Source organism: Pleurodeles waltl, chromosome 10, assembly GCF_031143425.1.
Source record: "Pleurodeles waltl isolate 20211129_DDA chromosome 10, aPleWal1.hap1.20221129, whole genome shotgun sequence".
NCBI lineage: Eukaryota > Metazoa > Chordata > Amphibia > Caudata > Salamandridae > Pleurodeles > Pleurodeles waltl.
This window is the reverse complement of record NC_090449.1, coordinates 785503247-786656679: the sequence shown is the minus strand read 5'-3', so window position 1 is coordinate 786656679 and position 1153433 is coordinate 785503247.

The following is a 1153433-nucleotide window of genomic DNA, read 5'->3' as shown; positions in this document are numbered from 1 at the left end:
CAGTGCCATGGTTGCACAAAAGCAGTATGCAGGGACGATAGTCCTAATTCAAGATGGCTGCTAGGGATGAAAGGAAGGCCCCTGCAAGATGAACCCAGCAGCAGGCAATGGAGCTGAGCAGGCAGCTTGCCGGAATGAACTTTGGCAGTACCAGCACATAGCAGCCTTTACAGTGGCAGGTCTTGTGTGCTTGTCAGGTGGCAGATGGAGTGGCCGCAGCACATATCAGCACCATAAGCCCTCCTACAATCGGCCCACCTAGTGGGTTCTGGGGGTCGGTAAAGACGCTGCCAGTCGCCATTGAGCATTTCAAGGTGCAGAGGAGGTAAAAAGTTGTGATAATCCTCAGTGACGCAGTTGGTGTGCTCTATCATAGTTGGATACAGGTCAGGCATAGTGTAGCTGGCCTAGAGGGACGGCTTCTACATCAGGGCTTAGCTCCGACCCCAAAACCCATATATTCTAACACATGAATATATGGGTCCACTGGATCCCCCTTTCTTACCTTGGATACGTTAAATCATCTAACATGTTGTTAGACCTTACAGCTTTAGGTTAGTCTTCCCCCCCAACCTTTTGCCTTCCTCCTCCTTTTTTCTGACCTTGTTTTTGCTAGGTACTAGGACTTTGTGCCCTTTACCACTACTAACCTGTTATAAAGTACTTGTACTCTCTCCTCTAAACATGGTAATATTGGCTCATCCCCAATTGGCATATTTCATTTTCTTATAAGTCCCTCTTAAAGTGGCACTACCTGTACCCAGGGTTTGTAAAATAAATGCTACAAGTGGGCATGTAAAACCGATTGTGCCACCCACTAAGGTAGCCCTCTAACGAAGTCTCAGGCCTGCCATTAAAGATCCTGTGTGTGCAGTTTTAAACTGCTATGTTGACCTGGCAAAAAAACCTTTTGCCAAGCCCAAGCCTTCCCTTTTTATACAAATGTCAGCCCAAGGGTAGGCCCTGGACAGCCCAGAGGGGAGGGTGCAATGTATTTAAAAGGCAGGAAATGTACGTTTAAGTTTGACATGTCCTGGTATTGAAAATCTCTCAAATGTTTTTTCACTACTGCGAGGCCTGTCCATAGGATAACATTATAGGAACCTTATTACATTTTGTAAGTGTAATTTCCAATTGAGAAGAGATAAACCCTTCAAGTGTCATGTCTCTGGAATCACAATCTAAAATCCTAACTGATGGTGAAGTTGGATATTTAAATTTCAGTTCTGAAAATGCCACTTTTAGAAAGTTTGCATTTTTGTGCCTTAGCCATTTGGTGCCTGCAGCCTGTCTCTAGTCACATGACTGGGTGTAGTTGACAGTTGTGCTTTGTGTATTTCTTATACAATGGGAGCTTAGGTGTGTCTCCATGGGCCATCATTGGCAAGATGGGACGAAGGAGCTGGGACCAGCCTCACTTACACCTGAATAGTCTGTGTCCTGTCACCATACTAAGGGCTGCACAGCCCCTGTAGTTAGTCTAAAGCTACGTCAGGGAGGTCAGGACATCTGTGCTCTTCAGAGGTATGTCTTTAGAAGTCTTCTAATCTCCAAAGGCAACCATGGGTATAAATACTGGACCTCAGACACCACCACTTCAGTACACCTCTGGACCTGTGGCTACTCCGCTAGGAAGAAGGACTGCTGTGCAGTTGAAGGACTGCCACTTTGCTGGACTGCACTCTGATGTACTCATGCTGTCCTGTTTTGACTTGCAGCGTGCTGCCCTCTTGCCTGGGTGAGAAGGACTGGGCCTACATCTCTCTTGAACCCAGAACACTGAGTGACTCTAAGGGCTAGTTGGCTGGCTTCCTGATCTGAGGTCTCAGAGACACAACAGACTTCCAACCACCTTGCTTTTGAACCTAGACACTACCATCTGTCAATCTGCGCTGCCAAGTGTTGCCACCCTAGTTCCAGACCCTTGAAGTGGGCCTGTAGTGCTTATCAGTGGAACCAACACATCGCCTCTGCTGAGAGACGCTTTCCTGAGCAGAAGCGACGTATCTCCGGTACAGAGCAGCACATCCCAGAGCAAGACCGATGCATCACCGTTGCTGCATGGATTAGACCTGTCACAAAAGACTTGCATCACCACTTCATCCTGCATCGTGGGACCAACACATCACCTTTGGAACCACTGCAGCGCAAAGCTGTCCCCGGTGCAGCTCCTCACATCTCTTGTCGATGGCTGCCTTGATGCTGCCACGAAACTCAGCCTTACAGCTTCATCGCTCTTTAGAATCCACCTGTTGCTTTGACTTCACAACGCATCAGCAACACCAACCCATGCATTGCTAGCAATGCCAATGGGATTCTCAACAACAATGCAAAAGAACCTCACATCTCAGCCGCGCCACATCTCAGAACCGCCGCATCTCTTTGGCTGCACGATGCATCTTCAACATGGAACCATGCAATGCTCCACCAACCCGATTAAAGGTACTTTTGTTCAGCTGGCCTAACTGGGTCCCTGTACCCAGCTTGTGCTCTATCATGGTCGGCCTGAACTTGTGACTTTGCCTCAGTCTAGCACGACCAGATGCCCCCAATAGTGATTTGTGCTTTTTAGCACTGTTTTCACCTAATACTTTGAAATGCAATACCTTCAGTTCTACTAATTGGATTTTTATTGTTTTGGTCTTGTTTTATTTATTACATTTTGCTCTATTTGTCCAACCTGGTGTGGATCCTTTTGTGTGGTGTTTTTACTGTTTTACTTCACAAATATTTTACACATTGTCTCGAAGTTAACCCTGACTGCTCTGCGCCATGCTACCAGAGGGAGAGCACAGGTTAATTGGAGGTTTGCTTGCACCTTACCCTGACTAGGACTGTGGTTGCTGTCTGATCAGGGTTCACACCCAGTCAACCAGTATCCCAGCTACTAACACATGCCAAGTGTCTTTTTTATCTTACTGTGTCATTGCTTGAATGTCCTGGCATGATGTGTAATGCCACAAAGTTATTGTGTGGATTTCCTGACAAAAAACAACATCATCATGCACAGCCAAGCATGATGCATAGCTGACTAACTTAGCTGATTTTTGAGCAGGGAAGGCTGGTAACTGAAAGCATATTGATCCTGTATGTTATAACTGCTCAACAAAGCGAGAGCAGCACCAACTTTATAAGATCCCACATTTTATTATTTCATAACATGAACACTCAGAAATTGAGTAATTTTAGCTTGATAATCTTGCATCATTGTAACTATTCCATATATTATATTCATCATGAGGCAACCCCATGTTAGACTGCTCTGAAGAGGCATTAAACTCATTTTTGCAATTATTCAAAAGCAATGAGTTCATACAATTTGTCCCGCTATAGTAACATATAGCTTAAAACAATTCCTGTACCATGGAAGTTAATATTTATCTTGACTTTATCTTTTGTTCATCCCTCTCCATTTTGTTTTACCATTAACTTGCAAATGTATATTAGTCAGGGTCTACTTGAATAATACTATGGCCCTCATTTTGAAAAGACCGCCAAAGCCGCGGGCACCAACATACTGCCAGTGCTGGCGGTATGTTTGGCACCACATTATGACATTTCCGCTGGGCCAGCGGACAGAAACAGTGTTTCTGCCCACTGGCCCAGCAGAAAAGTCACTACAACATTGAAGCCGGCTCGTAATGGAGCCGGCGACAATGTTGAGTGTGTCGGGTACAGCAGCACCCGTTGCGCATTCCACTGCCTGTAATTCGGGCAGTGGAATGCACGATGGGGCTGTGCATGGGGGCCCCTGCAGTGCCCATGCCAAGTGCATGGGCACTGCAGGGGCCCCCAGGGGCCCTCCAAGTCACCTATACAGCCAGCCCTTTCCATGGCGGTGTTTACCACCATGGAAAGGCTGGCAGATCGGGACTCGTAATCCCAAGGGCAACGCTGCCCTGGTGGATTACAACCACCAGGACCGCCAGGTTGAAGGCTGGCGGCAGCCTGGTGGTATTGGCGGTATTACCCTCACGGGGCCGCCACAGTCATAATGTGGAGGTAGTACCGCCAGCCTTTTGGCGGTACAACCTCCACATTATCGCCTCCCGTGGGGGTCAAAATGACCCCCAATGTTTCTTGCATGTTCTCCACTGGCCACTTTCCTGTATCAACCACAACCACTCAACTCACCCCATTGAATCTGTTTGTAACCAATAACTATTGCATTTCCAGTCACAATAGGCCTGCCTTGATGGCTCTTGCGTCCCCCCTTTGTAGGAAAGTAGCCTCTTTCTAGCTTGGTTACCAGTCTGTTTGACTGTGTCTACTGGGATCCTGCTTATCAAGACCCCAGTAGCTACACGCTCTCTCCCTTAAATTATGGTTATTGCATACTGGTAACCCCGTATTTCACCCACAATTGGCATATTGGTGCCCCCTTATAAGTCCCTAGTACATGGTACCTGGGTGCACAGGGCACTAGGGTTCCAAGGGATCCCTATGGGCTGCAGCATATCTTTGCCAGCAAGAGGAAGCCCATGCAGAGGCTTCTACAGGACTGCCATTGCAGACTGTGTGAAAAGGTGCATGCACCCTTTCACTGCAATTTACATTGCATCAGGTCACTTATGAGTCACCCCTATAGCGGCCCCTCCAGCCCTGAGGGCAGGATGGAGAGTGCCCCCACGACCTCCAGGTCAATTTTCCAGGACTTCGTGATTACGGGGACGCCATTTTACGCATGTACTGGGCATAGGTCACTACCTATGTCCAGCTACATAATGGTAATATTGAACATAGGCATGTTTGGTATCAAACCTCTTGGAATCATACCGCAAGGCTTTTGCAAGCATTTGTTGTATGATTCCATGCACTCTGGGGAATCCATAGAGGACCCCCAGTATTGCCATTACAGCCTTCTGAGGTTTTTCAGGCAGCCCCAGCTGCTGCCACCTCCCAGACAGGTTTATGCCCTCCTGTTGCTTGAGCAGCTCAAGCCCAGGAAGGCAGAACAAAGGATTTCCTTTGGGACAGGGATGTTATGCCCTCTCCCTTTGGAAATAGGTGTTATAGGCTTGGGAGGGGTAGCCTCCCCAAGCCTCTGGAAATGCTTTGAAGGGCTCAGATGGTGCCCTCCTTGCATAATCCAGTCTACACTGGTTCAGGGACCCCTAGCCCCTGCTCTGGCGCGAAACTGGACAAAGGAAAGGGGAGTGACCACTCCCCTGTCCATCACCACCCCAGGGGTGGTGCTCAGAGCTCCTCTAGAGGGTCCCTGGGTTTTGCCATCTTGGATTCCAAGTTGGCAGGGCACTCTTGGAGCATCTGAGAGGCCAGTGCTAGCAGGTGCCGTCAGAGCCCTTCCCTTCCCTTATTGGTGCTTTCCTGTTTAGCTGACCAATCCCCCTTTCAGGGCTATTTAGGATCTCTCTCTTGGGTGGTTCTTCAGATTTGTATTGCAAGACTCCAGTAGGAATCCTCTGCATCCTTTACTTCACCTTCTTACCGAAGAAACTGCATCTGGACCCTCCAGGAACGCTACAAACTGCAACAAAGAAGCAACAACGACTTCTGCAACATTGTATCTTCAGCTCCTGCCAGCAACGGCAACTGTTTCCCTGTCGTGCATCCTTGGAGGACAGCCTGTCCTCAGCCTTTACCAGAAGAACAAAGGAATCTCCCTTGGAGTGAAGGAGTCACTCTCCTACTTCAACAGGCATCCATCTGCAAAGATGACTAGTTGTGTGGGACCCCTCTCCTGACAAGCTGCATGGATTCTGCTTCACAGGTGGTAGACTGAAGAGGTCCTGACGGTTCTGATGTCCAACTGTCCAACTTTGGTGGAGGTAAGAGAATTCCTTCCCACGCAAGAGGGTACCCCCGTGCACCACTTGTTTTCAAGTTCCCAAGACTTGTTGGCATCCTTCCATGAAGTTCTTCATGCACAGTACAGCTCTGGCCCCCAGCACTCCTTCCTGTGACGCACAACTTCCTGCGTGGTTCTCTGGCAGTGGGGGACCCTTTGGTGTAGTGCAGTGTGGGCCTCCTTTTGCACATTCTTTGTTCCCGTGATGTGGGACTCCTGTGTGCAGTGCCTGGTCTTCTGAGGGCTCTCTGAGTTGCTGAGAGCCTTCTCTTACTCCCCCTCCTGGGTAGAGTCCACCACGCCCCTCCTGGTCCCAGGCAGTGCCATATTCCGCTAACCGTGAGCTTTGCGGGTGCCAAGGCTTGTTGGCAGAATCCAGCAACGCAAACCAAATTGTAATAATCCATCCGGCATGGTGCATTATCTGCACCAACCAGGAACCCGCATCCATCTTCTTGGGTGCAGGACTGACTGTAGTTATTTTGCACCTTCATCTGGGTTTGCAGGGGCTCCTGGTCTCCTTGGACTCTTCAGTGCTTCTTGGACTTGGCCCCCATCTTCCACAGGTATTCAAGTCCAGGAATCCAACTTTGGTGTCTTGCAGTCTCTTCTGGTTGTTGCATAATCTTCTTTCTCGTGCTTTTGTGTGTTCTAGGAAAGTTACTGTGATTTACTCCTGCTTTCCTGGGCTCTGGAGCTGGGTCTATTACTTACCTTTGGTGTTTTCGAATACTCCCAGCACCTCTCTACACAGTACACTTGCCTAGGTGGGAAACCAAAATGCACATTACACTTTCTTAGTATATGGTTTGTGTTCCCCGAGGCCCATTTCTACCTATTGTGATTTTCACTATTTGCACTGTTTTCTGAGTTTACAGCTATTTCTGCATATTAGTGTATATAATTTGTGTATTACTTACCTCCTAAGGGAGTATAGTCTCTATGGTATTTTTTGGCATTTGTGTCACCAAAATAAAGTACCTTTTTTAACACTGAGTATTTTCTTTCATGTGTGTGAGTACTGTGTGACTACAGTGGTATTGCATAAACCTTTCATGTCTCCTAGTTAGGCCTTGGCTGCTTATCCACACTACTCCTAGAGAGCCTCGCTTCTAGACACTGGGGGTTATTACAACTTTGGAGGAGGTGTTAATCCGTCCCAAAAGTGACGGTAAAGTGACGGATATACCACCAGCCGTATTACGAGTCCATTATATCCTATGGAACTCGTAATACGGCTGGTGGTATATCCGTCACTTTACCATCACTTTTGGGAAGGATTAACACCTCCTCCAAAGTTGTAATAACCCCCACTGTCTACATTTCACTAGTAAGGGATAACTGGACCTGGTATAAGGTGTAAGTGCCTTAGTTACCCACTACAAACCAGACCAGCCTCCTACACCCTTGACCTGACTTTTAGAATTATGGTCCATTTGTAAAGTACTCTGCTGTATGGTGCCACCACCTTATTTGTTAACTGTGATTTTATTGCTCATTTGTGCTTCTGGATTTGAATTTTAGCTTTGCAGGTTTGCAGTTCCCACATAACTGCCACCACATGGACAAGTTATTAAGTAGATGACTCCCATACTGTTAATATTGGTCGGAGGTTTCTGAATGGACTGGGTCCTAAAACATTTATCAAGTTCTTTGTTTGGTAAGGATGTATGCATGCCTTGCACCAACCAAAAGGGAAATGGCCATTGACTGGTGGAAGTTCCCAAAGTCTAGTTTGTCTTTGTGCTTTTTCTTGTCTTTTGTGAAATTGTACATGCTCTTGTCTATCTCTTACGTTTGCTCCTCTCTTGAAGAGCTGAGAAAACGTCTCTTCCTACTTCCAGGACTCTTCAATGTTTTAAAACCTTCTTGATCTTTTTGGCCAGTGGATTGTTGCAGGGATATAGGGTTTGTAGATTCTCCAAAAACACACTATGTCCAGAGTCGACAACTGAGCTGCAGCTTGTAATGATTTTTCATTGCCGACCATACAGCAATTCACACAGTAAAATATAATGAATAAAAAAATGGGTATGAAGGAAACCTATTTATTTCCGGAACTGTACACAATATAGTTAAATTAGCATCCCTGGTTATTTGTACACCTTTGAATGTGGTGTTGCACATAATAACATGTGATTCCAAGATCATTTTGCAAAGGTCTTTTTTCTTACACATTGGCTTGAATTTGAATGCCAAAAATGGTGATAAATCCAAACAGTAATAAGGAATATTCTACTATTTTGTGCTTCCACATGTCTATTGATGGAAATGATACTCCACTTGTGTGTGTCTAGTGCCCATGACACAAAACATCCTGATACGCGACCTGGAGATATTACAATTCACACAGCCAAATCAATCAAAAAAAATTACAACGTTGGTAGCTATGGAATTTGGGCCTTAGCTCAGCTGCCATACAGTGAAACCTACTAAACCCAGATATTTCTGAAAACCTGATACCTATAGGAGTCCAGGGTGGTGTGATTTGTGTGGTTCTCATGATGTTTTTTTACACAGGTGCCCTTGGAAACCCCAAACTTTGGTTGAAAACACACATTTTCGTAACATTTCTGTGTTGGAAAGTTCTGAAAGTTGTGGGGACCCACAAGTTTCCTACCACTCAGCATTTACATACTTGTAATGATACAAACTCCACTCCACTTGTGAGGCTGGGTATAGTGCCTGCAACAGGAAGGGCTCCAAAGCGCAACATGGACAGATAACATTCTTCCACTCAAAACTGACCTCTTTTGCATTGTGGGTAGGTGAGGATTTTGGGACTGGGCTCAGTCGCAACTCAAGGAAACCTACCAAATGCAGATATTTCTGAAAACTGAACACCTGGAGAAGGTTAGAGTTCTGTTATTTGCATGGATCCCCTTACCTTTTCTTACCCACAAAGCACTACAAACCTCAAATGTAGGCAAGAAACACACATTTTCCTCATATTTCTTTGAGGGAAAGTCCTGTAATGTGCAGGAATCCACAAATTTCCCAACACCAGGTGTTCCAACACTTTTCTCAATACAAGTGCTTCCCCACACTTGTGTGGTTGTGCTTAGCGCCCCGTGACGGGAAATGGCCCCAAAGAAAACAAGGACAGATCCAATTTTTCCACTGAAAAGGCATCTTTTATTTTTGCAATGTGGGTAGCTATGGAATTTGGTCCTGGGCTCTGCTGTCACTGGGGAAACCTACCAAATCCAGCCATGTTTGAAAACCAGACGTCCTGGGGAGTGCCGAGTGATGTGCCTTTATGGATCCCATACCTTTTCTTAACCACAATGCCCTTCAAACCTCAAACATTCTCCTCACTTTGGTTTTAGGAAAAGTTCCGGAATCTGAAGGGATCCGAAAATTGACTACTAACTAGGAGTGGGAATGGAGCTCTGCTACACTGGCAGATTTAACAGTGTTTTTGGCACTCCGCGCTCTGCTTGGAGCACAGAGTTTGGCCAAACACTCCGCTTGCTCCGGCAGCGGAGTGGAGCTCACCGCATGCACACTACAGCCCAGTTATGGGCCACACAGAGCACACTCAGACAGTTTGCGCTTACTCTTTGTGGTCCATAACCGGGCTGCAGTGCGCACTTGGCCCAAAGAAGGTGGTGACAGCCCAGCATGGCCGTGGAGCTGCTGCAAGCTGCAGCTGAGGGGCTGCACCGGCGCCAGCACTAGATCCACGCCCCCTTCCTTTCATGGTCCTCAGCAGCCCGGGAGCAGGGGACAGAGGGAGGCAGAGAGCCAGGCCGCTGGCAACAGGGACTCTGGAGGGAGCCAGGTAAGACCCTCATTTCAATTTCTCTTGTATCTGCTAACTAAGCATTCATTGGAATTCTGTGCAGTATGGCTTGCTGTTGTGTGATGATCCCACAGCATTCTTTGCAAAACTCTGCGTTTAAAATCACACATTTTCTGGACATTTCTGTGACGGACACTTCCTAAATTCAGAGGGAACCCCAAAATTCCTATCAACCAGCATTCTCACACCTGTCCTGATAAAAAGACTACCCCACTTGGGTGGCTGGGACTTGCATTGACCCTGGTTTTGTCCATTTCTGTCAAGGTCTGAGCACTTGCATGAATAGTGCAGCCATTCAGCATGGAAAGTGAGAGGAAATTTGGCTTTCACTCTGCTAGTCCATTTGTCAAAATGATGCCCAAAAGAATCTAAATTTCCTCTTACTTGCCTTGGGGATGTTCTTTACTCATGCCAGGTAGAAAGACAATTAGGGTTTTATGGACGGGAATAAGTCCAACACCAGGGGCCACCCGCCCACACCCCAAACTTGTTTCTCTAAAACAAAAAAATATCTTTGTGATGTCTAGTGGGCTTTTTGCCCCCATGAGGGCAGAACTTTGATAAAGCCCCCAGGCTGGCAGAAAAATAATTGTGCCAGGGTTAGAGGAGGCATAGACCCATGCCCATAGGAGCTACCCCTCACAATAGTAATGCTTTTCACATTCCCTGGTGCCTTGTGGGCTTTCTACCCCTGGGGGCAGCACATTGGGATACATGTCCCCTATTAGACCCCAAGGGAGGAACAGAAAGACTGATATGGCTTGGGTGGAGGCCCATGCCTGTGGGGCCACTACCCCCACCAATCATCATCTCTGGTGGTCTAGTGCAGTGGATCCCCTACTTGGGGATCACAAGCCCAGCATCGTACCCAAGAAGGGATCCACTAGGGAGAGACAGTGCTGGAAAGGGGCCAATGTCAGAATTATACCTGCGGCACAGCTCAAAGGTGAAAGCAGAGCACTCCATTAATGCAGTCTGCTTTCACTTTTGCTTTGCTGGAACATCTGCCTACCGGCGTTTCAGGAAAAACAAAATCAAACCCAGGACTTGTGGGAAGTTCTTCCATAAAGTCCTGAGTTTAATATCTGAAAAGAAAATGTTTCTGATGTTTTCATTGGATGAATTTTCATTTCAGGTGTGGAGGAAGACCTGTTGTCATCCTCCACATTATGACGGGAGTGCAACGGGTCATCCTCTGCACCTAAGAGGTTAAAATGTTACGGAAATTGTTAGAAATAGGGTCTCTAGCTGGCAGTGGTTTGCACTCTGTCCAAGTAGGGACCCTCACTCTTGTCAGGGTAAGGGAGCCACAGAGCTAAAATAACTCCTCCTCACCCCCTTGGTAGCCTGGCACAAGCAGACAGGCTTATCTCATTGGAAACACCACAAAACAACTCCACAACAGTTTAGAAAAATAACCAATATTTATCTGAGTAAAACAAGATCAAAACAACAAAAATCCAACATACAAAAACAAAGATATCACTTTCAAAAGATTAAATGCCAATGTAGTTCCTTGAAATCAATGAAGCGCTTGACTGGGGCAATGTTCCTGAGATGCGTTAAAAACAAAAATGATGTGGGCTGCAGGGGCTTGATGCATCGAAAGAGCCAAAGATATGTCAGTTCCTTACTGTTGCAGGGGAGATGATGCTTTGGCTCCTTACTGGTACGCATGGGAGGTGATGCGTCAGTTCTTTACTGCCACAGGGGTGGTGATGCGTCGTTTGTGTCACAAAGCATTAGTTCCTTACTGCGGTGTGGTGTTGATGAAGAAAATGGTGCCCAGGGATGATGCCTTCGGTGATACTCCGGAAGTCAAGCAGCAATTTGTCAATCTCACATTGATGAAGCAGGTGCTGTGTCGGAGTCAGGGCCAGGTGTCACAGACTTCAGTGTTGCACTGCTCGCAACTCACACGGCGGTGGTCCTTCTGATGCACTGTGATGGAAAGCTGGGGCCTGCATGCAAAACCGTGGTTGTTGCGTCAAGCGGGGAACTTGCTCTGGTGCAGGCAGCTGCAGTGCGTCAAATTATTTCAACGATGAGTCAGTTCGGAATGACGCAGTGAGTCAACAATTGGATTTTCTTCTTGCAGCACCAAAAACCTCCTTCAGGGCTCAGACTGGAATTGGCTCCACTTGGCAGGACAGGGCTCTCAGCAGAGGAGCCCAGGTGGTGGCAGATAACGTCTTTGATGTCCCTGGGACTTCTTCACAGGAGGTAGGCTCAACTCAAGCCCTTCCAGAACCTTGGAAACAGGATGTAGAAAGCAAAGTCTAGTCCTTTCACTTTCAGGACAGAAGAAACAAGCATCAGGCCAGCACAGCAAAGCAACAGGCAGAGTGATAGTCCCTCCAACAGCATCCAACTCTTCTTCCTGGCAGAATGTCCTCATACCAGAGGCGTTCTAACTTTGTGGTGTCAGAGGTCCAGTACTTATACCCATTTGTGTCTTTGAAGTAGGAAAACTTCAAAGAGAAGTATTTGTAGTGTGGAAGACCCAGACTTTCCCTGCCCTGGCCTAAGACACACTCCAGGGGGTTGGAGACTGTTTTGTGTAAGGACAGGCAAAGCCCTATTCAGGTGCAAGTGTCAGCTCCTTTCATCACTCTAGCTCAGGAAGACCCTTCAGGATATGCCAGACAAACCTCAACTCCCTTTGTGTGACTGTCTAGAGTGAATTCACAAACAGCCCAAATGTCATCCCGACCCAGATGTGTATTCCATAGACAGGCAGAGACACAGAATGGTTAAGTAAGAAAATGACCACTTTCAAAAGTGGCATTTTCCAACTTACAATTTAAAAAACACCTTCACCATAAGTTGTATTTTTAAATTGTGAGTTCAGAGACCCCAAACTCCACATCTCTATTTTCTCACAATGGGAACTTACAATTAAAAGATATTTCAAGGCAATCCCCATGTTACCCTATGGGAGAGATTGTCCCTGCAATACAGTACACGTCAGTACATGTGCTACCTTTTACATACACCACACCCTGCCCATTGGGCTGCCTTGGACCTACCTTAGGGGTAACTTATATGTAGTAAGAGGGAAGATGTGGGCCTAACAGGTGGGTGCACTTGCCAGGTCGAAATTGGAGTGTTATTCTGCACACACAGGCACTGCAATGGCAGGCCTGAGACATGTTTGTGGGACAACTCATGTAGGTGGCACAATCAGTGCAACAGCCATCCATACTAGTCCTATCCACACTCCCACTGCTACTATGCTGCCCTAGAACAACTGACTGAAAAATATCAAGGGAGTTGAGGGAATGCATAACCACACTCTCCATTTTGTCAAATGCAAACACTAATATTGATCAGTGCAACTAAGAACCCTGTGTAATACAGTATAGTATATGAGTGTCCCGAATCCCTGTATAAACACCTGCCTTTAATTTCCTTATTACAATGTGGTTGAGATGTAATTAGCCATTTGTAAGTAAGAAATGAAGTAGCTGCTTAACTGTATAAGGGCCACTGGAATTATGTACATTTGCGGCAATTACATTTCTGCATAGTGATGGATTTGCAGCATTTGCCACATAATCCATCATCTCCTGCATAAACTGCAGATTTTAACAAAAACAATGTGTTTCTAGCTCAAATGGATCAAAAGTTACTGAAATTGAGGTGACGTGTGTTGCTGCAGAGTGGATGGTAGCAGGCACATTTTGATTGGTCATCTTTCAGTTGCTTATTACTGTGTTTGGATGTTATGCTGAAACTAATGAGATAAAACATTTGCCCAGTGTTAACATGAAAAAGTGGCAAAAAGTTGAAGTAATACTGTCACAAAATATGCCATATTAAGTCACATAATTTGCTTTTTCTTGCTGCATAAAATAGTCAACCCTGCAGCATAATATGGTCCTCACCCTCCCATATAATTCCATCGGCCCTGACTATAATAGCCCATTACAGTTTGTTATGATGTCACAGTTGTTCCTGCAAGACTAGGCAGCCAAGATGAAAGGAAGGTCACAGTGCATAATTACAGCTGCAGTATAAACAGTGAAAACTAGAACTGCCATTTATATCTTCTGATCTGATCCCTCTTAAGCCAATGACGGTGCTAATGAGAGACAAATTACTCCCAACACTCTCATATGGCACAGAAATAATGAGGGGCAGAGAAGGTCTTGATAGCTAAACTAATAGTCAAATCATGTAAACAAGTTTTTCGGTTACCCAGATCGACCTCTCCGGCCCAAATCAGACTAAAATTTTCCTTAGCAAAGCAATCACTGGCCAAGCCAGTCCCTTATGTCTTGCAACTAAAGGGACTCTAGCCAAGTTAGCATGGCAGGAAATTAACCTTGAACGGGGTAACAGTAACTTTAAGGAGTATTTGGAAAAAAGCATAGCACAGCAGGAGCTGGGCACCCTATGGGGTAATACATAGCCTGACCCAGTTTTTAGGAAAGCAGTAAATAAATCAGTTGAACTACTAAACTGTTTAGAAGATATGGAAGAGTTATGTAAACTGTCTCATGGGTGATTGGTTTTAAATTAATATAAACTAGATGAGGAATCACCTATCTTGTCCACTCCTTCCTCCCCGAAAACCAAGCAGAGCCTTATGATTGGGAGACATTCCAACCCTGGATTTACTACCTAAATGGAAAAAGGATGCTGTGACAGAGACCCAGGAATGCAGGCTATGCCATCAGACTACGGAGACGCTGACCCATGTGGTCTGTATCTGTCCAGTCCTGGCCAGCCCGAGAAGGGAATTACTGAGAAGGGAATTCAATGCCCTAGGGGTCTGATCCTACAGATCAGCCGTAATGGCGGCTCTTGACACAATCAATGAAATGTTAAACATCAGGCTAGTCCAGTTCCCGAGAATTTTTGCCTCCTTGGTTGCCCCATCCCACTCCCATTAAGGAAGAAGAATGGGTTGTTCAGACAGATAATTTCATCTCGACTTTTAAGGCCAATGTAAAAGGAGATGTTTTCCTGCCTGACTAACCATTTATATTTTAAGGGAAGCGAGGGCCATAGATGCTTTTTAAGATAAAATTGGATAAAGTCAGGAAAGTATCCTATTTAATATCTGTCCCCAGCCCATCAGGAATCATGAAGTAACAAAGTGGTGTCTAGGACGTATTTTAAATAAATGTTCTCCCTGGGCATCGGGCATTTTTATTAAGATTGTTTTTTATTATGATGGTGATTTGTTGTCTTAGCATTGGGCGTTTGCTTGACTCCGCCACACTGCATTTTATTAATGTTAGTATAAGAGTCTTATATGTCAACTGTGAGAAATTAAGGATGGGTATGGGCAGGCTAATGGGTAAGAATACTCACGGTATTCCTGGAACAGGTCTGCCTCTTCTTGGATAAAATTAGATAATGTTTGGAAAGCATCCTACCTAATATTTGTCTCTAGCCCATCAGGCACCATGAAGTATTAAAGTGGTGGCTAGGACATATTTTATATAAGTATCGTCTCTGGGTATCGGGCATTTTTATTATGACTGTGTTTTTATTATGATTGTATTTTATCGTTTTAGTATATGGGCGTTTGCTTGACACTTTTGCATTGCTCTTTATCTAGCACAATAGTTTTGTATGTCAACTGTGAGGATTTAAAGGTGTTTATGGGCAGGCTAATGGGCAAGAATACTCATGGTATTGTTAAACAGATCTGCCTTCCCTCTGAATACTGTACTGTGATCAGATGTTTTTATGGTTTTGATTAACTAATTAAATGTTTCTTTACTTACTTCTCCTGATCTGTCTTTCTGAAGTGAAAATATAGCAACATTTTTCTGCGCTAAGGGACATCACGGGAAAGAAAATCTCTAAATGTTTCTGCACAGATTATGAGCAACAGGATTTTTTTTTAATCAGACTTACTTTTTGGTGTCTTTCATTTTACACCACAGAGTCTGCAGAGAAAAACACAAAAGCATTTGTGGGAAAGTTAACGGCATGACCATGCGCTATAAAGAATAAAATTCTCTCTGCTGCATGTTAAAAGGATGTTGAATGCCTTGCTAAATCCTGTATGGCAAGATGTACTTTATCCTATACTGTATTGGTTCCATAGTTAACCCCTAAACAATTTAGTGTGCTCATAATTTGCTAGACCATGAGGGTATGGCCTCCATAATCATATAGCACCGAATGGGTCAGAACTGCTATGGACCAGAAACTTTCAAAAAAGCAGCAAGAGCAATGTACATATCATTTGAGAGAACCTACCCAGATGGTCCAAGAACTTGTGACCAGCCTAAATTGTTTAGGGGCTTACTATGGAACTAATTTACTAAACTATATAGTATTAACTATTGCACTGATGATTTCTTTCATTTCAGGCTTCCTCATCAATGTTCTTATTTAAGTCTCATCGTATCATGTCTTGCATTTAGCTTTACCATTATGAGTATGCTCAACATGTCTCTTCAGGAAACTTTAGTCAGGTGTGTGAGGAGGTGGGTGTTTTTGTCTCTTCTATTTCAATCTCCAGCAATTTCAGCAGGAAGCAGAGCGGTCTTATCCTTATCAAATCCACCTGTCCATTTTTACTTTGATTTTGTATCCTTATGTAGTTAATACGGCCTTGCCTCCATATGCTTTCTTTTTTATGCATATATTTTTATCAGTTGGAACAATATTTTCCCTAGCTACCTTTGTTGAATAGTATCCGTAAGTCATTTTTTGTGTTCCAGACTCGGTTTTGTTGTGAAGTTGATTAGGTGTTAGTGTTAATTATTTCTTTCTCTTGTTTATACTTTATCTTCTGACCAACTGATTCCTGCAGTTACTCCCTTTTTGATGCTGTTTTTTTCTCCATCGGTGTTTTTGTTCCCTTTGAATGTGGTGCTGCTGCAGGTGCGGTTTACAGTATCTCTAGTTAAGTTCTGCGATTCTGGCAGGAAATCATGTTCCTATCTATTTAACATTTCAGTAGCGTGTGTCACTTTGATAGCTACTCCATCAGAGTCTTCTGCATATACTGCAGATGTACATTACATATCCGTAATTTCATCCTTTTTTCTTTCTGTACTTCCAGTTTTGCCAGGACTTAGCATCTCTCCATATTCTTTTTTGCTATTTTCAGCCTATCCTTCTTGTTAATGGCACAGGCCAGTTAAAGCATAAATGAAAAAGCCAATAGGTCTCACCTTTGGAGCCTACTCTCTTTAAAAATTACTTTAGTTGTGCTTCACAGCACCCCAGATGCTGTGTGCAATGACTAAAGAATTTTAAGAATTTAAAAAAACACTTTTTAACACAACAGGGGCAAGTGTGGTGGACAGAAGCAGAATGGGGCATGGGTGGGTAGATCAAACCGATGAAAGACAGGAACATGGAGCTGATGGGGAGAAATTACACAGGGAAGAAGACAATGCAGAAGCAGTGGCAGAGAAAGACACAGGAAGATAGAGGAACACTGATTGCAGCGAAGGAGGGGAGAGAAGCTCATAGGGGAGAAGCTGAAAAACACATGCACTCTCAAACAGTGCTCAAACAAAACGAAAACAGTAGCCAAGGCTTAAAGTGGGTCTCTCAAAGTGGTGTAGCCTATATTATTAAGGACGTACCTTAAACACATAAGCTAAAAACCTGCGCTTAGCATAGTGTGCTGCCTGACTGGTATTTTGCTGCATCCAAATATATAATACAACTGACATTTCACCCGAACGAGCCAGCACTATTGGCTTTGTCAATGGTTGTAGGATAAATGAGTGGCAACACTGGGCCTGATTCACAAAGATTCTCAGCAGTTGTGACGGAGGTGCCGCAGTCATGGAAGAGTCTCCGCACTTGTGGCAGAATCTCCACAATGAGAAACTGCAGGGCGGAGCCTCCAACATGGCTGGAGAGCCTCCAGTATGACTGCAGAGGATGTTTGTGAATCAGGCACAATGATTTTATTGTAAACAATATTGAAAATGCTTCAATTCTGAAATTATGAGACTGTAAAATAACTATAACACTCCATTAGAGAAGTTAAGTCAAACTCTTTTTGAAGTATTTACTTTTATTTATGGTGGTCTTGAAAAATGTCTAGAAGCTGCTAATCCTTGGCAGCAGGAGTCCATGCAGCGGCTTTATCACTGTAGACATTTAGAAGCTGAGCTTTACACTTCACCCCTCCTTCCCCTCTGCTGATTCTATGGCATGGGGTTTCAGGTCACTTTCAGGTGATCATATCTTCTGATTAGCTCCTGATTGTGGCAGTATGGATAACAAAGGAGTCTCTTTGAAGTAACACCAAAGGTTGGGGATGAATGCTACTGCCAATGATAAGATTTTTTTTCATGCTAAGCATGAGGATACAAATGGACTGCTTGATAGGGACTTGTCACCTGGTTTTTAGAACTGTCAATTTTGAGTGCCCACAAGCCAGGACCAATTTTAAAGCCCTGAAGTAGCCCCTGAAAAATAGTCAGCAGAAGGACATAGTAATGCATCCATGCTCCAGAAGAGGGACAGACAAAAAGAAGAGGCATGAAAGCTCACTGTAGGAAGCTGGCTCTGTATATACTATATCCAAGTGAGGTATAGTGTGCACAGAGTCCAGGGGTGCCCCAGAGGCTTAACAGAGGCTAAAGTTGACAATACTAATGCTCTCTTTTGTGGTAGTGTGGTAGAGCAGTTAGGCTTATCAGAGGGTAATGCAAAGCATTTGTTGTTCACACACAGAAAATAGATGAAGCATACACTCAATGACTGAACTCCAGACCAATGGTTTTTATATGGCAAAAATATATTTTCTTAATTTATTTTTAGAATCACAAGATTCAAGATAAACGTAAGTACCTTAAAAGTTTTGCATTTCACACAGGTATCAACAGTACTTTGTTTGAAATAGGTAAGTAATACCGTTTTTGAATTATTGGCAATAATCTGTTTTAAAAGTGGACACACTACAATTTTCACAACAGTTCCTGGGGGGGGGAAGAAATATTAGATAGGTTTACAGGTAAGTACAACACTTGCAGTTTCAGTCTCTTGGTTTTAGGAAGTCCGCCGGTTGGGGTTCAAGTTAACCCCAAACACCCACCACCAGCAACATGGGGCCGGCCCGGTGCAGAGGACAAATTTGAGCAAATTTAACATGGGCTCCTTTGGAGACAGGGGTACTTGGAATCAGGCCTGCCTGCAGGTAAGTACCCATGGCTCAGAGGGCAGACTGGGGGATTAGAAGAGCACTGGAGGGGCCGCAAGTAGGCACAAAACACACACCCTCAGCAGCAAAGGGGCACCGGGTGCAGGGGGCAAACAGGACGTTGGGTTTCCAACGCTAGTCTATGAGGAGACCTCGGGGATCACTCAGAGGCTGCAGGCGAGGTCCAGGGGGGTGTCTCAGGCACACCACTGGTCAGACAAGGAGGAGGGCCGCCTGCTGAACGATCAGGCACTGGGGGCCCATTTCTCCAAGGCCCAGGGGCTGCGTGTGCAGTTTGTTCTTAGGCGTTGGATATCTTTGTCCGGAGCTTCGCGGTCAGGGGGGTCCTCGGGATTCCTTCTGCAGGAGTAATCGTCGAGGGGTGGAGAGGTCAACCCAGGGTTGGCACTTGCTTGCAATTGCCTTGGGACCCTCTCTTGCTGGGTGGACCACCTGGACACGGGCCCTGTGTTTCGGGTGCACAGGTGTCAAGACTCAGGCATCTGGAGTGATGTGAGAGTCCTTAGTTGTTAGTTTCTTTAGACAGAGCCGCTGTCCTCAGGATGTCTTGGTCCTCTCACAGGTCCCACTGGACTTGTTGCTGGTCTTTTTGTAGGTTCTTTGAAGCAGGAGACAGGCTACTAGCGCTGGGGCCAAAGCAGTTGTCGTCTTTCTTCTTCTCTGCTGGAGGTTTCAGCTTAGCAGTCCTTCTTCTTCTTGTAGGACACCAGGAATCTGGTGAGCTGTGTTCAGGGAGGCCCTTAAATCCTAGATTTAGGGGCGTGTTAGGGGTAAGAGGGCAGTAGCCAATGGCTACTGTCCCTGAGGGTGGCTACACCCTCCTTGTGCCCACTCCCTTTGGGGAGGGGGCACATTCCTATCCCTATTGGTCCCTGTCCTCCAAACCAAGATGGAGGATTCTGCAGCGAGGGGGTCACCTCAGCTCTGGACACCTTAGGGCTGGTCCTGGCTGGGGTGGTCACTCCTCCTGGTTTTTCCTAATTTTCCCACCGGACTTGCCACCAAAAGTGGGGCTTTGTCGGGGGCAGGCATCTCCACTAGCTGGAGCGCCCTGGGGCACTGTAACTCGAGGCTTGAGCCTTTGAGGCTCACCGCCAGGTATTACAGTTCTTGCAGGGGGGAGGTGTGAAACACCTCCACCCAGCACAGGCTTTGTTTCTGGCCACAGGGTGCTCAAAGGCACTCACCCCATGTGGTCAGGAACTTGTCTGAAAATGGCGGGCTGGCACAGACCGGTCAGTCCTACACTAGCCTTTTGGCTAACATATAGGGGGCACCTCTAAGATGCCCTCTGTGTGCCTTTTTCAATAAATCCTACACTGCCATCAGTGTGGGTGTATTGTGCTGAGAAGCTTGATACCAAACTTCCCAGTATTCAGTGAAGCCATTATGGAGCTGTGGAGTTCGTAATGACAAGCTCTCAGCCCATTTACTCAATATGGCCACACCGCACTTACAATGTCTAAGAATGGACTTCGACATTGTAGGGGCATATTGCTCATGCAGCTATGTCCTCACCTGTGACATAGTGCACCCTCCCTTAGGGCTTTAAGGCCTGCTAGAGGGGTGACTTACCTATGCCACAGGCAGTGGTTTGTAGGCATGGCATCCAGAGAGGGACGCCATATCGACTTTACCTTTTTCTCCCCACCAATGCACACAGTCTGCAATGGCAGTGTGCATGTGTATGGTGAGGGTCCCTTAGGGTGGCACAATACATGCTGCAGCCCTTTGAGACCTTCCCTGGCCACAGGGCCCTTGGTACCACCTGTACCATTTACAAAGGACTTAACTGTTTGCCAGAGGTGTGCCAATTGTGGAAGCAATGGTACAGTTTTGGGAAAGAACAAAGGGGCTGGGGCCAGGTTAGCAGAATCCCAGGACACACTCAGTCAAGTTAACATCAAATATCAGGCAAAAGGTGAGGGGTGGGGTACCACAACAAGGGGACAGTTTCCTACGCCTAGTGCCAGGTCTCTTTCTCCAAAACTCAGCAGTTGTTTTTGCACAATTGGCACACTCTTTAGGACCCACTGTAAGTCCATAGTAAATAGTACCCCTGGTATCTATAGTCTGGGGTACAAAGGACGGTCCCTGAGGACTGCAGCACTAGTTGTGACATCCCCAGGGACCCCTTACCAAACCCACACAGTGCTGTCATTGCAGACTGCGTGCGTTGGCACAGGCTAAAGTTAAAACACGACCTGTCACACATCCCTGTTTGCCAGGCCCCCTATTACTGCATGTTCCAGGTATACAGTAAGTCACCCCTAAGTCAGGGTGCACCAGGACACATGTGACGGCATATATGCATGAGCAGATATGCCCCTGCTGTGTCTCTGTCGATTCTTAGAAATAATCAGTGAACAGGGAAGCCACTTTAAATGCATGTGCTGGACACTGGTCATTATGAGTTCCCCAGCTACATGATGGCTTCTCTGAGCCCTAGGATGTTTGGTATTGAGCATCTCAGAATAATAAACCCTCACTGAATCCAGTGATAGACTTATTAATAAGTGCACACAGAGGGCACCTTAGATGCTCCCCTTGAAAACCTACCGGCTACTAGTGTGCTGATTGAATGGTCCTGACCCGTTCAGCCACCACAGATGCGTTTCGGCCCCCCTCCAGGGTTACAGCCAGTGCTCTCAAGGGCCTGAGACAAACACCTGCACTAGGCAGAAGTGTTGCCACCTCACCTAGGCAGGATGGACATTCCAGGGCGTGGAGCTTCAAAGGCATAGCCACCTTTGTAATGCAACCCAGGTCTCTCCAGATGGTAGAGATGACCGACCCCCATCCTGGCTGCAGCACAGGTGGGAAAATTAGGCAGATTAGGAGGTGTGCCCACTTCATGCCAGTTCCACTCCTAAGGTAGATGAGCTGAAGTGGACACTACTTTTCAAATTCCTCCATCTTGTTTGGAAGGAATTAGCCACTAGTGTTAGGGTTATGCCCACTTTCCAGTGGAAGTGATCATAGAAAGGGTGTAGTTACCCTAAAGGTGGGCAGCCCATTGGCTACCACCTGGCACTCCCTTTAACGCCTCTAAATTGAGTATTTAGGTGGCACGCCATGAACTCTAGAACTCAGATCCTAACTACCTGCGAAGCAAAGGACAAAGAAGAGTCACACCCGCAGAATAAGAAAAGATTAAGCAGCTGACTTGGAACCAGCCACTTCGGCCTACCTGCTGACCTCGACAGAATATGCCTAAAAGATGACTTGTCCTGCAGCTGATCCTCTGAAAAACCCAGGAGGACTGCCTTCATTCTACAAAGACTCAGACTCCTGTCAGCATTAGAACTGTTCTGCAACAAAGTTTCAAGAAAGGACTCTGCAGCCTCTGGAACAACAAGGACCCAACACCTGAAGTGACTTCTGCACCTGACGACCCGAGGTGAACCCAGCCCAGTTCCCCAGCTTTAAAAAGTCTGAGTCCCCTCAGGTTTCACCCCTTTTGGACTCCCCCAAGTTATCAGCAGCCTCTGCACGCAGCCCCCCCCCCTCTCCTGTAGCCTTGTGGTGAGAGGAAAACCTACATCTCCTGCAACCCCTGCCCCTGAGGTGGATCACTGGTGCCAACGATGTCCCCCAGCTCCCTTGAGCTTGAGTCTACCTTTTGTCAACCCCTGGCGGACTCTCCAATGACGCCTGCAACCTCAACACACAGGACCCCCTGACCGCGAGTGCTCCCGGATGAAAAAACCAGATGCCTAAGGACACCTCCGCATATGTTGCCCCTGGGCCCTGGAGAAAAGGACCAAAGTTGTACTTACATTGTAAGCACCCCAAGTCTACTACCTATCTGTTTGTTCTACCTGACTGGCTTCCAAGCCAGAGCCTGTAGGCTGTTTGTCACAAGGTCCAACTTCCATAGAGAACCATTGGGCACCCAACGCCTTAATTCACCCCTACACCCAGCCACCCCAGTGATGCCCGATGTGACCTGTGGGTGTGGTTCTGATCAGTATCCAGTTCTTACCTATGCTTCCTGAGCTCAACCTCGTAAGTCATTGTTAACCTTTTTAATGAACATTGTTTTCCTCCATAGGATAACATTGAGAGCTCTGAAAATCGCCTGTGTTAATTTCTGAAATTGCAAAGTATTTATGCAAGCATCAAAAGATCACACCCTTGTGGCTACAGGTCAATAGACTTGTTGAGTGTTTTATGAGTACACTAAACAAAGCAGTGCAGCGTGCAAGTCATGAGAAGGTCAGTCTGAGAACAGTGCTGTACTCTACTTTACAAGCTTATCAGTCGGCACCCATCTCTACCACAGGTGAAAACCTGCAACTTTGATGTTCGGGAGAGCATAGGCAGCCAAGATACTCTAGTGGACCACAAAAAGAAATAGTCATGAAAATCTAATTCATACAAGGAACGTGGTTCAAAAACAGAAAATGAAAGTGTACGCAGACAAGAAGTAACATATGAAAGACCTCTCATTCAAAAAGGTAGATTTGGTGATCGCTAGACAACTAAGGAAAAGAAAATCTGATGCTACTTACAATGCTGAACCTTTTTAAGTAGCGTCTAAAAGGACACATGGTGACTGCCCAATGACCTGGGAAGTCCCTTACCAGAGACTCTACGCAATTCAGGCCTGTGTTCCATCAGTCTTCAACTCAAGATGGTAAAAGAAAAATTTAATGTGAAAACACAATGGCTGCTGCTGAATCCGTACCAACGTTGGCAATTTCTGACATTGAAGCAGACCATTTCCAATAACCAGATCGAGTCGACAGATCAAAGTGCCAAAAAGATTAATTGTAGAGATATAGTTGTACATGCTTCTGTATGTAGATATTTTCTGACTAATGATTTTCAAAAAAATTGCAATTTTTCATTTGTAGGAAAATCCCTCTCATGGCATGGTCACCCCCTAACTTTTTGCCTTTTGTTGATGCTAGTTATGATTGAAAGTGTGCGGGACCCTGGTAACCAGGCCCCAGCACCAGTGTTCTTTCCCTAAATTGTACCTTTGTCTCCACAATTGGACAGCCCTGGCACCCAGATAAGTCCCTTGTAAGCGGTACCCTTGGTACCAAGGGCCCTGTGGCCAGGGTAGGTCTCTAAGGGCTGCAGCATGTATTATGCCACCCTGGGGACCCCTCAATCAGCACATGTATACTGCCTCACAGCTTATGTGTGCTGGTGAGGAGAAAATGACTAAGTCGACATGGCAGTCCCCTCAGAGTGCCATGCCCACAACCCACTGCCTGTGGCATAGGAAAGTCACCACTCTAGCAGGCCCTACAGCCCTAAGACAGGGTGCACTACACCACAGGTGAGGGCATAGTTGCATGAGGACTACGCCCCTACAGTATCTAAGCCAAATCTTAGACATTGTAAGTGCAGGGTAGCCATAAAGAGTATATGGTCTGGGAGTTTGTCAAACACGAACTCCACAGTTCCATAATGGCTACACTGAATTCTGGGAAGTTTGGTATCAAACTTCTCAGCACAATAAATTCACACTGATGCCAGAGTGGGATGTATTGAAAAAGGCACACAGAGGACATCTTATAGATGCCCCCTGTATACCAGTCCAAATGCTAGTGTTAGGCTGACCAGTTCCTGCCAGCCTGCTACATCCAGATGGGTTTCTGGCCACATGGGGTGAGTGCCTTTGTCACTCTGTGGCCAGGAACAAAGCCTGCACTGGGTGGAGGTGCTTCTCACCTCCCCCTGCAGGAACTGTAACACCTGGCGGTGAGCCTCAAACGCTAAAGCCTGGTGTTACAGCGCCCCAGGGCACTCCAGCTAGTGGAGATGCCCACTCCTCCAGACACAGCCCCCACTTTTGGCAGCAAGTCCGGAGGAGATAATGAGAAAAAAAAGGAGGAGTCACCCACCAGTCAGGACAGCCCCTAAGGTGTCCTGAGCTGAGGTAACCCCTGCCTTAAGAAATCCTCCATCTTGTTTCAGAGGATCCCCCCAATAGGATCAGGGAGGAGGCACAAAGAGGGTGTAGCCACCCTCCAGGACAGTAGCCATTGGCTTCTCGCCCCATAGACCTAAATACACCCCTAAATTGAGTAATTAGGGGTGACCCTGAACCCAGGAAATCAGATTCCTGCAACCTGAAGAAAGAAGAAGGACTGCTGACCTGAAAGTCCTGCAGAGATGACTGAGACAACAACTGACTTGGACCCAGCCCTACCGGCCTGTCTCCAGACTCAAAGAAACTGCACATCGATGCATCCAGTGGGACCAGTGACCTCTGAGGACTCAGAGGACTGACCTGCACCTAAAGAACCAAGAACCTCCCGAGAACAGTGGCTCTGTTTAAAAACAGCAACAAGAAACTCACTTTAAAGAGACTCTTGCCTCACTCCGGAAGCATGAGTCTTCACACTCTGCACCCTTGCGCCCCCAGCTAGTGTTCAGGAGAACCAACACCGCAGAGAGGACCCTCAGGTGACTCCAATAACGTGGACACCCTGTGTCAACCTCCCTGCGCCCCCACAGCAACGCCTGCAGAGAGGATCTAGAGGCTCCCCCAGACCGCGACTGCCTGGTAACAAAATAATCCGATGCCTGAACCAAGCACTGCACCGCAGCCCCGAGGACCGAGAGGAACCACCTACCAGTTCAGGAGTGACCAGCAGGCAGCCCTCATCCTAGCCCAGTCAGTGGTTGGCCCAAGAAGTCCTGTGCCCTGCCTACATTGCCAAAGTGACCCCCGGGTCCCTCCATTGCTTTCAACGCAAAACCCCACACCTACTTTGCACACTGTACCCGGCCGCCCCTGTGCAGCTGAGGGTGTATTTGGTGCCTGTGTGTCCCACCCCAGTGCTGTACAAAACTCCCCTGGTCTTCTCCCTGAGGACGCAGGTACTTTACCTGCTAGCAGACTGGAACCGGAGCACCCCCGTTCTTCATAGGTGCCTAGGTTACTTGGGCCCTCCTTTGACCACTGCACCTGACCGGCCCTGTGTTGCTGGTGCTGTGGGTTTGGGGTTGCCTTGAACCCCCCAACAGTGGGCTGCCTATGCCCAGGAGACTGAACTTGTAAGTGCTTTACTTACCTGAGAAACCAAGTATTACTTATCTCCCCCAGGAACTGTTGATTTTTGCACTGTCCACTTTTAAAATAGCGTATTGCCATTTTTGCCAAAACTGTGTATACTACTGTTTTAATTCAAAGTTCCATACGTACCTGTGTGAAGTACCTTACAATTTATGTACTTACCTGAATTCTGGATCTTGTGGTTCTAAAATAAATTAAGAAAATAATATTTTTCTATATAAAACCCAATTGGCCTGGAGTTAAGTCTTTTAGTGTGTGTTCTCATTTATTGCCTGAATGTGTACAAAAAATGCTTAACACTGCCCTCTGATAAGCCTACTGCTCAACCACACTAGCACAAAATAGACCATTGGTATTATCTCATTTTTCCACTATCAACCTCTAAGGGGAACCCTTGGACTCTATGCACACTATCTCTCACTTTGAGATAGTATTTACAGAGCCACCTTCCTACATCATTTAACAAAGGTGGATATGTAGTGTTTTACATGGCTTAGAACGGAACCCTTATGGATCCCAGAGGACTCTGAATCAGTGTGTGACATAATTGCTAAAATTGAATGTATGAACGCTTGCTTTAGAATGTTGGAGTTCTCAAGTACATGCAGAGGAATAAAGACGTGTGGCTTCCAGCTCTGTGTGAGGCCTAATCATTCTGCAGGTACCAGGAAGGGGAAGATGCTACATGCACAAGTTCCTCATGCATAGAGTTGGGGGCAGGCTAGGTGGAAGTTGGCATTTATATTTAACTAGGTGTACAGTTTCCTAGGAACAGAGCTTGTGAGAAGCGTCGTGTGTCTCCATAGCAGTGTACTTACTTGCAATACATGGCTGGTCCGAGCAGAGAGGCTGAAAAACAAGCACACTAGACCAGTGGTTCCCAACCTGTGGTCCGGGGACTCCTGTGGGTCCGCGAAGCCTTCTCAGGGGGTCCGCAACTGCTAAGAAAATTAAAAAATATTAACAAATATTGACAAATTAGGTCCCCAGCTTCCAGTAATGACTCAGGCGGGGGTCCCCAGATTCCATTACTGTTAAAGTGGGGGTCCACAGAAATCAAAAGGTTGGGAACCACTGCACTAGACCAAGCACATTCTCTTTCTCATTGTTCACCCTTTGTTTCTTTCAATGTTGCATCTGACCTTTACTGTGGGGATGCTGGTGGAATCTGTGGCAGGAGTGGAACCTCTCCCATCTATATGTGTAGGTTGTGTGTCGACAGAGGACGTGTGGCCCTCTTCTCACTAGTTATGACCTCTCTGTTCAGGGCAGGCAGAGCAGCGCAGGATGGGTCCTATTGCTGGTGCACTGCACTTACAGAGGTCTGGGCCATTAGGCCTAATTTAAAGATTGGCAGGTGAGATACTCCATCACAAACGCCCAGCTGCCGTTTGGATACAATGCACTTACAGTGGACGGCATATCCTTCAGTAACCCGTCTGCCAACTCTAAATCAGGCCTTTGACTTCACAGAGTACCTGCATGCGAAAATGGAGTTGCTATTTTTGAGTTCTTCCCTAAAAGTGCTGGTACTCTTCCATGAAATGTTTGGCAGTAGTGCTAAGAAGAGCAAGTACTCTCCCTTTCAAATTAAAGAAGTGCAAGTACTCAGTAAAAGACAGTAAATGTCCCTTTTATCGTCTGATGTAACTCATAAGGGGGGCATGGTGAGGTCTGCATTCCTGCTTTCCAGTGAGGGTCGGTCGCAACTTTATATTCGAAGGCTACACTGTAACATTCCTCATAAGCAACTAGAAATACTCATCAGTCCAAACATAATCACGTAGATAAATAAATATAGATTGTATCTCCACCAGCACTTTTACGTTTATACAATGGTGTTCTCCCCCCTTTTTATAAGGGAAGTAAAAAGTTGGATATGTAGGTTTACACTGCTAATCATTCTGACATGTAAGTGGGGTGGCGAGCAGTGGAAATTAATTTGAGGCCAGTTATTGTAATTAAAGAAAGGCCCGTAACTGTTCAACGAATTTAAAGGTACAAGACTACATTTAGATTTTTTATTTTAGATTTTCGATGAAAAGTGCCATTGAGCGCGTCAACGTTTTAGCCTGGCGTTGTACAATATATATTTTATTGTCAAACAAATTTAGGGTTACAAGACTGAAAACGTATTTCTAGGATTTTTTTGCGAATATCTAGTTACGCACTCGCCAAACACGCAATGTAGTGCCCGCGCCCCCTGCTGGAACAACATGGCCAATTGCAGTAACAACGAAAATGCTCTAAATAATTAGTATATTCCTGAATGCCGGAGGTTCAAAACGTGTAATGTAAATATGTCATCTTAAAACGTGCTAAAATGTTTAATGTTAAAAGCAAAACATTCACTGTGTGCTGTGTAGTTATGTTTCAATTATGGCCCAACGTTCGAAAGAACGACGAATCTTTTTAATCCTTGCCTGCAGATTTAGGTAATTAGCAGGTCAACCTTAGATTCTGGCTGTGTACGCAGAGTCGTACATTGGGCGGGGGTGTTTGGGATGTAACACCCCTAAATATATACATTTTGTATTGATATTCGGGGGGGCAGGGGGGCCTGAATCTGGTCTGCAGTGTTTGTGTTGGGTTTTCGTGTCATCCTGATTACCCTACGTGGTTTTAATCTATTTGTTTATTGAATCAGGAACTTTAATATATTTAGGATTAGGATTTACAAAAATTTCGCAGCAGTTGCAACACTTTAGTGGCGTAATATAAACCCCCGTGGTGCGCGGGGCGGGGGACATGAGAGGGTGGGGGGGACGGGACGATGAGCTGAGCTCCAAAGGCCCCCCTTAGCTAGAGTGACCAGGCGTCCCGGATTTGCTGGGACTGTTCCGATATTTTACCAGCTGTCCCCACATAAAATTAGCTCATGTGCCTGTTTTTTTTTTTTAGAGCGTCGACTCTAAACGGGGAGAGATGCCTTTTTATTTTTTCAAAAGTAGGGATAGGTAGCAGCTGTTATAAGCACGCAAATTAATTACCAGGCAAAATACTGGCTTTAAAGATTGTATTTTATTTATGTTCTTAGTGCCTCTTCTGGAATTCTATGCTGACAAGCGCTGTCATTCCGTGCGCTCAGTAAATGTTTAGTCCTTCTTCTATTTTTGTGAAATGTCCCGATTTTGGCTTTAAAATAAAAATAAATTCTAGCTTTCGCGTCAAGAATTTTCAATTCTATTAAGGACACGGAGGCGAGGATTATGCTTCTCTCTCTATGCTTTATTTACCACAGCAGCCAATCACAAGAGAGTAACCAAAACAAAACATATCCCATCATTCAATGGGTAACGTCACAACCATCGAGACCTACACTGTATATATAAACTAACGAGGATAAAGCACTTCCTCTTTCTTTGCGAATGCTGAACAAAATTCAACAATAACAGTCAATAAAGTAAATAACAGGATCCCAACGAAATCCACAGACCACGCTGAAGATGGGGGACCAAGGATCCAAAGGAAAACAATCCGAGAATCCAGCGAACGTCCAGTTTCTCATTGTTTCTGTTCAAAACCTAGAGGACACAAACAGAACCAGTCATAGACAACAGAAAAAATCATAAAACTCAATCTCAAATCCACTTATACAAAGGGAGGACCATCAAAACAACAGTGTAAATGCAAATTTTAAAATACTTAACTCTTAAGTATGTTAATTCCTGTAATCCGGGTGGGATAATCCTCGCCTCCGTGTCCTTAATAGAATTGAAAATTCTTGACGCGAAAGCTAGAATTTTTTTTATTCTATGTCAGGACCGGAGGCTTCGTATTATGCTAGTTCAAAGCTGACTAATCACGACTGACGCGATATCCACAATGGGTTTATAATAGAAAGTCTTAAAAGTAGACTCAGCAGACCAGTCCGCCGCTCTCATAATGTCTTCTAATCTAACTCCAAGAGAAAAAGATTTTGAAGCCATAGCTCCACGAACCGAATGGGCCCCAAAAATGGAGATGTCAATGCCAGCCTCGGCCAGAAGCCACCGAATCCATCTCGCTAGAGTAGCTGATGAGACAGGGTTAAACGGCTTATGGAGAGCAATCAAAAGTTGACCACCAGGGTCTCTCCGGAATTCCTCTGTAGATGCTTCATAAGCCTTTAGGCACTGAACTACACAAAGTTTAGGATTGTGAGGAAACGAAGGATAGGAAACCGAAGAAGTACCTGTCTTAGTACGACGGAAAATCGAAAAAGAGACTCCGGAAGGAGTAAACATCCTTCCCGACAGATCCAGAGCTTTAACGTCAGACACTCTTTTACATGAAACAAGACATAGAAGTAACGTAAGCTTGGCCGACAGTTGTTTACGTAACAAGTATTTATTGTCAGGCCATGAGGAAACAAAAGACAGGACCACGTTAACATCCCAAAGAGAGGAATAACGCGGGAGAGGAGGTTTAACAAGCCGAATACCTCTCATCAGTTTACAAACAACAAAGTGTTCGCCTATAGGTTTACCTGACACCGGGACATGGCCCGCTGAAATGGAAGATCGATAATTGTTAATAGATCTGTAAGCGAGACCAGAAGCCGCTAAAGATGCCAGAAAATTGACTACTAGATTGACATCTGCTTTAAAGGGATCGGAATCCCGTTCCGTACACCACGATGCAAAGAGGTCGATGGAGAAGGGACCCCACAACTGGTGGAGGTGACGGAACACTTGCGGAAGGAGCCTCCAGTCACTGCCGTCCCGCAGAAACCTGGAGTTCCAATCCGCTACGGTGTTGTCCACTCCTGGAAGATGCTCCGCAATCACTGAAATGCGGTGCTGAAGACAGAACTGCCAAAACTCTTTGGCAATCTGAGCAAGAATCGGAGATCTCGTACCACCCAGTTTGTTCACATATCTGACCGCAGATATGTTGTCCATCCTCAAAAGGATGCAACAATCTGATTTCAGGGGAGAAAGACTCCGAATCGCAAAGGAACCGGCCAGAAGTTCCAGGCAATTGATGTGGAGGAGAAGTTCCTCCTGGGACCAACAGCCGCCCGTGGTCAGAGAACCGCAGCGAGCTCCCCAGCCCCATCTGCTGGCGTCTGCCTCCAGTATCACATCCGGCGAAGAACCGAATATCGCCCGACCATTCCAGGCGTCCATGTGGTCCAGCCACCACTGAATCTCCGAACGGGCCTCCTCCGACAGAGGAATCTTGTCTGAATACGACAGGCCCTTCTGAAGGTGGGAAATCTTGAGACGTTGAAGGGCCCTGTAATGAAGAGGGCCCGGGAAAATGGCCTGAATCGAGGAGGACAAAAGACCTACCATCCGCGCTAAGCTCCTCAAGGACACATTCTGTTTCGACAACAGAAGACGCAACTCCTTCTTGATGTTGCGAATCTTCTGGGAAGGAAGGATCAGAAGGGAGCGAATCGAGTCTATTTGGAACCCCAAGAATTCCATCTGTTGAGAGGGGACGAGGCAAGATTTGGGCTGATTGATGAGAAAACCCAGACTCTGAAGAAGGTTGATTGCCCAGGACAAGTGTTCCCGAAGAACCAACGGGTCTTGAGCCATAATGATCAGATCGTCGAGATAGACGCTCAGGCGAACCCCTTTGCCACGCAGGGATTCGACCACAGGGCGCATCATCTTGGTAAAGCACCAAGGAGCGGAAGAAAGCCCAAAGGGGAGAACCTGAAACTCAAAACATTGGTTCATCCAGAAGAACTGGAGAAAACGTCGATGTGGAGGGAAGATCAGAATGCTTAGGTATGCGTCTTTTAAGTCTAGACGAACCATCCAATCTGATTCTTGGAGCACATCTCTTAGGAGGTGGATTCCCTCCGTTTTGAAATGCCTGTAAACTAACCAGGCGTTGAAATCCTTCAGGTTTAGAACCAGTCTTGAACCGCCGCCCTTCTTTTCTACTAAAAAGATGGGACTGATGAAACCTCGAGGATGAGGGTCTGCCCGACAAATAGCCCCTTTTTTGAGAAGGGCAAGAATTTCCGTATTCATGATTTCTTGGTCGGGACGGGAAAAACGGTGAAGGGGAGGAATGAAAGGTTGGACAGGAGAGCGATAGAACTCTAGTTTGAAACCTCAAGCGGTTTCCAACACCCAAGGGTCCTTGGTTATCTTCTGCCATTCCCCCAGACATGTATGGACCCTGCCCCCCAGCAGAACCTCCGAAAAAGGAATGAGTCTCACCTGAAGAGGAGGCATCCTGGGAGCTTCCCTGCTGACCCTTGTAGGCGTTTCTACGGAAACGGGACCTCCCTGCGCGGGGACGTGTGGGGTAGAAGGTATTCTCTGCCTGCTGATCTCTGTAGAAACCTCTGCCACGGGAGAATGAGTCTCTTCTGGGGCCTTGATAGAAAGAGCGGCCTGACGAGCGGCCCGACCGCGTCCGGCCCTACGAAAAAGAGTCTCCCTGAAGACCTTCTTAAGGGAAAGCTGCGCCTTATCCATGGAATTAAACGTAGCCGCAAACTTGGACTAGTCCTTGAGGAAAGGAGCTCCGAAAAGGAGGCCTTGGGCGGCTTGACCTGCTTCCGAGGAAGCTAGTTCATTGAGCTGGGGATCAACCCGCATCAATATCGAACGACGTTGTTCCGATGAGATCGCCACATTGGCATTCCCCAGGAGGCAGATGGCACGTTGTGCCCAACCCATAAGAATGTCAGGATCAATGGGAGCATTAGACTCCTTGGAAACATAGGCTAACTCCAAAATTTTTGCTAGGGGGCCGGTGAGATCAAGTAGTTTATCTTGGCATGATCTCCATGCCCGATCAAGGCCCTTCTTAGGGTCTTTAGCCCACTTCTTTAAGAACGTCACCATTGTGGGATCGACATCTGGAGTATCGGTGACTTTGCCCTCTAGATCTGGCCTGGGGCATTCCGTCTTTAGTCTCGCCCGAACTTCTTTATCGAAGCCAGCTCTAACATGCTCCTGCATGTACAACGCTACCTCCAGGAGAGGAGTCCAGCTGGAGGAACGAGGGTGAACAATGTCCTCGGGCTTAAAATTAAGAAGACGAGGAGCCTTGGGGACCTGATGTTTGGTCTTGGAATGCTTCTTGCGCTTAGTAGGGACTGAAGGAACACTTCGCGCAGAGTCGGAGTCAGAATCTGACGAGACATTTGGAGGGGAGTTATTAGAAGAGGTGTCCGAATCTTGAACCTCTTGCAAATTAGTTGAGCTATAACCATGCTCAGATTGAATGGAGGCGGCCAGCTTGTCAAACATTTCTGAATGCGCCCATTTCTGGAGTTTAGACTTGCCCTTGGAGGTAGAGGGGCGATTCTCCTGGGTGTCTTTATGGGCATCTTCAGCCGGGGGGATGGGAGGTACCCAACCCTTCTGGCGAGCAAAGTTTTCAAAGTGGTGAGTCAGGGGTCCCAAAGCCTTAGCCAAGGCTTTGTTTACGGATAGCTGAACGCTATTGTCAAGGGCACCCACAAGGGACTCTTCCAAAGAAGGGGCGTCTTCGCCATAATAATCCTCCTCCTCATAAGCAAAGGAGTGAGACATGATCAGGGCAGTATGGGTAACTGCAATCAAGGTAGCCAAAGACTACAATCAGGGGGAGTGCGAACCCCAGCAGGCTATAAGGCACCAAAGGATAGTTGAGCGTGGAGGGAGCAGCCTGCTGCACTCTAGGCAGAGCCTATGCCAATTATTTCAACCCTGGGCCGACCAGATGGCCCCAGGGCGTCAGGGAGTATCACCCAGCCTGAAGGCAGGTCAAGGTGGGAGTCACCGGCAAGAGCGCAGCGTTTCTAGCCAAAAACAGAAAGGAACCGGGCTGCAATTCACGTGCGAGCACCCCGTTGCAAAATGCCGCCAAGCCCTGTTAATGAAAAGGGGGCTGGTCGGCATAAAAAACGGAATGAGCGCGCGCGAATGCGTGCGTGCGTGCGTGCGTGTGTGTGGGCAAAATACAGCCGGTACTCCGATCGGGAAGCCGATCATCGCCAGGGGCAGAGCCTCGTAGGCGAACTCCCGCTCCCGCTCCACGGTGCCAATAGACGCGTAGCGCGCGTTCAAAATAACAGTACAAAATTCAGGAGAGAACTTGAAAGGCACTTAACTGGCTGCGGCAGCAGCAAAGAAAGAGGAAGTGCTTTATCCTCGTTAGTTTATATATACAGTGTAGGTCTCGATGGTTGTGACGTTACCCATTGAATGATGGGATATGTGTTGTTTTGGTTACTCTCTTGTGATTGGCTGCTGTGGTAAATAAAGCATAGAGAGAGAAGCATAATCCTCGCCTCCGGTCCTGACATAGAATTCTGGTCATCCTACCCTTAGCCAAACTGGTAGCTGGTGGGCTGAGAAGAAGGGGGGGGGGGCTCTCCCCCTCCATATACTTTGCAGGGGGCCCGGTCAAGTTTCCTTAGCCATTGCAACACTTAATTGATGTAGCCCTATGCAAAATCTATTTAGCTGTTTACAAAGCCATATAAATGTTGATTTGTGTGGTTTTGTAAGAAAAAGTAACTTAAGGCAGAGTTTAAAAGACAAGGTGGGAGTCTGTTTTGAAACAATAAAAAATAAGTGATGGCCTCCACACCAGTTTTCACCCATTGTGTGGGGGTATTTTTTCTTTTTTTTTTCCTGTCTCTCACAATCAGGAAATGCCTGGTGGTGAGACAATAAAAACAAAGCTATATGACTGTCCACTCTAAGTAGGGTGCACAGATCCTACTCCGTCGGACCATGAATGAAGTTTTATACTGAGAGTAAATTTTACTCCATAGGCATAAAACTTGCTTTCTGCCCAACTCAAAATCGAACAGGCAGACCTTGAGTGTGTGGGAGTACTCTGTTGCCATTTTAACGGGGTACTTGTCCGCTAAACTCCAACTAAGTCCTTGAGGCCCACCAAATGCAAATCTGTCCTTACCCTGCTTTTCATGGGAACCTTGGTCACCTGACACATTCACCCTGTGGCCCAATGTTTTTTTTTGTTGGTAAATTTCAGGTTCACAATACCCGAATCTCCCTGACTAAACTACACCCTTGTGTGTAAGTCAGAAAGAAAGCTGCATGTAATAGGTGCTCCCATTCATCGGCTGATTTCTTCCACGTCACATGGGCCTGCCCCGTTATTACAAGATATTGGATGCAAATCTTGAATGAACTCTCCATTGTGTTGGAGCTTGCCCTGGAGCCTTCTCCGTTGATGGTCCTCCTGGGGGTGAAGGAGTGAGTGGGAGGTTCACGAGCATTGAAAACACTACTGGGCAGGGTTCTGCCGCACAGTGGGTGATGAGCACTCGCCACCGCTGTCACAATGGAAGCGAGGAATGGACTGGTGTGCTTAGGTGGAATGGCTGGTGTACCAAGCGAGGGGCTGCTTGAAGAAATACGATAAGGTTCGGTCCAAATGGTTGGAGGCTGCATGGTCAGAAATCTAAATGCTCATTTGGTGTAGGATCTGATATGGAGGGGTTAGCTGCTAATTCTTAAGATGGCAAAGTTGGTCCACAATGGACTCATGAAATGTAATAATTTGATTTGCTCTAACTTGCTCAGTGATGTGTTAGTGTACAAACAAAACAATAAAGGTGGTTATGAAAAAAAGAGTTGCAAAAGAAATAATTGCTCCTTTATTGTTGGAGAGATTACATAGTTTGTGGCTGTCACTAAAGAATAGGGGAGTACACAGTCAAGATATGACAGCATGGGGATGGTTGCAGTTGCAGATCTGCCTACAGATGGATCTGCGGGGTGGAGAGATAAGGTATAACACCACAGTAAATGCTATAGGAAGATGGCCCAATTGGCAATCTAAGTTTGTCATAATCATAACGTACGTCAGGATCAATGGCTAGGATTATGCATCATGTTTTTTCACTTTAATTATTCAGAGACCTGCCAGATTGCAAAAATGTTTCACAGTATGAGCAGGGGGTGGGCCCTTGGAGGGGCCAGGGCTCTGTGCCAAACACAGTGGTATAGCATAAACGTTGGAGGTGTCCCTCGTGTCACTAAAAGTCATCAGACTGTGACAAGCTTATTTTATGAAAGTTAAAGAGTAGAAAAACTAATGTAGAAAGCTACAATGACACACATTTCAAATGTTCACTTATATGTATTCCAAAGTTCAACATAGGTGCCTTTTGAATTAAATCACATGCTAGATGGTTGAAGTTAATGTTAAAATGTAATTTAGGCTGTAAACTATAAATGCTTATAGAAACACTATTAAATGTATTGTGATTTATGAAAGAGTAATGACTTTAAAAGTATGTGGAAGTGTGAAAATCGCAGTTCCCTGTTATACCTAATGTGATGCAATAACAAAGCTTTCCTATTTATATTAAATGTATTACTCATGTTTATGAAACATTATTAACAAGGAAGTTATAAGTTTGCATATTATGGCCCTCATTATGACATTGGCGGCAAGCGCTGTCATTCTGTGGGCTCAGTAAAATGTTTGTCCTTCTATTTTTGTGAAATGTCCTGATTTTGGCTTTAAAATTCTGGTCATCCTACCCTTAGCAAAACTGGTAGCTGGTGGGCTGAGAAGGAGGGGGGCCCCCTCCCCCCTCCATATACTTTGCAGGGGGCCCGTTCAAGTTTCCTTACGCCACTGCAACACTTGATTGATGCAGCCGGATGCAAAATCTATTTTGTTATTTACAAAGCCATATAAATGTTGATTTGTGTGGTTTTGTAAGAAAAAGTAACGGAAGGCAGAGTTTAAAGGACAAGGTGGGAGTTTGTTTTGAAACAATAAAAAATAAGTGATGGCCTCCACACCAGTTTTCACCCACGGTGTGGGGGTATTTTCTTTTTTTTTTGCTGCCTCTCACAATCAGGAAATGCCTGGTGGTGAGACAGTAAAAACAAAGCTATCTCACTGTCCACTGTAAGTAGGGTGTACAGATCCTACTCCGTTGGACCATGAAGGAAGTTTTATACTGAGAGTACATTTTACTCCATAGGCATAAAACTTGCTTTCTGCCCAACTCAAAATCGAACAGGCAGACCTTGAGTGTGTGGGATGGAGTAATCTGTTGCCATTTTAATGGGGTACCTGTCCACTAAACTCCAACTAAGTCCTAGAGGCCCACCAAATGCAAATCTGTACTTACCCTGCTTTTCATGGGAACAGTCCATCCAAAACCTTGGTCAACTGACACATTCACCCTGTGGCCCAATGTTCTTTTTAGTTGGGAAATTTCAGGTTCACAATGCCCGAATCTCCCTGACTAAGCTACGCCCTTGTGTGTAAGTCATAAAGAAAGTTGCATGTAATAGGTGCTCCCATTCATCTGCTGATTTCTTCCACGTCGCATGGGCCTGCCCCGTCATTACAAGATATTGGACTCAAATCTTGAATGAACTCTCCATTGTGTTGGAGCTTGCCCTGGAGCCTTCTCCGTTGATGGTCCTCCTGGGAGTGACGGAGTGAGTGGGAGGTTCACGAGCATTGAAAACACTACTGGGCAGGGCGTTGCCGCACAGTGGGTGATGAGCACTCCCCACCATTGTTACAATGGAAGCGAGGAAGCGAGGAGTGGAACGGCTGGTGTACCAAGCGAGGGGCTGCTTGAAAAAATACAATAAGGTTCAGTCCTAATGGTTGGGGGCTGCATGCTCAGAAATCTAAATGCTCATTTGGTGTAGGATCTGATATGGAGGGGTTAGCTGCTAATTCTTGAGATGGCAAAGTTGGTCTACAATGGACTCATGAAATGTAATATTTTTGATTTGCTCTAACCTGCTCAGTGATGTGTTATTGTACAAACAAAAAAAAAAAAAATGGGGTTATGAAAAAAAGAGTTGCAATAGTAATAATGGCTCCTTCATTGTTGGAGAGATTACATAGTTTGTGGTTGTCACTAAAGAATAGGGGAGTACATAGTCAAGATATGACGGCATGGGGATGGTTGCAGTTGCAGATCTGCCTACAGATGGATCTGTGGTGTGGAGAGATAAGGTATAACACCACAGTAAATGCTATAGGAAGATGTCCCATTTGGCAATCTAAGTTTGTCATAATCACAACTTACGTCAGGATCAATGGCTAGGATTATGCATCATGTTTTTTCACTTTAATTATTCAGAGACCTGCCAGCTTGCAAAAATGTTTCACAGTATGAGCAGGGGGTGGGCCCTTGGAGGGGCCAGGGCTCTGTGCCAAGCACAGTGGTATAGCATTAATGTTAGGGCTGTCCCTCGTGTCACTAAAGTCATCAGACTGTGACAAGCTTATTTTATGAAAGTTAAAGAGTAGAAAAACGAATGTAGAAAACTACACTGACACACATTTCAAACGTTCACTTATATGTATTCCAAAGTTCGACATAGGTGCCTTTTGAATTAAATCACATGCTAGATGGTTGAAGTTAATGTTAAAATGTAATTTAGGCTGTAAATTATATGTGCTTATAGAAACACTATTAAATGTGTTGTGATTTATGAAAGAGTAATGACTTTAAAAGTATGTGCAAGTGTGAAAATTGCAGTTCCCTGTCATACCTAATGTGATGCAATAACAACGCTTTCCTATTTATATTAAATGTATTACTCATACTGATGAAATATTATTAACAATGAAGTTATAAGTTTGCATATTATGGCCCTCATTATGACAGTGGAGGCAAATGCTGCCTACCGCCACGGCGACGGGCACCAACATACCATCGCCGTGGCTACCAGTCACCATCCGCATTATGACCGTAGGCAGAATTCCGCCAGAAGGCTGGCAGAATTCTGAGGACCGTCATGGCGGTGGACAGCGGTAAGGTGGCGCTGCTGCAAGCAGCAGCACCACGCCAGCAAAACACTGCGTTTTGCTGGAGGACGCTGCTGCTGGCAGCAGCGCCGCATCCTGTCTCCTGCTGGAGGACCCCCTGCAAGCAGGTAAGTCGGGTTCTCTGACAGGAGAGTGGGGTGGAGGGTGTTGTGTGCTTTTGTGGGGGTGTTGTGTGGGGGTGTGTGGGTGTGTGTCTGTTTTTGTATGCGTGCATGCAAGTGTGATTCGGGTGGAATGCGTGCATGAATGACTGAATGGGAGTGTACGTGTCTGTTTTGTGTTGTGAATGCGTGTGTGTGACAATGTATGTTAGTGTGTGTTGCTGTGTGTTGGTATGTATGTGTGCATGCGTGGGTGGATGTGGGTATGCTTGTGTATATGAGTGTGTATGTGTGCGCTTGTGGGTGTGTGGATGTCGGGGGAGAGGGGTAGGGGAGAGCTCTGGGGAGGGGCCAGGTGCCTGGCACTGATAGTGCCTACCGCCATGGTTTTCGTAGTGGTAAGATTGCCACGAAAACCATGGTGGTAGGCGGCGTCATAATACCCAGGGTGGGATTGTGATGGCCGCTGGGCTGGAGACCGAAGTCTCCAGCCCGACGGCTGTTACTACCCTAGCGGACGTAGTGGTACATTGGCGGTTTGGCTTGAGCCAAACCGCCAATGTGATAATTTGGGGAAAGGTACCGCAAGCCTGTTGGCAGTACCTTTCCCCAAATTACAGCCATCCACCAGGGTCGTAATGAACCCCTATGTGTTTTACTAAAAAGTATTATTTAAGTACACTTTATATTTTGTTTCTTGTTTTAGCATAATGGTGGCCTATAGAGCCTGCATTTTGGAGTCATGTAAAAGTATTGAATTATTTTTTCACAGTGTGAATTCTTCTTTCAGATTTCGTTATTTTGTCCTTTTTGAACTTTTTGCTTTTTTCCCACACGTTCCTCCCCAAACATGTATTTTCCCATGAGAAGCAAAGTCCTTTTGTAATAGACTGAGATTCTATACATTTTTTAAAACCTGTTTGGAGTTACTCAGAAGCGAGATGTTCCCATGACGGACTTGGAAAATTGTCGAACTGTTGCAACCTGAAGTCTGGTGATAATTTATGATTGGATGATGCCTATTTAACGTAAAACAAACTGACACCCTTGACAAATCAGAAGAATTTCTGTGAATTGATATACCAATGGACATTCAAACTTTGGTCAGTCTCAGTCCAGTCCAGTCTTAGTCTTGTCTTGGTCAACCCCAGATGATTTCCTGATGCTTGCAGATAAATTGCTGACCAGATGCTTTGCTGATGAAGATACCCTGAATGCTGTATCCCTTGGAGAGGTATCTTCCTCTCTACCAATTGCCATTGCCCCTTTAAATGTCCTTTTAAATTAGAAACTCTACCATGCTGATGCTTATTTTCTTTCTATTTTTAGTTAGTAACCTGTAGCCCAAGTTATTTTCTTTCCAAATTATTTTGTCCTTTTTTAACTTTTTGCTTTTTGCCCACACGTTCCTCCACACACATGTATTTTCCTGATTTGGTTAGCTCTAGGATTGACCTGTGTCTAGCCAAAGATTATTGACTCTGCAAAGTTTGAATTGACTAATGACTGTAAATTCTGAACAAAGGCCCATATTTATACTTTTTTTGTGCAGCATTAGCGTAATTTTTTTGTCGCAAAAGCGGTGCAAACTTACAAAATATAATTGTATTTTGCACGTTTGTGCCACTTTTGCATAAAAAGATGATGCAAATGCTGCGCAAAAATAATATAAATATGGGCCAAAGTGTTTTATCAGTATGTCAGATATTCTTATTGACCTTATGTATTATTCTTCTTGAATGCTTAGTTTTGTTAATGCTAGTTTGACTGAATCTATTTCGATGCCATGGGCAACCCTTGATGATTATGTATCTTTATAATTTGGTTTGGCACATTCTTAACATGACTTTGAGCTTGTAATAAATCATTTAACTTTACTCCTGATTGGAAATTTCCTTCTGAGGCCAAATTGATCATGGTGTCTAAATTGTTGGAGTGGGGTTGAATTTTTGTTGATTTTTCACCCCACATCTTTCTGGGTCCAAAGGTCGTTGCAAATTTTATTTCCTGCGAAGGACAAAAAATGCAACCACAGATCTGGTAGCAGACTGATGATTTCTTCTGATAACAGGGGGAACCATATTTTGTTTAGTGTTAAGGAGTTAGGATTGATCCCATGTCATTGCCCAGTCCAGAAATTGGGCACCACATAATTCATCCCATGGTCCGTTCTAGAAATTGATGAAGTTCCAGCGTTGTGATTATAAGTGACATGTTGTATGAGTAGAAATAGGGTTTTGCACTTGTGATGCTTTTGGCTTGACGACTGTGGTTAAGTGTGATGTTGTGAAATGTTTTGTGGAGTCATCGAACATGAAGTGTTTGTGGTGCTCTGTGCTAAAATTGTCCACAGTTGATGTTGACGCGTCCGTCGTGGCCTGAGATCCCGCGATAACGCACAAGTGTAGAAGACACTTGGTTAATTTATTGTCTGCAGTGAGGTACTTGTCATGAGACATCTTTGATAGTGCCAATAGTTTCTCTTTGAGTGTGTAAGAGTTGTTGGTTGGTATTTAGTGAATCCTAAGGATCTATATCAACCAGGAGTGAGAACTGCTGGTCAAATTTCCCTTGTTGTGAAGGCCATAATCAGAAGTGAAGCCGGTACAGCTTTTTAAGCGGTTATGTGCCTACCTGTACATTGCAGACAGGTTGTTGTTTTTTTGCTGTCAATATTTTGCATTAGTGTGAGTGAGCGATTAAGTATGAGACAACTGCGAAGCGATTGCAGCTGCTTAGAGAAGTGAGTGTGATGTAATTCTGTGTTGCGCTGGAATAGGTCGGTTAGTGTGAAGCTGCTCTGGTATTGGTGGACAGGGCTGTGTTGCTATGGCTGAGAACAGCTTGCGAAAAGAATATATGGAATTGAAATTTCATCCTGATTTGAATGAAAATCTTTGTGGTTAAATTAATTTGTGAAATAATGAAAATTTTCCAAGCACTAAGAAGTGTGCTAAGGGGAGATGTGTTTATTCCAAATAGAGAGGGTTAAGACATCCCACCCTAGGGAACCCCAGCTTATGAGGTGGCAGAAATAAAAATAGTTTTGGCATGCATATGGCTTAAACAATAGTGTAAAATAGCTGAGAAAGAGGGTTCCTTAGCTTTTCCTCGTTATGGAACATTTAATTTGAGAGTGATAGACAATTTGAAGAGAGTAATGTGCGAATCAAAGCCTCCTCCAAGACCTGCATAGTTTGAAGTCCTTTGTATTTAGGAACTTACAGCAAGACAGAGATCAACAACAACATTTGAGAATAGAATGCAGAAAGCAATTAAGATTTTAAGGGAAGCTAAATAGGATGCAAAACAAAAAATGTGAAGAGCAGAGATATTAGATGGTGTGAGGATGTTTACAGCTACCACAAAAGAAGGTGAAGGGAGTACAAAACCTGACTCAAAAGAAATAGACAGCAAAATCAGGGAAGACTGCAGAGGATGAGTGTACAAAAAGTTGCATATGAGAGTAATACAGAAGATGAGTTCATAAATCAGCTTCTGATGAATCGTCCCTCACCGTATCATTCAGTTGAGGCAGAAACGAGTAGTGAAACAGTACAGAATGTAGTCCTGAATGTGCCAACTACTTCAGTTGCACAGATCCCAATTCAGACAGTTCCAGGTATACCTGCTAAGTCAGTGACACAAGTGCCTGTAGTTTATCCACCAGTCCTGACTGTTAATACAGCACAGTCAATTACAAGTCCAGTTGTAAGTCAAGAAGATCCAAGCCCAGTTATGAATCAAGTAATGCCAAGTCCTCATGTGAAGTAAACGGTGCAGACACCTAATATGATTACGCCTGTGCAGACAATGTCAAATGTTACCCCGAATCAAACAGAGCAGGCTTTCAGTACCGTTTTAACAGGTCAAAGTACTGGAATGGCAATTCCACAGTCAGACAAACTTGATGGATCCTGATGCACTATCATTTCCTGTGACTATAGGTCCAATTGTTCCCTTGTATATTTCAGGTAATCTTGGAAGTAATGCCGATTCAATGATTGTGTCAGAAGTCCCTGAGATGCCATCTGCATCTGCTGGGATATCACCAGTTAGCATGCAGAGATCAGTTCATTCAACCAATCAGAGATGGGGAGATCAACTTCCTCTGGTCCACCTTTGACCGTTACATGAATTGCAGAACCTAAACAGATGTTAAATGAGGCAGGACCAGTTCTTGATGTGAGGTTTCCCTGAGAACCCCACCTCCTTACATGTCCACATCAGATAAGGTTACAAGCGTGCATTGCAGTACCCCGCAAGTTGTGCCCCAGAGAACTAATATTAGTTTGCAAGGTCTTTCAGCATAACAGTTAAGAGATTGGTTAAACAATCTGAGCTGGCATGATGCAACAAGTGCAACAAATTGCAACATTAGATCAGTCAAAACAGGAGAGAGAACAAGACAGTGAATATGACCAGATTGAAATTAGAATTCAATGAATTAATTATTGAAACACTAGATGTGCAGCAATTGGAAAAGGATGTTATCCAAAGTGCAGTACAGACTTATGAGATATTAGCTGAGAAATATGAAGCGGATTTAGAGAATTCAACCCCTTTAAAGAGAAGTTACAGATTTGAGTTCAGTACCAAAGATATTATTAACTTGAGATCGCCTGGAATGGGAATTCACATTAAAGAATGAATTACATACATTCAAACATTGGGAGCATTAGATTAATGGGAAGGCAGCTGGGCAAAAAAAACAGAGGAGAAGAAAGCATAGCAGAATTTGTTTCTGGTAGAGCAAATCAAGCTGTAAAAATTATGCCTATGAGAGAAATACCAGGTGGAGGTTATGTACATGTACCCTGGAGTAGGAATTATATATAGTCATTGACTAATGAATATCCAAGATTGAGAGAGAAACCAGTGGAGTGATACAAGCAGACAGAAAGGATTGTGAAACGTTTAAAATACCAGTGGGAAGATTTGAATATGTTGTTTGACTTCTGGTTCCAGTTGACTTGTGCACTGAGTGTGGACTAAGTGCAAAAGAAGTGTTGATTGCCCTGAGCGTGAATCTCCGAGAAATCCAGTAACAGGTGCTCTGCCTGGAGAGGTGATGAAAAAGTATTGTAAGGTAATTGAATTCCTGAATAATAAAGTGTCCCTGAAAGATATTGATTGGCAGAATATTGATAGAACAGCACAGGAAGACAAACAGTCTATTCATGCATATTATTAGGAATTGCTGCAAGCTTTTAAACAGCATAGTGGTACAGAGAACATAGAGCTGGAAGATATGGGCCATTTTGCGTTAAGGTTCATACAAGGATGAAAACCAGAAATTAGTGCAATGATTCAGCAGCATCTGATTTGTTGGTGAAACAAACCTATTAATGAGATTCAGCAGTATGCCAGGTACTGTAGTGATAAATTGAATTGAAGCAGAAAAAGCTGAGGGAAAAGTTGATTGTGATGCAATTAAAGGCTGCACATAGAGGAAGTCAAAGTCCATCAGTGATGGTGAATACAAGTGGAATGTAAGGTGTGGAACAGCAGGTTAGCAATGTGGTTCAGTCTAGAGGTAGAAGATGTGGTGCTCATGTAGATCAGAGAGGAAATTTGGTCAATGCTCAGTCATTGAAGAAAACAAGTCCATGTCATGCTTGTGGAAATGTTGGTAATTGGTGGAGGGAATGTCCTGTAATAATGTGAATAATTGGCACAAATTGCTGGAGCTACTCAGATTCAGAGAGTCCAAAGACCCAGAATTCTGTATGTTCAAATTTCCCAAAGTACAATAAATGCAGATACTACAAGCCCGATGACACAAAAGCAGGTGATTGTTCCTCAGCAAACATGAATAAAATGGCAAAAGTAAACCCGAATCAATTGGCAAATGCAAACGTGAACCAGAAAGCTTCACAATTTCCCTTAATTGATTTGAGTGATGAGGAATTTTTAGAAACATTTGACAATGATAGTTCCAATGATGAGGATTGCATGTTAACTGTATCCTTAGAATTAGATCAAGGTGGTCCTTATGTAAATGCCAACATTGTGGGACATGACGTGTCATTCTTAGTTGACAGTGGAGTTACTCATTCTACTGTCAGGTCTGCAAAAGTGCCAGACTTGCCCCTATCAGGAAGAAGAATTAAGGTGTACGAGTAGCAAATAAGCAGTTGATGAATCTTGTTACAGAACATGTTCCAGTAAAAATAAATTCATTTGAAGATAAGCACCAATTTGTGGTATGCAATTCAAGTCCAGTAAATCAGTTAGGACTTGACCAATTGTGTAAGCTAAACTGTCCCATTACCTGCACACCCAAAGAAATATAAATACAAACAAATGAGAATGTCCTTTGTAAAATTGCAGGACAATACCTACTTGTCTCGCTGTATCCAGTGATGATATGTAATGATTTGCCCAAAGAATCGTAGGAGTCAGTTGTTCCTGAGGTCTAGAATTTTTCAAGAAAAGATATAGGTCTTATAAAAGGAGATGAGCCGGTCAAAATAACAGTGAAGCCAAATGCAGAAGTCCCATGGAAAATACCGCACAGTTCAGGATTTGAGAAAAGTTAACTAAATTGTCGGTCCATGTTGTCTTGTGGTACCAAATCCAGCAGTGATTTTATTTCTGATTCTGTGTGAAGCAGAGTGCTTTACAGTCATTGATTTGTGCCAAGCATTTTCTCCATTCCTTTGCATGAGGAAAGCCAATTCCTCTTTGCCTTTAAATTAGGAATTTGTATTTTAACATGGTGCTGTGTTCCACAGGGGCATACGGAACCACCATCAATCTTTAATCAGATTTTGAAAAAGAGCTTGGAGTTCCTTAAAATGTCCTACCATTCTGACTTAGTGCAATATTTTGACAACCTTTTGGTTGTGTCAAATACCAGAGAAGCCTGCAGAAGAGATACCATAGCTCTTTTAAATCCTCTAGGAGAAAATGGACATAAAGGTTCCCCAGCAAAGTTGCAATGCTGTAAAAAGGAAGTCCGATACTTAGGTCACCACATTCACCACATAGAGAAAGGTGCAAGGAAGGTGTCCCAAGAGAGAATTGCAGCAATTATGCAGATGAATCCCCCAACTTACTCAGAGGAAAGTCATAATGTTTCTGGGAATGGTTGGCTACTGCTGCCAGTGTATTCAAAATGTTTGCATTATGTCCAAGCTCTTATAGAGACTAACACACAAGGATGTGTCTGCTCTGGTACCATTTGATGATGAATGCATGTGGGCGTTCACTTATGAGAGGAAGCTTGTGCCAAGCCCCAGCTCCGGGAATGCCTGATTACAACAAATGTTTTTCTTTGTTTTGTGGTGAGAGGGATGGATGCACTCTCTCTGTTTTAATGTAGTTACATGGAAATGAAAACTAGCCTGTGGCAAATTTTTCAGCTACACTTGATCCTGGAGCTTTAGCATTGCCCGACTGTCTAAGAGCTATGGACGCCTTAAGTATAAGCATTGAACAGTGCGAAAGCATTGTTATGAGCCACCCACTGAATGTTTTTATCCCCCATTCAGTGGAGATTTTTCTAAACCATAATAAGACCAAATATTTGAGAAATGCCCACTTGACCCACAACGATCAGATCATTTTAGGCTTTTCAAATGTCAATATAAAGAGATGCAATCATCTAAGTGTGGCTACTCTTTTGCCAAATCCTGTTTAAAATGATGGTAACTGCCAAGATGAGGTTGAGCATGGCTGTCTTGGTCTGACTAAACAGTGCACCAAACCAAGAACTGATATTTAAGATTTCCCTTTGAATGAAAATGACATGTCATTTTTGTTGTTGGCTCCTGTTTAAGAGATGTTGATGGTGCCCTGAGAGCTGGTTTTGCAGTTTGCACAGTCTCAGGTGTGACAGAAGCCTCTTGGCTTTGGGGAGTCTTTTCTGCCCAAGTAGCCAAATTGATTGCTCTTACCAGAGCATGCTGTGTTTCTGAACGGCTCAAAGTGATCGTATACACTAATATTCAATATGGATTTGGTGAGACAAGTCAAAGTTTCTTTATGACAGCTATTGATACTTGGGAAGAAGTCAAAAGATTGCAGAATGAAGTAACAGAAGAAGAGAAGCAGGGTTGGATCAGAGCGGGATGTGTTCAGAGAAATGAGTATGATGTCTTGGTGTTGAGTGAGGGAAAAGCAGTGTTACCTAATAGCTTATTGTCCCTGATAGAGATTGGTAGAGCTGCAATGATCAGAACATTCAGAACATGGCACAACCCTAGATTTAGATTGATTGCAGAAGTAGTGTGTCACAGATGTGTAACGTGTCAGCAGATGAATGTAGGGGAATTCACAGTTGTTACACTGAGCTATATAGGCAGATCAGGAGGACCGTTCAACAGAATGCAACTCAATGTCATTGAATTGCCAATGTGCAATTGGCTGAGATATATTGGTGGTGGTGTGTGTGTTCTCCCATTAGGTAGAGGCTTGCCCAACTTGACGAAACGATAGCCTTTCAGTTGCAAAACTGCTATTGAGATAGTTGATACCGCGATTCGGTTTTCCAAGTTCTCTGGAATCAGACCAAACTCATTTCAACAGGGAGATCCTTAAATTATTGTGTGCAGCATTACAAGTTGAGCAAAGATTGCATTTCAGTTACAGACCAGAATCTTCAGGACTGGTAGAGTAAATAATTGGAATACTGAAGTCTTGACTTGCGAAAGTATGTGCATCTACAACACTGAATTGGGCAGAGGCATTGCCTCTTGCCCTGAGGAGTATGCGAAGTACACCTGACAGAAAGGCTTGTCGCCACATGAGATCATCATGGGGTGCCCTATGTAGCTGCCCGCAATGCCTACGAATGCTCTTGTGAACATTACAGATTACTTGGTACTAGATTAGTGCAAAGGACTAGCTGATGTGGTTTGTTCTTTGCTGTGCCAGGTTGGAGAAGCAACTCAGCAACCACAACAAGAACTTTGTCACAAACTGACTCCTGGTAACTGGGTATAGTGTAAAATCATGTAAAAAAGACTTTGTTGGAAGGGCACTATTAGGTTGTTCTAGTGACAAAAACATGTCACTTTAATGCAATTGTTTCATGAAGAACAGTGCCTGTTCCCGAAGGGTCGGCTACAGTGAGAAAAAGGGTCCACCTCAGGGGACTGGAGAATTGGTTAACACAGAGCATGCACAGTGTGGTGAAAATCTGAGCTCATCAACAAGAGTTGATGGTACAGAAGGGTTGAATCATAGTCAGGTGACTCCTGGTAGCTCACATCAAGTTGAAACCCAAGTCGTGCCAGAAAAAAGAGTTGTAACTGATATCAGTGGCCCAAGAAAAATTCAGAGCCGTGATAAAAGTGCCTCCTACCATCTCTGAAGTAACAGAAAAATCAGATCAGAGTGACAGTGAAAATGAGGGTTGTGTGACAGAGGTCAAAGAGAAAAAGAGTGCCAAATTGAAGATAATCTGCTCCCAAATTGACTTATTTTACAACTGATGAATGGGAGAAGGAGTTTGTTGCCTTTTGTGTTAACAATTTGACTCTAGCTGAACATTTTGGAAACTGAAATTGCTTAGGAACTGAACCATGAAATTTCATTACCGCTTCCTGAACAGAGACATTATACGCTGGAAGTGCTAATCAGAGGTTACCAGGTCAGATGGTCTATTGTTAGAAACATTTGAACTTTTAGTTGGAGCTTTGAAGTTTTGTAAATAAGAGAGACTCTTGATGAACATTTGGGTTTTGTTTTAGAAAAGACTGTTTTTGAATTTGCTTTGCTCAAACAAAGAAAAGCCTAACAGAGACAGTGAAATAATTGAAAGCCGCTTAGAAATTTCATTTTTTTATTTTTATTTTTTTTATTAAAAGTATATTGCCGTCTGAATCTAGACAAGTCATGAAATCTGATCGAAGTAAGAAGAGTGCATGTAAGTATGTTTGTATAGGTTCAGCAATAGTATGTACAATTGTGATAATTTTGATATTTTTAGATTGAGTTTGCCTGATAAGAATGAGAGTCAGAATACTTCAGCCACAAGCACCCCAAATTTAGAAGATTCATTCACATATCAAGGACACCTGTATGAGAATAACTGACTTTTTCACACAGATAATTCTAAGGGAGGTTTAACATCAAATATGTATTACAAATTATTATATGAATGGATTGAAACCATGGAAGTCTAAGATTGCTACGCTTGCACGAAAATCCCTTCATCCATACAGGAAGGAATCATTTATCACAGCTTACCCCTAATATATTAAACGTCTTGTAGTGTTTTACTAACACTATTGCATGAGCAGGAGTATTTCCAATATTTCCATTCAAACTATGACCTAGTGTTTTCTTTTGTGCATGTTATGAAGCACCTGAGTAGTATTGCTAGAGCTAAAAACATTGACATTGTGGGAGGATTCTTTGAGCCTACTTTGACTTTGGAACAGCAAAATGCCCACACAAATAATTTTATCTGAATACTTAGTTCAGGAGAAAATGACAACAGAAGAAGGGCAATGAAAGCCAAAATAGAAAAGGGAGTAGTTTTGCAAAATGGGAAAAAATATGTGACTCATTCAGGGCATGATTAAGACCTTGGCAGATGGATGACTCTGTCACAAATGTTTTATAAGTTCTATAGGATACAATAGAACTTGTAATACGGCGGTTGGGATATCCCACATATTTGTGATGGAGTATCCCATCACCCAAGGTCGTAATCAGGCCCCCAGTGTCTGAGATTCATGTGTACATAGACCAAAGTAAAAGACAGACACAAGTTTTATAAGTACTAGGGAATGTTGACATGGTTTTCTCTTTAAAAGCACATGGACCTTTTTGTTAAATGGACAGGATCCCGCAATACCAGGTGTTTATTTTATATGTGAGGAGAAAGGCTTACTACAAGCTGGCATGGAGCATGTTACCTGGAAGTAGTTTTTCCGAAACTGTATCATGTAGACAACATTATTAATCCAGTCTGGGATGAGAAATCAAACTCCAGAGTTAAAAGAGGACTACGTGCCTCAGAGATAGTGGGGGATATTTTTGGTGCTATAAATTAATTGGTGGGAGTAATCATGAATGATGTTCAGATTAGAAAGTTTTCAACCATAGTAGACAAGCTATCTACTGACACTGCAGGAGCTATGTTATTAATGGACATGGAGATGGTTGCTGTGAGATCAATTGTTTTACAAAATCATCTTGAGTAAGACATTTTACTCGCAAAGGAGGGCGGAGCTTGTTAAAATTACATGCACAACATTGTTGCACTTACATAACTGACAATAGGAGATAAGAAAGTACATTGCAAACATGACTCATTTGAAAAGAGATCTGAAAAGTCTGACAGTAACTGATGCATGGGAAGCCATCAAAAGTGTTTTTTCAGCCACTGGAAAATGGTTTGGGAACACGGGAAACGCAATAGTAGGAACCTTCTTGAGAATCCTGTTGATAGTGGAGTTGTGTGTTATAGTTACACTTGGATTTTACAAGCTATACAATATACTGAAAGAGAAAAGACCTAAGACTAGACGGATGAAAGAGGAGAGAGAAATGGAGAAAAGGAGAAACATGTATTTTTGTAGCCTCAACAGAATGGAGGATTACACCAGACCGTACCAGAATAAGTCATCGAAATTCTGAATTGTCGAATTGAAATGAGAATTTGGCCTTTTGTGATGGTGTAATTTGCCATCAAAGGAAGGACTAATAGAGCGTACATTTTAGTGCTGTCCCTTGTGACACTAAAGTCTCCAGACTGACAAATGTATTTTATGAAAGTTAAAAAGTGAAAAAACGAATGTAGAAAGTTGTACTAACATGCATTTTAAATGTGCATTTATTTGCATTTCAAAGATCGACATAGGGGCCTTTTGAATTAAATCACATGGTAAATGGTTAAAGTTGATGTTAAAATGTAATTTCGGCTCTACTCTATAAGTACTTATAGAAACAGTATTACATTTATTGTGATTTATGAAAGATAATTGACTTTAAAAATATGTGCAAGTGAGAAAAATGCAGTTCTCTGTTACATCTAATGTAATAGAATAACATTGTTTTTCCATTTATATAAAATGTATTACTCATACTGATGAAATATTATTAATGATGAAGTTATGTGTCCAAACTATATGCATTTTAGTAAAACATATTAATTAAGTGCATTTTATATTTGTTGTCTTTTGTTAGCATAATTGTGGCCTACAGAGCTTGTGTTCTGCAGTCATGCAAAGGTATTGAATTATTTTTTAATTACATGAAGTCTTCTTTCAGATTTTGATCCCATAAGAAGCAAAGTCCTTTTGTAATAAGTATATTGTTTAACTGTGGAAAGTCATACCCATTTGTCCGTGAGAACGTTATAGTGCAGGGACATGGACTGAGATCGTATAAATTTGTTTCAAACTTTTTTGGAGTCACATGGAAAGGAGATGCTCCTATGTTAGACTTGGAAAAGTGTCAAACTGTTGCAACATGGAATCTGGTGATAATTTATGATTGGATGATCCCTAGTCAACGTAATATGAACTGACACCTCAGAAGACATTTTGTGAATTGGTATACCAATGGACATTCAGACTTTCGTCAGTCTGAGCTCAGTCCTGTCTCAGTCATGTCTTGGTCAGCCTCAGACGATTTCCTGAAGCTTTTAGATGCCTGGCTGAACATATGCTTTGCTGATGAAGATTACCTGATTGCTGTATCCCTTGGAGAGGTATCTTCCTCTCTGCCAATTGCCATTTCCCTTTGAAATGTCCTTTCAGGTTAGAAACTCCACCATGGTGATGCTTAATTTCTTTTTCTTTTTAGTTTGTGATACATAGCCCAGGTTATTCTCTTTCCAAATTATTTTGTCCTTTTTAAACTTTTTGTGTTGTTCCTGCATGTGTTCCCCCCCACACATGTAGTTTCCTGATTTGGTTAGCTGTAGGGTTGACCTCTGCCCAGTCAAAGATTATTTACTATGCTTAATTAAAATTGACTAATTAATGTAAATTCTGAAAAATGTCTTATTTGTATCTCAGACATTCTTATTGACTTTATGTTTTATTCTTCTTAAATGCTTAGTTTTGGTAATGCAAGTGATTCTGAATCTATTTCAACGCCTTGCGCAACCCATGGTGAATATTTATCTTCAAAATTTAGTTTGGATCAGTTTACATGGCATCTATAAATCATTTAAATGTGTTCCTGATTAGAGTTTTCCTTCCATGGCCACTTTGGTCATGGTGCCTAAATTGTTAGGGTAGTGTTGAAATATTGTTGATGGCTCACTGCACATCTTTCTGGGTCCAAAGGTCCGTCGACCTTATTGCGCATTTGATTCCTGCAAAGGATGAAAAATGCATCCACAGAAGCATGACGCATTTTGTTATCACTGTCTCTCTCCACTACAATACCTAAAAAACAAAGCTTCTGAGGTTGCCGCCTATGACCTTGAAAGTTTCACACTCCGTATTGGACATCGGCTGCACAGAGTCTTCAAATAATTAACTCAAACCTGCTGTCTGCAGGGATTTCCAGCTAATTGTTTCCACACTGTGTAATATGGAGGACTGTGTGAAGGGAGTCAACAACGTGTGCACTGTGGCACCATGTGAGTTGGAGGTCTGTATTTAGCAGTAATTTCCAAGTTAGCTTCACTAAATGACCACAAACTACATTTTCCATGAACATAGGGAAAAGTAACCAAAATAAAGTCCACAATCATTAAGCATCATAGTACATACATCCTTCTGCAGTCGTCCCTTCCTCTTTGTTTTGATTTGCTGCTCAGTACAGAGTTAAGTGCAGTCTTTATTTTTCTTCCTAGTTTATCTGATGAGTCAGTGCTGTTTGTGCTTAATATTTAATTATTCATTGCCAAAGCCAGACTCTATTGACTAATTTTTGTTGCTAGTGGGTCGTTGGTATAAGCGGCTTTATGATGTGTGCTAAGCATCCCTTCTCAGGGAACGATCAAGAGGGTGTTGGTGGGTTTTACCTGTTGAACCTGATGAGAAGATGGAGGCTATTTACAAAGCACTGAAGCTGAATACCGTACTGAATACCATGCAGGTAGTACTCTTTCTATTTCTGCACCCAGCAGCCTTGAGAGGGGAACTTAAATGTGCATTGCTTGCAGGTAGAATGTACGAAAAGGAAATACCTCTGATTACACTGCCGCATACTATTATGGTGGCACTCGAATCAAACAGAAATATGGAGAGACTGAAGTTTTTTCTCTTTGGTGACTACTCAACTAATTGGAGTAAACTATTTATGGATGTGTGTTATTACTTTGTAGGAGCGTCACTTTGTAGCCAGCATTTGAAAAAGGAAATGTCCTGAAACGCGTCATGGTTGGCGACTGGAATAAAATAATTAAACCAAACCCGAAGAGTGCTCCTTGGTTTCTTTGAGGAGAGCCATTTGTTCTACATATATATATATATATATATATATATATATATATATATATATATATATATATATGTATACATATATATATATGCTTGAAGAACATGCCTTCCATGAGGGACCATGAATATTCCCATTTCAGGTAGACCAGAGGTTATCAGAGGAGTTTGAATTATCTCTAGTACAGCTAGCAAGTGAAGCCTAAAGACCCATTATTGATCAGCTACTGATGTTAGGTGATAGATTGCCTGAGCCCCTTGTAAGGGAGAAAGAATTTCCAGGCCACAAAGCCCCTGAACCGAAGGGTCTCCAGGATACCACCTGACTTAAACATACTCCCTGAAAGGATGACATTGTATACCTGAAGCCATTCTACAAACTACAGGCCAACTTTCATATTAATGCATACATATTGAAGCCTGTACCCTTTTTCTATAAAGACAGAAAATATGAGGCTTAGCTACAACTCAGTTTACCCAAAAGGTTTCAACTTTCAGGGGACCTCTTTCAAAAAGAGAAGGCAGAATAGATAATATTGACGTGTCCAAAGAGGACTCCACACAAGGAGAGGTGCGGATGACAAACAGGAACCGTCTGATATATTCAACCTCAAACAATTATATTCTCCGAGATCTTCCGATATAGTCTTGAAAACCTTCTGAACTGGTGACCCCAGAGTGATGTACTATGTGGCATGCAAGATGAGGAGGTCCTTGAAGACGGAAGTTAGGTCATGTTTGAGAGCTAAATGTTCTACTCCCGCCATCTTTAGAAGACAAAGTATCACTTGTGCGAGATATCAATATGAAAATGTCGACTTTCCTGGTGAAATATATGAAAGACCCCAAGAACAGGATCAGGATAGTTTGTTCCTCAAGGGCTTCCATGGACAAGCTTCTAGGTGTGTTAGACCCACTAACAAAGATCATGATCAAAGAGGCCAAGGCTTAAATATGTGTCATTCTCCCAGACAAAGTTTCCACAAGGGCCCAGAGAGCAATCTCTGTGTTGGGGAATGAAAATTGTCTGCACACAATGGAATGATGCAGGTCATGGCTAATCAAAGTAGACCTGAAGGTTGAGGGTTTTGCCCCGATGAATGGGGTAGCAGTGGCTCAAGGCTGTCTCTTTGGGGACACTTTAATTAAAGAATTTTGCAAATTCATAGCCACTTTCACCTCCATGTATAATGCCCAGTCATTCATAAAGAAAATTATTGTCAGAAAGGTTTTCACCTGGGCTTGACATGGTGGGGGACACTTGTCTGTCTGATTTAACCATCATGGTCTCCCAGAGAGGACCAGAGCCCAGACATAATAATGGATTAGGATAATAGACAGTTCAGACCATTCTTTCCATCCAGAGGTAGCAATCGCGGAATAAGAAATAGAGGCTAAATGGGCATTAAACACCCTAGAAGGTTACTCCCTTAAAGACCATTCCTTTGTCCCTTCTAAAGTTAGGAGATGGAGGTTGGGGGCTTTCCTTCAAAAGTGGAGAGAGATCACAGGAGACCCATGTGTACCTCCGACTGGTCAGGATTTTCACATTGAGTTTATGGGTTATTAGTGCAGCCAGTGAGACCCGAACCACTGTGGCTGTCAGAGCAGGAAATAGTGCTGATAGATGCAGCAGTAATAGAGATGGCAACGAAGAGGGCTACTTGAGAGGTCTCTTAAGCAACTTTTTCTTTGTGGAAAAAGGAGCAGAGGAGCACCGACCTATTAGAAACCCTGGAGGGTCCAACAAATGTCAAATGTTCTGACATTTCAAGATCAAAGGCATCTATTGTCTGAGAGACATCCTTCTTCCCTGAGTTTGGATGATCCAGCTGGACCTCAAAGGCACATACAATACTTTACTAAACTACGCCTCACACAGGAGATTCCTTAAATTTTGCTGGAGGGGTCTACGTTTACAAATTAGTAGTACTACCTTTCGGGCTATCTTCGGCCCCTTGGTCTTTTACTAGGTTATTGCTCCTATTTAGTGAAGTATCTGAAGGTGAGGTGCATTAAGTTGATGATACATCTGGATGACATTCTGCTGATGGGCCAAGCCTCTTGACAACTAAAATAAAACATGAACATGACTACTGCATTGATATAAGATCATTGGTTTGTGATACTCAGTGGAGGCAATCTCAAGCAATCCAGCAAGAAAGTAACATGGATAAACAAAGAATTGAGGAAGACCCTCCTAAGGGACATGAGCTTACTTGGGCATCTGACTAGCATAGGGGGCTTGCTTTCAGAGTTGATATGGGTGATTTTTCCAGGAGCTCTGCATTACAGGGCCTTGCAGAGCTCGGAAGCCTCTCACCTGAGAAGAGGGATGACATACTTGGAGATTATAACGTTGTCACAGGAGGTCAGGACATAGATTCAGTGGTGGTTGGATCACACTGAGGCCTGGAATGGCACATAACTCTTCAGCTTGGCCCTGTCCTGGATTATAGAATCAGAAGCCAACCACTGCAGAGCCAAATGTAGGGCTGCTCCAATTGAGGCAAATGGTGTGCAAGGGAATTGGACCTCCATAGCAATTGTCGGGAGCTATTAGCCTACCTTTTGGGGTCCGCAGTGGTGTCCTAAAGAATTAGGTCTGGTTTCAGAAATCAATGGTGAAAACCCTGGGCATTTGACTGGACACCCATGTTAAGATTGATCAACAGATCAATTTGGTGACACCCTCTGAGCTTTGGCCTCCTCACATGTCTGAGGAAGCTTCTCTGGTCTCTGCCTGCTAGAACCCAGAAAACTATCATCCAAGCTTTAATTACATTACATTTGGGTTATTGAAATATTTTATATCTGGGTGTAAATAAAGCCCTTGTTTAGTGGTTACAGATTATCCAGAATGCAGTGGCTCGCCTTCTGGAAACACACTTATATCTCAGCTCAAATTAGGAATCTTTAGACAAACCTATTCAGGTTAAAGCCCTTTGGTTTGACTACAGAACCTAGGTAGGAGGTGGCACAGGCTGTCTTTGCTGCCTAATCTCCTTAGATTGTCCTGCCAGAAGTCTTTGTTCCTCCCAGTGTCACTTTGCCAAGGTTCCGAGAGTTAAAGAGGTCTGAGCTGGTGGGCATTCATTTAAATACCTGGCCATGAATATATGGAGCTCCCTTCAAACTTAAGGAGATGGAATTTTGTACACTTCTTAAAACATGGCTCTCTCAAAAATAGGTTTTAAAATGTGTTTTTATATATTTTTGCTTCTGGTGAGGTGCATAGGTCTATTTTCTGCCAGTTCTTTTTGCACTGGGTTGGGTAGCTATGCACTTTATAAATCAGAAATAGAATTAGTGCCATTGTTTCCGATCAACTCCTTGAAGAAGGAGAAAGTATTGTGTTATATTTTTCTTAGAGTGGACAATGTGATATATCAACTGAGATATATCAACCAACTGAGATATATCTGCGCTATATCTACCAACTAGGGAAACTCTCTCCACAAAGTTGACAGAGATAGGTACTGGTACTTTTGTCTGGAGCTTCAAATATCAGAGACAGTAGAGCGCATTCTAGGACACCCGCAAGTGGTGGTAGATTGGATGTCCAGGTTTATTCAGGATGCAGCCATTTGGCTATTACACTGCAGTCTGTGCTGCTCTTATGAAGAGTTGGGGACCTTATCAGACAAATCTTTTAGGTTTCACATTAAAGAATCCGCTGTGACTACTCTAGTTTGCATTAGATCCCAGGGCAAAAACGGTAAATGTTTCTCTGCAGGACTGGTCAGGGGTTACGAAATACTTCTTTCCCCTTTTCGCTATGACAACTGGAGTCATTGTGAAGATGAAATGTCAGAAAGTGGTTCTGATTTTAGTGCCTCTGATTTGGAGGTGACAAGCCTGATTTCCAGAACTAAAGGAACTATTGTGGGATTTTCTAGTAGCCCTTCCTCAATTTTGGTTAATTCTGAGAGATTGCCAAAGGAAGCCACATCTACTGCGGGTGGAGGGTTCCCTAGGACTCACAGATTTTGAAGATTACAGGGAACGTAGGGCGATCACAGGACTTTCAAAGCTCACTTCCAGGCTCATCCTGCAGGCCTGGGTGTCAGGGAACATTAGGAGATACGGCGCAGACTGGGTGGGTGATGGTTACGCTGATGTGTGTGACGCCGAGAAGACCGGCAGCGCCTCACTTACATGCCGCGGTCAGATCAGAGGTATGCATCTTGGATGGCCGTTCTTGCCACAGTCCGCTTTTTGGCTAAACTTTCCCTTTGGGCACTGTTTATGCGACCCCCGCTCTTTGCCCTCCTAAGTTGCTTGCCTGTTCTTGCTGTTTTCCTTCCTTTTTTCTTTTCCTTGCCTTAGCCATGCTTCTTCTTCCCAACAGACTTTGTTCCTTTCCCTGCATGCTTTGCTCACTACCTTTCTATACTATGGCTATTTTTCCATCCACCTGAATGTGGTCTTTCCCAATCCAAGATGGTGTCTTCAATATTTCCTGTATGTCACTTCCTGTTTTTTCAATATATAAGCACAAGTTGTTTTTTTGTTCCTTGCAATGCAAACACTTCCTTTGTGGTTGTGCTCCTGGCTCCTGTATCCTGTGATTTTGGAATTCTCCTGTTCTTTATATGCCTGCAGTTTGTTCCAGTTCTTTTTTGTGCTTTTGTTCTTCTTTTTCAGGAGTCATTGATTCAGAGGTTTTTCCCACGTTGGTTTTTTTCCTCTAGGACTCCTTCTGGAAGTTAAAGCCTGCTTGGTGTTTTATTATCAGCAGAAGCGTGGCTACTGGAAAGGATCGCCCATACCTTGGTCAATGCAGAACAAGTAAGAAACCAAGTGGTGCCCAGAAACTGGCTGATTATAGCAGTAAGAAGCACTCAAGTTCTGACAAATTGCAACACCCAAAATTTCTGCGTTGCTCTGGAGCCATGGAAGGTCCACCAGAAGATGTCGTGGAAACTGCACAGTCGATGCTTCATACCGTACAGCAAAAGGCTCAAGAATTACCACAACTACGTATAGAAAACACTGCTCTAAGACAGGCCCTGGTGACTCGATCGAATGGATGTACCTACTATATCTGCCTCAACACCACGTTATTCTGGAGACCCAAACAAGTTAAAAGAATTTCTGGATTCCTTAACAGTATATTTTGCTTTTCGACTCTCTCAGTTTACCCAGGATAAGACTAAGGTTGGTTATCTGATAAGCTCCCTGTCTGGTCCAGCCCTAGCCTGGGCAACCCCCTTGCTAGCCACCAATGACTCCTTATTATCTAGCTATTCAGATTTTCTTCAAGCTTTTAAAACAAATGTTTCGAACAACCTGGACTGGAAGCTGCTGCTGAAGAGGCGTTATGCGAGATACAACAAGGGAATCAGAATGTCCTGACTTACATAATTTGTTTCAAACAACTAGCAGCTGAAACCACATGGGTTGGATGTACTTTGGTGACACTCTTTCGTCGAGAGTTACGAGATGAAATAAAAGATGAGCTGGTGCATTCCATCCAGGCATCATCATTAAAGGAACTGATGGATCTGGCACTTAATATCGAGTACCGTTTACAACAGCGTAGATTGGAGAAACGAAGGTCCAGGTTTCTTTCACAGCCTGTGTCTATGAACCCCTCTGCATGTCTTTCTGAAGAGGATCAATCAGAAAAAACAGTTTCTACAGATGAAGAACCTATGCAAATAGATGTTGCTCGTGGACAGTTATCTGAAGCAGAGCTAGAAAACAGATGACACAAAGGCTTGTGTCTTTATTGTGGCAGTGCGGGGCATTTAATTTGAATGTGAAGAGTCCGTCCCATTAGACCTTCGAGAAATGCCAACTCCTGTCCCCTGTGAGAAGGGAGGGGACAGGAGGCATTGAGATACCTTCTATCTGCTCCTTCAGAGAAAGTACCACAGATCTCTTTATATTCTCAGTAATTCTACAGTGTCCTAGGCAGGAAGAACAAATATTCATATAATTGGATTGTGGAGCCAGTGGAATGTTCCTAGATGAGAATTGGGATAAGTAAAAAGGAATACCCTGTGTTCCTAAAGAGGTTCCTGAGCATGTTCAAACAGTTGATGGCTCTCCCTTAACTTCCGGATCAGGGGTGGATACCACTCCAACTCTTTGCCTGCAATTCAGAAAACATAAGGAAAATTTTGCTTTTGACTTGATATCTTCCCCTCACCATATAATGATTCTGGATATTCCTTGGCTAACACAACATAATCCATATATCAATTGGGAAACAAGGACCATAGCACTTTCATCCCACTTTTGTCAAGTACATTGCTTTCCGACAGATTCCTATTGGTCTTGAAGAGGGTCTTTTTTTACGAGATGGAATAAAAGATGAACTGGTGCATTCCATCCAGGCATCATCACTGAAGGAGCTGATGGATCTGGCACTTAATATCGAGTACCGTTTACGAGAGCGTAGAATGGAGAAACGAAGGTCCAGGTTTCCGTCCCAGCCTGTGTCTATGCACCCCTCTGCATGTCATCCTAAAGAGGATCGATCAGAAAAAACTGTTTCTACAGATGAAGAACCTATGCAAAAAGATGTTGCTCGTGGACCATTATCTGAAGCAGAGCGAGAAAACAGATGACACAAAGGCTTGTGTCTTTATTGTGGCAGTGCGGGGCATTTAATTCAAATGTGTCCAGTCCATCCCATTAGACCTTTGGGAAACACCAACTCCCGTCCCCTGTGAGAAGTTAGAGCAAGGGAGGCATTGAGATACCTTCTATCTGCTCCTCCAGAGAAAGTACCACAGCTCCCCTTATAATCTCAGTAATTCTACAGTGTCCTAAGCAGGAAGAACAAATATTTGCATTATTGGATTGTGGAGCCACTGGAATGTTCCTAGATGAGAATTGGGCTAAGGAAAAAGGAATACCCTGTGTTCCTAAAGAGGTTCCTGAGCATGTTCAAACAGTTGATGGCTCTCCCTTAACTTCCGGACCAGTGGTGGATACCACTCCAAATCTTAGCCTGCAATTCGGAAAACATAAGGAAAATGTTGCTTTTGACTTAATATCTTCCCCTAACCATATAATGATTCTGGATATTCTTTGGCTAACACAATATAATCCATATATCAATTGGGAAACAAGGACCATATCACTTTCATCCCACTTTTGTCAAGTACCTTGCTATCCAACAGATTCCTATTGGTCTCAAAGAGGGTCCATCTTTTCTTCCACTGATGCAAGCAATACTATTAATCTGATTCAAGGAATACCCTGATGTTAACAGGATTACTCCGACGTGTTCCAGAAACCTCAAAGACCCATTTTGCCTCCTCATCTGGAGTATGACTGCACTATTCCTGTGATACCTGGGGAAGTGGTTCCATTTGGAAGAATGTATTCCTTATCAGAGCAAGAAAGGAAGGTTCTTAAGGAATACATAGATTAAAACATGCAAAGTGGCTTGATTGTTCCCTCTAACTCACCTGCTGGGGCTTCTCTTTTCTTTGTACCAAAGAAGACTAAAGATCTCTGTCCCTATATTGACTTTTGAGGGTTAAATAAGATTACCATCAAGGATAGGTATCCCTTACCTCTCATTAAAGATGTTTTGGAAGCAGTCCAAGGAGCCACAATTTTTACCAAGTTAGATTTGTGGGGTGCCTATCATCTGTTACGTATCAAGGAAGGAGATGAATGGAAGACCGCTTTTTGTACCCCGTTAGGTCATTTTAAATATCGCGTCATGCCTTTTGGTCTGACTAATGCACCTTCCATATTCCAAAGATTATTGGATTACATTTTCTCAGATCTTTTGAATAAAAGTGTCGTAGTCTATCTGGATGACATTCTGATATATTCTCATTGTCCCGAACATCATACTAAACATGTGCGTCAGGTTCTGGAAAGACTCAGACAGAACAATCTATCTTGTAAGCCTGAAAAGTGCGAGTTCAACAAGACCGAGGTACATTATCTTGGTTTCCGTATCAATCAAGTTAGCAGTTCTATGGATCCAGAAAAAGTACAAGCCATACTAGATTGGCCATCTCCCACTTCTGTCAAGGAGACACAGTGCTTTCTAGGTTTATCCAATTTCTATAGACAATTTATAAAGGACTTTGCACTACAACAAGGTCATACAACCCAGACCATCAAGAAAGAAAACCTAAAGAAAGGTTTTACTTGGACAGAAGAAGCTGAAAGAGCATTTCAGAATCTAAAACGCTCCTTTACAGAAGCTCCGATACTACGTCATTCTGACACTACAAAGAAATTTATAGTGGTCACTAATGCATCAGATGGAGCCATTGGAGCTGTGTTATTGCAAAAACAAGATGATGACGACCTAGAACACCCTGACTTTTATCTGTCCCATGTTTTATCAGATGCAGAACGCAACTACTCTGTGTTGGAAAAATAATTACCAGCACTGAAAACTGCCTGCAAGTAGTGGAGGCAATTTCAAATGGGTTCACAGGAAACCTTTGAAGTCAGGACAAATCATCGCAATCTACAATGTCTCCGCAGTTTTCAATGCCAGATGGCCTTTCTTTTTTAGCCAATATGACTTTGTGGTAACCTATAATACCTGGATCCCAAAATATTGTGGCTGATGCTTTATCCCGCCGATATCCGTAAAGCACAATTACCACCTTTCCACACATAATAGAACCATGTTGAATAGTGGGGGTCGTTCAATCCTTTGTCGACTGAGTGAAGACCGAGTATAAGAAGGTACCTTTAGAAGAATGGAACGCCTTAAGTTCCCATGTACAGAAATAACAGGAGTATTACTATCATAAGAACACCTTATAAAATATGCATACCAAGAGTCACAAAAGTCACACATCACAAGAACCCAGTACATCACCACATGCAAAAAGTTTTTTTTTAAATCGAGACAAGCCTTTTTCACTGTATGTCCAATCCTGGAAAAATATCCTGACACTTTTGACTGGGCCCATTTAGTATGCATTCCAGGAAGGATCTGAAAGGACATCTATCAAGGAGCAACTCTCCCAACAATAATGGTCTAGGAAGCTAAAAGCCCCTGTCCTTGCCTCTATGGGCTTATGACTGATACCCAGTACACTACTCCGCATAGAAAATGTGGTAATGAGATGACAGGTAGCCACATCCCAGGAAATGTCATCGGAACAGTATACAAGCTCCCCAAGCTTCGAACCTGTAGTTTTAATTCTTGTGGCACAGTCTTTGGACTCTGCCGGACTATGCAGTGTGCAGCTCTCATATAAGGCTGTGCATGAGAAGTAGACTCTCCATGCTGCCAGCAGCGATTGCAACTATTGGCATCTCTTGAGACAGCTTTTGATTTGTTCATTATCCATGAGATTCTCCTTCATATGATAAAGCACATCTACTATCCCTTCCCCAATGAACAATCCACAAGTTTGAGATTTACACACACATAGGTCTGCTTGCCAATTTTCCTTCTTTGGTCGCTTGGGTAACACAGAATGGTGGTGTTGTCAGAGGATTTCCTGCTAACTTGTAGTTCCCCACTTGAACTAACATGTAGAGAAAAGTGCATTTCTAGCTTGCATTTGCAATGTAAATGAAAACAGAAGAGGCCTGCAAAATAAGTTCCTTTCGTGACAGCTTTAAAAATGACTCCTTGGTAGCAGATTCCTTCTATGTGGTGAGTTCAAGCAGCTTTTTTCACTGCCAAACACCTTGTAATGTCTACTTAATGCAGCTGTGGAGGACAGGCTGTATTGATTTATAAAGCATGTTACTTGTGCAGCATCTTGGTACCTAGAACAAAAATACAAAAGAAACAGAAGTGATAGACGCATAAAAAGAGGACAATTAGCAAAAGAGGTATGTCTTAAAGGGCTCGTTTAAACTGGCAGGGATTAGAAAGACTGTGCATTTTACACAAGGATATTATTCCATACCTATGGGTCATGAACCCCAAAGGCTATACTCCCTGCTCTGGGACATTTAAAATAAGTCATCTCGAGCAGCACCTAAGATCCTGAATGTAAAGCTCTAGAAGTGGGCCTGCGTCCGTGACGAAAAATCGGGACTAATTCCACAGAAAGCACCATGAGAAGTAAATAGACTGTTGAATGTAAATCTTTGTTTTACTGGAAGCCAGTGGACGGAGCAACAGGCGTCCTTAATATGGTTATGCTTGTGCAGTCCACTCCAGAGTCTTACTGACATATTCTGGAGGCATTGAAGCTTGACAGTCCAATAGCCTGAAGCCTAGCTATGTGTCACTGAACTTAACTAAATGAGACAGTGCAGAAGTCCCTACAAAAGATGCGCTCTTTTCAAGTGTAAAAAAGGGAAAGGGTAGAACCAACTCCAGTATCTTTAGTTGATGAAAATATGTAGACCAGATAGTCTGTATTTGTGCTAAAAAAATATAAATCTCAGTCAAAAGGAATGTCTACGCTGTTCACTTTAACTATCTGAGATGCAAGGAGCCAAGTTGGAATGGATAGAGTTCCAAAGACCATTCTAAGGTGCTCTCCGGAAGTAAGAGAAACTCTGTCTTTTCTCCATTCAATTTTTAAAAAATGGCCAACTTGCAGCTCTCTAAACTTAGCGGGCAGTCTTTAATCTGCCCAATCGAGCTGGCAAACTGATGATCAACCCTTGGCGTGAGCTGGGTACCTTTAGCATAGGACAAGGTGTTAAAACCAATTAAGTGAATAAGGCCACAGAGAGCCTGGGTTTAAAGAATAAAGAGTGTAAGAAAAAGAGTGGAGCCTTGGGGGGTGGGTGCTAATGAACCTTCACTTCAGGAGCTCGAAATGCCACAGATTATTTATAGTTCCACACCATAGGGACACCCAATAATCCCTCAGGAGGCTGGGTACAAATATACAAATGTAAGACCACTCCTGAATGAGTAATTCTTTACAAGTAGTCACTCATTTAGTGGATTGGTGCGTATAATATCCAATTCCACCATTAAGTTAACGGTACAATCAGTTACTTACATTAGTTATTAATCTAGAGGCAAAGTATGCCTTCTATAATTCTTGCACAGGAATCAACACATGTATTTTAAATAAAATATTAGCTATTCATGTAACCTTCTCAAAGTCCTCTGCTTGTAAAAAGGTTTTCAAGTCCACTCAATAGTGCTTTTAGTGGTAAATATGTTGACGTTTCGATCTCCAAGTGGCTAAAGAGTAGTTGAGACCATCCTGAGGAGAAAAGTGTTGAAAGTAGCATAGATTAAAGACCCTTTAGTGAAACCTACTTTAGAGTACAGGATACATAACAGCACAAAAATAATTTAAATAATGACCCAAAATAATGTTGAAAATAAACAGTAATATTTCTGAAGTATGCCACTAGTGATACCATGATATGAATCAAAACAAACTGAACCTCATGCTAAACCATGCTAAAAGCAACTGTGCTACCAACAAAATAGACCATTAATTATAAGTGGTTGTGATAACACCACCTAAATGCAACACCAATGATAGCGAGAAAGTTCCTTACTTTGTAATATGTGTGAATCCAGATGAGGAAAAATCAAATGTAGTAAACACCGATACAGAGAGCAGCGATTTATGCTGTATAAGCATTCCACTCTCTATTTAAAGATTTTAAGTCTCATTTGAGAGTCAGGAGGGTGACAAGTGATTGTAGCCATTGGGTCACATGGAAAGTCAAGCTAAATTCCTCCTTGAAGTTGTGTTTGATGATCTCAGAGGTTCTGGTTTGGCTTCTGGTGGTTTAGTGGTGGCTAGGCATCATCTGCACTTTTGGTGGATGGAAAGCTAATGCACGGAAAACCTATTTATTGAGAATGCCTTTTGGTGGAAGTAAGTTGTATGAGGAGGAGTTTGAAGCAGTCTTGCTTAAGTTATTTAAGAATCAATAACAGGTGCAACCATTTTGCATAACCAATGTATTGGGGAAAGAATTAGAAATCTTTTTTTTCAAAATCAAGATGGAAAATAAGACTAAGAATGATCACAGTATTCTCTGTGATGTTGGAGGTTGAAACTAGGCTATTGCTATTTAATAGTGGAGCCCCGCAAATAGCATTATAAACATTGATCAGAAAGCACTGTGACTGTGGCGTAGCCCTACTGGACCTGCACCTCTACTACTGGACAACTCAACTGGTAGTGCTCAATGGCTGGTCATTGGGGGAATTGAGAGAGCTCTCCTTGATGGCAGATTGAAGAGCTATCGATCCAGCGAACTATGTTAGGCAGATCTATAGGAGGGGAAAGTTAACTAGTCTACAGCACCTTATGGCAGTGGTGATTAAGGTGTGTGTAGGGAATACCTCTTTTATGTAAGGTCACCCCCACGTTTTTGCACTGATGCTGATGGTTTGTGGACTCTGAGAGTGCACTGAGGCCTGCTAACGAGACCTCAGTGCAGTGGCCTTAACTTAAACTGTAGATATTTGATTGGTTTATACTCAATTGTCATAAGGTTACTTACTTGCAAATCCCTAGTATATGGTACTCAGGTACTCAGCGTCTGTAAGTTGGAGGGTCACCTCAGGGGCTGCAGCACTGATTGTGCCACACTGGGAATGACAAAACTAAAAACATGACACCTAGACTGCCACTGCAGACTGGAAGGGTCATTCAGAACTACTAACTCGACTTTGCCATTTAAAATCATGGCAAAGACAAGTCCCCCCTGTAATGTACATAAGTCACCCCTAGTGCAGGCCTAGCAATCCCTAAGGCAGAGTGCTTCACATTATAAAATGGAACATGTACAAGCTCCAACAGTAAAAGCCCACCATTGTTGTTTTTACTGTGCAAAAGGCTAGTAACCCCATTGGTGAGTTAAGAGTGGCAGGCCGCTGCAGCAGCTCTACTAACTTCTGACTAGGACTACTAAAGATGATGCTGTAAGGTATCAAACAACTTGTTACATTGACTCGGGCTTGACTCTTAACTTTCAATGAATGTACTTTGTTGTAGTGTGCAACTTTTCCACGGTTACCACATTGTTGTCCTAAATCCCCTGTGCCCGTCCATGGCTGCACATGGGGTTTCTACTGGAGACAGGTTTCTGCCCTCCTAGAGAAACATGCAAACAACTTCCAGGAATTAAGACAATGCCAGCCTTTGCAGGACAGAGGTGTTACCTCTCCCTCACATGAAGCCACATAGGTTGACAAGAACGTTTTGTTTAATCTTGATAATATGACTGTGGTGAATATTATGAACAGACAGTCTGTGAGGAATTAGAAGTTTTTGTAGTTGTTGAGGGGTTTGTTTCAGGGTGCCTGAGGTACAGTATTTTGTTTAAGGCAAAGCATGTTCCAGGAATTCACAATGAAATTGCGAATGCCTTGTCTCGTTCCCAGTGGAGAAAGTTCTGTGGATTGCATTGAGAGCACACTAGGAGAAAATAGCAATACTGCAGAATCTCTGGCAAGTAGGAGAAAATACTGGAGCTGGTGCACAGCTTATTGACTCTGTCAACACCAAGAGGATATGCTCTGGCTTGAAAGCAGCTTTTGGAGTCAGGGGTGCAGATAAAAGTTGGAAGCAGTTTGGAAAGATGAAAGAGGAGAAACACTTTATTAAGTAAACAATAGAGAAGAATTGGCCTGTGTCACAATTGCAGATAAGTTGGCGGGCACAACTTTAAGAGACTGTGGGGTTATCCACCATATATGGAAAAATTGGGGAGTAGATTGTTGGAAGGCTGGGCTAGGGAAACAGGGTACAGTGAATGGTTAAGGAGGCCATCATTATGATAGGTTCTGCAGCGGGTGCTGGTGGTGCTACATAAGATTTGTTTGGATGGGGTCAAGCTGGAGCTGTTTCATTTGCTTATCTTATAGTTGTTTTTTGGTGTGTTCAGAGTATCAGAGCTACTAAAGGATGGGGAGGTTTGAGTAAGGAGGATGTGGAGTGTACTTCGGTAGGGGTAGTTATTGCATTGTGCAAGGGGGCAACATTTTTAGGCACAAGAATGGGTCAAAACTTGTGGCTTTCTACCTTTTGGTGATGCTTTATAAGATTTTTAGAAAGCTGGACCTCCCCGATACTGACTGGTAATGAATATGGGATACATTATTTTAGGTCTGGGGTGGCAACAGAGGTTAGGATGAGAGTGTTTTCAGTGGATAGGATCAGGCATTTGGGTTGGTGGTCTTCATATTGTTGCAGAAGTTACTTGTGTTTTGGAAAATTAGACTGCTTATTTAATGTGGTAATTATTGTTTTGCTAGTTGTTTGCAGGTTCAGTTCTGGGTCCCTAAAGGGAGTATATGACTGTGTGGATTTGGGTACATTCTTTTGTCAAATGAGTGAAGAAGCAGGCAGTGGTGAGAAGACAGTTAGGTTTTGATGAAACATGGATACAGGTGGAGGTGTGTAAAATGGCAGATGAAATGGCGAGAATTATTTCCAGTTTTAGACAGAATACATGACAGGGATGTTTGTTCAGATATTATAGAGATCCAACCTGGAGAAAATGACAATGAGGATGAAGGGATTAGCCTTTATAAAGGCAATGCAAATGGATCTTAAGGAAGTTAAAATGCTATGGTCAGTTACTTTAGTATTGTGGACTGAGTTGATCCTTAAAGGAAGTGGTGCAGGGTAGATAAGCCTGCTGCAATTAATCAGGCGCGTCAAAAAGTTAATATTAAAATGTTTTGTAGAGAAGAAGGCATGGGCAGAGTAGGGTGGTAGGATATGTGGTAAAAGGAGAAGCATTCTGTGTTTGATGTGGACATGTACTCAATGCAGTGGTGGGATGTAGTGCAATAGGCTTTAGGTGTCAAGATGTGGGAAGGCCCATTACTTAGAGGGTTTGATGGGGAGGAGAAAAAGGCTTTCATAAAGAGTATTATCTAGGTATCTAGGTGCAGCTTAATCCTCAACACCTCTATTTATGACAGTCCACCACATAGTTGCACTGTTTGTATATGTTTGAGGTGAGCATTTTAACAGTGTTTAATAATTCAATAGACATTAAGAATTAATATTTTCAGAAGTCCAGGCCATTTTGTTTAACTTTGAGTCACCTGGAATAGTCTAGATTGTCACACTTGTAAGAGTGTGATGGTTAGTAGTTGTGTTGGTAAAGGCACTGGCAGTGCTGGCCAGGACATAAACTGGTGAAAGTTGCAGTGGGCTTCTGAAAAAATCACAGGTACTTACTTTTTTACAAATAAAGCATTGCCTGGGTAGAATCGGATGCATGGGAACAGGGTGCTGCTCGAAAGGATGGGACTGTAGGACTGATTGATGACTATTTTAAATCAATAGAAGAAGGTTCACTATCAAGTTTCAGATATAAGGTGTGGAAGTATTATCAACTTAGTTTGTTCAGCCTGCAGGCAATGAGGAGGAACCCACCACACCCCAGATCCTGTAGCTATTATTCAGCCAGAACCAGGATGTAAGCTGGCTCCAATGAAATGTCCCAAATTTTATGTCAAGACTGGAGGCTCCTATTATGCATTCAAATTGTGCTTTAATAATATAGCAGCAGTAACGAACTACAAATCCCAAGCGGCTTAGCAACAAGCTAGCCAATGGGATCCACGAATATAAGAATAGTAAGCACCAAGGAGTAACACTAATGACCATAGAGTGCAGACTTGACTGCAAGCAGCCCTCTTTTCTTGCTGCTCGCAGTCAAGATAAGTACTCTAATTTGTTATCTCGTCAGTAACATTGATATTCCCTTGTATACTGTTTATATATTATGTATCTCATATTCTGGCATTAATTTCGGAATGTTTCCGATCAGTTTTTCTCATCGCGCTGCATGCTTAAATTCTATTCCTTGGCTACCGCCACCTCCTGTCTTCAACCTCTCAGGCGGTTTCTCTAAGACTTGCACATTCTATAATGGTCTTAACCTTCGTGCAGCCTCACCGCAGTGCTCCTCATGACATATTCTGTTTGCTGCCGCCCGACTCGTGCTGCCCAGGGTTTGCGGCCTCTTTTTTCCCCTCGTTCTGCTGCTTCGGTTTCAGTGTTTGCAGCGGCTGGGTGCTGACTCTCACTGCTGCTTCCCCACACCCAGCTTTCTTCAAGGGGCATGGTCACACACTCCACCTTCTGCTTAGTTTGGACACATTTAATTGCTGGTGCACGCCTAAGGGGAGTGTCTATTCCCCCCCCCCCTCTTCAACTCCCATTTCTTATCCCCTTAACTGCCAGTTTTGTTTACACAGCTATCTCTTGATATGGTGTTAGACAGTTCCCCTTTGATGCCTGATATTAACAATGATGGGGAAACTTTTAAACAAGGATCAAACAATTTTATTCGATCTTCTGTGGAACCAGCTATTCAGGATTCCATGGATAAAATGTCAAAAAATATTGAGAATTTTGTAAGGAACAGGATGTTCAATTCATTACTGGCCCATTCTGCGGGGAAAAGCAGAAACCACAAATTAACTCCTCTTATCAAAAATAAATTTTTCTCTAATGGCGCACATTTGATGAGTGAGGTTTCCTCACACCAGACTGAGGATTTAATTCCTCCCAGGCCTCTGTGTAAGGAGGGGGAATACCTCCACCTATGCAAATAGCTCCTCCAATTTGCATTCTAAATGCAAATTAAAATTGAAACATATTATGAGTAATCTAAAAAGATTATTATTTCAAAGATATTAGACACTGATGATGAAATGGATGATTTAGATCAATCTGATATGGCTGGTGACAACAACTCCACCTCTCCCCCCCCCCTGCTAAGAAAAGCAAATTATCCAATTCTGATCCTTCCTTCTCCATTATGGATACCGAAGGAGTTCCCATGTTCGATCCTACCCTTATCCATCATCCCAATTCCACTGGATGGTTACCTGCCTCCCACGTTGGAGAATGGATTTCTTCTCACCTTCGTATTGCTTTAGATAAACAAACATTAGCAAAATTAAAATCTGAATGTCCTAGACCTTCCTTACCATCCAACATCACTATCACTCCTTCTATTGACCAATCCTTTATTACCTTTTTCACTAAATTCAGAAAAGACCCTCGCAAAGGGTTTGATAAAGCCTGGACAACCTGCCAGGACAAATTACTGGATGTGGTCGGCCCGCTCGCCTGCATTTTTTACCTCTCCAAAGCGGCTAGACTGGACAATGCAGTCATTAATCCTACAAACCTTTCTCTTTGGGTTAAAAGGGCTTTTTGCCTTTTAGGAAACGCCAATTCAGCTATTACTCACAAATGAAGGAAAGGTTTACTTCTAAAATTGGACCCTAAACTTGCAAACCTTGCTACTCTCGATCCTGGCATACAAGCGGAAGGTCGACTTTTTGGTGATTCCTTCATCAAGGACCTCAGTCGCTATGTTACAACTTTCTCGTCTATCTACAAGGCCCAACAATCAACCGTGTCTACCGTAACCAAGGTTCAAGAGGCTCCTTCAACGCATCCTATAACGTCCTGGACTACAAGCCACAGTTCTACCTCCAGAGGTTTCCATGGCCTCGGACAATGATACTTCAAAGCTAATACTTCCCAAGGTAAGCCCATCTTCTGGCCTTTCTGTGGGAGGATGCCTTCAATTTTTTCTACCAAAATGGTGCTCAATTACAACAGACCCTTGGGTGTTAAATATAGTTCAGGGTTATTTCATAGAACTTTACTCCCCTCCATTTCAAAATGTTTTTTCTCCCTCTCCAAGATTTTCTACAGAAATGACCAATCTCATTACAATGGAAATTCAAGTACTTTTGCATAAAAAAGCCATTCAACCTTCCCTTCCCAATCCAATGGGCTTTATGAGTTCCCTCTTTCTTGTTCAAAAGAAAAACAAGAAGTTAAGACCTGTAATCAACATCAAATCCTTCAATCAATTTGTGGTATACCGCCACTTCAAAATGAAAACCATAATCCATCTCAGGGATACTTTACTTCAGTATGACTGGCTGGTGAGACTGGACTTACAAGATGCCTACCATAAGATTCTTATTCATCCTTCTCACAGAAAATTTCAGCAATTCCAATGGCAGTCAAAAACCTAGCAGTTTTCTTCCCTTCTTTTCGGGCTTTTTTCAGCTACCTGGTGTTTCACAAAAGTAATGAAACCGATTTTTCTTTAAAGGTAACTTCAATCAAAAAAGAACTCCTTCACACCCTCCACAAAGATAAAATCCCTCTCAGATACCTGGCAAGAATCATAGGGCTTCTTTCTTCCTCCATTCAAGCCATATTTCCGGGGCCACTCCAATATCGAGCTCTACAACGTTTAAAAATTCTCCATCTCCACAAAGGTCTCGCCTTTTCCGACCTTATAAAATTAGACACGCAGTTTCATCTAGAAATTCAATGGTGTATACACCATTTAGACACCTGGAACGGCAGAACTAACTTCCCCTCAGCTCCCGATCTTGGAATCCTAAAATCAGATGCAAGCCTAACAGACTGGGGTGCCTGTTGTGGACCAATTTTAACTGGCAGTACATGGTCTTTAGAGGAGTCCAAATTGCACATGAATTGTTTAGAGATGCTTGCAGGCTCCTTTACAATCAAAAGTCTTGCAAAACACAAAGTGCAATGTCTATTCTTCTTCTCATAGACCAAGTATCTGCAGTCCGGTACATAAACCACCTTAGAGGAACCAAATCAAAACCTTTTGCTCAACTAGCAAAAAGTATTTGGGAATTTGTCTGTCCCCAAGTTTTCTCTTCAAGCGGAGTACCTTCCAGGTTCCCAAAATTCCATAGCAGATTGGCACTTCCGCCATCTCAAAGATTTCAGCGATTGGAAACTCCATCCCTCCATATTCCAAATTCTTTTGGACAAATGGGGTCCTTTCCACACGGATCTCTTCGCATCCTGTCTCAATTCTCAATTACCACGCTTCTTCAGTTGGTGTACAGATCCTTTGACTATTGTAACAGATGCTTTCCTGCAAGATTGGTCTCTGGCAATCAACTATGCCTTTCCTCCTTTCATCTTAATCAACAGAGTATTAGCCCAAGTCAGACGCCAGAGAGTCTCCTTGGTCATAGTGGTGCTCTTTTGGCAGTCTCAAGTTTGGTTTCCCCGCTCCTCAAATTATCAACAGACTTTCCTGTTCTTCTTCCTTCTTTCCCCATCTCTACTTCTGGACCCATAAGGATCTTCCCACAATCTAATTCTCACCAATTCCCTAACTCTCTCGGCTTGGAAGGTCTCAGGTCGCCCCAATAAGCCACTCTCATTTCAGCAGAAGCTTCAGAATTCATTAATGACGCCTGGACTCCTAGGACAAAGAAGGCCTATAAATCAGCTTGGTCTCTATGGACAAGCTGGTGTGTGGGAAAATGTATCAATCCCTTTTCAGCAAATATAAATCTTACAATTAATTTCTTGGCCGTGGAAGCCAGTTCAGGTAAGTCATACAGAACCGTAAACCTCTATTGATCAGCTATTTCCATGCATCATCAGTATATCAATGGCCAACCCATTGGAGAAAATCCTTCAGTATGCCACCTATTGACGGGATTAAAACTTTCTAAGCCTCCTTCTTCAAAGTACACTTATCTGTGGGATGTAACTGTGGTATTAAATTTGTTCATTTCGTGGCCTGATAACGAAGACCTTTCTTTAAAAATGCTTTCAGCATAATTGACTATGCTATTATGTCTTATTTCTATTAAACGTGTGTCTGGCATCAAATCCTTAGAGGTTTCTTCTCGACAATTCACTGCTACAGGAGTTTTATTTCACATTAACAAAAGCACAAAAAACAATTTACATACAGTTTTTTAGCCTTTCTTTCCTAATAAACCCAAACTCTGTGTGGGACCATGTTCAAAAGAATACGAGAAACGTACGCTCAACCTCAGAATGTTCTCTTCCCACCAACTACTGATTTATTTCCGGAAACCCCACAAACCAGTTTCATCTGCTACATTAGCTTGTTGGGTTAAATGGGTCGTGTCTTTGGCAGGGTTTGATATCTCCACCTCTGGGGCCCATTCTTCCAGGGGTCCCATGGCCTCTAAAGCCTTGAGGACATTCTGAGGTCGGATCACTGGTCTAATGACAATGTTTTCAGAACATTCTATTGTAAACTTGTTCAAATTGCAGCTTCATTAGTGATTGATATGCTTTAAACTAGCATAATAGGAGCCTCCGGTCTTGACATAAAATGTAGATTTTCCAAGTAAATTATGAAGAAAGTGTTAATTTTATTAAAGACACAGAGGCGAGTATTATCCCACCGCATTTACCATTAACATGTTTTTCTTTTCCCTACCTATCAGCGAATCCAGCATTACCTCCTTCCACTTCATGAAGACTTTAGATGCTCTTACTTCTCCCGCCTTCAGAATTCCAGGATCTCACTCCTTCAAGATTCACAAGTTTCACCAAGTCTTTCCTGGATTGTCTCCTGTTGCCAAGAACGTTTGTCATTCTTTCTGGCAATCACTATTATTTGTTCCATATTGCCTTTGTCTTATGACTCTATTTGACCTTCTCGCACAAGGAAAGAGGGCTGCTTGCTGTCAAGTGTGCACTCTATGGTCATAAGTGTTACCCCATTGGTGCTTACTATTCTTATGTTTGTTGATCCTATTGGCTAGCTTGTTGCTAAGCCTCTTGGGATTTGTAGTTCTTGACTGCTGCTATATTATTGAAGCAAGATTAGAATGCATAATACTCGCTTCCATTTCTTTAAGAAATGTAAGACTTTCCTTTATAATTTACTAGGAAAATCTAGATTGTCCCTGTGTACTTACAATACAGGGGCACACTTAGCAATGCCTGCACGCCGTCAGCTTTCCATTCTGAGCAACACTGTGCCAGCGGTAAAGGGCCTGATTTAAAGGGCTATCAGCCCTTCTTTTGTTCCAGTATGTCCATGGCTGGGGGCTATTTGGAGCCTAACACCTAGATGGCATAAAAAGGCTAAAGAATGTTATCAATACACAAGTAATTAAGAGAAACTATGTTGTGAAAGAAGGTTTTGAACTTTGTTCAACCCATTTACATAAAATATGTCTGCACTGTAACAATCTGAGCTGCATGTCTGTAAGAGTATTTACTCAAATAACGGCTTAAATAGCGCTTACTAATTTTTTATTTTTCATGGTGCAACTCATCCTACTGTAGGGTGTTTGCACACATTTTACAGAGACAATATATCATGAAAGTGTGTAACTCAATGTACAGGAAATGCCACCTAAGGCAATGAGGTTAAGAGGAGTAAGAGACACATATTTTTACTGGTAGGCATTAGGGGCCATATGTACAAACACATTTTCCCATAGACATAGAATGGGTAAAACCCTTTGCTACATCTGGCCCTAGATGTTAAGAGTGCACGGTCAGGAGAAACAGTGTCAGGATTTAAAATGTAACACAGTTGTTTGGGTTGTCTGTACTAATAAGATTGTTACTACCTAAACGAGCCCCTTCTAGAAACCTTAGAATAAAGCCAGGCAGAGAAAAAACATAAGATTCCAAACATATGCCTTGCAATTTGCATGCAGCTCCTCGATGCGGTTCATAGCTTGCTGTGCTATATTAACAGGATCCAAATTATGAACTGCAAGTCTCAAAATGATGTGTGTCAAAAGCGGTAACGTGCTTATCTGTGTACATAAAATAAAATTTGTGATCTGCATGTTACACAATGTACTTTGAAGCAGTCACATTAACTGCTATGCTCCTTCATGAGTTAAAACTGTGACTAGATGAAACACAGATCTCCCCAGCAAGTGCATTAGTGACCAGAGTTATCTTACCATTATCTCCTTAAACCTGCGGCACACAAATATATCTGCAGTTGGTGCCTTAACCCCTAAAGATATTGTAGCATGCATAAACCACTACAGATTTACTGTTACATTTGTCATTGTTGACAATTTCTTTGCAGCAGTTTAAAAATAATAGATGTATACGTTTTCTGTCCGACTTTGCTTTTCATGACCCAGCCCCTTGTTACTCCACCCTCTGCCAGCTGTCACACACTGACCCCAAATGTATGGGTTCATGGAATAATTTTTCCCCAGTTCCATCACTGCCTGCAGATGATATATTATTATTTACTTTCTTTCTGCATTATTTTTACAATCATTTTGAAGGCTCATGTCCCATGACTGCTGTCTTCTTTACTTGCAGGCTAGTGGTCATTCCCAAAGCAGTACACTAGATGTCTTACATTTGTGCCCATGCTCCACTAGGTGTCAAAATACAACTAGAGCTCTGACGTCATATATTGCTATCAGAAATAAAGTGAGCAGTCATTTGTGTTTTAAAGTGTCCTAAACATACCCTATACTGATCAAACCTACTGTTCCAAAATTATTTATGAAAACTTCCTGAAATTCATTGGCGAATAACTAGCAACATGCCTCAATGAAGTCTTTAACTCCTATCAAATATGGATCAATTCTACTCGTCTATCGTGCTTTGAAACTGTTTTCTATTGTTACTACAGTATACTCACCCACAACTTTTCAGAACAGGTTACTTGCAGGAGACGTTCCTGTTATTCAAATATTCATTAACATTTGTTATGGGTAGGAGTAGGTTCCATTTCTTATGGCTGAGCCGTTGGCCTCATGGTGGGTGGGGAGATGATGATAGGTTTCCACATATCAAGTGTAGGCTGCTCAGTCAGAGCCACAATTAAACACTCGGGACTATGAGGGGATGTTCTTTTGTGAAAGCTCCCTTCTTTCAGATAGTAACAAATGTTTCGTAGTATAGTGCATTTTGACAGTTCAGTTGCACATATTTTCCACCAGAATGCAGAGACCTGAACTCTTCGGTGTGTCAACAATATTACTTTATGCATCTTATATTTGCTGCAGGCAGATAAGCCTCCTGCTCCTTTGATTGGTTGTGTCTTGAAGGACGGCAGAGATGTTTTTTTCATGGAGAAACCAAATAGCCTACAGAGCTCAATCAATAGGGATGTATAAAACGGCAATTAATTGAAACATTGTAGTAAATACTTTTTTGCGTATGGGTCAGCTCTTTCAAAGTTAAGTGTTCAGCACATTATTAATGTGGTCGTATTGTCAATAGTGTCCATTTTATAGCCCTCGATTATTTTTTTTTCAAATCCAAAATTAAAAGCTAAGAAATGTTTCTTCTGTTTTTATTTCTGTTGAAATGCATATGTTACTTGTATCAAGATACTGCATCTTGTCTAAGGGCCTGATTAAGACTTTGACGGGTGGCCCAATGTCTGTCAGGGTGACGGAAGTAACTAACTCTGCCATCTTGGCTAGACTATAGGCCACCATATTCCGAGGTCTTTGCTACCCCTGTGGAGATTGCTACGCCTTCAGAGGAGCTACCCCCACTGTGGGTCCTCCGAAGGCTCTGGAGCTTTGATGAGTGGCTACTATCTTTCATGCAGCCGCTCAGCAAACGTTTTGGTTTTTCAAAAAGAAACTACAAAAGTGGGAGTTTGTTTTTGAAAAACAAAATACGAATTTCTCTACCACCATGGGAGTCTTCTCCCAGGTTGTGGGGCTCATTGTACACTTTCCTGTTTGGGACTGCCAGGACTTCCCTGGAGAACCTGGACCAAAAATAACAATAGGACGTCTTCTTTAAATAGGTTGCTTAGTTTATTGATTAATTTCTGACAAGCGTTCTCGTAGATATAACAGAATACAAGTTGAGAAACTTGTATATAATTAAAACATTACACATCAATAATCTAAATGAATCTCAAATAACAAAGTGCTGTTGGTTTGTGTAAATTGTATTATCTTATAAGGTAATAGAGAAAGTACAGTATTACAGCAAAGTTTTCAATTAAAATCCCATGGAAAAACGAAATAATTTCTAAAAAAACAATCTCATAAGCATACAGCATTAATATTATTGTAAATGTGTATGATTAATACATAGAGCATCATTATCTAAAATAGGTCTATTAAGACCTAACAGAATGGGTATTCAACTTGACTAAATATCACTATCAGAATTAATGCTTTAACTATCAATAAATATAATAAACCTTTTGTAGGAAAGGTGCTTTCAATTTGTGCAACTGGGGCAGTTAAAATAACGTTTGCTTTGTCCTAATTAAACTTCAAATAACTACTGCAATAGCAAGTGATTTAAAAGTAAATAACGTATTTAACGTTTCTTGTCTATTGTGCCATCCATACTTTATAAATAACAGACGTAAAAGCTTTTTCCTTTCCAATAGAAAATATTCACAACCTAATAAGAAGTGCACTGCACTATATTGAGGGGCATATTTATACTCCGTTTGCGCCGAATTTGCGTCGTTTTTTTCGACGCAAATTCGGCGCAAAACTAACGCCATATTTATACTTTGGCGTTAGACGCTTCTAGCGCCAAAGTATGAGGAATGAGCGTCATTTTTTTGCGTGAACGCCTTCCTTGCGTTAATGAGATGCAAGGTAGGCGTTCCCGTCTAAAAAAATGACTGCGACGCAAATGCGTCGTATTTATACTCCCGGGCAAAAATCACGCCCGGGAGTGGGCGGGGCAAAAAACCCCGCATTTGCGCCTCTTTTTAACGCCTGGGTCAGGGCAGGCGTTAAGGGACCTGTGGGCTCAAAATGAGCCCACAGCTGCCCTCCCATGCCCCCAGGGACCCCCCCTGCCACCCTTGCACACCCCAGGAGGACACCCAAGGATGGAGGGACCCATCCCAGGGACATTCAGGTAAGTTCAGGTAAGTATAATTTTTTTTTTTTTTTATATTTTTTTTGGCATAGGGGGGCCTGATTTGTGCCCCCCTACATGCCACAATGCCCAATGACCATGCCCAGGGGACATAAGTCCCCTGGGCATGGCCATTGGGCAAGGGGGCATGACTCCTGTCTTTACTAAGACAGGAGTCATGTAAATGGTGTCTGGGCGTCTTTAAAAATGGCGCAAATCGGGTGGAGGCGATTTTTTTGCCTCAACCTGACTTGCCCCATTTTAAGACGCCCTAACGCCATTTTCCCCAACGCCGGCGCTGCCTGGTGTACGTGGTTTATTTCCACGCACACCAGGCAGCGCCGGTCTGCTAGCGCCGGCTAACGCCATTCAAGAAATACGGCGCCCGCATGGCGCTTCAGAATGGCGTTAGCCGGCGCTAAACTTTTTGACGCTAAACTGCGTTAGCGCAGTTTAGCGTCAAAAAGTATAAATACGGGCCTGAATGTTCAGCCAACATGAGTAAATTCCTCTGTTCAAGGCAACCCGGTCTCTAATGTCTTGATATGATCCTAAGTGGTCAAGACCGATTCTGATTCCTAAAAAGGATTCCCTTAAATGCTTATGTTGAATTGCCAATAAATAGGGTACAATTCCCTCTGCTTTGGTCTAGTGATGGATCTCTCCAACTGATTTTCTTTTGGCCAGATATTGCCTATCTTTTTGACTACTCATTTGAAATGCTTTTCAGTTAACATGTTTAATCTGGCCCACAGATATTGGTTGGACAAACTCAAGGATAGTGATTTGCAGCTCAGAATGGCAAGCTATAGACCTTATAGCACTTAAAAGCCCATCCAAGCTTCCAAATAAGGCTTTTCATATTATTACAGATAGCTCATTTTATGATTGATCACTATTAAACATGTGGAGAAAGCACAGGGCGGGGGCCACGGCTAGCAAATTTCAAGCTGTAAAATCCCTATTCAGTCTTAGAGTCGAAAGCATTTTTTGAGGCATGAGCTTCCTATCTGTTCCCAATACACCTTTCATTTGAAAACAAGAGAGAGAGAGAACCTCATCCCATCAGAGGGCTTGGTGTATTAATTTTTCTAAGGCAGCTTCCCTCAAAGGTTTGCAGGAATAGCCTCTATTGTTGGAGTCAAATCTTTTTAGCACATTCAGTGTCACTAACAGAGAAGATTTCGAGACTAAGAAATGATGAGTCAAACACACATTTTCTGCAAAATGGTAGCTTTTTATCTGCTGTAATGTAGAATTATTTGAAACTCATGAAATTTCTTTGGTCTTGCACAGAAAATCAAAGTTTTAGTTTGACGCATTATTGGGAAGCTGATTTAGCATATAATATATTTCTAGGACATTTATTTTCCTTAGAAGGCACACACCGGTATAGTCTAATTGTATCAAATCATCAGTGTACATGAGAGCAGGAATATGAGCAGTAGCAATTTTAGGAGAAAAAGAGTTCAATTCTGATATAAAGTTAGGAAACTCGGCCAGAAATAAACTAAGGAGCAAAGGCAACAGGACACAGCCCTGCTTCAGGTTGTTTTTTAGGTGGCATCTTTGGGCACAAGATGCCGCTACTTTTGACCTGAACCCAGTTTGGGATCATGGACAAAAGCCCTACTGGGATCTGATACACTTGAAGCTTGTTCCATTGTAAATCTTGATCCACCAGGTCGATAGGAGCACAAACATCCATAAAACAACAACAAAGGTTGCCAATTGACTCCACCTATCTTCGCGCTAAACTCCAGAGGACAAGAGAGTGATTAATGCTTGCGTAATTCAGGTAAAAATACACCTGCTCACTGCACCTCTGTCTTTCCCACCAGACTATATGTCAGACCGTCCATTGAGCAGTGGGGGGGCACATGCAGAATAAAGAGAGCTAGCACTGGGCTCATCCATCCTTTTTAAAAGACTCATAGAGCGCAAATTATGTACATAGATCCAGGCATTATGGAGCAACAACCTTCAAAATATAAAATAATCAGATGTTGGTGATGTGATTGATTAGGCCTGGCCCCTGGCTTGGCACTTTGAAAAGTGGAGCCAAAACACAGCAACTCACCGTTAGCTTAGCTGGCAGACCGAATGCAATGCTACATCAACCCAAAACCAGAACTGAACACCTAAAGGACACTGGACAGCAGGGAAATAAAGATATGTTGAGTGATTTTTGCATATTATAATGCAACTTCATTTAAAGTCACGGTCAACATCTAGGCCAAATGCTTCCCCTGAGCAGCGACTAAGATGCCCTGGCTATGGGTGAAGTCCACACAGGACTCGCCTACCTCTATAGTAGCCCAGTACTTAGCCTAGTCCAGCCAGGTTGCACGAGCTCTGCAGGGACTATAAAGACATTATTGTCTCTCCAAGCAAGCACTGGCCACATGCCTCGCACTGTTATATGCTGCGGAGCGGCAACTCCAATTTGCAGGTGGGGCGAGTCTGATGTACTTACACCGACCACCACAACTAATTTGGGCCCTTGATTGCGACTGGTGAAGCCCCATCGGCAGAAACATAACTGTCTGCCTAACTCTAAATAGAGCGGAGCAGGAAGATTGTCGGTTTGGCAGACTGGCACTCTGCCATGCTTGTGATGGAGTTTCCTGTCTGCCTGACTGGAAACGTAAAGTAAGCCCCAAGCATTGTATTAGAGGTTGTGGCAGAGGCCTTAGGCTGATCTACAAAAGTGGAAAGTGATGTCTATCCTAACATTGGGACCGAGTCTCCAATTCAGTTACACCTGCTAATTTTATTAATATGTACAACTCGTTTGATTTGCGGTTTTTCGTTCTACATTTATTTTGGCCCACAGTCAAAAATGAGGGAGCTTCATTAGAAGGGAACAATGCTAATAACATTGCTAAAATTCCTATTAAGAAAACAATAAAAAGGCAATTTTAATAAAGTATCAAAAATATGCTTTGATAAAGGGTTATTCTGGAGGGAAAAGGGGGGAAGGTGGGCAAAGGGATAGCAAAAATGTGAAAAAAGCGAAGCGGAGGAAGGTAGTGAAACAAAAAAGATAAGTACTAAAACACAACAAATGTGCGAATCATTGTACATTAGTACAGAAAAAGCAGGCAGACAGATGGAGGTTAATTAATTCCCTTCTAAAGTAAACCTGCCAACTGGTCTGTTCAAGTGTTTTGTTTCTGAAAAATATCCAAGCAGCATTTCAATGCTATGAGATGAAATGTCAATTGGTTAATAAACCACAAACAATGATATATAATCATGTTCTAGTACAAGGCTTTATAGTAGGTTAAAAATGTTCTTTAAAAAACCATGCAACAGCAATATGTGAACCACACCCAAGAACAAATTCCATCGGCATTTAGAGAAAAGTATTTGAAATATAGATTACTTTACCCTTCAATATCTGGCCTAAATAGTAAGTGGTTTCCATCTTCAATGTTCTGGGGCTGTGATTTGGACAACTGAACATTGCCACATTGCATATGCATTTGTCCATCATTTATTTGGGATGGGAAAAATATTTAAAGTGGATAATTTTGTAAGTTCAAAGTGTAAAAAATTCCAGTACTTGCAAGAAGTTAAGGCTCTAACAAATGCAGTGTGTGCATGTTCAGTATATTGTTTTGTTCTATCCAAATAACTCTAGCTTAACCAGGGATATTTACCAATAGTCAAAGTTACTGCACGGTGGTTGATGCTAAGTAGTCGCACATCTGAAACGAAGAGCAACAAAGTTCATCTGTCGAATGTAAAGTCCTGGAGAGGGTGCCAACCTGGTATAGATACCCAACCACCTTGGGTATCGAGATGCACAGAACATAGGGGGGATTCGAAAATGCCACCTATGTCACGTGCTGTAAATACAAAGTGAGAACAAAAGCACAACCAGGGCACTCCGAATAATGAGTCCACGATAAAGAAAGTTGCAGATTTCTTTATTCCTTTGTATTGAGAACAATCCAATCAATGCTCAGAGATAATCAAATCCCCATGTTTGAGAGAAAACACATCAATGTTCAGAAACAGCCAACATGTGTTTCATCTACACAGACTTTTTCAAGGCAAAAAGATGATTGATGACAGCAGTGTCCAGACCCGTCCCTTACTGCAGAGGGCGGTAACGGTCCTTATAAATATGAGGACTGAACGGGTTGAAGGCATCTTCACAACCACAGCGTATTCACGCGCAAGCTGCTTCCACTTTTCCTCCCGGACTCGAGAGGCCAGGTGTGGGCTTATCAGGGCCCCTACACGTGCCATCCATTATTATTGGTTTCGGATGCCTTCAAAAAAAAGTCTGTGTGGATGAAACACGTGTTGGCTGTTTCTGAACATTGATGTGTTTTCTCTCAAACATGGGGATTTGATTATCTCTGAGCATTGATTGGATTGTTCTCAATACAAAGGAATAAAGAAATCTGCAACTTTCTTCATCGTGGACTCGTTATTCGGAGTGCCCTGGTTGTGCTTTTGTTCTCACGAGGGATATTTACCAGACCACTTTCGTCTGGAATTCAACAAATTATAATGTGTTTTTGCAATAATTCTTAGGATATTCCTCTGTAAATGTGGTGTTCTTCGGAAAAATAAATACATTGATTTAATTGTTATTGCAGTTGTATATCTAGTGTTTTTATCTGTTATTGTATTTTGCATGGTTGCATAATGGTATGAAGCTGCACCTCTTTCTGGAGAAAGATTTAGCGTCTGATGTAATAGCCAAAGATATCTACCCATAATATTCATTCAGGCTACCATAAAACTGATAATTTTTCTTAGTTTGATTTTGATTACACTAACCCTTTTGCCCAAATCACAAAAAGAAGCAAAGAATGATTCAGTTTGCAGAAAGTTATGGATTATACACACACGGAACTACATGAAATAATGCTCAATTGGCTCTGTGTTTTGCATACCTACTTAAGGTACTCAAAGACTGAACAGACACTCCTAGTGTAGGATGGTAGAAGATTAATTAACGATACCCAAGGATCAACAGTTAATTGAGCTTTCCACTATGTTTATATTCAATTGAAGACAAAGGCCATCCCCTTATAGTAGAGCAATGTTTGGAATAACTTTTTCTATTTACCGTGAGTGAAGAACTTGATTTCTCTTGGTAAGATAACACATTTTTGCAAGATGTGTGCGGTTAGCATTGCATTATGTAAAAATTAAAGATGTAAGAACAGATAGGATTACTACCAATGTATTTTGGATCTTTAAGGGGAAGCAAGAAAGTGCTAGCCTTTGAGTTCCTGTACTGCGAAAACAAGAATAACATTACAGACTCCCAGAGGGAGCCTATTCATTTGGTGATTGCGAAAATTAGGAAGGAATCAGCCATGTATGAATCCTACAAACCACTGAGCTTGCTTGTTGTGATTTCCAAAGTATTTCGTAAAGTGTTGGATCAATTGGCTTGCAGCAGATACTCCATGTCTGGGCAAAAATGATGAGCCAGAATGTATACCTAGGCAAGATCTTTTCAATTAGACACATTTATGTACAACTGAAACAACTATATAGGAAAACATTTCAGATAAGGAAGGAGAAGTCATGTTTAGTGTCAATGGAGAAAAGGCATTTGACTGTAATAATATGATATCCATATTTGAAGTCTAGCAATCATTTTTGGAGAATGCTTTAAGTCTGTGGTAAACGTACTGCTCAACAGATGTAATTGAAAATTACATCTGGAAACCTGTGTAAGTCACAGCTTTACAAGCATATTCTTTGAAATGTTTTGTCAACCAAGCAGTACATTTACCACAGCATCAAAAGTAGTGACCAGTAATCTCTGCCCACAATATTCAATCAGGCACCCATCAAATCTATCCTTTTTATTAGTTATGTTCTGTTTATTCTGAGCCTTTCACTCAAATCATAAAAAGAAACAGGTGATTGAGGATTTAAGCAAGATATGTATTTAGAAATACTTTAGAGGGATAATACAGTAATTCTATTTAAGAAAGAGGCTAAAGAAAATGAGGTTTTTATGCACAAAGTTAACAAGGGCAGTATTGTGTTGGAATATAAAATGTACAATTGTTAGCAAGTTCTGTTGACAGGGACTATGGAAAGGACTAATACTGTTAAAGGAGATGGTCATTCCAGTTATTCCAGCACAGAGATGACCCCAAAATTACAAGATCTTGTAAAGGCAGTTAATGGTACGTGCTTTCATTAACATGCATTAAATATATATTGTGAGACAGCTTTCCTTGACTTTGATTGGTTTGGTCAGGCTTGTATGGCCATACTTTGATTTTTTGTTTTTGCTGTTCTGTCTTTCTAGAGATGTTGTGCTCTCCTCCTGAGAGTCACCCTGTGCCGTACCTTAACTTTGCACCAAAATCCATGTTCAAACTTATGCTAAAAATACGGGATGAGATATAAACAAGCATTCAAGAAATAGGTGTTGAATTTTCATGGAAAATTACTCACAATTTGTCTGTTGTCTTGACGGTTTATGTTGTTGGTTCACTCAGGAAGAATATATTTGGCATTTCAATATAGTCACAAAAAACTCATTTTTACTTGCTCTGGTGTAGAAGTCAAATTGGGCTATAGCAAGTGAACCTACAAGTAGTACATTTACATCCATACTTTCCTGTGTACAACTGAAAAGGGCGCCAGTAAGCATGCATCTTTCAGCTCTAGTGCATTTTTGTGCATAGGGATACAGTTGAGAGATGGACCAGATCAATGGTAGTTGAATCTAATTCATAGGATTTCAGTTTTTGTCATTTTGCATGCAATGAAGCAGGTTCCAAACATTTCAGCTTAGTGAAGCTGCAAATGACACATAGTGGCATTCACAAAATACATGAACACAGCTCCGGTATCTTTTTTTCTCTTTTCGAAGGGGCGAAAAGACATATTGGCCCTCATTACGACTTCGGCGGTCTTACAAAAAGACCGCCGAAGCCGCGGGCGCCAGTATACCGCCAGTGCTGGCAGTATATCTAGCTCCCTGTTATGACTTTTCCGCTGGGCCAGTGGACGGTGACAGTGTTTCTGTCCGCTGGCCCAGCAGAAAATTCATATCAACATTGCAGCTGGCTCGTAATAGAGCCGGCGGCAATGTTGATGTGCAGTAGCACCCGTCGCACATTTCACTGCCCTAAATTTGGGCAGTGAAATGCGTGATGATGCTGTGCCTGGGGGCCCCTGCACTGCCCATGCCAAGTACATGGGCAGTGCAGGGGCCCCCAGGAGCACCCCGAGTCCCCCTTACTGCCAGCCTTTCCATGACGGTGTTTACCGCCGTGGACAGGCTGGTGGTTGGGGATTATGACCGGCAGGTTGAAGCCTGGCGGTATAGTGGAGGGGCCGGTGGTATGGGCGTCATAATAGCTGGCGTAACACTGCCAGCCTGTTGGCGGTGTTAACGCCAGCTTACCGCCGGCCGCCAGGGTCGTAATGAGGCCCATTGTCTCTTAAATCAAATGTGGGGAACGTCAGGCCTCTCTGGCAGAAGGAAAAGTACAAAGTAAACAATAAATAATAGAAACTTGTGATGCAGGCTGGTACCAAGCTCCATTGCAGTGCACACATCTCTGTTGTGATTATGAACTTGACAGTGACCATTGTACGGGCATAGTAGCATAATGGCTGCAGAAAGAGATCCCTGCTGCTTGTCATAGGGTAATTTCCATCCTGCTCACCATCACACCAAAAATTAAACCTGTCATTTTTACTGAATTCTATGTCAGGATCAGAGGTGAGGATTATGCATTCCTTTCTTCACTTCATTGAATAGCAGTCACTTAAAGTAACATAATCTCTTTCCATGAGACATACATGAAACATGAAACTACACATCCCAGCAACCTCTGGGAGCCCATAACCATAGTAACAGTCCTCCAATCATGGTACAGATATAAGTATATAGTGCAGTGACATCCCTTCATATTCCTCTCTCTTCACTCCTCGTCAGTTCTCGCTCTCTTCCTTTACTGCTTATTCTTCTCAGGAGTAATACTGTTGGCCCTTTTATTGTCATTGGAATTTCTGTGTATCTTTACATTTCTGCTCAAAAGCATGGTAGGCAATCTTGCCAGAGCGTGTTTTTAAACCCCTTGTGGGGAAACAAGATGGTTCTCTTTCATGTCACTGACAGATCCCAATCAGGCTTGTCGCGCCCTTGAGGGGAAGCCCTGTGTGCTCCCTTTCACACGTGACGCCCACACAGGAATCCCCTTTGTGGCTCTATACCTTCAAATTTTGGGTGACGCCACACAGCTCCTCCTGGGACCGAAAATACTCAGATTTACATGAGAGGGGGGAAGAATGTCCTATTGAGGGATGAGGCTTGCCTGCTGAGGTTGACAGAGTTCTGACCCAAGCTATTTCTAAGACTCTCACCACCATACAGGAGAAGCTTACCAAAGTAAAGGGGCCGATTCTCAGGGTTTTAGGGGCACTAACTCATTGGTGACAGGTGGGCAGTCTCCCTCTATATCAAAAAAGGCAGCAAAGATTGATGTGGGGCACCTGAATGCTTTGAACAATTACACAAAACCTACCATAAGAATGTGCACATGTTAAAGATGCACCTTACACGGAGGAAGGCTTCCCTGGAGAGATCTACATGTTGCTGAGCCAAATTCTGACCCTGAGACAGAGTGATACTGAGAACGAGGGTCACGAAGTCGACCTCTGACCAGAAGGTGGCAGATTATGTAGCCAGTAAGATTGGTTAGCCTTTGGATAAAGATGTAATGGCTTGTTTGAAGGCGGAATGCCCCAGACCCTCACTAAGGGGTAAAGTAGTAGTCACCACTAAGATCGACCCAAAGATGTGTTTCTTCTTTAGCAAATACATGAAGGCCGCTATGAAAGGGATCGATTGTTCCTAGAGGGCTTGCCAGGACAAACGCGTAGGCATGGTGGGCCCTATCACTAAGATCATAGAGTTAGCAGAAGAGTCAAAATGTTATGAGTCCCCCATGCCCATAGACTCTGGTGCTGGCTGGGCACAGAGAGCGTTTTGCCTTCTGGGCAACACTAATTGTGCCTTCTTGGTGGAACAACGTTGTTCTCTTCTTATTAAGATAGATCCCAAATTGGGAGAGTTAGTGACATTGGAGGCAGGGCCTAAAGACCAGGGACACCTCATGGGGGAACCGTTTGTGAAGGAGCTGGAGAAGTTTGTGGCCACATTCTCTTCTTAGGCTTTAGACAAAGGCCAAACCTCTATTAGGAAGATCTTTCTAAGGAAAGTTTTTGCTGGGGCCAGACAAGGCAGGGGCCGCTCTTCAGACTGTCCTTACCAGCAAGGCTCTATTAGAGGTCAGACCAAGAGGAATAATGGATGGCATGAAGGATGCCAGGCAGGGAGCTTCTTCACTTATAGAGGCTCCGGCAGAGGTAGAGGCAGCAGAACAGGCAGAGGTGACGCAAACACCCCAGGTGGTTTCTCTGGTAAGGACTACCGTTTCTTCCCCTCCAGATCTGGGAGGGAGGTTAAGGTAGTTTGTACACAAGTGGAAGGAAATCTTTGCAGACCTTTGGTTCGTTCAGATGGTTCACAAAGAAACTTCAAACAAGACTCCGGAGAATACAGAACGCAGCAGCCAGACTCATCCTGGACATCCCCCACCACAGCCACATCTCCGCCTACCGCCTACCGAAGAAACCTGCACTGGCTCCCCATCAACAAACGCACTACCTTCAAACTCCGGAACACACACTTACAAGTCCCCGTGCAGCATCGGGCCAGCCTACCTCAACCACCACCTCTCTTTAAATGACCCCTCCAGACAACTCTGCTCTTCTCAACTGTCCCTCGCCACCACCCCTAGAACCAGGAAGAACAAAGCAGGAGGAAGATCCTTCTTCTACCTCGCCGCGCAGACCTAGAACACGCTGCCACTCCACCTCATGCAGTACCCCTCAATGAATCAGTTCAAGAAGGACTTAAAGACCTGCCTCTTCAACTGATCAGCGCCCCTTCACCAGTGCCTTGAGACCCCACGGGTGAGATGTTGCGCTATACAAATAATTGATTCAGAGGTTCCATATAGAATTCTACCGCTCCCCAGTAAAGAGATGTCCCTGATTGACGACAAGATATATGGACTCCTTGCCAAAGGTGTAATTTACAGGTTGGTACTTCATGCAAGAGGGTTCTAGAGCAATATTTGCTTCGAAAAAAAGAGGGACAAGGGCTTCAGACCTGTCATAAATTTGAAAGAGTTCAACGAGTGGCTGGTATATTGCCACTTCAAAATGGTAGGTATTACTCTCTTGAGATACATGCTGTTAACAGGGAATTTGGATTTTGTGGTTGGATCTAAAAGATGCATATTTAACCATTCCCATTTTTCCACCCCACAGGAGGTTTCTCCAATTCTTTTGGAGGGACCAAATCTTCAAATTCCTAGCACTCCCATTCGGGCTATTATCAGCCCTGTGGTGTTTCACCAAACTATTATGCCCAGTGGTGGGATTATTGAGGACAAGAGGGATCAGATTCATCATTTATGTCAATGATATCCTCTTGATAGATCAGTGCACTTATCGGTTACAATCCAATTTGAGCATAACTATTGTACTATTGCACGGCCTAGGATTTGTGATCAATGAGAGGAAGTCAGGCATCTCAGGTAATGTCCTTCCTGGGATTTGTGACAGTCTAGACACAAGCCATACTGAGTCTGCCAGAGAGGAAGATAATGAAAATGAGGAAGGAACTACTGAAGATCTTCAGATGAGACAAGATATCACTCCAACAACTGGCCAGGATTGTAGGTCTGTTGCCGTTCTTGATATATGTCATATTGGGGCCCGTTTTATTACAGAGCCCTATAGAGTCCAAAAGCCACCCACCTCAGGGGGTCTGACTTAGTCAGAGCTGATTACACTGTCACCTGAGGCCAAGACGAAAATGTAATCGTGGATAGACCATATGGAGGCACGGAATGGCTGAGAGATCTTCGGAACCTCTCCGGATCTGATCATAGAGTCAGTTGCCAGCCTTCACAGTTGATGAGAAAGACGTAGTAACATCTCCATGGGAGCCAGATGGTCAAAAGAGGAATTATCTCTCCACATCAATTGCCTGGAGCTTTTAGCTGGATCCTTCAGAATCGAGTTTCTGACCAGGGACAGGGTCTCCTGCTGAATTCTCCTGAAAATGGACAATGTGTGGTGGTAAGATACATAAACTGCTTGTGGAGCACAAGATCCAAACATCTATCAAATCTAACAAAGGACTTCTGGCATTACAGCCTAGAGAAGCAGACCTCGGTAACGATGGAATATCTTCCAAGAGCTCAGAACAAGATTGCGTCCTGGAACTCCAAATACACAGAAGACAGCAGCAATTGAAGGTTGACTCTCAAGATATTCGAACTCCTGGTGCACAGATTGGGTCCTTTTGACTTGGATCTGTTTACAACTCGACTGAACAATCAGCTTCTGGATTATATCAACTGGCAACCAGACTTGGGCGCGCAAAGGCCGTTGACGCTTTCCTTTATGATTGGTTGAACTGACAGTTATATGCCTTACCCTTGTTTGTGATAATTCCTAGAGTTGTGTCTCAAGCCAGGAATCAGAAAAAACCCTCTGGTACTGGTGACCCTAATTTGGAAAACGCAGGCCTGGTTCCTCACTCTGATGGAGTTATCGTGGGACCTTCCAGCAGCACTACTGACATCCATTAACATGTTCCTTGATTGCCAAGGACATACACATCCAATGATTCTGCATAGTCACCTCAAACCCAGGGGTTGGAGGATTTCAGGGGACGGAGAGAATACAACCAACTTTCAACGGTCACTGCAAACTTCACCTAACATGCCTGGGCTTCTGGTTCCATTAAGAGGTATCAGTCAGCATGGAGACAATAGGCTTGTTGTGTATGGAATAACATCTGTATCCCTTTGGGGCCAAGGTTACATATATTTTAAAATTTCTATCAGAACTGGCTCAATTGTGCTTGGCCGCACAGTGAACTCATTCAGATCACCCATATCTGTGGGTCATCCCCAGTGAACGAAGTTCCAGTAAGTGAACATCCTTGGATTTGTAAATTAATGAAAGGGACTTGTCTGCCAAAGCCCTAGGAACCCAGGTATTCCAGCCTATGGGATGTGAACCTTGTTCTACGACTTCTCCTAGAATGTCAAAACAACCAGTACTTTAGCAGAAAAGAATTATGAGATAAATTGGCAATGCTCTTGTGCCTGATCTCCTGCAAATGGATTTTCGGACGTGAGAACATTGGATATCTCTGCTCGGTGTTCACACTGGAGGGTGTAACATTTATGCTGTCTCTGAGGACGAAGACAAACACCAGGTTGGTGTCCTGTTCAGCTTTTAATGACACCCCTAAGTTGTTTGTGGTCTGATGCATCAAGGCGTATGAGTAAATGACAGCAAAGGTAAGGCAGGCAATTCATCATTTCTGTGAAGAAACCGTTCAAGGCGGTTTCCATCCCTTTCATCACAAAGTGGGTAAATTTGTTATGGCAGAGGTTGGTACTGATGTCAAGAAGTTTGGCGCACATCCCACTAGAGGGGCTATGGCTTCGTCAGGTAGATGGTAGATTAGAGGACATTATGAATGCTGCAGATTGGTCTTCTGAAACCACTGTTAAAAGATTTTATTTCTAAATCCATTTCTGAGGAAGCAACTCTGGTGGTAGGTAAGCTTCGCCTCCAGTCCTGATCTAGAATATACAATTTCCGAGCTGATGTGAGGGAAAGTTTCAATTCTATTAAGGACACATATGCGAAGATTATCCCACCCAAGGATCTTAAAATCGAAGATCCTGTTCCTGCCCAGAAACAACTGGCTTGGAAGTAAGCAAAATTATTTTATTGAGACTGATATTATGATACCGTAGTACATGTTGCTTATGCGTTTCAGCACTGATGAAATAGTTTCCAGTTAAGGTTTCGGAACAGAGAATACAAAGTATTGCTTCTTGAGTAGAGCAGCTTCAGCTTTGTATAGAGTTTAACGTGAAAGAACAGGATAACCTTTTATTTTCTATTTTAGGAATCAAACAGAAGATGGAGTAGGAATAACAAACAAGGATAATTTCCTCACATGAAGAAGAGGAACAGAATGGGACAACACTGCACTATATATTAGGACCTGTACCATGACTGGATGACTGTTACTAAGGTTATAGACTCCCATAGGTTTCTGGGATGTGTGGTTTCATGTTTTTTTCACGGAAAGAGATGATCTTTTTAGGTGACTGCTATTCAATAACGTGGAGAAAGGAATGTATAATCCTTGCCTGTGTGTCCTCCAAAGAATAAAAATGTTCCTACATGCTACCTAGGAAATGTTATTATTTGTAAAAATGCAAATCATGTAAGCATTGTGGGGCCAAGATGTATACATGAGGCACTTAGGGCCTAATTACGAGTTTGGGAGTCTTGAGACCGCCAATCCAGTGGTAGCGGTTGGACCGCCGCACTCCTGGCGATCCATCTGCCAGATTATGATCCTGGTGGTGGGACCGCCAGGAGACCACCGCCAACGCCAGGATCATACATCCCAACAGGTTAGCAGCGGTCAGAGTCAGCACGGCGTGCTGATCATGACTCCACTTTCTGCCAGCCTTTCCATGGTGGTTGCACCGCCATGGACAGGCTGGTCGAAAGCTAGTGCTGGGGGCCACAGGAATGCCCCTGCACTGCCCACGACCATGTCATGGGCAGTGCAGGGGTCTCTCTGTCAGCACCCTCGGAATGCTCCGAGGGTGCAGGTCTACGACGCCACGCGAGGCCAATGCCGCCACACTCTTGATAGGTGTTGGAAATATCGTAATTAAGATGTTTCCACCAGTCAGCCGAGTGGAAACAACGTAATACGACGAGGGTGAGGCCTTTCCCCGCCATATTGACGGTCTTGAAGGCAATGCCGCCGAGATCGTAATGAGGCACTTAGGGCCAGATGTAGCAAAGGGTTTTTCCCATTCTGTGTCAATGGGAAAATTTGTTCGTACATATGGCCCTTAGTTCTCTCAGAAAGAGAATTTTAAATTAGAAAATGGGAATGGGGATCCGAAACTTCCTAAAGTGAATTTGACAGGCATTTGTGGCAAATAATAGCATTATTTTTAGGATAACTAGATTTTGAATACCAAAACGGGACATTCTACAAACATAGACGTAGGACTATTATTCTGCGATGAGCACACAAAGGCTACATTGACTGCGCCCACCTACATAGAAAACAGAAAAAGAGGCAATGTGCGCTTCAATATCTCTTTGGGGGCAGTAACAGCTGTATAAATAAAATTTTACACTGATGTTCTTAAATCCTTTCTCGAGGAGGGTCTTTGAAAGCTGTTACATCACTTCCGCATTATTTTCTGCTTAAAGGATGAGTGAAGAATCGCATATATGGGAATAGAGCGCCACCCAGTGGCTTTACATGAAATTGCTAAATGAAGAACTGCACATGCTTCTTTACATCTCGTTAATCTTCTTCCCATCCTGACCTGAGTAATATACAATGCACCAAAGCGCGCGATAATTCGTCCAGAAAACATAGACACTGTGGGGCGTTCTTGATTTTTTTAAGTAGTAGTAGCTGATTCTGTCAACCTTTCACTCTTTTACTGATGTGTGTCAATTGTAACATGTTTTATGTAGCACTGGCCGCCACTATGTTTTTTTGTTAAAAATTCTTAGAGTTTTAAATAACGTAGGTGCCTATATAAGTATGACCGTGTTTGATGGGTTGCTTTTTAATAGACTAAGAACTATGAGAAGCGGAAATGGTCCACCGAAAAGTAATCCTGCAGAGCCAAGTTGACAAACGGATCCCGTAGCAGACACACGGACATACTGAGCTACCATAAGAACATAGAAAGAGAACACAAACCTGTCCTCAGGCGTCGGGCGGAAAGAGATTGAAACGTTTTGGCTCAGCCACTGTGGGAGCAAAATAAATACTGGCATGAGTGGAAAGCTGGGGATATATGGGTAAAAATGAAGGCATTCTGATCGCACTGTTTAATTAGAAAGGCATGGTTTTGAAATATGAAATCAAGGTGTCTCATTCTGCTGAATCCTGACCAATTATTCTATATATATTTAGTTGAACACCAAAACATGTAATTCGGTACCATCAATAAGCAATCAAACCACCATGAATCCTGGGGGAAAGGGAGTCCGTTCTCTGTCTCCACACTCTCAGTTCAACAGCACACCATTGCATTCCACACTGTGAGCATCCAACCGTGCTCCGATCTCTTTAAACAGCACTTGGTAAATGCCGTGTAATCCAGCCGTGGCTCTTTCCCTAGTCTTTGGTCCACACACAATAAGGCCAGAGATGTGGGTTCGCTCCCTCAGGAGGCCGCGCTCTGCCCAAGAAAGAGGTAATTCTAAGCCCACAACTGGGACTTTGCTGCACAGAACCTCTGTCACCAGAATTGAGAGGGCGCATCATCAGCATTTTTTTTTTTTCGATCTATCAATGTGACGTTCCCTAGACTTAACATTTTTCTAAAGTAAGATCCATGGTAATTCACTCAAATAGCTCATCATTGTCGGGACAGGCAGCAACCTGGGAGTTGATGCAAGGAACCACTGCCAGGTTTTCATACCTGAATAGGATAGTAGAGTCGGATGAAGTCTGCAGCTAGAATTGAGAGCTGTGAAGAACAATTCTAATGCTGTGGTGTTTTGAGTAGGCTTCTTGTTGGGTAAGAACTCTGGCATTTTTGCGCACAGAACACGTCCCCCAGAATGACACCAAGGCACATATTCATACTTTTTGACGCACAACTGCGCCAACGCAGTTGTGCGTCAAAAATTTTACCGCCGGCTAACGCCATTCCAAAGCGCCATGCGGGCGCCTTATTTATTGAATGACGTTAGCCGGCGCTGCGGACTGGTGTGCGTAAAAAAAAAATGACTCACACCAGGCAGTGCCGGCGTTGGGGAAAATGGAGGTTGGGCGTCAAAAAATGGGGCAAGTCAGGTCTGAGGCAAAATTCAGGCCTCAACCCGATTTGCGCCATTTTTTTTTACGCCCAACCTCCATTGACATGACTCCTGTCTTAGCAAAGACAGGAGTCATGCCCCCTTGCCCAATGGCCATGCCCAGGGGACTTATGTCCCCTGGGCATGGTCATTGGGCATAGTGGCATGTAGGGGGGCCCAAATCAGGCCCCCCTATGCCACAAAAAAACACGAAAAAAAATACTTACCCCAACTTACCTCAACTTCCCTGTGATGGGTCCCTCCATCCTTGGGTGTCCTCCTGGGGTGGGCAAGGGTGGCAGGGGGTGTCCCTGGGGGCATGGGAGGGCACCTCTGGGCTCCTTCTGAGCCCACAGGTCCCTTAACGCCTGCCCTGACCCAGGCATTAAAAAACGGCACCCATCAGGCTGGGCGCCGTTTTTTAAGGCCTGCCCCCCTCCTGTGCGTCAAAATGACGTCAGAGTATAAATATGGGGCACAGGCCTTAAAGTCATTTTTTGGAAGGGAACGCCTACCTTGCATATAATTAACGCAAGGCTGGTTCCCCTTTCCAAAAAATGACGCACATGGTGGAACTTTGACGCCCGCGGGGTCGGACGTCAAAGTATAAATATGGGGCAGGGTTTGCGCCGATTGTGCGTCAAAAATGTTGACGCACATTCGGTGCAAACAGAGTATAAATATGCCCCCAAAACCTTCTTTGCCTGCTGCGTCTGTAAAAAAGTGAAGCCAGAACTGTAAACCCTGATAACATATATATGGAAGCCATTACATTATTGTAGGAATTAATTCCTACTATATTCTAAACCATCCTCCAGACCCCTGCATAGAAGGATCGGGTGATGTTTTATGGTCACTTCAAGGGTGGCATACGCTTATCTACATGGGAAAACACTGCTGGCAGAGATAATTCCTGGGACAAAATGAAGCTTCTCTAGCAAGCTCTTCACAGCAGAAAATGTCACTTTGATGTTCGCATAGGCTGGATGTTGGCCATGAATAGATCTACTGGGTCATGTGGCAGTTAGCACAGGCTCTGGACTTTGCTATCTCAATGCCTAACTTGGGAAGCTTCTGTGTTGGACAGTCTGCATTACTGAAGTTCAGAGCTGCTTGCAGTGCTATCTCACAGTCTTGTGTGCCTAAAATGTGGGTAAATAGTGGGTCTATCAACCAGACTGTCACATCCTACTGAGATGTCAAACAACACAAGGATAGTTCCAGACCACCAGTGAACCAAGCTGTAGCTCTAAAGGTGGCTGTTGGATTCAAGCCTGAAGTGCAAGTTCTATGATTCTTACAAGAAGTTTGCCATTCTCATACACATTGGTTGTACAAGCCATTTCCTTGGACAGCAGATCAGCATTTGCGGCTATCAAGCCCTAGCTGTTTGAAATGGGCATGCAATTACAGATTCAAATATTTAGGCGGTCATTACAACATTGGCGGGAAAAGCCGCTTACCGCCGTGCAGAAGACCGCCAACACACCGCCGCGGCCGCTGAATTCCGCCACAGCTATTATGACCCACATCTCGGAATCTGACAAAATTCAGACACCCACACAATTCCACCACACCAAAGGTGTGATAAACTGGTGAAAAAAAATCCTCCACCGTCACGCCAACAGAAATACGCCCACACTATCACGACCCACGAATCCACGCGGCGGTCTTTCAACCGCGGTATTCCAGTGGCGGAACACACCGCCGCGCTCAAAATACACACACATCTCCAAAACACAACCACATTGGACAATTTGAAATACACACACCTGATACACATACACACACCACTCCCACACACCCAATACAATATAAAACACACACCCACATCACCCACAAACCCCTACGATCACTATTACAGAGAGAAGGCCAGAGAGAGACACCACCATCCACAAACTAGCATCCACAGGCACACAACACCATCACCCACACAACTTCCACGCACAAAACACCACACACCACTACATATCACCACACTTATCACCACACACACCACCCCACACATCACCTACACCACCCCATGGCACGGCAAAGACACCCCAGGTTCTCGGAGGAGGAGCTCAGGGTCATGGTGGAGGAAATCGTCCGGGTAGACCCACAGCTATTTGGAGCACAGGTGCAGCACACCTCCATTGCAAGGAAGATGGAGCTATGGCAAAGAATAGTCGACAGGGTCAACGCAGTGGGACAACACCCAAGAAATCGGGAGGACATCAGGGAGACGTGGAACGACCTACGGGGGAAGGTGCGTTCCGTGGTCTCAAGACACCACCAGGCGGTTCAGCGGACTGGCGGCGGACCCCCACCTCCTCACCCACAACTAACAACATGGGAGGAGCAGGTCTTGGCGATTCTGCATCCTGAGGGCCTCGCAGGAGTCGGTGGAGAAATGGACTCTGGTAAGTCAAACCTTTAACTACCATATCCCCCACCCTACCTGCATGCTATCACATACCCCCACCCTCGCCCCCACCCCTATCACTCCAACTCCTCACAAATGTACCAATATCACAAACCACCGATCCCAACACCAAGCCCTGCTTGCAACACCAACGCATGGACACCCATCACTAAAGCATGCACACTGCACATACCCATACACCCCCCTAAACCATCATCACACAAGCCCCCACTCAGGAATGCCAGCACTGGGGTACACGCTCACCCACCCATTGCACACCATGACACATACAGATGCAATAATCATGCCTTTCCACCCCTGCAGGACCACTACCCAACGTCACCAGACAGGAGGGTCCAGACATCTCCACTCCACCCACAGAAGAGGCCCACAGTGATGACAGCACCTCTGTCCACCTGGATCTAGATGACCAGCCCGGACCATCGTGGGCCTCGGGACAGTCGGTTCCCCTCACACAGGCACAGGCCAACACAGACCTTCCCCCCTCTGGAAACACCAGCACAGCACCCACCCAGCGGGCCCATACCTCCGTCCCCGGGACACGTCAATCAACTGTGTGTCCATCACTACAGGGAACCCAGGATAACCCACCATCCCAACAACAACAGGGACCTGGGGGCAGTGGCAGTGGGCACACGGTCTAGGGGACGGAGGCCCAGGAACACAGGGGAACTGGGAGGGCTGCTGTGTGACAGGGGGCGGACAGGCCAAGGGAACTAACTCTCCACGAGGCCCCCTCCTTCATCATGGGAGCCTACCACCACTCCCAGGAGATGATGGCAACGGTACTGGCCAAGTTTCAGGAGACCCAGCGCATGCAGGAGGAACAGTATTTGGGCTTCAGGGAGGAACTCAGAACCATCAGCTCCACCCTGGGCACCATCGTAGGGGTGCTGAAGGAAGTACTCAACACCAGGAGGGACACTGTGGCATTACAAGGGGCCCCTGACACTAGCATGGACGATGAACTGCCCACCACCTCCGCCGGCGCTAGTGGACAGGATGCCCCGCCACAGGACCACCACACCAGCACCCCACCCCCTGCAGATGGAGAACCACCCCGCAAACGGTCCCTGAGATCCAGGAACAAGACAGAGCACGATGCCAAGACCCCCGCCAAGAAATGAGACCACCCTGATTGTCATCCCACTGTCCCACTTTGTCACCTTGTCCATATTGAAACTGCCCCAGCTCCACTTCCTATGCCCATATGGGCAATGCACCTGTGAGACTAATAGACTGGACTCTGCCATGGACATTCCTCCACCATCACCCCTCACCATTTAACTTCACCCTCCAATATTTTGTATTTAAATAAACACACCTAAAGCACCAAAAGATCAGGAGTCTGTCTGTCTGTGATTTCGAAATAGTGTATTTGCAATTTCAGTGACAAAATGTTCAGGAAATGGTAATGTCAACATCCCTATGTCACACAGCTCTAGTCCATGAGGAATCTAAGCAGATGACACACGTTGGGACCCACACCTGTGAAACCGTAAGGGAAAGTGACAACTCAGTGACCATACACTGGGTGAAATCGACAGACAGGATAGAGGTAGAAGTGTAAAAGTACATGTAGTAGGCAGGAATGTATTCTCACCTGTGTTTCACTGGAAATATTGCTGGATGACTGAGTCCCTGTTCTGCATGTCTTCTTCCTCTGCTTCCTCCTCATCACTGTCCACAGGCTCCACAGCTGCCACAACACCGCCATCTGGACCATCCTCCTGCAGAAAAGGCACCTGTCGTCGCAAAGCCAAGTTATGAAGCATATAGCAGGCCACGATGATCTGGCACACTTTCTTTGGTGAGTAGAATAGAGATCCACCTGTCATATGGAGGCACCTGAACCTGGCCTTCAGGAGGCCGAAGGTCTGCTTGATCACCCTCCTAGTTCACCCATGGGCATCACTGTAGCGTTCCTCTGCCCTTGTCCTGGGATTCGTCACCGGGGTCAGTAGCCATGACAGGTTGGGGTAACCAGAGTCACCTAATAGCCACACACGGTGCCTCTGGAGTTGACCCATCACATAAGGGATGCTGCTATTCCGCATGATGTAGGCGTCATGCACTGAGCCAGGGAACATGGCATTCACATGGGAGATGTACTGGTCTGCCAAACATACCAGCTGTACATTCATGGAATGATAACTCTTCCGGTTCCTGTACACCTGTTCACTCCTGTGGGGGGGTACCAAGGCCACATGTGTCCCATCAATGGCACCTATGATGTTGGGGATATGTCCCAGGGCATAGAAATCATCTTTCACTGTAGGCAAATCCTCCACCTGAGGGAAAACGATGTAGCTCCGCATGTGTTTCAGCAGGGCAGACAACACTCTGGACAACACATTGGAAAACATGAGCTGGGACATCCCTTATGCTATAGCCACTGTTGTTTGAAAAGACCCACTTGCAAGGAAATGGAGCACTGACAGCACCTGCACTTGAGGGGGGATTCCTGTGGGATGGCGGATTGCTGACATCAGGTCTAGCTCCAACTGGGTACACAGTTCCTGGATTGTGGCACGGTCTACACATAACACCATTCAATCACAAAATGTGGCCTGTATGTGTGTTGATAGTAGGCCTAGGTATGTGTGACACAGTTGTTAATTAGGCCATGTGGGCCCCTGAAATGGCGGCTGCCTGACCTGTAAAGTGGGACAATGGGATGTGAGGTAACTGCGCTGGCATTGTACACCGTCGCGGTAGGCGGTCGAAGACCGCGGCTCAATGCTGCATTGGTTAACATTGGACCCTATGGGTCCCAGGAGCCAATGACGATGTACGCCGGCGGTGACGGTATGCACCGCCGCGGACGTGACCGCCGCGGACGTGACCGCCATTTTCTATCTGTTGAATCACTCAATACCTGATCTTCGACAGGAGAGGACCTATACTGCAAGTGCTGCTGTGACCTTGGTCTGGAAGAGACAATGGCTTGTGCGTCTGGGGAAAGGCCCCTGCCTTCACATCGGAGGAGTTGGAGAAGCTCGTCGATGGGGTCCTCCCCCAGTACACGCTACTCTACGGTCCTCCAGACCAACAGGTAAGTACACAGGGAGCATGTTGTATGGGCTATGCCTGTGTGGAGAGGGCTGGTTGTAAGAAGGAAGGGGGCAGAGTTCTGAGTGAATGAAAGACGGTGGGTGCATGTGCCACATGGCAAGGGTAGGGATGGGGGCCACTCACTTTGATGGCGCAGTTGGTAATGACTTCTCTTCTTCCCCTGTACATTTCATGTAGGTCAGCGCCCACCAGAAGAAGGATATTTGGCGTGCCATTGCCAAGGACGTCCGGACCCTGGGGTTCCACCACAGACGGAGCACCCACTGCCGGAAAAGATGGGAGGACATTCGCCGCTGGAGCAAGAAGACGGCAGAGGCTCAGCTGGGGATGGCCTCCCAACGTGGCAGGGGTGCCCGTCGAACCATGACCCCCCTGATGTTCCGGTGGCCTACCCGGAGTTGGATGGGCGCTTGAGGGCATCACAGCAGACACAAGGGAGTGAGTACACTCTCATTCATCTGACTTTGCACGCATTGGAGGGGTCTGGGTGGGGGAAGAGGGCTGTGGGTTTCCCTAGGCCAGGGTGAGTTCCGTAGGCTAGGCCCCTTCGTAAGGCATGGCCCTGTGGCCCCCCACCCCACCTCTGTAGAGTGCGAAGTACAGGTATTCATGCCCCTGTGTCATCTATGTGTGCATATGTCGTCCATAGCCTTGTAGGCCATTTCCAGGAATTGCACTGTAGAGCCCAACAGTGCGACGTAGTGCAGGGGGCTTCTGTTACTGTCTTGTCCGCCAACGGTAGCAGTAAGCCATGCACTCAACATGTCTTTCTTCTGTTCCCCCCCCCTTTTTTGCGGTCTCCCTGTTCTTGTGTGCATTAGCATCATCAGGCGGAGGAGCAGTGGCACCAGAGCACGGGGGAGTTGCATCCCACATGGCCATGGAGGGCCACACTACGGACTCTGAATACACCAGTGGGATAGAGGGCGTGGGGAGCACCACAGCGGTGACAGGAGCTGAAACCAGCGACACAGACTTGTCCTCCGATGGGAGCTCCCTTGTGGTGGCGGCAACATCTGTGCCCCCACTTCTACAGGTACATCCGCCACCCCCCCTACCAGCACCGCCCTCCCAGCAGCCCCTCAGCCTTCGCCCCGTGCCCGCTCACCCAGGAGGGTGGGCATCACCTTCACCCCAGGCACCTCAGCCCCTGTCACCTCTGCTGCCCTCAGTGAGGAGGCCATTGACCTCCTCAGGTCACTTATTGTTGGGCAGTCTACCATTTTGAATGCCATCCAGGGTGTAGAAAGGGGGTTGCGACAAACCAATGCATTCCTGGAGGGCATTCATTCTGGTCAGGCGGCCCTTCACAGAACCTTTCAAACTCTGGCCTCAGCACTGATGGCAGCCATTGTCCCTGTGTCTAGCCTCCCCCCTCCAACTACCTCCACCCAGACCCAATCCCCTGTACCTCTGCCTATCCCAAGCACACCATCAGACCAGCCTGCACACACCTCACCACACAGGGGAAGCTCAGGCAAACATAAGCACCACACATCCCACAGGCACTCACGCAAGCATCACACACATAGAGACACACCAACATCCACTGCCTCCACTGTGTCCCCCTCCTCGTCGTCTCCCTCCTCCCTCCCAGTCTCGTCTACACTCACACCTGCATGCACTACCTCTACAGCCACTACGTCCCGTACCAGCACACCCACCAGCACGCCCCGCTCACGTGCAGTCACCACCCCCACCACCATTCACACGTCCCCTGTGTCCTCTCCCAGTGTGTCTGTGACGCCCCCTCCAAAGATACACAGACGCAGGCACACACCAACCCAACATACACCCACCGCACAACAGCCTCCAACGCATGCACCTGCACCCAAAACCACAAAACCTACACCTCCTACAACCACCACCTTTTCCTCCACTCCCAAACCCCCTCCAGCTACCCGTCCCAGTGTCTCCAAACAATTTTTCCTGTCCACCCTTAACCTATTTCCCACCACCCCCCGTCCAACTCATAGGTCCCGAACTAGCACCTCAGCCACAAAATCTACGGGACCAGTGGTGCCTGTTGTCACAGGTATGTGGAGTGCACCGGCCACCAGGACAGCCAGTGTGGCACATAGCCACAGCACAGCCAGTCCCCCCCCCCCCCTGTGAAGCACCAGAAGTTGGACAGTGCCCGGCGGGAGAGGGGGAAGACTCCAGCCACCCAAGCCGCACCCAGGGGTCCCGGGGGGAGTGTGGACTCAGCTGTGACTCCTCCCAAGGTGGGGAAGGGGCTGAAGAAACCCGGCAAGTCTGGGAGGAGCAGCACGGCGGAGAAGACCGGCATCATCCCCGCTGGCCAGGAGGGCCCGCCAGCCCCATCGTCGCTGCCCAGGAGGCCACCGGCAGCCCCATCCCCGCTGCCCAGGAGGCCACCGCCAGCCCCATCGTTGCTGCCCAGGAGGGCCCCGCCAGCCACATCCCAGCTGCCCAATGAAGGACCTCCAAGTCAAGCACTGCTGAACAGGGCAAGGACCGCCAAGTCAAGCACCGCTGAACAGGGCAAGGACCGCCAAGTCAAGCACCGCTGAACAGGGCAAGCACCGCTGAACAGGGCAAGGACCGCCAAGTCAAGCACCGCTGAACAGGGCAAGGACCGCTGAACAGGGCAAGGACCGCCAAGTCAAGCACCACTGAACAGGGCAAGGACTGCTGAACAGGGCAAGGACCGCCAAGTCAAGCACTGCTGAACAGGGCAAGGACCGCCAAGTCAAGCACAGCTGAACAGGGAAAGCACCGCTGAACAGGGCAAGGACCGCCAAGTCAAGCACCGCTGAACAGGGCAAGGACCGCTGAACAGGGCAAGGACCTCCAAGTCAAGCACCGCTGAACAGGGCAAGGACCACCAAGTCAAGCACCGCTGAACAGGGCAAGGACCGCCAAGTCAAGCACCGCTAGCCTATGAGCGGCAGGGGCACTGACGCAACAGGGACCGTCACGGGGTGAGTGATGCACTCTGGTCACCAGTCCCCCTCCAGAACCAGTGGAGTATCACATCCACTCCGTCTGTCCTTGGCAGGATGAAGCACTCTGGGCACAAAGCCCCCTCCAGAACCAGTGGAGTATCACATCCACTCCGTCTGTCCTTGGCAGGATGAAGCACTCTGGGCACCAGTCCCCCTCCAGAACCAGTGGAGTATCACATCCACTCCGTCTGTCCTTGGCAGGATGAAGCACTCTGAGCACAAAGCCCCCTCCAGAACCAGTGGAGTATCACATCCACTCCGTCTGTCCTTGGCAGGATGAAGCACTCTAGGCACAAGGCCCCCTCCAGAACCAGTGGAGTATCACATCCACTCCGTGTGTCCTTAGCAGGATGAAGCACTCTGGGCACAAACCCCCTCCAGAACCAGTGGCGTATCACATCCACTCCGTCTGTCCTTGGCAGGATGAAGCACTCTGGGCACCAGTCCCCCCCCCAGAACCAGTGGAGACTGTTCTCCACTTGAGAGACTGTGGCTTTTCACTCCCCAGGATGCAGCAGTGGGCAAACCACCCACTGGAGAGACTTGAGAGACTGTGGCTTTGCACTCCCCAGGATGCAGCAGTGGGCAAACCACCCACTGGAGAGACTTGAGAGACTGTGGCTTTGCACTCCCCAGGATGCAGCAGAGGGCAAACCACCCACTGGAGAGACTTGAGAGACTGTGGCTTTGCACTCCCCAGGATACATCAATGGGCATAGAGCCCCCTCGTGGATCTGGCGTCGTGCACTCATCCGGCTGAGGTGCCCCCCCTTCCCTTCCCCCTGAGGTGCCTGTTGTATTTCGATCTGATGCCCCTGCAGTGTTCTCTCTGTTTTGATCTGGTATCGTGTGTGGGCCTCGCCCATGCATTTTGGGCCCAGTGGTCCACGGACGATGAATAGTGCAATACCTGGACTACTAATCTTGATTTATATTTTGTTAATAGTGTATATATGTATATATTTGCTTACTGAATTTTTATATATTACAATGGTTACACTCATTTCCTTTTGTCTTTGCATTCTTCTGGGGGGGGTTGTGGGGTGTAACGGTAATGTTTAGATATGCATTGGTGTGTGTGTTGTAGTGGGTGAAGGTGGGGGTGGGGGTGTTGCGTGTGTCCCTGTTTTTTGCCTCCCCCCTCCCCTGTGTCGTAGGTGCAGTACTCACCGTGGTCTTCGCCGCCGGCGTTGGTGCTCCTGGTACAGGAGCGGGAAGACTATCGGAGGAAGAATATGGAGTTCCGGCTCCATGGTGTCCTCCTTCCTCGTGGAGTGTGTAGAGGTGAGCGTTTTTCCTTCGAAATTCCTGTTTCCGCCGTGTTTTTATCCGCGGTGAATCTGCCCCGGAAAAGGTGGCAGATTGGCCTGTCATAATAGTGTGGGCGGTACATTGTCCTCCGCCTGTCTGTTGGCGGTGACCGCCGCGCTGTTTGTTTGTACCGCCATGGGGGTCGGAGTGTTAAAGTGGTTGTCTTTGTTGGCAGTTTCCGCCACGGTCGTAATTCCAAACTTTTTACCGCCGGCCTGTTGGCGGTCTTACCGCCGCTTTAACACCGTCCGCCAGGGTTATAATGACCCCCTTAGTTTGGATGTTTGAGAAACAAAAGGGGCAATGTAGCAAATGGCGTTGTTCTTGGTATGGGCCACTGTTGTCTTTTGATATCCTAGTTGTTGGAAATGGCCCTTTTTCAGGGTTATCCTCAAACTTTTTGCCTCTGACCTCCTGTTTTTGACTGGGTCCTGCATTTCATTTTTGCTGCCTTTAGGACTCTGGGCACTTTGCCACTGCTGACCAGTGCTAAAGTGCAAGCGCCTCCAGTCTAAATTGTATAGGTGATTGGTTTATCCATGTTTGGCATATCTGATTTACTAGTAAGTCCTTAGTAAAGTGCACTAGGAGTGCCCAGGGACTGTAAATCAAATGCTACTAGTGGTCCCGCAGCACTGATTGTGCCACTCACATGAGTAGCCCTGTAAACATGTCTCAGACCTGCCACTGCAGTGTCTTTGTGGGCAGTTTTAAACTCCCATTTTGTCCTGGCAAGTACATATACTTGAAAGGCCTAAACCTTCAATTTTTCTACATGTATGTCACCCCTAAAGTAGGCCCAATGCAGCTTCATGGGCAGGGTGCAGTGTATGTAAGGGTAGGACATGTATTGGTGTATTTTACATGTCCTGATAGTAAAATACTGCTAAATATGTTTTTCACTATTGCAAGGCCTGTCTGTCCCATAGGGTAACATGGGGATTGCCTTGAAATATATTTTAAGTGTAAGTTTCCAATGGAAGCAGGTAGAGATATGGAGTTTTGGGTCTCCAAACTCACAATTAAAAAATACAATGTTTGTTGAGGTTGATTTTTGAATTGTAAGTTGGAAAATGACACTTTTAGAAAGTGGGCATTTTTTTGCTTAACCATTCTGTGCCTCCATCTGTCTGTGAAATGCATGTCTGGGTCAGGGTGACAGTTGAGCTGTTTGTGAATTGACTTCCGACAGTCACACAAAGGTAGCTGAGGTGTGCCCTGCATTTACTGATGGGTCTTCCTGACCCAGAGTGGTGGGAGGAGCTGACACTTGCACTTGATTAGGGCTGTGCCTGTCCTTACACAAAGCAGTCTCCAGCCCCCTAGAGTGTGTCTGGGGTCTGGGTAGGGAAAGGCAGGGTATTATGCACTACAAAGACTTCTCTTTGAAGTTTGCCTACTTCATGGACAGAAATGGGTATAGGAACTGGACCACTGACACCACAAAGTTAGAATACTTCTGGACTGAGGACATTCTGCCAGTAAGAAGAAGAGCTGAATGCTGTAGGAAAGACTGCTATGCTGCCTGTTGCTTTGTTGTGCTGGCTTGCTGCTTGCTGCTTCTGTCCTGGAAATGAAAGGACTGGACTTTGCTTTCTACATCCTGCTTTCCAAGGTTCTCCAAGGGCTTGAACTGAGCTTGCCTCTTTTTAAGAAGTCTCAGGAACACCAAAGACTTCACCTGCCAGTGCCTGGGCCCTCTTGCTGAGAGTCCCGGCTTGCCAAGTGGTCCCAAATCCAGTTCTTGGGCCCTTGGGAATGATTTCTGGTGCAACAAGGAAGAAACTAGTACACAGACCTCAAGAATGACTTTGAAACCGGCACCATTCTCTGGCCCCATGCAGCTCCTTGCACCAGAGCTATGGTCCTTGCTGAGTGCAACGTCCGCAACCTACAATGCAGGCCCGATGCAGCGCCTCCAAAGTCCCACACAGCATGAATCCAGAGTGCCGTGGCACCTGACTCCGCCACAGCAACTGTGGCTCCGTGGTGTGGTTGCAACACCGCAAAGTTGAAGCTGCACATCTTGACCTGCTGGATTAATCGATCCTGCCTTATTGTAAGGACCTACATCTTGCCGCCAATGCCGCATCACCTCCTCTGCAACCGTAAGGAACCAACGCCTTACCTCCTCAGTGGCAGTAAGGAACTGACGTCGCACTGGCTCCGGTGATGCCTCACCTCCCCGACTCCGTGCAACATCTTTGTTTTCTCATCTTTTTTCAAGGTACTGTAACCGAGGTCAACATGACTCCGTGGTCCGCCACACTCCCTCGCAGGTGGCTCCAGACTATTAAAAGTGACTCCGTCAAGCCATTGTGATAGTCCCAGATGCAGCTTTTGTGTTTCTAAACACTATACTAAGATTTAGTCATTGATAATACGTATCTTTAATTGTGTATGATGGATTTTTGTCTTTTTGGATTTGTTTTACTCAGATAAATATTGGCTAATTTTCTAAATTGGTGCGGAGTACTTTTGCAGTGTTGTCACTGTATTACTGTGTGTGTGCGTGTACAAATGCTTTACACATTGCCTCTGAGATAAGGCTGACTGGTTGAGCCAAGCTACCAAGGGGGTGATCAGTGGTTATCTTAGCTGTGTGGCTCCCCTACCCTTACTAGAGTGAGGGTTCCTACTTTGACACAGTACAAATCACTGCCAACTAGAGACTCTATTTCTAACACTAGTACTCGACTCAGCTATCCCTAATTGTAATCTGCAAAAAAACACTTCATAATAGTTAGCTCACATGTTTTTTCACAGGTTATGCATGCCTAACAGCCTACCCTCTCAAGGGTTTTTAAGCCTATCAAGTCATGTGTGGATCTGCTGTAGATTCCAGCTGAGACCTTAGAGCCTACATCCTCCCATGGGAGATGGTGATGTGGAGCTACCCCGGGTTGATGACAAAGCACAAGTAAAGTCTAACACAAAGAAATGCCATAAATAACTTATGATAGACAAGTGTATGGTCTGAACTGCAGTGAAAAGCATCATCAGCAATCTGTGGATTTTGGACCGTCACCTTGTTACCATTACTGGTTCTGCACCACCATCTCATCTCATCAGCTGAACACCCTATTGCAACAGAAACTGGTTCTGAGAATTATCCTACAAGCTGTAAGCTCCTAGTGAATGAACAACCACCCTCATTCCTCATATCATATCAAATGTATGGATATTTCCATTGCTGACCTTTCTGCAGCAAAACGGAAGTTGCGTTTGCACAGTCTTTGATAAAAATCCAATTAGAGGTCATATTGAAGCACAGACACATCCATGCATGAGGGGAACATTCTTATCCAGAGGAAAGTGAAGGGTATAAAAAGTGCCACAATGTTAGGGCTGAGAGAGCGTAGCTTATATAATTTATATTAACATGAAAGGTTTATGAACTAATGTATAATAATGCCGCATAGAAACTATATTAATATGTTTTGCTTAAATGTGCTCTTGAAATGTGACCATGGGGAGTGGCCGCAAATGTGTACGAGGACTAATGAAAATAACTAATATAGATAAAATATGATATTAAGAATGGTTTATACTAATTATTAATGATTATGTTATTAAAGTTTGCTAAATAAATCTTGTAGGCCTTAAGTTAGCATGAGGCGAAGCCTAGCTGCCTGGCTCTCATATTAAATGTGTTTTTCTAATATGCAGTGTGCTGACTCGCAAAAGGACATGAACTCTTGTTTTCCTTCAAACTAGAAGCTGAATGTAACTATAGTGGATCCATTCTCATGAAATTCATATTGCTTGTAGAAATGTTTTACCAAAAAGCAACAGTGTAGATTAGTATACTGTACAAGGTCGACCAAACCGGTACAGACAATGGAGCTACTGACCGAAGATGTGCAAAGAAATTTCAGAAGGATTAAATCATACCGGACGTGCTACCTCTGAAGACGTCAATCATATGGACCAATAAAATGTCTGTGGGGTGACAAATCCGATGAGCGAATTCAAAGTTAATTGGGTAGAGATAGTGGGGTGCAACCCCTTAGCCAATTAGATTTTAGGGGAATGTACAAGGGAAAAGGGATAAAAAAAAAACATGACACGGGGAGCCTTGAGAGGTGGGTTATGGAGATGCTATTGATTTTATCCAGAAACTCTGTCACTCTGTTTGGTGACTTATATGGTTTTACTTAAACCATCCTTTTCTTAGATTGCCCATTTTACACTTTTCCTCCTCATTAGGGAAGTGCCCCTTTCTTGCCCCAGAGCTGAGTTTTGACTGATGGCGATTCAACTGATGTACTGAAGACGAAGACTGAACCTGAGTGCTGACCAAAACCTTGGAGGGTAACTATGACAATGAAAATTGGGACTTGTTTGTTTGCTTTTCCTTTCTAGGTACCAACTGCTTATTTTGACAGAGACCATAGATAGATGTTTTCCAAATTGGTGTTCTAAATTGTTTTGCATGAAGCCCAACATGCCAATGCTAATCAGTTGTTAGGATAGGGGTTCACTAAACTGACGCAAATAGACAAACGACTGAATCTTTTTGTTGAACTGACGCGTTGATGACCCTCTGCTAAAGTTGATCTATGTTCACGCCATGTTATGTTCTGATGTTTGTGATTCTTGCCTTAATGAAATCTTATCAGAAGTTGCCATATTGTGACTATGCTATTGTGTTTCTTGGTTTTGAGATTAACACATCTGCTTTTAGAATTGTAATTAATAGGGAATAAAACCTCATAAATATTCTACTAAACTGGCATGGTTATTCATGACTGCAAGGTCATGGTGGTGTCTTGAGTTGATTAATGTCTTTGACTAAAGTGAAATGCATTGTTGTAATAAATATTGATGACATTATTGACATATTGATCGACATATTGATTAGCTATCTCGTCCTAAGGTGTCTCTCAACTGGGTTAAAAGATTCATTGGCCTAAAATGAGTCCTGATGTGTAATAAATTATCATAAAGGGTCGCGATAGCAGGGCTATAAGGTTAAAGCAACCAGAAGGTTAAAGCTGGCAGGCTTCATGAAGGCTCTCAGCCTTCAAAGAAGTAATCGGTCATCACTGGCACATCAACAACAAATTCTGTTCAGTAATACAGCTACTACAGACAAGGAGGAGCTGGGACCCTTGCAGAGGTTAGTGGTTTGCTGGTAAACTGAAGTCTTTGTCAAACAGAACCTAGCCACTTAGACTGGGGTGAAAAGAGGAAACGCCTACTTGTCTGCAGAAGATACAAACACAATCTGCAAACAACAGAGACCCAGCTGACTGCGTGGAGACAGTTCGACAAGCGAAACTGGCACCGAAGCCACACCACCAGTAAGTTGCATAGCAAATGTTATTTCACACGACATCCCACACAAAACCACGCATCCCAGTCCATGAGGAGAGCCTGAATCACGTCATGCATATACCTACCTTTTATTATTCTCTGTGATTAGAAGCTGTTGATTTTCATCCACCGAAAAGAGAAGGGGAATCTGATGGTAAAAAGTACAACAGCCAACGGATATGTAGATTGTGATATGGGCCCTGTGACCTGTCAGTGGGGCATTTTGTATTTACTAGTTTACTAGGGCACAAGCCACACACTGTCACTTAGTGGACTTTGGACTCTAGTGACATTGTTTTGTGGTATCTAGTACCATATGCCATACACTTCGCCTGCAGGAACATTGTCAGCTGGCAAGTGTGTATTTGATTTCAGTTAGATTGTTCTGTTGTTTATTTTTTAGGGTTAGGGCTGCTGTCATACTTTAGACATGCTAAGAGGATAGCATCATCACTTAAGATCCTTACGCCAGTCTCCGAGGTAAAAATCATCACCATCATAATAACACAGTTTAACATGTGACACGTACTATGTAATTTACATTATAGGGTGCATTAATGGTGTTTACAATGTCGGCCGGCAAAGTTAATAGGACAAAAACTCAGGGCCATCATTTGCACTAAAAGTGTAGCCTCTCCAGTAGCACGTAGCTTCAACATATTGAATCACAGTATTTCTCTGATTAGTTTTCAAAGAGTACAGCACGCCTTTCGACCCCCAGATGGGGAGGACAGAATCAAAATTCTAAGACAAAAGGAAACATGATGAACCCACTAGCTGAATTACCTAGCCTACCTATGAATGAATTTGTGGTCTACGAGTTTCGTATAAGAGGTCACTCTTTTCATAGGTACAGAGTAACAAATAAAGACCACCAATGCCAGCAATAGTTTCTAAACAAATGCCCAATACTTGGTTATTTACAGACTGCTGGTGAAGTATGAATGTGTTCAGCTTCATGATTGAAGCAGATTGAATATTCCGGTGGAAACATCAATTTAGGAGAATTAAATGATCAGTAATTCAGTAAATAATACTATAGATATTGGGCACGATATAAAATAACAAATTGAGGAGTAACAGTCATAAAAGTCATTGACTAGATCAGTTCCAATATGGCTCCCGATCATGGATGAGAGGATGAAGAGTATAGCTCGCACCAATTATGCAATAGGACTTTAAAACAGCATTACCAGAAGACATTATGGCCCTCATTATGATCATGGCGGTGTGGGCCACCATGCCGGCGGTGGTGGGAAATCCCGCCATCCGGCATGGTGGCCCACACCGCCACATAATGATGACAGGGAGGACCGCCATAGGTGTCCCTCCTCCACCGCCAGGCTGCCTCCGACAGGCAGCCTGGCAGTGGATGGCATTATCATCTGACAGGGCAGCGCTGCCCCTCGGATAATGATCCCATTTCCACCAGCCTGGGCAGTGCCCCATCCCGCAGGCCACTGCCCGATTTACGGGCCGTAATCTGCGCAACGGGTGTAGCTGCACCCGCTGCACAGAGGCATTGACGGCGGCTCCATGTGAAGCCGCCGGCAATGTCCCAGCCAGGCATTCTGCTGGGCCGGCGGGCGGAAACAATGTTTCCCTAAAGACTGGGACTGATATGTTTCTGGAGAAACTTATGAATTGGCATGTAAAATGGGTACCCTACACAAAGATTTTCTAGATAATTAAATCATAGTGAAACTCTGCGGATCTTAAAGCTGAAGGTCTCGTCTTTTGAGAGTTGACATAACAGTTTATTTTATTAATTATCTTTTTATCGTCTCTCCGTAAATAAGATTGCCTTTTTTGCTGTAAAGTATGACATTTTGAAAACTACGTTGAAAAAGTGTACGCTATTTCCTTGACAAAAGGAGAGCCTTTCTAAGTTCCGAAATGCACCAGTTGTAAAAATACAATGTGCAAAGTGAAGAATAATTAATTAATAATAATAATAATAATAATAATAATAATACTAATAATAATACTAATAAAAATAGAAAGCAATGAAGGTTGTTTGAATAAAATAAGCAAACCAGTATTCAAGATATCTCTTTGCAAAATATGTGAACCACGAAGAAAACTTTTCTACCTTGGATGAGCAGTATTCCTAATCCTGTCATATCCCCAGGATACAAATGGGTTTGGGATAGGTCAGTCAAATTATTTCAATAACATTTCAAACAAAGCGTTAGTTAATACTACAGGTTTGGTGTTTGCGTGTCATGAGTCGGGTGTGCATACATAGACAAATGGCAAAATGCTTGTTTGCCCTACAGTACTGGTGAAAAAGCATTAGCACAGCCAATAAACCTCGTCTTTTGACATTACCAATGCTTTTCAGCATCAGCATATAAAATTAAATAACTATGATAAAGACACTACGGAACAGAGGAGGAACAAACACAAGTAAAGGAAAGAAAGACATTGGATAAGAAGTAAGCAAATTTAATTGCTAAGAAAACCAACTAATGAAAAGCAGTTGGGTGACCCAAAACAAACTGTTAAATATTGGTAGAGGGCACAACAGGCCATTTGACATCAAACAGCCAAAGTGGTCTGTAGGCTATTGCACGAAAGCAGTGATGTAGTCTGGTTATCAGGGGTCCTGATGCAAACAAAGAAAATGGGCCACATATTTCCATTAAGGAGCGGTATTAAAATTCAGATATCATTGGGGTTCAGTACATCCCTCATAGACTTATACCTCCACTCGCCTACAGTTGCTGTACTACTGGTAGTTGACACACTACTGATTTGATCTTTCCTTCTCTCCCCTCTCTATCCTTTCATCTTTATCTCTTTCCCTGACTGATCAATTTGTAAAAAAAAAAAAAAAGTAAGTGTGAAAATTCTGACGATTACAAGACACTAAAGCTATAATAATGATGTGAGCGGAAGGCATTTTTCATTTTAAATGTATATTGACTTATTAAACACTCTTGTGCTCATTTCAAAATTTGACAAAGAGCACCACCATGTGGTGGAGTGTCTTGAAAGCTCGTGCTGACAATTGAGTGTCGATGCTGTGCACCGGAACCACAGTCTCAAATTAAGCACTGCTTGCCCTCTCTCTTCTCTATCATCTTCCTGTCTGTTCCCCTTTTCTGTCTTTTGCTTTCTGTTATTTTGTTCCTCCCTTCTCTCCCAGACACCATTATTTCCCACTTCTTTCTTTTCCCTTGCCCCGTTGCTCTTCCTTATCTCCTTTCTCATTGATCATTACCCCTTCTCTCATTCTGTCACATGTTCCTCTCCTTTCAGTCTTTCTACTTTCCTTTCATCCCTTTTCTATCCCCATCTCCTCCAATTTTCCCTTAACCCCCCCCCTACACTATTCACCTTCCAGAAGGTTGAAACAACTAGGCCCCAGGCAGGTTCTGTGTTTAAAAGGAAATTGGAGCATGAGGTCTCTAAAATAACTTGAGCTGGTGCATGGCAGACTGGGCCCCCTCCCACCTTTGGGGCTAGGTGTCACTGAACAGGCTGCACCACTGATTGCTATGACTGCTAAAAAGTGTTTTCTTTTCAGTAGTATTATTTTTTCGGATGCTTTTGTCAGCACTCTCTGCCTAGTGATGGATCTAAGTAGAATGGCTCAGGAAGACACTGCAGCAGTGACTTAAGACAGGGTTCTAGAGAGGATCCACTAAACTGATGCTCAAGAATGAGAGATGCAGGTTGGGGATTTGGAGGTTCCCACTGATGAGTGGCCATCAAGAACCATGCAACATTTGGAAATTGAGTACATCAGGGGAACCTTGAATGCAAAGTCTGGAAGCTGATCCTAATGGGCAGAGTAGAGGATGACTCCAGGCTACGAGCTACAGACAAGACTTAACAAAGTTCTTCCCTTGAATTTATATCCAAGAAGGGGAACCAGTAACTTGAACTTACTGTGACTAGTGTATGGAAGCATTCTTTACTCCTTATGCTGACACTGTTTCATGTTGCTGTAATTCAGTAAAGAGATTTAAAAAATGAGAGAGTTGTAACGTTCATGTGCATATTATAGTAGTCTAAGATGTATGTTGAAAGATTGTGGTGGACACACAAAAACTCTTAAATGTAGAATCATCTTTAGAAATAAACATGTAGTAAAAGTTGAACTCAAGCTACACAACTACAGCTATGGTCGTGAACAAATGTATGTTTTTGATATAATGGGGCACATTTTAATATAATGATTAAAAATGCCTGGCCTTGTGCATGATTGCTATTAGGCAGATGTTATTACAGTTTAGTCACTTTATAAAGTTGTGCATGTTCTCAAGGCTCAATATTATGAAGGAACTCCCCCGTCACTTCCATTTCCTGATTATATATAGTTGAGGGTAGTTTACTGTGATTGCTTCTTTTAACTCTATGTACACGGTTGACAGCTGCACCAGTTGCAGTGTCAAGGCACTGTAGTTGAAAGCAAGGGTCTCTAGGTGTCCGACTTTATTTACATGCAAACACCTTTCCCTCTGTCTGCTCTTTGACGCTGTCTCTCTGCTCATTTGTTTCCATTCTCCATTTTTAGCGGCAAGGATGGCGATCCCCTTTGTGATTTGACAACTATAGCGCCTACTATCTGTGTGACTGCCCTCTGTGCACCGGAGAGTGAAGAGTGGGTGTTGTAAAAGAGGGGCAGAACAGAGGGTGAAATAAAAGGGGGAAAGTTTTCTTGTCCCACTGGTAACACTCCAGTGGCATATATATGTAAGCATTTTTCTGAGTTTTTGGGAACAGGGGGGTTGTCACAGAAAAAGTTGGTATCATTGTGTCAGGTTTGGAATGGTTGTACAGTTTATAAGCCTGGGTTACAATTTCCTGATGATGGAACTTTTGACCTAGATAGATTGAGGTATCTGCATGGCTTATATCTGCGTGGGTTCCTAGAAGTGCCCCATCCAGGGCAAAAGGACTATTGCTATTTGTGGTACAATGAGGCTTCATGCAGACATGATAAATCTATTATTGCTAGCTTGCAGGACACTAACAAAAAACTTGAAACAAAATTGCAGGAATGCAAACAAGAGACTAATGGAGGTGAGGGGGATGTCCGCTCACCTTCACAGATTGCTCTGCAGACCCCTGTTAAAGAGCCCCCCATACAAAGAGGACATACTGGACTCCTACACAGGAATTCAGCCCCATCACCCCCCAAATTCCAGCACAGGTAATAGGGGGCCAACTGAATATTCCACAAGCAGCCAACTCAGCAACCAACGGTGGATGAGGCACGTTATGAGGAAAGAGAAGGCGAAGATACCCTGGATACTGGAGATGAGGGGTTGACTTTGAGGAATGGGACATTGTTGGTAAAAGGGAAAGGCTCATTGGAAAGTGGGGTCAAGCCAGTAAAACTCACACCCCTTAGGGCCCATCCACCGGTAGCTAAGGGGGGGGCTTCGGCACCACGCTAGTTCACGTTCCATGGACCATTTCAGACCTCATACACTGGCAGCAGACCTCCCCAAGTTTTGGGAGGACTACCGTGATTTCATCAGGCAATTTCAGACAATTCGCAACACACACAACCCAAATTGGGCAGGCGTTGAAATTATGTTAGACACTTTTCTTACCTCAGCTGAGAAGCGAGCAGTGGTTGCCCAAACAGTTAAGGCTCACAACACTGATAATACTACACAGGTGTAGCCCACACAGGTGTAGCCCACACAGGATCCCCTATGGGACCAATGGGGCACACAACAGACAGTACCCCATTGGTCACCTTAAGCAATTTCAGGAGGGCCCTCATATGGGCAGTGGAAGAGGTAGGAAAGCCACAAGTAATTGAACTAGATTTGAATCATGCATGCACGGGGTAAATTAACACCCAGCTGATTTTGCTTCTAGAATACTGGCTACTCGTAGAGCACACAGGGGAGTAAATCCAGACTCAGTTGACTCTATCCCCTTAGTGGTCGGAGACCATGTCAGAAATTCCCTTCCCTAAATTAGAGGGTACATTGAGGAACATAGAGTGAAGTGGCAGGGTATGGGGCTTCTGCAGCTCCTTGCCATAGCAGCTCCTCTGTGGTAGAGAAAGAAGTAACGGACACTGGGTGCGATCCTACCCCAAGAAAAGAAATAGGGACAATAGATCTGATGCACCCCGGCCCCAGCGTGACCATCCCCAGAGTAACAAGTCCAAGCAGGACCACCCCGGAAATTTCAATGCCATGTACCCCTTTAGCTTCTAATGGACTTCTGAGCCCTCTCAGGTATCTAGCACCATGATGTCGTGTTATGTGTTGTACCCTAAGGACACTCAGGTTACCGTCACTATGGATGGATGTCTCTATGAAATGCTGGTTGACACTGGGGCATCGCTGAGCTCTTTGAGGGATGAGCAAATATCTCCTTCAGATGTTAACATCATTGTTCAGGACTTTGCTGATGCCCCCATAAGTCTCCCACTATCTGAACCTCTTTCTGTCCCTTTTGACCCCATCAAAGATACACATGCTTTTACTCAGCCCGCAAGCCGCAGAAAACCTGTCGGGCGGTGATCTCCTCTGTAAAATGAGAGCCACAATTTATTTTAACCCTAAAGGAATATACCTGTCTCTTCCAAGTGATAAGATGCACAGCCTTTGTTCCATACTGGTGGCCAACTCAGTTGAAGATAATGGACTTAGCATATCTTCCTATTTGGAGAGTGTGCCTGTTTATTTATGGTGTACCCATCCAAATGAAGTCGGATTACTGAAATCTGCCCATCCTGTCCAGATTACCTACCGTAGTGCTCACCCATTCCTTTGCAAACCACAGTACCCTATCCCCATGGAAGCCATTAAGGGCATGCGCCCTATCAATGAGTCTCTCCTGCAACAGGGCATTTTGGTTTCTTGTACCTCACCATGTAACACCCCTATACTTACAGTGAAGAAGCCAAAACCCTTACCAGACAGTAACCCTCAGTACCATTTTGTTGAAGACCTTAGGGAAGTGAAAAAATGTATCATCCCCCACACTGTGGTGGGTCCCAATCCGGCTACTATTCGTACTACTATTCCCGCAAGTGCTACCTGCTTTACTTTGGTGGACCTTTGCTATGCGTTCTACTCCTTCCCAGTACACCCTGATTCTCAATTCTTAGTTGCATTTAACTTCAAGGGCAGTCAGCTTTCTTGGACAAGGCTCCCCTTGAGATATTGTGAGAGTCCAACCATCTTTTCCCAGATATTGAAAGAAGATTTGCAAGCTATTGAGTTCCCAGGGGGCTCTGTCCGGATGCAGTGCGTGGATGATCTTTTGTTGTCCAGTGTTTCTGCTGAAGTCTGACATTCTGATGCCCTTGCCTACTCACTGGGATTGCTGCGCGGGGCCACAAAGTGTCACTCTCCTAGCTTCAGTTTTGCCTTCCTGAGGTCACATATCTAGGTCATGTAATCTCCTATGCTTCCACCTCCATGACCCCTGACCGTGTGCAGGCACTGCTCGCCATTCTCAAGCCTGTTAGCAAGTGGGAAGTGCACCAATTTCTAAGTGCTCCTGGATATTGTTGGTTGTGGATGTCAAATTTCACTCTGATTGCTAAACCACTGTTTGTGCTGATTGCTGGCAGTGCCCTAGACCCACTACGGTGGACCTCTTTAGGGGAGGAGGACTTTACTGCTCTCAAGCAAGCCCTGGCCTCTACCCCTGCTCTGGGTCAACCTGATTACAAAGAGCCATTCACGTTGTAGTGCCATGAGTGCCAGGGTGTGGCCTATGGTGTCCTTACACAGCCATTTTTGGATAAACAAAGACCAGTGGGCATCTATTCTGCCCTCCTGGACCCTGTGGCCTGGTGCATGCCACTATGCCTTTGCACGGTCACTTCAGCAGCCACCCCAGAGGAGTGAGTGACTGATATTGTCCTGGGACATCCATTGACTCTTGCAGTGCTGCATGAAGTTGCAGCCCTGCTTCCCGGCTCTAGTACCCAGCATCTCTTAGTCCAGCACCAAACCCACTATAAACAGACTCTTCTTGGAGACACAAACCTCACAATAGTTAGATGTACCACCGTCAATCCTGCCACTCTTCTCCCCACTGCGGAGGATGGAGAGCCTCATGATTGCACCCAAGTTGTGGCCATCACTACCACTCCACGTCCAGACCTCACTGGCACACCACTGCCCAATGCAGACTCTATTCTCTACATTGATGTTCTGCTTTGTGGGACGATTTTGGTGCTCCATGTGTTGGCTACGCGGTGTGCTCTTAATTCACTACAATAGAGGCCGCTGCCCTCCCACAAGCCCACAATGCTCAAGCTGCAAAACTGGTTGCTCTCTTTAGAGTGTATGAGTTGTCTACCGCAACTCAGGTCACTATTTACATTGATTCATGGTATGCTTTTAATATCTGTCATGCTACTGGTCAGCTATAGAAGATGAGAGGGTTTCTCACATCCTCTGGTTCCACTATTTCTCATGCTGCACTTGCTAAAGCTCTGCTTTATGCTATTCACCTCCCCACAGAAATTGCAGTTGTCCACTGTCATGCCCACACTAGCGAGCAGTCAGATTTATCCCATGGTATGCCTGAGCAGATGCCGCTGCATGCCATACTGCATTGCAGGGGGCTGCTGCCACTTTCCCTCACTTAGGAGCTTTGCAGAAACCCCCATCACATTCTGTCTCTGGCCTGCTTTCAATGCAACAGAAGGCCACTACTGAACTTATAGTGTTTTGGACTTCCCAGGGCTGCACACTAGACCTTGCTTCACAATTGTATGTTTATCATGACGGCAGGTCAGCCGTTACTCCATTAGTTCAACGACAGCTGGCACATGCGTTTCATTCAATGTCATACATGTGCAAGGGAGAATTGCAAATGGGAAACTGAAAGATTGGTTTGCCCCTGGTGACCGGGTCACGGAGCTTCATGTACACAGTCCATTATTGGAACCTTACTATAGACGGAGATACTGTGCTGGTGGCCCCTGAGGGGCCCATATATGATCCTTTGAGTGAGGCCCGAGTTTAAGCTCTACCCCTCTACAAAAAGTCTCCAGACTCCTGGAGTTCCCGCTCGGAACGGCCTGATGCTCATACGGTTCTCCTTGGATGCATGTCACTGGCTTGAAAATCACATGGAGAGGCTACAGGTGGTGTAGAAGCTTCCATCATGATGTGCAAGCCTGCATCAAACACCACCAGGCAAACCCTGACCTGGAACCCTCAAGGGAAAAGAGGAAGGCCAAGTAACACCTAGTGCTGAGGCCTCTAGGCTGACTGCAATGAGATGGGTTACACCTTGAGTCAGATTGAAAGAAAAGCCCAGGACAGAGGTGGCTGGAGAGTCCTGTTTGATGGCTTATCCCCCAGGAGGAATAGTTGGCATAAGTAAGTGAATGGTTGAAAAGATATTGTCACAGAACATACTAAATTACGCAATGTAAATTGCCTCTTTTGTGCATAATCAACTCTGTTTACATACTTTGGTCTTCTACAGCCCCATAATTCCACTGGCCCTGTATATATTCCAAAGATCTCTACATGGCCAAGTTTCTGTTCTCTCTTAGAATATACCTCCCCCACTCTCAGATTATTTTTGCAGTTTTATATAGTGCAACCTTGATCCAAAGGTACTGACCCTGCTTTACATTACACAAGATCACATTGCTTTTTCATGGCATGGGGAGATTGAGTGGTTTGCTAAGCATCACAAAATAGATAGCTGATGCCAAAACTCGAACCTGGTTCTTCAGTTCCAAAGTCAGTGGCTCTGGCTGAAACCCCACATTCTCAGCTTAGCTTCCACTTCAGGAAAAAGCAAGAATGAATGGCCAAGGATGGTGGGGGAGGTGCAAAGAGTGGAAGCACCTCAAGCAGGATGGCTGGCCATGGCCTGAAGGTGTGCCATTAGTTCACACCCACACTTGAATAATTACACAATGTTCTGCCTCATTTCTTCAAGGCGCCTTCCACTGCCTCGTGTGCACCATTATCTGGCAACACCGGGTTCCTTTCATCGTTTCCACGATCAGTAGAAACCCATGAGAGAATATCCATGAATATCACTCTTGTAAGACTTGGGACTGAAAAAGTGGGGCCAGAGTAACCTTCCACAGCTTCTTCAGCACATTGTACCTTTAGTTTAGTGGCACAGAAAGAGTGCAATGCACCACAGTGCAATGAAAATGGGCCCAAACTACTAGCAGGTTAGCAAAATACAACAATAATGGCCAGTGCAGCTCTTTTCAGCCCTTTGGGGGTGCCAGTGCCACTGCACCATTGATAGCTGTGTCCCTGCTTTAACTTCAATGCGTAGTTCTGATTTTGTGAAAGGAGGCATGCCATGCTGAAACCTGTTGTACATATTTTTCTGTATTTCTGAGAATGTCTGGAAGGCTTGCACATCGAACATGGAGCTCACCGGAATGAGTGGGTACCTTAATTTCAATGGGATTTCAACTATAGCCCGAAGCGGTATGTTTTACTACCACAGTAGCATGGGGTAGCCTACAGTCTAGAGTATGCATGCGTACACTGAGCCATGTGTAGCCAGTTCCTAATCCAGATAGGGGTTAAGAGGACTCCCAGTCAGACCGCTAGGCTGCTGTAGGGAGTCTGTACCCCAATAACAATATACACCATTGGTTACATGGTAGAGAAAATATAATTATAAAGGGCAGTGATGCTATTATAACCACATATGCTACGGAAAACGATAGCTGACAGGTTGCTAGGGTTCCAGTCCAGGTTTTTACTTTAAAATTCTCAAACTTGGGAGAGGATGTGGTGTAACAGCCTGAGCTGCTGACTTTGGAACTGGGGAGCCTGGTTCCAGTCTTGACGTCAACTCAGCATTGTTTGTGACGGAGTATTCTCTTTGCCAACTTCTAAATCAGGCCCTTTATCTCTCCAGGTGCCCAAAAAAATGAATGTGTTTGCGCACTCTTATACCTTCCAATCCAGTTGGCACTATATAAAACTACAAAGCAAAAACAAAATCTTGGAATCCTGGTTTTGTAATAGGATAAACAAGACTTCAAGACCCCAGAATGCAGAGACAAAAGCCTGGACTGGTTCACCTAGTCTCACATGGACCTGGCAACTCAGCAGGGCTACCTAACCCATGAAATATTCCTCAGGAATTCATGGTGTTGTTGGTAGTTTTTTTTTTTTTTATATAGCGCAAACTTTGCTCGCCAGGGTTTCAGAGTGCTATACATAACCGGGATATGAAAATGCCAGGCATAATTCAACTGTGTGTTGAATGCCAGTCTAGTGTGAGTCTGCATCTCACACTAGACTGGCACTGTCCTCTCTACCTCAGAGTGAGAGTTTACGGGGTAATATCTTTTGTTGGTTCACTTTTCACCTCTTTACTAACTTATTAGTACTCAGTTTTTATTGTTCTCTTCCTCTTTTTTGTTATTGTGTTGGGATTCATTACCCTAATGAGCATGTATGGTATTTTTTTGCTTTTCCAATATAAAGAACTATGTATGGAAGTCTTTTCAGGAGTTAGTCTCCAACGACCTTGGCTGGATTGGTGAGAAGGGTTTTAGAAGGACTGGTCTATTTCTAAAGTGGGCTTGTTTTGACCTCTTTGGTTCTTTCTTCCCCTTTTCCTTTCTCCTTTTGTTTCTGTCTTATGTCGGTGTCTACCTTTGTCCTGATGATGACCCCAGCGGATTTATTCTGAGCAGGTGGTTGAAACGTCAACTTAATCTTTTGCCCACCCAGGACTGTAATTTTAGGATACTATACTCTTACTTCATATGAATTCTTTGGTTTCAAGCTTTCAGTCCAGTAATCCGTGGAGGAATGGGCATATGGTGCATTGTATGATATTGTACGTTTTTGTATATAAATTTATTTCATGTAATTGTTCACTTTATATCACTTTTTTTACTGCGCCGTCACTTGGAGCACCCATTTGGGTGTTTTCTGAATATATCATTTTGGATATACCAGTTTTTGCAATAGTGTGTAATTTTTGCCCTGAAAGGTTAAAATTTATTTATGTGATTGATCAATGTTATATTCATGTCTTGTTTTGTATAATTTATTGTTTTCTTCCTGGTTCAACATTTTGGTTGAATGCTTTGATTACCCTTATTCTATGGATTAAAGGATGCCCCATTGTGGGTTTGAAGGAAACATAACAAAGCAAATGTTGTTTTCACTAACATTAGGGACTTAACAGAGGATTTCAGTACAAAGGTATATAATATTATAGATAAGGTCATATTAAATTGATTACAATGCTGGCCTTGAGAACCACAGAGGAATAGATATAGAGCTATTGATGGGTAACAGTGATTTACTAGAATGTTTTTCACTGAGAGGTTCCGAGTGACATGAAATAGACACTGAGAACGAAGCTCAAGTTGTCTATAATTAGGGCCACTTGTATTATGCGGCAGGAGAGGGCCAAATTATGCGCCAGAGTTGAGTACATTATGTGCCAAGAAAAGACAAATTATGTGGCATATTGTGGCACATTTTGTAATAGTATTACTTCATTATTTCATAATTTTTTTAACTTGGTAACACTGCCTGGGGGGGGGAGCAGCCTAAACGACGAGTCCTGAACAATGAGGTGCTGTTGTCCACGAAAGCGGAACAACGCTTTCTTGAACAACAACTCTCTTTTTCTCTGCCTTAACCACGCATGTCCTTAACAACGAACATGCGTGGTTAAGGCAGAGGAAAGCAGACTCAGGATTGGGAGAGGACGTGGTCAGGTAAGTGGGGCTGCAGTAGGGTTGTGGGATAGTTTTAGGGGCGGGGATGGGGGTTGCAGTAATTTTATTTTTCAGGAGCAGGAGTGGGGGGGGGTCGGGTAATTTTAGTTTTTAGGGGTGGCGTGAGGGGTCAGGATAGTTTCAGTTTTTAGGGGCAGGGTGGGGGGTCGTGTAGATTTGTTTTTAGGGGCGGGGTAGAGGGGTCAGGTAGGATTGTTTTGGGGCAGGGTGGGGGTAGGGGTAGGATTCTTTTAGGGGCAGGGTTTGGGGGGCTGTTAAGGGGTCACATACTGGAACCACGCATGCCTTTACCAGGCATGCCATTACAATGAAAAATCATTGTTAAGGCATGCGTGGTAAAGCATTTGTGGTAACAACACGGTTGTTGTTCCGACCTCGTTGTTCAGGCATGCGTAGTTCCAGCATGGGTTGTTCTGTTGAATATTCCTGCCTGGGCACTGGTTGCACCTCATTAGTACCATTTTAAAACCCGCATTTTTAGCCAATTTTGAACTGCTTGAGGTAGAAACAATTTTTTTGTTAAAATCTGCAGATTATGTGGCAGATAATAGTGCAAATGTGGCAACTCTACAACTATGCGAAAATCGACGCACTATTGCATAATCCCAGTGGCCCTGTCTATAATGTCACACAAAACCCCGAGGTGAAAAACATGCCTGTATTTCACCTTTTACCCATTGATATTTTTATGTTATGTAGGCCCCCTCCAAATCATCTATCCCTGCTTTCAACTGCTACGCAGCTAGCAGAGGAGTAATGGAGGAGCTATACATAAAATGGCCTCTGGTATGTATTCCTGTCCCAGAGCAACAAAAAAAAACAAATGTACGTGCCATGCTTCTCCAACCCCCCCATGAACTTCCATACCTTCCTTCCTAACTCCTCCACCCCCCTGCAGTTGTGCTTTCTTCTTTAGATCAAATGCAGACAAGTAGAGATGTGCTCACACGCTCTTATGGATGCCTGTCAGCCTGGCCGGCTTTTATGACATCACAAAAGTGGGTAACTAGTTCTGTTATCAACTGTTGTGATGACATAGGAGTGTGTTATAACATTCAGATACTGAAACAAATGATAGAGGGTCTCTACCAGAGCCATACATAACAATACAAAGTCATAACTCCGTTGTTCACTTCAAAGCAAGTGTCATTTTTACAACGGTGGATCAGTGAATATGTGAACCACAACATCACAACAGTGAAATGTTTCTCTGTTTTGGCCCATAGAAAAGTGTGGTTGATACAATTCCAAGGACTAGCATTTGCATGTAAAAGGATCAGTGGTCGAAGTACATTAAAAAAGTCAGGGAACTGTGATGCTGCATGCATTGAGCATAGGGGCGGGGTCAAAGATTTGGCTAAAAAACTATTCTGTAAGCTTTCTTGGTCTTTTAAAGTCAGGTAGCTACATAAACAATAACAAGCAGCTTCAATGAAAAATACATTTTAAAATGTTGTTTTTCTGTGGGAAATGCTCTATAGTACATTATGAAGCCTCTATTAGTTCATGCACTGCAGGGGTCTATGAGTAACAGTACAGCCACAGAATTAAGGGGGTCATTATGAACATGGCTGTAAACACCGTCACGGCGAGGGTGAACAGAATACTCCCATTGGCGGTGAACAGAAACCCGCCATATAAAGAAGCCAAAAACAGAAACCGCCAAAACTTTGTTTGCCACCAGCCACCACCAGGGCCTTGTCGGCGAAAAAGCTGCACATCCCACCCCACCACCGCCGAGCACACAAATCCCCCGCCCTCCAAATAATGATGCACAAATCACTGCGGCGGTCAGTGGATGCCAAACGACCAATGGCGGTACAAAACGCCACGGCCAGCAATTGGAACCAACAGCAAGAAATGCACACATTGGCAAGTTTAAAACACACATACCTGACACACATCCACAACACTATAAACCATGCACAGACACACCCCACAATCCTTTGCACCGCCAATAGGAGAAGCCAGACTGACAACACTACAAGCAGACGCTGAATGCAACAGCACACAACTCACACACCCAATCACACATCAGTACCCTCACCAATATCCACACAACACACACCATGACACCCCCTAAGCACCATGCTTCACAGAAAGGGAGTTAAGAACAATGGTGGACGAGATACTCAAGGTTGAGCCACAAATATTCGGGGCACAGGTCCAGAACACACCCATCGCCAGGAAGATGGAGTTATGGCAGACAATGGTCAACAAGGTCAACGCAGTGGGAAACCATCCACGCACAAGGGACGACATCTGCAAGAGATGGATCACCTGCGCGGGAAGGTGAGGTCCATGGCATCGAGGCACAACATTGCGGTCCAGAAGACTGGGGGAGGACCTCCACCAACACCCAGGTTTACACCGACTGTGAGGAAAATGCACCTCCACATTTCATGCTAAATGCAATGGCAAGCTCACAAAAGGACCCTGCATGGCCCAACAGTGGAAAACCTGCACAAAATAGTCCTGCCCTGTGCACCCCATTTGATTCTGTAAATGTAACATACCCCACCACAGGCACCACTACCCATGCCACCCTGACGGAAAGGAGAAGGAGTGCCAGCGCCCCACATGGAGACAGAGGCACCACTCAGGACACTTGTGAGGGTAGTATGGACAGTGAGGAATACCCTGGCCCATCACACAGCCCTGGACTGTCACCATCCAGCAGCCCCACCCAGGACACCACTGACACTCCTACCTCCCAGCCACCAACATCAGCTCTGGCCAAACGACCCCCACACCAGTGAATCCAGGCCACAGACTGGTGGACGACAAGGACAGAGGCCGCAGTCACCACCTACCAACAGGCAGGATGACGATGGCCCCAGTACAAGTGGTACCGCCAGACCTGTGCAGGGGATACAGGCACAGGGGGCTATGACCAGTGGTAGGGCATCAGTGGCCTGGGGGAGGACAAGGGATGGATGCTGCAGCCCAGGAGATGATGTCTGAGGTCCTGGTAGCATACCACCATACCCAGGACAGGATGGGCCAGATCGTGGCCACCCTGGAGCAGAATCAAAGGCTGCAGATAGCACACCACCAAGAGGCCATTGGCAATGGCAACAGCTCAATGCCACCATGGCTGCCATTGCAGGGGTGCTGATGCACCACTTCCCAACCCAGCCTGAAACCCCCACAAACCAGGAAGCCCCTACCACAGACCACGATACAGACTAGCCATCAACATCAGCAGCAGCAACTGGACTGGTGCCACTATCTAAGGAAACACATGAGACCAGCACCCCTACCCTTATGGTCCAACAACTGGCACTCAAAGGGTCCCTCAGGCCCAGATATGGTACTGGTACACCTGCCAAGACAAGGCACCGTCAAATAAGTGACTCTGACACAAACTGTCTCCCAAGTGTGCCACTGAACCCCCATCCTCACAGGCCAATAGCAACTCAACAACCTGCAAGGTACAGATGGACATATTACCACTGCCACCAATCGCTGAGACCATGTAGCCAGTATGGACATCCACCGTCAGCCCACTGCCATCACTGTAAAGAGCACCATGGCATCACTGACACCTATTAAAACACATGTACACCAATGTCAATGTCCCCTGTCATTATGTTGAATCAAATCGAACTGTGAATGCATTTGCCATTGGAATCCAATAATCAAACCTTTATTGCAGTAATGGCACCCTACGCACAATATGGTATGGAGTAAACAGAAATGTCTAACTACTTGTTCTTCATGTCACATGGCACTTGAAAACCTTGTTACAGTGTAAATGTCTACAGACCCAACACCCCCATAGAGAATAAGTCAGACCGACAGTATGTAGTACAGACAACAACATCAGCAACCAGTACCTCTTAGTCACTGGAAGTATAGTTGGATCAATTGGTTCCTGGAGTGTACATCTTCCCCCTCTTTATCATCATCATCACTCTCATCCCCTCTCAGAGGGTGCTGGTCTGGATATATAGCACCCTCCTCCTCCAGTAGGGGGATAGATTTCCTCACAGCTACGTTGTGCAGCATGCAGCAGGGCACCACTATTATACACAACTTCTCAGGGCCATAGCACAGGGAACCCCCAGAGATATGGAGGCAATGGAATCTAGCCTTCAGGAGGCCTATAGTGCGCTCAGTCACCCTCCTAGTATGTCCATGGGCCTCATTATAATTCCTCTCAGCATCTGTTCTAGGATTCCTCACTGGTGTCAGAAGCCAATGCATGTTGGGGTAGCCAGAACCACCTGCAAAAGTGGGAAAAACATGACTGTAACTAACTACCCTCAGTTGCAGACAGCCTGGCTGACAGCGATGTACAGTACAATTGTCAGCCACACTCACCTATGATCCATCCTCTGTCCCCTTGAAGTTGTTCCATTATGTGTGGCACACTGCTGTTCCTCAGCACAAATGACTGACCCAGGGAACATGGCATTCACATGTGAATTGTACTGGTCTGCAGTACTCACCAATTGAATGTCCATAGAGTGAAAGTTCCTCCTGTTTCTGTACACCTGTTCACTTACTCTTGGTGGGATGAGAGCTATGTGGGTGCCATCGATGGCACCTATCACATGGGGAATGTTGGCAAAGGCATAAAAGTCTGACTTGATGGCAGGTAGTTCAGCACTTTGGGGAAACCTCACATATGACTGCAGGTGTTGTACAACTGCATCCAGGAATCTGGACAGGATAAGGCAAACCATTGGCTGTGGAAACCTTGCACCCATGCCCACAGTCACCTGAAAGGAGCCCGTGGCCAGGAAATGGAGTACAGAGAGCACTTGCATTTCAGTAGGGATGGCATGCTGATTCCGATTAGCTGGTCTCAGGGCTGGATCCAGTAATGCACAAAGTTCATGAATAGTAGCACGAGTGAGTCTGTAATTGATAATGATGTGACGTTCCACCATGGTCTCAAAATCAACAAGTGGTCTGTACACAGATGGGGCCCTCCCTCGCCACATGGGTCTGTAGAACACATGTGAGGTACACAAATTAATTTTCACAACATGTTGTGTATATAACACTGCTGTCAAACAAGTAGGTGACACATAAGCATTGTAGGATGTTAAACTGTAGTGACATGTCCTAACTGATACATCTGGACTGTTGTGGTGAGTAAACTGTCTTTTGGCCATGCGTTTGAGGGCTGGGGTCCATAGGGCGAGCATGGGACCAATGACCAAATAATAACTGTGTAGTAGTTCGCAAAATGTCAGCACCCTGTCATCCAGATATATAGCAGTGGAAGTGACCTCATACCGCTAGTGGATGTCGTAATGGTGTAAGGCGGTGTTCTCCGCCGTGCACCCATTCATTGATTAACATGGTTGTCAATGGGGAATATGGGCCTACCATGATCGCCTGTCCCATAGGGGATGTATGGCCAGCGGTATCACATGTGCTTTTTCTGACCTCAGTGTTTCTTTCCTGTGTGTCTACTACAGGTCAGCGCCCATCAGAAGAGAGGACTCTGGCACGCCATCGCCAGGGAGGTGCGGACCCTGGGGGTCTACAACCGTCTGAGCACCCACTGCAGGAAGCAGTGGGAGGACCTGTGGCTCTGGGCGAGGAAAACCTGCAAGGCCCAGCTGGGGAAGTCCTCCCAACGAGGAAGGGATGCCCGTCAGGCCCTGACCCCCCTAATGTGCCACATTCTGGAGGTGGCATATCCAGACTTAGATGGGCACTTGAAGGCTGCACAGCAGACACAAAGGGGTGAGTACCAAGACCATTGTATGCCTCCTTGATGGATGTCTGAGGGTGCTGTAGTACGTATGCTGTCTAGTGACAGGGACTCTGACTGATGTCACTTAGCATAGTGGCCCCCATGGGAAGTTAGATGATAAGGGGCATGTCTGCAGTACTTAAGGTGTCCTTCTCTAATGTTGGAGATGGCTGTATACCAGGGTTGTGGCCACTAGTCAGGGGCATAGCCATGAGTATAGCTGTAGGTGCTGCATGTTGGTATATTTGCCAGGTGGGAGTATGTGTGAACCAGATATGTACATCCATTCAGCTATTTACAGATTTCTCTCCTGTTTTGTCTCCCCACTCCTGTACTCTTGTGTTGTCTGTGTACATCAGCATCATCTTGCAAGGGAGCAGTGGCAATGGCGAATGGGGACCAGTGGGCTGGAGGGCGAGGGGAGTACCACGGGGAAGGAAACTACCACTGGAGGTAGTGACTCTGATACCTCCTCCGATGGGAGCTCCCTGGTGGTGGCGGACCCTACTTGGCCCACCCATTCTTTGACATCTTCCGCCACCCCCATACCATCACTGCCCTCCCAGTTGCGTCCCACCCAGTTGCCTGTGCCCACTCACCCAGAAGGGTGGGCATCTCCTTCGCCCCAGGCACCTCATCCCCTGCCTCAATCAACCCTGCTGCCCTCACGGAGGAGGCTATTGACCTCCTGAGAACCATCTCTGTAGGGCAGACAACCATTGTGAATGCCATCCAGGGGCTAGCATCCCAGATGCAGCAGTGTAATGCATACCTGGAAGGTATTCACGGTTCCATGTCTGGCCTACAGAGATCTTTTCAGGCTCTGGCCTCCTCTTTGACGACAGCCAGTGTCCTTGGTCTTTCCGTCCCCCCTCCAACCACCTCTACCCCTTCCAGCACCCTACTCCCTTCACCCATCCCAAGCACACGTTCAGACAGCCATGCTCACACCTCAACACACAAGAAGCACACAGAGAAACACAAGCACCACACTTCCCACCACAGGCATACACACACCCAACATACAAAGGTGCACACAACAACATCCACTTCCCCCAGTATGTCCACCTCTCCCGCCTCTCTGTCTGTCACCTCTACATGCACACTCACAGGCACTGCACCTTCATTCACTGTTTCTGACCCCATTCTTGCAGTCACCACAACATCAGACATCCAGTCATGCACCCCAGACACCACACCTGCACTCACCACAACAACTCCGAGCACCACTTGCAGCACACTCACCAAACTTGCAGACACCCAGACATCATCCATTTACACTGGCAGCCTGTCTTGTCCTACTGTGTCCACCCCGCATCCTCCCATTACACTCAGACGTTCCCAGACACCCACCCAACACACATCCACCACACCTCAGCATACTGTACAGTCACCTGCATCCACGCCACGTACACCTACACCTGTTACGACCACTCCCTCTACCTCCACTCCCACACCTTCCTCCAGGGCCACCCCGACTGCCCCTAAATGTGCACACCTCCTTGCCCTGTCCACTCCTCCCACGTCCAAGTCCGCCCCAGTCTGCCTTTCCCATTTCCGTGCACCTTCCCCGGTGAACAAGAGGCCCCGTGCTGGCCCAGGACCATCTGCCATCCCCCGGTCCAAGCCTGCACCCCCACCTTCCAAGGCCAAACCCAAACCCCCTCCACCTCCCGAACGTAAGCCGAAGCCCCGCCTCCCAGACGTAAGTCCCCACCCAACCTGAGGTGCCTGGCCGCCCCATTGATGCCCCTTTATGGTGGAGTACCATGTGCACATGTGGGAGTCAAGTTCGGGAGATTTGGGCCCATCCGCCTTTTTGATATGGACTGGCCAATGGCCTCATTTGGACAATTTGTTGCTCCTGGAGCTTTAATAAATTTAGTGTGCCCAGTGTTGGTGTTGACACACTCTGGATCCGTGGTTTCTTGTTTCAATGTGGGGGGGTTGTGCACATGTGGGTACTTTGGGCAGGTTGTCTTGGGCTTGTTTTGGGTAAGTATCTCTTGCTCAGGTGTGTGTGGCTTGTGATGTTGTGCGGGGTTGTGGGTGTGTTGCAGGGTGGGTGGAGTAGGTGGGTATGTAACTGTGCCCTTTCTTACCTTGTTTAGTGGGTTGCGGCACTTGACCACTGAAAACTATATAGTATGATATATCCGCGTAATGTATGCCACAATCACATTAGAAGCGTAAGACGTATGCCCAGTAGTGCTGTTCCCTGCAATTATAGAAACATCGTGACACAATCACAACCACAGTCCTGAATAGTGTAAAAGGCCAGGATTACAATTAATAACAAAACATTTGAATACATTTTAACATTCCAACTTTCAAGCTTGCCTTCAGCACCACCCCTTTTTAAATACTTTTGTTGCCCCACTTTTGCCTCCATTCTCCCAGCCTCCTCCTTCATTCACCAATCATTCGCTCAATGCAACCTGCCCTCAACTGGTGACTAGACCCCAAACCAAAAACAAAAAAAACAACCCTAACCTATGTTTAAATGCTCAACCTATGCAGGGTGGGTGGGTTGCCAAACCTCCGACAGTGTGTTTACGTTGCGCGGAAGAGGCCGACCTCTCCCCTACTCTGCCTATATATACCCACCTCTGAAATCCTCCCCTGCTTTCCTCCCCTCCAATCCCTATCCTGTGACGGCCTCTCCATCACGAAGGATCCAGTGGAGAGACTAGACTATGTCTTTGCTCTCCACGGGGCCCTTCATCGTGACACAATCACCACCAGACTCCTGTATAGTGTAAACCACCAACTATCCACACTCTTTCATACCCTGCCTCATTCGGGCATCCCCCACACTGTCATACTTCACCTGCTTCTCCCCCCCACCCACCCCTCAGAAGGGTGGACAGGCCCGCATCTGACTCTCCACCCTCCCCCAGCTACAGCCACCCAGCAAAACCCTTGGGGGCGTTTTGCTTCCCCACCAGCAAAATCACTAACACTGCAACACCTTTTAAGCAGAATCCTTGAACTTCAACTTCTCGCCCCACAACTCTCCCAACAAATCCTGTAATTTCAAGATGTGATATGCATTGCCCATGTCCGAAAGGTTCACACTATCATCCCGAAAAAGGACTGCCTCTTCTTCATTGATCCCCTCATGTGTCAATACCTTAATGTCATGGGCCCAGCAAAAAGACCTTCATTGCCTGATTGAGCTTCCTCTTAGCCCTGTCAATCACACCATCTTTTGTTGCTCCCCTCCATTTCCTAAGGGGCACAAATTCTGCCAACACCAAACAAGTTCCAGCCATCCTCTGCCGAAGCAAAGCAAGGTCCAGTTGCATGTGTTGCAGTAGTCGCACAAGATCGTTCTTCCCTAGGTGAAGCACTAAAACATCAGGACAACCCAATTTGGTATCATGGATGTCATAAAAGGTAGTAAATTGCCCCATCTCATCCCGCTCTTCCCCACCACAAAACCTCATGATGGCTGCTCGGCAATGTAAGAGAATGTCCATAGATTGGCTTCTCTGCATATTTTGCCGCTCAGTGTATAAAGGAATATCCAATCAGCCACACGATCACCTTGGACCTCTCCGTCCACTCACACATCCTGTAAGGAGAAAACAAATTTCTGTGGAGGGAAAGACCAGCTCCCGCCCCTCCTGTTCACATCCCCTTTAGTATGCACACCATCGCCATACCCCCAAAGACATCTCATGCCCGCACGTACCACTCACAGCATTGCGAACACCACCTTCCAATCTGTCCGATCTGTGTCCAATCCCACCCAAGCAAAGCAGCCGCAGTTGCAGCCCCAATCTGGAATGAGTGAGTCACAAAGTTACTCCCCTGGCGACTAATCCGCAACAACGCCATCCACAAAACAGCCAGCAAGTGAAATGCTGTGAGCTTCACACCATTCGCGTGACAGAAAACACCCTCATACCCATGCACCACCTATGCCAGAAAGATACCCCACTCACCGACCGGGCTCGCTTCACCATTCCCTGCTTTACTCAGCCACACCCATTTTCCCCTTCCAAGATGATCCGTCTTGGATCTCCTCAGCCAAATGCCCAAAAGGTAACCTTCAATGTGCACCTCCCCACGCTTCATACCAACAGCCTTGCCCACCCCCAACAGTTCAGACACAGGAAAAAAACCAAAAAGCATCCATATCATGCACAACCGAAACAGCGCAACCTCATGTCCATGCGTACAGCAGACCAGCAGCAAATGCAACAATTCCAGTAGCAATTAGAAAGTGATGGTCTCCCTCACTGCTGTACTTGGTCCTGTCCTTTATTTTCCCCACCCTTTTAACATTCTTCCAATCTTTCGCTAGGTCACAACCAAAAAAACAACTTCCCATAAGAAGACATCCCCTGCTAACTTGCCCCCAATCGTTGCCAGCGACAAACCCTTTTGAATAAAAAACAACACAAAGAGTATCACTCGTGCCTCAAGCGCACCCTGATCTTGACTCCACCACTGCCCCTCGAGCCCCTCAAAAGATTGAAACTCCAACCATGCCAGACGATAACTTCTCTGAGTAGACTCCACTAGTGACTTCTCCATAAGCCTAACAACCATCATGTCCCCCACTCCCAAACGTCTGCTGGGACTGTCGTTTTGTGTTAGTCTGCGCCAGACAACGAACTGTGGAAACATTGCCACTGTGAATGAGACAGGGAATCAGCAATAGAATTGTTGACCCCTGGAATGTGTGCTGACTTAAGTATGATATTCAAAGTTAAACATGAATTGTTTTAAAAGCCGCAATACACTGTGATCACTCACTCTCTGCTTATTCACCATTTCCACCACTGTCAAGTTGTCCACGTGAAATATTACTGTCTGATTAGCAAACTCGTTCCCCCACACTGCCAACACCATTAGCAAAGGAAATAATTCCAGGAAGGCTATACTCGTTCCTTGAGCCAACCACTGTTGAGGTCAGGCTTTCGCGCACCACCTACCGTCCCAAAACCAACTAAAGCCAGAAGCTCCCACCGCGAGAATATCTGAACCTGCCACATCGTGACCTCCACCCCAAAAAACAGGGAAACCACTTTAAACTGAGTAAGGAGCACTTCCTAGACCCTGATGTCCTCTCTCACCCCCACAGGCATCCAAATCCGGTGATGAGGAAGCAATGGGCCCGACATAGCAAGGCCTAAGTGCCGGCAAAATGTCCTACCTCCCCCGAACCACCCTACAAGCAAAATTGAGAAAACACAATAGCTGCTGGGCCGCCTTCAACTTGATCTTGTGTAGAAACCAAAGATGCCAAAGAAAGACCACAATATCTCCACTTTGTCTGCCGGCTGTCGTGCCATGAGTGCCACTGTGTCCAGTTCAATGCCCAGGAATGTCAGTAGAGTACTTGGACCCTCTGCATTTTCTGGAGCCAGAGGAACCCCCATGTCAAGTGCCAGTTGTTCAAAACACCTCAGTGCCCTATCACATGCCCCAGACTCTGCCCTGCCCACAAACAGGAAATCATCAAATTCATGCAACACTGCCCGATAGCCGCTCACCTTCATGAAAACCCACTGCAAAAAGGTACTAAAGGCTTTGAACAAGACACATGAGATAGCATAACCCATAGGAAGGACGCTGTCCACATAGATAGCCCCATCCAACTACATACCCAGCAATGAGAAATCCTCGGGTAAATGGGCAAGAGTCAGCACCAAACCCATATCACACCCACAGATCAGGTGAATGGCATTGTCAACCGATGCACACACCACTTGCGTTTCCTCTGGCACAATTAAATCATTCACCAATGCCCCCTCTGGCCATGACAAATGAAGAATGAGTTGAAACTCCCCCTTTTTCTTTCTTGGCACCAGGCCCAATGGCAAAATCATCAAGTCCTCCATGGGCCACTTGTAAAAGTGCTCACAGTCCTTCCTTTACTGACCTCTTTATTCAATTTGCCTGCAACCAAATCTGGCAGTTCCATGACCGACCGCAGATTATCAGCCCACTGTCACACCTTCAGTCCTTGATATCCCATCGGAAACCTTCTCTGAAACCCCATTCCAATCTCAGCACTGTTTCCTTATACATGCGCAACCAGGGCAACAGCTTGGTAAGCTTAATTGGTGTAGGAGCCCTTTGGCCCATGAGCGCCTGGGGCTCTGCGACCCTTGGCTGATCGTCATTGCTCCGCTGGACTGGCCAGTGAGAAACACTGCATGACAGGGTGCCTCCCCCATATTTGGAGCACTCGTGGTTAACTTTACATGGGTGTCTCGAGCAGAAACCTTTGTTGAAATTCCAGCAGGCTCCTGCAATGGGAATGGGAGAACGCTGTGTGTTACCTGTCCCCACCTGGGCAGGTTGAGGTTGAAAAGGCTTATCTAACACCAGCAGACCACTTGCTGTGTGCGTCAATGCTGCAGAATGGGAGGACGCCATCCACGGCTTCCAAATTTCAGAGTCGACACCCCCCGACGGTTTTTCTGGGTTCACGCTTACCGGTGCTCTAAACTCATCATAGCTAAGCCATGCGTATCCCCCGAAATGTATCTGCGCCTTACGGATAATATCCATATACTTAAACAGCGCAATGGCTCTATCAGGGTATTTGTTGCAATAAATGCTTGCATAATTAAGGAAAGCAGATGTCCAATTCTCCACACCACCAGCTCTACGCACCAGCTCCCACTGTTCTTTTTTTAACCCTTCTTTTGCCTGTATTTCTCTGTGGAGGAGCTTAAATACATCTGCATATTTGTGTTTCCATATCCGGGATTTCGTTTTGTCAGACACATGCAAACCCAGTGGCATCGCCAAACCCATGTAGGGAAGCCGTTTCTTATGGCCTCCCCATCCTTCTCTTCACCTTCTACCTCCCCCTCAATCGCTTTCTCCGCAGCCGCCCCAGACGTCACATCCTCCTTAACAGTTTTTTCACCTTGGCTCAGTACCTGTGCCGCCCCTGCACCAGGCACCTCATGTATTGACTCATCCTCCACCCCTATGAACTTGAACTGAGTTGTACCAGAGCTGAGCTGGGGTTTAACCTAAGCCAACCACCATTCGCCCTTCCCTTTGAGCCCCAGTTCTTAGGTGTCCTTATCCTGAACCGTCTTGCGATCATGTCCACGATCGTCCTTACGTGCATCCTCTGGTGCTCCAGCGCCCGGCTTCAGCTCCTGTAAAACATTAAAAGAAAAGGGGGTTGCACCTCTTATCCCTCCCTTTCCCCATGCTCACCTCCGATTCTCGAATCTCCCCATCTTCCAACTCATCGCTATCATCCTCTTAATTGAGCTCCACATCATTCTCGACATCCTTGTCATACCTCACGTCTGCATACTTAGCATCCGACACAAAATGCTGCGCCTCTTTGCCATCTCCCCCGTGGCGTTTGCCATACCTCCATTAAAGACTCCACCTCATCAGGCCTGGTCACAACCCCCTGCTTGCCCTTCATGGCCATTTTTTTGCCCCCGGAGGCCTAGCCTGACCCTGCACCGCATCTCTTATCCCTGCCTGAGGATAAATCCGAGGGCAGCTCCCCCTCCGGGTGCACCTGCTGCTCCTGCCCTATGGGGGGGTGCCTCTTTGTTTGTCATGTGGGGGCCCATCCCTCCCAAAGCCAGCCCCACTCCCCCTGGGGTCCTCCTTCCCAATGCGTGCCCTACATGGACCCTTTAAAGAACTGGGGGGTGGACACGCTGCTTCCCCCACCCCCCACCGACTTCCTATTAACTTTTCTGGCTGACAGCAAGCGGGGACTGCCACGCCGTGGGCCTCTGAGCGTGTCGTGGGCACCATCCCTACCTATGCCTGGTCCAGAACGCCAGGCCTGAGCTTCGCCTAAAACGCAAAGTGTGGCGCAGACTGCATCTGCATCATGACGCACCCAAATTTAATAAAATAGCATTCTAACCAGCCCTACCTGCCTATAGCCAAATTTCTGACAGCACGTTTAGCTTGCACGGAGAGGCCAACCCCTCCCCTCCTCACCTCTCTTCTCTACTCTACTCTACCTATATATATACATACATACATACCTAGACTGTTTCTCTCTTCGCCACAGCCCTTCATTGCACTTACAACTCACAGTCGCAGAACAAGGGTTTCCTCCGTTCAGTATGCACAATTGACACCATAAAAACTGCGAGCAGCTGACATGTGTTCAGCCTAGAAAGCCCCCTTCATTTCGTGGAGAAAAGCAATGTTGCAAACTGGCTGCAGACAACGTCACAGCACTTTGTGTCTGCCCTCGTCACTCTGGTGAGGGAAACTTACCTCCCAGCTGATTCCGTTCGCTTAGTGGGCTAACGCAACCACTGCAGGATACTGCTTGACTGTGTTGTTGTTCCTGGGCTCAGCAGCCATCTAAGGAAACCTACCCAACCCAGACATTTCTGAAAACTAGACACCCGAAGGAGGCCAGGGAGGTGTGACTTGTTTTTCTGTGGGAAATGCTCTATAGTACATTATGAAGCCTCTATTAGTTCATGCACTGCAGGGGTCTATGAGTAACCGGACAGCCACAGAATTAAGGGGGTCATTATGAACATGGCTGTAAACACCGTCACGTCGAGGGTGAACAGAATACTCCCATTGGCGGTGAACAGAAACCCGCCATATAAAGAAGCCAAAAACAGAAACCGCGAAAACTTTGTTTGCCACCAGCCACCACCAGGGCCTTGTCGGCGAAAAAGCTGCACATCCCACCCCACCACCGCCGAGCACACAAATCCCCCGCCCTCCAAATAATGATGCACAAATCACTGCGGCGGTCAGTGGATGCCAAACGACCAATGGCGGTACAAAACGCCACGGCCAGCAATGGGAACCAACAGCAAGAAATGCACACATTGGCAAGTTTAAAACTCACATACCTGACACACATCCACAACACTATAAACCATGCACAGACACACCCCACAATCCTTTGCACCGCCAATAGGAGAAGCCAGACTGACAACACTACAAGCAGACGCTGAATGCAACAGCACACAACTCTCACACCCAATCACACATCAGTACCCTCACCAATATCCACACAACACACACCATGACACCCCCTAAGCACCATGCTTCACAGAAAGGGAGTTAAGAACAATGGTGGACGAGATACTCAAGGTTGAGCCACAAATATTCGGGGCACAGGTCCAGAACACACCCATCGCCAGGAAGATGGAGTTATGGCAGACAATAGTCAACAAGGTCAACGCAGTGGGAAACCATCCACGCACAAGGGACGACATCTGCAAGAGATGGATCACCTGCGCGGGAAGGTGAGGTCCATGGCATCGAGGCACAACATTGCGGTCCAGAAGACTGGGGGAGGACCTCCACCAACACCCAGATTTACACTGACTGTGAGGAAAATGCACCTCCACATTTCATGCTAAATGCAATGGCAAGCTCACAAAAGTACCCTGCATGGCCCAACAGTGGAAAACCTGCACAAAATAGTCCTGCCCTGTGCACCCCATTTGATTCTGTAAATGTAACATACCCCACCACAGGCACCACTACCCATGCCACCCTGACGGAAAGGAGAAGGAGTGCCAGCGCCCCACATGGAGACAGAGGCACCACTCAGGACACTTGTGAGGGTAGTATGGACAGTGAGGAATACCCTGGCCCATCACACAGCCCTGGACTGTCACCATCCAGCAGCCCCACCCAGGACACCACTGACACTCCTACCTCCCAGTCACCAACATCAGCTCTGGCCAAACGACCCCCACACCAGTGAATCCAGGCCACAGACTGGTGGACGACAAGGACAGAGGCCGCAGTCACCACCTACCAACAGGCAGGATGACAATGGCCCCAGTACAAGTGGTACCGCCAGACCTGTGCAGGGGATACAGGCACAGGGGGCTATGACAAGTGGGAGGGCATCAGTGGCCCGGGGGAGGACAAGGGATGGATGCTGCAGCCCAGGAGATGATGTCTGAGGTCCTGGTAGCATACCACCATACCCAGGACAGGATGGGCCAGATCGTGGCCACCCTGGAGCAGAATCAAAGGCTGCAGATAGCACACCACCAAGAGGCCATTGGCAATGGCAACAGCTCAATGCCACCATGGCTGCCATTGCAGGGGTGCTGATGCACCACTTCCCAACCCAGCCTGAAACCCCCACAAACCAGGAAGCCCCTACCACAGACCACGATACAGACTAGCCATCAACATCAGCAGCAGCAACTAGACTGGTGCCACTATGTAAGGAAACACATGAGACCAGCACCCCTACCCTTATGGTCCAACAACTGGCACTCAAAGGGTCCCTCAGGCCCAGATATGGTACTGGTACACCTGCAAAGACAAGACACCGTCAAATAAGTGACTCTGACACAAACTGTCTCCCAAGTGTGCCACTGAACCCCCATCCTCACAGGCCAATAGCAACTCAACAACCTGCAAGGTACAGATGGACATATTACCACTGCCACCAATCGCTGAGACCATGTAGCCAGTATGGACATCCACCGTCAGCCCACTGCCATTACTGTAAAGAGCACCATGGCATCACTGACACCTATTAAAACACATGTACACCAATGTCAATGTCCCCTGTCATTATGTTGAATCAAATCGAACTGTGAATGCATTTGCCATTGGAATCCAATAATCAAACCTTTATTGCAGTAATGGCACCCTACGCACAACATGGTGTGGAGTAAACAGAAATGTCTAACTAGTTGTTCATCATGTCACATGGCACTTAAAAACCTTGTTACAGTGTAAATGTCTACAGACCCAACACCCCCATAGAGAAAAAGTCAGACCGACAGTATGTAGTACAGACAACAACATCAGCAACCAGTACCTCTTAGTCACTGGAAGTATAGTTGGATCAATTGGTTCCTGGAGTGCACATCTTCCCCCTCTTCATCATCATCATCACTCTCATCCCCTCTCAGAGGGAGCTGGTCTGGATATATAGCACCCTCCTCCTCCAGTAGGGGGATAGATTTCCTCACAGCTACGTTGTGCAGCATGCAGCAGGGCACCACTATTATACACAACTTCTCAGGGCCATAGCACAGGGAACCCCCAGAGATATGGAGGCAATGGAATCTAGCCTTCAGGAGACCTATAGTGCGCTCAGTCACCCTCCTAGTATGTCCATGGGCCTCATTATAATTCCTCTCAGCATCTGTTCTAGGATTCCTCACTGGTGTCAGAAGCCAATGCATTTTGGGTTAGCCAGAACCACCTGCAAAAGTGGGAAAAACATGACTGTAACTAACTACCCTCAGTTGCAGACAGCCTGGCTGACAGCGATGTACAGTACAATTGTCAGCCACACTCACCTATGATCCATCCTCTGTCCCCTTGAAGTTGTTCCATTATGTGTGGCACACTGCTTTTCCTCAGCACAAATGACTGACCCAGGGGACATGGCATTCACATGTGAATTGTACTGGTCTGCAGTACTCACCAATTGAATGTTCATAGAGTGAAAGTTCCTCCTGTTTGTGTACACCTGTTCACTTACTCTTGGTGGGATGAGAGCTATGTGGGTGCCATTGATGGCACCTATCACATGGGGAATGTTGGCAAAGGCATAAAAGTCTGACTTGATGGCAGGTAGTTCAGCACTTTGGGGAAACCTCACATATGACTGCAGGTGTTGTACAACTGCATCCAGGAATCTGGACAGGATAAGGCAAAACATTGGCTGTGGAAACCTTGCACCCATGCCCACAGTCACCTGAAAGGAGCCCGTGGCCAGGAAATGGAGTACAGAGAGCACTTGCACTTCAGTAGGGATGGCATGCTGATTCCGATTAGCTGGTCTCAGGGCTGGATCCAGTAATGCACAAAGTTCATGAATAGTAGCACGAGTGAGTCTGTAATTGATAATGATGTGACGTTCCACCATGGTCTCCAAATCAACAAGTGGTCTGTACACAGATGGTGCCCTCCCTCGCCACATGGGTCTGTAGAACACATGTGAGGTACACAAATTAATTTTCACAACATGTTGTGTATATAACACTGCTGTCAAACAAGTAGGTGACACATAAGCATTGTAGGATGTTAAACTGTAGTGACATGTCCTAACTGATACATCTGGACTGTTGTGGTGAGTAAACTGTCTTTTGGCCATGCGTTTGAGGGCTGGGGTCCATAGGGCGAGCATGGGACCAATGACCAAATAATAACTGTGTAGTAGTTCGCAAAATGTCAGCACCCTGTCATCCAGATATGTAGCAGTGGAAGTGACCTCATACCGCTAGTGGATGTCGTAATGGTGTAAGGCGGTGTTCTCCGCCGTGCACCCATTCATTGATTAACATGGTTGTCAATGGGGAATATGGGCCTACCATGATCGCCGCCGGCGGTGACGGTGCACACCGCCGCAGACCGTACGCTATTTCGTCATCCCAGCTTCACTTGACTCCCGGATTCCGTGCATGCAAGTACTCCATGAGTGTGCTGCTGTGTCCTGACTCTGGTCCTGGAAATGGCATGAGTCACAGGGGAAAGGGCCCCGGCCTTCACCACGGAGGAGCTGGAAAAGCTGGTGGACAGGGTCCTAATCTGTATGCCAAGATATATGGTCGACCAGAGGTGCAGGTGAGTAGGCGGATTGGGGTGCATGGATGTGTGTGATGGTGGTGGATGCCTGTAAACATGTGTGCACAATTTGTAATTGCACAGCCGTTTAATGCATGGCAATCTGCGTGAGTGAGGTGCTGTAATGCTGTTTTAAGTGTCTGTCCCATAGGGGATGTATGGCCAGCGGTATCACATGTGCTTTTTCTGACCTCAGTGTTTCTTTCCTGTGTGTCTACTACAGGTCAGCGCCCATCAGAAGAGAGGACTCTGGCACGCCATCGCCAGGGAGGTGTGGACCCTGGGGGTCTACAACCGTCGGAGCACCCACTGCAGGAAGCAGTGGGAGGACCTGTGGCTCTGGGCGAGGAAAACCTGCAAGGCCCAGCTGGGGAAGTCCTCCCAACGAGGAAGGGATGCCCGTCAGGCCCTGACCCCCCTAATGTGCCACATTCTGGAGGTGGCATATCCAGACTTAGATGGGCACTTGAAGGCTGCACAGCAGACACAAAGGGGTGAGTACCAAGACCATTGTATGCCTCCTTGATGGATGTCTGAGGGTGCTGTAGTACGTATGCTGTCTAGTGACAGGGACTCTGACTGATGTCACTTAGCATAGTGGCCCCCATGGGAAGTTAGATGATAAGGGGCATGTCTGCAGTACTTCAGGTCCTTCTCTAATGTTGGAGATGGCTGTATACCAGGGTTGTGGCCACTAGTCAGGGGCATAGCCATGAGTATAGCTGTAGGTGCTGCATGTTGGTATATTTGCCGGGTGGGAGTATGTGTGAACCAGATATGTACATCCATTCAGCTATTTACAGATTTCTCTCCTGTTTTGTCTCCCCACTCCTGTACTCTTGTGTTGTCTGTGTACATCAGCATCATCTGGCAAGGGAGCAGTGGCAATGGCGAATGGGGACCAGTGGGCTGGAGGGCGAGGGGAGTACCACGGGGAAGGAAACTACCACTGGAGGTAGTGACTCTGATACCTCCTCCGATGGGAGCTCCCTGGTGGTGACTGACCCTAGTTGGCCCACCCATTCTTTGACATCTTCCGCCACCCCCATACCATCACTGCCCTCCCAGTTGCGCCCCACCCAGTTGCCTGTGCCCACTCACCCAGAAGGGTGGGCATCTCCTTCGTCCCAGGCACCTCATCCCCTGCCCCAATCAACCCTGCTGCCCTCACGGAGGAGGCTATTGACCTCCTGAGAACCATCTCTAGGGCAGACAACCATCGTGAATGCCATCCAGGGGCTAGCATCCCAGATGCAGCAGTGTAATGCATACCTGGAAGGTATTCACGGTTCCATGTCTGGCCTACAGAGATCTTTTCAGGCTCTGGCCTCCTCTTTGACGGCAGCCAGTGTCCTTGGTCTTTCCGTCCCCCTCCAACCACCTCTACCCCTTCCAGCACCCTACTCCCTTCACCCATCCCAAGCACACGTTCAGACAGCCATGCTCACACCTCAACACACAAGAAGCACACAGAGAAACACAAGCACCACACTTCCCACCACAGGCATACACACACCCAACATACAAAGGTGCACACAACAACATCCACTTCCCCCAGTATGTCCACCTCTCCCGCCTCTCTGTCTGTCACCTCTACATGCACACTCACAGGCACTGCACCTTCATTCACTGTTTCTGACCCCATTCTTGCAGTCACCACAACATCAGACATCCAGTCATGCACCCCAGACACCACACCTGCACTCACCACAACAACTCTGAGTACCACTTGCAGCACACTCACCAAACTTGCAGACACCCAGACATCATCCATTTACACTGGCAGCCTGTCTTGTCCTACTGTGTCCACCCCGCATCCTCCCATTACACTCAGACGTTCCCAGACACCCACCCAACACACATCCACCACACTTCAGCATACTGTACAGTCACCTGCATCCACGCCACGTACACCTACACCTGTTACGACCACTCCCTCTACCTCCACTCCCACACCTTCCTCCAGGGCCACCCCGACTGCCCCTAAATGTGCACACCTCCTTGCCCTGTCCACTCCTCCCACGTCCAAGTCCGCCCCAGTCTGCCTTTCCCATTTCCGTGCACCTTCCCCGGTGAACAAGAGGCCCCGTGCTGGCCCAGGACCATCTGCCGTCCCCCGGTCCAAGCCTGCACCCCCACCTTCCAAGGCCAAACCCAAACCCCCTCCACCTCCCGAACGTAAGCCGAAGCCCCGCCTCCCAGACGTAAGTCCCCACCCAACCTGAGGTGCCTGGCCGCCCCATTGATGCCCCTTTATGGTGGAGTACCATGTGCACATGTGGGAGTCAAGTTCGGGAGATTTGGGCCCATCCGCCTTTTTGATATGGACTGGCCAATGGCCTCATTTGGACAATTTGTTGCTCCTGGAGCTTTAATAAATTTAGTGTGCCCAGTGTTGGTGTTGACACACTCTGGATCCGTGGTTTCTTGTTTCAATGTGGGGGGGTTGTGCACATGTGGGTACTTTGGGCAGGTTGTCTTGGGCTTGTTTTGGGTAAGTACCTCTTGCTCAGGTGTGTGTGGCTTGTGATGTTGTGCGGGGTTGTGGGTGTGTTGCAGGTTGGGTGGAGTAGGTGGGTATGTAACTGTGCCCTTTCTTACCTTGTTTAGTGGGTTGCGGCACTTGACCACTGAAAACTATATAGTATGATATATCCGCGTAATGTATGCCACAATCACATTAGAAGCGTAGGACGTATGCCCAGTAGTGCTGTTCCCTGCAATTATAGAAACATCGTGACACAATCACAACCACAGTCCTGAATAGTGTAAAAGGCCAGGATTACAATTAATAACAAAACATTTGAATACATTTTAACATTCCAACTTTCAAGCTTGCCTTCAGCACCACCCCTTTTGAAACGCTTTTGTTGCCCCACTTTTGCCTCCATTCTCCCAGCCTCCTCCTTCATTCACCAATCATTCGCTCAATGGAACCTGCCCTAAACTGGTGACTAGACCCCAAACCAAAAACAAAAAAAACAACCCTAACCTATGTTTAAATGCTCAACCTATGCAGGGTGGGTGGGTTGCCAAACCTCCGACAGTGTGTTTAGCTTGCGCGGAAGAGGCCGACCTCTCCCCTACTCTGCCTATATATACCCACCTCTGAAATCCTCCACTGCTTCCCTCCCCTCCAATCCCTATCCTGTGACGGCCTCTCCATCACGAAGGATCCAGTGGAGAGACTAGACTATGGGGGTCATTCTGACCCTGGCGGTAATTACCGCCATGGCGGAGGTCGGCGGTAGCACTGCCAACAGGCTGGCGGTGCACCGCTGGGCATTCTGACCGCGGCGGTTCAGCCGCGGCCAGAAACGGAAAGTCGCCGGTGTCCCGCCGACTTTCCGCTGCCCTTGAGAATCCTCCATGGCGGCGGAGCGCGCTCCGCCGCCATGGGGATTCTGACACCCCCTACCGCCATCCAGTTCCTGGCGGTTCTCCCGCCGGGAACAGGATGGCGGTAGGGGGTGCCGCGGGGCCCCTGGGGGCCCCTGCAGTGCCCATGCCAATGGCATGGCCACTGCAGGGGCCCCCGTAAGAGGGCCCCAAAAAGAATTTCAGTGTCTGCCTAGCAGACACTGAAATTCGCGACGGGTGCAACTGCACCCGTCGCACCTTCCCACACCGCCGGCTCAATTCTGAGCCGGCGTCCTCGTGGGAAGGGTGTTTCCCGCTGGGCTGGCGGGCGGGCTGGCGGGCGGACTTTCGGCGGTCGCCCGCCAGCCCAGTGGGAAAGCCAGAATGACCGCCGCGGTCTTTCGGCGGGAACCGCGTGGCGGGCGGCGACCACCGTCCGCCGCAGTCAGAATGACCCCCTATGTCTTTGCTCTCCACGGGGCCCTTCATCGTGACACAATCACCACCAGACTCCTGTATAGTGTAAACCACCAACTATCCACACTCTTTCATACCCTGCCTCATTCGGGCATCCCCCACACTGTCATACTTCACCTGCTTCTCCCCCCCACCCACCCCTCAGAAGGGTGGACAGGCCCGCATCTGACTCTCCACCCTCCCCCAGCTACAGCCACCCAGCAAAACCCTTGGGGGCGTTTTGCTTCCCCACCAGCAAAATCACTGTAACACTGCAACACCTTTTAAGCAGAATCCTTGAACTTCAACTTCTCGCCCCACAACTCTCCCAACAAATCCTGTAATTTCAAGATGTGATATGCATTGCCCATGTCCGAAAGGTTCACACTATCATCCCGAAAAAGGACTGCCTCTTCTTCATTGATCCCCTCATGTGTCAATACCTTAATGTCATGGGCCCAGCAAAAAGACCTTCATTGCCTGATTGAGCTTCCTCTTAGCCCTGTCAATCACCCCATCTTTTGTTGCTCCCCTCCATTTCCTAAGGGGCACAAATTCTGCCAACACCAAACAAGTTCCAGCCATCCTCTGCCGAAGCAAAGCAAGGTCCAGTTGCATGTGTTGCAGTAGTCGCACAAGATCGTTCTTCCCTAGGTGAAGCACTAAAACATCAGGACAACCCAATTTGGTATCATGGATGTCATAAAAGGTAGTAAATTGCCCCATCTCATCCCGCTCTTCCCCACCACAAAACCTCATGAAGGCTGCTCGGCAATGTAAGAGAATGTCCATAGATTGGCTTCTCTGCATATTTTGCCGCTCAGTGTATAAAGGAATATCCAATCAGCCACACGATCACCTTGGACCTCTCTGTCCACTCACACATCCTGTAAGGAGAAAACAAATTTCTGTGGAGGGAAAGACCAGCTCCCGCCCCTCCTGTTCACATCCCCTTTAGTATGCACACCATCGCCATACCCCCAAAGACATCTCATGCCCGCACGTACCACTCACAGCATTGCGAACACCACCTTCCAATCTGTCTGATCTTTGTCCAATCCCACCCAAGCAAAGCAGCCGCAGTTGCAGCCCCAATCTGGAATGAGTGAGTCACAAAGTTACTCACCTGACGACTAATCCGCAACAACGCCATCCACAAAACAGCCAGCAAGTGAAATGCTGTGAACTTCACACCATTCGCGTGACAGAAAACACCCTCATACCCACGCACCACCTATGCCAGAAAGATACCCCACTCACCGACCGGGCTCGCTTCACCATTCCCTGCTTTACTCAGCCACACCCATTTTCCCCTTCCAAGATGATCCGTCTTGGATCTCCTCAGCCAAATGCCCAAAAGGTAACCTTCAATGTGCACCTCCCCACGCTTCATACCAACAGCCTTGCCCACCCCCAACAGTTCAGACACAGGAAAAAAACCAAAAAGCATCCATATCATGCACAACCGAAACAGTGCAACCTCATGTCCATGCGTACAGCAGACCAGCAGCAAATGCAACAATTCCAGTAGCAATTAGAAAGTGATGGTCTCCCTCACTGCTGTACTTGGTCCTGTCCTTTATTTTCCCCACCCTTTTAACATTCTTCCAATCTTTCGCTAGGTCACAACCAAAAAAACAACTTCCCATAAGAAGACACCCCCTGCTAACTTGCCCCCAATCGTTGCCAGCGACAAACCCTTTTGAATAAAAAACAACACAAAGAGTATCACTCGTGCCTCAAGCGCACCCTGATCTTGACTCCACCACTGCCCCTCGAGCCCCTCAAAAGATTGAAACTCCAACCATGCCAGACGATAACTTCTCTGAGTAGACTCCACTAGTGACTTCTCCATAAGCCTAACAACCATCATGTCCCCCACTCCCAAATGTCTGCTGGGACTGTCGTTTTGTGTTAGTCTGCGCCAGACAACGAACTGTGGAAACATTGCCACTGTGAATGAGACAGGGAATCAGCAATAGAATTGTTGACCCCTGGAATGTGTGCTGACTTAAGTATGATATTCAAAGTTAAACATGAATTGTTTTAAAAGCCGCAATACTCTGTGATCACTCACTCTCTGCTTATTCACCATTTCCACCACTGTCAAGTTGTCCACGTGAAATATTACTGTCTGATTAGCAAACTCGTTCCCCCACACTGCCAACACCATTAGCAAAGGAAATAATTCCAGGAAGGCTATACTCGTTCCTTGAGCCAACCACTGTTGAGGCCAGGCTTTCGCGCACCACCTACCGTCCCAAAACAAACTAAAGCCAGAAGCTCCCACCGCGAGAATATCTGAACCTGCCACATCGTGACCTCCACCCCAAAAACCAGGGAAACCGCTTTAAACTGAGTAAGGAGCACTTCCTAGACCCTGATGTCCTCTCTCACCCCCACAGGCATCCAAATCCGGTGATGAGGAAGCAATGGGCCCGACATAGCAAGGCCTAAGTGCCGGCAAAATGTCCTACCTCCCCCGAACCACCCTACAAGCAAAATTGAGAAAACACAATAGCTGCTGGGCCGCCTTCAACTTGATCTTGTGTAGAAACCAAAGATGCCAAAGAAAGTCCACAATATCTCCACTTTGTCTGCTGGCAGTCGTGCTATGAGTGCCACTGTGTCCAGTTCAATGCCCAGGAATGTCAGTAGAGTACTTGGACCCTCTGCATTTTCTGGAGCCAGAGGAACCCCCATGTCAAGTGCCAGTTGTTCAAAACACCTCAGTGCCCTATCACATGCCCCAGACTCTGCCCTGCCCACAAACAGGAAATCATCAAATTCATGCAACACTGCCCGATAGCCGCTCACCTTCATGAAAACCCACTGCAAAAAGGTACTAAAGGCTTTGAACAAGGCACATGAGATAGCATAACCCATAGGAAGGACCCTGTCCACATAGATAGCCCCATCCAACTACATACCCAGCAATGAGAAATCCTCGGGGTAAATGGTCAAGAGTCAGCACCAAACCCATATCACACCCACAGATCAGGTGAATGGCATTGTCAACCGATGCACACACCACTTGCGTTTCCTCTGGCACAATTAAATCATTCACCAATGCCCACTCTGGCCATGACAAATGAAGAATGAGTTGAAACTCCCCCTTTTTCTTTCTTGGCACCAGGCCCAATGGCAAAATCATCAAGTCCTCCATGGGCCACTTGTAAAAGTGCTCACAGTCCTTCCTTTACTGACCTCTTTATTCAATTTGCCTGCAACCAAATCTGGCAGTTCCATGACCGACCGCAGATTATCAGCCCACTGTCACACCTTCAGTCCTTGATATCCCATCGGAAACCTTCTCTGAAACCCCATTCCAATCTCAGCACTGTTTCCTTATACATGCGCAACCAGGGCAACAGCTTGGTAAGCTTAATTGGTGTAGGAGCCCTTTGGCTCATGAGCGCCTGGGGCTCTGCGACCCTTGGCTGATCGTCATTGCTCCGCTGGACTGGCCAGTGAGAAACACTGCATGACAGGGTGCCTCCCCCATATTTGGAGCACTCGTGTTTAACTTTACATGGGTGTCTCGAGCAGAAACCTTTGTTGAAATTCCAGCAGGCTCCTGCAATGGGAATGGGAGAACGCTGTGTGTTACCTGTCCCCACCTGGGCAGGTTGAGGTTGAAAAGGCTTATCTAACACCAGCAGACCACTTGCTGTGTGCGTCAATGCTGCAGAATGGGAGGACGCCATCCACGGCTTCCAAATTTCAGAGTCGACACCCCCGACGGTTTTTCTGGGTTCACGCTTACCGGTGCTCTAAACTAATCATAGCTAAGCCATGCGTATCCCCCGAAATGTATCTGCGCCTTACGGATAATATCCATATACTTAAACAGCGCAATGGCTCTATCAGGGTATTTGTTGCAATAAGTGCTTGCATAATTAAGGAAAGCAGATGTCCAATTCTCCACACCACCAGCTCTACCACCAGCTCCCACTGTTCTTTTTTTAACCCTTCTTTTGCCTGTATTTCTCTGTGGAGGAGCTTAAATACATCTGCGTATTTGTGTTTCCATATCCGGGATTTCGTTTTGTCAGACACATGCAAACCCAGTGGCATCGCCAAACCCATGTAGGGTAGCCGTTTCTTATGGCCTCCCCATCCTTCTCTTCACCTTCTACCTCCCCCTCAATCGCTTTCTCCGCAGCCGCCCCAGACGTCACATCCTCCTTAACAGTTTTTTCACCTTGGCTCAGTACCTGTGCCGCCCCTGCACCAGGCACCTCATGTATTGACTCATCCTCCACCCCTATGAACTTGAACTGAGTTGTACCAGAGCTGAGCTGGGGTTTAACCTAAGCCAACCACCATTCGCCCTTCCCTTTGAGCCCCAGTTCTTAGGTGTCCTTATCCTGAACCGTCTTGCGATCATGTCCACGATCGTCCTTACGTGCATCCTCTGGTGCTCCAGCGCCCGGCTTCAGCTCCTGTAAAACATTAAAAGAAAAGGGGGTTGCACCTCTTATCCCTCCCTTTCCCCATGGTCACCTCCGATTCTCGAATCTCCCCATCTTCCAACTCATCGCTATCATCCTCATAATTGAGCTCCACATCATTCTCGACATCCATGTCATACCTCACGTCTGCATACTTAGCATCCGACACAAAATGCTGCGCGTCTTTGCCATCTCCCCCGTGGCGTTTGCCATACCTCCATTAAAGACTCCACCTCATCAGGCCTTGTCACAACCCCCTGCTTGCCCTGCATGGCCATTTTTTTGCCCCATTTTTTTGCCCCCGGAGGCCTAGCCTGACCCTGCACCGCATCTCTTATCCCTGCCTGAGGATAAATCCGAGGGCAGCTCCCCCTCCGGGTGCACCTGCTGCTCCTGCTCTATGGGGGGTGCCTCTTTGTTTGTCATGTGGGGGCCCATCCCTCCCAAAGCCAGCCCCACTCCCCCTGGGGTCCTCCTTCCCAATGCGTGCCCTGCATGGACCCTTTAAAGAACTGGGGGGTGGACACGCTGCTTCCCCCACCGACTTCCTATTAACTTTTCTGGCTGACAGCAAGCGGGGACTGCCATCCCTACCTATGCCTGGTCCAAAACGCCAGGCCTGAGCTTCGCCTAAAACGCAAAGTGTGGCGCAGACTGCATCTGCATCATGACGCACCCAAATTTAATAAAATAGCATTCTAACCAGCCCTACCTGCCTATAGCCAAATTTCTGACAGCACGTTTAGCTTGCACGGAGAGGCCAACCCCTCCCCTCCTCACCTCTCTACTCTACTCTACCTATATATATATACATACATACCTAGACTGTTTCTCTCTTCACCACAGCCCTTCATTGCACTTACAACTCACAGTCGCAGAACAAGGGTTTCCTCCGTTCAGTATGCACAATTGACACCATAAAAACTGCGAGCAGCTGACATGTGTTCAGCCTAGAAAGCACCCTTCATTTCGTGGAGAAAAGCAATGTTGCAAACTGGCTGCAGACAACGTCACAGCACTTTGTGTCTGCCCTCGTCACTCTGGTGAGGGAAACTTACCTCCCAGCTGATTCCGTTCGCTTAGTGGGCTAACGCAACCACTGCAGGATACTGCTTGACCTCAACGCCACAGTTTAGATTCCCAGCAGGTCCACTTTGTATTTTCGATCTCCTGTCAACAATAACATGATTGGTATTGATATGGTTAACAAAAAGTGTCAGTTAGCACTAAGAAACCACCTCAGGGTGAATGTGCTCTTTACAATGCACACATTACTTATTCAAATACCCTCAGTTTTTTCGCCTTTCTCCTGATAGCATGCTGGCCTGTTCATAAACAGAGAAGCAAATTAAATGTGGCTTTATGAATCCAAGCAGGCTTTACGCAGCATAGCTCTACGCACGCCTTATTGGTCAGAGTCTAGGAGTATCTAACTAGAGAAGTAAGGGTCAGATGTACCATAATATCTAAAAGCCATTACCAAATTGTGATTTTTTGCAAATCGCAATTAAGTAATTGCTATTGGAATGTATGAAACTCCAGGAGTTTCATATAGGGATTCGCAAGGGCTCGCAAATGGACCTGCCTCATTAATATTTATGAGGTAGGTCGCAATTTGCAACCCATTGCGAATGACTACAATCACAAGGATGGTAGCCTGCTGGACTCAGCAGACTACCATGTCTGTGATTGCTTTTAAATAAAGCAATTTCTTTTCTTTTTTTTTTTAAATGCAGACCGTTTTCCTTATAGGAAACTGGGATGCGTTTAACCCCTAAGCTGCCAGGCCTTTTCCCCTCCTGTGCCGAGCCTTTATTGGCTATTTGGGGCAGTTCGCACTTAGGCCCTCATAACTTTTTGTCCACATAAGCTACCCACACCAAATTTGCGTCCTTTTTTTCCAACATCCTAGGGATTTGAAAGGTACCCAGACTTTGTGGGTTCCCCTGAAGGAGACCAAGAAATTAGCCAAAATACAGCAAACATTTCGTTTTTTAAAAATAATTGGGAAAAAGGGGCTGCAGAAGAAGGCTTGTGATTTTTTCCCTGAAAATGGTATCAACCAGGGTTTGCGGTGCTGAAATCACCATCTTCCCAGCTTTCAGGAACAGGCAGACTTGAATCAGAAAAACACATTTTTCAACACAATTTTGGCATTTTACTGGGACAAACCCCATTTTTACTTTTTTTTGTGCTATCAGCCTCCTTCCGGTTAGTGACAGAAATGGGTGTGAAACCAATGCTGGATCCCAGAAAGCTAAACATTTCTGAAAAGTAGACAACATTATGAATCAGCAAGGGGTTATTTGTGTAGATCCTACAAGGGTTTCCTACAGAAAATAACAGATGAAATAAAAAGAATATTGAAATTGAAAACAGCCATTTTTATCCACGTTTTACTCTGTAACTTTTTCCTGCAATGTCAAATTTAAAAAGCAATATACCGTTACGTCTGCTAGACTCTTCTGGTTGAGGGGATATATAGGGCTTGTGGGTTCATCAAGAGCTCTAGGTACCCAGAGCTAATAAAGGAGCTGCACCTTGCAACGGGTTTTCATTGTATACCGGCATACAGCAATTAATTTGGTGAAATATAAAAAGTGAGAAATAGGTATCAAGAAAACGTTTGTATTTCCAAAATGGGCACACGATAAGGTGTTGAGAAGCAGTGGTTATTTGCACATCTCTGAATTCAGGTGTGCCCATACTAGCATATGAATGACAGGGCATTTCTCAAATAGAAGTCTTTTTTACACACTGTCTTACATATGGAAGGAAAAAATGTAGAAAAAGACAAGGTGCTATAACACTTATTTTGTTATTCCGTGTTACCCAACATCTCCCGATGAAAATGGTACCTCACTTGCATGGGTAGGCCTAGTGCTCGCGACAGTAAATGCAACATGGACAGATCACATTTTTACATTGAAATCTGACGTGTTTTTCGCAAAGTGCCTAGCTGTAGATTTTGTCCTCTAGCTCAGCCGGCACCTATGGAAACCTACCAAACTTGCGCATTTTTGAAAACTAGACACCCAGGGGAATCCAAGATGGGGTGACTTGTGGGGCTCTCGCAAAGGTCTGTTACCCAGAATCCTTTGCAAACCTCAAAATTTGGGCAAAAAACACTTTTTCCCCACATTTCAGTGTCAGAACGTTCTGGAATCTGAGAGGAGCCACAAATTTCCTTCCACCCAACGTTCCCCCAAGTTTTCCAATTAAAATGGTACCTCACTTTTGTGGTAGGCTTAGCGCCCACGACAGGAAATGCCCCAAAACACTTTCTGGACACATCAAAATAATCAAATACAAAACTACCAGTTTTTGCGGGGGTGGAGCACCTGTGTTGTTGTTCCTGGGCTCAGCAGCCATCTAAGGAAACCTACCCAACCCAGACATTTCTGAAAACTAGACACCCGAAGGAGGCCAGGGAGGTGTGACTTGCATGGATCCCCCAATGTTTTCTTACCCAGAATCCTCAGCAAACCTCAAATTTAGCTAAAAATTACATTTTCCCACATTTCTGTGTGGGATCACCACACCGGGACAAATTTCCTACCACCCAATGTTCCCCTCAGTCACCTGGTAAAAATGATACCTCACTTGTGTGGGTAGGCCAAGTGCTTGTGACAGGGAAGAGCCAAAAACATGTCGAAATTGAGGGGGAACAAAAACGGGTCCAAAAGGGCAGTTTGAAAAAAAACATTTTTAGGCTGACAAGTGCAGCATAATTTTTATCGGTATAGATGAGGCAATGCTGGGTGGTAGGAATTTTGTGGATTCCTGCAGATTCCGGAAGGTTCCATCACAAAAATGTGTGATTTCCTGCAAAGTTGGAGATTTGTAGGGCATTGTGAGTAAGAAAATGGTGCGGGGTGCATGTGAAGCACACCACCCTGGAATCACCCAGATGTTTAGTTTTCAGATGTGTCTAGGGCTTGCGGATTTTTCTACATGGCAGCGTCCCAAAGTCCATAAAGTGCAGCCCTCATCATTCCAAGTGGGACGATTTTGAGAGTTAGCCAAGCTCTCATGGCCCAAATGTAAAACCAAAACCCAAAATAATCAAATGTCCTCTTGCTTGCCATAGGTTAAGATGTTTTAGTGTGCGTGGGAAGAGCTGAAAGGCTGTTAACCTCTTCAGTTGGGGTGGGGGCACAACCAGGCCCATACTGTTTGGAAGCCACCACCCCACTGTTTTTTTTTTTTATTCCCTAGCATCTAGTAGACTGTCTGACCCCTCAGGGTGTGGATCGGAGGTAATTGCCCCATCTGTCCACTGGTGGGCAGAACAACTTTGGCCCCATTTATTTGGGGTGGGGGTATGGCCATACCCCCACCCTCTTATTTTGTAAAAAAAATCTTCCCTGGTCTCTGGTGGGCTTTCTGCCCCCCTTGGGGGCAGATGGGCCTTCCAAAAATAGGCCAATCTGCCCCGAAGGGGGGGCAAATATAGCCAACAGTAATGTGCCCCCATGGGGAGCGACCCTTGCCCATGGAGCTGCCCTCCCCAAACAAAACACACCTATACACACACCAATCCCTGCTGCCTAAGTGGTTTCTGCCCCCCTCCCCCGCCAGGGGCAGATTGGCCTAATAGAAATAGGCCAATCTGCCCCCAAGGGGAGCAGAAATTGCATAAAATAAATGTGCTCCCCTTCCGTGGAATTGGTGCAAAAAAAAAATCCCCAGTGTCTAGTGGTTTCTGCCCCCCTTGGGGGCAGATCGGCCTAATAAAAATAGGCTGATCTGGCCCCCAGGGGAGCAGAAATGGCCTAAATAAATCCCCCCCCCCCAGGGGAATGACCCTTGCCTAAGGGGCCGCTCCCCTGCGTGAAATTGATTCAAAAAAATAAAGATCCCTGTGTGTAGTGGTTTCTGCCCCCCTTGGGGGCAGATTGGCCTAACAAAAATAGGCCGATCGGCCCCCAAGGGGGGACAGAAATGGTCTAAATACAATATGCCCCCCAGGGGAGCGACTCTTGCCAAAGGGGTCGCTCCCCATATATAAAAAACAAAAGTAAACAGAAACAAAAATATATCTCTGGTGTCTAGGGGTTTCTACCCCCCCGGGGGAAGATCGGCCTAATTATAATAGCCCGATCTGCCCCCAGGGGGGGCAGAAAAGGCCTAAAAATATTATCCCCCCTTGGGGAGCGGCCCGTGCCCAAGGGGGTGCTCCCCTTGTGCGCAACTATAAAAAAAAAAAACTGGTGTCTAGTGGTTTCTGCCCCCCTTGGGGTCTGATTGGCCTAATAAAAATAGGATGATCTGCCCCCAAGCGGGGCAGAAATGTCCTAAATACAATTTGTCCCCCAGTGGAGTGACCCTTGCTTAAGGGGTCGCTCCCCTTGCGTGAAATCCACCTTTAAAAAAAAATCCCTTGTTTCTAGTGGTTTCTGCCCCCCGTGGGGGCAGAGTGGCCTAATAAAAATAGGCCGATCTGCCCCCAAGGGAGGCAGATATGGCCTAAATATAATTTGCCCCATAGAGGAGCGAGCCTTGCATAAGGGGTCGCTCCCCACCTCTAAAATACGGAAAAACAAAAGAATCCCTGGCACCCAGAGGTTTCTGCCCCCCCACCCCCGGGCAGATTGGCCTAATAACAATAGGCCAATCTGCCCCCATGGGGGCAGAAAAGGCCTTGAAAATAATTGCCTCCCTGGGGAGCGACCCTTGCCCAAGGGGTCGATCTCCTTATGCCAATTTCCTTTTTCAAAATAATCCCTGGTGTCTAGTGGGCATTTCAGCAGCCAAATCGCTTCACGATCTGGCTGCTGAAATGCTCTGAGAGACTTCAAATGGAAGGAAAGGAATTTCCTTCCCTTTGAAGCCTCTCAGGCCCCAATCACATGATTGGAAGAGAAATGCAAAGCATTTCTCTTCCGATCCCAGAGTGATGGGAGGCGGCCTCTGATGAGGTCAGCGTGCCATCAGACGTCACTGGGAGGGGTCAGGGGGGTCGGGTGGAAGGGGAAGTGATTCCCCTTCCAGCCTTTCCATAGGGGGGTGGGGGAGAAGCCCACGGAGGAAGCGCTAGCGCTCCATTCGAGCTCCGGTGCCGGGACTTAATGGTTACGTCCTCGGCACAGGTCCGTTGTGCCGGCGGACATAACCGTTACGTCCCCGGCACAGAACGGGTTAAAAAAGAAAAATTAAAAGTTTTCTTTTCATTTTTTAAGAGTAGACAGTGGGCCGTGGGACCAATGCCTGCTCCTAAAAAAAAAATTGCATGCATTCACAAAGGGGACCCTTTCCCCTTTGCGAATAGGCTACCCCCTACTTTCAATAGGTGGTAAAATGCGAATGTTTTGAGACTGCATTTGGGTCACAAAAAACTCATACATACCTCTGCTATTGGGTATTAGGAAGGGACGCCCTTGACACGCCCCTTCATAATATTGAATCGGTATGTGGTCACAATTCCAATTTGCGATTCGGTAACAAGTTATCGAATCACAAATTAGACTTGATACATACCAAAATGCATTTTTGGGATTGCAAACAGCCCACTGGGCCATTTGCGATCGCAAAAATGTTTGTCACATCTGGCCCCAAGGGACTTATTAACAAGCCCATTGCTTCACCATCACACCACTTTCTTCTTACGCTGCGGCAGCGCAAGCAGCCCCTACACTGCGCCACATTTACAAATTGGCGCAATGGGACCATTGCATCAGTTTGTAAAGCCCTCTGCCACATCTTACCTGCGCCAGGTATAATGTATGAAGTGTGGGCATTCCCACGTGAAAAGCCACGCAGAACTGGTGTATTGGAACTTACTACATTTCAGTGTGTTGTTCTGCAACTTCACTGTGTCAAAAATGTAATGCCTGCTCAGAGCAGACATTAAACTGACGCTGGGCTTTTTAACATGGGAGCCTTACACGCATTGCTGAAGTAGCATCATTTTTTTTCAGCTAGTCCAGCAATGCGTCCATTTAGCGGCACAGACGTGTCAGAATTTCTGACGGATCAGTGGAAACGTGTGCCATGGAGCGATGGATCATAAATACAGCACAACCATGCTGTCATCAAGGGCTCCAGGGCTGATGCAAGAAAACTGGTGAATCAATTCTGATGCATCAGTTTCTTGTAAATGAGGTCCAAAGTACTTTGTCTAAGATCATACAGTTTGGATAATTTGCAGTGATCAAATTAAAATCCATGTTTTCTGGGTCATTTATTGATTAGTGCAAAAAGAAAAGAACAAGTGATGGACGGAATGCTGAACAATGTCAAACATTCACCCCCAGTACAGAGATCTGGGCCTAAATCCATCGTTCTTTTGCTGCCCATGCCATTCCAGCTGCCCATGCCATTCCAGTTTCGACCCAGCCATTTGCAAATCAGTCTTGACCCTGTTCCCCATGGGAACAGTCCAGCCCGAACTGCCAGGCCAGGTCTTCCCTGGACTGGAAACAAGCATCCTGGGACCGGTTTTGTGGTTTCACCCCTCATCAGCCAGGCTAGCTTGAATCCAGTGGCATGGGAAGCATGGGACCCATGTCTGGGCATACCCTTCCCTCTTAGGGTGACAAATGCAAAAAGAAAAGAACAAGTAATGGACAGAATGCTGAACAAGGTCAAACATTCACCCCCAGTACAGAGATCTGGGCCTAAATCCATTGGTTTTTTGCTGCCCATGCCATTCCAGTTTGGACCCAGCCATTTGCAAATCAGTCTTGACCCTGGTCCCCATGGGAACAGTCCAGCCCGAACTGCCAGGCCAGGTCTTCTCTGGACTGGAAACAAGCATCCTGGGACCGGTTTTGGGGTTTCACCCCTCATCAGCCAGGCTAGCTTGAATCCAGTGGCATGAGAAGCACAGGACCCATGTCTGGGCATACCCTTGAAAAGAACAAGTGATGGACGGAATGCTGAACAATGTCAAACATTCACCCCCAGTACAGAGATCTGGGCCTAAATCCATAGTTTTTTTGCTGCCCATGTCATTCCAGTTTGGACCCAGCCATATGCAAATCAGTCTTGACCCTGTTCCCCATGGGAACAGTCCAGCCCGAACTGCCAGGCCAGGTCTTCTCTGGACTGGAAACAAGCATCCTGGGACCGGTTTCGGGGATTCACCCCTCATCAGCCAGGCTAGCTTGAATCCAGTGGCATGGGAAGCACGGGACCCACGTCTGGGCAAACCCTTCCCACTTAGGGCGACAAATGCAACAAAAAAAAAGAACAAGTGATGGACGGAATGCTGAACAATGTCAAACATTCACCCCCAGTACAGAGATCTGGGCCTAAATCCATAGTTTTTTGCTGCCCATGCCATTCCAGTTTGGATCAATTATCGATTAGACCACATTGCCTCCCTACCGAGGTCGCTGCCGCTTTTTCTAGGAGAGGGTTTCCTTTTAGAAATCTCTTCAGGGGGCTTATTTACATGGTATTTATTTGGTGTTACTGCGCCTAACTCACACAGTGCGCAGGATCTCACCCCGTTGTAACCCAGGAGACGAAAGAACGCGCTTTATTAACTGTCCCCGCAGCTAGATTCCATGAGAGCAGTGCTTTAAGTCGCTCGAGTCCCACCGGGTCTCAGATCCGACAGAAATTTAAAGGGGTCCATATAAGCCTCTATATATACAAACACTTAACTAGACAATAAAAAAAACACGACTGTAAAAGGCTTTCATGTAATCTATGTCAGTCATGCAGTTCCTTTAATAATTTCATGTTTTTTTTTTTCCCATCCTGCGTTCCCTAAGAGTATAGTCACTCAATGTTTGACCTTTGTGTAGTGCATACTGTGAACTGGGTCACCGCAAGGTGAGTTCAGGTGGTGGTGGATGTTTACGACAGGGCACGACTGATTGTGTTCCTGTAATTTTTGAATGGGGAGAAGTGACATTGTAGGGAGAACGTCTGTGCTTGAAATCAAACATGAAAACATTACAAATAATAATAATGACAAAGCATCAAATATTAATTAAACAAAAATCTAAAGCAACTTTAAAGGACAGTAATGCCATTATTTTTATTCTCTAGCCCCTTATTCTCTACACTTTAACGCCACGCTACAAACCTAGCATCTCTACTCTAATTTCTGTCTCCACACCCACTGTATCTCTTCACTGTCACATCTGTCTACAGCCTCATTAACCTAACACTGCCCCCTTCTATTCACAGCCCCTATATGTCTTAATCGTCACATTTTACTCACCAACTCTTCACTGACTCATGCTTCTACCGCATCACTTGAACTCACCCTCATTTCTCCACATCTCCTGAATCTTATCACTGTCACATCTCTCTATAACATCTACATCTCTTCACTCTGCCCATCCCTCCACAGTTCCGGCATTTATTCCCCGTCGCATCTATCCAGTCTTAACACCCCTCACTGTCCAACCTTTCCCTAGACTCTGCATCACTACATTGTCACATCTGTTTGCAGCTTACATATTGTCAGATTAGTGGACCATGGCACCGGGAAAGTATGATTTGCCCACGATCACATAGGTTGCTAGAGTCTGAAACACAGTACAACTTGCTCCAAAGGCTATAGCTTAACCACCATATTACATTTTGGTGAGTAGACAGAAAGACTGGGCGCTGCCTCCCACCCCCCTGCGCCCCAGCGAATATTAAGTCAGTTCCAAGGGAATCAGAATCAGTGCTACCTCATTTGTAGTCTGGTGGATTTTGAAACTGTGGCATCTTTCAACTTACCTTTAAATCCTGGCATCTCCATTTGGCCAAATTGTGTATTCTTGGGCAATTTCTTTTGGATATGTTTCTCGGCTCTGTTTTTGCAAGATTTTGAGTATTTCGAATCAATTTAAAAGTCATTAGTAAATGTATGGGAAGTGTATGGTTCAGACATGGGCTGGATATTACCAGTGAGAGGTAGTACAGTACCCAATCCCTCTGTATATTCACCAAAATGCAATATGGCAAAACAGTTATACCAGTTGGAGCAAGTAGCAGTGTACTGTTGTCTTGGGTCTCCTAATTTAACAAGCAGCTTGATCCCAGGCAAATCATACTCTTCCTGATCCTCTGCTCACTAATCTGACAATATGTGAGCACTTTGAAACAGGCTTAATGAAGACAAACACCAAAGGCTCATTGCCAGTGGGTGACCCTAGAATGGTTTTCACTCACATATTCAAGGACGTTTAATGGCAGGCGGCTGGCTGTATTTACATCTTTTTTGCTGGACATGGTCATGCAGTTGTATTGTGCAGGACCAATCCTGTGTTGCATTGCCAGCCACTGACAGGCATCATTTTACAGTTCATAAAGGCCTACAAGAGTGCAAGTTGGACATCCACCAGGCCGCATAGGAGAGTTTCACCAGGCAACTTCAAATCTCTTCTCTTGCTTATCCTCTGAGGGGTGTCAGACGTGCCACAAACCAAAATGCGAGACAGTTTTCCCCCACAGTGCCCCTGTGGAGAAAGCAAGACAGAAGCCACACTACGGAGATGAACCTGCAAAATGGAGGTCATCCTAGTAGCACTCTGTAGTTGAGGGGGCACATACAGAGGAGTATAAAGACTGCACGAGGGCACTGAGCCCCTTAACCTCCTTATAGACATCACTAGGTTTGGGTGTCATGAAATATAGTACTTTCCATTATCAAGAATGTATTCGGGGATTCAGGACAACAAAAGCACTAGGCCTGTAATAGAAGAGATTGTGCTTCACTCACAAAACGTTTCCTGTGACAGTTTTCAAAGTTTTCTGATACACATTCTTTCTTGGTGCTGTTTGATGGTGCTGAAAATGGAGAGGGGTGCAATGTTGGATAGGTAGCCTCTCTTTTACCAGAATGAGCAGGTGTTTCTTGGCTGAACCTTTCTGGACTGGGCATAGACCTGACACACCGTCAGTACAGGGTGAATTGATGATACAGTCTTAAGAGCTATCACTGACATTTGCTCCCCCAGCTTCATTGATGTACCTCTGAGGCTAAACACCCCTCCACACCTTCTGTTTGTTCAATTGCTGATCTTTCAGAGGCCATCTGAAGATGTTTTGTGACTCTGGAATATGTCCTTATTTTCAAAGTGTGTGATAAGCTTATATCACCGTTTGGTTTCGGGGTTTGGGTGGCATGCTTTGGGTGGCAGGCAGTGAAGGGTAAGTGAGATCCCAGTATTGAAAACCCAGAGCATGACACCAGACATATATATTGTTAGTCCATCAATCCACAAGCTCTCTAGCTCTGACACCACTCATTATGCATGAGGGGCCCTCCAACCTCTCTCCATTTCTCCCTTTCTGTTTTTATGGCCTTAAAAAGATTAACCTGACAATTTAAAGTACATGATCGATACATGGGTAAATAAGTCACCACCTTCAAATGGGGAATTTGTACCTCAGCGTGAGTGTTGGAGAAGGAGCATAACCAGAGTGAGAGGCCTCCGAGGGAGGGAGTGATGGAAAAGCGGCCAGTGGGTGCTCCATTCTTCGAGTCCGTCAGTCTTGTGCCATCCCCTTTGTGGCATCTCTTTTATGAATCCCTCATTCATCACTTACTAGGGGCTCTTGGTCTTTTTCCTTCCACTAAGCTCTGTCCTGGTCTCACCATATGCATTGAGTTTTCCTGAGTGGGTGATGACTTTCAGAGAGTTGCAGTTTGCAGTCAAAGACACCAGACATGATGACAAGATGACATGGCTTTTGGATTGGAGGCAGCTTCCACGTCCTTAGACTTATAATTGAATCTGCAGCATCTGCCTTTTCAGTCATGCCATGGGTACGCTCAGTCACTAAGTAATAATGCACCAGCTTGAGGGCCCTGCATTTGATGTCTCTGTAAGCACCAACATTACATTTATCATCTTTTGAAAGTGCAATCACCCACGCCACTCCTTGGCAGTCTATCCTGCACCCACATCCAAGACTAATGGTTTTCTACTTAAATATTTATGACATATTATAGATTCTACTTTTAAATGGAACATATAGCACATTCATGTAATTTACTCAGTAACAAATACACACATCCTGTTCTTATCGTATCCTGTCTTTAGGTCTGGCTTGACAGAAGAGCTGTCTTAATGTCGTTGTGTTGCCAATGCTTTAAAATATACAAATAGTGTACTTTGGCTCCACCCAGAGGAGTATTACTCTTTCTCCACATGCTATTGCCTGTTGGATGTATACAGGGCACAAGTCAAGGGTAGACTATGGGGGTCAATCTGACCCCGGCGGTCTCTCGGCGGGAGCACCGCCGACAGACCGGCGGTGCCTCGCAGGGCATTCTGACCACGGCGGTTCGGCCGCGGTCAGATTCGGGAAACCGGCGGTCTCCCGCCGGTTTCCCGCTGCCCAGCAGAATCCTCCATGGCGGCGGAGCGCGCTCCGCCGCCATGGGGATTCTGACACCCCCTACCGCCATCCTGTTCCTGGCGGGACTCCCGCCAGGAACAGGATGGCGGTAGGGGGTGCCGCGGGGCCCCTGGGGGCCCCTGCAGTGCCCATGCCAATGGCATGGGCACTGCAGGGGCCCCCGTAAGAGGGCCCCACAAAGTATTTCAGTGTCTGCTATGCAGACACTGAAATACGCGACGGGTGCCACTGCACCCGTCGCACCTTCCCACTACGCCGGCTCAATTCTGAGCCGGCGTCCTCGTGGGAAGGCTGATTTGCCCTGGGCTGGCGGGCGGCCTTTTGGCGGCCGCCCGGCAGCCCAGGGCAAATCCCAAAATACCCTCAGCAGTCTTTCGACCGCGGAGCGGTATTTTGGTGGGGAAACTTCGGCGGACGGCCTCCGCCGCCCGCCGAAGTTAGAATCACCCCCTATGTCTACCCACTTTTTTCACAGGTTGGGCAGGTCTACCCTGCCTTGAGTTTTGGCACCAAAGAAGTATGCTGAACTTATCCTGGTGTAATTTCTAGACACTTGGACACATTCAGCAGCGACTGCATATTGTGTGCTTTTGTTCTGATCAGCAATGTTCAGGCAGTGAGGAGGCTTATCAGATTCCAGCTGGGCCCATAAGAAAGGACGAAGTTAGGGGTCTATCAGGCATACTTTTGTTGGAGTAACCTGCCTTGGAACTGTCACAACTACATGCAATGGGGGGAAAACAAAGACACACAACGTATCTCCTCACAGGTACTTAAGGAAGGCATGTTTTTGACTTTGCATAGTCCCTGTAAAAAGGAGAAATGCAAGCACTGTAAGAATGTCAGAAGTGTTCGTCTGTAGCAGTATTTATACAAATAACAGTCTAAATATTACTATTTTGTTTACTTCTTTTATGGCACTACAACTCTATTCATCCCAATGCAGGGTGTCAGCTCTTTACATCACACATACATATTATACATTTACAATGAATCATGTGTGTCAATCAATGTACATGATATGTTAGATAAGACAGGGAGAGTTATAAGGTGCAGGAGTCACATGTCCTTTATAGCTCACTGTGACTTAAAAGCAGTAACTCATTTACATAAAATATGAATCTGTTATCAGCATGTTACATAATGTGGATTGCAGGAGTTATATTAATCCTCTATGCTACTTTGAATCAGAGCTGGGACTACACAAAATACATATCTCTCCAGCAGATACATTAACCTCCAAAGTTATCTTACCATTTTTATTATTATTATTATTATTCCCTGAGATCGATTTTGCAAACGGAGATCTTTGCAGGAGATATCTTAACACCATAAGATACTTTAAAATGCTGACTTTGCAACCAATGAAGTAGAACAGATTTACTGCCATGTTTCTCCGTGTTGCCAATTATTTTTGGGAAGTTAAAAAAAAAAAATTATACCGGCCATCCGATCCTCCTCTGGGGAAATACTGACACACCCGCAAGCTATTGCAAATGAATTTGTGCTGTTTTACAGACGCCTCTATACACCGGAAACAACAGCTAGCCCGACACAGACTGCCACCTTCTTAGAAGGCCTTGCTCTCCCCTCCTTATCAGAGGAGGGACGCAGTCTCCTGGAAGGGGAAATAAGCAGGCAGGAATTAGATAGAGTCATCTTCGACCTCCCCTACCATAAATCACCTGGGGAGGACGGATACCCAGCGGAATTCTACAAGTGGGTAGGGAAAGAAGCGATTGATATCCTACACGAGGCCCTGAATCAAGCCTGTGAAACCCAGGCACTGGGAGCTATATCCAATAATGCCACGATAACCACTATACCAAAACCCTGGAGGGACCCTCTACTATGTGGCAGCTACCGACCCGTCTCTCTCCTAAACGGAGACATCAAAATTTTAGCAAGCGTTTTGGCAAACAGACTGCGCAAAGTAATACTGTCCTTAATTCACCATACACAGGTGGGATTTGTACCAGGCCGCACCTCTAGGAACCACCTGCGCACCCTATGTCATACCCTATGGACTGCAAGGGACTCACCGGAGACGGCGCTAGCCCTGTCTCTAGACGCTGAAAAGGCGTTTGACCGCATAGACTGGCCCTACCTGTTCGCGGCTATGGAGAGATTCGGCCTGGGAGACAAATGTATCTCTATGGTACGGCTGCTTTATGACCAGCCTGCAGCCAGAGTCAACTGTGGAGGCTTCCTCTCGGACCCTTTCCCTATCCGTAGAGACACGCGACAGGGCTGTCCCCTCTCGCCCCTTTTGTTCCTACTAGCGATGGAGCCCTTGGCCGTAGCTATTCGACCTCCCCCCTTATATCCAGCCTACCGTTAGCCGGAGGTATTTCCAAAATCTACCTGTATGCCGATGACGTCCTACTAACCCTCACAGACCTAGAACGATCCATACCAGCCTTGCTAGAGGTCATCGAGGAATTTGCAACCCTCTATGGCTATCGCATTAATTGGGATAAGAGCGAGGCACTCCCCCTTTCGCGAGTAACCACAAAGGCAGCACCTCCAGGTTACCCGTTCCGCTGGACGCCGAAACGCCGCAAATATTTGGGAGTATTTGTCAACCCAGGCTTGGTACACATGGTGGCAGACAATATCGAACCCCTCATTGCGCGGACAAAACTGGACTTTGCAAAATGGACCCAATTGGGCCTCTCAATGTGGGGCCGAGTGCAGGCGGTCAGGATGGTTACAGTACCCTGCTTCACCTACATCCTGGGACTCCTCCCTTTACAGGTACCCCTCTACGAGGCATAGATGCGCTCATTAGATCATTGGGATGGGGCCAAATGCGACCGCGACTATCACCTGCCAAGCTCCTAGCCCGCCGTTCACATGGGGGCATGGGGATCCCTTCGGTGGAGCATTACTCTCTAGCTTTACAACTGTCCCAACTGTCCCAAACATTGTCAAAAGCACCAGATCTGCCTCTATGGACCACAGTGGAAAGACAGCTGTTGTTTGCAAATGAGGGTCTCAGGGGACCCTACCGTGACGATCTTCCATCAGTCACCTCGGTGAATCCTATTCTGAAAGCGTCCAGGGCAGCCTGGCGAAGGGCCCACAGATTACTTGGGGTTCATCCCCTCATCTATGCCCAGGTGCCCTTATGGCGCAACAGCGGCCTCTGGATAGGCAGTGAGGTACTCAACTGGCTACAATGGAAGAGGGCTGGCATCCTTTCCCTCTCGCAGGTCCTAGAAAACGACGCGCTCAAACCCTTCCCCAGGCTGCGGAAAGAGTTTGGTCTCCAGCCAAGCCAGGAATAGAGATATCTGCAACTTAAACACTGTATCTCCTTGGGAGGTGACGTTGTCCGATGGGGGTCCCAGTCCTCCCCCATAGTGGTTTATTTGCAACAATGGGGACAACATAAGGGAGTAATGGCAGGCCTCTATGACCTAATCACCCGACAACTTTATTCCCAGCCCCTAGCGGATAAGCTAGGTTTGCAATGGCAAACCCGATTGCAGGTAGTCCTAGACCCAGCCGACTTGGAAGACACTCTGGAAGCCTTGGACAGAGGTACACGGGAGGAACTCTTAAAGTTCTGTCTCTTTAAGGGCTTACACGACTGGCACTGGTCCCCAGCGAAACTACACAGGACAGGGTTCCTCCCACATGCGAAGTGCTGGAGATGCTCAGAGACATCCTGTGATCTAAAGCATGTTTTGACCAACTGTCCCACAGTTCGACCACTCTGGGACGTTGTGAGCTCCCCTCTAGACGAATCTATGCTGCTCCCGTCGCCACTCCCCCCTTCTCTCATACTCCTGCATAATACGACCTCCCTACCAGTCCTCTCCAGACCGCACAAAAGATTACTACACACTGCACTAGCTACTGCAAAAATATGCATACTCCGACATTGGCGGTCAGAGGCCCCACCAGCCCCGGAGGAGTGGATCGTAGCCATGACCCGTACGGCCACACATGAAAGAATTATCTATAACCTACAGGACCGAGCCCAAGTATTTACTCAGGTATGGGCCCCCTTCCTCACAGTGGGAAGATAGCGAACCATCCGGAAACTACATCCACCCCCCCACTCTTCCCCATCTCCCTCCCCTCTCTCCTCCCTACCTTCTCCCTATCCCCCTTTCCCTCCCCATCTAGTATTCTTTTTCTCTCTCCTCCTTATTATTCTTATTCCTCTCTTTTCTTTTCTTCTCTATTCCAATTCCCTCTTTTTTCCTTTCTCTTTCTTAACCTCACTAGAGGCTATATATTCATTGATTCTTCCCATCATCCTCAGGTGACCTTTTTCGTAGATCCCTCAACACGGGCCATGAGTAGACTACATGGCACCAGCCTGAACTAGCCAAGCGGCAACAGGAGACCCGTATCGCATTATTTTCACCATGCTGTTCCCCTGACAATCTACAACCCTAGAGTATATTAATACATACACGTCGCGACCCTTAAGGTTAAGATGGCAGGTTGAGCGCCCCGTGGCACCGGCGCCCCCTGACCTGTTCCGATTTCAATTATCGGCACAGTGATAAACCCATTTTGTGCCCCTGCGAAACCAGTTGCTTTTGCCCCCAAATCCCTGCTGCACGATTAGATCGTCCATTTGTCTCCTTCCCTTATCCTTTTTTGTTCATGCCCTGAGTGACCGTCAATACGAAACTTTGTTTGTCCACCTATCTGTTTACTTCCTCTTTCTCACCCCTATCTATATTTCTTTTATTCCCTTTCTCCCACTGCACGTCCGACTTGAACAGTATATCAGTATATCATGTTCTCGTAGTACAAAGGCCATTATCCTATTATTTCGTCCGTTCTTTCCTATTCCTTGATGTACAATTGTTTATAAACGTCAGGACTTTGATCCCCCCCCTTGGTTCAGTAGTGTACTGCAGTGTTTATAATGTAATAAAAAATTATTTAAAAAAAAAAAAAATGCGAAAGTTGAGGCTCAGATTATGTGTTGGGGTTGCGTCACTTTTTTTGGTACATACAACCCCAATGAAAAATCTAATTTGTTAAATCTTGTAATGCACTCGAATGTACTCATGAAAGACTTGCTAAACATATATGTGAGGTTTTACGATCTAATGTCGCTGCTTGTGAGGTCGGTTCCTGAAAGGTCATGGGTTGTGATGTCACTCCCTGTGGTTCGACGTGCGTTGTCATGAGCTGTGATGTCAGTGGGTTGTGATGTCACTCCCTGTGGTTCAACGTGCGATGTCATGAGCTGTGATGTCAGTCGCCATGATGTCACTTGCTTGCCACCTAACTTGGTTAGTCCCCTGCTTCTTTCTTACAGGACTTGTTCCCGGGGCGTATCATCCCACCTTCTCAGATGTGGTGCCACAGGAATTCATGAAGAACTATTTTACATCAGAAAAGTACACACAATCATTATGCTTTATATGGCATGCAATTATTGATCTCCTATGAACATTCCGTACAGTAAGCAAACCTTTCTTTGTGGTTTTTCCCTGTGTCAGCGAATTTATTAGGCAGACTTTAATGTCTTAAACAGCATCTGTGCACACAACACGTCTAAACTGTATTTGCGAATGCCGGCGTTTACAAGCTCTGCGTGTTAAAGCCATATTTATTGGATTTGCCAGTGCCTATTTACCATATTTAATGCTGGTGCTTAGCCTGTTTCTAATTACACTACTTAGTTTGGGCAAACGACACAGGCACCTTTGCTCATGTGATCTGGCCAGGAACCCCCAGTGAGCATAGTCAATGACGAATCTAAATGTTTAGGTATTATCGGCAAATCATTCTCCTCTAAAAACCGCTTCTGCTTCATAAATATTATCCTCGAAGCTCCCGTCTGAAGCATTCAGCATTGTATCATAATGTCTCTCCACTCTATTAGATTGCTCCTCTCTTTTAACCGTAGAAACAGAAACATATAACGTGCCCAATGAACGTAATAGCCTCTCCTCATACACGACTTATCTTTTATGCCCGTTTCCTTTTTTCGGCTATATTTGTAGGTTTAATTATTGTAAAGTGTGCACGATATTTTTATTAAACTTAAGCCAAGCAAGATTGGCCACTAGAGGACAGAGTGAATGTAATTAACATCGCCTTATTCCAGGCAGCTGGCAATTAATTTGAAACAGTAGTCTGCCAAAGATAGGGCCCGAGGGACTACGGGAAATAAAAAGCACGCTAAGGGGCTCCTGTCAGCATGGCCTGTAGAATTTATTTTTCAAACACAATAACAATCCTTAAACCATAACTGATATCAAACTACAGAAAACAACAGCTACAAGAAATAGAAAAAAATAGCATAGGATCGGTGAAGGCAAATTTGTCCACTCCAAATTCAATCCCCAGAAATACAGAGGAAAAACACATACTGAAGTGTGTGGGATCTATGGGGAACCGTGTGTAGGCTTTAATTGGTGGAGTCACTTGAAGCTTCACGGTGGCAAAGATGTATTTGTTTTTGCGATAACATAATGGTGTTGCCAGCTGAGTTTTGGAGTGTGTTCTTTCAATGGACTCTTCCAAAATTGTTTGCATTTAGTACAGTCTGAGTGTGTATTGCTAAAATATATATTTTAACAGCATTTGTTTTATCTAAAACACTACATCTTTGCACATTTTCCGGAATCCTATCTTATACTGTGCACAATACAACTTTAAAATAATGACTTACACCTTCACTGTGCCTTCTATCACAGGAGGACACCTACATTACTATAAATAGGGACGTCGCTATTCCCTGGTGTGCCAAACAGAATTCAGTTCTGTGATTCCTGATTTACACACACAGCCATCTGCAGTGATTGGATTAATCAAGTGAGGTTGCATAACATAGAAGAGTCAATTTTTGACAGTTTACCCCACTACGCACTCATTTTTCATTACCGGATGCATAAGCTTGTGTATCCAATAAGGGATGCTTCTTCTGACTGACCAAACTATTTGAAATGCCAAATAAGTACCAATCTCTCAACGGAACAGCACAGCTTTCTGTGTGATAAGACCTTTGCATAGACCCTTATTTCCACTGACTGAGAGCCTAAGTGCTGCAAAGTGTCTATAAGGGGTCATGGAGGCGCTTTCAAAAACAATCAAAAAATGACATTCTGATGCCAGCACTCTCTCATGCACAACCCCTTTCAAATCAGAACTGTAATATAGCAGAGTGAAAAACTACACTTTACAAGGAAGGTATGCACACTGAAAGTACTGAATGCTAGACTGCACCGTTGAGACCGAAGGTATTCTGTACTGACCGATACTCATCAACATATCTGGAATATGTGAACCTTGAACAACACAGATATTCAGGTGTTTTTCTAATTTTATTTGTAATTCTTGTTACACTACTACTAGACTCCCTAGGGGAGAAGGTTCTGAAATCTGCCAGCCATTGCCTATACTCGCCGTTTTTATGCTTATATTTTCAAGTGCGTGTGTCTTTATAGTTGAATTTGCTCAAAAAACGTATTGGGGGAAATACTGATTCTATGTCAGGACCGGAGGCTTCGGATTGTGCTTCTCTTTCCTTACTGAACCTTCTACAGCAGCTAATAAACTTTAAGAAAAACAAAAACTACATGTCCCATCACTCCCAGTAGTCCTAGTATGCCCAATCCCAGGCCTGCAATGTCTATAAATTTAATTGACACAAAAGTCCTCCCTCTTTCTTTGCTGCTGCGCAGCCTAAGATGAGTACTTGTCTTTGTATTGCTGTTTAAATCTGTTGTATGCTGTTTTTGTTTTTTTATTGTGGCCTGTGGAGCGGGAGCGGGGCTGAGCGGCACTTATCTAAAGGGTGTTCCCTTTAATTGTTGACTGCCTTGCGCGCTTTGCACTTTTCTTTTTGCCTTTGTGGGTTGGTCCCTTTGTGGTGCGTTGTGTTCCCTCTGCATTGGAGCATCTTCTCATTGCACTCAGAGCTTTGGGGGCGCGTTGTGCCGCGGTGTATGCACCCATTCATTTAATTAGTTACTTATTACGATTGTAGCCGCTGACGGCGGTTCTTGTGAGCGCTGCATAGAGGATTTTGTCATCTTTCTATTACAACGGCCACGCATGCGCAGACGGTGAATTCCGATTTTCTTTTGGTGTCGGAGATCCACGTTCTTGCATTGCCAGTTGTGTTCCCAGAACGCCTGACAGGGCGCAAAAACAGTGTAGGTCTTTGCCCAAAAGGACTATAAGAAGGTCCTCCCTCCACTTGTCATTCGAGGACTGGAGAGACTGTGTCTCTCTGCTTGACTAGGAGTTTTTCTCCTTTTTTCTGCCTACTGGGGTTGTTCCCCCCTTGTTGAACTCCTTCTTACCTCTGATAATATGGCGTATTTTGCAGAAGAGGATGAATATTTTCAGGAAGAGGCAGGGGTGCCCTTTGAAAATCAGATGGAGGACAGATTGGTATAGGTCCTTGACCATCATGTACAGGACTCAGTAAATCAGTCCCTGATTGAGGCCTTAAAACCTTTTACACAGCCCCTTATCAGATATGGGCAGAGAGAGTTAATGGGACGTTCATCCTCGGAGTCCCTGAATAAAGACCTTCAAGCTGATGATAGGGACCTGAGAGCTCCTTTGAGATCATATTCCTCTGCTGAATTATTTTCACGAATGGCTACTGCGGTCCTGCACAAGACCACAAATATGGGCATGGACCCGTGTTAGAGGGTGAATCTTTTCCAATTCAGTCTGTTCCTCTCGCAGAGGATTCCCAGTCATCTGCTTGATGTTTGGAGTCCGATCCGGTTCTTTCAGAGCCCAAACTATCAGGGAAACGCAAGCCAGGGCGGCGGTAACGCAAAAATAAATTGTTTTTTGAACCTGAAAACATTATTCATCCCAGATCTACTGAGTGGGTTCCATGTGTTGAAGTAGCACATTATGTTCAAGAAAGATTGCGCAACGGTTTTGATAAAGACGTGCGCAGTACTCTGCGTTCTGAATGTCCTCGACCCTCTTTATTGGGAAAGGCAGCTGATACTCCAGAGTTGGATCCCAGTGTGGCTACATTTCTTTAAAAATTAGCGAAGGACCCCAAGAAGGGCCTGGATTCAGCCTGGAAGGGTTGCCAGGACAAGCTGCTTGACCTTTTGGGTCCCATTGCGGTTCAAGCTAAGGAAACCGACACGAACGAACGAACACAGGGGGTCATTACAACATTGGCGGTAAAAGGCGCTTACCGACGTGCAGAAGACCGCCAATACACCACCGCGGCCGCGGAATTCCGCCACAGCTATTATGACACACATCTCGGAATCCGCCGAAAATCAGACACCCACAGAAGTCCGCCACACCAAAGGTCAGTGTTAAACTAGCGAAAACAAAACCTCCACGCCAACAGAAACATGCCCATGCTATTACGACCCACGAATCCACTCGGCGGTCTTTCAACCGCGGTATTCCATTGGCGGTACACACCGCCGCGCTCAAAATACACACACATCTCCAAAACACCACCACATTGGACAATTCCAAATACACACACCTGAGACACATACACACACCACTCCCACACACCCAACGCAATATAAAACACACACCCATATCACCCACAAATCCCTACAACAAAAATTAGTCACGAAGGCCAGAGAGACAGCACAGATTAGAGAATCCCACCACACAGAGGCACACAACACCATCACCAACACAACATCAACGCACAAAACACCACACACCACTACACATCACCACACTCATCAACATATACACCACCCCACACATCACCCACACCACCCCATGTCACGCCAAAGACACCCCCGCTTTTCCGAGGAGGAGCTCAGGGTCATGGTGGAGGAAATCCTACGGGTAGAGCCACAACTATTTGGCTCACAGGTGCAGCACACATCCATAGCCGGGAAGATGGAGCTATGGCGCAGAATAGTGGACAGGGTCAACGCTGTGGGACAGCATCCAAGAAATCGGGAGGACATCAGGAAGAGTTGGAATGACCTACGGAGGAAGGTGCGTTCAGCGGTCTCCAGGCACAACATCGCGGTTCAGCGGACTGGCGGCGGACCCCCACCTCCTCCCCCACAACTAACAACGTGGGAGGAGCAAGCCTTGACCATCATGCATCCAGAGGGCCTCGGAGGAGTCGGTGGAGGAATGGACACTGATAAGTCAATTCTTAACTTTCATATCCCCCACCCTACCTGCATGCTATCACACACCCCCACCCTCACCCCCTCCCCTATCACTCAAACTCCTCACTAATGTACTAATAACACAAACCACCCATCCGAACGCCAAGCCCTGCATGACACAACTAAGCATGGACACCCATCACTAAAGCATGCTCACTGCACATACCCAGAACACGCCCCCAACCATCATCACCCAACCCAAACACAGGAATGCTTACACTGAGGTACACAGTGGGCCACCAATTGCACACCATGACACACACACATGCAATAATCATTCCCTTATGCCCCTGCAGGATCACAAAGGACCGTCACCACCCCGGAGGGTCCAGACAACTCCACTCCACCCACAGAAGAGGCCCACAGTGATGATAGCAGCTCTGCCCTACTGGATCCTGATGACCAGCCCAGACCATTGTGGGCCTCGGGACAGTCGGTTCCCCTTGCACAGGCACAGCCCAACACTGACCTTCCACCCTCTGGTAACACCAGCACAGCACCCACCCAGCGGGCCCAAACCTCCGTACCCAGGACAGGTCAATCAGCGGTGTGTCCACCACTACTGGGAACCCAGGGTAACCCCCCACCCCAACAACAACAGGGACCTTGGGGCAGTGGTAGTGGGCACACGGTCCAGGGGACGGAGGCACAGGAACACAGGGGAACTGGGAGGGCTGCTGTGTGACAGGGGGCGGACAGGCCAAGGGAACCCACTCTCCACGAGGCCCTATCCTCCATCATGGGAGCATACCACCACTCCCAGGAGATGATGGCGATGGTCCTGGTCAAGTTTCAGGAGATCCAGCGCCTGCAGGAGGACCAGTATTTGGGGTTCAGGGAGGAGCTCAGGACCATCAGCTCCGCCTTGGGCACCATCGTAGGGGTGCTGACGGACATACAGCAGACCTTGAGGGACACCGTGGCACTCCAAGGGGCTCCTGACACTAGCCAGGACGATGAAATGCCCACCACCTCCGCCGGCGCTAGTGGACAGGAGGCACCGCCACAGGACCACCACACCAGCACCCCACCCCCTGAAGACGGACAACCACCACGCAAGCGGGCCCTGAGATCCAGGAACAGGACAGAGCAAGATGGCAAGACCCCCTCCAGGAAATGAGACCACCCTGATTGTCCTCCCACTCTCCCACCCTTGTTATCCTGTCCATACTTAAACTGCCCCAGCTCCACTTCCTATGCCCATATGGGCAGTTCACCTGTGAGACTAATAGACTGGACTCTGCCATGGACATTCCTCCACCATCACCCATAACCATTTTACAACCCCCCTCCATTTTTTAGCACTTCAATAAACACCCTTGAACCATAAAACAATGTTGAGTCAGTCTATGATTTGGTAATATGTATTATCAATGACAGTGTCAAAATGCGTTTCTAGTTGTAAAGGCAACATACCTATGTCACACATCACAAGTCCTTGAAGGATGCATGCAGATGACACACGTTGGTAACCACACCTGTGAAACCGTAATGGAAAGGAACAACTCAGTTACCAAATAATGCTATGAAATTACACACAGGATAGAGGAAGACGTGTGACAGTGAATGTAATGGTAAAAAAGAAAATGTTCTCACCTGTGTGTCACTGGAAATATTGCTGTATGACTGACTCCCTGTTGTCGTTGTCTTCTTCCTCAGCTTCCTCCTCATCACTGTCCACAGGCTCCACAGGGTCCACAGCTGCCACAACACCGTCATCTGGACCATCCTCCTGCAGAAAAGGCACCTGGCGTCGCAATGCAAGATTGTGAAGCATTGAGCAGGCGATGATGATCTGGCACACTTTCTTCGGTGAGTAGAATAGGGAACCACCTGTCATGTAGAGGCACCTGAACCTGGCCTTCAGGAGGCCGAAGGTGCGTTCGATCACCCTCCTAGTCCACCCATGGGCCTCATTGTACCGTTCCTCTGCCCTGGTCCTGGGATTCCTCACTGGGGTCAATAGCCAGGACAGGTTGGGGTAACCAGAGTCCCCTAATAGCCACACACGGTGGCTCTGGAGTTGACCCATCATATCAGGGATGCTGCTATTCCGCAGGATGTAGGCATCATGCACTGAGCCAGGGAACATAGCATTAACCTGGGAGATGTACTGGTCTGCCAAACATTCCATCTGTACATTCATCGAATGATAACTCTTCCTGTTCCTGTACACCTGTTCACTCCTGTTGGGGGGGGACCAGAGCTACATGGGTCCCATCAATAGCACCTATGATGTTGGGTATATGTCCAAGGGCATAGAAGTCACCTTTCACTGTAGCCAAATCTTCCACCTCAGGGAAAATGATGTATCTCCTTATGTGTTTCAGCAGGGCAGACAATACTTTGGACAGCACGTTGGAACTGTTGTCTGAAAAGAGCCACTTGCAAGGAAATGGAGCACTGACAGCACCTGCAGGGGATTCAGGTCTGGCTCCAACTGGGTACATAGTTCCTGGATTGTGGCACGGTCAAACCGGTAGGTGACGATTAAATGTCGCTCCTCCATTGTCAACAGGTCCACCAGCGGTCTGTACACCGGAGGATTCCGCCATCTTCTCAAATGTCCCAGCTGACGGCGCCTACGAAGGACAACAGCGACGGCCGAGTCAATTTATGTCAAGGTATGTACCCACAGTCACACAGAAGACGACACCAAACACAAAACCCTTCCTGTATGTGTGTTGAGTGTAGGCCTAGCTATGTGTGACGCAGAACTAAATGAAGCCATGTGGGCCCCTGAAATGGCGGCTGCCTGACCTCTACACTAGGACAATGGGATTGTGGGGTAACTGCGTTGCCGTTGCACACCGTCGCGGTAGGCGGTCGTAGACCGTGGCGCAATGCTGCATTGGTTAACATCGGACCCTATGGGTCCCAGGAGCCAATGAACAAGTGAGCCTGCAGTGATGATACACACGCAGTGCTGCTGTGACCTCGGTTGGGAAGCGACGATGGCTGCTGCGTCTGGGGAAATGGCCCCTGCCGTCACTGCTCAGGAGTTGGAGAAACTAGTAGATGGGGTCCTCCCCCAGTACACGCTACTCTACGGTCCTCCAGTCCAACAGGTAAGTACACAGGGAGCACGTTGTATGGGCTAGGCCTGGGTGGAGAGGGCTGGTTGTAAGAGGGAAGGTGGCAGAGTTCAGGGAACATGAATGCATGTGCCACATGGCAAGGGTAGGGAGGGGGGACACTTACATCGACGGTGCTGTTGGTAATGACTTCTCTTCTTCCCTTGTGCATGTCATGTAGGTCAGCGCCCACCAGAAGAGGGACATCTGGCGTGCCATCGCCAAGGAAGTCCGGACCGTGGGGGCCCACCAGAGACGGAGCACCCACTGCCGGAAAAGATGGGAGGACATTCGCCGCTGCAGCAAGAAGACGGCGGAGGCTCAGCTGGGGATGGCCTCCCAACGTGGGAGGGGTGCCCGTCGCACCCCCCTGATGTTCCGGATCCTGGCGGTGGCCTACCCTGAGTTGGATGGGCGCTTGAGGGCATCACAGCAGACACAAGGGGGGGGAGTACAACCTCATTCTGCGGACTTTGCGCGCAGTGGAGGGGTCTGGGTGGGGGAGGAGGCCTGTGGGTGTACCTAGGCCAGGCAGAAATAGGTAGACTAGGCCCCTCAGTAATGCAGGCCAGGTGGCAGTCTACCCCACCGCAGTAGAGTGCCAAGTACAGGTATAGATGCCCCTGTGGCATCCATGTGTGCAGATGTCCACCATAGCCATGTAGGCCAGATCCAAGGGATTGCATCTGCAGAGGCCAGGAGCACGGCGTAGTGCAGGGGGCTGCTGTGTCTTTATTGTCCGCCAACGCTAGCGGTATGCCATGCACTCAACCAGTCTTTCTGTCTTTCTTCTGTCTTCCAACCTCCCTTTTTGTGCTTTCCCTGTTCTTTTGTGCATCAGCATCATCAGGCGGAGGTACAGTGGCACCGGAGCACGAGGGAGCTGCAGCCCACATGGCCATGGAGGGCCACACCACGGACTCAGAATGCACCAGTGAGACGGAGGGCGAGGGGAGCTTCACGTCGGCCACCGGATCACCAACCAGCAACACAGACTCGTCCGCCGATGGGAGCTCCCTTGTGGTGGCGGCACCATTTGTGCGCCCCACTTCTACAGGTACAGCCGCCACCTCCCCTACCAGCACCACCCTTCCAGCAGCCCCTCAGCGTTCGCCCCGTGCCCGCTCACCCAGGAGGGTGGGCATCACCTTCGCCCCAGGCGCCTCAGGCCCTGCCCCAGTCACCCCTGCTGCCCTCAGTGAGGAGGCCATTGAACTCCTCAGGTCACTCACTGTTGGACAGTCTACCATTGTGTATGCCATCCAGGGTGTAGAAAGAGAGTTGCAACACGGTAATGCATTCCTGGAGGGCATTCATTCTGGTCAGGCTGCCCTTCAGCGAACCCTGCAATCTCTGGCCTCAGCACTGATGGCAGCCATTGTCCCTGTGTCTAGCCTCCCACCTCCAACCTCCTCCACCCAGACCCAATCCCCTGTACCCCAGCCCATCCCAAGCACACCTTCAGACCAGCATGCACACACGTCAACACACAAGGGAAGCTCTGGGAAACATAGGCACCACACAACCCACAGGCACACACACAAGCATCACACAGATGCAGACACACCAACACCCACTGCCTCCACTGTGTCCCCCTCCTCGTCGTCTGACTCCTCCCTCTCAGTGTCGTCTACACTCTCACCTGCATGCACTACATCTACAGGCACCAGGAATCGCACCAGAACACCCAGCACCACAACCCGCTCACCTACACTCACCACCTCCACTCCCATTTACACGTCCCCTGTGTCCTCTCCCAGTGTGTCTGTGACGCCCCCACCCAAAGTACCCAAACGCGGGAACCCACACACCCAACATCCATTCACCTCATGACAGCCTCCAGTACCTGCACCCAAAACACCTAAAGTGACACCTCCTACAACCTCCTCCTCTTCATCCACTCCCAGACCCATTCCAACTACCCATCCCAGTGTTCGTCAGAAACTGTCCCTCTGCAAAGTTGACCTTTTTGTCCCCACCCCCCCCCTCCAATTCATCAGTCCCGTCGTAGTGCCTCAGCCAAAAAGCCTCCAGTACCAGTGGTGACTGTTCAAGGTGTGTGGAGTGCACCAGCCACCAGGGCAGGCAGTGTGACCCGGAGCCAAGGCACTGGCAGCCCACCCCCTGTAAAGGCTCTGAAATTGGAAAGTGGCCGACGGGACCCTGTGAAGACTCCTGGAGGCAAAACAACTCACAGGGGTTCCAGGGGGATTGCAGAGTCAGCTGTGACTCCTCCAAAGGTGGGGAAGGGCCAGAGGATGTCTGCACAGCCTGGTGTGAGCATCACGGCGGAGAAGGGAGGCATCCTTCCCGGCGGTCGGGACGCCACCGCCAGCACCGTTGTGACTGGTCCGGAGACCACGGCCAGAGTCATTGCTCAGGAGGGCCCAAGTATCGTCACTGGTCAGGAGACCACCGCCGGAGTCAGTGCCCAGGAGGGCCCAAGTATCGTCACTGGTCAGGAGACCACCGCCACCACCGGAGTCATTGCCCAGGAGGGCCCAAGTATTGTCACTGGTCAGGAGACCACCGCCGGAGTCGGTGCCCAGGAGGGCCCAAGTATCGTCACTGGTCAGGAGACCACCGCCACCACCCAGGAGGGCCCAAGTATCGTCACTGGTCAGGAGACCACCCCCGGAGTCAGTGCCCAGGAGGGCCCAAGTATCGTCACTGGTCAGGTGACCACCGCCACCGCCGGAGTCATTGCCCAGGAGGGCCCAAGTATCGTCACTGGTCAGGAGACCACCGCCACCGCCGGAGTCATTGTCCAGGAGGGCCCAAGTATCGTCACTGGTCAGGAGACCACCGCCACCGCCGGAGTCATTGCCCAGGAGGGCCCAAGTATCGTCACTGGTCAGGAGACCACCGCCGGAGTCAGTGCCCAGGAGGGCCCCGGCTGCCACAGCCCCGCTGGGCAATGAGGGAACGTCATGCCACAGACCAATGCCCAGTCCAGAGAACGTCATGCCACACACCAACGCCCAGTCCAGAACCGCCATGGCAAAGCACCGCTGAACAGTCCAGAGTCCCCCATGGCAAAGCACTGCTGAACAGTCCAGAACCGCCATGGCAAAGCACCGCTGAACAGTCCAGAGACCTCCATGGCAAAGCACCGCTGAACAGTCCAGAGACCGCCAGGGCAAAGCACCGATGAACAGTCCAGAGACCGCCATGGCAAAGCACCGATGAACAGTCCAGAGACCGCCATGGCAAAGCACCGCTGAACAGTCCAGAGACCGCCATGGCAAAGCACCGATGAACAGTCCAGAGACCGCCATGGCAAAGCACCGATGAACAGTCCAGAGACCGCCATGGCAAAGCACCGATGAACAGTCCAGAGACCGCCATGGCAAAGCACTGCTGAACAGTCCAGAACCGCCATGGCAAAGCACCGCTGAACAGTCCAGAGACCGCCATGGCAAAGCACCGCTGAACAGTCCAGAGACCGCCATGGCAAAGAACCGCTGAACAGTCCAGAACCGCCATGGCAAAGCACCGCTTAACAGGGCATGCACCGGGGAAGAATGAAAAGGCCGCCACATCACGCATCGTTATCTCATGTGCAGCTGGAACAGTGATGGGACAGGAACTGTCACAGCGAGACTAATCCAGTCTGGGCACCAGTCCCCCTCCAGAACCAGTGGAGGCTGTTATCTACTTGTGAAACTGTGGCTTTGCACTCCCCAGGATGGTCCAGTGGGCAAGCCACCCACTGTAGAGACTTGAGAGACTGTGGCTTTGCACTCCCCAGGATAAAGCAGTGGGCAAGCCACCCACTGTAGAGACTTGTGAGACTGTGGCTTTGCACTCCCCAGGATGGTAAAGTGTGCAAGCCACCCACTGTATAGACTTGAGAGACTGTGGCTTTGCACTCCCCAGGATAAAGCAGTGGGCAAGCCACCCACTGTAGAGACTTGAGAGACTGTGGCTTTGCACTCTCCAGGATAAAGCAGTGGGCAAACCACCCACTGTAGAGACTTGTGAGACTGTGGCTTTGCACTCCCCAGGATGGTACAGTGGGCAAGCCACCCACTGTATAGACTTGAGAGACTGTGGCTTTGCACCCCCCAGGATGGTCCAGTGGGCAAGCCACCCACTGCAGAGACTTGAGAGACTGTGGCTTTGCAGTCCCCAGGATACATCAATGGGCATGGAGCCCCGTCGTGGATCTGGCTTTGCACTCATCCGGCTGAGGTCCCCCACTTCCCTTCCCCCTGAGGTGCCTGTTGTATTTCTATCTGATGCCCCGGCAGTGTTCTCTCCGTTTGTGGACAGGTATCTTTTGTGGGCCTCGCCCATGCATTTTTGGACTAGTGGTGCACGGACATTGATATGTGCATATCTGCACTACTTCTCTCAATGTATATACTTTTGACTGATTTTATAATATATCTGTATATTTTTGAGACATGTATATTGATACATTACAATGTTTGAACTGATTTCGTTTTGTCTTTGCATTCTTCCGGGGGGGTTGTGGGTTGTTACAGTGCTGTTTGTAAATGTATTTGTGTGTGTGTTGTAATATGCGAGGGTGGGGGTGGGGGTGTTGCATGTGTGTCCCCCTAACTTTTGCCTCCCCCCTCCCCTATGTCGTAGGTGCAGTACTCACCGTTGTCTTTGCCGGTGTTGCTCTTATTAGATGAGTAGGAATACAAGGGCCGGTAGGATTTGTAATTCCGGATCCATGGAGTCCTCTTTCCTCGTGGGATGTGTTCAGGTGAGCGTTTTCCCATTGCAGTGACTGTTTCCGCCGTGTTTTTATCCACGGTGAATCCGCCCCAGAAAAGGTGGCGGATTGGCGGGTTGTGATACTATGGGCGGTACATTGTCTTCAGCCTGTCTGTTGGCGGTGACCGCCGCGCTGCTTGTCTGTACCGCCGTGGCGGGCGGTGTGTTAATGTGGCTGTCTTTGTTGGCGGTTTCTGCCAGGTTCATAATTCCCTTTTTTTGTCCGCCGGCCTGTTTGCGGTATTACCGCACCTTTAACACCGTCAGCCAGGGTTGTAATGACCACCAAAGTCTTTTTTGATGTGTATAGACCCTAAACTTACTGAACTCACACCTACAGAACTGGGAGCGTTTGTTAATGGCCTGCTTTTTGGAGACACATTTTTTAAGGACCTGAGTAAATATGTATCCACTTTTTCAGCATTGGATAAAGCCCAAACCTCGATGAGGAGAATGTTTAACAGTAACCTTTTTACAAGGGCTGGATGCTACCAAGGTCGGGCGTCAGGCCGAGGATTTTATCAGACCTCTTCCAGCTACGGCCAAAGAGGCAGAGGGTCCTATCAAGCCACCGCAGGATTCTACCCATCCAGATCCAGAAGAGGTCGTGGCTACTGAGTTGGTGGACGAGGTGCAGACAACACCTCAGACGCCTCAGCTTCAGGTAAGGATAATCCATTTTGCAGACTTAATCCTTTGGGGACAGTTAAAACATTATGTTTAGGCTTGGGTACATTTATCTCAGGATCATTGGGTGTTGCAAACAGTACAGGGTTACAGACTAGAGTTTTACTCCACTCCCAAAGTCTGCCACCTCTTCCTCCCAATTTTTCCCAAACAGAGAGCTCTTTTATAGAAGCTGAGATAGTAACGCTTCTACGCAAGCGAGCGATATTCGAGTCCCAACCACATCAGACAGATTTTGTCAGTACAATCTTTTTGGTGCAGAAAAAAGGCGGAGGTTTTCGCCTCGTATTGAATCTAAAAGATTTCAATCTGTGGAAAGTATACCGCCATTTCAAGATGGAGGGTATCCATCTTTTAAGAGATCTCATACTAGAAGGAGATTGGTTAGTGTGTCTGGACCTCAAGGACGCCTACCTAACGGTGCCAATCTTTTTCTCTGCATCGATGATTCCTTCAGTTTTGTTGGAGAGACCAATGGTACGAATTCAGGGTCCTTCCATTTGGTCTCTCGTTGGGCCCTTGGTGTTTCACCAAATTGTTACTTCCTGGAGCTCAGTTTGTTCACCTCATTATTTATCTCAACGGCATTCTGATCATGGCCCAGCCCAGGGATTTGGTTCTGAATCATCTAGGTTGGGCTATCCAAATTCTAAAGGATCTCAGGTTCTTAATCAACAGCGAAAAGTCTATAACTCTTCCCTCACAATGTAGAGAGTTCTTAGGCTTTCAGGTGGATTCTATTTGGGCTCAGCTGAAGTTACTGCTGACAAAACATATCTTGATCAAGAGAGAATTAAGGAGAGCACTAGCCTCTCGGACTATATCATTGAGGACTTTAGCTCGCCTAGTCTGACTTTTTGCCTCCTCTATTCAGGCAATCTTTCCGGGCCCTTTACATTATGGAGCCCTCCAATGTCTGAAAATTATGCACCTTCGCAAGGGTCTGACTTATTCATAACAAATTCTTTTGTCAGAGGAGGCCAGATCAGAGATCATTTGCTGGCTGGACCACATGGATGCGTGGAATGGCAAGGCCATTTTTGCATCCTTTCCGTAAGTAGTTATTGAGACAGATGCCTGTCAGTGGGGCTGGGGAGCTAGTTGCGGGTCAGTGGAGACGGGAGGCCATTGGGATTCAGAAGAGTGGAATCTTCACATCAACTGTTTAGAGCTTCTAGCAGGAGACTTTGCGATTCGCTCTCTGTCCCTGTTTAAAGCCAGTTGTTGTATTCTGTTGAGGATGGACAAAATTCCAGCGGTAGGATACATAAATCGCCTGGGCGGGACCAGATCGTGCCTTCTGGCGGCGATCGCCAAGGAGTTTTGGCATTTTTGTTTCCATCATAACATTTCAGTGATAGCAGAGTATATTCCAGGTCATTCCAATGTGATAGCGGACCGGAACTCTCGGCTTCTGAGGGATGGCAGTGACTGGAAGCTGCATCAGTCGGTTTTTCACAGTCTGATCAATCGAGGGACTCATGCTCGATAGATCTGTTTGCATCTCGACTCAATGCCCAAATTCCACGCTTTTTCAGTTGGAGACCGGATCCTCTGGCAGTGAGCTCAGATACTTTTCTTCAGGAATGGCATCAGGAGTTCCTTTATGCTTTCCCGCCGTTTTCCATGATTCAGAAAGTATTTGCACAAGTCAAGAAGCAAGTTGCAGAGATCATTTTGGTGACCCCTCTCTGGAAAGCTCAATTGTGGTAGCGATGTAACTGTCATGTGCTCAGCCGGTTCGGATTCCGTAGTTCCCTTCTTTACTCTTGGACCCGTCGGGTCTCCCTCATCACCTGGTATTTTAGGGGCAGTTGTTTCTCATGGCATGGAGACTTTCCAGAAATGTTGGCAAGTGCCGGGAGTTTCGAAAGATGCTATGTTCTTCCTATCCCAGTCCCGGACTCTCTCCACCCATAAACAATATGAGACTACCTGGAAACGATGGGTGGGTTGGTGCAGTGAATGAGGTTTTGATCCCATGCGGACCCAGATTACCATAATTGCAAATTTTTGGTCCGAATTGGCGTCTCAAGGTTACAGGACCATTAGTAATTTCAGATCTGCCATTTCTGCGGGTAACCCTCATTGCGAGGGCAAACCAGTTGGTGAACACCCTTTGATATCTAAACTCTTGTGGGGAATAAGGATGTCCAAACCGCCTCAACCCAGATATTCCACTTTATGGGATGTAGATATTGTTTTGCGTTTTCTCAGGTCCTGGCCATGTAATGAGAATCTTTCTCGTAAACAACTATCGGCCAAGCTTACCGTCTTTCCTATTTAAAAGTGCTAAAAAGACCTCTGTTGTGAAGGTTAACCTTTCACTTTACGGAAACTCATTTTTGTTAGTTCTGCCTTATGATGGACATATGAATTTACTTTATTCTTCTACAAGGCGCTTTCTTGTCTAAGAGCTGCTTTGAACAAACTCAATAGTACATACACAGGGTAAACTGAAGACAAACTTTAGAATATAATTGTTAAGCTGTAAATAAATCGTGTATAGTGTTTGTTAGAAGCATGGAGGTGAAGACACGAACGTTTTAGTAAAATGGTGTTCTTGTGTTCCTCGCATGAAAAAACATAATTATTGACAAATAAAATTAATAATTGTTTACATTTTTCTCTTATAAAAACTATATATGTGGAAAACACTGAAATCTCTTTTCTATCAATGAATTAAAATTAAAAATAGCTACACAATATCATACATGTTACATAATTGACCTTTGATCTAAAAATATACTGCATAATTCTGATTCTGCTATACACATTAGCAGATGTGGTCTCCATTACACCCTGCTATGAACCATGTGCTATGTCAAACTTGTTATCGTGTGCTTAATCTCACTTTTGTATGTCATTTTTTATGCGAATAGACTGACTATAAACATCTCATTGGTTGGAAAAAAGAAGAGAAAAAAATAAAGAGAACGAAGTGAAGAAAAACAGAGAAATGGGGAAATAAAAGTAGAAGAAAATAAGAAACAGCAAAGAAAGAGAGAAGAAATAAGTAGTAGTAAAATAATAAACAGGATGCTCCCCAACAAGGCAAGAGCGTCGGAGGTGAGGTGAAGGCAAGAGTGAAGACATACAAAAAGGGGAATTGTATGTTTACCAAAAGGAACTGTTAGGTAGCGAAGGGGAAAAAAAACAGCATAAACAACGATATTTAATTACACAACGTCATTGTATTGTTTTTACAGTCACTTGAATTACACGATGGGTCCTTGAGCTGTTACCCAGTAAGCTTTGAGAGAACAAATGCCTTGGTTCATCTTTATGTGACACAACAATTCTATTCTTCCTATTCTATTCCTATTCTTCCAGGCAGAAAAAAGAAAAACGAAACAAGCAAGTCTGAAACTGCATTAGCAAAACGTTAAATACTGCTACAGAACTTTGACAGAAATGTATAATTAACGATATTTACTTTAAAAAAAAAAAAGTGAGTTCAGTATCCCTCAAACTTTCATAAAATCTGGAAATAGCGGATCGCCGGTGGAGCAGCGTAAGGCACCGGGTTCATGTAGTGTCCGACGATTTTACAAGCGAAACCGCTGAGCCAGGCTTTCTGTGCTCCTGTCACACAAGGTCTTGGAAAAACCCAATAGGATCCGGAGGCCTCCAGACGGCCCACACTCCCCCCGCCAGGAAAGCACGAGACGACATGGTTTGTTCGTTGGAAGGAGTATCTTTTATTTTCAAAAAGTCATCATATAAATTACCTCATAACTTTGACAAGCAAAACATCAAATAGCAAGTATAAGAAGGTTAGTCAATAAAGAAAACATTTTTATTTACATGTTACTGAGAAATTACTTGTGACCATAACCAGTGTGACAGGATCCCTTCCTGTCCTGAACCACCATATTGGATCACACAGGTGACCCATGTCTCACCTGTATCCGTAGGAGGGACGGTTACCCTGACTACCCGGTACCTTGTCCTCCAGTTTAGGGTTCCGCCCCCCCTCCAAACACCAATCAGCCCTGGGGTGTAATGGGGGGAGCCAAGAGCGGGAGCCCCATGTTCTCCCCCAGCGATCTGAGGTCTCTTACCCCCTGATCTGATGTGTACATCCGCTGGTTGGCTCAGAACTTCAGGATCCTATCCCAGATGTCCTCGTAGGGGCCCCACCTTGGGGACCCCCTCCTATAGTTTCTAGTCACATTTTTTATCTCAATTTCCGCCACAAGGGCGACCAGGGCCCCAAAGGTCCTTCGCCCTCCCCACCCAAAAAGAGGCTGCGGGCAAAACTCCACATGTCGCGAATAAATTGATCGGTTCCTTCGTCGGACAAATGCACTTGGTCGCTGTGAAACATGTGCATACCTTTCAGCAGTTTGTGGGGGATATTCCATAGGCGCCCAGGGCCTGGGCAGAGCTTCGCCATCTCGGCATTAAGCCGGCGAACTGATACGTTGATGGTGCGAGATCTTAACCCTGCCCCCCACTTAAGACGTGGAACCATGTGTGACCAGGCAAATGCTGCCCTTGGGAATTGCTTTGCCACTTTCGAAATTTCAAGAAATACCGTCTCCCGAAGGGTCTTCCGGCCAATGCCGCACCATCGAAAAGCCACACTGTGCAAGTCTGCCGGTGGCTTTTCGGTGGTGCGGCATTGGCGGAGGAGGCATCACCCAGCTGTAACATTTGGTCGAATTGGCGAGTAGTCGTGGGGGACTGCAGTCTCCGGATCTGATCATCATTCACTTGGGGGGCAATGATTTGGTGCGTTTAGGCCGGAAGACCCTTCGGGAGACGGTATTTCTTGAAATTTCGAAAGTGGCAAAGCAATTCCCAAGGGCAGCATTTGCCTGGTCACACATGGTTCCACGTCTTAAGTGGGGGGCAGGGTTATTAGGGACAATTTAAATACTTCCGCGAACTGGTAGCGTGAGAGGCAGTCTCCGCCTGGGTGGATGAAGAAGGCCGGAGACTCAGCCATAGGGCGCACCGCCATGTATTTGTTTGTGATTAACACAGGGCAAAAGGGGGAACCAGGCGCCTCACCTAGTGTGATGCGTGTTCCTTTTTTCAGCTGGTCGGTCTTTGATTTACGCAACATAATGTGCAGTGCCCCCCTGCAGATCGTTACGTCTTCCCGCTGTAGGCCCCCCAAGTGGTCACCCTTGGAGGAGCCTACCAACTCGCTGATGCGGAAAGCTCCGTAAAAAGCCAAAGTGAAGGCCGCGGCGAAAAGCGCTGCCTCGGAGGGTGAAGAGCAGACGGTGTGAAGCGCCCTTAAAATCCCTTCCAGCAAAGGAGGGGTGACGGGACGCCTGGCATCCGAGCTACTCGGGGATCCCTTGGCCCAACCCCTCAAGGCTTGTTTTATGATAAAATTATTCAGAGGCCTCTCCAATTGAACTATTTTTGCGAAGAAATGTATCGCCGCCAAATGTGCCTTTGCGCATGACACCGGACGCCCTAGGCTGCGCAGATGTTTAAGGAATGCCCCTATTGCTGGCTCAGAAAAGGTGTCTGCCATATGTCGAGCATGCAAGAAACGCCTGTAAAGTAAAAAACTGTTCTCATAAGCTGTTTTTGTGCGTGGGGCCAAGGATAACGCTACTAAATCTGGGAGGGAGGGGCACCAATCTTCCACAGAGATTCTGGGAACTCCGTCATCTTCTCCTTCGCCTGGGGGTGATACCGCAAGAATTCCTGCATCAATGAACGAGACAATGCGTCAGCTGCGTTGTTATACACCCCAGGCACGTGCTTCGCTTTGAACGTGATGTTATGCTGAAGACAAGCCAGAATCAGGTGTTTCAAAAGGCGCAAAACCAAAGGACATGAAGCCCCTTGCCGGTTGATAACCTCTACCACCGCCATGTTATCAGACCAGAAAATTACCACCCTGTTCCTGAACTCCTTAGCCCAGATGTTTACAGCGACCACGATTGGGAATAATTCCAAGAAGGCTATATTCTTGGTCCAACCCCATCTGACCCAGTCCCTAGGCCAGTCTGCCCTGCACCATAATGGGCCCAAAATTGCGCCGAAGCCTATGCTTCCCGCAGAGTCAGTGTATAGGCCCAGCGTAGGGCTGGGTATTGCTTTCTGCGGCCAAATGACCGACCCGTTGAATGTCCTAAGGAACAAATCCCACAGCCTCAGGTCGTCTCAAACCTCTCTGGACAGCCTGGTGTGGTGGTGTTTTTCTTTTAGCCCCGTCATTGAGCGAGCTATTGACCTAGAAAAGGGGCGACCCATAGGGATAATTCTTAGCGCAAAGTTCAGCTGACCCACCAGTACCTGAAGCTGGTGCAGAGTCACCTTTTCCTGAGACAATATAAATTTAATGGACTCCTTAAAAGCCAACAGTTTATCTAAAGGCAAGCGGCACTCCCCGGCCAAGGAGTCAATTTCAATTCCCAGGAAAGTGATGCAAGTAGAAGGGCCGACTGTTTTCTCGGGGGCCAAAGGCACCCCAAATTCTTTGAACAAAGTGATTAAAGCTTGAAGAGCCCACCTGCACCTGTCAGAATTGGGGGGTCCCAGAATCAGGAAGTCGTCCAGGTAATGAATGACCTCCCGGTGTCCCGTACGTTGTGAGAAAACCCACTGAAGAAAGGAGCCGAATTGCTCGAAATAACTGCAAGATATGCTGCAACCCATGGGCATGCATTGGTCGAAGTAATACCCCCCTCTGAATTGAAAACCTAGCAGGTGGTAGTCCTCGGGGTGCACGGGAAGCAAACGGAAGGCAGACTCAATGTCGGTTTTTGCTAACATAGACCCCCGGCCCAGCGCTCTCACTTTCTCAACCGCATTATCCACTGACGCGTATCGGATTGAACATAGCTGCGGATCGATGGCGTCGTTCACTGATGACCCCCGAGGGGCTGAAAGATTGTGGATCAATCTAAACTGTCCTGCTTCCTTTTTTGGAACCACTCCCAATGGGGAACACACAAAACCAGATAGCGGAGGGCACCTAAAAGGACCAGCAAGCCTGCCCAGGGACCTCTCTTTCTCTATTTTTTTTGCAACTACCGAAGTGTTCTGCAAGGCAGATATTAGGTTCTTACAATGATCTACCGGAGAGACATTCGGGGCGGGGATCCTGAAGCCAAAGGAAAAACCGTTAAGAAGTACTGAAGCCGCGTCCGCAGAAGGGTAAGCCTGTAACCAAGGGCGTAAGGCTTCTAACCTGACCGGGGAGGGAAGAGGAGAATCAATTTGATGGTTTACTGGGGTCCCGACCCCGCTCTTTAGATTTCTTAATGCACTTGGATTCAGGATGGGACGGGTGGCCACAAAAGGAACAGTTATGCTTGAACTTGCATGTTCCTGCGGGACGTGAACATGACCTTCTGTTAAATGCCCAGCAAGACCCTTTCTTCTCACCGGACAACTGGGGCCGAAAGGGCTGCCTCCCTGGGACCTTGTTGTTAACACATTCGAGCCACACATTCACTTCTGTTTGATCCCACCCGATGGAGGGGTCCTCTACTTTTGCCCAACGAAAATCCCTATCATACTCCAACCAGGCAGACCCCCCGTACGCGTGTTGAGCCTTCAATATCTTATTGGCATAATAAATCAAAGAGGTGCCCAACTCTGGGTTTTTTTCCAACAGGATTGACATAAAAACATTAAAGCCAAATAGCCAATTTGTGATGTTTTCTTCAATCCTTGGCTTTCTTTCGCCATAGGAAGATGATTTATGTTCCTTCTCCTTCCCTTCCATCTCCCTTCTTTTTGCCCTTATTAAAGAAAAAATGTCCACAAAGTCTCCCTTCCATATTTTTTCCCTTGTTTCAGCGCTAACGTGGGCTGCCAGCTTACCTGGTCTGGATAATAATGAGTCTGTCATCCCTTCCTTGACCGGGATGTCCGGATTCGGAAGTTTGCTTGAGTTGGGCTTGACGTCCTGAACCGGTGGAGGAGATGGGAGACCAATGCTCGGTGCCAGGGCGACACACGGGCTACTGATCGCGGCCTGCCGCAAGTTTGAGGAGTGCGCTGCAACTAGGGAGTCTACCTGCCGTTTTAAATCAGCCACTGTGTTTTGCCATGACATGTCCGCCCCCCATGGGGCAGTGGGTGGTGTGGCGGTGGTAGACGGTGCGTTAATACCAGCCAATAGTTTAGAAACTTCCATTAGCGCCAGCCTGGATGGCTCTTGATCATTCGCCCGGGAATCGTGGAATCCCACAGGCGGTGGACCGGATGGCGCAGGAGAAACTACCCCCTGAAGCGGTGTGGGAGATGGCCCGGTCTGCGCTGTTGGTGCTAAGGCCGCCAAGGGATTACGAATATCGGCCAGGACTCCCTCTATACCCACGCCCGCGGAGGCCGTGGAGCCCGAGATAAGAACTTGTGGCGTGGGGAGTGGGTCAGTGAGCGGGGCCGCGGCAACGGGCACGCTCAACTGTTCTGAGAGGCTAGTTGCTGCATGAGGTGACAGAATGATGGTTGCCGGTGCCGCTGTGGGGGGCGTCAGAATGATGGTGGCTGGCACCTGCGCTTTTGCATTCCTTCTACGCTTAACTGGGGGAAAAGCCGCATTGGGGGCCACGTGGGACCGCTTAGGGCGGGAACCCTTCTCCCTGCCCCCATCTTTTTTAGGAGCCTCTATGGCTACACTGGGTTCCTCACTCCCCAATTTTTCCAAGACTAATCTCAGCAGCTGGGACAAATCGGGGTCGCGCTCCCTCCCTTTTGGGGTGCAGGCCTTCTTAGGTGGCATGGTGACCTGCCCTTATAGCTATCACCAATTGTAAAGGACTGCCCAATTCACAGTATAACCCCCCTTTTTTTTTTTTTTTTTTTATATAGGGGGTACGACCTGAAAAGAAATCAGAGGCAAAAAACAATCAAACACAGGGATCCCAAATGTCCACAAATTGAAACCCCTTAATCCTGTGTCCACCACGCATAAATCAAAAGAGCTGAAGAAACCAATCTGCAGTAATGGATGCAATAACTTTAACTAAGGCAACACCAAGCTACCACAGTGACAATTAAGTGTGGCTCAACTGCCCAATAATTAATGCAACCACACAGGCTAACCACAGTGAAAATTAAGTGTGGCTCAACTGCCAAATAATTAATGCAAACACCCAGGCTAGCCACTCTTTGGCTGCCTGCAAATGGGCCACCTCTTAATAATGGCTCATACACATAAAGGACTACACAGGCAGGTGGCCTAACACTGTGCTAAAGCACGATAAATTACAATACCAATGTTATGCAACCACTGTCAGCCCCCCAGGTGAAAAAACCACAACTTTACACGAAATTGCAAAGGCAGAAAATTACAAACACTGAGCACAACGAAAAAAGACCAGTTCGCCCAACGCGTGTTTATCAAAATTGTCCAGGGCGTCGGGAAATCGCACTGCCCACCCCTTGATCGCGCATTTAAAATTGCGAGCGCTTAAACTAAAAAAACCCCGGCCAGTTAACACAGCGCGTGTTTGCAAAGCGCTGCTCGCCACATGTGAGGTTTATTCCTGCGACCCCACTCCTACAAATACTTTAGCCGGCTGCCCTGAAATTGAATAAGTCTGGGCACGAAGAAATCCGGCTCAGGCACCGAGCTGGACGCGCCTCCGAGGCTCGGATGAACCCTTAGTTATTTATTTTATTTTTTTTAATTTTTTTTTTTTTAAAAGGCTGCGCGTTAGACTGCCCCCCCCACGCAGCTGGAAAGCAGGGGGCCCGGCACGCCACTTAGAGCGCGAAGCAAACCGGCTCCGAACCGGGCTGGACGCGCAAGAAAAACCCAGCAATAATTAGCCGGCCGCCCGGCACGCCACTCGCGCTGCGCTTTTTATACTTACAATCAGGAAGGACTTCCCCGAAGGCAGCAGAGGACGAAAACGAGGGGAGAAGCCGGAATCCTTCAGGTGACGTGAAGCAGGAAGGACTCTCCGAAGGTGGGCCGAGCGCCGGGTCCCACCGCCGCAAAACCTCACCGAACTGGCAGCAGATGAGGAAAACGAGGGGAGAAGCCGGAATCCTTCAGGTGACGCGAAGCAGGAAGGACTCTCCAAAAGCGGGCCGCACGCCAGGTCCCGCCGCCGCACACGAGTAAAGAAGGAATAACCTTCTTTGGGGGGGCCTTTAAATAGCCCCCCACCAGTGTGCGGCGGCCGGAAACGGCGGTCGGCCAACGTCGTCCCCACGATGTGCCCCCTGGGGTATGACTTCCGCCCCCAACGCCTCGTGAGGCATCAGGGCGGAAATCCGGCCGAACTCGGCACCCCCCCAGCAGGGGGAAAAGGGGGAAGGGAGTGTCCCAGGGCCTCGGAGGCCCCGTCCCCTAACGGGCCGCGCCCCCCCACTACGGGGGGGGGGCGCTCTACCCTAGGCACAAGAAGCTGGAAGCGCAGATGATGTGCTTGAGGCAACATACCCAGCTCAAGATCACCACCTCCAATTTGTATATATAAACTACCTACTGTAAGTAGTTAGGACCTAGTTTCCATAGACTGAGTATTTTTAGATTTGCCTATAACTTTGGCTCCGATTGACAAAACTGCATGAAATTTTAAAAACGTATACTTCGGTCAGTTCAGCTGCTATTTTCAAAGTTTTGGGGTGATCTGTCAAGCGGAGGCCGAGAACAAAGGGGGCCCCAAAATGCATTTTACCCATTTTTCCATAGGGTTTTTAGACATGCCTACAGCCTAAACTACTGAATGGAATTATACCAAATTTGGCAGGAAGCTAGATCTTCTTCTGCACATTATTCTTTGTGTGGTCTGGTGTAAATCTGTCCAGTCATTTTAGATTAATTGAAGGCCAAGAAATATAGATATATAGGGAGAATGATCCCCTGTGGATCTAGACCCATAGATCCGAGTCTGCGAATCTGGGGGAAAAGTAATGCCCTGATTGGCTGGCCGCCACTTGAAAGAAATGTTGTGGCCGCTACTTTGTTTGTCTCATCGGCTCGGGCGGGATAAGAAGAGTGCAAAAGCACATAAGGGGTCAGGATACAGGTCTCCGGTCCCCATAGGACACAGAGTGTAGGGACCCCTGGTGGACAAAAAGTTTCCCAAATTTTTTTTTTTTTCATCCAATCTGTGGATCCGCACTGGTTATTTTTACAACTGTGCATGCTAAAAACAACCCATAGAGATTCACTGAAAAAAAACAAAGGTTACATGGACATTATAGTTATGTTTTAATTTCCTCTCACAAAACAATAGAAATTCAGCACCTATAGTTATGGTTAACTCAAGTAACTATAATTCGCGCCATAAGGTAACTATAACTTGCGCCTTCACACTGCATGGCTAATTACTCCACATATTATATAATTCATGAGACCTTCTATGGCATCATTGATATTATTACTGCAACATTTGCAATAAAATTATTTATGAGAAAACTGTGCATGGCGGGAGTGCAAGTTATAGTAACCGTAGGGCACGAGTTATAGTTACTTGAGTTAACCATAATTATAACTGATTAATTTTTATGGTTTTGTGCGAGGAAATTCAGAAGCTAACTATAACGTCCCTGTAACCTTTGTTTTTTTCAGTGTATATATGTAGGGTAGGTAATATATATATTACCTAGCAGCGGTCGCCGCATGGTAGTTATATTTAGGACCATGTTTCCATAAAAAAAGCATTTCTTGACTTGCCTATATATTTGGACGTTTGACAAACCTTCAGTGAATTTTCCAAAGAAAGTGTGCCAGTGATTCTTGTTGTGCACAGAAAGTTTCAGGGTGATCTGCCAAGCAGAGGCCGAGAAAAAGGAGGGTAAAAAAAAGTTGTGTTTCCCGTGTCAATTCCTATAGGACCCTTAGACACCACTAGAGCCCAAACACTGGATGGAATTGCCCCAAATTTGGCATTAGACTAGCTTTCGGTACGCAAACTGTGCTTTCGCTTTAATTAGTGTAAATCCGTTTAGTAGGTTTTGAGATATTAAACCGAAAGCAAATGTATATATCACTGGCTTCGACAACATCACGAAAGTTAAGACTGCATGCATGGCAAATGCAGAGCTCCGATTGGCTGCCAACACCACGAAGTGCTGGAAGCCATCTTGGGACTCTGCTTCAGCTGAGTCCCACAAAAAAAAGTATAAAAAAAGAAACAGGGCCAAGATAGGAACATCCTGACCACTTAGGTCTGGTTGTGGGGTCACAGCACCCCTCCCCCCCCCCTTTCAGGAGTAAAAAGCTTTTTTTTATTTGTATTTTGCACGAAATTTGCAGCAAAATGTTTTTTTGTTTTTTAAATAAACTAGCGCGTTTCTGTGAGGCCCCTGAGTGGGCCAGGTCATTAGCCACAACTCCCTGGGGCTTTAAAGAAAAAAAATAAAACATTGGTGGGGTGAGTGGGTCTGCCTGGCTCTCCACAACCCCTGGGACCACCACCTCCGCAGGGCTTCAAACAATTGGAAGGGTGGCCTGGTCCCATCGCAGCCCCAGGGACCACCACATCCCTGTGGTTTTAAATGAATACAACTTTGGGGCCGTCTGGCCTTGAGGGTCACCTTCTTCCCAGGGCAGCTTAAATTATATGCGGGGTGCCATGCGGCCGCCCCAGGGACCACCACCTCCCGGGGGCATCTTAAATTGTACACAGGGGGGCACAGCACCATCCCCACAGCCCTGGGGACCACCACCTACCCGGGGCACTCCTGTAATTATGAGCGGGGTGCTGCCTCTCTACAGTCCAGGGGACCACCACCGACTCAGGGCAAATGTTACAAAAAGAAAAAGGAGGGGTCTATTTCGGACCCCTGCACCCTGGGGAACCACCACCTCTGTGGGGCTATTTTAGTTGGCTGCGAAGCCCCTTCTCAAGGAACCACTGATGACCCTGGGGATCGCTATGCCCCCGGGCCAGCTCCTGCTGTGTCCTGCGGTGGCACTATTCATAGGGCGCGAGTTATAGTTACTTAAAAGAACTCTAACTATAACCGCTGAATTTCTCTTGTTCTGTACCAGTAACTTCAGAACCTAACCATATCATCCTCTGCTTCAAGGCCACGTTCTGCATAAATCACAGGTCAGAGTTTTCTGACTGACTTTGGAAAATGTCTCATTGAGACACATTGCTAAGATTCTTCCTCGCTGGTGTGACATTCCTGACATATCGCCCTCAAGAGCCAGAGCTTGTCAGTGTGAGTGACAACTAGCAGCTACTGTACGCTGAATAATAGCAGCCCTTGTAAAAAGATGGCGCTTCAGCGCGGCTGCAAAACACGCCCAGGGCCCTTCCAGGGGGGAAAGGCTTGCTATGTAAAATACACTTTATGATGCAGCCTTGAACAGCGGCTCTAGTGAAAGAATCCGGTCTGAGATATTTACTTTCAATTGTAACGTTTAACTGCATACATGCCAGCATTGTAGAAGAGGAAAGGGGGAGATTTAAACAAAGTAGTCAGACGAATGTAGTTCATTCACCCCTTGACATCTGCTGAAGTAGAGGTAACTTCAGGTGAAGACAGCCAAAGTAATAATGGCAACGATGAAGATGGGCATGGACTCGGAGGTCCCATTGTGGAAAGAGGCTTCTTTCGAGCTTTTGGTCCGCATTTTCGATTTCACAGACCAATTCCGGAACGTGCATTTATAGTCACGCATTCAACTCATCTCAGAGACATTCATATGCACAGTAACTTACGCCAATAGCCTTTATTAATTAGAATGATGGTTCCTTTAAGCGTATGTCGACGATAATGCAGAGCCACTCCCATTTGCATATTCATGAGATAAATGTATATAAACTAGGTTTGAGTGGGGCATCACTTGTATATTCATTGGCTAAATGGCTACTGGAAATGTACAATTCTGTGGCCACTTTTCCACATTTTTATTGAATTGCTGGCTTGCCAAATAATTCACAATCTGCTTCATAATTTGTAGAATTTTAACTTAAAAGAATTTGTTTCGTGGTGAAACGGATCTATGGTTATTGAAGGAAAAGTGCCCACATGGTGTCATTCAGTGGCAGTCCCTTTGCAGCTCTGCAGGGCCTAAGTTTCTCCCTTTTAGTTGCCGAGAAGTGGTTTACTGATAGGCACAAGGCAAAACCTTTGCCCACACAGTAGTAATGTGTTTTAATGAGAAAATAGTGAAATAATACTGCCACGGACTATGCCGCATGATACCGCATAATTTGACTTTTTATACTGCATAATTTAGCCAACTCTGCCACATACGTTGTTCCTCCACGGTTGTATAATACCATTGTTCAGTGGCTCGGTCTGTACCAAATATCTGACGTCCTGGCCCTCCATAATCAATATTGAGGTTCTGTTTTGATAACAAGAGAGCAAAGAGAACCTATGGGTGCTATGGTGCAGGAGATGTGCACATAAAGTATTCTGCTGCACATTTGATTCCCTATATAATTTTGTTTTGCCGTGTGCTGTGGTTCTTTGTTATGCTTGATGTCCCACTACAGTTACATGTACAGCTGCTAACGTCTTTTAAGAAATGGGGTGGCCTTTTTATTGCTTAGCTCAAATTTCAAATACAAAGGTGTTTTTTTTAAGTATTTATTTTTAATTCGTTTTCGTAAAGCAGTACAGTTGATTTCAGTCTTATGACATAATAGAGACCTGCAGCTGGCCCAGTAGTGAACAGGGCGACGCCCAGAGGTGTTAGATTTAGTCTGCCAGAATATGTTTAGGGTAATGAAAGGATGCCCAGAATCAGTCCAGGGAGGCTAGAGCCGTACTTTCGGTGTGACCATTAAATATGTAAATAATCTCCGTTTGGAATCACTAAAAAAATCCGACATCCAGCTTTCCTGGATCTATGGTGGACTGGCCTATGTAATGGGACCAGATCCCTCTGGTTAAAGCAACAGGTTAATTTAAGTTTCATCCAGTTGTTAAATGAATCACGATTAAGTCTGGCCTACACTTTATTGAGGACAGCTCTTAACGCAGGTAAGGTGGTAAACACTTAATAGTAGATTAATAAAACATTAAAGTTTAGTGACAGTGGGTAGCAAATCCCTCTGTCGTGTTCTGCAAGGTAATAAGTTCTAATCAGGAAACATAACAACTGGAAAATAGTGGCTGTATGGGGCAGCCTCAAAGCAAAATGAAGGTAGTATTCAGCCCACAAAAAAGGGAAATTGATAACTTTCTTAAAAGTATGAGTTCTTCCTATGGAATAATATGGTTCAGCTTTAAACAATGTTTGCAGGCTGATGAACACTTTAAATGTGTACGACTAACCTACGAAAGGAAACACAAACAGACATAGTTAAAAAATAATTATATAATCTGTGTATATAGGTTTACAGCCTTGCGTGGGTGAAGATTTCTGCTTTTTTTACATTCACCAAAGTTTCCAAAAGTATGCCTGGAATCCTGAAACGGTCACAAATTTCAAGGTGTACTACTAGAAAACGTATGTGAATTCGACCTACACCAATGTTCAGGCATTTCTACATGTTTATTACAGTTAGGGTACAATTAAAAATATGTAGAAATGCCTTCCCAGGTGTGTAATCACACTTTTTTCCATTCTTTTTTCTCTCTGCAGAGGTTTTTCTCTTTCCATGTTGACACCCCCTATCCTATATCACCCTAATTCTGGAGTGCTCTTCCTGTTTTAACCATGTGAGTGAAAAAATATATACCTTTGTCCTTGACAGCAGATAATCGCAACCATTTTCAGGGTTGGAGTAGGTTAGAAAAGTATATGAGTGCCTGCAACCAATACATTTGTGGCTGTTTATAAACTTTCACAGCATTAATGCCTTAAAAACTCACTCTTCATGTGGGAGTAAATTTACTCACATGATAAACTCTGTAGGACTAACGGCCTGATTCATAAAGCCGTTTACCTCTTTAAGCGTATGCTTACGGTTGTAACAGGGTACCTGACATGCACACATAGTTTTACTACTGTGCATTGCTCCACCATGAGTGTTCAGACTTATAGAGCGATTAACCCACCATGAGTGCTCAGAATTAGAGTGGTTGACCTCATGCAGGAGGTGGGGAGTGACAGATCAAAGCTTGGTTTTACTTGCAAGTTGATGCAAACACACACAAACGTGTCAGCTTGTGGCCATTCACACACACCTATTTCTCTCCTTTTCATCCTGAAACACTCAGCGTTTACTCCAGAAAAGAGCTGGCGTAAATCCCCATCCAGATTGCAAAAAGAAAATGGATCAAACCAAACCTAAATGGTATGTAAGGGCAAGAGCTTCCTGCTGGGAGAGAAAAAATACAGGAAAGCAAAAAGTGTGCATATGCACACTGAGCGTTTTTTACAACAGTGCATAATTGTACACTGTCTAAATTATGTATTGGGGAAATTACAAGTTGTAAAAATGTCAGATGTCATTCTCAGCAGCATGCCTGGGAAGCCTACACCTTGTTCAGGTTTCCAGATGTACCACTGGAAATGTTTGTAAACTGCAAGGAATTGTAAAAATCTGTTCAATCACATATGTAAAGCCTTGCATATATTTCTGCACTTTTTTGGTGCGTCTGGCCCTAAATGTGTTTAAGTGTGTGCAACCACCTTTTGTAAAGCGCAGAAGTGGTATTACACTAGTAATAAAAAATTTGTGCACAAGAGCTAAACCTAGATATGCAAATGGCTTTCATAATCTTGTCCAGTGTGCTTGAGTTTATCTCCAGTTTGTACAATTTGAAACTGCACAGAAAACAACAATAATTTTATGACAAGACCGGAGGCTCCTATTATGCGTTCTTTTCTTGCTTTATTTAATGAGCAGCAGTCAAGAAACCACAAATCCCATAAGGCTTAACACCTGTAGCCAATGGGATTAAAAACGTAGTTCAAAACACCAGAACCAATAGACATCACGATATGCTATTATGATGTCACTTGACTGCAAGCAGCCCTCTTTTCTTGCTGCTGCAGTCGAGATAAGTCGCATTTTCGTTTATCCAAATTAATTTTACTGTATATTGCTTGAATATCGCTGTTCTATAAACATACAGCATTGTTGAATTTATTGTGTACGTCGGCAGGTTGCCCATGTTTATTTTCGGACTCGGTCCCTCGGGTGCAGCGCTCGTGTTATTTCAGCTGAGCGCTTCAGTTTTCACTTTAACTTTGTGTATTTAACGCGCGCCTCGCATTCAGGGATTCCTGGCATTCCTCTCTGACCGGCGGCAAGTTTCCGCATATTTATTAATGTTCCGGCCCTGTACAGCGCTCCGGTTATCTACAGCTGAGCGTTTCAGCTCTCGCATCGGTTTTCTTCTTAAACGCGCGCCGCGCGCTCCGCATTACAAACATTCTTTTGCCTCAGGCAGCAACCGTCTTTCGGATTGCTCCTGAGGCAAAGACGTCGGGTGAAGAGCGCTTCCGGCACATTCCAAATTCTTCATTCAGAGCAACTTTAGTTGCTATTTTTTTTTTTCGACAATTACCCTTCTATTAACCCCTTCCCTTCCCTTTTTTTCCTAAAAGGACCCCGTTTTTTCTTATTTTAATCCTCTTAATTTTTACAAAATCAAAAATTGCTTTGTCTACTCCGTCTCTTTTCGACTCAGAAGGGTTTCCTATGTTTGATCCCTCTCAAATTCATCATCCCAATTCTACGGAGTGGTTTCCAGCTGACCATGTGGGTCGATATGTGGCACAAAAATTATTCTCTCCCTTGGACAAACAAACTAGATCTAAATTAAAGTCCGAATGTCCTCGTCCCGTACTTTCCAACAAAGCCACCATTACCCCTACTATTGATGAACAAATGTTGACGTTTTTCACCAAACAAGGTAAAGACCCTCGCAAGGGTGTGGACAAAGCGTGGTCCGCTTGTCAGGACAAACTCTTAGACGTTACGGGACCGCTTACTAGGATTTTTGATCTTGTCGAGGCAGCCAGACTAGACGGTTCCTTCCTGGATCCAGAGGAGTTGTCTTTATGGGTACAACGTTGTTTCTGCCTTTTAGGAAATGCAAATTCTTCCTTTATACAGGAGAGGCGTAAAGGCCTCCTTATCAAACTTGATCCCAAACTCGTAAAATTGGCAACCGTTCAACCTCAGCTCCAATCAGATGGACAACTTTTTGGAGACTCCTTTATAAAAGACCTCAGCAAATATGTTGCTACGTTCACCTCTCTAACCAAAGCCCAACAGTCAATGAGGAAAATGTTTCACAATCGGGTTTTTGCCAGGGCCGGTAGAGGAAGGGGTCGCTTTACCGGCCGTGGATCCACCTATCAAGGCTCCAGAGGTTATTACAGTCCATACCAACAAGACTTCAGACCTCAATTTTACCCCCAACGTGGCAGAGGATACCTTTGCCAGGTCCGCCAGACATTCCAGAGCCGCCAACCCAACAGTTAAGCCTCCTAGTCGATTCTTTACCGACAGGGGGTCGTATTTCCCATTTTCTGTCAAATTGGCAAGCAATAACAACAGATGCTTGGGTGTTAAACACGGTTCTAGGCTACAAAATAGAACTTTATTCTACTCCGGTACAAACCTTTTTCCAAGCTCCTCCCCACTTTTCCACAGAAATGGTTCACCTGATCTCTCTAGAGGTAGACATATTGTTACAGAAACAAGCGATTGCACCCACTCTTCCCCTTTCTTCGGGGTTTATCAGCCCAATATTTCTTGTTCAAAAGAAAAACAAAAAGATGCGTCCAGTCATCAACCTAAAACATTTCAACCAGTTCGTAGTATACCGGCATTTCAAAATGGAGACAATTCTCCATCTCAGAGACATTCTCCTCCAGAACGACTGGATGGTCAGGCTGGATCTACAAGACGCTTACTTGGTAGATCCAGTTCATGCGGAATGCAGGAAATTCCTTCAATTCCAGTGGTTGGACAAAATGTATCACTTTACCTCTCTGCCCTTCGGTCTATCGTCAGCTCCTTGGTGCTTTACCAAACTCATGAAGCCCGTAGTAGCTTTTCTAAGAGCTCAGGGGATAAGATTATTAATTTATCTAGACGATATCCTCATCCTAAGTCAATCCTCACAGACTCTCCTAGTCCACTTACAGACAACCTGCTCCCTGTTGGAGGATTTGGGTTTTATGATAAACAAAGAAAAATCCCTGCTTATACCCTCCCAAATCGTAGAATTCCTGGGATTTCAAATCAATTCTCTTACAGCTTCTCTTCTTCTACCCTCGTCAAAAATAAAGTCCATAAAATCAGAAATTTTGTAAATTCTCTGCAATTCCCTCATTTCCCTCAGAAATCTAGCCCGAGTGGTAGGTCTTCTCTCTTCCTCTATCCAAGCAATTTTTCCGGGTCCCCTTCACTACCGTTCTCTTCAAAGATTAAAAATTCAACACCTAAGAAAGGGGCTTTCGTATTCCGATCTCGTCCCTTTAGACATAGAGTCTCGTACAGAGCTTCAATGGTGGATAGACCATTTGGACGCTTGGAACGGGAAAAGTATCTTTCCATCAGCCCCAGATCTTGTGTTAGAATCCGATGCAAGCCATCAAGGCTGGGGAGCCCGGTGTGGACCCATCTCGACTGGGGGTACATGGTCAAACGAGGAGTCCAAATTGCACATCAATTGTTTAGAGATGCTTGCAGGCTCCTTTGCAATCAGAAGTCTGGCAAAGCACAAAGTACATTGTGCAATCCTGCTCAGGATGGACAATATATCTGCGGTCAGATATATAAACCATCTTGGGGGTACAAGATCCAAACCCCTGGCAGACCTAGCCAAGAGCTTTTGGGAGTTCTGTCTCTCAAACCATCTTTCGGTACATGCAGAGTATCTCCCTGGAGCTCTCAACACGGTGGCGGATTGGCATTCTCTGCACCTTCGAGATTCCAGCGACTGGAGACTCCATCCTTCCGTGTTTCACAACATTCAATCCTTATGGGGCCCGTTCTCCATAGACCTTTTTGCATCCCGTCTCAACACACAACTCCCTCAATTTTACAGCTGGCGTCCAGATCCCTTAGCCTTAGCATCAGATGCTTTCTCTCAAGACTCGTCTCATTCCCTCAATTATGCTTTTCCCCCCTTCATAATGATCAACAGGGTTCTGGCTCAGGCCAGACGTCAACACGCATCTCTCTCTCTCATAGTCCCGTTTTGGCAATCCAAAATTTGGTTCCCCACTCTTTTAGAATTGGCAATAGATTTTCCCTTGTTAATTCCATCCTTTCCGGATCTGCTACTAGACCCTCTTCAACGTTCTCATCCCCTTATCCTGAACAATATTCTAACCCTATCTGCTTGGAAAATCTCAGGGATCCCCAATCTTCCCCTGTCATTTCGTCAGAAGCTTCCCATTATATCTCAAACTCCTGGGCCCCAGGCACCAAAAAAGCCTACAAGGCAGCCTGGTCTTTATGGGACTGCTGGTGTGTGGGAAGACAAATTAATCCCTTTTCAGCAGATGTAATTTTTGTCGTAAATTTTTTAGCCTCAGAAGCCAGTAAAGGTAAAGCATTTCGTACTATTAATCTTTACAGATCTGCTATCTCTTCCAACCATATTCATGTTCATGGGAAACCGGTAGGCGAACACCCCTTGGTATGCAGATTATTAAAGGGAGTAAAATTTTCCAAGCCTCCGCTACCAAAATACAATCAATTGTGGGACGTTAATATTGTTTTGAAATATTTTATTGCATTACCAGATAATTCAAGTTTATCTTTAAAGCTTTTATCTGCCAAATTAACAATGTTACTATGCTTAGTTTCTATCAAACGTTTATCAGATGTTAAGGCTTTGGACGTCTCCAACCGTCAATTCACACCGTCGGGAGTGCTGTTTTCGGTTGTACGACGTACCAAGACCAATTTGTCGTCAGTCTTTTATCCATATTTTCCGCTTCAACCAAAATTGTGTGTGGGACAGTGTCTCAAAGTTTACGAACACAGGACCGCAGATTTGAGATCATCCTCTTCCCAGCTTCTCATATCTTTCAGGAAACCCCATAACCCGGTTTCCTCTGCTACTTTAGCCCGTTGGGTAAGACTAATCATGTCCTTGGCTGGTATAGACGTTTCCAAATTCGGGGCTCACTCCTCTAGAGGGGCTATGGCTTCCAAAGCTTTCTGGGCTGGATCTCGTTTGGAGGATATTCTCAAATCTGCGGATTGGTCCAATGATAATACTTTTAAAGTATTCTATTGTAAACCAATTGATAATGCTTCATTGAATGTGATTAATATGCTTTAAACTCGCATAATAGGAGCCTCCGGTCTTGTCATAAAATGTAGATTTTCCTAGTCTATGACGGAAAGTCTTAATTTTATTAAAGACACGGAGGCGAGTATTATCCCACCTCTTGTATAACTTTGTTTATCCCTCCCTTTCTTTAGTTCCGGCTTCAGCCACTCAGACAACGTCCTAATCGGATTTCGTCGGACCATCCAATCATTTCGCTTCCTTCAGGATTCGGATCATCTCTGTCGATTTGGCCGGACCATCTTTCCCGCTGCAAGCTCCTGGATTTTTTCTCTGATGTTTTCGCTTTCCTCATGGCACTGTTTATTCTCTGTTTATTACTTCCTTTGTTCACCGTTAACTGACTACATTTGCAAGAAAAGAGGGCTGCTTGCAGTCAAGTGACATCATAATAGCATATCGTGATGTCTATTGGTTCTGGTGTTTTGAACTACGTTTTTAATCCCATTGGCTACAGGTGTTAAGCCTTATGGGATTTGTGGTTTCTTGACTGCTGCTCATTAAATAAAGCAAGAAAAGAACGCATAATACTCGCCTCCGTGTCTTTAATAAAATTAAGACTTTCCGTCATAGACTAGGAAAATCTACATTATCCCATATTTCAGAGAGCAGAATGACACCAAATGGTAAATTCTGCGACCTTGCTATCTCTAAAGGCCTTAATTAGAGTTCAGCAGTTTTAACAAAGAATGGAAGGGGGGCGGGGGGGTTAATAACGATGTTTTCCTTTACAACTATCCTAGAAGTTTACTCAGTACTAAATGCTACATTATAATGTACCAGGGTGTTTATTTTGTGAGACTTTTTTTACTGCTGTCTTCATCGTGGTAAGCCATGTGTATTTTTCTCGTTAAATTAATTAATTAATGTACTTAGTATTAGTATATTTATGCCCTCTCAATCTCAACACTGTCAATTAACTATATTAGCAGTTTAGGCCAATCAACCTATGACAGGCCACCAACCTAGAGCCCAAATCCACTTACTAGGAGGAGGGATTTGTACTCAACATGCAGCAACAAGGTTGCACCATTTGTCCATTCACAAGAATTTCGGGGAGAGACAGAGAGGGAGCAACTTTGTCATTTCTATATAATATGCACATTTTCTATGCGTTTAGGACGTTTGTTTCACGGGGAAACATTTTTCTCTGTGGAGAAAAATGAAAACAAGAAGATAGTGTAAACGCATGTTTCTTAGGCATTTACTTATGTGTAAATATGCATGCTAAACATTTACGCATGTGTTTATGCTTCCTAATTTAAGTAGTCCTGGAAAGCAGCATGTGTTGCAGATCCTTAGGACTCCTCCGTTTTATTGTGAATTCCAAAATACACGTAGATTTACTCTGAACGGAGAAGTAAACCTGCAGAAATGTAAGATTTGTCTTGTCAATAAATAAAGTTGAGAAAAACTGGAGGCGATAGTAATTCTATAAGTAATTGTTGCTTAATCTGGTTCCTTAAGATATTCCCTGCTGATCTCACTTAAATATAGGCTGGAAGGCCTCCCTGGTAAAACTCCCTCTCCGTTTCTGACACACCCCTACCTTAGCTGCATCGCAGGTGCCCATTTTACCAAACACAAGACTGTAATAGCCGTAATAAAATGAACTTACATATAATAATCATCATAATAAAGTACATACATTGTGTTCAGTTCATGAATGGACTTGTAGGGCTAGTTGGTACCTCGCTCTCCGTCTGTAATTTATTTTCAAGTGGTTTGAATTACCAGCAGTGTAAGCCTGTCAGAAATCCCACGGTGCCATTGTGGATGAATCATTTTCTCTTTTGTATAAAATTCCTGCGGCTGGAAAAGCTCGTATATTCTCCTGACAGCTTGGTAGGTCTGCACATAAAATACAACCCTACTGACCCTATCCGGAAATGGGGTGTTGCTTTTGAAAAGCAGGAAGGGCTGGAGTAGAGTCATGTATATGCTAGGATTTTCGAGTGTCTCTGACCCACCCTGTGGACCTTCGTTAAGCAGCTGTCACTCAGGAAATGTCTATTTTCCCCGAAGGCTTAATTGTCTGTTCTCCGTTGGTGCATACCAGCCTATCTGTTATACCAAGATAGACATTTTTTATGTTATAGGTGATTTAAACCCCTTCACAAAATGCTAAAATAGACATATGAGAACCAACTAAAGCGAGGCCGGCTCCTAATGGGGGAGCCAAAGTTAAGATGGTGCCCTGGGGTGGTGTGGGATCCAGGCTGCAGTGGCAGCCTCAATTGCAACATTCCACATTCACTAGGGGAGAGGGAAGTGGGGCTGTCAGCCAAAGTTGTTGCCTTCCAGCAGAAGGCGCAAGAGATAGGAGCTTTGTCTAGGGGTTGGGGGGCGGCAGGTGGCTGTGGGCAGGGCCAACACAGTGGTGGCTGGTGGTTCATAATGTGGATGAGTAATGGGGCAGGTGGGCACAAACAGGCACTCTCACTTTCAACCATCCACTCACAAACTTACACACATACTTACACTCACATCTACACTCACTCTCACCCATCCTCCTACGTGTGCGCACACATACACCCATCATTCACAAGCACAAGAACAAGCAAATACACATATATCCATACATACACACATACTCATGCACTCAACATTCATCAGGCACTTACCGAGCCATGGCAGTGACAATAAGTGATCGAACAGAGAAGCACAAAGGCATCGGAAATGAGTGTATGTAAAGCGCCTAGCTGTCTGACCCTGACAAAGAGAGTGTCTGTCAGGCTGGCCTTTGCTCAGTCTGACAGACACTCATCATGCTTTCCAAAGGGAGGGGGCATAGCCTTGCCTCCTGTAATGAAGGGCTACCTCTGGCCCAACCACCTAAAAAATGTGAGGCCAAAGCCCAGGAATTCGGTCGAACATTTTCAGGGAATGCCTCTGCCTCTGGCATAGTGTCTTAGATTCACACCTGAGTGGATCTTACCTCTTTTTGGGGGCGGTGCTGAGGAAGCAAAATTTTGTTCGGGTTTCACACTATAGGTGGGGAAGCACTGATCGGTTTCCGAGAAAACAGGGAGGACCTGGGAAGGAGTCAGACCATGAACTCACCAAATATTAAGCATCAGGCTAATTGAGATGGTTAGGTTTTGATCCTGTCTAGCTTTCTTTGTATGGGCACCGATATTAATGTCAAGAATTTGTAAGATGTCAAATTTAGTCATTCATCGTTTGTCAGATGCCCGTTCTCTTTTTTGCAAAAATGTTGTAAATAAATATGGCCTGAGATATTTATCTCTAATAAAAAAAAAGTTATCTCGGATTAGATTTTCGGCGGATCGGTCTCTTGCTTGGGGCCCTGTACGGTGCTCCCTGGGGCCTCTCCTTATTGTGAAGCTGAAAGTGCACTTCCACTGCTTCAGATAAGCCACTGCATTGAGTTAACGGGTCCTTGATGCTAATCTCCCTAAAGTATTGCAACATAACGTATGCCGAAGCTCCTAAGAAAGAGATCTAGAAAATTCACATTAAGCAAAAAGATGAAACAGCCAAACGCTAATTAACCTAAAGAAATATTTATATATCCCCTTGAAGCTGAAAGAGCAACAATAGCTCCTGGAGATGTTGACAATAAAATTACTCCACACCATTTTCCAAAGCTATTCACAATTTAAATATTTATAGAGGTGGCCACTGGGAGTGTGAAAAGTTACAAAACCAGGCAATTGCTAAGTTTGCACATTTCAACCCTTGCAACAAAAAAAACAAGCAAAAAAAAAACATTGGCAGCGGCCTTTTAAGGGCAGGGGATGCCAGGAGGCTAAGCAGCAGTCAATCTGAGCCCACAACATGTCTCCGATATCACACCTACAGACTCCTGCTTGTTGGCTCCCTTCAACCCGCTGCCCAGAAAAGTCCTTTTGTCCGGCACGTCCGTTCTGCAACGTCCAAATCTCCAGAATCGTAAGTCTCTGACCCCCATCCTCTCCCCGCTATACCCTCCTTTTCGACATTTGCAAACTTCCGTATATCCTGCCTTTTATGACGGGAAATCCTACTTGTTAAAAAAAATGCGTGGTCATGGACGGAGAAACTATTCCTCCTTGAAGGTGAGGACAGTTTGCACCCCTTCACTGACGAAAAGCTCCTGACTTTACAGGACTACCCGAGCAAGAGTTTTTCCTTAGCCTGCCCCAAGCTGCTACCACGCTCCATATAGGATGTGGCAAGTTGTTTTTGTCAAGGGTGGGTCACAACTACTAACTGACAAGTAGCTATTGTCATGCATCATGAAACTGCATGATGCTTGCCTACATGATGTCTTTGCTGTACTGAGAGTTTGTACATCAATTGACATGTGGTCCCAGTTGTATTCAATTACCAATCCAAGGCTTGTGTGGATTATCTACTTGAGTTGCGACCACCTTTAGATCAATTGAAGGGGAATAAAGGTCCCCCAACCTATTGGTTGGGGGGAACCTTTGTTGTTTGGTGGTCACTGATCCCATCTGTGTTATTTGACTGGCAGTTTTTTTTCTCCTGGCTTAGAGTTCCCACACCTTTATTTCCCACTTTCATGTGCTCTAACAGATTTACCTGCTAGTCTTCTGTCCTGATCCCATTGTAATCATGGCAGGGAAATACTAGGCTTCACTCTCTTGATATATTCAGGGGGGTCTTAATTAGTTGGGTACAGGGCTACAGGGAGCCATATTGAATCAGTGGGTTTGGCTGTTAGTAGCTTCGACTATCCTTGGGTTTAGGCTGGCTGCTCCCGCTAGAACGGAGGGGAATTCAACTAGAACTTTAATGGCCTCGTAGTAGAGGTAGGTGGGGTGAAACTCACAATAGGGCCAGCGGGCGGAAGACCAAACTGGCTGTCTTTCGACCTAATGAGTTTGTCGGACGGCCTCCACCGCCCGCCACACTCATAATGAGGCCCTAGATGTTCAGTGATCCCAGGCTTGAGGCAGATGTCTTGCTGGGCATTCACTTATGAGTTTATACTGCCCTTCTCGCACAGTATTGCTATATCAAATTTGTGGGTGGCTGGAGCCAGGGTGCTAGCTGAGTACATTCCTATGTACAAAAGGACTGGGATGCATAGGTGCTGGAAGTAGGGATGCAGACTGTGCAGCATCAACCCCACAATAACCATGATGGAGTTCAGAAGGTGAAGGAGCAATAAACATACCCTTGAATGTTGTTTTTATCTTGTAGTGTTTGCTGTGCTTTCAGGGAGAGTTCAAATGTCAGGTTATGTCTTCTGACAAATTACAATGTATTCCTTGAACATGGAAATTGGTGATTACGCTTTGCTTTCTGACTGAAAATTGAGAAGATTTTGTAAAGTGAACTATGCAACAATCTTGTTGGGGCAAAGAGAGTGTGAAAGAAAAGGTTACAAGATGTCATTTTTTTAACACCAAACAAAATAAACTGTACAAATATTTCAGAGCATATCAACAGTTAGGAAAGCACAAATGAAGCACATTTTTGGTGATACTGATGTGTGATGCAAACAAATGATTTAATACTGTCAAAAGCAGTGCTTTAAAGTAGGGAGAACTCAAAGGAACTCGATTCTAGTAGCTATCTCTAGGATCAGGATGACCTCGGCAAACATGCTGAATTTGTCCTGGTGTCATTTTCTGACACCAGGGCTTAATTCAGCAGCGTTTTCACTTTGTCTGCATTCCATTTACAGCAGCAACCTGCGGGCGGCAAGGTTTTTGTTTAAAAAAAAATTATTTTATTTTTAACATTAGCTGGGCCCAAAACAAAGGCCTAATTTAAAAATCCATCATTCCTCCTTTTATTCAAATATAATCTTGGCTGAGAGCCATCTGGAGCCTAAAATCTAGATGCCAATACAATGGAAGGACAAAAAAGTCACAGCTTGTTATCACTTCAGAAGTACTTAAGAAAAACTATTGGAGGCAGGCTTTTAATTTTGTTCATTTCCCTAGGTAAGAAATGTGTTTGCACTGTAAGGATGCAAGTATTATCTGCCACATTAGTAAGCACACAAATATGTATTTAAATGGCAGCTTTTTTCTATTTAACTCTTTCATGGTGCCAGTCATCCCAGTGAATGGTGTCAGAGTGCATTACATCAAACACAGAGGCCCAATAAATCATACAAGTGAGTAAATCAAGGTATATGAAATGTTACATAAATCAATGAGGGTTATAAGGTGAAGGAATCTCCAGTGTTTTATATGTAAAAGAATAAGTGTTGGTGCCCAGCGCACTGCTCAAAAGCCCACGGCCAGTACTATTAACACCGAACATCAAAGTTGAGTAGTCTTAAATCCACCTTAGACCTCTTTAATCCACTACCATACACTGCCCCTCCCCCCTCATCTACTTTTTGCAGGTTCTTGCTTTCTCCGTTTAGGAGTTTTGTTGGCTTTCTCTTCCTCCATCTTTCCTCTTTGTACGTTTTATCCCTCTTGAAAATGTCTGACGCTTCAAACATATTGTTTTTCATTCATTTCAAAACCCCTGTTTTAAAGAAACCCTCTTGCTTTTTGGAACTGTGTGTATATTATTTTGATTTATTGATTATTGGGAGACATACACACTGGACCAGGAGTCTTTTTCTCCGAATCTCCCACATATGCCCCTCTTTTGCTGTTGTTTGCTGAAAAATAAGTACCAGTCCCCAAAAATGAGTGCTGGTGGCCCGCACTCGCAACCACTGGCTCAAATTAAGCACTCGGAATCGCATATCATCCATTTTCGTACTTAGGGTATAAAGTCCAGACTGAAGTCAGGATAAAGACAAAATAAAAAATAACACAGTGATTGTAGTTGTCTGTTCTAACAAGACTTTATAATGTTTCAAAGGAACCCTTTTTTGCAATTTTAGAAAAAACAACAGATTGAGAAAAAAACAAAAAGCATCTAAACATGTTACTCAGTGTTGTAACATTAGCTCCCGCAGCCCTCAGGGTGGGGGAGAAGCTCCAGAGGGGCCCCTCAGCAGAGTATACTGGCCTAACAGCTCCTCCCAGGGAGGTGGGGACTCTGTGTGTTTTTGCAGGGGGAGGCTCAAGTTTTGTTACATCACTGCTATGACTTGCAGTTTGTACACAGCTCCTTGAAGCCTATAAATAGATTATTGTACTATTTTAGAAGCCTTGCAACTTATGAACTGGTAGTAACAAAGTGATCTCAGTCTCAAAAGCACTACCCCCCTACCTCTTTTATAAAATGCCAATCTTGATTTGCATGCTACACGATGTGCAGGCACATTAACCCTCTTTTCTACTTTGTGAGTCAAAACTGTGACTTGACAAAACATAGAACACTCCCGAACTGTGTTAACCACTAGACTTATCTTCTCACTACTATAATCCCCTCTAAATTGTTGGGCACACAATGATCTCTGCAGTAGGATACTTTACCCTGTAAAATATTTTAAAATGAGACCAGTTTGTGATCAATTTAGTAATCTAAAACAGATTTGCTATCACATATGCCCTTGTTGCCAATTTCTTTGTAGCAGATTTTTTTTTTGTTTTAAATAAACGTGTCATGAAATTGAACGATGCGTGGCTACGTGATGTCTTTGCTGTACTTACAGTTTGAGCCTGACTTTCAGTCTCTGCTTTTCAAGTTATAACAGTTCCAGTACTTCATGTTCAAAAACAGCTGTTGCATAACAGATAGTACCGGGGTGTCCTGTACAGTGAATACAGGGGTGCAGCGGTCAAAAGAAGGTGGGTGTGTTATACTTTAAAAGTATTTACCTGAAGGTGAAAGACAAAAAATATTTGCAGAATATGTTATTTTTAGCCATGTCTCTGGCCCTGCTCCCAAACTTGAAGATCCCACCCCCATTACACTCATCGTAGTTCCCATACATTTGTATGCACTTCTATCTCTGGTGCCTGGTACCTACAGGTGGAGCCTTCAGGATGGTGGGATGCTGTGTGCATGAAAGTGGGGTGAGGGGAGCAAAGTTTTAGAAAGGGAAGAAGGACTACATTCACTGGGTGAAAAAGTTGAATCAGACGTTTTACTGCTCATGAAATAAAGGACTATCTGTTTCAGTTGAGTATTCACCTGAATGTGAAAAGACTGCGACGTGGAGGACTTGAAGTAAGTTATTGGAATGTGACAAAGAACAGTCTGCAACACAAACAGCTCTGGCTGAAAATCGTGAGTACTGATCAAGTGGTACTATTTCACAGCTGACAAGTAAGCCAGTCCGGTCTCTTAAACCATCATCCTCTGTGCTCTCTTGACCTTACTCAGACTCGATCCTCATAGAAGTACGAGCTTATAACTCGCATAATGCAAAAAATCCTGTAGCACTCCAAGTCTCCCTGTTGCATGGGCAGGTAGTTGAGCCCGTCTTTAATTCTGGGATTTGTAGTCCTGGTTTTATGATAGTTGAAAATGCACTACAAATCCCAACATGCAGCAAAAATTGGGCTGTATGAGCTATTCACGCAGGCAACGAAATAAGTTCTGCTTTTTTAGCTCGAAAAGGCTTCAAAATGTAACAACTAAAATCAGGGTACAACGCAGCCATGACAGGCAGAAACAACCCTTTTTCTATATAGCTGATTTTTTTTAAAGCTTCCCATTAGAAATCGGGCATTCCACCGACTACTTTTTTCGTTTTATTATTAGATGTATTTCGTTTTAGGTTTTGAGCGAGCAATACACACTTGCGGTTTTCATGTCAACACGAGATAAAACTTAAAAAATACAATACAATGGCAGACATACAAATCAAATAAATTGAAGTATGCAGAGTAAATGACCACTGAGTAAAGAAAAAAGGACAATCTAAGGTAGGGTAGTATTTTAAACCGAAACAGTCGCGAGCACACAAAATATTTTTATCTGAAAATGAATACCGTATGCCTCAAATCAGTTATTGTCTAGGGCGATTTGTTTTTCGAATTGACTTAATTATCTTACAAACGGAATACGATTGTAGCTAAAGAATTTTAACGAACTACGTTTGTGAAATAGCTTTTTCGAAATAGAGCTGTTTGGCGTGTGGGACAAGAACAAACCGTAGCATAATTGCGTTTTTTGAACGGAGGAAAAGGCATTTCCTCCAGGCGTTTTGTGTTGGGTATCACAAGATCACTCGTGGGTTTTGACAATGGCGCTGAGTTTCGAGAAGTGTGTATTTTACCCAGAAATAAAAAAAAAACACGTCTGCGATTCCGCATTTACCGCGTGTGAGTGATTTATGCAGCACAGGTGGTGTTCAGGAATCGCCTCTAGCCGCTGCTGGGGCAATCAACACACAGGGAGGCCACACCTGCCGATAATTAGCCAATTAAAGTCTGCTATGGGCCGGAATGAGCCGAGACTTGAAGCCGTCAGCGCGAGTTGGGGAGGGTGGAGCTGACTGGTGAAGGAAATGCGGGGCGCGTCAAATGGCGGCTCCAAGGCGACACCAATTATATGAAAGTTTGTCAACTCTGCACAGGGCTTGGATAACAAACAGGTCAAGAGAAGAGCCTCACGGTACACCTTTTTAATACCCTCGGCCGGTCTCAGCTTTTTAGCCAGTAACAGTTTGTGTGCTGGGATAGGTAGTTTCTCCTCATTAGTACGACCGTTTAGGAATATTTTACAGGCTACAATGGCCACAAAGTGCTAGCAATAAAATAATTGTAATATTTTCGCTTTGTTGTGATGTACTAGTAAACGCAATATACATACATGTTATCTTTTTTTTTTTTTACATGGGTCATTAATGGGGACAAATATAATTCAAAGGACTACTGGGGTAATATCGTGTGAAAAATGGCCAATTAAAAAAAAAAAAAAACATCCACCATGTGCTCTTGGCTGAGAGCCGTGTGTAGAATCCTGAGTGCGCCGGGCCTAAATTGAAATAAATACGGTTCCTTCTACTTAAATGGTTCCAGAATCTTGTAGGAATAATTTGCTCTCTAACTTCAAAAGTAGGACGGTTTGAAGAGGGCTCACAGGCAGCGGCGTAACTTCCAATAGCGGAGCAGGTGCAGTGGCACCGGGGCATAGAACTGGAGAGAGCCCCTTATACCCTGATTATTGTTGTATTTAACAATACAAAGAGCATATGTTAGGGGTGAGGCATGGCGTTCCCTGCATTAGGGCCCACGGTACACTGGCGACGGCACTGCATACAGAAAGCTCAAATTTCTCTATTTCAGACGTGATTAAATATTCCAAATTTTAACTCCTGTGACTTGCATTGAATGGGTACTAGATAAAAGGATTACGAGTACCAGAAAGATCAGGGAAGAAACGGGACTGTCTTCGCTTCACACTCCAAGAACCTGGAAACGCGATGGTTCGAACACGGAGACCACTTGGCAGCAGTACATTTCAGGCCGCTTATTAGACATTTTAAATTGTAACATTCCAGTGACACTCCCGTGAATGATCTACGTAATCAGCGCAGCAATCTAACTGTTCTTTCTCAACACAAAGACGATGGACATTCGATTTATCAAATTAAATGATCTACCGCATCAACGATTCTCTCGGGCATTCTCGAAACTTCCAATAGCGGTTATACGTAACAATTGCCTCCAGTCGAAGGAGAAGAAGTGCATATAGGTCAATCACCAGGAAGAGGGAAATACACCAAAAGTGTGGAAAACATTGGGATAAGCCCTGAAGCGAAAGAGCAATATGTTTGCAGTGTAAGGTACAGCAAATGCATTATTAATATCAATTCAAATAATTATTTATTGCAATTATTTGTTGTATTTAATACAATTATTACAATCGTTTGGGCTATTATGAGAAACAGTGATTATTAACATCATTCGCATCATAATTATATTTCCTACAGGTGATTTCAGGAAACTTTGATCACGCACAGCACACGTTGTATTCGCATTGTTCGTACAGTTACTCTGTGAAAAAAAAAATATATAATATATTTTTAAATACAATTCATACAGTGTTCTCGCCGGTACGCATTGTTATTGTTTCGTTGAGTGCTCTCTCTACTGCTTTGTTGTGGAAGAACAGTAAACCTGCCCCCCCCCCCCCCCCCACTCCTCCCCCATGCATGTACGCACAACCCCCCTCTGCAGATTCTGTAGTACTTCATCGACAGCGCCCCCAAGTTGGCCGCTGATAGGTTAGGGGCTGTGGTGAAACGATGAGAGTTGCAGCTGGGGAACCAACCAGGCTCGGCGCAGCTCAATATCCTGTGATTCTGGGCAAATAATTTATCCCCCACGTGCCTAAAAAAAACACAAACATGAATGCGTCTTTCTGTAATGTAAACGGTGCCCTACATTTGGGTCGCGTTAGTGTAAAACAGCAAAAAAAAAAAACTAAACCCCATACACAGCTTCAGTACTTCTACAATGTTGAAACAGTCAAAGGGAGGGGAACTCTTGAAGTGACATTTCGCATGCCAGGCATCTCTCGAATTAATCTAGTCTAATGTTCGAATTGTTTTACTCTACTGCGTATTACATACCTTGACACTTTTTTTGCGTTTTTTATTTGCTATGTTGATGCTCCGCATTTTTCATACCTTTTGACATATTACACATCTATTCAGGTATTCAAAATAGTCTGCATGTTTGGATTGGGTGTGACAGAGTATAATGCGGCGAGCACTGGCAGAGCAACAGCGAGATCGCTGCATAGCAGTGTGAAGCGCCCACTGCAAACGTCTTTCTGTAGCCTAACGCAGATATAGTGCCCTCAGGCTTTCATCCTTCCAGTGTCGAAAAGGAACACAACATTTTAATTGTCGATAGTGGGATCTTTTCTGACCTGGCTCGGCAAGCAGATAGTTTAAATATTGTGTAACAAAGACCATCGGTACTTTTTTTTAACTTTTTTGGAGGCGCAGTTTTACGGGGACCAGGCCTACCCTTTACAGGGCAGCATTTTGTTGCGGTATCCACGAGGGGGCAAAAGTTTATTCAGGCACCGGACTGCTTGGATTCCGGTCGTGGTGGCATACTCCCTGGGGATGTACAGCGCGTTTCAAGCGCACACTGGTTATCTGGTTTGGTTTACTGTTAGCGACCTTGTTATTAAGCACATGTTTTAATCACTTGTTTTAATATTGCTAACGTACAGTACATTTTGCCAGTGTCGCTTTGATTATCGTTCTTGTTTTAAACACTTGTCTAGATCTTGTTTTGTCGTACATTCACTTTATGCCTTACGTGCACTTAGAGAACTAGTCTCGTTCTTGGTGTATCGCTCTTGTGGTAATGCTGTGATTTGTGGGGTTCCATTTCACAGGTCAGCTGGGGAATTTTTTCAACTTTTTGCATTATCTTTTAGCTTAATACCCTCAAGCCCATGGTTATCTGACAAAAAAAGGATTGTTGGTGTAAAAGCTGTGGTTACAACTGGGGGGCTTAGAGGTTTTAAGCATTGTGTTTGGAATTTTCTCGGGCTGTAGCGCAGTGTGGTAACTCCTGCCTGGGTAAGTTTATCATGCACTGACACAGGGTTTCAGCCAAAAGAGAGGGTGGCCTCTGTGATTGTATCAATTGCCTGGCTGTTCATAGCTGGATTAGGATCGCCCCGCCTACAACCCCGTGGGGGGAAGATGATTCTTTGCAGAACACACTAAAAGAACTAAAACGCCAGGTGGATGCACTATCGGCTGCACATACATCAAATCCGCAGGCATCTGTTCACAGCCCGAGTGTCACCCTGACAGCGGGCGCTGTTATCGCATCACCCCCCATAGTTCAAAACGTCCTGCCTAGTGCCAGCAAGGTTCCGGGTCAGGATAACTCTACAAAGGAAGGGACAACAGATGCGTTACTATCCAGACCAGGTAAGCTGACAGCACACGTTGCTTCAGAGGTAAAGGAGAAGATCTGGAAAGGGGAATTTGTGGACATCTTTTTGTTGATAAGGGCAAAAAGGAGGGAGGTCGAGTCTAAAGATAAAGAACCTAAGTCTTCATTCTTTGCTGATAAGAAGCCCAAGGTGGAGGAGAATATTACAAATTGGTTATTGGGTTTTAACGTATTCATGTCAGTCTTGTTGGAGAAAAAACCTGAGTTGGGCTCCTCTTTAATTTACTACGCAAATAAAATATTGAAGGCCCAGCACGCTTATGGGGGGTCTGCTTGGTTAGAATACAACAGGGATTTTCGCTGGGCTAAGGTAGAAGATCCATCCATTGGATGGGATCAAACTGAGGTTAATGTCTGGCTGGAATGCGTTAACAACAAGGTCTCTGGGAGGCAGCCCTTTCGGCCACAGGCGCCTGGTGAGAGGAAGGGCTCTTGCTGGGCATTCAACAGAAAGGTGTGTTCACGTCCACAGGTTCCTGCAAGTTCAGGCATAACTGTTCCTTTTGCGGGCACCCTTCCCACCCCGAATCTAAGTGTATCAAGAAGTCTAAAGAGAGGGGCAGGGATCCAGGTAAGCCAGCAAATTGACCGCCCTCTGCCTTCCCATATTAGACGAAACACATTGCTTCCATGGCTACAGGCTTACCCAGCCTTAGATTCCGCAAAGTTACTTCTTCACGGGTTTTCCTATGGTTTCCGGATCCCCGCCACAAATGTCTCACCAGTAAATCACTGTAAGAACTTAATCTCAGCATCACAAAACTCTTATGTGGTGGCCAGGAAGCTGGCAAAAGAGCGGGCCCTGGGCAGGCTAGTGGGCCCCTTCAAAAGTCCACCTTTACCAGGCTTTGAGTGTTCCCCTTTGGGAGTGGTGCCCAAGAGGGAACCAGGGCAGTTCAGGCTGATTCACAATTTGTCTGCCCCCTGGGGGTCATCGGTTAACGATGCCATTGATCCCCAGCCTTGCTCGGTCCGCTATGCATCAGTTGACAACGCATTGGAAAAGGTATGGGCACTGGGCCAAGGGGCCTTGTTAGCAAAGACCGACATTGAGTCAGCTTTCTATCTTCTTCCTGTCCACCCCAACGATTATCATCTTTTGGGTTTTCAGTTCCACAGTGAATACTTGTATGATATATGCATCCACATGGGTTGTAGTATATCATGTAGTTATTTTGAGCAATTCAGCACTTTTCTCCAGTGGGCTTTCTCACTTCGCGATGTCATTCATTATTTGGATGATTTCCTAATCCTGGGCCCCCTTGGGTCTGACAAATGCAGGTGGGCTCTCCGGGCATTGATTGCAATGTTTGAGGAATTTGGGGTTCCTTTGGCCCCCGAGAAAACGGCTGGTCCCACTACGTACATCACTTTCCTGGGGATTGAAATTGATTCGGTGGCCGGGGAGTGTCGCTTACCTCAGGAGAAGTTGTTGGCTTTCAAGGAATCCATTCACGTAATGTTGTCTCAGAAGAAAGTTACCCTCCACCAGCTCCAGGTGCTGATAGGCCAACTAAAGTTTGCACTGAGAATCATCCCTATGGCCCGCCCCTTTTCTAGATCTATCGCTCGTTCAATGTCCGGGCTGTCTGAAAAGCATCACCACACCCGGCTATCTGTGGAGGTTAAGGGAGACTTAAGGTTGTGGGATCTTTTTTTGCAAGATTTCAATGGTGCTGTCATTTGCCCGATAAGGCAATCTCCAGCCCAACGCTGGGCTTGTACACTGACTCTGCTGGTAGCATAGGTTTTGGATCAATATAGGGCCCCCGGTGGTGCAGAGCTGACTGGCCCGAAGATTGGGTCCGCAAGGGTTGGACCAAGAACATAGCCTTTTTGTAATTATTCCCTATTGTTGTAGTGGTAAATATCTGGGCGGAGGTATTGAAGAATAGGGTTGTAATCTTTTGGTCTGACAACATGGCGGTAGTAGAATTCATTAACCGCCAAGGGGCTTCACGCCCGCTGGTCCTATGCCTGTTAAAGCATCTGATTTTGACTTGCCTGCAACACAACATTACTTTCAGGGCTAAACATGTGCCTGGGGTTCATAACAACGCAGCTGACGCCCTGTCTTGCTCATTAATGCAGGATTTTCTGCGGTATCACCCCCAGGCGATGGAGAAGATGTCGGAGTTCACAGAGTCTCTGTGGAGAATTGGTGCCCCGCCCTCCCCGATTTTAGTAGCAGTAGATTTCATCCCTTGGAGTGTCTGTTGATGGCGCACTGCCTGCTGGGACGGCGAGCCCTGGTGGGTTTGTGCATGGTATAATGCAACCACAGGTGTGTTTTGGTTGGTGCTCTGTGTGCTGGGACAGCGACCTCTGGAGGGTCCGTGGGTTCCACACAGTGCACTTCCACCCCTCCTGTGTTTGTGGATGGTGCACTGTGTGCTGGGACAGGGACGAAGGGGGCCTTTGCGGAAGATGTCCTGTGTGCTGGGACAGTGACCTTGTGTGTGTGTGTTCTTGGATGATGTGTGTACTTCCACTCCTGGTGTATTTGGTGCTCTGTGCGCTGGTACAGCGGTCCCTGGGGTTTGTGTGGATGATACACTGCTGGGAATTCGTCCCTTGGAGAGTCTGTTGATGGCACAGTGCATGCTGGGATGACAATATCTTGTGTGGTTTGGGATGGTATACTGCAACCACAGGTGTGTTTGCCGTTATTGCGGTGTGCGGGGACCGAGACCTCTTGTGTGTCCAGAGATGGTGCACGCTGTACCTCTCGTCTGTTTGTGGATGGTTCTCTGTGTGCTGGGATGGCGACAGTCATTTCATCAAAATGCCAGGGGTAGCGGAGGTGACATCACTCGCTCTTTGACCTTTAATTTCATTCACTCACACACGATTACAATATACACATATTCATACACTCACACACTCCCCCTCAAGCACACACAATATGCATTTAAAAGTATTTTTTACTTACCTCAGCTGCCAGGGTGGGTCATAGTCCAGCTAATTGTATTTTTGTTACACAAATAGAGAATAATTATTAAACATTATTTACTGTTCATGTAATAAAAAAATAAGAGAACACAACTAGAAAGGAGACTCACCTGACGTCTATAAGAACGCACTGCCATTGTGCTCCTGGCACTGGTTTTGCCACATGTGAAGCCAGGGATTGTAAAGACAGTGCTAGGGGTCGCAGGGAGCAAGCCAAAGGTCGCAGCTGCGACCCCATAAATGACGTCCATAATGGCAACCCCTCGTGTTTGTGAAAGGTTCTCTGTGTGCTCCGACAGGGACCGCAGGTGTCTTTGCTGATGTGCAGTGTGTGTGGGACAGCGAACCTTGTGTGTTCATGGATGGTGTACAATGTACTTCCACCCTTCATGTGTTCATGGATGGTGCTTTGTATGCTGTGGCAGCGGTCCCTGTGATTTGCGTAGATGGTGAAGTGTGTGCTGGGACAGGGACCCTGTGTGTTTGTGGATGGTGCACAGTACACTCCGATCCTTGTGGTTGATGTGTGTTCTTCCTTCCACTCTTGGTGTGCTCGTGGATGGTGCTGTGTATACTGGTTTAGCAGTCCTTGGGATATACGTGGATGGTGCACTGTGTGGTGCACTTCTACCCCTTGTGTGTTCGTGGACGGTGCACAGTATGCTCCTACTCTCATGTGTTCGTGGATGGTGCACAGTACGCTCTCGCCCTCGGGTGTACGTGGGTGGTGCGTAGTACACTCCCACCCTTGTGTTTGTGGATGGTGCACAGTACACTCCCACCCTCGTGTGCTCATGGATGGCGCGTGTACTTCCTTCCACTCCTGGTGTGTTCGTGGATGGTGCTCTGTATGCTGGGTTTAGCGGTCCTTCGCGAATGCGTGGATTGTGCACTGTGTGGTTCCCTTCTACCCATTGTGTGTTCGTGGATGGTGTACAATACGCTCTCACCCTCGTGTATTCGTGGATGGTGCTCAGTACTCTACCACCCATTGTGTGCTCGTCAATGGTGCTCAGTACACTCCCACACTTCGTGTTCTTTTGGATGGTCCTTGGTACTCTCCCACCCTTCGTGTTCTTTTGGATGGTGTTCGGTACTCCCTCACCCTTCGTGTGCTTGTGGATGGTGCTCGGTACACTCCCACCCTCGTGTGTTCGTGGATGTGCTCAGTACACCCCACCCTTTGTGTGCTCTTGGCTGGTGCTATGTTTGTTTGTTTAGGGGTCCCTGGGTATCCGTGGATGGTGCAGTGTGTGCTGGTGTGCCCTGTTGTTGGCGGGTTGTGAACCGTGACAGCGCCCCCTGGTGTATTCATGAGTGGTGCACTGAGAAATGCACAGCAGGTAAAGTCTGAGAGCATCCATAGTGCCTAGAAACAGGTGTTGGAACCGTAGAGTCTGCATCACACCACCTTTTCCGATAATGTGCTGGGAACCACTCTTCTGTATTTACGTGCTTATTTGGTTAACACATAACACAGTAGAGATGGCGCCTCAGAAGCTGTAGACAGGAGTCGCTTGCGAACAAGAAGCAGGATGTGGCGAGTGACGGCGAGGCCTTGAAAGAAAGCGCATCATTTGCATAACCTCCCATTTATAGAGTTTTATTTCTCTCGGGGGCTGTTTACACCATGTGAATTAAAATAACATATAAAAGCGGCAGTGTTATGTGGTGGTTCACACTAGATATGTCCCTTTGTGCTACCGGCTTTGAACCACCGTTTAAGCGCTTCTAGGAGAGAGTTTAAGTCATTTTATAGATAATTGGTTATAGCTCCTTTTAATTTCGGGAGGGAGTGGCGGTCGGGAAGACAGACCGATATTTAATTAACCTCGAAATATTAAAACAGTGGATAACCTGGTTAGTGGCCAAAAGACCAACATTTCCCGCACCCCAGCCTACCCATTTACATCCCCCGCCCCTTCCCGTCAACATACCTGCCAATGTTCATTGGACCGAACCTTCTATGAACGCTCCCTTTCGTCACTTGAAAACAAACACTTTCGGCTGGCTCGTGTATGATGTGGTGTTGATTCTTGAGGCAGTGACACGTATTTGCAGATGACTTGAGGCTGCATTTTTATTTGTGTGGGTTTATGACTTCTTCACGTTTACAACATGGGAGATCGTGTGTAACATTTTGAGAAAAAAAAACACAATAGATAGCGTCTTTCTCTAACTCGAAGAATTTTGAAATTTTTTTTGTCAAAATTCATTGTAAATACAATTTTCAATTAAATACTTTTTTCATTTCACTCCTTGCATTTAAAAGACACACAGGGCCCCGTTCACAAATATGTTTGAGACACTAAGTTGAACTGCCCAACGACTTCAATTTACTGAGTGGATTTTCATAACGCATGAATTTAGGCATGTAAATGGATTCACTCGCTCATAATACTACACCCTTGGCCCGCATAAAACAATTTCCTATTCCCAGTGGAAAATGCCATTTAAGAAAATGCACAGGTATAATTTTTGAAGTGTATAATTTGTAAGAATTAAGTAGTACACATGATTTGTTGAATATGTCATAGTTAGGACATAACGCAGAGTTTCAAACTAATGCTGTGTGTGAAATACCTATATTAAAGCCACTGTCAAGGGCCATATAGGATGTATATATTTGCTGCGAAGATAGTGAGGGCAAGAAAGATTCTAAAATCAGGACCAGCTAGCAGCCAATAGCAATCCGCAGCCTGGCTGGATGTGCGTTACCCTGGCCACTGGAAGTAAATGATTCTGCGCTGGTTTCGGCGCAATTGAGGATTTACCACACCTCTCCTCATCCACTATCTGCTGCCTAACTTGCAGATTTTAAAAAAAACAAGAAATGTATTTAAAACTGACCAAAAGTTACTAAAAGCCACACATGGTGCTGCACAGTGATAGAGGAGAGATCAGAGTTTGGCAGCTTTGACTCTCCATAAAGTAGAGCTGGGGGTTAATATGCCTGCTGCAAAGAACAGATCTGTTTTTTTTAAGTGGGTAGCTGAATGGATTAATAGAACCAGACTTTACCAGTGCTTCAAATCAAATGAAATGTATGTTAGAGAAGGGCTAAGGAGAAGTGAGGGGCACTTTTGCCTGCTGGTAGTGAGGGAATCAGAGGAGGAGGTTGTGGGGCAGGAGCTTGGGGTGTTAAAAAATGATTGGCACACTGGGCGCCACCAGCTCTAAAGCCGGCCCTGACTGGACCACTCTTCTTCCTTTGAGACAATGAACCACACTGCTCTGATTCAGAGACTAAGTAACTTCAGTAGTCAAAGAACTGCCCTGGACTGGCTTTCATGCTTTCTCTCCATGAGGTTCAACCTTGCATGCTTTCACCTTTTTACTTGGCTTATTTGAACTCTTACTCTGTATCCATTAATCTTAAACCATTTCCCTAGTCCTTGTGATGCACGCATTGTCCATTTACTGGACTTCAGAAAAACATTCAAGCTTACCTGCTACAACTGTGTGTATGGCATTCAGATCATCCTAAAGCTGGAAAACCACTCCGATCTTGAATACTGTTCCTTAGTCCACTACATCCAAGGTTGGCTGCTGGATACTACTTAACCATGTCACCGTATGCTCATCAATGGATGGACAGAACACAAGCTGTTAGCCTGGCAGCTTCCTCCTCTGAAACCTGCAAACTCATCTTTGGAGTGCCTCAAGGTTCATCGCTCAACCCCACACTCTTCAACGTATACATCATCCCTCTGGTTAACATTGGCACGCATGACATCAACAACCTCTCTGACGAAGATGACACACAACTCATACTGTCCCCAACTCAGATAAAACCCCCAACAGGCTGGGATATATTGTCTGTTGGTGATGCAATGCCTGCTGGGACAGCAATCCCTTGTCTTTTTGACAGTGGTATACTGCTGCAACCAAAGGTGTGTATGGTGGGTGCACTGTGTACTGGGAGAGGGACCCCAGTTGTGTTTGTGGATGGTGCACAGTGTATGTCTACCCCTCGTGTGATTGTGGGTGGTTCACTGTGTGCGGTACAGCGGTCCCTGGGGTATGTATGGATGATGCACTGTGTGGGGTAAAGTGCCCCCTCCAAAGTGGGGGGGCGCGGGCCGTTAGGGGTTGGGGCCTCCGAAGCCCAGCACTCCCATCGGGCGCACCAGAGGTGCGCAGGGGCCGGCCAGACTTCCGCCCCCGGGCCTTGTGAGGCTTCGGGGTGGAAGTACTTCTAGGAGCTGGATGTTGGGTCCGCGTCGGACTTTGGCCGGATCCGGCCGCCGCAATCTGGTGGGGGACTATTTAAGAGCCTCCCCAAGAAGGCTAGTCCTTCTTTACCTTTTGCGGCGGCTCGATGTGTGCGGGAGCCCGCGTTTGAGGTTCCCGCGTCCTTGCCTCTTTGGTGTTCCTGGCCGTCGTCGCGAGTAAGGTTCCCGCGGACTAGGATCCATCAGAGGCTGGCTCTTCATCGGCCGAGTGGACTTGTAAGTATCTTGCGCCGCATGGGGCTAGCCAGTTTTGTTTATTTTATCGACGTTGTTATTTCGCTTGGCGTAGCAGGCGCTATTATTTTCAGGACTCCGGGGGCACTAACTATCATTCGGGGCAGCACGTAGCAGGCGCAATTAATTTCAGGACTCCGGGAGCACTATCATTCGGAGCAGCGCATAGCAGGCACAATTATTTTCAGGACTTCGGGAGCACTATCATTCGGGGCAGCGCATAGCAGGCGCAATTATCGGTCCCCGGAACTGGGGATTTGACCAACAAACTCGGCAGCGCACTGGAGGCGCAGTTTTACGGGGGACCAGGCCTACCCTTTACAGGCCAGCATTTTGTTGCGGTATCCATGAGGGGGCAAAAGTTTATTCAGGCACCGGACTGCTTGGCAACCCACAAGGAAGCCACCCGCAAGCACCACCAACTTATCCGACTCGCCAATCGTTCCCACTTCACAGAACGCCTAAACAACAACGCACACGACAGCAAAGAACTCTTCTGTATCGTGAAAGAGCTCTCCAACCCCAGCGCCAACGTCAACGACATCCCTCCATCCCAAGATCTCTGCAACGCCCTGTCCACCTTCTTCCATCAGAAGATCGCCGACATACACAACAGCCTCAACACCGCGCCTCTGCCAGACCCCACCCCCAACAACTCCTCCTGCGCCAACCTCCTTACCGCCTGGACCCACGTAGACAACGCTGAAACTTGCAAGATCATGAACTCCATCCACTCAGGATCCCCTTCAGACCCTTGCCCACACCACGTATACAACAAAGCCGACTCTACCATCGCCCCCCAACTTCGAAAGGTCTTCAATTTATCCTTCAAAACCGCGACTTTCCCAGACAGCTGGAAGCATGCCAAAATTCACGCCCTCCTCAAGAAACCCAAGGCAGACCCCAACGACCTCAAAAACGTCCGCCGATCTCCCTCCTCCCCTTCCCGGCGAAGGTCATCGAGAAGATCGTCAACGCTCAGCTCAACCTCCACCTCGAGGACAACTCCATCCTGGACCCCTCCCAGTCCGGCTTTAGACGCAACCACAGCACCGAGACTGCTCTCCTCGCCGCCACAGATGACAACAAATGGACAACGGCGAAACATCTGCCCTCATCCTCCTGGACCTTTCCGCAGCCTTCGGCACGGTCTGCCACCGCACCCTACTAACACGCCTCTTCGAAGCCGAAATACAAGAAAGAGCCCTCAACTGGATCTCCTCTTTTCTCTCCGGCAGAACCCAGAGAGTCCGACTCGCACCCTTCCGCTCCGAAGCCACCAACATCATCTGCGGCGTACCCCAAGGCTCCTCTCTAAGCCAGACGCTGTTCAACGTCTACATGGCCCCCCTCGCACAACTGGCCCGTCAGCACAACCTCCGCATTCTTTCCTACGCCGACGACACCCAGCTCATCCTCTCCCTCACTAAAGACCCTCACACCGCCAAAGCCAACCTCCACGAGGGATTGAAGTCCATTGCCGAGTGGATGAGAAATAGCCGCCTGAAGTTGAACTCCGACAAGACGGAGGTCCTCCTCCTCGGACGCACCCCCTCGGCTTGGGACGACTCCTGGTGGCCCACCGCGCTGGGACCCCCTCCAACGCCAGCCAACCACGCTCGCAACCTTGGCTTCATCCTCGACTCCGCCCTCACCATGTCCAAGCAGGTTAACGCAGTCTCCTCCTCCTGCTACAACACCCTCCGCATGTTCTGTAGAATCTACAAATGGATCCTGACGAAAACCAGAAAAACGGTGACCCAGGCCCTCGTCAGCAGTAGACTAGACTACGGTAACGCACTCCACACAGTCATCCCAGCAAAGGACATCCGATGACTCCAACGCATCCAAAACGCCTCCGCCCGACTGGTCCTCGACGTACCCCGCCGATGCCACATCTCCCACCACCTGAAAGACCTCCACTGGTTCCCCGTGGACAAGAGGATCATCTTCAAGCTCCTCACCCATGCTCACAAGGCACGCTACAACGCCGGACCCGCCTACCTGAACAACAGACTCAACTTCTACGTCCCCTCCCGCCAACTCCGCTCTGCCAACCTCTCCCTCGCCATCGTCCCCCCGCTTCCAACGCAAGACCTCCGGCGGCAGATCCTTCTCCTACCTCGCCGCCAAGACCTGGAACACTCTCCCGACCCCCCCCCCCGCGGCAGACCCAGGACCTTCTCGCCTTCAGGAGACTCCTCAAGACCTGGCTCTTCGACCAATAGCAGCCTTCCCCCCCCCCCCAGCGCCTTGTAACCCTAACGGGTACGTAGCGCGCTTTACAAATATCTTGATTGATTGATTGGATTCCGGTCATGGTGGCATACTCCCTGGGGATGTACAGCGCGTTTCAAGCGCACGCTGGTTATCTGGTATGGTTTACTGTTAGTGACCTTGTTATTAAGCACATGTTTTAAACGCTTGTTTTAATATTGCTAACGTACAGTACATTTTGCCAATGTCGCTTTGATGATAGTTCTTGTTTTAAACACTTGTCTAGATCTTGTTTTGTCGTACATTCACTTTATGCCTTACGTGCACTTAGAGAACTAGTCTCGTTCTTGGTGTATCGCTCTTGTGGTAATGCTGTGATTTGTGGGGTTCCATTTCACAGGTCAGCAGGGGAATTTTTTCAACTTTTTGCATTATCTTTTAGCTTAATACCCTCAAGCCCATGGTTATCTGACAAAGAAAGGATTGTTGGTGTAAAAGCTGTGGTTACAACTGGGGGGCTTACAGATTTTAAGCATTGTGTTTGGAATTTTCTCGGGCTGTAGCACAGTGTGGTAACTCCTGCCTGGGTAAGTTTATCGTGCGCTGACACAGGGTTTCAGCCAAAAGAGAGGGTGACCTCTGTGATCGCATTAATTGGCTGGCTGTTCATAGCTGGGTTAGGATGTGATACTTGTTACCCTTGATTCACTAGTTAACTGTGTTTGTATTCATTTTGTTGCAGGATCATCAATAACACAATTTTTTTAAAAAAATGAATTTTCTTGACATTTTCAGAGTAAGGGGGTTTCTTGCATTTACATTTGACCATGCCACCAAAAAAGGTGAGCGCCTCAAAAAGAAATGGGAAGGATCCGGAATTATCCCAGTTGCTTAGATTGGTCCTAGAGAAATTGGGGAGAGAGGAGGCAGGCGAGGTCATGGGGTCACCTGTTCGGGATGTTGGTGGGGATAGGAGCAGTCGCCCTAAGCGGTCCCATGTAGCTCCAAGCGCTGCTTTTCCCCCAGTCAAGCATAAGAGGAATGGAAAAACACCGGCTCCTGCCTCCTCCACGCTGACCCCCAATGCAGTAGCCAGCCCCCCAGTTCATATTGACCTACCAGAACTTCCTGCCCTAGTCGCAGCCCCTTCCCCCGTGACCCAGGCCGTAGCGGTAAACACTTTTGCATCACCAGTTCCGGTGTTAGAAGGGGATATCCGGAAATCCTTGGCCTCATTGACACCAACAGCACAGTCAGGGCCCTCCCCCCCAGGGGTAGCTTTTCCCGCAGCAGTACCTGCAGCGCTGCGTGTTCCCCGCTCCCGAGCATCAGGCACAGGTGCAGGACCCATCCAGGAAAACGTTACTTGAAGTATCCAGGTTGTTAGCCAGTATTAATGCACCACCTAACAACTCGCCCCCGCCTACAACCCCGAGGGGGGCAGATGATTCTTTGCAGAACACACTAAAAGAACTAAAACGCCAGGTGGATGCACTATCTGCTGCACATACATCAAATCCGCAGGCATCTGTTCACAGCCCGAGTGTCACCATGACAGCGGGCGCTGTTATTGCATCACCCCCCATAGTTCAAAATGTCCTGCCTAGTGCCAGCAAGGTTCCGGGTCAGGATAACTCTACAAAGGAAGGGACAACAGATGCGTTACTATCCAGACCAGGTAAGCTGACAGCACACGTTGCTTCAGAGGTAAAGGAGAAGATCTGGAAAGGGAAATTTGTGGACATCTTTTCCTTGATAAGGGCAAAAAGGAGAGAGGTCGAGCCTAAAGATAAAGAACCTAAGTCTTCATTCTTTGGTGATAGAAATCCCAAGGTGGAGGAGAATATTACAAATTGGTTATTGGGTTTTAACGTATTCATGTCAGTCTTGTTGGAGAAAAAACCTGAGTTGGGCTGCTCTTTAATTTATTACGCAAATAAAATATTGAAGGCCCAGCACACTTATGGGGGGTATGCTTGGTTAGAATACGACAGGGATTTTCGCTGGGCTAAGGTAGAAGATCCATCCATTGGATGGGATCAAACTGAGGTTAATGTCTGGCTGGAATGCGTTAACAACAAGGTCTCTGGGAGGCAGCCCTTTCTGCCACAGGCGCCTGGTGAGAGGAAGGGCTCTTGCTGGGCATTCAACAGAAAGGTGTGTTCACGTCCCGCAGGTTCCTGCAAGTTCAGGCATAACTGTTCCTTTTGTGGGCACCCTTCCCACCCCAAATCTAAGTGTATCAAGAAGTCTAAAGAGAGGGGCAGGGATCCAGGTAAGCCAGCAAATTGACCGCCCTCTGCCTTCCCCTATTAGACGAAACACATTGCTTCCATGGCTACAGGCTTACCCAGCCTTAGATTCCGCAAAGTTACTTCTTCACGTGTTTTCCTATGGTTTCAGGATCCCCGCCACAAATGTCTCACCAGTAAATCACTGTAAGAACTTAATCTCAGCATCACAGAACTCTTATGTGGTGGCCAGGAAGCTGCCAAAAGAGCAGGCCATGGGCAGGCTAGCAGGCCCCTTCAGAAGTCCACCTTTACCAGGCTTTGTGTGTTTCCCTTTGGGAGTGGTGCCCAAGAGGGAACCAGGGCAGTTCAGGCTGATTCACAATTTGTCTGCCCCCGGGGGTCATCGGTTAACGATGCCATTGATCCCCAGCTTTGCTCGGTCCGCTATGCATCAGTTGACAACGCATTGGAAAAGGTAAGGGCACTGGGCCAGGGGGCCTTGTTAGCAAAGACCGACATTGAGTCAGCTTTCTGTCATCTTCCTGTCCACCCCGACGATTATTATCTTTTGGGTTTTCAGTTCCACTGTGAATACTTCTATGATAAATGCATCCCCATGGGTTGTAGTATATCATGTAGTTATTTTGAGCAATTCAGCACTTTTCTCCAGTGGGCTTTCTCACTTCGCACTGGTCACCGTGATGTCATTCATTATTTGGATGATTTCCTAATCATGGGCCCCCCTGGGTCTGACAAATGCGGGTGGGCCCTCCGGGCATTGATTGCAATGTTTGAGGAATTCAGGGTTCCTTTGGCCCCCGAGAAAACGGCTGGTCCCACTACGTGCATCACTTTCCTAGGGATTGAAATTGATTTGGTGGCCGGGGAGTGTCGCTTATCTCAGGAGAAGTTGTTGGCTTTCAAGGAATCCATTCATGTAATGTTGTCTCAGAAGAAAGTTACCCTCCACCAGCTCCAGGTGCTGATAGGCCAACTAAATTTTGCACTGAGAATCATCCCTATGGCCTGCCCCTTTTCTAGATCTATCGCTCGTTCAATGTCCGGGCTGTCTGAAAAGCATCACCGCACCCGGCTATCTGTGGAGGTTAAGGGAGATTTACGGTTGTGGGATCTTTTTTCGCAAGATTTCAATGGTGCTGTCATTTGGCCTGATAAGGCAATCTCCAGCCCAACGCTGGGCTTGTACACTGATTATGCTGGTAGCATAAGTTTTGGAGCAATATTGGGCCCCCGGTGGTGCAGAGCTGACTGGCCCGAAGATTGGGTCCGCAAGGGTTGGACCAAGAACATAGCCTTTTTTTAATTATTCCCTATTGTTGTAGTGGTAAATATCTGGGCGGAGGTATTGAAGAATAGGGTTGTAATCTTTTGGTCTGACAACATGGCGGTAGTAGAATTCATTAACCGCCAAGGGGCTTCATGCCCGCTGGTCCTATGCCTATTAAAGCACCTGATTTTGACTTGCCTGCAACACAACATTACTTTCAGGGCTAAACATGTGCCTGGGGTTCATAACAACGCAGCTGATGCTCTGTCTCGCTCATTAATGCAGGATTTTCTGCGGTATCACCCCCAGGCGATGGAGAAGATGTCGGAGTTCACAGAGTCTCTGTGGAGAATTGGTGCCCCGCCCTCCCCGATTTAGTAGCAGTAGATTTTGTCCCATGGAGTGTCTGTTGATGGCGCACTGCCTGCTGGGACGGCGAGCCCTGGTGTGTTTGTGCATGGTATAATGCAACCACAGGTGTGTTTTGGTTGGTGCTCTGTTTGCTGGGACAACGACCTCTGGAGGGTCCGTGGGTGCCATACAGTGCACTTCCACCCCTCCTGTGTTTGTGGATGGTGCACTGTGTGCTGGGACAGGGACGACAGGTGCCTTTGCGGAAGATGTGCTGGGACAGTGACCTTGTGTGTGTGTTCTTGGATGATGTGTGTACTTCCACTGCTGGTGTATTTGGTGCTCTGTGCGCTGGTATGTGTGGATGATACACTGCTGGGAATTTGTCCCTTGGAGTGTCTGTTGATGGCGCAGTGCATGCTGGGACGACAATATCTTGTGTGGTTTGGGATGGTATACTGCAACCACCGGTGTGTTTGCCGTTATTGTGGTGTGCGGGGACCGAGACCTCTTGTGTGTCCAGAGATGGTGCACGCTGTACCTCTCGTCTGTTTGTGTATGGTTCTCTGTGTGCTGGGATGGCGACAGTCACTTCATCAAAATGCCAGGGGTAGTGGAGGTGACATCACACGCTCTTTGACCCTTAATTTCATTCACTCACACACAATTACAATACACAGACATTCATACACTCACACACACTCCCCCTCAAGCACACAAAATATGCATTTAAAAGCATTTTTAACTTACCTCAGCTGCCAGGGTGGGTCGTAGTCCAGCTAATTGTATTTTTGTTACACAAATAGAGAATAATTATTAAACATTATTTACTGTTCGTGTAATAAAAAAATAAGAGAACACAACGAGAAAGGAGACTCACCTGACGTCTATAAGAACGCACTGCCATTGTGCTCCTGGCACTGGTTTTGCCACATGTGAAGCCAGGGATTGTAAAGACAGTGCCAGGGGTCGCAGGGAGCAAGCCAAAGGTCGCAGCTGCGACCTCATAAATGACGCAGGTGTCTTTGCTGATGTGCGGTGTGTGTGGGACAGCGAACCTTGTGTGTTCATGGATGGTGCACAATGTACTGCCACCCCTCATGTGTTCATGGATGGTGCTTTGTATGCTGTGGCTGCGGTCCCTGTGATTTGGGTAGATGGTGAAGTGTGTGTTGGGGAAAGGGACCCTGTGTGTTTGTGGATGGTGCACAGTACACTCCGATCCTCGTGTGCTCGTGGTTGATGCGTGTTCTTCCTTCCACTCCTGGTGTGCTCGTGGATGGTGCTGTGTATACTGGTATAGCAGTCCTTGGGATATACGTGGATGGTGCACTGTGTGGTGCACTTCTACCCCTTGTGTGTTCGTGGATGGTGCACAGTATGCTCCTACTCTCATGTGTTCGTGGATGGTACAGTATGCTCCTACTCTCGTGTGTTCGTGGATGGTGCACAGTACGCTCTCGCCCTCGGTGTAAGTGGGTGGTGCGTAGTACACTCCCACCCTTGTGTTTGTGGATGGTGCACAGTATACTCCCACCCTCGTGTGCTCATGGATGGCGCGTGTACTTCCTTCCACTCCTGGTGTGTTTGTGGATGGTGCTCTGTATGCTGGGTTTAGCAGTCCTTCGCTAATGCGTGGATTGTGCACTGTGTGGTTCCTTTCTACCCATTGTGTGTTTGTGGATGGTGTACAATACGCTCTCACCCTCGTGTGTTTGTGGATGGTGCTCAGTATTCTACCACCCATTGTGTGCTCGTCAATGGTGCTCAGTACACTCCCACCCTTCGTGTTCTTTTGGATGGTGCTTGGTACTCTCCCACCCTTTGTGTTCTTTTTGATGGTGCTCCGTACTCCCCCACCCTTCGTGTGCTTGTGGATGGTGCTCGGTACACTCCCACCCTCGTGTGTTCGTGGATGTGCTCAGTACACCCCACCCATCGTGTGCTCTTGGCTGGTGCTATGTTTGTTTAGCGGTCCCTGGGGTATCCGTGGATGGTGCACTGTGTGCTGGTGTGCCCTGTTGATGGCGGGTTGTGAGCCGTGTCAGCGCCCCCTGGTGTATTCATGAGTGGTGCACTGAGAAATGCACAGCAGGTAAAGTGTGAGAGCAAGCATAGTGCCTAGAAACAGGAGTTGGAACCGGAGAGTCTGCATCACACCACCTTTTCCGATAATGTGCTGGGAACCACTCTTCTGTATTTACGTGCTTATTTGGTTAACACATAACACAGTAGAGATGGCGCCTCAGAAGCTGTAGACGGGAGTCGCTTGCGAACAAGAAGCAGGATGTGTCGAGTGACGGCGAGGCCTTGAAAGAAAGCGCATCATTTGCATAACCTCCCATTTATAGTTTTATTTCTCTCGGGGGCTGTTTACACCATGTGAATTAAAATAACATATAAAAGCGGCAGTGTTATGTGGTGGTTCACACTAGATATGCCCCTTTGTGCCACCGGCTTTGAACCACCGTTTAAGCGCTTCTAGGAGAGAGTTTAAGTCATTTTATAGATAATTGGTTATAGCTCCTTTTAATTTCGGGAGGGAGTGGGGATCGGGAAGAGAGACCGATATTTAATTAACCTAGAAATATTAAAACAGTGCATAATCTGGTTAGTGGCCAAAAGACCAACATTTCCCGCATCCCAGCCTACCCATTTACACCCCCCCCCCCCCCCCCCGCCCCTTCCCGTCAACATACCTGCCAATGTTCAATGGACCGAACCTTCTATGAAGGCTCCCTTTAGTCACTTGAAAACGAACACTATTTGGGCTGGCTCGTGTCTGATGTGATGATTCTTGAGGCTGTGACACGTATTTGCAGATGACTTGAGGCTGCATTTTTATTTGTGTGGGTTTATGACTTCTTCACGTTTACAACATGGGAGATCGTGTGTAACATTTTGAAAAAAAAAACACCACAATAGATAGCGTCTTTTTCTAACTCGAAGAATTTTGAATTTGTTTTTGTCAAAATTCATTGTAAATACAATTTTCAATTAAATACTTTTTTCATTTCACTCCTTGCATTTAAAAGACACATAGGGCCCCGTTCACAAATATGTTTGAGACACTAAGTTGAACTGCACAAAAACTTCAATTTACTGAGTGGATTTTCATAACGCATGAATTTAGGCATGTAAATGGATTCACTCGCTCATAATACTACACCCTTGGACCGCATAAAACATTTCCTATTCCCCGTGGAAAATGCCATTTAAGAAAATGTACAGGTATCATTTTTGAAGTGTATAATTTGTAAGAATTAAGTAGTACACATGATTTGTTGAATATGTCATAGTTAGGACATAACGCAGAGTTTCAAACTAATGCTTTGTGTGAAATACCTATATGAATGCCACTGTCAAGGGCCATATAGGATGTATATATTTGCTGCGAAGATAGTGAGGGCAAGAAAGATTCTAAAATCAGGACCAGCTAGCAGCCAATGGCAATCCGCAGCCTGGCTGGATGTGCGTTACCCTGGCCACTGGAAGTAAATGATTCTGCGCTGGTTTCGGCGCAATTGAGGATTTACCACACCTCTCCTCATCCACTATCTGCTGCCTAACTTGCAGATTTAAAACAAAACAAGAAATGTATTTAAAACTGACCAAAAGTGATTAAAAGCCACACATGGTGCTGCACAGTGATAGACCTTTCCTAAAAGGTCAGCTACACTCCTTTCAGTTGCTGATTTATGTATTAAAATGCTGAACTCGTAGTAATCAATTGAAACGTCTACACGGGCAGTAATACATTGTGGTAAAATTATGAAATAGTATTGCTACAGAATGCGAAGCCCTAGTCCGAATAAGTAGTCTTTTCTCGCCAGTAGTCGACACTGCGGAGTAATTTGGTCCTTCAAGGTTGCATTGCTCCAATGGCCTTGACTTAACCATACCCAAAACATATTTGTATTTCTTAGAGCTGAAGAACAGAAAATGCCCTTAACTGGAAAGGACTTTAGTAGACCTGTGGTGAGTACACAGATTTTGACGTTGATGTACTCTTGGAGTACTTGTGGCTTAATACCAGAAGCAAACAAGAAGAACTAATGGCTTACTCCTGAAGTTCGGTGGTTAACAAAGAACACAAGAGTAAGTCACACCTACTCACAGCAAAATCGTTGTGAATCCCGCGCTTTAGAAAGAGCTGCAAAAATAAAGTGAGTTTTGCTGGGGCAATCCAGTTCTAAAACCCTTAGACTGACCATCTGTCTGTCTAGCTCTCTGTTTGTCCACCCCTTGTTAAGCCGCTCTACTCAGTCTGATTAACAAGGAATGACTGTTGCCTGCCAGCCAGTGTGGTCCATTTGCCTGTCCTGTTTGTTATTGGTGTCGGTTTCTTGTGCAGAGATCACCTGCTTTGTTTATGCCAGTCTGTACTACTGGGTCATAAAGCACATTGTTGTCTGGCTCGTCTGTCTATCCAGCCACGTGCTGCTCTTGGGAACACGCCTCGGGGTGGGCTGCATCTTGTCTGAGGAGGTAGCCCAGCCCTCCTGTTAGTTTACTTGGGGGCGGGGGGTTGGAGGAATTCACCTAATTGTCGCCTTGCTTCCCTGATCTTCTGTCAGCCTCAGCGCCATCCCGCCATCTCCGGCTCCTGTAGAGAGTACAGCTGTGCAAGCAGACTGGGGCTCCCTACAGCTCGGTGGCCAGAAATGTAGGGCAGATCGAAGACAGAACTGCCCTATTGTAAGTGTGGACTTAAGTTGCCACCGCTGATATTCACAGTGTGATGAGTCGCTGTGGCGATCCCTGCTTGGGAAGGGTGTTTTCGGCCCTGCCACTGAATAGAAAGTGACCAGAGAAGCCACAGACTTGTAGCAGTGTTGTAATTAAGATGAAATGGCAAGCCTCGGCCTAGATTATTTTTCAAAATTTTAGTATTACTTCACAATTATTAAAAATGTTACTAGAATGTTTCATGCCGGGAGTGACCCCATATTCAAGCTCTTTTTCAATTGTCCAAACTAGTATAATCTAGACCTTTAGGCTAATTGTGGTGAACGAGGTCTACAAGCCCCATAATGAAATGTCTTGCTAAATTACTGCTTAAGACTCATGCCCCTTATGATAAGGAGCAGGCTGTAATTATTGGAACGTTTCCATCCAATCGGAAGATATTATTAGATTATGTCTCTTTGCCTGTAATTCCAAATCGCAATCTGCAAAATGCACTGCAAGGTGTTGGGCAACTTCGACAGTTATCGTTTCATGTAATACTTAGAAAAAGAAAATACATCTACACTCTCAGTATGTGCAAATTAGGAACACCGTTTAAATTCCTCACAATGGTAAGCACTTGGTATGTGGGAGTGAATGCTATGAAACGGTTTATGATTTGTCATGGTGATTTGTCATGCAAGTCAATGTTCTGCGGCATCATATGATGCTACTTTATATAAAGTTATGCTATGCTACTTTAAGGCACGTTATGTTGTCATTGCATTTTATCATGTGCAATCTTACATTACCTTCGTTGATGTATATGTAATTTAAGTTATGTCGTGTTCACTTATAATTATATGTTATGCTACTGTAGGCCTCTGTCCTTTATATGGTTAATGAACTTAATAACTTGCAGAATCCTTATATTGTATGGCAAGGGGTAATTTAGCCCTTATATATGTTTGTGCTATTTTATGTTATTGCATACTATGCTATGCTCTCATGTTACAGTACATTTTCTTACGTTTTTATGTTACATTGGTTTGTTACCTTATGACATTTCAAGCTCTGCTATTATTTATGTTATGCCTCAGTATTTTCTACTATTTTGTCTAATGGCATTTATATTATGTTAATTTTGACTGTGATTTTATTGTCTTCCGTGTTTTGTGATATTGGGTTAAGTTATATTATGTTCAGTTACGTGATTTTTATGTTATGTTCTACCAAACTAACGTGATTTTTAGTGACATTTCATGCTCATTTGTTTTTTTAATGATATGCAATGGTTATACTATATCATGCTATACACTGTAAGTTAAATGGTATGCTATGTTGCATTAGTTTATGGAATGGTATATCTTTCATGGAATGTCGTGAAATATTTTTATAATAGGCGACTTGTGGCGCACCCAGTCTCCTATTATAAAGAAATGTCAGAATTCATCTGTAATAACTGATAACAGTTGAGTTCTGACATCACAATACCTGCTGCCAGAGCCAGCAGCTGAGGGGAAAAGCAGATCACTATAACAGCTGTTTAAAGAATGAAAAAAAAAATGTGGCTTTTTTTTTTTTTTTTTTTTTTTTTTCCCTAGCTGTACAGTGACAAGCAGAAAGGAGATCTTTATGGCAACATGTTTGTTTTTTTAACTCCTTAGGTAATTCTAGAAAAAGTTAGAATTTTCTGCATGTTTCTACCCATTCTGAGCTACGGTGCCTATTTTTTTTTAATTGACTAACTTGTATTAAACTGATTCTAATATCTTCTTGCAACAAATATCTAACAGTTTTTTTGATGTCTTTAATTTTGCACTGGTTCTTCTATTTTTATTTTTTCATGTTTGTAAGCATGCTCTCTCTTTCATATGAAAGAGCTATGCACCGAAAATGTAAATGGTATGTGAGGAAGGTGATGGGGTTACCATGTATTATAAGCAATAAAGTGCCCCCTGCAGTACATGCTAGAGATATTGCAAGTCATATTAGAGTTCCATAACCGTATAAAGGAACTCAGCCATTGACCTAGTTCCTACATATGGTCACGACTCTCCTAGGTAATTTTCAGTAGCCTTATAATGTACAGAAGGGTGCCCTTTATCCCATATATGCTGTATTACTTATATATCATTATGTGATTATACTTCATCTTGTGTCAAATTGAGTAAAACTATGTCATGGTGTTACATGGCCCATGCTACGTCATGATCAGGGACACTGGAATAATGTAACATTAGCACATCAAATTTTGTGACATGGTTGACTGAATTCACCATCAATTATCAATTTTGTTTTACATGGAAGTACAGGAAAACCAATATGTTTTAACTGTTCTTTCTACCGCATGGAGAAAAGTAGCTTGTGTAAAACATATACAATGTTTCACTCAGCCAAAGACGCCTTGATGTGCAAAGGTATACTGAAATGTAAGCATGTATTTAGTTTCCATACCGAAACAAAATATCATCATGATAAACAATAAATAATTTTCTGACCTATTCAAAACAAATTTACAGTTTTAGGGTTTTATTTCCAGCAGCAGATGCAGACACTTCTTTTAATTCATCCATTAAGGATGTAAACGCCACCCGTGCACTATTCACACCTCTTGAACGCCTCCATGAAGGACTTGAGAGGTAAAAATGACCAGTTAATTTATGCAAAGTGCTAGAAGCTGCATTATATTCTTTTTGCAGCATTCTATATAAGTGTTCGAAAATATGTTTTGCGTGAAATCTGCAAATCGTCCAGTGGATACTGGATTATATGGGATATGCAGCAAATCAACATAAAAAAAAATGCTGCTCAGTCACTTTATACTCGTAGTCCAAGTTATGTTATGGCGTTTTAAACCTTATCTGATGCCACGTAAATTTGTTTTATGTCACATTATTTCAGGTTATGTTATATTGTATTTAATGTTGTATTTGTTTGTTATTTTATGTTGAATTAGGATGTCATATGTTGTTACTTTTCTATAGTAAGATATATTATAAAATGTTACTGTAAATTATGTCATTGTGTTCATGTCATTCCATACTATGTTATGCTATGGTATGTTTTGCTCTTTTTTGTTATGCTGTAATGTACTATTCCATAATATGTTGTATGTAATATTATTGACTTTCTCTTCTATTTACGTTTACATACAAACCCAATTTCCTAACTGTTTTATTGACATCAATCACTGGATCACTATACCCTTGTTCATGCAATCTCTGATTCCAGCAGGCCCCTCTCTCGACCTCACTCTTCTTCTTCCCCACATGACACTCCAACTCCCTTCTCAATACTGAAAATATATGAGTGCCTTTTGATGCCTTATGAGAGCTGGACTCCTTTATTTTCTTACCAAGAGCAAACTGAATGAATACAACAGCTTGTTCATGAGAATCCCCAAATAAACCACCTCTACCTTCGACAAAATTCTTACTTTCTTACCACTCCAGACTCAAACAGAGAAACTATGCTGCTTCCACTAGACCCAGGGCAGCCTTTAGGGCAGTGCGCCCGGTGTGGCTGCACTGGGCGCTGACCTTGGGCAGTGACACTGACCAAGGGGGCGCTGTGATGAGCGATAACTTATAATTTAAAAACACCTGCTGCAGAGTTCCTTGTGCGCCCAGTGTTCAAGCAGCAATAAAAATGCCTGGATAACTCTTGTGATTAATGTTCCTGCTGGGGAGAGATCAGAGTTTGGCAGCTTTGACTCTCCATAAAGTAGAGCTGAGGGTTAATATGCCTGCTGCAAAGAACAGATCTGTTTTTTTAAGTGGGTAGCTGAATGGATTAATAGAACCAGACTTTACCAGTGCTTCAAATCAAATGAAAAGTATGTTAGAGAAGGGCTAAGGGGAAGTGAGGGGCACTTTTGCCTGCTGGTAGTGAGGGAATCAGAGGAGGAGGTTGTGGGGGGGTTGGGGCCAGGGTCTTGGGGTGTTAAAAAATGATTGGCACACTGGGCGCCACCAGCTCTAAAGCCGGCCCTGACTGGACCACTCTTCTTCCTTTGAGACAATGAACCACACTGCTCTGATTCAGAGACTAAGTAACTTGAGTAGTCCAAGAACTGCCCTAGACTGGCTTTCATGCTTTCTCTCCATGAGGTTCAACCTTGCATGCTTTCACCTTTTTTACTTGGCTTATTTTAACTCTTACTCTGTATCCATCAATCTTAAACCATTTCCCTAGTCCTTGTGATGCACGCATTGTCCATTTACTGGACTTCAGAAAATCATTCAAGCTTACCTGCTACAACTGTGTGTATGGCATTCAGATCATCCTAAAGCTGGAAAACAACTCAGACCTTGAATACTGTTCCTTAGTCCACTACATCCAAGGTTGGCTGCTGGATACTACTTAACCATGTCATCATGTCATCAATGGATGGACAGAACACAAGCTGTTAGCCTGGCAGCTTCCTCCTCTGAAACCTGCAAACTCATCTTTGGAGTGCCTCAAGATTCATCGCTCAACCCCACACTCTTCAACATATACATCATCCCTTCGGTTAACATCGGCAGGCATGACATGAACAACCTCTCCGACGGAGATGACACACAACTCATACTGTCCCCAACACAGATAAGACCCCCAACACAAGAAACATGTTCACCACCTGCATGATTGAAGTCACTACATGGTTGATAGCCAACTGTCTCAAGCTCAAAAACAATAAGACAGAAGTAGTAATCTTCGACAAGAACACCTCATCAAGGGACTTCAATTGATGACTGGCCATGGACCAACAACCACACCCAGAACCCAATTCAGGAACTTCGAATAATCATCAACAGCAAACTGGACATGACCACACATTAAATGTTGCCACCTCATCCTACTTCCACACTCTGAAGCTGCTGAGGACATTTTTTATTTGTCTCCCAAGCAACACTAGAAAAACTGTTACCCATCCACTAGTCACCAGCAAGTTGGACCATGGGATCACCCTGTATGCCAGGATCACCAAGCAACTCACTAGAAGACTGCAAACCATTCAGAACTCGACAGCCAGACTCATTGTGAACGTCCCACACAGAACTAACATCACACAACACCTCAAGGAACCACTCTGGCTCCTGTTACAGAAACGTGCTCAATTCAAACTCCTCAAAAAACATTCAAAGCACTTCATAACTTGGGCCCCACTTACCTGAACAGTTGCATCTTCTTCCACCAACCAACCAGACACCTCTGCTCCACAGGACTCCTACTTGCATTCATCCCACGCATACACAAAAACATATCAGGAGGACAGGTGTTCTCTTAAATCACTCTAAAGTGTGAAACAACCTTCTAATCAACATCAGAGCCTCCTCCTCTCTTCTTGAATTTTGCATGAAGCTGATGCCCTGGTTTTTCAATTAATCAACCAACCACAGGCAGGGCTAGGCACACACACCTTAGAGACTATAGTACAGGTTATTGTATAATGCACATTTCTGTGGGTTGTTACTCGTCTACTTCTAGGGAGACTCCTCAGACCAGAAAGCATGCTTGGTAATGTGATGCACATTCCTACCTTTGACATCTTTGTGGAAATAACTCCATTTATGATTTCTGGCTGCCTGATGGATACTCCTTTCCGTCTCCTGGGTAGACAATACTATCAACTGCTTCTTGGTGGACTCTTCAGACCAAGTACCATGGCTGATTGTATAATGCCCATTCCTATAGGTTGATCTTGTTGGCACCTCTGTCCTTATTTGGTCTTTTACAGTTTAATTCATAAGGGGACGCGTTAGAGGTTCGATGGACCTTTTGACTGTGCTTAGAGTAATTCCACCATAAGTCTTAAATTGAGTGCAAATACATCATCATAATCAATAAACATCATCATATATTTTATGGAGTCAGTAATCTTTATCCACCATGACCCATTTGGCCATGAATAACCACACCTTTATGCAGGGCCGGCTCCTCCATTAGGGCAGAGGAGTGTTGCCCCCCACCATCAGCGGCAGCTGCAAAACCTTTAAAAGAAAAGGCTAATAAACTTTGTTTATTAGCCTTTTCTTTTAAAGGAGCGGGCCACAGGAGTGAAGAGGAGTGAGGGGGGGGGGTGCTCAGCACTCCCCCTCACTGCGCATGTATGTTTGGCTGACCGTCTCGGGCGAGCCAAACATGCATGCGCAGTAGGCTCTCTCAAGCCCGGCAGCTTGAGAGAGCCTGCACAGGCTGCCAGTCTGCCTGGGAGCGCCCTGACTGCTTCAGGATTGGCCGCAGGGCAGGCCGGGAGCCTGTGCCTGCAGCAGCGACAAAGGTCATAGAAGCGGTGTGCGGCAGAGGAGGTAAATCCTTTTCTTTTTCTCTTTAATTTTTATTTACAGCCCCCTCTGCGTGTGTGCTGCCCTGCCCCTTCTTGTCGTGAGCCGTGACCTCCTTTATGTAAAAGTTAGAACGTTTATTTCCCTATATTAACCATGCTAATATCACATAAATTAGTTTCAAAACCAAATGGTATACATGCATAATCAACACTGGTTGACCAAATCTTCTAAAGAATCTCAATTTAGCTAGTGCATTGATCACTAAACATTTGAGAGTTACAGTACAAACCAATAGCAAGAATAACTGCGCAATAGAAACAACATAAATCTAGGGTCAGCAACTGAGCATCAATTATCTGTTAATAGCAACCTGTTAACTTGTCAAGGTTTCCCTTACTAACCTTCTGATTAGAATAGCATGTTTGGACTTGATGCAAAACAATTTTAGTCAACATGAATTTGGGAAACATCTAACTATGGCTCTATCAAAAGAGCAGTTGGTTGCTAAAACAAAAGACATAACCTACAACAAGGACAATAGCATTTTGTTATACCTCTTCTCATATGGATCAGCAAGCTGCGGTTTTCTTAGTCAGTTGGACATCAGTTCGGTCAGCATCAGCAACGGGTAGTGAAAGGGAATGTTTCAGAAACGGGGACTCTAAACTATCTGAACCATTTAGAGTGATGTCTAAGGATCAGCATTCAGTATTAAGATTTTATGCAATAAAGGTAAAGATAGAAATAAATCATCAGACACTGTTCAGCTTCCCAAACAGAATAGAATGAACCTTTACAAAGGAAATCAAAGTGGGAAAAGGGCACGCTCCTCTCTGTGCAGTCGGGCTAGATCAAAATCACTTAAAGAATCTCCCACATTTTCATTGGTCAGGAAATCATACCTTTACAGTTAGTCCAACAGAAATCAAAGCTCAAATCTAAGATATAACTAAACTGTCTTTTACATGTCGATGATTGGTTCTTTTTCTCCTGTTCTTGTCCTGTTCTTCTCCTGTTCCCATCGTCAGGCTCATCAGGTAACATTTTTTGTATCCATACGTACTCCAGTCAGTGCATCCATTGTTAGCTCCTGGGAACATTGCTGTCTCATGCATCAAACTATACAGTGTAACAATTACTAATACAAGATACTCTAGCAAGCAGTTCTCATGAGAAAGTTAAAGTCGTCTGCTAATGTTTAGTCAACACGGTGTGTACAATACATGAATTGATTTCTCTGGACATACATTCCCACAATTTTATGAATGCAGCTTAATATGAGGCTGTGCAAAACTAGGCCCATACCTCGCTAACTTAAGGCCTACAATTAATAAAGCAAATACATAATGTAAATTCATTGGTATAATGCACTACTACATTTTTCCTAATGCAAGCACTTCAATTAATATGAATAAGCATTTAATAAAGACATTTCATAATTTAATGATGGACACTCAAGTGGGCAAATTTTCCTAGACACACATTATTTTCTATAATAAAGTTCAATGCAAATTCTTAACCCAAAACACATAAAATTAATTAGTAGTAAATTCAGCATTCATAATCTCTGCCCCAACTCTGTGGACTCTGCAGAGCAATATCATGACTGGTTGACTAATCGCCATTTCTATATATTCTGCTAGACCACATAGCAATCCTGTAGATGATGCAAGATTGCATGCCACTAGATTAGCAGCCTTCACCTTTGGGCACTTCCGACAGTGATATTAAGTATAGATTCATCTGAATAATATAGGCCAATTCAGCATGGTAGGCATCCTCACACATGCTCATCTGCACCTTTTCTCACACTTTTTGCTTACACCCAGTGCATAGGTGTAGATTCATGCTTGCCGCAACATGGTCAGAGCAGTTGCTGTCATACATACTGTCAGAATTGATTCATGAGAAGGGGCTTCCTGGCCGATCATATGCTACTGGGCACCAGTTGTGACAAATAGAGCATTTACCTCTTGTGTTTTGGGGGCCACCATACTGTAGGATCAAAAAACTAAGCACTAAGTACATGCTATTAGCACTTGACCTTCTGAGTGGTGAAGCAAAGAACTATGTGATTACTCAGAGAAGGGCTGTTGGCTACAGACTAAGAACTCCGCACAGTCACAATAAAAATGAATCAATACCCAGCCAGTGCTTTTCCTTTAGAAATAAACAGTAATATAATCTACGCCAATAATTAAATACTATTAAAAAAAATACCAATGCACACAATGGAATACTATCTGGATCCCTTTGGCCCCTCCTGAACTAGAGATCTATTTGAATGTCTGTTACAGGATTTACACAATGCCCTAGTCAATACCTGCAGTAATTGACACAGAGATAACATAATGTTTCACATACTGTATTTGACATAGGATTAACACAACATAAAACTCCTTAAATTCAAATCAGATCTTTATTGCATAGTTACTAAAAGCATTGCAAATACAGAGTAGGCAAGCAGCCAAGTATTAAATTAGATAAACTAGCCATTAAATGCTGATTGAGAAAACAACCTAAATTAAGTAGAATTTGATTCTTAACTATCTCAAAGAATTTTCTGAACTGTTATGATAACATTCAGTATTCTCCCTTTGGAGAGTATATACAGCAGAGCTACATAGTTAGTTACTATACATTAATATCCTTATAAATGATTTTCACTGTTCTAATAGATAAAAACTTTGCAAAGCCACTTGCTACCTGCATATCAGTCATGTTAAAACATACTTTGACACCTGGATGCAGTACCGAATGCAAAAGCATCAAAATGATGGAATTAATAAAGTAGCATGTTCAAATCTAACACTCTTGTAACAACATATGATATGCCTTAAGATTCTATTGTGTAAATGCAACAGAGCCTGCGATGTGGGGTGTGTCAAAAAACTCTCTAGCCCTCTTATTACACAATTGTCAAAGAGGCCAAATCTAAATCTGGCAATGTTATTTTTCATGTTTAATGACACTGCTTCAATGAGGTAAGGTTGAAGCTTACCCTGAACATTGAGAGCTAATAGTATCATTGCTTTAGTGAAGTGCACGTTTTGTTGTCATAGCTAAAAGACTGAAGGTGCAATTGTCTTTTTCAGGAGACATTAAATTACAAAGGAAAATTAGAAGAGTCCTAAAACCCATGTGCTTCTAATAGTTGTTAAGCACTGTAAAGTGTAAATTTGTGCTATTGATCACTCAATTGTTGTCCTTTAGTTTGGCACACAAACAAGCTTATAAAGAACCCCATTTTGCCCCCTTGCATTGTGCCAGAAATTTAATCTTCCTCCTTTTTTGAATGCTACTCAAAAAGTGGGAATAAAGAGCCAATGTTTTTTGTTGTTGTAGTAAATGCTTCTATTGAGGCTTGACAGCATTTTTTGTTGCATCAAATCCTCCCATACATGGGCAATCTTTGTGCTGCTTCTGCAGGGACTTCTTCTTCCTTGGACCCAGGCACAGCTCCTTGCCCCAACAGGACCAAAGAGCCCACCCCAGCTGATTCTGAGACAAAGATAGGGGATATCACAAGAGCACCACTCGGGGTCCCCATGAGAGACAACAGATGCTTTCCCATGTCATGCACTGGATTCCTCAGGCTGGTGGCATTGTACTTCAGTACTACTAAACATGGTTGAAATGTTTCAGTGTCTCTGTTAACAAGGGTACAGAGCAGTGAAACTGTTGCTTATGCAGACTCTCTCCGTCGCTATCCGGACTCATGGACCTGAGAGTCAAAGGGTTTCACAAAGGACTCTCATGAGTCGGAGATCTAAATTCACTTATATTGGCAACCCCTACAGGTATTTTCATGCAGGTAGTACGGTTCTGCTCAGCAAAGCCTTGCTCACCTACACCTACTGCTGTACTCTACACTGGACTGTCCCATTTTCTTTATATATTTCCAATCTTTTTCAACATTGATCTTTAGGGGTTTCGTTTCTCCACATTTCAATAAAATACAAGATCCTCGCATATAATAAAGAGAACGCATCCTCAAGAATCCATAATAGATTTTGGTCACTCTAAAGTAGATTTCTTGCAAGTCTTCCTTTCAGCTTGTTCTATTCTTTCTGATTCTAGAAATCGAGTATCTACGCACAACTGATCTGGGATGAATGGTAATGATTTGTGTGTTAGATGAGAATGGTTTATAATGTTTACTCCCCACAAATGTTTGTACTTGATTTAAAATATTAGTCACTGGTGCTCCTGACTTAGTGGGTGGTAGCCAGCACAGGGTCGTGATCATCAATTACTCCAAAATATGTTGATCTACAAAAAACATTGCTTAAGAAATTTAAAAACATGATATACTTGTATTTGGTTACACAGCATTAAATAATTTAAATATGTTATAAATCACAAGTCATTGTAATTCATACATTCACGTAATATTTTAAAAACGTACACACTGCACTTGCAATCTTCACAGGTTATATCAAAAGCAAATATTTAAATACATTATTTCCTGCAAGAATTCCCTTTCCTTAAATAGCTGTTTCAAGTAATTGTGTGGCTCTCCTTGGAGACATTTGAAAAGCAATAGCAGTTGGGCCTCCTCATCAGGTCTTGTAAGGGAACAGTTTAAATCAAATTACTTAAATTCAGTAATCCCACTGTAATCCTACATGCCAATTTTTTTAAAGAATAAAGTGGGAGAGTTTGAAAACAGTTGGGGGAAAGCATTTCCCCATCGACTTCTATTGAAGCAGAGCCAATTTCAGGCTGGAAATATCTAAAATAAAACAATTTTTGGCTTAAAAAAATCATGAGTCTTTGTCCTGTATCACGTCTGTTGGCAAGTATGATTGTAATGCATATGCTCTAAAGCAAACCTATGTTTTCTCTGCTTTGAATGTGTGGAGATGCTAATGTCTAATTGGTCTCCTGTGCATTTTAGACCTAAGTATAACAAGAAAGATATGCTCAATTTATCGCCTCATGTCGATATTTCCACTGAAACTGATTTTGTACTTGTTTGTACTTGTGGATTTTGTACTTGTTTGTACATGTGGATTGTTTCTGTAGATTGATCTTTTGTCTTTTTCACGATCTCTCTCTCTATCTCTGTCTGTCTCTCTCTCTCTCTCTCTCTATATATATATATATATATATATATATATGTATCCACAATGTTGCATTTTTGGCTGTATTGTACAGTTCTCTTCTGTTCCTTTGTTTTACGGAGAAAACCTAATTAAAAATCTGAACTTAAAAAAACGAGTTTATGTTGTAAATGTTTTACAAAACATGACAAGGTTGGTCTTCCCCTTGAGTTAATAGATTGAGGCAATAGTTAACAATAAGCCCATGTAGTTGCCAACGTCCCCGGGTGAAAAAGAAACTCAAAGTCACACTCGCCTCAACACACGTATGTGTCTGACAAAAGCGTAAGTCTAGTTCTTTGGGTTAGGGGCTGTAAAATCCCTAGCCGTATTTATTAACACATATATGCAAAACACAATTTCATTGTTTTATGCATAGTAACCCACAGTTTTACATTGTGTTTACAGTATTGAGTTCTAGCCTTAACAGAGATGCTAGTACATGGGAGTTACCTAACCATAACTAAAATTGTTCCTGTGCCTCCATCAAAAACATACGTTTTAACAGTTAGAGCATAACTGGTTTCGGGACCTTTCCTCTCAAAATCCGTTGGCCATTAAAAAGAACATGGATGGGTCTTTCCTTATGGGATGACCCCACCCACCATCCTTCCATACTGGAAGGGAACAGGCTGCTCATAGGATAACTACCTCTGCACCCCTTACACCCACCTTCCTCGTCCCCCAAGGGCCTGTGCTAGGCTGCTGCAATTGTGCCTGCGTGGGTGGTTGCCAAGTAAGGACTGCATGTCAGTGACCTCCCCCCAACTACCTGCACCAGTTCAACCTCCTTTCAACTTGCCGCCAGTACCCACTGGAGGGTCCAGTGATGCTGCTGTTATTTGGGTATAAATGGATGCCATACATGGACCTAAAATGTCCCCACTAATCATGACCTCACTCATTACAGGCCAGCATAGTTCATCTACTATCTGCCATCCCCCATACCGTGGACGATGAACTAGCTACACCAACAAATTCTCCATAAACATTTTGTCACCTTCCTTAGACAAGTAGACCTCATCCTGCAACAAAAAACATTTGTCCTTGATGAAACTATGAGGTATAGATGACCTCCAAGCCATCCGAAATAAGTTAACAATCTTATTGTTCAACCGCTAAACCGAGTCATTGAGGGCTCTGACCGACTTACCACCCCTCCAATTCAACCTGGGAATAGTGTATGATCATGCTATCAGGATCTCAGGAAACGTCTTTGCGAACCAACCAATCTCTGACAGAACCGACTCAGAAACCAGGCAGCCCAAACATCAGTGCCCCACCAGGCAATCAAACAGAGAAAAACCAGGGTCCCGCTCAGCCCCCCCAGCACCACCTTAATACTGCAGTAAACCACACAAGCCACCAATGGGCCTCAACAATGCAGGAATATAGCACAGCCTCACTACTGCAGTAAAGAGCACAAGCCACCAATGAGCCTCAAAAATGCAGTTAAAATTAGGCCAGAGGTGTAAGGAAATGCCTCCTTGGCATGGTTACCCCCTGACCTTTTGCCTTTGCTGATGCTAAGTTATGGTTTGAAAGTATGCTGGGACCATGCTAACCAGGCCCCAGCACCAGTGTTCTTTCCCTAAACTGTACCTTTGTCTCCACAATTGGCACAACCCTGGCACTCAGGTGAGTCCCTTGTAACTGGTAGCCCTGGTACCAAGGGCCCTGATGCCAGTGAAGGTCTCTAAGGGCTGCAGTATGTCTTATGCCACCCTAGGGACCCCTCACTCGGCACATGTACACTGCTTCACAGCTTGTGTGTGCTGGTGGGGAGAAAATGACTAAGTCGACATGGCACTCCCCTCAGAGTACCATGCCAACCTCACACTGCCTGTGGCATAGGTAAGTCACCCCTCTAGCAGGCCTTACAGCCCTAAGGCAGGGAGCACTATACCACAGGTGAGGGCATATATGCATGAGCACCATGCCCCTACAGTGTCTAAGCAAAACCTTAGACATTGTAAGTGCAGGGTAGCCATAAGAGCATATGGTCTGGGAGTTTGTCAAACACGAACTCCACAGTACCATAATGGCTACACTGAAAACTGGGAAGTTTGGTATCAAACTTCTCAGCACAATAAATGCACACTGATGCCAGTATGCACTTTATTGTAAAAATACACCCAGAGGGCATCTTAGAGATGCCCCCTGAAAACATACCAGACTTCCAGTGTAGGCGGACCAGTTCCTGCCAGCCTGCCACACACCAGACATGTTGCTGGCCACATGGGGAGAGGAACAAAGCCTGTACTGGGTGGAGGTGCTTCTCACCTTCCCCTGCAGGAACTGTAACACCTGGCGTTGAGCCTTAAAGGCTCACCCCCTTTGTCACAGCGCCACAGGCCATCCCAGCTAGTGGAGATGCCGCCCCTCCGCCCACTGCCCCCACTTTTGGCGGCAAGGCTGGAGAAGATAATGAGAAAAACAAGGAGGAGTCACCCACCAGTCCGGACAGCCCCTAAGGTGTCCTGAGCTGAGGTGACCCCTGCCTTGAGAAATCCTCCATCTTGAGTTTGGAAGATACCCCCAATAGGATTAGGGATGTGCCCCCCTCCTCACAGGGAGGAGGCACAAAGAGGGTGTAGCCACCCTCCAGGACAGTAGCCATTGGCTACTGCCCTCCCAGACCTAAACACACCCCTAAATTCAGTATTTAGGGGCACCCCAGAACCTAGGAAACTAGATTCCTGCAACCTTAACAAGAAGAAGGACTGCTGACCAGAAGCCCTGCAGAGAAGACGGAGACGACAACTGCTTTAGCCCCAGCCCTACCGGCATGTCTCCCAACTTCGAAGAAAACTGCAACAGCGACGCATCCAACAGGGACCAGTGACCTCTGAAGCCTCAGAGGACTGCCCTGCACCCAAGGTCCAAGAAATTCCTGTGAACAGTGGCTCTGTTCAAAATCTTGCAACTCCTTTGCAACAAAGAAGCAACTTTAAAGAATTCACGTTTCCCGCCGGAAGCGTGAGACTTTCCACTCTGCACCCGACGCCCCCGGCTCGACCTGCAGAAAACAAACACCTCAGGGAGAACTCCCCGGTGACTGTGAGCCTGTGAGTAACCAGAGATGACCCCCCTGAGCCCCCACAGCGATGCCTGCAGAGAGAATCCAGAGGCTCCCCCTGACCGTGACTGCCTGTAACAAGGGACCCGACGCCTGGAACCAACACTGCACCCGCAACCCCCAGGACCTGAAGGAACCGAACTCCAGTGCAGGAGCGACCCCCAGGTGACCCTCTGCCTAGCTCAGGTGGTGGCTACCCCGAGGAGCCCCCACATCCCCCCGTGCCTGCCTGCATCGTTGAAGTGACCCCCGGGTCCCTCCATTGTTTTCAATCTAAAACTTGACGCCTGTTTGCACACTGCACCCGGCCGCCCCTGTGCCGCTGGGGGTGTACTTTCTGTGCCTGATTGTGTCCCCTCCCCCCAGCGCTCTACAAACCCCCCCCTGGTCTGCCCCTCCCGAGGACGCGGGTACTTACCTGCTGCCAGACTGGAACCGGAGCACCCCTGTCCTCCATAGGCGCCTATGTGTTTGGGGCACCTCTTTGACCTCTGCACCTGACTGACCCTGAGCTGCTGGTGTGGTAACTTTGGGGTTGCCTTGAACCCCCAATAGTGGGCTGCCTATGCCCAAAACTTGAGACTTGCAAGTGTTTTACTTACCTGCAAACCTAACCTTTACTTACCTCCCCCAGGAACTGTTGATTTTTGCACTGTGTCCACTTTGAAAATAGCTTATTGCCATTTTAACAAAGACTGTATATGATATTGCTTTCATTCAAAGTTACTAAAGTATCTAAGTGAAGTACCTTACATTTGAAGTATTACTTGTAAGTCTTGAACCTGTGGTTCTTAAAATAAGCTAAGAAAAGATATTTTTCAATATAAAAACCTACTGGCCTGGATTTGTCTCTGAGTGTGTGTTCCTCATTTATTGCCTGTGTGTGTACAACAAATGCTTAACACTACCCTCTGATAAGCCTGCTGCTCAACCACACTACCACAAAATAGAGCATTAGAATTATCTATTTTTGCCACTATCTTACCTCTAAGGGGAACGCTTGGACTCTGTGCACACTATTTCTTACTTTGAAATAGTATATACAGAGCCAACTTCCTACAAAAGTAAATTGACAAAGCGAGCCTCCCACAACCCCCCCTGGTGCCCCCTCACCTGCACAGCCCTGCCGCAGCCCTGCACGCCCACCAGAGCCACGACAGAGTGCAGGAAAACCAACAAAACAACTCTGGTTGGGCGAGAAGATCTCTAAACCCCCAAGGCAGGAAGGGCTGTGGTTGCAGAGTTGCTGCAGTGGAGGGTGCAGTTGACGGGAGTTGTGGGGGGAGTAGCGAGGAGGTCCTCTCAGACAACGCATCATTCTGAGGGAGCGAGTGGGCATTAAAGGGACCCACTCGTCACTTTGTCATTTTTTAAGTGGCGGGACCGACTTTGGCTAGTGGGACTTTAGTGCTTCCGGGTGCTATGCCTGGCTGGCCAATCAACCCCCGGCCATCCCCAAAAAGCAGCCATAGTTCCGGCACAGGTTTCTGTCCATAGGCCAAGTTCTCCTGAGTTGGGGAAGCCTCTGCAAATTGGCCACTTTAAATCACCTTGAAGGTCAGTAAACCAATATCAGTAACCATGTGCACTGCTTTTACACATGAAGGACGGGGGTCTACCTCAGGGTCTACTTGGAAAGCAGAGCAACACAGGCATTATAGATGTGACTAATGCCAGTGAAAACATGGCATTTCTGAGAAAGCATATTTAAATGTGAGGTTGGAAGGAGCCTTGTGTATTTTGTGCACATAACTAGTGAAAAATGTCCTCTTGCCTTGTCACTATCACGTGCAAAAGAGGTCGGAGCTCCTTACACATATCAGTTACCAAGGTGTCAGTCACTGGAGGAAAGCAAAGAGGTTTGAGTGCAACATGCACAGATGTTGATTTTGGCTGATGTAGTCTTCCCGTGACCCGCTCTGCAGTGCCTTTCCTAGTTGTGCCATCGTGTTAGACGGCATCTCCGCTTGCCTGAAAATGTGACTTTGATGTTGAAATATCTTGAACGTAGGCCTCTCATATGTTGGTCTCTGCCTGTCACAATGCCTTTCTCATGCAGTAGCGTGGCATGTGGGATCCCGAGCAAAATGTGTCACTTCTCCTTCTAAGATGTCAATTGCATTATTGCTGGTGGTGTGTGTTTATGTTGTGGGATAAGAGTTTGTGTCTGTCAGACACCAGTCATATTGAGAGTGGTGTGTGTGGGGTGCAGTGGTCGAAGTGTGCAGGATCTGAGGGGCACGACAAGCCAATACTTTTTAATTTATGAAAAACAGCTCTTCTACTTTTTGTGAAAAGCCAACCCACCCAGGATTGTTAATTCTGAGAGTTGAAATGCTTAGCTGAAATGTAAGGCAGGGAGTCTTCTGTGCTGGGAAACTGAGAGAGGGACAGACAGCTAAACCACCCTTCTGGCCAGAGTGCCTGCTTGCCTGAAGGAAATAGCGTGGTGTACAAATGGTTAATCTGCAAATATAATGGATCCTTTGTATTGGCTTTAATTGATGGAGTCACTTGATGCTTTACAAATGTATTCTTTTTGAGTTGTATTGCAAGTGAGATACCAGCTGATTTGTGAAGTGTGTGTTTTTAATGGACAGTCATAAAAAAGTGCACTATGTACAGTCCAAGCATTACTAAAATCTATATTTTTGAAGTACTTTATCGTAAACCTTTCTGCACATTTTGAAGCTGCCTATTTTATATTGAGTGTAATGCAAGTTAGAAATAATGACTTACATATTCGAAGTGCTTTCTGTCACAGACTGGGACCTTGTAGCACTAACCATACACAGGTCACTATTCTCCACTGCATCAACCAGGATTTATTTATGTGGCTCTCTGGTTACAGACACAGACGTCTACAGTGCGCTAACTAATAGAGGTTTCATAATGTACAATAGGACATTTCCCACTGACTAACTTAACTTGTATTTACTTTTTATTTAAGCTGTGCCTTATTTTATATGTATTTACCTGAAAGTGAAAATCTGAAAAAAGTAGTCACGTCTTTGACCCCACCCCACACTCACCCTGCCCCTTTGGGCACAGTATGACAGTTACAATAGTTTTTTAGTGCACGTCGACCACTAGTGGGGTGTACTATTTTTCCTTCAGAAGGTCTGTCACAATGTGTGTACACTCTGTGTCCGAGGTATTATTCTCACATAACATCAATCACATCATGAGTGAAGCACATGTGCGAGGTGTATTCTGCCTCCGACATCAGTCACTTTGCTGGTGGAGTTTGTGGTATGTGTGTGGGAGTTACTTTCCCTCTGATACCATTAACAATGTTGGTGGTTTATGTGTGTGGCGGTGCCTCACTCTCAGACATTTTACTTTGTGACTGTGGTCTGTCTATTCTATTGTATGGCAGAGCATGATAATGTCCTATAATGCATCCCTGATATGTGGCTCTTTGGGATTCAAAAGATTACCTTACATTCTGGAATGGAAACTTACAATGTACAATTGTTTTTTTAGAAAATATTAATGTATGCTAGGGTCTTCTACAAGTGTGGTTTCTTTTAGGGTTCTGCACTGCTTGATGCACTTTATGGTTTTATTTGTAAAGAGCTGATGGGGTGAAGTCTTACTGTTTTGCATATAGAAGCAAATTCCTCTTTTTTAAACCTGCTGTACTGGTATGTATATTAAATTGTTCACTGTGATAAATTCCAATATTTATTGTCTGAGTGGTATTATTGTGATTGTATAATTGATATTTTATTCCTATTTAGGAAATGTTATCTTTAACGTTTTATGTCATTTTGTATTTGTTATGCATGTTGACCTCCTAGGAGTTCCAATTTATAAAATAAATAAACTTAAACTTGAAACTCTTCTTTGGGTTCAATCACATTGGGAGTGGCGTGTGGGGAAGGTTCTGCAGACATCAGTCGGAGTAAATGTCAAGGAGTTACTCCACTGCAGACAGCAACACTACCATTACACAACCTAATGGAGAGTGATGGCGTGCAAGTGTTAAGTTCTCTTATTAATCAGCCGCATTGTGGTTTGTGTGTGTAGGGCGTAGTATTCCTCAGTCATCAATCATATTGTGAAGGGAGGGTGGGAAAGATTGAGAGAGAGAGATGGAGTGTGTATGAGAAAACATGTATTCGTTCACTTGTTGCTTAATTTACCTTGAGCTTAAATTTGAGCTGGTGGTTGCTGGAAGTGGGCACTCATTTTTGAAGACCCAGGACATATTTACTTCATTATTATTCATTATTCCACAGCAAGAGCGAGAAAGGCAGTAAAGGTAGAAAGAAGGGGGAAAGAAACATAGCACAGTGACAAAGACAACAAGCATTGGCAAAGCAAAAAAGTCAAGCTTTTGGGCCCTATTGCCTTTGCCAGTTGTTTTAAGTCAAGCTGTACAGCATTTCTGATGCTGAGCAGGATGGGTACATGATACAGACAAAATAAGTGCTATTGCAGGCCGCTTGCTTTGTTTTGTAGGTGCACACACCATACAAGCATACACCTACAAAATAATGTGTAGTCCTTTTTTCTTATTGGTCGAGTTCAATAATGAACCCTTTCGCTGCTAGAACTTCACCCCTCCCATCAGTGCACAGCCATTTTTTGGCTATTTGAGGTAGTTCGCGCTTAGAGCTCCATAACATTTTTCTACATAAGGGACCCAGGACAAATTTGCATCCTTTTTTACCAACATCCTGGGGAATCTAAAGATACCCAGGGTTTGTGGAGTCCCCTGGAGGGGACTGAGAAAATGGGCAAAATATAGCTACATTTTGAGGTTTTTTTTAAATAGGGAGAAAATGCTCTGGATAAAAGTGCCTGTTTTGTTCCCTAAAAACGGGATCCATGAACGGTTTACAGTACTGAAGTCACCATTTTCCAGCTTCCATGAGCATGCAAAGATTAATCAAAAACCAAATGTTGTACCACAGTTTGGACATTTGTCTAAGAGGTAGCCTATTTTCCCTATTTTTGTCCTTTCGACCTACTTCCCGTTTGTGGGGGAAACCAATGTAAAACTCACAACATTCCAAATTCAGCAAGGGGTCAAATGTGCAGATCCCTCAAGATCTTCCCAAGGAAAATAACTGTTGAAAATAAATATTGAAATTCAGCCAGAAAAAATGACATTTGTGACAACATTTTCATGTGTAACTTTTTGTCACCATGGTAGATTGACAAAAGCAATATACCATTACGTCCGCTAGACCCCTGTTGTTGCTAGGATATATTGGGTTTGTAGGTTCTCTAGGAACCCAAGGTACCCAGAGCAAACAACAGAGCTGCACCATACAATGGGTTTTCATTGAGTACTGAGTAAACATCAGTTCTTGTAACGAAATAGACAGAGTGAAAAATGGGTATCAAGAAAATGTATATTTTTCTGAAATGGACACAAGATGTAAAGTTTAGGAGCATTGTTATTTATACATTGCTGAATTTTTGGGTACCTGTACTAGTGTATGCTTTGGAGGGTATTTTTCAAAATGTCACCTTTCTTATTTGCTGCTTTACATTTAAAAGGCAAAACTCCTCTTGGTAATAACAAATTTTCTACTATTCTAAGCTCCCCCAAGTCTCCCGATACAAATATTACTTCACTTGGGTAGTTATACCTAGAGCCCCTGAAAGGAAATGACCCAAAATACAACATGGATGCAGCCCATTTTTCCGTCACAAACTGACTCTTTTCCCAAAATGGGTAGCTCTAGATTTTGGACCCTAGCTCAGCTGGCACCTAAAGAAACATAGCCAACCTGTACATTTTTTAAAACTTGACACCAATGGGTATCTAGAGTGGGCTTACTTGCATGGCTCTCAACATGTTTAGTTACCCAGAATCCCTTGTAAACCTCAAACCTTGACTAATAAAACACATTTTCTTCACATTTCTTTGATGGTAAGTTCTAGAATCTGTGGGGAGCCTAAAACTTCCTTCCACCCATCATTTCTCCAAGTCTCCCAATAGAAATGGCACCTTATTTGTGTGGGTGGACCTAGTGCCTGTAACAGGAAACAGCCCAAACATAACATGGACGCTGCATGTTTTTCCACCCAAAACTGACCCTCTTTTCCCAAAGTGAGTAGCTCTAGATTTTGGACCTTAGCTCAGCTTGTGCACAGTGAACCCCAGCCTCTGTGTAAATTTTTGAAAAATAGACACCTAGGGTTATCCAGGGTGGCTGACTTGCATGGATGTCGCTGCATTTTGTTACCCAGAATCCCTTGCAAACCTCAAACTTTGACAAAAAAAACAATTTTTCTCACATTTCTGTCATGGAAAGTTCTAGAATCAGCGGGGAGCCACAATCATCCTTCCACACGACATTCCCACCCTGCATTCCCCCAAGTCTCCTGATAAAAATGGTACCTCACTTGTGTGGGTAGACCTAGTCCTCCCGACAGAAAATGACCCAGAACACAACATGGGTGCAGACCATTTGTCCACCCAAAACTGAACATCTTTTTCTAATGTGGGTATCTCTAGGTTTTTGACCCTAGCTCAGCTGGCACCTAGAGAAACCTAACCAATGTACATATTTGAAAACTAGACACTTACGGGTATCCATGAGGAGCTGACTTCATGGCTCTCACCATGCTTAGTTACCAAGAATCCCTTGCAAACCTCAAAATTTGACTAAACATTTTTCTTACATTTCTGTGATGGAAGTTTGTGGCTCCATGCAGATTCTAAAACTTTCCATCCACTCGGCATGTCCCAAAGTATCCTAATAAAAATGGTACCTCACTTGTGTGGCTGGGGCTAGTGCCTCCAGAACAAATCAAACCAAGGTAAAGGAGGGTCCCTTTGCCAGGACTCCCATTGTTGTTAGGGGGGCAGCATTTTTATTGAGTCAAGTAGGGAAATGCTGGATAGTATGAATATTGTGGTCACCTGCTTCTGGGAGAATATGGCACAGAAATGCAAGGAAAATGTGTGATATTAGTCACATTTTGAGGTTTGCAGGGCATTGTGGGTAAGAAAGCTTGTTGGGATCCACAGGAGGCACACCACCCTGTACTCTTCTAGGTGTTTAGTTTACGAAAATAGCTAGAGTTGGTAGATTTTCCTTCCTAACAATGTACACCCTGGCAGAGAAAGGTAGAAAAGACAAATATTACTTCACAGCCATCTATTTCTCAAGTACACACACACACACACACTGGTTGTATTTGGCATGAGGGTGAGTGAAGGTTCAGAATGTAAAATGTTATTAGCAAGAGATTTCACAAAAATGAAATGCACTGTTGATAACTGAAAGGTAAAAAACTGACCAGTCCACACACACTGCCAGGCAAGTGCCAGTCTACGCACACCACCAACCAAGCGCTAATCTACACACACCACCAGCCAAGCGCAAGTACACACATCGCCAGCCAAATACCAATACACGCAGACCATCAGCTGAACTCCAGTTCACACACACACACACAAACTTTCCTGTGGTTCCTAGTGGGCCAAACCACCACCAATCTGGCCCCAAGTGCAAAAACAGCCAAAATATGTGCCCAAAGGCCTAAGGGGCTGCTCCCTGAATTTCACCAATTGTGAAAAAAATCCCTGGTGTCTAGTGGTTTCCATCCCCCGCAGAGGGCAGATCGGCCTAAAAATGGCCAATGTGCCCTCTGTGAGGGGGAGGAATACAAAATAAATGTCCCCCAAGAAGATCAAGCATTGCCGCAGGGGTCCCTCCCCGAGCAACCAAAAACATCCCTGTTGGTTTAATGGGCTTCCATCCCCCACCCCCCCCAAGGCCGATCGGCCTAAATACAGTATAGTTTGCAAAAATGTACAGGTTGGCTAGGTTTCTCTAGGTGCCAGCTCAGCTGGAGTCTAAAATCTAGAGCTCCCACATTGGAAAAAGAGAGTCAGTTTTTGGTGGAAAAAAATGGGCTGTGTTAATGTTAGGCTTAGGTTGTTTCTTGTCTCGGGCTCTAGGTCTACTAAAACAAATTAGGTACTATTTTTATCGGGAGACTTGGTGGACATGCTGAGTGGATTGAAGTTTGTGACTTCTCAAGCATTCTTGAACTTCCCATCACAGAAATGTGATTTTGTTATTCCACCACCTGCCCTCGGGTGGTGGAGTGGAATAACAAAATAAATTCACCCCCCCCACAGGCAGCAACCCTCGCCCAAGGTATCGCTAACTTAACAAGAAAATAATCCCTTGTAGTTTAGTGGGCTTCCACCCCCCACAGAGGGCAGATCACCCTAAAAACCGCCAATCTGCCCTCTGGGGTGGGGGGAATAAATAAATTCCCCCTCAAAGGCTCGACTCTTGCTTAAGGGGTCGTTTCCTGTTCATTTTGTGCAAAGAAAATAATATCCATGGTGTTCTAGTGGGTTTCGGCCTCCCGGGTGGATCGGCTGAAAAAAACGGCTGATCTACTTCCTTGGGTGGGGGGCAAAACATAGAGGCAATTGTTTCCCCCTTGATGAGTGACCCTTGTCCAAGGGGTTGCTCCCGCCATGCACAACAAAATACCTGGGGGGTCTAGTGGGTGGATTCCTGCTCCACGATTGCGGCTGTCACTGACCTCGACCGTGGAGCAGGAATCCACTCCAAAAGGGTACCGGGGCAAAGGAAAATCTCTTTCCTTTCCCACTGCATCTGCTCCCTCACCCCCCCCCCCCCCCCTCCCCCCAACAATCCCCATAGAAAAGGACTTACCTCAAGTACGTGCTCTGCTGAAGACACGCTAGAAGAAAATGGCCTTCAGCCCGTCCCAGCTGCATGTGAGGATGATGGCACTCGCATGCCTCGCTGACCTCATCAGATCGCCAAACGGGGGGTGGCAGCGGAAGCGCTTTCACTGCCATCTCTGGTAGGGGGTTGTAATGGGCAGGTGTGAGGATGGAACGGTTAGGCCCTCAGCACATGCCCCCCGTGAATGAGGACAGAACTGTTCCGTCCTATGTACTGATGGGGTTAAAAAACACAATAAGTAGCACAAACATTTTTTTATTTTTTGGGGAGTGTGAGTGGGGAAGCATCACTAAGAATGTGGGTGGAGAACCATCTTAGAGGGTGTGGGCGGTAGGAAGCAACATGGAGGATATGGGTGGGGTGGAAGGAACACTGAGAAGCATGGGTTGTGGAAGGAAGCATGGCAGGCACTGAGAAGCAACGGGTGAGAGAGAGCAACGTGGAGCAGAAAGGGAAGGAAGTACATGAGGGAAAAGTCATGCACTCTCATGGAGAGCTTAACCCAAGAGAAGAAAAAAGTTGCTCTTGAAAATCAACCACTGAAAGGACACAAGTAATACATCGGACGAAGACCAGAAAAGGAAGCTAAGAAATGTAAAGAATAGCAAATTCGAGTGACAATAAAGCCAACCAATGCCAAGAAAGGAGCAGGCTCTAAGCCCACTGTACGAAGATCGCTTTTTGCTAAGAGACAGCTTGCACTGTTGGGTAGATGAGACCTAAAAGTAATGGATGACAGAGAACACATGGGAGTGAGATCATATGAAGTGTAGAGTGGTTGAAGACAAAGGCATGTGGAAAAATGAAAATTAGCCAGCCTGTTTATTCCATAAGCAGCATTCAGCAAAGCTGGTGGAAAACTGAACCACTACAATTACACGTGTACAGACACGCACACACACTTTTGTTTTTGGTGGGTGCAGGGGGTGTTCGTCTTTTTAAAGAAGGGAGCGATGGGACAGCCAGGCGCCTCTCATCCTGTCTCCTGACCTGCAGTCGTTAAACCCAGCACAAAAAAAGCATTGTCTCGCGCGCTCCTGACGTTCTCAGTTAAAGAAGGGATCACGCGCGAACATGTGAACAGGAGCATGTGCGGTATGGATGCGACTGAGCTCCAGTCTGCATGATATCCTTAAATAGACGAGTCACGCTTCGACAACGCTAATATAACACCACGCTCGTGTTACAGGACATTGTCAGTGGCGCAATGATTCTTTAGGGGTCCCCCTGCAAAGTACCTTTAGGGGGCCCTTTCCTCCCTGGCTTCTACACTGTGTACTGTGCTGAGGATGCCCCCTAGGAGCTGCACCCATCCGCCACGCCTCCTACCCCACCAACCTGGGTCCTTCGTTCACTGGACAAAAAGCGCACATAATCCCGCCTGCGGTGGCTGAGTGCCATGTGATTTGGGTGAGGCGGGGAGGGGCGACTGCCCCAGTCTCTGCAGCATTGGAGGGAAGGGGACAAGAGCGGTGCTGGGGGCGTGTGTTTAGGGACATCACACCCAATAGACACGAGGGCCTCGGGCCAGCCAGTTTCAGGAGTCAGCTAACTTCAGACCAGATGGTACTGGTACCAGGAAAGCGCACTCTCGAGCGGATGGGGTCCCGTGACCCAGAAACCCCGAGCCCTTCACCTCGGAGGTGGAAAGGGTCACAGTTTGTTCTCAGTCATGACATTAAATAAAACGTGAGGCCGGGCATTTACTACTAGTCTAAATGTTTCTTCTTTCTCTTGTAAAAATGTGTGCATTCATAATAACATGACCAAATATAATATCATTTATATTACTATAGAACGAAGAATAACTACGTTAATAACGATGTTAATAATTGTGCTACAATTTTTTTTTAAATTGTAAAAACAAGTACCAAGAAATCGATACATCAATTGTGATAATATTAATATTGTTGTTAGTAGTATTATTCATATTAGTATTAGTGTGATTATTGTTAGTATTATTATTATTACTATTACTTCAGAGTATTTGCGATGAACGCAAAAAATAACTTAGTTGACAAGGCGGAAACTGCTACACACAACCCTCGCGCAAATTCTAATAACACATGTTCACTTATGGGGATACTTGCTTCCTTACTCACCAGACACGTATGTAAAGGAACCCACGACTGCAGAGTACCGAGAGCCAGTCATGCAGGGATTGAGCCGATCCTCTAGGACACGAGCAGGGGAAGGTGGAAATAAGTGCGGGTGAGAATGGAAGGAAATCCGTGCAGAAACGGAAGGGGGACGTAGGAAAGAAAGAGAGGACAGAGTCGAAAAGAAGGGAAGGGAACACACAAGAATGGAAGGAAAATAATCGTAAGTTTATTGGAACTTAGGAGAAAGAAAGAAAGAAAGAATTCCCTTTCGCAATTTCTAATTGTAAATTGTGTGCCTGGATACAAGGTCAGCTATTAAAGGCCGATCAGTTGTTCCCTTTTCTGTAAATATTTGGCTGTTTAAACATCGAAAGTGCAGGCTGTCCTCGGCGGTTCGAGCATATGACACCTTCATGTAAGCAACTGAGAAGCCACTGAAACCGAATGCAGTGACTAAGGGGCGGTCTGCTCCCAATAGCCCCTCATCCATTGATGCTGAGGCGATGGACTCCTGCCCTGGTGCGATCAGGACCAAGAGCGGCACGGCCTGGCGGGGAGGGGAGAGATGGTGCATTTACACGTACTATGAAACTTGAATTTGCACAAGAGAGTAGACATTTAAAAGGCAAAAAAGTATATCTTTTTATAGTGCAAATGTGTGTGTGTGTTGAGCACCAGGGTATTGGTATAGTGATTTCAGAGACTATTTGTCACAGGAACGCGAAAAGTGTTAGTGGGAACAGCATCGAGGGCATGGATAGGTTGGGCAAGGGATCGAGCATCATATTGTACCTCCCTGCCGTGTATATATGACGCGTCAGTATTTCGCAGGAAGACTGCTATAACTTTTGTGCTTGCACAAGCGCCTCTGATCACAACTGCAGTGGTTGACGCAGCACCACTACTTCTCACGTTCTAAACGAGCTACCCATCTCCTCCCTCGGAACAGGAAACGGAAACACAGCCCCTTCACAGAGGTTACTCCGCTTTCTCTACCCAGAAAGGACGTGTCACTCCCTAGGCTAGGGTGACCAGACGTCCCGGAGTTCCCCGGACAGTCCCGGTTTTTAGAGGACTGTCCCAGTGTCCCGACTCATCTCTTAATTTTAAACAAATGTCCCGTTTTTTGGGACAAAGGCCAGATCATGTCGGGAAGCATAAGTAAAGTATGAAATAATTAAAGTAGTTTATCTGTCACTGTCAGGCAACACAGTTCCCTGTCCGCTCCCAGCAGAGAGAGGTGGGTGGGGGCAGGTTGGGGGTGCAGGGTGAGAGGTCAAACCATAGCTAATTTTATATATGTTGTCCTGTAAATGTGCGCATGAGTGTGTTATATATATATATATATATATATATATACACACACACACACACACATATGTATAGGAACACATTCACAAAGCTACTAAAAAAAAAACTGGAGAGGCCAGATATAAAAGTGAGAGTAGTCTTTAGTCCTTCTTTTATGTCTGATCTGTCCTGGTTTTAGTTCCTCAAAATCTGGTCACCCTATGTATGATCCACTGATCTCCTATCACCAAACCAGTTTTTCTTCACACGGGGTTAACCTGCTGTGCGAACACTCGCTCCCACCCCCAGGACCTTCCACCATATGACCCCCTGGTTGGTCCCGGTCCGGGATGGTCGATAGGCAGGGCGGGAGGGAGGGGTCACACTTTTTTGTAGAGACTGCAGGGCTGCTGTTCTTCCAATTAACTTCTCAGGGGTCTGCTAAAGTTTTTAGTATCATAATTTTTCATCATGTGCTTTATGCTTTTATTGGGGCAGTGTCAGCAATTCTAAACCTGCACTCTGTACTTTCAGGGAACAGTACCAAAAGTACTTCTCGGCAAGCATTCTGTACTTTTAATGACACTGTACCAGAGCTTATTGGTACGTATTTTTAGTTTTAATGGGTTAATACCTACACCTAACAGCCTGTATTCTATACCTTTAATGGGACCGTACCAGCATTAAGCATATATTATACGCTTTTACCGTGCCAGCACTTCTCAGCATACATTCTACACTTTCAGTGGGGGCTGTACCGAAATGTATTATATTATTTTATTTAGACGGTAACAGTACTTGTCAGCATGTATTCTGTACGTTAATGAGACAGTTCCAGGACATCTCATGATGTATGTTTATTGGGATAATAAGAGCACTTTTCAGCATATATTCTACACTTTTAAAGGGACAGAACTAGAACGCCTGAGGATGCTTTCTATGTTTTTACTGGAACAGTACCAGAACGCCTCAAGATGTATGCTATACATTTAATAGGACAGTTCTAGAACTTCTCATGATGTATTAGATTATTCTATTGAGACAATACCACCCTTTCTCACTATATAGTCTATGCTTTTTTGAGACACTACCAGCACTTCGATGCAAGTGTTCTGCACTTTTAATGGGATACCACCGACACTTCTCGGGATGAGTTCTATTATTTTATTGGAGTAGCTGTAAACATGTATTCTGAACTTTTAATGGGGCAGTACCAGTACTTGTCTGCATGTATTCTATACGTACAGTGGGGTCCGTACCAGAACTTCTCAGGGTGTATTCCATTATTTTATTTAGACGGCACGAGTTCTCGTCAGCATGTATTTTATACTCACAGTGACACAGTACTAGAACTTCTCAGGGTGTATTCCATTATTGTATTCAGACAGTACCAGCACTTGCCAGCATCAGGACGTACAATATTATTTTATTGAGACTTAATCAGAATTTCGCATGATGTATTCTATGCATTATTGAGACAATACCGACGTTTTTAATGAGACCAGACTAGAACTTCTCGGGATGTGCCGTATTATTTTACTGGGACAGCCCTCCCCATGTATTCAGTACTTTTAATGGAACAGCAGCAGTACTTCTCAGCGTGAGATCTGGACTTTTATGGGACAGTAGCAGCATTTTAAGCAGGCTTCTCGTACCTTTAGAATGGCGGGCGCAGCACTTCCGGGCAGGGCTACTGCCACGTAATGGAGTAGCGCCAGCATACCTCAATAAGGCGCTATAATATCAAGGGATTGTGCCAGCATGTCTACAGAAGGCTGCTGTAGATTTAGTGGAGAAATATCTCGCGCTTCTAATGACAATAATTGATAAAAAACTATATTGTTATTCCTGCCACGTTCTTGTAGTTTGTAAGCACCAGAATTAGCGACGCTGTTACCAAATTGTAGCTGCTTAATTAACAGAACGTGTCTTTCGCCATCCAGCACTGCGCGTACCTTTTTCTGTCCCATTCCTTAAATTATAGAAAAATACATCTTACTTCATACTGACCTACAAATGACTTAGCCCATTTATGGTGGGAACATTAGGTAGTTTAGCAACTTGACAACAAGTTTAACATCAAACATTACCCCGTTATTACCTGAAATGCGTTTGGTTTTGAACATTTTATTGTGATGTTTTGAGCTTGTTTACGTTTCTTTTGTTTCTTGCTAATTGGAGGAGGGCAAAGTGTGTCGTGAGTTGAACGCATTTAAAATAAAAATACAAACCAAATCTGCTCCATGTGCTATGAACTAAAGTTTACTCTGGTTTCGAGCAAATATACAAATCCGAACGTCTTTACCACTAAGGCTCCACCCCTCACATTGATGGAGGACAATTGCAAATGGCGGGCATTGGTCTAGAAGTGGAAGCGTGAAGGATTATGGGAAACAGTTCAACTAATAGCATGGCTGCCGGTTCAGGCACTGAATGAATGTATAGTATTTAGGAAGGTTTTAATGTGCCTCCCACTAAAAGTGGCTTTTATTGTTAACGATGACATCAGCCTGGTGGCAGTGAACGTATGGTCAGGCAATTTTATAACATGACATTCGTGGAAATGCAGTTGGTCCAGTTTCATTAGATGTGTCTGCTAGGATGTACTCTCACGCTATGCCGAGGCTAATAATTCAATATTAGGCAACACTATAATTATGCTTACTTTCTGTTGTTATTGTTTAGTGGGGTGTGTACCGTCTACAATATGTTGTTATTTGGTACAGATCTTAATTTGAAATAAAACTCGTTAGTTTTTAAATAAGTCTTGGGAATAATGTATCAGTGAGGTAACTGCTCACTCCTGACATCTGTCAGGATGTATCGGTCGTCTGTTAGAATCAACGCGGAGTCCGCTTGGTTCCCCGCCCGCCTGATGTTGCTCAAACTGACTTTCTTTAAAATGTTCAATAGCGACACCTGTTATGTGCAGCGCCTAGAATGTAAACGTTTCTAATGCAAAGTGAAGCACTATATTCTTATTACCATTTAGGGAAGAAAATGCAACAATTACTTTTAAGTATATAACTAATTAGAACATTTCCAATAAGTAGGAGAACAGCGGGCTGGCAGGAATAAATACAGAGCAGCTGACAGTTTCTATTTGTTCGCTCTTCACGCGCTATCAATTGAAGTTGTATTGCTCTTCCCAATAAATGACGACTATGGTTCATTTGTATATAGTATAGTTTTCTGAAGAGGAGACCTCGGTGATAAAAGGATAAAAGAGCGAGCATCTAGAAAATTCTGCGTTAACTTTTATTGCTCAATTACTTGCCTTTTAATACTTTAAACACATTAATTGTCGAATATAAGCACAAGACAAATAATATATATAATATTTCTAAAAGGGCCCTTAGGTGTTCACGCTGTTTCCGTCCACGAATCTTGAAGACTATCCCATGTTTACAGTGTTGCATAGTTATACCAGACCCCGTGGTATATACGATGTGACGAATAAAGGGGTTAACCAGGTCAAGGGGCGCTTTCCAGCAACTCTCCTCCCTTCAACAGGAAGTACGACACACAACTCAATCTAGATTTGCAACAACAGCCGCAATATAGGAGATCTCACCTGCAAAACTGCATATTAAATTATTTTTAAAAAATAGGGATGATTATCTTGTAAGAGCTCAGCTCCAAAGACTGAGCGCATTACACCCTACATGTAGGTGTATTTTATTCGTAAGTTCTATTTCAATTAGAACGATGCTGCTCAGTTTTTAGAATACCCCAACCACCACCCACATGTTGTATTACTGAACTCAACACAGAAACTCGTAGTTCAGAAGAACGAATCCTTGCCCGGCCGGGTCGGCCTCCTGTTCTTCCGAGGTCTACTGTAAAGTCACCCCTTGGACTCGGTGTTAACATTCATCTTTTCCGCACATTGAAATGTCCAGTTTGTGATCCGCTCTTTCTGAGTAATTTTTGTTAATCTAGACAGAAACACACCCAGTTGTTATTTTGCTTCCAGCGTGTTGGTAAATTATTTATTTTTACACCCAGATATAATGTGTGACAAAGGGAAAAAGGGCCAGCCAATGAAAATGAAACTTGTTTAAAGCCGAGTAGTCCCTCCACCTACATTAACTTCCATTGAGGTGATGTTGTTCTCCCAAAGCTCTGTCACCTGCTACGTTTTAGCTGGGTGCATCTACCGTCCAGCATTCATCTGCCTCGCATTTTGTGTTAAACATTTATAAGGTGTGGAAACACGCACCAGTTGCCGTAAATCCCGCCTTTACTATTGAGTCAGACCTTAAAAGCTTTCTCCCCACGCCGCCTTCCCGTTTGATTGAACTGCATATACTCCACGGATCAACAAGGTGTACAAATAGATGTCGGGATTCGCAACTTGTCCTGCAAAGACTTTGAAACCACGTCTCACCTGCTTCATGTTAGGTAACGGGTGTGATTCATGCCGGACGGGAAAACTGCACGTCTCAAAATCTGCCTGTGCTTGCAGGAGGCATGCCCCGATGCCCAGCCCTGGCAATGATTTCTAAAGCATACATTCGGACATTTTGAGCAGTTTTAAATTCTAACTAACCATGAAGACTGGAATTATGCGGAAGGGTCGATTTAACTGGAATGTAACAAGTAAAGTTTTGTAAGGGGTAACCACTGAAAGAGAGCAGGCGTGACACTTATAGTGACGTTGTTATAATCTAAATAGAAACAATTATTTTTGTTTTTGTTGAGCTCTGCAAATTATGAAGTAGCCGCTTGATGTTCGGCAAGAGCAGTAAATCCATAATTATGAGGACAATATTGTGCTCTAGAACCGCAAAATTCCAGTAGCACTCAGTTAATCTAAACAAAGACATTCATGTCGACATGATGCACAGACTTGTTACCCATGAAATGGGGAAAAAAAACTGAAAATCAGCGTAGTCAATTATGAAAAGCAACAGGGCAGCGTGGGTCTTTAAATTCACAAATCAAGAATCTCGTGGTTTCCAGTCAAAAGTGAGTAAGGAGGGTGAATCTGTCGTGGGTAGATTATAGTTGATTGCAAGTCACAGGTCTCTGTTAATTGGCCCAATGTGGGTCTTGTTCCACACAGGTTAAACTGAGTTGTCAAAATAATTGTGTGTAGCTCGTTAATTTACAGAGAATACTCTAAATACAGGCTCGAATCTGATAGCCCTTCTATGGCATTTCGTTTTCTCTAATCCTACCTCAGCTGGACACACCTTCTAGCTTTTATGTACAGCACCTCATGTTCCGGCTGTACACTAGACCGAGAAACTGGGATTATCCAATTGTGCGGCCACGGCGATCTTCTCATAATTACAGATTTGCCGCATTTGCCACATAATCCATAATTTGCAACAAGATCTGCAGATTTTAGCACAAAAAAAATATTTCTAGTTCGAACGGTTCAAAAGTTACTAAAAGTGCAGGAACACGAGGTGCCGTGCCGTGAAAGGCCCTTTGCAAAACTGGACTGGTCACCTTTTTGCTGCTTATTCCTACATCTGGGTATTAAAATGGTACTAACGAGGTGTAACCAATGCCCAGACAGTGTTATCAAATTTAAAAATGTTGAAATAATGAAGTAATAGTATTACAAAGTGTGCTGCATTATACTGCACTTTTCTTGCTGCATAATTTACCAAACCCTGCAGTATAATTTGCCCCGCGCATGCCGTGTAATTCTAGTGGCCCTGACTATAGTATAAAATGTGCAGTTCATCACTGTACCTTACCCCCCGCTATGCCAAATACCTCGGACATATAAATAGCGGCCAAACCCCTACTATTTGCGATAAAGCGTTTGTTTGGCGCGGAGTTCGTCGTGCCAGCGTTAGCAACGCACAGATCGTTTGCTTTGGGTCGTAAATGCAAGCGTTCGGATGCCATTGGAGTAGATGTACGATTTTGCAGCTCTATTAATTAGAAGAGTCATTATATCCCTTCAATACCAGATGCCAGTGAATTGTTTAATACCAACCAGTACGAATTTTGTGAGCATGTATACTCTGAAGGAACAGCGCCAGGGTGAAACATTGGTACTGTACAGAACATAAAAGGCAACAAGGCAATCATATTTTGTGCCTTCTGAACATTGCCATCATAGGGCTCTACATTGCACTTTGGTGTGGCTGTTTTTTTTATTTTTTTTAAATGGATTCAAATCAGGGCCGGCAATTAGCATGTGGGAGCTGTGCCCCCGGCAGGGTTAACAACTTTAAAGGGGCACAGGAGCTCCCTGCAGCTGTCTTTTCCACGTGACTCAAATAAAAATGCTTTTAAACTCTTTTCTGGAGGCTGCTGGTGGCCTTGTCTGTATTTTGGCTAGTTTTCTTCTCATGGCTCTCCTTTCTCCTGCCCCCTCACCTTCCCTCTGCCTTCCCATTTATTAACATACAGACCGTTAAAGAGGAGAATGGAAGGGAATCCAAAGTTTGTTCAGCCCTGGGGTATTTATGAGCAAAGGCCAGCTTTGATGCTTTCGTTTTATAGTAATGGGGTAAATAAGCAAATAAAGGAGGTTAACGTCACAGCGGCACCTTATAAGTTTAACTTTAACAACGCTTCCCACGACCTGTAAACGCTTTTTCTGACACTGGGCTATCATAAATGTATAACTTGTCTTTATCGAGTCTCGCCCTCCTGTCGTCGTTTTTTTTTTAAACGACAGATGAACACTTTAACCCTGGATACACTAACCCCGGATGCAGAGAGTAAAACGCACGCGCTTTCCGCGGGGCAGCGAATCATAATTTGCATGGGGCTCAGCTATTGGCGCCTCTTTTCTCGAATCACAAATAGGCCGACTGTTAACCTTAATGCGCAACCGCTCATTCAAGTCGATCTGATTGGTGAAGACTCTTCTCACACGTCACTCCAAAGGCGGGGCACGTCAAAGGGCGGGGAAAACAAGCGCTCGTTGCGGTTTCCTAGCCGTCCAGTACAAACAAGGCGAAGTCGTGACGTAGAAGGACCTCCTATTTGATTCGTGTGCGCATGCTCTTGTGTCTGAAATGTTATTGGCGTGAAAGTCAAAGACGGAGAAAGTAGGCGAGGTCTAACCGAACCAATAGAGGACCTGATCGTGGACTCCCACTTGTGCTGTTCGCGGTTAGCTAGCTCTGACCTCGCCCACAAGCTTTTTTTGAGCGAAACCTGACTTCGTCCGCGTAGTTAGGCTCCCTTTCCTGTCACGTGTCTGCAGGGCACTGATATGGTCCGTGTCTCGCTCGCCTGCAAATTGATCCCATGTGAGGCCCGAGCTCTGCTTACCTCTGGGACTTGTAAATATAGCAACAGCGCAGCGCCAGCGATCTGTACTAGCCTAAAAAATGTCGTAGTTGGTGCCGTGATGAAAATTATTAAGATATGCACACTCGTCTCTCGTTATGTGGGGAACACCCTCAATGTTGACTTTTTAAGAATGTTATGCTTATATCATGTACTCTAAAACACTTTTCCAATGCATATCAGCGGGAAACTTGCATTTCCTCCAAAAGTACTTGCTTAAGTATTGGTGACTGTATTTACTAAACTGGAAGCGGTATTTCTCTGATGACAACACAATGACTGAAAACATTATTTCATGAAGCAGTTGCCCTGTAGTAAGTTCCATAATCACATTATTTATGAGCACGGATTCATTCAGGAAGGACGCAGATTCCTGCCTTTTACATCATCAAATAAATATATACATTTTTAGACATCCATTTTTTGCTAAAATTATGACCAGGAATCCTGTGAACCATAAAGTAAGGTAACAATGGTTCCAAACTCGAACGAGCCACCTGCCTTCAGGTATTACTAGTCATATCAAACCTCGACATTACAGAGAGAACCACTTTGGTGGTAGCACTAGTCAGATACATGTATTTTTATAATATATTTCAATGTTTATTTCCCTTCAATTTACTCAATAGTTACTGAAACTCACACGCATTTCAACTTCACATAACACTTCTTCTGCAAAGCGGGTTCTCCTTTCATGTGCCGTGTGCCGCCTCTAGTTAGTCCAAGCTGCGAATGAAAGACCTGGGAGGCATTGTAAAACTACACAATGCGCTCTTGGGTTTAGGAAAAGTGTACCGCACACTTGCACATAACCTATGCAGCTGACAGGTGCAACTTGTAAACATATTTTGTAGCCTAAACAAATGCACGTGAGCACTTTGCCCACAGCAGTTTGAACAACCTAAATACACACATAGCGTTTAGCACATTTAATACTATCAACGGGTGTGAAAAATAAACTTAGAATTTGAACGGGAAAAACCTGTTTCTGTATAACATCCAGTGCCTAGGCACGTTTCGCATGCCTTGTATTTTACAGCAGTTTGTCATCACACTGGAAACAATGTTAATATATGTGGGAGGTACAATGTGTTTTATGTAAGCAGACACATAGCATGTGGTATTCATTTTGATTGTAGGGGGTCCACATTAGATATTAGAGCCACTAGGCCTGTTTGGCCTAATGCATTTCCAAATGCTTTGATGTAAAACAGCCCCTTATATCACAGAGACCCCCTTTAAGCTACAGCAATAACTTCTGGCCACAGTGGATTAATGCTCTGTGCACTGTGGTCTGTGAAGAATGATGGCTTCCGGTTACAGTTTAATGACACTGCTTTGAGTATCCTAGGAAAGTTCACTTTGTTTATACTTGTAATACGTCCTATAAACGTTGTAATGGGTTTAAGCAGACTCGAAATGGAGTTTACTGTGTATGAAAAGCATTTATCTTTTATTTCGGTTTAGAGGAATAATGTAATCATGCATTTCGCATTTGTTTCTTAGATTTTTCTTAACTAATAATACCTGTAACACGCTGACTAAGTATAGCTTGGTCCGGTGTGGTGTAAATATGTATAATATTCAAATATTTTGAAAACTGCATGGCGAGTATGAATGTTCATTTGGAAGATAAAGAGCCCACGTGTTCACATATTATTTAATATTAAATGACGTGAAGAGTACATGGACGATGTGTAGTTGAGTTTGTTCTTTCGGACATAATTTACAAAACAATTTTTTTTGGAAGTTTTATATAACATGAACTCGAGCCGAAGGTATTGGGGCGATTTCTAGGAGCACCAATTACTTTACACATGGTTACATTCATTTTTAGGCACCTGGACATTAAGTAATTAAACCAGAATCACAAGAGTTGAAGCCGACGCCGAGACTCCAAGCTTGTTCCTCAGTTTCGAAATCTGCAAATCTCCACAACTCTTGGGTAGACAGGGAAATGCGTTTCCCATCGGGTCTTTCTTTTGCACCACAATCACGCATTTCATGGGAGGCGTTAATTAACACCACGTCTGGGGAGTTCGATGCACTTAGCTGTTTGCTGTAAAACACGCAAGGCATAAGCCGCTAACCCAAGTACATGCCCAGTTCGCCAGTTGCAAAAGGTTTCTGAGGCATGTAATTGTGGCACATAGGCTCTGGACACTGGCTCCTGTACGTTCCGCATAGTTAAAAAACAAACAAACAAAAAAACAGTCTGAAACTTTACTGTTGTACCAATTGAGACCAACAAGATATCACGTGACATAATTACCAAGCCCCGGGATGCACACGGAATCCACTAAAACGTCTTTTTAGAAGGTCACTTGATCCATACTGCTAGAGAAACATCTTTACCACGTGCAGGATTCACAACTCACCTGGCATGTATCCATGGTGCTAAAGGCAGCCCACTTGGCAAAAAACATGCTTACAAACATAGTCTGGCTAATAATTACTGTGATCCAAATATGATACAACGCGTTTCCGGAGAACATTCCAAAAACCGGCTCAGCTCAGGCCTTTACCCTAAGCTACTAAACTAACCAACTGATAGTGAAGGCGAGGGAGGGTCGACCTTATTAAACTCTAATAAAATATGATGCTCCGCTCGGCTGTGTCCCAATGTCACTGCTATCCTCACTTTAGTACACCCCTCCTTTACCCAGAAAGGGTGACACGGCTGCATATTGTTGTTTTAAAGGTCACTGCCGTGCCCCAGTGCACAGTGACAGTTTTAAAGTACTGGCTTGAAGTCCCTGTGCACGTCACTGTACCCAGCTTGCTTCAATGCCCATACATTTAACGTGTGAGAATGCACGAATTTAAATGACTTGTGTTACGAATTGTCGACTTGTAGTGCATACGGGTTGAGCATGCTTGGCTTTCTCTTGCTTTATTTGTTTTTTCCCCCCAAAGAGCTCATTTTGTTTTGGAATATTTAAAGCGCAGGCTATTCTCAAAACAGTTGCGGTTGTACGAGACATTTGGCATGGTCCTTTGAACCAATACATCAAAGATACCCTAGCACAGTAGTTACAAGGACCCTTACATTCATAGCTCTATCTGCCACCCGGTATCCTTGCATTCTTTGATGGGACGGTGAAGCCATGTTTATAAGCCGAACATCACGTGTAAACCACACAGGGTATCAATGACACTGGGCTAGCATAAGGGATCATTATAATTAGGGCTCCCGGTTTTATGGTATTTATTTTTTTAACATTTCAGTCTGTATTTACCCATATATTTATTTTTTGGCCATCTTATCACTATTTATCCATATTTATTTTGTGTTCTGTGAATAAATGAAGGTGTAAATGGTATATTTCCCCATGTAGTTAACTAATAAACGTGCGCTTATACTTTGACGACTGTTGTGTTTTAGCAAATTAAGCAGCCAAATTTAACGTAACAATCCACCTGCAGGTAAATATTAGCATTATACTACAAATGCATGTTGACATATTTTGCAATGTAAGGAAATCTCATCTTGTTTTTAACTCTCCATGACGTCTATCTGCCCAGCGGCTGGCTTGGAACTGATGGAAACAGTATGGAAAGTCACTCAAAAGAAACAGATTTTTCAGTATTTTTCCATTTTCAAAAATAAATACAGACATGAAACACTTTGTTTTCTGGCTGTATTTATCTGTAAAAATCAGTAAAACAGAAAACAGGGAGGCTTAATTATAATGCAAGGCAAAACCATGAAGAACAAGTAGATAAGCAGAGAGGACAGAGGTGCACAATATTTGTGTGCAGTACGTCATACAACAATTTGCACATCCCAGTATCCATGCTTGCAATGTCTATCTGGATTCCACATGAATGAACTGCAATGTAAACAGCGACCACTTATGCAACTCACAAAACAGATTAAATTATATCCAGAGCCACTGGAATTGTGTGAATGTGCTGCTTCAGCGTTTTTTGCATTACTATAAATTTGCCACATAGTCCATCATCTGCTGCATAATCTGCAGATTCTACCAAAGAAAACAACGTTTTGTTTCTAGCTCAACAGTTCAAAGTTACTAAAACGCAGATTCATGCCTCGTGAAAGGCCCTTTCTAAATGTTAACAGTGCATCTTACTATTGCTTATTGCTACATTTGAGTATTAAATTGGATGCAACCAATGCCAGTGTTACCTGTAAAAATGACAATGAAGTAATATAGAAAAATGTGTTAACTTATGCTGCAGAATTTGCCTTTTCTTGATGCTTAATTTACCCAACGCTGTTGCATAATTTGTCCCTCCCAGTCGCTTAATTCCAGTTGGCTTGCTTATATACTTACACCTAGTGATGTTTGCTTTTAACTCTCAGCTCACTTTTCCTCATTTTATCTCCGCTGAGTGGTTGAGAAGACAAGCCAGCTATCTCTGTATTCAGACCTGTATATTGGAAGCCAAAGACAGATCTGTTCAGCAGGCATCCAACCCACTGAGCTATATTAGCTACAGCTTTGCTGGATGAATGAATGCTTGGAAGGATGAGTACTTGGATGGCTGTGGTTGGAGGCGTGAATTTAACAAAAGAGACCAGCCTTGGTGTGGGTGACTATTACATTACACAGCAGAAACCAGTTGTAGTAATAGCAATAAATGTATATGTAAATATAGTGCTTTCTCAAGCAGGGCCTGGAAAAACATTGTCCTTTGTCACTAGAGGCGTATCAGTCGCTTTATCTAAGTAAACATGCCATTCACCATTGGATGCCCCCCAGTGCTTGAAAGTCCACCTTCTAAATCGGCAGCATTGGTTTTATGGCTGTCTAGGTCGCGCAGTAAAACAGATTTCAATTACGTGTTACAAAAATGATACCATGCGGGAACAGCACCCAGACCCCCATCAAAGACATTAATTGGCCAGCAGCGCCGAGATCACAGGCTCTGGGCGTTGCACTGGGCTTAGCGTGTACTCCAGCACGGGAAGCCACTCGACAACGCCAACTTCTGCACTTTATAATCTTTACTGCTTTGGGGACCTTTCCAGACTCCTTAACGCGCTGTAACCCTTCCAAGACAGATCGCCACTCTACATTTCGTGTTGGGTTTACTTAATGTTCTCGCTGCTGGGAAGTGAATTTTCACGGTGAGCATGAGCGACTGGAAGCAGCTTTTCCGGCTCCCTGTCGCCTCCGCAGATTTATGGAAGCTGTTGACTCGTATTATATGTGCAATACTTAAATATGTCACAACGTATAACCTTTCACTTCTCCTTGTAGAGCGAGGGACACGTTTGGCCCATGTCCCACATATTAAAGAACAGAGATGGCTGAGGTGGGGCGCGGGGGTTATGATTTACTAGCACGACTGAAGTTAGCAACCGGAAACCGAGCTGACCCGTTCTGCTTTGAAGGTGGCTCTGTTGTGCTTGCTGTTCAGGTGGGCGATTATGTGTACATGTAGCTCCTTTGTTCCATGTAAAGATCAGCTGTATAGGCAATTCGTGGGAGATTGTAATCCGGGAAAAAACGAACAAGAGCCAGATAGCTCGCGATGTTATTAATGTGCTGATTTCCTGCAAGATACCATCTAGAATTCGCCTTGTATTTCGATACACAATGCCAAAGTTTTGAATCTATTACACAGGGTTTCTTCTGAGATATCGTAGAGCGGACAAATGTATCACATTCCATAGTACTTTGCCAGTTGTCGTTACATAAACCTGATTAATAAAGTAATTGAAGGAACCCTTTTTTGTCAAAGTGATTTCCTTTAGTTGCGCGCGTGCTCCGAAACAAAGAGGGCCTGTAACAACAGCTGTCTGTGAACACGCTTTCAGGAGCCCGGGTGTTTCATTCAGTCCGCGCCGCCGCTGGTGAAGTCTGTAGTTTACTGCTGGGACATTTGACTGATGTGACAGGAGCTAAGATGCGAAGAAGAGCTCTTCAGCGTTTCAAGTGCATGCGGGCGACAGGTCGAAGGCTGACACACCAGACACATGCTGGTATTACCAGCCCTCCGAATCCACGGGATAGATAAGCACCCCCTCCCTTTCCAAAAAGCCGCCCCCCTGCACCCCATCATGTACTCAAAGTACTGTTTGACGTGGGAATATTGCATCATAGTAGTTGACTGATAAATGCACTTAACCCCCACCAAACCCCCGATAGCGGGAACTGTCAGTTAAAAGTTTCGTTTGGTGCAATAGAAACTAAGGGCCCACTCGATCCGTCCAAAAAAGCAACAGGTCTTTGTTAATGCCTCCCTGAAGCGTTATATCCTCAATAAATACGCCTGTACTGTAAATCAGAGTTAGGATTCGCCTCGCGGATTAACATTCTAGAGTTTCCTCTTTCTCCCGAAGCTCCAGCCAAATATCACGCCCACAAGCTTCGCTGGTTGGAGGCTGGCCTTCCGTGACGTCAAGCGTCGAGGTGATTGGCAGATCTATGTTTGCGGAAGTGGAGCTCTCTGGGCCTTGCGCTGTGTCTATCTCACGCTGTGTGTAGACAGGCCGCTGCCTTGTCTATCAACGGTGCGTGGCTCCTCCTGCCGCTACCCTGTGCTGACAGCCAGCGCTATAGAAGGAGCCCTGTGCTGCTGACAGACAAGACGACTCCACGCCTCGGAGAAAAATACCTCGTACAGAGAGTACACAAGCACGCACAGCGCCAGCGATGACGGAAGTGCCTCCATGTTAGGAGGGGAAGCCAGGAGACAATACCGCTCTCTGGTTGAAATGTGGAAGGTTCCTCTCCACCGAGTGCCTAATGGACCTGTCCCATTCTCTTTCGGGGAGCTTGTTTGGGCTCTGCGCTGACAAATGAAACATGTCTTCACAGTTGAGCTGCAAGGCCCCCCATGAGCAGAGACCAGATACACTGAGCTGTCGACATGTCTGTGTCATCAGAGAGAGCACCTTCCTGACATTTTTTGCTGCATTCTTCATCCTCCCAAGTTATGACAATCTTGAGTGTTTGCCAATTCACAAACTGAAAGTAGAAAAAAAAAAGTTTCCGATTTTGCAGTAGATATTTTTGACACTTTGAATAGTTTAAACTTACAGTTCATTTAGTAAATCCAATATTGAATTTGATCCGAATAAATGTTATTCTTACAACCTGGAAGGTAAAACCTCGTTTCATTCAAAGCCTTTTGAAAAGAAGGCGGGGTCTTATCGCCCACGGGCTAGATATGTTCCCACTTGAGCAGTTCGGGAAGGGTAGATGTGGCTGTGGGTGAGAAACGTGTTTCTTTATATTGAGCCCATAGTCATTAGTTGATGTCCTCATTATTAAGATGAGTTGAGAGTTTAAATCTCCAAAATGTCTTCCACTGTTTTCCTAGACAAGCATTGCTCACATTTAAAAACAACTTTACACGTTAACGAGTCCTTAATGTAGTGTTTTAGAGCATTCATTTTCGGTTCCAAATTCGCACAAAGTATCTGTAAGTGTAACGCAGACGTCGCAGTCTTCCAGTTGTCGTGTAGAACCCAAATTCGTGTACAGGCCCTCTACAGAGCTGAGAATGAATCAATGTGTCCTATCGACAGCTTGCACCCTAGAGACGGGGAGAGATTTGTGAACCTCGAAGTTTCACTGAAATATAATGTTGACCATTTGCAGTTTTCAAGTATGGAATGGAAGAGACCAAACGCCATTTTATTACACACTAAATGCAAAGTAAGTGTAACTGCCGCCACTCGCTAGTCCCCTTAGGTAGCGACACAGAGCAGTGAAACTTTCTGTTTGTAACTGAGCGCTTCTCTGTTTTCGAACAGTCATACACACCATTAATATTATTGCTACACACATAGACACGCATTCCCTTTTCGGTAATTCCTAACAATTTAAGGATGAATTCTGCGTGTTTAAATTACACCCGTCTTTCTCGATAGGAGTTTCCATGAAGCAAAACCGAGGCACGTCGAAAGGGGAAATGTGCTGAGCGTCATGTATTCACGACTCCACTTACTTATTTTGCCAGGCCTCACCACTGGTCAGCCCATGTTCACGCTCTGCTACTTTTAGATTGATAGGGCGACATAGAGATCATTGGCGAAGGCGTAATTTGTTTCAGATTAGGCAATGTAATCAATTGGGTTCAGGGTTTTAGAAGACATGCAAATTAGGTCAACTGTCTGGATCGGATCATGCTGTACCTAAGGATTTTGGGCGCACTTTAGGGCGTCGGAGCCCACTGTTGTCAGCCTGGGTCTTTCACCAAATAAAAGCAAATACATGCTACGAGACTGCCTATGTGCCATTTCATTAATGATCGTGTGAATACATTCATATTATGATAAAACAGTAGGAGTTTCTAAACTCTTCAATCCATAGCTGCCAATCTGCCTGTCTAACCACCTCCCTATCTCCATGGCCGCCTGACTTCTGCCGTTTATCCATTCCACTGTACTTTGGGACATTTTGCTGCTCACGACAGGGTATTGCAACGAGTCGCATGCAAACAGTTACAGGTTAAAATGCATTGATATGCATTTTATGCTTTCGCTGCTTGGTAAATTAAGTCGGCGAGTTAATTGTTCCGCGCCTATATTATATGAAGAGTGCTGTACAAGTTCGAATCGACAAAACTAACCGTTTTTTCCGAGATAGTAAAACTGGGTACCGTTACATTGTGTTACCTGACACCCACTTTCTGTAGAAGTGTGTGCAAAGTCTAAAAACAACGTATTTTTCTGTGGCGTGCTTTGGCATCAAACCCTATTTGATCCATATTTTTCAACTGAAGATGAAATAGGACGTTTGAAAAGGTGGACATTTTTATATTTTGTGTTTTTTTTTTTAAGCTCGGTATTTTGGCGGGTTTGATACTACTGCTATCACAGGCACTCAGAAAGCGTCCCTCAGAAAAAGTCTCACTGTTATTTTCCACATCACCAGCAGTAAAGTTAAAGCATCCGTATCCATGAGCAGGAAATTTGCAAAATTTATAACACACCACTCAATACTTCGCTCAGCATTAAAACAATATTTCGTACCGTGTATGCTCATTAATATATTCCCTAATTACAATTTTCCTAAATTGAAACTATGTAGTGAGCGTACGCGCCTGAGTCTGCACGTGTTCCTGCACACTGTAGCTTGAGTGCAACAATGATCTGAGCATCTTTCCACATTTTCCATGGATGAGCGCACCCGGCGTCTTGGTTTTCGAAGTCCTGCAGCAACCTTCTCCCATCGAATGCAACCGCAGACTGGAGACATTCGAGAAACAGAGCTGCACTATGCAAATTTTAGATGATTGACGTCTATGACGTTAGCCAATCATGTGCGACGAGAAAAGCGATTGGTTCTGAATAGCATGACGAGCTCGATAAGGCTGGGTCGATTGAGGACCAATGGCAGCAAGGCATGCAAATGACTAGGCGGGGTCTGGCTTGGGAAAATTGCTAGTGTTCACCGCTGCCACTTGGTGGCCATTCTGGAGTACTGCATGCACTATAATATTTGATTTTAGTATGTGTGAAAGGGGGTGATGGGATGTGTTGCGTGAAACATAATAATCATTTTTAACCGTCAGCTTCTGAAATAAGGAGCTCGTTATTTGCAGAGGGAATATAGTAACTCAGTCTCTCGTGCGTTAATGCTTTCATTCAGGTTGCCTGGTGGCAGTACAACTAAATGGACATTGGCATTTAAAAAAATATATATATATTTGACCCCTAACTCGATGTCCAAGAAATGACTAATATTTATTCAGGAGCGAGAGCCATGGAGCTACCAACTCTATAAATTTAGCAATAATTGCGATGAAGCACTCTAACTGCAGGCTGCTCGGTGTAAACTGAGTGTCACTAACACAATTACCATTACTAAAGTGTAAATACTTTGAAGTGTGTTGCACCTGAAGGGACACGCGGGTTGGGCACTCGAACTAAGGATCTCCTTTCTTACGTTTGAGCTTCTTACCTCCTGACAAATAATAATAATTCATTTCTGTCGATTTTGTGTAAAACGCTATTTGTGTGTGTGTTAGGTAGCGGGAGGGTGGTCTTAGTCCCACCTTTCTCTCAAATGGTGTGGATTTAGGTCACAGGGTGTATGTGCATTTTGTGACCTGATGTGACAATATGAACAAGCGCACTCTAAAGGAAATCGGCATAGCTTTACTGTTCGACATTTGTAAAACAAAACAATTGAGAGGTCTGTAACATACAATGTAGGCATTGTATCCAAAGGTTATAGTATGTGCCTCGTGCACCTTCTGCATAAATAGGAACAAACTCTTGCACCAACCACAACATGCAAAGAAATGTATTCAGGTGAAACTTTTCTGGAAAAAATATACTTTGTTCTAATGTACAGGCTTCCCTCGCGTGCAAACCTTTCCATTCACCCTCTTGTAAACATTTGGGATTGCATTTTAGTTGTTCGAATGAAGTTATCTTTCAACAAACTGATAAGGAAACATATAGCACGTACACCCATATCGAGAGTTATGTTGTTTTATTTAAACGCATATGCGTTGTTTATATAAAACAACAAGGCGGCGCGATTCATTTTAAAACGTGTAATTCCCCGCCTGCTACACACACAACAACAGAAAGAATGCAAACTAGAGTTGTATTTTGAAAGGAGTGTATGCCACTGCCTGAAATGTTATTCACAGTTTAATATTTGTGTGTTACTTTAACGTGTACGTAAAATCGTCGAACTGACAGCTTTTAGAAATGACCAAGTTGTCACATAGGCTTCCTTCCTCGGTGGAGATGCTATCACCCCAACAACGTCTTTTCACCTGCTGTGATCTAACGTGTATGACAATTTTTAGCAAGTACGTAGGCCTGTAGTGCCTAGAAGTTTCAATGAGCTGTATCAGTAATATGCAGAATTTATTGTGAATGTAATCTAGAGTTTGTACCCTCTTCCATGATGTCACCTCGGGTGATGCCACCGGAGGCCAAAGGAACTTACATGCCACTTCCCGTCTTGTGACCAGGATCGCGTGAGGCTTTCATCGCGGAGTGTGATGGGTGATCCTGCCTCTTACGTGTGTGTGTTTTTTGGTGGGAAATTCCTTCTCTGTGGCTGTGAGGAGGGCGGCAGGCACACAGAGACTTTATGCAGCCGGAAATTATGCGGCCAATTACAGACGTGAAAATGCAAACTACTCTTCCGCTTAAGGAAGAAGGCGAAGCAAACGTGGGCAGCGGAAGGAAGTGTCACAGGTGAAAAGTAAGAACTCTACCTCTCTTCTTGTTCAACCAAAGCGCCCCATCAAGCTGAAAAGAAACTGTAGTCAGCGCCAAGTCTCTGGGACCCACGTTTAGGAACAGGTAGATGTATGTCCACGTTCACCTTCTGTATTACCGAACGATAAATAAAGCTGCATTCACAGATTCAAGTTTCCATCTCGCTCAATAGATGCCACTTAGTTGATTAAAGCGCTAGCATTATGAGTCACGATTCTCTCGCTCTCTCCCTCTCTCTACTCTGCACCCTTTCTTTCTTCTCTCTGCCTCTTCCCTCTCACGTTGTTGTCTTTCGCTCCCATTTTCACTTTCCCATTTTGTTCTTACTCGCTGGCTTTCTTTCTTCCTACCACTCACTCCACGCCTCCCATTTCTCATCTTTTCTTTCATAATCCTTTCTTTTCGCCTCCACGTCCCCCTTTCTCCGTTTTCTTTGCAGTTTATAGCGTCTCATTTTTGTCTCGATGTCGACTCTCTCTTGTTTCTCACCCTCTTTCTCTGACTCTTTCCTTTCTAGCCTTCCTTTCTCTTTCATTCTCTCCTCGTCACCTCCATTTCCTCTCAACTTCATTCCTTTTCTCTCTCTGCCCTCTCTCTCACACGCACACCAGCAATAGTCTGCCTTTCAGTTTCACATTTGAGCACTGACCCCCTGGGCCTCTTGCTGTGACGTAACCCGGACATGATGCACGATATTATTGCTTCAGGGCTAAGCTCGGTCTGTACGTGTGTGAACAAACACACAAGCATCACGCCACCCATCGCACAAGCAAATAACTATCCAAAAGCGAGAATACTCACAAGAGGAAGTAAACGACAGAAACTGTCCATACTTGGTGGGTTTCGAGTTTATCTCTGAATATATCCACCCTTAGGGAATCGGCGGGGGATACAGGAAAATATACATCTTCCCCTGTCTGACGTAAAGCTCCCCATGTATCTGTTACCGTGCCTCGGCTCTCCCTAGAATTGTGCAAAGGAAGTAGGGTGGGTGCACCATGTAAGTATTCGCGCGCGTGTAGCCTAGCTTTAGCTGAGCTGCACCTAACACGGTGATTCGATTGCACGTTGTGCTAAATCAGGGGCCTCTAAGAGGCCACGAGATGTAAGCACTGAGACCTTACTGTTTTTTTTTTCCTTCTGACTATTGACACGGAGAGATGCGGTGTACCATGGACTGTGGCACCCATCCACATTGTTGTAAATCCGGCCCAAATAGATACTCCGGGGTGCACTACGCAAGTCTCACCAACGATTTGGAGACTTATTTTTACTGCAGACGACACAAGGAGGCGATAAACCCCCCGCACTTGTTTTGAATCCGTAGGTTCGCTTTTCGGAGAAAGCTGCGGTTGATTATGATCGCCACCGCCTACCCTCTCTTCTCCATTCTGTCTCAGTCCCCTCCTCCTTGCCCCTCCTCCACACCGGTTCCCAGGAGACGGCAGAGCTATTTACACTCGCCCACTAATCCCTTCTCTCTCTGGAGGCCCCCCTGATGCCTTGCAGACCCAGTTTGACGATTGACACAGTTGCAGAGTCCTTTGCCCTATCTGCTAATATCGAATTTCACCCAGTTAAAATGATCTGGAAAGAATGTGGGGCTCAGGGCTGTAAATCAGCAGCAGAACGGAGCAACACAACCTCCATGGCGGAATTAACGGAGCAAGGCGAAGGTATCCTTCTGCCAGTTAACTGCTTTAAAATCCTTTAAAACAATTACATGATTTCATGGATATTCATGAATCACCGTCTGCCGCACTTCGGTTTTTTGCACATCCGATCAGCAAAACGAATAGCTGTGTAGATTGTCTTGGAAGGAGTTTAAAACGCATTTAGCCAATTCCAATTTGATCAGACAGATTATTTTTTTGTTGTATCTTTATTAAAAAATTATGGACATATTCGTTTTACTGGTATAGTAGGATACACATTTTAAACAACCATATTTTTTTCAGTGAATATGAACACACGAAACCATACATTTTGTTCGTTGCACCAATGTGTACTAGCAAACCCATAAATAAGAGTAAGGAGAAAAGTGGTGATGTGAGTATTCAGTGACATTGTCAAGTATATTTGAAAGCAAAAGTTGGAAAGTAAATGCGAATTCGAGAAAAAAAGTCAATTGTTTCAATACATTAAAATCTTCTCATTTCACATACGTTATTTTTTCCTTATTTATGGTTTGGAAAGGTAAGCCATACATAGCTCAACTTGGTCGCTCTTTTAAGTCTCCTCTGTTACATGTTACGTTAGGCAAAATGGTTCCTGAAAACAGGACATCATTAATGGCTCTGTTGGTTTCTTAAGCGTCCGAGCAGAGGAGAGTTCACGCTCATTGTTACAGAGATAGTCCACTAGAGGGAGCTAAACGTCCAGCAGAAATCCAGGACCTGCCTTATTGTCAACATTCTGCATACCTTAGAATAGCATGCCTTGTTTGGGTGTCTCATAGAGCCCTCCCTCGCATTCAGCAACTGTACTGAGAAAAAAACAGTTTTGAGATGGTCTCCACTGAGAAGCAAAGTATTTGGTAAAAAAATAATTGTGTAAAAGCTTTTATGTGTTGCGCAACAATACAGATCAGGAAACCCAAGCAAGACAATTTTTTGTAACAGAAATGCCTTTCTGCCATGGTGATTGTTTTTCAAACAAAGTATGCTGGTGTCCTGAAAAAAGTGTGTGTGTGTGCGCGTGCGAAGAGGAATGTTGAAGCTCGGGCAGGGCCATAGCCTTCTATGTGAATGCTCCCAGAGCGTTACTACCCTTTCGGGGTTTGGGGGTGAAGCCTAGTAGCATTGATGGATCAGCAGGAATCAAGGAACATGGCATATCCCAGCTCAAATGAGGCGTAATCTTACATACTCTGGCACCGTACAGAATGGATGACGCTTTCCTGTCTCTCTAGGCAGCCAACAAGGAAAGCCGTTTCGTTGACAAAGCAGCGTATAGGCATGCATTGAGTAATTGTATCGGATTTTAGATGACCATACACCAGTTTATAATGCATTTGAGTTTAAATGAATGTGAATACATTCATGGCCAAGCTCTATCATTTGGTGGACATGGAGATAGGCTATCTGACTCTGTCAGGGTGTACTTTGTGGTGGTGATCTTTGATGGCAGCAGAAAATATTTGAAAGGACCCTACTGAGAAAAGGTTAGACTCTGCTCCAAAGAAGGTGTGTGCTGGGTATACCTGCCCCTCCATGTAGGTGTTTATGGGGCTTACACTGCACAGTCTCCGATATCAGGCTTTAAATCTCTTCTCAAAGAAGTTCACAAGAGTGAAACATTTACTTGAAAATATGGATAAGCAAGCAGCATTTTTATCTGCCATTTCTTTTGATTTAGTCAGGGCTTCTCCATTAGCCTGTGGTGCCTCACTGGCAGCCGTAGAAACCTATAGTTTAAATAGCCACCGAATGTCGACAGCCCTGAGATGCCATTTGAGGGGGTTTGTCATTTTGGAGCAGAGGTGGAGGGTAAGCTACATACAATCTTCAAGAAAAGAAAGCATTCCTTTTCACTTAGGAAACTACATAACACAGATGCAAGTGCATCAAAACAGAAATCCTCTCTCTACCAAACCTTTAGAAGGCAGTGGGCAAGTGAGAATTCATCCGGAATCAAGGTCAAGGTTTTCTCGTGGAACCTGAAACCTGTTCTAGGAGCAAAGGAACAACACTCCTGACTATGGCAGAAGCAAGTGGGTAAGGATTTCAGGCTGGAGGAAGGATCCAGCTCTCCCAGGCAGAACGGACCGAGTATATTTCACACATATGCTTATTGAACAGTGTGATTAAGGGTAATGCAATATAATTTCTCTCAATTCCTGCTCCTTAAAGTATTATACATTTGCCTTATTCAAAGGATTCAGTAAAGAGAGAAGCACTGGAGATAGGAATTCCGGCACTGTTGTCCGAAAAGGCGACTGTTTCAGGGCCCAAGATGGAAAGAGGAGAGGGTGTGTACTTCATTGTGTTTTCTGGTACTAGATGCAAACGATGGGTACTGGAGTGTGATCAATTTAAAGGGAGTGAATAGAATTTTCACGAAGATTCCTTTCAAAATGGAAACTTCTTCAGGGGATGATATCTTTGGTGCCAGTGCATCACTTCCTTCTTACCCTGGACTTCAAGGATGCTTAATTCAACATACCGATGGCAGAAAAACATCAACAATTATCAAATTTTGAATTTGAGGTGCTTGCCAACTCAGGATTTTGCCATTTGTTCTAAAACACCACCCAGTGTCTTTACAAAAGTGGTGGTACATCTGGTAGTGCAGCTTCACCTGCCGGGAATATGAGTCTTCCTGTATCTAGATCACTGTTAACTGCTTGCTCCAACAAAGGAGATCTTAAGTCATCCACTGGAGATCCCAAATATTACCCAGAGTCACATGGCTTCAAGGTAAATCGTCCAAAATACCAGTTGCTTCCAGTGAAGGATCTTGTATTCATCAGCACTAGATTCAGGTCAAAATTAGACAGTCTCTTTCTTACGGTAGCCAGAGTGAAAAAGCTAAGGAAATTGTTAAAGTTGTTACTGATCCTGAAGAAGGCACCTGCTCCAAAATGGATGGCGGTGCAGTGACGCATGGCATCCTGTATCTTCCCAATGCAATGGGCAAGGCTACATATTCGTTCTCCTATGTGGCATCTCCAAAGAGTTTGGTCTCTAGGTTGTCAATCTGTGAACACATTTGTTCTAGTATCTTTGCATATCAGGACTCCGCTCCATTAGTGGCTTATTCAGGACAATCTGAGCAGTGAAAGTATCATGGATCCAGACCCAGAGAGGGGTTTGACAGTGGACATCAGTGCCCTGTGGCAAGGAGCAACTTTGGGTGCTCTTACAGTGCATTGAAAGAAGCTAACCAAAGACTGTGCCAGGTCATCAAACTGGAGGGAACTGATAGCAGTCTATCGAGCTCCTTTCCACTTTTATCAACACACCATATTGTCAAGATAAGACAACATGGTGATATTGGCTTATGTGAGCCACCAAGCAGATGCTCAAAGTCTCTGAACAGATTTGGGGTGATGTTGAGCAGACAGGACGAGTCTCATCTTATGTGAATTTCTGCAACTCACATCGAAGAACAGAACAATGTGAAAGCAGATCACATAATCACGTTATTCACACCACCCCATGACCTTTGTTGATCAGGGAAGGTTTTTGTGGAGGCGCTGAAGAGAACCTGAACTTTGGTTGTGGATCTCTTCATGTTCAAGAACATGGTCTTTCATTTCTCTACCAGAATGGCCCTCATGCAAATTCACTGTATGAGGATGATGTCCTCCTATACTCGAGGAACGTCACTTCCAACATTGCACCAATAGTCTCTCTCCTGGCTGAGTTTCTCTCCTTGTCAAGTAGTGGGTCTCATAGCTATCTCCAAAATGGTAAAACTCCACCAATGACTATTATTTTGTGAATCTCCCAGTGATTCTTTTTCAGTCTTTTTTCAGTGACCTTCACGCTCTCCTGGGAGAACTCAGTTGTCACAACTTATATAGATGAGTGGCTCTGCATAAGCTGCAACTTACATCGGACCAGGGGCCCCCAGGTTCGAATACCACTATCTGGCAGCCCAATTACAGTGGCTGTCATACTGATTGGTGGGCAGCTTTCCTGCAAATACAGGCTTCATCTGTCCCTCATTGTCTGTGCAGCTCTTCTTTGACTTCTGCACCCAAATGTCCGACCACCCTGAGATTCAACTTTCCTTCTGCAGGTAGTCCTCTCCTGTCTGAATGAAGTGAGTTGTCTAACCAGTCACCAGTCTTCCTATGTCCCTGTGGAACCACTGTTTGGATTCCTGATGCAGAGGGGCCACCTCTCCAACCAAGCGATGCATATATGGGAAAAAGCTGGGCTATCGGGCATGGGAGACCTATACCAGTACAGCCAATTAATGGTATTCAAGACTCTGGCTGATTACTATGCACTTCCCTAAGGGCAATTCCTCCTCTACACCTCCCTGAAAGGTGCTCTAGGGGACATCTAGGCAGCTCAAGAGACTGAACCAGATACACACCAATATCTGTTCTCCCAGGAACCTAGCCATGGGAAACACCTAGACACTGGTTACCTCATCTCTCCCCTCCCACTGGATGAACTGGTTACATAGTTTGGGTGACTGGCCACTGCCTAGCTGCCAGCCTGCAGTATTGCTGTTTTCTGTTGTTCTGTTGACTCTTAATTCTTGGACAATATTGACCATGCCAATACTCTACCTCCTTCTCGATGAGTCTCCCTTTTACACTGCTTCCTTCCTTGTGACCGAGCCATGCAGGCCTCCATATGGAACTGTGTCGGGGGGGGGGATCCCCCCTCTGGACGACACCCAGGTCTTATAACATGTTGTCATGGACAACATGGAGTATCATCAGTATGCACATCCCGTACTATCGCATCCATGCATTTCTCAAGCAGAAGGGAGTACATATTATGCTGCTACAAGAGTAGCATATCACTCAGGTTGAAGGGGCTCGACTTCAAAAACTTTGGTGGGGTCAGGTGTACACAACTAACTTTTCAGCATATGCCAGAGGTAAACTCGATTGGGTGTCAGAAGGGGCACCTGTCAAGCTCCTATCACAGGAAATGGAAGGCAGGGGTGTTATAGGTTCGGGGCCTGCGTGGCTCGGGTCAGGAGGAAGGAGGTGGTGCATATGGGGGACACCTCAAGAAGGAGGTAGAACAGTGGCATCATCCTTGACTGCTCCCTATCTATGACTCGCCAGGTAAACCTAGTCACCTCCTCCTGCTGGCACACCCTCCGCAATCTCCAGGAAAATTTTCAAATGGATCCCAGCAGTCTGCCATAGGACAGTCACCCACGCCGTAGTCACAAGCAAGCTTGACTACGGCAGCATTCTCTACACCGGCACCATCACGTGAAACATAAAAAAGCTGCAATTCATCCAGAATGCCGCCGCCAGACTTGTCCTCGACCTCCCATGCCAAGAACATATCTCCCAGCACCTGAGAGACCTCCACTGGCTTCCGAAAGAAAAACTAACCAGCTTCCATCTACTCACCCACTCATACAAAGCACTACACAACATTGGACTGGCCTGACTGAACCACTATGTCTCCTTCCACACCCCGCCAGATCCCTCTGCTCCGCCCAGCAAGCACTGGCCACCATGCCAAATATGGAAAACCACCACCGGAGGAAGTTCCTTCACCTACCTCACAGCAAAGAGCTAGAACATCCTACCCCTGCACCTCAGACAAACCCCATTGCTCACCATCTTCAGGAAGAATTCCAAGATGTGGCTCTTTGAATGAGGCTCTGTCTGCCCCCCCCCCCCCCCCCCCAGAGCCTTGAGACCCTCATGGGTGCGTAGTTGTGCTATACAAAAACTGATTGATTGACCGTGTCGAGCTCTTCCCTCTGCTATCTCAGCCCGTGCCTCCAAGAATTGTACCAGTTCCTTTAGATCCCACAGTTGTTTCTGAAAGTCCAAAGTCTGAGATTAGAGGTCAGCCAGAGACCTCTCGGTAAGTGTCACCCATTTGGACAGCTATTTATGGTCTTGCCAGAGTAGATACATTTCTTCAGCTACTGCATCCACCTTAATCCCCAGGCAAATTGGGAGGTCTCGATTTCTGCTAAGATGGCATTCAGTTTATCCTGACATTCCAGGTCCCCTGCTTCCTGAGATCCTGAACCGGTGACCTCATGGGTGGTGCCATCATTGTAGCTGAATTTGTTTGCCCCATCATTCAGTCCTGGGCTATGTTAAGGTGCTGCTTGGGCCCTACCTATTTTCTGTTAGTTTTGGCCGTAGAAGAGGGGCAGCTTGAGCCAACCGGTTTGGTACACAGTTCTGGGGCGTCCCAGGGGGAACCACAGGGACATATCCTCAGTTTCTGGTCCTCTTCAACGGTCTTGTCCCTGGGGTCAGTGTCTGGTTGTTGGGTGAGCCCCTGGGGGTGCAGGGCCCATGTCCTCTGTGGGGGCTAAGGTTGTTGCCATGCTGCAGGACCTACTTACCTCACCAATAGGGTGATATCACAGGGCACAGCAGCACGAGCAGCCCAGACAGGGCCAAGTGGTAGTTGTCCACAAATCTATGCCCAAGATCAGTCCAGCTCTGCACAACTGTGTAGTCCTGTTGCGATGCTTGAACTGGGGCCCTCCACCTGGCATCTCTTCACAAGGCTCCTGTCAGTGCCACTGTAAAGGGAGGAGAATCACATCTCCTGCAGCACAGATGAAGCTCCATGGGGTGGCACAGTATGAGCAACCCTGGTGGGGCCCATGCAGTGGTTAAAGTGCCTTAAAAAAAGTATGGGAACTGTGATGCTGCATGCAGTTGGGTGGGACCAGTGAGCTGGGGATGAAGTCAAAGGTGCGGCCAAAAAAAACTAAATATTCTGTACATTTTTTTTAGTTTTGCACTGTCAGGTGGCTACATATAAAATAACATAGAGCTTAAATGAAAAATAAATTTAAAAAAAACTTGTAACTCAGTGGGAAATGCACTATAGTACATTAAAAACCTCTATTAGTTAATGCAATGCTTTTTAAAAACTTTTATTACACACAGAATAAGATAGACCGCTACAAAATGTGCAAAAGTTGTGAGATGAAAATGGTGCTTCCAAAATATAGATGATACCCAGACTGTATGTAATGCAATAAAAAAAAAAACATGACTTTCACTTCAACATGTCAGGGGTAGTAACCGCTATGTAAATAAAATTACAAATAAAGGCATGCACTTTACAACTCAACTGTTAATGCTTTCCACTACTGGTCAACAAGAATAAATCTTTGTCATAAAAAAACTTCAAGCAATTCGCTCAATTAAAGCCAGTACGTCTCCCAAGCATTCTTTAAATGTGCAAATTACCCAGCAGGTGATCTGGTGGCAAGGCTTGTTTAGCTATCTGCCCGGCTTTGGTTTCTCAGAACAGGAGACTCACTGAATGACACTTCAGCGGAAGCATTTAAACTATCGGAATGAAACGTCCCGAGATGGTTATCTTTTTTTTTTTAAACAAAAAGTAGAGTAACGGTTTTTCATAAATCAAAAAACTATGTTCACCTCATGCCCCTCCGATCCCGCCCATGTTGACCTTTGGGCCCAGGAGGAAATACGTCCTTCCTTGTGGCATGGGTGCTCCCACATACCCCAAAGCCACCAGTCCTCTCTTGCTTGACCCGCCCTTAAGGGTCGGGAGCCCAGGGCAGATTGCTGGTTGGGTGTTGTCTCCTGAGGGGCTCTGGCACCTGGCGAGATGTCACAGAAGTCGGCCGCTACACAGAGCCAAGGCTCCTTACGGCTATAGGCCAGCTATTCTTGGTTTCTCCTCGGCTGGGCTCCCAGTCAGTTGATGCTTTCTCCCTCAGAGTAAGCCCCGCAGTGACACCACAGTAACCACACACTACCCGGTGTCCCTGTGATGAGCGATCAAGGCTTGGGGAGTGCACATCGTCTTCTTTGCCAGATCCACGGCTGCCGGGCCTCTTGGCCACAGCCGGCCTTGTCCTTATCAACTGCTTGAGTTATCTGCACGGGGGAAGGGTTCCTCTGCTTCTGCAGCCCCCGTGAGGGCTTTCAGCAGGACTCTCATGCCTAACGACGATTCATGGGCAGGGGCCACCATGTGCAGTAGGATAAGGATAGATAGCAGGACATTGACCCTGAGCTCTCTTCCTAGGCATCTGCAATGTTGAACAGCCTGGCCATGGCTTCCGTAAACCCAATTTGATATAGAAAAATTAATAAATATTCAACTTATAGGTGGTACTGTGCAGATTGCCCATATTTTCTTAGCATTCAGTTACATTCAGTAAAGTGTACTGTAGTGGATAGAGGGAGAGTTGTAAGTGAGGTCCACCAGCAGGAAGTGGTAGCCTCCTAAGAAAAACATAGCAGCGATTTTTTTTGTTACAAATTAACCACTGGAACCAGTATGATTTATGGTTTTATTTAGCCAGTGGATCTTTCATTGCTTCAGGAACTTGTTCCACAACACCTCCTACTTACTGTACTTCTTTGATTACATCATTCTCTGCGCTAGCATCTTACTTTCTGCCTCAAAGCCCCTTTAATTTCCACCATCCAACATTACTTTCGTTGTATTAGTGCCTCTTTCATTGCCCTCGCCCATCTTCAACTGTCATTGGCCCTTTTCACTGCCACAAAGGCACAATCAGACTGGGGGGGGATGGTAAACTCCTCTTTGCCGGTGGAGTTCGCAGAGTTTTGCCATTCCGTGCTCTGCTTGGAGTGTGGGGTTCAGCAAAAACTGTGAAACGCCGCGTGACAGTTTACCACCGACCCTAGTTCGAACTCACGGTGCCTCTTTCATGACATCAGCACCTCTTTTACAGCACAACACCTCATTTGCTTCTCAGTGATCTTATCTTTCCCACAGTGCATTTCATTTTTCATCTGTTAATGTGTTGCCACCTTTTTCATTGTGTCAGCCATTGATCCAGCACCATTGTTACTGTGTCAGCATATCTTCCACTGCACCCGTGCCCAAAGCATTGGCATGCTGTCTTCTTAATTGTGACGTTTACATAGTGCTCTCATATTTTCCATTGCCTCAGCACACCTTTTCATTCACTCAGCATCACGTTCACTATCCCAGTTCCACCTTTTGTTACCCTTTTGACTTTGTAATTGCCCTATTGTGTACTTAATTGACTTAACCCATCACCACTGTCCCAGCATCGTTTATAGTGCCGAGTGTCCCTTTCATTACTTACTTTCCTCTTTCATTCCATACAGCACTTACACTGCTCTAGGATAACATTCACCTCTCAAGCACCTTTTTAATCTCATGGTCCTGTCACTACTTTCATTGGCACAATGCCCCCTGAATTGCCAAAGACTCCTCTCTTAAGTTACCAGCATCCTTTTTTTTGTGTCAGCACATTTTTTTACTGGATCAGCAACACTTTCGTTATGTCAGCACCATCTGCTACTGTGTCAACACTTTCAATGTGTCTCCTATTACGTCAACACTCCTTTTATTTCCCCAGGAGCACTTCAAACTAGAAAGAAAATAATATATTATGTGATCCCATCAATGTAGCATAGACACAATTACTGGAATTATGTGGCAATTGAGGACCAAAGTTTGGGACAGGGTTGACTAAATAAAGTAGCAAGAAAACACAAATTTTGCAGAATAATGGGGCACATTCTGTATCAGTATTATTTCAATATTCCGTCATCTTAACATGCATAAATGCTGTCAATTCGCCTCTTAGAACCAATTTAACTCGTGTATGGATCAATCAGCAACTGAAAGGAGGCCAATTAACTTTTGCAAAGAACTACCATTGCATGGATCTCGTGTGGTGTTTTTTTTAAGGTAACCTCTGATGAGTGTGAGCTGGAAACACATTTTTTGTTGAAATCTGCAAATTATGTAGCAGGTGGTGGATCAAGTGGCATGCATGATAACCCCACAAATATGCAAAAAGTGCTGAAGAATCACATCCATCACATCATTCTAGTGGGCTGTGCATAGCACTCACCATCAGTTTGTTGATCTATACTAAGTGATCTATCTATCTAATCTATCTATCTATCTATCTATCTATCTATCTATCTATCTATCTATCTATCTATCTCTCTATCTATCTATCTGAATGTAAATATATATATATATATATATAGATATATATATATATATGTATATATATTTAGACACACACACACACAAACAGAGGTTGAGGACATTAATTCAAGGTAGTGTATGATTCTTCATGCAATTTTTTTTACTTCAGGAATGAAGCAGGAAAAGAAAGCAGAACACTCGGATAAAATGAAACAATAAAAACAAGAAAGGAGGCAAAATAATGGATACGGTAAAAACCGCAAAGCGGAAAAGTAATAACATAGTAAAAATTAACAGGCAAACCAAAACTAATAAATAAAACAAAAGAAAATTGTGAAGAAAGCAATAACAATGCAAACAGAAAAATACAAGGTATGTGTAGAGCAAACACAACATGTGGTCGAAAAATATTAAATATATGAAAAAGCAATAGTGATAAAAAACTGTGGGGAAAAGTCATAAGGTAGGAAAGCAAACTAAAGAGGAAACAGCAAGGCAAAAAAATCATCAATGGGGCTGAAGGGGCAAAAACAAATTGAAAAGGAACACAAGGTCTTCAAAGCAGTGGGAATAAACAAAAGTGGCAATGCAAACAAGTGTCACTAAAACAAAGGTTGTTATAAATAGCAATACAGTAAATGAGTCACTCATGTTAATATTGCTTTGCCACATTTCCTGTCCCTAATCCTAAATTTGCAATTGTTGAAAACCCTTTATTCGGACAGGTTTTGACTTTCATAAATGCACTTTACAGTAATAAAACTCCTCAAATCCAGATTCTATTAATCAAGATTTAGAAAAATGTAATTTCAGTTTGAGAGTCAGGCCCTTAGCCTGCTTATGACATTGATTTAGAGTTTGGCAGAGAGGGTACTCTGTCCCAACGGAAACATAGGCAGGCATACCTTAAATATGCCAGCTAGGGAGACTTCTCCATCTCTGAAACACAACTTTAACAGCCCAATGTAGTGAGAGCCATCAGAGGTTTGGTCATTCGACTGACGATCTCATTTAGAGTAGGTGCTAGAATGACCCATTTTAACTCTTCCTTACTGCTGTAAAAACATGGTGGTAATGGATATTGAAAACATTTAAATGACCCCCACTTGGGTTGACTTTCATGTTGTGGCAGTCATTAGCTTTTCTTTATTTTAAAACAAAATCTTGCTTTCAGTTTTTGTTTTTGAAAAAAACAAAAACAAGTTAACAGTTTGATGGATGGCACTGCTATTTTGGTAGTACCATTAATCAACCGTTTAACTCTTTGACAGGAACCGCAGTGACAATGATTCCTGTCAATGACTAGAGATGTCCACCGGACCAGTTTAATTCAGAGTATGGGTACTCTGTCAGGGTGATGGAGTATTTTACTCCATCGCCCTGATGGAGTACAATCCATACTCTGAACTATAAATCAGGCCCAGTATCTTTCAATCAAAGCATTATGATCCAAGTTCTTTGAGCCTTAAGATATAAATTGAGATTTTCCTAGCCTTGGTGTCTAAAAGGCTAGATTTTATTAAAGACTTGGAGGCGAGTATTATGCAGTCTTTTCTTGCTTTAATTTAAACAGCAGCCAAAAAGAAACTACATTTCCCAAGAAAAAGTAAAACCTACAAAGTGACATTACAATGGGAAAACAAATAATAGGACGTCGAATACAGCTACTAATATATTGACTGCGAACAACAAGTCCTCTTTTCTTGATGCGAGAACTAAAGAGGAGAATAAGAAACAAACAAAACAGCATATAATATAGCCATCACAGTGAAAATGTCCATAAAGCAGCCTTGAAGCTGGTGAGTGTAGACATGAGCCCAGGAAGGAGAGCCATTGAAGAAGGAATCCTGTCTTGATGGAAGAACACCATGTCGATTAGGAGGAGCCAACACCGGAAGAGGGAGTTGGAACTGAAATAAAGGAGCAGGGGGGTTAATAAAGTGGCGGGATAATACTCACCTCCGTGTCTTTAATACAATTTAGCCTTTCAGATACCAAGGCTAGGAAAATCTAAATTTTATGAGAAGACCAGAGGCTCATATTATGCATGTTCAAAGCATAGAAATAACAAGAGTCTGAAACACGAGAAATTGGCTTACAGTAAAAAGTTCTAAATGTGCTTTCATTAGACCAATCTGCAGACTTGAGAATATCCTGTAAAGAGGCCCCGGCCCAGAAAGCCCGAGAGGCCATGGCCCCTCTGGCAGAATGGGCCCCAAAATAATCTACATTGATCCCTGCTAATGACATGATTCTTTTGACCCAACGGCTAAGGCAGGGGAAGAAACAGGTTTATTTGGAAAGAAATAAGTAATTGGGAGGCTGAGGGTGGTCTCAAATCTGCAGTACGAGTAACCTAATTCTTTAAACAATTTCCAACACACAATTTGGGCTGAGAGGGAAAGAATGGGAAATGAACAGATGCCAGGTTAGTTTTAGTACATCTTCGGACCTGAAAAGAAACACCAAAAGGAGAGAAGAAAAAGGAGGTAACATCCACAGCTTTAACATCCGAAACACATTTTTGGGATATCAGACATAAAAGCATAGTCAACTTTGCCGAAAGTTGCTTAAGAGAAAAGAAATCATTATCCGGCCACGCAGTGAAAAACTTCAACACTAAATTAACATCCCACATTATATTATATTTAGGAGGTGGAGGAAAAACACATCTTACAACGTTTAAAAGTTGACAGATGAGAGGATGCTTACCAATCGGCCTGCCATTGACTCTATAATGTTCAGCTGAAATGGCTGATCTGTAAGTGTTGATAGTGCAGTAGGCCTTACCCTGGGAGGCCAAGGAAGCAAGGAAGTTCACAACCAACACTACATCAGCTGAAAAGGGATCTGAATTCCTGTCCATACACCAGCTGCACCAAATGGCCCATGTAGATTTATAAGCCCTGGTGGTACCAGGGGCTCTAGACTATTGGATGAGTTTGAGAACATCCTCCGAAATTCCTGGGGTTCTCCTGGACGACCCAAAATCTTCCAAGCAATGAGGAACAAGGAGTTGCCGAGGACCATGTGGTGTTGTCGACTTTGGGGATCCAACAGTAAGTTGGGAAATGAGGAAGCCAGACCGGATGGTCGGCTGTTAATTCCAACAGAGTTGGATACCAAGACTGAGCCTGCCTAAATGGGGTTATGAGAACTAGTGTGGACCGCTGTCTGCATTCTTGTGCAAGAACTCGAGGAATCAGAAGGAAGGGAGGAAAAGCGTAAAGAAGAGATAACGGCCAAACCTGAAGGAAAGCATCTGAGGCGAGAGCCTGCGGATCCGGTCTCCAACTTAAAAAGGAAGGAAGGTGGAAATTGAGACGAGAAGCAAAAAGATCTATGGACATGTCACCAAAGATGGAAATAAGATGATTGAACACTGAAGGGTGCAACTGCCAATCGCTGGAATCGTGAAGATGTCTGGAGTACAAGTCTGCGACTGTATTCAGATTGCTTGGCAGGTAAACTGCCCTGACAGAGATTTGCAGAGTAAGACAATATTTCTAGAGATGCTTTAACAGGGTAGATAAAATCTTGGACCTGGTGCCTCCTAGGTGGTTGATGTCTCTGACGGCGGTTAGGTTGTCCATCATTAGAAGAATGGTGCAACTTACCCTGTTTTTTGTAAAGGAGCATCTCCAAACTGTTTATGTGCAAGAAGGACTCCTCCAGTCGAGAACTGACCACATCTTGCGCCCCAACCAGTCTGACTTGCATTGGATTCTAATTCAAGATCTGGGGCAGCAGAGAAGATAGTTCTCCTATTCCAGGCATCTAGGTGTATCAGCCACCATGGTAGTTCTTCTCTGGACTCAGAGTCTAGAACAAGTGGATCGGAATAGGCAAGGCCCTTGTGAAGATGGCGAATCTTCAAACGCTGGAGGACTCGATCATGCAGAGGACCTGGGAAAATAGCTTGAATAGAGGCAGCAAGAAGCCCCACCAGATGAGCTAGAGGGAGATGTGAGGAAGGGATAAAGATTGACGAATTTCTTTTTGATTAGGGAGACCTTGTGCTGGGGAAGCTGAAGAATCGAAAGAGTAGTGTCTATGAGAAAACCAAGGAATTCCAGTTTTTGAGTTGGAACAATGGCAGATTTCTGAAAGTTGATGAGGAATCCTAACTTGAGTAAAAGATCCTAACAAAAATGTAACTGGACAAGGAGAAGATCCATGTCTTGTGCCATCAGGAAAAAAACATCTGGATAAAGAATCAGCCGGACACCGCGAGATCGGAGGAAAGCTGCTACAGGTTTGAGAATCTTAGTGAAACACCAAGGGGCCGAAGAGAGGCCGAAAGGAAGAACTTTTAATTGGTTAAAAGAGTTTGCCATTGAAATTGAAGGTATTTCCTGTGAGAGGGATGAATTGATACCATAAGGTAAGCATCTTGACGGTCTAATCTGACCAACCAATCGTTTTGCAGTAAAATATCCCTGAGATGGAGGATAGTCTCCATCTTGAAATGTCGATAAATTACAAGATTGTTGAACTTTTTTAGGTTCAGAACTAGTTGAAACTTCTAGTATTTCTCTTGGACCACGAAAATGGTACTGAGAAACCCAAAGAGTTGAACAGAACTGTTCTATGGCTTGTTTGTAGAGGATGGACTGGATCCCGTTGTGGAGAAGTCGGTCTTGCTCTTGAGAAAAAAGAAGGGGAAGAGGGAAAAGGGACTGGCTTGGGGGTTGATAAAATTCTAAGAGATAATCTTGAATCGATTGAATTACTCAGGGATCTGACGTGAGATGTAACCATGACTCTAGAAACAAGGCTAGTCTGCCTCCTACTGGAGGAAGGCCAGAATTAAAAGCACTTACTGGAAAATTGCTCTCCTTTGTTGGAATAACCTCTGTTCCGATACCCTCTTGAGCGATGGGAATAGAAACGTGGCTTGTATCCTGAGTAGGTATCAAGCTGGTTTTGCTGATTGTAGGAGTCTCGGTTGGGATATTGACCCCTGAGGGAGTGGCCAGCAAAGCGACTCCTGCCTTTGCCGGCCCTGGCGAAAACCCACAAAGAAAAAATCTTTTAGGAGAAAGATGAGCTTTGTCCGGAGTGGCAAAGGTTGAGACGTACTTGCCCAGTTCTTTTATGAAGGAATCTCCAAATAACAAGCCTTTAGCCAAAGGACCCTGATCTTTGGAAGCCAGTGACACCAGTTTGTGATCAATCTTTAGAAGGAGACTCTTCCTCCTTTCATTAGATAATTGGGTGTTCGCATTCCCAAGCATACAAATAGCACATTGTGCCCAAATGGAAAGAACCACAGGGTCTATTGGAGAATGGTCCATTTTGGCCTCTTCAGCCAAATCGAAAATCCTAGTGAGAGGACCCACCAAATCCAAAAGCTTATCGTGGCAACCGGACCAGGCTCTATCCACACCTTTCTTAGGGTCTTTTCCGAATGTAGTGAAAAACATGAGCATGTTTGGGTCAATACCAGGTGTAGCAGTGACATCGTTGGATAAAGAGGGACGGTGACACTCAGATTTCAACTTATTTCTGGTAACCTTGGCAATAGAGTAGTGTAAGTAGAACAAAACATAGTCTGCAACCTGGTCAGCAGGAAACCATTCCTTAGAGTTTGGATGTACCATGAAGGAAGGGTCGAACATAGGTTCACCAGAATGGTCTACCAAGACCTGAGACACAGGGTGAGCGGCACCACCGTCAATAGGAGAAATGTTACGCCTTTTCTCTGAAGGCCCATAAACATATGGATCTGAAGATCCGTCCATAACATCTATAAGACTAAGAGAGTCATCATCGTCATCAGTGTCTTAATTGGGTAATGTGGAGAGGGGGGGAAGAGGGTCCCGATTTAGAAACCTCTCGGGTGGGAGGACCAAGAGAGACAGAAACACCTTTTGAAGGCCCAGGAAGGGTGGCCGCACATTTCTTGCCCATCACTAGCAGAAATCATTTTGGAAAAGGAGGCTTCTAAATTTTTGGATATGTCCAACATTGAAACGGAAACTGCCTGTTGAACAGAGTCCTTAATAATGGACTTTATGGTTTCCTTAAAAAATTGAGAGTTTTCTTCTTCAGACATACTGAAGGAAGAAATACATACAGGCAAAATAAAATAAACAAAACTGAAAACCCGGAGAATTAAATTTGTACCAGCAAAAAAGGGGTTAAAATCAAGTTGAGAGGGCCGGGAGTGGCCTTGAAGGGGGTGGGTGTGCCAAACTAAAGGGAAAATCCTACCGCGAACACAGGAGGCGGTACGAAGGAAGGAGAAAACCTCTCCCAGGGGGACTGCCCAAAGGGAAAAGGTTCTGAGTCTTGGCAACACGGCCGAACGAAGAGCGGAAAGGAATTGAAACGAGATGCTGCCACACACTTAGGAGAGGAAAACAAAGCGCCGGCTGCACGCGTCTCCAACGGCCAAAGACGACCGTTGGTAGACGCATAACGATTAAATAAAGAAGAAAGCTGCGTGCGAGGGTGAGCATTAGCTGAAAGTGAAAAAAAAACGGTAAAACACAATGAATAAACAATTAAATACAAATAAATGCACATATATGTGAATTTGAATAAAAGGTTAGAGTACATATCTTGACAGCGAGCAGTAAGAAAAGAGGACTTGTTGTTCGCAGTCAATATATTAATAGCTGTATTCAACGTCCTATTGGTTGTTTTCCCATTGTAATGTCACATTGTAGTTTTTACTTTTACTTGGGAAATGTAGTTTCTTCTTGGCTGCTGTTTAAGTTAAAGTAAGAAAAGACTGCATAATATGAGCCTCCAGTCTTGTAATAAAATTAGTGTGTGTTATTTAGATTTAGCTATCTCCCAGTTTTTGATATAAAGGATATATGGGCTGGGATTACCAAGGAAGGGTGAATTTGTCAATTATGGAGATTACATTTACAAAATACACTTCTAAAGTTTCAACAGCCCTAAAAATATCAAAACATGTGTAAACATACTCCATCCCATCTTTGAGTTAAGTCACATCCCAAATATGTCCGGCCACTTTTACTGCAACACACTTTTATAGAAATCAGCAGTGGCAAAGAGTGAAAATGACACCCCGTATGAAGTATTGCTTAATGAATTAAATTAGTTCAACTTTTAAAATGAAATACTATATTATAATAATATGATATATGACATAAAATATGTGATAAAGTACCCTCTTCTGTACATTATAATGGTACTGTAAATCACTGAGTAATTCCATGACCATATAGAGGATCAAGGCCGAAGGCCAAGTACCTTTATAAGGTTATTGAACTATGACTTGACTTTCAATATCCTTATCAGGTACGGCAGGGGGTACTTAATCCTATATAATACATGGATTCACCATCATCTTTCCTATAAACCACTTAACTCCTCAACATGCAGCTTTTTTATATGAACTTGTTTGCAAATATGAGTAATAAAGATAGAATTGCTAGTGCAAAATTGAACACACCAAAACGCTGTTAGACATTTGTTGCAGAAATAGATTAGAATGCATTTAATGCAAGTCAGTTTTCTAAAAAGCTCTGCAGGAACTAGGAATGCATAGAAACATAGAAAATTTTGAAATTTTGTAAAATGACTTCAGAAACACAAAAGATAAACATTTTGCCATATATATATCTTTTTTGCTTGTCATTGTAAGGTAGAAACACAGATCAGAAAATAAGCAATAATTTGGTTTCGTTTTTTAAACAGCTGCTCTAAGTATGCCCTTTGACTTGACCTTCCTTTCCCCTCAGCTTCTGGCTCTGGGAGAAAGCATTGTATAACTCAACTATAATAGGCTACAACAGCTGAGTTCTGACATAATTTCTTTATAATAGGTGACTATGTGCATCACACGTTGCATATTAAAAAGACATTTTGACACTTTTTTATATAATGATTGCAAACTCCTATCACCCAATCCCACGCTGTGCATGGCCGTTGGCCGCATGTCTGCGTGGCCGCCCTCCCCTAGCCCATTTTTGTCCTGGAGATCCCATCCTCTAGGCCCTGGCCTTTGACATTTTTTTAATTTTGGGGGAGAGGTGCCACGCGGACCCTCTCTCCTGGCCAATTTCAGCCCTGAGAATCCCATCCTCCAGGGCCTGCTGTTATTATATGTATTTGTTTTTGGGACGGGGGCTGCGTGGGCCTCCTCACTGGGCTGATGTTGGCCCTGGGAGGAGGGGGGAATCTTGGGACACAGCAGGAGCCCACCACGGGGGTGGGGGTCCCCAGAACATTACTGGCTCCACAAGGGGTCTCCTCTCCAATGTTAAGTAGCCCCGGGGAGGTGGTAGCCCCCTGGGGTCCGAAACAGACCCCCTGTCTTATTTAAATTCAGCCCCGGGGAAGTGGCAGTCCCTGGGGCTGCAGGGGTGGGTGAGGAGAATTCGTGGAGCTTTCGCATCCCTTTATATACAAATTTGAGTTATCCTTAATTTCTCAAAAACTACTGAACAGATTTACACCAAATAACAAAAAGCTCGCTTTCTGGACCATAAATACCTTTCTACTAAATTTGGTGTAGTTCTGACTGTGGTTCGGGCGCTATTCCTGTTCAAAATTCCTATGAAAAATGCATGGGGAAAAAGTGTTTTGGGACTGCCTCTTTTTGTCGGCCCCCACTTGATGAATCACTCCAAAACTTTCCAGACAGACACTGAAGTAAGCATCAGATTTTCTTTGGAAACGTTTTTGAAGATTTATTAAACAGAGCCAAAGTTATTAGCAAAACTTTTTCTATAGAAACTAGGCCCTAACTATAATGACCTAGTGGCGACCGCAACTAGGTAATATGTATAAACCATATGTAATCATTATAATATTTTATAAAACTTATTTATGAACTTAATTTCGAAAATTACAGTAAACATTAAAAAAGTGAAAATTTGTATATTAAATATATAATTTCTAACCAGTTTTTAAACTATTAAATAAAAATAAAACTGTTATTGAGTGATTGAATCATTTGTCATTTTTATCCTTTGTTTAACTTTGTTAAACATTAATATTTACAAATGTAATTAGTATATTTAATACATATTTACTTTCAGGGGGTAACCACTTGTAACATCTACATTATTTATTTCAATTTTAACAGTACATATTTGAAATTAATTTTCATTTGTATATTCACTCAAATGGGTGTATTGAGGTACTCAAGTTCATTAAATTTACATATACTTTCCCTTTGAGATGTCTACATCATTGTGGAGGCAGAGTGGGGGCCGCCTGTATTTAGTGATAAACTGGTGAACCATAAAGTATAGCTAGTAAGTTACTTGTAGGAACTTTACATTCATAGCATTTGAAGGGGATGGGGAGGTGTAAGTCTACTTAGTTGTAAATCTCTCGGAAATGGTGAATGCAAAAAATTGGAAAGTTACACATATGTGTAGTAGTAAATATATATATGAGGACATATACACATATATTAACAACAACAAGGGTTATAGTGTGAATGCCCGGTGCTGATTCTCAGATCTCTGGTCCATTAACGATAGCGGTGTCCATAGGGAATTATTTTTGAGCTATGTTCTGGAAAAAAAAAAACACTTTACTCCATGCAGGAAGTCCAGTTCAAAGCACTTTTATTATTCGAAAAGTCTTCAAATAGTTCCAAAAACCTTCAAATAGCAAAGCAACATCTATAGCCACATCCACAGCCAAAATGTGTTTTGCGACCTTGTCGCTTCTTGAGGGCTGATGCACAATATAGACTCAAGACATAAATCACGAAAAAAAACTGGACTCTAGTGGCAGATACGTAAAACACATCAGTTAAAGGAAAGACGATTCCTGATTCCTGATGCACACTATAAATGACAGACACTATCTTTATCGTGTCGTAAATAGTGATTTCCAATATGACGATCTGTGCGATTATACAAGCCCATCACATCCGAGAACAATAATATATATGGCCGTTGCTCCATATCAATTGAGGAGTATCTTTCCTTAAAAGTATGAAAATGCTGCTGAAATCATTGCATGATAAATTGCCACAGAGTGGTTTTAATGATGAACATGGTACATTGGTGGTGCTAATTACCTTGTATAGTGTGCATGTTAATATATGAACATGTGCTTTTCTGATTTTTTTTAACTGGCACACACACAAATACAGAAAACTTCTATATTTAATGTAAAAATGTTATCCATTTACAGTGCTGTACATTAGCAAAGAAATATTATGGCTACCTATGTATAGTGAAGCACTCTGAAGAGACCACATGACAAAACATGCGGTCGTATGTAAACCTCTAAAGCAAATAAATAAATAAATACAGAAACACGTTTTCAAAAAGGACAATACACACACTTGTTCTGTACATTACTTCTGTCAACTATGTAACTTGGGTTGGTTCACTCCTTTGCAGTTGACTAGACTAGAAGACCTAGATTTTCACACATGTCCTTACCTGAAGAGCAGTCAGGTTGCAGCATTGCAAGTTGCAGGTTGCTCAATAGATTAGTGGATTGAGTCACATGTTATGCAAGGACAGGAAAGTCTGTGCTGGTTGGTAGATTTTCCAGTTTCCGGAGTAAACAGTTTGACTTGAACTTTCCATCTCACATCATTGGGTACCAAGAGTCTTGTTTTTTGTTGAGTGCTTTGCCTAAGGTTTAGCAGGTGTAGCTCCTACATGTCCAGTCTACAGGGATTTCTATTTTTACACCTCAAGCATACTTTAACATCATGATTTTGGATGATTTCCAGCTTCTTAATGGTCCCGATGTGGTGAGCACTAGCATATTTGGTGAATGAGAAGGTGACGGACAACAACCTTTTTTGTACCATAAAATTTGACCACAAAGTAGAAATATTCAATGAATGCTAGATCAAAGTAAAACTGAACCCCCTCACTTGAAGACTTTAAATGGAGGTGGTTCTAGGGATTCAGGCTAGGTTGGAAACTGACCAACTTACCGATCATAAGGGATTTTGTTTCCGGGCCATTACCATATAGCGCACTGCTGCAAATGTAGCCCTTGATGATTCAAATGCATGAAAGGATTTGGTTATTTCCTGACTCTTGTGTATGCAGTCTAAAGTAGAACTTTTTATATTTGTAGTAGCAACTGCACAATAAATCTATTGATGTTTATCATGGTAAGTGTAGAAAATGTATTTAAGGTGAACACTTATCCAAAAGGTAACCAGGCCCAATGGCTAATCTAGCCAACTGCCACCACTAGAATTCCCCACACTACTCTTCATGACGAACTGGCTGCATCCCTTAAAGACCCCCTATGCATAACTCCAATACAATCATCAACATGCATCTGAAACCTGGAGATAAATATTCCTTTATGACATGCCAGTGATCTGAGTTAAATGCTGAAATGTAGGGGGGGTGGGAGGGTGAGGCGCATTTAATGACTCTACACATTAGGTGGAATGTAATAAAATGAGATTCCATGTTTTGGCCTGTTCTAGGTAGTTGTTGAATAAAGAGTATGGTGAAACTCTAGAGTATGGACTTCCATTGATATTCTGTTTGAAAAAAGGTGTGGCAGTACACACTATCATAGTCAGTGGTTTTGCTATGGCCCAGGGTGCAGATCCAATGAGGAAACTGAGAGGAAATGCCTTTTCTTCTGCCCTGCTTTCCACTGGGGAAGACGTAAATGGCTCATACCTGATAGTCGCAATCTATAAAGCAAAAGAAAGCTTCTGTTTCATGCCTCATATGCACCGGCCTGCCCTGTGTGCACTACACACGGGACAGGCTGGTGCATCAGAGGCCTGAGAAGGCAGCTTTCACTGCCCAGGGTGCTTTCCTGAATGCACCGATCTCTGATGCATTAAGCAGGGTCTGGCCTGGCTAACCAGCCCCAACCCAGCTTAGCACTTCTGAGATTAGACACATTCAGGACCCCGCGGCTCATGGAACTCCACTGACTTTTTAATCAACTTTGTGGAATTCCGTGGAGTGGAACTCCGTAAACTCTGCCCAGGACTAGCTAACCTCCCCCTCCATCCATCTGGCTTTGTAAGAGCGGGGAGCTGCCCAGGATCTATATATAGGGGCCATCCTTCTCTTTCACTAGCAATGTGTATTGTCTCGTTTTTCACTTTAACAATTTACACAATAATTTTTTAGCTGCTAAGGATTAATGTGTAGGGGTTGTTTTCTCCTGTTCTAATAGCGATGTGTACTGTTCTGGCTTGCATTTGACCAATTTGTACAAAATGATGTTCTTTTTATTCCTTTACAACTGATTTTAATATTTCTCAATTTGAATGTTTTATCCCATTTATTATTTATTGCTTTTATGACAATTTGCAGAAATAAAGTATTTGATGATGAAGATGAGCTAGCTTTATCTGGCTTCAGGGGATACAAGCCTCTCTTAGAAAAAGCTTAGGCTGTCCAGAAGGAGAGGGAGCTTGCATTACCCAATCTGCAATTTTATTGCTGGATGACCAAAAAACTCAAGAATATCAGGGTAACCACTGTGGCTACTGACATCTGAGAGTTAAAGGAGCATCAGCTTTTCCTTTGTTGTACAGCAGACAAGTGTTTCCTTTTGAATACTTATGTACGAAATCCACCTTTTCTGAGTGATCACCCCATATTTTTCGTCTTAAGGTGAACCCTATATTTTTGCTGGCTTTAGAACTCTGCATATTTTAAACCATGCTACCCAGTGGTAACATGCACATGCTCTCCCTTTAAACATTGCCAAATTGGCATATTCCCAATTGGTATATTTAACTCACCCACAACTCCCTAGTATATGGTACAAGATGTACCCAGCATCTGGGGGTTAAATGCAACTAGTGGACTGCATCACCTATGGGACCATCTATTAGAGTGGCAGTGCAAACATGGCTTCAGGCCCACCAGGGTAGCCCAACTGTAGCAGTGAAAAAACTGCAGTTCGATCTATTAAAATAAACCCTTTTTGACAGGTCAAGCCCTCCCTTTTAAATATGAATGCAACCCCCTATGTAGGCCCTATAGTCTGCAAGGCAGGATACATGTACTTAAAAGTAGGACATGTAGAAAAAGCTATTTTTCACTGTGACAAGTGTAACTGTCCTAAGTAGAAAACAAGAGTCTAGGTTAAAACCATAATACTGTATTTCAGAAATGGGCATTGCATAAAAATAATAAACAACTATTTTTAATAGTTATTAAAAATCCAATACAACGGTACAGTCAGATTTCTAATAAATATTGAGGAAAAATAGCTTTTTTAGAATAGTACCTTTTCCCTGTCTGAAGTTTCTGAAGGCTAATTTGAATTTATTTTCTAACATCTTATCCCACCAAGCGATTAGCACTTGAATAAGTCTGAAAACAAAATAGACCGACCTGAATGGGCAGAGATGATTTCTCTGAACCACCCAGAATATGCAGATTAGGGGCTGTGAGGATTCTTTTTGATATTACAGTGTCAAATCCTACTGGAGTGTCAAAGCCTGCTTGACAGGTCTGTTGGGTTTTACATATAACTCTTTAGAGTACACTTGAAAGTCATAGAACAGGATGCTAAGACTATTCTTGTGTATCCTCTGTCTAGTTGCTGAATGACCTGCTTTGTCCCAACAGACTTCTGCCTCTAAATTTTACATATTCATTGGGGACGCATTTGAAGGGAAACAGGATGCCAAATTTGCTGGGAAACCTTACTGTTGTAATGCCAGACGTCTGTCTCTGGGTCCACTGTGGGGAGGGGGGATGGAATAGGAAGAATTTAGTAATTCCGAGTTACTCTTGTAAGGGCAATTTACTAATAAATTCCACTGCTCCACAGTGGGATTAAAAACAACACTGTGCAGAAGCATGCAGGTTTTGAGTCAAAGTTTGCCCTAGCCCCACACTCTGCAGTCTATAGTTCTTCAGTTTTGATAGATTGTAGATTGTTTGTGTGTGTGTATATATATCTCTTGTTTTTTGCATAATTTATGCGTCACTCTAACCCTGAAAGGGCCTTGTTTTGACTTATACTGGGTGCTCCCTTGTGTCTGGACAAAGCTAAACCCCTCTGAAGAGCTCTAATGAGAGCGAAACACGTGTCAGGGGTTGCTTTACTCATTTCAGGTTGGCTTGGATGGTATTTGACCAGTCCAAAGCTGTAATACTGTGCCTGAAGTGGTAAATGGCTTTTGTCATTTTACAGCTCGGCGAGGATGACACTGTGTCAATCCTATGCTTAAAGATTTTGCTGTACAAATGGCAAAAGACTTTGTCACTATCTAGCTCGGCGTGGATAGCACTGTGCTGATCCTATGCTTAAAAACTTTGCTAGATAAGCAGACATTTGAGGTGAGCAAATCTAGAGTGTCGCTGGTGTTGCAGGGTGCTCCTTACTAGAGCTGCTCTCCACCTAAATTTGGGAACTTCCCAGAGTTCTCTCTTGTTTTTTGCATAATTTATGCGTCACTCTAACCCTGAAAGGGCCTTGTTTTGACTTATACTGGGTGCTCCCTTGTGTCTGGACAAAGCTAAACCCCTCTGAAGAGCTCTAATGAGAGCGAAACACGTGTCAGGGGTTGCTTTACTCATTTCAGGTTGGCTTGGATGGTATTTGACCAGTCCAAAGCTGTAATACTGTGCCTGAAGTGGTAAATGGCTTTTGTCATTTTACAACTCGGCGAGGATGACACTGTGTCAATCCTATGCTTAAAGATTTAGCTGTACAAATGCAAAAGACTTTGTCACTATCTAGTTTGGCGTGGATAGCACTGTGCTGATCCTATGCTTAAAAACTTTGCTAGATAAGCAGACATTTGAGGTGAGCAAATCTAGAGTGTCGCTGGTGTTGCAGGGTGCTCCTTACTAGAGCTGCTCTCCACCTAAATTTGGGAACTTCCCAGAGTTCTCTCTTGTTTTTTGCATAATTTATGCGTCACTCTAACCCTGAAAGGGCCTTGTTTTGACTTATACTGGGTGCTCCCTTGTGTCTGGACAAAGCTAAACCCCTCTGAAGAGCTCTAATGAGAGCGAAACACGTGTCAGGGGTTGCTTTACTCATTTCAGGTTGGCTTGGATGGTATTTGACCAGTCCAAAGCTGTTATACTGTGCCTGAAGTGGTAAATGGCTTTTGTCATTTTACAGCTCGGCGAGGATGACACTGTGTCAATCCTATGCTTAAAGATTTTGCTTTACAAATGGCAAAAGACTTTGTCACTATCTAGCTCGGCGTGGATAGCACTGTGCTGATCCTATGCTTAAAAACTTTGCTAGATAAGCAGACATTTGAGGTGAGCAAATCTATAGTGTCGCTGGTGTTGCAGGGTGCTCCTTACTAGAGCTGCTCTCCACCTAAATTTGGGAACTTCCCAGAGTTCTCTCTTGTTTTTTGCATAATTTATGCGTCACTCTAACCCTGAAAGGGCCTCGTTTTGATATATATATATATATATATATATATATATATATATATATATATACATAAACATACCTACAGGTTCTGGGGTTGGCTTTCCCTCGCTATGCATTCTTGAATTCTGCCTATAGGATAGAAAAGGTAATGTTGTATTACTATACTGTTTCATGGCTGCACTCTGCGACCAAGTAATCAGTATTCTGAAGCCCTTTCCATTGGCTAGCCTGTGTGGGATTGTCTCATGCGTGTTCTGGGTTGCACCTTCCCACCCCTCCTCTTGCTTCTCAGTCCCTCAGAGGTGGCTGCAGAATAGAGAGACCTTGGACATCATTCATCAGAGAGTATCCCCCAAGGAGACACAGGCTTCAAGAGTCCTCACTCAACGGGACCACATAAACCTCAGCCAGCTGCAGTTTGAGTCCCCTTACATCCCCCAGTATGGGGGAATTGTAATGACCACCTTTACCCTTTTCAGACACCTCATTCTTCCTGCACTCAGACTTTTTCTGTGAGGACACCTTGGAATCCTTCCAGAACCATCTCCCAGTCCTGGAACACTCCGGGACCTGAGGAGAACCATTTCCCAGTTCTCAGGAAGGTGAAGAGTTTTGTTTGAGAGTACAATTTCCCCACGTTATGCATTTATGTACTTTATGTGACAGGTTTTTGCAAAGTCTGTGTGGCACCTTTCAAATGCGGAGTCATGGGTGTTTGTGCTCAAGTGTCAAAGGCATCAAATGTTGGGACTTTCTTTTATAAAAATTCATGCACGGGTCTGGGGCTTTTAAGACACATGGATGCAAAGGTCCTTTTAAATATCACTGCAAGTGAGTTTATGTGTGCAAGTGAAAAATGAAGTGAGCAAGTGATAGAAAGTGTGTGGAACAATTAGGGTGTGTTGATTAGCGATGTTGTGTGGGTATCAGGAGTGTGTGAGTGATGAGTGAGTGAGAATTAGTGCACAACATACATGTGCTCTTACAAGACTGAGTGAGCTAAGACTAAAGAGCAATTCTGTTGGATGGAAGCCTGGAATGTGACAGGTCCATAACTGAGTAGATGTCCTGCTCCCCTCACCCTAGCAACAAGTGGGGAGACACAACAACAACACTCTGGGTCCACTTTCTGCCGGGTCGCCACTGGTTGGGGAGAGGGGGCTGGTGCTGTAGTCACTCTGGGTTAAGAAGGACAAACCAGGAGCTGTTTCAATCTCCAAACTGCAAAGGGCACATTGTTGAGGAGCAGTTGAAGCGGGAGGGAGGAGTGCAACAGTGACAGAAAAGTTAAATTTATTGAAGCAACTACAGGTGTCTGCAGTGTGTTTTACAAAGGTCGAAAGCAGAGTCGGTGCGTGGATATCTGCAGAATCATGCAGAGTGTTTATGTAATTCCACAGAATTCTGAGGAGTAAAACTCCACAAGTTCTGCCCACCCCTAATTGTAGGTTAAGTGGCTATTTCAAACTGGACTTTGGTTTTTAATGTGGGGATACACTGGGACTAGTACAGTCCTCACAATCCACCAGCCCTCAGAGCCCTAGATTAGTGTTGCTGAACACTTTCCCCATTTTGAAAATGCTCAAGGGGATAAGGCTGGTCTCTGAAAGTTTTACCCCATTGGTTAGGGAGTGCCAAGGTTTCATTCCCACCCTCTACATGGCAGGCATAAATGTGGCATCCCCTAGAACCCACTTCAGAACACTTCTGGACCTGAGGAAAATCAGAAGAGGACTGCGTCTGCTATCAGTGACCTGGTAAGAGCCCTGAAGGACTGGACCCTCTCTCACTTGTAACAAGAACAATAAAGTAGACTCCATGGGTCACAAGGCGACCTCCTGTTCAAGCTACAAGGATGCAAGAAGCTACAAGATGCCTTTCCTGCAATTACCCAGCTGCTCAGTAGTAACTGGTTCTAGACTGGATCCTGCTGTTGTCTTCGTCCTGACACCCTGTGAGTCTCTGTGTCTCCACTGAGGTACTGGGGGGCTTTGGAAATGGACTCCTGTGGTGTGTTGGGACCTAAAGGACTAAAGTCAGAAGTTAAAATGTTTGACCAGGACAAATCTGGTTGGTGTATCTGACCCGTCCTCCATCAAGATCAGTGTCAAATTGCACCTAAGTCCTGGTTGACAGCAACCATTGACTATCAATGGCACTTTAAACGCCTTGGTGCTATTCCTACTTAAAACTTTAAACATTCATATCTTTGGTTCTCCTTAATGGATTTGTGTCATTTTGGTGTCATACTGCTTTTTACATTTTACATTAGTTCTCTAATCTGTCCTAGGATGTTTACTGTTTTGCATTTCGACTGACTTGCTGTTTTCTGCTGCATAAATACTTTACAAGTTGCCCTACCTCAAGCCTGTTTCCTCAGTGCCAATGCTACCAGGGGGTTCAACTTAGGTTAATTAAGTGACTTTAAGGGTTCACCCTGACAAGGGTTGTGGTTATCCCTTAAGATGGGTAGTCACCAACCGAAAATAATAATCCAATTTATTAGAACCTGGCATCCAAATGTTTTAAATAAAAGTGGTGTTAAAGACTCTTTGGCCCAGATTTATAAAAAAGTGTCACAGCGCAGTGACAAAATTTGCAGCGCTGCACTGTGCTATTTTTGCACCACAGGGATGTGCCGTAATAACCAAAATATGGTGCACTCCTGTGTTTCCCCTAGAGCCTGTGCTGGAGGCGAGTGATTGTTTATGTGCAGAAAGGTGTTCCTTCCTGCACATAAACAATCTACAATAGCAAAATGCAGCATACACAGAAGTACCAACTCGTCATTTTTGAATGATTGTTTATGTGCAGGAAGGAATATCTTCCTGCACATAAACAATCATTCCTGGTCTTTTGCTCTTTATATGTGTGCTGCAAAATGGAGCACACATAGAAAAAGCAAAAATGAGGATGAATACAAGTATTCCTCCTCGTTGCGCCATGCTAACGCCACCCCTGGAGTGGTGTTAGTTTTTGGTGCTGCCACAGCTTTATGATTTCTTGTAAATCTGGGGCCGCGTCAATAGCAATGGGTGTTGCAGTGGAATGCCCACAGCAACACACCCATTGCACGCCTCTCTGCTGCAGAAAACTGCAAAAGAGGGGCCCTTATTTACAAGATGGCGTTCCTGGTCCTCCAGAAAGCTTCCAGAATACTCTGTGTCCCAATCTGCTCAGCGTTTGTGGGGTTTATGATGATCTGCTTACAGATTGTGAGTAAGGTTTGTAAGACATTCTGGCCCTCATTACAACCCTGGTGGTCAGTGATAAAGCGGCGGTAATACTGCCAACAGGATTGCGGTAGATACCGCCAAATTATGACCATGGCGGGAACAGCTCAAACAGACAGCCACTTTAACACACCGACCGCCAAGGCGGAATTGACAGGCACCACGGTGGTAGCCGCCTACAGTCAGGCAGAAGTCAATGTTACACCCAATGTATTATGACACATCAATCCGCCCCCTTTTCCGGGGAGGTACCAATGACATCAAAAGCCTGGCGGAAACACTGCTCAGAAGGGAAACAACTCACCTGTGGAGACTCAGGAAAGAACCATGCCGCCATGGAGCCCGAGCTGAATATCTTCCCAATGATCTTCTACGTCCTGCTCCACCACGAACATCAACGCCAGCGAAGAGGACCGCAGTGAGTACTACCGCCTAGCACCCAGGAGAGGGAGGGAGGAAAAAGAGAGTGATACAAACACCCCCACCCCCAACACCATACACACAAGCAGATGCAGTAACATAACATACTTACCCCGTACCCCTCAGGAATAATGTAAGGACTACAGCAATAGATCAAAGTGAGTGTAATAAGATAAATATTGTACAAATATGTTTATTCAAATCCAAAACTATATACATATTTAATAATGAAGGGACACTGTCCAGTCCTCAATGTTCACGGCCAAAGGTCCACATCACAAAGTCCAAGGCCCCACTTGTCTCCTGCAACAACACAGAGAGAACACTGCAGGGGGATCAGTTCAAAAATATGCAGGCACCTCAGGGGGATGGAGAATGGTGGGGCACCTCAGCCGGAAGGTGGAACAAATCCACTGGTCCTGGAGGGGGCATCGTGCCCTGTGCTTGGTCCTGTGGAGTGCAAGGCCACAGTCTCTCAAGTGGGTGACTTCCCCACATGCTCTGGAGGGGGCATTGTGCCCTGTGCTTTGTCCTGGGGAGTGCAAGGCCTCAGTCTCTCAAGTGGGTGACTTCCCCACATGCTCTGGAGGGGGCATCATGTCCTCTGCTCTTGATCCTGGGGAGGATGGGGTGAGTGGATGGCATCTCCACTGGTTCTGGAGGGGGCATCTCCACTGTGATCTTCATCCTGGGGAGGATGGGGTGAGTGGATGGCATCTCCACTGGTTCTGGAGGGGGCATCGTGCCCTGTGATCTTCATCCTGGGGAGGATGGGGTGAGTGGATAGCATCTCCACTGGCTCTGGAGGGGGCATTGTGCCCTGTGATGCTGGTCTTGGGGAGTGCAAGGTCATAATCTCTCAGCTGGGTGTCATACCCTCAGGATTTGCAGGGGCAGGCCGCACAACAGCCCATGGATACAGGACTACACACTGTCCACCAGCGGTGACGGCTGCTCAATGGTGGCAGTGGTGGTGCTGCTGCTGGTAGTGGTGGGGGGGAGGCTCCAGCCCATCCCCTGCATCCTCAGACAGTTGCCCACTGGTGCTGCTGCTGCTGGTGGAGGTGTTTGTGGCGGTGCTGCTGGTGGTGGTGGTGGGGGGAGACTCCAGCCCATCCCCTGCAGACTCGTACAGCTGACCACTGGTGCTGCTGCTGCTGCTGCTGGTGGTGGTGCTGGTGGCAGTGCTGCTGGTGGAGCTGGTGGTGGTGGTGGGGAGAGGCTCCAGCCCATCCCCTGCAGCCTTGGACGGCTGCACACCATGGTTTGTGGTGTGGGCTCCGACCGAGTCCCAGCACCAGGCCCCTCATCCTTTCTGCCTGCTGGTGCAGCCCCCTTGCCCTTCCTGGCAGCAATTGGGGATTCCTCCTTCCCCTTCCTTACAGCAGCTGGGGGTGGCACCTTTCCCTTCTTTTCAGCAGCTGGGGGTGGCATCGTTCCATTCGTGGCAGCACTTGGGCAGGCACCCTTTCCGTGTGGCTGCCTGCTGCCCAGGATCCTTTCCCACCAGGAGTTCCTGGGGACACTACTAGGCCCATGGACAGGGTGGCTGAGGTGCTTGCCTGGGTTTTACACACCCTGCCAGACGTGAAGGAGGGGTAGAGAACGGTGGAGAGGAAAAGCTTCTTAGGGACATTGGGGAGGGAAGAGGGAGAAGGTGTGGGAGAGAAGGAAGAGGGACTGGTTGTAGGAGGTGTCTGTCTGCTGTGTTTGGGTGCAGGTTCATGGGCTGGATGCTGTTGTGAGCTGGATGGCTGTTGGGTGTCTGAGTGCTTGAGTTTGTGTACCTTGGGAGGGGGGGCACAGACACAGTGGGAGAGGACACAGGGGATGTGTGCATGGCTTTGGGGGTGGTGTCTGTCTGCAGGTGAGGTGTGTGTTCTGCTAGGTGTGGTGGTGATGCTGGTAGTGGAGGATGGTGTAGTGCATGCAGGTGTGAGTGTAGACGCAACTGGGAGGGAGGTGGAGGAGGAGGCGGACACAGTGGAGGCAGTAGACGTTGGTGTGTCTGCATCTGGATGGTGTTTGTGTGAGTGCCTGTGGGATGATGTGTGGTGCTTGTGGTTGCTTGTGCCACTCTGTTGTGTTGTCTTGTGTGCATGCAGGTATGCCTGTGTGCTTGGGATAGACTGGGGTTGAGGGGAATGGGACTGGCTAGAAGAAGTTGGAGGGGGGGTGGATACAGGGACAATGGCTGCCATCAGAGAGGAGGCCAGAGCCTGGATTGATCTCTGTTGGGCCACCAAGCCAGTGTGAATGCCCTCCAGAAATGCATTGGTCTGTTGCACTTGGGTTGCCAGCCCGTGGATGGCATTCACAGTGGTTTACTGCCCAACAGAGATGGATCGCAGGAGGTCAATGGCCTCCTCTCTCACTGCAGCAGGGCTCATTAGGGCAGGGCCTGAGGTGCCTGGGGCGAAGGATATGCCCACCCTCCAGGGCGAGCGGGCACGGGCAACTCAGTGAGAGGCTACTGGGAGGGCGGTGCTGGTACTGGGGGTGGCGGCTGTACCTGTAGCTGGGGTGCTCACAGAGGTGTCCGCCACCACCAGGGAGCTTCCATCGGAGGAGGTATCTGTGTCAGAACTGTCCCCTCCTGTCACCGCCGTGGTGCTCCCCTCGCCCTCCGTCCCACTGGTGCCCTCACCGTCGGTGGGCTCTGCCTCTGGGGTCCTGTGGGATGCAGCTCCCTCTGTTGCAGGTGCCACTTCTCCTCCCCCAGATGATGCTAATGCACATAAGGACAGGGTGACAAAACAAAAAGGGGGGGATAGACAAAGGATACATTTAGTAAATTGCTGCACCAATACCACCTTTGACGTACACAATACACTCACACACAGGGAACAGCCCTACGCACTAGGCAATGCACTACCAGTAACAATGCTAGTCCCCAGGCAATGGGGAGGGACACATACTCCAGCAGCATATTTGGGGCCCATATAGCCCTGCCCAGTAGTGGATGCCTACTAGCTAGGTTGAAGGAAATTCACATCAGAACCCTGTCCAACATGGAACCTACACTTTAATATCAGGCCTGGCCTAGGGGCACCCATAGGCACCCATCCCCACCTGGATACCGCCCCACCAGGCATAAGTAGTGAGGATGGGCACTATACTCACCCCCTTGTGAGTGCTGTGATGCCCTCAAGTGACCATCCAGCTCCGGATAGGCCACCACCAGTATATGGGCCATCAGGGGGGTCAGGGTTCGATGGGCACCCCTTCCTCGTTGGGAGGCCATCCCCAGCTGGGCCTCCGCCGTCTTCCGTGCTCAACGTCTCAGGTCCTCCCACCGTTTCCAACAGTGGGTGCTCCACCTGCCATCGACCCCAAGGGTCTGCACGTCCTTGGCGATGGCAAGCCATTTACCCTTCTTTTGATGGGCGCTGACCTGCAGAGGAAATATACACAAGGAAAGGTATTAGTTAGACCGTCTTGCCTGTTACACTCATGCCCCACCATACCCCTTTCCATTCCCCTTACGCACAGACATGGCCCAGCATAAATGCTGCATGCTGCCCAGGGCCCATCCACCAACCCCCAACACAAGGCCTTCACACACCCCACTCCATGCATTCATACCCCATGCATCGTGCTCACAGTGTACTCACCTGCTGGTCTGGAGGCCCCTACAGCAGTCCGTACATGGGTAGGACCCCATCCACCAGTCTCTCCGACTCCGCTGAGGTGAAGGCAGGGGCCCTTTCCCCAGTTACACGAGCCATGGTAGGTTCCAGACACAGGTCACAGCAGCACATGCAGTGTAGGTCCTCTCCTGTTGAAAATCAGGTAGCAAGTGAGTGTACAGATAGAAAATGGCAGTGACTCCGCGGCGGTGCATACCGTCACCGCTGGCGTACATCACCATTGGCCACTGTACCCCATAGGGCGCAATGATAACCAATGAGGAGTTGCACGGCGGTTTCGACCCCTCCCAAACAGCGCACAATGTCAGTGGAATTACCTCACTTCTACCTAACCCTCCATACAGGAGAGGCAGACGCCATTTCAGGGGGGGGACAGGCCATGGATCCTAACTGCGTCACAGTTCACAATTGTACATTCAGGACATATGCCACTAATGAATTATTTAAAATCACATCATGCGTTGAACTGTAGTGGTTACAATGTACAGAAAATGACCGGCTCCTCACTCTTTTGCCCCATAGATTGCTATGAATGCAAATGAATAGGAGATGGAGACATCCCCCGTGTACAGACCCCTGGTGGACTTGGCAACAATGGAGGACAGGCACATAATACTCACCTATAGACTTGACAGGGCCACAATCACAGAGCTGTGTGCCCAGTTGGAGCCTGACCTGGTATCTGCTATCCGTCCCCCCACTGGGATCCCACCTCTTGTGCAAGTCCTTTCTGTGCTCCATTTCTTAGGCAACTGGTTCTTTCCAAGTGACAGTGGGCTTGGCAGCAGGAATGTCCCAGCCAATGTTTTCAATTGTGCTGACCAGAGTGTTGTCTGCCCTGATTAAACTCATGTGCAGCTACATCATTTTCCCCCAGGTTGAGGGTTTGACCACAGTGAACGCTGACTTCTATGCAATGGAACATATCACCAACATTATTGGGGCTATTGATGGAACACATATAGCAGTTGTTCCCCCCCGCTGAAATTAACAGGTCTTCAGAAATTGAAAAGGTTTTCACTCAAATGTGCAGATGGTGTGTTTGGCAGAACAGTACATCTCCCATGTCAATGCTAAGTATCCTGGGACGGTGCATGATGCTTTTTTCCTGAGGAATAGCAGCATCCCAAATTTGATGGCCCAACTCCAGAGGCACTGTGTGTGGCTAATAGGTGAACACTGGTTTCCATCCATTGGATGTTGGTGTATGGGTATGGTGTGGGCCATAAGGGTAAGTGTGTGGCTAACATTTGTCCCTCGATATTTGCAGGTGACTCTGGTTACCCCAACTTCTCATGGCTACTGACCCCTGTGAGGAATGCCAGGATAAAGGCAGAGGAAAGTTACAATGAGGCACATGGGTGAACAAGAAGGATAACTGAACGTACATGTGGCCTTCTGAAGGCGAGGTTTTGGTGCCTCCATCTAACAGGTGGATCCCTGTGCTACTCACCCAAGAAGGTCTGCCAGATCATCATAGCATGCTGTATGTTGCACAGCCTTGCCTTGAGACGCCATGTGCCTTTTCTGCAGGAGGAGGAAGCTGGAGACGGCCGTGTGGCAGCAGTGGACCCTGTGGACAGTGAAGATGAGGAGGCAGGGGATGAGGACTACAGAACTGCAGTGATACGTCAATACTTCCAATGACACACAGGTAAGACAGTCTAGCTTCACATTTCATTGACAGTTTAATGTTTGACATTGTCACTGGCAGGCTGTGACTTCCTACTTATATGGCCACTCACTGTACCCTTTGCATCTCTATTTTCAAATATCGGTGCCCGACTATCGCACCTGGTGTGTTCACTGCAACCGACTACAGGTCTTTCCTATGTATACATTACTGTACAGTTGAATTACAATGTTTAACGAATACATACTTAAATCATTTGACATACGCCATACATGTATTTTTTTCAAAAGGTGTTTATTTAAGTGCTATGAAGGAAAGGTGGGTAGTGCAATGGGCTGGGGTGATGATGGAGGAAAGTCGTGGGTAGAATCCAGTCTATTGGTAGCACAGATGCATTGTTCAAGGGGGCATAGGAAGAGGAGCAATGGCAGTTCAAGGTGGACCGGGTGACAGAGTGGGACACATGGGTGACCTTCAGGAGAGTCTTATTTCCTGGCTGGGGTCTTGGCAATAGTCTTTGGCTTCTGCCTGAATCACAGGGAATGCTTGCGGGGTGGTTCTCCTTCTGCTGGGGAGGGGTGCTGGTGGCCTGTTGGTTCGGTGGCGGGCCCTCTTGTCCACTAGTGGCAGAGGAGGTGGAGGGCTGTTTAGTAGTCTGGCTAGTGGCAGGGGCCCGCTGGTGTGACACTGCCTCTCTCATAATGTTGGCTATGTCTGCCAGCACCCCTGCAGTGGAGACCAGGGTGGTGTTAATTGACTTCAAGTCCTCCCTATCCCCAAGTACTGTCCCTCCTGCAGCCGCATGTTCTCCTGCAACTTGTCCATGATCTGGCCTAGCGTATCCTGGGAATGTTGGTATGTTCCCAGGATCGCAGTGAGTGCCTCCTGGAGAGTGAGTTCCCTAGGCCTCTCCTCCCCCTGGCACACAGCAGCCCTCCCAGCTTCCCTGTTGTCCTCTGCATCTGTCCCCTGAACCGTATGCCCACTGCCACTGATCCCAGGTCCCTGATTGTCCTGGGTTTGTGGGGTGCCCTGTGGTCACTGTAGTGGTGGACACACTGCTGATTGACGTGTCCTGGGGACAGAGGTATTGGCCTGCTGGATGGGTGCTGTGGTGGTGTTTCCTGAGGGGAGAGGCTCTGTGGTGGTGTGTGACTGTGCCTGGGTAACCAACTGTCTGGAGGTCCCTGATGGGCCAGGTTGGTCATCCAGATCAAGGCGAGCAGAGCTGCTATCATCACTGTGGGCCTCTTCTGTGGGGGAACTGGATGTTGCTGGCACCTCTTGTCCAGTGACATTGGCAGGGATACCTGTAGGGATGTAAATGCAGTGTTATTGTTTCTTTGTGTGACATATTGTGCATGGGTGGTTGCTCTCTATGGTCGTTATTGCCCTGGCAGCTTTGCCTTGTGTGAGTTATTTGGTGGGCTAGCTGTTTCCTTCTGGTGTGCATGCTCTAGTGATAGGTGTCCAAGCAGGTTTGTGAGTGGTGTCCATGCATTGGTGGTGCATGCAGGACTTGGGATTGGGATGGGTGAGATGTGATGGTGGGGTGTGTGGAAGTGGTAGAGTAATGGGTGGGGGTGGGGGTATGTGATGGCATGCAGGTAGAGGTGTGATAGAAATATTAGAGAGTTGACTTACCAGAGTCCAGTCTTCCTCCTACGCCTGCCAGGCACTCAGGATGCATGATTGCCAAGACTTGCTCCTCCCATGTTGTTAGTTGTGGGGGAGGTGGTGGGGGTCCACAGCCAGTCCTCTGTACAGCTAGTTTGTGGCTTGCTGCCAAGGATCGCACCTTCCCCCGTAGGTCGTTCCACCTCTTCCGGATGTCATCTCTTGTTCTGGCGTACTGTCCTACGGCGTTGACTCTGTCCACGATTCTCTGCCATAGCTCCATCTTCTTAGCAATGGATATCTGCTGCACCTGTGATCCAAATAGCTGAGGCTTTACCCAGATGATTTCCTCCACCACGACCCTCAGCTCCTCCTCAGAGAATCTGGGGTGGTGTTGTGGTGCCACGGGTGTAGTGTGAGTGGTGTGTTTGACGGTTTGTAGGGTGATGTGTTGGGGTGTGTGTTGTCAGGTGCGTGGGTGGTGTATAGGTGATGGTGGTATATGGCTCTTGATGTGTGTGTGTTCTTGCTGTCTCTCTCTGTTGGCAATGATTTGTATTCATAAAGGGTTGTTGGTACTGTGGGTGTGTGTTTTATAGCGGTGTGTGGGTGTTGTGTGTGTATGTGTGTCCAATATGGTGATGTTTTATTTGAGTGTGTGTATTTTGAGAGCGGCGGTATTTATTGCCAATGGTTTACTGTCGTTGAATGTCTGCTGTGTTGATTCATGGATCGTAATGTGATGGGTATAGTCCTGTTGGCGTAACGGTGTGGGTTTTGCTACCGCCAGTTTATGACTGACTTTTGGTGTGGCGGAGTTGTGTCTGTGGCTGTACAGTGACGGATTGGAATATGTGTGTCATAATATGGTAAGTGGATATCTGCCGCGGCGGTATGTTGGCAGCAGTCAGCATGGCAGTAAGTGGGATTTACTGCCAATGTCATAATGAGGGCCTCTGTCTGTTGGACTGGTGCATTCCAGCTGCAAATGTACATTGATAGTAGCCAATCATTTAAAACAACAGTTTATTCATTTAGTCATAATGCCAAAGATGTGACCAGGTGATATAACTAGCTGTGGGATGTCAATGACGATAAAATGAAGCCAGTAGAGAAGGTCTGGTAAGAGATTCAAGATCTGATAAGATCTGATCTAGTATCTGTTGATCAGCTATATACAGTAGTTAAAACTGAACCGCTCCAGTACCCACTTTTTTTTTTTTTTAACTATTCATGAGTTTATTGGACCCCAGACAATCTGACCAAAATCAAGAAATGCAGAGTAGCATTCTGTCTGAAATGTGACTCATAGGAGGCCAACAATAGCCACATATTATAGCAAGCCATTGGAGTTTGTGGGAGAATGTAAGAACCAGCATCAGTGAGCAATTATTCGGTTATTTTATGTACATTAAGTTGAAATCGCTCACTGGAATGTCAGGATTACTGTGAGGGTTTTTATTAGGGCTTGTGCCTGGGTTATTATTCCACTTGGTGTCATGAGTTATTTCAGAAGGAAAGTCAGTCATAAGTAGGACTTGGTAGGGTCAGAGTTATAGGTGGAGCTAAGGATAATGTTTGGGTTAGAGCTAGGTATGAGGTTTGGGTAATTTTAAGAAAGGGTTGATTAAATATATTGTCATTTTGAAGTATCATACTGGAGCAATTGTGTTTAGGAGTCCTTCCCATGTTAAGTATAACTTTGTTATTGATATTCCTCTGAAGTGATTATTCTGTAGAACTGTTTCTCTGTGGCAGTTTTCGTTGTACTAGTTTCTCTATCAATGTTTGTCTGCACAACAATATGCTTTGAAATGACATGGATTACAAGGTGACCACATCCTAATTGCTCTCTGCATAAAATGTATCAAAATACCTCCAAATGGAAGACGCCTCTCTTTCCACACACATTGAATATTGGTAAGGTAAATATAAATTTTTATAATTGCCATTGCTAATCTTCATTTATCTACCAGGTTCAAATTTCGTCTTCCGTTGGCAGTATTGTTTTTGAATTATCCATCTGACTGGTTCATTCTGCATGTTTCATATTAATATGCATTTATGGTAATATGTTAAAGCATTGGTGCAACTAATGCTTTGGAGAGGAAAGGGTACATTTTAAGTAGGTACTGTGACCTAAGCTAAACAAATGTAGCTACACAGCTGAAAGAGGAAAACACATACATTTGAAAGGGCCTAGTTCTTAAAAAATGTAAATCTGCAGCCACAGATTTACTCTTAAGTTTGAATGCAGATCTAAGAAGTCTTAGAAAAGGCAAGGTTTCAAAGTATACTATTGGAAACTGTTATGTGGTTCCTACTAATGTCATGGGACTGCATATTAGAGAGAACAGAACTTCAAAATATGAGGGACTAAGACCGTCCACACAATCAGGAGCTGTGGACCAAATTCCTGGCTAGCTCGCAGTGCCTCAACTGGACCCCTGAACCTACTGGGTGGAAGGTGATTATGGCAAGCTAGACATGACCCTCCTACTCCTCAGGGAAGTTGTGGAAACAGATTGTACCCGTTCGCTTTATTTCTCATACATGCCCAGGTGAAGCACAAGAGGGATACAAGATACGTTTTCAATACACATTGAAACAAGTGTAATTTTGCAGAGAAAGAATGAGCTGTGATAATTAGGCAAATGAAACAAGGCAAACTCACAAGCATTATGAACAGGTTAAAGACAATGACTATACCAACCAGGGTGAGTGAAGTTCTAGAGGTTCCTACCTAACCCTAAAACTATACTGAGAGCATAGCAGATGTACCCTTCTGCCTGGCCCGATCTAAGGGATTAGCCTTAGCACCATACCGGGATAATGTCAGGAGTCATCTTGCAGTGTGGATGGAAATCCTCTCAGGAAACTGGTAGATGAACACCAGTAGAGCTGCATGTCAAACAGAGCATTCATCCCAGGATGGTCGTGGAATGTCGCTTTGCTCCTTCATTGTCAGTGCACCATTTATGTAATGAGCCATACTGTGTTGGAAGCACCGTTGTGATGCAATGCTATGTCTGGATGTTAGAAGCTGTCTGCTAAATAGGCAGTACAAGAACTAGGATACTGTGTACAGTGTTTTTAGCCTTGACCAGGAAGTACTGATTACATGTTATGGAAAAGGCTACCTAAACAAGCAACTTGTACCACATATTCCTAGAAGAATATCATGCATGGAAAGGATCTAACATGTCATTGCTAAAAGTAAAGCAGCCAAAACATGTAAAACGGGGGGCCAGCTAGGGGCCAAGAGGTCCTCACAAAACCCTCCCCTTGCTGGTGAAAAAGACAGATTCTAAAAAAACCTAGATTATAAAATGAATAATGGATAAAATGTCACTCCAGTGCAAAGCAAACAAAGCATATAGAAAGTGGCCAATTAAAACAGAACAATTTACTTAAAAACAAGAGACAAATGTTAAATAGATAGGAATGGAAGACCACAAGCTAGCTACCCTAATCTCATATGTGGGAAGAAAAAGTATGCCACAGTAGATCACTATTTGAGAAACAGAAACCACATAAGGGACATCCCATAACAGCCTTGATCAATCAGCACCAAGTAACTTCCATTTGAAAGTAACTGAAACACTGGGCATACCAAGGAAACTGGTACTTCTTTCAAGTAACATGCCAGATTGGCCACAAATGCATTACAGGCTCTGTGTAATGTCACATGTTTATAAATCATTGAGTGGCTAACAGAAGTTTCACATTCACTTCCACTAAGAAAAACCTCCTTTTTCCCGCTCACATATTTGTAATCAAAGGGCAGTTCCCACACCTCATTTATATAAACCCTCCCCTAAATCCTCAACTCTGCCTACCGGAAAATGTTTTGAGCTGAAACATGGAAATTGGCAATGAGAAGTATTTGTGTATTAGCCATGCTGCTGATGGTGTTCCGGCTACTGTGAAGGGCAACTTTTTTAACTCTTTTATATTAAGGATTACATATGTAGCATTTCTCTTTGCCATTATCTGGTGTTTTCTTGTTGGATTAAAAGGCAAGAACAATTATTTTGAGTTCACATGCTTCCAAGCCATGCAGTTAGATTTCAGAACTTGCAATGTCCACAATAATTGCATAATGTGATCTAATTTGACTTTGCCTATGCTGTAAAAAAAGACATTTAGGGGGTCATTCTGACCCCGGCGGTCTGAGACCGCCGGGGCCAGGGTCGGCGGGAGCACCGCCGACAGACCGGCGGTGCCCCGCAGGGCATTCTGACCGCGGCGGTTCGGCCGCGGTCAGATGCGGGAAACCGGCGGTCTCCCGCCGGTTTCCCGCTGCCCTGCAGAATCCTCCATGGCGGCGGAGAGCGCTCCGCCGCCATGGGGATTCTGACACCCCCTACCGCCATCCTGTTCCTGGCGGGTCTCCCGCCAGGAACAGGATGGCGGTAGGGGGTGCCGCGGGGCCCCTGGGGGCCCCTGCAGTGCCCATGCCAATGGCATGGGCACTGCAGGGGCCCCCGTAAGAGGGCCCCACAAAGTATTTCAGTGTCTGCTATGCAGACACTGAAATACGCGACGGGTGCCACTGCACCCGTCGCACCTTCCCACTACGCCGGCTCAATTCTGAGCCGGCGTCCTCGTGGGAAGGTTGATTTGCCCTGGGCTGGCGGGCGGCCTTTTGGCGGCCGCCCGCCAGCCCAGGGCAAATCCCAAAATACCCTCAGCGGTCTTTCGACCGCGGAGCGGTATTTTGGTGGGGGAACTTTGGCGGGCGGCCTCCGCCGCCCGCCGAAGTTAGAATCACCCCCTTAATTTTGTATGATGTCAATTGCAAAAGACAAAGGCGGTCATTACAACCCTGGCGGTCAGTGTTAAAGCGGCGGTAATACCGCCAACAGGCTGGCGGTAAAAAAAATGGAATTACGACAGTGGCGGAAACCGCCAACATAGACAGCCACTTTAACACTCCGACCGCCACGGCGGTACAAACAAACAGTGCGGCGGTCACCGCCAACAGACAGGCAGGAAGACAATGTACTGCCCACATTATCACAACCTACCAGTCCGCCACCTTTTCCGAGGCGGATTCACCGCGAACAAAAACACGGCGAAAACAGGACTTCAAAGGGAAAACGCTCACCTCTACACACCCCACGAGGAACCAGGACGCCATGGAACCAGAGCTTCACATTTTCCCAGCTTTCATCTTCTTGCTCCCCTACCAGGAGCACGAACGCCGGCGGCGAAGACCACGGTAACTACTGCACCTATGACACAGGGGAGGGGGGAGGGAAAAAACAGGGACACACACACGCAACATGCAACACCCCCACCCCCACCCTCACCCACAACAACACACACACCAATACATCATGATACATCACAGTTACACCCCCCAACCCCACCGGAAGAATGCAAAGACAAAAGGAAATTAGTGTAACCATTGTAATCTATTAAAATCCAGTAGGCAAAAATATATATACACTATTAACAAATATATACACCAAGAATGGAAGTCCAGGTATTGATCCATTTAAGTCCGTGGAACACTGGGCCCACACTGCACGGGCGAGGCCCACACAAGGTACCCGAACATGACGGAGAGAACACTGCAGGTGCATCAGATAGAAATAAATCAGGCACCTCAGGGGAAGGGAAAGGGGGGGCACCTCAGCCAGATGAGTGCACAACGCCAAATCCACGAGGGAGCCACATGCCCACTGTTCAATCCTGGGGTGTGCAAAGCCACAGTCTCTCAAGTCTCTACAGTGGGTGGGTTGCCCACTGTTCAGTCCTGGGGAGTGCAAAGCCACAGTCTCTCAAGTCTCTACAGTGGGTGATTTGCCCACTGTTCAATCCTGGGGAGTGCAAAGCCACAGTCTCTCAAGTGGATAACAGTCTCCACTGGTTCTGGAGGGGGCTTTGTGCCCAGAGTGCTTCATCCTGCCAAGGACAGAGGTAGTGGATGTGATACTCCACTGGTTCTGGAGGGGACTTTGTGTCCAGAGTGCTTCATCCTGCTCATGGCGGACTCAGTAGCGTCAGTGCTCTTGGCGCTCATGGGCCCAGTAGCATCAGTGCTCTTGGCGCTCATGGGCCAGCGGTGCTTGTGGCGGCGGTCTCTATTGCAGCGGTGCTTGTGGCGGCGGTGTCATTGCAGCAGTGCTTGTGGCAGCGGTGTCCTTGGCAGTGACTCAGCTGCTGGAGGTCCTGTCTGGGCCTGCGGGGCTGGTGCTGGTGGTCCTGTCTGGGCCTGCGGGGCTGGTGCTGGTGGTCCTGTCTGGGCCAGCGGGGCTGCTGGTGGTCCTGTCTGGGCCTGCGGGGCTGGGGCTGGTGGTCCTGTCTGGGCCAGCGGGGCTGGTGCTGGCGGTCCTGTCTGGGCTGCGGGGCTGGTGCTGGCGGTCCTGTCTGGGCCAGCGGGCTGGTGCTGGCAGTCCTGTCTGGGCCTGTGGGGCTGGTGCTGGCGGTCCTGTCTGGGCCAGCGACTCAGCTGCTGGCAGTCCTGTCTGGGCCTGCGGGGCTGGTGGTCCTGTCTGGGCCAGCAGGGCTGGTGCTGGTGGTCCTGTCTGGGCCTGTGGGGCTGGTGCTGTCGGTCCTGTCTGGGCCAGCGGGGCTGCTGTTGGCGGTCGCCTCCTGGGCTGCGGGGCTGGTGCTGGCGGTCGCATCCTGGGCAGCGGGGCTGATGACGGTTGCCTCCTGGGCAGCGGGGCTGATGGCGGTCACCTCCTGGGCAGCGGGGCTGGTGCTGGCGGTCGCCTCCTGGGCAGCGGGGCTGGTGCTGGCGGTCGCCTCCTGGGCAGCGGGGCTGATGGCGGTCGCCTCCTGGGCAGCGGGGCTGATGGCGGTCGCCTCCTGGGCAGCGGGGCTGATGGCGGTCTTCTCCGCCGTGCCGATCTTCCCAGACTTGCCAGGTTTCTTGTGCCCCTTCCCCAACTTGGAAGGTGTCGCAGCTGACTCCACACTCCCACCTGTACGCCTGGGAGCGGCTTTGGTGGCTGGTGTCTTCCCTCTCTCCCGCTGGGCACTGCCCAACTTTTGATGCTTGACAGGTGGGGGACTGTCCGTGCTGTGGCTCCTTGCCACACTGGCTTCCCTGCTGCCTGGTGCACTCCAGAATCCGGTGACTACTGGCACCACTGATCCCGCCGATGTCGTGGATAAGGTGCTAGGTTGGGACCTGGAGAGTCGGGCCCTAGGGGACTGACGGGGTGGGGGAGGTGAGGGAAAGAGGTCAAGGGTGGACAGGAAAAGTTTCTTAGGAACACTGGGACGGGTAGCTGGAGGGGGTTTGGGAGTGGAGGAAGAGGTTGTGGTTGTAGGAGGTGTACGTTTGGTGACTTTGGGTGACTTTGGGTGAAGGTGCATTTGCTGGAGGCTGTCACGAGGTGGATGCTGTTGGGTGGGTGTGTGCCTGCGTTTGTGTACCTTGGGAAGTGGCGTCACAGACACACTGGGAGAGGACACAGGGGATGTGTGAATTTTAGTAGGGGTGGTGACTGCACGTGAGCGAGGTGTGGTGGTGATGGAAGTAGTGGCTGTAGATGTAGTGCATGCAGGTGTGAGTGGAGACAAGACTGGGAGGGAGGAGGGATACGAGGAGGAGGGGGACACAGTGGAGGCAGTGGATGTTGCTATGTCTGCATATGTGTGATGTTTGCCTGAGTGTCTGTGGGATGTGTGGTGCTTATGTTTGCCTGAGCTTCCTTTGTGTGCTGGGGTGTGTGCATACTGGTCTGATTGTGTGCTTGGGGTAGGCTGAGGTACAGGGGTGTGGGTCTGGGTAGAGGAAGTTGGAGGGGGAGGCTAGAGATAGGGACAATGGCTGCCATCAGTGCTGAGGCCAGAGTCTGAAAAGCTCTGCCTGACCAGAAGGGCTGCCTGACCAGAATCAATGCCCTCCAGGAATGCATTTGTCTGTTGCAACTTCCTCTCTACCCCCTGGATGGCATTCAAAATGGTAGAATGCCCAACAGTGAGGGACCTGAGGAGGTCAATGGCCTCCTCACTGAAGGCAGCAGGGGTGACTGGGGCAGGGCCTGAGGTGCCTGGGGCGAAGGTGATGCCCACCCTCCTGGTTGAGCAGGCACAGGGCAAAGGCTGAGGGGCTGCTGGGAGGGTGGTCTGGAAGGGGGGGTGGCGGCTGTACCTGTAGATGGGGGGGCACAGATGGGCCCGCCACCACAAGGGAGCTCCCATCAGAGGAGGCATCCATATCACTGGTCTCAGCTCCTGTCCCCGTCGTGGAGCTCCCCTCGCCCTCCGTCCCACTGGTGAAATCCGACTCCGTAGTGTCGCCCTCCAGGGCCATGTGGGATGCAGCTCCCTCCTGCTTCGGTGCCACTGCTCCTCCACCTGATGATGCTAATGCACACAAGAACAGGGAGAACACAAAAAGGGGGGGACAACAGAAGAAAGACATGTTGAGTGCATGCATTACCGCTACCGTTGGTGGACACGACAGACACAGAAGCCCCCTGCACTATGCCGCGCACTTGGGGTCCACTATTCAATCCCTGGGACATGGCCTACAAGACTATGGCCGACATCTGCACACAGGGGACTTACAAGGTGTAGTTGGCACTGTACCCAGGTGGAGTGGGGTGCCACAGGGCCTGCCTGAAAAAGGAGACCTAACTAGCACACTCGCCCTGGCCTAGGGGGACCCGCAGCCCACCTCCCCCACCCAGACACCTTCACTGCGCACTGAATCAGCAGAATGAGAGTGTACTCACCCCCTTGTTGCTTCTGTGATGCCCTCAAGCGCCCATCCAACTCTGGGTACGCCACCACCAGGATCCTGAACATCAGGGGGGTCATGGTGCGATGGGCACCCCTCCCACATTGGGAGGCCATCCCCAGCTGGGCCTCCGCTGTCTTCTTGCTCCAGCGGCGAATGTCCTCCCATCTCTTACGGCTGTGGGTGCTCAGTCTGTGATAGACCCCCAGGGTCCGGACGTCCTTGGCGATGGCACGCCAAATATCCTTCTTCTGGTGGGCGCTGACCTACAGGCATTGTACAGGGGAAAAAGAGAAGTTATTTCCAACTGCACCGTCACAGTCATTGGCCCGCATCCCTACCCTTGCCATATGGCACATGCACTCACCGTCGTTTCATGCACGCCTCATTCTGCCCCCCTATCATTCATCCACCCCACTCCACACAGGCATAGCCCATACAGCATGCTCCCAGTGTACTTACCTGTTTGTCTGGAGGACTGGAGAGTAGCGTGTACTGGGGAGGACCCCATCCACGTGTTTCTCCAACTCCTCCGATGTGAAGGCAGGGGCCCTTTCCCCAGACGCACGAGCCATTGTCTCTTCCAGACTGAGGTCACAGCAGCACTTGCAGTGTAGGTCCTCTCCTGTCGAAGATCAGGTATCGAGTGATTGAACAGATAGAAAATGGCGGTCACTTCCGCGGCGGTGCGTACCGTCACCGCCGGCGTACATCGTCATTGGCTCCTGGGACCCATAGGGTCCAATGTGAACCAATGCAGAATTGCGCCGCGGTCTTCGACCGCCTACCACGATGGTGTACAACGCCAGCGCAGTTACCTCACATCCCATTGTCCCACTTTACAGGTCAGGAAGCCGCCATTTCAGGGGCCCACATGGCTCTATTTTTAACTGCGTCACACATAACTATGCCTTGCCTCAACACTCATACATGCTTATTTCGGATTATGAGTTGTGTTCTGTGTAAGCTGTGTGTACGTACCTCAGAGTTGGTTGACTCTGTGCTCGCTGTTGTCCTTCATAGGCACCGTCCGCTGGGACATGTGAGGAGATGGCGGCATCCTCCGCTGTACAGACCGCTGGTGGACCTGTCGACAATGGAGGAAAGACATGTAATCCTCACATACAGGCTAGATCGTGCCACAATCCTGGAACTGTGTGCCCAGTTGGAGCCAGACCTGATATCACCTATCCACCATCCCACAGGAATCCCCCCTCAAGTGCAGGTGCTGTCAGTACTCCATTTCCTTGCAAGCGGGTCATTTCAAACAACAGTGGCCATAGCATCAGGGATGTCCCAGCCTATGTTTTCCAACGTGTTGTCCAGAGTGTTGTCTGCCCTGCTGAAACACATGCAGAGCTACAGCGTTTTCCCTCAGGTGGAGGATTTGCCTACAGTGAAAGGTGACTTCTATGCCCTGGGACATATCCCCAACATCATAGGTGCCATTGATGGGACACATGTGGCCTTAGTCCCCCCCGCAGGAGTGAACAGGTGTACAGAAACCAGAAGAGTTATAATTCGATGAATGTGCAGATGGTGTGTTTGGCAGACCAGTACATCTCCCATGTGAATGCCAAATTCCCTGGCTCAGTGCATGACGCTTACATCCTGCGGAATAGCAGCATCCCTTATGTGATGGGGCAACTCCAGAGGCACCGGGTGTGGCTATTAGGTGAGCACATGGAACCAAATCAGTGGGAATAGTTGTCTGGGGATATCCCTACAGGTTAGTGTGTGTCTAACAGTTGTCCTCCGAAATTTGCAGGTGGCTCTGGTTACCCCAACCTGCCATGGATACTGACCCCAGTGAGGAATCCCAGGACAAGGGCAGAGGAACACTACAATGAGGCCCATGGGTGAACTAGGAGGATTATAGAGGGGACCTTCGGCCTCCTGAAGGCCAGGTTCAGGTGCCTCCATATGACAGTTGGTTCCCTATTCTACTCACCAAAGAAGGTGTGCCAGATCATCGTGGCCTGCTATATGCTTCACAACTTAGCTTTGCGATGACAGGTGCCTTTTCTGCAGGAGGATGGTCCAGATGGAGGTGTTGTGGCAGCTGTGGAGCCTGTGGACAGTGAAGACGAGGAAGCAGAAGAAGAGGACATCGACAACAGGAACTCAGTTATCCTGCAATACTTCCAGTGAGACACAGGTAAGAAGACAAACCTGCCTACTACATGTAATGTAACACTACTTCCTCTCTACTGTCTGTCCTTTTCACCCAGTGTATGGCCACTGAGTTTTCACTTTCCCTTACGATTTCACAGATGTGGGTCCCACTGTGTGACATCTGCTTTGTTTCCTCATGGACTAGAGCTGTGTGACATAGGTATGTGCACATTACAATTGTAAGAGCATTTTGTCACTGTAATTGCTAATACACTATTTCGAAATCACAGACAGACTCCAGATTGTTTTGTGCTTTAAGGGTGTTTATTTAAGTGCTGAATATTGGAGGGTGGTGTAAAATGGGGAGGGGTGATGGTGGAGGAATGTCCATGGCAGAGTCCAGTCTATCAGTCTCACAGGTGCAGTGTCCAAAGGGGCATAGGAAGTGGAGCTGGGGCAGTTTGAGGATGGACAGGGTGACAAGGTGGGACAAAAGGAAGACATTCAGGGCGGTCTCATTTCTTGGCGGGGGTCTTGGCATTGTTCTCTGTCTTTGTCCTGGATCTCAGGGACCGTTTGCGGGGTGGTTCTCCGTCTGCAGGGGGTGGGGTGCTGGTGTGGTGGTCCTGTGGCGGTGCCTCCGGTCCACCAGCGCCGGCGGAGTTGGTGGGTAGTTCATCGTCCAGGCTAGTGTCAGGGGCCCCTTGTTCTGCCACAGTGTCCCTCCTGGTGTTGAGGACTTCCTTCAGCACTCCTACGATGGTGCCCAGGGTGGAGTTGATGGATCTGAGTTCCTCCCTGAAGCCCAAATACTGTTCCTCCTGCAGCCGCTGGGTCTCCTGTAACTTGGCCAGCACCGTTGCCATCGTCTCCTGGGAATGATGGTGCGCTCCCATGATGTTGGAGAGGGCCACGTGGAGAGTGGGTTCCCTGGGCCTGTCCTCCCCCTGTCACACAGCAGCTCTTCCAGTTCCCCTGTTTCCCTGAGCCTCTGTCCCCTGAACGGTGTGCCCCCTGCCACTGCCCCCAGGTCCCTGTTGTTGTTGAGGTGGTGGGTTAGCCTGGGTTCCCTGTAGTGGGGGACACACTGCTGATTGACGTGTCCTGGGGACAGAGGTATGGGTCCGCTGAGTGGGTGCTGTGCTGGTGTTTCCAGAGGGGGAAGCTCTGTGGTGGCCTGTGACTGTGTGAGGGGAACCGACTGTTCCGAGGTCCCAGATGGGCCGGGCTGGTCATCTAGATCCAGTTGGACAGAGCTGCTGTCATCACTGTGGGCCTCTTCTGTTGGTGGTGTGGACATGTGTGGACCCTCCTGTGCGGTGACATTGGGTAGGGGCCCTGCAGGGGTGTAAAAGCATGATTATTGCATCTGTGAGTACCATGGTGTGCAATGGGTGGGTGACCGTGTACCCCAGTGCTTGCATTCCTGTGTGGGACCTTGTGTGATGATGGTTTAGGGGGGTGTATGGGTATGTGCAGTGGCCATGCATTGGAGATGGGTGTCCAAGCTTTGGTGTTGCATGCAGGGCTTGGTGTTGGGATGTGTGGTTTGTGATAGTGGGACATGTGTGAGTAGTTGGAGTGATGGGGTGAGGGCGAGGGTGGGGGTATGTGATGGCATGCAGGTAGGGTGGGGGTTGTAATAGTTAAGGTTTGACTTACCAGAGTCCATTCCTCCAGCTACTCCTTCGAGGACCTCAGGATGCAGAATCGCCAAGACTTGCTCCTCCCATGTTGTTAGTTGTGGGGGAGGAGGTAGGGGTCCGCCGCCAGTCCTCTGTACCGCAAGGTGGTGTCTGGATACCACGGAACGCACCTTCCCCCGTAGGTCGTTCCACCTCTTCCTGATGTCATCCCTATTTCTTGGGTGCTGTCCCACTGCGTTGACCCTGTCCACTATTCTGCGCCATAGCTCCATCTTCCTAGCTTTGGAGGTGTGCTGCACCTGTGATCCGAATAGCTGTGGCTCTACCCGGATGATTTTCTCCACCATGCCCTGGAGCTCCTCCTCAGAGAACCTGGGGTGTCTTTGCGGTGCCATGGGGTGGTGTGGGTGATGTGTGGGGTGGTGTGTGTTATGATATGTGGGGTGATATTTAGTGGTGTATTGTGAGGGGTGCGTGGATGTTATGTGGGTGATGGTGTTGTGTGCCTGTGGATACCTGGTTATAGATTGTGGTGTCTCTCTCTGGCCTTCTTTCGGGATTTTGGTTGTCGGGGTTTGTGGGTGATGTGGGGGTGTGTTTTATATTGTATTGGGTGTGTGGGAGTGGTGTGTGTATGTGTATCAGGTGTGTGTATTTGGAATTGTCCAATGTGGTTGTGTTTTGTAAGTGTGTGTGTATTTTGAGCGCGGCGGTGTGTACCGCCAATGGAATACCGCGGTTGAAAGACAGCAGCGTGGATTCGTGGGTTGTGATAGTGTGTGCGTATTTCTGTTGGCGTGACGGTGGAGGTTTTGTTTTCGCCAGTTTATCACTGACCTTTGGTGTGGCGGACTTGTGTGGGTGTCTGAATTTTGGCAGATTCCGAGCTGTGGGTCATAATAGCTGTGGCAGATTTCCACGGCCACGGCGGTGTGTTGGTGGTCTTCTGCACGGCGGTAAGCGGCTTTTACCGCCAATGTTGTAATGACACCCAAAATGTTATTTAGTGCATAAATATGAGCAGACCATGATTTCATTCCACATTCATTTAATTTTATCTACAACAGCCAATGCTTTCTCCAAAGTAGCCTGATCTCTTTGCCTTAAATGAACAACACTTCCATTTGTGACAGCTTCTAGGTCTCACTATAGATGGCATATAAAAACCTTTTTGAATGAGGTGATCTAGGACCTAACAAAACATCTTGTAAATCCATGTAATCAGAGTAGAGAGAGGTGCTCTTTTACAGCTGATTAAGTGTAATGTTGTAATCATTGCTGATATAACTTCCATACACTGTAAGAAGTACCAATCCCTGCGTGTTGAGACTGGTAATAATGAGGGTCCAGTCTGCTTTTTTTAAAACCCTGCGGACAGTTTGTAAAACGTGCATGACAACCATTTGTGTCCACTTCCCACAATAACAACCCACTGGGGCTTGAGAGTGCAGAGCTAAATGTACCATTTGAACCATATCATTGAGCTGTTCTTTGTAATTTACCAAACTTTGCCAATTGTCAAATTGTGGAATTGAAGGGATACTGGGCACATTCATTTCTTTAATCTTTGCTAGACATAGGCAAGTAGTCTGTTGGACATTGTCATTCAGAAAATCCATCTGTAATGGAATTAGACACACTTTAAATAAGGCATCCAGAGCCTGCACTTGCCAATCTTTAGTTCCCCAAACAGATTTTAAATTAATTGTTTCTTTCCAATATTCATAGCCTTTAATGGCTAGTTGGTAAACAAATGAATGTTTTGTTTCTTGCTTTTGTAAATGTTAGTTTAAAATAATAAGATACAGGATCTGAAGTATCATGCCCAGACAAATACGGAAATGTGTCTAAATATGTTTTGGAACTCCCTACTGGTGAAGCTGGGCAATATTCCTAGTGTGTATAATTGACAATTACACATACAGTACTAACCCTATGTAGGTAATGGTGTGCATAGTGATGGTAATGAAACATGTCACCGTAATTCTCTGAGTTCATGTGCATGTGTTTAGTTTCAAATAGAGTATAATATTCAAGCTCAGAAAGCATTGAAGAAACTGTTTTCACATCCCAATCATCAGGAACCACACCTGGAGTTACAAACATTGTCCATAGTTATTTTAAAAACATCTGGAATCTGAATAATGTATTTAGAACAAAAATATTCCCATTAGGAACTGGAACTGCAGAAATGTTCACAAGGGAAATGTTTCTTCTCACCTTGTGGGACGAAAAATTAGGCTTCAGTACTCCATCTACCAGTTCAACAGCAGAGTGTTCCGGAAGATAAAGCCCATTTGTAAGCATGAAGAAAATAGTCACTAATCTAATCCAGAAGGAAAAAGTAAACAAGGTAAATATAATCCACAAATAGGACCATTGACAGATCAGCTAAGTGCGCTTAAGCGAGTGAAGAACTTTATGTATGCCATGAAGAGAAGTGTGGGTAGAATCTGAAGAGAAATTGTCAGTATCTACAAAGTACCCAGAAACGGTCTTGTGTTACAGTTCCTATTATGAAAACAGTACTGTGGAACTTCAGAATGTGGGGAACTGAGTCCTTCCACACTATCAGAAAATGGTGGCCCAGTACCTGGCTAGCTCACAGAGCTTCCCATGAACTATTAACCTTACAGAAAGAAGGTGATTTGTGGCAAGCTGAAACATGACAATCTGACTCCCCAGGGAATCAGTGGAAACAGATCTCACCCTTTTGTTATATTACTCATGCATGCATGTGATGAGTTTTCAATACATTTATTGAAACTAATGTAATCTTATATAGAGAGAATGAGGTGCGATAATTAGGCAGATGAAACAGAGCAAAATTCACAGCATTTGGAACAGGGGAAAATAATGAACATTCCCACCAATGTTAGTTGGTTCTAGAAATTCTAGAGATTTGTACCTGGCTCTAATTCCCTCGAGAGCATACCCTTCAGCCCGGCCAATTGAAGGGATTAGCCTTAGCGTCGTACATGAAATTGGTGTCAGGTGTCTGACTGTGTGATGAATGGCAATCCTCATCAGGAGGCTGCCGGATCAGCACCAGTAGAGCCACATTGTCGAACACAGTGGTCCCAAGATGGTCATGGCTGGAATGCCGCTCTGCCTCTTCCGGTCAGCGCATTGCTTATATAATAAAACTGCACTGTGTTAAAAGATGCAGCCCTGACATGATCCTTTGTGTTAGTACTAGAAGCTGTTCCTGAAACTGGCAATACGGCACCCAGAATACAGGGAGTGCAGAATTATTAGGCAAGTTGTATTTTTGAGGATTAATTTTATTATTGAACAACAACCATGTTCTCAATGAACCCAAAAAACTCATTAATATCAAAGCTGAATATTTTTGGAAGTAGTTTTTAGTTTGTTTTTAGTTTTAGCTATGTTAGGGGGATATCTGTGTGTGCAGGTGACTATTACTGTGCATAATTATTAGGCAACTTAACAAAAAAAAATATATACCCATTTCAATTATTTATTATTACCAGTGAAACCAATATAACATCTCAACATTCACAAATATACATTTCTGACATTCAAAAACAAAACAAAAACAAATCAGTGACCAATATAGCCACCTTTCTTTGCAAGGACACATAAAAGCCTGCCATCCATGGATTCTGTCAGTGTTTTGATCTGTTCACCATCAACATTGCGTGCAGCAGCAACCACAGCCTCCCAGACACTGTTCAGAGAGGTGTACTGTTTTCCCTCCTTGTAAATCTCACATTTGATGATGGACCACAGGTTCTCAATGGGGTTCAGATCAGGTGAACAAGGAGGCCATGTCATTAGATTTCCTTCTTTTATACCCTTTCTTGCCAGCCATGCTGTGGAGTACTTGGACGCGTGTGATGGAGCATTGTCCTGCATGAAAATCATGTTTTTCTTGAAGGATGCAGACTTCTTCCTGTACCACTGCTTGAAGAAGGTGTCTTCCAGGAACTGGCAGTAGGACTGGGAGTTGAGCTTGACTCCATCCTCAACTCGAAAAGGCCCCACAAGCTCATCTTTGATGATACCAGCCCAAACCAGTACTCCACCTCCACCTTGCTGGCGTCTGAGTCGGACTGGAGCTCTCTGCCCTTTACCAATCCAGCCACAGGCCCATCCATCTGGCCCATCAAGACTCACTCTCATTTCATCAGTCCATAAAACCTTAGAAAAATCAGTCTTGAGATATTTCTTGGCCCAGTCTTGACGTTTCAGCTTGTGTGTCTTGTTCAGTGGTGGTCGTCTTTCAGCCTTTCTTACCTTGGCCATGTCTCTGAGTATTGCACACCTTGTGCTTTTGGGCACTCCAGTGATGTTGCAGCTCTGAAATATGGCCAAACTGGTGGCAAGTGGCATCGTGGCAGCTGCACGCTTGACTTTTCTCAGTTCATGGGCAGTTATTTTGCGCCTTGGTTTTTCCACACGCTTCTTGCCACCCTGTTGACTATTTTGAAAGAAACGCTTGATTGTTCGATGATCACGCTTCAGAAGCTTTGCAATTTTAAGAGTGCTGCATCCCTCTGCAAGATATCTCACTATTTTTGACTTTTCTGAGCCTGTCAAGTCCTTCTTTTGACCCATTTTGCCAAAGGAAAGGAAGTTGCCTAATAATTATGCACACCTGATATAGGGTGTTGATGTCATTAGACCACACCCCTTCTCATTACAGAGATGCACATCACCTAATATGCTTAATTGATAGTAGGCTTTCGGGCATATACAGCTTGGAGTAAGACAACATGCATAAAGAGGATGATGTGGTCAAAATACTCATTTGCCTAATAATTCTGCACTCCCTGTATATTGTTTTGTGTGTAGCCTTGGACAGAGCGTTGTGTGTCATGAAAGCAAATTAGAAACAAGTGTAATGTACCCTGTCTTCTCAGAATAATATTGAGTAAGCTTGTAAATAAAGAATAGTAATACTGCTGAAAATGCAATGTAACTAAAATGTACAACATGTAAATGTGCAATGGGAAAGAAAGCCAAGAAACAGGAGGAAACAAAACTCGATCCAAGACGCCCATCACTACAGTTTCTGTGAATACAGGAGCCTCAGCTGGTAGAATAGAACTGGTAGAAACCTCCAAAGATGGTTCATCATAAACAACTCTGTTGTTTTGGGAAGTAGTAGAAAAGTGTAGCCGTACATTTGGTGTATTTCTTTTATTAGCAGTGGTAACTGAAATCAACAAATGTTCATTCTCTGCCCTCCCCAACCTAAGGGAAACAACATTGGTGTTTTTCAAAGTTTTAAGAAGTATTTTTTGTATGGTAGTGAGAGGGGTTAAGGAATTACCCAGGAGCCCTCGTGTCCTACTGTGTAGGATAGGCCATATGATGCAATTTTACTTGATGAAAGAAGACAAAGCGTTTGTCTTTACAACCAGCAAATGGTGGCAAAATCACAGTTCTGGTACTTAAAACTCCAGGGACTGGCACCGGTGCACAGAATGATAGGCCAAACTCTTTCTTTACTGTAATCTTTTTCTCAAACTAGATCTCCAACTTTTGGACTCCAGACGGTAGGTGGCAGTTGATCCCTCACTCTTTCAGTGGCAACATACATAGTGGACAGCTTATCTCAGAAGTCTTGGAGTTCCTGTAAGACAGGGAGATGTTCATTTATGCCAAAAGGTGTTTCTGCCATCACTGTGCCTAGAACTAGACCATCAAGATCTAGGACACACATCCAGATGCCAAACAGGATTTCATATGAGGTACGGACACCCAAAGATCTTCTAGGCAGATTATTTAATGCTCCCTGGACTCCATGAAGATGGTGGATCCAACTAAGATCTGAACCTAATACTCTAGCTGTTAAGGATTGCTTTAACTCTTGGCTCTTTATCTCCATTATCAAATTTCCCTAGGGTGATAGGGTGGGGAATAATGCACAGCCACACCCAAGGTTCCCATAGTATCCTTGTATGTTTCAGAGGCAAAGCAGGGCCCTGGTCTGAGTGGAATGCAGGTCTAGGTAAAGATTTGCAAACCTTTAATAACAATGCAAGCTCAGCCAATCGCTGTGGACACACTCAGTGAAATCTGAAGCAAGAATCTACAGCAAGTAGATCATGTGTTTGAATGCACCATCCAAATTTAGGGGACCCGCAATATCTATATATACACACTGCAGTGGTTTGTTTGATACTAAGAGGGGTGTCTGTGGTGAACGTTTAATGGTGAAGCATTTAATTTGTTAGCAAATATCACAGCTAAGGATATACTGCTTTGTCTGTTTGTACAGACCGTGCCGTGACACCAATAGTGTTTGTGAAGCAAAGAAACTGTAGCTGACACACCAGCATGGGCAGATGCTACACCCTTGTGTGCTGCTTTAATTAATTCTAGCCTGCTGTCTTGGCTGGGGATCACTCGATCACCCACCCCTGAAAAGATTGCAGGAGGAATGTTTTGAGCACTTAAGTGGTAGGAATACTTTGCTGAATATGCTTTTGGTAAAGGGGTACCATTAGCTAAAGCATTTATGACAACTAAAATTTCTTCACCCACCCTTGTGTGGGAATTAGTAATCGCAGCTACAGTAACAGTAATAACTGCAGATTTGGCTGCTTTATCAGCCAATGAATTCCCTTCAAAGTGTATTCCAACACGTTGGTGACTCAGTGTAAGTATTACATGAACCTGTGGAGGCTGTCTTTAAGTTCTGCCAACTTTTCCAAAAGCACTATATGCTTGATAATATTTCCTTTAGAGTCTCTGAATCACCAGTAGAGGCTGTGGCACCAATAATGCAGATCCTCTTTTAAAGAATGGACACATTAATATGAATTACACACTATAAGAGCGGGGGGAATTCAGGTTCTGTATGTTCCAGGACCAGAATCAGAGGTTTGAATTCAACTATTTGAGCAGTGCAATTCCCTAGGGACTGCTTGAAAGTTTGTTGAGAGTGGAATTCTCTATCCCGCATTACTACATACACAGCTGCGCAAGCTGCACTGTACTGGTGTTTGGGAAATATAGTAGGTTGAGCTGAACTGTCAGTATATATGATGTTTTTATACTGATCAAGAGGTACAATATTAGTGCGCATGGGTTATTCTAGTTCCTACTGAAGAAATTCTTGTGTTTGTAGTGTAGGCTCAAACACATAGGGGGTAATTACGAATTTGGCGGTACCGGGACTGCCATGTTGGCAGTGGCGGACGCACCGCTGATGGGCCAGCGGAGAAGACCGCCAAATTATGACCATTGCTGTATTCCCAAGAGAAGACAGGTAAACCACTGCCTGTACTGCCACTGTGGTCATGCCTCCACAGGTGGCAATAGCCACCTTCAGGTCAGCGGACACCATGTTCCCGCCAGACAGATTACGAGGCTGCACACCACCAAGGTTTCTGCCGCGGTTGCACCACCACGAAAACCCTGGTGGAAACCAACTCTATAAAAGGAGACACTCACCTTCTGGAACACATACCTGTCTGGAGCCGCCATGGAACCTGAACTGCACTTCCTCCCACTGTTCCTGCTCACACAGCGATTCCGGAACTAGCGAGGACGACAACAACAACCGTGAGTACACGCATTGCCTGACACTGTAGGGAAAACCCAAAGTACACATACACACATAACAGACACATCTGGGATGGTTGGCGACACACACACGTAACCACACACCAACACACGCACACTCATACTACACACGCCACAGCCAACACACGTACAATACACGCCACCACACACACACAGCAGCTGCACAGTCCAACACAATGATACACAACACCACCGATTCATACAACTACACCACAACCACTACAACACAAATGGTGTGGCAAGCTAACACGTCACACACCTCCACATGACACTACATACATACAACACGTGACAACACATGACAACCAATATACACAATCACACAACCATACAACGAGGAATACGTCATACCACGCTAACACAACACACACCACATCTGACATACCCATCACCACACACACGCATGCATATAGATCAACCACACAAGGCCCCACAACACCACCATTACACATGTCAACACAAACAATACACAAATTATCAACATACATGCATGTTACAAACACAATACACAGCCATCATAGCGGGACACATGGCAGGCCCACACCCATACATGCTGCCCAGACACATCAACCAGCACAACCAACACAAACACACATGTCACTCACACACAAACCAAAGGAAGCAAAACCAAAACAGCCATGTGGAAAGAAAGGCAGGACAAGTATGTTTCAATCGAACCAACAACTGGTTGGCCCAGATATAATAAATAGAAATATGAATATATGCCAATAAATAAACAGCTATATACAAACAGAAGGTCATTGGCCAGTCCAAAGTGCACTAGCCACAAATGGCACTTCTGCCTCCTACACGACTCCTAACTGCTAGATGATCTCCACAGGGTAGGGGCATTAAGGGACAGTCAGGCATCTCAGGGATTAGGAAGGGGTTTGGGCTTGGGCTTGGGAGGGCTCGACTTCTTGGAAGGGGGTGGTCATGGGTACTAGTAGGTGGGCAGGGGAGGACTTGGAGGTGGAAGGGCTGGTCTTGAGGAGGGACCAAGACCGCACGAGGTGCGAGAGGAGTAGGAAACAGGGAAAACTCTGAGAGGAATACCTTCTTAGACACATGGGGGTGGTCATGGCAAAAGGGTTTGGGAGTAAAGGTAGAGGGATTGGTTGTAAGAGGTGTCTTTGTGGATGTCTTGGGTGCATGTGCGTGCGAGGAATGCTTGTGGGTGCTGGATGTCTGTTGGGTGGATGAGTGCTGGCATTTATGTGTCTTGGGAGAAGGGTGGGAGGAGGTGCTTGGAGATGCCATGCTGGATGGGTGACTGTTGAGGTGGTGTCTGCAGGTATGGAAGATGTGCTGCATGTGGCGTGTTAGTGGTTGTGGTGTCTGTGGACATGGTTACTGGGTTGGATGTCTGCGGATCTGATATTGTGATGACTGTGGGTAAGATAGGAGTTGTGGCTGGATCAGTGAGCGTTGGTGTGGTGGCTGCAGGTGTGTCTGGTGTAGTGTCTGTGAAGGTTGTGGTACTGGGGAAGTCTTTGCAGGTAGTGAGTGTTGGTGTGCCTGCAGGTGGGTGTTGTTTGTGTGCATGCCAGTGGTAGGTCTTGTGGTGCCTGTGTTTGTCTGTGCTACCCTTGGAAGTTGAGGTGGATGCATGCTTGGATGTCTGTGTGCTCTGACTGTGTTTGGGAAGGGGGGTTTGGGTTTGGGAAGAGGTAGGTGGAAGGAGGACGGTAGACAAAGGGTGACTGGCTGCTGTCAGTGAGGAGACCAGAGCCTGAAAGGATCTCTGTAGGCCAGCCAGTGTACCGTGAAAGCCCTCCAGGAATGCATTGCTCTGCTAGACTTGAGCTGCCAGTCCCTGGATGACATTCACAATGGTCAACTGACCAACAGAGAAAGACCTCAGGAGGTTAATAGCCTCCTCACTGAGGGCAGCAGGGCTGACTGGGGAAGGGACAGAGGTGCCTGCTTTGAAGGAGATGCTCACCCTCTTGGGAGAGCAGGCACGGGCAACTGGGTGGGGAGCTAAAGGGAAGGCGGTGGTAGTAAGGGGTAGACAAAGATGGTGCTGGGATGGTCCCAGATGGCTCTGCCACCGCCAGGGAGTGTCCACTGGAAGAGGATTCCAAAGATGACATGGAAGATCTGGTCTCCCTTGTAGCACCCCCCTCGCCCTCTGTGCCACTGGGTCACTGTCTGTCACTGGTAGCAGCACCCTGGGTCCCATGTCCTGCAGCATCCCCACTCACCTGCCGATGTAAATGCACATAAATAGAGAGAGAGAGAGAGGAAGGGAGAGAGAGAGATATGGCGAGGAAGTGTTAACATATACCTCACATGTAAACTTCCACATCTGCGAGAATACTTATCCTGGCTAGGCTATCTCAGGTGCCAATACACATTTCCTACATTATGTCGCAACATATCACTACTACCCACCCCTGTATGCCAATCCTCACACCTACATCTTTATCCAAGTAGGTCGGCACGACTGGAGTCATCCACATGATCACCATCTGTTGTGTACAATACAAGTCTGGGGTATAACCATGTGATTAGTCTGAACCAATCACAGAGGAGGATCTGCAGACACCAAACACATATATCACAACTACTCATACATTTAAGTGCATCTACAATGGCCCCTACTGCACATATTACATATCCATACTCAATCACTGAGTGCAGTGTTACAACTTATGAACTTCAGGAACACACATGTTACATCATGGTCCACATTAAATACCACCACACATGGAGTGTCACCAGTAGGACTTCACAAGATGATAACACCACCCTCACACTCACCATTCCAGATTTGTGAATACCAGTACCTGAGTCCAGGCAACACACATCTCAGATGCTAAATACATGTAAGCATTATTCACACATGGACCAACACCACTGCCTTTGCACTGACAACACATCCCACTACTACAACTTCAGGATAGAAAATACAACATTTGATTCCCATCAACATCCCATAAGTCATGCAATACCAAATCCTGTCCTAATCTGTCACTTCAGCTAAACCAAGGGTAGAAGACATTGTTCCACTCCATCAGATGTGCCCCCAAGTAAAGATTAAGGGGGTCATTGGGGTCGGCGGGAGCACCGCCAACAGGCTGGCGGTGCTCCGCAGGGCATTCTGACCGCGGCGGTATGGCCGCGGTCAGAACAGGAAAACCGGCGGTGTCCCGCCGGTTTTCCGCTGCCCTGCTGAATCCTCCATGGCGGTTCGCCCGCCAGGAACAGGATGGTGGTATGGGGTGTCGTGGGGCCCCTGGGGGCCCCTGCAGTGCCAATGCCAATGGCATGGGCACTGCAGGGGCCCCCGTAAGAGGGCCCCACAAAGAATTTCAGTGTCTGCTAAGCAGACACTGAAATTCGCGACGGGTGCAACTGCACCCGTCGCACCTTTCCCACTCCGCCGGCTCCATTCGGAGCCGGCTTCCTCGTGGGAAGGGGTTTCCCGCTGGGCTGGCGGGCGGCCTTCTGGCGGTCGCCCGACAGCCCAGCGGGAAACACAGAATCACCGCGGCGGTCTTCGGACCGCGGAGCGGTGTTCTGGAGGGGGAACTCTGGCGGGCGGCCTCCGCCGCCCGCCAGAGTTAGAATGACCCCCTAAGAAATGATGTAGGCAGTAACTAAGCTATGTTGCACTGTAATTGCTAGGGAATTGGCATTCATGGCATATACATAACATATTGACAATGACGAGGTACCACCTCTGGTACCATCCATTTGCGTTCAAGGTTTTATCCCCACAATTCTAGCATGTAGAAATCTATGACAATTGCAATCAGACCTAATCAAACGTACATGTAAAAGTATCTTACTTTAGAAACCTTCACAAACCCTATAGTTAGCAGATAACCAATATCTGAGTATATAACTATCAAGTCATTAGTCCAGTCTTATATAGGCCATATCTGTGGCGGACATGTAATGGCTGACTCACATTCAGTCAATACCATTACCAGTACTTGATGTATATAGTATGTGTGATAAAAGGAGAGTCATACAGTTGCATATACAGGTATGCTACACACATGGAAGTGGACTGATACGTTAGATCCACAAATGCAGATAGATGGAGCAGGAAATACTCAATGGTTAGGGTGATACTCAAGCTCACATCCATTGTATAGGAAGGATGGAGTTACACATGTGCCACTCTCATTAGACATCTCCACAATCTAGACATGAAGATGCCTTGATATGGGAGATGTACATCCACTGACAATAAACCATCAAAACACATCTACCACTTATACTCAGCCCGGGTGGCTACTACTAATTCTCACTTGTTTACATACATGTTGCATTGACTACATTGTCACAGAAGCAACAGTGAGTCAGCTAATCCCATACAACCAGAGCCGAGTCCCAGGATTCAGTCTGTACTCACCCCCTTATGGCTGCTGTGCTACCCTCAAACGCCCATCTACCTCAGGGTAAGCCACCACCAAAATGCAAGCCATTAGGGATGTTCAGGGTCCAACGGGCACTCCTCCCTCATTGGGAAGACATCCCCAGCTGGGACTCCACGGTCTTCCAGGCCCAGCGTCTCAGGTCCTCCCACTGCTTGCAACAATGGGTTCTCCACCGGCTGTGAACCCCCAGGGTCCGCTCTTGCTTGGTGATGGCATGCCAGATCCCTTTCTTCTGATGGGCATTTACCTGCATGGATGACACAGACAAAAGGAGAAAGTTGTGTACACTGGCACCATACCAACAGGAGTGGCCTGTACACATCTGACTCACCAAGTGCCCACACATACCCATGCCTTCAGTTCATGCCGTCTGCATGCATGTACTCCCTCACTGGTACACCTATCCCATTCACCCTCACACGCACCCCTATCACACATGACAATGGCATTGGGCTCACCTGATCCTCTGGTGTACCGTACAGCTGTTCATACAGGGGTAGGACCCCTTCTACAAGCTTCTTCAGCTCTTCTGGGGTGAAGGCTGGGGCCCTATCACCTGCATGATGTGACATGATGGCTTCCAGAGACAGTACACAGCAGCTCAGTTCGTGGAGGTCTTGCTAGCAACTGTGTCAGGAGTCAAGTGAGCAAGGCTACAGAAAATGGCAGTCACAGGCACCACGTACAGGACCGTCGCTGCCGGCGGTCATCACCATTGGCCCCAGTCTGCTACAGGCAGCAATGTTATCCAATGACAAGTTGCACAGCGGTTGCGACCGCCTACCACCATGACGACATACGCCAGTGGACTTAGGTCGCTTCCAAATGTCCAGTGCAGCAGGACAGGCGGCTGCCATTTTGTGCACATATCATGCTTTGATGTGCCAGAATAAGTGCACCATACCCATATTCGCCCAAATGGCGGAGTAAGCCTATGTTGTGCCATTATGGTAGTGCAAAGACATGTGACATGCATGACACAGTGACATGCTGTGGCAGTATATCTGATGATGGACATGTTTCGATACGTGTAGGCAAATAGGCAGAAGCACTATATTGGTATATCCCATTACCAATCAATTGATCAGTACAGGGCAGCTCAGTGTGCCACATGTGGTACATTACACATGTGATATGTGTCCCATATGACTAATGGGTTTAGCAATGTGCTGCAAGGATGGTGTCCAAGCCGCTTCAGCATGCCTATAATAGTATGTGTCAGCAGTGCTATGCATGTCCTACAGTGTTAGATGTGTATGATTTTAGCATGTTCTGCTTTCATGCGTTAAGTGCATTTCTCAAAGTACATTCTCTCCACTCTCTACCTAAATCTTCTGCCATGAGGAGATTGAGACAACCACCAGTGTACTCTCCACTAGTTGACCTTGCAACCCTGGAGGACAGGCATATCATCCAGACTTATCGTCTGAATCGCCAGACCATCATGGATATATGTACACAGTTGGAGCCTGATCTCTTACCAGCCATGCACAATCCCTATTGCATCCCTCCCACAGTACAAGTCCTGTCAGTGCTACACTTTCTTGCCACAGGCTCCTCTTGACAACAGGGATGTCACAGCCCATGTTCAGTCTTGTGTTGAAGGATGTACTGTGTGCATTGTTGAAACACCTGGACAGCTACGTCAGGTTCCCCCTATGTGCAGATTTGGCCTATGTGAAGGCAGGCTTTTATGATATGGGACACATCCCTTATGTGATAGGGGCCATTGATGGCTCACGTATAGCCCTGGTCCCACCCAGTGCCAGTGAACAGGTGTATTGGAACAGGAAGAACTACCACTCCAAAAATGTTCAGGTGGTGTGGCTGGCAGACCAATACATCTCACAGGTCACAGCCAAGTTTCCTGGATCTGTACATGACTCCTACATTTTGAAGAACAGCAGTGTCCCACACATGATGGCACACGTATACACAGAGAGGGCCTGGCTCCTTGGTATGTATGCATATGAAGGTGTTTCACTGTGATGGCACCTGTCTTCACATTCTTCCCTGTTGCTGTACCTGAATTATCAATGGTCCTACATTTTTTTTAACACAGGTGACCCTGTCTATCCTAACCTTCCTTGGCAGTTGGCACTAGTGAGCTACCCTGCCACTATGGGGAACTCCATTTCTATGAGGCCCACAGAAGGACGAGGCATGTAATCAAAAGAACATTTGGACTCCTGAGGGTGAGATTCAGGTGCCTGGACCTATCTGGAGGTTCCCTCCTATACTCACCCCAAAAGGTATGCCAGATAATAGTAGCCTGCTGCATGCTTCACAATCTAGCCCTGAGATGTCAGATGCCATTGCTAGCTAATATGGTGAGGCAGCTGGACCAGTGGCTGGTAATGCTGACATGGCTAGTGATGAGGGGGCAGGGGAGGAAAGTGCAGCTGACTCTAGGACTGAGCTCATCAATCAGTACTTCCATTGACATCCAGGTATGGTGAGTGTGGGTTTGCAAGTGTTGTTTATCCTCATGAATTGCTGACAATAGTCCGCCTGAGTTGTCTCATCAGTGGGGGTGTAATGTGGTCCTATCCCTATGTGTGTGTTGGGGGAGCTGACTGATTGAATTTAAGGTGCACAGTAAAAGTGTCTCAACTCTTACAAGTGTACTTACTGCAGTTTCCTACATTCACATCTCCATTGTAAAGAACACTATTGAGTTATGTTTGCTGCATTCTCCTGTTCTCATGTCATTCCGCCCACTGACTGTGTTATTGAAATATGTGCCTCTGCTACCTATGGCTTCAGGCATTCATAGTCATTAGCCATTGCTAAATGATTTGAGGATTGTACATGACAGATGGCAGCTAAAGGGATTTGTGATGTGTATTATGTGACAGGGGATGTACAGGTAATATTTGGGGGCCCCTGCTTAGGAGGTACTCTACAATGGGCACAAAATCTTTGAACTGTATATGTGTTTTGTGTGGCTCCATGCCTTCCATCATGATGACACTATCTGTCATTGCCTTTTTGCAGGTTGGAGTACTGACTATACTCTTGTGTGGGCCTGGATGTTTGACTCTCTGACATCTGTGCTGAAAAATATCCATTTTACTGTGTCTCCTGCTGAGGATGTCTCCCTCTGCTGTCCATTACATTGCCTGTTGGATGAAAGGAGGCATAACCAGATCACATTTTGCAATCATTGTCATTTGTTCATGTTTTAATGAAGACACATATACGGTAGCTGTGTTCCATTGGTGTTTATTGTGCATATAATACAATTGTGACTACAAAATTATAGTCATACATTGTCCAACAGGTGATGAGTGAGGTCATGGTAGATAGAATCATCAGAGTAGGTGGTACAGTAGTTGGTTGCACAGGTCCATGTGCCAATGGGAAGATGGAGTTAGGTCATTGAACAGTCAACAGGGTGTCCCAGTGGCAGTCGAGGGTGACAAATCAGGTCAGGTTTACTTCCTGGCAGTGGGTTGGGTCTTGGCATCTGCTCCAGCCAGTTGTCTGGATGGACAGCCACATTTCCGGGGAGGGGGGATGTTCTTCTGCTACAGAGGGAGGGGTGTCTCGGGGCAGTGGTTCCCCTGGCAAGGCCTCCATTCCACTAACTCCCCCTGATGTGGATGGCTCAGATGTTATGTTGCTACTGGAAGGGGCCTGCTGGTGGGAGGTGGAGGCATGCAGGGTGGTGTTGATATCCCTCAGCACCCCTGAAATGGAGGTCATGGTGGCATTGTGTGCCTGCCACTGCTGCATGAGTTCCTGGTGGTATGAACCCTCCAGCCTTTGGTGTTCCCCCAACATGGTGATGATCTGGCCTATCCTGTCCTGGGATTGTTGGTATGCTCCAGGACTTGGGAGATGGTTTCCTGGTCAGTAGGGTCCCTTGAGGCCCCATGCTCTGGCCCACAGCTTCCTTCCCATGCCCCCTGCCACCACGTGCCTATGCCCCTGGCATGATGTGCCCACTGCCATTATCTGCAGGACCTTAATTGTCTAGGGTGTGAAGGGTCAACTAAGGTTCCTGTACTGTGGGGCACACAATAGTTTGAACAGTCCTTGGGGCACAGGTTTAGGGACGAAGGGTTGGCTGTGATGTAGAAGCCAGAGGGTTGGGGGGGGATTGATGTGGGCAGGGTGAGGCAGGGAGTTGTAGACAGACCAGGTGTTCCAGATGGGCCAGGTAGGCCATCAGTGTACTACCATCCATACGTGTTGTCCTCACTGGGGCCTTCATTCTGAGGAGTGCTGTCAGTCTCTCGTATCCTCCCCATGGTAACACTGGCGGGTGTATTTGTAGAAGGAGTGAGAGAGGGAGTTGAATGTTGAACATGTATTTGGTTATATCTTTATCATACGCATACAATGGCTTGACATGATTCCCAGCAATGACAATGACAGATGCTGCACAGCATACCATCAGTGGCAGTTAGTGGTCTGTGACATGTCTACCACACTCCATTTTGGTTGGTGTCATTCAGGGTTAGTAACTTTGGCTCTGAGGATGGGTTCTGGTACTGTCTGATAGTTCTCATGACTGTTCTGCACTGTTAGCTAGCGACTTTTTGGCTTGCTAGTTGTGAAAGGTAATGGCTGAACATTGCAGCATGGTGTCCCAGTGGGAGGAGGGTATGTGTGTATGCAAGGTAATTTGTCCTGTCTGTGCATGTTCTGCATGTGCATGGAGTCTGCCGTCTTACATTCCGTACCATGGTGGGTCAATTTCTGGGTTGTGGATCCTGATTAGTGGCCAATTGGATTTGTCACAATGCAGTAGCTGTGTTTTGCATGGTTTGGCATTGTGTTGTGTCATTATATTGCTGCGATTGTCATGTAGTGATCCTCAGTCATACCATCTAGTTGGTATAGCTAGTACAATAGTCATATGGGATGTGATGTGCTCATCCCAGGTATTCACGTAGATGTGCTAATGCATTGTGGGAGTCGTGGTGATAGTATTAGCTAATGCCATCCGTGACTTTGCCAAGGGTTGTGTAGGCATTTGGGCTGGGTGGAGGTGTGGCATGCAGGAGAGGGGCAGTAGGTGGATAGGTGGGAATTGTAGTGAGACATACACTAAATTGAGGAGGATTTGGGTGGTGAGGAAGCATACAGAACATGACAATAGTGTGACATGGAAGTTGTGGGTACTTACCAGAGTCCAGTCCCCCAGGTATTCCAGTCAGGCCCTCGGGATGCAGAATGTCCAAGATCTTCTCCTCCCACAATGGGAATTGTGGGGGAGGAGGTAGGGGCCAACCGCCAGACTTGTGCATGGAGATCTGGTGTTGTGATGACATGGAATGCGCCTTCTCCCATAGGCCATTCAACCTCTTCCTGATGTTCTCCCTTGTGCGTGGATGGTTGCCTACTGAGTTGACCCTGATGAAGATTCTCTGCTGCAACTCCATTTTTCTGGCTATTGAGGTTTGCTGGACATGTGCTCCAAATAGTTGTGGCTCTACCCTGACTATTTCATCCACCAGGACCCTCAACTCATTGTCTGTGAACCGTGGGTGCTTTATGGGGACATGGTAGTGGTTGTGTAGAGGGTGGGGGGTGTTGTGTTGTGTGTGTAAAGGTGCAGTGTAGGGTGATTGATGGGGAGTGGGTGGTGTATAGTGAGTGATGGACACTTGTGTATGTGTGTGTGCTCGTTATGTGTGTTTTATGTTGGTAGTGCAGTTGTGTGGTGTGTGCTGGGTGAGACGTGTATATGTGCCTATGGTATAATGGTGCTATATAAGTGTATTTGCCTGCTCTTGGTGTATGTGTAAATAGAATTTGTAGCAAAGGATTGTGGGTTGTGTGGAGGTGTGTTATATTGTGCAGTGATTAGGTGTGTCTGGTGTGTGTATGCGTGTTAGGTGTGGGTTATTCAAACAGTCCAAAGTGGTGGTGTGTTCTGACAGTAGTGGGTTCTCAGAGCGGCAGTTCGCACTTTGGAATAACTGCTGTAGTGATTTGTGGCTCGTAATCTGGTGGGTGGAATTCTGTCAGGCTGGCGGTGCTGGTGGTGGGGGTGGTGGAATCGCCTATTTCATGCCCTTCTGTGTCCTGGCAGTGTCGGATATGTGGCTGTTTTTTGACAGTCTTCATGGTGTGAGTCGTAATACGGAGATCAGATTACCACCAACATGGTAGTCAGCTGGCGGCTGCCAGTGTGACGGTCTTCTGAAAAGACCGCCAAAGTCGTAATGAGGCCCGTAATCTACATCAGTGGCAGTCAAGGAAATGGCCCATTATATCCATCTGGGATGTAAGGCTTTTACATTTGGAGCACTAGTCTTTGTGACAGCCTCTAAGGCTGAAACAGGAGTGACAACAATAATGAGTTTCCTTGAGCCAGTGGTCTTCCTTAAAGACAGCCATCTGGACTGCAATCAGTTTTTTTTCAGTCGAGGCAAAATGCATTTCAGCATCAGAGTATAAATGCAATTTGTATGTAATTGCCAAGGTGTCACCTTCATTGAATGTGACATAGTTAAAGCCTATGGTGACCACCCATCCATAAATTTTACCGACTGTCCATCATTTGGATCTTATGTCCATTGTCTGTGATGATCCCTTTTATAGATGACATGTGTCTGTATTTTTTTAGGGTTTGCATTGAATTGCACTGTTTCCCTACAAGAAGACTCAGAGTTCTGCAGAAACTCCCTTTTGGCGCTAGCTCACATTCCTCACTGTGCTCAAAAACAGCTCCTCCCTGGCCTAGCACAAACTGCGATGCACCCATTGTCATTCTGTCGGCTGGCTGACTTACTTACAGAATGATAATGGGCCAGTCTAGGCATTTACAACAAGTAGTGGGCATCCTCCTGCTGTGACCTAGGGCAAGGCATCTTTCTTTTGTACAAGACCTTGTTTCACCATGCCAGGGGCAAGGTTTGGGGGTGTGTGGTGTGTGGGATGGTTGCATTTTGAAATGGCTTACATAGGCTTCATAGTTCCTTGTGTGTCAGCAATTTTTAGGCACTAATGTCTGTTTAACTGTGGTGATTGATTAATTTTTTAGAGAGATCGGAGTTCTGCCTAGTCCCAGTTTTGACTCTCATAAAGTTATGCAGAGTAATAATGGGTTTTCTGCAAAGCATGAGGTATAACACGCAGATCAAATAATTGTTTTTTATGTAGATAGCTCAGTGGGTTAGTGCTATTGTCACAGAGTTCCTTTTGTCACTTGTTGTTTTTGCTCAATATTTCATTATTTGAGGGTTATTTTGGATAAGAATGTGCATTTATTAGTAAAAACAACCCCAACCACCATGTAGTTTTGAATACTGAGTTGCTATATTTCTCCAGGCTAGGCACTCTTAACATATAATAACCACTAGCATGGATAACATCTGACTCCTACACCTAGCCCTCATTCTCATAAGTAACATTCCCTACACACAGACTCACACACCAATGTGAGTCATTGTCTCTGCATAATATGTGTGTGGTGTAATCCGACACACTGCCCTACATACTTGGGATGAGTAGCACTATAAAACAAATCAAATACACAAGAGGGATGGACAATGTGAAGATGAGGGCAACCACTGAAGCATTGTAGTAAGGGAATCTGTGGAGACGTTGGTCTTTTGAGGTGCACAACAAAGGCTGTCATGCCAACTGCCACGAGCCCTAAAGCTAGCACTATCAGGGGCGTAGCTAAAAGTAGATGAGCTGATGAAAGCTCAAGCCAGCCTTGAACCTGAAGTCAGTTTCTGGCTCAGCTTGAGCTCCTATTGGAACCCCAAGCACATGACAAGCTTTCAATGGCTTCTGCCAGTCACCCTCATTTTAACTTCATGCACAAAGAGGTAAACTCAAAGGTTTAACATCTGAAGTAAAAAGGAGTGACAAATGGATACCCGTTAAGTGGCTGATTTCTACAAAGTGAAACAGCAGTACCTGGATTAATCACAACTTCCTCCTTAGCCAAATTGTATGATCCTGGGCAAATATTTTATTTTACTGATCCTTCTTTTTCTTCACTTTTACATTTGAAGGCACCTTCAAATAGGTGAGTTCAGAAAACCAGCTGTACAAAAACCTATTGTATTTGGTTCAATATACTATAATGTTTATCTTTCTGCAACAATCTGGGACACATACAGGTTGCACGACAACTGACTTGCTTCTCAGTTCACTAAAGGCACTATCACCAGGAATGGATCTAAGTCAAGAGCTACTTATGCACAGTGAAAATAATCCTGAGCGAATAATAATATTAGTATTGTAATAGTGACTGTATCAGACAAGGTTACATTAGTGACCATCCCATACAGCATTACCAGCATTGATTATCTCAGTGCATCAGGCAGGGTTGCAAGCTGTAATGTCAAAAACTCTTTATCAATTTGGAATGCTTCTACCTGGATAATACATAAAACCTACAGCTGCGACACCCCTGGCAGCCATGGTTATAATCTGAGTAATATGCCTCACAATGCCTCAAGCTTTATCACTCAAATGATTTAAATATATTTTGGAAATTCAACCATATATTAATTCATACAAGCAAAAACCTTTAATTTAGTAGATTGGGGTGCACACAGGAGAGCTACTTGCAGGTAGCTAGAGACCTTCTAGTAGTTTTTGACCTACTTGGAGAAGCCTGCTCTAAGTTCATGCTTAAAAACAATAATTTCTAATAAATACTTCTTAGAGCAGTGCTACAATATGATTTATTAATGTCAAAGCTTCAATGTGTTAAAGAAATTCAGTTTTGTTAATGAAGAGACTTTATCATATTTTGTGTGACATTTTTTGTAAGATTTACATGGCAAACACTTTTAAGGCTCAGATCATGCATGGTCAGTAAGAACCAAGCCAGGCCCCTGGCTTGACTGTGCCTCAGCTTGCCCTGTTACTTTGTTGTCTCGTCCACCTCTAGACATAGCTATCATTCCTGTTGCTTGTGCAGTGCTCCAGGCCCTGGGGCAAAAGCACTTCCAGAACTGAAGGTGAGACAGACTAGAAGGAAGGAGTAGCCTAATAACAGAGAGATTTCATTTTAGCGTAACCTCTGTTTCTTTAAAGATTTGATCTTACCTTTCCCAGTTAACGGAGAATGAAGAACAGAATTAGAAATGCCTTTTAGTTCCAATTCTCTCTACCATTATCTGAATCCCACTAAATTATTTATTCCTGTCTCTGACAAAGCTGCCTGCTTATGTGCTCCCTTCTCATTCACAGAATTGTTCCCCTTGTCCACAATTACTATTTTAGCACTGTCCCAAGACTTCTCTGATGACCTCTCTGATGACCTCTGACATCTACACCAGCTGTGCTAACAAATTTCTCCAGGCCATGTTAAGTTTAGCTCTGTCTTACTCATTAAGTTCATCAAGTCAGGCCAACCTACAAGTAAGGTCATAGCTCCTTTCTGCTGGCAATCAGTCCGCCTGTTTGTTCACTGGTTTTTGCCCACACTATATTATCTATAATTTTATTTTGTGGTCTTGAAGTTTGTGTATATGCAGCATTTCTATTTTGTATATGCTTGCCCATGTTTGGACTCTGTCACCCTTTGGGGGTTTGCTGTGACAGCATATTCAAAAATATATAACTGCCTGACTTAAATGTCTCAGGGCAGAAGATGCTTACTTGTAAGACGTAACACTGGGATGTGCGTCTGCCTTCTGCCTTGGCCTGCCAATAAACCTTGGTACCTCACAAACATTTCATCTGTTCCGGAGCCTTGCCTGGTGTTTGTGTTTTCTTTGCGTCACTCTGAGGAGGGTTGGAAAAGTAGTTTCCCTAATAGGAACCTTGGATGGATTTCTTCCTCATCCTTAGAGAAGTGACCTTTTCTTAACATACAGTGCTTTCTGTTTAAATGTGTATGTTATTTTATAAGCACAACCCTAACCAAAAGGAAGCAGAACCCTGTATAAGGTTCACAACAAAAGTTATATCTGGACACATGCGCTAAGTCATTGAGATGGCATATTTATTAACATTTCATGCAAAACTACACAGTAAGTGAAGATAATGTGCTGCACTGCATGAAAGAGAATAAGTGGAACAACACAATACTTTCAAAGATATGGCGCATTGGAGTTGATAGTGAAAGCCCTGACATGCAAGTTACAAAGTGAGCCCTCACATCATCTCTCTGTCCACTCCCTATTCAACCTCAACCTCTCTCAGTTCCCTTTTCTCTATCTGTTCTCTCCTCTCTTCTACCTTGCCTTTGTCCCTGTCTCTCTTATTCTCTCCCGGTTTTCCATTTGAACTCAAAGTCTAAATTCAACAACACAGTGCTCCTTCTGGCACAATCATTCATAGATCGGGGGTAGAATTGTAAAAACTTCCCTGTACATTGGCTGTCAAATTCTGCTTGGAGTGTATAACCTTGCTAGTTTTTTCATCTCTAAATAGGTCCAGCAATGTGTAAGTGTTTACTCAATATGCCAATGCACAATATAAACTAAAAAACATAAACCTATTTTAGCTTGTACTTCTGCCATCTGTCTATTTTGTAATCATGTGATGTCTGTAACAATTACCTTTGGTCCTGAAGTTTTGGCCTTAATTTAGACACTTTGTCCTGAATTTTTACTGTCACTGTCCAGAATTTGCCTTCTTACCAGATGGTCACCTTAGTAAAGCCAATGGCACCCAGTGTTATGCAGATGACCAAGTTTGCTTTTTTTATACAAGTGTGTAAATGTTGCACTTCAAGCATGTCAGACTGTAGTTATCTGAGTATTTGTGTGTGCTCTGGTGTCCAATGTTTACTGAAAAAATCTGTATGAATCAAATTGTACAGTGGCTTTATGCATTGTGCACAGTCTGGAATGTATGTTTTGCCCAAATTAAAAAAATCCTAACAAGGATTGTAGTTTTTAATAGTATTTGGTGGTTGTAATTGAGCACACTTCTCTCAGAAGTGTGGTACCAGGCTTTCCCTTCATCTGATAACTGGTATCCCAGGAATAGGACACTGAAAACTACAATTTTTGTTTTCTTAAAATTGAATTTGTAGCCATGTTCTGCAACTCCTAAAACAATGTGATCTACTCTGGGTAAATGAGTGTTTAAGTCAATGACCGTAAGATACGTCATCAACATGGGACAATGCTTATGGATCAGTATAATGCAATATTGATGTTACCTGGGCAGAGAATAGTCATGGATTGTCCTTATAACTTTGTGGGAGCTGGCAGAAATGGTATTGGTAGCCACGCGTGAAAAAACAGTTAGATCCCTGTTTTCAAGTGCTATATTTTGACAGAAAACCCCACTGGAATTATTCCAGGATTGTTTTGTATTTTTTACAGGCAATATTGTTCATTAATGCCATACTGTGTGAGTTGTGTATTGCAAATGTGCATGTGTGACTATTTAAGTGTCTGTAATCTAAGAATGTTCTATAGAGGTGAACCAGTTTAGCTACTGGGAACAAGGGGTTGTTTGTGAGAGATGCACAGGATTCAGTTACTCCCTGTTTCTCGAGCGGTGAGAGAATCTCTTTCACAGGAGCTTTTGCTTCATATTTATTGGGCATTGTAGCTACACTTTGAGCTGGACCTTATGGGTATTACATGATAAGGAGAGTCCTTATGCTAGCCCACATGGACGCGGTATAGTGCAAGGGTTTGTGTAATAGCCCACACTGCAGCATATACTTGTTTTACTTGCTCAGGAACACGGACCAAGAAAGATGGTAAAATCACATTGTCCCCTGGTGGGAGGGGTCTAATAAATTCCGGTACCAATCCTTTTCAGCCAAGAGAATGTCATAACTAAGTGTTAGGGTTTCCCAGAAAATTACTTTAACTGTGTGCATTATGTCCCTTTCAATCTGTATGTTCAATTGTTTACACTGTGTACGGAGAGGTGACTCGCCTCTCTGGGGTTTCGGCTTCTATGTAGTCATTAGTTGCTCTCAAAGGCAGAAACTCTGGAAGATTCTGGCGAACCATCATGACCTCTGCCACACTGTCTAGCAAAGCCACTGCCCATATCCTGTTTTGCAGTAACGTTCTCAGTATGTGTGGTATTTTGCTATATTCCCACACCATCCTTCTTTTTAAAATTGGAGTTTTGTTGATGAGGTCAGGAGAGCATTGTGAGTCCTTTTCCGGTTTCATGTACTCTTCTTGTCTGTGTTCTGACAGCCTTGCTCTCTCAGACTGTTTGTCAGATGAGCCCTGAAAGGAACGAGAAGGGCGTACCATGTACCAATACATGTCAGCCTGTTTTAAATTATCATTGTACTGTGAATTATAATGTTTTTCAGAGCTCTCCGGCTGCGAGGAGATTGTTCCAGTGATATTGTTTTTTCTTTGTTTGTTCTTTGTTTGTCCCAGTGTTTTTTAGAAGACTCTTGTGCTTGCCTGGTTTTGTCATTTTCATGATTATCTTTAAGCTGTGGCTTATTTAGTCTGGCTCCTACATTATTGCAACCTATAGATGTTTCAGCAGTAATTTTTGGTAATTTGCGCTCCTAATATAGTAATGGAAACTGCATGAAGCCTTTGCGAACTGCCAGTGCAGCTGCTTCCTCTTTTATATTTCCTAAAACGATTGAGGATACTGTGGCAAAGTTGCCAATTAATTTCATCCCCAAATCTAGGGCTGGAGCAGCCCTATATTCATTTTGTATCTGTTTTAGCACATCTGGTAAAACAGCAAGAGATGATGTACCAAGGGTTATAGTATAGATTGCAGAAAAGACTGTACTCCATGTGGAACAGTCGTCTATAGAAGGTACCATCCCAAGTGGCAAGCACAATGTGAGAATTCTATATTTATCTTGGTGTCCTGTATGGGGAAACTGTTTTAGACTGAGTTGTTTTTGAGCAATCTAGAATGGAATTTCCTCCTTTCCGGTGGGTACCTTACCCATAATAGCATTAATGGTCACTGGGTTAATCTCAGGCATTGCCAATTGGGGTTGTAAAGCTTGAGCAGCCCCTGCTGGGGCAGTGGTTAAGGGGTTATGGTGCTCATTAAAAATTGTGGTAAACATCTGTATAATCAGACTTAGGGCCTGATTTAGAGTTCGGTGGACGGGTTACTCCATCACAACCTTGGCATATATCCCGTCTGCCGAAATATAAACCCCATAGGAAATACTGGGATTTATATTTTGGCAGACGGGGTATCCGTCATCGTTGTGATGAAGCAACCCATCTGCTGAAATCTAAATTAGGCCCTACGTAATTATTTAAGGGGCGTAAATAACCCACTGCTAAATTTTTTATTTTTGGTTATGGTATGTAGACAGTTAAGACTGGCCACGTGGCCCCATCATTACTGAGAAGACCCAATCTAATATTGTCAACAACGTGTGGTAGGCCACCTTTAAACCAGTTTTCGTTTTACTGATATGTTAAGGGTATTTCTAAGTGCTGGTATGGTCTGTAGTGGCCTGGTAGTTTGGCCACTGTGTATGTATGAAATGCATTTGCATTGGCATCGGCTGCAGGAAAAGCGACCTATGAGTAAAATACTTCAGTTTTGTATACATTGTGTGCCTCAGCCATGAACATAACATCTCCATCCCCATTAACTAGCCCATTTAAAAAAAGTTGCTGTGTAACAGCATGTCTGTAATTGACCTGAATATTAACTGAATTCACCATTTTATTGAATGGAATTCAGAGAAGGAAATACTAAAGTGGGGTATTCTTTTACAGGTTCAAGCTTGAACAGCCTACAGACAAATATAGGAGCTTCCTGTAGAGCTGAGGAGGATATATTCCCTAACACCACAGTCAGACGGTGAGTAGGGCACCTTGGGCACACAAGAGAAAACTACTCAGGAGACCTGTTAAATAAGTACCTGACATAGATACGCCGGTGGCACCATGTTATATGGTTTTTACTTAGTTAATAGGATTGCATATTAGAACAGCAGAATTCCAGAATGTGGGGGCTAAATACATCCACACCATTGGGAGCTGTTGGCCCAAGTCATGGCTAGCTCACAGTGCCTCTCTTTGACCCCTGAACCTATTGAGGTGGAGGGTGATAATGGCAACCTAAACATGACATGCTGACTCCTGAGGGAAGTGGTGGGAACAGACCCTACCCCTTTGTTGTATTACTCATGCATGCCCAGGCGAAACACAACAGGGATACAAGTTAAGTTTTCAATACATATATTGAAACAATCGTAATCTTGCATAGAAAGTATGCACTACGATAATTAGGCAGATGAAACAAAGCAAGGTTACCGGCATTATGAACATGGTAAAAACAATGAATAATCCACCCATGGTGAATGAGGTTTTAGAGGTTCCTACCTAACCCTAACAATATATTGGAAGCATAGCAGATGCATCATTCTCTCTGGCCCGATCCAAGGGGTTAGCCTCAGCGCCATACCTCAAGATAGTGACAGGAGTCAGCCTGCAGTAAGTATAGCAATCCTCTCAGGAAGCTTTTAGATGAGAACCAGAAGAGCGACATATCGAACACAGCATTCGTCCCAGGATGGTCATGGCAGGAATGCCCTTCTGCCCCTTCCGGGTCAGTGCATCATTTATATAAAAAAACCAAACTGTGTTGGAAGCACAGCTCTGATGAAATTATAAGTTTAGATGTTAGAAGTTGTCTCCTGCATGGGCAACACATGAACTAGGATATTATGTACAGTGTTCCTAGCCTTGAACAGAAAGTACTGATTACATTTTGTGAAAAGGGTAACTAAGCAAGCAAATTGTACCATATAGTCCTAGAGGAATATCATGGAAGGAAAGGGTGTAAAATATCATTGCTAAAAGTGCATTGCTAACAGGGGACAAATGAGACGAGCTGTGATGTGCCTGTTTGGGCGATGCAGGCGAGACAATAAAAAGGGACCCAAATGCTGAAGGAAAGGTGGGAGCACCAATTGAGGGTAAATATACCTGAAAAGACATGGAAATGCTGCTTAAACTTGATCAGACAGTTCTCACGAAATGCACGGTTCTGCTTCAATCAGTTCAATTATGTATACCACACCTAACTAACCCTGAAGAGAATTGGAACGGTGTATCCCGGAGCACAGATGATGTGCCCCAGATGCTCAGAAGACACCACAGATTTGTTGCACATGGTGAGGACCTGCCCAGTAATCCATCAGTTCTGGACTCAAGTGGTCCAATGAACAGCAGAAGTGGTTACTAATATTCTGCCTTCATATCCCCCTGCAGTACCTGCTAAAGGCTCACTCGCTCACAAAAAAAACAAAATGACATTCTTGTTTTCAGAGTCTGGCCTTGGTGTTGAACAAGCAGTAAATAACCATGGCTTGGAAATCTAAAACGGCTCCAGCTTTGGAGTAATGGCACACAGATTGAATCCAATGGACTAAAGCCGAGCCAGCAGCACACATGGTTATAAGAGGTAGAGACCCAAAATGTCACCAACTAGACCAATGGGGCACATACCAAGAGAAACTGGCTTCAAAATCAGACACCTGCTCAATGTGACAGAAAAAGATCTGTCATGGCACAAACTAATGAAACACAGCCACCACATAAGGATAGAATACAGACCCAAGTGAAAACAGATCGAAGGAATATAATTAAGTCTGATGTAGACATGCGTGTATGGGAGGGTGTGCCCTTGAGCACTGTGTGAGGGATCTACTGAGATTCAAGAGAGAGGGGACACAGCAGGATGTGGAATATGATAGCCGGGGGGAAACGATTTATGCTGTGATGTTTATACTGTTATTATCTTAGTTACTACATTAAAATGTTGCTTAGTCACTGTAGCTATGATCACCTATGATTATTGTTTACAGAACATGAGTGAAGCATTTCTGTGTATTACGTGATATTGAATAGTAGCATGCATCCTGAATGTACACTCTCTAATGACAATGATCAGCATTCTGCTAAGCTACAAAATTTGAAAAGAATAAGAATACTTTAAAAAGCTGTGAAGAGAATAAAAATACTTCAAAAAGCTGTTGTATGCGTAAGTTGAAATTATAAGTCTTGTGAAACTATGAGTCGCAATTCTCACACAAATCACACCATTGAAGGCAAAATACAGCTTCTGAAAAGAAAAAAAAACAGATCTAAGGAATAAAATCTCTTGAAAAAAATTAATTGTTGAGTGTAAAGAATACTTAAAATTGGTAGAAAGATACCTTTAAGTATCAATGAGGAAGAGGTTGCTGCTTTAACTCTATTCCACTAGGAAACAAAGTGTGTGATTCCTGAAACCAAAGTGTGCACTTGATCAGAAAAGTGCATGTTAAAAATTTCAAACAGGTCACATCCCATAGGCTGTAAAGTAGGGGAATAAGCAGGCAGATACAATCTCACTGAAGAACATGAAGAAAACCAATCTCGTAAAACCCCACCCCTTTTTTGTCACATTTTAAATAGCCTTTGACATGCCGAGTGTCAGCAGACTACACTTCCTAGACAACATCAAGCAGTGAAAATCAAGGTCTGGATTGTATAAATGGTGTAGTTTCCCTGGTTGCCCCATGGTACACTTACAAAAGGTGTTTCGGGCACAAACAAGGGCAGTGCTCGATTTTACATAGAATGGGCTGCCCCCCATGCAACAGCGAACTCGCCCTGCCCCCAAGGCAGTGCATTCAAATGAAATATAGACTGTTCCATATGTAGTCTTTGTTTTGCGGTGCAGGCGGCATGCTACCAGCACTTTGAAGAGGGGAGAAAGATCCCCTTGTAGGCGGTTGCAGTAAGGGACTGCACCCAGCTGCAGGGGGAAGTCTGGGGTTCAATTGGACGCCCATTCTCCCCTCCAGAGGGTAACCTTTAGGAGGCTCACTGAAAGTGCACCACCTTTTTATGGCACACTTTCAGTGCGTCTCCTAAGAGCATGCATGCCTCTACACCGCCTCCTTAATACAGCACAGGGAACACCCTCACAAGATAGTGCTGGTGCTACATGTGCACCAGATATATCAGTATTACAGAAGGGGACGCACACACAATTGCGACCCCTTCTGTAATACCATTGTGCCCTGGGGGCACACAAAGCGGACCATACGCCGATTGTGCCCCCAGAGCACAATGTATAATATGGCCCCAGGAAGATTAAGCAAACATTTTTAAGGAGGGTGTGTTGAGTTACTAAATCCAGACTATAACTAAAGGCACATTTCTGATTAAAACGTTAATTTTGACCAAAATTTACCATAACAATGTCAGCTTTACTAACGTGAAAAAAAAATAATTACCTTTAAATAGAAGTGAACTTGAATGAGTAATCATACAGGCAGTAGGCCACTCAGTTGACTTATTATGCATTTAACTAACAACATCATAGTTATAATGTATATGAGATGATGGCGTTAAATAGACATAATTAAAATGCATATATAGAGATATAATAGTTCCTACATTTTGTAGTGGCTTGAGGCAAACTTGGGAGACCTGGTTTGTGTGTTTCGAAGGCAATCAGCGGTTACTGGATTTCAATTGTAACAATTTGAGTAATTTACTACTGGTGTCATAAGGCCACAGAACTATTGCACCCGTAGCTGGATAACCAAGCACTCCTCTTTTGCACGTGACTTTTTCTAGATAGCGAGATATTAGCAGTGCAGGATGTGCTCAAGTAAGGAATAACTAAATGTCTAGTTCAATGTTTTACTTTATTTGTTCAAAATAATTTATTATGATTTTGTAATATGATACAGTACAGTAAACATACAAAAACAGAACTGAAAAAGCCAACAATGGAATATTGATAATAATAAAGTCATATGGAATATTAATGAGTCATAGCAGTATAAAAGAGGCAATAATAGTAAAACAAAATATAATCTACTTATCAATTAAAATGTTAGTAATGCAAAGTATATCTATGAATGTTTATACATTTTGAAAAACATGGTGATCCAGTGTTTAAAAAAATAAAATAACTTTTATGGAATATATGAATAGGATGAAAGGAAAACATTCTATTGCCTTGTCTTGTAAATATAATCCATGCCATCCAGGTATGTGCTGACAACAATTAGCAGCTTTCCAGTTAGACATAATAGCTTTAATTGTTCGTGAAATTACTAAATTAAATAATTCTTGATTAGTGAGCGATAAAGGTGAAGAGAGGTCAAATGATTTACATGAAATAATATAACATGAACATTTACCAAACATGGCACAGATATACTATACTTCAGCCAAAATCCAGATCTAACAGAACATTCGCCTAATACATGTTTGAAACAACCATCAGTAGTATTACAATGCCTACACACGGGTCTATCAAATAGTTTAGCTTTGAACAGTCTAACTGGGATTCATAAACATTTATATGGAATAACATAATTTGTAGAATTCTAGAAGAATTTGTCATATAATTTTACTTATCACAGCATCTGGAATAATGTTAAGAAATGAGTTAAGGATGAGATTCCAAAACATTTTATATTTACATAGTTGAGTGGAAGACAAATTAAATCTTCTCTGTAAATCTGTGAATGCTAAAAATGCATTACCTTGAATTATAGGGAATAAATAAAAAATATCAGCAATGTTAACAATCTTTTCCAATATCCTATATTATGATTAAGCTTGATATCTAGGTTTAACCATAAAGAGTTTGGGGTGTTTCAATTTTTTATGAAATGATACACCATTCAATAAGATAGTTTGTTTTGTAGGTCTAAGAATTGGGAACTGCTTGATAAACATTTTGTTGTGGAGATAGTTAACATCAAAACTAGGGTAAAAGGATGACTACACATAGAGGTAGAGGTTTGAAGTAGTATTTTGAAACCAAAAGGAACCTTGTTATACAATGAAGACAGTGTGATTAACATATAAATTAGGCAATCCTAACCCAGCATTTTTAGTGTTAAGCCTGGGTTTCAAATAGTTAATTTTGGGGGTTGGATTTTGTTTTTTGCAGCTTCTCCTAAAAGTATAGTGGAAAATAGGCAAATTTGGTGCAACATGCTTTCCACTTAAGCTGACAAATATAACTTCCACAGCTAAAATAAAGAAAAAGTACACTAGATGTTATAATGAGTTCAAGCCCAAATTTAGAATAAGTGCTTTCCGAATATTATTTTACTACATGGCCCAATTTAAAAGAATCCCCTTGCTTTAAGCTGACATATACAATTTCCACAAATTAAAATACAAATGTGCATTAGATGCTATAATAAGCTAGAGGTTAACTGGGATCTAATTATTTGAGATGCTTTTCAGCCATCACAAAGAATTTGATGAACCGAAAAGAGGTGAGTTGAACATTTGTGCACTCCATGCATTTTAACATGGCCAGCCTGGAAGAACTTATGTGTATAAATGTTTTCCAACCTAATTGTGTTTGCAAAACATTAATATTTTATCACATCCTCAGAGGAAGTGGTAAGCTATTTGCAAACGGGAAGAGGTCCACAAGGGACCCCTTTCGCTTTGTGAATGTTGTGAAAAACATTTTGTAGGAGTAGGCAGTGGTCCCATATACCACTGCCTACTCCTAAAAAAGAAAACTTACACTTTTTATTTTTTTCTTTAAATGGATCATGTTTTCCCTTTAGGAAAACAGGCTTTATTTTTGAAAAAATGCTATATTTGAAAGCATTACAGACATGATGGTTTGCTGACCTCAGCAAGCCACCATCCCTGTGTTGGCTGTTAGACCCACTGAGTCAGAATTTGCATCCTGCCTCATTAATATTTATGAGGTAAGTCGAATTGTGACCCACTAGGAATCAGCATTTTGTGAACCAAACTATATATACTATATAGTACTATAAGTCGGTCAGTATATATACTATATAGTATATAAGTCGGTTTGCGAATTACCACACTGGTTGCAAGTTGCTACCAGTATTTTGCAACTAGTTCTTTTTTTAAACAGATTTTATTATTATTTCTTTTTCAATGGACATATAGCCTTCCAGCCGGCAATTTGTATAACAGCAAATGCATATATAGGTAACACAAGCCCCTGTGTAGGACAAGCTAGTTACTTTCATCTCATCCCACCCTTCATAGCGACTAGTTCCTAATACATCTGGCCCTTATTTCTTTATAAATAGACCTTACCGTTTTGTTGTGGCCTCTTTCAGAATTGGGTGTTCATCATGTTGTGGGTTTATTTAGGAATTGCACACTTGCTCAGTGATTGAGGAATGCTGTTTTGTAATACTGAGTTCTGAATACTGACCAAACTTTAAATCATGCATTCTGGTACTCATAAAAATGTATGTGCAATTAAGTAATTTCTAACATAATTTTGATAACTGTGTCATAAAAGGTTTTCATGGCGTATATATTGATGTATATGTGCACAGGGGCATCTGATGTTTGTTTTCTTTGAGTATTTACATCTGATTAACTATTGGGACATGGCTCTTGTGCATTCCGATACTTTCCGTAGCTGTTTGATAAGTCCCCTCTGTTTTCGCACTCTAAGGTTCTTTGGTGACTATGAACTTCGAAACACAGGCCCTCGTTATGACATTAGCAATAAATCCCTCTTACCGCCGTGCTAACGCCGCCAACTTACCACGGAGGCAGATATCCATTCACCATATTTTGACACACACACAAATCCGACAGAACTCAGCCACAGACACAAATCCGCCAGTCCAAAAGTCAGTGTTAAAGTGGCGGTATCAAAACCCACACTGTTGACACCAACAGAACAACGCTCCCCACATTATAACCAACAAATTTCCCAACACACCTCACATAACACCCATGGCACCACAAAGACAGCCTCGTTCACAGAGGAGGAGCTAAGGGTCATGGTGGAGGAAATTATCAGGGTAGAGCCCCAGCTATTTGGAGCACAGGTACAGCATATATCCATTGCCAGGAAGATGGAGCTATGGTGGAGAATCGGGAACAGGGTCAATACTGTGGGGCAGCACCCCAGAACAAGGGATGACATCAGGAAGAGGTGGAATGACCTACGGGGGAAGGTACGTTCCATAGTAGCAAGTCACCAACTCGTTATCCAGAGGGCTGGCGGTGGACCCCCACCTCTGTCCCCACAACTCACAGCATGGGAGGAGCAAGTTGTGGAAATACTGCATCCTAAGGGACTCGCTGGAGTCAGAGGAGGACTGGACTCAGGTAAGTCAACTCTCTACTATTATCACCCCCCTACCTGCATGCCATCACATGCCCTCACTACCATCACTCCACTACATCCCACACACTCCACCATCACATCTCACTCATCCCAATGCCAAGCCCTGCATGCTGTACCAATGCATGAACACCCCTCAAAGCCCTGCACGGACACACATCACTAAAGCATACACAGCATAGAGAACTAACAATCCAACCATACACTAACATACAAAAGTGAAAGCTGGCAGGGCAAAAGCAACCATACAGGGGAAGCCAGGGATGTACAATATGTCATACACATCAACCATAACACATCATTTACATCCCCACAGTTACCCCAGCCAATGTCACCGGAGAGGAGGTGCCAGCACTATCCAATCCCCCAACAGAAGAAGCCCACAGTGATGACAGTAACTCTGGTCTTCAGGATCTGGATGATCTACCTGACCCACCAGGGACCACTGGACAGACAGTTATCCAAGCCCAGTCACAGACCACCACAGAGCCTCCCCCATCAGGAAACAACACCACAGCACCCACCCAGCGTACCCAAACCTCTTTCCCCAGGACACGTTAAGTGGCAGTGTGTCCACCTCTACAGGGACCCCAGGCCACACCTCATACACATGACAATCAGGGACCTGGGGTCAGTGGCAGTGGGCACACCGTTCAGGGGACAGAGGCACAGGTCAGCAGGGAAACTGGGAGGAGTGCCGTGCGCCAGGGGGAGGACAGGCCCAGGGAACTGGCTCTCCAGGAGGCACTCTCTGAGATCCTGGGAGCCTATCAACAATCCCAGGACACGATGGGCCAGAACCTGGACAATGTGCAGGAGAACAGGCGGCTGCAGGAGGGACAGTACCAGGGGATCAGGGAGGACTTGCAGGCCATCAACAACACCCTGATCTCCATAGCAGGGGTGCTGTCAGACATGGCCAACATTATGAGGGAGGCAGTGTCACACCAGCGGGCCCCTGCCACTAGCCAGACATCTGAACAGCATTCCACTTCTGCTGCCGCTAGTGGCCAGGAGGCCCCACCACAGGACTCACAGGCCACCAGCACCCCTCCCGGTGCAGAAGGTGAACCACCCCAGAAATGTTCCCTGCGATCCACACAGAAGCCAGAGACACATGCCAATACCCCTGCCAGGAAATGAGACTCTCCTGATTGTCACCCTTGTGTCCCACACAGTCACCCTGTCGACCTTGAACTGCCATTGCTCCCCCTCCTAGGAAAGTACCATCTTGCCTGGCATGTTACCCCCATATTTCACTGTATATATGTTGTTTTAGTCTATGTGTCACTGGGACCCTGCCAGGCAGGGCCCCAGTGCTCATAAGTATGTGCCCTGTATGTGTTCCCTGTGTGATGCCTAACTGTCTCACTGAGGCTCTGCTAACCAGAACCTCAGTGGTTATGCTCTCTCTGCTTTCCAAATTTGTCACGAACAGGCTAGTGACTAAATTTACCAATTCACATTGGCATACTGGTACACCCATATAATTCCCTAGTATATGGTACTGAGGTACCCAGGGTATTGGGGTTCCAGGAGATCCCTATGGGCTGCAGCATTTCTTTTGTCACCCATAGGGAGCTCTGACAATTCTTACACAGGCCTGCCAGTGCAGCCTGAGTGAAATAACGTCCACGTTATTTCACAGCCATTTACCACTGCACTTAAGTAACTTATAAGTCACCTATATGTCTAACCTTCACCTGGTGAAGGTTGGGTGCAAAGTTACTTAGTGTGTGCACTAGCCAAGGTGCCCCCACACTGTTCAGGCCAAATTCCCCGGACTTTGTGAGTGCGGGGACACCATTACACGCGTGCACTGTACATAGGTCACTACCTATGTACAGCGTCACAATGGTAACTCCAAACATGGCCATGTAACATGTCTAAGATCATGGAATTGTCCCCCCAATGCCATTCTGCCATTGGGGGGACAATTCCATGATCCCCCGGGTCTCTAGCACAGAACTCTGGTACTGCCAAACTGCCTTTCCGGGGTCTCCACTGCAGCTGCTGCTGCTGCCAACCCCTCAGACAGGTTTCTGCCCTCCTGGGGTCCAGGCAGCCCTGGCCCAGGAAGGCAGAACAAAGGACTTCCTCTGAGAGTGGGTGTAACACCCTCTCCCTTTGGAAATAGGTGTGAAGGCTGGGGAGGAGTAGCCTCTGGAAATGCTTTGATGGGCACAGATGGTGCCCATCTCTGCATAAGCCAGTCTACACCGGTTCAGGGATCCCCCAGCCCTGCTCTGGCGTGAAACTGGACAAAGGAAAGGGGAGTGACCACTCCCCTGACCTGCACCTCCCAGGGGAGGTGCCCAGAGCTCCTCCAGTGTGTCCCAGACCTCTGCCATCTTAGAAACAGAGGTGTTTGTGGCACACTGGACTGCTCTGAGTGGCCAGTGCCAGCAGGTGACGTCAGAGGCTCCTTCTGATAGGCTCTTACCTCCCTTGGTAGCCAATCCTCCTTCCTAGGTAGCCAAACCTCCTTTTCTGGCTATTTAGGGTCTCTGCTTTGGGGATCTCACCAGATTACGAATGCAAGAGCTCACCAGAGTTCCTCTGCATGTCCCTCTTCACCTTCTGCCAAAGGATTGACCGCTGACTGCTCAGGACGCCTGCAAAACCGCAACAAAGTAGCAAGACGACTACTAGCAACCTTGTATCGCTTTATCCTGCTGGCTTTCTCGACTGTTTCCAGGTGGTGCATGCTCTGGGGGTAGCCTGCCACCTCTCTGCACCAGAAGCTCTGAAGAAATCTCCCGTGGGTCGACGGACTCTTCCCCCTGCAACCGCAGGCAACAAAAGACTGCCTCACCGGTCCTCTGGGTCCCCTCTCAGCACAACAAGCGTGGTCCCTGGAACTCAGCAACTCTGTCCAAGTGACTCCCACAGTCCAGTGACTCTTCAGTCCAAGTTTGTTGGAGGTAAGTCCTTGCCTTCCCACGCTAGACTGCATTGCTGGGTACCGCGTGATTTGCAGCTGCTCCAGCTCCTGTGCACTCTTCCAGGATTTCCTTCGTGCACAGCCAAGCCTGGGTCCCTGACACTCTAACCTGCAGTGCACAACCTTCTGAGTTGTCCTCCGGCGTCGTGGGACTCCCTTTTGTGACTTTGGGTGGACTCCAGTTCACTTTTCTTCTAAGTGCCTGTTCAGGTACTTCTGCGGGTGCTGCCTGCTTCTGTGAGGGCTCCCTACGTTGCTGGGAGCCCCCTCTTTCTCCTCATCTAAGTGGCGACATCCTGATCCCTGCTGGGCCACAGCAGCATCCAAAAACCCTAACCGCGACCCTTGCAGCTAGCAAGGCTTGTTTGCGGTCTTTCTGCTTGGGAACACCTCTGCAAGCTTCTTCACGACGTGGGACATCCATCCTTCAAAGGGGAAGTTCCTAGTCCTCTTCTTTCTTGCAAAACTCCAACCTTCTTCCAACTGGTGGCAGCTTCCTTGCACCCTCAGCTGGCATTTCCTGGGCTCCTGCCCACTCTCGACATTGCTGCGACTATTGGACTTGGTCCCCTTGTCTTACAGGTACTCAGGTCCGGAAATCCACTGTTGTTGCATTGCTGGTGTTTGTTCTTCCTGCAGAATCCCCCTATCACGACTTCTGTGCTCTCTGGGGGTAGTAGGTGCACTTTACATCTACCTTTCAGGGTCTTGGGGTGGGCTATTGTTCTAACCCTCACTGTTTTCTTACAGTCCCAGTTACCCTCTACAAGCTCACATAGGTTTGGGGTCCATTCGTGGTTCGCATTCCACTTTTGGAGTATATGGTTTGTGTTGCCCCTATACCTATGTGCTCCTATTGCAATCTACTGTAACTTTACATTGCTTGCATTACTTCCTTTTGCTATTATCTGCATAATTTTGGTTTGTGTGCATATATCTTGTGTATATAACATATCCTCATACTGAGGGTTCTCACTGATATACTTTTGGCATATTGTCATAAAAATAAAGTACCTTTATTTTTAGTACTTCTGTGTATTGTGTTTTCTTATGATATTGTGCATATGACACCAGTGGTATAGTAGGAGCTTCACATGTCTCCTAGTTCAGCCTACGCTGCTTTGCCATAGCTACCTTCTATCAGCCTAAGCTGCTAGAAACTCCTCTTCTACATTAATAAGGGATAACTGGACCTGGCACAAGGTGTAAGTACCTCTGGTACCCACTACAAGCCAGGCCAGTCTCCTACACCTTGGACAATGCACCTGTGCTACAAACAGACTGGAACAATACCCTGGACGTGACACTGGCACCACCACATCCCATTGCACTTTCCTCTCCATGTATTAGCACTTCAATAAACACCCTTGGAAAAAAATCTGTTTTGAGTATGTCCTGTATATCAAATATGTATTTTATGAAACAGGTACAAACATTGCCAATGAATTGCACATAGAATGAGCATAGATTAATGACCTGTAGCTCGCTGTAGTGATCACACCAGGAGTATTTGTCAAATCACCAACATCTGCTAAAGAATTGCTGGAGGGAACAGTAAGTGGGCATAGAAGAGGGACATACCAGCATGCCATTGCCACACAGATTACAACCAAAGTCACTGAAATGTAAAGTTACACTGTCTTACTTGTGTGTCATTGGAAGTATTGACGGATCACAGATGTTCTGTTGTCCTCATCCTCTGCCTTCTTATCCTCACTGTCCACAGGGTCTACTGTTTACACAGAGGCTTCTCCAGTCTCCTCCTCCTGCAGAAGAGGGACATGAAGTCTGAGGGCCAGGTTGTGCAACATGCAGCATGCCACCACTATCTAGCAGACCTTCTTGGGTGAGTAGCACAGGGATCCACCTGTTAGAAGGAGGCACCGGAACCTGGCCTCCAGGATGCCAAAGGTTCTCTCTATTATCCTTCTGGTTCACCCATGTGCTTCATTATAACGTTCTTCTGCCCTTGTCCTGGCATTCCTCACAGGGGTCAGTAGCCATGATAGGTTTGGGTAACCAGAGTCACCTGCAAATATTGAGGGACAACATTTAGCCACACACTATCCTATATGGCCAACACCATAGCCATACACTAACATATCTGGGTGGGAACCAGGGCTCACCTATTAGCCACACCTTGTGCCTCTGTAGTTGGCCCATCACATTTGGGATGCTTCTATTCCTTAGGAAAAAGGCATCATGCACCAATCCAGAATACTTAGCATTGATGTGGGAGATGTACTGGTCCACCAAACACACCATCTGCATATTTATTGAGTGGAAACTCTTACAGTTCCTGAACACCTGTTCATTCTGGTGGGGGGGACAAATGCAATATGTGTACCATCAATTGCCCCAATTATGTTGGGGATATGTCCCATTGCATAAAACTCGGCCTTCACTGTGGCCAAATCCTCAACCTGGGGGACAGCAATGTAGCTGCACATGTGTTTTTCAGGGTGACAATCCTGCTGCCAAGCCCACTGTCACTTGGAAAGAACCTGTCACCAGGAAATGGAGTACTGATAGCACTTGCACAAGAGGGAGTATCCCAGTGGGATGATGGATAGCAGATATCAGTTCAGGCTCCAATTGGGCACACAGCTCTGTGACTGTGGCCCTCTCAAGTCTATAGGTGAGATAATGTGCCTGTCCTCCTGTGTAGCCAGGAATCTATGGGACAAAAGAATGTGGAGCCTGTCACAAACTGAACAATGGAGCCACAACAGTAGTTTTCATTCTGTAAACATGTAATGGGTCATTGTGATTTGTCCAGTATGTGCCTATTTCTTCTGTGATGCAGCATGATTCCATAGGGCTGCACACCCAGAAATGGAGTCCAGCTGTCCTGTGTGGAGGGACAGGTGGAAGTGAGGTAATTCCGCTGACGTTGTGTGCCGTGGTGGGAGGCGTTGGTAACCGCTGTGCAATTCCTCATTGGTTAAAATTTGGCCCTATGAGGTACAGTGGCCAATGGCGATCTATGCCGGCGGTGACAGTATGTACCGCCGCGGACGTGACCTCCATTTTCTATCATATTCCTCGCTTGCTACCTGACCTTCCATAGGAGAGGACCTACACTGCATGTGCTGCTGTGACCTATGTTTGGAACCTACCATTGCCCGTGTGACCGGGGAAAGGACCCCAGCCTTCACTTCGGAAGAGTTGGAGAGACTGGTGGATGGGGTTCTACCCCAGTACAGACTGCTGTATGGTCCTCCAGACCAACAGGTGAGTACAGTGTGGGCACGATGCATGTGGCATGCATGTATGAGGTGTGTGTGATGGCTCCGTGTAAGGGGGTGGGATGTCCTCCTGGCTGGGTACACATTGAGTACTGGGCTATGTGTGTTCCAATAGTGCTATAAACAGGTATGGTGGGCGATATGTGTAACTGGCTGGACTGTATATGGTATAGAGTATATGGTGTGCCATCGCCAAGGAGGTGTGGACCCTGGGGGTCTATGGCAGGTGGAACTCCCACTGTCGGAAACGGTAGGAGGACCAGAGACGCTGGGCACAGAAGATGGCGGAGGCCCAGCTGGGGATGGCCTCACAAAGAGAAAGGGGTGCCTGTCGAAGCCTGACCCCCCTGATGGCCCGCATACTGCGGTGGCCTATCCAGAGCTGGATGGGCGCTTGAGGGTATCACAGCAGCCATAATGGGGTAAGTACAGTGGTTATCATTACAACTTACACCTGGTGGGGTGGATTCCAGGTGGTGGTTGTGTGTCCTTGGGAGCCCCTAGGACTTGCCTGACATCACAGCGTAGGTTCTCTGGTGGCTAGGGGTCTGAAGGGATGATCCTGCCTAACTAGCTTGTTGGCATCCACAATTGCCCAGGTCTGCGTGGGTCCCAGGTGTGTTGCCATTGGGGTGTGTGCCCCTCCTCATGCCTTGGTGGCTAGCAATATCACTGGTAGTGCAATGCATAGTGCGTAGGCCTGTTCCCTGTGTGTGAGGGTGCCTCATACGCCAACGGTGGTGTTGGTGCAACTATTAACCCAGTGTATCCTTTGTCTCACTCCCCCCTTTCTTGTTTTGTCATCCTGTCCTTATGTGCATTAGCATCATCTGGTGGAGGAGCAGAGGCACCGGCGATGGAGGGAGCTGCATCCCACAGGACCCAGGAGGCAGAGTCCACCGATGGTGAGGACACCAGTGGGATGGAGGGTAGAGGGGGCACCACTGCAGAGACTGGAGGTGACAATACTGACTTAGATACCTCCTCTGATGGAAGCTCCCTGGTGGTGGTGGACACTTCTGTGACCACCCCAGCTACAGGTACAGCCGCCACCCCTGCTCCAGCACCGCCCTCCCAGCAGCCCCTCAGCGAGGGTGGGCATCTCCTTCACCCCAGGCACCTCAGGCCCTGCCCCAGTGAGCCCTGCTGCCCTGAGTGAGGAGGCTATTGATCTCCTGAGATCCATCTCTGTAGGGCAGTCAACCATTGTAAATGCCATCCAGGGGCTGGCAGCCCAGATGCAATAATCTAATGCATTCCTGGAGGGCATTCACACTGGATAGGCGACCCAACAGAGATCGATCCAGGCTCTGGCCTCCTGTCTGATGGCAGCAATTGTCCCTGTTTCCACCGTCCCTCTCTCCAACTACCAGTTCCCAGACCTGTTCCCTTCAACCCCAACCCATCCCAAGCACACAGCCAGACGAGCGTGCACACACGACAACACCCAAGAGTGTCACAGGCAAACACAAGCACCACACTTCATCCAACAGGCACTCACACAAACACCATCCACAACAATATCCACTATTTCCACTGTCTTCTCCTCTTCCTCCTCCTCCACCTCCCACCTAGTTACGTCCACACTCAAACCTGTATGCACTACATCATCATCCACTACCTGCATCATCACCACACCAAGCAGGACACACACCACACTGGCAGACACCTCCACAACATCCATGCACACATCCCCTGTGTCCTCTCCCACTGTGTCTGTCCCCCCCTAAAGGACAGAAACGTAAGCTCTCAGACACTCAACAGCCATCCACTTCACAAAAGCTTTCAGCCCATGCACCTGCACCCAAATCCAGCAGACAGACACCTCCAACAACCACTCCCTCATCCTCCACTCCCATTCCTTCTCCCTCTTCTCGCCCCAAAGTCCCTAAAAAGCATTTCCTTTTCACCATTGACCTCTTCCCTACCCCTCCCCCCGTCCTGCATGTATGGCCAGGGTATCAAGAACCCAGCCAAGCACTGCAGCCACACAGGCCACAGGCCCACTACCATCCGCACCTACTCGTGGTGGAAAGGATTCCAGGCCACATATACTGAAGGGGAGGGAGCCTGTACCAGCCATCCGAAAGGGGAAGGAGCCTGAACCAGCAGGCAAGAAGGGGAAGGAGCCTGCAGCTGCCTCAGAGCCCCCACCACCAACCATGGCTGTGCAGACATCGCAGGGTGCAGGGGCCTCCCACCACCACCACCACAGTGCAGCCATCGGAGGGTGCAGGGGCTGTTCAGGAGCCTCCCACCACCACAGTGCAGCCAGCGGAGGGTGCAGCAGCTGTGCAGGAGCCTCCCACCACCACAGTGCAGCCATCGGAGGATGCAGGGGCTGTGCAGGAGCCTCTCACCACCACAGTGCAGCCGTCACTGCCGGTGGGCGCAATGTGATCTTGCCTCCATGGGCGGCTGTATGGCAAGTCCCCTCCAGAACCGGTTGGGAAGACACCCACCCAAGAGACTGTGGCCTATCACTCCCCAGGACCAAGCACAGGGCATGTTGCCCCCTTTAGATCCAGTGGGCAAATCACCCACTTGAGAGACTTTGGTCTATCGCTCCCGGGATCAAGCACAGGGCATGTTGCCACCTTGAAAATCAGTGGGGGAGACACCCACTTGAGAGACTGTGGCCTATCACTCCCCAGGACCAAGCAAAGGGCATGTTGCCCCATCCAGAACCGGTGGGGAAGACACCCACTTGAGAGACTGTGGCCATGCACTCCCCAGACCAAGCACAGGGCATGTTGCCCCCTCCAGAACCAGTGGTCTTGTTTTCGCTTCCATCTGAGGTGCCCTCCCCCCCAAGGTGCCTGCCTATTTGCCAACTGATGCCCCTGCAGTGTTCTCTCCGTATTGATGCAGGTGACAAGTGGGGCCTTGGACTTTGCCCTGTGGCCATGTGAACTGAGGACTCGACAGTGTCTCTTTTTTGTACATATCTGTAGCACTGGCTGAATTGTTATTTATAAAGTGTTGATCTTATTACATTCACTTTAGTATATTCTTGTTGTCCTTACATTATTCCGCTGATTTACGGGGATTAACTTGTTTTCTTGTGCAGCTGGTTGTGTGTATGGTATTTGTGTGCGGGTTGTGTGGGGTGCGTGTGTGTGCCACTGTCGTTTTCCTCCCCCCCTCCCTTGTGTGCTAGGCGGCTGTACTCACCGTTGTCATCTTCACCGGCGTTGGTGTTCATGGTGGAGCAGAATGTAGAATATCATCTGAAAGACTTGCAGTTAGGTTCCATGGCGGCTTGGTTCTTCCCTGTGTCTCCAAAGGTGAGTCCTTTCTCTTCTGTGCAGTGTTTCTGCCAGGCTTTTGATGTTGTTGGTACTGCCCCGGAAAAGGTGGCTGATTGTGTAGTCATAATATGGTGGGCGGAACTTTGACTTCCACCTGGCTGTAGGCGGCTACTGCTGTTGTGGCTGTTGTTTCTACCCTGGAGGTCGGTGTTGCACATTGGTTGTCTTTCGGAGATCTTTCCACCATGGTCATAATTTAGCGGTAGTTACCGACCGCCTGTTGCCGGTATTACCGCCACTTTATCAATGACCGCTAGGGTCGTAATGAGGGCCACAGTCTTTGGTTAATTTCAAGAAATGCTGTGATTAACTGTTTATGAGAAAAGAAAAGTTTATTAATGGCGGTATAATTCAGTGGCTATGATGTGAAACCTCCCGCTAGATTAATAAGAAATCAGTCCATACATCTCTGAAGCTTGAAATGTTTCCACAGTTCTCTGCATTTCTGAAAAAATGCACAGTTTTAGATTCTCTCCCCTTCATCTCCCCTGGGTTCACCTACCACTGTGAAAGTTGTGATATCCCACTGGAAGTGAAGTGAATAATATTTAGATAGAACATTTAACACTTAGTGGGTGTTTAAAGGAGTTCATCTGTGAAATAAGCTACACTGTGAAGAAAATTACTGATTCGAATTTAAAACTGAAGTGAAGGAAATAATATTTAAAGCACAGAGAGTCAGCGAGATCATTCAAAAGCTGGCACACTGAGCACTGCAAACGGCACCCACTCAGAGTGGTCTGCTGAAAGAGGGCTAATATTAGTAAGTTTTGGCTGACTCACAGTCAACCGTATGGTGTCAAGAGATCTTAATGGAGAGGTATTTGAGAGCAAGACTGTGTATACATACCAACAGCACACATACGACTTTGACCCAAGGACACCCTGGCATGTTGAGCTGATTCCATATCCTTACAACCATAGTCTTGGCCTTATATAATTGGGCAATCTGATATCTGGCTAAGCCTATTTAGAGCCACTGCAGGAGCCAATTGGAATAAAGCGTGAAAGAAACTCTGGCCCTCATTACGAGTGTGGCGGTCTTAAGACTGCCACACTCGCTGTGTTGGTCGGACTGCTGCCAAAGTGGTGGTCTGACCTCCACATTATGACCGTGACAAAAGCGCCAAAGTCGGACTTCCGGCACTGCAATTTTTAGGCCGGCCGATGGCCTGGAGACTACGACCTCCGTGTCCACCAGGTTTCTCATAGAGGATCGACTGCCATGCAAAGGCTGGTATAGACGGGGTGCCAGGGGCCCCATGGAGGCCCCTGCACTGCCCATGCACTTGGCGTGAGCAGTGCATGGGCCCCCATGGACAGCCCCATTGCGCTTTTCACTGCTTGAATTACAGGCAGTGAAAATCGCCACGGGTGCTGTCGCACCCATTGCACCGCAACATTGCCGCTGGCTCGATTACAAGCAAACTGCTGTTTCCGCCTGCAGGCCCAGTGGGAAACTCGGAATGGAGCCAGCGGGCGGAAAACTGGAGTGGCAGTTTTACGGCCCAAAGATTTTGGCAGGTGGCCATCCACCCCCAAACTCATAATGAGGCCATCAGTCTGTGATGTTCCTAGGACATCAAATGTGAAAGATAAAGTTTTTGAAAACATAGTTGACCTTTGAGCTCATTGAAAAGTGGTATCAGGAAAAACACCAATATGTTTGTTTTATCACATCTTTCATTCTGGCAGAACAGCCAAAGGTCATCTTTTTAAATTTGTATTACACTTTGCTCAACCTTCCTTACATTCTAACTAAAATATCATCAGTCTTACCTCTATGAAGCTGTAATACCATGTAGGGCAGTAATGAATTAAGGGAAATTAAGAAAATGGTTGAAATGTCCATTAACCCCATTGTTATTCATTATAAGCAGGAAAGAGACACCTTAGGAATAGTGTTCAGTTTCGTGTTTAGCTGGAAGGCCTAACAAGGGCTTTATGTATGTATGAGGTATACAAGGTGATAGGGTAGAAATCTGTTGGACCACACCACAGCTGGTGACCAGAGTGGATAAGGAAAGTATTTTAATCTATGCTTTATTCCTCAGTTTCTTAAAAAGTGCTAACCCAGTCCATGGGTATTGCAGCACTGTGCATCAGAATAAGACTCCCTTACAGGCTTCCTGAAGACAGTTTTTATATCTATTGATCAATTGAGGCTAAATGGTTTAAATGTTTCACTGTGGACTAACTAGCAAAGAATAACAAATGTAATGATCAATTTAGCATGTCACTTTTATCAGCATTATGCTTTCATTGAGGAACTCTGGCAAAACGTCAGTCTTATACAGGCGTGTACGAAGCTACAAAGAGACTTGAGAAGAACTGCTTTTAGTTGAAAAGGCTCAAATCGGTATTAAAAAATAAGCAATGTTTAAAAATTGTGAAACTAACAGATCTCTGATCTGACCACACAACCTATCCTATTCGGTTTTGTCTAGCAAACTAGCATATATTATTTCTATTCAAAGAATAAGATGTGTGGAGAAAAGCATTTAAAACAAAAAAAAGTGGTGAATTTTTGACCCATTTTCAATCTTCCTGTAGTCAATAAAGCCACAAAAAGCCTTGTCTGGGACACTCTCCTGGGTTTGCATTAAGCATTCTGGTCACTACATTACAACCTATTGACGTTTGATTCCATATTTGTCAGCAAGAGTTTGGCTTTGAGTCATGGATTTGGGAAACCAGCAGTCCTCATTCCTTTTGATTTATGTGACTAAGGGCCAGATGTATCATGAAGGCCTTTTGCGATTCGGAAATATCGCTATTTCCGACTCGCAAAATGCCATATATCACATTTGCAAATCGGTAATAGCGATTTCTTAAAAATCGCAAATGCTATTACCGAATCGCAAATTGCGATACCGGCCCCATTCGCACCTATGGGCCTGTTGGCCCATAGCTGCAAATTTTTTGCATTTCCAAAATTGCAAATTCTTAACCAGAAATCGCAATTTTGGAAATGCAAAACCCCAGGGTGCTGGGGGCCTATGGCCCCCTCTGCTGCATCCCCAAATTTTTGGGGGGGGACATGTGAGGTGCACACATGCCAAAAGGGCATGTGTGCTTTACATGTACAATTTAAAAATGCATTTTAAATGCATTTTTTAATTTTGCACATGGTTACCACCAGGTTGAACCTGGTGGTAAATAGCGATTCCTAAATGCCCAAAACTCATTTAGGAATGGCTTCATACATGTGCTAAGAAATCGCAAATAAGGAATCCTTATTTGCGATTTCTTATTTAGAGAGTCACAATTTGCGACTTTCTAAACAGGGTTTAGCGATTCCTTAAAATTGCATTCAGAATGTCTTTCTTACATTCTGAACTGGCTTTTTGCATTCGCAAATGGGCATTCGCACCGTTTGCGAATGCAAAAAACCTTGATACATCTGGCTCTAAATCACCTCACACGTGTGGGGCACCACAAGACCCTGCAATTTCTCCTCTCCTGTTTAGTCATATTTGGATTGGCTTAAATCACCAGATTCATTGCATACATTTTCAGATATTTTCGGTTGATGCTAAGCTGGTAGCTGAATTGAGGACAGGCATATTTGTCCATCAGTGCCTAAATAGCAAGAGTATGGAGGCTTGAGACATTTCTCTAACTTTGTCCTAATAGGAAATCTCACTTCACATTGTCTTGTTTAACCTTTCCTCATCTTCATTATATTGTCAATCACTTGTATCTTGTGAACAATACATTTTATACCCTTAACTGAGCTGCAATGAAAATAAATTTTTAAAAGGTAAGGGCTATGATAAGGATTAGGCAAGGATAAGGGTAAGGATGGCATTAAGGGTTAAGTTAAGAATAAAGGTTGGGGGTCAGGGTGAGGATCAGGGTTACAGTTAGAATTAGGGTTCCAAGTAAGATAGGTTTATGGGTAAGTGTTGGGTTATTAGCCAGGGTAAGTATAAAGGTTTGGTTTAGGGTAAGTGGTAGAGTTAGTATTCAGTGTGGGGTTGAGGCAATATTCTGGATTTAGTTAGGGTTAGTTTATGGTTTGTATTACGATTATTAACACTGGGTGAGAAAAAGGTAATTCTTGATTTCAAGTAATGCCTGATGCAGTATAAGAGAAATATGTGACAAGATACTAACAAATGAGATAGTGGTTATTGAGGTAGTGATCTTGGAGTCATGTATGGGACATCCTCCAAAAAATTCCTTCTACCAAATTTAAGTTTTCTCGTTCTGTTTAGAGTAGGGGGAAATGCCAGGTTGGATGAAGGTGTAGCCACAGCTGGGTCAAGAGGTGGAAACCTTCGAGTGATGGCCCAACTTCCAAAGGGCCCTCATTCAATGCATACCAGAACTTCTGCCATATTCAGAGTGGTCATTCTATATGCATTTTTCCTTTAGGGGACCACCAAAGGAAAGCGTGGCAAACTCGAAAAGGAAACCAAAAAATGTACCCCCAGCCAGGCACTTGGAGAAAACCTTCAGGTCTGGGAATTTGTTATTGAAAAACAAACAATGTTGCTGAGTGAGAGACTTAAACATGGCAATTCCTGATGTGTGTTCAGCGGAGCCTCTACAGCAAGAGCTCCCTGGATAACAGGTAGAAACCTTTCTGATTCATGTGGATCCCAAAGTATGACGAACTGTCTTCTCCTAGGGGAGTGGAGCGTATAAACTCTGCTAGATTATCAGACTGTAAATGACCAGCCAAAGGGAACAAACCAATTATACCAAGACCAAGATCCTGAGGATTCTTTTGAAAAAACACTCATATTTTAGAGACCAGGCTTTCGAAGAGCTGAAAGAATAAACTTTTAATCTGAAGCAGTCTACAATTAATTAAGTATTCTACTAAAACATCACAGAACAGCAGTGAATATAGTGGTAGTGCTATCAACTATGGCAGATTGCTTTATGTAGGCATACTGCTTATGTCATCAAAAGACTCCAGTATTTCTGAAAGGATGCAGTAAGACTTACTGTAAAAGAACAAAAAGGCAGCAATATGTTACTCCAGAACATGCCATACTATATTGATACATTCTGCACAGATCAGTTCAAAGTATGGGTTTATTCATTTATTTAAAAGTTTTGCATCAATTGCCTCTTTTTAGAATAAGTACTTTATTTGTGAAATAATGAGTGCCAGGGGTCACAGTTTAGTTCAGAAACCCGTGGCTGGTGTTGCCAAAGGTCAGGGGCAAATACCAAGACTTCATAGCCTTGATTGCACCTCATGCCTCTTTCACCCACCACCAGACAAAAACTGAGTCTTTATCTCTTTGACAGGTTATTTTTCATCTCTGCTATCACATTATTTTTCTGGCTTTCTCTTCCCCCTTATTTTCCCTTTTTGAGTGTTTCTTTCTTTTGCTATGGATCAAAGTTTGTTGGGAAAAATAAATGCTGCTCCCTAGAAATGAGTGCAGGTGGGCTCTTCCTCCAGCCACCAACTAGTGCAGTGCAAATATGTTTCTATGCACAATGGTACTTCTGTGTAGGCTGCAAGTAAAAAGATATTGATTGAGTTTTATGATGCACTACATGCACAAACGTCAGTTAAGAGTACTGCACAAAAAGAGATAATAAACAGGATAATAGGAAGGTCAAATGGTATAAATGCCAGAATGTTGTAATCAAAATATTGTCTGACAGAAATATTGTGTCCTAAATATCCTTTACAAACATATCACCTCATTGGAGCTAGTAAAAGTTAATCTACACCCAATGTGACAGTGTTTTTGTGAAGATTGTCTAGGATACATTATTTCTGTTAGGCAACATTGTTGCTGATTATATCCTGACATACTATTTATTAACAGGGTCCTTTGGTGCAAGTGTATGAACATATGGCAATCTGATGCAGAAGTAAAATGCCAGTAAATATACTCATATTTTGTAGGTGGATTGCTTTCTTACTCCAGCATGAACAAAATAATTAGCGTCTGAATGTGCACTGTATGAGATGCTATAAAGTGACGTGGCAGATTCTACTAGCCAGTTGTTAAGAAGAGTCATGATTTTATTAAAGGCAAGGAGGCAAATATTATGAAATCTCTTTTCTCACTGTTTATTTCACAGAACTTTAAAGAACTACATGTGCCATAAGGCAGCTCCTACAATTAAGTCTCTAGAATATAAGAGCCATCAACCATGACCTCCACCATTTTTCTTGATGCCTCCTCATAGTGCAAAAGCTGTGTGCAAACCTGAGCTATAATAAAAACAGAAAATAGTCCTAAATTCATACAAATCACTTCATCATGTCTCTGTTTATTCTCCATCTGAGATGTCCATTTCAATCCTGAGTAATAATCACTCACATGCACTCCAGGTCTTGGCAACTCAAATATTTGACTGGTAAGTTGAAGGTGGCACTAGGAAAATTCAAACATAAATCAATTTCTGTTTCCGGATGGGATTTGTGTTACAATGGTGGGATAATATTTGCCTCCTCTTTAATAAAATCATAACTCTCCTTCATAACAGGCTAGGAGGCTTTTCAATTTTATTACAAGACAAAGGCTCATACTATGCATTCTATGCATGTTCACAACAAACCAACCTCTGTCATAGCTGCCTGTTGCAAAGGCTTGCAGAGAAGGTTTCAGAAGATTTCAGAATATCCTCTAAACTGGCTCCAGCTTAAAAAGTTTTAGATGCCATTGGTCCTGTACCTAAATGTTCACCAAAACCTTAATAATGTCATAACCCCCTTAACTCATCTACTTAAAGTAGTTGACATCACATGAGTAAATGGTTTATGCAGGACTAACAGCAACTGAGGTGCTGATGTCCTCATCCCCTTAGCTGCCTCTACATAATGATTAAAACATTTCATCACACACACCTTTCAACGTAATGGGAAATGTGGGAAATGCACATAAGTGGATGCATTTTTTCTATGTCTTGTGATATTAATATGCACACCATCTGGAGAAAGCCTTGTCTCAGAAACATCCAAACTCCTGACATCAGACACCCTTCTAAAAGACACTAAGCATAACATTGTGGACATCTTAGCAGAGAGTAACTTATGGAAAACTATATCATTATCACCATATGTTTCAAATTAATTTCACAATAGATTCAGATCCCATACAGTTGAATGCATGGGTGTAGGAGGTTTCATGTATCTCACTCTGTTCATCAGTCTACATACCAAAGGATGTCCCCCCAGTGGCTTTCAATCCACCTTTTCATGACCTGCTGATATGGCTTATCTATACCCAACAATTGGTCTGTACTATTTCTGTCCTGCTGCCAATGAGGCTAGGGGATTCATAACTATCACTACATTTGCTGACACTAGATCTTCGCCCTGTTCCACACACCAGATACTCCATGCTCTGCATGTTGTCCAATGTTCAAGGAAACGTTAATATATTAATGTATTGTGAAGCTAAAGGTCTTTAGAGATCTGAGAAACCTGAGATATTTCATGTGACCAAAGCTAGCCTGTCCTGACTAAAAAGGCTGTGGGTGTTTCTATAGAAAATCTGCTGGAATAACAGGAACATAATTGCACAATGAACTGACAACTCTAGGAGAATCAGGAGTCAAGGTTGACTTGTCCACAACTGTGTAATCGCCACCACCCTTACTAACTGTCTGTGAATCTGGGCCAGACATCCTTAAATCATTACAAAAGGAGGAAAAACATAAGGAGTCCCCCGCACCTCAATTCTGGAGAAATGCATCTGTAGACAGAGCCCCCAGATCTGGTCTCCAAATGAAACAGCTACCAAGTGAATTGGGCTCTGTGCCCCACACAGCAGCAGAGCTCTTTACTCTCAACAAACCAAACCTCACAGACTCTTCAGATTAGCTATGAATAAACACTTATTGCAACCCAAACACACAAACAAATCTTTAGCAGTAAGAAAAGGGGCTGAGTTTATGGTTGATGGCCCTTATATAATGGAGACTTAATTTATTCTGCTGATTGTCACTTCCTGTGCAGAAACTGCCATATGGGATGTATAGTTCTTTAAAGTGTTGTGAAATGAATAGTGAGAAATGAGTCTGCATAATATGAGCCTTTATCTTGTAATACAATTGAGTACAAATCAATGTTGTATTATTTACCCTGCATATAGTCTCATGTTGATATGATTGTGATGTTACTTCTGCCTATGTGTGATTCGTAAAAGCTGTCAATATTTCCCTAAATGTGTAGTAAACCATTACTTTACGCTTCAAACTTCTGAACAAATGAACTCTTGAGCTGAAGCAGTGATCTAGCCGCAGCCCAGGAGTGGACAGATTCTGGAACCTTTTGGAAATACCTAATATGGCACTATCTTACATGCAAATAATAATGTTTCTTGTGGGGATATGTAATTGCTTTCTTGAGGAGCGATATATGATTGCATTATTCAAAGCATCAAAATCTGTACTGTTTAGAAGATCAAAGTTAGCTATGCTCTTAACCTCAGAGGTGAGAAATGGAAGGATATTCTTCATTAACAGAGCTGTAGAATGGTCCCTTATGAGATTAGAGGTTTGGTTTCCTTAGCAATGTGTCCACTTCCACGTCTAACAGGTTTTTTAAGGAGGAGTAAATAAGGGGCAAAGAAGGAGGGATATGTTGTTAATGAGTTGACCAAGCTGAGTTATTGATAATGGAAATAGGAATATTAGGGATTTCAAGCTCAAACAAGTCAGCAAATTTCCACCATGCTGTTGGGATGATTGGGGTGTGCTATTCAACATTTATTTTAGAAGTGAATATTTTTTTTAAAACAGTTAAATATATTAATTGATAGGTCTGGTGCCTTGTTAATGCATATAGTGCCAGATGTACAAAGAGTAGGAATAGTGATCTTATTCGAATTGGTATTTGGAAATCACTATTCCTTATGTATGAAACATTTTGTTTCATACTTGCAGTTCCTAATGGGTCACAAATCGACCTACCTCATGAATATTAATGAGGTGTGCTGCAGTTTGCCACCTATTAAGAATGTCAGCCATCACAGGGATGGTGGCCTGCTGAGGTCAGCAGCACAATGTCTGTAATTGCCTTTGAATAAAGTTTTTTTTTATGAAATGCAGCCTGTTTTCCTTAATGATAAACAGAATGCCTTTCAACAATAAAACATGTGTTTTCTTTATTTAAGAGCAGGCAGTGGTCCGTACAACTACATAACTACTGGAATATTCATGGCAGAATTTTTGGGTGTCAGTACAGTGAATTTACACTCATCCAAGATAGCTGAAGAAATATGCCATCTTTTGAGCTAACATGCTGATACAAGTTTTTCTTGCAAAGTGCCATTATATATCGTTGATGGAGTTTATTGGATTTTTGGAAAAATCTCCTGTGGAAAAAACTCTTTCTGCTGGCATGATCTTTAACAATGTAAACATTAGAAAAGGAAAAGTAACCCCAAAGTGCAATAGTAAAACAAGCCCTGTGAGCTCAGAAATCACATTCAATTATTTGTGAAGAATATATTTTGTATCATGCAAATTTGTGAATTAAGCTTCATGAATTTCACGCTTTGATTTTGTAATAAGAGAATGCTCTTCTGTGCGGCACTGTGTGGCTGTGTGACAAGAAACAGTTGCCATTTGCCATCACATTCCTCTTTTACAGGCACACTGCTGGCGAATCTGGAAAATAATTTGGGTTGCCAAGCCATCCTGGTTTACCACTAACACTAGACCACTGACCAAAGTTAAGATTTCTGTTCACATAGCTGGGTTACACTCAGTGCTACTACTGGCACTCTGGGGGTTATTCTAACTTTGGAGGAGTGTTAATCCGTCCCAAAAGTGACGGTAAAGTGACGGATATACCACCAGCCGTATTACGAGTTCCATAGGATATAATGGACTCGTAATACGGCTGGTGGTAAATCCGTCACTTTTCCGTCACTTTTGGGACAGATTAACACCTCCAAAGTTAGAATAACCCCCTCTGTCTGTGTAGCTGCTGTTTTATCTGGAAACCAGTTTCTTCCCCACAGCCTGGGTGGATGAAATTGAGTTATTTTTTGGGATGAGGGACTACATACATCAATGAATAATCACAAAACATATCAGGGTGAACCCTCAGTCTCTGAATTAACGTAGGCTCAATCTCCTGGTAGATACAGCACAGAACAGCCAAGCTTAACTTAGGGCAATGTGTCAAGTATTTGTGCAGTTGTAAAACAGAAAAAAAGAAAAAATGCAAAACAATAAAAAAAACAAAAGGGAATTAAAAAATGTGAGTAAAATGTAATAAATGAATTGACACCAATATAACATAAATTGAGTAAAGGGAACTGGAAATATGAATTTGTAAAGTTTTAAGCGGAAATAGTGCTAACACACACAAAGCACTGATGACAGTAAATGGTTGCAGTAGTCTAGGACCAAGGCGCAATTTGAGGCTGACCACAATAGAGCATGGGTCAAATGACCAACCAGGTTCCTCTGAGAGAATGTTTAAAGTCCATGATTTTACCTCTATGTTTATTGCACATAGACTTCTCTGGTTGCAGATATCATTCAGCTAGGTCAGATAGTAAGGGGCTGAGTTGCCTGTGGTCCCGCTGGGTGAACAAGGGCTGGCAGTTTTTGGGTAAGTATGAGGCTATTCCATAGCACCTGGGCGTGGGGGTGGTGAGTCAGGGCGAAAATGGTGTGTGTTGTTTGCTTTTGATTGAGTGCAAAATGTTAAATGTTTGATGGTTTGCTCAGTTTTAGCAACCTTATTCATTATATAATTATGGTTGGTAGTGGTGTGGGGATACTCCTTGGTTTAGCTCATGCACCTCATTTAATTTTTATGAGTGAGCTTAGTTCTCCTAAAAGAGCCACAGCTTTGCTGTTTAGTATTTGAATTGCTTTATTGGTACTTGAATAAAGAAACATTAACTGTGTAAAAGGGTTTACAATTTACCAGCCCATAGTCCTTGAGAAATGACCTTCATATGGTCCTCCAATGTCGGTTATGTTGATTGGTAAAGCACACTTTGACCAGGGAGGGTATCCTGGAGCTGCACAGGTGTGAGTCTAACCAGTCTTAGAGCTTAGTATGGTAATTCACAGAGCCAGGTCTCCAGTTTCTTGCGGAATTCGAGAAGTAAGGGGGAGATTTCTTAGTTTTGCAGAAGGTTGTTAAACTTTAGGAGCAATGTAGAAGAAGGCTCATCCACCTGATCTAGTTTTTGAGCTTATAATCGGAATACTATAGATAGCACCCAGGAGGAGTTTGGTGGGAATTGTTGAAAGGAGTATAACTGGACTTTCCAGTTGAAGAAGGAGTCTAATCCAAATATGTTACTGGGATCAAACAGATATGAATGGTTGCTTGAAGTGTATGATAATGAAAAAGTGTGAAAGTGGGGGGCACCAGTCCTTTCAGGGATTTTAGTCAAAGGGTGAGAAAAAAGTACTTTCTGGCTATATAACAAAAAGCCAGAATACACCAAGCAGATACATGCACATGTAAACAGAACTGCTCCTTTTGTTGGATCACTGCCCACGAACAGTTGAAGTGTTTCCAGAGTTGCATAGAGAAAGAAGCACTTAAGAGAGGTAGGGGTACAGCTTCCCCTTAAGGCCAATTCACCAGTATGATCCCTTTGCTTGATTGGTATTCTAACTCACAAGTGACCCAACAACTTTACTGTGGCGTTTGGAACAGTTTCAGTATCCCTGCCTGTGGATGAAGGAGAAAAACGTGCAAGAAGAAACCATTCATATTGGAACACAAGGAGGTGTCCGATAGAAGGATTGAGAAAGAGAGATGGTTGGGCAAGGTGGCTGTACCCATTGAACCAGAACCATTTGAACTTTTTGTTTGCTCCCCATTGGGGATCGTGCCTGAGAAGGGGCCAGGTGAGTTTAGATTGATACACAATTTGTCATCACCTAATTGCGAATCAGTGAATAATGTTAAATAACCAACTTTTTGATCAGTCAAATACGCTTCCCTTGATAATGCCACAACCATGCCTACATCTCTCAGTAAAGAGCCCCCTTGGTGAAGGCAGATATAGAGTCAGCTTTTTGTCTGTCACTTGTCCAACCTCTGGTCTTCTGTGTGCTTCTGCCTGTGTTTTTTCATTATAAGTTTCCTTCTTTTTTAAATGCTTGCTCATGGGTCGTAATGTGTCTCGTGCTTATTTTAGGCATTTTGGTTCTTTTCTAGAATGTGGTTTCAAATGAGAAGCTGGGACAGGCATTATCATAGATCACTCCAGTGGTTTCTTGTTTTTGGGACTCACAGCAACGTAGGGTCTTCTTTTCACTCTTTATTGATCTGATGGACAGTTATGGGCTGCCTTTGGCAGGGGACACGGCTACTGAACTTGCCACAGCTTTAGTTTTTTTGGGTATTGAGATTGGTACTGTGAATGGAGCCTTCTGTCTATCACTTGAGAAGGAAGCAGAGTTTAAAGCCATCAATAAGGACCTTCTAGGGGCCGACAAGGTCCCATTGCTACAGTCTCCGGTATTGATTGGGTAACTTAATTTTGTTCTTTGTATGATCCCCCTTGCTGCCCCTACACAAGATCAATAGCGCCAGCCATATGTAAGGTTTTAAGGAAAATCACAATAAGACCGGGCTCTCAGCAGAGATAAGTCAGATCTTGTTAAATTGGCCCCAATTTTGGGATATTATTAGCAGTATAGTGTGGCCTGCTCCCAATGTGTCAAGTTAGGAGATGAGCTTATTTACTGATTCAGTGGTTTTTGGTGACATTTTAGGGTTTGAATAGTGCTCACAAACATGGCCTGCTGACTGGTGTTAGGTGGGTATGATTAGAAATATTGTATTTCTAAAGCTTTTCCTCATTGTTGTGACTTTTCACATATGGGCCAATCACATCTGTGACTGATCTTTGGCCTTTCTGTATGTAAGTATGTCTGTGGTTGAATCTGTATCATTGTAAGTGCATGATAGTGCTAAGATTTCTGAAGGAGTTTGTGCTCATTTGCTTGAGAATTCACATCTTGATTAAGGCTAAACATGTTTCTAGTACAATGAATAATGCTGCCAATGCTTAGTCTCATTTTAAGATGCAGGATTTCAAATGCTTTCACCCTAAGGCTGCAGAGGAATCCTCTACACATCTTAGGAAACATGGTGCACAGTAATGACAGACCTTGTTTTGGCTAGTGCAGTGACAAAAACCAAAACATGATGAGCTGTCATTCCATGATTAGTCTTCTGGATGGGTCCATAGATGCAGAGCTATTTTAACTTGAGTCTGTCTTTGGTAAGCTTCCTTGGGCACCTTCGGGGGAAGGAAGGTCAGGAGGATATGCCAGGAGACACATCATAGCGTTGGCCTTCTTTGCTAGGGTAGTAGGGGCAGGCAATTCGTTCAACTCATTTCTCATCCGAAAAGCACACAAATTTGCACCCTCTCTGTATCCTAATTGGGTTCTCTTAAGGATGCACAGAAGCCCATCAATATGGACAAATTGCTTAAGATAGTGAAGTGCCGTGTGTCTTTCTGCATCTTCACATATGTGTTAGTTCTTTTCAAGGTGACATTATGTATGGCCTTTCCCCCTGCCAATGTACATTGACTTGCTGATTCCATATCTGTTTCCCTCCCCTTCTTTAACACAAATTGACTGGGAAAGGGGATCGTGTATTCCTGGGAAAGGCAGCAGATCACCCATACAGCCCTGTGGTTGTGTTTGGGCAGTACATTAACTTCCTATCAAATTGCCAGCCTACTAAACTATTTGTCAATGCCAATGAAGTCCCACTGTCCAAATTCCTTTTCAGCATGATGTTTTCCATGGCTCTGAGAGAAGGAGATTCAGCCAGCTAACTTTAGTTAACACACCATTAGAATTGGGACTGCCACTTCCTAGTGGGAGTAGACTTGGATCTGGGGCAAGTAAAAGGGAACTGAGGATGGAGTTCTCATTGTTATAAGTGATACATGCACCAAACTTAATTTCACAGGGGGCCAGCACTGGCTGATGGACATCGTGCTGTGATGCTGTTTCTTCCTCATATTCTGTGGATTAAGATTTATGCTGCAGCCTATGTCTCGGTCTTCTGTAATTCTTACGTGAAGTTGGCAGTATTTTTTTTCCAAGCTGGTGATGTAAAGTGGTGACATTAGAGGCTGGTTTCAGGATGAAGTGGTTTGGCACTGGTGGACTCCAAGTGTAACAGTTCAGACAGTTTGTGGAAAGGACTCTAGGTGGAACTTATTCTACCTTCCCCGCTAGAGTTGCACATTGAATGGAATGGTTTGGTTCTCCATATCAGAAAGAAACTTTTTGAACTCCTGATGGCAGACATTTCTTAGCTGACTATTAAAATTCAAGAGGACGTTATCACCTGGCCCCATTTTATTCCAAAGAGAGTCTGGAGAAATGTGTCTTCCGTAAAGTGACTGAATAATTCTGCTAAGCGTTCATTGGATCAGCTACGTTTCTAAACTTCTTAATATGGAGTCTCTGAAGAGTTTCCCCTATGGCTGATTGAAGGTGGAGCAGCTTTACCATAGTTACGGTGCCCAGTGTCCAGTTATCCAACCCAGGAAACCACATATTAATGGACTCACTAATTTTTTTTGTAGCTCCACACCTAACATTATGAAGGGTGAGGTTGAATGATATGTAAACTATGATCGGCCTGTGGCAGGGTAGGCACGTGTTTAGCTAGGACAGGTATACACGTTGGCATTCGGCATAACATTTCATTCAGAAATATTTGTGTTTACCCAGAATGTGGGCTTTGAAGCTCTAGGGGTACCAAAGTGTCTGGGGAGGGATGGTCATGTAACATTTTCTATCCCTTTGACTGGTACTCCATGTTAATGTGCAGAGGAAGATATGTGATGGGGATTGCCTTGTGCTTGGAACCAAGCTATAGGCCGGTTTCCCCGCCACATCTCTCGAAAGGTCCCAGGCAGCCCAACAAGGATGCCTCTGGCCTGGTAATCAGGTCTGCATCAGCCTGGGCTTGCTCCTTGGTAGGGGAACTGAGTGTTTCTTTATTTTCGGCAGAAGCAATTGATTTTAACTTGGTACTGGATTAGGAGGTGTGGCAAAGACCGCTTGAGTGGCCAGCCGTGCATTTACTAAATATCTCTAATGAAGGTTAAGATTTAGCAATGGTAATAACAAGGTTTCAGTGTAATTAGGCTACGTACACATGCTATTGTTTTGTGGTTTAAAAAATTACAACAAGTTTGTTATATCTTGTTGCCATAATCAATATGGCTATAGTGGTATTCTCAAAAACAAAAACATCATCTCGGGTCTATTTGTTTCTTGGTCTTAAACCCTTTCTGCGCAACGATTCCCTTCCTATGTGGTGTCAAATGCCTTAAAAAGGCATGGGCTTTTTTCACCTTTTTTTTTCGTGTCATAGCATTGAGATACAATGGGCCTGATTTAGAACTTGGTGGACAAGTTACTCTATCACATCGGTAACAAATATCCCGTCCACCAAAATCTAAATCCCATTATATTCTATGGCAGTGGTCTTCAAACTTTTTAATGCTGCACACCCCCAGTTGAAAAATAAAAATTATTGGGCCCCCCCTCAGAATTTTTCACAATTATTTTAGAAAGATGGCAATGCTTAAATAGGTCTAAACCTATTTAAACATTGCAGTTAAGTACTTTTACCTTTTTAAAACTGCAATAACATGCGTCTGCTTAATACAAAGGCATGTTATCTGTATAATATTTCTTTTGGCCAGAGTTTGGCGCCCCCCCTGGGATCACTTGAGGCCCCCCAAGGGGGGCCCGCCCCCCAGTTTGAAGACCTCTGTTCTATGGGATTTACATTTTGGCAGACGGGTATCCCTCACCATTGTGACACAGTAACCCATCCTCTGAGTTCTAAATCAGGCCCTATGTTTTTAAAGAAACTATATATTCTAAACATTAAAGATGTTTTAACATCATATAGCTGTTATGTCTTACACATGGCCACTCATTTGTAGGTGCTGTTTCTTTTACCTCATTATTTTCTTTAACACGGAAGCACTTTCTTCAAAAGGGAAGGTTTGATGATCTTTTTTCTATTTTTATTTTTTTACTTCAGACAGGAAAACATCCCCGGGTACCCTATTCAAACTAGAAGGGCTTGTAAATGGGTATCACCAGTCTTTTTAGGTTACCCATACAAGGAAATGGACCTCTTTCACACAAAGGAGCTCGTACAAGCACACACCAGAGGTCGAAGTGGGCGGGATCTGAGAGGCACAACGTGGTCTTACAGTTTTATGGGTACAGTGAATTCTGGCGGCCGCATGCCTCGCTGGAAAGGAAAGGAGGGAGTCTCTTGTGCTGTGAAGCTGAGGGAGGGACAAACAGCGAAGCAACGAAGCCTGCTGCCTGACAGAAATGCAAATGTGTGCAATTGATTAACCTTCAACTGTGACGGCTGCTTCATGTCAGTATTGGCTTCAATTGATGGAGTGACGTGAAGCTTAGTAATGACAAAGAATTATTCTTTTTGAGAGGTACAGGCAGGATACCCATAAAAATGTTTTCCCTGTGTACAGTTCGTGTATTATTTCAATCTACAGTTTGAAAGCACTTGTTTGTACTAAGAACCTACATCTTTTGTGTATTGTGTGGCAGCCTACCAAATAGCGAATGCAATGTAAGGTTAAAATAATGACTTTATCCAAGTGCTTTCCCTGACAGGCTGGAACTCCGTAGTACTAAAAATCCACAAGTTACCCTTCACACTGCACGGAGTAGGATTCAATTCTGTGGCTCTCTCTGGTTATATAAACAGACATTGGCAGTGATCACATTAACCTATTGAGGTTTCATAACGTAAAAGTAAATTTGCCAATGATTAGTTTGACTTGCAATTACTTTTAAGATGTGTTATTTTAAATGCAGTTACCTGAAAGTAACAGGTCAACAGAACTGGTACAGCGTATTTTGTTCTTGTTGGCCATGTTTTTGACACCGCCCCAGTGTTCATTGGCCTCGCCCTCATAGTTCCCATACTTTTTTTTTATTGCGCTTGGACCGCTGACACACACGCAGAATAAATTATGACTGTGAACATCTGTAATTATTACCTGTCTCGAGGCTCAAGTAAAAAAGTAATAACAAGGTTGCTTGAATCTCTTAGGTGCACAATTCTGCTGGATAAATACTGCCCATAGCGTAAGACCTGGGTGTTCATAGGCATTTGCGCTTTGGTTGAGAAATAACCTTTATTCAGGCATTTTTCTCACGGTTTGCCAGTTTCACAAGCTCAGTGAAAGGAATCACACAGAAGGTTGGCTATGCATCGAGCACAGAGATACTTTAGCACTCAGACTCCGGGCACTGTGCCCGGTGCATGCGACACACACACACACACACACACACACACTCTCAACGCGCGCGCGCACACACACACAGCCTCGGGAGAGGCAAACGAACAGCGATTTACTAAAATGACAGGCTCTCCCTGCCTGATCGCAGGAAGTCTGTCTCTGACCTGGCATTGTAGACTGATGATTGCCAGATAAGCCACAAGGCTGTTTGAACTGGTCCTTCAATTACAAGCACAATTTCCACTGACACGGAAAAGATCTTATGTTAACTGTCTTGGAAAGGGTTGATTTTCATCACAGCCTGTCTACAACCTCCATTATTCATGTGTTTTACTGGGACTGACGGGGTTGCTGTGACTTGAATTCCACTGTGCCTACTGACGCCCCTAAACAACACAGTGGACAATGTTTTTATTTCAAAATATTAGGCACCATTAAATAAATCAAGTAGCAGTATAGTCTGCAACCTACGTTGCTCAATTAGCAGTGTATAATATTTGTATTATTAATAGTAGCAATAGGCGAGGTATTCTAGTAGTACGATTTCCATCATCATTATTTATGTATTCTATATTTATTTATTTAATTATTACAAGCTTTTCCTGGAAGTGGGTTAAGTCGCTATATGAATCTAGACATGCTGTTGTTAATCCAGGCCTGCAGGTATCCTGTGGCATTCTTGGCAAAGGATTTGCCGAATACAAACGTGGGAAAAGGACAAGGAGGGTGCGATCTTGCAATGACTTCTACGCTGTAAAATCACAGAAAGTAACAGAAGCATAATAACTCAGCAATCGGACCATAGTGTGATTTAATAAGTGTTCAGCCTTATCTAGTGGCCTTGTGGCATATGACTCTCTGCCTCTTCCTAGTCTACTTCTTCACTTCTCACCAGCATATTAGTGTCCTTTATCCTTCGACTTTCCATCTCTGTATTAGTGACAAAATGTGGTATTTTTAGTTGGGGTGGGCGATATGTTCCGCTCCGCTGGCGAAGTTTGCGTAGTTTTGGCCACTTCACGTTACGCATATAACATGAAGTTCTGGACAAATTCTGCACTCCGCCTCATGGCAGACTTTTTCTCGTGCACGGATTGCCAATGGTAAGTTTACAAACACAAGTCAGAATTGGCATCCCCTAGTACATTTTACAGGTGCGAGAAGGGCACCCGGCGAGAATTTCTCTATGCGGGTGGCCACGACTGCTCGTGCTTGGAAAGCTGCCGCTTGAGTAGAAAATTTACTCCAGTGGCAGCAAACCCCAATCAAGCAGAAGCGCCCTCTTGTGGACCACTTGGTGCAGTTTGTGCTGATTTCTCAGTGAGGAACAAGTTCCTGGTGCTAAAAATCAGTGCAGGCAACATGACGTACCTATTTCCGCTCAGTCGCGGAACTCTGCAAAAATCTTGCAGAGTTTTGATATAATTCCACAGATTGAAACACCGTGAGTTTCACCCACCTCTAATTTTTAAGTCATAGCCTACCACACTGCGCAATGAAAAGACTTCTTGTGGCCATTCTGAAAGCTTTCCTGGGAATTCATTTGTCAAGACTTAACGAATATTTGCTTAACTCCCGAGCAGTCAGATACTAAGCAATGTTGCTGTTAATTCTTTAAAGCACTGGATTAACTCACTGTTTGTTCGTGAACTTGATTTATATTTTTGGATACTCCCACATTTGAGGATCACACCCTCTGAATAGCTTTATGGTCTTCAGTGTCTTATGCAACATTATGAGATTTATACTGTAGTTCCCCTTCTTGAGTGGTCTCTCCTCTAGGGTGGGGTCTTTCATTAAATATTGTGGTCTTAAAGATGGTCTTCTGGATTCACACTGCATGAGACCGAAACATCGACGAACAGCCCTTCTTGCTTCTGGACCCATTTTTATCTTCACAAGTTTTGTCTTAGTACCAAGATATACATTCAGGTGTTTTCACTAGAGAGTGGGTCTTTAGTACATTTCCAAATTTTAAAGGGAATAGTTAAAGCTTGTTTGGACACCACATTATCACTGTACTATTTGTTATTATTATCTTTGGGCCCAATTATCTATTTTCCGATTTAATCTGATATACGTTTTTGCAGTTAAAAAGAATATATGCCTGTCTTTGTGATTAATTTACCACTTTACTGTTTCAAATCCATAGCAATTTACATACAATGTCATTCATGGACATCCACAACTAGTTTAAATGTTATAATTTCTTTTTTGAATAATTCCCTTGTTGGGAGTTTACCTTACCTAATTATTTTATTGAGTGTCATTCACAAATGCCCTTCATGTGTCAGGCTTAGAAGACACTCGAAGGGCTTTATGGGGGATCAGTTTCTTACTTCTAGATAGGAGTCTTTTTTGTATAGATAACTTCAAATCCATCTTCCATTGTGATTGCACATTAGCGGAAGACAATTTCACACTGCCACTTAATGTTCCCCTCCATTCAGTCTCTGAGACACAATCACTTTCAAACCACTTAATAATTGCCACCATAAATTCTACATCTTATTCTTCTTCATCCATCACTTCACCGTAAAGAGGCAACTGCAACAAACTATCAGCCTACTTGTCCTTAACCCCTGGAATATGTATCACCTCAAAACTTAACTCCTGAGGTTTTGACAGAAGCTGCTTCAGACATGTAGTTGCTTTGCTCAAAGTGAAGTTGTTACTATTGACCATGGTGCAAGGGGGTTGTGATCCATGCATAAATCAAACTTTGTATCCCAAATGTATGATATACAATTCTCAATAGCCAGTGCGTAGGCTCATATTTACTTTTTAATGCCCATCAATATCTTCCCAACTAAATTCACCTGGATCTTTCTCTACATATGCATGATCCAAAACATTTACACATCTTCTGATCAAGTAGAATGCTCTTTCAATGTGTCCCCACACACAATATGACGTCGGTGGAAAGTCACTTAGCAGGACTGATCTTTTGAACTCACTGTACCGAAGATTGTCAAATATGTGACAGTCAGAACTCATTTTCCACACATGCACAAGGTATTTTTCTACATCCTTAAACTCACATTCTTCTTCTGTCTCAGCAAATCCTTTTAGAAACTTCACAGATTCAGCAGTTAAAACATTGTTCTAATTTTGCTCATAGTGTTATCATCTGTAAGAATATGTGCCTTGATCAGAATCTGGTCAAGTTTCTTGTACAAAATATGAAGCAGGATTAAGGGGGTGATTCTGATTCTGGCGGGCGGCCTGGGCTGGCGGGCGGTCTCCAAAAGACCGCCCGCCAGCCCAGGGAAAAACTCCCTTCCCACGAGGATGCCGGCTCGTAATCGAGCCGGCGGAGTGGGAAGGTGCGACGGGTGCAGTGGCACCCGTCGCGTATTTCAGTGTCTGCAAGGCAGACACTGAAATACTTTGCGGGGCCCTCTTACGGGGGCCCCTGCCGTGCCCATGCCATTGGCATGGGCACGGCAGGGGCCCCCAGGGGCCCCGCGACCCCCCCCTACCGCCATCCTGTTCATGGCGGCTTTCCCGCCATGAACAGGATGGCGGTAGGGGGGGTCAGAATCCTCATGGCTGCAGAGCGCGCTCCGCAGCCATGGAGGATTCAAACGAGCAGCGGAAAGTCAGCGGGAGACCGCTGACTTTCCGCTTCTGACCGCGGCTGAACCGCCGCGGTCAGAATGCTCGTTGGAGCACCGCCAGCCTGTTGGCGGTGCTCCCGTGGTCGGTGGCCCTGGCGGCCACCGGCCGCCAGGGTCAGAATGACCCCCTAAGTATCTTTTCTCACCTGTTCCATAACATATCCATAACTGACAATCCTTGACTTATGAACATTGCAACAAATATAAGTAACACAGTGATAACATTTGTGTCATTTGACAGTAAAATGACTCAATTGGAGCCATTTAGAACAGGCCACTCAACATGTGGCACAACACGAAGGTCAGCTTCCTCCAAATTGCTGTTAAGCTCTTGAACAATATAGCCTGCACCTTTTGAATGTTTCTCTTGAGGCAGCAAGTCCTCATTGACCATCATTCCACTAGCAATAATTGGAAATTCTGTGTTCACTCAAGGATCAGCAAGGTTTTGGTGAGTTAACATCTCCAAGTTCATCTTGTTCGATGTGGATGACCAGAATTTATCAAGTTGCACAGGTATAGGTGTCGTATTTTCAATACAAGCAAGGTCGATGGTTCCACTGGTAAGCATTTGTCTGATTCTCTCACATTCTTTGACAGTTAGTTCAAGACAACTGTTAACGACAATGGAAAGTGTTTGCAAGGTGCACACTGACTTTGATATCCGTAGAACAGTTTGAAAAACCTCTCCAAAGTTTTGCATGGATAAAATCTTGTCCATTCCCAATTGTGACTTATAGTCCACAACAACAGCAGTTTTTAATGAGGACATCTTTTCGAATTGAAATTCTTCAGGTGAAAGATGATTTTTCGAGCCCTTGTACAGTTTGTGCTTCACTGGTTTGGGTGCAGCATTTTCATTAAATAATGCATTTGTTGGAAGAAGATCATGCAACAGAATTTCCTTGATAAATTCACCCCTTTCTTTTGCTGCATCCTTATTTCTACGTGCTTGCAAAAGTTTATTTTTTGTAACCTGTTTTGTAGTGTTTGGTTGGATGAAACTCTTACTATGGCAATTAACCCCTTCTGTGCCGCAGACGTAGTGGTTACGTCCCGCGGCACAGTGCTGCTGTGCCGAGGACGTAACCACTACGTCCTCGGCACACAGCCCAGAGGGAGCGCTCTCGCTCCCTCTGTGTGCTTCCCTCCCACCCCCCAAAGTTGGGGATGGAAGGGGAAGCCCTTCCCCTTCCACCCCCGACCCCCTCACCCCCCCCATAATGACGTCAGCGCGCGATCGCGCGCTGACTTCATTATGGGTTCCTCGCCGCACAGGAAGCCATTTGCTTCCTGTGCGGCGACGAGAGAAGAGGTGAGTTCCTCTTCCCGGTGGGTGGGGGGTTGGGGCTAAAGAGGCACCGGGGAAAAGGAAAGGCTTTTCCTTTTCCCCGGTGTCTCTTTGAGCATTCCTGCTGCCCGATCGCATTGCGATCGGGCAGCAGGAATGCCCACTAGATACCAGGGATTTGTTTTCTTCATTGTTTTTTACGGTTTTTGGCACGCGGGGAGCGGCCCCTTGGGCAAGGGTCGCTCCCCTTTAGGGGGGCAATTACTACGGCCATTTCTGCCCCCCTTGGGGGCAGATTGGCTACTTTTCAGCCAGATCTGCCCCCAAGGGGGGCAGAAAACACTAGATCACCAGGGTTTTTTATTTTTATGTGTATTTATGTGTGGGGGGGGTGCCCCCTTGGGCAAGGGGCGCCCCCCCAAGGGGGCAGAGAACTGTTGGCCTTTCCTGCCCCCCTTGGGGGCAAATCGGCCTATTTTTTTTAGGTCCATCTGCCCAGAAGCCACTTCGGCACCAGGGATTGTGTGTGTAGTGGATGGGGGGGGGCGCCCCCTTGGGCAAGGGTCGCTCCCCTTTGGGGGGCATGTCTTTTAGGGCCATTTCTGCCCCCCTTGAGGGCAGATCAGCCTATTATTTTTAGGCTGGTCTGCCCCCAAGGGGGGCAGAAACTACTAGAACGCCAGGGATTTTTTTTTATTTGTTTATTTTTGTGGGGGGGCGTCCCCTTGGTCACGGGGCGCCCCCCCAAGGGGGGCATTGACCTGTTGCCCATTTCTACACCCCCTGGGGGCAGATGGGCCTATTTTCTTAGGCCCACCTGCCCCCAAGGGGGGCAGAAGCCACTTAGACACCAGGGATAGTGTGTGTGTGTGTGTGTGTTAGTGGATGGGTGGGGCCTTGGGCAAGGGTCGCCCCCCACTTTGGGGGCACATGTACCCAGGCCATTTCTGCACCCCTTGGAGACAGATCAGCCTATTATTTTTAGGCTGGTCTGCCCCCAAGGGGGGCAGAAACTACTAGAACGCCAGGGATTTTTTTTTTATTTGTTTATTTTTGTGGGGGGGCGTCCCCTTGGTCACGGGGCGCCCCCCCAAGGGGGGCATTGACCTGTTGCCCATTTCTACACCCCCTGGGGGCAGATGGGCCTATTTTCTTAGGCCCACCTGCCCCCAAGGGGGGCAGAAGCCACTTAGACACCAGGGATAGTGTGTGTGTGTGTGTGTGTGTGTGTGTGTGTGTGTTAGTGGATGGGTGGGGCCTTGGGCAAGGGTCGCCCCCCACTTTGGGGGCACATGTACCCAGGCCATTTCTGCACCCCTTGGAGACAGATCAGCCTATTATTTTTAGGCTGGTCTGCCCCCAAGGGGGGCAGAAACTACTAGAACGCCAGGGATTTTTTTTTATTTGTTTATTTTTGTGGGGGGGGCGTCCCCTTGGTCACGGGGCGCCCCCCCAAGGGGGGCATTGGCCTGTTGCCCATTTCTACACCCCCTGGGGGCAGATGGGCCTATTTTCTTAGGCCCACCTGCCCCCAAGGGGGGCAGAAGCCACTTAGACACCAGGGATAGTGTGTGTGTGTGTGTGTGTTAGTGGATGGGTGGGGCCTTGGGCAAGGGTCGCCCCCCACTTTGGGGGCACATGTACCCAGGCCATTTCTGCACCCCTTGGAGACAGATCAGCCTATTATTTTTAGGCTGGTCTGCCCCCAAGGGGGGCAGAAACTACTAGAACGCCAGGGATTTTTTTTTATTTGTTTATTTTTGTGGGGGGGGCGTCCCCTTGGTCACGGGGCGCCCCCCCAAGGGGGGCATTGACCTGTTGCCCATTTCTACACCCCCTGGGGGCAGATGGGCCTATTTTCTTAGGCCCACCTGCCCCCAAGGAGGGCAGAAGCCACTTAGACACCAGGGATAGTGTGTGTGTGTGTGTTAGTGGATGGGTGGGGCCTTGGGCAAGGGTCGCCCCCCCTTTGGGGGCACATGTACCCAGGCCATTTCTGCACCCCTTGGAGACAGATCAGCCTATAATTTTTAGGCTGGTCTGCCCCCAAGGGGGGCAGAAACGACTAGAACGCCAGGGTTTTTTTTTTATTTGTTTATTTTTGTGAGGGGGCGTCCCCTTGGTCACGGGGCGCCCCCCCAAGGGGGGCATTGACCTGTTGCCCATTTCTACACCCCCTGGGGGCAGATGGGCCTATTTTCTTAGGCCCACCTGCCCCCAAGGGGGGCAGAAGCCACTTAGGCACCAGGGATAGTGTTGTGTGTGTGTTTTTTTTTTTTTTTGCTTTTTTTTTTTAGGGCTGTCCCCTTTGGCAAGGGTCGCTCTCCATGGGGACACACTACTAAAGGTATTTTCTGGCTTCCTTGGGGTAGACAGGTCTATTTTATTAGTAGGCCCATCTGCCCCATGGCAGAATCCACTTAGGCACCAATTTCTAAATGTTTGATGGTGGGGTGTTTGTCAACTGAAGAAGTCTTTGCATTTGTGATAAAAAATGTTTTCCTCCTTTTTGTTCTAGTTCAAAACTTTTGCTTTATTTGCTGTGGCTCCTTGCGGTTTTGGCGGTGGTTGACCTGCAGTTTGCACAGTTGCATGTTTTAGGTAAGTAAAAACAATTTACTCCAAAGGAGTATTGTTGCCATGCATGAATGACATGTTTGTAGGGGGTGTACTAAATGCAGGATTGTGTGTGAAATTGTCCTTAGGTTTGTGCACAATGATATTTGTTTTGTCTTATTTCTAATTTGCCTTTCTTTCTTTATTTTTAGTGGGATATCATTGGTGATTGCTGTGTAGTTGCTGGTGAATCAAGCTTTTTCAGGCAAGTGAGCGGTATAGTTTTTGAGTTTACAACTCTTACTAACAAAGCTACACTTTGTCACTTGTCTTACACAGTGCTGGTTGTTGGTGGTGAATTTGTCCAGTTAATTTTAGCAGGAGATATCATGGCTAGCCGCAGGATGACCGCTCAGCAGGTGGTTGGTATGCTTTTTGAGTCACAGTCTGATCATGACTATGAGACAGACTCTGCATCTGAGGCAGAGGAGGAAGTCAGAGATTCTGGCAGTGATGTTTCTCTTGGAGGGGAATCTTCTGATGATGAAGCCACACTCAGTGCAGATGAAGGGCCTGTTGTAGAGGAGGACATTGATGTGCCAATAGTGCAGCAACCTGGGGCAGAAAGGTTTCCCGTTATAAGACCTGATGTCTGGGTTGCCCCAAACATGCAGCAGCCAGAGTTGCCTGCCTTTACTGGTCTCCCGGGGTGTAACGCCAATACAGAGAACTTTATGCCTATTAATTTCTTTGAGTTATTCATGGATGATGTGTTTTTGGAAGAGATTGTTGAGCAGACTAATTTGTATGCGGAGCAGCATTTGAGGGACAACGCTGCTAGACTTAGGCCACACTCTAGAGCTGCCCAGTGGATTCCCACTAATTTGGAGGAGTTAAAAAAGTTTTGGGGTTTGACTTTTTCGATGGGGTTGATAAGGAACCCGTCACTGGCTTCTTATTGGTCTACTAGTCCCTTGATGGCAACAGCTATATTTCCAGCGACCATGAGTCGTAATCGGTATTTGCTTCTTCTTAGGATGCTGCATTTTGTTGACAATGCATTAGCCTTGCCACAAGATCACCCAGATTCTGACCGTCTTTTTAAGATTAGGCCTGTCCTTGATCATTTTGTAGATCGGTTTTCGGAGGTCTATGTTCCAGGCAAAGAGTTAAGTGTGGACGAGTCTTTGGTCCTCTTCAAGGGTCGTTTGGTTTTTAGGCAGTACATTCCTAGCAAAAGAGCACGATATGGAATTAAATTGTATATGCTGTCTGAAAGTAGGACAGGATATGTGTATAGTTTCCGTGTGTACACTGGTAGGGATTCCAATATTGACCCCCCTGGTTGTCCTCCCACTTTTGGAGTTACTGAGAAAATTGTGTGGGATCTTGGTAGACGACTGTTCAACAAAGGTCACCATTTGTATGTAGATAACTTCTACACTGGTGTGCAATTGTTCAAGGAATTGTTTAGAGTGGACACAGTTGCTTGTGGCACAATCCGTTCTAACCGGAAATGCTATCCAAGGGAGCTTGTCTGTAAAAAAACTTGAGAGAGGACAGTGCTGTGCCTTGCGGAACGAGGAGCTGCTAGCTTTGAAATTTTCAGATAAGAGGGATGTCTACATGCTAAGTACCATCCATGATGAGAGTACTTCCCCTGTGACTGTTTGGGGCCAGGTTGCTGAAGTGCGCAAACCTGTGTGCATTTTAGATTATAATAAGCACATGGGAGGTGTAGATAGAGTTGACCAGAGGTTGGAACCTTATACTGCTATTCGTAAGTCTTACGTTTGGTATAAGAAGTTAGCACTTCACCTCTTCCACTTAGCAACCTTCAATGCTTTTATTGTGTTTAGGGATAGGTCTCCAGAGTCAAAGATGACTTTTGTGAAATTTCAGGAGTCAGTGATAGAGAGCCTTATTGTGGTGGAACAGGCCAGAGTTCCTAGAGAAGCAGTGTGGAGGATGTGGCTAGATTGAAAGATCGCCACTTTGCTGAGCACATTCCTCCCACACCCAAAAAAGACTTTCCAGCTAAGAAATGTAGAGTGTGTTTTCGAAGAGGTATCCGGAGGGAGTCTCGAATGTACTGCCCGGATTGTCCTTCCAAGCCTGGGCTGTGTGTCGGTGCTTGTTTTAAGAATTACCACACCCAGAAGAATTTCTCGGAACAACCATGAGTGTAAACTCATGTCTGTTTTGTATTTTCATGTGTTTAGTTTCATGGTTAGCATTTCTGTCATGTTCTTAGTTAGAGCTTTTGTGTTTGTAGTTTTGTAATTCTTTCTACTTAGTTAGGGGTTCCTCTGTTAAAAAAAAAAAAAAAAAAAAAATGATGCCATTGTGGGTGGAGTGGGGCTTGGCTGAGAGTGTACATATTGACTTGCTGTTGGCTACTGCAACACACTGCCAGCCAAACACCAGTCCACACACTCCCATCAGCTGGTGTGATTGTTGTATCAGGCACGTGGGCGTATGTAAGTGATGGGCCCTTGAGTGGCGCTGTCTGTCGATGTGAGTGTTGTAATGTGCTGGGCCCGTGGCTGGCGGTGTGAATGGCCTTGTGTGTGTCATGTATGAAAGTTGTGTGAATGGACTGTAAAGCGGTTGGTGCCTTGTCGCGGCTTTACAGCTCACGAGCTGTGAGTCATTGGTTCAGTTTTTTGCCTTTCAGTTACTAACAGTGCATTTCATTTTTGTGAAAGCTCTTGTTAGTAAAATTTGATCCACTGAACCATCACTCACCCTCGTGCCAAATCCAACCAGTATGTGAGGTAAAAATGACAAAACCTGCTCCGCTGTAATCAGGCGTCGCAGCACACCTGTGACACGCTAGGTGCCTCAGGTGGGACCCCGATGATGAAGCATGCCACCAACTTTGTTGGTGGGTGAGGGGTCTTTTTCACATAACCTAACTGTGTTTCTTTTCAAAATTTTAGTGTTTGGCACATCACGGACGTATGTGGGCACATCAAAACGATATATTACAAAACTACCTGTGTTTGGGGGGGAGAGGGCACCTATGTTTTTGGTCCTGTGTGCGGCCTTCATCTAGGGAAACCTACCAAACCCAGACATTTTATAAAACTAGACACCCCAAGGAGTCCAGGGAGGTGTGGCTTGCGTGGTTCCCCCAACATTTTCTTACCCAGACTCCTCTGTAAACCTCAATGTGCTTAAAAAAAGCATATTTTCCTGACTTTTCTTCGTAGGATCACCACTCCAGCACAAAATTACTACTCCCCAGTGTTCCCCTCAGCCTCCCAAGTAAAATGACACCTCACTTATGTGGGTCCCCAAAGCAGAGTCAGTCTAAAGATGTATAAAAGAATATGTCCTTATAAACTTGCTGTGCTATCCCCTCTATCTCTACAAGTTTTGGGCCTTATTCTGTTGCAGGCACCTGGCCCACCCACACAAGTGAGGTATCATTTTTATCGGGAGACTTGGGGGAACGCTGGGTGGAAGGAAATTCGTGGCTCCTCTCAGATTCCAGAACTTTCTGCCACAGAAATGTGAGGAACATGTGTTTTTTTAGCCAAATTTTGACGTTTGCAAAGGATTCTGGGTAACAGAACCTGGTCCGAGCCACACAAATCACCCCATCTTGGATTCCCCTAGGTCTCTAGTTTTCAGAAATGCACAGGTTTGGTAGGTTTCCCTAGGTGGCGGCTGAGCTACAGGCCAAAATCTACAGGTAGGCACTTTGCAAAAAACACCTCTGTTTTCCTTCCCCAATTTGGCTGTGTCCACGTTGCGCTTTGGGGCGTTTCCTGTCACGGGCGCTAGGCCTACCCACACAAGTGAGGTATCATTTTTATCGGGAGACGTAGGGGAACGCTGGGGGCAAGGAAATTCGTGGCTCCTCTCAGATTCCAGAACTTTCTGCCACAGAAATGTGAGGAACATGTGTTTTTTTTGCCAAATTTTGAGGTTTTCAAAGGATTCTGGGTAACAGAACCTGGTCCGAGCCACACAAGTCACCCCATCTTGGATTCCCCTAGGTCTCTAGTTTTCAGAAATGCACAGGTTTGGTAGGTTTCCCTAGGTGGCGGCTGAGCTACAGGCCAAAATCTACAGGTAGGCACTTTGCAAAAAACACCTCTGTTTTCCTTCACCAATTTGGCTGTGTCCACGTTGCGCTTTGGGGCGTTTCCTGTCGCGGGCGCTAGGCCTACCCACACAAGTGAGGTATCATTTTCATCGGGAGACGTGGGGGAATGCTGGGTGGAAGGAAATTCGTTGCTCCTCTCAGATTCCAGAACTTTCTGCCACAGAAATGTGAGGAACATGTGTTTTTTTAGCCACATTTTGAGGTTTGCAAAGGATTCTGGGTAACAGAACCTGGTCCGAGCCACACAAGTCACCCCATCTTGGATTCCCCTAGGTCTCTAGTTTTCAGAAATGCACAGGTTTGGTAGGTTTCCCTAGGTGGCGGCTGAGCTACAGGCCAAAATCTACAGGTAGGCACTTTGCAAAAAACACCTCTGTTTTCCTTCACCAATTTGGCTGTGTCCACGTTGCGCTTTGGGGCGTTTCCTGTCGCGGGCGCTAGGCCTACCCACACAAGTGAGGTATCATTTTTATCGGGAGACGTGGGGGAACGCTGGGTGGAAGGAAATTCGTGGCTCCTCTCCGATTCCAGAACTTTCTGCCACAGAAATGTGAGGAACATGTGTTTTTTTAGCCAAATTTTGAGGTTTGCAAAGGATTCTGGGTAACAGAACCTGGTCCGAACCACACAAGTCACCCCATCTTGGATTCCCCTAGGTCTCTAGTTTTCAGAAATGCACAGGTTTGGTAGGTTTCCCTAGGTGGCAGCTGAGCTACAGGCCACAATCTACAGGTAGGCACTTTGCAAAAAACACCTCTGTTTTCCTTCACCAATTTGGCTGTGTCCACGTTGCGCTTTGGGGCGTTTCCTGTCGCGGGCGCTAGGCCTACCCACACAAGTGAGGTATCATTTTTATCGGGAGACGTGGGGGAACGCTGGGTGGAAGGAAATTCGTGGCTCCTCTCAGATTCCAGAACTTTCTGCCACAGAAATGTGAGGAACATGTGTTTTTTTAGCCACATTTTGAGGTTTGCAAAGGATTCTGGGTAATAGAACCTGGTCCGAGCCACACAAGTCACCCCATCTTGGATTCCCCTAGGTCTCTAGTTTTCAGAAATGCACAGGTTTGGTAGGTTTCCCTAGGTGGCGGCTGAGCTACAGGCCAAAATCTACAGGTAGGCACTTTGCAAAAAACACCTCTGTTTTCCTTCACCAATTTGGCTGTGTCCACGTTGCGCTTTGGGGCGTTTCCTGTCGCGGGCGCTAGGCCTACCCACACAAGTGAGGTATCATTTTTATCGGGAGACGTGGGGGAACGCTGGGTGGAAGGAAATTCGTGGCTCCTCTCAGATTCCAGAACTTTCTGCCACAGAAATGTGAGGAACATGTGTTTTTTTAGCCAAATTTTGAGGTTTGCAAAGGATTCTGGGTAACAGAACCTGGTCCGAGCCACACAAGTCACCCCATCTTGGATTCCCCTAGGTCTCTAGTTTTCAGAAATGCACAGGTTTGGTAGGTTTCCCTAGGTGGCGGCTGAGCTACAGGCCAAAATCTACAGGTAGGCACTTTGCAAAAAACACCTCTGTTTTCCTTCACCAATTTGGCTGTGTCCACGTTGCGCTTTGGGGCGTTTCCTGTCGCGGGCGCTAGGCCTACCCACACAAGTGAGGTATCATTTTTATCGGGAGACGTGGGGGAACGCTGGTTGGAAGGAAATTCGTGGCTCCTCTCAGATTCCAGAACTTTCTGCCACAGAAATGTGAGGAACATGTGTTTTTTTAGCCAAATTTTGAGGTTTGCAAAGGATTCTGGGTAACAGAACCTGGTCCGAGCCACACAAGTCACCCCATCTTGGATTCCCCTAGGTCTCTAGTTTTCAGAAATGCACAGGTTTGGTAGGTTTCCCTAGGTGGCGGCTGAGCTACAGGCCAAAATCTACAGGTAGGCACTTTGCAAAAAACACCTCTGTTTTCCTTCACCAATTTGGCTGTGTCCACGTTGCGCTTTGGGGCGTTTCCTGTCGCGGGCGCTAGGCCTACCCACACAAGTGAGGTATCATTTTTATCGGGAGACGTGGGGGAACGCTGGGTGGAAGGAAATTCGTGGCTCCTCTCAGATTCCAGAACTTTCTGCAACAGAAATGTGAGGAACATGTGTTTTTTTAGCCACATTTTGAGGTTTGCAAAGGATTCTGGGTAATAGAACCTGGTCCGAGCCACACAAGTCACCCCATCTTGGATTCCCCTAGGTCTCTAGTTTTCAGAAATGCACAGGTTTGGTAGGTTTCCCTAGGTGGCGGCTGAGCTACAGGCCAAAATCTACAGGTAGGCACTTTGCAAAAAACACCTCTGTTTTCCTTCACCAATTTGGCTGTGTCCACGTTGCACTTTGGGGCGTTTCCTGTTGCGGGCGCTAGGCCTACCCACACAAGTGAGGTATCATTTTTATCGGGAGATGTGGGGGAACGCTGGGTGGAAGGAAATTCGTGGCTCCTCTCAGATTCCAGAACTTTCTGCCACAGAAATGTGAGGAACATGTGTTTTTTTAGCCAAATTTTGAGGTTTGCAAAGGATTCTGGGTTACAGAACCTGGTCCGAGCCACACAAGTCACCCCATCTTGGATTCCCCTAGGTCTCTAGTTTTCAGAAATGCACAGGTTTGGTAGGTTTCCCTAGGTGGCGGCTGAGCTACAGGCCAAAATCTACAGGTAGGCACTTTGCAAAAAACACCTCTGTTTTCCTTCACCAATTTGGCTGTGTCCACGTTGCGCTTTGGGGCGTTTCCTGTCGCGGGCGCTAGGCCTACCCACACAAGTGAGGTATCATTTTTATCGGGAGACGTGGGGGAACGCTGGGTGGAAGGAAATTCGTGGCTCCTCTCAGATTCCAGAACTTTCTGCCCCAGAAATGTGAGGAACATGTGTTTTTTTAGCCAAATTTTGAGGTTTGCAAAGGATTCTGGGTAACAGAACCTGGTCCGAGCCACACAAGTCACCCCATCTTGGATTCCCCTAGGTCTCTAGTTTTCAGAAATGCACAGGTTTGGTAGGTTTCCCTAGGTGGCGGCTGAGCTACAGGCCACAATCTACAGGTAGGCACTTTGCAAAAAACACCTCTGTTTTCCTTCACCAATTTGGCTGTGTCCACGTTGCGCTTTGGGGCGTTTCCTGTCGCGGGCGCTAGGCCTACCCACACAAGTGAGGTATCATTTTTATCGGGAGACGTGGGGGAACGCTGGTTGGAAGGAAATTCGTGGCTCCTCTCAGATTCCAGAACTTTCTGCCACAGAAATGTGAGGAACATGTGTTTTTTTAGCCAAATTTTGAGGTTTGCAAAGGATTCTGGGTAACAGAACCTGGTCCGAGCCACACAAGTCACCCCATCTTGGATTCCCCTAGGTCTCTAGTTTTCAGAAATGCACAGGTTTGGTAGGTTTCCCTAGGTGGCGGCTGAGCTACAGGCCAAAATCTACAGGTAGGCACTTTGCAAAAAACACCTCTGTTTTCCTTCACCAATTTGGCTGTGTCCACGTTGCGCTTTGGGGCGTTTCCTGTCGCGGGCGCTAGGCCTACCCACACAAGTGAGGTATCATTTTTATCGGGAGACGTGGGGGAACGCTGGGTGGAAGGAAATTCGTGGCTCCTCTCAGATTCCAGAACTTTCTGCAACAGAAATGTGAGGAACATGTGTTTTTTTTAGCCACATTTTGAGGTTTGCAAAGGATTCTGGGTAATAGAACCTGGTCCGAGCCACACAAGTCACCCCATCTTGGATTCCCCTAGGTCTCTAGTTTTCAGAAATGCACAGGTTTGGTAGGTTTCCCTAGGTGGCGGCTGAGCTACAGGCCAAAATCTACAGGTAGGCACTTTGCAAAAAACACCTCTGTTTTCCTTCACCAATTTGGCTGTGTCCACGTTGCACTTTGGGGCGTTTCCTGTCGCGGGCGCTAGGCCTACCCACACAAGTGAGGTATCATTTTTATCGGGAGATGTGGGGGAACGCTGGGTGGAAGGAAATTCGTGGCTCCTCTCAGATTCCAGAACTTTCTGCCACAGAAATGTGAGGAACATGTGTTTTTTTAGCCAAATTTTGAGGTTTGCAAAGGATTCTGGGTTACAGAACCTGGTCCGAGCCACACAAGTCACCCCATCTTGGATTCCCCTAGGTCTCTAGTTTTCAGAAATGCACAGGTTTGGTAGGTTTCCCTAGGTGGCGGCTGAGCTACAGGCCAAAATCTACAGGTAGGCACTTTGCAAAAAACACCTCTGTTTTCCTTCACCAATTTGGCTGTGTCCACGTTGCGCTTTGGGGCGTTTCCTGTCGCGGGCGCTAGGCCTACCCACACAAGTGAGGTATCATTTTTATCGGGAGACGTGGGGGAACGCTGGGTGGAAGGAAATTCGTGGCTCCTCTCAGATTCCAGAACTTTCTGCCCCAGAAATGTGAGGAACATGTGTTTTTTTAGCCAAATTTTGAGGTTTGCAAAGGATTCTGGGTAACAGAACCTGGTCCGAGCCACACAAGTCACCCCATCTTGGATTCCCCTAGGTCTCTAGTTTTCAGAAATGCACAGGTTTGGTAGGTTTCCCTAGGTGGCGGCTGAGCTACAGGCCAAAATCTACAGGTAGGCACTTTGCAAAAAACACCTCTGTTTTCCTTCACCAATTTGGCTGTGTCCACGTTGCGCTTTGGGGCGTTTCCTGTCGCGGGCGCTAGGCCTACCCACACAAGTGAGGTATCATTTTTATCGGGAGACGTGGGGGAACGCTGGGTGGAAGGAAATTCGTGGCTCCTCTCAGATTCCAGAACTTTCTGCAACAGAAATTTGAGGAACATGTTTTTTTTTAGCCACATTTTGAGGTTTGCAAAGGATTCTGGGTAACAGAACCTGGTCCGAGCCACACAAGTCACCCCATCTTGGATTCCCCTAGGTCTCTAGTTTTCAGAAATGCACAGGTTTGGTAGGTTTCCCCAGGTGGCGGCTGAGCTACAGGCCAAAATCTACAGGTAGGCACTTTGCAAAAAACACCTCTGTTTTCCTTCACCAATTTGGCTGTGTCCACGTTGCGCTTTGGGGCGTTTCCTGTCGCGGGCGCTAGGCCTACCCACACAAGTGAGGTATCATTTTTATCGGGAGACGTGGGGGAACGCTGGGTGGAAGGAAATTCGTGGCTCCTCTCAGATTCCAGAACTTTCTGCCACAGAAATGTGAGGAACATGTGTTTTTTTAGCCAAATTTTGAGGTTTGCAAAGGATTCTGGGTAACAGAACCTGGTCCGAGCCACACAAGTCACCCCATCTTGGATTCCCCTAGGTCTCTAGTTTTCAGAAATGCACAGGTTTGGTAGGTTTCCCTAGGTGGCGGCTGAGCTACAGGCCAAAATCTACAGGTAGGCACTTTGCAAAAAACACCTCTGTTTTCCTTCAACAATTTGGCTGTGTCCACGTTGGGCTTTGGGGCGTTTCCTGTCGCGGGCGCTAGGCCTACCCACACAAGTGAGGTATCATTTTTATCGGGAGACGTAGGGGAACGCTGGGGGGAAGGAAATTCGTGGCTCCTCTCAGATTCCAGAACTTTCTGCCACAGAAATGTGAGGAACATGTGTTTTTTTAGCCACATTTGGAGGTTTGCAAAGGATTCTGGGTAACAGAACCTGGTCCGAGCCACACAAGTCACCCCCATCTTGGATTCCCCTAGGTCTCTAGTTTTCAGAAATGCAAAGGTTTGGTAGGTTTCCCTAGGTGGCGGCTGAGCTACAGGCCAAAATCTACAGGTAGGCACTTTGCAAAAAACACCTCTGTTTTCTGTGATGTGTCCACGTTGTGTTTTGGGGCATATCGTGTCGCGGGCGCTAGGCCTACCCACACAAGTGAGGTATCATTTTTATCGGGAGACTTGGGGGAACATAGAATAGCAAAACAAGTGTTATTGCCCCTTGTCTTTCTCTACATTTTTTCCTTCCAAATGTAAGACAGTGTGTAAAAAACACGTCTATTTGAGAAATGCCCTGTAATTCACATGCTAGTATGGGCACCCCGGAATTCAGAGATGTGCAAATAACCACTGCTTCTCAACACCTTATCTTGTGCCCATTTTGGAAATACAAAGGTTTTCTTGATAGCTATTTTTTACTCTTTATATTTCAGCAAATGAATTGCTGTATACCCGGCATAGATTGAAAACCCACTGCAGGGTGCAGGTCATTTATTGGCTCTGGGTAGCTAGAGTTCTTGATGAACCTATAAGCCCTATATATCCCCGCAACCAGAAGAGTCCAGCAGACGTAACGGTATATTGCTTTCGAAAATCTGACATTGCTGGAAAAAGTTACAGAGTAAAACGCAGAGAAAAATTGATGTTTTTTTCACCTCAATTTCAATATTTTTCTTTTTCAGTTGTTATTTTCTGTAGGAAACCCTTGTAGGATCTACACAAATGACCCCTTGCTGAATTCAGATTTTTGTCTACTTTTCAAAAATGTTGCGGTTTCTGGGATCCAGCGTTGGTTTCATGCCCATTTCTGTCACTGACTGGAAGGAGGCTGAAAGCACAAAAAATCGTAAAAATGGGGTATGTCCCAGTAAAATGCCAAAATTGTGTTGAAAAATTGGGTTTTCTGATTCAAGGCTGCCTGTTCCTGAAAGCTGGGAAGCTGGTGATCTTATCACCGCAAACCCTTTGTTGATGCCCTTTTCAGGGAAAAAACCACAAGCCTTCTTCTGCAGCCCATTTTCCCAATTTTTTTGAAAAAAACGAAATTTTCACTCTTTTTTGGCTAATTTCTTGGCCTCCTTCTGGGGAACCCACAAAGTCTGGGTACCTCTAGAATCCCTAGGATGTTGGAAAAAAAGGACGCAAATTTGGCGTGGGTAGCTTATGTGAACAAAAAGTTATGAGGGCCTAAGCGTGAACTGCTCCAAATAGCCAAAAAAAGGCTCGGCACAGGAGGGGGAAAAGGCCTGGCAGCGAAGGGGTTAAAGCATGGAAGTTTAGCTTTAGTGAGTATGTCAAACAACTTTTTCTCTTTCAGTACAAATCTCTCCTGCTTCAGTTTTGCATATAGTTTAGATCCATGTTCCAGGACATCTAATAGAAGTGTCTTTATATTGTTATCCACATATTGTTTGATCACGAAGTGCACAGGCTCAGTCATTTCAAAGGGGCTTGCTTGCTGCTGCATGAAATGAAGAAGGCTGTCAACATGTGTATTAAAATGTTCCCCTCTCTTTCCCACAAGTTCGTGGTGAGGAACAGTTTCACAATGGTCCATCAATTTTAAATTTACCATCTCTCTGAAAACATTGCAGATAGAAAAAGAACTACATGGTAAACTAGCTACCATTGAGCAACATATTCACTTTTACGTGTCTGACCAACAATTCCCTTGGAGCTTTTCTGTGATCTCTGGATTGTCTGTTCCAGTTTCATATCTGGAGACCCAGCATTGAACCTTCCCTCTCTGTCTTTCACCACAAAAAGTCTTTAGATTAATTTTCTGTAGAGGTAAGGTTTTTCCACATCTTGCTTCTTCACTCTTTCCAAATACCTTGACTCATATCGCTGGTAATTTATGCAATCAAATTAGTGAAACACAGTAATCAGTGACACCACAGTCTTCATGTGCAACTTCCAATCACCTTGCGGTTCAGCATGTACCAAGTTTTTCACTAGAGCTATCATGTGTAAAACATTTCCCCAATAGTTGCAAAGTTCTGATTGTTCTTCACATTCTTTGACAAACTCTACAAACTTGGTTTTCAGGTTTTCCAATTTTGAACTGATTGTACTGAGTGTTGCCTGGCTTTGCATTATGTATGTCTTTTGAATGAAGTGCACCCTGTGCCTTGTTCACTTCTGAGATAAGATATGCAAAACCTAATTTGTCATTCTTGTCCCAGAAACATTCCAACGCAATGTTTCAATAGCCTCAGATATGATGAGCATACCTTGTAACAAACTAACATAATGAGTTCCACTCAATATTGTCTGAACAGTTTTGCTTCCAAAGATTTCAGCCTCATTAAGTACATTGTTTATGCCATATTCGACTGACATAACTTTCTGAACACCGCAACACAACTTTTGTCATGCATGTGGAAAACGCCTATCATTGGATAAAGATCATCAAATTCTACTGGATTGCTCATAAAAGTGTCAGCTACAATATGGAAAACATCTTCATCACAGAAAATAGGCAGGATATGCTGATCCTCAAGCGGAACACGCCAATTTTGGACATTTTTTAGAGTTGTGTATACTGTCGCGTAGTTTGTGACTGGAGATGGTATTACATGTAAAAACCTAAACGTCTTCAGTGGGACGGTATACTGGGAGATCTGAGCATGAATTCTAGCCCAAGGAGGACCTGGCTTTTCTTCATCCCTCAGCCTGCACCGAATAAGCAATAGGATAAATTCAGTTAAAACAGCTTTGTGGACTGGAGCTCCAGGTGGAAGAAGGTCCAGGTGGAAGAAGGTCAGCCACTTTGAAACTTTCTGGTAGACTGGGACGTATTGATGGCTTGTAGTGATTTTGCACACATTGGCAAGGCAGTTGGGTTATAAGTTTGCAGCTTCATTTGTTTATACCAACAACTGACACAGCTTGTTTTCCAGCAGCTACTTCATTGGTACAGTCTTGAAAAAGCACCATGGCAGTAACATGTGTGCTGGATGTTCCAGACAAAGAATAGCTGTCTTAAAAATCAAAATTATCAAGAGCAGCAATTGTAAATCCTTTCCTAGTGAAGTGGCTTGGAAGTGGTCCGATTCACAAGATTTTACAGCATGAGCTGCTAACAAGTTCCTGCTCTGTACTATGTAATTGTAACTTGTTGAAACACTAAACCTGTTCTTTGAGTGATTAGTTCTATACTTTAGCACTTGTGATAGATTGTATAGGCAGTCATTATGTGTAGCAGAGTTTTTATGACGTGATGTAATTCATAAAACATGATTTTGAAAAGACAGTACATTTGCATAGCATAAGCCTGTCAGTTCATAGGATTGTCTTCCACTTCTTCGATAATATCTTCAAAGCCATCATCAATGTTGTTGGCATCTGTTCCCAATACAAGAACTTTAGTTTGTAACAGTTTTGCTTTGCTGATATTAAAGAATGATGGAGAAAATGTTAAGACAACATCAGGCATTCTTGTTGACTCCCATGAATTGCCGAGCTCTGGGGCATCACAAAATTTGTCATTAATTCCAAAATCGAAATCTATAAGGACGTTTCTTAAAATGGTTCTTGCTGATTTCACTACATCCCGTGGTCTTATTTTGGCTGCAAGAATGACAGGAGTCAAATCAGCTGAGAACACCATAAGTGGCTTATTCTTTTTTGTTAGACTGACAAAAACGAATTATGTCATTGTACATTCTCACCAGAAAAATCTTTATTTCATTATTATGGCTCAATACAGTTTCATCAATGTTGGCCATTATTTCTGTGATCTCACTGAGTGTGAACCCATAGCCAGCACTCAAGAGTGATTTTAAAACTTGATTTGCTTTTTCAAAGAGTGCAAACTTAACTGAAGGCTGGCAGTTACATTGTTGCTGGGAGCTCCTTGGACACAAACGCATGCAGTTCAGGTGGAAATACAAATCTGCTGCAAATACATTCATCTCACTGTTTGTTTCTCTGATCTCATGGAGTGTGAACCTGTAACCAGCACTCAAGAGTGGTTCTAAAACTTGATTTGCTTTTTCAAAGAGTGCAAACTTAACTGAAGGATGGCGGTTACCTTGTTGCTGGGAGCTCTTTGTACATTCATCTTTTCAAATGTATAAAGGCATGCAGTTCGGGTGGGCATATAACTCCGCTGCAAATACATTCACCTCACTGTTTATTTCTCTGATCTCACTGAATCTGAACCTGTAGCCAGCACTCAAGAGTGGCTTTAAAACTTGATTTGCTTTTTCAAAGAGTGCTAACTTAACTGAAGGATTTAGGTTATGTTGTTGCTGGGAGCTCCTTGTACATTCATATTTTCGAATGTATAAACACATGCAGTTTGGGTGGTCATACAAATCCGCTGCAAAAGCATTCACCTCACTATTCAGATGTGCTACTAAGGTAAAAACTTCATCTTGGAAGAAACCAGCTGCAGATAAAAACATGTTTGCCCTTTGAGACTCACATACTCTGTTCTTTGTTCTTTTTTATTCAATACCCTTGGTACTTGTTCTATGTAAACCACAGATAACACATTGAAGACCCTCTGCTTTTTGATCAGTTGTTGGAGGTGGACAAGGGGTAGCCGTTGATCTTCACATGGGTGGGCATTAGGTTTGGTTGTTATCGCTTTCTCAGAAGAGTCAGATTCTTGTTATGATTCACTGGTTTCTGCTATTTTTTTAACCATTTTTTTCCTGGCTTTTTTCCATTTTATACGACTTGTAGCACTTGTTGTTACAATGATAAAATATTTGATCCACTTCATCCATCAGTTTCAATCTTTTGTGAACTTTGTCTTTCCATGTTTCTGCAGCATCTCAAACTCTCTTCTGTCCAGCCACAGTCAATGTTAGCTTTTATTTTGGATTAGTATGGCATATGACACATTTTTCTTAGTTGAAGGAGTCCTCAGATTTTGTAGTTAGCAACACTCTATCAGGAGGTGAAAATACTCTGCTACCACCTGCTTTGCTCATGTTTGCAAAATTGAAACAATGGAAGACCTGTACCAAAAAAATATTAAAATACTCTATCAATATGATGGCTAAAACACATCATTATAGAGCCACCATTTTGGAAAATTGTGGAACGGTTGCTCTGAGGAGTTATTTTCTGTCTCTATAAAACTACTTGACCCCCAAAACCTAAGTTTTCACACTAAAATGAATTATATAGGTCTCATGATTCCTGAAATATTACATAATCACAGCAACACATCTATCATTTTTTAAAATATTGCCAGAAAAAAATCAGCCTGGATTAGCAATGTCGAACTAAGCTAAATTGCTTCTCTAATGATACAAAAACACAAATCAAAAATGAAAATCTCTGGACAATAATTTTTTTATGGCGATATATCAAGGGGCCAGGACTAACTCTCCTTATTTCATTTGAGACAGAGGTGCTCCCAATCCATAGTCATTTGCATCAACTGTCAATACAAAAGTTCCAAAAAAGCAAACAAACTTAAAATCAGAGCATGCACAAGTTTTTCTTTCACTTTGTAAAAAAAGATCTCCCTTCTCCTCATCCTACTTATATTTCAAGAATTTTCTCAGCAACCCCCATGGTGAATTTTGTGCATTAACCACACATTCCTAGGAATGACATCAAGTGGTCTTGTTCTCTGGTGTGGGTGCAACCTGTATTGCATTTACCAGGAGACAACATGTGCCAAGTACTCTACTTGTCTCACACCAAATGCACACTTGTTTTTTCCCAGTCTCACAGCTCTCACATTCACACATCTTAACACAAAATTTAGGAGCTGAGCAAGCCAACCATGTTTTTTTCCTAACACCACAATGTCATCCTGGAAAACTATGACTCTGCTCAAAGCTTCCAGAACATCCCTAAACATCTTTTAGATAATGACAGCTGCTGATGGCAATGCAAAATACTGGTGTTTGAATCAAAAACCTCCATCAGGACTTGCAAAGGCCTTAAGTTGTCTTAACTCCTTTGATAGAAACACCTGCTGATAAACAGAGTGGATATCCAATTTGAAAAATGCTACCTTATCTGTTCTTGGAAGATGGTGATCATCTACCGATATAACCTTGTTCACCATTCTGAGGTCAATGCATATTCTAAACTCTGTTGCATTTGTGCACCGCCATAATTGTTGGGAGTCATGAAGATGATTCCAGTGATCCTATCAAATGCTGTTTGTGTAAATCCTTCAACAAAGCACTCAATTCCTTTCTCACACTAAACTGTACACACCTCAGCTTATGCTCATAAAGCGCACAATTTGCTTGTACTGAAATCACATACTCAAAGTTATTAAGCTTACCCATCTTGGTGTCAAACACAGTGTTGTTATGGGTAATCACACTCTACAAAATGCTGATGGCTAATCATCCTCCAATTGAACATGTTGATTATCCTTACTCAACATTGCTAGCACCTGTTACTTGCATCCTAGCCTCAGAACAATGCAAATATAGCCTTGCTGATGTCAGCCTGAAATGTTTAGCCCTTACTTAGATATACACACTTGCCCCAAATTAAGTTCACAGAGCTTTCAAAATATCCCCCAAGTTAACCTTGGTGCCACATATCCTCAAATTATGTCCGGAGGGAACAATCTCATAGACAACCCCTTCTGATTAAGTGGATTTGTAGAAGTGATGTGTGCCCGGGTTCAGAATCTCTTACAAAATGTACTCACACACCACTCAAGAAAGAAATTAAATTAAGTCCTTACACATTGACACATCATTTTCGTTCCCAGTCACAGATGAAATCAAGCCCTTCATCCCTCCTATTATTCATTGCTTGGAGTCATCTTGCACAACAGTAACACCACTGTCTGAAATTGAACTGACTCTGATAGCATATGACATCAATCAACTATATACTCATCAACTATCAAAATTTCACATTACCTTTGATTCACACAGACACTATAATTCATGCTAAAGAGTCAGTGGTCGTTGTTTAAAGTTTGGTGGGAGGCGTGCAATCCATCAGAGTGGTAGATGTAATTAACACCAGGACAGCTCTTCTAAATCTTCTAAGCAAATACAGTTTGGTGTGTGGCCAACATTTGTCAGGTGGCCACTCAGCAAACTTTACTGCTTTACAGACACAAACACCCAATCAGGGTTGGGCAGTCGTACATTTTCCAGAAGGGGTACCACAGTCAGAAATATGAGAGTCCTTCCAACTCTCAATAGAGTAAGCAGACCATCAGTTTGGTGGACCGGGTACTCCACCACCTTTGCAGCAGAGTACCCTGTCAGCCAAGCTCAAAATCAAGCTGTATTTCAGAGTTTCTCTACACAAATTTATTTCCTTGAATTTTCTATAAAAGTAGTCAATTTTTATACAGTAAGTGTATTTATGATCTTTTAATATACCAATGTATTTTCATCAGATTTAACCTATCAGGATAAACATACTGATAATTGATTTATTTTAGATAACATTTTGGAAATAATTCATACATATGAGTTTTAAACCATTACATATTGCAAGGTAAAAAATGTAAGCATACAAATCCATAATGAAAATTCCCCAACTCTGATTATCGAGTCGCAAAGCTCTTTAATTAATTTACTGGTTCAGAGCTTATTGCACAGATTTCCTTGTAACTTTCAAGTTCATAATCACTTCTAGACCTGTACATGCTAATTTCTGTACACAGGCATCCTGCCCACAGTTCTATTTCTAACTCCATTGTATTTTATTAATCAAAACATTTACATTTCACCTTGTTGGAAAGTCCATGGGGTTGCAATGTTCGTACAAACATTGTGTAATAGGATGCTCTTTGTGCCAGTATGCAATTGCGATTTCCTCCTTTTCAGGGTTTGTTTACTCTTTCTTGTATTTGACATCTAATTTGACTCAAATTGTGTGTAGAGGTTTCAAAATTTGAAGCTGCAATATTTTTGTGGGTTTTGGTCAGATGTTTTGCTTGTGTTCTAACTAGCATATTTTTGCCTTTCTTGTGGTCTAGGCAAATGTACACCAGCTACAAAGGCATTTCATAGTGTAGAAGCAATAGTCTGAATCATTAGTACTAGATATGTATGTTTGATTTCAGCACTAATTCTGGGATGTTGTAAATAATCACTTCCAATAAGGTTGGACCAATGTGCTTTAGTGTAGATGTTTACCTTTCTTCATGTATTTTCGTCTCATTCTGTTATCTGTTCCACTTTTGTCTACCATTGTGATAAAAAAACCAATGTTTTTGAAAATATTTAAACTCATCATATCATTTTTCAATACTTTCTTATTACTTTATTGATTTGTCTATTTTTTTAAGGGGTATTTCTGAATGTGGACACCAATTACTATTCTTTTAGTTTTGCCAAAATTGATCTATTTAGATTCTATTTCCCATAGAAAAATCGTATTCACTGCTTGACCTCAGTCATGATCAACATATCCAAAATAATGACTAATTTGTTTTTTTATACTATAGGCCAGTTTAACTATTGGATGGCTATCACTCAGGTTAACAATATTCTTAACTAATTTCAAATTTTGCCTCACCTCTCTGGAAAATATCATCTATATTGCAAATTTTATAAAATCAGATCTTCCATCCAGTCTGTCTTTCAAGAAATGTAGTCCTTGCCATAATTCATCATGAAGCTGTTGCCCTAGTTTGGGGCTGTGGCTGAGCCCTTTAAGGTTCAGGATATTTGAAGATAGTATTTCCCTACTGATCACAAATTGTGTAGCACTGCAGAGAGAGTGAACAGACACTATCACAAAGAAAGAAAAGAGGAAAGCAAAAGACCAGGCTTCAGGTGGACTTCGCATTAAGTGCAGGTCTCCCATCAGGCCTCACAAGCTGCAAGGTACAGCTATGGTATTACTGAAGTATGTGGGAGTTTTATGGCTTTTGATAGCAGTTAGAAAGAGCTTCTTGAACAAAGGAAAAGGGAAGGACATGACTGTATACAAACTAGAGCTTTACATTTGCATTTGTGCTCTAAACCAAGATCGGGGTTCTCAAGGGCTGAGAATGCAGGAGTTCTGCATGTCAAATCTGTGTATAGGCCATAGAGTTAAACAAGGTGGCATGCTGCAGGTTGGAACTGAGGCACATGAGGATAGCTAGGTGTAGGTCTCAGTACTGGTATTACAGTGGTACTGCAGGTAGGGACTCAGGTGTATTACCAATGTCATGGATGCCCCATACTGGATCAGTAAAAAGATAGCTATGAAGGTTTTAATATTTTACATAGCTGTTTGTGGATCTGTTTCCACCAGCCTGCAGAGTAAAACAAAACTGGGGCACAGCCCCACTGATAAATGCTACAACTCCACTGCTTCCACCTACCCAGATGCCAACTCAAACCCTAGGGTGAGGGTCAGGAAGTGGCACCAAGAAAAACTTGACTAGCAAAACATCAGCCCCAACTCGGTCTGGGAGTGAGGCGAGAACATCCACAGGAGATCAAAACAGCACACAGGTGCTAGACAGGAGTAGACATGGGCAAAACTACAAAATATTTGCCTTCAATATTATGCATAATTTTCACAGAAGTTACCCAAAATTATTCACATTACTCATATTAACTTGACTGGTATGTTATGTCAATACTGAACAGCCTAAAACTAATGACTGGTGGCCACACCACATATCAGTTGCACAGTTCCTACAAGACATTTTTTACTCAATCCAGTTTCTCACTAGAGAATATGTGAAAGAGCATAACTGGATAAAACAATTACAGAAGATTACCCTCACATGAAATATATGTAAGCAGCACTAGAACGGAAAAATACTTAACTCCTGTGTCAAAATCCACAACACCAGGAGCCATGCCAATATCCTAGGCACTAAATGAGTGGCTAGAGGGGGGTTCAAAAGCTTAGGCAATATGCCTCTACCCTGCCAGCAATTAAAGAGCCAAGTAAAACACATGGGGAAAATGACAGAAGCAACCCACAAACTCCCAATCCATGTGTCAAGCCCAAACTCAGCCGTAAGCACAGGGATTAGTCCAACAACAGACTCACTGAATAAGAGGGGGAGACAGACAGGCCAAAAGGCAATAATTACACCTGAAAATGCCCTCCAAACCTTTCCCAATCTCCCCCTGAGAACATCAGCCTGGGATCCAATGTAAAACAGACCCCTAAACCATTGCAGAAGGGTAGCACATGCAGAGCAGGCCTAATCCAGTTAAACACAGAACAGTTTTCATGGACCAGCGCACACATTAAATAAAATGTGGGTGGGAAGAAAAGGCTGCCGGATGTAAGCAAACTTAGGCCCTCATTACTAGTGTGGCGGTCTCAATACCCCCACACTTATGATGGCGGTAATACCACCGCAGGCCGGGCAGTCTGACTGCCCCATTATGACCATGGCAGAGCCGCCACAGTCAAACCACTGACACCGTCAGGCTGCAGCTAGCCTGCAGCATGGTGGTTGTAATCCGCCAGGGCAGTACTGCAAGCAGCGCTGCCCTGGGGATTACAGGTCCCCATTCGCCAGCGTTTCCATGGTGGTAAACACTGCCATGGAAAGGCTGGCAGAATGGGGGCATCAGGGGCCCCTGGGGGTCCAAGCACTGCCCATGGACTTGGCATGAGCAATGCAGGGGCCCCATGCACAGCCCCAATGCGCATTTCACTGCCCCAATTACGGGGAGTGAAATGCGCGACTGGTGCTGTATCACCCGACGCACCACAACATTGCAGCCGGCTCAATTATAATGGGCAGCAATGTTGTGGTGAGTGTTCCACTGGGCCAGCGGGCAAAAACACTGTTTTCGCCTACTGGCCCAGTGGAACATTCCTGATATGGTGAGTAAAAGACCTACAGGACTGGCCATCTTTTGCCTGCAGCGGCTTCGGCGGTCCTACAAAAGGACCACAGACGTCGTAATGAGGTCCTTATTTTGTATCAATCAGAAAAACCTTAACACTAAAACTACAATTACCACATCAGAATTCAATTACAAAATAATCCTACAATAAGGAATCAAAAAACCCGCATTAATCTCTAACGTGGTCAGCATCTTCATTGCCAACCATGTTTTGTACAGAAAGTAAGCATATGTTAATCACAACATTATTAAAATCAAGAATTATCAGTTCTGACTAAGATTCTCTAAAAACGTAACGCAATGGCACAAGGACATTGCTCACGCTGTCTCTAACAAGAACTAAGGGAAAGATAATCATGTTCATAAATGCACATTTGACTAATATCACCCATCACAAATAGAACTCGCATAACAGTGATGTGTTTATTTATCCTTCCAGGCATTTGAGCGGAGTATAGAGCCAAAGGCCCCAACCCACAATCAGCATAACAGAGCTCAATACCCAAAGGGAAGACTGAACATAACCTGCACCCCCATCCACCACATATAACAAAAGGGGGTGTGCAGACCCCATACTTTCCCAATCCCAGCACAGAGGACATGAGACAACCCACTCTAAGTCACTGCACCAACCAAAAAGGGGGAGTAAAGGGCCAGAGGCCATGGTGGTAGGCACACAATCACCAAAGCTATTTTGCACACAGAACAGGCAAGGACAGGCCCAGCAGGGTGTAATGAACAACCCCACGCTAAATGCTGGGCATATAGACAAAGGAGAGGCTGGATAACCCAGCCAAGTAGCACAACATGGACACTCATCCCCCATGGACAAAGCCCAGCACGGAGAACAGGGGGAAACCCCATTCTAGCAATCACCTTAGGCATACAACAGAAAGAGGGTGAAGCGAAATACACCTGACATCTATTGGTGGAGTCCATTGGTGCTGACCACTTAGCAACCCTCGCACTCTTGTCAATAGGGAGACAGGAGAAACTACTAAACAGTAGAATACCACCCCCTAGACCATCAGGGAGGTAGAAGCACAAATGAATCACAACAAGAGGATGCAAGACAGAGAGACACCAAGACCCCATTCTGTAACAGGAAACTGCATCCATCAATTTGCCAAAGACAGCAAATCCATCACTACCACAAGCCTAGCTGGGAGCTAGAGAAAATCAGGTCAAACATCAGGACCTGTACCACACATCCCCAACACACAAACAGGGAAGCACATGTACACAAGAATCTAAACAAGAGTCCCAGTGTCAGGGAGAAAAGAGACACATCCATCATGACCCGAGCACAACTGGGAGCACAGGGGAAAGGTATTGCCAATGAATGTGAAAAGTTCCAAAACTGGACATAACAAACTCTCATCCAAAGCCCGGAAGCACACCACACTGCCTTGCAAAGGAGGTAGACGAAACAGGGTAAGTGTTGGTAAAGATGGTGCCTTAAGGAGCGATTCATGAAGGTAAACTTACATGAGAGTAAATCTACACATGTATGTTTGCTTACACTTTGCAGTAAGTTTACCTCTTTTGGCTATTCACCATTTCACATGTAGGCTGGGATCTCCACCACTAGGTTGGGGGTATCCCCATGGTGAAATATAGGGGAACGTTTAAAAGTTTATTAACATTTTGAAAAATAGTAAAAATATCTTTAAGATAGATATTATTGTGAATTAATTTTAAAAATATTTAATTTAAAGATACAAAAAATAAAACAAGATATAGAAATATTAACTTAATTTTGAATTAAATATTTCATAAATTCAAGTCCATTAACTAAAAATGTCAAGTGTTTCTAAAATATGTATTAAAGAAAGTAAAGTAAAATGCTTAATTTATGATGTATTGCAAAGTTAATAAAATAATGTATATAGTTCATTTTAATCAATTTATTATTATTCATAAAAAATAAAGTTACACTCATGTCTAAAATAAGCAAATGTTTAATTTAAAATAAAGTAATAATTATTTTGAACTTATTCATAACATTTAATTAATGAAAATGATATATATTTTTAAGAGGTCTAAATAAATGTATTTATTTTAACATTATTTACTTTTTTTTTTTAAATTACTGCCTCCATTATTTTCTATTAGAGGATGCTGCATTTCCAGTGGTTGGTGCTGCAGCTGGGTGGAGATGGCGCACAGGAAATATCAGAGAGGCAGTGGCAGAGCCCGCTGCACGTAGGTTAGTAAATAGCATTTTGTAATATGTGAGTAGTACTTTTGTAGTATTATCTAACTTTGAATGTGCTTAATCCTTTCATAATGACGATGCTACACTGTAAATATTGACTTACTTGAACACCCTTGTTTGCACTAATTTTATCTATTAAGATTCCACTATCTACAATATTTATGAGTAATGTATTGAATAATGAGAAAGGTGCAAAGTTGTGAGATAATCTTGACTCCTTTGCTTGTGCAGCAGCATATACCACTCACATCTTGGGTACAAGTGCATCTGTTATTGTTCTTCCCTCGCTTTTTAATGGGCCACATAGGAGTAAAACTATGTAGACGATGCAAGCATTCCGGACCAGGGATGTTTTAGTATATGAGACATTAATATAGCTAAATGTGTTCCTGTCTAAAGGCAGCCTATGCCGATGTGGCTAGGGATAGGCTTAAACACGTTACCTACACACCTGCTGTTATTTCCTTATAATATTTACACTATTTCAATTGCATTTTATCAGCAAGCGAGCTGATGTACCAAAAATGTCAGGAGTAAGCATCTGCAGATTTTATGAACTGGGATCAGATTTCCTAACTAAAGGAAACTACACAGATTTTCCTATGCCTGGAAATCTGAGACATTGGCACGTTTCCTGGAACAATTTTGTGAATTCACTTATGTGAATGAAGGTGGAAAATGCTTTCTGCGTGTGCAATCATAGTTTGAGTACAATTGTACATAGGGAAATGTCAGTGCAGCTATGCAATTGGACTACTTTGTTTTATTTTCCACAAGGAAAATATGTTCCCCTGAGAAACCCCTTCTCATTCCCCAACCAGTCTTGAAGGTTTTCTCTACCGGTCATCACCATGCAAAAAGAGTACTCCAGTTGTTAACCGAATTAAACCACTGATAGTTTCCATTGTGGGACTGGGTGGGAAAAAAAAGTTTATGAATACCAATGCACTTTCACGTTTATAGGTGCTCCCGAACTTCCCAGAGCATCTCCCATTTGAACGTCAAGTCCCCACTCCCAGAATAGTATTTACTCATGCACAATATTTCAGTCATTAAGTACGTTATTCGAGTAAATCGAATTGTGAGTACAAGTTTAGTGAATTCCTTGTACTCGTAAATCTAGCTATTTGCTTTTATAAACTGAACTAACACGTGCAAATGAGTTTCTGAATTGGGGCTTAAGAGAGGGAATAGCGCAGCCAAGTTATCCAGGAAGTGGCCGTTACAGCTGTTGGCCTTAAACACCAACGACAATCCTGCGCCTGAAATAAAGATATATTCACCTTAGTTCAGTCAAAGACGTTCTCTAAAAGGATAAAAAGCCTGGTCTTTCTTGGGAAGAACTGACTGATTTGTGGCTTGGATGGTTATTCAAGAAATTAAACAGAGTCGATGGAAAAAGTTTGTTTAAGTTTGACTTTCCCCATGCCTTGTAGCTTTTGGCCCAGAATCAAATTCCCTTGCATTCGCTGCTCTATCGATGGTGGAAGAAAAGAAAAAAAGAAACACGCCTGGTCCCGGCCTTCCAGTCCCAAGAAACTGCTCTCCAAGGCGTTGACAGTATGTTTTTCAGTTGTATTAAAGGCCGCGGAGTTTATGTCAGACTTCAAGATACACAGCGCGATAAACATGTCTGCCTCCAGCGATTGGCAGCATTCTTTCTGGAAAGGAAAACAGAAAAGGGGTTGCACAAACAAGAAATCTTTTATGAATAGAATTGAATAACGAGACCATGAAGGTGTGTCAGAGACTTTCTCAGATTTGGCAGTTGAGCAGAACTAAGCTAAGTGTATTTTTACAAAACCTTTATACCGATATGATGTTGAAAGGATGTTTAACCTGTCTGGCTCTAAGAGAGAAGAAAGGAAGCTGTTTTATTTGTATTGTTCAGGTGATCAAAGAGTTAGAGAACCCGTTTCAAATGTAGACTTTGGCATCTCAAAAAAAGCTCATGAACTCAAATGTTTAGAAATATTGTTTCACAGCATGTAACAGCACAGTGCACCTCCATAGTAGCTCCCCATCTTGTGGAAGGGTGATTTCCCATTAGACCTTACCTTCGTAGTTGAGTATTCGGGTGAGTGAGTTATTTAGTGAGGGACTGAGTGGGTGAGTGAGTGAGTTAAAGAAGCGGTGAACAGATGAGTGAGTTAAAGAATCAATGAGCTGTTGAATGATTTAGGGAGTACGTAAGAAAGTTGGTGAGTGAGTTAAAGATGGAGTGACTATATATATACGATAGCAACGTGCAAACCCAAACACGTTTGATACCCTCTTAAGTGCCAGGTATGCAAATAAAGAGTTTTACAACCCCCTTTACACAGGGGCGGCTCCTTCACAATGGCAAAGGAGCGCCACCCCACTGGCTGAACCAGCAGCTGAAAAATGAAACAATATTCTAATATTGTTTCATTTTTCAGCTGCTGGCTCAGCCAGCAGGTGCAGGGAGGGATGGGGCTAGTCCATGGGAGAGGGAGGAGGGGGAATGGTGTCAGTGCGCATGTCAGTTTGGCCGGCCTTCTTAGACCAGACAAACTGATATGCGCATTTAAGTTTCGCCAACCCGGCTGTGTTATAGCCAGGTTGGAGAAACTGCACAGATCCCAGGGCACTTTAAAAAATATATATTATTTTATCCCCCCTGTACCACCGATCCCCTACACCCCTCCCCTTGAGATTTGTTCTTCTGATTTAAGGTAGAATATCAAATAATGTTTCAGGTATATGGCACTGTGAAGAATTTCGAAAGACCACTTATACCCAATTTCTAATCTTCTTGCTTTCCATTCTCATGCAGAGAGGATGTGGAATAGAATGTCCTCTCGAGGGGTGCACACTGGAGTCAGTTTTTAGGGGAGGGCCAAAACTTCAAATAGGGAAGAAGTTTATGACAGGGGCTTTGCCCACTGCCAAATGTTGTTGTCCCAAAACTGTGACAAATTGTACATTGTAACCCCCATTTTGCTCTGTTCATTAATGAAAACAAAATACAGATTAGGGAGGTTCTATGGGGAAGGTTGGGGTGTTCCCAGTTGTCTTGCTGAAAATAAAAGAACAAATGACATTTTATATTCCTGTCTTGCCTTCTTATTTGGACAGAAGAGGCAGCTTCCAAGAACGTTTTAAAACAGATTTTCTTATGTAAATATGAATATTGTAATTTGTGGTGTCAAAAATAACATTGTATTTTATGGATTGATTGGTGAAAAAACACTTTGGTTCTGAGGTATTTTCTCTAGATGTTATTCAAATGTATGTTTTAAAACATAATTTGTGAGCTTTGTAGTAGAGTCAACATTTTGGCCCTCATTACGAGTTTGGCAGTTATCAGTCAAGACCTCTGTGCGAAATGGCACCACCATACCGGCAGCGTTGGTGGCAGAGCGACCGCCGGATTACGAGTCACAAAAAACAAACCGCCAAAATACAGACAGAAAACCAACACTGCCAGGCCAACCTGAAAGAGTGACTGTTCAATCACCAGCTCCGCCACGTCGACACCATTCCGACCGTCATATTATAAATCAACCTCCAGCACTGGGGAACATGCACAGGAGACAGTGTAGGAGGTTTGGACCGCGATGGAACAAAAAGCACTGTGGAAAGTAGCCAACACCACATTGGCTAGTTAAAGTATTCCACACCTGATAAACATTCACACCTCACGCACACCTGACCACGCCACCACATACCCCCCCCAACAAGCCGTTGCGGGAAATACGAGCAGCCACAGCTACATTCTAGACTAAGCAAATCACAGGATACAAATATCACACAGCATATATTGCACAAATGAATACTACAGCTCACCAGCACACACAGCCAAACACCCCCACATCACCACACACCCCATACTGCACCCAACACGCACAACACATACCCACCCCACAACATGTCACGTCAGAAACACCCACGGTTCACCAAAAATGAGTTGCGGGTAATGGTGGACGAGATCATCACAGTAGAGTCACAGCTCATGGGAGTCCAGGTACAACAAACATCCATAGCCAAAAAGACAGAGTTATGGCAGAGGATCGTCGACAGGGTCAACGCAGTCGGCACATACCCACCCACAAGGGAGGACATCAGGAAGAGGTGGAACAACCTCAGCGGGATTTCCATTCCATGGTGTCCAGGCAGAGGATAGCTAGTAACAAGACCGGCGGTGGGCCCCCAACTCCTCCCCTTTAGTTGACAGCCTGGGAGGAGAAGGTCGTGGACATCATGTATCCTGAGGGCCTGACTGCCATCAGCGGAGGGCTCCACACTGGTAAGTCAGCAATACCCACCAAGCACCAACCACCCATGCCCAGCATGTCTCCCCACCACTCTTCAACCCACTGCAACCCACCCCACTGACCCCGTCCCAAACACCCCACACACCCCTTCTGCATGCCACACCACCCCACTCCTACCATCCCTACTCACACATCCTGAAAGCATGGATGACAACCCCAATGTGAAGAACCACAGCTCTCACAATCCAATCCAAACTAATGTCTGCAGTGCAGCAGCTGTCATTGCTAGCCCATACCAGCACACCCAGGACACAGTGGCCCTGATCCTCGCTACTGCAGTGGCAATACCATCAGGAGGCCATGCAACAGTGGCAGGCCCACAATACCACCATGGCCTCCATAGTAGGGGTGCTCAAAGACCTGACCACTGGCAGGCGTGAGTCCACCACCCACCAGCAGGCCCCTACCACTGGCCACATCCCACCACAGCCCTACACGTCAGTGCTAACCAGTGGTATGGAGGCCCGCCACAGGACTCGCAGGACATCAGCACCCCAACCCCTGTAGCTGAGGTACCCCTATGCCAGTGAGGACATCCAAGCAGAGATCCAGCTGGACATGATAGCCAGATCACGACCACTGCCAGGAAGTGACCCTCTCCTGAACATTCTCCCTTGTGTGTGGCTGTGACTCCCTGTCGACTGTCCACTTGCATATCTCCGTCTACCCATAGCCAGCAGACTGGACCTGTACTACTTACAGCTGGCCTCACCACTCTGATGATCTCCACCGCCATGACCCCACTCATCACCCCTTACACTTGTACATCCCAAATAAACGACAATTGAGCACAGTCAATGTTTACATGTTTATGTTCCATGAGTATGTATGGAACTGCCAATACGTGTACAAGTGGCAAACCATCGCCCAGCACATTCATAGGAGGGTGACAGAACGGGGAGCAAAATACTGGGATGTCGATCATGGAGCAGGCAGTGGCTGGAGATATGTGTCAATGGAGGCACCAGCCCAGGCAGGGAGCACAGAACATTATCCTGATAGGAGAGCGATACAGGCATAACAATCACTGTAGGAGTCACAGATGCCAACTCCACACAAATGCACCATAGGAACAGGTATCGAGGGGAGATATGCCAGCCAGGTCCACAACCATATGGCCTGTACCAACAGACATACACAACACATACCAACCCAATGGTTTCACCCTCACAGCACCCAGCGCCAGACCTGGCCCCCTACCCACAGCCACCAACAAAAATGTTGCACTGCCACTGAATGTGGACTCCCAGGATGAATGCTGCACAGATGAAACAAGCCTGTGTGGCACACACATAGCGCTTGAACTGGCAACTCAGGGAACATTCTACATACACATTGATGGCACTAGTGTACCAGATCAACACCTGCCTGACCATAGGCCTGACATGTACACTGTGACTACCTCAGTCATGGGGACATGTGACCCCCCCAACCCACTCAGAGGCAGAGCTGCAACCAATACCATCAGTGGTCACAGACAACAACTTTCACATACCAGCATATCAGCCGAAATAATGTCGAATAGCTCTGCCCTGCAGTCAGCAGCATCCTCATCATCCTCCTCTTCATCAGCCACTAGCACAGCTGGCAAACACCGGATCCTGGCCTTCAGCAGGCTGAAGCATCCCTCAATGACCCATCTAGTGCGACCGTGGGCCTCATTATAACCGTCCTCTGCAGCTGAGGTCGGACGCCTCACAGGTGTCAAGAGCCAGGGCAGGGTGGGAAGAGGCATGTCAAGACTGGGAGGGCAATAGGGCAGGGACACAAGGTTGCAGTGAGGTGAGGGGCACACATATGCAGGGGTACATACCGCTGACCCTGGCCCGGTCCCTCTGTAGTGGTGCCATCATGTGTGGGACACTGCTGTTCCGCAGGATGTAGGAATTATGCACAGAGCCTGGGTACTTGGCAGTCACCTGGGAGATGTACTGGTTCGCAAGACACACCACCTGCACATTGACCGAATAGAATTTTTTGTGGTTTCTGTACACCTGTTCATTCCTCCTGGGTGGCACAACAGCCCCCATCACATGTGGGAAGTGTACATCGTAGAATGCAGCCTTGACAGTGGGCAAATCAGCACATCGGTGCAACCTGATGTAGCTGGTCATATGTTTTATTAGGGCACACATTACATCCCTCAGGACGTTGCTGAACAGGGGCTGCAACATCCCACTTGTGATGCCCACTGTGACCTGGAAGGAGCCTGAGGCAAGGTAGTGGAGGACTGACAACACCTGCAATGTGGGAGGGATGGCATTGGGATGGCGAATGGCAGGCAACAGATCCGGCTCCAACAGGGCACTAGTTTCATTATGGTCACAAGGTTCAGGCGATAAGTCTGGATGATGTGACGCTCCTCCAGAGTGGCAATGTCTACTAGGGGCCTGTACACTGGTGCATTCCTCATCCTCAATCTTCCATCATACCTAGGAACAGGAGAGAGTTGGTTTAATGTTGTGCACCATAGACTGTGTTGACAGTGTTGATGTGGCCGCAGGCCACCACGTCACCCAAGACGCACATATTCTCTTACACATTACACATTGGATATGTTAAATTGTAGCCGCCTGTCTGTATGCATGGGGCAGGTGGAAGTGTGATCATTCCTCCGATGTAACACCTCAAGGCAGTAGGCGGTCACTCCCGCCGTTTCATGTGCTCCTGCTCACTTGACTCCTGAACCTCATGCACTGAAGACCTCTACTGCGTGTGCTGCTGTGTACTGACTCTGCTAGCCAAGATGGCATGTCCTGCAGGAGACCGGGCCCTAGCCTTCACCCAGGAAGAGTTGGAGGGGATCGTGGATGAGGTCCTGCCCCTGTATGGACAGTTGTATGGGGCACCAAAGCAGCAGGTGAGCCCAATATCATTGTCCTGTATGTGATCTGTGCACATGGGGATGGGGTCTTGGTAGGTGGCAGTGTGTATGCAGCATGGACATGGGTGAGGGGCCTAGGGCTCCGCTGGCTGACGACGTATGGGTGTGGAAGTGTGTCGTGTGCTATCCACAACTGTCCCAGGGATGCCACTATACATGACTGTGTCCTTCTGTCTGTGTCACCCATGCAGGTAATCACCCATCAGGAGAAGGGGATTTGGCGTGACATCGCCAAGCAAGTGCGGACCCTAGGGTCTGTGCCCAGTGGAGCACCCACTGCAGAAGGAGGTGGGAGGACCTGAGATGTTGGGCCTGGAAGACCGTGGAGGCACAGCTCGGGACGTCCCCCCGAACATGGGAGGGGTGCCCGATGGACCCTGAGCACCATAATGGCCCGCATTCTCAAGGTGGCCTAGCCTGAGGTGGATGTGCACTTGAGGACAGCACAACACCCACAAGTGGGTGAGTACACACTCTCACTTATCACATGTGTGGCCATGGTGGCTCGGGTCTGCACTATTGGGGAACTGTAGCGTGCGTACTAGGTGGATTCATGTCCACTTTGGGTATTAGACAACCGGGACGGATTGGCATCAGAGTTGTGTGGCCATGCCATGCAATCAATGAATAAAGGAGTAGTTACCTCCAATATGGTATCTGTGTTGTCACCTCCTACCATGAAAGGGCTAGTCAGCTCATGCCAACAGGATCATTGCATCTTGGGTGTCAGGCCATTGTAATCAGTTTTTCAATCAATCAGTTATTTGTTAAGCGTGCTACTCACCCGGTACGGTCTCAAGGCGCGGCGGTGCTCCTGCTCGAAATGCCAGGTCTTGAGACGCTTCCTGAAGGTCAGAAGGTCCTTGGTCAGACTTGGGTTGACGGGGACGGAGTTCCAGGTCTTGGCGGCGAGGTGGGAGAAGGATCTGCCACCGGCTGTGGTACGGTGGACACGGGGAATGGTGGCGAGGGCGAGGTTGGCGGAGCAGAGCTGCCGTGTACGGTACAGGTCTGGCGTTGTGGAGAGCCTTGTGAGTAGGGATCGGGAGTTTGAAGATTATCCTTTTGTTGTCAGGGAGCCAGTGGAGGTCTCTGAGGTGAGCTGAGATGTGTTCGTGGCGAGGTAGGTTAAGGATGAGTCGTGCTGAGGCGTTCTGAATGCGCGGAAGTTTTCTCTGGAGCTTGGCTGTTGTTCCTGCGTAGAGTGCGTTGCCGTAGTCCAGTCTACTGCTAACGAGGGCGTGGGTGACCGTTCTTCTGGTTTCAATGGGGATCCATCAGAAGGTCTTGCGAAGCATGCGGAGGGTGTTAAAACATGAGGATGAGATGGCGTTGACTTGCTGGGTCATAGAGAGCGATGAGTCCAGTATGAAGCCGAGGTTGAGTGCGTGGGTGGTGGGCGTTGGGGCGGCTCCTAGAGTGGCAGGCCACCAGGAGTTGTCCCATGCTGATTTGTTGGAGCCGAAGATGATGATCTCGGTCTTATCCGAGTTCAGTTTAAGGCGGCTTGCCTCCATCCCGTTGGCGATGGCGTGAAGACCGGTGTGGAGGTTGGTCTTGGTGGTTGCGGGGTCCTTCGTGAGTGAGAGGATCAGTTTTGTGTCGTCCGTGTAGGAGACGATGTTAAGGCCACGGGATCGGACGATGTTTGTGAGCGGCGCCATGTAGACATTGAAAAGGGTGGGGCTGAGAGAGGATCCCTGGGGAACTCCGCAGATGGTCTTGGTGGCTATTGACCGGAACGGAGGGAGGTGGACTCTCTGAGTTCTGCCAGAGAGGAAGGATGTGATCTAGTCCAGTGCCATGTGGAGGATTCCAGCATCGTGGAGGCGTGTGCAAAGTGTGTGGTGACATACGGTGTCGAAGGCTGCAGAAAGGTCAAGGAGGATTAGGGCCATGGTTTCACCTTTGTCGAGCTTTCTCCTGATGTCGTCGGTATCAGCGATGAGAGCGGTCTTGGTACTGTGGTTCTTGCAGAAGCCGGACTGGGAGATGTCGAGTAGGCTGTTGTCCTCCAGGAAGCGAGATAGTTGGCTGTTGACTATCTTCTCGATGACCTTCGCTGGGAAGGGGAGTAGGGAGATGGGTCCATAGTTCTTGAGGTCTTCGGGGTCAGTGTTGTTTTTTTTAGCAGGGCGTTGACTTCGGCGTGTTTCCAGCTCTCCGGGAAGGTGGCGGTCTCGAAGGAGCTGTTGGTGATGGTACGGAGCTGGGGAGTGATGATTTGGCTGGCTTTATTGAAGACATGGTGAGGGCAGGGGTCGGTGGCTGAGCCGGAGTGGATGGTGCTCATGGTCTTGGTGGTTTCCTCATCGTTGGTGTGGGTCCAGGCACTCAGGAGGTTGGTGTGGATGGGTCTGTTGGGGTCTGCGTTGGCAGTGGTGGTCGTGGGAGTCGGGTGTGTGAAACGTCCATGGATGTCCGTGATCTTGCGGTGAAAAAGGGTGGCGAGGGAGTCGCATAGGTCTTGCAAGCGGGGGAGTCGGATGAGTAGGACTTGGGGTTGGTGAGTTCCTTGAGGATGCTGAAGAGCTCCTTGCTGTTGTGTGCGTTGTTGTCAATTCGTTCTTTGTAGAATGATCTTTTGGTGGTCTGGGTGAGCTGGTGGTGCTTGCGGATGGCAGCCGTGAGGGCGGCGTGGTTGCTCTCTGTTTGGTCTTGACGCCAGATCTTCTCGGTTTTCCGGCATTCCTGCTTGGAGGTCTGAAGGTCGGCAGTGAACCAGGGAGGTTTCTTGCTGGTGCGGGTGTTGATAGATTTCCTAATTGGACCAAGGGTGTTGGCACAGTCAATGAGCCATTGTTTGAGGTGGAGGGTGGTGGTGTTGGGGTCGCTGGTGTTGGGTGGGGGGGCGTGCGCGAAGGTGGAGATCAGTTGGTCCTTGGAGATCTTGTTCCATCTGCAGTGAGGTGTCTGTTACTGGTGGTGGTGAGTGGTGGGTTTCTGGAAGGAGAAATGGACACAGCGGTGGTCGGTCCAGTGGAGTTCGGTGGTGTGGGTGAAGGTGATGTGGCTGCTGGTGGAGAAGATGGCATCGAGTGTGTGGCCGGCTGAGTGGGTGGGCATTGTGACGAGTTGTTTGAGGCCGAGGTTGTCGAGCAGGGCTGATGTGTTGCAGTCGTTGGTGTTCTCCAGATGAAAATTCAGGTCGCCGAGGAGCATGTAGTCCGTGGAGGCGAGGACGTGGGTGCTTGTAGACAAGGGTTCCTCTCAGGGTGGTGTTGGCGTTGACAGAAATCTGGAAGTGCAGGTGTTCAGTGGCATCTAGGGTGTTGTGGAAGTTGGTTGAGATCCTGATGGAGCTCCTGTGGACTATGGCGATTCCTCCTCCTGCTTTGTTGGTGCGGTTTCTTCCGGTGATTTTGTAGCCCTCAGGGATAGCTATGGCAATGTCGGGTTCTGAGAAGGGGTTCATCCAGGTTTCAGTGAGGAAGGCAATGTGTAGGGAGGTTGATGTGAGCAGGTCCCAGAGTTCGACGGTGTGTTTGTGGACGGTGCGTGTGTTCAGGAGGATGCAGCTGAGGTAGTTGTTATGGGTGGCGTTGTTGTGGTGCTTGGTGGCTTGAGCGCAGGTGAAGTTGCACGTCCAGCACAAGAAGGGTCCATGGATGTGCCTAATGGAGATCTGGACGCAGGTGGTGAGGCAGCCAGGGTTGAGCACGTGGAGTTCTTTGGCGATGTAGCAGCATCTGGTGGCATGGGGGGTGCGTGGGAGAGGGGGACTGGCGCTAGGCGCAGTCCATGCACGGACTGGCACAGAGGGGCTTACATGTGGCATGCCTCTGGCGCGCCAGCGGGCGCCATTAAGAAGAGGAGGTTGGAGGGAGGAGCAGCTGGAAGGCGGGAGGTGGGGAGCGGTGGGCAAATAGGGGCGTGAGGGGGACGGGGACGTAGGGGATGCAGCGGCGGGAACACGAGAGTGGATAAACTGGTGAACATGGGCAAATAGGAGAAAGGCACTAAAAACAGAGTTGTAAAACGGAAAAAGGCACAAAAGGTGGAAAATGGCACAAATAACACAAAGACAAATTACAGGATGGCACAAATAATGGCACAGATAACACAAAGACAAGTTACAGGACAGACACACAATACTTACGGCAACCACTAGACACCACGTATGAGGCGCAGGCGAGTGCCTGCGGGTGGTGGATGGCCTCAAACTCGCAGCAGCACGGTGGCAGACAGGAGGAGCTGCGCAGCGTGTGTAGAATGAAACTTGGCCTTAAAACAGGTCAGCGGTCACTTTGTGCACCGCACAGCGGCCGCCATTAAGAAGGTGAAGGTGGGAGGGAGCAACAGCTGGGAGGCAGGAGGTGGGGAGTGGTGGGTAAATAGGGGTGTGAAGGGGCGGGGACGCAGGGAACGCAGCGGCGGGAACGGGAGAGTGGATAAACTAGCGAAAAATTGGCAGAAAGGCACTAAAAACAGAGTCAGAAAATAGAAAAAGGCACAAAAGGTGGAAAATGGCACAAATAACAAAGACAAATTACAGGACGAAACAAATAACGGCACAGAGAACACAAAGACAAATTACAGGACAGACACACAATACTTACAGCAACCACTAGACACCAGGGATGAGGCGCAGGCAGGTGCCTGAGGGTGGTGGAGGGCCTCAAACTCGCAGCAGCAGCGAGGGTGGGGTCGGGGCACGGTGGCAGACAGGACGAGTTGTGCAGCATGGGTAGAGTGAAACCTGTCCTTAAAACAGGTCAGGGGTCACCAGTTTTTGCCAATCAATGTGCCAGGGGCCAATGTAGAGTCATCAATCTGCTGGCAGGTACCTTGTATTGTGAGGTAAGGTGGGGCAAGATGTTACTGTGCAATTGGACAATGGCCTAGTAGGCATGCCAACTGCTCATGCAGGATTATGAAGGTTCAGTTGTCCTGGACTTGTGTGTCTCAGCGGGCATGGGGATGGGACAGGTACTGGTCAAATATGGTGGGTATGCCTCTCATCATGTATACAATTGCATCTGTACCAGAGTCAGCGGTACACATGTGCATAGCTATTCTTCCCCTCATGGTGTTCCATTTTTTGTATCATGTGTAGGGGAAGGCATCGCGTGTCAAGGCATAGCATCATAAGATGATGTCATTACTCTGTGTGACTTTTGTGCTGGCATTGACCGATTGTCTCTCTCTCTCCAACCCCTCCCCCCTCCCTCTCCTCCTCTGTCCTTGCATGCATCAGCATCTTCTGCCAATGGAAAAGGGGCAACGGTGAATGGGGAAGCTGCAGGCTACGGGACCCAGGAGGCTGATTCCAGCGGTGTCGAGGGGACCAGTGGGACGGAGGGGTGTGCAACGGGAAAGAGGATCGGCCACTTGATTTTCTGATTTCTCCTCCGATGGCGGCTCCTTGGTTGGCGGAACCATCTGGGCCCATGGCTGCATCATCCTTGTCTGCCACACCCCTTACCAGTACCACCTTCCCTGTAGCTCACCACCCAGTTGTCCCTGCCCGCTCACCATGCACACACTCAACTGACACATGCAGACATGACAACATCCATACCCTGCGCCACCGCCCCACCTCCCCCCCCTCACATTCGGCACACAACTCACACCTGCAGTCTGCACCACATCAGTCACTGATCCTGCCACATGTGCCCTCACTGCCACCATCACCACATCCTCTGACCCACATCCCATTCACCACTGGTGCAGGCACCACAACTGTAAACACACCCACAAGCAGCACATCCACCCTACCTGCAGACCACCCCAACATACACTCACACATCCCCCCTGCCATCTCCCTGCATCTTCTCCCCACCTCTTCTCAGTGCTTCTGTACGCCCACAGTCACCCACCCAACATTCCCCCAGCACACTCATATCATCCTCCCATGCACCTGCACCCAAAGCACCTCCATGTACACACCTCAGAAACATACCCACTCTCTCCACTTCCAAGGCCAAACCCAACCCTCCTCTTCTGGCTAAACCCCCATCCAAGGGCAAGCCCAAGGAGCCCCCATCCAAGACCCCCCTAAGGACCCCCCTCCAATGCCAGACAATAGGTCCCCTCCGCCAAGCCCAAGGACCCCTTTCCCCTACTCCCCTCACCCCTGAGGTGTCTGCATGGTCTACAGGTGCCCCTGCCCTGTGAAGACCTGCAGTTTGCAGTCAGGAGTCAAGTTGGACCATCACCTTGTGCCCACTGTGCTCAGAGCAGCTGTTGGATTGGCCCTTGGGCCTGTGTATTAATAGGTACATTCACAATGTTGTCCTTTTTAATATATTTGCGCCACGACACCGTTGGTGTCGATGGTACCTACCTTGTCTTGGCTTTCCTTCCACATGGATGTGTGGTGGTTGTGGGTATTAGCATGTATGCGTGTGTGTATGTGTATGTGTGTCTGTAGGTACAGGGGTTTGTTTGTGTGTGTGAGCGGGCATGGCTTCACGTGTTGTGTGTGTGTGTGTGTGTGTGTGTGTGTGTATATATATACTGACGTTGTTCCCTCCAGTGTGTGCTAGGCTGGTGTACTTACGGTTGGTGTTGTGGTTGCTGTCGCTCAGCCGTGAGTCGCAGGACCAGGTGGAGAATTGGGAGGAGTTGCAATTCGCGTGCCATGGCTCCTACGGAAGTGCCTGTGTTCCTGAAGGTAGATGTTCCCATTTATATTGTTCATTTCCATCAGGCTTTTGGTGGCGGTGGTTCTGCCACAGAAGTCCTGGCAGTGTGCAACCTTGTAATATGGTTGTGGAATACTGCATAACCGCCAGGCTGATGATGGCTGCCACCTGGCATGCTAGCCTGGTGACTTGGCTGTGTTCTGCAGGTGCCTTCACAGTACTTGTGATATTGCGGTCTTCACCACCAGGCCTGCGGCGGTGCGTCCGCCAACTCCACCGCGGCGGTACGCTGACCTCCAAACTCATAATGAGGGCCTTTATGCTGACACCAAAGGCTCCTATCATGCATTACTTTCTTGCTGCTTATTTTCTAAAGCAGCTAACACTTGAAAAGACGAAAGATAAGGCCTGATTTAGAGTTTGGAGGACGAGTTACTCCATCACAACTTTGAAAACAGAAATTATGATACCCAGAAATCCACTGGGAATAAACTACCAATGTTTACAAACATAGATGTTCAATTATTCACTTAGAAATATGCTTTACTTGGTTATTCTTTCCTCTTTCTTGATGCTTCCGGTAGCCAATTCAATACATTTTCATTCCTCTTAATATGCACGTTAGTTAAAGGCTTAAAAGCAATGAATTTAGATTGTACTGTTGTTCAAACAGTGTACACCTAGAGGTTCACATACTAGCATGCTGGTATTCTGATCTCCAAAGCAATGTTATACTTGGGTAGCTTTTTTCCTCAGGACCATACATTCTGAAGGAGTTCGCATTCGGTTGATGCTAAGCCACAATACATGTATTTATGCGTGTTTATGTATGTGGTATTTCTATAGCACAAACATTGCCAAAAGTGGAGCTCTCTACAGGGTCAAAGATAAGCATAAAGTCATTAAGTGAGAGGAGAGGTAGCTAGTGTGATTGCATTGCAATCTATTGTTCTTTAAAGAGATGCTCCTTCATCTCTTTACTAAATTACAGCAGCATTTGGGCGGTGATGCTGCTCCAGATACTAGGCACATAGATGGTAAAGATGTGCTTCCTTGTTTTTTAATTTGTGCACTTCCTAGTCTGCAGACTAGACTGACGGTGTCCTGGCTGACGGTATGCTGAAACGCACCAGAGAGGGTGAGCTTGTCTGCAAGAGAAACAGGGGTTCTGGTCATGATGGTTTTGTCAATGATGCTGCTGGTTTTGAAGATGCTGCTGGTAGGCAAGGGGAGCCATTGGAGTTCTAGCATGATGGGGGTGATCAAATTTCTCCAGGCAATGTATACGATGTGCTGAAGCATGCAAGATAATCTTAAGGAGTGCAAGAGTAGAATCTGGGATTCTATAGAACAGGATGTTATCATCGAAATGCAAGAGTGTGAGGGCTTGAACATCAGTCCTGAAGTCGCTCTCTATTAGACACATTTTAACATTTTTTAGAAGAGGGATCAAGTACCTGGCCAGCTTTTTTTGGCACTATGGGGGTCATTACAACATTGGAGGTAAAAGCCGCTTAATGCCGTGCAGAAGACCGGCAACACACCGCCGCGGCTGCGGAATTCGGCCACGTCATTATGACCCAAAGCCCGGAATCTGCCAAAATCTAGACACCCACACAAGTCCGCCACACCAAAGGTCAGTGATAAACTCGCGATAACAAAACCTCCACCGTCACGCCAACAGGAATACGCCCACACTATCACGACCTATGAATCCACGCGGCGGTCTTTCAACCGCGGTATTCCATTGGCGGTACACACCGCTGCGCTCAAAATACACACACATTTACAAAACACAACCACATTGGACAATTCAAAATACACACACCTGATACACATACACATACCACTCCCACACATCCAATACAATATATAACACACAATTGAGAAAGAAGCACAGAGAGAGACACCACCATCTACAAACGAGCATCCACAGGCACTCAACGCCATCACTCACATAACATCCACGCACCTCACACAACACACCTCTAAATATCACCCCACACATCACAACACACACCACCCCACACATCACCCACACCACCCCATGGCACCGCAAAGACACCCCAGGTTCTCTGAGGAGGAGCTCAGGGTCATGGTGGAAGAAATCATCTGGGTAGAGCCACAGCTATTCGGATCACAGGTGCAGCACACCTCCATAGCTAGGAAGATGGAGCTATGGCGAAGAATCGTGGACAGGGTCAACGCAGTGGGACAGCACCCAAGAACTAGGGATGATATCAGGAAGAGGTGGAACGACCTACGGGGGAAGGTGTGTTCCGTGGTCTCAAGACACCACATAGCGGTACAGAGGACTGGCGGCGGACCCCCACCTCCTCCCCCACAACTAACAACATGGGAGGAGCAGGTCTTGGCTATACTGCATCCTGAGGGCTTCGCAGGAGTAGCTGGAGGAATGGACTCTGGTAAGACAAATCTTTACTACCTTATCCCCCACCCTACCTGCATGCCATCACATACCCCCACCCTCACCCCCATCACTCCAACTCTTCACACATGTCCCAATATCTCAAACCACACATCCCAAGCCCTGCATGCAACACCAATGCATGGACACCCATCACCAAAGCATGGCCACTGCACATACCCATACACCCCCTTAAACCATTATCACACAAGGTCCTACACAGAAATGCAAGCTCTGGGGTACACGGTCATCCACCCATTGCACACCATGGCACACACAGATGGCAATAATCATGCTTTTGCACCCCTGCAGGACCCCTACCCAACGTCACCGGACAGGAGGATCCAGATATGTCCACTCCACCCACAGAAGAGGCCCACAGTGATGACAGCAGCTCTGTCCAACTGGATCTAGATGACCAGCCCGGCCCATCTGGGACCTCGGGACAGTCAGTTCACCTCACACTGGCACAAGCCACTACAGACCTTCCCCCCTCTGGAAACAGCAGCACAGCACCCACCCAGCGGGCCCATACCTCTGTCCCCAGGACACGTCAAGCAGCAGTGTGTCCACCACTACAGGCAACCCAGGCTAACCCACCACCCCAACAGTGGGGGCAGTGGCAGTGGGCACACGGTTCAGGGGACAGAGGCACGGGAACACAGGGGAACTGGGAGGGCTGCTGTGTGACAGGGGGAGGGCAGGCCCAGGGAACCCACTCTCCACAAGGCCCTCTCCAACATCATGGGAGCCTACCACCATTCCCAGGAGACGATGGCAACGGTACTGGCCAAGTTTCAGAAGACCCAGCAGCTGCAGTTGGAACAGTAGCCAGCGCTAGTGGACAGGAGGCACCGCCACAGGATCACTACACCAGCACCCCAGCCCCTGCAGAGGGAGAACCACCCCGCAAACGGTCCCTGAGATCCAGGACAAAGACAGAGAACAATGCCAAGACCCCCACCAAGAAATGAGACTACCCTGATTGTCATCCTTTTGCCCCACCTTGTCACCCTGTCCATTCTTAAACTGCCCCAGCTCCACTTCCTATGCTCCTTTGGACAATGCACCTGTGAGACTAATAGACTGGACTCTGCCATGGACATTCCTCCACCATCACCCCTCACCATTTTACAACCCCCTCCAAAATTGAGCACTTAAATAAACACCCTTAAAGCACAAAACAATCAGGAGTCTGTCTGTGATTTTGAAATTGTGTATTATTACAGTGGCAAAATGCTCATTCAAATGAAATGTCACACAGCTATAGTCCATGAGGAAACAAAGCAGATGTCACACAGTGGGACCCACTTCTGTGAAATCGTAAGGGAAAGTGACAACTCAGTGACCATACACATGGTGAAAATGACAGACAGTAGAGAGGTAGTACATTTAAATCAGATGTAGCAGGCAGTGTTGTCTTCTTACTTGTGTCTCACTGGAAGTATTGCAGAATCACCGTGTTCCTGTTGTTGATGTCCTCTTCTTCTGCTTCCTCGTCTTCATTGTCATCAGGCTCCACAGCTGCCACAAGACCTCCATCCGGACCATCCTCCTGCAGAAAAGGCACCTGTCGTCACAAAGCCAAGTTGTGAAGCATACAGCAGGCCATGATGATCTGGCATACCTTCTTTGGTAAGTAGAATAGGGAACCACCTGTCCTATGGAGGCACCGGAACCTGGCCTTCAGGAGGCTGAAGGTCCGCTCTATAATCCTCCTAGTCCACCCATGGGCCTCATTGTAGCGTTCCTCTGCCCTTGTCCTGGGATTCCTCACTGGGGTTAGTAGCCATGACAGGTTGGGGTAACCAGAGTCACCTGCAAATGGCGAGGGACAACTGTTAGACACACACAAACTAATAGGGACATACCCAGACAACTATTCCCACTGTATTGGGTCCATGTGCTCACCTAATAGCCACACCCGGTGCCTCTGGAGATGCCCCATCACATAAGGGATGCTGCTATTCCACAGGATGTAAGCATCATGCACTGAGCCAGGAAATTTGGCATTAACATGGGAGATGTACTGGTTCTGCCAAACACACCATCTGCACATTCATGGAATGGTAACTCTTCCGGTTTCTGTACACCTGTTCACTCCTGGGGGGTACCAAGGCCACATGTGTCCCATCAATGGCACCTATGATTTTGGGGATATGTCCCAGGGCATAGAAGTCACCTTTCACTGTAGGCAAATCCTCCACCTGATGGAAAACGATGTAGCTCCACATGTGTTTCAGCAGGGCAGACAACACTCTGGACAACACGTTGGAAAACATAGGCTGGGACATCCCTGATGCTATGGCCACTGTAGTTTGAAAAGACCCACTTGCTAGGAAATGGAGTACTGACAGCACCTGCACTTGAGGGGGGATTCCTGTGGGATGGCGGATAGCTGACATCAGGTCTGGCTCCAACTGGGTACACAGTTCATGGATTGTGGCTCGATCAAGCCTGTAGGTGATGATCACATGTCGCTCCTCCATTGTCGACAGGTCCACCAGCGGTCTGTACACTGGAGGATGCCGCCATCTCCTCACATGTTCCAGCGGACGGTGCCTATGGAGGAGAACAGCGAGCAGAGTCAATCAACTCTGAGGTACGTAGACACAGCTTACTCTGAAAATATTAGCAATTCGAAATTAGCCTGTATGAGTGTTTAGGCAAGGCCTACATATGTGTGACGCAGTAAAAAATAATGCCATGTGGGCCCATGAAATGGCGGCTGCCTAACCTGTAAAGTGGGACAAGGGGATATGAAGTAACTGCGCTGGTGTTGTACACCGTTGCTGTAGGCGGTCGAAGACCGCGGCGCAATCCTGCACTGGTTAACATTGGACCCTATGGGTCCTAGGAGCCAATGACGATGTACGCCGTCGGTGACGGTATGCACCGCACCAGATGTGACCGCCATTTTCTCTCTGTTTAATCACTTGATACCTGATCTTTGACAGGAGAGGACCTACACTGCAAGTGCTGTTGTGACCTCAGTCTGGAAGAGACAATGGCTCGTGTGTCTGGGGAAAGGGCCCATGCCTTCAGCACGGAGGAGTTGGAGAAACTCGTGAATGGGGTCCTCCCCCAGTACACGCTATTCTACGGTCCTCCAGACAAACAGGTAAGTACACTGTGAGCATGCTGTATGGGCAATGCCTGTGTGGAATGGGGCGGATGAAAGATGGGGGGGTGAGAATGAGGCGTGCATGAAAAGACGTGAGTGCATGTGCGTCATGGCAAGGGTAGGGATGCAGGCCAATGACTGTGACGGTGCGGACGGTAATATCTTCTCCTTTTCCCCTGTACTATTCCTGTAGGTCAGCGCCCACCAGAAGAAGAACATTTGGCGTGCCATCGCCAAGGAAGTCCGGACCCTGGGGGTCTACCACAGACAGAGCACCCACTGCCGGAAAAGATGGGAGGACATTTGCCACTGGAGCAAGAAGACGGCGGAGGCCCAGCTGGGGATAGCCTCCCAACGTGGGAGGGGTGCCCGTCGCACCATGACCCCCGATGTTCAGGATCCTGGCTGTGGCATACCCGGAGTTGGATGGGCGCTTGAGGGCATCACAGCAGCAACAAGGTGGTGAGTACACTCTCATTCTGCTGATTCAGTGCGCATTGGAGGTGTCTGGGTGGGGGAGGTGGGCTGTGGGTTCCCCTAGGCCAGGGCAAGTTTAGTAGGCAAGGACCCTACTTAAGGCAGGCCCTGTGGCACCCCACCCCACCTGTGTACAGTGCCAACTACACCTAGCCAGGCTCCTGTGACATCCATGTGTGCAGAAATCACCCATAGCCTTGTAACCCCTGTCCCTGGGATTGAATAGTAGACTCCAAGTGTGCGTCATAGTGCAGGGGGCTTATGTGTCTGTCGTGACCTCCTCAGGTCCCTCACTGTTGGGCAGTCTACCATTTTGAATGCCATCCAGGGTGTAGAGAGGCAGTTGTAACAAACCAATACATACCTGGAGGGCATTTACTCTGGTCAGGCAGCCCTTCAGCGAGCATTTCAGACTCTGGCCTCAGCACTGATGGCAGCCATTGTCCCTGTCTCTAGCCTCCCCCCTCCAACTTCCTCCACCCAGACCCACACCCCTGTACCTCAGCCTATCCCAAGCACACCATCAGACCAGCATGCACACACCTCAACACACAAGGGAAGCTCAGGCAAACATAAGCACCACACATCCCACAGGCACTCACGCAAGCATTAGACCCATGCAGACACACCAACATCCACTGTGTCCCCCTCCTCCTCGTCTCCCTCCTCCCTCCCTGTCTCGTCTCCATTCAAACCTGCATGCACTACATCCTCAGCAACTACTTCCATCACCAGCACACCCACCACCACACCCTTCTCACATGCAGTCACCACCCCCACTACCATTCACACATCCCATGTGTCCTCTCCCAGTGTGTCTGTGAGGCCACCTCCCAAGGTACACAAACGCAGCCACACACCCACCCAACAGCCATCCACCTCACGACATCCTCCAGCCCATGCACCTTCACCCAAAGTCAGCAAACGTACACCTCCTACAGCCACTACCTCTTCCTCCACTCCCAAACCCCCTCCAGCTACCCATCCCAGTGTTTTGAATAAACTTTTCCTGGCCAACCTTGACCTCTTTCCCTCACCTCCCCCACCCTTCAGTCTCCTAGGGCCCGACTCTCCAGTGTCCCAACCTAGAACCTCAGCCACAACATCGGCGGGACCAGTGGTGCCAGTAGTCACCGGATTATGGAGTGCACCAGGCAGCAGGGCAGCCAGTGTGGCAAGGAGCCAGAGTGCGGACAGTCCCCCACCTGTCAATCATAAAAAGTTGGCCAGTGCCCGGCGGGTGAGGGGAAAGAAATCAGCCACCAAAGCCACTCCCCGGGGTACAGTTGGGAGTGTGGAGACAGCTGCGACACCATCCAAGCTGGGGAAGGGGCACATTAAAACCGGTAAGTCTGGGTAGATCAGCATGGCGGACAAGACCGCCAGCAGCCCGCTGCCCTGGACAAGACCGCCAGCAGCCCCGCTGCCCAAGACAGGACCACCAGCAGCAGCCCCGCTGCCCAAGAGAGGACCGCCAGCAGCAGCCCCGCTGCCCAAGAGAGGACCGCCAGCAGCCCCGCTGCCCAAGACAGGACCGCCAGCAGCCCCGCTGCACAAGACAGGACCGCAAGCAGCCCCGCTGCACAAGACAGGACCGCCAGCAGCCCCGCTGCACAAGACAGGACTGCCAGCAGCAGCCCCGCTGCCCAAGACAGGACCACCAGCAGCAGCCCCGCTGCCCAAGACAGGACCGCCAGCAGCAGCCCCGCTGCCCAAGACAGGACCACCACCAGCAGCCCCACTGCCCAGGACAAGACCGCCAGCACCACCGCAGGACAGTGAGCGCCAATGATTACTACGCTACTGAGGCCGCCACGTGCAGGATGAAGCACTCTGGGCACCAAGACCCCTCCAGAACCAGTGGAGATTCACAGCCACTACCTCAGTCCTTGGCAGGATGAAGCACTCTGGGCACAAAGCCCCCTCCAGAACCAGTGGAGAAAAGCATCCACTACCTCAGTCCTTGGCAGGATAAAGCACTCTGGGCACCAAGCCCCCTCCAGTACCAGTGGAGATTCACATCCACTACCTAGGTCCTTGGCAGGATGAAGCACTCTGGGCACAAAGCCCCCTCCAGAACCAGTGGAGAAAAGCATCCACTACCTCAGTCCTTGGCAGGATGAAGCACTCTGGGCACAAAGCCCCCTCCAGAACCAGTGGACACTGTTATCCACTTTAGAGACTGTGGCTTTGCACTCCCCAGGATTGAACAGTGGGCACCCCACCCACTGTAGAGACTTGAGAGACTGTGGCTTTGCACTCCCCTGGATTGAACAGTGGGCAAACCACCCACTGTAGAGACTTGAGAGACTGTGGCTTTGCACTCCCCAGGATTGAACAGTGGGCAAACCACCCACTGTAGAGACTTGAGAGACTGTGGCTTTGCACTCCCCAGGATTGAACAGTGGGCAAACCACCAACTTGTAGAGACTTGAGTGGGCAAACCACCCACTGGAGAGACTTGAGAGACTGTGGCTTTGCACTCCCTAGGATACATCAATGGGCATGAAGCCCCCTCGTGGATCTGGTGTTGTGCACTCATTGGGCTGAGGTGCCCCCCCTTCCCTTCCCCCTGAGGTGCCTGTTTTATTTCTAACTGATGCCCCTGCAGTGTTCTCTCCGACTTGTTCGGGTATTGAGTGTGGGCCTCGCCCATGGCTTTTGGGCCCAGTGGGCCACGGACTATGATGGTGGAATCCGTTGGACTTGAGTTCTTGGTGTATATAATTGTTCATAGTGTAAATGTATATATGTAAAGATTACTGTATTTTAATATATTACAATCATTCGACTCATTTCCTTTTGTCCTTGCATTCTTCCAGGAAGGGTTGGGGGTGTAACTGTGATGTATCAATATGTACTGGTGTGTGTGTTGTCGTGGGTGAGGGTGGGAGTGGGGGTGTTGCGTGTTGCGTATTGCGTGTGTGTGTCACTGTTTTCCTCCCCCTCCCCTGTGTCGTAGGTGCAGTACTCACTGTGGTCTTCGCCGCCGGCGTTCGTGCTCCTAGTAGAGGAGCAGGAAGATAATGGTTTGGAGTATATGAAGTTCCGGCTCCATGGCATCCTGGTTCCTCGTGGGGTGTGTAGAGGTGAGCGTTTTCCCTTCGAAGTCCTGTTACCGCCGTGTTTTTGTTCACGGTGAATCCGCCCTGGAAAAGGTGGCTGATTGGCCTCTCATGATACTGTGGGCGGTACATTGTGTTCCGCCTGTCTGTTGGCGGTTACCGCCATGGTGTTTGTACCGCCGTGGCGGTCGGAGTGTTAAAGTGGCTGTCCATGTTGGCGGTTTCCGCCACAGTCGTAATTCCATTTTTTTTACCGCCGGCCTGTTGGCGGTTTTACCACCGCTTTAACACCGACAGCCAGGGTTGTAATGACCACCTATGTTCCTTGAGGGTGAGGATGGTGTCCAAAGTGAATCTAAGAGACTTAGCATTCAGTGAAATTTGGGGGTTAAAGCTGGCATGCTTCGTGTCATTAAGTCAGGTTTGTACTGTTTCTTGTTTGTTATTCTTGACAAAACGGGAATTCTGCCTTGGTTGCATTGTAAATGGTAATTATGCTGAGCTTTTTCGCTTGGATTATGCTCTGATGCTCATGAAAATAAGAGGCCTGCTGGACAGATGGGCTCTGCTTCCCTTAATATCATTAGGTTAAAATGTCAATCTTACTGCTGCTGCTCTGTGTGTTTATGAATGTCCCTTCAAAATTAAAAATAATTATTTTGTCAAGTTAGATTCATTTTAAGGTGTTTCATTTGGAACAAGGCCTCCAAGGTCAAATTGCTGGTGCTCTAGCTTAATTCCAATCAGGGGGTCTGGCACTACCCATATCTAGACGTATTACAACCCTGCTCTATTGGTTTGCTAGTTAGATCGATAGATGTCAGTCGATCGTTTTTTTATGAATAGAATGATTCATGAAACAGGCACTCAGCTGCCTGTGTTTATCAAAGCAGCCAGGCTACCCAAGAAAACCAGATATAAGAGACTGCAGGAGATGTGTGTCTGCTTCCAAGCATTCTGTCGAGCTAAAACCATCACAGTAGTTATCCATTATCTTACATTGCAGGAGTGTAGGTATGCAGGACTGCCAGTACCACACAGCCAGGCAGGGTTTTGGAATAGTAAGAGATTTAGAGAACTCTGCCATTTTTTGTTAAGGGGGACGTTTCTGACATGGTATGAACTGCAGGCCTGATGCTGGGATTTCTGTAAGCAGCTGTTTTTGGGGTTCCAGCAGATTTCTTCTTTTTTGAGAGATCTGTCCTGGATGTTAGATCTGGCTCTCACCCTGTCATACGATCTCTGGTGAGGTCAAAGTTGAAGGGGGTAAGTAATTGATATAGACTACTCCGGGGACTAGCCTAGAGGTCCCAACTGAGCAGTTCTTTGGAAAAAATTTGCCTCTCCACACAATGTTCTATCTCGGAGGATGAATGGAATTCCATTTCAATTTTAGGCCCTAAGACATTGAGGGCTGCCAATGTTAAACAAATTTTCTTTTTATCTTGGTAAATGACTTATTACACTCCTGCGACACTCCACAGAATATTTCCATAGGTGGAGGATCAGTGTTTCCACTGCCAGCAATCCAGGATGGGGGGGGGTCTGGTTGCACTTTTTTTTCACATATCAGCCGCTGGAGAGGTTTTGGCTGGAGGTCTTTGCCGCTCTCAGCCTTGTGCTCTGGATAAACCTGGGCCCTGAACCAGAGTCTGTACTCTTTGGTTTGGATAGTAAGGACCAGAGGTCAAACATTGATAAATGGGGCCTGGTATTTGTTTCCATTGCCTCTGTAGTTGCCCAGTGGCTAATCCTGCAGAATTGGAGTTCTTCTAGTGCTCCAGTTTTTCAGGAGTGGGTAAACAAAATGCTCAGAACAAAAAAACGTGAGAAGGCATATGCAAGTGGGGTAGAGGGACTAAAATGTTGATGGGCATCATGGGGATTAATGGAGGCACTGGATGAGGTGGGGCCTGCTTCACCAGCAACATTATTATAGGTCTTTTGACCTCTCTCTGGGTGTTTGTTTTTAGAATCAGGATAAGATCAGGGGGGATACTGGAAAATGGCTATGACATTAGCCCTTTTCAGTTTCTCCACTCACACTAGTATGGATGTATGCGATACTGTTGTCTTTACTCTTCTATTCTTTTCGCGCATCCGAACATCCTTACATAAGAATTCGGAGGGGAATATGGGGAAGGGGTGTATCTGAATGATCTGTTTCCTCTCTGTGTTTTGTTGATTTATTAGTATTTGCCAAGTGAGAAACATTGCTAGGTTGTCATTGTACCTTTTGCAGAGGTAGAGTTGTATCTGTCTGGCTGAATAAGATGGCTGTTGTAATCTAGTCGCTTTGCATCAACACTTTACCATCTCTTCGATGACATGTTGGAACTTTATCTCATGATTTGCTGCTATTAGAATGTTATTACACCTGTAAGTGTTGACTAGGAAAGTGGCACCAAGGCACCTTAGGATCTCTTTTTACCTAACACTCAGCCCGGCTACATATTTGCACTTTGCCATCTGTATGATGATTTGATGGCTCTTTATCTTGTGATTTGATGCTATTAGAATAAATCATTATATCTTTGAGTGTTGACTAGGAAATTGGCACAAAGGCACTGTCTATCTTTTTTTACTTTACTCTCAGCCCCTTTCATCTGTGTTCCGGTGAGATCCATGTTTTAAACTGTAAATTATGGCCTGTTATTTATATATGCATGTCTGCTGCTGTATTTTGTGGTTGAACTATCTTGGATAGTGGATGGTTTTCATGTTTCTGCTCAATAAAAAAAGAGTCAGGTTTGTACTGTTTCTTGTTCGTTGTTCTTGTCAAAACATGAATTCTACCTAGGTTGCATTGAGATTCAGATAGGCACAGGACAGACAGGTCTGGATAATGTGCAGGCTTTGTGTGCTTGCATCTCATCTTGCCCTGAGGCAGTTACCTCTTTTGAGTAAGTTTTTGTGTATTCAGCACTCAACTTTGCTTCATGAAGGCGAATACTACCTCAAGATTTTCTTTCAACTGGTGAGCTCCTCCCTATTATTTTCTCCAAAAAACAAGCACAATTTCAAATGCATCATATTGAAACTTTATACTTCCACTAATCTCTGTGAACAAACCAGTCTTTTGGCTTCATAAACCTTGTTTCAAAGCGACTGAACCGATACATTTAAGCTTAGGTGTTGTGCTAGAGCATGATATTGATGAAGGAAAAAAAAAACTCAAAAGAAATCCAAAGAATTTTATTAATTCTGTAATAAAAGTGACTGATAGTGCCTTAGTTTTTTTTTAACTATTTTCAGAAAGTACAGCAAAGTACAGAAAGAACCCCAAATAAGGTATAGAAAGAGCCTGGTCATCCTGCCAGGGTTAATGGTTAGATGCTATTGATCGAGACACAACATTTAAAAAAAAGGCTTAATGAGTCAAAAAAGGATCTTTAACTGCTGATCTGTCTGAATTATCAAATTGGATTGGATTGGATTCAACAGGACATTTGTTCCTTTGGCAATGCACTGGGTGATATTTACCCTTTTTAAGTTGAATGTCAATAAATCAGACACCTGTCTATCCGGTAACATTAATGAAAGACTAAGGCCCTGATGGTGCAAGTCATGCTCAAGCTCTCGACAACGCCGTGCTGATCACAACTTGCCTTTCCGCCAGCCTTTTTATAGCAGAGTCACCGCCATGAAATGGCTGACGGAAAATCAGAGATGGGGTGAACAGGTTGGCCCCTGCACTGCCCATCACCATGTCGTGGGTAGTGCAGGGCCCCCCTTTACTCAACCTCAGAATGCTCACTGTCTGCTATAGCAGACAGTATGCATTCCGAGGGTGCTGGGGGCACCCTTGGTGCGGCAGCATTGGCCTTGGCTCTCCTTGAGAGCTGAGGCCAATGCCTGTCGTCGCACTGTTTCTGCTGGCCAGGCCATGGAAACATCCTAATACAGCGGTGGAAAGGCTGCCAGCTTGGTGGCAGCCTCCCCACCGTGATATTGGAGGTCTGGGGGTCCGACTGCTAGACTTGTAATCAGGCCCTAAATCATCTTGCCTGGCTGATTTAAGTAGGAGATGCTCCTTCACAGGCAGCTAAGATCGAATCACTGAAAATAGTGTTGGACTCTCAAGTTTCTTTCCAGGCTCAGTTTAATCCCAGATTTTCTTTAAAACAATTTAAAAGCTTCTTCCTTTTTACCTCAAGTTCTTCACTCTCAAGTTAACTCCACTAGCAGCCATGCAAGAGCTGATATTTCAGCATTCATTACTTGGGTTTACACTGCTTACAGATTAATAAGTCCTAAACTTTGTTGTCCAGTTAGTCGGCAAACTAAAAACAAATGATTCAATAAGTCAAACTAGGAGGCAACTACACGTGTTTCCTGGTAAGCAATGTATTTTCTTCCACTCTATCAAACTTATAGAGTGTACTATAACTCTGAAACATATCCTCTTTCATCTCATTATAACACTGCAAGGCACTTTCGCTTTAACTCTCAAATGACATTCACTACCCCACTGTTTAGATGCTATTTTGAGGCCATGCTTTGTCAACTCTCAGCCCCCAAATGTGGACTACTTATGTTCAGCTACGTATCAAAAACTCATATTTTCTGTTGAGCTGTTGCAATCTTGCCTGTTGATTCCTGGTACCTAGATACCTTGTTGGCTGTATGTGCTCTTAATCCTACTACTACTACTACTACTACTATTAATAATAATAATAATAGTAATAATAATAATGCCAATTCTGCCATTTCTCTTGATGGGCACAAAGGACTGTTAATAAAATTAGATCCCAAATGGGAGATCTTGCTTCCTTCACATCAGGCCCTTCAGACAAAGATTTGATTTTCAGAGACAACTTAATCATCTTAATTTGATTGATGTGGCCCAACAGTCCTTGTGTAAATTTTTTGGACAGCATGTTCTTTTCAGGTAAAATAGAAAAGGGGGCATACAGCCGGTTGAATCCAATCTGAAAGTTGTTCCTAATTTGCATTTGAAAGGAGTTGCTTGAATTTTACATTTGAAAGGGTCAATACGGGTATCAATTTCAACAGATCAGCCGTCTTACCCACAGGTGTAAAACATTCAGGTATTATTTAGCTGAAGGACAAACAAGAGCTGCTGTTTACAATGAAGAGAGTTCAACCTGTTTTTTTGGTTCAAGGGGGTGTATTGCTTTATTTACATCTACAGTATTGGGGTTTCAAACAGAATGTGTCAAAGAATTAATTCATACTTTCTATTAACATTCCTTTCATCATACTCCCACAGATATGTCCTTGAGCAAGATGTTCAAGACATTTTAGCGAAGGGAGCATTAGAACTCACTACATTATATACACAAGATTTTCTCTGTTTTTAGTCAAAAGGAAAAAGAAGAAGCTACACCCTTTGTCACTTCCATCAGTTTGTCCTACACCGACATTTCAAAATGGAAATCATCCTCCAAAATGGAGATCATCCTTCAACCACTGGATTGAATGGTACATCAGGATCTCAAAGAAACACTATGAAGTTCTTCCAATTACAATGAGAAGGAACGTCTGTCAGTTTACAGCCCTTAACTTCTGCCTATTGTCAGCCCCTCAAACCAGTTTTATATCACTTACGATTACACAGAATATGCTGATTGTTATATCTGGATAATATTCTCCCCATGGCACAAAATAAAGATGTTTTCATGTCATATTCACATATTTATTTCTATCTTCTGGAAAATCTGGAATTTTTCATCAATCAGTCAAGGCTGTACTTGCCACAGTTTCAGTGTAGCATTTCTGAGTGTCTTAGTAAATTCATCATCATCTATATCTCAGCTACACTATTGAGCATTACAAAGGCTGAAAATCTTCCTCTTGCGAGAAGAACTCAGTTATTCAGATATGATACTTTGAGATCTAGAGCGAAAGAAATAAACAAATTGGGGGCTAGACCATCTGTAGTCTTATAATTGCAGAACTATTTTCAATACCAATCAAGATCTTCTATTAGCATATGATGCAAGTTCGTCAAGGTGGGGGTGCTTAATGTGACCAGCTCTCAACTGCCTGTTTATGATCTCAGAAGAAGTCTTCTAAGCACATACATTACTTAGAATTTCTTGTAGGTGCCTTGGAAATCCAAATTTCATAAAAAGACACACATATTGTTCACTCCACTTGAGAATGGGCTATCTTACTGCAATGAAATACATAAACCATCTATAAACTCTTGTGAAACAGTTTCCAGAGTATTTAATCCCTTATAACATATCAGCAGAATATCACTTGGGTATTCTAAATAAAGTTGAAGATTGGTATGCACACTGCCCAAGAGACTACTGCAACTGGCAGCTTCATAGTCCAGTATTCTTACCAACATATACACAATTTTTAGACAGCAGACCTCTTTGTCTTCAGAATCAACAGATCTCTTTGTCTCCAGAATCAACCCCCAAAGTCCCAAATTCTTTGGCTTGTGACCGGATCCTTTGACAGCAGCGACTGATGCTATTGCCCACTCATAGAATCTGGGCATTCTGTATGCCTTTCTACATTCCTTGTGATGTCCCATTGCCTATCCAAAATCAGAAAAGAATGATCCATCTTGTGATTATCACTCCACTTTGACCCAATATGGTTTCCAAATCTCTTACAGATATCAGCAGATATCTCAACCGTCTTTCCACATTTTTCCACACATTTTGCAATCAAACAGACCACTTTATGACCATGTTCTTTCAGGCAACCTCCGACTGCCTGGAAATTTTGTGCTGCCCTGGTCTGTCCCAGGACATTTGCCAGAGACATGCAGACCTATTGAGAGTGCCTTGGTGCCAGGGACAAAGAATGTGTATAGATCCGCCTGATCATCATGGATTCAAATGTTGTTTGGAATCTTATCTCTTTTCATCAAATACATTTTTTATAATTAACTTATTGGGTAATTTGGCATTGTTAGTTAGGCTATATCTCTTAATCAGTCGTGTGCCACAGAGAGACCAACTAAAAAATATCAATTGATCTGCAGATTACTTCAAGAGATTAGGATAAATATTCCTCTTTCTGCTAATTATAATGCATTGCTGGATGTTAATTTAATGTTGAACCCCTTCAATTCTTGACCTGATAATTAATATTTAACTTTAAAAGCCTTAATCACTAAGCAGAACATTTTATTTTGTTTGGATTCATTTTAGAGGGTTTAAGATGACTGCAACGTGGATCTGTGTGCTAGACAGCTTATGTCTGCTGAAGTCCCTTTCTCCACTTCCAGGCAAACTAAGACTTTTTCTTCATCTGAGGAGTAGCCTGTTTTTCCCAATCATCCAAACCATTTTGTGATATGGTGCCTTAAAGAAAACAAATCTTGTACTTTTATTCTTGTAACGTATTAAGCACAGCTTCTCATTTTATTAATTACCCCCATTCTCTTTTTTCTTCTTCCACTGTTCACATTGGTTAAATGGGTTATGTCTCAGCATTTAACATTTGGGGCTCATTCTTCCAGAGCTTCCTGGGGACAAGCAACTGTTTGAAAACATTCAGCGCATAGCTGATTGGTCTTTAGTGTCTTCACGTAAAGATTTGTATTACAAATCTGTTTCTCAGGCATCAATTGCAAATGTTCCAAGCGTTTAATGTAGGGAAGTCCATATTTTGATAAAGAGACAGATATTATCCCATTTCTGTGTTGTTATTGGATCCAATAGTTCAATTTGATGCTTCTTTTTCCTACTTTAATCAGTCTATTCTTGTAGTTCCACAAGATATTCTACCTCAATGTACCTGATTATTCTTCAGGTGACAGACAATGTACAATAGTGTTTCTGATTTTCATCTTGTGTGTTTTCTTCACTATGTTTCCACTTCTACCAAAATTAAAGTGGCTTTGGTCACTTCAAGAAAGAGGAGTCACTAACGAAGGAGGGAGTATTTATAAGGAATTAATTGAGCAAGTTTGTTAGTGTACATTTGTAGTTTATTCCCATTGGACATCTAGGTATCGTAATTTTTGTTTTCATAGTCTGTTTCTTTCTTTCAAACGTTGGCTGCTACGGAAAATAAAACTGCAAGAAGTTTATAATACTCACCTCCATGTCTTTAATATTATTATGACTTTACTACAGTAAGTACTTGGAAAATCTGCATTAACTACAACACTTTGGTCAATGTTACCAGGCCGAGATTATATGATCCCAGTTCAAAAACGTACAGTGCAAACACATATTTGGCTCATTTTAAATCGCTACATAGGCTGGAATTGAGTAACCTTTCTTTTACTTATGAAGACAAAGGATGGCAAAATGCATTCTGAATTTACCTGAAATGTTTATACAATAACAGCAAAAAAATTACAAGGGTGTCTTTGTCACTTAAAGGTGTGGCAAAATATCTAAGACCAGAACGCCACAAATTTCCTTTGAATGAATCGAGCAGAATATGCCAAGAATTAAACTCTCAGCTACTGTTTGAAGTATAGTAGGCTTCCTGAAGACTGTCAGGATTTACCAACTGTTGCAGCTTTTCGGAGTAGTATTCCCATTGTTCCATTTGAAGTACACCAGCTCTCGTGAAGATTGCCAGTATTTCCCATTTACAGCACTATAGATCTGCACAAAAGTGTTCCCATTGTCCAATTTGATGTACAATAGCCCTCCCCCCCGAAGATTGCTGGCATTGCCCAATTACAGTGGTACAGCCCTGTTGAGAAGTTTGTGTACTGTTCTATTTGAAGAACAGTAGCCCCAACAAAGATTGCAGGGGTTGCCCATTTAAAGGGCTGTAGTCCGTCTGAAAACAATTTCCATTGTGCCATTTGGGGTATAGTAGCTCTCCGAACATTGCCATTATTGCCCATTTAAAATGCTACATCCCTGCTGAGAAGTGCTCCTATTGCCCCCATTTGAAGAACAGTAGCCCCAATGAAGACTATTGCCCATTTAAAGTGCTACATCCCTACTGTGAGGTGTTACCTATGTACCATTTGAAGCACAATAGACCTTATAAAGATTAGCAGTACTACCCATTTAAAATATTTCAGCCCTGCTGAATAGTGTTCACATTGCCCTGCTTGAAATTGAAAAGCTCTCCTAAAACTTGCCTGTCCTGCAAATTTAAGGTACTATAGCTTTACCTAGAAGTTTTTTAATTGACCCCTTTAAAGTACATTAGCTCTTGTGAAGATTGCTGGTGTTGCCCAATATAAAGTATAATAGTGCTGCTGTGAAGGGATGGCATTGCATCATGTAAAGAAAAGTAGCCAAGCTTTGTGTTGTTGGTATTGTCTCATTAAAAGCACAGTCACCTTGATGAGATGTGCTGTTGTGGCAGTTCACAAGTACAGCTACCATGCTGAGAAAAGCTACTATTATTGCAAAGCAGCCTTTCTGAGAATGGCGTCTTTTTCAGCTGGCTTTCTCATCTACTTCTCCCACCTTTGTGTTCCTCCTTCACCCCCTTCCCTCATCCGTGTTGCTTATCATCACGCACCATCCCTGTCTCGCCCTTGTTGCTTGCCTGCACCCACCCTCTATTCCTCACTCATTCATGTTGCTTGCCCACCCTCCCTTCCTTGTCTGTGCTGTTTGCCCCCACTCATCTCCCTTTTCTCCTTGTCCATGTTGCTTGCCTACACCAGCCTTCACTCCCTCGTCCATGTTGCTTGCCCCCACTCTACCTCCCTCTGTCATCTGTTATGTTACCCCATCCACCTTCCCTCATTACAATGTCTGCGTTGTTGCTTGTCCCCACCTGAACTCCCTCCTTCTGTTGCCTTGTCACTGCTTACTCCACCACCCCTCTCTCCTTTCGTTGTCTGTGTCATTGCTTTCCCCACCCACCTGCCATAACTAAACACAAAGCGCTATGATGCAGGAGCCACTGGCTGCACGATAACACTTTTTCCCACACCCTCTGTTGTCAGTATTAATCCCCCCTGCCCTCTATGTTGCACACCCCTCACCCTGTTTTGCCTCCCTCCTGGCACTGCTCCCCACAATAATGAAAGAAAAGTACTATGATGCGATGGCCGCGTCATAGCACTTCTTTTTTATAGCTTTCAGCCATGCTGCATGGCAGCTGCATTGCTGTACAACATGTCTAAATCACATTGACAAAGCCAATTTCTCTCGTCTTGTGAGACCTATTGGCTTTAACAATGCTTGTTTATGTGGTCCTTCCCTCCCTTTCCTATTCTTATGCCTGTCCCTCCAAATTAGATTTGCTGTCTGTCTTAAGGGTGAATCTATGAATTTTCCTTCTTTGTCACCCATAGGTCCCCTTCTTTCTCTGCTGCCTTCCTCCCAGATATCTTAGCACTGTCCCGATCTGCCAGAAACCTATTCTATTTAACGCCACCCTGAGATTTAAATCTTTCATTACCTTCACTACCACAGCAGTTAAGAACCACTTTCCCAGAAATATCTGCCAGCTTCTCCTCATTCTAGCAAACAGGTCCTTGCGAGTATGCTAGACTATTGTACCAGCATGCTTTTTTTCCATTGACAAATAAAACAAGCATTTGCAATGCAACGGATCACGTGTTTGCTCGTGTTAGAGCTATTAGTGTTGTAAACTCCTAACTGGACTTTTCTTGCCACATAAACGAATAATGAAAAGTAAAACAGTTTCACATGTGCAAGCCGATGGTTGCCATGAGCGTGAAGGAGACATAGAAAAGGAAACAGAAGTTCGCTCGCAGTGAAAGTTATCGGCAAAAGTGCAATTATCTATGTTACCGGCAAAAGTGCAATTATCCATGTAACCAGCAAAAGTGCAATTTCCATGTAACAGGGTCGATGTCATGCAAAGCGTTTGACTTCTGTCCAGCGAGATCGCACTGCGCAGGAAATGAAAAAATAAAGTAGTCCAGAAACCATCTGAAAACACAGAGCCTCGGATGTTTTCAGTAGTTTATCGGTGCGCTCAAGGGCTAAAAACTGGAAAAGGCATGACGTATGCATGCCTTTCACAAATGGAATCAATCAATTTTTAAAAGGCAAGCCCACAAACTAATGAAAGTGACGGGCATGACGTGGGCATGGTTGGAAGCCCCCAGAGAGATTACAACATGGTCCAGAGCGCTTGGCGCGCTCGACCCTAAATAATGTAATGCATAATATACTGTTTTCTCTGGGCATTGCCTACCAATTGGCAATTGAGGGATATTTGTTAAACATAGGTCATAGTATAATTTTCACATATATTTTTAAAAGCCAATCATGCCATCTCCCTCTTTCCTCCCTCTTCTTATCTGACATCTATTTTTAAAAGCCCATCATGCCATCTCCCTCTTTCTTCCCTCTTCTTATCTGACATCATACATTAACCCTCAGAGTGTGCTCAAGCAATCTACAGCTTTTAACAGTGCCAACACGTGCCCTTAAGTTTCACACCCATTGGGCTCCTTTGATCTCTTCAATGGGGTGCTCTAACTAATGTAGAAACAGCTCCTTTTTAAAGTGAAACCAAATGTTAAAAACCTGCCTTCTCACACTCAAGAACTGAACAGATGATGGACCTGTCCTTCTGTCTCCTGCAAACCTTCCCAAGGCTGGGACTGACTCTTATATTAAACTATCTAAGCATCAGCAATAATTTATGATAAATGTTTAATTTGTACTATTTAAGTCTATTATACTTTTCAATCATTATTTTGCCATTCGTCCCTCTTCATTTTTAAAATGCCACCAGTAACACAGCTCACTTATTCTATTTGGTTTCTGATTATGTTACATCTGTTAGAAAGTCCACCATAGTTCAACAAGTACAAATAAATACAAACAAGCTCACCAGGTCAGTAGCAGTATACTACCAGCATATGGGATCATGCTGTCATCTGGTGTCTCATACCATACCACAAAGCACACTTTATCCTCACCTAATTTTTAAATCTTAATAGTACCAAAGTCTCCCACAGCCTCCACAAAATTCAAATCCATCGATCTCCCTGGACCCGTTTCTGGGATGCTCTACCTAGCCAATTTGAAAATACATCCTCTCTTCTAGAATTTAAAAGAACTCTTTGAAACTGTCTTCTCACGCTTAAAAACCCAACACATCACAGTGCCTGTTAGCCATGGCAAGAGTCGGACCAACTCCTCCATTTTCCTACATACCTGTAACTCTTTGTGATTAGTGTTTATTTTGTACGATTCTAATTTGTTTTCCCTAATCAAACACACTTTTGCTATAACAGCTCTTTATGTTCCCATCCCACCTGTAACACTTTTCATATACACCACTGTGTTCCGGCATACAGCTCTTCAGTTGAAAAGCTTACCACATTTCCATAACTACAATATCATTAATGGGTTACTGGGAAACAGAGATTATGCTGCCAGCTCACACAAAAAAGATTTAAAGAAAATGAAGAATGTTAAACGGTTGAGCACTTCATCTTGTCTCCTGCCTGCTGCCTTATAGGTTCAGACACTTCCATGGTACAGATTCAGCCTCTAGGGTATGGGTACCCTCCATGCTGCATCCATTGAAAGGGGTAGTCCAGTATAGAGGGGGAAAAAAACAATAAATTTCACCCAGTCCCGTTTCTCTTAACAACCACCACTATTAGGCTTTCTAGCATTATGGTTTGTTTGACAACACCTGCTAGGATTGTTTAGGTGTATTGTAACAGCATTCATAGGACATCAATGCTGCATCTATTTCACTTGGTCGGAGCTGACCTTAAAATGAGGGATGTGTAGCTTTGAGAAAAATACTGTCCAGACTTTATATAAGGAAACTGTCAGAATGTGTGATGTTAATGGATTTTGGAGAAGGGTCAAAGCCTTATTTACTGGAATTTTACATGAAAGAGAATAGGGGTTTGACCAATTTACCAAGCAGTTACACACAGGCTTACCAACTATCCTGATCCTATCGGTTCAGTCAGAGATATTCTAAGAATTGGTCAAAGTTGGATGTTGCTAAGGGCCTTCGCCTCCCAAGGGTCCCCTGAGAAATTGAATATTTTCTCTATCTCACTTCTGTCTTTTTTTCTATCTCAACCTTTAACATATGTCAACAATGTTCACATCATGGGCTTGAATCAATAGAAAATGTGTAATAAAATTCAAAGTTGGATTGGCTTCCGAGGATGTAAATCTAAAGCCAGCGGATTTGGGGATAAGGGTAATGAGGTTGTTTTTTTATTGCTAGCTGGGGCAAAGAATAGATCACTTGCCCAGAGTTTTTTTTTTGAAGGATAGTTTCTTTCATAGCGATTTTTGTTTCTTGTAAGAGAATTAGGTCTCCCTTGAGTTTCTGTGGTATAGTAGAGGATTTTCTGGTGCTCAGTTGGGTGATTTAAACCCTTAACTTTAAGAGAGAATATCTATATATTATACATATTTGTGGTGCATGGGGTTTGCAAAGGATGTCCTTAGTTGAGTGCTGGAAAGAAGGGGTCGGTTGATGGAAGCGATGCCAGCAAGGGAAGGAGCGGGGGAGGGTGGTGGATTGGGGTGGGGTTGGGCTGGTAATGGGAGGGGGGAAGGAGAGGATAGGATAAACGAGTGGGTAGAAGTGGAGAGAGGTGAAGAGCAGTGGCAAGAAAAAGACAAAAATGATGGAGAGACAGAAGAAAAGAAAAAGAGAAGTGTGAATAAGGACCCATGTACTGAGGAAAGGTACAGTTGTAATCTCATTAGGAGAAAAGTTGGTGGAGGCCACAATGAATCAAGCCTAGACTCAGAAGGCTAGATGCCACGTGCTTAGAGTGGTATAAGGAAGATAGATAAGGGCAGTGGGCTTAGCCTATTGGATAATTATAACCAGGTTAATGAACTGATCAGGCAAATCATGCTACTAGATCAAGGTTGTCATGTATCTCTTCCATGCAAATGTGTAGGCCACTCCACAGAATGTGTGTACGCAAACAGCGACAGATCAAATAGCAAGGCATGGTTATATAGTCTACTGTCTTGTTATAACTGGGTGGGCGGAAAGGTCTTGTAATGTTCATTGTATACATGGAGTCCAAAGTTAATAAGAGATACCAAGACATCATACGGTAAACACAGAATTCAAGAAATTAAACTGTGCAAACTGGTAAGTAGAAAAACCATATGGAAAGGGTGTGGGGGCTGGGAAGCAGTCAAGAGAGGCACTTGAAAAATCAGGAGTTGAGCATCAGTGCTAGATTCATGTGTATAATTGGAATGGTGATGGTGTATTGGAAGAGCAGGCTAGTTGCTGGTTAGTTGTAGCACACATAGAAGTAGGAAACCCGCATTATTTAATTATTGTTTATGTGCAGGAAGAGACACCTTCCTGCACATAAACAATCATTCATGGCCCTTTTTTCTTTCTATGTGTGCTGCATAATGCAGCACACATAGAAAAGGCAAAAACGAGGAGAAATGAAAGTATTTTTCCTTGTTGCGCCATGGTAACGCCACCCCATGGTTGGTGTTAGTTTTTGGAGCTGCCTCAGATTTACGTTTCCTTGTAAATCTGGGGCAGTGTAAAAAAACAATGGGTGTTGGGTGGCTACGCCCATAGCAACACCCATTGCACGCTCCTCTGACGCAGAAAACTGTGTCAGGGGCCCATATTTACAAGGTGGCATTTAAGTCACGCAAAGTGGCTTAACGTCACCTTGTAAAAATGGAGAGGGGCACAGAGCCACTGGAGCATCACAAACACTGACACTCCGATGGTGCTTGGGGCTTGTAAATATGCCCCTAAGTGTTTTCTGCTGAAATAGGAATGCTTCTTCTCTTGACTGTGTCTTTGGAGTAGTCCTGTGAGATTCCAATGGGGTAGCCTTGGCAGTTGATCCTTTGCACCTTTTTTCATCTGTGAGAGGATTACTTTAGTCTGTGAGTATCAAAGAGGTCTGAAGATCAGGGCTCTTGATGTGGAGCTGTTTTTCGGTTTGAAGGTTTGGACTCTGTAGGTTCGCATTATTTCAAAATCCTTTGTGAAGTTTAAGCCCAGTGTGGAGATAACCTGTAGAGATCTTACTGGGGATGGATAGAATGTGATGATGCAGGTGATGAAGTCAGATGGAACAGTGGGAGATTGGAAGAAGGCTGGAAGAGAAGAGGTTGTAAAAGTGGAGCTGTGCTGAAGATGTTGTAATACCGTGTACTTAAAATAAAAGGAAGATAAAAGAAAAGGAACTGTGAGAGACTGATCTTTACACCCAGGATTTGAGGAATTCATTTTTCCATGAAAAAAGCTATTCTATCTGAATGGAAAGACCTCTCTAAACTTTCTGCCTGCACTTGGTGGAGTTCACTTCAATCCATAGCTCTTCTCTTACCTGAATAGATGAAGCCAAGGAGTCTTCTTACTGCAGGGATTTTCCAAAAGTGGCATCTTAAGGGGGCTATAGAAGTAGTATGTTAGAGCATGAAAAGGGAAGACAGAAGGTGCCACTTTCACCTATATGAACTCCAACTGCAGGATTAATTAAAGGGTTATCCTTCACTGTCAACTAGATTGAAAGAAAACAGCTAGTGTGTGGGTCAAATGTCATAACTTTAGGAAGACAGAGACTAGACTTCCACAACAACAGTGATATGTCTTCCAGTTTTGAAATATGGAAGACTGAATTTAACCCACAGAGTTCTAAAAATGATGATTATTAAAAGGAAAATTATACTGTATTGCCAAATTGGGTGATGCATCTTGATCCTTCTTGGAATGTCTGTCACCCTGGTGGCTGTCTGAACCTGTCTGGTAGATAAGCAGGACTCTTGAGCTTTCCCCAAGTTTTGCTCATGCAGGAGAGGGCTAAGAGAAGGCCTGGGTATTTAAAAAAAAACATGGTAGCTGTATTATAGGGTAAAGGAGAAGGACAAAAGAAAGCAAGGTAAGCTTCATGAGGAGTCAGAAGTATACCAAGAAGATTTAGAGGCAGAGCAAGAATATAAGAGGAGTTTCAGGTTTGAGCTAGCAATGCAGCAAACACATACTCTGCAGCATTTCCAAATCAACGCACCTCTCTCCAGTTCGCAGAGCTGAGTGAGTTCTAGGCCTCAGAGTCCTCGCAATCATCATGGGTTCTCTTTGAAGTCGATAACTTTCTCCTTTCTAGCTGTTGAGGTAGTCCCACCCTGAGTCCCATCCTGAGTCCCTCCATCTTCCTCCTCCAGGTTCTGTGTAACTCCGACCCAGTGCTAAACCGAACAAGGTAGAACTGTGAAAAGCACTGCTGTTGAAGAACAAATAGAGAAACAGAACTGGAGTATTTTTTGTGTAGATTTGTGTTTGGTAACTAAAGTGGCTGGTCTGTTCTGGGAAACCAGAAAAAAGGAGTGGACCTTGCAGTTAAATTTTACGAATTTTGAAAGGCCAGTCACTTTCAGGAAAAATGACCACCCATCAGCCCCCAAACATTACAAATCATCGGAAACAAGGAAATGTGTTGAACTCCCTCCCTCTCTGTCAGCCACCACATACTTCATTCATTGTTCACAAATTCACAGTCAATCAATATATCTCCACTCATTGATGCAAGAGATACTTAGTAATTACTTCTTCCAATCCAAGCATAGTGGTTGAACAAAATATTTCCTCTTTGATTGTAGCCACACATTGGAATTAGGTATTGGCACTAGTAGTCTTTTAATCAGTGACCTTCTAGCGCAGCCCTGCTAGGTGATGTAGAAAATAGAATGGGCAATGGCATGTGAAGGAGGCAGGCATCGTCTCCAATGTCCTGAAGGGTATGTGGGGGCTCCTTCACTGCACACGGGTCCAACTCCAATCTGGGCTTATATGTGACTATAAATTGGTGGGGCAGCATCAATCCAGCACAAACTAATGTTGCACTAGAATATTTATTTATTTTTTGCAAAGCAAGAAAGAGAAAAAGCTGAATGAGAAATAATTATAAAGTTCTATGGTGGCATTTGCATTCTCAGTCTGGGAAGTAGAGTCTGTCCTCAAACTCTGGTGGCTCTCTCAGAAGTTGCTCAGCTAACATGCTTGATTTTGACCAATCACCCCTTTCCTCCTCCTGTGGTGTTTCGGGAATGGTGTAATCAGGTGGTATTAAATGCTGGTTCATTTTGATCATGGTCAATCTCTCCACATTTTGCGGCGAGAGGCTGGTTCTTTTTTCTTACTGTAACAACTGCACCAGCTGCACTGAACATACATTCAACAGAAACGCTGGCTATAGGACAAGCCAGAAAGTTTATTGCCAGCTTGCAGAGCTCTGGCGGTTTGCGCATCTTCCCACACCAATACACCAATATGTTTTTATCCACATACACCTCTTTTGCGACACATAGATACTCCTGGAACATACTCTGAATGGTCATTGGTGCTGACACCTGATCAACCCTTTTTCCTTCGCCTTTCGCACTGAACTTAAGATCTGCCACTTGAAATCAAGCCAATGAAGGGGTTTGGTCTGATTCTTCTGTTGCTGTTGTTGCTGGTTTTCTTGTTGGTGGGGCTGGCAGATGTGATAAAAGACTGCCCTCTTTGGAAGTTGAAGGCAGCACCCCAGAACTGCGGACTAGGACTCTAGGTTCCAACCATTCTTCTTCCAGTTCTCCTGCTTGCTCAACAATCCACCTCTTGTATTGTGAAGTATCCACTTCAGAAAAAGTAATGAAAGCAAAAAATAAATTTTTGTAGCATGGATCAAGTAGGGTGGCACAGATGTACTCTTTGAATGAGATTATGTCATTTTATAGCCTTGCCTTATGGAGTCAAGCAATAGCTTAGGCTCTCAACCAATGCATGCACTTCTGGGTTTTCGTTCACACCCCGAATGCATACCTTTCAGGCACCTTGTTTAGATGCTCCTGTAGCAGATGCAATAACGGGATAGCTTGGCCAATTGTACTGTCCTCCTTGCTAACTTCCCGCATGAAAACGTCAAAAGGGAGCATCATCTGTGTGAGGCATTTGCCTACGCCCCATTTGTTTTCATCCATGGTCATAGCTTTCCCAATTGCAACAGCTCCTCTTTGAATGACATAGTCATTGATATGTTGTACTGCTCAAACATACATAAGTTACAACTTGTTGGCACCTCCTGTATCAGGGCTGTTACTCTGTTACCACGTTGAATAATCCACAACTGTTTCCAGGCTTTAAAGAATGGCTGAAATTAGTGAAGATGCATCCGCAGGTGGTCAGTATGTTGCTGACTATGGTGGTCGTTACAACCCTGGTGGTCGGTGTTAAAGCGGCGGTAAGACCGCCAACAGGCCGGTGGTAAAAAAAAATGGAATTACGATTGTGGCGGAAACCGCCAACATAGACAGCCACTTTAACAGTCTGACCGCCACGGCGGTACAAACAAACACAGCGGCGGTCACCGCCAACAGACAGGCGGAGAACAATGTACCGCCCACAGATTTACAACCTACCAATCCGCCACCTTTTCCGGGGCAGATTCACCGTGGACAAAAACACGGCGGAAAAAGGACTACGAAGGGAAGACGCTCACCTCTGCACACCCCACGAGGAACCAGGACACCATGGAACCAGAGCTCCACATTTTTCCAGCCTTTATCTTCCTGCTCCTCTACCAGGAGAACGAACGCCGGCGGCGAAGACCACGGTGAGTACTGCACCTACGACACAGGGGAGGTGGGAGGGAAAAAACAGTGACACACACACGCAACACCCCCCCCCCACCCTCACCCACGGCAACACACACACTAATACAGCATGATACATTACAGTTACACCCCCCATTTCCCTTGGAAGAATGCAAAGACAAAAGGAAATGAGGTGAACGATTGTAAATATATTAAATTTCAATATTAAAAAAATATACATACACTATTTACAAATATATACACCAATAATATTAGTCCAAGGTATTCCACCATTAAAGTCCGTGGACCACTGGGCCCAAAATGCATGGGAGAGGCCCACACAAGATACCGGAACAAGACGGAGAGAACACTTTAGAAATAAAACAGGCACCTCAGGGGGAAGGGAAAGGGTGGGCACCTCAGCCGGTTGAATGCACAACGCCAGATCCACGAGGGGGCCCCATGCCCACTGTTCAATCCTGGGGAGTGCAAAGCCACAGTCTCTCAAGTCTCTACAGTGGGTGGTTTGCCCACTGTTCAATCCTGGGGAGTGCAAAGCCACAGTCTCTCAAGTCACTCCAGTAGCTGGTTTGCCCACTGTTCAATCCTGGGGAGTGCAGAGCCACAGTCTTTCAAGTGGATGTCAATCTCCACTGGTTCTGGAGGGGGCCTAGTGCCCAGAGTGCTTCATCCTGCCAAGGAAAGAGGTAGTGGATGTCTTTCTCCACTGGTTCTGGAGGGGGCCTTGTGCCCAGAGTGCTTCATCCTGCCAAGGACTGAGGTAGTGGATGTCTTTCTCCACTGGTTCTGGAAGGGGCCTTGTGCCCGGAGTGCTTCATCCTGCTCATGGCGGCCTCAGTAGCGTCAGAGCTTTTGGCGCTAATGGGCCTGCGGTGCTTGTTGCGGCGGTGTCCTTGGCAGCGGTGCTTGTGGCGGCGGTGTCCTTGGCAGCGGTGCTTGTGGTGGCGGTGTCCTTGGCAGCGGTGCTTGTGGCGGTGGTGTCCTTGGCAGCGGTGCTTGTGGCAGCGGTGTCCTTGGCAGCGGTGCTTGTGGCGGCGGTGTCTTTGGCAGCGGTGCTTGTGGCGGCGGTGTCTTTGGCAGCGGTTCAGCTGCTGGCGGTCCTGTCTTGGGCAGCGGTTCAGCTGCTGGCAGTCCTGTCTTGGGCAGCGGGGCTGCTGCTGGCGGTCCTGTCTTGGGCAGCGGGGCTGCTGCTGGCGGTCGGCTCCTTGGCAACAGGGCTGATGGTGGTCCTGTCTGGGGCAGTGGGGCTGCTGGCGGTCAGCTCCTTGGTAGCGGGGCTGATGGCGGTCCTGTCTGGGGCAGTGGGGCTGCTGGCGGTTGGCTCCTTGGCAGTGGGGCTGATGGTGGTCTTCTCCGCCGTGCTGATCTTCCCAGACTTGCCGGTTTTCTTGTGCCCATTCCCCACCTTGGAAGATGTCGCAGCTGACTCCACACTCCCAACTGTACCCCAGGGAGCGGCTTTGGTGGCTGGTGCCTTCCCCCTCTCCTGCCAGGCACTGGCCAACTTTTGATGCTTGACAGGTGGGGGACTGTCCGTGCTGTGGCTCCTTGCCACACTGCCAGCCCTGCTGCCTGGTGCACTCCGTAATCCGGTGACTACTGGCACCACTGGTCCCGCCGATGTTGTGGCTGAGGTGCTAGGTAGGACCTGGAGAGTCGGGCCCTAGGAGACTGACGGGGTGGGGTAGGTGAGGGAAAGAGGTCAAGGCTGGCCAGGAGAAGTTTCTTGGGAACACTGGGACGGGTAGATGGAGGGGGTTTGGGAGTGGAGGAAGAGATAGTGGTCATAGGAGGTGTACGTTTGCTGACTTTGGGTGAAGGTGCATGGGCTGGAGGCTGTTGTGAGGTGGATGGCTGTTGGGTGGGTGTGTGGCTACGTTTGTGTACCTTGGGAGGTGGCCTCACAGACACACTGGAAGAGGACACAGGGGATGTGGGGGTGGTGACTGCAAGTGAGCGGGGTGTGGTGGTGGGTGTGCTGGTGATGGATGTAGTAGCTGAAGATGTAGTGCATGCAGGTGTGAGTGGAGACAAGACTGGGAGGGATGAGGGAGACAAGGAGGAGGGGGACACAGTGGAGGCAGTGGATGTTGCTATGTCTGCATGTGTGTGATGCTTGCGTGAGTGCCTGTGGGATGTGTGGTGCTTATATTTGCCAGAGCTTCCTTTGTGTGTTGAGGTGTGTGCATGTTGGTCTAATGGTGTGCTTGGGATAGGCTGAGGTACAGGGGTGTGGGTTTGGGTGGAGGAAGTTGGATGGGGGAGGCTAGAGACAGGGACAATGGCTGCCATCAGTGCTGAGGCCAGAGTCTGAAAAGCTCGCTGAAGGGCTGTCTGACCAGAATGAATGCCCTCCAGGAATGCATTGGTTTGTTGCAACTGCCTCTCTATACCCTGGATGGCATTCAAAATGGTAGACTGCCCAACAGTGAGGGACCTGAGGAGGTCAATGGCCTCCTCACTGAGGGCAGCAGGGGTGACTGGGGCAGGGCCTGAGGTGCCTGGGACAAAGGTGATTCCCACCCTCATGGGTGAGCGGGCACGGGGCAAAGGCTGAGGGGCTGCGCGGAGGGCGGTGCTGGAGGAGGTGGTGGTGGCTGTACCTGTAGATGCGGGGGGCACAGATGGTTCCGCCACCGCAAGGGAGCTCCCATCAGAGGACTAGTCCCCCTCGCCCTCCGTCCCACTGGTGAAATCGGAGTCAGTAGTCTCGCCCTCCAGGGCCATGTGGGATGCAGCTCCCTCCTGGGGGGGAAGACAGAAGAAAGACATGTTGAGTGCATGCATTACCGCTACTGTTGGTGGACACGACAGACACAGAAGCCCCCTGCACTACGCCGCGCACTTGGGGTCCACTATTCAATCCCTGGGACATGGCCTACAAGGCTATGGCCGATATCTGCACACATGGATGTCACAGGAGCCTGACTAGGTGTAGTTGGCACTGTACCCAGGTGGGGTGGGGTGCCACAGGGTCTGCCTGAAAAAGGGGAATTTACTAGCACACTCACCCTGGCCTAGGGGAACCCACAGCCCAGCTCCCCCACCCAGACACCGCCACTGCGCGCTGAATCAGCTGAATGAGAGTGTACTCACCCCCTTGTTGCTGCTGTGATGCTCTCAAGCGCCCATCCAACTCCGGATATGCCAACGCAGGGATCCTGAACATCAGGGGGGTCATGATGCGACGGGCACCCCTCCCACGTTGGAAGGCCATCCCCAGCTGGGCCTCCGCCGTCTTCTTGCTCCAGCGAAGAATGTCCTTCCATATTTTACGGCAGTGGGTGCTCCGTCTGTGGTAGACCCCCAGGGTCCGGACGTCCTTGGCGATGGCACGCCAAACATCCTTCTTCTGGTGAGCGCTGACCTACAGGAATTGTACAGGGGAAAAAGAAAAGTTATTACCAACTGCACCGTCACAGTCATTGGCCCGCATCCCTACCCTTGCCATGTGGCACATGCACTCACCGTCATTTCATGCACGCCTCATTCTCCCCCCCTATCTTTCATCCACCCCACTCCACACAGGCATTGCCCATACAGCATGCTCACAGTGTACTTACCTGTTTGTCTGGAGGACCCCATCCACGAGTTTGTCCAACTCCTCCGTGCTGAAGGCAGGAGCCCTTTCCCCAGACGCACAAGCCATTGTCTCTTCCAGACTGAGGACACAGCAGCACTTGCAGTGTAGGTCCTCTTCTGTTGGAGATCAGATATCGAGTGATTGAACAGATAGAAAATGGCGGTCACGTCCGCGGCGGTGCGTACCGTCAACGCCCGCGTACATCGTCATTGGCTCCTGGGACCCATAGGGTCCAATGTTACCCAATGCAGAATTGCGCCGCGGTCTTCGAACGCCTACCGCGAAGGTGTACAGCGCCTTCGCAGTTACCTCATATCCCATTGTCCCAGTTTACAGGTCAGACAGCCGCCATTTCAGGGGCTCACATGGCTTTATTTTTAACTGCGTCACACATACCTAGGCCTTGGCTCAACACTCATACAGGCAAATTTCGGGTTATGAATGAATTTCTGAGTAAGCTGTGTTTACGTACCTCTGAGTTGGTTGACTCTGTGCTCGCTGTTGTCCTCCATAGGCACCGTCCGCTGGGACATGTGAGGAGATGGCGGCATCCTCCGGTGTACAGACCGCTGGTGGACATGTCGACAATGGAGGAAAGACATGTAATCATCACCTACAGGCTTGATCGTGACACAATCCTGTCTCTGTGTGCCCAGTTTGAGCCAGACCTGATGTCAGCTATCCGCCATCCCTCAGGGATCCCCCCTCAAGTGCAGGTGCTGTCAGTACTCCATTTCCTTGCAAGTGGGTCATTTCAAACAACAGTGGCCATAGCATCAGGGATGTCCCAGCCTATGTTTTCCAATGTGTTGTCCAGAGTGTTGTCTGCCCTGCTGAAACACATGCGGAGCTACATCGTTTTCCCTCAGGTGGAGGATTTGCCAACAGTGAAAGGTGACTTCTATGCCCTGGGACATATCCCCAACATCATAGGTGCCATTGATGGGACACATGTGGCCTTGGTCCCCCCTCAGGAGTGAACAGGTGTACAGAAACCGGAAGAGTTACCATTCGATGAATGTGCAGATGGTGTGTTTGGCAGACCAGTACATCTCCCATGTTAATGCCAAATTCCCTGGCTCAGTGCATGACGCTTACATCCTGCGGAATAGCAGCATCCCTTATGTGATGGGGCAACTACAGAGGCACAGTGTGTGGCTACTAGGTGAGCACCTGGAACCAAATCAGTGGGAATAGTTGTCTGGGTCTGGGGATATCCTTAAGAGTTAGTGTGTGTCTAACAGTTGTCCCTCGCCATTTGCAGGTGACTCTGGTTACCCCAACCTGTCATGGGTACTGACCCCAGTGAGGAATCCCAGGGCAAGGGCAGTGGAACGCTGCAATGAGGCCCATGGGCAAACTAGGAGGATTATAGAGCGGACCTTCGGCCTCATGAAGGCCAGGTTCTGGTGCCTCCATATGACAGGTGGTTCCCTATTCCACTCACCAAAGAAGGTGTGCCAGATCATCATGGCCTGCTGTATGCTTCACAACTTGGCTTTGCGACGACAGGTGCCTTTTCTGCAGGAGGATGGTCCAGATGGAGGTGTTGTGGCAGCTGTGGAGCATGTAGACAGTGAAGAAGAGGAAGCAGAAGAAGAGGACATCGACAACAGGAACTCTGTGATCCTGCAATACTTCCAGTGAGACACAGGTAAGTAGACAAACCTGCCTACTACATGTAGTTTAACACTACTACCTCTCTACTGTCTGTCCTTTTCACCCAGTGTATGGTCACTGAGTTTTCACTTTCTCTTACGATTTCACAGATGTGGGTCCCACTGTGTGACATCTGCTTTGTTTCCTCATGGACTAGAGCTGTGTGACATAGGTATATTGACATTACCATTGAAAGAGCATTTTGTCACTGTAATTGCTAATACACTAATTCAAAATCACAGACAGACTCCAGATTGTTTTGTGCTTTAAGGGTGTTCATTTAAGTGCTCAATATTGGAGGGGGTTGTTAATTGGTGAGAGGTGATGGTGGAGGAATGTCCATGGCAGAGTCCAAGCTATTAGTCTCACAGGTGCATTGTCCAAAGGGGCATAGGAAGTGGAGCTGGGGCAGTTTGAGGATGGACAGGGTGACAAGGTGGGACAAAAGGATGACAATCAGGGTGGTCTCATTTCTTGGCGGGGGTCTTTGAGTCGTTCTCTGTCTTTGTCCTGGATCTCAGGGACCGTTTGCGGGGTGGTTCTCCATCTGCAGTGGGTGGGGTGCTGATGTTGTGGTCCTGTGGCGGTGCCTCCTGTCCACTAGCGCCGGCAGAGGTGGTGGGCAGTTCATCGTCCAGGCTAGTGTCAGGGGCCCCTTGTTGTGCCACAGTGTCCCTCCTGGTGTTGAGGACTTCCTTCAGCACCCCTACGATGGTGCCCAGGGTGGAATTGATGGATCTGAGTTCCTCCCTGAAGCCCAAATACTGTTCCTCCTGCAGCCGCTGGGTATCCTGAAACTTGGCCAGAACTATTGCCATTGTCTCCTGGGTATGATGGTATGCTCCCATGATGTTGGAGAGGGCCTCGTGGAGAGTGGGTTCCCTGGGCCTGTCCTCCCCCTGTCGCACAGCAGCCCTCCCAGTTCCCCTGTTTCCCTGGGCCTCTGTCCCCCGAACTGTGTGCCCACTGCCCCCAGGTCCCTGTTGTTGTTGGGGTGGTGGGTTAGCCTGGGTTCCCTGTAGTGGTGGACACACTGCTGATTGACGTGTCCTGGGGACAGAGGTATGGGCCCACTGGGTGGGTGCTGTGCTGGTGTTCCAGAGGGGGGAAGCTCTGTAGTGGCCTGTGACTGTGTGAGGGGAACCAACTGTCCCGAGGTCCCAGATGGGCCGGGCTCGTCGTCTAGATCCAGTTGGACAGAGCTGCTGTCATCACTGTGGGCCTCTTCAGTTGGTGGTGTGGACATGTCTGGACCCTCCTGTCCGGTGACGTTGGGTAGGGGTTCTGCAGGGGTGTACAAGCATGATTATTGCATCTGTGTGTCCCATGGTGTGCAATGGGCGGGTGACCGTATACCCCAGTGCTTGCATTCCTGTGTGGGACCTTGTGTGATGATGGTTTGGGGGGTGTATGGGTATGTGCGGTGGCCATGCTTTGGTGTTGCATGCAGGGCTTGGTGTTGGGATGTGTGGTTTGTGATATTGGGACATTTGTGAGGAGTTGGAGTGATGGGGGTGAGGGCGAGGGTGGGGGTATGTGATAGCATGCAGGTAGGGTGGGGGATGTAATAGTTAAGATTTGACTTACCAGAGTCCATTCCTCCAGCTACTCCTGCGAGGCACTCAGGATGCAGAATAGCCAAGACTTGCTCCTCCCATTTTGTTAGTTGTGGGGGAGGAGGTGGGGGTCTGCCGCCAGTCCTCTGAGCCGCAAGGTGGTGTCTTGAGACGACGGAACACACCTTCCCCCATAGGTCATTCCACCTCTTCCTGATGTCATCCCTATTTCTTGGGTGTTGTCCCACTGCGTTGACCCTGTCCACGATTCTTCGCCATAGCTCCATCTTCCTGACTATGGAGGTGTGCTGCACCTGTGATCCGAATAGCTGTGGCTCTACCCGGATGATTTCCTCCACCATGACCCTGAGCTCCTCCTCAGAGAACCTGGGGTGTCTTTGCCGTGCCATGGGGTGGTATGGGTGATGTGTGGGGTGGTGTGTGTTGTGATGTGTGGGGTGATATTTAGTGGTGTGTTGTGTGAGGTGCGTGGATGTTGTGTGAGTGATGGTGTTGAGTGCCTGTGGATGCTTGTTTGTAGATTGTGGTGTCTCTCTCTAGCCTTCTTTTGGGATTTTTGGTAGTAGGGGTTTGTGGGTAATGTGGGTGTGTGTTTTATATTGTATTGGGTGTGTGGGAGTGGTGTTGTATTTGGAATTGTCCAATGTGCTAGTGTTTCGTAAGAGTGTGTGTATTTTGAGCACGGCGGTGTGTACCGCCAATGGAATACCACGGTTGAAAGACCGCCGCTTGGATTCGTTGGTCGTGATAGTGTGGGCGTATTCCTGTTGGCGTGACGGTGGAGGTTTTGTCATCGCCAGTTTATCACTGACGTTTGGTGTGGCGGACTTGTGTGGGTGTCTCAATTTTGGCGGATTCCGAGCAGTGGGTCATAATGACCGTGGGGGAATTCCGCTGCCGCCGCGGTGTGTTGACAGTCTTCTGCACGGCGGTAAGCAGCTTTTACCGCCAATGTTGTAATGACCCCCAATGTCTTTAAAAAAAAAAAGAAAGTCTTGCACAACCTGGTTGATGCAGTGCACCAAACACAGGACCCTGAAATAGCCACCATCTGCCATTGCCTTGACTATGTTACTGCCATTGTCCATGGCAACAAATCCATTTCAAATATCTCTGGGTCACAGCCATTCAGACACCTTCCTATTAAAATTCTCCAAGATGTTTGCAGCTGTGCGTGATTTCTCCATGGTGAACGTGGCTATGGTTGCATGCCACCGAACGCTCATAAACATTTCTTCAGGGCCTAGACCTGTAGATAGCTTTTTCTTTACCCCCACAAAAGAGATCCACTGCTCATCGATGCACATGTAATCAGTTGCCTGAAAACTGGTCCACATGTCTGTTGCCAGGTGGATAGTGCTGCAAAGCTTGTCCAATCAATCGCAGAACAACAGGGCAAGAAAAACATGTAGTTAGTTAAACGTGGCATTGTTGCAGGTTGAAATAGCACAGAGAAATTCAATCTTAGTGCGGTTGGTTACTTATTGGTCGGTTACTATTTAATCAAACATTATAAAGGCAAACCACACCACCGCACCATAAAAAAATTACATTTCAAATCAGACAGCAAAACAGGCAGATCTAGCTCATTGCTTTATCTCTATCTATTTTAAAGGAGACACTTGGGGTAGTCAAAGAGAGGTGCCTGGGTAAATGGAACAATCCTTCAAATAACCTATGGCGGCAAGGTGGTCCAAGGGAAATGGAATGATCATTAACAAAATGAATTATGCTGTTGATTTGTCTGCTGTGCTATGCAGCCAGGGTGTCCTGGAGGACATAGAATTACACCTAAAGAAACTGAATGATGTAGTGCAGCTGTGCGTCTCTGATGTATGGATAGATGGATGGAGGAATGGATCGGATAGATGTGGATGGATGGATCAAGACAAAATGCTGAATTAAATAAAAAACCATAAAAAAATAAAAAAATAAAATGTACAATTTAAAATACAAAAGAAATAAAAAAATAAAATTAAAAATAAAAAAATAAAAAAGCAAAGAAATAAAAAATACAAAACAATTAATTTAAAATATAAAAATTATAAGAAAAACTAAAAACAAATTAAAAAATTAAATAAAAAATGACATAAAAAGTCAAATTAAAAAGATATTTTTTTATAATTAAAATAGAAAAAAAACAACAAAGAAAAATTGAAACTTAACAAACAAATTACCAATAATTAACAATGTTTGTATGTAAGCCTATGCCAAAGACACGCTGGCTGCATGCACAAAATGGCTGCCAGCCAGCGACATGGCCAAACAACAAGGAGCAAGGAGGCATGGCAAACAAAGGACACATTCAAGCCTATGGCAAGGTACACTGGCTGGATGGAGAAAATGGCTGCCAGCCACATTGTCAAACAACAACAACAAGGAGGCATGGCAAACAAAGAACACATGTAAGCCTATGGCAAAGGGACACTGGCAGCATGCACAAAATGGCTGTCAGCCACATGTTCCAACAATAACTGCGAACAAGGGTAAATAGGGAACAAAGAACACATGCAGGCCTATAGCAAAGTGACACTGGCTGCATGCACAGAATGGCTGCCAGCTACATGGTTAAACAACAACTGCAAACAAGGAGGCATGTAGATCAAAGAACACATGCAAGCCTGCTGCAAGGGACACTGGCTGGCTGGACTAAGTGCCTGCCAGCCAGCCACATGGTCAAACAACAACAACAATGAGCAAGGAGGCATGCAAACAAAGAACACATGGGAGCCAATGACAAGGGACACTGGCTTGATGGGCAAAATGGCTGCCAGCCACATGGTCAAACAACATCCTCTTATGTCATCAAATATTACCACACAATACTTACACTTTTAGCACACAAAAAATGAAATGCAAACAATAGTCAACATTTTCGATTTAATCCAATGCCATTCCAGTCCTAAATTAAGTTTTAAACACATACCACTGAAACATTTATTTACTTTACTGATGACTACTAAAACTGGGCCTAGTGGCTAAATGGCCCTTTGGAAATCTAGGTGACATAGTAAAATAATATTGCAAATGTTACAAATATGCGGAAAATGTCCTGAGTTGTGCAACAATTTTCTTTTACAAAAGTTGAAATATCAATGAGATGCAAAATAAAAACTAGGCCTATACTAAAACCTGAGGCCACTCACCAATATACATTTCAAAATCAAATTAAGGTACAAAGAAATACTGGTGCATGCCCAAGCAAACAAACAACACCCTTCTTCTATAGTTTTCCATCTTACCTGTGTGATTTCACACAAACAAAGTCCTTAAATCCAAAGGTATATCCAGGAGACAAAAAGGGAGATCCTTCCACCTGGAAAGTGACCAGGAGATGGCTAAAACACTGGGAGGAGCCTGTTGAACAGTAACAGGAAGTTGGAGTTTCTGACACACTTCCTTCTTGTTTGAAAAAAAAGACTTCTCAATCTGAAAAACAAATTGCAGGGTCCATTGGAGAAGAAAATGTAGTCCAAATCTCTTTTTGACTAGATTTAGTGGCTCCGGAGTAGAAAATCTACTTCGGAAGTGAGTTTACGCTCGAGAGTGGCCCTGTTTTGGCTGCCGATCTAGCTGGAAGCAGCGTGAGTGAACGCAAAGTCTTGCAAGTGCTTGCTAGCCGCCAAGGACTATCTTCACGCTCGAGAGAGAGTGCCAAAACCCAATCTCGAGAGAGAGCAAACTCCGCTTAACGCTGGAGTGCAGAATTTGGGAACTCTGCGCTACTCCGCGTAGCACGAAGTGCCCGAAATCCACAACCTCCGCTGGCGGAGTGAGTTCTACACCGAGGCCTAGACGCACACTCTCCCAACTATCATACTCAATTAATCAAATGTTCATCTCCGTTCTGCACTATGTCTGTACTTCTTGTCTTATAAAATTTCCAATAAAAATGATTTTGAAATTAAAAAACTAAAATGTAAAGTTGTCCTGAACAGGGGCATCAAAATATTTACCTGGGGCCCCTAAAATCCTTAAGAAGATACTGAGTTCAGTCTTGATTACTGTTCATGGAAGACAGTTGGATGGATTGCAGAGAGTGATTGATACTAAGAGTTATGCTACAGATCTTTTTTTTTGTCTTACGCTAGATTTGCACTCTAAATAGGCCATGATCTACGCACACCTACATTGCATGATTCCCAAAAGGGTCCTGGGACGGCACATGCTTTCAGGTCCTAGCCCCTTGTTTCTGAAAATTCCTTGCTTGGTTATTTTCAAGTGGAACTCTACCTGATCAGGGAATTCAGATTTCTTAAAACTTGGAATTACTGACCTAGATGATGCAATCTGATTAATTTTTTTATCATTTGAGTGCCAAGATACTCTACATATAGGTGGTAGAGCACTTTACAAATGCCCAGAATAAAGAAATGAATATATTATAGGGCCTGTAAATTCTAGATGAGTGTGCAAATGTGGGCATGTAAAACAGATTTTCATGGAAGTGACCAATGACGTGTAATGCAAATTTGGTTTATAGTAACAAAGTGATACATTTTGAAATATTAGTAAACGTTTAGGAAAGTGCTTTCTAAACTTCAAGCACTTATTTTACACCCTAATGGCCATAGTGCCTCTTTTTTTGGTTTACTTTAAGGTGCATTTTACACCTAATCTGTTTCACACACCAAAACTGCATGAGAAAAATGTGCTGCCTGAGCACAATTTATGTTGTAGAAATGCATTTAGATCTAGACTAAAAAAAATCTTTTTTGGGGTGCTGGCTGGACCAGACTTCTCAGCATCTCTCATTCCTATTGTTCTGTGACTACAGCAGAGCTAAGTGCAGTGCACACAGGGGGTAGGAATGTCACCTGTCTCGATTGCAGGTCCTGCAGCCCAACATACATGAACGCTGGAATACAGTTTTGCATTACCTGTAATGTAGGGGTAGAATTTTATTTTGAGTAATGCACAGAACCTTTAAGGCTTTTGCATGAAAACTGCCTTTCATGTGTGGATGGAGGTTATGCAGCCTACAACGCAAGGAGGTCCCTTTCAATTGTATAGTTGTGTTTTGTAAATTGCCAGTTTGTAACACTGAAACGCTTCACCAGGGGGAAACAGCCTTTAGAATACAGGCATTACCACGCAGTGCCTTTACGACACATCATTTACCACACATGGTAAGTATGGTTAGGGTGTGTATATGTGTGTGCAATATATATATATACACACACACACATATTTATATATACACACACACACACATATATATATATATATATATATATATATATATATATATATATATATACACATATACATATATATATATATACATACATACATATCTTTGGCGCCATTTGACGAATCTTCACAAAATTTTCCCAAAAAAGTGTGCCCAATGGTCTTGTTGTGCATGGAATGTTTTGGGGTGATCAGTCAAGCGCGGGACAAGAAAAATAGAAGGGGCTCAAAGCAAGTGCGTTTTCCATGTTAATTCCATTAGGGATTTTGAACATGACTACAGCTCGAACTGATAGACGTATTTGCACCAAATTTTGGCAGAAAGGTAGCTTTTGGTACACAGATCACGCTTTGACTTATTTGGTGGAAATTTGTTCAGTAGTTTTTGAGAAATTAAAGGGAAAATAAATGTGTATATCTAGGGCCGGGAATCTTTTGTGATGATTCACGAAAAAAGAAGAGCTCGTGCAGGGAAATGAACAGCTGTGATTGGCTGCCAACACTTCAAACCAGGAAGTGTTGGCAGCCATACTGGTACTCGGCTTGAGCTGAGTCTCATACAAAAGTTTAAACAAAATTAAAGGGGTCGGGGTACAGACACTGTGACCCCTTAGCTCTGGTGCTGGGTCCCAGAGGGACCACGCCAAAGCAAAAAGCTTCTTTTAAAAAAAATGTTTGCCCTCATAAAATAAATAAATATTTAGGCCGACCCGGGAGATGGGGTCCCTGGGCCCAAGATCAGCCTGGGGAGGGCCCCACCCCCCAATTTTTAAATGTTTAGGCTAGACCCCGGGGGATGGGATCCCCAGGGCCGAAATTGGCATGGGACGCAGCCCCCTCCCTAAAAAAATATTTAGGGTTGACCCTGGGAATTGGGGTCCCCGGGGCTGAGATCGGCCTTGGGATGGGGCTATGCTGCCTCTTCTCAAAAAAAATAATGTTTAGGCTGGGCCCCAGGGGAAGGGTTCCTTGAGGCCGATATCAGCCTGGGGAGGTGGGGCCATGTGGGGTTCGGTTGTTATAGGTGCCTACGTTCCCAGCTGGCTCCCTACCTATAATTTGTGCCCTAAGGTAACTATAACTCGTGGCCTCGCCATGCACTGCTAATCACCCAATATATTACAGCACTTATGACAACTGCTATGACATCATTAAAAATATAAATAAAATATTATCTCTCAAATTATTGAAGAACAAACTGTGCATGGCAGTGGCACAAAAAAATATTCTGTGATAGATTGCACAATAGAGGGCTAAGTGCCCAGTGTTAATTAGATACTCAGAAATTAAAGCACACTCTGTACATTATTAAGGTATATGGTGATAACCTCCTAAAGCAGAAAATAGCACATCTGAATTTCTACTAGATTCGCCAACCAAGTCAATAAGGCAAATGCAGTCATTTATAAATGTCCATATAGCTCCTTGTCTGCATTGAGTCCATATGGAGCTTTGGTACATAGTTTCATAATATACCTGGACTTTAGGCGGCATTTTAGTGTCTGAACCAATTTTTTCTCCTCCTTGGGGACATGTGCGATGCCGTAGAAGGTCATAGTCCTCCAATCATTTACATAAGCTGCATGATAATGTTTGGCCATGGCATAACTCATATCCTGGTGTTGAACTGCTCTGATGTGTTCCAGTGTTTTCTTCCCACAAATTTCAGACTACGCTCAATAATGTACATCACAAATTGTGTATTGCACATGGTTCTTTGTTCAATATTAATGGCTCTCTCTTTAAAGTCACAGAACAAGTTAGTGTTTTTGCCCGTCTTACTGTGGTGAATCATAGTTTGTTTTAATGGAATACAGGAGTTAGCTTAGCCTTTGGCTTGCAGACTCGTACCCCCGTCACCTAGTGACCTTTACCCTACTTAGCTTGCTCTGTTTTAGCGCATTTATTTAATCAAATCTTTTAAGATGGCTGCCTTGTTTTTAGTTAGACCCATGTTTTAGTTTGCGTTATTAGTGCCACCGCGCTAAGGCATCAATATCAAGCGACAAAGAAAAACGAACTGTAGGTATTCACATTAGGTACTTTCCCTCTTCACGCTTTTGAGGGAATAGTTTATACATTTCTGTCCCAAGCATGTCTTCTTCTCTATTGTTTGGGAACAGACTTACGTCAGGGGTCAAGCAGATCTGTATAAATACTCCTCACTTAAACAGATAGTCATAGGGATTCCGACCAGATGCCTTAGCTGCTATTGATGCTGCATGTTGCCTTGATGGTGACCCAGTCTTCGTGTCCCTACAGACTCTGAGCTACAGACCTCATTCCAAGGCAATGAGGGTTGAGAGGCTCTTCTCATGGACATGACATTGGCAGATTAGGTTTAACATACATAGCTCTCTTTTAGGTTAGAGGTTAGGCTAATTTTGCTAGGGTATTAGGAGATATCTCATATTTTATGTCATTACGTGTTATTGCAAGATAGTGGGGGTGTTTGTATTAATGACTCTTGTCTTTACCATTCTGTTTCTATCACTGTTCATTAGCCTAATCATTGCAGCCCAAACAACTTATTGAGGATTGCATTTTTGTTAAATAAAACCTATTGAAACTTTACTGCATCTTCTTCCTGCCTGTGTGTGATTGAGACATGGTGTTAATGTGAGAAAGGGGTAATGTCCATTTAACCACAACATTCCCTGAGATCTCACACTCTTGAGTCCTTGCGTAAAGGCTGCCACCAATCACCTTTTATAGTTTGGGTTTTTGGTGAAGTGCTGCTTGTGAGCTGGGAGGGTTGGGACGACAGTTGGAACTTGTTGTAGGACTGGCATAGTCACCTACAAACATAAGTACTGACATCCTTAAACCAGCAGCCTAGAGCAAGAGTCCAACTACGACATGGTGCCACCGATGATGGTGCTTAGCCGCTAACTTACAGATACCACGACTATCACTGTCTAAAATACAACAGGTACCCTAAGTACCATTATACGGAGACGTCCGTGGTCTTGGGGATGATCCTCCTCAGCTGAACATGGAGCACCTAATTAGGCTGTAGGTTGTTCGAGCTCAAACTCATAACAGGACTTTACTCCCTATTTGGTGTTCCATCTCTTATACCCATTACACAATATGGCTAACACCATAGACGTTCCTGTGAATGCTAGACAAGCATTAACACAACAACTAGTAGCGCATGGCTTAACAGATGAGGGTGGGGATGTCACATTCATAGTAGAAGCTAGTGAAGCTTACCAAACAGAAACATTCTACTCTTGGGTCACCTTTCCTGAGGAAGACCAAAGATCATTTACATTCCCCACATACAGAATTGCAAACGTACCTCAACGGTACCAAGCATACCAGTATATTGAGATTCCGATTACTTATCAAGAACACCAGAACTGGTTTAATGGTGCCCTACCACATGAAATACAAACCATGAGATTAGGTCCCTATGGAATGATGGGACAACTTAGCCTATGTTTGCACATACACACCTCACCCAGGTATACAAAATATGCAGGCAGAAGACCTGCAAAACTTATATCTTGAACTAGTACCACTCTACAGACGACTTGTTCAGTTCGTAATGCAAACTTTGAACACTACACCAGCCCATCCAGCACCACCAGCACCTGCTGGATATCAATTGGCTACTGGGATGAATCCACAAACAATACATACTAGCTGGAAGCTGTGTTTCCCCATACGGGACCACAGGAGAAACATAGATTTCTCACAATGTGCCTGCCCTTTGGGACTGTTCCCTCGGTGGATGACTACGGCACATGGGGTACAGTTCTCACTGCAATTTATACTACCACACATGGTACCCCAACACTTGCCAATTTGCCGGAAGTGTTAAAACAAATACTGAATGAGCACGGGGCTGCACCAGCCCTAGATTTGGGGATGAAATTGATGCGGAATTTCGACACAGTCTCCTCAATAATACTCAGTAATATCAAAGGGGAAGTGGTAGCACTGGCTATACACGAGCGCCTTGGAGAGATTCCACATTTGGACCGGGAGGAAGAGCTACAGAAAATTATTTCCAACACCTATACCAGTATAGGATGGGATAGTTTGGGAGCCAAGCCGAAGAAGCTTGAAATACAGAGTACCACCCCTAAGGAAGGTACTAAACAGGCACAGAACAATTTATAAAAAAAATATATAGCTAGACGAAATCGGAGAGCAGATTCTCCACATCCGGAGAACTCCGAAAGTAGATACACTCTTAGAAATAGAGAAAATATAAAAGCTCCTGACAGATATACTGATTCACGGCCCTTTTGTTCCTTTCAGGGTGCACCGGATAGACATAGTGAGAGAGTGGGCCGTCCTGATCAACGTCCTGAATATGTGAAACAGAAGAAAGACTCAACACAGTCTTCAGACAAAAAAGAAGATAAGACCCCACAACAAAAGCCACAGTTTAAAAAGAAAAAGGTGGCAGCACTGTCAATTAAAAATGCCAGTATAATTGAGAACATTGCTGAAGAACAAGACTTGGGCAGTGACACTGTTAGACAGTGCAGCAGAGGTCACCAGAGTGTGAAAGATCATCTGGATGCGACAGCAACTAGCGATTTCATTATGGTTGAGACAGCGGACGGCCGTGTTCTTCTACCCGACAGAGTTTATAATTTCAATATCCAAATTGAGGGAGACGTAGAGCGCACCATTGGTGTGATATTTTGGGATGAAATAGTTGTGATATCCTGCTGGCTGAAAGGGATTGGCCACCTGAGCACATCCGTAAGCTTCCACATGGGGAAGATGTAATTTTGCCTTCTTTCTCTGATCTTGTTCCAGAAGCGATAAAACAAGCCTACGCTGTTGATTGGGCTTTAGCGCAGGCACCTGCATTGTACTGCAATCATGCAGGTTGGGGCAAGGATTCTCCTGTCTCCTGCAATACCTATCAGGTCTACAACCCAACCTCAACCACAATATCCTGTTAAACACGAAGCAAAAGTCCAGTGAGGGAGATCCTTACTCAGCTTGAGTACCAGGGAATAATTGAGTCCTGTGTCTCTGCAATGAATAATTTGTTATTCCCAGTTGCAAAACCAGACCATTCCTATAGAACAGTCTTAGATGACAGACACTTAAACAGTCATACACGCACATACGCTATCCAAAATTCACATAGCACAGCACTAATTAACAACATAGTGCGCAAAAATTAAAAAACAACATTGGATATTTCCAATCGGTTCTTCTGCCAAAACTTAGTACACGAAAGTCGGGACCTGACTGCATTCTCATTTGGCTCACAAAAATGCTTTTGCCAATTGCCCCAAGGCTACAAGAACAGCCCAGGGCTGTTCTAAGCCTGTGTAACATTAATATTACATGATATTGATTCTGAGGCGTTGTCTTACACGGATGACATCTATCTCACAGATGACCTCAACATTCATCTTGCCAGGGTTGATCGGATCGTTTTAGGATTCGCAGCCCTTGGCTACAAATTCAATTGTAGAAAAATTAAAATAGCCTTTCTCAGCAAACTGTTCCTCGGATATGAGCTTTCAAACGAGGGGAAGAGCATGGCCCAACACTTTCTAGAGAAATGTGCACAACCTCACCCACCTAGCACTCTCAAGAAACTACAGTCTTTACTTGGTTTCTTTAATTTTGGCAGAACTTACATTCCTGCCTATGCACAATGTATCAAGCCAGTCTATGTTTTAATACAACCTGATTTTTGTAGCAGGTTCTGGACAGTTGAACACATACGCATCCTTAGGGAATTGACAGGACATGCTAGAAGCAAAACACATGCACACACGTGACAACAAAACAAATTTGGTCATTAGAATAATTGCTGGTGCCATTGGGTTTACTTCTGTCACCTTTAACGAAGGCGACACAGTGCCCATAGCATACAAATCTCATTATTTTCTAATGCAGAACAGTGTTTTGCACCCACAGAAAAAATTCTAACTGCAGTTCAGATGGCTGTCATTAAAGAGAGGCCACTTGCCTAAGGGAAACGCATCATTGTCGTTACCCCGGTGCTAGCCTTAGAGGCCATCACCAAAGCAAGTGTTCCTAACGCTAACGTATTATATCCACGCTGGATTCAGTGGGCAACCTCCCAGACTGCCACCAATTGTGATTACATCTTTTCCAAAACTTTAGACACAAGAATTTCTCCAATAAGAACAGGAGTACCCTGCTCCTCTAGCACCAGCTGTTGGGACCAATCATCAATATTCAGCCGCTTGTTCAGCTGTGCGTGGAGTGATGAAGTATGGAGGTTTCCACCCTCACAATACCTGCACGCAGACCTTAGGGGTCTGCACAGCTCAGCTGGCTGAACTCAAAGCCCTTATTCTAGCATTAGAACACACAGAGCCAGGATTGCTGACTTTTATTGTCTGTGACGCATACTACTGCGTCCAGTCCTACAATGATTACCTCAATAACTGGAAGCTGAACAGGTTTAGAGACTCCAAAGGGAACACCATAAAACTCAAAACACAGTGGGGGAGGGTGGCTGATCTCAAGGATAAGCTACCTTGTGTCCATGTAGTACATACATTGGGCTACCAATGTGTAGGAGTACACATTATCAGCAATACTTTGGCTGATGAAGCAGCCAAATCTTCAGTAGCTACGGCTTCTGTGGCTGCAGTGACTCGTTCCCAGACGAGATTTGATAATGAAATTCTGACTGCCGTGAAAGCTTCGGCTGACGGCAAGTGCCTTCCAAAAGAATACCTTACAAAATATTCTTACCACATCAGTACACAGAATGTTGCTTATGCCACACCACCTGGGGTTGGAGATCGAGCGATCCCAAATGAAAACCAGAGATTAGATCTAATAAAAGCAGCGCATGAGGGTTTTGCTTCTGCTCATGCTGGTATCTTGGCCACAGTAACACTCTTACAGAAACGCTTCTGGTGGCCAGGTCCATAAAAACAGACAAAACAGTACTTCCTTTGTTGTTACATTTGCCAGCATATTAAGGGCTCAAACATCAAACGCCCACTACAGACATACCTCTTAGTGTCCAGCAGACCACTACAATGTGTGTACCTGGACCATTGCGGTCCACTTCAACCTGATGGTGCATACAAATACATCTTAGTCGCTGTAGATTCTTGTTCTAGATTCCTGTGGGTATGGCTAAAGCGGTCGGCCGATGCTCGAACTGTTATATAAAACTTGCTGATCTTTATCTGTAAATATGCGGTTGCAGCATTCCATTCAGACCATTTGCCTCTAAGGCATTCAGGGACACCATGGGGACGATAGGTGTTGAACTCCATTACTCCTCACCATACCATCCAGAGGGAAATCTGGTCATGGAGAGGCGGACCTGTGATCTAAAGTAGTCCTTAACACCTAGATTAGTAGGTTCTAGCCGCAGCTGGCTTCATCACCTATATGGGGTCCAGACAGCGCTAAATAATCTGCCAAGATGGTCCTTGGGGGGACTCATTCCCTATGAGATTCTCTTTGGGATACCTATATATGTCTCAGACCTTGACGGCCCTGGTTTGGTGGCAGCAGACACACTTTTTGACATAAATAAACATCTCACTGTTTTACAGGAGCTTCAGCAATGTTGTGATGATAAATCACCTACCAGCGCTGCCAACTTAGGAATAAGGGATTTACCAACAACTTCCACTGGCTGGATTCCTAAAATTGGGGATCTGGTTCATGAAAAGATTGCTGTGAAGAAGGAATTCGGTCCATCGTATCAGAGCACCGGTCCCAGTCCTGGGAGTACAAGGTACCAGAACTGTCATCTTACAACCGCTGTCTGATTCCAAAGTAACAGATTTGTTTCCATTGATGACATCAATGTTCACCATGTGGCCGATCCTGCACAGTAGGCCAAGAGGTCCCCTAGGTAGTTCCGGGTCCTCTCTCACTACCCAATAGGACATACCTCTTCAAAGTAGAAATAACTACACTACTTCAGACTGCACAACAATGTCCAACAATGCTACAAATACCTCCTCGATCGTGGGGAGGGCAGAAAATTAGCTCTTGCTGATTCCAGTTACCACTTGAACAACAGCACCTGTCCAAGATTTGGCTGTTTTCTACCCCAACATTACACAGACTGCCAACACCATCCACTATGAGCCTCCACTGGTGATGCACCTGCTCCTGCGTTTACTGCCTCTGGTTATTTCATCGACATTGATGACTTTTCTTCAGACTCATCCACTCCAGTAATTAAAAATGTTGCAAAGACATATAAGCTGCACCTATGCCTTAAAAATAACTAGTAAATACTACTCCCATGGAACTATTTATGGTTCTGCTTGACATTTTTTGCATTGTTTCTATGGAATGGTTTTGTGTTTTCTTTTTGCTCATAAATGGTCATTACCCTCCTGAACGCTCCTCAGTTGAGTTTGTGGATGAAGTCTTAACTCCATAAGAGACTTGTCCTTTGTAAACATTTCAGCTGTACCAATTCCTGATGGGATTGTGTGGGACAACGTTCCATTTGATAAATACTGGCCTACTGAGGTCATTCAAATTCCATAAGAATTCAAAATTTCTATGACTGATGTAATTACACCTGGTGTTGTAGCTGATGATTGGATTGTCCAGACTGTTGATTCTATGTTAACTGAAATGAAGGACTCTTCAGTGTTTGAAAGTGATGATGTATATAGACATACAATGAATTATGGGGAAATGTTCTGTTATAAAAACTGGAGACATTATTACCTGCACCATGCCACTAGACATAGACCAGTACTTAACTGCACACAGTGGGAACACTTTTCAACACAACCTGTGGGGAGCCCAAAACGTTATACAGATAAATTTACTTATCTTTCTGGGCATGACACAAAACATCCAGAATCATAATATTTCAAATAACCTCCTTCACGAATTACGAAGATTTTGCTAACTGATACAAAGCTGATTTATTCAGATTCCTTTGTTTCCCGTCTTGCAGTTGAAGGTTACGAATACTGGAGGATCACTGTTGATTTAAAGAGTGTATGGGGAACACAAGATTGGCAAAACAGGGTAGGGAAGCTTTATTTAGAGCATGCCTGATTCCTGTGCAAATTATATTTTTAAATGATACCATTCAATAGACATCCTCTCTGGGGCTAGCCAAAATAAAAGAAAGGAACACAGCCCGTATCCCCACACAAGCAAAGTTTAAAGATTGGCAATTCTTCCTGAATGTCACAGAGGAAGAGCTAGATGTAAAGGTTCAGGCTGGTACCTATAACTCTTTACTTTCCAGACACCGGAGGTGGTTTATTTGGCCAAAAGACACCAATGGATGTCAGACACATTTTTTTAAATCCTCGGTGGGTTTCAAGATTAGCCGGCCAGACCCTCGCTTTGTCTTGCGTCGACACACGGGTATAGTTACAACATACAGTGTGGGTAAACTGTACCAACAATGGATACAGACTAACATGTTAGGCACAGTTAAAGAACATTTTAACACTCTTTCTGAGGATACAAACTTGCAGGACTTTTTGATAGGTCCTAGGAAGCCACGCTCTAAAAGATTCCTCTATGTTCTGTATAATGGGATCTGGAAGCTTTCTCAGATAGAAGTTGCTGCTCGTTTAAGGCAGATAGACAAGGAAAACATAGAAAAGGCTTTAGCTGTTGTCAATAATGGCATGAACACGCTGTCCAACAAGATTTATTCCCTAACAAACATAGGCCCTCATTTGGCGGTAAATCCCGCTGCGGTGATGGCTGCCAACATACCGCCGCGGTGGCAGATATCTGTTCTCCATATTATGACACACACACACCAATCCCACAGAATATTGCCACATACACAAATATGCCAGCCCAAAGGTCAGTGCTAAAGTAGCGGTACCAACACCCATAACATTACGCCAACAGAACAACGCCCACCACATTATGACCCACGAATCAACACGGCGGACATTCAGTGGCGGTAAACCATTGGCAGTACACACCAGCGCGCTCAGAATGGCCACCCAAATACTAAACTACACAACATTGTCCAATACCAAATACACACACTTGACACTGATACACACATCACACCCACCCACCCACAGCACTATAAAACATACACACACATTACCCACAACCCTTTATGAATACAAATTATTGCCACCAGACTGACACTAAGACCACTGCGACAACTAGACACACTCACCACGTACACCCATACATCCCTCATGCACCCCACTTCACACACCAAACCACAGTACCCAGCACCCACACACTTACACACACCACACAACACCTATGTCCCCACAAAGGCACCACCGTTTCACAGATGAGGAATTGCGGGTCATGGTAGAGGAAATAGTCAGGGTAGATCCACAGCTGTCTGGAGCACAGGTACAGCAAATATCCATTGCCAGGAAGATGGAGCTATGGCGGAGAATCCTGGACACGGTAAACGCCATGGGACAGCATCCAAGAACAAGGGAAGACATCAGGAAGAGGTGGAATGACCTACGGGGGAAGGTACGTTCCGTAGCACAAGGCACCATCTCGTCAAACAGAGGACTGGCAATGGCCCCCCACCTCCTCCCCCACAGCTCATAGCATTGGTGGAGCAAGTCGTGGCATTACTGCATCCTGAGGGGCTCACTGGAGTTGCCGGAGGACTGGACACTGGTGAGTCAGCATTTACTAGTTATCAACCCCCATACCTGCATGCCATCTCACACCCTCACTCCCATAACTCCACTCCATCCCACACACTCCACCTACACATATGACTAACCCCAATGCCAAGCCCTGCATGTGATACCAATGCATGGACAGCCCTCCCAGCCCTGCATGGACATTCATCAAAAAAGCATGCACAGCATGGAGAACTTACAATCCCACAATACATCACCATACACAACCAAATGTGGCAGGGCAACAGCAACGATAGAGGGAAAGCTAGGGATGTACAATATGTCACAGACATGAAGCATAATACATCACTTACATCCCCACAGGTGCCCCCAGCCAATCTCAGTGGAGAGGAGGTGCCACGACTAACTAGTCCCCCGACAGAAGATTCCCCCAGTGATGACAGTAACTCTGGACTTCAGGATATGGATGACCTACCTGGCCCATCAGTGACCACTGGTCATTCAGTCACCCCAGCCCACTCCCAGTCAACCACAGAGCCTCCCCATCAGTATCTAACACCACAGCACCCACCCAGAGTCCCCACACCACTGTCCCCAGGACATGTCAATCAGCAGTGTGCCCATCTGTACAGGGACCCCAGTCCACACCTCACACCCAAGACAATCAGGGCCCTGGGGTCAGTGGCAGTAGGCACACAGGGTGTGGGGACACAGGGCAACAGGGACAGTGGGAGGACCTCTGTGTGCCAGGGGGAAGACATGCCCAGGAAACTGACTCTCCAGGAGGCACTCACCAATGTCCTGGGGGCCACCCAACAATCACAGGACACAATGGGCCAGATCCTTACCAACATGCAGGAGAACAAGCGGCTGCAGGAGGAACACCATCAGGAGTTCAGGGAGGACTTGCAGGCTCTCAACACCAAAATGATCTCCATAGCAGGGGTACTGGTAGACATGGCCAACATCATGAGGGAATGGACAGCACACCAGCGGGCCTCTACCACTAGCCAGTCTATGGACAAACCCTCCACTTCCGCTGCAGCTAGTGGGCAGGAGGCCCCACCACTGGACCCACAGGCTACCAGCACCCCTCCCCCTGCAGAAGGTGTACCACCCCGCAAATGTTCCCTGTGACCCAGATAGAAGCCAGATACTCTTGCCAAGACCAAGACCACTGCCAGGAAATGAGACTCGCCTGATTGTCCCCCTTGTGTCCCACCTTGTCAACTTTGAACTGCGTTTGGTACCCTTCCCATGGCCCCTTGGACACTGGCCCTGTGATACAAACAGATTGGAACAATACCCTGGACTTTCCTCTACCATCACCTCATTCCATTGCACTTTTCAGCCAAGTATTTGCACTACAATAAACACCCTTGAACACAATTTGAGTGACACCGTTTTATGTGTTGAAAATATGCATTTATGGGAACAGTCACATCTAGTGCAAATGATCTGAACACTGTGATAGCATACAAATAATGACCTGTAGCTGTCTGCAGAAAACACATCAGGACGCTGTTGTCATATCACCAACATCTGTAAAAAAGGACAAGTGACAGTAAGCTGAGATGCAAAGGACATGAATCCCTTCATGCTACAGCCACAGAGAAAACATCAATAGTCAGAGTAATGGTTAGTTGCACCATGTCTCACCTGTGTGTCTTAGGAAGCATTGACGTATAACTGATGTTCTGTTGTCCACAGCCTCATCCTCTGATTGCGACTGCTTGTATTATTTCTTCTCTGCTTATATCGCAGTCGAGTAGGGCTCGGCCGGCTTCCGATAGGCGGGGTACTTTGGCCACAGTGAGAAACGTTTCAACCCGCGTATGGTCGGTCGGTGTTTCAGGGGTGTAAAGATGCTGATAGTAGGCAGCGAATTCATTCACAATGTCTTGCGGATTGGTCAATACCTCTCCCGAGGAGGACGTTATGGCCGGAATGGCAGAGGCGGCTTCTCTTTGCCGGAGCTGTGCCGCTAGAAGACGTCCCGCCTTTTCTCCTTGCTCGTAGTGGTGGCTGCGCAATCTTTGTAACGCGTATTCTGCCTGTGTTGTGTGAAGCTCATTGTGTGCCATTCTGGCCCGTTCGAGTAAGCGGCGTAGCTCAGGGGTCGGATGAGTGGTGTATTGTTTAGTAAGGCTCTGGATCTCGTTTTCTAAGGTATGCTGGCGGGTCTTCCTATCTCTTTTGCTTAGTGCCGCATCGCGCCTCATGTTCCCTCTCAGGGTAGCCTTCGCCGCTGCCCATAACACCCGTTTGGACACCACAGAGCCCATGTTTTCGGTCATGTACGTAGATATGTGGGCGTTAAGTTGTTCCTTCCCTTGTGGGGAGCGGTATCTATGTGTAGCAAAACGCCATGGCTTACGACCGGGGGAAGCCAGCCCTGCTTGTAGCAAGAGAAGGATCGGGGAGTGGTCTAAGAGTCCACTATCTAGGATGCAAGTGTCTTGTATTTGGGGGATTATGGTATGTGATACTAAAAAATAGTCCAGGCATGATTGGGTGCCGTGAACAGATGATAGGAAGGTGTATTCTTTGTCCTTTGGGTTTGTTAGCCTCCAACAATCGACTAAACCTACGTCTGTGGTTATATCCGTCAAAAGTGCCCTATCGTGGTTGTTGCCCACAACTATGGGGCCTGTCCTATCCATAATGGCGTCTCGGGCAAGGTTCCAGTCTCCCCCTATAATGTAGCGGGTCGCTCCTATTTCAGTCAGTAGACGGTTTAGTTGCACGAAAAAGGGGCACTTTGTGCCCGTTGGTGCATAAACGGAGCCCACGCATAGAGAGGTATTTCCTATTTTTAGTTTAGTGAATGCATATCTCCCTTCCGTGTCATTCCATGTTTTAATAATCGTGACCGGAAGGGATTTACGCATTAGGATTGCTACCCCGCATTTGCGAGACGTACTGCCCTCAGGTTCCCGACTGGTTGGGCAGCAGCTAAAGACAACCCTTCCTACCCAGTCACGTTTGAGCTTGCTGGATTCTGCATTATCTAGGTGTGTCTCTTGGATCAGGGCTATATCCGCTCTCTTGGATTGGAGATAGGATAGAATCTTTTTCCGTTTGATGTAGTTCGTCATGCCATGAACATTCCAGGAGAGGATTCATAGTGGGCACGTCGTACGGGGGCGTTCCCTGGCATTCTTGATGATAGAACAAGATTTCAGCGATCCTGTGGGTGGTAGGTGTAGGATAGGGGGAAGGTACCTTTGCCAATGAAAGAGGAACTGTGTTCGCTGAGTGATGATAAGTAGGGGGGGAAGAGGGGTCAGTTGGTAAGGGCCGAACACTCCAGCGGGAAAGGGAGGAGGAGTGGAGGGTTAACGAGATTATATGAGGGGGAGAAGATTAAGAGAGAGTTATAGATGAGAGAGGGAAGGAAGGGTATTGGCGTTAGTAAATAGGATAAGATAAAGTGAGATAAAATAAAATAACAAGGAGGATCAAACGAGGGGAGGGGAGGAGGGGGTGGGTACAGATAGAGGCTAGGGGTCGGAAGCCTCCTGTGGGTAGGTCTGTAGACGGCGAGTCCGATTCCTATCGGGGCTTTCTGCACCGTCGGAGCGATCTCTCTGCCGGGGAGGCGGCGGATGGGCAGAGGGCAGATGGGTCTGGTTCATGACAGGGAGGTGCGCAGGCTCCAAATTCCAAGAAGGGGGGCGGGTCGCGACCGCGCAGTGGGAGAGGCCCAAGGAGGGGCAGTAGCCATGTTGGTAGTTATGATCGGGGTTTACTGTCCTGGGTGGGAGGGAGAGGAGCAGGGCAACGGGGGGGAGGACAACGCACGAGCAACTGAGAGGGCCTAGTGTATTAATGTAGGTGTCCGTGCATTGTTGGGGGCTCTTACGTCCATCGTTGCCTAATATAATGCCTCATACGGTTGGTATGTTCACGCCTGCAGGGTGCTGGGTGACCTCTATGCTCGACTAATGCCATCATATTAGGTTCTGCATTATGGGATGCTGTGGTGGGAGGGAGGGAAGGGAAGAGTTTGCAGGGACTGGGGAAAGTGTGTTAGGAGGCGAGATATAAGAAATGAGATATAATATAATATAATATAATGTTATATAGTATAAGGGAGGAGATAAGAGGGGGGTCGGGAGGCCGGGGGAGGAGGTGGGGGGTAATAGGGCACTGTGGTGTGGGGCCGGGTAGGGGCTATGGAATATATCTGCGCATAACAATTAACAATTTGCAATGTACAAATTTACAAATTAGAAGTTTCTGTACTTATTTAGTTTCACTGCAAAATATATCATGGCACACATCTAGTCTATTACTTTTTATAACGTAACATAACATAGTATAACAGGGTTCCTTGTTATTGTCGTGTCATTATCTTTTAGGTCGCGTATCTTGAGGTGCATCTTGTAGTTGATAGTAAGGGTTAATAGGTCTTGGTCCGTGTGTGTCTAATGTGGGCTTCTTACTTTAACCTATGTGTCTTGTAATGTATTATTGTGTCATAATACTGTGAAGTACATTTAGGGGTTGTCTGTTTATTAGCTAGTCCGGTGATATGATCATGATCGTGCAGCGCCCTGTTTTGCGTAGTATAATATAATGTAATATCTCCTACTGCAGGGTCTCCCACTGTTCTGTTACCCGGTTGGGTGTCAGTGTTTGTGTCACTGTGCATGGCTTGGTTCGTTTATTTTTGGACTTCTGTGTAAGGGTTGGGGGTTAGCGGAATCTAGCAGGAAGATTTATTGAAATGGTTTACATATAATGTCATATGTGGCTATGTGGCATTGTTATTGTGGGTTTCTCTGTAGTTGAGTGAGAGGGGTGTCTACTTATTTGTTAGAAGTTTGGTTGTGTGTCTAGTTGCAACCTCTTAGGGCGAGATCCTAACTTACGTGTGGCCTGTGGATGGCGGTGAAGCCTGATGTGTGCACTGGTATGTGTACCTTGCGCCTTTTGGCAGACAGTCCATACCGTGTTATTGCAACATAGTACCTTGCATTATGCTATGGAGAGCGTAGACCTATTAAACATCTATCATTAAAGGTGGTAATGATGTCTATAGGATGGGTGCAATTACAAAGTCCAAATGTGTACTCATCTGTCCATAGGGTTGTCGCCGGTCGACCTTCGGTGTTGCCATAGTTGTCTCTTGTAAGCACTGTAGTAGATAGTCATCTCAAAGGGATGCGGCCGCTGGTTTCAGGGGTGAGCGGGATTTGTCTCTCTCGGATAGCTGAGTATGGACTGCCCCCTCGTGTAGGACCTGTCCTCTATCATCATGCGATTTAGCTAGTCTCTCTAGGTCTCTGCCTCTTTGGCCAGTGTCGGTATCATGGCGGGTAGTGCCTTCTTCTCCAGTCCGGGGAGAAAGGTTCCGTTGTCTTCGTTGCACCCTGAGGTGTCTAGTGGACAACTTGTGCTTGTAAAATCCGTAGGTTGGTGCTGAAAGGAGTCAAGGAATAGTTTCAATTCTTCTGGGTTGTAAAAGTCCCTGGATACTCCGTTTTTGGTAACCCACATTCTGGCGGGGTCAAAGAGGCCGTATTTCAGCTCTAGTTGGCGAAGTCGGGGTCTTAAAGTTAGGAAGGCCTTCCTGCGCTCATTAGTATCCTTAGAGTAGTCGGCTGTTATCCGAATGTCGTGTTGGCCTATCCGAAAGGGGCCGTGGTTTCGCGCTGTTTGTAGTATTTGCCGGGTCTGATTGTGGCGTAGGAGGCTAGCGATGATCGGACGGGGTCTGAGGGATGTGTCGGAGCGTTTCGGGCCTACTCTATGTACGCGATGGAATTCTAGAGGTGGATCAAAGTTCATAGAGGTCAGTTTAGGGAGGGTAGAGCTCAGGAAGGCCTGTATGTCGGTGCCTTCTTCGTTTTCCGGAATTCCCAGTAGGCGAATGTTGTCTCTTCGGCTTCTGTCCTCCAAATCTGTGAGTTTGCTCTTGAGGTAGAGAAGGTTCTGGTCTCTATCCTGGAATGTGGCCATCTGCGTTTCCAATGATCCCATGCGATGTTCCAGGCCTGTCACTCTGGTTTGAAAGCCTGCAATGTCTAACCGCATGGATTTGGTTTCTAAGGTCAGTGAGGATATGGAAGCGTCTATTCCCTCTATTTGACGCCCAACAGCAGTGAACTCGTGTAGTAACCGTTCCATAGTAGTGGATTGTTCCTTGTCTGATGTCGTTACGGGCTGGGTTGAGGGTTATGATGGATAGGTCTCCGTTGTCATGGGGGTTGGTCGTTTCTGGTGGAGCGCCTCTGAGAATAGTAGCTGTCTTGCCGGCTTGCCTGCAAGTTTGTGGTTCGGTTTACTGCCAGACATCCCCTTACTAGTCTGCAAAGGCTACCTGGTTGGACCCGAGATCTTCTTTGGGATAGGGTAGAGGTTTACAAGTCAGTCGGTCTTTGTCTCTGATTCTTCACCTGTCCGTTTTTTCAATGGTTCCTCCAATCTTCCTTTTAGGGTGGGTCGAAGGAGGGGTAGGTGAGACCCTCTTTGTGATGCTTTACCTCCTAGCCGTTGTGATTGTCTGTGCCTGCTGCTATATTCTTTTTCAATTTCCAGTGCAGGCAGTGGTAGAGTTTTTTTTTTTGTTCCTGTCTCGGTGTTCAGATAACTGGAGTTGGAGAAACAGGGGTAGGTAATGAATATTTGGTTTCATTGTTCTTTTATTTGTTTTCCCTGTCTAATAGTGGTCCCTTTATCTCTCCTCGCTCTCTTTTTACTTCTCTTATTTTTTTGTTTCTTTCTCTGTCCCCCTATTTTTAAATTTTACTTGTTTCTGTCGGTTTTGTAGATACTAGTTCCTTTGTTTGTTTGCCTACTGCATGTCCCTTTTGTTCCCACAGTTCGATGTTCGGTGCCCCCTCCTCCTCCGCCTCCTCTTCCTCCGCCTGCTCCCTGTTTTGTCAAAAAGGGGGGGGGGAGAAGGTTCGGGATGTAGTTGTTGCTGCACGTGTTGCTGGGCACCTATCCCCCCTTCTCCGTCTCACCTCACTCCCCCCTGCCTTCCTCCCGTTCTCTCCAAGGGAAGAGGGGGGAGGGGCGCTGCAGGCAATATCGGTCCGGGGGGACCTACTTCAGCGTGTTACCTCCCTCCGATGTGGGAGAAGGCCCGAAGATCCCCGCCGAGGGTGCCGGGCGCCACCAGTCCGGGATAGCCGGGGTAGCCGCGGCGTCTCCGACTCGGGGGCACGGTTCCCCCCCCTCGATCAGGCCTCCGGCGCCAGGACTCGTCGCGGGTCCCCCAGTGGTCCTTCCCCAGTGGTCCTTCCTTTTCATTCCTTCCTCTGGGGCCAAGGGTGCCTAGGGCCCGGGGCGTCCCGCTGCTCTGCCTCTTCTTCGGCCCTGTCTCAATGGGCCGACCGCGGGATCAGGACGGCACAGCTCCGCCCCTCGAGAAGGCCTCCTCCCGCAGGACAGCCGCGGACCCTCTGGGTCTCGGACGTGGCCCGTTTCACCCCCGGTTCAGGGGCCCAGTGGCCTCTGGAGCACTCCGCCGCCGGACAGATTCTTCAGCGCGGCTGCAGCGAAGCCCCCGCCGCCTCCCCAGGGTCGCCACAGCACGGAGCTCCAGGTTTAGACGTCCATCTTCCTTCGTGGCCCGGCCACGCCCCCGCCAATGCACTTTACACCTCTCTCCACCACTGCGCTCTTCTCCTCTGCACGCTATACCACTCCAGTCTAGGCAACACCAATCTAGCCTGCACAACTCCACTCTATGCCACTCTGCAACACTGCACTGTATGCCACTGCACTCTAAGCTAATACACTCTATGCTAGTGCATTTTACTCTGTAACACTGAACTCTATGCCCTGCTCTCTACATCAATACACTGTACGTCACTCTAATCTACTCTGCACCTCTCCACTCTAAGCCGCTTCACTCTACTGTGACACAATCTACTGTATGCCACTGCACTCTGTGCCACTCCATTCTATGCCACTGCACTCTACCTCTCCACTCTATGCAACTGCACTCTACTCTGAAACAATCTATTCTATGCCACTGCACTCTATGCCACTATGACCACTGAACTCTAGTTCAATGCACTCTACACCACTGCACGCTGACACTCTACTCTGCAACACTGAACTGGCCGCCACTATACTCTGCACCACTCTGCTCTGTACTACTACATTCTGCACCAATACACTCTATTCCACTGCACTCTATGCCACTCTACTCTGCCCCATGCCACTCTATGCCACTGCACTCTACACCAGTGCACTCTAAACAACTGCACTGTATGCCACTGCCCTTTACTCTGCACCACTGTACTCTATACCACTGTTCTCTGTACCACTCTAAACCACTGTACTGACACTCTACTCTGCAACACTGCACTCTACACCACTCTTCTCTGAACTAGTGCGTTCTATGCCACTGCACTCTATGCCACTGCACTGTGCATCACTGCACTCTACGCCACTGCTCTCTAGGCACTATACTCGACTCTGCACTGCACCACTCTACAATACTCCACTCTGCACCACTCTATGCCACTGCACACTATACCACATAAGTCTACTCTGCACTCTGACACTGCACCACTCTGCATTACTGCACTGACACTCTATTGTATGCCACTATACTCCATTGCAATCTATGCTACTCTACCCCATGCCACTCTGTCACTTCACTCTGCGCCAATGCACTCTAAACAACTGCACTGTATGCCACTGCCCTCTGCCCTGCACCACTGTACTCTACAGCACTGCTCTCTGTGCCACTCTACATCACTGCACTGACAATCTACTCTGCAACATTGCACTCTCCGCCACTGTACTGTACACCAATCTACTCTGTACTACTGCATTCTACACCACTGCACTCTATGCCACTCTACGCGACTGCACCACTCCACGCGACTGAACTCTACAGCACTATACTCTGCACTACACTACGCCACTGCACTCTCTGCCACGCGAGTCTACTCTGCAGTCTATGCCACTGCAGCACTCTACACTACTGCACTCTCTGCCCCTCTGTTGTATGCCACTCTACTCCACTGCACTCTATGCCACTCTACTCTGTCCCACGCCACTCCATGCCACTGCACTCTAAACCACTGCAGTCTAAGCCAATGCACTCTAAACAACTGTACTGTATCCCACTGCACTGTACTCTGCACCGCTGGGCTCCACGCCACTTCTCCTAGGCCACTCTACTCCACTCCACACCACTATGCCACTAACATTTTAGCCATGCTGAACAGCAGCCACTCTGGTGTATAACATGGCTAAAACACATTAGTAAAGCCAATAACTCTTGGGTAGACGAGAACTATTGGCTTTGCCAATGTTTGTTAGTACTATGAAGTACTGAGGTCCCTGAAAGAACTCTGTATGTGTAACTTCTTATTTTAAACATGCATTCAATGCCTCGCCAGGGGGGTAGTAAGCGCTATATAAATACAATTACATCATAATATAGGCTGCTACAAAATGCACAAATATAATTCGGTTAAATAAAAAAAGTGATTCTAAAATACAGATTTGAATAATATACAGTTTGTACCTAGTACTAACATTTTTTATAACACTCCATTAAAACCACACACTCCACAGCTCACCTCGGAACACCATTACAGTACCTCTCTAAAAGAAAATATCTTTGCCATCAGAAAGCTTCAAGTGACTCCTTTGGTTAAAGTCAATGCAGGTTTTCAAGCCCCTTTGCATTTGCAGATTTACCAGTTGCCCACATTTGCATTTCTTTAGGGTAGGAGACCCCCTGGCAAGAGGGTCTGTTTCTTATCTGTCTGCCCCACTGCACAGGAGACTCCCAGCCTTTCAAACCAGCTAGGGAAACTAATCTGCTGTAATTTTCCCCTGCCGTCCTTTGCCCTTTTGCTGAAAGGCTGAAATTACGGACAAATGCCGTCCGTTAAGCCTTTCATCACGGACAACGGACGGTTGGGCGAAATTACGGGCAGTCCGTGAAATTTACGGACGGGTGGTCACCCTAATTGCAACGTATATGTTCAGTAAAATATACTACAGGATGACCTTTGGTGGGCAGCAGTACATATAGGAGGAGCCAGTATGGGGCACACAGATCTGAGAATAAAAAATCCAAAGGGTACTGTCAGTGTACATAGACAGAGGGTAAGAGGCTGCCATATACAATGTCCAAAAGATTACTTAAAAGTAAAGTTGAGTTACAGTCTCATACCTGTGTGTCACTGGAAGTACTGCTGTATAATGTTTGTTCTGTTGTCCACATCTTCTACATCTGCCTCCTCTTCCTCACTATCCATAGGCTCCACCGCTGCCAAAAAAACATCTCCAGGCTCATCCTCCAGCAGAAAAGGCACATGACGTCTCAAGGCCAGGTTGTGCAACATACAGCATGCCACAATGATCTGGCGCACCTCCTTCGGTGAGTAGTACAGGGATCCACCTGTCAGATGGAGGCACTGGAACCTGGCCTTCAGGAGGCCAAAGGTTCTCTCAATAATCCTCCTTGTACGCCTGTGTGCCTCATTGTAACGTTCCTCTGCCGTTGTCCTGGGATTCCTCACTGGGGTCAGTAGCCATGAGAGGTTGGGGTAACCAGAGTCACTTATAAATATTGAGGGACAACTGTTAGTGACACTCTAACCCTTAGGGACAACCCCATACCCAGATGCCTACGTATAGTGGGTGGGGACCTTGGGTTCACCTATTAGCCACACCCGGTGCCTCTGGAGTTGGGGCATCACATAAGGGTTGCCGCTATTCCTCAAGATATAGGCGTCATGCACGAAACCAGGATATTTGGCATTCACATGGGAGATGTACTGGTCCGCCAAACACACCATCTGCACATTAATCGAGAGATAGCTTTTCCTATTCCTGTAAACCTGTTAATTTCTCCGGGGGGGAACAAATGCCACATGTGTACCATCAATGGCACAAATGATGTTGGGGATATGTCCCAGGGCATAGAAGTCAGCTTTCACTGTGACCAAATCATCCACTTGTGGGAACACGATGTAGCTGCGCATGTGTTTCAGCAGCGCAGACAACACTCTGGACAACACGTTGGAGAACATAGGCTGAGACATTCCTGATGCCATGGCCACTGTAGTTTGAAAGGAACCACTTGCCAGGAAATGCAGCACTGACAGAACCTGCACTAGAAGGGGTATTCCTGTGGGCTGACGGACAGCTGACATCAGGTCTGGCTCCAATTGGGCACACAGTTCTTGAATTGTGGCATGATCCAGTCTGTATGTGATGATAATTTGTCTGTCCTCCATTGTCGACAGGTCCTCCAGGGGTCTGTACACCGGAGGATGCCGCCATCACATTATCTGCTTCAGCGGTTGTAGCCTATGGAGGAGAACGGTGAGCAGAAGGTCCTATTTCCACATAGAATGCACAACAGTTGCTGAATTTAGGTCACACAAGCAGTATGTGAAGTCGAGAGTCAGTTGATGGGCCAATGTCTGCTGTGACACAGTTAGGTGCCATGCCATGTGCCCCCCTGTTGGTCCAGAACCAAAGCCCATCGACACCTGCCGACGCCAGCGTCGCCGCATTCAGGATCTCAACATGAGGATCACAACATCCTACATTTCCAAGGTACTGTTTGCGGGTCTTCCCAATACCATAGCTGGCCTTCGACACCTTGGTTGGCCTTAACTGTTGGATTTGTTGTTCATGATGCTGCAATAGCCCTAGACAGAGCTATTGACTTCAAGGAACTGTATTTTTAAGTAATTCATGCAAAATTCATATCTTTATTACTGTATGTTGTTTTTTTCTTGTTTTGGTCTTGTTATACACATATAAATATTGCCTATTTTTCTAAAACTCGTGGTGTCCTTTTGTAGTGTTTTCATTGTATTACTGTGTGTTATGTGCAAATGCTTTACCCATTGCTTCTGAGATAAACCTGACTGCTCGTGCCAAGCTACCAAGGGAGTAAGCAGGATCATCTGAGCTTGGTATCCCCCTTAACCTGACTAAAGAGAGGGTCCCAACTTGGACAGGGTGTAACCTGACTGCCAACTAGAGACCCCATTTCTAACAGTAATGATTCATTTTTATTTAAGTGCCCTGAAAATCATACACTGCACAGCTCATCTGGTAACTCCCTTGCACTACCGTTTGAAAAGAATAAGGGCCTCAATACAACCCTGGCGGTCGGTGATAAAGCGGCGGTAATAACGCCAACAGGCCGGCGGTAAAAAAAATGGGATCACGACCACAGCGGAAACCGCCAGCACAGACAGCCACTTTAACACTCCGACCGCCAAGGTGGTAGCAACAAACACCGCGGAGGTCACCGCCAACAGACAGGCGGAAGACAATGTACTACCCACACTATCACTACACACCAATCCGCCAGCTTTTCTGGGGCGGTACCAATGCCATCAAAAGCACGGCGGAAACAGTACACTGAAGGGGAACTACTCACCTTTCGACTCTCAACGAAGAACCAGGACGCCATGGAGCCCGAACTACAGGTCCTGCCGATGCTGGTGTATCTGCTAATACACCAGGAATATCAAAGAAGGAAGCGGCGACGACCACGGTGAGTACTGCACCTAGCACACAGGGGAGGGGGGAGGAAAAAGAGAGTGACACACACACGCAACACCCCCATCCTCACCCACAACCCCATATACACAAAAACATGCAGCAACATTACATTTACACCCCATAACCCCCTGGAACAATGCAAAGACAAAATGCATTGAGTGCAAATAGTGATATTTAGAAATACGCAGATAAAGTTAACGATTGGAAAAAACTGTATATAAAAATATTTACAATATGAACAGAAGGCCGTACACTGTCCTTTGCAAATGTTTATGGCCCAGTGGGCAAAAACACATGGGCGAAGCCCACACTTGACTCCTGCCTCAAAACGGAGAGAACACTGCAGGGGCATCAGGTCGAAAAAACACAGGCACCTCAGGGGGAAGAGGAAGGGGGGGCACCTCAGCCGGGAGATGGTAGTACACCACTGCTCCTGGAGGGGGCAACATGCCAACAGCGATGTCCTGGGGAGTGAAAAGCCACACTCTCTCAAGTCTCTCAAGTGGGTGGTTTGCCCACTGCTTGGTCCTGGGGAGTGCAAAGCCACAGTCTCTCAAGTGGGTGGTTTGTCCACTGCTTGGTCCTGGGGAGTGCAAAGCCACAATCTCTCAAGTGGGTGGTTTGCACACTGCTTGTTCCTGGGGAGTGCAAAGCCAAAGACTCACAAGTGGGTGGTTTGCCCACTGCATGGTCCTGGGGAGTGCAAAGCCACAGTCTCTCAAGTCTCTCAAGTGGGTGGGTTTCCCACTGCTTGGTCATGGGGAGTGCAAAGGCACAGTCTCTCAAATGGATGCCTTCATCCTGCCAAGGAAAGTGATAGTGGATGCATATCTCCACTGGTTCTGGAGGGGGCCTTGTGGCCAGTCTGCTTCATCCTGCCAAGGAAAGTGATAGTGGATGCATATCTCTACTGGTTCTGGAGGGGGCCTTGTGGCCAGTCTGCTTCATCCTGCCAAGGAAAGTGATAGTGGATGCATATCTCCACTGGTTCTGGAGGGGGCCTTGTGGCCAGTGTGCTTAGTGGATGCATATCTTCACTGGTTCTGGAAGGGGCCTTGTGCCCAGTGATGCTGCACCTGGGGTGCGTCAGTTCCCATTCCCTCACCTGGGGGTCTGAGGCACGAGATGTGCAGGGAACAGGTAGCATGATACTTCATGGAGGCAGAGCCAGACTCCATCCTACAGCGACTTAGGCTGCAAAGTGCTGGTAGTGCCAGTGCTGGTGCTTCAAGTGGTGGGTCCAGACCGCCTCCTGCATCCTCAGATGGCTGCCCACTGGGGATGCTGCAGATGACAGATGTAGTGGCACCGGCTGAGCATGTGGGGGTGTAGATGGCGGTACAGGTGGCTGTGCTTGCGGCGGTGTCTTCGCCGGAGATGCTGCCGCTGCTGGCCGTGCTCCAGGTGCTGGTAGTAGTGAAGGGAGACACCAGGCCGTCTCCTGCAGCCTCGGACGGCTGCCTACTGGGGATGTTGCTGCTATTGTTGTGGCAGCGGTGGTGCAGGTGGCGGTGCAGAGGGGCGGTACCTGCGGCAGTGCTTTCCGCAGTACAGGTTGCTGGGCTGTCGGTACTGATGGTGGGCACCAGTCCCTCACCTGGAGGCTCCGAGGCCTGAAGTGCATTGCCTTGGGTTTTCTTCCCCACCTTGGCAGACGCTGCTGGGACCTTGGCACTGGCAGATGCAGTTTTAGAGGAGGCCTTGCTGGGTGGGTCGTGCTTCTTGGCATGCTGCATGCTGGCACCTTCTTCACGTTGGAAGGTGGCGGAATGTGTTGGTCCTTTGCAGGGGTCAGTGGCACACTGGCAGCCCTGACGGGTGCCCCCTTTGATCCCCTGGGACTTGCAGGTACCACAGCGGACGCCGACTTGGTGGCTGAAGTGCTGGCCTGGGATCTTGATACCCTGGCCCGAGGGGAAGGACGGGTGGGGGCGTAGGGAAGTGGTCAAAGTTTGCAAGGAAAAGTTTTTTAGACATACTGGGATGGGAAGATGGAGAGAGTTTGGGAGTGGAGGAAGTGGGGGTGGTTGTAGGAGGTGTCTTTCTGCTAAGTTTGGGGGAAGGTGCATGGGCTGGATGCTGTTGTGAGGTGGATGGCTGTTGGGTGGGTGGGTGCTTGCGGTTGTGTACTTTGGGAGGAGGGGTCACAGACACACTGGGAGAGGACACAGGGGACGTGTGCATGGTTGTGGGGGTGGTGACAGCTCATGAGGGGTGTGTTGTGATGGGCGTGCTGGTGATGGACGTAGTAGATGAGGATGTAGTGCATGTAGGTGTGAGTGGAGACGATACTGGGAGGGGGTGGACAACAAGGAGGAGGAGGACACAGTGGAGGCAGTGGATGTTGGTGTGTCTGCATGGGGATGGTGCTTGGGTGACTGCCTGTGTGATGAAGTGTGATGCTTGTGTTTGCCTGAGCCACTTCTGTGTGTTGATTTGGGTGCTTGTTGGTCTGAAAGTGTTCTTGGGATAGGCTGTGGTTGAGGGGATTGGGACTGGGTAGAGGAAGTTGGAGGGGGGAGTCTAGACACAGGGACAATGGTTGCCATCAGTGCTGAGGCCTGAGCCTGAAATGCTCTCTATTGGGTAGCCACGCCAGAATGAATGCCCTCCAGGTATGCATTTGTTTGTTGCAAATGCCTCTCAACACCCTGGATGGCATTCAGAATGGTTGACTGCCCAACAGTGAGGGATCTCAGGAGGTCAATAGCCTCCTCACTGAGGGCAGCAGGGCTGACTGGGGCAGGGCCTGAGGTGCCTGGGGCGAAGGAGATGCCCACCCTCCTGGGTGCACGGGAAACACGCTGAGGGGCTGCTGGTAGGGCAGTGCTAGCACTATCAGTGCTAAAGACCCACTAGTAGCATTTTGTTTACAGGCCCTGGGCACCTCTAGTGCACTTTACTAGGAGCTTACTAGTAAATCGAATATGTCAGTCATGGATTACCCAACCCCCAATGTAAGTTGCACAGGGAGCACTTGCACTTTAGCACTGATCTGCGGTGGTAAAGTGTGAAGAGACAATAAACCAGGAAAAACAAAGTCCAGTATACCATAACACCAGGAGGTCAGAAGGCAAAAAAACAAGGGGGAACCACACCAAAATGATGCCAGGTCTAACATGTGTCCTCTCCAGCTGAGAGTAGGGAGAGCTACCCAACCCCTTGGGAGTTCTTCTTACTAAGGCAGAAGAACATGGACAGACTATCAATGTTGGCGTGTTCGGTGCCAGGATGGCGTTCCACCGTAAAATCCATCCCCTGTAGGGAAATGGACCAGCTCAATAGTTTTGCGTTCTCACCCCTCATCTGCATTAACCAAATGAGGGGCCTTTGGTCAATCAGAACCCTAAAGTGAGACCCAAACAAGTAGGGTCTTAGCTTCTTCAGTGCCCAGACCACAGCAAATGCTTCCCTTTCAATTGCACTCCACATCTGTTCCCTTGGAGTAGTCTCTTGCTAAGGAGGCCTACAGGTTTGTCTAGGCCCTCTTTGTTCAGCTGCAAGAGTGCTCTTAAGCATCTGTCTGTAACACAAACTCCTTGGAGAAGTCAGGGGTCAGCAGCACTTGTGGCGAGACGGGCCATTCACCTGAAAAGCAGGATGTATGCAGGGGCGATGGTATGGCCCCCGACCTCCTGGAACACAGCTCAGCACTTCCTGGTGGACACAGAAACCCTGGCAGGTGTCCCAAAAGAAAAGGGGGAGTGGAAGAGAAAGAGACAAAAAACTGCCACGTCTTGCCACTCCAACCAGGCACCCTGTATCTTTGGGGGCAGGTCGTTGACAGAGTGATAGTAGAGTTGGTGCACTCAACTATTGGCACAATTAATAACACTGCATTACCAAAAACCCAAACTGAGTACCATAACAATACGTACTGCAACACTAGGGCTGGCTGCACAGAGATTTACTGTTGTACACTACAATTAGTACTGTGGTTGCACTTATCATGCACAAGAAAGACAAACAAGGGCATTAATTATATCACATATAACTTTCCTGCATGCACAGCATTAAACTAAAAGGAACAAAAACAATCCAAGAAATACAAATGTCCACTCTGGGTTTAAACAGTTAGAGTGGCACAGTTTGGTTTGGTTTCACTGTGTGTGTGAAAAACCCTTCAAAATCAAATTCCTCAAACCTGACACACGGGCATAAATGACACAATTTGAATCCAAAAGTTATGCTATTAGAGAAAGAAAAGTCACGTAAATGCTCTTTTAAAATTGCACTGTCACTTTTTGTAGTATTCAGCTCAAGCAGATTTCCTGAAGCACATTTAAGCAAGTAACTACAATAATAATGTAGAATGTTCAGAAATGCATTTGTTTCTTCAAGATAAACACTCTGCCAAAATACGAGGTCTGGAATACACCAGCTGTTCTAGGATAGCACTGCGATCAAACAACAAACTCCATGGAGAATGCTAGGACTTAGCTGCAGTCTTTTCTGGAGTGCTTGGAGGAATGTCTGGTGTCAACTGGTACAGGAATAAAGAAAAGAATAGCCTCAAAAGTCCTGAATACGAGGATGACAGCAGGGGCTGGACTGCCAAATCAGATGATCAGATCAGGAAGCAAAACAAAGCCAAGCTGGGAGGCATGCTTTACTCTACTATTTATAGCCAATCAGGAAAGCAGTTGAGTTTCCACATGTGTATGAGTCACCACATCCAATTAGAAAAACATGTCTACACCTACTCACATTAGCAAACAAGCATTGGTAAAACAAGCATTGATAAAAACCAATTGTGTAACATAGCACTTTATGTTTACTTAGAAACACGAAGGTTTAACCAATAACAGAAATATGATTTAACCCTAATCCCGGGGGATGCTGACAGATAACTCAGGAGGCCCCTTGGGGATTCCTGACAGCCCTCCCAACCAAGGACCCTCTCAAAGGGCGGGGCTTGGAAGGGTGAAGGAGATAGAATTTTTTAGTAAGACGTGGTGCATGAACTGTGGGCACGGGCTCCCAGGAGATTCCCTCAGGACCATAGCCTTTCCAAGTCAATAAATAGTGTGGAACACCACGGACGCACTGGGAGTCAAGAATTTTGGCCACTTCAAATTCCCATTGCCCGTGTACTTTTACTGGGGAGGTGGTAGGGCATCACAGGTATCAGGGGAATAGGAATGGAGTAACAACACATGAAACACTGGGTGTACCTTGAAATCATCTTTCAATATCAGTTCTACTACCACAGGATTGATGACTTTGGCAATAGGAAAGGGGCCTAGAAATCAGGGGTTTAATTTTCTGGATCCTGCAAGATGGAGATTTTTGGATTGATGAGAGCCACAACCGGTTCTCCTATCTGATAAGAGGGAGCAGGTCTCCTTCTTTTGTCTGCATGTTTTTTACTTGAGCTTGATAGAGTTTTAAATGGTGTTATACTTGTTTTTGAATTTCACGTAACTCTTTATGGTGTTTCTGTACTGATGGGACTCTTGTGGATGTTTGGGACCCAGTTATAAGTAGCATTCTTGGGTGCAGACCAAACAAACAGTAAAATGGGGATACTCCTGTAGCCATGTGAACTCTGTTGTTATATACATATTCAACAAGAGGTAAAGCCTTATCCCACTCAGTAGACCATGTGTCAATGTAACATCTCAGGATTTGCTCCATGATTGGTTGGCACGTTCTGTCTGCCCATCCGTTTGTGGATGATATGCAGAGGACAAGCGGACTTCCATACCGACGGAGGAACAGAAGTTATGCCAAAAGCGTGATGTAAATTGGGGGCCGCGATCGGAAACAATTGTGGTGGGCAACCCATGAAGCCGTACAATGTGTTGGACAAACAAATCAGAGAGCTTAGAAGCCGTAGGGAGGCATTTTAATGGAACAAAATTAGCTATTTTAGTTAGGTAATCTACAACCACCCATACAACGGTGTGTCCATTGGAAGCTGGAAGATCAGATATAAAATCCATACTTATGGTATGCCATGGGGCCACTGGAATTGGCATGGGAAGTAACAATCCTAAGGCTGGAGTATGTGGGGTTTTAACCCGAACACAGGTGGAATAAGTCTGGACGTAGCTTCTGACATCCTGCATAAGTGTGGGCCACCAAAACCATCTTTGACAGAGATCTAACATCTTTTTCGCACCCAGGTGACCTGCGAGGACAGAATCATGTCCCCAATGTAACACTGTATCCTGTAATTCTTTGGTAGGGACGTACAACTGATCAGCATGGTATAGGAAACCCTCTTTTTCATACACATCAGTTGAACAGGGAACCTTGTGTTGGGCTACCTGTATTTTCTCAAGGAACTCTTGGGAAGTGCACACATCCACAATTTTTTCTGGGGGTATAATGCTAATGACCTATTCTAGCGCAACATCAGAGAAGAAACCCATCCTAGACAACGTGTCTGCCTTTTGTTGTGTAGTACCGGGCCTATACGTGATTACGAAGTCAAACTCGTTAAAGAATAGAAGCCAGCGTAATTGACGAGGTGTCAGGGCCTTGGTTGCTTGAAAAAACTGTAAGTTACGGTGATCTGTGTAAATAGTTACAGTGTGTCTAGCTCCTAGTAGGTGGTGATGCCATTCCTGAAAGGCAAGCTTGATGGCCAGAAGTTGCTGCTCCACCACCATGTAATTTTGCTCTGCAGGTAGCAATTTCTTTGAGAAGTAAGCTACTGGATGAGAATGCCCAGACTCAGGACCTCGTTGGGACAAGACCCCACACACTGCCATTTGGGAAGCGTCTCCTTCCATGAAAAATGGCTGAGCCGGGTCGGGATGGTGGAGAATGGGTGCTTTCGTGGATGTGTTTTTAAGATATTGGAAGGCTTTCTCAGCTTCGGCATCCCAGAGGAACTTAACCCCCTTTCAAATGAGACGAATTATGGGAGACACCACAGTAGAAAAGTGGGGTATAAATCTCCGATAAAAATATGCAAAGCCCAAAAACTGTTGCACTTCCTTGATGGATCTTGGGGCTACCCAATCCAGGATGGCCTGTACCTTGGACCTATCCATGGAAATTCCATCGGGAGTGAACACATATCCCAGGAATTCTACAGTTGTAGCGTGAAAAACAAATTTTTCCATCTTGGCGAAGGGATGATGATCACGGAGCCGTTGTAAAACCACTCTTACATGCCCTATATGTTCCTCAGTGGAAGACAAATAGATCAAAATGTCGTCTATGTATACCACTACACAGATATCCAGAAACTTCTGCAGCAGTTTATTTATGAAAAATTGAAACGCTGCAGGAGCGTTACACAACCCAAAGGGCATCACTGTGTAGTCGAAGAGTCCGAATTTAGTTTGGAACGCCGTCTTCCACTCATCCCCCTTCATCACTTGGATCAAGTGGTAGGCGCACCAGAGGTCGAGTTTAGTATAAATGGTCGACTGACGTACCTGATCTAAAAGTACCGGGTCAATGGAAGTGGATACCGATTTTTTTATGATCACTTTGTTCACTGCACGATTATCTATATAGGTGCGCAGCTCGCGATTCTTCTTGTGCATGAAGAACAAAGACGACGATACTAGTGATGTTGAATGACGAATCAAACCCTTAGCCAATAGATCATCCAGGTAGTCTCGCAGGTATCGATTCTCAGGCTCAGAAAGAGCATACACCCTACTACATGATAGCGTTGCCCCTGGAATCAAGTCTATACCACAATCGTATGACCTATGTGGTGCCAGCTGGGTGGCATTCTGTTCACTAAAGACATCATGGAAGTCTTTATATGGTACATGAATGGCCAGTGTGTCGTCCGGCTTGATAGACGTACTATGTGTGGACCCACAATGCAAGGGTGTCACTAGTAATAGTTTGTCTTGGTTACAGGATTGCCAGCAATGTTTAGAGTCTAATGTCACTGTCCTTGCTGCCCAGTCAATTTTGGGATTGTGTAACTGAAGCCAGGTTATCCCCAAAATGGCTTCAAGTACAGGGGTATCTATAAGGTCAAACTGAATTTGTTCTGTATGGTTGATTGCACAAAGCATGGACAAAGGTGTTGTTTGATAAACGATAAGCCTGGAGGACAATTCTGAGCCATCCACGGCTCTGACTGGTTCAGGGATGTCTTTTCTGACAGTCGTAATATTTAGGGTTTTAGCCAAACCCAAGTCTAAAATGTTTCCGGTAGCCCCAGAGTCAAGCAATATGGGAATTACCTTACGAACCTGAGGGGACAACACTAACATCACATTAAGAGTTAGATGTCGAGGTACTGGACTGGTGGTATTAGCAAGAAGATGTGAGACCATATTGAAAGAACCGCTCGATAAAATGGTCTCAGAAGTTATCGAGCTAGTTAGTTTTCCGCCTGGTCAGGAAGAGAGAATTCAGGCCCTGTTACCACTCTGCTGGCTTTCATTAGAGCAGTAGGCTTGTTAGGACATTGACGAGCAAAATGCCCTGCCTTACCGCAGTATAAACACAGTTTCAATTTTTTCCTGCGTTCTTTGTCTTCCTTAGATAGTGGGCCCCACACACTGCCAATTTGCATGGGTTCAGGTGTATCATGAGTGGGAATGGTGGACTCCTTTTTCTCAGTTTTGAGCACCACTAAGCGTGTGTCATTCTGGAATTTTTCTGCCTTATGTTCACTCAAGCAGTGATCCAATCGTACCACCAGGTCAATGAACTCGGAACGCTCCGTGGGAGGTTCCACAATTTGGGCTAGAACATCCCTGAGATCGTCCCGAAGGCCACAATAGAAGAGGGAGGTCCTCTTCTACTCGGGCCACTCAGTCTCTGCCACCAACCGATTGAAAGAGGTGATATAGGACAGTAGATCCATGTTTCCCTGGCTCAAATTCAGCAACTCATTGTCACTGGCTTGCATAAAGATATGTTTGGTGAACAGTTTCCGCAAGGCTTCCTTGAACCGGTTGAAATCATACAGTATAGGGTCATTGCGCTTCACTAGCGGAATAGACCAATTAGCTGCATTGCCTCCCAAATAAGAGATAATAAAAGCTACCTTTGCAGCATTGTTGGGGAATGCAGCTGCCCAACACAAAAACTGTAGCTAGCACTGGTTGAGAAAAATGTTAAACTTGGTACTATCTCCAAAAAAACTTTCTGGAGGAGCTAAGGGCATAGGGTTTGGTGTTGTGACTATTATCTGCATGTGTTGTGTGGTGGAAGTCGTTGGGCCCGAATCTGGTCTAAGAACATGATTAGACGGGTCAAACTTTAGGGCCTGTAGAACTGGAGAGCTTTGTTTTAGTTTGACTCATCCCCAGGGGGTGTCTTGTTGTTGATACCACTGTAGTTCAGTGTGCAACTCCAGGTTCTCTTGCTTTAAGGAAAGAACTTCCTTCTGTAATCCCGCTAGGGCCCTACTTAAATCTAATAAATAAATAGGGAGCATCCTGATCAGCTAGTAAAGCCTGTGCTAAACCTTTGAAAGTACCCATTGAGGAATCCATCGCCCAGGCAGCAATGTGTGTTGTGGCTTGGCTTTATGTCGAGACGGGGCCACTCACCTGAAAAGCAGGATGCCTGCAGGGGTGATGGTATGCCCCCTGGCCTCCCGGAACACCTCTCGGCACTTCTTGGTGGACACAGAAACCCTGGCAGGTGTCCCAAAAGGAAAGGGGGAGTGGAAGAGAAGGAGACAAAACACTGCCACGTCTTGCCGGTCCAGCCAGGTATCCTGTATCTTCGGGGGGCAGGTCGTTGTTGACGGAGTGATAGTAGAGTTAGTGCACTCAACTTCCTTGAAACTGAATCTCTCTTTCTGATATAGGCATGGGAGAGGTAGAAGAACAACGGGATGCTCCAGCCCTTTTCTTGGATAATAATAACTGTTGGCACAATTACTAACACTACATTACCAAAAACCCAAACTGAGTACCATAACAATAAGTACTGCAACACTAGGGCTGGCTTCACAGAGATTCACTGTTGCACACTACAATTAGAACTGTGGTTGCACTTATCATGCACAAGAAAGACAATCAAGGGCATTAATTATATCACATATAACTTTCCTGCATGCATAGGGTTAAACTAAAAGGAACAAAAACAATCCAAGAAATACAAATGTCCACACTGGGTTTAAACAGTTAGGGTGGCACAGTTTGGTTTGGTTTCACTGTGTGTGTGAAAAACCCTTCAAAAGTAAATTCCTCAAACCTGAAACACAGGCATGAATGGCACAATTTTAATACAAGAGTTATGCTATTAGAGAAAGAAAAGTCACGTAAATGCTCTTTTAAAATTGCACTGTCAATTTTTGTAGTACTTGAGCTCAAGCAGATTTTCTGAAGCACATATAGGCAAGTAACTACAATAATAATGAAGAATGTTCAGAAATGCATTTTTCTCTTCAAGATGAGCACTCTGCCAAAATATGAGGTCTGAAATACACTAGCTGTTCTAGGAAAGCGCGGCGCTCAAAAAACAAACTCCCTGGAGAATACTAGTCACTTAGCTGCAGTCTTTTCCGGAGTGCTTGGAGGAATGCCTGGTGTCAGCTGGTATAGGAGTGAAGAAAAGAATTGCCTCAAAAGTCCTGAATACGAGGATGACAGCAGGGGCTGGAATGTCAAATCAGATGCTGAGATCAGGAAGCAAAACAAAGCCAAGCAGGGAGGCATGCTTCACTCTGCTATTTATAGCCAATCAGGAAAGCAGTTGAGTTTCCACATGTGGATGAGTCACCACACCCAATTAGAAGCACATGTCTACACCACACCCAATTAGAAGCACATGTCTACACCTGCTCACATTAGCAAACAAGCATTGGTAAAACAAGCACTGATAAAACCAGTTGTGTAACACAGCACATTATGTTTACTTAAAAACATTTAACCAGGTTTAACCAAGAACAGAGATATGATTTAACCCTAATCCCTGGGGATGCTGACAGATAATGCAGGAGGCACCTTGGGGATTGGTGACAACGTGCACCATGCACATGGCCTCCTTCAGGGTGTCAAACGCAGTCACGCCTCAGTCCGGATCACCAGTCTACGCTGTTTCTTGGAAGCAAGCTCTGTCAGGGGAGCAACAATGGCGCCATCACCCTTGAAAATCACCTGTAGTATCCAGTGAGGCCTAAGAAGGCTCCCACCTCTGTCTGGGCCTTGGAGGGTGCCCAAGCATGAATGGTGTCGCAAGTACACCACTCACACCTGCCCTATCTGGCACTTACTGACCTTGATAGTGAGGCCTGCATCTTGCAGTGCCTTCAATAATTTCCAGAGGTGGTGCAACTGGTCCTCCCAACTGGAGCTGAAAACAGCAATGTCATGAAGTTCTCAAGCCCAGGCAGGACTTGATGGACCTACCTATAGAAGGTGGCAGGGGCGTTCTTCAGCCTAAATGGCATAAGCTGGAACTGGTCATGCCCTTCTAGCATGGAGAACGCCGACCTCTCCTTGGCCCCAAAATTTAAGGCAATCGGCCAGTACCCAGATGTTCAATCAAATGTGCTGAGGATCTTGGTAGCTCCTAACCAACCAATGAGCTCATCACCTCTGGGAATGGGGTGAGTGTCAGTCTTGGTGACTGAATTGAGCCCACAGTAGTCCAAACAGAATCGAAGTTCTGGTGTGGCGCCAGGGGCAGCAGCCTTAGGTACCAAAACCACTGGGCTCGACAAAGGTCTGCTGAAGTGTTCAATTACCCTAAAGCTAAGATCTTGGATACCTCATCCTTGATGCTGGCCTTCACTCTGTCAGCTAATCTGTAAACACTGTGGTTTGCGGACAGGCTGACTCAGTGTCCCCATCATGCGTGTACAGATGGGTGACGCCTGGAGTAAGAACAGTGTTGAAAATTGTCCCAGTAACTGGCGACAAGCACTCTGTTGTTCTAGAGTCAGAGAAGGGGAGAGGATCACATCTTCTACTGACCCATCCTGCTCCCTGGCACACAGGAGGTCAGGGAACGGCTCACTCTCCTCTTCCACTTCATCATCTGTAGCCAGAAGCATGTTAACTCAGACCCCTCAATGCAGGGTTTGAGGTTGTTCACATGTAGGACCCTCAAGGGGTTCCTAGGAGTCTGCAACTCCACCAAGTAGGTGACATCACTCTTGAGCTCCTTCACCTCAAATAGCCCTGTCCACTTGTCCTTTAGAACACAGGGCTCTGCTGGGGCTATGACCCACACTTTCTAGCCAGGCTGACACCCAACAGAGTGGTACTCTGTTGTACCTGCATTTCATGTTCTCCTGGCTTGCCTCCAGGTTCTCCTGAGCAAGCTTTCTGAAGCGGGCAGTCTGGTTTCTAAAGGCCATCGTGTAACTAAATACATCCTGGGGTAACTTCCTAGGCGCTTGCTTCCAGCCCTCTTTTACCAGACTTAGAGGTCCACTCTCAGCGTGCCCATACAACAGCTCAAAGGGACTAAAGCCAACCCCTTTCTGTGGTACTTCCCTGTAGGCAGAGACGGCATGGCAAGAGGAAGTCCCACTTATCCCTCATGGAGTCTGACAGACCCCCAATCATACCTTTCAGGGTTTAGTTGAATCTCTCAACCAACCTGTTACTGGGGGGGGGTGGTAACAGTGGTGAACTTGTAGTTGACTCCACACTCCTTCCACATGGTGTTTATGAACATGGACATAAAGTTGGTACCCTGGCAGGACACCACCACCTTGGGGAAACCCACTTGAGTAAAGATCCCCATCAGTGCCCGGGCCACAACGAGTGCCGTCATTGTCCTCAGAGGGATAGCCTCTGAGTACTGAGTAGTACGGTCCACCAGGATGAACTTGTTGCCCAGAGCTGTCTTGGGATCCAGATGCCATACTATGTCAATGCCCACCCGCTCGAAAGGGGTGTTCATGACAGGAAAGGGCTGGAGGGGAGCTTTACATTTCCTTCCACTCTTGCCACTCGCTTGGCAAGTCTAGTAGGACCTACAAAAAGCATCAGTATTGTTTCTCATTTGGGGCCACTAGAAGTGGGTGACAAGCCTGTCAAAGTAATAAAGATATGAATTTTGCAAGAATTACTTAAAAATACAGTTCCTTGAAGTCAATAGCTCCATCTGGGGCTATCACTGCATCATGAACAATACATCCAATACTACAGGCCGACTGCTGCATCGCAGGCAGTTACCGTGTTGGGAAGACCCGCAAACAGTACCTTGGAAATGTAGGGTGTTTTGATCCTCGCGACGAGATCCAGAATGCGGCGTCGCTGCCGTTGGCGGGCATTGGTTCTAGAAGTCGGTGCAGAGGTCATCGGGCCCTTGAAGTCACAATGCATAGCAGATTGAACTCCAGGCTGATGACAAAGTCAGGAGAGCTGAAGTTGATGGCATCGGGGCTGCTGTGCGAAGTGGGACGATGCAATGTTCTATGCCCAGAGGACACGGTGCAGGCAGTAGCTTAGTACCGGCGTCCGGCGGTGTTGGTGAGACCAGGGCTGCAGTGTGAAGTGGGGCGGTGCGATGTGCGGTATCTCCAGGTCTGGGTGCAGGAAGTGGCATCGTCATTGCTGAAGTGCTGTCTTCATTAGGCCCAAGGCAGCGCTAGGACGCCGGGTGGGGTTCGTGCAGCACCCAAGGGTCACGGTGCAGACAGGGGCGTCTGTTGACAATGCTCGAGTTGATGGCGCTGGCGTTGGTCGGCCGGGGCTGCGGTGCGGGACGGTGCTCCGTGTACCTCATGAGTGGTGTCCTCAGGCCACCGTGCAAGAATCGGCATCGGTGTCAGAGTAGCGCAGCCTCATTGGGTATTGCAAGGCTGCAGTATGAGAGAGGCGATGCTGAGTGAGGGGCCCACAGGTCATGGTGCAAGCAGCGGATCAGTGACGGTGTAAGGTGGCTGCATCAGTGAGACCAAGGTTGCGGTGCGAAGCGGGCACGGATTCGTGTGTCGTCAGGTCGCAGTGCAGGCAGCAGCATCGTCGATGGCATTGTGGTGGTTTTTCTTGTGTTGCAGCACAAAACATACACTTAACAGTGCTGTAGGCAGATGAACCTCAAGTCTTTTATATTCCTGAGAATTCCAACAGGAAGCAAGCTCTACTTCAAGCCTTTGGAGAAACTTCACAAGCAGGATACACAGCAAAGTCTAGTCTTTGTCCTCATTAAAGCAGAAGCAGCCACTGCAGGACAACCCAGCAAAGCACACACAGCAACGGGGCAGTACTCCTCCTCCAACTCTTCAGCTCTCTTCTTGGCAGGTATTCCTCTTGATCCAAAAGGGTTCTAAAAGTCTGGGGTTTTGGGTCCACTACTTATACTCGTTTCTGCCTTTGAAGTAGGCAAACTTCAATGGAAAGTCTCTGTTGTTCACAATATCCTGCCTTGCCCAGGCCTGGCTCCAGACGCTCTCCAGGGGGTTGGAGACTGCATTGTGTGAGGACAGGCACAGCCTTTTCAGGTGCAGGTCTCAGCTCTTCCCTCCTCACTCTAGCCCAGGAAGACTCATCAGGATATGCAGGATACACCTCAGCTCCCTTTGTGTCACTGTCTAGAGGGAATTCACAAACAGCCCAACTATCAATCTGACCCAGACGTGCATTGCACAGGCAGGCAGAGGCACAAAATGGTAGAGCAACAAAATGCCCACTTTCTAAAAGTGGCATTTTCCAGCAGACAATCTAAAAAATAATTCTACCAAAACATGTTTTTTTAAACTGTGACTTCGGAGACCCCAAACTCCTAATATCTATCTGCTCCCAATGGAAAACTGCACTTAAAAGATATTTAAAGGCAGTCCCGATGTTAACCTATGGGAGAGGTAGGCCTTGTAATAGTGAAAAAACGAATTTGGTGGTTTTCACTGTCAGGACATGTAGAACACACCAGTACATGTCCTTCCTTTTAAATACTCTGCACCCTGCCCAAGGGGCTACCTCTACCGTAGTGGTGACTTACATGTAGTGAAAGGGAAGGTTTGGGCCTAGCAACTGGGTACACTTGCCAGGTTGAATTGGCAGTGGAAGACTGCACACACAGACACTGCAGAGGCAGGTCTGAGACATGCTTACAGGGATACTCATGTGGGTGGCACAATTAGTGGTGCAGGCCCAGCAGTAACATTTGATTTACAGGCCCTGGGCACCTCTAGTGCACTTTCCTAGGGACTTAATAGTAAGTTGAATATGCCAATTATGGATAACCCATACACCAGTGTAATTTACACAAGGAGCACTTGCACTTTATCACTGATCTGTGGTGGTAAAGTGCACACAGACAATAAACCAGTAAAAACAAGGTCCAGCATACCATAAAAACAGGAAGTCAGAAGTCAAAAAGACAGGGGGGAAAACGCCAAAAGTTGCCAGGTCTAACAATTACCTATAACCTGGGTATTACTGAAACCTATATTTTGGAAGCACTGTTTTACCTGAAATCTTTTTGCACATTTGGTAGCAGTCTGTCTTATACTGCCTGTAATGCAAGTTTAACATACTAACTTACATTTTCTCAGTGCTTCCTCTCACAAGCTGGGCCCTCATATCACTAACACACAAGCCAGAATTCTCGATTGCACCAAGATTTCATTCTGTGGCTTTCTGGTTACACACAGAGCTCTCAGTGCATTAACTAATAGAAGTCTCATAATACACAATAGTGCACTTACCACTAATTAACAACTTTTTTATTTATTTTTTCATTTAATCTGTGAGTTATTATATTTGTCGCTACCTGAAGGAGAATATTTTAGTTTTTTTAGCCATCCAGCCCCCGCACTCACTGACCCCGCCCCCACTGCATGCAGCATCACAGTTCCCATACTTTTTAATGCACTTTGACAGCTGATTTCAGGTGAATTCAGGGAAGGACAGGCTTTTTATGTACCGGCCATTTCCCCAGTGTGCTGGACTACTTGGAGGTCTCTTGGAGGCCGGTTTTGAAAGCCCAGTGCTTCTCCTGGTGTCTATATCACTTCCCTCAGCTCCCCGAAATCAAATGCAGTGGGCACAGGAGGTTTCAAGAGTAAGAAAAAGAGGTAGAGGAAAGGTACAGAGAAAGTAATCAGAGACGGGGAGCTAGAGAGGATGGGTGGATGGAACTGGAGAGCTTGAGGAGAGAAGGGTTGCTTTGAGCATTATTTGCGAGGTTCCTTTTGGCTCCCCCATCTGGACCTGGGTGAATTCACAAGAACACATATGAGCAGGTGCTAGAGTACTTCTTTAGTATGAATTTCCCTTCTTAAAAATACCTTTGTAAATACGCTCTACAGTTTGTAAATGATTTTGTGATTTAAACAACTCACTCATAGTTCGGCAGCTTCGGAGTTTGCTGTTTGTTGGAAAGACTAATCAGTGTGTTAGTGCATCTTCTGTATAGATGTGTGTTACAAGTAGGCCAGATTCTGGGCTAATTACATTAACCTTTTTGGTGCGGGCGTCGGCCACTGGCCGACGCCCACACACCCTCCCTGGTGCGGGTCACGACCAGTGGCCGACACCAGGAAGGGTATTAATAAATCCTCGGGTGCGTCGCACCCGAGGTTTTTTTTTTTTTTTTAAACTTCCCCCCGCCCCCCACCCGCCCCTTTGTGACGTCAGCGCGCCGCGAGGCGCGCAGACGTTTCAAAGGTGTTTTCCCCATCAAAGCAGGAAGCAGCCTTGCGGCCGCTTCCTGCTTTGATGGGGAAAACGGCCTTTCCCACGTTCGGGAAGGCCTCGTAAGAAAGGGGAGAGTCTCCCCTTTCTTACGAGGCCTTCCTGAAAGTGTTTCCCGGCCCCCGATCGCAGCACAGCTCAGCACAGCTGCGATCGGGGGCCAGGAAACACTTTCAGGAAGGCCTCGTAAGAAAGGGGAGACACTCTCCTTTCTTACGAGGCCTTCCTGAAAGTGTTTCCTGGCCCCCGGTCGCAGCACAGCTGCGATCGGGGGCCAGGAAACACTTTCAAGTTTCCTGGCCCCCCGATCGCAGCACAGCTGCGATCGGGGGCCAGGAAACACTTTGAAAAGGCCTCGTAAGAAAGGGGAGACTCTCCCCTTTCTTACGAGGCCTTCTGAAACTGTTTCCTGGCCCCCGATCGCAGCTGTGCTGATAGGTATGTAGATATATATATAGAGGTAGATCTATATCAATCAAAGAGATTTATAAAGCGCGCTACTCACCCATGAGGGTCTCAAGGCGCTGGGGGGGGACGGGGGGAGGGAAAGGGGCTGGGAGGTTCACTGTTCGAAAAGCCAGGTTTTGAGGCCCTTCCTGAAAAGAAGTAGGTTTTGGGTCTTGCGAAGGTGGGTTGTGAGGGCGTTCCACACAAGTGAGGTATCATATTTATCGGGAGACTTGGGGGAACGCTGGGTGGAAGGAAATTTGTGGCTCCTCTTAGATTCCAGAACTTTCTGTCACCGAAATGTGAGGAAAACTTGTTTTTTTAGCCACTTTTTGAGGTTTGCAAAGGATTCTGGGTAACAGAACCTGGTCCGAGCCCCGCAAGTCACCCCTCCTTGGATTCCCCTAGGTCTCTAGTTTTCAGAAATGCACAGGTTTGGTAGGTTTCCCTAGGTGCCGGCTGAGCTAGAGGCCAAAATCTACAGGTAGGCACTTCGCAAAAAACACCTCTGTTTTCTTCCAAAAAATTTTATGTGTCCACGTTGCGCTTTGGGGCGTTTCCTGTCGCAGGCGCTAGGCCTACCCACACAAGTGAGGTATCATTTTTATCGGGAGACTTGGGGGAACGCTGGGTGGAAGGAAATTTGTGGCTCCTCTCAGATTCCAGAACTTTCTGCCACAGAAATGTAAGGGAACATGTGTTTTTTTAGCCAAATTTTGAGGTTTGCAAAGGATTCTGGGTAACAGAACCTGGTCCGAGCCCCGCAAGTCACCCCTCCTTGGATTCCCCTAGGTCTCTAGTTTTCAGAAATGCACAGGTTTGGTAGGTTTCCCTAGGTGCCGGCTGAGCTAGAGGCCAAAATCTACAGGTAGGCACTTCGCAAAAAACACCTCTGTTTTCTTCCAAAAATTTGGATGTGTCCACGTTGCGCTTTGGGGCGTTTCCTGTCGCGGGCGCTAGGCCTACCCACACAAGTGAGGTATCATTTTTATCGGGAGACTTGGGGGAACGCTGGGTGGAAGGAAATTTGAGGCTCCTCTCAGATTCCAGAACTTTTTGTCACCGAAATGTGAGGAAAACTTGTTTTTTAGCCACTTTTTGAGGTTTGCAAAGGATTCTGGGTAACATAACCTGGTCAGAGCCCCACGAGTCACCCCATCTTGGATTCCCCTAGGTCTCTAGTTTTAAAAAATGCACAGGTTTGGTAGGTTTCCCTATCTGCCGGCTGAGCTAGAGGCCAAAATCTACAGGTAGGCACTTTGGAAAAAAGAGCTGTGTTTTCTATAAAAAAAATATGTGTCCATGTTGTGTTTTGGGGCATTTCTTGTCGCGGGCAATAGGCCTACCCACACAAGTGAGGTATCATTTTTATCGGGAGACTTGGGGAAACATAGAATAGCAAAACAAGTGTAATTGCCCCTTATCTTTCTCTACATTTTTTCCTTCCAAATATAAGAGAGTGTGTAAAAAAGACGTCTATTTGAGAAATGTCCTGCAATTCAGATGCTAGTATGGGCACCTCGGAATTCAGCGATGTGCAAATAACCACTGCTCCTCAAAACCTTATCTTGATCCCATTTTGGAAATGCAAAGGTTTTCTTGATACCTCTTTTTCACTCTTCATATTTCAGCAAATGAATTGCTGTATACCCAGTATAGAATGAAAACCAACTGCAGGGTGTAGCTCATTTATTGGCTCTGGGTACCTAGGGTTCTTGATGAACCTACAAGCCCTTTATATCCCCGCAACCAGAAGAGTCCAGCAGACAAAACGGTATATTGCTTTCAGAAATCTGACATCGCAGGAAAAAGTTACAGAGTAAAACATAAAGAAAAATGGCTGTTGTTTTCTGCTCAATTTCAATATTTTTTTATTTCAGCTGTTATTTTCTGTAGGAAAACCTTGTAGGATCTACACAAATAACCCCTTGCTGAATTCAGAATTTTGTCTAGTTTTCAGAAATGTTTAGCATTCCGGGATCCAGCATTGGTTTCACACCCATTCCTGTCACTAACTGGAAGGAGGCTGAAAGCACCAAATATAGTAAAAATGGGGTATGTCCCAGTAAAATGCCAAATTTGTGTTGAAAAATGTGGTTTTCTGATTCAAGTCTGCCCGTTCCTGAAAGGTGGGAAGATAGTGATTTCAGCACCAGAAACCCTTTGTTGATGGCATTTTCAGGGAAAAAACCACAAGCCTTCTTCGGCAGCCCTTTTTTCCCATTTTTTTGGAGAAAAAAAAAAAATTCACTGTATTTTGGCTATTTTCTTGGTCTCCTCCAGGGGAAACCACAAACTCTGGGTACCATTAGAATCCCTAGGATGTTGGAAAAAAAGGATGCAAATTTGGCGTGGTTAGCTTATGTGGACAAAAAGTTATGAAGCCCTAAGCGCGAACTACCCCAAATAGCCAAAAAAGGGTTCAGCACTGGGGGGGGGGGAAAGGCCCAGCAGCTAAGGGGTTAAATATGACTGTTGCCCTCCACAGAATGAATACTCCATCAGTTACGGCAGAAGCGATTTGTCACGGGTACTGTAAAACACAGACACTCTAGAAGTGAAATTGTGGTCTGAAAAAGCTACCTCCTCTTGGCACCCTGGTCCCAAAGTGCGTCATGTTGTTGTAATGTAGCATTGCTAAAGCTCTTTCTGTTTCTGAGGCCTCGAAGTGCTCTCCAAATTGCAGATTAAATATGGCCAAGTCAGAGCATCGTACATACTGAGCGAATAAAAAATAGGCCCTTTCTCTCTCCAACGCCAGCCTTTCATACAGGGGCCTGTACGAGGGAGGGAGTTATTCCCACCCCTAGAGAAACCGACATCCCATGCACTTCCCACCCAGCCCTGATAAGAACCATTCTCATGGAGAGGCGTGAGAGCAGAGAGCATACCCCCGCCCCCCATACTCTACACAACCCAACCCCCAACTACACAGGTAACTGCCTCCTCCACTCCGCTCCAGCCTTCGCGCAGTCCACTCAGCGCCAGGGGAGCTGATTAAAAGGCTTCCTCCTTCAGGTCTGCCGTCCCTCTCCATGGAAGATTAATGTGGTGTTTATCTTCCCTGCAGTGACCCCGCATAGATCATATTATACAGCAGCCAGACGCGCGGGCTTTCAAAGTGACGTGCTCGCATCCTAATCAATGGCGGCTCACGGCGGCTGGCACTTGATGAACTACCCCTGCTGCCCGGAGTCCTCGCGCGCCTTCCCAGGGAGCACCTGGGTGGCACCTTATACACCCCGCATCAAAACAATGCGTTTGCAGTCGCTCATGCTATTGATTCAGGAAGTGTTGTGAAACCATTATTACCTGCATGCGGGCACGTGCACCGTGCTCGGCCGTGGCCTGACAACATCCCCGCCCCCAATCCCAGTGTTCAGACGCTCATAGAGAAATGTTTTACTGCACTCTTTCTTCCGCACCATCGCTGCGCAATGTACAAGTCACAGGGTAACATCTGATCAGTGCCAGCGCAGCTTTTCTTCCTTCCAAGGCGCAGGACTGGAATACAGTAGAATTGAGCGGTGCATTATTATTATTATTATTTTTTAATTTTAAGGGTAGGGTTTCTGCATTTCTCAGTTGCAAACAGGTATTCTGGGATAGTGAGTACGTGCATTTTTTATATCAGTCTAAGCACTGGAGTTGAATAATTGCAAAGTCTGCGATCCGCATCGCTGCGAGTAGGTAACACTGTGGAACAAAGCGCTATATAAAATGTGTGTGACCCACGATTTGACTACGGTTTGTGCGCTAGGCCAGCTGTGAACGCGTTTCTAGTTTATGCCAAGGCGCTATTTAGCACCCCATTACACAATGTATAGGTGTTTTTTACATAATTTCCTTCTATGTTGGGTCTGTCTGTCTCGGTAGGCAAAATATGGACACCGATTCGCTTTTTACCACAGTTAAACATCACTGACTGCCGTTAAAAACAAACGGAGCAAAATAAAATATTCTTACAAGATGTAATCTTGTACTAAATTTTATATCGGTGTTAGCCCCAGCCTCGCAGATTATGTGTTATCCAGAGATGGCGTGTTCACCGTTGTGACTGAATTTATTCAATATCTATTAATAACTTAAGGAAACTAACCCGGTCACAGGAGATATCTTCACCATATGGCCTTTGATCCATATTCATGCGTTTGCAGCCTCTTTAAAGGCCCAGGAAAGAATCTAGAGCAGCAGCAGCAAGGGAGGAGGGACACATTTTGCCGAGCTGGATGTACTGTATTATCAAGGGAAATTAACATTATCCATAATTTCAAAGTAACCCAAATTAATGAAAATATACATTTTAAATGAGAGCTTCCGGTATCATCCAGCTGCAAATGTAAAACTCAGTGCTCCATGAGCAATGTTTATAAAGCTGTCACAAACCCTACGATTTGCTAAATATGAGGCCTTTGTGGCTACTAAAAAGCTCTGTAGTGTGGACTAAGCCAATTTTAGGAGTCGGTAAAGCTCACAATGCATTATGTATCACAATTTGGAAGAGACATGTTGTGGGTGTCTTTTTATGGGCGAGCACAAAGTGCTCCGTTCATTTTGTAATCTCTCTTTGGGCTTAAGACCACGCCCATGCCACGTCAGTCACGTACATTGGTTCGTGTGCTTGCCTTTTAAAATCCGCTTGCTTTCATTTGTGAAAGGCATGCATACCTCATGCCTTTTCCGGTGTTTAGCCCACCTACACACCACAGGTAAAGTACCAAAAACATACGAGGCTCCATGTTTTCAGCCTGGAGTCCGGACTACTTTATCTGTTTATTTTCCACGCAGCGCGATCACGCTGCATTTTACATAGCGCGCTGCGTTTTTATTTGCTTTACAACGCTAATAGTTCTAACTCGAACAAATGCGAGATCCGTTGCATTGAAAATGCTTGTTTTAAACTTCAGTGCCTTACCCGTATGTATCAATTGTTTGCAACTGTCATGGCAGTGCAAACCATTCAAGTGTGACCCACTCACAAATTGGGGTGATAACATTCGCTTATGGGTAGTGATCCCATTAGGTCTCCTCCCATTTTGCAAATTGGGTGTGCAACTTTCAGGGGAAGGGTACATGCCAACTATCACTGAAAATTTTAGGAAAAAAACCTTTAAAAAAAAAAAAAAGCCATGTTTCCTTTAAGAAACCTGGGCTGTTTTTTTAAAAACACGTTTTCTTTATTTAAAAGCAGGTCAACCATACCTGTGATTGTGACCACCCGGAGTGAGTCACATTTTGCTACCTACTTAATGAATATTCATTATGTAGATCGGACCACGACCACCTCAATCCCTTATTTTTCAAACTAACCCACTAGTACATAGCTCGGTTCACAAAGCAAGCTTGTGGTTACAAAACATAGAGCACATTGTAACCACTTTTTATTACCAGAAAGATGGTACATCTAGCCCTATATCTCAGTGCCTTAAATTCAGTAAATTTTCTAATGTGCCTTCCTAATTTGAATGTAAATTACAATATAAAAATATACATCTCCAACCTGGTGCAATCTTTTTGTGGCTATTGTTAGTTACAGTGAGCTTTATTCACACTGCATCGAATACCGCAATCCTGTACTATTGTAGGGGTGGTATCTTGTGCAAAAAATGTTAAAAATGCTTCTCACAACTGATTTTTATCTACATAAGAATTGTGTCCATTATTGTGATGCTGGAGTATGAGCAACAGTAGTTCTAACTGTGTTGAGGGTTGTATTTACTCCTGAACCTTCAAAAATGTACCATCTTATTGATTTCAATGTTTTTTCTACCCAAACTGTTCAAACTCATTCTCATCGGAAACTCAAAATACGGATGGTTATATCTATATCCACATCTATATCTATGTATATAACTATATCTATACCAATCTCTTCCATGCCTACAACTGGATCTATCTTATTATATAGTGCATAGTTAACATTTGTGACGCAATAGTTATGGTTACCTTTCATGTAAAAAAATGTCGGTATAGATGGAGTTCTCTAGCGGGATGCATTTTGCCCCTTATAAAGAAAATCTACATTACCTTGTGATCACTGACATAATATTAGAAGCAACAATATGTTACAGAAATATAGTGTCAAAAATATTAACAAAAATATCAATTTCCTATCCTTATAATGGTGAGTAAAAAAGTATTGACAAAAATATTGTTTCACACTATCTTTAAAAAAACGGACAAAATATAGTTTCTTAGTATATATATATATATATATATGTATATATACTAAGAAACTATATTTTGTCCGTTTTTTAAAAGATAGATATATATATATAGTTTACAAGTAGTAAATCACAAACATTTCTATATATTACATTAATATAATGTTAATTAAATAAATCTCACTAATATTTAATATTATTGTATTGTAATAGTGTTTATATGGCGCCTACTACCCCGGAGGAGGCGTCAAAGCGCTTTTTCGGTGAGTAGCATGTTACTCCTGAACCCAAAAGGAATTAGAGGTGGTTTAGTATAGGGAAATATGAGTACAGTTTTAGTATTATTATGAGTTAATTTGAGCCACGGATATGTGAGTTTGTTAGTTGGAGTGACTGGACTAATAGAGAGGTGGAGGAGGGAAGCATCCAGAAGTGTTAATTGGGAGTTTATAGTAATAGGATTTAGGCTTGGAATGAGTAAAAGGGGGATGGAGGAGGGATGAGTCTGTGGAAAGGGTTAGGGAGATCATAGTAGCAGGAGGGGTTTTGGATGAGTTAAAGCTGATATACTCGAGGGAGAATTTAATATGGTTGTTTGGGAGATCATGGTAGTAAACTGAGGTTTGGGTGAGTTAGATGTGGAAGAGGAGGGAAGAGCTTAGGCAGGGTTATTTAGGAGATGAAAGTAGAATTGATTTTGGATGAGTCAGTGGGAATGGAGGGTAGATTGATAGAGACATGACATATGGTGATGGGTAGACAAAGTAAAGCTTATAAGAGAGTAAAAATATACTATTTTTTATTTATAATTTTACACACATATATATATATATATATATATATATATATGCACATTTCTGATAGTTTTTATTTAATTTATTTATTCTTTATTATTAATAATATATATATATATATTTTGGATTTATTTATAATTTGAGTTGTATTTATAGATTTTATCTTTATTTATTTTTTCTCTAGTACAGTAGGACTAGAGTAATAAATAAATAGATATGGAAGTACATAGTAAAGGAATATATGTCCAAGGAATATAATAATGGGTATAATATGAGAAGAAAAGTAGTATTGTATAAACACAGACTTTCAAGATTTGTAATATTCGAAATTAATTATTAAGTGTACTTTTCTAAAATTTCTTTATCTTTACTCAATTGTTGAATAGCCAAATACCTATGATAATAAACATTTGATCAGTGTGATATAAAATGGCAGCAGGGATTCATAAGTATCTAATATAACAAGTTATCTAGGAGCTATGCAATGACCTATGAACATGTTAAGCATAGAATAACATACACACACACACATATATGTATATATATATATATATATATATATATACACACACATACATACACACATGAATACACACACATATACACACATATATTTAGATACATATACATATTTAAACCGTGAGTAAATATACATTAGTTGAACAGGTTTAGAGAGTATGTGTGTAGTTTATTGTTATGACATAGTAGAGATACATATTTTCTAAAGAACTGTATATAACTAGAATATACACATAATCAGATAAAAAATATTAATCAACACAGGCATATGCAGTCCATAGCTGTTTGAATATGGTTGTTATGAAAGAAAGAGACAACTCTTGAGAAGTCTTCTGAAGACAAGATAATTATCTGTGGATCTTATAGTAGGGGGTAATTAATTCCATAGTTTGGCTGCTTGAACGGAGAAGGATGTACCACCTATAGTCTTTTTCTTGTATGGTGGTGTTCTAAGGCGGGGTGCCAATCTTAAGCGGAGGTTTCTTTGTTAAATGTATTTGGTTATTTTGTTTCTGATAAAAAGCTGTCCTGTTCCATGTTTAGCTTTGTGAGTGATACAAAGCAGCTTGAAGGTGCATCTTCTGGCAACGGGTAACCAGTGTAGTGCTTTCAAGGCAGGGGAGATGTCGGCTTTTGGCTTTACATGTAATAGTAGCCTGGCTGCGGAGTTCTGAATTATATAAATATATACTTATACAAACACACATACACATATATGTCTATATCGTTATATGTACACACACACACACACACATACACATATATCTAATAATAATGTAACAATTATTAAATATATTTTTTACATTATATTAATTTTTGATGTAATTCTTTAAATGTGCTACTATAATATATATATATATATATATATATATATATATATATATATATATATATATATATATATATATATATATATATATATATATAATTGGGTAATGGGAATAGTGCCCAGCGTTTCTATAACAGTACACTGGTCCCCACCACTGTAGTAAAATTATAAAATGAAAATTTGCAATACTGAGACATACATTAATACACTAGAATACAATTTCAATTGTACCTCTTCCTTATTCTTTCTTTTGTAATTGTTAGTTGAAACTCTTTATACAGGACAAACAGCCAGCACATGTTTTGCACACAACGTGCTTCTTCAGGGATGTTTATATAAAATAAACAATATGCATAAAAAATTATGAAACTATACATTAGACAGCATCACTTCATAACAGAAAGTATAACATAATTAGAAAATCGACCCAAGATCTCGAGGGAAGTCATCGAGTGGGGGAAAGAACAAGGCGGCCTGCTAACACGGGCCACGGAGGGGCTCCTGTGCCGGTCGGCTTTGCGCGTACATGTCGCGCTCTGGCTTTTCTTTTATAAAAAAAAAGGAAACGTAGAATTGGGAGGCATAGAAATAAATAAAAAAGAACTTCCCCTGGAGAGGACAGCTGCAATTTTCGGGCCTGCGATTTGGACGCGGGCTGCTTGTGAGTTTCAGTGCGGAAGGCGTGCTGCAGCCAGAATTCCCCTCCTGGGGATTGAGGGTAGAGTCAGCACAAGCTACACTGCTGACCGGAGGACGCCGTTTTAGCTGGAGAGGAAGCCTTGGGGAAAATTGGTCCCTTACTCCAACTGGAACATAAAAAGAGGTACCTGGTCCCTGCAGGAGGGTGTTTGTTGCTCCTGAGTCTCCTCTTTTATTCTCCTCCCAGGATGGTGGAAATAAATATAACCTTAGTATGCAGCGCACGAGGGGGTTGAATTTGGGCAAGAGGAAAGGAGGAGGTGGAGCTGGGAAAAAGGGGATCCGTTCTATTCATTAATAAGTGCTAAGAAGAGATCTAGTATGAAGGGGAATTGGGCCCCTCAGGTTGCCCCCCCTCATAAAAGGAATTGGAGATCTAGCAAGTCTTCTGTGGTGGATGACCAGGAATCAAGAGATAAAGGTAGCACCAGGCACACAGGGGTGGCTGTGCCGAATTCAAGATAGTCAGAATCTGCTCTTAGGGAAGCGAGGATTACCCGTCTCTAAGAACATATTTTAAAGTTTTGCCCGGTTCGCAGGGGAAGGAGATGGAGGTTGAAGGGTACAGGAATCCTGACAGCCAGGTTCTGCAAATTGAGCATTCTCTAATAGATTCCAGCTGCTAGAAGCGGATAACCTGCACCAGAGTAATAACAGTGGGACTTCTATTCAAGAGGATGGGACAATTGTTCCTAAAGGGATTTCTACCTCATCGGCAGGATTCAGAGGTAGGGGGGAGGCATGGTGGAGAAGGGGATCTACAACAGGAAGTGGTCGCTTCCCCCCACGGGCAGGCCGTAAATGATGTACCTCTTGTTCAGTCTATTGCAGGTATGATATGAGATTTAGCGGTGGAGGTTAGGGGAAGCTTTGAGATTTCAAATACGAATCAGAAAGAGATAAGAGGCTTATGTAAAACTCTTGGATAGAAATTTGACGATCTTGCAGAACGAATGGCTGCCCTGGAAATCAAAGTTTCTGATCTAAGGAGAGCCCCGGAAGAGAACAGGGAGGCAATTCATCAAGTGAAATTGGGGGAGGAAAACCTACAAGTAAAACTTGAAACGATGGAGAATAGATGAAGGAGGAATAACTTGAGGTTTTTAAAAGTCCCGGAAGAATTGGAAGCTGGGGATTTGAAGAGTTTGGTCGTTCTCCTGATTAACCCAGGAAGTGCTACGGGCCGATCTAATCGGCCCTGTGTTAAAACTAAAAGTGCTCAGGCCTATCTGATCGGCCCAGGAGCTTACACTCCCTTAGGTGGACTTTAATTCCCGCTGTGCCTCTTGAAAATAAATTCTGGCCTCCAAAGCCAATCTGAATCACCTCCCTCGTCCTTTATGAAACTGTAGTTGCCTAAATTCTGACCCACTCGCAGGGATTTCTCCACTTAAAGTAGTGGAGAAATCTTCGGGACATACATACGCGACATTCTTGTTGGTGTAAAAGGTCATTTATTAGAACAGGATTTAACACAACAATATTTCAAAACATTAACTGTATATCTTTTAAAGCAAACTTTAACTTTTTAGAACTCCCTCTCCTTCATTTTCTCCACAAATGTCTCCCTTCAATTTTCCTGCCGTATATGCTCCCCTATTCCACCCATGCCTTCCTTGCCTGTAGCCTACCCCTCCCTGCTCGGATGCTTCACCTCCTTGTTTTCCCCCTGGAAGGGTGGACAAACCCGCACCTGGCTCTCCACCCTCCCCCATCTCCTGCTACCTCTTCACAACTCACCTGTCCTAAATGACTGTTGTCCCCAAACCTACCTGACCTATCTACCCTACCTGAATAAACCTTTCCTCCCCCTGTCTTCCTAAGCTGGGTGGGTGGGTGGTCCTAAAATAAATCCTTCCCTCTCCTAAGTCGGCGCGCAAAGAGGCCCGACCCCACCCTCCACCCCCCTTATAAACTACTCTAACCCCCACCCCCACTTATCCTTAACCAATCAGGCGCCTAGTGCGCCACTTCCCCTGTCCCGAATCCCCCCGCGGAGAGACTAGACTGTGTCTCTCTCTCCGCGGGTCCCTTCATCGGGACATACATACGTGACACTCTTGTTGGTGTAAAAGGTCATTTATTAGAACAGGATTTAACACAACAATATTTCAAAACATTAACTGTATATCTTTTAAAGCAAACTTTAACTTTTTAGAACTCCCTCTCCTTCATTTTCTCCACAAATGTCTCCCTTCAATTTTCCTGCCGTATATGCTCCCCTATTCCGCCCATGCCTTCCTTGCCTGTAGCCTACCCCTCCCTGCTCGGATGCTTCACCTCCTTGTTTTCCCCCTGGAAGGGTGGACAAACCCGCACCTGGCTCTCCACCCTCCCCCATCTCCTGCCACCCAGGGAAACCCGTGAGGCGTTTCGCTGCCCCACCCCTTTCATTTTCGGGTACACAAGTTCGTACCCCATATGCTTTCCAGCATTAATCTCAGTTCTGTGATATAGAACGCGTTACCTATCTGTGACAGATGCACCCCGTCATCGCGGAATAAGGCTTGCTCCTGCTCTTTTATGTCCCCGTGTCTTAAAACCTTGATCCCTTGAGCCCAACAAAACACTCTCATGGCTCTGTTCAATTTCTTTCTAGCCCGCTCAATGGCTCCATGGTTGATCGCCCCTCTCCATGCCCTTCTTGGCACAAATTCTGTCCAAACCAAACTTGTCCCGCATAGCTTCCGTTTCAGGAGCTCCAGATCCCTCTGCATCAATTGTATCAGAGTGAGTCCCGATAGCTTCACTAAGTCATTCTCTCCCAAGTGAATCAATAAGAGATCTGGGCATCCCCATTGCGGCAAGTTACCCGTGATAAAAGGGAGCAGGCTCCCCCACCTCATACCACTCTTGCCCCACCAACGCACTTCATGGCTTCTGCTGGGCAGTCCCAACGATCTGCCGTAAATTTGCTTCTCCGCAAATTTCGCCGCCCAATGGACGAACGAATGGCCGACCAACCACGTCGTCATCTTTTCCTTCTCTGGCCCGGCCACACAGCCTGCAAAGAAAAAACATTGTAACCTCTGCCTTGGTAAACTCACTGTCACTCACCCCCCCCCGATTGTTCTGCCTTTATCACGGCCTGACATAACGCTCACAGCATCTAGACTTCCATCTCCCTATGGATTTGATCTTAGCCCAATCCCAACCGATATGTGCTGCCTCTGTCGCTGCGCCAATTCTGAATGAGTGTGTTCCATAATCTCCTGCGCGCCGCCCTATCCTTATAAGAGTCATCCTCATCACTTGTAGCAACTGGTAACTAGTTAACTTTTTCCCCGACGCATGCATAAAAACCCCTGATTCTCCTGCTCCTGGCCACCTCGCCTTGAAACTGACCCATTCCTTTACCGGGCAAGCCTCTTCCACGCCCCCTTTCTCTAGCCATATCCACTTTCCCTTACCCAGCTGATCCGTTTTGGACCGTCTTAGCCATATTCCCAACCTTTCTTTGTGTATACACACCTCTTTTCTCCTTACTCCAACATCCTTACCCACTCCCAACAACTCCGATACTCTGAAAGCCCCAAAAAACATCCACAACATGCATAAACGAAATAAACCCACCTCGTCTTGATCCCTACAACAACTTGGTAACACCTGTATCATCTCAACTAACATTTCGAAAGTGATGGGCTCTATTGCTGGTCTGTCCCCACTCGTTCTGACCCTGCTCCATCCTTTCAGCATTTTTCCCAATAAATCACTATGTGCTGGATCATAACCGAAAAACAGTTTCCCGTAAAAAGACACTCCAGCCAGCTTTCCGCCAATTGTTGCCGGAGATAAACCCTCCCTGATCAGAAACAGCACGAAACGTCTGGTCTGTGCCTCCAATACCGACAAGCTTTGCTCCCAAAAATTGCCCACAAACTGTTCAAAAGATTGAAACTCCAACCATGCCAGTCTGTAATTACGCCGCGTGGATACCGCTAACGACATCTCCACCAGCCCTGTGATCGTCATGCCCCCCAATCCCAGATGTCTGCCGGGACCACAGTCTTGTTCTGCTCTGCTCCTGGGGCCAATTCGCGGAAACGCTGCCACTGTGAACGAGATAGGGAGTCTGCAATCTCGTTGTAAATCCCTGGTATATGTGTAGCTTTAAATACGACATTCAAGGATAAGCATAGAAGCATAAACTGCCGCAACAAGCGCAAAACTCTGATGTCCTTAGCTCTCTGTCTATTCACCAACTCTACCACCGCCATGTTGTCTATTTGAAAAATCACTGTCCTGTTGGCTAATTCCTGTCCCCACACTGCTAGTGCCACTAAAAGGGGAAAAAACTCCAAGAACGCTATGCTTCTCCCTTGCTGTCTCCAGGATGTTGGCCAGGATTCCGCACACCACCTCCCATCCCAGTATAAACCAAACCCTGACGCTCCTGCCGCATCCGAGAAAATTTGTACTTGCCATATTGTGTCTGACTCTCCAAAAGACATCGGTACTCCGTTGAACTTTGTCAGAAAAATCTCCCATATTCTAATGTCTTCTCGTAATGCCAATGACACTCGTATCCTGTGGTGCGGAAGTACGGCACCTGACATGGAAAGTCCTAAACGCCTGCAAAAGGTCCTACCTACCCTAACTACCCTACAAGCAAAATTGAGGTAACCTAAAAGCTTTTGAGCTGTTCGCAACTCCATCCTGCGCAGAGTGCGCACCATTGCCAAGAACTCCAGTATCTCCCTCACTTTCGCCGCTGGCAACCTGGCGACCAGCATCCTTGTGTCTAGTTCGATGCCTAAGAATGTTAGGATCCGCGCGGGGCCCTCTGTTTTTTCTGGGGCCAGGGGCACTCCCGCCTGCTGTGCGAGCTTCTGAAACGCGTCCAGTGCCCGCCCACAGGCCCCCGTTGCCGCCGTTCCTACGAATAAAAAGTCGTCCAAGTAATGTGTCACCCATCTATGCCCGCTTGTCTTCACAAAAACCCACTGCAAAAAGGTGCTGAATGTCTCAAATAGTGCGCATGATATCGAGCAACCCATGGGCAGAACTCTATCCACATAGATGTTGCCCTCTAACTGCATGCCCAAGAGGTCGAAATCTGCTGGATGGATAGGAAGCAATCTGAAAGCTGATTGAATATCACATTTCGCCATTTCCGCCATCCTACCACACCTTAAAACCAGCCTTATCGCATCATCTACTGACGCGTAAACTACTTTAGAGTCCTCTTGGGCAATAAAATCATTTACTGACGTCCCTTCCGGCCATGACAGGTGGTGAATCAAACGAAATTCTCCCTGCGCTTTCTTGGGCACTACTCCCAATGGTGATATCATCAGCGCATCACTTGGCCACTCGTAAAATGGGCCTGCTATTCTGCCTAAAGCTACCTCCTTTGTTATTTTATCGCGCACAATCTGCGGGTGCTCCTTGGCTGACCGCAAATTGTCAGCCCATCTCCTTTGTCGTGGGCCTTGGTAGCCTAATCTAAAACCTTCTCTAAAGCCCCATTCCAAAAGCCGTGCCTTATCCCTATCCGGGTATAAGCGCAACCATGGCCGCAGAAATTCCAGTTTAACTGGTGTAGGCCCCTTTTTGGCGCAGGCGCGCCATGAGCCCCTCTCCCCCTAGAGGCCCTCCACTGTTCCGCTGGGCTGGATAATGAGAAACATTGTGTGACTGGATGACGGCCCCCGCACTTGGAGCAGTCATGCTTGAACCTACATTGCGCTCTGAAACAAAAACCTTTGTTAAAGTTCCAGCAAGCCCCCGTGTTTGCCCCCGCTGTTTTAGTTGCAGTGCCCGCCCCTCCATGGGCGGGGCGCGCTTGAAAGGGCCTGTAGGTCACTGGCAATCCGCTCGCCGTATGAGTGGACGCCGCTGTCTGTGCTGATGCCATCCATTGCATCCACAGTTCTGAGTCTACATCGCCCCATGGTTTTTCTGGGTTAACACTTACCCTGGCCCTGAATTCTTCATCGTAACTTAACCACGCGAAACCCCCAAAATGCATTTGAGCCTTTCTAATTATATCCATGTATTTAAAAAGGGCGATAGCCCTGTCTGGGTATTTTTCGCAGTATATGCTTGCGAATATCAAAAAGGCCGACGTCCAGTTATCCATTGTTATGGGTACCCTGGGCCTGCGTGCCAACTCCCATTCTTCCTCCTTAGACCCTTCCTTCGCCTGTATGTCTCTATGTAATAGTTTAAACACATCCACGTATTCGTGTTTCCATATCTTACTCTTTGTCTTCTCGGCCACATGTGAACCCAGCGGCATGGCCAAACCCATGTACGGCAGCCTTTTCTTGTGACTTCCCCCCTCCTTGTCTTCTACCACCTTGTCCCCTTTATCCTCCTTTCCTGCTGTTGCCGTATCTATCGAGGCGGTACCCTCTTTCTCTTTGTTCTCGCACACCTTTTGCGTAATGTTATTGCCTGTTATCTCCAGCACTGACCCTTCGCCTACTCCGATGGACCTACTGGTGGTAGCCTCCTGTATTGTGTCCCCCCCCTCACCCCACACTGACCACCATTTCTTACCTCCAGCGGTGTCCCCCAGGTTCCTTGGTACTCCTTTCCAGCTCCTGCCACGCTGCATGCTTTGTCTACTCCCCGTGGGGCCTTCCAAAGGTGCTGTAACCTGTAACACAGAGCACGAAGAAGAGGTTGCGCCGCTCTTGCGCCCTCGTCCCCCACCCTTTTTCACAGCGCTCACCTCCCAATCGCGTACTTCGCCATCCTCCCATTCGTCCCCTTCCTCCTCATAATCCAATTCCAAGACATCATCTCCTTCCCACTGGCCCTTGTGTTGGCCCACATCTCTCACATTGGTTGATGTACCCTCGTTGGCATCCCTGCCCGCGTAAGGCAGGTCCTTGTGACGGCATCCTTGGTCCCTCGGTGTGGAGAGGGCCGCCATAGACCCCTCCAGTGCTTCGTGCCAACGTGTTTGGGCCGTCTTGCGCCCAGTCGGCGTGCACCGCCTCTTGCCAACCTCTGTTGTTGACATTGTCGTCCTGTTGTCCCCATGACCGTCTGCGTCACTGGGTCTCCCTGCGCCGACTAACCCCTCGGCCGCTCTAGCCTCTTGTCCCTGCTCTCCTCTTACCCGTGGTACCCATACCCAGGAACCGTTCTCTTGACCTGCCTGTTGTGTCCCTGGTTGCCCTCTGGCCTCTCTGATTATAGGCGTTGCTTCGCTGTGTGTGCTCGCCTCTTCCCTGTCTTTGCACAGCTGTGCCCACCTGGCCTCCGTCTCTAATACCACCCTGCGCTGTTCCTTGATTCTAGCCTCCAAATCCCATGTATCTGCCTGTTCCCAGTTCCCCTGTGTGTGCGAAACCTGGCTCGTCCCAGCCCTTGTTTCTTGCGGTGTCTTGACTTCCCCCCCCCCCTGGCCTGGCGGGGCGTCGCCTTGGCCCTCCCTGTCCCCCCCCTGTTCTTCCCGACGTACTTGCCTCTTTTCTTCAGTGGCGACCCCAACCAACTTGGATTGGGTGCCTCCCCTCTGTGATATGACAAATCTAGGGGGGCGCAAACCCCGCTAGTCCCCGGTGCGTGTTGCTCTGTTTCCTTGCCTAGTCCTTCCCCCCCGGCCTCCCCCGCCGCCTGGCCGCCCGTGCCTGCGGGGTCGGGACCCGCCTGTGCGCTATCTGTGCCCCTGCCCTGAGAGGCTTGTGTCTCCTCGCCGAACATCAGAGGGCTCTGAGCCCCGTACCTTAATTGGGCCGCAGTGCCTTGCCCAGGGGGAATGGGCCCCTCATCCTTTTCCCCGTCAGACTCCTGCGACTCGCAGGCCGCTACTGCGGCCGCGACCCGGCCAGATGCCGCCCTGGTGGGGCGTGTCATCCCGACCCAAGCCTGGTCTAAAACCCCTGGCCTGAGCAGATCTGCCCTGCCCGCTTCGCCCAAAACGCGCAGTGCGGCCCTCACCGCCTCAGCGTCGTGGCCTGTGGCCATACTGCCGGCCTGCCCTATCAGTTGCCTGTCCGATGCCACACTCGGTCCCCTTTTGCCTGGCTCTGGGTGCCTGTATGTCTATCTATATCTGGGGCCTGGGAGTGCACTTAACCTGCTGGCAATGTTTTTTTTTTTTGACTATATATGAATTGGGGGGTGGCGGGAACTGCCGGCAAAAATTACCCCTATCTCAAAATGCCAAATACACAATTGTGCTGAAAAATTATTATTATTATTATTATTTTTCTTTTCTCTACCCAGGGGGCCCTCGCCGCCCCGTGCGGTTCACCGTTGATCTTTGCGCCCCCCCGCGGGGAAATGTGCCCGCCGTAATTGACCCTAATAAAACCCGACGCTCCCTGTTGTCCGCGATCTGGGTAGCCGGCTTGCTTCTCTGTGCGCGCGGCTCCGCGCGCTGTCAAAATTACAAATGCCCACGTGGCCGGCTCCACTAGCGCGGCGCCGCCCTTATGGGCTTCCCCGGCCTCTCGCTCCACACGCCTTTGCTTGCGTCACTTGCCCCGGGGCCGCCCTCCCTTCCCTCCTCTGCCTGCCTCGCTACCCCTGCCCGCGTCCCGGTGTCCTGACAACCGGGTGAGAACCTTTCCCTGAAAAGAAGGCCTAACCTGGCTTCTAAATACTCCTTACCTCGCCTTCCTAAAATAAATCATTCCCTCTCCTAAGTCGGCGCGCAAAGAGGCCCGACCCCACCCTCCACCCCCCTTATAAACTACTCTAACCCCCACCCCCACTTATCCTTAACCAATCAGGCGCCTAGTGCGCCACTTCCCCTGTCCCGAATCCCCCCGCGGAGAGACTAGACTGTGTCTCTCTCTCCGCGGGTCCCTTCATGTTCATAGAATGGAATCTACAGCGTGCAAGAAGTCCTTGCTTGCCAGCAGAGGGCGCAGACAGCTCAGATTCACACTGCTGTAATCTGCCTTAAGCCCTAGTAACAGTGCAGCAAGCACTGTTCTGGAGACTATTCCTGCGATGGTGAGTTCGTTAGAGGGGGAGTTCAGGGCACTGTGTGGGGGGACTGCCAGTGCATAGCCGATGTTTGTTTTTTGTTTGGTTAGGTGTTTCGAGTTTTCGGAGTCGTTCCGTTTTATGTGTCCACAACCGGGACCTGGTAAGTTGCGCCGGTTATGTTCTCTTTTATTAATTTTTTTGCGTTGGCCTGTGTTTCAGGATTGGGGGAGAAATGAATCCTGGTAGGGGAACTTGCTCAAATGGTATCGGGTTTGCTTTGCATGCAGGAGGTACTGTCTCCATTTGTTGTTTGCCCTAACCTGCTGTATGTTGTTCACGGTCATAGAAAAGGCCACAATCACATCCAGGAGTAGGTAAGTTTCACTGGGTGCAGCTCGGGCATCTCTTTTGCTCTCTGCCCCTGCCAATCAGAAGCCCTCGGCACCTTCAGACATGGCGCAGCGGAATCATAGGTTGGAGCGGGCTGAGAAGAGCTGCCGGGGCCCCTTGACAGCAAACTAGTTTTGAATTTTTTCTTTGTGTGACACTGCAGCACTGTTGAGCAATATAGAATCGGACCTGCCAGATGCTACGGTGAAGCGCTCTAATATCTGTATAATGGGCCCAGGCCACTATTGTTTCTTAGGCAGCCTAGCACAACAGCGGTGCAATATTTATGGGGGCATGCAGGGGGTATAGCTCACCGGTAAATCATTTTTCTGCAGTTCAAGAGGTTCCTATTACTTTGAACTGTGAGTAACATTTGATTTCATTCCCAGGCAGGCCAATTTTTATGCTTGGTCTCTTGAAGTGCCACAAGACTAGGGTGCCAGTCCAAAAATCGTCCGGTATAACCCTCATGGCAGCCCGTAACTTGAGAAGTCCTGATGCTGACCAGCACACAGGCACCAGGTTCCCAAAACACCGGCAGGCAAATATGGGTTTCTTTTCATCTGGTAATGCTCCATTTGTTATGTTCTTGGTACATGTGCCTACTCTAATCTGCTTTCATCTCTCTCCCCTTGCTTAGTAATCATGTTAGTCTTGTCTTGACCCTTGGCAGCATGCTAGTTTTGCGCTCCTCACAGCACCTCTTGGTTCATTGGATCAGAACGTAAGAGCGTGGGGGTCGCTATTAGGATGAGGATGGGTACAAGTCTGATACTCCACTGAGGGGGAAGGCAGCAGTTGTGCTAGAGCACACAGAAAAGCCTGTACGGGACCTCAAGTCTGTTGGTTAGGCTGGTCATCTTGAGTTTTTTAGTCTTGGTACGTCACGCCTCACCAGCTTTTCCTTTCTTTTGCTCAGTATGGCCCTGAAACACTCACACCGAAACATTGATAGTCCCATCACGTGGGAATAACTTCACTGTTTCAATGAGCTCTGGAAATCAGTAAAAGCTCATAGCATTGATCGGACCCTCAAGATGGTGTCAAAAGGCCCGGGCAAGGATCAGCAGCCTACAATGCCTCTCCCTAAGTGGCAGAGAAAAGTACCAGCACTCTACAAGGATGCCCTTCATACACGGAGGAGCGAGCCCAGTCCCCAAGCACAGATCAAGTCCACAGCGGAGGTTGAGTCAGTGGGGCCATTGCCTTTGTCCCGCCCAGCAGGGCAGAGTCCCATTGGGCCCATCTATACTGCTCATGTGGGGGCGTCGGGTCAGAGTAACATGGTTATATTCCCAGCATCCCAGAGCGATAGTCTCCCCCGGCCGGGTCGGCCTCTACTCTTGCACAGGCAGCAGCGGCACTCCGTCCCCACAGCCACTAACTGTAATTGCAGTTGCTGCTACATGCCCTCCTATAGTCTCAGCTGCACTGGCAGCTTCTACATCTTGTGTGGTTGCTCTGGGGGGTGGGCACAGCAGCACTACAGTTGGCTGTACAGGGCAGCCAGCAATAGCCACCAGTCCCATGCTCGTCTGTCAACTTTGCGCACTCTGGCCCCTTCTGAAATTAGGAATAAGATGTATGAGGGTGACTGAATGCGTGGATAGGTAACCGTGGCTGTGTGTCAGTTTTGGTTTTGAAGAGGGAGTACATTTCTTAGTGAGGAGGTGTCTGGGATCTAAGTGTCTTCAGGGCGATTAGGGCACAATTAGCTGTTTAGGGTGTGTGGTGTGAATGTTTTCAAATTAGCTGGTGGGTGTTATTGTCAGTGTTTGAAGGGAATTCTAAGACTCTGGAATGTTGCAACCTGGAGAAGATTGAATGTTTGGCAAGGTTTTGAGGATGTCTGGTTGTGTTGGTAGAGTGTCTGTGGATATTTTGATGGTGATTTGCTGCATGCTGGGGGTTTCTGGGGTGCTTTGAGGATGTATAGGCTCACTGTGAATTCCTGAGTGGCATTAGGAGGGTGTCTGGGTATGTTATGGGGGTGTCCAGGGGTGACCAGGAAAGTACCAGTGCCTTTGATGCATTTTGAGTGTCAGAGTTTTGAGGGGATCTGGAGTGTAGGCTTATGAGGGTTATTTGTTTGAGCTTTTCGGGGCATTATTGGGCTGCCTGGTGTGTGTAACATAACTTTCTAGGGTGCTTTATGGCTGCAGAAGTTATATACAGTGCCTGGATGGAGGCGGTTACAATTCAAGGGGTGGAATGAACTTACATGTGCAGAATGCTAGAATGTGTGGGTAGACTGTGAATGTCTGAGTTGGGAGAGTGTCAAGTGGCTTTCTGAGAGTCTTTTGTGGGATTGCAAGGGAGTCAGAGGGCATTTTTCAATGTGTCCAAACTTTGGGTGTGTGTCTGTAGAATGTCCTGAGCCTGGGTAAACTGAAATGGTAAGTCTAGGCATGGGAGCTCATTCTTGTTAAAAAAAAAGCCACATACAAAGATCCCACTTCTCGTATTCACACTTTTGTAGAAGGTCTGGCAAGAGTTGACTAAAATCAGTTTCCTGACAGATTAAACTTATTTTTTCCATATTGCTTTGTCATTCCAAAATTATTTGGAAGGTGCACCTTGCACTCTTCTTTGACTGTCTTCCACAGACAAATGTTTTGAATCTGCAATGGAAAATAACTTTAAGAATGCATCTACAGTTTCACTGAAAATGTATTATTTTGGGGTAGTTTGCTAAAATTTACTCGTTGAGCTGAGGTCTCCCATCTTTTACACTAACATTTACAGAGCATGGCGGTGCTGCAGCCATGTAGATCAAGAGGAAAAAAAACTACTGCAATAAGCCTCGTCCAAGGGACTACAGTAATCCAGTTTCACTGTGTACTGAAAGATCATAGAGAAGCTTCGGCAAGGTAAGCGCACAACTAGAGTCTAAAAGCATGCTGACCCATAAATTGCTGGAGATGACAGTTTTAGGACAAGTGACACAGTGAGGACAGGTGCATAAGAAGTGTCTAAACAAGATCCAGTCGAGTGGTAATGGACTGTAGTGGGATTGACAGCTGAAAGAAGTGGTAGAGATAGAGCTTCAGAAGAATAAACTATGGGGTGATCACTTTGTGAGGTTAGTATATGCCATGAGAGCTCCAGGTGAAGGTCGATGGAGCTGAAGATGGAGCATACTAACTAGAATTTGCAATTTGCGAAATGCAAAAAAATGTGCAAACAGGCACATAGGCGCGAATGGGGTCAGATTCTCTATTTGCGATTCGGTAATAGCATTTGCGAATTTTAAGAAATTGCTATTACCGAATCGCAAAAATCATACATACCATTTTGCATTTCTTAAATAACGATGTCTTAAAATTCGCTATTTGAGAATAGCAAACTGGTATCTTGATACATCTGGCCATAGAAGTAGTATTTTGACAACAGCTGTTGAAGAACGAAGCCTGCTCTGGGCTGCTAACAGCCCCAGAGACAGTACAGCAAGTGGCTAGACTTAATCATGAACCTAGCTCAGGCCTGCACACACTCTGACCCTCAGCTCCAGAATTTGAAGTCATGCTTATCAAGAGTTAGGGACAGAGTCTGATGTTTTCGTATACTAGTCAGTGGAGGCATATGGACAGAGGAAGCCAGATTCCCCTGTGTGTATAAACACAATGCAGCACTGGGATGCGTCTGAAAAACTCATTCTAGGAAGTCGGAGCTTGATAAGTTTGAACTTTGAAAAAAACAAAGTTTCAGCTTACTGTGCTTTCACATTTTTATTTCTAGGGGAAAGCAGACATGTTAGTTGAGCTCACCTTGGCCGAAAATATTTCTTTTTGAACACTAAAGATTACTCAAGCTGTTGATGTTCATTCTTCAAATGTAGATATATGAGAGCTAAAGGTTTCAATTGCACTTTTTCCTGTTTCAAATGTCTGAATATGAGCATAAAAGCAGAACGTTACACATGTTAGCCAATGGCTTCAACCCTAGTGACACATATGAAAAGTTCTGGTCACACTGTTTATTCTCCTAACCACAGTATAATGCCACCAATGCTGTATGTGCTATATTCATGACAGGCACATTATTCCACTGTGAGGACTGAGGGCACACAGGGCTGGATTTAGAGCTGTTGGCGCCCAGTACAACAGTCTTTGTTAGAACCCCCACTGACCTCCTTCTCCCCAGATTCCGTCACTACCACCCTCCAACCGTACTCCTCATCTCTCCATAGCCACTCTCTCTCATGTAGTTCCTTTGTTTAATAGTGCTACTCATACCAAGGTAGTGTCAAAGCACCTTACATCACACACACACACACTCTGAGACAATGAATCATACTTGTGTAAATCAGTATATTGAAAATGTCACTTAAGACAATGGGGACTGCAAGGTGTGGGATCTCATGACATCCGTACTAGTATCCAGAGCATTTTAAGTGTGCTTGGTCTGGAGAAGCACAAACGTGTGCTTTAAAATGTAACACAGTAGTTGGGTGTGACTTTACAAATAATTATTTCTATCCATAACAAACCCTTCTTAGCAACATTAGGGTAACGAAAGACTGGGGAAAAACATAACGTTCTAACCTATACATTGCAATTTGCATGCAACCCTTTGATGACAGTTCATAGCTCACTGTGCTAGATTATGGTTGGATCTTAAGAACTGCACAGTAACAAAAGGATTCCTGTGACAATAGAAGTAACTCACTGAGCTGTATAAATAAAATAAAATTTTGTGATCTGCATGGTACACGTTCTTTACAGCAGGCACAATAACCATTTGTGCAACTTTATAATGAATCAAAACTGCTACTAGACAAAACTCCAATCTCTCTCCAGCAGGTACATTATCCAACAGAGTTATCTTGACATTTTTACTGTTTCCTAAAGAGTGAAGAAAAACACAACAAACTCTGCAGCAGGTGTTTTCAAACCCATATGATATTTAAAAACAAAGGGCCCCCTGAGCTTGGCGCCCAGAGTTGTGGCACTGGATGCACTGCCCCATAGCCAGCCCAGAGGGCACGCTTGATGTACCTCTTCAGTCAATCAATCAGAAGTTTCTTGTAGACCACGGACTTGTTAACCCGATGGGTCTCCACACGCTGCAGAGGTGCTGCAATTCTGGCCCGGCGGGAGATGGCTGTCTAAGAGCCAGGTCTTGAGCTGCTTTCTTAAGGTCTCCAGTGAGCGGGGTGTGCGTAGGTGGACGGGGAGGTTGTTCCAGGATTTACTGGCGAGGTTTGGAGAAGGAGCGTCCTCTGAGTCATTTGCAATGGATTCGAGGGACGTGGGCCTGGGCGAAGGTGGCTGATTGGAGTTCCCTGGACGGTCGATGGTAAATGAGTCAGTTGTTGAGATAGGTGGCCTGGTGTTGTGGAGTGCCTTGTAGTTGTGGGTGAGGAGCCTGAAGAGACATCTGTGCTGTATGGGAGCCAGTGGAGGGCCCTGAGGTGGGGTGTGATGCTAATTCTTCAGGGGAGGTTGAGGATGAGTCTTGCTGCAGTGTTTTGGATTATCTGGAGGTGGTTAGTGAGCTGCTTAGTGGTTCTGGCATAGAGTGTATTCCCGTAGTCGAGGCAGCTAGAAATGAGGGCCTGGGTAACTATTTTCCTGGTGGAGAATGGTATCTAATGGAAAATCTTGTCTCTTCAGATAACAAGGTTGATCTCCAGTCAAATTATGGTTATGCCAAGGCCAAAATAAAAAGTCATGATACTAGATAGACATGCAGTTAGGCACTCAAGACAGGGAGTCACACAACTATACCAGGCAGACAACATTCCTGTTTCAACACTAACTCACAGTAACTCGAGTAATCCTGTTCTACTGTGTACTGAAAGATCATAGAGGGACTTTAGCAAGGTAAGTGCACAACTAGAGTCTCAAAGCACGCGGACCCGTAAACTGCTGGAGAGTACAGTTATATGATAAGTGACACAGTGAGGACAGCTGGACAAGAAGCGTCTAAACGAGATCCTGTCGACTGGTAACGGGCTGTAGTAGGAGTTGATAACTGAAAGAAGTGGTAGAGATAGATCTTCAGAAGAATACATTAGAGGGTGATCACTTTGTGAGGTTAATAGTTGCAGTGAGAGCTGCAGGTGAAGGGGGATGGAGCTGAGGATGGGGCATTAAGAGGTTGATAGAGAGTATTTACATGAAGATTGTGGCTATGGTATGTGAGCTCGAGTAGAGGTTTGACACAAGGGATGAGGGCAGAGAGAATACAGTATGATAAATAAAAAATCTAGAGAGATTGTGGGTGAGAATAGCTGAAAAGTTATTATGGGTTCCAGGATGGAAAGGTGAGTTGTCTCTTATCTGCAGTGGGATCTCAGAATCTATGAATCCAAGTGTTTGTCACCTCAACAACACATTCAGATTTAGCTTTAATCACACAACTTTATGTGACTGCAGTGATAATTGTAAGACTCGACATCTATTGTTGTGAAGACAGTGTTGGCTGTTGACTACTCACACTTAATTGTTAAATTTAATTTTTCTTCAAATGTTGGAAACCACACTGTGAGGATGATGGGTGTGCTGAAGCGAAGTGAAGAAGAACATGAACAAACATGTTGCCCTGCAAGCAAGGCTTTTGACCATTGCCAAAGAGGTGTCATAAAGGTAAGTCAGTGACTAGAAGGTATGCCAAATCTGTGGACCTCCTGGGAAGCCCACAAAAAGTATCTTGGCATATTTTCTGGGAATCTGGATCTATTCCAGAATCTTTCAACATAATTAGCATAAAGCTGGGTTACAGGCATACTTTTTCTGTAGGTGGAGCAGTAAACATGTGAACATAAACCTAGAATTAGCTTTGGGACAGTTTGTGGATTCATTCTTTGCAGTTTGCCTTCCTCCAAAGCCCTCACTGAGGTACGTTGGCTGGCAGGAGACCCACAGCATCACTTTGTGCAGTTGGTTCAAGGTGATCTTGCTCTCATTTTGTTTCTGCTGCCTGTACCAAAAATGATTAGTTCAGGGACAGGTTGTAGGCACACTCTATCTCTTTTTCCCCTTTTAGGTGGACCAGAAACTTCGACAACCACCAACTACACATCTCTAGCCTTGGGACAATTTATAGGTTAATTCTTAGCAGTTTGCCTTCCTCCAATACCCTCATTGAGGTGTGTTTGCTGGCAGGAGACCCACAGCACCACTTTGTACAGTTGGTTCAAGGCAACCTCACTCTCATTTTCTTTCTTCTGTCTGTACCAAGAATGTTTATTTCAGGGACTGGTTGTAGGCACACTCTTTTTCCCCTTTTAGGTGGACAATGAACTTCGACAACCGTCAACTAAACATCTTTAGCCTAGGGACAGTGTGTAGGTTAATTCTTTGCAGTTTGACTTCCTCCAGTGCCCTCATTGAGGTGCGTTTTCTGGCAGGACACCCAAAGGACCACTTTGTACAATTGGTTCAAGGCAACATTTCTCTCATTTTGTTTCTGCTGCCTGTACCAAGAATGTTTAGTTCAGATACAGGTTGTAGGCACACTGTCTGTCTCTCTTTTTCCCCTTTTAGGTGGACCAGAAACTTCGACAACCGTCAACTACACATCTTTAGGCTAGGGACAATTTATAGGTTAATTCTTTGCAGTTTGCCCTCCTCTAATGCCCTCATTGAGGTGTGTTTGCAGACAGGAGACCCACAGCAACACTTTGCACAGTTGGTTCAAGGCAACCTTGCTCTCATTTTGTTTCTGCTCTCTGTACCAATAATGTTTATTTAAGGGACAAGTTGTAGGCACACTCTCTCTCTTTTTACCCTTCTAGGTGGACCAGGAACTTCAAGAACTGTCAACTGCACATCTCTAGCCTATGGGCAGTTTGTAGGTTAATTCTTTGCAGTTTGCCTTCCTCCAGTGACCTCACTGAGGTGCGTTTGCTGACAAGGGACTCACAGCACAACTTTGTACAGTTTGTTCAAGGTAACCTTGCTCTCATTTTGTTTCTGCTGTCTGTACCAAGAATGTTTCTTTCAGGGACAGGTTGTAGGCTCACTCTCTCTCTTTTTCCCCTTCTAGGTGGACCAGGAACTTCAAGAACTGTCAATTCACATCTTTAGCCTATGGGCAGTTTGTAGGTTAATTCTTTGCAGTTTGCCTTCCCCCAATGCCCTCACTGAGGTGTGTTTGCTGGCATTAGACCCACAGCACCACTTTGTGCACTTGATTCAAGGCAACCTCGATCTCATTTTATTTCTGCTATCTGTACCAAAAATGTTTAGTTCAGGGACAGGTTATAGGCACACTCTTTCTCTTTTTACCCTTCTAGGTGGACCAGGAAATTCGACAGCCATCAAACACACATTGTTAGCCTCGGGACAGATTGTAGGTTAATCCTTTGAGTAGGCAGAGATACCCACAAAAATAACCCATGTAACCTGGATTTTATCTAAACGGTCATTAGGCTATAAATCACATGTTCATGAGATACAACATTGTACATTTTATGCAACCAAGACTCGATGGGTAGGGCTAGGTTTCTTCTTCCACAGTCTAAGGATGCAGTCCACTGCTGTGGGTAATGCTGTTGCAGTCTGTTGTGTCCATTAATATGTAATCTCTATGTACAGATCAACGTGACATACAAGAACTGTCTGTGCTGTCAGGCGGTCTGAAGGTTATTCAACATGATATATTCCTAGAGCAGTTATGGAGTATGTATAATAATTTTGGCAATTGGAACTCCAGCAAGTTTTGTTATGGTCACAAGTATATTGTCTGCATAAAATAGTGCCTTGCATGCCCCCCATTGGAATAATTTGTTTGACTTTAGAATCTCAGGTAGCATTGCCAAGGATTCTAGCTTAAGTATAAATAGCAAAAGAGAAAGAGGGCACCCTTGTCTAAATCCCTAGTTGATGTTGAATGTTGAGGATGTATATATAGCCTTTGCACATAAACTTAAGAGATGGTGTTTTTATAACCATTTAACTCTCACCATGATTTGCATTCATATTTCTACTTTTTCCATGACCCGGAACAGATATTCCCATTGAACACGGAAAGGTTATCATGTCATTACATTCCTGGTTATAGGGCACTTTAGGAAAGTATAGCTTGTCTCTGTTATGTCTGTCTTCGATCTCCACAATATATTTTCAGCATATGCCAGTCACTAGTCCTGCTTCCAGACAATTGAGGCAATGATCTGTTTTGTAACCCGATCCAGTCTGTCTTCGATGCCCAGAATTGGTGCATTGAAGGAAGCAATGTCTGTTGTAGTATGGAGGATAGCAGCAAGGATTCTGTTGATGTCATTGTTCTGCTGAGTGCTATTAGTTCCTTCAATGTGGTATCCAGGGATGTGACCTTGGGTGGGGCTCTACTTTCAGCCATTTCTTTAGAAGTTGTACTAGAGACCTCTTCTGTGAAGAGGATTTGTCTAGCTCATTTCCACATCTTGTTGTGATTGTTTACTAACAGTATTGAAATCCTCACTTTCAGTTGTTGTTTTGCTCCGTTAGTATTTGGCACTCAAAGTGAGGAACGCAGCTTAAAGGCAATTAACTTTGTTCCGTGTTGTAATCTGAGGGGGTACTATATAGTATCTATCTATCTTAATTTCATCTCACCTGCTTGCCTCCACAAAAGTGAAGAATTTATGCTAGCAGGTCCCACACACAGTAGAATAATTTGTGGACCCAAATGTCTTTAACATGATCTGTCCTACTATGGCTCAGGAAATGGGCTATGCACACCCCTTCCACATTTGACTCTTAAGGCAGTGAGGGTGAGCAGTCAAAGGTATCTCAGTGAAGATGTCGGAGGAGCAGAGACTCAAAACTCACATTCAAGCAGCAGACACCGTAATTCACTGTGCAGCCCGGTGCTTGTCATTGAAAAAAGAAGTTATTTAATGTCATAGGAAAACAATCTTCTACACAAATTACTTGTATGTTCAGCAATAGTGTTCTACAATCTCACTTGCAGCTTCAAGTCATCCACTGTAGTAAATCCCATTTCTCAAGATGCCGCACTATCTTTGGTGGCTTAGCAAGGATAACTGTTCATAGATAATGTGTAGACATGTGAGAATTAACTAAGCAACCATCTTGTGGGGTAACCAGCAAATCGGGTTATTCATTTCTTTTGCAAAAGCATTCATGCTTGCAAATGTTTACATCATAAAAACAGGCTTAACTTTGTGAGTTCAAGACACAATTTCTCAGTCTTTTATCTCAGGGCATATTTTACCTGTTGGTCAGTGGTGCACCTTGGTGAGACATTGGATGGAGTGCTCATGGTACCCTTGTATATCACTGTAGTCACTGCCATCAAGCAGCATGGCAGGCATGGTCAGTAGTTATGACTTTTGGACCATTTTACTAGGTAATTGTACTGTTGACACTTGAGTGGAGTTTTGACATCTTGCTATGATGTTTTAGTACCTGCACTCACATACTCAATTTCAGCGGTCTTTGTCATCAGTTAGTACATTCTCACAGCTGAGTATGTGTTACAGGGAGGAAACGTACTCCGTTTTCTAATCTCATGAGGCCATATGGTCAACAAGTATGTTGAGCTAAATACAACTCTATCTGCAGCAGTCCGCAATCAATTCACTGAGAAATAAACACAGTCGCCATTGAAGGAGACAGATAGCATTGTTTTGTTGTCCAGGAGACAAAGGCCTTACTCCAGGGCATACATGCTGTAGCCAGGGCTTCTTGAGCTCTCTATAGAGCTGCAGCCTCCCGTTTTTCCATTTTTCTAGGTAAAGGTAAAGTTGGTAGGGGAGCAAGGGGAGACTCCAGTGCTGTGTGCCTGTGCACTTAAAGTGGAGGACCCATGTACACAATTTCTCCTGAGTGAAAACCTGTTTTTTCTGCCCATGCTGCGAGGAAGAAGATTCATCATTGTCCCTTAATTTGTGCAACTGGAAGTAAAGTACATTGCTCACTGATAACCAAGTCTTATCTTCTTTTGTGTTCAGCTGATTAGTATTGTAAGGGGACCCAAGGGTGCAGGCTTTCTGTCAATGCAGGTGCTCTTGCGCTGTGGTGCAAGGGTGCCAGCGTTGTAGGTGGGATTGCTTTTGTGCAGGAAGTATCTAACCGCAATGGATTAAGGACCTTAAAAGACATAGAAAAGTGTGATTAGAGGTCAAAGGTCAACAGGCATGATCCCCCTTCCGCCAATGAAACCAAGCAAAATGCAAGTATTTATCAAGACAATTACAATAATGTGACACTAGTAACAAATGGTCCAAGGGTAATGCAATAATGACCTTGAAACACTTAAACAAGTTTAATTAGAGGTCAAAGTTCAAAAAGCATAACCCCTTCCAGCACAGAAACCAAGCAGAATGTAAGTACTCATCATGGCGATTTCAATAATGCCTCACCTGTAACAAATAATCCAACAGTACTGGATTAATGACCATGAAAAACTTTGAACATTGAAAATAGAGGTCAAGGTTCAAACTTCTTGACCCCCACACTAATTTAACCAAGAAAATGTAAGTAGTTATCATGACTATTCAAACGATGCACCACTTGTAAAAATTGATCTGACCATAAAGGAATTATCACCATGAAACACTTACAATATGTGTAATTAGAGGTCAAATGTTATGACCTCTCTAATGATTTGAACAAGGAAAAAGAAAGGGCTTTCTATGTCCAAGTCCAAGAATACCACACTTGCAGAAATTGATCCAAGGGTAATACAATACAAACTAAAAAAGTTTAAAAAATTTGTACTTGGGGGTCAAAGGTCAATTTTTTTGACATCTCACACAATTTGACTGGTTGACTTGTGAGTCCAGACAATGACGTTTTCAATGATACCTAATTTTGCCAAAACAAGTTCACCGTTACAAAGATACATCCTTTGCACATTTCCAAGAGCTACAATTTAGGGTCAAAGGTCAAGAACTGTGACCTTCAAGAGACTATGCATGAAATCATCTGTCACCTTTTCACAAAATATGCGTTACTACTGTACATAAAAGCCAGAAAATACGTTTTGCGATGTTGAACATATCTCCAGTGACAAGACTGAGATCAGTAATGAAAAACATCAATTAACAAAATAGCATGTCGGCCATTTTGTAGCACGTAAACTGCTGTCAAAAGCAGCAAAAATATGTATTTTCATATCTTACCTAACAGTACTCTCTGAAACATCCATTTTACTACTGTGAACCAGTTCTGCTAGGCTTATAACTATAGATTTTGTACAACAATAGAAAGACATGAAAAATGTGTGTGCCTTACATCTATGTCATAGGATGACAATTAACCACAAAAAAAAAAAAAAAAAATACAAATCTGCCTATTTACCCAGCGATCAAACAGAATAATAAATATTTCTGTGCATCTGCTTTTGAAAAATTCTATTTTTTTAATTACCCTACCAACGTGGTCATTTACTCTTATCATTTTCACAGTTACCTGTCAGCCATCTTGAATTGTGAAATGTGACTTCAGGGTGTTTAAATTGATAGTACAAGAAGTACTGAAACCGAAAATATATAGTTTCCCAACATTATAATCATAATTTTCCAAGCTACAGTATGTTAAAGCAAAGCACTCGAAAAGTCATTAAATTGCTTGGCACTGAAGGATTTTCAATGGGCACTAATAGGGTTAAACAAGGCACTCAGGTTGAAGATAACGAAGAAGACTTGCTAAAAGATAGTCAGCGGGTGCATAGGGATCCTTTTAGGAAAAACCCCAATAGGGATAAACCTAGAAAAATTCTGGTCTGCCTCCATACCTATGCCATCAAAGAGCGTATTTTATTTGCTGCACTAAAGAAAAATAATTTATTAGCTGAGGATATCTGTTTTGATATCAGATCGAATCTATCTTCTGCAACACTGAGCAAACAGTGGGAGTTAGGGAAAATAATTGATGTTTTGAAGCGGTTAGGTGCTACGGCCCAGTCGAAATTCCCTGCTTCCTTGAGGGTGATGGCAAATAATAAAATGTATACATTTAGCGATACTAGAGAGGTAGATGGTCTGATTAAGACAATGGACAAGGATTATCAGCCGTTGAGTTAAGGAGCACTGTATTCTTATAGTTGATTTTGGACCTGGAGGAGCCTCCCATGGCGATCTCGCCGCATGAGGAGACAGAGTGGGTTCTCTCAGGGGAATGGTGATGGGGTTGAGGGATCGTAGAAGGGAGTGGGAGGTTGGGAGGAGCAGGAGGTGCACAGGGGAGAAAAGGAAACAACATTTTGTCCTTATTCTGGTGTATTTGTTATGAAATGGTTGCCTTTGTCATTCTCTAGGGGTGTGGGTAGAGTGTGTGGGAAAGCAGGAAAAGTGGATGAAGGATAAAGAATTAAGGCTTCTGTCTTGGAATGTCAATGGTTTAAGGCAAAAGAGGTTAGTCCAATATTGTAGGGATGCCCAAGCCATGGTGATAATTTTGCAAGAAACACACCTATCTAGTGAGGAGTGCAGTAACTTGTTTAAGCCACATGGGTGAGTCCAGTACATCTTATGTTCTACTCAGGCGGGGAGCAGTAAAGGGGTGGCTATATTAGTTCAAAACCATCCCGAGATCTCCTTTCAGGGAGGACTAGTGGATAAAGCTGGTAGGTGGGTAATAGGGAGGTTGCTGGCTTTCAATCAGGCTTTTACTTTGGTGGGTTTTTACGGTCCAAATAGGGATGATGTTCAGCCCCTTTGAGAACTGTATCAGCACCTGTTACAGCATACAGACCCAATAATATGGGCGGGAGATTTTAATATAGTGTTGGATTATGACCTTGATAGTTCAAAGGGGAGTAGGGCGAAAATGAATGAGAAGATGCGATCCCAGGTGATTAACATGCTGTCCCATTTTCGGCTACATGATATTTGGAGGGAGGTGATGGGAACAAGGCAAGGGTACACCTTTAATAATAAGAAGTACAAACATCATTCTAGGATTGATTATGTATTTGTTGACGGGAGGATGAGAGAGAGTGTTGAAAAGATATCGCATGTTGGAGCACACTTATCCGATTACTCAGCAGTGAGCGTGAGCTTTAAGCTCAGAGGGAATAATGTACGGACCAGATGGACATTAGATAGAACTCTCCTTCTAGATGAAGATATTGTGGCAGATTTGAAAAAAGATACAGAAGAATTGTTTAAGTTAAATGTTGGATCAGCATCACCAGAGGTGGTTTGGGATGCTTATAAAGCCTTTTTGAGACCTAGACTGATGAGAGTAGCCTCCTTTAAAAGGAAAACATTTAAGAACAAGATTATTGTCTTGGAAGAACATATACAATCAATAGAAAAAGAGCTGATTGATAAAAAGGGCCAGGAAGAAGAAAAGGAACTAGTCAAGGTACTCCCAAGAATCCCGAAACAATCTTGTAGCTCTATTAGATAAGAGAATCAAGGAAAGATGTGAAGCCAATAGGATGACCTTTTTTGAATATGGGGAAAAGTGCGGTAAAATATTAGCTTGGCAAATTAAATCAAAACAGATGAGGAATAAAGTGGTGGAGATTCAGGGGGAAAACATAAGGGGTCTCTGTAAAGGGAATAAGGAAATAGAAGAGGCGTTTCGGGATTATTTAAGGATCTTTACACAGAGAGGTTAGAGGTACTTTTAGGCTCGGTTCGGACCTGGCTACAAGGTGTAGATCTCACTGCCATGGGAGATGAGGATCAGGATAGAGATATTTTGAATGGAGAAATTAATCGGGCCAAAGTGGAAGATGTGATTTGTTCTGGGAAATTAGGGAAGGCGCCAGATCCAGATGGGTTACCCCTTGAAGTCTATAAAAGTTTAGGGGATAGCATACCTAAGGTTTTTGTAGGATTGTGTGATAGTATTTGTAAGGAGGGGGCAGCGCTCCCTCCCTCCTGGAGGGAGGCAACGGTTACCCTAAAATTAAAGCCAGGGAAAGACCCCCACACGCTGCGAGTCATACAGACCAATCTCCCTATTGAACTCCGATTATAACATTTTTGCAAACATTTTAGCAAGAAGATTGGGTATGGTGGTGGGAAACTGACCCAAGTAGACCAGAAGGAGTTCACGAAGGGTAGATATCTACATGAGCTAACACATGGTTTGATAGGGGCTATGGATCTGGCAAGTACATGTAAGGTACCCCTAGTGGTGGTGATGATCGATGTGGTTAAGGCTTTTGACATGGTTAATTAGGCTTACTTGACTACTCTTTGTGAGTCTCTCAACTTGGGTAGTAGGTTTATAAGAGTATTACGTTTGATATATCATAACCCTGTGGCTAGAATTTTAGTTAATGGCTCCTTATCTCGTCCCTTCAGGATTGAGAGGGGAACAAGACAGAGATGTCCTCTATCCCCTCTATTATTTAACCTTTTAACCTATATATAGAACCCCTGGCTTAAAAAATTAGAAGTAATCCAATGATACTCCCATTTCAGTGTGGGAACTGGCATAGGAAAGTGGCCCTATATGCAGACGACCTGATGGTTTATACAGGTAATTTAAAGCAATCACTCCCTGTTTTTGAAGAGCTGATAATGGAATTTGGGAGAATTGCAGGGTATGTGGTTAATGAAAGCAAAACAGAAGTCATGGCTTGGAATATGCCTGAGAATATGTCCGTGGGGAGTGCTAAGGTGGGTAGAGAGTTGAAATATTTGGGCGTCACAATAATAAATGATCTGAGGGGGATAGCTGAAAAGAACTTCGATAGAGTGATGACTGAGTCTTGTAAGCAGATAAAGAAGTGGGCTAATCTGCCTCTTATGATTCTAGGAAGGGTCAGTTTGGTTAAAATGACACTTCTGCAGAAAATGCTATTTATCTTTAATGCTATACTGTTGAGATTTAATAAAGAGTGGATGAACAAATTTCAAGGCAAGATTAGTAGTTTTATATGGGGTAATAAGGGTGTGCGAATTGCATGGAAAAAGTTGAGGCGGAGGAAAGAGAAAGATGGGTTAGCACTACCGGACTTACAATTGTATGCATGGGCAACTTTCATAAAAAATGTGAGGAGGGCCTGCGGTGGAGCTACAACTTCTGAATTGGGGCTGATTTTAAAAGAAATGATGAAATCTGAGGAGGGCTTTTTGTATAAATTTGGGGATACAACATTTTTCAAGAAGGTGAGATTCGGATTATTGGTGGAATCAGCAAAAAATTGTTATGAGATGAGAAGGGGCACTAATTTGCCATATTATAGCAAATATGCCCCCTTATGGAATTCACCGGGTACACCCGAGTGGACAGAGGATTTTCTGGCTGTTCCTCTGAGGGAAGCCAGGTTGTGGCAATGGGGGCAGTTGTGTACTGTAGAGGGCTTGATTCCCTATAGTGATCTCCTAAGGGACATAACAGGAAACTTATCAAAATTTAAGTACTGGCAAATAAGGTGCTGGGTGAAAGAAATCAAAGGAGGAGTGGGTGGCACAAATCTGGTACAGAGACTACTCCAGAAGGGTGATATTTGGAAAAAAGAACTAGCAAGATGGTATTGGACATTCCTGGATACGATAGACGCTGAATCTCCTAAGCCGGAAGACATCTGGAAAGAACATCTGCCAGGAGTACAGACAACAGAGTTGTGGCAAGTATCTAAAGCTTTGTTGTATTCTACAGTTAAACCGGCTTCTTTAAGATGGAACCATCTATTTACAATTCACAGGGTTTTCTGGACCCAAGAAAAACTGTCAAGACTGAAGTCGGGTAGTAAGATTTGCTGAAGGAAATGTGGTGTTGAATCTGTAGGTGACTTACATATGTTTGTGGAATGTTCTCGTCTCCTCCGATTTTAGACAGAGGTTAGTGAATGTATTAATCAGATTCTATCCTTGAGGTGTAAGGTAAGCCCCTCTCTGATTATTTTTGGTTGTATACAGGGAGATAGTAGGATACAAAAAGACAGTGCCAAGTTGCTATTTTATATGATACTGTTGGCTAGAAAAGAGATATGTAAGAAATGGATTAGCCAGTTGCCCCCAACGATGGTGGAATGGAAAGACTCATTAATGTAAAACCTAGTATGTGATACTAAAGAGAGAGGAATAAGTGACAAGAGTTCTGAGTTCTGGAAGCTGTTAATAAATTGGTTTGCCAAGTAGTTAAATTGGTCCTATGATTACACATTCAAGAGTCCAAAGGAACGAGATGCTCAGCGTTTCAGAGGCTTACCCTGCCAAGAGATGGACTGTTCCCTGGTCTGAAAGTTTTATTTGTTGATCGATATAGAAGGAACCCATCTTGGCTTTATTTTGCTAGATGTCTTAGACCATGGGATTAAGAGAATGAGGACTAAAAAATAATAATTAGAAAATCATTTTTGGAGATTAACACTAACTTTATCATACTTAAACAAATATACCCAAACTTTTAGAAATTATTTTCCACCCCATATCCCAGGGGACAGAGAAAAGCCAAGGAATTCACAATAACCACAAACAAAGTAGTAACTCTTGGCCGGTGATAGTTAGTTTGATCTCTTTTCTGTCTTCATAGTATTCTCATGCTAAACACATTAACTTAAACCAACACTTATCCATAGAAATTTAATTATCCTTGTTATATCAAATCTTCACATCTCAAATTTATAATGGTCTACATATGCACATATGATATTTGCAAATATAATTCAGTGTGTTATGCTCCGATAAATACATCCACATGATAAATATATACAATACTTTTTCAGAAACTCTTGCTAAAATATATAAAAAAATGATCTATTGTTACCTCATAGTCAATCTGGTTAAGTTTCCACATTAAGCACAGTTAAAATAAAGGAATAGCTAAATTACTTCAAACACTCCAATAGTCCCCTAAGACACCCTCAGAATTTCGTAACTAATCATTTCACCTTGTTGAACAATGTTAATAGATGTCCGTGCTTTTCAGTCTGAGTTCTTAGTTTCCCCCTGTTCATAAATTCCCTATGTTACGGAATCCTATAGAACGTAAATGAAAAGTAATTCTTAAATCCACACAAATTAGACTTCAACACAGCATTAGCATATTCAATCTTGAATTTAATCATAGGCCCTGTACCCTACTAAGAATAGGAGATCCTGTTCTACAATCACTAATATTCACTATTAATGTTATATAAAAACATAACCAAAATTCCCCTTATTTCAAGTCACTGCCATATTTTTCTCCCAACTTCTTCGCGCTACCAAGTACCAAGTCACAATGAATTCACATAGCACCTACAAAATATCAGTATAGCCTATTCCTCACAACCGCAAATACTTAATGGTGTGTACACCAAGATATGAAAATGCCCCGCTGATCACTTAAGCATTAACTAGCAACCTCATTAACTCAATGTTACCGTCATCATCATTTACTCACCCTCACTACCCCAAACACTTAGTCCCTCATTTTGACTTTGGTGGTCTACAACGTAGACCCCCGAAGTCCCGCTAGCCACAAGACCACCACTGATGGCGGTCATCTGACTGCCATATTATGACTGCTGGCAGCGCTCCGCCATAATTTGGGTAATTAGTTTGAGGTAATGTGTTTAGCATGAGAACAATATGACGATAGAAAAGAGATCAAACTAGCTATGTCCAGCCAGGGTTACTGCTCTGTATGTGGTTACTGTGGATTCATTGACTTTTCTCTGTCCCTTGGGATATGGGGTGGCAAATAATTTCTAAAAGTTTGGGTATATTTGTTTAAGTCTGATAAAGTTAGTAATAATTTCCCAAAATTATTTTCTAATTAAGTTATACTTTCTGTTATGAAGTAAAGTTGTCTAATGTTTATTTTCATAATTTTGATGCTTATTTTTTATTTTATATAAACAGCCCTGAAGAAGCGCGCAGTGCACAAAACACGTGTTGGCTGTTTGTCCTGTATAAAGAGTTTCAGAAATAATTACAAAAAAGCTGTATGTCCTGTATAAAGAGACTCAACTAACAATTACAGAAGAAAGAATAAAGAAGAAGTACTATTGAAATCGTATTCTACTGTAATGTATGGGTCAGTATTGCAAATGTTCATTTTTTATATATATATATATAAATGTAGGCTGGAAGATGCAGGATCACAAGAAAACAACAGTCAGCCAGGGCAAAAATCTGGATCCCAAAGGATACAATGAGTCACAGTAAAATGTAATATCCAAGAAAGAAGTGACTCAAACAGATGATCTCACTAAAGAACAAACATATATTTCTACTACAACGTTTCAGCTTCCGCCTTCCTCAGGTATTACAAGATTGTTTGCTCAGTGGCTGCACAGCTGACACTGGTGGATTTTCAAAAAGCATCATGAGTGAAGATTTCAATTGGAATGTGGAATCAATGCAGTCCTGAGAACTCTTCAGATATGCAGAAATCAAGTGGTATTGTCAGTGATGTTCAGTCCATCTGGATACAGTGATTTTAAACGGTACATCCAGAAAGTTTCTTTGATGTCCAGTAGTTCTTCCTTTAAAACATGTTCCACAGGGAAAATCTTCAAATCTGATAGTAAATGGTCCACAAGGTTAAAATGGTTGGCTACAGGCTGGTCAAGTTTCTTGTTAATTATTGCTGATTTGTGGTTCCTGAATCGTGTACGGAGGTCATTCACAGTTTGACCTACATATTGTTTTTTACAGCTTTGACGTTGGCACTGAATCACATAAATAATGCATGTTGAGCGACATGTAAGATGCTGTCTTATTCCATAGGTCCTTTTTGTAACAGAGCTAGTTACTGATGATGTTTGTAAAAGGTATTCACATGTGATGCACCTTTTGGAATCACAGCAATGAACTCCTGCATTTGTTACAGCTTGCTTATGTTCAGCTCTCACAATAAGTGATCGTAAATTGGGAGCTCTGCAGGAAAGCAATGACTGGCGGTTTTGGAAAAAGCTTTTGCAATTTTTCACAAGTAGATAGTAAGGGAAAAGTTGTTTGTATTATATTTCTGTAGTTGGGAGCTGATAGATGATAGTCAACCACAAAAGGGATTCTGTCACTTTTGTTTCTTCTGTTGTTATTCCAAATAAGTGCTTCCCTGGGTAACTGCAAAGACTTGTCAATTTGTTGCAGAATGATATGCAGAAGATAGCCTCGCTTTTTAAATAATCTAACAAGCTCCTGTAGATGGCCTTTACAAGTGTCTTCATTGCTGCAGATGCATCTTATTCTCAGTGCTTGACTTGACCAGCCTGTAGCCAACCATTTTAACCTTGTGGACCATTTACTATCAGATTTGACGATTTTCCCTGTGGAACATGTTTTAAAGGAAGAACTACTGGACATCAGAGAAAATTTCTGGATGTACCGTTTAAAATCACTGCATCCAGATGGACTGAACATCACTGACAATACCACTTGATTTCTGCATATCTGAAGAGTTCTCAGGACTGCATTGATTCCACACAATTGGAATCTTCACTCATGATGCTTTTTGAAAATCCACCAGTGTCAGCTGTGCAGCCACTGAGCAAACAATCTTGTACTACCTGAGGAAGGCGGAAGCTGAAACATTGTAGTAGAAATATATTTTTGTTCTTTAGTGAGATCATCTGTTTGTCACTTCTTTCTTATATATAAATGTATGTATGTGTGTGTATATATATATATATATATATATATATATATATATATATATACGCACAGATATGTATATATCATGAAGCAGAAAAAATATCAGCAATTCAATTTCAAAACATTAAATAAAGTACCAAACAAATAAAATACAAACATTAAAAAAACAAAGCACTCATTTATAAAAATATTTGAAAATTTGAATACAAATATGAACAAACACTATAACATTAAAATCATAAACCAATACTAATAAAAATATCCTTAGCCAATATTCAGAAATGCATGCGTGTCTGGGAATAATAGATATACTTTTTCTTCTCCAGTGTATGAAACAGTAGAGAAATTGTAGTACTTCGGAGGGGTTAAACGTATTATTGCCACTTTAGATAGCGCAGTAGTAGGTATAGAGTTGGACTTTGGCGGGGTTAAATTTACTATTCCCACTACAGTCTGTGGAACAGTAGGGAAAGCGCTCGACATCAGAGGGATAAGATTTACTATTCCCACTCCAGTCTCTGAAACAGTAGGGAAAGCATTGGACTTTGGAGGGGTTACATTTACTATTCCCGCTCCTGTCTATGCAACAGTAGGTAAACTACTTCTCTTCAAACACATATAACATTCGAATAACCCTATTAATTTACACAAAAATAAACTTTAAATATAAACATTATTAAACATAAAATATCTATAAAAGGTAAAAAAAAAAACATACAATTTACAAAATTCATAAACAATGTAATAATTTAGAATTAAAAAATAATGACTATTTAAATATTACTTCATTAACTTCCCACCATATACCCCAACAAATCTAAACGCTCATGTAAAATATAATGGCAATACATAGATAAATATCACAATTTACATAATTGAAAATCAATCATATCCTTAATTAACAATGCATAGTTAATTGTTAATTATTACTTAATTAACTCTCAACATACAACCCTACATACCCAGCAGTCCACACCTACAATATAACTAAAATATAATTATTAGACAATTTACATAATTAGTAACCTATTAAATTAAATATTTAATTATACATTAATAATAATAATAATAATATCTATATATATTTTTCCAGATCTGTTTATTGATTTTCGAACAAAGAATACAATAGTCATAATTAACATTTCAATGAGTTGGTGCCAGATCAGATACATAAATTGCAGGTAGAGTATTTTCAGCACTGACCTAAATTTGGGAAGTTGAAGTAGTGCCTAGGTGTTAGAAATTGGGTGTCTAGTTGGCAGAAGTATGCACCTTGTCCAAATAGGGACCACAATCCTAGTCAGGGTAAGTCAGGTACACAATGAAAACACAACAAAAAAGTAGTAGTAGTAGTAGTAGTACAAACTTTATTCGACTTTCAACAAGTCATAAAAGTATCAAATATTATACATTTCAGTATAAATAAATAAAATTAAATAAATAAGTTAATATAATAAAAAGATAAAAAACATCTAGTATATCATGAAAATTTTCCCAATCATAAATATTTAAATAGACTAAATAAAATTACATCACTACCCCCATAGAGTTTCTTGTATTTAATACGGAGCGTAAAAAATTAGCCAAAGTTCCACACATCTCTATAGAGGATAACACCTGGAGGCTGGCATACGCGGTACGACACTGGGGCAAGTTGATTAACCTTAAAAGAGGCACTACTAAGCGCTTTCTCAGCTTAGCGTAACATTTGCAGAATAAGACCACGTGGATTGTAGTTTGAAGTGCCTTTGCGTCACAAACGCATGCCTTTAGCGTGGTACTCCAATCATTCATAGTTGGAAAGGTTACCAAACGATGAAATGTGTCTAGCCTTAATCTGGTGAGAACGAAGCGGTGGCGGAGGTTTACCACATTTGCCAAATAGGGCTGCATGCCCTCCGCCGACAGAATTATTTGGTTATGGATGACGGTGGGCTTTTTTGATTTAGCCTCCCATCGTAAATCTTCTAGATACATTAATGCCCGAACGCTCAGGTCCTTCCTAGAGATTTTTCCCAGCGATGCCGGGTTTGTGTAATAGTCTTTGTTACCCATGTTTCCAAAAAAGGTCATAATATATCTTAACAAGGGCACCCTCACTGAGTATGTTGACTCCATACAGTCAGTCAAGATGGCCTTGTTTAATCCAGTATATTCCGAGGTCCAAACTTTGTGCCATAACAATAAAGGTTGAATCTTTATCAGATCTGCAATAAAGGGGACCCCCAGTTCCGAGTGGATGTTGTATGATGACGTACCATTTGGTCCCATCAACAGATATCTTAAAAAGTCATTTTCCACCGTCTGTACCGAGTTACAGTTGGTGTATCCCCAAATTCCAGACCCATATGTAACAGCCGGAATGCACTTGGCTTTATAAATTGTTATCATGTTCGGGGGGTAACCCCCCTGAGCCTTTTGGAAAAAAGCCTTAAGGCTTTTAATAAGCTGTGCTCTTTTTTTTCATTTTCCTCCAGTTGGCCCAAGAACCCTGTTTATCGAACATTATGCCCAAATAAGAAAAGGTTCGCGCAGTTTCAACCCTCCCATCCGCGGTAGTAGTGTTATAAATCTTACCGCGTTTCCCGCCACAGTTCATAATAAACGTTTTGGAGCGATTAACGGCGAGTCCCAATTGTGACATAAATATACTGCAAGTGGTTAAAAGTTTTTGAAGAGCTAGTGGGGTCCTGGCCATTAATACTGCATCGTCTGCATAGAGTAGTACCGGGACAGCGCGCTTGTCTATTTGGTGTAGGTCTTTGCAGTTACTAGCCAATTCATTTTCTAAGTTATTTATGTACATAGAGAACAAGAACGGGGCAAGAACACAACCTTGGCGCACTCCTCTATGTAGGCCAAAAGGGCTAGTGCATTCCCCTTTTAGCCCATACCTCACTCTTGCTCTACACCCTGTGTACATTTCTCGTATGAATCGAATTATAGCTGGCTCTACCCCCATGCTGCTTAGGATATCCCATAGCTTATCATGTAGTACACAGTCGAATGCTGATAATAGGTCGATGAAGGCCAGATGCAAATTGCCTGCTCTAATCTTTGTATACTTTCCAAAAATGATACTTAAGTTCAGGCTTTGCTCCACTGTCCCAATTCCTTTCCGGAATCCATACTGGACAGAAGATAAAACACACTTTTCTTCCACCCATGTTTACAGTCTATTCAAAATAATTCTCCCTGCTAATTTAGCTGTTGTATCCAGCAAGGAGATTGGCCTATAACAGGCTGGGTTAAGGCGATCACCTTTTTTGTATATTGGAAAAATATTGGAATCTCGCCAAGATGGTAAGGGGTCGCATATACAGATGGCCCTCAATGTCTGCGTCAGTACAGGCCCCCATAACTGAATATTAGCCTTGTATAAATCAATCGGAACGCCATCGGGGCCCGGCGCTTTCCCTGGTTTACTTAGAATTATGGCTTCCTCTACCTCCTCAAGGTTAAATTGGGGGGTTATGAGCGGGCGCTGACCTTCCTGGAGGCCTTGGTCGTGTACAGGAACTGTGGGCTTCATGTGGCTGGACAGCGAATAGATTTTAGAAAAGTGTGCAATCCAATCCTCTTCGGAAATCTCAATTTCCATCCTGGGGGAGTCTCTGTCCCCTAACACAGGAGAATTTATTGTTTTCCAGAAGAGGATATTATCTTTCTTACAACTTCCTGTATGTAAGGTTTCCCACAAGGATCTTTTCAAGGTCAGTTTCCTTTCCTTTATTGCTGTCTTGTATTCCTGTCTGCACTTGCGTATATCAGTTGGAGATCTTTTTGGGGCGCTTAAGGCCTTTTTCAATTTCTCATGTGCTTGTGTACAGTTGTGGTCAAACCATCCGATAGCCCTTTTTTTCCCCATCTTATTGCCTCTAATAGTAAGAGCTTCTTTTATGGCTTGCAGTGGTCAATGTAAAAACACTTAAACATGGCCCTGGATCAAGGTTCTCACTTAGACAGTCTGCAAAAGCATGATTGCAGTCACATATTACACAACAAAAAGGGCTCCACACCCATCTAGAAACATAAAGGATATTTATCAGATTCAAATAAGACCAAAATGACAGAAATCCAATTAGTACTTGTTGAGATATAGGCATTTAAAATGTATGGCAATCAGTGCAACTTTGGAAGTGCCTGCGTGCTTCTATACAGCAATTTATGGTCCCACCAGGGGCGTTGCAAAGTTCTAAGAAGTCGATTCATATGACACCGGAAGTGACTGTGCACTTCTGGTTAGGGGTTTATGGTCTTGTTGGGGACTCGGCAAAGTTCTGAGAACTCAGCGACTTGCGGAGAGTGCTTTAGAAGAAGGTCATACTGGGCGAGGTTCCGACTGGGCTCTTGGGTCTAAGATCTACAGGTAAACTAACCACCCATGCGGCTGAGAATAGTGGCTTCTGAGACCACATGCATCTCTTGTGCACAGTACCTGTTGGAGAAGGCAGTGGGGCCGCATCTCCTTCCAGCAAGCCAGGTGCGGGCAGGGGTGTCACGGCAAGTCGCAGTGGTCCATGTTGGAACTGCGCTGCAGTGGTATCTCTCGAGATCATAGGTGGGGTTCAATGCCTTCCTTGTTATACCTTAGCACTGGCAGACTGTCGATCAGGACTCTGCCTCATTCCCTCCTGAAGTGAGGGTCAATTTTTGAGATAGTACATGGAGCGCTAAGCCTGGCTGGGGATCGGGTAATCACTGGGTTTCATCACACGGGCCTCTTGGTTGGTGTGGAGCAAAGCGCATGCTAACACCGCTTAGAGCTGTTCTCTTGAGTAGTTGAGGTACCAGTTCCTACATGACAGCTTCTGAAATGGTGTGATAAGTGTAAATAACGTATTTGATGGCCCTGATACTTCTTGAATGGGGCAAGCCAAGGTAGAAAGGTCCCTCCTACAGCACAGCACACAGAAAGCATTAGGCTAACACAGCAATGCAGTTAGAAGAGTGACAGTCCCTTTTGGCAGCACAGCAGTCCTTCTTGACAGAATTTCCCTGCGTTCGAAATAGGGTCTCTAGTTGGCAGTCGGTTTGCACCCTGTCCAAGTAGGGACCCTCACTCTAGTCAGGATAAGGGAGAGACCCGCTCTGATAACCCCTGCTCACTCCCTTGGTAGCTTGGCACGAGCAGTCAGGCGTATCTCAGAAGCAATGTGTAAAGCATTTGCAAATAACACAGTAACACAGTGAAAACACGCCTTGAGACCCTCATGGGTGAGTAGCGCGCTCTACAAATTTCTTTGATTGATTGATTGATTGATTGAAAACACTACAAATGGACACCACACCAGTTTTAGAAAAATAGTCAATATTTATCTATTTAAAACAAGACCGAATATGATAAAAATCCAACATACAGTAATAAAAATATGAATTCTGCAAGATTTACTCAAAAATACAGTTCCTTAAAGTCAATAGCTCCACCTAGGGCTATCACGGCGTTGTGATCAACAAAACCAACAGTTCAGGCCGGCCGCGCCGTCGCGGGCCAGCTACGATGTCGGGAAGACCCACAAACAGTACCTTGGATTTGTTGGGCGTCGTGATCCTCGCAGTGAGCTAATGTTGCGGTGTCAGTTCCAGAGTCGGTGCAGGAGTTGTCGGGACCTTGAAGTCACACGCGTTGCAGATCGAACTCTGGCTGATGAAGTCAGGAGCGCTGGCGTGGATGGCATCGGGGCTGCGGTATGAAGCGGGACGATGTGATTTGTGGTGCCCACAGGTCACGGTGCAGGCAGTGGCTCAGTGATGGCGTCCAGCGGCATCGGTGAGACCAGGGCTGCGGTGTGAAGTGGGGCAGTGCAACATGCGGTTTCCACAGGTCATGGTTCAGGCAGCGGCATCATTGTTGCGGGAGCGCTGTCATCGGTAGGCCCAAGCCAGGGGTGCGGGACGGGACTGTTTGTGACCCTCATGAGCGGTGTCCACAGGCCACAGTGGAGGCAGGGATGCCTGGTGACGACACTGGAGTCGATGGTGCTGGCATCGGTGGACAGGGGCTGCGGTGCAGGACGGGACGGTGCTTTGTGCTCCTCACGGGCGGTGTCCACTGGCCACGGTGCATGCAGTGGTGCCGGTGTCAGCAGGAGTGTCGTTGTTGGGGAGGCCCAGGGTGCGGTGTGCGTAGGCGATGCCGGAGTGCGGGGCCTACAGGTCTGGTGCGAGCAGTGGCACAGTGAAGTCATCTGATGAGGGCGTCGGTGAGACCAGGGTCAGGGTGCAAAGTGGGGCAATGCAACTCTGTGCAGGCCAGCGGCATCGTTAGTGGTTTCTCCTCTTGAACAGCACAAAACACACAGTTCTCAGTGCTGGAGGTTAAGGAAACTGAAGTCTTTGGTGTCCCTGAGACTTCCAACAGGAGGCAAGCTCTACTCCAAGCCCTTGGAGAGCTTTCTCAAGCAGGACACACAGCAAAGATCACCCTTTGCACTCTTTTCAGGCAGAAGCAGCAACTGCAGGCCAGTCCAGCAAAGCAGCACAGCAAAAGGACAGTACTCCTCCTCCAGCTCTTCAGCCCTTCTCCTTGGCAGAGGTTCCTCTTGATTCCAGAAAGATTCTACAGGTCTGGGGTTTTGGGTCTTCTTCTTAAATCCCTTTCTGCCTCTGAAGATGGCAAACTTCAAAGCAAATTCTCAAGTGTTAGCAAGATCCTTCCTTGTCCAGGCCAGGCCCCAAACGCATACCGGGGATTTGGAGACTGCATTGTGTGAGGGCAGGCACAATCCTTCCAGGTGCAAGCTACCACTCCTCCCTCAACTCTAGCTCAGATGGCTCATCAAGATATGCAGGCTACACCCCAGCTGCCTTTGTGGCACTGTCTTGAGGAGAGGTGTGAACAGCCCAACTGTTAAACTGACCCAGACGGTGAATCCACAAACAGGCAGAGTCTAGCAATAAAATGCCTACTTTCTAAAAGTGGCATTTTCAAACTCAAAATCTAAAAAACAAATTCACAAAAATAATTATTTTTAAATTGTGAGTTCAGAGACCCCAAACTCCATATGTCCACCTGCCCTCAAAGGGAATCTGCGCTTTAACGTTATTTAAAGGCAGCCCCTATGTTTATCTATGAGGGAGATTGGCCTTGCAACAGTGAAACCCAAATTTGGCAGTATTTCTCTGTTAGGACATGTAAAACACACCAGTACATGTCCTACCTTTTAAATACACTGCACTGCCCATGGGGCTACCTAGGGCCTACCTTAGGGGTGGCTTACATTTACCAAAAGGGAAGGTTTGAGCCTGGCAAGTGGGTACACTTGCCAGGTCGATTTGGCAGTTTAAAGCTGCACACACAGACATTGCACTAGTAGGTCTGAGCCATTTTACAGGGTTACTAATGTGGGTGGCACAACCAGTGCTGCAGGCCCACTAGTAGCATTTGATTTACAGGCCCTGTGAACCTCTAGTGCATTTAACTAGGGACTTACTAGTAAATCAAATATGCCAATAAGGAATAAACCAATCAACAGTACAATTTGCACAGAGAGCATATGCACTTTAGCATTGATTAACAGTGGTAAAGTGCCCGAATCCTAAAGCCAACAAAAACTGGTCAGAAAAATTAAGAGGAAGGAGGCAAAAAGATTGGGGAGGACCCTGCAAAAAGGGCCAGGTGCAACACAACCCCCCACCAGCCTAAAGCCAGGGGAGACCAAACAGTACCTTGATAGACTTCCCTGATTGGGGCGATAGAACAAGGACCCTGGCCCACAACAGCAGGGGCATGTTCCAGTTCTACGCCTTCCTGATTCCAGTTGGATCCCTCTGTCCATGCACTCAGGGCCCACTAAGCTAACCCATGGGGACCCCTACTCCTCTCCAGCGGATACCATCTGTGCAGCCGCTAAAATTACTTTGCTCGCAGATGTATCCCGGGGGGCAGATAGTGCCACCGTGGCCAAAATAGTGGTGTAGCCCACTCTTCCCCCAGGGTGTGACTCCTGTACCCCCCCAGGGGCACCTCTGCCCACCAGGACAGCAAGCCACAGTGGCCACTGACAGCTGTCAGGGATGAAAGCCAGGCCCCAGGCCTTTCAAGGCTCTCCCACCACTGTGACTGTGGAGAGTGGGGGGCAGTAGCCCCAGGTGGCTGGCACCCTTTGACAACTCTTCCTTCCACCAGGTCAGATGACAGCCTGACACTGTTTCTCTCCTCTGGGGCTCTGTACCCTCTCTGTAGACTGCTTGTGGAAGCAGTCCTGCACAATCCTCCCACCAGTGCAGGGATGTTAACCTGCAACTGGTCTTCCAACTTGGGGTCTGGACCTTCAGGTTGGGCCACGGCCAGAGCAAGGCTTCCCTCCCCTTGCCCTTCCTTCTGGGGTCCTGCACCCCCTCAATAGGATTGCCCCCCCCAAAATCAAACACAGTAGGGACACTGTTAGCAGTAGCCCGTCCCTCCAGGTCAGGGGGGACACCCTGAACCTGGCCCTTCAATCCAGGGTCTGTAGCCTTAGATTGAACTGGGGTCAGGGTTGTGTCTCTCCCTCCCCTGCCCCCACTTCAGGGGTCCCGCACCCCCCACACTGGAGGGTACCCCTAGAAGTCACACTGGGAGGGGGGTGACTGGGCCAAACACTTCCCCCATCAGGTCAGAGTTTACCCTATGAACCTGATCCTCCACCCTAGGGTATGTACCCTGAGACTGGACCGTTTCCTCGCTATCCAGGACTTCCTGGGGAGAACACCTACCCCCATCAGGTCAGAGCTTACCCCCTGAACCTGACCATCCAACCCAGAGTCACCAGCCTCAGGCTGGACCACTGCCTGGCAAGCCCGGACTTCCTGGGTAGCACACCTACCCAGGACAAGGGAACAACCTTCCCTAAGGGCCACATGAGAGTTTGGCTGGCACTGGTCCCCTGACCTCTGCCCATCTGGCAGAGCCTGTTCCCCCCCAGCCCAGAAATGGTATCACCAAGGTCATTCCTGGGGGGACTCTGACCTTAGAGCTAACCCCTGACCCTCTAGGTTCTCCACTGGGGCCCGCAACCCCCTCTTAAACCTCTGTCTGGACTTCTGCACCCCCTCTCACTAAGTGGTACTGCCAGACACCAGAACTGGTGGGACGCTGGCTATAGCCACCTCCCTCAGGTTCTCCTGACACTATGGGGTCTCCCTCAGAAGATGGCCCTACCATACAGGTTAGGCTCCCCGCCTGGCGTTCCCTCATGGAACCCTCCAGGACTTGGGACTGGATCTCGGGCACCCTGGGCCTCAGCCCACCCCCATTCCCTCTCCTCTGAGACTGGATATGGGATCCCTCACCCATCCCACTACACTGGGACGCACCTGGGACACTGCAGTCCTTTCCCACCTCACCTTGTTGGGAAACACCTAGACCACGCTCCTCAGGAGAACCCACAAATGCCTCTTCAAACTCTCAGGTACTCAGCCAGAGGTCTGCCTCCATTGTAAGCTCCCTGGGGTCAGATAACTCACACTCCACCTGATGTTGACATAGCCCTGGAAATCAAAGACTGGGCATATGCTCTCCAGCAAATACATCACACAGCCCCTCACATGAATTAACCAACCTACCCTTCACCTAAACATCCAGTGACTCCCCCTTAAAAAAGTACCCCACATCACCCTCCTGAGACTGGTGAGACAGTACCTTACTGTCCCTGACTCTCAACCCACACTCTTCAAGGATGTCTCCACACTCCCCAACCAGGACCTCTACCGGGGGGGGGGGCACCTCTCTCTGTCACTCTAAGCTAGAGCCAGTAGAGTGTCCCTCCCACATTAGGAAAATGACTCCCTATGCCAGTTCCCCAATCCACCTCAGGGACCCTGCATCACTGGAGCTACCTCATATTTCTGAACTTCCTGGTGTGTTTTAACCCCCTCCTTCAAGTGGGGCACCAAGTCTCTAGGCATGTGCACTTCTTCATTAGCACTGGATATAACACTTTTGCTGCCACCATCTGAACTGGACTCAGCTCTCATGGCTTCTAGCTTCAGCTCTTCACAGCTCAGTTCCTGAGCTGCACACAATTCTTTTTCCTTGGCTAAGGTTCTCTTAGCCTCAGCTCTCTCAAGCTGTTGGTCCAGCTCCCTCATCCACTGCTCCTGAGCTAGGAGCCATTCCTCTTTCTCTGGTTCCCTTTCAGGGCCACTGTCCTCCTCATCAGAGTGATCTGGTATGGCTGCTTCCCAATGCTTCATCTCATACTGAAACAGGGCTGTCTCAAAGACCACTGGATTCAAGCTAGCCTGGCTGATGAGGGGTAAAACCCCGAAACCGGTCCCAGGATGCTTGTTTCCGGTCCAGTGAGGACCTGGCTTGGCAGTTCGGGCTGGACTGTTCCCATGAGGAACAGGGTCAAGACTGATTTGCATATGGCTGGGTCCAAACTGGGGTGGCATGGTGAGCAAAAGAACGATGGATTAAACCCAGATCTGTGACTGGGGGTGAGTGTTTGACAATGTTCAGCATTCCGTCCATCACTTGTTGTTTTTGCTCTGTCTCAAAGACCCACCTCGCGGACCTTCTCTTCATAGCCAGCCCCTTTCCTTGCAGAAAACATTTAGCTCCCTCAATGTGTAGTACTCTTGGTACCAGAAGTTGTCTTCCATTCTGCAAAGGCCTCACAACCAAAAATCAGAGTCCAAAAATATCACAATATCTCTATGAGGACACCAGAGAACAAAAAGGAAAACACAGTATGTGTACCTAGTGGTCTGCGATATGGTAATAGTGTACACCAATCACTGTGGGTCAAGTGCAAATGCAAGTCCTATCCTCACCGCTGACAACCAATGTTAGAAATGGGGTCTCAAGTTGGCAGTCGGTTTGCACCCTGTCCAAGAAGGGGCCCTCACTTTAGTCAGGATAAGGGAGATACCCGCTCAGATAACCCCTGCTCACCCCCTTGGTAGCTTGGCACGAGCAGTCAGGCTTATCTCAGAAGCAATGTGTAAAGCATTTGCACATAACACACAGTGACACAGTGAAAACACTACAAAAGGACACCACACCAGTTTTAGAAAAATAGCCAATATTTATCTATCTAAAACAAGAGCAAATACAATAAAATCCAACATACAGTAATAAAAATATGAATTCTGCAAGATTTACTTAAAAATACAGATCCTTGAAATCAATAGCTCCACCTGGGGCTATCACGGTGTCGTGATCAACAAAACCAGCAGTTCAGGCCGACCATGACGTCACAGGCCAGCTACACTGCCAGGAAGACCCACAAACAGTACCTTGGATTTGTTGGGCGTCGTGATCCTCACGGTGAGCTCTGAAGAGCGGCGGCGCTAATGTCGCGATGTCGGTTCCAGAATCGGTGCAGGAGTCATCGGGACCTTGAAGTCACACGCGTTGCAGATCGAACTCTGGCTGATGAAGTCAAGAGCGCTGGCGTGGTTAGCATCAGGGCTGCAGTGTGAAGCGGGACAATGTGACGTGTGGTGCCCACAGGTCACGGTGCAGGCAGCGGCTTGGTGACGGTGTACAGCGGTGTCGGTGAGACCATCGCTACGGTGTTAAGCCGGGCGGTGCAACGTGCGGTGTCCACAGGTCACGGTGCAGGCAGCTGCATTTTCGTTGTGGAAACGCTGTCATTGGTAGGCCCAAGCCAGGGGTGCGATATGGGACGGTGCTTTGTGACCCTCACAAGTGGTGTCCACAGGCCACGGTGCAGGCAGGGATGCCTGGTGACGACACTGGAGTTGATGGTGCTGCCGTCGGTGGACAGGGGCTGTGGTGCAGGACGGGACGGTGCTTTGTGCTCCTCACGAGTGGTGTCCACAGGCCATGGTGTAGGCAGTGGCGCCGGTGTCAGTAGGAAGGGCGTTGTCGGGGAGGCCCAGGCTGTGGTGTGCGCAGGTGATGCTGGAGTGCGGGCCCACATGTCATGGTGCAAGCAGCAGCTCGGTAAAGTATTCTGATGATGGCGTCAGTGAGACCAGGGTAGCGGTGCGAAGTGGGGCAATGTGACTCAGTGCGACGTAAGCAGGTCACGGTGCAGGCCAGTGGCGTCGTTGGCATTGTCTCAGTGGGTTTTCCTCTTAAACAGCACAAAACACACAGTTCCAAAGTGCTGCACGTCGAGGAAACTAAAGTCTTTGGTGTCCCTGAGACTTCCAACAGGAGGTAAACTCTACTCCAAGCCCTTGGAGAACTTTCTCAAGCAGGACACAGCAAAGTTCACCCTTTGCACTCTTCTCAGGCAGAAACAGCAACTGCAGGCCAGTCCAGCAAAGCAGCACAGTAAAGGAAAGGGACAGTACTCCTCCAGCTCTTCAGTTCTTCTCCTTGGCAGAGGTTCGTTTTGATTCCAGAAAGATTCTACAAGTCTGGGGTTTTGGTTCTTCTTGTTATACCCCTTTCTGTCTTTGAAGATGGCAAACTTCAAAGCAAAGTCTCAAGTGTTAGCAAGATCCTTCCTTGTCCAGGCCAGGCCCCAGATGCACACCAGGGGGTTGGAGACTGCATTGTGTGAGGGCAGGAACAGTCCTTTCAGGTGCAAGTGACCACTCCTCCCTCCACTCTAGCTCAGATGGCTCATCAAGATATGCAGGCTACACCCCAGGGCCCTTTGTGTCACTGTCTTGAGGAGATGTGTGAACAGCCCAACTGTCAAACTGACTCAGACTGGGAAATCCACTATCAGGCAGAGTCACAGAATGGTTTTAGCAAGAAAATGCCTACTTTCTAAAAGTGGCATTTTCAAACTCACAATCTAAAACCTAACTTCACTAAAAGATGTATTTTTAAATTGTGAGTTTGGAGACCCCAAACTCCATATGTCCACCTGCCCTCAAAGGGAATCTGCGCGTTAAAGTTATTTAAATGCAGCCCCCATGTTAACCTATGTGGGAGATAGGCCTTGCAACAGTGAAACCCGAATTTGGCAGTATTTCAGTTAGGACATGTAAAACACACCAGTACATGTCCTACCTTTTAAATACACTGCAACCTGCCCGTGGGGTTACCTAGGGCCTACCTTTGGGGCATCTTACATGTACCAAAAGGGAAGGTTTGGGCCTGACAAGTGGGTACACTTGCCAGGTCGAATTGGCAGTTTAAAACTGCACATACAGACACTTCAGTGGCAGGTCTGAACCATGTTTACAGGGTTACTAATGTGGGTGGCACAACCAGTGTTGCAGGCCCTCTAGTAGCATTTGATTTACAGGCCCTGGGCACCTTCAGTGCACTGTACTAGGGACATACTAGTAAATCAAATATGGAATAAACCAATCAACAATACAATTTACACAGAGAGCATATGCACTTTAGCACTGATTAGCAGTGGTAAAGTGCACAGAGTCCAAAAGCCAACAAAAACTGGTGAGAAAAATAAGGAGGAAGGGGGCAAAAAGATTAGTAATGACCCTGCAAAAATGGCCTAGTGCAACACCCTGGTTCCAGTATAGTTTTGATTTGATGGGTTTTGGGGGCCAAGTACTTATACCCAAATTTGCCTTTGAAGTGGGGGAGACTTCAAAGAGGACTTTGAGGATCACAAGGTCCCTGCCCTTCCTTCCCTGGGTCCAGACAATCTACAGGGAGTTATGCAACCCTTTGTGTGAAGAGAGGGACAGCACTATTCCGAAGTAATTGCCAGCTTCTTCCTCTCATCTGGCCCAGGAAGCCCTATCAGGCTGGTGATGGGCCATCAGGATGCCAATGTCACACCCAAGCTCCTTTTGTGTGTGACTGTGTAGAGGGAATGCACACACCCTAGCTGTCATCTACCCCACAGGTATATTCAGAGACAGGAAGAAGCACAGAATTGTTAAAGTAAGAAAATGCCAACTTTCTAAAAGTGGCATTTCCAGACTTACAATTTCTAATTTGACTTCACCATAAGTTGTGATTTTAACTTGTGAGTCCAGAGAAACCAAACTCCATATTTCTATCTTTTCTCAAATGAAAGTTACACTTAAAGGATACTTCAAGGTAACCCTAATGTTAACCTATGGGAGTGATAGGCCTTGGAGCAGTGAAACAAAATTAGCAGGTTTTCACTACTAGGACATGTTAAAACTACAAGTACATGTCCAACTTTTTAAATACTTCACCCCACCCTTGGGGCTAACTAGGGCCTAGCTTAAGGTTGACTTATGTGCAATAAAAAGGAAGGTTTGGGACTGGCAGGTGGTTACACATGGCATGTTGTAATGGCAGTTTATAATTGCACACACAGGCTCTGCAGTGGCGGGGCTTAGACATGTTTAAAAGGCTACTGTAGTGGGTGGTACAATCAGTGCTTCAGGCCCACTATTAGCATTTAATTTACAGGCCCTAGGCACATATAGTAGTAAATTAAATAAGCCAATTGAGAAGACATCAATGTTATTACGTTTAGAGCACAGATCATCTGCACTTTAGCACTGGTCAGCAGTGGTAAAGTGCCCAGAATCCTAGATGCAAGCAAAAATGAGTCAGGAAAACAGGAGGTTAGAGGGCCAAAAGGTGATGTCGGGTCTAACACTAGGCAATGATAAGAAGGATTGCCAGGGAATTGTTATGAACAGTCTGCCAGAGGGGAGAGGGTTAGAGGGGGGCTCGTCCTTTGCATTGTCCGCTGGAGCAGAGGAGAGAAAGGTCTTCTTGTGTACCCCCATCCTCCCCACTCTTAAGGGGAATACTTTGAAAGTGGAAGGGGCGACGCAAGGGGAAGCCTATGATACTCTGTCCTTTGACACCATGACATATGGCAGAAGGGGGCCAATAGGCCCAATGGTGTATATAAAAAAAAGAAAGGAACCTTGTGAACTAACAAACAAGTCTCCAGCTGCTCCGCAGAGGGGGAAGCCCACACAGGTGTGAAAGAGGAGGGGCACTGCCTGGGCCAGTGGTGGCTACCTCTGTTCCTCTCATTAGTGACTACCGTGCACCCGTGCAATTATGTATGAGATTTAATCAAACATGTGGAGGACGCAGGGTCTGGGCAGGAGGAAACAGATGTATTGTATCTGGACTTGTAATCAATTAAGGCTGCCAGAGATGTGTGAAGTTCTTTTCTGTGAGTGAGAGCTTATGTGACATGTGTTCCATGGCCAGGGTATATCAAAGCCATGTGAACATCGGAGCAATTGGGGGAGTGGTAGAGGCCTTCCAAGCTAAAGTGATAAGCTGTTTCACTGCCCTCCCATCATATGTCGGATGAGGTACCAATCAGCGTGGGTCATGGCTTTGAACTCTATAGGACAAATTCCTAGAATTGCAGTGCAGTAGTCTGCCATGATTGGGTACCCTAGGGTGTTCTTTATGTGACTCCGGACTTTTCCAAAAGATGGCTATGGGAGGTCTTGACCACCAGATGTATTGGAAATCCCCTACCAGTGCTCTGCCTCTCCAGTAATTGGCTGGGGTTGCAGGTTATGTAGAGTGAGGGCGTAGCACCATTGCAGCATAATCTTTTTTTTGAGAAATACTTTTATAGGTTTTAGTAATTTGATGCCACAAGAGTTCCCATTGCTTTTAAAAAGTGCCTTGAGTACCATCAAGCTCCCTTTTTGATTGGGTTGGGTGACTATGGATCAGGCGGGTTGTTGCAGGACGGAGTATGTCATGGAGATCAGGCCCGGGACCCTTCAAAGTTGCGAACCAAGGTTTGAAAAAGAGTGAGTGATTGAGTGACTTCTAAAATGTTGGGGGGTATAGTGTCCAATGTTCCAGTTGAAAGTATTGGTGCTCGAGCACATCGAGGAAGTTAAAGTCAAGTTTACATTGCTCAAATCATTTTATGGTCTGCTGTTGCAAAAGCAAGGTACAGCAGTCACACTGTTTCCAATTTGTGAAGGAGCCTGGAGGGAGTGCAGGCGTAAAGTAAGGGTTATGCAGCACATGGGTGTTCTGGGAGAGGAAGGTAGTTAGGCCTCTCCCTGAGACTAGTTTGCCCCTAATTCCCAGACCGTCCTAGTTGAGGTCACTGTGGGGGTGATGCTGGTTCAGTAGCCATGTCCTATAACGATCAGCAGGCCACTGCCTGATCCATGTGGAGCCATGTTTTTCACTCTCTCAGATAACCCACTCTGAGATGTAGCATAGGTGAGCTGCCCTGTAGTAATCCAGAATGTTGGGGCATGCTGATCCCCCATGATTTCTGGTAAACATGAGCAAAGCATTGGAAATACGTGATTGCTGGCTTTTTCAGTTGAAGGCACAGAGATCTCTTTGCATGGACTGGATATTATCTGTGGTATGGGGTCAGAAGGGAATCAAAAAGGTAGAGAAGTCTGGGAAGAATATTCATTTTTATGACGTTTATGCAACCTAACCACGAGTTGTGAAGAGGTTTAACATACCTGAGGCCTTTGAGGGTAGCTTTACAATAGCTTGGCCAGTTGACCTGAGTCCATATCTGAGGGGAGTTAGTGATGGTGAGGTCAAGGTATTGGATGGAATGGGGCACCCAATGGAAAAGGACCAGCACCTGTAGGGCTGGTGGTAGATACTGTGGAATGGTGAGGTTAAGGACTTGCGATGTGTCTATATTGATCTTGTAACCAGACACTTCTTCAAACGCCTGCAAGCTATGAACTATTGCTCAGAGGGAGGATTCTGTGTCTGTCAGTGCAAGCCGCAGGATGTCGGTGAAGATCAGGACTTTGTGGTCCTGTCCCCTGAATGGGATGCCAGTGATATTTTGAGCTTGTCATACATGAATGGCCAGAGGTTCCACCACAAGGATAAAAAACAAAGGAGACAGGGGATAGCCCTGGGGTACAAAAAGTGTAAAAGGTTGTGTCGCCTGCCCATTGACACGGATGCTTGCAGTTGGAGCTATGTAGGGTGCCATCATTTTACTCATCATGTTAGGGCCCAGACCAATCTCATGGAGGACTGCACATCGAAATGTCCAACTCACCCTATCAAATGCCATCTCAGAGTCCAGGTAGAGTAGGCAGGCAGGGTATTGTGCTTCTGGACCTTTCCCATGAGATGGGCAGGTCATTGGAGGTTATCAGGACCTTGCTTGTACCAAAGAACACCAACCTGATCTCAGTCGATCAGGCCCAGAAGAAGGGTCTTGAGCCGGTTTGAAATATTTTGATGTAGATTTTGGAGTCTGTATTTAATAAAGCTGTTGGTCAGTAGGCAGAAAAGAGAGTGTGTTCCTTGCCAAGCTTGGAGATGAGATGAGTGTGATTTCAGCTACGGACATCATAGGCGTGAGGCAGGTGGCCTGTGTGAAAGAGTACTATAGCCCAAGCAGATGCTCTTTGATTTGAGAGAGGTAGACTTTATAAAAGCTGACAGATATGTCGTCTGGGCCCAGAGTTTTTCCATAAGGGGAGATCCTTGAGAGCTTTGCAATGCTGTGCTATCATAAATGGTGCCTCCAGGTTCCTGGTGGATTTGGGGACTATATGGGAACAGCTGCAGTCTCTTAAATAAGAGTCAATAGCAGGTGTAGTCTCCCAATCGCTAGTGTAAAAGTGCTGATGGAAGGTGCGAAAGGCCTCTTGTTTGTCTGGCTCACACACAGGCCAGCTTGAGTCCCCAGTTTAGATTTTGGAGATATGAGTGTGGGCTGCAATCTATCAGCTAATAGAGTTCCCACTGTGTCTCCTTCCTCGTAATATTTTTGTTTAAGTGCCAGAAGGGACTGTATGGCCTTATCAACCCAATACAGAGTTGACCCAGCAACATCCCCAACTGTTGCTTAGTCCACATTGTGGAGTGGTGCTTGTCAGCACTTTCTAGAGTGTGAATCTCAGCCGCGAGGTTAGCTTCCAACAGCTGCGTCTCCTGAGCTCTAGCTATAGATATGGAATAGATAGTCCCTCATATGGTTGCCTTGAAACTGCCCCAGAGTGTACGGGGGTATCAGGAAGGGCATTAACCTCGAAGTAATCAGCGATTGCCTCATGTGCCTCATTGATAGAAGTCTCAGCTATCGGGTTGTGGAGGAAGGCAGCAATGCAGGGGGGCAGTGTGAGGAGTCTAAACATTCGGTCCAATTTAATTCAGTTTGGGCATGCTTTAAGATAGAGCTCTCTGATATCTGGGTGGAAATGAGCCCTCTAAAGAGGAAGTGCGTAATGAAGAAGTAGTCAATTTGGGATTAGGAGAGGCACATGTGCAAATAAAAACAATAAACCCTCATATTTGAGTGGAGGTAGCGCCGTGCACCTACTAGTCCAACATCCAACAGCTCCCCTTTGAGCAGGCTAGTCATGGCACCCGTGCCCTGAAAGTGTGGGGTGTTCCTATCATGCTTGGGGAGCTATACCAGGTTAAAATTGCCTCCCACTATTAAGTCTCGCCTTTGTGGCTCAAAGCTGTTCTTTGAATACCTCACAGTGAAATACACCGTGATCTTGGTTGGTAATGTATAAATTAAGGAGGGTGAGAGTGGAATGCCTCTCTATCCTCAAAGTCTTGAATAAACCTGAAGTTACTCACCTTTTCCAGCATCCTATCTTTTGAGGGAGAACAGTATACAAATTTAGCGATGAGTTGGCCAGCCAGAGTCTACAACGTGCATCACAGCTGTGAATCCATTGCATCCTGTGCATCTCTTGGAATTGAGAAGGGATGCTTAATCCTTATCAGTGTTCACTAAGTGGGTGGATCGGACCCACAGCGGTATTTATATATATTTTTTTGATGTTCCCCACGATTGACCAAGGTGCGGGGGAATCAACTGAACTACATGCGTGTCCACATGTGCGAAACTTGGCTGTGGGTAAGAGGCGTGAGCAATACAACCCATTCAGCGTGAAACAAGCTTTACAGAACACTCTTCAGTTACTGCGTTAGGAAGTTGGGCCATATGTTCTATGTAAGGCCACCATCTATCTTTGGCTCAACAACGCATACCCATGGGCGTATGCATATGGTGATAAACACACCACTCTTCAATTGGCTCACCACAAATCAGTATATTGTGCCACCAGTATTTTATCAGTGTGCATTATGCTATTGCTTCATGGTGATACACACACCCCAGTGGTGGATCGGTGACTCGCACACCCTTACATTATTGTGAGTCACAGTTCACTTCTTATTCTCACAGTGTACGGCGGATCTGTGACTCGCACACCCTTATGCCATTGTGAGTAACATGTTAGTCGATGTTCTGGTGGGTGCCTTATAGTACACGCCATTGAATTGCATAGTAGCTAGTGAATGGAGTGTTATTGCTATATATCTAACTTTTATCAGGCTGTCACTTCAGTGTCCATTATGCAGCCTCAGAATTCCATTGTTTCACCACCAATGTTTCTGCCAGTACCAAGCCTCTTATTCAGTGTGACATGCAAAAAGGCCTTTAGAACCATTTAGGTAAGCAAGGTAAACATATCTTTCAGTATTTGCCTACTGCCACTCAGCCCAATTATGACCCTATTGAGGATGTTTATGAGGAAACAAATAAGTGTCTTGAACTTAGATTTGCTAAGGAAGTAAGTTTGGTAATGAATCACTACAAATATTACGCTCATTCCCAAGCAGAGACAGTCTATAGATGACTGTATCAAAATTGAGGGAACTTTCATTGAAATGCAAGTTTGGTGCAATGACTGATGAATTGGTTTGCGACCAGTTACTTGTGCATTGTACATGCAAGAAAATACAGGAACACTTAAGGGCTGCCACAAACCCCTCTCTCAAGGTTGTGATAGACATTGCAATGGCTGTAGAACAATCTTAACTTTGTATGCAACAAAGGAAAAGAAAGACAGTGCTAGTACTGCAGTTCCAACAGTTGTTACGGAAGACCTTGATGTGGAAACTGCATTTAAATCAGGTTGTGCTGTTACTAAAACAAAGCTTCCTTCTAGGGTTTGTTATAGGTGTGGAATAGTTTCACACTGCTGATTACCGCAAATGTGTGGCCATAAATAAGGTTTGTAAGAAATGTGGCTACAGAGGTCATTTTGCAGGAGTCTGTAAGCAAGTCAACATACAGAAAGTGGCTAGCATAGATGATGAAACAAGGTAGTTGAGCAGTAAGAAAGAATTCTCTGTGTAGGTGATGTGGACACAGTGCAGGGGATATGCAGCAGGTCTAAAGCTGAGTTCATAGTTAATGGGAAGATAGTGGAGGTCATGACAGATTCAGGCTCCATGCTTACCATTATTCCTAAGGCTTTGTTCATAGAACATTGGGCAGGGGGGCATCTCCTGCTTGCTGAAGGACATTAACCCAATGAGATATCAGGGGGCTATCGTTGATTTGGTGGGGTACATGGACACAACAGTGGAGTTTGGTGGGAGAATATTTAAAGGCAAAGTTTATGTAGCTGAGGGTGGACCACTGATTCTAGGCTGGATGCACCAATACGACCTCAGCATTGTTACAAATCCTAGGGTGCCCAATCAAGAGATGGTAATTAATGACATAGCTTTATCAGACATATTGGAGGAAGCTCAGAAGGCCTCCAAAGAGAAGTTTGGCTATCTAAGAGATTAAGTCTACAAGATTTATCAAAGCCTGATGCAGTTCTGGTCCAATATAAAGTACGTAGAATTCCTTTAGTTGCTCGGGCAGCAGTAAAAGAAATGTTGGAGGAGATGATTTCTATAGGAGTAATTCAACCGGTGGCGGCATTCAGGTGGATAGCTCCAGTTGTGATCACTGAGAAAACTGATGGCAAATACAGCTTTTGTGTGGATCTCAGATCCCTTAACCAGAATGTAGCGGTAGACACTTACCCGTTGCTGAATATAGACAAGTTAATACTGGCGCTGGGTGGTGGGAAGTACTTCTCCAAACTTGACTTGAAGAACGCTTACTACCAAATCAAACAGCATGATATGTCAAAGCCCCTTACAGCCTTCATTACTATGGGAGGTACATTTGAGTGTACAAGGATGCCGTTCAGGTTATGGTCAGCATGTTTCAGCGCATGATTACTGAGGTGTTTAGGGGTATGGCAAACATTCTTTATTTATAAGGTTACATCTTGATATTTGACAACTCCATTGAACAACACAACATGGTTCTTAGGCAAGCTCTTCATAGGATTAAGGAAGCTGGTTTATCCCTCAGGTGAGACAAATGTAAATGATTGTTATGTCAGGTGGAATACCTTGGGTATACAATCACTGCTGATGGGGAGAAGCCAAAAGAAAATTTGTTGGATGCGATAAAGTTGGCGCCTTCACCAGTTGATAAAGATCATTTGAGGTTTTTGTTGGGCCTCACTGAATATTCCACCAAATTTGTACCAAGGTTTTCAGTCAAGACTGGACAGGCTTTTACTAAAAAATATGCCAGTTTCCAGTGGGAAGATGAGCAACAGAAGTGTTCTGAGCAGATTAAGGAAGAAGTTTGAGGTGCTGGCATATTGACACTGTTTGATAACAGGTTGAAATCCTTTCTCACAGTTGATGTTAGTGCCACAGGTTTGGGAGAAATGTTGTCACAAATGCATGGGAAGCAAGAAAGAATAGTGGCATTTGCATCCAGAACCTTGACCACCTCTGAGAGGAACTACTGTCTTATCAAGAATGAGGCGCTTGCAGCAGCCTGGGATATGGAGTATTTCAGAACTTACCTATACGGTTCAAAGTTTATTCTGTGCACAGATCACAAGCCCCTGGTTAAGATATTGTTACCAGGTGGAGCAGGTAAAGGCTCTGGAGATTGTCCAGGTTGGCAGCTCATCTTCATGAGTATTGCTACACACTAGAAAACATTCAGGTGTGGAGGAACTGTCAAGCTGACTGTTCGTCAAAGTTACCTTTGGATTGGCATGTGGTAGATGCTCCTACTATTTTAGCAAAGGAGAGTGAAGGTGCAGTGACATCGGTACTGCATGTGCTGCATCTTAGTAGTGCACATGCAATTTAGGAGGAAGGCAGGAGAGTTCTGTGGTGCTCTCTGTCAGACTTTACCTTAAGATATTGAATGAGTTGTTGGTATGTGAGTATCCTGTGAATATGAGGGGGACCAGGGCATTCCTCCTCAAGGTTTACAACAGAGGCTTGTAAGGATAGTGCATGAGGGTCACCTTGGAAAACCCAAAACAAAACAAAGGTTCAGAGCTGAGTGGTGGTGGCCATGTATGGATGATTAAGTGGATAAGTGGGTTGAGGAAAGAGAAAAGCACTTGAAGGTTGGAGTGCAGGCAGACTTAGGACACATAAAGGATCCAGGAAAAGCATGGCATACAGTGTGCTTAGACTTCATTGGTCCAACGAGCTAATTGAGAGAGTGATTATAGTATGCTAAGGTGGTGGTGGTGGACGTGCATACAAAGTGGATATTGGTTAAATTTATGAAAGAGATTGCCACCAGAGCTACTGTTTCCTTATTGAGGGTGGTTATATGTGAGGAAGATGTTCTGTCTGTCATCATCATGGATAACGGAACAAAATTTAAGTTGCACAATATGGGGAGTTTCTTTGAGTCTTTTGGAGTTAAGCACAATCGCACTTCATTATATAATCCACAAAGCAACGGTATTGTTGAAAGGGCAAATAGGATGGTCAAGGGGACCATACAGATGGCAGTTGCCTGTGGACTAGAAGTTCACAGGATGGTTATGGAGATGATCTGGGCATACCACACAAGTGCTCACGGGGTAACTGACAAGTCCCCATTTGAAATGATGCGGGCAAAATGGCAGGAACTAAATTAGTCCCCGCACGGATGAAGGAAATGATAAGATGCACTCAAGGGGACAGTTCAGACAAGAGTCAGGTGGAGGAGTGCATGAATAACCTGAGTGGTTGTGGGGGAGACTGGGTGAACCTTCGATGTGGTAGAAAGGTGGTGATTTGTCTAAGTTCAAAGGCCATTCAGGGTGGCAGGTGCTGTTCACTTCTCGGTTGCCTTGGACAATGGTGAAAAGTGAAAACAATAGGACCATGGCCTTGTATCAAAGAGGTGGCAAACCGTGAGAATGGGAATAGTGCCTTCATGTTGATGTCAGATGTTGAATGATGTTGGTCCTCACAGAACAAGGGTGACACTGTGATAATTGCCCAAGATAGAGGTGATCTGCGAGAGGAAACTCCTAGCATATCCAATGGCCCGAATCTCCTTTTAAATCTGGCAAGAATCAGGAGGGCTAGTCAACCTCCTGGGTATCTTATGGATTATGGGCTAGACGTATCATTTTTAATGCATTATTTTAAATTGCACATGGTTGCCATAAACTTGGAGTTGATGCTAATAGAATTTCCTAAATGACTTGTTTACATTTAGGAAATACTTGTTACATGTGTACAGGGAATCGCAAATAGGAATTCCCTATGTGCAATTTCCTATTTAGGGAATCGCAAATTGTGATTCCCTATTTGGAGTCGCAGTTTTAGGAAATCACAAAATGGGACTGCAATGCCTTACATACATTGTGAAAGTCTATTTTGCATTTGCAAATGGCAAAATGTACTAAATTGCACCATTTGCGAACGCAAAAATCTTTTGATACATCTTGCCTTTTGTTCATTAAATCTGCAAATTGGGTCAGATTTGTTTTTTCATGTATCTGAGGAAGTTTGGATTTGGTCATTTTATGTTTTGAAGTAAATGTGCTCTGTTAATTCCTCCTACCTTGTGTTTGTAAGGGAGGAGGGTGTGTTATGACTTGAAATGTAATGTGTCTGTAACCTGGAATGTGGACTCCTTCCATGTTCCAAGTTCCACCCCGTAAGTCAGCATTCCAGGGATGCCAGTTGGTGTCTGACTGGCTGAGGGACAGCTGTGCTGAGTTATAGAGGAGTTATTGTGAATAAACCTGAAGTTACTCATCATTTCCAATGTCCTGTCTTGTGAGGGAGGATGGTACAAGAGTATGCTAGTTGGATTGGACAGTTTAATGGAGGGATACAGGAGGAAAGAGTATAGAAAGTGTTATTTGGGAGATCATAGTAGTTAGATGAGGTTTGGGACAAGTAAAAGGAGAGATGGAGGAGGGAAGAGTCTCTAGAAATGGATTAGGAAGATCATAGTAGTAAAATGAGGTTTGGGATGAGTCAAAGGATGAATGCATGAGGGAAGAATTTAGAAAGAGTTTTTTCGGAGATCATAGTAGTAAAATGAGGTTAGTTTTGAGGTGATCCAAGGAGGGTTGGGGGAGATTATAAAAAGGGTTACTTAGGAGATCATAGTAGTAGAATGAAATTTGGGATGAGTCAGTGAGTGGAGGTAGAGGATATATTGAGAGAGGTATAGAGTGGGACATAGAGTAGTGCATTGGAGAGTCAACAGTGTTTTTTCTTCTACAGTATGAGTAAAGTAATAAATATATAACATTATGAATCACATGAAAAAGTGGGAGTCACAAGTCAATATTTTTGATTAATTGTCTAGTAGATCACTGACCTTGCTAGAAACATAGAGGTGACTTACATTTGACAGTCAAATACCATAATTTGGCACTCCTTTCTTCTACTTCTGACTGATGTTTGAATATTCACAATGAACTGCAAGAAATCATTGTTATGAGGTTAGTAGTCTCTTGCTGTTGCTAAAGAAGAGCTGCTCTACTCATGATCTTACATAAACCATATCATATGATGTGCATTACCAGGTAATGTGAATTATTACCCTAACTCCTCAAATGATGAACTGGTCTTGGACCACAAGCATTATAAAGGATGATGTCACTTCATTCTCTGAATTGCCGCAACTGCCTGCCAATTAACAATGTCAGTATTGATCAATCAGCCCCAGAGTAGGACACTAAACATTCAAGCCTAAGCCCCTCCACCACACTAAGGAAGCGCAGGAGGGTCACCTTCCACCACAAACAAGTAAAAAAGAAAAAAATGCAGTTACTGATGCCCTTGCATAAGATAAATGTGATAATACTCAGATTTATCAGCTATCACTTCAGCATTCAAGGATTCGTAACTTCTTGTCTGATACTATTTTGGTATATTTTAGCCAATTCTAGAATCTAACCTCTTTCCATATATTCCTAACACTTCCGATAAGATAATTGAAACAGGGAGCAAAACCAGGCATCACACAATTTGAGATGGAAAAGTCAAGATTGGAATCCAGGTCTTCTAGTTTGTCAACAAAATTATTAATGGTTGATTAGCATCAGTGAGGAGAGATCTTGGTAGATTTGGACTGTGTGCTCTTGGAAGATGATGTCTGCTTTCCCCTTGGCAGTTCGCAAGATGGCCTCCTTGTCCTGGAAGAAGTGGACTCTGGTGAGAATATCAGTAGCGCCCTCTTGACAGCCAGTGATGGATAACAGAGATATGGTGGGCCCTATCAAGGATGAAAGACTGGTCCTCCAGTCTCCCCTGGATTTTCTGCAGCAAGTCCTGAGTAAATGCCTTAATGTCTTTCCCCTTTAAGCCCTGTGGCACTCCCCTGATACAGATATTGTTCTGGTGGTGCGGTTCTTGAGATCCTTCTGTTTTGCCTGGAGTTCTATCTGTTGGTCATCTAGGGTGGCCATCCAACACCAGAGCATCTCCTGGTCTTCTGTTAGCAAGTCCAGGGTTCTCTCCAGGTCGTCTACTCATGTAACCACAGGAATAAAGTAATTGCAAAGGTCATTGATGGAGCTTTTAAAGTCTGTTTTGAGCGAGCTGATCTTGAAGCAAATGTCATTCAGGAACTTCTCCAGGTAGTCCTGTGTGATAGAGAGTTCGGAGGAGGTCCCAATTTATTGGGTGGGTTGATCAGCTTTACTATTCATGTCTGCTGGGGGGATTTAGACCAGAGGGAGATGACTGAATTGTCTTTGCCAGATTTAACATTAGACAGGATGAGGGGGCAAGTCAGTGAGGTGGGTCAGCCGCTGCCAAGTTGGTCTGGTGTGATAGCGTTGTCTCTCAAGCTGCAGCCACCTCTGCGCCACGGTAGGGGACGCGAGGCCCAACACGGTCCTGGGAGGGCTGGGTCCTGCCAGCACCTGCTCAAAAATGTCATGCCAGCACTCAGAGGAAAGGCCCTGTCCAGTCATATAGGGCGAGGAGGGACGTTGGGAGGCAAGGCTTGCAGGTCTAGGGAGCTCAGGGTCCCCAACAGGAAGGCCAGCCCTGCAGTCCACCACCAGAATCCTCCTCAGCTCCAGTTCAGGTCAGGGCCACTGCCCAGTTCCCCCCTCGAGACACCCAGTCCCCACCAAGTGTGTCTAAGGAGCACCCCACAAAAGCTCCATGAAGGTGCCCAAAGATCCCCAGGGCTGTTCTAGCGCTGTCAGCCAGTTTAAGGAGGCAATCAGGGTGGTTCCCCTCCAGCTGTCACAGGCAGGGTGTCTTTGGTGAATGCTTCAAGTCGGGCTCTCCTGCTCTTCGTGGAGGCCTGCCCTCTGGAGTGCTCAGGACAACGCCATTGGGCATCAATTAGACTGCCTCAGCAAGCATTGGAGAGCTTTGTTGCACACAGAAACCAGGAGCACAGACAGACTGTCTTCTACTCCTTTCCCGACCAAGCAAAGCCCCAATAATAATTATTTATTAATTATTATTTAACTAACTTTCCACCTCATACTCCTAAAAACTAGCAGCTGACAACTAAAATATAGCTAAAATAAATCAGTATTACATAATTAATAATACATTATTAATTCATTGTTAATTATTACTTAACTTCCCGCCCTATTCCCCTACAAACTCAGGAGCCAGCACCTAAATGTCACTAAAATATGATTAATACACAATTTACATAATGAAAAAGCAATCAAATAATTAATAATACTTTATAAATTCATTGTTAATTAATTATTGCTTAATTAACTTCCTACCCCATTCCCCAACAGATGTAGCAACCCACACCTACAATTTAAGTATAATAAATCAATAATACATAATATACATAACAAATACCACACATACTTAAAAATTAATGATTAACTAATAATTAATTATTACTAAATTCACTTCCCACCCTATACCCCTAAAAAAACCAACAACCCGCTACAACACTATAAATTGCTATTTACAATTAAATTACAATTTTTAAATCACTTAAAATTATGAACTTTGTTTAAAAAATAATAATTATACAACCAATACTGACATAAAATTAAAATATTAACTAAAACACATATGTCCATGTAATTCTAGGGACTGGCTGTGACATTCCTCTGCTGTGAACGGCTGAAGACATAGTTGTGCATTCTGAGTTATGTCCAAATGTGAGCAGTGTGCATGGCTGGGCTGCACGCCTAGTCCTGTGCTCAGTAGTCATTGCAGAGGCCGAGGGCCTGGCATGTCTCTCAACTTCTGCTTCATCCAGCCAAATGCTGTGTGCTGCAAGTTTACATAAGGGCTCAGCACACCTGTGCTCAACTCAACTGTGCATGTCCAAAGGCTGAATGCAATTGGTTATGTCAACATAGGGACAGAGGGCAGGACCTGACTAAAGACTAAGCCATGGGCCGAAAACATCATGCCCACAGCTAGGTCACTGTAGAGTGAGTTATGTCCACATGGGGTCCTTTTCCATGGCCTGGTTAAAAAACAAGTACTGTGCAAATCCCTGCTTTTTTGGTAGAAGTTCATGCACCATTGGTTTTAGTCACTGAAGGGCAGTTTCTCAACTTCCACAACAAATGGCTGCAAGCATTGTGTAGTTGGCTGTGTCCGCATGGGAGTTTCCGTGCCTCCGCCTATGGATTTTGGTGCATTTGCAGACTTACAAAGACTTGTAAACTTAGGAATGTATCAAAATGCTACACCTTCCCACCAGAGGCTTTACGAGGAGACATATATTTATCTCTCCTTGTTATTTCCTCTTTCCATGTGTGCTTCATTCTGCAGCACATGAAGAAAGAGGAAAATGACTCTAAGAATTATTTTGCGCAGAAAGTTATTCCTTCTTACACGAAAAACTCCTGCCCATAATGCAGACACCCTTGCACTACAGTGCAAGAATGCTTTCATTGGTTCTAGGTTGCGCGCAGTGCACCAGCACGTTGAGACAGCAGAAATGCTCCATATCTTTGTACATATGGAGCATTTCTGCTCCTTTTCACGCAGCACAGCAGCTTTGCTTGCTACCCTGCCTTGTTTGAATGTTTAGTAAATGTGCCCCGGAACCTCCAGGCACTGTAATTATAATCTGAGTAGGCACTACACTGAAGAGAATCGCCCAGATGCTCCATTGAGTCAAGGCCACAGGATACTGGTTTAGCTGAATAACTTTCAAAAAATCTAAATATGTGAAAGGCTGAATATAATCCTCAAGTGTCACTGCAGCCACCTAGTTCCGTGTTCTAACCATTCCAGCACCCCTCTATTCTGTAACTTTTGGAAATAGCAGAATTTCGACACTTCAACTGGAAACGGGGGTAAGGTTAAGGCTACCCTCAAATATTTAGGCTAGGAAGGGTTGTGCTATATTAAGCACGTTATAGAGAGCTGCTTTACGGTGCCAGGGTTGAAGGGGGGGAGGGGGGGGGCTTGGAAAGCAATAAATCTCTTTAAAATGGGACTTGTTGGAGGCAAGGGGTGCCGGGGTGGTGCCTAAACATGTGGCGTAAGACCAGAGGTGCGGACTTTGGAATTGGCAAATTAAGTTACTGACTCTGGTCATAGAAAATGTCTGGCAAGAGTAGTTGTGGATGTCCTTGGTGCCAGTGCTTTAAATGGAAATGTCGAATTAAAGTACTCTTCTAAGTACCTGTTTGCTCTTGAGAAGTGACGGTTCTCTCCCATTTGAGGTATTACAGCAGCGCTGAGAAGTGCAGGTACTCTCCCTTCCAAATAAAAGAAGTGCAGGTACTCTCCCTTCCAAATGAAAGAAGTGCAAGTACTCAGTACCGAACAGTACCTGCCCATTTAAAGTGCTTTTTGGTTCAGTATCAGCAGGAAGGGAGATTTAAAAGACACTCCCTCCATCTCAAGCACACTGTACCTAGGCAAACGCAGGGGTCCTAGAGCGTTGGGAGATATTAATTGTGCCAGTGCAACACCTTCGTTCAAAGAAAATCAGTCTCCACAGTTTCTCCCATGCTCTTGGGCTGTCACTTTGTAGGTGCTCGGTAAGACCCCCGTGGTTGAAATGGAAATATAGAAGCGCCGCAGCTCCTTGTCCTGGAGTATGTGCGCTGTTGTGAAATGCCGGTATTCTCCCATTATAAGCATTAACCTCGGTCTTAACCCCCTCAAACTTCCTCTCTTTGAAAACACCGGCACAAGTACTTTTCTACAATGTGCTGGGACTGGATTGAAAATAATATTTTATCCGGATTACAAATGTTAAGGTGCAAGTGTTTTCAAACCACTAGACACACATCTTTAAGAGTTATGTGAGGTATGTCAGTTTTCATAAACACTTCTTTATTTGAATCATGCGTGGTGGAGAAAACGAGTTGGAGTGACCCTTTCCACCCTACAATTTTGATTGCGGAGCAGTGGGTCTGACGTTCCCTCATTTTGTCTCGATTAAACATGTGCGTGCTTCGAAATCCGACCCTTCGCCTAAAATACTGATGTTTTATTTACTATCAGACTCTGCCTTCTGTATTAAAACTTTAGTTTTCGTAATTCAATATTCAACGAGTTCCCCAACTCGTTCTTATTCTTTGTTCATTTTTGTTACAAATTTTTATTGAAGATTGAGTCGAACTATTGGTAAATGCACATAAGTAAATGCTGTAAGCATGCAATAAAATTCAAAAGAGCCAACCCTGTGATTATAAAAGAGTTTCCATTATAAGATAATATTTAGTTCTGTTTTATACAATATATTTAACATGCATAGAGTTATTATTCACTTTGCAGTTAATGTGTGTATTTTAAGTCGGTACTATTTGGTGTTGCAAGTCTTTGAATTGATACATGTGCATTTTAATATCGTGTTCTCAACATTATTGTAACTGTTGCTCATAGATAGCCCGCAGCGTCAAATTGCTAAACAATAAAATAAAGAAATTTAACTTTCCTCTGTTGTCACTATGTTTTGTAAAACTATTTACGTCCATTGTCATTGTTTCCTCATTCGAGTTAGAAGTCTCCATCTTTCACTTTTATTCATATGCCTTTTAAAGCGGCTCAAGCATTGAACTAATAAAGTTAAGATGATACGGACACGCATTTGGGTTCTCTGACTTTTGAGAGAGAAGGAGCGACATTTTGTTGTAGCGATGGGCTGATTTGGAATGCATTTTCAACAATCTAGGTTTCAATAGGGTTGTCACGTGAGGGACCGCTTTATCATTAGAGAAAGCTCCAGTGTTGTGTCAATAAAGGCCTTGTTTGCACAAGGGCTTCACTTTGTGCCGCGGGGTAACAGCTCGAGTGACAGGAAGCCCCCGTATTAAGGCGCAGATGTCACACGTATACTTTCAGTTTGCACCGTGCCTGCTAACAGAGCCAGTCACAATCTTCAGAAATATATATGTACATCTTTAAAATGTTTTTAATTTCTGTGTGAATCTCAGATTACATCTAAAGTGAATGCCACTTTAAGCAGCTGGGACAATATTAACTTTATTTTTTTGCAATTCATTACAAAAATAATTGAACACACTAAGTTAATATGGGCTCACAGGGCAAATTCTCGAAGCTATTTGAGCATGGAAACACAGAAATAGCTTTTTTTACGTATGCAAACCACTTATCGAATTCTCAAATGCCGATTTATACCCTTAAAATCATTCACTCGTGAATAATTTTCGTGTTGTCCTATCTAAGCAGTGAATCCCATGAACGTTGGTGCACACCCGCTAATGTACACATTTGTGAGTATTACAAAACAAACCTTAACTATTCCCACTTGATGAAAAGTGAGAGATTAGCTCCACTCAAGTGCACAAATTACTCTCTTTCCAAGACGGGAATGGGATTGAAACATTCCCGGAATTGGTCGTACTGTGTAGAAGGGTTTTGTCCCGTGGAGAAAAACAATTGTATTACACACATGCAATGAAATTTCCCCAAACTCCTTTTACATTTGGGTATGTAGTAATTATCCACATAGTTACATTTCAAAATGCAGAAATATTTTCCCGATAGTTGTCCATCTGCCCCGCCTGCTTTGTGGGAAACTGAGCAGATTTTTAAAAAGTCTAAAAAAAAAAAAAAAAAAAAAAACCAAAACGTTTTCAGCCTATGTGAGATTACCGGGAAGTTACAAAGATATGTTTGTGGGCCACAAATCAAGCAACCTATGCTTTGTGAGAAAAAAAGCCCCACAAATTACTTTTAGCAAAATAATTCACTCACAAAAAAATGTTGCCTGCTAAATCTTTTTGGGTGGGAATTGCCATCCACAGACAAAGTTTTTTTAAAGCTGACAAACCTCACAACGTTCCCTCATTGAGTGCTTATCAGAACTTCGCAGCAGATATTCACATCTGAATATCGAGCGATTGTTTTCCAAAATGTCGACAATCTAATGGGAAATTTCAAAAGGTGCCAGAAACTTCCCAAATTTCTAACACCCACAGGCAATTAAAAAACTGTTTTCCACTAACAAAATCTGCATGAAAGACTTCGATTCTCCCTTCTCATTGGTATTTAAGCACAGATGCTCTTAAGTTTAAACGATGCATTTAGAGTGACTTTTACCAAACGTTAAGGTGCATAGCTATCATGTATCAAGGACACGATGAGCACTATGCACCACAGTTATGGCTACGTTTTACGGCCCAACCAGGGCAGGGGACATTTTACTTACTTACATTTACTTACATTAATGCATAAAGGTCAATTAGGTTGAGACTCGGCTAGCAGCAGGAAGTGCCGCATCCCTTCTGCTAGCCCTGTTAGTTTATTAAATTTACATCCATGATTTAAAGTTCAAATGAGTCTTGCTACCCCACTGAGTAAGATCTTTATTTTGTTAGCATTTGACAATTATCTGTTCGTCCTTTAGTGTAGCTGATCTTGTCAAATTATTTTTGAACCAATGTGTAATAAGAATCTTGAGCATGAAAAACATGAAGGGCGTTATTTGGAATTCAACAGACGGGATACTCTGTCCTAAGTGTGGTGAATGACCCTCCCACTGCCTTACAAGCAAATTAAGTCCTAAGGCACTTGTAATAGAGCGAACAGGATAACCAGCATGTTTTTATGGAGTGTTCTCTTCAAACTTTAAATAAGACCCTACACCTATACCTTTTTTGCATATGCAGTTTTCCAAGCTTCCAGGAAGGTGATGCTGAGAGTAAACTCCATGTGCCCCAGATGTTCACTTGCTATAGGGGCTCATTCACCTCCTTCTGTAATAATTAGGCATTTCATTTTCATTGTTTCTTCCATTTTTAGATGCACTTCTGAGCTTTGGTCATTTTTTGACTTCAGTTACATGTTTACTGCAATATGTGTTTTTCAACCACCACCGACTACTTCTCTGAGATATTCACAATTCAAGTCGCTGTGTTGTGAAGCAAGGATGAGAATAAACTGTACAGAATTATTATTGTGAGTGTGTGTGGGTGTTGCAGTGAGTGTTTGCAGGTGGGCCAGTGGCTCACATTTCTTCAAAGCCAGACAGAACAGACCGATGCATTTGCACTCTGAAAACTATGGTTGCTATTGAGTTTTTTTCTGCCATATGTTGCTTTACGAATGGAGCATAATAGTGTGCAAACCTTGAACAGTAATCCAATACTTTTCCAGATGCAGTAAATGGCGTCTCTGTTTTGACCAGTGCCCCCCTTTCCCTTTCTCTTGGGGCGGATAAGAGTGACCTGCGCCAATTGGGCAGGAATAATGATTGGAGTAATTGCTAGCTGATGGCCTTGGGCGAGGCTCCCTGTCCATTTGAGCCCTGGTCTGGTCTGCTGGTCGCCGACTTCCTGAGTCAATAGTGATCATGTAATGCTAACAAGAGCCCCCCCATCTAACACAAAACTCCAGTAATTACTGCCTAGGCGAGGGTGTCCTTCACTGTAGACATCTTTTGATGATTCTATGACAGAAGTTCGAGGACAAAATAATCGGCAAATCAAAATATTGTGCAGAAAATCGTCTAAAAATATTTAGTTTACATACTTTATATGTACGTTGTATAAATATGTAACATTTCTCATTAAACTAATAAAATACACTTAAATAATCAAAATAACTACGTGAACGAATTTACGTAGTTAATTAGCAATTAAACAAATAGCGTAAAATTAAGTTAAACAGAACAATAATTCATAATTTAAATGACTTCCCACCCTCTTCTGCACAAACTGAACAACCCACTACTAAATTAGAAATAACTAATTAAATGTAAAAAAAAAAACCTACACATTAAAATGGCAAACTATGCTGAAAAATGGAAACTAATTATATTACCAAAACTAACCCCATAAAATGTATATATATATATCCTAGGTCCTAACTATAACTAACTAGTGGCGATATATATATATATATATATATATATATATAGTAGTGGCGGTTGTCGCTAGGCAGTTGGATATATATATAAGGTAGTGGCGGTTGCCGCTAGGCAGTAATAGTTAGGACCTAGTTTCTATATAAAATGTATTTTTTTACTTGCCTATACCTTTGGGGCTGGTTGATAAATCTTCAAGAAACTTTCCAAAAAAAATTGCCTGTCACGTCAGCTGCTGTCTGAAACATTTCAGGGTGATCCATCAATGGGGTCCCCGAAAGAGGAGGGGTCCCAAAACTGTTTTCTCCATTCATTTTCCCATATGGATTTGAACAGCGATAGCGCTGAAACTCCTGGACGGAATTTCCCCAAATTTGGCAGAAAGGTAGGTCCTTGTCAAGAAAGCGACCATTTTGTGTTTTGGTGTGAGTATGTTCAGTGCTTTTCTGGTAATTAACTGGGTAAATAATTTGTATATATAAGAACGCAGATCTGTTGCGACTCCAGCACAGAGCGTCATGAATCAGCGAGCCTAACAAAGCAGTGTGATTGGCTGGCCACAACCTGTTCAGAATAAGATAAAATAAGATAAAATAAATATATATATATATATATATATATATAAAATGCATGGTAAAAAATGTTCAGGTAGGTAGAAACTATACATATATATAGTTTCTACTACCTGAACATTTTTTACCATGCATTATATATATATATATATATATATATATATATATAGGTATATATAATTTTTTTTTATTTTATTTGATCTTATTCTGAACAGCTTGTGGCCAGCCAGAACTTTGTGAGGCTCGCTGATTCATGATATATTATATATATATATATATATATATATATATATATATATATATATGTATATATATTTTAACTAAAAAAAGGTTACAGGGACATTATAGTTAGGAAATAGAATTAAATAAGCATAGAAATTCACTTAAAAAAAACAAAGGTTACAGGGACGTTATAGTTAGACACTAAAAGAGCACGATTTTGGAAAGTTTCATGGCAACTGCCACTAGGATATATGTATAGCTACATATATATATATTTATATATATATATATATATATATATATATAGTAGTTCATGTAAGGCTTGTAAACATGGCTTGAATCAGAAAACATACCGGATCACGTGGTGTACGCGTTGCAATGTGACTGTAACAAACTGTATATTGGGAGTACAATCAATAAGTTGGCTATCAGGATATTACAACATATGCAGGTGATAAAAAATGGTGATAAAAGTTATCCAATTGCCTGTCACTTTGAAAAGTTTCATGAACATTACCTGGTTGAATTTAAATATTATGGATTGAAACATGTGAAGAAACATGCATGGGGAGGTGACAGAGGAGAAAGAGTTGAGAAGGAAGGAGTTGAGGATGATTGTAAGATTTGGTACTGTGGTCCCTTGGGGCCATAATATAGATGCAGAGCTGTACATTCACTTTTAAATGTTCAGTAATTTGAATGATTGTGTAAATCCATTGAGAACTCCATGCTAATTCTGTCAGTCCGTACCAAAGAGTGAGTGGTGATTATCAGGCTAATGGTTTATTTTGATCTGCATTGATTGTACACAAGGTGCTGTTTGACAGAAACTTAGATATTCCTAAATACTACATGTGTGCACATATAGTCTTGGAACAGGAACGACAACATGAGAATCAATTGCCAATAGGAATTGGAGTACATTTGTTGTACGGTTGATGATTGATATTATATTGCACTTTAAGTTGCCTGCTATTTATGATATAATATGGTCTTTTATACATGTCATCCCTAGGAGTTGGAGTGCATTGCTGTAAGTTTGATGGTTGATATTATATTTCACTTTAAGTTGCTTATTAACTAAGAAATAACATGTTCTTTTATACATGTCATTCTTTTGGACTTTTATTTATATCTTCATTTCAATGAACATCATTTGAAATGACCCAAGTAATCTACAATGTGCGTATGGGGAATTGGTTAAACATTGTACCCAATAATCACAAGGTACCCGAGTGCATGCTCTTCTATGTGAGGAGTAGGAATAAACAATCTATAATGCACATGCACCTTAACATATGTTGAATCCATGTGTGAAAACATAGGGGGCATTTTAACAGCATTGACATATGTGCGATATATGGGTAATGTACAATATATGGAGGATAATAGTGCAATATATGAAAAGTATGCAATAGCACAAGACACTTTTTGGAAGGCAGTACACTTTCATGTATATAATAGTGAGAAATAATTTGTGTTGTCACACGTCATTTTCCCTTCGAACGTTTATGTATGATTGCACCTTCATGAACGCTATCTCAAAGGACCTGAGTAATTAGCAACATACATGTGGATGATCTGGCAAACATTGAATTCAATGGTCTAAGTACACTAAAGCATATGCCACTTTATATAAAGAGCAGGGACAAATGGCTCACAATATATTATTGTATAATGTGCAATAAGTGGGGATTGTGAAATATATGAAAGGAAATAGTTCAATACAAGTGCACCTTAAAGAACGTAACCTTGACTGATCTGATAAGTAGAGAACGTACTTATGGATGACTGGGTGTAAACATTGGACTTAATAGTCCAAAGACATTCTGGCATGCACTACTGTATATAAAGAGCAGGAACAAAGGGTCCACAACATATCATTGTATGATGTGCAAAATGTGAGAAATGTGGAACATATTGAAGGAAATAGTACAATAGAAATCATGTTACAGCACAAGACACTTTATGTAAAGTAAAGGATGATTGGGGTAATTGTATTTGAAATGAGATAAGAATTTTGTGTTGTGTATATATATATATGTATATATATATATATATATATATATATATATATAACCTACTGGTGGGCACCATTAAGTAGTTCTAGTTAGGACTTCGGGCCCAATATATGACGCCTTTTTGCGGTCACAAATGGCGAAAATAACTGTTTGCGGATGCAAAATGAGCCGGTACGATGTACCATCCCTATTTTGTGAGTCAGTACACAAATACCGACATGCAAAATAGGGATTACGACTCACAATTAGGATGGGGCATCCCAAGGGCGTCCCTTTCTAATAGAGACTCGCAGGGGGAACTATGATTGTTTTGTGACTGTGAATGCAATCGCAAAACAAATGCAGTTAACACCAATTTCAGAACTGGTGTTAATCTATTCGCAAACGACCCCACTGGATCCTTTCCCCATTGTGAATGGAAGCAAACATACTTTTTCAGAGCAGGCAGTCATCACGTGGACCACTGCCTGCTCTGAAAAAATGAAAAGAAAACTTTTCATTTTTCTTTTTGAAATGCATCCTGTTTGCCTTTAAGGAAAATGGGCTGCAATTAAAAAAACTGCTTTATTCAAAAGCAGTCACAGACATGGTGGTCTGCTGTCCCCAGCAGGCCAGCATCCCTGTGAGTGCAGCCATTTCCAATGGAGTAGCACATTGTGACTGACATTGTTGTACATTTGGTTTTGCGACTTTCAATTTGCAACTCATAAATGAGTCTCAAAACATACGGTCATACATCGGGCTAGTACTTTCTGTAGAAAGAGCATTTTTTGACTTGTCTATATCTTTAGGGCCATTTGATGAATCTTTATGAAATTTTCCCCAAAAAGTGTGCCCAAGAGTCTTGTTGTACATGAAAAGTTTGAAGGTGATCCATCAAGCGGGGGCTGAGAAAAGGGGGGTCAAATAATGTGTGATTCCCATGTTAATTCCTATAGGGATTTTGAACACAACTACAGTCTGAACCGCTGGACGGAATTACACAAAATTTGGCAAAAAGGTAACTTTTTGTCTAGAAGGTGTGCTTTTTGTTATTTGGTGTAATTCCGTTCAGTCGTTTTTGAGATATTAAAGGAATAGATAGCTGGAGCTACAAATCCTGGAGCTCTCGTGCTGAGATGTGATTGACTGCCAACACTTCAACCAGGAAGTATTGCCAGCCATTTTGCGACTCCTTTCTTTTCACTTGTTTTCACTGCTTTTACCTTGCTTTTTTGCCATTTTGTCGTGAGCCCTCTACTTTCCTTTCACTCGTTTTCACTGCTTTCACCTTGCTTTTTTGTCATTTTGTTCTGTGCGTCTCTTTTCTTTTCATTCATTTTCACAGATTTTACCTCCCTGGGGCCTTTTTAAAGTAAAGAAAGGGCAGCACAGATTCCCCTCCTGGGCCTTTCAAAAGCCTGGCGGACTACCATCTCCCAGGGGCTCAAAACAAAATAAGTGGCTGCACGGTTCCCCAATGCCCCAGGGACCTCCGTGGGGCCTTTTGAAATTTTAAAGGGAGTGTGGCCATGCAGTCTCTTCCCACCCAGGCCATATACGGCCCTGGGGACCACCACCTCACAGGGTCCAGCACATGCAGAACAAAGGAGGGGGCCGCATGCCCCCCCTCCTGGAGCCAAATATGACCTGGGGACCACCCCCCCCCGGGCCATCTGCAGCTATCCACTGAGTTGCCCATCCTCAGGGAGATAGCTGTTTGCTTGTGCTTAGCAGGAACTGTGACAGCTTCTGCCATGCAAAAGCAAACACTGCGCTATCAGCAAGAGGGAGCTGTCAAACTGTTCCGTTTGCTAGAAGCAGTTTTTATAGATGAAAGTACTGCTCCTGCATGCAGGGAGAAGCATTTCCACCAGCTCCCTGCGTACAGGAGCAATTCTGGCTCCAACAGGAGGCAGGGAGCCGGATGGGCTCATGGGGGCTTTGAGGCACCCCCACGGTCCCTGAAATGGGAAAAAGCAAGGAGGGAACAAAAAAGGGTGAATAAGTAAGGAAAAAGCAGTGAGAACCAGTGAAAAGCAAGGAGAGGGCACACAAAACACGGGGGGGAAAAGCAAGTAAAAAGCATTGACAAAGCATTGACAATGAGGGAACGTAAGGAGGAGACACACAAAACATGGGGGGAAAGTGAATAGTAAGCAGTGAAATGCAGGAAAAGGCAAGGAGAAGGCATATAAAATACGGGGAAAATGGAAGGAGAAAGCAATGACACACAGAGAAAAGCAAGGAAGGGGCACACAAAATATGGGTCTTAAAGCAAGGTGAAAGCAGTGAAAATGAGGAAAAAACAAGTAGGGGCACACAAAATATGGGTGAAAAAACAAGGTGAAAGCAGTGAAAACAAATGATAAGCAAGGAGAGGGAACCCAAAAAACGGGTGAAAAGATAAGGAGAAGGCACTCAAAATACAGGTCTAAAAGGAAGGATGAAGCAGTGAGAATGAGGGAAAAGCAAGTAGCGGGCAAACATAATGTTGAAATGTAAAGGTGAAATCAGTGAAAACAAATGAAAAGCAAGAAAGGGACACAGAAAAAAATGTGTGAAAAAGCAAGGTGAAAGCAGTAAAACCAAGTGAAAAGCAAGGAGAGTGTATACAAAACAGGAAGACAGCATGGTGGAAAAAATGAATGAGGGAAAAGCAAGGAAAAGGCACACAAAAGGGTGTAAAAGCAAGGAAGAAGCAGGGGGAATGAGGGAAAGGCAAGGAGGGGGCACACAAAATAATGGGAAAAAAGCAAGGAGGTGGCACTCAGAAAACATACGAAAAGAGAAGGAAAAAGCAGTGAGAATGAGAGAAAACAAAGGTGGGGCACAGAAAATATGGGGAAAAAAGCGAGGTTAAAGCAGTGAAAATGAGGGGAAAGCAAGGAAAGAGTACACAAAAAAACAGGTGAAAAAGCAAGGTGAAGGCAGTGAGAATGAGGGCAAAGAAAGGAGAGGGCACACAAATTATGGGGGAAAACAAGGAAAAGCACGGACAACGAGGGAAAGCAAAGAGAGAACACTCAAAAAAACAGGTAAAAAAACAAGGAAAAGCATTGAAAAGCAAGGAGAGGGCACACAACAAAATGGCAAAAAAGCAAGGTCAAAGCAGTGACAAGGAGGGAAAAGAAAGGAGAACACCCCCAACAAAGAGTGAAAAAGCAGGGAGAAAGCAGAGAAAAAAGGAAAAGCAAGGAAAGTACATACAAAATTATGGGGGGAGAAGTGAGGAAAAAGCAGTGACAATGAGGGAAAGCAAGGAGAGGGCACTTAAAAACAGGTGAAAAGACAAGGAAAAAGCAGTGTGAACGAGGGAAAAGCAGGGAGGGGCACTCAAAATACAGGGGGAAGCAAGGACAAAGCACTAAAAATAAGGGGAAAACAAGTAGAGAGTATACAAACTAAGGGAGAAAAAGCAACGAGAAAGCAGTGAAATATGGTAAAAGGAAGGAAAGGACACACACAAAAAGGGGTGAAAAAATAAGATGAAAGCATTGAGAACGATGGAAAACAAAGACAGGGCACACAAAATACGGTGGAAAAGGCAAGGTGAAAGCAGTGAAAACAAGTGAACAGGAAGGAGAGGGCGCACAAAAAATGCAAAAAAAGCAAGGTGAAAGCAGAGAAAACTAGAGAAAAGCAGGCAGAAGGCACACAAAACAGGTTAAAAAGCAAGAAGAAATTAGTGAAAATTAGGAAAAAGCAAGGAGAGGGCACACAAAATATAGTATCAAAAAGCAAGGTGAAAGCTGTGAGAAGGTCCCAGGCTAGCTCTTCCCTGCTGCTGCATCATTTTTTTCTGTTTTCTGCCTCATTCACATTGCCTTCTCCTCCGCTCTCCTGTCTTTCTGAGTGCTTTCTACTGCTTTCTGCTTTATTTTTACTGCTTTCTCTTCTCCCCTGTTTTTCTGAGTGCTCTCTCCTGATTCCTGCTTTGTTTTCACTGCTTTTTCCCTCCTTTCCCCTGTTTTATTGAGTGCTTTCTAGTGTTTTTTGCCTCATTTTCAGTGTTTTCTTCTTTCTTTCCCCCATTTTTCTGAATGCTCTTTCCTTCTTTTTGCCTCATTTTACTTCTTTCTCCTCCTCCCCCTGTTTTTCTGAGAGCTTTCTCCTGTTTTCTGTCTAGTTTTTGCTGCTTTTGCCCTCTTTTCCCCATTTTTTCTGATTGCTTTCTCCTGCTTTCTGCCTTGTTTTCACTGCTTTCTCCTCCTCTCCCCCATTTTTCGGAGTGATTTTTCCTATTTTTTGCCTCGTTTTACTGCTTTCTCCTCCTCACCCCCCCATTTTCCTGAGTGCTCTCTCCTGCGTTTGCCTTACTTTCACTACTTTCCCCTTCCTTTCGCCCGGTATTCAGAGTACTTTCTCTGGCTTTTTGCCTCCTTTTTCACAGTTCATTTCCTTTTATCCCCTTTGCCTCTCCCATCTGTCGCCCATGTTCCCACCTAGCCCTGCCCACCACCTCCCAGTGCCCCTCCCTCTTCCCAGAACCTACTTAATGAAGCCACAGAGCGGATGCACAGCAGGCACACTGCTGTTGCCTCAAAGGCAAGCCCATCTGTGCCCATCCGCACCTGTACCACGTCCAGTGCCAGGACCCCTGGCTTCCCTACCCCACAAAGATACACCTCTGCTGACCTCAGAGCCCTGGACTCCGGATTCACCAATAACCACAGCTGTTGCACATCCCCATGTACCACCAGATGACTGTTCTCCTGCCGACACTGCTGCCTCACCTTCAGCACCGAAGCAACCAACAGCACTAGCAACACTGCAAATGCAGCCACACCTGTCATATCGTACCAGACCACCATAACACAAGTTCAGTTCATCCTACTCAATGCACGTTCACTAATTAAACATGCCACCATGGTCTTGCAGACGATCTCCTCCCACACCCCGGATGTCATCTTCCTCACAGAAACCTGGCTCAACCTCACTGCTGCACAAGACATCACCACTGCCATCCCCAAAAGCTACAAGATAACGCACTGGGACAAAATCAACAAGCACTGAGGCAGAGTCGCCATCATCTACAGGTCACCATCCACGGCATGACATCCCCTAACGACCCAACACCAATAATGGAACACCTCAACTTCTAGCTTCACACAGATGGAAAAAGCATTGTCAGAAGCACCCTTGCCTACAGACTACCAGGACAACGCCCCATCTTCTGCCACACCTTCCTGGAACTCATTGCCCTGCAAGCAATCGACTCTGAGCACTACAAATTCCTAGAGGACCTCAACTTCCACCTTCATGACCCCAGCCACACTAACTCCACCGACCTGGAAAGCTTGAGCAACATTGGAATCAAGCAGCTCATTACCGACCTTACCCACATCATAGGACACACACTTGACCCCATAGTCACCTCCAACGACAGAGTCAGGTACATCCATACCACACCACTCACCTGGTCCAACTGCTACAGCGTACAAATCACCTTCTCAGGACCCACGTGTCCCAGCACTGTGCCCACCAGATCCATGTGAATTAACTGGAAAAAGCTATCAGAAAACCGGTGGAAGGACACTCTCTGCTCCCACCTCCCAGACTCTACACACAACCCTGAACAAGTAGCAAAGAGCTTCTGCCAGTAGATCACAGAATGCGCTGACACCATCGCCCCCACCAAGACAGACAAGGGCAAAGATCAAAGCAAAAGAGCAAGCTGGTTCACAGAGGAACTGCACTGCACCAAATGCAACTGCTGAAAACTTGAAAGGAAGTGGCGCATCAACAAAAAAAACAGAAGACCATATCGCCCTCAGGACCGCCCTCAAACAGTACCACCACCTCCTAAAAGAAACCAAGAAGAACACAATAGCAGACAACATCAAAGCCAGCGCAAACCACAGCAAAGAACTCTTCACCACTGTGATGGAGTTCACCAATCCTACAGCCTCCCTCCCACGAACTGTGCGACAACCTTGTGGTCTTCTTCTACGACAAGATCTTGGCCATCTACAAAAACTTTGAACACCAACCCCCGCCGCAGACACCATCAACCAGCTCACACACACAAACACAAACCCTGAACAAATTCTCACCCATTGGGAACTCCTCACCATGCAAGACACTATCTCCATAATGAACTCTGTGCAATCTAGAGCTCCCACCGACCCTTGCCCCCACCACATCATCAACCTCAGAAGCAAGACAATCTGTGACGAGCTTGAAAAAAATCCTGAATACATCCATCACTCCAGCCTCCTTCTCAGAGGTCTCGAAACAAGCTGAAGGGAGTCCCCTCCTAAAAGAAAAACATCCTGTGACCCAGCCGAATTGAAGAACTACCGTCCCATCTCACTGCTCTCCTAACCAGCAAAAGTCCTTGAGAAAGCGATCAACCAGCAACTAACCCAACACCTAGAAGACCATAACCTCCTGGACCCCTCCCAATCTAGATTTCAAGCTAACCATAGCACTGAGACAGCCCTGATTGCAGCCACAGATGACATCAGAGCCCTCCTGGACCATGGGGAAACAGCAGCTCTCATCCTCCTAGACATGTCCACTGCGTATTACACCATCTCCCACCACACCCTTATCCACAGACTCCACCACATCAGGATTCAAGGAAATGCTCTTAAACAGATCGCCTCATACCTCATCTGCAGAACCCAAAGGATCTGTCTCCCAACATGCACTTCAGAGCCCAAGAAGATCATCTGTGGAGTCCCCCAAGGATCATCCCTCAGCTCAACCTTCTTCAGCATCTACATGACCCCCAGGCCATCACCGTTTGATCACATGAACTCAACATTATCAGCTATGCTGACAAAACACAGCTCATCCTCTCACTGTCTGACACACAGCCAATCCTCTCACTGTGGTGAAGATCCCTTCACCACAGAAGCTAACTTCCACAGATGCATGAAGAATGTAGAGGACTGGTTGAAGGACAACAGTCTCAAATTCAACAGCAAAAAAACAGGAAGTCCTTATCTTTGGGAACAACACCTTGCTGTGGACTGACACATAGTGGCCCGCAGAGCTCAGCACACTCCTCCCCCCAACAGACCACATCCACAACCTTAGGAGCCCACAACCTCAGCATCAGCCTGGATAGCAAACTATCCATGAAGAAACAGGTGCTCCTCAAGGTCTTCAGGTGTCTCCCAGCAGACACCAGAATGACCATCACACAGGCCCTCATCACCAACAGACTGGGTTACGGAAGCACTCTCTGCATAGGAATCACAGCACGCCTCCTGAACAGACTCCAGACAATACAGAGCTCAGTGGCAAGACTCATACTCAACCTCCCCAGAAGGACCCACATCACACCCCATCTCAAGAAACTACACTGGCTCCCGATTCAGAAGAGATGCTAGTTCAAGATGCTGACCCATGCCTACAAGACCCTGCCCAATGAAGGACCAGCATACATCAACGAATGCCTGACCTTCCAGCAACAACCAGACACCTCCGATCAGCTTCCCTCTCCCTTGCAGACACCCCACGGATCCACTGAGCCAACAGTGGAGGACGCTCCTTCTCACCCCTGGCATACAAAGGCTGTGCACCGCAGGACCGCACAGTCACTCTAGTGATTCAGAAATTAACTAAAGAACTGGATTTTTTAATAATCACACCTCCATGCAGCAGCATACTGCTTCAGTGCCTTAAGACCCTCGCAGGTGATTTGCCATGCTCTATAAATGTTTGATTGGATTGATTGATTGAATGAGGGAAAAGCACGGAGAAGGTACACATAAAATGAGAGAAAGAACAAGTCGAAACCAGTGAAAATAAGGTATAACCAAGGAGCGAGCACACAAAATATGGGTCAAAAAGCAAGGTGAAAGAAAAATGAGTGAAAAGCAAGGAGAGGGCACACAACAAAAACATGTAAAAAAAAAAGGTGAAACAAGTGAAAAGAAAGGAGAGGGAACCCAGCAATACAGCAAAAAAAGGAAGGTGAGAGCAGTGAGAATGAGGGAGAAGCAAGGAGAAGGCACTGAAAAAGGGGGGAAAGACCAAGAAGAAAGTAGTAAGAATGAGGAAAAAGCAAGGAGAAGGTACTCAAAATACAGGTCCAAAAAAGTAAGGAGGAAGTAGTGAGAATGAGGGAAAAGCAAGTAGCGGCCACACATAATATTGTTGAAAAGGCAAGGTGAAATCAGTGAAAATAAAAAAATGAAAAGCAAGAAAGGGACACAGAACAAAATGTGTGAAAAAGCAAAGTGAAAGCAATAAAAACGAGTGAAAAGCAAGGAGAGTGCACCCAACATAAATGGAAAAAAGCAAAGTGAAAGCAGTGAGAATAAGGGAAAAGCGAGGAAGACACTAAAAAAAGGTTGAAAAAAACAAGGAGAAAGCAGTGAGAACAAGTGAGAAACAAGGCGAGGACACACAAAATACAGGAGAAAAAGCACGGAGAAATAGGGGAAAGCAAGGAGGGAGCACACAGAACACAGAAGAGTGAGGAGAAAGCAGTTATAACTAGGAGAAAGCAAGGAAAGGGTACACAAAAAGGGTGAAAAAGCAAGGTGAAAGGAGGGAGAATGAGGGAAAAGCAAAGAAATGGCACACAAAATACAGGGGAAAAGCAAGGTGAAAGCAGTTAAACCGAGTGAAAAGCAAGCACACAAAAAAAAGGGAAAAAAGCAAGGAGAAAGCAGTGAAACACGGGGAAAGCAAAGAAAGGGCACACCAAAAATGGGGGAAAAGCAAGGTGAAAACAGTAAGAACGAGGATAAAGCATAAAGAATGCACACAAAATGTGGAGGAAAGCAAAGAAAAAGCAATGAAAACAAGGGAAAGCAAGGAGAGATCACTCAAAAACAGGTGAATAAACAAGGAAAAAGCAGTGAAAACAAGGGAAAAGGGAGTAGCGGGCACACAAAATATGGGTAAAAAAAACAGGTGAAAGCAGTGAAAATGAGTGAAAAGCAAAGATAGGGCACATAACAAAATGGCAAAAAAAAGAAGGTGAAAGCAGTGAGAATGAGGGAAAAGCAAGGAGAAGACACTCAAAAGCATGGCGCAGGGTTGGATGCTTATAGGAGTTTGGCTGCAGGGGTTGGGTGGTTATAGGTGGTAGGGTGCAGTGCCAGGCCACAGGCTGTGCATGGCATGGGGTTGGGTGCTTATATGCGGGTTGTTTGCAGGGCCTGGCCCTCCATGCATTGCCAATTGCTGTGCGTAGTGGTGGTTGGATTAATGTAAAGTAAGCCACTTCCCCAACTCTACAACCACTCCCACAACCACTCACATGCAAATGCAGACACTCACACATCCACTTAGACAACATACATTACAAATAGTGTCACCGATCAGTAGTACTGTAAGAATACTAATTTAACTTATGCAATATGTTACCATCTATCTTTAACTCTCGTAAACATGTTTTACTTACACTGAGTGGATGATGGCATCAGTGATGTCATCAAATATGTCATTTGAGATGTCATCAGTGATGTCACTGGCCGTGTCATGAGTGATGTAATATCTGAGGTCATAAGCTGTGCGTTGTGGGGGCATTAGTTATAGTTAGGGCTGGTAACTATAACTGCTGACTTTCTATGGTTTTGTATGAATGAAAACTGAGCAATGCTCAAAATAACATTATAGCTAGATGTGTGGGATGACAAATCATAAAACCCTGAAAAATGCCAGTAATAGTTAAATGAACTAACTATAACGTGAAAACCCACCATGCACTGCATATGACCTCACATATATGACCTCATATATTGCATCATTCATTTAATATGTATATATACCCAAATTATCTAAGTGCAAATTGGGAAGCCCTTGAACATTTGATATATGTTCTTCAGGAAAGGCTTTAAATTCAATAACCCCTATTACTACTATTGCAACAAAGTTGTTTTCAGGAGACATTTGTCTTATATACAAAATGGTAGTACACTAGTTATTCATTAGAACTCTGTGGTAATACTGGAGTTGCTTACTTGGATGTTAACTGAGAGATTGCTGCTGGTTTTAGAAGCATGTTTCACTCTGCATGTTGGAATGTTTTACTGAAATGGATGAGGACAATATTTGAGACCTTCTATATTGTGTGTCCTCATTTTAGCTTTCCAGAGCACTAAGAATAATTTCTGTGACAAAAGAACCCTCTCATTTTATTCAATTCAAATGCTTTTATGTTTTGTCCATGTACTGGAGTATCCTCTGTAAGAAGTTCCTTTCAGGCTTACAGCTTTGATTCCATCAAGATGGTGTTCATGTGAAGTTAATTGACAGACCCTTGCTGGTGTTGGAAGTATATTTTTCCTCTCTGCTTTTCAGAATGTTTTACTGAGATGGATGAGGAAGACATTTGAGAAACTCATAGACGATGTATCCTCATTGTAGTATTCTAGAGCACGAACTATAATTTCTATGACAAAAATAACTGCCTCATTTTGTTCCTTTACTACAGTCTCCTCTGTAGGATATGTTTTACATTTTACAGGTTTGATTCCGTCAAGATGGCTTCAGATGTACCAAATGTCTGTCATACATATAGAATGCTAGTGCTCTAGTTGCTCATTAGACCCCTGTGGGAAGCTGCAGTAGAACACCGTGGAGTTAACTGACCGCTTGCTGTGGAATTAAAAGTATGTTTCTGTGTGCATGTCAGAATGTTTTACTGACCTGGACGAGAAAGATATTTGAGAAGTTGCAGAAAATGTGTCCACATTTTTGTTTTCTAAGCACCAACTATAATATCTGTAACAAACAAGCTCCCTTATTTTGTTCATTTTCAAAGTAAACGGTTTTGGTTTTACAGATTTTATGACATCAAGGTGGCTTGAGGTGGGCCACACTTTTGTCATAGGTATAGAATGTTATCACAATAAATGTACATTAGAACACTGTGGGATGTTGCAATGCATCACTGGGGAAAACCGACAGGCTTCTGCTACAGTTGTAAGTACATATTTTACTCAGAATATAATAATTTATTTTCACATGGGTGAAGAAGATAGTGTGAATTTATAGAAAAATTATTCTAATTTCAGTTTCTGGAGCACCCTCCATAACCTCTATGATAAAATGATAAGAGAAAAGAGTTTTGTCTAAAACAAGGTTCACTAACGGCAGCAGAGCGGCAATATTTTTAACAGTGTGAAATCACCTGAGAACTCATCAGAATTCCTCAAATGAGTATAACACCACCAACAATTCATTCATATTGTGTCTAAAATCTTTTCTCACTGTGTAGTTATAATTGGGACCTAGTTGCCATAAGAAATATGTGACCTACAGAATCTGACATCCACTACAATGCATTTAAATGGGGACCATGTCTTGTAATTAGGCTAGTGGGGAGTATGCAGAGTTACGTTACGCGGCACTCTACGAAGTGGAAAAAATCTCTGCCGTGCTACACGGAGTTCCATTAGCGGGTGGAGTTCTCCATTGCACCCGTTCGTGTTACATTTGATGTCACACGCAACGTGAAGTGCGTACTCACATTCGAATTCTCACGTGAATGGCACCACATGGTTCACAAGGGCAGGGCCATCTTGTTTTTCACTCTGTGTGTGGTGCTGGGACTTCTACTTCTATCCGCCCTGAATCTTTGCAATCCTCTATCCCATACTTCAGCTACCCCTATTTTTTATTTATTGTGTTAGTGTTTCTTTTTGTGTCTCATTATTTTTACATTTTTTAATTTTTTTGTGTTTTTTGTGACTTGTATTTTTTGTTTAATTTTCCCTTTTTCCTTCCTTTTCATCCTGTTTCTTTTTCTTTTCTCCTACCCTACCCACTGAGGACCGTGGCAGAGCAGCAGCGGGGCAACAGTGGCCACCTGCCTTGTGGGTGGCACTGCCGTCAAGGAGTGCTGCCTCCCCTGATCTTCAGCAAGGAGGAGGTGGCATCATTTGTTTTTTATGTGCAGCGCCACCTCCCCTCCATGCTGGCAGCAGGCAGCAGGCCTTGAAGTGGGTACCCCTTGCGGGAGCACCAGCAGCACTGGGCTAGGGCAGGTCTGTTGGTCAGGGCCACCACCTGAGTCCAGCACACCACCCAGCAGCTGACACACCACAGGACAGATGTCATCGACTGCAAGCAGGGCCTACTCGACCTGCTAGGCATGGAGATACCATGGTTGGTAAGCATTATATTTTTATTTTGTTTGTGTTCTACAATGCTAACTTTGTTTCCGAAAACCATTTGGCTTCCACTCAGAGGTAAGTTATGTTTAGTTTAAGTTAGAGTATTATTTATTACGTGATCCAGTTAGAACTAGCCAGGTGCTCGCTGCTACATCATTGATTTTTATACTCGTAGGTAGACACTCGGTTTGGCTGATTATTTAAGAATCCATTGCAATGCTTACTCCTCTGTCCCCCTCCTAACTCCGTAGTGAATTAGTGATATCAGTGAATTAGCATTCTCTGTGATTTTATGTAGCATGTACAATCCCAAGCAAATTCTCATTGATGTGAGTATGCATGCTATGCAAAAAAGGGAGACAGAGTTGGTTCATCAAGGGGCTCGAGAAATTTGAATAGAATGAAAGATCATTCATTGCAATACATTAGTTTTAAATGTAGATTTTCTTAAGGAAATTTGGAATAGGGATTTTAGGAGTCTATCCAACTCAACACTAGTTCATCATACTAGTATAGTACCATAGGCGATCTGATTTAAGTACAATGTTATTGCATTTGCCTGTTATATAATAATTTTGTGGAGATTGACAGTGCCACTAATATTTTTTTTTTAAATCTTCCTTCTAATCTTACATCAGCACCCTAGGGCAAGAAGAAGGGCACTGCACCAGCGTGTCTGGCAGGAGCTGGGGAGGTGCCGACCACCAGCGCCAATGGTGATGGCTCTGCTCATCCCAGTAAGTCCTATTATTTAATGTTATTATTATTTCCATAACTTTTACCTCTGCCCACTTTTATACTACTTTTAATTTTGCCTTGTTTACTTTTTCTATACAGTCTCCCTTGTTTTCCAACTCCTCTATCCAAGTTTTGTTTATTTAATTCTTGTTATACCTGCATTATCTTTTTTTTTTGTCTTTCATTGCCCATTTTGTATTCCACCCCTTTGTTGCTTTTCAATGATTCTGAGTCTTCTTCAGTCAATAGCCTATAGCTCTGCTCCTCTATTATGTGATGCTTTTGGTTGGCCTGCCTGCCCTTCTATTATGTGAAGCTTTTAATTGGCTTGTCTACCTGGCTTTTCTAACATTCCAACAAAATGCTCGGAGAGATATTTTTGACAGAAAATACTACAGTGCTAACTGAGCTCTAATGATTGTGGTTGCATTTTATAATTTTAAAAATTAAGATTGGGATCTGGCATCTAAAAACTGTATACTGTTTTTTTTATAGCCACACCAACCACCAGTGGACTAGGAGGAGCTGGCTCAAGTTCCACGGCTGAAGGAGCAGATGGAGCAGGTTGAGATGCGGGTGGCAGGGAGGAGCACTGATAAGTTGAATTGCTTGCTTATTGACAATTATTCTTACTCACTAGCTACAAGGGCATTTTTATGATCAGATTCATGAACCCCCTGCATTACAGCTTAAATGGTGGTTGGGTTACTTATGGCCTCTTCTATTTGCAACTCAGCAAAAGCACACATAATGTATGCTAACAATGATGGCTTGATGGAAACAGGAAAGAACAGAAGGTTAAAAGAAAAGGATGGGTGAAAAGAGTGAAAGGAACAGATGTGTGGGTGAATAATAAAAGGATGCATGGGTGAGTATTGATATTGGGTAAATAGATGGATGGGTGAAAGGATGATTGAAAGAAAGGGTGTATATTGTGGGTAATAAATGGATTGATAAAGGACTGTGAATTTGGTTGGAAAACTGGATGAGAGAGCGTAAAGCTTAAATCATGGTGACTATGGGTGTATACTGTACATAGGGGAATAATGAAAGGACAATTGAATTATTGCTTGGCTGAATAAAGAAGGGAGCTCTTCTTTTGTAGATAGATCTGTGAAGCCCCTCTTCTGATGGATACAACTACCTGTGGATTCCTCACCTCATGAATACTCCCATGGCGCCAGCATTCTACGGAAATCTTCTTACTAGTCTCTGCACGTCGACGAGGACGTCACTGTCTCGCACGCGACGCCGTCTGACGTCATACAGGCAATAAGAGGTCCTCGACGACGTGCGGACGTCAGTTCCCTTTTTTCCGTGCATTCGAAACGGTTATCTTCGAGGGAGCAACTGTTACTCTTGCGGTTACAGTGTATATCTTGCTGCGTACTCTTTCTCTGTGGAAATAATGTCGCAGAGAAAGTCTGGATTTAAGCCTTGTCGTGAGTGTGGAGGCAAGATGTCGGTGACGGATCCTCATTCCGATTGCCTTTGGTGTTTGAGCTCCGACCACGACGTCTCGACTTGTGATTCGTGTCAGCACATGAATCCGAAGGCCATTAAAGAACGCGAGGCGAAGCTGTTTATGGCCAAGTCAAAGGAGAAGCATCACAAGAAAAAGTCTTCTCCAAGACATCGGCGTCATCGAGACTCCCGGCGCCGTAGAGAATCTCGGCGTCATTCAAGGGAGGCTCGTTCCAGGTCTCCGGATCGGCGCCGGAGGACATGGGAGGTCAGCCCCACGGTGACGCCGCATCCTTCGACGCCGTTGCTCTCTCCGACGTCTCCAACTTCGCCTGGACAGGCGTCGGTGATTGAGGTATTGGAGCCTCAGGTGTTTTCTCCGGCGCAGACGCCGAGGCCGGCGTCGGGGTCGCCTCCGAGTCAGGCACCCCAGTATCCGGCTTTTCCCACCCCTGGAGCCGATAGTTCCACATTCTTGAATGCGATGTATGCCATCTTCCAACAGATGGCTCCAGGGGGTGCTCCGGCTGGGCCTTTGGCCTTTTCTTTGGGTGATCCTGCGCCTCTTCGGCCGGCACCCTTTATGCCCTTTCTCCCGTTTGGGAACGTGGGCTCGGCGCCAGTGTCGGCGCCGGTGGCCGCTCCGATGGCTTCGGAGGGATTGGCCCCAGGGATTTCCATCCCGTCGACGTCGAGATTTCGGCCTGTGACTCCGGTGGGTCCATCCGTTTCATCTGCTCTTCAGTCGGCGCCGAAGTTACCTGTGGCGCCGGATGCGGCGTCGGTGGCTTCGGAAGATCGGCGCCGATCTCCGACTTCGGCGGAGGTGTTGTCGACTCCGCGGATTGAGCAACGACTGCATTCAAGGAGGCGTGCTCTCCGGGTACTAGAGGAGCAGGAGTACCAACGAGCCCTAGAGGAAGGAGAGCTAGAGGACTCGGGTGATGGGCTGCGTGGACTGGAGTCGGCCAGTGGGCTGGACACTTCCCCTGAGTGGGACCTTTCGTCCCCGGGGGAATATACCGAGGAAGCTGCTTCCTTTCATACAGTGGTACGGAAGGCAGCTAGTTTTTTGGACCTGCCTTTGCCGGTGGTGGAGGCGAAACAAAACCTTTTGACAGAGGTGTTGCATCCGGCCTCAGCCGCAGCGGAGCCTCTATTACCTTTTAATGACGCTCTGCTGGATCCGGTTTTAGAGGTGTGGAAGAAGCCGGCATCTTCCCCAGCAGTTCACAGAGCCGTGGCCAGGAGGTATCGGACGGCTCCAACTGATCCTGGTTTCCTATCTAGGCACCCTACGCCGGAGAGCTTGGTTGTGCAGGCCTCCTGTTCGTCCAAATCAGCGCCTGGTTCTTTCCCGACGGTGCCTGGGGACAGAGACTCAAAAAAGCTAGAGGCGCAGTCGAAGAAGATTTTTTCGTCCTGCAGTCTGGCGTTAAAAGCCACTAATGCGACCTGTATCCTGGGGAGGTATATTCATGCTCTGATGGAAGACATCTCCTCTTCGTTTACAGAGCTTCCCCAGGGTCTTTTGGATCTTGTCTCTGATGCCCAGGCTGCTGCGACCCAAATTATCCAGACGGGACTGGATACCACCGACTCGGTAGCCAGAGCAATGGGCACAACTGTGGTGGAAAGGAGACAGGCCTGGCTACGTAACTCGGGCTTTTCGGCAGATGTACAGTCCACATTGTTGGATCTCCCGTTTGATGGGGACAAACTGTTTGGGGCTAAGGCTGATTTGGCCTTGGAACGTTTTAAGGAGAGCAGGGCCACGGCTAAGTCGTTGGGACTCCAAGCTCCTTCTTCCACGGCCTCTTCCAGATTCTTCAGGAGGTTTCGTGGATTTGGGCGTGGCTCTTCCTCCTCTTCCTTTTGGGGAAGATATCAGCAACCTGCCTCTTCCCACCCCTATAGATCTTTTAGGGGGAGGGGTAGGGTCCGCACCAGGGGAGCCTCTCAGCAGCACTCTGCCTCTTCCTCATCCTCTGGCGGGGTGCAGCAGGGGAAGCAGCCTTAGGCTTCCACCATTTCCCACTCACTCCTCTCCTGTAGGGGGAAGATTACAGCATTTTCTCACCAAATGGGAGACTGTTACGTCGGACACTTGGGTTCTCAGTGTTGTGGGAAAAGGCTACACCCTTCCCTTTCGGGAGTTTCCGCCCCTCATCCCGCCCGCCCTTCGTATTGTTCACAAGAACACCTCCTGTTGCTAGAACAGGAGGTGGAAGTCCTCCTTTTAAAGGGCGCGGTGGAGTTGGTCCTGGAGCAGGAAAGGGGTCAAGGAGTTTACTCAAGGTATTTCCTGATTCCCAAGAAGGATGGTCGTTTGAGACCAATTCTGGACCTGAGGATCTTGAATTGGTTCCTCAAGCAGGAAAAGTTCAAGATGCTGACCCTAGCACAGGTGCTTTTGGCGTTGAACATGGAAGACTGGATGGTGTCTGTCGACTTGCAGGATGCTTACTTTCATATCCCGATACTCAAGTCACACAGGAAGTATCTCCGGTTTGTGGTGGGATCGCAACACTACCAGTTTGCGGTCCTTCCGTTTGGTCTTACTTCAGCACCTCGAGTCTTCACGAAGGTGATGTCGGTGGTTGTGGCAGAGCTCAGAAGGAAGGGGATAGCAGTATTCCCTTACTTGGACGATTGGTTGATCAAAGCCAAGTCCCCGGAGCTTGTGTTGCGTCATCTGCAGTTAACAACCCAGTTGTTGTTCGACCTGGGCTTTTCGGTGAACGAGCCCAAATCTCACCTGGAGCCCTCTCAGCGCCTCCTGTTCATAGGGGCAGTACTGGATACGACATTGGGTCGGGCCTTTCCTCCGCCTCAGCGGATTCAAGATATTCAGGATTTGGTTCCAATGTTTCGAAACGGAGCGGTAGTTCCAGTCCTCAAGGTCCTTCGTCTGCTCGGTCTTTTTGCCTCCTGCATTCTGTTGGTCACGCATGCTCGCTGGCACATGAGGGCTCTTCAGTGGTGCCTCCGAAGGCAGTGGTCTCAACACAGAGGGGATCTAGAGGGTACTGTCAAGATCTCCAGAGATGCTGCTGTGGATTTGAAGTGGTGGATTGCAAGCAACAATCTTTCACAAGGAAAACCGTTCCAGCAGTCGCCACCAGTGGCCACAGTCATAACGGATGCTTCCACTCTAGGGTGGGGAGCTCATCTGGGGGATCTGGAGATCAAAGGTCTTTGGTCTCCAGAGGAACAGATTTTTCACATCAATCTGTTAGAGTTACGGGCTGTACGTCTGGCTCTCAAGGCCTTCCTCCCTTCCCTTCGTGGTCAGTCGGTACAGGTCCTAACGGACAATACTACCACGATGTGGTACATAAACAAGCAGGGAGGAGTGGGGTCGTACCTTCTCTGCAGAGAAGCTCTTCGACTATGGTCCTGGGCAAAGGACCATCGGATTTGCTTGATAGCAAACCATCTGGCCGGAGTCTTGAACGTGCGTGCGGACAGTCTCAGTCGCCACTTCTCGGCAGACCACGAGTGGCGTCTCCATCCAGATCAAGTCCGTTTAATCTTCCAGAAGTGGGGGTTTCCTCGGGTAGATCTGTTCGCCACTCGAGAGAACGCGCATTGTCCGTTGTTCTGCAGCCTTCAGTATCCGATGCAGGAAGCATTGGGGGACGCGTTTCAAATGACCTGGTGCGGCCAGTTGCTTTACGCGTTTCCTCCCATACCCTTGATTCCTCGAGTATTGAGGAAGATTCGCCAAGACCGGGCTCTAGTAATCGTAATAGCTCCGGATTGGCCAAGGAGGGTGTGGTACTCCGACCTTCTCCAACTCTCAACGTGCCCGCCGCTCCGTCTCCCTTTCAGGGCAGACCTCCTCTCGCAGTCGCAGGGGCAGGTTCTACACCCCAACCTCCAGAGTCTGCACCTACATGCCTGGAGATTGAACGGGGCAACCTGAGTTCCTTCTCTCTCCCGCCTGAGGTAGTGGATGTTATATTAGCGGCCAGGCGACACTCCACTAAATCTATCTACGCTAATAGGTGGTCTAAATTTGTTGCGTGGTGTGGAGAGAGGCAGATTGATCCTTTACAAGCTCATCTATCGGACGTTTTGTCTTTTGCTCTATCTCTGGCGCAGAAAGGTTGTGCAGTGGCTACCATTAAAGGTTATTTATCGGCCTTGTCAGCCTTCATATGTCTTCCAGACCAACCATCTTTATTTAAATCCCCTATTGTTATCAGATTCTTGAAAGGTCTTCTAAATCAATATCCTCCAAAGCCATTCGTTATGCCGCAATGGGATTTGTCCTTAGTCCTGACTTTCCTTATGGGGTCCCCTTTTGAACCTATGCATTCTTGCCCCTTAAGGTATTTGTTTTTAAAAACAGTCTTCCTGATAGCTATAACATCAGCAAGGAGAGTGAGTGAGTTGCAGGCCTTATCAGTAAAACCCCCTTATACAACTTTTTATGGGGATAAGGTGGTGTTGAGGACCAAGGCTGCTTTCCTCCCGAAGGTTGTTTCACCCTTCCATTTGGCTCAGGCAATTACTTTGTCCACGTTCTATCCTCCGCCTCATCCTTCCAAAGAGGAAGAAAGACTGCACCGTCTGGATCCAAAGAGAGCGTTGAGCTTCTTTATCAATAGAACAAAGGATTTCAGGCTGGAGGATCAGCTGTTTATTGGATACGTGGGCAAGAGGAGAGGAAAGGCAGTCCACAAGAGAACACTATCCAGGTGGGTTGTTCTTTGCATTAAAATATGTTACTCTTTGGCAAAGAAGGATCCTCCTGAGGGCATTAGAGCTCATTCCACCAGAGCTAAGTCGGCCACTTCGGCCTTAGCCAGAGGTGTTCCTGTGGTCGACATCTGCAAGGCCGCAACTTGGTCGTCCCTTCACACTTTTGCAAAACATTACTGTTTAGATTCTGAGGTTAGAAGGGACGGCCATTTTGCACGGTCAGTGCTGCAGGATTTCTTGGTTTGACCATTTAGGCACCCACCGCCGGGCGTGGTACTGCTTTGGGACTCTATTCATGAGGTGAGGAATCCACAGGTAGTTGTATCCATCAGAAGAACGAGTTACTTACCTTCGGTAACGACTTTTCTGGTGGATACATTAGCTACCTGTGGATTCCTCACGGTCCCACCCGCCTCCCCGTTGCCTTTATGGTCTTGCCAAGTAATCCTTGAGTGCGCTCCTCTTAATCTTTGAGGGTGCAATAGATGTATATATATAATATATTTATATATATATATGGGTATATGTGTATATATCTTTATGTATATACTTGGTGTGTGTATATATTTTTAAAAGAAAGAGTTTTATATATATATATATATATATATGTACATAAAAAAAGATTTACAGTTATTCATACAATGTGGTGTATTTTTTACAATATAATGGATGTTGCTTTGTTCTTTCATTGCATTGCCTGGTTGTTCTCATGCACGTAAAAAATGATTGGTACTGACGTCCGCACGTCGTCGAGGACCTCTTATTGCCTGTATGACGTCAGACGGCGTCGCGTGCGAGACAGTGACGTCCTTGTCGACGTGCAGAGACTAGTAAGAAGATTTCCGTAGAATGCTGGCGCCATGGGAGTATTCATGAGGTGAGGAATCCACAGGTAGCTAATGTATCCACCAGAAAAGTCGTTACCGAAGGTAAGTAACTCGTTCTTTTCTTCTATACCGAAAGCTCGACCTACCTGCCTACTCCACCTGCCTTACTCTGCAGTAGAGTAAGTCAAGTTTCTTTACTTTTCTTACTGTCCAGTGAATCAATTTGTTGGAAAGAATTTGTGATGGTGGGTTAGACGAGTAAGTGAGTAAAGTGGGACTAGTAAGTGCCCAATTTGATTTCAAGTTTGGCGTAGGGGATACTCTGTGAAGAACGTCCCAAATACAATCTATGTAGCCCATTCCTTTCCCTGTAGTGCAGTGAATCATCCCCTCCATTTATTTACTGCAGACAGGAAAATATATCTGCATTTTTTACATGATATGTGTGATGTATCCTATATTTATTCATCTCCCTCTTTGGAATCAGGGTAGAAACTAAACTAAGTGAAAGGCATGTGGAGAAGAGCAGGGACATTGGAATTAAAGCTAGATAATTGTCAGCTATTGCTGCCCGAGCTGCAAACAGTAGGAATGTACTTGAAGCGCTGGCTAGCATGCCTTTAATAATTTGTCACAGCAACTTGTTCTTCATAGTGCATAATGCCTTACTCATCACAATGAGAGGTTATTCTTTTTTATTTTTCCACTAAGTGTGTCAATTAGTTACAAGAAATGCTTTAAAAAAAAATGAAATCACCATCTTTTTAATCTGGTCTTACTCTGCCTTAATCCTTTTCTATCACACAGTTAGTACTTCTTATGTGAGGCATGTGTAGATAAATAAATACAATATTGTCCCCATGACTCTCCTAATCATAAATAATAATCACATCAAATTCCTTCAACCCTAAGGGACCAGCAATGTAGTGCTACTGTGCCACCCACTATCTATCATTTGAACAAGTGTTTATTCAGACCATTGTTTACAATTTGACTTTTGTTATTCTTCTTTATCTTGATATAGCTAATCCTGCCCTACGACCATCACCATCTGGGCAGGAGATAGATGCCCGTATGCTGCAGCAGAGGCTGGAGAACATTCAGGCCGAGTACCAGGACCTGGTGATTCTGGAGGAGGAAAAGGCCCGAAACAGCTGCTTCGGATCCAGGACCCAGCAGAAGAGCACACCAGCCCCCAGGCTCTCAGCCACCTCATCGCCGGCACCACCATCAGCAGTCAGGGTCCCTGTCTGAACCTGCTGCTGCATCCTCCTGCACTATCTGGGCATTTCAAAGACATATCCTACAGCAGATGGATTGTTTGGAAAGCCGGCTCGCCAGGATACAGTAGAGAATCAACCAGCTCTGGACCCATATAGACAGTACCCTTTTTTTAAAATGCTTTGTTTTGGTGGAAGGGACTTGTTGTGGATGGGGAGGGTGGGGAGGGAGTTGGGATGGACTTCACGTTTAGACTCTTTGTTGGACTTTTTGGGGCTGGGTTAAGTTTGTTTGGGGAGAGGGCTGGGATTGTTATGGGTAGAGAGGAAGGATTTTATATTTTTAAAGAATTAAGGGGATATTTTTTTTTACTTCATTTGCATATCAAAATGTTGTTTTGGTGTTTTAGACTTTTAGTTTGCACTGTTGTCTTTTAGTGTAGCCTGTTATTTTTAATCTGCTAAAAAAGTGTATTATATGTCATTTACTTCTACCCTTGCTCTATTGTCCTCTGCAACTATTATTGACCATTAGGGGGTGATTGCTTTTGTATATTTTGCTTACAAAGACCCAGTACACACAGACAACATCTTCTTCATTATGAGTTACATACTAACTGAACAAGTTCACTTCAATTCATAATACTTCTCCTTTTCTTACTGCAGGGTTTTCCCAAGATGGCATCTTAAGGGGGTGGTAGATAGGTAGCAATAGTAGCAGGCTAGCACGCTAATGGAAGACAGAAGTTGACAGAAAGTGCCACTTCCACCTATGCAAACCCCATCTATAAGATTAATCAAAGGGTTATCCATCACTGTCAACTTGATTGAAAGAAAATAGAGAGTTAGTTGGTCATCATAATATATCATAACTAGGAAAAATGAGACCAGACTACCACAATGACAATATTGACACACAGCAAAGAAGAAGACCTGTTATGATAATAAAATATAGAAATATCAATTTCTTCTGAGCAGTGGTGGGCAGCTGTAGTATAATAAAACTAAACTTAGGAAATTAGATACTGGAATCAGAAGTGGGCTCAGACTCAGGAGTGTTTGGACCAGGTTAAGTATTTATGGAACACAAACACAAGGCATGAATGAAGATGTTGATGGGGCCAGTGCGGAATATAGCTCAGGAAACAGAAGGTCATGCAGTGACTTGGTGTTGCTTACTTGCTTTCGCCACATCCACCCCAGCAAGTGTGTGATTCATTTATGGTGTAAAATTAGGTCACACCTCAATAAATCACACAGCCCAGGAGAAGAGGGTTAAGGGCCTTAATGAAAGGATGGGAAAGGGGATTTGGGGAAAGGTGAGGCAAAGACAAACACTGCTCAAAAGAAACCACAACATAATTTGTTGGGCCGCTGAGCAGCACACAATTATAAATCTGTTGTGGAAGGAAACAAAGGGATAAGTAAGAAAGTATGACACAGTTCAATAAATTCATTGGAAACTGTCCTTCTGCCCCAGAGAGACACCAGATCGTATATCTTAAATGTGATGTCTTCTAGTTGTGAAATATAGAAGATTAAACGTAACCCACCCAGTTCTGAAAATTATGGTTGTTAAAAGGGAAATGATACTGTATTGCAAAATTGGGTGATTCATCTCCATTCTTCTTGGAATGTCCATCCCTCTGGTGCCTGTCTGAACCTGACCATTAGGTAAGCTGAGTCTTGAGCTTTGCAAATTTTGATGTGCTGGGGAGGACTAGGAGATGGCCTGTGTATTGAAAAAACAGTAGCTGTATTATAGATTAAATGAAACAGCCAAAAGAAAGCAAGGTAAGCTTCATGACTCAGAGGCAGAGCAAGAACATAAGAGTAGTTTCATGTTTGAGCTAGCAATGCAGCAACCACATACTCAGCAACATTTACAAATCAATGCACCTATCTCCAGTTCACAGAGCTGAGTGTGTACTAGCCCTCAGAGTCTTCGCCATCATCATGGGTCCTCTTTGAAGTCAAAAACTTTCTCCTTTGTAGCTGTTGAGGTAGTCCTGCCCTGAGTCCTTCTATCTTCCTCCTCCAGATTCTGAGTAACTTCGTCCCATTCCCCAACTGAGCAAGGTAGACTTGTGAAGTGCACTACTGTTGAAGAACAAATAGAGAAACAGAACTGGTGTATTATTTTGGGTAGATTTGTGTTTTGTAAGTAACGTGGCTGGTTTGTTACGAAGAACCAGAAAAAAGGAGACGACCCTGCAAGTAAATTTCACTACTTTTGAGAGGCCATTCACTTTTGGGAAAAAATGATCATCCATCAGCCCCCAAAAATTGCAAATCATCAGAAAAAAGTTTGCAGTTTTGTTGAACTCACTACCTCACTGTCAGCCACCACATACATCAGTTATCACTCACAAATTCATAATCACAATCAATCAATATATCAACACTCATTGGTGCAATAGCTGCTTAGTTACCTCTGCTGATCCAAGCATGGTGGGTGAACAAAATACCTCCTCTTTGATGGTATCCACACCTTGGAATTAGACACTGGCTCTGGCCATCTTTTAATCAATGATCTGCTAGGGCAGCCCTGCTAGGTGATGTATAGGATAGGCAATGGCATGTGAGGGAGACAGGCATCATCTCCAATGTCCTTAAGGGTATGTGGGGGCTTCTTCACTGCAAATGGGTCCAACTCCAATCCGGGCTTGTATGTGACTTTAATATCAATGGTGGGGCAGCATAAATCTGACACAAACATAATGTTGCACTAGCATTTTTTTTAAAACAAAGAAAGAGAAAAAGAAGCTGAATGAGAAATAATGAAAAGGTTCTGCAGTGGCACTGACATACTCAATGTGGATATAGACCCTCATTACATTTTGGAGGTTGCACCACCAACAGGCTGGCGGTGCAAACTCGCATATTACGACCGCAGCGGATTTAATCCTCCAGGGGATTAGGAGTCCCCTCCTGCCAGTCTTTTCATGGCGGTAGGAACCGCCATGGAAAGGCTGGCAGAAAGGGGAGTCGGCGGGCCCCTGCACAGCCCCATAAAGCTTTTCATTGTCTGCACAGCAGACAGTGTAAAGCGCGACGGGTGCAACTGCACCCGTCGCACGGCTGCAACACCGCTGGCTCCATTTGGAACCGGCTCCCATGTTGCGGCCGACATCCCCGCTGGGCCGGCGGGCGGAAACTCGGTTTCTGCCCGCCAGCCCAGCGGGGATGTCATAATGGCCACCACAATGCGGCCGCACAGTGGTTACAACTTGGCGGGCGGCGGTTGCCGCCTGCCAAAGTTGTAATGAGGGCCATAGAGTTTGTCCTCAAACTCTGGTAGTTCACCCAGAAGTTGGTCACCTAACACGCTTGATTCAGATCCTCTTCCTTCTCCTGTGGTGTTTCAGGAATAGTATAATCAGATGGTATGAAATCTGTATCATTTTGATCATTGTTAATCTCTCCACATTTTGAGGAGCGAGACTGGTCCTTTTCACTGTACCAACGGCACTACCAGCTGCACTGAATACACATTCAGCAGATACACTGGCTACAGGACAAGGCAGAAACTTTGTTGCCAGCCTGCTGAGCTCTGGCCATTGGCGCATCTTCCCATACCAATACACCAATGGGTTTTGACCCACATACACCTCTTTTAGGTCATCCAGATACTCCTAGAATATCCTCTGAATGGTCATTGGTGCTGCCACCTGCTCAACCTCTTTTTCCTTCGCCTCTGCACTGGACTTCAGACCTGCCTGTTGAAACCAAGCTAATGCAGAGGTTGGGTCAGATTCTTTTGTTGCTATTGTTGCCAGTTTTTTTGTTGGTGGGGTTGGTGGATGTGAGACAATACTGCCCTCTATGGAAGTTGAAGGCGGCACCCCAGAACTTCAGAGTGGGACTTTAAGCTTCCTCAACAACCCAATTCCCATATTGTGAAACATCCCCTTCAGAAAAAGGAATGATAGCGAGAATAATTGCTTTGTAGCATGGATCAAGTAGGCTGACACAGATGTACTCTTTGGATGAGATTGTCATTTTGCAGTCTTGCATTATAAGTCAAGCAATAGCTTAGGCTAATAATCAAGGCATGCGCTTCTGGGTTTTTATTTGCACACACAAATGCAAACCTTTCAGACACCTTCTTTAGCTGCTCCTGTAGCAGATGTAATAACGGGATAGCTTGCCCCATTGTACTGTCCTCCTTGCTCACTTCCAGTGTGAAAACCTCAAAAGGGAGCAGCATCTGTGTGATGCATTTGACTAGGCCCCATTTTTCCGCATCCATAGTCTTAGCTCTCCCAATTTCGTCAGCCCCTCTTTCAATGACATAGTCATTGATCTGTTTGTACTGCTCAAACAGATGTTGCAACATATAATAGTTTGAGTTCCAACGTGTTGGAACCTCCTGTATCAGCACTTTAACTAGTACTCTGTTATGACGCTGAATTATCCGCAACTGTTTCTGGACTTTAAAAGAATGGCTGAAATGAGTACAGATGTGCCTGCAGGTGGTCAGTATGTTGCTCACTATGGGGGTCAATATGAACATGGCGTGACGATGAACAGAAGCCTGCCATTGGCGGTGAACAGAAATCTGCCATATAAAGATGCAAAAATCACAATCCGCCAAACATTTCCCAGCCACCAGTCACTGCCAGGACCTTGTCGGCGAAAATGCAGGACATCCCACCCTGCCACCGCTGATCACACAAACTCCCTGCCCTCCAAATAATGATGCACAAATCATCGGCGGTCAGTGGAAGTCGAACGACCATTGGTGGTACATACCGCCAAGGCCAGCAATGGAACCCAACAGTAATAATTGCACACATTGGCAAGTTTGAAACCCACCCACCTGACACACATCCACAAGACTATAAAACACTCACAGACATACCCCACAATCCTTTGCATCGCCAATAGGACAACTGAGATTGAGGACTCCGCAAGCAGACTCTGAATACCACAACACACGAATCACACACCCAACCACACAACTGCACCTTCACCCAGATCCACACAACACACCACTCACAACACATACCATGGCACCCCCCAAGCACCCATACTTCACAGAAAGGGACCTAAGGACCCTGGTGGATGAGATACTGAAGATTGATCCACAATTATTTGGGGCACAGGTCCAGGACACCCATCGCCAGGAAGATGGAGTTATGGCAGACCATTGTCAATAATGTCAATGCAGTGGGACACCATCCACGCACGAGGTACGACATCCGCAAGAGATGGAATGACATGCATGAGAAGGTGAGGTCCATGCATCCCAGCACAACATTGCAGTCCAGAAGACTGGGGGAGGACCTACACCAACACCACCCGACTACACCGACTTGGAGGAAAAGGTACTGGTCGTCCTGCATCCTGAGGGCCTCACTTGACTCACTGGAGGAATGGACTCTGGTAAGTTGTCTACAATTACTCCATATCCATCACACCTGTAATGCATGCACCACCCCACCCCTCCAACATCCACCAGGACCACTACCACACCCAGGCGAAAACCTGCACAAAATAGCCCAGCCCTGTGTACCCCATCTGATTATGCAATTGTATGCACTTGTAACAGACATGTCCATTCCCCCCCCAACAGGTACCACCACCCATGTCACCCTGATGGACAGGACAAGGAGTGGCAGTGCCCCACATGGAGACAGAGGCACCACCCAGGACACTGGAGAGGGACCCGTGGACAGTGAGGAATACCCTGGCCCCTCACACAGTCCTGGACTGTCACCATCCAGCAGCCTCACCAAGAAAACCACTGACATCCCTACCACACACCCACCAACATCAGGGCAACAGGACCCACACCTGTGTATCCAGGCCACAGACTGGTGGAACACAAAGACAGAGGCCACAGTCACCACCTACCAGCAGGCAGGAAGACGAAGGCCCCAGTACAAGTGATACCATCAGACCTGTGCAGGGGACACAGGCACAGGGGGCTAGGCCCAGTGAGAGGGCATCAGTGACCCAGGGGGGATGCCACTGGATGGATGCTGCAGCCCAGGTCATGAGGTCCTGGGAGCATACCACCATACCCAGGACAGATTGGCCCAGATTGTGGCCACCCTGGAGCAGAGTCAAAGGCTGCAGAGACCCAACACAAAGAGACCATGGAGCAGTGGAAACTGCACAATACCACCATGGCCACCATAGCAGGTGCGCTGCTGCACCTTGTCCCAACCCAGCCTTAGACCCCCACAGACCAGGAAGCCCCTACAACAGGCCAACATACAGCCCAGCCAACAACAGCAGCAGCAGCAACTAGACTTGTGCCACCATCTGAGGACACACAGGAGACCTGCACCTCAACCCGTACAGGCCAACACCAGGCACCCAAACGGTCCCTCATGCCCAGATATGGCACTGGAACACCTGCCAAGACCAAGGCCCCCTCTAAGAAGTGACTCTGACAAGAACTGTCCTCCACGTGTGCCACTGAACCACCGTCCACACCGTGCAATAACAACCCCAAAAACTGTAAATAAAAGATGGACATATTACCACTGCCAACAATCGCTTAGACCATGTAGCCAATATGGACATCCACCAGTAGCCCACTCCCATCACTGGAAAGAGCACCATGGCATCCCTGACACCAAATAAAACACCTGATCACCAATGTAAATGTCCCCTGTCATTATGTTGAATCAAATGGAAGTGTGCATGCAATTGTCATTGAAATAATTTATTATTTTCTTAATTGCAGGAATGGCACCCCACGCATAACACGGGGTTGTGCCAACAGGAATGTCAAACACGTTGTCCATAATGTCACATTTGCCATGCAAACCTGGTCACAGTGACAATGTCTATAGACCCAACACCCCCATTGAGGATAAGGCATACCAACAGTATTCTGCACAGACAGCAACAGCATCAAATAGTACCACTTAGTTACTGGAAGTACAGTTGGATCAGTTGGTTCCTGTAGTGTACATCTTCCCCCTCCTCATCATCACCATCACCCTTCCCCTCTCTGAGGATGCTGGTCTGGATATACAGCCCCCTCCTCCTCCAAGAGGGGAATAGATTTCCTCACAGCCACGATGAGCAGCATGCAGAAGGCCACCACTATTTTACACACCTTTTCAGGCTCATAGGCCAGGGATCCCCCAGAGATTTGGAGGCAATAGAATCTAGCCTTCATGAGATCGATTGTGCGCTCTATCACCCTCCTAGTACGCCCATGGGCCTCATTGTAATTCCTCTCTGCATCTGTCCTAGGCTTCCTCACTGGTGTCAGGAGCCAACGCATGTTGGGGTAGCCAGAATCACCTGCAAAAGGCGCAAAACAGGACTGTCACTGACAGCCCTCAGTTGCAGACAGCCTGGCTGTCTGCTATGTGCCAAAAAGTGACAGACACACTTACCTATGATCCATCCTCTGTCCCCTTGTAGTTGTTCCATCATGTGTGGCACACTGCTGTTCCTCAGCACAAAGGAATCATGGACTGATCCAGGGAACATGGCATTCACATGGGAGATGTACTGGTCAGCAGTACACACCAATTGAATGTTCATAGAATGAAAGTTCTTCCTGTTGCTGTACACCTGTTCACTTACTCTTGGGGGGATGAGAGCTATGTGGGTTCCATCGATGGCATGTATCACATGGGGAATTTTGGCAAAGGCATAGAAGACTGACTTGATGGCAGGGAGGTCAGCACTTTGGGGAAACCTCACATGGACTGAAGGTGTCATACAAATGCATTCAGGAATCTGGACAGTATAATGCAAAACATTGGCTGTGAAAAACCTGCACCCATGTCCACTGTCAGTTGAAATGAGCCTATGGCCAGGAAATGGAGTGCAGAGAGCACTTGCACTTCGGTAGGGATGGCAGGCTGATTCGAATTAGCCGGTCCCAGTGCTGAATCCAGTAAAGTACAACATTCATGAATGGTAGCACGGTTGAGTCTGTAATTGATAATGATGTGATGCTCCACCATGGTTCCCAAATCAGCAAGTGGTCTGTACACCGATGGGGCTCTCCCTCAACACAGGAGTTGAGTAGAACACATGTGAGGAACACACATACATCTGCCCAACATGTTAAATATTCAGCACTGCTGGCATACAAGTCGATGACACATATGCATAGTAGGATGTTATACTGGAGTAACATGGCCTCAATGATACATCAGGACTGTTGTGGTGAGTAAATGTATACTTGTTCATACCTGTGGGGGTTGGGGACAATAGGGCCTGCATGGGGCAAAAGAGAAATTAATAACTGCGTAGTAATGGCCAAAATGTCTGCCCACTGTAATCCAGAAATGTTGTGGTGGAAGTGACCTCATACCGCTAGCCATTGTCGTAATAGCATAAGGCGGTGTTCACCTCCGTGTGACCATTCATTGGTTAACATGGTTATCAATGGGGAATATTAGCGTATCAAGATCACCCCCGGTGGTGACGGTACACACCGCCTTGGATCGTATGCCATCTCGTCACCCCAACTTCACTTGACTCTCGGATTAGTGCATGCAGGTACACCACTGAGTATGCTGCTGTGTCCTGACTCTGGTCCTGGAAATGGCACAAGTGGCAGGGGAAAGGGCCCCGGTCTTCACCAGCGAGTAACTGGACAAGCTCGTGGACAGGGTCCTACCCCTGTACGCTAAGCTCTATTGTCGATCAGAGGCACAGGTGAGTAGGTGGATTGGGGGGCATGGATGTGTGTAATGGTGGTAGATGGCTGTAAACATGTGTGCACGTTTGACACTGTACAGTTGTGGGATTCATGCTGCGTGTGTGAGGTCCTGTTCTGCTGTTGTGAGTGTCCATCCCATACGGGATGTATAGCCAGCTGTATCTAATGGGCATTGTCTGACCTCTGTGTTACTTTTTTTGTGTGTCCCAAATAGGTCAGCGCCCATCAGAAGTGGAGACTCTGGCATGCCATCGCCAGGGAGGTGCGGACCCTGGGGGTCTACAACCGACAGAGCACCCACTGCAGGAAGAGGTGGAAGGATCTGCGGCTCTAGGCGAGGAAGACCTGCGAGGCCTAGCTGGGGAAGACCACCCAATGAGGAAGGGGTGCCCGTCGGGCCCTGAGCCCCTAATGTGCTGCATTCTGGCAGTGGCGTATCCGGACCTGGATGGGCGCTTGAAGGCTGCACAGCAGACACAAGGGGGTGAGTACAGAAACCATTGAATGCCTCCTTGATGGATGTGTGAGTGTGCTGCAGTATGTATGCTGTCTTTTGGCAGGGACTGTTGCGCCGCCTCATGCGGCACAAGCCGAACATTCGGCTCGGGCCGCGGCAGGGGGTCTGAAGACGCGTGCGTCCCCAGCCTGCTGTGCACATTACGAGGCCCCAAACTGGGCATGGGGCCTCGTTCTTTCTCAGCGTGACGCGCTTCCAGGCAGGTCTGACCTCCCCTACTCACCTGTTCTTCTTCTCTTCTTCTTTTACTGTCCTTCATTGTGCCTTCCTTTATGTTTTTTCCCTTTTCCCATATTACCCCTCTCTTCCCAGCATGCCTTTGTTCCCTATTCTCTATGGCTCCTAGTCCATTATGTTCTATGTGTTTTTCCCTATCTAAGATGGTGTCCTTGTACTTCCTGTTGGTCGCTTCCTGTTTGTTGGTATTTAAGGGCTTTGATTCTTTATCTCTTTGCGCTGCTACAGTTTCTGTTTGGGTGGTGTCTTCGCTCCTGCTTTCTCGTTTTCGATACTGGCTAACGTCTGTTTCAGTGTTTTTCCTGTACTTTTGCTCTTGTATTTACCTATTCATTTGCTCCATTTTCAGGAACCATTCCTTTTTGGAGGTTTTTTCCCCTTTCAGGGTTTTTTTCCCTCTGGCACAGCTTCTGAAGGACACGGTCTGCTCTTGCCTGCAGCACCGTGGCTACCAGAAAGAGTCGCCCCTACCTGGGCCAAGGCCGAACATTCAGGAACAAGATCCTCGCCACTCGTTCTGCGGACTCCAGGTTGAAGCAGCGCGTAAGTCGTGACAGATTGCAGCGCCAAATACTCCAGACTTCGTCTATCACCATGGATGGTACAGTGGCGGCTGCTGCAGATCCTGATCAATCTTTTCTGGCAACCATTCAGCAACAGGCTCAGGAACTGCAACAATTACGCAATGAGAATGCTGCTTTACGACAGGCTTTGGCTTTCCGCAGTGCAGGTGTTCCGGCCGTCTCCACCTCAACTCCTCGTTTCTCTGGTGAACCAACTAAACTGTGAGAGTTCCTCGATGCATTAACTGTGACAAAGGTGGGCTATCTTATCAGTGCACTATCCGGTCCTGCCTTGGCCTGGGCAACCCCGATGGTATCATCCAATGACCCAGTATTGTCTGACTATCCAGCCTTTGTGAATCGGTTCAAACAGATGTTTAGTCGTCCAGGATTGGAGGCCTCTGCTGAAGAAGCATTATGTGACATTCAACAAGGCTCACAAGATGTCCTCCAATATATTACCCGCTTTCGACAGCTAGCAGCTGAGACAACCTGGGTGGAACGAACTCTGGTGACTTTATTCCATAGAGGACTTAAAGAGGAGATCAAAGATGAATTAGTACACTCCACCCGAGTTGAAGATCTTCGTGGTCTGATGGATCTAGCTCTTTCCATCGAATACCGTCTCCAAGAACGACGTATGGAGAAGAGAAAAAGTAGAGGATCCTCCCAGCCAAGCACTTCACGTGTCTTTTTGCATCGTCCTGAGGAACCTCATCCTCCTGTCAGAGACACGGAAGGTGAACCTGTGCGGGTGGATACTACTCTAGGCCCACTTTCCCTCAGCGAGCGGGAAGAAAGACGTAAGAAAGGATTCTGCCTGTATTGTAGTGCTGCCGGTCACATGCTTCGTACCTGCCCCATTCGTCCTCTAAGGCCATCGGGAAACACCACTTCCCGTCCTCTGTAAGAAGGGAGGGGACGGGATCATCTGCTATACCTTCCATCAGTTAATTCAAGGACAATGCCACAACTTTGTTTATGTTACCTGTGACGTTACAGTTACCTGATGGTCGTGAAGAAAGAACAATGGCTTTACTTGATTGTGGTGCTAGTGGCATAAATATGGATAACACTTGGGCCACAACACAACAAATACCAACACGACCCAAAGAAGTCCCGGAACAAGTTCACACAGTGGATGGATCCTTAATATCCTCTGGTCCAGTCGATACTACCACCCTGACACTAAGTTTACATTTTGGGAACCACCAAGAACACATCTCATTTGACCTAATATCATCCCCCAATCATACTATCATTTTAGGAATTACGTGGTTCATAAGACATAACCCTTATGTAAATTGGGAAACCCGGACTATTTCCTTGTCCTCACAGTTTTGTCATGAAAACTGCTTTGCTTCAGACACATACTTGTCACCCCAGAGGATGATGCCCATTGAAATTACTACCGGATTTTCCATCAATACTGTCCAAGGAGTCCCCGATCACTATCTAGAATTTCAAGATGTATTCCAAAAACCATCCAGACCTGTGCTACCCCAACATCGAGATTACGATTGTGCTATTCCCTTGGAACCTGGGGCGATCGTTCCTTTTGGGAGAATGTATTCACTCAGGGAACCCGAAAGGGAAGTTCTCAAGGAGTATCTGCAAGCAAACTTGCATAGTGGTCTAATTGTACCATCATCCTCTCCAGCAGGGGCTCCTCTCTTTTTTGTACCCAAGAAGATGAAGGATCTTCGTCCCTGTCTGGATTTTCGAGGTCTAAATAAGAGAGGGGGGTGTTGTGCACTTTGGGCAGGTTGTCTTGGCCTTGTGTCGGGAAAATACCTCTGGCTCTGGGGTGTATGGCTTGTGCTATTGTGAGGGGTTGTGGGTGCGTTGCAGGATGGGTTGAGTGGGTGGGTATGTAACTGTTCCCTTTCTTTCCTTGTTTAGTAGGTTGCGGTACTTACCGTTGTCGTCTTTGTCGGGAGGAGTACTTTCTTATTGGGCCACTGCCAATTTCTAAAGAAGAACTGGATGTAGGTGGTGGTGGTGTGTCGATTACCTCTCTGCAGTGCATACTTGTTCTGAGGTAGAGGTTGGTGCAGGTCTCTGATGGGACCTTACAAATATGGGAGCTGGCGGTGTAGTCTGTGGCATAGCCCTCCGAGCAGGTTGGATAGTAATGTCAGACTTCTCTGTGCCAGCTTCCACATTGACTGCGTCGTTGTCATTGTTCTCTTCATGCTCCTCCCATTCCATGATTCTAAGGCTGACTGAAACCTTTCTTTTCCCTTGTCTCTCCTGGCACCTCCTGGACTCTGCCCTGGTCCACTCCAATTCAATTCAACATCTCTGCTCGTTGGGGTCGCCCTGATGGCAGTGGCTTTCTCACTGACAGACATCGTCTTGGGCTTGGGTTGAGGTGGTGCTGCTGTTGATGCAGGAGTGCTCCCAGGTTCCTCCCCAGAGGCCGGTGTGGCAGCAGGCACATGTCTCCCAAAAACGCTGCGGTTGGCATGCCACTGGTGGAGAGCTGCTTCTTCTCACTGGCCACTTTCTTGGGAGCAATTTTCTTTGGGGCCATCTTAACTAGCTCTAGGTTTGCAATGGCACTAAGATGCATAAGCAAAAAAGTTTGGTGCATGTGGTCTAAAGTAACTGTAGGGCCTTCTCTTTGGCAGTACTGTGGGTGATATGGGGTCTCTTCTCTTGTACACCTAAAAACAACCAAATAGGAAAAACATGTAGTTAATTAAAAGTGGCATGCCATTGTTGCAGCAGGTTGAAAATAGTACAGAGAAATACAATCTTAGTGCGGTTGATTACTTACGTAATGTACCTGGTATTTATTGTAAAGGCAAACCACACCACCACAACTTAAAACAAGCATTTGCAGTGCAGTGGGTCTCGCGTTTACTCAAGTTAGAGCTGTTAACATTGTGAATTCCTAACTGGACTTTTCTTGCCACTTAAATTGAAAATGAAGAGTAAAACAGGTGACACAAGCTAGCCGATTCAAAGCGCCATGGCATGAGCTCTAAGAGAGACACAAAAGGAAAAGGAAGCTTGCTCACAGTCAAATGTATCAGCATTCATGCATTTATCCATTCAACAGGGGGGATGTCCAAGGCAGTAACCAAACGGCCCTAAGAAGGAACAAACATAAAGCATTTACCAATGATAACAAAGGATTTTTGAAAGTCAAGGCCACGAACGAGTGACAGTTATGGGTGTGGGTGGGCGTGGCTAGAAGTCCACAGATAGATTACAACGGGACAGCACGTTTTGGCCTCTGGCGCAGCTGGAAGCAATGCAAGAGAATGTGAGGTCTCACATGTGCTCACTAGCGGCCCAGGAGAATTGGCGGTCGCCAGTGAGAGAGCACCAAAACCCAATGTTACAAGCACAAACTAACTCCAGAGAGCAGAATTTGTGAACTCTGTGCTACTTTGCGTAGCGAGGAGGGCCTAAATTCCACAAACTCTACTGAAGGAGCAGAGTTCTACACCCAGGCCTACTTATAATGGCTGCCACAACATGTTGTTCAAGTTGTGGCCAGCAAATTAAATTAAGGGGAGATCCCTTTGGGACCCTTCTCCCCACATGTCCCTATGTGTCATGGTGTGTTCACGTTGGTCCCTTATATTTTTGTAAAATTCAGCATAGTCCATGTCCCTGGGTCATGTAATGGTTGCTGCAACATATTGTTCAAGTTGTGGCCCGCCAATCAGAATGAACCCAGAGACAGCAAAATTGGATTATATTACATTACTCATTATCTATTTTTTATAATACATGATTTAACATTTGACCTTAATCCAACACAAAGAGGGCGAGGTAGTGAGTGAATGGCGCTCCTACTCCCAAAATCTATAGCTTGATGTAATTATAACAACACGGTGCACAGAACTTTTAGATATTCGGGAGCGTACTCGCCGACATTTTGATACCACAACAGGTAAATAGTGGGTTTTTTTTTTAGCGTCCTAACAGCACAGATAGACCTAATCCGACGGGATTATTAAATAATTGGTGCTATTTTCAAGATAGAGATAACTGATAAGAAATACGCGGAGACAAGATTCAGAATTAAATCAAGAGAATAATTAAATTGACTTTACACTTTGGAGTATCAAGAGATGCAATGAAGCTTTAAAGAAATTAGGTGCAACGGAGTGAGTAAGGAAGTTTTTGAGGAAACATTATGTGACAAGAAAGTCCTGAGGAAATCCTAGGGGTACTCCCCCGGATGAAACACGTGTTGACGACGGACAAACTTCTTAGGAATTTTGTTTAGACAACTGTGTCAATTGGATCAACTATGAAATTGTGAATATGAATAATGAAGTGGATACAGAAATATATTATTTCTCTTTTGTGCTATTGATAATATATAGGCCTTGGAATGGAGTGAGACTTATTATTGTATATATTTAGTATAATCTTGTGGATTTCAGTTTGAGAAACAGGGTCAATAAATCTGTTTAAGGATAAATATTTGGTGTTTCTACCAGATAGATTTTTTGTTTAGATTATTTAGACTGAACCATAATTTTAGATTTACTTAGAGTTAAATACTACATGTGTGCCATTACTCTCTATTTCTAACATTTGACCTTAGTATTCTTTCCTATTCATTGCTTGCCTGAAATTCCAGATATATCCGTCAGTGTTTTCAGACATGTTTTTATTTTATGCAGATAATTTGCTAATATTAAAAATTTAGAAGCCCCTGGGGCCCCATCTCCTGATCCCACAACTAAAGAACCCTGCCTGGACTCAGGCAAGGAAGGACACTGCAAGCTCATGCGCTGGCAAAAGGAATGAAGTAATGTGCCAGCTGGGCACAGAGCTGGACAGGCAGCTTGGGAGTGAGCTCCTTGCACTGCTTACACATTGTTGAAGGCTGAGGTGCCTTGGGTAGGACCAGGACACCCCATAAAGAAAAGAAATGCATAGTTCCTCAAAATAACTACCCTGGATGAAGCTGCTAATATAATATTCATTCCTTAGGCTTCAAGTGCCCTATAATGTCTTGCAAGGGATTAATTTGCCTATATTTCTCTGCTCATGGTAGCCCAAGATGGCAGAGGCACCACCAACAATAGGAAGAAGTGTGATGTGGTCTGCAGAAGTTGCACCGGACATAAAAATTGACTTTAAAAAGTGACATTAGGTTTATGGAGTCCAAAAATGCATGACCCCTGGTGCTGTTTTACCATCATTACAAAGCTCCCCATTGGCTGGTGCTTTTGCTTTATGCCTAGGAGTGTAAGATCTCTAGTGGTATTATTTATTGTATTTTATGTGGCCTCAATGTGTAAAAGAAAGACTCAGACACATACAATGTTGATTTTTAATGGTTTATTACCAATATATTGCTGACAGTGATTTTATATGAACACTGCAATTCTTTACTGACAATAATGATTGCATTTCAACTTTGCTATTGATTTCAATGGTATACTAGTTATATTTAAGAATGGGTAATTGTGCTTTGATCTGGTGACCCGTGACAAAGCCAGTAATCTTGCCTTATATTTTACCTTGGTGACCCTCTTGACAATGTGAATAGGCTTGCTTTATTTAAAGTGATGCCCCTTATATTGTGACCTTCTATCTGGTGTAAGTGGGTTAGTACTGTGCTTTTGTAGGCCATGACCCATTAGGGGTCAAATGTGGTTTCATAATGTCACCCAAGGTATTCTCATCTGCCTGATGTATTTGACTTCAGTTATTGGTGACTTTTTGGCAAAGGCAATAGATTTGCTTTTTATATGTTGATGTTCTGACCCCGTGATACAGCCAATAGGCTCCCCTTTTTATATTTCGGTATTTTGACCTTTTCTTTACTTCAAATGATTCCCTTTATATTGTTACATGACATAGTCTACCGTGCGTTGCATTTCGGGCAGGGCCTTGCACAACCCCATGTCACTCATGGCTGAAGTTCATGAGCAGCGAGGGCAGGGGGATAGGGTGTCTCCTGGGAGTTGAGACCTTGGCCTGGACATATGCCAGACCTCATTCCACTCACAGCGATAGACAACTTTCATTATTTACAAAATAAACTAGAAATTCACTGTTGCAACTAAAGGTTAAAGTAATGTTATAGTTAGGAATTGTAATATTATCTTACTTTACATTAAAACAAACCTTAGAAATTCACTGATAAAACAAAAGGTGAAAATTACATTACAGCTAGGGGACAATGTCAGTTACAATATACCTTTTTAAATTAACAAACACACTAAAATTCACCAGCTATAGTTATCTCAAGGATCTTTACTTCGTACCCTAAAGTAACTATGACTCGTGCCCTCATCATGCACTGCTGTTACCTCACATATTACATATCTCATGACGTATTCTGTGACATCATTGATAACATCACTGCAACATCTGAATTGATATCATTGTTAACAACAGTGTGCAGGGCTGGGGCACAAGTTAACCCAGACAGTTTGAACGTGGACCAGGAAAGGGGAAGAACTGATCAGAACCACTTTTGTGGGTAGATCAGATGGTTCACTCACAAAAAGGCTGACATCAAGTATAAAAGTGGGACATCCAGAATGACTCTTCAGTACAGTCCTGGACTTGTGGAAGATTCAGAAGAAGGACTGACCTGCTGCCAAATGGGCTGCCCTTCTGCTTGAAGGACTGCCTTGCTATCTGATGAAAGAAGTTTGGACCTGCTTGCCTTGCTCTGTGGTCACACAGAGTGACTTCAAAGGCCAGTTTACTGACCTCCTATGTGAGCTACAGGGACACAAGCGTCCAGAGGCTTCCCTGGAACTTCCCAGCTGACCAGCTACAACTGGACCTGCCTGAGCCCTGCTGCTGGCCTCTGCTGGCTGGAGTGAGTCCAGATCCCAAGTGCTGCCCCTCGGTCCTGGCCCCTTGGTTAGCATCAGTGGAAGTTCATCCAAAAAGAAAAGCGGGAAATATGGAAGATTGGGCTCCTCCCAACCACCAATGGTTGGTTCATGTCAAAACTCAGCCTGACAACTGCCAATGTGAAGCTCCAGTGAGACATTCTCTTCATGCCGACAGCACCATTTCATGACAACCAGCAATGTGAGAGCTACACTTCATATTGACAGTGACCATCAAAGATGATCGACTGACGTGAAGCTCCAGTGACAACTGGATCTTTGTGCTAGGGCAACAGCCGTCCATGATGCTTGGCCTGCTCGTCACACCAAAGTCTTCCTCCTCACAGGCTTCTCCAGCACAAATGGAATTCTTCACCCAGAACCTGAGGCAGTACCTTTTCAAGTTCCTGCATCTGCCCCACCCATTGCAGTTGGCATGAGTTTGAATTTTTTATTTTCAACATTTATTTATTGGCTATTCCAGCAAGGAAAGAACAAGCAGATTGCATTCAATAACAAATTATACACAGAAGTTAACATAGATTTGACAATCAAATGTGTAACAATGATAATCAACAATATTCAACAGTAATCAGATCATGAAGACCTGTCAGTCAGTGGCCATAGATCTTGTTCCACAGAGGTACACAGAGCACAAGACCATCCGATGTGTCCCAGTAGGTGGTATTAACATAGAAGTGTCATCCGGGGACCTCTCCCAGATAATGCATTAATTTCCCCTATGCTTCCAATTCCCCCTCGATCTGCCAACTTTGTCCCCACTCATCCCAGCCTCTATAAAGTACCCATGCCAATGTACTGCCTCATGGAGCTGAGGTGGGAATTGATGAAGAATCCTAGCTTGTAGGTGCTAGCTTTATACAGTTGCCCCGGGCGTGGTTCGGCTCTGCATGTCCCCAAGTGGTATTGAAATAGAAGGGTGTCAGAGTAAGTGCAGCTGAAGGACTTTCCCATGACTAAAGGGTCGTCCACTACATCAGTGGAGCCTGCAGACCCAGAGGGCACCCAGTATGGGAAAGTGTGAGGATGCACTGGTGAGCAGAAAGTGGCAATCATGGGCAGGACCCCAAGATCATGCATTCAGTAACTTGTTTCAGGTCACTAGCCGCCGGGGACCTCTCCCTTTGTAATGGTGTATGCATGTTAAAGTGCTCATTACTGTGACAATGTGTCAATTTAATGCAACTCGTAAAATGTGTACCAAGTCACAATCATGCATTCCACATCTCCAGCAATTTCAGTATGGCATTAAACTGGTTTTATGTAGCTTACACGGGGACCAATACCAGTTGTGAAGTAATTTAAAGTATGGTGTCATGTGAATTAAATAACATCCTCCAGGACTGTGAGGTATATGTGTGTCCCATCATCTACTGTCAGCACAGTCTAGACGAGCCCAATGTAGGTAAAGGGAAAGTAGCAGTGGTTAGTGTTCTGTACATCTTGGAGATAGCCCCACTAGCTGTACTCCATGTGTTTAAGTATGATCAGAGTGGTGAAAGAGGAATTGAGATCTGGCCTCTCCCCAGTTTGTCCCTGAGTCAGTGTCATAATTGATAGTAGTGCCATCTCTGAGAATGGCCTAGACCATACTTGAGGAAAAGGTGTGCAAATAATTTCAGCGTGTCTGCAGAGATCATTTCCTCCATTGATTTGATGCAACATGCTTTCCAATTAACAACTTTCCCCCTATTCATAGGCCTGCACCTGCACTGTTCTACAGTGGAGACGATTCATGGAACCATGCGGTTGAGTCTTAGTGAGATATGGGCAAATTTTACATGTGCAGAGCATCGTTAGAATGACAGGGTTGGTGATCTCTCGAATCTATGTAGAATCGGCTTAAAGAGCACCAAAGGCTGCTTCTCATTGAAGAATACTGTGTTCTAGTCGCTTCCACAGTGGAGGGTCCATGGTCCCATTTGGGATAGGTGATTGGATGAAGTGATAGTTGACTATGTGAAGTAAATCAAATACTTCCGCTTGTGTGTGCGCATGCAACTTTGGCATCTACAGCCGAGGTTTGATGGCTCCCCAAACAAAATCTTTGATTTCAGCGTCAATGGTTTTAATGAAAGAGCGGGGAACAGGGATCAGCAACAACCTCTGAATATAATTAAAGCAGAGTGCCATCACCATCTTTACTACTTGCACCTGTTCCTACATCATGTTGGAGATGGGACTATTTATCGAAGTCTAAACATGTTAAGACTAGTATGGGGACAGGTTGCCCTGGGCCATCTGAATTAGAGTTCTGTTTAGGCCCATTCCTAAGTGCATCATGCTCCATGGGACCCAGATCACACTCACGTCATAGATACATGCCTGCGTTGTGACAATAGACACTGGCATCACCTCACATTCCCCCCAGTTTATTCAGAATCCACAGAACTCCAAAAAAGTATTCAGAAGGGATATGCGCGATAGGATAGCTGTTGGGGGATCGAAGGCAGTTATCAGTATGTCATCCACATATAAGTGGAATTGGATAGGCCCATTATAGGTTTGAACACTGTGAATGTCCGGTATGATGTGATGGCCTGGCCTGAACTTGTAGCTTTCCTGTGACAACCAGAGCTCGGAAAGTGATATGAAGATGGTGGTTAATCTGTCATCGAGAGTATTAACTAAGCAAGAGACAAGTCTTTTAGCATTGGGTTTATCCTTCTGTCCGAGGAATGACTTTGATTATGTACAGACAGGAATTGACCTTTTTCAGCTGGTCAGGAAATTAAAACTAAAAAAATGGTATCTTAAGAGGGTCACACCAGAAGAACAGGTGGGGGGCAGGCAACCTGTTAGCACATTAAACATCTATGATGTTGAAGTATTACACACGTTATCAATGTTGCATGATGGTATTATAGCCCATGAAGATCCCATGTTAAATTTAGTGGACTTGGGCATTGAATTGGATAGCTCCTGCCCCACTTCATTTAAACCTAAATCAGTTTTTCTATCTGTCATTCAATGTGAGGATATAGATGTCTTTGAAAGGGATGTCATTAAACAATTGAAGAAGATCAGATATCAAATGAGAAATAGTAAACAACATAATTTTACTCTTTTGCAAAGAGAGGTATTACAAGGACTAAAGAATGTCTGTAGTATTGTCATTAGACAGTCAGACAAGGGAGGCAATGTGGTTGTCTTGGATATAGTTGATTTGCAGAAGGATGGAGACAGGTGAATGATGGCACATGCTATACAGAAGTGAAATTGATTGATGTCAAAACATCCAACATGAAATATTTTGACATGTTGATTGGAGGGACAAATGTTTGTTGAAGTGGGAGGAATACCAATTTTTGAAATGTGATTCACCTGTGATTCCTATATTGTATCTATTACCCAAGTTACATAAAAACAGAGATAGTCCCCTAGGTAGACCGATAGTCTCTGCTATAGGGTTGCTTCTGGAGAATACTTCTATATATATAGATTATTTTTTGATACCTTTTGTAGAGAGTCTTCCATCTTACATAAAAGATACGACTCCGTTTTTGAAAATGATTGATGGCATCCAATGGGGAGATGATTTCCTTCTCCTTACTATGGATGGCACTAGCCTGTACACTTGTATTCAACATGAATTAGGGTTACGAACGATTCAACATTTTTTAAGGGCAAGATCACTCTCGTATTTGATGCATACAGAGATGATCTGTGACATGATCAGCTTCTGTTTGAATAACAACTTCTTTATATTTGATGACAAGCTGTACAGACAGATTCAGGGTACAGCGATGGGGACATGTTTCGCCCAAAGTTATGCGAATCTGGTCATGGGTTGGTGGGAAGAACAGATATCCACCATTGTACCGGATTTTGATAAGAATGTTGTTTTGTGGTGTCGTTATATTGATGACATCTTTGTGATTTGGAGAGGTGATGAGGAGTCTGCGAGGAGTTTTGTGTCATCTTTGAATATGAATGAATACAATTTACATTTGAGTGAACAATGCAGCAAGAAACAAATTCAATTTTTGGATGTTGATGTGCTGGTCCATGAGGAATCGTTAAGGACTAAACTGCACAGAAAAGCTACTGCTGGGAATAGTCTTTTAAATGCATATAGTGCACATCCACCGTAGCTTATTGATAGCATACCTTTCGGAGAATTCTTGAGAGCGCGTAGATTATGTAGCACGTGGGAGGATTATCAGAAAGAAAGTGAGAGCATGGTTAAGCGTTTCCAAGATAGAGGTTATAATAGTAAGATATCTTACAAGCCAAAAGGAAGGCAGACAATATAGAGAGGGAGCACTTGTTATACCCTAGGTTGGAAAAAGATAGAAGCGAGCAGTGTGTGAGATTCATTACCACATACTCCAATCAATCACAAACTATGAGACAGATTTTAAACAAAAGCTGGCACATACTACATACAGATTCTGTTTTAAGCAATGTTATATCCAATATGCCCTTGATCACTTTTCGGAAGAGTAGATCATTGAGAGAAGATCTAAGTCATAATGTGGTCACAAGTGGCAATATGAGGGCTCAAATGTTTGACCACCCTGCTGGGTTTTTCTGTTGTAAACAGTGTAAAGCTTGCAGGCACAGTAACAACTGTTTTGAAATTATTGGTGATAATGGTCATTGAACTTATCAGATTCAAGGCCATTATAATTGTGTAACCGGGCGTCCCCGGCAGCCGCGGCTCGTCATGACGCATCGGAGCAGGCCGATGCGTCATGTCCGCGTCTCCCCGTTGCCGGGGCGACGCGATCCGACCGAGGCAGGGGGCAGGCCGTTGCCCGGGAAACCGGATGGGTTTCCCGGCGCGGCATAAACAAAAGGGAGGACGGCACCAGAAGAGGGACGGCGGAGCAGGAGAGGAGAGCCGAGGAGGAGAGACAGGAGGCGGAGCAGGAGAGGAGAGCCGAGGAGGAGAGACAGGAGACGGAGGAGGAGAGGAGAGCCGAGGAGGAGAGACAGGAGACGGAGGAGGAGAGGAGAGCCCAGGAGAAGGAGAAGGAGCAGGAGAAGAGAGCCCAGGAGAAGGAGCAGGAGAGGAGAGCCCAGGAGAGGAGACCGGAGGAGCAGGAGAGGAGAGTCCAGGAGAGGGAGACCAAACAAAAGACGGCAGGAGAAGAGACCGCAGCAGAGGAACGCCACAACGCCAGCCACGACCCAGGAGGGTCGTGGCTCACCAAGGTACGGTCCTTGTGGACCAAAACAAAGGCCACTTCAGACTAAGGGGGGGAAGGGAATATAGAAGTGGAAAGGGAGGGAACCGAAAGGGGCACGATAACGAGCACATATGGGCACCCCACACAATCTATAATTAGAGAGTGAGAGCACTTATCCCCCCTTCCCCCCCCAACTCCTCACAGACACCCCTCCTTATCGTTCCTACCCATACCCAGACAAGACTACAGTGAAAGAGTGAAATAATCCTTTTTGGTAAAACCCCATACTTACCCGGGTGTTGTTTTCCTTTGTTTTCCGGTACCCGGGAATCCACCTGAGGGGATCCGCCAGACGTCTCCCGGGAAAAGAAACATTGAAACTAAATCAACACTACAGGAACTGAACCGCAACACCGAAAACCCTAAGGAAACCCGCCCGCTTGATTACATACTTCTAGTTTTTTGTCTTTATTCCACCTTAATCTTAGAATAAATTCCACCACAAACTAAAACGCATATCTCGTCGTCATTTGTATATTGTTCGATCTGTCACAGTGGTGTCAGAAGTGGGATCAGATTCTAGATCCTCCTCGACAATCGAACAGTATACACAATGAGTGACACCCCCTCGCTGGAGGACATGATAAAACAGTTGGCCGAAGGCCAACGACACCTACAACTGGTGTGGGAGGCCCACCAGAGGGAGGCTAAGGAGGACCGTGAAGCCTTACAGTCGGCTTTGAAAAGTCAGGCAACCATACTGGCCAATAATCAACTGGTCCACGAGACGGCCATGAAGAAACTAACAGAGACAATCGCTACCACTAAGGTACATCCCAATGTCCCAAGTTCCGTCCTGCAAAAATATCAAGAAGGGGATGATCCCGACTCCTTTTTCACTAATTTTGAAAGGGTGGCCTCAACCGCACAATGGCCGGAAGATAGATGGGGCCAGTATGTCGCCCCTCTGCTTACAGGAATTCTACAAGCCGCATACCAAGCTGCGAATCCCGGGGGAACAACCCCATATTCCGAAATAAAGACCAGTATATTAGAGCGGGTGGGGCATGACACGGAATATTATAGAATCAAATTCAGGAAAATCAAGTGGGGACCGAACGAGGATCCCCGAACCTTCTACTATCGGGTAAACGATTTGGCTTTAAAATGGTTGGGTCCGTCAGGGAATAGCCGGGAAGACGTAATCCAAACCATTGTCCTCGAACAATATTTAGATGCCTTGCCTACGGCCACAAAACACTGGATCCGTCAACATCCCAAGGTGAATACGGAGACGGCAATTGACTTAGCATGTGCATACCATCGTTCGGTGGATGTACGAAATATGCCAACCCGCCCCATCATAAAACCGGGGCTCCCCAACCCAAAAAGCACTCCCAGAGTCCTTCCCGAAGAACCCGTACCTCGCAGAACCTACGAGCATCCACCAGTACCGGGGCCCCAGTGTTATAACTGTGGGGAATGGGGACACATTGCCCGTATGTGTCCCAGGAAACAAGACACTAGTGAACCCATGGAGGTTGGAGTTACCCGACGACGGGTGCTGTGTACAGGCCAGGGCAACCCCAAATTTAAACAGTCCTTAAATGTCAATGGTCGAATGGTTTACGCCCTTATAGATTCCGGATGCAGTCAATCCGTGATAAGGAAGGATCTCCTAGCCCTAGCAGACCAGGAAGTCGAACATTGGGTGACTATTTGCTGCATTCATGGGGATAAGGAGAGATACCCCTTACAGGCCCTGACAGTAGAGTGGAGGAACTACAGGGACAGCCTTTCTATGGGTATAATCTCAGATCTGATAGAGGAATGTATTATTGGGACGGATTACGAACATTTTCAGGAGATCCTGGATCACGTTCGACAACCAACCCTGACCCAGGACTGGTGGAAGGGTGCCCCTTTTTCGGACAGCGACCTAGAGCCCCCCTCTACCCGTAGGAAACTGTCACGTAGGGAGAAACGTGTTGAAAAAGCAAACCACCGAGAGAAAGAGGCACATAGCACAACCCCAGGTCTGATTGCCGAGACACATGAAGTGCCTGTCGGGTTTCCCCAACGACAAAGAGAAGATCCTTCTCTCGCTCAAGCTTGGAAGTCGGCCAAATCAGAAGAAACCGAAGAGGTGGGTCCCTACTTCTTAATTAGAAAAAACCTCTTATATCGCATAACCACTAATCGCTCCGGGGACCGTAAGCAACAGTTGTTAGTGCCCGAGCACTATAGAGAACATGTTTTAACCCTAGCCCACTGTCAACCCGGAGGAGGTCATTTCGGAAGGGAAAAAACAGAAGAGTATCTCCTCCGGCGGTTTTATTGGCCGGGGGTTTTTGCCCACATACGAAAATTTTGCTCCCAATGTTCCAGGTGCCAACTTACCGAACCCGGTAGACCTAGAAAAGCGCCTCTCATGCCATTACCCATCATAGACGTTCCGTTTAGTAGGATGGGAATGGACTTGATAGGTCCCATAGTTCCCTCCACGAAAGGGCACACATATATCCTAGTCATGGTAGATTATGCCACCCGATACCCAGAGGCCATTCCATTAAAAAGTATGACAACCAAAACAGTAGCCCAAGCAATGATTAATGTATTTTCTCGAGTAGGATTTCCACATGAAATACTCACTGATCAGGGAACTCCTTTCATGTCTACACTCATGAAGCAGGTGTGCAAAACGTTAGGCATTTCCCAAATTCGCACCTCGGTGTACCATACACAGACCGATGGACTGGTAGAACGGTACAACCGTACCATAAAAACCCTGCTAAGAAAAGTAGTAGAGGAGTCAGGTAAAGACTGGGATCAAAAGTTGCCCTTGGTCTTGTATGCAATACGTACCCATGAACAGGCATCTACCGGACACAGTCCTTTTGAACTCGTGTTCGGAAGACAGCCCCGATCCCTGCTGGACATGGCCATAGAAGCTTGGGAAGAGGAGGCGGAGGAAGGGGGGAAACCCTTGTTAGAATATGCCCACGACTTACGGTCTCAGTTACAAGGGTTATGGGATACAGTCCGAGTAAATATGGAACATGCCCAACAGAACCAAAAACAATATTACTATCGAGGGAGTAAATTAAGAGTTCTACTACCAGGAGATCAGGTACTTATAATGCGCCCCACGTCTGAACACAAATTGGTAGCAAAATGGCAGGGTCCACATAAAGTACTACGAGCCGTTTCCCCGGTCACTTACCTAATTGAAATCTCGACCACGCCGCAGAAAACCCAGATTTATCACATAAATCTATTAAAAAAATGGGAAGAACCCGAGGGCTCTAACTCGACCGAAGCCGTGGGCCGGTTCCTATGTCCCAATGGGAGGGTTCAAATTGAATTTTGCCCGACCGAGACCACTATTGGGGAGAATCTACCCACAGTGAACTCGTCGTTAACAAAATTAGAGAGGGAACAGGTATTCAGTCTACTGGAACATTTCAGATCATTTTTTTCCATAGTGCCAGGCAAAACCTCTTTGATTGCCCATAAAATACGGACTGCACCAGGTACAATTGTCCGGTTACGACCATATCGTATACCAGAGGCCAGGAAACAGATTATGGAGGACGAGGTCCAAAAGATGCTAGAGTTAGGAGTAATAGAGCCTTCTACTAGTCCCTGGTGCTCCCCAGTTGTCCTGGGACCAAAACCTGATGGTACTATTAGGTTCTGCATCGACTTCAGGAAACTCAACGAACATTCCATGTTCGATACTTATCCGATTCCCAGGGTGGATGATGTATTAGAAAAACTAGGAAAAGCAAAATACATGTCCACCCTAGATTTAACTAAAGGATATTGGCAGATTCCACTAGCCGCAGAAGATAAAGAGAAAACGGCCTTTGCCACGCAGTCAGGCCTGTACCACTTCACAGTGTTGCCGTTCGGACTGCATGGAGCCCCAGCAACATTTCAACGGTTAATGGACAGCCTCCTAAACCCCTTTCGACATTTTTCAGCTGCTTACTTAGACGACGTAGTTATTTTCAGTGAAACATGGAATGATCATCTACTACATTTGCAGCAGATATTCCATACTCTGAGACAGGCAGGGTTAACTGCCAATCCAAAAAAATGCATTATCGGTCAGCCTGACATACTGTACTTAGGATACAAAATCAGTCAAGGGAACCTCCAGCCACAATCTAAAAAGGTAGAAGCTATTCTCAATGCATCTAGCCCTGCAACGAAGAAAGATTTGCGTTCCTTCCTAGGGTTGGTCGGCTACTATCGAAGATTCATTCCCAATTATTCCACCCTAGCCGCCCCCCTTACAGATCTTCTGGCTAAATCTCGTCCTAATCAATTAGCCCCTTTTTCGGATCAACAGGAGACTAGTTTTGAACAGTTAAAAGCCTTTCTGACTAGAGAGCCCATCCTACGGTGCCCCGATTTCTCGAAACCGTTCCACCTCTATACAGACGCCTCTGATGTCGGGCTAGGAGGGGTACTGACCCAGCCCGATGGGGACGGTAGGGATCACCCGATAGTGTATATTAGCAGGAAACTGTTTCCTCGGGAACGCCATTACCCCACGATTGAAAAGGAATGTTTGGCCATCAAATGGGCTGTAGACACCTTGCAGTATTACCTTTTGGGTCGCCCTTTTATTCTCTATACAGATCATGCTCCCCTCACTTGGTTGTCGGCTCATAAAGATACGAATTCACGGATCTTGAGGTGGTTCCTTGAACTCCAACCCTTTTCGTTTCAGGTCCGTCACATCCCTGGTCCCCAACAGGCCCCGGCTGATTATCTCTCCAGATACCCAGACTCTACCTCGGTCCTCGATCAGGACCGTTCTTGGGAAGGGGTGTGTAACCGGGTGTCCCCGGCAGCCGCGGCTCGTCATGACGCATCGGAGCAGGCCGATGCGTCATGTCCGCGTCTCCCCGTTGCCGGGGCGACGCGATCCGACCGAGGCAGGGGGCAGGCCGTTGCCCGGGAAACCGGATGGGTTTCCCGGCGCGGCATAAACAAAAGGGAGGACGGCACCAGAAGAGGGACGGTGGAGCAGGAGAGGAGAGCCGAGGAGGAGAGACAGGAGGCGGAGCAGGAGAGGAGAGCCGAGGAGGAGAGACAGGAGACGGAGGAGGAGAGGAGAGCCGAGGAGGAGAGACAGGAGACGGAGGAGGAGAGGAGAGCCCAGGAGAAGGAGAAGGAGCAGGAGAAGAGAGCCCAGGAGAAGGAGCAGGAGAGGAGAGCCCAGGAGAGGAGACCGGAGGAGCAGGAGAGGAGAGTCCAGGAGAGGGAGACCAAACAAAAGACGGCAGGAGAAGAGACCACAGCAGAGGAACGCCACAACGCCAGCCACGACCCAGGAGGGTCGTGGCTCACCAAGGTACGGTCCTTGTGGACCAAAACAAAGGCCACTTCAGACTAAGGGGGGGAAGGGAATATAGAAGTGGAAAGGGAGGGAACCGAAAGGGGCACGATAACGAGCACACATGGGCACCCCACACAATCTATAATTAGAGAGTGAGAGCACTTATCCCCCCTCCCCCCCCAACTCCTCACAGACACCCCTCCTTATCGTTCCTACCCATACCCAGACAAGACTACAGTGAAAGAGTGAAATAATCCTTTTTGGTAAAACCCCATACTTACCCGGGTGTTGTTTTCCTTTGTTTTCCGGTACCCGGGAATCCACCTGAGGGGATCCGCCAGACGTCTCCCGGGAAAAGAAACATTGAAACTAAATCAACACTACAGGAACTGAACCGCAACACCGAAAACCCTAAGGAAACCCGCCCGCTTGATTACATACTTCTAGTTTTTTGTCTTTCTTCCACCTTAATCTTAGAATAAATTCCACCACAAACTAAAAAGCATATCTCGTCGTCATTTGTATATTGTTCGATCTGTCACAAATTGCAACACAGATTTTTGTATATATTGTTTGTTATGCCCATGTAAGAAACTGTATGTGGGCAGTACAATACATAAAGCTAAGAAAATGGTTTAGGAACACATTAGAGCCATTCGCAACCATGATCGAAACTATCCAGTGGCAAGACATTTTCATGAGAAACACAATGGGGATGAACGGCTGCTGAGTTTTGTGGTTATTGATCAGGTTAAGTCTACTGCTAGGGGTGACAATAGAGAGAGAAAAATGAGGATTCTAGAATCTAAAATGATTATTAGGCTTAACACCCTGAGCCCTATGGGTTTAAATTTGAGTGAGCAGATGAATGTACATCTGGGTTGAATTGGTTTGCTGGATGTGTTTGTATTTAATATTTTTCTTAAACAATATTTTTGTACTTTAAATATTTTATAACTGCAATTATAGCACAGAGGTGTGGGTTGGGGGTTTGCACACACATCAGTAGGTAAAAGGCTTTTTTAGACACAAATATATTGGTTTAGCTCAATAGATTTATTGAGATCTTACAAACAGAATGAGAGGCGATGTCATTGTATGATCCAAGTAATAGGTACAGCATAGAGGTCGTGATTCAATTCAGAGCATTAGATGAATTAATTATTTATATAGATCTTAGATAATAGGGTTCTATATTACTTTAAAAAAACTTTTTCCATTCTTAAAAAATCGTTTTTCATCTTTAAAATAAAATATTACTATTTTTAAGAAATTATTAAGATTAATATGCCCAATTCACAAAGAAAGGGTACAACTTAGTTATAGTTAGAGGTTATTGTATTACAACAACACATTTAACGTACACAAACATTTGAAATACAATAGTTATAGCAATCATACATACATTGTAATATGGAGGTGCAAATGGCGAATTATAGTTGTTCGAATCTACTAGTGTCCTATATATGTAATCTTTGATTATGGACCATAGTCCATAGTCCAAAAGTTCAGAACAAAGCATATCTAGGACCCCTGCTTATCAACATTTGGGCCGTAAACAGTGCAAACCACATATTTCTGGCCACATATTACTAGCTGCGTGATCTCCTACCTCCCTTTCATATCTGAAACAGCTCTCAATATCTTAAACTCTGGACTCTTAGCTATCATAATTGCAGCGCCCTAGATGGAAACAGTTTGAGATGTACTTATGATCATATTATAGCCACGTTGCTTAAGAAGGTCCTTGTAAACCAGCTGAGTCTCAGTTAGAGAGAGCAGATGCAGGCTATAGATTTTCATCTCTTCTCGTATTAACTTTTGTTTGCTAGCTGGGTTAAAGCCAGATACGGTCCAGCACATACACTTTAATCTGCCCATTGCAGTAACTCACACAAAAGATAACTAACCCTTGCCTTAATCGCCAATCCATGTATACTCTTAACAGTCCATCCAAATTGAATTGCTTGACATTTCTGACTAGTTTCACCCCATGCCACAACCAACCTACCAATTGCAAGAATATCTGACATGCGTCTACATAGTGTAACCCCCCCCCACAAACCCACCCCCAACAAACCCTCTGAATATCTAGCTAAGGGAATCATCTCCAACCCACGACAGTTGATGGTAGAGATATCCCTGAAAGCCTACCTCCCGTGACTTCCCCACGGTCATCTACAACCCTGCCAAGCTGCCCACCCACAGAGAAAAAATGCATTAAAGGTAGCTGCATTATTATTCCAATTTATGGGGAGTCGATGCACCCGTTGTATTTGTGAATCTATGTCCCAGTCTGACAGATCCAGAAATGCCTTCCCAAACAACGGCACCATAAAGTTTCTGGGACCATCACCTTCTCTCCCTTCCAGAATTCCAAAAACCAGAAGATTGTTCCTCTGCTGGCAAGTCTCCAAATCATCAATTTTATACTGAACCAGTGCCAAGTAGCAATTGTGAAAAATTTCACAGTGGCTAAACCCACTTCCTCTGCATTGGCTACTTGCTGCTGTAACTCCAGGATTTCTGTTGATAGGGTCATCACTTTACCAGTAACTTTAACCAAGGACTGCTGGATTGACTCATTATCTGCTCTGCTCTGACTTGGGCATAGTGCTGTTGGTCCTTTGCCCGTTGAGCTTGGAACACTTGTAATATTGTCAGAAACAATTGCTCCTGTGTGCCATCTACTAGTGAAGAGTCTGTAAAAGCCACTGATGAATAACAAGAGGGGGGACCATAGGAACAATTGAGACTGATCTCAGGAAGTGCCAAACAGTCAGGGCTGGAGGGAGCTCGAGAGCACAGCTTTACAGCCCGTTGCTTGTCCACAGCTGTTAATAACTGACGCTCCATCTGCACAATATACAGCTAGGAAATTAAGGCTTTCCCATCTCCCTTTGACATGACCCAGTCTCGCAGCGGGCTGCCTTTGGTGCCACTGCTTACCACCCAACGTCTCTTCCGCGAGGGTGTCACCTTATCAGGCTGAGGTCCCTTTTGAGCCTTCTTAAGTTTCTTGAGATTGCTCCATCCGCGTACATCCATCTGCCTGTGACTTTTTGCTGGAGATGGGACAATGACATATTCTGTTAGATCCTGGTTTGTAGCCAGGTGTTGGCTTTACAGCAATTTACACCACCGGTTAGAAAAATTGGAGTGTCAGGACTAACAAAGCCAGGGGTGAGAGGATCCAATTCCACAATCTGCCAAATTGATGTAGACTAGGGCACTATTGGCCCTATTGACCCCGTCAAGCAGTTACTTGTATCCCCCAACTTAGCTCCCTCAATCACACCACTTCCTCCCCCTGTGTTGTCACATGACATAGCCCCCACTGTACCCACTGAATTACATCAGAGCCAGCACCAGGGCATTCTGCTGACACTATCTCCAAATGGCTCCCGCAAGCAGAGACACCAAGTGTGCAGGACTGGGGATTGCTAGAATGTTGCATAAATAGAGATTACAGAGCCCCTGCTACAATGTTGCTGTCTGAGGCTAAAGTTTTTGAAGGCTGTTCAGCTCCACCATCCGGGGCCACGGCCATTAACACATCTGATATGGAAGGCTCCTCTTCTAAGATCGGTTGTCCCTTAACATATGCCTTGAGCAAACCTGCTGCTGTACCTGATTTATATTGTTCCAAAATTGGGCATCCAAGTTGTGAAGCGCAACCATTTGTTGCAGACTGTAGAGAGCCAGATCCATTTGCAGCTGCCTCCATGGCTACTTCCATGGAGTTAACACTGATGCAGGCCTTAACTGGATTGCAAGCCCCATGGCCGCAACAAAGCAGTTTTGAGCGCAGCAGTGCCATAGTATTGCAAGTCCCAGCCCAGCAGCAAGTAAGTGAAAAACCTGGGGCAGAGCACTGAATTCTCCGGAGCAATGCTGCAGGCCCACGTACAACCACAGCATATGCGGCCCCTGGGAGGCTCCAAGTATCAGGTGGGTTTGCAGAACACAGTCTGTTACATCTACATGCAATTAGCCGGTAATCTGGAGCACATTATTCATGAGCCAGATGTCTCACCAGCAGTCAGCAGCTATGACCATGAGAGCGGTCAGAAAGGAGGAGCTCACAGTGGTGGGATCATCCAGCCATCTTCCCCCAGCTGCGCCTGGACCCATTGTTGCTGTTTTAAATAAAGTAACGAATTTAAATATGAACCTTACAATGCAAAAGTACTAATCCTTATATACATGTCCCTACATAATGTAACTTATTGTTCATTTACCTTCCCCTTTACTCTTCCGTTGTATATATTACTACCTGCGGATGTAAGTAAACAGTTATGATAATAACCAACCCTTTATTAGATTAAAATGGAAATTAGTTCTCAAAATAACTTGTTTTTCTTCTTTTTGTTTTGCTGATTTTTTAACAAGAGGTTCACTGGACCAAACATAAAACAAAAAAAAAACAAGCACCCAACAGGGCAGAAAAACACCTACTGCAAAACCCCCCCAAAAAACTTAAGTGTTTTGGGGAGGGCTGCATTGAGCTACTCTTAACAGGTGATTTTAATAGTGTGATGGATTAAAGCATTGATTCTACTAACCATCTTGCCTCGTGCATTCTCAAAACTAGGTCATCTATCCTGTTACTATCCCATTTATATGGGCTGATAGATATCGGTCCAGCGCTATATCCTACTTCACAAGGCTATACTTTTTACTCCTCTCTGCATAAGCGTTATTCCAGGATAGATATGGTGTTTGCTAAAGGACATTTGCTACAATATATAGAAATGCAAGTCTGCCCTACGGTCACGTCCGATCATAATCCTATCCTATTGACACTGAATGTTATCACAGTTGGGGGAGAGTGGTGCAGGTTCACCTTTCCCCGACACCTTCTTATGAACTCGGATTATTGCAACCATATGTCTGACTCCCTCAGCAAATGTTTGAGTATTAATGTGGGTACAGCTTCGTAGTTGGTGGTGTGGGATACGATGATGGCTTATATAAGGGGGATTACAGCTCAGTTTATCTTTAGTAAAAATCAGGACATGCAAGAAGTGTCAGTGTGCTTAGCCAAGCAATTCTACAGCTGGAAATACTACATGCTCAGGCAATAAGAACTGGGGGGTCCTGATGAATGTGCTCTTCATGTCCATTTAATCAATAAAAGGTCTCTTCTTGGGTGGAATCTGAGAGAGAAGGTGGCCACCAACTATCTAAAAAAAGGCGCTCCAATACGGGGATGGGTAGTGGATTGGTCGAATCTGAGCACACCAAATGTCAGATAGAAAGGCAAAGTGAATAATTCACTGTATCACAGGTAGTGATGGAACAACATAAAGACACCCTCAGGCCATTGTAGATCAGTTCTTGGCTTTTTATCAGGAACTATATAGACAACCCCAACAGATTAGTCTGCCCAGGCTTAAGGCACACTTTTTAGGTTGCAGACTGCCACATTTAAGGGACTCTCAGGCATCAGCATTGCAAGAAGATATCTCTGCTGTGGGAATTGAGTCTGCCTTCACGGCATCACCATCAGAGTAAGGCACTAGGGGAGGACTCTATCCCACTGAAATTCTTTAAAGTGTGAAAGAACATCATATTTTCCTCCTTTTTAAGTGTAATACAGCATATTGATAGAAACAGGGAAGTGCCTGCCACTTGGAATATGACTAACATCATAGTATTCCTTAAGAAGGGTAAGCCTCCCGTTGACAAGAGCTGACCTATTTCCCTGATCAATGCAGACTCAAACTCAAAGATATTCTCAAAGATATTCACTAAAATTCTACCTACCCGGCTTGCTCCTCTTTTGTCAGATGTAGTTCACAGCAACAACATGTTTTTTTTACCAGAAAGGGATACTATGAACCACACTAATACGGCAATTGCTGGCTTTGATGTTGTGGGAATATTGGGTAAGAAGTTAGGTAGAGGCCGAGAAGACTTTCAGTCATGTAGTGTGGGTCTGTCTGTGGGTAACGATGAAGGTTTTCGGGATTGAAGGCCGATTTTATAAGTGGGTACAGTCTTTCTATAGTGCCCCTTGCACTAAGGTGGTATGTGCTGGTAAATTCTCATTGCCATTTAAGATTTATCGGGTCACCCGGCACGGATGTCCGCTATCTCCTCTTTTATTTGCTCTTTATTTAAGCCATACCTCCATTGTCTGCAGATGAATGGCGGTATCCGGCCACTGATGTCTGGTGGTAGTGAATTTAAAATGACTGCTTACGCTGACGGTGTTGCTATATATTCATCTGATCCAGCAGTTGCATTAGACCATCTCAAAAAGGAAGCTGACAAATTTGGAATATTTTCAGGCTATATATGCTAACCATAGCTAAAACTCAGTTATTGTTGAACTTCAAGCTGTTCGTTCCAATTCTGGGGTAATACCCTCAGCTACATATTTTGGTAGTATCTTAAGTGCACAAGTGGACAAAATCGTCAGTTCGAACTATGAGCCTTCGCTTACCTCAATTACTTCCAAAAACAGTTTTGGAATAGGCTGCCGCATATACGTATCTGGCAGGAAATATGTGACACATACTCTTTAAAGTTAATACATGATGATATGCCACAATGATGATTTGAAACAATCCAGCATTCGAGAAGTATTTTATGATTCAAACTGCAGGACATTGCAAAGACTAGGTGTGGCAACGGGTGGGCAACTCTGTGATTTGAATGGATTACGCATGTTTGTAGTGCTTCAAGCTGCTTATGAGCTCCCTCACCATTTTTTCTTTAAATATTTGCAATTAAGGGACTATTTTCTATCTAGATTTAAGGTCCAAATGACTTCAGAAAGCTCTGATCTTATGATCTGCATGCATAGGACAAGTAGGAAATTTCTGATTAGTACAATCTATCATGGGTTCTGTGAGTATTGGACTGATGACAGCTCACTTCTGGTTGCCAAGTGGAGCAGGGAGCTTTCTTCTGAGGTCTTGCCATCAGAAATGTATAGTGTGCTGGAGACTGTGGATGGCTCTGTCTACTCCCTAACCTCAAATTACAACAATTTGCATGCTGTATTATAGACCAGAGAGAATAACCAAATGGGGTGGGAATCTCAGTGATAATAAAACTAGCTATCCTAATTGTGGCTGCTTTACAACTGGTATTCTTCACATGTTTGTCACATGTCCTGCTCTTCAGCAATTTTTGAAAGGGGTGACTCAGGTTACAGCATCATGTAATGGCTTTGTAACACACTTTACCCCCAAGGAAATAATGATGGGATATAGAATGAAATAAAATTTGGGACTTGAGAAAACAGTTGTTTATAATCATTGTTTCTCCCAGGCTCTGCATTGCTAGATCATTGGTATTCCCATCCCCGCCATGGGTCACTGAATGGTGGTTGGTTATATGACAACTGTATGAGTCTGAAGTAGCATTTGCTAGAGCCAAAGGGGTATCTGCTCTCTTAAGAAATTCGACAGGATATCAGCAGGTTTATTTGGGAGCCTCAGTTTAATGTCTAATAACCAGTTCTCATAAACTCATAGAGATAGGTTTAGATCTGTAGTGGGTGTCTGCTGCATGGTGTTCACTCTTCCCTCTCAGTATTTTAGCTATGTTACACATTTGTTTGTACATTCATGTGTTGTCAACAGGATTTTTCTCCCAACTCCTCTTTAGTTTCTTTCTCTCTTTCTATATTGATGATGTTTATGCTTTTTGGCTCAATCACTAAAAATAAAAAAAAATAAAACAGCAAATTACAATAGATTGTATCTATATTAGTTCACATGCACACATAACAAATGCAATTTTTCTCATTTACTATGGTTTATGTGGTCGTAAAAAAGTTACTATTCTGTGCTATAATATATCAGCTAAAACATACAAAAAGTGATAGGAGGATGTTTGCACTAAGTCTACTTACTGGCAATAGCTTAGGGTATTAGTCAAACCGATGTATGTTTTGCTCCCTATGCCACCTCAGTTTCTCCTAGCCATGTGCAAATCACTGTTGAACCTGCTCCTCATGGGAACAGTCCAGGCCGAACTGCCAAGCCAGTTCTTACGCAAACCTTGAATAAAGCAACTCAGAACTTAATTCCCCAAATGCATGGGCTCACCAGCTAGGCACAACTTGATTCTAGTGACACAATGAGCACAGGGCCCACCTCTGGGCATACCCATGCCATTTAGGGCACTATGTAAAAGACACAAAATGTGATGAGTGGCTGCTTGCAATAAGTCTAACTACTGGCAATAGGTCGGAGTAACACTCAAACACGTTTTGCTCAGCATAGCATGTCACTTTGGACACAGCTGGATCATGAAAATGTAAAGTCTTAAATGGCATCTAATTGGACAGTGTTGTATGCAAGTACACCCATGTTTCACTTTCCTACAATCAGCTAGTGTTTCTTGAAGATTTGTGCTACTCTTCAAAAAAGATGGTTTGTGTCCGGATCATTGGAGATAGATGTATCTTTTGGAGTTGAGAATATCACATAAAGAGTCAAATAGAGCACAATTTAGGTTTGCCAAGTGTTGAAATCATTGGGTGGCTGAGAGAGTTTTAAGCTGGAATAACATCCTACCTCTCATTTCCTCTCTTAGTTCTTGTGAGCATCCCCATTTTATAATTATTCATTGTGGAGGCAATGCTACTGGTCATGTGACTGGTGTCTGAAATGAAACAGAGATGAAAGGGGCGTTTACATCTTTAATGACTGTATTTCCTCACACCCATTTTGTGTTTTCAAATAGTTGCCAAAGGATAATATAGAAGTACTTATTAGCAAATGCGTGAAACTATAATTAGTAGATATATAAACAAAATGGTGTCTTCATTCCTAAGAGATCACACCATGTCTTCCACATAGCACCTAAGCATTGTGCTTTCAAAAGCTTACCTATATCATGTAGATGGTGTGCATTTTACTTCTGAAGGCAGTAATGTGTTCATTACTGGCATCTACCAATTCCTGCCCAACTATATCTAAATCGAAAGTACACACTTCGCAAAGGCTCTTTTAAGAGCCAACCTAAAAGGAGAATGAGTAAATGTTACAATATATGCCTTCTTTAAAAAAAAATGCTTTTATGATACTGCAGTATGCTTTAGAGACCTACCTCAAAGTACTACTGTACTCCATATTTTGCTAGGAAAACATATTTGTTTCCAAATCTCATTCCCTACATATCACCACCATACTGAAATAATAATAATAATAATAGAACTTATTTTTCAAGTAATTTTTTAGACGTATTGCAAAATGCAAAGTGCTGTGTAAAACAACATGTCTGCCTTCAGGGTTTGGAAAATGTACACATTAACCAATCAGATAATCCCTCATCATTGCTATGTACCAAGGTTGTATTGCAGTACTATCAGGACCACTGATATAATTAAATTAAATACTTTACAACTTAACATTTACTTACTACACTTGCCTGCACTACATCACAAAATCATCTACACCCCCAACTATGTAATACTGCCAAAATTCTGAAAAATCAAGCTAATAATTTTTGCACTAAGTCAAATATAAAAGTCTATGGAAAATGCTTTGGATTTGAAGCATGTTCTGCTGCCCCTGTTTTGCACCCCTTCATAAAATGGCATGAAACTTTCTTGACTCTGACCCTAACTATAGAGTGGCTACCACCACTCTGCTTTATATAAATAACCATTTTTGTGTTGCTAATAACTTTGGCACCATTTGACAGATCTCCAAATCACTTTCCGGAAAGGTGGTACTTTTTGCCTAGAAGTGCAAAATCCACATGCATTTTCCATAGACTTCTTCAAAAAGTGCCACCGCAAAAACAGCTGATGGGAGCTACACCAAACATATCAGAAAACTATATCTTGGGTGGCACATTCTACCTTTTGAGTTTGGTATAAACCTGTTCAGTAGTTTTTGCGAAGTTACGGTTTAAAAATCTTTGTATATCTGGACAGTTTAGTCAGGTGCCAATTTAAAAAAGCAGTGTTCTGATTGGCCTAGGGGGCTTTAATGGCTCCGGGGACCCCAACCAAGGTGCCAGCTCACTTGCTTTGTTCCAGGGAGCCCACCCCATGTCACAGTGGTTTCCCTGCCTGCACGCCTGCTAAGCGCTTGATATCACACATACACATTATACATTGACAATTGTGTAAATCAATGTACAGGATGTATTATATAAGACAGTGACAAAAGTGTCCCTATGTTAAAACCAGTAACCCATGTACATAAAAGCCTTGATAGGCTCAGGGGACCCCATTCCCCAGGGCCAGATTTCTTTTAAAAGGGGAGGCGGGCCATGCAGCCCCTCTCCCCAAGGCTTGTCATCCTCTAAGGACCCCATCCCTTAGGGCCCAATGCATTTACAAAGGGGAGAAGCATGCATGGCCCCCTCCCTGAGCCATATTAGGCCCAGGTGACCCCATCTCCCAGAGCCTTTGTTATTTTAAAAGGGTAGGGGAAACATTCTGTCCCCTCCCCAAGCATTCCCAAGTCCCATTGACCCCACCCCCGGGTTGTGTGTTTGTTTGAGTGGGAGGTTTTTTTCAGGGGAGCCCTGGAGCACCCACATCAGTCCCTGGGGGATGGCGTCACCTTGGCCTAATGAGGCTCGGGGATGAGGTCAGTGCAGCCCCCCCTTTTTATGTGTGTTTGGACCCAGAGATGGGGATTGCCAGGGCCAAGAAGGCTGAGGAGTGGGGCTGTGTGGCCTCCCCACCCTTTACAGTAATATGTGGCCTGGGTGATGGGGTCCCCAGTGCTTGATAATGCTCGGGGAGAAGGCCCACATGTCCCCCTTCCTGTTTTATTACATTTTGCCCCTAGAGATGAGGTGCCCGTGGCCAAATAAGACTCTGGGAAGTGAGCCACGTGGCTCCCCTCCTTTTTTTGTTGCATTTGGCCTTCGGGATAGGGTACCTAGGCCTAATAATGCTCTGAGAGGGGGGGGCATGTAGCCCATTCCCTTTTGTTGCATTTGGCCCAATGGGATGGAGTCCCTGGGGCCTTTTATGGCTTTGGGAGGGCGGCTGCACACCCACTTCCCTTAATATGTATGTTTTAGTGCTAGGGAATGGGGTCGCAGGTCCCGAAGGCCAACCTTGTGCTGCATTGCCAAAGGCTGTGCATGGCATGCTGTTATCAGCCTGTGGGGGTTGGTTGCTCTTGGCCCTGTGACCAATGGCCATGTGCAGTGTGTGGTTGGCTGCTCCCAGGTGTGTTGCGCATAGGGCCTGCCTGTAGGCCAGGCCCTGCGGCCAATCCTTTGCTGCACAAGTCCGAAGGCCATGAGCAGTGTGAAGGTTGGCTGCCTGTTGTGGAAGTTTGGCCACAGGGCCTGACCGCAGACCATGCCCTGCAGCCAACCTCCCGCCTCGCACAGCTGAAGTCTGTGCGCTGCCGTTGGTTGGCTTTAAGTATTGTAATAAAATATTGTTTTACATTTAAAAAAATACCCTAGAAATTCCTTGAAAAGAAAAAGTTTAAAATAATGTTATAGGTAGATTACATGTTCAGTAACAACAACATTTTGAACTCAAAAAGCCACAGAAATTCACTGGTTATAGTTATAGTTACTGTAAATTCTTCCCTAAGGTTACTATAACTCACGTCTTTGCCAGGCACTGCTAATTATTCCACATTGCAGTCATGGCATCTTCCATGGTACCATTGATAATATCACTGCAACCTTTGCAATTAAATTATTGATGAGAAAACTGTGCACGGCGGGTAAGAGAGTTATAGTTAACTTAGGGCACAAGTTATAGTTACTTGAGTTAACTATAGCTAGTGAATTTCTGTGTTTCGTTGAGTTTAAAACGTTATGTTGTTACTGAACATGTCATCTTGCTATAAAACTACTTCAACCTTTAGGTTTTTTTTTGTGAATTTCTAAGTTTTTTTTTTATCACACCTAAGTATAACATTACTTTGGCCTTTGTTTTTTTCAGCGAATATATATATATATATATTATATATATATGCCCATATAGGGCAGTATCACATAAAGGGACTGGCAGAGTAATGCAAATAAGTGCATGTGTGAGGGACCGTGTTTGGCATCTAGTTAGTACATGGGGCGAGATGAGCTACATGGGGCATCTCAGCTCATATATATACAGTATATCATTGCCATCTTGGATGTTGACGCAGTATTGCTCATACATAGTGGCCAAAGGAAACAAAAAAAAATCATTGCAGTCTTCTCATTGGCCACAAATCCACCATTAAGAACTGTTGTATCTTTAAAATGAACCAAACACTGTTTACCATGGAGAAGCCTTTTACAGCGCAGAAGAAAGCGTAATGGCAAAACGTTATCTCCAATAATAATGTTATTAACACCCAGTGTGTGTGCCAAATCATGTGGAAGTTGTGGTGGAACAAAAAGCGAGCCCTACCTTCGCCCTATGGATGCACCTGCCATGAGCACTGCAGTTCTTGGTTGGACTTTTGAAATGTATATATATATATATATATATATATATATATATGCATATTTAGTCAAACACACGCTTGAAGTAACAGGACTCGATACCTGTGGGGGGTGGAGCTGGAAGCTGGTTGAGCTCGCAACATGCTTAGTCAGGAATCCGTGGAACAGTGCTAAAGCTTAAATATAGCACGTTTCCACAGTCAGAGCAGCCTTACTCTCATAAAGGTAAAAGACACACCTTAGTGCATATACAACATAGGATCATGGAAACAAACAACCAACAAAGACTGTGAAAACCTGAAAATACCAAACACGGCAGGCCACCATGCTGGAATGAAATCATAAAGGCACTAAGTATACAAAATGCTCTTGTACACATAATCAGAAAACATAACAGCAAGTAATGAAACCATCATTATATACTATAGGGTTAAAGCAATGTAAAATTGGGAGAAAGATAGGAGCGCTAGCCAGCTGAAAATTAAAACAGTTCAAGTACACATTTAGTGGTGTGTAATGCGTCCACTTGTGCTGAGCTGCAAAAAAGCATAAAACATAAATGTACAAAAGATAGTGCATAAACAAGGAGCTGGCCATATTCATGAGTAAGTGCCAGATCACCCGCTCCCCATAAAAGAGCATAAATAATGCTACAAATATATTGGAAAATGTCTTGTCACCAGAGGGGGAATCCTCATCAGAGCACAATTATTGCAGAAAGGAGGAGCAAAAAAATAAATAAAAATACAATCACAGCCCAAGTAAGGTGAGGCTATACAAACTCTCCTAGTCATACAAAGCATGAGGGCAACATGAACGGTCATGATAAACTGTGGCCATGATTGGTAAGCCTACATGAAGTGTGAACTATAGTGTACCTTGGCGAAAGCATTGAACAGAAATAACAAATGTCACAACATCATCCCCAAATGGGCCAAGAATACTCAACTCCCAAAATAATCTAGAAAAATGCTGGATATCGTTGCAGTGATGGCTGCAGTTGCAGTCTACAATCTTCAAAATAAAAGCAGTGAAAAATATACATTTTCATGGCCTGCGATACTCCATCTCACTTATATCTGGCTCCTTTCAAATACTGAATAATTAACCCACCAACACACCTCAAATGAAAATAGAAAAGTGCAAAATCTTAGCTGCATATGATGCAACACTAGTGAAGACAAAGAAAATAGTAGAGAAGTCAATCCAAAAAAACTAATGGGATGTCAGCCGGGTGCCTCTTTCTTTCCTCCTTTAAACAAAACACAACATGACCGAGTCAATGTACCTGAAGAAGTATGGCACAGAATTGTCAAACAACATGTACTGGACATAGAGTCAAAACATGTAGGTACAGAATTAACAAATCAAACTAGTCAAAGAAAACAGAGAAACTAGAACCTGATGCAAGTTATTAATCATTATATAAATGTATATTCAATTCCTCATCGTGGTTCGAACCACCTGGAGTCTGGTTCCTAGATCTATAACCAATTAGGACTTTCTTTTTCCCATTCTCAAGGTGCGGTTTCCTCCTCTAGTATTCTGCCAGATTTGCTGTATGACATGTGTGCCATTGAACATTGTGATCCTAAGTACCCCGCAGATAGACATTTACAAGAGGTGCCCTTTAGTGATCGCACTAAGCTGTCCTTTATGAAATAGAGCAAGTCCTATATATATATATATATATATATATATATATATATAATTCACTGAAAAAAACAAAGGTTACAGGGACGTTATAGTTAGGTTGACATTCTGCTCATGCAAAACCATAGCAATTCAGCAGTTATAGTTATACTTACAGTTATACTTATGTTAAGAAACTATAACTCGCTGCCCAAAGTTATTCTCCGGCACAAGCTATAGTTTCTTCAGAAAAGTATAACTGTAAGTATGACTATAACGGCTGAATTTCTATGGTTTTGCACAGGAACAACGTCAACCTAACTATAATGTCCCTGTAACCTTTGTTTTTTAGTGAATTTCTAGAGTTTTTAAATGCACATGTTAGTATTTCTGTCAGGTTGAGGCCAGCCTATCAGGGCCTTTTCTTTCCCCAGGATCTGAGGAGGATCCGAGTAGGATCCTCAAATCCGCCAGAAAAAAAGGACAATTTTTTGCCCTATGAGGGGTCCCTAAGTGACCCCTCCAAGTGTCCTATGGGGTCAGGATACCTGTATCCTGAACCCTTGTATGTTGTCTCCTCCTCCAACACAATGGTTATGGACAGCCAATCAGAAAATAGCTTTTCCTCTGAATACACAGAGGATTCTAGGAGGATCTGTATCCCTATACATACAAATTTGGTTTTCATTTAGTCACTAGAAAACTACTGAACAGATTCAGTCCAAATCACAAAAAGGGCACTTTCTGGACAAAAAGCTACCTTTCTGTCAAATTTGGTGTAATTCCATCCAGTGGTGTTCTTGCTGTTCAAAGTCCCTATCGAAAAATGCAGCGGGAAAAAGCATTTTGGGACCCCCCTTTTTCTTGGCTCTCGCTTGACAGATCACCCCGAAACTTTCCAGACAGATGTTGAAGTGGGCGTCAAATGTTCTTGGAAAATGTTGCGAAGATACACAAAATGGCTCTAAAGTTATTAGTAAAACAAAAAAACGCTTTTTCTATAGAAACTGTGTCCTAACTATAACTACCTACTGGCGACCATATATATGTGTATAAATAAATATCTACATATATATATATATGTCTTTCTAGCCAGAATCAAACAATGATTTGTGTTAAAAATACTCACTGAAATGCTGGCCAATAATGTACAGTACAAAAAGAAAGGGAAATTAGAAATAATGTATTGCTCCATAAAATAACAAGATACATAGAGTTGATTTATGCTTTTGATGTTGGATTTCACATTTTCCAGTGGTGGAGGCACTGCCTCTGCCATCAAGAGCTGATGAAAATCCATAAATTGTTAAATCAGCAATAATTTTTCATTTGAAGGGACCTTCTGTACCATGCCACCTTTAGGTGCAGGTGCTGGTAAACCAGAAGGCTGGCATGTTTGGTTCGTTTGGCTCCTGCAAAGCACATTATGCTAACACGCAGATGACACATTTTTATTTTATGTAAATGGGTGTGCTAGTTTGTTTTATAGCTTACATAGTGCAGGATAGCAACCATAATACTTTTCTACCTATTTTTACAACCTATGTACAATTAATGGGTGTAAGTGTTTATATAACCCATGTGTTCCTTATGCATCATAGGTTTTTAGGGGTATTGCACATGTTATACATTTTTGTATTGAACATTAACTCTGTGTGAAGAACACAGTTGACAACTTGTGTTCAGCATTTCCCCTCCAAGTTTTTCAGTTCTGCAGAAAAAGTTTCCAACAGGGAAAACATTTTACGTACTATATACTAAGTGTTGTAAACAGCCTTGAGCTACTAGACAAAATTGTCTCAGCATGACAATTTCTACATATAATTGAAGATTGTATGCACCAGGTACTAACCTATGTACACTTGCTTCTTTCTCTTCAGAAGATGATTTATCTGTTCAGATGTCACCATATTATGAAGGCTGCAGTTAGATTGATAATAACACCCTTAGACATTGGTTATTTTAAGAGGAGAGTGACTTTATTGAGATGTGTTGCATAGGGTGTACACTGTTCTTACTAGATACTTTTTAGTACTTTGTGGTGTATTTCTCGTGATAGTTTCACTGTTTGCAAACAGTGAGGTACAGAGCAAACTCTCTCCATAGAGTAAACCCAGCTTACAGTACCCACTTTTCTACTCTGATTAACTTCATTTGTTAGTGTAAATTCAGTGACTGTGAAGGGTTTGATGCAGATAAATACTGGCTGTAGTTATGCATTAATTGTGGAATAAACATTGAATATCTTGAGGCGCTGAACAGTTGTATACATATTGAACACCATGTACAATGAGGATTTCCCATCTATCTGTGGTTAATGATTAGCGTGAACTAGGCTACTCATTAAATTTTGGTCTGGGGACAATGTTGCACTTGACATATGCCTGCTACATCCAAGGGAATTATATCTGTGATGGAACTAAATGATACTTCATATTACTCTGAGCTGTGCTCTTTTGCACTTACTTCCAGGCCTCTAATGCCATACTAGCTTGTAGAGTAATGTGTATAAAAGAAGCTTGGATGATTTCTTCAGTGACATCATCAATGATATCATTTGAGATATCATCAACGATGTCATACATGATGTCATAGAACATGTCATTACTGATGTAATTTGTGAGGTCATAAGCAGTGCATGGTGGCGGTGCAAGTTATAGTTAGCTCTACCAGCTATAACTGGTGAATTTCAGCATTTTTTTTAGTTAAAAACGTTAATGCTGTCACTGACATATTCACCTAACTATAATGTTACTTTAACTTTTTTTAGTGACTTTCTAAGTTTTTTAAAAAACAAAACCAGATCTTTTTATCACACATAACTACAACGTTACTTTACCCTTTGTTTTTTTCAATGAAATTCTTGTTTTTTTTAAAAACACAAAATATTATTTTATCACCATTCTTAATGCCAACCCCCGGCTGCACATTGCTTTTGGCTGTGCATGGAAGGGGGTTGGCTGCCCCTGAGGTAAACCCTAAAAGGTAGCCAACCCTGCACCGTGCATGACTGTCAGCTGTGCACAGCAGACACTTGATTATGGGGCCTGGCTTGTTGCCAGGCTCTGGGGCCAACTCCCCCGAAGGCAGCCCACCCCATGCTGTGCATGGTCTTTCATCACACATGGGTTGGAGTTGGCTGCAGGGCCAGCCAAGCCCTATATCCAACTCCCACAGGCACCCACCCAGAGGCAGCTAACCCCATGTCGCTTACGGCCTTTGGTTGTGCATGGCGTGGAGTTAGCCCCAGGGCCAACTTTGCATTCAGGCTCTGCTTTCACTTCCCACTTGCAGCTAATCACACTTTGGCCATGTACAGTGAGGGATTGGTGAGAGGGTGTGGACTGCCACCAGGCCGTGTGGATAAACACCCACCAGGCTGCCAACCCCACACCATGCACAGATTTTGTGGGGGCAGTATAGGATTGGCCTTCGGGACCTGGGGACCCCCATCCCTTGGGGCCAAAACATACATATATTAACTCTTAATTTTCCCCAGGACCCCTATACCTCAGGGTCAAGTGCAATTTAAGGCATGCAGCCCTCCTCTCTGAACCTTCACAGGGCCTGGGGACCACATACTGCATGCCAAATACCCCCAAAAATGGGCCAGTTACCTGGAGGCCTCCCTCCCCAAATCTTCTTGGGCCCCACGGACCTCATCATCTGGGGCCAGAATCTAAGGCGAAGGGGCAGGCAGCCCTCCTCCCTGAGCCTTATTAGGTCCCAGGGACCCCATCCTCGGAGGCAAATATAATAAAAAAAGGTGAGAGGCCCAAGCGTCATCCCACACCAAGCCTTAATAGGCCCTGGGCTGTTTTTTTGCTTAAAAGGAGGGGTGGGCTTCACAGACTTTAGGCCCCAGGCACTCCATCCCCATCTGGATCTTTTTAAGTCAGCAATGCTTTTTAATTTGAAGTGGCCTTCTATACCACACCACTTTCGGTGCTGGTATACCAGAAGGCTGTAATTTCCCATTCCATCTGGTATCCACTCACATTAATCTAGGGAATACAAGTCATTCCATAGAAATGGATTTTAAAACTGAAATCCAGGATTCTATATATACATATTTACCCTCCTTCCAGGTAAAATAACAGACCAAAACTGCACACATTTACCATGGCCTTGGAGTAGGTGGTAAATGCATTTGGTGCATTTTCATAGGGCCATGGTGTGCGTAGGCAGTGTGAGTAAAGGAAGGAATAAATGAGAACTCTTCGGAGCGTTTGTTGCTCCCCGTGCTGCTATGTGTGGGTGAGTGGGGCACGCTGCTGGACCTGCCTGCACCACCCACAGCACTGCAGAAGGCTCCAGGATTGGTGTTTCCTGATTTGTTATTCTTATTCCCAGACCTAATAATCTCAGGCCCAGAAATACTGGGCTTCTCAGAATGTCCCTTAGTGATTTCCCATTCAGAGATACAGTGTTGGATTACAAGTAAAGAGGGCCTTAATGTTCCTTGTATACTTAATATCTTACAAAGTACTCATGTTATTTGGTGCTCAAATGCCTTTAAATATCTTTGTGTATCACTTTCTAATTCAGTTAAAAGATGCTTGATATAAAATGTGTTATCATCAATCTGAAATAAAAGACAAACTTTAGAAATGATCTCCTCAATTTTTCAATTTGTGATGTAGAAAAGAGTTTTTTTAAATGGCTATCTTAACTCGAGTATTTTATACCTGTTACCTATGCTCCCCTTACAAATTTCGGAATAGTTTAATTAAAAAGGTTGGTTAAAAAAATCATTTATACTTTAATTTTGAATTACAAACCCCCAAGGATAAAGTAAAATAAATGCAAAAGTAAAACAAATGATAAGAGTTTGCCAGACTGTTGTTGGTATCATAATGCATTTTTAATTAGACAAGGTTTTTTTATGGTTTTAAATGGCTGACTGGTTTGTCTCCCAATTGAATTTTAACTGAATGCAGTATGGTTATTGCCTTTTCCCTTGAAGGCTATTTTAGTCATATATAACCATAAATTAGCAATGTATCCCCAATTATTAAAGCAGCCAAACTAAACACGTTTTCAATGTGATCCACCATTCCACTCTGATATTAAATGCTAAAAAAATATTTTAAAAAATATCTCTCTTTTATCATTTCCTGTTCAGTTTAAAGAATGGTGCTATTTTCTGGTGATTTTGGATAGATGCCGGAATTTCTTATCTATAGAACATATGACAAGGTAATACGTTTTGACTTTTTTGAAATTGCAAAATAGATACAATCGCCTTTCCTTTTCGATCAAATCTGTTTATTAAATTTTTTCAATTATAAAACATTGCACATGTAATACATCACAGTATTGCCAAAAGGCACGTAGTTAGCTTATTCCATGCGAAACAATAAAAAAGAAGAAGATTAAATGTTTAACACAACTATGTTTCCCCACTGCTGGTTGACAATGCATTAATCAAATGATCTCAGGCTCTATTACCATATAGTTCTAGTCCAGAATAAACATCCCCTCGTACGTGACCTCCCCGGCAATCAATTCAAATTCAGAACCCTCAGATAAGTTGGACATGTCAGCTCTGAAAACTCCCCAGATAGAATACGTAAAAATGGTTGCCAAAGTTCCCTAAAGTGCCCACTCCGCAGCTGTGAAGACAGGGTAAGCTTTTCCATAGCGAGGATAAACCAGAGCTTGTGAAGCCAAGAGACTATTGACGGGATCTGCTCTGTTCCCCACACTGATAGCAGCAGCTGTACAGCAGCATTCAAGGCTAAGGCCATCTGCCGACCCTTCAAAGATCTTAGGGGAAAAGTGAGCGGGTTGGGGAGACCCAGCAAAGTATTCGCAGGAAATCTAGGGATCTGAGTGTCAAAGGCCCTGTCCACAGTGTCTATTATGTCCTCTTAGTACCGGTGTAGTTTGGGACAATGCCATAGTAAGTACACAAGCGAGCCCCCACCCTCACACCCCCTCCAGCAAAGACTAGATTTGTCATGATTCCAAGCATGGATCCTGTTTGGGGTTGTAATACCAGGAGGAGGCTACTTTATTAGCTGTCTCTGTACCCGCTGAGTTATAAGCTGTGTGGTGCGCCCTATAGAAAACACTCTCCCACTCATCTTCCAATAGCTCCCTCTCTAGTTCCTTCTCCCATCTCAATTGACCCTTAGTCTTGGTTGAACAGGCCTCCCCCGGCAAGAGGACATAGAGTTCAGAAACCACACGCTTATCACTCTTTTTCATTAGAATCCATTTTTCAAACGGGGTTAACGGCCTATCAATTAATATCCTATTGGCTGGAAGCAGGGCCCAGTGTCTTATTTGGTAGTACATCATCCTGTCGGCCTCGATTAGGCCATATTGCTCCCTCAGCTGGTTGAAGGGGATAACCCCCTGCTCATCAAATAAGTATCCCACCCTTTTGCAGCCCCTCTCATACCACTGACGCAGTGCTTCCGGCTGTAGGCCAGGGCCAAAATCGGGGTTCGCACCCGGTGGAGTCATTGGGGACGGGAAGGTCGTCAAACCCGCCCTGCCGGCCACCCGATCCCATGCTCTCATCGTAACCTCCGTAACCGGTGATATATACAACCCCTGCGCTCTGTGACGGCGCCTAAGCCAGGGTTCCTTCCATATGTGAGAGCCAGCCACTTCCTGGTCCATGAAGCACCAATGCTTCTCAGAAGACAGTCGGTTCCATTCCAAAAGGAAACGCAACTGTGCTGCCTGAAAGTATCGAAGGAGGCAGGGGACCGCCAGCCCCCCTCCCTCTTAGGACGATACAGAACCTGCTGTGATATCCGCGCCGCCTTCCCATCCCATACAAATCTTAAGACCGCCGTTTGGAAGGACGCTATCGTTCGCGGGGGTTCCAGCGGGAGCACCTGGAACAGATAAAGTATATGTGATAGGATGGTCATTTTCACCCCCGCAACCCTGCCCAGCCAGGACAATTTAAGCCTCCTCCATGACTCCAAGTCGCGCTGCACCTCTCACGTTAGTTTCGAATAGTTCAACTTCGCTGTACTGGCGACTGTGGAGCCCAGCTCAATACCCAAATATGGGAGCCCCGAAGAGGTCTATGTAAAGTGGAAAGGGGCCTTCAGGTCCCTTTCATGCTCCGCAGAGATAAACTTGCCCAGAGCCTGCGATTTAAGCATGTTCATTCGGAACCCCGAAACCTGCCCAAATTCCTCTATAGCACCCATTAGCGCCGGTAGTGAGGTCATGGGCTCCGCCAAAGTAAGGATGACGTCGTCTGCGTATAGCGAAATGAGATGCTTATCCCCCGCAAACCTTATACCCGTGATCTGAGGGTTGTCCCGGAGCCTCTGCGCCAGTGGCTCCATGTAAAGCGCGAACAGGATGGGCGAAAGCGGACACCCCTGCCTGGTACCTCTTTGGACGGCTAATGGCAAAGAGAGCGTCCCATTAACCCGGACCTCTGTCCGAGGCTCTTGATAAATGCATTGAATCCATGTCATAAAGCCTGAACCCAGTCCAAAGCGTTCGAGCACCCTGAACAGGTATGGCCAGTGAACCCTAACAAAGGCTTTCTCAGCGTCAATAGACAGGAAGAGCGCCGCCCTACGGGAAAGTTCAGTATTGTCCAACAGATGGAGCAATCGCTTGGTATTATCGCTGCACTGTCTATGAGGTATAAATCCCGACTGGTTGGGTCCACAAGCCCCGGCATATAATAGTTGAGACGGTGTGCCAAAATGCCAGTGAACTGTTTGGCATCGATATTCAGGAGGGAGATCGGCCAGTACGAGGCACATTCCTCGGGGTCCTTCCCCGGTTTCGGGATAACAACGATAGTAGCATCTAACATACTAGGCTAAAGCACACCGGTTTGACGAAAGGAGTTAAAAAGTCGCACAAGAACGGGAACAAGTTCCGCACAGAAGGATTTATAAAAAAGCGTAGACAAACCATTGGGGCCAGGTGACTTCCCAGTCTGCAACCGAGCAATCGCAGATATAACCTCCTCAGCCCTTATAGGTTGGTCTAACGAGGCTGATTCTGTCACAGACAAAGGAGTGATTGCTATGTCCTCTAAGAAGGATTCTGGGGCTAAGTCACCGGGCTTCTCAGCCATGTACAGATTTCGATAGAATTCCGCAAAAGCCTGCGCTATTTGGTCGCTTGTGCGCGCCTCTGCCCCAGAGGGGAATCGTACCATTTTTATCAGTGACGCTGCACGCTGTGCTCTCAACCTATGCGCCAGTAGCTTGCCGCACTTATTACTTCCTACATAATACTTTTGTTTGAGGCGGACTACTGCATACTCTGCCCTGTCCCAGTCCAACCTCCTCAGCTGCTTTCGGACCTTCTCGAGCTCTCGCCATATTCTAGGAGCACCGGTGTGTTTATGTGAGCGCTCTAACACCCTCACTCGCTGCTCCAAGTCCCCCCTGAGTCGAGTCCTCGCCTTATTGTCCCTAGAAGAAAGCGACATCACCTCACCCCTCAAGACAGCCTTCAGTGCCTCCCACAGTGTTGCAATGCTTGTTGTCCCGTTGTTGTTAAAGCTAAGGTAATCTATTATTGCCCTTCGGATCGCCTCAACTGTTGCACCGTTCTGAAGCATCGAGTCCCTAAATCGCCATCCCGATGGACTGACTGACCCTCTCCATGTCCGTGTGAATCTCAACTGTTACCGAAACATGATCCGACAAAGCCCGTGGCTCAATCGCCGAGTCTCTAACCCTGGGGAGAAGCTCCTGGGATGCCAGAAAAAGGTCCAATCTAGCATATGTTTTGGTTGCCAATGAGTAAAAGGAGTAGTCCCTCAACGTGGGGTGCGCACTCCTCCACACATCCACCAGACCACACTCACTCAGCCACTGCCGCCCTGCATCCGACAAAGACCCAGTCTGACCATACCGTTGGCCTGAGCGATCCAGGTCCCCATCCATCACCAAATTAAAATCACCCCCCAGCAATACAGCACCATCAGGGGATTGGAGCAGCGGAGTCAGAGACTGTCTCAAGAAGGCTTCTTGTTGGAAATTGGGTGCATAGAGAGAAGCGATCGTGAAGGAGAAAACCCCCAATCGAATCCTCATGGCCAACAGCCTCCCCGGAACCTCATGCAATTTGGATATCACTTCCCCCGGGAATGAGCGTGATAAAAGTATTGCCACCCCTGCATGCTTTGACGGTAGTGAGGACCAGAACTGCCTGGGAAACCACTTAGAGCGCATGCAGTAGGTATCTTCAAGGACAAGGCGCGTCTCCTGCAAAAGACATACATGACTCCTAGATCTCTCTAAAGCTGAGAGGATGGCTAGCCTCTTAGTAGGGTTATTTAGCCCCCTAACATTTAAGCTTATACATTTGGGGGTCATAGCCTATACTGAAGAAAGCAAGCAGTGGAGACAAGAGCACAACATAGGACTACCACCCACAATATTATCTAGGCCGCCTAGAATACTCAAGCCTGATGATGCCTTCTCAAAGGACCAGCATCGCAGGGAAATCCAACAGCAAACAACCAAAAAGCACAACAGGTGCATATGACACAAAAGTCCTCGATCGTCCATCATCGCGAGGTAAAATCTCCATGGGGCAGTATATCCCACCATATCAGTGACTCGGTCCATTGCCCCCGCCGCCTCGACCCTCTGCGACAATCAACATATTATTACTACTGCGGCCTGTAGTAATCCAGGGCGCGCCCGGGTGTCCAAACTAGGCTGAAGTACCGGCGGCCACGCCACGCTGTTCAAAGCGGCTTCTCTCTCCGATCTCAGCTCAGAGGCCGTCGGGCGCTGCAGCTTCCTTTTCTTCTCTTTTCTCCGCTACGGAGGAGGGCCCCCCGCCGATAGAGCCGCCCCCTCGCTCGCCTCCCGGTCTATATTCTCAAGGATCAGGACGCGGCCAGCCTCCATAACAGATTTCACCTGCTGAAGCTGTTCCTCCCAGCGGAAGACCAGGCGGAACGGATGGCCCCAAGAATAGGACACATTGTGCGCCCTCAAGTGATCCGTGATCGGCCTGAACTCTCTCCGTCTCTGCAAAGTCCGCACAGATAAATCATGAAAGAGCTGGAGTTCATGCCCTCAAAAGAGTACACTCTGGAGGTTGCGGGCCCGCTGTAGAATCTTTTCTTTAAGGACCAAATTGTGGAGACAAGCTAAAATGCCTGGGGGGTGGTCTCCAGGGGCCCCAGCGCGCCCAACTCGGTGCACCCGGTCCAGGACTACCTCCTGTGTCTCTTCTGTGCCAAGCAAGGAGCGAAACAAATCCACCACGTAGCCCCCAATGTCCTCTTTTTCAGCGCCAACCGGGGCCCCTCGTATACGAATATTTTGCCTCCTCGAGCGATTTTCCAAGTCCTCGACCACCATCTGAAGAAGGTCCTGTTGCTCTCGGAGGCGGACTACTTCCTGTTGCAGGCCCACGACCTCTTCACCGCGAGGGATCTCACTGTCCTCTAGCTGCGATACACGTTCACCCAAGGAGGTAACCTCTCCTCGTATCTCCTTCACCTCCCGTGAGATGTCCCTACGTAGCTCTTGGATATCGCCCCGGAGCGACTCAAACAGGGAGGTGAGAAAGCCCTTCGTAACGGAAGAACTCTCCTCTGGATCCGTCTCAACCCGACTCTTCAAGGCCCTCGTCTCAGGTAAGTCCTCCGTCACAGTCCCATGTGCAAAGCGCGCCCCTGCCAACATATCCCTCACTGAGCGCTAGCGTTTGGACTTTGATGACGCCATGGCGCTCCGGCCTGATCACACCTCACCAGCTCAGTTCCGCAGGAACTCCAAGGTCACTTTCCGAGGCTGGTCAGTATGCGCCGCTCTGTCCGGAACCGTGCCCAGGTCCAGCTCCCAGCCGCCACCACTTAGAACAGTCCGCTCCTTGCGCCTTTTCGCAAGACTGCAGGGCCAGGCTACTTAAAAGTTCAAATGCTGGGGTTGTGCCACCAGGAGGCCAGGTAGCTGGGCCCCCACTCTCCACTGTGGCTCCACACCTCACTGACCCCGCTCCATGGCGCCAGGGCGAGGATGCCCCGTCAGCAGCCCCTGGTCCAACAGGGCATGTGGGAGCACCTCTCTCCCTTCAGGCGCTCCAACCACCAGGCGTCGGGTCTCGCGGCGATCTCCTGTTATTAAGGGGCCCAGGGTGAACCCCTCGGCCCTCAATCCCTGGCGCCTCGTCTGCTAGGGCCGCCGAGGGAAAGGCCCGTCCCGTGGCCCAGGCCGCGCCTCGTGCTGCTCCGCGGCCACACCCTGACTCCTAGGCCGAGCCCTGCTCCTCCCGCGGGAGCGGCGCAACTTAGCCCCGACCAGAGCCGAGAAGCCCAGAACACCCGGGGGAGCCTCGCAATGTAGGGAAAGCCTCCAGGCTTCACCCAAACTGGCCGCAGGGCACTTTCTCAGGTCGAGGCGGCGGAGCGCTAGCAGGAACGTCTTAGCACTCCACCATCTTGGACACGCCCCCCTCGCCTTTCCTTTTGATATTATTAATATGTATGAAATTGGGTGTGGCCATATTCTTAAAGCATTCACCAATACCTGTCGTCAAGATTTCTAATTCTGAATTATGTTTAAACTCTATTTTAAAGTGTGTAGATCATTTGACAATGTCGATGCTCATATTCTTAATATTATTAGACATTTTTGGATTGTGGAATTGTTATTATAGGTCGCCCTCAAAATGTGGAGGAAATTTTGTTCCAATAATGTTTCTGTCTCTTTATGAAACAGATCTGCTTGTATTATACAGTTGTTTATGGGCATCATCTAGGGTGTTCACAGCTAAGTAATCGGACAATGTGACGCTGATGCTGTAAAATTCAATCTGTTTTCTTCAAGCCGTGGGCAGTAAGGAATGACCAGAAGCCCCTACACCCAACCTGATGAAGGGCCCACCCACACTGCTCACAACCCCTTCTGTGCATGGCCTTTTGCTCTTCACCTCTCTATCATTTTACCCTACTTATCTCGTTCTGTGTCTCTGCCTCACACCCATTCTGTATTTTTATATTTGTTTATCCCTTTGTGAAAATTGTGAATAGAATCCACTTCGTGATTTTTCTTAAAATGGCAGATGAAATGACTTATTAAAGCGATATCAATCGCAGTTGTAATCGTGAACTCACTTGTGAATCATGTGTAGTTTTCTATTTTTTTTTCCTCGTTTGCTATTCGAGTTTTCCGCACCTTTGGGTCTCCCAACCATTGCCAAGGGTCAGACACTTGTTAGAGTGATTCTACTTGCTGTAGCAAATTTGGTTTTATAGTGTGAATCTCATGAGTCATAATTGATTTGTGAATTTCAAGATTCTGGAAAAAATATTCTAGAGAGACCTCATCAGCCAATCACATTTGTCTTCGAATTCACGGTTGTTGACAGGAGTCACAGATAATTAAATCACAACTTTAAACTGCAGAGATATATAAAAGTGTTAACCCTTTCAAGCCCATTTGGGGCCTTTTTTAAATGCCTGTTTCTCAAAGGCTACTGAACGGAATTTTAGTAAACCAACAAGAGCATACTTTCTGAGCCCAGTTCTACTTTTATACCACGTTTGGTGTAAAACCGGTCAGCACTTTTTGCTACAGGTGCAAGGAAAAATTCCTAATGGACCTGAAAGGAGAAAATCCATCGTTTTTACCCCTTAACTTTTTTCTCCATGCATCGTTCAGCACAAAATAGTCATGCCAGACCTTAACTGTCTATGCTGTTTGACTGCCAAATTTCATGCAGATATGCCCATGGGAGTCAAAACTACAGCTACATCAAAAAAATCATTTTTAGTAGATGTAGGGGAAACCACACACATTTAGGCACATATTTGCTGAATTTTTCACCTTCCTCAATATTTAACAAAGGACAGTTAAGCTGCAAAGTTTTTGAACTCACATAACTTCAGTGCTAAAATGGAAACTTTGCACTCCCATGCACATAACGGCTAAGGATCCGATGAATAAACCTTTTTCTTTGAGTAGGTCTGATTTAGACCTAGCAGTGAATTAGAAGTAAATAAGAAGTATGTCTAGTCTGCTCACAGAACAACCTTTGTGAACCAAACCCTAATGAACATGCTAGTCATGCATCGTTATGCACTGATGCTTTTTGACATCTCCTCCTAACACAAAGCAAGGAGTGGTTACTGACTGCCAAGGGTGGGTGGTGACTATTCACAATATTTAAGCTGTCCATTTCTGACAGTTTACACTGTGCTTGTCCAGGTCCATGCAGTAGGATGCAGTCTCGTGAACGATGCACCTTATCCTCAAAGCCCCAATCACAAAGTGCAACTTTTCGTGATTGTGATTACTGCCACTTTCTGTTGCAAGCATCTCAATGCGGGGACATTGAGAGCATGAATACTGTGACATACGTATGGTGTCCCTCTCCGTCCATTGTAGCTCTGCACAGGTCGTAAAGCCAATTATGGTTCCAATAGTATTAATGAAGAGATTTATGTCTCACTGCACAAGTGACTTTACACAGCAATGGACTGGCTAATCTGCACTATGCTAAGGCTGGGGATGCACGTGACACAGGACAGTGCACCAGAGTCAGACTGGGACAAAAAATAGGCCCGAGCGCCAAAATAAAAGTGGTCCCTATTAGCGAACCATATGGCTAAAAACAGTGGCCATATATGTGCAAGTCAGGCCAGTTTTAAACCTATAAAAACACACTGTATGGGTATTTTGCAAAGTATGGGATACTGCATGCATTTGTGCTTGTTGCATGTGATGTTTGTGATAATATCAGGGAAATCAATAGTCAAAATACCAGCCCACCTACCATATAACAGGCCAACAAACTGCTAAGAGACCGGCCCAAATGCTGGTCTGTTAGCCCAGCCAAAGGCAGGCTTCAGGTTGGTGCGGCCAATGCAGCCACAACAGTCACTGATGTCGGTGGGGGGGCGGGGCACTGAGTTTAATAATAACTATTGGTTTAAAAGCACTGATCTTCCTTGAGCGGCAGCAGTTTTTAGGCAACAATAAAAATGCCAAAATAACTCTGGTGATTAATGTTCCTAATGATGAGAGTTCGAATTCTGTCTAGTGGCAGTTTTGACTCCTCATAAAGTAACACTGGGGTTAATGTGCCTGCTGCAAAGAACGTTTACCATGAGGATCACATAACTCAGTGTGAGTGAACTATGAGTAGCTATAAAAAAATGAAATGTATGTCAGAGGGAGGCTATGGAGAGATGAGGGCACTGTTGGAGAGTGGTAGTGAGGGAATTCATGGAGAAGGAGCCCATGGGATGGAGGGGGCGAAGCACGACTGTAGTGCCAGGTGCCACCAGTTCTAAAGCTGGCCCTGGCCCAGACCATCGGGCACTGCCTGAATTGTCCTATAGGTCAGACCAACCCTTCAGAGGACCCGCTGAGAGCGACCAGGTCGTGAATCAGGTCCTCTAAGTGTTAAACAGTGAAGAAATAAGAACACACAACCCAAGAGAGGAATTTTCCGCACTGGATGCACAAACATTTTTATTCCATTTGCATCAATACCAGCTTTGATAATTTGCGAAAGCTGGCTCTCCAAACCAATGAGAATACAACACCTACACTGTAGCATAGGCCCTCGAGCGAAAGTTCATCTGCATATTAATCACCCTGGTTCGCTGGAGTGGAAATGGATACTTTTGAAATAGTTGAGGGTGTTCTGAAGCTTGATTGCACACACTGTCTGAAGTTTCTCTGTTATGATTGCACATAGTGATGAATGAAACCGCACAGCATTCCTGCATGTTTGCACATTGCGATACGGCCATCAAGGGCCGCTGTCTTTGTTTTGCCAAGGCTCTCATGTTAAGCAGGCCTGTGTAATTTTGTGATTCTGTGGTGATGGTAACAAAATAATGTCAAGTGGTCGGGTAGTGATTAAGCAGCGCGAAGCTGCGGCCTCACCGCACCATTCTGGTTTGTTTCTAGTTTACCCACAGCTGTCTGGAAAATTACGCTGCTTCGCGTAAACATTGCACTGACAAGTCATCTGTCCAACCTTTTCTTTATTTGTTACGCCATCCTTCTGAATGACTTACGCTCCCAGTCAGTCATTCGGGTGCTCTGTTTAATGCACAGAATCCCATTGTCCCCATCTGTCTGCCCTTACCTTCTTGTCACATACATATGTATCGTGGAGGAGGCAGGCCCACAGAAAGAGATCGGACATGATTGCTGATTAGTGCTCATGGGCAACTCCAGCCTAGTTAGGCCTGACAAGTTGCTTGACTGAATAAAGCACCCAGAGAAAAAGATCCTTGTCTGGTCTTGCCACATCCACTGTAGGAGGCTCAACAGAAAGTAGAACAAGCATTTGCAATGCAATGAGTCTTGCGTTTGCTCGAGTAAGAGCTATTAGCTTTGTAAATTCCTAACTGGACTTGTCTTGCCAATAAATTGAAAATAAAAAGTAAAACAGTTGACAAAAGCAAGCCGATTGAAAGCCCCACGGCCGCCATAAGCGTGAGCGCAAAGGAGGGACACAAAAGGAAAAAGAAGTTTGCTCGCAGTCAAACTATCTGCAAAAATGCAATTATCCATGTAACAGGGTCGATGGCCAAAGGTGGTAACAAAACTGCCCCAAGGAGTGACAAACATGAAGCATTTACCAATGAAAACAAATAATTTTTGAAAGGCAAGCCCATGAAGGAGTAATTGTAATGGGCGTGCAGTGGGTGTGATTAAAAACCCACAGATAGATTACAACAGGTCACAGCGCTTGTGCTCTCAACCTAAAAGTGATGGGTATGCTAATGACACTAATGTTTTATAATCGCTGGGCTTCTAACTTCATACTTATGAGGCAGACTTCTTGTTATCTAGTGAGGCTAGGACCCCACCTCGCAAATTCGGCTGGACTTACATGTTCGAATTATATCTTTGAAGCAGTGGTGGACATCTTTGCATATTTTTGGTCTTTAATTAAAATAATTTGTTTTCTTATGGTTCTTCTTACCTTGCTTCTATTCTTGTAAGCATGATAAAGACCAAGAGCTATCACTCCGTTTAGTGGTACTGATAACGCGTCCAGCCCTTATAAATTACCTGTACCTGGACACGTTGGAGGTCGGTGAATCTTTTAACCGAGTCGGGCTCTCCTCATCCTAAATAGTCGAGTCACTCAGATCAATAATCAATAACTATTGTAATCGGTAATCAATACTCAATTAATAGATCAATATAGCACATCAGAAATCAATAACTGTTGGTATTTCAGTGCACCATGACCTTTCAGTCATAAATAACCACACCAGTTTATTAAAAGTTAGTGAATTTATTTCCCTATATTAACAAAGCTAGCACAATATATATATGTCTCAAAACCAATTGATATATGTATATGAACATTACTAGCTGTCCATAACGGCGGAAGAAACGCAATCTACGTAAAATCAGAATAATGATACATTCTGTTATCGCAATGCAAATCACCAATATGACTAACTGTATTTGACTAATTGCATACATTGGTCAACATAACAAGATTTCAAATAGCATGATACATCGAATGAGTACCTCGACTAACCTCTAATTAGCATTGGCATGTGGGACTTCATGCAAAACTAATTTAGTCAACACAAATTTGGAAAACTTCTAGCTAGGACCCTATCAAAATATCAGTTGGTACCTAAAAGGATAAACACAATGCATAATACATTTATCTTTCATATTTACCAAATACAATCAGCATTCAAGAAAAGTCTTCGTCCTTCAGGTACCGGTTGATCAGCATGGGGCAAATTTCAAAGGGGCAAAGTTAAGGGCAAACTTCCTTGCAGCGGCAAGGAGAATAGGGCAAAGTTACTGCATGGGCAAGACGGGGGCAAATCAAAGTTAAAGTCTCTAGGGTGAGAATTCTTAAAGTCTCTTTCTCTCGGATAGAGAAAAGGGCATCAGGGTGTCGTCCAAAATGGAGTCTGGCATCAGGCTTCAAACTGGCATCGAGGAAAATGGCTGACTTCTCTTTGTCCGGTGGGTTTAAGTAAGAAACATTCCAAATTCTGCAGGGTCTTCCATTGGAGGGTTCATAGGTTGGCTTCAAATTGTCCAATCAAAATTGTCTTTTACTAGCGCTCATTTATGCATGCACTGTCCTTGGAGCCTTGGAACACAAATTGTAACATGGTTTGCCAATTATTTTACTATCTGTACCTTCATTGTCCGCACCTGCAGAGACTGACCTTGTATCAAAGGGGATGAAACCGGCCTAGTACGAAACCTTGGAGATAAGTGTACCAGTCAGCTCTACTGGAAAAATACAACTTCAAGCAAGAATATATATGTTTCATTAGTTCAAGGAAAAACCATGCAGTTAAAATTTGAAACCAGGCAACTAGGCCAAAGCCTGTACTAAATTTAAGCTAAGCAAAACAGTTTTCAAACAAGAAATCATGGCATACATTTGCAATTATGACGGATTACTACATTTTAATACTTCATGATTAATAAAGCTCGTTTACAATGATGGCAAACTACCCCGAGGGCACAATTTCCCTCGTACATTATTTTCTTTACTAAAATTACACTACATTACATGTTTTGATTATACGATATGTATGAATATATGTCGGACCTTCTTTTTCTGCGTCATCAATCCCTCCTCTGATGACTAATTATGTCATCACATCAAATCTACCCACAAATTTTATTCCATTAAAATTCTGTATAGTAATTTGGCACTTCAGTCAATTCCCTTTTTCTTTTAGTCCCTTTTGACTTTTCTCTATATATTTCCACCATTTTGTTCTCTATTTTCTCTTCTCTTTTTCTTTTATTCCTCGCTTTAAACATTTTGAAAGCTTTCCATATTCCCCAAGAACCTACTAGACAAATTAATATTATTATTATTCCCTTTACTATTTTTAGTAACAATCCGTTCCAAACGTTGCTGAGCCAATTTCCCACAGAAGCAAATCCTTTTCCAACTTTCTCCCAAACTCCGGGTTCTTTCAATTCCTTTAAATCTACACTTTCTTTAGTTAAATTTGTAAGCATCGTTCTAATTTTTCCACTGCTGCCTGGTATATATGTACAACAGTGACGTGTACCAAGCATTTTGCAAACACCGCCATCCTTTGCTAAAAGAATGTCTAAGGCAAGCCGATTTTGAAGAGTCATAGCTCTTTCTGCAGCGAGTTCAGCATCCATCAGGATTATAGCTCCTGAAAACCTTGTCAGCATGTTATCCACAATAGTAGACAACTTTCGTATTTTGATTGAATTCAATATGACTCCTACTGAAGGAATCAATGCTCCAAATATATCTCCTACCACACCAGAAGCTGTCTCCCTTTTCTGAACATGATGTGATTCAGACAGCCTTGGAAATTTCTTTAAGTCGTCTAGTTGGTAAACCTTTGGGAATACTATTCCCAAATAACACCTCCCATACCATCCTTTAGGAAGACGATAATAGGCGTTGAGTCCACAAATATAATATACTCCAGGAATAACTGGGTCTTGTCCATTCAGCATGAAAGTCCACTTAGGTTGAAATGCATACGTATGTTTGCATTCACTCGTTCCCACAAAAACTGTGTCATAATATGATTTATGTCTATGTATACAAAATCTCCCTACGTGCAATGTATCTAAAGCTATTTTCCCTTGTGTCTTTATTCCAGCAAAAGCATAATTATCTACAGATGTTCTTTCGTGTAATTCCCTCTCTAATTTCTCCTTCATTTCATTCTTCCTATCGTCAGTGCGGTCTAAAAATTCTATTTCTACTGGTGAAAGCAAGCATGTAAGGTTCTCTCTATGTGCGTGAGCTGTGTGAAAAGGTGACATCGGTTCGAAGAATTCTCTCATTAATTTGGCATAATAATCTCTAGCTATTTTACTTAGGTGCCCTATTATGGGGACATATGCAAAGGTAACATCGTAATTAGTGTAGAAATAATGAATGTCCTTTTGACCATAAAATCTGGAAGCTATTATACTACATGTAATTCCATACGTAAGAGGCATGCTGTGATACGTTACCCCTTCCACTACTGAGGTAGGTATTTGTGTACACACATAACAATCTTTCGCATGCATGGTCTCAACATACTCACTCAGTAGGCGATAGAAAACGTTAGATGAAAGTTCCTTCTTATCATGCAAGTGTCTCTCGTCTTGCTCGAGTCTCTTCAGAGCTGTTAGTTCAGTAACGATAGTAGGTTTAGAAGTAGAAGCATCATTCGTTTCACTCTCATTTTTTCCATGCATTCCAAGAACTATTGCTACAATTATTAGTACGCATGCAGTTATTAAGCCTATACACATGTATTTACAACACTTCATCTTACGCCCCTGTGTAGTGAAGCTAGTCATGATCTGTATAGAATCAGAAAGTTGAAGACACTTTATCAAAGCGTGTTTGCAGGTATTTACAAAGCTGAACGAGTTCAATGTTCACACAGTTTTCTTTAGCAGCTTAGTCTCTTATCGGTTAGCAGCGTTGTCTCAAAATCGGTTTCAAAGTCAATCAAGTTAGCAATCTCTTAGCCGGTTGAAAAGTCAATCAGGTGATCAATGTTTTCAATCAACAGAGTCCATAAAGTTTTTATTTCCAAAATGAAGTTCTGCCTCTTCGTTCTCAAGACTGAGGGATACGAATTCGTCTGACCAATCGTTATTGGCTACGTATGCCCACTCCGGACCGGAATACCTCCTGCTCGGTATCCTTTTTCTTTTCAATTTTGCATCTCTCTTTGATTCTTTCTCACTGGTACTTTCTTCTTTGGCCAAGTCCTTTTCTTCACTTGTTGTTGGTACTACGACAGACACTTCCTTTCTTTTCTCTTTCACTCTTGGCCCTTCACTGTCATTCAACGTTTCTCTAGTTCTTAATTTTACTGGCGATATGCTTGGTCTTCTTTTTGCACTGTGTCCACTTGATGGACCTGCAATCTCTTCTGAAGGAGTTTGAGCAGTTTCGTTCTGTTCTGCCTTGTCCCCTCCTTCTGGGGAGTCAATCAGGTTTTCCTTTTCTTTTTCTGTATTGTCTGCTTCTGGGAAAGCCCTCCTCTGATCAGGCTCTCCTGCTTCTTCACCTGTTTCGAGCCCTTTGTCACCGTTACTTTCTTCAGGCTCTTTGTCACTTTCAGCTGCTTCGGGCTCTTTGTTACTTTCAGCTGCTTCGTCGCTTTCTGAGGCTCCTCCTTGGTCTTCCCCAAGTGAATCAGTTGCTTCGTCCTCAGAGAATATTTCTCCCTCTTCTATTTCTGCCTGTTCGCTTCTAGTTCTTTTTCGCTCTGTCTCAGCGCTTGGTACTTTGTTATCAGGTACTGGCAACTTCAGCACTTCAACTTCCTCGTCTGTGGGACACAATACCCTCTTTGTGTGACTGGCGTGAATCCAGTTGGGAACTCCCGCACACTTCACAGCGGTGGTAGTCGTCAAAATTACTTGAAAAGGTCCTTTCCAACGGGGTTCCAAACACGACTTCCTCACGTGCTTCTTTATCACGACCCAGTCACCTGCTTTCAGGGCGTGTCCTGGACCTTGGATCGGTGGCAAGGTGGTTGCCTCCACCTGGTGAGAGAAAGATCGAACCATATCAGCTAGACCTTTGCAGTAGTCTAACACCATATCATCTGTAATATTCAAAAGCGCATTTGCAGGAACTGCTGGATGTCTCATAGCTCTGCCCATGAGAATCTCGTGTGGGGACAGTCCAGTCTTTCTGTCAGGGGTGTTTCTCATTGACATTAGTACCAAAGGCAATGCGTCAGGCCATTTCAAGTTTGTTGATGCGCATATTTTCGCCATTCTTGATTTCAATGTGCCATTCATTTGCTCCACTAGACCTGATGCTTCAGGGCGGTAGCTACAATGCAGCTTTTGCTCAATGTTCAGTGCTGCACAAAGCAATTTTATTACTTCATTATTGAAGTGACTTCCCCTATCTGATTCTAAAGAGATCGGGAATCCAAAACGTGGTATTAACTCTCTCAAGAGTAGTTTTGCAACTGTGAGACTATCATTTCTGCGTGTAGGGTATGCTTCAATCAAGTGACTAAAAATGCACACAACCACCAACACATACTTCAAGCCTCCATGCACAGGCATCTCAATGAAGTCCATTTGCATCCTGCTGAATGGACCCCCTGCTCTTCCAATGTGGCTCAAATTTACTACGGTTCCCTTCCCTGCGTTCATCTGTTGGCAAATGACGCAACGGTGGCAAACTGCTTCAGCAACTTGACGGAATTTGGGGTTAAACCAATCAGTTTTAAACAACCTAATCATGGCATCCCTCCCAAGATGAGCTTGTCCATGGTAAAATCTGGCTATCTGTGTCAAAAGGCTGTTTGGAAGAACGAATTTCCCTTCACTTGAAACCCATAATTCATCTAGTCTCCTTACACATTGTGATTTGGTCCACGAGAGTTTCTCATCCTCACTGACATCATTCTGTAAGGATTTAAATATGTCCATCGTATCTACCACTTTTAGAGCAAATATTTTGCTTGGTTCGAGTTCTGGTTCACTTATCAAATTCCATTCATCCCTAAGAAATATACAGTTCAATGCGCAAAACCTTGCGACTTGATCCGCATATCCATTTCCCAGAGAAACATAGGGGGTCATTCTGACCTCGGCGGTAAAAGCCGCTTACCGCCGGTCAGAAGGCCGCCACAATACCGCCGCGGCCGCGGTCAGCCGCCACGGACATTCTGACCCACAACTGCAAAACCTCAGAAAATCCGCCCTCCACTGCAGTCCGCCACATCAGCGGCCAGCGGTAAACTGGAGAAGACCAAACCTCCACCGCCACGCCAACAGAAATACGCCCATCCCATTATGACCCGCAAATCGACGCGGCGGTCATTCAACCGCGGTATTCCATTGGCGGTACACACCGCCGCGGTCAAAATACACACACCTTTACAAACCCCTACCACATTGGACAATTTGAAAGGCACACACCTGAAACACATACACACACCACTCCCACACATCCAATACCATATAAAACACACACCCACATCACCCACAAACCCCTACCAACAAAAACCAGAGATGAAGGAGAGAGAGAGACACATCAGAGAATAGAGAGCCAGACACACAGAGGCACACCGCAACATCACACACACCACATAGAAGCACAAAGCACCACACACCAACACACACATCATCACATACACCACCTCATACACACCACCCCATGGCACCACAAAGGCACCCACGCTTTTCGGACAAAGAACTCCGGGTCATGGTGGAGGAGATCATAAAAGTGGAACCCCAGCTCTTCGGCTCACAGGTCCAGCACACCACCATAGCAAGGAAGGCGGAGCTCTGGCAGCGGATCGTGGACAGGGTCAACGCGGTGGGACAGCATCCCAGAAATCGAGAGGACATCCGCAAACGATGGAATGACCTACGGGGGAAGGTGCCCTCGATGGTCTCGCGACACAACATCGCAGTGCAGAAGACTGGCGGGGGACCCCCACCCACTCCACCCGAATTCACAACATGGGAGCAAGAGGTACTCAACATCCTGCATCCTGATGGCCTCGCTGGAGTACACAGAGGAATGGACTCTGGTAAGTACAAGGCCAACCACTTCACCCCCCCCCCCAGCATGCTAACCCCCACCCTCACCCCCAACCCCCCAGCACACATCCTCCCTGAGAATGTCTCCCCAGCACAACCCACCCAACACCAACCCCTGCATGCCACCCCCAAACTATGGACACCCATCACCTAAGCATGACCACTGCACATACCCATCACCCCCCCCACAAAACACCCTCACAACACCTCCCCCAAGGGAATGCCAGCACTGGGGGACAAGGGCACCCATAAAACGCAAGCTAATGCACACACAGAAACAATAACCATACCCTCTTACCCCATGCAGGACCCGAACGACAACACACCGGTCAGGAGGGACCAGAAATGTCCATCCCACCCCCGGAACAGGCCCCTAGTGATGACAGCAGCTCTGTCGACCTGGAACCTGACGACCAGCCCGGACCATCGGGGACCTCTGGGCAGTCGGTTCCCCTCACCCAGACACAGGCCACTGCAGACCCAACCCCCTCTGGGAACAACAGCACAGCTCCCACCCAGCGGGCCCATGCCTCTGTCTCTAGGACAGGTCAAGCAGCGGTGTGTCTACCACTACAGGGCCCCCAGGGTAACCCAACAACAACAGGGACCTGGGGGCAGTGGGAGTGGGCACACCGTCCAGGGGACAGAGGCCCAGGGAAACAGGGCAACTCGGAGGGCTGCTGTGTGACAGGGGGGGGGAGGAGAGGCCCAGGGAACCCACTCTCCAAGAGGCCCTCACCACCATCATGGCAGCCTACCACCACTCACAAGAGACGATGGCGACGGTACTGGCCAGGTTCCAGGAGATCCAGGCACAGCAGGAGCAACTCTACATGGGGTTCAGCGACCAACTCAGCAACATCTCAACCGCTATGGGGAGCATAGTCCAGGCCCTGAACCGTATAGAGGACACGTTTCGGGACCATGTGGCATCACACGGGCCCCTGTCACTAGCCAGGAACAGGAACAGCCTACCACCTCCGCCGGCGCTAGTGGACAGGAGGCCCCACCACAACGACAGCCCACCAGAACCCCACCTCCTGCTGAACAACAACCGCCCCGCAAAAGGAGCCTGACATCAAAAAAACCGACAGAGTAGGATGTCAAGTCCCCCGCCAGCATCACATACCCCCTGAAGTCCTCCCACTGTTCCACATTGCCACCCTGTCAAACCTTGAACTGCCCCTGCTCCATCCTGCCACAGGCATATGGACAATGCACCTGTGAGACTGAGAACTGGACTCCGCCATGGACATTACTCCACCCCCACCCATCACTGTTTCACTATCATGTACCAATATCTATGCACTAATAATAAATCACACATTGCACTGAAATCAATCAGGACTCAGCCTGTCTTATTTACAAATGTATGACACATTACATATCAATTACGTATTATTAACATTGTGAATTACACATACCGAGGTAACTTAGCATTAGTCCATGGGCCAACCAAGCCGAGGTCACGCAGTGGCTCATACAGCACAGAAAAGGGAAGGGAAAATCAAACATCATGTTTATAGGTCTGGGGGGAAATCGACAAAGTTGAGATGCAGGAGGCTTTCAGGAAATGTAAAATGGCATGGGTGATTATTACCTGTGTGCTACTGGAAATACTGTTCTATTACTCTGTCCCTGTTGTCTGTGTCGTCCTCTGAGTCTTCCTCCTCTTCATTCTCCGCAGGCTCCACAGCTGCTTCAACACCACCATCTGCACCATCCTCCTGCAGGAAAGGAACCTGACGTCGCAATGCCAGATTGTGAAGCATACAGCAGGCCACGATGATGTGGCACACCTTCTTTGGTGAGTACATCAGGGATCCCCCAGTCATCTGCAGGCACCTAAACCTGGCCTTCAGGAGGCCAAAGGTCCTTTCGATAATCCTCCTAGTTCGCCCATGGGCCTCATTGTACCGTTCCTCTGCCCTGGTCCGGGGATTCCTTACTGGGGTCAGTAGCCAAGGCAGGTTGGGGTAACCAGAGTCACCTATTAGCCACACACGTTGTCTCTGTAGCTGCTCCATCACATAGGGGATGCTGCTATTTCGTATCACATACGCGTCATGCACTGACCCTGGGAACTTGGCATTTACATGGGAGATGTACTGGTCAGCCAAACAGACCACCTGGACATTCATCGAATGATAACTTTTTCTGTTTCTGTACACCTGCTCATCGTCTTTTGGGGGTACCAAAGCCACATGGGTCCCATCAATGGCACCAATGATGTTGGGGATATGTCCAAGGGCATAGAAATCACCCTTCACTGTAGGCAAGTCACCCTCCTCTGGGAAAATGATGTAGCTCCGCATGAGTTTCATCAGGGCAGACAACACTCTGCTCAAAATCTTTGAAAACACAGGCTGAGACATTCCAGATGACATGGCCATTGTGGTCTGGAATGACCCAGTTGCCAAAAAATGGAGGACTGACAAAACCTGCACCAGAGGGGGAATCCCTGTGGGTTGGCGGATGGGGGACATCAGGGCTGGCTCCAGCTGGGCACACAGTTCATGGATAGTGGCACGGTCAAGTCTGTATCGAAGTATTATATGGCGTTCTTCCATTGTCGACAGGTCCACCAGCGGTCGGTACATGCGAGGATTCCTCCTTCTCATCGCAAGTCCCAACGGACGGTGCCTAGGAAGGACAACATGGAGCACAGAGTCAGGCAAACCACAGGTACGTACAGACAGCTTGCACAGTTAAAGAATGGCAATGGGTTGAAAGGCGTGTATGTGTGGCAATGCAAGGCCTAGGCCTGTGTGTCGCAGTCAAAATTAAGCCATGTAGGCCCTTGAAATGGCGGCTGCCTGACCTGTGAAGTGGGACAATGGGATGTGAGGTCAATGCGCTGGCGGGGCACACCGTGGCGGTAGGCGGTCGAAGACCGCGGCGCAAAGCCGCATTGGTTAACATTGAAGCCTATGGGTTTCAGGAGCCAATGACGATGTGCGCCGGCGGTCGCGGTACGCACCGCCGCGGTACGCACCGTCGCGGGCGAGACCGCCATTTTCTATCTGATTAATCACTCGAGACCTGATCATCCACAGGAGAGGACCTATACTGCAAGTGCTGCTGTGACCTCGGTCTGGAAGATACAATGGCTGCTGCGACTGGGGAAAGGGCCCCTGCCTTCACGTCTGAAGAGTTGGAGAAGCTCGTGGATGGGTCCTCCCCCAGTATGCGCTACTCTACGGTCCTCCAGACCAACAAGTGAGTACACCGGGTGCACATGGAATGGGCTATGCCTGTGTGGATTGGGGTGGATGTAAGTTGGTGGGGTGGGGGGCGAATGAGGAGTGCAACGCCCGACAGATGAGAGCATGTGCCATATGGCAAAGTTGGTGGGGGGGGGGCAATCACATCTAACATGCAGGTCATTGATGATTTCCTCCTTTCCACCCTGTACATGTCAAATAGGTCAGCGCCCATCAGAAGATCGAGATTTGGCGTGCCATCGCCAAGGAAGTCCGGAACTTGGGGGTCCACAACAGACGGGGCACCCACTGCCGCAAGAGGTGGGAGGACATCCGCCGCGGAACAAGGAAGACCGCAGAAACACTGCTGGGGATGGCCTCCCAACCTAGGAGGGGTGCCAGTCGCACCATGACCCCCCTGATGTCCCAGATCCTGGCGGTGGCCTACCCTGAATTGGATGGGCGCTTTAAGACATCACAGCAGACACAAGGGGGTGAGTATCAGCACATTCTCCTATCTTTCTGCGCAGTGGAGGCGTCTGGGTGGGGGAGGAGGGCTGTGGGTGACATTAGGCCAGGGCGCTTTCTGTAGTGTAGTCCTCTCCCTTAGGCATGGCCCTGTGCCCCCGGCCCCCACCTCTGTAGGGTGACAAGTACAGCCATTGAAGGTCCAGCATCTCCCATGTGCGCGTTTGACGTCTCTTGGCCTGTTGTCCTAGTCAGTAGTACTGAGTAGTGTACCCCGAATGCGCGGCTTAGTGCATTAGGCTCCTGTGTCTGTCCTCTCCGCCAACGGTGTTGACATTGCATGCACTCAACCTGGTCTTCTTTTTTCTCCCCCCAACCCTTTCTCTTCATCTTCTTGTGCATGTGTGCATTAGCATCATCAGGCGGAGGAGATTTGGCATCGGAGCACGAGGGAGCTGCAGGACACAAGGCCCCGGTGGGCCCAGGAACAGACACCGAGGGCACCAGTGATCCGGAGGGAGAGGGGAGCACCACGACGGGGACCGCTGGTGAGAGCAGCTACAGCGACACGTCCTCGAATGGGAGCTCCCTAGCGGTGGCGGCAACATCCGTGCCCCCCGCCTCTACAGGTACAGCCGCCACCCAGCGCACCAGCCCCGCCCTCCCAGCAGCCCCTCAGTCTTCGCTCCGTGCCCGTTCGCCCAGGAAGGCGCGCGTCTCCTTCGCCCCAGGCACCTCAGCCCCTGCCCCTGTTGCCCCTGCTGCCCTCAGTGCGGAGCTCATTGACCTGGTAAGGACGCTCATTGTTGGGTAGACGACCCTTTTGAATGCCATCCAGGGTGTGCAAAGGGAGGTGCAACAGAGCAATGCGTACCTGGAGTGCATTCATTCGGGTCAGGCTGCCCATCAACGAGCGTTCACTGCTCTGGCCTCAGCACTGACTACAGCCATTGTCCCTGTTTCCAGCCTCCCTCTTCTTACTGCCTCCAGCCTTTCTCTGTCTCCTGTTCCTCAGCCTATCCCATCCACACCATCAGACCAGCCTGCACACACCTCAACACCCAAGAGCAGCTCATCCAAACACAAGCACCACAGATCCCACAAACACTCACCCAAGCAACACCCAGATGCAGACATGCCAACAGCCACTGCCACCCCTGTGTCCCCCTCCTCCTCGTCTCCCTCCTCCCTCCCTGTGACGTCTACACTCACACCTGCATGCACCCCAACATCAGCCAGTGCTTCCATCACCACCTCACCCTCCAGTACAGTCCACACTCGTGCAGTCACCACCCCCACTGCCATTTACACGTCCCCTGTGTCCTCTCCCACTGTGTCTGTCACCCCCTCTTCCAAGACACACAAACGCAGGCAGCCACCCACCCAACAGCCATCCACCTCACGACAGCCTACAGCACCAGCACCTTCACCCAATGACAGCACACCTGACTCTCCTACAACCACCTCCTCTTCCTCCACTTCCATCTCCACTTCTCCTACCCTTTACCTTGGCCCTAAAAAACTTTTCATGGCTAATCTTGACCTCTTTCCCTCCGATGAGCTCCCCCCTCCATCTTCAAAGAGTCCCAAGAGCACCGCAGCCACAACCAGCCCAGCTTCGGGTGTCACTGTTGTGCATGGGTTCTGGAGCCCACCCTTTGCCAGCAGTGACACATCGATCAGCAGCAAGGACACGTCCAGCCCCCCCCCCCGGCAAGAGGACCCGCAAAAACAAGGGCCGCCGTGCGAGGACCGACAGGGCTGCCCCCAAGGAGCAATGTGCGGCCACTTCACCACCCACACCATCTAGGGGAGGCAAGGGCCCGAGAGCCCCATCAAAGGAGCGGAAGGGCAGCAGGAGCGCAGAGAAGGTGGACCCCACATGTCACATCCCAGCTGGGAAGGAGGACACTAAGGAGGCCAGGAGTCCGTCCCCGAAGGGTCCAGAAACGTCACGGTCCGAGGGCGACTGAGCAGGGAGTCCAGGCCAGGTCTGGCTCCCTTGACCTGCTGGATGAGCACCGCTGAACAGGGCCCACGGTGCAGAAGAGCACCGCTGAACAGGGCCCGCCGTGGAGAAGAGCACAGCTGAACAGGGCCCGCGGTGCAGAAGAGCACCGCTGAACAGGGCCCGCCGTGGAGAAGAGCACCGCTGAACAGGGCCCCGCCGTGAAGATAGGCACCGCTGAACAGGGCCCGCGGTGCAGAAGAGCACCGCTGAACAGGGCCCGCCGTGGAGAAGAGCACCGCTGAACAGGGCCCGCCGTGGAGAAGAGCACCGCTGAACAGGGCCCCGCTGTGAAGATAGGCACCGCTGAACAGGGCCCGCGGTGCAGAAGAGCACCGCTGAACAGGGCCCGCCGTGGAGAAGAGCACCGCTGAACAGGGCCCGCCGTGGAGAAGAGCACCGCTGAACAGGGCCCGCTGTGAAGTTAGGCACCGCTGAACAGGGCCCGCGGTGCAGAAGAGCACCGCTGAACAGGGCCCGCCGTGGAGAAGAGCACCGCTGAACAGGGCCCACCGTGGAGAAGAGCACCGCTGAACAGGGCCCCGCCGTGAGGATAGGCACCGCTGAAGAGGGCCCCGCCGTCTCAAGCACCGCTCCGCTGGGCCCCGCCGTCTCAAGCACCGCTCCGCTGGGCCCTGCCGTCTCAAGCACCGCTCCGCTGGGCCCTTCCTGTCAAGCACCACTCCGCTGGGCCCTTCTTCTCAAGCACCGCTCCGCTGGGCCCTTCATCTCAAGCACCGCTCCGCTGGGCCCCGCCGTCTCAAGCACCGCTCCGCCCTTCTTCTCAAGCACCGCTCCGCTGGGCCCTTCTTCTCAAGCACCGCTCCGCTGGGCCCTTCTTCTCAAGCACCGCTCCGCTGGGCCCCGCCGTCTCAAGCACCGCTCCGCTGGGCCCCGCCGTCTCAAGCACCGCTCCGCTGGGCCCCGCCGTCTCAAGCACCGCTCCGCTGGGCCCTTCATCTCAAGCACTGCTCCGCTGGGCCCTTCTTCTCAAGCACCGCTCCGCTGGGCCCTTCTTCTCAAGCACCGCTCCGCTGGGCCCTTCTTCTCAAGCACCGCTCCGCTGGGCCCTTCTTCTCAAGCACCGCTCCGCTGGGCCCTTCTTCTCAAGCACCGCTCCGCTGGGCCCTTCATCTCAAGCACCGCTCCGCTGGGCCCCGCCGTCTCAAGCACCGCTCCGCTGGGCCCTTCATCTCAAGCACCGCTCCGCTGGGCCCTTCTTCTCAAGCACCGCTCCGCTGGGCCCTTCCTGTCAAGCACCGCTCCGCTGGGCCCTTCTTCTCAAGCACCGCTCCGCTGGGCCCCGCCGTCTCAAGCACCGCTCCGCAGGGCCCTTCCTGTCAAGCACCGCTCCGCTGGGCCCTTCTTCTCAAGCACCGCTCCGCTGGGCCCCGCCGTCTCAAGCACCGCTCCGCTGGGCCCTTCATCTCAAGCACCGCTCCGCTGGGCCCTTCCTGTCAAGCACCGCTCCGCTGGGCCCTTCATCTCAAGCACCGCTCCGCTGGGCACCGCCGTCTCAATCACTGTTTATGGTTCACTGTGCCCACCATGCCTCCTCCTTGACCAGTGGAGACTGTCATCCACCTGATGGACTGTGGCTTTGCACTCCCCAGGATGGTACAGTGGGCAGCCCACCCACTGTAGAGACATTGAGAGACCATGGCTTTGCACTCCCCAGGATGGTACAGTGGGCAGCCCACCCACTGTAGTGACATTGAGAGACCGTGGCTTTGCACTCCCCAGGATGGTACAGTGGGCAGCCCACCCACTGTAGTGACATTGAGAGACTGTGGCTTTGCACTCCCCAGGATGGTACAGTGGGCAGCCCACCCACTGTAGAGACATTGAGAGACTGTGGCTTTGCACTCCCCAGGATGGTACAGTGGGCAGCCCACCCACTGTAGAGACATTGAGAGACTGTGGCTTTGCACTCCCCAGGATGGTACAGTGGGCAGCCCACCCACTGTAGTGACATTGAGAGACTGTGGCTTTGCACTCCCCAGGATGGTACAGTGGGCAGCCCACCCACTGTAGAGACATTGAGAGACTGTGGCTTTGCACTCCCCAGGATGGTACAGTGGGCATGGTGGCTCCTCGTGGATCTGGCGTCGTGGACTCATGTGGCTGTGGTGCCCCCCCCCTTCCCTTCCCCCTGAGGTGCCTGTAGTTTTTACATCTGATGCCCCTGCAGTGTTCTCTCCAAAGGACTCAGGTCTCCTGTGTGGGCTTTGCCCTTGTTTCTCAAAACTTTGGCCCACGGACATGATGAATTCGTAGGATGTGCAGGACTTGTTACTTCAGTTATACACTGATGTGTATGTCATTTGTTTTCTTGTGAATATCTTTCATGGTTGTACGATAATTTTCAGGAGCTTTTTGGTAGATAAATATTTATTCCAAATTTGATTATGTCCTAGCATTTTTCAGGGGTGTTTGGGTGGTGTCACTGTGACTTGTTGCTCTGCATTGGTGTGTACATAGTTGGGGGGGGGGGGGTCGCATATGTGTGTGCCCGTAACCTTTCGTCCTCCCCCCTCCCGTGTGTCGTAGGTGCAGTACTCACCGTTGTCGTCTGCGCCGGACTTCGTACTCGTGGTAGATGAGAAGGTAGACGAGAGCAGGTAGGATGTTTAATTCGGGTTCCATGCTGTCCTCCTTCCTCCTGGAGTGCGTAGTGGTGAGCGTTTTCCCGTTCGTAGTCTGTTTCTGCTGTGTTTTTATCGGCGGTGCTCCCGCCCCGGAAAAGGTGGCGGATTGGTGAGTTGTGATAGTGTGGGCGGTACATTGTCTGCCGCCTGGCTGTTGGCGGTGACCGCCGCGCTGTTTGTTTGTACCGCCGTGGCGGGCGGAGTGTTAAAGTGGCTGTCTGTGTTGGCGGTTCCCGCCAGGGTCAGAATTCCATATTTTTTACCGCCAGCCTGTTGGCGGGTTGGCCGCCGCTTTAACACCGTCCGCCAGGGTTAGAATCACCCCCATAATCTTGTCCCTTCGAGTGTGCACTGCATTTTACCACTGCTACTTCTCCTGGTAGTTGGATGGCATGTAACAATTCTCTTATTCTTTCACCATTTTTCACTGGTGATCCTGAAGAGGTCATGAAGCCTCTCTGTGACCACAATTGTCCGAAATCATGCACTATTCCAAACCCGTACTAGGTGTCAGTGTAAATGGTAACTTTCATTAATGCAGAGAGTTGGCAAGCTCTAGTAAGGGCTACCAATTCTGCTACCTGTGCAGAGTAAACTCCTTGAAGCCAAGATGCTTCCAAAACACCTGTTACACAGCGTACCCTGCTTTCAATACACCCAGTGCATCTCTTAAACATGAACCGTCAACAAAAATAATTTGATCATTTTCTTCCAATCGGGTATCTTTGATATCAGGTCTTGGTTTGGTGAAAAATTCAGTCACCTGAAGACAGTCATGCTCGATGTCTTCAGCGTTCTCAATTTCAGCATTTTCACTGGGAAACAAGGTTGCTGGATTCAACGTAGTGCACCTTTTCAGCTGCACATTAGGTGATCCCAGAATTATTGTTTCGTACCTTTTGAGTCTAGCACCAGTCATGTGCTGTGTTCGGGAACGTGTCAAAAGTATCTCAACTGAGTGAGGGACCATGACTGTTAAAGGGTGTCCCATCACTATTCCTTCACTCTGAGTGAGGCTGATACCAACTGCGGCTACTGCGCGCAAACACCCTGGCAGTGCTGCTGCGACCGGATCCAAAGTAGCTGAAAAATATGCTACTGGTCTGTTTACGCCACCATGGGCTTGGGTCAAGACAGACAAGGAACATGCATCACGTTCATGACAAAACAATGTGAAAGGCTTTGTGTAGTCAGGCATACCTAAAGCTGGAGCCCTGCACATGCATTCTTTCAATTCAATAAAAGCATCCATCTCCTCTCCTTTCAGTTCAATTTCATCCAATGCATCCTTCTGGGTCAGTTTCAGTAAAGGTTTTGCTAGGATTGAGAAGTTGGGAATCCATTGGTGACAGTAGCTCACCATTCCCAAGAACTTCCTCACCTCCCTCCTCGTCTTTGGGGGACTCATTTGGAGTACACTCGTTATCCTTTCCTTCATAATCCTTCGTGACCCTTTCTCTATTTGGTGACCCAAATATTTCACTTTCTTCTGGCAGAATTGTAATTTCGAAGGAGACACCTTGTGTCCATTCCTTCCCAAATGGTTCAATAGGGCAATGGTGTCGGCTGTGCAGTCACTTTCTGTCTTGGATGCAATCAGTAAGTCGTCAATGTACTGTACTAGGGTTGACTCGAATGGAAATTCCAACGCTTCCAAATCTTTCTTTAGAATCTGATTGAAAATTGACGGTGACTCCGAAAACCCTTGAGGAATTCGACACCAACTGTAGACTCTGTCTAAGAATTTGAAACAAAAGAGAAATTGGCTGTCCTCATGAAGAGGCACCGAAAAGAAAGCTTGTGACAAGTCGATGACTGAGAACCACTCAGCATCACAAGGGACTTGAAACATTATCACAGCTGGATTTGGTACTACGGGACAACATTTAATTATTATGTCATTTATTTTCCTCAAGTCCTGCACAATTCGGACCTTTCCACTTGGCTTTATTAGTCCCATAATTGGTGAATACATGGACTGCTTAACACTTCTTTCAGTACTCCCTGTTTTACAAACTCATCAATGAGTTGGGCGACTTTCATGAGGGTGTCTTGTGCCATATGGTACTGTGGGGTCTGGGGAAAGGTTACATTGGGTTTTACAGTCACTTTCACTGGTTCCACTCCTTTCACCAATCCCACCTCTTTTCCTGTCATATCCCACACTTCTTTTCCGACTGTTTCCTGTAACTCAGCAGGAATATCTGCTTCAGTGATCATCGGATAAAGGGTAATCAGGGGATACTCTTCATCGACAGTCTCCATCTCATCCCCTTCTACACTGTCCTCTTCTTCCCCATCACTGCTCGTCTGAATTCTAATCCCATCATTCGAACACATAATCGAACATCCCAATTTGCACAATAGGTCTCTCCCTAACAGTGATATCTGGCTTGAGTCACATACCACAAAATTATGTGTTCCTTGATAGTTACCAATTCTGACTTGTACTGGATATGTGATTGGGTTTGTCAGGTACCTGTTTGCTACTCCCACTACTTGAACTGTTCTCCCTGAAAGTGGCAAATTTGGCACTTCAATGCTCCTAACAGTGGAACGTGTAGCTCCTGTGTCAACCAAGAATGAAACGCGATGACCCATAACTCTTCCCTCCACATACGGACCCTTTTGATCAACTTCCAAAGATGCTGCAAGCACACAATTTCCCTCCTCATCTGAACTTCCACTCTCCCATACATCGTTTATTCCATTCTCGATGTGTAGTGGGAATTGGTGTACTGTGTCATTTTGACTCATTCCCTGACCCGTGACCTGTTGAGGAAGCATTGCTTACTGCGGATTCATTGGTGCTAAGGGTATTTGCATTTGCTGATTAGGTACCATAGGAAACTGCTGTTGCATTGGCTGCAATTGTGTCATTTGCACACGAGGCATTTGCACCTGTTGCGGTTGCATGGGTTGTAAACCCTGCATCTGGTTTATATTGTTTTGAAAATTTGGGTTCGGACCTCTCAATTTTTGTCCTCTCATAGTCTGAAATGCATTGACATCATTGTTTTGCTGACCTACACCTTCCTGCACCATCATTGGGCACTCCCGTTTCCAATGCCCGACGATTCCGCACGTGTGACATGGCATCACCTTCTTCATTGCCTGTATACCATTTGGAATCATAACGGTATTCAAATCAGGACCATTATTCACAAAACCTCCTCGGCCTCTGCCTCTCATCTGCGGCTGAAACATAGCATTTCCCTGCTGCTGCTGCGGCATCTGTTGTTGAAAACCTTGCAAACCTTGTAAACCTGTCTGAGCTGCTCTGAGCTGCATCACCATCACCTTTTCTTTCAATCTTTTCTGTTTAGTCTCAATCTCATCACTGCAGTATTTCGCATAATTCAACACTTCATCGATCGACTTTGACTGCCAACAAATCAAATGCAATTTAATCATCTGGCTAATTTCGGGTCTCAGCCCTTCCACAAACCTGAACACAAAATGGAGCATGTCCTTTGGCTCAATCGTTTCCGTGCCACTGTAATTTTTAAACGCTTTCAACAACCTCTCATAATACGCGTGTATAGATTCTTTAACCTCTTGAGCGGTCCTGTCAATCCTTTGCCAATCTACATTTTTCAACGCAACCTTAGTTTTCAAGTGCTCGATCACCTTGCGGTACAAACTCATTGCCGTAGGTGATGGCGCACCTGTGTCCCTATCTCTCTCTGGTTCACTCGTCGGCCAACCTACAGCCCTTTTACAATCTTCCCACAAATCTGCCGGAACCACAATTTCAAATAAAGTATTCAAATCTTCCCAGAGACACTTCGCGAGTTTCACAAATCTATCTGTTTGTTGGTACCACTCAATCGGCTTCTCTCTCAATTTGGGAAAGTCATCCGTAAAGGATTGAATATCGCACCTGTGCCATGGTACATGTACAAGTTTTCCCCCTGCTGTCTCTCTCATTGGTAACATAGTTATCAGATCGTCATTCTGTTGTTTTTTCTCATTCCGCTCTAGAGTATTTTCTTTCTTTTTGTCCTTTTTCTTAACCCATCTACTTTCCCACTTGTCTAAACATCTCCAGACCTGTGCACTCTGTAGTATCTCCTTAAGGTGTGTTTTCATCTCTGCGGATCTCATGTGTTCAAAATCTTTTGTCTCAAAGTCTAACCTGTAACTTCTGCTCAGGTGTTTAGTCTTACCTATATCGATCTCGTTTCTGTCTGCGATTTCTTGTAACTTCTTATGTATGTTGCTCACTTCTCTTGTAATCCTAGGTCACATGTATCTTAGTTCTTCCTATGTGTATGATTCTAATCTGTTCAAACCCATTGTTCCCTCTACCAGTTCATCTGCCTCCATACCCAACCTTATTTTATTCAGGTATTCTTCTCCCTTCCCGCTAGATGTACTCTGTGGGGAGTTCAGGCTGTTGAACCATTGTGTTAACTGTTGCGCGTTTAGTCCCATCAGTGTAGCAGTTACATCAACTGCCACTGACGGTTTCTGTAATGTTTCAGTCTGTGAGGTTAACGGTACTAATAGTGGTGGATGTGACCTTACTACGGTTGACGGAGCACAAATTGGAATTGGACTAAATTCCGACAAGGACCCAGATCCATTTGGCAGTGCCGCTATCGGAGTTGTCTCTGGGGTGGTTTCTATGCATCTTCTCTCTGTCCCATTCTGTATCATTAACCCTTGGTCACTGGTGCTTGAATTTGCCTGTATGCACAGTGGTACTGGTGGACCTACAGTGATAGGTAGAGATATTGCATCTGGATTCTGTCTGTTCCCCGAATTCTGTGGCATGTTAATCCCCACATTGTGGTTCATCATTGCTGGCATACCTAACTGGCTTTCTACTACTCGCACTTCTTGTGTCTGCTTTTGGGGCATCGAGAACTGTGTTGATTCAGCTTGAATCAATGTCGGTCTCTGATAGTTTTGTCCTCCCTGCGCCATTGAATCAGAAGTCATTCCCATATTATGCTCATCGCAACAGTGCCTTTGAACCTGTGGCTGATAGTTATCAGCAGGTTTCAATGTCGGCACGTCTGGGTACATTCTCTGAATCCGTGGTATTCGTGGTGAGAAAGGCATGTCGGAGCTGCTCGGCCTCTGAGATATTCTCAAATTTGGAGTTACATTACCCTGTATTGGTTCTGGAGGGGCAGTACTAATGCTTGAGCCTTTTTCGCTTTCCACGTATGGTGGTGGGCGATCATTCAGCAATTGTATAATGAACTCCTCATCATCTGACTCGTCTCCCCTTTTCGGGTTTCTATTGCTTTCTCTCTCTCTGGACTGACTCCTGTTTGTCTTATAGGTGGCTTTCCTTCCTTCCGTCTCCGCTTCATCGGTAATCGCTGGAAACAATTTATCCCCTGCAATACGTCTGATCTCCAAACCTTTTGTGTGCTGTCCCATCTAGCATCCGCTAGTGTCTTTTCTACTTTTCTTATTCTTGTCTCAAATTTCTTTTGTTGTTGGTTTCTAGCTATTAGCTCCCAAATTGCTAGTGCCTCAAACTGTGCTGGTCTTGGAGGTACTTTCATGTCGTATAGCGCAAATCTCAGATTTTCTAAAACTCTTAGATTAAACGACCCGTGGATGGGGAACGCTACACTTCCATGTTTCTCTGTTAATTTGCACCATTGTTTTAACCAAAGACATGGCGCTACACCCTTTTCTTCAATGACGATGTAAGCTGGTGTACCCTCAGGCGGTGTTTCTTCTCCTACATTTGCTTTAATATAAACATCTCCCCTCATGACACTCTTAAAAGCTTTGAAAAATGTCATCTTTCCGTCTTTTGTTTTTCTAAAATATGTAATCAATAAGCGACTTTAATTCCCGGAATACTCTTCGCTTGCCTTTCCCCTTCCAATTGCGCTTCACGGACTGCGTCCAATCTTCTCATCAACCGACCTATCCCAGCGCGGCTCCTAGTGACGTCACACTCACACACTGCGGCTGACAAAGTCCCGCGGCTTGTCCTCTTTTCATTCGGCTTCACTCATAAACTAATTTCTGCAATATAACGCGAGCACTTAACCAAAAGAATAAAACAGATCTGTCGGTTTACTACAGGAAAGGTAATACAATCGCTTCAGAAACCTTAGGGATTTTTCACTAGCCTCAGCAGTTATTCCATCTTTCTCGGTTTCCAACTTTCGCAAGCAAAATTTGACCCGCAAACTTTACTCTCAACTGATCAATGAACTATTCTAGTGCACTTTAGAATTCGTCAATTCTCAAAGTCAAAGTTTTCTTTCACTCTGCAACATGCATACTGACTCGTTGACCACGCCCGATCAACCTATTAAACCGACCAGATCACAACATCAAACAAGTGTCACATACACTTTTCAACATACTCCGGAGTCTCTTGACCTCGCAGGGCCCGTCTCAACATCAACAACCACGTGGACAATTTTTCTGCTCAAAGCGCTACACACACGTGAAGTTCGACGACTTCCCTACTCTCACACCTTTGGAGTAACACTCCTCTAATATCTTTTAACCCCCCTAAAATCCTCACAAACTTCTCAATTAATCTGCGGCGATAAGCTGTGCAAGCGCAAAACCCTAACTTCACTCATACCGTCACTAGAAACGCCGAGACCATTCTCATACCTCCATGTTCCTCATTCGCAAGCTCCGAGATTCCGGGAAAGTCATTGGGGACTTAGGGCATCATCATTTCTCCAACTTGTTTTATCAAAGAAAATTCTAACTTAACTCTGTCTATTGTTCGGATGGGGTCCCAAAGGGTTAAACCATCAATCTCTGCTACCATCTACTGATAACGCGTACAGCCCTTATAAATTACCTGTACCTGGACACGTTGGAGGTCGGTGAATCTTTTAACCGAGTCGGGCTCTCCTCATCCTAAATAGTCGAGTCACTCAGATCAATAATCAATAACTATTGTAATCGGTAATCAATACTCAATTAATAGATCAATATAGCACATCAGAAATCAATAACCGTTGGTATTTCAGCGCACCATGACCTTTCAGTCATAAATAACCACACCAGTTTATTAAAAGTTAGTGAATTTATTTCCCTATATTAACAAAGCTAGCACGATATATATATGTCTCAAAACCAATTGATATATGTATATTAACATTACTAGCTGTCCATAACGGCGGAAGAAACGCAATCTACGTAAAATCTGAATAATGATACACTCTGTTATCGCAATGCAAATCACCAATATGACTAACTGTATTTGACTAATTGCATACATTGGTCAGCATAACAAGATTTCAAATTAGCATGATACATCGAATGAGTACCTCGACTAACCTCTAATTAGCATTGGCATATGGGACTTCATGCAAAACGAATTTAGTCAACACAAATTTGGAAAACTTCTAGCTAGGACCCTATCAAAATAGCAGTTGGTACCTAAAAGGAAAAACACAATGCTTAATACATTTATCCTTTCATATTTACCAAATACAATCAGCATTCAAGAAAAGTCTTCGTGCTTCAGGTACCGGTTGATCAGCATGGGGCAAATTTCAAAGGGGCAAAGTTAAGGGCAAACTTCCTTGCAGCGGCAAGGAGAATTGGGCAAAGTTACTGCATGGGCAATCAAAGTTAAAGTCTCTAGGGTGAGAATTCTTAAAGTCTCTTTCTCTCGGATAGAGAAAAGGGCATCAGGGTGTCGTCCAAAATGGAGTCTGGCATCAGGCTTCAAACTGGCATCGAGGAAAATGGCTGACTTCTCTTTGTCCGGTGGGTTTAAGTAAGAAACATTCCAAATTCTGCAGGGTCTTCCATTGGAGGGTTCATAGGTTGGCTTCAAATTGTCCAATCAAAATTGTCTTTTACTAGCGCTCATTTATCCATACACTGTCCTTGGAGCCTTGGAACACAAATTGTAACATGGTTTGCCAATTATTTTACTATCTGTACCTTCATTGTCCGCACCTGCAGAGACTGACCTTGTATCAAAGGGGATGAAACCGTCCTAGTACGAAACCTTGGAGATAAGTGTACCAGTCAGCTCTACTGGAAAAATACAACTTCAAGCAAGAATATATATGTTTCATTAGTTCAAGGAAAAACCACGCAGTTAAAATTTGAAACCAGGCAACTAGGCCAAAGCCTGTACTAAATTTAAGCTAAGCAAAACAGTTTTCAAACAAGAAATCATGGCATACATTTGCAATTATGACGGATTACTACATTTTAATACTTCATGATTAATAAAGCTTGTTTACAATGATGGCGAACTACCCCGAGGGCACAATTTCCCTCGTACATTATTTTCTTTACTAAAATTACACTACATTACATGTTTTGATTATACGATATGTATGAATATATGTCGGACCTTCTTTTTCTGCGTCATCAGTACTCAGTTTGCCCACCTCAGATGGATGAGAATCTGAGTAGTCTTGCCTAGATTCGCACTCATAACTAATAATCTTGTCAGCTACTAATGCAGAATCTCTAAAAAAAATAACGCTATGGCATGAAAGTAATATTCCAACCATTCAGATATTTTGACTCAGTCATATTTAGCACGTTTATGTGTTTTCAGCGACCTTTGTTTTTGATGGGGCTAATACACAAGGGATTGAGTAAGAGTCAGCCTCAATTGAATATGTTTGTTGCCACATCAAATTCACAGATGCATTAAAATACTCGTGTGCCACACAGAATAGCTGGCCATCTATATCAACTTACTTTGCAGTCACAAAGTCTGCAATTTGCAAAATAAAATGTTTTGCAAACCCAAAATCAATAGTCATAATGTACTAAACGCACTTTGCAACTCCAAAAATATTTTTGACCCACAAAGAGCCTATGTGACCCATCCTAAATGTAAATAATGAGGGGGCATGAAAGGGGTTATCAAGCCTTTTTTCTAATTTTAAATATTATGTTTCAGTGTTTTGCAACGTTGTCATTTGTCAGAGACTGACACCAAAGGTGGAGTGGTATCCAATTCGCAAAGTGTAAGTTGTCCCTCTGGGTCTAATTCTACTTTGTGAATTGTGATGAGTGTCTCAAGGGGAACTAGCAGTCTTCCACTAGAAGATGTCATGCTCCCCTAATGCCATTCCGTGCATGGGAATATTTTTGGTTACACCACCCCTGTAAGATAGATAGGCCGCTTTTAAAAGGAACATGGTTGCATGCATGGAATGCCAACACAAGAATGGAATTCTGCTCTCACTCACAGAATTCCCTCCCTGCATTCACAGGCATTCACAGGGGAAGTCGCAAAATGCCTGCTGCCTCACAAATAGTACTGAGGCACACGTTTTCGGGGGGCTTTTTGCAAATATGCATTTTGCAATGCGACCGATTAGTACATCGTTCACATCGCAACATGACGCCCAGGTCGCAAACTAGCTGGTGAACAAAAACACTGACTGGTTTCAAACCTGGGTTTGGTATGATAGGCCCTATGATATGTACCCTTTCCACATTTCTAGCGAAGTGGTAATGTGTATGGATCTTGAGATTGACAGAAGGCTGCTACTTAGTAACTTACAGTTCCAGAGCCAAAAGCAAGCAGCTTGCATTAAGTTTTCAGGTGAATTTTTGATTCCCATTAAAGTCAGTTCTTCGAGAGTGTTACTCATAATCAGCATTGCCGCATGCTTTGTACTTCTCTTGATGATCCACTTCACATCAGGACCTCTTTTCACCTTTAATTTAGCAATTGATTCAGTAGAAATTAAAGAAAGGCTAAATCATCTATTAGATAAGTGCACTGGGAAGGGCAGTCAATAGCAGACAGGCTCAGTTAGACCTTGGTGTCCTACAGATATTGGAGCTTTGACATTCAAAGGCTGCACCGATAGGTAAAATTCAGAAGTAAATGCGGGTTCAATGTTTTATCACACAGTATACTACCACCTCTACTTTAACACGCAAAACAACAGTTTATTACTTTTCTTAAAACGCGTAAAGAAACGTCTATGTATTGATGAAGATTTCTCACCAAATATTTATATATATATATATATGTTTCTGCTAAGGAATGCCCATGTAGTTTGGTTCAATTCATAGCCAAACTCAGTACCTCTCACAAGATTCATGTAAATATGTGCTGACTAAGGAATCATGTACATAGAAGCAATTATACCTTGCCCAGAACATTCAGACTCTAGAAAGACGTAATCTTCTCTCCATCTGTGCTGACAAATTCTCCAAAGTTCAACGCTCAGCAAAAGAGCCTCCTGCCCATTTATTAATGGGATAACAAAATATGTCCATTGTGGACAGGTCAGATTTGTAAGAAGTACCTGGTCTTAACCCATCACTCCTTTCAGAAAGTTTTCTTTAATTTCAGAGTAGAGAAATCTACAAAGTGCTTTCTGTTGGTCAGATAGTGAAGCCTGCATTTAAATAAATTCTCCACTGTGGGCACAGAATTAACAACAGTTGAGAGGCAAGCTTATGTACTGACGAGATTCAGGTATACAACATGTCTGTCAAAGTTGTCAAAGAAATCCTAAACTAAACCAGTATATGTTTGTTAGTACATGCTAATGTTCTGTCACCACCCCAGAGTGCATGTTTACCTTACTGGTCAGGAGATGGATTTCCACAACCCTATGACTGAGGCTTTAATGGCTTCAAAGTAAACCTGAAGAAACTACTGCTCACAAATCTTTAAACTTGCCCTGTTATTCTGAAATTTTCACCAATCTCTTTGTAGCCTGCATCTTTCACTGCTGTGGTTGTTAGCAGATGAGAGTAGTGCAGCTGTATATAGCTACATCTCAAGGCACTCTGTAGGGTGATTTGTGGCACTTATTTGTGTTGTTTGAGCGTGCGTGTTGGACAGTGTGGTGTTGGTGTATTGAATGTGTTAAGTTATATTAGCCATTATCAAAAAAACGGTCAATTAGTAGGAAAATATAATATCTCTAATTCACATTCAATGAGACCATGAATCTATCATTGATGATGCAATTTAATTGCTCAAAATCCAATCATTTTTTCGTTCCCAACAGCTAAGACACTTTTGTTCATTCACAAAAAATGTTCACAACAACAGAATTCTTTACAAAAAAATTCTCGGGTAGCTGCCAGGATCTCATGGCTGCGGTTCGTTTAATGTCCCTTTCTGTGGTGCTTTTTGTAGTTTCCTCGATGTCATTATGTTGACTGCACATTTCATTATCTATCACCCCACAGGCATTACAGAATATCAAATTATATAGAAATGCACAATTTCCACATTAGGTTGTATTAACCGAACACGTAGCAATAGACTCACAATCTTTAAGTGAGCACCTATTCCTTGGCTGTCGAAATCTACACTCACTCAAAATAAAGGCAGTTTGTTGTGCAGGGTGTCTGATCACAGACAGAACTCATACATGTTCAGGCACAGAGGGATCTACGACCGCTTAGTAGAAGGAGACATTGGTTATACCTTTTTGTTGGGTATGTAATAGTAGAAACATCTAATGGTGGATACTTAAGAGTCATTACAAGTATGTATAAAAGCTAAATATTTGTCTGTTGTAGATGACACCGCATACCCCCTGTGCCAATCACTACTTACCCCATGCCTAACCCCAACAACTCAAAGGAACACATATATAACAATGCACACACAAGAACATTAATTTTTACTGAGCGCACATTTGGGGTTTTGAAGAGGAGGTTTAGGTGCCTTTTTGAAATGGTGGTGCACTCGAATACAATCCAGAAAAATAATGAAACTAATATCCATGTGCCATTTTGCACAACATTACAACATGGAAGGGATTACCAACACTGTCTGAAGACCCTGTGTCAGGTGATAATAGCCCATCACCACCTGGAAAAGATGCATCTAGAGCAACCGAAGAATGTGCAATATGCACAGACATAATTAATTTATTGCAATAGTTCAAAATGAATCTAAATAATCTAAATATTATATATACAGTTTCGAACTATATATAGATAGATAGATAGATAGATAGATAGATAGATAGATAGATAGATAGATAGATAGATAGATAGATAGATAGACCATATAAACCAACACATTACATAAACCAGTCCTGGTATTTGCGATCAGATTTAGAAATAACTGTATTAAAATTGAAAGGCATACATGCACTATAACAAAGCTATATGTCTTGTAAGCTATATTTAGAACTAATGCCTGCTCTTTCCTCTGCATACTCTGACCCTTTGAGTCGCACCGATTGCTCCTGACCCTTCCCCGCCAGTAACTTGGCTCCTACTACCCTGTCTATTAATTTTCTTTTTTTATGGGAAGTCTCCTATGGCTGGAAATCTCTTCACTCTATTGGAAACCTTTATGCCTCACGTGTGTTCTGTCTAGTTTGCATTTTCTCGAGGGTTGTGGTCATGGGAACAAGGTCCTGGGAAACATCTTCACTGGAATGCTTGGTCTGTAGTTGTAAATTGACTGTACACCTTGACAGTATCACAGTGGTCTGTGCAAGGTAGTTGACAAACTTGCCAAAAGTATGTAAGTGGGAGAAGTACTGATGTTTCTGCTTTTGCAGAATAGATTCTTCCTGATTACTGCCTCTGTCATAATATCATGTTTGCCACCTCAACATCTATTCTTTTCTGCTATTTTGGTACACCTCACCTGGAAGCCTACTGTTATAGCTCATTCTATGTCACTAAAGTGTTTTAAGGGTTTCATTGTTTATGTTGTAGGCGATGCTCATTAAACATTGATTATTCCAGTACACAAAAATGTCCTGGTGTTGGGGCCTCTGCATCTGCAAAATGTCTGTGATGGCACGTGGCCTGATTTGTGCAGGATGCCTTCAAATGAGCCTTCTCCCTTACTGTTTAGGCCTTACTAGTGGCTGGTCCTGTCTTGGTGGTGTTGAGTGTTATGATATGAAAGAAGAACAACTTTTGGTACAGTTTTTTTCTAGATAGAGCACACTCTGAATGGGGGTTCGCTGATGTCATCACTTTCTGACTCAATATTTGGATGTCTTAGATATTATCTTTCTTCCCCTCAAAGTGATGGTACATGTCTTAGAAAACAAACAACAGTGCGGCTTACTCCGTTACATTAAAGGGCATTGTTTACTAATTTTTCTTAGATATAGTTTACAAATTCAAATATTTAATCAAAAGACTAAGATAATACTAGCACTGCAGGTATGTCTAATTATGTACCTATAGGGATACGCACGTTTACAGTAATGCTGTATCCTAATGTTCCTGTGACTACAATTCCCAGAAATGAATATTAATTTTAATGCAAAAGTGAAACTGAAGTGGCAGTCCCAACCGTTTATATTTGCTGATTTATAATTGAACAAAATCCAAACACACTTCCAATACGGATTTAAATGTAAGTCTGCCTTTACATAATTAATATTCTGTGTTGACTGCTTACCTGTAGTTGTTGGGGGTGGTGTTGAGTGGTCGATCCTTGTGGCTCTATTCAGCACTTCAGGTTCAAATGAGGATTAAATGAACTCCTTAAGTGGGGTAGGTGTGGTTGTGGCAATGGACCGACCCCTGTGGCTCCTGCCTCCCTCAGGTGACTGGCTAGTTTCTCCATTGCCCTTTATGTAAGATCATACCATCTTTTCAATTTGTATTTCTTCGGTGGCACGATGTGCCACCCCAACTGATCAAAAGTATGATGCTTACAGAGTGCCTCGTGCATGCCGATTGTAGCAGTTCCTAGGAGGTGGAAGGATACCCCAAAACACCTAAATAGCAAGAATGTAAGGACAAAGTACTCTGAGATGATCCAAGAAGGGATTTTGATTGTCTCAAGGCAATAGCTGAACGGTGCTCGCCAAAGCATGCCCGTAGTTTGACGCGGCACTCTCCGTGTACTGCATAACAGAGGCTATTTATGCCAGACATAAAATGTAATACTGAATAAAGGTTTTAGCTTTTCTTTGTTTTAAGGTGATGCTTGTTAGATTCCCGAACACAAATTCTAAACATACAAATTTACATTTTTTTTCTTGCTTTTTCAGATCCTGGAACGTTGTGTTAAATGGAGACATCTGGGTGGACAGCAAATTCTGCGGTAGGTTTTTAAAATCAATTGGGCAGTTGCTAACAATTTCCTACACTTTTCTGAACCACTTAACTCTGAGTCATTTATGCATAATTTCTCTAAATAAAATTGTTGTAAGCTTTCCATAGTTACTCCTCGAGGCAAGTCTACTCGGAACATCTACGTCAACATTTCTGTTTGCATAATTTATGCATGTGTTGTATACTTTACTCACCTGTGGAATACCTAGAAGCACATTCATTGCAACAGCGTTTAGTTTTGTGTATTTTGCAATGTAAGCACACAGGGCGAAGCTATCAGTGGTGCAGAAGGTGTAATGGCACCAATGCCCAAAGGCACCATGTCATCTTAATTACGGACGACTTGTATTAACTAAACATTGGTTGGGGGAGGCTATTTTCCGTCCTTGTATAAAGACCTATGGTGTCCTTACTAAGCCTCTGTAAACACATGCATACAGTGCAAACTTTTCATTGTATGCATAGGGCTTACATCAGACTTTGTGATTCGAGGCGCGCAGTATTTTAAAGGATAAACCTGCCTTAATTTTTTACGTTTGCCCATCCTACAGAGAAGGGTTCCAAAGTCCCTCTCACAGCACATAACTGTTGGCAGTGATAAGTCTCATGCCTCGGTCAGAAACCTCCAGTTCTTTCTAACGTGATGCATGACAAATGTACCTGCAGCAGGATAAACTAACACTATCAATGTCAGTTGTATCTAAGATTCTATTTCAGAACTGAAGGCTCCGATTATGCTTTCTATTTCTTGACTGTCTCAACACAGTAGCCAATCAACAGACAATAAAAACAAAAACACCAAAAGCCATGATGCTTTTACAGCAGGTCACATGTACCAATCACCACCCGAGACCCCTTTCCATAAATATCATGACCTCTAAAGTCACTTCCTCTTTCTTTGCTGCTACGCAGTAGATAAGTACACACTTGCTTTACTTGATTATTTTGAATGTTATATAAGTTTTTGTGCATGCTATTTTCTTCATGGTTTGTATGCGAAGCAATTTTATAAAGTAATTTCTTACAGCACTTCGCGCTCTTGGTAATTTTTTGACTACTTGCCGTTTTTAGCCCTTTTTGTGGAGTGGGAGCGGTAGCGGTCTACGCGTTTAGCGCACAGTCCTATTTTTATTTCCTTCACCCTCATGGTGTCTCGCTGCAGCATTACGAGCCGATCTTTTCAGAGTTATTCCTCTGGGCGATCAGCTCGTGTATATGGATCGCGTGTGGTGGGAGGCCCCCCTCTGTCTCTCCCTATAAGCCCAGTTTGTATTTAACGTGGGCAGTAATAATATAAAGAGGCTTTGCTTAGAGTGCTTTGTTTTTAATTTACAGGCTGCTCCCTCCACATTTTAATGGGCTTTTTAGCCAGTCTGGGTTTTTTTGGCACTCCCCCTATATTAATATCCTGTATTTCCTTGAATTGTGTTTTATTTATATATATAAATAAAAAAACAGGAAAATGGCTCAATAGGATTTGCATGAATCATGTGATTATCCTGAGGAGATTTGAAAACAATTTGAAGGTAAAGCTGGTGGAAGCCCTTGATAACAGGGTTCAACAGTCTGTCAATGATGCCCTTGTCAGGGCTTTAGGACCTTTTCTGGCCAACTATTTGATGAAGCCCGCACCCAGGACTGACTACAGGAACCCCAAATTCAAAACAAAGGGTCTAAATCTAAATTCAAACCTAAATCTAAATATTTGGATAAGGGAGCAGATTCTGTGTCAGGGGATGTCCATGCAGATGTATTTGAGAAATTCATACGTAAGCGGGCTAATGAACATAACTATAGTTCTAAAAAAGACTCTGGTTTTTCCCCATCTTTGTTAGATAAAAACTCCTTTTCGGATGATTCTGATGACTCTGAGGCCTCCGGACCCAGTAAGAAACCTAAAAAGCAAGCTTCTTCTCTCCAGGTCCTGGATTTCGACCCTACAGAAATTGTTCACCCCAGGGCATCCAAATGGGTTCCTTCCCCAGAAGTGGTGAAGTATGTTCAATCCAATATTCGTAGGAGCTTCGATAAAGAGGTGCGTTCCGTCCTTCGGGCGGAATGCCCTAGACCAGATCTGGACGGTAAGGTTACTGACACTCCAGAATAGGCCCTACCATGGTCACCTTCATGAAAAAGTTTGCTAGTGACCCAAAAAAGGTTTTAGATAGGTCTTGGCGTAAGTGCCAAGATAAGTTACTTGACATGTCTGTCCCTTTGAAAAAGATTCTTGAAATGGCCTTCCACGCCAAGGAATAAGGGTCCTCTGTAAACACTGATGTGCTGATTGGTTGGGCTCAAAGAGCCGTTTGTCAACTGGGCAATATGAATTGCGCAATTTCCTCTGAACGCAGAAAGTCCATACTCATGCAAATTGATCCTAAACTAAATGATTAACTAAATGATTTAGCCACTTTAGAGGCGGGTCCTTCGGCAGATGGTTTACTTTTTGGTTCTTTCTTATTAAAGAACTGGATAAGTTCTGTTCTACTTTCTCCTCCCTCGACAGGGCTCCTGATGTCCTTTAAAAATGTTTTTAAACAAGGCCTTTTTCTCAGAGCCGGTCGTTATGGAGGGCGAATGCCCGGCCTAGAATCTTTCGCAAGACCTCAGAACTACTACCTCAGAGGGAGAGGAGGTTGGTACCGAGATCAATCTGACTCTACTTTCTACCCCAACCGGTCCAGAGGAGGATGTTCCAGGTTTCATAGATGGCCCCGAAGGGGACAACAAGGAGCAATTCAGGAAGCTGGCTACTCAGGTGAGCATTATTCCACATTCTCAAGTACTTGTTGGGGACAGAGTGGGATTGTTTCTAGACAATTGGAAAAAGATTTCTGGGGATCCTTGGATTCTTCAGACGGTCATGGGTTTTCATTTGGAGTTTATCAGCACTCCGAAACAATTGAAACCCCCTCTTCAAATGTTTTTTTCTTTTGCAGATCAGACCTTTATAGATTTAGAAGTTCAAGCTGTGATCGACAAAGGGGCAGTACGTTTTTCTTCCCCTCACCCGTTCTGCTTTATCAGCCCCATTTTTAAAGTAGACAAAAAAGGCAGGGGTCATCGTCTGGTATTAAATCTAAAAGATTTCAATTTTTGGATCTTATACAGACACTTCAAAATGGAAGTGATTCACATGTTAAGTGATATTCTATTAGGAGGCGACTGGATGGTCCACTTAGACCTAAAGGATGCCTATCTTTAGATTCCCATTTTTCACCCACACAGGAGGTTTTTACAATTCCTGTGGAAGGGCCACTGTCTAGAGTTCATGGTGCTACCTTTTGGCCTGTCGTCAGCTCTGAGTGCTTCACAAAGCTGATGAGACCAGTGGTAGAATTTCTGCGTGCCAAGGGAGTACACTTGATAATATATTTGGACAACATTTTATTGATGGCTTAGGATGTACAGAATTTCCTGACTCATTTAGATTGGACCATTAATCTCTTAAACGATCTGGGTTTCCTTATCAATGTGCAGAAGTCACTGTTGAATCTGTCTCAGGTGATAGACTTCCTGGGTTTCAGGATAGACTCAGTCCGCTCTCAGCTTATTCTGCCTTCTCAAAAGATACGCCACATCAAGAGGGAATTGAGGTCTGCATTACTCAGCCTGACTGCGTCACTGAGGAAGATTGCCAGGTTAATGGGCCTTCTCCAAACAAGCGACCCTGTGGAACCTCCCCCCGTGATAGGTCATTATCCATGTGGCCAGTGCAACGTCTGCCCTCTTACTAGGCATCTGGAGATGCTATATTTGGAACCCTTAGGTAGGGTCTGACCAAACACACCAATTTTAACACTTGCAACTGCATTTACATGATCACTTGCCCCTGTAGCCTACGTTACATTGGGATGACCACTAGACCAGTCAAAGTAAGAATCAATGAACATTGGACATTGGAGCAATATCAGGTGTGGGTGCATCACCACCAAACTTTGTGCACATTTTCTAGAAGCCCCTCATAGTCCTGATGATTTATGGTGGGTGATCCTTGATGCCCCTAAAGTTAGGTCAAACAACTTGCGCTCCCTTTTTAAGATCGAACAGCGTTGGGTCTTTAAATTGGGGACAAGCATACATGGGTTAAACAATGAGATACCATGGATCAATCTTTCTCAATAACATATGCTAACAATCTTGAGGGACTGGTTACCCAAAAATATCCAATTTTTTGTTTCTCTTACCATGTCCTTAACCCCCCAGTGTGGTTTATTGTATAGAGTTGATTTCTATATATGGGTTACATCATTGTGAGTAATGCATTTTGTTGAATGATGACAGGGTACTGATTGGACTTACTTGACTGTTTTGTGTTTTAAATATGACTCCAACCAATACATCATTCGTTCATTATGACGAGTTAGGTATTCTTTTTTTGATTATTTTTTATGCAATCACATGATAATATTTTGACATGGGTCATTCCCAAGAACCTTTATACACACCGTTGCCTAGAGTCCTATTTCTATGGTAGTCCGATGGAGAGAGTTTTTATTTTTATTTTTTCATCCCCTCCTTCTTCTATGTCGATTGCTCTCAGGCGTGCGAGCCGGAAGATTCTCCAACTTCCTGATTCCTTTGCGTTTATGTTGCACCGACAGAGGTCCGTGTTTATCATTCAGGAGCACTGCCGGAGGGTAGGTCCCAAGTCAAGGACCTGCTGTGCAACTGTGAGTATTCCTTGATCATATCGGCAAGGCTTTTCCCCCGTCTGCTTAGTCTACCTTAGCAGTCGGCAGCCTTGCGAATGATTGCCAAGAGTACGTGATCGACGCATTCTGTTACGGATCATCCTTTCAAGATGGATGCATTCTTTTAAGTCAAGTGGACATGATTCTTTCTATGGGGCATACCTGTTAGTATGGGTATCGTTTGCTTTTTACTGTTGTTAACTACCTGACATTCACAGGGAGACGTTTAATGATTTATCTGACACCCGATGACTTGCAATTGCTATTATGGTAACTACTGTGCTATAACCGCATTGTGTGTTCTTTGCAGCCTTCTCTCAGCAATAGAGTGCCTATGTTCCTTTTATAATTCTTTTTCTAGAGATATATATGTTTTTTTGCTAGATGTGTTTTTTATACTTATAGCAACAGCATCAGTCCTAGGCATGTGTCTTCCTAAGGAGCCTTATTTCAAAATGGGGACGGTAAGGCTTACTATAGTTTTTCTTCCCACTACCACAGAGCACTTACTCCACTTGTTTGCACTGTTTGCCACGAGATGGGTAAAAAACAGCATGAAAACTTCTCATTGATATATATCTACATTTTTTACAGGGCGACCTTTATTTCTAGTTTAACCGGATGCACAGTTCGCTTGAAGTAAGTGACTGTTCCTTAGTTGACTGACTAGGGAGACGTATTGTTGTCTGTGTGTTTGTTATAGGAGAAGTTTTTGAATTTTGGTCCTGATGAAGCGTCAATGGACCCTGTTGGACCCCGAGACGCGAAACATGTTGACCCATGATTAGAGGGTTTGTGATAATTTCTTGCCTCTCGCTTGCATTTTGATTTAGAGAGTGACTGAGCATGACTTCTCAACTGTCCCTTTCGACTTGTTTTTAATCTTGGCCTATACCTTATATTGACTGAATAAATCTGTGATGTTATTCTAGGTTTAGAGCCAATTTTATATCCTTCCTCTCCTATTCATTTAGTGTCTGCAGATAGGCAGTGTCCACAATATACTTTACTACAGCAGTCACTATAAAAGATCTGCGGCAAAGAACCCCCTTTGGGGAGCCCATCAGACATTGCAGCGCCGGTCTGACGAGGAGCATCCCCGATGATGAAGCATGACATCCAATTGGATGTGTGAGGGCTCTTGCTCCTAAATATTTAGGTTTCCCTGCCTCTCACCCTTGGAACAGTGTACTCTGTTTTTGAGATTAGTGGGCTTTCTAGCCTCATCTATTCAGGCCATCTTTCTGGCTCCCCTCCACTATTGTGATCTGCAAAGACTCAAGATCCGACACTTGCAGAAGAGTCTGAGTTATTCAGAGTTGATTCCGTTAACTGATGATGTGAAGTCGGAGATTCATTGTTGGCTCCGGCACATGGAAGCTTGGAACGGCAGGGCCATCTTTGGTTCTTTCCCAGAGGTGGTGATCGAATCAGATGCCAGTCTTTGGGGCTGGGGAGCCCGTTGTGGTTCTTCGGGGACAGGGGGTCTATGGTTGAGTTTGGAGCAGACTCTTCACATCAATTGTTTGGAACTTCTAGTGGGCTCTTTTGCCATAAAGAGTCTATCCCCTCAGAAGATGGACTGCTGCATATTATTGAAGATTGACAATATATCAGCAGTGCGATATGTCAACAAATTGGGGGGGACGAAGTCCAGGATTCTGGCAGAGATTGCCAAGGATTTCTGGCATTACTGACTCAGTCATCGTTTGGTTGTTTTAGCGGATTATCTTCTGGGTGTTCAGAACAAAATAGCAGACTGGAATTCCAGATTTCTGAGGGATTCCAGCGAAAGTGGATCCAATGAATGTTCTTCATAAAATCAGAGAGTGGGGCCCTTGCGATGTGGATCTTTTTGCATCACGCCTCAACTCTCAAGTAACAACATTTTTCAGCTGGCGCCTGGACTCTCTGGCTCTGGCGACAGATGCTTTTCTTTAGGATTGGACACAGTTTTGGGGGGGGGGGTGCTTTTCAACCATTTCTGATGATTTCCAGGGTTCTGTCTCATATACAATGACAGAAAGTAGAGTTTATCTTGGTGACCCCATTCTGGAGAGCCCAACCATGGTTCCTGATTGCTCTACATTTAGCCTGTGCTCCCCCACTTCTCATTCCTCCTTGTCAGGATCTTTTGATGAGTCCGGAGGGCCTTCAATATCCACTGATCTTGTCAGAGAAACTGGTATTCATGGTTTGGATGGTTTCGGGTCAAGATGGAATTCCCCAGGCCTTTTGCAGCAAGCTGCACATTTCATCAATCAGGCTTGGGCAGCAGGCACTCGTAAGAGATACTCCTCAGCCTGGTGGAGATGGAGTAGTTGATGTGACGGAAGGGGTATTGATCCCGTGGGGTCGGACGTTGAGTTGATTGTGAATTTTTTAGCTGAACTCGCAAGTTCAGGTTTGGCATATAGAACGATTAATAATTTCAGATCAGCCATCTCTGCTGGACATGTACATATGGAAGGTAAGCCTGTAGGGGAACATCCTCTGGTTTGTAAAGTTGTGAAAGGTATCCGTTTGTCAAACCATCCTCAAGCCCAATATTCTGTTTTATGGGATGTGAATGTCTTATTGAGGTTTTTAGATGCTTGGCCCTCTAATAGATATCTTTCTCTGAAACAGATTTCAGCAAAATTGACTATGTTACTATGTCTGATTTCCTGTAAAAGAGTATCAGACGTCAGAGCTTTGGATTTGGCTCAGAGAGTTTATTCTCCTGGAGGTGTTACTTTTACCATCACCAGAAGCACTAAGACTAATTGCAGGTCAGTAACTTATCCAATGTTTCCTGATAATTCAAAACTATGTGCAGTTCAATGTTTGAAAGATTATGAAGTGGTTACGGATGAATTCAGGCAAGATGCTAGATGTCAATTATTAATTTCTTTACAGAAACCATTTAAGGCGGTTTCACCAGCTACATTTTCTAGATGGATGAAATGGTTAATGAATGAAGCTTGTATAGATACCAAAGAATTTGGAGCTCATTCAGCAAGAGGAGCCATGTCTTCCAAGACATATGCTTTAGGTTCTCGTTTAGAGGACATGATGAGGGCATCAGATTGGTCTTCTGAGTCTCCTTTTGTAAATCTGATCACAAACCTGTTGTGGATCTTGATACTGTGGTATTTGGACAGCTTTAAACAAGCATAATCGGAGCCTCCGGTCCTGAAATAGAATAAATAAAATGCTAGCTTACGCATCAAGAATTTTCAATTCTGTTAAGGACACGGAGGCGAGGATTATCCCTCCCATATATATATATATATATATATATATATATATATATATATATATATATATATATATATATTTATGTCTCTTGTCAGATACATAATCGTGATGACTATTTAGTGTTGTATGGTTATTTATGTTATGAATTTTTCCCTCCCTTGCATTATTATAGATGTGCTCTCAGAATTGTTGATACATTTATTTTGAGAGGTATTACCTTTCATTATTTTTTGTGCTATTCTAGGATCTGATCAGAAGGCTACGTGAATGTTGTCGCTGTTCAGTTCTTGGAGAAGACGCCGCTATGGACTTCATTATCCTTGGAAGTTTCTTTTGACTGTGGCTCCTGTTGAGCTCAGCTTGTGTTTTTCCATACTCTCGGATCTGGTGATCGTAGGAACAGTTCATCTGTAAGAAGTTTCATTTAGGATGTTTGATGTTTATCTGACTTTGACAAAGAAAGAGGAAGTGCCTTTAGAGGTCATGATATTTATGGACAGGGACTCGGGTGGTGATTGGTACATGTGACCTGCTGTAAAGCATCATGGGTTTTTATGCTTTTGTTTTTACTGTCTGTTGATTGGCTGCTGTGTTTAGACAGTAAAGAAAGAGAAAGCATAATCCTCGCCTCCGTGTACTTAATAGAATTGAAAATTCTTGACGCATAAGCTAGAATTTTTTTTCCCTAGAGCAATGTTGTGCCTGGGAGACTTGATCCGCTTCAGTGTCCAGCACCGGCATGCAGATGAGTGGATGAATGGATGCCACTGCATGCATACGTTGATCACAAGGTGGTCCTGTACTATCAGGCTGGTAAAGGAATTTCTCTGTATATAAATCACTGTAAGTTGATCACTTGGAGATTCTTTCAAGTCCAGACAGGCTTTATCTGGCATATACGATTTGTCTGTGTTCTGGGTCTTGCTGATATTGCATAATACTCGCAATTTGAAAGTTTCCCTCACATTTAAAAGTTATTAATGTTTGTAGAGCCATTTGGCAGGTGTTGCACTTTACGGTGGACTCGATAAGAGTGAGGAGGATCACTGTTCACTTTGTGACTTTGAAAAAGATTTAACTTACAGCTGATGTTCTTTTTTAAATTCTTATATTTATTTGATCTTTTACTTCTGTGAGTTTTCAAAATTATTTATGGGTTTTTGTTAAGCACTAGTAACAGCCAGAATGCTGACCTCAAATTGCTCAGAAATGTAGAAAGTGTTTCAAGTCTCAGGTGAATGGGTTATGTGGGCAATAGAGTAATATGTTCAGAGGTAGGAGTCACAAAATGCAAGAAGATAGGACAGGCTTATCTTTTATGCATGGGGTTCTCCTCACAGACTGCGGAGTCTCTGAAGACATAAACTTACTAATAACTGGAAGCTTGTGGCTAGCAAAAAAAATAGTAATTCCACACAAAAGTGTTAGTTTACCTGTGTGATTCAGGCCCATATTTCGGAAATTGATCGTAAAGCAAATTGTGGTTAGATGATTTTCATGCAATACAGACACTTTGTTTATTTAAAAAAAATTGAGTAATGCAGTGACACCTGGAGGAATTTGAAAATGGTGGAGTGTAAAACCAATTCACTAGTTTTGGCACGTGAGTGATCAAAGGGGGCTCAGGGGAGGTCACGTACAAACACTGCAAGTTCTTTTCTTTTTATCAACATTCTAACGGCTCTGACTTTAAGTGCTCTTTTGAAACTTCATGGAATTTAGCGAGCAGTTGCAGAAATGGGAACTCTGCAAGGGTAAAAATTGAGTATATTTATTCTCTAAAACTATGAATGAACTTTTTATCCTACTATAACACCTGTGAGAGAAGGAATTCTAGTGTTTGTAAGGAGGTAACTACGGCAGTAGGATTAATACCGGTACCACAGTGTGTGTTAGTGTTATTTAGTCTGGACAATCTTTAGTGCAGAAGGATTGTCTGTCAGATAGGAGTTGTAGATCTCTGTTTTTATTCGTTCTCTGTGAATGATGACAGGTGTATTTGACAGGGCTATTGTGTAAAGGATTCTAGTGTCAACCAGTGCTGAAGCTCTTGTATGATCGTCATGGAACGTTGATTCTGAAGTCAAGAGAATATGAGCCAGTTGGAAGTAGAAGATGATACTTTCAGGATTTAGGAGAAGAATCAGAGTAGAGATGGAGTCGAGGAACCACAGATATTACATCTAACTGTAAAGTTACCATAGGGTGGGGGTGCTCACTCGACCTTATAATGAGAGAAGTCCCAGGTTCAGGACTTTATGGTGAACCAACCTCTTTCTCTTAGGAGAAGTGCCACAGGTGAGAGGGAGACACTGAGATAAATAGTACATCAGGTAAAGTGCCAGGAATTCACCCTTTAAGCTGCAATGAGATTACTGAGCCATTCCTGAAATAATATAAGAGGAATGCCATGTGGGAATGAAAAAATGGTGTTAAATCAGTGTAAATTAGACAAGAAAAATCACCTTTAAGAAGACTTCTGTTTTGACATTCAGTGCCATAATACCCTCACAGGTGACATGCAGCACTCTACAAATCCACCCAGTATCACATTGATCCATAAACCCAACACAGTAATAGGAAAGTGAATGTGATTTTAAAGTGAAGTAATTTAAATAATCAAGATCTGTAAAAGGAAGTATGTTTTATTGTAAGGTAATGTGTTCAAAATAAACTCAAAATGAGCTCCCTTATATTTATTGAAACTGCCAGAACAATGCTCATTTATCAGGTGAAGTGTTTTGGTTTTGCTAGTGTCAGAACCCGTTTCAGATGGCCATTTTACAAACAGAGGTTACTGGTCCTAACCATGGTTTTGAGGCCTTTTACTCCTGACGTCCCAGGGCCCAATATACTATGGATTCTGAGCAACTGGGCCATGTACATCTTCTGGACGTGACTCTCTCGGTAAGGGTAGTCTGAGCAGTCGAAGGCTTCCTCAGGGTGAGGTTTGGATACAGAAGAGTGAACGTAGGCTCATAGTTCAAAATGCATGCAGGTGCAGAACTAAATTATTGTCCACAAAAATACTCACTTATATTAAAAAAGAGAAGTATTTACTTTCTACTTCTACCCACACATAGAAAAAAGAAAGCATTCACAAACAACTGCACAATCACCTGAAGTCTGGGTGGTAATGTTTCTTTCACGGTTCCCTGTTCCACTTCCTTCACACTTTAGTCATATTGGCCATCTTCAATATTGGCAACATCCAGGGTATGCCCATTTGTAGTCCAATTCCCAAGAGTCAACTATGACTCTATCCTTACAGTCAACAGTGTTCAAGTGCCTCAGTCTAATTACCAACAAGATCCCCAGTGTCTGCAGGCCCAAAATCAGCCTTACCCACACTTCGCAGGATCGTAGTGACTAGAGTTCCTGAGAGCACCTTTCCATAGGCCCTGGTGATAGCAGCCATCGATACAGGTGAGTTTGCTGCACGCAGCCCCAAGCGAGCTGCACTCAGCATTCAGAGAGTCTGCTTTCACAGTTGGGCATCTGCAGCAAACAGAGGTTCTCAACTGCTCTTCTTCACTGAGTTTCTGGTTCCTCCTGCGATAGGGGGGTTGATGACACAACTCCTGGTGCAAATTCCTTTATCCTGGGCAGGTGCAAGGGGTCCATAGTGGCCTCACTCTTCCCGGTGAAGACTCCGACCAGGTCACACGACTTGCTAGTCCCGCCATATCTTCATTGTACACAGCCTTCAATCTGGCCGGCACAGCAAAGTCCTTGGCATATGGGGTTGTGGCTCACCACCACACACAGGTTATGGCCCTTACCCCATGGCATTCTTCTCACGTTGGCCCCTCCTGACACACAGGATCACCGCTTTCCTAATAAACATTTTATTAACTACTCAAAATAACCAACATGCACAAACTACACATTTCTATCAATAAAAATAAAAATTAACATAAAAACGATTTTAAATACTGTAATACTTTGATATAATACATTTTAACATTGTTATTATTAACATACAGAAACAACAATATACCAAACTTTGATATTATGTTCCACAGTATTTTTGCAGTCACACTATTTTTAACATGATATTGTGGTCCAGTGTATTTTCAACTTGATAATCAGGAATCATACGAGTCGACTAAGGAGTTTCTCTGAATGGAGATGAGACACTGATCAACAGCCCTTGCTTTGTAGCAGACAATAGTCTGCCATGAATCATAAATCCAACTATGCTAAATCCTTAAGGGAGAGACTCTTCAGTGAAACAATAGGGTGTGGCCAAGACTCGCCTTGATAGATTTTTACAAGCCAAAACGACTAAATGATGTAACAAAAAATAGATGGTGCTGGAGCAGATTTGCAATAGCATTTCCGTTAACAACTGTACACTCATGCTTGTGCAACCGTAGATAACACATTTGACAAAATAAAATTACCCTAATTAAACATTACGCTCAGTGAGGAATTGCCACAAACGAGTAGATCTGTAGACATGGATAGGATACATAATTAAAAGGAGGAAAACATTTCCCTGGCCTGAAACTGCTGAAAAGGCACATATGAATTTCATATTCAACAAAAGTGCAGGTTCACTATGGAATTATAGTGTGCTCAAAGAGCACCATTCCATAGATACAATGAATTGCCACATATTTTCATTTATAATTTTCATATATTTAAAATTCACGTATGATCAACAATTAAACGTTTCTCATTGAGCTTTACATAAATTCCTGCCCAGTAAACAGACTCATAAGCAACGTTGCATGGTCCTCGCAAAGGACTGGTAAATATTTACTTTGCTTTAAATTATGAGCGTTTTTCCTGAAATCCTATTAGTTTAATTTTCTATAAAGTTATTTTTTATGATGTGGTTGTAACCACATCACACGCTCACTTTAAAATCTTTCAACAACCATGTACTAGATTTTTGGAAAGCAGGAAGCTGGTAAGAGGAAAGAACATTGCTAACACTTAAGAAAACGTGCTTTTTCCGCCTGGTGGATGTTTCCCAAGCCATGAATTACAACTCTGAATCTAGGATGTGTATTTTCAATTTATTAACAACAACCTCTGATTTGTTCACAACTTGGATGCTTTTACATAGCCGAAACCATGTTTTATTGACTTTATGTCTTCAAATAAAAGCAAGCTCATTGCTGGAAGGACTGAAGGAAAATGTTTATCCAACTTACTCCCCACAGCTTAGGGGCTCACATAAGAAGTCGATTATTTTCCCTGCTGCATTATCACTCGTCCATGCTTCAGGACTCGTGAAATCAACATAATTCAATTAATGGAAATACAAGTTTTTGAAATATTGCCACTTGACCGTACCTCTTCATTCTGGCAGAACACAGTTACCTGTCTCGATAACACGACAGTCATTAACGCATTTTGTTTCCGTTGTAGGCGAACCTGTCGACACAAACTAAGAACATGCAAGTAAATCAACTCTCACACACAATGTGCCACACTAGTAAGAACGGCAGTGAAGGAAATGATTAGATGGAAAATGTTGCATTCTCAACAGATATGTTGTATAGTGACATTTATTCGAGACAAACAATGCACTGCACTGACATTCCCAAAACCGTGTTTAAGAATCTAGCTCATTCTTGACTCTTACGCCTCAACCACCTACACACCCACCCAGGAATAAGTCACAGAAAACCAGCCTCCAACTGTGCCAGATTATGGTGTGATTCAGACCCACGGTAAAGCCGAGCTCTGCATTATTTTTAGGCGAGTACCTTCTAGGGTTTCAACCCTCCCACCCAGAAACCGGAAGAGTATCAAGGCTGGCACATACCCAGCAACCCTCAAAACCATAAAGCGTCTGTGTCCGTGATCCCCACATAACTCATAGCAAGGGCTCTTTACTGACTGACTGCCCTCAAGGCTCATGGAACCATTCCTGACAGTGCGAAAGAAACCACAGATGCATCATACGAAATGAGAGGTTAATGTGATTTTGGCATAAGGGATCAAATTTGACTGCCCTAACTTCCAAATACACCATTGAGGCTACATGGTAACTGACACACGCCTGCCTCACTTACCTTAAGAAGTTGTTGAAATCAGTATTCTGTATCTGTAATGAATACTTTTAAACAGTTACTTTCGTTTACAATTTCTAAACAAGATTTTTGCATTTAGCTTCTAAAATAAAATACCTACTAGAAGGTAATGCATTGCTCATTCTCACAAATCATACAATTCAGTAGCCTAATCTTGTCAGTTGTTCCTTTACTATTTCAATTTTTTTTAAAAATTAGATATCACCAAGGTTCTTTGAGCCTTCAAATCAGGCATGCCGCCTACTGGCTACTGCTATGCAACACTCATCAGCGTATGCCTCCTTATTGCTGCTCACACTATTACTCATCTCATCAGTGCCTTGCTGTCCACCGGTGCCATCACTCAAAACATCAACAATATTATCATCATGCTGCTGCTGAAGAAAACCAACTCCAATTTATTCTGTACAACTACTGCTGCCTCTCTTGCCATCATTGCAATGCTGGGAAAGTAGACTGTATCCTTGGCAATGAGCTCCCACCACTGAGAAAAAAGCTGGAAGGAGAGGACACCGAGAGTGCCCTAAGACCACAGATTTCTGGGGATATTATTCCCACACTTAGGGTACAGAGGCCCAGAGGTAAAGTTAGGAAAAGGAGGTGGATGCCTTCCACAGTGGGAAGACCTGGGGTCAAGAGTTACCTGCTTGTAGGAGGCTGGACTGGCTTGTAGTGAGTACCAAGGGGTACTTGCACCTTGCACCAGGCCCAGTTATCCCTTATTAGTGTATAGGGTGTCTAGCAGCTTAGGCTGATAGATAATGGTAGCTTAGCAGAGCAGCTTAGGCTGAACTAGGAGACGTGTGAAGATACTACAGTACCACCTAGTGTCATATGCACAATATCATAAGAAAACACAATACACAGTTATACTAAAAATAAAGGTACTTTATTTTTATGACAATATGCCAAAGTATCTTAGAGTGTACCCTCAGTGAGAGGATAGGAAATATACACAAGATATATATACACAATAGCAAAAATATGCAGTATAGTCTTAGAAAACAGTGCAAACAATGTATAGTTACAATAGGATGCAATGGGGAAACATAGGGATAGGGGCAACACAAACCATATACTCCAAAAGTGGAATGCGAACCACGAATGGACCCCAAACCTATGTGAACTTGTAGAGGGTCGCTGGGACTATTAGAAAATAGTGAGAGTTAGAAAAATAACCCTTCCCAAGACCCTGAAAAGTGAGTACAAAGTGCACTGAAGTTCCCCTAAGGATAAAGAAGTCGTGTTAGAGGAATAATGCAGGAAAGACACAAACCAACAATGCAACAACGCTGGATTTCCAATCTGGGGTACCTGTGGAACAAGGGGACCAAGTCCAAAAGTCACAAGCAAGTCGGAGATGGGCAGATGCCCAGGAAATGCCAGCTGCGGGTGCAAAGAAGCTTCTACTGGACAGAAGAAGCTGCAGTTTCTGCAGGAACGCAAAGGGCTAGAGACTTCCCCTTTGGAGGACGGATCCCTCTTGCCTTGTAGAGTCGTGCAGAAGTGTTTTCCCGCCAAAAGAACGCCAACAAGCCTTGCTAGCTGCAAATCGTGCAGTTAGTGTTTTTGGACGCTGCTGCGGCCCAGGAGGGACCAGGAGGTCACAAATTGGACCAGGAGGTAGAGAGGACGTCGAGCAAGACAAGGAGCCCTCTTAGAAGCAGGTAGCACCCAGAGAAGTGCCAGAAACAGGCACTATGAGGATGCGTGAAACAGTGCTCACCTGAAGTTACACAAAGGAGTCCCACGTCGCCGGAGAACAACTTAGGAGGCCGTGCAATGCAGGTTAGAGTGCCGTGGACCCAGGCTGGACTGTGCACAAAGGATTTCCGCCGGAAGTGCACGGAGGCCGGAGTAGCTACAAAAGTCGCGGTTCCCAGCAATGCAGTCTAGCGAGGTGAGGCAAGGACTTACCTCCACCAAACTTGGACTGAAGAGTCACTGGACTGTGGGAGTCACTTGGACAGAGTTGCTGGATTCGAGGGACCTCGCTCGTCGTGCTGAGAGGAGACCCAAGGGACCGGTAATGCAGCTTTTTGGTGCCTGCGGTTGCAGGGGGAAGATTCCGTCGACCCACGGGAGATTTCTTCGGAGCTTCTAGTGCAGAGAGGAGGCAGACTACCCCCACAGCATGCACCACCAGGAAAACAGTCGAGAAGGCGGCAGGATCAGCGTTACAGAGTTGCAGTAGTCGTCTTTGCTACTATGTTGCAGTTTTGCAGGCTTCCAGCGCGGTCAGCAGTCGATTCCTTGGCAGAAGGTGAAGAGAGAGATGCAGAGGAACTCGGCTGAGCTCTTGCATTCGTTATCTAAAGTTTCCCCAGAGACAGAGACCCTAAATAGCCAGAAAAGAGGGTTTGGCTACTTAGGAGAGAGGATAGGCTACTAACACCTGAAGGAGCCTATCAGAAGGAGTCTCTGACGTCACCTGGTGGCACTGGCCACTCAGAGCAGTCCAGTGTGCCAGCAGCACCTCTGTTTCCAAGATGGCAGAGGTCTGGAGCACACTGGAGGAGCTCTGGACACCTCCCAGGGGAGGTGCAGGTCAGGGGAGTGGTCACTCCCCTTTCCTTTGTCCAGTTTCGCGCCAGAGCAGGGCTAAGGGGTCCCTGAACCGGTGTAGACTGGCTTATGCAGAATTGGGCACATCTGTGCCCAAGAAAGCATTTCCAGAGGCTGGGGGAGGCTACTCCTCCCCTGCCTTCACACCATTTTCCAAAGGGAGAGGGTGTAACACCCTCTCTCAGAGGAAGTCCTTTGTTCTGCCATCCTGGGACAAGCCTGGCTTGACCCCAGGGGGGCAGAAACCTCTCTGAGGGGTTGGCAGCAGCAGCAGCTGCAGTGAAACCCCAGGAAAGGCAGTTTGGCAGTACCAGGGTCTGTGCTACAGACCACTGGGATCATGGGATTGTGCCAACTATGCCAGGATGGCATAGAGGGGGCAATTCCATGATCATAGACATGTTACATTTGCATATTCAGAGTTACCATTGTGAAGCTACATATAGGTAGTGACCTATATGTAGTGCACGCGTGTAATGGTGTCCCCGCACTCACAAAGTTCAGGGAATTGGCTCTGAACAATGTGGGGGCACCTTGGCTAGTGCCAGGGTGCCCTCACACTAAGTAACTTTGCACCTAACCTTTACCAGGTAAAGGTTAGACATATAGGTGACTTATAAGTTACTTAAGTGCAGTGTAAAATGGCTGTGAAATAACGTGGACGTTATTTCACTCAGGCTGCAGTGGCAGGCCTGTGTAAGAATTGTCAGAGCTCCCTATGGGTGGCAAAAGAAATGCTGCAGCCCATAGGGATCTCCTGGAACCCCAATACCCTGGGTACCTTAGTACCATATACTAGGGAATTATAAGGGTGTTCCAGTAAGCCAATGTAAATTGGTAAAATTGGTCACTAGCCTGTTAGTGACAATTTTGAAAGAAATGAGAGAGCATAACCACTGAGGTTCTGATTAGCAGAGCCTCAGTGAGACAGTTAGGCACTACACAGGGAACACATACATATAGGCCACAAACTTATGAGCACTGGGGTCCTGACTAGCAGGGTCCCAGTGACACATAACAAACATACTGAAAACATAGGGTTTTCACTATGAGCACTGGGCCCTGGCTAGCAAGATCCCAGACATACACTCACAAACAGGCCAAAAGTGGGGTTAACAAGGCTAGAAAGAGGCTACTTTCTCACACTGCTCTGATAGAAGAGCATCCCAAGACTGGCGCTGATGAGACCACGTTTGTCCTGGATGTGCTGTCTACACTGTCACAGGGACAGAGGACAGGAAACCTGCACCAGATATAGCCCTGCATGACATGAACAGAGTGTTTTACGCTTAAAGGGAACTGTGATTCCTTTTAGAATTCTAGGACTGCCAGACACTTGTTCAGTCTCAGGGCACGGTCCTCGAGCTGAGAGGCCCATCTCAGGGTTTTACCCTGAGATGGCAGAAGAAAGATAGCAGGAGGGTGCCTGACATCTGAAGTAGTAGTCTCCCACTCAGAGAAACCTTCGAGGCTGAAGGGACATCAGGAGCAAAAGGGGGGCTCATTGCCACCTTCACAGCTGAAAGTGAGGCTTACACAAGGCCCCAGGTGGGAATCCCCACCTTGCACGCCATGGCCGCAGGCCTGGTTCCTGACACTGACAGCTGTCAGGGGTCTTCATTGGTTGTTAGTCTTTTGGGCAGAGATTGCCTTGGGATGGGGGTAGAAGTCTGACCTATAAGCCAGAATAGGCCACATCACCTTTAGAGAAGGAAAGTATTGGGAGTCAGACCGTGTTACGGAGGTTTTATGTCCCATGACCATCACTACTCTGGAATATTGTACTTTACGAGTATAATACTGCACATGGTGTTATTATTAGAAATATATTTGTATTCAGGATTCTGGATTTTTCTTGGGTCTGTTTGGCGTTGGTGCTCTTCATTCATTCTTTAAAAATCATGCTCAGAAATTGGCTCTGGGAATCAGAATACACTCTTTAACTCTGCTCTGAAGTATTTTTCACCCTTATTGATAACAAAGGACACCCTGACGTATACCCTTGAAAATGGAACAACTTTATATCATTCGTAACAACAGATTGATATAACAGTATTTTTCACCTTTATAGACAACAAAGGACACCCTGACGTATACCCTTGAAAATGGAACAACTTTATATCAGTTGTAACAACAGATTGATATAACAGATACTATGCTCATACTTTTCACATATATCCAGAACTTGGCACAAGAAATGACCAGGATGCTCGGCTGTTGAGATGATATCATCACTGGACTGTTACATTGGGGACGGCCCTGATGAAGGTGACCTCAATAATCGAGGAACACCGAAACGCGCGAAGGCCCTCTGTTCCTACTGTATTTCATTGACAGAATAGCTTCATCATTGTTCTCTCTTAATCATAGATTCTGTCTGTATTAGAGCACAGATTGTTATTGTAATTTTGCTAGATTTGTATTTTTTCTAATTTTGTTATTGATATGTAATTGATTGTCGCCTTTGGCTCACTTTTGTTATTGTGTAATTCACAGTATATCAGGACCATTTGAGTCCTTTGTTTGTAGTTTTGTTTTCTGTATTCTTTATCTTGGTTGTCCCTAGTTTGGTATGATAGTGGAATGACTGAGTCAGGTTCTATGTTCTCTGTTCTTTTGCATCAGGTTTTATGTCCTTTATGTGTTTTAGCATTTTGTAAAATAATTGAATTAAATTATATTTTGTTGATAGAATGCTTTAATTTGTTATTTAATTTGATGTTCAGCCGTATTGTTAATCCATGTGTCATTGTTAGTTCTTGACATACAACACTATGGTTATCGATATCTATAGCAATTCAGTACCTGAGGACTATCTATCCTACAGGTAAATTATTGTAGCTCGTCACTTAGATTTCTTCTACACATCACCTTGTTGGCCATAATGGTATACACCTAAGAGCAAGCAAGGGTTAGACGCCTCACACATGGGATCGGCAGGTGAGAAGAAGGGTTAACCATGGAGAGGATTAGTAGCTAGGGAAAATGTTAACTGAGGGGTACAGGTAGGTTCAGAGGACCACAGTACAGAAAAGTGTCACTGCAGAGGTGGAAAATTGTTCACGCTCTGTTGCCTGAGCAGAGAAACCCATCAAGGAATTGATTATGCTACCCTAGCTCTTGGTAAGGGTTGTCATGTGCAGGAACCCACCTTTTCTGAATGGTTACCAGGATTCTTTGCCTTCTGCTTGTGCCTAGATATTTATCGTGGTTGAATTTTTATGTTTTTAACTGGTATATTTAACTTATCTAAATGCCCCTAGTATATTTTACAAGGTGTACCCAGGGCCTGGAAGTTAAATGCCACTAGTGGGCTGGAGCACATATTGTGCTATCCACTACAGTGTCAGGAAAAACCTGGGTTTAGGGTCACCACAGTTGCCTGGCTGTAACAGTGCAAAACATGCACTGCAACCTGTCAAAGTAAACCTCTATTGGCAGGTCAAAATCATTCTTTTAATTGTTAGTAGGCCACCATTCTGTAGGCCTTGTTGCCCATAAGGCAGTGTTCATGGTACTTAAAAGTAGGCCATGTCAAAAGTTAAGTTAACATAGCCTTACAGTGACTAACCCCCAAAAGCTATTTTCACAGTAAGATGACTGGCTAGCCTTTAGAGAAACACTGAGAAGCAATATTATATAATAATACTATATCATAGGAAAAGGACAGCTAGAAAAATAATTAATCCACTATTTTCAGTAGTTTAAAAAAAATGATTTGTGAAATTTGATTTTTAATATATATGAAGGAAAACTAACTTTTAGAAAGTTACCCTCCACCGCCCTCAAGTGCCAGAAGGCTAATTAGCCTCTGGCAGCTCCCAGCCAGTGATTAGTCTTGAATATATGTGAACAGGAGTGAAATGTGCAGCAGGAGCAAACAATAGGCTGACTTGAATGGGTAGAGATGACTCCTCTGAATCCCATTGAATATGCAGGGTGGGGCTGTGAGCATCCTTTTTGACGCTACAGTCAAATCTTGTTTGACAACTCTACTGGGTTTACATATAGCCCTTGGGACACAATTGAAAAGGGTGAGACAGGATACCAAGACAATTCTTGTGTATCCATATGTCGGTTGCTGAAGGACTCTGCTTTTGTCCTATCAAAACTCCTGTGTCTGAGTTTATTGTGGGCATAGTGGCTGCCTTAATCTGGATTTTAGTGTAAAGTATGGGCGGACACAAGGGTTGCCATAGTACACTCCCCACATACACCCCAGCCCTCAGAGCCCAAGTTAAATGTGGCTGAAGAATTTCACTGTCTTCAAAATGTCCAAAGTGGGTAGGGTTGGCCCTGGGAATGCTTACCCCATTAGCTAGAGTGTGCCCACAAGTCATTCCCACCCTCTAGCAATTGCCAGGCAGACATGTGGCACCCCTAGGCATACACTGGAGAACACTTTCTGGACCTGTAGCAGATCAGAAGACGACTGGACCTCCTGTCTGTGCCCAGTGATCAGCCCTGAATGACTGGACTTGCTTCCGCTTGTACCCAAAATAATAAAGTGGACTACAACGGTCATAAGGCTTGATCTCCTATTCAAGCTACAGAGATAGAACAAGCTACAAGAGGCTGTATCCTGGAAGTACCTAGCTGACCAGTGGCTACTGGACCTGGACTGTACTCTGCTGTTGGCACCCTGTGAGACTCTAAGTGCCTCCCCTGGGGTCTTGGGGCTTTAGAAGCACACCCCATTTGTGGAATTGGACTTAAAGGACTAACTGAGAAGGTAAAATCTTTGACCGGGATGAACCTGGTTGGTGTGTCTGACCCATACTTCATCATGTTCAGCCTCACATTGGACCTACATTCCGGTCTGCCGTGACCATTGCCTATCATTGGCATTTTGTTTTTTTGGTGCCATTTCTACTTACCTCATTAAAAACCCATAACTCCAGTTACCCTTGGTAGATTATTATCATTTTGGTGTCATTTTGTACATTACGTTGCACTCTAGTTTTCTAATTCATTATGGGATTTTTATTGTTTTCGCATTTTGACTTTATTACTGTTTTGGTACCTCATAAATACTTCACACATTGCCCTAAGTTAAGCCTGTCTGCTCCGTGCCATATCTTCAAGAAGGTTGATTTCAGTCAGATTAATGTAGTGACTTTGAGTGACATTGGCAAGGGTTTTGAATATTCCTTTCTGTAGGCGGTCTCCCACCCTGAATAATAATACAATTTCTTACAGCCAACAAGTGGTAGACTGTTATAATTAAGTGCTGGTTTTATATATAAGTGCTAGTACGAAGAAGCCAAAACTGTCACAAGTTAAGCACTGCAACTGAGTTTGAAAACATAAACACTGCAATATGAACAGGTTCAGAAACAGGGTATGTCTGATGTGGTCTGAGTAACATTATTGATTGAAAGTGTTACCTCTCGATTAGCATGAACTATAGCCCTGCATCAGCTTGTATAAGGTTTACCTTTGGAATGCCTTTTGACAGGGCAGTCAGATCAAACTAGGTAGAAATGCCAAGCATACTTCCAAAGAGTTTATCAGTGGGTTGGGACGGCAAGCAGAAAAAATTTAAACTAATGAAAAAACTATTAAAAATTGAAACAGCTCCTCAGATCCTGTGCAACCAACCCGGTAAAAAAACATGAATTTCCTGCTTTCAAGTGTCATTGTCAAGATAATTGCTTCTCTACGCCATAAGATGGTGTCTTCTCTCTGATTAGTTCACATAGAAATTCCAGGACAGTGGTTTGGTGTATGTTTGCCAGCTTGTCAAAATTGACTTCTTCATCAGGTAGCTCACGAGAACCTCATTAGGCCTCATCAGTGGCAATAATGATCACCTTCTGGTTGTGACAGAGAATTCTACTTTAACCAAACTGTATACTAGTTGATCGTTTGCTTGCTCAATGTCTCCTATCCCTTGTGCCTACAGTTATGTTTTGCAGTGGCGCTCACTTGACTCATGCAACCAAAGATGGTTGACTGATTTCACACATCTTGCCTTAGGTGCTTCTCTTTCTCCTGGATCTCACAGCTGAACCAGTGTCAGTGAATCCTGGAACATCTTCAGGCAGTGGAGCTATGGCTTGGGATCTTTTCAACCCGCTTAAGACTACCAATTGGAAAACAGGAACTTATTGTTCCCCACCTTTTATGATGTTCCACTAACTTTCAATGTCATGGGAAGGTCAGGCTTGATGTGGCTGTAAACACCACTACAGGGATGATTATTACACGGTGGTTGATGCTAGAAGGTCGCACATCTGAAATGAAGAGCAACAAAGTTCATATAGAGAAAGTAGAGTCCTGGGGGGGGGTGCCAACGTAGTATAGATACCCAACCACCATGAGTATCGAAATGCACAGAACACAGGAGGAATTCGGAAATGCCACCTATGTCACATGCTGTAAATACAAAGTGAAAAAAAAAAAGAACCAGGGCACTCCGAATAGTAAGTCCACGATGAAGAAAGTTGCAAGATTCTTTATTCCTTTGTATTGAGAAAGATCAAATCAATGTTCAGAGATAATCATGTCCTCATGTTTGAGAGAAATCACATCAATGTTCAGAAACAGCCAACACGTGTTTAGTCCACACAAACCTTTTCAAGGTAAAAGGATGATTGACGACAGCAGTGTCCAAAGATGTCCCTTAATGCGTAGGGAAGTACTGGTCCTTGAAGATATAAGGACTTTATGGATTTAAGGCATCCGATAAAAATATATACACCGGATGGCACGTGAACGGGCCCTGATAAGCCCACACCTGACCTCTCAAAGGTCCCGAGAGGCAGGAAGATCAGACAGACGCGGCGTGCGCATGATTACGCTGCAAGTTAATGAAGAGTTAAGTGAACTCCTCTATGAGCCATTTAAACTCTCTCACAAACTATTTATTGCAGATGAAGAAGTTATGTTGAAGATAAAATAGCCACTGGCATAAAAGGCAGTGTGTGGATCTCCATTAGCTTACAGCCTGGTATTAACAAAACACTAGCTTCTTATCTGTGTGTGCAAATGTATTTGCTTCTGCCTGTTCTAATGTTTTTCACCTGAGCTTATGTGAGCATATGTGTTTGTGTTTGCAGCCCACATAAGCTGCAATGCAATTCTTGAATGATTCCACTGTTAAATAAATACCCCATTATGATTAAAAAAAATCATACTATGAAAATTGCCATGCATCATAGAAATTGACTATGAAGTCGGAAAGAGGAGAGGATGCTGCCTATTTTCAAAACAAAAGCCACCTGTCAGTCATCATACCACTGACACACACATCACTCTACACTAAGGCCCTCATTCCGAGTGACTTCTTATTCTCTGAAGTAGTGTCACACCTGATAAACAATCCAGCCAATTGTGGAACTTACCAGGTGAATTATAGCTTCCCCATTTCCCACACCATGGTATACAGGTATTGTGGTAACACCATGTTTTCCACGCTCTGAGTTGCAAAATCTCAGCATGTGCATATTTTACTTTAACAAACTCCACCAGGTGTTGCTTGTGAAATGTGTGCCGGGAAAAGAGTGGCATTGTAACACAAATTTTAACCCAATTCAAGAGCAAAATCCTCTTTATGCCTGAATAGCAATTATGGTGGCTTTGAAAATAGGGGCCATTTTTTCACAGAAGCAAAAAGATACCATGCCATATTGATACCCCTTGCTTCCGAGCACATTCAACCCTTTTCTCCAGAGATCATTATAGTGCGTAGGGGTGACCTAAAAGGTATGTAGGTGCCCAGGAACAATTTTGCTCTAAATATATCTCTGGTTCATAAGATGAAATCAGCCTACATGAGCAATATTCGTTTAATTTCCAATTGCATATATAATTGAGAGGATGTGGCATAACTTCCAGAGTAGCTGACTATGAAGATGGGGAAACCTGTTCGTGTCTCACATCCTGTGATTCTGGCAAATCACTTGGGCCCTCATTACGAGTTTGGCGGTCCTTGGACCAGCACAGTGGAGGTGGCGGTTGCACCGCCGCTGCCGGAGAAGACCACCATATTATGACCATGGCAGTGTTCCCAACTGAACACAGCTAATACCCCGCCAGTACTGCTAGTGCGGATGGCATCTCCAGTCCATCAGGGATCATATTACTGCCAAGCATATTTTGAGGTTGCACACCACCAGGATTTTCGGGGTGGTCAGACTGCCACCAAAACCCTGGCAGAAACTAACAGTATAAAAGGAGACACTCACCTTCAGGAACACAGACACATTTGGAACTACCATGGAACCTGAACTTGAAGTCTTTCCACTGCTCCTAATCGCACTATGACTCCAGAACCAGCGACGACGACAAAGACAACAACTGTAAGTACACCCACGTAGCACACACTGGAGGGAAGGCCATTAGTACACACACAACCAGAACGGCCAGCGACGGCCACACACACACACACAAACACCGGAACCAACACACACACACCAACATACACACACAAACTATACACACCACGGCCACAACATACAAGTGCCATGCACACCACCCCACAAACACACTTCACCGCCGATGTATAACACAATCATACAAAACACCACCAAGTCACACAATGATATCGAAACCGCAACCACAGAAACGCATTGGCAAGGAAGAACACAGCACACCTCCACATGACAACACATACTGACAGCAACACATAACAACTGCACACAACCAGTCCATACCAAAACACTGCCATACATGTCAGATGTCACACTACATCCACACAACACACAATGCACATTACATATCCATCACCACACACATGGACGCACACACAGCAACCACATAATGCCACACAACACCATCACAACACATCACACCAAGTAAAATGCACAAGATAGCTACACAACTCATGCTGCAACACAATCACATCACATACACATAACACATCCAAACCAATTCGCACAAATACAACACATCCATGTTGAAGGAAAGGCAGGACAAGTATGTCACCATAGAAACTAACATGCGGTTGGCCCATATATATTATGCAGAAAAAATCTGCTTAACTATATACAGTCCAATATGTCCATGTGCCCCAGGCACACATGGCAATTGTCATTGCTCCAACTTGACTCCTGACTGCAAAGTGGCCTCCACATGCTAGGTGCACCAACGGGGCAGGCAGGCACCTCAGGGGTGAGGATGGATGGTGGAGATGGGGATTATGGCTTGGGAGGGGGGTCCTTGGGCTTGGGTTTTGGTTTAGGTGGGTGGGATGCTTTGGTTTCTGTTTTGTTTTTTTAAGCCAGCTCCTTCACTTTGGACTTGGGAGGGGTGACCTTGGATTTGGGGGGTTTGATTTTTTTGCAGGGGTAGGGGCATGTACAACTCCAGAGGTGGCAGGGGAGGACTGGGAGGTAGAAGGGTTGTGCTCAGGGAGGGACACAGGATGCCTCGTAGAACTACAGGGTGGGAGGGTGATTGGGAAGAGGGAAAACTCATACCGGAATCTTTTCTTAGGGACAGAAAAACAGTCATGGGAAAAGCATTTGGTAGTGGAGGGAGAGGGAGTGGTTGTGAGGTGTGTTCTTGTAGGTGTCTTGGGTGCAGATGCATGGGATGAAGGCATGTGTGTGCTGGGTGTCTGTTGGGTGGGTGAGTGCTGGCGTATAGGTGTTTTGGGAGGAAGGGGGATGAGGTGCAGGGGGTTGCCCTGGTGGATGGGTGACTGTCTGTTGGGGGTGGTGCCTGTCGGTAAGGTGAACATGCTGCATGTGGGGGTGTTGGTAGTTAGGGTGAGTGTGCATGTGGTGAATGGGGTGTATGTAAGTGGGCCTGGAAGTGTAGTGACTGTGGATATGATGGGACTTGTGGCTGGATCAGGGAATGTTGGTGTTGTGGCAGTATGTGTGAGTGGTGTAGTGTCTGTGATGGAGCAGGTGGTGTGGAAGTCAGTGTGGGGAGTGGATGTTGTTGTGTATGCAGGTGGGTGTTGTCTGTGTGCATGCTGGTGGTGGATCTTGTGGTGCTTGTGTTTAAAACTGTGAACCGTGTCTGTTGAGGTGGATGAATGGCAGTCTGACTGTGTGCTCTGGATGGGTATGGAGTGAGGGGTATGGGATTGGGCTGAGGTAGCTGAAGGGGGGATGGAAGACAAAGGGACACTGGCTGCCATCAGCGACGAGGCCAGAGCTTGAAAGGATCTCTGCAGGCCAGACAGGGCACCGTGAATGCCTTCCAGGTAGGCATTGCTTTTCTGTACCTGAGCTACCAGTCTCTGGATGGCATTCACAATGGTTGTCTGACCAACAGAGATGGACCTCAGGAGGTCAATAGCCTCCTCACTGAGGGCAGCAGGGCTGACTGGGGCAGAGGTGCCTGCTGTGAAGGAGACGCCAAACCTCCTGGGTGAGCGAGCATGGGCAACTGGTTGGTGAGCAACATGGAGGGCGGTGGTGGTAAGGGGTTGGCGGACAAGGATGGTGCTGGGCTGGTCCCAGATTGGTCCGCCACCGCCAGGGATCTTCCACCGGAGGAGGAATCCGAAGATGATGGTGATGATCTTGCCTCTCCAGTGGCACTCCCCTCGTCCTCCATCTCACTGGTTCCCTCAGCTCCGCTGGTATTAGCCTCCTGGTCCTAGGGGCCGCTCCTTCCCCACTCCCTTCTCCTTTGCCTGATGATGCTGATGCACACAAAGACAGAGGAGAAGTGGGAGGGAGAGAGAGAAAGATAGGGTGCAAAAAGGTCAATACCTACCTTCCATTTACATGGATCAACATGTACATCTATTCATATATATTATGGCAGGCCATGCCATGAGAATGAGACACCATTTCTGCAAAACCACATTAGGTAAATCAAGATGCAATGCTAAAAAAACTGTTATTGTGGGAACATTTTGACTAAGTGAATTGGTCAAGGCTGAAACACTGCAATGCAGCATAGTAAGTGCCAATGAGGTGTCATGCGCGGCATGTAAACTTTATGATTAGACTTCAGGGACCTCCATGCCATTGTTGGAAAAGCAAGTCCACAGAATGATAGCTTCAATAAGAGGTATTGCTGTGCTATTTGTCCACATGAATTGACATGTAGCAGAATGCCATGGTTGTTTCCCTACACATTTCCTACACTCTTTAGTAAACAAATGTCAGAATTCTAAGCTCCAATGCCCAAACTCCTGTCCCATTGAGGCCATACATGTAGTGGACCCCTGATGCCACCCCCACAATCAGTCCATGCCATTGACTGTACAAAATAGAGATTGCCTCAGTCATTGTGGGAGATAAGTACTGGTGTGATAGCACTTACACCACAGGTTCACTGATGCAGATGGAAGAAGCTGGTCTGACACAATGCATAGGGTCTCCACATTCACCCAGCCATTGAATATGTCAATTGGACATACACTGAGAGCATTGTATTTGCACACATAATCGATTCAGAGCCTTCCAGGGTGACTGATACCCATTGTCAATGTGCATCTACCACTGATCACATGCACATCTGCCCACAAGTAAGTTACCCAATCCCAAACAAGGTCTGTTATGTGCGAGGTGAGAGCCTGTACTTACCCCCTTGTGGCTGCTGTAATGCCTTCAAGTGCATCATCCACCTCAGGGTAGGCCTCTGCCAATATGCGGACCATTAGGGGGGTCAGGGTCCGACAAGCACCGCTCCTTCATTAGGAGGACGCCCTTAGCTGGGCCTCTGCTGTCTCCCGGGCCCAGCATCTCAGTCTTCCAACCGCTTTTTGCAGTGGGTGCTCTGACAGCTATGGACCCCAGGGTCCACACTTGCTTGGCGATGGCACGCCTGATCACCTTTTTCTGATGGGTGCTGACCTACATGGGTGACACAGGCAGAGGTGAAAAGTCGCGTAGAGCGGCAGCACATCTGCAACAGGGGACTACACACATCATACACATCACATGCCCACACTAACATGTCTACACACCACAATTGCATTTACACCATGCCCCCTGCATGCATCCACTCCAAGTCCAGTGTGGCAATGCCCTACAGCCTCACACACATCCCTATCACAGAGGACAATGGAATTGGGCTCACTTGCTTCTCTGGTGCCCCATACAGCTGTCCACACAGGGGTAGGACACCGTCCACAAGTTTCTCCAACTCCTCCTGGGTGAAGGCTGGGGCCCTATCATCTGCAGGACATGGCATGATAGCTCCTAGAGACAGTACACAGAAGCTCACGTAGTGGAGGTCTTGCTTACACAAGTGTCAGGAGTGAAGTGAGCTAGGTGGCAGAAAATGGCAGTCACGGGCGCTGCGTACATGACCATCACCGCTGACTGTGATCATCATTGGTCCCAGTCTCCCACTGGCAATGTTGTACAATGAGGAGTTGAACGATGGTTGCAACCGCGTACATCCATGACAACATATGCCGGCGTAATTAGGTTATTTCCATCTGTCCTGTGCATGCAGGACAGGAAGCTGCCATTTTAAACACATTGCATGTCATGTAGAGGAAAAACAAGTGCTTCATGCCAGCCTTTTTTTATCATGCATAGTTGCCCTAAGTTTTGCCCTCATGACTGGCACCATAAATGTGCAATACATGGCACAGTAGATTTAGATGTGCGGCAGTGAATTCCAATACATGTGCAGCTAATTGATGCCTCATTGGCGGTATAACCATATGTGGTACTGAAGTTAGTACATACACGTTCTGTACTGGGGAAATGGGCTGCTGTAACATGGAATATTACACATGAGTTGTGTGTGACATGCTGTTGGTCTGGGGCTGCAATGGGCTGCCACAATGGCATATAGGGTTTGCCAACATGCCGAATTTTGTATGTGTATACTTTAGTGCCATGACTAGAGTGTTTGTTATGTGCTACAAGTTTATTGTCAGCCAGCATGTATGTAGTGGACATCAATTGTACATTTTTCTCTCTATGTCCTAGATCCTGTGCAATGGCGAAAATGAGAAATTTACCTGTGTAGCACCCCCTAGTTGACCTTGCTAACCTGGAGGAAAGGCACAATATACACACCTATCATCTGAATCATCAGACCATCTTGGAACTGCGTAATCAGTTGGAGTCAGATCTATTGGCTGCCATATGCAATCTCTATGCCATCCCTCCCACAGTACATGTTTTGTCAGTGCTACCCTTCCTTGCCTCAGGCTCCTTCCAGATTACAGGGGCTTGGCAGCAGGGATGTCACATCCCATGTTCAGTCATGTGTTGAAGGATTTACTGTGTGCTTTACTGAAACACTTGGAAAGCAACATCAGGTTCCCCCAACATGTGAATTTGCCCACTGTGAAGGCTGATTTCTATGATATGGCACACATTCCTCATGTGATAGGGGCCATAGATGGCACCCACGCTGCTTTAATTCCTCCCAGGGCCAACAAACAAGTGTACAGAAACATGAAAAACTTTTTATTCATCAATGTCCAGGTGGTGTGTCTTGTGGACCATTATATCTCCCAAGTTACTGCCAAGTTTACTGGATCTGTGTATGACTTCCACATTCTGAGGAACAGCAATGTCCCACACATGATGGCACAACTACAGAGAGAAACGGCCTGGCTAATTGGTATGTATGCAATATTATGTGTGCAACTGTGATGTCACGTCATCCCATTCTGCTCTGTGTTTCTACCGGTATAGTGACAGGTCCTACCTCTGTCCTACCTCTACCATAACCTTCCCTAGCTGTTGACACCAGTGAGATATCCTACTATGGATGGGGACACCATTTCAATGAGGCCCATGGCAGGACGAGGCGTTTAATAGAAAGGACTTTTGGGCTACTGAAGGCCAGATTCAGGTGCTGCCACGTATCTGGAGGTGCCCTGCTCTACATTCTGCGAAAGCTCTGCAAGATCATTGTTACCTGCTGCATGCTACACAATTTGGCCCTGAGATGTCATATACCATTACTGGATGAAGAAGAGATGGTAGCTGGACCAATGGCTGATGATGGTGACATGCGAAGTGATGAGGATGGTGATGAAGGTGCAGCTGACTGTAGGACTGAGCTGATCAACCAATATTTCCACTGACTTTCAGGTATGTGTAATGTGTATTATCACGACTCTGATTTCCTATCTGCCTTCTGATATTGCTCCTCCTGGTCAGTTACATCAGTGGAGGTGTCCAGTGTACCTATCCCTCTGTGTGGCCTGTGATGGGAGACAGATTGCCCATCTGGAGCTGTCTCACTCATCTCATGTCTGACATGTGTTAATATTGCAGGTCGGTAGGTTGACATCTCCTATGTGCAGGCATGTGGTGTGTTCTCAGTCCTGCTAACTCCAAAGCAGATGCATTGACAACTATAGATTGGGCAGTGTGTATCGCTCCTTATCCTGACTGTTCACATCTCCATTGATGGACACTGGGGTTTCCTAACAGTTGGACATATCTTTTGTTGGCTCATATCAGCTGTGAGCTAGTGTGAGATTGCAATGTGTTTCCAGAGATTGTGAATGTGGCATGGTATACAGGTTGCTTTAGTTGAGCTACTCTGGTGTCTGCCAGAACTAGTGGCTCCCATGACAAATGAATTTTGGAACATATCTCAGGTACAGTGTAACCTGCTGGTGAATGCTCCCTTTCCTGTCCATGTAACAGACTTATGGTGAATGTGAACTGACACACATTACTTTCTGGTGAACAGACATTCGAACATGCTACATTAAAGACATGAATGCAGTAGCTGTATACTATGGTGTTTATTGTGCTCCTATTGTCCAATAAGTGATGAGTGGGGGCATGGTGGATGAAATCATCATAGTAGGTAGCGCAGCTGTAGGTAGTACAGGCACAGTGGCCAATGGACAATGAAATAATGGAGACATGCCATTGGCCACTCAGGAGGGTGTCTCAGTGGCACACAAGGGAGAATGTTCAGGTGAGGGTCACTTCCTGGCAATGGGTTTGGTCATGGCACTAGCTCCTGCAGGATGTTTGGTTGGATGTCTGGTTGGACGACCATATTTGTGGGGGGGTTCCTCAGCTACAGAGGGAGGGGTGCAGTGGCCTGTGGTTCCTCAGGCAGGGCTTCCATTCCACTAGCTGCGGCAAATGTTGAAGGCTCCGTTGGTATGTGGATAGTGGAAGGTGTCTGCTGGAGGGTGAAGATCGCATGCAGGATGGTGGTGAGTTCCTTTAGCACCCCTGCAATGGAGGCCATTGTGTCGTTGTGAGCCTGCCACTGCTGCATGGCCTCCTGGTGGTTTTCCCTCTGCAGCCTCTGGTTTTCCTGCAAGACGGTGAGCATCAGGCCCATCTTCTCCTTGGATTGCCGGTATGCTCCCAGGACTTGGGAGATGGTTTCCTGGTCATTTGAGTGCGTTGGAGACCCCATCCTCTGGCCCGCAGCATCTCCCCCATGCACCCTATCCCATGTGCCTGTGCCCTTGGCACGGTGTGCCCATTCCTAGTTACACGAGGACCTTCATCATCATGGGTGTGAGGGGTTGACTCTAGTCCCTGTATTGTGGGGCAAACTGCTAATTGAACAGTTCTTGAGACAGAGGTCTGGGAACAACGGGTTGGCAGTGCTGTTGATGCCACATGGTAGGGGGGTTCTGGTGTGAGCAGGGTGAGGCTGGTAGTGCTGGACTGAGCAGATTTCCTAGATGGGCCAGGTAAGTTGTCACTGTCCAGACATCCAGAGGCATAGTCCTCACTGGGGCCTTCATCCTGAATAGGGCTGGCTGTCTCAGGCATCCTCTACATAGTGGCAGTGGCAGCAGTACCTCTGGATAGGGTGAGAGTAAGTTACATAGTGGAGGTGTGATTGGTATTGAATTTGTGTGATGCATACTGTGGCTTGACTTGTATTCCAGATATGGCAATGAGAGATGCAGCACTGTTGTTATAGTTTGTGGGTCATGGATACCGAAATGGCTACCATGTTCTGTTCTGATTTGAGGAATAAAGATTACATTGCTGCCATTGACATGTAGTGGTCCTCAGTCATAGCATGCAGTAGGTGTATCAGTTGCAATAGTTAGCCATGCAGGTGTTGCACTGTGACGTTGACATTTCAGGTTGTCATGTGGCTGGGCAGGTACATTGTGGGAGTTGTAGAGATGGTTATTGGTTGTGGTATCCGTGAAATGGGCAGGGACTGTGTGGGGATAGTGGTTGGGTGGTGGAATGGCATGCAGGGGAGGGCCATTTGGTGATTGGGTGGGAGGTGGAGTAGGAGATAGGGTGACTCAGGAGTGATGGGTGGAAGGAATACATGCTGTACATGCAATACGTGGTAATTGGTGCAATGAGAGTGTTGATGACTTACTAGAGTCCGGACCTCTGGTTATTCCAATCAGGCCCTCAGGATGCAGGATGGCCAAGACCTTCTCCTCCCACGATGCGAACTCTGGGGGTGGAGGTAGGGGCCCACTGCCAGTCTTGTTGGCAATCTGATGTTGTGATGCCATGGAACGCACATTCCCCCATAGGTCATTTTACCTCTTCCTGATGTCCTCCCTCGTGCGTGGATGGTTGCCCACTGAGTTGACCCTGCCGACGATCCTCTGCCGTAACTCAATTTTCCTGGCTATGTATGTTTGCTGGACCTATGCTCCTAATAGTTTTGACTCTACCCTCATGATTTCATTGACCATGACCCTCAACTCTTTGTCTGTGAAGTGTGGGTGCTCTTGACGGGACATAGTGATTTTGTTGTGAGTGGGGGGTGTTTTGTGCAAGGGTGCAGTGTGAGGTGCTTGATGGGTTAGGGGGTGCTTGGTTGTGTTTGCTAGTTGTTTTGTGGTGTTTGTGTGCTGTGTCAATGTGGGTATAGTGTTGTATGTGCAGTTGTGTGGTGTGTGCTAAGTGAGAAGTCTAAAAGGGCCTATGGTGTACAAGTGCAAAATCGTATGTTGTTGGCTTCTCGCTGTCTGTGACCGTCATTTGAGTTGCAAAGGATTGTGGATTGTGTGGGGTGTGTTTTATATAGGTGTGTGTAGGCGTGTCTGGTGTGTGAATGTGTGGCAGACATGAGGTTTTCAAACTGTCCAATGTGGTATGGTGTTATGGCTGAGGTGTGTTTTTCACCATGGCGGTTCGCACTGCCAATGGGTTTCCACCATGCAATGACTGCTGTGCTGATTTGTGGGTCGTAATATGGAGGGAGGAATGTGGTGGGTGTGGCGGTGCTGGAGGTGGGACCACCTATCTCCCACCCTCGGTCATCCTGGAGGTCTCGGATTTGTGGCTGTCTTTTGGATGTGTGCTGTGTGTGACTTGTAATACGGCGGGATACCGCCAACACTTTGGCGACCGCAACCATGTCGGTCTTGCCAAAAGATTGGCAAACTCATAATGAGGGGCTTAATCTCCCCGTGCCTACCAAAAAATGAATCTGCCCTTGTGTAATGTCACTAGTGCTCATGCAAAGCACTCCAATACCTTCAGGTCGTGTTCCCACCAAATAAAAACTGCAAAAAACATGGAAGAGGATTTCTTTCTCCGAGGGAGTACTGCAGTCGCTAGAGTCATTAGGGCTTGTGTGAGTGCGCCCAGTGGTGGCCAGTTATGTGGGAAAAAGGCATTTTCGTCACTTGAATGCACCACATGTTGTGTTCACTAATACTGCATCATGAATGAGCACGAGCCTCAGGTTCCCGCTAATTTATACTCTGTCGCACCTGACTGTCGCACCTGACGTTGGGTTGCATCCCTCCGTGTTAAATATTGGATGTAGGCGCTGAGTGACCCACTACAGGGTCCATAAAAAATAAAGATTAATTGTGAATAACAAAGGAGTGATTCAGAATTTTCGCACATCTCAATTTTAAGATCACAATCCTAGACTATCTCACCATAGTATCAATGTTTGATATGATGCCTCATGTTATCAGAAGAAGCTCTCGGCACCCGATTCAAAAGAGAGGATGGCAAACAGCGGGAAAGCAGGAAGTTTAACGTGTCACAAGGTTTGTGTATAAGGAAGTTTTAAGATGCTTCATAACAATACGGTGGGTTTTCAGCTGTCCTTGATTGACAGGAATGCTGATTCTAGGAAGTTTTCTCTTCCCTGAAAATGTTCCTTCTTATTTATTTTGTTTGTCACCATAACGCGTTTCCAAATTCAGGTAGTCGACAGCTGGTTGCTGGCCTCATTACACACATCTAAAGAAGGCTGTTGACTGTTTGCAGTTTAGACCTGCTTTGATCATGTGCTTTTTTCTTCCTCCTTGAGTGCAATTGACCTCAAAGCTCGACATGGCCATTATCCCGATGTCAAACTGCTCCTTTGTGGGAACTTGGGGGAGGGACTGGGCTGTCTGCCAATTCTCGAAAAGCTTTTTGGCAATTACCTGCTGGTTGAGTGCAAACGAGAACAAAACAAAAATCATACTTTTTTGCAACTCTTAAAATATGTACTGTTAAATATAACAAAAAAGAGAATGTCAGTACTGTTACAGGAAGGACTTGCTGTAAGCTCTGTGTCGGATTTGTGATTTTTCAAAAAGCCCATTAGTCTAAATTCTTATTGCTTAAACTCATACCCATTTTAACAAGCATATATTCTATCTATCAGGTCCAGAACTCTGCATTTCCTAAGTTGTGCATGGTTTAGGAGAGCTGAGTAACGCAAATTAGTGGATAGAATTGCTGGTAGTGGCGGCTGGTGGCATTTGAAAGTGGCAGGCATAAATGTTCAAGACGAGTACCCTGTGGCGAGCGAGCGTAGCAAGCGAGCCCGACCGTCATAAGGGTATTTAGGGGTGTTCTCATCCTGGGAATTTTTTTTTAAAACAGAGGGGGCAAACTGTGCATTTTCAAGCCAATTTTAGAAAGCAAGAAGGTTAATAAAATAAATAAGTGCTTCAATTCTGAAATTATGAGACCGTGAACTAACATTACTGAGGCCTGTGGAATAGGTAGTAGTCTTCAGAGCGTCTCAATTATGCAGTTATGCTTGTTTTATGATAGACATGTGCACCCTTTTCTCTCCACATCTCGTCCGTATGCATATTTTATCATCTTCAGCAGCCTCCTTTGACTGACTCCTGAATGCACTTCCTTGCATCTCCTTTACTTCACAGTCCCCCAAACACACAACGCACCAACTCACCTGTAAGCACTGCATTTGTATTTACCTTTGCCTTCTCAATATTTTGGCAACTGTGTACCTCCTTTAGACGGAGCTGCTCAGAGTCACTATTACAACTGGAATAAGAGACCACCATTCTGTTTGTTCAGCAGAGAGGTCAAGCTTTGGATGACCAAGTATTCTGAATATCTATTTGACCCACTGACAGGCACTGTGGGAAATATGCACTGCCTTCAGTCTTTCCTCCAGAGCTCTCAATGGTGGCCTGTTATGAAGTCCTGAAGGCGACTCAGTTCAAAGTATGCACTGTACAAGCGAAAAGAGATTGCATGGCAAGCTGAGGTCTGCAAATGATTATTTCTGGCCACAGAAAAACACCATGATTTTTTAATGGGCTAAGCACAACTTTACTATATATGTGTGCTGACATGCATATGTCTATATTCTGATACCAATCAATGATCAATTTTGAGGGAAAGAGCACTGATCACTGTTCCTTATATATAAGTTGATTGGTTTGAACTATACAGACAGAACTCCTGTTTAATCACATGAGGTCTTTCTAGAGGCATGTCCTGCTGATGAATAAGTATAATTTGACAAACTTGGGTGGTGCCTGGAGTTAGATCCCAGTTAATGGCAGAAGAAACACATTTTAAAGAGGATCGCTCGCAAACAGCCTACACTTCACTCCTCTCCTGCATTTACTTTTTTCATTTGATACACTTGGTGTGAATGATTTAACCTTTTCCTTCCTGCCAGAGTCAGGCGGGGAACACAATCATTAAAGAAAGACCAGGGCAGCAAACAGGTGCCCACCAGAATAGAAATCAATCAATAAAACAACGATAATCTATTTAATAGAAAAAAAAGTCATAAAGAAAGACTCTGCACACAAAATAAGAAAGGATGCTATAAAATGTTTACAAATGTTTAAGATAAAAAAGTACTTCCAAAATAAAGATTTTACCTAACTGTATGTAGTGCATTTTTTGTATAACTTCTTAAAAAAAAAATACACACACTTCAGAGTTCAGCTGGTAACTCCCTTGCAACACCACTCAAAAAAGAATAAATCTGTGTCATAGGGAAGATTCAAGATATTTAATCAATTAAAGCCAATTCGGCTTCCAAACACCATTACATTTGTAGATGGATCAGTTGTGCACTTTCACACTCCTTTCAAGGAAGCAGGCACCCTGGTAGGAAGGGTTGTTTATCTGTCTGCCCCTTTGCGGTTTCACAGCACAGCAGTCTCCCTTCACCATGCTTCAGCTGAAGCATTTTAATTGTCGCAATTAACCGTCCTGGGACGATTGTCTAAAAAACAGTATGGGCATGCCCTACTCCTCAGAAGCCACCCATTTTGACCACTGAGTGAGGCACATGAGACACTGTCTGCAGTAATCCCAGGGACTTTGTTGGCAGTGATCCCCGGCCTGGTCTGTAATTATCACGCTGCCCCGTTTGCCATTAGCCTAGCCTCCATCCCTTCTTTGGCAACTACTATCACAACTCCCAGTTAGGAAGTTTCACTTTCTCACAACTAGATGATAGCAAACACAAAACATCTAACAGAAGCTTAAAAAGAATCTTAATCTCATCATCAGATTAAAATGTGCAGTTCTTGTAAAATGCAAGAAAATTAAAAATCTCTTTCAGTTGATTACTCTGACAGCAAACTGATGCACATTTGTTTAACACGTGTATCCATCTTCATGAAATCACTTGTTTTCGTAAGATGTCTGCAAACGTGTGGTCCTGCGTGTTAGGCGGCACCCTGGAAGCACTATCCTATATTTATACTTTTTTAGCGCCGCATTTGGACCGCTTTTTTGACGCAAAAACGGCGCAAATTTACAGAATACAATTGTATTTTGCAAGTTTGCGCCGTTTCGGCGTCAAAAAATGACGCAAACGCGGCGCTAAAAAGATAAAAAAGCCCTTATTAAAGAAAGATGTGTTTACATTTGGGGTGATAACCCTTTTGTTTTCACTATAATCCATCACAGAGCTTGTGGTTTCTGCCTATTCCAAAAGTTGCCTGGGTGTGTTAAAACCAGTGGAAGGGAATAGGAGGCGCATGAGTGCATGAGATGGCTAGCAAGCATACAAATACTGAAATGTTTTATTTTTGGAGCAGTGTTTTTTTGGAGTTTTCATTTAAAAACACACACAAAACATGTGTCTGGAAAATTGCACAGTGAAGTGTGCAACAACGTTAATAACTGCTTTTTTCTTTCTGACAACTGTCTCTTAATGGGACACATTGGATTTTCCCATGCTGGCCTTGTGTTAATAACACAGCTGGAATGAACCAGTGAACCGGAGTACAGTGTGGAGGCAAGAGTGCGTTCCACGTGGGCTGTTTGATCACAATGCCTCTCCTTTCACGCATTGCACACCTACAATCAGGGCTCACGTAATGAGGCCCAGGCACAGCCACCTCATTCCGTACGACCTCTCACATCCTTCACTGAAGGCCAGCCTATGGGAGGTACTTTATTGTGCAGTGAAGGCATAGCGACCCACTCTGCCCCCCTTTCCCGTTCCCACCGTGCATAGAAGTATTTAAATGGTCCAGATGAGCTGGTTTTAGCACGCATGCCTTTCAAACCAGGCCACGAGCTGACTCTCACAGACCAGTCATCCCTTAAACAGGGTTGCGTGCTAACTATGTAACAACCATAGAAGGCACAAATAAACAATTCTGTCAGGGAAATGTTTTCACTTCACTGGGACATCGGCAAACCCCATCAGGCCAGGGCACGGAAGTTTCTAAGGGATGCCAAAGTGCACCTGCATTGCGCACCACCTTGTCTGCTCCTCAGCTCCTGGTTGCCGGGGAAACTCTGGAGCTACAAATGAATGATGGCATCCACATGGTCCGACTCCTGCAACAGCAGTGCGGGCAGCAGACACCTTGAGTCTGCGCAGCTAGTAACTACAGACTGCGCAGCCTCGATTTTTCAGCTTGCTGCCTGCAGCCTCTACCCCACCGTTTCCCAACTTGTCACAGGGCTGGACCCACCCCTCCTGTGGCGAATTGGAATAGGGTGGGGTGACCATCCTCTCCACTTCCTAACCGACATGAAGTCCCTGGCGCTACAGGGCTTCAACAACAAAAAGGTACACAGTTCCTAGTTCTAGGGAGACAGATAAAGTATCAGGAGCAAGAGCCCTCACACACCCAAAAGGGTGTCATGCTTCATCATCGGGAAGCTCCTCGTCAGACCGGCGGTGCAATATCTGACGGGCTCCCCTTTCGGGGGCTCTTTACCGGAGATCTTTTTATTGTGTTGCTGCCGTTAAGTTTAAGCAGGTCAGACGTTTATTTTTGCAGGAGAGTGAATATAAAATTGATTAGGAACCCCTAAGTACTCTACTTTACTGGTTATTTCAAGGAGTTACGATCAAGATTAAAAACAAATCAGAAAGTGGAGGATGAGAATAATGCTCAACCACTTTAGAAAAAGCCTGGAGATCTGGGAAATTGTCACCTGACCCCTAGGGTCTGGTCAACATGTTTCGCGTAGTGTGGTCATGAAAGATCCCTTAACGCTTCATCAGGACCTATAATGGACTGAGCTTCTCCTGACTCTATAGCATTATTTCTAATATATATATGAGAGAGAGTAACAGTCACTTACATTTGTAAAAACTGTCTCGTCAAAATTTTGAATCAAAAAAAGGTCGCCCTAGAGAATAAAAAAATACAAACAGATATTGTGTAGAAAAACACGGTTAAATGACCATCGCACCCAAAGTGAAAAAGGTGAGCTGAGTGATGTTTGATAAATAAGTAAGAAAAACATCTGCTTACCATCCCTCACCGTGTGGGGGGCCCCTTGGGGAATAGCACGAAACAGCCAGTCACTTCTGACGAGGGTTACACATCATAAAGATGGTTAATACAATATATGTAATACGCGCACAAAGTAGTGTACATTGTATTGTCCCATATAATAGTGCATAATGGTTGTAACAGACTTCATAGTTGTAAATAGTCTCCCAAAAATTTTTTTATAACAAAAAATTATAGTAAATAACCACACTTTCAGGAGTCCAATAACATGCCTTATATCACAACTGTCTCTGACTGAACCCCAACGATGATTCCCAAATGATAATGATAAGCGGAAAGCACAGAAAAAAGAGAAATAATTAAAAAACACCATCTTCATCCTTCCTTCCTAACCTCATGCGTCTCTTAGAGGTTCAGAACTTAGTTGCCAAAATCAAAACTGAAAAGACCAGGAGATGTCGAGTATTTGGCGGTGTCACAGCACCAAACCTTAGATTAGAGGTCTGTGCTGACGGGGATCGTAAACAGTGCAAAGAACCCAATAGTATACGAGGAAAGAACGCTTATTGAGCCCTTCGTTACTTACTTGGGACTCGGCGTACTCCTCGCAGAAACCTACCCGCGGCGTGCTGACCCCGAAATGGTGAAACGGGGACGCACTCGAGGATATTTAAAAACCGACGCGGAGGTGGAATGCTTCCGCGTCACGTGATCGCGTCACCATAGAGGTGAAAATGAAAGGTGGACTAAGACTAATAGACTCGGTCAACTCGGTCAACCACAATGTGGCGGCCATCTTATAAGGTGCTCCTCTAGTGAAAATATATCGAGGATGATATGTAAAAAACGGCACTAAATGGGCACTGAACAGAAAGTTTGTAAGAATGTCAAGGTGCGGTGAGACCTCGGGGTAACCCCACTACTGATCGATATAAAAAGATAGGAAAAAATAGGGAAAAAAATCGCGGAGTCATTATAACCTCTTCTGGAGGGTAAGTATGGTTCAAGTAGATACTCAGTGAAGCATCTGGAATGGGTAAGTCATCAAATTGAAAAATACGAAGTAATAACATATTATTTAGACATGATGTAAAAGAGGCAGTCTAATCATGAAGGGAACTAACTGGACAGTGATACTCAAGGAATATCATCATTCAAACCATTGGTATTAGTGTGTAGTTTAAATATCCATCGTTGTTCAAGCCTGAATAGTGATTGGGAGGAATCGTTAATATAGCTGGGAGATTCCAAAATGACCCAGCGTAAATCATCAGGTCTGTGTGGTGATTCCAAGAAATGGGCGCATAGTTTCGTGGTTATACGTCCGCATCTGATGTTGCTTCTATGCTCATTTATCCGTATCTTAACGGGTCTAGAGGTCATTCCGATGTACCGCAGACCACAAGGACATGTTATCATGTAGATACAATTCTTGGTATTGCAATTAGTGTGTTTTATCAAATTCCATCGGCCGATTGGGGCCAAGTCAAGTGTTTTAGTCTGGTGAGTCAAAGCACACACATTACATTGTCCACAAGGATAATGTCCTGACACCGGGGGGAGATTCCAAAGTGTTGACTGCGTCTGGATAGTGTTTCTCGGACGTGTGTGTATAATCAAGTCTTTGATGTTCTGGGATCAGCCTGAAGCGCCAGGGGCTAACTTTACCCACACGTCATTATGGGTGGAGAATGGTCCTTGAAGCAATGTCTTTGCCGAGCTGATGACCTCACAGGGTTTGCCATAGACTCAGGGCCTGCCCAGAGGAAAATGGAATGGATCGGCATCGCTGCCAGTGTCAAGTGACATGAGACCCATCATCAGTTACGATCAGAGCAACAGTATCCCCGGGCCCAGCCCCAAGCAAGAGGTGTGTGCATTTTTGTTTTACAGATTATTAAAAGTGTTTGCTTTCACTTTTGAAATGGCTGACCCTGGGAAATAAAAGTAAAGGGGGCGGAGCCCCGATGCCCTCATGCAGAAACCGCCACTGATTGCTGGCAATGTTAGCAGCAGGCTTTCTCTCCCTCCCATCCCCCATCCCCTCCCGCCCAATGATTCTAACAGGGAAAGGGATTGAAGTGAAAATGATCCTATATGTCAGAAGTGCGCAAAAAAGTATTACCCACAGTATCAATTCGTATGCTCGCTATAAATGTGTCACTGTCATTTCATGAGTGGCCCTGTATTTGTAAATCCAAGCATTCGGAGGTCAGATCCACTCATGGTTTAACATACGGTGCACCATGGCGGTAGTTAGAACAATAGTGTCATCATTTTTTACTCTATTGTGGTGCTTTGCTACAGTAGCGCCCAAAATATGTCCCACTTATTTAAGAAGACCCTAGTGCCAACTTGTGCCACATTTGCATAATTTTTTTAACGCTAATTTGGCATTAAGGTGTCATTTCCCACACACCATATTTACAAAGTGATGCAATAATTGCATTGCACCACTTTGTAAACCCTTGCGCCACATCATGGCTGCGTCAGGCATAAAATATGCAAGGGGGATGTAACGATGCAAGGAGGCCCAAAAAAACAGATTCCACTGCGCCATTTTTTCCGTCATTTTTAAATCCTGCTCAGAGCAGGCGTTAAAATGACACACGCATTAAACATTAAATATCAATGGGCCTCCTTGCACTTTGCTACACTAGCGTCAACATTTTTAATGCTAGTTTAACAAAGCAACAAAATAGCATAAAACATTTTTATGCTATTGTTCTAACTACCGCCATGGTGCGCCGCATGTTAAATATGTCGCAACCATGGTGTTGTTAGGTGCCGGTAGGAGGGTCGCAGAAAAAGTGGTGCATCAGTGCTGATGCGTCATTTTTTCATAAATCTGAGCCTTAGTCTTTTATTTTTAGTCATTTTAAATGTATGCTTAATGTGCACACACAACTTCAGAAGGATCGTAACAGTTTCTTGAAAAATTGCGTTTCTATTCTAAATTCGTCTGTGGCCAGATTTCTAGCGTAATATTCACTTGGTAAAACAGACGTTGATTTACTGCCCTGAAGCAAAGGTAACCAGTTTTTTTCCCTTCAATTGAAGAACACACAGTTTTATGCGCCAGTGCTCATTAGGGTTTTCATCTTTTATAGTGCCCAGTTTGCAAAAAAGAAGTATCATTTCGTGTTCAGTTAATGAACAAAACAGCTCATTGGCTTCGCCATCACGAGAAAGAGGAAAGAAAAACATTTCTTACAGCAAGAGATATGGTAACTGATGAAACAGCAGAACAGAAAAGGACTGAGAGAGTTTTGTACAGCAAAAGTGAATTGTTCATCCATGTAGACTTTTCCAAAGGCACATTTTCATTTAATCAAATAGATATTTTCTAATTGATAAAAAAGATAACGCTAGTGTTATAAGCTACTTTCACTTGAAATACTACGAGGGCATTAAGGGCCATATGTACGAACACATTTTCCCAGAGACACAGAATGGGTAAAACTGTTTGATAGATCTGGCCCTAAATGTGTGAAACCACAGAGTCACATCAATGACCAATATGGAAAAATCATTGGTGTGAAAAATATAAAAACAAATGGCCCGATTTAGAGTTTGGCAGACAGGGGCACAGCCTGGTCACTAAGATTAAGGGGTATGAGCTTCAGAACTTTCCAACAAATACAACAACCAGGGCACATGATAGGGTCAAAAGGGGCAGTGGAAAGGAAGACTGTGGTGAATTGGAAGAGGTAGAAAGTGAGAGAAACCACAGTATTTTGTAAAATAACCAACATTTTTGTAAACTTTTGTGTGCATGCGTTTTTGTCTGTATTTATGTAAAAACAAATCTTGGTGAAATCCAACAGACACCTCACCATACCCGACTGAAAGTGAATGTACACAACTATGTGCCAGAAAATACATTTCTAATTTATTTTAAGCTATGCCCCTGATGGAAGACGGATTGTCTGTCACAAACATGAGGCATATCCCGTCCACCCTGTTCCAAGTGCATTGGCAGATGATGTACTTGTAATATGGCGGACAGAACATCCATCACATTTGTGACTGTGTACCCATCCACCAAATTCTAAATCAGGCCCATAAGGTTCTAATGTACCATTCTTTTGCTTTGGCAGTCAAACGACAACAACAAGAGGTGCAAACAGAAGTGTCACTCATTTTTCATATTCTAGCCTGTCTGCGTCCGTCCACGACCCGAACGCGATCAGTGCCAGGACCCTTGGTCATGCCACCGGCCGCCTCTACACATCAGCAAAACTCATCGCACTGAACCCAGAATGCAACAACAACTGCAAGCAAGCATCAAACACACACAGACCCTTCAGCTGCCTCCGCTGTTGCCATACCTGCACCACCACCTACACCAAGACCCGAGACACAGCACAATCCACCTGCAACAACTCTCCGAAACCAAAACCCCTGAAGTACATTCTCCTCAATGTCCGCTCCCTTCCTAAACACGCCACCGAAATCTGGGACCTCCTTGACGGCACCACCCCGGATGTCGCATTTCTCATAGGGACCTGAACCAACACCACCTCAGGGTCGGACATTGCCATCGCTATCCCCCAGGGATACAAGATCACCTGGAAAGACTGCCTCAGCCACCCTGGGGGATGGGGGGAACCTCCATCGTCCACAGATCCAACCTCTACCTGAACACACACTCCGAAGAATCCACAAACCTGATGGAACATCTCCACTTCAAGCTACACACCAGCCCGACATGCACCATCAGGGGAACCATCATCTACCGCCCCCCTGGACCTCGCACAGTATTCGCCAACTCCATCACGGACTGCAGCTCCACACAAGCCATCACATCCACCAACTACACTCTGCTGGGAGACCTCAACTTCCACCTCGAGAATCTACAAGACCCTAGCACTGCATCCCTCCTAGACAACCTCCATAACATAGGACTCCAACACATCGTGACAGAGCCACCATACTCAGCAGGACACACCCTCAACCCAAACTTCACTACAGGAACCTCTGCTACCTTCAGCCACACCACGGAACTCCCATGGACAGGTCACCGATGCATCCACTTCACCTTCAACACAACCACCATCACCAGACCCCAACTCCAACCATCGCATAGAAAATGGACAAGAATAACCGATGATCAGCTCACCGCCGACCTCGCCGCCCCCACCATCGCACACAATGACGACCCAAACACCGCAGCACACACCTTCCACAAATTAATCACTGACTGCACCAACACCATAGTCCCCCTCAAAAATAACAACAATACCCACTCAAAGAGAGCCAGCTGGTTCACCCCCGAACTCTGAGAATCAAGATGCACACTTCGCCACCTCGAGTAAATCTGGAGAAACACCAAATACCCAGAAGCCCACAGCAACTTCAGAGCCGCCACCACCACACACCACAAACTCATCAGAAACACCAGAAAGAAGGCTATACAAGACAGAACCTCCTCACAAGCACACAACAGAAAGGAACTCTTCAGCATCATCAAGGAGTTCACTCAACCAAACAGTGAAACAACGGACATCTCACCCTCACAGGGCATCTGTGACAGACTCAACACCTATTTCCACCACAAAATCAAGACCATCTACAACAGTTTCAACAAGGACAATCTACGCGCAGAACCCCCTCTACCAAACCCAGACACAAACAAACCAACAATATCCACCTGGACAACCCTCTCCACCGAAGATACGCTGAAAACAATGAAGTCCATACACTCTGGGGCCGCCACCGTCCCATCTCCCTATTTCCATTTCTTGCAAAAGTCATTGAAAAAGCAGTCAACAGCCAACTCAACACATTTATAGAAGACCACAACATCTTCAACATCTCCCAATTCGGATTCAGGTCAAACCACAGAACTGAAACAGCCCTCTTGGCCACAACAGATGACATCCGCTCTCTACTGGACAAGGGAGAGATGGCGGCACTTATCCTACTACACCTCTCAGTGGCTTTTGACACAGTCTCCCATCACACCCTGATAAGAAGACTCCACAAAGCCAGCATCAGAGACAAGGCCCTCGACTGGATCCAATCCTTCCTTTCCAGAAGAACGCAACGAGTGAGACTCGCTCCCTTACTCGCAGACCCCACATCCACCACCTGCAGAGTGCCCCAGGGATCCTCCCTCAGCCCAACGCTGTTCAACATCTACATGGACCCGCTAGCCACCCTTGTCAGAAGCTATGGAATAAACATCCTCTCCCCTACCAACAAACCAGACAAGACCAGACACAACTTCCACAAATGCATGGAAGCAGTCGCCAACTGGATGAGAAACAGCTGCCTTCAACACAAACAAGACAGAAGTACTCATCATGGGCCCTAAACCCAATGCATGGAGCGACTCCTGGTGGCCACCCACCCTCGTAAACCCGCCCACCCCCACCAGCCAAGCCTGCAGCCTCGGAATCATCCTCGACCTCAGCATGAACCATCAAATCAACTCAGACACCTCCACCTGTTTCCGCACCCTCCACCTCCTTCTGCACCCTCCACCACCTACGCAAGACCTTCAAATGGATCCCCCTCGAACATAGAAAGACCGTCACACACGCCCGCATTACCAGCAGACTGGACTATGGATATGCACTCTACGCTGGAATGAACAAAAAACTCACCCAGAAATTGCTAAACATCCAGTACGCCTCCGCCAGACTGGTCCTCGACCTACCCCGACACTGCCACATCTCGCAACACCTGTGTACCCTGCACTGGCTCCCCATAGAAAAAATAATCACTTTCAAGATGCTCCCACAAAGCCCTCCACAACACCAGGCCAGCCTACCTGAACCAGCGTCTCAACTTCCACGTACCCCACAGGTCCCTACGCTCAGCCCAGCTCTCTCTTGCAGAAGTACCCCACATCAGGAAAACCAGAACAGGAGGACGCTCCTTCTCCTACCTCGCAGCCACCGCCTGGAATGCCCTACCCATCCATATCAGAAAAACCACCTCCCTCATCAGCTTCACGAAGGAACTGAAGACATGGCTTTTTTAAAACACCTCACCGGTATACGCTGCAGTCCCCACCCAGCGCCTTGAGACCCTACCGGTTGAGTAGCTGCACTTTACAAGCACTAATTGATTGATTGATTTATATGACATTTATATGCCATAATGTACACATATTTGCACAGCAAAATAGAGGCAATCCCTTTTAATGTATGCCAAAGGGAATTAATTGGGAAGGAAATGTGTGTTTCCCCTGTTAGTTGCCATAGAAATTTCTAATGACTACAGCCCAAACTGCTGGATGGAATTACACCAGATTTGGCAAAAAGATAGGTTTTGGTATGCAGATTACATTTTAGATATTTGGTGTAAATGTGTTCAGTAGTTTTTTAGATATTAAATGGAAAATAAATTTGTATACTTAGAGCCGCTGACCCTCCCTGATGACTTCGCAAATAAGAGCACGTGCATGGAGGTGCAGAGCTCTGATTGGTTGCCAACAGTTTAAACCAGGAAGTGTTGGCAGCAATCTTGGGACTCTACTTTAGCCAGAAAAAAGTGAGAAAAAGAGAAAAGGGAATAAGGTAGTTACAACCTGACCCCTTAGGCTGGTGCTGGGGTACCAGAGGGAGCCCTTTAAAAAAAAATTATGTTGCAAATTCACTGAAATGCTTTTTTTAAAAATAAGCACAGGCACCCGTGCTTGTTTTTATGAAGCCCCTGGGTGGGCCAGGTCCCGAGGGCATTGTGAAATAAAGGAGGGGGCTGCACGGGACCCCCCTCTTAGGGCATTTTTATGCCCTGGGGACCTCTACCTCCCTGGGGTTTTATTTATAATGAATGTGGGGGGCTGCCCCCCCACAGAACCAGGGACTACCACCTCCCTGAGGCTTTGATCAAATATAATGTGGTAGAGCTGCGCAGCCCTCTTTCAGCCCTGTGGACCACCACCTCCCTGGAGCTCTAGTTAAATATAATGAGGGTGGTATGTGACCCCCTCCTCAGCCCTGGGAACTGCCACCTATCTGAAGCTTTAATGAAATACAATGCAGGGCTGCATGGTCCCCCGCAGCCCAGGGACCTCCAACTCCTTGGGGTTTTAATGAAGTACAATGTGGGGGGGGCACCTCTCTGGAGATATTTTATGTTACAGGGGGGCTGCATGACCCCCCTTGAGGAGTCATAGATGGCAATGGGGATCACCATGCCCCAGGGCCTGCCCTGGGGGTGCCTACTGTGATGTATTGATGAAACTGGGGTCACGCGATCACCATGGGGATGGAATGTAGAATGGTGGTAATGCGGGACAGTTGGAGGTGAAATAGGATGGCTGGGGTGACATTCAATAAACTCACGTACTGTTTTGATGTGCGATCCTGTTGTGATTTCTGTTTCACACCATTACATCACATTGGCGATGAGGATGGCTGTCGCCTTAACATCAAGGTGAAAGTCAGTTACTGAAGCTGGTTGTACTCACTGAGACGTCCAAGGGGAAGGAGCTGGATTCCAACGGCTCCGGTCAGCGCACTGCTTCCCGATGATTACAGTGCCTCCACTAACGGGGTCGGGTGGCATTTCGGTGCTTGTGGAAGTCGTGCGTGTTTAGAGGCCTGCGGCTACTCCGATCCCAGAGTAAGAGCAACGGGAAAGGCAGCAGAATTTAACCGGCAGCACAATTTAATCGAAAGGAAGACGGCGCTGTTTTCGTTTCAGATCGGAAGCTGTGCCTAACGCTTCCATTTTGGGGGCGTGCCCTGGGACATTATTACCATTAAAGGGATGATCGCTTCGAAAATTTAAAGGGGAAGTATTGGTAAACAGCTTTGGTGAGATTATTTCTACGTTGTTATTTCCAGTAGACATTACTTAAAGAATACGGTGACAGGCACACCTTAAATACTGTACTAATTTCTCTCACCTGTCGTGTAGATCACACTGTGACGGGCACACCTTTAACACTGTGAGGAGGATATAAACAGAGTGGGTCAAGAAAGGAAAACATTGTGACAGAGACACAAATGAGGAGTGGGAACATTTGTGTTTGGCACCCCACAGAGGACTTGAGGTTGTGAGACATTGTGACAGTCAAACAGCAGTTGATTTGGGGACAGACATCCATTGTGTTGATTATTGTTCCCTCGCTTTTACAAATTATAGCCGAGTAATGCAGAACGTAACACCCCCTCCATTTTTTTTAAGCAGTCCAGGAGATCCGATATATCCATGGACCAAGTGGAAGAAAATGTTTGTTCACTATGCTAGAGTGTGTGGACCGACACTGAGTGCTGTAAGGAAACACACATTATTGATGCACTGTCTGGGGGGTGAGAGACAAGAGGTACTAGAAAATTTGCCAGATTTAAGAATTGAGGAGGCTAGAAATCTGAATGAATACGAGATGTGTATTATGAAACTAGACAAACATTATTTACCAAGGGTGAGTACGATAATGGAAAGATATTATTTTGGAAAAAGAGAACAAGGGAAAGATGAGTCGGTGGAGGAATTTATAACCAGTTTGAGAAAACTGGCAGCGTCATGTAAATTTGGAACGTTGGTGGATGAAAGAATTAGAGACCAATTTGTATTAAAGGGCAGTAGTGATCAAATTCGGGAAGAGCTGTGGTTAAAAGTTGAACCACCTTTGAAAGAAGTGATTATGGTGGCAAAAAGGGTCAAACCTATGTTGAAGTGCGTTATGGAATTAAGTGGACACAAGGTTATAAGTGGAGAATGTGCAAAGGTGGAAGAGATAGTATGTGAAGTAAAGAACAAAGAGAGTGGAGGTGAAAAAAAGAGAGAGGATGTGGTGAAGTTCAAAGGAGAATGCTTTAGAGTTGGTAAAAGTTGCCACAAAGGTAATGCAAGCATTTGCCCAGCATTGAATGTAGTGTGCAATGTGTGCGGGAGGAAGGGACACTTCTACAAGTATTGTCGTAATAGAAAGAAGAAGAATTATAATGGTAATATGATGAAAGAAGTCAAGGAAGTGTCTCAGGAAGTGATTTTTCAAGTTCAGGCACGGGTGAAGTGTGGGGACCATCCCAGTGAAGTGGTGAGAGTGGATGGTGTTGATTTGCTGATGTGATTTGATTCATGTTCACAATTGACGATAATTTCTAAGAAAAGTTTTGACGTGTTAACTGGAAAAAACAGGAAGTTAAGGAAAATGGATGTGTGTCCTGGCGGTTATGGTGGGCACCCTATAAAGATGTTGGGGTATTTTGAAGGTCATCTCGAGCTGAAGGGGAGATATCTTTTAGGGAAAATGTATGTGTCCAACCAGGGTGAAAATCTTTTAAGTTGGTCACATCAAAAACTGTTAGGTGTCGTGTTAAGTCCGAACGCTCAACCACAGGTGCAGTGTGTAGATGTGATGAGAGTGAGTTGGTCTGTGAATTTCCTGAGGTGTTTTCAGAAAAGGTAGGCTGTCTAAAGGGCTATAAACTTAAAATTATACTAAAGAAGGCTGCTATTCCAGTGGTGGTGAAAGTGAGAAAGATTCCTTTGGCCTTACAAGAGCCAGTAGTAACTGAACTCAAAAAATTACAGGAGTTGGTTATAATTGAGGAAGTGGAGGCAACTGAATGGTTGGCCCCTATTGTGGTGGCAAGGAAGGGTGATGGAGATATCAGATTATGTGTGGACCTTAGGGCTTTAAACAGAGAGGTGGTAGTTGACAAATTCCCTCTTCCAATTATTGAAGGAATTGTGTCTATGGTTGGTGGAGAAAAGTACTTCTCCACTTTGGATTTAACATCAGCGTATCACCAGGTGGAGTTTGAAGAGAGTTCTCAAGAGCTGACTGCATCTATAACACCTTTTGGTGCCTTTAAATTCAAGAGAATGCCGTTTGGGCTTGTATCTGCGGCCTCTGTGTTTCAACGCATCATGTACAAAGTCTTGAAAGATGTGAGTGAAGTGTTACCAAGATGATGTGCTGATCTTTGCAGACACAGTGGTAGAGCATTGGGAACGAGTGAGGTTGGTTTTGAGGTGCTTAAGTCAAGCTGGTCTTACCCTCAAGAGGAAGAAATGTCGTTTTGGCCTGACTGAGGTTGAATACCTGGGACATTTGATTACAGGGGATGGTGTGAGACCCAAACCAGATTTGGTAATGACAATCAAAAAGTTGGTTTCTCCCCTAACTAAGGAGGAAGTGAGTTTGTTTTTGGGGATGGTTGAATACTATGGGAGGTACATTAGGAATCTGGCGGAGAAAATGGTGAATATGAGAGATCTGTTAAAGAAAGGAAGAGAATTTAAGTGGGACGCTGTATGTGAAGAGGAATTTGTCAAAATTAAAGAAGAATTGGAACATGCCTCCTGCTTCCAAGTCTTTAGACCGGGCAGGCCAACTGCTACTGTCACTGATGCTAGTGCAAAAGGGTTGGGGGCGGTTCTGATGCAGGATGACAGAGGGAAGAAAAGGATGATTGCTTGTGCTTCAAAATCTTTGAGTAGAGTGGAGAAGAATTATTCCGTAATTGAAAGAGAGTCGTTGGCTATATATTGGGCACTGAAGAAATTTAGGCATTTTGTTTGGGGTACGGATTTTGTGGTGCTGTCTGATCACAAGCCTTTAGTTGAAGTTTTTGGTAGCGAAGTTCTAAATTACATTTCTGCAAGAATAAGGAGGTGGATCATTGGGCTATAGGATTTCAAATTTAAAGTGGAGTATTTACCAGGCGCATTGAATGTCAGTGCGGATTGTCTGTCCAGATTGGTGGAGGAAGACGTGAAGGATGGTGAGCAAAAAGACATAACTATGCTGGAGGAAAATGTGTGTGAAATTATCTGTGATGTGTGTGAAATTACATGTGGTGTAATAACTGAGCAGGAATGGAAAGATGCATTGAAGGAGGATGTAGAGCTGAGTGCAGTGTGTGAGGCTTTAGAAAATGGAAGATTTCGTGTGCTAGGTAGAGTTTGGGGTTTGATAAAAGATGAATTGGCAGTGGATAATGGCATATTGTTGAGAGGTACAAAGTTGGTTCCACCAAAAGTGCTAAGGAACAGGATCATGAACCAAGCTCATGAAGGCCATCTTGGGATAGTCAAGACAAAAGATAATTTAAAAGCAAATTTCTGGTGGCCAGGAATGGATTTGGAAGTGGAACACTTGGTTAGAGAGTGTATACAATGTGCATGGAGTGACAAAATATTAAAAACTCGCAATATACCTATGTATTTTAGGAGTTTACCATGCAAACCCTGGGATGAAATAGCAATTGACATTGTTGGTCCTTTGCCAGGTGAACACTCTACTCCGTATTTGATTGTGTTAATAGACCTGCATTCCAGGTGGGTTGAAGTAAAAAATGTACGTGATGTTTCCTCTTTTAGTGTGAAAAGTTTCCTGGAAGACAATTTTAGGAAAGAAGGTTTTCCTAAATCATTATTATCAGATAATGGTCGGCAATTTTGTTAAACTATCTTTGAGAAATTTATGAGTGAGTGTGGCATAACTCATAAAAGGTCGGCGGTATATCATCCAGAGACTAATGGTGCAGTGGAAAGATTTAACAAGTATATAAAAGAGAGCATTCAACCTGCAAAGGCAAACACTTTGAATTGGCGGACAGAACTCTTAAAAAGGATCACAGCTTATTGTTTTTCACCACATTCGACTACTGGTAAATCTCCTTTTGAACTGTTTAGGAAAAGGATACCCAATACCAATTTGTGTCCAGGATGGATGGATTGGATGGAATGGCTTCAATCTAGTCAACACAGATTGGCGAGATAGAGAAGGAAAAACTTATGCGTAAAAGAAAGCAGGAATTTGATGCAAGGAAGAAAGTGTGTAAAGTGAACATAGCTGTGGGTGATATGGTGAAGGCAAAAGCACCCGTAGGATGTGTAGACGGGTCAAAATTCACTAGACCTCTTGAAGTGATTAAACTATTTAAGAACGCTGTCAAAACGTCTCATGCTAGAATTTGGAACATGAACAGAGTGGTTCAGCTGAAGGAAGTGGTGGAGCTGAGCATGATTACAGAAGGAAACAGTAGAATCAGAAGCAATTTTTGGTCGGGAACAAAAAGTGACAGTGGAGATGGCGTTGGGAAAAGTGATGGAACAAGGAGAAGTGATAGGAGGAAAATCAGTCCTGAACATTTCAAAGACTATGTTCTCAACTGATAAGTGGTTGGGAGGTGGTTGTTTGGGACTATCCTTGCAAAGGAAGGATTGCACTTATATTGGTAAATGGTAGACAATTAATACTCACTACATAGCAGGTATTTAGTTGTGTTTTGTAATGATAATTTCATATGTTTGGGAGTGTATAGATTTCTGTCTTGGTTTTGTTAAATATGAAAAGGGAGATGTGTGATGTATTGATGAAACTGGGGTCACGCGATCACCATGGGGATGGAATGTAGAATGGTGGTAATGCGGGATGGTTGGAGGTGAAATCAGATGGCTGGGGCGACATTCAATAAACTCAGGTACTGTTTTGATGTGCGATCCTGTTGTGATTTCTGTTTCACAACACTACATCACACCTATCCCCAGGACATAACTGTTTGCTCTGACTTGGTGGGACCTTTGACAGCTCCAGTCAAGTCAGAGAAAACACTTCACTTTCTGCAAGTGAGAGCTGTCAATCAGCTCTCACACGCAGAGAGTGAAATATTGGTGCAGGAAAACAGATGAAAATATTGCTCCTTTAAAGCAGCTCCCTGCTTGTGGAAGCAACACCAGCTCCTTCAGGATGCAGGGAGCCGGCTAGGACCTTGGGGGCCTTGAGGCTCCCCCTGGGGTCCTGTCACTCTCTCACTCTTCCATCCCATGATGGGATGGAAGAGAGAGAGCGAAGGAGATTGTTATTGCAATGGTCATTCCATGCAATAACTTCAAAGCATCAAACTAGCAAGATGTTTGGTGCTAATGTTACACTAACATTTTTATGGACAGGAGAGAAGGGTCACTTCTGGCCTAACGGTAAAGATCTTGTGTAGTCACTAGGTTGAAGGTTCAAATTCTAGTATCTCATGACAGTGTGTCTGTTTATTTTCTAGTGTTTTGACTATTAAACATTCCTAGTGATGGAACATTAAAGTCTTTTCCCCTCAAAATCTGTGGGTTGAATGTAAAGCTATGTCTGGACACTGCTCAGTAAGGAGTCGCCTAGTGGTAAAGGTCTCAGACATGCACACTTAAGGTTAAGGGTTTGAGTCTACATGAGTCTGTGGTTGTTTCCTGCTTTAGTTTCTTTTCAACTATAAATATATAAGTTACATACTGAAAGGTGAGCTCACTCTTTTTAATTGACAAAAACATTTTTCTTTTCAATTTGTCTGGAAATATCTCATTCTAAGTATATCATTCATCAAAGCCTAAATTGCTCGCTCTCTTTCTCTCAATCTCTTACTTTCCTTCTCTCTCTCTCTCTCTCTCTCTCTCTCTCTCTCTCTAAGGGTTGGGTGGTTAGTGGAGTTGGCAGCAGCACAGGGTTGGGTGGCTATAGGGAGTTGGTCACAGGCCCTGTGGCCAACAGCTGCCAAGCTCAGCCTTAGGCCATGCGTCGCAGTGGTTAGATCATGGATAGTGAAGGTATAGTAATGAAAATTACTTTATATTAAAAAAACATAGAAAGTCCAGAAAAAAACAAAGTTTACATAGACGTTATAGTTAGGGAAAAAAAAAGAAGAAAAAAAATGCAGGAATTCACTTGAAAAACCAAAGGTTACAGGGACGGTGTATTTAGACACTTTTTAAAGTGCAAAACCATAGAAATTCACCTGTTATAGTTAGAATTATCTCAATTAACTATAACTCGTGCCCTAAGGTAACTATAACTCACACCCTCATCATGACCCAAAAATTATGGCACTCATGACTTCTTTGATAACATCATTGATAGTATCAATGTATTATGTGCAGCAACAAAAAAAAAGTGAATATATATATATATATATATTTTTTTTTATACATATTTATATATACATATGTGTATATATATATCCACTGAAAAAAGTCAAAATTTACAGGGATATTATAGTTAAACTCATATTTTAAATGTACAAAACCATAGAAATTCAGCTGTTATAGTTATTTCAAGTAATTATAACTTGTGCTTTAAGGTAACTATAACTCGCTCCCACTCCATGCACAGTTTTCTCATCAATAATGTTACTGCAAACGTTAGAGTGACATTATCAATTGTGTTATAAAAGATGGCATGAGTGCTGTAATACCTGGGGTAATTAGCAGTGCATTGCGAGGGCGCGAGTTATAGTTGCCTTAGGGCACAAGTTATATTTACTTGAAATAACTTTAGTAATAGCAGCTGACTTTCTATGGTTTTGTACATTTAAAATGTGAGCCATACTATAAGATCCATGTAACCATTGTTTTTTTAAGTGAATTTCTATGTTTGTTTTTAATTCTAATTTCTGACTATAAATCCCTTGTAATGTTTGTTTTTTTCAGGGAACTTCTTTGGTTTTTAAACATTAAGTAATTTTAATTACCATGCATTACTCCAGCCACTGCTGTGCACGGCCTTCAGCCGTGTGTGGTGGGGTTTGGCCACCTCGTATAACTAACCAACCTTGCGCCACACACCACCTTCGACCGTGCACAGCGGGTGTTGGCCCCAGTCCCTGCTGTCAACCCCCTCTATGCTCTAAGCCTTGTGCCACGCATGGCTGAAAGGGTTTGGAGCATAAAGGGGCAACATTAAATATATATATTTAGGGGGCCGCACAGGCTCCCTTGGGGCCCGGAGATCACCACCTTGCTGGGGCAACATTGAATAATATATAGGGGGGCACACAGACCATTCCGGGACCCGGGGACCACCACCCCAGGATTACATAATTAAAAAGCTTAGGGGGGCTGTGCAGATACCCCCATGTCCTGGTGACCCCCACATCACAGGGACAACATAAAAAAAAATGTAGGGACTGCATAGACCCCTTCATTATTTAAATTCAGCCTTGGGAAGGTGGCGGCCTCCGAGGTTATGGAGGGTGTTCGCACCACACACATATAGTTTATTTGGCCCCAGGTAGGTGGCAGCTCCTGGGGCTTTGGTGGGGCTATGTGGCCCCAACACATAATTTGTTTGGCTATGGGGATGGTGGAAATTCCCAGAGCTGTGGGGGGGGTTGCACAGCCTCCCCATACTCATAAATTGTTTGGCCCCAGGGAGATGGCTGCCCTTGGGCTGTGGGGGGGCATGCTCCACCCCCCACATACACAATGTCTTCAGCCCAGGGGATGTGGTGGTTCCTGGGGCTGTGGGGGACATTCAAAATTTCAATAGCCCCAGAGAGGTGGTGGTCCCGGGGGCTGTGGGTGGGGTGTGCAGCCACCGTATTCATTGTGAATTAAGCTCCAGGGAGCTGGTGGACCTCGGGTTTTTGGGGGAGGCCATACAGGCTTTCCCCATTTTAAATAAACACTTTTCTCCCAGGAGGTGCTGACCTGCATGGAACAGGAGGCCGCACCCCACCCCTGCACATTACTATATTATAGCCCCTGGGAGGTGGTGGTCCTTGGAGCTCTTCTAAGCCCTAGGAGGGGGGCTTCATTATCCCCCTTCCTTTTTCAATGCCCCAGGTGGGCCAAGACTTGGCCCACCCCGGGACTGTGTACTAAACAAGTGCGGGAGCCCGTCCTTTTTTTTCCGGCAGATCCCCCACAACTCCTGGGAAAAATGTAATAAAAAATACTTTTGTGCTCTGGGATCTGGGGATCCCTCTGGGAGCCCACCACCAGAGCTAAGGGGTCAGAGTGTCCCTACCTTGGTCCCTTTTCTTTTTTTAAACTCTTTTTTCTGGGACTCGGCTGAAGCCGAGTCTCAAGTTGGATGCCAACACTTCCTTGCTGAAGTGTTGGCAGGCAATCAGGACTCAGCATGAGTTCGTGAGGGTTCGTGGAGCCCCCTTTTTCTTGGGCCCCACTTGACAGATCACCCGGAAACTTTACAGACAGCAGCTGAAGTGAGCGTCATATTTTTTGGGAAAAGTTCGTAAAGATTCCTCATATGGCGCCAAAGTCATTAGCAAAACAAAAAACACTTTTTCTATAGAAACTTGGGGCCAGATGTATCATGAATGCCTTTTGCGATTTTTAAGAAATCGCTATTTCCGACTCGCAAAATGGCATGTATCACATTTGCGAATCGGTAATAGCGATTTCTTAAAAATCGCACATGCTATTACTGAATCGCAAATTGCGATACCGGCCCCATTCGCACCTATGGGCCTGTTGGCCCATATCTGCGAATTATTTGCATTTCCAAAATTGCGATTTCTTAACTAGAAATCGCAATTTTGGAAATGCAAAACCCCAGGGTGCTGGGGGCCTAAGGCCCCCTCTGCTGCACCCCAAAATTATTTTTTTCACCATGTAAGGTGCACACATGCCAAAAGGGCATGTGTGCTTCACATGTAAATTAAAAAAATGCATTTTAAATGCATTTTTAAAATTTGCACCTGTTTACCACCAAGTTCAACTTGGTGGTAAATAGCGATTCCTAAATGCCCAAATCACATTTAGGAATTGCTTCATACATGTGCTAAGTTGCAATTTGCAACTCTCTAAACAGGGTCGCAATTTTAAAGAATCACTATTTTAGCGATTCCTTAAAATTCCTTTCAGAATGTCTTTCATACATTCTGAAATGGCTTTTTGCATTCGCAAAAAACCTTGATACATCTGGCCCTTGGTCCTAACTATAACTACCTTGTGGCAACCGCCACTAGATAATATATACATATCATAAAGTGAGTGTGAAATAAGAGTCTGGAGATCGTAGACACTGAAGTGTGGTGGCGTCCATTTTTTGAATGCAAAATATATATATATATATATATACACACACACACAAACACACACACACACATATACATGTATTTGTGTGTGTATATCTCTCTCTATATACTTTCATATTTATACATATATATTCGTCCCAAAAGGTCCAATTAAGGTGTGGTTTCTTAATGTCGGTCCCCGCGCCAGGGAAGGACCTTTGCCTTAATTTATTTCCACACCAACTTGACACTTCTGTCAACGACGCGGCACTCACAGGATTTTCACAAAATCTTTATTTAATAGGTGAAAATGATACCAGACAAACAAACACCAACGCGTTTCGACCTTCACGGTCTTGATCATGTTAATTATCCAATCCATTAAGTGCTCTACTTATACTTTCCATCTCATTTATGCCTTTATGTGGCATTCTGGGATATGTAGTTTTAAAAGTGTATATGCAACATTTAATTATAATAAATTAAATTTTCTCTCACCGAATACCACAATTTAATTTACCCCCCTACATTGCCATACCAACAAAAACACAAAAATATATATTACACAACTTAAAAACACAAATCATTCTACATATTTCTCAAATTATACACACTTACCAATGTCACCCATATCTAAATTCAAATTCCACAAGAATCTGTATATATTATTATTACATCTTTATCAATTTCTAAATCCACATGTATAATATTGAATTGTATATTTTTATACTTCCTTGTAGGACTCGTATCCCAATTTTTTACTTCTTCATTTTTCAATTCTCTACATGTAGTATTTACATTTCCTTATTTATTTGTTAACTGATACTAGATCTCAATTAATTTCATATTTACAGATGACAGTATAACTCCTCGTCACAGTTGATCCCAAACGGGATCTTAGTTTTTAATCTGATGATATATCGAGACTCTAAACGCCTCAACATTTGGACTCTATCACCTCCTCGTTCATGTTTTGCTATTGTTGCAATACCATAGTATTTCATATGTAACCAATTTGATTCTGAGTGGGTCTTTAGGTGTTTGGTCATGGCATAGGTATTGTCATCATTTTGTACCGCTCTGATGTGTTCAAGAATACGCTTTTTTAAAGGACATATGGTACTACCAACGTACCTAAGACCACACCGACACTCTATAACATAAACCACGAAAGTTGTTTCACATGTGATTCTATCTCTAATTATAATTTCTTTACCTTGAAAATCTGTTATTGCTTTTTTGTTGCAACCAATTTTGCACGCTTTGCACTTTTTGCAACAAAAAGAGCCCTTGTTTGCATCAGCTAACCAATTCACCATATTTGTGGTCTCAAAATGACTTCTCACTAGCATATCTTTTAGTGATGGTACTTTCCTATATGTAATTAAAGGATAAGTACCTACTCGTTGCCCAATATCATAATCTCTTTGAATCAAGTACCAACATCTCTTCAATATGTTGATTATCTGTTGGTTCTCTTTACTATAGTCCATGACAGTCTTAACTCATCATTCTTCATCATTGATCGTTCTGACATTTTTGTATTCTTCACCAGTGCCTGTGCTCGTGGCATTGCTCTTGCTTTTGTTTCACCTTGTTCTATTGCCTTCAATTTATAACCTCTATTTATGAATCTCTGTTTTGTTTCTCCAAATTTTTTATCCATATCTCGTTCATTAAAACAATTCCTTTTAATACGAATAAATTCACCATATTGAATACTTTTGATTAATGAACTTGGATGGAAACTTGTACCATGTGGTATACTGTTGGTTGTAGTAGGTTTTCTATGTAATGTAGTTTGTAACTCATCTGCTTCAATGTATACTAATACATCTAAAAACTCAATAGAGATCTTACTTGTCTTATATGTAAATTGCAACCCAACATCATTACCATTCAACCGAATAAAAAATTCACTGAATGTTTCCTCAGTTCCATGCCAGATCAAGAACAAATCATCGATGTATCGCAACCAGATTACCACCATATCCATATAATATTCATTCTCCTGATCCCAAGCTATGCATTTCTCCCACCATCCCATCATGAGATTTGAATAACTTGGAGAAAAGGACACTCCCATGGCTGTCCCACAATTTTTTTGATATATTTGATGATTAAACATGAATATGTTGTTCTTGAGACATAGTTCTATCATATCCAATATCATCTCAGAGTGTCTTAAAAAATGAATACTCTTTTGTCTCAAAAAAAATCTTACTGCATTTATGCCTAATTCATGTGAAATTGAGGTGTATAATGATACCACATCTATGGTCACTAACACTAATATATATATATATATAAAACTTTATCGACCTCAAACCCTACCCAACTTAAACCCTAAAAATACCCTTGCCGCCCAAATACCCTTACCTGCCCAAAACCCTAAAAATACCCCTGCCACTCAAATACCCTTTCCCATCTAAAGCCCTAAAAAATACCCTTGCGATCCAATACCTCTTCCCACCCTAATCCCTAAAGAATACCCTTGCCACACAAATACCCCTACCCACTCTAAACCATAAAATACTTTTGCTGTATATATAAAGGATTTATACTTACTTGAGAAATACTCACATTTTTCTCACAAAGGCATGCATGGTAATGGTATTGTATGGTAACTGCCACATTGCAAAGGCTGTTACCCTTTCACCATGGTGGCAGTGGTTAGGAAAATGTATTAATGACTCCCATTCACTGAGAGAAAGATCCCAGCCCACAGGCCCATGGTACTACTATTTTTAGAAGCAACCCCCTATTGAGGGAGTTTGCTTCTTAAAAGCTAAAATTTGTTTGACTGTCTTACCATAAAATGACCTCCCGGCCGGCAATACATTTTCATACACAGTGCATCATGGTGGGGCAGGAGCACTTTTCACAAAAAGCCTCCACTCACTTAGTGCTCACCTTTAAAAACAGCTACATAGAATTCTTTTAATTGTTAGGCAGTGTGGTAAGCATAACCTTGCAGTCGGGTCAGAACGCAGCTTTAACAGATGCAGCAATCAGTGGTCCAACCGAATCAAAATGGATTTGTCTGCTGACAAATACTTCCAACAAAATTAGACGATCATCTAAAATTATAGAAGCCGTCCCAGTGACGTGGCCCCATGCCAAAACTCTAGTTTTAGAACCAGAATAACATTTTAACATGCAGAGATGGAACTAGCAATCAATTAATCAATCAATCAAGGCATTTGTAAAGCTACCTACTCACCCGTGAGGGTCTCAAGGTGCTGAGGGGGAGGGAGGGCCTGCTACTGCTCCAACAGGCAATTCTTGAGGTTTCTTCTGTAGGTAAGTAGGTCCTGTGTTTGTCGCAGGTGGGTGGGGAGAGTGTTCCATGTCTTGGCAGCAAGGTGGGAGAACGATCTGCCGCCAGCGGTTGTTCTGTGGATGCGTGGGATGGTGGCGAGGGCCAGGTCAGTGGAACGAAGCTGTAGGGTCAGGGTGTAGAAGGAGAGCCGTCTGTTGAGGTATTCTGGTCTGGTGTTGTGCAGTGCCTTGTGAGCGTGGGTGAGGAGTTTGAACTACCTCTTTGAATTGTTACATATTAATTTGAGTTTGGGATATGCACCATACATTTCATGCAGTTAACCTATATGGACCTGGTGGTGAGAATCAAGTTAGGCAAGCTCATTCCTGATCCTGTTATAGTAGGTAGGGGAACCAGACAGGAACTCTCCCCTTCCCCTCCTGTTCATGCTTACCAATGAGCCACTAGCTATACAGCTGTGGTGGGATGGGCATGGAATACCCCTCTCGCAGGCGGCATTCATGCTGTCTTGGTATACACAATTGATGTTATCATCGATCTAAAAGACTCACACCAAGACCTGTCCACAGATGCAAATACCCTAGATGATTTTGGGTTACTCTTCGGACTCTTTGTCAGCAAGGGTAAGTTATACCCAATCACATCAGGACCATTTCACATTGCACAAAGAGCAGTACAATATGTATCACCTAATATTGCACATATGCATAATAATGTGCTTGATCTCAGGCACCCAGCCAGCACCACATTCCCTCACCCAACTACTATACAGAATTCATTCTGGAAAACAATGTGTTAGTTGGAGCTAAACAACCACCCCACTACAACACCTAAGTGACACGTGGAAAGTAGAAATTGAGTTACCAGTCCATGTGAAAGAATGGGTCAGTGTGTTAGAATACCTACACACAATTTCCCAAGACACCAGATTTAAATTAATTCAGTTCTTTTGTCCTGCCCAAAGCATACATTTTCCCTGGGAAAAAAATAAATTAATCCAGGCACAACAGCCTGTTGCCCGGGCTGCGCAGCTCCAGCGATGGGCTTAGACCATATGATGTGGAGTTGCCCACTTTCGACTACGTTTTGGACAAATGTAACACAGACTTGCCTACCCTCAGCTCATGTGGGGCCTGCGCGCTGGCCCTATGTGGATGATCAAAGAAGTGCAAAGCTCCACCCTTGGTCACAGTCTGGTGCCAGACGGTTCTGAAGTGGACCCAAAGAGAGAGCAAAGCCTCCTCATGCAGCAGACGGAAACTCCCCACAGTCACCCAATCACCAGAGGCTAGAATGCTTTTTGACAGGCCTATGGGAGATACACAGAATCAATACGTTACCCTCCTGAGCAGGGAGAGTCACCACTTCAGCAGTTACCACCACAACTGTCACATTTCACTTAGTGACAATCCTCCAGCCGATGCCTTATCTCAGCATAATTCACTGCCCCAGGTTGGAGCTCGGGGTCCTACCATGTCTCGCATCCCCCCAATTGACCAATACATATGATCACCCTCCAGCGCTGTGCCATATGCCATGGTCCCTTCCCCCTCTCGCCAAATAGTCCTATTGCATTTGAATAACTCATCATGCTACACAATTTATTTCCCAAAGAAGTTAAATGTTGTTACCCTTTCTTATTTCCTTACCATATTTTGACTTGCCCTTAAAAGGAGTATGCAACTCATATCAATAATTATTACTGTTGATCGCTGTACTTGAACTACTGTGTGCCATGTTTCTACTTTACCAAAGTTAATAAAAATTACTTTATAAAAACAGAAGTAGCTATCAGTCGCCATCTTTTGGATAATAGTTAATGTATAGTTAACTACTGCAATAGTTTAATTAGTTGTGCCAGGAAGAGCTCTAATATTAATGTCTCTAGTATGTATACTACTACAATCTGCAGGGCCAGTAGTATGACTGTGTTTGGAGCAGTCCAATTCTGCTTTTGTTTTGAGTTGAGAGAAGTATGGTGTCAGTGGAGTCGAACCAAGAAGGCCTCAAGCGTGGCGAGATAAATCATTTTGTGTGGGAGAATGAAAAGATACATTCTTTATCATATAAAACATGTCTCTATGCTTTATGTATTTCAACTGGGGGATGATAGTGCACTACAACCAAAATTAAAGTTATATCCCCATAAAGCTTTAGATGAATTGGCAAATATTGAATTGAGTAATAAAATAATACCAGCAAAGGAAAAAAAAATCGAAAACGTGTATAATATACCATTAGCATTATAAAATGAGTGTTGCAATTCGTCCAGCATATTTATCTGATAATATTGCATTTAAACATAGTTACATTAATCAGTGAGGCAAAACAATCCAAAGCCACTGGCTCGGAGGAAGTGGCAATATAACTTTCTAAAACAGCAAGTGTGCTTTATGGCCCACTATACTTTAATCAATGTTTATTGGATCACACAATTTTATATAAATCGAAAAGCTCCCAATGCCTTCTACCGAATAGATTTTATTAGAGCTTCTACTTTATATGGTGTTATCGCATTATAAGATATTACAAGTACGATTTTTTCAAAGCGCTTTGTTATATGTTTGAGTGAGCATGTAAACTAAATTTATTACCTAAATACCAGTATGGCTATATTTATGGGCCAGCATCAGTAAGGTTTTGTTGTGTTTTGAATAAAGTGGCATCTGCAAATACTCGGTCACCAAAATAGCGTTTTAAATATAATTATAGTGAAGCAAAACTTTAGAAGTTCACAGATGCTACACATTTACATCTCCCAATAGACAGTTGAACTCAGGTTCATGGGGAAAAATGTGTTTACGATTAAGAGGATATTTTGAAATGATTGTGTAATACAAGGCTTTAACACGGACATAGGGAGCCATCCCATATTTTAGTGTATCTTTTTATTTGTTTTAATTAATTTCAAAACAGTATAACAATTCATTTATGGCAGATGTATACAGATCAAGCATAAGACATTTGAAATCTACCAGCTGTTAGTTAACATTTTAAGCATACCATTATGGCAATTTACAGACAACATAATGTATAAAGTCATATTGGGGGTCATTACAACATTGGCGGTATAAGGCGGTTACCGCCGTGCAGAAGACCGCCAATACACTGCCGCGGTAGACCGCCACAGCTATTATGACACACATTGCGGTATCCGCCGAAATTCAGACACCCACACAATACCGCCACACCAAAGGTCAGCGATAAACTGGCGGAAACACATCCTCCACCTCCACGCCGACAGAAACACGCCCATGCTATTACGACCCACGAATCCACGCGGCGGTCTTTCAACCGCGGTATACCATTGGCGGTACACACTGCCGTGCTCAAAATACACACACATCTACAAAACACCGCCACATTGGACATTTCGAAATACACACACCTGATACACATACAAACAACACTCCCACACACCCAACACAATATAAAACACACACCCACATCACCCACAAAACCCTACAACCAGAAATTCTGAGAAAAGGCCAGAGAGACAGCACAGCCATTGACAACCCCATCACACAGAGGCACACAACACCATCACCCACACTACGTCCACGCACAAAACACCACATACCACTACATTCACCACACTCATCAACACATACACCACCCCACACATCACACACACCACCCCATGTCACGCCAGAGACACCCCCGCTTCTCCGAGGAGGAGCTCAGGGTCATGGTGGAAGAAATCGTACGGGTAGAGCCACAGCTATTTGGCTCACAGGTACAGCACACATCAATAGCCAGGAAGATGGAGCTATGGCGCAGAATAGTCGACAGGGTGAACGCCGTGGGACAGCACCCAAGAAATAGGGAGGACATCAGGAAGAGGTGGAACGACCTACGGGGGAAGGTGCGTTCCACGGTCTCCAGGCACAACATCGCAGTGCAGCAGACTGGCGGCGGACCCCCACCTCCTCCCCCACAACTAACAACATGGGAGGAGCAAGTCCTGACCATCTTGCATCCTGAGGGCCTCAGAGGAGTCGGTGGAGGATGGGACACTGGTAAGTCAAATCTTAACTATCACATCCCCCACCCTACCTGCATGCTATCACACGCCCCCACCCTCACACCCTCCCCTATCACCCCAAATCCTCACTAATCTACCCATGACACCAACCACCCATCCCAACACCAAGCCCTGCATGACAAAACTAAGCATGGGCACCCCTCACTAAAGCATGCCCACTGCACATACCCAGTACACCCCCACAACCATCATCACACAAGCCCCCACACAGGAATGCCTGCACTGGGGTACACAAACACCCACCCATTGCACACCATTACACACACACATGCAATAATCATGTTCTTATACCCCTGCAGGAACCCGAAGGACCGTCACCACACCAGAGGGTCCAGGCAACATCACTCCACCCCCAGAAGAGGCCCACAGTGACAACAGCAGCTCTGCCCCACTGTATCCTGATGACCAGCCCGGACCATCGTGGGCCTCAGGACAGTCGGTTCCCCTTGCCCAGCCACAGCCCAACACCGAGCCTCCACCCTCTGGTAACACCAGCACAGCACCCACCCAGCGGGCCCAAACCTCCCTACCCAGGACAGGTCAATCAGCGGTGTGTCCACCACTACAGGGCACCCAGGCTAACCCACCACCCCAACAACAACAGGGACCTGGGGGCAGTGGTAGTGGGCACACGGTCCAGGGGACGGAGGCACAGGAACACAGGGGAACTGGCAGGGCTGCTGTGCGACAGAGGGAGGACAGGCCAAGGGAACCAGCTCTCCACGAGGCCCTCTCCTCCATCATGGGAGCATACCACCACTCCCAGGAGACGATGGCCACGGTCCTGGACAAGTTGCAGGAGACCCTGCGTCTGCAGGATGAACTGTATTTGGGGTTCAGGGAGGAGCTCAGGACCATCAGCTCCGCCCTGGGCACAATTGTAGGGGTGCTGACGGACATTCAAAAGACCCTGAGGGACACCGTGGCACTCCAAGGGGCCCCTTACACTAGCCAGGACGACGAACTGCCCACCACCTCTGCCGGCGCTAGTGGACAGGACGCCCCGCCACAGGACCAACACACCAGCACCCCACCCCCTGCAGACGGACAACCACCACGCAAGCGGGCCCTGAGATCCAGGAACAGGACAGAGCAAGATGGCAAGACCACCGCCAGGAAATGAGACCACCCTGATTGTCCCCCCACTGTCCCACTTTGTCACCCTGTCCAGATTGGAACTGCCCCAGCTCCACTTCCAATGCCCAGATGGCCAGTGCACCTGTGAGACTAATAGACTGGACTCTGCCATGGACATTCCTCCACCATCACCCATCCCCATTTTACAACCTTCCTTGATTTTTTTTGCACTTAAATAAACACCCTTGAAAGTCCCAAAAATCTGGAGTCAGTCTATGATTTGGACCTTTGTATTATCAATTACAGTGTCATAATGGGTTACCCATTGTAAGGCTAACATACCAATGTCACACATCACAAGCCCTTCAAGGATGCAAGCAGTTGACACGTAGGTTACCACACCAGTGAAACTGAAATGGAAGGGTACAACTCAATTAACAAATAGTGAGTGAAATGTAGGTACAGGATAGAGGTAGACGTGTGAAAGTTAATGTAATGTTAAACCAGAAAATGTTCTCACCTGTGTGTCACTGGAAATATTGCTGTATGACTGACTCCCTGTTGTCGTTTTCTTCATCCTCAGCTTCATCCTCATCACTGACCACTCGCTCCACAGGCTCCACAGCTGCCACAACACCGTCATCTGGATCATCCTCCTGCAGAAGAGGCACCTAGCGTCGCAATGCTAAATTATGGAGCATGGAGCAGGCGATGATGATGTCGCACACCTTCTTCGGTGAGTAGAATAGGGATCCACCTGTCATATGGAGGCACCTGAACCTGGCCTTAAGAAGGCCGAAGGTGCGTTCGATAACCCTCCTAGTCCGCCCATGAGCATCATTGTACCGTTCCTCTGCCCTGGTCCTGGGATCCCTCACTGGGGTCAATAGCCAGGAAAGGTTGGGGTAACCAGAGTCCCCCAATAGCCATACACGGTGCCTCTGGAGTTGACCCATCATATCAGGGATGCTGCTATTCCGCAGGATGTAGGCGTCATACACTGAGCCAGGGAACATTGCATTTACCTGCGAGATGTACTGGTCTGCCAAACAGACCATCTGGACATTCATCGAATGATAATTCTTCCTGTTCCTGTACACCTGTTCACTCCTGCGGGGGGGACCAGAGCTACATGGGTCCCATCAATAGCACCTTTGACGTTCGGGATATGTCCAAGGGCATAGAAGTCACCTTTCACTGTAGGCAAATCCTCCACCTCAGGGAAAATGATGTATCTCCTTACGTGTTTCAGCAGGGCAGACAACACTCTGGACAACACGTTGGAAAACATAGGTTGGGACATCCCTGATGCCATGGCCACTGTTGTCTGAAATGACCCACTTGCAAGGAAATGGAGCACTGACAGCACCTGCACGTCAGGGGGGATTCCAGTCGGATGGCGGATCGGTGACATCAGGTCTGGCTCCAACTGGGTACATAGTTCCTGGATTGTGGCACGGTCAAACCGGTAGGTGATGATGATATGTCTTTCTTCCATTGTCAACAGGTCCACCAGCGGTCGGTACACCGTAGGATTCCGCTATCTTCTCATATGTCCCAGCTGACGGTGCCTAAGAAGGACAACAGCGAAGAACCAGTCACTATTCCTCCAGGTATGTATCCACAGTTACACACAAGACTACCCAAGACATAAAAGCCCTCCTGTATGTGTGTTGAGTATAGGCCTAGCTATGCGTGACACAGTAGTAAATGAAGCCATGTGGGCCCCTGAAATGGCGGCTGCCTGACCTCTAAACTGGGACAATGGGATTGTGGGGCAACTGCACTGGCGTTGCACACCGTCGCGGTAGGTGGTCGTAGACCGCGGCGCAATGCTGCATTGGTTAACATTGGACCCTATGGGTCCCAGGAGCCAATGAACAGGTGCGCCGGCGGTGATGATGCGCACCGCCGCGGACGTCACCGCGCAGATGTCACCGCCATTTTCTATCTTTTCAATCACTAGATACCTGACCTTCGACAGGAGAGGACCCACACTGCTAGTGCTGCTGTGACCTCGGTCTGGAAGCGATGATGGCTGCTGCATCTGGGGAAAGGGCCCCTGCCTTCACTGCACAGGAGTTGGAGAAACTTGTGGATGTGGTCCTCCCCCAGTACACGCTACTCTACGGTCCTCCAGACCAACAGGTTAGTGCACAGGGAGCACGTTGTATGGGCTAGGCCTGGGTGGAGAGGACTGGGTGGAAGAGGGAACGGGGCAGAGTACATAGATCAGTTATGAATGGGAATGAATGGGCCACATGGACAGAGTAGGGAGGGGGCCACTCACATTGACGGTGCAGTTGGTAATGACTGTTCCTCTTTCCTTGTGCATGTCATGTAGGTCAGCGCCCACCAGCAGAGGGACATTTGGCGTGCCATCGCCAAGGAGGTCCGGACCCTGGGGGCCCACCAGAGACGGGGCACCCACTGCTGTAAGAGATGGGAGGACATTCGCCGCTGCAGCAAGAAGACGGCGGAGGCTCAGCTGGGGATGGCCTCCCAACGTGGGAGGGGTGCCCGTCGCACAATGACCCCCCTGATGTTCCGGATCCTGGCGGTGGCCTACTCGGAGTTGGATGGGTGCTTAAGGGCATCACAGCAGACACAAGGGGGTGAGTACAACGTCATTCAGTGGACTTTGCGTGCAGTGGAGGGGTCTGGGTGGGGGAGGTGGACTGTGGGTGTCCCTAGGCCAGGGCGAGTTAGTTAGGCAACCCCCCTCCGTAATGTAGGCCATGTGGCACTCAACCCCACCTCAGCAGAGTGGCAAGTTGAGGTAAAGTTGCCCCTGTGGCATCCATGTGCGCAGATTTCCACCATTGCCATGTAGGCCATGTCCCAGAAATTGCATGTGCAGAGGTCAGGAGCACGGCGTAATGCAGGGGGCTGCTGCGTCTGTCTTGTCCGCCAACGGTAGCGGCATGCCATGCACTAAAACTCTCTTTCTTATGTCTCCCCCCCTTTTCCTGCTCTCCCTGTCCTTTTGTACATCAGCATCATCAGGCGGAGGTACAGTGGCACCGGAGCACGAGGGAGCTGCATCCCACATGGCCATGGAGGGCCACACCACAGACTCTGAATGCACCAGTGGGACGGAGGGTGAGGGGAGCTTCACGTCGGCCACCGGATCACCAACCAGCGACACAGACTCATCCGCCGATGGGAGCTCCCCTGTGGAGGCGGCACCACCTGTGCGCCCCACCTCCCCTACCAGCACCGCCCTCCCAGCAGCCCCTCAGCGTTCGCCCCGTGCCCGCTCACCCAGGAGGGTGGGCATCACCTTCACCCCAGGCACCTCAGGCCCTGCCCCAGTCACCCCTGCTGCCCTCAGTGAGGAGGCCATTGACCTCCTCAGGTCACTCACTGTTGTGAAGTCTACCATTGTGAATGCCATCCAGGGTGTAGAAAGGGAGTTGCAACACGGTAATGCATTCCTGGATGGCATTCATTCTGGTCAGGCTGTCCTTCAGCGAACCCTGCAATCTCTGGCCTCAGCACTGATGGCAGCCATTGTCCCTGTGTCTAGCCTCCCCACTCCAACTTCCTCCACCCAGACCCAATCTCCTGTTCCCCAGCCCATCCCAAGCACACCTACAGACCAGCATGCACACAAGTCAACACACAAAAGTAGCTTAAGCAAACATAGGCACCATACACACCACAGGCACTCACGCAAGCCTCACCCACATACAGACACAGCAACATCCACTGTCTCCACTGTGTCCCCCTCCTCCTCTTCTCCCTCCTCCCTCCCAGTCTCGTCTACACACACACCTGCATGCACCACATCTACAGGCACTAGGACTCGCACCAGGACACCCAGCACCACAAGCCGCTCACCTGCACTCACCACCTCCACTGCCATTTACAAGTCCCCTGTGTCCTCTCCCAGTGTGTCTGTGATGCCCCCTCCCAAAGTACACAAACGCCGGCAATCACTCACCCAACATCCATCCACCTCACAACAGCCTCCAGTACCTGCACCTGCACCCAAAACACCTAAAGTGACACCTCCTACAACCACCTCCTCTTCCTCCACTCCCAGACCCCCTCCAGCTACCCATCCCAGTGTTCGTCAGAAACTGTCCCTCTGTCAAATTGACCTTTTTGCCCCCCCCCCTCTAATTCATCAGTCCCGTCGTAGCGCCTCAGCCAAAAAGCCTCCAGTACCAGTGGTGCGTGTTCCTGGTTTTTGGAGTGCACCGGCCACCAGGGCAGGCAGTAGGACCCAGAGCCAAGGCACTGGCAGCCCACCCCCTGTAAAGGCTCTGAAAATGGAGAGTGGACGACGGGACCGTCTTTAGACCCCTGGTGGGACAACAAGTGACATGGGATCGAAGGGGATTGGTGAGTCAGCTGTAACTCCAACAAAGGTGGGGAAGGTCCAGAGGAAGTCTGCCTAGCCTGTTGTGAGTGTCACGGCCGAGAAGTGCGCCATCATTTCCGGCGGTCCAGACACAACTGCCAGCACCGTTGTCACTGGTCCAGAGACCACCACCAGAGTCACAGCCCAGGAGGGCACAAGTATCGTCACTGGTCCAGAGACCACCGCCAAAGTCACAGCCCAGGAGGGCACAAGTATCGTCACTGGTCCAGAGACCACCGCCAGAGTCACAGCCCAGGAGGGCACAAGTATCGTCACTGGTCCAGAAACGACCGCCGGAGTCACAGCCCAGGAGGGCACAAGTATCGTTACTGGTCCAGAGACCACCGCCGGAGTCACAGCCCAGGAGGGCACAAGTATCGTCTCTGGTCCAGAAACCACCGCCGGAGTCACAGCCCAGGAGGGCACAGGTATCGTCACTGGTCAGGAGACCACCGCCGGAGTCACAGCCCAGGAGGGCACAAGTATCGTCACTGGTCAGGAGACCACCGCCAGAGTCACAGCCCAGGAGGGCACAAGTATCGTTACTGGTCAGGAGACCACCGCCGGAGTCACAGCCCAGGAGGGCACAAGTATCGTCACTGGTCAGGAGACCACCGCCGGAGTCACAGGCCAGGAGGGGCCAGGATGCCACAGCCCCGCTGGGCAATGATGGAACGTCATGCCACACACCAATGTCCAGTGTATAGATCGTCATGCCACACACCAATGTCCAGTGTGGAGATTGTCATGCCACACACCAATGTCCGTATCAGAACCGCCATGTCAAAGCACCGCAGAACAGGGCAAAGACCGCCATGGCAAAGCATCGCTGAACTGTCCTAAGCCGCCATGGCAAAGCACCGCTGAACAGGGCAAAGACCGCCATGTCAAAGCACCGCTGAACAGGGCAAGACCGCCATGTCAAAGCAATGCTGAACTGTCCTGAACCGCCATGGCAAAGCATCGCTGAACAGGGCAAAGACCGCCATGTCAAAGCACCGCTGAACAGGGCAAAGACCGCCATGGCAAAGCACCGCTGAACAGGGCAAAGACCGCCATGTCAAAGCACCGCTGAACAGGGCAAAGACCGCCATGGCAAAGCACCGCTGAACAGGGCGAAGACCGCCATGGCAAAGCACCGCTGATCAGGGCAAAGACCGCCATGGCAAAGCACCGCTGAACTGTCCTGAACCGCCATGGCAAAGCACCGCTGAACAGGGCATGCACCGTGTAGGAATGAATGGACCGCCACATCAGGCATCCTTATCCCATGTGCAGCTGGGACAGTGACAGGACAGGTACTTTCACGTGGAGACTCATCCAGTCTGGGCACCAGTCCCCCTCCAGAACCAGTGGAGACTGTTATCCACTTGAGAGACTGTGGTTTTACACTCCCCAGGATGGCACAGTGGGCAAACCACCCACTGTAGAGACTTGAGAGACTGTGGCTTTGCACTCCCCAGGATGGCACAGTGGGCAAACCACCCACTGTAGAGACTTGAGAGACTGTGGCTTTGCACTCCCCAGGATGGCACAGTGGGCAAACCACCCACTGTAGAGACTTGCGAGACTGTGGCTTTGCACTCCCCAGGATAGCACAGTGGGCAACCCACCCACTGTAGAGACTTGAGAGACTGTGGCTTTGCACTCCCCAGGATACATCAATGGGCATGGAGCCCCGTCGTGGATCTGGCTTCGCATTCATCTGGCTGAGGTGCCCCCCACTTTCCTTCCCCCTGAGGTGCCTATTTTATTTCTATCTGATGCCCCGGCAGTGTTCTCTCCGATTTTGGTCAGGTATCTATTGTGGGCCTCGCCCAAGCATTTTTGGACTGTTGGTGCACAGACATTGTTGTGTACATATCTGCACTACTTCTCGGATTTTATGTGTAAATAAGAGTGATTTTGAGATTTATATATCTGTATATTTTTGTATGACATGTATATTGGCACATTACAATGTTTGCCCCAATTTCGCATTGTCTTTTCATTCTTCCGGGGGGATTGTGGGTTGTTACTGTTATTTTTGTGACTGCATTGGTGTGTATGTTGAGATATGCGAGGGTGGGGGTGTTTGGTGGGTGTCCCCCTAACTTTTGCCTCCCCCCTCCTCCGTGTCATAGGTGCAGTACTCATCGGTATCTTCTGCGCCTACGTAGCTGTTGGTCGTAAAGGAGCAGGAATACAAGCGCAGGGAGTATTTGGAGTTCGGGCTCCATGGTGTCCTCATTCCTCGTGGGATGTGTTCAGGTGAGCGTTTTCCTATAGCAAAAGCTGTTTCCGCTGTGTTTTTATCCGCGGTGAATCCGCCCCGGAAAAGGTGGCGGATTGGCAGGTTGTAATAGTGTGGGCGGTACATTGTCTCCCGCCTGTCTGTTGGCGGTAACCACTGCGCTGTTTGTCTGTACCGCCGTGGCGGTCAGAGTGTTAAAGTTGCTGTCTTTGTTGGCGGTTTCCGCCACGGTCATAATTCCCTTTTTTTCCTCCGGCCTGTTTGCGGTCTTACCGCCACTTTAACACCGTCCGCCAGGGTTGTAATGACCCCCATTGTGTCTGGATACATATCTTTGGATTTTTTAGGGCACTTTCTCCATTTATAAATCGTTTTTTTCCGTTGCGAAGCTGTAGCCCATTCCTTTTGCCCATTCACTAATGTGAAATGTAATATTTTTTAGCCAATGTCATGCAGTGTCCTCGGTGCTTGTGAGGTACAACAGCCCTCCAATATGCCTAAGAATAATACTTTGGAGGTCAGGAGAGGTGGCTGTGTGTACGACCTTTGCAAGGGACCCCTATATCTACCTCCAATGTATTCGAATGTGTGGGCATTCTCATGCAAAATGAGCCAGCGAGGCTGCCACAAAATGAGCAAGCTGGGCTTGGATCTTTACCCATCTTTCCGACCCCTTCAGGACTATAGCAGGTTCTATTGAATGTATGCTGGGACAACTAATGCAAGAGCCACGCATGTCTGAGCAAGGTGGTCGGAACAACGGCCGTGTTGTTTCCACGCATGCCTTTACCATGCATCCCTTTACAACGATTTTTCGTTGTAAAAGCATGCCTAGTAAAGACATGTGTGGAACGGCATGCATGGTTCTAGCATGTCACCCCTCCACCTGCCCTAAAAACATAACTACCTGACCCCCTGCCCTAAAAACGCAACTACCCAGACCCCTCGACCTGCCCTAAAAACACAGCTACACCGTCCCTCCACCCTCCCTAAAAACATAACTACCCTGACCCCCCCACTCACCCTAAAAAACATAACTACCCGACTCCCACCACCCGCCCTAAAAACATATCTACCCTGCTCCCCACCTGCCCTAAAAACACTACCCCGCCCCCACCTGCCTTGAAAACACTACTACCTGACCTGCCCTAAAAACAGAACTACTCTGACCCCATCACCCACCCTAAAAACATAACTACCCTGCCCCACCTACCCTAAAAACACAAGTACCCTGACCACTACCACCCACCCTAAAAACACTACTACCCCGACCCCCCACCCACCCTAAAACATAACTACCCTGACCCACACCTGCCCTAAAAACACAAGTACCCCGACCCCCACCACCCGCCCTAAAAATGCTACTACCCCGAAACCCCCACCTCCCTAAAAACATAACTACCCCGACCCCCCCACCTGCCCAAAAAAAATAACTATCCCAACCCCGTCCTAAAAAACATAACTACCCTGACTACCCTGCTCTAAAAAACATAACTACCCGACCCCAAACACCTTAAAAAAAAATGGCCCAAACACCTGCCCCAGCCCCAACCCCACTTACCTGACTGTCTTCTTCCGATGCAGTCTCCCTTTTTCTCTGACTTAACCATGCGTGTGCATTGTTCAGCACATGTGTGGTTAAGGCAGAGAAAAAGCCCTGCGTTGTTCCGACAAGCGTCGTTCCGCTTGCCATGTAAAAAACATCGTTGTTCCAGACTCATTGTTCTGGATGTTTCCCTCTTGCCATAGGTCATCACCTATTTCTAGAAGGTTTTATTCCTCCGCAGCTCATAATCTGACAGTAGATCCAAAGTCATGAGGAGCAAGGACATGTATTTTTTTGAGATACTGTTGCAGCTGAATGGTTCAATTCACTTGTGCTCAACTGGACTAAAATCAAAGACTGAATCCAAATCATCTTTGCGTGAAGTGAGGGCATGGTGGAGCTGCAGAAATCTGTAGTTCTGGGTCTTGTGTAGTTCCGGCTCTATTGCTAGTTGTTTAAAGAACTTAACATGTTCATATTTCCAGATGTCTCCAAGGTGTGAAATCCCAGTAAGGTTCAATGTCCTAAACCTGGAGAGCTGAGTTACTTGCATCATCCTTGACTCCTCAACCTGCACCACAACGGAGAGTGGTTTGTGAATTTATCTAACTATTTGATGTATTTTAGAGCCTCTCATCATCGCAGGATTGGGAGTCCTATGATTTGTGGGAGTGAGTGGAGGGGGAGGGGCTGCTCGCCATATGACAAGTGCAAATTGCCTGGCTCCTCAAGGGTGTCCAGTTCAAGCCACTTTTCTGAACTAGCTATGCAACTGGGTATAAAAGGCAAAGGTCGAGTATGCCCTGTCCTCCTTCATATGATGACAGGGTGCATTTCTTTTAAGGTGCTCTAGGGTGGTACCTGCCCAAAGGTATTTCATGGTCATTGATTGCAGGCCTAAGAAGAAAATAGGCAGAAAAATTAAGGGTAGTTTTGTAGCATGCACAGAAAACATGGTAGCATGATCATGGCGTAAAGGCACTCTATAACAATCATGGAAATGGGCAAAGAGGACCATGCATCTAAATAGCTACGAGTGTCACATTAAGTGGGCGATGTTAAAGTGCCCATAAAATGAATATTAGTGGTGGTACTGAACACTTCCAGTCAAGGGAGTGTGTTCTCGAAATAGCTCCCAGTATTAATCTTTAAATAGTGCTGCGATTGAAAGCAAGTCTGTGACTTTCTGTCCCTCAGAGTTTTATATTGAGGGAGAAATTTTGCATTCAGTATCTCAGTTTGCTAGCGGGCAGATAAGATTTCCCGCTTTGTTATCTAGCTCATAACCTGGCTGTGATAGTGAGTCTTTTCTTAAGTGCTAAAGAAAGCTGCTTAAAATGTCTTTGTGCTGCCTCCCTAAGCTTGTTTGGACGACACTATTTGGAGCATCATGATTTGCTCCTTGAGATTGACTGTACCCTCAGAATGCTCCCTACACATCATTGCCAAGAAGGCTCCCCAGTGGGTAACTGAGGATGACTCTGAGGAAGTGTTTAGTTTAAAGAAATTCTCAATGGCATCATGGAGAAAATTAGTGAAGGCATTATCCATTAGCCACCACCTCTACCACTCTTCACCTAACCCCAAAGAGGCTGCCCATTTAAAAGGGCTATTGGTCTGGAAGCCGGGGAAGAGGATACCTATATCAAGGGTTGTGCTCACAATAGCATTGACATCCTCACCTCTTACGATTAGTCCCATAGGTGTGCATACTGACATTAGAAAACACTTGAAGCATATTATTAATAAACATAGGAGGAGCATAAACATTACAGAATGACTATGGCATCCCCTCTAGCATTCCGATAATATGTACAAACCTACCTGTGTATTTTGGAGACAACTAGAGGGAAAGGACTTGTGTATCTAGCTCGCCACTCCCAATGATCCTTTAGTAAACCTTGCATGATAAACCCCATTATACATGTGCCTCCCCAATAAATCAAATCTAGTACACAGGAGATGTGTCTCTTTTGACAGAAGGACATCTGGAGCTTGTCTTTTGGTGTACAATATAACAGCCACTCTTTTGATTTTGTTCAGGAGCCCCTGAACATGCCACATCAAATCTTATAATGTTTCTGAATGTTGCTTGGTGTTATCATGAGTGTTGACTGCCTGGTTTATTGTCCTGTCTCTGGTAGCCTCATCTGTCCCATTAAACATAACTATATTCAACTAAACGGTTCCCCAACAATTCCCCATCCATCCTACCTAGAAACATCTGTCACACTAACCTTTGATAACTCCTTAACTGTGAAAAGGCAAGGCACTAATTCACATCTCCTGTCCTACCTCCAGTAGAACAGAAGCACCAATATAGCATGTGTATTTAGCTACACGTTGATTGGTTACATACCACTTCTCATAAATGTTCAGTGTCAGGGCTGGGTGCCGATTGGCCTTTTTGTCATTTCTGCATCTGTTTTTTTTGCACTTGGATCATCGTTGTTGTACTAGGGCTTCTGAGCTCATCAGCACATTCAGTATGAATTTGTTCTTTGAGAATGCTGCTGTGTGATTTCTTTTGAGTCTTGCATTTCTCTTTCCTGTATCTCAGGTGGGCCTAGCCCCAGATATCATTCAGCAGACATTGGGGCGTGCTCTTCTACCCACGCCTCACCCTGATTCAGGTGGTCAAACACTTGCATTTTCCCTTGACGGATAACTTTTAGTGTTGGTGAACACAGTAGCATGTATTGTATCTGCATTGTGTGGAGCTTGTGCTTTAAAAGCTCATAGTTTTTACTCTGCTTCTGTACTAACCCAGTATAGACTTTTAGTCATCCAGTAGATTAAATATTTCTCCCTACCATTGAATAAGCAGACAATCATGGGCCTATGTGGGGCCCCAGGAAGCACCTTTTGCACAAGGGCGTAGTTTTCCCACTCCATCTTGGGGCAGGTTGAGAGCTGGTTGTCCCATACAAACCTCATATTTAGCTGTCTAGAAATTGCTCCACTGGGTGTCTCACAAAATGGAGGTTGTTGCATCTCAAGCGTTCTTTCACGTCTTCCACCCTCGCTACTAACTCACCTGCTGAGCTTTCAAGCTTCTGGACAGTTGGTGGAGGTCTTTGTTGCGTAGATCCTAACTTAGAAAGTCCACATTTGCATCGACTTTGTTGATTTTGTTTTTCATCTGGTCAATGCATAAATTAACTATGAATAATTCTTAAAGAGCCGTTATATAGTGAGAACTTATATCTACCTGACCAAACAAAAAGGGTTTGTGAATAGACGTATTTGTATTCAAATTCATTTTGCAAATGCACTGTGTCTGTGTGAATTGGAATCCGGGATAAAAATTAATCATACTTTTACACTACGCTTTTTTAGAAATTAGAATTAAACTTTCAAATAAAATTTCACATAGGTATCTATCTGTCACTCAGACAAAAGCCGGGGTCGAACTACAATGTGAGATTCCAAAGGATGTTTGTATTGTATTATCAATCTTTCAAAATTATTCTGCAGGAGTAAGCACTGGGTTTTTATCAAATCTTATCTTGAAATTGAATGACACAAATATGAATAAAAAGAAACACATTTGCCTCTTCCTAAAGATATATAGGCAGCCCTTAATCCCTGGCAACTCAAGAGTGACTAACCTCTTGTTATAATGCGTTGGCAGCAAGAATCCAAAAGGAAGGCTATGATGCAAAAGAGTTGCAGGAAATGCTTCTGGGTGACCCCGTGTTGTGCAAAAGAATTTAAAGATATTAGGGTAAATTAAATGTACACTCAGCTCCTGAAACCAGTGCTTGTTTTATGCCAGTGTTTTTTCCGGTGCTTGGCACCGGCACTTACTTGTCAATACCAACACTTATTTGAGAGTCCACCACATGGTGGTGTGTGGTGATGTTGCTAGGAGTTACATGAAACATGGTGATATCATGGGTTTATGATGTGATGGTGTTCCATGCCTCCCTAGAGTCAGTTACTCTCTGTGCCCCTTTGCGTGGATGTTATCATCTTTGTATCTCCAATAAACTGCTGATTCAAGAATCCTGGAGTGAGGATTTTACTACAAAAAGTGATGATGAGTATTAAAAAAAGAACGGTGGACATAACTGTACAGTGGACACCGAGGACTTTGGACATTTGTAGTCGTGAGTGGACAACTTGGATTATGATGAGCTTCAATGTAGTGATCTGACTGGGCGGCGATGTGTGGATTGAGCAGCTGACCTGGCAGTCATCACTTTTGTTTTTGGGGGCACAGAGTTGTTGCGATGTCCGTGAAAAGAGGACACTGCCTATGGTTACCAGTTTCTCTGCGTGCCTTGTGGGCACGACGTATCGTGTGCATGTCCTTAACAAGAGGATGCTGCCGACAAGTACCGGTTTCTCTGTGTGCTGTGTTAGCGCGGCGTATTGTGTGCACAGCGTAATTCTTTGTTGTTGGCTTGTGGCAGCATCCAAATCGTTTAAAAGGCAGAAAACATTGAGGTTACTTTTGAATGAAATAACGCTGTGCTCACTGAGTGCCACTGCCATGATTTTCAACATTTCAGCAGTCTTCTGCTTATCCTCTGCCTACTCGTTGGGAAGTGAAGCATTTTTCCTTTTGCTGTTTAGAACGGAAACAGAATTACTCGGCAACAACATAGAAAATTGACTTTTTGAGTTTTAAAGAAATCGGCCATCTTAGAGAGAGTTTTCTTCTCTATCAACATTTAAATTGACTTTTGGAGGAGTCAAAAACGTCAACCATTTTATAAGAAGGTTTCAAGTGAAGAATTCAGTACAGACATTTTTTTCTCTACATTTTGAATGACAATTGCTGTTTTTTTCTTACACAATTTTTATTCTCTTTTTCTCTTTCTGTTCCTCCTTCTATCAGCAAGTTACATATACATTTGGGATAATTTTGCTATATTACAAGTTACTAGCATTGTCTTTTGCAGTTTGGTGATTTAGGTTTCTCTTTTCATTTTTGTTTCTAATTCATATAATGCAGAACGTGTCACCTGCGGCACCGTTTCTTCAAGATCCTAGTGATCCACCTCTTGAATGGAAGTTATGACTACAATCTTTCAAAGCTTACTTAGGAGCCATTGATGGGCATAGGTTCAGACTTGAAAGGAAGAAAAGTTTGATGTATTATTATCTGGGTGTAGAAGGTCGGAACATCTTTGATCACTTACCTGTTTATGAGAGGGGTGAGGAAGAAGAATTAGATGATTTTGAGATGGCGATCATGCAATTAGACAAATATTTTATTAAAACAAGAAATATTGTTGCACACAGATATACATTTTTCACTAGATCGCAGAGCCCAATGAGAGTATTGATACTTTTATAACAGCTCTGAAAGTACTGGCACCAAAATGTGAATTTGAGAACTTTACCTCTCAACTTATCAGAGACCAACTTGTTGCTAGATGTCATTCTAAGAGAATTCAGGATAAGCTGATAACATGTAAAGATCCTTTGTTAGATAGGGGTATTGACATAGCAAAAAGTATTGAATGTTCACTGGAAGATGCAAAACAGTTAGAAGTGTCATTGTCTAATAAAACAATTTCAGGAGTAGTTGCTAGCGTGCAGAACAGTGACAACAGAAAACAATTGCATAGTGACAAAAACAGGTGGTAGTTTCTGGTACTAGGAATGTCACCCAAGCCAAACCTATTCAAAAGATTACATGTTACAGATGTGGGCCATTATCTCAACTACCTTCTTTTAAGAACTGTCCAGCCATAAACCAACAATGTGGAAACTTTGGAAAAATGGGACAGAGTTTGTTCGAGGAACAAAAATAATTAGTGTTCGCTTGATGTTGAAAACATTTGTGTGGAGCAAGCTGACAACAAAGAGTATGTGTTGGTGGTCAAAGATACAGAAACACAGACAAACAAAATAGTAGTAGAATCTGATATTGATGTATCAATTGATGGTCTAGTAGTAAAACTTTTAGTGGATATAAGAGCTTGTATCACAATTGTGTCACAAGAAAAATTCAAAGGATTTTGGGCCTCTAAAACTCTGCATCCTCCTGATGTTTCCACAGTCACTTTTGAAGGACGCAAGATTGATTAAATTGGGTATTTTTGGCCTTCATTAGGAATTTTAGAGGAAGTTATTCATGGAAAAGTATATGTGGCCAAAAGAGGTATTAATGTCTTATGGTACAACAAGATGAATTTAATTTGACCATTAAGCCGGGTTGGGATAAACCTGTTTTTATTGAGAAAAATGATATAAATTCTGTTAAAAATGTTTCCAGTTTTGTGACTGGCAAAAGAAATTCAAGAAATTATTTCAAGAGCAATTGGGAAAAATGACTGATTTCACTCACACCATATAATTAAAGCAAGGTATGGTTTCCGTAAAACATAAGTTGAGAAATGTGCCTTTAAGTGTAAGAACAGATTTATCTACGTTATTGAACTATATGCGTGAGCAAGGCATAATTGAAAAAGTGGAAGAAACTTTATGGTTGTCTCCCATTGTTCTAGCCAAAAAAAGACAGGAAATCTAAGGATGTGTGTTGATTTAAGAAGCTTGATTGAGGCAATTTGGGTAGATAGTTTTCCTCTACCAAGAATTGAGGATTTAATAACAAAGGTTGGTTCTTCTAGTGGGTTCACAAAATTGGATTTATTATCTGCTTACCACCAAGTGGGATTGGATACTGAATCTAGGCACTTGACTGCTCTTGTCAATCCTGATGGAACATTTCAGTTCTGCAGACTACCTTTTGGCCTGGCGTCAGCTACCGCGGTTTTTCAAAGGTTGATGTCGGACATGTTTCTTAATAACCCCAATGTTGTAGTTTTCCAAGATGACATTTTGTTTTTTTCGGATAATGAAGTTGAACATGATAACATTTTGGAGGATGTTTTTGGAACATTGGAGAATAGAGGAGTTACTTTAAGAAAAGATAAATGTATCTTCAAATCCAGGAAAGTAGAGTATTTAGGACATGTTTTATCAAAACATGGGATCAAACCTAAACCAAGTCTAGACAAAAGTATTTTGGAAGCTTCTGCTCCAAAAACTAGAGACCAGCTATGGTCTTTTCTTGGCATGAGTGAGTTTTATGCCAAATTTTAAAAAGATTTTGCAAAGAATACTGAATGTTTTAGATCGGTATTAAAAAGAGGAACTACATTTTTATGGTCAGATGAGTGCAACAGAATGTTTGAACAAATTAAACAAGAAATTGTCAAAGCTCGGGCTTTACAACATTTTTTAGAGGGAAAGAGTACCGTTGTCAGGTGAAGGAGGTGAGAGTACTATAAGGTTTGCGTCAAGAACGTTACGGCAGGTTGAGCACAAATATTCAGTAATTGAGAAAGAGCTTTTAGCATGTGTGTGGAGTGTGAAAAAGTTCAAACAATATCTATGGGGTAGACCTTTTGTTTTAAAAACTGATTATCGGCCTTTTGTGGAGATTTTACCAGGCAGGAAAATAAAACGCTTGACTGCTTGCATTGCAAGATTGTCTGCCAAACATTTATAGTTTACTTTCTCAGTCGAATATATTCCAGGAGGGAAAATTTGTAGAGCTGATTTTTTATCTAGATTACCCATTGAGGAGACTGAAGAACAAGATTGGGAGACAGATTGAGGAATGTTTTGTGGCTTGTATTAAAAACTGTGACATGTTCATGGAAGAGAAGAAATGGGTTGATTCTGTACAAAAAGGTAAACTATTATGTGAAGTGATGCATCTCGTAAAGTCTGGTTGGCCCAAAGAGAAGAATTTGTCCTTGGAACTACAATTGTTTTGGAAGGTTTCAGATGAGTTATCCATTGACAGGGATAAGTTGGTTAGAGGAAACAAACTTGTACCACCAGAGTGTATCAGAAAAACATTAATTGCTACGGCTCACTTTGGTCATTTGGGTGCCACTGTTAAAAAAAGGAGGTTGAGAACTGACTTTTGGAGGCTGAAGATGGACAGAGAAATTGATGAATATGTCAAAAGCTGCAATAGATGCAATATAATTGATAAAGTGTTAATTACTGAAATTACTACTGAGTCATTTGTTCCCTCACCAGCTAGAGCCTGGCAAAAACTTGGTCTCCATTTTCTAGGTCCTTACCATATTTAACCACCCAACATGAGGTATTTTGTAGTGGTTATTGATCATTTATCGAGATGGGTTGAGGTAGAACCGGTTAGGCTTCCAACTACTCAAAGTGTGATTGATTGTTTGAAAATCATTTTTATCCAAGAAGGGTTTCCAGAACAGCTATTAACTGATAATGGAATGCAATTTGTTTCAACAGAAATGATTCATTTTTGGGGCAAATGTGGTATTAGGCACATTAGAACACCTTTGTATCATCCACAAAGTAAGGGGAAAGTAGAACGCTTTAATCGGGTATCAGTAGAATGTATTCAAGCTGTTTATAGAAACAATATGTGTATAGATCAAGCTATCAAAGAGTTAATATGGTCTTATCTCACTACGCCACATGTGACCACGGGTAAGAGTCCTTTTGAACTTATGAGGAGAAGAATAGCGTCCATTAAGTTGTATCCTTTTTGGATGGTTAAACTATTTTATGAAGGAAGTAATTTAAAGGAAATTTGGAAAGCAGCAGAAAATAATTCCAATAATATGGGTAGGGAGAAGTTAAATGGAGTTTGTGACAAAAGTGACAGATTGCAAGTGGGTGATTGGGTAAGAGTAAATAACCGAGTGTTGGTTAGAAAAGGTTTGTCAAAATTCAAAGATTCTCAACAAATTTGTGAATTACGTACGAATGCTGTGAAACTACCGGATGGAAGTTGGTGGAGTACTTCTTGCGTAGCATTGGATCCAAGTGTACAGTTTCAGTCTGAAAATACTCAACATATCATGAAAACCAGAAAATGCAGTGTTGATAATATTGACAAAAATTATAGAAACATAAAAAGCACAAGGGTTAATTTGAAACCAAGGAAATTTCAAGATTATATTGTGTCATAAATGTGTACACAGTTTTCATTTAAATTGATATTCAAAGTTTTGATTAAGGAAGAAATGGGGAATGGGTTCATTATAGATAAGGCTTGATTTTGTACAAAAGTTGCAAGTTTTATTATTATTATTATTATTATTGTATTTTGCGAAGTGCATTTGTTTTCTTGTTTTAAGGAGGGAAGAAATGTGGTGAGGTTTCTAGGAGTTTCATGGAACACTGTGACATCATGGGTTTATGATGTGATGGTGTTCCATGCCTCGCTAGAGTCAGTTACTCTCTGTGCCCCTTTCTGTGGATGTTATCATCTTTGTTTCGCCAATAAACTGCTGATTCATGAATCCTGGAGTGAGGATTTGACTTCATGGTGTTCTCTAGTTTTTTACTCAGAAGAGCACATCAGAAGACTGCTGAGATTGTTATATAATGAAAATAAAAAATACTTTCCAGGCCATTCTTCTCATGGAATCATTCAAATTGTCACATTTGTTGGATTGTGATGTTAGTAGTAACAATGCACTGTATTTGCCAGCACTGACAGGATATACAAACAGCAGCGACCTCCTGTGATGTACCTTGGGCCCTAACACTTATATTTTTACAAATTATCCACTGCTTGAAACATGGAATGCTAGAGTGATCCTGTAAATGCTAGCATCAGGCATAGCAATACTTGCTACTTTTGTGGCTTAATTCTCTGGGCAAGCTGTTGTACTATTGTTTTCCCACAATTTACAATTTAGTAGTATGAAATAAAAATCAAAATGTGGAAAAAGAATACAGACTACAGCAAGGTTTTTCAGAGAGGCAAAGGAAGTCAGACTATTTTCACAAAAGATTGTGTGGAATCATTGTCGTTCATGTTGTCTTGTTTCTCTAGTAGAACGTATGCTTCAAGGTCAGCTCGAATTTGCCATTTTGAGAGTATTGCTATTTTACAAGTCACAATAGTTTTTTTCGTAAATGCATAACCTTTCACGTAGCATTATAACAGAGAAAATGGCTGGGCAGGTAGCTATTTATTTAAATAAAATGGTAGTGAGTAAACTAAGTACACAAAGGTTTCTTCATTTGGTAACAATGAGCTATCACAATAATAATGGCTGATGTCCACCACTACTATAATGATAAACAGAGTTCAGTCATAATGTAGATGGACCTTATGATAGATTATGTCGTGGATCAGAAACCTACTAACGTATGCTTGTAATAAATTATGGACTAATTCTGAAAGACTCTTAAAATGTGCAACCTCCCTAGGTTTAAGTTTTAAAAGCACATCATTCTTGTGAAAATTCTCACTACTTTGCTTTTATAAAATTAGAATGCCTTTAAATGAATATTCATGTATTAGTCACCATTTATAATGCTATATTGACTCGATTGCTAGAAGCATGGCAGAGGAAGTTCAGATTTCTTTCTGTGAGACCCATCATCTCCGCTCCACAATTTACTTTTCCACAAGGAAAATCCGTACAGATGTGACTATTACCTCCTCCAATATTTAGAGAATTTCTTGTTATTAGTACGAAAGTGAATCATTAAATTTATGGCCAATGTAAGACTACTGGTGGACTGGATTTTCATTAAACTAGAAAATAGCAGTGATATGAGGCAGGGTAGAGATATTCCATACTGCCTCAGCCTCGTGGTTTTTATATATATGTGAATACTCTGAAAAAAAACAAAGGTTACAGGGATGTTAGGAAATAGAATTTAAAAAACGTATTTTGATTGTCTCTAATATCCAACAGCTGTGTGCCTTGTTGCGCAGGTATCGTGCCGTGTCAGCAGTTGCACTGAGATTTGCAGGGGTTACTGCAGTATCCACCACACAGATCGCACGGATTGCACGGATTGCACAGATTGCATGGATCAAGGACTGCAGAGTGGAGCAAGCCATGCCAGAGCCTAGCCCAGCCGCTTCCGTGCCTCTTTGGCTCTACCCTAGGGCCCTTGTTCTAATGCCACAGCCACGCACACCACACCCACCCTGTGTTGCCGACCATGGGTCTTATAGGGCACTCTATCTGTCCTTGCAGCACAAGTTGTTGCTGTTTAGGCCAGCCAGCCGATCTATGAGGGCCTTCTTCTAATACTCTTGCGGCCTCTGTACATTCTTACACAACCTTATAACAATGGATCATTAATTGATTTATCCCCTTCAATTTTGCCCCTTCTTCACTGAATCCGCAGGTTGCCAAGGCACTAGATGTGCAGGGAATGCAGGGTTAAGGCAGAGTCATTCACAAAAGGGGCACAGCAGAAGCGGGAGCTGTAGTTGAGACGGAGATTGGGGGAGCTCGAGGGTGGAGCTGGGAATGTGCAGTGATGGTGATGATATGCTGCACAGAAATGAAAAATTAATTGGGTAGGTGGCAGTTACTTTTTCCAACCTACACCTTGCACCTCCACCCTGCCAGCCCACCACCACCAGGGAATGGGGGTGGAGGGAGGTGAAGGCGGCGAGTGGCTTGGGGGTGGAATTTCAGGTCAGTTCAAGCCGGTCCAGGCCAGTTCAGGGCCTCTAGGGTCACGGAATTCACAGAAAGCTCCACTGCATGCCCCAAAACCGACCAGTTTCTGCCGTCTTTGCTGCCCTGCCACCTTACCGCCCTGTTGCCCAGCCACCCTGCTGCCTGCTTGTTCTGCCACTTGCCGACACCCGCAGCTCTGCGGCACCGCTGCCCCGGAAATACCCCTCGTGAAGGCAGAAGCTGTACTCAGCATCAGTGTCCAGCTCAGCGATCCACCCTCACAGCATTCTCTGTCAGCTCACAGCGTCCTCTGTCATCTCACAGCATGCTCCATCAGCACATCACCCTTAGAATTTCACTAAAAAACAAGGTTACAGGGATGTTATAGTTGGGTTCTGATTTTACACACACAAAACCATAGAAATTCAGCTGTTATAGCTACCTCAAGTAACTATAACCCATTCAAGGCAACCCCTACACTATCGTTGGGGGCCACTGCAGAGTCCGTGGCCCCAGCTGCTCCCCCATCCAGCGGGAGCCAGAATTGCTCCCACCCACAGGGAACAGCTAATAATGCTGCTCGCTGTGGGCAGGTGACAAGTCAGCTCCCAGCGGGTGGATCATTTTTCATGCTCCTGCCCACTGTGAGTGGGCTTGGTGTTTGCTTCCGCTTGGCAGGAGATTTGAAATTGCTCTCACCAAGCCAGAGCAAATAAAGGTTTACCTGCCTGCACCAGTGCGGGCAGGGAAACCATTATGTCTCAGGGTAGGCAACCCAAGACCTAGCCTTAGCTGGCCCTGGGGAATTGGGTCCTTAGGCCCATTAATGGCTCAGGCAGGGGGGCTGTGTGGTCCCCCTTAGTAAACACACCCTGATGGCTGTGCACTTCCCTCCTCATTTTCATATTTGGCTGGACCCCGAGGGATGGGGCCCGCAGCCCCACTCCCCCTTGGTTTATTCTGCCAAATTTGTTGTAATTCTGTTCAGCGGTTTAGGCTGTAGTCATGTTTATAATCCCTTTCGAAAATTGTATGGGGAAAGTGTTTTGGGACTCCCCTTTTTCTTGCCCCCTGTCCCCACTGGATGAATCACCCCAAAACGTTCCAGACAACAGCTGAAGTGACTGACAATGGCAAACTAGTTTTAAAAAGTTTGTAAAGATTTGTCAAATGGTGTCAATGTTTTTAGCAAAGCTAAAAAGCATTGGCAAAGCCAAAAAGGTTTTGCCAGTGGGATCTACTAAAAGCAATTGATGCGCAAATTGGAAATACTTCATAAAGAAATAGAGTGATTGAGAGATATGAGGTGCAGTATGGGAGTTACTTGTCTGCTGCAGAGATCACAGGAATCTGGTCACAAAGAGTGCACTGGGATTGTTAATGGGGGAGACTGTTTTCACCAGCCTGTGAAATGGGCCATCTTAGGCCTTAAAGGCAAACCATGTTCACAGACCTGCCCTGGCACATCACTGAAAACCCCTTAATGTTACAACATGCATGCAGGAGCCTGGAAGAAGGCGACTGCTCAATTGCAAGCTACAAAATTAAATGTACTTGCCATCCTATGTAGGGAAGCAGGTTAACTCTCTCCACTTCCATGTAAAGCCTCAGCTAGTAACAAGACCAACGATTAACAATTTTATTCATGGCAAAACAGAACTTAAAATAATGAAGTAGTTTGAACATAATGTTTTAGTCAGCAACAAAAGTAAACGTTCCTATTGTAGGACTTTATTCGAAAATATGAAGAGAAGATGCCTGGGAATGGGACATGTACATCATGTCTGCCTAGCTCCTGAGCTGTGCTTTTACTACCCAGCACTAGCCCACACATAGTAAGAGTTCCAAGTCCAGCATGCAGAGCAGAGGTGAGGTCTGCAAAAGAAGAAGATAAAGGTTTTTTAATCTGTCCCAACAAGGACAGTAACTACTGGTTTCATTATACCTTTCAGTGTAAGATTTAAAAGATTATTTTAGGTCATATGTGCATGTTCACAACATAGATATCAATATGTTCCTTGGATTATTTGGGATAGTTCAAATGTACATTTACATTTGTTCAGGCCCCAGCTGAAGAGTGACATCTCATCTGCAGTGAGTGTGAACCAGAAACACCTGCCTAGGGAGATGCTCCAAAGTGAGCCACAACCTGCATCCCTCTGGCCATGGGTGTGACTTCTGCATGTGTGAAATGCTATTTGCCTGGGCCAGTTTATCTAAAAGGGTTACACTGTGCATCAAAAACAGAACCTCCTCACAGCCCCTTGCATTTAAACTTTGGCCCCAGCATCACCAAGTAAACGTTACACATGCAACTGTGGAAGAAAGAACACTTGTTTTCTTTTCGTACCCTGTGACATGACCACAGCTTCAGGCCTGTCTCAGGAACAGTGAGACATACTGCAACACAGTTTGTTTAGCAGAGTGTCAGTGGTTTCTTACTCCCCTCCCACCCAGGAGCCCCACCCTAGAAGAAATGGAGGCTGAGCCCCCAAACCTGATGGTGTGACCACATACCCCACTATTACATCCCACCTCACTCTCCTCCCAACAGTCTACCAAATACACAGACAGGCTAGGAATAGATCATGGCAGGTCCAGAACCCAGGCCTTGCCAAAGGTACCATAGCACCTCTATTAATAACATTTTTCCGCAACTTGCTCGAAATTAAATTACTAAAACAGCACTGTCTGTGTTAAATACTTCACTATGGGGGGAGGGAGAGGGCACTGCATTCTAATACTAATACTCCAACAACTCCAGCTAGCAACTTCAGCACTTTGAGACCCTCAATGATTTACCACACTTTACAAATCCCTGATTGATTGATTGGAGTAACACACCAGGTGCTACACTGCACCAAGCATCAGAAATCACATCAACACAACACCAAGCGAGCATGACTTCAATCATCTCCGCTTAATCATGCACATCAGGTCCTAAGGGATGAATTCAGAAAGTCTGTACAAACTGGGCCTTGGTCACCTGGACACCAGGTCCCTGACCCATCACTGAAAGCTTTAACACAGACTGGGCAGGTGGCATAACTAGCGATGAAATACTGGGCAGAGGGTAAAAGGACTTCCTACCGACTCTCAGCAAGCACAGTCTGATTTTCATCAACCTTAGTTTTAAAGGTAAAATACATTAAACTTTTTGTAAGATCATTCATTATAATGGTTTATTTGTAACAGATATTACTGACACTGACTGGAGGCAAGGGACTGCCCACTTGATTGACTGGTTGTTCAATGGAGATAACCATGCAATCATATTATTCCTTATACATCCGATATCTTTACTGTTTCCCAGTGGTGTGAAATCAAAGATGGGACCCTCAAGCAGAATGTAATGAGGGACCCCTGAGACTCCCATATCTCACGGATATGAATCGGCTTTGGGCTGAATGGGGACCCCCTGAAGGTCTGCGAGGTGCCCTGAAAGACTGACCCCCACACCGCAGGGACTGTAGGGGCCTATGTTAAGCACTTGCAATTGCCGGGTGGACATTGATTTATAGCCATTGTCCTGGTCTTCAGTACTGTTATATATTAGAAAATCCTTCTGTTCTGTCCAAGGCATCACTGTATTGGGCAGTGGGACACATTCCATCCACCAGCAAAGGCCTTGTTGAAACAATTGACCTCCATAAACACACATAGCCCTTTGTATCCCACTTCCCGGCAGGGCCCGGCCATGAAAGCACACTCCCACTACGGCAGATGCGGGAGGTAGGCGAGGCAGCTGTTGCTAAGGATTTCTTTGCCACAATATTTATTGTCTCCTATCACTTGGTGGTGACACACTGCATTGCCTTCTCACAGATACGTCACTTCAAGCAATGCCAGCATGGCTGGCAGGTCCATGTCACTTCCAGCATCGTGTGAACACCACGTATGGTGTAATCCCTGGTAAATCCTAGAATGCTTCCAAAAACACCCTCTCTTCGCACCTAAGCATGAATGGAATGCTTCCCAAGCCCCAGCTCCCTACCACTACCAACTGCAGAAGCCCTTACCCCCCTCGCACCATGGGAATATTCCCAGTAATAAGTGTGTAGGAGCAGCAGCATTCCTTCCCACAGGCATTTCTGAAGCGGACGACCCTACAAAGGCCAATTGAGCCGGGGCACCTTTCTTCCTACAAAGTGGCCTTGATCGCTGAAGACGAGAACGAGGAGGAGGAAAGGGTGCACAGCTCACCCCGGCCAATGCAGTGGCTGCTCCGGTCACTCCAATTGCATGTGTCACCTTTCTCACTGTTTGTTTTTTGTAAGCAAGCTTTGAGGCAGGGACCCGGGTACCGACCTGTGAGCATGATATATAAAGTAAAGCGCATTGACGTGTCTTACTGCTGGAGAATGCAGCATGAGGGCAGGTAAGGTAAATTTAAAAAAAAGAAGTACCTCAGAAGCCCATTGCATGTGGAAGGACACTGAGGGCAGCCACTGATCAACAACCTGAAGGAGTACTTCATCCATGCTTCATCCAAGCTACAGTGAACTGCCGAAGTCCGAAGGCGAAGAGAGGAAGTACAGCCTTATGACATAAGGTTTTCTGCTAACCAATGAGAAGCAAGGAAAGGAGAGTGACTGGAGAAGTCAAACAATGGTAAGTAACGGGAAGGCTGTGGGTGGGCTGTGTGCCTATGGGCGGTCTGTTAAATCCCTATTCAGATTATTTTTTCAAAGACAAAATATTTTGCCACAGAGCAAGCTATGTGGAGGTGAAACCTAAAAACACTATTCTTTTGGAAAATAGGTCCTAAATAGGTCCTTACTATAACTACCTAGTGGTGACCACCAGGAGGTAATATCTATATAAAAACTAAATATTTATACACACACACACACACACATATGTATAGATAAATAAATACATAAATAAATATATCCATAGATAGATAGATAGATAGATAGATAGATAGATAGATAGATAGATAGATAGATAGATATGTAGCATCAACTGCTAAATGGCTAAACATCCCTACAAATGATTTATACTGAATGGTGTACTTCCACCAAGGAGAGGTGGAAAGGAGCAATTGTTAGCTGCTTTACTTTAAATACTTTTTCTCTTTGGGATTGTACTCGCTCTTTGTAGACCTTGTGTGCTCCTGTTGAGGAGGCCATGCAGCAGTGGTTGTTTGTTTCAGTTTCATGGCACCCTGTGGGGGATTACAGGCACACAGAGCGTTGTTGTCCTCTTTTCATGGCTGAGGCAATCCTTCTGACAATGGAAGGCTGGGAGTACTGTCAGATGCCCCAGCACTCCTCTACTTGCACTAGGGAGCAGGACTTACTGAGGAAAAGACCTCATGTAAGGGTTATGGGGTCTGTAGAATATGAAATAGGGTCTGAGGACTCTAGAAGAAGACAAATGGAAAAATGGGTCCTTGCTGTTACACAAAGTGTGATCTAACATACTTCAGTAGGACCATGACCCCTTTTCTGGTCATCTGATATTGAAGACAGGGTTTTTGTTAAGAAAGAGTATTGCCTAGGGGCTTATCTTAATCTCCAAAACTTTAGTGCATTTCTGAAGAAAAAGCCCTGAATTTTCTTTTGCAGTGGCACTGGCTTCAGGAAATAGCCAAAGGCAGTGCCAAGCCTCTCTTAGCTTTAGTGCAAGGTAATTTATAGTTGTTGCTGGCATCATATAAGATTACATAGCCAAAAGAGTCACTGAAAATATTCACGATCAATGCAAGTTTGGGATTGTAGTCCAACATTTAAAAAAAGCTAAGATCCAGTAGTTACGGTTAGCTACATAACTATAGCGTCCCTAATACACTGCTTATGATCTCACACGACAACACAGATTTTGTCACATATGACGCATTTTACTAAAACGAATACAGCATTGGTTAACAAATAATAAGCATGTAGTGAAATTTTTTGTGCACCTTATGGCACATTTTTATGATGTGATGCGCTTTTTATTACATCTCTAAAGGTAGAGAGCCATCCCTTCTAAACAAGGAAGCTATGGATTTGCACTCTAGAAATCAAGAAAGGGAAATCGAGATGTTATTAGATGCAGTTTAGCAAATATATGAATAAAGAATGTCTGGAGGGCTGAACATCTTTCTGCCACCCAAGTAGGACAAATTACTACAGGCTTTTAACTAAAGTCAGCTGATCTTTAAACAGCTAAAAAGGCCAAGGAAAGCTGTAAAATCTTACAGTATATAAAATTACACCAGTATTTAAGTCCATACCACATCAGCCATCATATATAAAGCAGGACCAGTCAAAAGGGAATACCTGACCAGCACTCAGTGCTGTCCCCCCCACCTCTGTTCCTCAAGTGATTGAAACTGAAGGACCACTAAATATATAAGAAAGTGTTTATTAAAAATTCACAAGTGCAATCACATCATGCTTTTTCATGTATATAGGACTTCATTTTAACTTTGTTTCGACTGTAAATGGTATTGTTGAGTTATGTAGTTTCTAAAGTATAAATATACAGGGAGTGCAGAATTATTAGGCAAATGAGTATTTTGACCACATCATCCTCTTTATGCATGTTGTCTTACTCCAAGCTGTATAGGCTCGAAAGCCTACTACCAATTAAGCATATTAGGTGATGTGCATCTCTGTAATGAGAAGGGGTGTGGTCTAATGACATCAACACCCTATATCAGGTGTGCATAATTATTAGGCAACTTCCTTTCCTTTGGCAAAATGGGTCAAAAGAAGGACTTGACAGGCTCAGAAAAGTCAAAAATAGTGAGATATCTTGCAGAGGGATGCAGCACTCTTAAAATTGCAAAGCTTCTGAAGCGTGATCATCGAACAATCAAGCGTTGCATTCAAAATAGTCAACAGGGTCGCAAGAAGCGTGTGGAAAAACCAAGGTGCAAAATAACTGCCCATGAACTGAGAAAAGTCAAGCGTGCAGCTGCCACGATGCCACTTGCCACCAGTTTGGCCATATTTCAGAGCTGCAACATCACTGGAGTGCCCAAAAGCACAAGGTGTGCAATACTCAGAGACATGGCCAAGGTAAGAAAGGCTGAAAGACGACCACCACTGAACAAGACACACAAGCTGAAACGTCAAGACTGGGCCAAGAAATATCTCAAGACTGATTTTTCTAAGGTTTTATGGACTGATGAAATGAGAGTGAGTCTTGATGGGCCAGATGGATGGGCCCGTGGCTGGATTGGTAAAGGGCAGAGAGCTCCAGTCCGACTCAGACGCCAGCAAGGTGGAGGTGGAGTACTGGTTTGGGCTGGTATCATCAAAGATGAGCTTGTGGGGCCTTTTCGGGTTGAGGATGGAGTCAAGCTCAACTCCCAGTCCTACTGCCAGTTCCTGGAAGACACCTTCTTCAAGCAGTGGTACAGGAAGAAGTCTGCATCCTTCAAGAAAAACATGATTTTCATGCAGGACAATGCTCCATCACACGCGTCCAAGTACTCCACAGCGTGGCTGGCAAGAAAGGGTATAAAAGAAGGAAATCTAATGACATGGCCTCCTTGTTCACCTGATCTGAACCCCATTGAGAACCTGTGGTCCATCATCAAATGTGAGATTTACAAGGAGGGAAAACAGTACACCTCTCTGAACAGTGTCTGGGAGGCTGTGGTTGCTGCTGCACGCAATGTTGATGGTGAACAGATCAAAACACTGACAGAATCCATGGATGGCAGGCTTTTGAGTGTCCTTGCAAAGAAAGGTGGCTATATTGGTCACTGATTTGTTTTTGTTTTGTTTTTGAATGTCAGAAATGTATATTTGTGATTGTTGAGATGTTATATTGGTTTCACTGGTAATAATAAATAATTGAAATGGGTATATATTTGTTTTTTGTTAAGTTGCCTAATAATTATGCACAGTAATAGTCACCTGCACACACAGATATCCCCCGAACACAGCTAAAACTAAAAACAAACTAAAAACTACTTCCAAAAATATTCAGCTTTGATATTAATGAGTTTTTTGGGTTCATTGAGAACATGGTTGTTGTTCAATAATAAAATTAATCCTCAAAAATACAACTTGCCTAATAATTCTGCACTCCCTGTATTTGCTTATGATCGCATGATTGATTCCATGAAAATATTTTTGGGAAAAATGTATTTTGGAATGTGCTGTTAACAAAAACATCAATACCAGGTGACTGCACTTTTTAAAGGCGACATATGCAAAGGGACGTCAAATTGATTATCATGAGGTATCCATTTGACCCTTTCTTTACTTTTCCAAATTACAGTAGCATGTTTGGGATTATGGCTTCACACTTCTGTTGTCGCTCTTTTTTTAGCCAATGATATCACTTTTGAAATAGGGAGCGATCTCTTTTGGGAAACTGACATCACTTGTTTGGACATCCATAAGCACTTATTGATCATATGCTTGTATTTCATATCCTAGAAATCTCTGTGGATTTATCTTTTGGACTTGAATGGAAATACTGATAACAAACGTGTTCTTATAGAGATGACATAGAAACCAACAGCGCAGATAGCCACAGATGTCCTTTGAAATAGTACAAATGACTAAACACTGCACTTCAATGGATTGTCAACAGATATCCTCGGAGAGATTATGTGAAAACAAAAAGGCTGAATTTCCACTGACAGAAAGTCAAGAAAATGTTTTACAGATGTTTTGAGCTGTCACTTTATGTAGTTCTACCCTCATTTACAATTGACAGCAGAGGGATACCTTGTTCTGCTGTGCTATCTTTGTGTAGACGCATACCGCTGTTTCTGATCTTGTGTCTTCCTGTCGTGTTTGCCGTGTCTCCAAATCCATTTATTTATATTAGGGAGCCTAGCACAGGAACGTCAAGGAATACTATTCTCAGGAGTCAGGGCCCAAAGAACCAGGGGACTTGGGAAAAGGGTACATCAGAAATAGGAGTTGTGGGACAGAGAAAATAAGAGCTGTTATTTGTGGGTACAGAGTACGACGGCCAATAATGGGTTTGGAAACACCAGACACAACACCAAGAACAAGAGAAACAGAGCAATAGGGAGACAGAACTATACCAGATACAGGAAGAAACAAAAGCAAGAACCTATTATGGCATGTTTTCTCTGGAATCACTAGATCGAGAACAGTACACCCAAGATGAGAAACCGAGATCAACAAACAGTTGACTGGCAAAACTCTGATAGACAACAATCTTTACATTTTGACAGGGCACAAGAGCCATTTCTCCTACACAAAAATGCTGCTGTATGACAACTTAACCCATACTGCAAAACTCCACCCAAAGACAACCCACTACATAATGGGCATTAACATCTTTCTTAAAGCAGCACCTATCTCTTTAGAATTGATATGTGCAATATAATTTGTATAAGGAAAGCCTTCAGCCTGACTAAAAGAGCTACTTAGACTCTGCCATTCAGCCACCATCCCTCCAGGTGCACAAGGCTATTTTCTCTGCTCCCCTGAGGGAGGACCAGCCACCATATTTAGATATCTCCTGCTCCCTGTTGGGGATACATATGCCTTCAGGAGAACCGTTCCATGTGGTTTGCCGAGTTGGCTCCTTATTCTTATTTATGAAGAATACACTCCTGGAGCAAAAGTTTGATTTTGAAAAAAAAAAAAAACAGTGTCCCAAACATACAGGAAGTGCTGCCATGCCTCGCAGGAAAGTCTAAATAGACTGAATCAAACTTCACTTTGACCTGGGCCTTCTGGCGAACGGGGCATCAGGTAAAAGTTTCCCAACAGTGCAGGCAGCTGAGGCTCCACCATCAGAAACCCCGCAGTTTCCCCACCTCAAAATGTGAGGGGAAATACAATTTAGGCAGAGCAAGATCACTGCCGATTTACATTGGTGCTCCTGCTATACCAAACTTTAAACGACCCCAATTGTTCTTTAAAGCTAAATGCTATGTTATTCAAAGTTCCTAATGAGTGCATCTTAAACTCCTACTGAATGTATAATGTTTTTCTTATTACATACAGCACGTCATGCCTTTACTTCCATACGTGAATGAGACTAGAAAGACTGCAGAGATTTATAGTATGTGTTTATTTTCACACCTACACTGTTTCTAACACAACTGTTATTTTTGTAAAAAGCGTCGTGTTGTACAGTTGCCAAAAAGCACGTCTGTCTATTCACAATTATTTGGAAATGTGAACCTGGTTCTAGTCCAAGCTGAAATGAAATAAATCTGTGGTCTTAGCTGACTTCCCCTATGAGCAATATCCCAAGCTAGAAAGTAAACTACTTCAATTCGAACAGTATTTGGTTATTAGAAGGTGGATGAAGGCCCTAAAAATAATACTAGCTCTAAGGGAAGTAGCAGGTGCTGGACTCTAGGCATGAACTTCTTTTGTGCTTTTTAACCCGAGCAAAAAATCCTTGTGCATAATACAATGCCATTGTAATGAGCCACTACACCAGAGAAATCAAATCCAATCCATTCCAATCCAATCCAAAGTTGCAGCTGACACACAAAAGTCCGGAAAGCATTCAATTGCTGAATATGTAGTTCACTGAAATGTGTTTTCCGTCTCTTGGTGCAGCAAATGCCAACATCATAAGGACATTGCTGCGCTGTGAGTTTGGGGTGTTGGTTAATGCCATGGGCAACAAGCTGTAGCATTAAACTGTCAGCTCCTAGATGGTGGCTGGCCTGTGTTCTTGCTGAATGATAAGCATGTTACTCGTACACTGGCTAGTGGCCATGATAGTTATAACTGTTTCATTCTTTCATACCTCAATCATGCTGTCCTCCAGCTGGTGGCACCTCAGTGGTAGTCTTGCATCATGCCATCAGTTCTCATTGCAGGCTGTAGAACCCTTATGGGAGGGCAGCATCACCTCATTAAACATTTGGCTCCATATGGACCTCTTGGCAGCTCTACATAACCTTATTTAGATCTCACATGGGCTGCAAAAACTCATGTAGGCCAAGTGTGGCCTCACTAAGCACTTCCCTCAGTTACACACCCCTTGGGGTACAGGGTACCCATGAAGTTACAGAATCTCTTTTATGGTACTGCAAACAATTTTGTGCTGTCTCATATGTCATATGACCTTGTGGTGGCCCAGGATGGCCTCCTTTACACCTTTTTTTCAACTGCATGGACCTTACGTTGACATAGCTCATTTGCATTTCTGCATCGCTTCATTTGCATTAGGGGCAGATCACGAACTGGAGTACCAACACCTGGTGTGCAGAGGATGGGGCTAACAAGGTTTGGTGATGTGATAGCTGGTGTTAGGCATTCTACTCCCATAAGGGGTCTACTTGACTGCAGGGCTCAGGCAGTCACAGGAGACGCCTTGTTGGATTCCTTATCCAATTTTGACAAACAACTCTTCAGATGTGACCTGAGAAGTGCAGCCTTGCGGTGAGTAAGTAGATAAACATTTGTGTACTTTAGTCTCCAAACTCATCACCTAAAGGAGGAAGCCATATTGTGATGAGATGCCCATATATGTAGAAGCAACGGACATAGGGCCAGATGTAGCAAAGCGTTTGCGAGTCGCAAACGGCGAAAAACGCCGTTTGCGAGGTGCAAAAGCCTCACCGGTATGCAGAAATGCATTTTGCGAGTCGGATCCGACTCGCAAAATGCATTTCCGACTCGCAAATAGGAAGGGGTGTTCCCTTCCTATTTGCGACTCGCAATGCGATTCAATTCCATTTGCGACCGCGAAAGCGGTCGCAAATGGAATCGCAGTTACCATCCACTCGAAGTGGATGGTAACCCAGTCGCAAACGGGAAGGGGTCCCCATGGGACCCCTTCCCCTTTGTGAATGGAAACAAAAATAATTTTTCAGAGCAGGTAGTGGTCCTATGGACCACTGCCTGCTCTGAAAAATACAGAAACAAAAGGTTTCGTTTTTTTTTCTAAGTGCAGCTCGTTTTCCTTTAAGGAAACCGGGCTGCAGATAGAAAAAAAAAAAACTGCTTTATTAAAAAGCAGTCACGGACATGGTGGTCTGCTGTCTCCAGCAGGCCACCATCCCCGTGAGTGACCATACTCGCAATGGGGTCACAAATTGCGACCCACCTCATTAATATTAATGAGGTGGGTCTTTGCGACCCCATTGCGAGTTGCAGAAGGTGTCTGAGACACCTTTCTGCATAGAAAATTGCGACTTGCAATTTGCAAGTCGCACGGACTCGCAAATTGCAAGTCGCAATTTGCTTTTTTGCTACATCTGGCCCATAGTTGTTATCATGTATAACTGGCTCGGAAAACCCACCAATCTTCTCAACTCCATGTTTACATGGTTTTGGCAGGATTGAGGCACTGATGGAACATGAAGAGTTTATGGTGAAAGGTAGTTTTGAAATTCCTTTGGTGTGAGAGGAACTGGCAACTGAGAAGCGGCATACCCTTTAATGCTGGTACTAAAGATCAAAATAAAAGAGTGATGGTGTAATGCTTGAATTAATCTCTGCCACTGGCGCTCGTGGTCACATTTCAGTCCATCATTTTATTGCCCATCCTGTTGCCTCAGACACATAACTGCAATGTGCAAATTAATCATGGCCCTGCTCCAATATGCCAGTGTTTCTCTGAACCAGCAAACCTCAGACGGGTTTTGGCCTACGTTGGCTTTGTGAGGAGGGAGCAGCTTAGTTACATGGGCACAGTGGGTACAGGACCAATGTCTGAACATATCTGAACTTAGGGTCTAGCACTGAGGAAACCAAAACGTGGTAGAGTGCCACTGATAATTACTCAGTGCTGCATTACAGTCCACAGTTAGATGAATATTCTCCCTAGGGTGAACTAACTAAACCTTTTTGCAAGTCTTGTAATTTTGTTGCTTGGTTCACTCTTCTGGAGTCAAGATAAAAAAATGACCTCAGCTTTCTGAACACTGCAATAAATACTGCTGGGTAGATGGTGGGAACATTTAGGTAGGGTAAGGTCTTTTTCTTTCCTTTCATTTCATGGTCCTCTTTTTGTTTCACTTTCGTAGGTTTAACACATTACTCAAGGTATGTGATGACAGGCACTAAAAACACAGTTCTGAGGTGAGTAACCAGGATGAAGGAAGACGGAATAAGTCAGATGGCACTGCTTGGTGATTCTGCCCCTTGAAGTCCCTTTTTAATGCTGTCTTGTGCTGTTTTTGTCCCTCTCTTCCGGACAATGTGTTGTTCCTCTTTTAAGTCCCTTTTTCACCCTGAGGCTCATAATCTTGCTCTCTGAATATGTAATGATGCAGTGTCACGGACTGCACTCGACTTCTCACCTCTGGATGCAGGATTGGAGAAAACACCTGGTATTCTGAAGGTTCTGGATAATCCAAGATAGGGGTGACACTTTCTAATAGCCACGGTGCTGCTTGACAGGGAACGCCAAAGCAGACCGTACCCTCCAGAAGGAGTCCCAGAGGAAAAAAAAACCAAGAACTGGGGAAAAACCTCAAACAGGAATTCCTTAAAAAGAAGAGAAAAACAGGACTTGAAAACAGGAAAAAACAAGGCAAAAGTACTCCAAGGCGAAAACAGGAACGACGAACAGGAGTGAAGAGCACTAACAAAGGGAAGTTTTTGCAACGCAAGGTAGTGCAAGACTGAGTGGCTTATATACTGAAAAATGGGAAGTGACATCACAGGAAATGAAAATAACACCATCTTGAATTGGGAAAAGCCCATAGAAAAGAATAGGAAAAAAGAGGTAGTATACAAGAAAAAGAGCATGCTGGGAAATGAAAACAGGAAGAAGACAACATGGACACCAACAGGAACACGAAGAAAGGCAGAATACAGAAGCAAGAAAAAGAAATGAAAAAGAAAAGAAAAAGACAAGAAAGAAGGCCACCACCGACAGGGGAGACGACAATGCCCTACAGTTGGTAAGGGCAACGTGATCGGTAGCGCAAAACACGCTTCCCGGTACACGTTGCCAAAATGGCAAGAAAACGCAGGGAACGTCGCTCTGAGAATCAGCAGCGCGTTCCGACCGCGGACGGAAAAAGAGAAGCCGCGTTGAGGTGCGGCGTTACATGCAGTTTTTTGCATTGGTGGTTCCCAGTGCAACATTCTTTGTTGCGTCCCTACCTGCAGTGACCACCTTCACATATTCCCTAACTATCACCCTTTGATGACGTCTCATCTCTCCTTGCACCTCACTCGCATTTACTTATTTTATTGTGTTACTCATCCCAATGCAGACTGTCGGAGTGTGTTACATTATAAATATATTATACAGAGACAATGAGGGCTGCAAGTTTGTAAATCATTGTATATGAATTGCTACTTAAGACAGAGGACTAGAAGGTGCAGGAGTCATATTATCCATTTTGGAAGGCATTTTAAGTTGGCTCAGAGAAACGAAGGGGCAGATTAGGTTTTTATGAAGTGCAGTAAACAAGGTTTTGTGTGCGAAGGAGAAAGCACAACACCACCAGGTACTAAGATATGCTGTTGTTGCTCTCTCCTCTAGTGCTGACGTACCACAGGCTAATTTATGCCAATTCCCATACCCATTCACTGTGGTGCATGTGTCTGTGGGGATATCAAGTATAGGTTTTTACACAGAAAGAGTTCTCTCCCACCACAAACTCCTAAGGTTTGAAAAGAAATTTGAAAGGTTTGGAGAAACCAACGGTCTGATTTAGGTTTTGGCGGACGGGTGACTCTTCCTGGACTGTGCCCTATTGCCGAGATACTCCTTCGGGGGTGAGTTGTGCGCTAATGTCAAATGCCAATAGTATAACATAACGTAACAACCACCCGATTTAGAATGGGTGGCCAATTCGCCAGTTTTTAATATCTCTTACCACTGTGAAAAGCCTGGTGAAATATCCCATAATGTGTGGGTCAATATTTTTCTTTATTCAAAAACTGAATACGGCTATGGGATCTTGGCTTTGGAGAAAAGAAAAACAAGTTAAAAGTTTGATGGGTGGCCATCACATTTGACAGAGCCTTCCATCAAACTTTGAGCTCATTGACAGGAACCACTGTGACGGCAGTTCCTGCCAATAACTAAAAATGTCCGATGGGCTAGTAAACAGCTCTAAATTCAGAAAGTAGGTACTCTGAACTCCAAATGAGTTCCTATATCAACATATAAACTCTTTGGTTTGAATGAGGTCAGACCGAAACCGTGCCTAGGTCTCTGTCTACCGTTTCCATAATCTATCTTTGATGCCTAGTACATTTTGGCACTATTTGTACTTAAAATCTTTAAAATTCATATCTCTGGCTTCTCTCAAACAATTGCTGTTATTGTAGTGTCATTTTGTTTATTATATTACACTCTAATTTTGTAATTTGGTTTGGGATTGTTATTTTTGGTGTTTTGACTTCATAACTGGTTTGTAACTGCATAAACGCTGTAAATACTGTTCTAAGTTAAGCCTGCCTGCTCTGTGCCATAGCTACCAAGAGGTGAGTTCTGGTTGCTCCCTGACAAGTTAATTCCTTGAGATTTTAGACTGCCTACACCAAATAATAATCCACTTTTTTTTACAAAATAAAACCACTATGTTGACATAAATACATTATATTAATATGTTGTTAACATACCAGTTTTATTCAAAATCTGTCTGAGCCTCTGATATGCACTTAGATGAGTCCTAAGTATCTGGAGCTGTGCTAACAGACCAAATAAATATAATTTGTGCAATACACATGTGGCTAAAAGTGACATGTGACACGACTGCCCAAACAACTGAAAGGAAAATAATTTCTGGCCAAAAACATTGGCTCAAGCATCCCTGGACAAGTGAGTAAAATAGGTAAGGGGTAGAGATTACGGACAACGTGTACTATTTGCTAGTCATAAAATACTGGTCACAATCTTGCAACCATTTGAATTTGAAGAGGATCAGAATCCGACCTAACCCATGCATCTAAATTCTGTCTCACTATGATTGAAGGCCATCCAAAAGAGGATCCCTTCCATTTCATGATTATGTAACCACATGCTTTAAGGTACCTGTAAAAAACAATGGGCCAGATTTAAGAAGTCCCTTGTGCCACCTTGCGCCACGTTAGCTTAATTTTTTTTACGCTTATGTGGTGTTAGGTGGGCAAAAACGCCATGTGATATTTACAAAGTGGCGCAATGCACGCATTGCGCCACTTTGTAAACCCTTGCGCCACATTATGCCTGCTCCAGGCATGATCTATGCAAGGGAAGCGTTCTGGCGTTAGGAGGCCCAGAAAAATGGCAAAGTCGCCAGTTTTAGCTTAATTTTTAACGGCTGCCTAAGGCAGGTGTTAAAATGATGCTCCAATTGTTTTTAGTGGGGTTCCTTTCACTTTGCACGATTAGCGTTAAAAATTTTGGCACGAATCCTGTGACAGTGCAAAACCAGCGTCAACATTTTTGACACTAGTTCCCTAACGTGCGCCATGGTGCACCATATAAAAAATACAGCACACACATGGTGGAGGTAGGGGGTAAGGGAGGTGCAAATAAAGGGGTGCATCATGACATGATGCACCACTTTTCATAAATCTGGCCCAATGTTTTACAAACGGATTTAGTCGCAAATCATTGACATACTCAATAATAATTCTACATTTGGAAGTTGCACCTACAACAGTTCCGTTCCAGATACCATTTGAAATTGCTTTTTAGGAGTCAGAAAATATTTTCTGACCCCTAAAATGTGATCAGTAAATAACAAGTAGCATTTTAACAGACACAAAAGCCAATTCGGTCCATTCGCAACTGTTAAAATGTTTAGCGTATCTGACCCCCAGTTAGAAAAAAGGAAATGGTAAAGGAAAAATGTAGAATGTATGTGACACTCCCCTTTAAGCAGAAAAAATACAAAGACATGAAACTGAATCAGATTAAAACAAAATTACTAATCGACTGTTAATGACATAATGAAAATACAAAAGTAACCCAAAAAGAAATACCCAAGTTTGTTCTCCAGAAATGAATCCAAAAGTAATATATGTTTAGGATTTAAATACATTGAATTATGCATACAGTCTAGTTAGCAGGTGTTTGATTAAGGCAGAGGTCAAAGCTCCAGAAGTCCAAAATTAAAATCAAGGGGAAGCCCCATTGGTGACAACTTCCACTATGTACAAAAACATAGTTAGTAAAATATGAGACTCTGGGTCACTGGGCAGGGGGTTGTACTATTGTGCTTGTTGGTTATAGTGAAGGCAATGATTGTTTTGTTTGTGGCAGCCCAGTTAAGGGACACTAAACCCAATGCAGCAACAATAAGGTCATTTAATTGTAGTAGGTATATTGAATCAATAGCTCCATTGAGACTAGACACCTTCTCCTTGATCTCTTTGAGCAAACCCATTACCTGTCTACCTTGTGCATCAACCCTCCTATTGGCCCCTACCTTCTACAAGAACTTTGCTCTATTACCCATATGTTCTGCTAAATCCTTACTCGTAATCTCTCTGACATTTCGTTGGAAGCCTTTTTCTCTCTCTGCTGTGTAGGGCTTTCCAATATTGTTCTCCTGCTTTGCACACAACTCCTGGCGGTTGTATCCCCTTGTCTTTCATCTCTATGTTGACAGCACAATTCTCACCTTTTTCAGTACACATCACCAAATCCCACTAGGTCTTGACAATGCAGACATACACCAGCCCCACCATATCCTGCCCTTTCCCTAATGAGACATTCATTTCTGCTCCACAGACACTACCTATCTCACTTTACAATGCACTTGGGGTACTAAACATTATTAAAAACATAGATGGCAGTGAAGTTTTCGGTATTTGTACTCAAGGGTCTAGGTGATCTTCCTCAGGATTAATGTAGGAGCACCCTCTTGGTGCAGTTGGCCATTGGCATATTTTAAATTGAGAACCCATTGAAACATTTGTGGTTATGCTCTAACTCTGGGTAGGTATTTTCACACTCTGAAAATGTGCCTGAATTTCTGTGACAGGCGAGAAGTGCGGGCACAAGGAACAAATGCTCTCACAATTATTCGCAGTAAAGAAAGGCATATTTGTATGGGGAAAGATATTTTCCTTGTGGAAACCATATTGAAATATTGCATGCGTTAATCCAAAGTTAAGTCACATTTACAGACGTAGACGTTTCCACCTGATTGACATTCCACACTAATAAGTGGTATGTATTGTTTTTACCAAGGAAATCTTCGAATTTCGTCGATTTCTTAGAGGAATCATGAGATCCTTTGTGAATTCATGAGAAATCAGAAATTTGCTTTAAATGTAGGAGTGGTCTTGTGCCTACATTGACGAGGACAGTCATTCAATTAACTATTTCAAAGTTTGATCGCTCGATTAATAAAATGAGACACAGCTTGAATATATGCAGTGAATGGGTCCCTGCATGTTTGATTTGTAGAAGCAAAAACGTACAAATAGCTACTTCAAAGGGCTTCATGTATCGTGAGGATCTTAATAAAATAACACTGCTATCGTTGTTACTGCTACTTTGGATGTTAGCCTGTGCTACGTTTTTCCAAAAATGTTGTACTACAAAGGTCAAAAGGTAAGATTTATGTGCGAGAAAATACCTGTGTTTTTTTTTTTACTAATCAACACCTCTTAATTGATGACAACAATTTTCTGGCCTTGGTTGAAAATATTTTCCACAAAAATATTTCCGAGTTATCTGAATGTTTTGTAAATTATACTATTTGTGTTTGTTTCCTCACTGTTGTGATTATGTACAAGGTCCTGGCACCTTTTACCTGTTCCCACAGTTTATAAGCAAATTTTAACTTAAGATGACATGACAGGACATAACCTCACATAACGAATGAGTTAACAGATATGCCTTGTACCTTGTGATTATGTTCATGAAAAAAAGTGAAATTCTCAAATACCAAATCTCATTTTCTGCTCTCAGGAACCTGGTTCGAAAACTTATCCTACCAGGTGACTCAGGGCCTGATTCTAACTTTGGAGGACGGTGTTAAACCGTCCCAAAAGTGGCGGATATACCACCTACCGTATTACGAGTTCCATAGGATATAATGGACTCGTAATACGGTAGGTGGTATATCCGCCACTTTTGGGACGGTTTAACACCGTCCTCCAAAGTTAGAATCAGGCCCTCAGTCTGCTCAAACCAAGCCCCTGAGAGCATTTTGGCCTGCTTTTTTTTTTCTCTCTGAGGTTTGAAATAAAAATGTGTTGAAAGATACTGGCAAACTACACTTTGTGCACTCGTGTACTTTCACGTAAATTTCACGGAAACGTTTGCCATGGTTTTGTTTACTGTAAATGCTTTCCTGCAAACTCTGCAATCTTCGTTCAATATGTTGCTCACATGATGCTGTCTGCAGAACAGCGGTACAATATTTAACGTGTTGTGAAATTCCCCCCCGCCCGGTTCTGCGGACTGAGAAAGAGGATTTACTTTAAGTGGATGTTAAATTTCTATCCCTATCATAATTTAGAACAGAGTGTGTATTTACAGCACACTTAACATAATGCATAGAGTGCAACATTTTTGCTGAGAAAACGTCATTATACATTTCTGTTTTCACACAGTAACAGATTAACTAGCAAAATAATCAATTTTAATGGACAAATTGGTTCTAGAAGAGCTGTTGACTCTAGTCCAACATTAATAAGAGGGCAAACAGCAGCTACTGAACTAATGCCAAGTCAAGGGGAGAACAGTAAATGCTTTGAGTGATAGACGTGGCCCGAAGCCAGCAGAGGTAAATGCTTTTCTCAGAGAACATTTTCTTCTTATTTTTCCATGTACTTTTAGCATTGAGGGGGCACGCATGAGCTCTGTCAGCATCTCATGCAGCCTAAATCCAGACAGACAGGAGATCCAATTTTAGAGGTATTTTAAAAGAAAACATTACAGCATCTAAATGACTGCCTACTGCATAGGGATTTTTTGCCTAAATTGATAATTAATCTTGAGCCTGCTGTTTTAGTCTCTACCTAATACATCCAGTATTAAAACATAAATATTTTCAAACCATCTTGGACATCAAGGGCCCTATTCACAAAGATTCTGCTGTGACATACTCTTGTAGGAGTCCTAGCTTCAGCTAGAGGAGTAAGCCAGGAATAGTTCTGGCTTACTAGTAAGTTAGCAGCACTCCAAGCGTATGTAGCAGCATCGATGCGAATTGGACACATCAAAATGGGTGGCTCTGCACACTGGAAAACTAAGAGATTTATTTAGAGTTTGGCAGACACGGTCCTGCACCATAAATACGGTGGAGTACTCTGTCCTCCAGACCATTGTTTCATCCTCTTTATTTAGAGTCAGGCTAACTATCATGTTTCCAGCAGCAGAGACTCCTCTGGTTACCCAGGCCTGAGACTTAGCCTGATGGCCCCAAGGGCACGGGGGTACTGGTCAAAGTACCTGGGATTGTTTGCACTATTAAGCACAGAGGTTCTGAACTACCTTTTTCCTGTTCAGAACTACTAGGGAAACCCTGTTGACATTAAATAGGAAAACACAGAATTTACCCTCACATGCTGGGAAAAAAAACTCTAGTGTGCCATGGAAATCTGTTTTTTTTTCTGCATTTTACTTTTCTGATACAAACTCTTGCTTTGGGAGTTTGAATTTACTAAAAATATAGAAGTGCTTCCCCTTAAGTCAGAGAGATCTCTTTCTGGCAATTGGAGATCTCTAAATATATGGAGAACCAGAGATTAAGACCCTCATCATAACATTGGTGGTAATAACCTCCTACCGCCGCGGCAACGGCTGCCAAAAGACCGTCGCCACCAGCCGTCTGCCACAATATGACCACAGCTGGATTTCCGCCACAAGAATGGCGGAAATCCGGCCGTGGCCATACTGGCAGAACGCGGTAAGGTGCTGCTGCTATCACCAGCAGCGCCACGCCAGTAGACCGCCGCCCTCTGTATTATGAAAAATAATACGGCCAGGCGGTGTTCTGCTGGCTGGCGCTGCTGGCGGTAGCAGCATCCCGTCCCCTGCCAGAGGACCCTGGATTCAATTAAGTCGGGTCTCCGACAGGGGAGGAGAGTGGGGGGTATTGTGTGTGTGGGGGGGTTGTGAATGTAGGTGTGTGCATGAATGCGGGTGTGTTTTTAGTGTTGAATGCGTGTGCATGTACTGACGTGTGAGTACGTGTATGTTGTGAAATGTGAAAGCGTGTCTGTGTGTATGCCTGGAAGTGTATGCCGATGTGTGTGTGATTGGATGTATGCATGCGTGTATGTTTGTGTGAATGAGTGTGTGTGTGGGTGAAGGGGGGCATGGATGTAGGGGAGCTGGGTGGAGTTTGGAGAGGTAGGGTGTTGGGGGGGTATCTGGAGAGGTGGAAGGGAGACCGCTATCAGTGACAGGGAATAAATTACATGTCACTGATATGGCCTACCGTTATGGTTTTCGTGGGGGTACGAAAGCCACGAAAACCATGGTGGTAGGCGGGATCATTATCCCGCAGGTGGCACAATGGCGACCGCCGGGCTGGAGATGGATATGGATATCTCCAGCCCGATGTCTGTTACCGCTGTGGCTTCAGCCAACCTGCCAATGTCATAATGTGGCAGTAAGTACCGCCAGCCTGTTGGCGGTACTTACCACCACTTTATTGCTGAATGCCGGGGTCGTAATGCCCCCTAAATGTGGCCCTATGTGTCAAGGTTAGGTTAGAATGATCTTCCTCCGATGAACGGGGTCCTTTCCCACTATGTGGGACAATGGCCCTCATTCCGAGCCTGGCGGGCGGCGGAGGCCGCCCGCCAGGCTTCCCCCCTCCGAAATACCGCTCCGCGGTCCTAAGACCGTGGAGGGTATTCCGAGTTCACCCCTGGGCTGGCGGGCGGTCTTCACAAGACCGCCCGCCAGCCCAGGGGAAAACTCCCTTCCCACGATGACGCCGGCTCGTAATAGAGCCGGCGGAGTGGGAAGGTGCGACGGGTGCAGTTGCACCCGTCGCGTATTTCAGTGTCTGCTTTGCAGACACTGAAATACTTTTAGGGGCCCTCTTACGGGGGCCCCTGCCGTGCCCATGCCATAGGCATGGGCACGGCAGGGGCCCCCAGGGGCCCCGCGACTCCCCCTCCCGCCATCCGGTTCCCGGCGGGAGAACCGCCAGGAACTGGATGGCGGGAGGGGGAGTCGGAATCCCCATGCCGGCGCAGCATGCTGCGCCGGCTTGGAGGATTCCTTTGGGGCAGCGGGAAACCGGCGGGAGACCGCCGGTTTCCCTTCTCTGACCGCGGCTGAGCCGCCGCGGTCAGAATGCCCCGCGGGGCACCGCCGGCCTGTCGGCGGTGCCACCGCGTCCCACGGCCCTGGCGGACTTGTTCCGCCAGGGTCGTAATGACCCCCAATGTGTGTGAAAACCAATAATTCAATTTTCCCAGCTAGGTTGGTTTCATGAACAGATGAAAATGACCTCACTTAGTTGGAGGCAACTGGTCAGAGTAGATGAGTTTGGCAAGCTTTATCCTACCTGCCTTTCTATGCAGGTCTGTGCTTTCTTCAGACAAGAGAACACAGACCTGAAGAATTAAAAATGTTTTAGTCATTTGTAAAATGCAGCACAACACATTTCTCTTGCCTTAAAGTAGGTAAGGAAGGACATAGTCCATGAGGGTGTGCTGAGGAAAGTCATCGAAGCTTGAGCGATTTGTGTAAACTACTACTCAGGAACAGGATATTGTTTTCCACTCCTTTTAGGAAGCCTCTTGGTCACCAGGGATAGATAAAGTTTGATATTTTGGGCTAACAAGAACCTGGCATTTGCTTTGTGGTTGGTAGCACGCTAATGGTAGATATTTTTTGGCTGCATTGCCCTAAACCACAAAAATAACAGGGCGTGGCTTGGATGTCGCTCTGAAGATCTTCACAATAAACAAGCCAATCATAAGCCAGTAAAATTGGTGAACACTGATTATATTTGGAGTTTTTTAAAGGTAGTCTTAAAAACGTGTACACAGTTATGAGCATAAAGGCGTGGTGCATACACCGAAATGGTCACATTAAAACAAGCATATCCCTACACATTCACAGTCAGGCAGCAATGCATGGGGTGTACTTTACTCCTACATGACCCCTCAAAAGTGAAGGCAGCATTACATGTATGTGGTTTTATGGGAGCATGGTGGCACCATGGACAAAAACCAATGGGCTGGAATACAGACCAAGGTATTATCAACGACTGATATTGATTCAAGTTTGCCATCTATTACTTTTACATATATTGCTACATTATGCACCAACTCCTCTCAGATGTGGGTCTGTGGTCACTATGCAAAAGGCCTCAAGCTGCACCTTACTGAAAAGTCTCAAATAGGCTGAAACTGGTCTTCGGTTTTTGTGTTCCCATTCAGAGGGGACCAGATCTGTCAGTTCATGCTGGACTGCCCCTATTGGAGCAAGACAAAAGCAGATTTGGACATGTCTGGTTCCTGCCTGAGGTGACACAGTGGGAAAATGATAGACTGGAATGCTGCCCATGTAATTACTGGTGGTTGAGATTAAGACAAGCATTATACCCATCACTTATTTATTTACATTAGTTGGCCAGCACCAGCTCCTCCCAGGACTGCTTACATACCTCCTCATTGTAATGTTAGTTGCTACTATGCTTCTGCTCTTCAGGGTGTGTACTGCTTGATACAGACACACTCCCCTAATGAGGCAAGCTGTCGTGTTACAGCAGGGCTGTTAAATTTACGAATTTAACAGATTTTGTCATGGTACGCATTTTATGTTCCGAGGGGTGTTTGATTGATCTAAGCAAACAGGCTTGAACAATGATATATTTGCATACCAAGCATCCTTTACTCAATCTGCATCTTTGGTTTTTGTTCCCACAAGAATAAACTTTAGGAAGTGTTGTACATCAGCATTTGTCAATGGTATGGTCCATGGATGTTTTTGTTCTTATAACCATTTCCTTTGCATGTCCACGATGCCCTGCTCTTCATTTCTCCACCTTTGTCCCTGCAACCATGTCAATGTGTCACTTTTTTGTAGCATCATTGAACTTGTGTCAATTTCAGTGTCCCTGTGTTTGTTGCACTGTGTCCCTATATCCCAATTTCACATTTTCTGATTCTCAATGTCAGTGTCATAGTGTACTTCCGTAAGTGCACCCATGGCAGTACCTAAATGGCAATGCCCCATTATCAACATTGGCAAAGCTCTTGAAAAGACAACATGAATCCTGGTTGTGGTAGCCCCCTCGTCGCCAGAGAAAAGACCACAGGAAGCCAAAGTGAGGTAGGAGCTTTACGAAAACTGGATCAACCGGGAAGGAGACTTTCAGCAACTGCTGCAACTGCTGCGGCTACATTCCAAGCTGGAGTCTTCCCCACACAACATTCAGGAGCACGAGAACGCAACAACTGTATCCACATTTGCCAGTTTGCCAGTGTGAATGGCCCCTCACCCCACTGCCAGTATCTTAGTTTACCTGTAGCAGTGACCTGGTGACAGCAATGGGCTACCGGATGTTCGAGCTAGTGCCCCTGTGTCAGCATCGAAGTCCTTATGTTATTGTAACCTATGCTAAGGAACTGCATTGGTTCCTCTACCAGCCTCCATCATTTTTGGAACCAGCAGCATCAACCTTAAGGCCATCAGAAATGAACCCCACACTTGCCAGGCAAAGAAGCTAACCACCTATGGTAAAACGTATATCACCAGGAGCCAGGACATCATTATAAGGGGGAACAAAGTTAGCAAGAAAAAAAACAAGTAGGCAGTCCTCTTTTCATACCTCCAGAATAAGGAACAGATTTTCCATTGACATCAGAATGTTCTAACCCTCCTACTATGCAGAAAAAAATTGAAAGCTTGGTTGTTTAATACATGCTACCCCCATACAACAGAGACTCTCTTATTACCTCCTTTCTGTAAGGAAACGTGAATCATACCCCTCCAAAGGCTTCATACCCGTGTTCACATTAAACAGCTACTATGGCATATATACATTACATAATACATTGCTTTCACATCATTGCCCTTGAGCTAGTGTTCCTTTATCAACATCCTTTTGTCAGAGTTCCCTAAATCAGTATCCATGTGTCAGTGTTGATGATCCAGTGTCAGTGGCTCTTTTTGAAGTGTCCCGGAGATAGTGTTGGTGCTCTAGTGCTAGCATCCTAGTGTCAGTGCCTGTTGCTGGTGCACCTAAGGTATGTTACTGTCGTAATCTTGGTGTTCTAGTGTCATGTATCATAGTATACTTGTGTTCATGATGAAGTGTCGCTGCCTTTGTGTCAATGTCACAGGATTAGCGTTTGTGGACATGTGGCAGTGTCCTCATGTCAGTGTTGCTGCACCCGTGTCAGTCTATCTCCGTCAGTGTCCCTATATCAGTGTTCCATTTCACTGTCGTCACTATACCCATGTACCCAACCCCCATTGTCAGTGTCTTTATGTCACTTCCTTCATGCCATTGTTCATATTCCCTTATCAGCATCCCATTGTCCCCAGGTCATTTCAGTGTTTATGTCCGTCTACCCTTGGTCTAATGACCATGTCCCAAATTCATGCCAGGTACCTGACCCTGTTGCAGTGTCCAATTTCCACATTAGTCTTTCCGTGTCAGTCAATGCCTGCCTCCCTATTTCAATGTAGCAATGTAAGTGCACTTCTGTCAGTATATTTGTGTTATAATCACAGGATCAATGTCCCCTCGTTACAACTACTTGTCAGGACCCCAGCTTTGTGTCTCCTAACTCGCTGCCCCTGCGTTACTGTCACCTTGTCACAGTGCATCACACTGTGACTCAGTGTACTTGTTACAATGCCCCAGTGGCAACTCTGGATTCCCATTTTTCCAGCATTGGCATCAATGTCTCTGTGTCAATGTTTCTATATGTGGGTCCTTGAGTGAGTGTTGCAGTGCCAGTATCCTCATGTAAATGTTGATAAAACTGTGATACTTTCTTTGTGTCTGTTTCGCCATATCAGAATAGTTGTATAAGTTTTGATGCTTCACGTTGGTCTCCCACATGACAGCGCCTCTGTGACAGTGTTGGTGCAGTACGGTCAATGATCTGGAGTCATGACCTCAGTGCTGGTGCCTTTGTTTCATGTCACCTTCCTCATTGTAATATCCTAGTGTCACCTTTCAAGTGTCTCTATTCATGTATGCCAGCAGTCCTGTGTCAGTCTTCCTGTGCCCCCACTCTTGTATGAGTGCCCCAGTAGTAAGGATTGTGGGATTGTGTCAGTATTGCTGTTTCTGTGCCCCTACTATATTGGTGTAATCTGTGTAGAGTGTCCTCATGACAGTGTCCCATTACCAGTGCCAGGGTCCCTATTTCCCCATGCACATCTGCCACAGTGTCAGTGACTTTGCATATGTGTCCTTGTGTCAATATCCCCTCATCTTTTCCTCTGTGTCATTGTCCATGTGCCAGTGTCAGCATCTCAGTTGCAATATTCCCATGCATGTCAGTTACAGGGTCCTGTGTTATTGGCCCCTTATCCCAATGCCAGTGTCCGGCAGTTTACCCATGACAGCCATCCTGCTGTAGTATTAATGCATGTGTCCGTATATCAGTGTCTCCATGACTTTGTGTCAGTATCCTTCAGTATCCCAGTGTCAATATTCGCACATCAGTATCACTGGTTTTGTCCCTCTAGTCAGTGTCCCTGTGTCAGTGCTCATGTGTCCTATCACTGTACTAGTGTTAGTACCTTAATGTTAGTAGACTGTTCCTTAGGGTTCTAACAACAATGACACTACTTGATGCTAGTGTATGAGGATTAGTGTCAGTTTCAATGTTCCCATGTTAAAATTGCTTCTCTTGTATCAGTTTTCCTGTGTCTTTTGTTCTAGTGCTAGAATCTAGTAGCACAGATGATTGCTCTATCTCAGCGTTGCAGTCTCATTGATGGTGCCCCTGAGCCATTGTCATGTTTTAATTATTATTCCTACATCAGTTTCCTTGGGTTAGTAGCTTTTTTCCATGTGTCCCTGTGGTACTGCCACATTGAGAGGGAATGTGTCCTTGTGGTGCTGCCAGGTTGAGAGATAATGCAGCAGACACCAGAAAGGCCGTCACGTAGGCCCTCTTCATCAGAAGACTGTCTATGGAAACACGCTCCACATAGGAATCACAGCACACCACCTGAAGAGACTCCAGACAATACCGAACTCAGTGGCAAGACTCATACTCAACCTCCCCAGAAGTACCCACATCACACTTTAGCTCAAAAAGTACACTGGCTCCTGATTCAGGAGAGATGCAAGTTCAAGATCCTGACCCATGTCTACAAGGCCCTGCACAACAAAGGACCAGCATACATCAACAATTGCCTGACCTTCCACCAACCGACCAGGCACGTACAGTCAGCTTCCCTCTCCCTCGCAGACACCTCATGGATCTGTCCAGTCAACAGCAGAGGACGTTCCTTCTCGCTCCTGGCAGCCAAGGCCTGGAACAACTGAACCCTGCATGTCAGGACCACACAGTCACTCCAGCGATTCAGAAGAGAACTAAAGACCTAGATGTTCGATTGATCATTCCTCCACTCTGCAGTACACAGCTCCAGCACCTCGAGACCCTTACGGGTCATTTGCAGCACTCTATAAATGTTTGATTGATTGATTGATTGACGTTGCCAGTGGCATAGAGTTTGGGTACCTGTGTTAGAGTGAATGCGCTTTTGGCTCTGGTTTAATGTTATTGTCCCTCAGGCAGTGTACTAACATTAGGGTCCTACATGATTTTATTGTTTGCTTATGTTTTACCCAGATCATCCTAAGTACGCTTCAAAACTACTTAAGGGGGGATGAAGTTAAAGAGTATCAAAGAGACTCAAGGGCTAAGGGTAAAAAAGGAGTAGATGATCGTGATAAGTGCTCAGGTAGGATAACTTGAAAAAAGCTTATAAAATATAATTTGTGTTAAAGTATAGGAAGACTCACTTCAAACACATTTTGACAGCAAAGTTATGCCTGGCTTTAAAGTGGTAATGCATGTCAATGTAACATTTTACTTTTAAATACTACAATTGGGAAAATAGTTATTCAGTTTCGAAGGTTTTACATGAACCAACAGAGGCTGTTCTTCCTCACTTTGATGCACAAGTGGATTGTGCTGCAATATGAAATACTTAGGCAAGCAAAAAGTGATAGGTGGAATGCCTGAGTTAATCCCAGTTGCAGGTACTCATGCCACTTTCAGGTCCTTTGTTTTTTGCCTCCTCTGCCACTCCAGATGGAAATCAGCCTCATTCCTGCTCCAGTATGTACAGTTCAGCCCCAACTGCAGGCCTTATCCCCTCCAGATCTGAACACAAGGAACCCCAAATTGGCTTAGGCCTTTTTTTCAATGTCAGGGCTGTGCAGTTTGAGTCCCTTGGCACATTGAACATGGGACCCACCACCTGGCGCACCCATCACACATATGGTGTCTCATTAAAAAAAAAAAAACAATGATGGATGGAATGCTTGTTTTCATTTTCTTCACTGAACTGTTCCTAATGAAGTAAAACCAAGAATGATTTGCATATGACTGGCCTCTGTCTAAAATGGCAGAGTGGTTGAAAAATGTTGAGCCTGAATGCTGCCTCAAGCAGAACTATTTTTTTTAAAAGCAGTCTTTTGACCTATCAGGCCTGCCTGCTGCCAGTTACATTTAGGCAACAAAGCATCAATATATATGGCCAGGCACTTCAGGCCCCTTAGCCGTCAGTAGCTGTGTTCTTGGTTAGCAGGTGGTGAGGCCTGTTTTTGGGCACCCTATAAGATGGTGAACATTTTGCTGGGATGATGGCTAACTGCTTGAAAGAGACTAATGGAGGATGCTGCTGAGAAGTTAACAAGCTTGTAACGGGCTAACACAGTAGTTCATTGGGTTTGAATGCATATATCAACACATTCATTCACACACTCACTCCTCATGAACCTGCTCACAAACTCACTTATTTAACCACACACTCAATCACACACTCTCCAACAGTTTAGCATACAGACACCCACTCCCTCACGAAAAAATGTTTACTGGCTATTAAAAGAGGAGAATATAAATAGAATTAAGCAAGCATTAAGAAAATACTAAATAAAATGAACATGCAAGGCTATAGCCAAACAGCAAACAAATGTATGTTTGCACTTTAAGAACCATGACTTTAAAGACTGGTCAGAGGAAACATTTTTCAACTGATTTCTAAATAGTAATGTGAAAAGAAAACACTCAGTGCACAAGACACAGTCACCCTTATGAACTCCATCCACTCAGGAGCACCTAATGCCCCTTGCCCCCACTGACTCTTCAACCTAGGAAAAGGCGAGATCAGTCCCCAACTCTCTGCCATTATCAATGTCTCGCTAACCACTGCCACCTCCTACAATGCCTGGAAGCATGCGGAGGTCAGATCCCTCCTCAAGAATCCCTCACCGGCCCCAGCGAACTCCAGAACTACCGTCGCACCACTCTGCTCCCATGCCCCACCCAATCAGGATTCAGAACTTATCACAGCACAGAGACAGCTCTGAGTGCTGCAAATGACGACATCTGCACCCTACTTGACAGAGGAGAATCAGCCGCCCTGATCCTGCTCGACCTCTGCCACCTTCAAAACTGTCTCCCAGCACACTCTCATCAATCGCCTATGCCAGATTGGAATAACAGATGGCATGCTCAGATAGATGGCATCCTTTCATGCAGGATGCACCCGAAAGTCCTCCCTTCCCGCTTCACATTGCAAGCCAAGTACATCATATGCAGCATGCCCCAAGGCTCATCCTTCAGCCCCACACTTTTCAACAACTACATGGCCCCTCTCACAGACATCGTCAGAACGCATGACATCAACATCATCTCCTAAACTGACTATACTCAGGTAGTCCTATCGCTCTACGCCGACACCTCCACAACAAATGTTAACTTCCACAACTGCATGAAGGACGTCTCAGCATGGATGAGGGACAAGACGGAAGTCCTTATCTTCGGCAAACACACAGTCCTCTGGAACAACTCCTGGTGGCCCTCGGATCTCATGCCCACACCCACAATGAAAGACCACACCCGCAACCTTGGCATCATCCTACACAGCAAGCTCTCCATGAAATGACAGGTCAACGCCTGCTTCCATACACTCCACATGCTCCGCAGAATCTTCAAGTGGCTCTCCATTGACAGCAGGAAGACAGTGGTGCATGCCCTCATCACCAGCTGACTGGATTACCGCAACGCATTCCGTGCAGGCACCTCCACCAAATGGATGCAAAGATTCTACTTGGTCCAGAATACAGCAAGCCAGTGGATCCTATTTAGTTTTAATGGGAATCAGGATTTTACCTTAGCCTTAGGGCCTGCAGGTTTGTGCCCCCGTCACCTAGTGACTTTTAAACTACTTAGCTTGCCCTTTCTTAACCTATTTATTTATTTATTTCAAAATGACTGCTATATTTATAGTTAGTGAAATGTTTTGATTTTGTGTTACCAGTACCACTCTGTGTAGGCATCACTATCAGCATCACAGTTAAGTGAGATACGTAGGTATTCACCTCATGTCCCTTTTCCACTTACGTGTGACAGGAACATAATGTACTTTTGGAGAGAAATGTTTATATAATTGCAGCCCTTAGCATGCCCCCTTATCTATTGTTTGGGAACATACCTGCGTCAGGGGTCCTACAAGATCTGTATAAATACATCTCACGCAGACAAGGTTATCAGAGGGATTTGTAGTAAATACTATTGACGCTGTCTATGCTGCATGTTGCTTTGATGCAGACCTAGCATTCGTGTCACCACGGAGTCTGATCTAGAGACCTCATTCCAAGATAATAAGGGTTGGGGGGGGCGATTCTCATGGACCTGATACTGGCAGATTTGGTTTAACATACCTAGCTCTCGTAAGGTTAGAGATTAGGCTCTCCATGCTAGGGCTTTAGGGATATTTTACATTTCATGTTTATTGTAGATGGTGGGGGTCTTTGTATTCACGACTCTCATCTTTACAATTATGCTTCTTGCATTGTTCCTTATCCTAACCATTGCAGCTCATGCATTTTATCGTAAATTGCAGTCTTTTTAATAAACCTATTGAAAAATTTCCTGAATCTCCTTCATTGCCTGTGTATGACCTTCTGTTCCACCACGACTCCCCTGAGATATTGCACTCCAGAGTCCATGCGTAAAGGCTGCCAGAAATCACCTTTTACTATTTGGGTTTTTGGTGAGGTACTGCTTGTGAATCGAGAGGATTGAGCCGACAGTTACGACTAGTTGTAGGATTGGCCTAGTCACCTACAAACAAAAGTGCTGTTATTCCTAAACCAGCAGTCTCACCTAGGAGCGAGAATCCAACTACAACATGGCACCAACAATGATGGTGTTTTGGCACTAATTTATGGATATCCTGAGTATCTCTAACTCACGCACAACAGGTACCCTAAGTACCATTATTCAGAGACGTCTGTGGTCTTGGGGATCATCCTCCTCAGCTGAACAGGGAGCGCCTAACTAGGCTGGAGGTTGTTCAAGCTTGAACTCTTAAAATGACTGACTCCCCAATTTTTTGTGTTCCTTCTCTCTACCCATTATCCGGCATGGCTAACACCATAGATATTACTGAAAATGCTAGACATGCATTAACACTACATCTAATAGAGCATGGCTTGGAAGATGATGGAGGGGATGTTACCTTCATAGTGGAAGAAAATTAAGGTTATTCTACTTCTGGGTCACCTTTCTTGAGGAAGACTCTACAACGTACACATTTGACACATATGAAATAGTGAACGTGCCACAATGGTACCAAGCTTACCGGTATCTTGAAATGCCTATTACCTATCAAGAACATCACAAATGGTTTAATGGCACCCTATCACATATAATACAACCTGTGACATTAGGTCCTTTAAGTAATCACGGACCAACGTGGCCCATGGTTGCTACATATACACCACATCCATCGGTTCAAAACATGCAGGCAGATGATCTGTGCAATCTTTATAATGAGCTAGTAACATTATATAAACAACTTCTTCAGTTCGTGGCCAGCATCTCCAGCACCAGATGGATACCAAATGGTCATTACTGGGATTAACCCAAAAACAGTACATTTTATCATGGGCGAGGTACACACGGACTGAGATAAAAATCTGCCTCTGGATAGCACAAAAAAACGAATCTGCCTGAAGCTGTGTTTCCCGATACGGGACCACAGGAAAAACATACAATTCTAACAATGTGCTTGCCATTCGAATCAGTTCGCTCAGTGGACGACGGCACCACATAGGGTACAGTCTTTGTTGAAATATACACTACCAAGCACGGTAGCCCGACACTTGCCTATTTACGAGAAGTTTTAAAGCAAATAAAAAATTAGCATTGGCCTGCTCCAGCCCTAGATTTGGTGATGAAACTGATGCATAATTTTGATACAGTGTCCTCAATAATACTCAGCAACATTAAGGGGGAATTGGTAGCGTTGGCTATACGCCAGCGGCTCCAGGAGATTCCACACTTGGAAAAGAAGCGTCAACTTCTCAAAAATATTTCTGTCACCTATACTAGTATAGGATGTGATAGTTTGGGAGTCAAGCCGAAGAAACCTGACATTCAGAGTACTACCCCTAGAGGTGGTACTAAACAAGAAAAAGAGGGTTCTAAAAAGCACGGGGATAAAGAAAAACAGAGTAAAGACAGACAATGTCAGAGAGAAGATTCTCCGCCTCTGGAGAACTCCAAAAGGAGATAGAATTTCAGAAATTGAGAAAATATAAAAGCTCCTGACAGATATTCTGATTCATGCTCCTCTTATTCCTTTCAGGACGCATCAGATAGACATAGCGAGAGAGTGGGCTGGTCAGAGCAACGTCCTGACTACGTGAAACAGAAGAAAGACTTCAGACAAGAAAGAAGACAAGTCCCTACAACAAAAGCCACAATTTAAAATAAAAAAGGTGGCAGCAATTTCAATTTAACATGGCAGCAAACTTGAGAACATTGCTGAAGAACAAGACGTGGACAGTCAGCCTGCTGGACTGTACAGCAGAAGTCATGATATACCACCAGAGTCTGAAAGATCATCTGGATGTGACAGTTGCTAATTACTTTCTTGCAGTTGAGACTGCGGACGGGCACGTTCTTGCACCCAACAGGGTTTAGGATGTAAATATCTAAATTGAGGGAGACATAGAGCGCACCATTAGTGTACTCTTTTGGGATGAACGTCATTGTGATATCCTATTAGCAGAAAGAGACTGGTCACCCAAGCTCGTCTGTAAGTTTCCACATGTCTTTTTGCTTTCTTTCTCAGATTTTGTTCCGGTAGGGATAAAAGAAGCCTACGTTGTTGACTGAACTTTGATAGCAGGCACCTGCACTACATCACAATCACGTAGAGTGGGATAGAGATTCACCTTCCCATGTAATACCAATTAGGTCTACACCTCAGCCTCAGCCCCAATATCCTGTGAAACCCGAGGCTAAAACTCCAGTGAGGGAGATCCTCATTCAGATCGAGTACCAGGGAGTATTAGAGCCCTGTGTTTCTACAATGAATAACCCGTTACTCCCTTTGCAAACCAGACCATCATATAGAATAGTCTTAGACTACAGACACTTAAACAGTCACACATGCACATATGCGATACAAAATTCACACAGCACTGCACTACATAACAATATAGGCCCTCATTCTGACCCTGGCGGTCGGGGATAAAGCGGCGGCCAAGCCGCCAACAGGCCGGCGGTCTAAAATATGCAATTCTGACCCTAGCGGGAGCCGCCAACACAGCCCGCCAACTTAACACTCCGCCCGCCACGGCGGTACAAACAAACAGCGCGGCGGTTCCCGCCAACAGCCAGGCGGCAGACAATGTACCGCCCACCCTATTACGACCCACCAATCTGCCACCTTTTCCGGGGCGGGAGCACCGCCGATAAGAACACGGCGGAAACAGACTACAAACGGGAAAACGCTCACCTCTAGGCACTCCACGCGAGATTCCGGCAGTATGGAACTAGAGTTGCAGGTCATCCCCGCACTCCTATTCCTGCTCATATACCAGGAGCACGCCCGGCGGCGCGGAAGACATCGGTGAGTACTGCACCTACGACACAGGGGAGGGAAAAGATTACCGGCACACACCCACCCACCCACACCCACTACAACACACACATCAATGCATTCCCACAGATCACTGTCACAACCCACAAACCACCCCCCTCCGAAATAATGCAAAGACCAAAAGAAGAGATCATAAACGGGCAGATATATTGAAATATGTACACCAGTAATCCCAATAAATAAATAAACTATGTACAAAATATATACAGCTACTAAATGTAGTCCAACCACTGTCCGTGGATCACAGGGGTCCTGTGCAAAGGGGCAAGGCCCAGTCCCACGACAAGAACTCCACGGAGAGAACACTGCAGGGGCATCAGAAAGAAAATAGGACAGGCACCTCAGGGGGAAGGGAAGGGGGGGCACCTCAGCCACTTGAGTACACGACGCCAGATCCACGAGGGGACTCCATGACCACTGGCCCATCCTGGGGAGAGCAAAGCCACAGTCCAAACAGTCCATACAGTGGGTGGCCTGCCCACTGGGCCATCCTGGGGAGAGCAAAGCCACAGTCCATACAGTCCATACAGTGGGTGGCCTGCCCACTGGGCCATCCTGGGGAGAGCAAAGCCACAGTCCAAACAGTCCATACAGTGGGTGGCCTGCCCACTGGGCCATCCTGGGGAGAGCAAAGCCACAGTCCAAACAGTCCATACAGTGGGTGGCCTGCCCACTGGGCCATCCTGGGGAGAGCAAAGCCACAGTCCATACAGTCCATACAGTGGGTGGCCTGCCCACTGGGCCATCCTGGGGAGAGCAAAGCCACAGTCCATACAGTCCATACAGTGGGTGGCCTGCCCACTGGGCCATCCTGGGGAGAGCAAAGCCACAGTCCATACAGTCCATACAGTGGGTGGCCTGCCCACTGGGCCATCCTGGGGAGAGCAAAGCCACAGTCCATACAGTCCATACAGTGGGTGGCCTGCCCACTGGGCCATCCTGGGGAGAGCAAAGCCACAGTCCATACAGTCCATAACAGACCCCACTGCCACTGGAGGAGGCAAGTTGGCCAGAGGACATCCTGCAGCCCTGCCCGAGATAGATCCTGCCCTGCCACGTCTGCCAAAGGGCCAGCGGTTCTTGCCTTGAAGGGCCCAGTTCAGCGGTTCCTGAGACGGCGGGGCCCAGTTCAGCGGTTCTTGAGACGGCGGGGCCCAGCGGAGCGGTTCTTGAGACGGCGGGGCCCAGCGGAGCGGTGCGTGAGACGGCGGGGCCCAGCGGAGCGGTTCTTGAGACGGCGGGGCCCAGCGGAGCGGTGCTTGAGACTGCGGGGCCCAGTTCAGCGGTCCTTGCCCTGAAGGGCCCAGTTCAGCGGTTCTTGAGACGGCGGGGCCCAGTTCAGCGGTTCTTGAGACGGCGGGGCCCAGCGGAGCGGTGCGTGAGACGGCGGGCCCAGTTCAGCGGTTCTTGAGACGGCGGGGCCCAGTTCAGCGGTCCTTGCCCTGAAGGGCCCAGTTCAGCGGTTCTTGAGACGGCGGGGCCCAGTTCAGCGGTCCTTGCCCTGAAGGGCCCAGTTCAGCGGTTCTTGAGACGGCGGGGCCCAGTTCAGCGCTCCTTGCCTTGAAGGGCCCAGTTCAGCGGTTCTTGAGACGGCGGGGCCCAGTTCAGCGGTCCTTGCCTTGAAGGGCCCAGTTCAGCGGTTCTTGAGACGGCGGCCGGTCTATGGCCAACTGCTAATTGCCTGGTGGTGCCCTCCTGGGCAGCGGGGATGGTGCTCCTTCACTGCCCACCTGGGCTGTGGGTGGTGGGGCCCTCCTGGCCAGCTGGGCTGGGTCCTCCCTGGGCAGCGGCTATGGGGGTGGTGGGCTCTCCCGGGGCAGCTGTGCCGGTTCCTCCCGGGGCAGCGGCTATGGGGGTTGTGGGCTCCTCCTGGGCAGCAGGCCTGCTGCCTGACCTCTCCGACTTGCTGCCCTTGCCCTCCTTAGTCGTGGGCCTGTGGCCCTTTCCTCCCTTTGGAGCTGTGGCTGGTGACTGTCTCTGGGTGGTGTCCGGGGGGGATGTAGAAGGCGGGCTCCTGCGGCGCCCCTTCCGCCTTCTGCTCCTCTTCCCAGGGGGTGGGCTGGCTGTCCCCTTGCTGCTGGGCGAAGATCCAGACATGCGGGCTGGCGGGCTCCAATACCCCTGCACCCTTGTCAAGGGGGCTGCAGGGCTGGTGGTGGCTGAGGTGCTCTTCTTACCCCGACGAGAAGGAGGGGGGGGCTCAGGGTCAGGAAAGAAGTTAGTAGTGGCGAGGAAGAGCTTCTTGGGACAATGGAGAGTGGTAGGTACAGTGGGAATGGGAGTGGAGGGAGAGGATGTGGTTGTAGGAGAGTCACGTTTGCTGTCTTTGGGTGCAGGTGCAGGAGGGATAGGCTGTCGTGAGGTGGATGGCTGTTGGGTGGGTGGGTGGCTGCGTTTGTGTGGTGTGGAAGAGGGGGTGACAGACACAGTGGGAGAGGACACAGGGGACGTGTAAATGGCAGTGGGGGTGGTGACTGCACGTGTGCGGACTGGAGTGGAGGGTGTGCTGGTGATGGAAACACTGGCTGATGGTGAGGTGAATGGAGGTGTGAGTGTAGACGTCACAGGGAGGGAGGAGGGAGACGAGGAGGTGGGGGTCACAGAGGTGGTAGTGACTATTGGCATGTCTGCATCGGAATGTTGCGTGTGTGAATGTCTGCGTGATCTGTGGTGCTTATGTTTGGATGAGCTTCTCTTGGGTGTTGAGGTGTGTGCAGGCTGGTCTGATGGTGTGGGTGGGACAGGCAGAGGAACAGGAGACTGGGAGGAGGGAGTTAGTAGAGGCAGGCAGGAGACAGGGACAATGGCTGCCGTCAGTGCTGAGGCCAGAGCCTGGAACGATCGCTGATGGGCAGCCTGACCCGAATGAATGCCCTCCAGGTACGCATTGCTGCGATGAACCTCCCTCTCCACCCCCTGGATGGCATTCAAAAGGGTAGTCTGCCCAACAATGAGCGTTCGGAGGAGGTCAATGACCTCCTCACTGAGGGCAGCGGGGGTAACAGGGGCAGGGCCTGAGGTGCCTGGGGCGAAGGAGATGCCCGGCTTCCTGGCAGAGCGGGCACGGGGCGAACGCTGAGGGGCTGCTGGGAGGGCGGAGATGGTGCGCTGGGTGGCGGCTGTACCTGTAATGGCGGGGGGCACGGATGGTGCCACCCCCGCAAGGGAGCCCCCTTCCGAGGACGTGTCCGTGTCGCTGCAGGGTCCAGTCGTCCCCGTCGTGGAGCTCCCCTCGCCCTCCGTCTCACTGGTCCAGTCTGACTCTGTGGCATGGCCCTCCTGGGCCATGTGAGATGCAGCTCCCTCCTGCCCGATGCCACTTCTCCTCCGCCTGATGATGCTGATGCACACAAGCACAGAAAGACAAACAAAAAGGGGGGGGGAGAGAGAAATAAAGGGATATTGAGTACATGGATCTCCGGTACAGTTAGCGGACATGACAGACACAGATGCCCCCTGCACTAAGTTGCGCACTTGGGGTCCGCTACGCATTCCGTGGAACATGCCCTACACGCCTAGAGTTGACAACTGCACCCATGGATGACACGGCCCAGGGATGGCTGTACTGACAAACTACTGAGGGTGGTGGCTGGGGACACAGGGGCTTACGGGGGTGCCCAGCCTACAGATATCGCCCTGGCCTAGGGGGACCCCCAGCCCTCCTCCCCCACCCAGACACCTCCACTGCGCGACAACAGAGTAGATAATGCTTGTACTCACCCCCTTGTGTCTGCTGTGCTGCCCTCACGCGCCCATCCAATTCAGGGTAGGCCACCGCCAGGATCCGGAACATCAGGGGGCTCAGTTGACGGCAGGCACCCCGCCTACGTTGGGAGGCCATCCCCAGCAGAGACTCGGTGGTCTTCTTGGTCCCGCGGCGGATGTCCTCCCACCTCTTGCGGCAGTGGGTGCCCCGTCGATGGTGGACCCCCAGGGTCCGGACTTCCTTGGCGATGGCACGCCAAATCCCGATCTTCTCATGGGCGCGGACCTATGTGACACGTACAGGGAGGGAGAAATACCACGTTCAAGTTTGTCAGCATTTTCCTTTCCAGTGGCCCAACGCCCCCCATCCCCGCCAGGCCCCCCGCCATGCCCCCCGCCAGGCCCAACATGCCCCCCATCCCCGCCAGGCCCCCCGCCATGCCCCCCGCCAGGCCCAACATGCCCCCATCCCCGCCAGGCCCCCCGCCAGGCCCCCCGCCAGGCCCAACATGCCCCCCATCCCCGCCAGGCCCCCCGCCATGCCCCCCGCCAGGCCCAACATGCCCCTCATCCCCGCCAGGCCCCCGCCAGGCCCAACATGCCCCCCATCCCCGCCAGGCCCCCCGCCATGCCCCCCGCCAGGCCCAACATGCCCCCCATCCCCGCCAGGCCCCCCGCCAGGCCCAACATGCCCCCCATCCCCGCCAGGCCCCCCGCCAGGCCCCCAAGCCAGCCAGTGGCCCCAAATCCATATTGAATTAAACTCACTTGTTGGTCTGGAGGACCGTAGAGTAGCGCATACTGGGGGAGGACCCCATCCACAAGTTTCTCCAACTCCTCTCCAGTGAAGGCAGGGGCCCTTTCCCCAGGCGCAGCAGCCATTGTCCCTTCCAGACCGAGGTCACAGCAACACTTGCAGTATAGGTCCTCTCCTGTGAAAGTTCAAGTCGCAAGTGGATAAGTAGATAGAAAATGGCGGTGACGTCCGCGGCGGTGCGTACCGCGGCGGTGCGTCCCGCCACCGCCGGCGCCCTTCGCCATTGGCTCCTGAAACCCATAGGCTTCAATGTTAACCAATGCGGCTTTGCGCCGCGGTCTTCGCCCGCCGCCCGCCGCGGTGTGCCACGCCAGCGCATTGACCTCACATCCCATTGTCACACTTCACAGGTCAGGCAGCCGCCATTTCCAGGGCCTACATGGCTCAATTTCAACTGCGTCACACAGGCCTAGGCCTTGCATAGCCACTCAGACACGCCATTCACTGCATAGAGAATCGTATACTGTGCTAGCTGTGAGTACGTACCTGTGGGTTGCTTGACTGTGTGCTCCATGTTGTCCTTCCTAGGCACCGTCCGCTGGGTTGGGCGAGGAGACGGATGAATCCTCCCGTGTACCGACCGCTGGTGGACCTGTCGACAATGGAAGAACGCCACATTATCCTGACCTACCGTCTTAACCGTGCCACTATCCATGAACTGTGTGCCCAGCTGGAGCCCGACCTGATGTCCCCCATCCGCCAACCCACAGGGATTCCCCCTCTGGTGCAGGTCATGTCAGTACTCCATTTCTTGGCAAGTGGGTCATTTCAGACAACCGTGGGAATTGCTTCTGGGATGTCTCAGCCCATGTTTTCGAAGGTGTTATCCAGAGTGTTGTCTGCCCTGATGAAATCCGTGAGGAGCTAAATCATTTTCCCTGAGGTGGGCGAATTGGCTACAGTGAAGGGTGATTTCTACGCCCTTGGACATATTCCCAACGTCATTGGTGCCATTGATGGGACCCATGTGGCTTTGGTTCCCCCAAGAGACAGGGAGCAGGTGTACAGGAACAGAAAAAATTACCATTCAATGAACATCCAGGTGGTGTGTTTGGCTGACCAGTACATCTCGCATGTAAATGCCAAATTCCCAGGGTCAGTGCATGACGCCTACATCCTCAGGAATAGCAGCATCCCTTACGTGATGGAACAGCTACAGAGACACCGTGTATGGCTAGTGGGGGACTCTGGGTACCCCAACCTGTCGTGGCTACTGACCCCAGTAAGGAATCCCCGGACCAGGGCAGAGGAACGGTACAATGAGGCCCATGGGCGTACTAGGAGGGTGATCGAACGCACCTTTGGCCTCCTAAAGGCCAGGTTTCGGTGCCTGCATATGACAGGTGGATCCCTAATGTACTCACCTAAGAAGGTGTGTCATATCATCGTGGCCTGCTGCATGCTTCACAACCTGGCTTTGCGCCGCCAGGTGCCTTTCCTGCAGGAGGATGGTCGAGACGGTGGTGTTGTGGCAGCGGTGGAACCTGAGGAGAGTGACGAGGAGGAAGACGACGGGGCTGAAACAGACAACAGGGACAGAATCATTGAACAGTACTTCCAATAGGACACAGGTAACATTTCAAAGATAATTTAGTAAATGTTAACTACTCTCCAGCATCTCTGCTGCCTGTCTATTTGCCCCAGTGTATGATGACTGAGTTTTGGCTTTTCCCTCCCTATTTCAGATCTGGGGTCCCCACTACGAGTCCTGTGCTTCGTTTCCCCATGGACTACAGCTTTGTGGCAGCTGTTTGTTGACTTCACCATGTACAAGGACATATTTGCACTGTCATGTCAATTACAATATATTGAAATCACAGCCAGACTCCAGATATTTTGGTGCAAAATAGGTGTTTATTTAAGTGCTCAAAATGGGATGGGTGGTTTCAAGTGGGTGGGGGCTATGGTGAAGGAATGTCCATGGCAGAGTCCAGAGTAACAGTCACACAGGTGCATTGTCCAGAGGCCTGTGGAGAGATGGAGCATGGGCAGTTCAAGGATGGACAGGGTGACAATGTGGGACAGTGGGATGACATCAGGTGGTATCCATTGCTGGCAGGGGTCTTGACATCCTACTCTGTCTTCTTGCGAGATCTCAGGGCCCTCTTGCGGGGTGGTTCTTCTCCTGCAGGAGGTGGGGGTCTGGTGGGCTGCTGCTGTGCGGGGGCCTCCTGTCCACTAGCGCCGGCGGAGGTGGTTGGCTGTTCTTGGTCCAGGCTAGTGGCAGGGGCCCTTGGGTGTTGTTGAGTGTCCGCCCTGTTGTTGACGAGGTCCTGCAGCAGCCCTACCATGGTAACCAGGGTGGTGTTGATGGCTCTGATGTCCTCCCTGTACCCCCGATAGTGTTCCTCCTGCAGTACCTGGATCTCCTGGAACCGGGCCAGTACCGTCGCCATCGTCTCCTGGGAGCGGTTGTATGCTCCCATGATGGTGGTGAGGACCTCGTGGAGAGTGGGTTCCCTGGGCCTCTCCTCCCCCCCCTGGCGCACAGCTGCCCTCCGAGTTCCCCTGTTTCCCTGGGCCTCTGCCCATTGGGCCGGTGTGCCCACTACCACTGCCCCAGGTCCCTGTTGTTGTTGGGGTGGTGGGTTATCCTGGGTGCCCTGTAGTGGTAGACACACCGCAGATTGACGTGCCCTGGAGACAGAGGCATGGGCCCGCTGGGTGGGAGCTGTGCTGGTGTTCCCAGAGGGGTTTGGGTCTGTAGTGGCCTGGGCCTGTGTGAGGGGAACTGACTGTCCAGAGGTCCCCGATGGTCCGGGCTGGTCATCGGTGTCCAGGTCGACAGAGCTGCTGTCATCGGTGACGGCCTCTTGGGTGGGGGGGGTGGAGAATTCTGGCCCCTCCGCCGCGGTGTGTTGACGGTCGGGTCCTGCAGGGGTATAGAGGTATGGTTATAGTTTCAATGTGTGGCATATGGGTGTATCTGTGGGTTCTCGTGTCCCCAAGTGCTGGCATTCGTGTGTGGGGGCTTTGGTGAGGGTGGCTTGTGGGGGGGATGTGTATATGCATTGGGCATGCTTTGGTGATGGGTGTCCATGCTTAGTGGACGCATGCAGGCCTAGGTTTTGGGATGTGTGGGTTGTGATGGTGAGACATTGGCGGGGAATAGGTGTGCTGGGGGTGGGGGTGAGGATGGTGGTGGGGGTGAGGATGGTGGTGGGGGTGGGGGTGAGGGTGGGGTTCGAGGATGGGGGTGAGGGTGGGGTTCGAGGATGGGGGTGAGGGTTGGGGTATGATTTGGCATGCAGGTGGGGGGGGAAGCAGTATTGAAGCTTCAACTTACCAGTATCCATTCCTCCGCCGACTCCTGCGAGGCCGTCAGGATGCAGGATGTTCAAGACTTCCTCCTCCCATGATGTGAATTGTGGGGGTTGAGGTGGGGGTCCTCCGCCAGTCTTCTGCACGGCGATGTTGTGCCTGGATACCATGGAACGCACCTTCCCCCGTAGGTCGTTCCATCGCTTCCTGATGTCTTCCCGATTTCTGGGGTGCTGTCCCACTGCGTTCACCCTGTCGACAATCCTCTGCCATAGCTCCGTCCTCCGGGCAATGCTGGTGTATTGTATCTGTGTGCCGAACAGCTGGGGCTCTACCCGAACGATTTCCTCCACCATGACCCTGAGTTCTTCGTCTGTGAAGCGGGGTTGTCTTTGGGGTGCCATGGGGTGGTGTGTATGATGTGTGGGGTGGAGTATGTGTATTTAAGTGAGTTGAGTGTGGTGGTGTGTGTTGTTTTGTGTGTGGATAGTGTGTGGGTGATGGTGTTGAGTGGCTGTGGCTGTTATTTTTTGGATGCTGGTGTCTCGCTCTTGCCTTCTTTACGAATTTTTTAGCGTAGGGGTTTGTGGGTGATGTGGGTGGGTGTTTTATATTGTATTGTGTGTGTGGGAGTGGTGTGTGTATGTGTATCAGGTGTGTGGGATTCAAATCGTCCAATGTGGCTGAGTTTTGTTCGTTTGTGTGTATTCTGACCGCGGCGGTGTGTCCTGGCAATGGAATACCGCGTTTGAATGACCGCCGCGTGGATTCGTGGGTCGTAATGGCATGGGCGTATTTCTGTTGGCGTGACGGTGGAGGTTTTGTCACCTCCACTTTTCCGCCGACCGCTGGTCTGGCGGTCTGTTGTGGCGGTCGGATTTTCGGAGGTTTGCCTTCTGCGGGTCAGAATGACCGTGGCGGGTTTCCGCGACCGCGGCGGGATTATGGAGGATTTCTGACCGGCGGTAGGCGCCTTTTACCGTCGAGGTCAGAATGACCACCATAGTGTGTAAAAATTACCAAACAACCTTGGATATTTCCAACGTTTTTTTCTGCCAAACTTAGCACATGAAAGTCGTGACCTGAGTGCATTCTCATTCAGCTCAGAAAAATGCTTCTGCCATTTGCCCCAAGGCCATAAGAACAGCCCAATGCTGTTCTTAGCTGTGTATCTTCAATATTGCATGACATTTTCCCCGAGGCATTGTCCTATGTGGATGATGACAACCTCAACATTCATATTGCCAGGGTCAATCAGATTGTTTTGGAATTTGCAGCCCTTGGCTACAAATCCAATTTCAGGAAAACTAAAATAGCCTTTCTCAGTGTATTGTTCCTGGGATACGAGCCATCAAATGAGGGCCAGAGCCTGGCCCGCACTTTTTAGAAAAATGTGCTCAATTGCAATCACCAAACACTATAAAAACTGCAGCCATTACTTGGTTTCTTTACCTTTGGCAGAACTCACATTCCTGATTATGCACAACGCATAAAGCCACTTTATGATTTAATTTGCCCAGACAGTTGAACACATGCGCATCCTTAGAGGATTGCAGGAAGACATGCTAGAAGCAAAACACTTACATACATGTGAAAACAAAACAAATTTGAACATCAGAATAATTGCTGGTGCCATCTGGTTCACCTATGTCACCTTTAATGAGGGAGACATGGTGCCATTAGCATATAAACCACATTAATGTTCCAATGCAGAACAACGTTTTGCACCTACAGAAAAAAATCTACCTGGTGTACAGATGGCTGTCATTAAGGAGAGGCCACTTGTCCAAGGGAAAAGCTTTATTGTTGTTACCCCGGTGCCAGCCTTTGAGGCCATCACCGAAGCAAGTGTTCCTAACGCAAAAGCATTACATCCACATTGGATTCTTTGGGCAACCTTCCTGACTGCCACTGCTGTTGATTACATCTTTGACCCAAAACTTCAAACAGAAGAATTTCTCCAATACGAGCAGGAGCACCCCGCACCTCTTAACATCTTGCCACTTGACAGGTACCACACTGCCATTTACACTGATGGTTCAGCACAACCTGATGTAGGTACAAAGCATTAATACTCAGCTGCTTGTACAGCCATGAGCGGACTGGTGAAGTATGGTGTATTCCACCCTCACAATACCTACACGCAGACCATAGGGTGCAGCAAAAGAGGATTCTGTGGGAGAGGATGGCTGATCTTAAGGATAAGCTACCTGAGGCTCATGTAGTCCATATATTGTGCCACAAACATGTAGGAGTACACATTATTGGTAATACTTTGGCTGATGAAGCGGCCAAATCCTCAGTAGCTACAGCTTCTGTTGCTGTAGAAACTCATTCTCAAACAAGATTGGATAATAAAATTCTGGCTGCCAGGAAAGCTTTGGCTGAAGGCAAGTCTCTCCCAAAAGTATACCCTACTAAATATTCTTACCACATCAGTGCACTGAATGTTGCTTTTGCGACAATTGCTGGAGTTGGAGATTGAGTGATCCTCAACCAAGACTAGAGATTAGATCTCATGAAAGCAGCTCATGAAGGTGTTGCATCTGCTCATACTGGTGTTGCGGCCACAATAACACTGTTGCAGAAATTCTTCCGGTGGCCAGCTCTATACAAACAGACCAAGCAATATGTCATTTGCTGTGACATTTGGCAGCAAATTCAGGGCTCAAACATCAAACACCCACCGCAGACATCCCTCCTAGTGTCCAACAGGCCACTACAATGTGTATACCTGGCCCACTGTGGTCCCTTACAGCCTGATGGTGCATACGTATACATCTTAGTCACTGTAGATCTTGTTTTAGATTCCTGTGGGTATGGCCACAGCGGTCGGCTGACGCTCAACTGTTATTAAAGACTTGCTGGTCTTTATAGGTACATATGCGATTGCAGCATTCCATTCAAACCAGGGCCCTGCCTTTGCCTCTAAGGCATTCAGGGAAACCATGAGGACGATGGGTGTTGAACTCCATTACTCCTCACTCTACCATCCCAAGGATAAATCAATCATGGAGCAGGGGAGTCGAGATCTAAAGCAGTCCTTAACAGCTAGCATATTAAGTTCAAGCTGCAGTTGGCTTCATCACCTATATGGGGTCCAGAGAGCATTGAATAATTTGCAAGGACGGTCCTTGGGAGGACGCAATCCTTATGAGGTCCTCTTTGGGATACCTATGTATGACCCTAGGTGGCCCTGTTATGGTGGCAGCACACCTTTTGACATAAATGAAAGTTTCACTGTCTTACAGGGGCTTCAGCAGTTTTGTGATGATAATTCATCTGCCAGTGCTGCCACCTTAGGAATAAGGGATTTGCCAACAACTTCTACAGGATGGATTCCTAAAGTTGGGGATCTGGTTCGTGAGAAGATTGCTGTGAAGAAGGAATTTGGCCCATCCTACAGAGCACCGGTACAAGTCCTGGGACTACAAAGCACCTGAGCAATCATTCTACCACTGCTGCCAGGTTCCAAAAAGAACAGAAATGTAGACAACATCAAATTGCATCATGTGGCTGATCCTGCACAGTAGGCCAAGAGGTTCCTTGGGTAGTTTCCAATTCCCTCTCACAACCCAAAAGGACATACCTCTTCAAAGAAGAAATAGCAACTCTTTTGATTACACCAGCATGTACAACAATGTTACAAATGCCTCCTCAAGCATTAGGAAGGCAGCAAATGAGCTTCTGATTATTCCTGTTGCCACTTCACTGACAAGAACTGTCTGAGATGTGGCTGTTTTCTACTCAAATGCAATGCAAACTGATGACATTGTCCACTATGAACTTCCCGCAAGGTTGATCCACCCACCAGAAATGCACCAGCTTTTGTGTTTGCAGAGACTGCTTCTGGTTACTTCTTCGACCAAGATGACTTTTCTTCAACTTCATCAGCGCCTGCAACTGAAACTGTTTCAAAGACTTGTAAGCTGTACATATGGCTTAAAAATAACTATTTGATTTATCCATGGAATTATCTGTACATATTTCTGACATTGCTTGCCATTCTGTTATTGATTGGGTTTGTGACTGTTTTCTTTCTCTTGATCAATGTTCATTATCTTCCTGAACACTCTTCTGTCGAGCCAGTGGGTGAAGTTCTAACTCCATATCTTTGCTCACATAAAGTCCAAAGAGACTTGTCCCTTGTGAACATTTCAGCAGTACCAATTCCAGATGGGATTGTTTGAGAAAAAGTTTCCTTTGATATATAGGGGCCTATAGAAGTTATACAAATTCCATATGTTTTTCAAAAATGTAACTGACTGATTTAATTACTCCAGGTGTTGTTTCTGATGCCTGGGTTGTTCAAACAGTTGATTCAATGATTGCTGAGCTGCAAGATTATACTGTATAAGAAAGTGATGATGTGTACACTAGCACAAAGAAATATGGGGAAATGTTTTGTTAAATTAATTGGGGATATTACTACCTGCACCGAGCAACAAGAACTAGATCCGTATTTAATTATCCACAGTGGGAACATTGTTCAACATCTCCTGTGGGGAGCCCCAAAACATATACAGACACATTTGTATATTTTTCTGGGCATGACACTACAAAGGCAGAGTCATATTACTTCAAATTACCACTTTCAAAAATCAGAAAGATTTTGCTTACTAACACTAAATTGATGTATTCAGATTCCCTTGTTGCCTGACTTGCAGTTGAAGGATACAAATACTGGAAGAACACTTTTGATGTAAAAAGTGTATAGGAAACACAAGATTGGCTAATTCAGGGCAGGGGAGCTTTTAGCCAAAGTAAAAGAACTCAATGTGCCCAGTATCCCCAAACCAGCCAAATTCACCGTTTGGCAATTCTTCCTAAATTGCACAGAGGAAGAATTAGATGTAAAGGTTCAGGATGGTACCTATAATTCATCACTTTCCAGTCCTGACGAGTGGTTATTGTGGCACGTTTTGTTAATTCCTCAGGGGGTTTCAAGATTAGCCGGCGAGACCCTTGCTTTGTCTCGGGTCAACACTAGGGTATAGTTACCACATACAGTGGGATAAGCTGTGCCAACAATGGTTACAGACTGACACCTTAGCAGCTTTTAAAGAGGATCTTAATCTCTTTTCAGAGGAAATGGAATGGCAGGATTTCTTGCTAGGTTCCAGAAAGCCCTGCTCTAAGAGATTTTCTGTACGCCATATAAAATGAGATATGGATGCTTTCGCAAATGGAAGCAGCTGCACGTTTAAGGCAGATAAACAAGGAAAATTTGGAAAAGGCTTTAGCTGTTGTCGATAATGGCATGACAACTCTGTCCAACAGAATACACACCCTTAATAACATAGGCCCTCATTATGACACTGGCGGTAAATCAGGCTTACCTCCATGCTGACTGCCGCCAACCTACCACTGCGGTGGTGGATATCCGTTCACCATATTATGACACACGCACACACCAATCCGACAGAATTCAGCCACATACACAAATCCACCAGACCAAAGGTCAGTGATAAATTGACAGTCCCAAAACCCATACCGTTACACCAACAGAACAACACCCACCACATTATGACCGACGAATCACCATAGAAGACATTCAATGGTGGTAAAGCATTGGCGGTACATACTGCCGCGCTCAGACTGGACACCCACATACAAAACAACACTACATTGGCCAATACTAAAGACACACACCTGACAACCATACACACACACACCACACCCACTCACCCACATCACTATAAAACACACACCCACAATACCCACAACCCTGTAGTGTAGCCATTTTAGCTATAGCCCCGTGCACATTATTTTAACACACTAGGCCAAGCCGCTGTGCACTCTAACCTAGATCTATTTTATTCTGCTTTATTTTATTCTTACAATAGCCACTTTCATGATCTTGTTTTATTTTCTGTCTATCTAACTGTTTTGCATACGCCAGCACTCTGTTCTCAAACAAGACATTCTTTCTCACTCTGTGCTTCTTCCAATGCTACAGCACGGTACATTGCCAGTGAACGTGGTATAAGTTTAGTCTCCGACATTTGTGGAAAAATACACATCCTTACGTAGAGACATTTTCTCAGAACATCAGCAGTTTTATTTTAAAAAACATTTCTTTGTCCCTTAACATGTTAGAGGGAGATTCCAGCCTGAGAAACACAACTGTTTGCTGATTGCCAGAATGCCTCACTACAGATGCTAATGCAGACTGCAGGCCTTTGCTCAGATATGGGGGATGATATCTTTCCAAGGGAACCTGAAGGGCAGAATTAGAGCTTAATATGCTATGGTCTATTATAGCTTAGGTAGGAATTAGTCTATCAACTGTAGTGACAATATGATAGCATTATTTCTATGCTTCACTCTCCTTGTTACCATTTCAATATTGTCATGGTGTGTCGTCCTGAATATCGCTGCTCATGCTTTGCTATCTAAGATGCAGTCGTTTTATTAAGATAATTATTAAAACATATACTGCCTCTGTTTGTCATTTATATATGAGACTAGGGTAACTGAGAAAAATGGATGAGACCTAAGTGACCACAGCTTCCCTGAGAAACCAATTATGCCATGCGCTCGGCTGCCCAATCATCCCTGCCCTTGGGAGGAGATGAGGCAATGCTAGTTGGCCGGAGCAAACCCCAGGTTGGAGTGACAGTTGTTACCTGCAGTGGATTAGATTCCGTGTCCCACACAGCGGGCGATTCTGCCGCTCAAGATCCAGTAGACTCATTAGAATAATGAGAGCCTACTCGACATGGCGCCGCCAACGTTTGGTCAGTCTCTAATTTTCAGGTCATCCTGAGTATCTCAGCCTCAATACATATAATGACACCTCTATACCGTATACGGAGACGTCCGTGGTACTGAGGACCTCTGCCCCAGCTACGTAGGTTATCCTATCTGGTGCTGGAGGTTGTTCAAGCTTGAACTTTAAAATGAAAAACCCTATTTGGTGTGCCTTCTCTGAACATTTCTTCGATCTAGTATGGCGAATCCACAGCAGGTAGCAATAGCAGTCGTTCTGAGACAACCTCTGACTGCACATTTACTAGCAAATGGCCTAACTGCCTAGGGGGGTCCAGTCACATTTGTGGTGGACACCTATCCAGCTTATATAACAGAACTTTTTTATTCTTGAGTCACATTTCCAGCAGTACATGGGAACACAAATACATTTGATCATTATACACATGCAAACGTACCTAGACAATACAGGGCATATGCATATTTAGAAATACCATTATCTTATGAAGAACATAATAATTGGCTTGATGGTGCCATACCCCACACAATATTACCAGTAAGTTTAGGTCCTCTAAGTAATGATGGTCCTACCTAGCCTTTATTTGCCACTTATACACCACATCCAGCAGTAGCGACTTTAGCAGTAGCTGAGGTTCGTTGCTTGTATACTGAATTAACAGCCACATGTAGACGATTAGTACAGTTTGTGATGCAAACATTAAATACAAACCCAGCACATGCTGTGCCAGCACAACCACACGCAGTAACGCCAGGTATAAACCCTGTGACTGTACATTCGATCATGGGTAAAGTACCCGCCAAACGAAAGGAAACTCCATTTTGGTTAGCACAAAAAATAAATGCGGTGGAAGCAGCATTTCCCCATATGGGACCTGAGGATAAACATAGAATTCTAACAATGTGCTTGCCATTTGGGATGGTCCCTACAGTAGATAACTGTAATATCTGGAGCACAGTATTTGCTGCGCTCTATACAACCGCACATGGTACACCGACAATTGCCAACTTACCGGAAGTATTGAAACAAATTCAAAATGAATACGGGGCTGCCCCAGCCCTGGACTTGGGGATGCCATTGATGGGTAATTTTGCCACGGTATCCTCAATTATTTTAAGTAATCTTAAAGTGGAAGCAGTCGCATTAGCAGTGCGCATGCGGCTCCGTGACGTTCCTCAACAGGATCAGGAACACGAGCTGCCTAAGATTATCACAGAGACCTATTCTAGTATTGGTCGAGAAAGTTTAGGGGCCAGACCAACTAAACCACAATTTCAGGGCAAATCTAATAAAGATTTTTCCAAGCAAGCTCCTGAGGGTAATAAGAAACGCTGGGATAAAATACAACAAATTCCTAAAAAAGAGAGGGGAGAATCTCCACGTATGGAGACCCCACAGAAAAGATATAATCTCAGAAATAGAGATAATATAAAAACTCCTGATAGATATCAACGCCAATCTCGTTCCTTTCAGGACTCATCAGAAAAACGAAATGAGAGAGGTGGGCAATCAGAGCGAAGAACAGAGTACGTGAAACCGAGACAGGAATCACAATGCTCATCGGAAATTTCTGTTAAAAAGGAAGAGAAACCTGCCCAACAAAAACCCCAATTTAAAAAGAAAAAAGAGGCAGCAGTTGCAATTTGACATGCCACTCAGGAAGAGGGTCCTCTTGAAGAACACGAAGTGGGCACTAGCGCTGCTAGACAGCGCGGCAGAGGTCACACTAGTTCGCCGGAGTCTTCTAGAGTATCTGGAGGTGCAAGCAACTGATGACTTTCTACAAGTAGAAACTGCAGAAATGCGTTTCTCCATGCCTGACAGGGTGTATAAAGTAACGCTACAGTTAGAAGTAGACATTGAGCGCAAAATAGATGCAATCTTTTGGGATCGCGTAGTAAACATATATTATGTTTTGTTGGCCGAGCAAAATTGGCCACCTGAATTTGTCCGTACCTGCCCATATGGAGAAGATGTTATTCTTTCTCGCCCCTTGTTCCGGAGGAACTCGCTGAATCCTATGCCATTGATTGGGCTTTGGCACAGGCACCTGCGTTATATTCCAATCACATAGGATCGGATAAAGAATCCCCCTACCATGTAATTCCTATTAAAAATCGACCCCAACCACAACCTCAGTATCCAATAGAACATGATGCTAAAGCACCTGTGAGGGAAATACTCACACAGCTAGAATACCAGGGCGTAATTGAACCCTGTGTCTCTCCAATAAACAATCCTTTATTCCCAGTGGCTAAACCAGACCATTCATACAGAATAGTCTTAGACTACAGACATTTAAACAGTCATACACGCACATATGCTATACAAAACTCACATATCACAGCACTGATAAACAATATAGTGCGTAAAAAATATTTAAAAACCCTGGACATTTCCAAATTTTTTTCTGCCAGAATATAGCGCCTGAGAGTAGAGACTTAACAAGTTTTAGCGCAGTAGGCTCCCCAAAAAAATTCTGTTGTTTACCTCAGGGGTATAAGAACTGCCCAGAACTGTTTGCAGCTCGTGTCACTGCCATTTTGCATGAGATTGACCCTGAAGCATTTTCCTATGTAGATGATATATATCTGATTGATGACGAATTACTACAACATTTAAGACGGGTAGCCCGCATTGTTGTCGGATTTGCTGAATTTGGCTACAAATTGAACTTCAAAAAAACAAAAATTGCCTTCTTCAGCGTCCTGTTTCTGGGATATGAGCTGTCAAGTGAAGGAAAGAGGCTAGCGCCACAATTCTTAGAAAAATGCGCACAACTACAACCTCCAAACACGATCAAAAAACTCCAGTCTCTATTGGGTTTCCTAAATTGTGGCAGAACTTACATTCCCGATTATGCTACACGCATAAAACCTCTAAATGATTTGATACGCCCTGATTTCTCAAGTAAATTTTGGACAATTGAACATACATGCATTCTCTGAAATCTGCAGACAGACATGCTTGCAGCACAACATCTACATACAAGGGACAGCAAGACACTCTTGGTTATTAGAGTAATTGCTGGTGCCATCGGGTTCACCTATGTGACATTTAATGCAGTCCCGATTGCATGTAAATCTCACTTATACTCAGCAGCAGAACAACGCTTTGCTCCCACAGAGAAAATTCTCACTGCTGTACAGATGGCTGTTATTAAAGAAAGACCTCTAGTCCAAGGCAAATGCATAATTGTTGTTTACCCAATCCCAGCCCTAGAGGCTGTTACAAAAGCCAGCGATCCAAACGCAAAAGCATTACATCCACGTTAGTTACAATGGCTCATGTCTTTGATAGCCACTGATGTAGACTACATCTTTGACCCAAAATTACAAACTCAAGAATTTTTGCAATACAAACTAGAATACCCTGTTCCAGCAAACACATTGCCTGTTGAACAATATCACAGAGTCATACACACCGATAGCTCAGCACAACCTGCAATTGGCACAAAGCATCAATACTCTGCTGCTTGCGCACTCGTAAGCGGCTATATGGAGAACAATAAATTCTGTCCACTCCATATATTTACGCAAGCCCTAGGGGATTGCACAGCACAATTGGCAGAGCTAAAAGCTCTGTTGATGGCACTGGAACATACGGATCCTGCACAGTACACACTGATTGTTTGTGATTCGTACTATTGTGTCCAGTCCTTCAATGAATACCTGCATTACTGGAGCCAGAAAGGGTTCAGAGATTCTAAAGACAACACAGACTTCTGTGGGGGAAAGTAGCGGATCTGAAGGAAATGCTAACGAATGTCCATGTTGTACATACACTTGGACACCAGCACGTTGGAATACACGTTGCTGGGAATACATTGGCTGATGAAGCTGCAAAGTCAGCAGTAGCTACAGCTGCTGTAGCTGCAATAACACGTTTAAGTACAATACTGTATGCAGACATATGGACTGCTGTGAAAGCTACAGCTGATGGTATGCCCTATCCTAAATCATTTCCAGCTAAATATTCCTACCGAATGGGAGATCGCCTGAACACTGAGGTTAGGATACCAGGTATAGGCGTAAGAGATATTTCCATTAAAGATATAAGACCAGAGTTGATTAAAGCAGCGCATGAAAGGGTGGCATCTGCTCATGCTGGTGTGGCGGCTACAATATCAATCTTACAAGCACGCTATTGGTGGCCAGGCCTCTACAAAGAGACCAAATAGTATGTCATTTTTTGTGACATCTGTCAACAAACTAAAGTTTCCACCGCTAAGCGCCCACTGCATGCACCCCTTCTTATTTTCAACAAACCGTTACAATGTGTGTACTTGGACCATTGCGGTCCCCTCACACCGGACAGTCCATACAAGTATATTTTAGTCGCTGTTGATCTTGCTCCAGATTTTTATGGGTGTGGCCACAACGCTCGGACTGTTATTGAAGATTTGCGAGTCTTTATCGGTACATATGCAGTTGCGGCTTTCCATTCGGACCAGGGCCCTGCTTTCGCCTCAAGGGCATTCAGGGACGCCATGGCTTCATTGGGGGTCCAACTCCAGTACTTGTCTCCATTTCATCCTGAGGGAAATAGTGTCATGGAGCGATTAAACCGTGATTTAACTGCCAGAGTCTTAGGTACGGGTAGTAGTTGGCTTAATCACCTGTATGGAGCTCTGAGAGCACTTAACAATCGGCCTAGAAGGTCCCTGGGGGGTCATACTTCATATGAGTGTCTGTTCAGAACTCAAATGTATGTTCCAGATCTTGATGGTCCTAGCGTGGAGGTGGCAGAACCACTTTTGACATAAATGATCGTGTCACTGTCTTACAGGAATTACAACAGTTCCGCGACGAAAATTCTTCTACCAGTACTGCCTCCATAGGAATTAAGGATGTACCAGTAACATCTACCGGCTGGATTCCTAGAGTTGGGGATCTAGTACATGAAAAAGTCGCTGTAAAAAACTATTTGGTCCTTCCTATCGAGCACCGGTCCCAGTCTTGGGGATACACGGCACCAGAACTGTCATTCTACCGCCGTTGGCAGGTGCCAAGGAAAATCATTTTGTCTCCATCGACAATGTCAAACTACACCATGTGGCCGATCCTGCACAGCAGACCAAGAGGAACAACCAGTAGTTCCCGAATCCCTCTCACTACTGGTCAAGAAGTTCCTCTACAAGTTGTAAGCAGCAATACGGATATCTCTCAGACCTTGGGGAGGGTGGAAAATGATCTTGCATTGGTTCCACTAACATCAAATAATACAGAGACAGTTGATCGATTTGATGCAACATCAACACAAACAGATGGTGCGATTTATTCAGTGCCACCAAGAGAAACACCACCTCCACCAGTAAACACAGCTCCAGTTTTTGCACAAACTACTTCTGGAATCGCAAACTTTTTTAAGGCTGTTGGTTCTGGTTTCATTCACACCTTCTCCTCCATTTTCGGTCTAATAATATCAGCAATGCACTCAATTTTCTCTAGTATTTTGGGGGATTTCCAATAACTTTGGCTTTATTAGCTGGCATTTTGTTGTTGCTATTTGTCATGTGCAATGGCTGTCCAGCCGCAACACGAAGGAATAAAAGTGCTCCCATCAGCGTAGCTGTGTCGTGAACGCATGATGCAGTATTTTGGAGCAACACTCCTGGAGCAATTGGAGTGTGACTGGTCTTTGCTATTCAGACCGGTTCTACAGTGTGTGCAGCCCGTGTTTCGGTGCCTCTGGTGCTCGTTCGAACACGCACTGGAAGTTTGTCTTTCTACGCAGCGCTTGCTTTCATTGGACGACATCTGTTGATGCTCTCGCTGAGGGCTCATTACTAGACGTGCGCATTGAGGTTCTGTTTGCTACGGGAAGCTACTTATGAGTTGCCCTTCCTGGATGATGTGGATTTAAACTCATCTTTGGGTACACCACAAAATGCCACCTTGGCTGAGGCTATGGAATACAACTGCTCCTTGGTCCTTCTTGGCGTGGCAGATTTCCTGTCATCTATGGTTCTTAAATTGATTGGAACTTTTCAAAAATAACTTTGACTCTGAAAATGTGGTCTTTTATGCCACATGTTCCTGTTTTAAATTTCCCCTTTATATGCTCATGTGCCCTTTCGACTTGTCATGCTTTTCTTAAATCTTTACATATATATTTTAGGTTGAGCTTTTAGTAGTCATTTTACATGTCATTAGGCGTTGAACCACCTTCAACCAACAAGGGTAGGGTGTAGTGTAGCCATTTTAGCTATAGCCCCGTGCACATTATTTTAACACACTAGGCCAAGCCGTTGTGCACTCTAAACTAGATATATTTTATTTGGCTTTATTTTATTGTTACAAAAGCCACTTTCATGGTCTTGTTTTATTTTCTGTCTATCTAACTATTTTGCCTATGCCAGCACTCTGTTCTCAAACAATACATTCTTGCTCACTCTGTGCTTCTTCCGAGGCCACAGCATGGTACATTGCCGGTGAACGTGGTATAAGTTTAGTCTCCGACATTCGTGGAAAAATACACATCCTTACGTAGGGACATTTTCTCACAACATCAGCTGTTTTATTATAAAAACACTTCTTTGTCCCTTATCACGTTAGAGGGAGATTCCTGCCAGAGAACCACAACTGTATGCTAATTGCCGAATGCTTCACTACAGATACTAATGCAGACTGCAGGCCTTTGCTTAGGTATGGGGGATGATGTCTTCCCAGGGGAACCTGAAGGGCAGAATTAGAGCTTAATATGCTGTGCTTTATTATAGCTTAGGTAGGAATTAGTCTATCAACTTTAGTGACAATATGATAGCATTATTTCTATTCTTCACTCTCCTCGTTACCATTTTAATATTGTCATGCTGTGTCGTCCTGAACATCGCAGCTCATGCTTTGCTATCTAAGATGCAGTTGTTTTATTAAGATAATTATTAAAACAAATACTGCCTCTGTTTGTCATTTATATCTGAGACTAGGGTAACTGAGAAAAACGGATGAGACCTGAGTGACCACGGCTTCCCTGAGAAACAAATTATGTCATACGCTCGGCTGCCCAATCGTCCCTGCCCTTGAGAGGAGATGAGGCACTGCTAGTTGGCCGGAGCAAACCCCGGGTTGGAGCGACAGGTGTCACCTGCTGTGGATTAGACTCAGTCTCCCACACCGCGGGCGATTCTGCCTCTTAAGATCCAGTAGACTCATTAGAATAATGGGAGCCTACGCGACACTCCTTTAAAAACAACAATTACTGCCAAGAGACTGAGAAGAAGAGCACAGAGACAACTAGACACACACACCACATACACCCATACACTCCTCACGCACTCCACATCACACACCCCACCACATCACCCACACACCATCACCAACACACATCACGCAACACCCATGGCACCACAAAGGCACTCCCCGTTTCACTGAGGAGGAGTTAAAGGTCATGGTGGAGGAAATTGTCAACGACCTACGGGGGAAGGTACATTCAATAGCAGCAAGACACTAGCTCACCATACAGAGGACTGACGGTGGACCCCCATCTCCTCCCTCACAGCTCACAGCATGGGAGGAGCAGGTACAGGTACAGGCAATACTGCATCCTGAGGGACTCGCTGGAGTTGCCACTGGACTGGACACTGGTAAGTCAACATTTACTACTTATCACCCCCCCATACCTGCATACCAACACACCACCTCACCCTCACTCCACACCATCCCACACACTGCATCTACATATATGACTAACAACAATGCCAAGCCCTGCATGCTATACCAATGCATGGACAGCCCTCCCAGTCCTGCATGGACACCCATCACTAAAGCATGCACAGCATAGGGAAACTAATAATCTCACAATACATCACAAACACAAGCAAAAGCTGGCAGGGCAACACCAACCATAGAGTGGAAGCTACGGAAGTACAAATGTCATACACTTGAAGCATATTACATCATTTACATCCCCACAGGTACCCCAGCCAATATCAGTGGAGAGGAAGTGATGCCACTACCCAGTCCCCCAAAAGAAGAGGCCCCCAGTGATGACAGTAACTCTGGACTTCTGGATCTGGAGGACCTACCTGGCCCATCAGGGATCACTGGACAGCTCGTCACCCAAGCCCAGTCACAGACCACCACAGAGCCTTCCCCATCAGGAACCAACACCACAGCACCCACCCAGCGTACCCAAACCTCTATCCCCAGGACACGTCAATCAGCAGTGTGCCCACCTGTACAGGGACCCCTGGCCACACCTCACCCCCAAGAAAATCAGGGAGCTGGGGTCAGTGGCAGTGGGCACACCATTCAGGGGACAGGGGCACAGGCTAACAGGGACACTGGGAGGACTGATGTGTGCCAGGGGGAGGACAGGACCACAGAACTGACTCTCCTGGAGGCACTCTCCGAGATCCGGGGAGCCTACCAACATTCCCAGGACACGATGGGCCAGATTCTTGAAAACATGCAGGAGAACAGGCTGCTGCAGGAGGGACAGTTTCAGAGGATCAGGGAGGACTTCCAGCCCATTAACAACACCCTGATCTTTATAGCAGGGGTGCTGGCAGACATTGGCAACATCATGAGGGAGGCAGTGTCACACCAGCGGGCCCCTACCACTAGCCAGTCAACTGAACAGCCCTCCACTTCCACTGCCGCTAGTGGAGCCAGCACCACCAGGGATGAAAGGGAAGAGTCCTGCACCAGCTGTGAGGAAGGGGAAGGGGCCTGCACCAGCTGTGAGGAAGGGGAAGGAGCCTGCACCAGCGGTGAGGAAGGGGAAGGCGCCTGCACCAGCTGTGAGGAAGGGGTAGAAGCCTGCACCAGCTGTGAAGAAAGGGAAGGAGCCTACACCACCAGGGAGAGAAGGGAAGAGCCCATCCATCCCTGCCAAGAAGGGTAAGGGATCCCGACCCCTGAACAGGAGGAGACGAGGCACCCTACACCAGCGGAAGCTGTCAGGCTAACACCGCCACCACCACGATCTGTCACGGGGCCCCCACCGCCAGCTGTGGATGTGCAGCAATCAGGGAGTGCTGGGGCTGCCCAGGAGCCTCCTCCTACAACCACCAAAATGCAGCCATCAGGGAGTGCAGGGGCTGCCCAGGAGCCTCCTCCAACAACCACCACAGTGCAGTCATCACCGCCGGCGGACACCATGTAGTCTACCCTCCAGGGGCTACTGTGCGGGCTGCCCCCTCCAGAACCAGTGGACATGAAACCCACTCCAGCGACTGAGGCCTTGCACTCCACAGGACAAAGCAATGGGCATGTTGCCCCCTCCAGAGCCAGTGGGCATGAAACTCACTCCAGTGACTGTGGCCTTGCATTCCCCAGGACAAAGCAATTAGCATGTTGCCCCCTTCAGAACCAATAGGAAAAACACCCACTCAAGAGACTGTGGCCTTGCACTCCCCAGGACAAAACAATGGGCATGTTGCCCCATCCAGAACCAGTGGGCAAGACACCCACTCCAGTGACTGTGGCCTTGCACTCCCCAGGACCAAGCAATGAGCATGTTGCCCCCTCCAGAACCAGTAGGAAAAACATCCACTCAAGAGACTGTGGCATTGCACTCCCCAGGACAAAGCAATGGGCATGTTGCCCCATCCAGAACCAGTGGGCAAGACACCCACTCCAGTGACTGGGGCCTTGCACTCCCCAGGACAAAGAAATGGGCATGTTGCCCCCTCCAGAACCAGTGGGCTTGTTCCCGCATCTGGCTGAGGTGCCCCCCATCCCCCTGAGGTGCTTGCCTATTTGCAAACTGATGCCCCTACAGTGTCCTATCTGGATGTGGTCAGGATTCGAGTTGGGCCTTAGACTGTGCCCTGTGGCCATGTGGGCCCTTTGAACATTGGACTGGGCAGTGTATATATGTGTACATATCTGTTTCATTGACAAATAGAATTATTAATTTTGATATTGATCTGATTACAATCACTTTAGTCAATTCCTGTTGTCCTTACATTATTCTGCCGTTTTTCAGGGACAATTGTTTTTGTTTTGAGCTGGTTGTGTGTATGGTGTGTGTGTGTCGAGGTGTGTGTTGTGCGTGTGTGTGTCACTCTCGTTTTCCTCCCACCCTCCCTTGTGTGCTAGGCGGCTGTACTCACCATCGTTGTCTTCATCGGTGTTCCAGGTTGAGGATAACATAGAAGATGATCGGCAAAACATGCAATTCGGGTTCCATGGCGGCATGGTTGTTCCCTGTGTCTCCAAGAGTCCTTTCACTTCTGAGCTCTGTTTCCGCCAGGCTTTTGTTGGCGTTGGTACCGCGCTGGAAAAGGTGGCGGACTGCACAGTAAAAATATGGTGGGCGGTACTTTGTCTTCGCCTGGCTGTTGCCAGCTAATGCCGTGGTGGCTCTTGTTTCTGCTGTGGCAGTTGGTGTGCTACATTGGCGGTCTATGGGAGTTATCACCACCATGGTCATAATTTGGCGGTACTTACCGCCGGCCTATTGACGCCATTGCCGCCACTTTATCACCCACCGACCGGGTCGTAATGAGGGCCATAGTGTCATCTGTGATTGACATCATTCAGAATGACATGTCCCTTTTACACCATGGACAAACTCAACTGCGTTCCATCATGCAGTTAGGGTGGCCGTTACAGATTCTTAAAAATGGCTGCATTCCATGGAAATAGATTAACAGTAGTGACTTGCTTGCTGCTTTTAATTTGTCCAGGGAACAACAGATAACGGCCAAAAAGGAAGCAAGTTAGACCATGCTTATGATTGAAAAGTTAGAAAACCTGCCTTTCACGATTGTAGAAAGTCCATCAACAATATGGCACATACATGGCATTATAAATCTGCCCATTTCCACCTTTCATTTCATGAAATGCTTGAATCAACTTGCTGTGGGCAGTTACGAGTGGCTAGGAGATAGCTATATTAAAGAAGAGCGGGAGTTGCCTTTCGAGCTCAAATGTCTGAACGGCAAAACAGAGGTCTTTTTCAGCCGAAGCAAATGTGAGAGTACTGTTAGTCATTCAATGATTTGCAAACAGGTGTCCCTTCATGGCCTTTGCAATGCAGGGGTCTTAAACTTGGCCTGTTTTCTGAAGGGCACTCCCGTCCCTGGTATTCATCCAGCATTTCATATACTTTCAAATGGAAGTTATGTGGTCCTGAACGAACAGAGCTATTGCGGTATGAGACCAGGAATTGCCTACGTTGTTGTGGACATGTTCTATCCCCCACCACACAAGAGATAAGAGTAGAAGAAATGTGGCCTTACATCGATAATAGTGATGTAAATTATGACAAGCTGAGCAAACTAAAGGCACTACTGTTCCAAAAACAGATGGCGTAGACATCGGCCAGAGAGATGTTTGCTTTCCGGATAGCAAGATCATCAGCCGAGATACAATCCCTATTAAATAGCAACTTCCTCATGCACTTTAGGGAGGTGGTTTCCAGAATTTTTAACACCTCGAGCACTACAGGGATTGTGCACTTCTTTAAGGCTGTTGGGTCTGATTTCATTTCCATCTTCCAGACTGTTGGAGTAATTTCATCAGCTATACATTCACTCTTTTCAAATGTGTTTGGCATCTTTCCAGTGACTTTGGCACTGATTGGAGGGATGCTGCTGCTGTTCCTGGTTCGCAGTGGTTGTCCCTTCTCAGTTAAGCAGAGTGATGGAGCTACTACCACCAGCCCAGCTGTGCCGGGATAGCATGGTACAGTTCTTTGGTGCTCCATTGCTGGAAGAATTGGAGCGTGATTGGTCATTGTCATTCCGACCAGTCCTGTGGGGCGTGCAACCTGTTTTTCATTGCACCTGGTGCCTCTTCCAGTGTCTACCATCGGTGTGTCTTGCCGTTCTGCCAGTATCTACTGTGGACTAAGAGCTGCTATTGTTCCCAATGAGAGTTCATTTACAGTTGTGCCCTATGAGACTGAGGCTGATTCGCGAGGCCACTTATGAGCCACCACAGGTCAACTATTTGTCTCCTTCAGACACTTTGGATGGTGCTACCTTCATGGGTGATCCTGCTCTTAAGGCTTCTGCGCACTTCTGCTCCATGGGTCTGTCTGCCAATCCTGTCATCGATCCCACATCTGACAATGTGGAGTCATTCCTGGACAAACTTCTTTTCGAGGACTTCAAAGACATTCTTCAAGATCACAACTATTGTTAGATGATTTGACCATTTGCCTTATTCAAAAATTAACAATTTAATGTCAAATTGCCTTATTGATTTGAATACCATTTGGTCTGCTGTGCTTGTCATGATTGACATTTTACCTCTTTTTATGTTTTTAGCTGTTTTTAACTACTTTTATAAGATTTTAGTTTTCTTTTTAGGTCAGAGCATATCAGCTAGGACTCATACACCTTCTATGGCGTCATCACCATGGCATCATCCTTGTTCCGGCAATGGTGAGGGTGTAGTGGATCCTATTTAGTTTTAATGGGAATCAGGAGTTTAGCTTAGCCTTCTGGCTTGTAGGCCTGTGCCCCCGTCACCTTGTGACTTTTAACCTACTTAGCTTGCTCTGTCTTAGCCTATTATTTAATTATTTCTTTCAAAATGGCTGTTATGTTTATAGTTCGTAAAATATTTTTGACGTTATCAGTGCCACTCTGTGAAGGCTCCAGTATCAGCTTCAAAGTTAAGTGAGATACATAGGTATCCACATCATGCCTCTTTCCCACTTACATGTGACAGGAACATACTTTTGGAGGGAATTGTTTATATAATTGCCACCCCAAGCATGCCCCCTTATATAGTGTTTGGGAACATACCTGCGTCAGGGGTCCTACAAGTTCTGTATAAATACATCTAATGCAGAGGGATTCGTACCAGATGCTATTGATGCCAGCTATGCTGCAAATCGCTTTGATGCAGACCCAGCCTCTGTGTCACCACGGAGTCTGATCTAGAGACCTCATTCCAAGGTAACAAGGGCTGGGTGGCTTCTCATGGACCTGGTACTGGCAGATTAGGGTTAACACACCTAGCTCTCATTAGGTTAGAGATTAGGCTCTTCATGCTAGGGTTATTTTACATTTCATGTTTATTGCAAGCTGGTCGGGGTCTTTGTACTCACAACTCTCATCTTTCCAATTCTGCTTCTTGCATTGTTCATTATCCTAATCATTGCAGCTCATGCATTTTATTGTAGATTGCAGCCTTTTTAATAAACCTATTGAAAACTTTCCTGCATCTCCTTTATCGCCTGTGTGCGACTGAGACTTATTGCTAACGTGAGAAAAGGGTAACTTTCGTTCCGCCACCGATCCCCTGAGATGTCACACTCTAGAGTCCATGAGTAAAGGTTATCTGAAATCACCTTTTACTGTTTGGATTTTGGTGAGGTACTGCTTGTGAGCCGGAAGGGTTTGGCTGACAGTTGTGACTTGTTGTAGGATTGGCCTAGTCGTCTACAAACAAAAGTGCTGTCATCCCTAAACCATCAGTCTCGCTTAGGAACAAGAGTCCAACTATGGCAATCCTACCCAAGAGAGCCCACATCACCAAGCACCTCAAAGAGCTCAACTGGCTCCGGGTCCAGAAGAGATGCCAATTCAAGTCCTGACCCATGCCTACAAAGACCTCCATGACCAGGGACCTGCCTATCTGAACCTCTGGCTACACTTCCACCATTCCTCTTGGGACCTCCGCTCCACACACTTTGCCCTCGCACGGATCCCCCGGCGTATGCCACTGCTGCACCAGAGGATGCTTCTTCTCCCATCTGGCTGCAAAAGCCTGGAACACCCTACACCTCCGCACCTCGCTGACCAGCTTCAGAAAGAGGTTAAAGATCCGGCCCTTCAAATGAGACCTGCAGCAAAGTGCCTGTATACCCTTGTGGGTGATAAGCCGCACTATATAAATACAATTTGCATGACTGATTGATTGATAAAATACAGGTGAGCATTTAGATCTCCTCCTGAATATAGTTTTATGTTTTTTGGTATTTATTCCCAGTCGGACTCCTTGAAAACTTTGTTAAGTACAAGATTCTAGATGTGCTACTGGGAATATCATCTGACCATCCCTACAGCATCCTATTCCCACTGTGTGGAGTTTTACATTATCCACAGCCAATGGAATTATGTAATTTTGCGGCTACAGGGGCTTCCGCATTAATAGATATTTGCTGCATGTACCACATAATCCATCATCTGCTGCATAATCTGCAGATTTTAACACAATAAACGTTTCTATCCCAAATGCATCACTTAAAACATTGCAGCACAATGTGGCTGTGCAGCAGAAGGCCATTTGCAAAGAGTTAGCTGATCACCTTTCTATTCTTTATTTGGAGGTTAATCTGGTATTAAGGAGGTGAACCCTATGCCCAGATAATGTAAACAAGGGTAAAAATGATAAAATAATGAAGTAATATTATCATATGGTGTGCATTATGCTGCATAATTTGGCTTTTCTTGCCGCATACTTTACTTAACCCTGCTGTATAGTTTTCTCCTCCCCAATTGCATAATTCCAGTGGCACTGCATATAACTTACAACTCTACACTGGGGAACTGTGCAAATGCATGAGTTTTCTTTTTTTCATGAGGAAAAATAAAAAAAACATTTCTACTAGTTATTACTGCCTCAGGAAGTCATAAGATTTTGGTGCACATACCTCTACCAACATTTGTATATAGGAATTTGCTAAAAAGCCCATGGGTGGTGTTGTGGGGATGCCCATGCACCATTAAGGAAACACCCATGCATCACTGATGGAATGCCCACTTGGTGCAAAGAAATGCAAAGCAGTGCATAGCACAATCTTGCGTTACTATGGGGTACTAACCAACGCAAATCAGGATTTGTGGTGGATAGTAAATCCTACCCCAACACTTTGTGCAGGGTTTGCATCACTAAAGTGACACAAACACAGCGCGAAGCACTAGTAAACCTTGGCCTGCATTTCAGTAAGTGTGAATATGAGTGAGATTTAGAGTGAATGAAAGTGAGTTGGAATGAATAAGCATGAATGTAAGAGAGTGCGAGTGCCATGTCAGTATCATGTGACATGTCTTCCTGGAAAACATCAGGGTCAAGGGTTATATGCTGTCACTTCTTGTGATGTCATTAAGCTCAAAGGGTGTTTGATGTCACCTCCGCAACACCTGAAATTTTGATGAATTGACACCCATGGTCCAGATGTGGGTCCCATGCTCAGTACATTGTAGGACTCAAGCTGCTCCTCCCAAGAGGACCAAATAGGCCAGTGTCTGAGATGAATTCAAGCATTCCTTCCATCACTTTGTTGTTTGTTGCTACATGCAACTTAGATACCACTTGCTGGTGGCATTTACAATGAAAGCAGTAAAGTAAAGCTGTCATCAGGGCTTTATATTTAAGATTTACAGAGATGTATGTTTGTAAATCAGCTTGCTACCACTGCCTTTCCCTTTCGTAGTCCTGTATCACAAGTTAATGTTACAAAAGCTGAAGCCAGTAATTGGGGAAACCCCTAAACACATACAGTCTAAGTTGGCGTTGTAAGGAATTGACAAATTTACCTGTTGATTACAAATGGACTACTGCAGCAATGAGTGATTCATTGAGACTACTGACATGCAGGAACAGGAAACTATCAAAGACCAAGAAGGGTTTCTGCTTCATGATATCTTGCTATGTTTTGACATTACCTACTGATGCAGAGAGACAAGACATATAGGGGGTCATTATGACCTCGGCGGTCTTTTGAAAAGATCGCCGAGGGACCGCTGTGCTGAAGACCGCCAGTGGTGGTGGTTTTCCACTCGGCGTATTATGACTGTTGGCAGCTCTCCGTCCTTTTTCGGACGGAGAGCCGCCAACAGCCATACTGGTGGGCGGCGGGGAAGTGGAGGTTGCTCCACCTCCACCGCCACGCCAACAGAACACCGCCCACCGAATCACGTCCAGTGATTCGGCGTGGCGGTGTTCTGTTGACGGTGTGGTGTCGGCGGAGCAGCTCCCATGGCTCCTGTCCCCTCCCGGAGGATCGACGGACCAGGTAAGTCGATCGTCCGTTAGGGGAGGGGGGTGGGGGGGGTGTTGTGTGTTGTGTGTGTGCATGGGGGTGTGCGTCTGTGTATGTAGAGGGTGTGTGTGAGTGCGTGTATGCTTGCGGGGTGTTGCATGTTTGGGAATGAGTGCGTGTATGTCTGTGGGTATGTCTGTATGGATGTGTGCGTGTATGTTTGAATGTGGGTGTGCGTGTCTGACTGTGTGTGTGGATGTTGGCATGTATGTCGGTGTGGGTGCGTGTATGTGTGTTGGTGGTGCCTGCGTGCGTGTCGTGTGTGAGTGAGTGATGTGATGTTTGGGGTCAGGGTGGGGAGGGGTGGGGGGGTGTAGGGGAGGGAGTCGGGGTGGTGGTGGGGGAGACCCCTATCAGTGCCAGGGAAGGAATTCCCTGGCACTGATAGTGCTTACCGCCATGGATTTCATGGCAGTTTCAAACTGCATGAAATCCATGGTAGCCAGCCGGGTCAAAATACCGCCGGCGGTATAGTGACGGCCGCCGGGCTGGAGACCCAGGTCTCCAGCCCGGCGGTCGTCTCCACCCTGGCGGGCGGAACGGAGAACCGGCGGATGTCCATGGCGGTAACCGCAATGGTCATAATTTTTAAAAAAAGACCGCTAGCCTGTTGGCGGTCTTACCGCCGCTTCTCCGCCTTCCGCCAGGGTCATAATGACCCCCATAGTCCTACCCTGAAGAGACTGAAGGTGTGTTGAGTGCCAGCAGAAGTTGAACAGAATGAGAAAGGGGTGTAGATAGGCTCAGTGCTATTTCTGGGTCAGCCCTGCTTGAGTCCAAGGGGCTTTCTGCTTGGACACAAGAAGCTGCTTCCGGAGCTGCTGAATCAGGTCCATATTTAATTCTTTTACACACTGCTTCAAGAGATTTAGAACACTTGACTTGGTGTAATGTCTCTAAAGTACCGAAAATTCCCCCAGGTCTTTTGAAAATGTAGTATAGAGTCTTAAGTAGCCACCATTAAAGTTATTTCTATTATTAATATTATTATTAACAATACGACAATAATAATAGCCATAACAAATAGGACAATAATAATAGCAATAATAAAACAACAATAATAATAATAATAATAATAATCACCATCATCATTGTAAAGAAATGCTGCTACATTTACACTTTTAGCATGTTACTGTTGTGTATGTTTTTCTGGGAAAATGAAATAAAAGGTTAATAAGAATAAGAATAAATAGAATAGGAATAAGAATATAACATTTTCAAGGCAATAAAGTAAAATAGAAGAGATTCTTTCCAATGATAGCGCGCCTGGTCCTTAATAGGTAAACTTACAAGGGGTCGCGCATAGGTCGATGAACCTTTTGATTTGCATGGAGTTTCCTAGCTATGATGTGCCCAATGTTTCTCAATAATCAACACACAAAAAATCAATAACCATTAGACTAGTCGGAATCAACAGTTAATAAACATCACACCATGCCCCTTTGGCCATGAATAACCACAACTCGAGATACGGTTAGTAATTTTTATTCCCTATTAGTTACAATACTAATCATTAGTTCAAACTTTATTTGAGTCAACAAATCTGTATTCATTCATTATAAGGTGCCAAAAACATAACATAATCAAAACTTGCATCAGAATACATTCCAAAGCATTAGCATTAGTCAACAAATGCATCAAAGGCAAATAAGTCAACGTGTAATAAAGTTCACCAAATCAGTCCGTCAATCACTTGTCTCTGTGGTTGTCAATGTCAGATGGTAGGAACCTCATCTAACCCAGATTAGCATTAGCATGTGGGATGTCGAAAATAGTTTTGAACATGAATTTGGAAAAACATCTAGCTAGAGAAAAACTATTAAACAACGCAGTTGGTACCTAGAAAGAAAATGCACAAAAGGTAATTCAGTCACATTTTCATATCTACCTATCCTCGGTATGGATCAGCAACAAAGTCAGTCTTCATCTGACAGAATGACAGAATCTTGAATCTTCTTCGATCTCGCAGTCTCCGCCTTACCATCTGCACCCAAATTCTCCTGCATCTGCATCTCCACTCTCTTGCCACTGTCACATTGTTATATCAAAGTCATCCAGACTATCCCCCAATTCCTAATTGGTAAATTAATCACCAGTTATGACTCTACCCAATAGTCTTAATTTTCCAAATGTATGAATTCTAATATTACACAGTTCTCAGGTTGTCAATTGGTTCTCTGTACGATGTTCTCATCATCCGGCTCGTCAGGTATCAAAAATGTTGCATTTTCTTCTTCAGTCAGTGTCTTCATTGTTCAAATCCTGGGAAAGTACACTCAGAGCGCATTACACACTAGTTGTTACATTCTAGTTCCCTCATCTCCTGTCCGTTGGTTCATGCAAAGGTTTCAGCTAATTAGATTTTATTAAACAATGAGCAGTTCATGGTTAGTTTGGCTTGTCAGCATTTTCTATTGTGCATTAATATTCAGCTTCTGCACAAGGCCTGGCAAAACTAGACCACGACTTTGGCTAAGTTAAGCTCTACAAAACAATGCAAAACATAAGTTATATCTCTCAGTATGACATACTACTACATCATTTAGTACATTTTTCAGTATTTCATGTATGTTATTTCACCTATTTAGTACAATTCGTAATATTGGTGGCCAATCTCCGAGGTCACTATTTCAAACGTGCATATTATTTTTCTACTTTAATCATTTTTCTACCAATTCCAATATTCAAAATACATAAACATTCATTAATAAATTTTAATTAAGACATTTGCGTTAACACCAACAAACGAACAAGTTATTCTGCCCAACACATTTCTCTCCTCAAAACGTACAACGTGATGGGTATTTGTATCCACATTGCTGAAAATGTCCTTATGGCCACCTTTTGAGCTAAGTGCAGGGTTTCTTATCGAAATACTTTTACTTTTCAATAAATAAATAGATAAAAAAGGTATTGGAGGGGAGAACAGTAGGATGCGTTATCTAGGATCTAGGAAAGGCCAAAACACTACTACATTGCTACCAGGAATACTCTGGCCCTGCAGATCTGACTGCAAAAGCATTGAAGAAGTGACATTCAAAGTCACTTACAAAAAAAGCTGACACCTCATTCTTAAAGTTTATTGGCACACATAGGGGGTCATTCTGACCCTGGCGGTAGACTACCACCAGGCCAACGACCGCGGATGCACCGCCAACAGGCTGGCGGTGCATCCATGGGCATTCTGACCGCGGCGGTACTGCCGCGGTCAGAAACGGAAAACCGGCGGTTTCCCGCTGCCCTGGGGAATCCTCCATGGCGGCGCTGCAGGCAGCGCCGCCATGGGGATTCCGACCCCCGTACCACCAGCCTGGCTCTGGCGGTTCTGACCGCCAGAACCTGGATGGCGGTAACGGGTGTCGCGGGGCCCCCTAACAGGCCCCCTAACAGGGCCCCACCAAGCAAGCAGACACTGAAAATCGCGACGGGTGCAACTGCACCGTCGCACCCCTTCCACTCCGCCGGCTCCATTCGGAGCCGGCATCCTCATGGAAGGGGGTTTCCCGCTGGGCTGGAGGGCGGCCTTCTGGCGGTCGCCCGCCAGCCCAGCGGGAAAATCAGAATTACCGCGGCGGTCTTTTGACCGCGCAGCGGTATTCTGACGGCAGTACTTTGGCGGGCGGCAGAGAATGACCCCCATAATCACATTTGCATGTGCCAATAGCCTATTCAGGAAAACATATTTAGGAATGTGATTTTGCACTTGTAAATTGATAGTGATGTTTCTGCGTGAGGAAATCTACTCCTGTAGGAATGGGGGAATTGTTCCAGGGCGATAAGCCCTTGAAGGTTTGTGCACATCTATAAATGTACAGATGTGTGCGTATTCACAAACCAATAATGACCACTTCTCAGCCTGAATCGATTGAGATATACTCCAGTCAAGGGCAGGAGTAAATCTTTTTTCAGGGTAGAGAAGGAACGTCCCAGAAATGATGTGGATGCACAGGAATCAAAAATGATTCCATCTGTAGGGCAAAGAGAAGAAAAAAGTTAGCCTTTTTGCGTCCCATTTTTTTATTTTTTGCACAAAAGAATGTATGTGCGTATGTTTTAGAACGCAACCAAGCAATTCCCAAATTTGTTCCGTAAAAAGGTCTGGAAGAATGTGACTGGTGCCTGTAGGGTTGGCGGGGACAGCAGTAATGATGCTGCTGTGCCGCTGATTGCTGTAAATATGTCTTTATTAGTCAAACTGTCTCTGTAACTCTATAATTGCTTTTCACGCCTTCGCGCCCATCTTTTAACCCTTCGGATATGTCATGCCTGGGCGCTCTCATTAGGCCCACGCACGAGGGATATCCTGAGGTGACATCCCTGCAAAACGGTGCAGGGTGCGCTGGCCCAACCGAGGGCCGCCGCAACACTCCTCCCCAACTGGAGAGGAACAAACAAAACTCAGAATAACACATATACATACATGGGGGGGGGAAGGATATGGCCTTCAGGGGCCAGGGTAGGCACGCTCCAAGCGCATCAGTTCTGGGTATCCTTGGGCTGGTGGCATCAGTCTGATGCTAAACCAGCATAGTGTCTAGAGGGTTGATATCGCCCACCACCGTGCCTACCAGCTGGCTGTCGTGGCTCCTCCTGGTGCCCGGTGGCTCTGGTTGCGGGGAACATGGTGCCGGGGTGAGGTTGAGTGGCACCTTGATCATTGGGATCCTCAGGTGCAGCGATGCCTCCACTGTTCCACTCCGACTGGGTAGCTGCTGAGAAACATTTGAAATAAGATACGTTTCGGGTCACAGTCTCTGATCCTCTCGTCGCGGTTACCATGGTACCTTTAACTGTGGTTACCAACCATGGGTCGTCTTCGAACGGCAACCAGAACTTCTCTCCTGAGTGACAGTCTTTGACCAGGATGGTGTGCCCTATCCGGGCAGATATCAGGCGGACCTGCCGCTTCCACAAGGCGTACTTGTTGGTGCGTGATCTCCACTAGCTGAATGGTTTTGGGGTTCTGGTTGTGTTGTCCACGCTGGGTGGTGTGGTATAGCATCGGTCACGGTTTGGCCAAAACATAGTCGGCTTGGGGCAACCCCGTTGGTGGCATGGTGTGGACCAGGTATTCTCGGAGGAACCTGTAGGTGGAGCTTTCGACATTCTGCGATTCAGCTACTGCAATCCGGATCACCTTGGTTAGGGTTTTCACAAAGTGCTCCACCTCACCGTTTGCCTGGGGCCACCTGGGTGTGACACGGCGATGTCTGGTGTTCCATGACCTTAGGAACTCAGCCCACTCCCAGCTGTTGAAGGGGGGCCTGTTGTCAGTGGGGACCTCACTGAATAGGCTGTGAGTGGCCATCAGTTTCTCCATCTTTGGGATGACCGTAGTAGCTGAAGTGGACTGCACGATTTCTACTTCTGGGTAATGCAAGTAATCATCTACCACCACTAGCATGTGGGACCCGTCAGGTAGGCTCCCGAAATCTGCACTGACACTCTCCAAAGGGGCTATAGGGCCTTCTTCTGTGATTACCGCTGCTGGGGGATCAGGTGGCCAACTGGCCTGGCAGACTGCACATCCCCTGACTACTTCCTCCACTTGCTGGTCTAGGCCAGGGAACCAGACTTTAATCCTGAGCCTGTTTTTTGACTTGATAATGCCCTGGGGGGTCCCATGCACCAGGAACACAGCTCTAGATGTCAGGCAGGTGGGCAGCACGAGGCAGAACCCTCTCAGCAGGCACCCTGTTCGCTCACTGACAATTCGTGTCTGACATTGAAGAGTGCCTGGAGCTTGGTTCGTGCTTCTGCAGTGCGGAAGGCCCCCGGTGACGGTGAATGGTTCCAGGGCCGGAATGCCTGCCATGGCACTGGAAGTGAGCGTGCCTGATAGACATGTGAGGAGCAGTGCGAGACACCACGGTCAGGATGAGGCGGTGATGACTTGACTCCAGAGTAAAAATGTCTCACCTCTTGGTAAAGACTGTGGCAGGTACTTGCAGAATGTGCCCCGGTTCGGCCCTCTCTGTGGTAACTAGACTGGCACTGGGGTGCGTTGTAACTGGTTGCGGGCCAGGATGAGCAGAAAATGTGAAGAGACGATCTAACAAGCTCTGTATGCCAGGCACTGTTGGGGGTGGTTGTAGGAGGCTGGCCTGGCTTATGGTGGGTACCCTGTGGTACGTACACCCTGTGCCAGGTCCAGTTATCCCTTATTAGTAGAATAGAGGTGTTTCTAGCAGCTTAGGCTGATAGAAGGTAGCTATGGCAAAGCAGCTTAGGCTGAACTAGGAGACATGCAAAACTCCTACTATACCACTTATATCATATGCACAATATCATAAGAAAACACAATACACAGAGTTACAAAAATAAAGGTACTTTATTTTTATGACAATATGCCACAAGTATCTCAGTGAGTACCCTCAGTAAGAAGGTAAGTAATATACACAAGTTTTATGTACACTAACCACAAATAGGTAAGTAAGAGTCAGAAAAGTAATACACACAGTGTAGAATTACAATAGGTTGCAATAGGCAAGCATAGGTCTAGGGGCAACACAAACCATATACTCCAAAAGCGGAATGCGAATCACAAATGGACCCCAGACCCATGGGAGCTTGTAGAGGGTCACTGGGACTGTAAGAAAACAGTCAGGGTGTCCATGATACCCCACCCCAAGACCCTGAAAAGTAGGAGTAAAGTACACCTACTACCCCAAAAGAGCACAATAGTTGTGATAGGGAGATTCTGCAAGAACAACAAACACCAGCAGTGCACTGACAACGGATTCCTGGACCTGATGACCTGCAAAGCAAGGGGACCAAGTCCCATAGTCGCGAAAGTGTCCGGGGGGGGGCAGGAGCCCAGGAAACCCCGGATTAAGGTGCAAGGAAGCTGCCTCCAGATAGAAGAAGCTTTGAATTCTGCAGGAACGAAGAGGACTAGGAACTTCTCCTTTGGCAGGAAGATGTCCCACGTCGCGATGAAGGTTGCAGAAGTGTTCCCATGCTGAAATACCGCAAAGAACCCTTGCTAGCTGCAAGGGTTGCTGTAGAGGTTTTTGGGTGCTGCTGAGACCAGGAAGCACCAAGATGTCACCCCTTGGAGGAGGAGACAGAGGGTGCGCTCAACAACTCAGAGAGCCATCTTAGAAGCAGGCAGCACCCGCAGAAGTACCTGAACAGGCACTTGGAAGATTTGTGAACCGAGTCCATGCAGAGTTACAAACGAGGGTCCCACGACGTCGGAGGCCAACTCAGTGGGTTGAGCACTGCAGAACGGAGTGCTGGGGACCCAGGCTAGGCTGTGCTCGAAGGAAATCCTGGAAGAGTGCGCAGAAGCTGGAGCAGCTGCAAATCACACAGTACAAAGGTTTGCAGTCTAGCGTGGGGAGGCAAGGACTTACCTCCACCAAACTTGGACTGAAAGGCCACTGGACTGTAGGATTCACTTGGGTAGAGTTCCTGTGTTCCGGGGACCACGCTCGTCAGGATGAGAGGGGACCCAGAGGACCAGTGATGCAGTCTTTTGGTGCCTGTGTTAACAGGGGGAAGATTCTGTCGACCCACGGGAGATTTCTTCTGTGCTTCTGGTGTAGGGTGGTGGCAGGCTACCCCCAGAGCATGCACCACCAGGAAACAGTCGAGAAAGCCGGCAGGATGAGGCGCTACAATGTTGCTGGTAGTCGTCTTGTTACTTTGTTGCGTTTTTGCAGGTGTCCTGGAGCAGTCAGTGGTCGATCCTTGGTAGAAGTCAAAGAGGGAGATGCAGAGGAACTCTGGTGAGCTCTTGCATTCGTTATCTGAACAATTCCCCAAAGCAGAGACCATAAATAGCCAGAAAAGGAGGTTTGGCTACCAAGATAGGAGGATTGGCTACCAAGAGAGGTAAGAGCCTATCAGAAGGAGCCTCTGACGTCACCTGCTGGCACTGGCCACTCAGAGCAGTCCAGTGTGCCCCCAACACCTCTGTTTCCAAGATGGCAGAGGTCTGGGACACACTGGAGGAGCTCTGGGCACCTCCCCTGGGAGGTACTGGTTAGGGGAGTGGTCACTCCCCTTTCCTTTGTCCAGTTTCGCGCCAGAGAAGGGCTGGGGGATCCCTGAACCGGTGTAGACTGGCTTATGCAGAGAGGGGCACCATCTGTGCCCATCAAAGCATTTCCAGAGGCTGGGGGAGGCTACTCCTCCCCAGCCCTTCACATCTATTTCCAAAGGGAGAGGGTGTAACACCCTCTCTCAGAGGAAGTCCTTTGTTCTGCCTTCCTGAGCCAGGGCTGCCTGGACCCCAGGAGGGCAGAAACCTGTCTGAGGGGTTGGCAGCAGCAGCAGCAGCTGCAGTGGAGACCCCGGAAAGGCAGTTTGGCAGTACCCGGGTTCTGTGCTAGAGACCCGGGGGATCATGGAATTGTCCCCCAATACCAGAATGTTATTGGGGTGACAATTCTATGATATTAGACATGTTACATGGCCATGTTCGGAGTTACCATTGTGACGCCATACATAGGTAGTGACCTATGTATAGTGCACACGAGTAATGGTGTCCGCGCACTCACAAAGTCTGGGGAATTTGCCCTGAACGATGTGAGGGCACCTTGGCTAGTGCCAGGGTTCCCACACACTAAGTAACTTTGCACCCAACCTTCACTAAGTGAAGGTTAGACATATAGGTGACTTATAAGTTACTTATATGCAGTGGTAAATGGCTGTGAAATAACGTGGACGTTATTTCACTCAGGCTGCAGTGGCAGCCCTGTGTAAGAACAGTCTGAGCTCCCTATGGGTGGCAAAAGAAATGTTGCGGCCCATAGGGATCTCATGGAACCCCAATACCCTGGGTACCTCAGTACCATATGCAAGGGAATTATATGGGTGTACCAGTGTGCCAATGAGAATTGGTAAATTTAGTCACTAGCCTGCAGTGACAAATTTAGAAAGCAGAGAGAGCATAAACACTGAGGTTCTGGTTAGCAGAGCCTCAGTGATACCGTTAGGCACCAAACAGGGAACACATACAGGGCACATACTATGAGCACTGGGGTCCTGCCTGGCAGGGTCCCAGTGACACAAGAACTAAAACAACATACATATAGTGAAATATGGGGGTAAATTGCCAGGCAAGATGGTACTTTCCTACAGTGGTCACCGCAGAGAGCGTGCGGCGGTCGCGGGAGAGGCCGGGAGTAAACACCTCTCTCGTAGTCATGCGGGCAGGGCCACAGACATACTGTCATCGGTGTAGTGCAAGGCTCGGTCTGAGGCCTCAGGCCGGCTCTAGGAGGGCGGGGCTGTGGGCACCAGGCCTCCACGTGCAGGCAGGAGGGAGTGCGTCTGGTGGTCCAGGCCGGAGTTCATGTGCGTGAGCGCTGCTGGCACAGGCAGCGTACCAGCGGCTGCCGAAAGAAAGGTACCGGAGTGTGATGGAGCCGCGACCCTTGTTGCCAATTGTAGGGTTGGTGGGGACAGCGGTAATGATGACACTGAACAGCTGATTACTGTAAATATGCTTTTATTAGTCAAACTGTCTCCGCAACTCTATAATTGCATTTCGCGCCTTTGCACCCACCTTTTAACTCTTCGGATACGTCATGCCTGGATGCTCTCATTAGGCCCAGGCATGAGGGGTATCCTGAGGTGACATCCCTGCAAAATTGTGCAGGGTGGACTGGCCCAACCGAGGGCCGACACTACAGTGCCGGTTTCACAGAATAACCTAAAAGTGCTCAACACCCATTCTACTGGAAGGGCTGCGTCCTCTGCCGATCCCAGGCTTTGCAGCCTCAGCTTCAAGGACACAGGCAATTCTTGGGCTGGGCTGGGGTTGATGCCTGAGACGCATTTGAGGTGTTGTGAAGGTCTTCAAAAGACAATTTAACAGTTAATGAATCTTCTGTGTGCTTCAGTTCATCCTTTCACGCAATGCAGTGCATCAAATTTGGTTGCTGCCCTGCGTTGCATGTGATTTTAGTAAGTCTACCTCATAGTTTCTAAACAGAAACCTAGATTTATTAATGCCTCCAATTATTTTGCTATCAGTAAACCACAATGCAGGTAATTTATCATGTTCAATCTGCAAGTGTTTTAATAACATATGGAGCAATTAAAATCTATGAAACATATACAAGTGATGTTTTTGGACAGCACACATCCTAAAATATTTTTTTTTTACAGGTACACTCAACTAAGAGGACAAAGGAAAAGAAGGCACATTGAAATATGGTGATGGCCTTAGGTCCTAAAATTTAGTCAAGCAGGTAAACCATTTGATCCAAGGATCCTTGTTTCATGTTGCACAATTTAGCCACTAAATGAAGGGGCAGGGGGCTTGCTTATTGACTAAGGGGGATGGGTGGCAGAAGCCACATGAAGTCTTGGCTCGAGGTTGCAAAAATACATCTTCCTGATTCAGAGTTCTGCATTTGGCTCTGGTCTTCAGTGACTCGCACACCTTGAGATTAGTGAATTTGTCCAAAAAGCTGACATTTTGTTGAAGAATCAGCTGATAATTTATTTTCTCCACCCTAAATCTCTGATTGACATGTTGATAATCCTAGTTTAAATTCCACCTGAAACACCATTTGTCAACCATGAATGACATGGTGAGTTTCCTAAAGCTCCTCGAGATACATCGTTTTGCACTCACAAGATGCCTTCGCTCATCCAGTACTCAAACAGCCCACTCTCCTCTTACATACACACATACAAAAAATGGTCATCTGGCTATCACGTAGGCACGGTACTCAGCACTCATATAAGCATACCTTTCATTCAGCACTCACAACACTAACTGTGCATTCACACCACTCACAGTAACTCAGCACTTACCGTCAGGAGATTACCCATTAAATCAAACTTCCCCTGGAGCAGATGCCTTTTACCCAACTCCCTCCAACTGATGCGTGCTCAGACTTTACTCCAGATCCAGTTCCAGCGTGTGTTTCCCACTTGAAGATAGGATATTCAGTGTGTGCTTTTGTGACCTGCACTTTTCTTCTTATTGGGATTTCTTTAAAGGAAGGACCTGCAGTCGGGTGATAAGAGCATATATAAGTACATTCCTACTGCGCAGTCAACTGTTCAACCATTCACATTAACCCAATTCTATCGTTCTCCTAACCTGGATCTTTTGAGAGTCTAGCCTCTCTCTAAGACTTAATATCTCCTTTTTTCCAGGAGTCAGTGGTATCCAAGGTTCTCTGGAGAACAGCTCAATGGTTCACAAATATACAATCTACTAATGTCGTTTACAGGAACACGAAAATTCCTTCTCAAGGTTCAGCTTTCTCAGTCACAGTCTCCAGATATTAGTCTGAGCACTGAGATTTGTCTTTAAGACTGGCACGTCTGCAAGGCAAAGTGTTTTTTGAATATATATTAACATAAATATATTGGCAATTCTGGAAATCCTACAAAAGGATTCCTTACTGTAGTTGCTTGAAGTTCTGTTAAGCCAAAACAAATTGTCCTCAGAAAGCCGATAGCCAGTTGTTGGAACATAACATAGAAAAGAATTAATTATTCAAAACTGAAAGAATTCTCTATGAAACGAAGCGCCTCATGAACACTGCTCATTTCCCTCAGGATGACAGTTGAAGTGCACAGCTCCCAGAGAGAAACAGCTGGAGGGAAGCTTCAGCATGAGACTAAGGTAAAAACACTAGAGCACTGACCTCACGAAGATTTGAGGGCACCATCTTGAGTGGTAGTTAAACCGGAAGAAGCTAGTTCTAAGAACAACCTCTGCAAGAGCCCCGGGAGTGAGGACGCTGCTGCAACCAATGTGGATACAAGGAAAAGGGGAATTGTTTTTGCTGAGGGAAAACTTAATAACACTGGCAATAGTTTTCCTGACCCTTACATAGGCACCCCTCTCACACAGCACACATTAAATTACCCAACACTCATAAAAATGCACAAATGCACTTACAGAATATCTGTTCTTCCCAAAGTACTAGATGCCTATTTAGTTCCATCCACAATCACAGGCCAGATGCAAGAGCATGTTGAGGCTGTGGGATGGAATGGGAAGGGTGATTGGGCCGAGGTTGATTGGGTTGTTGTGGGGTCAAGATCAGTCTTTGTTTGTGGGGATGAGCCGGGAGGGAGTGGTATTGTAGTACAAGAGTGGAATGCTGGCAAAAGCTGCTGGAGGGTGAGCAATCACAACAATCTAAGAGTGAAGCACTGCCTTTGGGGCCTTGGGCTGGTGTGAAACATAAGTTGGGAATGCGGGCTAAGTGTGTGTGTGGTCACAGGTTGTAGATCTACTTGTTGGCCCTGCACTTTAGCCCTGCTGGTCTTCATACTGGTTACTGTGAATAAAGGAGGTGGTGGGTCACCAGTGGCCAGACACCTTTTGCTGCTTCTTCAGCCACAATGTAAACCACCATCTGTGTCCCATTGGTCTGCGTAGTAGTAGTGCACCGCAAGAGTTGCTAGTGGAGGGGACAGTGAACTAAGGCTGGAATCGTGTGGGACAAGGGAGATGGTTGCAGCTCTACTCACCAATACTTTACCTGTCATACTGCTGCTGGCTCACAAAGCAATGCTCATAACTAATACTATCAAAACATGATTAAGGGGTCACCCTCTTGAACATTGCCATGTCATTACATTTTAATGGGCAGTCATGTTAGGTAAGGGAACATCCCTCAGGAGCCCACAAGAGTGCAATAGCAGCACACAACGTCTATCAACCAAGTGTATTACCCAAGGCAAAAAACATGGGTGGATCCAACATCCTCTCCCACTTGTGCCGCTAAAAGGTATTTTTCTGTTGATCAGACAACTTCTGGCGACAGCTGCGCTGTCAAGACTGATCTGAACAGTAAGTCTCAGAAGTACTAAAACTCAACCATGAAGGCGTTTAAAAATACTATTAAAACCACTGTACAAGTATATTAACTTTCAAGAACAATGCATGGAGTTCTGGCATGTGTTGTGGAGTACTGGTAATTATCCAGTATTAGTAACTGGTTTTAACAACACTATTACATTTAATCATACTCACCCTGTTTCCACTCCTGTGCCTCAATGCATTTAGTGTGAGAATTGTCTTGCACCCATTGTGCCCTGTACTCCAGCTAAAAATATAGTATTATGTGAATTGCAGGGATATATAGGGTTTGGAGGCACACAGTGCAAACTCGATTAGTTTGAATGCCTATCCCTTCTATTAGAGGATCTGTTAGGCCATGTTTAGGGGGGGCCATGGGGCAAGCAATGACTTTTGGGTCTCATCCTTGGTGTTGGGCTTTTTTGCCTCTGATTTCCATGAATCCATCCCATTATAGCTGTGCAAACAGGGTCAAGTACATCCCCTTCATCACTTGAGGCTCAGTGGTAGCGATGGAAGGTAGTCATAAGCATCTCAGGGAGGTAGTGTGTGGGTTGCCAAAGATTGGTAGCCCGGGTGTTAGCCCAGAGGCCTTTGATGAACGCAGATACTGTTGTTGGTGGAGACTGGTGGTAGGCATAGGACCCACCTCTTTATCACTTGGTGTTGAGCAGCAGATGGGCAGCCACATTTACAGGGATACAGTGATATGCTAGCAGCAGTGATGACAGTCATAGGCACAGGCCTTGGCTTTAATCACTTCAATCACAATTGTTCTTCTTGCACAACGGAGAGGTGAGCCACCAATTGGCAATTCCCAATTGGCACAACACTTCTGGATAGACTGTGGCCATTCTTTCAGGCTCACCAATCTCTCTGTGCGGTCTCCCTTCCCCTGGGTAGTTCTGGCTGGATCTTTCTCTCTCTTAGTAGGCAGGCTGGCTTCCGGGAACTAAATTCAGAGATACCGTTCTTCCAGTTAGGCAACACTCTATGTATAACCCTTCTCATCTGAGAAGCTGACTGTCAGCCAGAAACCATCTCTGGATGCACAGCAGTCATCACAGTCTCCAGCCTGGAGTGACAACAACAGAGTCACAAATAGGCATGAACTTTCTATGCCTGGCTTATCAACAGCCACACTGTACAGTGATCATGGGAAATATAAAGGGTTGGCTCACCTTAATCTTCCACATAGCCGTGCTGCAGAGAGACTAATCAGCAACTCCTCTCAGCAAAAGGGCCTCAGTGAATTACTAAAGGGGTCTAGTCTTCTGTGTACTCACTTAATTGTCTAGGTCTCCTCCCTCCATCTTCAGGAATGTCACCAAAACACTTCCTTCAGCTAGGAAAACAGTCTCAACTCCATCTTGTGAATAGGAGCAGGTAAAGGGTTTCTAAAATGGATCCTGCTGGCCTCAATTACTCTGGCACACTCATGCACATATTGCATGCACGACAAAAGTTGTGTGCACAACACATTCTTGGAATGTTAGCACAGGGATTAGGATAAGCACATTGAAGCAGGACTTGACAAAAATGGTGCCTCCAATCCAGTGACACAGATAAAAAATCCTGGCCATGACTACAGATTCACAAAACACGGTATTCTGCACCATTGATCTACATGCTAAATCTGCACAGGGTTGGACTGGCGTAGAGGGCAATCAGGCAGTGCCCGATGGGCTGCTCTAACAGGTCACATTGTGGGCAGATTTTTCTGTGGGTGTGTTTTATAGTCTGTTGGGACAGTTTTTAGGTATCTCTGATATTAACAAACATTGCTTGCGTCAAATCCATACAGCTTTCCATATCTTTAAAAATAATTATGCAGCGTGTCTTTACCAGATCAAAGCTGACCCAATTTGTGAAAATGGGCCACATTTGTAGCTATCAAAATTCAATAATGGGGGCCACTTTTATTTTGATGCCCAAGCTTATTTCCTGTCCTAGTCTGACCCTAAACCTGTGATTAGCCAGTAGTCCACTGTCAGAAAAGTGAGGGCATGCTTGGCGCATCCTCCAGGTCACAGGACAGATCTCGGATCTCAGTCAGTCAATCATGTCAAGGGCAGGATAGGCTTCTATACACTAGATTAGCATGAGGCTAGAAACAAAGTCGGTCATTATGAACACGGCGGTAAACACCGTCGGCTGCCGTGGTGACGGTGAACAGAAGACCGCCATTGGCGGTGAACAGAAACCCTCCATATAAAGATGCAAAAATTAGAATCCGCCAAAACAATCCCAGCCACCAGTCACTGCCAGGACCTTGTTGGCAGAAATGCAGGACCTCCCACCCCGCCACCACCGAGCACACAAACTCCCCACCCTCCAAATAATGATGCACAAATCACCACGTCGATCAGTAGAAGCCGAACGACCATTGTCGGTACAGACCGCCACGGTCAGCAATGGAACCCAACAGTGAAAACTGCAAACATTGGCATGTCTGAAACCCACACACCTGACACACATCCACAACACTATAAAACACTCACAGACACACCCCACAATCCTTTGCAATGACATTCGGACAACTGATACAAAGAACTCCAGAAGCAGACACTGACCGCCACAATACATGACACAGACACCCAACCACACAAGAGTACCTCACCTAGATCCAAACAACACACCACTCACAACACACATCATGGCACTCCACAAACACCCACGCTTCACAGAAAGGGAGCTAAGGACCATGGTGGACGAGATACTGATGTTTGAGCCACAAATATTCGCGGCACAGGTCCAGCACACACCCATCACCAGGTAGATGGAGCTATGGCAGACAATAGTGAACAAAGGTCAATGCAGTGGGACACCATCCACGCATGAGGGACGACATCTGCAAGAGATGGAATGACCTGCGCGGGAAGGTGAGGTCCATGGCATCCTGGCAATACATTGCTGTCCAAAAGACTGGGGGAGGACCTCCACCAACATCACTCGACTACACTGACTGGGAGGCAAAGGTACTGGCCATCTTGCACCCTGAGGGCCTCACTGGACTCACTGGAGGAATGGACTCGGGTAAGTCATCTACAATTACCCCAAATACATCACACCTGTAATGCATGCACCACCCCGCCCCACCCCTCCAACATCCACTAGGACCACTGCCCCACCCAGCCCGCATTCACAACATCCAGTCACCCTGCATTCCCACAAACCCGCTAACAGGCCCACATCCCTCCCCTTGCGCACAGCCAGCTACCTCTGCAAGGAATCACAAAGGCACTACACCACCCACAATGCATGTCCACATCCTAAGCAAAATGCAATGCAAACCTCACAAAGGCACCCTGCATGGCCCCAAAGTGTAAAACCTGCACAAAACAGCCAAGCCCTGTGCACCCCATCCGATCATGCAACTGTAACAGACATGTCCATTCCCCCCAACAGGCACCACCATCCATGCCACCCTGATGGACAGGACAAAGAGTGGCAGTGCCCCACATGGAGACAGAGGCACCACGCAGGACAATGGAGAGGGAACCCTGGACAGTGATGAACACCGTAGCCCCTCACACAGTCCTGGACTGTCATCATCCAGTAGCCCCGCCCACGACACCACTGACACCCCTACCACCCAGCCAACAACATCCGCCCAGGGCAACCGTCCCCACACCTGTGTATCCAGGCCACAGACTGGTGGTCCTACCAACAGGCAGGAAGATGATGGCTCCAGTACAAGTGGTACCGGAAGACCTTTGCAGGGGACACAGGCACAGGGGGCTAGGCCCAGTGGGAGGGCATCAGTGGCCTAAGGGGGAGGCCAGAGGATGGATGCTGTGGCCCAGGATGTGATATCTAAGGTCCTGGGAGCATACTACAATACCCAGGACAGATTGGCCCAGATAGTTTCCACCCTGAAGCAGAGTCAAAGGATGCAGGTAGCACACCACCAAGAGGCCATGGAACAGTGGTACCTGCACAATGACACCATGGCCACTATAGCAAGTGCGCTGCTGCACCATGTCCCAACCGAGCCTGAGGCCCCCACAGACCAGGAAGCCCCTACTACAGGCCAAGATATAGACCGTCCATCAACATCAGCAGCAGCAACTGGACTTGTGGCACCATCCCAGGATGCACAGGAGACCTGCATCTCAACCCGTACAGGCCAACACCATGCACCCAAACGGTCCCTCAGGCCCAGATATGCCACAGGAACACCTGCCAAGACCAAGGCCCCCTCAAAGAAATGATTCTGGGAAGAACTGTCCTCCAAGTGTGCCACTGAACCAACGTCCACACCATGTAAAACAACCCCAAAAACTGGAAATGATAGATGGACATACAGTACCACCACTGCCAACAAACACTGCGACCATGTAGCCATTGGACATCCACCAGTAGCCCACTCCCATCACTGTAAGGAGCACCATGGCATCCCTGACACCAAATAAACACCTGTTAACCAATGTAAATGTCCCCTGTCATTATGTTGAATCAAATGGAAGTGTTAATGCAATTGTCATTGAAATCATTTATTCATTTGTTAATGGCAGGAATGGCACCCCACGCATAACATGTGGTTGTGCCAACAGAATTGTCAAACAATTTGACCATAATGTTACATGTCCCATGCAAACCTGGTCACAGTGACAATGTCTATAGACCCAACACCCCCATAGAGGAAAAGGCACACTGACAGTATGCTGCACAGACAGCAACATCATCGAATAGCCCCACATAGTTACTGGAAGTAAAGTTGTATCAGTTGGTTCCTGGAATGTACATCTTCCCCCTCCTTATCATCACCATCACTCTCATTCCCTCCCTGAGAAAGCTGGTCTGGATATGCAGCACCCACCTCCTCCAAGAGGGGGATAGAATTCCTCACAGCCACGTTGTACAGCATGCAGCAGGTCACCACTATTCTACACACCGTTTCAGGCTCATAGGCCAGGGATCCACCAGAGATATGGAGGCAACAGAATCTGTCCTTCAGGAGACCTATTGTGCACTCTATCACCCTCCTAGTCCATCCATGGGCCTCATTGTAATTCCTCTCTGCATCTGTCCTAGGATTCCTCTCTGGTGTCAGGAGCCAACGCATGTTGGGGTAGCCACAATCACATAAAAAAGGGTGCAAAACAGGACTGTCACTGACAAGCCTCAGAGGCAGACAGCCTGGCTATCTGCTATGTGTTAAAAAGTGCCAGACACTTATCTATGATCCATCCTCTGTCCCCTTGTAGTTGTTCCATTTTGTGTGGCACACTACTGTTCCTCAGCACAAAGGAATCATGGACTGATCCAGAGAACATGGCATTCACATGTGAGATGTACTGGTCTGCAGTACACACCAATTGAATGTTCATGGAGTGAAAGTTCTTCCTGTTTCTGTACACCTGTTTACTGACTCTTGGGGGGATGAGAGCAATGTGGGTTCCATCGATGGCATCTATCACATAGGGAATGTTGGCAAAGACATAGAAGTCCGACTTGATGGCAGGGTGGTCAGCACTTTGGGGAATCCTCACATAGGACTGCAGGTGTCGTACAAATGTATTCAAGAATCTGGACAGTATAATGCTAAACATGGGCTGTGAAAATCCTGCACCCATGCCCACAGTCACCTGAAAGGAGCCCGTGGCCAGGAAATGGAGTGCAGAGAGCACCTGCACTTCAGTAGGGATGGCATGCTGATTCCGATTAGCCGGTCTCAGTGTGAGATCCATTAATGCACAAAGTTCATGAATAGTAGCATGATTCAGTCTGTAATTGACAACGATGTGACGCTCCACCATGGTCCTCAAATCAACAAGTGGTCTGTACGCCGATGGGCCCTCCCTTGCCACAAGGGTCTGTACCTAGGAGGAGTATAGAACACATGTGAGGAACACACATACATCTGTCCACAATGTTTCCTATTCAGCATAGCTGGCATACAAGTCAACAACACATATGCATAGTAGGTGTGAAACTGGAGTAACGTCCTCAATGATACATCATGACTGTTGTGGTTAGTAAATGTATATTTGTTCATGCCTATGGGTGTTTGAGGACAATAGGGCCTGCATAGGGCAGATGAGGATTTAACAACTGCATAGTAAAGGCCAAAATGTCTGCCCCCTTTAATCCAGAAATGTTGTAGTAGAAGTGATCTCATACCGCTATCAGTTGACGTAATAGCGTAAGGCGGTGTTCACCGCCATGCGACCATTCATTGGTTAACATGGTTGTCACTGGGGATTCTTAGCATATCATAATCGCCACCGGTGGTGACCGTGCACCCCGCCACCTTGCGTACGTTAACTTGTCACCCCTACTTGACTTGACTCCTGGATCTCGTGCATGCAGGTACTCCACTGAGTGTGCTGCTGTGTCCTGCCTCTGGTAATGGAAATGGCACTTGTGGCAGTGGAAAGGGCCCCGGCCTTCACCAGCAAGGAATTGGAGAAGCTCGTGGACGGGGTCCTGCCCCTGTACGCCAAGCTTTACGGTCAACCAGAGGTACAGGTGAGTAGAAGGATTGGGGGGTATGGATGTGTGTAATGGTGGTAGATGGCTGTAAACATGTGTGCATGTTTGACACTGTATAGTCCTGGGTTCCTGACATGCTGAGTGTGTGTGCTGTTATGCTGTTGTAAATGTCCATCCCATAGTGGACGTATAGCCAGCTGTATGTAATGGCCATTGTCTGACCTCTGTGTTCCTTTTTCTGTGTGTCCCATATAGGTCAGCGCCCATCAGAAGAGGGGACTATGGCAAGCCATCGCCAGGAAAGTGAGGACCCTAGGGGTCTACAAACGGCGGAGCACCCATTGCAGGAAGCAGTGGGAGGACCTGTGGCGTTGGGCGAGGAAGATCTGCGAGGCCCAGCTGGGGAATTCCTCCCAACGAGGAAGGGGTGCCCATCGGGCACTGACCCCGCTTATGCAACGCATTCTGGTGGTGGCATATCCGGACCTGGATGGGCGCTTGAAGGCTGCACAGCAGTCACAAGGGTGTGAGTACAAAAACCATAGTATGGCTCCTTGATGGATGAGTGAGTGTGCAGTGGTATGTATGCTGTCTAGTGGCAGGGACTCTGACTGATGTCCTCCTACATAATGCCCCTGTGGGGAGTATGGTTGTAAGTGTCAGGTCTGCAGTACTTCAGGTCCTTCAGTGCTGTGGGGAATGGCTGTAGAGCAGGGCTGTGGCCACTAGTCAGGGGCATAGCCATGTGTATAGCGGTAGGTGCTGCCTGGTGGAAAATATGCATGGTGGATGTATGTGTGAACCACTTATGTACCTCCATTCAGCTATTTACAATTGTCTCTCCTGTTTTGTCTCCCCACCCCTGTTCTCTTGTGTTGTCCGTGTACATCAGCATCATCTGGAGAGGGAGCTGAGGCACCGGCGAGTGGGGATGCAGCAGTCCACGGTTACACGGAGGCAGAGTCATCCAATACCAAGGGGACCAGTGGGTTGGAGGGTGAGGGGAGTACCACGGGGGAGGCAACTACCACTGGAGGTAGTGACTCTGATACCTCCTCCGATGGGTGTTCCCTGGCGGTGGTGGATCCTAGTGGGTCCACCCATTCTGTGTCATCTTCTGCCACCCCCCCATACCAACATCCCGCCCTCCCATTTGCTCCCCACTGAGTTGCCCGTGCCCGCTCACTCAGAAGGGTGGGTGTCTCCTTCGCCCCAGGCACCTCCTCCTCTGCCCTCACGGAGGAGGCTATTGACCTCCTGAGAACCATCTCTGTAGGGCAGACAACCATCGTCAATCCAGGGGCTAGCATCAGAGGTGCAGCAGACCAATGAATACCTGGATGGCATTCACGGTGCCGTGTCTGGCCTACTGAGATCTTTTCAGGCTCTGGCCTCCTCTTTGATGGCAGCCAGTGTCCCTGGTCATTCCGTCCCCCTCCAACCACCTCTACCCCTTCCAGCACCACACTCCCTTCACCCGTCCAAAGCACACATTCTGACATGCAAGCACACACCTCAACACACCTCAACACACAAGAAGCACACTTCAAAACACAAGCACCACACTTCCCACCACAGGCATGCACACAGCCAACATACACAGGCGCACACACCAACATCCACTTCCCCCAGTGTGTCTGCATCTTCCGCCTCCCTCTCTGTCCCATCTACATGAACACCCACAGGCACTGTACCCTCCTTCAATGTTGCTGACTCTATTCTTACAGTCACCACAAAATCAGACATCCATTCAATGACTTTAGTTGACACGTGAAGCACACTCACCAAACTTGCAGACATACAGACAACATGCATTTACACTGCCAGCCTGTCTTGTCCCACCCTCCCTCCTCCCAAGACACTCAAATGCACCAAAACACCACACCTCAGCACACCATCACACATCCACCACACCTCAGCATACTGTCCAGTCACCTGCAGCCACATCACGCACACCTATACATGTCACGACCACTCCCTCTACCTCCACTCCCACTCCTTCCTCCAGGTCCACCCCAATTGCCCCTAAAAAACTTTTCCTATCCCGTGTGACCTATTGAAACCCACTCGCCCACCCCGTCTCATCCCTAAAGGTACCCACCTCCTTGCCCTGTCCACTCCTCCCACATCATAGCCCTCTCTGTCCACCCTTTCCATTGACGTACTACCTCCCCTGTGAGTAAGAGACCCCATGCTGGCCCTGGTACATCTGCCGCACCCCAGGCCAGGTCCGCTCCACCTGCTTCAAGGTCCAGATCCAAGCCCCCTCCACCTCTGAAACGTAAGGACAAGCTCACCCCTCCCAACCGTAAGTCCCCACCACCCCCTGCCCCTATCCCTGAGGTGCCTGGATGCCCCATTGTTGCCCCTATGAGGTGGAGTACCTTTGCACTTGTGAGAGTCAAGTTGGGGCCAATTTGGCCCATCGGACTACGAACTATGGACTGGCCATTGGCCTTATGTTGCTCATTGAGCTGAATTAAAAATTGTGTGGCCAGTGTTGTTTATGGCACACTCTGGATCCGTGGTTCATCTTTTCTTTGTGGGGAGGTGTTGTGCACATGTGTGTACTTTGGACAGGTTGGATTTGCCTTGTGTCAGGTAAGTAGCTCTTGCTGTGGGGTATATGGCTTGTGCTGTTGTGAAGGGTTGTGGGTGCGTTGCGGGTGGGTGGGTATGTAACTGTGCCCTTTCTTCCCTTGCTTAGTAGGTTGCGGAACTTACCGTCCTCATCTTCGTCATGGAGGTATATGGCAAGGAGCAGGGCTGGCATGATCTACCACTCTCTATCAAATTCTGCTTCAGCGTGTTGTGTGAGCCTCCGGTGAGTGTTTCCTTTTATTTGGTTCGTTTCCGGCTGGCTTTACGTGGCGGTGTTTCCCGCCCCGGAACTGACGGCGGTCTAGTGCTTCATTATTTGATTGGGGGTAGGGCCTTTCCGTCAGCCTGTGGGTGGGCTCTGCCGTCGTTGTCGGCACTTCTCTGCTGGCAGTGAGTGTTTTTCAGGCTGCCTGTTTTTAAGGTGGTTCATAATTTGTCAGTCCAGACCTCCTGACTGTTGGCAGTTGTTACCGCCACTGCCGCCGCAGCAGTGTTTACCGCCGTGTTCATAATGAGGGCCAAAGTCTGGAAAAACAGTTACTTGCATTTTTGCATTCAAGATAAGGCAACATGGCTGTATACCTTGCAGGGGGCATTCCCATCCCAACAACATGTTCAGGCAATTTTATGTTTTCTTAAATGTATATGGCTTCTCATATTGTCTTTTCACTCTGTACATGTTTAGTTGACTCCTGTATTTTGTGGATACTAAATAAGTGCATATGCAGATCTCAATGTATAGTTGTTGGTCTAAATATATAGTATTTCCATGCACATATGTAGTAATAATCAAATAATCACTCCATAATATTTATATGGTGAGCAATGTGGATGTTTCATTTTTGTTTCTCCTGGAAAGGGTACTGAGGAAAGCTGACTGGATCAAGTAAAGATACAAACCACAATACCTGCTGTCTGCGTTGCTTCAAGGAAACCTGCCCTATGTTCTGGCAAGCTGAAATGGCTAAGAGCAGGTACCACAGGATATGAGATCTGGATAGAGAGAGCTGTTGAGGAACCTGTGGACCCGATGAGGGGCCTAAACGATACAAACAACAATGCCGACAGGAGAGTTCAGAGGAAAAAAGGTCATTCAACAATACCTGAAGTAGTAGTACCATAGGGCATCTTGGTTCCTTTGCAACACAGCAAAAAGGCCTCCTCAGCACCGACCCTTGCTAATTGCACATCACATCTGAATTGCTTCCTACTCACCAGAGTCAGTCACCCTCCTAACCTTCCCACTGCTCAACCACAATTATAGTTGCATGGCTCAGTTCATCAGATAACAAAACACAAAAACAACTACAGTTAACAACTTTAACCTCCTGGCTGCAGACAACTTCATCAATGCAGAAAACACTTGTAGGCCAACAGAATCACCAGCAGACCAACAGGGGTGTAGCTTCAGAGAGGGTATTTGGGGTGTCACACCCACCGGAAATAAATGCATTCTCAGCTTGCCAGTTGGGCCCGTGGACCCAAAATTGAGTATACTATGTCTGCCTTGGTTTTTCCCACTTCTTTAGTTGAGAAGCATGAGTTTTACACCCCCTGAATCGCACTGACTATGCTATGTCCCTGCAGACAACTGTTCTCTTATATAATTCTGTATGTAATCCAGCAATACCTGTCAACAGCTCCTTGAATACAGGTATCTTCCCAAAGAAACTCTAAATGTTCTCCTTCCCTAAAATATGCCTTGAAACAAGAGATCATTTTACTTCTGGCCAATAACAGAATGTTTTAGTCAAACATGACAGAAAGATATGTTTTAAGACAAATATCTGCACTGGAGTTCCAGCATGGTTATTACTTGAACTCTTCCTTGCCTTTGACACTATCCATCATCCCAATCTTCTACGTAGACTTAGAAACAAACAGGAATGAACTGAAGCTGATTTCATCAGGTAGATCATCTCACTTTATCCCTTCAGGTGAGCACCATTCAAATCACAACTAATGTGCCTAACAGTTCTACTTCCTCTATAACACTTGCCTTCACTCTCCACTGGACCTAATCTCCTTTTTCAATTTCAACTATTACTGTTATGCAGAAAATACACAAATCATATTTAAGTCTGAAAATCCATCTGACTTTGACTCATACTTAAATGGACAATGCCTCAAGTGGTCAAATGAAGGAAATACACTGATCACAGGATAACAAATATTGAACAAATCAAAACATTCATATGCAGCAAATGGATCAAATACCACACAATAACAAGATGACCACAGCAATCAGGCCCCCCACCAAATAATCCAGCCAAGTGAAAAACAGGAGTAACCAAAGACTCCGGTCATTTAATCATATTCAGAATGGGTTTGTCAAATACATTTAAACTATACAGTTTCTCACTTTGTTCCCTCAGATGAGCAATAAAGATAGCTCTGCCCACATTTCTTGAAATGCATGATCCGCACCGCTTGATGCAATTATTCGCCCACACCGGAGGTCGAGTTTAGTTGTGCCCCTGATAAACTGCAAACGTTTTGTGAATTCCTGAAATTAGTAAACCTAAACCATGCAAGGACATAAACCACCATTCACAGATTTGAAGCCCAGAGACCTTTTCTACAGTAGTTTAAATATATTGGGCACTAAATTCCAGCTCTGGAATAGGAGAAGAATGCCTAAATTAGCTTAGTTCAGTTCTTAAATAAATAGCAAAAGAAATAATGGGATAATACATGGTTCTTTCGGGACAAGGGACTAAAATGCAATTGATGATGTGAGGTAAAAACAGGAATTTTAAGTAGTCATTTTTGATTGGTATTTACAAATGAAAACTATTACCAACTTATATTTTCAGTGGGTATCTGCATACGTTACTGTGCCTGATGTGCCCCTTACTCAGCAGAAAGTAAGGAAACATAAAGGAAATTAACATCAAGATAGCTCTTAGTCTGGTAGGACCCGGCGTATTTTTGGAAATACTTTTTTATTTAACATTTGAAAAAAATAACTGTGATTAATACATGATGTAAGCACACACATGCCATACTGATTGCTGAGATACTGAATGTGTATGACTATGTTTTGCCTTTTGATGGGTATAAGTGCTGCATCACTCACTGTTAAGACTTTTTTACATTTTTCAATTTTAGAGGAGGGGTTGAAGGCACTGCTACAGAGCATGACTAGGTAAGTCCTAGAGGATTCTGTATACAAAGGAAATATAAGAATTAGGCTGTGTTGGTATTTATTTTTTGACCATTAGATGCATTTAGATTTTCTCGAAGTGTGTGTAACATGCTTGATCCCCGAATGGTGGGTAATTCTGAGAGTGTGGGGAGAAATTATTTGTGATTGGTCAGATTGCCGGGAAATCCCTGTTGTGAGTGATTTGTACATATGCTGCAAGGGGGTATGGACAGATTAGGGCAGACGTGCCAGGCATTGATCTGGATGATCTTCCTACTTCTCTGGCAGGGGGGTGGTTATAAGCGTTGTGGGATGTCTTCTGAGAAAGCGTTTACTTCCTAGTTTCTGTAAACTTGCACTCCACCACAAAACTCAAGTGCTTGCCCCCACACAACTTTATGCCAAACTGGATTAATATTCCTTATAAACTTTGCTTGTCTCTTATCAATTAAATTAATAATTCTTAATCCCTCATAGTATATTGATTAATCATAATTTATTTTCATGTCCATCCATATTTCATTTGAGTGCTTACAGAGTGCCGAAGGTGCCCAGTGCATTTCTTGGAAAAACCTTTGTCAAGGTTTCAATCATAGCTGAAGTGGCCAAAAAATGAAATAACAATTGGTTGTGTTCATATACTCCTTTATTAGAATGTTTGCTCATCAACAATGTCTGACAGATATTACTAATACCACAATTAATTCATGCAATATTTGACCATCAAGTAGATGGTTGTTTGGTGGTATAAATAATATATGTATTATTCTAAGCACCACAATGAACAAAAATGTAAACATCTGTAGCAGCGATTAACAGTCCAAAGTCTCTACGGTAATGCATGTCCTTATGGGTGCTCTGTTGGGTGCATGCTCTCTTGCAGTAGCTGGTGGCCATAGGGGGTCGCAGGCCATGCATAAGAGGATATCTTTAGTCAGCCAAAGTGGATCAAATGCTACTGGGGCCCTGCAACACGGATTGTGCCATCCAATACAGTAGCCTTTTAAACCTCTCCCAGGCCTGCCACTGTAGAGTTTTAAACTGCCATTTCAACCCTGTAAGTATACCTACTTGCCAGGTGAAAACCTTCGTTTTTTACATGTAAGTTACCCCTAGTGTAGGCCTTAGTTAGCTCCAAGGGCAGGGTGCAGTATATTTAATACTTTGGACATGTACTTTTAAGTTTAACATGTCCAGATAGCGAAAAACTCTTAAATTTGTTATTCACTACTGCAACTCTCCCATAGGATAACATTGAGATTACCTTAAAGCATCTTTTAAGTGTAATTTCCAATTGGGAAAAGATAGAAATGTGGAGTTTGGTATCCCTGGACTTAAAATTTATAAACACATCTTTCGGTAAAGTTGTTTTTTAAATTACAGGTCTGAAAATGCCACTCTTAGAAATAATTTTTCTTACTTTAACCATTCTGTGCCTTACCCTTCTGAATTCACCTCTGGGTTTAGGTGACAGCTACACTTTTTCATTTTCTCTAGACCTCTAGACAGCCACAACACAGGAAGAGATGGGTGTGACAGAGGATACACGTGCATCCAACTGCATACTGATAGTCTTCCAGGGCAGGGAGGGGGTTGTCTTTCCGAAAGAAAATCTCAATTCAAGTTAGCAAAGTGCTCGCAATGCTTCCAAATCTTCTGAAATTTAATGCTAATGCCTATCCTCAATGCGTACACTTTCTCCTGTTCATATACTTTTTTATCTTGAGTAGCCAAGCAGAAAAGGGTTGAGCAAGTTAATAGTGAGTAGTGAACACAGACCTTGCAACTAAATATAGTGCAGCCTACCATGATCTTACCGATAAAGTTCAAGTTGTCATATGTCCTGTATTACCCAGCAAAATTGGCATTGCATCTGAATTTACTGGAGATCTGAGACAACTTCTCACAAACTTGCGAAACTCACTCTTAAATGTTTTTATTCCAAGATGAATACATATCATTGGTATACAATTTCCAGGCTTTGAGCATCTAGGACACTGTTCTAAAATATTTGGACTCCTACTATGCAAGAAAGTTGGAGTATAATATGCCAGCGTTGTGCACACAGTTTCATTCTTATAAAATGTGCATCTTGTAAAGCTGTCGTATTGAATTCTGAAGCTTCATGCCAAGATAAAAAGTTGATTTTAATTGATGTTTCTTGCTCCAATTTATTGAATAAGTGACCTTGTCTCCCTGAAGGGTTATGCTTCAGAAGCCATTTGTAAGATGCCCGATAGCCCATTCCTGGCTGATTTAAACATTCCTTTTATAAATGCTTGACTACTTCTATCGTATTGTCAATTTCTGAAAGAGAATTCTTGTTTACTGAGCTGTATATTTGTAAATACAAGAACTGGTGCCATCTCCTGTTTCCAGTGCATTTTTCACTAAAAGCACCCCATTAAATTAATTATCCATTGATAACCCAATCACCCACTTTCACAAGGCATTTTGCTTTCGAGCAATTGAGCTTGCCTGGGGTAATTTCTGCCAAAATACCTCCTAAATGGTTTCTGCAGGGATACTGGGTAATGCTGGAAAAACAAAAATGTTGTTCTTGTCTTTTGCTGCAGATTAATGTCAGTCGAAAGCTTGCCAGCCTAGGATTCTGTGTACTCTGTTTTTTGGAAGGGAGATATGTCCATACTTCCCCTTTTATCAGGTAAAGAAAGAAAGCATCAAATGTCTTGCTATAAAGATGGTCACGCAATCGAAGGAGCATCAATATGTTCACAGTTAGTGCCAACCCCCTTCTTTCTTTGGAAGCTGCAATTTGTTAAGTGTAATTCTTGGGGCTCATTCTTTCCAAATAAAACTACTAATTAAAACTTCTATTTTGGAAAAGAAGCTTTTTTTCAAAGAGGGTGCACAGTAATTTGGGAAAAAGAAAAACCAACAATGGAAGTACACTCATATTAACAAATGCAGCTCCCTTAATCATTGGAAGAGGTGATTCCTCCATCTCTCTTGTCGTTTTTTAATCTTGGAAAGTAGTGGTCTATAGTTTGTCATACAATTCTGCCAAATGTTCCCATAGCCAGATTCACAGATATATTATTGGCGTCTTGGAATATTTTATTGCAAGAAAAGAATACAATATCTAGGAGATTATATTAATCAGAAGCACCTCAGTCTTACTCTTCTTCCTTGTATAACCTTTTAGTTCAGAGAACTCCACAGTGACTGAAAATAGTAAATTGAGCGATGAATGTGTGGGGTCTGAATACAAAAACATATCATCTGTGTATAGTTTCAGTTTTGCTGCCCCAGAACTGCTGACTTAATCCCGTGGGAGAATCCTATTGAAGATGCTAATGGCTCAATCTATATTGTTAACAGCAATGAGGACAGAGCTCAACCCTGTTTAGTTCCCCACAAAAGAATAATTTCCTAGGCTTCAATTTCATTAACTAGTAAAATAATAACAGATTTCACTTTAGAAGAAGCAAACAATCAATGGCTTCTTTAAAAAGTGAGTATTGGCCTAAAGTTGATGTCCCAAGATAAACCCATTTTGATCCTTATGAATTAATTGAGAAATGAGTAGGGCTATACTTGAGGGAATTGTTTTAGTAAATATTTTGCAGTCTGACTTTAATTATGCTATTGGGCAGCATGATTTCAGGTGTTGGACATCTTTTTCTTTCATCAGAAACTTTATTAAAACTTGTGTGAAATGAAGGGGGTATCTTACCCCCACCTAGCACATAATTAGGAATGAGTGTCAAGGGCTCATCAATTCTTTATGTAGAATTGGGTACCATGCAGCCAGACGGCAATCTGCCCCAGAGGCTTTCCCTTTAGCAAGGTTTTTTTCTATAGTAAAGGCCATTTCATTTAGAGGAAATAGGTGTAATAATGCAGCAGACTCTGTTGAATTCAATGCAGGAATTTGTAATCAACTTAAGTAGTCTGCTTTCTGTGTATCAGAGGGATGTATCTTCTCTTATTATAGATTTCCAAAGAATTCCAGAATGCATTCTCTATATCTGATGGATCAGATGTTAAATGAATATTATTATCCAATATTTATGTTACTGTGTTTTTGATCAAACAAGTTCCAGTTTGTCAGGCTTCTGATTTACTTGTGTATTCTCCTTCTTCAAAAACCTGCTACCCTAAGTTACACTAATTGAATAGTTCCTTTTCTAAAAATAAGACCTAAGTTTTTCTTAACATCTTCCCATCTAGCAAAATTGCAGCATTTGTTACTTAAGTTCAAATTTCATTATTCTGTAAGAAGAATGTTTTGTAGTGTTGGTGATTCAAGCTCTTGGGTTTTCTTCGGATGCGAACAAAAAGCAATAACCTCCCCTCTCATCTTAGCTTTGTATGTCATTCACATATTCTCCAAAGATGTTGATCCTGTATTTTCTCCGAAAAAAATCTTAGTTCTATCATTTATTTGTTCTACAAATTGCGCATATTTGTGATCAAAGTTGTGTTCAGTTCCCAGTTCCTGGAAATGTTAGGACAAGCCTTGCAATAGATATTTATTTGAATAGTTGAATGATCAGAGATGCAATTTGGTATTATTTCAGGAGAGAGGAATTCAAAATTTTCAGAAATTGAGAAGAAATCAATGCAAGAGGCAGTTTAAAATCTCTGTGTGTTAAAAGTGAAACGAAAAGGATCAATCAATCTCAGCTCCCCAAATAATTGCTTCAAGGGTCTGGCGTACAGTGGCTTCCTCTGGGATCAATTTAGAAAAAGTAGCTAATGTCATAATTAAATCATAGGCAGATTTTGGGTCCTCTTTCACTGGACCATAATTTGTAACTTTAGTGACTGTTGATTTACTTTCAAAACTATAGCCGCCCATCTTCCTGCCTCATCCTATATAGATTTTAAAATTGTTTCCCCACATATTATTTCAACTTTAAGATTGCAATCTGCCTGTGAGCTGCTGTAGCTTACGAAAACGCTAATGGCTCTAGGGGTTGCCAGACCAACTTTTTAGGTTGAGTTTTGGGAATGTTGGTCTCTTGCAATAAAGTAATTGAAGGATTGTTTTAAGAGAGCCATTCTAAAATTGACTTCCTTTCCTTGAATTGTTTAGCCCATTTACATTAATTGACATCACGTTATGATCATTCATAACATCTTATAGCAGTTGACATTGCCATATAAACATTACGCAGATTCCCACCACTAAAAAGGAAGAAGGAAGAAAAAAACAATTTGAAGAAGTATCTACAACAGTAACAAGACATAAATAATTATGAAAGATAAGGGGCTAAGAATAATACTACTTCCTGCTAGCCCTGATAACCGTATTTCACATACAAATACACATTATTACTTGTTGAGTAATGAAAACTTGTCTACCTCTATATATCTGGAAAAGCAGATAGTAGTAGACTCAATTTATTAAACAGCACATTTTAGAACAAAATTAAGAATGGTGAATTTATATTTTCCTAAGATCAAAGATTCACAAAGAATTGATGAAGTATCCACACTCTACTCCTTGAGCCTTCCCTGCATCAAGCCACTTTTGAGCATCCACAAAATATACAATTCTCATAATAGCTTCTATTAACTTTTATATACCCATCTTGCATGTATACCATTTGCTCAGGTGAAGTATCTGTTATTGAAATGATGTCAATTGGATATTCAACAAACTTGCCCACATTTTAGTATCAGTATTGGCGCATGGAAATGTACACCAGTTGAATGCTCTTGATTTCTGTAGTCACAGTATGTATGCCTCAAAAAGGCACCTTTTGCAGTACTGAAATGCACAAACAGAGAATATTAATTTTGAGAGGTATTTTAAAGATTACATTGGATTGTACAGCAGAAGCTGACCATCAAGCATTCAGTTCTATGTGCCTGGTCTCTTGGAATAAAGATGTGAAAAATATAATCTCTCAAAGCATTGTTCATTAATGAAGAGCGAGGATTTTTGAGGAGCTCTTTGAGGAACACTAGCTAGAGTCTTGTATATCATAAAATAGTATAAGTTTGCTCCCCTTCCAATAGATACATTTGTAAAGCGTGCAGTTTATGGTGACAGGTGACTGACTATATGTGGGCAAATCTATTGCTGAATGGTTCGTGGCTAATTGGTAAGTTGTATTTCTAGGAAGACTAACAAAAGTGCTTTATTAGATATGATAAAGACCTGAAGACATTTCAATAGAGATCAGAGCACACACATCTTTGGTGAGGGTTTGGACTGGGGTAGATCTTTTGTTAAAATAAACTTCAAACTCCAAAGGCACTTGGTAGAAGAAGAAGGAAATAGAGAGGCTTGATGAACAGTGACTACTCACGGGACCCGGAAAAATTTGCCATCAGTATAATACTAAACTGGTGGAGAGGAAGAAATCGAGAAAGAATTTTGCATAACGCTCTGAGTTCAGATTGAAGGTCAAATAATTCTTGTTTCCTTATTGGCATTTCCTGATGATGTTTCAGATTCAGATACAATCTAATAGCCTTCCCACAAGATTGAGTCATCATTTTGTTCTCATTTCAAATGCCAAAACAAATTTCAATTCTAAATTTCTTGGAGTTAAATAAACGTTTTATATTCCCTGTACTTTGCCCTAGGGAAACTAGACAGTCAGACTGGAGAGCTCATTATGGTAAAGAATAGGGAAAATTAACAATGTGTGCTAAACTTTAAAATAAAATAGTAAAAATGTGTACAAATATTTGAATGTTAAATATAAATGTAAATCATGTGTATCTTAGTTTTGAATTGAATCTCATTTAAATAAATTAATTTCAATCAAACATATTTTTCTGGAGTTTAAATTTATAAATGAAACTAAAAAACAATTATGCGTTAATAATTATTGAAAATAATTCACTGCATTTTTTAAATGCAATTTGGGTATATATAATAATACATATAAGATTAATTTATAAATTCAAAAAAGCTATTAAAACAAGTTTATAATTAAATAATAAATGGTGTAATTTCCTTTTTAGATTTTTTTTAATTAACATTGACTTATATTTACTTATATTATAATGTACTTTAAATAATTGAATTGAATTTAAGCTAACTTTATTTCCTATGGGGTATATTTTAAGTCCCTACCTCCATTATTTTCCATGAGAGGGCACTGCAGTACCAGTGGTTGGCCATGTATGGTGCTGGACATACTACTGTTTCTTTTTCAGCAGTAGTAACTTACACTCATAAATCCACCCTGAGGTGTGTGTCTAAACTTTTGAGTAACTTTTAGTAACTAAATCTGATTTTATGACTTAACAAAAGTAGTACATTTACTAAAAAGTGTAAAAGTAAATTATATGTGTAATTACACACAAGTGTATGCTACCATTGTGAATAGTTCCAATACTGTCTCAAATAAGAAGACATGTTATACTCTAGGGCACAGTTGACATTCCAGGTGATCCAGAACTCTGCTGCTTCACGTGATTGTCACAGCTGTCATTTACAAATTCGAAATTATCCATCAGGGACAGCTTCCAGTTTGAGAATGGCTACCTACTCCTTTGAGATCGGTATTCTATCCATACGCAAACTATTGACACTATTGAGAAGTGGAAAGAGATGTAGGGCAAAAATTCACAAATTTGGTCATTTGCAAAGAACATTTTGCGAGTCAGAAAGGCATTTCTATCAGTCTGTCCTTGTGCATTCTGACTTCCCATTTTATTGTCGCAAAGTCTGTAACTTTGCACATCACAGGCTTTGCGACAGCAAAAGGTTTAGTACTTCGGCCTGATGTCATCATGCTGTGTATAATCATATACGAGTGTTGATTTGCCAAGGATTGTTTTATAAAAATTGAATTGATTATATTTCATATACAGCCACCATTCTGTCTTCTTTTGCTACTTCACCAAAAAAGCACATTTAAAGATGGCGTGCACCTGAAGGAAAAGAGAATATGAGTAACCTCTGTATTTATGCTGAAAAATGTGAGCTTTTGTTCAAGGACTATGGGATCGCGGATGGAGATGGGTGGTTGAGGTGGGGGCGAACTTAGTATTCCAACCATGTGTCTGAGCTGATTAAGTGCTGTTCTGTCTGGCTGCTGTCCAGGAGTACATGGGACAGTTTTTTACTCCAGGGCTAAGGCTGTCTCTGTGCTTCTCATTAAAATTAACCACTGTGAAATTGTTACCAGATCTTGAGAACGATTATGAGGTCATTCATGTTTAAACTATGGATCTGTGCTAATCCTTTCACTTCAGAAATGTGATAAACAAGCTGACGTTCTCAAAGCTCCCTGAAAAGAAATGTATATTTTTAAATACCGCTATTTGTTTTTCAAAGATTCTTTTCGTTTGCATTTTGCTTTTTTAATTTCTTTGAATATTTCGTCATCAATTGAAAAAAATTGAAAATGGAAATATAGGTTTTAGATTCGCATACCAATTCTCGACCTAACAATTTTACTCTGCCGTTCTTACTTTATTTGGCTTTTGCTAAAAAGAAAATAAAACAATACAAAATTAATCATACATAGATAATTTAAAACACTTACATTTGAGTTCCTAACACATGCACACTTTTATTGAGGAAAAGGTGCCATTGAGTTGAAAAATGTGGTAACGCAGATTATAGCAGCATTGTATGTTTATTAATATGGTTAATGTTTGCTCATGTTTAATCATAATCGTCTCCATCCAAGAGGCTCAAGTTCTTGTTTCCATATGGAAACAGTTTGAAAATCAAGACTTACTGGAAATATGCTGTGAGAAATGCCAAAATGGGCCACGTAAAGGTGAACTATCAACAGAGGAAGCGGTCAGCTGAATCACGATGGAGCAAACTGATAAAGATCAACATTCTTAGGGGGGAGGAAGGGAAAGCCTTCTACTTAGGGCCTGTGCAAGGATTTTTCAGCCTTAGGCGACCTGACGTTTGGTACAGTCCCTGCACAGGACGAGCTGAACTAAGAGCATTGAAGATAAGTACTCGGATCATTACCTCTATGTCTTTTTATCCCAGACATTATTTATTGAAGCATACCGAAGGAAATAATAGGCCTTTGACACACAGTCACCACATAGATAGCAATATAATATAAACCCTAGTGCATTTTTAAAGACTACATAGTGATTAATGAACAAGCCATTCATAATCAGAGTATAGAACTTTCACAGCAATGATGACTATAATGCTCCACACCTAGGCTCTTCAGTACTATTTATACGTTTGGAAGCCTATAGTGTTTTATGAAAATTGTAGCAGCACTACTTATCTCTTGCCATGAGACTCCTTGAAACCTCTGCACAAAAAGCTGCTACAGATCTGGTTGAGAGGCCTCGAACATTTCCTGGCATTGCCTCTTCTTGACTCAAATAAGCCAGTCTAATGCATTACTTAAACCACTGACTCAAGAATCATTTAGAGGACCTTTTACTCTATCCTGAAAGGCCAAAACTAAAAACAAACAATTACAATGCAATGGGTCTCGTGTTTGCTCGACTTAAGCTATTAGCTTTGTAAATTCCTAACTGTACTTTTCTTGTCACATAAATTGAAAGTGAAAAGTAAAACACTTGACATAAGGAATGTAAATATTTTAATGCCAACAGAAGATCTCAAGGAGGTATAGAAGAGCAAAATACAGGATGTGAAGCAAAGAAACTCTTTAACATTCTTGATACTAAAAGCTCAGCTTTGTGAGCTAAAGTATATGCTTCACAATAACACTTAGGCCCTCCTTAAGAGTCTGGCGGTCCTTGAACTGTCAGACTCGCGGTGGCAGTCTTACCGCTGCCAGGGCAGTGGTAAAGACAGACATATTAAGTCTTCAGCGGTTTGGCTGAAGCCAAACCGCCAAAAAGCCGCCTGTACCGCCAGGACGGTCGGACCACCGGGCCGGATGTGAGCACCTCCGGCCAATGATAGCCGCCATACCGCCATCGGTATTACGAATCGGCAGACCACCAGCACCGCCACGAAAATGCTGGCAGTCATGCACCCTGCGACAGGAATGGAGAATCCTGGTGCCGGCAGACACCCCCCCAACATGACCACACACCTACATTCACGCAGCTCCACTCACCCAAGCAGTCACTTACATACACTCCCACACACTCGCACCCAAACATGCACTCAGATACACCCATTCACTTTCACACACACACATGAACACATCCATTCATGCGCACACACGGACTCAGACACATACACTCGCATGCATGCACTCAGACACATACACTTGCATGCACGCACTCAAACAGACACATACACTCGCATGCATGCAAACAGATACATGCATGCACTCAAACTGACACTCCCTTCTGCATTCACACAAATATACATGCGGTCACAAACACACCACACCCCCCTTCCTCCCTCGGCATACACGCACCCACACACACACACACAGTGCCCCCACACACACAAACACCCCCCTTGGCATACACACAGTCGGACACACACACAGTCACCCTTCCCCCCACATTCATACACACACACAGACAGCACTCAGATTCACACAACACCCCCACCCTTTCGGACGATCAGCTTACCTGCTTCAGTGAGGTGGCCATCTGGGAGGGGATGGGTCCACTGCCGGCACCGCAACACCATGCAGGACACTGCCCCACTGTATCATGGATCGTAATACTGTAGGCGGCATCCTGTTGGCGTGGCTGCAGTGGAATGCACCTCTATTACGACGTTGGCCGGGCCGATGGTGTCAGATTTCCACCTGAAATCGGGGAGAAATTGGCACAACGTCATAATATGGCAGACAACCAGCACCGGCAGTCTTTTGGCACTTGCGGCTTCGGCGGTCTTTCATAAAGACCACCGAAGTCAAAATGAGCACCTTAGTTACAAACCACTGTAAAGTCAAGGTGGATAATAACAACTTTTTTTGAAACTATCTTTTTAGAATTGCAGTGCAGCAGAGGCAAGAAAAGAATTTGAAAACAGGTTGTGCAGAGAATACCAAACAGTTAAAAGTACCCCAATATCTTTATTAAGGGCCTCATTATGTGTTTAGCGGATGGGATAACCCATCTGCCAAACCTTCGATGGGAGGTTGCAGCCATGCTGTCTACCTCCCTGCCGAGCCCATTACGAATTTCCCGCTGGGCTGATGGGCAGAAACCAAGGTTTACACCTGTCAGTCCAGTCGGAAAGTGGTGGCAGCATTGTCGCTGGCTCGATCACAAGCCGACAGCAATGATGCCACTGCAGGGTGCTCCAGCACCCATGCAATGCTCACCGTCTACACAGCAGACAGTGAGCATTACAAGGGTGCTGGGCAGGGGCCACTGCACTGCCCATACCTGGGCAGTGCAGGGGACCCCCTGTGCCCCCCTCCACCTGTTCTGCCATGAAAAGGCTGGTGGAGAACCAGGTCGCCCTGGCTGATTCTGACCTCTGCCACCATCAGCCCGCCGGTCCCGGTGGAGACTGCAGTACCCTGGCGGTCTGACATTCAGGGTTGTAATGTTACGGATGCACTGCCACAGCAGCGGGGGTCCTGAAAGCCACTGTGAGGCTGGCAGTCTCAAGATTGCCAACCTCGTCATCAGGCCCTAAGACTACAGAGTAGAAGCTTTCCTTCAAGGATTGAATCACTTCCACCGAATGACGATGTAACCCTTAACTTAAAAAGGTCAACCTCTCAAACTACAGACCAACATGGTGAATCTCAGAGGAAGTAGAGAGCAGGAGATTTGTAACACAGCAAGAAGGCGAGGAAGAATCCAAGGATGTTATAATGCCATTTCCTTGAGTAGGAATGATGTCCTTAATGGCCAATATGGTACAACTAGCACTACACGTGGCTTCTCTTGCTTGATCTCTAGCAATAATCTCTGAATCGGTGGAAGCAGTGAGAATACCGACAACAACTTATTTGGCCACATTGTAACCAAGGCGTCCACTCCCATCACAACCTCAACGGAAGGTCCAAGAAGTGTTTCAAAACCTTGAACAGTTCTCTAGGAAGGTAGCTTTGAACAGTGTCAGATTTTGAGAGGAAGCAAACACTGCTCGAATGATATACTTCTACACTGTGCATTCCCTTGAGATCCACTGCCACAATTCAGAGACGAAATGGAGTAGAGCTCTGAACAATACTGCTAACTCGCTCTAATTTGATGTCCCTAAAGACTCTGTTGTTATAAGTGTATCTTGCTTGTAGAACAATTTTCTTAAAATCACACCCCAACCTCTGGATTTGCCATCTGTCATTAATGTAAGCAGTGCATCTGACTACATGGGAATCTCCCTGGAAAGACTGTCTAACACCAGCCACCATTGAAGCACCATCTTGAGTTGAATTACACAAATTATGTTTCGGATTTTGCAATGATGGTGTTCCATGTTTGTGAAGGTTTGGCAACTGCCAGATGGGGCATGTGATAGGTGCAACAGCAAGCAAATTCTCCTTGATCCCTGTTTTACTATAGGGGAGTTCCTTCCTGATCAGACCAGCAAGCTTGAACCTGCCGAAAAGTTAGGGTTCCTTTTGAAGAAGGATGAAACTGGTGGGGGAACATAAGGCCTTATGTTAGTGCATGGCACAAGTGTAGGGATTTCAGGAGCCCTGACAAAGGGCAATGAGCTGTATGGGCTGTAAATGTGTCAGCAAAATGTTGGCTGTCCAGATATATCAATGATTAAACTTAATCAAATATCTGAACTATATGATGTTAAACATATCTAATGTACCCAATAAGTAAAGGATACTCCCTGAGTATACCTTAAGATATATTTTTATAATACATCTAGACACCTTCTACAATCCAGTTTCAATTTGTTTAGACCTCCTAGCACTGGTTAAGTCTTCAAGGTGGTATTCACCAACCCTGGTGTCAGTAGGTCACCTATGATGAAGCATACCAAGATAAGCTGTGGGTGAGACACTTTTTCTTAAATTGTTTGGACTCCTGTAGTTTCAAAAAAAGCCACCTCAGTAAGACCTACGCATTTATCATTTAAATATATTATTGTAGGAAGGGTATGCTTTGGTTCTTTGCCTCTTTATCTCCATCTTTGTGTCTGTGTGAAGGTGCCATAGCAATGGCATGAGATTTGATCTTACTGGACTGTAAATGCACAGGCCACTATATGACCTTGTATTTCAATTCAATCACAGGCTGGTGCTTCTTTCCTTTGCAGCTAAGAGTTCAATTGGTTATGTAATTGACCTGTTCCTTCCACTAGAAGAAACCCTCTCAGTAGATGACTCTCAAATGTTGCCCCAATAAAGCTGAGATGCCTCAATAGTTTTAGTTGCCTCTTAGATGCATTCCATAGACATCCATGCTGATTTAGCAAAGCTATTGTCAGTTCTATATAGTATCTCAGTTGCTGAAGAGGAAGTGCTTGTCAAACCAGTCATCCAGGTATGGGACAGCAGATACTCGCTGCAGATTAAGTTTCAAAATTAGAAGAATTACCACTTTCTTGGAGACTCTCTGAGATGATCGCAACAGAAAGAGAATGACTGAGAATTTCCAGTAATGAGTTTTCTTAGAAAATCTTACAACCTCCTGATGAGATTTTCCATTAGAACATACAGGTACGCATCCATCAAATCCAGTGTTGCCAGATAGTAATCGTTCTGCAACAATGGAATTATGAGCTGAAAGGTCTCCATTTTCACTGGAATTTACTTTACAAGATTGTTCAGCTTCTTTAATCTTTCAAAAACTTCCGTTCAGTTTTTGTACTAGGAGTACTGTAGCATGTACACCCACCCCTTCTTATTCTCCAAAACTAGTAAAATAGCTTCCTTTAGCCAATGAGACCAAATTCCCTTCATCCAAGGCTGCTTGTATCTCAGATCGTGGAAAGGGAGTAGGTATTATTCTTAATTCCGTTGGTGGAGAGTTGCACTCTATTCCATGTCCTCTCGGAACAATATTCAGAAACCATTTATCTGAAGTAGACCCTTTCCAAATTTCCATGACGTAATGAAACCTGAAACAAACCATTAACTCCAGGCTATCTGCCTACTGGGGCCTGGCTTAATCAGGAATGCTGGTCTTAATAGGAAGGGTCTTATTTCTATTTCCTCTGAAACGTCAGTGGAAAGGATCTTGATTCATATTTTGAAGAATTGTCAAAATGTTCCTGTGTTTCTGATGGCTGCCTGAGCAATGGATTTACCCCATATCTGCTGAGGAATCGCCACCCCCAGTGCCCTTTTTTGATATTTGAGGTACTCAAGCTTACGTCTTCATAACTTTTTTCTGCAGAGGTATCCATGCCAAATTTGCATCTTTTTTCCAACATTTTCACAATGTCCCCACGCTAAAATTGTGTACTTTTTCTCCAACATCTTTGGGATTCTAAAGGTACCCACAAATGAGTATTTCAGTAGAGGGAATTGAAAAAATAGCCAAAATATAGCTACATTTTGAATTTGTGGGGAAAAATAGAAAACAAGACTTACAAAAAAATGTAATATTTTCTACCTAAAAAATCCATGAAAAAAACATTTGCTATGTTAGGATCAGCATCTTCCCAGCCCTCAGGAATGTTGGAATGGAAAAGTCCCTTGCATAGCAACAAATGTGCCCCTTAACCCAGAATGCCCCAGCTATACGTAGATCTGGAACCCTGGTTATGAAATTGGAAATGTGACCATGGCTCATGCGTGCATGCGTGACATAAGGCTACCTTGATGGATCGCAGTCTACCATAGACCTAGAGGTGCTCCAAAAGCGCTTCCCTCAGAATAGGTTGGGCTATTGCACTCGCCCAGAGTTGTGGAACATGAGCGCAATGGTGGTAACATACTTGATTGGTGAACTGGAGAATGGCAGGGTTGTTTCCTGTGTCTTAGGAATAGAATCTAACAGCCCACTCGGTTAAAGTTCTGCAGCTGTATTTACAGCTCGCTTGGCCTAAATAAGCAGACTGTAGCGCTGTGCAGCACACACATGTATACATGTCTGTGAGAGTATATTACATGGAGGTCTGTGGGTTCCATTTAGAAGAGCCCAGGTCCTAGAAAATCCTAAAATGAAGGTGTGGACTTCAGACTTGGATAGGAGATGTGGTCTGCTGACATTACTGGGGCTGAGGGGAGAACTACACTTGGAGGGGAGCAAAGCATCCTCTGTGCACATGAAAGGCATCTTATGATTCAGGAAGGATGTGGGGCAGCGAGGCCAGAGCATAGTGTTAATGGTAGATGGTGGGACTGATAAGACACACACTACAGGAACATAGTCGTAAAATATGGGATGCTTAATCTTTTGAACCTTTGTGAGGCATATGTCTCCGGAGACTGACACCCAGATGTAACCCCTTTGCTGCATCCATGTCCTGTGTTGTGGGTCCATCAGTTCTGGTGCCACCCTTGCTAGGGCTGACAGGTCCCTGGACAAAAACAAAATCAAAACCACTTGTTGTTCAGAGCTATGACAAGATCATCATGACCTGACCTCCTGCAACCAAGACCAGGGAACAAGGTCAGCTGGTCGCCCAGCTGGGCAGGGGGACACTGCTGAGAATTCCAAGAACACTTGTCTTGAGGCTGGAGCACCAGTCCGCCTGCCTGCCATTACCAATGTGCCATGTGAGGAGAAGGAGAGCCTGGAAGAAGCAAAGCCGAGCGGGGACCAGAGGATGGGGAACCTGGTGAGCAAAGTGTAAGGCCAAAGGTCCATTGGGACCGATTATGTTGCTTATGCTCCTCTGTGCACTTAGGGCTCTTTGGCTGGCATTGTGGGACGTCACCCAGTGATACCATTGGTACCATTGCATGTTAGCATTGATTGGAATTGTAATTGCATTTACATAACGCCTACTACCTTTGATGAGTAGTTAAAACACATTACGGCATACATTCTTTGATGGCGGAAAACCAATGGCGGTGAAAACCGCGGCCGTTGCAGCACCACAGTGATACACAACACCACATTGGATAGTTTGAATTCCACACACCCGACCCACATCCACACACTGACACACCTACAAATTGCACTACAAAACACATCCCTTCACACCCCTCAATTCTTTGCAACCAGAACGCCACACACAGCAAGATAGAGATTGCAAGTATAATTTTCAAACCATAGATCAGGCACCCCTCCAAAATACCACTCATCCCACACCTCCACAACATATCTAACACACAAATTAGTACCTTACACATCAGGCACCACCTATCACCCACTAACAACACAGCACCCACACCTCATCTATCGTCTTCATCACTTTTCCGTGTTGTCCAGCACCATTATGTTCCTACAAAAAAGTCTCTGTTTCACTGGCAAGGAGTTGAGGGTCATGGTGGACGAAACCATCAGAGTAGAGCCACGCCTATTTGAAGCCCAAGTCCAGCAAACTTCTATCGCCAGAAAATGGAGATGTGGCGAAGAATAGTCGACAGGGTGAACTCTGTGGGAAGCTATCCACACACAAAAGAGGACATCAGGAAGAAATGGAACAACCTCAGGGGTACGGTCCGTTTCATGACCGGCAGGCACCAGGTGGTGGTCAGCAAGACTGGTGGTGGTCCCCACCTCCTCCCCCACAGTTCACATCATGGGAGGAGAAGGTATTGGCCATCCAGCATCCTGAGGGCTTGTCAGGAATACTGGGGGAGTGGAGTCAGGCAAGTCACAACACCTATGATGTCACCCAAAAGGTTTGTCTTGCATGCTCACTGTTCACCTTATGAGATCTTAACTGCCAACCCACTCACCACTCCTGTGTCCAACTGTCCTAATATCCCTGTCTGGCATCCCATATGTTAACTAAACTCACTTGTGGGGACAGTGTCTGTGTATGGCGGGGGTAGTACAGGGAATGACGGGACTCCCAGCAGGCACCTTTCCATCATTAAGAAAACCAGAAGAGTGTACCTCTATGAAAATGTCCTTGTGTGTCAACTAAACAATGGACTAAATACATCTGAATGCTCCACGATTGTAAAGTCTATGACAATGACATGAATATAATGGGCATCTGCCAGTACAGTACCACCAACACACAGCAACAGCTGTGCCTTCTGCTAAACTGTACCTTCTATCTCCCATCAACTGTTGAAATATACTCACCTGAGGAAACACACATATATGCCGTGAACTGTACTTAGTGTACCCTGACACTTATAAGCAGGTAGGAGGGTCACTCCTAATTTGATGGACAAGACAAGTTCCACATTATATTATGTAGCTGTCTGTTGACTCAATATTGAACCACTGCTAACTGGGAGGTAACATGAAAAATGTAAAGCTACACAACTGCCAAGATGAGTTCATGAACAGACATCCAAATGCCAAGATACTCTGACATCCTGTAGCAAGGTGTATGTCGTGGGTTATATGGGAAGGCTATTAACACCACTCGGGAGGCCTTACAGAACCAGATAACTTGTGGTAAACTGTTCCAAAACAGAAGTTACTTTATTCTCATTTGTGTACTATTCCCCCTTTTCTTTTTCCTTTTTACACTCCTTAAATAGCGCTCTTTAAATTGTCCTTTATTCTTCTTTTAGTCTCTCTCTCTCTCTTTTCTCTTCTAGCTCTTCTTTGTTGGTCTTGTGCGTTATTCTTTCTTTTGTTTCTTTCAGGTATGTTTCAGGGTCCCATTACTGCTGTATAGGAGCATAAGAGAAAACAGAAGGCAGGGCGGCAGAAGGTAAGTGTATTATTCTGGGGATGTATACATTTATAATGGTTATAGTGGGGAAGGTAAAATGAGGTTCTAGTGCCAAATGTGGTCACACGGTGTCAATGCACTTCATTTTGTGATCATACATATATAGATAGTGCTTATTGTGAAATGTGCTTCCAAGAAAACCCTGTGCTTTTTTTCCCCTAGTAGTCTAGTTTCTCGAGTAGTTGCCCCTTTTGTCATTTACTCTTATTTTAGGGCCTCCGCTCTACCCCCTTTCTGGCCATTAATTCTCTCTTCCTGTTCTTGTTTTTCTTTTTAACAGGGTAGTAGCAGATCCCTGGATACGGGCACGTACCTGGGATAGCCACGTCCCTCCTGGGACGTGGCGGGCTCCTGGTTCACGAAACTGGAACTCTTCAATTTCAGCAGCGTTCTGCTTCCGCTCAGGGCCCTCCTCCAGCCTCTGCTCTGCATTTTTTGTAATTCGGTCAGCACTCCCTGTGTTCTCACACTCGTATCCCCCTCCTTCTCCTGCGCGTTCGCCCTCCTCGCTGCTCTGCTCAGCGTCTTGTTCCTCCTTTGTGTGTTGGCACGCCTCCTCTTCTGGGTTCATGACCAGGGCGCGCTGACGCAGGCATGGGATTCCCTCTACCGTGCCCCTGGAGCAAGCTTCTATCAGCCCCGATCCCCCCGTGTCCTACGGCGTTGTCGTTGACCCTGTTACAGTATACGATATAAGAATTCTATGTATTCCACATAGCTGTTCTCCAGATTTGAAAGCAGGTGTCACTGTTATATCAGGTGATCAAGCAAAGCCTTTCTGTACATGGCTCAAAGGATAACTACCTGTCGAAGATTGTTAACACATGTAGTATTACAATCTTTAATTATCTGTTCCACTTCTTCAACAGGTCTACTTGCCACTTAGATCATGGAGAGGACACCTGAGAGATCCACTTCCCCCCTGGATGAAGCCCTCAGTGATGAAAACACCCCTGGATGTGTGGACAGTGAGGACTCTGGCCCATCTGGGAACCTGGTCAATCCACAACTGTCAGCCTCACCCTGCCTACATTGACTTCACCCATCCCTGTTGCATCTCCTTCCCAAGCAGCCATTCGCCCCCAAACCTGTGTCCCGAGGAAAGTTTCTAAATCTTTGAGAGTAATATTTCCACCCAGTCCAGGTACCGGAATCACAAGTAGAAAACCCTGACAATGATGGACCTGCCACCACTGGTAGTGGGTAAAGAGTGCCAAGGGGGCACAAATGTGGGGGTAGTGTGCATGGGAGAGACGGTGTGGGACAGTGGACTGAGGCTGCTAGGGATATTCTGGTCAGGACACCATTTACCAAGTCTTCGGAGCTTACCAACAGTCCCAAGGCTTGATGGGCCAGGTACTTGGTATGATGGAAAGATCAAGCAGCTGCGGAGGGACAACCACCAGGAAGTAATGCAACAGTGGGCGGCCCTCAATTCCAACATGGTCTCCCTAACTGGGGTGCTGAGAGACATCAACACCACCCTGAGCAGGGTCTGTCCACAACACCAAGCCCCTTCCTCTAGCCATGTAACATCAGCCCCTTCTACATCTGAGGGAGCTAGTGGAATGGAGGCTCTGCCAGGGGTAGGACATGCCTCAGACACCCCTGCCTCTGCCTCTGTAGCTGAAGAACCTCCCCACAGAGTCCACCAAAACAACCAGGAGGTGCAGCTGCCAAGACTACAACTACTGCCAGGAAGTGATCCTGTAATGACTGGTTACCCTTGTGTGCCACTTATACACCCTATTAACTATTTTATGACCACTCTCCATTTTTCAATGAGTACACTGGACTTGAGACTCCAAATGTTGTATCAGCTACCCTGATGATAACATCTACCATGACTGAACCCTTCACTGTTTGCACTTTATTGCTTTGATCCCATTCAATTTATTTTTCTGTGCAATTGTACATAAACACAACTAAATCACAACAAATGTTTGAGAGTGAAATTTCAACTATCTTGAACAGTTAACTGAGAATTGTATTGAATACACATAATACACTCAAATGTAACAAATGTGGGAATAGACAGGTCACATGTACTGTTGATTCTTGGTTCAATGTATACACAGTGATACAAGTGGGCAATGATCAATCCCCATTTATAGCACTGTGCAGTGCATTGGCTGATCACATGCCAATGATCATTTAGTAAAGTACATCTTCACAATTTAGTGTGTCAGCATAGGTGTTAGTAACTAACATTCCACAGAACACTGAAGTAAGGGACATGTCAGACTTGGTCTACCCAAACTGCCAAAGAGATTGGTGAAATTTGTCATCAGTTTAACCCTTATCACATACCTATACCATACCAAACAAGTGAACATACCTCATCATACAGACAAAGGACACTACAACTATCCCCAGTTAGGGAAACTTCCACTTGCCATGGTCAGGTATCTGTAGGCATGCTACTCACCTATGTCATTTTTGACACACATGCACAGTGGCCTGCAATCAGGAAACACAGTGACAGCTCCATACAAGTAAGATAGTACCATTGTACTTGACTTGTAAATTACTCTGCTTGTTTTACTGTGGGACATGTAAACATGAAATCGTTTCTGGTCTTTGTCATCTATGCAGGTCAATGCCCATCAGAAGAAGTGGTTTTGGTGTGCCATTGCCAAGAAAGTGTGGACCCTGGGGGTCCAGAGCCGGCGGAGCACCCCTTGTCGGAAGAGGTGGGGGGACCTGAGATGCTGGGTCTGGAAGATCGCAGAGGCCCAGCTGGGGATGTCCTCCCAACAAGGACGGAGTGCCCGTTGGAACATGACCACCCTAATAGCCCGCATTTTGACAGTGGCCTACCCTGAATTGGATGGGTGTTTGAAGGCAGCACAGCAGCCACAAGGGGGTGAGTACAGACCTAACAATTTTCTGCCCCTTTTTCCGGTGAATGAATGATGGAACAGATGGTTAGATCTGACAATATGGAAAGGTCAAAATGTCACAGATCTCATCTGAACACATTGAAGTACAGTAGCCATCTAGTGCACACAGGTGTGCACTTCCAAATGTATATTGAAACATGTTACTCAACTATTGTGTCCCCTCAGTACAATGGCACATAATAGTGCATATATGACTGTGTTATATGTGTCCCAATATACTGCTTTTTCTACCCTGTAGGTTGTCAATTTCCACCAACAGGTCAATCCTCCCAGTGTCATAATGTTAAGGTGTGTAGGTCCTTGCTTTCTGCCCTCTGCAATTTCTCAAGATGATTGTCTATGTGCAACATTGAGCCAGACATGATCAAGTCATCTTTAATTTTCTAATGGTTTCTGAAAAGTGACAGCCTCATGTGAGGCTGTGATGTCCATCTGACATGACATAGAAGGTTTACTTCTTAACACCTGTAGCAAGGTAATCCCCCTTGGTAAGTGAAGGATGTACATAGACATTTATGATGTCTCATCAGAGTGGACAATATGCATGTTGGATACCACTGAGGTGTTCCAACATTTATATAGGCATTTAGGTAGGCACACATATCTTGGTATCAGAGGTATGAATGTAACCACCATGCTGATGTACTGATAGTAGCAACTGGCCGCACAGCTTTGCCCGTAGGCATACTGTTGTAGGCATTGGTAGCCTATTCAAAGCTATGGCCCAGACAGTAGTTTGACAACATCATGGGGGTTATTCTAACTTTGGAGGAGTGTTAATCCGTCCCAAAAGTGATGGTAAAGTGACGGATATACCACCAGCCGTATTACGAGTTCCATAGGATATAATGGACTCGTAATACGGCTGGTGGTAAATCCGTCACTTTTCCGTCACTTTTGGGACGGATTAACACCTCCTCCAAAGTTAGAATAACCCCCTATGTGTCAATGGAAAGGTCACGTAATGACTCAACATTGATATTTGTAATGTCTACCTGCTGTTTCTATGAAGGATATGTCTAATGAATCCTGCCTTTTTTGTAACCTCATTTTTGCTATGACACCTATTTGGTGCAGTAGTGTAGGTTCATATACACCTGTAAGTAGGTTGGTTAGTGTGTCCAGGCTCTGGCATCATGGTTGGTGTACCAATTATGTTAGCATCACATATGCTTTGGCTCTAGGAATCCTCCACAGACAGATGTCAGGCATGCCATGTCTTATGTGTGGGTGGTGATGTTGCTAGTCAGTCAGTGGCCGTTTCATTTTTCGTTTTTGTAATGCATCTCGTTTTCCTTTGTGACAAGATGAAGGTATGGCTTCTTTGCACAAGGCTTGCTTGCCTTTACTTTACATGTGTTATAAATGGGGTCTTTGGTTGACAGTCAGGTTACCCCCTGTTCAAGCAAGGACCCTCACTCTAGTCAGGGTAAAAGAGAATCACCCTCAGCTAACCCCTGCCCACCCCTTTGGTAGCCTGGCAGGGTAGTAGGCTGAACTTCAGAGTGCTAGGTGTAAAGTATTTGTACCAACACACACAGTAACTTAATGAAAACACTACAAAATGACACAACACCAGTTTAGAAAAATAGGAAATATTTATCTAAACCAAACAAGACCAAAACGACAATACTCCGACACACACAAGTCAAGTTATGAATTTTTAAAGATTAAACTCAAAAATAGCGCTTAGAAACACAAAATGCTTCGATCAGATGTTAACAATTGTGATGGAGTCGTTCCCAACAAGCCGATACCAGTGGCGCCGAACAAGGAGTTGCGTAGACCCCCAAGTACAGTACCTTTGGTGAAGAGTGAAAACAAGTCAATGCGCGAAGTCGGGGATCGCGGCGTCTGTGGGAAATGTTGAATCAGTGTACTTCGAGCGGCGTCAGTCACGACGTGGTGCGGCGACTTCCACGGAGTCGAGGACTTCAGGGGTGCTGCAGCGGCGTCGGGCCTGTGAAGGTCGTCGCGTTCCAGGGAAGATCACGGAATCGGTTGCAGGCGGCGTCACCAGCTTCAGCAGCGGCGTCGGTCCGAAGTCTTCCGAAGTCGATTTCCTTGGATTTCCACCAGCTTTCCTTCCAAGGGACCAGGGACAGGGCATCATTTGTCAGAGCAGGAGTCTCTCCAGAGACTCCAGGTGCTGGCAGAGAGAAGTCTTTGCTGTCCCTGAGACTTCAAACAACAGTAGGCAAGCTCTAAATCAAGCCCTTGGAGATTTCTTCACAAGATGGAAGGCACACAAAGTCCAGTCTTTGCCCTCTTACTCTGGCAGAAGCAGCAACTGCAGGATAGCTCCACAAAGCACAGTCACAGGCAGGGCACAACTTCTCTTCAGCTCTTCTCCAGGCAGAGGTTCCTTTTGTTTCCAGAAGTGTTCTAAAGTCTGTGGTTTTGGGTGCCCTTCTTATACCCAATTTTTCCTTTAAAGTAGGCCTACTTCAAAGTAAAGGGGGTCATTGTGACCCTGGCGGAAGGCGGAGAAGCGGCGGTAAGACCGCAAACAGGCTGGTGGTCTTTTTTTTTGTATTATGACCATGGTCATCCGCCGCTTCTCCGTTCCGCCCGCCAGGGCGGAGACGACCGCTGGGCTGGAGACCTGGGTCTCCAGCCTGGCGGCTGTCACTATACCGCCGGCGGTATTTGGACCCTGCTGACCGCCATAGATTTCATGCGGTTTGAAACCGTACAATCAGTGCCAGGGAATTCCTTCACTGACACTGATAGGGGTCTCTCCCACCCTCCAACCCCACCTGGACTCCCTCCCCTACCCCCCCACCGCCCCTGCCACCCCCCAAAGGTGGCAGGACCCCTTTCCCCACCCCGACCCCCGACATAACATCATTCATACACACACGACACGCACGCAGGCACCACCAACACACATACACACAGACACACCGACTAGGCAGACAGTGAAAAGCAGGCTGGCGCCCTGTTAGGGGGCCCCTAGACACCCGTTACCGCCAGAAACAGGCTGGCGGTAAGGGGGTCAGAATCCATGGCGGATTCGCCCAGCCGGGGGAAATCCGGCGGGAAACCGCCGGACCCGGTTTTCTGACCGCGGCTTTACCGCCGCAGTCAGAATTGGGCAGGGAAACACCGCCAGCCTGTTGGCGGTGCTTCCGTCATCCGTCGGAATGACCCCCATAGTCTGGAATATGCAAACCTTGGTGCAGGGTCCATATGCTGTACAATGCCACAATATAGTTTTGATATATTCTGTGAAATGGGGGCATGTCTTCACAATCATCACTTCCCGGATATAAGGCCCTACTTCAGATATTGAATAATCAAAGGCACTCCAAGTCTCACATCTCCTTAGCAGTGTCTTTCCTTTTCTTATCTTCTTTCTTGCATTTCTTTTCTTCCATGAAATGTGTGCTCTTCTCTCTTCTGGGCAGTGTTACCATACACTGGAAATCATGGGCTATCCATTGTTACTGTGAAAGGGTTCCCAGTAGCTAATCAGACGGATGTAACAACAGCGACATGCCCTGATTGGTGATGGCAACCAATCAAATGTGATTAAACAGCAAGCCTTTCAGTTTTTTCACCCTTCTGATGGGTTTTCAGGAGCAGTTTCGTAACAGCCCCATCCCTGCTTGCTCATCCAGTCAGATTGTACATGACTAGACAAATAGATGTGCAATCTCAAGGCAGTGCATGGATCACCACAAAATTTCATTGGCTGTTCACACCTTTTTTGTGTATCACACATGGAAGAGAATCAAGGAGCCAGACATTTCCCACTTATAATGCAATGCAAAATTCTCCCAGACCTTCCGAATTCGACTGTAGGATAGGTTTTTGTCACTTTCTCTAATCCTAATATGATAAAGTCACAAGAAGTACATTCTTTACTATGCAGACTTGCTGATGCATTTTCACTCGTCTGGGTTTCCTACCAAAGATTTCAACATCATCAGCTTGAGGATATCCCCTTTTAAGTGCATGAAGTGTATGTGGAGACCCTGCTCTGTTCCCCAACCCTCCATGCAATTCACTGGTTACCCATAGTGCGATACACTCTGTATTGTCCACAACAACCTTGCCAGGGCCCATCTTTCATACAAATAAATCTCCAACTGTACTGCAAATATACATTCTCTAGATTGGCACCTCAGATGACTGTCTCAGTCCCACTGGAAGAACATTTTCTGTACCGGCAGCAAAACTATGGAATTGGCTCCATGCATAGACAAGAAGCATCCAAGACCTCTTGGAATTCGGTAAGACAGTAAAAACGTCAATGATTCCTGACAGATAAAGTGCATCACCCCCTACCAGACACAACCATCTTTTATCACAATGAGAACATGGACACTACAGAAGAGAATTATACCCACAATATCTCAGGGATGGTAAACATGGCCACAGATGCACTAATCTCTCAGAGTAGTTTCTGAGGTGCTGTGAGGAAATATGGTAAGTGAAGTAAATAAGAAGTGTGATCTTCTGTTGGAGACAATATCATAAATAAGTGATGCAAAAAGCTGAGGCAAGTTATGTCAGAAGGGAGCATTTTGAAAGTAAGTGATAAGGTGAAAGCAACCAAGACATGTTGTGAAATTCAAGTGCATGATTGTGAGAGATATGTTATTGGTTACATAGATGAGTAGTGTTTTAAACAGCTGACGGAAAATGGATAGTATGGGCAAGTAGGCTTGAGTGTGAGTAGCTGCACTTGAGTGCCTGTGTGACTGGGAGATTCCAGCAATTGTGAAAAATGCCGTTGATGGGTATTTGGATTACTGGTATTGCCAAACAACTGTAGGTGAGTGCTGTAAGTTGTCATGCAAAGGGATGCACTGAGTCAGTGGTAAAAGAAACAGCAAGAAGTAGAACAGTGAATGGATCATCAACATGAGTGGTGGTAGGTGAGGGGTGGGTTATGTTTGGAGAGTGTTTGAATGTCACAGTAAGCAATGTGGCAAATGATGAAGTGATGGACTAGCTAATGGATGCTGAGTTGGTTTGAGACGTGCTTTGAATAAATGCTGCAGTAATAGACTGACTGCATGTTAATTGTGTGAGTGCTGTAAGCAATTCCACACCTATTCATGACAGAGATTTTCAGTGACTGGTGTTACATGTGGTTGAATATGTGGTGATTTAATTGGTTCTGTGTAATTTTGTGACTTAATGTTATTGCACATAGTAGGTGTGATTTCATTTGTAACGATGGGCCTCATTACGAGCCTGGCGATCACTAGACTGCCAGACTCACGGGGCAGTCTGGACCAGAGCTGCTGTGGCGGTCCAACCACCACATTATGACCCTGGTGGTACAACTGCCAGGGTACCATGGTCTCTGCTAAGAACGGTGATCCTGACAGGTTGACAGTGGGTGCACGTTGCAATGAGCCAGGGCAGCGCTGTTTGCAGCGCCACCCTGCTGATTACAACCTGGTTCTCTGCCAGCCGTTTGAGGGCGGATTCACTGCCATGAAAAGGATGGTGGAGAACAGGTGCATGGGGCCACATTGGGGCCATGCACTGTCCATGCCAGGGTCCCCCTGCCCAGCACTCTCATAATGCACACTGTCTGCTGTGGAGATAGTGTGCATTATGAGGGTGCTGGTTCCCCCTGCTGGCGGCAACATTGCCACCGGCCTGATTATGAGCCAGTGACAATGCTGCAGCCATTTTCCCACTGGGCTGACCAGAGGAAACTGCCTGCCAGCCCAGATTTAAAGTCATAATGGGTACAGCGTGGAGGTCACCACTACAGTGGCAGCCACTCTGTCAGGAGTTTGGCGAACTGGTGTTCCCGTCTGCCAACTTTGTAATTGGGGCCTAAATCATGGTGATGGAACAATGTACACAATTAGTGTTATACCTGGTGTTAAAAGTGAATGTTGGTGCGTGTAGCTGAGTGGTGTTTTTAATGGGTTAAAGTGTAGCGAGGAGAGTAGCTTCTGGTGAACAGTGGTGAGTTATAGTCTGAGGTATGAGACTGGTGTAACAAATTAGACATGTTGTAAAAAAATATGGCATTTGATTTTGTCGTTGTTGAGCAATAGGGAAACAATGTGTTGAGAATAGCTGAGTAAGGTGAATGGGTGGGTCGTGGTGGAGAGTGTGGGATGAATAGGAGGGGCAAGAGTAGGAGACAGCACCACAGGTGAGAGAGGAAATGGTAAGCAAATGATGTTGTGAGTGGTAATCAGATATTAATGCAACTACAGTAGTATTAAGTGGCTTATGCCTTGAATGTGTATGAATGGAGTACGTGATGTGCCCCTCTCTGCTCTGTGGCCCGGAAACGGGTTCTGTGAAGGAACAAGCAGAGTTGCATCAAGCATATTTTTTACCACAGTTTTTGCAGTTTTCTATGAAGTATACAATTTTTCCTAAATTGTGAGCTTTCAACCTACTTGCAGTTTGTGGTGGAAACAGGTGCAAAATCTGGAAAACTATACACAGAAACGCGCATTGACGCACAGAAGAGTAGGATGGAAGACCAATAAACTGCTCAACCTATCTGTAAAACATGAGTATTTAAGGATTTGTTTGCTTTATATATAGCAGTGAAATAATTCATGTTACATTACTATTGTATCCTAAAGATTACTGTTCCCACAATGAATGAGAATATATGGTTAATGGTGAACTAAGTACACATTGATGTTTTAAAGCTGTGTATGACTGTTTGGTTGGGTGCTGCTTTATTGGCTTTTGTTGTCATGGTATGAATGAAGTATGAGTGGCATGTATGATGGTATGCTGAATGCATGAGTATATATATTAGTGGTTTGTTAACATTAATCCATGATTATGTTTATGAGTATATTATTTTAAATTGGAAGATTTCAAGGTATCATGTATAAAGATTTAATATTCAATAAATGTTTATCACCTATTGGTCAGGGCTCATAATATTATTTCCTTGATTTATTTTTGTATTAGCTATTTTGTACTAATTTGCATTGTGGCTTGTGTGGATCTCATGAAGTTATCCTATCCAACAGCCTTATAAATCTCAAACTTTGGCTAAAAACATGCATTTTTCATCACATTTCTGCGAGAGAAGGTTCCAGAAAGTGCACACATTTCCAACCACACAGTGTTTGTATGCATCATGACAATTAAAAGTAAATGTGGATTTACCTCTACTCTGCCAATGTAAAAAAAGAATCCACATTTCATCTTGCTTGCCATGGAGACAGGGATGCTCTGCACCCAAGGCAGAAAAAAATATTGTTGGGGCTTTTGTGGTGTGTAGTAGACTCAACGCCAGAATGGCCTGCCCTCCGCTCATATGTTTTTGTTTAACTAAAACTAAAACAGGAATCCCTGGTGTTAAGTGGGCTTTTGGCAGAAAGGCTGGTGCCTCTTTCAGGGGAGGAGATGACTTGAGTCATGACGTTTTCTTACCCATAAGGCCTTTCGAACCTCAAACTTTGGCTAACAACATGCATTTACCTTAAATATCCAGTGAGAGAAAGTTTCAAAAGCTGCAGTGATCCTCAAAATTCCTACCACCCAGTATTCCCTTCAGTATGGCAAGTACGAAAAAATTTGGATTTACCCTCCACTCTGATAGGCCATATGTCAAAATTACAGCCAAAATAATCCACATTTCTTTTTGCTTGCCATCGGGATGTGGATACTCTGCACTCCAGGTGGGTAGAAATACTGTTGGAGATTTAGGCATGTGTAATAAGCCCAAAACCAGGGCATCCTGCCCCTGATTTGTTTTGCTAAAACAAAAAATGTATATTTTTTTGGCAGAAAGCCTGATGCCACTTGTGGAGTGGGAGTTTGCCCCAATGCCAGGGTAGAACTTTCCCACCCTTATTTCTGCCCCAGTGTGAAATCATTGGTATCTAGTGGGCTTTCTGTCCCATGGGACAGATTACAGCCAAACCCACAACTGGGGAACGTTTCCTATCTGCTCCCCCCAGTGGTGGGGGTAAAAAGACTATATTGCTCCTCTGGGGTGGCATCCCCAATGACAGGCTGGGCCACTCCCATTTTTTGGCACCATTCGAAAATCCGTGGAGTCTTGTGGACTTTCTGCACATTGGGAGGCAGAATGGGTCTGCCTCCTGAGGGTGTAGAAACACTAAATCACCCCCTTTGAGAGTGGGGGCATGACGCTATGCCAGTTTGAGCCACCCAAACCTTTCCAAAAAATATACATATAACTGGTACTCCCCCACCGCTTTTTGACTCAGTGTGAAATCCCTGCTGTATAGAGGGGCTTTTTACCCTCCAGAGGCGCAGATGGTAGCCAGACTCGAAATTGAACACCCATGTTGAACAGAACGACTGTATTATATCCTTTGAGGTGGGATTCATAGCTCCATGACAGTAGTCCTGCCCCCAGCCAGCCTGTACTTTTTACAAAAAATAATTCACCTGGGATAGCAAATTGGGGGCAGATTGGTAGCAATACTACCCAACCAGCCCCTGAAGGGGTGGCACAATGTTTTTATTCTCCTTGAGTTGGGGGACCACTGACCCTTGCTTGAGGGGCCGCACCCTTCCTTGCCAAAATAAGTCACTGGTCTCTAGTAGGCTTTCTACTCACCAGAAGGCAGATTGGGGACAAACCCCCAATTTTCTCTCTAAGGTGGGGGCAGAAAGACTGTCTCTTCCTTGATTGGGCCTGGCACTGTCCTTTGTTCAATGGGCTGCTGTGTTACAGAAACAGAAATGCCTGGAGCCTATGGGGCTTCCTAACCCTCGGGAAAGACAGATTAGGGGCAATCCTCCCCACTAAAGGGACACAGAAACACTGTGTTTCCCTTACGTAGAGGTCTACTGGCCCTTGCCCAAGAGGCTGCACCCACCTTACCAAAGTAAGTCCTAGTGTTATAATAGAGTGAATTCCTTTTTGGGGATTACATATTTAGGTGGTTATTACAACTTTGGAGGAGGTGTTAATCCATCCCAAAAGTGACGGATATACCACCAGCCGTATTACGAGTCCATTATATCCTATGGAACTCGTAATACGGCTGGTGGTATATCTGTCACATTTGGGACGGATTAACATCTTCTCCAAAGTTGGAATAACCCCCTTAGTGTTATCCTTAAGCGGGGATCTATGAGTGAGGAACATATATGAACAGGAGACATGGGGGGGGCAGAGTTATGCCTCCTGGCACCAATAAAATATAAAATCAGACTGCGCCATTAGAGTGGTTTGCTTTCACTTTTGTTTTGCTGAGATGTCAGAGCATTGTTGCTTTTAAAAACAGGAGCATTTTCTTTTCCAATGCCAAGGATGACCTGTTGATGTCCTAAGCACTAATGAGTTTAGAAAATGTGGATGCCTTTGGATGTTGTTGCCTAAAGGAAGAAGATTGCATCCTCTGTGAAAAGGGTATCCAGTTTATCCTTCACATCTTCGCTTAATAACTTGGCCCCTTAAAAAGGAATCCTCAAAGTTGCAGTACTCTAGGCTGGATCAGTATTCCAGTCCTTCAGGAACAGAGTCTTGATTGGTGCTAATAATGTTCCACATGATAGAGCTGGCCTGTAACTGAATCAAAGGTAATATCTAACTCTACATATATATACACACAATAAACAATTGATTATTTAATTAACTTCCCACCCTATACCCCTACAAACGCAACAACATGCACCTGAAGTATAAATTACAAAATTATTATAATTAAACAATGTGCAAAACTAGCAAATAATTATTTAAAGATGTATAAAGCATTAATAATTAATCAATTATTATTTCACTAACTTCCCACCCTATACCCCTACAAACCCAACAACCTGCACCTAAAATATAACTTAAAACATTATTTGCACAACTTACATTCTTAATAATCAAATAAATAATTAATATCAATTTTAAAAATGAATACATTAATGACACTTACCTTCCCACCCTGTATCCATAAAACCTCACAACCTCCTACGATACCATAAATTACTATTTTACAAAATCAAATTACAAATATAAATAACTTAAAATTACAAGTTATATTTAAAAACATTAACAACAATTACACAAACAATATAAAACATGGACAATTAAAATCTAATTTAAAGACATAAAGAAACAAAAAATATTTCTTACCTTAAAATATCGATATTACAGTCAACAATATTTTTGCACATGCTATTTTTGTGTCACAATATTAAAAACGCGATATTTCTGTAACTTGATGTTTTTGAATCCATATTTTGTCCGAGCTCCGGATCTAACCACCACTGAATCTCCATGGTTAGTGTCAGGCAGTTTTTCTTCCATAGATTCCAATGGATAAAGTGTTACCCTACTCCTTGGTAGATTATTTTGGTCCAAAACTTTCCATTTGTTCAGTACCGTATCCATCACATATTGGTGGAATGGACTGCCTACATGGAAAATCCGCAGTAGGATCATTACAGATCTTAATCCACCGGTTGAAGAACGGTCTAGAAGTTAGCGAACTAGCACCCTGATATATTAGTCTGGGATTTTAAATAAAACTATTAGTGCGACCTATCGAGGATATAAGACTGTATCCCCGAGCATGTTGTCTAGTGGGTTACCCCAATTGAAGTGACTTATAGCTCCCCAGCATATATCATTTTATAAACGGCAAGATGCAATTTATTTGACCAACTTATTTAAGAGAACTGACTAACTTAGGGCTCCATTTTCCACTGGTTGACTTCTAACTTTTGCTAATAGGAGCTATTGTATGTAGTTTTTATGTCTTATTTTATGTATAAACCTGTTTTAGAATGGTTTTTATGCTTTTAACAATTGATCAGTATTATTTTAGCATTTAGCGTCTTGCACAGGATAAGATTCAGAGACTATTTTGAGAGTCTTGTCTTAATTATTTGTGAAACTTTTTTATGTAGTTTTATGAACCCTTTTTTTTTTTAATATAAGTGGTGCATTAATTGCTAATGTCTTTTTTCTATTTTTCTATTATGCGATGGTTTATGGCTTTTATCCTTTTGTATGTATGATCACTTTTAACTTCTCAAATGGTCCAAATCTAGACCGAATAAACTATTGATTGATTGACTGCCTACTCTCTGACGTCATTTACAATGGCATAAAATTGTCTTTGGAAGAACTAGCAACCTCCTCTGCAGGCAAACCCATATTTTCCATGACATGGTTCAGCATATTAGGTAAAAAAAGCTTTTCTAATATACTTCCCGATTTGCTCTGGTGGAGAAGAAATGTTTGATTTGACAAATTTGATGCTGATAATAAGAATACATAGACTCCTGTTCTGAAATGGTTTTAACAACATTGTTTTTCTAAAAAGATGACAATGCTCCAAGGTTTCTTTCTTGATCGTCTCCTCTTCCTTGTCTGTTCCTGTAGTCTTCTTAGCTGGTGGTGATGCAGGAGCAGAACTACTTGAAGTGCATAGCGATGAAAAATGGTCTCTTTTTATCACAGTGTTTCCCCATCACACAATCAAAACACACCCAGCTCCCCACAAACTCTTACCTTGTTATCTAAAGAACATCAAAACCTTTGAGATTAATTATGCGAGCTAGAAATCAAAGCTAAGGGCCTCATTATGAGGCTGGCAGTCTTGAGACCGGCAGATTCAAGGTGGCAGTCGGACTGCCGCACTCCAGGCCGTCCAATTGCCGAATTATGACCTTGGTGGTCGGACCCCCAGGGGGCCAACAGCACCTCCAGGAACATGGTTCTCTGCAGGCTGGTGGCGGTCGGAGTGGTGGTCAACCGTAGCGGCGCTGAATTCAGCACCGCCATGCTGATCACGAGTCCACTTCCCGCCAGCCTTTTCATGGCATGGACCGTGCCATGAAATGCTAGCAGAAAGTCAGTGCAGGGGCCCTCCTACCCAACACACTCAGAAAGCACACTGTCTGCTACGGCGGACAGTGTGTATTCTGAGGATGCTAGTAGTACCTTCTGTGCAACGACATTAGCCTCAGCTCCCTGAGGAGCTGAGGACAATACCGCCACACAGTTTCCGCTGGGCTGACCAGCAGAAATCTCTGATTTCAGAGGTTTCCTCCGGTCAGATTAGTGGAAACCTCATAATAAGCCTGGGGATGGGGAGGACCGCCATCTCTGCGGCAGCCTCCTTTCCTCGAGGCTGGTGGGCTGACAGTCGGCACACCAACCTCATAATGAGGCCATAAATGCATATAGAAACTTAACCAGTCCAAGCATCCATAGAAGAGAAGAACATGTCTTATCTGGAACACTAGGTTAATGCGCATGCACTAAGAAGTATACAGGGTATGATGGGGTAAAACCAAGCGCTCCATGGCGGACGTACTCTCTAAGTATGCTAACAAATACCCACTCTATAGTGAATATCCAGTCTTCCAGGGTCTTACACGGAAAGATGAAAGGCACGCCTTCCCAGTGGCATAAACTTACTGTTATTGCTTCGGTATCCTTTTGACCACCCTTCACAGCCTGCAGCTCCCATGCAGGCACAGAAGACATCCCTAATCCCAGCATGAAGAGTAACATTTATACAACATTATACAATAATTGGAAGTTGCAGCCCCGATTGTCCCTCTACATCCATGATCTTCATCCCTTATCCTGACATGAAACAAAACACAAACGGCTGGGAGATGCACACATATTTATAGTACCCAGCTGAGTTTGGTTGGAATTATGGTTATCATTTCTTGTTTTCTTTCCCTTCTTTACAAAGGAATATGTTTCTCATTAGGTACCTGGGACAAGAAAGAGTGATTGGTTGACTTTACAAAGGACACAAAATCTATCATTGCCAGTCATTTCGAAACATATTGCTACAATTTTTAGAAGTATGCAAAGGGAAAAATAAAAAATGATACTCTCCTCTACTAGAAATGTCTAGTCATGAATTCACAAACAAAATTAGATTCATGCGATTCAAGGCCATATTTAGGATGTGGTGGATGGAATGCTCCATCACAAATGTGGCAAATGTTCCATCCATCATTCATATTGCAAGTACGTTTTACCCAATGGTGCTACAGGAGATGGGTAATTTACTAGGTAGTATCCCAACTGCCAAACTCTAAATAAAGCCCTTCTTGCCTAAAGGCCTCATTACGAATTTGGCGGTCAGACTGCTAGATCGCCATGGTGTTGGCCCTAAAAAGACTGCCATGTTGTGGTCTCTCGGACTGCCGTAGTACGAATCAAACAGGCAGCACCGCCGACCACCAACCAAAAAAGGCACACTGGCAGCAACGCAAAAGCCTGGAAATAGGAGGTCCACCCTCCATCCCCAATAGCACAGTGACCAACCACTGACCATTTTATAAGGCCAAAGTCACAGTGGTGGGCACCCATGGGGGTCAGCCAATGATGATCCGAACCATGGCAGTTCACGGTCACCAAAGTAATACACAATCGCACATAGATGGATTTGAAAACAATAGAGCTGACACACATTGCCACACCGGGCACACCTGCAAAGGATACTATACAATACACCCCTTCACACAACAAAACTATTTGCATTTGCACTGCAACACACAAGCCAGAGCCAAAAATTCTACACAGCAGCACAGATACTAGGCAACACTTTTTTCTCACCATCTCTTTTCACACCCAGCACACACTTTTGCCCAGTCACACCCTTCCGCACTTCCCCTCTTTAGTAAGCCACTGCCAATTTTGTTTTCAAATTCCACCATGTCACATTCTAAAAATCCATGTTTTTCTGAGGATGAGTTGAGAGTCATGGTGAATTAAATCTTAAGAGTAGAGTCACAATTGTTTGGAGCACAAGTCCAACATACTTCTCTCAGTAGAGAAATGGAAATGTGGGACTGGATAGTCAACAAAGTCATGCTGTAGGAACCACCCTGTGCACAAGGGAGGACATTAGGAAGAGGTGGAACAAACTCAGGGGCAAGGTCTGTTCCTTGGTTACTAGGCACCAGCTGCAGGCCAAGAAGACAAGAGGTGGCCCTCCCAGTGCCCTATTACATCTCTTTTCATGGGAGGAGAAGGTCTTGGCTATCCTGCACCCTGAGGGCTTGACAGGAATACCCGGGAGAGTGGAGTTTCGTAAGTCACAACACTAAAAATGTCACCAAAATGCCATGTCATGCATGCTCACAGCTCACCTTTTGCCACTTTTACTGTCACTTTACTCACCAGCCCAGTGTCTACCAGTCCAAGGACCTCTATTTGGCAACTCATATTTGTAGTGTACTCACTTGGGGAGAAGACATTTGTATAGTGTGTGTAGTACATGGACTGACATGACTACAACTCCCAACAGGCACTGTTCCATAACTCCAAACACCAGACTAGTGGTCACTTCTCCAAATACCCCTGTTTGGTACATATCAATGTAAGGGTACATACCTGGGGAGATAACATTTGTCAAGTGTGTGTGGTACAGGCACTGACATGACTACAACTCCAAGCGGGCACGAGTCCTGTAACTACAAACACTAGCACAATGGTCACATGCTACAATGCATCTGTTAGTGAACTCTCATTTGAAATAGACTCACCTGGGAGGATAACATTTGTTAAATATGGGAAGTAGAGTAAGTGACATGACTATTAAGGCTGGGAAGTCCCTATGTCTGTAAAACCAACCACGAGTATAATGTTCTCTTCTCCATATACCATTGTTTGGTAAGTCTCAATTGCAGTGTACCCACCTGAGAGGACAACATTTGTATAGTGTGTGTAGTGCAGGGAGTTACATGACTGTAACTTCCAGGAGGATTAGTCACTGCCAATCCAACCACTAGTCCAGTGTCCTCTTCTTCAAAGATTCATGTCTGGTAAGTCACACATGAAGTGTACTTGCCTGTGGGGACAATATTTGTATAGTGTGTGTAGTACGGGGTCTAAAATGACTGCTACGGCCAGGAGGCCCTGTTTCAGTAACTCTAACCACCAGACTAGAGAACTCTAGACCAAAGACCCTAGTTTGGCAACTCACTCCTAAATGAAGTTTACTCACCTGGGGGATACCATTTGTCAAGTATTGGGGAGTAGTGAAAGTGACCTGATGGCAACTACTAGGAGGCACTGTTTCTCTAACCCCAAACACCAGCCCAGAGTTATATTGTCCAAAGACCCCTGATTGGCAACTCACTGCCAAATGAAGTTTACTCAACCATTGCCATTATTCAAGTATTGGGGAGAAGTGAGAGTGACCTGGCTGCAACTCTCAGAAGGAACTGTTTATGTAACTCCAAATACCAGCACAGTGCTTTCCAAAGACCCCGGTGTCTCAACTCTCTTTTGAAGTTTACTCACCTGGGAGGATACCATTTGTATAGTGTGTTTCGTGGAGGGGGTTTTATGACTGCAAATCCCATGAGGCGCTGTTTCAGTAACTCCAAACACCAGCTCAGTGGGTACTTGTCCAAATACCCCTATTTGTGAACTCACAGTTGAAGTGTACTCACCTTGGAGGATACCATTTGTCAAGTGTTGGAGAGTAGTGAGTGTGACATGACTGCAACTCCCAAGAGACACTGTTACTGTTACTTAAACCACCAGCACAGTGTTTCCTCCTCCAAATACCCTTGTTTATTAACTCACACATGAAGTGTATTTACCTGGGATGATAACATTTGTATAGTCTATGTACTGCAGTGAGTGACATGACTGCAACTCCCAGCAGGCCATATTTCTGTACCTCCAACCATCAGCACAGTGGTCACTTGCCCAAATACATCTGCTAGTGAGCACTCAATTGAACTGTACTCACCTGGGGGAGAACACTGGTCAACACCAGAACACTGGTCACTTGTGCAAAGACTACTGTCTGCCAACTTACAATTTAAGTTTACTCAGCTGGGAGGATACCATTTGTGAAATACGGGAAGTAGAGAGAGAGAGAGAGAGACATGACTTGGAAGGCCAGGAAGGCCCTGTGTCTGTTAAACCAATAATCAATCCTGTGTTTTCTTGTCCTAATACCATTGTTTGTGAACTCTCAAGTAACGTGGCCTCACCTGGGAGGATAACATTTGTATAGTGTGTGTAGTATAGGGAGTTACATGGCTGCAATTCCCAAGAAGCCCTGTTTCAGTAGCTCCACACACCAGCCCAGTGTTCTCTTCTCTAAAGACCACTGTTTGTCAATTCCCAAATGAAGTTTACTCACCTGGAGGGGATATCATTTGTCAAGTATTTTAGGGAGTAGTGAGAGTGACATGAATGCAACTCCTAGGGGGAAAGGTTTCTCTAACTTAAAAACCAAGATCAGTGTTCAGTTCTCCAAATAACCACGGTTGTGAACTCCCAAATGAAGTGTACTCACCTGTGGGGGTGATATTTATCAAGTGTTTGAAGTAGAGGGAATGACATGACTGCTAATGCCTGGAGGCTCTGTCTCTCCCACTCCAAAAACAAGCCCAGTGTTCTCATGCCGAAATACCCCTGTGCCTTAACTTTCTAATGAAGTTGACTCATCTGGGATCATAACACATATACATATATATATATATATATATATATATATATATATATATATATATATATATATATGCAAAAAACAAAGAAGAACCTTTTAAAGCATAGGATCAGCACAGTGCTATCCTCGCCGAGCTAGATAATGACAAAGTCTTTTGCCATTTGTACAGCAAAATCTTTAAGCATAGGATTGACACAGTGTCATCCTCGCCGAGCTGTAAAATGACAAAAGCCATGTACTACTCCAGGCACAGTATTACAGCTTTGGACTGGTCAAATACTGTCCAAGCCAACCTGGAATGAGTAAAGCAACCCCTGACACGTGTTTCGCTCTCATTAGAGCTCTTCAGAGGCAGACATTTGAGGTGAGCAAATCTAGAGTGTCGCTGGTGTTGCAGGGTGCTCTTTACTAGAGCAGCTCTCCACCTAAAATTGGGAACTTCCCAGAGTTCTCCTTTGTTTTTTGCATAATTTATGCGTCACTCTAACCCTGAAAGGGCCTTGGTTTGACTTATACTGGGTGCTCCCTTGTGTCTGGACAAAGCTATACCCCTCTGAAGAGCTCTAATGAGAGTGAAACACATGTCAGGGGTTGCTTTACTCATTCTAGGTTGGCTTGGACAGTATTTGAGCAGTCCAAAGCTGTAATACTGTGCCTGGAGTAGTAAATGGCTTTTGTCATTTTACAGTTCGGCGAGGATGACACTGCGTCAATCCTATGCTTAAAGATTTTGCTGTACAAAAGACTTTGTCATTATCTAGCTCGGCGAGGATAGCACTGTGCTGATCCTATGCTTAAAAACTTTGCTAGATAAGCATACATTTGAGGTGAGCAAATCTAGTGTCGCTGGTGTTGCAGGGTGCTCTTTACTACAGCAGCTCTCCACCTAAAATTGGGAACTTCCCAGAGTTCTCCTTTGTTTTTTGCATAATTTATGCGTCACTCTAACCCTGAAAGGGCCTTGGATTGATATACATATATATATATATATATATATATATATATATATATATATATATATATATATATATATATATTTATTGTGAGTGGAGGTAAAGGGAGGGACCAGAATGCAAAGTCCAATAGGCCCTGTGTCCCTAACTCCTAACACAAAAACAATGTTCATTTGCCCAATTCCATCGATTTATGAAATCTCAATTAAAGTATTAAAGTTCACTCACCTGGGTGGATACGATATGTCAAGTGAGTGTTGTATGGAGAGAGACATGCCTACAACTCCCAGGAGGCACTGTTTCAGTAACTCCAAACACCAGAACAATAGTCACTTGTCCAAATACCCTTACCTGCTAACTCTCAATTGACGTTTGCTCTCCTGGGAGGGACCAAGATAATGCTTAACTCTGAGATGTTTTTGACTACCTAACTCCATCTTGACCTGCTAGCTCATGATGAAACTACTGACGACTGGAAGGATCCCTTACCCAAGTCTAAAACAATAATCCAAAAAGGCACAATATGAGTAACCAGAATGGTAGAGGCAGCAGACACATTCTCAATGCACTGACCACTTCCCTTCTAGTTTGTGACAAAAAACTTGTGACAATAAAGCCACCCCCTCTAAATATTATAAAAAAAGACATGCACCTCAGTGGCTAACCGCAGTATGATTAAGAGACTGCTTAATCTGTTCTGTGATTTAAACTGTGTTTAGAAAGTCTTTGCACCACTTGTTTTTGCCTTGAAAAAGCCAAATATCTGAGTGCGCGACAAGCAGTATTTCAGTAGTTTTCAATCTGTCCGTTACCTGGAAGGTAGACTCTGCTAGCTTGGAAGTGTGTATTCTGCCTGTCTGTATCCAAGGAGATTCTGCATAGAGGAGCACCTCCCTCCTCTCTTCCACAGGGGCTTAGGTTTAAGTTACCTTGACCCTTATATAGGTTTCTATTGATTGTTACATATGTTGTTCTGATTGGTTGCTGGGAGTAGTATTCCTGTTGGCTTCAGGATTAGGGTTTGTGTTCTGATTGGTACTAGGGTTAGGGTTCTTACTGGTCTGTGATTTTAGGACTTCTATTGTAATTGGTACTAAGGCTAGGGTTCCTTTTGGTCTGTGGTTTTAGGGCTTCTATTGTGATTGGTACTAGAGCTAGGGTTCATTTTGGTCTGTGGTTTTAGGGCTTCTATTGTGATTGGTACTAGGGCTAGGGTTCCTCTTGGTCTGTGGGTTTAGGGCTTCTATTGTGATTGGTACTAGGGCTAGGGTTCCTATTGGTCTGTAGTTTTAGGGCTTCTATTGTGATTAGTACTAGAGCTAGGGGTGTGATTGGTTAATAGGACTATGTTTCCCATTGGCTCCAAGGTCACAAATCTGATTGATTAGGGTTAGGACTAGGGTTCTGTTGCCCAATAGGGCTATTTAAGCCTAGGACTCAGGGCGTCTCAGCCCGGGAGTCAAGGCTAAGGGATGAGAGGACAAGGGCAGTTGCCTGTTGGGCCTGTTCCGGACTGGCCGGGCCCAGGGCCAGAAATGCTGCCCAATTATCCATTTACCAGAAAGGACTTTATTCCCTATACATCCTCCAACATCCATTCACAATATCAGCAAAGGCATCCAACTCATGCACCACAAACAGACCACATACAGATTCCATTGTCTCATCAACCAGCACAAAAACCCCACAAACCACACCTATACACATATTCACCACAACTACAACGTTAAGACACCTTGATTCTCACGCCAAACACAATTCTGTCCATTACCACTAACACATCCATCCATCGCCACCCACACAACACAAAACCACATTATACATTACTTTCAGCCATCCAGACACACACTCCCTGTTGATGCAAACCAACAGCACTATCCTCTATTTGCCAGACCCCTTCTAGTCATGACAAAACTAAGGGTGTGCATGGAGCGCCGCTCCACTGGCAGAGCTAACAGAGTTTTTGGTACTCAGTTCATCCAAAAACTCCGCTGTCCCCGCCAGTGGAGCGGAGCTCATCTGATGCACACTGCAGCCCAGTTATGGGTTGCACAGCGCAAGCACAGACAGTCTGCGCTAGCACTGTAAAGCCCATAACTGGGCTGCAGTGCGCACCGGAGTCCGGGAGCAGGGAGCAGAGGCCAGAGGGAGGCAGCCGCTGCGGACTCGTCATAGCCTAGGACGATGAGGAGAGGAGTACCTCTGGAAGGCCCAGGTAAGTCCTTGTATCTTCTTTTTCATCGTTTGTGCACACTTGTGTGCAAACAAGGACTGAAACATTAGATTTCACTGCCTACGGCCCTGGCCTGAATTCAGACCAGGGCTGTAGGCACCGAAAGCTGCTGTTTCAGGCCTCTTGTGCATTGGCCTATCCCATAGGCACTCCACAGAGGACAGGCCGGTGCACAAGAGGCCTGAAATGCCAGCTTTCATGCCTAGGGCCTTCTCCTGAACGCACCCAATCTTGAAAGCGCCAAGCAGGGTCAGGAGTTTTTAATCAACTCTGCAGAATTCAGCAGAGTCGAGCTCTGTGAACTCCGCCCAGGCCTAGAAAAAACCTAAACTCAGCCTCCCATCACCCCATCCACAAACACCCTCCCCCTCTCTTCATCAATTACACACAACCATTCAATCCTTACACTCCACTCCATGACACATATTACCTCTTCCAGTGATCAAATCTAACACAAAACCCTTAACTCTCGCCCATCTCCTTTTACACACCTCATACACTCTTCTCCAAAACACATCAACATCCCCTGTAATATTCTAATACCACTCTCCAGCACTAACTCACATACAAATCCTTCACAGAAAAGCACTATATTAATATCTCCTCTCGCTACTTCACAAAAACAAAGCAAACCACACACATCAGCACATCAAAATAACACAAACTTTCACTATACTTTCCATCACACCCACTGCCATCCTCATGAATACACAAATAATAAAAATCCTGATCAATCTTTACTCCTAAATTCTCACTCTTCACAAATATCTACCACAAGCACCAAACACAGCAACATTCATTCAGCCGCCTCTCACCCATTGCACAATTTAGAGCCTACTAATTACCAACACAGATCTAGACACAATACATTTTGTTCCAAATCTATATAAGTGCCTACAGGAAGCTTTTGATATCCTAATACCACTCAAAAAAACTATATAGGACAAAAGAAGACCAACACCTTGAAGAAACACAGAACCAAAAAAGATAAAGCAACAAACCAGAAGGTTGCAATGAAACTGGCACAAAATAAACAGCATTTAAGACAAACTTCTGCTACAAAAAGTTAATAGAGTATACAAATCATCAATAAAAAAAGCTAAAAAAGGTACTATTCAGACAGAATTCAAAATTATAACTCTGCAACTAAAGAGCTCAACAAAATTCTCAATGAATTTAAAAAACCTAAATGTATGGAAGAAAGTCGTCCCACAATTCAAGATTTCACAACCAAACTGTCAATTCATTACACAACCAAGGCAGACACATTGGACTCCTATTCAAAACAAAAGAAAACCATCAGCACCAACCTGTTTCCTAAAATCCCCTCCAAGAGTAAACCAACCCAGCCATTACAATCCTTCAAACAAATATCACAAGGTGAATTTATGAATTTGGTCAAAGCAAGCAGGCCTTCCGGCTGCCCTTCTGGCGGTAGTCCACCACACATCTCAAGAATATTCTTTTATCTACTTCTGCTGCCGCACTTGTAAGAAGAATCATCAATAACTCTTTAACTACAGGAACTTTTCCTAAAGATCTGAAAAAGGAATACATTCTCCTGTTATTTAAAAAAAAACCTGGACCTGCCTGACCCCAACAACTACAGACCAATTACAAATGGACCTTTCCTGGACAAACTGATAGAAAGAACTGCATTCGCCCAGATGTCACAGTTCATTGAAGACAACTCCATACTTTCAGGCTACCAAAGTGGATTTCGCCTAGGAAGAGGCACTGAATCTGCACTCATAGAAATCTGAGATGATCTTTAAAACACAGTTGACTGCAATGGAGTTGCTGCACTACTTCTCTTGGAACTCTCAGCTGCCTTCAGTACTGTTGACCAGGACATCCTAATTCAAAGACTCCACGAAGCCGGCCAAAAAGGGTCTGCTCTTGACTGGATTACATTCTACCTTCAAAACAGAGCTAATATCATCTATTCTCCCCACTTCTCATCCAAACTCTAACTCACAAAAGCAGGGTCCCTCAAGGATCAATCATCACACCCATGCTTTTCAACATCTACATGATTTCAGTACCAGAATTGATCAATGATTTTCAACTCAGATGCTACAACTATGCAGATGACACACAAATACTCCTTAAATTGGAATGCCCCAAAGACATTGAAAGCTCACAAATCTTCAGTTGCCTCAGAGCCATTAATCGGTGGATGACTTGAAGCCATCTCAAACTGAATGCTTCCAAAACGGAAATACTCACATGTGGCAACTGAAAAAATGGTGACACATTGTGCGCCTGACCTGATGATCTGAGACCACCTCCTCAAGAATCTAAGGAAGTTTAAAACCTTGGAATTACCATGGACTCCAAATTATCAATGAATGCCCATGTGGAAAAATTAGCACAATCAAGCTTCATCACCTTGAAGACTCTGCGACGCATCTTCCTCCAACTCAGATTTCCACACAAGGTGCCGGTTACTATCTCTCTTGTATTACCTAAACTGGATTACGCCAATGGCCTCTACCATGGATCATCTCTATCTACTATGAAAAAACTACAACCTATTCAGAACTCAGCTTCCAGGATGCTATTAAATGTAAAGCCACAAGCCCACATCTCCCCTGTCTTGAGAGTACTACATTGGTTACCGGTTGCCAGAAGATCCACCTTCAAGCTGCTTTATATCACCCACAAAGCTATACATGGAACAGGACGTCTTTTCATTAGAAACAAAATAACCATATAGATTCAACAAAGAAACCTCCACTCCGCTCAAGATTGGTACTCTGCCTTAAACGTACCAAACAAGAAAAAGATATTAGGTGGTACATCCTTCTCGGTTCAAGCAACCAAACTATGGAATTCATTACCCCCAAAAACAGGATCCCCAAATAACTATCTTGTTTTTAGAAGACTACTCAAGACTTGGCTCTTTCCTTCATAACCACCATATCCAAACAGCAATGGGCTGTATATGCCTGTGTTGATAAATATTTATAATCATATTATTTGTGTATTCTAGATATGTATAGTTCTTTTGGAAATATGCGTAGATACTATCTCATAATAATAAAATATACACATACTCTTTAAGCCTGTTTAACAAATGTATTTAATCCCGGTTAAATGTATATATGTGTGGGTTACTGTGATCAAGATCAGTAGGTCGAAACGCGTCAGTGGTGAAGGATGGTGATTTAATCCTGACTGCAATAAAAAGAAATAATTTCCTCCTGGAGTGCAGTGGTGAAGTTGCTTGTAACTGTTTGTTTTTGGATTCATGAGAGGAAATGGTCCATTCCTCACACCTGCACCAACATGAAAGAGCGAGCCAGAAGCAGGACCAGTTTGTTTTCTCATATATATATATATATATATATATATATATATATATATAGGGTAGTAGTTTTTTTTCAGTTATACAAAAAACATATAAGTAGAGCAAGTTAAAATCTAAGTACAAACACAAAACCACAAAAACAATAAGTTAAAAACATAAAAGTAATGTGCATATAAATATAAATATGGTATATCCATTTTTCATGAAGTCACAGTAATAAAGACTACTACATATACATGTGTATATCATTCTATGCTTAACCTGTTCATAGGTCATTGCATAGCTCCTATATAAGTTGTCATATTAGATACTTATGAATCCCTGCTTTACTTTTTTATATCACAATGAGCAAAAGGTATCTTAACTATTTTAACAGCAAGCATTCCTCTAGGGAAAAAATGAGGAAAGATAAATGAATGTTAGAAAGCTACACTTATAAATTAACATCAAATGTTGAAAATCTTGAAAGCCTGTGTTCATACAATACAAATTTACATCTCATATTATTATACCCAATTTTATATTCCTTACACATATATTCCCTTATTATGTATTTACATATCTATGTATTACTCTAGTCCTACTGTACTAGAGAAAAAAACTAATAAAAATATATAAATAAAAAAAATATATAAATACATAACTAAACAAAAAATAAATACTAAAATAAAATGTACTCTCTCGTAAGCTTTACTCTGTCTCCCTATCACCCTATGTCTCTATCAATCTATCCTCTATCCCTACTCTGATTTATCCCCAACCCATTCTACTACTTTGTTCTCCAAAATAACCCTGCCTAAGGTCTACCCTCCTCTACTGGATCTAGCTCACCCCAAACGTCAGTTTACTCCTATGATCTCCCAAACAACCCTACTAAATTCTCCCTCATTTATCTCACCTTTGACTCATCCAAAACCCCTTCTACTACTATGATCTCCTTAACCCCTTTCCACAGACTCTTCCCTCCTCCATCTCTCCTTTACACATCCCAAACCTCATCCTATTACTATAAACTCCCAATTAACACTTTTAGATTCTTCCCTCTCCTATCCCACCAGTACTCCAGTCAATCCAACTAGCAAACTCACATATCCTCCGTTTAAATTAACTCATACTAATGCTAATACTGTACTTATATTTCCCTATACTAATCCACCAATAATTCCTCCAGAGTAGCGTGCTACTCGCCGAAAATCACTTCAACGCCTCATCAGGGGTAGTAAGCACTATGTAAAAACAAAAACAATGACAATTACAATAATGACTCCAATCACATAGACAACAAAGTCCTGGGTCTGCCTGCGTAGCAATCAACTGAACCTCAAAATGTCTTGCCTAGACATTGTTTGACCTACACTGGTAGCAAGATGGCATTCTTAGGCAATCCTCCCAAGGGCTAATGATCTGCACATTTTGGCAACTGCTTGACTTGAATGGAATTGGCATGCTCCACAAATGTCAGGTCAATACAACCAATAGCATGGGTACTTGTCACAATGGGATAACCTGCACATGAACTATGTACAAGGGCTTTGCGAAATGTCTAACATTTGGAGGCAGATGCCACAATACAACCAGTAACATTGTATGCTTATATCAACAGGTCGAGCTGCCACTGGCCACACAGAGCCCACAGAAGATACTGCCACTACCACCATTGATGAAGCCCTCAGTAATGATGATACTTCTAGATGTCTGGACATGGAGGACGGTTCTGGCCCATCTGGACAACCTGGTCAGACCCCAACAGTGAGTCTTAATGTGGGCATTACATCACCTCCCAGCCGGGTGGCCTCCACATCACAGGCAACTCCCAACATGTGTGCCTAGGACAGTGGCAACTATCTTGTGCCCCCCCCAGGGCAGGATCCTGAGTTGCAGCACAACATCTCTGACAATGATGGCTCAGGAACCTGTGGGAGGGGGCACCCTGTTTCAAGGTCACAGGGCCGTGGGGATAGGGTGCGAGGAGGAATGCTGTGGGCCAGTGGGGTGGAGCCACTGGGGTGCTCCTGTCCAGGATACCATTAGCCAAATCCTAAAGTTCTATCAGGATTCTCAAGGCGAGATGGGCCAGGTACTTGCTGAACTCTGGTAAATGAAGCAGCTGCAGAGGGAATTCTATCGGGAAATGTGCAGACCGTGGAAGGCTAACAATACCAACATGGCCTCCTTAACAGGGATGCTGAAGGGCATAAACACCACACTGTGCAGGGATCGACAACAACACACTGCCCCATCCTTTGGCACATCTACACCAGGCCCTTCATCAGTGCCAGCCACTTGAAGGGGGGCCCTGTCAGAGGAATAACCTGCCCCAAACAACCCTGCTTATGTGGCAGCAGATCCCCTCCCCACCACACAAGCAGGAACATCCAGCAAAGACTCAAGGAGGTGTGAATGGCAAGATACCCACCACTGCCAGCAAGTTAACTCTTCCAAAATGACCTCCTTTGTGTGCCATATATTCACTCTGTTGTCTGTTCTTTAACCACCTTCCATTTCCAATGGGAGGCGTACACTGGACTTTGGACTTCCAATGGTGTGGCATCTACTCCAATGATTTCATCCACCATGGCTGAGCCCTTCACTTTTCTTTTCCATCATGCCCAAAATTTTGGTTTATGTACACATTTTCAATAAGTTCACCTATTACAAAGACATTGTCTGCTTGCTTCTGTTCCTCATTTTGCTATGTAGAGATGTAAGACGATGTGAAGCAAATGAGGAAGACACAAGATACTAATGCAAGGAGGGACATGTTACAGGTACAGTGTCTTGCTAAAGGATTACTACTAACACACACAAACACATTGCTACAAGTATCTGGTCACACCAAACATTTTATTCCAGGGTATAGTCAAGAATGGCTGATTCATATTGTGTCAAGGTACACATATCAATGTGCAGACCACGGAAGGGAGGGCCTTGTCAGGCATTGTCCTATAGAATAAGAAAACAGGAAAGTGGATGGTGTTCTCAGTTTGAGCCTTATCACATACTGTTAGGGTTTGTGCACAGCAAAGAGCATGTCCCCTCTCACTGCACTAGTGGGTTCTGTAATAGCTCCCTTTTAAACTTACTATTCAAACCCTTTCTTGTTATCTCACCTTCCCCCCCCCCCTTAGGCTTCTGTGTATGTTGTTTAATGTGCTGTTTTGTTTACACATTGGGCCTTGCTTTTACCAAGGCTTCTTTAAAACACTCCTCCCTAGGCCATGTGTTAATTCAACTCATTTGCATAATAACTGAAACTCTGCACACCTTTCAAGAACATGTGCAGCATGTGAGGACCACACCCAGCCCTTCAAACCACACCCAGCTCTGCTCACCTTTCAAGAACATGTGCAGCATGTGAGGACCACACCCAGCCCTTCAAACCACACCCAGCTCTTCGAACCACACCCAGCCCTGTCTATAAAAGGCAGCCCCCGAGCCTCACCCAGTGCTTGTGCTCGTCTACCTCCCGCTTACCTGAGAACAGATCCCTCGGCGCGGGCACTCCTGCTCTCTACAGACTTTCATTGGCTTCAATGGGCGCAGCTGCTGGCTCTTCCTTCTTCTGGTTTCCGGTTCCTCCTTGCCTCAGCCTCTCTCCTACAAACAACCTGCAAAAGAGAAAGAAGACAAGGTTAGACTGATCAGTATCTCTTGCCAGCAACAAGTAAGTGCAAAACTTTTTATTACCTGAAGGAACTTTGACAACAATTTCTGGATTCGTGTGTGGACGGTTTGAAGCAAGATACCTTCCACGAACATTGTGATTCAGGCTCTTTGTTGCAAGAATACCTTGCGGAGCTTTGTGAAACAAACATTGTTTTTTTTTATGGAACTTTTAAGAATCGAACAGTGGAAACCATTAACAGCAAGGCAAACAGTAAATCAAGGACTTGCACAAATTACATGCTGTATTTTGATGTAAAAGTACAGTATTTGTTTTCCAAAAGATTCTGGAGATATGGGAAAAGTGAGTCTGCTATTTGGAATTTAGGCTTTAGTTATATTAAGATGAATGTTTGATATTGGTAATTCTGATAACGGTATTTGTTTAATGTTTTAGAAGCTTTACAGTAATAGAAAGCACATCCCAGAGCAGTAACACATTCCAAACCTGGAAACTTGAGACCAGGATCCAAGAGGTACTTTTAGAAGAGAATTTTTAATAAATAAAGGGATAGTCAGGAACCCATTTAGGAATAGGTTGCACTTATCTGTTCTTTGTTTATGTTTCATTAGGCACCAGTTTCTACAGAAGTCAGAAAGGGCCGCAGATTTGTGCAGCACTTCAACAGTGGAAACGCAAGAACGGTGTTGTCTCTCTTTTTTATTTTATCCACTTCCCCCCTACCCTTGAGCTTCTGTTCTTAGTGCACTGTGTTAAAAACTAGTGTGCTGGAACAAGCAGTTTCAGGGTGGGGTCGGATTGTCTTCAACCTCCATCAGAACTGAACAAGAACTCAGGTGAGCTGGGCTTTGACAGAAGCACAAGCCTTAAAAAATGTCAGTTCTGGTGGACGATGAATACCGGGGAAGAAATAGAGGGCATTGACGTCACGGATATGGCGCAGGCCCTAAATGAGGACTTGGCTCATAATGAATCAGTGTCTGGCATCTTACAACATATGCAAGAGGAAATAGAGAGATTAAAGATGGAGAATACCTCTTTAAAACAGGATTTAAGCAGGTATAAATTTAGGGGATCTCAGTGGAACACAGCTTTTACGCCTTTGTTTAAAACCACCTCAGAGACAGGGGCGCCATCAAAACATACAACTTTGCCTCCCCCAGTTGAGGTTACTGTTAATGTTCCTAATGCTGTGCCCTTAGCAGCACCTGAACGTTTTCATGGAGATAGTAACAAATTCCATGTTTTTATCCATCAATGTCAATTACACTTCGTTTGTAAGCCACAACAGTTCCCTACTGATGCTACGAAAGTGGCATTCGTCTTGTCTTATTTGGGTGGCACAGCAGCCAATTGGTCAATTCCTTTCGTGGATAGAGATGATCCCATCCTCCATAATTGGAATCAATTTAAACGTACCATGACCAGCCTTTTTGCAAAACACACTTTCATGCAGGCAAGTGATAATGAGCTTTTAAATCTTAAACAAGGTAACAAGGATTTATTGACCTATCTCACTAGTTTTAATCGTTTACTCACCGAGACACAGTGGCCAGAAGGAAAGCGTGTCTCCCTTTTTTATAAAGGTTTGAGAGACGAGTTAAAAGACGCTCGCTCATATCGTTGATTTGCCAGAAGACTATTCGGACTTTGTAGATTTAGTTGTGAAATTAGAACATAGACTAGGAGAAAGAAAGGGAGATAAATACAAACTGGAATCACGGTTAACTTTTATTAAACACGAGAAGAAAGACACAGATAATAAACTCCCTGAACCTGAGCCTATGCAAATAGGGACACTCAGAGGTCCACTCACATCAGAGGAAAAAGAAAGAAGGAGAAAACTTCAATTATGTTTATATTGTGGCAGGGCAGGTCACTTTGCCAGAGAATGTCCAGTAAAGCCTAAAACTCCACAAAAGGGTGCTGTTTCCTCCACCTCCTCAACTGAATCGGGAAACGATTAAGCTCGACAAGGGGAGAGGCTACTTGTTCGAGAAAACATCTTAATCAAACCTCTAATGCTGCAGCCTTCATGGTACCGCACATACCTAGACATTTCATAATTCAGGTTGTTTTAATTGTTACTACCCAAGTGAGGCATTCTCTCCCTGTCCTACTGGACTCAGGCGCGACAGGAAATTTTGTGGATAATAAGTTAGCTGAAAACTTAGGACTTCCTATGTGCCTAAAGCCTTGTCCAGAAGCAGTATGTGCAGTGGATGGGTCAGAATTGACCTCTGGATTAATCACAAAACAAACAAGTCCACTTGTTATGGTCTGTCAGAACGGGCACACAGAGGTGATTAGCTTTGATCTGATAGATACTCCTAATTTTGGTTTGATTCTCGGGGTACCCTGGTTAACAACTCATAACCCAAAAATTGACTGGGTGAATAGAACTGTTACTTTGGATTCCTCTTTCTGTAGAACCAATTGCTATCAAGAAGCAGGTACAGAACAGAGCACAGTATTACACTGTGCTAGTGTTACACAAGATGAACCAAGTCTCCCTCCTGAATATTCTGACTTTAAAGACGTCTTTGATCCAGTAAAGGCTAGTGTGCTGCCCCCACATCGGTCTTATGACTGCCGTATAGATCTTATCCCAGGGGCCCCTTTACCTAATAACAGAGTATATGCTTTGACTGACGAAGAAACCAAATACTTAACAACCTACCTAGATGACCTACTACAGTCTGGGTTCATCCGTCATTCCACATCTCCGGTATCATCTCCACTCTTTTTTATCCCGAAGCCGGATAAATCCCTGCGCGCGTGTATCGATTATAGAGGACTAAATAAGGCTACAATAAAGAATAAATATCCTCTTCCTCTAATACCTGTGTTGTTGGATCAATTAAGACATTCTACTGTATACACTAAACTAGATCTGCGGGGAGCTTACCACCTGGTCCGAGTAAAAGAGGGGGATGAGTGGAAGACAGCTTTCAAGACAAAGTTTGGTTTATTTGAGTACACAGTAATGCCCTTTGGGTTATGTAATGCCCCTGCGGCCTTTCAGTTCTTTATAAATGAGGTCCTACACGAATTCCTGGACGTTTGTGTCATAGTATACATAGACGACATCCTCATTTACTCTAAGAACTCAGAAGAACATACCCAACATGTTCGTGCAGTATTATCAAAGTTAAAAGAAAATCATCTTTTTGCTAAGTTAGAAAAGTGTACTTTTAATGTCAGCAAGGTGGACTTTTTAGGATACTGCCTGTCACCTCAAGGAATAACTATGGATGTAAAGAAAATCAGTGCTATTGCTGATTGGCCAGAACCATCCTCTGTAAAAGATATTCAGAAATTTCTGGGTTTCGCCAATTTTTCTAGTAGGTTTATTGCACATTTTGCAGACATTGCGGCCCCAATAACTACCTTGTTGCGGAAAGGGCAACGATTTCTTTGGACTGATGAGGCGGCACACGCCTTTCAACTCCTAAAACAAAAGTTCACTTCAGCCCCAATTCTGAAACATCCTGATCCTGACTTGCCCTTTTTTGTTGAAGCGGATGCTTCACAAGTAGCTTTAGGAGGAGTTCTCTCTCAACGAGATATAGTAGATGGCCAGTTACATCCTATAGCCTTCTATTCCAAAAAGTTATTACCAGCTGAACAAAATTACACTGTGGCTGAAAGGGAACTACTAGCTATCAAAGTAGCCTTTTCAGAATGGAGGCATCATTTAATGGGAGCCAAGTACCCAGTTACAATCTTTTCTGACCATAAGAACCTACAGTTTTTTGGATCACTTAAAGCACGAAATACACGTCAGATGCGCTGGTTAATTTTTTTTAGCACATTTGACTTTGTTATAACCTATAGACCAGGTGCACAACAAATTCAATCTGATGTGTTATCTAGATACGGACATACCTCAGACATGAAACAAGATAAAATAGGAGAACCCATTATTCCTCCCCAAACATTTTTGGCACCAGTACAACAGAAGGATTTCATCACAGATCTATATAATGCACACATGCAAATAGCACCTCAGGATTGGTTAAAGGATTCCCATAACACAATACAACGAGGTTTATTGTATCACGACAACATGCTGTTAGTGCCCACCTCTGAATTACAAACACAGGTGATAATTTGGCATCACGCCTCACCGTTGGCAGGTCATCCTGGTTGGGTAAAAACCCTGGAAAATGTGCAAAAACACTTTTGGTGGGACACTATAAGAAAGGACATTAAGCAATTTGTCACTACCTGTCCAATTTGTACAAGACATAAATCTTCTCATAAGGCCCCTGACAGCTTGTTAATACCAATGCCAACACCCAAGCAACCTTGGCACACTGTGAGCGTAGACTTTATTGTAGGCTTACCACCTGTAAAATCCTTCACAACAGTGTTGGTTATAGTGGATTTTTTATCTAAAATGGCACATTTTGTACCATTACGGAAATTACCCACGGCGGCAGAATTTGCCGATATTTTTATAAGGGAAATTGTGCGTTTACATGGTTTGCCAAGCAAAGTGGTGTCAGATCGAGGGAGCCAGTTCAACTCTAGATTTTGGAAAAAATTATGTGAAAAACTGAAAATAGATGTGGCATTATCCACTGCTTTCCACCCAGAGACAGATGGACAGACTGAACGACTGAACCAAACCTTACTTCAAACGCTACGTTGTTTATTGGCTGATTATTCTAGTGAATGGTTGGAAGCTCTCCCTGTAGCGGAGTTTGTTTATAATAATACTGAGCATTCAGCTCTACTTTGCTCACCATTCTATTTCTTGCAGGGGTATCATCCAAGAGCTATACCCATTTTGTTAGAAGAGTCCCTGTTGCCTACAGTAACGGATAGACTAACGAGGTTAGGTGACATACAAGACAAAGCCAGGAAACATTTATTAAAGTACAAGGAAAGCATGAAAAGACAAGCAGACAAACACAGATCTGAGGCCCCTATGTATAAAATTGGTGACAAGGTATGGCTCTCCACAAAGAACCTAAACATAGAGGGATCCCGAAAGCTGCAACCACGTTTCATTGGACCCTTTAGTATAACTGCCATAGTAAACCCGGTAACAGTAAAATTAGATTTACCAAAAGAATATCCAGTACATACTACATTCCATGTGTCCTTGCTTAAGCCGTACAACCCAAAAACCCGACCTGAACCACCACCTCCACCCATACCAATTAAGGGAAATCTAGAATATGAAGTGAAAAGCATAAAAGACTCAAAAAGAATTAGTGGACGTCTGTTTTATTTAGTAGAATGGAAAGGATATGATGAATCTGAGAATTCATGGGAACCAGCATCATATGTACATGCCCCACAGCTGATTAGACGGTTTTATTTAAAAAACCCAGGAAAACCCCGTCCTGTAGGAGGGCCTTTGAGGGGGGGCAACTGTTAGGGTTTGTGCACAGCAAAGAGCATGTCCCCTCTCACTGCACTAGTGGGTTCTGTAATAGCTCCCTTTTAAACTTACTATTCAAACCCTTTCTTGTTATCTCACCTTCCCCCCCCCTTAGGCTTCTGTGTATGTTGTTTAATGTGCTGTTTTGTTTACACATTGGGCCTTGCTTTTACCAAGGCTTCTTTAAAACACTCCTCCCTAGGCCATGTGTTAATTCAACTCATTTGCATAATAACTGAAACTCTGCACACCTTTCAAGAACATGTGCAGCATGTGAGGACCACACCCAGCCCTTCAAACCACACCCAGCTCTGCTCACCTTTCAAGAACATGTGCAGCATGTGAGGACCACACCCAGCCCTTCAAACCACACCCAGCTCTTCGAACCACTCCCAGCCCTGTCTATAAAAGGCAGCCCCCGAGCCTCACCCAGTGCTTGTGCTCGTCTACCTCCCGGTTACCTGAGAACAGATCCCTCGGCGCGGGCACTCCTGCTCTCTACAGACTTTCATTGGCTTCAATGGGCGCAGCTGCTGGCTCTTCCTTCTTCTGGTTTCCGGTTCCTCCTTGCCTCAGCCTCTCTCCTACAAACAACCTGCAAAAGAGAAAGAAGACAAGGTTAGACTGATCAGTATCTCTTGCCAGCAACAAGTAAGTGCAAAACTTTTTATTACCTGAAGGAACTTTGACAACAATTTCTGGATTCGTGTGTGGACGGTTTGAAGCAAGATACCTTCCACGAACATTGTGATTCAGGCTCTTTGTTGCAAGAATACCTTGCGGAGCTTTGTGAAACAAACATTGTTTTTTTTTATGGAACTTTTAAGAATCGAACAGTGGAAACCATTAACAGCAAGGCAAACAGTAAATCAAGGACTTGCACAAATTACATGCTGTATTTTGATGTAAAAGTACAGTATTTGTTTTCCAAAAGATTCTGGAGATATGGGAAAAGTGAGTCTGCTATTGGGAATTTAGGCTTTAGTTATATTAAGATGAATGTTTGATATTGGTAATTCTGATAACGGTATTTGTTTAATGTTTTAGAAGCTTTACAGTAATAGAAAGCACATTCCAGAGCAGTAACACATTCCAAACCTGGAAACTCGAGACCAGGATCCAAGAGGTACTTTTAGAAGAGAATTTCTAATAAATAAAGGGATAGTCAGGAACCCATTTAGGAATAGGTTGCACTTATCTGTTCTTTGTTTATGTTTCATTAGGCACCAGTTTCTACAGAAGTCAGAAAGGGCCGCAGATTTGTGCAGCACTTCAACAGTGGAAACGCAAGAACGGTGTTGTCTCTCTTTTTTATTTTATCCACTTCCCCCCTACCCTTGAGCTTCTGTTCTTAGTGCACTGTGTTAAAAACTAGTGTGCTGGAACAAGCAGTTTCAGGGTGGGGTCGGATTGTCTTCAACCTCCATCAGAACTGAACAAGAACTCAGGTGAGCTGGGCTTTGACACATACCACCCCAAAGAAATCCAACATAACATAATTCGAAGTAGAGACAGAAGGCAGTTCAATGGTCCCTGATCACAGGGCCAGCATAATCCAATGACCATGCATCTGGTGGTATGACACAAACATATGTCAGTGTTGTGGCACACACACTGTGGTCTGCAATGATGGAACATATCTACAGCAACATACAGGTCAAACAAGAATAGTGATTAGCTTAGGTGAAGGGTGAATGCCTTGTTGATAATTGATGAAAACATATTTCATGCCCACATGATCACACACCTGATGCAATCGGCCCAATACAGCACACTAAACAAGTACACTGTGCATTTCTCACCTTCCACCCAAACCTTGGCGCAGGTCTCATGCACCCCAAATATGTGACCTACATTACTTGGAAGAATCCATGTCCTCTTTGTATCTCAGAACTGCATCAGACACCTGCCAATGTCACAACTCTGAAATGCCCACATGAAGATGTAGGCTTTAAAACACACCTATTACACAAATCACATAGTAAGCATCTGGAAAGGAAATTACATTGCACTGAGACTGACACAAACAAAAAAGCTACATCAAGGTGGGGATATGTCAAAGGCTAACTTTTCAAACACACTTTGGCTGAATATTGCAGAGTATCTGCTCCCTAGTTGTTTCCAATGCACTCAACTCCACACATTCTTATAATTACAGTTCTTCGTACAGTCACAGTCATCACATCACAAGACATACTTATACTCATGAAAAGTAGCTATTGATGAGATCTTCCTGCAAGCCAGCTTCTTCCACTTCACCACTATCACCCTCACTTAGCATTTCATGAGTCTTACCTGGTGACACTGCAGGCTTCCCCTCCTTTGGGATGTACTGGATATTCCTCTGCAGGGCAATGTTGTGGAGCATGCAGCATGCCACAGTGATCTGACACACATTCCGGGGTAAGTAGAGGAGGGCTATACCTGTTGAGTCCAGAAACCTAAATCTGGCCTTCAGGAGTCTGAAAGCCCGCTCCACTACCCACCTTGTTCTTCCATTGGCAGCATAGAAGCAGACTTCCTCTGGTGCTGTTGGATTCCTTATTGGTGTTAGCAACCAAAGACGTTTTGAATATGTCTCCTGTTCAGGAATGGGACATATGTGCAGCAATGTTTCTCACTTCATGATTGAAGCACCTGACTTTGCACACACACAATCAGGACAGCTGTGACTTACCAAACAGCCAGGCCCTCTCTGGGTACGGTTGTGACATCAGCTGGGGTATGGTGCTGTTCTTTATTATTAAGGAGTTATGAGCTGAACCTGGTAACAGGCACAGACATGTGAAATGTATAAATTGGCCAAACAGACAACTTGCACTTTGATAGAATGGAATATCTTTCTGTTGTGGTATACTTGTTCATTGACATGTGGTGGGACCAAGCCAACATGTGTGCATCAAGGGCCACCACCACATGTGGGAGGCATACAAAACCATGAAAGTCAACCTTCACATGGGCTAAATCCTGATGGCAGGGAAACTGGATTTAGCTGTCCAGGTGTTTCAACATTGCTGAGAGGACATTCTTCAACACCAGACTGAACATAGGTTGGGACATGCCAGCTGACAGGGCCACTGTATGTTGGAAGGACCTTGTGGCTAGGAAGTGCAATAATGACATGACTTGTACAATGGGTGGTATGCTGGTTGGATAACTAATAGCTGGCATCAGATCTGGCTCCAACTGACAGCACAAGTCCACTGTTGTTTGCCAATTCAGACGGTAAAGAGGATTATATGGTGTTCTTCCATGAAGGTCTGGCAGTGGACGGTAGACAGGAGGTTGTTGCATCCTCCCTCTCCCTGGATACCTATGTATGACAAGACATGATTTCTAACATTAGTCTTTGTGTCCACAGCAACATACATGATGCATGTCAATGATATCATGTGACAATCCCTTTCAGAAGGAATAGACATGGCAACTAGTACATATCACAGCTGCAAATAACACAAGGGTCACATCTGACCCACATGGTTTTTCACACATGCACACAACATGTATCTGGACCAAACTCAAAGATGTGCAACACATTTGCCCCTTAAAATGTGAGTGGATATCCCGATCTCCAAAATGACTGTTGGCTGGGAATGACTGTGCCCCAATTTCAGGGCCGGCCTTAGATCTGACGACAAATTGTGCGACAATGTTTGTTGCTGTCCCCCAATAACCTCCTATGCCATGATTCTCTCACTATCACTCTTTAACTGTGTCCCTCAAGTCTCTGTAACTACTTTCTCTCAGATGCATTTAATTAGTTTTGTAGCATCACTTATTTCAGTGTAGAGTGTATCAGCACTTTACATCGCGCACACATTATACAGAGACAATCTGTCATACGTTTGCAAATCAGTGTATGAGAAATGTTACATAAGACAGAGCACTAAAAGATGTAGGAGTCACATGTCATCCATTCTGATAGGCTGCATGGTTTAGGAGTGCTTAGTCTGGAGAATCACAAACTCAGAATCTTAAACATAATACAACGGTTGGGGGTGCTCTTTAATATTAAGAATTGATATATGCCCAAATTAACTCTTCGTGCAACATTAGGATAATGACAGACTCGGGGTAACATTATAATGCTCTAATCTATAATTTGAGCATTCCATGCTGTTCTTTGATGACTGTGAATAGCTTACTGTTCTATATTAGGATTTTAACTTATAAAATATTAGTGACATAAGGACCTCTCTGACAAAAGTAGTAGCCCACTGACCCATTTGTGTCATATCCACTTTGTGATCTACGTGGTACATGTTCTTTGCAGGAAGCATATGAACCCACTTTGCTACCTTAGAACTTCCTCTAGAGAAAACCCCAAACTCTCTCCAGTAAGAACATTAACCTCCAGAGTTATTGTACCATTTTTATTGTTGCCTGAAAATTCCTGGAGGCATGGAAAGCTGCAGCAGGGGCTTCTAAAACTATAATATAGTTGCAAACATGGCAACCCCCTCCCAAAGTCAGATCCTGGTGCCGTGGCACCGGTTAGAGGCCTTAGAGCTGGCCCTGCCCACTGTTAAATGCCATTTGTACCCTGCAACATACTACAATGGTGTTTGATTAGTAGGACCTACATGACAAGACAGGATAAGCATGTTTCTGAGCTCAAAATAATATTTTTGGAAGTGTGACACAGCTTGTGAAGCCCAGTGTAGCATTTCAGGCCTCCAAAATGACTGCTACCTCACCTACTCCTCTGTACATTAGGAACTGCCCGTGACTGCCGGCGGAAGTCGTCATGGCCGTAGGCGGTTGCAAACTCGGCAAACACAGCCATAGGCTAACGTTGTTGCCAATGGCCGTCGTGGGCCAATGGTTGTGTCTGCAGGCAGTGGCATCTTTGTACGTGGCAGACGTGACTGCCAATGTGCTGCAGATTCATTCACTTCATTTCTGACACTGCTGCCAGCAAGACCTCCATTACCTGAGTTGCTGTGTACCGCCTCTCGGAGCAATCATGCCACATCTAGCAGGTGATAGGGCGCCTGACTTCTCTCCAAAGGAGCTGAAGAGGCTAATGGTTAAGTCCCTACCCCTGTACGGATAGTTCTATGGTGCATCAGAAGAGCAGGTAAATACCACATGTGCACAGTTTACTCTGTACTTCACAATCCTTTTCCTTTTCACAGGCTATAATGTGGCCATGTGTGCCAGGTTGACTAATCATGTGCCTGTTGTTGCAGTCTGTGTGGCATTAATGGGAGGGGCAATGTGCAGGTATTGGTGGTCAGTGTCTTATGTTAAGTTCAGTGACATTGTGTCGTGTGAGTTTTTGGGTTCCTAGATCCTCCTTGTGTTGGATGCACATAACTAGGTGAGGAGACATTACTGCCATCCACTGACATCTCTTTCCTCATGATTGTGTAAATGTCAAGCAACATGTATGTGCATGACAGCAGAAGCTGAATATGCATGTTATATGAATTAGTTAAGAGTAATATGAGCAGTGTGCGTGGTGCCACAGAGATTTCTTAACACATCTGCCATTGCTAAACCGTTGTTTGGAAGGCATATCATGAGTCACTCTGCCCTTCAGGTTTCTACACACACCACATGTCAAATTGCTGTTGGCTACATTACTTAATGTCATGCATAGAAGTGATGGGAATGGAGTGTCATTTAGGTTCTGCATACTCAGCCTGCAGAGATCAGGGCATGTCAAATGTATCTCCCAATATGGGTCTTAATCAGGGCTAGGGTAAAGTCACTGTGGCTATACTACTGTGGCACTGTGCCCACTCCCTGTACCCCAGAAGATCCTGTCATGTGGCCAATATGAGGCTCTGATGACAAATCCTGCCCAGAATACCTAATTTCTTTGATTAGATTAGGAATGGGTACAGACCCAAGGTATTAATCTAAGCCATATGTGCACTTAGCATCATTGTCAATGATTGCCTTTGACTCATGACACGTCCCTTACTCAAACAGCATTGTTGTCACCTTCACACAGGTCATATTTGTCCTGCACAGGCTTATTGCATAAATAAATGACAGTCCCATAGTGTAGACAGTATGTTAATTCCTGGGAGGACATGATATATAACTCAGTAGCTTGGTCACATAGCAGAAACTGTACAACGCATACCTTTGTTAGTTGGATACCATCTCTGTAGGATGGACACATATTTCCAAAGGAGTGATCTGTGGTACAGGTATATACCACAGAACCCCACCCCCAGAAGTGGCATGAGTCTGTATTTGTCATGGAATATATCCACAAATGAAAAGGGAATTCACTTTCTGTACCCACCATGCCAATCCCGTCATTCTTACCTACATGTTATATTTGAGCTTTTATGTCCATTCATGCCTAAGGAGTTTACCTTTAATAAGCCACATAGGTGTGTTATGTTTCATATCTCACATCACAGTAAGGTTGCTAGAGCATGGGCTACATGATGTCAGTAAGCTTGCTTAGTCATTGTAGGCCTGAGGAGAGTTATTTGTTAATCTGCAGATGGAGAAATATATGCCTGCAGTCGTATCCCTGTACTCATTGGCATGTATGTGTCACACTTGGGGAGTACTGACCAATAGGAAAGTCCTAGCTTGATGTTACTGACATGTATGTGACTCAACCATTTGTGATGAAACTTGTGATCATGATCTCTTGATTTCTCTTTTGCATCCATGCAGGTCATTGCCCATCAAAAGAAGGGATTATGGAGAGCCATCACCAAGAAGGTGCGGACATTGGGGGCCCACCGCCATTGGAGCGCCAACTGTAAGAAAAGGTGGGAGGACCTGAGACTTTGGGCCCTGAAGATCACTGAGGTCCAGCTAGGGATGTCCTCGCAGATGCCCATTGGAACATGAGCTCCCTAATGGCCCACATTCTGGTGGTGGCCTATCTGAAACTTGATGGGCATTTGAGGGGAGCACAGCAGCCACAAGGGGGTGAGTACAGGGTATATTCCTGCCTGTCACATTGCCAAGTGAATGAGTTAGGTTCTGAATGCACCCCTGGATGAACCATGTGTTACACAGTAGATGAATGATTGTCTGTGTAGACATTTCATGTGGTGCATACTAATGTGTCTTGCATATTGGCCCAGGGACCTAGGATATAACTGGGTAGAATCCACAAACCACTTGCTCTGCAGGGGCGACATATGTCTGCGTACATTGATCAAACAACTACTGTTTGTTGTTGTAGTGTGTGTAATTTCTGTGCAACAGAACACTACTCCTAAATGTTACATGGCAAAGGTAAGTAGGTGATGGGTCACTCTCCTCAGACATGTGTCTGGGTAAATGTATACATAGGCACCTGCCACCCAGATGCTAGTTGTCTTCAGCATGTGATGTGTACTGCTGCCTCACTGCAGTCTGTAATGTGAAGATGTCCGACATATATGTGACAGAACTTACATTGTTCTTTGGATGCAGCTATATGTCAATACATTCCCTTGGTCACTGGGGAATGTCCATTGGTGTGATTTATGTGCCATCACTGTTGCCAACATTCCTTGTGCCTGCATGTCAGCATGGGTCTCTTTCGTTATTGAAAAACATTTGTAAGCTGCTGTTTTATGTATGGCCTACCTATGTTGATAGGATGTCTGTATTCCCTCAAATATATGTGCATGGCAAACTATGGAATAGTGCATTTACAGTGGGGGTACATTTCATGCTGTGCCACAGACAGGAGTGTGTCACCATTGTTTATTGGCTGACACATACCCTCACCCGTCATAGCATGTCATATGGCAAGTACAAACACAGTAGCAATGACGGACATGAGAGGTGGGCCTAGAATTTGGGGCCAGATGTACAAAGCGTTTTTTCATGGTGCAAACAGTGAATTTCGCTGTTTGCGCCATGCAAAACGCCCATCGCGATGCTCATTCCCATTTTGCGAGTCGGTAACCTGGTTACGACTCGCAAAATGGGAATGCGACTCGCAAATAGGAAGGGGTGTTCCCCTTCCAATTTGCGATTCGCATCGTGATGTAGAATTGCTTTGTGACCGAGAACGCGGTTGCAAAGCAATTCGCAGTTAGCACCCATTTCAAATGGGTGTTAACCCATTCGCAAAAGGGAAGAGGTCCCCATGGGACCCCTTCCCCTTTGTGAATGCCTCTAAAAACATTTTTTCAGAGCAGGCAGTGAAAACGTTTCATTTTCTCGAGTGTATTGCAACTCGTTTTCCTTTAAGGAAAACGGGCTGCAATACAAAAAATAAAAAACTGCTTTATTAAAAAGCAGTCCCAGACATGGTAGTCTGCTGTCTCCAGCAGGCCACCATCCCTGTGAGTGCAGCAAATCGCAAGGGGGTCGCAAATTGCGACCCACCTCATTAATATTAATGAGGTGGGTCTTTGCGACCCCCTTGCGATTCGCAGATGGTGTCAGGGACACCATCCTGCATATGGGTTTGCAAGTTGCAAATTGCGAGTCGCTCAGACTCGCAATTTGCGAGTCGCAAACCCATTTCTTGGTACATCTAACCCTTAGAGTCATAATGTGTATGTCTATGCCCTTGATGTGGCATCAGATGGAAAAGTTTACCTCACATGTGTAATGGGTAACATTTGTGCCATGACTGTTGGCCAGCATCATGGAGTGACTTGCAGTTATGTTGAAATTGCATGTTTTTGGGTACAAGCATTCATCTACAGACAGACATCCGGGTCTGCATGACCATAATGGAGACAATGATCTGGTTTCCAATTGGGGAACATGTTGAGGGCCTTCTACAAGTAATTGCAAATCTCAGCACCTCTCCAAAATCCAAAGGGCTAATGATGTCTACGGATGCACTCAAAGTATATCATTGTAAAGGGTTGCCAGACATTAGTTGTGGTCACCCTGGGGCTTGTTGATTCATTGTGTTGTGAATTTTGGGGACATCTCTCCCTGACATTCTGCACGTGATGTCTACAGTGCCCATTTCCATGCCACATTTGTGGCCTATATGAGCAACATTTATACTACCTCCATGACTCTAATGGGTCGAATATCACTTGGTGAATTGTGCATTGTTGATATGTTTCCAGAGTGACATGGATATTTCCATGCCACCTTCTACAGGCTATTGTACTTTTGTCATCAACATGGCAGGATTTTGTATCATTATTTCTTATTGTTGGGTCATTGGGTATGTATGTGACAAATAGATGTATGCATGGCCTTGTGTGGGATCTTCAGAACTACACTTCTCATTGGCTTACTATTGTATGACAACATCTAACTGAGGTCTGTTCCATGGGGCAAAGCTCTGAAGGTGATGGTGTCTCCTACTTGCTGCATAGTAATTGGGATTGCACAACTTCAGCCATGCAATAGTAGTTGTATGAGATCATAAATTTTCTGTGGGCAACTGTTGACAGTTCAAATGGCATGCATGCATGCATGTTACATGTAGGGGCCACTTATGTGGAGTTTGTTGCTGGGGCATGCTTGATATCCTTGTAATGTTTGCTCATCAGAGCTGTTGTTCAAGTGTGATCATGAACAGGTGATGACTCTAGTTCTCTTTGTATTTGCAGCATCTGCACCAGCACCGGCAAGCAAAAGAGATGGGGCACAGCCGAGTGGGGAAGCATCTGACAACAGGACCTTGGGTCAAGACACCACTGACACAGAAGGACCCTGTTGCCTAGAGGGCAAGGGGAGTGCCACGAGGGAGACCGGTACATCCTCATCATCATCTGATTCATCCTCCAGTTGACACTCCTTAGTGGTGGCATACCTATCGGGGTATGTCCCATACCATCTTTGTCCTCCACGCCCATTCTATCACCACCCTCCCTGTTGCTCTCCACCTAGTTGGCCATGCCCACTCACCCAAGAGGGTAAGCATCTCCTTTGCCGCAGGCACCTCCGTCCTAGCCTCTGTTACCCCTGCTGCCCTCAGTGAGGAGGCTATTGACCTCCTGTGAAGTATCTCTATGGGTCAGTCAGCCATTGTGAATGCCATCCCCAGGGATTGGCAAGTCTTCTACAACAGACCAATGGATTTCTGAAAGGCATTGATGGTGCAATATCTGGCCTACAGAGATCTTTTCAGGCTCTGGCCTCCTGACTGATAGTAGCCAGTCACCTACCATCTTCCGTCCCCCCTCTACTTCCCTCTTCCCAATCCAAATCCCCCCTTACCCTACCTACCCACAGCACACAGACATATCCACATGCAGCCACCTCAACAAACACAAACAAAAGCACACTGGCACGCAAGCAAACAAAAGCTACCCACAGACACAGCAACTGTCACCACTTCCTCAGACAACCCAACCACCACCCCCAGCATTGCACACACAGAATTCCCACAGGTATCACACCCATAGTCAGTGACACTTCCAAGACACCCAGCATACACATAGACACCACACCAACAGATCCCAGACATTTATCACAAGCACCATACCTGCAGACACCAGAACAACAGACACACAGTCATCCACCACATCCAGCATACCCACAGTCACCAACGGACACACACATATCCACTACTCCATCCCCCTGCACCTCCACCTCTCAGACCCCCAACAAACACACTCACTCACCCACCAAACACAAGCATACCTCCCAGAAGCATGCACCCACAACATTCACACCAACTCAGCAGACAACTACTCCCTCGACCTCCAAATCTCGACCCCCTTCTGATGACAGTCCTCTTGTCCCTCAGAATTTTTATTTTATGTTTGACCTTGCCCTTTCCTCTGTTCCCTCCACCCCTGTCCCAAACTCAAGAGCCCCCCAACCACCTCCCAGCCCCTCCCTTCCCCCTCCATGGCTTCCACTGCCCCCTTTGCAAACACCCATACCTCTCACCCCCCAAAAAGAAGCCCACCCTTCCCAAAAAGCAGACCCCCCTCCCAAATCCAAGGCCAACCTACCTCATATCTGATCACCCCTTGAGGTACCTGCTGCCCACTTGATGCCCCTTCCTGTGGAGGTTTCATAGCAGTTAGGAGTCAAGTAAGGGCACCATTAGGTGCCTGTGCATCACACTATGTACTGGCTAATGGCATTGGACTTTGAAAATGTAATGTTAATGAACCCAAACATTTGTTTTTTTGGGTACACATTTGTCCTGCAATTCCTTTTCTGCTGTAATGATGTTCCTGAGTGACTTGTGTTGTCTGCCTACAGTTGTGTGTGTTTCAGCCTGCATGCTGATCCATTTGCTGTTGTTTGTAGTATCTGAGTTGTGGGCAGTGCTGGTGTCCCCCAAGACAAGGGTATATGTTGAGTAAATGGGTCTGTGGGTGTTAATGCATTGGTGATTTCATCTTGTGTTTTCCACTGGGAGAATGTACAGTCTTAGACGTCTTCTCTTGATATTTTTATATGTATTTATCTGATGTGTGTCAGCTTGAGTTTTATTTGTGCAGACGTGGAGTGTGTTGAATTATGCTACCTTTATTTGCATTTGACTGTGCATGTGTCCATTTAGCTGTGTATACCTTGCAGCTAGTTCATGTAGAGGTGGGTTCCATGCAGTTGGAGTTGCATGTGCTTTGTTGGCTTCCACTTCCATTTGTGCAGATAGGCATGTCATTTGGGTCTAGTATTGTTTGTCCCAGAGATATCTGAAGGGCCAGTTCCTGTGCAATAGTTGTTTTATAGGCAATTTCCAAGTTGGTATGTGTACTAGGGTAGACTCCTTCCCTGGGTGTTCCTGCTGGTCCCATCCCTATTGTGCTGGTATTGTTTGCATAGTGAGCTTTGTAAATCTGTCTCTTTGACTATTGTGCATCCCATTGTCCTTCCATTGTGTTGCAAACCAGCTCCCCTCTGGTCACAGCTGGCACTGCTGCATAGCGCTACTTAGCACCTGCAGCTCAGTGCCTCTGCCTAGACTGCCCTGACTGCTGCTTCCCTAAGCCCTGCTGCCACCCTCCTGGCCCCTTCAGGAGTAAGCACCTGCTTGCACTGCTGTAAAGCACTACATAGTACCTTCAGATCAGTACCTCTCTGCTGCCTCCCTCAGCCCTGCTGCCACCTACTTAGCCCCTTCAGGCCCCTTTGGCCTCCCTTTTCTGCTTTTTTGATTCCTTCTGTGTCCCTGCTCAGGCACTGTGCTACTTGCCGTTTCTTGCCTTGCGCCCCTCCCACCCCCTGTGCCCCAGGACCTACTTAATGGCAGTTGCTACGCGACCACACAGCTGGTGTACTGCCGGCACACAGAAGTCATGCACCCATCTGCATCTGGACCGAGGCCATTGTCAGGACCCCTGAATCTGCAACCCAGCACCGGTACTCATCTGTCGAAATCAAGACCCTCAGGCCAAAGACCCGGGACTCCAACAGCAGCACTGCCTCACCGCCATCCACCAAGGGACCCTTCTCCTGCCACAACTGCTGTTTCTCCTGCGACGTGGGAACCACCGCAATCTACACCCAGCAGACGCCAAGCCACAGAACTCAACTCCACTGCATACTATTCAACGACCATTCCCACTGCAAAAACACCATAGAAATCTGGGACACCATCACCACTGTCGCACCCAACACTATGTTCATCACTGACATCTGGATCATCCCCATGTCTGCACCAGACATCACCACTGCCACACCCCTGGATACAAGATGATTCAATGCAACCGCACCAACAGGTATGGTGGGAGCATCGTCATCGTCCACAAGGACTCCCTCCAGTGAACCGCCACAGAGGCCGATACTACACCGATCATGGAACACCTCAACTTCCAGATCAAACCGACGCTGAAACCACCATCAAAGGAACCCTCACCTACAGACCCCTGGCCACTGCAACAGCTTCTGCAACTCCATCTCAGAATTCATCGCCCCCTGGCAATTGAATCCAGTCACTTCACCTTCCTGGGGGAAATTAACTTCCACCTAGAAGACCCAAACATCACCAACTCTGCCTCAATCCTTGACAACATGAGCAGCATCAGCATCTCTCAGCTGGTCATTGCTCCAATGCACAACGCAGGACACACACTAGACCCCATCTTCTCCTCCAACAACTTAGCCAAATTTTCCCACACGTCTGAGTTAACATGGGCCGACTACAACATCATCCACGACCAGAAGCCCAGACGAAACCCTCCACTGTCCCCCACTGCACCTGAAGGGGCGTCACAGAAACTCCCTGGATTGCTGCCATCAAAGAAACCAGGCCCGCCCCAGCAGACACTCTTGAAAACCGCATGCAAACTTCTCCAACTGGATCTCCTCAGCTGCCAACACTATTGCCCCACTAAAAAGAACTACCAGGAACAACCCCACCAAACAAGCGAAATGGATCACATCAGAGCTTCATACTCTCAAACAACACTGCAAAAAACTAGAGTGACACTGGCAATCCAACAAGGCCACCAGCAACCTCAATGGCTTCAGAACTGCCCTCAAAAGATAAAATCACTGACTCAGATAGACCAAAAAAGAAGCACTCAACACCCACATTGAGGCAAGCACCAACCACACTAGAGAACTCTGCAGCATTGAAAGAGAATTCTCCTGTCCCTCCAACAGAGAGAACTCAATTTACCCCTCCCAAATCTTCTGCGACACGCTATCAAATCACTTCCATCACAAGATCACCGATATCTACAGCAACTTCGACCCCAAACCCACTGGCCTCAAACACCTCTGCAATCCATTTCACCTCTCTCCCCCCTACAGGACCTCTGAATGGAAGCATCTTCATCATGGGTCCATCCACTCTGGATCCCTTGCAAACCCCTGGCCACTCCATATCTACAACCTAAGATGAGAAACATCAGAGCCGCACTCACAGGACTCCTCAACACTTCTATCTCCACAGCCACCATCCCCGCCTCCTGGAAGCACGTCAATGTTATGCCCCTCCTGAAGAAAACCCTCAGCCAAACCCAGCAGGCTGAAGAATTACCTCCCCATCTCACTCCTCCCGTTCACCGACAAAGTCTTGGAAAAGGCCAGCAACTGCCAGCTCATAGACTACCTCACACACAACAACCTGCTCGACCTATCCCAATCTGGATTCCAGCCCAATCACAGTACCAAAACCGTGTTGATTGCTGATGCCGGTGACATCAGACACCTCCTCGACCAAGGGGCCATGACTTATCTGCAGCCTTCAAAACCGTCTCACACCACACTCTCATCTCCAGACTCCACAGCATAGGCATTCAAAACAATGCACACAGCTGGATTGCCTCCTTCCTCTCTGACCGAACTCAGAGGGAGCCTCCTCCCTCCCTACGTCCCTGCACCCAAAGACATCATCTGTGTAGATTCTCAGGGCTCCTCTCTCAGCACTACCCTCTTCAATATCTACATGACTCCACTGGAAGACATCACATGCAACCATGAACTCAACATCGTCTCCTACACCAACAATACCCAGCCCGTCCTCTCCCTCTCAGACGGTACAGCACAATCTAAGTTCCAAAACACTATGACAGACATGGCCTCCTGGGTGAGGACCAACTGCCTTAAGCTACCAAACAGAGATCCTCATCTTTGGGAACAAGCCCTCCCCCTGGAACGACAAGTGGTGGCCCACCGCCCTCGATCTCCCACCCATGCCCACCAACCATGCACGCAACCTTGGGATTATCCTAGACAGTCACCTGACCATGAAGCAACATTTCAATGCCGTCTCTTCTGCCTGCTTCCAAATCCTCCACAGAATTTTCAATTCGATTCCCATCTCCACCAGGAGGACGGTCACCCAGGCCCTCATCTCCAGCCAACTCAACTAAGGAAATATGCTCCACGCCGGAACCAACAAACAGCACATGAACTGCCTCCAGATTATCCAGAACACAGCATCAAGACTTGTCCTCAACCTCCCCAGAAGAACAAGCATCACCACACACCTCTGGGCCCTCCAGTGGCTCCCCGTCCAGCAGAGATGCCTCTTCCAGCTCCTCAAGCATACATACAAAGCCTTCCACAATACTGGACCCGTCTACATCACCACCCCAGTCTGTTTCCACCAACCAACCAGAGACGTCTGCTCAGCCTCCCTCCCCCAGGCCCACGCTCCCGGCACTCACCACAAATGCTACAGAGGTCCTTCTCCCACCTTGCCGCCAGATCCTGGAACGACTACTCCCTCCACCTGTGCACCTCCCCCTCCCTTAAGGATTTCAGAAAGCAGCTTAAAATATGGCTTTTCAACCACCAGCAACAGCCTGACAAGGCTAGCAGTACCTCTCTAGCGTCTGGAGTCCCTGCGAGTTGACAAACTTGTGCTTTACAAGAATCCCTGATTTATTGATTGATTGATATGTGTGCTCATTGCAGGGCTGTTTAATGGGAGTGTTATTTATGTTCCATGCCACATCCATACATGTGTGTGTTTAATGTGATGATAGTCCATGGCATGTGAGAAATGTGAGTGTGTGAGTTATATTTGTAAATGTGATGTTGGTGAGTTGTTGGTTTGTGGGAGACACTGTCTCACTGTCCCTGGTTCTGAGATGGTCAGACATTTGTTTTTGTGTGGTGTTGTGGTGAAGTGTGAGTGATCTGCCGAAATGGGGCATATTGTGACTGTGAATGTGTCTATTTCTATGTATAATTCCGACTATGTACACAATGAATTTCTCTGCTTCGATTATGAGTTCTTCCTATGGTAAATCTCGAAAAGTAATTAAAATATTTGAAAATAAAAAACAATATGTTTTATTTTTAGATTTTTTTTAAACATTAAATTGCAATTAGTTGCGTTTTAACCAGTTTGAATTATTAGTTTTAATTTAACCTTATTTCATATGGGGTTTTGTTTTAAATCCCTACCTCCATTATTTTCCATGGTATGGTGTTGTGGTACCAATGATTAGCCATATGAGGCTTTGGCCTTACTCCAGCTCTGATGTGGAGCATATTCACTACTGTTTTGGGTCCTTCTCGGCTGTAATAACTTTACAAGTGGAGAGGCATATTTATGAGCCCCTAGCACCACTGTTGCATCACTTCTTTGTGATGCAAAGGAGGTGCAAACCCTCAAATCATATCTATGAGGCCACGCAAATCTGCTTTGCTTGGCTTCGAAAGGCCTCATAGAAATGGAGTAAGGCAAGGCAGCACAAACTGCTTTACGCCACAATTGGCAGGCGTCCTAGAGGCATTGCAGAGGGGGTTCCCATACAACAGCCATGGATTTTGATGCATCCCCAAATTTACAAGAGGTTGTAAACCAGGAGATGCACCAAAACCTTAGTACTCCCCAGGGGAGGTGCATCGAGGAGAAATATCTATATTCTTCAACTTTTTCTTTCTTTCTGTGTGTACTGCATTTTGCAGTGCACATAGAAAGAATTAAAAAAGCCTCCCAGGATTATTTGTGTGCAGGAAGGTGCTCCTCCTGCACAAAAACAAGTGTGCCTGCAACACAGGCACCCTTGCACCATGGTGCAAGGGTGCCTTCATTGGTGCTAGGCTGCTAAAACGGTGCCAGCTCAGTGGGAAAGGATAGGACTAGGCCATATTACTTTAATAAGGCGCATTCCCACCCTTTACCAATAAATATGGGTCAGAGATTTTATATAGAAATGGGCTTCCACTTTGGTGGTGTGTGAACACCTCTCACTGAGCCCCTCCCTAACTGTCCCTAAACCTATCCCATTTTGTGGGAAGTTTGCACTTTTTCCAGCCATACCCCATCTCTCCATCATTTACTACTAGGAAGTAAACTTGTAATTGTAAGGCTGCCCAACAGAAAAGAGAGAGAGGTTTGGTTGGAGATTTACATTCATGGGGCATGAGTCACAAAATGCATTTTTTAGTATGTAAAGTTCATAAACCTACGCGTGTAAATCTCTACCTCTCCTATTTTTTTTATCGGGGACTCTCACACATAAAAAAATACATCTGTGTTTTTTCTAAACATTTTAATTAATCAAATTTTTTTCTGCATATAACTTTTTGTCATTTTAATCGATAAATAAACGTATTAATGTAGGTGAGATTGTTTTATAAATATTTGAAAAGATAATTTGTATTTACTTTAATATATTTAATTTATTAATACATTTAAAATAATTAAATAGTTAATTCAAAAGTAATGTATGTTGTTCTACACTTATAATACATAAATAAATAACATAAATATATAATAATACTGATTTACGTTGCTATTTAGCATAAAAATATTTCTAATATTTGTTTTCTAAAGTTTAGTATACTTTTAAAATATTCACTGTTCCTTATCTTAGTGAGATCTCCAACCAGTGGTGGAGAACTCTGCCTACATGTAAAAAGTTAATATTAGTGAATTTACATTATTAACTTATTTTTGGATAAAATAATTACTTAATATAGATATGTTAAATTACGTTACAATATGTTTCTAAAGATGTATTTTAAAAAATCCCACTTAAATTAAAATTATTGTATTTTTAATATTATGTATTAAAATTACAAAACAATAAAGTTACATTCTATTTAATTAAAAAGGTTACTAAAATATTTTATCATAATATGTTTATGTAAATTTACATATACGCTTTTAATGATAACATAAATTTATATATTTTTTTAAAGTTCAAATACATTAATTTATTTTAACATCGTTTGCTGTGGGGTTCTATTGTAAGTCCCCGCCTCCATTATTTTGTCGTAGAGGGTGTTGCAGTAAGGTTGATCGGCAATGTGTGGTGCTGGACTTACTTCTGGGTCCTATCTGTCTTCAGTAAATTTACACTCACAAACTTGTCTCTCTCTCCTGGTTAAGGGGTTGGTGGCATGCAAGTATACTCTGTAGGAAATTTACACTCAGAAATACTAGACAGCCAACAGTAGTAAATGTACTGCAAAGTATAAAAGTAAACTTACACATGTAAATTTACTGAACATGTAAATTTACTTTTGTGAATAGGCACCATAGGTTTGTGAACTGCACTTTGTAGTAGGTATGCAGTACTACTTTATGCACTACAAAATGCAGTCTGTGAATGCGTACACATAAGATTTACTCTTCGGCCTGTTTATGCAGCTTTACTATTGGAAGATCATAACCGATTATAGATCAATACCAATTTAGATGCTCATATGTGTGATTTGGTACAAAACAAATAATATGGGCTTATGCCCAACAAAAAAGATATAGGCCCTCATTACGGCATTGGTGGTCCCATCCTGGCAGTGTTCTCCCAGGCCATATTACAATGTTCCCGCTGGGCAGACCAACGGGAACACTGTAGTACGAAGATCCTGCCAGGCTGACCTGCAGGAACAGTGCTACGGTATTCCTCTCGGCTCCCTCAATACCATAGCACACCAGCGCTCTCAGACAGTGCACATTCCAGGGGTGCTGGGCAGGGGCCCCTGTGGCATGGGCAGTGCAAAGTCCCCCTGAGGCCCCTGCATTGGCTTTCTGCCAGCCTTTCCAAGATGGGGTGACTGCCATGGGAGGGTGGGCAGAAAGTTGAGTGGTAATCAGCACAGCAGCGTTGAGGTCTGTGCCCCCGTGGCTGACCGCAACTCAGACCGCCGTCTAATCATCGGGAACCACGTTGCTGGTGGTGATGGTAGTCTTTAGGTGGTCCCACCACCCGGGTCATAATGTGGCTGTGGGGCCACCAGGAGTGTTGCGGTCCCACCATGAGTGTGGCAGTCTGAAGACCGTCACACTTCTAATGAGGCCCATACTTTCGTCAGGAGTAGCATACAGCTTAACAAATGTTTTTGTAGTTGGAAAGAACATAAATGAGTGGGCAAGGCATTCAAATATCCAACAGGGAATGGCTCCATGAGTCCTTTCGTCACAAGTAAAACGGACAAATATGCACCACTTTTTCAATTTCTGGCCATTCAACAGCTTAAACCTTGTTTCACTGAAAGGGCGAAACTCTACAGATCTGGTAACTTTCCAGATTTTTTTAACTTTTATTTCAGCATCTGTGCAGAAAATTCAACGTTTTCTTTTGTGGCATTGCACTAAGACATATGGTTGTTAATTATTAAAAATTCACAATAAATCAAGACTTTTATCCCAAAAATGCACATATCATTCACTAAGATGTGCATAGAAAATATTAAGAACTTTTTTAGAGAATGGCTTTGACCTAATGCATTAGGCATTCATCATTGTTAATAAGAAGGGTTTAAGCCATAATTTTTTAACAATGAGTTCATACACTTTCTTCTGTGATGACTGACGATGTGAGCCTGCAGCTCACAAATACACACACACATTTGCGCATACAAATAACGCACAAAGAATATAGTTGTGCATAATTAATATTTATAGTGTCAGAGTTCTAAATAATTAGGAATTATTAAAATGCAGCACACGAGGCAGCGGAAACGTTGAATCACTCAACACAGTAATGCCAAAAGGCATACAATTTTGCTACAAACTGTAGATTATGTTGACATTTAACAATAAACTCTGCTGTGCTTGAACCAAAGTTTTGGTGAGACTAAAACTGAAAGTGAAATGTTTTAATACGTTCTTTTAAAGGTCATTCGCAGGTTTACAAAATGTACTACTGGTCAGAATTTGATTTGCTCTACTGGCAAAACACTGTGTCCATATTTTTTAAAATCTTGTTCCTCATTCCTCTCTTACAGTAAGTATAGAGGCAGAAATGCCTTGACTCTGTTTACACCTCCATTTAGAAAAAGAGGGAAGTACAAAAAGTGTGTATTGAGTGTTTGCCCGCACATTTAAAGCATTTTTGCTACATAAAGTAAGGCAACAATTTTTGATCTATGTCATTACTGTGGTTTTTCAACGCATCTGTGAATGAGAGCCTAAGTGTGTTTGTGACTAATTGCTCTAGTAATTCCTTGTTTTTCCCCAGACTTCCACATAGAGATTTTTTTTCACTCATCACTTTTTTATTGCCTTGTGTGGTTACAACTGTGACTGCTACTGTTGCTTCTAACCTGCCAGTAGTTCTTCTTGCAGTTCTTGTTCATATTCTGGCAGTTGTTGTTGCTACTGTTGTTCCTGCTGTGCCTGTCTTGCTGGCAGCTACTGTGGCTGCTTTTGTACATGTGTGGACCCTGCTACTGAGCAATGGTCGATGTTGTGTTTCCTGTTATTGTTTCTGCTGTTTTGGCAGCTTTGATCACTGCTGTAATGACAGCTGTCTCTGCTCTGGTGGTAAATGTGGTTGTTGGTGTAGTCCCAGCTGTTGTAGCATTTAGGGCCCCTACTTAGTTTCCACAGTGTTGGCTGATGTGCTCTTTGCTGTGGTCACAGCTGATCTTACTTTTATTGTCTGTACTATGCTGGTAGCTGTTGTTAGTTTATAGGTTAGGTTTTTAGTGGCTTTTAACATCATCAAGCCATAATAGTAACAAAAATCAGTATGATGACATAATGCAAACATAGCAATGTATGTTCACAAACAAAAAGGATCCCCACCTACCCAGACCCATACTTGCTGTTTGCAGTCTCATCACAGTATAGTGGGAAGTTTGACATATCAATTTTCTGAAACCAAGCTCATCCACAGTCTCGTGCCACATGGAGACTGTGGCTGTTTTCTGCAGATGTAATCACCATGTGAAAAGGAAAAACATATAATTCGGATAGGTCTAGTTGCTATGGTTACCGGTCTCATCTGAATTAAGAGGCCACTCTTAATGAGAGCCTAAATTTAGAGTCTGTAAATGCAGACTTTAAAGTGTCCTTTCATCCACCCACACAAAGACTGCTTGTGAAGCTAATGCATTTCTTGTTGCATGCACATCATTTTATTTCGGCGTGAAAATGGACAATGAGGAACTTGATGAAAATTGATGCAATATGATGCAAAATTGAAAGCTGCGTCAGATGCATATTTGGCTTATTCAAAGAGCTAAGTAGAAGGTTGATACAGGTGGAGTTGTTGGTCTACATCACATACAAATGCACAGAATCTGTTTAAAAAGAACAATAGTTCAGTGTTCTGAAAAGCCATACCACATATTAAATATTTTAGCGGCAAACTAACTCACCAACAAAGCCTACTATCCTGCTAATAAGAAAGACACTGTAACTGCCTTTTAACTTCCCGAAGTAAACTCAAGCTTGAGGCTGGTGAGCATACCACTTTATTCTGTTAAACAGCCTACAAACCAATATATTATTTTCTACAGACATAACATCTACCAATGTGGGTCCACTAAACAATATAAATGTATGTACATTTAACGATCTATATATATAGACTTTGACATTTTCAAATGTCCAGTGAAGAATTGCTGCTACCCAAATTAAAAGCATTTCTCACACCAGTGTACAATATCCATTTTAAATCGACACAAAATTGTTTTGTGATTTTTTGGCTCTACAATTCAGATTTTTTGCCCGGATGAAAGATTTTTACTGAAATCTGTGATACCAACAAATTGATTGAAATTTCATAACATAATAAGAGATCGCCTGAAGTAGTCAAATGTTTGAACTTCCAGTTCATTACTATTAACAATTACAAATTATAGCATAAAACTGGAAAAACATTAATGAATATCATTCCTGTAAGTTTCATTTCTGTCTGTGCATCCATCTGTCGTGCAGGACTCTTAAAAATAGGAATCATACCAAATACTGGAAATGCATGAAGACAAATACATTTCAATTTTAAAATACTTAAACAGGTTATATTACAGTGTTACAGTACATTTATCTATCTGTCTATTTATCTATCTATCTATCTATCTATCTATCTATCTATCTATCTATCTATCTATCTATCTATCTATCTGAGATTTGAAAAGGCAAGCAACTGTCACCCCTAAGGGTCTCTGGGCACTGAGGGTGCCGTGTCTCCATCGAAGAACCATGTCTTGAGACATTTTTTGAACACCCCTTAGGAGGGAGTTGCTCTGAGGTGCAGGGGTAGGTTGTTCCAGGACTTTGCTGCGATGTAGGAGAAAAACGGCCGCTGCTATGGTCGCAATGAATACGGTGGACACGTGCGAGGTTTGGTGTTGTGGAGCGTAGCTGTCTTGCGGGGGTATGGAGGTTTAGTCTGTGGTTGATGTAGGTTGGTCCCTGATTGTGTAGAGCTTTGTGGGCGAGAATGAGGATTTTGAATTGGCATCTCTTCTGGACCGGGAGCCAATGAAGTTCTCTGAGGTGGGGAGTGATGCTGGCCCATCTTGGAAGATCCAGGATGTGTGTGGCCACGGTATTCTTTAGGGTCTGTAGATGTTTGAGTATCTGGGAGGCAATCCCGGCGTGAAGGGCATTGCCATAGCTGAGGAGTCCGTATGTGACCATTTTTCTTGCATTTAAAGTTCTGTGAGCATCCAGAGTATGCAGAAGCAGGAGCTTGATGTTTCAGCATTAGTTTGCTGTCAAGGATGATGCAGAGGTTTGGGGGTGTTGTGATGGGGTGGGCGATGGCCGAGTTGCACCAGCTACCAGCTGTAGTCCCAGATGTTGGTGTTTCTCCTGAAGATCAGATCCTCAGTCTTGTCAGTGTTGAGGTTGAGGCAGCTGTCTTTCATCCATGTGGCTACGTTATTCATGGTGTCGTGAAAGTTGCTTTTGGTGTTGTGCGGGTCCTCAGTGAGAGATGAGATCAGTTGGGTGTCATTGGAATAGTATAGGATGGTGATGCCATGGGATCTGATAATGTCAGCGAGGGGGGTCATGTAGATATCGAATAAGGTGGGGCTGAGGGAAGATCCTTGGGGTACACCACCTTGAGGGTTGTGGGCACGGAGGTGAAGGGTGGGAGGCGGATACTTTGCCAGTGACCAGTGAGAAAGGAGGCAATCCAATGAGGGCATCTTTTTGAATACCGATGTTGTGGAGTCTCTTGGGAAGTTTGTGGTGAGAGACTGTGTCGAAAGCCGCAGAGAGGTCCAGTAAGATAAGAGCAGCTGTTTCTCTGAGGTTGAGGAGGGCTTTGATGTCATCCGTGGCTGCAATAAATGTGGTCTCCATTCTGTGGCTAGCTCGAAATCCTGATTGAGAGAAGTGGAGCATGTGCTTTTGTTCAAAGTGTTCGGTAAGCTGTTGTTTGATGACTTTTTCAATTACCTTGGCGGGTACGGTAACAAGGAGATGGGTCTGTAGTTTTTGAGGTCGATGGGGTCAGCGGAGGGCTTCTTGAGGAGGGGTGTGACCCTTGCATGCTTCCATCCATCAGGTAAGGAGGCCATGGAGATGGAGGTATTGAGGATGCTGGTCAGTACTGAGCTGATAATGCTGGATCTGAGGTTGAAGAGACAGAGGGGGCAGGGGTTGGTGGGTACCCCTGAGTGTACAAAGACCATGATGTTGGCTGTGGTCTGCGTAGTGACTGCGGTCCAGGCAGTGAGTACAGGGCCAGTGGGTGCTGCTTGGGGAAGGTTTTTTGGTCGGGGGCGTCAGTTGGGGGGTCAAAGTTGTTGTATATGGTGGCGATGTTGTGGAAGTAGTTTGGGAGAGTTGCAGAATTCCTGGAAAGGGTGGAGGATGATTTCTGTGGCTGTAAGAATGGTGAATTCATTGATGATTTTGAAGAGTTCCTTGGCGCGGTTGGCTGTGTTGTTAATGTGGTTAATATGGGTGGTGATGGCTGCTTTCTTTGTTGTTTTGTTGCAATTGTAATAGTTGCTAAGGGCTTCCTTGTAGACTGCTCTATTGGGAAAGTCTTTGCCTGTGCACTATTTTTCTTGAGTCAGTAGCAACTGCCTTTGATGTTTCTGAGCTCTGGCATGTGCTTATGTAGATTTGTTGACTTTGACATGTCTCAGCAGTGCGACGATGTTGGCGCAACTTGGTGATCCAGGGTGTGAGGTTGTTGATGTCCTGGTTGAGGTCAGTCATTGGTGCGGGTTGTGAAGCTTGAATGGTTTGTGTCCAAGGGCCACATGTAGCAACATTCAGAATTGCGACCTGCAAATTGCGAGTCAGAGCGAGTCGCAATTTGCGAGTCGCAATTCTGAATGTTGGATGGTGTCCCTGACACCATCTGCGATTGGCAAGGGGGTCGCAAATGCCCACCTCATGAATAATCATGAGGTGGGTCGCAATTTGCGACCCCCCTTGCGAATGGCGGCCCTCACAGGGATGGTGGCCTGCTGCAGACAGCAGACCACCATGTCTATGACTGCTTTTTAATAAAGAAGTTATTTTCTTTTTGTAATGAAGCCCGTTTTCCTTAAAGGAAAATGAGATGCATTACAAAAACGAAAAATGAAACATTTTCGTTTCATTTTTTGCAGAGCAGGCAGTGGTCCGTAGGACCACTGCCTGCTCTGAAAAAATGTTTGCAGTGCCATTCACAATGGGGAAGGGGCCCCCTTCCCTTTTGTGAATGGGTTACCACCCATTTGAAATGGGTGCAAAATGCGATTGGTTTGTGACCACGTTCGCGGTCACAAAGCAATCCTACATTGCACTGTGACTTGCAATTGGGAAGGGAACACCCCTTCCTAATTGCGACACGCAAACCCGTTTTGCGATTCGGTAACCAGGTTACCGAATCGCAAAACAGGGTTTGTGCTTTGCGATGTGCTTTTTGCACGTCGCAAACAGCGAAATTCATTGTTTGCGACGTGCAAAAAGCTAGCTACATGTGGCCCCAAATGTCTTCGGTGACCTTGTGCCAGCAGTGGCAGGGAGCTCTGTGGATTTTGGTGACAGGGTGATGGGCATTGGAGATGGATAAGTGAACTATGTGGTGGTCGGCCAACATGGGATCGGTGACATTGGTTAATTTTATTCGATCACTGGACGTGAAGATTGCATCAAGCTTGTGTCCCATCTTGTGAGTGGGCTTGATGATCAATTGGGTGTGACAGATATTGCTGAGGTTCAACAGGAGGGCGATGGAGTTGGTATTGTTGGGGTCTTTGAGGTGGAAGTTGAGGTCACTGAGTAGAAGGTACTGCTGAGAGTCAATAGCGAGGGGTGCAAATGAGGTTGGTGATGGCGTTGCAGAAGGCCAGTCGTGGGCCCGGGGTCAGTATGCTACAGTGCCTCTAATGGTGGTGTTGGTATCGGTCTGGATTTGAAATGAGGTGTTCCATGAAGTTGGTTTGGTCATCGTCTGGGGAGGTGCAGTGGATGGTTTCCTTAAAGATGATGATGAAGCCCCCACTGAGTTTGTTGATGTGGTCCTGGTGGAGCATTTTGAAACTGGCTGGGGGAGCAGTGGCAATTTCAGGGGAAGACGAAGGATTGATCCATGCTTCTTTGATGAATGAGATGTCCGTATCGAGGGAGGTGATGGTATCCCAGATTTCAGTGGCTTGTTTGTATGAGGAGCGAATGTTGAACAGGAAGCACTGGAGAGGATTGGGTTGTGTTATAGCCCCTTGCGCAGGCACCCTGGGGGGCTTGGTGAGCGACGGTAGGTGTGAGTAGCAAGAGAAACAGCAGTTTAGGCAGCTGAAATTGCCTTTGGCGGCACGTGGGGAGGCCGTGAAGCAGCAGGGGATGCATGGTTGGGTGTTAAGGTCCTGGTGTTCCCTGGAGGAGTAGTAGTGGAAGGAATGAGGGCCAGGGGTCCTGTTGCTGAGTGCAATCCAGGCACGGATGGGCGCAGATGGGCTTGCCCTAGGCACGGACGCACATCGACCGGCATTAAATGTCCTGACAGGTGGGCGGGGCTTGCGTGGGAAACAGGAGGCTGGGCAGCAGAAGTGGGAAAATGATGGTTAGAACTGGCTGCTGAAAGGAGGATGTCTGTGGAGCGGCCGGGGAACTGTGTCCTATCCAAAGTTGTCAGGCACTGCTCTATCTATCTAGATATCTATCTATATATCTATGTCTGTCCTTTTATCTATAGGTCTTGTAAAAATAAACTAACATTTTAATACTAAATGATCACTGACATTCTCCAGTGATAAGTACTTGGCCTAACCTATCTCCCCACAAATGCCAGTCAGGACCCTTATATGTTATTTAGAAAATTAATTCAAGACACAAGGACCAAGTCCTAGTGTTCTGTCATTGTAGCCACAACGTTTCTCATCATATTTTGGCCAGCAAATCATATTCCAAAGAGGCCAGTGGGGAAGAAGCCCTTGTGACCAATCAGATTGTTCTATTTGTTTAATTTGTTGTTCCTCTGGGCTAAAAAGATTTACACCAAACAACAAAAAGTGTGTTTTCTGGGCAAAGATCTATATTTCTGCAATATCTCAAGTAATTCTGTTTAGCCATTTTTCTGTATTGCTATCTAAGATTCCCTATCAAAATTGCTTAGGGAAAGCTGTGTTTTGGGACCCTCCTTTTCTCAGCTCCCCACTGCGCCCCCCCTTGATGTATCACCCCTTGAAGGAGGTGGATTAACTTTTTTTCAGAAAATTGTGTGAAGATTCATGAAATGGCACTAAAGTTATTAACATAACAAAAACAATTTTCTATCTAAATTCTGTGTGTATATATATATATATATATATATATATATATATATATATATATATATTTATATATATATACATGTATATATACACATACACTTGCACACATATACATGCAATATTATTGCAGAAGCGCAACTGCCTCCACTAAAGCAGATCTGGTGCCTGTGATGGGGTTGCCCCCATTGAAAATGTGAGGAAAGAAATAAACATATGGCACTCTGTTGTTGTGGGATACTGGGTTTATTTTGTGCAAAACAAACAGCACATTTCTGCGTGTAGCAAAGCCTTCATCAAATGAAGTGCTCAATTAACAATGAAAAGATATTTAATTCATATTTCATGCAAATAGAAAAAAGTGATAAAAAATACTGCATGGCCCCCTTTGAAAGTCAATAGATAGAGTGAAAATCAATGATGACATCTATAAAAATCTATCTAACATTTCTACAATTTATCAAGAGTTCGGAGTGTATAATGCCGATGATCAGACTACATTACTCAGCATCCTAGTACATGTTCCATGCTAATGGCCCTAATCCCACCAGTAAATGTTCCTCTTACCCCATGAAAGAACAACATTGCCCAGGTGAAGCCGGTGTGATTCCAGTTCGGTTGGGGGCTGATTAAAGCAAGGAAATACCTTAGTGACTGCTACACTCTACAATTATTTGGCTTGGAGAGATATTTTACTATGCTTAGAGAGATGGTTTGTCATTTCTCCAATCTCATTTATGAAGTTTCAACCAGAGCCATGACAGGTGCAAAGCTTATGCCAAAGGAAATACATAGATAAGTCACACTAATATAAAGGGTTCTTTAAGCAATTTCATTGCATAAATGGGGTCCAGTTATTGGGGTATTAAGACACAATGGCCCTCATTACGACTTTAGTGGTCTTTTCCGAAGATCGCAGCGGTGGTGGCCACCAACAGACCACCATGTTGGCTGTCATCCGACCTCCATAATAAGAGTCACACACTGAAGACCGCCAAAAAGCAGCCAAACATTTGAGACAGCCAGGACACTGGAGAGCAGGAAGTAGCAGCTCCACCACCAGTACCGCCAGCCTGACACAAATCCGCCCACCAGATTACGAACCACAAGTCACCACAGCAGTTCTTCCATGGTGGTATACCACTGGGGGTGCGAACTGCCGCGGTCAGAACCCACCATACCCCAATACAACACACAATCCTTTGCAACAAAAATGACTTACACATGCCCTAAGAACAGACAACCACAGACAGAGAGCACTCTCACACCATAGGCATACACACACCCCATGCATCACACACCACACACCAGCACAACTAACACACAACACACATAATGAGCACACACTAATCACAACAAGCGTCCATCATACACAACGCACCACCCCCACCCCATCAATCACCCAACACTGCATGCATCCACACACACACACGACACCCCCACAACATAACCATGTCCCCAGAAATTATCCACAGTTCACAGATGATGAGTGACGGTCATGGTAGATGAAATTGTCAAGGTAAAGCCACAACTGTTTGGAGCACAGGACCAATTAATGTCGATTGCCAGGAAAATGGAGTTGTGGCAAGGAATCATTGACATGGTCAACTCAGTAGGCAACCATCCAAACACAAGGGAGGACATCAGGATGTGGTGGAATGACCTTCGGGGGAAGGTCCTTTCCATGGCATCACAACACCAGATCACTGTGCACAAGACTGGCAGTGGGCCTCCACCTCCTCCCCCACAGTTCACATCTTGGGAGGAGTAGGTCTTGGACATCCTGCATCCCGAGGGCCTGACTGGAAAACCTGGAGGACTGGACTCTGGTAAGTACCCAAAACTTCCATGTCACAAAATTATAATATCCTGCATGCTTCCTCACTACCCAAATACTCCCCATTTTACTGTATGTCTCACTACACCTCCCAAATAATCACCTAATGCCCCTCTCCTGTATTATACACCCTAACCAACATTCCACACAGCACTTGCCAAAGACACGGATAGGATTAGCTAATACTATCACTGACTTCCACAATGCACTAGCTCATCATTGTGAAAACCTGGAATGTGCACATCACATCTCGTGCATGTATGACTATTGTACGAGCTACACCAACTACAAGGTACGACTGAGGACCACTTCATGGCAATTACAGCAATGCAATGGCCCAGCACAATGGCAACCAAGCCTAAACACTGGTACAGCACTGTGACAAATCCAAATGGCCACTCATTTAGATCTCCAACTCTGAAATGGACTGAGCATGGTATGGAAAGTAAGATGGCAGAATCCATACAGTCCTCACACTGGGACACCATGGTCCAAAGTCAATGTCACATTTAGCATGCCTGACTGTTCACCAGGTAACAGTGCTGCTCAGTCATGTGAAGTATCAGACAGTACCTGAACCCATCCACAGTGCTATATGTACAAAACATGAATGACAGCACCCAACATGGAGTATGGAACACATGTCACAGACTAGTATGTATCACCAAAGTTACACTGGGCAGCATTTGTCATTGTCAAAGCTGGGAATCATGTTAAGACACTGTATGCATCTGACAAAGAGATAACCAAACACACTTTCTATATTTAACTCAGTGTCTCACTCCATCCATAGGTACCCCTGCCAGTGCCACCATGGAGAGGATACCAGAGACTGCTATCCCTCCTCAGGATGAAGGCCCCAGTGAGGACTAAGGGCCAGATGTAGCAAACTCTGAGATTGCGACTCGGAAATTGCGAGTCTGTCCGACTCGCAATTTCCGAGTCGCAATCTTGGATGCAGAACGGTGTCTCAGACACCGTCTGCGACTCGCTATGGGGCCGCAAAGACCCACCTCATCAATATTAATGAGGTGGGTCGCATTTTGTGACCCCATAGCGAGACCTCCATGTCTGTGACTGCTTTTTAAATAAAGAAGTTTATTTTTTTCATTTTGCAGCCCGTTTTCCTTAAAGGAAAACGAGTTGCAAAATGAAAAAAATACCGAAACCATTTGGTTTCGTTTTTTCAGTGTAGGCAGTGGTCCATTGGACCACTGCCTGCTCTGAAAAAACATTCGGGGCAACATTCACAAAGGGGAAGGGGTCCCATGGGGACCCCTTCCCTTTTGCGAATGAGTCACCACCAGTGTGACACTGGTGGTAACTGCGAATTGCTTTGCGACCGCATTCGTGGTCACAAAGCAATTCTGAATTGCGATGCGAGTCGCAAATAGGAAGGGAACACCCCTTCCTATTTGCGAGTCGCATTCACAAATTGCAAGTCGGTACCGACTCGCAATTTGTGAATGTGCATCGCGTTAGGCCGTTTGCATGGCGCAAACTGCGATTTTCGCAGTTTGCACCATGCAAACGCCTTCGTACATCTGGCCCTAAATACCTGGATGTCTGGACAGTGATGTCCTACATGGCCCATCTGGGAAACCTGGTCAGTCTATGACTCTCAGCCTCACCTTGCCCACATCAACTCCCCCCTCATTGCTACAACATCACAGCCAACCCTTCATCCCCAAACCTGTGTCCTAAGAACCGTTCAAACTCTTGGGTGCCCCACAACACAGGGACCTGAGTCAATCCATGACAACCCAAACAATGACGGTTCTGCCAACACCGGGAATGGGCATAAGGTGCCAGTGGCACAAGCACCTGGGGGCAGGGGGTGTGGGAGGGAAGCTGTGGGCCAGAGTACGGGGCCCCCAAGGGACTCCACTCACCAGGAAACCATCTTGCAAGTCATGGGAGCATACCAAAGTTCCCAATATGGGCCGAATTATCACCAAAGGCTGCAGAGGGAATACCACCAGGAGGTCATGCAGCAGTGGGAGGTCTACAATGCCACCATGGCCTCCATTGCAGGGGTGCTAAGGGACATCAACACCATCCTGCGTGTTTTCTCGACCCACCAGCAGGCCCCTTCCACTGGCAACCTTACATCTGCTCCATCTACATCAGCGGAAGCTAGTGGGATGGAGGCCCTGCCCTGGGTACCACAGGCCTCAGACAACCCTCCCTCTGTAGCAGACGAACCCCCGCAAATGTGGACGTCCACCAAGACATCCGGCTGGAGCAGATGCCAAGACCAAACCACTGCCAGGAAGTGAATCTCACCTGATTTGTCTTCCTTGTGTACCACTGAGACACCCTGTTGACTGTTCAGAGACATGACTACATTTTCTCTATAGGATCTTGACTCTTGGATACAGGACCTTTGCAACCAACAGCTGTAGCAGCTACTCTGCTGAGTCCATCTACCATTAACTCACTCATCACCCTTATTTCAAGTTATACACCTTATTTTGCTTTCAATATCATGAAATGCACAATAAATCACCACTGAACCCAGCTACTGTATATGTGTCTTTACTAAAACATCTACAATTGTCATGCTTGCCAACAGTTGTCTGATTATGCCCCCCTACATTGAATAGGCAGTGTAGTGGACAGCAGGGGGAAGCACCCTCTACAGAAAATAGAAAATACAGATATGCCCCAGGACAGATGTCAGAGAGGGAGTAATCCAGGGCCACAAAAGAGTAAAGTCAGTATTCCAACCTGCAAAAAGACCATGACAGAGAGTACCATCAGGATGGAAGACATGGTGCCACACAAAGCACATATGCAGGTCATAGATGTCATGCCCACTGTAATATACCTCCTAAGCAAGGGCCCCCCAAATATAACCTATACATCACTAGTTACAATAAATTCATACTAATCACCTTACCAGTCAAGTACAACCCTCATTTGTGTAATCATGTACCAGTGGCTAATGACTATGAATTCCACAAGCCATAGGTAGCAGAGGCACAGAATAAAATACCACAGCCAGTGGGTGGAATGACATGAGAACAGGAGAAAGCAGGACACATAGCTCAATCCTCGTCTGTCCATTTGAGAAGTGAATGTAGGAAACTGCAGTTAGATCACATGTTAGAGCTGAACCACTGTTACAGTGCACCTTACAATCTATCAGTCAGCTTCCACAACTCACACATAGGGATAGGACCACATTACACCCCCACTGATGAATCACGTCAGGAGGACTATTGTCACCAATTCACCTCTGAATTTGGACATACAAGACTTGGGAAACCCCACTCTACATACCTGTATGTCACTGGAAGTACTGATTTATGAGATCTGTCCTAAAGTCTGCTGCACCTCCTTCCACTGGCTCCTCATCACTTGCCATTTCAGCATTTCCAGTCACTGGTTCAGCTGCCTGACCCTCATCAACTAGCAATGGTATTTGACATCTCAGGGCTAGATTGTGGAGCATGCAGCAGGAAGCAATGATTTGGCATACCATTTGGAGCGAGTACAGGAGGGCACCTCCGGATAGGTCCAGCCACCTGAATCTTGCCTTCAGACTGCCGAAAGTGCGCTCAGTGACATGCCTTGTCCTCCCTTGGGCCTCATTGAAATGGAGTTCCCCTTCTGTGGCAGGGTACCTCACTGGTATCAACAGCCAAAGAAGGTTTGGATAGACAGAGTTACCTGTGAGCACGGATGTAGGACTTGTGAAGTAATAGGTCCAGCGACTGGGCAGATTGCGATGACAGGTGCCATAACAGTTAAATATCTTCATATGCATACATACTAAAGAGCCATGCCCTCTTTGGGTGTAGTGGTGCCATCATGTGTGGGATATTGCTGTTCCGCAAAATGTATGAGTCATGCTGATCCTGGGAACTTGGCTGTCACTTGTGAGATGTACTGGTCTGCCAGACACAGCACCTGAACATTTACGGAGTGGTAGTTCTTCCTGTTCCTATACACCTATTCATTGGCACTGGGAGGGACCAGGCCAACATGGGTGCCATCAATGGCCCCTGTCATATGAGGAATGTGTCCCATATCATAAAAGTCTGCCTTTATATTGGCCAAGTCTGCACGTTGGGAGAACCTGATGTAGCTGTCCAGGTGCCTTAACAGAGCACACAGTACATCCTTCAAGACAAGTCTGAACATGGGCTGCGACATCTCTGCTGGTAAGGCCACTGTATTCTGAAAGGAGTCTATGGTCAGGTAGTGTAGCACTGACAAGACCTGTACAATGGAAGGGATGCAATAGGGATTGTGTATGGTTGGCAAGAGATCTGGCTTCAACTGCGTACATGGATCCATAATGGTCTGACAATCCAGAAGATATATCTGGATTACATGCCTGCGATGGTACACGAGTGGTTGTCTCAGTCTTCTCATGGCATGATATCTATGTTGAGAGGAGATAATGTACAATGAGTAAAGCAGTTGGCACATGTAAGCACCACATGGTATATTAGCTCCCACCTAACTCTAAAGGGGATGCGTTGCACTGCTGACATATACAATACCAACCTTGGTTGTGGCATGTTACACCCTCATTGCTGCATATTGTTTGACATGTAAGTCTTTTAGGACATATGTCATATGTGTAATTAAACATCTGTGTATGACTGAGCTGTCCTGCACTGGTCACACGTATATTATTGGAATAGACCCATATATAGCCCTCACCTATGTGCCTCCGAGTATCTAAACGCAGCTATCAACATTCATACAGCCTCAACACGTCATTTTGTCAAGAATGTAACAATTTGAAGCACTACCATGATGGCACAACATAGGGTTACACCATCATTTGGGCGAGTATGGGTATGGTGCACTTAATTATGCTCATCCATGGATGAAATGTGCCCATCCTGCTGTAGTGGACATTTGGAAGTGACCTTAGTCCGCCTGCAGAGGTCATCATGGCGGTAGGCGGTCGCATCCATCATGCATGTTGTCATTGGTTAACATTGCTGCCTGTGGCGGACTTGGGCCAATGGTGATGACCGCCGGCAGTGACGGTCCTGTACGTGGCAGCTGTGACTGCCATTTTCTGCAGCCTTGCTCACTTGACGCCTGACACTGTTGCTAGCAAGACCTCCACGACATGAGCTACTGTGTACTGCCTCTGGGAGCCCTCATGCCACATCCTGCAGGTGATAGGGCCCCTGCCTTCACCCCAGAAGAACTTGAGAAGCTTATAGAGGAGGTCCTACCCCTGTATGAACAGCTATATGGGGCACCAGAGAAGCAGATGAGTCCAATGGACCAGCCATGTGTGATAGGGGTTGTGGGTGACGTTGATTCGGGCATGTGTACTGGTGAGGGAGTATATGCAAGCAGAGACCATGTAGTGAAGGTGTGTGAGTAGGGAGGATGGGTATGTGTGGGCACTTGCTATAACAGATGTGTAGTGTCCACTCCTGATGGTATGATGCCTGTGTACATGACTTTCTCCTTTTGTCTGTGTCATCCATGCAGGTGAATGCCCATCAGAAGAAAGGGATCTGGCATGCCATCACCAAGCAATTGCAGACCCAGGGGGTCCACAGCCGGCAGAGCATCCATTGTCGCAAGCGGTGAGAGGACCTGAGACACTGGGTCTGGAAGACCGTGGAGGGCCAGCTTGGGATGGCCTCTCAACGAGGTAGAGATGCCCTTTGGACCCTGACCCCCCTAATGACCCGAATTGTGGAGGTGGCCTACCCTGAGGTGGATAGGTGTTTGAGGGCCACACAGCAGCCACAAGGGGGTGAGTACTGACTGTATCCAGGTACTTGACTCTGGTTGTACGATGTTTGCTGCCCCACTGTAGCTTCTGTGACAATGTAGTAAGTGCAACATGTATGAAGACTAGTGGATATGTGTAGTTCCCACCTTGCATAAGTAATAGATGTGGCTTCATGGTTTGCTGTCAGTAAATTACATCACCTGTATCAAGACATCTCCATGTTTGCATGTAGAGTTGGTCAAATGACAATGCCACATGTGTTACTCCATCCTGCCTTTTCTATGGATATGAGCTTGTGTTCTACCCTACCCATTGAGTATGACTTGGTCCATCCATCAGTATATGAGCATTAGTGGCTCTAAGGTGTCTGTTCACTACCATATGCATTGATCACATGTATTTGAAACTGACTGACTCTCATCTTTTGGTATAGGGATTTAGACATCTAGTACTGGTACAGGTATAAACTCCATATGATGCAGCCATCTCATTTACACCACAGATCAGGCCTGTATAGTACTGTACTTATGGCTTTGTAGTGGTATCCCCATAGTAGGTTCATCTTCAATCTATGGGGTATGTGAAGGTAGCAGCAGTAGGCTAGTATGATTAGGGTGTCTGATATGGTATAATTGGACTCATCATCCATTTCAATGTGCTTGACTTGTGGGGATATACCCTTCAATTTCTAGGCAGATTTCAACTTTGACAATATGCTATGCCAATGGCATGTGTGCAAATGCCCTTCAAATTACAGCGCAACACAGTTCAGTTGCAGTCTACATCATGTCTCAATGGTTAATTGGGGGCACATCTGAGGAAGTGGGACAATGACTGCTAACCTTGGCCTAGCTGATGTGGGCAATTTTGACATGATACGTTTTTGTCTGACTTATGAAATGGTGATATGTTCTTTATTTTGTATCATCATTCCTGTAGCTGTCCTATGCAGTAGTGGGATATGTTGTCAGTGCAATGGCAGTAGTGTAGGTCCATGTGTGCATGATGTGTACATGTAATTTCCGTCTGACATGTGTGTTTTCTGGGCTTAGGTACAGGTAATCTCAAGTCAGGAATGGTGTGAGTGATGTAGGTTTGCTCATGTTGTGAAGTAGCAGAACTGTAACTGCATGCCCGGTGGAAATGGTAGGTGTCCTATGATGTAATACGTGGCTACCAGAAGTTAATTATTTGTTACACTGCACTCAGTGATTGTCTGTGGATGTGTCATGTGTGCTATCAATGCCATTGTAGATGCACAATGATAGTTGATTTGTTGTGGCATATATGAGTTAGGTGTCTGCAGCTCCTCCTCTGTGATTAGGTCAAACTAAACACATGGCTGTACCCCAGACCTGTATTCTACACATCAGATGTGCCCTGTATAGGAGTTCAACTTGTAGTGGCTTCATCAGTTAATGGATCCATATTGGCATTTATGTACAGTGTTTTAGGTCAGCCATGTAATGTGACTGGAAGGTGTTGTATGGTCTGTGAGAGTAGTAGTTTTTACTAGTAAGGGAGATTACAGGTGGACATGGACTGATCAGGTGTGGTTTCAGTACAACTCTGATATGTAATTGTTAGAAATGGGGTCTTTGGTTGGCAGTCAGGTTACCCCCTGTCCAAGCATGGACCCACACTCTAGTCAGGGTAAAAGAGAATCACCCTCAGCTAATCCCTGCTTACCCCCTTTGTAGCTCGGCACAAGCAGTAGGCTTAACTTCAGAGTGATAGGTGTAAAGTATTTGTACCAACACACACAGTAACTTAATGAAAACAATACAAAATGACACAACACAGGTTTAGAAAAATAGAGAATATTTATATAAACAAAACAAGACCAAAATGAAAAAAATCCACAATACACGAGTCAAGTTATCAATTCAATAGCAAAAAGAGTTTTCATGTAGTTTTAAATACACATTAATTCTCTTAGCGTGAAAATGTATCTTGGGTGCGTCAAAAATAACACCGCACGGGTGAGTGTGTGTCAAAAAGGGCTTGCGATGCATCGATTTCACTCACCAGTGAGACCTTGCGATGTTTCTCCTTTTGTCGGGTCGGGCGTGTCGTTTCTTTTCTCCTCAGGAGAGCAACGCGTCGTTCCGGTTAGGATTCTCAGGTCCCGGCAGGCCTTGCGTTGTTTTAACACACCCAGCGGTGTTTGCATCGGAAATCCTGCCGCACAATGATCCGAAAACCACACAGCATGGGTTGCAATCTCCCAGCCCTTTGCAACGATGCTGCATGTCGTTTCTCCAGCTCCGTGCATTGATTCTTCGGTTGCGTTACAGGTGAGCGGCGATTTTCAGCCGCGAAGCCGGCGATGCATCGATTTCCCAGCCGCAGATCGGAGTCGCAACGATCTTTTCCCCGCACGGCATTCTATGCATGAGTTTCTTCTTTTTAGGCTGCCAGCTTCTCCTTTCAGGGTCCCAGGGACTGGATGGGCACCACAGTAAGAGTAGGAGTCTCTCCAGCGACTCCAGGTGCCTGAAGAGAGAAGTCTTTGCTGTCCCTGAGACTTCAAACAACATGAGGCAAGCTCTAAATCAAGCCCTTAGTGATCTTCACAAGATGGAAGGCACACAAAGTCCAGTCTTTGCCCTCTTATTCTGGCAGAAGCAGCAACTGCAGGATAGCTCCACAAAGCACAGTCACAGGCAGGGCAGCTCTTCTTCCTCAGCTATTCAGCTCTTCTCCAGGCAGAGGTTCCTCTTGGTTTCCAGAAGTGTTCTAAACTCTGTGATTTTGGGCACCCTTCTTATACCCAATTTCTCCTTCGAAGTAGGCCTACTTCAAAGTAAAGTCTCTTTTGAGTGTGAAATCCTGTCTTGCCCAGGCAAGCTCCCAGACACTGACCAGGGGGTCACACCTTGTGTGAGGACAGGCGCAGCCCTTTCAGGTGTGAGTGACCACTCCTTCCCTCCGTCCTAGCCCAGATGGCTCCTCAGGATATGCAGGCTACACCCCAGCTCCCTTTGTGTCACTGTCTAGTGTGAGGTGCAACCAGCCCAACTGTCAAACTGACCCAGACAGGGAATCCAAAAACAGGCAGAGTCACAGAAATGGTATAAGCAAGAAAATGCTCAATTTATAAAAGTGGCATTTTCAAACACACAATCTTAAAATCAACTTTACTAAAAGATGTATTTTTAAATTGTGAGCTACCAGACCCCAAACTCCATGTGTACATCTGCTCCCAAAGGGAATCTACACTTCAATCAGATTTAAAGGTAGCCCCCATGTTAACCTATGAGAGGGACAGGCCTTGCAACAGTGAAAAACAAATTTAGCAATATTTCACTGTCAGGACATATAAAACACATTACTATGGCCCTCATTATAACCCTGGCGGTAAATGCCGCTTACCGCCTTGCAGAAGACTGCCAACATACCGCTGCGGCCGCGCAATTCCGCTACAGGCATTACGACCCACAGCTCGGAATCCGCCACAATACAGACACCCACACAAGTCCGCCACACCAAAGGTCAGTGATAAATTGGCGATAACAAAACCGACACCGTCACGCCAACAAGAATACGCCCACACCATCACAACCCAAAAATCAACGCGGCGGACTTTCAACTGCGGTAAACCATTGGCGGTACACACCGCTGCGCTCAAAATACACACACACTTACAAAACTCCACCACATTGGACAATTCGAAATACACACACCTGATACACATACACAAACCACACCCACACATCCAATCCAATATAAAACACACACCCACATTTCCCACAAACCCTTACAACTGGAAATTTAAAGCAGGCCGAGAGATACACTACCTTAAACAACAGCAGCATCCACAGACACACAACACTATCACTTACACAACATCCACGCACCTCTACCAACACACACCAACACATCCCCTCACACATCACAACAGACACCACCTCACAGATCACCCACACCACATCATGGCACCTCAACGACTGTGCGACGAAACAACGACTTCAAACACAACTACTGCCTTAACAACGAGGTCGGAACACCGACCTCGTTGCTACTACTAATGATTTTACCACGAATGCCTTAACAACGATATTTAGTTGTAAAGGAATTCCTGATAAAATCATTAGCAATAGGCACCATTCACCCTACATTCCTCACCCCACCCCCCCAACCCCACCCCAAAACCTAAAACCCTCTGACCCCCCACCCACTCCCCAAAACCAAAAACGCCCCACCCCCCAACCCCACCCCAAAACCTAAAACCCCTGACCCCCACCCACTCCCCAAAAGCAAAAACGCCCCACCCACCCAACCCCACCCTAAAACCTAAAACCCTCTGACCCCCACCCACTCCCCAAAACCAAAAACGCCCCACCCCACCCCCCCAACCCCACCCCAAAACCTAAAACCCCCTGACCCCCACCCACTCCCCAAAACCAAAAACGCAGCACCCCCCCAACCCCACCCTAAAACCTAAAACCCCCTGACCCCCCACCCACTCCCCAAAACCAAAAACGCCCTACCCCCCCAACCCCACCCTAAAACCTAAAACCTAAAACCCCCTGACCCCCCACCCACTCCCCAAAACCAAAAATGCCCCACCCCCCAACCCCACCCCAAAACCTAAAACCCCCTGACCCCCCACCCCCTCCCCAAAACCTAAACCCACCACTTACCTTCGCCAACTCACTTCTTTGTACCTTAACCACGCATGTTCGTTGTTCAGAACATATGTAGTTAAGGCACAAAAAACCAGAGTCGTGGTTAAAAAAAGCATTGTTGCGCTTTCGTTAACCACGACTTTCGGAAAAAAAAAGTCGGAAAAAAGGATGTTCCCCCACCTCAACAACACCCCAGGTTCTCTGAGGAGGAGTTAAGGGTCATGGTGGAGGAAATTGTCCGGGTAGAGCCACAGCTATTCGGATCACAGGTGCAGCAGAACTCCATTGCAAGGAAGATGGAGCTATGGTGGAGAATTGTCGACAGGGTCAACGCAGTATGACAGCATCCAAGAACACGGGATGACATCCAGAAGAGGTGGAACGACCTACGGGGGAAGGTGCATTCCGTGGTCTCCAGACACCAGATTGCAGTTCAGAGGACTGGCGGTGGACCCCCACCTTCTCTCCCACAACTAACAACATGGGAGGAGCAAGTCTTGGCAATTCTGCATCCTGAGGGCCTCGCAGGAGTAGCAGGAGGACTGGACTCTGGTAAGGCAAATCTTTACTACTTTATCCCCCACCCTACCTGCATGCCATCACATATCCCACCCCCACCCTTACCCTCACACCCATCACCCCAACAACCCACAGATACCCCACCAACACAACCCACACATCCCAAAAACAAGCTCTGCATGTAACACCAATGCATGGACACCCATAACCAAAGCATGTCCAGTACAGATACCCACACAGACCCCAAACCAACTATTATACAAGGACCAAGCCAAGAATGCAAGCACTGGAGTAGAGGGTCACTCACCCATAGCACACGATGGCACACACAAATGCAATAAATATGCTTTTACACCCCTACAGGAGCCCTGGTCATCGTCACCGGACAGGAGGTGCCAGACATATCCAATCCCCCCACAGAAGAGACCCACAGTGATGACAGCAGCTCTGCACGCCTGGATCAAGATGACCAGCCCGGCTCATCAGGGACCTCGGGACAGTCGGTTCCCCTGACACAGTTACAAGACACCCAGAGCCTCCCCCCTCAGGAAACACCAGCACAGCACCCACCCAGCGGGCCCATCCTTCTGTCCCCAGGACACACCAATCAGCAGTGTGTCCACCACTACAGGGAACCCAGGCAACCCCACTAACACAGGATGATCAGAGACTTGGGGGCAGTGGCAGTGGACACACCGTTCAGGGGACAGAAGCACAGAACAACCGGGAAGCTGGGAGGACGGCTTTGCAACAGAGGGAGGACAGGCCCAGGGAACCCACTCTCCACGAGGCCCTCTCCAACATCATGGGAGCTTACCATCATTCCCAGGAGACGATGGCAACGGTACTGGCCAAGTTTCAGTAGACCCAGCGGCTGCAGGAGGAACACTATCTTGGGATCAGGGAGGACTTGAAGTCCATTAACAACACTCTGGTCACCATTGCAGGGGTGCTGCAAGACCTTGTCAACACCAGGAGGGACACAGTGGCACAACAAGGGGCCCCTGACACTAGCCTGGATGTTGAACAGCCCTCCACCTCCGCCGGCGCTAGTGGATAGGAGGCACCGCCACAGGAACACGACACCAGCACCGCACCTCCTGCAGATGAAGAACCACCCCGCAAATGGTCCCTGATATCCAGGAACATGACAGAGAACATTGCCAAGACCCCCACCAGGAAATGAGACCCCCCCCGAATGTCACCCTTCTGTCCCACTTTGTCACCCTATCCATCCTTTAACTGCCATTGCTCCACTTCCTATGCCCCTTTGGACAATGCACCTGTGAAACAAATAGACTGGACTGCCATGGACATTCCTCCACCATCCCCCTAGCCCATTTTACAACCCCCTCCACTTATTAGCACAGAATAAAACATACTTCAATCACAAAATAATCTGGAGTCAGTCTGTGCTTTCACAAATGTGTAATTGCAATAACCATGGAATATAGCAATGTCAATTTACTTGTGCACATACCAATGTAACACAGCTGTAGGCCAGGAGGAAACATAGCAGAGGGCACAAAGCAGGAGCCACATCTGTGAAATGGAAAGGCAAAGTGACAAGTCAGGGTCCATACACTGAGAGAAAATGACAGACTTGTGCTAGCTCAAACAATAGTATGAGATATGGGAGGCAGTGACATCTTCTTACCTGTGTCTCACTGCAAGTATTGCATGATTATTTTGTTTTGGTTGTCGATATCCTCTTCTTCTGCCTCCTCTTCGTCACTGTCCAAAGGCTCCACAGCTGCCACAAGACCACCATCTGGCCCATCCTCCTGCAGAAAAGGCACCTGCTGTCGCAAAGCCAGAGTGTGCAGCATACAGCAGGCCACGATGATCTGGCACACCTTCTTTGGTGAGTAGTATAGGGAACCACCTGTCATATGGAGGCACCTGAATCTGGCCTTCAGGAGGCCGAAGGTGCGTTCGATCACCCTCCTAGTTCGCCCATGTGCCTCATTGTAGCATTCCTCTGCCCTTGTCCTGGGATTCCATACTGTGGTCAGTAGCCATGACAGGTTGGGGTAACCAGAGTCACCTGCAAATATCGAGGGACAACTGTTAGACACACACTAACCCGTAGGGGCAACCCCAGACCCAGACACCTATTCACACTGTATTGGGTCCTTGGCCTCACCTATTAGCCACACACGGTGCCTCTGGAGTTGCCCCATCACACAAGGGATGCTGCTATTCCTCAAAATGTAAGCGTCATGCACTGAGCCAGGAAACTTGGCATTGACATGGGAGATGTACTGGTCTGCCAAACACACCATCTGCACATTCAACGAATGGTAGCTCTTCTGGTTTCTGTACACCTGTTCACTCCTGCGTGGGGGTACTAATGCCACATGTGTCCCATCAATGGCACCAATGATGTTGGGGATATGTCCCATGGCATATAAGTCACCTGTCACTGTGGGCAAATCCTCCACCTGAGGGAACACGATGTAGCTGCGCATGTGATTCAGCAGGGCAGACAACACTCTGGACAACACGTTAGAGAACATTGACTTGGACATCCCTGATGCAATGGCCACTGTTGTTTGAAAGGAACCACTTGCCAGGAAATGGAGAACTGACAGGACCTGCACTAGAGGGGGTATCCCTGTGGGATGGAGGATAGCTGACACCAGGTCTGCCTCCAACTGGGCACACAGTTCCTGGATTGTTGCACGATCACATCTGTATGTGACTATGATGTGTCTCTCTTCCATTGTCAACAGGTCCACCAGGGGTCTGTACACCGGAGGATGCCGCCATCTCATCACCTGCCCCAGCAGACGTGCCATATGGAGGAGAACAGCGAGCAGAGAGTCAGCCAACACTGAGGTATCACAAAATGTAATTTGCTGAAAAGGTATTAATCTGCAATCTGCCTGTAACTGTGTGTATTCCAGGCCTAGATAGGTGTGACGCAGTTATTAATAATGCCATGTGGCCCCCTGAAATGTCGGCTGCCTGACCTGTAAGGTGGGACAAGGGGATATGAGGTAACTGCACTGGCGTTGTACACCGTCACGGAGGGCGGTCGAAGACCGCGGCGCAATTCAGCACTGGTTAACATTGGGCCCTATGGGTCCGAGGAGCCAATGACGATGTACGCCGGCGGTGACGGTACGCACCGCCGCGGACGTGACCTCCATTTTCTGTCTGTTCACTCACTTGATACCTGACCTTCAACAGGAGAAGCCCTACACTGCAAGTGCTGCTGTGACCTGTGTCTGAAAGCAACAATGCCTACAGTGTCTGGGGAAAGGGCCCCTGCCTTCACTTCGGAGGAGTTGGAGAAACTAGTGGATGGGGTCCTCCCCCAGTACACGCAACTGTACGGTCCTCCAGACAAACAGGTGAGTACACTGTGAGCATGCTGAATGGGCAATGCCTGCTTTGAGTGGTGTGGCTGGAAGTAACGTGGAGGGGGGCTGAGGCCTACATGTGCGGATGCTGAGTGTATCTGCGTCATGGCATGGGTGGGAACTGGTGGGCAATGAGTATGACGGTCCGGCTGGGTAAGTAATGTCCTTTCCCCTTATACAATTCCTCTAGGTCAGCGCCCACCAGAAGAAGTCTGTTTGGCGTGCCATCGCCAAGGACGTCCGGATCCTGGGGGTCTACCACAGATGGAGCACCCACTGTCGTAAAAAATGGGAGGACCTGCGCCGCTGGAGCAAGAAGACGGTGGAGGCCCAGCTGGGGATGGCCTCCCAATGTGGAAGGGGTGCCCGTCGCACCATGACCCCCCTGATGTTCAGGATCCTGGAAGCGGCCTATCTGGAGTTGGATGGGCGCTTGAGGGCATCACAGCAGCCACAAGGGGGTGAGTACACTCTCTTTCAGCTGACTCTGTGTGCATTACGATGTGTCTGGGCGGGGGAGGTGGGCAGTGGGTTCCCCTAGGCCAGGGTGATCTTGGTAGGCAAGGTCCCTTGTGAGGCAGGCTATGTGGCACCCCAAACCCACTAGTGGTAAGAGCCATCGACACCTAGTCAGGCTCCTGTGACTTCCAGGTGTGCAGCAATGGGCTTAGGCCTCGTACCCCATGGCCATGTGAAAAATCTAGGAACTATAAGTGCATGGCGTAGTGCAGAGGGATGCTCACTGTCTGTTGTGTCCGCCAACGGTAGTGGTGTTGCATGCACTGAACATGTCTTTCTTCTGTCTTTCTGCCCCCCTTTTTGTGGTCTCCCTGTTCTTGTGTGCAATAGCATCATCAGGCGGAGGAGAATTGGCACCGGAGCAGGAGGGCCCTGCATCCCACTTGGCCCTGGAGGGTGAAGCTACGTAGTCTGAAGCCACCAGTGGGGCGGAGGGCGAGGGGAGCTCCACGGCGGGAACAGGAGCAGAGACCAGCGACAGTGACTCCTCCTCTGATGGGAGCTCACTTGCGGTGGCGGGACCCTCTCTGCCCACCACATCAACAGGTACAGCCGCCACCCCCCCTACCAGCACCGCCCTCCCAGAAGCCCCTCAGCGTGTGTCCCTTGCCAGCTCACCCAGGAGGGTGGGCATCTCCTTCGCCTCAGGGACCTCAGGCCCTGCCCCAGTCAGCCCTGCTGGCCTCAGTGAGGAGGCTTTTGACCTCCTGAGATCCCTCACTGTTGGGCAATCTACCATTTTGAATGCCATCCAGGGTGTTGAAAGGCATTTGCAACAAACAAATGCATAAGAGGAGGGCATTCATTCTGGGCACGCGGCCTAACAGAGAGTATTTCAGGCTCTGGCCTCAGCACTGATGGCAGCCATTGTCCCTGTGTCCAGCCTCCCCCCTCCAACCTCCTCCACCCAGACCCAATCCCCTGTACCTCTGCCTATCCCAAGCACACCATCAGACCAGCATGCACACACATCAACACAAAAGAGTGGCTCAGGCAAACATAAGCACCACACATCCCACAGGCACTCACACAAGCACCATACCCATGCACACATAACAACATCCAGTTCCTCCACTGTGTTCCCCTCCTCCACATCTCCCTCCTCCCTCCCTGTCTCGTCTCCACTCACACCTGCATGCACTACATCCTCAGCCACTACCTCCATCACCAGCACGCCCATCACCACACACTGCTCACATGCAATCACCACCCCCACTACCATTCACACATCCCCAGTGTCCTCTCCCAGTGTGTCTGTGAGCCCTCCTCCCAAAGTACACAAACGCAGGCACACACCCACCCAACAGCCATCCACCTCACAACAGCCTCCAGCCCATGCACCTTCACCCAAATTCAGCAGACGTACACCTCCTACAACCACTACCTTTTCCTCCACTCCAAAACCCCCTCCATCTACCCATCATAGTGTGTCTAAAAACCTTTTCCTGGCAAACCTTGACCTCTTCCCTTCACCTTCCCCCCATCCTTCCCCTAGGGCCATGCTTTCCAGGTCCCAGCCCAGCACCTCAGCCACCACATCCCCAGGCACAGTGGTGCCAGCAACTGCGGGGTCATGGAGTGCGCCACCCATCAGGGCTGCCAGTGTGCCACGTAGCAAGGGAAAGGACATTCTGCCACCTGCCAAGGTGAAAAAGGTGCCCACATCCCAGAGGGAGAAGCCGAAAGTACCAGCCACCAAGGGCTCAGCAAAAACGAAAGGGGATAGTGGCAAGACAACTGCACCACCATCAAAGGTGGGGAAGGGCCAAAAACAGAAGGGCAGGTCGGGAGAGGGCATGGTGACACCGACTGAGGGACCAGTGTCAGACCTTCTGTCCACGTCCACGCCAACCTGTATGGTGGTGAACACCGTGAGCTGCACCGCCACCTTCACCTCCACCTCCACCTGCACCGCCACCTGCACCGCCTCCGGCACGTCTACAGCCACTGCGACAGTCCCCAACCTCTTCCCCGGTGGGCAGCCGTCCGAGGCTGCAAGAGACATCCTGCTTTCTCCCTCAGCAGGTGCTGACCCATGTACCGCCGCCAGCCCCGCCGCCACAGACGCCGCCACCAGCACCGCCACCACAGACACCGCCGCAAGCCCCGCCGCCACAAACACCGCCGCAAGCACGGTCAGCAGCCCTGCGACGTCCTCAGACAGTGGTACCACCGCTGACATGCCTGCCATCCCTAGTGGTCAGTTGTCCAAGGCTGGAGGATAGTTCCAGGACCCTGGGCAGCTTCCATGACGCATTACTGTCATCACTCTTTGCACCTGCAGGTGGAAGGCGAAGCCGCAGCAGTGTGGGGTATGTCGCTGCCTCCATGGCATATCATGCTACCTGTACCTCGCCAATGTCGTGGCACGCACACGCAGGTGAGGGAATTGTACTGGCCACACTGCACGTGGAGCACTCTGGGCACCATGCCCCCTCCAGAACCAGTGGAGTATCACATCCACTACTTCAGTCCTTGGCAGGATGAAGCACTCTGGGCACCAGGCCCCCTCCAGAACCAGTGGAGTATCACATCCACCACCTCAGTCCTTGGCAGGATGAAGCACTCTGGGCACCAGGCCCCCTCCAGAACCAGTGGAGACTGTTATCCACTTGAGAGACTGTGGCTTTGCACTCCCCAGAATAAAGCAGTGGACAACCCACCCACTGGAGAGACTTGAGAGACTGTGGCTTTGCACTCCCCAGGATAAAGCAGTGGGCAAACCACCCACTGGAGAGACTTGAGAGACTGTGGCTTTGCACTCCCCAAGATACAGCAATGGGCATGGAGCCCCCTCGTACAGCAGTGGCATCGTGCGTTCATCTGGCTGAGGTGCCCCTGCTCCGCCTCCCCCTGAGGTGCCTGTTTCATTTCGATCTGATGCCCCTGCAGGGTTCTCTCCGTTTCCAGTCAGGTATCTAGTGTGGGCTTCACCCATGCATTTTGGGCCCAGTGGCCCACGGACAATGATTGGTGCACTATCCGGACTTGTGTAGTTGGTGTACATAATTGTACTTACTGGATTTTGAACTTTGATAATGAGCTTTCACAAGATTACATTCTTTCAAATAATTTCCTTTTGTCCTTGTGTTCTTCCAGGGGGTGGGGGGTGGATGTATATGTAATGTTGCTGCATGTATTTGTGTGTATGGTGTTGTGGGTGAGGGTGGGGGTGGGGGTGTTGCGTGTTGCGTGTGTGTGTCACTCTCTTTTCCCTCCCCCCTCCCCTGTGTTGTAGGTGCAGTACTCACCGTGGTCGTCGCTGCCGTCTTTGGTGCTCCTGATAGAAGAGAAGGAAGACCAGCATCGGCAGTATCTGAAATTCGGCCTCCATGGCGTCCTGGTTCCTCATGGGGTGTGGAGAGGTGAGTGTTTTCCCTTCTGTGTACTATTTCCGCCGTGTTTTTGTTCGCGTTGGTTCCTCCCCAGAAAAGGTGACGGATAGGCCTGTTGTGATTTGGTGGGCGGTACTTTGTCTTCCACCTGTCTGTTGGCGGTTACCGCTGCGGTGTTTTTTTCTACCGCCATGGCGGTTGGAGTGTTAAAGTGGCTGTCTATGTTGGTGGTTTCCTCCATGGTCATGATTCCATTTTTTTTCCACCGGACTGTTTGTGGTATTACCACCGCTTTAACACCGACCGCCAGGGTTGTAATGAGGGCCTATATGTCCTACCTGAACCATACACTGCACCCTGCCCTTAGGGCTACCTAGGGCCTACCTTAGGGGTGTCTGACATGTAAGAAAATGGAAGGTTTAGGCCTGGCAAGTGGGTACCTTGCCAAGTCGAATTTACAGTTAAAACTGCTCACACAGACACTGCAGTGTCAGGTCTGAGACATGATTACAGAGCTACTTGTGTGGGTGGCACAACCAGTGCTGCAGGCCCACTTGTAGCATTTGATTTACAGGCCTTGGCACCTCTAGTGCACCTTACTAGGGACTTACTAGTAAATCAAATATGCCAATCATGGATAAGCAGATTACAAACAATTTTGTAAAGGAGCACTTGCACTTTAGCACTGGTTGGCAGTGGTAAAGTGCCCAAAGTAACAAAAAAAACAACATCAGAGTCCAGCATACATCAACAACCTGGGAAACAGAGGCAAAAAGTTAAGGGAGACCACGTCAAGGATCACTCATGTGGATTACTCCAGTCGTGCCAACTATTTTGGATTTTGATGCGGGTATGAGGCTTGACATACATGGGTAGCTAATAGTGACATGTTGTGACATGATGTAGGATACGTGTAATGCCAACAGAGATAGCCTAACCAAGAGATGCTTACCTACAGATATGCATGTTTAAATGTGTGTATGTAAGGATTATGTTAACCCTCTCTATCCCTCTCACTCTCTCTCACTCCCTCTCCCTCTCCCTCTATTTGTGTGCATCAGCATTGGAAGGCAAAGGATATGTGAGACAGGTGAGTGGGGATGCTGCAAGCCACGGGATCCAGAGTGCTGCGACCAGCGACAGCGAGGGACTCATTGGCATGGATGGTGAGTCCTACGGGGGGTACACCGGATCTTCAGCTTCATCTTCGGAATCCTCCTGCAATGGACACTCCTTGGCGGTGGTGGCAGTGGTGGACCATCTTTGTCCGCCACCCCCCTTACTACCACCCGCCCTCCCTGTAGCTTCCCACCCAGTTGTCCATGCCCGCTCACCCAGGAGGTGGACGTTTCCTTCACCGCAGGCACCTCTGCCCCCGCCCAAGTCAGTGCTGCTCCCCTAGTGAGGAGGCTATTGAACTCCTGAGGTCAATCACTGTGGGTCAGTCGACCATCATGAATGCCAACCAGAGACTAGCAACTCAAGGGCAACAGAGTAATGCTTTCCTGGAGGGCATTCAAGGTGCGTTGGCTGGCCTACAGAGATCCTTTCAGGCTCTGGCCTCCACACTGACTGCAGCCAGTCACCCTTTGTCTTCCGTCCCCCCTCCACCTACCTCTTCCCAATCCTACACCCCTCTTCCCCGTCCCAGTCAGAGCACACATACAGACCCACATGTACCCACCTCAACATCCAAGGCTACAGCTGACAAACACAAGCACCACAAGACCCACCGTGCACACAAACAACACCCACCTGCAGACACACCAATATCCACTGCCTGCACAGACTCCCTCACCACTCCTACCTTCACAGACAGTACACCGGACACACCTGCAGACACTACATCAACATTCTACAGCCACCATTTCAATCCTACCCACAGTCAGCACAATAGCAGATCTGCATACATCCACCGCAGTCATGCATCCACAGACACAACAGCCACTGACACACCCACATGCAGCACATTGTCCATACCTGGAGACACCACCCCAACAGATAGTCACCAATCCACCATGGCATCTTCCAGCACCTCCCCCCTTTCCTCCTAAGACACATATATCTGGGCCAACCAGTTGTTGGTCCCATGGTCACATATTTATCCTGCCTTTCTTTGAACATGGCTTTTTTGGTCTTGCCTGCTTTGATTTGTGTGTAAGTAACTTTTGTGTGTTTGTTGGTTGTGCTCCCAGTTGTGGCTTAGCAGCATGTGTCGATGTGGCCTTTGCAATTGTCCCACAGTAATGGCTGTGTATTGTTTGTAGGACATGTTTATGTTTGGGACATGCAGGCATGTTGATGTGTGTATTGTTTGTGTTCACATGTGCAATTCATGGTGTTGTGGGCCTTTGTGTGGTTGTACTGTGTGTGTATGTGTGTGTGGTCATTTGTATATCAGAATTGTTGCGTGGTGTGTTTGTGTGTGTTGGTTGTCAGGTGTTGTTACATGTTTTTGTATCTATGTAAAGTCAGCTGGAAGTGTGTATTGTGGTTGTGTGACGATGAATTTGGGGTGTTGCAGCTGTGGTGTAGTTGTTTGAATTGCTGGTGTTGTGTATTGTTGTGTTCAACTGTGCCGATGCTGTCTGTCTGCGGGTTGGTGTGTGTTTTGGTAGTGTGTGTAGGCTATGGTGTGTGTAATATGTGTGTGTGTGTGTGTGTGTGTGTGTATATGTGGCTGTGTGTGAATGTGCATATCAGTGTGCAGGTATATGTGTGTGTTGGCCTCGTCGCCCTTCCCGGATGTGTATGTTGTCTGTGCATAGGCACATTCACAAATTAAAACAGTGACAGGTAAGTGTGTGTGTACTTATAGTTGTTGTCTTCGTCGCTGGGTCTGGAGTCATTGGGCAAGCAGGAGCAGTGGGAAAACATGCAGTTCAGGATCTATGGTGGCTCCAGATGGGTATGGCTTCCTGAAGGTGAGTGTCTCCTTTTATACAGTTGGTTTCTGCCAGGGTTTTCAGTGGTGGTGCAACCGCAGCGGAAACTTTGGCAGTGTGCAACATCATAATCTGTCCGGCAGAAACATGCTCTCTGGCAATCTAAAGGCGCCTACTGACGTCTGTGGTGGGTTCACTGCATCGGCCGTGCCGGCGGTGGATTGGCTGTATTCAGTTTTGGAAGACCGCCATAGTCATAATTCGGCGGTCTTCTCCGCCGGCCTTTTGGAGGTATGACCGTCCCCGCCAACATGGGGATCCTGTGACTTCAAAAGTTGGAATGACCCCAATATCTCTACTCCAGGTTCTATCCACTGTTTAATTTTATGCAACCAACACATCCATTGAACCCTATAATGCCCAGGCAACAGTGCTAAATAGACTTCTATTTCATAATTCTTTTATGTATCTGGAAAACTTTGAAGAAATCAAGCCCCATTTTTATACTTTTTTTGTACCTCCTTAGCATCATTTTTTGACACAAAAGCTGTGCAAACTTACAAAATACAATTATATTTTGTACGTTTGCACCGCTCTTGTGTAAACAAATGACGCAAATACAGCTAAAAAAAAGTCTAAATATGGGCCCAAATCTCTTCTCTCAAAGCCCCAAGCCCAAAATGTAGAACAAAAGAGGCACCGATTTGTCTACACATACCAAAAAAAGCTATAGCGCCTACATGTGAAACAATCAAAGTGAATAAATGAGTGAAATATATCATCGATACAGCGGCTTATATAGTCTATCAGGAAGATCAATTCGTTGTGGTTTTATCTAAAATAGTTGACAAAGTGCACTCCCTTTCCACCTTCCTATAATGAGTAACAATTTTTTTCAACATTAACTCAAAATAAAAAAGCAGAATCATCAGTCCTAAAAAACAAACAATACCTGATGTAAGATGGGACTCATTCTTTATCAATGTCACCACATTCCACAAGTTCCAACATACTATAAGTCAGCAGTTCAATACTCCCCCTCCAATCATGTCATGAAGTTCACCATTTGATTAAGCATTCATCATAAGCTATTAAGAGAGTTAAGTAAATAGCAGAGTTATGCTACCAATAAACACAGAACAATGACGGTTCACGTTTGTTAGTTCTAGTTACAAATAATATTGTTGCTCGGTCTAATGTGATATATTTTCCTAACCGGTAAGATAAACACGCAGAGTCAGATGTAGGAAGCTATTTAGCGGTCACACCCTGCAATTCACCAAATCACAGTGTATATGAACGTAGTAAATCAATTTTTCATTTCAGTACTAGGTTACCGAATCGCAAAATGTACTTAGAAAGGCATAACAAATCAATATTTGGAAGGGGCAGTGTTAGTGTGCATCTTCCAAATAGCGAGTTGTTTGGGTATGTATCAATGTTTTGTGACTGAGATCCTGACTTGGGGTGGTAAGCCATCTGCAGAAAAGGAAGGGGTGCCATTGTACCCCTCTCAATTTGTGAATGTAAAAAAAAAATGTTTGTTGTGGATTAGGCAGATGATTAGGGAACCACTGTCTGCTCTCAATCTTTAAAAATATAAGAACAATATTTACACTTGTTTGCCTTCCCTACACATTAGCTTTGCTGTAGGGCAAATCCTAGCCTCTACGCTTTGCCAAAGGCAGCATGCTGTTGGTTAGGATTCGACAGGAGCTGAGGACCAGTCCTATACCTAAAGGCCACTATACAAAGGACATGTGTAGCTGATTTCGTTGGGATGGGGGCTAAGCACAATGGCTGGTCTCTGCCTAGAGCAGGGGTTATGGAGATGTATTCATGAATTTCCCCCATTGTTGCAAACACGTCTCTCAGCTTTACACAAGGACAGGCTTAATCTCATGCACATTAGCTTTGGTCGTGCTGGGACACCCCTCCCAAAGCCTCAAAATTGGAAATTGGCTGCTCCGATCTCATGATGCCAGTAAAGAAATGAGATTTCCTTGTCCTTCTTGCCTCACGTCCATGTTTCACTTTCAAACCTGAGGCTAGAACAGAAAAAAATATTATTATGGTTCTGCTAGCCCTAGTGCTAACGACGTGCTTTGGTACCTTATAGTCTCTCTTGTCCTGCCAAAAGACTCAGGATAATAAGGAATGGGGCAGCTATGAGCAGAGGCTGCAATGTATATAGTAATGTTTCTCCCATACATATTTCACAAAAGGGTCATTGGGGTTGTTGATGAAAAGCTTATAACAGCTGCAGCGTCCCACGTAGACGAGCCAAATACAATCTCCTGCAGTGGTATGTGTGTGCTATTCCTCAATGACATCAAAAATTAAACAATTAAAAACTAGTGGTGTGTGGGGAACTCTATTCCACTGATGGAGCTAACGGAGTTTTTGGAACTCCATGATCCACTTGGAGCACTGAGATATCCCAAAAACTCTGCTAGCCCTGCCAGCGGAGCAGAGCTCACCCTGTACACGCTGCAGCCCAGTATGGGCTGCGTAGTGCAAGTGTAGACAGTCTGTGCTTGTGCTGTGCAGCCCATAACTGGGCTGTAGCGTGCTCTGGAGCGCAGGAGGCAGCTGCTGGTGAGTCGCTGTTGGACGACAAGGAGAGCAAGACCCCGGGGAAGACCCAGGTAATTCCTAGTCTCTTTCTTTGTTTTGTCATTGTGTGTGCACACTGGTGCACAAACTAGGACTGAAATATCAGCTTGTGCACACAGGGCAGGCCGATGTTTTTGCTGCCTATGGCCCTGGCCTGAATTGAGGCCTCTTGTGCACCCTCCTGCCCAGTGTGCAGTGCACACGGGTCAGGCCGGTGCACAACAGGCTTGGCAGCTTTTAATGTCTACTGCCCTGGCCTGAATTTAGGCCAGGGCTGTAGGCAGCAAAAGAAAGCCCCATGTGCACTGCAATCAGGACAGGCCAGTGCACAAGAGGCCTGAAATGGCAGCTTTCTCTGCCTAGAGCCCTCCTGAGTGCACCCATCTCAGAAGCGCTAACTAGGGTCAGGCCTGGCTGACCAGGCCTGAACCTGCTTAGCTCTTCCAAGATGGGCGCATTCAGGAAGACTCCACGGAGCACAGAACTCCAGCTTCACAGAATTCCACTGAGTTTTTTTTTCAACTCCACTGAATTCCATGAAGCCGCACTCCGTTCACTCCGTCCAGGTCTTATAAGAACCCTAGGCATGGATTCCATCCCACCCAACCCCCCATAGCCTTAGGAAAAAATATAACAAACCTGCAGAGGCATCCTTTTTATAAATTTTCCCTAGTGACTATGAACATCAAGTGAGATTTAAAAAAGAAAAATAAGAGCAATACACTGTCTAAATGCTGTGTGTTTCCTTTGAAAGGCTGGCAACTCGTGATTATTTTAGCATGACAGCTAGAGATGAAGAACCAATTTGCACACTGGGGTTATTTATTTTTTAAACATTCCCTAGTCTTAATACCTATATATATATGCAGAGGGAGTTCACAGACTGGACACAGGGCTTTGCACAGGGCTTCCTGAAAGACTGCACCACGTCCCAAGTGGCTGAAGGTTGCAACAACACTGGGGCCAGAGGGGCTGGGCCCAGGGCTTGGTCTACAGCTTTGTCATGCATGCTGTGACTGCAGCAAAATGTGGAAGGACATGAAGAGTGGCTTCTTCCTTTGGCCAAGAGGCAAAGTATGTTATAACAAAACCAAAACAGTTCTCTCAAAAAAATTGCTAAGGGAAAACTCACTTTGGTAGCACTAATCCATATAGCTCCAGTTTCACAGTAACAGGTATGAAGCTTGTCCTGGATCTACGGACTCTAGAAACGTTAAAAAAAAACTGACTTGTCATAGGTGAGTTTGTGTGGTCCAAGCCCTGCGCCCAGCGAGGATTGACTGCCAGTGGCGGGTTTGGTACAGAGCCAGGAAGCAAGCCGTAGGCAGCTGGGTTGACTGCCTAAGTGAAGATTGTCTGTTCATGGCTGACTATGTATGATTGGTTGTTAGGGCACAGGACTTGGTCAGAGGCAAGGATCAGCAGCTGACTCCTGCAGTGGCTAGTAGATCACTCGCAGCTGTAGCCAGCTGCCCGTGGCAATTTTGCTACAGAGCCTGGCTTGGGAATGTTTTATGGTTAACCTCTACTGTACAATCTCTCTTACGAGTTCATCAATTTCACAAACCATCTCATTCACCCTTTAACTCATGGTTTCATTCTCTCATCTCTCTTCCAGACCTTCAGCTTCACTCACTTTCACTCGTGCTCACTGACATACTAAACAACATATATCATTCTCTATTGTAAAAACTACAAGTTGTAAGTGAAATTGACAATTTCTGTTGCTTTAAAGTTCTTTGTGTTTTATTTGTTTGGGGACAGCAAATCAAAAATGTGCTTGAACAATGGCAAAATAACTAGGTACAAAAATGGACGTGTTCTGGTGGCGAGCCACTTGATTTTTCCATCCTCTTGCACTTTGCTCTAAGCAAGAATTCACTTTACGGCACACTAAGCAATGCAAACCCACAGTTACAAAGTAAAGATCAACCTGTTCTTGCTCCTCCTAGAGCATGTTTTCCGGCGCCATCTCCAGCATGCTACATTGCAGAAGATGATGTAGTCGCTCTTCAGCATCCCTTCCTTTTTTTTTGCGGCATTCAGGACCTGTTCATGTCAAGCAGTAAGATGCTTAAGCATTCATGATGTTCCAAAGCAGCATTTTCCTCAGTTCCCTCTGCTCAGCTTCATGTGTACAGAGTGCATGTCACACACTTCAACGATTATGTTTTTTTCATGGGTGGAATGGTGAACATTTTTCAGACACTGTATTATGTTGCTGATATTGAAACCTCAGTCTTCCATTTCTTCATTTGTCTCCTTTTCATATTCCTCTGGCTTTCACATTTCATGTTCGTCCTGTCAGAAGCCATTGAAGGGTTAAAATAGTTATGGATCCTGAAAAACAAAAAAGAACAGCAACCAAAATCTCAATAGTCTTCTTTGCTTCAGGAATCACCTATTGCAGGAAGTGCAATCAGCTATGCAAGAAAGTCAGGAAATATTTGAATGTGAAGGAATACATTATCAGTGATGGTTACACGCCTGCAGAGGTTGGCTCACACTGGGGTCCACGAAAACGCCATGCCAGACACGGTCAAAGACAACACCATGTGCCCAGTACCAACTGGGGGTAGGGTACTTTGTGGGAATGACTGGCTCTGACATAATGTTGATCAAAGAGTCATAGCCATGCACCAGGGTTAATCAGGAGCCTCTGTCACTTTAAATGTAATACACTGTGCTACAGAGTACAGGCAGAAGCCCCTGGGCGTGTGTCTGAAATATAAGTTGAGGACTCCTTGCATGAACCCAAGCCTGTGAGCTATAGTTCAAATACAGATCTCTGTGTAAAGGTCATTGAAGGAACTTATTTAAATGTACCTTTTAATCACTGTCCCCTTCACAGAACCTATAGTTTCCCTGGTACTCTAGAATTCTCTATTGGTTAAAAAATATAACTTGAATATTTAATGATACTCTACAGTCATTGAGCAGGCTTCTTATATTATTCCTCTTTGCAACTTAAAGTAACCACGACAATATATTTTCTGATTTAGGTATGTGTGGTCTGTGAGGAATATGTCCTAAAAGAAAAATAAGAACAATATAATGCATTTAAGTTGAAAGGAACTATTTTTAAATTCACTGAAAAACAGTTTTCTATATTGTGCTGTCCATGTAAACTCAGATGGACTGATGTCAAATAAATCTACATTAGACATGCATATGCAATATCATATTTTTGCTGATGCATTGGAAACACTAATAGCGATATGAATGTATGCAAACCGATCTCATACTTTATATTCCAAACCTAGCATGGTGCTGGGCTCCTTCCACTAGAATTCAAATCCATTGCTAGATTAAGTACAAAATGCATATCGGTTCTGGTGGTCTACTTTCTTTATTAAAATGAGAAGGAAAATATGCTGTTCTAATCCCATAAAGTTCGTGAGAAAAAAACAGCCAGAAGGGAATGGCGTGGCATTTTTCCGAAAGATATGTAGGCCATGGCTGGTTTTACAATTCAGCCGGGACGCTATCAGCATTAACGTATCCGAGTAAGTCATTAATAAAAACTGACTTTCTCTTGTACATACAAATGCTAATGACCTGTGAGAGGAGATTTGGTACAGAAGTTAAAATTTGACAAACTAGAAACTTGGCCCTGCTGTATAAATGATTTTGAGTATGAGAGACGGAACTGTAACTGTATAATAATGCAGTACGCGGCCAACAGGAAGGTACAGCATCCCACAGCGCATCCATCTCAGTCTGGTCCATTTCTATTAATACTGACATCTTCCCCTGCACCATCCAGAAGTGCCTCCAAAGGGGAGGCGGCTATTAATTAATGATGTTTTTTTCGGAATTCAGTTTGTGCAGCAGGAGGACCCTTGGCAATTTATTAAATTCTAGCTAAACTACTGTCCTCCATCTTCATAAATTATTTGGCAATGGCACAAAGTCTACCATTTACCCTTGGACATTATTTCACGACTGGAAAACAAAGACGCACACTTTTTGGTCAGGTCATTTATTGTGAAGTGTCCAGGACAAATCTCTAAACATGAAAAAACTGCCCGACGTACTCGGTGTATGGTTGTTGCCTAACGGATAGGCTAGTGCTTGACCTTGGAGCAGGAGGCTTGAGGTCAAATTCAAACTTCGGTTCCTGACCGAAAATCATGAAAGCATTCTGTGTTTAGCTAATTGGGCCGAAGCGAGGATATAATCTTTGAAAATGTGATTATCTAAAGAATTGTCTGACGAGATACATCATCTAATACCAGTCGCCTTCACCTGGAAAGTGAACACCACATCCAGCAAACTGGGCACTAACGTTTATTCAAAACAAGAATATCACGAGCTTTGCCTAATGCTAACATCGACCTGCTGGTATCATTAGCAATGAACTCTGTGGCAGTTGTGACCATGCAGCTTGTGCAGCTGATGTGCTGTGTTTGGAGGTGCTGACAGTCAAGCTACAAGAAAGTTTAGGGCTGCCACTGGCTTCTGGAATAACTTTCAAGCTATGCTTATTGTTAAGTCATTCCATAGAACTGCGGGCGGTGTACAACTAACATTGTGGTAAAAACAGCTGTTGTGGTAACTGGGATGTTATTTGGACAGTACGTCCTCGTTTTGCAATGGGTGGTAGCTAGTGCCCTGTTGGGCATCTGTGTTCTCCTACAAAGGGATGGAGACGTTCAGTGCATTGACAAGTTGATTTGCTGCCTGTAGTTGCTAGTACTTACCTTGGAATGGCTCTTCATTCTGGCCATGATTCCAGAGACATTTAGTGATTGTGGTATAGGACTGTAGTTATGGGAGAACAGAGGGCTGTTTGTTGATTGACAGGTAGGTGACCACAGACATCATCAGTGTATTATGCCTAAAAGGGCTGCATATGTGTAACTATAATATGCACCATGATCTTTGTGGTTGATAGTGGCAGATATTTCCCTGTTTGCCATTACTTGCTTAACTTCAAACTTTTCTGTTCCTGGGTGTTGTGTTTATTCTTGTGACTCCTGCTAATGTGCTTCGGAATCCTAGCTATTATCTACAGTGAGTAGTGGATTCTGAGCTAGAGGACGATGGATCGAAGCGACATAGGTTTGAGGGGATGTCATCAATGAATGTCGTGAGTATCAACAAAGGTTAATAACAATCAATAAATTAAACTCCAATCAATAATCACACCAGTTTATTAAGAAGAATTAATAGATTTAATCCCCTACATTAACAATGCTAATGTCATGAAAATAACTCTCAAACACAAATGATAAGCAGATAAGATCAATAGCAGTTGATTAAAGCATCTTATAGATCTCAATTTGATCACGACAATTAAACAAATTATCTCCAAAAGAATCACACTTATTAATAATACAAAGACAGGTAATAATGGCAAAGTATACATTAGTTCAGCATCAAATGATTTCAAAACATGTCATTTCAAAATTAGCTCCCTCACTAACCACAAATTAGCATCAACATGTTGGGCTTCATGTGAAAAGAATTTAGTAACACAAATTTAGAAAAACCTCTTTATCTCAGTTAATGATTAAAATATATTATTAATATGCAGCAATTAAATCATAAGTTGCAGCTGGTACCTAGAAAGCAAAAGAGAAACATATTACATTACAATGACATACATTACTAATGGTAAAAGTAGAAACAGCAAGTAGCTTGCTTCAGCCGGGGGACACCATCAGTTATGGCCTAACGACAGCTAACCCACTCAGACAATACGAACTTCATTTGCTCCAGTCTGCTCTCCAAAACTCAAAAAAAATAATAATCATACTAACCCCTAAAGAATTCTACCCAAGTTGTTATACTAAATCCTAATAAGCTTATGATTGGTCAGTCTATGGGGTGGTTTTACTTCAGCGAATCAACAGCTAAATTGATAACCTAAAACACAACAAATCTACGCTAACTAAAACATTTTCTTCAAGAATAACTTTTCCTCTTCCTTCTCGTCTGTAGCTCAATTTTTTCACCGCCTCTTGAATATCTTGTCTCAGGAAGAAACTTTTACAGTTTCAACTCACTTCCATCCTCGAGGAAAGACCAGATATTAGTAACATTCTCAAACAATAGGACATTTCAGCTTATGCAATGCTTGGTTAAAACATGACCTTGTAAGACTTAACGCAGCAACCCACGTGGGGTAGCTGTGAGCACATCTACACAAACTTTGAAGACACTTTTATGTAAGCTTTTGAATCATTGAAAATAACCATGGCTTTTAGTTTCACTCAGCTAAGAACTGAAAAGCAAACGTTTTCCAACATCACTCATTTTGCACGTTAATTCATTACACATTTTAGTATAAAAATAATTAATAAACATATTAGACAATTCACACTCTTACAATCCCTCCTCTGATGACTATTCATGTCATCTCATCACTCCATAATAAATGTATTTATTGTCATTAAGTTCAAAATTGTGTCTAATTTATCCTCAAATTATTTCTTCTTCTACTTTGTTTCCCTTTGTAAAATGTATTAATTTGTATTCCAAAGTTTCTTTTATTCTTTTTCAATTTTCTTCTCTTAACAAATTTTATCACGTTATACGTTCCCCAAATTCCAATGGAACAAAATACAATTATTGACACCCATTTTGCTATTGACAAATTAACATTTCTCCCCACACTGCTAAACCAATTTCCGACAGCTTTAATCCAGCTTCCAGCCTTTTCCCAAATTGTAGTTTCTGTTAGTTCTTTTAGGTCCTTAATATTAGTGTTTGTTACATTAGTAATTAATTCTTTGACTTTACCCGAGTTATCAGGAATGTAAGAAAAACAATAATTAGAACCTAATAATTTACAAACTCTGCCCTCTTTCGCCAAAAGAATGTCTAACGCAAGGCGATTCTGAAGTGCCATAGCTCTTGTAGCAGCCAATTCTGTATCCAGAAGAATGATAGCTCTGGAATATCTTGTCAACATGTTATCTATTATTGTAGACAACTTCTGAATCTTAAGTGAATTTAGGACTACTTCCACTGAAGGAATTATAGCCCCGAATATGTCTCCCACAATGCTAGAAATTGATTCTAGCTTGTGTCTCGTTTGAAATTTCATTGACTCAGGAATCTTACTCAAGTCTTCCAACTGATAGATTTTTGGAAAGACTATTTCCAAAAAACATGTCCTTCCTCTAGGAAGATGGTAATATGCATTTCTTCCACAAAATATAGTAAATCCCTGGTATTGGAGGATCCTGTCCATTCATCATAAAATCCCACTTACTTCTAAACATAACAACATGTCTACACTCACTCTTTCCAACAGACACTCTATAATTTTTACTCCAAGGTCCATGTATACAAAGTGTTCCTACATGTCAGCATCTATTGTTAGTTTTCCTTGTTTAGTAATGTCACTATAAGCATAATCAACTCCAGGCTTTCTACTTATGATTCCCTTATCTATTTTTGTCTTTATTTCTCTCTTTCTATCTTCTGTGTTATCCAAATACCTATTTTCTACTGGTGTTAGTAAACAAGTTAAATTATTGCAATGTGTAAAACCTGTGCCAAAAGTTAAAGTAGGCTCAAAGAAATCTCTCATAATTACTATGTTATTTTCTTTGGCTATTTTATTCAAATAACCAATTACAGGTACAAAAGACAATACCATGTCATAGTTTGAATAAAAATACTGAATATATACCTGATTATAGAAACGCGTTAGCAAAAGACTGCAACTTATAGCATAAGTTACAGGCAGGCTATGATAAGTAGTTCCTCCTTCCACTGAAGTCAGAATCTGTGAACATACATAACAATCATTCGCGTCCATCACCTCAACATACTCATGCAATAAGTGATAGAAAACATTAGAAGAAAGCTCTTTCTCTCTGTGTAAGTATTTGACATCTATCCTAAATGTATCTTTTGTTAGTGACTTATCAGCCAAATCTAAAGAACTTATTTTCATAGTCTGGTTAGCTCCCTCCATCTCATAAGCAGACACTCCTACAAACAACAATAAACAAATTTACACACTCACAACAGCGAAGCTAATACTAAACACTTTACAGCAACTAATCCCATGGTTTTGTTTATGTGAGTTACTCATATTTCTATGTTAAAAAAAATAAAAAACACTTCAAGAAAACTTAAAAAATCCCTCCTAATTATTTTTTTTCAGTATTTCATTCACTCTTGGACAGTTCCTTTGTCAAGTTCAGTATAGCAGCTTGTCTAATTCAGTAATTCACTTGTCTTCTCCAGTAATCTTTATTATTTGTCTCTTCAGTATGAGTTTTCAAACTAAATTTTAATTCTCTTTACCCCAAGTCTCTTTCTTGAAAGTCCTCACGTTCCAAAATAGGAATTTCCTTAGTCTCTGTCAAAGCAATACTTCAAAAATTCTTCTTGCCCATCACTTGTATTCAAATATGCCAATTCAGGTCCAGCATGTCTCCTACTCGCAACTCTTTTTCTTTTTGGTCGTCTTCCACTTTCACTATCTTCTCCACTAGTGTGTTCTCCTCCAGGCAATTCTTTTTCCTCTTGAATTGGTGGTCGTACATCAACTTTTCCACTCTTTGTAACTTTCTCTGGCCAATTGTCTCCTTTCAATGTTCCTTTTGTCAGTAATCTTCTCAATGTTGAGTCTTCACTTGCCTTTGGACCTTTTTCTTTGGACGTTCCCGCAATTGGTTCTGGAAGAGTATAATCCACTTGGGCGGGACCATTCTCAATTCCTTTTCCAATGGGATCTGTCTCTTCTTCAGTTTGGTTTGTCAAACCACCTGCTGCTGAGGTCACCTCCCTCTGAGCAGATCTTTCCTCAGTGGATTCTTGTGTTTCACCTTCCTTTGAGGACAACCTTTTCGAATTGAAATCAGTCTTATCTCTTTCCTCTTGGACTGATTCTTCTACTCCTTTTGCAGTTTGTTCAACTTCTTCACTACTCTGTTCTTTTTCATCTGTTATAGGAGTAGGTACATTTCTGTCATTCTCAACATTTTGCTCACTTTTTTTTTTCTTTGTTTTCAATATTCTCAGCTGTTGGTAATCTCAACAGTTCCTCTTCTCTTTCTGTTGGATCATGCACCTTTCTCGTATGAATCGCATGCACCCAATTCGGCAAACCAGCACACTTGACAGCAGTTGTTGTAGTGAGCACGATCTGATAAGGTCCCTTCCACCGTGGCTCAAGGCAAGACTTTCGTACGTGCTTTCTTATAAGCACCAGTCTCCGGCTCTCAGACTGTGACCTTGCGTTTGTTGAGCTGTTGCAACTGCCACCTGATGAGAAAAAGACCGAACCACATCAGCCAGGCTTTTGCAGTAATCTAGCACCATATCATCTTTAATATTCACAAGCGCATTTGCAGGTATTGCTGGCAATCTCAATGCTCTCCCCATCAAGATTTCATGCGGAGACCACCTAGTCTTCTTGCCAGGTGTACTTCTCATTGACATTAGTACTAGAGGTAAAGCATCTGGCCATTTCAAATTTGTCGAGGCACACACTTTGGCCAATCGTGATTTTAATGCTCCATTCATTTGCTCTACAAGATCTGAAGCCTTTGGGCGATAGCTGCAATGTAATCTCTGCTGAATGTTTAATGCCGAAAAAAGCAACTTTATCACCTCATTATTGAAATGTGTACCCCCATCTGATTCAATTGAGACCGGAAAACCAAAACGTGGAATCAGTTCTCGAAAAAGCAAATTAGCCACTGTAAGACTGGCATTTCTCCTTGTTGGGTAAGCCTCAATCCAATGACTGGAAATGCACACAATCACCAGCACGTATTTAAAAAAATGCACATGCAGGCATCTCAATGAAATCCATCTGCATTCTACTGAATGGACCTCCCGCCATACCTATGTGACCCATGTTGAAAATATTTCTTTTGCCGACATTCATCTGTTGGCACATTATGCACCTATGGCACACCAGCTCTGCCACTTGTCTGAATTTTGGATTGTACCAGATCTGTTTAAAACTCCTGATCATTGCATCTCTTCCAATGTGCGTTTGACTGTGGTAGTACCTAGCCATTTGAGTTAATAAACTGTTTGGCACGACTACCTTTCCCTCTGTGGTTACCGAAATTTCATCTTCCCTTTGTATGCATCGATGCCTAATCCATTCTCTCCTCTCCTCTTCTGGAACATTATTCTGTATTGCTTTCAACTCATCTAGTGTGTCCACTATCTGCCTACTAGCATTTGCATAAATGTCTTCATTTTCAGGCATCAATTCCCAATTTCCTTTGAATGAAATCCCATTCAGAGCACAAAACTTTGCAACTTGATCTGCATAAGCATTTCCCAAAGTTACATAATCATGTCCTTGCTGGTGTGCACTGAATTTGACCAAGGGAATGTTCCCTGGTTTCTGTACTGCTTGTAACAAATCATGTATCCTTTCTCAATTTCTCACAGGTGAACCTGAAGAAGTCAGGAACCCTCTTTGTGACCAAATCTGCTCAAAATTGTGTACAATACCAATTCCATATTGGCTATCAGCGTAGATTGTCACTTTCATTTGATCTGATAATTGAGATGCTCTAGTAAGAGCCACCAAATCTGAGACTTGTGCATATATCACTCCTTTGAGCCATGAAGCTTCTAATATGCCTTTGACTGTAAACACTTAATATCCTGCTCTTTATTCACCTCTGTTGTGTCATAAACAGGAACCATCGACAAAGAGAATCTGATCATTATCTTCCAGACAGGTATCTTTGATATCATCTCTTGGTTTAGTACATAATTCTGTCACTTCCAAACAATCATGTTCAACATGGTCCATGTTAGACAGATCTTCCCCCTCATTTGGTAATAGAGTTGCCGAGTTAAGCACTGTGCACCTTTTTATCATTACATTTGATGCCCCAAGAATCACTGTTTCATATTGTGTCTGTCTTGCATTTGTCAAATATTGCCTTTTTGACATGGTCAATAGAATCTACCTCACTGTCAGAGGATAACCCATCACAATATTTTCACTTTGAGTTATACTCTGCTCAACTGCTGCAACTGCTCCTCAACATCCAGGTAAGGCTGCAGCAACATTATCAAAAGTAGCTGAAAAATATGCTACGGGACGATTGACACCACCATGTCTTTGTGCCAAAATAGACAAGGAACATCCATCTCTCTCATGACAAAACAATAGAAAAGGTTTTGTGTAATCAGGCATACCTAAAGCTGGTGCTTGACACAAACTCTCTCTTAGCTCAGTAAAAGCTCTCACACATTCCTCATCCATCATTATGGGATCTGAAACATCCTTATGTGTCAACCTCTGCAATGGCTTTGAACAGCTGAAAAATTTGTGATCCACTGACAACAATATCCTACCGTACCCAAAAACATTCTCAACTCTTTTTGTGAACTGGGCGTTTTCATTATTGCTGCTACTCTCTCTCTGGAAATTCTCCTCAACCCTTTCTCGATCAAATGTCCCAAATATTTCACTTCTTGCTGACAATACTGCAACTTAGCAGGAGAAGCTATATGACCATTGTGTCCCAGAAAATTCAACAATGCAATTGTATCCTCTTTGCAGCCCTCTTTGTTTTTGATGCTATCAATAAATCATCAATGTACTGTACTAAAGTCGACTGATAAGGCATTATCAATGACTCCAGGTTCTTTTTCAAGATCTGATTGAAATCGATGGTGATTCTGAAAACCCTTGTACAATTCTACACCAACAGTAGACTGGTCAGGAATTTGAAACAAACAGATATGTGCTATCCTCATGTAGAGGTACTGAAAGGAAAGCTTGGCACAAATCAATGACCGTGAACCATTCTGCATCACATGGAATCTGAAACATTATCACTGCTGGATTTGGGACAACTGGACAACACTTTACCACTATGTCATTTATCTTTCTCAAGTCCTGGACCAAACGTATTTTCCCATTCGGCTTTTTGAAACCCATTATTGGTGAATTACACAGACTGCTCATCACTTCTTTCAAAACTCCTTGATCCAAAAATTGTTCTATCAATGGTCTTATCCCCTCTGTTATTTCATTTGTCATCGGGTATTGAGCAGTTTGTGGAAACACCACATTCTCTTTCACTGCCACTACGACTCCTTCAACTCCTTTAATCAAACCAATGTCTTTTCCTGAAAAATCCCAAACCTTCGGTCTAACCCTTTCCTGCAAATCATTCAACAAATCCTTCTTTTAAAAAACTGGAAAGAAATTGATTAAATCTTCCAAATTGGGCTCTTCATTTGTTTCTTCTTCGTCAATTGCCTGATCATTCTCAACATTAAATAAAGCTAATTCACAAGACATCATTCTTTTATTTTCATCAACTGGCAAATCTTTCTCATCGTCACTAAAGGTCTCCATCGGGATTCCCTTTCTTGAACACATAATCGAACAATTTATCTTGCACAGTAAGTCTCTACCCAATAGTGATACTGGGCTGGAGTCACAAACAACAAAACTATGATAATCTAAAAAATTTCCAATTTTCACAAGAACTGTCTCTGTAAGAGCGTTAACCAACTGTTTATTTGCAACACCTACTATCTGCACCATCCTTTCGGAAGCGGGTATGTTTGGAACCTCTGTTGTCCTTATCGTTGAGCGTGTCGTCTCTGTGTCAACCAAAAAATTAACCTCATGACCATGTACTTCACCCTGTACATAAGGACCTCTCTGATCCACATCTAATGATGCAGCCATCATATACTCCTCCTCATCTGAACTATCCAACTGCCATTCAGTGCTTATTTCATTCTCACTTTGTAAGGGAAATTGTTCAACTATCTTTGCACTTTTGTTTTTACTCTGATTCGTGACCACTTGTGAAAGCATAACATGTTGCTGTTCTATTGGGCTCTGTATCATTTGAACCTGTCTCGGTATGTGCATTTTCTGTACAGGCAACATCTGCACCTGTGGCTGCATTTGTTGTATTTGTGGCATTTGTACCTGTTGTACCTGAGATTGTACATATTACATGTGCTGCACCGACTGTAAAGGCTGAAAACCTTGTATATTATTCACATTATTCTGGAAATTTAGATTTTGACCTCCCATTCTAGGTCCTCTCATGCCCTGAAATGAATTGACACTATTTGTTTGCTGAACCATTCCTCCCTGATTCAACGTTGGACACTCTCTTTCCAATGTCCCAGCAATCCGTAAATGTGACAAGGTAACACCTTTCGCCTTTGTTGCTCATCTTGCATAACCACTGAGCTCAAATCTACATTTCGATTAACTACCGGAAGCATCAATCTACCTCGACCTTGACTCGGAACCAAACCATTTCCCAGTGGTGGTTACTGAAAAGTTCCTTGCAACCCTGTCTGTGCAGCCTTAATCTGCATCACCATTGCTTTCTCCTTCAGCTTTTTCTGCTTCAATTCAATTTCATCAATACAGTATTTAGCATTCTGCAAAACTTCATCAATCAGCTTCGCTTGCCAGCAGATCAAATGATTCTTGATCATTTGATTTACTTCTGTTTTGATCCCATCAACAAATCTGAACACCAAATGATTCATGCTCTCCTTCTCAATTGTTTTTGCACCACTGAATTGCTTGAATGCCCTCAACAATCTTTCATAATATGCATGAACTGACTCCTTCCCTCCCTGTGTTGTTCTATCTATGCGCTGCCAATCAACGTTTTTCGGGAAATTCTTATTTTAAAAAAGTCAATGACTTTATAGTAATGTTTCATTACTTCAGGAGATGGCGCACCTGCTTTTAAATCCCTTGGTTGTTTATTCGTCAGCCAATCAACACTTCTCTTGCATTCAACCCACAGATCTGCTGGAACAACAATGTCAAAAGTGTATTCAAGTCTTCCCACAGACATTTCAAAAGTTTCACAAACCTATCTGTCTGCTGGTACCACTCCATTGGTTTCTCTCTCAGCCTTGGGAAATCATTTGTAAAACTTATAAAAACACTTCTATTCCAGGGCACATGTATAAAATTCCCTCCTGGCCTTTCTCTCATTGGTAACATTTTTACTGCATTCCCTGTCTGTGACCCATCATCTTTCTTTGGTCTCTCTCTTTTCCTGTCCCATTTACTCTCCCATTTGTCCAATGCCCTCCAAATCTGCACTTTCTCAAGTAATTCTTTAAGATGTGTTCTCATCCCTGCAGATCGCATATAAATGAAGTCTTCTTCCTCCAAATTTAATGTATAACTTCTTTTTAGTGTTTTCATTTTTGTCAAATCAATGTCGTAATCGTCTGCTACATCTTATAACTGTTAATAAACCATGTTTGCTCCCTCTGTAATGACTTTACATAGATATCTCAATTGCCCTTCGATATAGGATTCAACTCTGTTCTCCCCCATGGTCCCTTCTAAAAGTTCTCTCCCTTCCATGTTTAATCTCACCTTGTTTATTGTCTCTTCCTCTTGATCCCTTCCCTCTTGTTGTTTTGAATTGTTTAAATCTTCCAGCTGTTTTGTGATTTCTTGTGCGGACAAGCCTTTCATTGGCTTGCACACCTGCTCCTCACTCTTGCCCTGAACATGTGCCTTGCTGCAGAGCCATTGTTCCCAAATCCTCTACAGGTGACAAATCTATTAAGGAATTCGTCTCATTTAAACTTGGACCTTGTCTATTCTGCACATTTATCAATGAATTCTCTCCACTATTGTCCACACTAACATATAATGGAGTTACTGGACCCATCGTAATAGGTACAGTAATTGCTTCTGGATTAATCAGCGTTCCAGCTCTCTGCGTCTGTCCTGCACTCATGCTCTGCATCTGTGGTATCTGTATATGTACAGGTTGTCAACATCAGGGCAGGGCACGCTCTACGGGTGAATAAAATGCAAAAACCCAGCCTTTATGCAAGAGCATAATTCATGCATTGTGTTTATATGCAGTATGTTAACCTTTTGCATTGCAGACTTTAACCTTGAAAAACACTATTAATGAAGTTTGCAATAACTGTTCTTTTGCAAGGTATTGCTGCAGACTTACTGAGTGTGTTAGGGTGTGGTCCCTATCTAGGACCTTCCAGATGCTTTCTCTGAAGCATGACTGGGTGTGGTTGTGGGCTGGGCCAGACTCTATATAAGGGAGCTAGCCCAGCGCCACGTGCTCACTATTCAGAGTTCCCGGTGCAGAGCAGCAGCATTTTCCTGAGCTCCTGTTCTGGAGGCCTACCTTGGCGTTCCAGGCCTGCCCCCATATTCTTTTGGTGATCCTTGAGAAGGGTGGTAAGACGACGGTGGGGCTGGGCCCCGACCCCGTTCAAAGAGACTCTTGAGTTTTGGGGCCTACTCGTGAAACTTTCAGAGTACGCAAATCATTGCTCTCATTCAGATCTTGGTGTTCGGATCGGGAAAGGCTTGCACGATCATTTCATTGGCATTTGCATATTCTTGTTGAGATAGGCCTTTTGTGCGATTCATTCCCGCATTTAAACCTTGATGTTCCGATCGCTCACAGAGTGCGCGATCATTTCATGGCATTTGCATGTTCTTGTTGGAATCGGCAGTGTGCGCGATTCATTCCCACACTTAAACCTTGATGTTCAGATCGCTTACCGAGTGCGTGATCATTTCATTGCATTTGCATATTCTTGTTGAGATCGGCAGTGTGCGCAATTCATTCCCGCATTTAAACCTTGATGTTCAGATCGTTTACCGAGTGCGCGATCATTTAATGGCATTTGCATATTCTTGTTGAGATCGGCAGTGTGCGCGATTCATTCCCGCATTTAAACTTTGATGTTCAGATCGCTGACAGAGTGAGCGATCATTTCATGGCATTTGCATATTCTTGTTGAGATCGGCAGTGTGTGCGATACATTCCTGCATTTAAACCTTGATGTTCAGATCGCTTACAGAGTGCCTGATCATTTCATGGCATTTGCATATTCTTGTTGCGATCGCAGTGTGTGCGATTCATTACCGCATTTAAACCTTGATGTTCAGATCCCTTACAGAGTGCGCAATAATTTCATGGCATTTGCATATACTTGTTGGAATCGGCAGTGTGCGCGATTCATTTCCCGCATTTAAATCTAGGTGTTCAGATCACTTATAGTGTGCGCGATCATTTCATGGCATTTGCATATATTTGTTGGAATCGGCAGTGTGCGCGATTCATTTCCTGCATTTAAACCTAGGTGTTCAGATCGCTTACAGTGTGCGCGATCATTTCACAGCAATTAAAACTTTGATGTGTAGTGTTTCCTGAAGTGCACACGATTATCCAGGGCCTTTTGAATTTTCTGCAAAGGTGTTAAATTCAATGTGCATATTAAGTCCTATTGTTTTCCAGGGAATGTTCAGATTACCTTTTTGTCCTCATGTAAAGAAGCAATGTTTGTTCTGAAACATAATTCTAGAAGGTTCATAAATTTCTGGACAGTATGTGACATTTCATGAAAAGTTCTTATGAAACATTGTATTAACCATTCTTGATTCCTTCTCAGGTACCCAGATGTCTTGAGGTCTAGTTATAGTGCTTTCTTAAGTTATCCATGGTTACAGTATGACAATGCTTAGAATCATAGTCTAGTGAAAATCAATGTGATAATATCTTGATATTGTGTTGTTTAACCTTTTGCTTACTACAGGTCTCGTTCCCAGCTGTTCCCATCCTAATCCCCTTTTCCCTCGCTTGGACCCTCCCAGGCTCTGTGATATTTCTATCAGAGTTTTGGAGCTGTCTAGTGGTGGACATGTTGGGAGCGTACGCAGGCCCAGAGGATCTGGTCTCCCTGACACAGGTTCTCTTAAATTCACCACTTGGCGACCTTGTGATAACATTAAATTAGTAGTTGTTTTCACGATCTGAGCCTCTGGCTGTATCTCAGGAATGTACATTTCAAACTGCTGTCTGTTGCTCAATGAATCCTTAAAACTACTCTGCATCTGAACTCTCTCATTGTCCAGGATACTCTTTGTTGATTCTGAAATCAATGGTGCAGTAGGAGTTGTATTACTAATTATACTCTCATTTGATCTGTTATCATTCTGCTGTCTTACATTTGGTGGAGGATATGTTTCTAAAACATGAGTAACTATCTCATCGTCCTCCATTTCATCATCATTAAACATAACTCGTTTCAGCTCCTTCATGTCTTGTGAACCCTCCTTCTTTTTCTTTCCATCTTTTGTCTGAATCTCATCTTCCTTTGTTCTCTCAGAAAATAATTTGACCCCATGTAAAGTTTCTACTCTCCACCTTTTCTGCTCTTCATCCCATACAGCTTCAGATAACGTCTTTTCTACTCTTCTCACTTTCTTTTCAAATTTTAAAGCATGTTGTTGCTTCGCTACCAGCTCCCGTATTGCTAATGCTCCATACTGTGCGTACCTCAGTGAAGGTTTTACACTGTACATTCTTTACCTCAAATTATCCAAGATTCTTAAATTAAATGTACCATGTTCAGGAAAGGATAGACAACCTTTGTAATCTTAACCCAATGTTTCAACCAAAGAAATGCCACTGCACCTCTCTCCTCAAACACAGTGTATGCTGGAGTATTCCCTGCCAGACAAACCTCTCCTTTGAATGCCGGAATGTATTCATCACCCCTCAATGCACTTCTCAAAGCTTTGAAAAACTTAATTTCCAACTCAATTTATTCAAACTCTACAGCCAAAATAATTCTTAAACTCAATTAAACAAAGCAAATACAAAGAATAAAGAAAGAATAAAGAAAGAATAACCAATCATAGAAAGTGACTACGATCCCACAATTCTCTTTGACCTCCTCAACTTCCAGTCGCGTTACTCTCTTGTTGGACTGATTGACGAATCCGTGCATGAATCAATCAATCAATCAATCAATCAGGGATTTGTAAAGCGCACTGCTCACCCGTGAGGGTCTCAAGGTGCTGAGGAGGGGGTGGGGGAGGAGGAGGGGAGGGTGAGAAGGTGGGAGGGGTGCTGCTACTGCCCAAAACAGCCAGGCCTTGAGGCGTTTCCTGAAGGTACAGAGGTCTTTGGTCTGGCGCAGGTGGGTGGGAAGAGTGTTCCAAGTTTTGGTGGCAAGGTGCGAGAATGATCTACCGCCAGTTGTAGTTCTGCAGATGCGTGGGATGGTTGTGGGTGTGAGGTCGGTGGAGCGGAGATGCCGGGTCGGGGTGTAGAAGGAGAGTCGTCTGTTGAGGTATTCTGGACCGGTGTTGTGCAGTGCTTTGTGAGCGTGGGTGAGGAGTTTGAAGGTGATTCTCTTGTTGACTGGGAGTCAGTACAGGTTTTTCAGGTGGTCTGTGATGTGGCAGTGGCAGGGGATGTCCAGGGTGAGGCGTGCAGAGGCGTTCTGGATGTGATGCAGCCTCTTCTGGAGTTTGGCCGTGGTTCCTGCATAGAGGGCATTGCCGTAGTCCAGTTTGCTGCTTACGAGGGCTTGAGTGATTGTTCTTCTGGTTTCGGTGGGTATCCATTTGTAGATCTTTCGTAGCATGTGGAGGGTTTTGAAGGGTTGAAGCAGGAGGAGGAGATGGTGTTGACTTGCTGGGTCATAGATAGTGAGGGGTCCAGGATGAATACTAGGTTGCGTGCATGGTCAGTGGGAGTAGGAGCGGTTCCGAGAGTGGCAGGCCACCAGGAGACATCCCATGCGGCGGGGGTGAAGCCGAAGATGAGGACTTCCGTTTTGTCAGATTTGAGTTTGAGGCAGATGCTCTTCGTCCATTTGGCGATGGCCTTCATTCCTTCGTGGAGGTAGGTCTTGGTGGACTCCTTGGTGAGGGAGAGAATCAGCTGGGTGTCGTCAGCGTATGAGATGATGTTGAGGTTGTGGGATTGGCGATGTTAGCGAGCGGGCCATGTAGATGTTGAAGAGGGTCGGGCTGAGGGACGAACCCTGGGAATCCTTTTTGCTAATCAACCTATCCCAGCGCGGCACCAATTATGTCCCACCCACACATTCACCCCCTTTCACAGAGACACTGACAAAGTCTGCCATACCAATCTTTCACTACCCACACACAAAATCAACGCAATATTAATTTGTGAGCTATCTTAAAAATAAAGAAAACAAATTCACTCATTTACTACAGGTAAGGTAACACAAACACTTCAGAACCTTCCAAAGAAACCTTCAGCTTTCGCCTTCCCTTTTTCACAGTTCCCACAATCGTGAGCAAAATTTGACCTGCGAACTTCACTTCTCCACTGTTCCTTGGATTATTGTCTAGTGCACTTAGTACTCACCAAGTCTGCAGTATAATTTCATTCACACCAATTTCTCACAAACTCAACTTACCAATCACGACGGATCGGTCTACTAAATGAACGAATTACAACATATACCAAGTGTCTCTCTTTACTTATCAATATACTCTGGAGTTCCAGACCTCTCTCCTTAGGTCTGTCATCAACAACCACGTGCATAAGTTTTCCTGCATCAAGCGCCACACTCAAATAAAGAATGCAACTTCCCCACTCTCATACCTATAGGAGTACGCCCACTCCATCTAATCAACTAATTTGAATATTTCTAATCCTCTAGACTCATATCCAACACAATCATCTGCAAATTAGCTAAATCTGTGCAAGCGCAAAAACACCTCAATCGAATACAATCAAAACACCGCTTCAACCTACGGGATCTCCAAGAACCGGGGAAAGTCACTTAAGGCAACTAGCAACTCATCATGTCAAATTTGTATAACAATTTGAAAAAGAAAAGAAAGAACAAACCAACAACAACTTTAGTCCACCCCAAACCTCACAACCTCATTATGACATAATCAAAACAATGACATAACCATAATCTGATACCAAAAACTGCCAAAGCGCCTTGGAATCCTAGCTATTATCTACAGTGAATAGTGGATTCTGCGCTAGAGAATGATGGATCGAAGCGACATAGGTTTGAGGGGATGTCATCAATGAACGTCGTGAGTATCAACAAAGGTTAATTACAATCAATATCCAATCAATACCCACACCAGTTTATTAAGAAGAATTCCTATATTTATTTCCCTATATTAACAATGCTAATGTCACGAAAATAACTCTCAAACACAAATGATAAGCATATTAGATCAATAGCGGGTGGATAAGGCGTCTTATATATCTCAATTTGATCAAGACCATTAAACAAATTATCTCCAAAAGAATCACAATTATTACTAATACGAAGACCGGTAATAATGGCAAAGTATACATTAGTTCAGCATCAAATGATTTAAAAACATGTCATTTCAAAATAAGTTCCCTTACTAACCACAAATTAGCATCAACATGTTGGCCTTCATGTGAAAAGAATTTAGTAACACAAATTTAGAAAAACCTCTTTATCTCAGTTAATGATTAAAAAATATATTATTAATATGCAGAAATTAAGTCATAAGTTGCAGCTGGTACCTAGAAAGCAAAAGAACACATATTACATTACAATGACATACATTACCAATGGTAAAAGTAGAAACAGCAAGTGGCTAACTTCAGCTAGGGGACTCCATCAGTTATGGCCTAACGACAGCTAACCCACTCAGCCAATACGAACTTAATCTGCTCCAGTCTGCTCTCCAAAACTCTAAAAAAGTAATAATCATACTAACCCCAAAAGAATTCTACCCAAGTTGTTATACTAAATCCTAATAAGCTTACGATTGGTCAGTCTATGATTACCCCTAATCACACCTACTTTGTTGTATTTTAGTTATCTTTTTCATAAAGCCTTTGTCATCCTACTCCTTGCTCATTTGGTACAAATCTAGGTTTAACAGATGACCCCATGTCTTCAGAAGATGTAATTTTCCAGTCTCAGGCTTCTGGTGGTGGCATCCTCCCCCCAAGTTTGGAGGTCCCACAGTAGGACCACCAAACTTATAATTAGGCCCTTAATTCATACCTCAATACACTACACCTTTGCTAGTTTATCTTATCTACAGTTTCTCAGGCCTCAGAGTTGTAGAGTACGTGACTCTTAATTTTAATTTTCTGAAGATAATCTTGATGTGTAATTGATGGGCATGACTTCTAGCTGGAAATATCATTTAAACAAGGAACTCACAATACTAAAACAGTTATTCAAACTTATGCATTCTAACATTTTAGGAATGTATCTCTATAGAGATGTGCCCTAAATTAAATCCATCAATCCACTATTGAGACTCTATTTTGCCCACTTAAAACCCTATGTTCTGCCATACTGTAGAGTATGAATTATGTAGCACTATCCTAGTTAAGCCAGGGCATGGGGTAAGCCTTTCTCCATCCAGGTAAAGGATCAAAGCATAGAGATAGCAGCCCCTTATAAGCAAAATCAATTTAGGATTAGGATTCCTTCTAATTGAGCACAGTTAGCCAGACAGGGGGAACCTAGGCTTTCCATGGAAACAAAGTACTTTGAGGTTTAGTGTAAAGCCCTTCAAAAATATGCAAAGTAGTAACTGCATTCAGGGAGGTCTGAAACACTTCTATTCAGAAAATAGACTCTTCCAGGTGAAATGCGTCAACCTATCAGTAACACCATGTCTATACTGCTCACATGCCTGTGTTCAGGTATATCATTTAGGCATATGGAATAGTATGGTGGAATTTATGCTATGTCTTGATACAGCATCATTTGTCACAATTTCAGTAAAGTATTGTAGCTCTCAGATTATCAAAATACAAGTAAAGCCTACATAGGTATCCTACAGCACACCATTGAACTAGAAAGGAGTCACAAAAGAACCCAATACATGACCATCATATGAGTGGACAAGATGAAAGGTAGTGCCAGATTTTACAATGTCATAATTGTCCAATATATGTAGCACGTCATCCAAAACCTAAAATGTAAGAGCTTAGCGGAGTGTTGTAGTGCATATGTCATAGAAACTATGTCAGCACCACTTTTTCAATGATCTTCTGAAGTATGACAGCGTGTCAATTATTCTCAGCCTAAGAAAGTGCTAAAGTAGTAGAAGCATATTAGTTTGGTTATTAAAAAAAGCGTTTCAGCATCTCATACCACCATGCAAGCAGACATGATCTGCTCTGTAAACTAATTCTTACTTTTGTAAAATGTATATGGAGACAATCTGCTAAAAACTAGCTCTTGTTGACTTTAGCTTGCGACCCTGTCCCTAAATGATTGACATTTCAGGAACTTTAATTGTGACAGTTAATTTCATGGAGAGGCAAACCTAACCGGAGGTATTTTGATGTCAACTGGCGTACATGGCAGGGCTTCTGTATCATATTTATGCAACATAAAATTCAGGAGCATGCCTGATTGTATGTAAACATGACTTGATTTAATATTGGAGAGTATGTGAAATGATGCATTGACTGCCGTGTTTTCTGTTTAGAAAATCAATTTGTTTTTTAGTTTTAAATCTTTATTCAGAAATGTGTAATAGTACAGAACCCACAAAGAAAGATCATGTTGTGAGCTAAAAGATGGTGTAGTAAACATTTGGTAAAACATTCTAGTGACTAAATATTTATATCCAAAATATCCAAGGCTATAAAATTGTATCCCAGAACAATTTTAACAAATATACTGCTAATATTCTGCTATACAATAAAGCTTAAAAAATAGTAAGTTCAAAGTTGAGCAGAAAGAGGAGGGAGGTGATAAAAAGAAAGGAAGAAATATGGCAATAATTACTCTAATATTGAACATTACTAACATATAGGGAAGGAAAAGTATACAATGTTTACACTTCTAAGAAAATTAACATAAGCAGTGTAATTCAACTTTCATTTTACATGTCAATACAGTAATACACATTAAAAAAATATCATTGAAATATAATATAATTCTGGAGGCTTATTTACTTCTTAAGTAGAGCTAGTTTAACCTTTTGCTAATAAACTAGTATTATTAAACAATGTTGCAACAGGTAGCCCCAGGTTTTTCTCTCTTAATAGGAAGTGAAATAGGTGTTACATGTGCTCAGTCTGGTCTATTGGTAAAACATACAGAATTAAAGCAGTATTTAAAACTAACATTTGCAGCATCCTTAAAAGTAGTAGGTATTTGCTGAAAGAGTACAGCAACTAAAAGAAAGTAAAAGAACAACTAATTTGTTTGAGTTTGACTAGACCAATCTGCAGATAAACATCACAAAGAAATATTTGACGATTTAAATAGAATATTAACAATAAAAAAATATATATTTCAATAAAAAAATGTATATTTCTAGGCTAGTATAAACACATTTGCACAACCAACAAGTAGTTGAACATCAACATTCAAGTTAATTAATGAGAGTAGTGTGATTACGTCTATCATAAACAAAGATAATGCCTGAGTGGTGTTTTTAACTAAGATGGCTTCTGAATTTTACCCCATATTTTGTTACATTAATCTAGGTAGTTTCCAAGTCTGATTCAATTACATTTTTGATTTCACTCTGAGTTCATTAAATGCATTATAATGTTAGTATATTAAAGAGGCTATAAAATTATGAACTAATAACTAAAGTATCTTCTCATTTTTTGAGTTCATAACATAGCCTTCTGATAAATGTGAAAAAAATGGTGGATATAGAATCAGCTAACAAATCTAATTTATTTTCAAATGAGTTTGGTATTGTAAAAGTGCTTTGAATTTCTCTAAAAGAGAGTGCATTTTCTTAAATTATTAATGGATGGACCCACGTAAGTGATTTATCTTTCATTGACTTCCAAAAAGATGTTCGATTTTTAATGTTAACATTTTTGTTATACCATAAAAATACATTCATGATAAAAAAAATTGCTGTGAAAAAATACAATTTGTGTTAAGATTTTACATGACAAGGCAATAACAGGCAAAGATAAATGGCACAATCCTAAAGTTAGTGATAAAAATTATTTAAAGAAGAAGGGAAACATGAAGAAATGTTCAGCATCTAACCATAAAGGTACCAATCTATTATTATCACAAGTTAACCAATGTGCAATTTGTCTTCAAATGCATCCTGATATAACTGACAATTTATTCATCCTGTTTAGTCATAATCAAATGGTAAAGAGCTAATCTAGATATTTTATTATTCTTTACGAATTTCAACATAACTGAATTTTTAAAAAAAATACAGCAGCACTGGGATTAAATAATGTAAGTATAATATGAGAGGGAAAAGCATAATTTCGTAGAACTTAATCATCCCAACCAAGAAAGAAAAAATTGATTTTAGCTTCAATTTAAAGTGTCCAATTTCTTAGACTTCTCATCAAAATGTATCTTAATTATTTCTTCAACTGAATTTATAAACTACATTCCCAATTATTTATTTGTGTAACATTCCAAGAGAAAACCAAGTTATCAAATGATTGTTTTGAACAAAACGTATGAACTGAAAACATTTCAGGGTTATCAAAATGTATGCTCCGGTAAACAAGAGAATATTTGAACTTCTTTCATGTAAGAAGGTAAAGGTACATCAGGGTTAAACATGTGAAGGAAAATGTTATCTGGATGTACAAGTAATTTCAACTGATAGCCGGTGTATGAAAAAATTGACATTTCTCTATTTTGCTTAATTTTAGCAATAGAGGGACTCATTATGAGGCTGGCCTCTTGGTGGGGGTCAGGACTATATTAAGACTCTGGTGGTCAGACTGCCAGGGTTCTGTCCTCTCCACTGGGATTGGTGATCCCAACAGGTTGGCGGCGAGTGGAGGTCATAATCCGCCAGGGCAGCGCTGCATGCAGCGCTTCCCTGCGAATTACAACCTCGTTCTCTGCCAACTTTTTCATGGCGGTTTCACTGCCATGAAAAGGCTGATTTAGAACAGGTTCAGGGGGACACAGAAAGGGCCCCTGTCCTGCCCATGCACTTGACATGGGCAGTGCAGGGGTCCCCCTGCCCAGCACCCCTGCAATGTTCACTTTCTGATGTTCAGTCCAGGTGGTCTGACTGCTGAATTACAAGCCTGGCAGGCGGACCCACCAGAGGACTGCCATCCGCACTGGAACATTGTTCCTGATGGGCTGACGGTGGTCTTGGTTGTAGTCAGCTAGGGTGGTGCTGAACTAAGTGCCACATGGCTGACTACATCCTTGCTCTCTGCCAGCCTTTTAATGGTGGTTTCTCCGTCATGAAAAGGCTGATGCCTATGGCATGGGCAGTGCAAGAGCCCCCTCGCCCAACACCCTCGGAACGCGCACTGTCTGCAAACTGGTTATGAGGGGCTAAGACTCTAGAGTTATTATGAAGCATTGGCATGATTTTGGATGTAGACAGGTTAGTAATCTTTGTTAGTATCAGATTACCCACCCTCCCCTACTCCAATTCAGACAGTTAAAGCTCAAGGCTGACATATTAAAATCTGCTGAAAGCTTTATAATTCACTGAGACTCATTGTTGCAAGTAAAGACTGATAAATTAATTAAAGATTTGCATCTTATAGAATGTAGTTTATCATATATAACATATGTAGTTGTTATACTATGATATTGCCATGCAGAAAACAACTGAGAGGTAACACCATGCTATTGTTATTCTGCCTTGCTGCCAGTAGTCCAAAATGCATACTTTCTGTAAATAAGCACCTTTGGGTTGCTGTTGGGGCGAATTACCAAAATATTGTTTCACAAATATTGTGGTGAACAATACTGTGTTGAAAATATCATCAAGGAAAAAATATTGTGAGACAAAATGTAGAAGGTGAGGATATTGCTTTTTGGGTACATAATATCATTTCAAAAATATTGTTGTATATAATATTGTTTACATTAACACACGTATATATTTGTTTAATAGACATGTTCTAATTGAACATTATTTTTATTTTACATTACTTTTTATGTTAACTAAATATTTCAGTGATAATTACATTAATTTATTTGGTTCATTGTTTTATTAATTATTTAAGTGTATTTTGTGCTTTAATGTTTAATTTACAGACAGTTTTATTATTTATTTGTAAGTTAATACTGAGTTTGGTTAGGGTGGGATCCATTTGAAAATATTAATCTTTGTTTAAATTTCAAATGGCTGTTTTAGGTTAATTAGAAAATTACCTGATTATTTGTGCACAATATTTAATTGATCATTTGTTATGTCAATTATTTGTTATATTGTAAATAATTGTTAATTCATTGATAAACCTTTCAAACTAATTTTAAATGTATCCTTTGTTTTCATTTGAGTTGTTTGACTTAATTACTATTTTAATAGTATTAATATTTTATTTTTCAATAATTGTATTTTTTTGTTCTCATTTGCCGTCAAATGTCCAATACTAAATAGCCTTGCCCTCTGACCCCTGATTTGCCAAAAGATCTTGGGGATTTAGCTTATTCCTGTGGAAGATTGTCCCTTCTTGTCATCAACATTGGACCTAATATTCATTTTCTTCTAATCTTTAGTTCTGAGTTCAGCATGATAGACAACTAGACCACAGCCTACTGGTTTTCCTGCCATTGTCAGATGCCACATTCCAGCAGCATGTTCTTTCAACATATTTTAAACAACTCTGTGCCCAATTCACATATAATTTCCTTCTCTCTGACAGCATTAGATAGAAAAGAGGCTTACTCTGAGCCTCTAACGGCATCTGTTTCAACTGTATGTCAATACCAAAGATGCTCAGGTAGAAGCGGGTCCTGCATCCGATCTTCATATTCCCACGTTTCCCCTGTGCCCCATTTTTGTGATCTCCAACATGATGTTAATTGAATGTACTTGAGCCACGACAATGAGCCATTAGTGATAAGAGTTAGTTCAACCCATGTAATTAAATTCAATCCTGGTTTAACTTCCCCCAAAATTTCAACCCTGTTTTAATTAGAGGGTGAGTTAGTCAATCTTCTAAGAAGTTTGGCATGCCTGGGAAGCGCCAAATGGTAGCATTTACTGCATAGTATTCAATGCGCTATATTCTCCTGACCCCATATCATATCTCTAATGAAGTCCTCAACATTTTTAATTTTACTTTCATAAAAAACTCAACATATACGTTTGTCTTGGGGGACACCAGCACTACCCACAATGCAGATACTGCAAACAACAGCAAATGGATCAGCAAGCAGGCTGAAACACACACAACTGTAGGCACACAACTAAAGTTACTCAGGAAAAACATTAAGGTAGAAAAGGAATAGCAGGACAAATGTGTGCCCCAAACACAACAACTCTGTGGGTTTCTTCAATAGTGAACCTGAAGAGTCCAAGGCCATTGGCCAGCCCATGTAAATTCCAAAAATAGCACATTGCTGTGCTAAAATTTGACTTTCAACTGCCAGGGAACCTCCACAGGAAGGGGCATCAAGGGTGCAGGCAGGCACCTCAGGGATCACCCTGGGTGGATGTGGCAAGGTCGGATATGGGAGGGGGGTGGGCTTATGAGGCGTGGCCTTCTTTTTGGGAGGGGTGGGCTTCTTCTTCAGGTGGAGTGGTATGGGTGCTTGCAGGGGGGTAAGGCGAGGCCTTGAAGGTGGAAGCGAAGGCTTTGGAGAAGGGTGGAGGCCTCTTGGGTTTGGGACGCGAGTGAGGGGAACAGGTGAAAGGTCAGGGTCAAACAAAAAAACATTTTTAGGGACACAGGACGGTCAGCAGAAGAGGGTCAGGATTTGGAGGTTGAGGAAGTGGTTGTCTGCTTTGTTGGTGTGGATGTTGTGGGTGCGTGCTTCTGGGAGGTATGCTTGTGTTTGGTGTGTGTCTATTGGGTGGGTGAGTTTGTGTGTCTTGGGGGTTGGGAGGTGGAGGTGCTAGGGAATGTAGTGGTAGATGTGTGTGTGGCTGTTGGGGTGGAGTCTGCAAGTATGATGGCTGTGGTGGATGTGTCACGGACTGTTGGTGTGGTGCCTATAGGTATGTTGGATGTTGTGTGTATGATGATGGGGGTGGTGGGGATGTGTTGTTTCTGTGGGTGGCTGTTGTTTACTTGTGTGCCAGTGTGTTTTGTGGTACTTGTGTTTCTGTGTGCTCCTATTGGTTGTTGATGTGTGTGTGCTTTGGCTAGGTAAGGGAAGGAGGGCTTTGTAGTAGGAAGAGGGAGGTGGAGGGTGGATGGAAGTTGGGGATGACTAACTGCCATCAGTGCAGAGGCCAGAGCATGAAAAGATCTCTATAGGTCAGACATTGTACCATGAATGCCTTCCAGCAATGCATTGGTCTGCTATAGCTGACTCGCCACTCCCTGGATGGCATTGACAGTGGCTGCTTGGCCTAGAGAAATACCTCTCAGGAGGTCAATAGCTTCCTCACTGAGGGCAGCAGCTGTAACAGGTGCCTGTGGCAAAGGAGATGCCCATCCTCTTGGGTGAGCAGGCACGACCAACTTTGTTGGGCGCAACAGGGAGGGTAGTGAAAGAACAGGGTGTGGTTATCAAGGATGGTACAGGGGGATGTCCTGATGGGTCCACCACCACTAGGGAGGGTCCACATGGTGAAATTGGATAATGATGATGTTGTAGTCCCCCGTGGCACTCCCCTCACCCTCCAGGCCACTGGGTCCCTCTGTGTCTTTTTGTATCTTGACCCCAGGTCCCGCGGCCAGATGCTTTCTCACTCAACTGTGCCCCGTCTCCTTCACTTGCTGGTGCTGATGCTGCAAATAAAAAGAGAAATAGGGTCATCACATGTCCACGATCACACTTGAACAACAGCACTGATTCGCATACAGTACCATAATGTCATGTATGCCCCAGCAACAAACTCCACCTAAGTGGCCCATACATGTGCCATACCATATGCATGCATGCCAACTGAACTGTCAACAATTGCCCACAGGAAATTCAGAATCACTGACAACTACAATTGCATGGCTGAAGTTGTGCAATCACAATAACCATTCACCCATTAGGAGACACCATCACCCTCAAAGCTTTGCCCCATGGAACAGACCACAGTCCTTGTTAGTATACAATAGTAGGCCAATGCAAAATGTATTTACACAGATCCCACACAAGGTCATGCACACATGTCTTTGTCATATACTTGATGACCCAACAATGAGAACTGCTGATACAAAATCATGCCATGTTGATGACAATAGTACAAATTCCTGGAGAAGGTGACATGGAAATACCCATGTCACAATGGAAACATATCAACATTGTACACTTCACCAAGTTAAATTTGTCCCAATAGAGTAATTGAGGCAGTATTAATGTTGCTCAGAGAGGCTACACATTTGGCATGGAAATGGATACTGTAGACATTATGTGCAATATGTCAGTGAGAGATGTCGCCAAAATTCACAACACAATAAATCAGCAAGGTACATGGTAATCACCACTTATGTCTGGCACCCTTTACTATGACATACCTTGAGTTCATTGACAGAAGCTTGAATGTTGGAGAGGCCCTGACATTTGCAAGTACTTGTTGAAGGCCCTCAACATGTTGCCCAATTGGAATTTATATCATTCTCCACATTTTGGTCATGCAAACCCAGATGTCTGTCTATGGATGAATGCCTTTACCTGAAAACATAACTGCAAGTCCCTCCATGATGCTTGCCAGTAGCTGAGACACATGCCGTACCCATTACAGATGTGCAGTGCACTTTTCCACCTTATGCCACATCAAGGGCATAGATATTCACAATGTTCCTGTAAACACATGCATGTTGGACATCTTCACATTACAGACTGCAGTCAGGCACCAGCACCTACAATAAGCTGAAGGCAAATAGCTTCTGGGAGGCAGATGCCTATATACACATCTTCCCAGATACATGGCAGAGGACAGTGACCAATCAGTTACTTACCTTTCACCTGGAACATTTAGGAGTAGTGCTCTGTTGCATAGAGATTACACCCACTACCACAACCAACAGTACTTGATTGATCAATGTTCACAGCCATACGTAGTTCCTGCAGAGCAAGTGGTTTGTTGATCCCACACAGTTGTGTCCTATGTCCCTGGGACAACAGGCAAGGCACATCAGTATACATAACATGACATGTCAAGACACAAAAACACTCATCTGTAACACATGGCTCATCCCTAATTGTCAAGGGGACCTATCAGAACCTCACTCAATCACTTGGCAATAGGACAAGCAGGAATATGCACTCTACTCACCCCCTTTTGCTGCTGTTCTGCCTACAAACATCGATCAAGCTCTGCGTAGGACACCACCAGAATAAGGGCCATTGATGGGGTCATGGTCCGGCGGGCACCCCACCTATGTTGAGAGTACATCCCAGCTGGACCTCTGTGATCTTCCGGGCCCAGCGTCTCAGGTCCTTCCACCTTTTTCTACAGCAGGAGAGCTGCCTGCTGTGGACTGCCAGGGTCCGCACCTTCTTGCCTATGGCTCACCATTCTCCCTTCTTTTGATGGGCGTTGACCTGCATGGATGCAAAAGACAAATCAAATGAGATCAAGTCTCAAAACAAATGGTTGAGTCACATACATGTCAGTAAAATTAAGCTAGAACTTTCCTTTTTGTCAGTACTCCCCAAGTGTGACACATACAAGCCATTAAGTACAGGGACATGACTGCAGACATACATTTCTCAATCTGTAGACCAACCCACCACCGTGCTCATGCCTTACAATGAGTCAGCAAGCTTACTGACATCAGGTAGCCCGTGCTCTAGCAATTTGACTGAGATCTGAGCCACTATGAAACACATCACTGCTATGTGACTTATGAAGGGTAAACTCCTTAGGCATGAATGGACCACCACATTCACATTATGTGAGAATAACTTTCTGCATACAATTACTAAAGACAACTGCCAGAGTACAAACTCAAACATTTCACATGAGTAACAATGAAGTGTCTGGCACGGTGGGTACAGAAAGTGTCTACCCTGTCCATGTGTGGACATGTGGCCTAGCAAATGTAGACTCATGCCACTTCAGGTGGTGGGGTTCTGTGTTATGTACCTGTACCACAGAACAAGCTTTTGGACATATGTGTCCATCCTACAGAGATGGCATCTGTAAAGAAATGGCTCCCTGTTGCAGTTACCACCCACTTTTTGCCTGATACTGATGCTGACTTGACTGAGAAGTGTGCTGGGACCCTGCTAACCAGACCCCAGCACCTGTGTTCTTTCACCTAAAATGTACGATTGTTTCCACAATTGGCACAACCCTGGCACCTAGGTAAGTCCCTTGTAACCAAGGGCCCTGATGCCAGGGAAGGTCTCTAAGGGCTGCAAAATGTCTTATGCCACCCTAGGGACAACTCACTCAGCATAGACACACTGCTTGCCAGCTTGTGTGTGCTGAAGGGGAGAAAATGACTAAGTCGACATGGCACTCCCCTCAGGGTGCCATGCCAACCTCACACTGCCTGTGGCATAGGTAAGACACCCCTCTAGCAGGCCTTACAGCCCTAAGGCAGGGTGCACTATACCACAGGTGAGGGCATAGGTGCATGAGCACTATGCCCCTACAGTGTCTAAGCAAAACCTTAGACATTGTAAGTGCAGGGTAGCCATAAGAGTAAATGGTCTGGGAGTCTGTCAAAAACGAACTCCACAGCTCCATAATGGCTACACTGAATACTGGGAAGTTTGGTATCAACCTTCTCAGAATAATAAACCCACACTGATGCCAGTGTTGGATTTATTAATAAATGCACACAGAGGGCATGTTAGCGATGCCCCCTGTATTTTATCCAATTGTACAGTGCAGGACTGACTGGTCTGTGCCAGCCTGCTGCTGAGAGACGAGTTTCTGACCCCATGTGGTGAGGGCCTTTGTGCTCTCTGAGGACAGAAACAAAAGCCTGCTCTGGGTGGAGGTGCTTCACACCTCTCCCCTGCAGGAACTGTAACACCTAGCGGTGAGCCTCAAAGGCTCAGGCTTCGTGTTACAATGCCCCAGGGCACTCCAGCTAGTGGAGATGGACACTTTTGGCGGCAAGTCCAGGAGAGATAATGAGAAAAACAAGGAGGAGTCACTGGCCAGTCAGGACAGCCCCTAAGGTGTCCTGAGCTGAGGTGACTCTGACTTTTAGAAATCCACCATCTTGCAGATGGAGGATTCCCCCAATAGGAATAGGGATGTGCCCCCCTCCCCTCAGGGAGGAGGCACAACGAGGGTGTACCCACCCTCAAGGACAGTAGCCATTGGCTACTGCCCTCCCAGACCGAAACACACCCCTAAATTCAGTATTTAGGTGCTCCCCAGAACCTAGGAAACTAGATTCCTGCAACCTAAGAAGAAGAGGACTGCTGTGCTGAAAAACCCTGCAGAGAAGACGGAGACACCAACTGCTTTGGCCCCAGCTCTACCGGCCTGTCTCCCCCCTTCGGAAGAAAACTGCTCCAGCGACGCTTTCCCCAGGACCAGCGACCTCTGAATCCTCAGAGGACTGCCCTGCTCTAAAAGGACCAAGAAACTCCCGAGAACAGCGGCCCTGTTCACGCAAGACTGCAACTTTGTTTCCAAAGGAGCAACTTAAAGGCAACAGCGTTTCCCGCCAGAAGCGTGAGACTTGCAACCCTGCACCCGGCGACCCCGACTCGACTGGTGAAGAAACAACACTTCAGGGAGGACCCTCCGGCGACTCCGAGACTGTGAGTAACCAAAGTTGTCCCCCCTGAGCCCCCACAGCGACGCCTGCAGAGGGAATCCCGAGGCTCCCCCTGACCGCGAATGCCTGACTCTCAGATCCCGATGCCTGGAAAAGACCCTGCACCCGCAGCCCCCAGGACCAGAAGGATCGGAACTCCAGTGCAGGAGTGACCCCCAGGAGGCCCTCTCCCTTGCCCAGGTGGTGGCTACCCCGAGGAGCCCCCCCCTTGCCTGCCTGCATCGCTGAAGAGACCCCTTGGTCTCCCATTGATTTCAATTACAAACCCGACGTGTGTTTGCACACTGCACCCGGCCGCCCGCGTGCTGATGAGGGTGTACTTTCTGTGCTAACTTGTGTCCCCCCCGGTGCCCTACAAAACCCCCCTGGTCTGCCCTCCGAAGATGCGGGTACTTACCTGCTGGCAGACTGGAACCGGGGCACCCCCTTCTCCATGGAAGCCTATGTGTTTTGGGCACCACTTTGAACTCTGCACCTGACCGGCCCTGAGCTGCTGGTGTGGTAACTTTGGGGTTGCTCTAAACCCCCAACGGTGGGCTACCTTGGACCCAAACTTGAACCCAGTAGGTGGTTTACTTACCTGCAAGAACTAACAATTACTTACCTCCCCTAGGAACTGTGAAAATTGCAGTGTCTAGTTTTAAAATAGCTATATGTGTTTTATTTGAAAAGTATATATGCTATTGTGATTATTCAAAGTTCCTAAAGTACTTACCTGCAATACCTTTCATGCAAAGTATTACATGTAGAATTTGAACCTGTGGTTCTTAAAATAAACTAAGAAAATATATTTTTCTATACAAAAACCTATTGGCCTGGAATTGTCTCTGAGTGTGTGTTCCTCATTTATTGCCTGTGTGTATGTACAACAAATGCTTAACACTACTCCTTTGATAAGCCTACTGCTCGACCACACTACCACAAAATAGAGCATTAGTATTATCTCTTTTTGCCACTATCTTACCTCTAAGGGGAACCCTTGGACTCTGTGCATACTATTCCTTACTTTGAAATAGTGCATACAGAGCCAACTTCCTACATTGGTGGATCAGCGGTGGGGTACAAGACTTTGCATTTGCTGGACTAATCAGCCAATACCTGATCACACGACAAATTCCACAAATTGTCATTAGAAATTAATTTTTGCAATTTGAACTATTTTTCTAAATTCTTAAAAGTCCTGCTAGGGCCTTGTGTTAGTCCCTGTTAGCATTTCTTTTAGAGTTTAAAAGTTTTGTGAAAGTTTGAATTAGGTTCTAGAACTGGTTTTAGATTCTTAAAAAGTATTCCAACTTTTAGAAACATAGGGGGTCATTCTGACCCCGGCGGTCCTTGACCGCCGGGGCCAGGGTCGGCGGGAGCACCGCCAACAGGCTGGCGGTGCCCCGCAGGGCATTCTGACCGCGGCGGTTTGGCAGCGGTCAGAAGAGGAAAACCGGCGGTCTCCCGCCGGTTTTCCGCTGCCCTGCTGAATCCTCCATGGCGGCGCAGCTTGCTGTGCCGCCATGGGGATTCAGACACCCCATACCGCCATCCTGTTCCTGGCGGTTCGCCCGCCAGGAACAGGATGGCGGTATGGGGTGTCGTGGGGCCCCCACAAAGAATTTCAGTGTCTGCTGTGCAGACACTGAAATTCGCGACGGGTGCAACTGCACCCGTCGCACCTTCCCACTCCGCCAGCTCCATTCGGAGCCGGCTTCCTCGTGGGAAGGGGTTTCCCGCTGGGCTGGCGGGCGGCCTCCTGGCGGTCGCCCGCCAGCCCAGCGGGAAACACAGAATAACCGCAGCGGTCTTCTGACCGCGGTGCGGTATTCTGGAGGGGGGAACTCTGGCGGGCGGCCTCCGCCGCCCGCCAGAGTTAGAATGACCCCCATAATGCCTGGTGCAGATGAGAATGTGGTGGAACTCGACCTCACACCTTACCTCCATCTTATGATGAGGGAGCTAAGGTCTCTCTGCAAAATAAAGAAAATCCCAATTGGCTTAAGACCCTCCAAACAACAGCTTCAGGAGCTTTTGGCAGAGTTTGAAAAAGCCAACCCCTCTGAGGATGACAACCCAGAGGATGAGGATAGTGAACTGGAGGAGAATTCCCACCTCCTAGTCCTAACTAGGGAACCCAGGGACCCTCAATCCCTGATTCCAACTGTGTTAGTCAGAGATGCTGCTTTCCTCACAGGAGGGGCCAGCACCTCTGAAATCACTGAGGATAGCCTCAGTGAAGATGACCTCCTGTTAGCCAGGATGGCCAAAAGATTGGCTTTGGAGAGACAGCTCCTAGCCATAGAAAGGGAAAGACAAGAGAAGGGCCTAGGTCCCATCAATGGTGGCAGCAACTTAAATAGGGTCAGAGATTCTCCTGACATGTTGAAAATCCCTAAAGGGATTGTAACTAAATATGAAGATGGTGATGACATCACCAAATGGTTCACATCTTTTGAGAGGGCTTGTGCAACCAGAAAAGTAAACAAATCTCATTGGGGTGCTCTCCTTTGGGAAATGTTCACTGGAAAGTGTAGGGATAGACTCCTCACACTCTCTGGAAAAGATGCAGAATCCTATGACCTCATGAAGGCTACCCTGATTTAGGGCTTTGAATTCTCCACTGAGGAGTATAGAATTAGATTCAGGGCGGCTCAAAAATCCTCGAGCCAGACCTGGGTTGATTTTGTTGAATACTCAGTGAAAACACTGGATGGTTGGGTAACTGGAAATGAATTGCATGACTATGTTGGGCTTTATAATTTGTTTATGAAAGAACACATTTTAAGTAACTGCTTCAATGAAAAGTTGCATCAGTATCTGGTAGACCTAAGTCCAATTTCTCCCCAAGAATTGGGAAAGAAGGCAGACCACTGGGTCAAGACTAGGGTAACCAAAACTTCCACTGGGGGTGACCAAAAGAAAGGGGTTACAAAGCCTCCCCAGGAGAAAGTGGGTGACACTATAAACAAAGAAAAAGAGTCCTCTGTAGGCCCCCAAAAACCAGAACAGGTGGGTGGGCCCCGAGACACAACCCAAAACAAAGGTGGGTACCAGGGTAAGAACTGGGATGCCACTAAGGCATGGTGCCATAACTGTAGACAGACAGGGCACCACACCAAGGACACTTCTTGTCCCAAAAACAAACCCCCTAGCAAAATCCCAGGGGTGACCAGTGTAGCCATTGGGGGTGACTCCTCAGATGAGGAGGTCTTCATAGCCTTCAACTGGAAAAAGGGCCCAACAGGTGAGTTGGAGATTCCAGAGGGAAGTAGTCACTTCCACCACCTACTGGTGAGTGGAATCCCAGCCACTGCCCTGAGAGACACTTGTGCCAGTCACACTATTGTGCATGACAGGCTGGTGTTCTCAAACCAGTACATCCCAGGTGAGACTGCCAGAATAAGAGTTAGCCGAGATAGGGTCACTGATAGGCCTGTGGCTTTTGTGCCCATAGAAGTGGGTGGGACTTTTAGCTGGAGAAGGGTGGTAGTCAGTACAGACGTCCCCCTTGATTGTCTCCTTGGAAATGACTACCCAGAAGTTAGTCAGAGCACAAGAGAGGAACTGGTCCAGTGCCAGTCCTCTCCCAAGGATTCTGGAGGTGCTACCTCTGCAGTAAATGCAAGTATGCCTCAGAAGAAAAAGAAAAGAAAACAGAGTAGGAAGGGTGGACAACCTTTAGCCAAGGTTCCAGCAAGCCAAGGAGATTCTGCTCCAGTAGGGGAGAACTCCAAAAATGGCACTGGTAAAGTCCAACCTGACCCACAAGAAGTCCTGGCTAGTCAGGCAACTGTTAAGCCTGAGTGGGTTGCTCCTCAGCTAACAGAAGAAAGAGTGGAAGAAGGGTGTTTACTACAAGATGTGGTAACCCCCCACTCTAATACAGCAGACGGGCACCCTGAACCCAAAGAAGCCTGTAACTTAGCCCCTTCCCTTGTAGGTGAAGAGCTAAAGGTGTGGTTCTGGGCACTGACAGCTGTCAGTGGCCTCTGCTGGGTGTTAGCCTTTATGGCTGTACTATCCTTGGCATGGTTGTCTGACCCCATGCCAAATAGCAAGTTAGGCCCCCTGACCCTGTTGGTCATGGTGGGGTTACTCCAGCTCTGGGTAACCTCTTTGGGTAAGCTAGGGGTGACCCTGGCTAAGATAAGATTAGCAGAGGTGGATACCTCTAACCCCAAAATAGAGAGAGTGGGTGGAGACTTAAAGACACAGACAAGAGACAATTTAGACTAGGTATGACCTGAACAGGAGGATGTAAGGCAGAGTAGGTCCTGCAACAAACCAGCCTATTTCCTCTACTCTTCCTCGCCTGACAGACTAGGAAGACTCTCCCAGCTTTGGCTGAGTCTCCTGGCCTGTGGGCTGGGGGGGGGCATGTGTAAAGAAATGGCTCCCTGTTGCAGTTACCCCCCACTTTTTGCCTGATACTGATGCTGACTTGACTGAGAAGTGTGCTGGGACCCTGCTAACCAGGCCCCAGCACCTGTGTTCATTCACCTAAAATGTACCATTGTTTCCACAATTGGCACAACCCTGGCACCTAGGTAAGTCCCTTGTAACTGGTACCCCTGGTACCAAGGGCCCTGATGCCAGGGAAGGTCTCTAAGGGCTGCAGCATGTCTTATGCCACCCTAGGGACACCTCACTCAGCATAGACACACTGCTTGCCAGCTTGTGTGTGCTGATGGGGAGAAAATGACTAAGTCGACATGGCACTTCCCTCAGGGTGCCATGCCAACCTCACACTGCCTGTGGCATAGGTAAGACACCCCTCTAGCAGGCCTTACAGCCCTAAGGCAGGGTGCACTATACCACAGGTGAGGGCATAGGTGCATGAGCACTATGCCTCTACAGTGTCTAAGCAAAACCTTAGACATTGTAAGTGCAGGGTAGCCATAAGAGTAAATGGTCTGGGAGTCTGTCAAAAACGAACTCCACAGCTCCATAATGGCTACACTGAATACTGGGAAGTTTGGTATCAACCTTCTCAGAATAATAAACCCACACTGATGCCAGTGTTGGATTTATTAATAAATGCACACAGAGGGCATGTTAGCGATGCCCCCTGTATTTTACCCAATTGTACAGTGCAGGACTGACTGGTCTGTGCCAGCCTGCTGCTGAGAGACGAGTTTCTGACCCCATGTGGTGAGGGCCTTTGTGCTCTCTGAGGACAGAAACAAAAGCCTGCTCTGGGTGGAGGTACTTCACACCTCTCCCCTGCAGGAACTGTAACACCTAGCGGTGAGCCTCAAAGGCTCAGGCTTCGTGTTACAATGCCCCAGGGCACTCCAGCTAGTGGAGATGGACACTTTTGGCGGCAAGTCCAGGAGAGATAATGAGAAAAACAAGGAGGAGTCACTGGCCAGTCAGGACAGCCCCTAAGGTGTCCTAAGCTGAGGTGACTCTGACTTTTAGAAATCCACCATCTTGCAGATGGAGGATTCCCCCAATAGGAATAGGGATGTGCCCCCCTCCCCTCAGGGAGGAGGCACAACGAGGGTGTACCCACCCTCAAGGACAGTAGCCATTGGCTACTGCCCTCCCAGACCGAAACACACCCCTAAATTCAGTATTTAGGTGCTCCCCAGAACCTAGGAAACTAGATTCCTGCAACCTAAGAAGAAGAGAACTGCTGTGCTGAAAAACCCTGCAGAGAAGACGGAGACACCAACTGCTTTGGCCCCAGCTCTACCGGCCTGTCTCCCCCCTTCGGAAGAAAACTGCCCCAGCGACGCTTTCCCCAGGACCAGCGACCTCTGAATCCTCAGAGGACTGTCCTGCTCTAAAAGGACAAAGAAACTCCCGAGAACAGCGGCCTTGTTCACGCAAGACTGCAACTTTGTTTCCAAAGGAGCAACTTAAAGGCAACAGCGTTTCCCGCCAGAAGCGTGAGACTTGCAACCCTGCACCCGGCGACCCCAACTCGACTGGTGAAGAAACAACACTTCAGGGAGGACCCTCCGGCGACTCCGAGACTGTGAGTAACCAAAGTTGTCCCCCCTGAGCCCCCACAGCGACGCCTGCAGAGGGAATCCCGAGGCTCCCCCTGACCGCAACTGCCTGACTCTCAGATCCCGACGCCTGGAAAAGACCCTGCACCCGCAGCCCCCAGGACCTGAAGGATCGGAACTCCAGTGCAGGAGTGACCCCCAGGAGGCCCTCTCCCTTGCCCAGGTGGTGGCTACCCCGAGGAGCCCCCCCCTTGCCTGCCTGCATCGCTGAAGAGACCCCTTGGTCTCCCATTGATTTCAATTACAAACCCGACGTGTGTTTGCACACTGCACCCGGCAGCCCCCGTGCTGCTGAGGGTGTACTTTCTGTGCTAACTTGTGTCCCCCCCGGTGCCCTACAAAACCCCCCTGGTCTGCCCTCCGAAGACGCGGGTACTTACCTGCTGGCAGACTGGAACCGGGGCACCCCCTTCTCCATGGAAGCCTATGTGTTTTTGGCACCACTTTGAACTCTGCACCTGACCGGCCCTGAGCTGCTGGTGTGGTAACTTTGGGGTTGCTCTAAACCCCCAACGGTGGGCTACCTTGGACCCAAACTTGAATCCCATAGGTGGTTTACTTACCTGCAAGAACTAACAATTACTTACCTCCCCTAGGAACTGTGAAAATTGCAGTGTCTAGTTTTAAAATAGCTATATGTGTTTTATTTGAAAAGTATATATGCTATTGTGATTATTCAAAGTTCCTAAAGTACTTACCTGCAATACCTTTCATGCAAAGTATTACATGTAGAATTTGAACCTGTGGTTCTTAAAATAAACTAAGAAAATATATTTTTCTATACAAAAACCTATTGGCCTGGAATTGTCTCTGAGTGTGTGTTCCTCATTTATTGCCTGTGTGTATGTACAACAAATGCTTAACACTACACCTTTGATAAGCCTACTGCTCGACCACACTACCACAAAATAGAGCATTAGTATTATCTCTTTTTGCCACTATCTTAGCTCTAAGGGGATCCCTTGGACTCTGTGCATACTATTCCTTACTTTGAAATAGTGCATACAGAGCCAACTTCCTACATTGGTGGATCAGCGGTGGGGTACAAGACTTTGCATTTGCTGGACTAATCAGCCAATACCTGATCACACGACAAATTCCACAAATTGTCATTAGAAATTAATTTTTGCAATTTGAACTATTTTTCTAAATTCTTAAAAGTCCTGCTAGGGCCTTGTGTTAGTCCCTGTTAGCATTTCTTTTAGAGTTTAAAAGTTTTGTGAAAGTTTGAATTAGGTTCTAGAACTGGTTTTAGATTCTTAAAAAGTATTCCAACTTTTAGAAACATAGGGGGTCATTCTGACCCCGGCGGTCCTTGACCGCCGGGGCCAGGGTCGGCGGGAGCACCGCCAACAGGCTGGCGGTGCCCCGCAGGGCATTCTGACCGCAGCGGTTTGGCCGCGGTCAGAAGAGGAAAACCGGCGGTCTCCCGCCGGTTTTCCGCTGCCCTGCTGAATCCTCCATGGCAGCGCAGCTTGCTGCGCCGGCATGGGGATTCAGACACCCCATACCGCCATCCTGTTCCTGGCGGTTCGCCCGCCAGGAACAGGATGGCGGTATGGGGTGTCGTAGGGCCCCTGGGGGCCCCTGCAGTGCCCATGCCAATGGCATGGGCACTGCAGGGGCCCCCGTAAGAGGGCCCCACAAAGAATTTCAGTGTCTGCTGTGCAGACACTGAAATTCGCGATGGGTGCAAGTGCACCCGTCGCACCTTCCCACTCCGCCGGCTCCATTCGGAGCCGGCTTCCTCGAGGGAAGGGGTTTCCCGCTGGGCTGGCGGGCGGCCTCCTGGCGGTCGCCCGCCAGCCCAGCGGGAAACACAGAATAACCGCAGCGGTCTTCTGACCGCGGTGCGGTATTCTGGAGGGGGGAACTCTGGCGGGCGGCCTCCGCCGCCCGCCAGAGTTAGAATGACCCCCATAATGCCTGGTGCAGATGAGAATGTGGTGGAACTCGACCTCACACCTTACCTCCATCTTAAGATGAGGGAGCTAAGGTCTCTCTGCAAAATAAAGAAAATCCCAATTGGCTTAAGACCCTCCAAACAACAGCTTCAGGAGCTTTTGGCAGAGTTTGAAAAAGCCAACCCCTCTGAGGATGACAACCCAGAGGATGAGGATAGTGAACTGGAGGAGAATTCCCACCTCCTAGTCCTAACTAGGGAACCCAGGGACCCTCAATCCCTGATTCCAACTGTGTTAGTCAGAGATGCTGCTTTCCTCACAGGAGGGGCCAGCACCTCTGAAATCACTGATGATAGCCTCAGTGAAGATGACCTCCTGTTAGCCAGGATGGCCAAAAGATTGGCTTTGGAGAGACAGCTCCTAGCCATAGAAAGGGAAAGACAAGAGAAGGGCCTAGGTCCCATCAATGGTGGCAGCAACTTAAATAGGGTCAGAGATTCTCCTGACATGTTGAAAATCCCTAAAGGGATTGTAACTAAATATGAAGATGGTGATGACATCACCAAATGGTTCACATCTTTTGAGAGGGCTTGTGCAACCAGAAAAGTAAACAAATCTCACTGGGGTGCTCTCCTTTGGGAAATGTTCACTGGAAAGTGTAGGGATAGACTCCTCACACTCTCTGGAAAAGATGCAGAATCCTATGACCTCATGAAGGCTACCCTGATTTAGGGCTTTGGATTCTCCACTGAGGAGTATAGAATTAGATTCAGGGGGGCTCAAAAATCCTCGAGCCAGACCTGGGTTGATTTTGTTGAATACTCAGTGAAAACACTGGATGGTTGGGTAACTGGAAATGAATTGCATGACTATGTTGGGCTTTATAATTTGTTTATGAAAGAACACATTTTAATTAACTGCTTCAATGAAAAGTTGCATCAGTATCTGGTAGACCTAGGTCCAATTTCTCCCCAAGAATTGGGAAAGAAGGCAGACCACTGGGTCAAGACTAGGGTAACCAAAACTTCCACTGGGGGTGACCAAAAGAAAGGGGTTACAAAGCCTCCCCAGGAGAAAGTGGGTGACACTAGAAACAAAGAAAAAGAGTCCTCTGTAGGCCCCCAAAAACCAGAACAGGTGGGTGGGCCCCGAGACACAACCCAAAACAAAGGTGGGTACCAGGGTAAGAACTGGGATGCCACTAAGGCATGGTGCCATAACTGTAGACAGACAGGGCACCACACCAAGGACACTTCTTGTCCCAAAAACAAACCCCCTAGCAAAATCCCAGGGGTGACCAGTGTAGCCATTGGGGGTGACTCCTCAGATGAGGAGGTCTTCATAGCCTTCAACTGGAAAAAGGGCCCAACAGGTGAGTTGGAGATTCCAGAGGGAAGTAGTCACTTCCACCACCTACTGGTGAGTGGAATCCCAGCCACTGCCCTGAGAGACACTTGTGCCAGTCACACTATTGTGCATGACAGGCTGGTGTTCTCAAACCAGTACATCCCAGGTGAGACTGCCAGAATAAGAGTTAGCCCAGATAGGGTCACTGATAGGCCTGTGGCTTTTGTGCCCATAGAAATGGGTGGGACTTTTAGCTGGAGAAGGGTGGTAGTCAGTACAGACGTCCCCCTTGATTGTCTCCTTGGAAATGACTACCCAGAAGTTAGTCAGAGCACAAGAGAGGAACTGGTCCAGTGCCAGTCCTCTCCCAAGGATTCTGGAGGTGCTACCTCTGCAGTAAATGCAAGTATGCCTCAGAAGAAAAAGAAAAGAAAACAGAGTAGGAAGGGTGGACAACCTTTAGCCAAGGTTCCAGCAAGCCAAGGAGATTCTGCTCCAGTAGGGGAGAACTCCAAAAATGGCACTGGTAAAGTCCAACCTGACCCACAAGAAGTCCTGGCTAGTCAGGCAACTGTTAAGCCTGAGTGGGTGGCTCCTCAGCTAACAGAAGAAAGAGTGGAAGAAGGGTGTTTACTACAAGATGTGGTAACCCCCCACTCTAATACAGCAGACGGGCACCCTGAACCCAAAGAAGCCTGTAACTTAGCCCCTTCCCTTGTAGGTGAAGAGCTAAAGGTGTGGTTCTGGGCACTGACAGCTGTCAGTGGCCTCTGCTGGGTGTTAGCCTTTATGGCTGCACTATCCTTGGCATGGTGGTCTGACCCCATGCCAAATAGCAAGTTAGGCCCCCTGACCCTGTTGGTCATGGTGGGGTTACTCCAGCTCTGGGTAACCTCTTTGGGTAAGCTAGGGGTGACCCTGGCTAAGATAAGATTAGCAGAGGTGGATACCTCTAACCCCAAAATAGAGAGAATGGGTGGAGACATTAAAGACACAGACAAGAGGCAATTCAGACTAGGTATGACCTGAACAGGAGGATGTAAGGCAGAGTAGGCCCTGCAACAAACCAGCCTATTTCCTCTACTCTTCCTCGCCTGACAGACTAGGAAGACTCTCCCAGCTTTGGCTGAGTCTCCTGGCCTGTGGGCTGGGGGGGGCTTGTGTAAAGAAATGGCTCCCTGTTGCAGTTACCCCCCACTTTTTGCCTGATACTGATGCTGACTTGACTGAGAAGTGTGCTGGGACCCTGCTAACCAGGCCCCAGCACCTGTGTTCTTTCACCTAAAATGTACCATTGTTTCCACAATTGGCACAACCCTGGCAGCTAGGTAAGTCCCTTGTAACTGGTACCCCTGGTACCAAGGGCCCTGATGCCAGGGAAGGTCTCTAAGGGCTGCAGCATGTCTTATGCCACCCTAGGGACCCCTCACTCAGCACAGACACACTGCTTGCCAGCTTGTGTGTGATGATGGGGAGAAAACGACTAAGTCGACATGGCACTTCCCTCAGGGTTCCATGCCAACCTCACACTGCCTGTGGCATAGGTAAGTCACTCCTCTAGCAGGCCTTACAGCCCTAAGGCAGGGTGCACTATACCACAGGTGAGGGCATAGGTGCATGAGCACTATGCCCCTACAGTGTCTAAGCAAAACCTTAGACATTGTAAGTGCAGGGTAGCCATAAGAGTATATGGTCTGGGAGTCTGTCAAAAACGAACTCCACAGCTCCATAATGGCTACACTGAATACTGGGAAGTTTGGTATCAAACTTCTCAGAATAATAAACCCACACTGATGCCAGTGTTGGATTTATTAATAAATGCACACAGAGGGCATCTTAGAGATGCCCCCTGTATTTTACCCAATTGTTCAGTGTAGGACTGACTGGTCTGTGCCAGCCTGCTGCTGAGAGACGAGATTCTGACCCCATGTGGTCAGGGCCTTTGTGCTCTCTGAGGACAGAAACAAAAGCCTGCTCTGGGTGGAGGTGCTTCACACCTCCCCCCTGCAGGAACTGTAACACCTAGCGGTGAGCCTCAAAGGCTCAGGCTTTGTGTTACAATGCCCCAGGGCACTCCAGCTAGTGGAGATGCCCGCCCCCTGGACAGAGCCCCCACTTTTGGCGGCAAGTCCAGGAGAGATAATGAGAAAAACAAGGAGGAGTCACTGGCCAGTCAGGACAGCCCCTAAGGTGTCCTGAGCTGAGGTAACTCTGACTTTTAGAAATCCTCCATCTTGCAGATGGAGGATTCCCCCAATAGGAATAGGGATGTGCCCCCCTCCCCTCAGGGAGGAGGCACAACGAGGGTGTACCCACCCTCAAGGACAGTAGCCATTGGCTACTGCCCTCCCAGACCTAAACACACCCCTAAATTCAGTATTTAGGGGCTCCCCAGAACCTAGGAAACTAGATTCCTGCAACCTAAGAAGAAGAGGACTGCTGTGCTGAAAAACCCTGCAGAGAAGACGGAGACACCAACTTCTTTGGCCCCAGCTCTACCGGCCTGTCTCCCCCCTTTGGAAGAAAACTGCTCCAGCGACGCTTTCCCCAGTACCAGCGACCTCTGAATCCTCAGAGGACTGCCCTGCTCTAAAAGGACCAAGAAACTCCCGAGAACAGCGGCCCTGTTCACCCAAGACTGCAACTTTGTTTCCAAAGGAGCAACTTAAAGGCAACAGCGTTTCCCGCCAGAAGCGTGAGACTTGCAACCCTGCACCCGGCGACCCCGACTCGACTGGTGAAGAAACAACACTTCAGGGATGACCCTCCGGCGACTCCGAGACTGTGAGTAACCAAAGTTGTCCCCCCTGAGCCCCGACAGCAACGCCTGCAGAGGGAATCCCGAGTTTCCCCTGACCGCCACTGCCTGACTCTCAGATCCCGATGCCTGGAAAAGACCCTGCACCCGCAGCCCCCAGGACCTGAAGGATCGGAACTCCAGTGCAGGAGTGACCCCCAGGAGGCCCTCTCCCTTGCCCAGGTCGTGGCTACCCCGAGGAGCTCCCCCCTTGCCTGCCTGCATCGCTGAAGAGACCCCTTGGTCTCCCATTGATTTCAATTACAAACCCGACGTGTGTTTGCACACTGCACCCGGCCGCCCCCGTGCTGCTGAGGGTGTACTTTCTGTGCTAACTTGTGTCCCCCCCGGTGCCCTACAAAACCCCCCTGGTCTGCCCTCCGAAGACGCGGGTACTTACCTGCTGGCAGACTGGAACCGGGGCACCCCCTTCTCCATGGAAGCCTATGTGTTTTGGGCACCACTTTGAACTCTGCACCTGACCGGCCCTGAGCTGCTGGTGTGGTAACTTTGGAGTTGCTCTGAACCCCCAACGGTGGGCTACCTTGGACAAAACTTGAACCCCGTAGGTGGTTTACTTACCTGCAAGAACTAACAATTACTTACCTCCCCTAGGAACTGTGAAAATTGCACTGTCTAGTTTTAAAATAGCTATATGTGTTTTATTTGAAAAGTATATATGCTATTGTGATTATTCAAAGTTCTTAAAGTACTTACCTGCAATACCTTTCATGCAAAGTATTACATGTAGAATTTGAACCTGTGGTTCTTAAAATAAACTAAGAAAATATATTTTTCTATACAAAAACCTATTGGCCTGGAATTGTCTCTGAGTGTGTGTTCCTCATTTATTGCCTGTGTGTATGTACAACAAATGCTTAACACTACTCCTTTGATAAGCCTGCTGCTCGACCACACTACCACAAAATAGAGCATTAGTATTATCTCTTTTTGCCACTATCTTACCTCTAAGGGGAACCCTTGGACTCTGTGCATACTATTCCTTACTTTGAAATAGTGCATACAGAGCCAACTTCCTACAGCATCCAACTAACGAAGGCAGGCATTGTCCAGTTTCTCCTATGTGACCAAGCTACTAAGTCACAAATCATGGCCTTCCAGAAATCAAAACACTGACTACACTGTGGGACTGTCATTTATGCAATCACAGGACAAAAATGACCTGTATGAAGGTGACAACAGGGCTGTGGGAGTAAGGGACCTGCCCTGAGTCAAAGACACACTGACAATGATGGTAAGTGCACATGTAGACTAGATTAGTACTTACCTCTGGACCCATTCATAATCTAATCAAAGGAATGAGGCATTTTAGGCAGGATTTTATACCAGAGCCTCATATTTCCCACTTGACAGGATCTGCTGGGGTACAGGGAGTGGTCACAGTGCCACAGTTGTATAGCCACAGTGACTCAACCCCAGCCTAGACTAGGACCCATACTGGGAGATATATGTGAAAGGCCCTGGTTCCTGCAGGCTGAGCAGACAGAACTTCCACGACACTACAGACCCATTACTTCCATGCATTACATTACATTGTGTAGCCAACAGCTAATTGGCAACCTGAAAGGCAGATAGAGTCATGATATGCTTTACAAACAGCACTTTAGAAACAGCAGATGTGTAAAGAAATCTCTGTGGCACCATACACACTGCTCACATTACTCACAACTGACTCATACAACATGCATCCTCAGATGAGGCTGCCATGCACATACATGTTGATTGATATATACAACAATCATGAGGAAATAGAGGTCAGTGTATGGCGGTAATGTCTCCTACCCTAGCTATGTACACCCAACACAAGGGGGTTCCAGGAACCCCAAAAACCCACACAACACAATGTGGATGAACTCAACATATGGCACTGGCCAACAATACCTGCACATTGACCCTCCCATTGATGCCACACAGACTGCAACAACAGACACATGAGTAGTCAACCTGGCACACATGGCCACATTCTAGCCTGGAGGAAAGGATGGTGAAGTACAGAAGAAACTGTGCACATGAGGGACTTACCATGCCCTCTGAAGTGAATTCATTGATGAAACCACTGTGTATGATGGAGTCACATATTCTAGTTACACTAAGGCACAGGTTAAACTTACTTAGATAACTATAATTGGTGAATTTCATTGGGTTTGTTCATTTAAAAGCGTACAGTTAAACGGACATTTAATCTAAGTATAACATCCCTTTTGGAAATGAAATAACTTCTGTTATCAAATGAAGAATTAGTGAGGCAAAGCAGCAGTGTTTTTGCAAATAAACCTTGACAAAATTCACTCCAACTCTCTCACTAAGTGGCAGCTGCACTCTATATCAATATAACAGCTTTATTTAATTACTAGAGCATATTTTCCTATACAAGTGATAACTCACAATACCTATTGTGGAGAGAAAGGATTTCTGGAATCAGTCGATGGAATAATAAGGCAAATGTTTTTTTCATCATAGCATCCTTGTAAAACATTCCCACCTAATATTTTCATTAAAGTAACGGTTGCAGACTTTATGAAAATTGCAGCTTTAGATCTTTGCCAAGAGATGAGAGATTGCACTTTTCAAAAAAGCATCTACTCATAAAAATGTTCACGTGGAGAGCTCGATGCGAAATAACAGTGTTTCAACAAAGCATTGCATAAGAGCTTCACATCATTCATTCATTAAATGGCAGTCGCTCGGCCAGTCAAGTATTCCATCAGGGGTTCTTCCTCTTAATTAGATTAAACGCACAAAGCAAGCATGGTAATATGCTCTCTGCTGCACTAAGTAGAAACGTACATCTTTTTGTAAAATTACATCTCCTGCTAATGCAGTAACTATCTTCCTTTTGTCCCCGTCATCCCAGAGCTACTTCAGAATGCACCCGTTTTGCACGGTTTGCAAGCCACGTCCTCTATGTTTTTTCTGATACCGTTCAAACTAGCAGGAAAGAGAAGGGACATTTTCCACTTCTATAGTGCACACGTTGTAACAGTGGCTTGCAGCTGTAAGGGAAGATGCCCTAGTAGAAGTCAGCTGTCGAAGGAAGAAGAAAAAGTAGTATTAGCTTCTGTAGTTTCAGGACGCTTTTGCAAAGGGGCAGAATCACATTTTTATAGCAAGGTAGGAGCCAATCATCAGCGATCCTCCCTGGCTCTATAAGATATAATTGTCGATAAAGGTATATAAAGTACCAATGTCGGGCTGGTGTTAGGCACATAGACCTGCTGCAGGAAGGAGATGCTGAATGAGTGTGTTCCAGCTGCTCACCCATTGATAGTGAGAGAGCGTAGCTTATATAATCTATACTAACATGAAATGTTTATGAATTCATGTGTGATAATGCCGCATAGAAACTGTAATAGTGGATTTTTCTTAAACGCGCACTTGAAATGTGACCATGGGGAGTGGCCGCCAATGTATACGTGGACTAATAATGATGACTAAAATGCTTATGAATCATTATACTGAATAAGTTCTATACTAATTATTAATCATTGTGTTATTGAATTTGTGCTGAAATTCTTGTAGGCCTTAAGTTAGCATGAGCCAAAGCTTAGCTGCTTAGCTCTCATATTAAATGTATTTTCCTATCTTGCAGTGTGCTGACTCGCAAAAGGACACGACCTCTTGTTTTCTTCAAACTAGAAGCCAAATGTAACCATGCTAGATCCGTTCTCATGCATTCTTCATTACTTGTAGGGTGATATTAAAACAAAATGCAACAGTGTAGATTAATGTAATGTACAAGGTCATTCAAACCGGTGAAGACAATGGAGTTACTGACCAAAAGATGTGCAAAGAATTACAGAAAGATGAAATAATACCGGACGTGCCACCTCTGAAGACATCGAACAGGAGAACCAATGAGAGACTTGTAAAATAATATGGGGTGAAAGATAAATGACCTAATGTATTTTCTGATAGGTTAAAGATAGTGGGGTATAACAAATGTCCAATAGAAGTTTGGGGGAATGTACAACGAAAAAGGGATAAAAACCCATGACAAGGAGAGCCATTTAGGTGGGTTAGGGAATGCTATTGATTTTATCCAGAAACTTTGTCACTCTGTTTGGTGACTTATTGGTTCGCTTAGAACCATCCTTGTCCTTAGATTGTCCACATTACACTTTACCTCCTTATGAGGGAAGTGCCCCTTTTTGCCCCGGAGCTGAGTCCTGACTGATGGCGATTTGACTGATGTCCTGAAGACGAAGACTGAACCTGTGTGCTGACCTAAACCTTGGACGGTAATTATGACAATGCATTTGTAATTTGTCTGTTTGCTTTTCCTTTCTAGGTACCAACTGCTTACTTTTGACAGAGACCATAGTTAGATGTTTTCCAAATTGGTGTTCTAAATTGTTTTGCATGAAGCCCAACATGCCAATGCTAATCAGTGGGTAGGACAGGTGTTCACTAAACTGACGCAAATAGACAAATGACCGAAACTATGCTTTGTTGAACTGACGCGTTATTGACACTCTGCTAAATTGATCTATGTTCACGCTGTGTTATGTTCTGATGTTTGTGATTCTCGCCTTAATGAAATATTATCAAAGTTGCCATATCGTGACTATGCTATTATGCTTCTTGATTTTGAGATTAACGCATCTGCTTTAGAATTGTAAACAAATAGGGAATAAAACTCATAAAAATTCCACTAAACAGATGTGGTTATTCATGACTGCAAGGTCATGGTAGTAGTTTTGAAATGATTAATGACTTTGAAATGTATTGTTGTGATAAATGTTGATGACATTATTGACGTATTGATTGACATATTGATTAGCTATCTCGTCCTAAGGTGTCTCTCAACTGGATCAAAAGATTCATTGGCCTAAAAAGAGTCCTGATGTGTAATAAATTATCATAAAGGGACGCGTTAGCAGTTCTTGTAGCAGAGCAACGGTTTGGCCCTTTGGGGCCCTAGGACAGAGAATTATTGTTTAGGTTGTTTTTCTGAGATAATGAAAATTGGAGGTATGATGCGTTTCTAAATTCACCATGACTTTCCTGGGATCTCGGAGCCTGCCCAAGTGAGTTGGAGATGTTCTCGCCGTTTTAGTATGTGTGGTGTAGGATTTGCGCTTGCTCAGCTTATGCATTTAGCAGGTGGTTTGTGAAGTTTGTGTGTATTTAGGTCAGGTAAATGTTGTTTTAGTAGGAGTGGGCGTACTCCGCAGTATGAGAGTAGGGAAGTCGGCGTACTTCAAATGAGTGTGGCGCTTTGTGCTCAAAATTATCCACGTGGTTGGTTGTTCATGTACGGACCCGTCGTGGTCTAAGACTCCGGAGTATATTGACAAGTGTGGGAGACACTTGGGTTTATGTTGTAATTTGTGCAGTTTAATTAGGTCAATCGGGCGTGGTTGACAAGTCGAGTTTGAGTCAAATTGTATGTGTGAAACCTTCGATGGAGATTTGGCAAGTTCTAAAGTGCACTAGAACAAACCATTGACAAGTCGAGAGTAGGATTTGCGGGTCGAATTCTGCTTGCTGGTGCGGGAACTGAGAAGGAGAGAGTAGCGGCCGAGTCTTCAAGTGAAATCTCTGTAAAGTTCTGAAGCGAATGTGTTACCCTTCCTGTAATAAACCGGCAAATGTGTGTTGTTGTTGTTATTAAAGGTGCTTGCAGTAATTTTGCATTAGTTTGGTGTGAATCTAGTGAGGGGCAGACGAGCCGCAAGACTTTGTCAGCTGCAGTGTGTGAGTGTGACGTCAGTGGTGCCGCGCTGAGATAGGTCAGTTGTCGAGAGGGATCGCGCATGGATTGGCTGCCGTCCGTGAGAGGCAATAGGTTGAGAAAGGTGGGTGAAGAGTGTCCTGGGAATTAAAGTCACTTTCTAATTAAATACAAACAAAAGAAAAGACGCAAAGATGAATTTTATCAAAGCTTTTAAGAGCGTTCTGAAAGGAGACGCATACATTATGGCGAGTGAAGGGGAGCCTACACCGCCTGAGGGTACTCCAGCTTATATAGTCATGGAGGAAAAGGGTGTCGCGCCTTGCTTATGGATGAAACAGTGGCACAAATTGACGGAAAAGGAGGGATGTTTGGCATTTCCGGAACATGGAACGTTCAATACGAGAGTTCTAGAGAATTTGAGGTGGATGTTAAATGTACAGAAGCCACCTCCGAGGCCAGCTCAGTATGAGGCTTTAGCAATTTGGGACTTAATGGCTATTAAACAGAGACAAGAAAAATTCCAAAGAAGAATAAAAAGGTCAGAAAAGACTTTAGCGGAAGCTAGATGGGATAATGAGAGCAAAATGTGGAGACGGGGAATACTTCACGGACTCAAATTATTCCCCGCAATAACACAGGGAGACGAGATGCAGATGAAGAAAGCCACCTGTAAGACAGACAAGGACTCTAATAAGCCTAAAGAGACCAAGAGGTCTTGGATAGACGAAGATGATTCAGATGAGGAAGAGTTCCTAAATCGGATATTGCATGATCACCCGCCACCTTATTCGGTAAGCGACAATGTCCCAAGCACTAGTGCGGGTCCTGGGAACCAGACGCAGGAGAAGGGAGTTACTGATACAGCACAGGCTAGTGATACAGGTTTGATACAGAATGGTGTCAGTGTACCCACTGCGCCAGACATGCAGATACAGTTGCAACCTCCACCGCAGATACAGTGAATCTATCCAGACGTCCCAGTACTAGAGACTACTACAAATCTGATAGTGCCGCCAGACCCGATGTATACAAAATCGAGGTTAGTGCAGATTGAGCCAACTCCACAATTGCTGCCCCAGCCGCAGCAACAGCTGATACCAGGGTATAATCCAGCAGCAGGACCTCCATTAGTACCTGCCCCGGCTTCAGAGAATTAAACCTTTGGAGTTGCTGCTCCACGGAGTTTTGGACCAGGTCAGACACCTGTTGCCATATTGTTACCAATTACTGTTGGTCCACCGGTGCCATTATATACACAAGATAAGCCTGGTATGTGGGATCAGGGAGTAATGACCCAGGATGCAATAAGAGGAGGGTCCATAGGAACTCCCCAGATAATGGCTCCGGGAGAGCAAGCGGTCAAAAGACCGAGGTCTTTGTTAGACCTTAGCCCGGTTGAAGCACCATTGGAGGCAATGAGACAGGCATGGCTAGAAGTGCTAACCCCACAGACAATAAGTACGAATGCTTCACAGTCGCCAATGATGCATGCGGGGAAATATTTCGCTGCAAGGTTTTACGGTACAAATCCCCCAATCGCATCCCCCTCTCTATCTCTCCTATCTAACCAGTTCACTATCTACCTCCCTCACTCCTCCTATATACCTATCTCTCTATCTCTCTATCCCACTATCTAACTCCCTCACTCTCCACCTCCTCCTATCTTCCTATCTCTCTATTTCCCTATCTATCGATTTCCCTATCTATTTTCTCTATCTATTTCACTATCTCTCCCCCCCTCCCTCACCCCCTCTCTTACCTATCTTCCTATCCTCTCACTCTACCTCTCACCCTCACCCACCTCTACAACCCCCCCTCCCCTATCTTCTCAACCCTACTCCTATCTTTCTCCCTTATCTCCTAAACCTCTAACACTCACCCCCCTCCACCCTTTACACCACCATCCCCCAGCTCTTCTCACTCTACCTGTCCCCCCCTCCCTCGCGCTTTCCCGGCGCGACCTCCTGCACGCCCCCACCCCCCAGCTCCCATTCGCCCCCACCTGACCCCTCCCCCCCCCTCCGACCTCATATGGCGGCCGCTGCGTGACAGTGGTAGCGACCCTTGACCCAAGGGTAGGTCGCTCCCCTGCCGCTGCAGCTCCTCCAGGTTCCTGAGTTCCTGAGTTCCTGAGACCCACCTCACAGTAAATACCCCCCCCTCCCAGCCCCTCGCTCTGCCCCGCGCTACTCACCCTCTCTCCTGCTTCTTTTCTTCTTCTCTGTTCTTCTGTTCTTCCTCCTCGCTCCTCGTCTGTAATCTTCTTCTGTACTCTTCTTTACCCCGTCTTCACTCTTCTTCTCTTCTTCCTCATCTTCTTCTGTGGTCTTCTGCCCTCTGTTCTTCGTTTTTCTGTATCTTCTTCTGTGTTCTTCTGTGTTCTTCTGTGTTCTTCTATGTTCTTCTGTGTTCTTCCGGTCTTCCTTTCTTCTCTCCTTCCGGTCTTCTGATCTTCCTTTCTTCTCTCCTTCCGGTCTTCTGTTCTTCTGTTCTTCTGTTCTTCTGTTCTTCTTGTCTTCTGTTCTTCTTGTCTTCGGCTCTTCTGCCTCCTCCGTCCTCTTCTCCCCGCGCCTGCCCTCCTGCTCCTGCCTCATCCCCCTCCCCCACTCGCATCCCCCTCTCTATCTCTCCTATCTAACCCGTTCACTATCTACCTCCCTCACTCCTCCTATCTACCTATCTCTCTATCTCTCTATCCCACTATCTAACTACCTCACTCTCCACCTCCTCCTATCTTCCTATCTCTCTATCTATTTCCCTATCTATCGATTTCCCTATCTATTTTCTCTATCTATTTCTCTATCTCTCCCCCCTCCCTCACCCCCTCTATTACCTATCTTCCTATCCTCTCACTCTACCTCTCACCCTCACCCACCTCTACAACCCCCCCTCCCCTATCTTCTCAACCCTACTCCTATCTTTCTCCCTTATCTCCTAAACCTCTAACACTCACCCCCTCCACCCTTAAACCCCCCTCCCCCAGCTCTTCTCACTCTACCTGTCCCCCCCTCCCTCGCGCTTTCCCGCCGCGACCTCCTGCACGCCCCCGCCCCCCAGCTCCCATTCGCCCCCACCTGACCCCTCCCCCCCCCTCCTACCTCATATGGCAGCCGCTGCGCGACAGTGGTAGCGACCCTTGACCCAAGGGTAGGTCGCTCCCCCTGCCGCTGCAGCTCCTCCAGGTTCCTGAGTTCCTGAGACCCACCTCACAGTAAGTACCCCCCCCCCTCCCAGCCCCTCGCTCTGCCCCGCGCTACTCACCCTCTCTCCTGCTCCTGCTTCTTTTCTTCTTCTCTGTTCTTCTGTTCTTCCTCCTCGCTCCTCGTCTGTAATCTTCTTCTGTACTCTTCTTTCCCCCGTCTTCACTCTTCTTCTCTTCTTCCTCATCTTCTTCTGTGGCCTTCTGCCCTCTGTTCTTCGTTTTTCTGTATCTTCTTGTGTGTTCTTGTGGGTTCTTGTGTGTTCTTCTGTGTTCTTCCGGTCTTCCTTTCTTCTCTCCTTCCGGTCTTCTGATCTTCCTTTCTTCTCTCCTTCCGGTCTTCTGTTCTTCTGTTCTTCTGTTCTTCTTGTCTTCTGTTCTTCTTGTCTTCTGTTCTTCTTGTCTTCGGCTCGTCTGCCTCCTCCGTCCTCTTCTCCCCGCGCCTGCCCTCCTGCTCCTGCCTCATCCCCCTCCCCCACTCGCATCCCCCTCTCTATCTCTCCTATCTAACCCGTTCACTATCTACCTCCCTCACTCCTCCTATCTACCTATCTCTCTATCTCTCTATCCCACTATCTAACTCCCTCACTCTCCACCTCCTCCTATCTTCCTATCTCTCTATCTATTTCCCTATCTATCGATTTCCCTATCTATTTTCTCTATCTATTTCTCTATCTCTCCCCCCTCCCTCACCCCCTCTATTACCTATCTTCCTATCCTCTCACTCTACCTCTCACCCTCACCCACCTCTACAACCCCCCTCCCCTATCTTCTCAACCCTACTCCTATCTTTCTCCCTTATCTCCTAAACCTCTAACACTCACCCCCCTCCACCCTTAAACCCCCCTCCCCCAGCTCTTCTCACTCTACCTGTCCCCCCTCCCTCGCGCTTTCCCGCCGCGACCTCCTGCACGCCCCCGCCCCCCAGCTCCCATTCGCCCCCACCTGACCCCTCCCCCCCTCCTACCTCCTATGGCGGCCGCTGCGCAACTGCGCGGCGGGCGCGCCAGAGGCAAGCCCGTCTGCGCCCGTCCGCGCCTGGCCCGCGCCCAGCACCACGACCCCTGGTCCCCAGCTCTCCCAAGCCCCGCTGACCCTCTACGACCCCACCACCCTCCACGCCCTCAACCCAAGACGCTCCAACACCTGCTTCCAAGCTCACCCCAAACGCACCCATGGACCCTTCGCCTGCAACTCCTGCAAACGCACCTTCCACCACGCAACAACCACGACCACAAGCCCACACTCCATCAACCACCTCAAGTGCATCCTAGTCAACGCTCGCTCCGTCCACAAACACGCCATTGAACTCTGGGACCTCCTGGACTCCATAGCACCGGACGTCGCCTTCATCACGGAGACCTGGATGAACGCCTCCTCGGCCCCTGACATCACCACTGCCATCCCCGAAGGCTACAAGATCTCCAGAAAAGACCGCACCAACCAGGTAGGAGGAGGTATTGCCATCGTCTTCAAAGACTCCATCAGCATCACCACCTCCACCGAAGACACCCCTCTCGCCGCTGAACACCTGCATTTTCAGATTCGCACCGATCCGAGGACCACCCTCAGAGGATCCCTCGTCTACCGTCCTCCCGGCCCACGCGCCCCTTTCAGCGACGCCATCGCCGACTTCATCTCCCCGCACGCCCTCGCCTCGCCGGACTACATCCTCCTAGGTGACCTCAACTTCCATCTGGAACAAAACAACGACCCCAACACCACCACCCTGCTCGACAACCTCGCCAACCTCGGCCTCAAACAACTGGTGAACACCGCCACCCACGTCGCCGGACACACGCTTGACCCCATCTTCTCCGCCAACAAGCACGTCTTCTTCAGCCACGCCTCCGCCCTACACTGGACCGACCACAGCTGCGTCCACTTCACATTCCGACGCAAGACCCGCCACCTCCGCACCCAACCCATCCCTCGTCGACAGTGGAACAAGATCCCCGAAGAGCAAGTCTTCTCCGCACTCGCCGCCAACCAACCCACCCTCACCACCGACCCCAACGACGCAGCCCTCAACCTCACAAACTGGATCTCCAACTGCGCAGACATCCTTGCTCCCCTCAAACGCACGCATCGACAGACCAACACCAAAAAACCTCTCTGGTTCTCTGACACCCTCAAAGAATCAAAGAAAACTTGTCGCGCCCTTGAGAAAGCCTGGCGCAAGGACCGCACCGCTGACAACATGACCGCCCTCAAGAACGCTACCCGCGAACACCACCACCTGATCCGCGCTGCCAAAAGGAACTTTTTCACCGACAGACTGGACAAAAACAGACACAACAGCAGAGAACTCTTCAGCATCGTCAAGGAGTTCTCCAACCCCAGCGCCAACGCCAACGCCGTCACGCCCTCACAGGATCTGTGCGAATCCCTCGCCACTTTCTTCTATCGCAAGATTAGCGACCTCCACGACAGCTTCGGACACCAGACCCAACCATACACCACCGAACCGGCATCCACGGCCATCACCCTCAACAACTGGTCCACATCAACACAGAAGAAACCAAATCCATCATGAACTCTATCCACTCCGGCGCCCCTTCGGACCCCTGCCCGCACTTCATCTTTAACAAAGCCGACGACATCATCGCCCCGCACCTCCAGACCGTCATCAACTCTTCTTTTTCTTCTGCTACCTTCCCCGAATGCTGGAAACACGCCGAAGTCAACGCCCTACTAAAGAAACCTACGGCTGACCCGAGCGACCTAAAAAACTTCCGCCCCATCTCTCTTCTGCCTTTCCCAGCCAAAGTAATAGAGAAGACCGTCAACAAACAGCTGACCACCTTCCTGGAAGACTACAACCTGCTCGACCCCTCACAAACCGGATTCCGAACCAACCACAGCACTGAAACCGCCCTCATCTCAGTCACTGACGACATCAGAACCCTGATGGACAACGGTGAAACAGTCGCCCTCATTCTGCTCGACCTCTCAGCTGCCTTTGACACCGTCTGTCACCGCACCCTAATCACCCGCCTCCGCTCCACCGGGATCCAAGGCCAGGCCCTGGACTGAATCGCCTCCTTCCTCTCAAACCGTTCCCAAAAAGTTTACCTCCCTCTGTTTCGCTCAGAACCCACCGAGATCATCTGCGGCGTACCCCAAGGCTCATCACTCAGCCCGACACTCTTCAATGTCTACATGAGCCCCCTCGCCAACATCGTACGCAAGCACGACATCATCATCACCTCCTACGCCGACGACACCCAACTTATACTCTCCCTCACCAAGGACCCCGCCAGCGCCAAGACCAACCTACAAGAGGGTATGAAGGACGTCGCAGATTGGATGAGGCTCAGCCGCCTAAAGCTGAACTCTGAAAAAACGGAAGTCCTCATCCTCGGCAACACCCCGTCCGCCTGGGACGACTCCTGGTGGCCCACGGCCCTCGGCACCGCACCGACCCCCACAGACCACGCCCACAACCTCGGCTTCATCTTGGACCCTCATCTCACCATGACCAAGCAAGTCAACGCCGTGTCCTCCGCCTACTTCCTCACCCTCCGCATGCTCCGCAAGATCTTCCGCTGGATCCCCGCCGACACCAGAAAAACCGTGACCCACGCCCTCGTCACGAGCCGCCTAGACTACGGCAACACCCTCTACGCCGGGACCACAGCCAAACTCCAAAATCGCCTGCAACGCATTCAAAACGCCTCGGCCCGCCTCATCCTCGACATACCCCGCAGCAGCCACATCTCCGCACACCTGAGACACCTGCATTGGCTCCCAGTCAGCAAAAGGATCACCTCCCGACTTCTCACCCACGCACACAAAGCCCTCCACGACAAGGGACCGGAATACCTCAACAGACGCCTCAGCTTCTACGTCCCCACCCGCCTCCTCCGCTCCTCTGGCCTCGCACTCGCTGCTGTCCCTCGCATCCGCCGCTCCACGGCGGGTGGGAGATCTTTCTCCTTCCTGGCGGCCAAGACCTGGAACTCCCTCCCCACCAGCCTCAGGACCACCCAGGACCACTCCGCTTTCCGGAGACTCCCAAAGACCTGGCTGTTCGAACAGCGATAACCCCCCCCTTTTTCCCCTAGCGCCTTGAGACCCGCACGGGTGAGTAGCGCGCTTTATAAATGTTAATGATTTGATTTGATTTGAAGGGTTTTCTGAGTCACCGTCCATCTTCAATCAGATATTGTAAAAGGACTTAGAATCCTTAGTACTGCCTTTCAGTTCGACTCTAGTACAGTACATTGACGATTTGCTGATTGCGTCCAGGACAAAAGATGACTGTAGGTATGGCACAATTGCCTTACTGAATCATTTGGGAAAGAACGGACATAACGTTTCGCCAAAGAAGCTGCAGTACTGTCAGAAAGAGGTGAAGTACTTAGGACACTTGATTGAGAGAGGGTCCAGGAGAATATCAAAGGAAAGGGTGACAGCTATTTTGCAAATGACAAAGAGAGATGTCAGGATGTTTTTGGGAATGGTGGGCTACTGTCGCCAGTGGATACCCAACTTCTCAATTATATCAAAACCATTGATAAAGCTGACAGGCAAAGAGACTAAGGATGAACCGTATACCATAACTCTGTCTAAAGAAGAGCTTGAGTCATTCATGGAATTAAGAGAGTGCATGTGCTGGGCACCAGCTTTGGGTATGCCTGATTATACAAAACCTTTTCTACTGTTTTGTCATGAACGTGATGCTTGTTCTTTATCTGTCTTGACACAGGTTCATGGAGGTGCAAACCGCCCTGTAGCGTATTTTTCAGCTACCTTGGACCCCGTCGCAGCAGCCTTACCGGGTTGTTTGCGCGCAGTTGCAGCAGTTGGTCAAAGCCTCACGCAGTGTGAAGGCATAGTGATGGGACATCCCTTGACAGTAATGGTTCCACATTCAGCTGAAATTCTGTTGACTCAAACTAAAACCCATTACATGACAAATGCCCGACTTACCCGATATGAGACAATCATTTTGGGGTCGCCTAATGTCTCATTGAAGCGATGTACTGTATTGAACCCGGCAACTCTACTTCCTGTTGAAAGTACCGAGATGAATAATGAAGAGGAAGTGGAGCATGATTGTCTTGAGGTAACAGAACTATGTACCAAGCCCCGACCTGACATTCAAGATTTGCAGTTAAAAGAAAATGACTGCATTATGTTTGTTGATGGATCCTGTTTGAGAGACTCAGTCGGAATTCTGAGAGCTGGTAATGCTGTATGTACCATAGCTGGTATTATTGAAGCTTCCTGTGTCGAGAGAGTGTATTCCGCACAAGTGGCAGAGCTAATTGCCCTTACTAAGGCATGCCACGCAGCTGAAAATCTGAGAGTCACGATCTATACTGACAGCAGATATGGATTTGGAATTGTACATGATTTTGGCCAATTGTGGTCTCAGAGAGGTTTCAAGACCTCTTCTGGTTCTCCAGTGAAAAACGGCGAACACATTAAGGACTTGTTACATGCGATTCAGTTACCTCTTGAAATTGCCGTGGTGAAATGCAATGCTCATGTTAAGTCACAAGACTTTGTGTCCATGGGAAACGGCTATGCAGATCAAGTCGCGAGGTTTTGCGCATTGAACTGTATATCGTTCAAGGATCAGTGGGAATTGTTACCGCAAGCTGAAAATGAAACATGCTTCAACTTTGCATTAAGGGTGGTTGATACACTAGGTGCCAGATGTAGGAAACTCCCTGCGACTCGCAAATTGCAAGTCGCAATTTGGGATGCAGAAAGGTGTCTCAGACACCTTCTGCGAGTCGCTATGGGGTCGCAAAGACCCACCTCATTAATATTAATGAGGTGGGTCGCAATTTGCTACCCCAGAGCGACTCAGGGCACTCACGGGGATGGAGGCCTGCTGGGAACAGCAGACCTCCATGTCCGTGACTGCTTTTAAATAAAGCTGTTTTTTTTTTTCAAAGTGCAACCCGTTTTCCTTAAAGGAAAACGAGCTGCACTTTGAAAAATAAACCGAAACCTTTTGTTTCGGTTTTTTCAGGGCAGGTAGTGGTCCATTGGACCACTGCCTGCTCTGAAAAATTATTATTAGGTCCAGTCACAAAGGGGAAGGGGTGCCATGGGGACACCCTCCCGTTTGCGAGTGGGTTACCATCCACTTCAAGTGGATGGTAACTGCGAGTCCATTTGCGACCGCTTTCGCGGTCGCAAATGGAATTGCATACCACTGCAACTCGCAAATAGGAAGGGAACACCCCTTCCTATTTGCGACTCAGGAATGCATTTTGCGAGTCGGTTCCGACTCGCAAAATGCATTTCTACATACCAGATGGGGTTTAGCGACTCGCAAACGGCGTTTTTCGCCGTTTGCGAGTCTCTAAACCTTTCCTACATCTGGCCCTAGATGTGCTAAAAACACCACAGGGTTGTGCTAGCAGAGAGGAGAAATGCTCCTGGCAGAGAATGCAATGTGTACAAAGAGCTGATGACTTATGGGTCTCAGAGGAGGGGAAACTGGTTCTGCCAAACAGTCTTTTGTCACAATTTGCAAGACTTTATCATTGACAGGCACATCTTGGGAGAGATGCAATGATCAGGTCATTCAAGATTGACTGGTTTAACCCGAAATTCAGACAAGCCGCAGAGGTTACTTGTCATAGGTGCATCATCTGTCAACAGATGAATGCAGGAAAAGGGACTGTGGTAACTTTGAGCCACCTAGGGAGAGCTGGCGGTCCATTTAGCAAGATGCAAATGGATTTCATTGAGATGCCTGTTTGTGGAGGATTGAAGTACGTGTTGGTGATTGTGTGTGTTTTCAGCCACTGGATTGAAGCTTACCCCACACATAGAAATGACAGTCTCACAGTTGCAAAGCTGCTGCTTAGAGAACTAATACCCAGGTCCAGTTTTCCGGTCTCTTTAGAATCAGATAGGGGCAGACATTTCGACAATGAGGTGATTAAGCTCTTGTGTGCTGCATTAGACATTGAACAGAAGCTGCATTGTAGCTACCGCCCTGAAGCATCAGGACTAGTAGAGCAAATGAATGGTACCTTGAAGTCGAGAATGGCAAAGATGTGCACAGCTACCAATATGAAATGGCCAGATGCATTGCCCTTAGTGCTGATGTCGATGAGGAACACCCCTGATAAGAAGACAGGATTATCACCCCATGAGATCCTTAGGGGCAGAGCTATGAGGCTAGCCGCAGTACCTGCAAATGCTCTTGTGAATATCACGGATGATATGGTGTTGGACTACTGCAAAGGTTTGGCTGATGTGGTTCGCTCGTTTTCTCACCAGGTGGAAGCCAACACATTGCCACTGATCAGTGATCCAGGTCACACCGTACAAACCGGTGACTGGGTGGTTGTCAAGAAGCACGTGAGAAAGTCGTGTTTGGAGCCGCGCTGGAAGGGGCCATATCAAGTAATACTGACAACAACCACTGCTGTGAAATGTGCAGGCTTTCCAAACTGGATACATGCCAGTCACACAAAGAAGGTAACGTGTCCGACTGATGAGGAACTTGAAGTTTCCGATTCAGGAAGTCCAGAGAAGGAAGTCTCAGGGCCAGAAAATAGCCAAGGGGGAACTGAGACTGTAGGAGAGCCCACTGAGAACAGCCTAGTCCCTCAAACAGTAAATGAGTTCGAGAGAGGTGACAGTGTGCCTATCTCAGTAGAGGCAGCAGGAGAACTAAATCAAGGAGCGGTTCTCCCAGAAGTAGACGGATACGGGTTAGAGCTTGAACCTGTTACATATCCAGAAGAAGAAGAAGAAGGGGAAATAGTAGAGAGAGATCAGAGCACACTAGCATCCCCTGAGCCAGTTGCAGGTCCATCAAGAGAAAACACCATAGCACAAGAGGAGGGTGCTGTTCAGCGTCCTGAAAGGACAAGCAGGAACAAGACGCATAAGGGAGATAGCTGGCCAGAGAAGAGGCTGCGAAATAAAAGGTCGTACCAGGTGAAACAATAACAGAAGAAACTGATACAACCCGAGTAGAGGATCTTAGTGAAGGAGAATTGCAAGGCAAACGCAGATTGAAAAGAAAAAGAACTACAAATAGAAGGTACGCAGGTCCTGAATGGGCATACGCAACAACATCTGAATGGCAACAAGAATTCCTAGCGTTCTGTTTTGATCGAGAAGTACCAGGCCAAAACTACGGTACCTGAAAACAATCAGAGAAAGAGACTGTGTTAAAACTGAAATTGAAAAGGAAAATTGAAAGCTGGAAAATTGAGAAAGAGACTTATAAATTACCGGATGTGACACTGATAACCTGAATTGACTTTGAAACCCGATTATCACAAGCTGCTAACCTGATTGACAAGAGGATCCTGGATTGAGTGAAAAACTGTAAATACACGCAGAGAGAAAGAGAGACTTTGCATCAAGAGAAAAAAAAAAAAAGAGTTATTATATCGTCCTCAAGTCGATTGTTGTTCTGCTATCTGATTCTTTATAGACATGGCTTATAATAGAGGTAGTAATATTAGGTATTGTGTGTGCAATAATAATTGTAGGTGTGATTGTGGGAATGCCGTGGTTGGATAAGAAAGCAACTAACAATGCTGCAAAACCTGAAACTACAACACTAACACCGTGGGAAAGGTTTGAGCAAGATACAAAACTCTTGCATGAGGGGACTAATTCAAAGGGGGAACTTTCCACTAATGTCTTCTATCGCTTGCTGAATGAGTATGTTGAAACCATGGATGCGAGAAATTGTTATGTGTGCACAAATATTCCTTCATCAGTGCAAGAAGGGGTCACCTACCATAGCTTGCCACTAACTTACGGGATAAGCTGTAGTTTGCTGCTAACAAGATTCTATAAACAAGAGCATGTGCAATTTTGTATTCAAATTTGGATGTGGTGTTTTCTTTTGTGCCTGTGATTGAGTTTCTGAACAAGTTAGCTAAGGAGCATAGTATAACATTAGTTAGAGGTTTCTTTGAACCGACCCTTACATTTGGGACAGCTTATGCACACCGCAACAATCTGACTTGCTTATTAACACCTGTAGAGAAAAGCTTTTTAGATCACACTGATGATAGACGCAAAGCTTTGAAAGAAAGATTAGAAAAAGGGCTAGAGAAACGCACATATGCAAATGATTATGCTTACACTGCAATAAAGACGCAAGTCAAATTAGCTATAGATGCATTACATGTAGGTAGGCTTTGTATATATGGGCCGAAATCTGCACATGACACTTTATTTGTGGGAACGAGTGAATGCAGGCATGGTTTTTTGTTTCAGAGTAAGTGGACATTCATGTTAAATGGACAGGACCCATCGATCCCTGGGATCTATTGTGGACTTAATGCTTATTACCGCCTCCCTAAGGGATGGTATGGGACATGTTATTTGGGAATAGTTTTCCCAAAGATTTACCAGATTGATGACTTAAAGCAAATACCTAAAACGTCTGAATTACAACATGCTAGACAAAAACGAGACAGCGGCTGCTGTCGTTGGTGACATATTTGGAGCCATAATTCCTTCAGTACGGGTTATCTTAAACTCCATAAAGATTCAAAAGTTGTCTACTATTGTGGATAACATGCTGACAAATTTTACATGGGCTATTCTCCTAATGGATACTGAACTTGCTGCGGAAAGAGCTATGACTCTTCAAAATCGGCTTGGTTTAGACATTCTTTTAGGAAAGATCATATATACCCGATAATAGTAAAAAGATTAGAGGTATGCTTACTAACCTAACTAGAGATAGTGCAGATTTGAAGGAACCTGGAGTGTGGGAGAAAGTGGAAAAAGGAATTGCCAGAGTAGGGAGCTGGTTTAGCAACATTTGGAATGGGGTTCTTGCAAAAATATTAGGGGTCTATTAATTGTTCTGGCCTGTTTATTAGGTTTATGGGGAGCATGCAAAATTAATGACAAAATCAAAAGAAATTGGACAGAGAGAAATAAAAAGAATGAGGAAAGTGAAAGGGAGAAAATGTTTAACAAAATTTGGGAAAGCTCACATGAGGGACAAGATGTTGAAATGCACATTATGCGCAAGGTGAAAAATTAGGTGAAAGGTCAAAGGGAAAGGTTTGTGTGATGACGAACATAATTAGAGGAAGGACTGAGAGAGCGTAGCTCATATAATCTATACTAACATGAAATGTTTATGAATTAATGTGTGATAATGCCGCATAGAAACTGTAATAGTGGATTTTGCTTAAACGTGCACTTGAAATGTGACCACGGGGAGTGGCCGTCAATGTATACGTGGACTAATAATGATGACTAAAATGTTTATGAATCATTATACTGAATAAATTCTATACTAATTATTAATCATTGTGTTATTGAATTTGTGCTGAAATCCTTGTGGGCCTTAAGTTAGCATGAGCCGAAGCTTAGCTGCTTGGCTCTCATATTAAATGTATTTTTCCTGTCTTGCAGTGTGCTGACTTGCAAAAGGACACGACCTCTTGTTTTCTTCAAACTAGAATCCAAATGTAACCATGCTAGATCCGTTCTCATGCATTCTTCATTACTTGTAGGGTGATATTAATACAAAATGCAACAGTGTAGATTAATGTAATGTACAAGGTCATTCAAACGAGTGAAGACAATGGAGTTACTGACCAAAAGATGTGCAAAGAATTACAGAAAGATGAAATCATACCGGACGTGCCACCTCTGAAGACATCGAACAGGAGAACCAATGGGAGACTTGTAAAATAATATGGGGTGAAAGATAAATGACCTAATGTATTTTCTGATAGGTTAAAGATAGTGGGGTATAACAAATGTCCAATAGAATTTTGGGGGAATGTACAACGAAAAAGGGATAAAAACCCATGACACGGGGAGCCATTTAGGTGGGTTAGGGAATGCTATTGATTTTATCCAGAAACTTTGTCACTCTGTTTGGGGACTTATTGGTTCGCTTAGAACCATCCTTGTCCTTAGATTGTCCATATTACACTTTACCTCCTTATGAGGGAAGTGCCCCTTTTTGCCCCGGAGTCCTGACTGATGGCGATTTTACTGATGTCCTGAAGACGAAGACTGAACCTGTGTGCTGACCTAAGCCTTGGAGGGTTATTATAACAATGCATTTGTAATTTGTCTGTTTGCTTTTCCTTTCTAGGTACCAACTGCTTACTTTTGACAGAGACCATATTTAGATGTTTTCCAAATTGGTGTTCTAAATTGTTTTGCATGAAGCCCAACATGCCAGTGCTAATCAGTGGGTAGGACAGGTGTTCACTAAACTGACGCAAATAGACAAACGACCGAAACTATGCTTTGTTGAACTGACGCGTTATTGACACTCTGCTAAATTGATCTATGTTCACGCCGTGTTATGTTCTGATGTTTGTGATTCTCGCCTTAATGAAATCTTATCAAAGTTGCCATATCGTGACTATGTTATTATGCTTCTTGGTTTTGAGATTAACGCATCTGCTTTTAGAATTGTAAACAAATAGGGAATAAAACTCATAAAAATTCCACTAAACTGGTGTGGTTATTCATGACTGCAAGGTCATGGTAGTAGTTTTGAATTGATTAAAGACTTTGAAATGTATTGTTGTGATAAATATTGATGACATTATTGACGTATTGATTGACATATTGATTAGCTATCTCGTCCTAAGGTGTCTCTCAACTGAGTCAAAAGATTCATTGGCCTAAAACGAGTCCTGATGTGTAATAAATTATCATAAAGGGACGCATTAGCAATAGCACAAGGTATGCTGGGAATTTATACACAGTTTGGCTTAATTTAGGATTAGTAACTATAATACATGTTAGATGGATGACAACATTTAGATATTTTGGATTGGGAATAAACTAAATATATTGAAATATGGTTGAGACCCCGTTAACATTTGACCTAATAGGCACATTCTCTGCTGTGTTTATAATAATTTTGATAATTATGATGTATACGATTTGTAGACACTATTGAGTAATAAATAATCATGAAACTTTGAGATACCATTCATTGTCTCCATACCAATTTCAGGGTACAGAGATGGGGCTCCATTTTATATTAACTAGCAGATAAGACATTATTTGACATGTTCGTCTGACTCTTAAAACTCCCTGGCGAAGGGAGCATGAATTCCTAAAAGATGAGTGAGAGACACATCTCTTTTCTCTGAAAAGGATACATTTCGTTTTGGTACTAAGGAAGTCTATCAGGTGTTACTTTAAAACAAGCATTTTCAGTGCAACAGGTCTCGCATTTGCTTGAGTTAGAGCTATTAGCGTTGTAAAGAAAAAAAAATGCAGCGCAATCGCACTATGTCAAATGCAGCGTGATCGCGCTGCGTGGAAAATAAACAGATAAAGTAGTCCGGACACCATGCTGAAAACATCGAGCCTCGTACTTTTTTAGTAGTTTACCGGTGCTGTGTAGGTGGGCTAAACACCGGAAAAGGCATGACGTATGCATCACTTTCACAAATGAAAACAAGCAGATTGTAAAAGGTAAGCCCATGAACCAATGTAAGTGACTGACATGACATGGGCGTGACTTGAACTTGGGGTGCATGCCCCCTACCCCCTCTGAAAGCTACTAGTTGCTTTTTCAACAGCAACCCCAGTGACAGAAAATTCCTATTAGCAGCATCCACCTGTCCTGGAGACCAACACCCAGGTCGACAGCAATCACACAGCCAGTCATTGTGGATAAGGCAGTAAAGATTTCTTCCCAGTACTCATGAACTGAAGGGAATGTCCAAGCCAGATGAAGAGATCCCACACCCTGGTCCCCCACACCTCAAACAGTGATCATCCTACCCAAGGCCATCTCTATGTTGTTTCATGGGGGTATAGTAGACTTGCTGCAGGTATTAATAATGTATAATGAAAAACATGCTACTGAACGACGTCTCCCCATTTCGCATACAGCAATGTATCGAAACTGCATTGGTAATCTCATAGCCAAGTTCCTCTTCTCATCCCTTCTTTGCTGCCAAATGCTCGGTTGTAGCCTTATCTTGTGCTGTGTGACAGAGTACTGGGATCAAGAGTCTTGTGGACTGAGCCTCAAACATTGCTTCCACAGTATGTTAGAAAAAATATTAAGGGCCTTAATTAGAGATGGGTGGATGTGGGCTATCCGTTAAATAGTGGCATATGTCCCAACTTCTGCATTTTAAGAACAAATTACCTCAACACACTCTTACTGTGGCAGATAGGATATTCACAGCTTATAGGTCAACAAGGCCAAAGTGTCTTTTAAAAGACATAGGGCTCATTTTGAGTTTGGTGGATAGGAAAGCCCGCCCACCAAACTCCCGACAGGGTGGGCGCTGTCTTCGAGGCGACCACCCCACTAAACCTATTAGGAGTTTCGGGCTAGGTCGGTGGGTGGAAACCTCGGTTTCCTCCCTCCGGCCTAGTGGGGAGCAGGCTACAGCATTTTCTTTGGCTTGTAATCGAGCCAGCGGCAATGCTGTAACCCCATGGTGCACATACACCCTTGCAATGTTCACTGTCTGCAAAGCAGACAGTGAACATTGAGACAGTTGCTGGGCAGGGGAGCCCCTACACTGCCCATGCCAAGTGTCTTGGCAGTGCAGGGCCCCCCCTGTGTCCCTCTGCACCTATTCTCCACCAGCATTTTCATGGCGGTTTCAACACCATGAAAAGGCTGGCAGAGAACAAGGTCGTAATCCGCAGAGCAGCTCTGCATGCAGGGCTGCCCTCACGGATTACGATCTCCGCAACCGCCAGACTGTCAGGATCACGGATCCTGGCAGTGCTGGCAGAACCCTGGCAGTCTGACAGCCAGGGTCTTTATGTGGTGGTCAGACCGCCACAGCAGCGGCGGTCCTGAATGCCACTGCATGTCTGGTGGTCTGAAGACCGCTTGCCTACTAATGAGGGCCGTAGTGTCTTTTAACAAGCAGGTAAAAATCAATTGTCAGAGTGTTTCAAACCCTGTAGTGAATAAATAATATTTAATAATATTTCACTGATAGAACATTCTGGCCCAACTATTTTTGATACGTGTTGCTTTTCCAATGATCATAATTCAGTATGTGAGAATGTCTAAATGCATGATCATGATGCACAAATCCATTTCCATCTATAAAATGTCCTAGAGATGGTCCCTAAACCAATATTACTTCATACACGGGCTCTATATTTCATGAATGAATGTGAGCTTCCTCTGCATGACTGCCACCAAGACAAAGATCCCAGTAACTGGAGACTTTGAGCTCAAGTCACTGTCCTTTATCTGGTTCACATATCTCAGAATGACCCATCAATGATCCAACACACATTGCAAAGACTATTGCACACAGTTTCTATGCTACCGCCATACAGAACAACAACTTTTCCTCACACGAAAATGGTATTTTTCTATGTCAAGTCCCCTGACATGCCACAAAGACAACATGAAGTGCTTTATAAAACTCCTCTAGGAATAAATAAATAAATAAATAAATACGCTTTTTTGGTGCACTGAAATAAGGACTAACCTTGCAAAAGGCTACTTAAATACGAAAATTCCAGATCCTTATTAAGAACTGCTGACAATCATACCAGCACATTGAACTTGGTGCCACAGAAAATTTGTCATTATGGTAATTTTATTTTGCAGTAGCAGTTTTTGTCATAAGGTTGGGAACCTGGATACACTAAAAAAGATAATGGATGTCGCAAGGACAGTAAACAAACCCATACACCTTCCCAGTTATTTTTATTATGTTTTCTACCCAATGTACACACAAATGCGTTCTTGAAAAAGGTGGACAGCAATAAGCACACGGTGTAGAAACGCTTTCAAGCATCCCTATTTTCAGTGACAATAAGTAAGAGGACCTCTTCACGTGCACAAATAAGGAATGGGGAATGTTTTGAACATCATCCTCTGATTAGGAATAATTAGCATGCTACACACTTTGCACAGTTTGCAAAGCTCAACAATACTCTTGCAAAAACTATTTCATTTCCCTACTCGAAGCATTTTTTAGCAGTTTTTCTCGTGCCAATCTTCTTTTAGCACAACATTTCTCTTGCTGCTTGCTTTCTGTAAACTTTCCATGTTTCATGACCTTCGTGAAGGTTGTGAGGTTCTAAAATAAACTTCACAAATGTAGCAACATTGCACATCCTTAATACAAATAAGAAAATGTTAACATGCATTTCTGATTTCCTTCTAATATTAACAATGTACAGGTTCAAGGGATGAGGAGACAGGAATAAACATGAAAATCTAGAAACTGCATAGATTTTCATGACTAGACCTGTAAAGTGGACATGTCCACAAACTAAAGGAGGAAATCTGCATTTTTTCTTTCTATAATTAAATAGTAAATCCTAAAGTGATGTACTTTATAAATTACAGATACTATTCTCATTGTTTTGCTTACCTTTGTGCACAGTTCTAACTCCACTTTGCAATACTTGAAATATTAGGCCCAAATCACAGAGGTATTTTCACTCATTCAAGTATGTTTGTGGCAAAAACTACCCAATTAGTGTCTGCAAGGAATTCACAAAAGGGATTCTGGGCCATTTGTAGGAAAGTACCATCTTGCCTGGCATGTTACCCCCATTTTTCACTGTATATATGTTGTTTTAATTGTATGTGTCACTGGGACCCTGTTCACCAGGGCCCCAGTGCTCATAAGTGTGCCTGAATGTGTTACCTTGTGTAGTGACTAACTGTCTCACTGAGGCTCTGCTAATCAGAACCTCAGTGGTTATGCTCTCTCATTTCTTTCCAAATTGTCACTGACAGGCTAGTGACTATTTTTACCAATTTACATTGGCTTACTGGAACACCCATATAATTCCCTAGTATATGGTACTGAGGTACCCAGGGTATTGGGGTTCCAGGAGATCCCTATGGGCTGCAGCATTTCTTTTGCCACCCATAGGGAGCTCTGACAATTCATTACACAGGCCTGACACTGCAGCCTGAGTGAAATAACGTCCACGTTATTTCACAGCCATTTTACACTGCACTTAAGTAACTTATAAGTCACCTATATGTCCAACCTTTACCTGGTAAAGGTTAGGTGCAAAGTTACTTAGTGTGAGGGCACCCTGGCACTAGCCAAGGTGCCCCACACTGTTCAGAGCCAATTCCCTGAACTTTGTGAGTGCGGGGACACCATTACACGCGTGCACTACATATAGGTCACTACCTATATGTAGCTTCACAATGGTAACTCCGAATATGGCCATGTAACATGTCTATGATCATGGAATTGCCCCCTCTATGCCATCCTGGCATAGTTGGCACAATCCCATGACCCCAGTGGTCTGTAGCACAGACCCTGGTACTGCCAAACTGCCCTTCCTGGGGTTTCACTGCAGCTGCTGCTGCTGCCAACCCCTCAGACAGGCATCTGCCCTCCTGGGGTCCAGCCAGGCCTAGCCCAGGATGGCAGAACAAAGAACTTCCTCTGAGAGAGGGTGTGACACCCTCTCCCTTTGGAAAATGGTGTGAAGGCAGGGGAGGAGTAGCCTCCCCCAGCCTCTGGAAATGCTTTGTTGGGCACAGATGTGCCCAATTCTGCATAAGCCAGTCTACACCGGTTCAGGGGACCCCTTAGCCCTGCTCTGGCGCGAAACTGGACAAAGGAAAGGGGAGTGACCACTCCCCTGACCTGCACCTCCCCTGGGAGGTGTCCAGAGCTCCTCCAGTGTGCTCCAGACCTCTGCCATCTTGGAAACAGAGGTGCTGCTGGCACACTGGACTGCTCTGAGTGGCCAGTGCCACCAGGTGACGTCAGAGACTCCTTGTGATAGGCTCCTTCAGGTGTTGCTAGCCTATCCTCTCTCCTAGGTAGCCAAACCCTCTTTTCTGGCTATTTAGGGTCTCTGTCTCTGGGGAAACTTTAGATAACGAATGCAAGAGCTCATCCGAGTTCCTCTGAATCTCTCTCTTCACCTTCTGATAAGGAATCGACTGCTGACCGCGCTGGAAGCCTGCAAACCTGCAACATAGTAGCAAAGACGACTACTGCAACTCTGTAACGCTGATCCTGCCGCCTTCTCGACTGTTTTCCTGCTTGTGCATGCTGTGGGGGTAGTCTGCCTCCTCTCTGCACCAGAAGCTCCGAAGAAATCTCCCGTGGGTCGACGGAATCTTCCCCCTGCAACCGCAGGCACCAAAAAGCTGCATTACCGGTCCCTTGGGTCTCCTCTCAGCACGACGAGCGAGGTCCCTCGAATCCAGCGACCCTGTCCAAGTGACCCCCACAGTCCAGTGACTCTTCAGTCCAAGTTTGGTGGAGGTAAGTCCTTGCCTCACCTCGCTGGGCTGCATTGCTGGGAACCGCGACTTTTGCAGCTACTCCGGCCCCTGTGCACTTCCGGCGGAAATCCTTTGTGCACAGCCAAGCCTGGGTCCTCGGCACTCTAACCTGCATTGCACGACTTTCTAAGTTGGTCTCCGGCGACGTGGGACTCCTTTGTGCGACTTCGGGTGAGCACCATTTCACGCATCCTCATAGTGCCTGTTTCTGGCACTTCTCCGGGTGCTACCTGCTGCTGAGAGGGCTCCTTGTCTTGCTCGACGTCCCCTCTCTCTCCTGGTCTAATTTGCGACCTCCTGGTCCCTCCAGGGCCACAGCAGCGTCCAAAAATGCTAATCGCACGATTTGCAGCTAGCAAGGCTTGTTGGCGTTCTTTTGGCGGGAAAACACTTCTGCACAACTCTCCACGGCGAGAGGAAGCTGTCCACCAAAGGGGAAGTCTCTAGCCCTTTTTGTTCCTGCAGAAACCTCCACTTCTTCTGTCCAGTAGAAGCTTCTTTGCACCCGCAGCTGGCATTTCCTGGGCATTTGCCCATCTCCGACTTGCTTGTGACTTTTGGACTTGGTCCCCTTGTTCCACAGGTACCCTAGATTGGAAATCCACAGTTGTTGCATTGTTGGTTTGTGTCTTTCCTGCATTATTCCTCTAACACGACTTCTTTGTCCTTAGGGGAACTTTAGTGCACTTTGCACTCACTTTTCATGGTCTTGGGGAGGGTTATTTTTCTAACTCTCACTATTTTCTAATAGTCCCAGCGACCCTCTACAAGGTCACATAGGTTTGGGGTCCATTCGTGGTTCGCATTCCACTTTTGGAGTATATGGTTTGTGTTGCCCCTATCCCTATGTTTCCCCATTGCATCCTATTGTAACTATACATTGTTTGCACTGTTTTCTAAGACTATACTGCATATTTTAGCTATTGTGTATATATATCTTGTGTATATTTCCTATCCTCTCACTGAGGGTACACTCTAAGATACTTTGGCATATTGTCATAAAAATAAAGTACCTTTATTTTTAGTATAACTGTGTATTGTGTTTTCTTATGATATTGTGCATATGACACTAAGTGGTACTGTAGTAGCTTCACACGTCTCCTAGTTCAGCCTAAGCTGCTCTGCTAAGCTACCATTATCTATCAGCCTAAGCTGCTAGACACCCTATACACTAATAAGGGATAACTGGGCCTGGTGCAAGGTGCAAGTACCCCTTGGTACTCACTACAAGCCAGTCCAGCCTCCTACATTGGTTGTGCAGCGGTGGGATAAGTGCTTTGAGACTACTTACCACTCTTGTCATTGTACTTTTCATAAGAGAAAAATATACAAAACAAGGTCAGTGTATATACACATAGCCAAAAAGTTTTGCATTTCCTCTTTTCACTCTTTTCTAAGTGCTGAAAAGTACTTCTAACTTTCTAAAAAGTTCTAAAAAGTCTAAAACGTTTTTTTTCTCTGTCTTTCTAAAAGCTCTGACAAACTTTTTATCTTTTACTATAACTTTAACTCTCTCTAAAAATGTCTGGCACAGGCCAAAATGTTGATCTGTCCAAACTTGCATATGACCACCTTAGCTGGAAAGGAGCAAGGAGTCTCTGTGTAGAGAGGTTTGAGTGTAGGGAAGAATCCTTCCTTGGAACTATTACTTAACATGCTTAGAGAACAGGATAAGGCTAGAAGTGCCCCATCTGTTGAAAAAGTAGCTAATGGTTCTCAATCTGATCCAGGGACTCCCCCAGGAAAAGATTCAGGAAAGAAACTTCCTAGCCTGCCCATTACTAGACAGTCTAGCATAGTTGGTAATGATGATGAGCCACACCATATAAATAGTGTTGTCTCACATCATAGCAAAAGCATTTATTCTCACCATACTGGTAGTGATGTTTCTGTTAGCCAAGCTGTTAGGGTGGCTTCTGTAAGGGACAGGTCTCCTTCTGTCCATTCTCACCATACTTCTGTTACAAGGCATGTCCCTCCCACCCACCCTGATGACAGATTGTTAGAAAGGGAGCTCAATAGATTGAGAGTGGAACAAACCAGACTGAAGCTCAAGAAGCAACAGCTGGATTTGGATAGACAGACTTTAGAAGTAGAGAAGGAAAGACAGAAGTTGGGTTTAGAAACCCATGGTGGCAGCAGCAGTATTCCCCATAGTCATCCTGCAAAAGAGCATGATTCCAGGAATCTGCACAAGATAGTTCCCCCTTATAAGGAGGGGGATGACATTAACAAGTGGTTTGCTGCACTTGAGAGGGCCTGTGTTGTACAGGATGTCCCTCAAAGGCAGTGGGCTGCTATCCCATGGCTATCATTTAGTGGAAAAGGTAGGGATAGGCTCCTTACTGTGAAAGAAAATGATGCTAATAATTTCCAAGTTCTTAAGAATGCACTCCTGGATGGTTATGGCTTAACCACTGAACAATACAGGATAAAGTTCAGAGAGACCAAAAAGGAGTCTTCACAAGACTGGGTTGATTTCATTGACCATTCAGTGAAGGCCTTGGAGGGGTAACATGGCAGTAAAGTTACTGATTATGACAGCCTGTATAACTTGATCCTGAGAGAGCATATTCTTAATAATTGTGTGTCTGATTTGTTGCACCAGTACTTGGTGGACTCTGATCTGACCTCTCCCCAAGAATTGGGAAAGAAGGCAGACAAATGGGTCAGAACAAGGGTGAACAGAAAAGTTCATACAGGGGGTGACAAAGATGGCAACAAAAAGAAGGATGGTAAGTCTTCTGACAAGGGTGGGGACAAATCTAAAAATGAGTCTTCAGCAGGCCCACAAAAACACTCTGGCGGGGGCGGTGGGCCCAAATCCTCTTTTAATCAGAACAAGGAAAAGAAACCATGGTGCTATTTATGTAAAATAAAAGGCCATTGGACAACAGATCCCAGTTGTCCAAAGAAAGGCACCAAGCCTCCTACCACTACAACCCCTACTGCTACACCTAGTGTCCCTACTAATAGCAGTGGTGGTGGGAGCAAACCTACTAATAGCCAATCCAAGGGAGTAGCTGGGCTCACTATTGGTAACTTAGTTGGGGTTGGCCTTGTTAGGGAGGCCACAGAGGCTGTGTTAGTCTCTGAGGGGGCTATTGATTTAGCCACCTTAGTTGCTTGTCCCCTTAATATGGATAAGTACAAGCAGCTACCCCTAATAAATGGTGTTGAGGTTCAGGCCTACAGGGACACTGGTGCCAGTGTGACTATGGTCATAGAGAAACTGGTCCACCCTGAACAAAACCTACTTGGTCACCAGTACCAAGTAACCGATGCTCACAACAACACACTTAGCCACCCCATGGCTGTTGTAAATCTCAACTGGGGGGGGGTTACTGGTCCAAAGAAAGTTGTGGTAGCTTCAGATTTACCTGTAGACTGTCTATTAGGGAATGATTTGGAGATATCAGCTTGGTCAGATGTGGAGTTGGAGGCCCATGCAGCAATGCTGGGCATCCCAGGGCATATTTTTGCTTTGACAAGGGCTCAGGCCAAAAAGCAAAAAGGACAGGGAAGCTTGGATCCTGGAACAATGGACCAAGTGCTCCCTAAAGCTAGGGCTAGTAGAAGCAAACCACTTCCTACTATCCCTCCCTCTACAGTGGATTCTACTTCTGAGGAAGAAGAATTCCCTCCCTGTGCAGAACCTACACCAGAGGAGCTGGAAGCAGACACTGCTGAGCTTTTGGGTGAAGGGGGGCCTGCCAGAGAGGAGCTGAGTGTGGCACAGCAAACCTGCCCCACATTAGAGGGTCTCAGACAGCAAGCTGTCAAACAGGCTAAAGGGGATGTCAGTGACTCTCACAGAGTTTACTGGGAGGACAACCTCTTGTACACTGAGCATAGGGATCCTAAACCTGGAGCTGCCAGGAGATTAGTGATTCCTCAGGAGTACAGAAAGTTCCTCCTAACCCTGGCACATGACATTCCCCTAGCTAGGCATCTAGGACAAATGAAAACTTGGGACAGGCTTGTTCCCCTGTTTCATTGGCCTAGAATGTCTGAGGACACAAAGGAATTGTGTAAGTCCTGTGAAACCTGTCAAGCCAGTGGCAAGACAGGTGGCACCCCAAAGGCACCCCTTATTCCACTGCCTGTGGTTGGGGTTCCCTTTGAAAGGGTAGGGGTTGACATAGTTGGCCCCCTTGACCCTCCTACTGCTTCAGGCAATAGATTTATCTTGGTGGTAGTGGACCATGCCACAAGATATCCTGAAGCTATTCCTTTAAGGACCACTACAGCACCTGCAGTGGCAAAGGCCCTCCTAGGAATATTTTCCAGGGTGGGCTTCCCAAAGGAAGTAGTATCAGACAGGGGAAGCAATTTCATGTCTGCATACTTAAAGGCCATGTGGAAGGAGTGTGGTGTAACGTACAAGTTCACAACACCCTATCATCCACAAACAAATGGACTGGTGGAGAGATTTAATAAAACTCTCAAAGGCATGATTATGGGTCTCCCTGAAAAACTCCGCAGGAGATGGGATATCCTTCTACCATGCCTCCTTTTTGCCTACAGGGAGGTACCCCAGAAAGGAGTGGACTTCAGCCCCTTTGAACTTCTTTTTGGACACCCTGTTAGGGGTCCACTCACACTTGTAAAGGAGGGTTGGGAACAACCTTTAAAAGCTCCTAAGCAGGATATTGTGGATTATGTACTTGGCCTCAGATCAAGGATGGCTGAGTACATGAAAAAGGCCAGTAAAAACCTTCAGGCCAGCCAAGAGCTCCAGAAGCAATGGCATGATCAGAAGGCTGTTTTGGTTCAGTACCAACCAGGGCAGAAAGTGTGGGTCTTGGAGCCTGTGGCCCCAAGAGCACTCCAAGATAAATGGAGTGGACCCCACACAATTGTTGAAAAGAAGGGAGAAGGCACCTATTTAGTTGACTTAAGCACTGCCAGGAGTCCCCTTAGGGTGCTCCATGTCAACCACCTGAAACCCTACTATGACAGGGCTGATCTCACCCTGCTCATGGCAACTGATGAGGGACAGGAAGAAGACAGTGATCCTCTACCTGATCTCTTCTCTTCCACAGAACAAGATGCTCTGGTGGAAGGTGTAGTTTTGGCTGATTGTCTTACTGCTGAGCAAAAAGACAATTGCATAAATCTCCTAGATCAATTCTCTGAACTCTTCTCTACTGTGCCAGGTACCACTTCTTGGTGTGAGCACACTATAGATACTGGAGACAGCTTGCCTGTCAAAAGTAAGATCTATAGGCAGCCTGACCATGTCAGGGACTGCATAAAGCAAGAGGTCCAGAAAATGTTAGAACTAGGAGTGGTTGAGCACTCTGACAGTCCATGGGCTTCTCCTGTGGTACTGGTACCAAAACCCCATTCCAAAGATGGAAAGAAGGAAATGCGGTTTTGTGTAGACTATAGAGGTCTCAACTTGGTAACCAAAACTGATGCTCACCCTATACCCAGGGCAGATGAGCTCATAGATACACTGGCATCTGCCAAGTATCTAAGCACTTTTGACTTGACTGCAGGGTATTGGCAGATCAAATTGTCAGAAGATGCTAAACCTAAGACTGCATTTTCAACCATTGGAGGACATTACCAGTTTACTGTAATGCCTTTTGGTTTGAAAAATGCACCTGCCACTTTTCAGAGGTTGGTGAACACAGTCCTGCAAGGGCTGGAAGCTTTCAGTGCAGCATATTTGGACGATATAGCTGTCTTTAGCTAGATATACCCACCTGGTGCAAAATCTTGCTCCAGATTTTTCAATGCTGCTAGGAAACCAGGAATATCACCCGTCTTGTAAGGGTAGTATTATTGTTCTCCTACACAAGAAAGGGAACCATAACTGGCCCAGGAACTATCGCCAGATCACTCTTTTGGGTGTGGTTGGAAACATTTTTGCCGAATATCTGCTTTTCCCAGGGAGGTGATTTATGCAGCCTTCATTAACTTCTCCACAGCATTTGATAAAGTAGTTCAAGTTATGCTGTGGAAAAAGCTCCTAAGATTAGGCATGCCTAGCATCCTTTTAGACCTCATGGTTACTCTCCATTCCTCCACCTGGTGTAGGGTAATGCTAGGGGGAGAAGGAGGCTTGTCCTATGCAATCCTAACTCAGAATGTCCTAAAACAAGGTTGTATGTGGATCTTGTTGCTGTTATCCTTGTACATCTCTGATCTACCCAACTATTTAACCCGGTGCAAGGGTTTTGCCCCACAATTAGGAGGAAGACCGCTATGTTGTCTGCTTTATGCAGATGACATAATTATATTGGACTGTACCCCGAAAGGGCTTAACAATCTCCTTCAAGCCCTTGGGCAATTCACTGAAGCCCATTTTTTAAAAGTAAACTGCTCCAAAAGAAAAATCTTGTGTTTTCACTGGAAACAAAGTTTTAAATATGGGAATTTCCGTTGGTTTTTGGGAGCTCAGCAACTTGAAAGAGTAAAGTCATACATCTTTTTGAGCAAAATTGTCTGTGGGAACCTTAACAGTAGGGAGCATACAGAAAATAATCAACACAAGGCTCTATCCCAGGCTAACAGCTGAATGCCCTACATAGGGCGATGGGTAGGAGACATTTAAAATATCTCCTAGAGGTTTATCGGACAAAGATACCCCTGTCCTTGCTCTAAGGCATAGAACATATTGATGTTTCTAATTGGGTCTTTCTTGATAAACTTGAGGGCCGTGTCTTGAGGAATCTTACGTCCACAAACTCCTCCTTTTCAGCAGCTATATTAAAGCCCGAGTTGGGCTTGCGCAGTGCTTTTGTCCAAGGTTTGGCTGCGGTCATTCACTGGGTGGCTAGCTTGATGACATGTGGTGTTGACTCTTGGTGGTCATTGTTAAAAAAATACATTTTGGCTGGCAGAAGAATGAAATACCCTATTGGAAGAAATTTTATATATGCCATAGATCTTTTAGGATTAGACCCCTCAACAATGTGTACATTTTCTCCTGCACTACTCAAATCTACAATTAGGCAAGTAACTTGGTCCGTGAGCCTTCGCCTGGAGAAACAGGTTTGTGTACACAGGCAGAGTTTTCAATTTTTTTTGACACCATATGATGAAGGTAATGCAACCCTATCTTAGCTGGAACCTTCCTCATAGGATGAGAAGATTCTGGCTCCTGCTGCGACAGGTGCTGCTTCCTCTTAATATTATTACGGGCTAGATGGTATGGATCCTCAGCTATTTGTAACCTTTGTCAAAATGGAGCACAAGATTTGAATCATGTTGTTTTAATTTGTCCGACTTTGTCACAATATCGCCGTAGATGGCTGGGTCCTATTTGCCTCTCTCTCTACTTACACGCTGCTTCGGACTTATTGCAGGCCTTCTCCGCTCCCCCAAATGGAATATTTTGTATTAGAATCTTTAACTTTTTTAAATGTTTTTTTATCTTTGTATTAACTCATTTAGCTGTATATGAAGGTTTCGTTTTTTTATTCTCTTTTAAGCTTTTCACAAATGTGCGTGTTTTATGTGGACCTCCTGCAGAGTTCTGTATCATAAATAAATAAACTTGAAACTTGAAAAATGTGCATTCGCACACAAGACTCAATACTGTGGCTAAATCTATGCTACGTAGATTTCCGGACAAGAGAAATAGGAGATGATGGGGATCGTCACATGATATTCCCATTAGTATGCCTGGAAACCTGTATCTGGTTCAGTTTTGAAGAATAATAATGGAAATAGTTGTGAATTTTCAAGGAAAGTAAATCTATACCTGTAGGTAGCAATACGTCTACAGGTGCAGATGTATTACCTTTCTGTGAATGGAGACTCCTGAGTACATTTTTATGAAACGTATAAGAGAGGTCACCACTTTGTTGAAGACAGTTTGATAGGTATCAGTTTTTGTGGTGAAACATATTGGAAATAGTACTGGGCAATACTTAATATTGCCTTAAAAGAATACTGATTTTGAACTGTTGGTTCATATTTACATTTTCTAATTTCCTGAACGTTGTCCCAGTGCTTGTCTGAGACCATTTGAGACTAGGGGTGTTACTCTTGAATAAGTACTGTTCATGTTAGAGGCCCCAAAAACATCACTCATCTAGAGGTAATTCTAATGTTATTGGTATTTCTAATTAGTGCCTGTAGGATGATATCAACAATGGTGCTAAATATTACCAGTGGTAAATATTGCCGGTTGCCGATTCTTCGAACGATATTAATGTCAAAAAACACCTCCATTCCAGCACCTAAATCAGCTGCAAGTCTATTAGTGGCAATGCAATTTTGGATCACCAGCAGGAAAAAATAAAACACCCAAAAATAAAAGTGAGAATGGCAAAAATCTTGTCTTGCAATTACCTGAATGTGTAGAGCACACACTTCAGGTAATGGCAGTTAGCAATGTTTATGACGTAATCAGAGATGATTTTATTATTAGTGATAAATACTGCAATTTTAAAATGTGCGTTTTCCTGCAATGTAGAAATGGGTGGTAATTTCACTGCTGACATTAATCCAAGGTTGATCTACTGGTAATCCCGCACAGTTATTTTCACCCGCAATTCCAGAATGAGAGGTTTGCTGTTGTAAAAATCATCAGTGGTAAAATCACTGCACCTTCCCGACTGAGAACCAGGCTAATGTAAGTATCTGGAGCAAAGGCCCTCAAGCATCACACTGGATGACTAGCTCCTCGCCAGGCCGGCGCTGCAATGTCTGGTGGGCACCCCGACGTGGGGGCTCTGAACCGTACTACTCTGATAGTGACTGGTAGGTTCAACTATCCAGATGCTTATAATTCGGCACCAGTAATACAAACAAAATACTTTTTTTGTTTATTTTGGTCCTGATGAAGCATCAATGGATCCGGTTGGACCACCAGACGCGAAACATGTCGACCTTAACCCAGAGGTCCTATAATATTTAGAGTCTTCTGCAGTATTTTTTGAAAGTTATTGAGCATTACATCTCAATCTGTTACTTTAAATTTTTGATTTTAACCTTGGTCTTCATCCCTGTGTAACTGATTAAAAATATGATGGTGCTTTTTGGATGAATAACCAATTTTAACCCTTTTTCTCCTCTCTATTGTGTACTGGTGCTGAATTATAAGCATCTGGATAGTTGAACCTACCAGTCACTATCAGAGTAGTACGGTTCAGAGCCCCCATGTCGGGGTGCCCACCAGGCATTGCAGCGCCGGCCTGGCGAGGAGCATCTCCCGATGATGATGCTAGTCATCCAGTGTGATGCTTGAGGGCTTTTGCTCCTGAGACTACTGGTCTCCTAGTTTGACAGCTTTTTTGGAACAGTGTATTTCGTATATTTTCATTACTATTGGGAGACTGTACACTGGAACATTCAAACTCCCGGTCCCTCCCCCCCTGGATACCTTAGTCTAATGTAAGCATCTGTCTGATTTTTCTCTCAACTTCATTACTCTGTCCTTGGCCACTAGCATATGAACTGTTATGAGTTTTGTGAAGTGGATTTGTTATTTACAGTGGCTAAAATCCTGATCAGGAGGATGTGATGTAATGGTCAGAACTACCGACTTTGGAACTGAGGAACCAGATTTGAATTTCAGCTCAACATACTGTGATTCTGGGAAAATCACACTGGGACTGATTTAGAGTTTGGCTGAGGGGTTACTCCGTCACAACGGTGACAGAAATCCCGTCTGTCGAAATGTAAATCTCATGATATCCTATGGGATGTATATTTCAGTGGGGGATATCTATCACCACTGTGAGGGAGTAACCCCTCTGCCAAACTCTAAATTGGGTCCTTAGTCTACCTGGGTCTAAAAAAAGAGGGCAAAAATGAATGCATCCTGATCCTGGTGTAATGTAACTGGGGCTCATGTAAAGCGCCTTAGGTCAGGTTTGCGCTATAGAAAACTGCTAAAAAAATCTATAGTTAACTGTCTAAGCCTAAGATCTGTTGCTATTTCTGTTTATCAATTTCTTTTTAGGGAACTACCTAAGTTTTGTAATGTTTTCAGGATTATCGCAATTTTGAATATCATTGCCAGTACTTTAAATACCTGAGCAGTTTGTGGTGACAGCCAGTATCTATAGCTATGTGAAATAGCCTATACTGGATGTTCTACAACTAATCTTAACGTTTTAACTGGCTATTTATGATCGTTATGCCCCTACATAATGCTCTTCCTGGAGAAACAGATACCTAAATACTGCTTCTCTTATTTTTATCATTTGTTCATCAAGATATTACTTAAATTAATAGCACTGATATCAGAGACATTTAATTTAGCGATTGGCACAGAATTGTTTTTTGAAAATCTATATGTTCCATCTAGCAATACCATAAAACAGCCCTTGCTCATCAAGCACTCATCAATATTAATTCCTAAATGTCTAAAAAAGGACAACACTACAGCTGCTTTAGAAAAGCAAACTCTTGGACAAACACATCAAATATCGAGTGAGTATGGCCCAATGTCTCGGAATACCTTATAGCATAAGATTTGGGTTTACCTTTATCACCTCTCCCGCCAAGAAATACACTTTAACAACAATGAACCACAAATGTAAAAAAACAGAATGCACCAGAGCTCACTCTGAAATCAGTAGCAAAAACAGTACCCATCTGCTCAAACCACAGTGTCAAGACAGAAACGGACATAGTTCTGCAGTCATACAATCATTGCAATAACAATTTTGAAGGAAGCTGTATGTTACAGCTCACGCACAAGTGCGCATTGGATGTCATGATAATCTTAATTCAGTAAAACACACTCATTTTAATAAATAGAAAAACACTGAAAGTTAAGGGGCATCACAAAACAGAGAAAAATAGAGACACAATATCAGACGAAGCCTTAGGCACACAAAGCAAGAAACAAACATGCTCGCTGGGGCAACTGTAGGACAAAAATACACACATCTACAGCTAAGCAGCCCACTTCTAATGAAGAACCACAGTACCCAAAATGCCATTACCCACACCCTCTTTGGATCAGTAAGGTGAGACTCCTGGAAACAACTTCTACACATCTTCAGCTCAGAAAATCTATCAAGTCATTGGAGATTTTAAAAAAATGCACGTCTGTGATACCACATGGAACCCTTCCCACTTCTATGCAGGAGATGATAATGAGGTCACAGGAAGGGAAATCTGGAACCATCGAAAATATGGAACGGATCAGTTTCATTTTGTACTCATAGGCCCATATTTATACTTTTTTAGAGCTGCATTTCCACTGCTTTTTGACGCAAAAGCGGTGCAAACTTACAAAATACAATTGTAAGAGTGCACAGAGGACAATGCCTGCACCTGTACTTTCCTGCATGCTTTTACAGATTCTAATTAGAAAGGAATATTGGAATGTAAGACACTGGTGGACTGTTTAAATCGAACCCATTAGGGAAAACTGTACCCCATCAGCTTTGCAACTGACAGTCATACTAAGTACACCCCACACATGCAGCCAACCCTGCCGGCATCAACCATTATCAGACACACAGGCTGCTTGCACTTCCCAGAGAATGCAAGCACGGTTGCAGACAACATTTACAATTATTCCAGACTGCAGTACTTAGTTCATTTTGGCATCTGAGAAACAGCCATGTGTGAAAATTCTCTGCCATTGTTGAAAAACAGCAGTCAACCATCCTGAAAGTTACATGCACATAGGACAACTCTGCAGAATATTTTGTTCTCAAGAGGAGTACATCTGGACAACAGCACAACTGAATATTCTTCAGTGACATGATTGAATGTGAAACTGTCATCCCACCTGGACTCACCAAGGAACAATTTGTTAAAATCAACATGGGTTGCAAACATGTATATTCTCATCCAAAACTGGTGGAGCATGGAACAAAAAGGAGAGGGGGGACTGGTGTCACTTTGATATTGATCAAGTGACAGCCAAAGTAACCACTACTCACAACACAGCAGATGCAAAGCAAACCACTCTAAAGAGAAAACGTCATTTCACTTTAAAATGTGTGCAACCTGAAGCGCTTGCTAACTGAACAGAGCACAGAGGTTTGTAGTTAGATGTTCATAAAGTTGCTAAGGAAAATCCTTTGCAACTGTTCAAACCCCTTGTTAATGTTATCTATGTGTCATCATGAACTAATTTTCTGATATGTCTAGTTTGTACAGCATCACAGCTAAATCTATTGTTGTAGAGAATATTCTAAACATTGCAAAAGTTATATTGGATTTGTTGTTACAATGCCCTCGGTAGTTATGATCTATAAACAGGGCAGTGCATGAGACAACCTACAAAGCCAGTACTCACAACAGCTACGAGTCAACTCATTTTTCCATAATTAATCATAATCATAGCTAAAATGCTTCTTCCCCTCACTTAATGAGGTTTTAAACCCTCCCATTTCTACATTTATTAAGACAAGTTTTTCAAAGTGCCTTAGCAATTGCACAACCTTTCATTTTCAAGATGATCAATTGGGATCCCCCAGCATCCATCTTTCTCACAGTGAGAGAGCAGAATGAGGAGTTTGTTAGGTGTCAAGTTTATTTAAACGTTTGATAACAGCCTGTACAAACAAATTACATCTTTGTATTTAGAGTTAACAATTAAAAAACAATTGCCCATGCACTATAGTAATTACATATACAAAAATCGACCTACAAAATATATTTCTAAAAATATAACAATGTGTATTAGAACCTTGATACGACTGAGGTGGGAAGCGAAGGGGAAGTGGAAGGAAGGGAGGGGTAAAAACAATTAGCGAGGGGCCTGTTACCTAACATGCCCACAGTCTTGCACTCACTCTCCTCATCCAAACCAGTCCTACTCGGGCACCCAAAGTGACTAGCTAGTTGCTTCCAATTGTTAAAAACCTTGTTTTACAGGTGTGTCAGCAATAATATTTCAATTAAAAGTTTATCTTTTAAAAACATGCCCTTATCACAGAGATGAGGCATCCTATAGCAGCTCGAGGATTATGTTGAAAAAATAATTGTCAGGGAAGGTTAAGAGTGCTGCTAGAATCAGCTACTACGCGTGTGGTATTTATATACCATGAACCCAGGGAAAGGTATTGGAGCACTGTACAGGGTACAAGGCAAAGATGTGTTTTTGGAGTGGTGGACTCTAAGGGCAATAGCGACCTGTTACTGTATTACAGTGTAGCATTCTTTAAAGAGGCGTGTATTTGGCTTTTTCCTAAATCAGAGCAGTATTGGGGCAGACCTGATGTCGCTCAAGGTTGGGGTGCATAGACGAAGAGGCCTGTTGCCTTACTTTTTTGCTTTTTTGCACGTGTTCATCTCCAGCATGATGGTGCACTGACTGTGAGTGTGCCAAGAGCCACTGACAATAGAAAGCTTCTCAACCAGATACAACTGTGAAGATATTATGGCTTACACTACAGTTCTGTGGTTACTTTCTTGGTGGAATGATTTTACTCTCTGGTTGAGAGGGCTGATATCAAGCCATTTTAGGTTTCTGGGTGATGTGCTCTTTGAGGGAGAGATTGGTGTCCAGGGTGAACCCGAGAGGCTTGGCATTGGGTGAAAGTTTCCAGATAGATGATATTTCCAAGGATGGACTTCTGTTTAAGTAGGGTCAAGCTTGAGGGAAGTTGTGGGCATTGAGGTCTGAATGAGGTGTAAGGAGTTTTTAAGGAGTTGGATGTCTTATGTAGAGAAGAACTTCAAAAGCATTATGTGCATGTAAATGCTTTACGTGTTTGAAAGCGATAGTGTGCAGTGGCTCTGGGTGTGGAAGCGAGGTCTAGTGTACTAGTGAGAGTAAGTCTGCGTGTATGTCACAACGTATGTTTGTTTTTATGTGAGAGAGCATGTATGTAAAGTAGAGTATGGTTGCATGTGAAGGCATGCATTGCATTGTACATTTCTGTGCAAGTGTATGTTCGTATTTACTGACTGTTTTCTACGATGTGACAGAGAGCCTTGTGAGTTCAATCTAACTCATTATCTTGCAATTATTGGGAGCTTTTTCCTGTGTAATGTCACTGTCTCTTTTAAAATAGTGAAATATGTAATTGGTCATGTAACTATCAAAATAACAAGCGTGAGCAACTTCCGATCACATTAAAATAGACAAATGAGGCCATCAGTTTTCCTTACATAATTATTTTACATGGTGACCAGGAAGCGGCATATATACTTCAGAAAGGCATATAAAGCTTTGCATTTCCAAACAACAAATCCAATTTAAAAATTATATTGCCTTTTGTGACATTTGTCAGCCGGCTGTGGGGAAAACTCTCTCTCAATGTTTAGGACCATAAAGCCATATCTAATTAGGCCATGAGATGTATGCAGAACAGGCAGAATTCCAGTTTACAGCATTATCCACGTTTCTAATCTAATGCTAGCCTTTATAGGTTCTGCAACATGCCCTGCACTTGTTTATACGGCTATAAATCAGATAAACTTCGTGTACATTCTAAGAGCATTTCTCTCTGATCTGCCAGTTATAAAACAGCAGATATGCCCCTTGCTGCTATCATATGTCTCATTGTGACATATGAAGTTGAAAGCCCTGCTGTTCCCTTTCATTGTCAGAACCGGAGCAATGACATGGCTACCTGAAAATAATATTGGATCAGAAACAGGCTGAACATCTGGCTCATGCCTAAAGCATGATAATGTTTATTGATGCACAAGCTCAGACATGTAGCTTCAACACATTCTTATCTGGGCTAACCATGACGATTGTGCACATGGCTTGTAAAATCTCACAAGTGAATACTTGGGTTGTTCTGATATCGTTTAGTGGTAGTTATGGGAGTCGACCAACATATTTTCCTCACTCTGGGACATGTTAACAAGTGCATGTTGCAGTACATAAAGTAGTATTCCTGTAGTATTATTTTATGTACTCTTACATGCTGCTGAATGGGAATATTTGGGGCGTATCATATGCAAGTACAAATAGAAAGGGGTATATCTACACTATCACTAACAGGGATTTAGACGTTTCTAGGCTTATTCACAAAGACATCTAAAAGTACATAGGAGAGTACTCCTGTAGTACTCCTTCAAGTACACGTACATACTTTTGTGAATCATTCCCGAAATATCAGGCAAACCTATTGTCAAAGTTCTGTACAAAACTAACTTAATTAAATTTAATTAACAGATTGCAAAACGTGCCTCTTGAAAGAATATACTAATGAACACCACAAGATGAGAACCCATTGAAAAAGCCAATAGATCTCGCCTATGTGAGTATTATTGGCTTTGCTTAAGTCTTTTAGCCATGTTGTACAAGTTACTAGCATGAGAGAGATAGAGTGGCACAGAGGAGATAGAGTGAAACCAATGTAAGTAAAAAATATGTATGTCTGTGTTAAGAGTAAGAAAGCACATTGCACATCCAGGAATAATATCGAAATACTTATAAAAACAATAGTGCATTGCACAAAGATGAAGAAGAACACGTATTTATTTGGTATATGTTTGAGGGAGGAGCTAATAGAAGAAGAAAGGAAGGAAAGCCTATGGGAGCTCAGCAATATGAAACAACTAATGGTATGCTGTGATCAGGTTGTAAGTCCACTGAGTAGTAAACAATAGGTATCATGGCAAAGCACATCTGCTGTGCACGCGAGACCTAGAAACACAGGAAAAGAAAACTGTTTTGGTAAAATATGTGCTTAACCAAAGTCTATGTATGCCAATATTCAAAACTAATTTATATTTGCAATTTAGGTTTAAAAACATTTTCAGGTTAACAACTATGGAAACATAAAAAAACATCAATTCAGTTATCATTAAAATGTAATCATTGGAAATTATCCAAAGAACTGAAACTTCTCAGACTATATAAAGGGGACCCAATGTAGAGTGTATGGCATATGTGTTTTTTTTAACAATATAAAATCAAATAATGATGAAAACTAAATATTTCAATATAAATGAGGTGAATAGTTGAAAAACACTTGCTTGAAAAGCAATTGGGTTGAATATTTTCGTTTGACAAAAATGTATTAGAAGAATAATGGGTTCCAGTGCAAGTTAGACTTTAATTAAAAAGTACACTTGAGAAAAGATTTCTTGTCAAAAAATAAGTGGAGAGTTTTCATTTTGTATTTACTCAAAGGTATCCCTAGCCGTCTTCTTTCCTATTTTTCACTCTTGTGAAATACAAAGAGGCCCACATTCCTTGAGCTGCCAGATACTGTTTTTTGTTGAATCTCTTTATTTATCAGGAAGGAAACATTTAAACTCCATAAAATGGATATAATTACATCCAGTGCCTTTAAAACATTTTTCTGGCAGATGTTTGCTATGCGTACTAGCTTTCCCTATCTTTATTCCACTACAATTACTAAGACTTCCCATCATAGCCATCCCAATGATCATGGCTACTGCAACCTCACTAATATATAATTCTAATTTATATTTCTATCTTCGCTCATAACCGTTCATTTAGATGTGAGCCAATGAGATGTCAAAGTAAGAGTAGTCAAAAAAATGACTGAGTTACAAATGGGGTACAATCAAATCCTATTTAGTTTTTAAACAGGCAGTTCTCTAATAAAACTACAAAGTATATTCTCCTTCTAGAGCCACGGTCTAAGCCATTAGAACATCTGATCAACCCCTGTTTCTTAAGTTACACACAAGTAAATCACATTTCTCCTTCAATGCAATAAACTGGGCCTAGTAAGCAAAACATTATCTAATGCTGATAATGGAAACTTTACCAAATTCTATAGTCAAAGAATTTATACTGATGGTACCTCTTCTGTAATGATCTATTTCTTCAGAAGAAAGAGGATTTTCCATTGCCATCCAACTCTAATCTAGGCCCATGTTTCCCTGTCAGTTGTACTTAGGCAAATTAACCTCATGTTTTAATCCTGTACATGAACAAGACAACTGGACAGGGCTACTCTCTTCATGCACAGCACTTCTGATGTATATTTTTGTAATTAAATGTTCAATATGAACTCAACTTTCAATTGCATATTAGTGCGCTCCTAAATTCATTATTTAAACTTAGGGCCTCATTACACGTTTTGGGGTCTATTCACCTCCCTGGCGGTAGTCCGATTGCCATTGGCTTGGTGGTCTGACCACTGTATAACGAGTCATGCAGGCCTATGGAGTAAAGACTGAGTGGTCCCGCCGGCACTGCCAGGCAATGCAGACTGCTGCAGTCACGAGGCAGCACAAACAGGCCAGCAGAGACAGTGTTGCCTGCAGACAAATTATGAGGTTGCACACTAACAGTGTGGCTGTGGCGGTCCAACCACCACGTCTCAGCAGGCAGAAACGGAGAGTGTAAAGGGATCAGCTCACCTGCAGGTAGTGTTACACGTCCTGTGCCACCATGGAGCCTATCAAACACGTCCTGTCGCTGCTGCTCATCGATGGAGCACAAAATCCACACCACCGAGGAAGCAACCGACTGTAAGTACACACAGCTACCTTACAACAGATCATTGTGCCTTCATCCACGTAAGAAGGGGTCACGCAATGTGAGCCAAGTACACTTGTCATCATGTACACAGTTGGACTCATTTACAGAGAAGAAGACTTTCACAGCCACAAAGCGCTGGCTCCGGGCAGGTCATTCACACTGCACCGCAACACTACACAAAAACACACATCCACACATTTTAGGCACAGGGACTGTAAAGTGTACACAACATTGTGTCACACAACACCAACAACACAGCAACATCACATTTACAAATACAGCTTACACCGTCACATTGCACACATGCCATGGACTGCCGTCAGATTCAACACACATATGTAAGGATGTGTCATGGAACACAAACACCCCTCCCATATACCAGCCCTGCAATGGACCCACACATCACCCACATTGCAACACAATGGAAGGACAATGGGATGCACACCAGACAGAGCAACAAATATACAAAGCTCACTATGCAAATAATACCTGCACCATATGTATGAGGGCATCATGAGCTCTCAGGGAAGGATGCTGCACGGGAACACATTACACTTTGCACATGCCCCTAAAACAACATTTGCACAGTAGCTAGCCTTTCAGATATCTATGGGACAAACAACAGTAGAGACAAGTGACATTCCTATCTGCACAATGTGGAAGTGCAAGTCAAGAAATCACATACAACAGCAAGAGCATGGGCCATACATCCGGATTAAGTAGCTGCAAGGTACACACAAGTGTAAAGCACACAAGCCAATAAGTACATGTACATGACGGCACACTTTTGCATTCATCTGCAGACAAACCCACTATCCTGCTCATGGCCAACAATGACTAAGCAAGCCTACTCACATCAGGCAGCCCATGCTCCAGCAATGTGTACTGTGAGTGAGCCACAATGAAACACTACACAGATATGTGGCTTCTTCAGTATAAATGCCTGAGGCCTGGCTGGACCAACACATTCACACTCTGTGAGATTGACTCACTGTGATATAGTCCCTCTAGGCAACTGCCATATACAGACTTCACCCCTACACTTGAGTGACAATGAAGTGTCTGGCATGGTGGGTACAGAAAGTGTCTTCCTTGTGCATGTGTGGACATGTGACCTACCAAATGCAGACTCATGCCACTTCATGGGTGGGTTCTGTTGTATGTACCTGTACCACAGAACACTCCTTTAGACATATGTCTCTATCCCATAGAGATGGCATCCAACATACAACGGTATGCATTGTACAATTTCTGCTATGTGACTACACTACTGAGTCACATTTCATGGCCTCCCACAAATCAACATATCCTCTTCACAGTGGGACTGTGATCAGTGCAATAATCCTGTACAGGACAAATATGACTTCTGTAAATGTGACAACAGAGCTGTGGGAGTAAGGGACCTGTCATGAGTCAAAGACACACATTGACAATGATGCTAAATGCACAAATGGACTAATTCATGGATTAGCCTCAGTACCTATTCCCAATCTAGTCAATGTACTAAGGCATTCAGGGAAAGTCTTGCCACTAGAACCTCATATTGTCCATATGACAGTGTCTGCTTGTGTACAGGGAGTGGTGACAGTGCCACAGTTACAAAGCCATAGTGACTCTACCACAGCCTGGTCTATGTCCCATACTAGGAGATACATTTGAAAGGCCCTGGCCTCTGGGGGCTGAGCATACAGAACCCACATAACACGCCATTTACATCACTTCCATGAATGTCAGTACATCATGTGTCCATCAGCAATTTGGAGGGCGGTGTGCTTGGCAATCTGAAGGGCAGAGTGAGTCAGGATATACCTTCCAGACTATAGTTTGGCAAGGCCAGATGTGGGGTCAAAGATCGGTGGTACTATACACATTGCTGACAAGATACTCAAATCACTCTTACAAAATGCAAACACAGTTCATGCTGTCCTGCACATACATGTTGTCTAACATTTGCAAACATCGTCAAGAAAAAGATATCAGTGGATGTCAAGTCTCCTTACCTAGTTATGTACATCCCACACAAGGAAGATCTACGACCCCAAAAACCTTACACAACACAATGTGACTGAACTTAATGTATGTTACTGGCCACTTATACCTGCACTATGTGCATCCCATTGATGCCACACAGGCTGCAACAAATGGCACAGAATGAGTCTAACTGGTAGACAGGGGCACATTGTAGCCTGTGAGGAGGTTAGGGGTTGGTGTCAAACTGTATCAGTTGTGCATATGAGATTCTTACCTGCTCCTCAGGGGAGCTCTAGTGCTGGTCATACAGGGATAGGACCTCTTTTGCAAGCCGCTCCAGCTCCTCAGGAGAGAAAGCAGGGGCCCTATCACCTACTGGATGTGGCATGATTGCTCCCAGAAGTGGCACACAGCAACTCAGGTCATGGAGGTGTTGCTGGCAGCAGTGTCAGGAGTCAAATGAATGAATCTGCACAACATGGCGGTCATGCCCACCACATATGCGGTCATCACCGCCGGCGAACACAGCCATTGGGCCGCGACAGCCACAGGCAACTACGTTAGGCTATGACTTTGTCTGCTGCGGTAGCAACCGCCTACCACCCTGATGACTTCCGCCAGAGGTCGTGGGTGGTTCCTAATGTCCAGTTGAGTAGGTCAGGCATCCACCATTTTGATGGCCTAAAATGCTGTATTTAGCTTTATAAACGGTGTCACATCCACAGTATATGTTTAGTTGCAAAAATCCTTATTCTGTCTTCTCATGTAAGTCCTTCTACTCCAACACCATTGTAGTTGTTGCAGGGCACCAATGGCATTTAACAGCCGTACATGGGCCATTACCACTGATGGTCTTTATGGTGGCCTGAGTATACAGTCGCATTTCGAGGTGCAATTGTGAAGCACATCTTTGAGCTTCATCCAAATCCATGTTGTAGAAGCATGTATTGAAAACCATGGGGTTCACCTGTGACATTTGTGTAGTTGCCAACTGGGATGTGTATTGTGTGTCATGTCTATCCAGTCAGAAATGCTTTGTCACATGATATTTTTGCATTTGTCATGTGTGTTGCTAGGGGCACTGTTAGAAATGGCGTTTGTTTGTGTCTAGAGTATGCACTTCAGCTGGGCAGAACCCATCACTCTAGTCATGGCAAGTTAGTTACACACCAAAGATAACCTGCTCTCACCCCCAGTAGCCTGGCACAGAGCATTCAGGCTTATGCACAGAGGTAATGTGTAAAGTGTTTGGTCAACCCACACCAGTGATACAAGAAATACACCATAAAAGAGACTCCACACAACTTTGCACAAAAATATAAAGGACCTCATTACAATCCTGGCGGATGGTGGTAAAGCAGTGGTAATACCGCCAACAGGCCAGCGAAAAAAAAAAATGGAATCACGACCATGGTGGAAACTACCAACATAGACAGCCACTTTAACACTCCAACTGCCACGGCGGTAGAAACAAACACCGCAGCGGTAAACGCCAACAGACAGGCGGAGGACAAAGTACCACCCACTGTATAACAACAGGCCTATCCGCTACCTTTTCCGGGGCAGAACCAACGCTATCAAAAGCACGGCGGAAACAGTACACAGAAGGGAAACCACTCACCTCTGAACACCCAACGAGGAACCAGGACGCCATGGAGCCCGAGCTACACGTCCTGCCCATGCTGGTCTTCCTCCTGCTCTAGCAGGAGCAGGACAGACGCCGTCGATGACCACGGTGAGTACTGCACCTACAACACAGGGGAGGGGGGAGGGAAAAGACACACATGCAACACGCAATACCCCCACCCCCACCCTCACCCACAACACCATACACACGAATACATGCAGCAACATTACATATATACCCCCCAACCCCCGCAAGGACAAAATTAAATGATTGTAACAATTGTAATCATTACAAATCTGATAGTGAAAGTTCAAAATTCAGTATATACAAATATGTACACCAACTACACAAGTCCGAATAGTGTACCAATCATCGTCCGTGGACCAGTGGTCCCAAAATGCATGAACGAAGCCTACACAAGATACCTGACTCGAAACGGAGAGATCACTGCAGGGGCATCAGATCACAAATAAACAGGCACCTCAGGGGGAAGGGAAGGGGGGGCACCTCAGCCGGATGAACGCACAACGCCACTGTTGCACGAGGGGGCTCCTATCCATTGCTGTATCCTGGGGAGTGCAAAGCCACAGTTTCTCAAGTCTTTACAGTGGGTGGTTTTCCCACTGCTTTATCCTGGGGAGTGCAAAGCCCCAGTCTCTTAAGTCTTTACAGTGGGTGGTTTGCCCACTGCTTTATCCTTGGGAGTGCAAAGCCACAGTCTCTCAAGAGGATAACAGTCTCCACTGGTTCTGGAGGGGGCCTTGTGCCCAGAGTGCTTCATCCTGCCAAAGACTGAGGTAGTGGATTTTTTTCTCCACTGGTTCTGGAGGGGGCATTGTGCCCAGAGTGATTCATCCTGCCAAGGACTGAGGTAGTGGATGTGATTCTCCACTGGTTCTGCAGGGGGCATTGTGCCCTGAGTGCTTCATGTTGCCAAGGACTGAGGTAGGGGATGCCTTTCTCCACAGGTTCTGGAGGGGGCATTGTGCCCAGAGTGCTTCATCCTGCCAAGGACTGAGGTAGTGGGTGTGATTCTCCACTGGTTCTGGAGGGGGCATTGTGCCCAGAGTGCTCCACATGCAGTGTGGCCGGTCCCATTCCATCACCTGGGTGTGTGTGCCATGAGATGGCCTAGGAACAGGTAGCATGATACGCCATGGAGGCAGAGACATACTCCACACTGCTGCGGCTTCGTCTTCCACCTGCAGGTGCAGTGATGGAAGTCATGCCTCATGGGAGCTGGGCAGGGTCAAGGAAGTCTCCTCCAGCCTCTGACGACTGGCCACTGGGGAGGGTAGCCATGTCAGCGGTGGTGCCACTGTCCGAGTACATCACGGGGCTGGTGGCGGTGCTTGCGGCGGTGTCTGTGGCGGCAGTGCTGGTGGTGGTGCATGTGTCAGCACCTTTTGAGGGACACAGCAGGACGTCTCCTGCAGCCTCGGACGGCTGCCCACTGGGGAAGATGCTGGGGACTGTTGCTGAGGCTGCAGACGTGGCGGTGCTGGTGGCGGTGCAGGTGGCGGTGCAGGTGGCGGTGCAGGTGGCGGTGCAGGTGGCGGTGCAGGTGGCGGTGCTGGTGGCGGTGCAGGTGGTGGGGCAGGTTCCGGTGTTCGCCGCCGTACAGGTTCGTGTAGTCGTGGACAGAAGGGGTGACACTAGTCCCTTAGTCGGTGCAACTGTGCCCTGTCCTGACCTCCTCTTCTGCTTTTGTCCCTTCCCGAACTTCGATGGTGCCGCAGGTGCCTTGCCACTGTCCTCTTTTGTTTTGGCACAGCCCTTGGTGGCTGGTAGGTGCAGCTTCTCCCTCCAGGATGTGGGCACCTTCTACACCTTGGCAGGTGGCAGAATGTCCTCACCCTCGCTACGTGGCACACTGGCAGCCCTGATGGGTGGCACACTCGATGACCCCGCAGTTGCTGGCACCACCGTGTCTGGGGATATGGTGGCTGAGGTGCTGGGCTGAGACATAGAAAGCATGGCCCTAGGGGAAGGACGGGGGGGGTGAAGGGAAGAGGTCAAAGTTTGCCAGGAAAAGTTTCTTAGACACACTGGGACAGGAAGATGGAGGGGGTTTGGGAGTGGAGGAAAAGGTAGTGGTTGGAAGAGGTGTACGTTTGCTGAATTTGGGTGAAGGTGCATGGGCCAGAGGCTGTTGTGAGGTGGATGGCTGTTGGGTGGGTGTGTGCCTGCATTTGTGTACTTTGGGAGGAGGGCTCACCGACACACTGGGAGATTACACTGGGGATGTGTGCATGGTAGTGGGGGTGGTGATTGCATGTGAGCAATGTGTGGTGATGGGCGTGCTGGTGATGGAGGTAGTGGCTGAGGATGTAGTGCATGCAGGTGTGAGTGGAGACGAGACAGAGAGGGAGGAGGAGGCCGTGGAGGAGGGGGACACAGTGGAGGCAGTGGATGTTGGTGTGTCTTCATGGATATGGTGCTTATGTGAGTGCTTGTGGGATGTGTGGTGCTCATGTTTGCCATGTCCACTCTTGTGTGTTGATGAGTGTGTGTGCTGGTCTGATGGTGTGCTTGGGATAGGCTGAGGTACAGGGGATTGGGTCTTGGTGGAGGAAGTTGGAGGGGGGAGGCTGGACACAGGGACAATGGCTGCCGTCAGTGTTGAGGCCAGAGCCTGAAATGCTCCCTGTTGGGCCGCCTGCCCAGAATGAATGCCCTCCAGGTATGCATTTGTTTGTTGCAAATGCCTCTCAACACCCTGGATGGCATTCAAAATGGTAGATTGCCCAACAGTGAGGGATCTCAGGAGGTCAATAGCCTCCTCACTGAGGGCAGCAGGGGTGACTGGGGCAGGGCCTGAGGTGCCTGGGGCAAAGGAGATGCCCACCCTCCTGGGTGAGCGGGCACGGGACACATGATGAGGGGCTGCTTGGAGGGCGGTGCTGGTGGGGGGGTGGTGGCTGTACCTGTTGATGCGGTGGGCACAGAGGTGCCCACCACCGCAAGGGAGCTCCCATCAGAGGAGGAGTCGATGTCACTGGTGTATGCTCCTGTCCGCATCGTGGAGCTCCCCTCGCCCTACATCCCACTTGTGGCTTCAGACTCCGTTGCTTCACCCTTCAGGGCCAAGTGGGTTGCAGCTCCGGTGCCACTGCTACTCCGCCTCATGATGCTATTGCACACAAGAACAGGGAGACAAAACAAAAAGGGGGGGGAGACAGAAGAAAAACATGTTCAGTGCATGCAACACTACTACCGTTGGCGGACACAACACACAGCGAGCAGCCCTCTGCACTTAGCCATGCACTAACAGTTCCTAGCAAATTCACATGCCCATGGGGTACGAGGCCTAAGCCCAATTGCTGCACACCTGGAAGTCACAGGAGCCTGACTAGGTGTAGATGGCTATTACCACTACTGGGGTTGGGGTGCCACAGAGCCTGCCGAACAAGGGACCTTGCCTACCAAGTTCGTCATGGCCTAGGGGAACCCACAGCCCACCTCCCCACCCAGACACCTCATAATGCGTGCAGAGTCAGCTAAATGGCTAAGTGCCCATCCAACTCCAGATAGGCCACTGCCAGGATCCGGTACACCAGGGGGGTCATGGTGCGATGGGCACCCTTCTACATTGGGAGGCCATCCCCAGCTGGGCCTCTGCAGTCTTCTTGCTCCAGCGGCGCAGGTCCTCCCATCTTTTACGGCAGTGGGTGCTCCGTCTATGGTAGACCCCAAGGTTCCGGACGTCCTTGGTGATGGCACGCCAAATACCCTTTGTCTGGTGGGCGCTGACCTAGAGGAAAGGTACAGGAGGAAAGGAAATTACTCACCCGTCCGGACCGTCATACTCATTGTCCACCAGTTCCCACCCATGCCCTGGCGCACATACACTCACCATCCTCACATGCAGGCCTCAGCCCCCCCCACATGTATCTTCCATCCACGCCACTCAAAACAGGCATTGCCCACTCAGCATGCTCACAGTGTACTCACCTGTTTGTCTGGAGGGCCGTACAGTTGCGTGTACTGGGGGAGGACCCCATCCACTAATTTCTCCAACTCCTCCGAAGTGAAGGCAGTGGCCCTTTCCCCAGACAATGTAGCCATTGTCGCTTCCAGACACAGGTCACAGCAGCACTTGCAGTGTAGGTCTTCTCCTGTTGAAGGTCAGGTATCAAGTGAGTGAACAGATAGAAAATGGCGGTCACGTCGGCGACGGTGCGTACCGTCACCACCGGCGTACATCGTCATTGGCTCCTAGGACCCATAGGGCCCAATGCTAACCAATGCTGAATTGCACCGCGGTCTTCGACCTCCCACTACGACGGTGTACAACGCCAGCGCAGTTACCTCATTTCCCCTTGTCCCACCTTACAGGTCAGGCTGCCGCCATTTCAGGGGGCCACATGGGATGGATAAAAACTGTGTCACACCTATCTAGGCATAGAATACAGACAGATACTGGCACATTGTGAATTACCAACGTTTCAGCAAATAACACATTGTGATACCTCAGTGTTGGATGACCCTCTGCTCGCTGTTCTCCTCCATAGGGCACATCTGCGGTGGCAGGTGATGAGATGACAGCATCCTCCGGTGTACAGACCCCTGGTGGACCTGTCGACAATGGAAGAGAGACACATCATAATCACATACAGACTTGATGGTGCAACAATCATGGAACTGTGTGCCCAGTTGGAGCCAGACCTGATTTCAGCTATCTGCCATCCCACAGGAATCCCCCCTCTAGTGCAGGTCCTGTCTGTACTCCATTTCCTGACCAGTGGGTCTTTTCAAACAACAGTGGCCATGGCATCAGGGATGTCCCAGCCAACGTTCTCTAAAGTGTTGTCCAGAGTGTTATCTGCCCTGCTGAATCACATGCACAGCTACATCGTTTTCCCTCAGGTGGAGGATTTGCCCACAGTGAAAGGTGACTTCTATGCCCTGGGACATATCCCCAACATCATTGGTGCCATTGATGGGACACATGTGGCATTTGTACCCCCGCAGTAATGAACAGGTGTACAGAAACCAGAAAAGCTACCATTCGATGAATGTGCAGATGGTGGGTTTGGCAGACCAGTACATCTCCCATGTGAATGCCAAGTATCCTGGCTGAGTGCATGACGCTTACATTTTGAGGAATAGAAGCATGCCTTATGTGATGGGGCAACTCCTGAGGCACTGTGTGTGGCTAATAGGTGAGGCCAAGGTTCCAACACAGTTGACATGGGTATCTGGGTATGGGGGTGTCCCTAAGGCTTAGTGTGTGTCTAACAGTTGTCCCTTGACTATTGCAGGTGACTTTGGTTACCCCAACCTGTCATGGCTACTGACCCTAGTGAGGAATAACAGGACAAGGGCAGAGGAACGCTACAATGAGGCACATGGGTGAACTAGGAGGATTATAAAATGCACCTTCGGTCTCCTGAAGGCCAGATTCAGGGCCTCCATCTGACAGGTGGCTCCCTATACTACTCACCTTCTTGCCAGATAATCGTGGCCTGCTGTATGCTGCACGACCTGGCTTTGCGACGCCAGGTGCCTTTTCTGCAGGAGGATGGGCCAGATGGTGGTCTTGTGGCAGCTGTGGAGCCTGTGGACAGTGAAGAAGAGGAGGCAGAAGAAGAAGATGTGGACAACCGAAACAACATCACAATGCAATACTACCAGTGAGACACAGGTAAGAAGTTGTAACTGCTTCCCACATCTCATACTATTGTTGGAGCTAGCATAAGTCTGTTGTTTTCACTCAGTGTTGGACCCTGACTTGTTACTTTGCCTTTCCATTTCACAGATTTGGGTCCCACTTTGTGCCCTGTGCTATGTTTACTGCTGGCCTACAGCTGTGTTACATTGGTATGTGAACAAGTACATTGACATTGCTATATTCCAGAGATTTTGCATTTACATATTTATGAAAGCACAGACTGACTCCAGATTGTTTTGTGATTCAAGTGTGTTTATTTCTGTGCAAATAAGTGGAGGGGGTTGTAAAATGGACGGGGGTGATGGTGGAGGAATGTCCATGGCAGAGTCCAGTCTATTTGTTTCACAGGTGCATTGTCCAATGGGGCATAGGAAGTGGAGCAATGGCAGTTTAAGGTGGACAGGGTGTCAAAGTGGGACAGAAGGGTGACATTCAGGGGGGTCTTATTTCCTGGCGGGGGTCTTGGCAATGTTCTCTGTCTTGTTCCTGGATCTCAGGGACTGTTTGGGGGGTGGTTCTCCAACTGCAGGAGGTGGGGTGCTGGTGGCCCGTTGTTCCTGTGGTGGTGCCTCCTGTCCACTAGTGCCGATGGAGGTGGAGGGCTGTTCATCATCCAGACAAGTGTCAGGGGCCTGTTGGTGTGCCACTGTGTCCCTCCTGGTAATGTGAAGGTCTGCCAGCACCCCTGCAATGGTAACCAGGGTGGTGTTAATGGACTTCAAGTCCTCCCTGATCCCCAGGTAGTGTTCCTCCTGCAGCCGCTGGGTCTCCTGAAACTTGGCCAGTACCGTGCCCATGGTCTCCTGGGAATGGTGGTAAGCTCCCATGATGTTGGAGAGTGCCTCGTAGAGAGTGGGTTCCCTGGGCATGTCCTCCCTCTGTCGCACAACAGTCCTCCCAGCTTCCCTGTTATCCTGTGCCTCTGTCCCCTGAACTGTGTGCCCACTGCCCCCAGGTCCCTGATCGTCCTTTGTTAGTGGGGTTGCCTGGGTTCCCTGTAGTGATGGACACACTGCTGATTGATGTGTCCTGGGGACAGAGGGATGGGTCAGCTGGGTGGGTGCTGTGGCAGTGTTTCCTGAGGGGGGAGGTTCAGTGGTGGTTTGTGACTGTGTCAGAGGAACCGACTGTCCCGAGGTCCCTGATGGGCCGGGCTGGTCATCTTGATCCAGGCGTGCAGAGCTGCAGTCGTCACTGTGGGCCTCTTCTGTGGGGGGACTGGACATGTCTGGCACCTCCTGTCCTGTGACGTTGGGTAGGGGTCCTGTTGAGGTGTAAATGCAAAGTTATTGTATCTGTGTAATGAGTGAGTTACCCTCTGCTCCTGTGCTTGCATTAGTTTGTTAGCCCTTGTGTGATTGGTGATTTTGGGGCATGAGTGAATCTCTCTACTGGACATGCTTTGGTGATGGGTGTCCATGCATTGGTGTTACATGCAGGGCTTGATTTCGGGAAGTGTGGGTTGTGTTAGTGGGGTACTGTAGGTTGTTGGGGTGATGGGTGTGAGGGTGAGGGTGGGAGTATGTGATGGCATGCAGGTGGGGTGGAGGGGATAAAGTAGTAAAGATTTGCCTTACCAGAGTCCAGTCTTCCTGCTACTCCTGCAAGGCCCTCAGGATGCATGATTGCCAAGACTTGCTCCTCCCATGTTGTTTGTTGTGGGGGAGGAGGTGGGGGTCCACCGCCAGTCCTCTGTACAACAATCTGGTGTCTGGATACCACGGAACGTACCTTCCCCTGTAGGTCGTTCCACCTCTTCCTGATGTCATCCCGTGTTCTTGGATGCTGTCCCACTGCGTTAACCCTGTCAACAATTCTGCGCCATAGCTCCATCTTCCTTGCAATGGACGTCTGCTGCACCTGTGATCCGAATAGCTGTGGCTCTACCCGGACGATTTCCTCCACCATGACCCTGAGCTCCTCCTCAGAGAACCTGGGGTGTCTTTGAGGTGCCATGATGTGGTGTGGGCGATGTGTGAGGTGCTGTCTGTTATGATGTGTGAGGGGATGTGTTGGTGTGTGTTGTTTGAGGTGCGTGGATGTTGTATGAGTGATGGTGTTTTGTGTCTGTGGATCCTGGTTTTGTGTTAGGTAGTCTCTCTCTCTGGCCTTCTTTCAGAATTTTGGTTGTAAGGGTTTGTGGGTGATGTGGGTGTGTGTTTTATATTGGATTGGGTGTCTGGGTGTGGTGTGTGTATGTGTATCAGGTGTGTATATTTTGAATTGTCCAATGTGGTTGTGTTTTGTAAATGTGTGTGTATTTTGAGTGTGGCGGTGTGTACCACCAATAGTTTACCACGGTTGAAAGACTGCTGCGTTGATTCGTGGGTCATGATAGTGTGGGCGTATTCCTGTTGGTGTGACGGTGTAGGTTTTGGTATCGCCAGTTTATCACTGACCTTTGGTGTGGCGGACTTGTGTTGGTGTCTGTATTGTGGCAGATTACGAGCTGTGAGTCGTAATACCTGTAGCGGAATTCCACAGCACCAATGGTATGGTGGCGGTCTTCTGCACGGCGGAAAGCGAGATTTACCGCCAGGGTTTTAATGAGGGCCAAAGTGTATTATACATAAATCATAAACCAATATGGCATAAATTAGTGATTTATTTGCCATTAGGTGATTGTCACATCCATAATAATGAGTTCAACGAGGTAATTATTATTAGTTTGCCCAGCATCATGGAAGAAAGCATTACTATGCATGACCCGTCAATCACAATGTCCTAGTTCATAACAAAGGTACACCTGATTTTGTTACTGGAATAACACAACATACTCCAGGCAAAGTAACAGTCAATCATACCTCACAACCCTAGGGTAGACTTAGGGTGTGAAAATGCAACAGTAACATAGGGGTACGGAAATGATTCTGCCTCATGGACCATGGCGGACAATTGCATTTGTTATCCTGGATAAAGGGATGATTAGAAATCACATCCTCAATCAGGGCACATATACCCACATAGATTGCAGAAGCCCCTGTGCACCTACTACAGGGATTACATTAACCTGTGAGCACTCCCTGAGGTGATCCACCCTCTGCCTTTCTCCGCCCTGCTATGATATCCTCCCACTCCTGGCAACAACATTTTCAGCCCCAACCCACGGTAAAGTGGAGACAACATTTTCAGTCCCAGGTCACATGGTGGAAATATCGCAAGGGGGATCCCACCGGGCAAGCAAAAAGGGTGGCTGTTGGGTAGCGCTTTCCACACAGAGGTCCTTAGGTACAGCCATCATCAGCCCAAGGAATCCCTCGCTGGCAGGGCAACACGCCCAGCAGAGACGTGGCTCGGGGCTTGGCATGCACTTGTGTACAATGCAAAGCCAGCAAGGTTGGTGGCTCAGGGCTATGGGAAACGTGGTCCTGGCACCAGGCTTCCAAGTAAGAGGGGGTGGCAGGATGGTTCCAGCGTTGTGTCTCCCACCCTCCTACAGGCAGGAAGAGGCTGGGGGCTCACATCCACACCAACTGTGCAGTGCAAGCCTCTCCAGTGAGCCCACCAGCTCAGGGGTTGTGCACGTCACCCTAGAGAATCTCTCCAGGGCAATTTCAAGCACTCTTCACATGCCAAAAGGAGACAAGGAAATAGTGCTCTTCACAGGCTAACGGACCCACACCCACTCTAGGATGGAAAGGTGATCTCAAATTGCAAGGCCTCGCCACAGGAAAATGGAGCGCTGCTTGCCACGCGGTTAGTTTGGTAGAAACAACTGTAGGCAGGCAAAGATGGGTTCCAGTAATGTTATGACCATAAGAGGCACTCGTGAGCACTGATAATGCACCAATGGGGAGCGTAGGGCAACTCTCTGTGGGAAGCACTGGAGGGGACAAAGGGCAGATAGTCAGTCAGCAGGCCAGCACATATGGGGAGATGCAGATTGGCAGCTTCGCCTGTATTCTGGAAATTATCAAGCACACAGTCACAATAGCGGTCCTTCCTGTTTGTGTCCTACTACCTGGGGCAGCCAGAGTCAGTTGGGCAGCTGGCAGCAGGACAATACAGAGAAAAGCAATCCAGATGGGGCCTTTGTGCACCCAGCAGACACCAGGCAGCAGGGCAACAAAAAGAAGATCAGACCAGATGAGTCCTCTGCGCAGTACAGCTGTCCTTCTGACAGAGGTTCAGTAACAGTCCAAAAGTGCTCTCCAAATCAGAGGGCTACAGCCCCTCTACTTATACTCATATATGGCTTTGTTCGGGGGGTAACTTCAAAAGATCCCTTTCAAGTGAAGCACGGCAGCCTTTCAACCCAGCCCTGTCTCCAGACAAAAGTAGGGGGTAATAAGTCCATTGTGTGAGGGCAGGACACAGCCAATTCACATGTAAGATGTGAACGACCCTCTCTCTCCCCAGTCCAGGATGACCATCAGTATGCAGCTGTCTCTTCTGTTAAACCAGACCTTCCTGTGTTATGACTGTCTGAAAAGTATGCCTCAAGTGAAGCTGTCACTCTGTCCCAGACATGGATTGGAGTCAGGCTGCAAAGCACTAGAGTTGTAAGTACAGAGAAACGTCCACTTTCTAAAAGTGGCATTTCTAAATTAGCAATAAAAAATCCACCTACACCAGTAAGCGTGATTTCCCACTACCATTCCAAACATACTAAACATGCCCATGCTAGTCCTCATAGATCAGACGATACCACTTAGACATATGTCAGAGCATTTCTAATGCAATCCTATGAGATGAGCAGCACTCACAGTAATGAGAAACTAAATAGGCTGTTTGTCACTACTAGGATATATAGCGCCATATTTATACTTTTTGATGCAAAACTGCTCGAAAGCAGTTTTGCGTCAAAAACTTTAACGCAGGCTAACGCCATTTTTTTGTGCCACACGGGTGTCAAATTTATACTTTGCCTAACGGTGGCGCAAAGCTTGGGTTAAAGTCATTTTTTTTTACTCTAACCACTGCGCCTTGTCGTAAAGCAAAACAACATTCACGCTGAGAAAATGACTCTAATCCGATTTGCGATGTTGCAAACAGGATACACACCATTTTCCACCGCATTAGCGTCAAAAAGTGACGCCAACGCAGCAAACAGTGCTAAGGAGCCCCAAAATGGATCCCAAAGCCAGGAGAGACCCCAATCGACCAGGAAGCAGCCAGGCTGACACTGTCAGAGTCACCAGATCCTCGGGGTCTGCGCACGTTCCCAACACGTCCACCACTGAACAGCTCCAAGACTCTGATAGATAAATCACAGAGGCTAAGAGAGTTCAAGAGGGGAAGAGGGGATTAGGAAGGGAAACAGCTGGGAAGGAGACCTGTAGTAAGAAAAAGGTTAGAACACACAATATAAAAATTATATCTCCTGAAATCAATACTAGACTATGATTCTAAGTATAGTCATTCTGAAAACATGAACAATCTACGAATTAAGTTTAAAATGACTAAGTTTCAAGATGGCCTGACACCTGTAAGGGAATCAAGATGGATTAAATGAAAACTTTCTTATTCAAGTACTTTCCTTTACATGAGAATCAGAAAAACATTCTGACTAAATTTTAAACCAGTCATATAAATCCTTATTGAGAATGCATACTAGGACCATACAATATTGCATCTAGAAACTCTGATCTTCAGTGTACTCTTAAAATGTTTCAACACAAATTGCGCATATTGTAGACTATATATATATATATATATATATACATATATATAGTAAACACCATAAAAGGATTGTGCACCATGAATAACACAATATGGATTCAGGAAAAACAAATCACATAACTTGTCAACTCGAATATTACATGATAAATATCTTAGAATAGTGGCATACAATAAACAACATGAATTAAACTCGAGGAGAGAATCGTGCGTCTTGCCGATTCGAGTGTCACCATGTAAAAAGCCAAGAAATGGTAGTACGCAATGAATATCAAAGTCAAATCATCATTAAACGAATTGCGTGTCTTGCCGATTCGTAAACCACAATGTAAATGCCATGAAATAACAGCTCACAATGAATAACAAGATCAAAGTACAGTGAAACGAATCGCGCGTCTTTTGCCGATTCTTAAGCCAACATGTAAATGTCAAGAAATGGTAGCGAGCAATGAACAACAAGGTTAAAGCACCATGAAACGAATCGTGCGTCTTGCCGATTCTTAAGCGACCATGCAAATGTCAAGAAATGATAGCACGCAATGAACAACAAGGTTAAAGCACCATGAAACGAATCGTGCGTCTTGCCGATTCGCAAGCCACCATACAAATGTCAAGGAATGGTAGCGCGCAATGAATAACAAGATTAAATCAGAATTAAACGAATCGCGCGTCTTGCCGATTCGCAAACCACCATACAAATGTCAAGAAATGGTAGCGCGCAAAGTAATCTGTTAATCATTAAAGAATTAAGCCAAGAATATGAAAGTTCTCGATAACGGCGTTGGGAGGCCAGCCCAACCACCGTCTTACCACCCAGAACAAGGATTACCAATGAAGAATGAAGGGCAGAGGCCTGGAAGATCAAATAGGCCACCGGGTCAGGAGCTCAGGAAGTAGCTGCAGCTCTGCACCGGGACCTCTGAATAGTGAGCACTTGGAGCTGGGCTGGCTCCCTTTTATAGAGTCTTGGCCCAGCCCACACCCACACCCAGGCATGCTGCAGGGAAAGTCTCTGGAAGGCCCTGGAAAGGGACCACACCCTAACACACTCTGAAAGATTGCAGCAATACATTGAAATTAACAGTATTTGTAAACACATTAAAAATAAGTCTTCAGGATTAAACTCTGCAATGCAAAAGGTTAAACAACAACATATCAGCACAATGCATAAATTATGTTGTTTTGAGAGTGCTGGATTTTTGCATTCTAGTCGCCAATAGAGCGCGCACTGCCCTGGTGTTGACAGACACAGTCAAGACCCAGGAGAGGGAGAAGAAGAAAAGGAAATGTTGTTTCAGTGCGGAGGAGCATGAAATACTGGTCAGAGAGGTGACGGAACACCAGCATCAACTTTTTGTCACCTCAAAATTGCCAATTGGGAGGAGAGAGGCAATTTGGCAAAAAATTGTCGACAAGATCAACAGTGTGGCAGAGGTCCAGAGAACAGTCACAGAGTGCAAGAAACGCTGGCATGACTGCAAGCGCAGGACGAAGGAAAAAATGGCAAGGAACAGGAAGCCAGCACTGCAGACTGGAGGTGGGAGTCCAGCACCGTAGGAGGCCCTGCACGAGATGGAGGAGATGGTGGCAGCCATCATCCCAGAGGAGATCGTCACAGGAATTCAAGGACAGGACAGCGCAGACTACCAGGAAACAACACATATGCAGGGTAAGTTGCATGGGGGACAAAAATACCTAAATGTTAACTGCAAGCAGGGGGAGGTACATACCTACTACACAATGCATGTCAGCCATGAAAATCAGGCAGTGCAAAGGGCAAAGGGGCACAGGACGGGTGCATGGGCTGTGCAGGGGAAACTAAAGGCACTGCACAACACTACACCAACAACCCTTGCATGGGGGTACTCTGCCATGCCACCACTGTTGGAAAGGCAAAGCCAGTCCAGCAGGGTAGGGAAGAATGTAAAACTGGGCTGCTGTCACAGGACAGCTGGTATTGTCACAACATGAACTAGGGGACAATTTCCAGTCTCAGGCCCTTTCCCCAGTGGCATTTACCACTGACATCAGTTGCCACTACCAACTGTGCTGTGTGTGCTGGTCAAGTAGCAAATGGCAGTTAGGTGCCCATGGAACAAACACACCCAAAATAGAGGGTTCAGAATGATGACGTGATCAATCCCCTTTAATTCCTAACAAAGTGTAAATCCTGTCAAATGCTCATGTCTATAGGCACAGGAAACATCATGTATTGTTACTTACATTGTGAAGTGCACAGCAGTAATGTCATACCCATGGTGCCCATTCCAGGGTCTACCCCGTGCCTGTGTTACAATAGCTGCAGTGCCACCTTGCAACATCTCAACTGTCATACTGCTAAGATAACAGCATTGAGAGGGAGGACATATGTGTCTAGCTAGTGAAACACACCTGCACAGTCATAAGAGGAAATGGAACACTGCCAGGCATATCAGTGCAATCCAATGTAGCACACATTGGCAAACATCAACATGACACACTACCAATGCTGACACCTGTATCGTGCCATGCCAATACTACACATAGGGCCTGATTCTAACTTTGGAGGACGGTGTTAAACCGTCCCAAAAGTGGCGGATTTACCACCTACCGTATTACGAGTCCATTATATCCTATGGAACTCGTAATACGGTAGGTGGTATATCCGCCACTTTTGGGACGGCTTAACACCGTCCTCCAAAGTTAGAATCAGGCCCATAGTATGTGCTAGGTCTCAGCAACGTATAGGTGTATGTGAAATGTCAGAGACTAGGTCAGTCCTATATTGTTAAGTGTGGTGCAAGTGGCATCAGAACACCCACAGCCGTTGCAAGGCATCACCATGATAATGGAGGTAGAGGGAGGGTTGAGTAGGACAAGAAGGTGGCAACACACAATTTGGACTGAACCTACATCTAGAGGATGTGATGCAGACAATTCCCCAAACTGCCCACACTACATGTGACATGCAGGTGGGGCATAGGCCTGTGAGAATGCTAATATTAATGACAGGAACAATGAACAGGAACCAAGATTACAATGTCCCACTAATAGGAAGTCAGTGACATCACATTACAACTGCCACACCACAGACACACTAATTGTACAATATCTCATTGCAGAGGACGATGGCTCTCCTGTGGATATGCCTGTCCTGGACTTCCCTGATGACATGGATGATGAGCTGACAACCATTAGCCAGCAAACCCTCCAAGATGTCCTTGGAACCCTCCAGACCCCACCCTCACTTGCAAGGAGGAGCACAGATGTAGCAGCCATCGCAGAGGACCCACCACCCCAATAGTACGACCTGCCAGTTCAAACCCAGCTGAGGACTCTGATGACACTGGTACCACCTTTGAGAGGACAGTAGTGGGAGTACAGCAGGAGCTGACCAAGGAGGTGCGGGTGGGGATGCAAAATATGGCAGCCAGGATGCGCATGTGCATGATGTCATCCGCAGAACAGTCAGCAGCCATGCAAGTCCAACAATCCCTACTGCAAGGACTACAACAGTGTGTGAGGGATTTCACCACAGCAGTTAGGGAGTTGCCACAACACCTGGCATCCCAAACATTTCACTGCATGCACGACTGCAATCATGACCCCCTCAGGTCCGACCTTGCTGCCTACCACAGTGATGTAGCTGGTATACTCCATAACCAGCAGCTCCTCCTTGCTGCAGTAATGCCCACAGTTGGCAGCTACTGGGAATTCTGAGTTCACTTCTTTAAACACTGAAGTGTGTGTTGTCTCTTCAAACCCACCACCACCAAGGGCAGAGGAGATGACACACGCATCAGAAGATGAAGACGTGGAACAGATCACCTTCAGCCATAGGAGTACTCGGTAGCACCAGTCCATGCCATATGGGCACTGATTTCCTATGTCCTTGTTAACATGCCAGTCTCGCTACAGTTGGTAACGTGCACTGTTCTCCAGCACACTGTTTACCTTACCACTATGCACTGCAATTGTCGGTCACTGCCTAATTGGCAATTCATGTTCCTCTGCACTGAATGACACTTCATCACAGCATGTCCAATGAAATGTCCCTCACCATTGCATTTGTGTTGCGTCACAATAGAAGGCGTCACGCTAATGGACTTACGATCCTGGACTATGTAAATATTGCACTACAGCACTTTAAAATAAATAGCACTTACACAACCACTTTGGGGGTGATTCTAACCCCGGCGGTCCAGGGTCGGCGGGAGCACCGCCGACAGACCGGCGGTGCCCCGCAGGGCATTCTGACCGCGGCGCATTGGCCGCGGTCAGTGCAGGAAAACCGGCGGTCTCCCGCCGGTTTTCCGCTGCCCCTTGGAATCCTCCAAGGCGGCGCAGCTTGCTGCGCCGCCGAGGGGATTCCGACCCCCCCTACCGCCATCCAGTTCCCGGCGGTCTGCCCGCCGGGAACCGGATGGCGGTAGGGGGGGTCGCGGGGCCCCTGCAGTGCCCATGCCACTGGCATGGGCACTGCAGGGGCCCCCGTAAGAGGGCCCCTAAATGTATTTCACTGTCTGCTGCGCAGACAGTGAAATACGCGACGGGTGCAACTGCACCCGTCGCACAGCTTCCACTCCGCCGGCTCGATTCCGAGCCGGCTTCATCGTGGAAGCCTCTTTCCCGCTGGGCTGGCGGGCGGCCTGAAGGCGGCCGCCCGCCAGCCCAGCGGGAATGTCAGAATTACCGCCGCGGTCTTTCGACCGCGGAACGGTAACCTGACGGCGGGACTTTGGTGGGCGGCCTCCGCCGCCCGCCAAGGTCAGGATGAAGGCCTTTGTCTCTGTGTAATGTGACACATCAACTGTGTAGGAGATTTGTGATGCATGTGACATGTCAACGGCCACAGAATGTCAACAATAGTGTAGAAAGAATGTGGGCTGATAACTATGCACAGGTGTCTGGATTTTATCATCATCTGTGCTTCCTTTGGCTTATTTCTGAAGTTAAAGGATCACAAACAGTATAATGCTGTGTAGAAATGAATATGTCAGGTCCAAAGTATGTACAAGATGAAACCCAATGTGGCCCACATTTCCTTCAAGACAATCATTATGTATGTGACATCTGACTCTAAACTTTAATCCCACACCTACACCATACAGCAGGAATGGATGTGTATGAGTTTATGGACAATAACGTCACCTGGAAGTACAATGTAAGAAATCATAGGTGAGATTTATGTATACTGAAATTCATAAGATTATGACACCACTCAGTTTGTCAGAGTTCACATGAACATCAGGCTGCAGGGAGACGTCCCACAGTGCCCAAAATGCCAATACAGGACTCAACCGATGACAGTTTGAAAATCACACCAACCTTTGAAAGACATTGTGAACCATAGTTACCTTGAGTGGTGGGTGCAATGGATGGCAGATTCATAGAGAAGTCGTTTTGTTGTAGCTGCCAATGTGACAGCCCATGTGGAAGTGGGAACAACCATGTCAAGAATGGGATGTGGATGCAGGATGGAACACAAATGCAAATACAAAATTGACAGTGTACACTCATGCAAAGGCCCTGATCCCCAAGCATATGACACATACTGTAAAGGAGTACACCAAACTTTATTATAACTGTATGAAAGGAAACTTAAACTATGGGAAACAACTAAACTAACCTTACCTATCCTAACTATACATTACCCACAACTGGCCCTAACTACCCTAAGCTAAACTTACTTACTGCATGTAACTAAACACTCTAAACATCAACCCCCCACCCCCTTTATATGACGGGACACATGTAGGACAACATATACTAACCTATACACATACTAACTTAACCTAAACAAATATATATATTTTGTATTTTTTTGCTTTTTATATATATTTTTTTATACACATACATCTCCAACATCATCCCCCACCCACCCACCCACAAACAACCATGTAATAATATAACTCCCCCAACCCCAACCCACTTATCCTAACTAAACTAACAGCCTACTCTAACCTAATACTAAGCCCCCTAAACCCCCTCAAGAAAAATACGAGGGAAGAGGAGGGAGGGGACGGAATTAGGGGTGAGGATCAATAAATCACAGATTGGGCCTCCTCAGGATTTGATTAATCCCTCACAGTTTCCTGCTATTGCGGGCCAACTCCTGCTGCAGAGTGTCCATGCAGTGCAACATACGTTGCATGTCACGTTGTAGGGTTCTGAACTCAGTAATGTCCATTACTTCAGCTGGGGTCGTCTGGGTAGCACTTGTTGTAGCAGGTGTGGGTGCCGTGGTTGGAGGTAGAGGTGCAGAGGGTGCTGCTTGTGGGCCTTGGGCTGACGAGGTTGAGGGACCAGCTGGAATGGCTGTCATCCCTGTGCCCACTGTGGTCTGAGTTGTTGTGGTGGTGGCAGTTGTGGGTAAATGCCCTCCATGCCCTTGTGGCTCTCTCCTGACGATATCGCCTAGCCATACTACAGAATCCAGCCTCAAAATTGAAGATGTGGCAGTACCGCACTGCCCACCTCTGAAATTCACGTATTTCTTGGACATTCATGTTGGCAGCTGTAAAAATAGAGACAGGCAAACATTAGTGACATCATTGTGTGATACATGTACAGATGATATTCTAACACTACCTCAAAAATAGCACATGCACATCACAGTACATCACAGTACAGATGATAGAATGTCCCTGAGGAATGACATGCCAACGCAGCCTACCCATCAACTATGTAACAGCACAGCTATGTACAACACGGTGTGTACTTAATTAAATGATCTGTGCATATTTGTAGTGCTATTTGTCACATAACAAATGCTGCAAGTACTCAACATGTGCCTGTCTGACTAATCCCTATCTTCTGGATAAAATTCAAGGCACACAAGACCTGTGATTTGTATATGGAACTGGCAGGATGGTATGCAGTTGGTAATCATAAGGGGGCATTGTAGTTTGGCACACATGGATGCTTGAATCACATGTCTGTCATCTACACTGTGACAATCACACCCAGCTACACATATTTTCTACCCCTAACCCTGTGCCTCAAACATATTTTCAAACATCAAGGACAACCACAAAGTGTTGTACAGCTGTACATGGGTTTAGTCAGTCCACCACAGGTAAGGAGGTCTGCTAACTAGGATTGAGTCAACCATTGGACAATCACATCAACATTCATGTTTCTCTTTTCGGACAATCATCAACATCAGATCTCACTGACACATTTCCAAAGTCAACCACATTGATGCAAGCACCCGTCTGGTCTTGACCTGCACTCAACTGCCACATAAATGGAGTACAACATGTGGAGCTAGATGCTGCTGGACAGCCATCCATACAGTCCTACATGTTCATTACTTAACAGGGATGCGCAAGTTGGTGTGTAAAACTGATGAATCACTGTTCTGTGTGAATTAGGGGATGACTTGCTGACTAGATTATGACACTGGCAACCTCCAAATCAATATTTGGCATACATGTAGCAACAAATCACCTTGTTCACCTGCCCATGCCTATTGCGCAGCACTCAACTCCCAATATATGACTCTCTGCCACTGAATGCCTAACTCTTCCATGGAACACTATGTCAGCCTCCAGTCAAGTCACATATCAGATCAAATGCCAGCTCTTCATATCTTGAAATGAGTCCAACACACAGGAGTCAATCACACAACAGCTGCAAACACAACACAGGACAAACATATTAACACTTACTGGATACGTCTGGGTCAGTAATGTGCAATCTGGTAGCATCATGGCCCATTTGGGTTGGCCTTGTGAATGATTATCTGTCCAGATTTCAACACACAGACACAGTGAACTTATGGCCAGATGTGTAATTTATTTTGTGTTGCATTTGCTTCATTTGTTGACGCTACAACTATGGAAATTCCCAAAATATACTTGAATGTAGCAAGTGTGCGATACTTTTGCGTCCAGAAATAACGCAAATGCAGCACAAACAAAGTAAAAATATGGGCCTAAGATAATAGCAAAGGTTATGAAGAGGTTGGTACATATGGCCATGAATACTGTTCGGACATGGTTCCACAAAACTGGGGACTACATTGTTTCCATGTTTTACCATGTGAAATACATCCCATTCCTGGTACACTCACAGGCCCTGATTTAAACCTGTTTTTGTGCCACATTACTGTCATCTATTGATGCAAAAGCGGCACTAAATTACAAAATACAATTGTATTTTGTAAGTTTGCTCAGCTTTTGCGTCAACAAATGATGGTAATGCGTTGCAAAAATTGTATAAATCAGGGCCACAGTTTGTTCAACTTGCATTCCACATATCCACAAACATTGCATGCAGCATGTCACAACATCTGCTTCTGTCCCTCCAGAGCATTGTGCTGTACACATTAGTCAATTCGGTACTCACCAACAGGTCCACCAATCACCATGCCCAGGTGGTCCAGCAGGTCCTGCTCTTGGGCTAGCAGGTCAGCCCAGCGATGCTTCAGCTGGTGGTCGTTGCGCTGGCTGTTGAATATGTGCCTCAGGTGGAACAGCACCTTTGCCCACCCAGCCTTCTTGCCTGCATGTGATACCCTTGTATCACATGGCCCCCTGGCTCCAACATCAGGGGAAGGAAGTGGCACACCAGCCACACAAATGCCTCTAGCTCCTATTCAACCATTCGCCCCAGCCGTGGCCTTCCCAACATCTCAACAAAATAAGAAATAAAAAAGGTAAAGAGGGAAAAACAGGGAAAGGAGGTAGGAAAAGGAAACTTATCTAACCCACAGACAGTCCAACACTACCTCAACTAACACTACCCACAAACAGACTCCCAACAGTACAAAGACAAATCTAAATACAATAAATGACAAAAATACACTTGCACAGGATACCACAGACACTGACAAAACACCAAAAGACAATAGAAAGAGCACACAGGAGACAAATTCACAATATTCACAGAGAGACAAGTCAAAACACAGCCACACAGTCTAGAATAATCACATACTGCAAAGTGAAAGTGAAATTACACCCACTGTACCATTTCTGCAAACAGGATATCATCTTACATCACTTCCTGTCTCAATTGCGGCCTGTTTCTTGTATTGCGAGTAAATTTATGACGCTTACAGGGTTTGCGTCAATATTTTTTTACACATATGAGTGAAAACACCCACGCATTCAAGGATCAATACATTTTCAATAGATAACCGCATTCCTGGGGTGCATTGGTGGAATTAACGCTAGGGATCAATTGATGTATAATATGCGTGAGCGTAATTTTTTAACACAGAAACATCATTTTTAACCCATAAGTGTCGTTTTTAACGCATATGCGTCATTTTTTTTATGCATATGCGTCTTTGTTTACGCTGTCTTAAACTGTGTTTGAGTGATTTTTCAAATTGTAACATGCATGCAGCCTATAACTATACAAAGATAGGATGGTACGACCTGCAGTGTGTGTTCTAGTGTTTGGGCACATGTGGCAGACCATACTACTGCGGCCCATAATACTCATGTTGTTGTGCAGGATTAGCTCTCTTAACTGATGCAACAGCTGCACAAACTTTGGAAATAAAATAGGATTTTTCAAGGTTGAGCAGGTATAGCATCAATACAGGACAGCAAGTCTACGCCTCTAAAAGAATAAACTCATGGCCTGTGTGTTTATGTGTGTGAATTGTCTGTTCGAATTATTGTTGTGCCTCTGTGGGAATGGCATGCAAAACATTTGGGGTAATGTGCATGTATGAATGTGTTACAAATGGGTATAACCATCAGATGCCATTCAATGAGGTACATCAGTCATGATATGTGTTTGTAATATCTGTTGCCTCTTATGCTGTGTGTACTTGCTTGACATTGGGGACAAAACATTTTCCATGACTAACTATAAACAGGAAAGATCGAGGATGGCTGATAATAGGTATGTCAGATATGTTACCCCTCACATGTCATGAAATGTTGGCTACCACTTCATGGTCACCTGTGTGTATACTACCCATGAGTCAGGCATTTGAACATGCTAGGTAGGTACAGTGTTTGTGACACAGAGTCTCGAAACCAATCCTAAAATTGTTATGTACACCACATGTAAATGACCTATGTTTCTCGTGTGGCTGTGGAGGACTAGCAGACCATGCTGCATGTGTTCACATATTTCCAGTGGTTCATTGCACAAAGGTGTCCAGCTCAACTGTGTGGCCATGTGTACCCTGTGTCAGTATTGGCCTCCATGGTGTCACAGTTACATGCAGGTCTAGTCATGAGTCTGTGGAGCCAACCCTTGAATTAACAGAGTATCCTTCAAAGCAGATTTGACCAAAAGCCAACGATCACCTAACAGCATACATGGGGATAGTCCAGCTATGGCACAGCAGAAATTTCAGAAGGCTGACGACAGAGCAACCTTGGTGTGCTCAAACACGTTATGGATCAATAATAGGAAACAGGCAGGTTTCATCACAACATTTGTACACAGGGTGGGCTCTAAAATTCCCACTGCAACAGGGAACATCAGTGCCTCTGTGCTGATTAATCTCACAGCTAGTCACCACACAAACCCCATCAAAAGGTGTCGGCAGAAGTGAATCTGTGTCTGGACCATCAGGGCACAAACATGTTTTGTTCTTACATACACATTAGCAGCCCTTGTTTGTCGGGCTGGAGGCACAGTACCAAATCCATGCATATAGCCATAGCTCACTGTCACTGTTTGGCACTAATGAATACATGCAAAACCAGACAAGAGATAAGGGCTGGATTCGCCCATTTGAATACATGTCCCAGAACAAAATACAACAAATTAAACTAATCTATACATTTGCGGATTCATCGCAGACCTATCAGACACAATACCACAAGAGGAAACAGAGGGCATGGAAACCAACTATGACGCAAATGTAGCCACAGGGAACGTCTCTGGTTAACACAAAGACTGGAAGAAGTCTGGCTAACAGGATGCAGGCTCTATCAGGAACAAACATGAACAAGGCAAATACACAGTGAGCAGAGTCTGACTGGGACAAGCAGGAACAACATTGAATAAAGATCAGTTTCTGCTGCACTCTGCACTGTTACACAATCCCCCAAAGGCTCTGGTACACAAATGATTTGTATGCCAATGCACAACAAGGAGATTCAGAAAATGGCAGCTTCTAAGCAGTTCCAGGCAGCAGCAAGGGCAGGGCAGAGTCAAATGGCTGGTCTGCATGAGAGTGCTCACAGGTGTGTGCAGCTTCAGTCTCTCAGAAGTCCTGGAGTTGAGAATCAAGTTCAAAGGGCCAACCGGACCTTTAACATGGGAAGCAATGGACAGCAGATTACAGGGATTACCGACTAACAGGCAGTGCATTATCGGACCTGAAGTCCATGCAGACTGAGGAACTAGAACTATGGCATGCCATACTGAAGAGGGAAGCACACAGGAGTCAGAATGGGAGTGTGGGTGAGTGTATATGATGATTCTCAGGGTACAGATAGTCCATTTACAGCGCCACCTAGAGAAGGGTGGGCAGAGACTTAAAACATGGCAGTGGCAGGACTTATTACCTGGGATGGTCTGTGCAGGGCATGTCTTGTGAGCAATGCTTGTCATACCTCGGGCACTTGTGCTATCCATTTTCATGTTTGATGCACTTCTTGTCACACATGCTCCTTGCAGAGATAGCTGATGTCACACTTACTGCTGTCAAGGATCTGGTCATACATTCCTGTTACCAATGCATTTGCACATCCACTGCATCATGTATGATGCACTTCTTTACCTTATGATTGATGGTGTCTTAGTTGTGTGTCATATGCTGCAATGGACCATGTTGGCAACATGAATGTGTCTCATAGCTGTGGTCCTATGATATTGCCCTTCAAATGTGAAATAGACAGGATGTATTTCATTAAAACTGTGTGTGATGTTTGCTGTACATTCATACCCATCAAATGTGATGTGGCATCTGAAGTATGCAAACTTGTATTTCTGCAATGCTCCATGAGACAATACTCTGATTATGATTCTTAGAGAGCATGTGTTGCATACATAATTACCCAGAGCATGATTGAGTGATGAAGTGAGATGCTTAATTCCATATGATAACAAAGTGGTGATAGTGACCATAGTTAGAAGAAGTTTTGTACGATCTGTTGTCTGCGACACATTCCTGCAGCTGTGTTAGAATGTTCTCCCTCATTTTCCCAGACAGCATCCTCCTCCACCTCCTCTTCGGGCATTTGTTGTTCCGGTTCATAGAGGGGAATGTTCCTCCTCTCACAAATGTTGTGCAGGATTGCACAGGTCAAAATGATCTGGCAGACCATTTCAGGGGAATATAGGAGGCTGCCTCGGGTGATGTCCAGGCACTTCCATCTGGACTTCAGGATGCCAAAAGTCAGCTCAACTATGATGCTTGTCCTACGATGTGCCTCATTATAGGCACGCTCTGCTTCTGTGCTTGGGTTGGCGAATAGGGTCATGATCCATTGCTGGATCCCGTAACCCTGATCAGCTGAAAGAGAAAATGTGGGTAAGTACTTTGTTGTTGGTTGCACCGTGATTGTCACTTTGCATGGCAGTTGTTATCTTGTGTCATCTGTGACTCATATGTGTTTGTGGTATTGTGAGGGATCCTAGGCTTCTGTGATGTTATTTCTGCATTGGGTTGTTTGACTAGCAAAACTGGTGTTTGGCTGATTAACCTGATATCTGTGGTATATTTAGAAGCTTGCAGTTCAGTGTGTATCTCCCATGCATTATGTAGTGAGAAAAATTTGTCTGTGTGTATCCACTGGAGGTGACATGATAATTCCACACACACAATAGATTCCACTGTGGTGGTAACATGGTTGCACTATATGACCTGGACATCCCATCCAATTAGACATAAGTTATTGCAGGTGAAATGCAACAGTGAGGCCCTTTGATTTGGTTAGGTGACAATGCACAACACATCTCCATATGTTGGCAGCACTGAAGTGTTCACTATTGACAATGCACAATTATCCCATGGGTGACAAGTTCTACGCAAACCTATTTTTGTTTCCTCACCCAGTTGGCTCATGTGCAACCGTGCACCTACACTACTGAACTTGCTTCAGGTGAGCTGGCCATCTTGGTTGTGGGGGTGAAAGTTTTAGTGTAGGAAGGTCAATCTCCCTGTACATCTGTTATGTATATGGAAAATTGTCTCAATCAGTATGTGTAGCAGTGTTCACTTTGCATAAGTGTCACATCCACATGTTTTCATAGCACAGTCCACTTCCTTATTGCTAGCTGGCAATGTCACCCCAGGAGTGATATGAGATTTTGGTACTGCCTCAATAATTCCATGTCACCTTCATTTGAGTCAGTGTCATCATGCTATGTGTCTCATGGTGTTTGACCCGCAGCAACACACATTACACACCCCTTACACAGGACGTATTGCTTGGAAGTGTGTGGGATTGACTGTAGCCTTATGTGATATTGAAAGGTTAATCTTCCAAGTTGTACTGCCAGTTAAGGCCATGTCAATGTCACTGTGTCATTTTAAATTGGTCCCATGTGGCTCTAGAGTGGCATCTATTGTTATTTGCATCTGTCATTTGTCCATAGGTGTGTATTCCATTGGGTCAGGATATCAAACATGACTACCAGTCTCACACCTCAGTGTCTTCCTGGCCACGTGTCAATGTAGTGGTGTATGTGTTGTGTGTCCTACAGTTGCTGTGCTGTGTGTAAATTACTAGGTTTCTGTACTTACCAACAAGAAGGCCATTGCCATATCTTCCATCCTGGAAGTGCCGATTGATGGTATGGGGCGGAAGATGAATGAATCATGTACACTCCCATAATACTTTGCCATGATGTTGGTGAACAATCCGTATTGATCCACAATGGCCTGCACATTGATGGAGTGGGTATGCTTCCTGTTGCGGTTTAGGTGCCTCGGTTGCAGCAGGTGGCACAATCCAGACATGTGTGCAGTCAATGGCACCAAGCATGTGCGGGAAGCCATTAATTTGATAAAACTCCTGCTGCTTCTGCTGTGTGTTGTGGAAGCTGATGTGGCAGGGTGTGAGGGAGATGATGGCATCAAGTACCTTGGGAAGGAAGCCGGAGAATGAGGGCTGTGAGATCCCGGCAACCAGGGCACCAGTAGTTTGAAAAGAACCACTTGCCAACATGTGCAGGACAGCTAGCAGCTTGGTCTCCGGTGGAAAGATGTGGGGTGTCTGCAAGCTGGATGTCAACTGTGGTTCAATGTGGCGCAGCAGCTGCTGTATTGCTTGCCAGTTCAGTCTGTACCTCTGGATGATATCATGTTCCCTGAGGCCCTGAAGGGTTGTCCTAGTCCTGAATATCCTCTCCTGCCTTCTGCGTTGCCTTTGGGGTCCATGTTGGTGTGGTGATAGCTGCTGCTGTTGGTCCTATGCTCTGCGTCTTTTAGCATGCTGCATGAGTAGCACCTCCATGTCGTCCTTTTTGAGCAAATATGTTGATTGTGTGAGTTTTCCTTAAGTAGTGGTGTGTTTGCCCCATTTTAACACCTGCCCTGACCCAGGTTTTAAAATTTGACGCCAATCGTGATTTGCGTCATTTTCTGCCTTCGCCTCCCAGCCGTGAGCCATTTTTGCCCGGTTGGATAAATATGGCGCACAGGTGTTTAAGTCATTTTTTGGAGGGGAACGCCTACCTTGCATCTCATTGACGCGAGGCGGTTTCACACATTCAGAAAATGATGCACACTCAGATATTTTGACGTTAGACGGGTCTAGCGTCAAAATATAAATATGGTGTTAAATTTGTGCTGGATTAGCGTAAAAAAAATGACGCTAATCCGGCACAAAGGGATTATAAATATGGACCTTAGTACATAAAGACATACGTCCTACTTTTTACATACACAGCAGCCTGCCCATAGGGCTATCTAGGGCCTACATTAGGGGTGACCTAGGTGTAGTAAAAAGGGAGTTTAGACCTTGGCAAGTGGTTTCACTTGCCAAGTCAGTGTAGCAATAAGGTGTACATGCAGGTCCTGCAGTGGCAGGCCTGAGAGAGGTTTGAAAAGCTACTTGGGGTGCAAACTGCACTGCAGCCCAACTAGTAGCATTTAATTTACAGGTCCTGGGCATATGAGATACCATTGTACAAGGGACTTACTGGTAAATTAAATGTGCCAAACAGGTGTAAGCCATTCATATCAAGTCTAACGGAGAGAGCACATGCACTTTAGCACTGATCAGCAGTGATAAAGTGCCCAGAGTCCTATAGCCAATGAAAACAGGGTCAGAAAAATAGGAGGAGGAAGGCAAAATGTTTGGGGATAACCCTGCAAAAAGGGCCAGCTCCAACAAACATAATTATAATCATATTAAACGCTAATAACAATTATAATGTTCATAGGTTCATAGGTGGAAATAAAAGGTTTTGCCATTACCCCATTTAGTTGTACTTAGAGTGTTGATTTCAGTCATTAGGGTGTACATATTGCTGTGTGTTTTCAATGTTGTAGATGTAGATGTTGTGTCATTGTTACATGCTCTAGAGCTAGCATGTCCAACATGCAGCCCATGGGTCAACATAGGGCTACATGTCAAAGAAAGCTGTCTGTTTGTAAAAGTCTGAGTGTATCTGTGATGAAACCCTTCGTCATGAGGTGATGACCTCCAAGTATTTTGCTGAGCTGAGGAGATCATGCCCAGGTGGCTGTGAAATCTTGAGCCCTGCAAATTGGCTCAGGAACTCAGGCGACTGTACATTTAGCTTATGTACAGCACCTGGCTGCCTGACCCAAACATGAAGGGTGTCTGCCAAATTGACCTTTGCACAGACTGACAGATATTTTTCTTGTTTGTAAAAAGGTGATGGATGGAACCTCTCCCTCCTTAAGGATGGGCTGTGGCTCGGCATTTTATTACCATCACTGTAACAGTCCCATCACAGTCCTTCACAATATTTTCCCATTTTGAAAAGGAGTATTGCCTGAATTTATCTTCCTCACAGTATAGATACTTGCATTGTCATAGAATCCCAGCATAGCCTGTGGCCACTGCCTTTGTGCTTAACACACACTAATGAGAATCTGTTTCCATCTTTGTGTGATGTGTGTCCACAGCTGGTATGCTGTGACCTACGAGACATCGTGCAGAGGCCAGAGTTAATGTGTGTGTGCTGCAGATAGGGCTTTAGCACAGGCTGTTATAGAGGACTCATATAGAGAGCCCTGGAATTACTTTCTGAGGCCCTCTGACTGGTGCACCTGTGTATCGCAGCAGCTCTCTGTATATTTGAGAACAACAACAGATTTGTTGAAGTGCAGTATATGTATGTGTAGGATGCAAAAGGGAGAACGGCCTCCGAATATCTGCTTTCATAGGAGGATACTTCTCTATTTCTGTAAATATATATCCTAGCTTCAATTGGGCAAATCTAGTCTCAATTGTTCTTTTTTAGGAAGAATTCTCATTCTTCTTTAGTGACCCTCACTCGCTCTAGTAGTGGCATGCGTCATCATCGGGACCACCCTGGCCTCTAATAGCCAGGGTGGGCTCTACTGACTTGTGGGAGCTCTTGCAAACGTCCTGCCGAGGAGTTTAAAGACTAAAAGTACTTTACTGTTCACAAAGTGTCCATGTATTAGAGTAACAGTAGGTATAGTTAAAAGCAAACAAAAATGTGAGATTCTCTAGGATATTATGGTCCTACAACCTTCAACCTACACACATGCACAGATGAATTTCATGATTTGATATATGCACTCACCCGTATTGGGTAACTACTAGGCTTCTATGGGAGATAGGGGAAGTGTGCCCCTGTAGTCAAACACTGAGACTATCAAGCTTATTTTTGAAAATGCGGTAGCAGGTACAAAACCAACTGGATGGTGGGGTCCGAGGGCCAAAATACTGGCTTGTTATATACCCCAAACACCCCTTCTGTTTATCTATGGAACAGTGTATTCTTATGTCATCAAGGGGAGACGCCGCTCTTTATGCCTATTTTGTCCTCTCAGGGAGGGCTTGTGCTGCTGGTCTCGGTAGCTGGCACATCCTGGCAGACACCATTTTAAGAGGTATAAGAGGGGGCATCCTCTGATGTGACATGACCTATGGAATGAGCCGCAGCATGACATAGTATGTATCGACCAATCGGTTGAGTGTGTGTATGCACCCAAAATGGCATTGTACAAAGACTAGCCCCCTCAGGGACACCCATCCAACGTTAAAGTTCCTTTACTCCCAAACATGACATGCCTTATGGAGTGATCAGCAGTGTGACCTAGTGTCGGCCAATCGGTTGCGGTGTGTGTATACACCAAAAATAGCCATAGTACAAAGACTAGCCCATGCAGGGGCACGTAATGGAGTTAAAGTTCTTTAACTCTCAAATGTATTGTCTTGAAACCCAGGACAAAAACTCTTATTTCAGAAAGACAAAGAAAAAAAATTAAAGAGGCCACGATTACCCCGAGGATTCCCCAGCTCAAATCTGTATGTGGTACCATGTTTTCTGTCCAAATAAAATACACTAAGGGGCTGGAAAACAGGGGGCAGGGGGTGGTTGGTGTTGATCGTTCACAAGATTCATTAATTGGTAATGTCCCATAATCCTGGACAGACAGAGTGCCTGTTACAATAAGAATGTGGTGACCTTCTAACAGATGTAGCCCTTCGGTCTGTCCCAAAACTAACAGCGTTGCTTTCATTGACGGGCCATAACATGGCTAGTTATGCCTTTAGAGAAAAGTATCTCCGACTATTATATATCAAAAAGGGTACGAACTATCCCTTCCATAAGGTGGTGTACACGACTAAAAACATGAAGAGAGAAGCTAATCACCAGATCTCAGTATATTTAGTACCCGATGAATCTGGGTAGGCAAGTACTGCTGTAGTACGTAATCAAGGATTGACATGTGTTATATTTTATATCAGCATTCTCAAGGTGTATCTTGCTGTCAATTCTGTATTTATTGAAAGGGGAAAAAATCAACCGCCAAATCCTTGGTAAATTGCCTCCAAAATGCTGTTGTGTGTATTTATCCAAATATCAAAAATCACCTAGGATTCTATAATCAATAGTTTAAGCTACTCAAAGATATGTTGTCTTTCAACTCCTTAATGTGAGTCTTCAGTTGGTAAGTCCAGTGGTACTCTTTTTCCAGAAGCAATCTTGGTGCAGCAGAATTCTGGACTACCTTCTCAATGATAGTCAAGCTGATGTTGTGATCCGTATGTCCTGTTCCAAAAAGTGAGCTGCCTTCTTAGTGGATGCTCTCTTGCACTGTATAGTCATTTCAGGGCTAATGATACCCCAGAGCTGTTTCTATTCTGCCATCAGTCCCCAGTGGGTCAGAAAGTACCCCACCAGGAGACTAGTCTGTTCAGTCAGCAGGTTGATTAGAATCAGGGCACCATCCTGGAACAGATCGCTTGGCGCCTCCACTCCTACGTACTCCCAGAGGTCCATCCCCTTTTGGCCAGCCGCCGCTATAAATGGTAGTTTTGACTGCACGGGAATTTCCAGCACATATGGTCAGGAGATGTGAAGGTAACTGCTATACACAAGCTGAAGTAAATTATTAGAGGCCGCTATTGGTGGCGCCTTTGGCAGATATATAGTTCTCATGCTAGATTTGGGACATTGGGTCCTCCTCCCAGACACACCTCAGTGAGGTCATGTCCTGGTAGCCATTGGGCTAAACATTTAAGCTGCATAGTAAGGTAATAGTGCTCAAATATTGGGTCCCCCAGTCCCTAGTGGTCAGTGGGAAGTTGCAATTTAGCCAGGACCACTCTAGTCCTCTCTTTACGCTATACAAGGTCACACAACATTTTATTTAGTGGGTAGAATGTGGGTAGAATGTTGGAATAGAACTTTGTAACTTAGTAAAGTGATATAGCAGCATGACCATTTTACAGAATGTGACATGACCTTGCACCGTAAGAGGAAGACAGTACCTGAAGGCTATTTGGGCTTGGAGAAAGGCGATTGCCTTCATGACGTTGCCGTCTTCAATGTTATCAAGTATGTGATAGATGTGAATGGCCAGATATCTAAAGGTGCAGGGTTCCCATATAATTGTGAGGGTGCCCACTAGAATATCATGTGACTAGCACTCGGGGTGCAATGGAAAGGAACAGGTCTTAGACAAATTAACCCCCCCAAGCATGTGGCTGATTTAAAATCGCTCAGTATTTGTATTATGTCTGCTATAGTGGCCTGTATGTCCTTAACATATATAAGGACTTCATCAGCACAGAGAGAGACAAAATGTGTCCCCCCATTAAGTGGTATTCCTCAGACTCTCCCTGATTGTTGAAGCCACTGTGCAAGAGGCTCCAACACCAGCACAAAAATTAATGGTGAGAGGAGGCATCCTTGGCGTGTGCCATGGCTATCAAAAATGAGTCGGAGATTAGCTGTCCTATTTTCATTATGGCTGCTAGTTCTGTGTAGAGGAGCTTGATCATCTGCAGAAATGTATTACCAATGCCCTTTCTGCTGATAACCATGAGCATATAGTCCCAGTCTAACATATCCAACACCTTTTCAAGGTCTAAACCAAGCAGATAGAGTAAGGCTATTAAGGCGAGGATTTCTTAAGTATCCTATGCAACCTACGGATGCTAAGGGATGCATATCTGCCCGGTGTGAATCCATTTTGGTCCAGGTGGACAAGGTCAGGCATGTGTTCCATCATCCTCATTGCTAACATTTTCCTGAATATTTTATAGTCACATCCTATCATAGTTAACACTCTAGAGGAGGTAATTTCAAGAGGTTCCCTTCCCGGTTTCAGGAGGGACCATCTTGAATGCAAGAGTCACAGAGGCGAGGGCGGAGGTATAGAGTTCAGTCAGCTTCAGGACTAGTAGCAGCAGAGGACTGGTAGGTCCTCATATGTTTTATGAAACTCAATAGGTAGACCGCCTAGTCCCCGGGTCCTACTTGTGGGAGAATCACGTACAGTGAATCAAGTTTCTTGTTCTTAAAATCGACTATCTGGGACAGTCCTGTGCTCTGCTGTTACTACTTGCATCATGACTCTGGGGAGACGCTCCTCTATTCTGGGTTGCCTCTGCAGGGACGTGGGGTTGTACAGTGCTTGGTAGTATCCATAGAATGCAGTATGTATTTCATCCTGGGAACACTCTATGACCCCGAAGGAACCACAGACAGCTGTCACTGGTGTAATGGCTATTTCACACCGAAATAGACACACCAATAAGCGACCTGATTCACTCCCTTTTGCATGCATCTTGATTTGCCATGCCTTACTGTCAATGCACTGTAGTGACTAGAGCAGTCGGGCATAGCGGTTCCTCACCTCCACCAGTCTGTCCCGGGCAGTATCATCTCTCATTGTGGCCATTTCCAGGCCACACAGTAAGGACTCCTCATGTTTCAGCTCATGGTGGATCCCACTCTTGTTTCTATGGGTGTGTGTATACAATGATCTCTGACCACAGGATACATGCTTTCAAATTCATAATCAGAAACTCTTGTCTAGGATATACACATTGGTAAAAGAATTATGGAATATGAACTAAAACCATGAGAAAAGACACAAAGGCAGACTCCAGGGCAACACTTAAAAATATTTTTTGACAGACAGATATGAATGTCCAAAAAAAACACTCCTAAGAGGCGTTGTGCAAATTGGAAAGACATAGAATTAAATAAGCCTACTGTAAACAAAGTAGAGCAACATCATGTGTGGTAGTGTCACAGTCTGTGCTAGCAGTGGGAGCTGTGATGGCGCTCGTTACTGTAGTCCAAAAGTCGTTAACAGTGGTCACCATGGCAGCACCTGTCAGTGTGCTTTGGCCCAGTGCCACGAGAGCATCGCTGGCAGGATCCTGGATAATGGATGTTTAATTATTTATCTTAGTCCTGATGAAGACCCAAGTCAAATTGTACAGGGACTGAAAAGTCACTGTTTCTATTTCTGGACTGTTTTAATTGAATTATGAGCCTCGGTCCAAGACTGTCACTGATGACCACCCATGAGTTTTAAACAGATAAAACCTTATTTTGTTGTGTGCTGTGTGCACATTTTCAAACACGTACTTGTGAAATGCATTGTTCCTTTGTACATCAGATTTAGCCACTTGCTCATCTTTTAGGTGAAGATGATATGTAGGTGTATTTTAAATTATATTTCAATCAAACAGTGATCATGAGCTGTGTTGTTTATCAGTAAGCTGTGTGTCGATATTTTCCACATAGGGGTACAGGATTATTGTATTGTTTTCTAAAAATTTAAAAAATTGTTTCTCACATGAATGATTCAAAGAAACCACTCTGGTGTTTAATCTGTACACCTAGCATTCCATTCAGGCAACGCTATTGTCCCACAATTTTAGGTTAATGGGCAATAATGCTGGCAAAGGAGATAGCAAAAAGAAGGCCTATCACAAACAACTACAGTACACAAACATAAAGGAATCACAGTGCCAAGTCCATCTAGCATTTAACTTCAATTTTTGCCTTTGTCATGGCTCATTTTCTAGTCCTTCTTTCAGTCTGCACAACAAAATTACAAAAAAGCTAAAAAATAAGATTTTGTGTAAGCTGACACAGTATTCCAGTCAGGCAACTTCCATCCTCCCACACCTTTAGGAAAAAAACAATAATGTTGATAAAGTGTGTTAGAGCCAAAAAGGGCTATCGCAAATAATTACAGTAGACAAAACTTAAGGGGCTTCGAATCAGGACTCAGCCAGCATTCAACTTCAATATGTTGCTTTTTCTCTTTGACTTGATTCATGACGTGAATCTACAGTAAATTATCAAAAAACAAAATAAAATGTTGCCATTACCCAATGCTTTCCCATGCAAAATGTAAAAAAGTGCCTATTTGTCCCACTGAGTTACAGCTTTTCTTGATAAACTATAACTAGGTAATACCAAGGAGCGTTTCGTGGGGGTAGGCTGGGGGTGATTGCAAAATTCCTATTCGTTTTGTAGCTATAGAGGGGGAAATATATGCTATTACAGTGAAGGCCATCAAATTCGTCCTTCAGAATTTCTAGTGAGAAGGTAAAATCACGCTGGGAAAAACTGCGATATCAAATTTCCCCAGGTGATGTTATCTTCTGGTATTAACCCATAACCTAGAATGATGCCCTAATGTCCTATACTCTAACAAATCTGACCGGAGCTCCTTTTGGTTGGTGATCACTGGACAGTTCAAAGATTGGACACTCCTACATCGCCCCTTGAACCATCGCTAAATTATTCTCATGAAAAGCTGCAATCAAATTGGGATGTCGTAATGCAGCTACATTTAGGCATCTTCCAACCTCTATATCTGTTCGTTGTATTGTCTGCTCAGGGAACTGAGGAGATTCTCTTGCATAGCTAAAACTGAGGTGAGTTTTAGATGGTATTTTAAAGTCTTTCAATTTTTAGTCTTTGTAGTGGCCTTATATTTTTTGCTGTATGTGGTAGCTGCAGATTTCTATTGTGAGAATGGCATTTAAATTGTATAAAAGGAAATAATCCGAGGAGGCCATTCAACTTTCTCTTATTCTACAAACTGTACTAAGATTTATGGGTAACCCTGCATCAGTTGGGTAGGAAACATGGGAGAGTTAAATATCTCTAATCAACCATATTCTTGGATCGTAGCTGAAAATGCTTTTGCGGTCAACCAAGACCTTTTGATTTTACTAAAATATATTTATAATATACATTCTAATCAGTGCTTTCAGACAGCTCTCTTTAGCCATTGGTCTGTTATTGTGTTATTCACATTTTTCTTTCACTCACTACAGCATCTGGCAATGGATCAGCCCACTTCAGCCAATTGGCTAACTTCACTGTGTGGGCCCCTTAAGTGCCAGGGACTATTGTGGCAATACGTGTATTTTGCAAGCAAAAACATTTTTGATTTTAGCCTAATTCTGTTTGTTTTTTAGATTGATGAGGGCCTGACAGTTTCCGCAACAATAAAGTTTTGCGAAAACTATGACAAAGCCAAAAGCTGGCAGCCAATGCTAGATCTATTGACTTTACCAATGCTTGTTTTATATGTGATGTGATTTGGCTAACTGGATTGCTTTAACACCTTTCCTATTTTAAAATATGAATATACTGAATTGAATGAAATCTGACCTAATTGTTTTAAATCATGGGATTTTTGAATTTGGTTTGTGTGGACCAATTTGTGTCTTAATAAAGTAATGTAGTTTATTAAGACACACGCACCTGTGCACATACATACTTACTGGAAAAAGTAATCATATGGATTAGTTAACATTGCCAGTGTGCATACTGCCCAAGAGACAAATCTTTAAAGTGAAGGAAATAACCAGGTAAGGTAGTACCCTCATAGAAATCCTCTTGGGTGACAAGCAGCACTCTACAAATCCACCTTAGCTCCCACCCCACATCACACATCAAATGAGGTTAATCATGGCAATAAGAAACTCATTGTCAGTGAGTGTGTCGGACTTTGAATAAGAAGGCAACAATAGGTGGAGTGATAATGGGTATAATAGTTTATTCTGCAATTGTATTTTTGTTGTGGAAAGTTATTGTTATTTACTAAAAGATTGTGACAGTGATGTGTAGGTCTGTTGTTATGTTTATAATGTGTGTGAGCGTGTCTGACCATATTTGTCCTTCTATTAATTTATTTACAAGAGGATGCTTTATAGGTTCGATGGACATTTGGACTCAGTTAAGAGTGTTCTATCATAGACACAGTAGCTACACATAACCTGCCTAACAATAACACAACCAATCACAATAAAACATTTGTCAAATTAGAGTCAGTAACCTTCATGCACCATGGCCCAGTTGACCATGAATAACCACACCTTCTGGTAAAAGTTGAAATGTTTATTTCCCCATATTAACAATGCTAAAGTCATGTTAAGCAATCTCAATGTTAATTGATACACATAAATGAACAACACAGGTTGACCAACATGACGGAAGAACCTCAACTTAACCAATGAATTTAACACTAAACACTCAAGAATGATCAAACAGATTAATATCAACAATAACTGAACTAAAGAAATAGCATACATTTAAGCTTTCACAGATGAACAAAATCAATCCTTTATTAATACCATTTGTTGGATGTGGACACTCTAATTTGAATGCCATGTTTGGCCTTCGTGCAAAAGAAAAATACAGACAAAAGTTAATTTGGAAATCATCTAGCTATGGCTTTTAGTAAAAATATAGCGGTTGGTACCTAGAAGAAAAGGGGACACAAATCTATAACAAACACATTTCATTAAATTTACACCTCTCCTTAGGATCAGCTGGAAATCCGTCTGGTCATCATTCGGAGTTGGGACAGTGAAAGGGATAGGCTCAGCCATGGTCGGCTCTAAGTCAGCTGAACCAACACAAGGGCATCAATATAGGAAACAGCATCTAAGTCTTTTCTTTCTCATCTCTCTAAGACTAAAAAACACAACTGACTACCTAAAGAACTCTGACTGCTCCTGTCAAGTGCGGTCGGGGATAAACTAAAACTACTCAGTAATTTCTCACAGTGCAATTGGTCAGAATATCGAATGTTCACACTGGAACTAATAATCATCAATTCTCAAATCAGTGATATAGCTAGACAGTCGTTCACACGTCGATGATTGGCTCCTCTTCTCCAGTTCTTAACATCAGTTCTCTTTCAGTAACTTTTGTTGCACTTCACCTCGTCCATCAATATGGTCATAGTTAGTTCCTGGAAACCGTAGCTTCTCATGCACCAAAAACACAAAGGGGGTCATTACAACATTGGCGGTAAAAGCCGCTTACCCCGTGCAGAAGACCGCCAACACACCGCTGCGGCTGCGGAATTCCGCCACAGCTATCATGACCTACATCCCGAAAACCAACAAAATTCAGAAACCCGCACAAGTCCGCCACACCAAAGGTCACTGATAAACTGGCAAAAACAAAACCTCCACCGTCACGCCAACAGAAATACGCCCATGCTATCACGACCCACGAATCCACGTGGCGGTCTTTCAACCGCAGTATTCCATTGGCAGTGCACACCGCCGCGCTCTAAATACACACACTCTTACAAAACACAGCCACATTGGACAATTCGAAATACACACACCTGATACACATACACACACCACTCCCACACACTCGATACTATATAAAACACACACCCACATCACCCACAAACCCCTACGACCCAAAAATCTGAAAGAAGGCCAGAGAGAGAGACACCACCATCCACAAACTAGCAGCCACAGGCACTCAACACCATCACCCACACTACTTCCACGCACAAAACACCACACACCACTACATATCACCACACTTATCACCACATACACCACCCCACACATCACCTACACCACCCCATGGCACGGCAAAGCCACCCCAGGTTCTCGGAGGAGGAGCTCAGGGTCATGGTGGAGGAAATTGTCCGGGTAGAGCCACAGCTATTTGGATCACAGGTGCAGCACACCTCAATAGCTAGAAAGATGGAGCTATGGCGAAGAATAGTCGAGAGGGTCAGCGCAGTGAGACAGCACCCAAGAAATCGGGACTACATCAGGAAGAGGTGGAACGACCTACGGGGAAGGTGCGTTCCGTGGTCTCCAGACACAACATCGCGGTACAGCGGACTGGTGGCGGACCCCGACCTCCTCCCCCACAACTAACAACATGGGAGGAGCAGGTCTTGACTATTCTGCATCCTTAGGGCCTCGCAGGAGTCGGTGGAGAAATGGACTCTGGTAAGTCAAATCTTAACTATCATATCCCCACCCTACCTGCATGCTATCACAGACCCCCACACTTGCCCCCTCCCCTATCACTCCAACTCCTCACAAATGTACCAATAACACAAACCACCCATCCCAACCCCAAGCCCTGCATGACACAACAAAGCATGGACACCCATCACTAAAGCATGCCCACTGTACATACCCATAACACCCCCCTCAACCATCATCACACAAGCCCCCACACAGGAATGCTAGCACTGGGGTACACGGTCACCCACCCATTGCACACCATGACACACACAGATGCAACAATCATGCTTTTACACCCCTGCAGGACCACTACCCAACGTCACCAGACAGGAGGGTCCAGACATCTCCACCCCACCCACAGAAGAGGCCCACAGTGATGACAGCAGCTCTGTCCAACTGGATCCAGATGACCAGCCCGGACCATCGTGGGCCTCGGGACAGTCGGTTCCTCACACCCAGTCACAGGCCACCATAGACCTTCCACCCTCTGGTAACACCAGCACAGCACCCACCCAGCAGGCCCATACCTCCGTCCCCAGGACACGTCATTCAGCTGTGTGTCCACCACTACAGGGAATCCAGGATAACCCACCACCCCAACAACAACAGGGACCTGGGGGCAGTGGCAGTGGGCACATGGTCCAGGGGACGGAGGCCCAGGAACACAGGGGAACTGGGAGGGCTGCTGTGCGACAGGGGGCGGACAGGCCTAGGGAACCCACTCTCCATGAGGCCCTCTCCTCCATCATGGGAGCATACAACTACTCGCAGGAGACGATGGCAACGGTCCTGGCCAAGGTTCAGGAGACCCAGCGGCTGCAGGAGGAACAGTATTTGGGGTTCAGGGAAGAACTCAGAACCATCAGCACCGCTCTGGGCACCATCGTAGGGGTGCTGAAGGAGATACTGAACACCAGGAGGGACACTGTGGCACTCCAAAGGGCCCCTGACACTAGCATGGACGAAGAACTTCCCACCACCTCCGCCGGCGCTAGTGGACAGGAGGCACCGCCACAGGACCACCACACCAGCACCCCACCCCCTGCAGATGGAGAACTACCCCGCAAAGGGTCCCTGAGATCCATGAACAAGACAGAGCACGAGCCAAGACCCCCGCCAAGAAATGAGACCACCCTGATTGTCATCCCACTGTCCCACTTTGTAACCCTGTCCATATTGGAACTGCCCCAGCTCCACTTCCTATGCCCATATGTGCAATGCACCTGTGAGACTAATAGACTGGACTCTGCCATGGACATTCCTCCACCATCACCCCTCACCATTTTACGACCCCCCTCCAATATTGAGCACTGCAATAAACACCCTTGAAGCACAAAACAATCTGGAGTCAGTCTGTGATTTCAAAAATGTGTATTAGCAATGACATTGACAAAATGTGTTCTCAAATGTTATGTCAACATACCTATGTCACACATCTCAAGTCCATGAGGAATCTAAGCAGATGACACACGTTGGAAACCACACCTGTGAAACCGTAATGGAAATGTACAACTCAGTTACCATATACTGGTTGAAATCGACAGACAGGATAGAGGTAGAAGTGTGAAAGTACTTGTAGTAGGCAGGAATGTGTTCTCACCTGTGTGTCACTGGAAATATTGCTGGATAACTGAGTCCCTGTTGTCAATGTCTTCTTCCTCTGCTTCCTCCTCATCACTGTCCACAGGCTCCACAGCTGCCACAACACCGTCATCTGGACCATCCTCCTGCAGAAAAGGCACCTGTCGTCGCAAAGCCAAGTTGTGAAGCATACAGCAGGCCACGATGATCTGGCACACCTTCCTTGGTGAGTAGAATAGGGACCCACCTGTCATATGGAGGCACCTGAACCTGGCCTTCAGGAGGCCGAAGGTGCGTACGATCACCATCCTAGTCCGCCCATGGGCCTCATTGTAGCGTTCCTCTGCCCTGGTCCTGGGATTCCTCACTGGGGTCAGTAGCCATGACAGGTTGGGGTAACCAGTGTCCCCTAATAGCCACACCCGGTGCCTCTAGAGTTGACCCATCACATAAGGGATGCTGCTATTTCGCAGGATGTAGGCGTCATGCACAGATCCAGGGAACATAGCATTTACCTGGGAGATGTACTGGTCTGCCAAACATACCATCTGAACATTCATCGAATGATAACTCTTCCGGTTCCTCTACACCTGTTCACATCTGTGGGGGGGACCAGAGCTACATGGGTCCGATCAATGGCATCTATGATGTTGGGGATATGTCCAAGGGCATAGAAGTCACCTTTAACTGTAGGCAAATCCTCCACCTGAGGGAAAACGATGAAGCTCTGCATGTGTTTCAGCAGGGCAGACAACACTCTGGACAACACGTTGGAAAACATAGGCTGGGACATCCCTGATGCCATGGCCACTGTTGTTTGAAATGACCCACTTGCAAGGAAATGGAGCACTGATAGCACCTGCACTTGAGGGGGGATTCCTGTGGGATGGCGGATAGCTGACATCAGGTCTGGCTCCAACTGGGCACACAGTTCCTGGATTGTGGCACGGTCAAACCTGTAGGTGATGATCAAATGTCGCTCCTCCATTGTCAACAGGTCCACCAGCGGTTGGTACACCGAAGGATGCTGCCATCTCCTCACATGTCCCAGCGGACGGTGCCTAGGAAGGACAACAGCGACCACAGAGTCAAACAACTCAGAGGTATGTACCCACAGTCTACACAGAACACCATTCATACACAGGATCTGGCCTGTATTTGTGCTGTGTGACAAGGCCTAGGTCTGTGTAACTCAGTTGTGAATCAGGCCATGTGGGCCCCTGAAGTGGCGGCTGCCTGACCTCTAAAGTGGGACAATGGGATGTGAGGTAACTGCGCTGGCGTTCTACACTGTTGCCGAAGGCGGTCGAAGACCGCGGCGCAATGCTGCATTGTTTAACATTGGACCCTATGGTTCCCAGGAGCCAATGACGATGTACGCCGGCGGTGATGGTACGCACCGCCGTGGACGTGACCGCCGCGGACGTGACTGCCATTTTCTAGCTGTTGAATCACTCGATACCTGATCTTCGACAGGAGAGGACCTACACTGCAAGTGCTTCTGTGACCTCGGTCTGGAAGAGACAATGGCTCTTGAGTCTGGGGAAAGGGCCCCTGCCTTCACTGCAGAGGAGTTGGAGAAGCTCGTCGACGGGGTCCTCCCCCAGTACATGCTACTCTACGGTCCTCCAGACCAACAGGTAAGTACGCAGGGAGCACGTTGTATGGGCTATGCCTGTGTGGAGAGGGCTGGTTGTAAGAAGGAAGGGGGCACAGTTCTGCGTGCATGAAGGACTGTGAATGCATGTGCCACATGGCAAGGGTAGGGATGTGGGCCACTCACTTCGACGGTGCAGTTGGTAATGACTTCTCTTCTTCCCCTGTACATTTCATGTAGGTCAGCGCCCACCAGAAGAAGGATATTTGGCGTGCCATCGCCAAGGACGTCCGGGCCCTGGGGGACCACCACAGACAGAGCACCCACTGCCGGAAAAGATGGGAGGACATTCGCCGCTGGAGCAAGAAGACGGCGGAGGCTCAGCTGGGGATGGCCTCCCAACGTGGGAGGGGTGCCCGTCGAACCATGACCCCCCTGATGTTCCGGATCGTGGCGGTGGCCTACCCGGAGTTGGATGGGCGCTTGAGGGCATCACAGCAGACAAAAGGGGGTGAGTACACTCTCATTCAGCTGACTTTGTGCGCAGTGGAGGTGTCTGGGTGGGGGAGGAGGGCTGTGGGTTTCCCTAGGCCAGGGCGAGTTCCGTAGGCTAGGCCCCTCCATAATGCAGGCCATGTGGTACCCCACCCCACCTCTGTAGACTGCCAAGTACAGGTATATATGCCCCTGTGTCATCTATGTGTGCAGATGTCGACCATAGCCATGTAGGACATATCCCAGGAATTGCATCTGTAGAGCCCAACAGAGCGGCGTAGTGCAGGGGGCTGCTGTGTCTGTATTATCCGCCAACGGTAGCGGTAAGCCATGCACTCAACCTGTCTTTCTTCTGTCGTCCCCCCCTTTTTGTGGTCTCCCTGTTCTTGTGTGCATCAGCATCATCAGGCGGAGGTACAGTGGCACCGGAGCACGAGGGAGCTGCATCCCACATGGCCATGGAGGGCCACACCACGGACTCGGAATTCACCAGTGGGACGGAGGGAGAGGGGAGCTTCACGGTGGTCACAGGATCTGCAACCAGCGACACGGACTCGTCCTCTGATGGGAGCTCCCTTGTGGTGGCGGCAAAATCTGTGCCCCCCACTTCTACAGGTACAGCCGCCACCCCCCCTACCAGCACCGCCCTCCCAGCAGCCCCTCAGCCTTCGCCCCGCACCCGCTCACCCAGGAGGGTGGGCATCACCTTCGCCCCAGGCACCTCAGCCCCTGCCCATGTCACCTCTACTGCCCTCAGTGACGAGGCCATTGACCTCCTCAGGTCCCTCACTGTTGGGCAGTCTACCATTTTGAATGCCATCCAGGGTGTAGAAAGGGAATTGCAACACACAAATGCATTCCTAGAGGGCATTCATTCTGGTCAGGCTGCCCTTCCTCAAACCCTGCAAACTCTGGCCTCAGCACTGATGGCAGCCATTGTCCCTGTCTCTAGCCTCCCCCCTCCAACTTCCTCCACCCAGACCCAATCCCTTGTACCCCAGTCTATCCCAAGCACACCATCAGACCAGCCTGCACACACCTCAACACACAAGGGAAGCTCAGGCTAACATAAGCACCACACATCCCACAGGCACTCACGCGAGCATCACACACATACAGACACAGCAACATCCACTGCCTCCACTGTGTCCCCCTCCTCGTCGTCTCCCCCTCCCTCCCAGTCTCGTCTACACTCTCACCTGCATGCACTACCACTACAGCAACTACGTCCCGCACCAGCACACCCACCAGCACACCCCGCTCACGTGCAGTCACCACCCCCACTCCCATTTACACGTCCCCTGAGTCCTCTCCCAGTGTGTCTGTGACGCCCCCTCCGAAGATACACAAACGCAGGCACACACCCACCCAACAGCCATCCACCTCACGATAGCCTCCAGCGCATGCCCCTTCACCCAAAGTCACCAAACGTACACCTCCTACAACCAATACCTCTCCTCCACTCCCAAACCCCCTCCAGCTACCCGTCCCAGTGTTCCTAAGAAACTTTTCCTGACCAAGCTTGACCTCTTTCCCACCCCCCCTCCAACTCATAGGTCCTGTACTAGCACCTCAGCCAAAACATCTCCGGGACCAGTGGTGCCTGTTACAGGTATGTGGAGTGCACCGGGCACCAGGCCAGCCAGTATGGCACGGAGCCACAGCACAGCCAGTTCCCCCCCCTGTGAAGCACCAGAAGTTTGACAGTGCCCGGCGGGAGAGGGGGAAGACTCCAGGCAGCAAAGCCACTCACAAGGGTCCCGGGGGGAGTGTCGACTCAGCTGTGACTCCTCCCAAGGTGGGGAAGGGGCAGAAGAAATCACCAAAGTCTGGGAGGAGCAGCACAGCGGAAAAGACCGCCATCATCCCCGTTGCCCAGGAGGCCACCGCCAGAGTCACTGCCCAGGAGGCCAGCCCGATCGTCACTGGCCAGGAGGCCACTGCAAGAGTCACTGCCCAGGAGGCCAGCCCGATCGTCACTGGCCAGGAGGCCACCGCCAGAGTCACTGCCCAGGAGGCCAGCCCAATCGTCTCTGGCCAGGAGGTCACCGCCAGAGTCACTGCCCAGGAGGCCAGCCCAACCGTCACTGGCCAGGAGGCCACCGCCAGAGTCAATGCCCAGGAGGCCAGCCCAATCGTCACTGGCCAAGAGGCCACCACCAGCCACAGCCCAGCTGCCCAGGAGGGCCCCGGCAGCCACAGCCCAGCTGCCCAGGAGGGCCCGCCAGCCACAGCCCAGCTGCCCAGGAGGGCCCGCCAGCCACAGCCCAGCTGCCCACTGAAGGACCGCCAGCCCCAGCCCAGCTGGACAATGAAGGACCGCCTTGGCACGCACCGCTGAACAGGGCAAAGACCGCCATGGCAAGCACCGCTGAACAGGTCAGAAACTGCAAACTCAAGCACCGCTGAACAGGGCAAAGACCGCCATGGCAAGCACCGCTGAACAGGGCAAGCACCGCTGAACAGGTCAGAAACTGCAAACTCAAGCACCGCTGAACAGGGCAAAGACCGCCATGGCAAGCACCGCTGAACAGGGCAAGCACCGCTGAACAGGTCAGAAACTGCAAACTCAAGCACCGCTGAACAGGGCAAAGACCGCCATGGCAAGCACCGCTAACCCATGAGCGGCAGGGGCAGTGACGCAACTGGGACTGTCACGGGGTGAGTGCTGCACTCTGGGCACCAGTCCCCCTCCAGAACCAGTGGAGACATGCATCCACTCCGTCTGTCCTTAACAGGATGAAGAACTCTGGGCACCAGTCCCCCTCCAGAACCAGTGGAGACATGCATCCACTTGAGAGACTGTGGCTTTGCACTCCCCAGGATGGTACAGTGGGCAAACCACCCACTGTAGAGACTTGAGAGACTGTGGCTTTGCACTCCCCAGGATGGTACAGTGGGAAAACCACCCACTGTAGAGACTTGAGAGACTGTGGCTTTGCACTCCCCAGGATACATCAATGGGCATGGAGCCCCCTTGTGGATCTGGTGTGTTGCACTTATCCGGCTGAGGTGCCCCCCCCTTCCCTTCCCCCTGAGGTGCCTGTTGTATTTCTAGCTGATGCCCCTGCAGTGTTCTCTCCGTTTTGATCAGGTATCTAGTGTGGGCCTCGCCCATGCATTTTGGGCCCAGTGGTCCACGGACTATGAATGGTGCATTACCTGGACTTCTAATCGTATTGTATATTTTGTTTAATGTGTATATGTATATATGTATATATTTGGTTACTGTATTTTGATATATTACAATGGTTCCACTAATTTCCTTTGGTCTTTGCATTCTTCTGGGGGGGGGTTGCGGGTTGTTACTGTAATGTTTGGATATGCATTGGTGTGTGTGTTGTAGTGGGTGAGTGTCGGGTGGGGGTGGGGGTGTTGCGTGTGTGTGTCCCTGTATTTTGCCTCCCCCTCCCCTATGTCGTAGGTGCAGTACTCGCCGTTGTCTTCGCCGACGGCGTTAATGATCCTCGTATAGGAGCAGGAAGACTAGTGCAGGAAGAATATGGAGTTCCGGCTCCATGGTGTTGTTGTTCCTCGTGGAATGTGTAGAGGTGAGCGTTTTCCCTTTGAAATGGCTGTTTCCGGCGTGTTTTTATCCGCGGTGAATCCGTCCCGGAAAAGGTGGCGGATTGGTAGGTTGTGATACTGTGGGCGGTACATTGTCTTCCGCCTGCCTGTTAGCGGTGACCGCCGCGCTGTTTGTCTGTACCGCCGTGGCGGTCTGAGTGTTAAAGTGGCTGTCTTTGTTGGCGGTTTCCGCCACGGTCATAATTCAATTTTTTTTACTGCTGCCGGTCTTACTGCTGATTTAACACCGTCCGCCAGGGTTGTAATGACCCCCAAAGTATCAACATCTACTACAAGACAGTACAGCAATCAGTTCTCATGAGAAAGTTAGGAGATCAGCTAGTTAACATTGCAACATCACAATCTGTTTGGTCAATTCTATGAGAACAAGGAACAATGAACAGCAAAGCTTCTCATCTTGCATCAGAAAAACAATTTTGAACATTTATTTAATATCATGAAACTAAGCATGAGTCGTAGTCGAGTAGGCCTAGAAATTTCAATCAGTCTATGCATAATAAGTTTGAGCAAATACATATTAATTATACATCAGGATGGTCTACTAATACATTTTATTCTCTTATGCACATTATTATAACAATTAATACCATTTATTTATTAGTGGTAGCCACTTTGGTGGGCACATTTTCCATGAATACTTATTTTCTCTATGTTAACCTAAACATATATATATTCTCTATTTAATTATCAATACAAATTCATAATTGATTAGTTCAGCTTTCACAATCCCTCCTCTGATGACTAAATATGTCATCACATCTTACATTTACACAACCCACATTTTTGTTAATTTAAAATTTTGTTTCTTCAGTAGGTTTGACATTTCTTGAATTTCTCCAATGTTCATCAAAATATCTAATTTGTATTGTTCTTAATTAAATTTATTCCTTCCTCTGAACATTTTGCATTTTCTGTCTTTTAGTCACACTATACAATTTATAAACTCCCCATAGACCAATTATACAAATTATAATAATCAATTTTGCTTGAAATATTTTCACAATTATACCTTTCCCTGGATTGGCCAGCCAATTACCAACTGCAGTAAAACCTTTTTTCACTTTCCAGGATCTTTTAGAGCTTTTAAGGCAGAGTTAACATTAGTCAAATTGTCAATAAAGCTTTTAATTTCTCTATTATTTTCAGGAATATAAATGCAACAATGTTGCGCTATCAGTATTTTACAGACTCTGCCCTCTTTTGCTAAAAGGATGCCTAATCCAAGGAGGTTCTGAAGAGCCATAGATCGTACCGCTGCCATTTCAGTGTCCATTAAAACCATGGCTCCAGAAAAACTTGTCAGCATGTTATCCACACTAGTTGACAACTTTCGAAGTTTCAAAGAATTCAGGATTACTCTCACTGAAGGAATAATTGCTCCAAATATATCTCCCACTATGGCAGCAGGAATGTGATTCATTTAATTTAGGTGTCTCATTTAATTTCTCAAGTTGATAAATCTTTGGGAAAACAATTCCCAAATAATATGCATCATAGCATCCTCTTGAAATACGGTAATAAGCATTTTGTCCACAAATATAATAACCTCCAGGAATCCCTGTGTCCTGTCCATTTAGCATGAACATCCATTTACTCTGGAAAAGAAACACGTCTGCACTCCCTCATTCCCACAAATAACGTGTCAGCTTTGGATCGCGGTCTATATATACAAAGCTTTCCTACATGTTGCACATCTAAAGCTAATTTCCCTTGTGTTTTTGCAGCACTAAAAGCATGTTAATTTCTAAATGTTCTTTTCACTAACCCTTTCTCTACCTTCTGAATCAATTCCTTTCTCCTGTCATTGGTCTGATATAGAAAGCACTTTTCCATGGGTGTTGGTAAGCAGGTGAGGTTAATCAGGTGAGCATAAGCAGTGCCAAAAGTTAGGGTAGGATCAAAGAAACCCCGTACTAAGGCTATATTTTCTGCTCTAGCTATACTACTCAAGTACTTGGTAACAAGAACAAAATCATGGTTTGAGTAGAAATACTAAATGCACTTCTGGTTATAGAATCTTGATAATACAAGACTGCAACTAATTCCATACATTGATGGAAAGCTGTGGTAGGTTACTCCTTCTTCCACTGATGAAGGAATTTGCATGCAAACATAGCATTTTCTCACATTCATCGTCTCAACATATTCATAGAGCAAGCAATAAAAAATTTTGGAAGAAAGATCTCCTTGTGAGTTGTCTACGTGCAAATATTTCTCATCTTGCTTAAACTTTTCTAATTCTGTAAGTGTAGTAACTCCTAAAGAAGAAGTGTGAGTAGTCTCAGGCTTACTGAGAAAGCTCACACTCACAATCAATAGCATACATACTATCATGCACACAATTGCCAAACCAATACCTATGTATTTACAACACCTGCTCTTTCTATTCTTCTTGTGTTGGCTATCCATGCTCTGTGAAAAATCTGAAAGTAGAACAACCTATACAAAAAACTCAAATCTTCTTTGCGGTTACTTACAGCTTTCAGTTTATTCTTCAGAGCTTTTGTCAAAAATTGGTAATGCCTGTCAAATTTGGTTAGCAGCTTGTCAAATCAGTTTATTTCAAAAGTCTCTTCAAGTTACCTTTAATGCCTCTCTCTTCTTTTTCACTTTCAGTTCACTGTGTATTTTCTCCTTTCAGTTCACAAACCAATTTCACATGCCAAAATATTGACCTCGAGCTTCACGATCAAAACAAGTTGACAAAAAATCTCTTTGCCACTCTTCAGTTGTTACATATGCCCATTCAGGTCCTGAATACCTTTGACTTGCTATTCTTTTTCTTTTTCGATCTCCACTTAATTCCCCATCACTCAGGTCATGTCTTCCCCTCTTTTAGTATCTACTTCAATTGTTGTCAATGTGGCTGATTCTTTTCTTTTAACTTCTGAACTTGACCACTTATCTTCTCTCAAGGTTCTCTTTTTTGATGCTCTTTTCAGTTTTTCTTTTTGCTCTGCAGTATTTTGGCTTGAGGTACCTGCAACTGTTTCTTGAGGTGTCAGGTCTGTTTGACTCTAGTTTGCTTCAACCCCCTCAATTAGTTCAATGGGTTGCTCTCTTTGCTCATTCAAATCCTCTACTTCTGGGAGGACCCTCCTTTGACTAAACTCTTCTGCTGACTCAGCTGAGAATGGTTCAACGTCAACCTCCTGTATGTCGTCCTCGTCTCTTACAGCGGTATCTGGATTTTCCTCTGATGGTTCAGAGTCTGTTTCTGACTCTCTCCTCCCCTTCTCTGCTTCTGGAGCTTGTCTGGAAGTTGTTGGTACTCTCAGCAACTCTTCTTCATTGTCCAAAGGGCAAGGTACTTTCCGAGTATGGCTGGCATGAATCCAGTTTGGGACAACTGCACACTTCACAGACGTGTTGGTAACCATTATCACTTGATAAGGGCCTTTCCCCCGAGTCTCCAAACAAGTCTTCCTCACATGTTTCCAGATCACAACCCAGTCTCCAGCTCTCAGGTTGTGACTTTGATCTTGAGATGGCAACACAATTGTAGCTTCCACTGGATGAGAGAAAGAGCAAACCACAACAGTAATCCAACTCCATATCATCTGTTATGTTCACAAGAGCAATCGCAGGAACCGCTAGTAACCTCATAGCTCTCCCCATGAAAATTTCATGTGGTGACAGTCCAGTTTTCTTGTCGGGTGTTTCTCATGCTCATCTGAACTAACAACAATGCATCTGGCCATTTCATATTCGTTGATTCACACATCTTTGCAAATTGTCAGGATCAAGGCTGCGCGCAGTCCAGGTTCTACCCGAAGGTCCACTGCGCAGATTTGCAGCACTTTATGCCCACCTCTGGTCATCCCCGCGTGTTCCAAGAATGGCCAGCAGCATCGCATGCTCTGTGGGAAACCCCACATAGCTGCAGGATCTGGACATTGGTGGTCAAGATGCACTTATCAGTGATATTCTATGAAAGGACTACATTCCCCATGGTTTTATAGGCAGCAGCCATCTTGGGGTGTGGCTGGCCTATAAAGCCCAGCCACACCCACCTCGTGGCTCACTATTATGAAGACTTTGATGCAGGCAGACCTCAAGGGACCTTCCTCTGGAGCAAAGCAGAATTTCTTTAAGGCAGCTAGGCAGCAACTCAAAGGTTCTAGTTATTCCCTTTTGGGGACTCAGACACGAGTAGGTCGTACTCGTGGGTGGTAAGGTCATGAAGAGCCCAAGGCAGAAGGGAGTTGTTTCTCCCTAACTTTCAGCATCCCCCTAGACTAACGAGCATGGTGTTTTAGGCCGCTTCAGTTCACAGCAGCAAACGCGTCCAGCAAGACGCTTCAGTTCACGGCGGCAAAGGCGCTCGGTAGAGCGCTTCAGTTCACAGCATCAAACGCGCTCAGCGAAGCGCTTCAATTCATGGCAGCATAAAACGCTCCACAAAGCGCTTCAGTTCAAGGAAGCAAACGGGCTTAGCAAAGTGCTTCAGTTCATGGCAGCAAACGCGCTCAGTAAATCGCTTCAGTCCACACAGCAAATGTGCTCTGTAAAGCGCTTCAGTCCACGGCAGCAAACACGCTCAGTAAAGCGCTTCAGTTCACAGCAACAAACGCACTCAGTAAAATGCTTCAGTCCACGGAAGCAAACGGGCTCAGTAAAGCGCTTCAGTCCACGATAGTAAACGCGCTCAGTACAGTGCTTCAGTTCATCGCAGCAAGGCGCGCTCTGTAAAGTGCTTCAATTCCCGGAAAGCCACGCGCTCCAGTAAAATCTCTTTTCATGCACAGAATCTTGTTGAAAGAGAGTTGAAAAGACTAAGAAATCACAGTTCATTGTTTTATGATGCATGATATGTGAGATACATATTAAGGCGCTTTACAATGTTTGCAGTTACCTCTTTAAGTGTTCAATGAGTCTTCTAAACAGAGATTTATGTTTAGAGTTTTATCAATGCATTAGCGGTTCTATGACTGATATTTCAGAGAGTGTCCATGGTATAAAACTCTGGTCTTCTTAGGACTCTGAGGTCTCAGTTCATTCTGGTGTTTAGATTTACAGAAGGGCCTATTGCCCAGTTATAAAGAGTTTCAATCTGGTGTTATGGAGATGCATGTACACAAAGGCTCTAATGGTGAATTAGATTGTCATTAATGAGTATATGCATGCTTGTACTAACCTTTCCCTTTTCAAATCTCTCTCCCAGCTGTTCCCTGCCCTAATTCCCTTCCCCCCGCCTGGCTTCATCATAACTCTGTGCTATTAAAGCTTTCTGAGTCAATGACGCCGGGAGGTGGGCCTTCTTGTTCAGCAGCGTGCAGATCCTGAGGAAAAGCCACTGTGACACACATCTTGACTTCAATGTACCATTCATCTGTTCTATGAGTCCTGATGCTTCTGGGTGATAGCTACACAAATTCAATCACCTTATAATAGCACTTTATCATATCTGGAGATGGTGCACCTGTAGCCAGATCTCGTGGAGGCTCTCTTGTTGGCCAATCAACACTCCTTTTGCATTCAACCCATAAATCAGTTGGTACCACTATTTCAAGTAGGATATTTAAATCTTCCCACAGGCATTTTGTGAGCTTCACAAACCTATTTGTCTGCTGGTACAATCCCACTGGCTTCTCCCTCTATCTTGGGTAGTCATTTGTAAATGACAGAATATCACTCATACTCCATGGGACATGTACAAACTTTCTTCCCGGAGTCTCCCTCATTGGTAATATTTTCACTTGACCATCAGTCTGCTGTACACTAGCAATTAAATTTGCAGACTCTTTTTTCTTCTTATATCATTTCTTTACCCATCTGCCTTCCTACTTGTCTAATGCTCCCATGTCTGAATATTCTGAATGGATTCCTTAATGTGAATTTTCATTCCCGGTATTCTCATGTTCTCAATGTCTTTTGAGTCAAATTCTAACCTGCAACTTCTCCTCAGATGCTTCATTTTCTCAATCTCTATGTCATATTTCTCTGCCAATTCTGCTAATTTGTAGTGTACCACTCCTGCTTTGTTGGTAATTTTTTTCCACAAGAAACACAATTCATCGTCATTGTATTAATCAATTCTGTTTAAGCCAAGTGTTCCTTCAATTAATTCCTCTACCTCTAATTTAAGCCTGGTCAAATTTAGGACACTTCCTCTATTTGAATGCCCTGGTGTACTATTCAGCTTTTCCAGCCTTTCCGTTAAATTCTGGGCTGTCAAACCCTGCAGTGAGATATTATTACTATGCACAGTAGGCACTTGTTGTAATGCTAGATGTGGATTCTCCAGAGTCACCAGAAATTAGTTGGAACCTACATCTGGTCTCCCTGCATTATTTGCTGGAGTTCTGGAATAACTCAAATCAGCTAATGGACCTGTCATGTCATACGTTGCCCTAAATCCCTCCACTTCTACATTTGAATCCAGAAGTTTCTCCTCATTGCCTTTATTGTTTCCCTGCGTGAACAAGGGTATATCGGGACCAATAGTTACAGGTACTGACACAGCGTCAGGGTTGGCCGGACGTTTTGATCTTTGGAGTATATAACTCCTGTATCCTGGCTTGTTCAGGAAGATGTGTTTGTCTGTGATTGGAGATATCAAATTTGGGGTAGACTCTAGCTGAATCAGAGTCCGCTTCTGGTAAACCTGTCTCATCTGTGAAACTTGTCCTGTCAGTACCATTATACTTGGGGTAGAATTTACATTAGGGACTTCCAGGATAAATCCTAAGCACCTTAATCTGTGACATAGGCATCTGAATTGTGGATATGGTTGTACAGAATGGCTAACCTGTACTTGCCCTTGAATCGTTCCAAGGGGTGCTGGAGCTGTAGGATCGGCACTAGTATTTTGACCTGTCTCATGTACTACATATGGTGGGGGACGATTTCTCAATAGCTGTAATATAAACTCATCATCATCTGAATCCTCATCATAAGTCAAAGACTTTCTAGACTCATTTTCCTCCGAAGAATGTGAACCCTTCTCGGTATTCTGTCTGACATCTTTCTCGCTCTCTTGTGTTATTGCAGGAAACATATTAATTCCCTGTAAAGTCTCAGTTTTCCAAAATTTCTGCTCACTATCCCATCTTGTCTCAGCTAAGGGTTTCTCAGCTTTCCTCACTTTCCTCTCAAATTTCTGTTGATGTTGTTGTCTGGCTACTAATTCCCAAACAGCTAATGCTTCAAACTGTACAGATCTCGGGGGAGGTTTTGAATAATACAGTACTCTCCCCAAGTTCTCTAAAATTCTCAAATTAAATGTTCCACAGGCATGAAATGCTAAGCTTCCCTCCTTCTCTGACTCTTTGCACCATTGTTTTAAGACATGGCACAGCACCTCATTCCTCAAATATGTTATATGCTGGTTTACCTTCTGGCTGTGTTACTTCTCCTACCCTAATTGCAATGAACGTACCTCCCCATTAGGGCACTCTTAATGCTTTGAAAAATGTCATTTTCCAAATTTAACTATTCTTCAATCAAATCAGGAAGTGAATTTCAATCCCAAAATCCCATTTGCTTGCCTTTCTCCACCAATAACGCTTCACGGTTGTCCACTAATCCGTTCGCGGCCGGCTTTCTTAACTAACCTACCTATCCCAGCTCGGACCTAATGACGTTACACTCACACGTACATTGGCTGACAAAGCCCACCGGCTTGTCTTCCTCAATCAGATTCTTTCCAATCTATATTCCAAAAATCGCGAGCACTAAAGAAAAATCAATAACAAAACTTGTCTGTTTACTTCAGGTAGGAAACACAATTGCCTCGGAAACTTTACTGAATTTTCAACTGTGGCTTTTAGCTCAGATAGACACTCATTCAATCTCAGTTCCCCTGACTCACAAGCAAAATTCAACCAGCAAATTTTACTCTTAACTGATCATCGGGTCCTCCTTGTGTACATAGTAATCACTGACTCTTGATCAAAAAACTTACACTCCCTTTCAACACACAAACTATGAGTTTGTCAACCACGCCACCATTGACCTACTAAACAGACAAATTACAACACAAACCCAAGTGTCTTCTACACTTGTACAATATTCAGGAGTCTTAGATCATGCAGGGTCCGTATACCAACAACAACGTGGACAATTGTTTAGCACAATGGGCCACACACATGTGAAGTTTGACGACTTCCCTACATACACACTTTGGAGTACGCACACTCCCTAAACAACTTCATTGAGTACGCAAACTCCCCATTACTCACAAACATCACAATTCACCGGTGATTTGCTTAAGCTGTGCAAGCGCAAAACCCTATTTCACTCACAAGTCACACTAAGAGGGCTGATAACCCCTTCAAACAAGCATAGGCAAAATTTAAGGATTTTGGGAAAGTCATGGTAAGCTCTTAGGGAGACATAAACTACCAAATTGACACCATTACAACTGGGAAACTATGATAGCCTCTTAAAGAGAAATAACCATCCTCTGTTACAAGAAACTATGAGCGCGTCTGACCTTATTTGCCCTTTTATTAATTTATTTATAAGGGGACACGTTAGAGGTTCGATGGACCTTTGGACACAGTTAAGAGTGTTTTATCATAGATGCAATACATACATATAACCCGCCTAACAATAAAACAATCAACCAGAATGAAACATTTGTCAAATTAGAGTCAGTAACCTTCACCCACTATGGCCCATGTGACAATGAATAACCACACCTTTTGGTAAAAGTTAAAATGTTTATTTTCCTACATTAAAAATGCTAAAGTCATGTAAAGCAATATCAGACAAAAATGAACAACACAGGATGACCAAAATGACAGAAGAACCTCAACATAACAAATGCATTTAACATTAAACAATCAAAAATGATTAAACAGATTATTATCAACAATAACTGAATAAAGAAATAGCATACAATGAAACTTTTACAGATGAACAAAATCAATCCTTTATCAATAACATTTGTTGGACGTGGGCACTCTTACTAACTCTCTCATTCGAATGGCATGTTTGACCTTAATGCAAAAGAAAGATACAGACGAAAGTTGATTTGGAAAACATCTAGCTATAGCTCCTAGTAAAAATATAGCAGTTGGTACCTAGAAGAAAAAGGGACAAGAATCTGTAACAAACACATTTCATTCCATTTATACCTCTCCTTAATGGATCAGTAAGCAGAGACTTCTTCATCAGCTGGACATCCGTCTAGTCAGCATTCGCAGTTGGGGACAGTTAAAAGGACAGGCTCACCCAAGGTGGGCTCTAAGTCAGCTGAACCAATACAAGGGCATCAATATAGGAAACAGCATCTGTCTTTTCTCTCCCATCTCTTTAAGGACACAGAACACAACTGACTACCAAAAGAACTCTGACTGCTCCTGTCAAGTGAAGTCGGGGATAAACTAAAACTACTCAGTAATTTCTCACTTTACCATTGGTCAGAATATTGAATGTTCACACTAGAACCAATAATCATTAATTGTCAAATCAGTGATATAGTTAGACAGTCATTCACAGGTCGATGATTGGCTCCTCTTCTCCAGTTCCTGTTACCAGTTCTCTTTGAGAAACTTTTGTTGCACTTCACCTTGTCCATCAGTATGGTCATGCATCAAAAACACAAACTATCAACGTCTAGTACAGTACATTACAGCAAGCAGGTCTGTTAGCGCGTCTGACCTTAATAAGTAAACTTAGAACGGGACGCAAATAGGTTGATGAACCTTTTGACTTGACTTTAAGATGTTCCCACCATAGATCCTGTACAGGTAGATCAATAATCACTAATCAATCAGTAACATCAATAATCAATGATAATCAATACCATTAGTAATCAATTGGAGTCAGTAATTGTCACACACATGACCTCTCAGTCATGAATAACCACACCTTTTAGTAGAAGTTAGAATATTTATTTCCCTACATTAACAATGATAATGTCACGTAAGATAATCTCAAAATCAAATGATAACCATACAGAAACATCACTGGCTGTCCAAAGCGATGAAAGAAACGCAACCTAATCAAAGCTTGAACCACTACACATTCTAGAGTTACAGTGCAAATTAATAACAAGAACAATTGCGCGAACCATATCACATACATTTAAATTTAGCAAAGAAATGACATCAAACGTTACTCCCTATAGCAGACTTTAATTAGTAAGGAATCCTTATCTAACACCAGATTAGAATCAGCATGTTGAGCTTCACACAAAACAATTTAGTACACACAAATTTTGAAAACATCTAACTATGGCTGTACCAAAATAGTGGGGTTAGGACCTAGAAACAGAAAACAAATAGTCTTAAGAAACACATCAGTAATAATATACCTCTCCTCAAATGGATCGGCAAGCTAAGATAGTCTTCATCATCAGGACATCAACTCAGTCAGCAAGGAATCAGGATTCAGCATCAAAGTTCAGAAAATGCAAACTCTTTAAGCAATAAAGTTAAGCATGTCTTTTGTCAAGACGCTCAGTGCAGTCCGGCTAAGTTATATTTCCTAAAACTAATTCCCAAGTCCCTATTGGTCAAGGGATCGCATGTTCACACTTTGTCTAGTAAAACTAAAACTTCAAATCTACAATTTCTACTAACACTACTAACACTCGGTTCACGTGTCGCTGATTGGCTTCTCTTGTAATGTCCGCATCATCCGGCTCGTCAGGTAACAATATTGCTGCAGCTTATACTCCAGTCAGTGTCTTCATTGCTCTCCTTCTGAGAAAGTCAGTCTTACATACATTACACTCATAATATTACATTTAGCAAGAACAGCATCTTCTAGCAAGCGATTCTCATGAGAAAGACTTTTAGCTACAAGCACATTTAGTCAGTACAGTGGAAAATTACAGTTTAATTCTCTCAACAGCCATTTTATTAAACGTTTAAGAAATGCACCTTGACAGGAGGCCGTGCAACTAGGCCAGGACCTCTGCTAAGTTAAGGCTTACAGTTAATATAGCTAATACATGATGCATAACCCTTAAATGATGTATTACTACATTAATCAAACATAAGCATCCATATTTCATGTTAATAAGCCATTAATAACTACACTTCATGAACATTGGCGGGCACCCATCGTGATCACATTTTCAAATGCTTGCATTATTTTTCTCTATATTATTACATTTTCTACGCAAATTCCTCTCTCAGAATACATGAATATTCATTCATATTTTTATTAAAGCACCTGCTTTAGCAATCCCTCCTCTGATGACTAAATATGTCATCACACTAAACTATCACTCACAAATGTTTGCATCAACTAAAATTCTGTCATTTCAATCCCTTCATACTTTTGTTCCCTTTTTGAATTTTCCCTAAACAATTTTTCCCTTTTCTTTTTTTCCCTCCTCTGATTATTCTTTGCCCTTTTCAATTGTATTCTTTTACACAATGTACACAATCCCCATATTCCAATTAGGCAAATCATGACAATTAATATCCCCTGTAGAATTTTCAATAAGATCCCTTTCCCAATGTTGCTGAGCCAATTTCCCACTGAAGCAAAACCTTTACCAACTTTCTCCCAGTCACCTGGTTCTTTCAATTCTTTTAAATCAGCACTTTCTTCAGTCAGGTTACTAAGACAACCTCTATTATTTTTTACTATTATCATGAATGAATGAACAATAATGCCTAGACTTAACATTCTACAAACTCCGCCATCCTTTGCTAAAAGAATGTCTAATGCAAGGTGATTCTGAAGGGTCATATCTCTTTCAGCATCTAATTCAGTAGCTATCAGAAATATGTCTCCTGAAAAATTTGTCAGCATGTTATCCACAATAGTAGACAACTTTCAAATTTTTATCGAATTCAGAACAACTCCCACTATACCAGAAGGAGACTCCATCCTCTGTTGCATATGATGTAATTCAGTCACTTTTGGAAACTTCTTCAAGTCATCCATTTGAAAAATCTTTGGGAAAACTATTCACAAATAACATATCCAATACCATGCTCTTGGAAGACGGTAATATGCATTAGGACCACAGATGTAATATATCCCAGGAATTGCTGGATCCTGTCTATTCAACATAAATGTTTATTTACTCTGAAACAAAAACACATGTCTACATTCACTCGTTCACACAAATAAAGTGTCAGTGCATGATTTAGGCCTATATATATACAAAGTTTCCCTACGTGTTGAGCATCTAGAGCTAACTTCCCTTGTGTTTTATTTGCACTATAAGCAAAATCGTTCTTGTAAGTCCTTTTCTCTAAGCTTTTTTCTAACTTCTCCTTCGATGCCTTTCTCCTGTCCTCTGTGTTATCTAAAAAGCTCCTCTCTGAAGGTGTAAGCAAGCATGTTAGGTTACTGCGGTGTGCATAAACCGTGCCAAAAGTTAACGTTGGTTCAAAAAAAAACCCTAACTAATATTATGTCTTTATCTTTAGCTATTCTAGTCAAATACCTAATTATAGGGACAAATGAAAACACAACATTATTGTTTGAATAAAAATACTGAATATACTTCTGGTTATAGAATCTTGTTAATAACAAACTACAACTTATCCTTTAAGTTAATGGCAGACTATTCTAAGTAACTCCTTCTTCAACTGATGAAGGAATCTGCAAACACACATAACAACTCGTTGCATCCATCGTCTCAACATACTCATTCAACAAGCGATAGAAGACGTTAGAAGAAAGTTCCCCTCGGGCATTGGTTCCCCCATGCAAATACTTCTCATCTAACTTAAGCTTCTCTATTGCTGTTAGTAGTTTCGAAAGCAGAAGTATGGTTGGCTTTGCTCTTATCAAGAACAGACATTCCCACAATCAAAACCACAAACAATATCCTACATACAATCGCCAAACCAATACTCATATATTTACAGTGCCTATTATTCCAACCCTGCTGGCTAATGTCACTCATGATCTGTAAAAAATCAGAAAGCAGAAGAGAAATTTAGAAAAAACTGCAGCAAAATCAAAAACAAAAACAAACTCTTCTTTCAGCAATTATTTACAGCTTTCAGTCTCACTTCCAGGATCCCTCGTCAGAAATCGGTAAGCAGCTTGTCAATATCTGGTTTCAAAAGGTCAAATCAGGTTATCAAAGTCTATTCTGGTTACTTTCAACAGTCTCCTTCTCAAACATTTTCTCAATTTCTTACAACAGTTCAGTTCATCAGCTTCCTTCCAGTGCCAAAATATTGACCTGGAATGTCTCTATCAAAACAAAAAGACAAAATGTATTTCTGCCATTTACTTGTAGTTGCATACGCCCATTCAGGACCTGCGTATCTTTGACTTGCTTTTCTCTTTCTCTTCAACTTTCGATCACCATTCAATTCTCCATCACTTAGATCTTCTCTCCTTGTTGTATCTACTTCTTCAATTGTTGTTTCAACAACCACTTCCTTTCTCTTTGCCTGTGACTCCGGCCACTTATCTCCTCTAAGTGGACCCTTGGTCAATGTTCTTTTCAGCATGGAAATTGTAACTTCTCCTTGCTCTGTGGTGTTTCTCTTGATGGACCTGCAACTGGTTCAGGAGTAGTCAGATCACAGTGACTTTGATCCGCCTCAACTCCTTTCCCCTCGGGGTCTGGCAATTACTCTGTTTGTCTCTGCTTCTTGGAAAGCCCTCCTCTGACTAGGCTCTCCTGCTGCCTCAGTTGAGATAGGCTCTCCGTCACCATTTTGGAGGTCTTCTCCTTCGTCTCACACAGAAGTGACTGATCCATCCTCATCAGGCTCAGATCAGGTCTCAGTTCCCCTTTGTTCTCCTTCTGGCCCTGAGACTTGTTCTGCTGTTGTTGGTACTTTCAACAACTCTGCGTCTAAGTGTGACTGGCATGGATCCAGTTTGGACTCCAGCGCACTTCACAGCTGTAGTAGTTGTCAGAACTACCTGCAAAGGTCCTTTCCAACGTGGCTCCAACACATTTTCCTCAAGTGTTTCCAGACCACAACCCAGTGACCGGACCTCAGATTGTGCCCTGGGTCATGGATCGATGACAGTGTGGTGGCCTTCACCTGTAGAGAGAAAGATCGAACCACATCAGCCAGACCTTTGCAGTAGTCCAACACCATGTCATCTGTAATGTTGACAAGTGGATTTGCAGGCACTGCTGACAACTTCATGGCTCGACCCATAAGGATCTCATGCGGCAACGATCCTGTCTTCCTGTCGGGTGTGTTTCTCATTGGCATCAGAACTAAAGGCAGTGCGTCAGGCCATTTCAGATTCATGGACGCATACATCTTTGCAACTCTTGACTTCAAGGTACCATTCATTTGCTCCACTAGTCCTGATGCAACAGGGCGGTAACCACAATGCAACTTCTGCTTAATGCTCAATACTGCACACAGTAATTTAATTACTTCATTGTTGAAGTGACTTCCCCTATCTGATTATAAAGAGATTGGAAAACCAAAACGTGGTATCAGTTCCCTAAGCCGTAGTTTCACTACTGTGAGGCTGTCATTTCTCCGTGTAGGGTAAGCTTCAATCCAGTGACTAAAAATGCAAACAATCACCAACACATATCCCAAACCTCCACACACAGGCATTTCAATAAACTCCATCTGCATTCTGCTGAATGGACCTCCTGCTCTTCCAATGTGGCTCAAATCAACCACTGTCCCTTTCCCCACGTTCATTTTCTGGCAAATGACACAACGATGGCAAACTGCTTCAGCAACCTGTCTAAACCTTAGGTTGAACCAATCGTGCTTGAACAAACAAATCAATGGTATCACTCCCAATATGTTCTTGAGCATGATAATACCTAGCCATTTGAGACAACAGACTATTAGGCAAAACTAATTGACCCTCTTCTGAAACCCACAATTCATCTTGTCACTGTACAAATTTCATTTTGCTCCATGAACGTTTCTCCTCCCTATCAACATTATTCTGCAACATTTTAAATTCCTCCAACGTATCAATTACTTTCAATGCAAAACTTGGACATGTTTAATCTTCTTCAGGTAACAGCTCCCACTTATCCTTGAACGATATACAGTTCAATGCGCAAAACCTTGCGACTTGATCCGCATATCCATTTCCCAATGACACAAAGTCCTGAGACTTCAGATGTGCACTGCATTTCACCACGACAATCTTTTCAGGCATTTGGATACCATGCAACAGTTCTCTAATTCTCTCACCATTTCTCACTGGTGAACTAGAAGAGGTCATGAAACCTCTCTGTGACCACAACTGGCCAAAATCATGGACTATTCCAAATCCATACTGGCTATCCGTATAGATGGTAACTTTCAGCTGGGCAGAAACATGGCACGCTCTAGTAAGGGCTACCAGTTCTGCTACTTGGGCACAATACACTCCTCTAAGCCAAGAAGCTTCCAGGATACTAGTAATTGTGCAGATGGCATATCATGCTCTCAGTGTTCCTGTATTGTCTCTTAGACAAGAACCATCAACAAAGATAATTTGGTCATTCTCTTCCAATTGAGTGTCTAATGTTAGGCCTTGGTTTTGTGCACAAGTCAGTTACTTCAAGACAATCATGCTCAACATCTTCCAATTTTTCAATTTCAAGATTTTCATTTGGAAGTAAGGTTGCCGGGTTCAGCAATCGTTTCAATGACACATTAGGGCCCATATTTATACTTTTTGACGCAAAACTGCGCTAACGCAGTTTTGCGTCAAAAAAATTAGCGCCTTCTGAAGCACCATGCGGGCGCCGTATTTATTGAATGACGTTAGCCGGCGTTAGCCGCCGTCGCCGTCTGGTGTGTGTTAAAAAAAACGACGTACACCAGGCAGCGCTGGCGTAGGGGGATATGGGGCTTGGGCGTCAAGAAATGGGGCAAGTCAGGTTGATGCAATTTTTTCGCCTCAACCCGATTTGCGCCATTTTTTTTCACTCCCAACCCCCATAGAAATGACTCCTGTCTTAGCAAAGACAGGAGTCATGCCCCCTTGCCCAATGGCCATGCCCAGGGGACTTCTGTCCCCTGGGCATGGTCATTGGGCATGGTGGCATGTAGGGGGGCACAAATCAGGCCCCCCTATGCCACAAAAAAAAATAAAAAAAAACACTTACCTGAACTTACCTCAATGTCCCTGGGATGGGTCCCTCCAGCCTTGGGTGTCCTCCTGGGGTGGGCAAGGGTGACAGGGGGGGTCCCTGGGGGCATGGGAGGGCACCTCTGGGCTCCTTCAGAGCCCACAGGTCCCTTAACGCCTGCCTTTTGCAGGCGCTAAAAAACGGCGCAAAAGCGGCGTACGTCATTTTTTTTGACCCGCCCACTCCCGGGCGTGAATTTTGCCCAGGAGTATAAATCCGACGCACATGCCTCAGAGTCGATTTTTTAGACGGGAACGCCTACCTTGCATATAATTAACGCAAAGTAGGTGTCCACGCTAAAAAATGACGCTAACTCCATGGACTTTGGCGCTAGACGCGTCTAACGCCAAAGTATAAATATGGAGTTAGTTTTGCGTCGGAATTGTGTAAAAAAAAACGACGCAATTCCGGCGCAAACGGAGTATAAATATGCCCCTAGGTGACCCTAGAATACTCATTTCGTATCTGGTCAATCTTGCACCCGTCAAACATTGGGTTTTCATCTTCGTAAGTAGCATCTCAATAGAGTGAGATGACTAATATAGTCAAGGGATATCCCATCACAATGCCCTCACACTGTGTAAGGCTCTGTCCATCTGCAGGCAAACAACCTAGTAAGGCTGCTGCAACTGGGTAAAAATAGCTGAAAATTATACTACTCGGAGGTTTACATCTCCATTGACCTATGTCAAGACAGACAAAGAACATGCGTCACACTCATGACAAAACAACGTGAAAGGTTTCATGTAGTCAGGCATACCTAAAGCTGGAGCCTTTCACAGACTCTCTCTCAATTCAGTAAAAGCTTTCATTCCAGGCTAGTCTAAGACTATGGGATCAGTGACTTCCTTATGAGTCAGCTTCTGCAATGGTCTTGAAATGACTAAAAAATTGGGACTTCATTGGCGACAATAGCCAATCATCCCAAGAAACATCCCAACATCTCTCTGTGTGGTTGGGGGATTCATTTGCAATATGGTAGTAACACTTTCTCTGGATATCCTTCTCAATCCCTTCTCAATCTAGTGACCCAAGTATTTCACATCTTTCAGACAGTATTGCAGTTTAAGCGGGGACACTTTATGACCATTCTTTCCCCAATGGTTCAGCAAAGCAATTGTGTCTTACTTGCACTCATCCCTTGTTTTGGACACAATCAGCAGGTCATCAATGTACTGTACCAAGGTCTATTGGAAAGGCAATTCCAACGACTCGAAATTATTTTTCAAGATCTGATTGAATATGGAAGGTGACTCTGAAAACCCTGGAGAAATTCAACACCAACAGTCAACTCGATCAAAAAATTTTAAGCAAAAGAGAAATTGGCTGTCCTCATGAAGATGCACAGAAAAGAAAGCTTGTGACATGTCAATGACAGTGAACCACTCAGCTTCACATAGAATCTGAAACATTATCACAGCTGGATTTGGCACCAGGGGACAACGTATGACCACAATGTAATTTATTTTTCTCAAATCTTGGACAATTCAAACTTTCCCACAAGGCTTCTTCAAACTCATTATTGGTGAATTACATGGGCTGCTCAATACGTCCTTCAAAACCCCTTGTTTCACAAAGTCTGCAATTATTTTGGCGACCTTCATAAGGACATCTTGTAGCATGTGGTACTTGGGAATTTGAGGAAAAACAGCATTCAGCTTCACACTAACTTTACTGACTCAACTCCCTTCATCAGACCTATTTCTTTTCCTGTCTGATCCCACACTTTCTCTTTAACAGTTCCCTGCAAGTCAGGATGAAGCTCCTTCACTGTCAGTGCTGGAAATAAATCAATCAGAGGGCATTCCTCATTTGTCGTCTCACTCTCTATCTTGGGGGCTTGGTCATCTTCATCATCACTATTTGTCTAAATCTCAATTCAATCATTTGAATAAGTAATCAAACATTTAGTTTAATACAGCAAGTCTCTTCCCAGCAGGGATACTGGACTTGAATCTCAGCCTAGGAATATGTGCAATCCCTGGAAGTTGCCAATTTTAACCTGAACTGGTTCTGTAATCGGGTTAGTCAAACACTGATTTGCTATCCCTACAATCTGAACTGTTTTACCTGAAAGCGGCAAGTTTGGGACTTCAACTGATCTTACTGTAGAGCGTGTAGCTCCAGTGTCAACCAAGAATGAAACTCTGTGACCCATGACTTTTCCCATCACATAGGGACCCCTCTGATCTACTTCTAAGGAGGTTGCAAGCACATATGGCTCCTCATCTGAACTTTCGCTCACCCAATCATCGTTTATTCCAGTCTCACTGTGTAACGGAAATTGGTGTACTGTGTTATTACTCTGGTTAAGCTTCTGACCTGTGACCTGTTGAGAAAGCATAATTTGCTGCTGTTCCACTGGGGCTTGAGGTATTTGGATTTGCTGTCTAGGTGCCATGGGAACCGGCTGCTGCATTGGCTGCAACTGTGTCATTTGTACATGTGGCATTTGCACCTGCTGCATGGGTTGAAAATTCTGCACTTGATTCACATTATTTTTAAAATTTGTATTAGGACCTCTCATTCTGGGTCCCCTCATGTTCTGGAATGAATTGACATCATTAGTTTGCTGAACAGCACACTCCTGCACCAACATCGGACACTCCCATTTCCAATGTCCGACTGATCCGCAGGCATGACAAGGCAATCATTTCTTCATTCCCTGCACATCATTCTGACCCACTACAGCACCCAAGTCAGGACCACGATTCATTTTACCTCAGCAACCTCTACCTCTCATCTGGGGCTGAAACATCATGGTTCCCTGCTGCTGCTGTTGTAGCTGTTGTGGAAAATTCCCTTGCATGACTGTCTCAGCAGCTTTGATCTGCATCAGTTTTCTTTCAGCTTTCTCTGCTTCAACTCAATTTCATCACTACACTATTTTGCATACTGCAACACCTCACCAATCGGCTTTGCTTGCCAGAAAATCAAATGATTCTTAATCATCTAGCTAATTTCAGGTCTCAATCCTTCCACAAATTTGAACACAAAATGAATCATGTCCTTTGCCTCAATTGTCTCTGTACCACTGTAATGCTTGAACGCCTTTAACAACCTCTCATAGTACGCATGTATTGATTACTTTGCTTCCTGAGTTGTCCTGTCAATTCTCTGCCAATCAATATTCTTAGGCGAAATTCTCATTTTCAAAAGTTCAATCACCTTATAGTAATATTTCATTACCTCGTGAGACTGTGCACCCGCAATTTTATCTTTCTCTGGTTCTCTTGTTGGCCAGTCTATACTCCTCTTATACTCAATCCACAGATCAGCTGGGACTACTATCTCTAATAAGGTGTTCAAGCCCTCCCACAGGCAAAATGCAAGTTTTACAAACCTGATGCTACTCAAAAGGGGTCCAAAAAGGCAACTTCCTGTTTAAAATGCCAGTTCATTCAGCAGGCGTGGGAGCTTGAACCGGAGGACATGGAACCTAATCCTCCATTTGAAAGGTGCACTACAAGTATATGGTAAGGTCCCACTTCTAATAGTAATGGTTTAAGGCATCCAATTGCCTAAAGTTCAGTAAAGTTCATAAGAAAGAGCTTTGAAAAGAGTGATCTAATTCAAGGTTTATTGTTGGAAGGTAAGTGACTCCAAATTATACTTCAAATAAATAAATCACAGAGCGAAGTAGAAGCTCAGCCAACACGTGCTTCGCCCCACAAGGCGCATATGCCAGGGCTTTCTCAAGCCATGATATGTGAGCAACTTTACTGAACTTAAGGCAATTGGATGCCTTAAACCATTACTATTAGAAGTGGGACATTACCATATACTTGTAGTGCACGTTTTACAAACCTATCTGTCTGCTGACACCAGTCTACTGGCTTCTCCCTCAATTTTGGATAATTATTTGTAAATGATAGAATATCACTTCTGCTCCAAGGGACATAAACAAAATTCCCTCCTGGAATCTCTCTCATTGGTAAAATCTTCACTGGACTTGGCCTTGCTGCACATTTGCAGTCATCTCCACAGAATCCCTTTTCCTTTTGTCTCTTTTGTTTACCCATCTGCCTTCTCATTTGTCTAATGCTCCCCAGGTCTGGGCACTTTGAAGTAATTCTCTAAGGTGTGCCTTCATTCTGGCAGATCTCATGTGTTCAAAATCTTTAGTCTTGAAATCTAATCTATAACTCCTCTTCAAATGCTTTGCTTTCTCTATTTCTATGCCATATTTCTTTGACAGGTCTGCTGGCTTCTGATGTACCTTGCTCACTTCCCTTGTAATCTTTAGGCACAGATATCTCAACTCTGCTTCTGTGTAGGATTCTAACCTGTTCACACCCATTGTCCCCTCAATGAGCTCAGCCGCTTCCATGCTTAGCCTAGCGTAATTTAAATACTCCTCTCCTTTAAGAGCACTCTGCGGGGTATTCAGCTTGTCTAAACATTCAGTCAATTGCTGAGCAGTCAGACCTTGCAATGAGATGTTGCTGGCTTGGGCAGATGTCACCTGCCATGCAACTGCATTCGGATTCTGCGGTTTCAGCAATTTCAAGCTCTGGCTAACGTTTGACCCTACTATAGTATCTGGAAGTACTCCAAAAGGACTGAGGTCCAGCAGTGATCTCTATCCATCAAAAGTCTGTCCCACAGGAGAAACTACTCGAGTATGTTTGTTGTGTCCTTCCCCCATTGCATTCTGTGTCATGACACCCTGTTCACATCTACTGGGTTTCTTCTGTGCAAATAAGGGTATGACTGGACCAATAGTAATAGGTAGAGATATAGCATCTGGGGTTGGTCTGGTACCTAAGTTCTGTGGGACAGTAACTCCCATGTTCTGATTCATCATTAAAGACATAGCTGACTGTGTTTCTGTTACTGGAGTGAATCTTGGCATAGCTTGTGGCTGCACTTGGGGCAGTAAAAGTGGAGTTGGTTCTGTCTGAACCAACATAGGTCTCAGGAAAACCTGTTCCGTAGGCACCATTAAGTTTGTAGCCGTTTCCATAATGGGTACATCAGAGTATATTCTCTGGACCTGTGGCGGTTGCACCTGATTTTTTACTTCTGGAGTAGAAGGTGTGTTAAGACTACCCTGCATCGTACTCTGTCAGGCTAATATTAACCTGCAATGGACTCACAGTCCCATTAGCATGTGTTAGAGCTGATGGATCAGCACTGGTGCTCAGATCACTCTCATGTGCTGCATATGGTGGTGGACGATTTCTCAATAACTGTAAAATAAATTAATCATCATCTGATTCTTCACTTCTGAAGCCTTTCTAGCCTCCCTACTTTTGGAAGGGCTTCTGTTAGTCTTTCTATTAGCTTTCCTTCCTTCTCTTTGTCCTGCGTAATTGCTGGAAACAACTTAATTCTGTGCAAAGTCTAATTTCTCCAAATTCTCTGAACACTGTCCCACCTAGCCTCTGTTAATGTCTTTTCTGCCTTTCTCATTCTCCTCTCGAATTTCTGTTTCTGTTGCTGTCTGGCCACTAGTTCCCAAATTGCCAATGTGTCAAACTGTGCTGGTCTCGGAAGGGGCTTCAATTCATATAGCATGATGCACAAATGCTCTAAAACCCCCAAATTGAATGTTCCATTAGTAGGGAATGCGAAACTCCCATCTTTCCCTGTCCCTTTGCACCATTGCTTTAGCCAAAGACATGGCACAATGCCCTTCTCTTCCATTACAATGTAAGCTGGTATACCTTCTGGTGGTGTGGCCTCACCTATACTCGCTGTAATGTACGTATCACCTCTTAATGCACTCTTTAAAGCCTTGACAAATGTCATCTTTTTGACTTTTTCATCATCCAAAATCAAATCAGGAAGTGACTTTTAATCCCAGAATTCTCTTCACCCACTTTCTCGACTAATTGCCTCTCATGGACGGCTGCCAATCCGTGTGCGACCCTTCTCACTAACCAACCTATCCCAGCGTGGCTCCAATGACGTCACACTCACACATACTGCGGCTTACAAAGGTTTGTGGCTTGTCCTCCCAAACTCTGATTCACACAAAACTACTGCAAAGATTGGGAGCACTAAACCCAAAATCAAAACCAAATTTGCCGGTTTGCTACAGGAAAGGTAACACAATTGCTTCAAAAACGTTATGGAATTTTTAACTGACTGCTCTTCCCGCACTTACAACTACTCCTTCTTTTTCAGTCTCCCAGATTTGCAAGCAAAATTCGACCTGCAAATTTTACTCTCAACTGATCAATGGATCTGGCCTGGTGCACATAGGACTCGCCAGATCTCAGTCAAAATTCTCTTTCACTCACTTTGACTCACTCTGACTTGTCGACCATGTCTGATCAACCTATTAAACCAGACAAATTACAACATAAAACCAAGTGTCTCATACACTTTTCAATATTCTCCGGAGTCTTAGACCATGCAGGGTCCGTACAACGACAACCACGTGGAAAATTTAAGCACAAAGAGCCACACACGTGTGAGGTTTGACAACTTAGCTACTGTCAAGCTGTGGAGTACGCACACTCCTTCTACAACTTCATTTGGATCACACAAACTCCTTAAACCCTCACAAACATCACAATTCACCTACGATTTGAATACGCTGTGCAAGCCCAAAACCTACTTCATTCACTGTATCACTAGAATGCCGAGAACATCCTCAAACAACCATTGGCAGGCTCAAAGATTCTGAGAAAGTAATTTCAGGACTTAGGAAAACGTTTTCTCTCAAATTTGTATCACTGAAAAAATAAATCCAAAACCTTTACTGGGCATCTATGATGGGCTTCTAAGGAGAAGAACAATCAGTCTGCTACCACGTCTGTTAGCGCGTCTGACCTTAATAGTAAACTTACAAGGGGACGCGAATAGGTTGATAAACCTTTTGACTCAGATTTAAGATATTCCCACCATAGATCCAGTACAAGCAGATCAATAGTCAATAATCAATCAGTAACATCATTAATCAATGATAATCAATAGCATTAGTAATCAACAGGAGTCAGTAATTGTTATACACCATGACCTCTCAGTCATGAAGACCCACACCTTTTAGTAGAAGTTAGAATATTTATTTCCCTATATTAACAATGCTAATGTCACATAAGATAATTTCAAAATCAAATGATAAACATATAGAAACATCACTGGCTGTCCAACGCGACGAAAGAAACGTAACCTAATCAAAGCTTGAACCACTACACATTCTAGAGTTACAGACAAATTAATAACAAGAACAAATGTGCGAACGATATCACATACATTTAGATTCAGCAAAGAAATGACATCAAACGTAACTCCCTATAGCAGACTTTCATTAGTAAGGAATCTGTTGTGATGCAATCGTGGAATTGAATCGGCACGCATAAGTCGGGTAGATGAAACTCTATGTTTATTTCCTTCTGGTACAGTAACGTGCGGCTCCCACTTACACCGGCCAGCTCAATAACTGTCACGGCAGGGAACGCCCGCACCCCACCACATTCCACCTTCTACATTCTATTTCAACATTCCCCAATGCAACAGAATCCTTATCTAACACCAGATTAGCATCAGCATGTTGGGCTTCATGCAAAACAATTTAGTACACACAAATTTGGAAAACATCTAACTATGGCTGTATCAAAATAGTGTGGTTGGTACCTAGAAATAAAAAACAAATAGTTTTTAGAAACACATCAGTAATAATATACCTCTCCTCAAATGGATCGGCAAGCTAAGATAGTCTTCATTATCAGGACATCACTTCAGGAAGGCATCAGGATTCAGCATCAAAGTTCAGAAAATGCAAAGTCTTCAGGCAATAAAGTTAAGCACGTCTATTTTCAAGACGCTCAAGAAAAGTAATAGTTATGGCTAAGGCAAAAGTGCAATGGGCGACTTCTCCTCAGCGCAGTCCGGCTAAGTTAGATTTCCTAAAACTAATTTCCAAGTCCCTCTTGGTCAAGGGATCGCATGTTCACACTTTGTCTAATAAAAATAAAAAATGTAAAATCTATAATTTCTACTAACACTCGGTTCACGTGTCGCTGATTGGCTTCTCTTGTAATGTCCTCATCATCTGGCTCGTCAGGTAACAATATTGTTGCAGCTTATACTCCAGTCAGTGTCTTCATTGTTCTCCTTCTGAGAAAGCTAGTCTTGCATACATTACACTCATAATGATACATTTAGCAAGAACAGCATCTTCTAGCAAGCGGTTCTCATGAGAAAGACTTTTAGCTATGAGCACATTTAGGACCTCATTATGACAATGGTGGTAAAAACCGTCTACCGCTGCGGTGACGGCTGACAAAAGACCGTCGCAGCGGCTACCATCCATTTACCGATTTATGACAACAGTCGGATCTCCGCCACAAGAACAGCGGAAATCTGGCTGTGGCCATACTGAAGGATACTGGTAAGGTGGTGCTGCTACCACCAGCAGCGCCACGCCAGTAGACCGCTGCCAGACGTATTATGAAAAATAATACGGCCTGGTGGTGTTCTGCTGGCGGGCACTGCTGGCGGTAGCAGTGCACCGTCCCCTGCCAGAAGACCCCCAGGTTACAGGTAAGTCAGGTTTCCGACAGGGGATGGGGGTGGGAGGTGTTGGGTGTGTGTGTGGGGTTGTGTGCATGTATGTGTGAGTGTGTGCGTGGATGAGAGTGTGTGTTTAGTGTTGTTTGTATGTGTGAATGAAGTTGTGTGAGTGTGTTCTTGAATGTGTGTGAGTGCGTGTATGAATGGAAATGTGAATACATGTGTGCATGTACATTTGGATGTGTGTGCGGATGTGTGCATGAATGAATGAATGCATGCATGTATGTATGCGTGTATGTCTGTGGATGAGTGTGTGTCTGCGTGTGTGTGTGTATGTATGTGGTAGGTTGGAAGGGAGGGAGAGCATGGATTAAATGGGGGTTGGGGGTGTCTGGGGAGTGTTGGGGGTAGAGGGCCTTCTATCAGTGACAGGGAAGGAATTCCCTGTCACTGATAGGGCGTACTGCCATGGTTTTCGTGGTGTTACGAATGCCACAGAAACCATGGCGGTAGGCAGGGTCATGATACCGCCGGTGGCACAATAGCGGCCACCAGGCTGGAGATTGTTATCTCCTTCCCAGCGGATGCTACCGCCATAGCGGTCGGAGTGGTACATTGGCAGATTGGCTTCAGCCAACCCGCAAATGTCATAATGTGGCGGTAAGTACCGCCAGCCTGTTGACGGTACTACCGCCACAACATCTCAGACCGCCAAGGTCATAATGACCCCCTTAGTCAGTACAGTGGAAAATCACAGTTTAATTCTCTGAACAGATATTTTATTATATGTTTAAGAAATGCAGCTTGACATGAGGCCGTGCAACTAGGCCAGGACCTCCGCTATGTCAAGGCTTACAGTTAATATAGCTAATACATAATGCATAAACCTTAATATGATGTATTACTACATTAATCAAACATAAGCTCCATATTTCATATTAATAAGCCATTAATAAGTACACTTCGTGAATATTGGCGTCCACTCATCGTGATCACATTTTCAAATGCGTGCATTATTTTTCTCTATATTATTAAATTTTCTACGCAAATCCATTACTCAGAATACGTGAATATTCATTAATATTTTTTTTAAAGCACCTGCTCTAGCAGTTATCATGAGGAAGTTAGGACATCAGCTAGTTAACATTGCAACATCCTAATCTGTTTGGTAAATAAGATGTGAACAAGGAAAAATGAACAGCGAACCTACTCTTCTTGCATCAGAAAAACAGTTTTAAACATATATTTAATATCATGAAACTTATCACGAGTCTTAGTTGAGTAGGCCTAGAATTTTCAATTAGTTTATGAATAATAAGTTAAAGCAAATACATATTAATTATAAGTCTATATGGTCTACTAATACATTTTATTCACTTATGCACATTATTGTAACTGTTAATGCCCCATATGTATTAATGTCGCACACGTTATAGTGGCCACTCTGCTGGGCACATTTTCCATTGATTTTTCTCTACATTAACCTAAAACATATACATTCTCAATTTAATCATCAATGCAAATTCATTATTGATAAGTTCAGCTTTCAGATGTGCCATTCTATTTTAGTAATGACTCTTTATAGCACTGTATTGTGTTAGTCCATGATATGACTGTATTTCACATTTTACCTGGAATTCTTTCCATATTTAAATATTAGTCTGAATATTTGACTTTTAGAATGAATTATGTAATGTGTTTTTAAAAGTATGAAATAAAGTGTGAGGTAATAAAAAAGGGTAAATTGGTTAAGGTACTCCCTAAATTGTTGGAGTTCATGAGTTTTGTGGCTTGTCTTGTAGGCATTAACACAGCTGTCAAGCTTAACCAAACCTTAAAATACGTTGTTTTTTTTGTGAGTCAAGCCTTCACCTATGTTTTTTACAGTGAATTTCACACTTAGTTTGTGATTCAAAAATCAAATAGCATGAATGCACTCAGGTCTTAATGAGGTTGTGTTTTCCCATTTAGGAATGAGCCTTAATTGCAAGGGCTATAATGGTTGCTTAACGGGCCTGAACCACTGGCGAGTTGCCTATAATGAAGGAGAGAGCCTTTAACAAGTGGATAGCCCAAGGCAAAGGGCTATAAAGCCATTAGAACATTCAAACCAATGGGGATATAATGTTGAAAAAGACACAGGAGAAACAGAAAGGCATGTAATTACATGTTGGAGCAGAATGTTTATCTAAATCACCCATTAATAGTCCTGTGTCACTTCATTGTCTCTCAACATTCCAATGTTCCACCAATGTCCCATATAGGTATTATAGCCCACAGCTGAGAACACAAATCGTTGTCAAAGCCCCTGAGCTAGAGGTAGGGACCAGAGCCTCAACACTCATAATGACGGTGAGGGACTATAACAACCTGTATAGCCCTTTATAGCCTGAGTCAGAAAGCCTATACAGCTGTTTGCAGATTCTGTCCATTGGGGGTGATTGTTGTAAATTAAAAAGGGAGAAACAGAAAAATAAACATTGGAAGGTTGAAATGGAAGATCTGCACTCTCCAAGAATTTCTCTTAGCCACTTCATTGAATTCAATGGAGCTCTAAATATTTCAGCATTCTGATAGACATTAAAGGCCACGGACAATGAGAAAAGCATGTTTTGAGCAGAATGCTTGAATCACTCTCTGTCCCTGGTAATTACTCAGGTCCAAATTCCAAATCATATTAATAGCTCATTGAGCCACAGGGACCATTCTTATGCACATCAGCTATGTTCTTTGTGCAATAGGAAAGTCCAGCCTGAACTCCAAGCAATGTCGCTGATGAGGCCCAACATATCCAAAACCAATATGGGGCTCTTTGTGCTCTTGTACCAAAAGGATCCAAATTCCTCCTTTTGGGGCGTGGCCAAGACTGCCTTGCATATGATTGGCACTGTCTGTATTAGCAGAGACAAACTAAACAACAATGGAATGGTGTGCAGTCCAGGTCAATTACCAGTGGCTGTGATGGATACGAACATTACATCCATCACCTTTTCTGGAGCCCCAAGCATTAATGGGCATTAATGGCATTTCACTATAAGAAGCAATAGGCCTGTCAGACAGGATCTTGTTGCTCCCATTAATTGATAAATCTGAATAGCAAAACAATGTAAGCAACTTAGTGGCGTGATGTGAATAGCCTCTAGGTGCAAATAGCATTATTGGCCCCTTGGAACAATAGATTTAAAATGCTTCAGGCAACGTTCACAGGCAATAATGAGCATTAGTAACCCATGCCATTAAAGAGACTCACTGTTGCCATACAGAAAAAAAGACTCAATTGCCCTATATAATATTGAGTATCAATGTGGCCTGAAATTAAGAAGCATTAGTATTGGCCCCAGGCAGTAATGAGCATTTATGCTGCTAGGATTTAATAAGTCAGTTCTCTAGTTAAACATGCCACGAGGTCTGGGATACAATTCCCTCCATCACCCTAGACATCATCTTCCTCACAGAAACCTGGGTCAAACCCACCTCCACACCAGACACTGCCACCGCCTTCCCCGATGGCTACAAGATAACACACCGGGACTGATCCAACAAGCAAGGAGGTGGAATCACCATCATCTACGGGGACACCATCCGCTGCACAAAATCCCCTGACGACATGACACCAGAGATGGAACACCTCAACTTCCAACTCCACACAGACAGCACCATCAGAGGCACTCTTGCCTTCTTACCACCAGGACCATGCCCCAGCTTCTGCAGCACCATCTCAGAACTTATCTCCCCCCAAGCAACCAACTCCAAGCTCAACATATTCCTAGGGGACCTCAACTTCCACCTCAATGACCCCACTGATGCTGATTCCACAAAACTCCTGGGAAGCTTGAGCAACATTGACCTCAAGCAGCTCATCATTGACTCTACCCACATCACAGGGCACATGCTTGACCTCATCTTCACCACTCATGTGGTCCGACAACCACAGTGTACATGTCACCATCTCCAGACCCACATACCCCAGCACCTTGCACCCATGATCCACATGAAGAAACTGGAAAAAGCTATCAGAAGACCAGTGGAACTACACTCTTTGCTCCCACCTCCCACTCTTTACACATGACCCTGAACAAGCAGCAAATCAATCAATCATTTTGAGTGCGCTACTCACCTGGTAGGGTCTCAAGGCACTGGGGTGGTGGGGTGTTGCTACTGCTCGAACAGCCAGGTCTTGAGGTGCTTCCTGAGGGTCAGGAGGACCTGGGTATGGTGTAGGTTGGTGGGGAGGGAGATCCAGGTTTTGGCTGCAAGGTGGGAGAAGGATCTGCCGCCGGTTGTGGTACAGTGAATGCGAGGGACTGTTGCTAGGACGAGGTCGGTGGAGCGGAGCTGGCGTGTTGGGATGTGGAAGTGAAGTCGATCGTTGAGGTAGGCCGGTCTGTAGTCGTGGAGGGCTTTGTGAGCGTGGATTAGGATTTTGAAGGAGATCCTTTTGTTGACGGGTAGCCAGTGCAGGGCTCTGAGGTGGGCGGAGATGTGTTTGTGGCTAGGGAGGTTGAGGATGAGACGTGCTGAGGCGTTCTGGATGCGCTGGAGTTATTTCTGGAGCTTGGCCGATGATCCTGCGTAGACGGCATTGCCATAGTCTATTCTGCTGCTCACGAGGGCGTAGGTGACCATTCTTCTGGTTTCCACAGGAATCCACTGAAGGTCTTGTGGAGCATACGAAGGGTGTTGAAGCATGTGGACGAGATGACGTTGACTTGCTGGGTCATGGAAAGTGAAGAGACTAGTATGAAGCTGAGATTGCGTGTGTGGGTGGTGGGTGTTGGGAGCGGTCCCAGGGTGGCCGGCCACCAGGAGTCGTCCCATGCTGACTTGTTGGGTCCGAAGATGTTGATCTCGTTTTTTTCTGAGTTCAGCTTGAGGTGGCTTGCTGTCATCCAGTTGGCAATGGCGAGAAGTCTGGTGTGGAGGTTGTTCTTGGCGGTTACGGGGTTCCTCGTGAGGGAGAGGATGAGCTGGATGTCGTCAGCGTAGGAAATAATGTTGAGGCCACGGGGTCGGACGATGCTGGTGAGCGGAGCCATGTAGATATTGAAGAGGGTGGGACTGAGTGAGGATCCCTGGGGGACTCCGTATATGGTCTTGGTGGTCTTTGACCGGAACGGGGGGAGGCAAACTCTTTGTGTTCTTTCGGAGAGGAAGGAGGTGAGCCAGTCGAAGGCTCTGTGGCGAATTCTGGCATCAAAGAGGCATGTGCGAAGGATTAGTTGACATAAGGTGTCGAAGGCTGCGGAAACGTCGAGAAGGATGAGAGCAATGGTTTCACCTTTGTCTAGCCTGGTCCTGGTGTCGTCGGTGCAGGCGATGAGGGTGGTCTCAGTGCTGTGGTTTTTGCAGAATCCAGACTGGGAGACGTCGAGTAGGCTGTTGTCCTCCAGGAAGCGGGAAAGTTGGTTGTTGACTATCTTCTCTATGACCTTCGCGGGAAAGGGGAGTAGGGAGATAGGTCAGTAGTTTTTTGGGTCTTCGGGGTCGGCTTTGGGCTTTTTGAGCAAGGCGTTGACTTTGGTGTGTTTCCAGCTTTCGGGGAAAATGGCGGTCTCCAAAGAGCTGTTGATGATGGTCCAGAGCTGGGGAGTGATGATTTGGATGGCCTTATTGAAGACGTGGTGAGGGCAGGTGTCTGTGGGGGAGCCAGAGTGGATGATGCTCATGGTTTTGGTGGTAGCAGCAAACAGCTTCTCCTAGTGAATCACAGAATGTGTCAACGCCATCACCCCCACCAAACCAACCAAGGTCAAAGAACAAAGCAAAAGAGCAAGCTGGTTCACAGAGGAACTGCACTCCTCCAAATTCAACTGCTAACAACTTGAAAGGAAGTGATGTATCAGCAAAAAAAACAGAAGACTGCTCTGACTTCAGGACTGCCCTCAAGCAGTACCACGCCTCTCGAGAGAAACCAAGAGGAATGCATTACCAGACTGCATTAAAGTCAGAACAAACCACAGCAAAGATCTCTTTTCCATCGTGAAGGAGTTCACCAATTCCGCAGCCACCGAGAACATCACTCCCTCCCAGGAACTGCGTGACAAACTTGCTGACTTCTTTTACAACAAGATCTCGGCTTTCTACGAAAACTTCAACTGTCAACCCTCCACCACAGACAGCATCAGTCAACTCACATGCCCAAACATGAACTCCGAACACCTTCTCACTCACTGGGAACTACTCATCACTCAAGATACTATCTCCATCATGAACTCTGTACACCTGGGAGCACCCACGGATCCTTGCTCCAACCTCGGAAGCACCAACGACGAGCTCAGGAAGGTCCTCAATACTTCAATCACCATGGCCTCTTTCCTGGAGGCCTGGAACCACACTGAAGTGAGGCCCCTCATGAAAACACTTTCCACTGACCCAGCCAAATTGAAGAAATATCAACCCATCTCTCTGCTTCCCTGCCCAGCAAAAGTTTTCAAGAAAGCGATCAACCAGCAACACGCCTAGCACCTAGAAGACCATAACTTCCTGGACCCCTCCAAATCTGGATTTCAAGTTAACCACAGCAGTGAGACAGCCCTAATTGCAGCCACAGATGACATCAGAGCCCTCCTGGACCATGGGGAAACAGCAGTTCTTATCCTCCTGGACCTGTCTGCCATGTTTGACACCGTCTCCCACATCCTGATCAACAGACTCCACCACATCGGGATGCAAGGAAATGTCCTCAAATGGATCACCTCATGCCTCATGAGCAGAACCCAAAGGATCACTCTCCCACCGTTTGCTTCAGAGCCCAAGAAGATCATCTGTGGAGTCCCCCAAGATTTGTCCCTGAGCCCGACCCACTTCAGCATCTACATGATCCCCCTGGCCATTATTGTGAGATCACATGAACTCAACGTCATCTCTTACGCTGACGACACACAGCTCATCCTCTCACTGTTCGACATTACTGCCACCAAAAAAGTTAACTTCGACAGATGCATTATGAACGTAGCGGACTGGATGAAGGACAACTGTCTCAAACTCAACATTGAAAAAATGGAAGTCCACATCTTTGGGAACAACACCTCGCCGTGGACTGACACATGGTGGCCCACAGATCTCGGCACACATCCACCCCAACAGACCACTCCTGCAACCTCTGCATAATCCTGGATAGCAAGCTATTCAAGCAAAAACAAGTCAATGCAGTCTCACCCGCCTGCTTCCACACCCTTCACATGCTCTGCAAGATCTTCAGGTGGCTCACAGCAGACACCAGAAGGACCGTCATGCAGGCCCTCATCACCAGCAGGCTGGACTATGGAAACATGCTCTATGTAGGAATCACAGCAAGGCTCCTGAAGTGACTCCAGACAATACAGAACTCAGCAGCAAGACTCGAACTCGACCTCCCTAGAAGGGCCCATATCACACCCCATCTCATAAAACTACACTGGCTCCCAATTCAGAAGAGATGCCAGTTCACAATGCTGACCAGCGCCTACAAGGCCCTGCATAATGAAGGACCAGCATATATCAACAAACATCTGACCTTCCAAAAACCGACCAGACACCTCTGATCAGTTTCCCGCTCCCTCACAGACTCCCCAGCCAACAGCAGAGGATGATCCTTCTTGCACCTGGCAACCAAGGCTTGGAACAACCTCCCCTTGCACCTCAGGACTTCACTGTTACTCCAGCAATTCAGAAGAGAACTAAAGACCTGGATTTTTTAATGATCATTCCTCCATCCATCATCATACATCTCCTCTGCTTTGTGGCTCTCACTGGTGATTTGCACACGCTTTATAAATGTTTGATTGATTGATTGATGGTAAAACTACAAAAAGTCCAACAGAACCATTTTTGAAACAAATTATATAAGCATTCAGAATCACCAAGGAACAAGCCAATGCCATCCTCGCGGGATAAGGTGCACTGAGAGAACCAGCAAAGGAAAAGAAAAATGAAATCATATACCGCTGTCATTATGATGTTGTGCTGGAAAAAGGAAAGGCTTGTGAAAATGTGATTAGTTATTTGATCCTGAGCCCTACATCATGATCAACTTTCATGGCCCTTTGCTCACGAGGAGGCATGATACTAATTGCCTCGGAATTTGTATCATTTCTGAATGTTTAAATTCCTCTAGTTAATACTTGGAAGACTTTGGGGTTTAGAGGGGGGTTCAGCTGCAGATTTAAGTGTGCTTTGCGCTCATCTCGCTATTTGAAATCAGTCAGAAACACTGCTTGCACCTAATTTCAGAGTTAGCACTGGGCTGAGAATGAGCATGTAAATCAATTACTTGGTCTTTTAGTTTCTCGTGTACACAGCCAAAACAACAAGAAGCAACTAGTGCTACATACAATGCTTTTCAAGCATAACCAAACAGAAAGGTAGACATATAGCAAAATTGCAAAGAGACAAGAGACAGAGGAAGGTAAACCAACTCTGTTACTTGGGACCAAGCAGTCTCATATACATTGCTTTAGATTCTGATGCGGTGCTTTGCTCAAGGCAAATTCTACTACAAATTCAGGTGCAAAATACACCCTCTGAAGAATGTTCATTTCTGATTTCAGTACATTTCAACCATGTGAACCACAGTTGGCTCAACAAGGAAGAAATAGACTGATTAAGTTTCAAAACCATTAAGGTTTATTAATAGATCATCAAGGTTACAAACTCACTCACCAGAATCAATCATAATTCAGTAGCCAATACATGAATGCATTAGTCAATAGTCCAAAAAATTAATAATCACAGAACAAAGACAAACTTTTATAAACTTGTCTCAATTAAAATAGAACAAATCAGTTCTCCCATGAAGAGGGAATATTACATTGCTAAAATAAGAGAAACCCGGTAATGTTTGGGGAGACTTCACGACAAAGGGATTCTGCCAGAAAACACTTGAAAGGCAATAATAAGCATCTGCTTGAACTTAATAATAAGGTATGGACAAGAAGCCGCTAAAAGGCATCGGGAAAGCATATGCTCTTTCGTCTACATTGCACTAGCATAAATCACACACTTTTTAAACCTATGCATGATTCCCATGAGGGGAACCAATCAGGTTAAAATACAAAGAGATAAAACAAATGTATTACTTTCTCAAGTCAGTGCACGATAAAGTCTCTCTAAATGCCCTTCGATTTTTTCCGTTATCTGTGACATAATAAGATACATTTGATCCAAACTGCGATTCGCTGGTGATTCGCAACAGCCTGTTTACACATTCTAGGAGTATGTAAAGAAAACATTATCACTTGAGAACCGAAAACAATCGATACACCATTCGAAGTTACTAGTTCAGCTTTGCCTAAAATAAAAAGAGGGACATGACAAAAAGCAGCATGACAACCAAAGGTGGTCATCTTAAAATGAGGCCTATACTATTTACGGTTCACTAAAGCATTAATAGCACACAGTAAATGCATCTATATATGCACATGTTAATGTAATATTGAAGAAAAACATTTAATTTTGAAAAAAATCACCATCAATTCAAAAGCACCTATAATTCACTTCTTACAAAAAAGAATGTGCAATCAGTCCATACTTACCTAATCATGGCATAAATGCTCCCCAACTATATACATCTTAGGGTTGTATGTCAGACCATCAAGAACAAAAATAACAGGGGAGCAAAATATCAAGTCTGAGATATTAAGTACCAATATATTGAGAAGACAAAGCATACAAGGGTAGGTAGAGATTTACTTTTCTCATCACCAAATCTGTGCACCTCAAAGGTACATTTATATGAAGTTAAGTATAGGAAACCTTCACTTACCTCGATATATTTCCCTTCACAATATCTTGGTCCTCATTACTTAGGCCTCAATATTTTGGTCCCATGATATTTTGTAGTCAATATTGTGGTAGAATACCAGATCATAAACGTGACATAGGCCATCAAGCAATATTTTAGCCCCATGCTATTTTGTAATCAAGTCTGGTCGAATACCGCATTTTAAAGTGACATTAGCCATCAATCAATATTTTGGCCCCATAATATTTTGTAGTCAACATCCTGGGAAGATATCAGCTATTAAAAGCGAGACAGGTCACTTTACTGCAGCATTTCTGTGTACTCCTTACTTGGCATTCTTCAATGAAACTCCCAGACTCTCATCCCCTAGTGTCAGCACTCTTCCATGCCTACCATCTTCTCCTCTATCTTCTGTTGATAATCTCCTCCTCTATATTCATCAACGCTATTTTGCTTTGGAGTTAGGCTTGGCCTACATAACACCGCATATATACATTTGATACCAAATCGTTTGGCTCCACATCATATAACAAAAGAAAGATTGTGAAGGGGCGTGGCAAGTCTTGCCTGCTAAGAAATGAAAGCGCACATTGTTGGACAAAGTTCAGTATTGGCACAGATTAAAATGTCCTTTGAAAAGGAATATATTGGTCAGTGCTGAGGTATAAAAAACTAAGAAGTGAAGAAGGTCATAGGGGATGAAGACAGAATGAAATATAAGACGGATGAATGAAAATACATTCAAAATTGAGAATGATTGAATTAAGAAAGTAGGAAAGCTCAGTGGGGGACAAAGAACAGCACAGCCAAGTAGCAGGTGGTGGAAATGTGTGAATGTTTTTCTTGCTGCTATCCATTCACTCCCGTTTACCACAGCATCCAGTCCCAGAGTTCTCAAGTGGACTCTGGAAAAAGTAGGTAATAATCAGTGAGTCATCAGCACATTTCAACTCTCCCCTCAGGCGTTTGGAAACCAGAACCCCAGCAATGTGTGCTTTGAACACAGGAGACCCTTGAAGACTTTAAGGAATGACCACACCAGAACGTAGAAATGGGCACAGAAAGCGGTCTCCACTGGGAGAAACGCCTCATACGTGTGAATCTGGCAAACACTGAAGACAAACATTTCCTATGCCAGGGGAAGGGAAGCGAGGGCGTGTGGGTGGGGAAGGTGGTGTTCCAAACTCTAATTTCCAGTTTAATCCCACAGCGGCCGGCAACGAGATGTAATAGAGGCGCAAGAATGAGGCTCGAATAAAGCCGAGAGAAACTGTTTTGCACGTAAAAGGCACTTATTGAGCAGGAAGGCGCTGCACCAGTCTCAGGCCAGGTCTGTGGAAAGAATTATGAACAGAAATAATCTCCAAGAAAGTAGTGTTGGTGACACTTGCCGATGGAGCGAAAAAAAACAGGTGACAAGGAAATAACACTTCACCACACATGCAGCCGCCTTAATTTATTTGCACCTAGTTTAGCAACATGTTACTCTGAAATTTGGGGTTTCTTAACCTGAAATGTATTTCCTCAAAGTCTTACCGGCCCAGGAATGTGAAAATATCGGGCATGTTTTCTGCAGTTTAGCGAGGCTCACTGTGTTTTATTGCAGGGCGGGTGGTTGTACCAGGTGCTGTACCTATGCCAGTTGTCTGGGTATGCCAGTGCCCAATGATTTCGAGGTGTGATATGTGGGAGTTGGATACTTTTCTGTTACTCTTCTGGTGTAGTCAGATATTTTTTGATCAACTTGCCAACAATTCCTTTTTTTAAATTTCCCTTGTATGAAAACATGCGTATCTGACACAAAGAAAGATTAAGAACTCTTTTAACAACTAAACTTGACTCTCAGGCCCATATTTATACATCTTTTGAAGCAAAACTGCACCGGCGCAGTTTTGCGTCAAAAATATTACCGCCGGCTAACGCCATTTTGGTGCGCCGTGCGGGCGTCATATTTATACTTTGACGCAAGGCGGCGCAAACAACAGGTGGGAGTCATTATTTTTGACGCACACCGCGGCGTCAAGTCGTAAAGGAAAACGACGTTAACGTGGCAGAAATGACTGTGGGTCGATTTACGACACCGCAAACCGGATATGCGCTGTTTTTTTTGACGCAATAGCGTAAAATAAAACAGCGAACACAGCCATTTCACCAGAGGAGAGCCAAAATGGATCCCAGATGCCACTACAGACCCCAGGAAGATGACAGCAGACCAGGAACTAGCCAGGAGGACCCACACAAGAACCAGGACACATTTAAGAAGAAAAGAAAGTGTCGCTTTAGTGCAGAGGAGCAGGAAATTCTGGTTAAAGAGGTGACGGAACACCAGCACCAACTGTTTGTCACCTCAAAGTTGCCAATCAGTAGGAGAGAGGCCATATGGCAACAAATTGTCGACAAGATTAACAGTGTGGCTGAAGTACGCAGAACAGTCACCGAGTGCAAGAAACGCTGGCATGACTGCAAGTGCAGGACCAAGGAAAAGATGGCCAGGAACAGGAAGGCAGCACTGCAGACTGGAGGTGGGAGTCCAGCACACCAGCAGGCCCTGGACCACATGGAGGAGATGGTTGCAGCCGTCATCCCTGAGGAGATCGTCACAGGGATTCAAGGACAGGACAGCGCAGACTACCAGGAAACAACACACATGCAGGGTAAGTCGCATGGGGAATTATAATGCAATAATGTCAACTGCAACCGGGGGGGGGGGGAATACCTACTACACATTGCATGTAAGTCATCATATACATGGAGTGGCATGGGTAAAGGGGCACGGCATGGGGGCATGGCCTGCACAAACAGAAGCTGGGGCACACCATTACACTACACCAACAACAGTCCCATGGGGGCATGCTGTCATGCCAACGATGGAGCAAAGGGAAAGCCACGACAGGAGGGAAGGCCACTACGTCAAACTGACATCCTGGCACACGTCAGCCAACATACCCCCTACATTAACTAGGACCCTATTAGCAATCCTCTAGCCATACCGACAACTGCAATGTAACTGCGACAACAGTTGCCACTACCTCCTCTGCTCTGTGTGCAGCTCAAGTAGCCAATGGCAGTAACCTCCCCATGGATCATACACACCTAAATTAGGGGGTTGAGGATGACAACTTCAACAAACCCCTGAAACAAGACAAAGGCCCCAGTACTGTCAAATGTCAATGCCCATAGTTGTCACAAACATCAGCCAATGTAAACAACAATACGAGCTACACAGCACTAAGGACACACCCATGTTGCATATGTCAGGGTCCATCCTGTGCCTGGTTAACAAGGCAACATCCCAAATGTCATACTGCTCAGACAACAGCATTGAGGAGGGGACACATGTAACTGGTTACTGAAATACACCTGCACAGTCAGAGGAGGAAATAGGACACTGATACGACTATCAGGGCAATCCAATGTAACACACATTCCCCAACATCAGCAGGACACATTAACAATGTCAACATCCATATCGGATCATAACATTGCCATGCATAGGATATGCCACATGTCAATGACATTTAAGTGGATGTGAACGATCAGAGATTGGGGCAGGTCCAGATTGTTAAGTGTGCTGCCAGGGCCATCAGTACACCCACAGCCAGTGAAAGGTCTCACCATGAGAATGGATGTACACGGAGGGTCGAGTAGGAAAAGAAGGTGGCAATTCTCTATTTGGCATAAATCAACACCTAGAGGCGATGAGGCTGACAAGTCTGATAACTCAATAACATACATGTGACACACAGGTGGGCCATAGGCCTGGAAGAATGCCCATCTGAAGGACTGGAGAAATTAACTCAAAACAAGATCACAAAGTGAATTCATCAAAAGGCAGGCACGTCACATCAAAATTGCCACAACACAGACACACTAATTGTACCCTGTTTCATTGCACAGGAAGATGGATCTCCTGCCGATATGCCTGTCCCAGATTTCCCTGATGACATGGATGACGAGCCGATAAAAATTCCCCAGGAGACCATCCAAAAGGTCCTTGAAACCCTCCAGACCCCACCTTCAGTCACAAGGTGGAGCACAGAACAAGCAGCCATCGCAGAGGAACCACCCACCACCCCAATTGTAAGACCTGCCAGCTCCAATACAGCTGAGGACTCAGACGACACTGGCACCAGCTTTGAGAGAACTGTAGTTGGAGTACAGCGGGAGCTGGCCAACAAGGTGCGGGTGGGGATTCAAAATATGGCAACCAGCCTTGAGGGGATGCGTTTGTGCATGATGTCATCTGCAAATCAGGCAGCAGCTATGCAAGCCCTAACATCTATCTTGCAGGAACTGCAGAAAACCCAGAAGGAAATCAGCACAGCTGTAATACAGTTGACCCAACACGTACAACAGCAATCTTGTCAACGCGTGCACAAATTCAACATTGAACCCCTCAGGGCCGACCTGGCTGCCTACCATCGTGATGTGGCTGCTATTCTCAAGAACAAGCAGGCCCTCCTTGCTGCAGTACTGCCCTTAAGACCTTCACAGGGAGCAGCGACAGGGATCTCTGACTCCACGTCTTCTAACACTGAGGTGTGTGTTGCCCCTTCACAACCAACAACAACAAGGACAAAGCAGGCAACACACACATCAGAAGAAGAAGACATGGAACAGATCACATTCACAAGGAAAATGACCCAGAAGCACTAGTCCCTGCCACATGGCCAACTATTACCAAGGCCCTGCGCTTTGTAACTTGCCAGTCCTGAAACAACTGTACTCAAGCACTGTTCTGCAAACCACTGTATATCTTGTCACCCAGCCCAGTGATTGTCTCTCTCCTACTCATTGGCTAAGTCTGTCCCTCTGCACTGTCTGAAACAGCAACCCTAGCATGACAAAAGCATTTTGGTAAACCCTTGTGTTGGATCACAATGTAAGATGTCACTATCATGGACTCACAATCATGGACAATTTACAGATAGCACTACAGCACTTTTCAATAAATAGCACTAACACAACAAATCTGTCTCTGGGTAATGTGACATATCAACTGTGCAGTAGATAACTGAAATGTGCCTACTGTCAAATTACGTAGCTTGTCAATACAACTGTCCTGATAATATGTAGTCAGAGAAATCTGCACAGTGCCCATGATTGCATCATACTCTGCCCATCCTGAGGGACAAATCTCATGAAGTGAGAAACCATACACCATCATGCTGTGTTGGACAGAAGAATGCTTCCTCAAGGGATAACTAAGTCATCAAATAGTGTTAGCAAAATGTTGTCACCATGCAAAAATAACACAATAAACATGCCACCCTAATCTAAGTAAACACTATAAAAACTGCACAAATGAAGGTGTCTGAGTTAACATACAAATAGGTAATCATGCCGAACTGTGTCGCAAATGATGTATGAGGGTCATGAAGCCAAGAATACAAGATTGCCAATGAGAACTCATCTTATAAGGGTGTGCATGATCATCACACTGCAGTCAGACCTAAAACTGTTTCCCCAATCTCAAGTCTGGAAGCACTGTTAGTGACTTTGAAAACACACTTATCAACAGAAACACATTGGGATCCATATTAACTGTGATTGGTGGTTGCAACAAAGGGTCGACACTTTGCAAGGTAGCTCTGGGCTAGCTACCAATCATACAGCTCAGTTGGGATTTGTTTGTAGCATAGGACACAGATGTTATAGTACCAAATTGATGTACACTGAATCCAAACCCACGATCAAGTACCATTCAACACATACTATTAAGGGGTAACCAAATATTTATTAAATGCTAACCATAGATGAGGAAACTGAAGGAAAAATCTTACCTACCCTAATCTACCCTGACTACTCATTACCCACAACTGTCCCTAACTGACCTAAGCTACACTTACTTATCACATGTAACGAAACGTTCTAAACATCTACCCCCCACCCCGCTTATGAGACGGGACACATGGAGGACAACACATACTAACCTAAACACATACTATACTATCCTAAACAAATATATATATATATATATATACATATATATATATATATATATATTTTTTTTTTTTTTCACACAAGAACCCCAACATAGCCCCCCACTCACCCACCCACACATGTAATAAGTAAAAAAAGAAACAAGCAGGCCCCCACCCCACATCCACTAACACTAACTAAACTAACAGCCTATACTAACCTAACACTAAGCCCCCTAAGCCCACTAACTATAAGAACAAGGAAAGAGGAGGGAGGGGAGGGAATCATGCCCATCAAATAAAGTGTCTAGAGGTTGGCCCTCCGGAGGGTCCTCTTAATATTCTTGACCCGCCGTTTAATGTGCCGCACGTCCCGGCTCAGGTGGCTCAACTTGCGCAGCACTTTGTCCATCTTATGTTCCATTCTGTTGAAGGCTGCAGGGTCAACAGATGGAGCAGTGGCAGTCTGGGTACCGGTGGAGGAGGTCTGTGTGGGCTGTCCTGCACCGGTGGCAATGCTGGGGCCAAGAAGTCCTGCAGATGTTGGACCAACAGTGGCAGCTGTGGGTGGGGCCACCTGGCTCTGATTGGTGGTTGTGCTTGTGGTGGCTGTGGTGGGCAAAGTAGGCCCACCCTGTGGGAAGGCTTGCCGTGCCCCAGAGGCCCGTTCATGGCGATATCGCCGGGCCATCCTCCGGAACCCCGACTCCACCAGCAGGATGTGCTGGTATCGCATGGCCCGGCGCTGAAAATCACGGACCTGGTCTGGAGTCATGTTAGCAGCTGTGAAGACAAATGCAGATATGCTACATTAGTAACTGCATTGTGTGAAACGGCACAGCAAGTTAATCAAACATTACATCTACCTTACTTGTAACAGCTCATATCACAATACAGAGCATTGAATGTCCCTGAGGAAGTATATGGCAGGCCAGACTACAAAGGTCAGATCACACAAAGCACATCCATAACCTACAAGATGGGTAATAACTGGCTTTGACTTACAATCTGAGTTCTGACAGTTATCATATAGGAATCATGCTGCATATCCTCCGCCAAGAGCTGGGCTACAAATGTCAGTGTAGGGAAAGCAAAACTAAAGCCACATGGTCTGCAAGTTGTAACTGGACTTGCCAGTATAGTACCAAGTGCCAAACCTGAGTGTGTATACTAGTATGCAACCAAATCGTCACTTATTCACATGTATGTATAACATACTGGTAGCATCAGTACTAGGTACCCCATTCACAAACCCATGGCCGTGTTTGAGGAGGGCGGTGGACACACAACTATAATTTGCCAACAACATGTACACCGAGGAGTGTATAGGAAACTCCACACATGTTTGTCTCTACAGACACACCACAGGTAAGGTCTCTCTACAATTAGGAGTCAGCAAACCCTAGAGCACTCATAGGGTCAGACATGTCAGGAAATGCAGAACTTAGTACACAATATATACTTCCAGTGAGGCCTAACTTACATCAGACACAGAGTTGCTAGAACACCCATGATCATGAATTGCATGCACACCTAGGCCATTGCACTCAGGTTCCACAGACTTCATGCATTACATGTGGAAGTACATGCTGCTAGGAGGTTCTACCTACTGTTTCAAAATTACGTAGGTAAATAGGGAAGCAGATGTCTATTGGAAAGCTATTTGCTGTACCAATCTTAGAGACTGTGGGTCTGACAGGCTGACTAAATTGGGGCTGACTTCCATTGCGACTCTTGGTGATACAAGTGTCATACACATGACTATCCCCTGTACTCACAGTGGGGCCTACATGGATGTCCTACAATCCCTACATGATACCATTGGATACGCATTGGCAAACTCAAAACATGTGAGAACTGCATTCCCACTCATGGAACAAGTGAAAAGTTTGCCCAACGCATCACACCTTGCTATGCGTCCAACTCACACGAGTCCATAACCAGCAAACACAACACATAACAGACATATCAACACTTACTGGAGTGGTCGGGGTCCTCAAATGTCGCCACCTCTCCCACAGTGTAGGGTGCCGGTCCACCTGTAAGGTATGGAAGGAAGAAATGTGCTCAAAATCTGTGCACAGTGCAACAATTTCATTATCATTTACAATGTGTAGGCTTAAAAATGAAATGGCAGCCATTCAGACATGATGGTACTGGATCTGATATATCACGGCCAACTTGTACATAGCATGGGTCTCCTGTGACAGTTACACACATATCTGCACACATACATTGGCCCTAACTATCATGTGGTTACAAACATGCCCCATAATTGGTGAGCACTAAGAAATATGGAGTGTAATCGTCTCATCATGTGCATCCAAGAGAGACATCCAAAGCCTGGTTACTTGAGGACTGCATTACCAGTCAAACATGCCTTGTGGCCATGACACATTTATTGCACATAGGCCCAATGTACAAAGGGAGGGGCAGGGACTTTTGTAAGCCATCCTGTTGTTACAGTATATTAAATTGATGTGGCCCAGCTATGGTGATTTGCACCAAACATGGAGATGTGAAGCCATGTGCATACACTTGGACTGCCATCCATATTTGGATTGTGGCTCAACTAATTCCAACAAACATCTTAAGATGTTAGCTGAGGGCACCTTACACCTTTTCACGATGTTTTCAAATCAAGAACTGACATGTATCCAAAAAGATCAAGGAACACAATAATCCCACACATTCATAGTACTTCTGTGAACGCTTTCCTTCCACACTCACCAGACTCACATGAGACATATGTCTGAGCCACTTTGCTATTATCAATTGACGTGAAGGCAGCACTCATTTTCTGCATCATGTAGTGATTCTAAAGTCAGTCTAGCAATTGCGTCAACATAGTTGGCCTAAATGTTGGTACATCTGTACTTCTCTGTCAATAGTACCCTATATAGACATGATTGGTTTCTATTTTGTTAGCTGTTCTTACAAAAAGGCCGCACCAATTTCCTTCATGGAAAAGTAACCTGTAAGTTTGCTGAGCACGTGCTAACTGACAGCTAGCAATTGCAATCCTTGCCATGGTGCATCAATGATCCCCTTATATTTCTCCAGCAGTACACACAGTCAGCAAGTTAGCTGGCAGACATTGCACTAATCCCCTGATGTCACTACAGACCATTTAATCGTGCACATTAACATAAGTCGTACTCACCAACAGTGCCACCAATCATGATTCCCAGGTGGTCCAAGTGATCCTGCTCCCTGGTGATGAGGTCAGCCCACTGGTGCTTCAGCTGGTGGTCACTCCTCTGGCTGGCATACATATGCTGCAGGTGATGCAGCACCTTTCCCCACCGCATTCTGTGCCCCTCTGTCGGATACCCCTGTATCACCCTGCCCCCTGCCTGGATCATGAGCGGCAAGAAATGTGTCACCAGCCAGATGAAGCCCCCCAACTCCTCTTCCCCCATCCTGCCACTTATAAGTGACGATAAGGAATAGGGGTAAAAGAAATAGAAAGGGGAAAAGGGTGAAAGTAGGGATACAAAGACAGGAAAAAAGTAAACCTAAACACTAAAAGAGCCCAACTATCCCCAAACTAACACTACCCACAGCAGACTCCCACAAACAAGAAAAACACAAGATAAATGGACAAATGTAGACAAAACACAGTACTACAGTATACACAAACAATATTTATTTCACAAAAGGACTTTACAGATAGCACACAGGACAAAAACAGCACAAAATCTCAGGACAACACTCTCTACACAGCCACACAGTCTAGAAGGATCATAGACTGCAAAGTGAAAGTGAAAGTACACCCACTGTACATGATCTGTAAACAGGATATCCTATTACATCACTCCCTGTATGAAAAGTCCCGCCTTTTTCACGTTATGCGTCATTTTTTGTTTACCAAAACATGTGGATGGTCCCACCCTGTCACTAAAGACGTGTAATGAGACAGTCAACAGGGCAACCTTGGTGTGCTGAGTGAGATAATGTCTCAGGTGTCATGTTCCGGCAGGTGTCATTACAACATTTGTACACAGGTTGGCCTCTGCACTTCCCACTGCATCTGGGAACATCATAGCCTCTGTGCTGATTATTCTCGCAGCTATTCACCACACACGGCCCATCACTATGTTGTGTGCACTGTGATGGTGTGTGTGAACTGTCAGAGGTTGCTGGTTGTGCTGAAAGCCCTGTACCCAATCCCTGCCTACGACCCTGGGACACTGTCACACTTTGTCATTCATGCATAAATGCAACCCAGACAAGGGATGGGCCATGAATTTTGCTTTTCCACAGGATGTAACTCAAATGGTACAGTTAAAAGGCAGATGATGCTATACAATGTATTTAGGTATGCATGGAAGAAGCCCATGCCCAATGCCCCCTGATGAATGGGAGGGTTGCTAACGCAAGTGTGGTACATATGTAGACACAGGGATACTTTAGTGTGACTCACAGACAGTTGCCAGTCAGGCTGACAGAATGCAAGGTGATTCAGGATCCAGTTACTTGACAAGTTACGTAATCAGTGGTTTGACTGAGACTGTATTGAGGACAAAGTAGACAGTTGACATGCTAAACTGTGTACGTCCTGTGTTTTTGAAGGTGACAAATGAACCCAGTGGCTGTGTTACACGGCTTAATTAGTATCAATGGTTGACGGTGTATTTGACATAATGGCAACTCCTATGCTGTTCCAAGCATCATCAGGGGCAGTGCTTTTTGAAATGGGTGGTGAGCATGGAGGTGATCATAGGTGTGGGATGCATCTGTTTCTCACCAGTCCTGTAGGTGAGACTTGCATTCTAAGGGCCAACAGACATTTTCACAAGGGGAAGCAATCTACATGTGCTAACAGGGCTTTGAAACTAGAAGACAGTGTATAAATTGACCTGACGTCCTTGCAGTCAGATGTTCTATGACAATGGCATACCATAGGAAAGGGTGTAGCACACTGGTTTGCTAATGTTAGTCTGTGTGTGTAGAGGAGGTATTATCAGGGTACACATCTTAGTATTCCAGGGACCTCTCCCGACAGGTGGGTTGTGACCAGGTGCATGGGTGTGTAATGAGTTAGGAAATGGGCTGACATGTACATGGAATGTCATGTGCGCAATGCATGTCACATGTGTGGCACTTGTGCCTTTTATGTTCTGCTTCTATGAAACTCTAGTCACAGATAGTCCTTGCAAATATTGGATGCAGTTGTACTAACTGCTGTCAAAGGTCTGGTCAGGCATTCCTGTTAGTGATGCAAAAGCACATTGACTGCCTCATGTATGAGGCTTGTTTTCCCCTTATTGAGTGATGGTGTCTTAGTTGTGTGCCATATGCTGCGTTGGACCTTGCTTTCAACATGTATGTGTGAAATAGTTGTGGTCCTCTACTATTGGCCTTCAAAGGAGATATGTACATGATATATGTCATTAAGAGTGTGTGTGTATGTGACCATTGTATGTTAGGCATCACATTAGCTCTGGGATGTTCTGTGTCCTACTCAGTATCTCAGCAATGCTCTATGAGGCAACACTCTTATTCTGATAAGTAGAGATGAAGGTGTGCAAAAAGGAATAGCCAGACCATGATATGGTGATTAGAATAGGTGTTTATTTAAATTCGTTAACTAAAGTGGTGAAGGTGATCATATTCAGAAGAAATTATTTACACTCTGTTGCCGCCTGCGTATACCAGCAGCTGTGTTCTGTAGTTCCCCCTCCTGTTGCAGGCCAGCATCCTCCTATTCCTCCTCTTCAGGCATGTGTGGCTCTGGTTCCAGGAGGGGAATGTTTCTTTTGATACAAATGTTGTGCAATATTGCACATGTGAGGATGATCCTACAGACCATCTCGGGGAATATAGGAGGCTACCACCAGTGATGTCGAGGCAGCGGAACCTTGACTTGAGGATGCCGAAGGTCCGCTCGACAGTGCTGCGTGTCCTCCTATGGGCGTCGTTGTATGCACGCTCTGCAGCAGTACTTGGGTTGCCAAATGGTGTCATAATCCATGGCTGGATGCCATACCCCTGATCAGCTGCAAGAAAAAATGAATGGGATCATGTTGATGTAGCTGGCACTATTGAAAAGACCTTTCATGGCAGTAGTTATCTTGTGTTGTCTGTGACTCTTTTGTGTAATAATGTGGCATCCTATGCTTGTAGGATGTACCACCTACATTGTGTTGTTTCCTTGGCTGAACGAGTGTTTGCCTGCTAACCGTTTGTCAGCAGTATGTTTTGGGATTTGCAGTACAGTGTGCCCTCCCTAGCATTGTGACTTGTGATACAGGTGTCCGTGTGTCTACACTGGGGGTGAGATGATAGTTCCATGCACAGTTAAAATTGAAAGTGTTGTTAACACGTTCATATCAAAGTTCCCTGGACATCCCATACCTTGAAACTTATGCAATGTATTAATGTAAAGGTCATTGGGACACTTACAATTTGCAAGGTGACATTTAGGCAACCACACTCATTGACGTCTTAACATTAGGCTGTACAGTAATTTCCGATGTGTGACAGGTTCAATGGTGACTTAAGAAACATGGCTAGTGATGTCACGACCTCAGTGTGTTCCTGTTGACATGTTGCTGTTGTGGTGTATGTGTTGTGTGTCCTAGATGGTTGCTATGCAGTGTGTATATAAGTAGGTTTTTGTACTTACCAACAAGTAGTCCATTGCCATACCGTCCATCCTGGAAGTGTTCATTGATGGTGCAGTGACAGAAGATGTATGAGTCATGTACACTCCCAGGATATTTCGCCACGATGTTGGTGATCAATCCCTGGTGATCGACTATTGCCTGCACGTTGATGGAATGTGTGTGCTTCCTGTTGCGGTAGAGGTGTTCAGTTGCAGCAGGTGGCACAAGGCGTACATGTGTGCAGTCAATTACACCAAGGACGTGTGGGAAGCCACTGATGAGGTAGAACCCCTGTTTTGTTTTCTGCTGCTTCTGCAGTGTGTTAGGGAAGCAGATGTGGCGGGGTGTCAGTCGAATGATGGCATCCAGTACTTTGGGCAAAAAGGCGGAGAATGATGGTTGTGATATTCCGCCAACCAGGGCACCAGTTGTTTGGAAAGAGCCACTTGCCAGCATATGAAGTACGGCAAGCAGCTTTGTTTCTGTTGGGATGGTGCGGGGTGTCATCAAAGTGGGGGCCAACTGCTGTTCAATGTTGCGCAGCAGCTGCTGAATGGCCTGCCAGTTCAACTGGTATCTCTGTATGATGTCGTGTTCCCTGAGGCCCTGAAGGGTTGTTCTTGGGCGGACTATCCTCTCCTGCCTTCTGCGCTGCCTTTGGGGTCCCTGGTGATGTTGTTGTAGCTGCTGTTGTTGCTGCTGGGCTCTGCGTCTGCGTGCACGCTGGATTAGTATCACCTCCATGGCTCCCTGTTGCTGCTCTGCTGCTCTGCTGTTTGTTCTGTGTGTTCTGATTAAATACAGGTGTGTTTGCCCCATTTTAACGCCTGCCCTGACCCAAAGAAAAGAGAATAGCTCAGGGTGACCCGAACTAGTGACTTGCGATCTTGACATCGTCAAGCCAAAGTATTGTTTTCACATTATCTAAGGATAAACAATTCCTTATAATCAAACTTTCAGAGATGGCTCACTCTTGCGCTAAACAGATATTCAACATAGCAAGAGTCTTAATGCAATAATATTTGTAATATATTAAGGCCCAGTTCTTCATGAACAGCATAGGCTGAAGTGCTCTGAGGACCCCCAACCCCCCCCGATAAACGCTGTGCAAACCTGTTCTCCTCAGTCTGAATCAAATGATAGTCCTTAAATACCCAAATTCACTTCCATAGGTTGTGGCTGACACGCTTTCAGCACAACAGATTTGAAGAAGGGGCTTAATCGGTTTCTTGCCCAACCTAGCACAAAAATCCAATGTCGCCTCCCACATACGAGCTGACAGTAGTCTGTTGGACATAAGAAGAAGACCTCTGGTATTCTTGTTATCAAATAAAATACCCAAATAGTTAAAAGTCGGTTACTGATTGATTTTACTCCTGTTTCAGTGAAAGGTTTTATGTTTAGAGGGCTTTCGGCCAATGACCATAACATAAAAGTTTGTCTGATTTATGGAGCAATCTGAATGATTAATAAAGTTAGAAAAGATGTTGAGCAGGAGTTGCATCCCTACTGCCGTCCTAGGCATAAGAATGGCTTTGTCAGGGTAAAGAAGAACTGGGATCGCCCCCTGACCTATTTGGGGGACATCACATTTCAGCTCAGTTAACACCTTCTCAAGACAATTAATATAGATG